At 43.6% G+C, this 1,153,433-nt stretch overlaps 4 protein-coding genes and 2 non-coding genes across 8 annotated transcripts; 4 read left to right on the plus strand and 2 right to left on the minus strand.

The window, feature by feature from the left end:
* The first annotated feature begins 207,619 nt into the window (after positions 1 to 207,619).
* LOC126204437 (serine/threonine-protein kinase SIK3) lies at positions 207,620 to 746,040 on the plus strand. The gene is made up of 19 exons (XM_049938826.1): positions 207,620 to 207,785; positions 581,728 to 581,908; positions 628,874 to 629,035; positions 635,594 to 635,718; positions 639,870 to 639,993; positions 644,947 to 645,038; positions 645,129 to 645,272; positions 647,232 to 647,367; positions 647,519 to 647,640; positions 654,209 to 654,343; positions 655,551 to 655,728; positions 670,125 to 670,237; positions 687,754 to 687,884; positions 691,674 to 691,873; positions 707,985 to 708,131; positions 719,065 to 719,252; positions 721,889 to 722,027; positions 727,415 to 727,740; positions 744,177 to 746,040. Exons 1-19 carry the CDS (start codon positions 207,630 to 207,632, stop codon positions 744,726 to 744,728), a joined length of 3,351 nt encoding a protein of 1,116 aa, XP_049794783.1. The 5' UTR covers positions 207,620 to 207,629; the 3' UTR covers positions 744,729 to 746,040.
* Positions 629,265 to 629,339, minus strand: Trnas-cga (transfer RNA serine (anticodon CGA)). Its single transcript has one exon. It is a non-coding gene; the product is annotated as a tRNA-Ser (tRNA).
* A 67,426-nt stretch (positions 746,041 to 813,466) lies between the features above and the next one.
* LOC126204438 (uncharacterized) lies at positions 813,467 to 831,713 on the plus strand. 2 transcript variants are annotated; one of them, XM_049938828.1, is made up of 4 exons: positions 813,467 to 813,568; positions 823,862 to 824,120; positions 824,197 to 824,298; positions 831,493 to 831,713. In XM_049938828.1, exons 2-4 carry the CDS (start codon positions 823,875 to 823,877, stop codon positions 831,631 to 831,633), a joined length of 489 nt encoding a protein of 162 aa, XP_049794785.1. In that variant the 5' UTR covers positions 813,467 to 813,568; positions 823,862 to 823,874; the 3' UTR covers positions 831,634 to 831,713. The 2 variants fall into 2 exon arrangements, with proteins under 2 accessions (XP_049794785.1, XP_049794784.1); XM_049938827.1 differs by lacking the exon at positions 813,467 to 813,568 and having other exon boundaries at positions 823,777 to 824,120.
* On the plus strand, positions 829,207 to 829,281 carry Trnas-uga (transfer RNA serine (anticodon UGA)). The gene has a single exon. It is a non-coding gene; the product is annotated as a tRNA-Ser (tRNA).
* A 15,080-nt stretch (positions 831,714 to 846,793) lies between the features above and the next one.
* On the minus strand, positions 846,794 to 866,398 carry LOC126203170 (NADH dehydrogenase [ubiquinone] 1 alpha subcomplex subunit 5). Its single transcript, XM_049937411.1, has 3 exons — positions 866,241 to 866,398; positions 865,899 to 866,060; positions 846,794 to 847,033 (listed from the first exon to the last, which is right to left on the minus strand). The coding sequence occupies exons 1-3, from the start codon at positions 866,262 to 866,264 to the stop codon at positions 846,860 to 846,862; spliced, it is 360 nt and encodes a 119-aa protein (XP_049793368.1). The 5' UTR covers positions 866,265 to 866,398; the 3' UTR covers positions 846,794 to 846,859.
* A 49,763-nt stretch (positions 866,399 to 916,161) lies between these two features.
* On the plus strand, positions 916,162 to 1,042,557 carry LOC126203986 (carbohydrate sulfotransferase 8-like). Of its 2 annotated transcripts, none has more exons than XM_049938415.1 (6): positions 916,162 to 916,218; positions 983,246 to 983,377; positions 994,494 to 994,642; positions 1,018,830 to 1,019,001; positions 1,032,557 to 1,032,828; positions 1,039,119 to 1,042,557. In XM_049938415.1, the coding sequence occupies exons 2-6, from the start codon at positions 983,261 to 983,263 to the stop codon at positions 1,039,456 to 1,039,458; spliced, it is 1,050 nt and encodes a 349-aa protein (XP_049794372.1). In that variant the 5' UTR covers positions 916,162 to 916,218; positions 983,246 to 983,260; the 3' UTR covers positions 1,039,459 to 1,042,557. The 2 variants fall into 2 exon arrangements, with proteins under 2 accessions (XP_049794372.1, XP_049794373.1); XM_049938416.1 differs by having other exon boundaries at positions 1,032,557 to 1,032,823; positions 1,039,119 to 1,039,284.
* Positions 1,042,558 to 1,153,433: the final 110,876 nt, after the last annotated feature.

Raw genomic sequence — 1,153,433 nt, forward strand, 5'->3', positions numbered from 1 at the left:
CGGAGCCGAAGGCCCACTCGTGTACCCTTGATGACTGCCCGACACAAAGCTTCACGCCCCGCCTGGGCCCGTCTACACCGGCATTGGACTGTTGATGAATGGAAACATGTTCCCTGGTCGGACGTGCCTCGTTCCAAATTGTATCGATCGGATGGGCGTGTACGGATATGGATACAATGTCATGAACCCACTGTTCAAGCTGGTGGAGGCTCAGTAATGTGTGGGGCGTGTGCAGTTGGGGTGATATGGGACCCCTGATACGTCTAGATACCGCTCTGACAGGTGAAACGTACGTAAGCACCCCGTCTGATCACCTGGATGAATTCTTGTTCATTGTACATTCTGACGGACTTGGACAATTCCAGCAGGATAATCCGACACTCCACAAGACCGTAATTGCCACAGAGTGGCTCCAGGAACACTCTTCTGTGTTCAAACTCATCCGCTGTCCATCAAACTCCGCAGACATGAACATTATTGAGCATATCTGGGATGCCTTGCAACGTGCCGTTCAGAGGAGATCTCCACTCCCTCGTACTCTTAAGGATTTGTGGACAGCCCTGCAAGATTATCGGTGTCAATTCCCTCCAGCACTACTTCAGACATTAGTCGAGCCCATGCCACGTCATGTTGCGGCACTTCTGCGTGCTCGCGGGGAACCTTCACGATATTAGGCAGGTGTATCAGTTTCTTTGGCTTTCGGGTGTATACTTAAGGCAGACACCACGCATATAGTTAACGCAATGACGGCCAGTGATCCTTTCAGTACAGATGCACACCAGGCTCAAACTCTTGCCGGGTAGGCAGCGCAGCTGCAATGACCACTGTGGCCCCTTACAGAGTGGTCACAGCACGCACCTAGTAAGCAAGAGATCCGAGTTCAAATTCCGATCTGACACAAATTCTGAACTTGCTCATTGATATAAATCAAATTCGTTTTTGTTTGTACTTGGTTTGGCTCCTTGTTCGTATTCGATTATTTAGCCTATAGAGAAATATTTTGGTCGAACCTAATAGAACTACGTTCGCTACACCATATCCTCGCTTTTCACATCCACAATCCCTTCAACATTTGCTACGCTGGTGGTGGCGTCAATTGACAAGAAGTGGAACGGCTCCCACAAAACATGTGTGGAAACTGAAAGAAAAGACTATATTAGTCAGCTGCTTAAATTAGGTTTCGCGATTGTATCTAGTCCTTGGTGGTGAATTTTCAGGTTAAAAAACGAGATCAAAAATTAACACGAAAGGTAAAAATTTGTTGACTTCACAAAATTTCCAATTAATTAAATCTTATCGAGGCAGGACGAAATTTATGCTAAGTGCCAATCGAACTGAACCTCCCTCCTGGAATAGTATCTGGATCTGCATCAGTCGGGCTGCCAAGTGGATATCGCCCCCCCCCCCCCCCTCTCCCCTCCCCATAGACTCACTCAGTAAAATGTTACGCAACGGATTTTTATTGACGCTGCGTTGAATGAGAAGCTCAAGGTCATCTTACTTCTGCAAATATTAGATAAACAAACCGTGTTTATTTCAGGCAAGGGAAGCCGTGAACAGATCCTAAACATCCGGCATCTCGTAGAAAAGGCAAGGGAACATGTTCGTGTGCTTCGTGGATCACAGCAAAACTTCCGACGAGGTAGTATAGTCAGAACTATGTACAATCCTCATCGAGATGGATATGCCGAGACAACTGGTATGCCTGATCCGGCATACCATACCATTCCGAACACGGCGACAGCAACGATCAGTAACAGCTTCTCCACTAATGCCGGCGTGAAATAAGGTTGCATTCTGTCTCCAGCATTGTTCAGTGCATGTAGAGAGTACGTTACGAGGGGGGCTCTTTGGTATGACGACATGGTTGTAGGTGGCAGAAAAATTAACAATCGCAGGTATGGTGATGACACTCTGATAACTGCAACAGCAGAACAACAAGTGGGAAACGGTCGCAGGTTCGAATCCTGCCTCGGGCATGGATGTGTGTGATGTCCTTAGGTTAGTTAAGTTTAACTAGTTCTAAGTTCTAGGGGACTGATGACCTCAGAAGTTAAGTCCCATAGTGCTCAGACCCATTTGAACCAACACGTGGAAACCATAGTGCGAAGGTTGGCCGAACGAAGTACAGAATACTGTCTTCAAATCAACAACACAAAGACCACCGTGGTGACTGTAGCTCGCCCAAATGACAAGATCTGACGTCATGAGAATTTCTACTTATGAGGTCATCAGTCGCCTCAGGGTACATACAATACTCGGTATTTGTTGCTATTGGGACTGCAGACAGCGTCTCGAGAGATCCGTGGACGCGTTTCGACTGCGAGAAATTCTACAGCAAAACTTGCTTACATGTGGAAGAACACATCCATCACTCTGAAGACACAGTTCGCCCTCTTCCCTGTCGATACCTCTGCACCAGAAACTTGGACGTTGAAGACGGCAAACCTTCGCAGGATTGATGCTCTGGATATGTGGTGCTATAGAAGATAACTTCGAATACCGCGGACAGTACGTCTAATTAATGAACTGACCCCGAGGCAGCTCAGTATCAATACAAGACAATTGACTCTTGTGGAGCAAAATCTGTTGAAATAGAAGGCGTATGAAAAAGAATCATCCAATTTGGCAAGTCCATATTTCTGAGACTAATGAATATATACAATGAATTTTATTTTTTAAGGAACAGAAAACTCGTATTTTTTCATATCTTTTCATAGGTGTTCAATACGCCCCCCTCGAGATGCACAGCATATCTCAATGCGGTACTCAAATTGTTCCCATATTGTAGCGAGCATGCCTTAACTCACAGCTTCCACAGCTGCTGTTATACGATGTCTCAGTTCATTCGTTATTGTTGACCACGGAGGCACATAAACAGAGTCTTTTATAACCCCTCACAAGAAGTAACCACATACTGTCAGGTCCGGTGACCTTGGAGGCCAGTAATGTAAGGCTGAATCATTTGGTCCAGTGCGACCGATCCATCGCTCAGTAATCCTTTGATTTAAAAATTCACACGCTTCCAGATGCCAGTGTGTCGGTGCCCCATCCTGTTGGTAAATTAAGTCGTTCTAATCAGTCTGCAAGTGTGGGAAAAGAAAGTTCTCAAGCGTATCGACATATGTTTTTCCTGTAACAGTGTTCTCGGTAAAGAAAAATGGACCATACACTCTTTCTCGTGAAACTGCACAAAACACATGTTGCACAAAACACATGTTGTACAACTTGATGAGGTTGTTCCGTACCCCATATTCTCACATTATGACGACTCACCTTTCCATTTAAATGGAATGTTGCCTCGTCACTGGACACTAAGAGTGGAAGAAAACTGTCATCCTCTATCTTGCCAAGAATGAAATTACAGACTCTGCACGTTGTTGTTTGTCACCTTCAGTAGCTGAATTTTGTATGGTTTCATGTAAACGTCGACGCAACACGTGCCAGACGGACATCGGGGGCATGTTGAGGGATCGAGCTGCACGGCCAACAGATTTTTGCGGATTCCTAGTGGAACTACGGCGGATGCGTTCGAAGACCGTGTGAGACACTCGGGGACGGCCTGGAGATTTGCCTTCACACAAACAACTTGTTTCTCGGAATTGTTCATGCCATCGTCTACTGCTCTGTGCTGTAAGTCCACACCATACCTAGTACGAAAGTCACGCTGAGCAGTTATTACTGAACCGCACTGCGCATAACGTAGAACACAAAACGGTCTCTGTTGTCCCGACACCATTTTTACTAAAACTGAAGTGGGCGCACACTGCTGCTACCTAGCGGAAACCATGTAAAACTCGAGATTTTGCTCTTTCCAACAGTACGTTGTTCACGCACATATCACAAATAAAATAATAGTTATGATTTTTTTTTAAATCGGATGATTCTCTTTGACACACCCTGCATTTTGGTCACATTGCCAGAAGATGAAAGGCAACGGAATGAACAATCATAGAAGGAAAGGTCGACGGCCGTAGACCTAGAAGACGCGCACCATTGCAGTGGACAGACCAGGTTAGGAATCTGCCCGGGATGGGCTTGCAGCACGCAACCACTGTGCCCGAGACTGAGCTTTCTGGAAGCAGGCAGTCAAGGAGCCTACCACGTGCTGCCAGTACACACTTAGGGAAGGCTGTACCAAAGAGAACATCTTAGAACAAAAAGAGGTGGCCCTATTATCCATTGATAATGATTGACCCCTGACTTTGAGCCCACGTTCTGGTCACATCGCATAACGAACATCGACGTGTTGTACGTTGCCGGAATCTATTTTTGTTTGGTGTACGAATATTACATTTTACTGGAAAGGGAGGTGGAATACGCGGTAATATTTAAGAGAAAGCGTGCTTTTTAGACCATATTTTGGCGAGTATCAAATTCGAGGAGTCATAGAAGTCAGACGACAATTAGAAGAAAAATTTCCTTTGCGCTGTTTAAAAATACAACCATACTCAACTTCTTGACTAATTGTCGTTGCGTCTCAATTAGTCGTTTTGTCCTAATAATGATAGGCGTAGATTGCTGCAATTCGTCTAATGGTGATACATGTTAACAAGACGAAAAGTGTAAATGCAAGCTCTGTTGTTACCTTTCACAGCTGTTGTGTATTTACGCTGATAAAAGTACATGAAGCGCTAATATCACAACTTTAATTTATTTGTTTTTGCCTTTCTATGCGCCGCTCTCGCGTGTGCCATGTAGCCTCTGAACAGTATCTCCATTCCACTGTTGATTGTTGCAGTGTTTACATCGCGGCCTGCTGTCGCGCTCCCACTCGTTGTTGTGTACTCGTGTGAGGCAGTGGCCGTAACACGATTAGTTGCTTTGTACTTGTATGAAACCATGCATCATTTACGGCGTTTTGAAAAGTCTATGGTGACCAGTGCGCGTGCTAACTTTGAGACCGAAAAACAACTGGGCGCGAGAAGTTCCGCGTTACATATAGCCGATAAAGAGATTTTCTGAACGTCTCGGTATTAATGGAACTACAGTGAAGTGAATTTCGAGAGAACATAGAGAAACTTCATCTCTTGTGTCACCAAAAAAGAGTTCTTGTAGGCGACAAAAGTTTGTATTGGTCCAGTTTACACAGGGAATCATAAGAAGAGAAATCGACGGCTTCTGTGTGGAAAAACAGTTTCCATCAGTGGCAGCCGTGTTGGAAAAGTTGGTGCGTCAGAGTGGTTGGTGGGTCACATCTTCCACAAACAGCCCTTTTCAGTCTATCCCAGGCATGTTCGATAGGGTTCATGTCTGGACAACATGCTGGCCACTATAGTCGAGAGATGTCGTTATCCTGAAGGAAGTCATTCACAAAATGTGCACAATGGGGAAGCGAATTGTCGTCCATGAAGACGAATGCCTCGCCAATATGCTGCCGATATGGTTCCACTATCGGTCGGAGGATGACATTCACGTGTCGTACAGCCGTTACGGCACCTTCCATGACCACCAGCGTCGACCCCACATAATGCCACCCCAAAATATCAGGGAACCTCCACCTTGCCGCACTCGCTGGATAGCGTGTCTAAGGCGTTCAGCCTTCAGATAAGTCTCCGACGATTGTCTGGTCGAAGGCATATCGGTGAAGAGAAAGTGATGCCAATCCTGAACGGTCCATTCGGCATGTTGTTGGTTCCATGTGTACAACGCTGCATGGTGTCGTGGTTGCAAAGATGGACCTCGCCATGGACGTCGGGTGTGAAGCTGCACATCATGCAGCCTATTGCGCACAGTTTGAGTCGTAACACGACGTCCTGTGGCTGCCCGAAAAGCATTATTCAACATGGTGGCGTTGCTGTCAGGGTTCCTCCGAGCCATAATCCGTGGGTAGCGGTCATCCACTGCAGTAGTATTCGTTGGGCGGCCTGAGCGAGGCATGTCATCGTCAGTTCCTGTCTCTCTTGTATCCCTTCCATGTCCGAACAACATCGCTTTGGTGCACTCCGAGACGCCTGGACACTTCCATTGTTGAGATCCCTTCCTGGCAGAAAGTAACCATTGCGGACGCGTTCCAACCGTGATATTGACCGTCTAGGCATGGCTGAACTACAGACAACACGAGCCGCGTACCTCCTTCCTGGTGGAATGACTGGAACTGATCAACTTACTGACCCCCTCCGTCTAATAGGCGGTGCTCATGAATGGTTGTTTACATCTTTGGGCGGGTATAGCGACATCTCTGAACAGTCAAAGGGACTGTGTCTGTGATACAATATCCACAGTCAACGTCTATCTTCAGGAGTTCTGGGAAGCGGGGTGATGCAAAACGTTTTCTGATGTGTGTACAAAAGCAACTTACTTTTCCCTTCCAGGAAGTGCCACAGGGTCCAAAAAACCTGTGAGTGGTCCAGTAGTGCTTCACAAAATGCACTGTGCCTAACAACATGGCCATCCGAAATCTTTTCTTGGCATCCAGTGTGCACATTTGTAAACTGGTAACTGGTATTGTCTACCCCATACAATACTACACTGAAGAACTGTTTTTAGTTAATATTTAGTAACACTGTTAGGTGGTCACACAATAGCTATGTGTTTCCTGTCCATGGCACCTACACAAATAGGAAAATCCGATCTATCTTGAAAGTCTTGGACTATTGTTTTCCACTTTCAGCCTCTAAAAAAAAAAAACTAATAAATACAGTAAATAGAAAAGCGACATGTATTCTAGGTGTGTATGATTCAAATGTAAATTGCGTATTTCAGATAGTGTCTAATCTATTTAATTCTGTTTTATATCTGGCAATTACTAATGATTTATACTCTGTTTTCAAGCCCAGTTAGAGACTGAAAATGAGCTGATGTTACAGGATTAAGGTAGCTGGCGTACTGAAGAAGCCTTCGAGAAGAAACTGCAGGAGAAAAGTTGAAGGTGCGGACGAACAGCCGCAAGCAGTGTCAGAAATCAGTCGCAATAGCCAACATGCCGAACAAAAACGAAGCAACACATTTTCAGCTTTCGGCGAAAACGTTGCCAAAAAAATTGTCTCGGTACATTCACTACATCAGAGGCAGAAGCGAAATTTACAATTACTACTATCCTTTATGAAATAGATCTCGCAATGCTTCGCAGTGGAAGTGGTAACTTCATCAGGTTCTAGCACGATCAGAAACGAATTAGTGTATTGTAAAAATTTTCAGGACAACAACGACAGGCATATACAGACATTATGAACGCTGTCGTCGTGACTGAAGATGATCTGCAGCGGTGATAAACACTTCAACATTTCAGCTTTGTTGTCATCTTCACATGTGTACAGTGTGTTCCTAAACAAATAAAAATTGTATTCGTGTTTCAAACTTACGTTAATGAAATCCTTCAGTCCTCGTACCGTAGCGTTGCATACTTCTGGTGCCAAGACGTTTATTGAAGGATAGTGCACTTCAAAAACCGAAGTGTGGTCGCCAGTCGTGTTGTAACTGGTATACAGTCTCCCGCGTTTCTATTAGATTTAGCGATTCACTGACTAATTGTTTGGAAGAGATATGCGAAATCGTTTTTAGATTTTCTAGTGAAATTCTGGAACAGCATTGATTCGCGTGTTCTACATCTACATCTACATGGATACTCTCAAATCACATTTAAGTGCCTGGCAGAGGGTTCATCGAACCACCTTCACAATTCTCTATTATTCCAATCTCGTGTAGCGCGCGGAATGACTGAACACCTATACCTTTACGTACGAGCTCTGATTTCCCTTATTTTATCGTGGTGACCGTTCCGCCCTATGTAGGTCGGTGTCAACAAAATATTTTCGCATTCGGAGGAGAAAGTTGGTGATTGGAATTTCGTGAGAAGATTCCGTCGCAACGAAAAACGCCTTTCTTTTGATGATATCCAGCCCAAATCCTGTATCATTTCCGTGAGACTTTCTCCCATATTTCGCGATAGTACAAAACGTGCTGCCTTTATTTGAACTTTTTCGATGTACTCGGTCAGTCGTATCTGGTAAGGATCCCACACGGCGCAGTAGTATTCTAAAAGAGGACGAACAAGCGTAGTGTAGGCAGTCTCTTTAGTACATCTGTTACATTTTCTAAATGTGACTGCCAATAAAATGCAGCATTTGGTTAGCCTTCCCCACAACATTTTCTATGTGTTCGCAATTGTTCGTAATTGTCATTCCTAGGTATTTAGTTTAATTTACAGCTTTTAAGTTAGACTGATTTATCGTGTAACCGAAGTTTAACGAGTTCCTTTTAGCTCTCATGTCGGTGACCTCACACTTTTCGATATTTGGGGTCAACTCCCAAATTTCGCACCATTCAGATATTTTTTCTAAATCGTTTTGCAGTGTGTTTTGATCTTCTGATGAATTCATTAGTCCATAAACGACAGTGTCATCTGCAAACAACCGAAGACGGCTGCTCAGACTGTCTCCCAAATCGTTTATATAGATAAGGAACAGCAAAGGGCCTATAACACTACCTTGGGGAACGCCTGAAATCACTTCTCTTTTACTCGATGACTTTCCGTCAATTACTACGAACTGTGACCTCTCTGACAGGAAACCGCAAATTCAGTCACATAACTGAGACGATATTCCATAAGCACGCAATTGTACTACGAGCCGCTTGTGTGGTACAGTGTCAAAAGCCTTCCAAAAATCCAGGAATACGGAATGGATCTGAAATCCATTGTCAATAGCACTCAGCACTTCACGTGAATAAAGAGCTAGTTGTGTTTCACAGGAACGATGTTTTCTAAACCCACGTTGACTGTGTGTCAATAGACCGTTTCCTTCGAGGTAACTCATAATGTTCGAACACAATATATGTTCTAAAATCCTGCTGCATATCGACGTTAACGATATGGGCATGTAATTTAGTGGATTACTCCTACTACCTTTCTTGAATATTGGTGTGACCTCTGGAACTTTCCAGTCTTTGGGTACGCATCTTTAGTCGAGCGAACGGTTGTATATGATTGTTAAGTATGGAGCTAATGCATCAGCATACTCCGAAAGGAACCTAATTGGTATACAGTCGGGTCCAGAATACTTGCTTTTATTAAGTGATTTAAGTTGCTTCACTACTCCGAGGATATTTACTTCCACGTTACTCATGTTGGCAGCTGTTCTCGATTCGAATTCTGGAGTATTTACTTCGTCTTCTTTTGTGAAGACATTTCGGAAGGCTGTGTTTAGTAAATCTGCTTTGGCAGCACTGTCTTCGACAGTATCTCCATTGTTATCGCGCAGAGAAGGCATTGAGTGTTTCTTGCCGCTAACACACTTCATGTACGACCAGAATCTCTTTGGATTTTCTGCCAGGTTTAGAGACAAAGTTTCGTTGTGGAAACTGTTATAGGTGTCTGATTCGTTCCGCAACCTACTTAAAAGAGGGCACATCCACAAAGCTCGATTTCTTTCCGCTTGCTCTTCCTTCTAATTCCTGAGCAGGGGAGCCGCACTCGGCTCGCTTCTGCCACCTGTAGGTCTACGCGTTTGTCCGTTTTGTAGGAGCAGCGTGGCCTGCGCAACTCTTCTGGCCCGGAAACGTGTGGCCGCAGTGGCCGCTATGTTGTCGTATGTGTGGCTGCAATTCATGTGGACACAGTGTTGCCCGACAACATTTTCGAGATATGTTGTTGTATTATTCAGTCCAGAGGCTGGTTTGATGCAATTCTACATGCTACCTTATCCTGTGCAAGCTTCTTCATCTCCCAGTAACTACTGCAACCTACATCCTTCCAAATCTGCGTAATGTATCCATCTCTTGGTCTCCCTCTTCTAATTTCACCCTCCACGCTTCCCTTCAGTACTAATTTGCTGATCCCTTGATGCATCACAACGTGTCCTGCCAACCGATAGTAGTAGGGCAAACTTCGTACCAGCACATTTAGTTAGTGCGGATTGCACACATCAGGTACAGGTATGCACTCAGGGGCAAACCTATTGTTCTCCTTTGATTGACAGGTACTTAACCTACTGTTCTGCTAAAAGGTTCCTTCCTTGTGATTGACAGTTTCTTAGCCTATTGTTCCCCTACCCCGACCACTCCCCCCTTACAGGAAACCTCCAACCCACCCCCCTCCCAATCGCTGCTACAGGTACACTTTTGATATCAATTTGATTCACTTTTTAATTAAATTGATCAATTAATTAACCTCTCCCCCTCCGGTAAATCACCTCCCCTCCCACTCTCCCTCCCAGAAATTGGTGAGACAAGGTCTCAGCCTGTTCTGAGCTGCTGCAGAGAGGAAGGAGTGTACATTATTCATTTTGGAACAGTTTATTTAGGGATGGTTTTGAGGTAGTTCATTTATTACACAGATATAAACACTCGTTCTGACGTGCTTAGTGTCGCACTACATAGCTTACACACCTGCAAATTACTCATAAATCACCGAAATAATGCGGTACACTGATGTACAGACACACAAACAACTCGTACATTGTCAAAAAATAATGCACGTAAAAGGCTCTGCAAACGAGCTCACAACGCTTAAACAGCTGAAAATAATGCAGTGCGCAAACACTCATTGCACATAAAAAACGCTTTCGACTTATCGTCAACCACAACGTATCAGAGGCTCCAACACATTTGTACACATCATCACCGCCGTGAGCCACAGCTGGACGGATGAATACAAGGTCGCGAGTCATTGCTCTCAGGCCAATACCACATACAAGCAGTAGGTGGGAGTTGCATCTATTTTCAGGTATACAGTTAGAATTCTCCGAGTGTTATACTGACATCACATGTCTATATGCCAAGTAACCCTCCAGACGCGCATGTGTTTACTGTTGCCTGTGTGATGCCTCTCTACCTGCAGTCCAGCGAAGACCTAATTGCTGAGCGACTCACCACCGTAGGTGAAGATAAAATGTTCTCAACATTATACTGATGTCATGGGTCACTCTATAGAAATCTGTTGCAATGCTTCCCAGAATAGCACAGGGTGCATTGTTCCTACCAATCCTAATGGAACATGTGAGATGCCTGCAGCTGCACACATGTTTACTGTGACTGATATCTACCTTCAAGTCCAGTGCTATGCGAGAGATGTCTGCATAGCGGCTCACCAGCGCGGGTGCAGCTAAAGGTTCTCAATGTTATACTGACGTCACATCTCTATGTAAATAAAATCCAAGTCTACCTCCTGGAAATAGTAAAGTGCTGCAGAAATAGTTAACGGTCGCTTTTGTAGAAGCTTTCATGATGTCTCAGCTTGTCTGTATGGAAATTCTTGTGCTAATAGGTGCTGTTTACGAAAGCAACCCAGAATAGCACCGATTCCATTCTTCTTGATGGTCCTAACGAAGCACCCCGTCTGTCACCTGTGACAGTTCCTGGAAATCGCGATGGCCTGCTTTCAACAAATGTCTCATAAAAAGTAAACATTCTCGCCACTATGTGCAGGCTCCTATGCCCCAGCACAAAGGATGTCTTCTGAATGAATGGAGCATTCTGATCAGCTCTTGCTGAATTTACCCGCTAAATTTCTAATGCTGCCAGTGTGGAAGCACTGTCCGCCTTTTTCTTTCTTTCTGCAGGCGAGACTTGCAGCGCTAAAACTATTGTGTACAGATTGCCATATCGCACAGACAGTTAATCCTCCAAAAGTGGCCTACAGTTTGTCCAATATGGAAAGACACTTGCTCAGTTACAGTCCTGTGCCACTGAGAACGGAAGCTTGAATATTAGAGAGTGAAACCGATCTCCAACCTGGCAATATATCACCGAGTACCATGTCGATGTAGTAAACATACAATCCGTATCCTGTAACTTACAAAATCGCCCCTTTTGCATCTTGCATATAGCTATCGACCACCAGACACTTGTACATATACCGCAAAGACAGACAGCATAAGCTGCTCTAGATATTTCCCACGATGTTGGGCAGTCATCCATTGCAGCCGACGGTCACAAGTCATCCGCTCCTCACACGTAACCGGAACCCCCTCAGCAGACTGAAGTCACTCTCAGAACTGTTGCGCAGAGTCGTGGTCGGTTCCCCATGGCACAAAGACATTACTGTTTCTGGCCCCAAACTACTTGCTTGCTTTCTACACCCATCTCCACATGTTTGCCAGAATATCATGCCATTTTCGCGAGACACTAGTACATATACCACGAAGACTGTTGTACAAAGGCTGGGTAGGTTCCCCTCGGCACAAAGGCGTCACCGTTTCTAGTCCCGACCTGCTTGCTTGCTTGTTTTCTACAACAATCTCCAGACCCTGGGATTACAAGAACACATGTATTTTCACATTATTTGCCACAATATTATACCATTTACGCGATACTTCTCGAAACCAAACATATAGCACTATCCCTTGCATAGAGTATCACTAGTGCAACATAATTCCAAAGATATAGACTGCAAATTATTTATCTAGAAACCCAAAACTTTAGCAAGGTAGAGCGTGCTGTAAGCCAATGATTAACTAGAAACTTGTCCCGTCTGCGAAGACCTTTACGAGAAAACTAAAAAAAAAATAGAGAAAACTGATATTTCCACTCATGAATACCGATGTCGGCGATGTAACAGATCCTATAATGTACAAAGTCAACTAATGTCTAGAGAACCAGCAAACGTGACTCCCTCCTGTCTTTCACCTGCTAGATGTGCACACCACAATCGATGTTCTCTCAACTAATGTGAAGAAGCAATCAATTGGTCAATTTACATATGACGGAATAATGGTCCAACCCAAACACATGTCCACGCGATCACGAAAGCTGCGCAACACATACTAAGTATTAGTTCGCTATTCGGCCGTCTAGAGGACGACATGGTTAAGTCAGCTCCATTCCTGCAACCCGACAGGCCTCTCCATTCAGGCAGCTCCTACCTTTAGCAGGAAACGTGAGTCATCCTCGCCACGCAGCCCTAGACAGAATTGGCCTAGGAAACATACATACATATATATACACTCCTCGAAATTGAAATAAGAACACCGTGAATTCATTGTCCCAGGAAGGGGAAACTTTATTGACACATTCCTGGGGTCAGATACATCACATGATCACACTGACAGAACCACAGGCACATAGACACAGGCAACAGAGCATGCACAATGTCGGCACTATTACAGTGTATATCCACCTTTCGCAGCAATGCAGGCTGCTATTCTCCCATGGAGACGATCGTAGAGATGCTGGATGTAGTCCTGTGGAATGGCTTGCCATGCCATTTCCACCTGGCGCCTCAGTTGGACCAGCGTTCGTGCCGGACGTGCAGACCGCGTGAGACGACGCTTCATCCAGTCCCAAACATGCTCAATGGGGGACAGATCCGGAGATCTTGCTGGCCAGGGTAGTTGACTTACACCTTCTAGAGCACATTGGGTGGCACGGGATACATGCGGACGTGCATTGTCCTGTTGGAACAGCAAGTTCCCTTGCCGGTCTAGGAATGGTAAAACGATGGGTTCGATGACGGTTTGGATGTACCGTGCACTATTCAGTGTCCCCTCGACGATCACCAGTGGTGTACGGCCAGTGTAGGAGATCGCTCCCCACACCATGATGCCGGGTGTTGGCCCTGTGTGCCTCGGTCGTATGCAGTCCTGATTGTGGGGCTCACCTGCACGGCGCCAAACACGCATACGACCATCATTGGCACCAAGGCAGAAGCGACTCTCATCGCTGAAGACGACACGTCTCCATTCGTCCCTCCATTCACGCCTGTCGCGACACCGCTGGAGGCGGGCTGCACGATGTTGGGGCGTGAGCGGAAGACGGCCTAACGGTGTGCGGGACCGTAGCCCAGCTTCATGGAGACGGTTGCGAATGGTCCTCGCCGATACCCCAGGAGCAACAGTGTCCCTAATTTGCTGGGAAGTGGCGGTGCGGTCCCCTACGGCACTGCGTAGGATCCTACGGTCTTGGCGTGCATCCGTGCGTCGCTGCGGTCCGGTCCCAGGTCGACGGGCACGTGCACCTTCCGCCGACCACTGGCGACAACATCGATGTACTGTGGAGACCTCACGCCCCACGTGTTGAGCAATTCGGTGGTACGTCCACCCGGCCTCCCGCATGCCCATTATACGCCCTCGCTCAAAGTCCGTCAACTGCACATACGGTTCACGTCCATGCTGTCGCGGCATGCTACCAGTGTTAAAGACTGCGATGGAGCTCCGTATGGCACGGCAAACTGGCTGACACTGACGGCGGCGGTGCACAAATGCTGCGCAGCTAGCGCCATACGACGGCCAACACCGCGGTTCCTGGTGTGTCCGCTGTGCCGTGCATGTGATCATTGCTTGTACAGCCCTCTCGCAGTGTCCGGAGCAAGTATGGTGGGTCTGACACACCGGTGTCAATGTGTTTTTTTTTCCATTTCCAGGAGTGTACATCAATGGGGACAGATGAAAATGTGTACCCCGTCAGGGACTCGACCCTGGGATCTCCTGCTTACATGGCAGACGCTCTATCCATTTGAGCCACCGAGGACACAGAGGATAGTGCGACTGCAGGGATTTATCCATTGCATGCTCCCCGTGAGACCCACATTCCCAACTTAATGTCCACGCACTACATTCATAGTGCCCCTACCCCCTGCCCATTACAGTCATTGATGTATATCAACGCCTGCCGACAGCTTAGGGTGTTGATTTAATTGTCATTTCATTCTAAGAGAGATGCATGGTTACAGATGGTATCTGTTCTTTCGGACATGACCGAAAGAACAGATACCACCATACTGAATATTGATGGTGATTTGGCTGAGGAACGTGGTATGAGGCCGGTATTTGCAACTTCTTCACGCCACTGCTAGACATTTATCCAGTATTTGTAATGCATTCTGTCTCGATGCCACATCAGAGGTTCGGTGATATATCGACCAGGTTATAGGAGATGGTTGATTGGGAAGGGTCACAAACAGTAGATGGTATGCTGACTGAGGTCGTAAGAAATGTACACGGGCTTCTCAGATCTCTAGGTCCAGTGCTACGCTTTGCAGTAGAAATGATGTCTATGATTTGGAATCAAGTCTTTCCCTTCAACCACATACCTGCATTTTATTCGATGGAGAAGTACTTTAATGTTTACAGCCAGTAGTGGATTATATTTCTGGCACTCTCATATCTCGAAACGAGTCACCTTTTTCGAAGCTATCTGCTACAGTAAAATTTCAGATAGTCCTTATGCCTCTTGCAACTGCTGCCATTTCTGCAGCTTTGCACAGGTGGTCGGTCCAATTTAAGTCTGAACTGAGCAGAAGTCGGAGAAAGCTATGTCCACCACCTTCTGCAACCCGTGTTGAAACAGAGTGACCTGTGTAACAGGACCGTGTTTTGACCATTCGCTGGAAATGGGGACAAGTTGTCGTAGCCCCGCCAACAGTGTACGACGTGTAAGGCCAGTGCAAAACAAAGCTTGCTGCTGCAACATGAGGTAGTAGGAAAGAGAGTACGGGAACTGGGAGAAGGACGAGGATGTTTCTGCAGCACTGTGGTCCGTCCCCAAACTGCACGCAGATACTGCTGTCCGAAGCAGATCTGCGTCCATTCACATCCATCACCCCAACATGCTATCATCATTATTCTGTACCATCTAACAGAGAAAAAATTACGAACTATAAAAGCTCCACTAGCTTCATCCGATAGAGAACTCGATAAGATTTTTACTGCATCTCTCTCCTCCCATACATCAAAAACAAATATCGTCTGCGTGCCGCCATCACGCACATGTGACAATCCTATTAAATATACAGGTATTGATCTATTTCCCAGACCAGTGTAGTTGCATTAGCTGTACTATAGGAGCATGACTGTATCCCACAGACCATACTGTAAGTCGCAAGAGATGCTCCCTGTGACCCTGCCTCTTTGTTTGAAACATTGTTTTTTTTTCTTTTTTTTCTACTGTAATACACTTTGTACACTGCCATAAATTTTGTTTTTCTGACCCACTGCTTCTCATAGAAAACTAGACGTCAGATGGTGTAAATCATATATCCAGACCGATGTTCAGAGGCGGATCCACCACACGCATCTGGGATAGGGCTTGCAAGTGGAACAACCACGTATTACATCTGAACATGTGTTCCATGTTCAAAGTTGGATCCACTAGCACTAGGACCAGGTCCAGGGAGCCATCCACAGCACATGCACATACACAGACATACAGAAAACAGAGCACATGCTCTGCAAATCTGGAATATTTGGGGTGGAGTCGTCTGGATGCATTCGAGTACAGTGCTACACTATGCCTCCCGATTTGTCTGGAAAAACCACTTCATTCAGAGGTAATGCCATACCTCGATTTATAAAGCCAGTATAGCTTTTAACATGGATATTTGTGTGCACCTGTAGAAATGGTTCAAATGGCTCTGAGCACTATGGGACTCAACTGCTGAGGTCATTAGTCCCCTAGAACTTAGAACTAGTTAAACCTAACTAACCTAAAGACATCACAAACATCTATGCCCGAGGCAGGATTCGAACCTGCGACCGTAGCGGTCTTGCGGTTCCAGACTGCAGCGCCTTTAACCGCACGGCCACTTCACCTGTAGAACCAAGACCGATTGTGATAGTAATATGGTAGTTGCGATCGTGTTTTTTTAACATCTGGCGGTACCACTCACAAGAAAAACTTATGAGACATTTTCGCTGATTTTCTCTCCGTATTATTTCGTATCGTCAGCAATCAGTTATTGGCCAAGTATTAGTAGTAGGGATTGTATGATTCAGCAAGAGCGCCGCTATTTTCAGGAAGGGTAACACGTGACGGACGGGGTGCCTTGTTAGGACCATTAGGAAGAATGGAATCGGTGTTATTCTGAGGTATTTTCGTAAACACCTCCTGTTAGGACAAGAATTTCCACACAGGCTAGCTGAGACAACACGTAAGGACCTACAAAAGAGACCGTTAATTTTTTCTGCAGCACTTTACTATTTCCGAGAGGTAGAGTTGGCTTTTATTTACATAGACATGTGATGTCAGTATAACATTGAGAACCATTTAGTTGCACCTGCACGGGTCAGCCGCTATGCAGACATCTCTCGCTTGATGTTGGACTTGCCGGTAGACGTCAGGCACAGTAAACACATGCGCAGGCTGAGGTGTCGCACATGTCGCCATAGGTTCGCTAGGAATGCACCCTGTGCTATTCTGGGAAGCGTTGCAACAGATTTCTATAGAGCGACATCTGTATAACATTTAGAACCTTTTATCTGCACCTACGTTGGTGAGTTTCTCAGCAATTAGTCTTCGCTGGACCGCAGGTAGAGAGGCATCGTGCCAGCAATAGTAAACACGTGCGCATCTGGTGGGTGACTTGCCTCTTATTTATATAGACAAGTGATGTCAGTATAACACTCGAAGAATTCTAACTGTATACCCAAAAACAGAAGTGACTTTCACCTACTTGCTGTATGCAGTAGCGGCCTGAGAGCAATGGCTTGTGACCCTGCGTTCGTCTGTCCAGCGGTGGCGGTGCGTGCGTGTGTTGGAGCCTCTGATAGTTGTGGTTAACTATAGTTCGAAAGCGTTTTTTATGTGCAGTGAGTGTTTGTGCACTGCTTTATTTTCGGCTGTTTAGGCTTTGTAAGCACGTTTGCAGAGCCAATTACATGCATTATTTCCTGACAATTTTTGAGTTGTTCGCACGTCACATTAGTGTACTGCATTATTTTGGTGATTTACGAGTAGTTTGCAGGCTATGTAGTGTGACCCCAAGCACGTCAGTGCGAGTATTTTGTATCAGTGTAATAAATAAACTACGTGAAATCTGTCGCTAAATAAATTGTCCTTCCTCTCTCCAGTAGCCCAGAACAGGCTGAGTGCTTTTCGCGTCAATTTTCGGGAGGGATGGTGGGAGTGGAGGTGGTTTACCAGATGGGGAGAGGTCAATTAATTGGCCGATTTAATTAAATAGTTAATGAAATTAATATAAAAAGTGTACCTGTAGCAGTGAGAGGGATGAGGGTGGTTTGGAGGTTTCCTGGGTGAGGGGAGTGGGAGTGGGTGGGTTAAGGGCCTGTCAATCACAAGGAAGGATCCTTTTAGCAGAACAATAGGTTAAGTAACTGTTAACCAAAGGAGAACAATAGGTTTGCCCCTGAGTGCATACCTGCCCTTGATAAAGGCAACCCACACTAACAAAATGTGCAGGTACAAAGTTTGCCCTACTGCTACCGATCCCTTCTTCTAGTCAAGTTGTGCCACAAATTCCTCCCCAATTCTATTCAGTATCTCCTTATTAGTTACGTGATCTACCCATCTAATCTTCAGCGTTCTTCTGCAGTACCACATTTCAAAAGTTTCTATTTTCTTCTTGTCTAAACTAGTTATCGTCCGTGTTTCACTTTCATACATCGCTACACTCCATACAGATACTTTCAGGAAAGACTTCCTGACACTTAAATGTATACTCGATGTTAACGAATTTATTTTCTTTAGAAACGCCTCCACTGTCATAGCCAGTCTCATTTCCTTATCTAATTCCTTCATTATCACCTCATATATTTCGACTACATTCCATTATCCTCGTTTTGCTTTTGTTAATGTTCATCTTACATCCTCCTTTCGAGACACTGACTGTTCCATTCAACTGCTCTTCTAGGTCCTTTGCTGTCTCAGACCTCGAAGTTTTTATGTCTTCTCCAAAGATTTTAATTCGTACCCCTCATTTTTCATTTGTTTCCTTTACTGCTTGCTCAATATACAGATTTAATAACATCGTGGATAGGCTACAACCCTGCCTCACTCCCTTCTCAACCACTGCATCCCTTTCATACCCTCGTATAACTGCCATCTGGTTTCTGTACAAATTGTAAATAGCCCTTCGCTCCCTGTATTTTACCCCTGCCACCTTCGGAATTTGAAAGAGAGTATTCAAGTCAACATTGTCAAAACTTTCTCCAAGTTTACAAATACTATAAACGTAGGTTTGTCTTTCCTTAATCTATCTTCTAACAAGGGAACCTCTCCATCGCACCCCCCTCAGATTTAGTTATAAGTTGGCCCAGTGGATAGGCCTTGAAAAACTGTACACAGATCAATCGAGAAAACAGGAAGAATTTGTGTGGAACTATGAAAAAAATAAGCAAAATATACAAACTGAGTAGTCCACGTGCAACTTATGCAACTTTAAGGACAACGTGACCTCACGAGCGCCGTGGTCCCGTGGTTAGCGTGAGGAGGTGGGGAAGGAGAGGTCCTGGGTTCAAGTCTTCCCTCGAGTGAAAAAATTTTTTTTTATTTTCGCAAAGTTATGATCTGTCCGTTCGTTCATTGACGTCTCTGTTCACTGTAATAAGTTTAGCGTCTGTGTTTTGCGACAGCACCGCAAAACCGTGCGACTAGTAGACGAAAGGACGTGCCTCTCCAATGGGAACCGAAAACATCTGATCGCAAGGTCATAGGTCAACCGATTCCTCCACAGGAAAACACGTCTGATATATTCTATACGACACTGGTGATGGCATGTGCGTCACATGACAGGAATATGTTGTTGACCCACCTAACTTGTACACTTGGCGAATGGGTAAAACAATTCTTCTACCTTGCCCGATTTAGATTTTCTTGTGGATGTAATAATCACTCCCAAAAAAGTGATGAAAACATAAGAGTTTGTCACATAAACTACAACAAATGAATGCAACAGTTTCACAGTCGCACAGTTTTCCCTGTGCTCTGTCTAAACATATGTTTTTCATACAACGTCCCCATACTACGGCGCAGTTACCTCGCATCGGACGAACAGATAATAATTGTCTGAAAATAAAAAATTAAACTTTTCACTCGAGGGGAGACTTGAACCAAGGACCTTTAGTTCTGCAGCTCCTCACGCTAACCACGGGACCACGACGCTCTGGGCTTCGGATTCCCCTAGATTTTACCTATGTTGCGCATGCACCACTCAGTTTGTATATTTTGCTTATTTTTTTCATAGTTCCACACAACTTCTTCCTGTTTTCTAGACTGATCTGTGTTCAGTTTTTCAAGGCCTATCCACTGTGCCAACTTATAACTAAATCTGAGGGGGGTGCGATGGGGAGGTTCCCTTGTAAGATACGTCGTAGGGTCAGTATTGCCTCGCGTGTTCAAACATTTCTACGGATCTTCCCCGAGGTCAGCTTCTATCAGCTTTTCCAGCGGGGTATATTTTCCGTAATACGCAATTTTTATGGTCCATCTACATGTTGCCGCCATATTTCTTGGACACGAACTGCTTTGCATTACGTGGTAGCTGGTCGGGTAGCAGGCAGGTCACGTTGTGGTCGCATCCTCAGGCCTACTTCGCCCATCAGCATTACGCGAGTCTGCAGTTGCCGGTCGCACTCATTCACCGATGCTGACGTGTTAAGAGCTGTGCTGGCCGCCCTTCCTGGCTGTATCCTGTACTTCTCACGAAAAACCACGATCTCCCTTGTTCCCAATACTTCATCTCATTTCACTGAAAATAGCCCTGTAGCATTTGGACGATCTATTATTCTTCGAGCCAGTGTGTTTCCTATGTCATTAACTTTTCGTGCGGAAGAACTGCTTAAAGAGGAGTAATCCACAATTGTGGATTCGTGTCGCCCCGTAGTGTAACAAAGCTGTCTCGCATTTAATCTGTTCCTGATGAGCAGTTATTCGTTTAACTTCTTGTCTACTACTTGTTTGTAGCTTTCCTCGTGTCCCTTTTTATTTTTATTTAAGTTGGCAACTAAATACCAGTAGTACGAAAGAGTCCAATTTCTCCACGATGGGCAGATGAGCAAAAAAATTATTAGAGGTTGGAATTCTTGTACCTGGTAATGGGGCAGTTGTAAAAGTTAGATCATTTGCTTCTGTTACTTAATTTGCATCTCTTCAAAATAGAAGCGCTACAACAGGCAAAATGGATCGATATTGTTAATACCTGTAGCCATTTTCTTCAATTTCTAGTAATAACTTTAATTACGTTTTATCATAAAGATAAGAAAACTTTCGTCTTTAACGACTGAAATTTGTTCTTGAGAACCAGATATGTTTCGCCTATTCATGTTAGCGATCTTCAGTAATATTCATTTTTGTTTTCTGTCCATAAGTTGTATATGTTCTAAATGCTCATATTATAGGTTTCTCCCAGTAAATATTTCTTTTCCATAACCCATTCTGTAGAAAACAGCACATCCTTGCACTATTTTTGCTCACAGATGAACTATTGGAAGTAACTAACACGCTCGTGCAGATTTTTGGAATGTAGGTTATGTACAAAGAAATATTTGCTGCAAGAAACGTATACCATGAGCATTTAGAACGAACAGAACAAGAAACGGCTGCATGAACAGGGCGCGTAAGTGAAACTTGAGATTCACAAATTGAGACAATATTGTCCATGGGACAACAGCGATCTGGTACTATAATTTTGTTAAAATAGCAGTCTAGATCGTAACGATATCTATTTATTAACTTTACGTTAAGTGTCAGCTTCAGAATGTGTGCCCGCTGTGACTGGTGCTGCAGGCTTCTCGGCTGTTATCGTGGTGGTACGGTTCTTACTGCTACGATCACCAGCTCACGTAAAGTCGAAACCCGTCATAATAAATATTATTGCAATCAACGAGTTGGATAATAATAATAATTTCTACTTTGTCCATCCTTCATCTAGAAAGCATTGTTGCTGCCCTTGTCACTAATGATATAAAAGGTTTCTATTTTTCAGTGTACTTGTAGTAGTAAAGAAAACAGCTTGGTGACCTGTCGATTTTCACCCACCGTTGTGTGTCGATTTACACGCCTCAGAAAACTGGAACCTCTGCAGCGAAAATTTAATACACGAAGTCCAGTCTACGTTACTCCACGTAATGCAAAATTATTTGTTGCACCACCTCTAATACAAACACGGTCCGCCTTCACCAAACTTATCTGTTCACCAAGAGAGATTCGGTGCGTGATCACCAGCATGTCGGGTAACAAAATTAATCGCTACAGACCATTCGCAGTATCAATTGTAACGCATCGTCATTTAATTGGTTCTATTATGATTTTCTGTCCTACGGTGGTCACTGTGACTCATCCCGAAATTAAGATTTGGGAGAACGCTACATCAAATTTTTTTTTCAGTTTTTAGCTTATCCGTTCTTTTATCGGGTTGGGTTTCATCAGATAACGTATCAATAATTCAAAAAAATAAGCAAACACACAAAGGAAAATTCCATCTCAGCGGCTTCGCCTTTCATTCCTTTCCACCCTGCTAATATTCTCTTACTGTTTTCCTTTCTCTTGCTTTTCCTACTGTCGAATTCCAGTCCCCCAACACAACTAAATTTTAGTTTCCTTTAATTATCTGAATAATTCCTTTTGTCTCGTCAAACATTGTTTCAATTTCTTCACAATCTGCGGAGCTAATATATGTATAAACGTCTACTGTTACAGCGACTGTTGCCTTTGTATCTATCTTGGACATCATAATGCATTCACTAAGCTGTTGATAGTAGGTTAACCTCTATTCTCGAAATCGTTATTAGACCTCCTGCTGCATTACCCCTATTTGATTTGGTTTTGCTAATCCTGTACTCACTCGACCAGAAGTCCTGTTGCTACAGCCACCGCAGTTGACTAATTCCCACTTTATCTGACTTAGACCTATCCATTCCCCTTTTCAAATTGTCTATCCTATCTACCTGACTATGAGATCTAACATCCCACGCTCCGACCTGTGGAATGCCAGTTTTGTTTTAGCTGATAGTGACATCCTCTTGAGTAGTCCCGTCCTGGAGATCCGAATGGGGGAGTGTGTTACCTGCAGAATATTTTACCCAAGACGATGCCACCATCATTAAACGCTCGGGGAAAAACTACCGACTGTAGTTTCCCGTTGCTTTGAACCGTTCACTGTACCAGCACAGAAAGGCCATCTTGGCTAATGCTGCAAGGTCAGATAATCCGTGGAATCGCATCAGCTACTGGAAAGGCTGCTGCCCCCCTTCAGGAACCATATGTTTGTGTCTCGCCTGCTCCATAGATACCATTTCGATATGGTTGCACCTGTGGCCATGGCTATTTGCATCACTGATGCATACAGTTCACCCTGCAGCGGCCGAGTGCGTGACTCGTTGTCCGAGGGGGGCGGAGGGAGAGAAGGGGGGAGTGGAGTGATGTTCTAGATATACAAGAATATTGATTGTAATATGCATGTTCGTATAGGTATTAAATTGTTCTCAGTATCTTAAAAATATTCGTTTTCCTCTTATAAATAGTTTATTTTGAAGTAATTGACGATTTTTCTACTGTATTTAACAGTAGAACTTCGTAATTTTGTTAGGATAATTGTTTCACATGAAATAATATCTGTAATCAATTTCGACGTAAATCTGACTCTGGTCTGCGAGCCGAGAAAATCTAAAGTGAAGGTGTCATGGAAGTTTAGGGCTTGTGGCACCTCGCGCGTCGATGTCACCGGACGTGGAACATGAGCTCCCGTTGGAGAACCTTTCTGTCTCAAGCGACTGAGGGAAACGTCGAGGGAGCTTAATGAGGAAATGTGAAGCCAATCCCTCGAGGATGCCATTCGGACGCTTGAAGACGCGCTGGCCTGATCTGAGCCGAGCGCTTTCCTGTTGAACCACGCGACACGTCTTTCCTGCTTCCTCGTGTCGCTGCGGATGCAGATTAAAAAGAGCGCAGCAGCATATATTTCCATCTAACTTGCTTCGTGGCATGCCTCATAAAAATTTAAAGTGGCATTTCAAGGTGTTATCACCGAGCATAATTGCAAAACAAGACCCGTTACTAACGATTACTGTTATCTAAGTCGGGATGATTAACGATCAGAAGTCGTTGGATTGCACGTAAACAGCTGCAGCGCTGTTTTATTCCTCCAACTCTCTTTTTCTTTCTTTCTTTCTGTTCCCATGTGTGCTACAAAAAGCTAAACAGAATTTAAGCCAGAATATCTTCGTACATAAGTGCGCGTCTTGCCACAAGCGGCATGCAGTGGATTACGGAAAGAATTTATAATCGCTTTGCACGGAAAATGATTGCGACAAACAACAAATACGCTATGTAGACGATATCTATGAAGGAACCTGGACAGGTAGACCGTTGTACAAAATACTCGACGCAGTCTAGCGTCACGTGGTATACCGTTGAAAGCCGATCTAGAAAGCAAATGGCTCCACCAACAAAAAGGAAAAGTTTCGCGACCTGACAGTGGAAGACAATTTTTTCCCAAAAACTGACTTATTTTTGTACGCAGCCTCCTTTTGAGGCAATGTACTTCGTCCAGCGTTTATCCAGTGTATAAATTCTGTACTACACAGCTATTCTGAGAAGTGTGGCGTAACCTCTTCACCGGAATGAAAAATTGTTCAAAAATGGTTCAAATGGCTCTGAGCACTATGAGACTTAACTACTTTGGTCATCAGTCCCCTACAACTTAGAACTACTTAAACCTAACTAACCTAAGGACATCACACACATCCATCCCGAGGCAGGATTCGAACCTGCGACCGTAGCGGTCACGCAGTTCCAGACTGTAGCGCCTAGAACCGCTCGGGAAAAATTGTTTCCCAACCACACGTTTGTGATGGTGTGTCATGGAGTGTTGAATCCGGTAAAGAGTGAGGATGTTGTACAAATTCGGGTCCCAAATTCCTCGATCTCCCCACTGCCAAAGCACTTTTGCGGTCATGTACAGGGTGATTATAATTAAAAATAAACTTTCAAACCGCTGTAGAAATGAGACCATTGGTCAGAATGACGTGAAATGGCAACAGAATATTATCGGAGAATGGAAAAACGTGTGGCAGAAGGAAAATAAATAGTCACAAAATGTAGCAATAGATGGCGCTGTAAGCATCATAATTTAATAGTGGTCGACTACAAATGACAAATGAATCATACAACAACGCCTAAGGTGTACGTTTTGACGTTAAACAGACTGTACTGCTCAGCGTGCATGGGTGTACAGGTGTGGTACTGTTAGTTACGTAAGCCCATCCACCACGTCAAGGTCATATCACAACGGATAGCAAAACTTGGTTTTTAATTGTCTTGAGACCAAAACCCGCATAAAAAGCATCAATCAAAGTCAAATCGGATTATTAATTTCCGTGTGACTGGCGCAAAACATGTTCAGTATGCTGTCCACCGTATTCTGCAACAAGTTGACATCGAGAAACAGCATGTTCCACAACCGATCGAAGTGTTTCCGGGGTCACATTCAGAATGTGTTGCGCAATGCGTGGCTTCAATGCAGCTAAGTTTGCAATCGGAACACTGAACATATCTGTCAGATAGCCCCACAACCAGAAGTCAAACGGATTAAGATCAGATGATCGGAACGGCCAGGCTGTAGGGTAATGGCGGCTGATAATTCTAGCATTTACCAACTGGCGCTCCAGCAGCTGCTTAACTGGATTTGAAATGTGCGGAGGTGCGCCATCTTGCGTAAAAATGATGCCATCCACACATCCACGCTGTTGGAGAGCTGGAATTACGTGGTTGCGCAAAAAACACTGACAGCGCTTACCAGTGACGGTACAGGTAACAGGACGGGAAGCACCTGTCTCCTCGAAAAAATGTGGCCCTATGATGAATGATGCCGTAAATCTGCACCACACAGTAACCTCTTCAGGATGAAGTGGTACTCGTTGATTTGCGTGTGGATTTTCCGTTGCCCATATTCGACAATTCTGTGTATTGACATATCCTTGGAAGTGGGCTTCGTCTGTCCACAAAACCTTCCACGCGAATCGCTGTTCGCTTCCATGCGAGCAAGAAATTCTAAAGCAAAGATCTCTCTTGCTGGCAGGTCAACAGGAGGCAACGCGTGCTCATGGGTAACTTTGAACGGATAGCAAAGAAGGGTGTTTCGTAGGATTTTACGCACCGTGCTCACGGTTATGTCCAATGCTCGGGCAGTTCTCCGTGCACCACACGTTTGCACACCCCACTCGTCTCCTCCTCCACTGCTGTGGCCACTGCTTCCACAGACGTCGAATCAGTTCGTTTCCTTCCTCTACCAGGTTGCACACCAAAAGAATCCGTCTTTTCGAATTTCCGAATCATTTTCTCCACATCCATGGCAGTCATCGGACCAATGATTTTTTTCTATCCCTTCAGAGTCCGGAACTTCTGCAGAGCGACGAGTGCACAATCATCATTCTTGTAATACAGCTTTACAGCCGGCCGGAGTGGCCGAGCGGTTCTAGGCGCTACAGTCTGGAACCGCATGACGGTCGCAGGTTCGAATCCTCCCTTGGGCATGGATGTGTGTGATATCCTTAGGTTGGTTAGGTTTAAGCAGTTCTAAGTTCTAGGGGACTGACGACGTCAGCAGTTAAGTCCCATAGTGCTCCGAGCCATTTGAACCATTTGAACAGCTTTACAAGCAGAGCGCGATCCTACATTGTGACAGTCATGGCGAACTTCACAGACGCGAAAGGAGGAAAAGCCGTGTACCCGGCGTGTTTATACCAACTTCAATGGGTTGTGGTTCAAATGGTTCAAATGGCTCTGAGCACTATGGGACTCAACTGCTGTGGTCATAAGTCCCCTAGAACTTAGAACTACTTAAACCTAACTAACCTAAGGACATCACACACATCCATGCCCGAGGCAGGATTCGAACCTGCGACCGTAGCAGTCGCACGGTTCCGGACTGCGCGCCTAGAACCACGAGACCACCGCGGCCGGCACAATGGGTTGTGCCCATGACAAGTGTTCTCATTTACCTATTCTGACACATACAGCGCCACCATCTATTGATCAATATTTCCACTATTTTTTTTTCTTCCATCATACGTTTTCCTCCTTCTCCGACAATATTCCGTTGCAGTTTGACATCATTCTGAGTAGTGGTGTTATTTCTACAGCGTTTTGAAAGTTTAATTATAATCGCCCTTTATATCGTCCGAAGGAAATCGATTTTCTCACTACTTAAACAAAAAAATGGTTCAAATGGCTCTGAGCACTATGGGACTTAACATCTGAGGTCCTCAGTCCCCTATAACTTAGAACTACTTAAACCTAACTAACCTAAGGACATCACACACATCCATGCCCGAGGCAGGATTCGAACCTGCGACCGTAGCAGTCGCGCGGTTTCGGACTACAGCGCCTAGAACCGCATGGCCACCTCGGCCGGCACTACTTAAACAATTAATTAAAGAAACAGTTTTAGAAACAATATAAGTAAAACTTTAAATACGCAGGCAATGAAGCGAAAAGTCACTTTGCTTTGCTCACCTGTCACCGGTCAGTATCGCACGTAAATCACGAAAGCGTGAAGGAGCTGCTAGGCAAGCGTCAGAGTCTTAGTAGAAAGCGCAATTATAACCGAGGAATAAAAGTGAATTTATACGTACTTAACAACTGTCAATAAGTGGAATTCTGGCTATACGATGACAATATAAATATCGGGTGCTTATGATTAAACTTTCCCTATTTAACACGCTATAGCACGGAAACTAATTACTGTACGAGTACCAAAGTTGGTAACATTAATGTCCATAGTGTGGGGTGCACGATTTCCATGCGCCACAGCGCCGCCGTCCAGTTCCAACTATGGCCACCAGGTGCCCTGATTAGTCATCGTGGTTCATAGTCTCACTTGTTGACGTGTCAACATTGACTTGGACAGAAGGAGAAGGGCATTACTGGTGAAGCTCTATAATCAAAACAACAGTAATGCCGCAGATGCACTTCCAGAATATCGCCGGCTGAAACGATTATGGAAGGGTCCTCTTTCTGCACCTACTGTGCGGATGTTCGAATTCACTGGAGAACTGGGCGTCGCTCCGGGAAGAGGCCTTCCTGGGCTGTCAGACTCTTCTGGACACTGATGGGCGCCATATTGAGCCCATTTTTTGCAGTAATTGTACGATGCAGCAGCACATTAAAAGTGTTTCCATTGAATCGATTTTGCATTATTTCTCTTCCCCATGTCCTTGACATTAATGCTACCAAGTTTGGTACTCGTACGGTAACTGGTTTCTGCGTTATAACGTGTTAAATAGAGAAGTTTAATTATAACCACCTGGTACAGTTATGTTTCATCGCTTGCAAACTAATGAATAAGAAGAATCGCAGAACCGTTCCAGAAGACGAGATCGATCCAGCGTGTTTACGAGAGTGGTTTGAAAAGTTCTCGGAATGGAATGAAAAAAAAAAGTACTTACATCACTGAAACTTTTTTTATTTTTCAATGTAGCCTCCTCGTAGATTAATGCACTTGGTCCAACGATGCTCCAGTGCCTTGAGCCCATCTCGAACATGAGTTTCCTCAGGGCCTGCAAAATAGTTGTCACTACGGCTATGAATCCTTCGTTTGAAGTGAATCTTAAAAAAAGAAGAAAAAAAAGTTCAAATGGGTGTGAAATCTTATGGGACTTAACTGCTAAGGTCATCAGTCCCTAAGCTTACACACTACTTAACCTAAATTATCCTAAAGCCAAACACACACACACCCATGACCGAGGGAGGACCCGAAACTCCGCCGGGACCAGCCGAGTGAATCTTCCTCCACCAAGAAAAATTTTCAGTTTTGGGAAGAGAAGGAAGTCTGACGGAGCCATATCGAGTGAATAAGGCGGGTGTGGCAACAATTCATACCTTAGTTTGTGCAATTTTGCCCTGGCGACGGCACATGTGTGCGGGCCCATATTGTCTTGATGGAAGATGGCTTCCTTCCTTGCTGAACCTGGCCTTTTTTCGCGTACCTTTTGTTGCAATTTATTCAGGAGGTTTACATAGTATTCTCTAGTAATTGTTTTGCCCACTGGCGAAATAATCCACAAACAAAATCCCCTTCGCATCCCAGAACACTGATGCCATGACGTTTCCCAGCGAAGACATTGCCTTTGATTTCTTTGGTGGCGGAGAATCAGCATGTTTCCACTGCTTTGACTGTTGTTTTGTCTCTGGGGTATAGTAGTGCACCAAAGTGTCATCTGTGGTCACGAACATGAGCAAAAAATCTACTCCGTTTCTCCTAAAACGGGCCAAACATTGTACCGACATGTACATTCCCATGTGTTTTTGATCCAGCGTCAACAGTCGCGGCACTCATCTTGCAGATCATTTTTTCATTTCTAATTCTTCAGTTAAAATGTGATACACCCTTTCAGATGACATCTGGCAAACGTGAACAATTTCACACACTTTCAATCGGCGATCCTCCGTGACCATTTTGTGCGCTTTTGCAATGATTCCCGGAGTGGTGACACATTTTGGCCAACCACTGCGCGGATCATCATCTAAGCTCTCCCGACCAAATTTAAATTCATTTGTCCACTTGGAAACAATTGAATACGAAGTAGCAGAGTCCCCGAGTGTATTCTGGAAACCGGCATGAATGTCCTTTGCTTTGATATCTTTCTTTACGAAGAACTTAATCACTGCTCGAACGTCGATTTTTTCCATCTTCGCAAATCACTATGCGGGAACAACAACGGAACCGCCACAGCTCTCTTCCAAGAGCAGTGACGTGGCACGCGTTCACAGGCAACAGTCAAATAAATATCAGGTGAGCAACTCGTTCCGCTATCACTGACCTCTCGTCGTGATTCCGACAACTTTTGAAACCACCCTCGTAGATGCAAGATCCCACACGCTCCATCGACTAGCCTACTAGCGTCACGTTCATTGACAGGGGAAACCGCCGTCGAAAATTAGTTGAATCCTTTCCAACACGGTCCAAAAATTGCTGAGGCATGCAGTTATCCAAGAGTTCATAAGCACTGTTTCTTGTTTGTTCGGCTTTATGCACACATTTCATAGGCACATCCATCCCACCGCACACAGGCTCAGCCGCCACGTTGTCCACACCACCCGGTGACATCAGTCGGAGAACGATAAGTGCCGATTCTCCTTCTACTTTCTTGGTTTCAGCCAGAGTCCACTTTACCACTTACAATTAAGTAACGCAAGAATGCAAACAGGACATTTGTCAGACTTCATTACAAGATATGAAATATATTTGTGAGAGATAATTAGTCTACAACGTATATCTCTGTTAGTTGACAGCACTGCTATCCGTATGCGACACTGCACGTGTACATCGAACACGCAAGACAGCACCCTCTCCTGAAATATTGCTCTGGTGAAGCACGTTAAAGACGCAGAATTCCGGCGTGAACCTGTAGCTGAGCAAGATAACACTCAAATATAAACGTAGGCTTCCGCGGCCATTGTCAATTCAATAAAAGTAACCAAGTTTTCTCAGTGAGCAGTAAACAAAACCACCCTGAAGAAGGTCACTTGCAACAGCGACCCAAATGTCGGTAGTTTTATATATTGACAGTGCGGTCACAAACCCAAAAAAATGTATTGAGTATTCAATTTCTTATTTAAGCAGAGATTATTAAAATCATATCGTTCACTGTGTAGATTCTCAATTACTGATAACAGTAATATAACCATTTCATCTGGAAATATTTTCTTTAAAGGAGTATCACTGATTCATTGTACATGCAGATTAAGTGAATGTGAAATTTTCACTTAGAAAATAGATATTTACTTGTAAATTGGCAAAACATATCGTAGATCCCCGTAACAGCTATTTTGAACAAATGTTTTACTTTTTCCAAAACTGCATAGTTCGGAAGTTAGTAGTATTGTTGTGTCACATATAACAGGCAACGCAAACTTTTCTTAGTTTTCTCGAGCCAACGCCATGCCAAGTTAAACGGAGGCCATGCGTCACCTAGCAATCAGAACGACAAACAGGCAGAGAGCCAATACTGCAAATAATATGGCACATCCCGGGAGCTATTGCTTTACCTCACTCGAGTGATAATTCTGAATCGTTAATTCAGCAATATGACTTCACTGAGCATGGACCATAACGCCTTTCTGACAGCACAGCACGACGCCACAGAAACGAGAAAATGTTCCGCGAGAATACCTGTCAGCCCACTGACACTGCCGAAAAGCACCCAGCTCAAGACCTGAAAGCCACTGTTATGGTGCCGTGGTGTAGAGAAGGGCGCTGATAAGCCTAAAAAAAGAGGAAAAATGCGGTCACTTTCAGCCAGACATATCCTGTCGAGTTACAGTGAGCCAGCTATGACGCAAGCCTTGAGACGTGCTGCCTACCATTGGCCAGATGACTCCTAACTTCGAGGTTGCTGCCCGCCTGCTCTGCTGAAAGTGGTCACTGTGAGCTGCCAACATCTCATCCTCTGATGTGACGTCTTTTCTTCTATCTCCGGCTTGCTGAGAGCTGAAGTGATGCGCTTGGCGTACCGTCGCTGTATCTGGGAGGCGCGCAAAAAGCTGCTGCCCCCGACTTGCAGACACTACCTCTGCTAGGGAGGCGCGCCGTAACCGAGATCGGTGAGAAAGAAGGGGCATGGAGCGTATGTCACAGCACGTGATACTACAGGTGAGAAAGAAGGGGCATGGAGCGTATGTCACAGCACGTGATACTACAGGTGTTACGAGTGCCAGAGGCCGTTTCCGGCGGGGAGCAAGTATCTATTTCGGACGAGTTTAATAATTCTTGACTGCGCGTTCAAATGCATGAGAGTTCTCGATAGCACACGACAAATTTAAGACTTTAGAGAGGACCTTTCCAATGAAATATTGAATTCCCTTGGGCCGCGCACGGATACGCCCGTTCGCGAAGTGGGGCAGACGAGCCCACTAGTCTTATGTAACAAGTTCGCTTCAGAGCCTGCATATCTCCCTGGCTCCAGCGGTAACTCTGCGCTACCGTATACATCCCATGCAGAGCTGCTGGAGTCTTCTTGGATACTACCTTTGATCTCCACGAGAGTGACCTAGTTACGAGCTCTCTAGGATCTGGTGGCCGATGCGTCTGCCCCCCCCCCCCCCCCCCCCGCCTCCGCCACTACCCTGCACGACGTCGTGGAACTGCGTAAGCTACCACAATGGAGACGATGGCGCCGAGAGACAGCTGAATCTTGTCACTTTACTGGCAGCAGCAAAAGTAAGAGGCGACGCCCAGCAGAAGGCGGAATTCAGTAGCGTCTTAAGTGCAAGTTAATAACACCAAAGTGCTCCCAAGGACTGTATGCCAAACGCAAGACGAGGACTCTCAACACAAGGCGGAGTACAGTATCGTCTCTAATCGTACAGCTCTTCTGTGCGCTTGGGCGCAAAGACAAGAAAATGTTCCTGCTCTTTCGAGAGCTGCTACTTCCAGAGAACCCCGTAGCTAAAACTGCCGAGTCACCAGCTTTCCCCCCCCCCCCCCCCCCCCCCTAGGTACGGGTGAGCGAATCTCAGCTTATGAACCACATTTCATACTTCCTCTGTTCTTGTAGTAAAAGGCTCCGGTCACTCATACTCAAATCTTCGTCGAATTTTCCACAAGCCATCCTTCCCACCAACGTTTTAGGCAAATGTACTGATCCGGAACGCCCGACACAAAATTTCGCGGGGACGAGTCTGGTGTACGTGCCAAAATAGCTGAACGGCTCGAGGCGCCAACCTGTCACCTGGCCGCTTCCAATTCGTCAGAGTTCTATTCGAAAGTATTTGCGCCCGCGACTACACGGCACCGGCCGGCCTGCACCGGACACTGTCGAACAGTCTGGCCGTTCGTACTCCGCCTGCGCCACGCCCCTCAGCCGGGTCAGTGACCGCATTCGTACACCGTTCCGAGTTTCGTGGAGCGTCCCTCCAAGAACCAGCTACTGCCTCCCTGGGACACCCCGCTGAGCTCTGTCTGCCTCCGCCCGTGGCGTGAGGCCTCTAGCCCATGGCTCCATCATACTTACGCAGCCACTCTGTACAACAGCCCAAAACCCAACAAATAAGTGAACTGCAACTATTAGTATGTAGGGGTACTTGACGATGGTAGTCATATTCTTTACTTTTAATAAACGGTTCCAGGCCTCTCAACAGATGTCTAATCACCATATAACCACCTTTATACGAGGATGAGTTAAATGAAAACCTTAAATTTGTAATAACAAATCGAAATTTCGCGCCGTTATCCTGTAAGTTGGTAAGCGTCCTACAAACAGCATGCAGAATGGCCTGTAGGTGGCAGCATAGTGCAGATGCACACATACCGTCGCAGTATCAGTATAAAGATGGCCGCCCCATTTGCGACTTGCACCGAGAGTGAACAGCGTTCTGTTATTCGGTTTTTGCGTAGTGAAGGTTTGAAACCTATTGGAATTCATCGACGAATGAAGGTTCAGTACGGTGATGCATGTTTGTCACAGCAGCAAGTCTACGAATGGAGTAGGAAGTTTGCAAATGGTGTGACTTCAGTGGAAGATGCTCCTCGTCCAAGTCAGGCACAACGAGTTGTGACTCCACAGAACACTGCAGCAGTTGAAGCCGTAGTGAAGGAAAACCGCCGAGTGACACTGAATGGCATTGCAGCGTGTTTACAGTTTAGTCATGGGTCAGCACACCACGTTGTGCATGATGTGCTCCAGTTTCACAAAGTGTCTGCAAGATGGGTGCCACGGCAGCTGACTCCTGAAATGAGAAAACGACGTGTTGATACTTGTGAAGAACTTCTTCGGCGCTTTGAACGAGAAGGTGATGGTTTCCTTGCAAGAGTCGTTACGGGGGACGAAATCTGGGTTCACTTCCACCAACCGGAAACGAAGAGAGCGAGCAAGGAATGGCGCCATTCCTCATCGCCAAAACCAAAGAAGTTTCGAACAGAACCATCAGCAAGGAAGGTTATGCTGACTCTCTTTTGGGACGAAAAAGGCGTCATTTTGGAGCATTACATGCCTAGAGAGACCAGTGCATCATACACATATCTCCTAAAAAATCATCTTCGGCCAGCAATCAAATCAAAATGACGTCGATTGCTGTCAGCAAGTGTCCTTTTGCAACATGACAATGCAAGACCCCACACTGCCCGTACAACAGTTGCAACAATCACAGACCTGCATTTTGAGTCATCCATCGTGCTCACCAGACCTTGCCCCAAGTGATTTCCATATGTTTGGACCACTCAAAGATGCAATGAAGAGGTACGCCACGCGATGCATGAGTGGTTGCGCGGACTACCAAAATAATATTTTTCTAAAGGAATTTATGCACTTTGTAAGCACTGGACGACTTGCATCGAGCGTAGGGGAGATTATGTTGAAAAGTGATACAGTTTTGTACCGCTTCTGCACAATAAATAATATTTAAAAAGTATTTAAGATTTTCATTTGACTCACCCTCGTAGGATTGGGACAGAAACTTTTTAAGATGCCAAAAGATTGCCACCTTACACAGACGCCCGATGAGTCAACGCAGTCCTTCTCGGATGGAATCGGGCAGGTTAACGTACAAAGTATGAGCTCACGCCAAGTGCAGACGCTGATGCCGATATGTCACACAGGGGCAGGATGGAGAATCCGTCTGACCTGGCCGCAGCTATCAGGATCGCCAAACAGTAAGAGGAAACGGTGATTGCTGTAAAAGGACGTAATGACCATCTGGTCTTTCCCTCTCAAGGAAGTGCTGCATGTGTGGACGTAAGGGTCATCTGCAAAGGCAGTATTGTCAAACATAGCGCTATGAGTGTCATCGAATCTGTCATGAGGCACAAGAGTACAGGTTTAAGTACAGCAGCGTAAAAAGCGTCGTTAAATGAAACGGGAACGCACTACCCGTCGGAAAGCTTTCACAGTAGAATGAAATACTGCCCGTACGCATACATATGCAGAGATGCAATGCTGCTTGTTAGGCGTACTGCATTGTGAGGAACACAAGTTTGTAATGGACCAGGTGCACATGTGCCGGCTATTATACTGGATAGAAAGAGACTTAGGTCTCCAAAGTGCAATTTATGTGGGGTCGGTGACAATGACGTGACCTCATTAGTGATAACAGTGCTCCACTTAAGCACTGCAGCTAACAGTTTTCGGGAGTACGGGAAAGTGGTGCCACATGTAATGCTAAAATCGACCTTTTAGTGCTATACAGTTGAACTCATTGGAGCTTTGTTTCATCTGAGAACAACGACTGCAAGTGAAGCAGTGTCTCAAGGTACACTGATCCTGTACGTCTTGCAACTGAACTGCAAACTACGCTAAAGATTGCTTCCCATGATAACGTATCACCAGGTACAGGGAAGTTGCTTTGGATTCCTGTGGATACCAAGATGCCACAAGAAAAATTCTGTGAGGTAGAACTACTACAAAGTAATTAGGAGTTGGATAAAGTGCACTGTTTTGTGTGCAGAAATGTAGAGTACATTAGGAATGTAAATGCAGAGTTTATTGTTGCTCGATAATTTTGGCATGGATGCTGTCGGTTTGCCAAAGGGCTGAATGATTGCCACTTTAGATGTTCTGGACATCGAAAAGTCATGTGATGATCAGAGCCACAAGCAAACCGTTAGTGCACCTGCATTATATAACAAAGTTAATCACTGGCAAGGAAATGATGAACAAGTGATGGATCCTATTATTTCTAGATTTGTTTGACACAAATGTGCTGTTATCAACAACACCTTTTTCACATACCACATATCGATGGGTAACAATGTTCTAGTTTATAGGAAGTGTAATTGTGTTCCAAAGCATCTGCAATCACTGATGGGAGTATTCATTCATCAACAGCTGGCACAAGGAATAGTAGAGAACCGTGATAGTTCATGGAGTGCAAAGGTCATCATGATACCAAAAAAGTCGCTGGGCGATACTAGGAAGTACAGGGACTGTTGCTATTATCGATATCTGAACGCAAAAACTATGATACATATCCTGTCCCAATATTATTGAGGCGCTGGACAGTCTAGGGCAGTGCAGATATTTTTCAAGAATGGATCTACGAAGTGGATATCACTAGTTAGATGCAGTTTCAGAAGATAGGTCGAAAACTGGCTTCGTAACATCATCAGGTCATTATCAGTATTGTAGAAAGTCATTCGGACTAAAAACACACCAGGTGAATTAATAACATAAGAAATGCATGGTATACTTGAATGACATGTCTGTATTTTCGAAAGATATAGAAGAACACATAAAACATTTGGAAGAAGTATTTAACAGGCTATGAATAGCATGTCAAATACTGTGTTTATAAATTCCGTTTTGCACACACAGAAGTTAAGTACCTCTTGCATGTTATTAGCAGAAAGATGTGAAAACTGATTCCTGATAAATATAAGTAGTCCATTACTTCGAAACACCACAAATAACCAAAGGAATTCAATCATTTCTGAATTTATACAGTTATTACAGAAATTTCATCAAGGATTTTGCAAAAAAATTGCCAAATCATTAAACCAGTTATTAAGAAAAGACGAGAAATTGGAATGGACGGCAGAATACCAAAATGGATTTGTGATACTGAAAAAAAATTATTAATAATCAAATCCAGTACTGATATTTCCAGATTTCAGAAAAGAATTCTTCCTTGGTTGTGATACTAGCAACAGGACGATTGGGTGCATTCTCAGTCAAAATTTAGTTGGTGAAGAACGTCCAGCGGCTTATGCATGTAGACAACTCAATACGGCAGAACAGAATTACTCCATGGAAGAAAAGTACATGCTAGCAGTCATTTATGGAATTACTTACTTCTGCTGTTATTCGTATGGTGAGAAATTTAAAGCAGTGGCAGACCACAAATCATTAAAATGATTGTTAGGATTAAAGAATACTTCTACTAGATTGACAAGATGGCTGCTCAAACCAAGTGCATTTGACCACGTGGTAGTCCATAAACCAGGAAAGAAGCATATTAATACAGATATGTTAAGAAGGAAAGAAGTACTGCAACAAAGACTGGAGTACTGCAAACACTATGTAAGGGTGTGGCTCAGTGGAAGAAGGCACAAGCAATTGACAGGCATTCAGACTACAGGAACAGTTTTTGACGCATGATGGCTTACTCTGCAGACTGACAAAGTGTGGAATGTGCGTGGTGATCCTGGCAGGAATCAGATTTGAAGTTCTGCAACAAGTGCATGACCAAATATTAGCAGATGATGACGGTCACAGAACTACAGAGAGATGAGTCACTGAAAAATACTGGTTGAATACTAAGAGACATGATGTGTAGCAGCACGTAAAAACTGTATACCTCAAGCTTAGTCATCAGAAAATCCCATTCAAAAGGCTTCCAGAAGTGAAAAAACGATTTGAAATGAGTGGACTGAATATTTTAGGACAGTCTGATAGAATCCCTGTAGGAAATAAGGACAGAATATATTATTAATAATAAATAATTTTTCATGATACTTTGAAATGGTAGCAATTCCTTGCCAACAAGCTAACACAGTAGCAAAAGCCATGGCAAATACTTGAATCCTTAAATTCAGAGTACTGGATGCCACAATAATAGCAGATCAGGGTAACAATTTCATATCGGCCCTAATGAAGCAGTTGTGTAGCTTCATTTGCATTCAAAAGTTACGAACAAGCCCTTTTCATCTACAAGACAATGAACGTATGGAAAGAGTGCCTAGGACTGTTTCTAAAATGGTTAAGCTAATACGTCAACAGCCAATACAGCGTTTGGGATACATATATAGCATTCATAATTTCAGCAAAAAGCTGTAAAGTCTACACCAGTACCATCAAAACGTTTTACAGCAAAAAGATGCCATCCCCTTTTGACATGATAAAACATAAGCTTAGAGCTCATAGTGAGTCAGGAAAAAATTGGCAAAACGTTTATGAGAAGTGTGGCAAAGAGTGAAATGAGCCGACACTAAAGCCTTAGAACATCATGAACAGACAGTCAATGTGTAGGGAAACTGCCATAATACACAGCTGGTCAGTGGGTGTTGTGAACAAGCCCATATGAAGGGCTTGTTTCAATAGTGGTGCAAGTTCATTTTTGTTCATTTTGAGATAAAGAATCCTAAAGTTAAATGAGCGCTGAAAAATCTGCAGTTGAGATACCAGAAATATTCAAGTGTATGGCTTCTTGCTAGAGATGAACCTTTCTTTCTGTTTGTTCGGATCATTAATTTCAGAAGCATTATGGCAGAAAAGTGGAGGTAATGGACGTCTACCAATATTGAAATAAGCCCTTCATATATATCTTATGATAAAACCAAGAAGTTTTTAACCAGATACGACAGCCCATATCAAGTCATTCCAATGAATTCACCAGTAAACATTAAAATGCAGTTGCCGACAAGAACCTGTGTTGTGCGTGGGAGAAGGGGTACGCTATTGAAATGAGCTGTTGAATTATTACCACAAGTCCCAACAGCTACACAAGTATCGAAGAAAGCTTCTAGGCGAGTTGAAAAACGGTTTCTATCGACGATCAAGAAATATGCAAAATGGCTTAGGCTCTGAAGTTGCGAACTAGGTAACTATGTTCATGTTTTTTATATTATTTTTAGAGTTTGCTGTACATTCGTTACCTTTAAGTACTGCTACGAATATATTGGTGTATCATAATAGAGTTCAAAAATTTGTATTTGGTATAACTGGTCAATAAGTAGGGTGCAGTTTATTTTCTTTCTCTCTCTCTTTTTCTTAAAACGTATGTTTGAAAAGGGACAGCATTGGTAAAACGTTCCTTTCCCCTTGGAGGATTGCTAGATTGAATGTGCAGGAAGATTATCATATTCCTGATAACACCTCATTTAGTCAAGGGAGGAGTACTGAATACACTTCAGAATCTAACACTATTCTATCACTTAGCAACTGTTAAAGGCAGTTCAGATAGAGCAACACTGCATGCATCAATTCGATTTCCAATATTGGGCATGAACACATAATACAAGTGTTTTACCATTTACTCATATCTGATATGACAAAGTGGAAACAGGTACAAATGCAGGAAGTGTCATAGTCTCAGAACAGAGGGAGGCGTCCGTCATCACGCCACTATCAGAATTACAAGAGTGTCAAAGGGAAAGTATCGCGACTTGTCCGGCCAGAGTGACACAGACTAATGCACAGGCGCGTGCGGTACAGTTGTCCATAGGGAATGCCGAAGTAGCAGAGTGTCAGCCTCACGACCACATTTCCACAACGCTGGGAGCGCACTCGACTTACTCAGTTTCCTCACTGCGTGTTATCCTCTTAAACTGTTACAAAAATGGAAAATCCACAAGTATGCCCAAACTATAACTACGAAACAGTAGTACACTGATAAATGGTGCAACTCGCGGTAAAGCAGGAGCACAATTTCGCCTTCCGTCTACCATCGCTGGTCTGGTCACGATCAAGTTACCGCAACCTACGTTCTATTGGACAGAAAACCCGTTACAAGTGTTACTAGCACAAAATCTGAAGTTCCACAACAACACCTCAAACCTCGAACTACCACACTCACTGTACAAACTAACAGCGTCTTAAAAAGGAGGAATTTCTATGGAACAATTGTTCCAGGATATTCAGCAGTGAAGAGACAGGCAATAGTATGATGACTATAAGCGTTACCACTACTAGTATTTCCATACTTCTACTAACAGTTTTTGCACTGTACTTTTGCTTGAGATGTAAAACCACTCATCCCTCTGAATCATCAACACATCAAATACCTATCTAGTGGCTAAATAGTATTAATAAGGAACAAAAAAGTGTAACTTAAAATTAGATCTTCAACTTGTATGAGAACGTAAGGATTCAAAAGAGATAGTATGGGATTAAGAAGCAAAACTGAGACTTGGTGAATAAGCTTTTACAAACGTGTGAGTAAAAAGAAATTTTAAAGTGAGTGTGATTCATGTAACATGTACGTCATGAGATCGTTCCAGAGACAAACTAAAGGAAAAATCGGGAAGATTTTTTTAAAGGAGACGGGAACATTGTATCACAAGAAGATATCATCGACAAATGCAAAATTTTCTTACAGGTTTCTCCAGCCATTGCCAAGCCAAGTCAAACCACGCCCGTGTGCCATGTAGCAAACAGAATGACAAATAGGCAAAGAACCGAAACTGCAAATAATACGGCACACCCAGAAGGGAGAAACCTGAATCGTTAATCAGGAACATGACCTCACTGAGGAGGGATCGTAACGGTGTTTTGACAGCACAGCACAGCACAGCACAGCCACAATAAAGAGTGAATGTGTCACGAGAACACCTGTCAGTCTACTGACATGGTTGTAAGGCACCCAGCTGAAGACCTGAAAGCAACTGTTGTGGCGCTTAGGTGCAGACAAGTGTAGTTCCTTCTCTAGATTGTCGCACAGATGACAAAATGGTAGATATCAAAAATGGCTCTGAGCACTGCAGTGGTCATCAGTCCCCTAGAACTTAGAACTACTTAAGCCTAACTAACCTAAGGACATCACACATCCATGCCCGAGGCAGGATTCGAACCTGCGATCGTAGCGGTCACGCGGTTCCAGACTGTAGCGCCTAGAACCGCTCGGCCACTCCGGCCGGCCGGTAGATATCGAAATAGATGACAGAGGAATGGAAAAACAATTAAAATCGCTCAAAAGATGAAAGGTCGCTGGACCTGATGGGATACCAGTTCGATTTTACACAGAGTACGCGAAGGAACTTGCCCCACTTCTTGCAGCGGTGTACCGTAGGTCTCTAGAAGAGCGTAGCGTTCCAAAAGATTGGAAAAGGGCACAGGTCATTCCAGTTTTCAAGAAGGGACGTGGAACAGATGTGCAAAACTGTAGATCTATATCTCTAACGTCGATCAGTAGTAGAATTGTGGAACACGTATTATGTTCGAATGTAATGACTTTTCTGGAGACTAGATACAGGGTGTTTCAAAAATGACCAGTATATTTGTAACGGCAATAAAAACTAAACGAGTAGCGATAGAAATACACCGTTTGTTGCAATATGCTTGGGACAATAGTACATTTTCAGGCGGACAAACTTTCGAAATTACAGTAGTTACAATTTTCAACAACAGATGGCGCTGCAAGTGATGTGAAAGATATAGAAGACAACGCAGTCTGTGGGTGCGCCATTCTGTACGTCGTCTTTCTGCTGTAAGCGTGTGCTGTTCACAACGTGCAAGTGTGCTGTAGACAACATGGTTTATTCCTTAGAACAGAGGATTTTTCTGGTGTTGGAATTCCACCGCCTAGAACACAGTGTTGTTGCATCAAGACGAAGTTTTCAACGGAGGTTTAATGTAACCAAAGGACCGAAAAGCGATACCATAAAGGATCTGTTTGAAAAATGTCAACCGACTGGGAACGTGACGGATGAACGTGCTGGAAAGGTAGGGCGACCGCGTACGGCAACCACAGAGGGCAACGCGCAGCTAGTGCAGCAGGTGTTCCAACAGCGGCCTCGGGTTTCCGTTCGCCGTGTTGCAGCTGCGGTCCAAATGACGCCAACGTCCACGTATCGTCTCATGCGCCAGAGTTTACACCTCTATCCATACAAAATTCAAACGCGGCAACCCCTCAGCGCCGCTACCATTGCTGCACGAGAGACATTCGCTAACGATATAGTGCACAGGATTGATGACGGCGATATGCATGTGGGCAGCATTTGGTTTACTGACGAAGCTTATTTTTACCTGGACGGCTTCGTCAATAAACAGAACTGGCGCATATGGGGAACCGAAAAGCCCCATGTTGCAGTCCCATCGTCCCTGCATCCTCAAAAAGTACTGGTCTGGGCCGCCATTTCTTCCAAAGGAATCATTGGCCCATTTTTCAGATCCGAAACGATTACTGCATCACGCTATCTGGACATTCTTCGTGAATTTGTGGCGGTACAAACTGCCTTAGACGACACTGCGAACACCTCATGGTTTATGCAAGATGGTGCCCGGCCACATCGCACGGCCGACGTCTTTAATTTCCTGAATGAATATTTCGATGATCGTGTGATTGCTTTGGGCTATCCGAAACATACAGGAGGCGGCGTGGATTGGCCTCCCTATTCGCCAGACATGAACCCCTGTGACTTCTTTCTGTGGGGACACTTGAAAGACCAGGTGTACCGCCAGAATCCAGAAACAATTGAACAGCTGAAGCAGTACATCTCATCTGCATGTGAAGCCATTCCGCCAGACACGTTGTCAAAGGTTTCGGGTAATTTCATTCAGAGACTACGCCATATTATTGCTACGCATGGTGGATATGTGGAAAATATCGTACTATAGAGTTTCCCAGACCGCAGCGCCATCTGTTGTTGAAAATTGTAACTACTGTGATTTCGAAAGTTTGTCTGCCTGAAAATGTACTGTTGTCCCAAGCATATTGCAACAAACGGTGTATTTCTATCGCTGCTCGTTTAGTTTTTATTGCCGTTTCAAATATACCGGTCATTTTTGAAACACCCTGTATATACTCTGTAGGAATCAGCATGGATTTCGAAAAAATACAATCGTGTGAAACCCAGCTCGCGCTATTCGTCCACGGGACTGAGAGGGCCATACACACGGGTTGCCAGGTAGATGCCGTGTTTCTTGACTTCCGCAAGGCGTTTGATACAGTTCCCCACAGTCGTTTAATGAACAAAGTAAGAGCATATGGACTATCAGACCAATTGTGTGATTGGATTGAAGAGTTCCTACATAACAGAACACAGCATGTCATTCTCAATGGAGAGATGTCTTCCGAAAGTAAGAGTGATTTCAGGTGTGCCGCAGGGGAGTGTCGTAGGACCGTTGCTATTCACAATATATATAAATTACTTTGTGAATAACATCGTAAGTTCACTGAGGCTTTTTGCGGATGATGCTGTAGTATATCGAGAGGTTGTAACAACGGAAAATTGTACTGAAATGCAGGAGGATCTGCAACGAATTGACGCATGATACAGTGAATGGCAATTGAATCTCAATGTAGACAAGTGTAATTGCTGCGAATACATAGAAAGAAAGATCCTTTATCACTTAGCTACAACATAGCAGGTCAGCAGCTGCAAGCAGTTAATTCCGTAAATTATCTGCGAGTAGGCTTTAGGAGTGATTTAAAATGGAATGGCCATATAAAATTAATCGTCGGGAAAGCATATGCCAGCGTGCAGGAAATGCAGTCCGAAAACAAAGGAAGTAGGTTGCAGTCACTTGTTCACCCACTGCTTGAATACTGCTCACCTGTGTGGGATCCGTACCAGATAGGGTTGGTAGAAGAGATAGAGAAGATCCAACGGAGAGCAGTGCGCTTCGTTACAGGATCATTTAGTAATCGCGATAGCGTTACGGAGATGATAGATAAACTCTAGCGGAAGACTCTGCAAGAGAGGCGCTCAGCAGCTCGGTACGGGCTTTTGTTGAAGTTTCGAGAACATACCTTCACCGAGGAGTCAAGCAGTATATCTCGCCAAGAGATCATGAGAATAAAATCAGAGAGATTAGTGCCCACACAGAGGCATACCGACATTCTTTCTTTCCACGAACAATACGAGACTGGAATAGAAGGGAGAACCGATAGAGGTACTCAAGGTACCCTCCGCCACACACCGTCAGGTAGCCTGCGGAGTATGGATGTAGATGTAGAAAATGAGGGCAAATTTAGTAATCCTCAGTCAGACATAATATCGTTGCGTCAGACAGACCGTAATAAATACTCGGGCTACCAAGTCCGTATCCTGTTCAGTTACAGTGCAAGTCCTGTGACGTGCTGCCTACCATTCGCCAGGTGACTCCGAGGTTGCTGTCCGCCTGTTCTGTCAAATGTGGTTACCTCGAGCTGCCAACATCTCATGGGCTGATGTGGAGTCTTTGGGACCTTTGCCTCTGGCTTGCTGAGAGCCACAGTGATGGTGTCTGGCGCACCGTCGAGCTGCTGCTGTATCAGCTAAAGGCTGCTGCCCCTGACTTGCAGACACTATCACCCACGGGCTGCCTCTGATGGGGAGGCGCGCAGTAACGCTGCACTGCCATCTACCTCCCGTGCAGAGCTGCTGGAGTTTGGTCGCGCACCACCCTTCGATGTCCACGAGAGTGCCTTCGTAATAAGCCGTCTACGATCTGGTGGTCCGTGCCGCTGTACAAGCTGCGCCTGTCCCCCGCTACCCTGCACATCATCATCGTGTGAGCTGCCGCAATGAGAACAAGGGCGTCGCGTGGCTGCGCAGCTGGTGCGTCAGCTTGTCCTACATCGCTACTCTGAATGCTGTGTTTGCAGCCTTCCTTGTTGCTGCTGTGGAGAACATGGGTCAGTTGTGACACTCAACATGAATAAATGCAGCTGTTGCTAATGCTATTTCATTAGCGCACAGAAGAAAATTTGCGATTACTTTCAAAATTTTGTTCCAATATTTTCGTAGACCTGTTTTTCCTGATTCCAAAATGCTGACTTTCATTAACGTAAATTGTTAATTGACTGTTTGCTCAGACTAGAGAATTTCACTTTCTGTAAACTTTTTAATGGCCATTGGAAAACCCTGAGAGTCTTAAAATGCACCTATTTCTTAAATTACCTGCGTATACTCATTGTAGTTAAACAAGGTTATGTCATTGCCTATTCTGTAATTAACGTAATGAGTGCTGGAAATGAACATATAGTGCTTATGAATGGAGCTTTGTTGGTTCGAACATTTAGAATTCCGCTTGTTACAAAGCTGATCGTCAGATAGGGAACATTTAGTATAAACAAATACGAAGAGGTCTAAAATCAGTTGATCGCAGCTCGTGGTCGTGCGGTAGCGTTCTCGCTTCCCACGCCCGGGTTCCCGGGTTCGATTCCCGGCGGGGTCAGGGATTTTCTCTGCCTCGTGATGACTGGGTGTTGTGTGATGTCCTTAGGTTAGTTAGATTTAAGTAGTTCTAAGTTCTAGGGGACTGATGACCATAGATGTTAAGTCCCATAGTGCTCAGAGCCATTTGACCCATCTAAAATCAGTTATCGTACTTTGGTGTACCTTAGTTAATATACGTTTGTCAAATCAATTAACAGCTGGAGTTTTAATCAACCACGAGAGACTCAGAGAAGACGGAAACTGACTACCTACTAGTTAGTAAAGGTATAAAGTGTGTTCTATATGTGAACGGCACGATTCTGATTTTAATTTTTTCTACTGTCCGCCCCGTCAGTGAACAGAGGAAATAGGAAATATCATTAGGTCCTGTTTCCAATGAAATGATTTATTCGCCATTGTATCGCAGGAACGGAGGCCACAATACAGTATTCAGATATGTCAGGAAAAAAGATTTGTTTTAAAATTTCGATAATTTCGGTGAATGAATTAATAATCAGTTTAGCACTTGTTTGATTTTTAAAACAAGTTATTGTTGAAACCAACAACACAAAAAGAAACATTACTATTGACGGAATGCGTGTGGCTGTGAGCTACGTCAGTAAATACATTCGTACCCGACTGAGTTGTGACGCACCGTGGGGCTCTGTGGCATATCACACTTGCCCCGCCTGCAAGATAAGTTTTGTTCGTTTAGTTTTGTGCAACATTTTCATCTCTGTCTCTCTCGTCAGGTACCCTTTACCACCTATTAGACGCTCACTTGAACAATTTCATCTGCGCTGCCGCCTCACGTGCAACTATCTTAAAACGAATGATAAAAAGCAGATACAGATGTAACTTGTCTTCAGATGGTTGGCCAGTGAAGACAGCAGACGACAAAAGCATTTGCCCTTGCACGAAATCGAGAGTACAAGATACTATTTTAACACGTTTGAGGTCATGTGGTATGTGATTCGCAGTCAATCTTCTAGTTCAGTATTCGGCTGCGTTATTCGCGAGATGCTGATGATGTTTGGTTTGTGGGGCGGTCAACTGCGCGGTTATCAGCACCCGTACAATTTCCCAACCTTTGCTCAGCCAAATTTCGCAACTTTACTGCATGATGATGAAATGATGAGGACAACACAAACACCCAGTTATCTCGAGGCAGGTGAAAGTCCCTGACCCCACCGGGAATCGAACCCGGGACCCCCTGCTCGGGAAGCGATAACGCTTCCGCGAGACCACGAGCTGCGGACGACGCGTTATTCGGGAGTAACCCCTTCTCTCGCGTAAGCCTTGTCATCTCCTCACTAAATATTGGAAGCCAGATCCCTTTTATAATGGGTTAATATCCAGTGTCTGGGAGTACGAATCTGAGACCGGTTCACGTCTGGTATGAACACTCAGGTAAGAGTGGCAGGCTTCTCTTCTAGTGGTGGCCACCGCTGTCTCCTATAAGAACAAGGCGCACTTTGACAAAAATTGTGGTTGATAAAATCGCTCCGTTTATGCGAGCGCAGACTGATGTCACCGATTCTTCGTTTACCTAAAATAAATTTCAGTTAGCAGACGTGAAACGTAAACTAAAATTTGTTCCTTTTTAGTGTACTGCCGTCCACCTGGTCCAAATAGGACCTGTGTTGTGACCTCACACTTGACCGCTTTCACTCGAATTACTGTCGAGTGCCTCTCGACGCCGAACGTGTGCCCCCCCCCCCCCCCCTGAACCGCCTGCTGTGGTCTTGCGAGTCCCCAGTTCTCTGGAGGCCGCACTAAGCCTCCGAAAGTCAGTCTGCGACGCAGCGAGCCGAGGGAGGGCAGTGGCCTTTGCAGCCATCCCATCCTGAAACGTTGTCTTATCTCACAGTCTTATCTCACGTGCGCACTTGCCTACCAGCTGTTGCCACGTTATGTTCCACACAGTAGGCGCTGCACGTAGAGACACAGTTTTATTTTGTGACATACTTCCATTTGGACGCTTATTGATTTCTTTTATAGTATACAGAGTCTTCCACAGTATGTAAGCTTGGAATACTGATAACTCTGGAAATGTCTTTCTACATTCTCTTGTCAATTCCCTCGTTATCTGTTCTCCTCCAAGCCTTTACCTGCACACATGTGTGTATTGATGTGTTTTTATAATTTGGGACAATAATAAGTACGATCAAATAGACACACTGTCTTGTGCTTCCACGATTTGCTGACACAATGGTATATTTGTGTTTTAGCAGCCCATGCGTTGGAAGTGTAGGTGGGTTTGTTTCATTGGTAGAATTAGCCGGCCTGGACGTATCTGTATAGCTGCCAGTACGGCTGTCGAATTGAGGTAACTAACGATTGTGGTAAGTTTATAGAACCTGCTTTAAAAAAAAAGAAAAGTCCGATGCAACTGTGCGAACAATCCTGCAGACTTGAAATACGGTCGCAGAACAATTAAGGGGGATAGGACGCCAAACGGCCAGGACAGTCACGACACTTTTCTCCATAAGTAAAAGAGATTCTTGGATGAATTTTGCGCAGAATACAAACCATACTTACACGTGTATAAAACTCTAGAATTTTCCAAATCTATTAAAAACTGTGGTAAAAATTTGGATAATTAACTATAAAATTTGAGTTTTTCATACACATGAAGTTTAAAATGTAACAGCTCATTAATTTTTTCATAGATAGATTTTAAAGTTTCATACACCTGTAAGTATAGTTTGTATGCTGTGCAAAATTCATCGAAGAATCTCTCTTACTTATGAAGAAAAGTGTACCTACAGCAACAAATGCAGCCAATAGTAGGTGAAAACGTGATGAATCTTCACATGTAAAAATAAATTATTTTGGTATGCTTTTGAACTTCCACTGCTGTGAGTGTGAATTCTGAAGCCTTCCTGGTCATGCTGACAAAGTTTTATGAATTTGTTTGTAAAAGTTTAGGCAGTGGAAATTAAAATGTCCTGTGGTGCCTCTCCTGCTCCAAGTCGGCCCGTTTGACGTCCTACCCCCTTAAACAAGCCAGTCACTTCTAAAACGCAATATTTCGTGTTTTTCATTCAACACTGGATCTAGGCCGTCAATGTAACATTTCGTTACGTGCAATACTTCAGAGAGATGATGTTCAAATTCTTACTTTTGCTGATGACTGTATTTCTATCAGGAATGAGGAGTTGGAAGATCAGTTGAACCGGATGGATACTATCTTGAAAAGACGTTATAAGAGGAATATCAAGAAAAATAAAAACTGGAATGTAGTCGAAATCAATCAGATGATGAAAATAAGAAAAGTAGCTTTTCCAATTGTGGTGTTACAGAAGACTACAGTATATTGGATGAGTAGATCTGATCGTATAAATATGAGGAAGTACTTAACGGAGTTTAATGACACAACCTGGTAAATTAAGGATTTGTTGATAGTACAAATCCTTAGGCATCAAGGATTCGTGCGAAACGCGAAGGGTAAGAACTGTAGAGGGTGACCAGACACTGTTGGACTACAGTGGTCCAGTTCAAACGCTAGTCGGTCGCAGTAGTTGCGCTCAGATGACAAGCACTGCACAAGATGGTGAGCTGCGTCAAACCACTTTTCGTACTGAAGACGGCAGTAACAACAACAACAACAACAACAACAACATGTACTGCAGTCTGAAACGATTCACTCCTTACACCTTTCCCTCGTGTAGTCACAACCTAGTTAAAGAGTTCTTGTGGTAGGCGTTACATCACTTCACCGGTGTGGCTGACAACGGCTGCATGGTCGTTTGGGCACGTGGACGCGCTGCAGGAAGTCTTCCCAACGCATGCAACAGGTGCTCGACAGGATTTGAGTCTGGGCAGCTGACAGGCCAATCCGTTCGCCGAATATTTTCTCGTTCCGAGAACTCCTTCAACTGCCCTGTTCTATACGGTAGCGATTTGTCATCCATAAAAATTAAGTCAGAGCCGAGTGCACCACTGAAAATACGCACACAGAGAAGGAGTGCAATATCACAATAATGTCGAATGACTGCCCTGTTCTATACGGTAGCGATTTGTCATCCATAAAAATTAAGTCAGAGCCGAGTGCACCACTGAAAATACGCACACAGAGAAGGAGTGCAATATCACAATAATGTCGAATGACTGCCCTGTTCTATACGGTAGCGATTTGTCATCCATAAAAATTAAGTCAGAGCCGAGTGCACCACTGAAAATACGCACACAGAGAAGGAGTGCAATATCACAATAATGTCGAATGACTGCCCTGTTCTATACGGTAGCGATTTGTCATCCATAAAAATTAAGTCAGAGCCGAGCGCACCACTGAAAATACGCACACAGAGAAGGAGTGCAATATCACAATAATGTCGAATGACTGCCCTGTTCTATACGGTAGCGATTTGTCATCCATAAAAATTAAGTCAGAGCCGAGTGCACCACTGAAAATACGCACACAGAGAAGGAGTGCAATATCACAATAATGTCGAATGACTGCCCTGTTCTATACGGTAGCGATTTGTCATCCATAAAAATTAAGTCAGAGCCGAGTGCACCACTGAAAATACGCACACAGAGAAGGAGTGCAATATCACAATAATGTCGAATGACTGCCCTGTTCTATACGGTAGCGATTTGTCATCCATAAAAATTAAGTCAGAGCCGAGTGCACCACTGAAAATACGCACACAGAGAAGGAGTGCAATATCACAATAATGTCGAATGACTGCCCTGTTCTATACGGTAGCGATTTGTCATCCATAAAAATTAAGTCAGAGCCGAGTGCACCACTGAAAATACGCACACAGAGAAGGAGTGCAATATCACAATAATGTCGAATGACTGCCCTGTTCTATACGGTAGCGATTTGTCATCCATAAAAATTAAGTCAGAGCCGAGTGCACCACTGAAAATACGCACACAGAGAAGGAGTGCAATATCACAATAATGTCGAATGACTGCCCTGTTCTATACGGTAGCGATTTGTCATCCATAAAAATTAAGTCAGAGCCGAGTGCACCACTGAAAATACGCACACAGAGAAGGAGTGCAATATCACAATAATGTCGAATGACTGCCCTGTTCTATACGGTAGCGATTTGTCATCCATAAAAATTAAGTCAGAGCCGAGCGCAACACTGAAAATACGCACACAGAGAAGGACTGCAATATCACAATAATGTCGAATGACTGCCCTGTTCTATACGGTAGCGATTTGTCATCCATAAAAATTAAGTCAGAGCCGAGTGCACCACTGAAAATACGCACACAGAGAAGGAGTGCAATATCACAATAATGTCGAATGACTGCCCTGTTCTATACGGTAGCGATTTGTCATCCATAAAAATTAAGTCAGAGCCGAGCGCACCACTGAAAATACGCACACAGAGAAGGAGTGCAATATCACAATAATGTCGAATGACTGCCCTGTTCTATACGGTAGCGATTTGTCATCCATAAAAATTAAGTCAGAGCCGAGTGCACCACTGAAAATACGCACACAGAGAAGGAGTGCAATATCACAATAATGTCGAATGACTGCCCTGTTCTATACGGTAGCGATTTGTCATCCATAAAAATTAAGTCAGAGCCGAGCGCACCACTGAAAATACGCACACAGAGAAGGAGTGCAATATCACAATAATGTCGAATGACTGCCCTGTTCTATACGGTAGCGATTTGTCATCCATAAAAATTAAGTCAGAGCCGAGTGCACCACTGAAAATACGCACACAGAGAAGGAGTGCAATATCACAATAATGTCGAATGACTGCCCTGTTCTATACGGTAGCGATTTGTCATCCATAAAAATTAAGTCAGAGCCGAGTGCACCACTGAAAATACGCACACAGAGAAGGAGTGCAATATCACAATAATGTCGAATGACTGCCCTGTTCTATACGGTAGCGATTTGTCATCCATAAAAATTAAGTCAGAGCCGAGTGCACCACTGAAAATACGCACACAGTGAAGGAGTGCAATATCACAATAATGTCGAATGACTGTCCTGTTCTATACGGTAGCGATTTGTCATCCACAAAAATTAAGTCAGAGCCGAGTGCACCACTGAAAATACGCACACAGAGAAGGAGTGCAATATCACAATAATGTCGAATGACTGCCCTGTTCTATACGGTAGCGATTTGTCATCCATAAAAATTAAGTCAGAGCCGAGCGCACCACTGAAAATACGCACACAGAGAAGGAGTGCAATATCACAATACTGTCGAATGACTGCCCTGTTCTATACGGTAGCGATTTGTCATCCATAAAAATTAAGTCAGAGCCGAGTGCACCACTGAAAATACGCACACAGAGAAGGAGTGCAATATCACAATAATGTCGAATGACTGCCCTGTTCTATACGGTAGCGATTTGTCATCCATAAAAATTAAGTCAGAGCCGAGTGCACCACTGAAAATACGCACACAGAGAAGGAGTGCAATATCACAATAATGTCGAATGACTGCCCTGTTCTATACGGTAGCGATTTGTCATCCATAAAAATTAAGTCAGAGCCGAGTGCACCACTGAAAATACGCACACAGAGAAGGAGTGCAATATCACAATAATGTCGAATGACTGCCCTGTTCTATACGGTAGCGATTTGTCATCCATAAAAATTAAGTCAGAGCCGAGTGCACCACTGAAAATACGAACACAGAGAAGGAGTGCAATATCACAATAATGTCGAATGACTGCCCTGTTCTATACGGTAGCGATTTGTCATCCATAAAAATTAAGTCAGAGCCGAGCGCACCACTGAAAATACGCACACAGAGAAGGAGTGCAATATCACAATAATGTCGAATGACTGCCCTGTTCTATACGGTAGCGATTTGTCATCCATAAAAATTAAGTCAGAGCCGAGCGCACCACTGAAAATGCGCACACAGAGAAGGAGTGCAATATCACAATAATGTCGAATGACTGCCCTGTTCTATACGGTAGCGATGTGTCATCCATAAAAATTAAGTCAGAGCCGAGTGCACCACTGAAAATACGCACACAGAGAAGGAGTGCAATATCACAATAATGTCGAATGACTGCCCTGTTCTATACGGTAGCGATTTGTCATCCATAAAAATTAAGTCAGAGCCGAGCGCACCACTGAAAATACGCACACAGAGAAGGAGTGCAATATCACAATAATGTCGAATGACTGCCCTGTTCTATACGGTAGCGATTTGTCATCCATAAAAATTAAGTCAGAGCCGAGCGCACCACTGAAAATACGCACACAGAGAAGGAGTGCAATATCACAATAATGTCGAATGACTGCCCTGTTCTATACGGTAGCGATTTGTCATCCATAAAAATTAAGTCAGAGCCGAGCGCACCACTGAAAATACGCACACAGAGAAGGAGTGCAATATCACAATAATGTCGAATGACTGCCCTGTTCTATACGGTAGCGATTTGTCATCCATAAAAATTAAGTCAGAGCCGAGCGCACCACTGAAAATACGCACACAGAGAAGGAGTGCAATATCACAATAATGTCGAATGACTGCCCTGTTCTATACGGTAGCGATTTGTCATCCATAAAAATTAAGTCAGAGCCGAGTGCACCACTGAAAATACGCACACAGAGAAGGAGTGCGAATATCACAATAATGTCGAATGACTGCCCTGTTCTATACGGTAGCGATTTGTCATCCATAAAAATTAAGTCAGAGCCGAGTGCACCACTGAAAATACGCACACAGAGAAGGAGTGCAATATCACAATAATGTCGAATGACTGCCCTGTTCTATACGGTAGCGATTTGTCATCCATAAAAATTAAGTCAGAGCCGAGTGCACCACTGAAAATATGCACACAGAGAAGGAGTGCAATATCACAATAATGTCGAATGATTGCCCTGTTCTATACGGTAGCGATTTGTCATCCATAAAAATTAAGTCAGAGCCGAGTGCACCACTGAAAATACGCACACAGAGAAGGAGTGCAATATCACAATAATGTCGAATGACTGCCCTGTTCTATACGGTAGCGATTTGTCATCCATAAAAATTAAGTCAGAGCCGAGTGCACCACTGAAAATACGCACACAGAGAAGGAGTGCAATATCACAATAATGTCGAATGACTGCCCTGTTCTATACGGTAGCGATTTGTCATCCATAAAAATTAAGTCAGAGCCGAGTGCACCACTGAAAATACGCACACAGAGAAGGAGTGCAATATCACAATAATGTCGAATGACTGCCCTGTTCTATACGGTAGCGATTTGTCATCCATAAAAATTAAGTCAGAGCCGAGTGCACCACTGAAAATACGCACACAGAGAAGGAGTGCAATATCACAATAATGTCGAATGACTGCCCTGTTCTATACGGTAGCGATTTGTCATCCATAAAAATTAAGTCAGAGCCGAGTGCACCACTGAAAATACGCACACAGAGAAGGAGTGCAATATCACAATAATGTCGAATGACTGCCCTGTTCTATACGGTAGCGATTTGTCATCCATAAAAATTAAGTCAGAGCCGAGCGCACCACTGAAAATACGCACACAGAGAAGGAGTGCAATATCACAATAATGTCGAATGACTGCCCTGTTCTATACGGTAGCGATTTGTCATCCATAAAAATTAAGTCAGAGCCGAGCGCACCACTGAAAATACGCACACAGAGAAGGAGTGCAATATCACAATAATGTCGAATGACTGCCCTGTTCTATACGGTAGCGATTTGTCATCCATAAAAATTAAGTCAGAGCCGAGTGCACCACTGAAAATACGCACACAGAGAAGGAGTGCAATATCACAATAATGTCGAATGACTGCCCTGTTCTATACGGTAGCGATTTGTCATCCATAAAAATTAAGTTAGAGCCGAGCGCACCACTGAAAATACGCACACAGAGAAGGAGTGCAATATCACAATAATGTCGAATGACTGCCCTGTTCTATACGGTAGCGATTTGTCATCCATAAAAATTAAGTCAGAGCCGAGTGCACCACTGAAAATACGCACACAGAGAAGGAGTGCAATATCACAATAATGTCGAATGACTGTCCTGTTCTATACGGTAGCGATTTGTCATCCATAAAAATTAAGTCAGAGCCGAGTGCACCACTGAAAATACGCACACAGAGAAGGAGTGCAATATCACAATAATGTCGAATGACTGCCCTGTTCTATACGGTAGCGATTTGTCATCCATAAAAATTAAGTCAGAGCCGAGCGCACCACTGAAAATACGCACACAGAGAAGGAGTGCAATATCACAATAATGTCGAATGACTGCCCTGTTCTATACGGTAGCGATTTGTCATCCATAAAAATTAAGTCAGAGCCGAGTGCACCACTGAAAATACGCACACAGAGAAGGAGTGCAATATCACAATAATGTCGAATGACTGCCCTGTTCTATACGGTAGCGATTTGTCATCCATAAAAATTAAGTCAGAGCCGAGTGCACCACTGAAAATACGCACACAGAGAAGGAGTGCAATATCACAATAATGTCGAATGACTGCCCTGTTCTATACGGTAGCGATTTGTCATCCATAAAAATTAAGTCAGAGCCGAGTGCACCACTGAAAATACGCACACAGAGAAGGAGTGCAATATCACAATAATGTCGAATGACTGCCCTGTTCTATACGGTAGCGATTTGTCATCCATAAAAATTAAGTCAGAGCCGAGTGCACCACTGAAAATACGCACACAGAGAAGGAGTGCAATATCACAATAATGTCGAATGACTGCCCTGTTCTATACGGTAGCGATTTGTCATCCATAAAAATTAAGTCAGAGCCGAGCGCACCACTGAAAATACGCACACAGAGAAGGAGTGCAATATCACAATAATGTCGAATGACTGCCCTGTTCTATACGGTAGCGATTTGTCATCCATAAAAATTAAGTCAGAGCCGAGCGCACCACTGAAAATACGCACACAGAGAAGGAGTGCAATATCACAATAATGTCGAATGACTGCCCTGTTCTATACGGTAGCGATTTGTCATCCATAAAAATTAAGTCAGAGCCGAGTGCACCACTGAAAATACGCACACAGAGAAGGAGTGCAATATCACAATAATGTCGAATGACTGCCCTGTTCTATACGGTAGCGATTTGTCATCCATAAAAATTAAGTCAGAGCCGAGTGCACCACTGAAAATACGCACACAGAGAAGGAGTGCAATATCACAATAATGTCGAATGACTGCCCTGTTCTATACGGTAGCGATTTGTCATCCATAAAAATTAAGTCAGAGCCGAGTGCACCACTGAAAATACGCACACAGTGAAGGAGTGCAATATCACAATAATGTCGAATGACTGTCCTGTTCTATACGGTAGCGATTTGTCATCCACAAAAATTAAGTCAGAGCCGAGTGCACCACTGAAAATACGCACACAGAGAAGGAGTGCAATATCACAATAATGTCGAATGACTGCCCTGTTCTATACGGTAGCGATTTGTCATCCATAAAAATTAAGTCAGAGCCGAGCGCACCACTGAAAATACGCACACAGAGAAGGAGTGCAATATCACAATAATGTCGAATGACTGCCCTGTTCTATACGGTAGCGATTTGTCATCCATAAAAATTAAGTCAGAGCCGAGCGCACCACTGAAAATACGCACACAGAGAAGGAGTGCAATATCACAATAATGTCGAATGACTGCCCTGTTCTATACGGTAGCGATTTGTCATCCATAAAAATTAAGTCAGAGCCGAGTGCACCACTGAAAATACGCACACAGAGAAGGAGTGCAATATCACAATAATGTCGAATGACTGCCCTGTTCTATACGGTAGCGATTTGTCATCCATAAAAATTAAGTTAGAGCCGAGTGCACCACTGAAAATACGCACACAGAGAAGGAGTGCAATATCACAATAATGTCGAATGACTGCCCTGTTCTATACGGTAGCGATTTGTCATCCATAAAAATTAAGTCAGAGCCGAGTGCACCACTGAAAATACGCACACAGAGAAGGAGTGCAATATCACAATAATGTCGAATGACTGCCCTGTTCTATACGGTAGCGATTTGTCATCCATAAAAATTAAGTCAGAGCCGAGTGCACCACTGAAAATACGCACACAGAGAAGGAGTGCAATATCACAATAATGTCGAATGACTGCCCTGTTCTATACGGTAGCGATTTGTCATCCATAAAAATTAAGTCAGAGCCGAGCGCACCACTGAAAATACGCACACAGAGAAGGAGTGCAATATCACAATAATGTCGAATGACTGCCCTGTTCTATACGGTAGCGATTTGTCATCCATAAAAATTAAGTCAGAGCCGAGTGCACCACTGAAAATACGCACACAGAGAAGGAGTGCAATATCACAATAATGTCGAATGACTGCCCTGTTCTATACGGTAGCGATTTGTCATCCATAAAAATTAAGTCAGAGCCGAGCGCACCACTGAAAATACGCACACAGAGAAGGAGTGCAATATCACAATAATGTCGAATGACTGCCCTGTTCTATACGGTAGCGATTTGTCATCCATAAAAATTAAGTCAGAGCCGAGCGCACCACTGAAAATACGCACACAGAGAAGGAGTGCAATATCACAATAATGTCGAATGACTGCCCTGTTCTATACGGTAGCGATTTGTCATCCATAAAAATTAAGTCAGAGCCGAGCGCACCACTGAAAATACGCACACAGAGAAGGAGTGCAATATCACAATAATGTCGAATGACTGCCCTGTTCTATACGGTAGCGATTTGTCATCCATAAAAATTAAGTCAGAGCCGAGTGCACCACTGAAAATACGCACACAGAGAAGGAGTGCAATATCACAATAATGTCGAATGACTGCCCTGTTCTATACGGTAGCGATTTGTCATCCATAAAAATTAAGTCAGAGCCGAGCGCACCACTGAAAATACGCACACAGAGAAGGAGTGCAATATCACAATAATGTCGAATGACTGCCCTGTTCTATACGGTAGCGATTTGTCATCCATAAAAATTAAGTCAGAGCCGAGTGCACCACTGAAAATACGCACACAGAGAAGGAGTGCAATATCACAATAATGTCGAATGACTGCCCTGTTCTATACGGTAGCGATTTGTCATCCATAAAAATTAAGTCAGAGCCGAGTGCACCACTGAAAATACGCACACAGAGAAGGAGTGCAATATCACAATAATGTCGAATGACTGCCCTGTTCTATACGGTAGCGATTTGTCATCCATAAAAATTAAGTCAGAGCCGAGTGCACCACTGAAAATACGCACACAGAGAAGGAGTGCAATATCACAATAATGTCGAATGACTGCCCTGTTCTATACGGTAGCGATTTGTCATCCATAAAAATTAAGTCAGAGCCGAGTGCACCACTGAAAATACGCACACAGAGAAGGAGTGCAATATCACAATAATGTCGAATGACTGCCCTGTTCTATACGGTAGCGATTTGTCATCCATAAAAATTAAGTCAGAGCCGAGCGCACCACTGAAAATACGCACACAGAGAAGGAGTGCAATATCACAATAATGTCGAATGACTGCCCTGTTCTATACGGTAGCGATTTGTCATCCATAAAAATTAAGTCAGAGCCGAGCGCACCACTGAAAATACGCACACAGAGAAGGAGTGCAATATCACAATAATGTCGAATGACTGCCCTGTTCTATACGGTAGCGATTTGTCATCCATAAAAATTAAGTCAGAGCCGAGTGCACCACTGAAAATACGCACACAGAGAAGGAGTGCAATATCACAATAATGTCGAATGACTGCCCTGTTCTATACGGTAGCGATTTGTCATCCATAAAAATTAAGTCAGAGCCGAGTGCACCACTGAAAATACGCACACAGAGAAGGAGTGCAATATCACAATAATGTCGAATGACTGCCCTGTTCTATACGGTAGCGATTTGTCATCCATAAAAATTAAGTCAGAGCCGAGTGCACCACTGAAAATACGCACACAGTGAAGGAGTGCAATATCACAATAATGTCGAATGACTGTCCTGTTCTATACGGTAGCGATTTGTCATCCACAAAAATTAAGTCAGAGCCGAGTGCACCACTGAAAATACGCACACAGAGAAGGAGTGCAATATCACAATAATGTCGAATGACTGCCCTGTTCTATACGGTAGCGATTTGTCATCCATAAAAATTAAGTCAGAGCCGAGCGCACCACTGAAAATACGCACACAGAGAAGGAGTGCAATATCACAATAATGTCGAATGACTGCCCTGTTCTATACGGTAGCGATTTGTCATCCATAAAAATTAAGTCAGAGCCGAGCGCACCACTGAAAATACGCACACAGAGAAGGAGTGCAATATCACAATAATGTCGAATGACTGCCCTGTTCTATACGGTAGCGATTTGTCATCCATAAAAATTAAGTCAGAGCCGAGTGCACCACTGAAAATACGCACACAGAGAAGGAGTGCAATATCACAATAATGTCGAATGACTGCCCTGTTCTATACGGTAGCGATTTGTCATCCATAAAAATTAAGTTAGAGCCGAGTGCACCACTGAAAATACGCACACAGAGAAGGAGTGCAATATCACAATAATGTCGAATGACTGCCCTGTTCTATACGGTAGCGATTTGTCATCCATAAAAATTGAGTCAGAGCCGAGTGCACCACTGAAAATACGCACACAGAGAAGGAGTGCAATATCACAATAATGTCGAATGACTGTCCTGTTCTATACGGTAGCGATTTGTCATCCACAAAAATTAAGTCAGAGCCGAGTGCACCACTGAAAATACGCACACAGAGAAGGAGTGCAATATCACGATAATGTCGAATGACTGCCCTGTTCTATACGGTAGCGATTTGTCATCCATAAAAATTAAGTCAGAGCCGAGCGCACCACTGAAAATACGCACACAGAGAAGGAGTGCAATATCACAATAATGTCGAATGACTGCCCTGTTCTATACGGTAGCGATTTGTCATCCATAAAAATTAAGTCAGAGCCGAGTGCACCACTGAAAATACGCACACAGAGAAGGAGTGCAATATCACAATAATGTCGAATGACTGCCCTGTTCTATACGGTAGCGATTTGTCATCCATAAAAATTAAGTCAGAGCCGAGTGCACCACTGAAACTACGCACACAGAGAAGGAGTGCAATATCACAATAATGTCGAATGACTGCCCTGTTCTATACGGTAGCGATTTGTCATCCATAAAAATTAAGTCAGAGCCGAGTGCACCACTGAAAATACGCACACAGAGAAGGAGTGCAATATCACAATAATGTCGAATGACTGCCCTGTTCTATACGGTAGCGATTTGTCATCCATAAAAATTAAGTCAGAGCCGAGTGCACCACTGAAAATACGCACACAGAGAAGGAGTGCAATATCACAATAATGTCGAATGACTGCCCTGTTCTATACGGTAGCGATTTGTCATCCATAAAAATTAAGTCAGAGCCGAGCGCACCACTGAAAATACGCACACAGAGAAGGAGTGCAATATCACAATAATGTCGAATGACTGCCCTGTTCTATACGGTAGCGATTTGTCATCCATAAAAATTAAGTCAGAGCCGAGCGCACCACTGAAAATACGCACACAGAGAAGGAGTGCAATATCACAATAATGTCGAATGACTGCCCTGTTCTATACGGTAGCGATTTGTCATCCATAAAAATTAAGTCAGAGCCGAGTGCACCACTGAAAATACGCACACAGAGAAGGAGTGCAATATCACAATAATGTCGAATGACTGCCCTGTTCTATACGGTAGCGATTTGTCATCCATAAAAATTAAGTCAGAGCCGAGCGCACCACTGAAAATACGCACACAGAGAAGGAGTGCAATATCACAATAATGTCGAATGACTGCCCTGTTCTATACGGTAGCGATTTGTCATCCATAAAAATTAAGTCAGAGCCGAGCGCACCACTGAAAATACGCACACAGAGAAGGAGTGCAATATCACAATAATGTCGAATGACTGCCCTGTTCTATACGGTAGCGATTTGTCATCCATAAAAATTAAGTCAGAGCCGAGCGCACCACTGAAAATACGCACACAGAGAAGGAGTGCAATATCACAATAATGTCGAATGACTGCCCTGTTCTATACGGTAGCGATTTGTCATCCATAAAAATTAAGTCAGAGCCGAGCGCACCACTGAAAATACGCACACAGAGAAGGAGTGCAATATCACAATAATGTCGAATGACTGCCCTGTTCTATACGGTAGCGATTTGTCATCCATAAAAATTAAGTCAGAGCCGAGCGCACCACTGAAAATACGCACACAGAGAAGGAGTGCAATATCACAATAATGTCGAATGACTGCCCTGTTCTATACGGTAGCGATTTGTCATCCATAAAAATTAAGTCAGAGCCGAGCGCACCACTGAAAATACGCACACAGAGAAGGAGTGCAATATCACAGTAATGTCGAATGACTGCCCTGTTCTATACGGTAGCGATTTGTCATCCATAAAAATTACGTCAGAGCCGAGTGCACCACTGAAAATACGCACACAGTGAAGGAGTGCAATATCACAATAATGTCGAATGACTGTCCTGTTCTATACGGTAGCGATTTGTCATCCATAAAAATTAAGTCAGAGCCGAGTGCACCACTGAAAATACGCACACAGAGAAGGAGTGCAATATCACAATAATGTCGAATGACTGCCCTGTTCTATACGCTAGCGATTTGTCATCCATAAAAATTAAGTCAGAGCCGAGTGCACCACTGAAAATACGCACACAGAGAAGGAGTGCAATATCACAATAATGTCGAATGACTGCCCTGTTCTATACGGTAGCGATTTGTCATCCATAAAAATTAAGTCAGAGCCGAGCGCACCACTGAAAATACGCACACAGAGAAGGAGTGCAATATCACAATAATGTCGAATGACTGCCCTGTTCTATACGGTAGCGATTTGTCATCCATAAAAATTAAGTCAGAGCCGAGCGCACCACTGAAAATACGCACACAGAGAAGGAGTGCAATATCACAATAATGTCGAATGACTGCCCTGTTCTATACGGTAGCGATTTGTCATCCATAAAAATTAAGTCAGAGCCGAGTGCACCACTGAAAATACGCACACAGAGAAGGAGTGCAATATCACAATAATGTCGAATGACTGCCCTGTTCTATACGGTAGCGATTTGTCATCCAAAAAAATTAAGTCAGAGCCGAGCGCACCACTGAAAATACGCACACAGAGAAGGAGTGCAATATCACAATAATGTCGAATGACTGCCCTGTTCTATACGGTAGCGATTTGTCATCCATAAAAATTAAGTCAGAGCCGAGCGCACCACTGAAAATACGCACACAGAGAAGGAGTGCAATATCACAATAATGTCGAATGACTGCCCTGTTCTATACGGTAGCGATTTGTCATCCATAAAAATTAAGTCAGAGCCGAGTGCACCACTGAAAATACGCACACAGAGAAGGAGTGCAATATCACAATAATGTCGAATGACTGCCCTGTTCTATACGGTAGCGATTTGTCATCCATAAAAATTAAGTCAGAGCCGAGTGCACCACTGAAAATACGCACACAGAGAAGGAGTGCAATATCACGATAATGTCGAATGACTGCCCTGTTCTATACGGTAGCGATTTGTCATCCATAAAAATTAAGTCAGAGCCGAGTGCACCACTGAAAATACGCACACAGAGAAGGAGTGCAATATCACAATAATGTCGAATGACTGCCCTGTTCTATACGGTAGCGATTTGTCATCCATAAAAATTAAGTCAGAGCCGAGTGCACCACTGAAAATACGCACACAGAGAAGGAGTGCAATATCACAATAATGTCGAATGACTGCCCTGTTCTATACGGTAGCGATTTGTCATCCATAAAAGTTAAGTCAGAGCCGAGTGCACCACTGAAAATACGCACACAGAGAAGGAGTGCAATATCACAATAATGTCGAATGACTGCCCTGTTCTATACGGTAGCGATTTGTCATCCATAAAAATTAAGTCAGAGCCGAGCGCACCACTGAAAATACGCACACAGAGAAGGAGTGCAATATCACAATAATGTCGAATGACTGCCCTGTTCTATACGGTAGCGATTTGTCATCCATAAAAATTAAGTCAGAGCCGAGTGCACCACTGAAAATACGCACACAGAGAAGGAGTGCAATATCACAATAATGTCGAATGACGAGTGAACCGTGTTCAGAGATCTGGAGGCAACATTAGGCCTTCCCACACCATAATACCCGGACCATAAAAACTATCACATTCGACAATGTTTCTGGCTGTGTTACGTTTTCCCGCATCTCGTCATATGAGGGCATGTACAGAAACACTACTCAGACTCAATCCGCTGCGATACCAGTACAACAGACGACCCCATTCTGCATCGGTCCAGTCTCTGTGCTTTTGCCACCATCCCAGGCTGTGCCGCCGGAACACAACGCATCGGTCGTCGAGCAATGAGGCCACCCCCTCGCAGACACCGCGAGTTTCGGTGCCTTACAGTCGTGGTAAATGTGTTTGCAGCTCCACACGCAATGTGACGTGGGTCCTTTCTCGCCTGCTACACAACGCAGCGGTCACCTGGTCCTTGTATTCGACACTGATCGACCCCCTCCCCTACTGCGGGCAGCAGCGCCCATGGTTCGAGGAGCTCCCCGTGCAGGTGAAACAATGCTGTGAGCAATACCAAACTCCTGGGCTACACTCGTGACACTTCCCCCTGCTTCTAGTTTCCCAACGATTATTCCCGTGTGAAGTCATCCAGATATTGTCTCCAGGCCATGTTGCAATGAAGAGCACCAGTACAATGCACCGTAATTGCTCGCTAATTGACACACACAGCCTTTATCTGTTCTTTCTACATCTTCATAGATACTCTACAAATCACATTTAAGTGCCTGGCAGAGGGTTCATCGAACCACCTTCACACTTCTCTGTTATTCCAATCTCCTACAGCGCGCGGAAAGAACGTGTCAGACGTGTATATTTCTATTGTCAAACCACAATTTATTAAAGATGTTTATATTTTATTAATAGGATTAAGTAGGAATAATTAATATTTGTCATTTTTGAAATAATTGTGGTAGCAGGGAATGTCTGCACGAAAGTATTGTTGGCGGGAGAGTCCAGACATTGATATAATTTTAAAAAGGACGGGAGACACCGCGTGTGGATACATTTTAAAAAAAGAGCGGGAAAGACCGCGCATTGATACATTTTGTAATGGTAGCAGGGATTGTCTGCACCAGAAAGCATTGTTGGCGGAAGAGACCGCACTTTAGCGTACGTGGGAAGTCAGTAGTAAGCGAGATGTGAAGCGAGTCGGCAGCAGGTCTGAAGCGAGAGGTTGAGAGGAGCGGTGTGCCTGCCAGCCACCAGCTATGATTTATAAGAGATTATAAACGGATGTACAGAGACATCAGCTAACTATTATCATAAGAGGAACTCAAGACTACTGAAGGTATGTTTGCGCAATGCTAGTTGTAAGATTATTGTAAAAGGTAAGGCCCATTTGAACGTTTGTAACATCATTTCATTACCAACAGTAAATATTTGAAGAATCGTTTTCAGAATATAATTAATTATTGCCAGCAATATTGCATTACTGATTATAATCCATCCCAAAAACCATAAAAGTAAAACTTCCCAAAATTTTATTGTTGTCAAGAAAGAGTTTAACTATGAATTACACAACTTAAGTCAAATTAATTAAAGAATAACGTCAGCTTTGCTATTATAGAATAACGTCAGCTTTGGTAATAAATACAGCCACTTATTATGACAGCCCTCCAGCAGCTAATAGAGTATAGTGAACCAGAGTAAGTATATTCATGTCACAGTTCGATGTAGCAGTCAGATGGCGATCCAGTAATAGTAAAAAAGGTAAGGAACAGTTTTGGGTTATTGCAGATAACGACTGAGGGCCACGACGACGACACATTCTATGTTACGTCGAAATAATCAGAAAATAACTTTTAATAAGCAGCATTTAAATTTCTATGCGAAAATTGAGAAAGACAATTAATTTCAAGGGGAGATTTCATTTGTTATTATTAAGCAAGAGATATAAATCCTAAGGGAAGGTTTCATAGGTTATTGTGGAAGGGGAGGTTGCGTAACAAAAGGGATATAGAGGAGAGGGGAAGGTTTCAAACGACCACCTATATCTTTCCGTACGAGCTCTGATTTCCCTTATTTTGTCGTGGTGATCGTTTCTCCCTATGTAGGTCAGTGTCAACAAAATATTTTCGCATTCGGAGGAGAAAGTTGGTGATTCGAATTTCGTGAGAAGATTCCGTTGCAACGAAAAACGCCTTTCTTTTAATGATGTCCAGCCCAAATCCTGTATCATTTCTGTGACACTCTCTCCCATATTTCGCGATAATACAAAACGTGCCGCCCTTCTTTCAACTTTTTCGATGTACTCCGTCAGTCCTATCTGGTAAGGATCCCACATCGCGCAGCGTTATTGTAAAAGATGGCGGACAAGCGTAGTGTAGGCAGTCTCCTTAGTAGATCTGTTACATTTTCTAAGTGTCCTGCCAATAAAACGCAGTCTTTGGTTAGCTTTCCACACAACATTTTCTGTGTGTTCCTTCTAATTTCAGTTGTTCATAATTGTAATTCCTACTTATTTAGTTGAATTTACGGCTTTTAGATTTGACTGATTCATCGTGTAACCGAAGCTTAACGAATTCCTTTTAGCACTCATGTGGATGACGTCACACTTTTCCTTATTTACGGTCAACTGCCAATTCTCGCACCATTCAGATATCTTTTCTAAATCGTTTCACAATTTGTTTTGATCTTCTGACGACTTTATCAGTCAATAAACGACAGCGTCATCTGAAAACAACCTCCCAAATCGTTTATATAGATAAGGAACAGCGTAGGGTCTGCAACATTACCGTGGGCAACGCCAGAAATCACTTCCGTTTTACTCGATGTCTTTCCGTCAATTACTACGAACTGCGACCTCTCTGACATGAAATCACAAATCCAGTCACATAACTGAGACGATATTCCATAAGCACGCAATTTCACTACAAGTAGCTTATGTGGTACAGTGTCGAAAGCCTTCCGGAAAGCCAGAAATACGGATTCAATCTGAAATCCCTTGTCAATAGCACTCAATACTTCATGCGAATAAAGAGCTAGTTGTGTTTCACAGGAACAATGTTTTCGAAACCCAAGTTGACTGTGTTTCAATAGACCGTTTTCTTCGAGGTAATTCATAATGTTCGAACACAATATATGTTTCAAAATCCTGCTGCATATCGACGTTAATGATATGGGCCTGTAATTTAGTGGATTACTCCTACTACCTTTCTTGAGTATTGATGTGACCTGTACAACTTTCCAGTCTTTAGGTACGGATCTTTCGTGGAGCGAACGGTTGTATATGATTGTTAAGTATGCAGCTAATGCATCAGCATACTCTGAAAGGAACCTAATTGCTATAATATCTGGACCAGAAGACTTGTTTTTATTAAGAGATTTAAGTTGCTTCACTACTCCGAGGATATTTACTTCTGCGTTACTCATGTTGACAGCTGTTCTTGATTCCAATTCTGGAATATTTACTTCGTCTTCTTTTGTGAAGGCATTTCGGAAGGCTGCGTTTAGTAACTCTGCTTTGGCAGCACTGTCTTCGATAGTATCTCTATTGCTATGGCGCAGAGATGGCACTGATTGTTTCTTGCCGCTAACATACTTCACATACAACCAGAATCTCTTTAGATTTTCTGCCATGCTTCGAGACAAAGTTTCGTTGTGAAACTTTTATAAGCATCTCGCATTGAAGTCCGCGCTAAACTTCGAGCTTCTGTAAAAGATCGCCAATCTTGGGCATTTCACGTCTGTTTAAATTTGGCATATTTGTTTCGTTGTTTCTGCAACAGCGTTCTGACCTTTTTTGTGCACCAAGGAGGATCACCTCCGTCGTTTGTTGATTTATTTGGCATAAATCTCTCAATTTCTGCCGATATTATGTCTTTGAATTTAAGCCACATGTGGTCTACACTTATATTATTAAATTGGAATGAGTGGAGATTATCTCTCAGGAAGCCGTCAAGTGAATTTTTACCAGCTTTTTTGAATAAGTACATTTTTCGTTTATTTTTGGAGGATTTGGGGTTTACAATATTCAGTCTCGCTACGACAACCCTGTGTTCACTAATCCCTGTATCCATTTTGAGGCTTGTTATTAACTCAGGATTATTTGTTGCTAAGAGGTCAAGTGTGTTTTCACAACGGTTTACTATTCGCGTGGGTTCATGAACTATCTGCTCGAGATAATTTTCGGAGAATGTGTGTAGCACAATTTCGGATTATGTTTTAAGCGTACCTCCGGAATTGGACATGAATTTTCGCCAAAATATAGAGGGTAAATTAAAGCCACCACCGACTATAACCGTATGAGTCGGGTACGTGTTTGATATCAAACTCAAGTTTTCTTTGAACCTTTCAGCAACTGTATCATCTGAATTGGGAGGACGGTTAAAGGATCCAATTATTGTTTTATTCCTCTTGCCAACAATGACCTCTGCCCATACGAACTCACAGGAACTATCTACTTCAATTTCGCGACAAGATAAACTACTTCTAACAGCAACAAATACGCCACCGCCAACCGATTTTTGCCTATCCTTTCGGAACAGCATTAGGTTCTTCGCAAAAATTTCGGCTGAGGTTATATCCGGCTTTAGCCAGCTTTCAGTGCCTATAACGATTTGAGCATCAGTGCTTTCTATTAGCCATTGGAGCTCTGGTACTTTCCGAACACAGCTACGACAATTGACAACTGTTATACCTGACAAAAATGGGAAGCAAGCACGAGAGGGGGAGGAAACGGAATCAAACTTCAAGGATTGAGAGGATATGTGATGCTATTCCCCTGATTACAAAATCGAGTGCCGTCCGGGGTGGCCGAGCGGTTCTAGGCGCTACAGTCTGGAACCGCGCTACGGTCGCAGGTTCGAATCCTGCCTCCGGCATGGATGTGTGTGATGTCCTTAGATTACTTAGGTTTAAGTAGTTCTAAGTTCTAGGGGACTGATGACCTCAGAAGTTAAGTCCCATAGTGCTCAGAGCCATTTGAACCATTTTTGAATCAAAATCGAATCAGATTAACAAAAAGCTTGGCAGTATCAGCCCACTCATCAGTATGTGATTGCACCTTCTATGGTCTGGATGCATGGACTGATTTGGTTGGGAAGAGTGTCGTGAAGCCATCGATCTTCTACTGAGGCAAACTGCCCCCAAAACTGCTGTAACTGGTCGTCGGTGTCCTCCATACTCGCACTGCGACAGAGTTAATGTCCGAGCTGGTGCCACATGCACTGTATTCAGGACAGATCTGGGGATATTGCTGACAATGGGAGTTGAGCCGTGGCGGGGTTGCTGGTGTCGCCTTTGGAATCCTGTCACCACTAGCTCTATCTGTCGTGTGATGTCCCTCTGGTTTGAGGCCACTAACATCTTTGCCGGAAATTGTTGATGAGGACGGGGCGTGTTGTGGCGTGGGCAGTTGGGGAGTGGCAGCGGAGCGAGGAGCGAGGAGAGCGGTGCGGTAAGGCGGGCACTCGCGCCAGCGCCTCGGGCACGTAGGCCGGCGAGTGGCTGTTGGGCACACTCGTGGGACGATTTGAATCCGTGCCGTCTCCGTCCGTAGTCCGGCCAGCCAGCTCTGGCGCGCAGCGCACCGATGAGAGAGTGGAAGCCAGTTGTGCCCCCTTTGGAACCGGCAAGCTTCAGCTTCGATTCCTGAACTTCAAGTAAGCTTTGGATTTTGAGATCTTAACTGTCATCATCGTATTGATACCATTAAAATCCATGGAGAAGAAATAAAAACTTTGAGGCTCGCCGATGATGTTGTAATTCTGTCAGAAACAGCAAAGGACTTGGAAGAGCAGTTGAACGGAATGGACAGTGTCTTGAAAGGAGGATATAGGATGAACATCAACAAAAGCAAAACGAGGATAATGGAATGTAGTCGAATTGAATCGGGTGATGCTGAGGGAATTAGATTAGGAAATGAGACACTTAAAGTAGTAAAGGAGTTTTGCTATTTGGGGAGCAAAATAACTGATGATGGTCGAAGTAGAGAGGATATCAAATGTAGACTGGCAATGGCAAGGAAAGCGATTCTGAAGAAGAGAAATTTGTTAACATCGAGTATAGATTTAAGTGTCAGGAAGTCGTTTCTGAAAGTATTTGTATGGAGTGTAGCCATGTATGGAAGTGAAACGTGGACGATAAGTAGCTTAGACAAGAAGAGAATAGAAGCTTTCGAAATGTGGTGCTACAGAAGAATGCTGAAGATTAGATGGGTAGATCACATAACTAATGAGGAGGTATTGAATAGAGTTGGGGAGAAGAAGAGTTTGTGGCACAACTTGACTAGAAGAAGGGATCGGTTGGTAGGGCATATTCTGAGGCATCAAGGGATCACCGATTTAGTATTGGCGGGCAGCGTGCAGGGTAAAAATCGTAGAGGGAGACCAAGAGATGAATACACTAAACAGATACAGAAGAATGTAGGTTGCAGTAGGTACTGGGAGATGAAGAAGCTTGCACAGGATAGAGTAGCATGGAGAGCTGCATCAAACCAGTCTCTGGACTGAAGACCACAACAACAACAACGTATAGGTCTGTTGCGATCATTGCTATTTCTTAGCTGATCTGTTTCATTCGCCACCAGTAGGTTCTTTGTATTGTGCCCCCCCCCCCCCCTTCCTCCCCCTACCCTCTCGTCACGCACTACCTAGATCATTGGGTTTTAGCCGATCTCCCTGCCAAACGAACACCAGATTAGTGCCTTTCTCTTGTAATACAGGCGGGTTTCGGTTTCGAGATATCTTGGGACATTGCAGACGTGATCGCTCTGTTAATTATATTGGCGTAGTAACTGCCTGGGTCTCAAAATTTGCAATTGCTGAAGCTATGTAATTGGGTTTGGCAGCCTAGTTTTCTTTCGGGTGTTTCGCCGTCGTTGTAGGGGCGGTATCTTGCAGTGACGCGGCTGTACCGTTTGGCTAGTTATTGTTGCTTTCACGTAATTAACCTTGCTCTGTTAGGATTTCTTTTGCCGGTCTGTTCTCAACGAAAAGGGCCTTGGAAGGTCGATCCTCTCGTTGTAAACTTTCTTGCCCTTCCTATTCAAAAAATGTTCAAATGTGTGTGAAATCTTAGGGACTTAACTGCTTAGGTCAACAGTCCCTAAGCTTACACACTACTTAACCTAAATTGTCCTAAGGACAAACACACACACCCATGTCCGAGGGAGGACTCGAAACTCCGCCGGGACCAGCCGCACAGTCCATGACTGCAGCGCCCTAGACCGCGGCCTTCCTACTCGGTGTAGCCTCGTCCTCCTTGTGTATAAGACTTCTGGTGTTTCATTTGTGAGAAGGCAATTCAAACTCTTGGTTACGTAACTGAAGCTGTTATTATTGACGACCTGCCTGTTTTCTATTTGGTAATTTTACTTAACTGAAGCTGTTATTATTGAATGCCTGGGTCTTTCTTTTAATTAAATTAACACCTATTTCACAATTTTCTTTTGCTGAAACTCTTATTAATCAAGGCCTTCCTGGTTTTATTGCCCTATTATTGAGATCTCATTTTACTCAGTCTGTGTTGTGATTAACTGAAATTGTGATTGCCAAAGGCCTACCTGTTTCAGAGGTGTTTATCTCAGCAAGGAAGCAACAGGAAATGACACATGTTTTGACATGGGCCCTAACCTTTCGCTTTACATCCCTTTATACATAATTGTAGGTTTCAGGAGTACCTCAAGATCAGACAGAGAGTTCATAGCGACACGCGCTATTTGGAGGTGGACGAGTGTTATCTTGTTGAAAAATGACACCAGGTACTGTCAAGTGAAAGTTAACATATGAGAAGTTGTCTGTAACGTATTATTGTTCCACAGAGTTCCCTCGATCACGACTAGCCGTGACCTGAAATTATACTCGATGGCTCCCACAGTATGGCACCAGGAGTAACAGCACTGTACCTCTGCAAAACGTTGTTCACCAGGTCACCACCATGCTCGACGAGAGTGGTCATCTGGGGTACTGCAGAACTGTGACTCACTGCTGAACACAATGAGGTGCCACTTGTCAGCAGACCACCCTTTTTGGGCGTGGCATCACTGCAAACAGACGTTTCTGTGTGGCGGCAGTGGCAGCCTACGCATAGGAAACTAATTACCTAGCCCAGCTGCGGCTAGTCTCCAAGCGACAGCGCAGCGTGACACACGCAGGGAGTCCATTACTTCTTCTCGAATGGTGGGAGCAGGTGTCAAAGGATTACGGTGTACTTGTTGCACAGTATAGTAATCTTCCCTTGCAGTAGTCAGATGTGATCGACCAGAACACTGGTGACGAGTGTGATTTCCCTGACGTTCCCACGCAGTCCAACATGGAGCTACTGTCGCACCCGAATGCCCCACGATCCTGGATGCTACAAGACTCGACCAGCCGGCCACAACGAGACCCACAATAAGGGCCGCTTCGAGACTCTGTCAGATGCTGATAACGCTATCTCAGACGAGTACATGGCCACTTCGTGTCCTTCACAATGATCACACGACATCTCACTCTGTTCAATGCCATCTGACCAGGACTGGTAACAAAACTAAACGTGAACAACATTAATAGAGTGGTGGCCATTTTGCGTCTCTTAGAGAATATCACTTCTAATCATGCACATACTCGCCTATGGTGTGTGCATGTAGTCAGTTACATTGACAACCAACCATGTCACCTGGCAGCTTCACTTGCTTTGTCAGGCGGTGTATTGCATAGTTTTATGCAGCACTTTCGAAGCTGGCGAATTGGAGGAAGATGGCTGCCAGTCCTCATGTGTGTAGGAGGCGAATTGTGGACCCTGTGGGGCGGAACTAGTATTCTAAAATTGTCCTGAGCGGATGAAATCAGCAATGAGTGAGGAATAAATTCCTTACGTATGTATACATAAAACACCAAAAGACTTTGCAAGGATAGATGTGGGCGTCAGAGCTGTCCACTTCTCGGTTTTTCAGGCGAAAGCAGCAGTTCGGTGGGAGTATATGCTCTAGTAGGATGCGGCCGCGTATCAGGGTGTGCGGTCATAGGCTGGCTGCAGGCATTGGTCATTGAACGAGGCGGGCTCCGCGAGGTCTAACGAGAGACGAAGATTTCCGTGTGTTCCAGTGGTGGGCTGTTCTTGAGTGTGTTCCTGCACAGTTTTTGATTTTTAGGCTGTTATCGTGTTCTGTTTATGGAGGAGATTATGGGCGAAAATTTCTAAAAACCAGTCGGAGATGGTGTAGTGGCTGTTGCAGGTCTCGTTTCCCAGTGGAGTGGACGAATCAGAGTGTCTTCTGACAGTGGTTGAATTGTTATTGACCACTCGTCAGTGGCTCATGGCCTTGGTTAACCTGTATTCAAATGATTGCTATGTCCGGAGCTCGTGCTCTAGTGGCGACATGTGCTGTGACGGGCAGACGCTGGGATCTTGTACAACGTATGCTGGCGCTCCTGTTGCGACGGCAGCCAGAGTGTATCACGCCGGATGAACTCCTGCACCCAGGTGTACACAAAACGATTTAGAACACTGTTGCAGAAACAACGAAACATACACGCCAAATTTAAGCAGACGCAAAATCCCCAAGATTCGAGATCCTTTACACAAGCTTGGAACTTAGGACGGAGTTCAATGCGAGACGCCTATAACAGTTTCCACAACGAAACTTTGTTTCGGAACCTCGCAGAAAAACCAAAGACATTCTGGTCGTATGTGAAGTATGTTAGCGGCAAGAAACAATCAATGCCTTCTCTGAGAACAAACAATGGAGATACTATCGAAGACAGTGCTGCCAAAGCAGATTTACTAAACACAGCCTTCCGAAACGCCTTCACGAAAGAAGACCAAGTAAATATTCCAGAATCCGAATCGAGAACAGCTCCCAACACGAGTAACGTAGAAGTAAATATCCTCGGAGTAGTGAAGCAACTCAAATCACTTAATAAAAGCAAGTCTTCTGGTCCAGACTGTATACCAATTAGGTTCCTTTTGGAGTATGCTGATGCATTAGCTCCATACTCAACAATCATATACAACCGTTCGCTCGACGAAAGATCCGTACCCAAAGACTGGAAAGTTGCACAGGTCACACCAATATTCAAGAAAGGTAGTAGGGGTAATCCACTAAATTACAGACCCATATCGTTAACGTCGATATGCAGCAGGATTTTAGAACACATATTGTGTTCGAACATTATGAATTACCTCGAAGAAAACGGTCTCTTGACACACAGTCAACATGGATTTAGAAAACATCGTTCCTGTGAAACACAACTAGCTATTTATTCACATGAAGTGCTGAGTGCTATTGACAAGGGATTTCAGATCGATTCCGTATTCCTGGATTTCCGGAAGGCTTTTGACACTCTACCGCACAAGCGGCTCGTAGTAAAATTGCGTGCTTATGGAATGTCGTCTCAGTTATGTGACTGGATTTGCGATTTCCTGTCAGAGAGGTCACAGTTCGTAGTAATTGACGGAAAGTCATAGAGTAAAACGGAAGTGATTTCAGGCGTTCCCGAAGGTAGTGTTATAGGCCTTTTGCTGTTCCTTATCTATATGAACGATTTGGGAGACAATCTGAGTAGCCGTCTTCGGTTGTTTGCTGATGACGCTGTCGTTTATCGACTAATAAAGTCATCAGAAGATCAAAACAAACTGCAAAACGATTTAGAAAAAGCTATCTGAATGGTGCGAAAATCGGAAGTTGACTTTAAATAACGAAAAGTGTGAGGTCATCCATATGAGTGCTAAAAGGAATTGTTTAAACTTTGGTTACACGATGAATCAGTCAAATCTAAAGGCCGTAAATTCAACTAAATATCTAGGAATTACAATTATGAACAACTGAAATTGCAAGGAACACATAGAAAATGTTGTGGGTAAGGCTAACCAAAGACTGCGTTTATTGGCAGGACACTTAGAAAATGTAACAGATCTACTAAGGAGACTGCCTACACTACGCTTGTTCGTCCTCATTTAGAATACTGCTGCGCGATGTGGGATCCTTTCCAGATAAGAGTGATGGAGTACAGCGAAAAATTTCAAAGAAGGGCGGCACGTTTTGTATGGTCGCGAAATATGCGAGAGAGTGTCACTGAAACGATACAGGATTTGGGCTGGACATCATTAAAAGAAAGGTATTTTTCGTTGCAACGGAATCTACTCACGAAATTCCAATCACCAACTTTCTCCTCCGAATGCGAAAATATTTTGTTGACACAGACCTACATAGGGCGGAACGATCACCACGATAAAATAAGGGAAATCAGAGCTCGCTCGGAAAGATATAGGTGTTCATTCTTTCCGCGCGCGATACGAGATTGGAATAATAGAGAATTGTGAAGGTTGTTCGATGAACCCTGTGCCAGCCACTTAAATGTGATTTGCAGAGTATCCATGTAGTTGTAGGTGTAGATACCGCTTACTTTCCCACTACCAGAATGAACGCCGTCAACTGGCTGAAGGGCACGACGCTGTATTACATTTTGGAAGCCGCGCCAGAAAGCGCTCTTGTGGACTTGTGGGTCCACCTAACGACGACTCATGAGGCGTTATGCCCCCATGTATTGTACCGCACACGACTACCGAATTATTTAGGCGCATTATTCGAGGATCCTCCTGCCCATTGGGGCGTTGCGAGTACTAGAAGGGACACTTGAAAGTGATTCACGGCACACGATTGATCCCCAGAGCAAACGGCTTAGAGGGAGTCCCCCTTACATTCGTTACTCGAAGATGACTCGGAAGCTACTGGCGGCGTTTGTAGGATCCCGTTACAATATTAAAAATAACAAAAACGAGAAAATAAAAAAATATAAAACTAAATAAATACATGGATGATAACGTAAACCGGTGTAATATGCACTACTGGGCAACGGGAAATCCACGATGACTGCGACAAGTGGAACATCAGCGACCTTTGTGGGTTAATGTATGGTGCAGCATTATGGGAGGAAGGATAATTGGCCCCCATTTTATCGATGACAATCTAAATGGGGCAATGTATACTGATTTCCTACGTAATGTTCTACCGACTTTACTACAAGATGTTTCACTGCATGTACTTCCAACATGATGGATGTCCGGCATATAGCTCGCGTGCGGTTGAAGCGTATTGAATAGCATATTTCATGACAGGTGGATTGGTCGTCGAAGCACCATACCATGGCTCACACGTTCAACGGATCTGACATCCCCGGATTTCTTTCTGTGGGGAAAGTTGATTTGCTATCGTGATCCACCGACAACGCCTGACAACATGCGTCAGCGCATTGTCACTGCATGTGCGAACATTACGGAAGGCGTACTACTCGCTGTTCGAAATGGTTCAAATGGCTCTGAGCACTATGGCACTTAACATCTCAGGTCATCAGTCCCCTAGACTTAGAACTACTTAAACCTAACTAACCTAAGGACATCACACACATCCATGCCCGAGGCAGGATTCGAACCTGCGACCGTAGCGGCAACGCGGTTTCAGCCTGAAGCGCCTAGAACCGCACAGCCACACCGGCCGGCTACTCGCTGTTGAGAGGAATGTCGTTACACGCATTGCCAAATGCATTGAGGTTGACGGACATCATTTTTAGCATATATTGCATTAATGTGGTATGTACAGGTAATCACGCTGTAATAGCATGCGTTCTGAGAAATGATATGTTCACAAAGGTACATGTATCACAATGGAACAACCGAAATTAAATGTTCAAACGTAGCTACGTTCCGTATTTTAATTTAAAAAACCTACCCGTCACCAACTGTTCGTCTAAAATTGTGAGCCAAATGTTTGTGACTTACAGCGCCATCTATCACAAAGCGAAAAAAGGGGTTCAACTAAAACATTCATATTTCTTTACGTACTACACGAAAATGTAATAAAAAATGGGGGTTCCTATTTTTAAAAAAAACAAAATTTATATCCGTTTGATCTATGGCAGCGCCATGTAGCGGGCCAACCATTGCGCCATCTGGTTTCCCTTTTCTTTGTAGTTTTTTCGTTTGACGCTTATTTCGTGAGGTATTTGGCCCGGTCACGATCGGTGGACCACCCTGTAAATGAATTTGATCCAATAAAGTTCACTTGATTCTATCGAACCCCTTTCCTTCCTTAGTTCTGTGAGGGCTGGAACGGGACAGTGAGGCCAGGCCTCGGAAGACGATTCCTGCCCTCTTTGCCCCCGACCCTTCTCTCTGGTCCTAAAAAAAATAAAAAAATAAAAATTAAAAAATACATAAAAAAGGTGGCTAGCGTTGCTGTCTCTGGATTACGGGGTCCCGGGTTCGATTCCAGTCCGGGTTGGGGATTTACTCTGCCCTGTGTGAAAATTGGAACTTTGTAGTGGTGCTGATGACCGCGCAGTTGAGCGCCCCACAAACCAAACACCATCATCATCCTGGTGTAGGACTAGTGACAACTAGTTAACCCCCACGACCCCATTACTTCAAAGAATCAATCTCACAAATGTAACAGTTTTACCTTCAATTTTTACTGTGTGAACAGCGAAAATGTAGTAACCACTACCTTTCAGAATTTTGTAGGGCTGATGTCACACAGGAAATGTTTGGTGTAAAGTTTGGTGGAGGAAGCTACGTGCTCTCATTCTCAAATGGTGGACGAATACAGTCTGGGTAATTTGCACGTCACAAGCTGCGCTGTCTCGACACCTGTAGACAGCTCCTCACTGTAACACCTGACTCAGTGAGACAGACCTTTATCGCGAGGCTATACCTCTGTTGTGTGTCGAGCCAGAGACCGCCACCGCACAGTCGCGACCACCCACCTGGCGCCTCTCAGTTCTGGGCAGCAGCCGCCAGGTGGCGCTCACAATATCGGACCTCTCCCTGCTTCCGCGCGGCATCCTTCAGTGCGACATATGTGTCTGACAGTAGAGTGGAGAGCTACCAAAGACATTACTGAAAAATGGCTCTGAGCACTATGGGACTTAACTTCTAAGGTCATCAGTCCCGACAGTGCTGCAAACGGTGGACCATGATGTAAGTAAGAATTCCGCTAAGAGCTGGTAATACTGTTGTTGCAATGTTGTTGCTTTAATTTGCTATGAAAGCGGTACTGATAAACAATTAAAGCGGTTTAAAAGCTGTGAGCTATGTGGGGAAGTTAACCTGCAACTGTTTCACCAGGTATCCAGTCTAGCTTACCAAATTCCCAACCAGACTAACATTAATTATAATCTTTTAATAGCCATACGACAACCGGTGATATATATATATATATATATATATATATATATATATATATATATATATATATATATACCCTATCCGAGCCTCAGGTACAGGGCGGGTCGCAGGTGGCGGATAGCGAACGATCCATCAGATATGGTGGACAGCTGCGAATAAGGGGAAACCCAAATAAGCAGTCCCGGACCGAGGCGGCAGCATCACGAGGGTGTGGGAGTGTGACTTTTGGCAAGGGTCACACTCATTCAAAAACCACAGAACCCGAAGACGTTGCTGTGTCGTGGCGAGTAAGTGCCGCCATTACAATAAGCACCGTCAACACCCAAATCCAGGACGCGTCTGAAGTGGGAACCATCGGCATCCTGGTCAGCGTCTGTTCACACAATGTGCGGCTGGTCATAATGCTCCAGGAACTAACAATCCCTGGTTCTAAACACCCAGTGGAAACACTGGACCAACTTGATTACAAGCAAGTATGACTCGTGCAAGTAATAACAACATTACCCCAGGTGGTAACCAATCCACCCATCAACAGATGGCAACCAGGAATTCGGATTCTGGGGAACCTGGACTTACACGATTACATCAGAGAAAGTCGGAGCTCTCTGGCAAACTTCCACTTAAAACACCTACATACATTGGAACCTTTAACATAAATACATTAATCCAACCAGGAAAACTTCTAAACCTTACAACAGAACTTGAAAAGCAAAAGATAGTAATACTAGCTTTACAGGAGACACGTTTTACAGATGAAGAAACATCAGATTATGGCAACTATCGCATCTTTAAGAGCAAGACGGATAAACGAATCGGAAGAGGAGCCCCCCATCTCGGGATGGCGTTTATCATACACAAGAGCGTGCTCAGCTCCATCAAGGAAGTTACTCCCGTAAATAATAGGATAATGACGATGCGCTTACAATGTGCCAACAAAACATACACAATGGTTAATGTTCATGCTCCCACAAACGGAGACAACAAGAAAAACCCCATAGAAACAGAAAAGTTCTGGGAAAATTTGGAGAATATAATGGCCAAGATTCCAAAAGATGATACAAAAGTTCTACTCGGCGATTTTAATGCCCAAATTGGTAGAGAGAAAATCCACCAAAAAACCGTAGGCAAATATCCTGCACATAAATTTACCAATAAAAATGGTACAAGGCTCGTCGAACTATGTAAGCAGAATAACCTGAAGATAATGTCAACATCTCTAAGAAAATGTCCAAGAAAACAAAAGACATGGAGATCTCCTATACAACAAATTGGCGAGTTTCAAATAGATCATGTGGCGATTTCATACCCAGTACAAAAAGAAATTTACGACGTCCAAGTACGCAGAGGAGCAAACATTGATTCAGACCATTACCTAACTAGAATTAAAATCAAGTTTACAGCACGAAGAAGTCATCAGAAGAAAACAGAAATACAGAAATATGACACCAAGAAGATTAAAGAATCTAAAGTAAAAGAAGAATGGGAGAAGGAAAAGGCAAACACATGGGAAGAATTTCATTCTAAAATCACGCGAATAGCTAAGGAAACTATTCCCTTGAAAAAGATATTCAAACACCCTTGGTGGGATTCAGACTGTGAAAATGCATTGGAAAGGAGAAAAAAGGCATTTCAAGAATATAACAGTAAAAAATCACAAGAAAGTCTACATTTATTTAACGAGGTTAGAAAACAGGTTTCAAAATCTATTAGGCAAGCAAAAAGGAAGTACACAAAGGCACAACTGGATGCCATAGAAGAAAATTTCCAAAACTATAATACAAGAGACTTCTACAGAACTTTCGCAGATAAAATACGAGGATATATCCCTCAAAATTTATGTTTCAGAAAACCAGATGGTAAATTAGCCCTAACAAACCAGGAAAACTGTCAAGTATTGGCTCAATATTTTTCTAACCTACTAAATTGCCCAGAACCTAGTTTAAGGTTTCCCAAAGAAATCTGTGCCAACGCTCAACCGGATTCATTACCACCAACACAGGAAGAAATCAAATGTCACATTAAAAACTTAAAAAATAATAGAACATCTGGCGAAGATGGCATTGTTGCAGAGCTATTAAAAAACCTAGGACCAAAGACGTTGCAAGAGCTCACAAAAATAATAACAAAAATATGGGAAACAGAAAAATTACCAGAGGAGTGGAAATGTGCCCTTATTCACCCGTTACATAAAAAAGGAGACAGAACAAATGTCAATAACTACAGGGGAATCTCACTTTTACAAGTCACCTACAAAATTCTCTCAACATGCCTGCTGAAAAGAACACAAGAGCAGCTGGAATGCCAAATTGGTGATTATCAAGCAGGCTTCCGCCCCGGTCGCTCATGCATAGAACAAATATTTAATTTAAAGACAATATTAAAACACAAAGCAATTAGAAATGCCCCCATAATTTGTACATTTGTAGATTTTAAGAAAGCCTATGACTCAATTGACCGGCAATCTTTGTTTAACATTTTAGAGGAACTTGGACTTGACTCCAAAACACTAAGGCTTATCAAAGAATCACTGACAGACACTGTATCTAAAGTTAAATTCAGGGGAGAAATCTCTGAACCTTTTCTCATAAAAACTGGAGTACGTCAAGGTGACGGGCTATCTCCACTTTTGTTTAATATAGTCCTGGATAAAGTCATTAAGGAATGGGAAAAAGAATTAAAATATCAATCCTGCTGGAAACCAATCCATCTTGGTAGAACCAAAGACAACGTGGAGATATCTTGTTTAGCATTCGCGGACGACTTGGCCATACTTGCAGATGATGAAGAAATCGCCACCAAACAAATAGAGATCCTTAAGGAATGCGCGGATAAAGTAGGTTTACAAATTTCGTTTCAAAAGACAGAATTTTTCTGTACGAAATTCCATATACACAGTTTGAACACAAAATATGGAAAAATAAATAGAGTAAAACATTTTAAATACCTAGGTGAAATTTTGGAGCCAACCGGAGGAGAGAAAGTTGCACAGAAGATCAGACAACAGAAAATGAAGAGAGCATATGGTATGACACATGAAATATACAATAAAAAATGCATCTCCTCGAACACAAAAATCAGACACTACTGCGCAGTAATTAAGCCAGCAGCACTATATGCTAGTGAAACGCTCACACTCCACACAAAATGTGATTTAGAAAAAATACTAAAAGAAGAACGAAAAATTATGAGAAAGATTTTAGGTCCAAAATTAACAGAAGAAGGATACCGGATACAATCAAGAAGAACCACAGAAACTATATCAAACCTGGCAGCAGACATAAGAAGGCGAAGATTAAAATTTTATGGACATGTCACTAGACTTCCCCCCACACGACTCACCAACAGAATTCTCACTTACATAGAAAAAGTCAAATCAACAACACCATGGATTAGCCAAGTAAAATTAGATTTACAAAAAGCAAATATTGAACTTAAAGATGTCAAAGATAGAAAAACTTTTAGAAATAAGGTGGAAAAGTGGAATGTATTGTCGGAGAAGGAAGCACTAAAGAGACCAGGAACAAAATGGACAGAAGAAAGAAAAAGAAAACATGGAGAACGAATGAAAGAAGTATGGAAGAAACGACGTCAGAAAGCTTTGCGTGATCCTTCTGGGTCCATTCGCGATAAGTAAGTAAGTATATATATATATATATATATATATATATATATATATATATATATATATATATATATATATATAAAGAGAATAAAAAGAAATAAATCAGTTTATATTTGGAAATTTATTTTAACATTGATCGTTGAAATTTCAGCATATTAAACTTGATTCATAACTAAACTGGTGCCTTATTTAGGATTGTCAAAATGTGAGATTGTAATCTTATGGAACACATCAAATATGGAGCCAAGATTGGGAGACTGCATACAACACTGCATTCATAAAATAACACACGAAGAACGTTGAAACATATGCAAGAGGAAATTAACCACAACCAACCGATTCAATTTTCACCCAAAGAAGTTACGTTCGTAGTGCAATCCTGTCCGTCATGAAATTACCACACACTGGTATACTAAATTCATACTAACTCTCTGTGAAATCTTCCCGAAAAGAATAGCTGAGGGCTACTTTGATGCTTACACCACATGCTTCACGTGGTCAACTTGGTTTACACAAAGAGTGTAACTCCACAATAATTTTGATAATTAAAATAAATTACATCGAAACGCAATTTACTAAACAAAAACCTCGAACTGGTTACTATCGTCTTACTATTAACCTGATGGGTCAAACAATTGTATAAGCACGTGGCACTGGTCTCACAAAGTACACCCCACGTGGGTTGAACATAAAGAAAAGTTGCTATATTGAAAAACATTGTCAAGATGAGACGTTATAATCTCACGCACATTCGCATTTAAGATTGATGATCTTAGTTAGAGTTACTGATCAACACGTGGTTCCACTTTACTCACAAAGTAGTGACAAAGCAACTACCGGAAGATATTCTGAACTTCACTCTCGAATTACATTGCGTTGCAATTTAAGATAACATTAGATATTTTAATGCTAAACCTGAAATAAAGGTGATTAAATTTTCAGTTAGGCTGAACTTAAGAAATCCATTGTCCTACGGACTTAGCAGACACGCGCTTAGCTGGAGATCTTACCACTTCAGACGCTCGCCGCAGGCAGACTGACCTGGGCTCCTACCAAGGGTGCTTCCGTATACAAAACGGAAGTGACCAGAGAGGCAGCTTCCTATACCAACATGACAAGGGACGGACAGGACCATACTAGGGATAGAAACCTCTTTGCTTTTAGAAAGCGTAGCTACCTGTTCCGACGTTGGTCCTACTGTTCTCTAGCAGACAGGCTTGTCTGCTACCATCCAGCATGCAACTAGAAATACATTTGTTCATTCATCCTCTCACACAGAAGGGAAGGGGGATGACAGTATCTTATCATATACAGTATATAAAAGAAAGCGGATATAGGTTCCGTGTGATACTGTGTGACATGAATTACATATATCAACTGTGTTTTAAAGTGTAGTAGTGTGACAGATCGTTCTTGTTTATGTGTAAAAGTAACACGTTTCACTGCTCAGTCTCCTCCCAGATAGTCAGAAACACCACAGTAAATTTAGAAGAGGAATTTATGCCGTAAATGACAACAGATTTAAGAAATTAACATGAAAGGAATCGAACAGAGACCTTTCATAACCCCAACGCTCCAGGAAAAGACTCTGCAGGGAATTTTCTGGCCATGCTAGGACATTCCCAAGCAGGCTTCTCACACCCAACTTAAACCAAAAATGTAAAGAAAAGGCAAAAGGTCACCAGCTACTTGCTAAAACATAGTAATTTCAACACATCTTTAGAATCTACCAATTTCAAAGAGAAAAAAACAATCAGTGACACCTATTTAAATGATAGTGTAGACCTAATTCGGTCAGCAAGTAAAAACAATGGTCCCTGTGTCATTAATATGAAAACAATTTCTGGTTGTTACCCTTATGGAGTCCACCAGTATTTGCTCATTGCAAGAGCCAACTGATCAAAGGAAAATTTATCACTGTTTATTAACAAGTAAAATTTATGAAAATAGCAAAGGTGCCACAGCAATTAAAAAAGAACATGAAAATAACATCAGTATTAAAAAGCAGAACATTACAATGCACAATCCGCAAAAGCAAAAAAAATGATAAGAGAAAAAACATGTTTTACAAAGTGGTTATCGCAAAAAAAATTCTATATCTTATAAAACTAATAATTTGTAGATTTAAAATAACTTTGTGGCACTAATTTAATCACTCTACTATATTTCAGTTAGTTAGAAAACAATGAGCACTGTGTCATTATACTGAAACTACAATTAATTGATTGTTACACTTACGGGGTTCCTCATTATAAATATGTCCCATGCAAAGGCTAATCGATCACTGTCCAATGAGCATGAATAGCTATCTGACTGATAAACAAAGCAATGCCCCAGGAATGAATTTACGAAACAAAATATCACAAATCTAATACAACACACAAAAACAAACATTGAGAAATAAAACAGCTCTGAAAGTACAGTAGTCAATGTCTAAAAAAAAACACCAATAAATAAAACACCTGCAAAATACAAGAGTCAGTCTAATAAAAAAAACACCAATAAATCGAACCCCTGCAAAATACACGATCAAAGTTTCTCTGAAAGAACACACGTATATGCATTGGACTAAGAACCATATAATCACTGTTCACTGGCACACTCAGCAGTTCCACTGTTCCGAGGCACAATATAGGAGGGGGGAGGGGGGGGGGTTCGTCGCCGCAGCTGTCAGTAGGGATTTTTGTCCTTCTGTTGCGTGCAATCCCGTCGTCTCTGCCCTCTCATGAAGTTTCTCTTGGTGGCCCGTGTCACGTACATCTCGATTTGGTTCCATGTTTGTGTTGTCAAATTCGTGCGGTATCCTCGTTTGACACGCCAGGTTGATATTCCTGGGCAAGGACGACACTTAATGGCTCCTCTTTGTGCCATCCTTAGCTACCATCGAACTATGATTTACTGTTGCTTGACGGTGGGCATCCGCCAGGAAATGTTGATAGGCGTCGTTGAAGTCCGCCAGTTTCTCTGGACACTATGTGTCAAAAGGCTCCGCGCCCCTTGTGTTGTTACATTCTTGAGTTATCCTCAATTGGCTCGCCGGTTTGATATTCCTGGGCAAGGATGACACTTAATGGCTCTTCTTTATGCCACCATTAGCGACCAGAGAACATCGAACCATGATTTACTGTCGCTTGACAGTGGGCATCCGCCAGGAAATGTTGATAGTCGTCGTTGACGCCTGAAAGTTTCTCTGGACAGTACCTGTCAAAAGGCTCCACGCCCCTTTATCCCCTGTCTTCTACCGGTTCACCGCGGCCGTCTCGTCACGGTCGCGTGCGTGTGGTGCGTTGCCAGCAGATGGATTTCCGCGCGGTGGACCGCTCGGCCATCTCAGGTCATCGCCTCCACGGAGGGTCGCACTGGTGCGGCCGGCCATTAGCTCCGGGCGAAAGGGAAAGTGTTTGTCCCATACCCTTCTTTTGTTGTGACGGCGCTCCCGAAGTGGCCCGGCTGACAGTGTGTCCTGCTGGGAAACCCGCCTGTTTACAACTAGTCCTACTCCTCGCTGCTCCCGCTGTCTCATAAGAGTTTAGCCGGTTCGCTTTCACGTTCTCAACTGCATTCACAGAAATTGTTCATCATAGTTATGTGATTACACAATGTCATACATAATACCACTTACTATTGTCTTTCACAATTTTTAAGAACAAAAGTGAGACTTAATTTTTTTTAAATAAAAAAGTTAGATGAATCGACAATACAAAAATAAAAGTTAAATGACTTGACAATATAAAAAGTAAAAGTGAAATGACTTGACAGTATAAAAATAAAAATTAGATGAACTGACAATATAATATCTAAATTCACATCACTAATGTGGTTCACTTGCGTTTTAATAAATCAAATGCTACTTATTAACTCACTAAAATGAATAGGGTTATGCCTTGTGTAAGTATAGGTCAGGGCAGCATAGGGTTCAAATGTTATTTACACACACACATGCACACCTGTTGACTATTCTACAAACTAACTACCCATAAACATGAATTACTCAAAGTTCTGCTTCAATCCTCTACTAGTTAATCCAACAAGCTACTTCAGTGCTACTTCAACACAGTGTTTATACTTCTACAACATTGTTCTAATTCGTCCTCTTCTTGACGCTCGTGGCATATGTCTTGTCACATGATAAATATGGAGGAACTTTCCTTAAACGTACATAGTAAAAAGAACAATGGTTACTTACAAAAAAAAATGGTTCTGAGCACTATGGGACTTAACTTCTAAGGTCATCAGTCCCCTAGAACTTAGAACTACTTAAACCTAACTAACCTAAGGACATCACACACATCCATGCCCGAGGCAGGATTCGAACCTGCGACCGTAGAGGCCGCGCGGTTCCAGACTGTACCGCCTTTTTTTTTTTTTTTTTTTTTTTTTAATGAACCGCTGCAGGAGCAGGACGACGGGTAGGGCAGGGGTCGACTCCCGAAGCCTGGCCATCCCGCCGCCACGCCCAAGCAACGTGTTCGAGTTCGAGGATCGAAGGATCAGGAAGAGGATGGAGTGGGTTTGTCGATGTTGTTCTTTTTATTTATTTATTTATTTAATTTTTATAAATTTTTTTTGTATTATAGATTTATTTTTGTTTCATTACAAAGAAAGATCCTATAACTGCCGTAGCCGAGCGTCCGTGTCGTCTTCTCGTCTGTTGGGAGGGGTGTGCCGGCCGAAGTGGCCGTGCGGTTAAAGGCGCTGCAGTCTGGAACCGCAAGACCGCTACGGTCGCAGGTTCGAATCCTGCCTCGGGCATGGATGTTTGTGATGTCCTTAGGTTAGTTAGGTTTAACTAGTTCTAAGTTCTAGGGGACTAATGACCTCAGCAGTTGAGTCCCATAGTGCTCAGAGCCATTTGAACCATTTGTTGGGAGGGGTTCCCCCCTATTCCGTCCGTAGAGGATCAATATGCTCCAGGATTCTTCTTCATTTTCAGCGTCTCATACCCGGAACGCCCCAGTGAGCAGGAGGATCCGCAAATAATGAACCTAAATAATTTGCGAAACGAGTTCTGTACTTCGGGTGGCGGCTGAAAGCTGCATGTGTCGTCATCAATAGGGACCAAAAGTCGAGTGTGCCTTTGGGAGCATCGCGAAATATGTAGTAAACGGCCATGCCTTTTAGCCAGTTAACGGCGTTCGTTCTGGTTGATGGAAAGTATACGACGTCGGGGCGCAATACGTCATCAGGGGAGATAGACTCCGGCAATCGCCGCAAGAGTAATGCCAGCATCCGCTGCGTCAGTAGCCAGCACTCGCTGGTCGCGGCACACGTCAGACGGTGTGCATCCGAGTCAGCGACTGAGCATGTCGGACACAAGGGGTCGTCCGTCAGATGTATGGAATGTAACCTCTGACGAGTAGCGAACTTCCCGTTCACAACCACGTACCACAATGAACGCACCGTCGTAGGTAGAAAAGCCGTGTGTACCGCTCGCCACACCGTATTCCAGGCAACTTCAGGATGTCTGTGGGTGACCGTATTTACAGGTTGCCGCTGCTGATAGAGGCGATAATAGTCTTTTGTGCTGGGCTTCCGTGTCGTCGGAAGTTCTGACCGTAAGTAGCTGAAGTCAATAAAGAACTCTCTGATGTGGGCGAGTGCCGGTGAAATGTGTCCTACAGAAACCGGGGGATGCAGAGAGTGTGGTGCCACTTCCGCTATCAGGGTGCCCGTCAGAGTGGCGTGGGCAGAGGTCCACGTGCGACGCATAGTGTTGAGATAAAGCGATCGCGCACGGTTACATACGTGAATTAAACCGATACCGCCTGCCCGCTGCGGCAGTGTCAGAGTGGCGTATCGGACTTTAAAAACCAGACCGGTGCTTACGAAATGTCCATATGCTGCTTGAAATCTGTCGGCCATCGTAGCTGTCAAGGGAAGGATATGCGTAAAATAGTTCAGTTTTGAGACAAGATAGGTGTTGACATAACGTGTTCTGAGGAGCATATCCAAGCGACGCAGTTTGTTGTCCTGCAGCAGAGCACGTGTCTGGTGTAGGAGCCGGCGGTACGTAGCCGCCGCCGTGCGGCGGACATTGCTATAGAATTGCACTCCTAAACACTTGAGTACGGGCACCTTGTCAAAGGGCACCGCCGTTGTGTGGGAAATCCCCCCTCCGACATCCATGTATTTTGTCTTCTTCACGTTGATGACGCTCCCAGCGACCGCCCAGTACTGGCGTAGCCACTGTAGCGCCATATGCATTTCATCCTCTGATCTGGCCAGGAACACCACGTCATCGGCGAATGCACCGCAACAAAAGGTCACGTCCCGCAAGGAGATACCAGTTAATCGCTGCCGTAGACCATGTAAAGCTGGTTCAAGCGCTGCAGCAAATAATATGCCCGACAGGGGGCACCCTTGTCGCACTGACCGTCCAACAACAATGTGACCAGACTGATAACCGTTGACCATCATGCGGGAGCGCGCTCCGTGAACCAGTCGAAGGACCACCTGTGCAGACTCCGGAGAGAGACCCATGTGTTGCAAAACTGCGCGTAAGAAGCCGTGATCGACGCGGTCGAATGCGTGGTCAAAATCTACGGCGACAAGGGCGCCTCGAATTTTGCAGGCCGCCGTCAAAGCAATTACGTCGCGGTATGCTCCTAACGCCGTTTGAATGTTGCTGACACCACCTAAGCATGTCTGATCGGTGTGGATGGCTTTCCCGATAGCGGTGTGGAGACGCGCGCGGAGGATACGGGCGAAGATCTTGTAGTCGTTGTTGAGGAGTGTGAGTGGGCGAAAATCCTGCCACCTACAACCACCATTCGGTTTCGGAACTGGGATCAAGATGCCTTCTGTGAATTCTGTGGGGACAGTGAAATCAGGGCGGATCAGGTCTTGAAACATTTGGAGCCACTTGTCACCCATAAGGTGGTAAAAAGTGCGGTAGAATTCCAGGGGTAAACCGTCCGGTCCAGGCGACTTGTTCGGTGCTCCACGTGCCAAGGCCGATGTCAGCTCGTCGGGTGTAATGGGCAGCAGCAGACTATCATCGGGTGCCACGTCCCGAGGGGCGGGAAAAGCGTGCAACAGCTCGTCATAATCACGTACATTTCGCGGATCTTCCATGTACAAGGTCCCATAGTGTCTGGCGAACGTGTGCGCGATGTCCGTTTGTGTCACTGCGCGCCCGCCGTCCTCCGTGTTTACCGCCGTAATGAGCTGACGTTTGCGGTGGCGCCTCTCGCGCACAATGTGATACACTGACGCTGTTTCGTTGGGGATACAGTCTTGCACTCGCGCACGGATGCGGACACCGTCTAGCTGCTCTGTCCTGATGCGAAGTAGACGAGCTTTGATGCGTTGTACGGACATCTGACGTTCGGGAGACGGCGGTTGCGTCGCCAGCTCACGTAACGCTGTATAGTAAAATTCCGATGTTGCCCTTTGCCAGTTCGATCTGTCACGCCCGTAGGCCATCAAGGTCTTTCGGAGGGCAGGTTTGACACATCCCAGCCACCACAGCAACGTGGAAGCATACATAGGCAGGCGCCTGGTACATCGACGCCACGTGTCAGTGACTGCTCGCCGACACGCTTCCTCGCGAAGGAGGGAGACGTTCAGCGTCCACGGGCCCCTGCTGCGTCTTGTGAGTTGTCGGGGCAAGGTGACAGTGCAGATGTACGCGAGATGGTCCGTGAAGGCCGTCGGCCAGAGTTCTGCATCACGGGTTGCTGTGCGGAGGGCACGCGAGACGTATATCCGGTCCAGACGACTAGCAGAATGGCTGGTAAAGTGCGTATATCCACTCTGGGCCCCATGATGTAAGAGCCATGTGTCGTGGAGCGCGAGGTCACGTATCAATGCTTGTAGAGCCGGGCATGGGACGTAATGCGGTATCTGGTCCTCGGGCCGCAGAACACTGTTAAAATCGCCGCCCACAATGTAATGGTCCATATTTCCTTGCAAAACTGGGGCCAACTCCTCCGAATAGAAGACATGCCTGTCACCACGGTGCGAATTACCGGAGGGAGCGTAGACGTTAATGAGGCGCACTGCGCCAAGCGTGAGTGCGATGCCTCGCCCGTTCGGCAAGTACGTCGCGTCTGTCGCGTCTATGCCATCTCGGAGAAGGATGGCCGTTCCTCCTGCGCCATCACCTACGGGTAGGCTGTACGTGGTGTAGCCATATAGGTCTAAACACAGCTCGGGACGGACCTCCTGGAGAAGGGCAATGTCCAAGTCTGCCGCTCTGATCATGTCGTGCAACATGCGGGTCTTGACAGTGGAGTGGACACCATTTACGTTGACTGTTCCCACACGGTATGACTGAGACATATCAAGTGGCGGAGGCAGTGTGCCGGTGCAATCCCACAGTGATCTCACACACCACACACCACACAGCCATCCATCTGCATGCTGTGCATTACTGTGCCGTAGGAGTCCCTGACTGGCAGAGCCCTCCGGGCTCAATGTCAGCCATGGGCTCTGGTGGAGATATCGATGTTTGCTGTGCATCATCTGCCTCCATATCGTCTGCCCAATCACCAAGAGACGATTGTGATGTCATTGGGGGCTGGTCGCTTTCACAGGAGCCCACATTTTGGGAGTCGACGCAGTGCGCCTCGTTTTCTGGGCCACCAGATTTAGGAGAGTGTTCCCTGTCTTCAGGCACCTTCTGGTGAATGATGCCACTGGAGTCCGTTGCAATTGTGGGCGAGTCAACGAAGTCGATGTCTTCCGCCGGCTTCACATTCCTGTCCTGTTCGTCAGCTGACAATCGCCTCTTCTTGTGTCGCTTGGGTGATTTTTGCTTTCGGGTCCGAGATTCGACATCCACTGGAGGGCGGGGCTCGACACAGTCTCGGTCGCTAGGAACCCCTGTGTCTGATCCCGACAGTGACGGTGGCTGGGTGCCCACGACGCTGGGGTGGGCGGAGGCTGTAGGAACCTCTGCACCGTTGGGCTGCGGCGTCGTCGACAGCTCTGACTCTCCAACGGAGCTGGCAGCGGATTGAGGAGGGAGCAGGTTTTGATCATCCATCACATCATGTCGTGCCGCCTCCACATATGTTAGCGGGAGAGAGGTCATAGTGGATCGTTGGGGAAGTTCATTGTGGGGCACCTGAACGAGGCGGCGCTGCAGACACTCAGTTCTAACATGGCCCTCCTGGCCGCAGCCCGAGCAGGTCCTCGGTTGTCCATCATATATAACAATTGCGTGGCAGCCACCAACGAAAATATACGATGGAACGTGCTTCTTAAGTTCTATGCGCACTTGTCGTACCCCGTTAAGGACAGGGTACGTTTCGAATGTGTTCCATTTCTCCTCCGTGTGGCTCAGATCCGTGCCGTATGGCCGCAGCGCATCAACGACTAGGTTGGCAGGAACTTCGAACGGTAGTTCAAAGATGCGCACGGTACGCACCCCCAGACCAGCATGGTCAACTCCTACCACGCTCACGTTACCGTCTGCGTGACAGAAGCGAAAGCCGTTTGCAGATCGTTGGAGTAGTCTGTCGCAGGCCGCTTCGTCAATCAGTTTGAGGTACACTGTGCTGGTTACAATAGACAGATGAATTCCTATCAGTTCTTGTGGTTCGATGTGCATGATGTCTCGTAGAAACCGTTCAATTTCATGGGCCTTCGGTCTCGTGTACGATGCGTTGAACGTTAGTTTGATTGTAGCTTTTCGATATGAGAACGCCATGTCGGGTCGGTACAGGTACTATAAGGCAATACAACGACGCGACCGCGCGCTAGCGGGTAAGCAACAACACCTGCGGAGCACTGCCCGGCGCGCCGAGCCCGTCCGCACGGTAACACGGCTGAAAGCCGACGACCTTTAACCGCTTGGCCACCACGGCCGGCCGGTTATTTACACGCCAAAACATTTATACCAGTTGACACACCTGCTAAGAGACTCGCAATCATACATTTATCATACTCATATGTTTACACACAAAACAGTAAGACAATTTCATCTAAAATTACATTCAAATGGTTCAAATGGCTCTGAGCACTATGGGACTCAACTGCTGAGGTCATTAGTCCCCTAGAACTTAGAACTAGTTAAACCTAACTAACCTAAGGACATCACAAACATCCATGCCCGAGGCAGGATTCGAACCTGCGACCGTAGCGGTCTTGCGGTTCCAGACTGCAGCGCCTTTAACCGCACGGCCACTTCGGCCGGCAAAATTACATTATCACAAGAATTAATCACACAGATGACTCTGAGAAGGGTAAAAATATTTTCATTACACAGGTTATACTACATTTTCTTACCCATTTCGTTCCTTCTTTAAGTTACCTTTCGCTTCCAAATCAGTTATTTCGCCTGTGGTGGTCATTCTGGATTCATTTCTCATGAATGGCAAAATTGTGGTCACCTCTATTCTGTAAAACAGTTTCATCCTAACATCCTATCGAACTTACAACTGACACAAAAGATCCGAATCCTCCTGTAGTTTAAATGACAAATGTTTTGCTTCATCCTTATTACATTAAACCAAGCTTTCCTTCGGTCCGATAACCAAATTATTTAATCTTCCTCTACCTTCAAGAGGGAAATTTCTTCAGTTCAACTCATATAGGCTGCAGTGCATCTCGCACCAGCGAAAACAGTAAGCTGTAATGCTCACAGCCTCAGCAAAACAAATAAACGTCGCTTTTCTAGGACAAGTATTAACGCAGCATAATTTTTCAGGCTCTGGCTCAACATCAATGAAGACTACAGAAAGAATCCATATTTCTGTTCCATTCTCCATTTGCTGAAAAACTGCTCGTATTTGACTACCACAATAATATTTCAGGGCGACGTAAATTACACAAACCACAATTCTTCTTTCACCTTGAAGGGAATCAATCTACTTACGAAATTAGCAGACAGCACTTTACGTACTCAGCTATAAAGAACAAAAAAGATATATCATCAATATTAACATATTAGCGCATATTGGGAAGCCATTGGTTAAACAATCGTATTATCGCATCCTGTTTTCAAGATTCCAAACTTACTCATTCCTTTCTCAGAGTTCTCCTGTCTTAAAATATTCATACAGCACGTATACTATAGTAAGAGATCCTCATTTATACTGACAGATATAGAATAGTAATAGATAGATAGTAGCACTGAAAGCAGAAAATCGGAAACAAGGCTACTAACAGCTGGGGACCTGGGTTTGCCAGACCCATAATACCCACATATCGGATATTCCCCTGAGTTTTGCATTAATTCAACAAAGATCTTGCTTCTCTCAGAAGCGACTCTTCTCAATTTACACAAAAAACCATAAACAGCATTTCACTCGTTCACAAAGAAACCTTTTATCTTCACATTTGAACCAACCTAAATCCTAATTGCACAAGGAAAGAAAAAAAATTTAAAACATCACTTCAATCAATCACATAGAAACATCTTTATTATTATTTTTACCAACATATTATTCAAAATGCATTTATCACAAATGTAAACTAATCAATTGTTACTCTTCACCATCCTCTCTACTCCTCACTGTCCTTTCTACTCAATGTATGGTTTTACGTTTGACACATGGTGTAGCCATTTTGATTTCTTCGATCGAAGAGTTTCAACTTCTATGGCGTTTTCATGGGGAATCTTCCTTATCCGATACGGGCCATTAAAGAGATTAAAAAATTTCTTGCAGACACCTGACCGTTTGTTAGACAGCTTGTGTGACCTGATAAGAACTTTTTGTCCTACATGAAATACTGTTTTTCTCACGTTTTTCTCATACGCCTTGACTCTGGCTTCTGCTGCACGCTTGATGTTGCGTAAAGCTAAGTCAACAATTGCGTTCCGGCGTAGTCTCGGCTCTAGTGGCCAAGGCACCACCTCTTTGATTTTGCCCGGGGGCTCCTTGTTTTTTAGCACAGTGATTGGCGGAAGCTTTGTTGACGTATTAGGCAACTCATTAATTATGTTCTGAAATCCTTTTAGGTGTATGTCCCACGATCGGTGATCACGACTGCAGTATAACCTACATAATTTTCCTAATTCGCGCATAATACGCTCACTGGGGTTCGAGCTGGGGTGAAATAGAGATATATATATAGGTTTAATTCTTCGCCTTCGAAGCATCCGCTGCCAGCACTGCGATCTAAATTGTGGTCCATTATCCGAGATAACCCTTTTCACACGCCCAACTTCATGCAGAAACTGCTTTACAAATGCAGTTGCCACTGCCCTTCCTGTGGCTCGCCTCAACGGAGTCAGACACACAAACTTGGAGGTTAGCTCCACCGCTACGAAAACATATGCAAAACCTGCTTTAGATCGTATTAGTGGCCCAAATAGATCCACGGCCGCGAGGTCACAAAGTTTGCTTGGTATTATCGGGTGCAATGATGCAGCATACGTCACTGTGACCGACTTTGCTCGCTGACAAGGTCCGCACACAACGAATACGCCGTAGCATGTTATTAAAATAGCATGTCTCCTTCAGTTTTTCAGAACATTTCTGTGCTTGGAAGTGACCATAACTCAAATGTATGTACCATATAATTTTGTTTACGAGTTCCTCCGGAATTACCAACACCCATCTGCAGTCGTCCGGGGCTCGTTTCTTGAATAGTATTCTATTGCGCACTAAGTAGTACTGGCGTATTCGTACATTCTCCTTGTCCTCCCACTTCTTCTTTATATCTTTCAATACTGCGTCCTTATCCTGTTCGTCCGCTATACTCCCTAAAGAGGTGGTAACAAAATTCTCGAACGCTACATTCTGTAAGTATAGGATGCTAAAATTGTTTTCACCGAGTTCCCCTTCTTCTGTGTGAACCAAACCTATAGGAACGCGCGATAAAGCGTCAGCAATTACATTTTTCTGTCCCGGAATGTATTCTACAGTGAAATTATATTCCTGTAGGTATAGTGCCCAGCGTCCTTGTCTCCCATGCGTGATTTTTGTGCTCATAAGAAATACCTAAATTTTGAGAATGCCCAAACTATCGCGTGTGCTTCGAGTTCTGTCACGGAATAATTTTTTTCACATCGAGAGAGCACCCTGCTCCCAAACGAGATTGTTTTCCAAGTTGTAATGTCATCATTTCCTTCCGTTTGAAACAGTACCGCACCTAATCCTGACAAGGAACTGTCCGTCATTAAACAGAATTCTTGTGTCGGGTCGGGATGCACGAGGATGGGAGCCTCTACCAATGCCTTTTTCAATTTATAAAATTCATCCTGTGCCTCTTGATCCCAGACCCACAAAGCGTTCTTCCCTGTTAGTCCACATAGACGGGGTGTACCAAATACACTAAAATTTATAAATCGCTTATAAAAATTACACAGGCCTAAGAATGCTCGCAACTGTTTTTTATTTGTCGGCATTGCACACTCCGCTATCGCCGCAATTTTCTCCGAGTCAGGTTGTATTCCATTTGCTGAGACAATATGGCCTAAGAATTTTATGTTCTCTCGTCCGAACTGTGACTTATCTAGGTTGACTGTTACACCTGCCTGCTCTAAAACATCCAGTAGTCTGTTCAGAACGTCATTATGATCCTCTCACGACTTTTCCGCAATTAATATGTCATCCACGTAAATTGTCACTCGCTGTTTCAAATCATCAAGCAAAATGCTATTTAATCCCCTTATAAAAGCAGCTGATGAGACGTTTAGTCCGAACGGGAGACGCCGGAATTGGAAACAATTTCCATAACACAGGAACGCTGTATATAATCTGCAAGATGGGTGTAGCACGATTTGCCAAAAACTCGAACGGAGGTCGACAGATGATAGTACCTTTACTCCGTGGAAACGTTGTAAGTTCCTCAAGGCTCTCAGGCCTGTCCGTTCCCGACGTAATAATTGTGTTTATCTGTCTCGAGTCTAGTACCAAACGAACCGAGTTGTCGCGTTTTGGTACGACAAGCAAGGGTGAGTTGTACGAGCTTACTGCCCGCTCAATTATTCCTTATTCTAACATCTTGTTTATTTCCTTCTCCACCTGGGCTTTATACGCCACGGGAATTGGGTATGGTCTAACAGAAAACTTCTGATGGTCACGTACTCTGAATTGGTAAGTGAAACCCTTAACTGCCCCCGGCGTCTCAGAAAATACCCGTTCATGATTCCTAAGTAGGCAATACAATTTCTCCTTTTCCCTGTCCGTGGTTCTGACACCCGCGATGCTCTTTCTCAGTGCATCAGCAAAAACAACATCTTTCCCTGCTCACCAGACGTAGAGCACGACTCACTTACATAGTTCACGAGTAGCTCCAGTCTGGGTTGCGACTCGGTTTGAGCTTGAAATTTTAGGCAACTAATTTCTGACTCGGCACGTAATATGCATTCATCAAATACTAAATTAATTGGCTGATCCCCAACTTGAACTGTCTTTACTCCTCCACCCATGTCAATTACTGCATGGTGGGCATTCATGAAGTCATTTCCTAAAATCGTTGCCACATTCAGCATTGGGAGCACAAAGAAGTTGTACTCAAACTCTCTTCCCTGGCAGGTAAAATTAAGCCGAGTCTGCCTTCGGATTTCTACGCTCTTATCGTAGATTGCGCCCTTCGCCTTTATTCCTCGCACTTGAAAAACGGGCCAAGTCCCAGTCCCTTCGCATTTTTGAAATGCTGCCTCGCTCACTATGGAGAAAGGGCTTCCAGTGTCAATGACACACTTAAAACATATTTCGTTTACTGCAACTGTCACGACTGGATTGATTCCCGAAATTTTAGCACTCGTTTCTTGCAACAAATCCTCTCTAACATCTTCCCTCTCTATATACCGTATGCACTCATTTGCCATGTCGCTCATTTGTTCCGATTGGGCGCCTTCTGCGTTGATCGTTTGTCATTGCCAGTTTTGTTCATTTCCATTTGCTGGATTATGTCTGGGGTTAGCCGGCCGAATTTCAACATCATGAGGTGGAATGCTAGTGTTGGAGAAGAGAAAGTTGACGGAATTGTAGGGAAATATGGTCTAGGAGATAGGAACGAAAGAGGAAGCCGGCTAATTGAATTTTGTGCCAAAAACAAGTTGGTCATAGCGAACTCCCTTTTCAACCACCATAAAAGAAGAAGGTACACGTGGAAAGCCCCAGGAGATACTAGAAGACACCAAATCGACTATATATTAGTAAAATCGCGTTTTAAAAACCAAATCAAGGATTGCAGAAGCTACCCGTCTGCGGATATTAATAGTGATCACAACCTTGTAATGATGAAATGCTTACTCAAACTCAAGCGATTAGAGAGAAAAACGAACAAAGTATGGAACAGAGATAACCTAAAGTCTGAAGAACTAGTGATCCCTTATGCACGGAAAACTGATGAGATGGCATCAAACATTATTCCCGGGAGTACTAACGAGGAGTGGAAACAAATCAAAGAAGGCATACATAAAGCAGCAGAAGAATTTATTGGGAAAGCCAAACCTGTAAACAGGAAAGAGTGGATAACACCTGAAATAATTTGTCTAATGGAAGAAAGAAGACTATACAAAAATGCCTCTGACGAGCAAAGCGAAAACAAATATAGAAAGCTTAGAAACCAAATAAACAGAGAATCTAGGAAAGCAAAAGAAAATTACCTCAACAGCATTTGTAAAGAGGTGGAGGAAAACATGGTTAAAGGAAAAACTGACTTGGCCTACAGAACAATAAAACAAAACTTTGCTAAACGGAAAGTAAAATCTTCAGGAACTATAAAGAACAAAGAGGGCAAGGTACTATTTGGATATGACACGCTGAAGAGATGGCAAGAATACATTGAAGAGCTATATCAAGGAGACCCTCTAACAGATAATATGATAGAATTAAGCGAAGAAGTAGAGAAAGAAGAACTAGGGGACACAATTCTGAAAGATGAATTTGAAAAAGCACTAAAAGAACTACCAGATAAGAAAGCGGCAGGTGTTGATGATATACCTTCTGAACTAATTAAGAAATCAGGAGACAAAATGAAAGCTACATTACTGCAACTCATACAGAAAATATACAAAACAGGTGAAGTTCCTGAAGACTATCAGAAATGCATCATATTCCCCATACCTAAGAAAGCATCTACTATGGACTGTGAAAACCATCGAACACTCAGTCTTCTTTCACACGCATCAAAAATTCTAATAAGAATAATTTTGAAAAGAGTTGAAAACCAATTGAATAGCACTCTAAGTGAAGACCAATTCGGTTTTAGAAGCGGTGTAGGGACGAGGGAAGCAATCTTATCTTTAAGACTAATAATTGAGAAACAAATTTCCAAAAACAAACAAGTATTTATAGCCTTCGTAGACCTCGAAAAGGCATTTGACAATGTTGTATGGCCAGAAATGTTTAGAATTCTGAAGAAGGCTGGTCTGAAATATAATGATAGAAGGATAATCTTTAAAATATACCAAAATGAAACAGCCTTAGTTAAGAAGGAAAACAAAGAAGAAACAGCAAGAATAAGGAAAGGAGTGAGACAGGGATGCCCACTATCTCCAGTAATTTTCAACGCATATATCCAAGAAGCAATAGATAAAATAAGAGAGAATATTGAAGTAGGAATAAAACTTAACGGAATGAAAATAGATATGTTGCGATATGCAGATGATATCGCCATAATTACAGAAAGGAAAGAAGATTTAGAAGCCGCACTCAATGAAATGGAAAACACCTTAAAAGAACAGTATGGAATGAAAATAAATAAGAAAAAGACTAAAGTGATGGTGAGTGGCGCCCTGAACTACAATGAACCCATACGAATAACAATAAAGGGAGAGAAACTAGGGCAGGTTACAGAATTTAACTACTTAGGTAGCAAAATAACAGCAGATGGAAGGAGCAAAAGTGACATTAAAAACAGAATACAACTTGCCAAAATAGCATTCAATGGAAAAAGAAACTTACTGACGAGTAGAAATGTTAGTTTAGACGTAAGAAAGAGAGTCATGAAAACCTATGTGTGGAGTACAGCCCTTTACGGATGTGAAACTTGGACTAGTGGAAAAGAAGAAAAGAGAAGATTAGAGGCATTCGAAATGTGGTGCTACCGGAGAATGGAAAAAATCAGCTGGCGAGACAAGGCTACAAACGAAGATGTCCTCAGAAGAGTGAAAGAAAACAGATCTCTTTGGCGAAATATACAGAAAAGAAGAATAACCTTCATAGGTCACATTTTACGGCATAACAATTTCATTAAGAGAATATTAGAAGGAATCATTGAAGGAAGAACTCGCCGAGGACGACCTAGATTAAGCTACATTCAACAAGTAATAAATGACATCGGGTGCCAGACCTATGCAGATATGAAGAAGAAAGTTGACAAAAGAACGGAATGGCGTGCTGCTGCCAACCAACCTGTGGGTTGATAACCGAAGAAGAAGAAGAGGTGCTCCGCCTACAGTCCTATTCCCACCGTGTTCACCGTAATATCGATTCTGGTTGCCGTAACTGTTGCGTTCACGATCCTGTCCACGTCCTCGATCATTTCCGTTGTTCCACCTGTATTCGCGACTGTTACCCCAGTTTCTATACGGCCGGTCCCGATTATTGTTCCGTTCGCTTCGCGACGACCAGTCACGCCGTTGATTAGTACTACGGCCACGACTGCGATCGCGCTTCTGTGCCCCGTAATAACTTTGTGCCTGATTAGGCGGGCATTCTGCTGTATTATATTCCAACTCTTGGAGAAGTGTCTTAAACGTTTCCACGTCCTCTTTGCATCGTCCCGCAAGAATGACGTGGCGCAAGTGCATCGGCAATTTGGTGATGCATATCCTAATTAGTTCCGCAGGCCCGTATGGGTCGTATAGAAATTGATTTGCCTGCAGCATGTGGTCGAATAGGCGTGCTGGGGTGCCGAAACCAGACTGGTTCAAATTTGGCAGCATAATTATGCCATGCTTGACCCTATCTTGTGCCACTTCCGACCAATAGGCGGACAGAAAGGCTTGTCGAAAGTCCCGAGTGGAGTTACAGTGACGCGCTGCCGACCTCATGCGAATCGCCGGTTCGCCTTCCAAATAGCCACACATATATTCTATCTTATGTGAACTTGCCCAGTCGGGGGGAAGACAGAACTCAAATTGCTCGAGCCATGCTCGTGGATGTATTCCTTTTTGCGAATTTCGAAATATCTCAAACTTTCTCACCGTAAGCAAATGTTTGAAATCAAATCCCCGCATTTCCTCCCGGCGAGGCCCTTGAATGTTTCTATTTTTCTCATGTCTGCCCCTCAAAATACATTCTTCCCTGTCGTCAAAATCTCCCTCGTGGCCGGAGTCCCTCTCTGCACTGTTCGCAGGCGCTGCAGTCTGGAACCGCAAGACCGCTACGGTCGCAGGTTCGAATCCTGCCTCGGGCATGGATGTTTGTGATGTCCTTAGGTTAGTTAGGTTTAACTAGTTCTAAGTTCTAGGGGACTAATGACCTCAGCAGTTGAGTCCCATAGTGCTCAGAGCCATTTGAACCATTTTTTGCACTGTTCGTACAGCTATTTTTCGTGCTATTGGCGAGTTCGGAATCACACCCCATGCGGCTTTCCAGATGCGCCACGCGTTCTTGTAATTCACCTGTTACAGCTTTGTGCCGCCTGTTCACTTCGAACTGTCCCTTCTGAAATCTAAGAAGCGAACGCACTTCTTCGGTCTCTGCAACCGCTACCTGTGTAGTATAGTTATCGCTCTCCGTCACCTTCATCGTGCCTACGATGTGCGCTAATGCCGCAATCTTATCATGTATTTGTCTGTTGTCCTCCGCCCCAGTCTGCTTCAATTGTTCTACTTGCTGTTCGAGTGCGTGAATCGTTTGACTGTTGTCCGCTACTGTGTTGTTAACGGATGTGGGACAATGCGTTTCCACCTCCTGGACCCTCCAGAGTACCTGCTGGCGTTCCCTTTGGCATTCTTCTCTCAGCGCTTGGAAATTCCTAAGTAGCTGTTCTTCGCGCTCTTTCGATTCCGCATCGCAACCCCGCTTGCCCTGTTCTAAGGCTTGCAGACGATCATCGATTTGTTCAAATGTACGGCCTAATTCTTTCATAATATCACTTTTTATTTCACTTGCCAGATTTTTTATTCTTTGTGAGATATCATCGGACACTCTCTGCATCGACTTGTCGACTTTATTTGTCTGCTGAATTAGTTTTTCGTCTATTTGTTCGCCTAGCTCGCGGATCGATTTTTCTGATTTTTGCGTCATTTGATCGCCTAGCTCACGGATCGATTTTTCCGATTTCTGCGTCATTTGTTCGCCTAGCTCTCGGATCGATTTTTCAGATTTCTCTGCGTTTTCTTTATTTTGTTGCAATAAGGCTTTCATGAGTTCTGCCACATCAATTTGGTTAGTTGGAGGCAAATTAATTTCTGACTCTGATGTGAGCCCGTTCAACCTGTTTTGCATTTCCTCTGAAGTATTCCCCAATGCATTTTCGGAACCGTCCGACGCGTTAATATTCGACATCAAATTATCCCCTTGGTCCATGTTGCTTAAGTTGTTGGACCGCCTACTTTTAGCTTGGTTACGTATCCCAACCAGACTAACATTAATTATAATCTTTTAATAGTCATACGACAACTGGTGATATATATATATAAAAAAAGAGAATAAAAAGAAATAAATCTGTTTATATTTGGAAATTTATTTTAACATTGATCGTTGAAATTTCAGCATATTAAACTTGATTCATAACTAAACTGGTGCCTTATTTAGGATTGTGAAAATGTGAGATTGTAATCTTATGGAACACATCAAATATAGAGCCAAGATTGGGAGACTGCATACAACACTGCATTCATAAAATAACACACGAAGAACGTTGAAACATATGCAAGAGGAAATTAACCACAACCAACCGATTCAATTTTCACCCAAAGAAGTTACGTTCGTAGTGCAATCCTGTCCGTCATGAAATTACCACACACTGGTATACTAAATTCATTCTAACTCTCTGTGAAATCTTCCCGAAAAGAATAGCTGAGGGCTACTTTGATGCTTACACTACATGCTTCACGTGGTCAACTTCGTTTACACAAAGAGTGTAACTCCACAATAATTTTGATAATTAAAATAAATTACATCGAAACGCAATTTACTAAAGAAAAACCTCGAACTGGTTACTATCGTCTTACTATTAACCTGATGGGTCAAACAATTGTATAAGCACGTGGCACTGGTCTCACAAAGTACACCCCACGTGGGTTGAACATAAAGAAAAGTTGCTATATTGAAAAATATTGTCAAGACAAGACGTTATAATCTCACGCACATTCGCATTTAAGATTGATGATCTTAGTTAGAGTTACTGATCAACACGTGGTTCCACTTTACTCACAAAGTAGTGACAAAGCAACTACCGGAAGATATTCTGATCTTCACTCTCGAATTACATTGCGTTGCAATTTAAGATAACATTAGATATTTTAGAGCTAAACCTGAAGTAAAGGTGATTAAATTTTCAGTTAGGCTGAACTTAAGAAATCCATTGTCCTATGGACTTAGCAGACACGCGCTTAGCCGGAGATCTTACCACTTCAGACGCTTGCCGCAGGCAGACTGACCTGGGCTCCTACCAAGGGTGCTTCCGTATACAAAACGGAAGTGACCAGAGAGGCAGCTTCCTATACCAACATGACAAGGGACGGACAGGACCATACTAAGGATAGAAACCTCTTTGCTTTTAGAAAGCGTAGCTACCCGTTCCGACATTGGTCCTACTGTTCTCTAGCAGACAGGCTTGTCTGCTACCATCCAGCATGCAACTAGAAATACATTTGTTCATTCATCCTCTCTCACAGAAGGGAAGGGGGATGAGAGTATCTTATCATATACAGTATATAAAAGAAAGCGGATATAGGTTCCGTATGATACTGTGTGACATGAATTACATATATGAACTGTGTTTTAAAGTGTAGTAGTGTGACAGATCGTTCTTGTTTATGTGTAAAAGTAACACGTTTCACTGCTCAGTCTCCTCCCAGATAGTCAGAAACACCACAGTAAATTTAGAAGAGGAATTTATGCCGTAAATGACAAGAGATTTAAGGAATTAACATGAAAGGAATCGAACAGAGACTTTTCATTGTTTATTGAAACAAAACTGGTTTCGTGGCCTGAAGCCTCATCATCAGATGCAACAATGTTAAAAGGTTAATGGCACACCCATGGGTCGTAGTCAAAATTTATTATTGACTGAATATTGTCAGTACTATGGCGAGTGAAAGGTAACGAAGATGTGTTCCACTCATTTAGGACAAATAGGCGATAGGCGAAACTTGCGGTTAATGATCTCTCATCAGTTACACTGCCAGAAGCAGAGTTCGTTTTGTTTGCAGATGACACAAGTATTGCAATAAATAGTATGCCGAGTGTAGTTCTAGAAAGATCTGCTAAAGATATTTTCATGGATATTAATAAATGGTTTAAAGCCAATTCACTGGAATTAAACTTCCAAAAGACTCACTATATGCAGTTCAGAACCTGTAAGATGTTTCCACCCAGCATATGCATAAAGTATGAAGAAGAGCAGATAGAAGAGGTTGACAGTCTTAAATTCCTGGGATTAGAACTTGATAATAAATTCAGTTGGGAGGATGACACCACAGAACTACAGAAACGCATTAACAAATCTGTATTTCCAATTCGTGTGTTAGCAGACATAGGCGTCATAAAAATGAAAAAGCTTGCATACTTTGTCTACTTTCATTCGATAATGTCACATGGTATAATATTTTCGGGTAACTCTTGAAGTAAAACAAAAATTTTCAGAGTCCAAAAGCGTGTAATACGTACTATTTGTGGAGTAAATTCACGGACGTCGTGTAGAAACCTCTTCAAAGAACTGGGTATACTAACTACTGCCTCTCAGTATATTTACTCATTAATGAAATTTCTCCTACATAATATATCTCTTTTTCCAACAAACAGCTCAGTTCATACATACAATACCAGGAACAAAAACGATCTGCAGAAGGACTTAAAAGCACTTACTATAGTTCAGAAAGGGGTCCACCACTCAGGAACACTCATCTTCAATAATTTGTCAGCAAACATAAAAAATTTAGTTACAAATAAAGATCAGTTTAAAGGGAGCCTGAAAGACTTACTAGTAGCCAACTCCTTATACTCCATTAACGAATTTTTTCATAGAAACAAATGATGTATTGTATATATATTCGCACTATTAGTATTGTTATTTCAGCTTTAAAAAAAATTGACATGTTCCACATCCACGGGGATCCCCTCAGCACGGATATATGGAACGAAAAACTAATCTAATGTAATCTAATCTAAGAGTGTCACGTGATAAAATTTGCGTGCATCAGTGTGATGGCAGCGCGACCCTGTCCGTGTGTGCCACTTACACTTTGCCCAACACTGGAGCGCCTTGCCAACACACCGACGGAGGCAAATTTTAACGAGTGGCTCTGCAACTGCAAGTTTCACCTATCAACAATTTGTCCTGAATGAATGGAGCACGTCTTGACTACCTTCCACTCGCCACAGTACTAACAATTTCAGTGAATAGTAAATTTTGATTAGGAGCGATGGGTATGCCTATGACGCTTTAATGTTGTTGCACGTGACGATGCGGCTTTAGGCCGCGAAACTAGTTGTGTTTCAGTAAACAATAATTTTACCAGCTGTTAGCGGAATTCTGTCTAACATCATCATGCATTTCAACAGCTGCATGTGCCCAGAATATAAAATAGTTTGGGAACCGGGGACTACGCTGCTTCCGCCTTGCACTGGCAGTAACGGAAATCCTTCCGCCAACTGGCAGAAAAGACGACGTGTAGCAACACTCTCACAGTTACACAGTACAAGTTGGACATTTCAGTTCACTTCCTGCTTTCTCGAAATACTGCCTTCTGACCAAGCAGTCGCTATTTACAGAGTAATAGGCCAATCAAGAGTGCCTGCAGTATCACATTTAGTCACAGTGACAATATTTGCCAAAAGACACTAACTTTTAATTGCATTACTCATAGGACATCAAGTGTGACGTACCGACTGTACCAAAGTTAAGTACCATTTTGTAACACACTCAATAAATATTACTGCTTATTTTTTATTGTGTTTCCGCGTTTCTGATGTAGCGTCGCCCTGTCGAGCAAGAGTTTAGGCAGCAAACATGCAATCCGCCACCTTTCAAGAACTGTACCAGTAAATCGTTTTCCTGCTACCATGGATGTTTGTCCAGCATTGATACTAGCATTCATCTGAAACACTCACAATACCCTCTTAATGATGGCACCTTAAATTGTTAAATTCGATCAATAATTGTATGAAATACTGAAAATCAAATTTTTGTTACCCCTGAAAGTGATCAGACAGGCAACCTGCAACTGAGGCCGTTGGTGTTTTATCCATTTTTTTAATACAGACCTTGACCCTGCCTCGAGGATAAATGTGGTGCTGACGGCAGTTACATACACGATCTAACAGTGCAGGGTATATTGCCGGTCCAGCGAATAAATGTTTCTCAGAATTCTACTGAGCAATGCGTCGCGTAATTCCTCTCCTCGCAAAGATTGCGTAATCTGATACTAGGGCTGCGAACGGGCTTTAGAGCGACGTCGAGCAAGCTCTCAAGGCGGACGAAAGGAACAAAAATGGTTCAAATGGCTCTAAGCACTATGGGGCTTAACATCTGAGGTCACCAGTCCCCTAGAACTTAGAACTACTTAAACCTAACTAAGGACATCACACACATCCATGCCCGAAGCACGATTTGAACATGCGACCGTAGCGGTAACGCGGTTCCCGACTGTAGCGCCTAGAACCGCACGGCCACACCGGCCGGCCGGACGAAAGGAACGTCTCACATCAGGTTATTACAAACGGGGAAGGGGGCGTAAGAAGATGAGGAAGAAAGTCGGCCGCGTCCATTCTGAAGAATCCACCCGGGCAGCCGGCTGCAGCGATTTGTGGAAGTCATAGAAAACCTAGGTTTCGATGGCTCGACTTGGACTTGAACCGAAGTCCTCCCGAATGCGCCTCCCGTGCGCTAACCATTGCGCCACCTCCCTTGTTACTGCCGGCTGTCAAAGCACTGACAGGTATCAGACACCACAGAACACATTAAAATATAGAATACCGTACAGCTCGCACGGAGAATTAACTCGAGGAAAAATTAAATAAGGACTGTGTGGCATTTATTGAATTTCGGACATGATCAATCGCGAATGGAACTTTCTGAACACTGTTTGTACTGTTTCAGATTAGCCCAACTGCATCCGAGCATAGGCAGCTTTTGTGGGCGTCCTCTAATGTGCCCACTTGCCTTTTGGTTGTCGGCTGGTGACCTGCACAAAAAAGACCAATCCATGCTGTTCTGCAGCACGGGGCACTTGCAGGGTCAGCTGGGAATCAGGGGGGATTCGCGAATGTGGCGCTGGTGGCATTAGCGTGGCATGGACTCGACTAATGTCTGAAGTAGTGCTGGAGGGGACTGACACCGTGAATCATGCAGGACTCTCCATAAATCCGGAAGAGTACGTGGTGATGGAGATCTCTTCTTAACAATCAGACGTTGCAAGGCATCGTAGATATGCCCAGTAATGTTCATGTGTGGGGAGTTTGGTGGCCAGAGGAAGTGTTTAAACTGAGAACCGTGCTCTTAGAGCCACTCTGTAGTAATTCTGGACGTCTGGTGGGTCACATTGTCCTGCTGGTACTGACCAAGTCCGTCGGAAAGCACAATGGGCATTAATGGATGCAGGTGATCAGACAGGATGCTTACGTACGTGACACCTGTCAGAGTCGTATCTAGACGTATCATTGGTCCCATATCACTCCAACTGCACCCGCCCCACACTATTACAGAGCCTCCACCGGCTTGAACAGTGCCCTGCTGAGATGCAGGGTCCACGGATTCATGAGGTTGTCTCCATACCCGTACACGTCCATCCACTCGATACAATTTGAAACAAGACTCGTCCGACCAGGCAACATGTTTCCAGTCATCAGCAGTCCAATGTCGGTGTTGACGGACCGAGGCGAGGCGTAAAACTTTGTGTCGTCCAGGCGTCAAAGGAACACGAGTGAGCCTTCGGCTCCGAAATGGTTCGCACGCCGACACTTGTTGATGGCCCAGCATTGAAATCTACAGCAATATGCGGAAGGGTTGCACTTCAACCACGTTGAACGATTCTCTTCAGTCGTCGTCGGTCCCGTTCTTGCAGAATCTTTTTCCAGCAACAGCGATGTCGGAGATTTGATGTTTTACCGGATACCTGATATACACGGTACACTTGTGGAACGGTCGTTTGTAAAAATCCCCATGTCATCGCTACCTCGGAGAGGCTGTGTCCCATCGCTCGTGCGTCGACTATAATATCGCGTTCAGACTCACTTAAATCTTGATAAACTGCCATTGTAGCGGCAGCAACCGATCTTACAACTGCGCCAGACACGTGTTGTCTTATACAGGCGTTGCCGACCGCAGCGCCGTATTCTGCCTGTTTCCGTATCTCTGTATTTGAATACGCATATCTATACCAGTTTCTTTGGGTAACTAAAGAACAGCTAAAAGAGTGCAACAGAGAACTGTGCCTGTTTTATCGACGGGAAGATGACAGACGGGGTTAGGACTTCCTCCAGCTGAAACCAAATCCAGCAAAAACACAGATTTGTGCGGTCCATCTTAGAAATAGACATGCAGCAAGGAAATTGCAGGTGTTCTGGGAAGGTAAGCAACTGGAACACTGCTTCACCCCCAAATATCTTCGAGTAACTCTTGATCGAGCACTTACCTACAGAATACATTTCTTGAACACCAAACGGAAGGTACCTGCAAGGAACGACATTCTCCGGAAATTATCGGGTACAACCTGGGGGACGCATCCTCGCATCTTAAGAACTTCTGCTGTAACTCTTTGTTCTTCGGGTGCAGAATATGCTTGGCCTATCTGGTGCAGATATAATCACGTTAAACAAGTGGCCGGCCGGGGTGGCCGAGCGGTTCTAGGCGCTACAGTTTGGAACGGCGCGACCGCTACGGTCGCAGGTTCGAATCCTGCGTCGGGCATGGATGTGTGTGATGTCCTTAGGTTACTTAGATTTAAGTGGTTCTAAGTTCTAGGGGAGTGATGACCTCAGATGTTAACTCCCATAGTGCTCAGAGCCATTTGAACCATTTTGGAGCTCGACCCTAACCCCTGCTCCGGCCACAGACGCGTGATCGTGCGAGGTGACTACGCGTGCAGAAGTAGCGCGCTGCCACACTGTACTTCACTAGCGGGCTTCTTCAGTTATTTCGTTGCCCAGAATTCCCGCGAGCCATCGTAGTTAGCAGAGAGACACCTACTTGCTTTGCGCCTGTAAGCAGAGGTGGCCCTCTCGGATAATCCGAATACATTTTTCTTCTGGATGCATACGATGAGTAGCCTGGAGGGAGATGAGAAATCTGCTCGCACGGTTGCACTGCACCTGCTCCACTCGGCTACTGGGTTGATAACTGTCAGACAGCCGAATTAACGTTGTCCAATGGGTGGTGAGCCTTGCAACCGAGGCACAAAAATTAATAAAGTACACTGCACTAAAAGGGATTCACTAAATACTAAATTAAAATATTGACCCAAGGAAATCTAAAATTTATTCCGATCATATTGTATGTGTATACGTCAGTCAATGACATAATGTAAGATTTGATACAGCACACAATAAAACTGAGTTATACAAGCGTTAATTAACTTGGAAAAGTTTTGGAAATCGAAGCAGTCCACATGCTAGAACATTACTTGTATGAAACATAGCCGCTATGGACACGCAGTGAGTGTAGGTCGTACCATAAAATGAAGTGAAAATAACACTCCTGCTCGCTCGGTGATGGATGGGCCTTCACGAAATTAAATAAGCATCACGGAACGCCTAACTTCGGTCCTTCGTAACCCGGCCGGCGCAGCTGGATTCTGTTAGCATAGCTGCAGATGGCGCTCACCGCCTTCCACACGCAGCCGGAATCGTGCTCGCTGTCGCACTGCGGCCTTTCCGACAGAAAAGTCTGCTCCAAGTCTGGCATCGAAGTTCGCTGGTCTAAACTTGAGAAACAAGTGACGTCTGAAAATCGTGTCACCTGTACCTGCATTTCGCCGTTCACGCCAAAAAATATCGATCACCAGTGCAAAGAACTCTGCCCACCACTGCCCAGTGCCGTAGTTGTAAAGTTGCTGTTAATGTGCCACCGAACAACTGTGTAAAACGTGTTCCCCAATGCGCCAGCTTTCTGCCCACTCTATTTGGAGAACATTCTGGGCCACGAACCGACGTCATCGATTATCTTCTTTGGCCACCAGTCGGTGGTCTGCTCTCTAGTACTTTGGTGGAAGATCCTAGCAGGGTCTTGTGTCATGCTTGTGCAATGTACTTTTACGCGGTGGCACAAAAGCACAGGAAATGAAAATGAATGTCTCGGATTTCTTTGCACCTAGCAGGGAGGCAAGAGTCTATTCAGATAGATCCTTCACCCGACCTGCCTTCCAAGAAATCACCAAACAGTGCGCAGTGCCAATTGCAGAGCACTTTGGCACCCTTGAGCCTAGTTGTAAAAGTGGTCATCTATTCCTTGTGGGAGAGTCCCCACGGTTCATCATTTTAACGATTTAGTCGAACTCGTGCATTCTGCTTTGCATTTCTATAGCTCACAGAAAAAAATTGCAGCGGTCGCCAGATAGGTCCCGAACAAAACATTAAGGAACTGCAGCTTATCTGGAGCGTGCGGCCAGGACTGTTACCCCTCCCCTTGTCGGTGTGGGTTCGCAGGTTCACGTGTGTTCCTCAGGAGTCCGACCGTGGGAATCTCGTCCTGTCGTCCCTGCTGCCATTAACTGCTGGCCTTCTAGACATCAGCTCATAACAAAACAAGATTTAATATTACGCATGTACACATTCCCATTCAGAATACATACGGTTAATAAATAAAAAAGATGGCTTGACGCTTACAATCGCTGTTATCATTACTATATTTAGTATCGAATGAAATCGATCGGTCGAAACATGACTGTAATAGTGACTGATTGAATTACCTGCATAAAAATGAGATGTGTCAGGCCGGAAAGAGAATGATTCCTTTCAAATTCTCCTGCTTAGATACACAATCCCAATAACAGTGCTCGGATAATGTTCTGAATCGTAAAACAATAACCGGGGAATATTAAAAAAGTCTTTTTGACGGCTGCGATCAAAGAATGCTCTTCAGTAGTTCGGCATTGCGAAACAGAAGAATCAACATTGATCGAGGAACAGTGCCCGCTAACAGATGTGCTTTCTCCGTCCAGAAACTGAGGTACGGTTTCTTGGAACATTCAACCTTCCCACCTTATTTGCCGCTTATTCTACTTACTCCCACTCGTAAACAGATGTTCTTTCAAATCGTTCAAATGGCTCTGAGCACTATGTGACTTAACTTCTGAGGTCATCAGTCGCCCAGAACTTAGAACTAATTAAACCTAACTAACCTAAGGACTTCACACACATCCATGCCCGAGGCAGGATTCGAACCTGCGACCGTAGCGGTCGCTCTGCTCCAGACTGTAGCGCCTAGAACCGCACGGCCACTCCGGCCGGCACTTGTTCTTTCAAAATGATGTGAGGTTATTGAAGAGGTTATGGCATTCACGGAAATTTTTATTACACATTCCAGAATCTCCCTTCGGAGATGGGATATACCGAATGGTTTAGAGAAAGTGTACTGTTTTAACCTTCTCAGACCTGAGCTCAGATACTAAAAATGAAAAATTTATATCGGTAGTCGATGTGTTCTTGTGGGACAAAGCGAGACTAAAACACTAAACTTGAAAAAAAAAAACTAGAGTAATTTGCGAATATTTTAGGCCATATAGAATAGACCAGTACTAAAATACCTTTGTTATCGCAGCAATAAAATGTTTTCTGGGATTCCTTTGATGGATTTTTTTTACCCCAGAATTTGGCCAATTATTATTCTTATCTTTCCAGAACTTCATGCGTTGGTTGACGGCCTGACTGTGTTCATTTGACATCATCCTCCTAGGTTGTGAATTTTGTTTTTGTTAGACAGGAAATTTTGCAGTATTGATCAGTAGGCTGAGACGTTCCCTGTTCTGTATGGTATCTTCTGTGACATGAAGTTTCCTCAAGTCCCTTCTCGCCTCGTTTCTTAACTTGTAACTGAAATTAAAAATTTTCTTCATTAGATTGTTTTATTCATTCTGTAAATATGACTGTAAAACTTAAATCTCCTGCTTCTTATAGTGTCTTTGTTTCTGTATAGATCTTGGTTTCTCCTCTTCGTGCAGTTGTTATCTTTGTTCTTTTATGATCCTAAAATTTTCCTGAGTAGTTTCCTTTCTTTCTTCTGCAGTTTTTCTTGTTAATCGCGTTTATTCAGTATTATTCATTCAGATCCCTAAAATGCATCCGATTTAATTACTTTTACTTTGTGTTTAATTTTTGGCTGGAATGATACTGGACCGATATGATTTTTGTCCATTCTCCCAAATACTTAAACTTATCAACTCTTTCGATGTTTTCGTGTTGTATTTGTATATATTTTTCTCTGTTCTGTTTATGTTCAATGTATTCCGTTTTCTCATATGATATTTGTCATTCCGTCTTACCTATAATTACGTGAAATGTTTCTATGAGTATCTTTACATGTGTTTTGTCCTCAAAAATTACTGCAGTATCGTCTGCAAAAGCGACAAATTTCATCTCAAATCTTCCTTTTCCTTGTCGTAGATGGGTTGCTTCGATGGTTTTCTGTTGTACGTCTTTATCCCATTCTCCCATGACCTTGTCTAAGACTAGACTGAAGAGAATCGGTGAGAGCCCATCGCCCTGCCGAACATGTGTGTTAATTCTGAACGGTCCAGAAACTTCTAGAAATTTAACTGTTGAAGTTGTGTCTTTGAGCGTGCGTTCGACTTTGATGGTTTTGTCGATATCTGCTTCTTCCAGTGCTAGGTACACTGCCTGTCTGTCGCAGGCTTTTTTGAAATTAATGAACGTAGCAACTGTATTAAGGTTCCGCATTTTTCTAATCCTGAGGATAGTTTTCAAGTTAAAGATTCCCTCTGGGCACGATCTATTTCTTCTGAGGCCGCTTGGCACTCGTCCGTTCTGTGTTCTGCTTGCTCTTTTATCTTATTTAGTAGATCTTAGAATATAATTTTGTAGGTGACTGGAAGTAGAAATATGCCTCGGTAATTGTTGATGTCTGTCCCCTCACTATTCTTATGTAGCGGATGGATCATGGCTTGTTTCCAGTCGCCCGGTATTCTTCCTTTCTCCCAGCAATCTTTAAGAACCCCATAAATGGTTTCTGCTTCCCGCTTCCCTCCCAGTTTTCACATCTCAGCTAATATGCCGTCTTCACCTGGCGCTCTGTGGCTTTTCAGCTGGCCAGTGTATTGTTCAATTTGATGCAGTGACGGTGGTTCTGAAGACGTGTTTTCACTTTGCGGCTGTGTTGGTTCCTCGCAGTTTAGAAGATTTTTGAAGTATTATAGAATTTGATTTTCTATGTTGAAATTTGGCTTTGATTTCTGTTAAAACGTGGTGTGAAAGTATGCCTAATCCTCTTCTGATCCGTTCGTTCATGACTTCACTATGGTTTTCTTTGGTTATTGCCACATGATCCAGTTGACATGAGTCTAAGTAATCAGTTTGCCTGTTAAATCTTTGAAGTGTAGGCTCATCAGCTTGTACGCTGTTATTTCTTTTTTTGAAAGATTGTAGAAGTCCCTAGTGTTGTTCTGCCTGAAATTTGTATCTATTTCCTCTAATCGTTTTTTGTCATATTCCAGTTTCTCTGTTCGAATAATTTTTTTGTCTATTTTCTGATCTCAGTCTCTTCCCTTTTTGCTGGAGTTCCATTTTCTCCAAGCTGTTAGTCTATGTTCTATCGCTTCCTCACGTGTCTTATTCCACCACTTACGTTTCCTTCTTCTTCGACATTGTTCTAGTTCTTTCACCATTTCTATCATTCCTTCTCTGATACTATCACAATTCTCCGTCTTCTTTGAGTGAAGCTTTTTAAGCAAATAGTTCCTGTTGTCTGACAGAAATTTTGGGTCAATTCTATAGACTTTTTTAACTATAGAGTTTGATTTTCTATGTTGAAATAAGGCTTTGTTTTCTGTTAGAAAGTGGTCCGAATGTATGCCTAGTCCTCTTCTGATCCGTTCGTTCATGACTTCTCTGTGGTTTTGTTTAGTTATTGCCACATGCTCCAGTTGATATGAGTCTAAGTATGTATTAGAAGAAAGCCAAGTCTTCTTCTTCCCTGCTAATTTTCTGAAAAAGGTTGACATTAGCATTAAGTTTAATTGTCTGCAGAAACTGATGAATTTTTTTCCATTCTTATTGCTACGCTTGTGTGCGGGAAAATTTCCTTCCATTGCCTTGTATTTCTCTTCTCTGCCAATCTGTGCACTGAAGACTCCTACGGGTATTTGATGTGGAGCTCTGGTTCTTCCGTTGTCCCATTATCTAGAGTTTCCAAAACCTGTTCGACTCTTTCTGGGTATTTTCCGTTGTGATTTTTGGTAGGTGCATGTGCATTTATGATAGTATGACGCTTGTTTGCTGATATACGCGAAAGAAGTGATATTCGCTCCGTTGGGGACGCAACATTTGTTATGAATTCTGTTCCAAAATGGTTCAAATGGCTCTGAGCACTATGGGACTTAACACCCGTGGTCATCAGTCCCCTAGATCTTAGAACTACTTAAACCTAACTAACCTAAAGACATCACACACATCCATACCCAAGGCAGGATTCGAACCTGCGATCGTAGCGGTCACGCGGTTCCAGACTGAAGCGCCTAGAACCGCACGGCCAAACCGGCCGGCGCATGAATTCTGTTAAGATTTCCTTTGGCCACGAAAGCTGTTATTTCCATAGTGACTTTCTGTTTATTCTTTATGGCAGGTTTGCCTTTATAAAGCCCGTAGCCCCCTGATTCAGGCCGGCCGGGGTGACCGCGCGGTTCTAGGCGCTACAGTCTGGAACGGCGCGACCGCTACGGTCGCAGGTTCGAATCCTGCCTCGGGCATGGATGTGTGTGATGTTCTTAGGTTTGTTAGGTTTAAGTAGTTCTAAGTTGTAGGGGACTGATGACCTCAGAAGTTAAGTCTCATAGTGCTCAGAGCAATTTGAACCACTTTGTACCTCGGATTCAAATGCGTCCTCGCCACCGTGTCTGGTTTTCTGAAGTTCTATAATGAGTATTTTGCGTCTGTTTAACACATCCGTCAATTGTTTAAGTTTCGCAGTCTTTAGTAAAGTGGTGATGTTTAATGTTTCTAGCAGATGCTTTTTCTTAGGCCGTATACGAGAAGTTATAGTAAGCTCCGACTCTTCCTTACATGATGTTCTCGGCTCTCCAGAATCCGACGCCCTAGTTGCATCACTGTTCCCAGTAATGGACTAGTTACCTCCTCGAGTACTTTTCTGTTCAGTGTCTACCACCATGCCTTGGGTGAAAGTAAAATAGGAAGGAGTGTTACATATGCGAGATGTTACATCTGTGATCGAATCGCCAAATGGGACTTACCACGTCGCCCAGTATGGGGACAGACACCTTTCGTAGCCGACCGCTTTGGTAAGAGACGCTACTGATCTTTACAGCAGCCATCAACATGTAGAGAGACGCTGACCACGTAGTTGCTTGTTGCACGTAATACACGACGTGGGTTTTAGTTCTGCTTGCTGGGTTGCCTCTTCTGCTAGATCCGCCGTACGGAGCTCCATCCTGCCTGCCATTACTACTGTCGAGGTATTACTGTCAGGAGAAAATGGCTCATCCGCCTTCTTTTCCGTTGAGATTCATCCGCGTCAGAAGTCGTTGATCCCCTTTACCTCGTCTCACACGTTGCTGACTAACTTCCTCTTCCAAGAAATTAGAAATCTATTAGAAATAGGCCGTCCCACGTTCTTCGTCTGGATCATTGATTACTGAGCTGAGTCCCCCTCCGCGTCAAGGCTAAGTCCTCGGAGGGCGGTTGGTGAGGGAAGGGGAATACATTTTATTTGTAACTGTTAATTGAATACGTTAACAGTTATCGAAGTATTACAAGACTAAATACGTAAATATAGTCATTATAGGATCTAATTTTATTATATATGTGAAAATATAGTCAGAATTTTTTTATGAGTCTGCTATTTTTTTATGTAGCTGTGAAAAGTTGTTCTTGTTCTTTGAAACATAAACATATTTCGTTTTTAGTGCACCGCACAAATATTAAAGGCACAGCCAGGGCAAAAGCACCACAGGGGCAAAGATGGGAGCTGGTGCCAGTGGCATAGAGACTCGACACTTGCGCCAGTTCGACCAGCGGCACCAGCGGCGCTGAAGATGAACATATCGACTTCGCGTCGGCCAATTGCGGACCGGGTACACTCCGCCAACGACCGGACGACAACGGACAGATACCGACTCGGAAGACAGAAGAGCAGCTGTCGCCCACTTGGTTACAGATCATTGTCCAGGGCAGACTTACACAGGGAACGTCGTTTATTGAACTCTTAGAAGTGAGCAGACAGTTGCTGTAAAATGCATTTACTATGTACTGTGAAATTTTTATTAGCAGTTAGCCATTGAGAACCTGTTTTGTGTTACGTTACAAGCAGCATTGTTGACATCATAATTCAACTAGTCTCAAAGATAAGCAACACTTTTAACTCATTTGTGTGAATTTGTTACTAATTTGTTGTAGAACCTACGTTCTCCTATCCTATTACTCTACCTTGGGGCATAGCTGTGCAATAGTGGGAGGGACAAATTGTCTTAGCTGCGTACTGCACCAGATGCCGTTTCACAAACTCACGATCTCGGCCTACCGTAACAACAGTGGCAACTGGGCCTCCACAGCAGTAGCGACGAGGCCTTTACAAAACTGGGGACGAGGGTTTACAGAATTAAATTACATCAAGGCAACCTACATACGAAACGACTTTTCTAAGTCTCATTCATCGTCTCAGTTAGACGCACGGCATGAAACGCCCTTCCTGTTGGTGATGTCACAGGGTTTGGTGTTCTGGGACCTTTTCTCGTTGGAAGTGCATCATCTTTGCCACCAAATTCATCCTTTTCTTCTTCAATCTCTCGATCTTCTCAGATTCTCTCTTGTGCAGGTGAAAGTATAGGTCGTTGCCGAATGTAGATACAGAACTACATCGAAAAAGAGTTGTGCCGATGAGAGAATCAGTATAATCAATTCTAGTTAAAAATACTAAAAAAAACATAAATTACCTTTATACGTCGAAGCCATGCAGACACCCCGATAAGGAGTTTTGTTCAGGCAGATGCTGAAACCTACAGGTTGCTTGCAGAAACTAAATCAAGTGATGTCAGGGAAGCACATGGCACAAGTTACACTACTGGCCGCCGGCCGCGGTGGCCGAGCGGTTCTAGGCGCTGTAGTCCGGAACCGCGGGACTGCTACGGTCGCAGGTTCGAATCCTGCCTGGGGCACTGATGTGTGTGATGTCCTTAGGTTAGTTAGATTTAAGTAGTTCTAAGTTCTAGGGGACTGATGACCTCAGATGTTAAAAGTCCCATAGTGCTCAGAGCCATTTGAACCACTTTGAACACTACTGTCCATTAAAATTGCTGCACCAAGAAGATGACGTGCTACAGACGCGAAATTTAACCGACAGGAAGAAGATGCTGTGATATGCAAATGATTAGCTTTTCAGAGCATTCACACAAGTTTGCCGGCGGTGGCGATACCTACAACCTGCAGACATGAGTAAAGTTTCCAACCGATTTCTCATACACAAACAGCAGTTGACCGGCCTTGCCTGGTGAAACGTTGTTGTGATGCCTCGTGTAAGGAGGAGAAATGCGTACCATCACGTTTCCTACTTTGATAAAGGTCGGATTGTAGCCTATCGCGATTGCGGTTTATCGTGTCGCGACATTGCTGCTCGCGTTGGTCGAAATCCAATGACTGTTAGCAGAATATGGAATCGATAGGTTCAGGAGGGTAATACGGAACGCCGTGCTCGACCCCAACGGCCTTGTATCACTAGCAGTCGAGATGACAGGCATCTTATCCGCATGGCTGTAACGGATCGTGCAGCCACGTCTCGATCCCTGAGTCAACAGATGCGGACGTTTGCAAGACAACAACCATCTGCACGAACAGTTCGACGACGTTTGCAGCAGCATGGACTATCTGCTCCGTGACTATGGCTGCGGTTACCCTTGACGCTGCATCACAGACAGGAGCGCCTGCGATGGTGTACTCAACGACGAACCTGGGTGCACGAAGCAAAACGTCGTTTCTTCGGATGAATCCAGGTTCTGTTTACAGCATCATGATGGTCGCATCCGTGTTTGGCTACATCGCGGTGAGCGCACATTGGAAGCCTGTATTCGTCAGCGCCATACTGGCGTATCATCCGGCGTGATGGTATGGGATGCCATTGGTTACACGTCTCGGTCATCTCTTTTTCGCACTGATGGCACTTTGAACAGTGGACGTTACATTTCAGATGCAGAACCTGCAGGATAATGCATGACCGCATGTTGCAGGTCCTGTACGGGCGTTTCTGGATACACAAAATGTTCGACTGTTGCCCTGGCTAGCACATTCTCCAGATCTCTGACCAACTGAAAACGTCTGGTCAATGGTGGCCGAGCAACTGGCTCGTCACAATACGACAGTCACTACTCTTGATCAACAGTGGTATCGTGTTGAAGCTGCATGGGCAGCTGCACCTGTACACACCATCCAATCTCTGTTTGACTCAATGCCCAGGCGTATCAAGGCCGTTATTACGACCAGAGGTGGTTGTTCTGGGTACTGATTTCTCAGGATCTATGCACCCAAACTGCGTGAAAATGTAATCACATGTCAGTTCTAGTATAATATATTTGTCCAGTGAATGGATTTTTTCTTGGTGTAGCAATTTTAGTGGCCAGTAGTGTATACACGACACCCAGACACAGCAAATCTAATTAATTCCTCGAAATAGAAGAAAACGTTTGTTCTAGGATATATGTTAAAATAAAGACTGAGGAGGTTAAACGGCGTATAGGTGGAAAAACAGTCAGCCGCTGACTTGAGAAACACGCAGTCTTTCCCCTCCGACCGGTGAAATTATCCTCTCGCAGCCGTTGGCGCTGGAGACACAGACATAACGATTGCACAGCCTGTGTGTGTGCGAGCAGCACGCCGACAATGGCCGATGCGCCCAACTTTGACCTCTACATGTACATCTACGTGATTACTTTGCTATTCACAATCAAGTGCCTGGCAGAGGGTTCAATGAATCACCTTCATGCTGTCTCTCTGCCGTTCCATCCTCGAACGGCACGCGGAAAATGCGGGCACTTAAATTTTTCTGTGCGATCCCTGATTTCTCTTATTTTTTCGTGATCATCATTTCTCCCTATGTGGGTGCCAACAGAATGTTTTCGAAATCGGTGAATTTCATGAGAAGATTCACGTATCATGTCTGTGACACTATCTCCCCTATTTCGCGATAATACAAAACGAGCTGCCCTTCTTTGTACTTCGATGTCATCCGTCAGTCCTACCTGATGCGGATCCCACACCGCACAGCAATACTCCAGAATAGGGCGGATAAGCTTAGTGTAAGCAGTCTCTTTGGTAGATCTGTTGCACCTTCTAAGTGTTCTGGCAATGAATCGCAGTCTTTGGTTTGCTGTATCCACAATATTATCTATGCGATCGTTCCAAATTAGGTTATTTGTAATTGTAATCCCTAAGTATTTACTTGAATTTACAGCCCTCAAATTTGTGTGACTTATCGCGTAATCGAAGTTTTGCTGATTTCTTTTAGTACTCATGTGAATAACTTGACACTTTTCTTTATTCAGGGTCAATTGCCACTTTTCGCACCATACAGATATCTTAACTAAATCGTTTTGCAAGTCGTTTTGATCAACTGATGACTTTACAAGACGGTAAACGACAGCATCATCTGCAAACAATCTAAGACGGCAACTGAGACTGTCTCGTATGTCGTTAATATAGATGAGGAACAATAGAGGGCCTATAACACTTCTTTGGGGAACGCCGGATATTACTTCTGTTTTACTCCACGACTTTCCGTCTATTACTACGAACTGTGACATTTCTGACAGGAAATCACGAATCGAGTCGCACAACTGAGGCGATTCTCCGTAGGCACGCAGTTTGGTTAGAAGACGCTTGTGAGGAACGGTGTCGAAAGCCTTCAGGAAATCTAAAAATAAGGAATCAATTAGACATCCCCTGTAGATAGCACTTATTACTTGATGAGCATAAAGAGCTAGTAGTGTTTCACAAGAACGATATTTTCTGAATCCGTGGTGACTATATGTCAATAAATAGTTTTCTTCGAGGTACTTCATAATGTTCGAATACAGTATATGTTCTTAAACACTACTGCAAATCGACGTTAGTGATATAGACCTGTAAATCAGCGGATTACTCCTACTTCCCTTTTTGGGTATTGGTGTGACTTGAGCAATTTTCTAGTCTTTAGGTACGTATCTTTCTGTGAGCAACTGGTTGTATATAATTGCTAAATGTTGTTGTTGTTGTGGTCTTCAGTCCTGAGACTGGTTTGATGCAGCTCTCCATGCTACTCTATCCTGTGCAAGCTTCTTCATCTCCCAGTACCTACCGCAACGTACATCTTGCTGAATTTGCTTAGTGTGTTCATCTCTTGGTCTCCCTCTACGATTTTTATCCTCCACGCTGCCCTCCAATGCTAAATTTGTGATCCCTTGATTCCTCAGAATATGTCCCACCAACCGGTCGCTTCTTCTTGTCAAGTTGTGCCACAAACTCCTCTTCTCCCCAATTCTATTCAATACCTCCTCATTAGTTATGTGATCTACCCATATAATCTTCAGCATTCTTCTGCAGCACCACATTTCGAAAGCTTCTATTCTCTTTTTGTCTAAACTATTTATCGTCCACGTTTCGCTTCCATACATGGCTACACTCCATACAAATACTTTCAGAAACGTCTTCCTAACACTTAAATGAATACTCGACGTTAACAATTCTCTCTTCTTCAGAAACGCTTTCCTTGCCATTGCCAGTCTACATTTGATATCCTCTCTACTTCGACCATCATCAGTTATTTTGCTCCCCAAATAGCAACACTCCTTTACTACTTTAAGTGTCTCATTTCCTAATCTAATCCCCTCAGCATCACCCGACTTAATTCGACTACATTCCATTATCCTCGTTTTGCTTTTGTTGATGTTCATCTTATATCCTCCTTTCAAGACACTGTCCATTCCGTTCAACTGCTCTTCCAAGTCCTTTGCTGTTTCTGACAGAATTACAATGTCATCGGCGAACCTCAAAGTTTTTATTTCTTCTCCATGGATTTTAATACCTACTCCGAATTTTTCTTTTGTTTCCTTTACTGCTTGCTCAATATACAGATTGAATAACATCGGGGAGAGGCTACAATCCTGTCTCACTCCCTTCCCAACCACTGTTTCCCTTTCATGCCCCTCGACTCTTATAACTGCCATCTGCTTTCTGTACAAATTGTAAATAGCCTTTCGCTCCTTGTATTTTACCTCTGCTTCCTTCAGAATTTGAAAGAGAGTATTCCAGTCAACATTGTCAAAAGCTTTCTCTAAGTCTACAAATGCTAGAAACGTAGGTTTGCCTTTCCTTAATCTTTCTTGTAAGATAAGTCGTAGGGTCAGTATTGCCTCACGTGTTCCAACATTTCTACGGAATCCAAACTGACCTTCCCCGAGGTCGGCTTCTACCAGTTTTTCCATTCGTCTGTAAAGAATAATTGCTAAATATGGAGCTATTTTATCAGCATACTCTGAGAGGAACCTGACTGGTACACAATCTGGACCGGAGACCTTGCCTTTATTAAGCGATTTAAGCTGCTTTGTTACACCGAGGATATCCACTTCTATGTTTCTCATCCTGGCAGTTGTTCTTGATTGGAATTCAGGAATATTTACTTCGTCTTCTTTGGTGAAGGAGTTTCTGAAAGCCGTGTTTAATAGCTCTGCTTTAGTGGCACTGTCATCAGTGGCTCCACTGTTGTTATCGCGCAGTGAAGGTCCTCGGTCCTCGTGCGGAGGCAGGCAGCAGGCACTGCCTCCCGATGAAGCCAGCAGCCGTGGGGTGGTCTCCCTAATCCGGACCCCGTCACGGGAGCGAAGTGTCGGCTCGGCCCGGACGTCGCGGCCCGCCTCGGTGGCGTGACGCGGCCGGCGCAGTCGGTGCGAACAGTACAGCTTGTCGGCCAGCTGCCTCGCCGGGCAGTTAGCCTCCGTACCGCGCCGCAGTTGAGCGCAGCGGGGCTCGCGCTACGGGCGGCCGCTCTGCGCCGGAGGACGCGACAGTCGGCGCCAGCTCACACTGGCAACGAATCCTGCTGGCGGGCCTAAAACAGCTTCAGACTTATTTAAGTCTGCAGGCTTTCGTGGCCGTCGTCACTGAAGTTAATATCTTCTGAGTTATTACGCCGCGTCATGTTTCTTCTAAAAAGTTCGGCGTTATGACCCATCTGCTGGGATCTTCCTCAGGATCTTTTGGTGTCCCCTACTGCTAGAACACTGTCAGAGACGAGTGTCGCGTCAATCCGTCAGGTTACCGTTCGTTTCTGGGGTCACTGACCGCATAAGAAAAATGTTATTCCGACATCTTTTTTTAGTCAAAACAAAATAAAAGGAAACGGATGCACCTGATTACCTCCACAACGCAGGCGTCTATCAAGTGTCATGTGGTTGCGGCAAAGTAAATGTAGGTGAAACTGGAAGAACTGATAAAGAACGCGTTAAGGAACACAAACGGCACATGCGACCAAAACAAAGTGCAAAATCGGCAGTAGCGGAACATCGCGAGAACTGCGGCTCTGACATTGATTTTAATAACGTATGTGTACTGGCTAAAGAAACAAACATTTATAGAAGAAATGACCTAGAAGCGGTTGAAATTCCTAAGAATGCATCTAATTTCAATAGAGAGGACGGCTATAGGCTTCCGGGATTGTCGCTCCACGCCATCAAGGAAGTAAATACGCGGCCGCGATGTGTGAGCTGCATACGCAACGCGCTGCAAGTCACCTCCGCGGACAATAATATTTTGGGTAAACATTCCCCCTCTCTTGCTCTGTCCGTTTCCAATCTAGCCACTGACGACGACCAACCAATAGCGGTAGCAGGCATTTGAAAAAAAAAAAATGGTTCAAATGGCTCTGAGCACTATGGGACTTAACTTCTGAGGTCATCAGTCTCCTAGAACTTAGAACTACTTAAACCTAACTAACCTAAGGACATCACACACATCCATGCCCGAGGCAGGATTCGAACCTGCGACCGTAGCGGTCTCACGGTTCTAGACTGCAGCGCCAGAACCGCGCGGCCACTTCGGCCGGCGTAGCTCTATTACAAGGCCTGTTTCACACTCAGTGAGACGTTGATAGCTTTGTAGCATTAATGCCACTCTTGACAATCATCAATTCACCTCATCCAACCGCAAAGGTAACTAACGCTCATGAGCGTTACAGTTCGTATTTAAAGCAAAACTGATTTGATTCCTCATAGCGCCACTCATATGCGACTGACGCGAAATTTGAATGACATTATGTCGCACATCTCCTTCTTGGTGTTGTAATTTTCTTTCCGTCAGTTTATACGTCTCCGCAAGAGCCCTGATCTTATCTCCGTGCCCCTATGCGAAATATACTTTACTAGCAGCAGGATCATTCTAAGCTCAGCTTCAAATACCGATTCTCTAAGTTTTTTCAACAATGTTCTTCGAAAAGAACGTCATCTTCCCTCCAGGGATTCCCCTTTGAGTGCCCAAAGCATCCCCGTAACAATTGCGTGTTGATCAGACCTACCGTTAACAAATCTAGCACCCTGCCTCTGAATTGCTTCGATGTCTTCCTTCAGTAGCCGGCCGGGGTGGCCGAGCGGTTCTAGGCGCTACAGTCTGGACCCACGCGACCGCTACGGTCGCAGGTTCGAATCCTGCCTCGGGCATGGGTGTGTGTGATGTCCTTAGGTTAGTTAGGTTTAAGTAGTTCTAAGTCCTAGGGGACTGAAGACCTTAGAAATTAAGTCCCACAGTGCTCAGAGCCATTTGAAGCCATCTTCCTGCAGTCGTGAGTGCTGTGTGAGGAGCTGAGTCGGCAGTCGGCCTTTGGCTGTGGAGCGGTGCGGTACGACCCGGCCGCTGCGTGCCGCGTTTGCGGAAGTGTTGTTTACCGCGCCGTCACGCTAGCGTCCAGTGTCACAGCTGCGTTCCTGACTTCCGATGGCTGCCTCGTATCGCAAAGCCACGATCCAGATGCAGTCTGACGCAACGTACTCCAGGTCCAAGGCCCACGAAGTAGAGATTTTTACGAGACGTTACACACATTGATCCGAAGGAAGTGATAGGTGTCTGTCGTCTCCAGCATGTATATCTCAGGTTCACTGACGCCTTTGACAAACTTCTCCGCCGCTCGACGGAAGGTTACTGATTCTGCCACTCTGACGGAAACGTGGGTGTGGTAACACTCGAACTTGCTAGAGTGAGAATACAAAATGTGCCCGTGTTTGAGCTACCACGTGAAGTCTGTAGCGTCTCCTGGCCAATCGTCATAAAAAGCGTGTGACAGAATTTTTTCCGTGTGTGTGAGACCAGTTAACACATATCGATATAGTGCCACGCACGCGGCGAAAGAGAAATAATTTAAACACGAATAAACATGACCAAGTGAAGTAATAAAGCAAGACTGTGTAAACATTTCACGAATATATTATGTGTGTATGTAGAACATTCATAATTATTTGACGTTTTTGGCAATTTTTAACTTTGAATCCATGATGTGTTATTATCTTTGACAATCGTATTCTTGTTAAATGGATTAGTGATTATGATCTGTGCCTCAGATAAAAAGGACAATTCAGTACATGTATAAATAGTAAAAAGCATTGTAATAATTTCTCTGTTCTCTTTGGGTTTCGTTACGAGTAACACTTGCGTGTTAAGCAAATGTATATGCTGGCCGTGAATATTTTGTTCATGAAGCTTGAGATCCGCCATTAGGCGAGTTGTAAAAAGGTGTGTAAAATTAATGCATTTTTGTTTGAATATATTGAGTTTGAGCAAATATGTTTTGAAAATAATTTGTAAAGTTGGCAGCCATTCGTCCCGTAGATAATTTAGACATTTTCATCATTTAATTTAGCGGAAGCCGCTGTACCAATCTGCGAGGGCAACGGCCGCACACGCGGCACTTTTAGAAAATGTTTATTTCAGGCATCGCAGTCGTCTCGCCGCTAAAGCGAGGTAACATAATAATATTTAACATTTTATTACAGCCTCCAGCAGTGCCGGCAGACTATATTATATTATTCGGTGCATTTGTCAGTTTGATTGGAAGGTACTGTGCGACATGTTCTATGCGATCACAAAAATATAACGAATAACTGCGTTATGACTTTATCATTTTCACATTTTGTGGCAAGGTCTGCTCTGTGAAACTAAAGCAATATTTTATATTTTCTCCCTGAGATTAAGAGAAGGCGGGCTAGCCGCGCGACCGTTCTAATTAACAGTATTCAAAAATCCACTCCATAACGTAACCAACATTCAGTGCTGTCACGATCATTTGAATTTCGTTACTGACTTTTCTGAATACGATGCAAGGTAGTGAGTTCAGATACAGTTTTCTTACTTTCTTGATTACGTTACAGTAGCAAGTGAATGTTTCCTACATGATTATCCAGAGCAGATGTGGAAGAGCAATAATATGATCCACGGTGTGCCAGATTTATGATAAAAGTGTTTATTCCCTCTTCCACTCCATGTCTGAACTTAACATACGTGTCCTAGTGTGACTCATACAGCCAAAGTGAAATATTTACTCAACATTACTCAAAGTTACTTGCTTTTATGAAGAAAAAATTACTAAGTAAAGACAGTGTAATAACATTGAATCAAAACCACAGCAACTTGTTACAAATAATTTTGTGTACTGCCATCAGCTCTCAGTTACAGTTTTATATCAGTCTGAACATTGCAAATCCAAACTTTAATATCGTAAAGCAAAGTTACTAGTTACCATGTACCAACTTACTTGCTGCTACACACATATATAATCATATCTAAATAAATAAAACCACAAGCCGAATAAAATTAACTCCAGCAGTAAAAAAGTGAGAGGAGGAGTAAGGGAGACGGAATAGTCATCATGCTCTCCGACCATATGGCACAACCCTCGACCATACGGTCGAAAAATGGAAGACTTTCGGAATATACCCCATCGTTAACACTGTGCGGCAGGACCGCTTTGAGCTGCGGTACCATATACCTTCACGTCTCACGATCGCTGGTTAGTTATTTAGCACGGTCAACCGAGCACTTGCTCCGGATGTGAACTGGTAGGCTATGTTCGTACGAAATGACTGTAACGCCGTCTCTTGTAGACGCCCTCTACCGATCGGATTCGACCATCGATGGCGACCTCTATTCCGATTACGTATGCTGCGGCGGCGAGACGGGAGACGCCAGCAGTCTATGACCACCCTATGACCACCCTTCTGTATTGGTGTAAGCCTTGGAGGCCCCTACAACAGCGCCTGAGGAGCCCCCAGCGCTGAAGAACGCGACACCGCTTTCACCCCCTGCTTTGCTCCGGGCGCAGAGGCGAGGCAGCGTAAACAGAAATCGCCGAAGCGCCAGAAGAAACGGCGAGTAACGACCGAGGCAGTGGGCCAGCCCGAGGCAGTGACGATGGATAATGAGGTACGTCAGCCGATACACCGGCCCGACGCGGCCGAACCTAACGTACCACATGGTTCGACGTCTTCCCAGCTACCGGCGGGAGCACGCACTGTGGGGATGCGGGAGATCACCGAAGCCCCACCCCCGGGGATGCAGCCGCGACTACGTCCGCCTCTCGGGATCCAGTGTTGTCGACCTCCCTGGGAGACTGGCCGCAAGAGATGGAGATGCAGGATGCGGTTCAGGTTGTAATATTAGTATCTCTTTCGATAGCTTAAATAAACATACATTCGATTATCTAACCATGCAGGCTCATAAAAGCCATACAATTTGTGTAAAAATTTCTTAGATCGTCGCTGAGCAGCGACCACCTGATATTTCAAAGGATATCTTACGAGCCACGGCGCAGAATACGAATTGTTCATAAATTGTTTCGATAGCGATATTTTGTGATTCTTATTTTTTGACAGCTAAGGAACTGTAATCCTCTTCTGTTACCACAGTCCTGATATATTTTTTTAAAGACGGCGGACGTGTATGCGGCGCGGTTCGCAATCACTAATTAGTTATCATAAAATTTTACTATTATTCAGTGCTATGTAAGAATTTATGTGTGCACCTATGATGAAATATCGAAGATAGAAAAATGGTTCAAATGGCTCTGAGCACTATGCGACTTAACTTCTGAGGTCATCAGTCGCCTAGAACTTAGAACTAATTAAACCTAACTAACCTAAGGACATCACAAACATCCATGCCCCAGGCAGGATTCGAACCTGCGACCGTAGCGGTCGCTCGGTTCCAGACTGTAGTGCCTAGAACCGCACGGCCACTCTAGCCGGCTATCGAAGATGGAACATTAAAACTGTACGGAGCCTATTGTTAGACATACTGACTAAGGTAATTAAATTGGTTATTGTGCTCTCAAATGCTGTAGTGGCTGCCTATTACTTAAAGTATTTCTATGCTATCCATCTCCTATTAATGGCAACAAAAATAACGGTGTTTTTATAGTTTTCGTACAGCAACTAGGGACCGACTGCATGTCGGCAAACGTAGTAGTTGAGGCAGAAGGCTCATTGCTATTTACCTTGTTTGTGATTTAAAGCCAACTTCTTTTAATGTGTGGTGTAGTATAGCAAAGAAAATTTCCAGCTCTGTCTGGTGCCTTAGGTTTCTCTGTTCGTAGTTGCTATGTCTCATATCCGGTCGTGGTCGAACATGATCACGACACAATTAAATTAAGTGGCAATGCGAACTCTGTTCTTAATCTTGAGAATGCTACACGCTCTGCAAACGATTTCACGTGACATATAAATATCACACACAGTACTTAATTTTTGAAAACTCTGCTCTTCCCGCCAACAAGTGGTGCAAACCTCACAAAAGATTTCCGAATCTTCACAACAGAATAATAATTTAATCAAAATATAAACATTAAAAAAACACCACAAAGTCCCTGATGATACACTGGTGCCGTTGACCGCGTCGACGTTGACGACGTCTGACGCCTAGGCAAGCATGACGTTCACCCGCCGATTCCTATCTCTTCACCCTGAAGGTATGCCACACCGCGAACACTGCCCGTCTGTAATAACCAAGGACAGCCCCCACGACTTCATGGAACAGGCATACTGTTCGACACGATCAGTGTCAACGCCAGAACTCTGTCTCGATACCTACTGATATGACGCCAACGCCCTGTTTTGAGATGTGGGCGGAGGAGGTACGGCTGTCTGCTCAGAGAAAGGATTATGGCAACTGATGTATTCTATTTATCGTTGGTCCATGGGGCCGCACTCACGGTTGGTGCAGTTCGTCTGGTGAACCTATAGGCTCCTTCCGGAACCAATAGAAGGAGAGAACGCCGCACCTTTTATGCCGAGGACATAGCACTGCTCTTCCAGGCCAGTACCGACCACTTCTTCATCTACATCCATACTCCGCAAGCCACCTGACGGTGTGTGGCGGAGGGTACCCTTGACGCTGCATCACAGACAGGAGCGCCTGCGATGGTGTACTCAACGACGAACCTGGGTGCACGAATGGAAAAACGTCATTTTTTCGGATGAATCCAGGTTCTGTTTACAGCATCATGATGGTCGATCCGTGATTGGCGACATCGCGGTGAACGCACATTGGAAGCGTGTATTCGTCATCGCCATACTGGCGTATCATCCAGCGTGATGGTATGGGGTGCCATTGGTTACACGTCTGGGTCACCTCTCGTTCGCATTAACGGCACATTGAACACTGGACGTTACATTTCAGATGTGTTATGACCCGTGGCTCTACACTTCGTTCGACCCCTGCGAAACCCTACATTTCAGGAGGATAATGCACGACCGCATGTTGCAGGTCCTGTACGGGACTTTGTGGATACAGAAAATGTTCGACTGCTGCCCTGGCCAGCACATTCTCCAGATCTCTCACGAATTGAAAACGTCTGGTCAATGGTGGGCGAGCAACTCGCTCGTCACAATACGCCAGTCACTACTCTTGATGAACTGTGGTATCGTGTTGAAACTGCATGGGCAGCTGTACCTGTACACTCCATCCAAGCTCTGTTTGACTCACTGCCTAGGCGTATCAAGGCCGTTATTACGGCCAGAGGTGGTTGTTCTGGGTACTGATTTCTCAGGATGTATGCACTCAGATTGCGTGAAAATGTAATGACATGTCAGTTCTAGTGTAATATATTTGTCCAATGGATAGCCGTTTATCATCTGCATTACTTCCTGGTGTGGCAATTTTAATGGCCAGTAGTGTATGTAGTTGTGATACCTATTGCATCTTACCTCGAACGTCGTCCGTCGGGGGTTGGTATGGGGCTTCAAGTGCCACCGCCACACCTTCAACGTGCACTCCAATGATGTCATTGGCATGACGTCACTGTAGGACAACCTAATCTACCCTCACACCGAGACAGTAACACAGAGATCCACCGGTGACGCTGTACCTCAACCTACCGCAAAAAAAAAAGGAACTACGGCGGACAATTCTATTCAGTGGGCCGAGTCTACGAGCTGCAGTATTCGTCCGTAGTCTCCGACACTTTGGCTCTGTAGGTCAGCTGTGGGCACTACGTAGGCGTCACTCACAGGCCCTTTAATATTTCAGAGGACTTTTAGTATTTTCAAACGTCTAATAAGTATCGTTTGAGTATTTCTTAATATCTAACAAATATCATTTTATTGTTAATTGCTGGGAATCTTCCTGATTAAGATAAGCTATGCCGCCGTCCTGCTTTCCCAAGACTTTCAACCTCGCGGTGGGCAGTGGTCATAATGTTTTGACTCATTGGTGTAAGGTCACAAACAGATTTTACGAAGAAAAACCAGGCTCGCACACTACTTGACATCAACCGTTTAAACACTATTAACATTAATTCAGCTTTATCTCAATTTTTACCACTTATGCTACCGCAAAAGTAACTGTTAATATTATGGATGTTAAACGAGTTGCAAATTTGAGTCAGTGTTAACTACGGAAAACTGAATGAAAAAATCTATCAACGATAACTGAAATACGCTCTACAAATTGCGATCGCTCCGAGTCGTATCGCGTCTCACTGTTGCGCCGCCAACCAGAGACGCGCGCTCGCCTGCCGTGTTGCGTGCGTGCAGTCCGCTACGTTGCGAGGTGCCGGGGCTAGCAGTGTATTTATCACTAAATTCTACTAGAATCCACATATGTAAATCATGCTCTAAGCCCCCCCTATTCTAACTCCGACTTTTGCTGTTGCACAAGGATAAAAAAATACGCGAACTGACTCTAATCAACCCTGCCAGTGGAGTAGAAGAGAGTTTGGCACCTGCAATAATTTAATTTGATAAATAAGTTAAATAAACAAAGGTTTCATTAGCATAGTGAGGAGTGATAGGGTTGCTCTATCGATTAACAGAATGAAAGTTCTGTCCAAAATAACAATATGATTTATTAAGACAAAACACAAATTAATAAACAAAAACACATGAATTCTAATTTATGATACATTAAATTGGCTCGAATTGGAGACTCATACAAACACTGTAAAGGTGAAGTTGTCCCTAAACTAGATCGTGAGGTTTAAGACGAAGTGGTATGTGGAGCCAATTCCTTGCCACTCAAATCTCAAGAGAGACACACCGCTAACCCAACAGTAATTGCTGCTACTCAAGACAGAACAAAGTTAGAAAAAGACGAACAGGCGCGCTCTGCTGAGCTCTGATTATCACCTAGGAAAATCCCTATCTGCCGGTGCTGCGGACATACGTTACCAAAACTGTCTTCTTGACTGCCAGAACACGATCTGGCGTACCGGAGCCGTTGGCTGGTTGCTTCTACGTCCTCGACCGAAAGGCGACCGCCGACTCCCTAGAGCACCCGTACAGGCCGAACACACAACATTCCCGCCCCCACGACAGTGGCCGTGGTTACGTTCCAATCAGCAACTCGAAAACCGGCGGAAATTCCACTCCATTGCCGTAGCACTACCATTCCACCAATGGAGATTCTTGGCGCCAATTTCTGTGCTGATTTTGCTACGTCACGGCGCTATGCCCTGAGCAAACCAATCACCGTTACTATTTTGCAGAAAGTGCGGGAATTTTCCCGCCACAACTGCCTGGGTACATAAGTTATTCCCACGCCTCGCTGGTAGCCCGCCAGAAAGTGTTTTCGCTAAGTTTCTCCGAAGTAACGGAACCTCTAGCCCAGCCGCTACTTCACACCCTAGCGGGCGTGTCTCTTGACAATGTCGGCGTCTGCAAAGCATTCATTCGACTGCCTCACACACGTCGGCTTAACCCGCCTGTCACCGGACCACCCGGGTGACGAGAGACGCTGCGTGGGAAGTCCGCGTGTGAAGGAATAGCAACTTCCCACCGCATGCAACTAGAGAGGAGAATCGTAAGATAGAAATATGAGAGGGGGCTCATGCCACCTCTCATAGCCCCTACGCCATTTTAGATTGTAATTGGTGAGCGGTTGGCTCACTTAGGAGCAAGGTAGTGAGTCAATCGCCCAAGAACAATCTCGCAAGCTGGCTCCACATGCCGCACTCTATAAAGAAAATCACTGCAACTGAAAAAATCAGTTCATAGAGGGAGGATTATTTATGATCTAGCCAACTTCACCTTCTTAATATGGAACACTAACACTCACATCACACATCCATACCCAGGGAGCCCCTTCCAAACACCGATTCACGCAGACATTCACGCTCTAAATATGGCCCGGGCATCTGAGCCAAATATGGAGCAGTTTATTCTTTACAATCAGAGTTGGAGTGCTCCGCAATTAAATGCCCAAGATGTTACAACAAGTTTAATCATTAAACTAACCTGAACTCACTCACACATGATACTATATAAGTTAACAATCTCTTTGTGAGCTTTCAGAATCTAGTTACAACCTCCGATTCATTCTGTCTCCCTGCAGCAAGAATAACCTTTACAAAATGTTCCCTGAACTGATGGTCCATTCACAATGACAGTGGTGGTATCTGCTTCAGTTTATGGGGACTTCAGGCACACTGTTTGCATACACACAACAATAAACACAAAATACAAAAAAAACATGGTGTGGAGAACAATACAGTAATCTGTAATAAGAATTACAATGTAAAACACAAACGCATACAAGGTATAACATACATTACAAAAACAACATAAGAGAAAGAAATTTAAGAAAAAAACAAGGTTCATGGGGCATCAAATTGTGCGTGCACATTGCACAAAGTTCACGACTGTGCTGAGAATGAGGCACTAAATCACATTGTTAGAAATATCCGTGGCACTTCACTAATTCCACAGTACTGACATCACATAAGGCTAAACGTCGGGTGTTGTTGCTACGTTGTTGCAACGGCAATAGGGTAGGAAGACACAGTGATAGGCTCTCCTCACGTCGATTAAATGTCTCTGAGGTCTATTTGTTGGGATACATCACTAGTCTAGGTCTCTTCTCTCGCTGGACAGTACTTTACGTTTCCCAATATTGCAGTTCGACGAGGGATGATGGCACGTGGAGTGACTCCACAAGTGTGTGAGGTCATCCATACAGGATCGAACTAGGAGTGACGATTGCTAAAACTGCTCTCTAAAAGAGAGGAGAAGTTAGAAATGAGACCATACATTTGTTAGTGTGGCACGATACTGCTTTGTGTATGCAGATCGGCCAATGCTAGTGAGTTGTAAAAACCCAAACAGGTGAGTATATAACGTCCCTTTCTGTCCTGAGGCACATGGGCGCAGGTTCTGACACGATATGTGATCTTCTTCGTGTACTCACGACAGCGTGGTCTGCCGCAGGGAATCCCTCCAAACGGCTGCCGCGTCTGGAGAGCTAGCAGGCTGTCGCGTGTGGGTCGCGTGTCAGTGTCAACGGCCAGCCTCACTTTCGCTTGTGGCCCGGCGAGGACCCCACTTAATCCCTAAGGTACACGGCCCGGTGACTGTCAGCTTGCAGGAACGGACGCTCGCCCTCTAGCAGGTAGCCGAAGACCTCTTGTTTTTGCGCTGGCTGGCCTCTGTATTGCCACGATACCCGTCATCTGCACAGTTCTGACAAAAATCTTAAGCCTAACTTTTTCCCATGACCTTCTATGTTATAATAAATTTACATAATGACACATTGATGGTCTGTCATTTCAGACACTCTTATTTTACTTTTATAGTTATTTATCTGTAGCTATCATTATAACATCTAATCTAGACATGGAAATAATTTATTTTGATATATGTGTAGAGACCGATCTCAGTATTGTACATGGTGTGTGATAACTGATGCTATATAACGGATGAACAACTAAATGTGCGGGCCCGCACTAATATTACTATTAATTACATAGATCGACAGTAGACATGCTCAAGAATTAACTACCATTTGCCAACGATCTACATTCTATGTCTATTAATTCAATTATGTTGTTATGCAGGTCTAAGTTTTACTGTGCTATAAAGAACATGCAACTTCGCTCGCCGGTCGTCCCTCCATCTCGGCCCTGTGATTTGATGACCTGAAAAATAGCATCCCAACAGGCGCGCGCCACACTTGTGGTAGAAAACCCCCAAAATATTAATCTAGTTATTGTTAAATCCTACAGTTTAACTTATCCTAGTATCGTACTTTCCCTTTTATTTATTTATTTTTTTTTATTTACCTTATATAATACTCTTACATAATTCCTGTTACGCTGAGATGTCTCGCTGCTCGCCGCTATTGACGACAGTGATGTGCGCGCCGTACGACATGGCCTCCGAGTTCTCACTATGCCTCACTGAAACTCCAGAGACTGGGTTAGCCATGGCTATACAAGACAATAAATTTATAGTTGCAACTTCTTTTTCTATGTTATGCAGTATTCGCGATCAAAGCACACCTTTCCAGAAGCAATGTAATATGACCAAGCCAGGGGTGGTTCCTGTCGAGCATTCAGTCGCCCAACACACGCCAGCTACACAGTATGTCACGAATATCCAAGTATAAGTCCCTGGTTATTCATCTGTGACAGTCACGAGCAGCACGCTAAATCCCCAACCAGCACATTGGCATGGTAGGCTTTATGCTCGCATTTCTCTCGTCTAGGGCACCATTGGAGTCAAACGCTCACAGGATCACCCCGACTTGCAAGACAACGATGCTGGCGCAGCTCTGCAAAAAAAACTATACTGCCCATATTCATCCTCGAAATCACGCAATATACCACAATCTTGCCGTGCACTGACGCGTCCCTGCAAGCATTGGTATGAACGTTTCACGAACTGGTTGTGGCCGCTATTGAGCGTAACACGACTTCTCAGAACGCTTCTAAGAGCACGTTCTTGTATGCGCCCGTTTGTGCGACGTCTCGTCACTCATCTTTATCCCTTAACATGGACACCAGATAGGAAATGACAAAAACATTGCTCATGGAAAGGTAGTCCCTCTTATCGCAACGACAGAGGAGATCCCGAACATAGACAAAAAGTTAACAGCAGTAAATTCTTATGCGAGAAAACGCAGCGTGTTAATACTTTAACAATCTTAATCTTATAATGCAACGATTATTGTTCCCCGAAGAAAGGTTCATATCTTTGCCTATTCTACTATGTACACCACTTAAACTACTATTATTCCACGAACTTCTTTGTGTGAGAGAAGTGGTGGAGTCCTATGGACTAGCGTGAATCTCTTCTTAGACTCCCCCTCCTCTGATGTGCATTAGGATTTGGAGGTCTAATTTCAATCTCCTGGTTCTCCTGTTGTCCTTGATTTCGCTCTCTCCAATTACGGTCGCTTTGCCGTTCGTCATTCCTCCTGTCCCAGATTGCTTGTCTAGATTGACCCTGTTCCCTGACGTTCTGGTTTCCGTGTCTCTGGTTTCCATAACCTTGAACAGCGTAACCTTGATTTCAGTAATCCTGGTTTCCTAACTGACCAGTGCGATTATGCGATCTGTTGTCGTCTTCCCTTGCTGGCCCGTGGTATTTGTTATTTTGCGCCTTCTTCCTGTCCTTTGCGTCTTGTTTATCGAAGACTACTTCGAGTTCGCGCAGTAGACTCTTGAATGCATCTATGTCAGATCCACACTTCCCGACAAGTGTCTGTTGATACCTAACTGGCAATTTCGAAAAGCAAAATTTAATGATTTCTCCGTTGCTATATGGACTATCTAAAAACTGATTCTTCTTGAGTAAATCATCAAAAAATTTGGTTGCGCTCCTATGCCCGGACACTTCCAGTTCAGGACAAAATATTATTTCCTCTTTAATCCTGTCTTGCGTTTCCTTTGACCAGTAGGTCCGCAGGAATGCACCAACAAATTCCTGATAAGTCCGACATGTCGCTGCCACGCCCCGCATCTTTTCCGCTGCTTGGCCTTCGATGTGTCCACACATGAATTCTAATTTTGCCTGGGTTGGCCACGATGCCGGTAATGAATTTGTAAACTGCATCACCCAGCTCTTCGGATGCATCGACCCTCCATTTTCTTTGAATTTCTGGAATTTTAGTATCGACAGGAAGTGATTGTGATCAAAATCCTGTCTGATCCTCGCACTGGTGTTGTCACTCGCTTCCGATACTTGCACGTCTGCTGAGTGTCCTGTTCTATCTTGCTGATAACTGTGATGTGCTACGTCTGTATCACAGTGGAAGTGGCATTCAGCATTCACTCTTCTAAGTGGGCTGCAATTATTGGAGCTATTACTCGCTGTTTCTGCGTGTGCATTGTTCGTTCCGCACGCTGTCACTGGGCTAGAGCACGGCGGGCTTTTCCTCGGAGACACAATCCTGTGTACTCCATCATTGGTATCCGAACGCGCAGTGCTCGTGTGCCCGTTTCGCTCTAGTTTTGCTATCCGACTCTCTACTTCTTTCATTCGTTTCGTGATGTTCGTAACCGCAATATTACCTTGAGTCTTTAAGGCCGCCAGGGATTTTGAGTGGACTTGTGTCGCACGTCGCAAGCGCTCTGCGAGTTGAGAAGTTACTCTTGCGATTTTCATTGCCCCTGTTGCTGCAGTTATGGCTAGGCCTGCTACTTTTTGTGCTACCATTGACATTTGTTTTGCTTCTCCACATTCTTTCTTTATTGTTAATAATTCCCCACGAATTTCCCCTATATGCGAAATTATTGCCTCCGTGTCCTTCTTACGCTGTTCATCAGCTTCTTCCTTCTCCTGCTTACGTTGTTTCTCCTCTTCTTCCTTCTCCTTCTTACGTTGTTTCTCCTCTTCTTCCTTCTCCCTCTTACGCTGTTCGTCAGCTTCTTCCTTCTCCTTCTTACGTTGTTTCTCCTCTTCTTTCTTCTCCCTCTTACGCTGTTCGTCAGCTTCTTCTTTCATTGATCGTAGGAAGCTAAGTATTGGGTTTACGTCATCTTTTTGATCCTCTTCAAACGTGGGAGATGTAACTCTGGACACCTGGGCGCTAGAGCTCTGACGTGACCGAGCTGGCCCCTGTCTGCTCTCGTTCGTTTGATTATAAACTTCTGCTACCGTCTCGACCTGTGTGCCTGTCTCTGTTTCATCCTCTACCTCACTATCATAATCACGGCCGCAACGCTGCTCTGAGATCGCGTCCAAATCACCTTCCTCATCAATGACCCTGTCGTCCTGTGCTGCTAAAAATGTGCCCATCTCATCTCTGAACCTATCCTCGTCAGTAACCTGCCTCTTATCCATTATGCTATTCTCTTTTGTTTTAGTTTCGCTCGCTAATAGTCGTGCCTTACTTCTCGTGATCATTCATGAAAAAACAAATTTATCTAAAATATACAGTAAAAATTATCTACTCACTGTAGTTTTACACATAGACATAAAATTTCAACAACGCTGTTCCAACGCTGTAATTAACAACACAATTTGATGTGGTACAGAAACCGCACACAAATCCGACAAAGTGCGATGTGGTACGGACACCACATCAACGAAACACAAAAAAAACAATGAACAAAAAAAAATATATACACTGAAAACAAGAACTGTAATAATGCGCCGCTACTTAAAACTAAACGCGGAACTACAAGAAAAACAAGTTGGGTATTACTCATTAAAAAAAAGAGAAAAACAATTGAATGTTCCTACTAAGAATCCTGTTGGCTTATCAGTGATTCACAGGAAAGATCCGAGGCTAAGGGTCGCCATATTATGCGAGGTGCCGGGGCTAGCAGTGTATTTATCACTAAATTCTACTAGAATCCACATATATAAATCATGCTCTAAGCCCCCCCTATTCTAACTCCGACTTTTGCTGTTGCACAAGGATAAAAAAATACGCGAACTGACTCTAATCAACCCTGCCAGTGGAGTAGAAGAGAGTTTGGCACCTGCAATAATTTAATTTGATAAATAAGTTAAATAAACAAAGGTTTCATTAGCATAGTGAGGAGTGATAGGGTTGCTCTATCGATTAACAGAATGAAAGTTCTGTCCAAAATAACAATATGATTTATTAAGACAAAACACAAATTAATAAACAAAAACACATGAATTCTAATTTATGATACATTAAATTGGCTCGAATTGGAGACTCATACAAACACTGTAAAGGTGAAGTTGTCCCTAAACTAGATCGTGAGGTTTAAGACGAAGTGGTATGTGGAGCCAATTCCTTGCCACTCAAATCTCAAGAGAGACACACCGCTAACCCAACAGTAATTGCTGCTACTCAAGACAGAACAAAGTTAGAAAAAGACGAACAGGCGCGCTCTGCTGAGCTCTGATTATCACCTAGGAAAATCCCTATCTGCCGGTGCTGCGGACATACGTTACCAAAACTGTCTTCTTGACTGCCAGAACACGATCTGGCGTACCGGAGCCGTTGGCTGGTTGCTTCTACGTCCTCGACCGAAAGGCGACCGCCGACTCCCTAGAGCACCCGTACAGGCCGAACACACAACATTCCCGCCCCCACGACAGTGGCCGTGGTTACGTTCCAATCAGCAACTCGAAAACCGGCGGAAATTCCACTCCATTGCCGGAGCACTACCATTCCACCAATGGAGATTCTTGGCGCCAATTTCTGTGCTGATTTTGCTACGTCACGGCGCTATGCCCTGAGCAAACCAATCACCGTTACTATTTTGCAGAAAGTGCGGGAATTTTCCCGCCACAACTGCCTGGGTACATAAGTCATTCCCACGCCTCGCTGGTAGTCCGCCAGAAAGTGTTTTCGCTAAGTTTCTCCGAAGTAACGGAACCTCTAGCCCAGCCGCTACTTCACACCCTAGCGGGCGTGTCTCTTGACAATGTCGGCGTCTGCAAAGCATTCACTCGACTGCCTCACACACGTCGGCTTAACCCGCCTGTCACCGGACCACCTGGGTGACGAGAGACGCTGCGTGGGAAGTCCGCGTGTGAAGGAATAGCAACTTCCCACCGCATGCAACTAGAGAGGAGAATCGTAAGATAGAAATATGAGAGGGGGCTCATGCCACCTCTCAACATGTTTGGCAATTTTCATCATTTTCAAAAATTACTTGCAATGCGTCTTAGCAGCTAAAATTTTGGCGTATCTTTCTTTCAGTGTATTCTTCCTGTATAAAAAATTACAGGACGTGTTTCGAAATGTCAAGATGCACCATCCCCTTGCGAGTTCAAGTTAAATTACGGCAAACATGGTATCTAGTGAATTCAGGGTAATTACCGTGTTGATACATTCGTCTATAAAAATTACGCTCCACTCTCTGATCGTTGAATAGTACATTCATTTTATCGTAAAAATTCTTTCTTACATACTTCAAAATTCCAAATGGTTCTCGTTTCATGAATTACACTCGACAGGGAGCAAGTTGCTTTTTATGCTAGCAATGGCTAGCTCTCATTGTTTTTGATTTTTATCTCTCTCTTTCTCTCTCTCTCTCTCAGTCACACACACACATTCTTTTTTTATTTTTATTTGTTTGTTGTGCTCCACTATCAGCGAGGCACGAAAATATCTGTGAATGAGTTCTTAGTTTTGAGTACACTTACGAAAGAAATACGAGGCCGGTTCAGAAAGTTACCTCCGATTGGTCACAGTGCTGGACTGATGATAGGTTCATATACCTACGGTCTGGGTTCGATTCCAACTTCTGTCAGTGATTTTATATAGGGAGAGGCAGATTCCATTCTCTTCTGGCTACACCAAGAGAAGAAGATATAATGGAATTGTGGTCTGAAATTCACATTAAAAATGATATTCCTTCTCTACCAAGTACACGTCAGTTTGAACCACAATAAAATCTGGAGTGGCGACATGTAGAAACTCTATCACCAGTAACGTTTCTTATACTAGTTATTTATTGCTAGTGGTGAAAGAAACGTTATGTAGGGTCACAGGACACTTATTCCATCTTTTATTTGAGCTTCTGTATGTCGATAAAATTGGTTCTGAACTAAAAAATGGCTCTGAGCACTATGGGACTCAACTGCTGTGGTCATAAGTCCCCTAGAACTTAGAACTACTTAAACCTAACTAACCTAAGGACAGCACACAACACCCAGCCATCACGAGGCAGAGAAAATCCCTGACCCCGCCGGGAATCGAACCCGGGAACCCGGGCGTGGGAAGCGAGAACGCTACCGCACGACCACGGTTCTGAACTGGGAATGCAACTCAGACCACCCTTAACACGGAATTTGATCCCTTCGTGACAATACAGCTCGGCTAAAATTTGTTGTTTGTTGAAAACTGCAGATTCCTCAACATCTCCACATGTTGCGCGTGAATGGGTTCGAATCCTGGCCCGGCACTAAAGATTTCATTATGTGTTATCAAGCTCTAGCATGAGAACCCCTATCTGCTGGTGGATAATAATTTTGATGTTTAATGTATTTTCATTCGTTGTCAACACTAACGATATTTGACGTTTTTGACTCCCAGTGAGACACAGAACTATTTGCGAGATCACTGTAAGTTCAAGATGTTATTCCGAGCTGCTGGTGAAGAAAAATTCGGTAGCTGACGTCTCTTTGTGTGTAGTCAACAACGATAGGTGTGGGGCTCTATTCCCAGTCAGCACTGAACTCTTCGTCATATTATTTCTAGTTCAAACATGCTCACATGTCGCTGCTGTTGCAACAAACCCACATTTAACGTTGTTTTTCTCTAGAATATAACAGCGATAGGTGCCGGGTTGAAGTCCTGGGAAGGAAAAAGTTAATGTTTCGTCTCGTCATTTCAGTTAAAACATCTAGCTACTGCCGAGAAAATCCGATTGTCACAGTTGATTGTGCTTCGATATCAATCCGATTAGGTTCTGGTTTCGAATCCCTGTCCAACACAAAGCTTTACCTCACGGCATTTCAAGTAAGTTACATGTGAAGAAGCAATATTTAACATCTCTCGTAGTTCGTTAACAGGGACAGTAGATGCTGGGTAGGAATTCGCTTCCGTTAAAAATGTCTGCGTTATGCAATTTAAAGTTGATATTTGTTAACTGATACTGTCTAAAATCGAGGTATATCACTCTCTGTATGCCTAATCAGGAATGACAGTTTCCGTCAGTCACGAAATCTTTGCTTAGTCTGCATGACCTCGGTTTGAATCCATATGCAGAACGAGACGGTTCGTCGTGTCATTTGAAGTTCATACGTAAACTCAACTAGCTGCTCGTGAATAACTTAAAATTTTAATGTCAAAAAATGATTCAAATGGCTCTGAGCACTATGGGACTCAACTGCTGTGGTCATCAGTCCCCTAGAACTTAGAACTACTTAAACCTAACTAACCTAAGGCCATTACACACATCCATGCCCGAGGCAGGATTCGAACCTGCGACCGTAGCGGTCGCACGGTTCCGGACTGCGTGCCTAGAACCGCGAGACCACCGCGGCCGGCAAAATTTTAGTGTCATTTTGTGTTAAATAATAAGAACGGTATGTTACTTCCAAGAGTATATCATGAATACGACGAACTTACCACGTGCATTACCTATCTGACGTAATAATGAGAGTGGTACCATTTCAGGTATGTCATTTATTGCAATAAATGTGAGATTACAAGCCTTAAGGACAGTCTTATCTGTGATAAGGTGTTCCTTGATATTTGTAGTATCGTGGTATTACTTTACATCTTGAGTTATTGCGATACAGAGCAGTGTTTTGTAGTGGTGATATGTTGGAACCATTTTCAATAGTCAAACGACTGTACCAAGGAGCGATTAGAGGATCTGCTAGACAGTTGCGTTATGCCGGTTGCATGCGAATCAGGCGAAATGCAATTCAGGTCGTTCGGATACTTTTGAGCACGACTGTACATGTATCTTATACCCCTTTGTAAATTTCTGAGTTTTATTTCTGCAGGAAATGGCAACAATTCTTTCTTGAAACAATTTGGGGCCGCGCGGGATTAGCCGAGCGATGTTAGGTGCTGCAGTCATGGACTGTGTGGCTGGTCCCGGCGCAGGTTCGAGTCCTCCCTCGGGCATGGGTGTGTGAGTTTGTCCTTAGGATAATTTAGGTTAAGTAGTGTGTAAGCTTAGGGACTGATGACTTTAGCAGTTAAGTCCCATAAGATTTCACTCACATTTGAACATTTGAACAATTTGGGTGACTTGTTTTTTAAAAGAATTCTGCGCATTACAAGCATGTTATCACACAGCATTCCCTTACCATTTATCAGCCGGCGTTTGTTTCAACATCATGTCGACTATGATTTTCTGTTTCTTGCCGAGTTTAGGATGATGCGGGAGGTCTGACTGAGTCGTCTTCCGGTTTCCACCTGCGAGGTGTTTACTCAGTCGGTTGATTTCGGCATTGCAATCCTCAGTTTATTGCGTAGTAACACGGTTTCCAGTTTCTTACATTTCACTGTCCTTGTTAATGAAACTAGCCACGTTGTCGCCCAAAACGCTGGCACAAATTGCAACTTTACCGTCCTCTGTACTACAGCTTCTCTTTTACCAGAGTTCCCCTGGCAAATTTCTTTTGTCTAATAGTTTTGATAGCTATTACGGGAAACAAGGAAATAAACGAAGAACAAATGGTTCAAATGGCTCTGAGCACTATGGGACTCAACATCTGTGGTCATTAGTCCCCTAGAACGTAGAACTAGTTAAACCTAACTAACCTAAGGACATCACACACATCCATGCCCGAGGCAGGATTCGAACCTGCGACCGTAGCGGTCTCACGGTTCCAGACTGCAGCGCCTAGAACCGCACGGCCACTTCGACCGGCTAAACGAAGAACAACTCCACCTTTTAGAGACGAACTTGATCCTGGAAATTCAACTTCTTTACCAAGTCAGTTTCTGTAATAAGCTCCTTGCAAAATAAATGTGACACAATAAACAGTTTTGAGTCAGTTTTCTGTATTTTGGAGGAACTACTCTCACAGAATTTCAAAATTCTACTCCGTTTTTGGGGGTCTAAAAATAGTTTACCTCCGCTTTCTCTGTAGACGCACCGGATCGCTGGAACTGGCACGTCGTTGCTTTTTTTTTTTTTTTCCTCTTCTCGGCCACCATTCCTCGCTTCTCCTCCTGAAACAGTCGTACGGTTCAATTAGCAAGTTTTGCAATTGTGCACAACATTACCCAGCATATCACAATCCCATCCTGAAGTTTCGCAGTGACTGAACGTGACTGTGCGACAATGACCTGATGTAGTCAAGCCGTTTACTCACAAATCAGAGCTAAGAAAAACACGGTTTCCACAGCAAAATGAAATGCAAATTCTGAACTAGACAAGCTTATTACTCTTACTCGGATCTCGTTGCCCCCAAAGATCTTTCGTTTAAAAAACTACTGCTACTCCATCTGAGGGTTCAGGGTGACATGAGCAAAATTAAACAACGTTTTCTACCAACATAGGCTGGTGAAGGCACAGATACGACACAGAGGAAGACGCATCTCCTAACACAAGTGTGGTCAGGATCCCTCGGCTTTCTACTGGTAAAAGCTTGCGTCTGGAAATCCTCAAAACAACTCGACGAACAGCCCAGAGCGTAATTTGCAGATGACAACAGACCGAAAAGGAATTCTGATTATAACGGCTGCAGTGCGTTCACTGACCACGCAGCACACAGAACATAAATGCTCCTCACGTCGCACACCAAAGTTACCCCTCACTTTACAGCACGGCTCGCTCCACCCTTTGGAAATTACTGGTTTCCGCAAAGAAAGATATGCCGTCTCACAACAAAACTTATTGCACACATCATAGCCAAAAAGCCGAAAAAAAATAATGTAAGGCATCAGGAGAAAAAATATAATTTTAGAGCAACAATACATCACAAACATATGGCGAGAATCCACCAACGATTCTCGCTAACTATAGCTTCACTTCATTATCTAAAACATTTGCAAAGCAGGCATTATGCTCATGCAAGATGGGACCATTGCACCATGCTATCCTGAGACCGGCCGGAGTGGCCGAGCGGTTCTAGGCGCTACAGTCTGGAACCGCGCGACCGCGACGGTCGCAGGTTCGAATCCTGCCTAGGGTATGGATGTGTGTGATATCCTTAGGTTAGTTAGGTTTAAGTAGTTCTAAGTTCTAGGGGACTGATGACCACAGCAGTTAGGTCCCATATTGCTCAGAGCGATTTGAACCAATTTTTTTTAGAAACAATTTAAACAATACAGAATGTAAACAACTGCAACACGCATAATAGTAAACGAAAATGTTCTTCGTTTTTTCCAATTTAACAGATTTGCACACAATTTCCGACAACTGTTAATGTTCTCACTATGGGGTGTGACCATCTGTGGCACCAATACAGGGCTCATAACGACGGAGCATGCTGCGAATAACTTCATCAATGTCTGTTGAAGCAATAACACCCATTCGTCCTGCCGAGCCCTTCGCAAGTCTTGGATAGCGATTGATGGATACTGACGTGATGCAGCCCGTCTCCTTGGTGCATCCTAGACATGGTGGGGGGGATTCAAATAGGGAGAGCGAGCAGGCCACGCCATACGGTCGGTATCTTCCGTTTCCAAGAAAACATCTGTTGTGGATTGGCAGGAGAGCCAACCCACGAATTCTAGAGGAAGCCGAAAGGCACGCGTTTTAGCTCACGCAGGCTGGCGTGAGGTCTGGAACAGGACAAGGAATTTAGACTTCAGAAAAAAGGAGGTAGCTTGTGGAATACTTAACTTTAATCCATTAAAGTTGAACGTAGCTCTTGTCTGTACATTATTTACAATATCAACAGTAACTGAACATGGCACCTTGCTAGGTCGTAGCAAATGACGTAGCTGAAGGCTATGCTAACTATCGTCTCGGCAATTGAGAGCGTAATTTGTCAGTGAACCATCGCTAGCAAAGTCGGTTGTACAACTGGGGCGAGTGCTAGGAAGTCTATCTAAACGTGCCGTGTGGCGGCGCTCGGTCTGCAATCACTGATAGTGGCGACACGCGGGTCCGACGTATACTAACGGACCGCGGCCGATTTAAAGGCTACCACCTAGCAAGTGTGGTGTCTGGCGGTGACACCACATCAACCACTCGTGCTCTGTGAGGTCGAGAATTATCGTCCATCAGTAGGGATACTGGCAACGCCGCAGTGGATACACCGGTTCCCATCAGATCACCGAAGTTAAGCGCTATCAAGCATGACCGGCACTTGGATGGGTGACCATCCGGCCGCCATGCGCTGTTGCCATTTTTCGGGGTGCACTCAGCCTCGAGATGCCAATAGAGGAGCTACTCGAGCGAATAGTAGCGGCTTCCGTCAAGAATACCGTCATAACAACTGGGAGAGCGGTTGCTGACCACACGACCCTCCTATTCGCATCCTCAGCTGGGGATGACACGGCGGTCGGATGGGCCACTTGTGGCCTGAGGACGGAGTGCCTGCCTGCCTGCCAATACGAAGTCTGGGCACACAGCACCCCACAACAACTGTATGTGAGGCCCCAAGCCCTCGTCACGGTGCCTGACAGTAGTTAAACCTTTTCAATTCACCCGTACAATTTCATGAAGAGCTGTTAGAGTGGTCAACATAATGCCTGCCCGCACAGTTAGGCATCCTCCGTGACATCGGTCTCTTTCCACAATGTTCGAGTGTCCAAATCATGTTCCACGTTCCCTTCATATGCAAATTCGTCGAGAATCAGTCTCCAGACCAAACCGGGACTCATCTGTGAAAACAACATTGGACCACTGGTCGACTGTCCAGGTGGCATGTTGACGACTCCTGTCTAGACGCTTCCTTCTGCGAGGACGCGTCAGACGCACACACACAGCAGGTTTCCGACAGTAGAGGCCACTCTGTCCAAGCCTTCTCTACACCGTTTGCCTCGATACAACACGTCCAGTGGATGCTGCGAGGTCAGATGCCAGCTGCCGTGCAGTACAAAGGCGGTACCTCTCTTTCTAATGTCACTCGTGGTGGGCCCTGCCCTGGTCTTCCGTGTACAGTCTCGGTCTCCATAAACTGTTAGCACACCCGAGAAACAACAGAAGGATCCACATGAAGCCATCGGGCCACATCAGTTTGCGACTGTCCTGATTCCATTGTTCCTCCACCACAGAGAGTCTGGTGGACGTCTTCTCTCTGTCATACTACACTTTCTGAGACTGTGTACACAGCGATTGTGGATGTGGCACTTCCGGCAAAAACTACTCCGTTTGATAGGTGTCCTGACGTCATCGTTCCCGTAGTTTTCTGTTGACCGAAATGCCATCATCCTTGCAAAACACGATCGTACGGACATCTGTTGACAATTTGTATGATTATATGGTCAATTAGACAAGGGATCGTGAAGTAGGGGTTTTTTGCTTTAATGTTGGATACCAGTGTATTTACCGAAAATTACGAACAAAATATAATAGAATATAAAAATATCGGCACTCCATATCACCAATTCTACATCGATAAATCGCTGGAAGAATTATCGCCGATATAGACCGACATTTTTGGAAAATTATCGTTCTATCCATATATCGATATTTATTAAACAGCCCTAATAAAGATATGCTGGAGGCTCTGTCCTGCATTCAGATCATATTGCAGAGATGCAGTCACGTGAACAGTGAAATGTGTACCTGTTTACTAATTATCAAAAGCTTTTTGATGGGGTAGCATTATAAGTATCGAGGTGTTAAAAAGTAGTGGGATGGATGAAAAAGACATCCGGGCCCTAACTAATCTACACTGGAATCAATATCCCGCTGTGAGAGTAAGAATTGAGAAATGTGATACAATAAATACGTTGAAGCGCCAAAGAAACTAGTATAGGCATGCGTACTCAAACACAGAGACATGTAAACAAGCAGAATACGGTTCTGCAGTCGGCAACGCCCATATTAGACAACACGTGTTTGACGTATTTGTTAGATCGGTTAGGCGTTTCCGGACACATGTCCACATAACATCTTTTCTTTATTTATGTGTGAGGAATGTTTCCTGAAAGTTTGGCCGTACCTTTCTGTACCCACCGAGAAGATCGATACCTCATCCGAATGGCATTGCACGACAGATCTGAGTCCTCCTCGGCTCTGGCGTAACAGTGGAACGGTGTAACACATCGTACACTACCTGGGATGACAGTCGGTCGCCGTATATTACGGCACGGGCTACGTGCGCGCCTTCACTTCTCCGCCTACCTTTCTACGAATGTGCGGAAACAAGCTACACAGCAACTGTGTACTGAACAACGTCACTGCAGACAGGAATGGCATCAGACAGGGTTTTCGGAATAACGGATGTTCTGTTTGCTTGAAAATGATGACCGCATTTTGGTTCTCCTTACAGGGTGGAAGGGGCATTCGCACAAGACATACAGCTCCAACTCGAGGTCTTATGGTCTGGAGTGCTATTGGGTGCAACCACAAATCGCAGTTGGTGTGTGTCCAAGGCAGTGTGTCTAGTGTACCCTATGTTAATAACGTCCTGCGACCTGTAGCCATACCCTTTCTGCACAATACCCCGAATGGAATTTTTCAGCAAGATAATGCACGACCACATGTTGCAGCACGGTTACACAGGATGTCAGCCTTTTCCCCTGGTCCGCCAGATCTGCCGACTGGTCGTCAACCTAAAAAGTGCGGGATACGGTGAAACGAAGGGTGCATTGTTGTGACCCAGAGCCAACCACCACAGATGAAGGTTGGAATCAGGTGAATGGAGCGTGGACGGTTGTACCCCAGGACACCATTCGCGCCTTATACGCGTCGGAACAAGTTATCAGAGCCCACGTCGGACCCTGTGCCTACTAGGCAACAGCACACGTGTTGAACCGAGGTGACTGAAATGCTAATTATTTCAGCAGATCATACTAATGTACACGAATGTAATGAATACGAACGTCCAATCTCTAGTCGTTCAAGGTATTCTGTTTACTTGTGAACACGAGTGCAGACACGAGCAACGTTATGTACATTCCGTGTATCAAACAAGATCGCGCAGTGGGTTTCTCATCAGACAACGCATTTGAACGTCGGTTGTTTGCGGCAAGTTCGTGTTACGCGTCTAGTGAGGAGCGGGAACGTTTACCTGCACGTGTCGGAGCTGGACGGCGCCTGGAAAATCGTCTACCTGGACCGCCGCTCTGCTGGCGGCACCGCCATTGGCACGAGAATGTTGGATCGATGGTGAGGTTTCACCGGGACACACTCGCCGTCACGAAGGACGTCGACGGTGTCTCCCGTCTCTAATGACCTCGTGGTCGACGGAACGTGCAACCGTAACCCTCCTCCTTTCTTTCCTTCCTTCAACGGCCCCACGCGACTATCGCCCGAGAGAGCAGACACGCTGTTCAGTGGGCCGTGCAGAAGCGCGCGGCCACGTGGCCCAGCGAGTGTCGGGAAGTGCACTCCGCGAGTACGCATCTGCCGCATCTTCCTGCGTCGGCGGCGTTGTCGTCGTTGCCGTGAGGCACCGTTGTACCAAGTGGACAGGGGCGTCCATCTTAGAGCATGAGATACGATGACCTTAAGCCATTGACAACACACAACGGTCACGGTAGCACCTAATTCCAGAATAGCTGCAGTAGTTATTGTGGTGTCACCGCCAGACACCACACTTGCTAGATGGTAGCCTTTAAATCGGCCGCGGTCCGTTAGTATACGTCGGACCCGCGTGTCGCCACTATCAGTGATTGCAGACCGAGCGCCGCCACACCGCAGGTCTGGAGAGACTCCCTAGCACTCGGCCCAGTGGTACAGCCGACTTTGCTAGCGATGGTTTACTGTCTACATACGCTCTCATTTGGAGAGACGACAGGTCAGCATAGCCTTCAGCTACGTCATTTGCTACGACCTAGCAAGGCGCCATATTCAGTTACTATAAGTATTCTGAAGAGATAATATTGTGAATCTTGTACCGTCAAGAGCGACGTTCCCCATTAATGCATTAAAGTTAAGTATCAAAGGAATTACGACCGCTTTGTGAATTCTAATTCCTTGTCATGTTCCAGACCTCACGTCAGTATAGTCCTTCCCTCCTCACGTCAGCCTGCGTGAGCTAAAACGCGTGCATTTCGGCCTCTGCTAGTAACACAGTGTTGGCTCTTCTGCCAACACAACAGTTAGGATCTACGAAATACCCCCTCTTGACCAGGTCCCCAAAACTTAACTCGTAACGAGATCCCTTTGAAGCAAATTGTCATGAAGATTGTCTATAAAGGCTTCGTATTATGATAAGAAATTTTACAGTTTATGGAATAATAACAGATACGACCAAACTGTTTTGTTTCTTCTGTTTTATTTAACGTAACTTGGTTCACAGTTTCATTTCACGTTCACCACTCATTCACACTCTGATGTGGAGTACAGGCGACTGCCTGAACCCTAACTCGCAAGTTCCATCCAAACCCTTTGATTAACAGTTTTGTCTGCTCGACACCAACAGTCATTGATAATGATACAGTATTTTGCAATTGACTCTTCTAGGTTAGCCACCGCCCTCCACGAATGTTTGTTAGGCGTAAGACAATTACACACTTTTCTCTCCGGTCCGCCATTATTAAGGGTTCGCGTAAAAGTTAACGTTTTTCTCTTTTTCATAAATTGCAGCCAGCTCTGCGCGATATAATTTTAAAAAAACGATCTCAATACCGCGTCCCTCGTGAGATGTGTATACATTTATCCCGGAATTGGCCGCCCTGTAGGTGTACTTAATTTAATGACCACATTTCGCTATCCGCGATATCGTGTAACTAAATGTCCCTTTGCTACTCTGATCGTATACCGCAGTTATTTAAAACTCGCCCCTATATTTTTTCACAACGCACAATTAGCACTTCTTTACTTGTTTATTTGTAAGAGTAAACGAAAAAATGACGCCGTATCATCAGCTTCGTCGATATAAAGCAAAACACCTCAATGTGCCCAATTTTACCTCTTCTTATAGGATCGGCTACCTTACTCAATAATTTACCACATATTATTTCCAACAACACTAAACAGGTATCGCCGTTATATTTTAATTGCATTCAAAAGCATGTTATTATTATTATGACCGACCAAATCGTAACAAAACGCGCGGCGTGCGTTTTTAACGATAGCTTTACATTCGCCCAGCCTTTATTCATGCAATATTATATATAAATATACAGACAGGACCGAGAGATCGATCTCTCTACCGTAACCAATAGAGGCAAATACGCTATTCAAGTTCCGTTACATCTGTCTTGAGTCGTATTGTTACACGCAGACGTGTCTTTGTGGGTAGGCTCTGGGGAGAGTGAACTCTGCGAGGTTGCTCCCTTCTTCGTCACTGGGCCCTCCAACGTGGCCCTACGGTGAGGGCCGCCATCGGGTACACGACGCAGTCACCTCTCCTTCGCGCAGGCAGTAGCTTGAATAGCAGCTATTACATTTGCGACACGGCAAGGCCGCTGGTTGTTGCCTACCTTCGAAGTCTGCACGACGTCATCTCCAAACGAGATAATGTTGGACCCCGGGTCCGCCGATGCTTCCTCGACTTCCCTTCGTGTCGCCAGCATATTCCACACAAATCTCTCCCTTACTGGAAACGTGTGGCGACGGGCTGCTGAGAGACCGCCACTCCCCCACTCGCCAGCCACTGCGGTTCACGAACCGTGGAAGAGAGCTGAAGCCGAATGACGTCACACACCCGTTTCTGTCAGCCGAGCACGGTTTGACTGCGCGCTCAGCTCAGTTGAGCCATTGTTGCCAGCAGAGTTGGAAACTGTTCACGTCATGTGTACCCCCCACCCCCCACCATCCCCCGCCCGCAAATATAACTACAGACTAAACCACGCATTATTCCTGCCATACTTCACACTAGGGGCTACACACGGCACCACACCAGTCTGATAGCGGATCGCCACTCACCGTTTGTTCTTGCGACTTTTTTTCCTCGTCTTTAAAAAAACTGAAATGATAACGCGGCACTGACGGCCAGGAGGCCCCATCAGAGAAAGTTCGACTGCCGGGTGCAAATCTTGTTTCACTGGGCGACACGCGAGCCGGAGATGACGAGGACATCACAACCCCACCCACTCCACGAGCGGAGAAAATCTCCAACCCGGCTGGGAATCGAACCCAGACCCGAAACATGGTAGGTAAACATGTTACCACTCAGCTAAGCAGGCGGACTCTTTGTCTTTAATTCCCTGTAGATGAGGAGGTAACGTTTAGGTAAAAAAAAATACACTCTTGCAATTATATTTGTTAAACAAAATTAAAATCTGCGAAAGAAATATGATCGATCGTTTTTTCATTTCATTTTGTGGACCCTACATAGTCACAGACAGTCCTGCGGTACTAGCAACTCTATACAAGCCTGCTGTACAAACACAATAACTGAAATTTAATTTTTTTTCTTCAATTTTAAAGGCTGGCAGTTTGGAAGAGAACGTCACTCGTTCTTGGTAATGCGCTACGGTTGGTAGTCTGCCAGAGACCTTCTTCCAATGGACTTTCCAAACCTTAGACACAGGACCAAATTTCGAGCGTAACCATGGCAGTGAAAATTGTGACATTTAGCTAAAAATCCACTCATTTCTCGTCATAAGTAACTTTTCAGTGATGTATTCAGTTCAGTACATTTTCTCCCTTCATTAGCACACTCCCTCAGATTGCCATCACGGAATGCCTGTAAAATGTCCATATTTTGCTCCCATAATCTCTTAATTGGACTCCAAACGCATTCCATCCACAAACACCGTTAAATGTGAGAATAGGCGAAAGTCAGAGAGTTCTCTTTTAACAATTAGTGAGTCAGAGGTGCTTGCGCACACTGGAGTAATATTGTCTCATAAACGGCATTTTTCGTCCAGACCTCGCCGAGAACTTTCTTACATCCAGTTCATACAGAACACTTGATAATAATCACAAGTCATTACTTTACCCTGAAGTACAGAGTGTTCGCAACGATACATGGTGACACAGAAACTGAGTCGATATAAAAAAGGCTGTGCGCATATTTCCAATATATGCGTATATATAATGTATGCGAGCGTGGGTGTGAGACTCATACTAATGTGTGATATGCATCTTACTACTCCAATCGAAACTCTACATTTAACTTTAGAAACATGATAACGAACAATCATATAACCAAGTTGAACAAAATTTTAAAATGTATCTCTATCAGAAAGTCATTCATTATTTTGTTGTTCAGCAGTATGACCGATTCCTGCAAAAGAGCTTAGGTTCAAAATTTTCGACGTCATTGGTAAATAAACTATTACCATCATTTCACTTGGTTCATCTTCGATTTTTATTTTTGATTATGGCTTCGTTCATACTGACATAAAATTACGCACTGCAGCCACCCTCAGTAATATTACAACTGTATGCAAAAACTTCGATGCAAAACGTACTTGTCTTTATCATAATGAGTCTAGAAACCAATTACCATTTGGAATTCATACACTGAAGGAGCTTAAAAAGTAGTGCTCTTGAACATATGGGTGTTTTATTGTTTTTGAGTTTTACATTTTAATTTATTCAGTAATAAGTACTTTTCTACAGTGGTATGTTTGATTATAAAATTTTCCGGAATTCCTTCATCAGGGAAGACGAATGGAATATTCCAGAATTTGAAACACGAACAGCTGCTAGCATGAGTTTCTTAGAAGTAGATACCTTAGGGGTTGCGAAGCAACTCAAATCGCTTGATACGGGCAAGTCTTCAGGTCCAGATTGTATACCGATTAGGTTCCTTTCAGATTACGCTGATACAATAGCTCCCTACTTAGCAATCATATACAACCGCTCGCTCACCGATAGACCTCTGCCTACAGATTGGAAAATTGCGGCGGTCGTACCAGTGTTTAAGAAGGGTAGTAGGAGTAATCCATCGAACTACAGACCTATATCATTGACGTCGGTTTGCAGTAGGGTTTCGGAGCATATACTGTATTCAAACATTATGAATCACCTAGAAGGGAACGATCTATTGATACATAATCGGCATGGTTTCAGAAAACATCGTTCATGTGCAACGCAGCTAGCTCATTATACGCACGAAGTAATGGCCGCTATCGACAGGGGATCTCAAGTTGATTCCGTATTTCTAGATTTCCGGAAAGCTTTTGACACCGTTCCTCACAAGCGACATCTAATCAAGCTGCGGGCCTATGGGGTATCGTCTCAGTTGTCCGACTGGATTCGTGATTTCCTGTCAGGAAGGTCGCAGTTCGTAGTAATAGACGGCAAATCATCGAGTAAAACTGAAGTGATATCAGGTGTTCCCCAGGGAAGCGTCCTGGGACCTCTACTGTTCCTGATCTATATAAATGACCTGGGTGACAATCTGAGCAGTTCTATTAGGTTGTTCGCAGATGGTGCTGTAATTTACCGTCTAGCAAGGTCATCCGAAGACCAGTATCAGTTGCAAAGCGATTTAGAAAAGATTGCTGCATGGTGTGGCAGGTGGCAGTTGACGCTAAATAACGAAAAGTGTGAGGTGATCCACATGCGTTCCAAAAGAAATCCGTTGGAATTCGATTACTCGATAAATAGTACAATACTCAAGGCTGTCAATTCAACTAAGTACCTTGGTGTAAAAATTACGAACAACTTCAGTTGGAAAGACCACATCGATAATATTGTGCGGAAGGCGAGCCAAAGGTTGCGTTTCATTGGCAGGACACTTAGAAGATGCAACAAGTCCACTAAAGCGACAGCTTACACTACACTCGTTCGTACGCTGTTAGAATACTCCTGCACGATGTGGGATCCTTACCATGTGGGATTGACGGAGGACATCGAAAGAGTGCAAAAAAGGGCAGCTCGTTTTGTATTATCACGTAATAGTGGAGAGACTGTGGCAGATATGATACGCGAGTTGGGATGGAAGTCATTAAAGCAAAGACGTTTTTCGTCGCGGAGAGATCTATTTACGAAATTTCAGTTACCAGCTTTCTCTTCCGAATGCGAAAATATTTTGTTGAGCCCAACCTACATAGTTAGGAATGATCATCAAAATAAAATAAGACAAAACAGAGCTCAAACAGAAAGGTTTAGGTGTTCGTTTTTCCCGCGGGCTGTTCGGGAGTGGAATGGTAGGGAGATAATATGATTCTGGTTCGATGAACCCTCTGCCAAGCACTTAAATGTGAATTGCAGAGTAATCATGTAGATGTAGATGTAGATGTAGTCTTATTGAGGTAATTTTAAGATACATGCAATTTCAAGTACAGTTTACTGATTTGACTTCAGTGAGACATTTGCCTACTTTTTTGTTGTTGTTGTTGTTGTGGTCTTCAGTCCTGAGACTGGTTTGATGCAGCTCTCCATGCTACTCTATCCTGTGCAAGCTTCTTCATCTCCCAGTACCTATTGCAACCTACATCCTTCTGAATCTGCTTAGTGTATTCATCTCTTGGTCTCCCTCTACGATTTTTACCCTCCACGCTGCCCTCCAATGCTAAATTTGTGATCCCTTGATGCCTCAAAACATGTCCTACCAACCGATCCCTTCTTCTAGTCAAGTTGTGCCACAAACTTCTCTTCTCCCCAATCCTATTCAATACTCATTAGTTACGTGATCTACCCACCTTATCTTCAGCATTCTTCTGTAGCACCACATTTCGAAAGCTTCTATTCTCTTCTTGTCCAAACTGGTTATCGTCCATGTTTCACTTCCATACATGGCTACACTCCATACAAATACTTTCAGAAACGACTTCCTGACACTTAAATCTATACTCGATGTTAGCAAATTTCTCTTCTTCAGAAACGATTTCCTTGCCATTGCCAGTCTACATTTTATATCCTCTCTACTTCGACCATCATCAGTTATTTTACTCCCTAAATAGCAAAACTCCTTTACTACTTTAAGTGTCTCATTTCCTACTCTAATCCCCTCAGCATCACCCGATTTAATTTGACTACATTCCATTATCCTCGTTTTGCTTTTGTTGATGTTCATCTTATATCCTTCTTTCAAGACACTGTCCATTCCGTTCAACTGCTCTTCCAAGTCCTTTGCTGTCTCTGACAGAATTACAATGTCATCGGCGAACCTCAAAGTTTTTACTTCTTCTCCATGAATTTTAATACCTACTCCGAATTTTTCTTTTGTTTCCTTTACTGCTTGCTCAATATACAGATTGAATAACATCGGGGAGAGGCTACAACCCTGTCTCACTCCTTTCCCAACCACTGCTTCCCTTTCATGCCCCTCGACTCTTATAACTGCCATGTGGTTGCTGTACAAATTGTAAATAGCCTTTCGCTCCCTGTATTTTACCCCTGCCACCTTCAGAATTTGAAAGAGAGTATTCCACTTAACGTTGTCTAAAGCTTTCTCTAAGTCTACAAATGCTAGAAACGTAGGTTTGCCTTTTCTTAATCTTTCTTCTAAGATAAGTCGTAAGGTTAGTATTGCCTCACGTGTTCCAACATTTCTACGGAATCCAAACTGATCTTCCCCGAGGTCCGCTTCTACCAGTTTTTCCATTCGTCTGTAAAGAATTCGCGTTAGTATTTTGCAGCTGTGACTTATTAAACTGATAGTTCGGTAATTTTCACATCTGTCAACACCTGCTTTCTTTGGGATTGGAATTATTATATTCTTCTTGAAGTCTGTGGGTATTTCGCCTGTCTCATACATCTTGCTCACCAGATGGTAGAGTTTTGTCATGACTGGCTCTCCCAAGGCCATCAGTAGTTCTAATGGAATGTTGTCTACTCCCGGGGCCTTGTTTCGACTCAGGTCTTTCAGTGCTCTGTCAAACTCTTCACGCAGTTTCTTATCTCCCATTTCATCTTCATCTACATCCTCTTCCATTTCCATAATACTGTCCTCAAGTACATCGCCCTTGTATAAACCCTCTATATACTCCTTCCACCTTTCTGCCTTCCCTTCTTTGCTTAGAACTGGGTTTCCATCTGAGCTCTTGATATTCATACAAGTGGTTCTCTTCTCTCCAAAGGTCTCTTTAATTTTCCTGTAGGCAGTATCTATCTTACGCCTAGTGAGACAAGCCTCTACATCCTTACATTTGTCCTCTAGCCATCCCTGCTTAGCCATTTTGCACTTCCTGTCGATCTCATTTTTGAGACGTTTGTATTCCCTTTTGCCTGCTTCGTTTACTGCATTTTTATATTTTCTCCTTTCATCAATTAAATTCAATATTTCTTCTGTTACCCAAGGATTTCTATTAGCCCTCGTCTTTTTACCTACTTGATCCTCTGCTGCCTTCACTACTTCATCCCTCAGAGCTACCCATTCTTCTTCTACTGTATTTCTTTCCCCCATTCCTGTCAATTGTTCCCTTATGCTCTCCCTGAAACTCTGTACAACCTCTGGTTCTTTCAGTTTATCCAGGTCCCATCTCCTTAAATTCCCACCTTTTTGCAGTTTCTTCAGTTTCAATCTGCAGTTCATAACCAATAGATTGTGGTCAGAATCCACATCTGCCCCTGGAAATGTCTTACAATTTAAAACCTGGTTCCTAAATCTCTGTCTTACCATTATATAATCTATCTGGTACCTATTAGCATCTCCAGGATTCTTCCAGGTATACAACCTTCTTTTATGATTCTTGAACCAAGTGTTAGCTATGATTAAGTTATGCTCTGTGCAAAATTCTACAAGGCGGCTTCCTCTTTCATTTCTTCCCCCCAATCCATATTCACCTACTATGTTTCCTTCTCTCCCTTTTCCTACTGACGAATTCCAGTCACCCATGACTATTAAATTTTCGTCTCCCTTCACTACCTGAATAATTTCTTTTATCTCGTCATACATTTCATCAATTTCTTCATCATCTGCAGAGCTAGTTGGCATATAAACTTGTACTACTGTAGTAGGCATGGGCTTTGTGTCTATCTTGGCCACAATAATGCGTTCACTATGCTGTTTGTAGTGGCTAACCCGCACTCCTATTTTTTTATTCATTATTAAACCTACTCCTGCATTACCCCTATTTGATTTTGTATTTATAACCCTGTAATCACCTGACCAAAAGTCTTGTTCCTCCTGCCACCGAACTTCACTAATTCCCACTATATCTAACTTTAACCTATCCATTTCCCTTTTTAAATTTTCTAACCTACCTGCCCGATTAAGGGATCTGACATTCCACGCTCAGATCCGTAGAATGCCAGTTTTCTTTCTCCTGATAACGACATCCTCTTGAGTAGTCCCCGCCCGGAGATCCGAAAGGGGGACTATTTTACCTCCGGAAGGACGCCATCATCATTTAATCATACAGTAAAGCTGCATGTCCTCGGGAAAAATTACGGCTGTAGTTTCCCCTTGCTTTCAGCCGTTCGCAGTACCAGCACAGCAAGGCCGTTTTGGTTAATGTTACAATGCCAGATCAGTCAATCATCCAGACTGTTGCCCCTGCAACTACTGAAAAGGCTGCTGCCCCTCTTCAGGAACCACATGTTTGTCTGGCCTCTCAACAGATACCCCTCCGTTGTGGTTGCACCTACGGTACGGCCATCTGTATCGCTGAGGCACGCAAGCCTCCCCACCAACGGCAAGGTCCATGGTTCATGGGGGAAGACTTTTTTGTTAGAATTGTGAAATTAATCATATTTTAATTATCCTGTTTTACAGACAAATCTTAGTGCTAACAGTTCTCAAAATGTACAAAAAAGATAGGTATAAAATTATTTTGCATCAAATGCTCAGAATTTTAAGTTCAGCAACATGTAGAAAAATGACAATAGTGAACTTATTTTCAGATGAAAAAAATTGAAAATAACAAACGGGGAAATAATAATTATTACAATATGGTTCTAATAGCCTCTGGAATAACTAGAAACCGGCCGATGTGGCCGAGCGTTTATAGGCACTCCAGTCTGGAACCGCGCGACCGCTACAGTCGCAGGTTCGAATCCTGCCTCGGTCATGGATGTGTATGATGTCCTTATGTTAGTTAGGCTTAAGTAGTTCTAAGTTATAGGGGACTGATGACCTCAGATGTTAAGTCCCATAGTGCTCAGAGCCATTTGAACCATTTGAATAACTAGAAACATCACTGAACTTCAAAATACATTTACAACGTTCACTTGGTGTAATATGAAGTCATTATTGTTGAAATATTCGTAGAGAAAAGTTATATTAACATATTTTCGGTTGTAGATGAATATTGTGTCTCTGAATAATTGGAAATAACAAAATGAGAAATGATGATAAAATGTATCATAGGACAGTGAAATTGCAGAATAATAATAAATAATTCAAAATCGTAACCGTTTTTATCATTACTTAATAGTCTGCACTATGTGTATCAATAAACCCATTCCAGTATGTAAATTATACACCTTCAGATGTTAAATTTCTGACAGCAATAAGGAATTTACTATAAACTACATTTTTGCAGCTAAAAAAGGAGGCACGAAGCCCAGTGCGATTACAGGGACTAACTGGGTTGGTGCTTACAATATTTATACATAGAAGTTTTATACGTATTTTGATATGATACAGCTGATAATGTAGAACCAGTATTGTAAGTACTTGTACCTAGTATGTACTTCCGTTACTGATGTTACTTTGGCATCGTAATTATTATGTATTAGCTTTCATAATTAGTCTTTTGTGTAAATTTTGCCACTGTTATATGATGATGACTCGAAACCCGCCATAAATGAACTTTTTAGCGATCAAGACGTTTCCGTGAAATTACTACAAACCAAGTCTGGATGGTCACATACCTTATAAATGGAAGACTTCATCAGTCAAATGGAAGTCACGGGATTTTATTTCATGATCGCCATCTTGGTAAGTATGTTCCGCTACGGCCGATTTATCAGTACTCGTATGTCCCAGCCGAGTGTTAACAGTTCTTTTCGTGATGCAAATATAAACCAGTGCACAATAACAAGGAATTTTATTACATCCAGTGTAGCCAAAGGATGTCGTATACCTTTTGCAGGTCTTAAACTTCCTATCTTACTGGTGGTCTGAAGATAGTTTCGACATCATACTTGTTCAATATTCTCCCAGCGCGATCTTTGATCTTACTAATGAACGGAAGAAAAACTTTCCCCATGGGCGGCCGTTGTCCCTCCCTAGGGCGAAGTGCCCCCTATCTTCTTGTTAGAATAACCATTCTTCCTACATGTCTAGCATAGATGTACAACCTCATCTTTCAAATAAGGCTATTCACAAATTTCGTATGCCCTGCCTACAATGGTTTTAATCACACGTCTTTTTTTTCTGGGATGGTGGTTAGAATCTTTACGTAGATAACATGGCCTAACATCTCGTCCCCTCATTTGATAACAGACTCATCCAAAAAATTCAGTTGGATATTATTCTCCGTCTCCATGGTCAATTGGATCTTCGGACTGATACTGTTAACATGTATCACGAAGGTATCCAACTCCTCTGCATCATGAGTCCATACAGCGAAAGTATCTCGACATAACGACACCAGCTGTCAGTCTGCAACGCCCATTGTTCAAAGTTGTCCATAAACAAATTGGCCGAGGCCGGAATAAGAGGACTACCCATAGCCACCCCGTCAATTTGTTCATAAAAATCATTATTTTATTGAAAATAGGTTGTGGTAAGGCAGTGTCCGAATAATCCACAATATATGCTGGAACAATTTCCGCTATGCATGAGATAGTTTCGTTCATCGGAATCATGATAAATAACAACACAACATCAAAACTAACAAGGATACCACCTGGACCTTAAAAAAGAATGGTTATTCTAGCAAGGAGGAACTGATGAGCGATCATAAAATTTTACTAGTAACAAATTTACGAATGAGAGCTGTAGGTAAAAAGTATTGACTTCCACTGCTCTAGAGAAGTGATTACTCGCAATGTGTTTATCCATCAGAATATTTCTAGACACTGTAAGTGGCCAAAGTGTTCGGTTACAATAAAGTTAAATCAGTGATCACTTCGCAGTTAGTTCCACAAGAAAGAGCGCGCTATAATGTTAAATGTAACGTTCACAGCGACGTCTCTGCTAGTGATCTCGAATCTGTACGCAATTCGCTTTTGCACAGTGTATAAATAAACAGTGCGAGAGTTTAATGTTTAGTTTTGTCGGCTGCAGTTTAAAATATCTGAAGCATTTTCACAACTATCTAATCTCGTGAATACTTATGTTATTGGACTAATTATCAGTCATACATATTAGTCAGCCATTGATTTAACCAACATTGACAGAAAAACTGTACATAAATCAAATTAGTGTTTACATGTTCTACACAATATATAGTGTAGTTTGACACCAAGAAAGAATATTTTTGTATAAACATATGAACATATATTGATTCATTTTAATGTTCTGGTTACTTGTAAACGTGTGCACCAAACTACGAGAAACTCTGACCCAAACCAACTTTGGTGAACCACATATGCATCTCCATCGCTAGAACAAAGAAAGAGACCACTGACGTTATAATACTGGGACTATTTTATTTATCAATTGTAAATCTGTCCATATGGTGTGTCCAGCATTGTATCTAACTTGTGTCTACACGTACTTACTAAATTTTTTCACGAGCACCAACTGTTGTATAATCTTGTCTGTCATATCTGTTCCGTGTTCTGCTTGAAAATTGTGTATTTCCAGAAACTACACAATGAACTGAGTCGGCATGTTCCTGATCGCTATAAACAAAAATGGGACACTTGATAGTGAAGTATGTCGTTTTCAACCAAGGACACGGCCAGGTGACCGCAAGGAAGGCAGAAGGAGTTCTGAGATGCATCATGGAAAACTTACGTACTAATACAAATGTATTTTCTAATATATATAAATGAAACATCTTAATAAATGTAACTCTTATCTCAGTGACACTCACTCATTAAGTTGTTGACACACGAAAATAATATTTTTAAGAATTTTCATTGTCGCTAGCAGCACTTCACTTAATGTACAGATAGTAGCTTTATTATAATTGTCAGGAGACACATTGGCAGAACCATACCTCGAAGATACCATTATCTCAAACGTTAAAAGATGCAACACACTGCTTAATTCTGCTCGGTGCATGGCTGCAAGAGTCTTGCACATAAATTGTATGTGCAATATTCTGTTGGGGGGGGGGGGGAGGGGGGAGGAGGGGGGAGGCGTGTAAAACGTGGCAGAATGGAGTTAGACAAAACGAATCTATCAATACCTCTTTCAACCACAGTTTACGGTATTCATATCGCATATCGTATTTATTCACAGGGAACAACTTTTAGCTTTATATACAAACATACGAGTTACATAAAAACATTTGTCCTCTTGCAGAATTGTGTTTAATCATTTTGTGATTTAAACTGCTAAAACATTTACGGAAGTATCCAGTGCAATTGTCAGAACATAAACAGACTCCAGAATCTAGATTTTACGACCTACCGAAGTAAAAATCATTAGCTCAGTAAAAAGTATTTCTGATGATATTGCTGAAAACACGTTATCAATTTTTAATTCACGAAGTGCCATTGTAATTCCTGCTTTCATAGCTGCCATTGTTATTGTCATTATCTTTATGTAATTCCACATCATAATGTTAATTGAGTCACAAAATTTTTAACTTGTGAAAACCTCTGAGTCCTATCAATGTTTCTTTCACCAATAAACTGATTAAATTAATAAAAGTTTAATTGTAATTTGTCAAAAAATAAGTGTGTAATAATACTATTAAATACGTTAATTGCTGGTATATATTTATACCGTGGCAACTGTGCCAGTGGGGACAGAGCAGTGAGCTGCGTTGAGAAGGTCAGTTTGGTGTCTGTTGACGCAAAATCACGCTGTCTTGTACACAGTTGTAAAACAGTTCTAGAAAATATGAGAATATTTTTTACCCAAAAATTATTGTGCCAAGCCTTATTTCAAAACTGGATACAGATCTTCTTGCAGCCAACAGAACCACAGGAAATCGTCGTTTCCCGAGTCAGAAGATTAAGCTACACCCACGAACACACAAGATGAGACCAGTGTTACAACGTTAAATGTACTGACTACGATCGTGGTTTAAGTACGTATGTCTTAAAGAAAATGGTTAATTGGTTACAGTACTGCTACAACATTGGTTAATAGTTCTAGTTGTTACAGTATGGCTGCAACATGGGTTAATTTTTACAGGTTTATTGTTAAAGTTTTGTTTGTTAATTGCTACAGTATTTTTTTATTTTCCTACAAATATTTGCATTTCTTACATTCAGAAACATGATGACATCATAAAAAAAAGGCATGGTCATATTGTCATCATTGTGACATCTTAAAAACGGGGCGTGTGCGATAAGCATGTAAACTAAAGGTCGGTGACACCCAACAGGGTCAGTGACTTGGTCAAGGTCAATTCAGAAATGTAAACAAAATGGTATGGAATCTAGGTCACTCCCTTATTTCATGATGTCACAATGGTGACATCACAAGTCACAACACTTTTTATGACGTCATCAAGAGCTGAGTAAGGGGAGTTTAAAAATAGAAGGAATTTTAAAAAAATACTAAAAAAGCTCCAATAATTTATCCATAACAATTAACCCATGTGACAGCTTTACTACACAGCTGTAACATTAATCCACGTTGCAGCAATAGTGTAACAACTGCAACAGTAGCTCTCCTATTTTTAAGATATAGTAGCTGACGCACTAGTAGCTAACACCACCAGTAACTGACATCCCAGTAGCTAATATCTCTACAGCTACATACATACTCCGCAACTCCCCGTGCGGTTCGTAGTTCTAAGTCTAGGGGACTGATGACCTCAGATGTTAAGTCCCATAGTGCTCAGAGCCATTTGAAGCATCCTACAGTTTCTCAATGACACCACGTTCCTGCACACCAGAGAATCGTCAGCAAACAGCCGCAGATTGCTGCCCATCCTGTTCGCCAGATCATTTGCGTCTACAGAAAACAACTGCAATCCTGTCACACTTCCCTGGGCCACTCCTGACGATAACTTCGTCTCCGATGAACGCTCATTGTCGAGGACAACGTACTGGGTTCTGTTACATACGAGGCGCATTTGAAAAGTCCGTGCAAAAATAAAAACTACTTACGTGTTTGGGGTAAACCTTTTTTATTTTCCGACATAAGTCTTCTTTTCGACTTATACACTTCATCCAACGCTGTTCTAATTTGTTGATCCCTTCCGAATAATATGAAATGTCCAAGTCTGCAAAATAGCTATTAGTTGCTGCAATCACCTCCTCGTTTGAATAAAATCTTTGTCCTGCCAGCCATTTCTTCAAATTGGGGAACAAATAGTAGTCTGAGGGAGCCAAGTCTGGAGAAAAGGGGGGATGTGAAACGAGTTGGAATCCTATTTCCATTAATTTTGCGACCAAAACTGCTTGAGGTGTGTGCTGGTGCATTGTCGTGATGGAAAAAGACTTTTAGCAGTCCAATCGCCGGCGGTTTTCTTGCAGCTCGGTTTTCAAACGGTCCAATAACGATTAATAATATTCACCTGTAATAATTTTACCCTTTTCCAGATAGTCGATGAGGATTATCCCTTGCGAGTCCCAAAAGAGTCGCCATAACTTTTCCGGACGAAGGAATGGTCTTCGCCTTTTTTGGTGCAGATTCTCCCTTGGTAATCCATTGTTTAGATGGTTGTTTGGTCTCAGGAGTATAATAATGTATCCATGTTTCATCCACAATGACGAAACGACGCTTAAAGTCCTGCGGATTCTTCCTGAACAGCTGCAAACCATCCTTGCAACACTTCACACGATTCCGTTTCTGATCAAGTGTGAGCAATTGCGGAACCCATCTTGCGGATAGCTTTCTCATGTCCAAATGTGTATGCAAAATATTATGTACCCGTTCATTCGAGATGCCCACAGCACTAGCAATCTCACACACGTTGACTCCTCTGTCATCCATCATCTTATCATGGATTTTATCAATGATTTCGGGAGTCGTAACCTCCACAGGGCGTCCAGAACGTTCAGCATCACTTGTGCCCATATGGCCACTCCGAAAATTTTGAAACCACTTATAAAGTGCTCTAATCGAAGGTGCAGAGTCACGGTAATGTTTATCAAGCTTCTCTTTAGTCTTCTGAGGCGTTTTGCCTGTCATTAACTAATGTTTAATCACCAGACGTATTTCTTTTTCGTCCATTTTTTGACAATCAGTCGATTTCCTTGATTCACACGAATTCCAAACACAAAGAAATAGACCAATATGGCTGAAACTTGGTGTGCATTCTGTGCAAAGATGTTACTAACTAAACATGACCTCGATACCCGCCGGTGGTGCCATCTCTTGGACTTTGCACGGTCTTTTCAAACGCCCCTAGTTAGAAGTCTTCGGTCACTCACGTATGTGGGGACCTATTCCACATGCGCTACGTTCCTTATCAGTCTACAGTGGGGCACTTCACCGAATGCTTTTCAGAAATCTAGAAATATGGAATCTGGCTGTGACCCTTCACCCACAGTCCGCGGTACATCGTGTGAGAAAAGGGCAAGCTGAGTTTCGCACGAGCGATGCTTTGTAAAACCGTGCTGAACCGTGGTCAGAAGCTTTGCAGTTACAAGGAAATTTATTATATTCTCTGCCAGTAGTTCACACACTCAATAGCTTTCACATCCCCCAGTATCTGACAGATCCAGTATTTAATACCACCACTGCAAATACACATTAATTTTAATAAGTTATACAGTATTTCCTGTGTCTGTAATGAGGCATCAATATTATGATATATCGGGTATGTTTAGTAAGTTTAGATACTATTTGTATGGAAGGCATACTAAAATCTATACTGACCACAAGTCACTACAGTTTCTGATGTCGGCCAAACTTAACCATAGACGACTCGCTAGGTGGGCACTCTATTTACAGGAGTTTCAGTTTTCGGTCATGTATATTCCTGGGCCACAGAATATAGTGGCAGATGCGTTGTCAAGGAACCCAGTAGGTCATGGTCAATGCTTTGATGAGGAGGTAAACGAGAACAGATATGATATATTGTATATGCAGGGCGTGCCGTTCGAGAAATACATAGTGGCGGTACTCACAAATATCGCGAAAGAGCAGGATAAAGACGCGTCATGGAGAATGGTGAAAGACAGAGTTAGAGCGAACTTAGATGCCAATATAGCGCGCTTTTATACAATTCAGAACGGGGTCCTTTTCTACCGTAGAAATCCGAACACACAGGACTGGGTGTTGTGTATACCAAATGAAATAGTCAACAAGCTGATCTGGTACACTCACCTAAGTTACGGGCATTACGGGGCAAGGAAATGCTGTAAGAAGTTAAGGGAATCAGTTTATTTCATTAGTATGGAGAGGAGGATCAAGAACGTGCTTGGTAGTTGCAAATTGTGCCAGAAGGCAAAATCGTTAACTATCTCATGCAAAGCACCGCTTTTTCCGATAGTGCCAGGTAGATTGAGGGAATTCGGAGCAACAGATTTGTTTGGCCCGCTACCTAAGTCAGTGCAGGGATATAGATATGTTTTAGTAGCAGTGGAATTGGTGTCAAAGTATGTGACTTTTACCGCATTGAAACGTGCGACGGGAAGGACAGTGGCAGCAGCGATCGTTAAAAACTTTTTGCGAGAAGTAGGAACTGTAGAAAAGTTCATAGCTGACAATGGACCACAATATAGATCCAGACAATGGCTAACCACACTGAAGAGAAGAAGGATAAAACCGGTGTTCATATCCCGATACCATGCTGCAAGTAACCCCAGTGAAAGAGTGGTAAAAGAACTGGGAAAATTGTGTAAGATCTATTGCCATAGGCAACACAGAAGTTGGAGTATTTTTCTCAAAGATTTTCAGGACATCCTCAATGAGCTACCACATGGAGCAACTGGTTTATCACCAATTACGGCACTAAAGAATGAACCACCACCAGATCGAGTCAGGGAGCTGGTAGATTTTCCGCGATCAGGAAAGCAGAGGCACACAGAAATTGTCAAGTTTGCGATAGAGCGTATTAAGAAAGCAGCTAAGGATAGGCAGGAGAAGCAGAAAGGAAAGATCCGTAAGATCGAATTGGCAGTAGGAGACAAGGTTCTAATTAAAACTCATCGATTATCAAAGAAGCACAGATTCCTAACTAGCAAATTCTTTACGGTGTATAGTGGACCATTCAGAGTGAGGCGGATTGTCCATGAAAATGCTGTACTGATTGAGACGATCAAGGGAAAACAATCTCGTGGGCTTCATCACATTTCTAACATCAAATTATGGAAAAGTTAAGGATAGATCTAAAGTAGGCAATTTATGGTAGATAGTCAGTGTAATTATTTGTGGTGTGTAACGTTATGCGGGGTCAAATCGAACATAACAATTTTCAGGCGGGATGTCAGGAAGTATGACGGAATAGACTGGTCGAATGAGTCATGAACAGGAGTCAACAGAGTGGTGTATGTACGTATTTTTGTCATATGAATAAGGATCAAGCAGAAACGACGTGATGATTAATGAGTGGATAAAGATGGTAGATAGAGAAGCGACGTGATAAATAGTAGTGGATAAAGGTGATATTTAAGGAGAGAAGCGAAGTGAAGCAATGTGATTAATAAAGAGAGATTCGACGTGATGAAACAGTGGTAAATAAAGGTGAGTAGAATTGAATCATGTGGAGATGTCTTAGATGTATGTTACAGAGAGGCCGGTGTATGCTGCAATCGAGATAGATGCGAATGGCGAAGGAAGACCAGGAAATGATGGAGTAATGGACGGACGGAGAGCCGAAATACGAATGAAGAGATGAGGACAACTGCACAACGTGGAAGGACATAAAGGGAGTATGAGATCCAGATGGTGAACGTTGTGGAATACTGACGTAAGATGTAATATAAGTGTAAATCTAATTCTTACCATAACAGTTGCTATGTGAAAAAAATAATTTTTGTTATTGTTGTTGTTGAAGCCTGGTACCAGTATAACTAATCAAAACGCTACCAAGAATGTGTACAGTTATTTTGCAGGATGAATAATTCGTGTATTTTTTGTTCTTAGATGAAATGTCGCAATTCTAAGTTGATATTTAGCTGGATAAATAACCGATAAAGTGAATGCAGAGGTAAGCCGATGGAGATAGGTGCCAGAGTGAAAGGACGAATTCGGAGACTGGAAAGCTATCTCCGAAGCAGCTTCATGTGTTATGTGGTTGAGTATAAGGGAGCAAAGGTATGGTATGTTGTCGTGAGTGTGGTGGTGTTAAGGTTAGCTGACTTCTACACCTATTCTGTTAGTGTATTAATGGATTGAATGAGAAGGAAAATGTGATGTCTGGTGAGTGAGAGTCGTAGAGTAGTGTGATCAATGCGCACACTCCTGTAAAGGGGATGCTACCGATCGGTAACTAAAACATTATTGTGTATTGTTTGATTTGGATGAACCTCGATGGCAGGTCAGGATCTGACATCATGTGGATGGTTCATACATGTCCTAGAAATGTTGTTATATATAATAAAAAGGTAAAATATATAAAAAGATACTAATTTCAGTCTGTCACAAGCACAAAGGTGCATTGTACGTTGTAGATTTAGAGTCATCAGTTTCAAAAATGTTTATTGTGTTAGGATGTTAAAGTAGTTTACTATTTAACAACATGTGGTAGGTAATTGTGAGCTGTGTAGATTATTTCTTATTTTTTTGTTAGAACACTTTCAAGGGGTATTAATTTCAGTCTGTCACAAGCACAAGGGTTCACTGTATATTGTAGTTTTAGAATAAACAGTTTCTAATATTTTCACTGTGATAGGATGTTAGAGTAGCCTACTATTTGATATTGTAATTATGAGCTGTATAGATTGTTTATTTTTCCTTTTGTTTTTTTTTTATACTTTCATGTTTTGTATGAGGGACGACAAGTACAATCAATAGCACAAGTGTGGGCTGTATATAGAAAAGGGATAAGTGTTGAGCCGGCCGAAGTGGCCGTGCGGTTAAAGGCGCTGCAGTCTGGAACCGCAAGACCGCTACGGTCGCAGGTTCGAATCCTGCCTCGGGCATGGATGTTTGTGATGTCCTTAGATTAGTTAGGTTTAACTAGTTCTAAGTTCTAGGGGACTAATGACCTCAGCAGTTGAGTCCCATAGTGCTCAGAGCCATTTTTGATAAGTGTTGATGTTGTATGTGTAGAAAACTAGGGTGTATGATTTTATGTTTTTTTAGAACGAAGATTCTTTTATTACCAATGTATCTAATAGATCATACATGTAATCAATGAGTATTTAAATACTGTAAGAATATCCTTTTGTCTGTAATGTTGCGAGATGCACGGAAGGGTCTGACTGATTGGGTGTCGTAGTGCTCAGGGGCTACACCGAACGCGCCCGTACCACATAAGCCAAGCAGACGTCGGCAACAGAACCGGTGCACTCCCCACTCCACTGCCGGTCGGGGTACACTCCACGCGCCCGCTACAGCAGGTCAACGGCCTGGGGCGACACGCACGTACCACTGGCCATTCATAAGTTCCGCCACCCTTACGACTGGGGAAAGTATCCCGCGGAGGCAAAAGCGGGTGGTTTCTTCTGCTCAACGGCTCACGCGGCGGCGCCATGGCAGAATGAACGACGCGGGGCAGAGTCCAGCGGGCATTTGTTACCAGCAACTATTAACTAGTACTGGACTGTGGAGCCGTGAAGCAAGATGACTGCTCGTATGTCTCCATAAGGTGGAAAGTGAAGGACTGGTGTTTCCACGTTGTGAGTGGTGGAAAAGGTTTTGTCTTTAGCAGACAGGACGATCGTTTTGTTCTGTCTTGACCACTGAATGGTGGGATCCATAGACTTTTGGCAGTGACTTGTTAAGTGTGCTTTGTGAATTGCATATGGGACGCTTGGTATTCTTGAAGAGGACAGTTGTCGTTTGGTGACTAATTATTGTATGAACGCAAGAAACTAGAGTGGGACATTGACATTTGCGTCTGTAGTAGGAGACATTACTTGAATTGGTGCGGGAATAAGTGCTGTTTGTTGGAACTTACGACTTTTGATTACACCATGAACTGAAAGGACAGAACCGTGGGTAATAGTAGTTGTAGGGCCATTTCTGGACGACCAGATTCGTGTGGATGGTACTCTGAGAGTGACTATGACATTTGTGCTTAGTGTGAGATACAGTTTACGGTTCAGTGCGTGTTCAAAATGCCGATTTGAGTGACCTAAAGACTTTCGTCCGGGTAACCATGGGAGAGCTTTGACATCAAGACAGTGTTTCTGGGGAACCTCTCAGCAACTTTTTTTACCCCAAGAAAATCACAGAATGAAATGATTCCGTGTGACTCGCAAGATAGGGAATAATGTATTTGTACTTGTAATTGTGTAAATTTTTTTTATGTTTCATTCCTGAAGGGACAGCAAGTGTAATTGTATTTCATTAACTAACAGAATAGTTAGTGTTTTTGTTTTTGTTTGTTCTGGGTTATCACGTTCACGTAGCATGTTTATTAGAATTGGTACAATGATGGTTTAATTATTAGCCAGTGGCGTAAAACTAACGTAGCGGATCTTGTTGCATTGGTCAGTAAGGTTGTCACAGGGGACAAGAGTTTGCATTGCACAACAAATATCGGAATTAACTGATGCATTTTGATGTCGTGGACAGTAATGATCTTGTTGGTGTGTTGACTGAAGCCACTTATTTTCATTATCACAGTGGTGATATTTCACATTAAAGTGTAACGAAGGCTAGTCGAAATGCAAGTTCTTGTCGTCTAAATGTGTAACAACAGAGAAATGAGCAGTAGAGTAAGATACGAGAGCTACTGGTGGATTCAAGCACTTATTGCTAAACTATTTACCACGTGTATTGATCAAAGTTGATGGACTGACTGGCTCAGCAGCAGGTATTTGTACTGGTGGACAAGGATAAGGTTAAACTCACAGTCGTGTAGTGGTGGCAATTGCTTAAGTGATGATAGTTAACGAGGTATGACATGATGTCTTAGATTGACTATATTACGTAACCAGTATGTAACTTGTGGTATATTTCATTGTTTTTTTCTTTGTCTCAGTTTAATTTGTCCGTAGGTTTGATGTACATTTTAGAGTAATGGTATGGAGCCTGATATTCTACATGTAACTAGTGTACGCAATCTTTTTTCTTGTGTTGACTTTGTTTTGTATTTAGACATTGCCATGTAAAGATTATTACAATGCAATTTATGAATGTCAGATTACTTGTTCTGTGTTTGGACGGTGAGCTATTTAAAATTTCATGAGTACAATCAGTATTTTTTTATTTGTCATAGAGTTAGTGAAGTTTGGATTACTCGTAAAAATAACGAAGATCCCAGTAACTAAGCAAATTTATCTCAACATTATTTTTTATTTTTTGTATGATGTAATGTTTTATTTGTCATTTAGAGTGATGTAAATTTGTATGTGTACATTACTCCGGATTGTGGAGAGTACAATAATGCAACAACTGTGTCAATAATTTGGTAAAGTAACAGCATTTGGTCGTCTATTTGAGGTCACCAGGGGCTAAGGTCTCCTCCTGGTTATTTTGATGACTTGCTATGTTTGTTCTAATACAGTTTTCTTAAAAAAATGTTCAGAACTACCCTCACATTGCAAGGATAGTACCGTGCCATTTTTTTCTGCATGGGTAGCCGGTGGTGAAAGGGTACAGTACCGCCCGACATTGAAAATAGGTACAACATACTTCATTATTTTTGTCAGAACAACACATTTTTTTGTAAAAGAACTCAATTTCAATTAATACAGCGAAGCTGGATACCAGTGTGGGAAAGAATGACAATTTATTTATTTAATTGATCACATGTGCACTCCCACAAAGTAAATCCCTACATCCAGTTTGGTGAGATCTGTGAAATGAATGAATGTCTGGTCGTCTGCTAACCGCAGATAGTGAATGTGAATATATGATCATCTTTTGGACGATCCTTTGGCCACCTTTGGTGGGATCAAAGAGATGAAATTTACCTGAGCTTTGAGCGCCTGAAATGTGGCTGACCAATACGGTAGCAAGGTGCTCCCCCACTTCGACAGAGGTGTGAGAGGACCTGGAGAACGGCCATGTTTCGGCACTCTGCCGCTGGATCTTGTGCTGTTAAGACCTTTTTTAGTTGTGCTCCGTAATGACAAAAGAGTGGAGACATGGTATGCATGTGGAATATTTAAGAGTAGTTTGAAATAATAATTTCCCTATTTCAGGAACTATTGTGGGGAGAATTAAATGTCAGGCAGGTAATATTAATGGGATTGTAGTAATCTTCGGAAGTGGCCAACGGTCACAATGAAACCACGTGTAGCAATAAGTTGAAATACTTTCGTGTGCTTAAGTTAAGCTGAATTACTAGCGTGTGTACAATAAGTTGAAATATTTAAGAAATAGCGTGTGTACCATAAGTTGAAATATTTAAGAAATGGCGTGTGCAGGACTTGAAATTAGAGACGAGTACTTCCACGTGGCGAGTACTGTGTGAGTCTCAATCTGTGTATGAGACAAAGGATAAAGAGAAGTACTCGTCCATGGTATCAGTTGAGGACTCGCGTGTGTGATGAATACGTTCTTAATATTACTTTGCGTGATAAGATTCCGTGTGACGCTAGATTCAAACTCTGAGAGAGAATCAAGGTGAGTCAGCCGTCTATCCAGCAACGCCACTTGGCTTGCATTGCACTGGAAGACGTGCAAATATCTCCAGAGTTCATAGTAGGAAAGTAGAATTACAAAGTGGGGCAGCGTCGTGTGAAACTGGGATAAATATTAATTGAAGTGGGAAAGCTGAAAGTGATAAATGTTGTGACTATTCTCTATGTAGTATTTCATACTGTAGTGTGGTGTATGTCATGTAATTTGGGTATGTGTGGTTTGCATGGGAGAGTAGCAAGGTAGTTGCAAAAGATTAGTGGGTTATGCTTGTTCCTTCTGTACTGCTCGGTCTGGAGGATAGTTTCGTGATGATGATTGTGAGAGTCGAAGTGAGAGAAATAATAAAAGATCCACCATCCTATCCAGAAAGTGCACTGTAGCGTTAAATAATTACGAGACCATAATATAGAGATTCACGATTGTAAAGCCATGCCCACTGGGCGGAATTTCTCATGTGTTATTGTTGTAGGTTATAGAATTTGTGTGTTTAGGTTAGAGAATTTATCGGAATAAATAAGATAATGAAAAGAAAAAGATTGGTGGACTTTTCCTTCGAATTGTATGTTGTCATAATGTCCCGAATTTATAATGTGTGCGCCATTCATATTCAGTGCGGTGGCCACGTGTTGACAAAAGCCGTTAAATAAAAAAAGAAAGAAAATGTGGTATTGCCAGTGCGTAGTGTACAGTCAGAGTTCTGTAAATTACTGATAGTCAGATGCGTGTTTCCGTTGAGTATTAATCATATAGGAGGATAACTTGTAACTTAAGTGTGAGTACTAGAGTTCATGTTACTCGATAAATAAGAATGAATCCACTCGCTTGGCAGACCACTCATCTTGCAGGCCTGACTGCTTGATGCCACAGTATGAGCAAGGCATGTGGGTGCCTCTCAATAGCAGACTAGCCTCTCAGTGGTGTGTCTCAGATAATGCAACTGAATGACGACTAAATACTCTACAGATACAGGCTACTGGACATTGGTAATTCATAATCATCTCAGTATATCATAGCTAATGGAGGATACATAGCAATGAACGAAAATAGTTCTCCACTGAACTATCTGAGAAAGGACTTAAGGAATACCCTCTGGCTCTTACAACTAAACATATAGGGAATAAGCAGAGTAAAAAGTAATTATCTCACTGAAATATTGACTGAAATAATACGGATGTCGCTTTACTACAGGAAACTCACTGCTCAGATGAAACTCAGCTTCACACCAGGTGTAAGATATCTGGCTATACGCTAGTTGCTGCTACATATCACACAATATATGGATCTGAAACATACATCAGGAATGACACACAAAAGGCAACAGATGCGCAGACAAAAGCGGAAAGTAGCATGTATACGATCTGGCTGAAAGTCGCCAACACAGGGATTGTGAACATTCACAAGCTCCCGCACAACCATGGGTAGAAAAAGTGCTCAACACCCAGGAGTAGTAATTGGAGACTTCAACAGCCATACAACACAACGGGACAACAGAAACACGAACGTAGATACTGACAAGGCATCGAAATGGGCTGAAATGGGACGTCTTTCCTTATTGTTCGACGGGAAGGACAAGGGATATTCCACTCGGGTAGATGCGCTCAATACTACAAACCAGACCTCTGTTTTGTTACCATCGGCAATAAAGCATCACACTTGCAGGGCAACAGGAACGTGCTCAGTGATTTTCCTAGAAGCCAACTCCGACCTCTTGGATTCCAAATCCCAACAGTAAAGTATATACCAAACACACGATGTAACTTTAAAAAAGCCAACTAAGAAATGTTCTCTCAAGAGGCTGAGTGTACTATACAGTTTTTATTCCACCTAAAATTAGGCATTATGACTGCTTTGTCAGCCTAATTCATTGCATTGCCAGGAAGCATATTCCAAGGGGCTATAGGGAGGACTACATCCCCGGATGGAGTCCTAGATGCCAGAAATTGTACGAAGTATTTAAGACGACTCAAAACACCGAGGTAGCAGATAAGCTGAACTCGGCTCTAGACTCAGCTACGGAAAAGAAATGGAGGGATCCAACCGAAAACATGTCCTTCCGACACTCGAGAAAGAAAGCACGAAACATACTAAGAAAGCTACATTGTGCCACTTGAACTAATAGCATCTTACCAGACAAGTAAATCCTAAGGAAATAGCAGCTAGGACTGTCAGTGTAAGAGGAACGTCAACAAACAACGACAAACAGAAAGTCAATGGAATGAAACATCACTTAAAGTCTAAGACGTCTCAAACACTGCCTTTCGAATTTCCACCAAAAATCTCTACAGCCGAAGTTTTTTCAACCTTAGACACCTTGAAACGTATTAAATCAGCTGGTTTCGATGGCATATATCCTGAGTTCCTTAAACATGCTGATCAGACTGCCAAATCTTTTTAAGAGAACGAAGATAACTGCCATCCTGAAACTAAATGCTCAGGTGAGCAAAATTTACAGTTTAAATGACGGACTGCCATACGAACCGGTATTGGCCCCACTACGTTTCAATTTATATTTTGTCGACTTACCAAAAACAAAAGCAAGAACATTTATCTACGCAGATGATACAGCCTTGGCGACCCAGACTAATGATTTGGCAACTTCGGAAACGACTCTCTCTCAGAATTTACGAAGTGTAGATGAGTTGTTTAACGTATGGTGACTCAAAGTATATGAAAACAACATTGATTGTTCCACCTTCCATCTGAGTAATAGGCACGATGGCTATAAACCGAAAATTGCATGTCACATAACCCATTCCCAGAATGTATTGGCGTGGCCTTGGATCGCTCCCTAACGTAGAAAACAGCTAACTGCAACAGCCTAAAAAATAAGAACCAGAAATAACATATTACACAAACTGTCTGGAACAAGTTGGGGAGCTGAGGCGTTAGTTCTGAAAAGAACTGCCCTCTCAGGTGTGTATTCTGTTGGTGAATATCGCTGCCCAGTATGGTGGAATAGCGCTCATTCAGGCACGGCTGGTACACAACTGAATGTCGCCATGAGAATTACATCTGGCTCCATAAAACCGATACCCGCAAAATGGTTACCTGTTCTGTCTAATATCGAACCACTGAAGATACACCGAGCGAGGTGGCGCAGTGGTTAGCACACTGGACTCGCATTCTGGAGGACGACGGTTCAATCCCGTCTCCGGCCATCCTGATTTAGGTTTTCCGTGATTTCCCTAAATCGTTTCAGGCAAATACCGGGATGGTTCCTTTGAAAGGGCACGGCCGATTTCCTTCCCAATCCTTCCCTAACCCGAGCTTGCGCTCCGTCTCTAATGACCTCGTTGTCGACGGGACGTTAAACACTAACCACCACCACCACAACCACCACTGAAGATACAACGTCAAGCTGAGCTGAAAGGGGCATGGAAGAAATGTTCCAGAAATCCCGAGCTGCCACCACGTCAGGACTATGACGCACTCCAAAGGTAACGACCGAAGTCTAGGAACCCCTCCTGGAGACCTGAAAAATGGCTCATTTCTGAAGGATTCCAGCCAAAAAGAGTATGGCGGGACGACTGACCAGTCCTGACTCTGAAGGTCTCACTATCGACTCTACTCAAGCCCCTGCTGGATTACACCTACCTAGGTCGTTGTGCGCCGCCTTAAATCGCATAAGCATCGAGCACTGAAGGTGCCAGGGCTTGAAATACGAGGGTCACTCCAAAAGAAATGCGCACTGTTTTTGTAAAAATACAGTTTTCATTCTGCATGTTTGAAAGCTTTACAGTGTGTAGATACATCCTTCCCGCTTGTTTTCAAACTTAGTTCAATCTGTTCCCGTGAGTGGCGCCGTCACAGCATGTCTTCAAGATGGCTGCTACACTTGACGTACGTCAGAAGCAACGTGCTGTCATAGAATTCCTGTGCTGTGAAAACGAGACAGTGGGAAACATCCACAAGAGGTTGGAAAAGGTGTATGGAGATGCTGCTGTCGATCGCAGTACAGTTAGTCGGTGGGCAAGCAGGTTACGTGATGAAAGCGGGCACGGCAATATTGAGGATTGTCCTCGCAGCGGCAGACCTCGTACTGCACACACTCCAGACAATGTGCAGAGAGTTAACGAATTGGTAACTGCTGACAGACACATCACACTGAACGAATTGTCACGCTACGTTGGGATAGAGGAAGTGTTTGCAGAATACTGAAAGTGTTGGCGTTAAAAAAGGTTTGTGCCCGGTGGGTTTCCAGGATGTTGACAGTGGCTCACAAAGAAACAAGAAAAACGGTATCCAGAGAACTTTTGGAACAGTACGATAATGGTGGAGATGAATTTCTTGGAATAATTGTGACAGGTGATGAAACATGGCTCCGTCATATTTCACCAGAGACGAAGAGGTAATCAATGGAGTGGCATCATGCAAATTCACCCAAGAAAAAGAATTGAAAACCACATCTTCTGCTGGAAACGTTATGGCTTCGGTGTTTTTCGATTTCGAAAGACTCTTGCTTGTGGACATCATGTCAAGTGGAACCACCATAAATTCTGACGACACTGAAGAAACTTCAAGTTCGACTGAGTCGTGTTCGACCACATCGGCAAAAGCAGGATGTTTTGCTGTTGCACGATAATGTACGGCCACATATCAGTCAAAAAACCATGAGACCGATCACAAAAGTCGGATGGACAACACTGAGACACCCGCCTTAGAGCCCTGACCTGGCTCCATGTGACTATCATCTCTTTGGGAAACTGAAAGACTCTCTTCGTGGAACAAGGTTTGAAGATGATGACTCCCTTGTGTACGCTGCCAAACAGTGGCTCCAACAAGTTCGTCCAGAATTTTACCGTGCGGGTATACAGGCGCTGGTTCCAAGATGGCAAAAGGCAGTTGAGAGCGATGGAAATTATGTGGATAAATGAAAATATTGTTCCTAAAGGATGTATCTACACACTGTAAAACTTTCAAACATGTAGAAAAAAAGATGGATTTTTTAAAAAAATAGTGTGCATTTCTTTTGGAGTGACCCTCGTACAAGTGGGTAATCGCTGAAAGTGCGAAGTGTGGCTGCGGACATCTGCAGGAAACAATACACCACGTGGTCACAGAATGTCATCTATTGACCTGTGCTAGAACTCTGTCTGGATAAATGAGATCTGTGAGGATGCATTCTCCTGGATGGAAACATCAGATATCCAGCTATAACCAGCGGCTTGCAAATATATAACGAATTTCCTTATTTATTACAATCTTAAACTTGGTATACGTATTCTGTTTATAAAAATTACCTTTTTTTCGGTCCGCCTGCTTAGCTGGGTGGTAACGTGCTCGCCTCCCTTGCAAGTGGGCCCGGGTTCGATTCCCGGACGGATTGGTGATTTCTCCGCTTGTGGACTGGGCGTTGTGTTGTCCTCATCATCATTTCCTCTTCGTCACCGGCGTGAAAGCCGCCCAATGTGGCGCCGAGTGAAATAAGACTTGCACTTGGCAGTCCCCGAATAGGGGCCTCCCGGCCAAACATACCATACGCTCATTTAATTTTTACCGTTTTTCCTTTATAAGTAATTTATCCAAGTGTTTTTTTTTTTTAAATTTTGTGCTATTCACATGGATAATATTATCTTATAAACTTAATTTAAGGCTTTCCTAATCAGGAACGAATGTAATTTATTTTATTTGTGCTCTATTTATACAGCATTAACATTAACACCATTGCTGTTCAATCTAAGTAATGTGTCCTTGATGGCATACGAAATAAATAAAAAAATGATAATATACAATTGCCGGTCCCAAGTCCGGGGCCTCATCTCGCAAGTGGAGAGGAACGAGGAGGGGGAGCAGTCACAAACTCGTTTAAAAAAAAACCCTGGGTCCATCCGGGTCCCTGTCTAGGGCTGCAGGTGAATCGCGGTCAACGGCCTCGAAGGCGGAGGCGGAATCCCAGCTCCCAACGGCAGAGTGGAAGAACGTAATGGAGGGAACCATGAAAAATAATCATTCCGGACTAACAATTCGATTTTATCACGCAATTTATTTCCTAACGTGTACAATATGTTGTTGTTGTGGTCTTCAGTCCTGAGACTGGTTTGATGCAGCTCTCCATGCTACTCTATCCTGTGCAAGCTTCTTCATCTCCCAGTACCTACTGCAGCCTACATCCTTCTGAATCTGCTTAGTGTATTCATCTCTTGGTCTCCCTCAACGATTTTTACCCTCCACGCTGCCCTCCAATGCTAAATTTGTGATCCCTTGATGCCTCAAAACATGTCTTACCAACCGATCCCTTCTTCTAGTCAATGTGTGCCACAAACTTCTCTTCTCCCCAATCCTATTCAATACCTCCTCATTAGTTACGTGATCTACCCACCTTATCTTCAGCATTCTTCTGTAGCACCACATTTCGAAAGCTTCTATTCTCTTCTTGTCCAAACTGGTTATCGTCCATGTTTCACTTCCATACATGGCTACACTCCATACAAATACTTTCAGAAACGACTTCCTGACACTTAAATCTATACTCGATGTTAACAAATTTCTCTTCTTCAGAAACGATTTCCTTGCCATTGCCAGTCTACATTTTATATCCTCTCTACTTCGACCATCATCAGTTATTTTACTCCCTAAATAGCAAAACTCCTTTACTACTTTAAGTGTCTCATTTCCTAATCTAATCCCCTCAGCATCACCCGATTTAATTTGACTACATTCCATTATCCTCGTTTTGATTTTGTTGATGTTCATCTTATATCCTCCTTTCAAGACACTGTCCATTCCGTTCAACTGCTCTTCCAAGTCCTTTGCTGTCTCTGACAGAATTACAATGTCATCGGCGAACCTCAAAGTTTTTACTTCTTCTCCATGAATTATAATACCTACTCCGAATTTTTCTTTTGTTTCCTTTACTGCTTGCTCAATATACAGATTGAATAACATCGGGGAGAGGCTACAACCCTGTCTCACTCCTTTCCCAACCACTGCTTCCCTTTCATGCCCCTCGACTCATAACTGCCATCCGGTTTCTGTACAAATTGTAAATAGCCTTTCGCTCCCTGTATTTTACCCCTGCCACCTTCAGAATTTGAAAGAGAGTATTCCAGTTAACGTTGTCAAAAGCTTTCTCTAAGTCTACAAATGCTAGAAACGTAGGTTTGCCTTTTCTTAATCTTTCTTCTAAGATAAGTCGTAAGGTCAGTATTGCCTCACGTGTTCCAACATTTCTACGGAATCCAAACTGATCTTCCCCGAAGTCCGCTTCTACCAGTTTTTCCATTCGTCTGTAAAGAATTCGCGTTAGTATTTTGCAGCTGTGACTTATTAAACTGATAGTTCGGTAATTTTCACATCTGTCAACACCTGCTTTCTTTGGTATTGGAATTATTATATTCTTCTTGAAGTCTGTGGGTATTTCGCCTGTCTCATACATCTTGCTCACCAGATGGTAGAGTTTTACCATGACTGGCTCTCCCAAGGTCATCAGTAGTTCTAATGGAATGTTGTCTACTCCCGGGCCCTTGTTTCGACTCAGGTCTTTCAGTGCTCTGTCAAACTCTTCACGCAGTATCTTATCTCCCATTTCATCTTCATCTACATCCTCTTCCATTTCCATAATACTGTCCTCAAGTACATCGCCCTTGTATAAACCCTCTATATACTCCTTCCACCTTTCTGCCTTCCCTTCTTTGCTTAGAACTGGGTTTCCATCTGAGCTCTTGATATTCATACAAGTGGTTCTCTTCTCTCCAAAGGTCTCTTTAATTTTCCTGTAGGCAGTATCTATCTTACGCCTAGTGAGACAAGCCTCTACATCCTTACATTTGTCCTCTAGCCATCCCTGCTTAGCCATTTTGCACTTCCTGTCGATCTCATTTTTGAGACGTTTGTATTCCCTTTTGCCTGCTTCGTTTACTGCATTTTTATATTTTCTCCTTTCATCAATTAAATTCAATATTTCTTCTGTTACCCAAGGATTTCTATTAGGCCTCGTCTTTTTACCTACTTGATCCTCTGCTGCCTTCACTACTTCATCCCTCAGAGCTACCCATTCTTCTTCTACTGTATTTCTTTCCCCCATTCCTGTCAATTGTTCCCTTATGTTCTCCCTGAAACTCTGTACAACCTCTGGTTCTTTCAGTTTATCCAGGTCCCATCTCCTTAAATTCCCACCTTTTTGCAGTTTCTTCAGTTTCAATCTGCAGTTCATAACCAATAGATTGTGGTCAGAATCCACATCTGCCCCTGGAAATGTCTTACAATTTAAAACCTGGTTCCTAAATCTCTGTCTTACCATTATATAATCTATCTGATACCTATTAGTATCTCCAGGATTCTTCCAGGTATACAACCTTCTTTTACGATTCTTGAACCAAGTGTTAGCTATGACTAAGTTATGCTCTGTGCAAAATTCTATAAGGCGGCTTCCTCTTTCATTTCTTAGCCCCAATCCATATCCACCTACTATGTTTCCTTCTCTCCCTTTTCCTACTGACGAATTCCAGTCACCCATAACTATTAAATTTTCGTCTCCCTTCACTACCTGAATAATTTCTTTTATCTCGTCATACATTTCATCAATTTCTTCATCATCTGCAGAGCTAGTTGGCATATAAACTTGTACTACTGTAGTAGGCATGGACTTTGTGTCTATCTTGGCCACAATAATGCGTTCACTATGCTGTTTGTAGTAGCTAACCCGCACTCCTATTTTTTTATTCATTATTAAACCTACTCCTGCATTACCCCTATTTGATTTTGTATTTATAACCCTGTAATCACCTGACCAAAAGTCTTGTTCCTCCTGCCACCGAACTTCACTAATTCCCACTATATCTTACTTTAACCTATCCATTTCCCTTTTTAAATTTTCTAACCTACCTGCCCGATTAAGGGATCTGACATTCCACGCTCCGATCCGTAGAATGCCAGTTTTCTTTCTCCTGATAACGACGTCCTCTTGAGTAGTCCCCGCCCGGAGATCCGAATGGGGGACTATTTTACCTCCGGAATATTTTACCCAAGAGGACGCCATCATCTTAATCATACAGTAGAGCTGCATGTCCTCGGGAAAAATTACGGCTGTAGTTTCCCCTTGCTTTCAGCCGTTCGCAGTACCAGCACAGCAAGGCCGTTTTGGTTAATGTTACAAGGGCAGATCAGTCAATCATCCAGACTGTTGCCCCTACAACTACTGAAAAGGCTGCTGCCCCTCTTCAGGAACCACATGTTTGTCTGGCCTCTCAACAGATACCCCTCCGTTGTGGTTGCACCTACAGTACGGCCATCTGTATCGCTGAGGCACGCAAGCCTTCCCACCAACGGCAAGGTCCATGGTTCATGGGGGAAGGTGTACAATATACAATTTCAATTGCAGAACGCAAAGTCCGCTAAAAGTAACTACTATCCCAGGTGGCAACTCGAAAGAGGAATCCGCCATTGCTTTATGCAGTGCATCGGGACATAAGAGTTCTGGGGAGGCCCAACATCTGCGGTAAGGATGAGACGGAGCATCGTTGGTATCCTTCCAAACTCAAGGTCATTACTAAAAATTGGTAAACAGAAAGAACTTGAAATTCTCTTAGGTAAGCATGTAATACAAATTTAACAGTACAAGAAACAAGATTTTTGGACGAAAATGTTACAGAAACCAAAAGCCACAGAATTTTTAAGGGTAAACCAGCAATAAAAATTATGAAAGACATCCCAGTACTTGGTATCGCCTCCTGTACTCATAGAAATTTAGTAGATAACGTTACAGAATTTTAACCCAGTTCAGAAAGACTCTCTCCCCTAAAATGTCAAAATAAGCAGTGTACCTTTGTTAACTGCCACACTCCAATTAACGATGGCGTAAGTTAGTTGAGTTAGATTAAGCAGTGTGTAAGTTTAGGGACCGAAGACCTCAGCAGTTTGGTCCTATAGGACCTGACCACCACCATTCTGGGAACTTTGGGATGGCGAAATATAGTATCACAAATTCCAAAATCAAATATTGTAATACTTCTTGGGGATTTTAACGCACAAGTAGGGCAGGGGGATAAACTTTTGGAAAAATAGTAGGAGAATGTACAGCCCAGAAAAGAACGAACAAAAATGGCACAAGACTATTTAACCTTTGCAAAACATATCAATTGAATGAATGTCAACTTCCTTCAAAAACCATTCAACAGCCAAGATCGCATAAAATACCGGTTTCTACAGACTATGCTGTCATCTTCAGGTCTTAAAATTGTACAACATGTGTGTGTGTGTGTGTGTTTGTATTCGATAAATGCTAAATAATTTCATCAAAGAGCTTAGTTTCGAGATATTGAGTCTGTCTTCTTACAGAATTTGGCTGTCAGAGTAAAGAAATAACAATGACCTTACAGCATCTTCTTTGGAGATGTCTCAACTCAGCGTTTTTGGCTATGATACAGTATGTGTCTAGACATAAGAGAAGCTGTCGTTATGTATTACGAAAAATGTGAACTTTTAAGTGCTACGTCGCAATAAAATCGTCAAAACATCTTCTTCTTTACTTCCTAACATACTGTATGCTCAGTTTTGTCTTTTGGCTATGTAGTGTATGTGAGTGTGTGCCTTCACAGCACGTATTTTTATTAGATTTTGATGTTATTTAATAGTTGATTACAAGAAATACAGTCTGGAAACAAAACGATTTAGAAAAGATATATGTATGGTGCGAAAATTGGCAATTGACCCGAAATAACGAAAAGTGTGAGGTCATCCACATGAGTGTTAAAAGGAATGCGTTAGACTTAGGTTACACAATAAATCAGTCAAATCCAAAGGCTGTAAATTCAGCTAAATACCTAGGAATTACAATTACGAACAACTTAAATTGCAAGGAACACAGAGAAAATGTTGTGGGGAAGACTAACCAAAGACTGCGTTTGATTGGCAGGACACTAAGGAAATGTAACGCATCTAATAAGGAGACTGCCTACATTAAGCTTGTCCGTCCTCTTTTAGAATACTGCTGCGCGGTGTGGGATCCTTACCAGATAGGACTGACGGAGTACTTCGAAAAAGTTCAAAGAAGGGCACCACTTTTTGTATAATCCCGAAACAGGGGAGAGAGTGTCACTGAAATGATACAGGATTTGGGATGGACGTCAGTAAAACAAAGGCGTTTTTCGTTACGGAGGAATCTTCTCAGGAAATTCCAATCATCAGCTTCCTCCTCCGAATGCGAAAATACACTTCTGGAAATGGAAAAAAGAACACATTGACACCGGTGTGTCAGACCCACCATACTTGCTCCGGACACTGCGAGAGGGCTGTACAAGCAATGATCACACGCACGGCACAGCGGACACACCAGGAACCGCGGTGTTGGCCGTCGAATGGCGCTAGCTGCGCAGAATTTGTGCACCGCCGCCGTCAGTGTCAGCCAGTTTGCCGTGGCATACGGAGCTCCATCGCAGTCTTTAACACTGGTAGCATGCCGCGACAGCGTGGACGTGAACCGTATGTGCAGTTGACGGACTTTGAGCGAGGGCGTATAGTGGGCATGCGGGAGGCCGGGTGGACGTACCGCCGAATTGCTCAACACGTGGGGCGTGAGGTCTCCACAGTACATCGATGTTGTCGCCAGTGGTCGGCGGAAGGTGCACGTGCCCGTCGACCTGGGACCGGACCGCAGTGACGCACGGATGCACGCCAAGACCGTAGGATCCTACGCAGTGCCGTAGGGGACCGCACCGCCACTTCCCAGCAAATTAGGGACACTGTTGCTCCTGGGGTATCGGCGAGGACCATTCGCAACCGTCTCCATGAAGCTGGGCTACGGTCCCGCACACCGTTAGGCCGTCTTCCGCTCACGCCCCAACATCGTGCAGCCCGCCTCCAGTGGTGTCGCGACAGGCGTGAATGGAGGGACGAATGGAGACGTGTCGTCTTCAGCGATGAGAGTCGCTTCTGCCTTGGTGCCAATGATGGTCGTATGCGTGTTTGGCGCCGTGCAGGTGAGCGCCACAATCAGGACTGCATACGACCGAGGCACACAGGGCCAACACCCGGCATCATGGTGTGGGGAGCGATCTCCTACACTGGCCGTACACCACTGGTGATCGTCGAGGGGACACTGAATAGTGCACGGTACATCCAAACCGTCATCGAACCCATCGTTCTACCATTCCTAGACCGGCAAGGGAACTTGCTGTTCCAACAGGACAATGCACGCCCGCATGTATCCCGTGCCACCCAACGTGTTCTAGAAGGTGTAAGTCAACTACCCTGGCCAGAAAGATCTCCGGGTCTGTCCCCCATTGAGCATGTTTGGGACTGGATGAAGCGTCGTCTCACGCGGTCTGCACGTCCAGCACGAACGCTGGTCCAACTGAGGCGCCAGGTGGAAATGGCATGGCAAGCCGTTCCACAGGACTACATCCAGCATCTCTACGATCGTCTCCATGGGAGAACAGCAGTCTGCATTGCTGCGAAAGGTGGATATACACTGTACTAGTGCCGACATTGTGCATGCTCTGTTGCCTGTGTCTATGTGCCTGTGGTTCTGTCAGTGTGATCATGTGATGTATCTGACCCCAGGAATGTGTCAATAAAGTTTCCCCTTCCTGGGACAATGAATTCACGGTGTTCTTATTTCAATTTCCAGGAGTGTATTTTGTCGACGCCGACCTACATAGAGAGAAACGATCACCATGATAAAATAAGGGAAATCAGAGCTCGTACGGAAAGATATAGGTGTTCGTTCTTTCCGCGCGCTATATGAGACTGAAATAGTAGAGAATTGTGAAGGTGATCCGATGAACCCTCTGCCAGGCACTTAAATGTGATTTGCAGAGTATACATGTAGATGTAGATTTAGATGGTCTTGCCTCCATGGTCTCGATTCGAAAATGTTGCAATTTTCATAAAAAGTCGTTAGTGCACGTAACATCTAGTAGTGCTACCTCATCTACATAAATAAAAATGTAAATGTTTCTTTGTTCAAAATAGTAAATCTCAGAAAGTTGTTCACAAATTGTTTGGAAATTTTAACACAGCGTTGCAATGGAATATGCACATACTTTTATATAGTTACTGGGGCGTTATATGGGATAAAATATATAATGGTGATATGTTGTTAAAAATTATCATTTTCATTTGTTCAAAATCTTAGTTGTTCTTCACTGATTCCTTTGAAATTTTGACATAAGTTTGCTTCCCAATATGCGTTGCGGTTTTATATACCTACTGGAGCGCCATATGGTACGTGTAATAAATAAAAATTCAATATGTTATACATTATAGTGTTATATACCATATGGCGCTCCAGATGGTATATAAAAATGCGCTTATTCCAATGCAGCGTTGTGTCAGAAGATCAAAGGAATCGGTGAGGAACTTCCGCAGATTTTCTGCTAAAGATGTATCCCCCTTGTTAGATATATAGAAACACTCGCTTATCCGAATGCATTGTTGTGTCAAAAATTCAAAGCACTTGCTGAAAAAAAAACTTTTGGAGATTTCAGACTTTGAACAAACAAACATTTACATCTATATAAAATAAAAAGTAATTATTTGCTTGTTCAAAATCTTGTATCTCCTAAAGTTATTCACCAATCATTTTGAAATTTCATACAACGTTGTATTCATTTTGGCATGTGTTTTTATATACCTACTAGAGCACCACGTATAGTGTATATATATGCGACAATTATACGGGAAATATATACAAAAATGTACAAGTTCGTTTGTTCAGAATCTTAAATCTCCGAAATTTCTTCAGTTATTGTTGCGAAATTTTGACACAACGTTGCAATCGAATCCGTGCATGTTTTTATGCACCTATTTTTTTATATATATACATAAATGGAAAACATTATTACCAAAAATATCGAAAAGTTCTTGACCGATTTACTTGAAATTTTTCCACAATAATATAATGAATATTCGGATGGACAGAAGGTGCATATTTTTATTATATGTAATACGAAACAACATGAAGGGGAGGGAGGAAGAGGAGATGGACAAGGAGGTAGGAGGAAATGGACACAGAAAGCGGAAAGGAGACAGACAGAGAGAGGGGGCAGGAGGGGCTGGAGAGAGAGGGGGGAGGAAAAGATGGATATGGGACAGAGGCGAGGAAATGTGGGAACTGGACACACGCCCTAGTCTCTTTCTCCCACCTGTCTCTGTCCACCTCTTCCTCCGTCTCTCTCTCCTTCTATCTCCTTCAGCCACCTCTCTATCCCCCTCCTTCTGCCCCTTTCTCTGGTCGTCTTTCTTCTCTTTGTCCAGAGACAGAGAGAGGCGTTCGGAGAAGACAGAGAGAGAGGAGGGAGGAAAAGATGGACAGAGAGATGGCAGGGGGTGATGAACAGAGACAGAGAGAGAGAGAGAGGAGATAGACAGGGACAAAAGAGGAGGAGGAGGTGATGGACAGTCAAAGGGGGAAACAGAGGCGGATATAGAGGGGCAGAAGGAGATAAATGTAAAGAGAGGGATGAGGAGAAGGAGGCAAGGATGCATATCCAGTTCCCATAGATATTAGAAACGTGTGCTTTCTCTTTTCTTTATTTTCTATTTAACCACACTGAATCACAGCAACATGTGGCCGGAACAGTCAGTTTGTAATAAAAGTAATAACTAAATGTAGCTCCATCCTGGGCTCAGAAGGACAGGGCAGCGGCTGGTCGATCAAATGTAATAATACTGTATCAGCAGCCGTCATTTTGATATTGTTTTATTAGACAACCACCTTCGACGTTCCAACCACATCACCTTCAGGCGTGTCGCATGAATGACACCGAGTGCCACTGGTGCATGTATAAGACAAAACACCACTATTCGTGTCTACGGAGCACACTATATCAGACTGGCTATTTTTTGTGTGCTTGCCTGCTTTGCTAAGTATTTTAGGTAACAAGTCTTGTCTGCAGTTACAAGGCTGGTCAGGTTAGTTTTACGATGTCTTAGGTCTAACATCTGCTGTCAACTGTTAATTATGTTATTTGTAACGGTTGAGCCGTGTGTTATTTGTAACAATTGAGGCCTGGAAATAGTATTAGAGCACTTATTTTAAAGTTGACAATAATGTTTTAGGCACTGATCTGAGGATTGTGTGTGTCTGTGTGTGTGTGTGTGTGTGTGTGTGACAAATAACATTTCAATACTTGATGTAACCAATCCGTTGCATCTTACACTACGGCGCGCCTATCAAACTTCGTACGTTTATCAGTGCAGCCGTACGTTGACGAAAACAAGCAACAGGGACATAAAAGTAGTAATTGATTTTATTTTGCGTTTTTGAACTTTTGTGGAATAGTACTTAAAGTAAAACTTACGTTTGACAACTACATATTACTCATATATCAGTTACAATAGATAAGCAAATGTTTGATTTGAACTATGTACGGAGAGAATGTTACACACTCCTAATATTCCATACCGAGTGATATAGAGAAACAACTGAAAGCGTTAAAACAAATAAATCACAAGGTCCAGAGAGAATCCTAATTTCGTCTTACAAAGAGTACTCAATGGCACTGGTCTCTCAATTACCTTGCATTTATCACAATTTGTCGTTCAAGCGACTGTAAATAGCACAAGAGATTCGTATACTTAGAACGGTAACAGAACGGCCCCGAAAATTTACGGACCAATATCCCTAACATCGGTTTGCTGCGGAATCCTTAAACGTATTCTCAGTTCCAGTACAATAAATTTTCTTCAGATTGAAAGTTTCTGTCCACAAATCAGCACAGTTTTAGAAAGCATCACACGTGCGAAACTCGGCTTTCCCTTTTCTCACATGATATATTGCGAACTATGAATGAAGGACAACAGGCAGGTTCCATAATTCTAGATTTCGGGAAATCATTTTACATTGTGCTCCACCGTAGACTGTTAACGAAGACACAAGCATATGGAATTGGTTCGCAGGTATGTAAGTGGTTCGAAGACTTCTTAAGTAATACAACCGAGTATGTTATCCTCGATGGCGAGTGTTCAGCACAGACAAGCGTATCGGCAGGAGTGCCCCAGAGAAGTGTGATAGGACTTCTACTATTTTCTACGGACATAAATAATAAGGTAGACAGGTTGGCCAGCAAACTGCTGTTGTTCGCTGATGATGCTGTAGTCTACGGAAAGGTGTCGAATTTGGCGACTGTAGGAGGATACAAGCTGACTTAGACAAAATTTCTAATCGGTGTGGTGAATGGTAGCTAGCTCTGAATGTAGCAAAATAAAAGTTAATGCGGATGAGTGAGAAAATAAACCCGTAATGTTCGGGTGTATCATTAGTAGTATCCTGAATGACACAGCCACATCGTTTAAACATCTAGGCGTAACACTGCAAAGCTAAACGAAACGGAAAGAACATCTAAAGATTGCGCTAAGGAAGGTGAATGGTCGACTTTAGTTTATTCAGAGAATTCTAGTACAGTGTGGTTCACATGTAGGACGCTATTGAGAAATATCCTTGAGTACTGCTCGAGTGTTTGGGATCTGTACAAGGTCATATTAAAGGAAGACATCGAATCAGTTCGTAGGCGGGCTGCTAGATTTGTTACCAGCGGACACCACGAAAGTGTTACGGAGATGCTTCTGGAACTCAAATGGGAAGCCCTGGAGGGAAGGCGGCTTTCTTTCCGAGCGACACTATAGAGAAAATTTAGAGAAGCAGCATTTGAAGCTGACTGCAGAACGATTCTACCGCCACCATTGTACATTTCACGTACGGCACACGAGGAAAAGAATCGAGAAATTAGGGCTCATTGGGAGGCATATATACAACCGTTTTTGCCTCCTCCTGTTTGCCGACAGAATAGGAAAGGGAATGACTAGTAATGGTATAGGGTACTCTCGGCCCCTCATCATACATTGGCTTGCACAGTATACATGTAGATGTATACTACCGGCCATTAAAATTGCTACACCACGAAGATGACGTGCTACAAACGCGAAATTTAGCCGACAGGAAGAAGATGCTGTGATATGCAAATTATTAGCTGGTCAGAACATTCACACAAGGTTGGCGCCGGTGACGACACCTACAACGTGGCGACATAAGGAAACTTTCCATTCGATTTCTCACACACAAACAGCAGTTGACCGGCGTTGCCTGGCGAAACGTTGTTGTGATGCCTCGTGTAAGGAGGAGAAATGCGTACCATCACGTTTCCGACTTTGATAAAGGTCGGATTGTAGCCTATCGTGATTGCGGTTTATCGTATCGCGACATTGCTGCTCGCGTTGGTCGAGATCCAATGACTGTTAGCAGAATATGGAATCGGTGGGTTCAGGAAGGTAATACGGAACGCCCTGCTGGATCCCAACGGCCTCGTATCACTAGCAGTCGAGATGACAGGCATGTTATCCGCATGGCTGTAACGGATCGTGCAGCCACCTGTCGATCCCTGAGTCAACAGATGGGGGCGTTTGCAAGACAACAACCATCTGCACGAACAGTTCGATGACGTTTGCAGCAGCACGGACTATCAGCTCGGAGACCATGCCTGCGGTTACCCTTGACACTGCATCACAGACAGGAGTGCTTGCGATGGTGTACTCAACGACGAACCTGGGTGTACGAATGGCAAAACGTCATTTTTTCGGATGAATCCAGGTTCTGTTTACAGCATTGCATCCGTGTCTGGCAACATCGCGGTGAACGCACATTGGAAGCGTGTATTCGTCATCGCCATACTGGCGTATCACCCGGCTTGATGGCACAGGGTGCTGTTGGTTAAACGTCTAGGTCACCTCTTGTTCGCACTGACGGCACTTTGAACAGTGGACGTTACATTTCCGATGTGTTACGACCCGTGGCTCTACCCTTCATTCGATCCCTGCGAAACCCTACATTTCAGCACGATATTACACGACCGCATGTTGCAGGTCCTGCACGGGCCTTTCTGGATACAGAAAATGTTCGACTGCTGCCCTGGCCAGTTCATTCTGCATATCTCTCACCAACTGAAAACGCCTGGTCAATGGTGGCCGAGCAACTGGCTCGTCACAATATGCCAGTCAGTACTCTTGATGAACTGTGGTATCGTGTTGAAGCTGCATGGGCAGCTGTACCTGTACACGCCATCCAAGCTATGTTTGCCTCAATGCTCAAAAATGGCTCTGAGCACTATGGGACTTAACAGCTGTGGTCATCAGTCCCCTAGAACTTAGAACTACTTAAACCTAACTAACCTAAGGACATCACACACATCCATGCCCGAGGCAGGATTCGAACCTGCGACCGTAGCAGTCGCGCGGTTCCGGACTGGGCGCCTAGAACCGCTAGACCACCGCGGCCGGCCTGCCTCAATGCCCAGGCGTATCAAGGCCGTTATTACGGCCAGAGGTGGTTGTTCTGGGTACTGATATCTCAGGATCTGTGCACCTAAATTGCGTGAAAATGTCAGTTCTAGTATAATATATTTGTCGAATCAATAGTCGTTTATCATCTGCATTTGTTCTTGGTGTAGCAATTTTAATGGCCAGTAGTGTGGATAGAATTATAAATGAAATTTACCAATGCGACTGGTGAGCCAGACATGAACGATTTTTTGGAAATCACTAATGCTAACATGTTTGACAATATTTTTGTCATTATACGCAATTCAGAAACTTTATTAAGAGCGTGACGTATTTTTGGAAAATAATTCAGGTCGTTCGGATGCTTCTGAGTACATCTCAAAATATCCTACCATCCTGCATAAAGATTAAGAAGACACAAAAGCAAAAATCCAGTACTATATCAGGGCACAGGACGTCAGCAGACGGCGGCCGCCGCGCTCCCTGTTTCTGCGCTCGCGCAGTCAGCAGCGAACTCGAGATTTTAGGATGCCATACTCAGCACTGACGTCATACACATCTGTGACGTGGCTCACATGCAAGCGTTTAGGCAGTTGATCTTGATCAGAAAGCTGTTCGTGTAAGACCGGCTTCTTAATGACGTCGAAAACCTGACGCTGGAAGCTGACGTTTATGTATTTATTTTAGCTCATTTTCTCACATTTCGTGGTGTCACCTCGGCCAAAGCTCCCCCGTCATGAAACGACTCGCAGTGAGCATAATTCACACACTGCATTCCGATCTTGTGTTGTCTCTCTCAACAACCTCAACGTGCGTACTTTTCTCTTTTTTATAATTTGAGGTTTATCGCTGACGTGTTTCGATTCTGCTGGATGCCTAATGAAGACGTAACAAGTAGAGCCACGTACGTCTTTCTGCGCGATGGTCCCTCCCACAGGTCAGACAAACTGATGAGAATTCGTGCTACCGTTGTCGGTATACGTTCGGTATTCCCTATTAGTCGCATTTGGTACGGGTCCCACATACTTGAGCAATATTCTAATATGAGTCACACCTGTGATTTTCAAGCAATCTATTTTGTAGACTGGCTGCATTTTCCTCATTTTCTACCAATGAACTGAAGTTTTGCACTTACGGCTGAGTATGTGTGATCATTCCATTTCATAACCCTTCAAACTGTTACACCCAACTATTTGTATAAATTGACTAACTCTACCTGTAATCGATAATATTGTACTCATTGGGTAACTACATTTTATGATTTGAGATAATGTAAAATTTTACACTTCTGAACAAGTAATGCTTCTCTCAGAAGTTTCGTCATCGAAAGCTGTGAAACCATACCACGTAATTCCAATGCAATATTAATGTTAAAATGTCGGCTCGAGCACCTATTTGTAGCGAAAAAAATACTAGAATTTACGCGTTTCGAAATTCAGACGTTCATCGTCAGAGGTAATGTGCAAGAACCTTTAAAAGCGACCAATATAAGACTCAAAAAAGAGCAATAAAAATAAAATAACGTGGCTACTTCCGTTGCAGCTGTGTCTTCTTAATATGTACATGCACATCATCGTAAACTGACTAAATTGACTAAAATGGGGCGGAATATGTTGTCCGTGGTTATTGGTAGCGTCACAATAAGAGCCAAATGTGTACACAGCCCGTGTATCTTCCCGAAAGCCGCATCACGTGGACAAACACAGAAGTAATGCGTCTTTAACCGCGCGACCGCTACGGTCGCAGGTTCGCATCCTGCCTCTGACATGGATGTGTCTGATGTCCTTCGGTTACTTAGGTTTAAGTAGTTCTAAGTTCTAGGGGACTGATGACCTCAGCTGTTAAACCCCATAGAGCTCAGAGCCATTTGAACCATTTGAACAGAAGTAATGCGATGGAGCTCTCTGCAAATGTAAACATGAAATGAAAACTATACCGGAGAAGAAATGGTTCAAATGGCTCTGAGCACTATGGGACTTAACATCTGAGGTCATCAGTCCCCTAGACTTAGAACTACTTAAACCTAACCAACCTAAGGACATCACATACATCCATGCCCGAGGCAGGATTCGAACCTGCGACCACAGCAGCAGCGCGTTTCCGGACTGAAGCGTCTAGAACCGCTCGGCCACAGCGGCTGGCTATACCGAAGAAACAAAGATGATGTATAACCACCCTGGGTAACCTGGATATTCAAATCCCTTCTTGAACACAAAGCTAACAGCATACTGTAATGTAGCTAAATAATTACAGATAGTACAGAAGATTTGTTAATTACAGATAGTACAGAAGATTTGTAAATTTTCAGGAAAGTTATTTGTCTCACCTGTAAGCTGTTCATTTACTGTACAGAGCTACTGTAAATGATACATCCGTTCTCAAACTTCAGTGTTTTCCGAAGTATTTATTTACATGTATAAATATGACTGATACACGAGCAGAATCGCAAACTAACGGAGTTGCATTGTGCCCACCAGTTAGCATTACAAGCGCAGTGCCTTCACAAAATGGCGACAAAGCAAGAAAAGAATTTTTGTATGTTGCAGTATGCGAGATTTTTATCTGTTACAACAGTTCAGTATGCATTTAGAAGGACTTCTGGAAAAGAACCGTCATGTAAATGAAGCATTGTGCGTTTGTACTGTTACGCCCCAGGATAGCGTCCCTGGCAGACACTAAAAATTCGTCCAAGTTTTACCTCGACAGCTTCCGGCAGCATAACCGCCTGTTTCGATGACCAGTAATCTGCCAGCTAGAGGGAACGCTGAGCGAGTTGCGGCATACACGGAAGCTATAGCAGAATGGGGGAAACGAACGAGCTCCCAAGTCTGCAAGCGAACCATCGTGGAAGCCGCGAGATACCGACACACTACGAGGGTCACTACAAAAGAAATGTACACTATTTTTTTAAATCCTTCTTTTATTCTACATGTCTGAAAGTTTTACAGTGTGTAGATACATCCTTTAGGAACAATATTTTCATTTCTCCACATAATTTCCATCCCTCTGAACCGCCTTACGCCATCTTGGATACAGCGCCTGTATACCCGCCGGGTAAAATTCTGGACCACCTGTTGGAGCCACTGTTTGGCAGCGTGCACAAGGGAGTCATCATCTTCAAACTTTGTTCCAGGAAGTGAGTCTTTCAGTTTTCCAAAGAGATGATAGTCACATGGAGCCAGGTCAGGACTATAAGGCGGGTGTTTCAGTGTTGTCCATCCGAGTTTTGTGATCGCTCCCATGGTTTTTTGACTGACATGTGGCCGTGCATTGTCGTGCAACAGCAAAGCATCCTCCTTTTGCCAGTGTGGTCAAACACGACTGAGTCGAGCTTGAAGTTTCTTCAGTGTCGTCACATATGCGTCAGAATTTATGGTCGTTCCACTTGGCATGATGTCCACAAGCAAGGGTCCTTCTAAATCGAAAAACACCGTAGCCATAACTTTTCCAGCAGAAGGTGTGGTTTTCAATTCTTTTTCTTGGGTGAATTTGCATGATCCTCTGAAAGGTGAAGTTGCGGAAGTCTGAAGTCACTAGAAATCAAATGAAATGATCGTATGGCATTGTTGGCCGGGAGGCCCCATTCGGGGGAGTTCGTGCGCCGTATTGCAAGTCCTTTTTAGTTGACGCCCCTTCGGCGACTTGCGAGTTAATGATAATGAAAATGATGATGGAGGACACGTAACACCCAGTCCCCTGCCGGATATCGAACCCAGGCCCCCTGCGTGGTAGGCGGTAACGCTACCGCTACGATACGGTGGCGGACAAGTCACTAGAAGAGCTGACAGTGAGCGAAAACCAGGACACGTGAAGCCACAGCCATCCCCACCACCGCAGAGCGCACTGGAAAGCGCCAGCATAAATTCTCCACAAATGGCTAATTTCTGAGTGTTGACTGTCGATGGCGAGTACGTAGTCTGAGCCCTTGTGCCAGTCGCGGCTATCCAGCGTGAGGGGAGGCTGCGGAGGTCGACCCCTGGCGCGCCTGGCTGCCTTCGATCGTCTACGGAGCCACGAGTGCTTCCAGAAGGGCGCAGCTGCCGCGAAACGGGGACTCGGAGCCGACTCCTGCGAGGCAGAGAGTACATCAGGTGAACCTGAAGCGTGACTGTCGAGTGCAAATCTTCGACATCAACGAGAGCACTTTGAAGATCGATATATAGAGCTGGAGGCCGTCCCGTGACGTAACAGGCGCCACACTGGCGCGACTGGGAGTGGAGCGGGTGCCGGCGGCCACTGCTGACGGAGCGCTCTTCCACCGGCCCATCTGAGGTGTGGTGCCTTGGAAGACAGTCCTGTACTGTTGCTTAATAAATGTGTTATTGTTAACGGTGTTTCATTCACGCTATCGAGCGTTACTAGGTCCTCAGCAGCACACGCCAGCGGCTCTCTCCTGGCGAATTGACGCATGGTGCTGGAAATGCCAATTGAATCTCAATGTAGACAAGTGTAATGTGCTGCGAATACATAGAAAGATAGATCCCTTATCATTTAGCTACAAAATAGCAGGTCATCAACTGGAAGCAGTTAATTCCATAAATTATCTGGGAGTACGCATTAGGGTGATTTAAAATGGAATGATCATATAAAGTTGATCGTCGGTAAAGCAGATGCCAGACTGAGATTTATTGAAAGAATCCTAAGGAAATGCAATCCGAAAACAAAGCAAGTAGGTTACAGTACGCTTGTTCGCCCACTGCTTGAATACTGCTCAGCAGTGTGGGATCCGTACCATATTGGGTGGATAGAAGACATAGAGAAAATCCAACGGAGAGCAGCACGCTTCGTTACAGGATCATTTAGTAATCGCGAAAGCGTTACGGAGATGATAGATAAACTCCAGTGGAAGACTCTGCAGGAGAGATGCTCAGTAGCTCGGTACGGGCTTTTGTTAAAGTTTCGAGAACATACCTTCACCGAAGAGTCAAGCAGTATATTGCTCCCTACTAAGTATATCTCGCGAAGAGACCATGAGGATAAAATCAGAGAGATTAGAGCCCACACAGAAGCATACCGACAATCCTTCTTTCCACGAACGATACGAGACTGGAATAGAAGGGAGAACCGATAGACGTACTCAGGATACCCTCCGACACACACCGTCAGGTGGCTTGCGGAGTATGGATGTAGATGTAGATGTAGATATAGACTACAGGGGTCTCAGGGGTCTCAGCAAGTGATTGCCCGTGGTAGTGGCGTCTAGGCTTGCTGCAACACTCAACCATCTACAGTAGTGGCCATCAAAATTGCTGCACCAATAAGAAATGCAGATGATAAACGGGTATTCATTGGACAAATGTATTATACTAGAACTGACATATGATTACATTTGCACGCAATTTGGATGCATACATCCTGAGAAATCAGTACCCAGAACAACCACCTCTGGCCGTAATAACGGCCTTGATACGCCTGGGCATTGAGTCAAACAGAGCTTGGATGGCGTGTACAGGTAAAGTGTGGTCCCAACGTGGCGTAACCCATAGACAGTGTCCCGCAAGGCATCCACTTTCTCACAGAGCCGCGGCGCGTTGTTGCGTATGGTTGTCTTTGGGGCGACGAAATCCGCTTCCTTGTGGAGACTGACAATTCTCGTGAGTGGCGGGGCGTGCAGGCTCCACCTAAGCACCTTCTTCTGCAGGCGCTGCAACGTCCGCATCCTGGTGACATTGGCGTATTGTGACGAGTCAGTTGCTCGGTCACCATTGACCAGACGTTTTCAATTGGTGAGAGATCTGGAGAATGTGCTGGCCAGGGCAGCAGTCGAACATTTTCTGTATCCAGAAAGGCCCGTACAGCACCTGCAACATGCGGTCGTGCATTATCATGCTGAAATGTAGGGTTTCGCAGGGATCGAATGAAGGGTAGAGCCACGGGTCGTAACACATCGGAAATGTAACGTCCACCGTTCAAAGTGCCGTCAGTGTGAATAAGAGGTGACCGAGACGTGTAATCACTGGCACCCCATACCATCACGCCGGGTGATACGCCAGTATGGCGATGACGAATACACGCTTCCAATTTGCGTTCACCGCGATGTCGCCAAACACGGATGCGACCATCATGACGCTGTAAACAGAACCTGGATTCATCGGAAAAAATGACGTTTCGCCATCCGTGCACGCAGGTTCGTCGTTGAGTACACCATCGCAGGCGCTCCTGTCTGTTATGCAGCGTCAAGGGTAACCTCAGCCACGGTCTCCGAGTTGATAGTCCGTGCTGGTGCAAACGTCGTCGAACTGTTGGTGCAGATGGTTGTTGTCTTGCAAACGTCCCCATCTGTTGACTCAGGGATCGAGACGTGGCTGCACGATCCGTTACAGCCATGCGGATAAGATGCCTGTCATCTCGACTGCTAGTGATACGAGGCCGTTGGGATCCAGCAGGGCGTTCCGTATTTCCCTCCTGAACCAACCGGTTCCTTATTCCGCTAACAGTCACTAGATCTCGACCAACGCGAGCAGCAGTGTCACGATACGATAAATCGCAATCGTGATAGGCTACAATCCGACCTTTATCAAAGTCGGAAACGTGATGGTGCGCATTTCTCCTCCTTACCCGAGGCATCGCAACAACGTTTCACCAGGCAACGCCTGTCAACTTCTGTTTGTGTATGAGAAATCGGTTGGAAAGTTTCCTCATCTCAGTACGTTTGTTGGTGTCGCCACCGGTGCCAACCTTGTGTGAATGCTCTGAAAAGCTAATAATTTGCATATCACAGCATCTTCTTCCTGTCAGTTAAATTTCGCGTCTGTAGCACGTCATCTTGGTGGTGTAACAATTTTAATGGCCAGTAGTGTAGGATAACAACAGCCGACCGTCTATGCAGCTCTGACGTGAGGTCAGCAGCTACAAGCAGAAGTCCGTAACAGTGTGCTGCGGTGAGTGACTGAATTTGTTGGGTCTCTTGTTCTGTATTTTCTTACGGTCGTGTTGAGCCATAGGGATCTTCACAGTAAGTTAAAAGCGTGACTTGTTGGACCGCACGTTACACTGTTACAAGGTTCGCCAATCATGAAGGTCGTACCCAGGTGCTAAAGATCGATTCGCGTGGCAGAGAAGTTGATATGGGTGAGGTGAGCATAGGTACGAACCAAACACTCTGGGACGGCTCAGTGAATGCATCTTTGCCACTGTGAGGACTTGTGATCGGCGCTTGTAAATGCACCGTGTGAACAGAGGGGCACTCATAGAACATCTGTGGAGTGCAAAATCCAAACATGGTGGATATTATGGTTCTATTTTTTGTGTTAGCAGAAGAGCCAACACCGTGTTACTAGGGGAGGCCGAAATGCACACGTTTTAGCTCATGCAGGCTGGCGTGAGGAGGGAAGAACTATACTGACGTGAGGTCTGGAACACGACAAGGACTGAGAATTCAGAAAGCGGACGTAATTAGTTTCATACTTAACTTTAATCCATTAATGATGAACGTCGCTCTTGACGGAACATGATTCACAATATTATCTGTTCAGAATACATTCTTGAAGTAATTATAGTAACTGAATATGGCGCCTCGCTAGGTCGTAGCAAATGATGTAGCTGAAGGCTATGCTAAACTGTCGTCTCTGCAAATGAGAGCGTATGTAGACAGTGAACCATCGCTAGCAAAGTCGGCTGTACATCTGGGGCGAGTGCTAGGGAGTCTCTCGAGCTGCCGTGTGGCGGCGCTCGGTCTGCATTCACTGATAGTGGCGACACGCGGGTCCGACGTATACTAACGGACCGCGGCCGATTTAAAGGCTACCACCTAGCAAGTGTGGTGTCTGGCGGTGACACCACACTATTCATGGATCAACCATATTTGTATACATAATGCTTTCAAAAACATAGTGCCTTGAAACGAATTACTCACACTGTATCATTATTTCCCACGCTATGCATAATGATCCTCAATTGTTCTAGTAGATCCAGTTCCTTGCCTTTATCTTACATGCAAAATTGCGAGATCCTCATCGATTCCCAAGACAGGGCGGCCAGTTTCATGAATATGCACGACTACGGCTTGACTTCTCGAAACTGTTTACCAGAAAAATGGTTCAAATGGCTCTGAGCACTATGGGACTTAACTTCTGAGGTCATCTGTCCCCTAGAACTTACAACTACTTAAACCTAAGTAACCTAAGGACATCACACACATCCATGCCCAAGGCACGATTCAAACCTGCGACCGTAGCGGTCTCACGGTTCCAGACTGCAGCGCCTAGAACCACACGGCCACTTCAGCCGGCTTACCAGAAAAGTGTCCATATGTTCACTGTACCTAACATAAAAGATCGACCCATTTGGCCAATGTAGTTCGCATTGCTGATGCTACAATTATGAAATGATCGTATTTCATTGATAGGTGAGTCCCCACCTGTGGAAATTCGGCCACAGACTTTCAAGTCTTTCCAGTTGACGCCACATTGGACGTCGATGATGATGGAAAGGAGGTGATGACAACACAAAGCTCAGTGCCTGAGTGAAATAAATTTCCGACGCTACCGGTGCTCGAACCCGGGACCACTGCACGGCAGTGAGACGCGCTGACCACGTCGCTAAGGAGACACACGATGTCATATTGCGTTTGGCAGGCATCAACTCTCCACATTTGTCGATTTCGTATTATATATTGTGCCCCCCAAGAACCATGTTCCTTGCCGTTGGTGGTGAGGCTTGCGTGCCTCAGCGATACAGATAGCCGTACCGTAGGTGCAATCACAACGGAGGGGTATCTGTTGAGAGGCCAGACAAACGTGTGGTTCCTGAAGAGGGGCAGCAGCCTTTTCAGTAGTTGCAAGGGCAACAGTCTGGATTATTGACTGATCTGGCCTTGTAACATTAATCAAAACGGCCTCGCTGTGCTGGTACTGCGAACGGCTGAAAGCAAGGGGAAACTATAGCCGTAATTTTTCCCGAGGGCATGTAGCTTTACTGTATGGTTAAATGATGATAGCGTCCTCTGGGTAAAATATTCCGGAGGTAAAATAGTCCCCCATTCGGATCTCCGGGCGGGGACTACTCAGGAGGACGTCGTTATCAGGAGAAAGAAAACTGGCGTTCTACGGATCGGAGCATGGAATGTCAGATCCCTTAATCGGGCAGGTAGGTTAGAAAATTTAAAAAGCGAAATGGATAGGGTGAAGTTAGAAGTAGTGGGAATTAGTGAAGTTCAGTGGCAGGAGGAACAAGACTTCCGGTCAGGTGACTACAGGGTTATAAATACAAAGTCAAATAGGGGTAATGCAGGAGTTGGTTTAATAATGAATAGGAAAATAGAAATGCGGGTAAGCTACTACAAACAGTATAGTGAACGCGTTACTGTGGCCAAGATAGATACGAAGCCCACACCTACCACAGTAGTACAAGTATATATGGCGACTAGCTCCGCAAAAGAGAGTGATGAAATGTATGATGAGATAAAAGAAATTATTGAGGTAGTGAAGGGAGACGAAAATTTAATAGTCATGGGTGATTGGAATTCGATAGTAGGAAAAGGAAGAAAAGGAAACGTAGTAGGTGAATATGGAATGGGGGTAAGGAATGAAAGAGGAAGCCGCCTGGTAGAATTTTGCACAGAGCATTAGTTAATCATAGCTAACACTTGGTTCAAGAATCATAAAAGAAGGTTCTATACATGGAAGAATCCTGGAGATACTGACAGGTTTCAGACAGATTATATAATAGTAAGACAGAGATTTAGGAACCAGGTTTTAAATTGTAACACAATTCCAGGGGCCGATGAGGACTCTGACCACAATCTATTGGTTATGAACTGGAGATTAAAACTGAAGAAACTGCAAAAAGGTGGGAATTTAAGGAGATGGGACCTGGATAAACAGACAGAACCTGAGGTTGTAGAGAGTTTCAGGGAGAACATTAGGGAATGATTGACAAGAACGGGGGAAAGAAATACAGTAGAAGTAGAATGGGTAGCTTTGAGAGATGCAATAGTGAAGGCAGCAGAGGATCAAATACGTAAAAAGACGAGGGCTAATAGAAATCCTTGGGTAACAGAAGAGATATCGAATTTTATTGATGAAAGGAGAAAATACAAATATGCAGTAAATGAAGCAGGCAAAAAGGAATACTAGCGTCTCAAAAATGAGATCGAAGTACAAAATGGCTAAGCAGGGATGGCTAGAGGACAAATGTAATGATGTAGAGGCGTATATCACTAGGGGTAACATAGATACTGCCTACAGAAGAATTAAAGAGACCTTTCGAGAAAAGAGAATCACTTGCAAGAATATCAAGAGCTCAGATGGAAACCCGGTTCTAAGCAAAGAAGGGAAAGCAGAAAGGTGGAATGAGTATATAGAGGGTCTATACAGGGGCGATGTTCTTGAGGACAATGTTATAGAAATGGAAGAGGATGTAGATGAAGATGAAATGGGAGATATGATACTGCGTGAAGAGTTTGACAGAACACTGGAAGACCTAAGCCGAAACAAAGCCCCGGGAGTGGACAACATTTCATTAGAACTACTGATAGCCTTGGGAGAGCAACCCCTGACAAAACCCTACCATCTGGTGAGTAAGATGTATGAGACAGGCGAAATACCCTCAGACTTCAAGAAGAATATAATAATTCCAATTCCAAAGAAAGCAGGTGTTGACAGACGTGAAAATTACCGAACTATCAGTTTAATAATCCACGGCTGCAAAATACTAACGCGAATTCTTTACAGACGAATGGAAAAACTGGTAGAAGCCGACCTCGGGGAAGATCAGTTTGGATTCCGTAGAAATGTTGGAACACGTGAGTCAATACTGACCCTACGCCTTATCTTAGAAAACAGACTAAGGAATTTCTAGCATTTGTAGACTTAGAGAAAGCTTTTGACAATCTTGACTGTAATACTCTCTTTCAAATTCTGAAGGTGGCAGGGGTAAAATACAAGGAGCGAAAGGCTATTTACAATTTGTACAGAAACCAGATGGCAGTTATAAGAGTCGAGGCTCATGAAAGGGAAGCAGTGGTTGGGAAGAGAATGAGACAGGGTTGTAGCCTCTCCCCGAGGTTATTCAATCTGTATATTGAGCAAGCAGTAAAGGAAACAAAAGAAAAATTCGTAGTACGAATTAAAATCCATGCAGAAGAAATTAAAATTTTGAGGTTCGCCGATGACACTGTAATTCTGTCAGAGGCAGCAAAGAACTTAGAAGAGCAGCTGAACGGAATGGACAGTGTCTTGAAAGGAGGATATAAGATTAACATCAACAAAAGCAAAACGAGGATAATGGAATGTAGTCGAATTAAGTGAGGTGATGCTGAGGGAATTAGATTAGGAAATGAGACGCTTAAATTAGTAAATGAGTTTTGCTATTTGGGGAGCAAAATAAGTGATGCTGGCTGAAGTAGGGAGGATATAAAATTTAGACTGGCAATGGCAAGGAAAGCGTTTCTGAAGGAGAGAAATTTGTTAACATCGAGTATAGATTTAAGTGTCAGGAAGTCGTTTCTTGAAGTATTTGTATGGAGTGTAGCCATGTATGGAAGTGAAACATGGACGATAAATAGTTTGGACAAAAAGAGAATAGAAGCTTTCGAAATGTGGTGCTACAGAAGAATGCTGAAGTTTAGATGGGTACATCACACAACTAATGAGGAGGTACTGAATAGAATTGGGGACAAGGGAAATTTGTGGCATAACTTGACTAGAAGAAGGGATAGGTTGGTAGGACATGTTCTGAGGCATCAAGGGATCATCAATTTAGTACTGGAGGACAGCGTGGAGGGTAAAAATCGTAGAGGGACACCAAGAGATGAATACACTAAACATATTCAGAAGGATGTAGGTTGCAGTAGGTACTGGGAGATGAAGAAGCTTGCACAGGATAGAGTAGCATGGAGAGCTGCATCAAACCAGTCTCTAGACTGTGCTTTAGCTTAGACCGAAGCAGATTCTAGTGTTTCTGCGCTGTAAACAGGTAGATGAGCTGACATTTTAACATTGACTTCTACAATCTATACTCGCCTACTATATAAAGGCAAGTCGTTAATTATCGTTGCTACCGAAACTCTCGAACACTACTTGAGCGTTTTACTTCAAACTTTATACGATACTCAGATGATCACTCGGGCGGACATTTTTGAATTCATACACTCCTGGAAATTGAAATAAGAACACCGTGAATTCATTGTCCCAGGACGGGGAAACTTTATTGACACATTCCTGGGGTCAGATACATCACATGATCACACTGACAGAACCACAGGCACATAGACACAGGCAACAGAGCATGCACAATGTCGGCACTAGTGCAGTGTATATCCACCTTTCGCAGCAATGCAGGCTGCTATTCTCCCATGGAGACGATCGTAGAGATGCTGGATGTAGTCCTGTGGAACGGCTTGCCATGCCATTTCCACCTGGCGCCTCAGTTGGACCAGCGTTCGTGCTGGACGTGCAGACCGCGTGAGACGACGCTTCATCCAGTCCCAAACATGCTCAATGGGGGACAGATCCGGAGATCTTGCTGGCCAGGGTAGTTGACTTACACCTTCTAGAGCACGTAGGGTGGCACGGGATACATGCGGACGTGCATTGTCCTGTTGGAACAGCAAGTTCCCTTGCCGGTCTAGGAATGGTAGAACGATGGGTTCGATGACGGTTTGGATGTACCGTGCACTATTCAGTGTCCCCTCGACGATCACCAGTGGTGTACGGCCAGTGTAGGAGATCGCTCCCCACACTATGATGCCGGGTGTTGGCCCTGTGTGCCTCGGTCGTATGCAGTCCTGATTGTGGCGCTCACCTGCACGGCGCCAAACACGCATACGACCATCATTGGCACCAAGGCAGAAGCGACTCTCATCGCTGAAGACGACACGTCTCCATTCGTCCCTCCATTCACGCCTGTCGCGACACCACTGGAGGCGGGCTGCACGATGTTGGGGCGTGAGCGGAAGACGGCCTAACGGTGTGCGGGACCGTAGCCCAGCTTCATGGAGACGGTTGCGAATGGTCCTCGCCGATACCCCAGGAGCAACAGTGTCCCTAATTTGCTGGGAAGTGGCGGTGCGGTCCCCTACGGCACTGCGTAGGATCCTACGGTCTTGGCGTGCATCCGTGCGTCGCTGCGGTCCGGTCCCAGGTCGACGGGCACGTGCACCTTCCGCCGACCACTGGCGACAACATCGATGTACTGTGGAGACCTCACGCCCCACGTGTTGAGCAATTCGGCGGTACGTCCACCCGGCCTCCCGCATGCCCACTATACGCCCTCGCTCAAAGTCCGTCAACTGCACATACGGTTCACGTCCACGCTGTCGCGGCATGCTACCAGTGTTAAAGACTGCGATGGAGCTCCGTATGCCACGGCAAACTGGCTGACACTGACGGCGGCGGTGCACAAATGCTGCGCAGCTAGCGCCATTCGACGGCCAACACCGCGGTTCCTGGTGTGTCCGCTGTGCCGTGCGTGTGATCATTGCTTGTACAGCCCTCTCGCAGTGTCCGGAGCAAGTATGGTGGGTCTGACACACCGGTGTCAATGTGTTCTTTTTTCCATTTCCAGGAGTGTATAATGTGTAAACATATATTTAATATACAGTGTGAAAAGTATTTAAACCGACAAACTCTGGGAGGTTGTAGGGACATCAAAACAAAATATTTTTTCCTAATGTCATTTTTTTCCTATGACGATTATTTAAACCGGTGGAGGGAGATTTCTCTGGTGGCAATTTAATTAAACCCACAAACACTTTTACATTTTTTATGACCAAGAGACAACACGTTAACACAAACCAATTTCACGTACAGTAGATTTTCAAAAATGCCTCCATTGACACGTAAACAAAGGCTACACCGTCGTATCATGTTGTCTGACACGGGTAAAAACCCCAGGAGTAACCTGAATTGTTCCTGCTGCTGCTACTATCCGGGCAACCAGATCCTCTTCTGATGCAACAGGGGCTGCGTAAACAAGGTTGCGCATCTCTCCCCACACAACAGAGTCCAGAGGGGACATATCTGGGGATCGAGCAGGCCGTGGTACAGGACCACCTCTGCCAATCCACGTTTCTGGGAACCGTCGTTTCAGGAATCGACGCACACGACGACTGAAATGTGCCGGCGCCGCCTCATGTTGGAACCACATGCGTTGTCTTGTAGGGAGCGGGACGTCTTCCAGCAATTCTGGCAATGCTCTGGAGAGAAAATTGTAATAGCGCTTGCCATTTAATGGCCTAGGTAGTAGATACGGCCCAATTAAACAGTCCCCAAGAACACCGACCCACACATTAACGAAGAACCGCACTTGATGAGCGCTAGTAACTGTGGCATGTGGGTTATCCTCAATCCACAGATGCGATTTGTGCATGTTGAAGACTCCATCACGCCTGAACTTCGCTTCACCGGTAAACAACACAGAGGACGGAAATGTAGGATGCATTTCACACTGTTCCAGGTACCACTGCGAAAACTGTGCTCTGGGTGGATAATCAACTGGTTCCAGGTTGTGGACACGCTGCAAGTGAAATACACGTAACAATTGCTCTCGAGGCTGATTGAAGGATCCCGCTCCACATGAAGCAAGACAGCTTCCTCAAATCGCAGCGTTCTTACCGTGAGACGGCGTCCCTGTCCAGGTAATCTGCTAAATGACCCGGTCTCACGCAGAAGTTGGTACACTGCAGCAAAGGTCGTATGATGCGGGATACGACGATTAGGATATTGTTGTTGATAAACCCGCTGTGCAGCTCGTCCGTTGTGGTGCGCTACGTAGTACGCACCAACAATATCAGTGTACTCACTCCAGGTGTATCGCTCCATTAGTAAACAGAGACGAAGCTCTACTACACTGGTGGACAGCAGTTGCCTGCAACTGAAGAGCGTAATACGCCCTCTAACAACTGAAGAGCGTAATACGGCTTCCATCGGTTTAAATAATCCTGATAGGAAAAAATAACATTAGGGAAAATATTTGTTTTGATATCCTCTACAACCTCCCAGAGTTTGTCGGTTGAAATACTTTTCACCCCGCACACTGGCCTCCGAAATTAAAGCAACAAAAGTAAATTTTGCAAGGTTGCGTTTATTTTGCCACGAAACAGTATAAACAGGTGATAGTAAAGTAGAAACAATGTAAAGAATGCAGAACACAAACAATTGCAACATGCGTAACGTTAGACAAAAATGTTCCTCGTTTCTTCCAACTTAACGGATTTACACACACAATTCGACAACCGGTCATTGTGCTCGGTATGGGGCGTGTCCACGTCTGGCAGCAATACAAGCATGACAACAACTGGGGATGTTGTAAATTATGTCACCACTTTCATGTTGTGGCAATAACGCCCATTCTTCCTGCAGAGCCGCTCGCAAGTCTAGGAGAATGGTTGGTTGATGCTGCCGTGTTGCAGCCTGTCTCCCTAGTGCATCACAGGCATTCTCTACGGGATTCAGATCGGGAGAGGGAACAGGCCACGCCCTGCATCCAGTATTTTCCGTTTCCAAGAAAACATCAACCACACGAACTCTATGAAGTCGAGCATTATCGTGCATCAATACGAAGTCTAGGCCCACAGCACCTCGGAAAAAAAGAATATGATGTCCTAAGAGCTCGTCACGATGCCTTACAGCAGATAAACATTGCCAGTTCACCTGCACAATTTCACGAAGAGGTGTTCGAGTGGTCAACGTAATGCCTGCCCACACCATTAGGGATCCTCCTCGATATCGGACTCTTCCCACAATGTCTGGATCCCAAAACCATGTTCCACCCCTCTAGATGCGAATCCGTCGGGAATCACTCTCCAGACCAAATTGTGTCTCATCTGTGAAAAGAACATTTGCCCTTTGTTCGCCCATTCAGGTGGCATGTTGACGATTCTACTCTAGACATTCCCTTCTATGAAAACGAGTCAGAGGTAAGCAGGCAACAGGTCTCCGACAGTAAAAGTCACCTTGCCGAAGCCTTCTGCACACACCGAGCGAGGTGGCGCAGTGGTTAGCACACTGGACTCGCATTCGGGAGGACGACGGTTCAATCCCGCGTCCGACCACCCTGATTTAGGTTTTCCGCGATTTCCCTAAATCGCTTCGGGCAAATGCCACGATGGTTCATTTGAAAGGGCACGACCGACTTCGTTCCTCATCCTTCCCTAATCCGATGAGACTGATGACCTCGCAGTTTGGTCTCCTCCCCCCAAATCAACCAACCTTCTGCACACCGTGTGCCTCGATACAAAGCGTCCAGTGGAAGCTGCGAGGTCAGACGCCAGTTGCCGTGCAGTACTAATGCAGTAGTGTCGTACCCTTACAGCCAAATAACGGTTACATCTTTCTGATGTCACGTGGTCGGCACTGCCCTGGTCTTCGGGATACAGTTTCGGTCTCTATAAACTGTCACCGCATACGAGAAGCAACAGAAAGATCCACATGTTGCTATCAGGCCACAACAGTTTGCTTTCATTCTTCCCATGGCCCTCTAGCGCAGGGAGTCTGGCAGGCGTCTTCTCTGCACCATGCTGCACCACGTGTCACTGTGTACACAATGATTCTGCATGTGGGACCACCCAGCAAACACTGCTCCGTTTGACAGGGGACTGACATCATCGTCTGCGTGGTTGTGCGTTGATCGAAGTGCCATCTTCCGTCAAGAACACGATCATATGGACATCTGTTGACAGTTTGTATGACTACATCGTGAGTTACACTCAGGACGGGGAAATACCGGTTTGTTGCTTTAATTTTGGACACCAGTGTATAAATGGGAAATATCGTTAGCAATCATATCGAAATGTTCTTGAATAATTTACTTCAGATTTTTTACACGATACCCTTATAAAAATTCGGACATATTGGCTATATATTCTTTAACGACAATGTACAGATTTGTGTGATAAACGCAACTACAAGAAAGAAAATGCTGTACTGCGGAATTGTGCGGTTTCGGTATCTATCTCGATAGGAGGGTATGTAAAGCATTAGACAAATTGTTTCTCCTATATACGCACATCAAAAAAAGTTTTGCATCACCTCGGTTCCGAGAGTGCCGGAACCTGTACATAAAATTGGAATAGAGATCAACATAAATACCATTTCCGCCCTTTTTATTGCTCATGAAAACCACACATTGCATGTTGTACCACTATAGAGCGAGACCTTCAAAGGTGGTGGTCAAGACTGATGTACACACCAGTACCTCTAATACCCAGCAGCACGTCCTCTTGCATTGATTCACGCCTATATCAGTCGTGGCATACTATCCACAAGTTCACCAAGCCACTATTGATCCAGACTGTCCCACTCCTCAACGGCGAAGATCCCTCATAGTGATTGGTGGGTCACGTCGTCCATACACAGCCCTTTTCAGTCTATCCCAGGCATGTTCGATAGGGTTCGTGTCTGGAGAACATGCTGGCCACTCTACTCGAACGATGTCGTTATCCTGAAGGAAGTCATTCACAAGATGTGCACGATGGGGGCGCGAATTGTCGTCGATCAAGACGAATGCCTCGCCAATATGCTCCCGATATGGTTACAGTATCGGACGGAGTATGACATTAGCGTATCGTACAGCCGTTACGGCGCCTTCCGTGACCAACAGCGGCGAATGTCGGCCCCACATAATGCCACCCCAAAACATCAGGGAACCTCCACCTTACTGCACTCGCTGGACATTGTCTCTAAGGTGTTCAGCCCGAGCCGGCCGGAGTGGCCGTGCGGTTCTAGGCGCTACAGTCTGGAGCCGAGCGACCGCTACCGTCGCAGGTTCGAATCCTGCCTCGGGCATGGATGTGGGTGATGTCCTTAGGTTAGTTAGGTTTAATTAGTTCTAAGTTCTAGGCGACTGATGACCTCAGAAGTTAAGTCGCATAGTGCTCAGAGACATTTGAACCATTTTTTGTTCAGCCCGACCGGGTTGCCTCCAAACACGTCTCCGACGATTGTCTGGTTTAAGGCATATGCGACACTCATCGGTGAAGAGAACGTGATGCCAGTCCCGAGCGGTCCATTCGGCATGTTGTTGGGCCCGTCTGTACCGCACTGCATGGTGTCGTGGTTGCAAAGATGGACCTTTCCATGAACGTCCGAAGTAAAGTTGCGCATCATGCAGCCTATTGCACAAAGTTTGAGTCGTAACACGACATCCTGTGGCTGCACGAAAAGCATTATTCAACATGGTGGCGTTGCTGTCAGGATTCCTCCGAGGCATAATCCGTAGGTAGCGGTCATCCACTGCAGTAGTAGCCCTTGGACGGTCTGAGCGAGGCATGTCATCGACAGTTCCAATCTCTCTGTATCTCCTCCGTGTCCGAACAACAACGTTTTGGTTCACTCCGAGACGCCTGGACACTTCCCTTGTTGATAGTCATTCCTGGCACAAAGTAACAACGCAGACGCGATCGAAGCGCGGTATTTACCGTCTAGGCATGGTTGAACTACAGACAACACGAGGCGTGTACCTCCTTCCTGGCGGAATGACGAACTGATCGGCTGTCTGACCCCACCGGTCTAATAGGTGCTGCTCATGCATGGTTGTTTACGTCTTTGTGCGGGTTTAGTGACATCTCTGAACAGTCAAAGGGACTGTGTCTGTGATACAATAGTCAACGTCTGTCTTCAGGAGTTCTGGGAGCCAAACCTTTTTTTGATGTGTGTAATTATATTCTGTTTTCAAGAAGAAATTGCACACAGAACAATATGTTGTTTCGACTTCTTCCTTCATAGCAGCAGTATAGGAAATTTTTGTATAAGGCTTATCGGCTAATGATTAGATTGCTGCGAGTACTGCGGAATCTGAATCGTTCGAAACTTTGTAATCCGACCCGTTTACAAATTAAAACAATGCGAAATACTGTCCTTGTAGCTACTAGGCTCACAGATCAAGCAGTTGGAGAGGTGTCTCTCATACTCTGCATACCAATGATTATAACCGAATTTCCCATTCACTTTAATCAACTTCAGTTCCCAATCAAGGTTTCGTTTGCAAAAGGAATAAACAACACTCAGGGTAGAGGGTGGGGTAAGAAGACAGAGGGGAGGGAGGAAGGAAGCTGACGGAGGAAGAGGAGGAGATGAGCTGAGAGAAAGAGGGAGATGTTTAGGACGTATCTGCAGTTTCCGCCCATATTTAGCAATTGTGAAGCATCGCTGGGTTCGATAGTTATGTATAAAATCAAATCATGCAGCTGACTTCTTTGATTTTAAAGATACTGCTTAAACATTGCCCTCAATGCAGATGCTTAAGATCTACAAACGGAGCGTGATCAACGCGTTTCATAGTCATCCGTCTCAAATAGCTATTAAAAACTCTCACTCTGAAACAGAAAAATGGAAAAATGTTAATGCATGAAAGAGAGTTGAGACGGTGTTAGCTGTATGCCATGCCTACTTCATCTGAAAGACCAGTCCTGTTTTTCAGTTGAGAAACAGGAAGACCTGTTGGCGATGTTGCCATTTCTTGTTCAACAGCACGGGGAGTTTTACAGTAAACTTCGCAATATCGGAAACTCGTAGAATGGATTTGTGTAAGAAACAGAAGTCAACACTCAGGGTTTTTTTTATCACAAAGGTAATTTATCATTCATGAGACATGGTTTTGTTGACTACAGTTCTACTAATTAAAATATTACTGCTGTATTTCGGTTCTTTTATTGACACAGATAAAAAGTAGTGACGCTGTATTAATGACACTTGGAACAAAAACTGGCACTTATAACTTTCTAAATAAATTATTTATTTTCTAATCTGTCTCATTATTTTTGTAGTGGTGAAGTAAGCAGCATAATTCTGTGGTGTCGGAATACCGTCTCAATTTTTTGGATGCAAATAAGTTATGTACAAAAAGAGATTCGTTGGTTTTTAACTCTCCTGACTGATACAAGATTCGGCTCTTTGCAGTTTACACTCCAATCATCCGTTGATTGATGGATGATTATAGCCTCCTCCGCTAACGACAGAATGATACTTGCCAGTGAACTTTGGATCTCTCGAAAGCTTTTCGGATACATCCGGTGGTGATCCTGCCAGTCGATAGAAGGATCCGTTCTGTGGCCACCCAAGATACTGACTCGCGCACAGACAATCTCGCACGCTGTTTCAGTTATCATCTCGGAGGAGCTGAGTGTCTTGTCTACTGCATTTACCATTAGCCAACCCTTTCGATATGATTTGCACTTGGATTTCCCCCAAAAATCTCACTGATGTCAATTTTGGGTTTTAACCAGCCTTCCATGTCTGTTAGTATGTGAGCTCCACTGCTTTTTGTGAGCGCTTCAGACTCCGGCAGTTTCTTGTGAATGCATCGACAGTTCGCTACTATGACTTTCGTGCGCGCTACAGCTATCGTTATCCGAAATGGAAGGGGAAAAAAAAACAGGAGAAATGTGAGTAGGACTCGCCTGCGAGTACCACTCGTGTTCTGGGTTTCCGTACGAGCTTAAGTATTTGTATAGTCAATAATAATAATTTCCCGTAGCTCAATGGCCTGGTGCCAGTCCTTCTATCGGACACTACTTCGGCAACTTACGTGCCCCTATCCCACCCCAGTTATCCAACCGCGGAAAGAGGACATCCAGTTGGAATCCGAACCATGTGTTGTGTCAGGCGACTTCTGACGTCTTTGAAACGCTACGGCTAGGTTTAAACGAAGGCTAAAAAATCCGTGGTCCGACAGAGATTCAATCCTGCGACCTCTCAGCTTCCAGGCACGCCCTTACCGATAGATCACCAGGTCCGATATGCATAAAGATACCGGTAGTTCATCTGTAGATTTTGATGAGTGACTTTACGCGTATCAAAATATGTGACTTAAATTGCCTTATCTTTTGACTGCATTGACTTAAAAGTTTAAATTTACACCGCAATGGGACAGTAGACGTTAGTATGTGACATAAATTTCAACGGAATAGCGTTCCTGAGAAAAATGAGACTTAGCAATCGAAAAAAAAAGAAGGCACCAGCTTCTGATGTTTAGTGCACAGCTGACGCATTTAGGGGGACCCCAAAGTCCTCAGTTCTGTGGCCCAAGTCCCGATAGTCGCAGTCCAACTTGCACACTGTCTTCGAATTCTCTGATTCAGTCCCTCCAGTCGACTCAGTTCTCGTGATAATTCTGCAAATTGTGAGCCTCATCACGACCCCATAATTGAGTCTTGTCTTTTAAACCTTCTCTACTAGTCGCTGGAAGGATCGAAATATGGCTGCAGAGTCCATACGGCAAGTACCGTTTGCCCGAAAGTGTGCCACAATTCGCAGATGATTACACCCTGTTTTCTTAACGGCATCTACAGCATGCCCCCAGGCGCACACACTAAGCGCACACTATCCCATGCCTCTTCCATTTACTTCACTTTGCTTAAGAACTTTAAGTAGCTGCGTAAATCACCGCGCATGAGGACCAAATTCAAACGAACCTCTTGTACTGAGCCTTTACATATTTCGAGAAAATAAAGGCACGTAAAAATACTCCATGTTAGACAAGAACACTAAAATTCCGTTTTTATTAGAGTATGCATGACGGATGACATCACATGATATAGGAGTACAGAGCTGCATTTTAACTGGAGAATTCCAGACAAAGCACTTAAACGCGGTAGACATAAAATTCAGTTTTCTGATTTTTGTGTGTTATACGTAGCAAATCATTAAAAAATGTTCGTTTCTATGTACTGATGTGTAATCTAGGAATGAATTCCAAAACGCAGCTGAACCAATCTTAGATGAGTACTGTCAGCTACCTTATTCGAAAATTGTTTTGGTAGTGCATACACTTACCACTGGAGGCAAGCCAAAGTGTAGCGAGACACTCACTGCACAATCATTGTGTTTACAGTCTTTTATTATAAATACACAAATACATCACAAGGTCTTGCAAAGTAGGCATATTCGTATCGCTTATAAAAAAATTAAGAAAAACCAAGAAAATGGCTCTATTTAACATGCATTCACTGACACTAAGAGGAATGATTTTTATGACATACACTTCGGTACATTTGTTATGCGAAATAAAATTGCATGCCATATTTTGGCTAAGTACTAAATTAACATTAAGACTTACGTCGTTTGAGACCTTGTGATTTCGGTGCTTGGGTACTGCCAATGACGTTCTGTGTTTCATTCCCATTCAGTGAATGTATTCACAAGTCCCGCGCAGACGTTGCCGCGTAACCGCTCCATTGAAGAAACGAGTGACGTCGGAATTTATCGCGGCGCGCTAGTCAGTTGTTAGCGCACGTTGCCGACTAGCGCTGCGGTACGGCAGTCCCTGAAAGCTGCCGTCAGTTAACAGTCGACTACAGATGGAGAAAAAGTGAAAATGGAATCTGTGCGGAGTCTGGGTGCTCCTTCGAGCACACCAAATTGTAGTGTGGACAGATTAGTGCGTGTGGGATATTACGAACTAGAACGAACAATTGGGAAAGGAAACTTTGCCGTTGTGAAACTGGCGACACATGTTGTGACGAAAACGAAGGTGAGTCAAGCACATTTCTGCAGTAACCACTGTTTAACATATTATAAATCTTATTTGAGCCACGCAATCGACAACGAAGTGTCATATAGTATATATTGCATGTAAATAGGCATTAATTTACAGAGTTCAATGTTGAAATTACCCTTGTGCGTATACAGTATTTCTTGCTGTGTAGCAGGACGTTGTGCTGGCCAAGTTATCACAACGGGCCTGTCATTGATAAAGACTTATCACAATGTTTAGAATTAGGCAGGTAGAGCGTAGTTATAAAGACTACTAGGCTGGCACACAGTCACACACTAATGTAACGCCTTAAACGTCCGTTTGTTGACAAAAATATGGCTTTGGTGTTTCTTTGGTAAGAATGTAAGCAGAAGAAAGTGCCTTTTTAGCTGTCGTGGATGATTGATTCTGGTTAAGATAAAGTCTTTTTATGAAAAGAAAGTACTCAACGTTCAGTTAATAGCGCAACTCCATAATATCAGTTTCGAACAGCTGTGTCATGTTTGTTTACAACAGGCATGATTTTATTTTGGTACCAAAATTATGGAACATTTGAGACATTCTTGGAGTTTAATTTCGAGATAGTAAAGCTGAAACTAGTGGTATGTAAGGATTTCCATAATGTACACAAATGTAAACCACATACCAACCACAAAACCTGCTTCCCATCGATTCTTAAAATCGTATTTGTTTATCTATCGCTGTGGAAAATGTATGCATGTGCCATTTTCGAAATTTTCTCTTGACATTGCTAAAGCAAACATTTGTGTTAATTTGATATGAACAAATGTTCGACATACGTTATCAGAAAAATACAAAACTGTGACCAGGATAAACTTGTAAACTAATAGTTTATTTCCTGAAAATAAGCAGACAACCCATTCGTCTATATCATTAACAATAAATAGTTTTTAAGTTTAATCCTTTTTTTTTAAATGTGCCGCCTAAATTGGTTCCTTCGTCATTGCAGACAAAGCGAGAGATTTAATTTCTGATAGACTGTAGATAACAGCGATGTCAGACACTGGTCGATTTGCGTTACGTATTGGGAAATTGTCGTAAGTGGTTCCACAGGTTATCAGCAATAACCTTGGAATGTGTCAAGCAGCGATAAGAGGATGGGCGCCAGGCTGTTGCCGTAGCATCCACGGAATACACGCCGTTCCAACAAGCGCGATCTCTCGTGTACTACTCGTGATCAGACCGTGCAGTATACAAACTATACGGGGCGTAACGTGAGCGTACGCCAGAAACCGTTATAAATTTCCGTAATTTAAATTATATAATGTAAATTTGTAACTGACAGTTGTCAAATGTGTGTGAGAATGTTTTGTATGATGCTATCTGTTATAATCGCAAAGGTCATTTATCTGTCGGTATCGAACTAAATTGTGATAACCATTGTGTTCATTACCTCACTTCAGATTAAAAATCAAAACAGTTATATTTGTTTTAAGCCTTTGATGAACTGCAGAAATTCGATCAGATTGATCAATTTATTATTGTTTATTGACGCTAGAAAACTTGTAACTGCAATACAACTGCAAGAACTATTTCTTATATACAGCAATAGCCACAAGTAATGTTTAAATATTATATTTCAAAGTTACACCACCCAGTATCGGCGTTGAAAAATCCGTCTTCAGTTTTGAGACCCTGCCTTGAAGCGCACCGATGTTTTGAGATAAATAATTTATTTTACATTCTAAATTCACAAATAAAATAATAGTGTCTTCCTACCCCGAAGCATTGGTTGTTGACAGACTGCAGTGTAGCGTCGCCGGAGGTTGAGGGTTGGTGAAGCCAAAGCTAATGAATTCGAAATAAATGTTGTGGTAACAAATTTATCTGAGGCTAACCCGATGTCTATGTTCGCACAATATGTAATGCTTTTTCGCGTTATGGAAATTAAGGCTGCAAGGTAAATTCAGGAAAACTGTGTTAATACACAAATCTCCAACAACTATTGTTGTGAAACTTCCTGGCAGATTAAAACTGTGTGCCCGACCGAGACTCGAACTCGGGACCTTTGCCTTTCGCGGGCAAGTGCTCTACCATCTGAGCTACCGAAGCACGACTCACGCCCGGTACTCACAGCTTTACTTCTGCCAGTATCCTGTCTCCTACCTCCCAAACTTTACAGCAGCTCTTCTGCGAACCATGCAGAACTAGCACTCCTGAAAGAAAGGATATTGCGGAGACATGGCTTAGCCACAGCCTGGGGGATGTTTCCAGAATGAGGCAAAGGTCCCGAGTTCGAGTCTCGGTCGGGCACACAGTTTTAATCTGCCAGGAAGTTTCATATCAGCGCACACTCCGCTGCAGAGTGAAAATCTCATTCTGGGAACTATTGTTGTGTATATTACGCCCATAATGTCGTACAGAGACTACAAGAAATGCAAGGGAGCCCCTGCTACTTGATTAACGCAGGTTCCGCACATGGCAACGCGTTTCCAACAAATTTTAAATTTTTAGTGAAAAAAAAAGGCCTCGTGTTATTTTACTGTTAGGTCATCACAAATACATAAATAAATAACTCCCGTAGGAGCGATCCAAAGGAGAATATTTCAAACCCGAAAACGGGTCTGACGACTTTTATTTAAAAAGTTTACGTTGTATATGTGGTCGAATTGCGTTTCTAACTTATACTTTACTAATCATCATTGACGTTGTGATTAGAGCTGCATATTTCCTTCCTCCTTTTCGAACTCTTAACATTTCACGCCACAATGTCTGTTGCCTTATCTGCCATTCAGCACTGAGTCAAAGATACGTGTAATCAGTGCGTTATGTAATGGTCTGTTCACGAGATACTTCATACAGAGAGTTGATTGTGCTTCACGGAGCCGATGTAGCTTCGCCTGAGACGTCTTTAGACAACCGCCGGGCCTCAGATGTACTGATCAAATGAAGAAACGTCCTCTTCATGTTGCTCTTTTTCGCATGCTGGTTTGACTACCGTTTCACGCTTATTGCAGCGTTTAAGACAGGTGGCAACTGCTGGGTGTGCACTCTTTGCTCTTTTCTTCATCAGCTGCCATTAAATCCTCTTTACATCATTTTGTTAGAGCTGATGTTACAATACTGTTGAGGTATACTTGAGTGTGGGTACCGACCATTCGTCGTAACCTCCCCCGATATTCCGAAGTGTATGATAGTTGTTTGTGAAGAGGCTTGCACAGGATAGAGTAGCGTAGAGAGCTGTACCAAACCAGCTTTCTGACAACAACCTGTTTTCTGTTATAACGCGTTTAGGAGATTGTCTTATTTGCTACGGAATTGTGGCAAACGAACGCCAGCTGACACTGGAATAATTGTTAAATATGTAACCTCATTTCCTGGCGTTGTTATATGGTTGTTCGTTGAGCAGTGTGCATTATGAAAGACGCATTAACCAGGTGACTTAAGCAGAATCCTGTGTCTCGCTGCGACTTTCCATGTCAACAACAACATGTTTTGAGATTTGATGTCGGTGCTATGTTTTGTTACGAAAACGATTGTTTATCTTTGATTCCAGGCATTAGGAAAACTTATCTATAAGAATTTTACAGTTTGATGTTTGGAGTTTGCGTCTGTATCAGATTTATCATCACAGACTCGTAAAATTACGAGTATTTGTTTTATAGAGCGAACTGTTAACTTTGTGATATAGACAGAAGCGAATGCTAAGCGCTTATCTGCACTTTTTATATGCACTGTTTTCATATTGCCGCGAGTCTGAATCGACGAGCTGCCGGCTGTGACATCTGGCGGCGAGAGCGGGCACTTTCTGCATGTTGCCTCGTGCGGGCGCGCTTTTCCTAGACGCTGCGCGGTAAAACGTTCTACACAGCGAGAGGTTAGGAAATGGCTCAAGGCGCTAGACTAGAGTGACAGTTCGTGCTTCCCTTAGAACTATTTTCTACATCTTTGTCCCACGTGTGCTAGCTCTGTTACTTGTTTCTGATAAAACACGTGATTGCTTTTTTTCAGTTCGAAGTATTTAATTTACTCTATGATATCTATTTTTCTAAGGTTTCTTTCTGTTTCGAATAGTCAATTGTTCTTAACTTTCAACGAGAGGGAAATACTGAGAATTACCTTGAATTATTAACTTTCAAAATATGGCCTTAAATTTTCAGTACACGTTTGCTGCCGATGTCAGAGATTATCATGCCAGATCACAGTTTCCCTCCGTGCAGAGTGGGTCGAAAGTTTGTCATAGGATTTCTGTTTTTGCGTTTTTAAATACTCAGCGACGATCAAAATTTGTGGTGCATATGAGTCAGACATAGTTTCACTTTTCTAGTATAAAGGTTTTATGTTCTGTGATTTTAATTTTTTATATTACTTGCTTCAGGTGATTCAAGAGATTTTTTTAAATTCGTGTTTAAATGTTGTTAGATTTTTTCATGGTTACATGAATTTAGGTACTAGAGCTTCCGAATTGAGTTACCTAACTATGGAGATGATGTGGGAATCTTACGATAGATTGTACATTTGAGAATTGGTGTCTGACTTTGGCTACAATCTAATTTTTCAAGGGAGTGGGTCAAATCACTGCTGGAAGAAACTGCTAAATCATCTTCAAAGACAAGGCGACAAATACAGAACCGTACTTCTTTCCAGGTGAATTAGCTTCGTGCAGCCCAAACAATAAAGGTCTCTGAGCAAAAGAGAGAACCCAGTGCTTCAGAGACGATGCTGCACGTAAAACTGTCTGTGGCCGGTTTGACGAGAAGCGATAATTAGTTTTGTTATTTTGACAAGAACAATACTGTTTTTGGCCGGAGATAATTTGCGTCTAATGGGACTGGGTGATTGACATAAATAAAATTTAGCAGTTAAAATGTGTTCGAGATATTTGATTTTCAGAGGTACTTGATCGGTCTTGTATCGGAGGAAGTGAATGAAGTGCTGTGGAACAACTGATTCCATATGTTACAACAGTTTGTACGTGAAGTTTTCGTGGGTCGTCACTAAGCTGGTGAGAGACAGGACAAGACAGCCACTTCGAAATAGGTTCTTGCCCTGTACTTTTTCTGCGTTGTCTGAACCCAGGCGGGGAGACCGTTATTCATCAGAATCGTCGTCAGCAGCATTTTGGCATCCGCTGTGGGATAATTGTATCCTCTAGACCAGTGGTGGTCGACCTGGCCCATTACCGGCCGCCTGTTGCCGTTCAGCTTTCTTGGTAGGCGGAAGTCGGGCGAGGTTTTAAAATCATTTTTATTAGGTTTTTCTAAAAATTTTGCCATAACGTATATGGAAAGTAAATAATATTATATGCTTTCACTTGCTTTAACTCTGCTTTCGAAATCTTATGAAGTAAAGTTACTTCTGTACTTTATAAATCACCATTACTGTGGAACCTGTGGGCGGTTGGAAAATGTCGCTACTAACAGACATAAATGGACGGTAGGTGAAAAAAGGTTGACTACCCCTGCTCTAGGGTCTAGACCAGTGGTTCCCAATCCTCCTGATGATTCTCGTCGGGGTGCCCCAAGAAAGCGTGGTAGGACCTTTACTGTTTACAATCCAGTAGAAACCGTCGGAAGCTCTGTAAGACCATTCGCAGATGATGTCTGTAAAAAAGTAGCCGTGCCTGCAGATATTATAGATTTCCAGACTAGCCTACAGAGGAATGATGAATGCTGCAGGCTCCAGCATTTGGCCTTGAGCGTAAATAACTGTAGCTTATTGTGCATACACTGGAAAAGAAATCTACTGCTGCACAACTACACTATTGACGACAAATTTTCTGGAACAGTATCACAGTAAATTGTCTAGAAATAACTATCCAGAGTGACCTTAAGTGGAGTGACTAAATAAAACAATACGAAAAGCAGATGCCACACTAGAATCATAGGAAGAATCTCAAGGAAATTTAACTCATTCACGAAGATACTGGCTTACAAGGCGCTTGTTCGACCGATTCTTCGAGTGTTGTTCATCAGTCTAAAACTCCTACCGGGTAGGACTGATAGAAGAGATAGAGAAGATTCGACGAAGAGCGGTGCGCTTCGTCAAGGGGTCGTTTGAGGGGCGCGCGAGGGCGTTACAGAGATGCACTTTACAAGAGAGGCGTTGTGCATCACGGAGACTAGAAATTTCGAGAGAGTATTTTCTGAGGAGCGTCGGACGTCATATCTTTGCCGCCAACAAAGTTTAGCTGCTAAGTACTGTATACTTCATACTGAAACGTTTATATCTTTTTTTTTTTTTGAACAACCCTGTTTTTAAAATGACGAAAGGTAAACAATATTTACCCATTGTGAACTTAGTTTTTTTCCCTAACATAATCGAAAATTCGATTTCACCTCTTCCCGACAATAATTAATCGTCCCGAACGTATAAAAGGAATGTTACCATTTCTGTTTTTACCAAAATTTCAATTTGTATACTGCCTTCGCGGAAGCGAGTAACATGTTCTGTGGCTTGAATTCCAGCATCGGAGAATATGTTTTTATTCACAGAAAGTGGTCAGAACAAGGGAAATTCCCTTTCTGGTTTCCAAGTAGGCAAAGTAATTCCGCATGGAATTTTTTACTAATGACAAGTACTGATTTAATTGTCTGATAATGAGCATCTTCTGTAGCTTACACAGAGCGTAATTATTGTTCCTTGAAACCTAAAAAAGTCATGTCAACTTCGACCCGGCGAGGGTGAACGACAACATTGCTAAGAAAATTAACATGTTGTGTTGTTGTGGTCTTCTGTCCTGAGACTGGTTTGATGCAGCTCTCCATGCTACTCTATCCCGTGCAAGCTTCATCATCTCCCAGTACCTACTGCAACCTACATCCTTCTGAATCTACTTAGTGTATTCATCTCTTGGTTTCCCTCTACGATTTTTACCCACCACGCTGCCCTCCAGTACTAAATTGCTGATCCCTTGATGCCTGAGAACATGTCCTACCAACCGATCCCTTCTTCTAGTCAAGTTGTGCCACAAACTTCTCCCCAATCCAATACCTCCTCATTAGTTATGTGATCTACCCTTATGTGATCTACCCATATAATCTTCAGCATTCTTTTGTAGCACCACATTTCGAAAGCTTCTATTCTCTTCTTGTCCAAATTATTTATCGTCCATGTTTTACTTCCATACATGGCTACACTCCATACAAATACTTTCAGAAATGACTTCCTGACACTTAAATCTATACTGAATGTTAACAAATTTCTCTTCTCCAGAAACGCTTTCCTCGCCACTGCCAGTCTACAGTTTATACCCTCTCTACCTCGACCATCATCAGTTATTTTACTCCCTAAATAGCAAAACTCCTTTACTACTTTAAGTGTCTCATTTCCTAATCTAATTCCCTCAGCATCACCCGACTTAATTCGGACTACATTCCATTATCCTCCTTTTGCTTTTGTTGATGTTCATCTTATATCCTCCTTTCAAGACACTGTCCATTCCGCTCAACAGCTCTTCCAAGTCCTTTGCTGTCTCTGACAGAATTACAATGTCATCGGTGAACCTCAAGGTTTTTATTTCTTCTCCATGGATTTTAATACCTACTCCGACTTTTTCTTCTGTTTCCTTTACTGCTTGCTCAATATACAGATTGAATAGCATCGGGGAGAGGCTACAACCCTGTCTCACTCCCTTCCCAACCACTGCTTCCCTTTCATGCCCCTCGACTCTTATAACTGCCATCTGGTTTCCGTACAAATTGTAAATAGCCTTTCGCTCCCTGTATTTTACCCCTGCCTCCTTTAGTCTTTGAATATGCACCATAAATGTCTAAAGTCATGCAGCAATATCGATGAAATCATCGAACCGGACATTCTCTCCCGAAGTGCCAAAACCGTGCATGCCAAGTGAAGGGCTCCTTGCAGCGGAATGCTGTGTGGCTTGAAACGCGAGCGTCGCAGGAAAACCCCCCACCGACGCGCTTGACCGATGTCACCAGGGGCAGACCTCCGTGGCCTGCGCGCAGCACTATTTGGATGCGGCCCGCGTCTCGAACGAGCACAGGGGGGCAGCCTGCGGATTTTCGCTCACGTAAACGAGTAGCGCCTCGAAACTGCCGGTGCCATAGTCGGATGCTTTGAGCTGAAGGAGCTGCAATGCTCTCTTCTCGACGAAGACCGCGCCGGGCGGATGTAACTGAATTGCTTCTGCCGGAACGGAGATCGCGAAACGCCTTTTGTTGCTGTGCCGTCGCCACCTGTACTGGACGCACAATTGGCAACGAACAAGCGAGCGAGCTCTCTACCGGCAACCTCATGAACCGGCGTGTTACAACTGCACCAAGGTTAACTTTTGGCTTCGATGCGTGAGTCGAAGTGTACCACAAATTCCCACACAGGAGATTCCGCACGTGTAACCTCCCAACAGTTTCATTCCCTAACCTCGCATTAAAAATGGCGACTAACCTCTCAACAAAAATGTCACTCAAATATACCCTTTCAATAATTAACTGTGAATCTAAACTGGTAAATTTGGACGGCAGCAATGCTGCGTCATGGCCCTGAAAAGTCATTCTGAATAAACTGAACATTGTTACCTCAGTTATGTCGCCGGATAACACGCATATATCTGCTCCCATAAGAAATTTTTCTGGCGCAGCCCAATGCATGCTCGCCACTAGATTTTGTTATGTATGAAAAACAACTGATTTTATTTACGATAATTGGCATGTCTATGGATAGAAGAAACAAGTAAAAACTTTAAATTCACATGAATGGTTGTCAAAAGTTATCTTTATAAGAAAGATTATTTTTGAAAAATATTTAAATGTGACTTTGATATAACAATAGTACAAAATGAGTTGCAAGGTACATATGCGCGCGGAAATAAATAATAATCTTTGCTTTTACCTTATACTACATAGCTCAGGCACCGCGATCGTTCTCCACGACCGGCCTCGGTTATTCCATACGGGACACAAGTGCTCTCTGTGAGCTATACAGCTAGACAACTGCTCTCTAAGAGCGACCTGACCCAACCGCCCGACTGCGAGCTACTACCACTAACTGCTGCCGACACTGCTCTTTGGTCTGCGATTGTATTGTAGCTTACATATCGCAGGCAGCGCGTGAGCAATCCTTCCAAGTTACATCCGCTCGAGTGCCCTAGTAATAAATTCCGTAGTGATGGACCTCTTACAAGTTCTCTACCGGCAACCTCATGCACCGGTGTGTTACAACTGGCACCAAGATTAACTTTTGGTTTCGATGCGCGAGTCGAAATGTACCACAAATTCCCACGCAGGAGATACCGCACGAATGTTTTTGGAAGGCCCTGCATTTTATGTACCGGTTTCTGTTGTCATGAGGCAATCGACTACGCTTTGAGAAGATGCCAAAGTCGAAGACGTTAAGCAGGGTGGGCCGGCCGCTGTGGCCGAGCGGTTCTGGGCGCTTCCGTCCGGAACCGCGCGACCGCTACGGTCGCAGGTTCGAATCCTGCCTCGGGCATGGATGTGTGTGTCATGTCCTTAGGTTAGTTAGGTTTAAGTAGTTTTAAATCTAGGAGGCTGATGACCTCAGATGTTAAGTCCCATAGCGCTCAGAGCCATTTGAACCAGTGGCGGACACTCACCTGAAGATGAATGGAAGGTTGCCAGCTGAAGTATTGTGTCAAGAAGTCAACATGATCCGGCTGCAATCTCGAAACATCATAGGATATAGATGTTTCTAAAAGTTGTGCGAGCGAATCGTAACTGAACACTTTTTAATTTTTTTACTGGAAACCAGTCGCTAGACTATTCTTTACTCAGCGGCTTTAAAACAGTCAACACAAAGACCGTGTTGTGGAACGTCAACGTTGACCGTGCCGAGCTCTACGTGCCGCTGAACGCTGAGAGGCGGTGCGACTTGTGCGTACGTTGCGTGGGGCCCAACGTCGTATGCGCGATCGTAGCGCTCCGCAGTGGCAGTTTTCCGCTCTAATTGGCTCGCGGAACACATAGTTTCACGGAATATACGGCCGTAAAATACCAATATTATCTCGATTGAAACGTAATTTTCTCCCTTGTCCACATGCTAGTCACGTTCTTCTGTCTCTAGTATACACAAATAAAACCTTCAACATCCGTGAAAATATTACAAGACAGAAAGGGAAGTACCATGCCCTGTCAGTAAGGGCATCGGCTTATAAAAGTTCCATTGCAAATTATGCGGGATTAGCCGAGCGGTCTGAGGCGCTGCTGTCTTTGACTGTGCGGCTGGTCCCGACGGAGGTTCGAGTCCTCCATCGGGCATGGGTGTGTGTGTTTGTCCTTAGGATAATTTAGGGTTAAGTAGTGTGTAAGTTTAGGGACTGATGACCTTAGCAGTTAAGTCGCATAAGATTTCACACACATTTTTTGCAAATTGTGCCATTCAAATTTACGATAGTTCTCCACATAGGTTAAAAATTATTTCATCGTTCTCACTCTTTAGTGAAGCCCTACGGTCATTCTTGATCACTGTTCGTACTCAGTGGCAGAATCCCTACGTGTGAATTACAAAACTTGGAAAAGGCCAAAATATTTTTCTGCGAGTAGTGCAAGGTGTCCTGTACATTAAGCCGATCGAGCACAATCACCCCTCAAAAAGAGCCCACTTATACTTATCAAACTTCGAATATTGTAGTATATACTTATAGTAAATTAATAAGAAAGTATCAGAAGCTAGTAAAAACGCGAAGGTTAGGAAAAAAGAGATTTTTGCATGTAGCGGGGCGCGAACCACCAAGAAGTCAAATTTTGCACTGCGAATCTGTGACGCTACTCGCTGCACTAAAGCGACCATCAATGGTGCGTTACCATTTCTAGGCGTATTACCATATTCTGAAAGCCTTAATTGTAACTATATTACTAATTGAAATTTAATTATAACGAATTGTACCAAGAACAATGAGACTTTAGTGGATCCTCAACAAGCCGTTGCATTCAAATGGCATACTCTCATAATACGCAAGTTACAATAATTCTTTTACCACGAATATGACGCTTCTCGTCAATTCATTACAACGAATCATACAATTAAAGGCGGGGCTCAGAAACGGCATATTACACGTACGGGCTTCAGCGGAAGTCAAAATGGCACCTCACAACTTTACGCCGAAGGGAGATGGCGTGCGTGTGACGTAGGTGGCGTTCTGCCATCTCATGGGTCAACGTCCAAACGCACGTTCAGAATATCTGACGTGCTAGATATTGCTCTGCACGTCCGCAAAGACTCCCGAACGTGTTGTTCCACGCTCTGACGTCAGAAACTCGGCACACACTGCGTTCGGATGCACGGTCCGTGTGCCGAAGGCTTTACGCCGTACACGAGCACGTCGCTGCCGTCGTCTCGTCTGCTGGGCCCCCTCTAGGGCCAGGGTTACGCCCTTGGACCCAGCAGAGTATACCGTCGATCAGTCGCGCGTCCGCAGCCGTACCGTACAGTCAGGGCTACGTCTTCCACTCCAGTCTGTTCGCTGATCCGTGCCTTTCCTTTGTAGTCTCTTCTCGTAATTCCTAACATAGCGAAATTGGTTTTCCTTTCTTCTAGAATGATTTCCGCATTCAAACTCCACGTCTCACTGCCATAAACTAGAACTGGTACATATATGTCGTATGGCTACCAGGGTTGAAAGGAAGGAGTAGTTGAGAGCTGACTGAGACAGGGTGCGGAGTGCCCTCGATGTTATTCAGTCTGTACGCTGAGAAAGCTGGGAACCCGCCAGGGTAGCCGAGCGCGCTAACGCGCTGCTTCCTGGACTCGGGTGGGCCCGTCGGCCCCGGCTCGAATCCGCCCGGCGGAAAAACGACGAGGGCCGGTGAGCCGGCCAGCCTGGATGTGGTTTTTAGGCGGTTTTCCACATCGCGCTAGGTGAATACCGGACTGGTTCCCGCGTTCCGCTTCAGTTACACGCGTCGCAGACATTTGAAACACGTCCGCACTATTTCACGATTTATACCAGACACAGACAGTTGGGGTAAACTTCCGTCCTGGGGGACACAGGGTGGCGGCAGGAAGGGCATCCGGCCATCCCTAACACTGACATTGCCAAATCCGTTGGAACCACGCCGCCCCTGCGATCGCTGCAGGACTATGGCGTAAGCGAAAGAAAGCAAGAACGCTGAGAAAGCTGGGAAGGAAAACGAGGAGAAACGTGGAGAGGGGAATACAGTTTTGGGAGAATAAGTTAAAACTTTCAGGTTTACCGACGACATTGTTATTCTCCCAGAGAAGGCGGAAGACTTGCAAAATCAGTTCAGCGGAATACATAGCGTTTTGAAAGACGTTATTACATGAACCTCAACAAAAGCAAAAAATGTGTAATGGATTGTAGTGGAGTTAAATGAGGTCCTGCTCGGGGAATTACATTAGAAAATGAAACACTAAATACAGTATATGAGTTATTTTGATGGACACACAACAACTGAGGGTGGCCGAAGCGGAGAGGTTATAAAGTGCTGACAGGCAGTAGCAAGAAAATCACGTCCTGAAAAGAGAAATTTCTAACGTCGAATATAAATTTGTGTGTCGTGCAGCCTTGTACGCAAGTGAAACGTGGGCGATGAATACGTGGTGTGTGTAAAAAGTTCGGTGGATGGTGTCATATCTGAACGGCAGCTTGGCACGTGTGTGCGTGCATGCGCATGCGTCTTCAGAGACTTGAGGAGAATCGATACATGGCATGCACTGCAACTGACTGGCTGCTAAACAGACTGCGACCAGTTGAGCATAGTGAATGTGAGAGAAAGTGTCACAGTGCAATGGAGCAACGTGTAAACATCAAGTTGTGCTACGAATTGGAGAAGACTGCAACGGAGACACATGGAATGTTGGTGCAGGTGTACGGGAGGGAAGCCGTGAGCAGAAAAGGTGTTTACGAATGGTTTCAACTGAGGATGAGCCACGTTCAGGCCGGCCATCGACGAGCAAAACCCCAGAAAAGATGGAGAAAGTGTGACAAATGCTGGCACAAGATCGGCGACGGACTCTCAGAGTGACTGCGGAGGAATTGGCATTAGCAAAGAAACAGTGCACACCATCGTCCACGATGATTCGGGTAAGCGGAAGATCTCCTCCCGATTTGTGCCACACAAGCTCACAGACAAGCAGAAAGCAAAACGGATGTAAACTGCTGATGATTTCATTTTCATGTGTGACCAGGTTCCATCGCTTCTCAACACCATCGTCGCGGGGGATGAGGCCTGGTGCTACCAGTTCGATGCGAAATCAAATTGGCAATCGATGCCGTGGTGTTCACCGTTTTCCCCGCGACCAAAAAGAACGTCGTCTGCAAAAATCCAAAGTGAGAACACTGCCGATCGGCTTCTCCGACAACAACGGCATCATTCACAAGGAATTTGTTCCTCCAGGTGAAACCATTAATGCTGCATTTTACCAGTCGTATCCGGCGGGTTCGGCCAGAGTTGCACAGGACTGGAAAACGGATGCAGCAGCTCCATGACGATGGCCCTGCACACTGCACGATGCCTGTGCAGATGATGGTAACTGTTTTTGAACACCCTCTGTACTCCCCTGATCTGGCTCCTGCGGACTTATTCCTGTTTCCCCGCTTGAAGGCGGACGTGAATGCCATCAGAGATCGGGTGACAGCCGTTCTGCGATTGATTCCACAGGAGGCCTTTGCTGATAGTTTCCAGAAGCTGTACGAACGTTGTCAAAAGGGTGCTGTATCGCGTGGCGACTATTCTGAAGGGCAATAAAGAAAATTTGTTTTGTTTCTTGTCTGATACCATTCACAGAACTTTTTAGACACACATGTAGTTCAGGCAAGAATAGAATAGAGGCTTTCCATATGCGGTGCTAGAGGATGATGCTGACGATTAAATGGGTGTATTGGATAACTGATGAGACAGTACTGAATAAATATGGGGAGAAAATAAGTGAATGGCACACGTTGAGTACGACAAGAGAATAGGTCACTGGACACATGTTGCGGCTATTGAGGTGCACGCGGTTTGGTAATGGATGGAAGTGTGGTGGGGTAAGAATTGTAAACGGAGACCCAGGGAATGAATGCAGTAAGCGGATCGAAATGGATGTAGGTTGCAGTAGTTACTGAGAGGTGAGCAGGCAATCCTCGGACCGGAGACCAAGACGAGAAGGTGCTTACCAGCCATTCTGTTTGACGCCACTCGGGCGGCTTGTGCGTTGCTTTCGATGTTCATTTTATTCAGCCGAACCCACACTTGACCTCACTCTATCGAGTCAATCCAGTTCGGCTTTATCCTGTGGTAGTCAATCGGATTCAAATCTTTCACTTGCGCGTCAGTAGTCAACGTCGCTAACCACTGGAGTGCAGAGGAGACTACGAGTGGGGATTTTAGTTTTAAAAACTGTTTAGTTTGCCAAAACGACTGCAAGATAGTTTGACTCGTTATATTTATTATGCTGTCACACCTTGTGTGAACTGGCCTAAATAAGATTTCGTTTTTAATGTCTGCTGTTTTCTTTCCTAAGTGCTCATTAGAAATTATTTTAGTCTTAATTGTCTCGCTGATATGCTGACATATGCCTTGCGCGCCCACACACACACACACACACACACATTCTACTGCATTCTCTGTCATAGCACAAGTACTAGCTCGTAACTGTGTGCCCAGAAAGCAGTTTTCAGTCTCATCACGGTTTTCGATAATATCATATCGCAGACACCAGAGATTATCGCCAGATGATGCATGATGAATCCGCATGATATCTGGGTGTAGATTACGTTCCGATGGTTCAGAGAGCGAGCTCATCAGTATATATCGCTCTGCTTCCAAGGAGATTGATACAGACGGGAAAATCCCGACACCAAATGCCCGGTATGGCGGTCGCCAGCGCCAGCGCCAGCTGTGGAGGGAGCGAATGGACCAGCCTGCGGCAGTAACGAACGTGCGAGCGCGTCCTCACGGCCAGGCGTGAGTGGGGCCGCTTGCTTCTCGAGTGTGCTCGGCAGGCTTCACTCTCGCGAACAGGAACTCAATCGGAATAACTTCGATCGCCAGGGAGCTACTGCTGATACGACCCTTTTTTTTTAATAAAAAAAAATATGGTCAGTATATTGTATCCTCAGGTCTGTTGTTTGATTCAAGATTAAAATTGTACTTCCACTCTACAGTTCGGGCGGAAGTCCTCTGAAGGCAACAAATTGAACGATCTGTGACTAAAGAAAGTAATAGGCGACAAGTTTGCCGAAATTCATTTATATTACTTAAGAGAGAATATGGAAATATCTCCCCATTCTATAGACACAAGGTTTACAGGCGAGTGCTGGGACAAAGGTCATGCGAGTTCGTAACGGCAGCTACGTCACAAGTCTGTAAGTCGTTAGGGTCCAGAAAATCTGGCTATTGACGTTGTAGTAACCAAAATCCATAAAACTCTCAATTCAGCGACGGGTTGGTTCTATAATGTAATGGAAATTGGCCCCGAAAAACTAGGATATCGGCATCGCAGAGGCGACGAGCATCATGAACAAAGTAAACGAATCACTAGGCAAAAAATATTGCAGCCTTTATTTTGTCATTCAGTTTCGCCGTATTACGAGTCACACTTGTGGGCGTATCCTCCTCAGAGTTAGAACCTAAGTGTCAGACGTTACCAGATGATTTAAACGCCAAAAGTTTGGACTAACAACTACATCTACATTTATACTCCGCAAGACACCCAACGGTGTGTGGCGGAGGGCACTTTACGTGCCACTGTCATTACCTCCCTTTCCTGTTCCAGTCGCGTATGGTTCGCGGGAAGAACGACTGTCTGAAAGCCTCCGTGCGCGCTCTAATCTCTCTAATTTTACATTCGTGATCTCCTCGGGAGGTATAAGTAGGGGGAAGCAATATATTCGATACCTCATCCAGAAACGCACTCTCTCGAAACCTGGCGAGCAAGCTACACCGCGATGCAGAGCGCCTCTCTTGCAGAGTCTGCCACTTGAGTTTGCTAAACATCTCCGTAACGCTATCACGCTTACCAAATAACCCTGTGACGCAACGCGCCGCCCTTCTTTGGATCTTGTCTATCTCCATTGTCAACCCGACCTGGTGCGGATCCCACACTGATGAGCAATACTCAAGTATAGGCCGAACGAGTGTTTTGTAAGCCACCTCCTTTGTTGATGGACTACATTTTCTAAGGATTCTCCCAATGAATCTCAACCTGGCACCCGCCTTACCAACAATTAATTTTATATGATCATTCCACTTCAAATCGTTCCGTACGCATACTCCCAGATATTTTAAAAAGTAACTGCTACCAGTGTTTGTTCCGCTATCATATAATCATACAATAAAGGATCCTTCTTTCTATGTATTCGCAATACATTACATTTGTCTGGGTTAAGGGTCAGTTGCCACTCCCTGCACCAAGTGCCTATCCGCTGCAGATCTTCCTGTATTTCGCTGCAATTTTCTAATGCTGCAACTTCTCTGTATACTACAGCATCATCCGCGAAAAGCCGCATGGAACTTCCGACACTATCTACTAGGTCATTTATATATATTGTGAAAAGCAATGGTCCGATAACACTCCCCTGTGGCACGCCAGAGGTTACTTTAACGTCTGTAGACGTCTCTCCATTGATAACAACATGCTGTGTTCTGTTTGCTAAAAACTCTTCAATCCAGCCACACAGCTGGTCTGATATTCCGTAGGCTCAGGCGACAGTGCGGAACTGTATCGAACGTCTTCCGGAAGTAAAGGAAAATGGCATCTCTCGGTTGTAACGGTGAAGCTCAGTGTGGCAGATCCAGATTACAGGCATACGGAGCAGATCAATAATTTACACCCCAGGCGAACGTCCCCCACAGCATAATTCTGCCCCCTGCCGCCAGGGTCTGTGGCTCGGTGCAAGTTTCCAACAGCAGTTCGTCTGGAGGATAGCGTGTCCACGTGATTCACGCGGTCAGACCGACACGTTTCCACTTATCCACGGTCCAAACCAGTGCCCACCTTTATCATAATTGACCATTTCGTTGAGCCCCATTTTCAATTATGTGCACTGAAGGGTGTGCTCCGGAACACTCGTGCCTCCGCCAGCATTGTACTCTGTAGTCCGATGTGCCACAGGGCGCCGCCTAAGCTGCCTTATAGACCGGCGCGAGCATCCGACGTTCGCACTCTGTGACGTGACGTGCACGTCCGGCACCTTGTCGCGTACTCGTGGGTTCACCGTCCTTCAACCACTTTCCGTAACCGCGAACGGCCGACCAGCTTCGGCTTTTCCGAGATGCTCGCTACCAGGCACCGGGCCTGCAGATTTGTCAAAGTCGGTTTTCTTTTGGGTCATTAGTCAGAAGGCTGGTTTGACGTGTCTCGCCACGTTTCCTGTGCGGTGCCCTCTCTTCATTCCAGAGTGGCGCCTGCAGCCACCTCCTCCACTTAATATATTCAGATCTCTGTCCTCCCCTGCAGTTTTTACCCTCTACAGCTCCCTCTAGTACCGTGGAGTTCCCCGGTGTCTTAACAGTTGTCATGTCACTCTGTCCCCCCTCCTTGTCACTCACGTGTTCCTTTGCTAGCCGATTCTTAAATGCTTCGAGTCCCTTCTTTCCCGATTTTCCCACAGTCCACGATTCGTCCTGTTCAGTGCTTCGTTCCGAACGTACATTCTAAGAAATTTCCTCCTCAAATCAAGGCCGATGTTAGGTACGAGCAGATTTTTTTGTCCACGAATGCCCTGTCTTCCTGTACCAGTCTGATTTTTATGCCATCCTTACTTCGTCCATGATGGGTCATTTTTCTTGGGTTCTTTAACTTGGAAACAAAAGAAAAATTCGGAGTCGGAATTGAAATCCATGGAGAAGAAATAAAAGCTTTGAGGTTCGCCGATGACATTGTAATTCTGTCAGAGACAGCAAAGGACCTGAAAGAGCAGCTGAACGGAATGGACAGTGTGTTGAAAGGAGGATATAAGATGAACATCAACAAAAGCAAAACGAGGATAATTGAATGTAGTCGAGTTAACTCGGGTGATGCTGAAGGAATTCGATTAGGAAATGAAACTCTTCAAGTAGTAAAGGAGTTTTGCTATTTGGGGAGCAAAATAACTGATGATGGTCGAAGTAGAGAGGATATAAAATGTAGACTAGCAATGGCAAGGAAAGCGTTTCTGAAGAAGCGAAATCTTTTAACATCAAGTATAGATTTAAGTGTCAGGAAGTCTTGTCTGAAAGTATTTGTATGGAGTGTAGCCCTGTATGGAAGTGAAATGTGGACGATAAATAGTTTAGACAAGAAGAGAATAGAAGCTTTCGAAATGTGGTGCTACAGAAGAATGCTGAAGATTAGATGGGTAGATCACATAACTAATGAGGAGGTATTGAATAGAATTGGGGAGAAGAGGAGTTTGTGGCACAACTTGACAAGAAGAAGGTATCGGTTGGTAGGACATATTCTGAGGCATCAAGGGATCACCAATTTGGTATTGGAGGGCAGCGTGGATGGTAAAAATCGTAGAGGGTGACCAAGAGATGAATACACTAAACAGATTCAGAAGGATGTAGGTTGCAGTAGGTACTGGGAGATGAATCTTGCACAAGATAGAGTAGCATGGAGAACTGCATCAAACAAGTCTTTGGACTGAAGACAAGAACAAGAACTTGGTTTAGTTCGTTTCGATGTTAAGTTTATCTTTAATCTCATCTCTGCTACACCACATTACTTTCGTCTTTCTTACGTTTATTTTCAGACCAAATTCTGGGCACCTTAGTGTATTCAGTCCATTTACCCGGTTCTTTAATTCTGCTTCAGTTCCTCTGAGGATAGCAATCTCATCAGCGAATTTGATCACTAAAATCCATTACCATCATTAACTGTCTCCGAGTAACAGTTATGTCCTGACATCAGATACGGTTATGTCCACCCCGCTCAAGATATAATGACTATCGATTTAGTCAGGCTGTCAGCATATGAGAGATGCCAGTATTGCGATCATTAGTCGAGTAGTGGAGCATTATTAACATCTTTGGAATGTTTTGGGCTTCTATCTGTTCGAAGTGTGAGACGAGGGTGGAAGTAACCGTCTTTGATGTTGTCAGCACATAAATGTCCCTCATAGACAAATGTTACATTTGGCATGCAACTATGACAGTACGTAGCTGAGTTGCTTTTTGTTTAGTACCTTCTTCTAATAATGAATGCTGCTCTACATGCAGTGTATATACACATATTGGTTACGTATTAGAATTGGACACCGTTATCTGGTTATCACCTTCTGGTACACGAGACCCGAAGATGGTCCGATGTTGGAGTAACATCCATTGTCCTCGATAAAGATAACAGTACGGCCGTGAATTTTGCAATGCAGTTCTTAAAATTCCCATACCAATCGCCCGAGACTCTGCTTCGTGTAGCTTACACAAACCTCTTGCCTAGCTCGGAGTGCGGATTAATTTCTTTCAGTGTCTTATGTCAGGTATGTTTGCTTAAGAACCTTACTTCGGAGCAGTGGCCTCTCGTAGAACGCAATAGTATTTCATTTGTTTCGTTATGGGCACCTACAGTTTAACTCAGCAGTTACGAGTCCGGGACAAAATCTGACAGATTAGTCTAGATTCGGTTTTCTCTTCTGTTCCGTTCTGTCATGGCGTTCCGTGCAGTTTTCCTGGCGATATAACGGCAGTTAGAAGGATCATAGCTGCCACTGCCTCGTCGTACTGTTCCGTTCAGCTACGTAACCTACACTGCCCAGTGAAGAAAGCTACAACACGAATGTTGTAGTTGCGTACTGGACGCAACGAGAAACAGACCCGTAATTTGTTGTGTCGCTTCTTTATCTTTTCCCGCAGAGCAGTCCGGAGATTGTTTACCGTCTTCACGACACGTGTCAGGCTCCACAATTTTATATTTATTGTAAAACATCGCACTCGGCCGCTTACTTTACACGATTTGAATACATTTCGTGTCCCAAAGTTCTGTACGATTTACATGTGTAATTCCTATCCGCAAACTGGGCATATGAATTCTTTCGCAAGCGTTCTCTTTCTCATGCACAACAAAAGACGCTTCGAATCAAATGCATCACTGATACTTTTACGACAGACCATGCTCTGGTGGCAACGACTAGTTTCGTGAAATCATTTGCGATGCGATGCAGGTGCTAGAAAACTCGCGAAACTATATCAACGCTTGGCCACCAAATTCATCTCGAATATTGCCGCTACGAAGGGCCGCGATATCGCGTGAAACATAAAAGACTGCAGAGACATCTATCTGTTCGTACTAAACAACGCAGCTCCCTATTCCATGTCATCATCTGCATCTACATGGATTACATGGATACTCTGCAAATCACACTGAAGTGTCTAGCAGAGGGTTCATCGAACTACCTTCACAATTCTGTTATTCCAATCTCGTATAGCGCGCGGAAAGAACGAACAGCTATATCCTTCCGTACGAGCTCTTATTTCCCTTATTTTATCTCCCCCTATGAAGGTCAGACGAATGGAAAAACTGGTAGAAGCGGACCTCGGGGAAGATCAGTTTGGATTCCGTAGAAATGTTGGAACACGTGAAGCAATACTAACCTTACGACTTATCTTAGAAGAAAGATTAAGAAAAGGCAAACCTAAGTTTCTAGCATTTGTAGACTTAGAGAAAGCTTTTGACAACGTTAACTGGAATACTCTCTTTCAAATTCTGAAGGTGGCAGGGGTAAAATACAGGGAGCGAAAGGCTATTTACAATTTGTACAGAAACCAGATGGCAGTTACAAGAGTCGAGGGGCATGAAACGAAAGCAGTGGTTGGGAAAGGAGTGAGACAGGGTTGTAGCCTCTCCCCGAGGTTATTCAATCTGTATATTGAGCAAGCAGTAAAGGAAACAAAAGAAAAATTCGGAGTAGGTATTAAAATTCATGGAGAGGAAGTGAAAACTTTGAGGTTCGCCGATGACATTGTAATTCTGTCAGAGACAGCAAAGGACTTGGAAGAGCAGTTGAACGGAATGGACAGTGTCTTGAAAGGAGGATATAAGATGAACATCAACAAAAGCAAAACGAGGATAATGGAATGTAGTCAAATTAAATCGGGTGATGCTGAGGGGATTAGATTAGGAAATGAGACACTTAAAAGTAGTAAAGGAGTTTTCCTATTTAGGGAGTAAAATAACTGATGATGGTCGAAGTAGAGAGGATATAAAATGTAGACTGGCAATGGCAAGGAAATCGTTTCTGAAGAAGAGAAATTTGTTAACATCGAGTATAGATTTAAGTGTCAGGAAGTCGTTTCTGAAAGTATTTGTATGGAGTGTAGCCATGTATGGAAGTGAAACATGGACGATAACCAGTTTGGACAAGAAGAGAATAGAAGCTTTCGAAATGTGGTGCTACAGAAGAATGCTGAAGATAAGGTGGGTAGATCACGTAACTAATGAGGAGGTACTGAATAGAATTGGGGAGAAGAGAAGTTTGTGCCACAACTTGACTAGAAGAAGGGATCGGTGGGTAGGACATGTTTTGAGGCATCAAGGGATCACAAATTTAGCATTGGAGGGCAGCGTGGGGGGTAAAAATCGTAGAGGGAGACCAAGAGACCAATACACTAAGCAGATTCAGAAGGATGTAGGTTGCAGTAGGTACTGGGAGATGAAGAAGCTTGCACAGGATAGAGTAGCATGGAGAGCTGCATCAAACCAGTCTCAGGACTGAAGACCACAACAACAACATGAAGGTCAGTGTCAACAATATACACTCCTGGAAATTGAAATAAGAACACCGTGAATTCATTGTCCCAGGAAGGGGAAACTTTATTGACACATTCCTGGGGTCAGATACATCACATGATCACACTGACAGAACCACAGGCACATAGACACAGGCAACAGAGCATGCACAATGTCGGCACTAGTACAGTGTATATCCACCTTTCGCAGCAATGCAGGCTGCTATTCTCCCATGGAGACGATCGTAGAGATGCTGGATGTAGTCCTGTGGAACGGCGTGCCATGCCATTTCCACCTGGCGCCTCAGTTGGACCAGCGTTCGTGCTGGACGTGCAGACCGCGTGAGACGACGCTTCATCCAGTCCCAAACATGCTCAATGGGGGACAGATCCGGAGATCTTGCTGGCCAGGGTAGTTGACTTACACCTTCTAGAGCACGTTGGGTGGCACGGGATACATGCGGACGTGCATTGTCCTGTTGGAACAGCAAGTTCCCTTGCCGGTCTAGGAATGGTAGAACGATGGGTTCGATGACGGTTTGGATGTACCGTGCACTATTCAGTGTCCCCTCGACGATCACCAGTGGTGTACGGCCAGTGTAGGAGATCGCTCCCCACACCATGATGCCGGGTGTTGGCCCTGTGTGCCTCGGTCGTATGCAGTCCTGATTGTGGCGCTCACCTGCACGGCGCCAAACACGCATACGACCATCATTGGCACCAAGGCAGAAGCGACTCTCATCGCTGAAGACGACACGTCTCCATTCGTCCCTCCATTCACGCCTGTCGCGACACCACTGGAGGCGGGCTGCACGATGTTGGGGCGTGAGCGGAAGACGGCCTAACGGTGTGCGGGACCGTAGCCCAGCTTCATGGAGACGGTTGTGAATGGTCCTCGCCGATACCCCAGGAGCAACAGTGTCCCTAATTTGCTGGGAAGTGGCGGTGCGGTCCCCTACGGCACTGCGTAGGATCCTACGGTCTTGGCGTGCATCCGTGCGTCGCTGCGGTCCGGTCCCAGGTCGACGGGCACGTGCACCTTCCGCCGACCACTGGCAACATCATCGATGTACTGTGGAGACCTCACGCCCCACGTGTTGAGCAATTCGGCGGTACGTCCACCCGGCCTCCCGCATGCCCACTATACGCCCTCGCTCAAAGTCCGTCAACTGCACATACGGTTCACGTCCACGCTGTCGCGGCATGCTACCAGTGTTAAAGACTGCGATGGAGCTCCGTATGCCACGGCAAACTGGCTGACACTGACGGCGGCGGTGCACAAATGCTGCGCAGCTAGCGCCATTCGACGGCCAACACTGCGGTTCCTGGTGTGTCCGCTGTGCCGTGCGTGTGATCATTGCTTGTACAGCCCTCTCGCAGTGTCCGGAGCAAGTATGGTGGGTCTGACACACCGGTTTCAATGTGTTCTTTTTTCCATTTCCGGGAGTGTATTTTCGCATTCGCAGAGGAGAGTTGGTGATTGGACTTTCGTAAGAAGATTCCTCCGCAACGAAAACCTCCTTGGTTTTAATGATGTCCATCCCAAATCTTGTATCATTTAAGTGACACTGTCTCCCCTATTTCCCGATAATACAAAACGTGATGCCCTTCTTTGAACTTTTTCGATGTACTCCGTCAATCTAATCTGGTAAGGATCCTACACCGCGCAGCAGTATTCTAAAAGGGGACGGACAAGCCTAGTGTAGGCAGTCTCCTTAGTAGGTCTGTTACATTTTCTAAGTGTCCTGCCAATAAATCGCAGTCTTTGATTAGCCTTCCCCAAGAAAATGTTCTATGTGTTCCTTCCAGTTTAAGTTGTTCGTAATTGTAATTCCTAGGCATTTAGTTGAATTTACGGCTTGCAGATATGACTGACTTACCGTGTAACCGAAGTTCAACGGTTTCCTTTTAGCACTCATGTGGATGACTTAACACTTTTCGCTATTTAGGGTCAATTGCCAATTTTCGCACCGCACAGATATCTTTTGTAAATCGTTTTGCAATTGTATTCTTCTGATGATTTTGCTAGTCAATAAATGACAGCGTCATCTGCAAACAACCTAAGACGCCTGCTCAGATTGTCTCCCAGATCGTTTATATAGATAAGGAACAGCAAAGGGCCTATAACACTACCTTGGGGAACGCAAGAAATCATTTCTCTTTTACTCGACTTTCCGTCAATTACTACGAACTGTGACAGGAAATCACGAATCCAGTCACACAACTGAGACGATATTCCATAAGCACGCAATTTCACTACACGCCACTTGTGTGGTACAGTGTCAAAAGCCTGCAGAAATACGGAATCAATTTGTAATCCCTTGTCAATAGCACTCAACACTTCATGTGAATAAAGAGTTAATTGTGTTTCACACGAACAATGTTTACTAAATCCATGTTGACTGTGTGTCAGTACACAGTTTTCTTCGAGGTAAGTCATGTTGTTCGAATACAATATATGTTCCAGAATATTGCTGCACATCGACGTTAATCATATGGGCCTGCAATATAGTGGATTACCTCTACTAGCTTTCTTGAATATTGGTGTGACCTGTGCAACTTTCCAGTGTTTGGGTAAGGATCTTTCATAGAGCGAACGGCTGTGCATGATTGTTAAATATGGGGCTATTGCATCAGCATACTCTGAAAGCAACCTAATTGATGTACGGTCTGGACCAAAAGACTTGCTTTTATTGATTTAAGTTGCCTCACTACTCCAAGGATATCTACTTCTACGTCACTCATGTTGGCAGCAGATACGTCAGCAAATCACGAGAGGCGATGCTTGGCCGTCCCGAATAGCGGGAGACCGCGACGCCCCCGGCTCTGCGGGAACTCACCTGAACCCGAAACGAAACGTCATCTTCAGCAGACTCACGTTCTCGGTCCATTTGGAGTCTGACGACACGAACTGAAGTCACTGCCCGAGTAGGAGCAGCACATAGGGGAAGGGGTGGGGAGAGAAAGATAGGACAAACTATTGTGTACGCTTCGTTAATGTTCCAAGTAGGTCGCTGTCCCACGCTCAACTAGAATCGGCACTCTTCATCGACAGTATTTCTCTCAAACTCCAACTTTGTCGGCGTTTATTCACATTGCGTGAATCCACATCTCGCCCTAGTCCAAGTTCTCCGAGTCTGGAGTATTTACCGTGATAACGTTGCTTCCTAGTTTTGAGTACTTTCCGGCATACGCTTGTACATCGAGGTAAAACGCGCAGTAGGTTGACGTGACTAAAGTATGGCGGCCAAGCTACTTCCATTACAGTTTGCTTAGCGGCGTACTAAGTTCTTCCATCACTGCGCACCTGATGTTAACATATTTCTGTTCTTCGCGTCGTCGTACGTGTCTGCGAACGAGGGAACTGTAAGCTGCCTCCGTTTCGGCCAACAGCTACACGTTGTCACTTCGAGCACGGCGGACGTCGGGGGAAAAAGATAAACATTCAGTTGTGAAGGTAGAATTTTCAATGGAAGGTGATACGCCCACTAAACCCGCTGGGCAGAACAGATAATAGGATTGTGGAAAGGGCCAAAGGTTGAGGTCAGTTTCTACTTCTAATTGTCATTTATTGTAATGTAATAATCTTTACAACCAAAGCGGCACATACCCGGATCTTTATCAAATGCAACTCTTTCACGGCTGAAGGCCTCCCAACAAGGAATTTTTAACAAATCAACAATATAAAAAATCCAATTAAGATAGCAATAAAATAATTTAAAAAACCAGCAAACATATGCAAAGTGCAATACAAATGGCTGAGGGCCACAATTGAATTTCAGAATTTTAGAATATATTACCATAGACTCTTAGAGGCAGAAGGCCAGAATGTTTAACAACAAGAAATCTAAAAAATCAACAAGATTAAAATCCAATGAAAGAGGTAAATCAACTAAATAGAAAAACATCACTTCTACGTGGAAAGCCTTAAGGCTGAGCAGATAGAACATACATATGCAAGGTGCAATACCAATGGCGGAAGGCCACAATTAAGTTTCAAAATTTTAAAATATATTACCATAATCTTTTAAAAGCAGAAGGCCGCAATGTTTAAGCTTGAAAGATAAATTTAAAAATTAATTTTGCAATATTTTTAAGAAAACAAAAATAATCATAAGCCTTGAATTTAAAACACCGGTGGCACTCAGAAGCCTCCAGGGAGGTCGGTCTGCCCTCCTTCACCTAGGTGAGACAGGTGGTGAGCCCAACTACACTTGATGCGTCAGAACCCAACCAGGGGACATCCACGGACCGACCGACACAACGACTTGCTTCCCGTCAATCAGTACACGAGAACTCAAACCGGAAATGTTACAAAAGTGATTATCCACAATGGAGTATGTATTAGCTGTCAAAATTACACACCGTGTTGGACAGCGACAACAGGTGAAGAAAGAACGCTGCGTGAAATTACTTTAGTGGCGAGGGCAGGTAACAGGAACACTAACGGCCACTAGGCAGAAAATTCCGCTGGTGCACTCAAATTGTAGTCCACCAAAATAGTTAACTGCACCGCATGGCGGCTAAATTTCAGCAGTAGAAACGCTCGGTGTTGCTCACAGGAAAACCCCCGCCACAGCAAACCACCGAAACGACCCACCACAACATGAAATGAATGTGGCTTGGGTAGTTGAAATCACTACTCAACTTTGACGCCCTGGAGCGGTGAACCACGAAGCTCGTGGCGATCGGACAGCTCCACACAACCCCCGACACTGCGCAGGGGCTGCTAGCGGACCCAGGCAGCTGCACCGCGCGGAGATAACTTCCCTCGTCCGCAACAACCGACCGACTCCCTCCAGACCCCCTAGCCGCCGGACACTGTATGCACCAAACCAAAGATGGCACACGGCGCAAATATCGATACAGCTCATTGCTGCCACACGTAGAACGAAGAAGAACCACGACGTAACCGCAACAAGGGCGGGAAACCAAACACAGACAGACAGCGAAGTTCACGCATAGTTGGGAGTGAGCACGACTCAGAAGGGATAAAAAGGTTCATTTCTTCCCGTCTTGAAGGTCGCAGGATGGACTCCGCCACCTGTCTGAATTCGACTGAATGAAACGTCACCGCTGCATGCTCGTAGTACAAAGCAGATGATTTCGGACAAGAAATACATCTTTAATGAGCTTCTATTCGGGCGTAGACAAGTAGTGAATGGATAACGTGCTGTGTGTTTATGTTCTTAGTGGTGATTGTGGTGTCACCGCCAGACACCACACTTGCTAGGTGGTAGCCTTTAAATCGGCCGCGGTCCGTTAGTATACGTCGGACCCGCGTGTCGCCACTATCAGTGATTGCAGACCGAGCGCCGCCACACGGCAGGTCTAGAGAGACTTCCTAGCACTCGCCCCAGTTGTACAGCCGACTTTGCTAGCGATGGTTCACTGACAAATTACGCTCTCATTTGCCGAGACGATAGTTAGCATAGCCTTCAGCTACGTCATTTGCAACGACCTAGCAAGGCGCCATTATCATTTGCTATTGATCTTGTGATGCATGTACCGTCAGACCGATGTTTACCAATTATGGATTAAAGTTAAGTATTCCAGAAGCTACGTACTTTATTTACTAGACTCAACTCCTTTAACTGTTCCAGACCTCACGCCAGCCTGCGTGAGCTTAAACGCGTGCCTTTCGGCTACCTCCTAGTGGCTTGGCTGTCTTGCCAAGTCACAACAGTGATATCTAGAACAGGAGAAAATAGTTTTATATTATGCACTATTTCGAGCTCGATTTTCTCATTTCGGAGTTAGTTTTTACCGGTTACCTAGTCAGACTTTGTCAGTTGCGAAGTATGTTTGTTTATTTTACTGATTTAGCTAAGCTGCACCACACTTGCACCTACACAGTTATCGCGCATATGTTACATTACATATACACAGCTCTGCAAAAATAAATTACGAGATAGATGAACTAAGATACGTATGAACTTCTCCGTGGAAATGAAAGTAAGTGCGGAAGAATGTTGCCGGCGGTCTCCCAGTTGCGCACAAAAAGTTGGACGCCAAGTGGCGTGAGGGCAAAGTGCCCATAGCGGCAAATGCGCTGGCCCCGTAACACGGTGTCGTCGGAGGAACTGGAAGAGAGACTGTGCTTGTAATGTGTGGTGTCTGTTCTTTCGGACTTATCCGGTTTCCAGTACGAAATTTTGGTGCTAACGCATAAACCGGCATATGTCGTGCATTTCACACATTGCGCTGTACAAGAACTGAGAAAAGGAATGATAAAAACTATAAACGCCCTTGCGTAACATTAGTGTAAACACAACTTATCTTCAGGGCGTTTACTTGCTTCATTTTCGAGCCTTGTGTGAGGTAAAAAACAACAGTGCTTTTGTGTTACGTGGTATCAGAAAACAAACAACACTGTAACATGTGGTTTGCTGGCTGCCCGTGTGTCCTTGCTCTGTTCGCTATCGCAGTCACCTGGACCGGTATCGGCTGTAACGGCGTCTGAAGCACATGGGCCGCTCTTTCCCTAATCCTCCTAAATGGGCTGTGGCCGGTCTCGACGTGGCTAACTTACCGGGCAGAGTACTTTCCTCGTGACGGCCGGCGTTTCCGACATCCGTTGCAGAGAATTCTTTAGGTCGTGTCCGGAGGCAGCACCTTACAGACTCGCTGTAAGCAGGACGAATAAATGAACAGTTCTGCTACTGATCCTGAATGACTACAAGTCTTAAATGGTTATATTTCGGATGTCTAAAGTTAGTGATCCTTGTGGTCAACGACGTTAGTCTTTCGGTCTTGGGATCCTACAAAGCATCGGGTCGTACGTTCCCTAAGCGCGGACATCGAAATGTGCTTTAACACTTTGTTGTTTTTCTGGCTGAGAGTTGAGCTTTAGTGAGCGTGGATTTGTTCTGTGAAAAAGAGGCCTCAGAGCAGGGCAAGGAGCCATTACCTAGCCGTGGGTGGTGGACTCGAGTGAGACGCACTCGGCTAGAGTTAGTCGATGTCAATACATTTACTTTATTGACCTGTTAGTAGCATACATATACCGGTCCAGAGGTCGGGTCTCCGATCGTTTTTGAAAGTAGTTGGATCGCTACGTGGCTTTTAATAACTGACTTCGGAGTGGTGAAAGCTTTAACCTATCTCAGGACTCAAAGCAAGGATGACACCCTTACTTATAGCAGTGCAGAGAATTAATCCGACCGCGCCGATAATCTTTTCGAATGAAATCCGGAGTACAGTACGTCGCGTAATTCACCTCGTCGCCGCACAGCAGTGCTGTGGATTCTGGTGGCGGCTCGGAGGCGTGGACAGAGGAACGCCTTAAACACCGCCTCCACGCCGAAACCTGAGTGTCGGGCGAAAGTGTGGCGTGTTTTGAAGTGATTTCTTCACATTTTGACCCCAAGTGCACGTCTCACGATCAGAAAATCGAGTATTGTCAACTGTCGCTCCTAGAAGCTGTTCAGGCACGCTTCTACGACTTGCTCTGCTAACTAACGAACTCTCATCAGTCATCATATGTAAGAGTTTGTAACAACTGGTATCCTTCAACTACAGTACGGAACACTAAATCGTGTGGTGGCTATAAGGCGCCCCTGCACACGCTGAGTAGTACGTGTTAATGTCACTGTATATCCTGCTTGCCGTGAAGTCACCACCACTGAAAAGAGTGCTTTAGATTTGGCACAGCCATTTACAAACTACAAATCTTTCCGGGAGGGTTTTGTTTTTACTTGGAGGCTCATGCACGTGCTGTAAAAGACTAATAAACGCTTGTTCATTGCGCGTTTCTGCAGAAAATGTCAGGTCTTCTACACGAAAGTCTGCATCTTCAGTTTCTTTTCGGAGCTGAACACATGCGAAACTGTCGCATGGTAACGCTTATTTGTCTATTGTTGACCAAACTTGCTCTATAGACAACTTTCTCTTAAAGTTGCTCACTAACAAATATTTACTGCCTTCAAAAGTGCTGTGGACATATGCAGTGAAATGAGTGATTCTGGTCGTTGAACATAGGGAAAAAAATACAAGATGAAAATTTTCCAGTATGTTTAGAGCCGCGCAGGGTAGCGCGCGCCGGAGGCGCCTTGCCACGGTTCACGCGGGGCCCGCCGTCGGAGGTTCGAGTCCTCCTTCGGAAAAGACCTACAGTTACTTTCAACAGGATGGAGCAACTGTCCATGCAGCCGGCCGAACCCTGCGCCAGATTTACACAATCCTCACGCCTGACAGAGTTGCTAGCAGTGGTCAGTGTGGTCGCGGCGCTAGCTGGCGACCCGGGTCACCTGATCTGTCAGTGTGCCATTACTTTACTCTATGTGGAGAGCAATCAAGTTTAAGATGCATCGTAACAACCCCCACAGTCTTTAAGGACCGCAGCAGTTCCAGCGGTCTAGCTTCGATCCCCCTTCGACAACTTGCTGACCAGGGCACAAAAGTGCCAAGACATGCATAGTGGTCACTTCATGATCCGCTGTGGTCAAGTTTGTACTGCATTTCCTATCTTCTGCAGTGTTTCTCTATACCCGAGAACTCTGTTTTTCGGGCCACTTTTATTTGCTCCATCCTGTATTAATGCTCTGTTGAATAACTTCCCGGGCATCGCGAGTCTGCAGAAGACGATGCTGTTGTCCATAGGTAGGTTGCAACGCCAGAAGACAGGAGCGAAATGCAGGAAGACTCGCAGAGCAGCGACGATTGTCAGTGAAAAAGATGAAATGTGTTTGGCAGAGGTATTGGAAGAGACCCGTTGCTGCTGGATTCCACAGTTTACGACAGATCACTGTAAATATAAACAACCGTGAAGTATCCACGAGTAACCGAGACTCTGGGCTCAGATTCATTCAAGAATTTCAGGAAGTGTAATTCAGCCGCCTTAGAAAACACTTGTTCTGTTGACCGCACGACAGCATACGTGACTACGCCAAGTTTTCTTCGCAAGCGCTGTCCTCTAGTACGGGAGAAGTTTTTCGAGCCACAAACGGTGGCGGGCCTAGAGGCGCGGAGAAAAGAATCTCTCCCTGAACCGTTTTTGTTCAGTTTTGAGTCGTCCGCCTCCTGGCTCGCCACGACTTGCTATCCTGTGCCAAGCTCTTCATGTCAGAGTAGCCCATACACCCGACATCCTCCGTTACTTGTCCTTTTCCTGCAGTTTGTACCCTGTAGTACCATGGAATGTGTCGTATGTCATCCTCTTGCACATATTCCTATCGTCGCCTATTTTGCAGAGGACCACCTCGATTCTTATCGGTTGACATAGTTCTCAGCACCTTTCTATAACATGATGTCTGCAAGCGTTCGAGTCTTTTAGTTTTCGGTTTTCCAACAGTCTGTGTGTGACTTACTACCATACAATGCTTTACGTAAATTCTCAGGAATTTCTTCCTCGAAGTAATGGCGATGTTTGATATGAGTGGAACTCTTAAAACAGAGAATGCCTCATTTGTCTTTGTATGTCCTCGCGTCGTCAGTGTCGTGTTATTTTCTTTGCAGTATTTCTTAACTTCAGATACGTATTACGTGTACGTCATTTTTGGTGTCAACTTTGTCGCTAACGTCATTTCTGCTACTTCTCGTGCCTTTCGTCTTCCTTTCGTTTACTCCCAGTGCAATTTTCATTCCATCAGCAGGTTCTGTAAATCTTTGTGAGTTTCACTGATTGCAATTTTATCGCGGAATCTAATCATTGGTATGCTTTCCCCTGCTTTCTGCAAGTTCAGGTTGAATAGCAGAGAGAGAGACCGTACCCTTTGTTTGCTCCTTTTTTAATCCGTGCGCTTCTTTCTTCGGGTTCCATTCTTACGGTTCTTATGTACTTGTATATTTTCCTGTAGCTTACTTTGAACCTACCAGACGAAAAAAAGCAGCTCACTCGCTTCCTTCCCCGCTTCTTCGCGTGACAAGCAGGGAGACAACGATTTTCCGCCATTGGCACTCGGTGGAACAGACCACGTTGAAGTGGGAACGTTTCCGCGCCGTGAACAGTGGTTACCCACGATTGCTTTCCCGTCGGGTCGAGTGTCATAGTGATTGCACATTCGGCAACAGCGCGCCGCAGTCTGCAGGCAAAACCCCTGCGCGTAGCGAGGCCCGGACACAGTGTCCCGCCTGTCTCGCGCCCAGCGGAGAGCCGTTCAGCCACGGACCCACACGGGCCGTGCTGCCGAACGTTAACGTTGAGCGTGCCGAGTTCAACGTGACGCTGAACGCTCAGAAACGATGCGACGTGGGCCCCCAACTTGGTATACGCGATATCAACGCTGTACAGCGGCAGTTGAGGGATCTTTCTAGTTCGTAAAACACACTGTTTACTCAACGGGAGCGAGTAAAATTCCCATAAAATTCCCACGTTAGCTCTATTAAAACGCACATTTCCTCCATCGTCCACGAAAAGGAAAGTACCATGTTCAATAAATAAGGACACAGGCCTGTAAAAGTTCCGTTACAAACAGTGCGGTACAAATTTGGAATACTTCTCCACATAAGATAAACATCAATTCATCATTCCCACATTTTAGTAAAACCAGTAGCAGAATCTTTGCAATATGTTAATTACGAAGCATAAAAGAAAAAGGAGCAAAATATCTTTATACAAGTAGCGCTAGCTGTCCTGTAGATTAAGCCAATCGAGCAAAGTCACCCCTCAATAAAAGGTGAACTTATATTTACATAACATCAAATATTATAGTATATACTTATAATAAACTAATAATAAAGTATCAGAACCTAATAAAAACGCGAATGTTAGGGAAAAAAAATTGGAAGTGTCAAGACGCGAACCACCACCCCAACTTACAACTCGACTCATTACGCTTTTCTTTTTTTTTTTTAAATATGTGAGCGGCTCGAAGACTTCTCAAGTAATAGAGCCCAGTACGTTGTCCTCGATGGTGAGTGTTCATCGGAGGTAAGGGTATCATCTGGAGTGCCCCAGGGAAGTGTGGTAGGTCCGCTGTTGTTTTCTATCTACATAAATGTTCTTTTGGATAGAGTGGATAGCAATGTGCGGGTGTTTGCTGATGATGCTATGCTATGGTGTACGGGAAGGTACCGTCGTTGAGTGACTGTAGGAGGATACAAGATGACTTGGAGAGGATTTGTGATTAGTGTAAAGAATGGCAGCTAACTATAAATATATATGACGGTAGTATCTGTTCCCGAAAGAACAGTTACCGTGGATGACCATGCAGCTTTGCTAGAAATGAAATGATAATTAAATGGACGCCCTAGCTGCAAACGGGCGTTGATGTACTTCATTGGGGACATGTTGAAAATGTGTGCCCCGACCGGGACTCGAGCCCGGGATCTCCTGCTTACATGGCAGACGCTCTATCCATCTTTTTTTTTTGTTTTGTTTGTTTTTTTTTACATGGCAGACGCTCTATCCATTTTTTTTTTTGGCGAAGAAGCAATCTTTTGTAACAAAAACAATTTTTTTTTCCAAAGCCAAACTCAAATTTCTTTTTCCTTTAAGAACAAATGGTGAGGAATAAATAAGGATTTTTTTTAAAGAAAACAAAGACTCCAATTATACTGGTTTCTCCTTCCAGTAAACAAAAATGAGTCTCCTTCGTCTTGTTGGCGAAGAAGCAATCTTTTGGAACAAAAAAAGTTTCTCAAAGCCAAAATCAAATTTCTTTTTCCTTTAAGAACAAATTATGAGGAATAAATGAGGAAAAGCTTTTTAAGTCGTCGTGCGACTTGTAGTTAAAGTCCAGTTCTTACAGGAGCTCCTGAAGTGTATCCGCCTACAGCATGCCAGCTCGTCCAAACGTGTCTTCTCATGGCATAGGCGTGGGTTCTGGGTAGCAGATCTATTCAGTTCGGTTCGGTTTATACAGTTTTCAGCTTCTCAGGACTTGGACGTTCCAGCTACTAGGTGGGTCATCGAAAGTGCTCCGTAAGAAATTGGAAAAATATTGTTTATAGCGTGGGTTGCGTATCAGGACGCAGTGTCGTTCGTTGAGATGAGTCCAATATCCTAGCGTAGACTTGTCGCCAGAAGTAAAAAGATAGCGGATCGTGTGGCCACAGATCCAATTCACAGAGTTAGTTTTGGCGGAGGGGTAGAAAGTCTTATCGGGGGTACAAAAGCATGTGGACGTCGATCTGAGCCGGTGTCTGGCGAGTAAGAAACGCCAAAATTCGCCGCTTAAGTGTCCAGACGTCTAGCGCTGTGCCACAGTGGAACAGGTGGACATCCGTGTCATCCACTCCACAGTGGGTGCAGAGGGATGAATCGACGAGATGGATGCGGTGCAGACGATCTCGGTTAACTTGTTTGCCATTCACGGTGATGTACCACGCTGATTGAACGTCTGATTCGAGAAAACGCGCATGGATCGCCTTCCATATGTGTCGCCACACGTACTGTGGATACTTACGTTCGATGGGGTTGGACGGGCGGCACTGTTGTAACAATTCGGAGACTGTTTTCGTGAGGTACAAACGTGTAAGTGGTAAGGACTGGTAGATATAACTGAACTCCAGGAAAAATCGTTGGATGTAATAAAAGGGGGTTGGAATGGTCGATACCAGTACTGGGGCGGACAAGGAGGCCGGTGCAAAGTTGTGAAGCAGGAGGCTAGTAAGGCTCTGCGGGCAACGATGCCAAAGTTTTAGTTGGGAGCTGACGTATAGTGCCTTGACACGAGTCGGCACGTGGATGAGTCCCACATCGCCACGATCTCGTGGCAGTGCAAGGGATTCATACTGCACCTTGAATAACATCCCCGAGCTGACGAAGGAGCCGAAAGCCATCAACAGTCGTCGCGCCAGGAGATTTGGGACTGGTAGTACTTGAGCCACGTGTGGTATACGGGAAGCATGATACATGTTCACGTATTGCGCGCGTTGGATAACGTCGAGAGCTCGTAGCCGGTGATCTGCGAGATTTGCTCTGATTGTCTGTAGCAAGCGTCTACCATTGATAGTCGCTGAGCGGCGCAGGTCTGCTGTGAAATCAAGTCCTTGGACACCGTATGGTGGCGGCGACGCTAAGGGGGGCAGTGCATCTCTCCGGCAAGCTCTCACCAATGAGCAGGACCTTGGATTTTGACACGTTGAGGCAGCTCCCCGACGCTTCGCCGTAGGTCGCCACCCATGTCAGTGCTGCTCGTACTTCATCTTCACTGCGCAGATATAGTACTATGTCGTCTGCGTAGGCTGTACAACAAAAACGGTGGCCTTGCACAGCCATGCCTTCCAAACGTTGGCGCATGCCCTGGAGCAGGGGTTCCTAGGCGAAAGCATACAAAATCGTGGAAAGAGGGCATCCTTGTCGTACAGATCGTGCGATGACCAGGGACGGTGTAAGACGACCATTGTACATGATTTTAGAGGTGGCACTACTCAACAGGCGCATAACCACTGTGACAATACCGCCTGGAAAACCCATATGCTGAAGAACTGTCCGTAAATAGAAGTGGTCAACACGGTCGAAAGCCTGGCTAAAGTCCAGTGAAGCCAAGGCGCCAGGGAGACGCTGATGATGCGCTAATGCTATCATGTCTCTGTAACGGCAAAGGGCCGTACGGATGTTGTTGTCGCCTCCTAGGGAAGTCTGGTCGCAGGATGTGACGTAACGTGCGACCTTCTTGAGTCGCGATGCCAGTAGCCGTGTGAATATTTACATGTCGCTGTTGAGCAAGGTAATTGGTCGATAGTCCTGGACCCTCGATAAACCGCGCGGTTTATGTACGGGGATAATAATGCCTTCTAGAAAGGCGCTCGGGACCACTGTCATCGGTGACATCAGCTCTTGTGCGATTGCCGTCCACGTGGAAGCCAACAAACAGTGAAAACTTTTATAAAATTCGATGGGTATACCGTCAGGTCCAGGAGATCTGTTATCGGAACCCGCCTTGATAGCGTCTACCACTTCATCTGTGGTGACTTCGTCTTGGAGGTCATGCACTGCATCCTCCGGAAGATTGTTCGTAGTAAGCTGTGCGACTTCTGTGATCAGTGCTGCAGAATGCGGTACGGCTGCGTATAGCCCGGCAAAATGAGCATGGAGAGCACGACCGATGCTTTGTTGGGTGTCGTGCCGGCGCCCTTCCACATCAGTGAGGACTTGGATCAGAGCTCGTCGTCGTCGTTGTCTTTCCTGAAGGAGGTGGTACATGGACGGACGTTCTTGAGGGATTCGATTAGAAGCTCGAGAACGGACTACAGTGCCTTCCAAGTTACGCCGCATGATCAAGGAGATCTGCGCCTTCGTGCGATGGACCATCAACTGCCGGGCTGGCGAGAAAGGCATCGTCGTACAGTCACGTAGAATGGTGTAGTAGAAGTGCAGGGTATTAGTTTGCCACGCCTTTAATTATTACGCCAAACCAACAACACACCTCATGCACCTAATCGTAGTATGTATCGCTGAAAACCTTAATCGTAGATATGTTACTAATTGAAATTTAATTATAACAAATTGTACCAAGAACAATGCGTTTTGGGTGGATATTCAGTGTGTCGCTGCCTCGAAATAGCCTACTCTCATAATACGCAAGTTACAATAATTCTTTTACCACGACTATGAAGTTTCTCATTATTTTATTGGAACTAATCACACAGTTAACAACGGGCATTCCAGTGATTCTCAATTTGCTGGTGCTCAGAAACGGCATGTATACATATAGGCTTGAAATGAATGCCAATATGGCGCCTCACAAGTCTAGCAAGACGGCGTGCGTCTGACGTAGGTGGCGTTGTGCCATCTCATTGGTCAACGCTCAGGCGAACGCTCAGAATATGTGACATAACAGATGCTGCTCTGCACGTTCAGAAAGACTCCCGAACGTGCTGTTCCAAGCTATGACGTCAGAAACTCGGCACGCTGAACGTTCGGATGCACGGTCCGTGTGCCGACGGCTTTACGATGCGCGGGCCCCAACGTGCTATTCGCGGGATCGCAAAGCGCTCCAGCGACAGCTGTCGGCTGTATCTGGCTCGCAAATCACACTGTTTACTAAATGCACGGACGTAAAATTCCTATATTAACTCTGTTAAAACGCACTTTTCTCCCTGGCCCATCTCAACATGCTGTTGATTTCAAATGGCCGAGTCTCATAATATGCAACTTACAATAATTCTCTTACCACGAATATGACGTTGCTTGTCACTTTATTACAACTGATCATAGAATTAACGGAACCTTTTCGAGGCTTCCCCAGCCTTCTGGTGCTCAGAAACGGCATATATACGTACACGCTTCAACTGGAAGCCGATATGGCGCCCCACGACTCTGCGCCGAAGGGAGATCCCGTGCACGTGACGTAGGTACCGTTCTGCCATCTCATTGGTCAACGTTCAGTGTACCTGACATGCTAGCTATGAGCCAAGCACAAGCCGCATCGGTTCTGAGCGTTCAGCACGCTCGACGCTGACGTTGGGCAGACGCCTCAACACCGCTGTGCAGCGCTCCTGTTGCTGTCCGTGTGGCTCAGCCGTAGTACTGTTATTTTCAGTACAATACGAGTACACTAATCTGTTAATAATTGGGATTTCCCGTTAAACGTTCAGTTTATGGTAGCACGTGGGCGAACAAGGAACTGCATTTTTACAAGTATAGCTAAGGCACCCACCTCCTCTCTCCCTCGCCACCGCTTCAAGATATTGATATATGGACTAAGCATCCGGGGTTGCAATTGTCTGTAAGTTACACGAACACTGTGACGAATTTTCTGGAGACCATGCCGCAGTAGGATATTCGTAATTTGTTATGTTTATGGTACGTGAAGTTTAGAACTCTCAAAAGCCGACTTTGGAGTTTCCTGACCGTCTGTACTGCACTGGAGTGAAGTCTGTTTTCGGCCCAGTAGCGTCGGCCTGTGGTAGAGCGCTCGCCTGGCCTGCCGCGTCCGATTCCCAGCGCTGTTGCTGATTTGGATTAGTGAGAAATTAAAGTATTAATCCTCTTTGTACAAAAACCAAGTGCGACAAACACTGCTATGAATTCGTCGCGAGGGACGACGCATAGGTTAATCCGAGACTTCATAACGGTAATTGGCTTCCGGCAACATAGTCGGAATCGTAGAACCGCGCGGACACAATAGCATTATTTACGATCGGCTTTTAGTGCATCCGCGTACACATGACAATTATTACTCGAGAAATAAATATTTTAAAGCGTGAACAAGTGTGTTTTCCGCTGAATCTTGTGAAGGAGTTGATCCAAGATTGTGCATTCATTAGATGTTTTTGGTGCCGTGAATATATTTGCTTCGAATGTTTATATGGTATCATGTTTTCGCGATATCCATCTTATCATTTGAAGGAATGTAACGCAATGAGTGAATGGGCGATTGTGAAACTACCAAAGTTTTAATTCTTCACTAATTCAACTTGTTTGATACATTTACATACCTGCCTTGTTAGTATTACGTACTGATTTATTTACCTCATTAACACTGCTATTCCCAACAAATTCGATATGCAAAAAAATACGTATGAAAAAAAAACTACGCGGTGATATTTTTTCAAATTCTAAAGGTGGCAGGGGTAAAATACAGGGAGCGAAAGGCTATTTACAATCTGTACAGAAACCAGATGGCAGTCATAAGAGTCGAGGGGCACGAAAGGGAAGCAGTGGTTGGGAAGGGAGTGACACAGGTTTGTAGCCTCTCCCCGGTGTTATTCAGTCTGTGTATTGAGCAAGCAGTAAAGGAAACAAAAGAAAAATTTCGAGTAGGTATTACAATCCATCGAGAAGAAATAAAAACTTTGAGGTTCGCCGATGACATAGTAATTCTGTCAGAGACAGCAAAGGACTCGGCAGAGCAGTTGAACGGAATGGACAGTGTCTTGAAAGGAGGATATAAGATGAACATCAACAAAAGCAAAACGAGGATAATGGAAAGTAGTCGAATTAAGTGAGGTGATGCTGAGGGAATTAGATTAGGAAATGAGACACTTAAAGGAGTTTTGCTATTTGGTGAGCAAAATAACTGATGATGGTCGAAGTGGGGAGGATATAAAATGTAGACTGGCAAATGGGAACGAAAGCGTTTCTGAAGAAGAGAAATTTGTTAACATCGAGTATAGATTTAAGTGTCAGGAAGTCGTTTCTGAAAGTATTTGTATGGAGTGTAGCCATGTATGGAAGTGTAACATGGACGATAAATAGTTTGGACAAGAAGAGAATAGAAGCTTTCGAAATGTGGTGCTATAGAAGAATACTGAAGATTAGATGGGTAGATCACATAACTAATGAGGAGGTATTGAATAGGATTGGGGAGAAGAGGAGTTTGTGGCACAACTTGACTAGAAGAAGGGATCGGTTGGTAGGACATGTTTTGAGGCATCAAGGGATCACAAATTTAGCATTGGAGGGCAGCGTGGAGGGTAAAAATCGTAGAGGCAGACCAAGAGATGAATACACTAAGCAGATTCAGAAGGATCTAGTCTGCAGTAGGTACTGGGAGATGAAGCAGCTTTCACAGGATTGAGTAGCATGGAGAACTGCATCAAACCAGTCTCAGGACTGAAGATCACAACACCAACAGATATGTAGGAATGGAGCAAGTGGCCCACCCTGTGCTGACCAGCCAGTTGCCGTGGTGCTTCGGCCAGCGCCGCTTCCCAGAAAATAAGCGATGGCGACCCCCCGCATATGATAATAAAAATCATTCAATTTTCAATCTTTTGTCGACCCCGCAAGATCTTAGTCGGTTGTGCGTCACGAACTCCGGGGTGCCTTTCTCAAAAAAGAGACTAGGGAGCTGACATTTTAGGCGGTACAGATGCGACGTGCCAAACGTCAGCCGACTCGCTCGACCGAGTGTGGGGTGTAACGTTTCCCTTACGAGTTACAGGCAGAATCTTAGATCGTGGGCCAGCTTTCGCTCATCTGCACAAAGTGCGTTCTCGGGGAGATGAACAGTGCATGGGGTATATTGCAGTAGATTTTACCAGTCATAAGTGTTAGAGACTTTGCATTGACTCTCCCAGTAAATGGTCAGGTAAGAGAGAATAATGCGAGAGATGCTTCCAGGAGGTAACGCAACCCACCGAACGGCCGCAGTACTAGGGCTTGGCGATAGCCGGGAGGACGCCCGCGCTCGTCTCGATAGTCACTCCTTCTAACGCTCATAGCTAGGCCTGCGTCTTTAAACGGCGTCAGAAATTGCTGTGAACTCGGGAAGCCGTGCGTGGGTGTCAGACCTTCTGTTTGTAGGAAGCGTTGGCGATTGTCCTACATTGTTAAATTTTTTCCAGTATCTCTAGTCAGTGTTCCAAAGCCATCAGGAAAGTTATTGTTCCTATAAGGAAATGGCTCTGAGTACTACGGGACTTAACTTCTGAGGTAATCAGTCCCCTAGAACTTAGAACTACTTAAACCTAACTAACCTAAGGACATCACACATATCCATGCCCGAGGCTGGATTCGAACCTGCGACCGTAGCGGTCGCGCGGTTCCAGCCTGTAGCGCCTAGAACCGCTCGGCCACTTAGGCCGGCTCCTATAAGGAAAACTTACAGTAACTCGCAAGTATATCCCCGCGCAATCGGTCAGATAATCTTATCAGCCTTGAGCGTATTCCTCGTCTTTTTAGACAGATGTGGCCACTTGTCGCTTGCGTACGCGTTTATTCGGCACAGTCTCGTAGCAGTAATAGTAGTAGTAGTTTTGATCGACAGTGGATCACTTTTACAAGGATCCTCCAGATGTCACGGTACTAACAAACAAATACCGAAATTCATATATAGCGGCGTTCATATACTTACAGGTCTAGTTTGACGAAGGTGGGTCAGGGAGTCGGCCGTGGCCTTATTGTAGGAACCACCCTGGCATTTAGGGGAACCACGGAAGAACATCAACATAGCAGATGAAGATTGAAGATCCCACCCTCCGGACCACAAGACCACTCTGTTCAAAAGAGTGCTGCCTCATTCAGTTTATCCCTAGAGAACAATACTCTTTTGCAAACAAGATATTTAGTAATGCAAACGCTAATGCTACACTCTTCAGTCATTATTATCAGGCACTGACAAACTGTACCACCCCCATCCCGAAGAAGCTCACATCTCTTCATCTCTTTTGTGACTACATTCTGGGCCACCGTGGTGGCTCAGCCCTTGCATCAGTGCTTCCATTTCTCTGTTGCAACTCAATATTTCTTCTTTTTTTTCCTCTCCACCTTTAATTGATTGGTATTGGTGCCGATTGTGCTTGGATCTGGTTTGTATTTTGGACACTCCTTTTCTCACCTTCCGGCCTTCTACAACTTCCGACTTGTGACAAGTGCCTTTCGGAGCAACCCTGAGAACAGACTACTTGTAGAGGCTTCTGACCCTACCTTGGAGATCAGAGGCCAACAACTGTTATGCAACACATACCCTGTGCTCCCGTGATGATCGAAACTATAGTGTCCCTTTTCCTGGTAGGGAGAGCTACCTCTCACAACGGAGTTTGCACACAGTCTCTGTTCCGAACTCTGTGTCACCTCTTTTTCAGTAAGAAATCGCGAGCGTCCCCGTGGTGTGTACCCCGTCCTCGCATCTGCCCCGATCCCTCCTCTGGATCGAAAGACTCAGTAGAGCCTATGGTTTTTCGCCACGTGTTCCAGGACGTCCTTGATGCATTTCTGCATTTCTGGACTCAGATATGCTGTGCACTGACACCCCTGTAGTCAACAAACGAACTAGTTTTGCCTACGCACATGTAATATGCGGTGAACTATGCTATCTGCCGAGAGGCTGCAGTGTATTCACTGCAGAATTGGTGGCCATTGCTTAAGGCCTTAGCCACCTTCGTTCTTGCACTGACGAGTCATTCGTAATCGGCAGTGACTTCTTGAATAGTCTTCAGGCTGTCTACCAATGATGATGCCCTCGACACCCATTGGTTGTGACTGTACAAGATCTTCTGTATGATCTCCACCATGGAGGACGGTTAGTCATCTTTGTATGGACCCCTGGTCATGCTGGGATACTAGGGAACGAAGATGTTGCCCAAGTTGGCTGCCAGGATGTCGACTTTGGAGATGGGGGATATGGAAGTGGACCTTCGGTGGGCTCTAAGCTTGGAATGCTGATTGGTGTGCTTGGGTTCTCCAGATAAACTGTGAAACATAAAGGAGACGACGACCATGTGTCAGTCTTCCCTTCGTGTTTCTCACATGGAATCTGGTGTCCTCTGTCGGCTTCACATTGGCCACACTTGGCTGACCCACGGCCACATCTTCCATTGTGAGGATCCCCTCCACTGGCGGTCTGAAGCCCGTGTCACAGTGGCTCACTTTCTACTGGACTGACCTAATTTGACCACCTTACGACAAAACCCTAAACTTGCAGGCACTCTACCTCTGTACCAGTGGATGACGCTGGAGTGACTGTTTTATATTTTACCAGTGAAAGTGGTTTCTAGTACTCTCTGTGGCGTAGGTCACATTATCCTCATTGGCCACTTGAGGGATTAGAGGGGTGCCCCCTTTGCCTCCTCCGACCCGAGGGGCCATGGTCAGTGGTCCGGTTTGGGTTCTCCTCTCCACACGTTTTTAATCCTCCCTTGTTATTTTACATGTCGGTGGACAGACTCGGCGTCATTGTTCTCATTCCTGAGAGTTTACTTTGCTCATGTAGCTAGTTGTCTTGTGCTGATGGAGGGTGTTGAACCACCAGTCAGATGCAGCGGGTGTGTCTCCAGTCGAATAACGTGTCTCCAGCTGCTTTCTGAGTGGGGTAATTCTCCCACCTTCACCATTTTACCTCTACTTGCTTTTATCTCTTGGTTTCCTTGGTTCTCAAATACAGTCGAGTTCATTGGGATTTGTCTTTTGTGTCTTCCTCTCTGGGGACTATTCTCAGTATGACACACAAAGGATTAAGGGACTGATGTCGAGGTTTGGTCTCTTTAACCCCATCGATCCACCAGTACATATTAATATCCTCGTAAACCACTGGACCGATTTCAACCGATCACTTACTGGGGGGAGGGGGGGTGGGGGTGGGGGGGTGGGAGGAATCCCTTAGGGGGTAAGTACCACGTACCTACCAGAGGGACTGCGGTACCGGTGAAAAAGTGGTGTATTGCACGAGTCGTGAATTTGCAAACTATATTCATACATTATTTGACAATGGGAGCAATTACTGACTTGAAACAAACTTCATATGTACACTCAATTTTAAAAATTTACGCAACTTTTTTTCGCTGGTAGCCCCCACAAAATGAAGAAAGGAAAGAAGTTTACTGCGTACTACATTTTCTCTGCTGATGCAGTGAAACTGATGCATGAAGCACGAAGTTTTAATTTATTACGTCTTTACCACTAACTCTATTTCGACTCATTTTGCAGACAATGTTAACATGTACCAATGAGTGTTTTGTATCCGACTGTGATTCGCATTCCCCAACTAGCACGGACGTGGACATGTCAGAGGTGCTAAGGCTACGAGCAGCGGCTGCGGGCCGTAATCGTACAACGAATTACAGTTTAAAATTTTAAATCTTTCGGGGATCATTCTTTAGCTGGTCGTCGGTAGACAACTGGTTGGGTACCAGTGCGTTACACGGACGTAGAGGACGGGTTGAACTACTTCTAGGTGAGAAAAAAAAATGGACTGACTAGACCAGTTTTCTGATCTGTTATCTCACATACATTTCGCTTATCTTGTGGATGTTTTCTTACATTTAAATAGGTTGAACTTGCAGCTGTAAGGTTCTCGAAACAGACATTTAGAAGGCTTTGCAAATGAACTTCTCTTTGAAAATAAACTTGGTGCCTTTGTCTGTAAACTTCAGGTATGGATAGATGCAGTTGGCGAAAATAATTACTCTGCATTCGAGATATCACGAACTTTCTATGATAAAAAGTATGAGGAAGACATCAAGAGTCATTGGCAAGTGCAGGCTGGTGAATTGTCATTGCTTCCCAGAATATAACAAAACAGAAGCTAAACTTGACAAAAAAAACTTATTCGCAATGCTGTTAGCACTAATGCAGGAGAAGATGCAGAAGAAATCCAAAAAGAGCTCATTCAATTACAAAGTGATTGAAATTCTAAGGACGTATTTAACTCTGATTCTCTCGAGCAGTTTTAGTGTAAAAAAAGCAATTTCAATATACTAAAATTCGAGAAATTGGCTTGCGCTATTTTACGCTTTTCTCCACATCTTATTTATCCAAACAAGAATTTTCCGATTTGCTGATGATTAAAACAAAGTCGTGTACTCGACTGAAAGTAAGTGATGATACGCGTTTAGCTTTTAACAATAATTTACTCCAGTATTACCAAACTAGTACAGAATATGCATGCTCAAATGTCGCACTGATGCAGCAGAATTTAATTTTCTACGCAAATGATGGGTTTCCTACAAATAGTAGTGTTAATGCATGTTGCTTTTGAGTTTAACGAATATGTTAAAGGTTTTGATTAAAAAGTGTTTTCATATTGACACGGTTTAAAGGTCGGGAACTGCTAGTATAAGGAATGAAAGTTTGAAAGTTTAAATCTTTCTGGGACCATTTTTTTTAACTGTCGCGGACCACTGGTTTGAATCCAAATGTTCAAATGTGTGTGAAATCTTACGGGACTTAACTGCTAAGGTCATCAGTCCCTAAGGTTACACACTACTTAACGTAAATTATCCTAAGGACAAACACACAAACCCATGCTCGAGGGAGGACTCGAACCTCGGCCGAGACGAGCCGCAGGTTTGAATCCAATACTGTATACAGTAAAGGAACAAACTCGAAGTTCAACAGCATGTATTGTGGATAAACCAACCGTAAAGAAATGCTCTGGGGAATGAAATGGGAATCCACGGAATAAAGGCTATGTACACTCTTTGACATAAAACTTGACCGGCGGCCGGCCGCTTCAGAGGCTAAGTCCGCGCCGATCGCGACATGGGACAAAAAAACTGGCCAACTCGCTAATTCTCTAAGTCCGGTTATCTGCACAATCTGGCAACACTGTAGACTGCGGCACTTCCTGGAGGAAAACTTGTCCCATGATAGAGAAACTCTAGGCTGTTTACGCCTGTGGTCTAGCGGTAGCGTGCGTTCTTTCTGTTCATAACGTCAGTGGATCGAGAGCAGCTGGCATAAAATATTTTTATAGCCTCTTCTGTCTGAATGCTGAAGACGTGAATGTAATGGTAGCGCAGATTCAATCTATTTCGCTTTGTGACACACCGATATCAAAATTTTATCCAGTAACGATTTTGCGGCAGATTTCCTGCAGACTGTCCTCCTCTGGACGCCGTATGCGGCAAAGCTCCGGGATCCATTTGCTGGCTACTGGCAGCGGCCGTGGCGACAGCAGCGGCGCTGCACTCCCCCGTTCTTTATCGAAAGCGCCTGCTACCGCTCATCGCTTTTGATGATTTAAAACGCTTTATTATTAAATGTTGCTCCACAGAAAATTTCTACAATTTCCATTCACGCTCAAAAGCAACGGAGACAGACGCCCTGATTAGTAGGCGGGTATTATATTACATTAATCGGCAAGAGCTGAGTATGGCCCGAAATTAATTTTGTAGACTGGGACGAAATTAAACCACCTCACTACATTCGATGAATTTATAAATGCTTCATACCTCGTTTCTTTTCCTTTCAAACTCAATTATTTGTGCAACTTTTGGTCAATGTTTGGATGTTTTCGTCAAGCCAGAGTGAGCGTCTGTGGTGTAAAGTGTATTACAGTTCTTGTTTCATTCCTTATGGTAAGTCTATGCGATAAACTGTGTGAATACCTTGCAATGCATGCTCTGTAGCAGTGCAGGAACACTGCACATTTGGAGTTCCATGTATGGGTTCATGAAGTATTTATTGTTAATCGGAAGTGATAGTTAAGGTCATCAGATTTAAACCAGAAAAATTTGTCGCTTTGAAGGTTTCAGAGAACGGAAAGGAATTGCTAACGCCGGTTTTAGAAAACGTCTACAGTTAAATGCTATTGCAAAAATTTGGAAGAAGGGAACTAAATTAATGAACATGTGCACTTCATAAACAACCTTCTGACATGTTAGACCTATATGACGAACAAAGCTCAAATTTATATCGTTGACAGTCGGTTTGAATCTTTTCAGGGTCTATTTTACAGTGAAGCACCTTGGAATTTGCAAAGCAGAAATCCATGATATTAACTTAATTTACTAAGTCGAAATCGGACGAAGATTGATGTTTAAAGGCATTCTTCAGATTTCGCATAAGAAATTTTTACTAGCAGTTTGCAACTCCATTAATTAAAATGGAAAATAAAAGGTTGTAGGCAGCGGCTTCTACCGTGATTCGAACTGCTATGTCTTATAGTACAAGCACAACAACGCACAAGGGAACATCTGAGCTAACGACACACTGGCGGCCAAAGGCGGAACATAGTCACTGCGATGTTGCCTGAGCCTCAAAACGCAACATTAAACACACGAACAGAGGAGGTGGAGATTACTGTTTTAACGTCCCGTCGACAACGATGTCATTAGAGACGGAGCACAAGCTCGGATTAGGGAAGGATGGGGAAGGAAATCGGCCGTGCCCTTCCTAAGGAACCATCCCGGCATTTGCCTGAAGCGATTTAGGGAAATCATTGAAAACCTAAATCAGGATGGCCGGGCGCGGGATTGCACCGTCGTCCTCCCGAATGCACACACAAACAGGTGTTACTAATGTGAAGAACGCCGTTCTTAGAGTCCAGAAATTAAATATACTTTCTAATTGTGTCATCTTGCAGTGAATTATATCGTACGAGTCTTCGATGTGGAAAACGAATGTCAAGTGAATTTAGCGAGGTAACGCCGACCTACACCCGGAAGTTTCTACATGTCGCCACTCCAGACTTTATTGTGGTTCAACCTACCGTCTACTTGGTAAAGAAGGAATATCATCTTTAATGTGAATTTTCAGACCATGCAGCCATTATATCTCCTTCACTTGGTGTAGCCAGGAGAGAATGGAATCTGTCTCTCCCTATCTAAAATCATTGACGGAAGTGGGAATCGAACCCAGACCATAGGTATAACAACCTACCATCCGTCCAACAGACCACGAAATCCTCTTCTCTGCGAGTCATTTTTCTATCGTAACGCAGTTGCGCCACACTAGATGAGAATTCTGACACACAGGCTCCCTGTAGTAATTTGCAGCATGTTCAGTAAATTCATTTACTTGGTTGACCGAATCACCATGAACTAGCTGCCTCGGCTACCCAGTGCATACATTCGACTATTTTGTAATCACAGAAATAAAATCACGTAACTGCCACCTACACACAACTGCCAACAGTGTAGGATGCAGAAGTTTAAATAGGAAGTGTTCCTTTCCACTTGAGCTATTCTATTGCGCTATCTGTTACTAGAAAACGTCGTTCAGTCCAAAAGAAAAGCTGTAACTGTTTGTCTCTCAGAAGTCAAGACCTGGCCATATGCATAATCTCACAGTGCTGTGAAATCCAAAAGTTCTGGAGGAATAGTTGCCGAGCTTTGGAGCTGCTGTAGCTACGTGTCAGCTTGTAGCATAGATAAGATGTCGCGAGTTCGAATACATTCAGTGCTACATTTTTTAAAACGCAATTCTGCTCTCTGCTGAAGGTATCAATCTAATGGAACTTTGAACATAATTCCCTTCACTTCTCAACCCAAAGTAGTCGCATGTGGAAAAAGGGCTAACTACTGTGACATTTTGTTCTATTCAGGTTTAATAGACAGCAGACAGCAGATGCATCTCGAAGATGTGCAGGGAGAGCGCATCGTGCCATAATATGTCAGAAAAGTATTTTCTACATTAGCCGTCGTGTGGTAGTGATATTTTATTCTTCTTCAAACTTTGTTTGACAGCTTTAACTCAGAACAAGTTTTCTACATGCATGTAATCAATAAACTGCATGTGCATTGTCAGACTGTCATAGGTAACATCAGAGAATTCGCATATATCGTTGATGATTAATTTCTCTCTCATGTTTGCTATTGTTTTAACAACACTAAAGGAAACCTTACGAAAATTGTGCACTGTATTATAAGAAATGAAATAAAACTAACCATGATAACCTTACGACGAAAGTATCTGTACACAAGCATGCCTCTATCGACACGAATTAGTAAAATACTACTCACTTAGATTTTGATTGGGTCTGTGTTTAATTGGTATGCTGTGTCATACTCAAGAGGTATGCAAATGTGGCATTTCATAAATATAGTTACGTATTCCTAGAAACCCAAAATTCGCTTGTCAGCAGCGGAAAGAGGCCGTACCTGTTGTGCAGCATTGTAAGTTTTTCAACATTGCACTATGAGCTGAAAGCATTTTCTTGCGATTTCCTTATTGATGTTGGATCTGACTGCTCGTAGCTCTTTCACAGAAGGGATAAAAACGTTACAGTCAGTGAGACTGGAACTGCGAACCGTAACAGACGCTTTTTCACAGGTCAGCACGTTACCACAGAGCTGGCGAGGAGGTATGGGTCTTAGATTCCTATTACGGGGGCAATAGTAACTAGAACTCGTAAACCGCTATTTGAAGGTCGAGATTAGTTGCGGTTTCCACCTGCAACGACTTTCCTGGGCTGAAAACCGTAAATTTTCAATCTTTTGTTACCCTTCAAGCGATAATAACTCAGATTATTCAATGGAAATGACAGGTAAAATCAAGTGAACTTTGAGGCTTAATTCCGTGCACACCAGGAAGTAACTCGTCGATCACAGAGTTGCCAAACATACGTTGCCTTGTTGCCAAATCTCAGTTACAGTACCAGCAGGAAGAAGACGAACCGATGTGATCCTACAGCGGTCTGGGAAGTGACCATAGCTGGTGTCTCCAAGTCACGGCTGCTACGGCCTGGAATACGTAATGCGTCTGATTCGCTTTCTGTAACTAGGTTTAGGGACTGGAGCGTAGTTACTAATAATGCTCAGAACTGACTGCAAACTGAGCATCATAAATCAGTAACTCTCATTGTTGTTTTTATATTTCTTTCGTAAGTGTACTCAAAACTAAGAAAGTCATTCACAGGCGTTTTCGTGCCTCGCCGATAGTCGAGCACAACATACAAATAAAAACAAAAAAGAATGTGTGTGTGTGTGTGTGTGTGTGTGTGTGTGTGTGTGTGTGTGTGTGTTGTGAGAGAGAGAGAGAGAGAGAGAGATAAATAAAAAGCAATGAGAGAGAGTGTAAAAAATTGTTGTAAAGAAATTGAATCATGGTATTTAAAGAAATCTTTCATTAAAATGACACGTTCCACATCATTACGAAATGTCGTATTCATGATCTAAGGAACAAGAGTTAATCTAATGTAATCTAATCTAATCTAATCACATCATATTGATGATTAGCCATGAAGAGTCATGAATTACCGAAATTTTGGCCAATACCAGTAACCAAATCTAAACTTGAAGATAAAAGACGACAATTTTTGTAATAAACCGTGACTCCTATCAAGACCCTTTCGTCACTGTTATCTAACCACGAAAGATGTCTGATATACCTCCATTCTGAAGTAACAAAGTGTGCATGCATTTAAAGATGAAGTGCATGATGTGAAGTTCTGTGACGGAGATACGAACCCAACACGTAATCCGATTGTTAACTAAGAAAAATCAAATTTTACGTATCGGTTTTTCTTACGAGCCGCTAGGTGTCTGAATCTAAAATAAGGATACAAACTTTTGTGCCTAAGCGACAGTCGAACTGCACACCTACCGTGCATCCACGAATATAGCTTAAGTATCAGTTGCTTACTCATGAACGGTAAGATGTGTGCGTGTTTGACCAGAAATAACGACACCTGTTGCGATTGATGGAAACACATGAACAGACATTGAAATTGCGCGTTAATTTTCACTATCAGGTGGGTGTGCACTTGATAAAGCTAGAAATGAAATTATGAATATTTTTGTACTGGATCGGGTTTCAGACCCACATACTTACCTTTGGAGGAGACCTAGAGAAGATTGCAGTCTTGGGAAAAGGAACGAAATGACTGAACTATACTGTTCCGAGAGATTCAGATCCTCGAAAGAGGAGATACGAATTCGAATCACAGTCCAGCACCAAATTTTTAAACGTCTCTAGTTCAATCAAGTACAAGTAAAATAAGAGCACTGTCCCTTTAAATGGCTAGCGGTTCATCAAATAAAATAAAATTTTCTAATGTAAGTAAGCTTACTGGCGACTGTATTTCTGTTTACCATGACTTCCGCTGTGTCATTTCCCAACGTAAACCGGCTCTGCCCAGTTGGTAATGAAGGAACGTGATGTTTAATGCGGATTCTGGATTATAACGTCTTTCTCTTGAGGTTACCAGAGGTAAAATAAATCTGTTTGTGCCTCTTAAAAGTAAATGCCTGAACCCACGCATTGCACCTGTGATAGCTCGTTCCACCATACCATTGTGGCCACATTTCCCAGCCCCAAGAGTGTGCTGTAACGGATGATGTGCTTAGCTTACAAAATTAGTCACGGTGGAAAAAATGCGAGTCTATTAAATGGTCAAGTAGAAGCAAGCTTCTGACGCAGAGATTATGCTATTCTCATGTCAGCAGGATGTAAAGACTCTTCTAGGCATCATAGGCTGGATGTGAAGCCATTTTGATTTTTCACAAATCCAGCAAATTTCTTAGTTCGAGAAAATCCACTGTGAAGTGTGAAGTTGCCGGATAATTCGATTATTACTGTTATTATTACTATCATTTTATTCATACCGCTGCTGGAACACGACCGTAGTCTTCAGGTAAAACGCGAGACCAGCTAATATGACGTCTGGCGACCGAAAGCACGTATCGACAAAATATTTATCGCCCCTTTCCTCTCGGTGCTGAAGCTATGAGTGTAATTCAAGCGAATCTACAATATCATATTAGCTGGTCTCGCGTTTTACCTCAAGACTACGGTCGTAGTCAAGAGTAATGTACTAAGACTGGAGTCAAGACTTCCTCTGGGAAGTGCCGCAGTCTACATGTTGCTAGATCGAGCATATTGCCAGACATAGAATTCTGAGAGGAGCACGACTGTATTGTCCACCTTACGTGAACGACTCGGCGGTCAATTTTTTGGTCTGAGACTGTATCTACAACACATATTGCACGCTGAAGACCCAGAAGAATTTAAAAAAAAAGTAGTTTATGAGAGCAACGTTAACCATAGCGTTCGAAGTATTCATAGTATTGTATACGTGTGTGTAAACGCCTTCCAATGACCACTCAAGAAAGACAAGGATACACAGTCTAGCTCCAATATTATAAATACGCCTCAGTTTGTGGATGAACTCAGGTTGATAATAATTGTGAAAATTTAGCAGCACTGTACCCATTGGTGTTAAACTCGTTTTCAACCAATGATTCCCACAGCTACAGGGATACTACTTGTGATACCTCTTAGACAAAATACTTAAGCAGTGTTATCAGACGAAAAGATCAACCTGACACAAACTGTGGGAAATTTGTTTTACAACCTTCGTACCTGGATATTCAGCTTTTTCCTATTTGAGATATCTGTGAACGTTGCTGCTTAAGACGATTTAAGCAGAAACTAAATTCCCTCAGCTTCGACAATGTTTAAAGAAATCGTCTTATTGGCACTAAATCGTGGTTTGTGAATTGTTTACCGGCCGTACTCTGCCGTATTTTGCCGGTTGGAAGGCAAAAGCTTACTGACAAATTTCACACAGAAATTACTGTTACAGTGTACTTATGGAGCCAAATGAGTGAATTGCGTATTTTCCGGTGAGAAAGAGCACTGGCAAACAGTCTTCGCTACATTAGGTTATTTAAACTGGTGTCACTCTGAGCTAGAATTTATGGTCAGCGACTAAGTGTAAGGTCAACGTTTCGGATGCGAGTTTTGCGACTGTGAAATACTTTCCTACATTATAGAAGCGAATATTAAATTTGAACTAATATTGCGAAAATTTTGTACTTGGACAGCTTAGAATTAAAATACTTCTGTTTATTTGAAAGGGAAACAATAGATTTTCTAAAACACTGTCTGTCATACACAACTTGAAACAGGTCATGTCGACCAAATCATGTGGAAGAACTAACAGCAACGTATATTCGAAGGCAGTAAGATCTCTTGCCTTTTGGTTTGTCAGTACTCGATAGCCATTTCTAGGCGAAAGCAAATGAAGAAAGGCAGTGCGTTTTTGTTACCAAGTAACGTCTTCGTCAATTACTTTAGTTTTAAAGTAATCTACGAGTAATTGCTGGTGTTTGATATTAACATGAAAAGGATTCCGTAGACAGGGAAAGAACCTGTTCTTGGGAAACTACATCTATAGTGACCAAAAGGCATTAAATGATGTTCAAGCACTTGTGTTACAGCAGCGGTATGAATAAAATGATAGTAATAATAACAGTAATAATCGAATTATCCGGCAACTTCACACTTCACAGTGGATTTTCTCGAACTAAGAAATCTGCTGGATTTGTGAAAAATCAAAATGGCTTCACATCCAGCCTATGATGCCTAGAAGAGTCTTTACATCCTGCTGACATGAGAATAGCATAATCTCTGCGTCAGAAGCTTGCTTCTACTTGACCATTTAATAGACTCGCATTTTTTCCACCGTGACTAATTTTGTAAGCTAAGCACATCATCCGTTACAGCACACTCTTGGGGCTGGGAAATGTGGCCACAATGGTATGGTGGAATGAGCTATCACAGGTGCAATGCGTGGTTCAGGCATTTACTTTTAAGAGGCACAAACAGATTTATTTTACCTCTGGTAACCTCAAGAGAAAGACGTTATAATCCAGAATCCGCATTAAACATCACGTTCCTTCATTACCAACTGGGCAGAGCCGGTTTACGTTGGGAAATGACACAGCGGAAGTCATGGTAAACAGAAATACAGTCGCCAGTAAGCTTACTTACATTAGAAAATTTTATTTTATTTGATGAACCGCTAGCCATTTAAAGGGATAGTGCTCTTATTTTACTTGTACTTGATTGAACTAGAGACGTTTAAAAATTTGGTGCTGGACTGTGATTCGAATTCGTATCTCCTCTTTCGAGGATCTGAATCTCTCGGAACAGTATAGTTCAGTCATTTCGTTCCTTTTCCCAAGACTGCAATCTTCTCTAGGTCTCCTCCAAAGGTAAGTATGTGGGTCTGAAACCTGATCCAGTACAACAATATTCATAATTTCATTTCTAGCTTTATCAAGTGCACACCCACCTGATAGTGAAAATTAACGCGCAATTTCAATGTCTGTTCATGTGTTTCCAACAATCGCAACAGGTGTCGTTATTTCTGGTCAAACACGCACACATCTTACCGTTCATGAGTAAGCAACTGATACTTAAGCTATATTCGTGGATGCACGGTAGGTGTGCAGTTCGACTGTCGCTTAGGCACAAAAGTTTGTATCCTTATTTTAGATTCAGACACCTAGCGGCTCGTAAGAAAAACCGATACGTAAAATTTGATTTTTCTTAGTTAACAATCGGATTACGTGTTGGGTTCGTATCTCCGTCACAGAACTTCACATCATGCACTTCATCTTTAAATGCATGCACACTTTGTTACTTCAGAATGGAGGTATATCAGACATCTTTCGTGGTTAGATAACAGTGACGAAAGGGTCTTGATAGGAGTCACGGTTTATTACAAAAATTGTCGTCTTTTATCTTCAAGTTTAGATTTGGTTACTGGTATTGGCCAAAATTTCGGTAATTCATGACTCTTCATGGCTAATCATCAATATGATGTGATTAGATTAGATTAGATTACATTAGATTAACTCTTGTTCCTTAGATCATGAATACGACATTTCGTAATGATGTGGAACGTGTCATTTTAATGAAAGATTTCTTTAAATACCATGATTCAATTTCTTTACAACAATTTTTTACACTCTCTCTCATTGCTTTTTATTTATCTCTCTCTCTCTCTCTCTCTCTCTCACACACACACACAAACACACACACACATTCTTTTTTATTTTTATTTGTATGTTGTGCTCGACTATCGGCGAGGCACGAAAACGCCTGTGAATGACTTTCTTAGTTTTGAGTACACTTACGAAAGAAATATAAAAACAACAATGAGAGTTACTGATTTATGATGCTCAGTTTGCAGTCAGTTCTGAGCATTATTAGTAACTACGCTCCAGTCCCTAAACCTAGTTACAGAAAGCGAATCAGACGCATTACGTATTCCAGGCCGTAGCAGCCGTGACTTGGAGACACCAGCTATGGTCACTTCCCAGACCGCTGTAGGATCACATCGGTTCGTCTTCTTCCTGCTGGTACTGTAACTGAGATTTGGCAACAAGGCAACGTATGTTTGGCAACTCTGTGATCGACGAGTTACTTCCTGGTGTGCACGGAATTAAGCCTCAAAGTTCACTTGATTTTACCTGTCATTTCCATTGAATAATCTGAGTTATTATCGCTTGAAGGGTAACAAAAGATTGAAAATTTACGGTTTTCAGCCCAGGAAAGTCGTTGCAGGTGGAAACCGCAACTAATCTCGACCTTCAAATAGCGGTTTACGAGTTCTAGTTACTATTGCCCCCGTAATAGGAATCTAAGACCCATACCTCCTCGCCAGCTCTGTGGTAACGTGCTGACCTGTGAAAAAGCGTCTGTTACGGTTCGCAGTTCCAGTCTCACTGACTGTAACGTTTTTATCCCTTCTGTGAAAGAGCTACGAGCAGTCAGATCCAACATCAATAAGGAAATCGCAAGAAAATGCTTTCAGCTCATAGTGCAATGTTGAAAAACTTACAATGCTGCACAACAGGTACGGCCTCTTTCCGCTGCTGACAAGCGAATTTTGGGTTTCTAGGAATACGTAACTATATTTATGAAATGCCACATTTGCATACCTCTTGAGTATGACACAGCATACCAATTAAACACAGACCCAATCAAAATCTAAGTGAGTAGTATTTTACTAATTCGTGTCGATAGAGGCATGCTTGTGTACAGATACTTTCGTCGTAAGGTTATCATGGTTAGTTTTATTTCATTTCTTATAATACAGTGCACAATTTTCGTAAGGTTTCCTTTAGTGTTGTTAAAACAACAGCAAATATGAGAGAGAAATTAATCATCAACGATATATGCGAATTCTCTGATGTTACCTATGACAGTTTGACAATGCACATGCAGTTGATTGATTACATGCATGTAGAAAACTTGTTCTGAGTTAAAGCTGTCAAACAAAGTTTGAAGAAGAATAAAATATCACTACCACACGACGGCTAATGTAGAAAATACTTTTCTGACATATTATGGCACGATGCGCTCTCCCTGCACATCTTCGAGATGCATCTGCTGTCTGCTGTCTATTAAACCTGAATAGAACAAAATGTCACAGTAGTTAGCCCTTTTTCCACATGCGACTACTTTGGGTTGAGAAGTGAAGGGAATTATGTTCAAAGTTCCATTAGATTGATACCTTCAGCAGAGAGCAGAATTGCGTTTTAAAAAATGTAGCACTGAATGTATTCGAACTCGCGACATCTTATCTATGCTACAAGCTGACACGTAGCTACAGCAGCTCCAAAGCTCGGCAACTATTCCTCCAGAACTTTTGGATTCCACAGCACTGTGAGATTATGCATATGGCCAGGTCTTGACTTCTGAGAGACAAACAGTTACAGCTTTTCTTTTGGACTGAACGACGTTTTCTAGTAACAGATAGCGCAATAGAATAGCACAAGTGGAAAGGAACACTTCCTATTTAAACTTCTGCATCCTACACTGTTGGCAGTTGTGTGTAGGTGGCAGTTACGTGATTTTATTTCTGTGATTACAAAATAGTCGAATGTATGCACTGGGTAGCCGAGGCAGCTAGTTCATGGTGATTCGGTCAACCAAGTAAATGAATTTACTGAACATGCTGCAAATTACTACAGGGAGCCTGTGTGTCAGAATTCTCATCCAGTGTGGCGCAACTGCGTTACGATAGAAAAATGACTCGCAGAGAAGAGGATTTCGTGGTCTGTTGGACGGATGGTAGGTTGTTATACCTATGGTCTGGGTTCGATTCCCACTTCCGTCAATGATTTTAGATAGGGAGAGACAGATTCCATTCTCTCCTGGCTACACCAAGTGAAGGAGATATAATGGCTGCGTGGTCTGAAAATTCACATTAAAGATGATATTCCTTCTTTACCAAGTAGACGGTTGGTTGAACCACAGTAAAGTCTGGAGTGGCGACATGTAGAAACTCTATCACCAGTAACCTTTCTTATACTAGTTATTTATTTCAAGTGACGACTCAAACGCATGTATGGTCACAGGACACTTATTCCATCTTTTATTTGAGCTTCTGTATGTCGATAAAATTGGTTCTAAACTGGGAATGCAACTCAGACCGCCCTTAACGCGGAATTTGATCCCTTCGTGGCAATACAGCTCGGCTACAATTAGTTGTTTGTTCAAAACTGCAGATTCCTCAACACCTTCACATATTACGCGTGAATGGGATCGAATCATGGCCCGGCATTAAAGATTTAATTATGTGTTATCAAGCTCTATCATGAGAACACCTATCTGCTGGTGGATAATAATTTTGATTTTTAATGTATTTTCATTCGTTGTCAACACTAACGATATCTGACGTTTTTAACTCCCAGTGAGACACAGAACTATTTGCGAGATGACTGTAAGTTCAAGATGCTATTCTGAGCAGCTGGTGGAGAAAAATTCTGTAGCTGACGTCTCTTTGTGTGTAGTCAACAACGATATGTGTGGGGCTCTATTCCCAGTGAGCGCTGAACTCTTCGTCATATTATTTCAGTTCGTCGTGTCATTTAATGTTCATACTTATTCTCAACTAGCTGCTCGTGAATAACTTTAATTTTTAATGTCATTTTGTGTTAAATAGTTCAAATAGTTCAAATGGTTCTGAGCACTATGGGACTTAACTTCTAAGGTCATCAGTCCCCTAGAACTTAGAACTACTTCAACCTAACTAACCTAAGGACATCAATCACATCCATGCCCGAGGCAGGATTCGAACCTGCGACCGTAGCGGTCACGCGGTTCCAGACTGAAGCGCCTAGAACCGCACGGCCACACCGGCCGGCCCACACCATCTGGTATCAATGCATTACCCTATCATCCATTATATATAATCATTTTCATAGTACACTTGATATTATAGATGAGTAGGACACAAGACAGGACATAGATAATGTCCGTTTGACGTCAACAGTGTGTAACATTTTACTTTTTTTGAATAGGACAATGTTCCTCTCCAATAATTTTTAGATTAGTTACAATAAGCTTACGCTGCAAGAGAATTCGCTTGTATTTTTCAATATGTGGTCTGTTGTCGGTTTGAAGGCCTTCCATAACATCGGCAACGTAGTGCAACTCCACCGAGGGCTGTCTGGAGTAGGGTGGAGATAGCAATGTGAAAGTTGCGAGCTGTCGAAGACGATCTTCATATTCCTAATGCGATTAGGACATCGTATACTCTTGACGACGTTTAGCACCTGTGCAGTCAGTCACCCAATTTCAGAATTCATTTTGAGTAATCCTGCTAAATTCCCAAAATATTGATGAGTAATATGGATAGTCGTCACGTTCATGTGCCGTCTACAACGCAAATTTAATGTTACTATCCTAGGAACTAACCTGCAATACGTTTTGTATTTCATAATCGGAACTATCTGCATTAACCGTCATCAGAGCAATGTCAGGGAACAGAATGCAGCAGTGCCTTGCTACCTACTTGAGGACCTGCTTGAGTCGTGTTCTAAGGAAAGGGTAGTTGCTGGTTCACATTATATTACACTAGCGAGAAGTACCGACTTTTCCTTTTCTCTGCAAACATCCAGAACTAAATTCAGTAACTAAATGCTAAGAATATATTTGCATTGTGCCAACTCAAAGATCAATAGATATGGATATAGATATAGATACAGATTTTTATATTTAAAGCCATTCTCGTTCTGCGTTGGAATAAACATCATTCATTATTTGCTTGTTCTTGTTACGATTGTTATTGTCATTCTCTCACTCGCAAGAGTTTTCGCATTCCTATTTGGTATCGATGCACATGAAGAGTGGCTATGAAAGAAGGGAATACTGAATGTTACGTCATGCAGAATACACTCATTTACTTCGGCTCCTCGTGATCTACGCTACAGGAGAAGTGAGATACATAAAGTTGACAGTGTGAGGACAGACCTGGTAGCACATCTGTGCAACTACACAGTGTTACCAGATAAAATGGTGCTGCGGAATCGACAGTGTAGTACGAACTTTGCCACAGTAGCAGACAGCTGGTAATTTAGGACCATGACCGTGGATTACACTTTGGTCAGTGCTGGTTAGAGTGCTGCAACTGTAAATGGAAGGCTTTGTTTGATAGTCTTATGCTGATGCTGTCTGAATAAATTATGCCATTGGATACAAAGCGGTTTAGTTTTGAGACCTAACCCACGAGGGGGGAAGGCACAGTGGTCTGCTTCAGGAATTCCAAGCAATAAAACACAAAAAACAACCCAGGAAGGGAGACATGCATTTGGAATCTGTTCATCGTTACGGGGTCAAACAAGAGGGTAACATTACTGAAACAATGATCGGGCTACTTAGTATATAATAGAGCATACAGATTTCAAGGAGGAAACGTATGAAGACGCAGACTTCCTCGTTATCAATATGTGCGGCATATCTTTCGTGTTAACGAAAGTAAATTCCCGCTTTACCTCTTCTTACGTGTCAAATGAAATGAATGCCATGAGGAATAGAATATTTGTTGACTGCGTCTCTTCCTGCTTCCATCCTTACCAACATATTTCTTCATTCTCGTGGTAATCATGACATTCTATGTGTATGCTGCAAAAGATTGCAAGTGGACAAATTCGACATCGAGGTGCTAAGCGTTATATTCAATTCGAATAAGCTTCCGGTGTATTTTTACTTCGTTCGTATTTTTAGATGATTATGAACGTTACGGAAAATTATCTCACATGCTTTATGTTGAATGAGAAACATTGAATGATCCGTTTTGCTTTCCCTACGTTGAAATGATATAATGTCGGCGTCAACAGCCTTCTTCCACGCCGGAAGCTGAAACTTGTATCATTCTGGATTAATGATAATTGAATGTCTCATATGTATACATAGCCCACAAGGCGACGTCAGAAACCATCAGGGGAGAACGCCGCATAAAAACCAAACGTGCGCGCACGTCTCCACTCTGAAGAACCGTACGGGAGAATCACGGCAAGCATTTCGCTGAAGAGCTGCCTCGTCTGAGAGCCTAGAAATGGCAGCGTCGTAGCAAGTATTTGTCAACACTCTGATAGTGCATTTACTTCCGGGTGTAGGTCGGCGTTACCTCGCTAAATTCACTTGACGATCGTTTTCCACATCGAAGACTCGTACGATATAATCCACTGCAAGATGACACAATTAGAAAGTATATTTAATTTCTGGACTCCAAGAACGGCGTTCTTCACATAAGTAACACCTGTTTGTGTGTGCATTCGGGAGGACGACGGTGCAATCCCGCGCCCGGCCATCCTGATTTAGGTTTTCAATGATTTCCCTAAATCGCTTCAGGCAAATGCCGGGATGGTTCCTTAGGAAGGGCACGGCCGATTTCCTTCCCCATCCTTCCCTAATCCGAGCTTGTGCTCCGTCTCTAATGACATCGTTGTCGACGGGACGTTAAAACAGTAATCTCCACCTCCTCTGTTCGTGTGTTTAAGGTTGCGTTTTGAGACTCAAGCAACATCGTAGTGACTATATTCCGCCTCTGGCCGCCAGTGTGTCGTTAGCTCAGAGGTTCCCTTGTGCGTTGCAGTGCTTGTACTATAAGACATAGCAGTTCGAATCACGGTAGAAGCCGCTGCCTACAACCTTTTATTTTCCATTTTAATTAATGGAGTTGCAAACTGCTAGTAAAAATTTCTTATGCGAAATCTGAAGAATGCCTTTAAACATCAATCTTCGTCCGATTTCGACTTAGTAAATTAAGTTAATATCATGGATTTCTGCTTTGCAAATTCCAAGGTGCTTCACTGTAAAATAGACCCTGAAAAGATTCAAACCGACTGTCAACGATATAAATTTGAGCTTTGTTCGTCATATAGGTCTAACATGTCAGAAGGTTGTTTATGAAGTGCACATGTTCATTAATGTAGTTCCCTTCTTCTAAATTTTTGCAATAGCATTTAACTGTAGACGTTTTCTAAAACCGGCGTTAGCAATTCCTTTCCGTTCTCTGAAACCTTCAAAACGACAAATTTTTCTGGTTTAAATCTGATGACCGTAACTATCACTTCCGATCAACAATAAATACTTCATGAACCCATACATGGAACTCCAAATGTGCAGTGTTCCTGCACTGCTACAGAGCATGCATTGCAAGGTATTCACACAGTTTATCGCATAGACTTACCATAAGTAATGAAACAAGAACTGTAATACACTTTACACCACAGACGCTCACTCTGGCTTGACGAAAACATCCAAACATTGATCAAAAGTTGCACAAATAATTGAGTTTGAAAGGAAAAGAAACGAGGTATGAAGCATTTATAAATTCATCGAATGTAGTGAGGTGGTTTAATTTCGTCCCAGTCTACAAAATTAATTTCGGGCCATACTCAGCTCTTGCCGATTAATGTAATATAATACCCACCTACTAATCAGGGCGTCTGTCTCCGTTGCTTTTGAGCGTGAATGGAAATTGTAGAAATTTTCTGTGGAGCAACATTTAATAATAAAGCGTTTTAAATCATCAAAAGCGATGAGCGGTAGCAGGCGCTTTCGATAAAGAACGGGGGAGTGCAGCGCCGCTGCTATCGCCACGGCCGCTGCCAGTAGCCAGCAAATGGATCCCGTAGCTTTGCCGCATACGGCGTCCAGAGGAGGACAGTCTGCAGGAAATCTGCCGCAAAATCGTTACTGGATAAAATTTTGATATCGGTGTGTCACAAAGCGAAATAGATTGAATCTGCACTACCATTACATTCACGTCTTCAGCATTCAGACAGAAGAGGCTATAAAAATATTTTATGCCAGCTGCTCTCGATCCACTGACGTTATGAACAGAAAGAACGCACGCTACCGCTAGACCACAGGCGTAATCAGCCTAGAGTTTCTCTATCATGGGACAAGTTTTCCTCCAGGAAGTGCCGCAGTCTACAGTGTTGCCAGATTGTGCAGATAACCGGACTTAGAGAATTAGCGAGTTGGCCAGTTTTTTTGTCCCATGTCGCGATCGGCGCGGACTTAGCCTCTGAAGCGGCCGGCCGCCGGTCAAGTTTTATGTCAAAGAGTGTACGTGTGGTGGGGATGGGGGGTCGAAAAGTTTGTAGCCTAACAAATAAAGAATGAAAGAAAATTCTTAATACCAATTTATTTTTCTCTATAATACTCCTGTACACTGAGTCCAACCAAGCGTTCGCAGCATCAATCACTGCACCATCATTGTCAAATCGTCGTCCTTTTAGGTATTTATTGTTTGTTTTTTTGTTTGGGAAAAGCAAAAAGTCTGAAAGAGCCAAATCTGGAGAATATGGCCGACGATGTAACAATTCGAACCCGCAGTCACGCAGTTTCCAGTGTTGCGAGGGATTTGTGCGGCGGTGCGTTGTCCTGACTCAAAAGAACTCCGCGCGCCAATTTTCCGCGGTTTTTTTTTTAATCTCTTCTTTCAAACGGCGCAGTAGGGTGCAGTAGTATGATGCATCGATAGTTACGCCCTTTTTAAAAGTAATCCCCCACTATTACCCCTTCTGCATTCCAGAAGACGGATGTCATCACCTTACCGACTGATTTTTGCACCTGGAATTTTTTTGGGGTAGGGGATGAAGGATGTTTCCATTGTTGTGACTGTTGTTTTGTCTCAGGTGCAAAGTGGTGAATCCACGTTTCGTCCATTGTCACACACCTTGCAAGAAAGCCGTCTTCATCCGCTTCAAACTGGCGGACGATTTCTTCACAACACCGGTCACGCTCCCTTCTCTGATCTGCATTCAAATCTGTATGGACCCACTGAGATGATACTTTCCGCATTCCCAAAATATCCACAGCAGTGTCATAAGCAAGCCCACGAGAGATTCCAAATATGGTTTCAATGTGCTGCAACGTTTTTCGACGATGCATCAAAATCGTATCGTGAATTGCAGTCACTGAAACTTTCTGGCAGATCTAAGCGGTGTGCCGGACCGAGACTCGAACTCGGGACCTTTGCCTTTCGCTGGCAGGTACTGTACCAACTGAGTTATCCAAACACGACTCACGCCCCGTCGTCACAGCTTCACTTCTGCCAGTACCTCGTCTGCTACTTTCCAAACTTTACAGAAGCTCGCCTGCGAACCTTGCAGATATGCCAGGAAGTTTCATATCAGCGCACAGTCCGCTGCAGAGTAAAAATCTCAATCTGGAAACCTTCCCGCAGGCTGTGGCTAAGCCATGTCTCCGCAATATCCTTTCTTTCAGGAGTGCTAGTTCTGCATGGTTCGCAGGAGAGCTTCTGTAAAGTTTGGAAGGTAGGAGGCGAGGTACCTGCAGAAGTAAAGCTGTGAGGACGGGGCGTGATTCGTGCGTGGGTAGCTCAGATGGTAGAGCACTTGCCCGCGAAAGGCAAAGCTCCCGAGTTCGAGTCTCGGTCCGGCACACAGTTTTGATGTGCCAGAAAGTTTCATATCAGCGCATACTCCGCTGCAGAGTGAAAATCTCATTCTGGTAATTGCAGTCACTGTTTCATCAGTGGCAACGGTGACAGGCCTTCCGTTCCTTGGCGCATCTTCCACACTCGTCCTTCTTCGTTTGAAGTCGGACACCCAGTTTTTCACTGCTGCATAAGATGTAACACTGTCGTTAAGTGTATTCCGCGTATCGTTCACAATTTCCTTGGGCGTCATTCCCTTCAAATGGAGATATTTCTTCTCTCGATATTCGCCGTTTTGCTTACACTACGGTATACAACGCATCCTAGCTGCGAAACTAACGAAGCTGGAGCCACGAAATTTGACTTGCATACCCACAGAGGGTCATCATAAAAGGTGACTATCTCGGGCTAGAAACTTTTCGACCGCCGCCCATAGTTGTATCGAAATGTGTCGGGTAGTTTTCGAGGAGCTGTACGCGACAGTTGCGTCGCGTAGAAGGGCCACGAGAATAAGGCGAGGGAGAGTAGTACAGGCTGTGATTTTTACCTCGCCCGCGACGGTCAGCTGGAGTAGGGCAGAGTGGTTGGTGGCGGTGCGAACGCCGCTCGCCGCAGTGCGGTACAGTAGTACAGTGGAGCGGGCGACCGGCACTCGGCGCCGCGGCCGGCAATTTGCAGTCCCAATTCCGCCTCATCGAGCCAATAAGGCGGCCGGGGCCCCGGCTGACCTCCGCGCCTCGCCTCGCCTCCAGACGGCTGCCTCGCTGCTCTCTGCAGTCGCGTAGGGGCGCGAGCTGGCCGGCTCTTCCCGAGGCGACAAGCCGGCCTAGCGCCTGCCCGGTCCGTCTCATCCACACACCGAGCCTCCTTTCCAGCGAGAGACCACTCGCAAACTGCTGCGGGCGTTTGGCGCTGTTGACGGGCGCAAGTATGTCTGCGCTCTTCTGCTCGACGTGTCACGAGCCTTTCACTCAGTGTGGCGCGACGACCACGTGTATAAGTTACTCCTACCCTTACTGCAGAATGGTTCAAATGCCTCTGAGCACTATGGGACTTAACATCTGAGGTCATCAGTCCCCTAGAACTTAGAACTATTGAAACCTAACTAACCTAAGGACATCACACACGTCCATGCCCCAGGCAGGATTCGAACCTGCGACCGTAGTGGTCGCGCGGTTCCAGACTGAAGCGCCTAGAACCGCTCGGCCACACCGGCTGGCTACTGCAGAATGGAAAAGAAAAATAAACACCTCTTAAATGACGATCGATTTGGCTTTTCGAAAGGGAAAGAAGCAGAGAGGTGGTGCTGACGTTTCGCACCATACTGGAATAGAGAGCTGAGACAAATGAAGGTGTTTTGTCCACTTGTTCCACAAGATGAAATGTTGGAAAATGTTTGTTATTCTAAGGAAATTTAGAATAATCTGTAGGAAAGGACGGGTAACTTACAGTATAACCGAGAGGGAGAAATAAGAATTGAAGACGAACAACGAACTGTTCGGATTAAAAAGCGTGTTAGACGAGACGTGCAGGCATCCTTTCCAACTCTTCGCTCTCCACATCGAAGAAGCAACGACGGACATAAAAGACAAGTTTGTGAGTGAAATTAAAATTAAGGTGGAAAAGATATCGACGGTAAGGTTCGTTGATGACATTCGTACGTCATGAAGGATAGGTCACGAAATCAACAGTTTATTGAGCACTGCGGATGAAGTTCACATCAAAATCGAGGACGTCGAAGTAGACGCAGCCTTGGAAGCCAAATACCAAATGATGGAGGGTGAGATCCGAAGCAGACTAGCACAGGGAAAGGCGGAGTAGCTGTACGAAAGACGTCGGCCACCGGAAAACGTTTCCCTTCAATTTTTCCGTATTTATTTCCGGTGCACAGCATTGTAGGAACCGGATCGTGAACTACGGGGAGGTCTGAAGAGAAGAGAATGGAAGCATTTGAGACGTCACCATATACAAGGATGCTCAAAATTAGGTTCACTGATAACGTACGAAATGAGGAGACTCTCCGCAGAATTGGCAAGCAGGGCGTCGTATGAGAAACACAGACGAGAAGAAGGGTCAGGTTGATAGAAAATTTCGTCGGGGATGAAGCAATTACTTCCACATTACTACAGGGAGATGTACACTACTGGCCATTAAAATTGCTACACCAAGAAGAAATGCAGATGATAAACGGGTATTGATTGGACAAATATATTATACTACAACTGACATGTGATTACATTTTCACACAATTTGGGTGCATAGATCCTGAGAAATCAGTACCCAGAACAACCACCTCTGGCCGTAATAACGGCCTTGATACGCCTGGGCATTGAGTCAAACAGAGCTTGGATGGCGTGTACAGGTACAGCTGCCCATGCAGCTTCAACACGATACCACACTTCATCAAGAGTAGTGATTGGCGTATTCTGACGAGCCAGTTGCTCGGCCACCATTGACCAGACGTTTTCATTTGGTGAGAGATCTGGAGAATGTGCTGGCCAGGGCAACAGTTGAACATTTTCTGTATCCAGAAAGGCCCGTAGACGACCTGCAACATGCGGTCGCGCATTATCCTGCTGAAATGTAGGATTTCGCAGGGATCGAATGAAGGGTAGAGCCACGGGTCGTAACACATCTGAAATGTAATGTCCACTGTTCAAAATGCCGTCAATGCGAACAAGAGGTGACCGAGACGTGTAATCAACGGCAGCCCATACCATCACGCCGGATGATACGCCAGAATGGCGATGACGAATACAGGCTTCCAATATGCGTTCATCGCGATGTCGTCAAAGACGGATGCGACCATCATGATGCTGTAAACGGAACCTTGATTCATACGGAAAAAGTGACGTTTTGCCATTTGTGCACCCAGGTTCGTCGTTGAGTACACCATCGCAGGCGCTCCTGTCTGTGATGCAGCGTCAAGGGTAACCGCAGGCATGGTCACCGAGCTGATAGTCCATGCTGCTGCAAACGTCGTCGAACTGTTCGTGCAGATGGTTGTTGTCTTGCAAACGTCCCCATCTGTTGACTCGGGGATCGAGGTGTGGCTGCACGATCTTTTACATCCATGCGGATAAGATGCCTGTCATCTCGACTGCTAGTGATACGAGGCCGTTCGGATCCAGCACGGCGTTCCGTATTACCCTCCTGAACCCACCGATTCCATATTCTGCTAACAGTCATTGGATCTCGACCAACGCGGACAGCAATGTCGCGATACGATAAACCGCAATCGCGGTAGGCTACAATCGGACCTTTATCAAAGTCGGAAACGTGATGGTACGCATTCCTCCTCCTTACACGAGGCACCACAACAACGTTTCACCAGGCAACGCCGGGCAACTGCCGTTTGTGTATGAGAAATCGGTTGGAAACTTTCCTCATGTCAGCACGTTGTAGGTGTCGCCTGCGGCGCCAACCTTGTGTGGATGCTCTGAAAAGCTAATCATTTGCATATCACAGCATCTTCTTCCTGTCGGTTAAATTTGGCGTGTGTAGCACGTCATCTTCGTGGTGTAGCAATTTTAATGGTCAGTAGTGTAGAAGGATGGAAGACGCAGGTTATAATACATCAGGCAAATATTTCAGACATAGGGTGCAATTAATGTGAGAGGTAATGGCTGGAGAAATGTCGGGTCATATGAAGCCAGTCGCCTGACAAAGGCCGCCTCCCCCCCCCCCCCCCCCCAAAAAAAAAAGAAAAAGGAACTTGGAGTTCGCGCGTCACATATGAGTATACTGCAGAGCTGGCTCGCAGGTAGGACGTCATAAGTTGGACTGAACAGTGGAATTTCCACTGTGTGTATGCACTCGCGGGTGTACGGCGAGGCTCGGTGACTGGGCCGACGCTCTGCTCGCAGTACACGGCGCATCCGGCGCCACTGGCAGCTGAGTTGTGTGCTGGCTGGGCGGCGTTTCGTCCGCTCTCCTGCAACCAACTGCATTCAGTTCTCATTCGATACCGTTCGCTCGTGTTCCGCTGGCTGTCGGGCTGCCAGCGAACCCCCCACCTCCCCCTGCTGCTTCGCTAGCAGCAGAAAAATCTTCCCTCCGCTGTGTTGTCTAGTTTGGCTTGATTGGTTGATTTTGTTTTGGGGGGGTGGGGGGGGGGGCAGCTGTAGTATTACATACATAATGTAGATGTTTCAGCCGATCTTAATACTCGAGAAGTCACTTGGCAGAGTGCTTGGCGTGCCTAACATACATGTTTACGTGGGTCGTGGAGCACCGTATTCTGCGCTACGGAAGTCTGTCGTACTCGCATGGCTCAATACTTTCCAAGCCCTGCGCATAGCGAGACTTTGTGCCACCTGGTAACGTTGCGGGGAGTTTTTTAAGGCGAGGCGAGGCAGGTATGTAAGCGGAGCGGAGGCGAGTGCGGAGTGATTCTGGCGACGACCGGGCTGGCCGCTCACGAGGAAACGGACTGACGGAAGCGGCATTAGCGATGGACGGATTGTTATGGACCGGCACTGGGAACGAGCATCTCGGGAGCGACGAAGCTGGTGGGGCTGTTGGTGTGGTTCTGTCGCGAGCATCTGTGCAAGGAGGTTGAAGGACGGTGGATCAGCGAGTACGTGACAAGTTGTCGCACGTCCACACCACACCACATGGCGTGGAGTCTCGAGGCTAGCTGGCGTTGTGGAGGAGGATGGGTGGCGCTTTATGGCACATACGGCGCCAGAGTACACTGCTGGTGCAGGCATTAGTGTTTCGTGCGTCCCCGTTCAGCGCACATTGTCCGACACGGGGTTCCGGTACAGAGGATCCCTGCGTGTTCCCGTGTTAACCCAACGATGTCCTATGTTACGGTCGCAGTGGGGACGGGAGCATCGAGATTGGACCGCGGGCCGATGGAAACGTGTCGGCTCGTCGGATGAGACGCATTCCTTGTTACGCCTGGTCACTGGCCGTGTGCGGATACGCCGCTGTGGAGGTGGACGTCACCTCGGAACTTGTACCGTGCCACGGACGCAGGCCGCTAGGGGCGCTATTATGCGATAGGATGGTACATTCACCGGGGCTTCCGTCGGACGGGTGGCATTAATCGAAGGCACCGTAACGGCTATGGGCTACCTGAACATTACTGCAGCTCACCTGTTGTACCGTTTGACGCTTGGCGTTTTCCCCGACGGCAGTGGCATCTTCCAGCCGAGAGCCGCGCTGCAATTGTCCTAGGAGCTTGACGAGTAACTTACGTCCACTTCTCTGCCTCCAAATTCGGTTGATCTGCAACGTTGGAATACATTTGGACTGCTACCGGCCGCCAGCACCGCGCTCACAAAACACCCTAACCGTGATTTCCGGGAAATTCGTCGGCAACGGGTGAAACGCCTGGTTAAATCTGCAGGACAGAACAGGTAGTTGGAATTCTGGAAAGGGGCCAAAAATGAGCGGCTCTCAGTTACACTCGAACACATATAACTTTATTTAGTTGCCCAAACATTACGGCGCAAATTTCTGAGTTTAACTATCGGCCGAATATGTCATACAATCTTATGGCTTAAGGGCACAACCTCTTTAATTTTTAAAACGGCTGAAGGACGATGATTTAAAACGCGTTTCCAATAAATTTTCAAAATGCAGAAAGCGCAAGGTTTCATCCTCAAATAACATTTCAAATGAGGCTTAAGGCCCACACGATCTAAGACATGACAAGTAAGGAATTTTAATTTTAAAACGGCTCAAGGCCCATCATTTAAAAACACAACTACAATAAATTTTCAGAGGCAGAAGGCCCAAAGCTTTATCCTTAAATAATTTTATAAAAAGGAGGCTGAAGGCCCAAACAAACTAAGACTTAACAATAAGGAATTTTACTTTTAAAACGTCTGAAGGCCCAGGATTCAAAACACATCTACAATACATTTTTACAATGCAGAAACCCCAAGGTTTTATCCTTAAATAATTATATAAATGAGGCTTAAGGCCCAAACAATGCAAGCTTGACAAGTAAGGAACTTTCAATTTTAAAGCAGCTGAAGGCCCGTCATTTAAAACCCAACTAAAAGCATACAAATTCAAACCATCGGCTATGAACCATTAAAATACAGTACAGCCAGCGGCGCTCAGAAGTTTCCGGGTGTCGGTCTGCACTTGAAATATTAACGTTCGCTTAGGGGAGACAGGTAGTCGGCCCAACTACATCCGATCCGCCCGCAACCCAACCAAGAGACAGTCAACGGACCCACCTACAAGACGACTTGCTTTCCACCCGACCAGTACACAAGGGACTCCAAAGTCAAAACGTAAAATGCGTAGCCGCCCACAACCTAGTACGCATAAGCTGTGAAAACTACACACACGTGTTGGACAGTCACAACAGGGTGAGGAAAGGAGACTGCCTGAATTTTACGCCAGCGGCCAGGACGAGTAACGACCACAAGGCAGAAAATTCCGCTGATGCACTTGGACTTCAAATAACCAACATACAGTTAAACTCCACCTCATGGTGGCCAAACTTTCGCCGACTCGAACACTCGCTGTTGCTCACGGTAATACCCCCAACAGCCAACCGTGAAGACCAACGGCGCAATGTGAACTGACTGGCTTCGGTAATTAAACGACCACTCAACTCTGATGTCCTGGGTCGATGAGCCACGAACCTCGTAGCAATCGGAACAGCTCCCACACACCCCGACACTGCGTAGAGACCGCCAGCGGGCCCGGCCCACTGCGCCGCGCGGAGATTTCCTGGCTGCCGCACACCGGCTAGCCGGAAACTTAAGCACCAGACCAAAGATAGTACAAGGTGTGAATATTGATGCACACGTAGAGAGAGGAAGGACCGCAGCAAAACCGCAATAACCGCGGGAAACCGAGGCATAAGCTGGGGCCAGCACGGCTCAACGGGCGTCACAGCCGTGCCTGTGGAGACGCACCGACTGACCACTGGTCGTATCCGTGCAGCGCACAATACACTGTTAAGTTGGTGGCCTCAGTGTTCTGCCGACTGTCGGTGTAACATTGACTCAGGGTAGGAAAAATAGACAGACCAATCCGTTCATCCCTAAAATATCGGAGGTACAGACACATAAACTTATGGCTTCGGTATATCTTCCGGTCGTCTTCATTCGGCTCAGTTATTACGCCTCGCAAACACCGAGATGCAGAACGATGCGTTGTTCTCATCTCATCCTCATCGACACGCAAGTCGCTGAAGCGGGGTCAACTCAAAAGACTTGCACCAGGTGACAGGTCTACCCGACGGGAGGCCCTAGCCACACGACATTTCCATTTTTTTTTTTTTACTGCGGAAGCATGTTGTAACTCGGGATGTGCGTCGGGTGTCACCGGACCCTTGTGAGCACACGAGCCCTGCCGGTGTGTACTCGGTCACCGCGAGTCAGGGCAACACCGGCTCAAAGGAAGGCGTCGGCGCTTGCTGGTGACGTCACGTCAGCTAGGCACGGCGAACGCCAGGTCTGTCGCAGGCATACTCATAATGGTGCTGTCTCCCTCTCTGACACAGGAAAATGTGAAACTATTGGCCGTAGTTGACCAACACACATTGTTCTGAGAGATTGTGCAGTTCATTACACTTCTTAACAAATAGTGTACTCCTGAACTTAAATTTCGACCTGTTTTTAAGGATTGACATACAAGAACAACTTCATGGTCCAGCAGCAACAGAATTCGTGCTTCTTTACCTTATTTGTAAATCTGAGGTAGTTACGTTTGTACTGGGTTGCTTTTACAAGAAACTGTGAACATATTGGTGCTCTTCTTTAGGTATCTCGGTTGACTATGGGGTGAGGAGCACTGAATGTTAATAAAGTAACTTGCGATTGTACACGTTGGGGGAGGGGGTGGGGGACAGAAGAAGAGGCAAAAGAGAGATACTTGTTTTATTAAATAAATTTTTTATATCTTATAAAGTTTCTCCTTTCAGTTGCGAGAGGGTAATATTTATCTTTTCTAATGTGCGTGTTTAAAAAAGTTTAAGCTCAGCAGTATTTTCCATGTATGAAGCTATTTTGTTTCCTGTTTAGAATTCCTTTCGTTGAAAACGACTGTAATGACTGGCAACAGTTGGACATTTACACATGTAAATTAGTTCACATTTTCAGTGACGATGTCAAACAAAAATAAATAAATAAAACAAACGAGTTAATTGCAAGGGGGTTGGGGTAAGTTTCGATAACAAAATGGATCAAGTAAATATAGTTACTTGAATGTAAAATTTCCGAAGCTTTGAATGGGGCAAAGCATCTTCTCATATTGATCTACGTTTGTTTCGACAGGATTCAGTAATACAGAAATATGATCTTCATTTGTAGCTTTACGATAGTAAGAAAATCTTTCATGCAAATAAAACTGCAGAATCCAAAACAATACCAAACAGTTTGTCCAAAAATAAGAGAATTATAGTGATAAGCACGCCCAGGCGTTTCTGCCTGCAACAGACCTGGCGTTCACGGTGCCTAGGTGACGTGACGTCACCAACAAGCGCCGAGGCCTTCCTTTGAGTCGGTGTTGGTCAGGGTGACGACAATGACGTCACGCAAACGCCTGGATGCGCGGCCAGTACCGTGACGCCCGCCACGCGGGTGGAAAGAGAGAGCTCGCACCGTTACGAGCGCACACACACACACACACACACACACACACACGACGTCGTGCTGCAAGCCGGTCAAGGCCGCGCCAAGGGGGAGGCTGTACTCGGCGTTAACGGCTCCACTGAGCGTGCGCGCCGCATCGTCAACGGCTGCAAAACTACGCGCCGCAGCAGTTGTCTTCTCTCCGTTTTGGATTACGTCGAGCGTTTTCGTCCGTCTGGATGTGCATCAAGTGCAGCAGTGTAAACTTCCGAGTGACAGCCGCCTTAGTCACGTAAGAGTGGCGCGGTTTTTGATGTCCCAACACAATGTCTGGAAATGATACACGATCGCCTGAAAGTCGAATCGACAGCAGATAAGCAAATCGAGATTGACTCACCATAGTTTCAGAGTCCCGTATTTAAACATTTGTGCGTCTTACAGTAGCCGCTCATTTAACTTTATTGCGAAAATGATGAAACAAAAACGTTTGTAGTACAAACTCGTACACTGGTGCATGAGTTCGAAACGCTTCAGGGACAATTTATTCAAATCTGACTTAAGCACCTCAGAAATGCGGTTTAGGGCGAGTCAACGACTTCTTGAGGCGATCAAACTCCGTATCCAAACTTTTTTTTGTTTGACACAACGGTACAAAGAAAAGTCGTTAGGTGATAAATCAGGTGTATAAGGGAAATAAGACATTCATTCCACATTTTTCTCCGTCGAATAATCAATCTCTCGACTTGCTGTTTGACGGTTGGCATATCACGAAGAAGACTGATGCCTTCTCGGGTTGTGGATAATTATTTCGTCCATAAAGGACGCCATTACCAACAGTGGGGCTGATAATGTAATAAAACACAATGGTTTTGTGTGCCAGTGACTTACTTACTATGGCATTACACGTTTCGCTGATTCTCACCAGCACCTTCAGGTAGAGACCTACGTAATTACCTTTTTGGTACCATTGCGGAGCCAAACGCATGTCACAGCAGTAGACCAGGCGACAAACTGTTTATGTCCAGTCTTTTGTTGATATATAGAACTGCTAAACATATAAATTTCTCAAGAATAACGTGTACTCGCAGCAAAAGTCGGACCAAATGGAAACTGCACATTGCTTTTCTTGTGTGTGCTCTTCGTTATACATGCTACTGTTTCTTTACTCTGTATTTGTATGTATCAGACATGTCGGTATAATTACGTTCTGGACAAAGATAACCGATATTTGCAATTCCTGGAGCCTGGCTGTTTAATGTACATCACAATTCAATTATATTAAATGCATATGTATTTGTTGTATTATTAAAATTTCCGTGTATTGGAACAGAATATGTCCATGAACACAAAGCGGAGGAGGAGTCAGAAATAACGAAAGCAAGTTTTTTTTTTTCTAGGTCTTAATCAGGTAATTACTTATTTCAAATTATAAATGGATTATGGATTTAAAGTAGGAAAACGTAATGTTGCTGCCAGTTGAGTTATTTTGCCAATTTTGTTCCTTTAACCAATTTTTGTGTCTTTCCAAAATTGGTTCTTGTCTTGCAAAGATGAATGTACTACAACTGAACGTACGTATACTGCAGATGCGAAGTAACGAGAAGAGATTAATTGTAATGCTAAATTCTGAAATTTATTTTAAATTACGAAAAAGAACTTTTAACTGCTCCGTGTAAGCTTTTGAAACATGTAGACAAGCTGAACGAGTTTTGTGACGTCAGTAGTTGAAGATTGTCAGTGCGGAGTGCTGCGATGCCTGAGAGGCAGAGTCAGACCGTCTGTTTTGGCGGCGTGAAGTGGAAGGTGCCGGCGTGATGTCACACAGGTTTCTGCGTCAAAAACAGAAATTGGGAAACGCCGAAATATTGGTGGGTTACGTCGCTTGGAAAAGATGCACGTTTTGGTGATTCTGATGCATGTTCTATGAGTATATGGCGTTTCAAAGCACTGCCTATTGAGGATCTCTCGAAAACGCGTAGTTTTTTTGCTCCGAATCATTATAAGAAAGTGATGAACAACGACATATCGGTGGTTAATGATTCGTATTTGATGCTTTTAGCTATCATGAGTTCTGTGCTATGAAAGTATATGGTTTCAAGGCAGTGGCGCATTGAAGATTTGTGGAAAACACATGTCTTTGATACGAGTTACTGTAATGAAATGTGAAATGACACATCAGCTGTTGAATCAAAGTGACAACCTGATTTGTGGGACGGGTCAGCTGCAGTGTAGTGGATAGAGATGTGGAATGCAATCGGAAAAGTGGCCGGTTCGCTTGTAAGTTACTGCAACTATATTTCTGTATCACCTTCATATTTCCTAAACCATTTTCGGTCTTTATTTAATTTAACAGACGTACATTCTGTAGTATTCGATGTTGTGTATAAATAAGACCGGTCTTGGTTCAGGAGTGATTTCGTTCAATTTGTTGAACATGCACATAATTGCTGTGTGCGCCACTGCTTCATTCCCTAGCAATTCGGCACTCTGTGTATCACGGACCCAACAGCATGGCTAGCATGTGACAAGGGAGCAGATGTGCGGTGCAATGAGAGAGAATTGAAACCAAGAATCAGAATATGTAATAAACATTTTTAGCCCAGACGTTCACCCGCGTTCGTTAAAAAATAAATTGCGTTACGCCGGGTTTAATAAGTCGACAGAAATGGCAAACTAAATTTTTAAATATGCGTAATATGTTTAATGTGGAAAGATACGGCCGACAAATGCGACCGAAAATCGCGTTTGTGGAACACGTTCCGTGTCTCTCATGGGCGTGCACAAACCAAGCACGGTGCCAGAGTCCGGCTCTAGTGGAGTACACAGCGCACAGTTTGACGTCATCCTCACTTCATAACGTGCCACAGGTGTCCACAATGTTAGTGATGACGCTGTGATGAAACATATACACTGAAGCACCAAAGAAACTGGTATAGGCATATCTATTTAAATACAGAGACATGTAAACAGGGAGAATACGGCGCTGGGGTCAGCAGCGCATACGTAGCCAACAAGTGTCTGACGCAGTTATTAGATCGGTTACTGCTGCTACAATGGCAGGTTAGCAGGATTTAAAAATGGTTCAAATGACTCCCCTAGAACTTAGAACTACTTAAACGTAACTAATCTAAGGACATCACACACATCCATGCCCGAGGCAGGATTCGAACCTGCGACCGTAGCAGTCCCGCGGTTCCGCACTGAAGCGCCTAGAACCGCTCGGCCACACTGTCCGGCCATCAGGATTTAAGTGAGTTTGAATGTGGTATTATAGTAGGCACACGAGCGCAGCATATCCGAGGTAGCGATGAAGTAGGGATTTTCTTGTATGACCATTTCATGGGTGTACCGTGAATATCAGGAATCCGGTAAAACATCAAATCTTCGACATCGCAGCGGCCGGAAAAAGATCCTGTAAGTACGGGACCAATGACGACTCAAGAGAATCGTTCACGCGACAGAAGTGCAACACTTCCGAAAATTACTGCAGATTTCAGTGCTGTGGCATCAGCAAGTGTCAGCGTGCGAACTATTCAACGAAACATCATTGGTATGGGCTTTCGGAGCCAAGGCCCACTCGTGTACCCTTGTTGACTGCGCGACAGAAAGCTTTACGATTCTCCTGGGCTCGTCAATATGGACATGGGACTGTTGATGACTGGAAACATGTTGCCAGGTCGGACGAGTCTCGTTTCAAAGCGTATCGGGGGGATGGACGTGAATGGGTATGGAGACATTCGCATGAATCCATGGACCCTGCGTGTCAGCAGGGGACTGTTCAAGCTGGTGGAGGCTCTGTGATGGTGTGGGGCGTGTGCGGTTAGTGATATGGGACCCCTGATATGTCTAGATACGACTCTTGACAGGTGACTAGTACGTATGCGTCCTGTCTGGTCACCTGCGTACATTCATGTTCATTGTGCAATTCTACAGGCTTGGGCAATTCCACCAGGACATCCCACACGTCCAGAATTGCTACGGAGTGACTCCAGGAACACTCTTCTGAGTTTAAACACTTCCGCTGGCCACCAAACTCAACAGACATGAACATTATTGAGCATATCTGGGATGCCTTGCAAAGTGCTGTTCAGAAGAGATCTCCCCCCGCTCCCCCTCGCACTCTGATGGATTTGTGGACAGCCCAGCAGGATTCACGGTGTCAGTTCCCTCCAGCGCTACTTCAGACATTAGTCGAGTCCATGCCACGTCGTGTAGCGACACTTCCTCATGCTCGCTGGGGCCCTACACGATATTAGGCAGCTGTACCAGTTTCTTTGGCTCTTCAGTGTATATATAACATTTAAATACGGCATAATAATAAGTTGTGTTAATAAATAAAGTATCTAAAGCGCTTAATTGCGATTTGTTAACATCGTGCGGTGTTCATCGCTTTAACTTAATGTCAAGGAATTCGAGAAAGAGAAAGGTAGCCTTGGAAAAGCATAGGTCCAAAATTGAGAAGTACGTCTGGCACGCAATATTTAGGGAGTACGGTGACAACTAGTTGTACAACTTTGACAGCGTGATCATTTTCCCATTGTGAAAGTGAAGGGGTTGGACGGGAGGGCGTGTTGCCTATACAGGGTGTTACAAAAAGGTACGGCCAGACTTTCAGGAAACATTCCTCACACACAAAGAAAGAAAATATGTTATGTGGACATGTGTCCGGAAACGCTTACTTTCCATGTTAGAGCTCATTTTATTACTTCTCTTCAAATCACATTAATCATGGAATGGAAACACACAGCAACAGAACGTACCAGCGTGACTTCAAACACTTTGTTACAGGAAATGTTCAGAATGACCTCCGTTAGCGAGGATACATGCATCCACCCTCCGTCGCATGGAATCCCTGATGCGCTGATGCAGCCCTGGAGAATGGCGTATTGTATCACAGCCGTCCACAATACGAGCACGAAGAGTCTCTACATTTGGTACCGGGGTTGCGTAGACAAGAGCCTTCAAATGCCCCCATAAATGAAAGTCAAGAGGGTTGAGGTCAGGAGAGCGTGGAGGCCATGGAATTGGTCCGCCTCTACCAATCCATCGGTCACCGAATCTGTTGTTGAGAAGCGTACGAACACTTCGACTGAAATGTGCAGGAGCTCCATCGTGCATGAACCACATGTTGTGTCGTACTTGTAAAGGCACATGTTCTAGCAGCACAGGTAGAGTATCCCGTATGATATCATGATAACGTGTTCCATTGAGCGTGGGTGGAAGAACAAGGGGTCTAATCAAGACATCACCAACAATGCCTGCCCCTAACGTTCACAGAAAATCTGTGTTGATGATGTGATTGCACAATTGCGTGCGGATTCTCGTCAGCCCACACATGTTGATTGTGAAAATTTACAATTTGATCACGTTGGAATGAAGCCTCGTCCGTAAAGAGAACATTTGCACTGAAAAGAGGATTGACACATTGTTGGATAAACCATTCGCAGAAGTGTACCCGTGGAGGCCAATCAGCTGCTGATAGTGCCTGCACACGCTTTACATGGTACGGAAACAACTGGTTCTCCCGTAGCACTCTCCATACAGTGACGTGGTCAACGTTACCTGGTACAGCAGCAACTTCTCTGACGCTGACATTAGGGTTATCGTCAACTGCACGAAGAATTGCCTCATCCATTGCAGGTGTCCTCGTCGTTCTAGGTCTTCCCCAGTTGCGAGTCATAGGCTGGAATGTTCCGTGCTCCCTAAGACGCCGATCAATGGCTTCGAACGTCTTCCTGTCGGGACACCTTCGTTCTGGAAATCTGTCTCGATACAAACGTACCGCGCCACGGCTATTGCCCCGTGGTAATCCATACATCAAATGGGCATCTGCCAACTCCGCATTTCTAAACATTGCACTGACTGCAAAACCACGTTCGTGATTAACACTAACCTGTTGATACTACGTACTGATGTGCTTGATGCTAGTACTGTAGCGCAATGAGCCGCATGTCAACACAAGCGCCGAAGACGACATTACCTTCCTTCAATTGGGCCAACTGGCGGTGAATCGAAGAAGTACAGTACATACTGACGAAACTAAAATGAGCTCTAACGTGGAAATGAAGCGTTTCCGGAGACACGTCCACATAACATCTTTTCTTTATTTGTGTGTGAGGAATGTATCCTGAAAGTTTGGCCGTACCTTTTTGTAACACCCTGTATTTCCTCCCTTACAGCCCCCCCCTACTCCCCCCCCCCTCTCTCTCTCGCTCGCGCGCGCGCTCGTCGAATCCCCACCGCAGGTTTGTCGCGCTTCACTTGGAGCAGAGCGTCCCGCGCGGGCAGCGGCCGGTGCGCAGACCGCCAGCCAGACGCGGTGCCCCCCCGATCGACCGGCCGCTCGCCGTGCCGCGCCGCGCCGCGGACGTGACCCCCGGTATTTCGTGTCCCCCGAGCGCAAATCAGCCGCTAAACTGCGCCGGAACTCGTCCGCCCGCCTGCGGGCGTCTGTCGCGAGTTGCGGCGGTGCGCCTCTCCCTCCACACCACACCACAGTACCCCCGTCACAGTAACCTACCGACTCACAGCAACGACCGTGTTCTGCACTGCGTCTATCTCGTATTGTACACATACGCACCCGTTACAAAGTACTACCTATTATCGTCGCTGATGTAGTCGTTACACATAAATACTGTATTGTTTACCTTGCAAGTTACACTGATCAGCCAGAACATTATCACCACAGACTAACTATCGATCATAGACCTTGCAGGCGATAACAGCGTCACCTGGCAAGGAATGACTCCTAGTCAGACACACGCATGGTAAATGTTCACTACTGGCCATTAAAATTGCTACACCAAGAAGAAATGCAGATGATAAACGAGTATTCATTGGACAGATATATTATACTAGAACTGACATGTGATTACATTTTGACACAATTTGGCTGCATAGATCCTGAGATATCAGTACCGAGAACAACCAGCTCTGGCCGTAATAATGGTCTTGATACGCCAGGGCATTGAGTCAAATAGAGCTTGAATGGCGTGTACAGGTATAGCTGCCCATGCAGCTTCAACACGATACCACAGTTCATCAAGAGTAGTGACTGGCGTATTGTGACGAGGCAGTTTGCTCGGCCACCATTGACCAGACGTTTTCAATTGGTGAGAGATCTGGAGAATGTACTGGCCAGGGCAGTAGTCGAATATTTTCTCTATCCAGAAAGGCCCTACAGGACCTGCAACATGCGGTCGTGCATTGTCCTGCTGAAATGTAGGGTTTCGCAGGGATCGAATGATGGGTAGAGCCACTGGTCGTAACACATCTGAAATGTAACGTCCACTGTTCAACTATGGCGAAGCCGAATACACGCTTCCAATGTGCGATCACTGCGATGTCCCCAAACACGGATGCGACCATCATGATGCTGTACATAGAACCTGGATTCTTCCGGAAAAATGACGTTTTGCCATTCGTGCACCGAGGTTTGTCGCAGGCGCTCCTGTCTGTGGTGCAGCGTCAAGGCGTAACCGCAGCCATGGTCTCCGAGATGATAGTCCATGCTGCTGCAAACGTCGTAGAACCGTTCGTGCAGGTTGTTCTTGTATTGCAAACGTCCCCATCTGTTGACTCACGGATCGATAAACCGCAATCGCGATAGGCCACAAACTGGCCTTTATCAAAGTCGGAAACGTGAAGGTACGCATTTCTCCTCCTTACACGAGGCATCACAACAACGTTTCACCAGGGAACGCCGGTCAACTGCCGTTTGTGTATGAGAAATCGGTTGGAAACTTTACTCACGTCAGCACGTCGTTGGCGTCGCCACCGGCGCCAACCTTGTGTGGATGCTCTGAAAAGCTAATCATTTGCATATCACAGCATCTTCTTCCTGTCGGTTAAATTTCACGTCTGTAGCATATCATCTTCGTGGTGTAGCAATTTTAATGGCCAGCAGTGTAGTAACACTTGAGCGTGCTGTCTGTGTGCAGGTTGGGGAACGTGCGATGTATCTGTGTTCGACCTGGGGCAGATTGTCATAGCCCGGAGGCTCATCACTGGCATTTCGGCAACCGCACTACTTTTCGGACGTTGGAGGAATGCTGTGGTAACTGTCTTCAACACTTGGCGAAACCAAGGTGAAACCACCTCCAGACGACGTCGGGTTGCGCGGGCACCCCTCATTACAGATGTCAGAAGCCGTGGGCTGAGCAGACGTAAAAACGGGACAGGCGGCGAACAGTGGCGGAACTGACGTCAGACTTTAATGCTGCGCAGAACACAAGTGTGTCTGAACACACAGTGCAACGAACGCTCCAGACGACGCGTTTCTGCCGCTGACGACCCATTTGTGTGCCAATGTTGACACCGCGACGTCGGCGACTACGACTGAAATGGGCACGTGACCATCGGCACTGGTTATTGGCGGGGTGGAAGAGCGTCGCGCGGTCTGACGAACCCCGACACCTTCAGTACGCCGCGCCGGGTAGCTGCTCGGTCTAGGATTCTTTGCCACGGTTCGCGCGGCTCCGTCCGTCAGAGGTTCGCGTTCTCCTTCGGGCACGGGTGTATGTGTTGTCCTTAGCGTAAGGTAGATTAGGTCGTGTGTAAACCTAGGGACCGATGACCTCAGCAGTTTAGTCCCATAGGAACTTAGCACCACCTTCTACAGTATGCCAATGGGAGGGCGGGAATCGTTCCTCTTCTAGGGGAACGACTGCTCGTCACCTGTACTGCGGGACGGTCACAAGCTGGCGGCGGCTGCATTATGCTCTGGGGGCATTCACGTGGCCATCCACGGGTGCAGTGGAGCTCGTGCAGGCACCACGAGGGGCAAGGAGTATCGTACACTGGCTGCACACCACGTACACCCCTTCACGACGATCATGTTTTCCGACGGCAGTCGCATTTTTCAGCAAGATAATGCACCATATGACAAGGGCAGGAGTGTGATGGAGTGGTTCGAGGAACACAGTGGCGAGTTCCAGTTGCTGTTCTGGCCCCGCAAATCGCCAGGTCCGGACCCGGTCGGACGCATCTGGGATGTGATTGAGCTCATCGCCCGCCTCCCACAATTTACGGGAATTAGGTGACTTGAGTTTGCGTATGTGGTGCCAACTGCCTCCAGTGCCACATCGAGGCCTTGTTGCTTCCTTGCCACGACGCGTCGCCGATGTTATCCGGGCATTGGGTAGCTGGCCATAGTGTTCTGGCTTATCTGTGTATTGGAATAAGCGTGCTCGTGAATGCGTAGTTTGACTGGACTTCCTTCTGTGAACAGATTCTTCTACATATGAATAAAGAGTCACCGTGGCCTGTAAACTGTGAGCACGTCTCAGATCACTGTTTTGTTTGTAAAAGTGCAGCGGTCATCAGTGAGAAGATGTTTCGGACACCACACTGGTTTACTAGGCACGGTTCTGTTGGCGGTGGTATGGCGATGCCTTTTTCCGACCTGTGAACTGACTCTCCCAGCCAGTTGCCAGGGGACTTACACTTAATCGTGGATTCCCAACCACGATTCGACTGTGTTGTTTTCACATCAACAGACATTGGCACACGTGAAAGAAGCGATAAGTGGCATATAAAAATCCTAGGATGGACCAGCAGTTTACCGCCGAGCCGCCACAGTTTTATTATGTTCCTCAAATGAGCATGTCAATGATGGCAGGATGCTCTTTCAGAAACCAACTACCAATCAAAAATCAATTTCAAACGGAAACTCGCCACAAGTTGAGCACCAATAACGATAACGTAATTATGTGACACAGTACAGTGTATTGAGCCAATTTCTACGGTGTTCGAATGATGGGCTACGTCAGAAACGCTGTAGCATATATACGGTGAGTCAGGAGGAAAGGTATGTGTTTTGAAGGATGATAGCATTACTGATTCTGAACAAAAAACTTGCTGTGGAAAAATTTGGAAATTTGTGGTAAGGGCTTATGGGACCAAACTGCTGAGGTCATACACACTAATTAACCCAACTTACACGAAGGACGATACACACCCATGCCCGAGGGAGGACTCGAACCTCCGACAGGGGAAGCCGCGCGTACCGTGACAAGCCGCCCTAGACCACGCGGCTACACCGCACAGCACTTGGACATATGCGCTATTCCGAATGATTTCTGAGACAGAACACTTTTAATTTACATTTCTATCTATTTCCTGTATTATTCATTGTCATTGCTTACAACGTGCCATAGTGATATAGAGGAAGTTTAGATGAAAATTTTGGCACAGGACGCTTGTAGTCTATCAAGTCGGAAAACTGCCTCAAACTGGCATCGAGAAGTACCTAATCTACAGCACACGTGCGTCGCGACAGATTTTCAATATTCCCGCGATCTCTCCGCGCAAACTGTTAGTCCTAGACAAAAAATAGATAGGACTTTTTTTGTAGCAAATTTAATTTAGTTTGTGTACTGAGACACGTATTCGTTGGCGTGTGCGGTTTTCGAGTTATTAAAGAAAAACGTACAAAAGTTACATTAAACGTGTTCTATCTCGGAAACCATTCGCCATAGGGTAAGTTTTTTGTTCAGAATCACTAATACTATCGCGTCTCAAAGCATGCACTTTTCCTCATGACTCACCCTGTATATAGTTTGTAACAACAAGTGATATGTTTATCTGAGCGACCTAATAAAACCGTGCTGGGTCAACTTCTTTCACGTGTACCAGTATTTTTTAATCTGAAAAACGCGTAGTCGTACAGTGGTTCGGAATCCAAAACAAAATCAAAATACGATAAAATTTCTCGATCGTTACCTTGCGTACCCACAAACTTCAATAATATAACTTGTAATACTTTAAATATAGCGAGTTTTAACCATGTTCTGTGTTTAGTATTGCCCATTGCATAAAAACATAATTTACAATGTAAAACGTGTTTGTTGCACAACATAAGTTACTAGTGCTCAGTTAGACAGCTCTCAACCAATTTGACGACCTCACAAACTTCAGCATTATAGCCATTTAACCTGTAATATTGTGTAGTTTAATTATTTATTGTACTTAACATTGCCCATTGTGTAAAGTGTAATATCAACTTTAAGAAACAAGTTTGATGCACAACACCCTATCCAAGTGGATTTTATCTTTGCTCGTAATGTTTGCTTGTTATAAACTAGTGTTCCTTTAACATCATAATCAGTTGTTTCCTGAAGATGGCCCAGTAAGTCGAAAACTAGTTTGAAATAAACGAAAAACAGTGACTTGCTATTGAACGATAAAGATATAATTGTTCTACCAAGAAGTAACGGAAGGATCCATAAGTAATTGATCATGCTTCCGTAACGTTTGAAATTACCGCTTTTGCGGGTAATAAACGAACTATTTAGCCACACGGTCCTGCGCTGCGTCGTGGATGGTGCGACGTACTCACGTAGTCCACTCCGTATTGTACCGGAGCTCAGCCGTCCCTTTCTTTTCCTTATGTCAGCGTGAAGAAACCATTTCATGTCACCAGTAACAATACAGGATATAACGTCATGATCAGGCCAGTTGTAATCTGATCTATCGGGCAGCTCAGGATAATAATGGTTTCTGGAGATCAATGACGAATGCTGGGCTGGACCGCCTCATACAAGGAGATGACATCATAAAAATTATACAAACTGGAAGAATAGCCTGGCTTTGACATGCCCTCAGGATGGATACTGGAAGAACAATAAAAAAATAATGAATCGAGACCAGCCGGAAGAAGACAGAGAGGAAGACCACGAAAACTGTGGATAGATGATGTGGAAGAAGGTATAAAATCTCTGAGTCCGAGGGTGGCGGAGAACCGCGTTAAGACGACAACCTCAACGTCTACACTTTTTTACTTTTTTATTTCTTTTGGTGTTTGTAGAAATGAGGCGAACGTGGCAAAAATCAAATCCCAACAGAGGGGGCAGAATGTAATGCATCGTCACGGTATTTCCACTAGACTGTCAAAAAGAACTACGCACGTGTTGGGTTGGGAAGTCATTCCTCACCCATCTTATTCACCTGATCTTGCGCCCTCAGATTATCACCTTTTTCGCTCTCTATCGAACAGACTTCAAAGAACTTCCTTTCCGCATGAAAATGCGCTCCGAACGTGCCATGGCAGGTTCTTCGCCTCAAAACCACGTGATTTCTACAGTCACGGAATCGAAATGTTACCCCAGTATTGGCAGACTGTTGTAAACGATGAAGGAGAATACATTAGTGATGACTAAAGTCTCTGTTATATGTATCTGTTGTTTTCATTAAACTTGCAGCAATACGCTACGCACTTGTGCACCAACCAGCATTGTTATTAAGTATGTTAACAAATTATACATTGATTTGATGTGTTTTCAGTGAAGTGCGGCTACATCTCATTCTCTCTTTTAATTACATATTATCAGTCCAAATAACTCAACATACAAATTTTCTCATTAGTTTTCCTTTTGAGTCCCTGCTACTAAGTATTACGCCTGTGTTCAGACAGTGAAACAAAACTGTACTCGTGGTTAGTTACTTCAACCACAGTCGTCTCATGAGATTTCAGTTATGGGCACTGAAGACCTCCAATACACTGCAAACCGAAACAATGAGGTTTTCCGTAAGCTATTGACCTCTGGTCCCTTGTTGCTCATTTAACGTGACTGTCTCAGAATTACGTCGCAGTAGCTTCTGCAAGGCGAATTTATATAAATTATACAGTGTTTTGTCAAAATAAGCTAAATTAAACCTGTCAACAAGAGAGACGTAACCGTTGCTGATACCCGATGATTCTTCTCCAGCTAATGAAAGATTAACAATTCAGACAAAAGGAACTCAATAGTTCTGTTGCAATTTTGGCAGAATCCCGTAATCCATCGTATTTTTAATAGAGAGCGAATGGAATGGAAACCTACTAAAGGACTTTTTTTCCCTGTTCTTCATCTGAGAAATAAGGAAATAATTCGCAGGCAATAGCGCATCATCTTTCTGCTCCAGTCGCCATTGATACAGAAGTGATGATCCAGCTCACCTTAATTGTCTATTGATGTGATGGTCTCAAGCGGTTCATAAAACAATGACTATCATGTTTTTCTAACCTTGTTATCCAGAGATATACAGGTACCAAATTTGTTACTTTTAACAGAACAACGCAGCATTTTTGCTGCAGATTACAACTGAACCAATAAAACTCTTTTGTAACGTTGTCGCTTTGAACACATTGACGACTTGTGGAACCTTGCCCACTGTTGGCCAAAGTCAATATCAATGATGAATTGAAAGAAATTTGTGGTAAGACTGATCACTACCTCACTCTGTACAGGGATGGGAACAGAAAGATGGTACACTACTGCTGAACTTTTTAATGCGTCAAATATAACGGGGACCTACAAAAAATCCGTTGGTAAGTTTCAGTCCCAGCTGTTCATTATTAAAGATACACGCGATTGCAGGATTCGTTTGAATTTGCAACAGAACTGGCGATTTATTTTTGTATGGATTGTTAACCATTTCTTGATTGATGAAACATCCTCAATTATGAGAAACGGCTACATTTCTTTTGTTGACAGGTTTAATTTTGCTTTTTTTTTGTTAAAACACTATAAATTGTACAAACTCACCTTGCAATAGCTATTGCGCCAGAATCTTGAAACTGTCTCTTGTTAAACAAGCAATAAGCTAGAAGAAAGGTCAATTCTAACGGGAAGCCTTATCTTGTCGGTTTGTCGTAATACAAGAGAAGAAACTTCACGTTTACTTTCATACTAACAAATTCGCTTTTCACTATCTATCACTGACTGTCAAAAGAAAACAGTACTGGATTGAAAAAAAATTGAATAAATACTGTAGCTTCGACTGTATCGACATAATAAGTAAGTTGTGCATGTTAACCACGTGGCAAAATACTCTCCTCGTTGCGTGCTACCGTTTACGAAAATCTGGCTTCGATAGTTCGAATGGTTTAGGAGATATGAGGTATATCATGACTATTTTAGTCTCCTATGGGTGCGGTCGGAAGTGAACGTAGTACATAAATTCCAATTTCTGGAGACTGGAGACAGAGACCTCCTTCCAAGTCTAAAGAAAACTTCAGCACCTTAGTGAAATTTCATTCCCAGTTACATTTTGGTGTAATATACACTAAACGTAAAATCATAACGATCCATATTTTTCATTGCGAAGTTTTCCGAATGCCGTCTTCCTTAAGCGGGAATGTCGCAGTAAGTATGACCATTACCGAGGTGTTGGGCACTTCAACATGAAGCTAGCATATAAAGCTATCCGTACGTAAAAATAAAATTCGTTAATGAATAGCTCCTGGAAAATGATGTGAGAAAGACTACGAAGATATGGGAGCGCGCATGACGTTCTAGCCGTAACGGCTCTGCTCCATCTTCAGGAGCAGCCTACTCGGCACCCAGACTACTAACTTTCTTTCTGTTCTTGCACGAACACGTGTTGTGAAACTTTGAGAAGTGTGGGGCCGGGGTGTACGGGAGAGGAGCGTGCTGTGGATGGCTGGCGCAGTTTAGCGCATCGTGACCAGGTTTGGTATCTTTTGTGATTGCTAGGCGAACTCTCATGCCGTATAAGCAACTCCGCCTGTGGGGGATAGCCTTCGTCGTCGGCGTCGTCCCCCAAACGAATGGCATGCTGATACGTCGTAACGCCACTGATGACGAAGCTGTTGGGCGCCCCACATCCATCATCATCCTCTCAGTGCTGGTCTGTTTTTAATGAATCAAAAACCATTGCGAACTGCCAACGCCTGCCAAGTAGTTCTGAAGTTGGGCAGTAGTGGGCGCTGCCGGTATTTCATAGTTGCTGCTTCTCTTACTGAAGCGCTGATGTGCCACTTGTGAGTGATAACACAGCGTAACTTTCAGTTGCGTTATCGTGGCTCCTCAGGGTATAATTTGGTCACAAATTTACACTGGCTTGTATTGGCGACGAATGTAAGGGCTAAGTTGAGGTACCGGTACTCAAAAGTGTCAACTCTCGGCAGTGTGCCCGAACACAGTGATCAACTTTGGGAGCATGTCCTATAGAAAATTACGCGTGTGCGCGAAACAGAGTAGCGGTGTGTTTGCCATAGCGGCGTTGCTGACAGCGGAAGGTAATCGATGGAGGAGGCTCGGTCGAAGTGCGCGGCCGGCCGGCCGCCGCCGCCGCCGCGTGTTTACCAGTCTGGGACGCTGCTCGTCTGCCGCCTGCTACACACGCCGAACTACACTGTGACAGACCCACACACATACGGCCGCGAACTGAGTATCATAACATAGGGCAAATTCTCCTGCAGCCGGAACAGTTGGAGCATACTGACAGACATAACCGGAAAGCTGCCACGTACGTTACACGGATAATACAAACAAGAACGAACACATACACAAATAAGAGCAAACACACAAACACAGGAACAGCATACTTGGAATGACACAGACACAGAAACAGATTCAGACGCTGACACAGATGCAAACAGTGATATTAAAACAGTGAAGAGCCGAAGAAACTGGTACACCTGCCTAATAATGCGTAGGTCCCCCGCGAACACGCAGAAGTGCCGCAAAACGAAGTGGCATGGACTCGACTAATGTCTGAAGTAGTGCTGGAGGGAACTGACACCATGAATCCTGCAGGGCTATCTATAAATCCATCACAGTACGAGGGGGTGGAGATCTCTTCTGAACAGCATGTTGCATGGGATCCCAGATATGCTCAGTAATGTTCATGTGTGGGGAGTTTGGTGGCCAGTGGAAGTGTTTAAGCCGGCCATTGTGTCCGAGCGGTTACAGGCGCTTCAGTCTGGAACCGCGTGACCATTACGGTCGCAGGTTCGAATCCTGCCTCGGGCATGGTTGTTTGTGATGACCTTAGGTTAGTTAGGTTTAAGTAGTTCTAAGTTCTAGGGGACTGATGACCTCAGATCTTAACTCCCTTAGTGCTAAGAGCCAGTTGAACCATTATTTTTTTGTTTTTTGTTTTTGTGTTTTGAAGTGTTTAAACTCAGAAGAGTGCTCCTGGAGCCACTCTGTAGGAATTCTGGACGTGTAGGGTGTCGCACTGCATTGTCCTCCTGGAATTTCCCAAGTTCGACAAAATGTACAGTGTACATCTACGGATGCAGGAGATCAGACAGGATGCCTATGTAGGTGTTACCTATCAGAGTCGTATCTAGACGTATCAGGGGTCCCATATCACTCCAACTGCACACGCCCCACACTATTACAGAGCCTCCATCAGCTTGAACAGTCCCCTGCTGACATGCAGGGTTTATGGATTCATCAGATTATCTCCATACCCGTACACGTCCATCCGCTCGACACAATTTGAAACGAGACGCATCCGACCAGGCAACATTTTTCCAGTCATCAAGAGTCTAATGTCGGTGTTGACGGGTCTAGGCGAGGCGAGGCGTAAAGCTTTCTGCCGTGCAGTCATCAAGAGTACACGAGTGGGCCTTCGGCTCCGAAAGCCCATATCCATGATGTTTCGTTGAATGGTTCGCACGCTGACGCTTGTTGATGGCCCAGCGTTGAAATCTAAAGCAAATTGCGGAATGGTTGCACTTCTGCCACGTTGAACGTTTCTCTTCAGTCGTCGTTGGTCCCGTTCTTGCAGGATGTTTTTCCGGCTGCAACGATATCGGAGATTTGATGTTTTACAGGATACCAGATACTCACGCTCCTTTCGTTAAATGGTCATACGGGAAAATCCCCGCTTCATTGCTACCTCGAACTTCCTGTGCCCCATCGTTCGTGCGCCGACTATAACACCACGTTCAAACTCACCTAAATCTTGATAACCTGCCATTGTAGCAACAGTAACAGATCTAACAACTGCACCAGGCACTTGTTGTCCGCCACCTTAGTTGAGGGACAGCGCGTCGGCTTGTCATACCGGGGGACCCGGGTTCGATTCCCGGCTGGGTTGGAGATTTTCTCCGCTCAGGGACTGGGTGTTTGTGTCGTCGTCATCATCATCGTCGTTTCGTCCTCATCGATGCGCAAGTCGCCGAAGTGGCGTCACCTCAAAAGACTTGCACCAGGCGATCGGGTGTACCCACCGGAAGGCCCTCGCCACACGACATTTCATTTCATGCAGGCGTTGCCGGCCGCAGCGCCGTATTCTACCTGTTTACATATCTGTGTATTTGAATACGCATGCCTATAGCAGTGTCTTTGGCGCTTCAGTGTATATAGACCTATAAGTAAGATAACACTAAATGAAGGAACGTAGAAATGGATCAACTGTTATTTCACTATATGTAGAAACGTCGTAAGTGATAATTGTAATTTAAATTATATAATTGTTTATCAAATAACTGTAATGAAAACGAATGTAATGATGTAAAATACGAGAAGTACAACACGTCTGTACACGTAAGTTAGCAAATGACAGTCAAAGATACGTTTTTTTACGCTAATTCGAATGTGACAGCTGGATGATTTGCCGAGCCCACACAGTGGACTTTCCCATTATCTTTTATTTCTCCTCCTTAAATGCAAGATAGTTGTTAATTTAGAACGTTTTTCCTAGTTTACAATATGTCATAAATTGATAGTATAACTTCTTTCTATCTTCCTAAATTTATATCTTCTGCTCATAAATCGTTAATTTGAAATTTTGCTTCTTAATTTCTTTTAAGTCCACAAATATTCAAGGCTACACTGTTGTTAATTCCTGTTACAAATATAAAATATCAAATACGTTCCACATTTGACACAGTAGATCGGGGGAAGATGCCATACTTGAGGTTTGGAGGATCAAAAGGCGAGTTAGAATTGGAGATTTAGGATCAGCATTGGTAATTATATGCGTATTTAATTTTTTTGTGAACAGTGTCGTTCAGGCGTCTCACCCCAGCCGGGGGAAGGGGGGGGGGGTGAGATGACAGCTATATTGCAAGGAGATTTCAGCACTAGATTTGTGCATTTGTGATACAACATAGCTACATAAGTAATTCAGAAAGCAAATTCATTGCGTTTGTAAGGAATAGAATACAACACAAGTACATAAATACATTTAAGAATAAGCAAATGATAAGAAAGCATCCAAATGAAATCAGAATTCATTTGCACAGTTATTGCACATGTTTTTTCCTCTGTCCAGGTTTCATGCAACCATTTATTGCAAATAACACACTGAACATGTTTTTTGTTCGAGTATCATGTCGTTTTTGGAAACCCAGAATCTACTATGTAGGAATCAACATGGATTCGATCGTGTGAGACCCAACTCGATTTATTTGTTCATGAGACCCAGAAAATATTAGATACAGGCTCCCAGGTAGATGCTATTTTTCTTGACTTCCGGAAGGCGTTCGATACAGTTCCGCACTGTCGCCTGATGAACAAAGTAAGAGCCTACGGAATATCAGACCAGCTGTGTGGCTGGATTGAAGAGTTTTTAGCAAACAGAACACAGCATGTTGTTATCAATGGAGAGACGTCTACAGACGTTAAAGTAACCTCTGGCGTGCCACAGGGGAGTGTTATGGGACCATTGCTTTTCACAATATACGAGGGCAGTTCAATAAGTAATGCAACACATTTTTTTTCTCGGCCAATTTTGGTTGAAAAAACCGGAAATTTCTTGTGGAATATTTTCAAACATTCCCGCTTCGTCTCGTATAGTTTCATTGACTTCCGACAGGTGGCAGCGCTGTACGGAGCTGTTAAAATGGCGTCTGTAACGGATGTGCGTTGCAAACAACGGGCAGTGATCGAGTTTCTTTTGGCGGAAAACCAGGGCATCTCAGATATTCATAGGCGCTTGCAGAATGTCTACGGTGATCTGGCAGTGGACAAAAGCACGGTGAGTCGTTGGGCAAAGCGTGTGTCATCATCGCCGCAAGGTCAAGCAAGACTGTCTGATCTCCCGCGTGCAGGCCGGCCGTGCACAGCTGTGACTCCTGCAATGGCGGAGCGTGCGAACACACTCGTTCGAGATGATCGACGGATCACCATCAAACAACTCAGTGCTCAACTTGACATCTCTGTTGGTAGTGCTGTCACAATTGTTCACCAGTTGGGATATTCAAAGGTTTGTTCCCGCTGGGTCCCTCGTTGTCTAACCAAACACCATAAAGAGCAAAGGAGAACCATCTGTGCGGAATTGCTTGCTCGTCATGTGGCTGAGGGTGACAATTTCTTGTCAAAGATTGTTACAGGCGATGAAACATGGGTTCATCACTTCGAACCTGAAACAAAACGGCAATCAATGGAGTGGCGCCACACCCACTCCCCTACCAAGAAAAAGTTTAAAGCCATACCCTCAGCCGGTAAAGTCATGGTTACAGTCTTCTGGGACGCTGAAGGGGTTATTCTGTTCGATGTCCTTCCCCATGGTCAAACGATCAACTCTGAAGTGTATTGTGCTACTCTTCAGAAATTGAAGAAACGACTTCAGCGTGTTCGTAGGCACAAAAATCTGAACGAACTTCTCCTTCTTCATGACAACGCAAGACCTCACACAAGTCTTCGCACCCGAGAGGAGCTCACAAAACTTCAGTGGACTGTTCTTCCTCATGCACCCTACAGCCCTATCTCGCACCGTCGGATTTCCATATGTTTGGCCCAATGAAGGACGCAATCCGTGGGAGGCACTACGCGGATGATGAAGAAGTTATTGATGCAGTACGACGTTGGCTCCGACATCGACCAGTGGAATGGTACCGTGCAGGCATACAGGCCCTCATTTCAAGGTGGCGTAAGACCGTAGCATTGAATGGAGATTACGTTGAAAAATAGTGTTGTGTAGCTAAAAGATTGGGGAATAACCTGGTGTATTTCAATGCTGAATAAAACAACCCCTGTTTCAGAAAAAAAAATGTGTTGCATTACTTATTGAACTGCCCTCGTATATAAATGACCTAGTAGATAGTGTCGGAAGTTCCATGCGGCTTTTCGCGGATGATGCTGTAGTATACAGAGAAGTTGCAGCATTAGAAAATTGTAGCGAAATGTAGGAAGATCTGCAGCGGATAGGCACTTGGTGCAGGGAGTGGCAACTGTCCCTTAACATAGACAAATGTAATGTATTGCGAATACATAAATAAGGATCCTTTATTGTATGATTATATGATAGCGGAACAAACACTGGTAGCAGTTACTTCTGTAAAATATCTGGGAGTATGCGTGCGGAACGATTTGAAGTGGAATGATCATATAAAATTAATTGTTGGTAAGGCGGGTACCAGGTTGAGATTCATTGGGAGAGTCCTTAGAAAATGTAGTCCATCAACAAAGGAGGTGGCTTACAAAACACTCGTTCGACCTATACTTGAGTATTGCTCATTAGTGTGGGATCCGTACCAGATCGGGTTGACGGAGGAGACAGAGAAGATCCAAAGAAGAGAGGCGCGTTTCTTCACAGGGTTATTTGGTAACCGTGATAGCGTTACGGATATGTTTAATAAACTCAAGTGGCAGACTCTGCAAGAGAGGCGCTCTGTATCGCGGTGTAGCTTGCTCGCCAGGTTTCGAGAGGGTGCGTTTCTGGATGAGGTATCGAATATATTGCTTCCGCCTACTTATACCTCCCGAGGAGATCACGAATGTAAAATTAGAGAGATTAGAGCGCGCACGGAGGCTTTCAGACAGTCGTTCTTCCCGCGAACCATACGCGACTGGAACAGGAAAGGGAGGTAATGACAGTGGCACGTAAAGTGCCCTCCGCCACACACCGTTGGGTGGCTTGCGGAGTATAAATGTAGATGTAGAGGTAGAATCCAATCCAGCTGTGCTCCATTTTTATTATAGTAATTTTTGGTACACTCAGCAGAATAATCACTGTCATTTGCTGATTTACTTGGTATGCTAAACTTAGACCGACCTGGAGTTGATTTTTTGCTTTTAATTTGCTGTGACCTAGCTCTTACTGCTTCTTTTCGACTCCCTTCTGTGAGAACTTCAGAGCCGGCCGCTGTGGCCAAGCGGTTCTAGGCCGTCCGGAACCGCGCTGCTACAACTGTCGCAGGTTGGAATCCTGCCTCGGGCAAGGATGTGTGTGATGTCCTTAGGTTAGTTAGGTTTAAGTCTAGGGGACGGATGACCTCAGATGTTAAGTCCCATAGTGCTCAGAGCCATTTGAACCATTTGAAGAACTTCAGCGCTTTTCTTTCTGCGCTTAGATGGTAATGGGTCCAATATAGGCATAGGAGTTTTTTATTCGAACGATGTTCCTGGCATCGGCTCATTATGAACCTGTGCTTCAAGTCTTTCTGAGGGAGAACAACCTGAGCACATCCTCTACAGTCGGTATTACATCCTTCATTCTTGTCTGCCACACCAGTAGCAACCAGATCAGAAATTTGAAATGCCTCCACTGGAATCATTTCCGGGTTGTGTGGGTACAAGCCACAAGCTTCAAATCCAGATTGAGCATTGGATGGAACTGCAGCTTTCTTCCAGGCTTCGCTGAGGAAGACTGGGAACTGTGCTCTTGAGACTTTACTTGCGGGATGACACAATGTCCAGTTTCGCATTGTCCTGTAAAAAGCTTATTTCAGTGATTTGAAAACACACCTGTCAAGAGGCTGAATGTAGTGTGTTGAATGCGGAGGTAAACAAATCATGGTCACATCATTTTCTGTTGTATGATCAAGCATATCTGGATCAGTAGAATGTGCAGTGTGCCCATCGAGAAGCAGAACTACTTTTTCTTGTTGCTTTCTGGGAATAAAGTGGTCTTTCATCCAACTCATGAATATATCAGAGTTGACATACCCTGATCTCTCATTTATAAATACAATCGAACCATTCGGAAGTCCATCCTCCCATTCAGACTTCTTTCTTTTACCTTTTAAAATGCACGCTGGAAGAATGAAGTGATTACCGTTATGGTTTCCCCTTTTTCTTGGGAAGTTGCTTGATGCAAAGAAGGCCTAGGATTCATCTGGAACCCAGCTTCGTCCATGTTGTACGGCGGCCAGGCTTATCCAGGAAAGAATTTGCTGTTAAGATCCAGAACTAAAGAAAAACATGCTGCATTAGCTTCTCTATTCATTCCCATAGCCCTATCAGTAGAGAGAGCTTGTAGCTTCTTCATAGCTAGCTGTGGGCTGCGTATCAGAAAGGACTGTAACCAGTCTTAACCTGCCAGGAATACCAGCCTCGGAGAGTTTCTCCAGTTGGTGGTAGACCGCACATTTGCAACTGTCTTATGTAAGTGAGCAATTGTTTCTCATTCTCTTCACCAAGGCTACCTATAAGTAGTAACAATAATTATAATGTGATATTCATCAGTGAGAAAAGTTTGAGGAATTAAAAAAGTGTAATTTAATCATTAATTTTAGGTGAATTAATATTTCAGTTAGAAATTATCCTCATTTTGCTCCATAATCAAAGAAAACATTATAATTAATATAATACTGCTTACTTTGTTGGCCCATGCCATGCTTCCTTTCATCTTTCTTCACCAGACGTCATTTCAGATTTCTATATGGGATCCCATATTCTTGGGAAGCTTTAAATAATTCATTCCACCAGTCCTTACATGTTCCATAGCCATTTGTAGGGATTCTTCAGACCACTGACCCCTGTTTGATGTTCTAACATACGTTCGAGGCATTTCGTACGAAAAGAAAGTCTGTGTACCTGAGGGGTACGATTCGGCATCTTACCCCGAGAAAACAGTGGCGTGTCTCCCGAGGACCGGGGTGAGGTACCACTTACTGTGACTCACATGACCGTTGTGTGGCAACGGCGGGTGGGTATGTAACCTACAAAGTATCTTCTACGCTCAGCATGTGCCGCATTTGGCTCTACTGCATTATTCAGACGCTCGTACGCTCTTGAAAATAGCTGTGCACTATTAAGAAGGCGCCGGCCAGAGTGATCGAGCGCTTCTAGGCGCTTCAGTCTGAAACCGCGCGACCGCTACGGTCGCAGGTTCGAATCCTGCCTCGGGCATGGATGTGTGTGATGTCTTTAAGTTAGTTAGGTTTAAGTAGTTCTAAGTTCTAGGGGACTGATGACCACAGATGTTAAGTCCCATAGTGCTCAGAGCCATTTTTTTGCTCTGGCGGGGCCGCCTTCGCTGTACCAGCTTCTCGCAGTGCATTCGGTGAAGCAGTACACGAGGTACCCTGCGCCAGTACACCTGCCCACATCGCCGTCGACAGCAACACCTCGAGTGCATGGACAAAGTTCTTTTTCGAAACAAGACGCTCAGCGGTTACCGTCAATATCTGCACTGTTGAACAGACATTTCCAAGGGCAGCACAGCGAGGAAGAGAAATGGGCCAACAAATGCGAGGGAGTGCAGTTACTGTGTAGCGAGCCACCAGGCACCGAAGACTGCGCGTTGGTAAGTTTAATTTTCCGTAACTGGTTTCGCACGTAGTCCAGTCGTCAGACAGCACTATATGCGACTTGCGCAGAATTTTATTTTTCTCTCGAAGGCATAGTGTAAAAATAGCGCAGAGTACAAATTTGATGCTCTATGGCGTATCGAGGCAGTATGTTAAATACTCACAATAAATGCATGTTGCCGACTGGAGATGCGCCTAAACACGAAACTAGTTACGGGAAAATAAACTGCTCTGACAACAAGAAAAATGCAATTAACGCCACAGTTTTTTGCGGTAGTATACACTGAAACAGCAACAGGTTTCCGAGGCCGTCGAGAATACAGTGTCTGTTTTACTGAGTTCGTAGATCAACTGTACCAGGCCTTTTCTAGAAAACGACGTGTGTGAGTTTTTCGGGGAAAAAAATGAGCTACAACGGAGATGTGATGGATGGTTTGTATTGCGAACGACACGTTGCTTCTAATGTGGTGAAAATGTTGTAAATGAAGCGGATATTGGTCTTAACAAATTGAGACCTGCTATAGAATCAGTATTAATTTTTAATATTGTAGTGAAGAAGAAACTTCTTTCACTTCCTCTTTCACGGAATCTTTTTCTTCTACACTCACTCCTGTACTATTACAAGAGAAGATCTATTTCTGCATTTTCACTTAGGTTTGCGCTGATGTAAACGAAAAGTGTCTCCAGTGATGTCTTTGTGGAGGGGGGTCGATGGTAGACAGAGATACATTGAAGTGTATCAAAGACTGTCTTTGTTACCTGTCAAGAAGCCGGCAGATCGCTACCGACGGCAAAGGTTCTTTGCTGAACCCTAAGTGTACGAAGGCGTCTTCTATGCAGGACGCGGAAAACATTCTACTTCATTGGAGTCAGGCTCGTGTCTTCGTTTGTAATAATTTCTTAACAAGAGGGCTGTTTATCGTGTAGAAGTATTCGATATTTTATTCTCTTAGAATGAGAAAATATTCAAAATGGAAAATTCTCGCCTCCATACAACAGAAAAGTCATTTTTAGACTTCATTTTTCCTATAAAATTTGTTTTCTTCCACCTTAAGCATTGCTCAAGTCGTCAGTGGCAGGATTTATTTATTTATTTTCATGACCTAACTGTATTGCTTACCTGCTGAGAAACCGTGACTCGATAGCTATTTTGAGAGTTCTCATCTCATTTGTGACAATGACGCGTTTTCATCAGTTACGAGTATTTCGAGACCTGAAAGGTCTGCGTAAAACTTATTCAACCGGAAAGAGCAATTGTCGAGTACTGTTCCATAGTTTGGAGGTCTTACTAAGTAGGCGAGACAGCAGACGTGCTCGAATTCAGGGACGCGCTGCAGGTCGTTGCGGTTCGTACCAAAGTGCAACAGAGATGTTCCAAAAACTTGAATGGGAGCCCTTGGAAGAACGAGGGGACAGTTCACGTGAAACCATAGTGGGCAAATATATAGAGCGTGTATGCTAAGTTGACTGTGCGAGCATAATGCTGCCACCAAAGTGTGTCTCGCGTACGGGTCGCGACAGTGACGTGAGAGCGGTCAGGGCGCCTTTGGAGGTTCCTGTTGGCTGGTTCTTTGTTGACGTTGCAAACAAGTGTAAATATATCACTGTGAAGTAAGGGACCTGGTGCACGAACGACTCAGCTGAAATTATAAACGACAATAGTTTTGATATCTCTGACAATGCATCCCTTCTGATACAACCTTTTTGCTTTCCATATTTTGAGAGGTGGTAGTAGGGACTAAAGTAAGCAGAGTGTCCAGTAAACGTGGACTCTAAAGTGCGTACATTAAGAGCTATGAGCATTTGTTCGTCTTCTATACTGTGAAACGCATCTCTTCTATTGCAGGATCTTCGGTTTCAGCATGACGTATGCATTTTAGAGCCCGTACTTATTGGATTTTTTTTCTTCTTTTGGTCCACACTGCCACCTCTGAAAGTTGCCTACCCCACAGTCTTAGCGACTACAGTACGACTACGTGTATTCCACGGTCAGAGGTATCACAACGATTTTCCCTCATAAGATCCGACTCGTTCGGTTCAGGACGGGGATCCTACACATTGAACTGATTCATTTATCCCTGTCCATCATCCGTGAGAGGTTGTAACATCATCACCAAAACAAACTGTATAGGCAGTCGTTTTTGTTGGTGTCAGTACAGCAGTGGAACAGGACAGAACATGTACTTCTACACGACTACCGCACAGTTCACAGTTTGGCTCATCGTTCATAGAACCACCTTCAGACTATTTCTCGACCGTTCCGCTCTCGAGAAGCATGCGGAGAACATTAACCCCTGTATTCTGTAGTGCGGTCTCTGGATTGTCTTATTTTACTGCCATAGTCATTTTCCCCTATGTAGGTGAGTGCCAGGAAAATATTTCCGCATTCGGCGGAGAAAGTTGCTGATTGAAATGACGTCGTTGCAACTAAAAGGCCTTTATTTCAATGGTTGTACCCCATTATAATCGTATGCGTGGCACGATTTCCCCTATTTCGCGGTAGTATAAAACGATCTGCCCTCCTCTGAACTTACCCTCCGTCAATCCTATCAGGCAAGTATCCCATACCGCGCAGCAGTACTTCAGATGAGAACGGACAAGCGTGGTGTAGCGACTCTCTCTAGCAGATTCGTTGCATCTTCAGCTGTTTTGCCAATAACATTTTCTGTGTGATGGTTCGAATTTAAACTGTTCGTAATTGTAATCCCAAGGTATTTGTACATCTGCATAGATACTCCGCAATCCAGCGTACGGTGTGTGGCGGAGGGTACCCCGTGCACGTACTAGTCATTTCCTTCCCTATTCAACTCGCGAAAAGAACGAGGGGAAAACGACTGTCTGTATGCCTCCGTATGAGCCCTAATTTCTAGTATGTTATCTTCGTGGCCCTTGCGAGCAGTGTGTGTTTGGAGCCCGTAGAATCGTCCTGCAGTCTGCTTCAAATGCTGCCCTCGTAAATTTTCTCAGTAGTGTTGCTCGAAAAGAACGTCGCCTTCTTTCCAGTGATTCCCATTAGAGTTCCCGAAGCATCTCCATAACACCTGTGTGCTAATCAGAACTGTCGGCAACAAATCTAGCAACACACGTCTGATTAGTTTCTGTGTCTTCCATTAATTGGACATGGTACGGATCCCAAACGCTCGAGCAGTACTCAAGAATAGGTCCTACTGGCGTCCTATGTGGTCTCCTTCACGGATCACCCACACTTTTCTAGAATTTTCCCAACAAACCGAAGTCGACCATTCGCCTTTCCTACGTCTAACATCGATTTGCAGTAGGTTTTTCGAACATATACTGTATTCGAACATTATGAAGTGCCTCGAAGAAAAAGATTTATTGACATATAGTCAGTACGGTTTCAGAAAATATCGTTCTTGTCAAACCCAACTACCTCTTTATACTTAGGAAGTAATAACTGCTATCGACAGGGGATGTCAAATTGATTCCATATTTTTAGATTTCCAGAACGCTTTCGACAGCGTTCCTCACAAGCGTCTTGTAAGCAAACTGCGTTCCTACGGAGTTTCGCCTCAGTTGTGCGACTGGATTCGTGACTTCCTGTCAGAAAGGCCACAGTTCGTAGTAATAGACGGAAAGTTATCGAGTACAACAAAAGTAATATCCGGCGGTCCCCAAGGAAGTGTTACAGGCCCTCTATTGTTCCTAATCTATATTAACGACATAGGAGACAATCTGAATAGCCGTCTTAGATTGTTTGCAGACGATGCTGTCATTTACCGTCTTGTAAAGTCATCAGATGATCAAAACGACTTGCAAAATGATTTAGATATAAGATATCTGTATGATGCGAAAAGTGGCAATTGACCCTGAATAAGGAAAAGTGTGAAGTTATTCACATGTGTACAAAAAGAAATCAGCTAAATTTCGATTAGTACTTAGAGATTACAATTACAAATATCCTAAACTGGAACGATCACATACATAATATTCTGGGTTGAGCAAACCAAAGGCTGCGATTCATTGGCAGAACACTTAGAAGGTGCAATATGTCTACCAAAGAGACTGCTTACACCACGCTTGTCCGCCCTATCCTGGAGTATTGTTGTGCGGTGTGGGATCCGCATCAGATGTGGGACTGACGGATGACATCGAAAAAGTACAAAGAAGGGCAGCTCGTTGTGTATTATCGCGAAATAGGGGAGATAATGTCACAGGCAAGATACGCGAATTGGAGTGGCAATCATTAAAACAAAGGCGTTTTTCGTTGCGACGGGATCTTCTCATGAAATTTTTATCACCAGTTTTCTCCTCCGATTGCGAAAACATACTGTTGGCACCCACTTTCATAGGGAGAAATGATCATCACGACAAAATAAATCAAGGGCTCGCACGGCAAAATTTAAGTGCTCGTTTTTCCCGCGTGCCGTTCGAGACTGGAACGGTAGAGAGACATAATGAAGGTGGTACATTGAACCCTCTGCCAGGCACTGTATTGTGAATAGCAGAGTAATCACGTAGATGTAGATGTACCACAATCCACACATGATCGTTGCATTTCGTATCGCTTTGCAACGGTCCGCGCAGATATTTGAAATACGTGACTATGTCAAGCAAGGCACTACTAATGATGCATTCGATCAATACAGGTTTGTTTTTCTTACTCAATCGTGTTAACTGACACCATTCAACATTTAGAGCTAGGTGCCATTCGTCACACCAAGTCGAAATTTTGTCTGCGTCACCTTGTAACCTCCTACAGTCGCTCTGCTTCGACACCTCACCACAGCGTCATCAGCAAACAATCGCAGATGGCTGGCCACCCTGTCCGCCAAATCATTTGTGCCTTCGTATGTAGAGAATGACAGCCCTCCTATCGCACTTCCCCGGGCCACTCCCGACGATACTCGTGTCTCTGATTAAAACTCGCCGTCGAGGACAACACACTGGGTCCTATTGTGTAAGACGTCTGCGAGCCACAGACATATCTATGAATTATTCTATATGGTCGGATCTTCTTTAGCGCCCGTGTCTAACGCTTTCCAGAAGTCTGAGACATGTGGAATGTGCCTGTTCCCCATCATGTATAATTCGCAATATATTATGTGAGAAAAGGACAGGCTGAGTTTCGCTCAAGCGATGCTTTCTAAAACCGTGCTGATTCGTGGACATAAACCTCTCAGTCTGAAAAAAATTTTCATATTAGAACTGAGGATGTTTTCAAGGCTGCTGCTGCCAGCCAGTGTTAGGGATATTGGTCTGTAATTTTGTGTGTCTTGTAGTGTAACAGAATTTTACTGCACTTTTTCAGTACTCAGGTGAACGAACTGTCGCTTTTTAGCCGGCCGGGGTGGCCGTGCGGTTCTGGGCGCAGCAGTCTGGAGCCGCGGGACCGCTGCGGTCCCAGGTTCGCAGTCCTGCCTCGGGCGTGGGTGTGTGTGATGTCCTTGGGTTGGTTAGGTTTAAGTAGTTCTAAGTTCTAGGGGACTGATGACCTCAGAAGTTAAGTCCTATAGTGCTCAGAGCCATTTGAACCATTTTTGTCGCTTTTTATTATTGATGGTCAATTGCCACTTCTCACACGAAGCATATATATTCCTACATAATTTTGTAATTCGTTTAGATCTTCTAAATACTTTACTAGGCTCTAAGATGGCTGCTGAGAATGCCTCCTAAGACTTTCTGTAGGTCAGGAACAGCAGAGGTCCTGCAATAGTTCCTTGGGGAAGTCCTGATATCACTTCGGACCGACAAGGTGACGTGCGCTCCGCCATGCCGTGAACAGTATATGCAGACGTTGACGCGGTCCGTGTTCGGGGAAGAGCTCTGCTACGGTAGGTCTCAGTGCAGCGCGGTCCCACCCGTATTCCGTGACAGACTGGCGCGGTCAGCTGTGGCAGGAGGCGTAGCGCAGCCACGGGCCCCGTCCGTGGACCCGGACGCGGAAACGACGACCGGACGGCTGTCTGGTGCCCGAAAAGGGGGGGGGGGGGGGGGGGCGGTGGCATCGGCGCGCATGCGCAGTGCGGCGCGGCGCGCGCCTGCCCGCCTGCCCAAGGTCGTCACGTCCCGTGACGTCACTCTCGCGGCCGTCAGCGCCGGTGCACGTGCTCGCCTCTGGCACAGCCCACCGAAAGGGAAAGTACATCTGCTCGAGGAGCGATGCGCACAACTCTTGTGCAGTACTGCAGTAGGGCCGGTATTACGCTATCACATTTCTTTGACAAACAATGCTATTTCTTGGACACGAGTGTTACACTATCATCAAATTCTTCGTCCAAGTTCCTTCGGAATGGCGGAGGACGACTTGTCACGATGCCCTGCAGTTCCGTGTGCTGCTGTTGCATTGTGTTTACATTTGGAAAAGGAGCGGAGGGAAAGCAGACATACTTAGCCGAAGCCGTGAGTTGCTCAAATTTTTTACGGGAACTGCAAGTCGAGGACGTAAAGTCGTATGAAGATTACTGGCGAATGGACGAGAGTAGATTTCAGTACGTGCTCAGTAAAGTGACACCTCATCTTACAAAGCAGAATTCTGACATCAGAAATGCTGTATCCGTAAAAGACAGACTTACCGCAACGCTACGTTTTCTTGCAACGCGAGAAAACTCCTCTAGTTTACAATATAGGACTCGAAAACCGCGGTGCACATTGACAAAAATAATACCAGAAACGTGTAATGCCATTTATAAAACACTGAAGAGGGAATCTGAAGGAAAATAAATGTTTAGTACACTGTATTGCCATTAACAACTATTTTAATTTTTTATCAGTTGAAAAATTATAGATATGTTCCACAAAGTACTAAACTGATGGAAATGCATGGAACAGATGAAGCATTTCAAAACTTGTGGCATCCGAAGTACAAACATAAACTAAGAAGAATCGGAAGACATTGAGAAAAGTTTTTATTCAACGTTGTGTCCTCACACCTGTCTTGTGACTCTTGAGCGTCTATCTGATGCTGTAAATATAGAAATGAAACCATCAGTTACGTATTATATTAGACACGCATAAGTTTATTTACTAATATCCACAAGCAGATAAGAATGAAAGCAAATAGCAAATGATTTCGAGAAAAAGCGGAACGCATATGATACCATAGCACGATGGATGGAAAAGCTATCAGCATCAAATGTCGACATGCTAGTATTCACTTTTTCCGTTACATATGTTTCAACAGCATTGATTTGTTTGTACTGGTACGTGCTAACTGCAAATTCATGTACGTGCGTATAGGAACTAATGGACGTATTTGATGCTGGAGCGTTTTCAAGAAGGAATCTCGGGGAATATTGTCTCAACTGATGTCTTTCTAACGTTCCTGAGGGCAGAAAACTTGGGAACACAACTGTAACAACTCCAATGGTTGTGTTCGCAGACGATGCTTTTGCTCAAACTACAACATTATGAAGCCGTATCCTTTGAAAGGAATGACTAAGGGATGAAAGGCGATCACTTACAGGCTGTCACGAGGAAGAACACTAGTGGAAAGGTCCTTCGGTATTCTTGCCAGCCGCTTCAGGATTTTCCTCTGTTCCAAAAAAAAGTTGCTGCAATAGTACTAGCCGCTTGCACACTGCATAACTTTCTAACCGAGAGGAAGAAACTTGTGTACAATCTCGAGGAAACTGTGTCTACAGCAGTAGGAAACTGCACGTATTGGACGTGCAATGCATGTGAGAGCGGTTAGAGACGTGTTCAAAACGTTTTATGATGGCGCAGGGAAAGTGCCCCGGCAAGACAATCACATTTAGTGATGTAAAATATCAGTTAAAACTTGTACCGCAAATATTGCGAAAACGGAAAGTGCTGTGACAGAATGGATTGGTAGTCAGGGGCTCGTATTCTTAAGCAGTAAACATTGTTGTAATACTTAGGTGTGTTTTTTGTGCAAACATACACGTTTTTAAACGGAACAATGCCTATTGACACTAACGAACAGAAGTACGGTAAGTAAGAATGTCAGCGGTGTTTGTTGCAGCACTGTAGTGCGAGTTGTTTGCAAGGTATCGCATTTTGAAAAGTTTGCGCACCGACACTTGTTTGTACCATTCAACCTGCGTGGTTGCTAGGTACGATGTTGTTATGTTTGCTTACATTGTGCTTGTGTGCTCCTTGAGTGCATTGCGACTTCCAACTCAGTTACTATGTCACAGTCCAAGCAGCAGGTTGGAGTGGGCCATGGGGTGTACCAATGCAGAAAAAGCCGACATGCTCATAGTGTGTGCAGAGTGTAGGAAGAATGCAGTTCGTTCTTGTGCGGTGTATGCGGGAAGATACCCCAATACACATCAGTCATCTCAGCAATTTTGTATAAACTTTTTCAACAAGTTACGTGAAATTGGTTGTGTGACTCCTAGACAATGTAACAGAAGGTGGTGGTGGTAAGTTTCTGTGGGACCAAACTGCTGAGGCCATCGGTCCCTAGGCTTACACACTACTTAATCTAACTTACGCCAAGGACACCACACACACCCATGCCCGAGGGAGGACTCGAACCTCCGACGGGGGGTGGGGGGGGTGGGGCGGGGGAGCCGCGCGAACCGTGGCGAGGCGCCTTTTAGATCGCGCAGCTACCCCGCGCGGCGTAACAGAATGAAACACGTGACGACAAGAAGAGGGGGAAATTACTGTTCTTGCTGAATGAGATTTTCACTCTGCAGCGGAGTGTGCGCTGATATGAAACTTCCTGGCAGATTAAAACTGTGTGCCCGACCGAGACTCGAACTCGGGACCTTTGCCTTTCGCGGGCAAGTGCTCTACCATCTGAGCTACCGAAGCACGACTCACGCCCGGTACTCACAGCTTTACTTCTGCCAGTACCTCGCCTCCTACCTTCCAAACTTTACAGAAGCTCTCCTGCGAACCATGTAGAACTAGCACTCCTGAAAGAAAGGATAATGCGGAGAGATGGTTTAGCCACAGCCTGGGGGATATTTCCAGAATGAGATTTTCACTCTGCAGCGGAGTGTGCGCTGATATGAAACTTCCTGGCAGATTAAAACTGTGTGCCCGACCGAGACTCGAACTCGGGACCTTTGCCTTTCGCGGGCAAGTGCTCTACCATCTGAGCTACCGAAGCACGACTCACGCCCGGTACTCACAGCTTTACTTCTGCCAGTACCTCGCCTCCTACCTTCCAAACTTTACAGAAGCTCTCCTGCGAACCATGTAGAACTAGCACTCCTGAAAGAAAGGATAATGCGGAGAGATGGTTTAGCCACAGCCTGGGGGATATTTCCAGAATGAGATTTTCACTCTGCAGCGGAGTGTGCGCTGATATGAAACTTCCTGGCAGATTAAAACTGTGTGCCCGACCGAGACTCGAACTCGGGACCTTTGCCTTTCGCGGGCAAGTGCTCTACCATCTGAGCTACCGAAGCACGACTCACGCCCGGTACTCACAGCTTTACTTCTGCCAGTACCTCGCCTCCTACCTTCCAAACTTTACAGAAGCTCTCCTGCGAACCATGTAGAACTAGCACTCCTGAAAGAAAGGATAATGCGGAGAGATGGTTTAGCCACAGCCTGGGGGATATTTCCAGAATGAGATTTTCACTCTGCAGCGGAGTGTGCGCTGATATGAAACTTCCTGGCAGATTAAAACTGTGTGCCCGACCGAGACTCGAACTCGGGACCTTTGCCTTTCGCGGGCAAGTGCTCTACCATCTGAGCTACCGAAGCACGACTCACGCCCGGTACTCACAGCTTTACTTCTGCCAGTACCTCGCCTCCTACCTTCCAAACTTTACAGAAGCTCTCCTGCGAACCATGTAGAACTAGCACTCCTGAAAGAAAGGATAATGCGGAGAGATGGCTTAGCCACAGCCTGGGGGATATTTCCAGAATGAGATTTTCACTCTGCAGCGGAGTGTGCGCTGATATGAAACTTCCTGGCAGATTAAAACTGTGTGCCCGACCGAGACTCGAACTCGGGACCTTTGCCTTTCGCGGGCAAGTGCTCTACCATCTGAGCTACCGAAGCACGACTCACGCCCGGTACTCACAGCTTTACTTCTGCCAGTACCTCGCCTCCTACCTTCCAAACTTTACAGAAGCTCTCCTGCGAACCATGTAGAACTAGCACTCCTGAAAGAAAGGATAATGCGGAGAGATGGCTTAGCCACAGCCTGGGGGATATTTCCAGAATGAGATTTTCACTCTGCAGCGGAGTGTGCGCTGATATGAAACTTCCTGGCAGATTAAAACTGTGTGCCCGACCGAGACTCGAACTCGGGACCTTTGCCTTTCGCGGGCAAGTGCTCTACCATCTGAGCTACCGAAGCACGACTCACGCCCGGTACTCACAGCTTTACTTCTGCCAGTACCTCGCCTCCTACCTTCCAAACTTTACAGAAGCTCTCCTGCGAACCATGTAGAACTAGCACTCCTGAAAGAAAGGATAATGCGGAGAGATGGCTTAGCCACAGCCTGGGGGATATTTCCAGAATGAGATTTTCACTCTGCAGCGGAGTGTGCGCTGATATGAAACTTCCTGGCAGATTAAAACTGTGTGCCCGACCGAGACTCGAACTCGGGACCTTTGCCTTTCGCGGGCAAGTGCTCTACCATCTGAGCTACCGAAGCACGACTCACGCCCGGTACTCACAGCTTTACTTCTGCCAGTACCTCGCCTCCTACCTTCCAAACTTTACAGAAGCTCTCCTGCGAACCATGTAGAACTAGCACTCCTGAAAGAAAGGATAATGCGGAGAGATGGTTTAGCCACAGCCTGGGGGATATTTCCAGAATGAGATTTTCACTCTGCAGCGGAGTGTGCGCTGATATGAAACTTCCTGGCAGATTAAAACTGTGTGCCCGACCGAGACTCGAACTCGGGACCTTTGCCTTTCGCGGGCAAGTGCTCTACCATCTGAGCTACCGAAGCACGACTCACGCCCGGTACTCACAGCTTTACTTCTGCCAGTACCTCGCCTCCTACCTTCCAAACTTTACAGAAGCTCTCCTGCGAACCATGTAGAACTAGCACTCCTGAAAGAAAGGATAATGCGGAGAGATGGCTTAGACACAGCCTGGGGGATATTTCCAGAATGAGATTTTCACTCTGCAGCGGAGTGTGCGCTGATATGAAACTTCCTGGCAGATTAAAACTGTGTGCCCGACCGAGACTCGAACTCGGGACCTTTGCCTTTCGCGGGCAAGTGCTCTACCATCTGAGCTACCGAAGCACGACTCACGCCCGGTACTCACAGCTTTACTTCTGCCAGTACCTCGCCTCCTACCTTCCAAACTTTACAGAAGCTCTCCTGCGAACCATGTAGAACTAGCACTCCTGAAAGAAAGGATAATGCGGAGAGATGGCTTAGCCACAGCCTGGGGGATATTTCCAGAATGAGATTTTCACTCTGCAGCGGAGTGTGCGCTGATATGAAACTTCCTGGCAGATTAAAACTGTGTGCCCGACCGAGACTCGAACTCGGGACCTTTGCCTTTCGCGGGCAAGTGCTCTACCATCTGAGCTACCGAAGCACGACTCACGCCCGGTACTCACAGCTTTACTTCTGCCAGTACCTCGCCTCCTACCTTCCAAACTTTACAGAAGCTCTCCTGCGAACCATGTAGAACTAGCACTCCTGAAAGAAAGGATAATGCGGAGAGATGGTTTAGCCACAGCCTGGGGGATATTTCCAGAATGAGATTTTCACTCTGCAGCGGAGTGTGCGCTGATATGAAACTTCCTGGCAGATTAAAACTGTGTGCCCGACCGAGACTCGAACTCGGGACCTTTGCCTTTCGCGGGCAAGTGCTCTACCATCTGAGCTACCGAAGCACGACTCACGCCCGGTACTCACAGCTTTACTTCTGCCAGTACCTCGCCTCCTACCTTCCAAACTTTACAGAAGCTCTCCTGCGAACCATGTAGAACTAGCACTCCTGAAAGAAAGGATAATGCGGAGAGATGGCTTAGCCACAGCCTGGGGGATATTTCCAGAATGAGATTTTCACTCTGCAGCGGAGTGTGCGCTGATATGAAACTTCCTGGCAGATTAAAACTGTGTGCCCGACCGAGACTCGAACTCGGGACCTTTGCCTTTCGCGGGCAAGTGCTCTACCATCTGAGCTACCGAAGCACGACTCACGCCCGGTACTCACAGCTTTACTTCTGCCAGTACCTCGCCTCCTACCTTCCAAACTTTACAGAAGCTCTCCTGCGAACCATGTAGAACTAGCACTCCTGAAAGAAAGGATAATGCGGAGAGATGGCTTAGCCACAGCCTGGGGGATATTTCCAGAATGAGATTTTCACTCTGCAGCGGAGTGTGCGCTGATATGAAACTTCCTGGCAGATTAAAACTGTGTGCCCGACCGAGACTCGAACTCGGGACCTTTGCCTTTCGCGGGCAAGTGCTCTACCATCTGAGCTACCGAAGCACGACTCACGCCCGGTACTCACAGCTTTACTTCTGCCAGTACCTCGCCTCCTACCTTCCAAACTTTACAGAAGCTCTCCTGCGAACCATGTAGAACTAGCACTCCTGAAAGAAAGGATAATGCGGAGAGATGGCTTAGCCACAGCCTGGGGGATATTTCCAGAATGAGATTTTCACTCTGCAGCGGAGTGTGCGCTGATATGAAACTTCCTGGCAGATTAAAACTGTGTGCCCGACCGAGACTCGAACTCGGGACCTTTGCCTTTCGCGGGCAAGTGCTCTACCATCTGAGCTACCGAAGCACGACTCACGCCCGGTACTCACAGCTTTACTTCTGCCAGTACCTCGCCTCCTACCTTCCAAACTTTACAGAAGCTCTCCTGCGAACCATGTAGAACTAGCACTCCTGAAAGAAAGGATAATGCGGAGAGATGGCTTAGACACAGCCTGGGGGATGTTTCCAGAATGAGATTTTCACTCTGCAGCGGAGTGTGCGCTGATATGAAACTTCCTGGCAGATTAAAACTGTGTGCCCGACCGAGACTCGAACTCGGGACCTTTGCCTTTCGCGGGCAAGTGCTCTACCATCTGAGCTACCGAAGCACGACTCACGCCCGGTACTCACAGCTTTACTTCTGCCAGTACCTCGCCTCCTACCTTCCAAACTTTACAGAAGCTCTCCTGCGAACCATGTAGAACTAGCACTCCTGAAAGAAAGGATAATGCGGAGAGATGGCTTAGCCACAGCCTGGGGGATATTTCCAGAATGAGATTTTCACTCTGCAGCGGAGTGTGCGCTGATATGAAACTTCCTGGCAGATTAAAACTGTGTGCCCGACCGAGACTCGAACTCGGGACCTTTGCCTTTCGCGGGCAAGTGCTCTACCATCTGAGCTACCGAAGCACGACTCACGCCCGGTACTCACAGCTTTACTTCTGCCAGTACCTCGCCTCCTACCTTCCAAACTTTACAGAAGCTCTCCTGCGAACCATGTAGAACTAGCACTCCTGAAAGAAAGGATAATGCGGAGAGATGGCTTAGACACAGCCTGGGGGATGTTTCCAGAATGAGATTTTCACTCTGCAGCGGAGTGTGCGCTGATATGAAACTTCCTGGCAGATTAAAACTGTGTGCCCGACCGAGACTCGAACTCGGGACCTTTGCCTTTCGCGGGCAAGTGCTCTACCATCTGAGCTACCGAAGCACGACTCACGCCCGGTACTCACAGCTTTACTTCTGCCAGTACCTCGCCTCCTACCTTCCAAACTTTACAGAAGCTCTCCTGCGAACCATGTAGAACTAGCACTCCTGAAAGAAAGGATAATGCGGAGAGATGGTTTAGCCACAGCCTGGGGGATATTTCCAGAATGAGATTTTCACTCTGCAGCGGAGTGTGCGCTGATATGAAACTTCCTGGCAGATTAAAACTGTGTGCCCGACCGAGACTCGAACTCGGGACCTTTGCCTTTCGCGGGCAAGTGCTCTACCATCTGAGCTACCGAAGCACGACTCACGCCCGGTACTCACAGCTTTACTTCTGCCAGTACCTCGCCTCCTACCTTCCAAACTTTACAGAAGCTCTCCTGCGAACCATGTAGAACTAGCACTCCTGAAAGAAAGGATAATGCGGAGAGATGGCTTAGCCACAGCCTGGGGGATATTTCCAGAATGAGATTTTCACTCTGCAGCGGAGTGTGCGCTGATATGAAACTTCCTGGCAGATTAAAACTGTGTGCCCGACCGAGACTCGAACTCGGGACCTTTGCCTTTCGCGGGCAAGTGCTCTACCATCTGAGCTACCGAAGCACGACTCACGCCCGGTACTCACAGCTTTACTTCTGCCAGTACCTCGCCTCCTACCTTCCAAACTTTACAGAAGCTCTCCTGCGAACCATGTAGAACTAGCACTCCTGAAAGAAAGGATAATGCGGAGAGATGGCTTAGCCACAGCCTGGGGGATATTTCCAGAATGAGATTTTCACTCTGCAGCGGAGTGTGCGCTGATATGAAACTTCCTGGCAGATTAAAACTGTGTGCCCGACCGAGACTCGAACTCGGGACCTTTGCCTTTCGCGGGCAAGTGCTCTACCATCTGAGCTACCGAAGCACGACTCACGCCCGGTACTCACAGCTTTACTTCTGCCAGTACCTCGCCTCCTACCTTCCAAACTTTACAGAAGCTCTCCTGCGAACCATGTAGAACTAGCACTCCTGAAAGAAAGGATAATGCGGAGAGATGGCTTAGCCACAGCCTGGGGGATATTTCCAGAATGAGATTTTCACTCTGCAGCGGACTGTGCGCTGATATGAAACTTCCTGGCAGATTAAAACTGTGTGCCCGACCGAGACTCGAACTCGGGACCTTTGCCTTTCGCGGGCAAGTGCTCTACCATCTGAGCTACCGAAGCACGACTCACGCCCGGTACTCACAGCTTTACTTCTGCCAGTACCTCGCCTCCTACCTTCCAAACTTTACAGAAGCTCTCCTGCGAACCATGTAGAACTAGCACTCCTGAAAGAAAGGATAATGCGGAGAGATGGTTTAGCCACAGCCTGGGGGATATTTCCAGAATGAGATTTTCACTCTGCAGCGGAGTGTGCGCTGATATGAAACTTCCTGGCAGATTAAAACTGTGTGCCCGACCGAGACTCGAACTCGGGACCTTTGCCTTTCGCGGGCAAGTGCTCTACCATCTGAGCTACCGAAGCACGACTCACGCCCGGTACTCACAGCTTTACTTCTGCCAGTACCTCGCCTCCTACCTTCCAAACTTTACAGAAGCTCTCCTGCGAACCATGTAGAACTAGCACTCCTGAAAGAAAGGATAATGCGGAGAGATGGCTTAGCCACAGCCTGGGGGATATTTCCAGAATGAGATTTTCACTCTGCAGCGGAGTGTGCGCTGATATGAAACTTCCTGGCAGATTAAAACTGTGTGCCCGACCGAGACTCGAACTCGGGACCTTTGCCTTTCGCGGGCAAGTGCTCTACCATCTGAGCTACCGAAGCACGACTCACGCCCGGTACTCACAGCTTTACTTCTGCCAGTACCTCGCCTCCTACCTTCCAAACTTTACAGAAGCTCTCCTGCGAACCATGTAGAACTAGCACTCCTGAAAGAAAGGATAATGCGGAGAGATGGCTTAGCCACAGCCTGGGGGATATTTCCAGAATGAGATTTTCACTCTGCAGCGGAGTGTGCGCTGATATGAAACTTCCTGGCAGATTAAAACTGTGTGCCCGACCGAGACTCGAACTCGGGACCTTTGCCTTTCGCGGGCAAGTGCTCTACCATCTGAGCTACCGAAGCACGACTCACGCCCGGTACTCACAGCTTTACTTCTGCCAGTACCTCGCCTCCTACCTTCCAAACTTTACAGAAGCTCTCCTGCGAACCATGTAGAACTAGCACTCCTGAAAGAAAGGATAATGCGGAGAGATGGCTTAGCCACAGCCTGGGGGATATTTCCAGAATGAGATTTTCACTCTGCAGCGGAGTGTGCGCTGATATGAAACTTCCTGGCAGATTAAAACTGTGTGCCCGACCGAGACTCGAACTCGGGACCTTTGCCTTTCGCGGGCAAGTGCTCTACCATCTGAGCTACCGAAGCACGACTCACGCCCGGTACTCACAGCTTTACTTCTGCCAGTACCTCGCCTCCTACCTTCCAAACTTTACAGAAGCTCTCCTGCGAACCATGTAGAACTAGCACTCCTGAAAGAAAGGATAATGCGGAGAGATGGCTTAGCCACAGCCTGGGGGATATTTCCAGAATGAGATTTTCACTCTGCAGCGGAGTGTGCGCTGATATGAAACTTCCTGGCAGATTAAAACTGTGTGCCCGACCGAGACTCGAACTCGGGACCTTTGCCTTTCGCGGGCAAGTGCTCTACCATCTGAGCTACCGAAGCACGACTCACGCCCGGTACTCACAGCTTTACTTCTGCCAGTACCTCGCCTCCTACCTTCCAAACTTTACAGAAGCTCTCCTGCGAACCATGTAGAACTAGCACTCCTGAAAGAAAGGATAATGCGGAGAGATGGCTTAGACACAGCCTGGGGGATGTTTCCAGAATGAGATTTTCACTCTGCAGCGGAGTGTGCGCTGATATGAAACTTCCTGGCAGATTAAAACTGTGTGCCCGACCGAGACTCGAACTCGGGACCTTTGCCTTTCGCGGGCAAGTGCTCTACCATCTGAGCTACCGAAGCACGACTCACGCCCGGTACTCACAGCTTTACTTCTGCCAGTACCTCGCCTCCTACCTTCCAAACTTTACAGAAGCTCTCCTGCGAACCATGTAGAACTAGCACTCCTGAAAGAAAGGATAATGCGGAGAGATGGCTTAGCCACAGCCTGGGGGATATTTCCAGAATGAGATTTTCACTCTGCAGCGGAGTGTGCGCTGATATGAAACTTCCTGGCAGATTAAAACTGTGTGCCCGACCGAGACTCGAACTCGGGACCTTTGCCTTTCGCGGGCAAGTGCTCTACCATCTGAGCTACCGAAGCACGACTCACGCCCGGTACTCACAGCTTTACTTCTGCCAGTACCTCGCCTCCTACCTTCCAAACTTTACAGAAGCTCTCCTGCGAACCATGTAGAACTAGCACTCCTGAAAGAAAGGATAATGCGGAGAGATGGCTTAGCCACAGCCTGGGGGATATTTCCAGAATGAGATTTTCACTCTGCAGCGGAGTGTGCGCTGATATGAAACTTCCTGGCAGATTAAAACTGTGTGCCCGACCGAGACTCGAACTCGGGACCTTTGCCTTTCGCGGGCAAGTGCTCTACCATCTGAGCTACCGAAGCACGACTCACGCCCGGTACTCACAGCTTTACTTCTGCCAGTACCTCGCCTCCTACCTTCCAAACTTTACAGAAGCTCTCCTGCGAACCATGTAGAACTAGCACTCCTGAAAGAAAGGATAATGCGGAGAGATGGCTTAGCCACAGCCTGGGGGATATTTCCAGAATGAGATTTTCACTCTGCAGCGGAGTGTGCGCTGATATGAAACTTCCTGGCAGATTAAAACTGTGTGCCCGACCGAGACTCGAACTCGGGACCTTTGCCTTTCGCGGGCAAGTGCTCTACCATCTGAGCTACCGAAGCACGACTCACGCCCGGTACTCACAGCTTTACTTCTGCCAGTACCTCGCCTCCTACCTTCCAAACTTTACAGAAGCTCTCCTGCGAACCATGTAGAACTAGCACTCCTGAAAGAAAGGATAATGCGGAGAGATGGTTTAGCCACAGCCTGGGGGATATTTCCAGAATGAGATTTTCACTCTGCAGCGGAGTGTGCGCTGATATGAAACTTCCTGGCAGATTAAAACTGTGTGCCCGACCGAGACTCGAACTCGGGACCTTTGCCTTTCGCGGGCAAGTGCTCTACCATCTGAGCTACCGAAGCACGACTCACGCCCGGTACTCACAGCTTTACTTCTGCCAGTACCTCGCCTCCTACCTTCCAAACTTTACAGAAGCTCTCCTGCGAACCATGTAGAACTAGCACTCCTGAAAGAAAGGATAATGCGGAGAGATGGCTTAGCCACAGCCTGGGGGATATTTCCAGAATGAGATTTTCACTCTGCAGCGGAGTGTGCGCTGATATGAAACTTCCTGGCAGATTAAAACTGTGTGCCCGACCGAGACTCGAACTCGGGACCTTTGCCTTTCGCGGGCAAGTGCTCTACCATCTGAGCTACCGAAGCACGACTCACGCCCGGTACTCACAGCTTTACTTCTGCCAGTACCTCGCCTCCTACCTTCCAAACTTTACAGAAGCTCTCCTGCGAACCATGTAGAACTAGCACTCCTGAAAGAAAGGATAATGCGGAGAGATGGCTTAGCCACAGCCTGGGGGATATTTCCAGAATGAGATTTTCACTCTGCAGCGGAGTGTGCGCTGATATGAAACTTCCTGGCAGATTAAAACTGTGTGCCCGACCGAGACTCGAACTCGGGACCTTTGCCTTTCGCGGGCAAGTGCTCTACCATCTGAGCTACCGAAGCACGACTCACGCCCGGTACTCACAGCTTTACTTCTGCCAGTACCTCGCCTCCTACCTTCCAAACTTTACAGAAGCTCTCCTGCGAACCATGTAGAACTAGCACTCCTGAAAGAAAGGATAATGCGGAGAGATGGCTTAGCCACAGCCTGGGGGATATTTCCAGAATGAGATTTTCACTCTGCAGCGGAGTGTGCGCTGATATGAAACTTCCTGGCAGATTAAAACTGTGTGCCCGACCGAGACTCGAACTCGGGACCTTTGCCTTTCGCGGGCAAGTGCTCTACCATCTGAGCTACCGAAGCACGACTCACGCCCGGTACTCACAGCTTTACTTCTGCCAGTACCTCGCCTCCTACCTTCCAAACTTTACAGAAGCTCTCCTGCGAACCATGTAGAACTAGCACTCCTGAAAGAAAGGATAATGCGGAGAGATGGCTTAGCCACAGCCTGGGGGATATTTCCAGAATGAGATTTTCACTCTGCAGCGGAGTGTGCGCTGATATGAAACTTCCTGGCAGATTAAAACTGTGTGCCCGACCGAGACTCGAACTCGGGACCTTTGCCTTTCGCGGGCAAGTGCTCTACCATCTGAGCTACCGAAGCACGACTCACGCCCGGTACTCACAGCTTTACTTCTGCCAGTACCTCGCCTCCTACCTTCCAAACTTTACAGAAGCTCTCCTGCGAACCATGTAGAACTAGCACTCCTGAAAGAAAGGATAATGCGGAGAGATGGCTTAGACACAGCCTGGGGGATGTTTCCAGAATGAGATTTTCACTCTGCAGCGGAGTGTGCGCTGATATGAAACTTCCTGGCAGATTAAAACTGTGTGCCCGACCGAGACTCGAACTCGGGACCTTTGCCTTTCGCGGGCAAGTGCTCTACCATCTGAGCTACCGAAGCACGACTCACGCCCGGTACTCACAGCTTTACTTCTGCCAGTACCTCGCCTCCTACCTTCCAAACTTTACAGAAGCTCTCCTGCGAACCATGTAGAACTAGCACTCCTGAAAGAAAGGATAATGCGGAGAGATGGCTTAGCCACAGCCTGGGGGATATTTCCAGAATGAGATTTTCACTCTGCAGCGGAGTGTGCGCTGATATGAAACTTCCTGGCAGATTAAAACTGTGTGCCCGACCGAGACTCGAACTCGGGACCTTTGCCTTTCGCGGGCAAGTGCTCTACCATCTGAGCTACCGAAGCACGACTCACGCCCGGTACTCACAGCTTTACTTCTGCCAGTACCTCGCCTCCTACCTTCCAAACTTTACAGAAGCTCTCCTGCGAACCATGTAGAACTAGCACTCCTGAAAGAAAGGATAATGCGGAGAGATGGCTTAGCCACAGCCTGGGGGATATTTCCAGAATGAGATTTTCACTCTGCAGCGGAGTGTGCGCTGATATGAAACTTCCTGGCAGATTAAAACTGTGTGCCCGACCGAGACTCGAACTCGGGACCTTTGCCTTTCGCGGGCAAGTGCTCTACCATCTGAGCTACCGAAGCACGACTCACGCCCGGTACTCACAGCTTTACTTCTGCCAGTACCTCGCCTCCTACCTTCCAAACTTTACAGAAGCTCTCCTGCGAACCATGTAGAACTAGCACTCCTGAAAGAAAGGATAATGCGGAGAGATGGCTTAGCCACAGCCTGGGGGATATTTCCAGAATGAGATTTTCACTCTGCAGCGGAGTGTGCGCTGATATGAAACTTCCTGGCAGATTAAAACTGTGTGCCCGACCGAGACTCGAACTCGGGACCTTTGCCTTTCGCGGGCAAGTGCTCTACCATCTGAGCTACCGAAGCACGACTCACGCCCGGTACTCACAGCTTTACTTCTGCCAGTACCTCGCCTCCTACCTTCCAAACTTTACAGAAGCTCTCCTGCGAACCATGTAGAACTAGCACTCCTGAAAGAAAGGATAATGCGGAGAGATGGCTTAGCCACAGCCTGGGGGATATTTCCAGAATGAGATTTTCACTCTGCAGCGGAGTGTGCGCTGATATGAAACTTCCTGGCAGATTAAAACTGTGTGCCCGACCGAGACTCGAACTCGGGACCTTTGCCTTTCGCGGGCAAGTGCTCTACCATCTGAGCTACCGAAGCACGACTCACGCCCGGTACTCACAGCTTTACTTCTGCCAGTACCTCGCCTCCTACCTTCCAAACTTTACAGAAGCTCTCCTGCGAACCATGTAGAACTAGCACTCCTGAAAGAAAGGATAATGCGGAGAGATGGCTTAGCCACAGCCTGGGGGATATTTCCAGAATGAGATTTTCACTCTGCAGCGGAGTGTGCGCTGATATGAAACTTCCTGGCAGATTAAAACTGTGTGCCCGACCGAGACTCGAACTCGGGACCTTTGCCTTTCGCGGGCAAGTGCTCTACCATCTGAGCTACTGTGATAAACCTTTTGCATTTCCTTTATGTTTTCGTCTTCTTTAAAGGCAAAGAGACAAGATGAAGCGGTAGCCCATCATAGAGCCTATGCCTACCGTCATGTATTTTTTGACTTTCAGTTGTTAATAAACAGAGGATTTTTTCTGGTACCAGTAGGAGGAAGGAGAGAGTCGCGCTCAGCTAGTGAACGAGTGAGAAGCACGCCATTTTTAGCGAGTAATTGTAGACCGCCATTTTGGGGTCGCTATGAATAAGTGAGGAGTATGTATTTCATATGTGCACCGTTTAGAAAAATACAGTATTGTTTTATTAACTGAAAGGTCGTGTGAGTTGTTATTTCAAATAGTACAATAATTACAATAACTGAAGCCCACCTGTGTACTTTGGAAAATTACGAAGATCCGATAAGCTTAATAGGAACACGGTCAAGACTTCAAAGGTGAACGCGGCGACCAAACGTAGCATTATAAAGAATGGTAAGCACAAATCTACAGCGGAGAAAGAAACGACTTCTCCCTGCAAAATAATATGAACTAATACGAACTTATTTCCAGGCATAGCTCAGCTTATTGTGCTTGTCATTCACGTCGAAAAATTAATCTCATTAATTCAATACATTTAAAAAGCCACGCATTTTATTATCATCTATTCCATTATTTTATTATAATATACTACCGAAGCACGACTCACGCCCGGTACTCACAGCTTTACTTCTGCCAGTACCTCGCCTCCTACCTTCCAAACTTTACAGAAGCTCTCCTGCGAACCATGTAGAACTAGCACTCCTGAAAGAAAGGATAATGCGGAGAGATGGCTTAGACACAGCCTGGGGGATGTTTCCAGAATGAGATTTTCACTCTGCAGCGGAGTGTGCGCTGATATGAAACTTCCTGGCAGATTAAAACTGTGTGCCCGACCGAGACTCGAACTCGGGACCTTTGCCTTTCGCGGGCAAGTGCTCTACCATCTGAGCTACCGAAGCACGACTCACGCCCGGTACTCACAGCTTTACTTCTGCCAGTACCTCGCCTCCTACCTTCCAAACTTTACAGAAGCTCTCCTGCGAACCATGTAGAACTAGCACTCCTGAAAGAAAGGATAATGCGGAGAGATGGCTTAGCCACAGCCTGGGGGATATTTCCAGAATGAGATTTTCACTCTGCAGCGGAGTGTGCGCTGATATGAAACTTCCTGGCAGATTAAAACTGTGTGCCCGACCGAGACTCGAACTCGGGACCTTTGCCTTTCGCGGGCAAGTGCTCTACCATCTGAGCTACCGAAGCACGACTCACGCCCGGTACTCACAGCTTTACTTCTGCCAGTACCTCGCCTCCTACCTTCCAAACTTTACAGAAGCTCTCCTGCGAACCATGTAGAACTAGCACTCCTGAAAGAAAGGATAATGCGGAGAGATGGCTTAGACACAGCCTGGGGGATATTTCCAGAATGAGATTTTCACTCTGCAGCGGAGTGTGCGCTGATATGAAACTTCCTGGCAGATTAAAACTGTGTGCCCGACCGAGACTCGAACTCGGGACCTTTGCCTTTCGCGGGCAAGTGCTCTACCATCTGAGCTACCGAAGCACGACTCACGCCCGGTACTCACAGCTTTACTTCTGCCAGTACCTCGCCTCCTACCTTCCAAACTTTACAGAAGCTCTCCTGCGAACCATGTAGAACTAGCACTCCTGAAAGAAAGGATAATGCGGAGAGATGGCTTAGACACAGCCTGGGGGATGTTTCCAGAATGAGATTTTCACTCTGCAGCGGAGTGTGCGCTGATATGAAACTTCCTGGCAGATTAAAACTGTGTGCCCGACCGAGACTCGAACTCGGGACCTTTGCCTTTCGCGGGCAAGTGCTCTACCATCTGAGCTACCGAAGCACGACTCACGCCCGGTACTCACAGCTTTACTTCTGCCAGTACCTCGCCTCCTACCTTCCAAACTTTACAGAAGCTCTCCTGCGAACCATGTAGAACTAGCACTCCTGAAAGAAAGGATAATGCGGAGAGATGGCTTAGACACAGCCTGGGGGATATTTCCAGAATGAGATTTTCACTCTGCAGCGGAGTGTGCGCTGATATGAAACTTCCTGGCAGATTAAAACTGTGTGCCCGACCGAGACTCGAACTCGGGACCTTTGCCTTTCGCGGGCAAGTGCTCTACCATCTGAGCTACCGAAGCACGACTCACGCCCGGTACTCACAGCTTTACTTCTGCCAGTACCTCGCCTCCTAACTTCCAAACTTTACAGAAGCTCTCGTGCGAACCATGTAGAACTAGCACTCCTGAAAGAAAGGATAATGCGGAGAGATGGCTTAGACACAGCCTGGGGGATGTTTCCAGAATGAGATTTTCACTCTGCAGCGGAGTGTGCGCTGATATGAAACTTCCTGGCAGATTAAAACTGTGTGCCCGACCGAGACTCGAACTCGGGACCTTTGCCTTTCGCGGGCAAGTGCTCTACCATCTGAGCTACCGAAGCACGACTCACGCCCGGTACTCACAGCTTTACTTCTGCCAGTACCTCGCCTCCTACCTTCCAAACTTTACAGAAGCTCTCCTGCGAACCATGTAGAACTAGCACTCCTGAAAGAAAGGATAATGCGGAGAGATGGCTTAGCCACAGCCTGGGGGATATTTCCAGAATGAGATTTTCACTCTGCAGCGGAGTGTGCGCTGATATGAAACTTCCTGGCAGATTAAAACTGTGTGCCCGACCGAGACTCGAACTCGGGACCTTTGCCTTTCGCGGGCAAGTGCTCTACCATCTGAGCTACCGAAGCACGACTCACGCCCGGTACTCACAGCTTTACTTCTGCCAGTACCTCGCCTCCTACCTTCCAAACTTTACAGAAGCTCTCCTGCGAACCATGTAGAACTAGCACTCCTGAAAGAAAGGATAATGCGGAGAGATGGCTTAGCCACAGCCTGGGGGATATTTCCAGAATGAGATTTTCACTCTGCAGCGGAGTGTGCGCTGATATGAAACTTCCTGGCAGATTAAAACTGTGTGCCCGACCGAGACTCGAACTCGGGACCTTTGCCTTTCGCGGGCAAGTGCTCTACCATCTGAGCTACCGAAGCACGACTCACGCCCGGTACTCACAGCTTTACTTCTGCCAGTACCTCGCCTCCTACCTTCCAAACTTTACAGAAGCTCTCCTGCGAACCATGTAGAACTAGCACTCCTGAAAGAAAGGATAATGCGGAGAGATGGCTTAGCCACAGCCTGGGGGATATTTCCAGAATGAGATTTTCACTCTGCAGCGGAGTGTGCGCTGATATGAAACTTCCTGGCAGATTAAAACTGTGTGCCCGACCGAGACTCGAACTCGGGACCTTTGCCTTTCGCGGGCAAGTGCTCTACCATCTGAGCTACCGAAGCACGACTCACGCCCGGTACTCACAGCTTTACTTCTGCCAGTACCTCGCCTCCTACCTTCCAAACTTTACAGAAGCTCTCCTGCGAACCATGTAGAACTAGCACTCCTGAAAGAAAGGATAATGCGGAGAGATGGCTTAGCCACAGCCTGGGGGATATTTCCAGAATGAGATTTTCACTCTGCAGCGGAGTGTGCGCTGATATGATACTTAATGGCAGATTAAAACTGTGTGCCCGACCGAGACTCGAACTCGGGACCTTTGCCTTTCGCGGGCAAGTGCTCTACCATCTGAGCTACCGAAGCACGACTCACGCCCGGTACTCACAGCTTTACTTCTGCCAGTACCTCGCCTCCTACCTTCCAAACTTTACAGAAGCTCTCCTGCGAACCATGTAGAACTAGCACTCCTGAAAGAAAGGATAATGCGGAGAGATGGCTTAGCCACAGCCTGGGGGATATTTCCAGAATGAGATTTTCACTCTGCAGCGGAGTGTGCGCTGATATGAAACTTCCTGGCAGATTAAAACTGTGTGCCCGACCGAGACTCGAACTCGGGACCTTTGCCTTTCGCGGGCAAGTGCTCTACCATCTGAGCTACCGAAGCACGACTCACGCCCGGTACTCACAGCTTTACTTCTGCCAGTACCTCGCCTCCTACCTTCCAAACTTTACAGAAGCTCTCCTGCGAACCATGTAGAACTAGCACTCCTGAAAGAAAGGATAATGCGGAGAGATGGCTTAGCCACAGCCTGGGGGATATTTCCAGAATGAGATTTTCACTCTGCAGCGGAGTGTGCGCTGATATGAAACTTCCTGGCAGATTAAAACTGTGTGCCCGACCGAGACTCGAACTCGGGACCTTTGCCTTTCGCGGGCAAGTGCTCTACCATCTGAGCTACCGAAGCACGACTCACGCCCGGTACTCACAGCTTTACTTCTGCCAGTACCTCGCCTCCTACCTTCCAAACTTTACAGAAGCTCTCCTGCGAACCATGTAGAACTAGCACTCCTGAAAGAAAGGATAATGCGGAGAGATGGCTTAGCCACAGCCTGGGGGATATTTCCAGAATGAGATTTTCACTCTGCAGCGGAGTGTGCGCTGATATGAAACTTCCTGGCAGATTAAAACTGTGTGCCCGACCGAGACTCGAACTCGGGACCTTTGCCTTTCGCGGGCAAGTGCTCTACCATCTGAGCTACCGAAGCACGACTCACGCCCGGTACTCACAGCTTTACTTCTGCCAGTACCTCGCCTCCTACCTTCCAAACTTTACAGAAGCTCTCCTGCGAACCATGTAGAACTAGCACTCCTGAAAGAAAGGATAATGCGGAGAGATGGCTTAGCCACAGCCTGGGGGATATTTCCAGAATGAGATTTTCACTCTGCAGCGGAGTGTGCGCTGATATGAAACTTCCTGGCAGATTAAAACTGTGTGCCCGACCGAGACTCGAACTCGGGACCTTTGCCTTTCGCGGGCAAGTGCTCTACCATCTGAGCTACCGAAGCACGACTCACGCCCGGTACTCACAGCTTTACTTCTGCCAGTACCTCGCCTCCTACCTTCCAAACTTTACAGAAGCTCTCCTGCGAACCATGTAGAACTAGCACTCCTGAAAGAAAGGATAATGCGGAGAGATGGCTTAGCCACAGCCTGGGGGATATTTCCAGAATGAGATTTTCACTCTGCAGCGGAGTGTGCGCTGATATGAAACTTCCTGGCAGATTAAAACTGTGTGCCCGACCGAGACTCGAACTCGGGACCTTTGCCTTTCGCGGGCAAGTGCTCTACCATCTGAGCTACCGAAGCACGACTCACGCCCGGTACTCACAGCTTTACTTCTGCCAGTACCTCGCCTCCTACCTTCCAAACTTTACAGAAGCTTTCCTGCGAACCATGTAGAACTAGCACTCCTGAAAGAAAGGATAATGCGGAGAGATGGTTTAGCCACAGCCTGGGGGATATTTCCAGAATGAGATTTTCACTCTGCAGCGGAGTGTGCGCTGATATGAAACTTCCTGGCAGATTAAAACTGTGTGCCCGACCGAGACTCGAACTCGGGACCTTTGCCTTTCGCGGGCAAGTGCTCTACCATCTGAGCTACCGAAGCACGACTCACGCCCGGTACTCACAGCTTTACTTCTGCCAGTACCTCGCCTCCTACCTTCCAAACTTTACAGAAGCTCTCCTGCGAACCATGTAGAACTAGCACTCCTGAAAGAAAGGATAATGCGGAGAGATGGCTTAGACACAGCCTGGGGGATATTTCCAGAATGAGATTTTCACTCTGCAGCGGAGTGTGCGCTGATATGAAACTTCCTGGCAGATTAAAACTGTGTGCCCGACCGAGACTCGAACTCGGGACCTTTGCCTTTCGCGGGCAAGTGCTCTACCATCTGAGCTACCGAAGCACGACTCACGCCCGGTACTCACAGCTTTACTTCTGCCAGTACCTCGCCTCCTACCTTCCAAACTTTACAGAAGCTCTCCTGCGAACCATGTAGAACTAGCACTCCTGAAAGAAAGGATAATGCGGAGAGATGGCTTAGCCACAGCCTGGGGGATATTTCCAGAATGAGATTTTCACTCTGCAGCGGAGTGTGCGCTGATATGAAACTTCCTGGCAGATTAAAACTGTGTGCCCGACCGAGACTCGAACTCGGGACCTTTGCCTTTCGCGGGCAAGTGCTCTACCATCTGAGCTACCGAAGCACGACTCACGCCCGGTACTCACAGCTTTACTTCTGCCAGTACCTCGCCTCCTACCTTCCAAACTTTACAGAAGCTCTCCTGCGAACCATGTAGAACTAGCACTCCTGAAAGAAAGGATAATGCGGAGAGATGGTTTAGCCACAGCCTGGGGGATATTTCCAGAATGAGATTTTCACTCTGCAGCGGAGTGTGCGCTGATATGAAACTTCCTGGCAGATTAAAACTGTGTGCCCGACCGAGACTCGAACTCGGGACCTTTGCCTTTCGCGGGCAAGTGCTCTACCATCTGAGCTACCGAAGCACGACTCACGCCCGGTACTCACAGCTTTACTTCTGCCAGTACCTCGCCTCCTACCTTCCAAACTTTACAGAAGCTCTCCTGCGAACCATGTAGAACTAGCACTCCTGAAAGAAAGGATAATGCGGAGAGATGGCTTAGCCACAGCCTGGGGGATATTTCCAGAATGAGATTTTCACTCTGCAGCGGAGTGTGCGCTGATATGAAACTTCCTGGCAGATTAAAACTGTGTGCCCGACCGAGACTCGAACTCGGGACCTTTGCCTTTCGCGGGCAAGTGCTCTACCATCTGAGCTACCGAAGCACGACTCACGCCCGGTACTCACAGCTTTACTTCTGCCAGTACCTCGCCTCCTACCTTCCAAACTTTACAGAAGCTCTCCTGCGAACCATGTAGAACTAGCACTCCTGAAAGAAAGGATAATGCGGAGAGATGGCTTAGCCACAGCCTGGGGGATATTTCCAGAATGAGATTTTCACTCTGCAGCGGAGTGTGCGCTGATATGAAACTTCCTGGCAGATTAAAACTGTGTGCCCGACCGAGACTCGAACTCGGGACCTTTGCCTTTCGCGGGCAAGTGCTCTACCATCTGAGCTACCGAAGCACGACTCACGCCCGGTACTCACAGCTTTACTTCTGCCAGTACCTCGCCTCCTACCTTCCAAACTTTACAGAAGCTCTCCTGCGAACCATGTAGAACTAGCACTCCTGAAAGAAAGGATAATGCGGAGAGATGGCTTAGCCACAGCCTGGGGGATATTTCCAGAATGAGATTTTCACTCTGCAGCGGAGTGTGCGCTGATATGAAACTTCCTGGCAGATTAAAACTGTGTGCCCGACCGAGACTCGAACTCGGGACCTTTGCCTTTCGCGGGCAAGTGCTCTACCATCTGAGCTACCGAAGCACGACTCACGCCCGGTACTCACAGCTTTACTTCTGCCAGTACCTCGCCTCCTACCTTCCAAACTTTACAGAAGCTCTCCTGCGAACCATGTAGAACTAGCACTCCTGAAAGAAAGGATAATGCGGAGAGATGGTTTAGCCACAGCCTGGGGGATATTTCCAGAATGAGATTTTCACTCTGCAGCGGAGTGTGCGCTGATATGAAACTTCCTGGCAGATTAAAACTGTGTGCCCGACCGAGACTCGAACTCGGGACCTTTGCCTTTCGCGGGCAAGTGCTCTACCATCTGAGCTACCGAAGCACGACTCACGCCCGGTACTCACAGCTTTACTTCTGCCAGTACCTCGCCTCCTACCTTCCAAACTTTACAGAAGCTCTCCTGCGAACCATGTAGAACTAGCACTCCTGAAAGAAAGGATAATGCGGAGAGATGGCTTAGCCACAGCCTGGGGGATATTTCCAGAATGAGATTTTCACTCTGCAGCGGAGTGTGCGCTGATATGAAACTTCCTGGCAGATTAAAACTGTGTGCCCGACCGAGACTCGAACTCGGGACCTTTGCCTTTCGCGGGCAAGTGCTCTACCATCTGAGCTACCGAAGCACGACTCACGCCCGGTACTCACAGCTTTACTTCTGCCAGTACCTCGCCTCCTACCTTCCAAACTTTACAGAAGCTCTCCTGCGAACCATGTAGAACTAGCACTCCTGAAAGAAAGGATAATGCGGAGAGATGGCTTAGCCACAGCCTGGGGGATATTTCCAGAATGAGATTTTCACTCTGCAGCGGAGTGTGCGCTGATATGAAACTTCCTGGCAGATTAAAACTGTGTGCCCGACCGAGACTCGAACTCGGGACCTTTGCCTTTCGCGGGCAAGTGCTCTACCATCTGAGCTACCGAAGCACGACTCACGCCCGGTACTCACAGCTTTACTTCTGCCAGTACCTCGCCTCCTACCTTCCAAACTTTACAGAAGCTCTCCTGCGAACCATGTAGAACTAGCACTCCTGAAAGAAAGGATAATGCGGAGAGATGGCTTAGCCACAGCCTGGGGGATATTTCCAGAATGAGATTTTCACTCTGCAGCGGAGTGTGCGCTGATATGAAACTTCCTGGCAGATTAAAACTGTGTGCCCGACCGAGACTCGAACTCGGGACCTTTGCCTTTCGCGGGCAAGTGCTCTACCATCTGAGCTACCGAAGCACGACTCACGCCCGGTACTCACAGCTTTACTTCTGCCAGTACCTCGCCTCCTACCTTCCAAACTTTACAGAAGCTCTCCTGCGAACCATGTAGAACTAGCACTCCTGAAAGAAAGGATAATGCGGAGAGATGGCTTAGACACAGCCTGGGGGATGTTTCCAGAATGAGATTTTCACTCTGCAGCGGAGTGTGCGCTGATATGAAACTTCCTGGCAGATTAAAACTGTGTGCCCGACCGAGACTCGAACTCGGGACCTTTGCCTTTCGCGGGCAAGTGCTCTACCATCTGAGCTACCGAAGCACGACTCACGCCCGGTACTCACAGCTTTACTTCTGCCAGTACCTCGCCTCCTACCTTCCAAACTTTACAGAAGCTCTCCTGCGAACCATGTAGAACTAGCACTCCTGAAAGAAAGGATAATGCGGAGAGATGGCTTAGCCACAGCCTGGGGGATATTTCCAGAATGAGATTTTCACTCTGCAGCGGAGTGTGCGCTGATATGAAACTTCCTGGCAGATTAAAACTGTGTGCCCGACCGAGACTCGAACTCGGGACCTTTGCCTTTCGCGGGCAAGTGCTCTACCATCTGAGCTACCGAAGCACGACTCACGCCCGGTACTCACAGCTTTACTTCTGCCAGTACCTCGCCTCCTACCTTCCAAACTTTACAGAAGCTCTCCTGCGAACCATGTAGAACTAGCACTCCTGAAAGAAAGGATAATGCGGAGAGATGGCTTAGACACAGCCTGGGGGATGTTTCCAGAATGAGATTTTCACTCTGCAGCGGAGTGTGCGCTGATATGAAACTTCCTGGCAGATTAAAACTGTGTGCCCGACCGAGACTCGAACTCGGGACCTTTGCCTTTCGCGGGCAAGTGCTCTACCATCTGAGCTACCGAAGCACGACTCACGCCCGGTACTCACAGCTTTACTTCTGCCAGTACCTCGCCTCCTACCTTCCAAACTTTACAGAAGCTCTCCTGCGAACCATGTAGAACTAGCACTCCTGAAAGAAAGGATAATGCGGAGAGATGGTTTAGCCACAGCCTGGGGGATATTTCCAGAATGAGATTTTCACTCTGCAGCGGAGTGTGCGCTGATATGAAACTTCCTGGCAGATTAAAACTGTGTGCCCGACCGAGACTCGAACTCGGGACCTTTGCCTTTCGCGGGCAAGTGCTCTACCATCTGAGCTACCGAAGCACGACTCACGCCCGGTACTCACAGCTTTACTTCTGCCAGTACCTCGCCTCCTACCTTCCAAACTTTACAGAAGCTCTCCTGCGAACCATGTAGAACTAGCACTCCTGAAAGAAAGGATAATGCGGAGAGATGGCTTAGCCACAGCCTGGGGGATATTTCCAGAATGAGATTTTCACTCTGCAGCGGAGTGTGCGCTGATATGAAACTTCCTGGCAGATTAAAACTGTGTGCCCGACCGAGACTCGAACTCGGGACCTTTGCCTTTCGCGGGCAAGTGCTCTACCATCTGAGCTACCGAAGCACGACTCACGCCCGGTACTCACAGCTTTACTTCTGCCAGTACCTCGCCTCCTACCTTCCAAACTTTACAGAAGCTCTCCTGCGAACCATGTAGAACTAGCACTCCTGAAAGAAAGGATAATGCGGAGAGATGGCTTAGCCACAGCCTGGGGGATATTTCCAGAATGAGATTTTCACTCTGCAGCGGAGTGTGCGCTGATATGAAACTTCCTGGCAGATTAAAACTGTGTGCCCGACCGAGACTCGAACTCGGGACCTTTGCCTTTCGCGGGCAAGTGCTCTACCATCTGAGCTACCGAAGCACGACTCACGCCCGGTACTCACAGCTTTACTTCTGCCAGTACCTCGCCTCCTACCTTCCAAACTTTACAGAAGCTCTCCTGCGAACCATGTAGAACTAGCACTCCTGAAAGAAAGGATAATGCGGAGAGATGGCTTAGCCACAGCCTGGGGGATATTTCCAGAATGAGATTTTCACTCTGCAGCGGAGTGTGCGCTGATATGAAACTTCCTGGCAGATTAAAACTGTGTGCCCGACCGAGACTCGAACTCGGGACCTTTGCCTTTCGCGGGCAAGTGCTCTACCATCTGAGCTACCGAAGCACGACTCACGCCCGGTACTCACAGCTTTACTTCTGCCAGTACCTCGCCTCCTACCTTCCAAACTTTACAGAAGCTCTCCTGCGAACCATGTAGAACTAGCACTCCTGAAAGAAAGGATAATGCGGAGAGATGGTTTAGCCACAGCCTGGGGGATATTTCCAGAATGAGATTTTCACTCTGCAGCGGAGTGTGCGCTGATATGAAACTTCCTGGCAGATTAAAACTGTGTGCCCGACCGAGACTCGAACTCGGGACCTTTGCCTTTCGCGGGCAAGTGCTCTACCATCTGAGCTACCGAAGCACGACTCACGCCCGGTACTCACAGCTTTACTTCTGCCAGTACCTCGCCTCCTACCTTCCAAACTTTACAGAAGCTCTCCTGCGAACCATGTAGAACTAGCACTCCTGAAAGAAAGGATAATGCGGAGAGATGGCTTAGCCACAGCCTGGGGGATATTTCCAGAATGAGATTTTCACTCTGCAGCGGAGTGTGCGCTGATATGAAACTTCCTGGCAGATTAAAACTGTGTGCCCGACCGAGACTCGAACTCGGGACCTTTGCCTTTCGCGGGCAAGTGCTCTACCATCTGAGCTACCGAAGCACGACTCACGCCCGGTACTCACAGCTTTACTTCTGCCAGTACCTCGCCTCCTACCTTCCAAACTTTACAGAAGCTCTCCTGCGAACCATGTAGAACTAGCACTCCTGAAAGAAAGGATAATGCGGAGAGATGGCTTAGCCACAGCCTGGGGGATATTTCCAGAATGAGATTTTCACTCTGCAGCGGAGTGTGCGCTGATATGAAACTTCCTGGCAGATTAAAACTGTGTGCCCGACCGAGACTCGAACTCGGGACCTTTGCCTTTCGCGGGCAAGTGCTCTACCATCTGAGCTACCGAAGCACGACTCACGCCCGGTACTCACAGCTTTACTTCTGCCAGTACCTCGCCTCCTACCTTCCAAACTTTACAGAAGCTCTCCTGCGAACCATGTAGAACTAGCACTCCTGAAAGAAAGGATAATGCGGAGAGATGGCTTAGCCACAGCCTGGGGGATATTTCCAGAATGAGATTTTCACTCTGCAGCGGAGTGTGCGCTGATATGAAACTTCCTGGCAGATTAAAACTGTGTGCCCGACCGAGACTCGAACTCGGGACCTTTGCCTTTCGCGGGCAAGTGCTCTACCATCTGAGCTACCGAAGCACGACTCACGCCCGGTACTCACAGCTTTACTTCTGCCAGTACCTCGCCTCCTACCTTCCAAACTTTACAGAAGCTCTCCTGCGAACCATGTAGAACTAGCACTCCTGAAAGAAAGGATAATGCGGAGAGATGGCTTAGCCACAGCCTGGGGGATATTTCCAGAATGAGATTTTCACTCTGCAGCGGAGTGTGCGCTGATATGAAACTTCCTGGCAGATTAAAACTGTGTGCCCGACCGAGACTCGAACTCGGGACCTTTGCCTTTCGCGGGCAAGTGCTCTACCATCTGAGCTACCGAAGCACGACTCACGCCCGGTACTCACAGCTTTACTTCTGCCAGTACCTCGCCTCCTACCTTCCAAACTTTACAGAAGCTCTCCTGCGAACCATGTAGAACTAGCACTCCTGAAAGAAAGGATAATGCGGAGAGATGGCTTAGACACAGCCTGGGGGATGTTTCCAGAATGAGATTTTCACTCTGCAGCGGAGTGTGCGCTGATATGAAACTTCCTGGCAGATTAAAACTGTGTGCCCGACCGAGACTCGAACTCGGGACCTTTGCCTTTCGCGGGCAAGTGCTCTACCATCTGAGCTACCGAAGCACGACTCACGCCCGGTACTCACAGCTTTACTTCTGCCAGTACCTCGCCTCCTACCTTCCAAACTTTACAGAAGCTCTCCTGCGAACCATGTAGAACTAGCACTCCTGAAAGAAAGGATAATGCGGAGAGATGGCTTAGCCACAGCCTGGGGGATATTTCCAGAATGAGATTTTCACTCTGCAGCGGAGTGTGCGCTGATATGAAACTTCCTGGCAGATTAAAACTGTGTGCCCGACCGAGACTCGAACTCGGGACCTTTGCCTTTCGCGGGCAAGTGCTCTACCATCTGAGCTACCGAAGCACGACTCACGCCCGGTACTCACAGCTTTACTTCTGCCAGTACCTCGCCTCCTACCTTCCAAACTTTACAGAAGCTCTCCTGCGAACCATGTAGAACTAGCACTCCTGAAAGAAAGGATAATGCGGAGAGATGGCTTAGCCACAGCCTGGGGGATATTTCCAGAATGAGATTTTCACTCTGCAGCGGAGTGTGCGCTGATATGAAACTTCCTGGCAGATTAAAACTGTGTGCCCGACCGAGACTCGAACTCGGGACCTTTGCCTTTCGCGGGCAAGTGCTCTACCATCTGAGCTACCGAAGCACGACTCACGCCCGGTACTCACAGCTTTACTTCTGCCAGTACCTCGCCTCCTACCTTCCAAACTTTACAGAAGCTCTCCTGCGAACCATGTAGAACTAGCACTCCTGAAAGAAAGGATAATGCGGAGAGATGGCTTAGCCACAGCCTGGGGGATATTTCCAGAATGAGATTTTCACTCTGCAGCGGAGTGTGCGCTGATATGAAACTTCCTGGCAGATTAAAACTGTGTGCCCGACCGAGACTCGAACTCGGGACCTTTGCCTTTCGCGGGCAAGTGCTCTACCATCTGAGCTACCGAAGCACGACTCACGCCCGGTACTCACAGCTTTACTTCTGCCAGTACCTCGCCTCCTACCTTCCAAACTTTACAGAAGCTCTCCTGCGAACCATGTAGAACTAGCACTCCTGAAAGAAAGGATAATGCGGAGAGATGGTTTAGCCACAGCCTGGGGGATATTTCCAGAATGAGATTTTCACTCTGCAGCGGAGTGTGCGCTGATATGAAACTTCCTGGCAGATTAAAACTGTGTGCCCGACCGAGACTCGAACTCGGGACCTTTGCCTTTCGCGGGCAAGTGCTCTACCATCTGAGCTACCGAAGCACGACTCACGCCCGGTACTCACAGCTTTACTTCTGCCAGTACCTCGCCTCCTACCTTCCAAACTTTACAGAAGCTCTCCTGCGAACCATGTAGAACTAGCACTCCTGAAAGAAAGGATAATGCGGAGAGATGGCTTAGCCACAGCCTGGGGGATATTTCCAGAATGAGATTTTCACTCTGCAGCGGAGTGTGCGCTGATATGAAACTTCCTGGCAGATTAAAACTGTGTGCCCGACCGAGACTCGAACTCGGGACCTTTGCCTTTCGCGGGCAAGTGCTCTACCATCTGAGCTACCGAAGCACGACTCACGCCCGGTACTCACAGCTTTACTTCTGCCAGTACCTCGCCTCCTACCTTCCAAACTTTACAGAAGCTCTCCTGCGAACCATGTAGAACTAGCACTCCTGAAAGAAAGGATAATGCGGAGAGATGGCTTAGCCACAGCCTGGGGGATATTTCCAGAATGAGATTTTCACTCTGCAGCGGAGTGTGCGCTGATATGAAACTTCCTGGCAGATTAAAACTGTGTGCCCGACCGAGACTCGAACTCGGGACCTTTGCCTTTCGCGGGCAAGTGCTCTACCATCTGAGCTACCGAAGCACGACTCACGCCCGGTACTCACAGCTTTACTTCTGCCAGTACCTCGCCTCCTACCTTCCAAACTTTACAGAAGCTCTCCTGCGAACCATGTAGAACTAGCACTCCTGAAAGAAAGGATAATGCGGAGAGATGGCTTAGCCACAGCCTGGGGGATATTTCCAGAATGAGATTTTCACTCTGCAGCGGAGTGTGCGCTGATATGAAACTTCCTGGCAGATTAAAACTGTGTGCCCGACCGAGACTCGAACTCGGGACCTTTGCCTTTCGCGGGCAAGTGCTCTACCATCTGAGCTACCGAAGCACGACTCACGCCCGGTACTCACAGCTTTACTTCTGCCAGTACCTCGCCTCCTACCTTCCAAACTTTACAGAAGCTCTCCTGCGAACCATGTAGAACTAGCACTCCTGAAAGAAAGGATAATGCGGAGAGATGGCTTAGCCACAGCCTGGGGGATATTTCCAGAATGAGATTTTCACTCTGCAGCGGAGTGTGCGCTGATATGAAACTTCCTGGCAGATTAAAACTGTGTGCCCGACCGAGACTCGAACTCGGGACCTTTGCCTTTCGCGGGCAAGTGCTCTACCATCTGAGCTACCGAAGCACGACTCACGCCCGGTACTCACAGCTTTACTTCTGCCAGTACCTCGCCTCCTACCTTCCAAACTTTACAGAAGCTCTCCTGCGAACCATGTAGAACTAGCACTCCTGAAAGAAAGGATAATGCGGAGAGATGGCTTAGACACAGCCTGGGGGATGTTTCCAGAATGAGATTTTCACTCTGCAGCGGAGTGTGCGCTGATATGAAACTTCCTGGCAGATTAAAACTGTGTGCCCGACCGAGACTCGAACTCGGGACCTTTGCCTTTCGCGGGCAAGTGCTCTACCATCTGAGCTACCGAAGCACGACTCACGCCCGGTACTCACAGCTTTACTTCTGCCAGTACCTCGCCTCCTACCTTCCAAACTTTACAGAAGCTCTCCTGCGAACCATGTAGAACTAGCACTCCTGAAAGAAAGGATAATGCGGAGAGATGGCTTAGCCACAGCCTGGGGGATATTTCCAGAATGAGATTTTCACTCTGCAGCGGAGTGTGCGCTGATATGAAACTTCCTGGCAGATTAAAACTGTGTGCCCGACCGAGACTCGAACTCGGGACCTTTGCCTTTCGCGGGCAAGTGCTCTACCATCTGAGCTACCGAAGCACGACTCACGCCCGGTACTCACAGCTTTACTTCTGCCAGTACCTCGCCTCCTACCTTCCAAACTTTACAGAAGCTCTCCTGCGAACCATGTAGAACTAGCACTCCTGAAAGAAAGGATAATGCGGAGAGATGGCTTAGCCACAGCCTGGGGGATATTTCCAGAATGAGATTTTCACTCTGCAGCGGAGTGTGCGCTGATATGAAACTTCCTGGCAGATTAAAACTGTGTGCCCGACCGAGACTCGAACTCGGGACCTTTGCCTTTCGCGGGCAAGTGCTCTACCATCTGAGCTACCGAAGCACGACTCACGCCCGGTACTCACAGCTTTACTTCTGCCAGTACCTCGCCTCCTACCTTCCAAACTTTACAGAAGCTCTCCTGCGAACCATGTAGAACTAGCACTCCTGAAAGAAAGGATAATGCGGAGAGATGGCTTAGCCACAGCCTGGGGGATATTTCCAGAATGAGATTTTCACTCTGCAGCGGAGTGTGCGCTGATATGAAACTTCCTGGCAGATTAAAACTGTGTGCCCGACCGAGACTCGAACTCGGGACCTTTGCCTTTCGCGGGCAAGTGCTCTACCATCTGAGCTACCGAAGCACGACTCACGCCCGGTACTCACAGCTTTACTTCTGCCAGTACCTCGCCTCCTACCTTCCAAACTTTACAGAAGCTCTCCTGCGAACCATGTAGAACTAGCACTCCTGAAAGAAAGGATAATGCGGAGAGATGGCTTAGCCACAGCCTGGGGGATATTTCCAGAATGAGATTTTCACTCTGCAGCGGAGTGTGCGCTGATATGAAACTTCCTGGCAGATTAAAACTGTGTGCCCGACCGAGACTCGAACTCGGGACCTTTGCCTTTCGCGGGCAAGTGCTCTACCATCTGAGCTACCGAAGCACGACTCACGCCCGGTACTCACAGCTTTACTTCTGCCAGTACCTCGCCTCCTACCTTCCAAACTTTACAGAAGCTCTCCTGCGAACCATGTAGAACTAGCACTCCTGAAAGAAAGGATAATGCGGAGAGATGGCTTAGCCACAGCCTGGGGGATATTTCCAGAATGAGATTTTCACTCTGCAGCGGAGTGTGCGCTGATATGAAACTTCCTGGCAGATTAAAACTGTGTGCCCGACCGAGACTCGAACTCGGGACCTTTGCCTTTCGCGGGCAAGTGCTCTACCATCTGAGCTACTGTGATAAACCTTTTGCATTTCCTTTATGTTTTCGTCTTCTTTAAAGGCAAAGAGACAAGATGAAGCGGTAGCCCATCATAGAGCCTATGCCTACCGTCATGTATTTTTTGACTTTCAGTTGTTAATAAACAGAGGATTTTTTCTGGTACCAGTAGGAGGAAGGAGAGAGTCGCGCTCAGCTAGTGAACGAGTGAGAAGCACGCCATTTTTAGCGAGTAATTGTAGACCGCCATTTTGGGGTCGCTATGAATAAGTGAGGAGTATGTATTTCATATGTGCACCGTTTAGAAAAATACAGTATTGTTTTATTAACTGAAAGGTCGTGTGAGTTGTTATTTCAAATAGTACAATAATTACAATAACTGAAGCCCACCTGTGTACTTTGGAAAATTACGAAGATCCGATAAGCTTAATAGGAACACGGTCAAGACTTCAAAGGTGAACGCGGCGACCAAACGTAGCATTATAAAGAATGGTAAGCACAAATCTACAGCGGAGAAAGAAACGACTTCTCCCTGCAAAATAATATGAACTAATACGAACTTATTTCCAGGCATAGCTCAGCTTATTGTGCTTGTCATTCACGTCGAAAAATTAATCTCATTAATTCAATACATTTAAAAAGCCACGCATTTTATTATCATCTATTCCATTATTTTATTATAATATACTACCGAAGCACGACTCACGCCCGGTACTCACAGCTTTACTTCTGCCAGTACCTCGCCTCCTACCTTCCAAACTTTACAGAAGCTCTCCTGCGAACCATGTAGAACTAGCACTCCTGAAAGAAAGGATAATGCGGAGAGATGGCTTAGACACAGCCTGGGGGATGTTTCCAGAATGAGATTTTCACTCTGCAGCGGAGTGTGCGCTGATATGAAACTTCCTGGCAGATTAAAACTGTGTGCCCGACCGAGACTCGAACTCGGGACCTTTGCCTTTCGCGGGCAAGTGCTCTACCATCTGAGCTACCGAAGCACGACTCACGCCCGGTACTCACAGCTTTACTTCTGCCAGTACCTCGCCTCCTACCTTCCAAACTTTACAGAAGCTCTCCTGCGAACCATGTAGAACTAGCACTCCTGAAAGAAAGGATAATGCGGAGAGATGGCTTAGCCACAGCCTGGGGGATATTTCCAGAATGAGATTTTCACTCTGCAGCGGAGTGTGCGCTGATATGAAACTTCCTGGCAGATTAAAACTGTGTGCCCGACCGAGACTCGAACTCGGGACCTTTGCCTTTCGCGGGCAAGTGCTCTACCATCTGAGCTACCGAAGCACGACTCACGCCCGGTACTCACAGCTTTACTTCTGCCAGTACCTCGCCTCCTACCTTCCAAACTTTACAGAAGCTCTCCTGCGAACCATGTAGAACTAGCACTCCTGAAAGAAAGGATAATGCGGAGAGATGGCTTAGACACAGCCTGGGGGATATTTCCAGAATGAGATTTTCACTCTGCAGCGGAGTGTGCGCTGATATGAAACTTCCTGGCAGATTAAAACTGTGTGCCCGACCGAGACTCGAACTCGGGACCTTTGCCTTTCGCGGGCAAGTGCTCTACCATCTGAGCTACCGAAGCACGACTCACGCCCGGTACTCACAGCTTTACTTCTGCCAGTACCTCGCCTCCTACCTTCCAAACTTTACAGAAGCTCTCCTGCGAACCATGTAGAACTAGCACTCCTGAAAGAAAGGATAATGCGGAGAGATGGCTTAGACACAGCCTGGGGGATGTTTCCAGAATGAGATTTTCACTCTGCAGCGGAGTGTGCGCTGATATGAAACTTCCTGGCAGATTAAAACTGTGTGCCCGACCGAGACTCGAACTCGGGACCTTTGCCTTTCGCGGGCAAGTGCTCTACCATCTGAGCTACCGAAGCACGACTCACGCCCGGTACTCACAGCTTTACTTCTGCCAGTACCTCGCCTCCTACCTTCCAAACTTTACAGAAGCTCTCCTGCGAACCATGTAGAACTAGCACTCCTGAAAGAAAGGATAATGCGGAGAGATGGCTTAGCCACAGCCTGGGGGATATTTCCAGAATGAGATTTTCACTCTGCAGCGGAGTGTGCGCTGATATGAAACTTCCTGGCAGATTAAAACTGTGTGCCCGACCGAGACTCGAACTCGGGACCTTTGCCTTTCGCGGGCAAGTGCTCTACCATCTGAGCTACCGAAGCACGACTCACGCCCGGTACTCACAGCTTTACTTCTGCCAGTACCTCGCCTCCTACCTTCCAAACTTTACAGAAGCTCTCCTGCGAACCATGTAGAACTAGCACTCCTGAAAGAAAGGATAATGCGGAGAGATGGCTTAGCCACAGCCTGGGGGATATTTCCAGAATGAGATTTTCACTCTGCAGCGGAGTGTGCGCTGATATGAAACTTCCTGGCAGATTAAAACTGTGTGCCCGACCGAGACTCGAACTCGGGACCTTTGCCTTTCGCGGGCAAGTGCTCTACCATCTGAGCTACCGAAGCACGACTCACGCCCGGTACTCACAGCTTTACTTCTGCCAGTACCTCGCCTCCTACCTTCCAAACTTTACAGAAGCTCTCCTGCGAACCATGTAGAACTAGCACTCCTGAAAGAAAGGATAATGCGGAGAGATGGCTTAGCCACAGCCTGGGGGATATTTCCAGAATGAGATTTTCACTCTGCAGCGGAGTGTGCGCTGATATGATACTTAATGGCAGATTAAAACTGTGTGCCCGACCGAGACTCGAACTCGGGACCTTTGCCTTTCGCGGGCAAGTGCTCTACCATCTGAGCTACCGAAGCACGACTCACGCCCGGTACTCACAGCTTTACTTCTGCCAGTACCTCGCCTCCTACCTTCCAAACTTTACAGAAGCTCTCCTGCGAACCATGTAGAACTAGCACTCCTGAAAGAAAGGATAATGCGGAGAGATGGCTTAGCCACAGCCTGGGGGATATTTCCAGAATGAGATTTTCACTCTGCAGCGGAGTGTGCGCTGATATGAAACTTCCTGGCAGATTAAAACTGTGTGCCCGACCGAGACTCGAACTCGGGACCTTTGCCTTTCGCGGGCAAGTGCTCTACCATCTGAGCTACCGAAGCACGACTCACGCCCGGTACTCACAGCTTTACTTCTGCCAGTACCTCGCCTCCTACCTTCCAAACTTTACAGAAGCTCTCCTGCGAACCATGTAGAACTAGCACTCCTGAAAGAAAGGATAATGCGGAGAGATGGCTTAGCCACAGCCTGGGGGATATTTCCAGAATGAGATTTTCACTCTGCAGCGGAGTGTGCGCTGATATGAAACTTCCTGGCAGATTAAAACTGTGTGCCCGACCGAGACTCGAACTCGGGACCTTTGCCTTTCGCGGGCAAGTGCTCTACCATCTGAGCTACCGAAGCACGACTCACGCCCGGTACTCACAGCTTTACTTCTGCCAGTACCTCGCCTCCTACCTTCCAAACTTTACAGAAGCTCTCCTGCGAACCATGTAGAACTAGCACTCCTGAAAGAAAGGATAATGCGGAGAGATGGCTTAGCCACAGCCTGGGGGATATTTCCAGAATGAGATTTTCACTCTGCAGCGGAGTGTGCGCTGATATGAAACTTCCTGGCAGATTAAAACTGTGTGCCCGACCGAGACTCGAACTCGGGACCTTTGCCTTTCGCGGGCAAGTGCTCTACCATCTGAGCTACCGAAGCACGACTCACGCCCGGTACTCACAGCTTTACTTCTGCCAGTACCTCGCCTCCTACCTTCCAAACTTTACAGAAGCTCTCCTGCGAACCATGTAGAACTAGCACTCCTGAAAGAAAGGATAATGCGGAGAGATGGCTTAGACACAGCCTGGGGGATGTTTCCAGAATGAGATTTTCACTCTGCAGCGGAGTGTGCGCTGATATGAAACTTCCTGGCAGATTAAAACTGTGTGCCCGACCGAGACTCGAACTCGGGACCTTTGCCTTTCGCGGGCAAGTGCTCTACCATCTGAGCTACCGAAGCACGACTCACGCCCGGTACTCACAGCTTTACTTCTGCCAGTACCTCGCCTCCTACCTTCCAAACTTTACAGAAGCTCTCCTGCGAACCATGTAGAACTAGCACTCCTGAAAGAAAGGATAATGCGGAGAGATGGCTTAGCCACAGCCTGGGGGATATTTCCAGAATGAGATTTTCACTCTGCAGCGGAGTGTGCGCTGATATGAAACTTCCTGGCAGATTAAAACTGTGTGCCCGACCGAGACTCGAACTCGGGACCTTTGCCTTTCGCGGGCAAGTGCTCTACCATCTGAGCTACCGAAGCACGACTCACGCCCGGTACTCACAGCTTTACTTCTGCCAGTACCTCGCCTCCTACCTTCCAAACTTTACAGAAGCTCTCCTGCGAACCATGTAGAACTAGCACTCCTGAAAGAAAGGATAATGCGGAGAGATGGTTTAGCCACAGCCTGGGGGATATTTCCAGAATGAGATTTTCACTCTGCAGCGGAGTGTGCGCTGATATGAAACTTCCTGGCAGATTAAAACTGTGTGCCCGACCGAGACTCGAACTCGGGACCTTTGCCTTTCGCGGGCAAGTGCTCTACCATCTGAGCTACCGAAGCACGACTCACGCCCGGTACTCACAGCTTTACTTCTGCCAGTACCTCGCCTCCTACCTTCCAAACTTTACAGAAGCTCTCCTGCGAAACTTGCAGAACTAGCACTCCTGAAAGAAAGGATATTGCGGAGACATGGCTTAGCCACAGCCTGGGGGATGTTTCCAGAATGAGATTTTCACTCTGCAGCGGAGTGTGCGCTGATATGAAACTTCCTGGCAGATTAAAACTGTGTGCCCGACCGAGACTCGAACTCGGGACCTTTAATTCTGCTGCGCCCCAGTCTTTTACCTTTTTTGATGTTCGTCGGATAGTATCTTTTCGAGACACTACGCCTTGACTTAAACTTACCTTTTCCATATCTCACACGGTCGTAATGTGATCGCGAACCTTAAAGCTTATATTTTTTCCCTTCGAACCTGAATTCCCTTTCCAATTTTTTTTTTTTTTTTTTTTTTTTTTTTTTTTTTTTTTTTTTGCTTCCTCAGTGTACGAATCCTCATTGGACTTTTATGATTGCAGTGTAGTTTCTGAACAAGCTGTAGACAGCTTTCGTTCCTTATATTGTTTTAACCCTGCTACCTTCTCAATATCAAAGAATGTAGTCCATTCGACACTGTCAAAAGTTGTTCCTGGTAACTTCAAAATTTCAGGTAGGTTGTTATGGTCAACAGTCCGGAAATCTACAAATGTTACAAACGTGGATCTGACTTTTTTCCTGTGCGTCTTAAAGATGAGTCGTTGCGTATTGCCTTCCGTGTTCCTAATCTCGCGCGAGGTCGGGATCCCCGAATTTTGCCATATTGTGCTGATAATTGAAGAGGTAGGCCAAAGAAAGTGCAAAGTACAACTGTTTTTACCGAGAAATTATTATCTTTTTTTATTCAAAGGCAAGAACTTACATGGGGACCGCGCCTGCTCATCGCAACAGATTTCGTCCAGATTTATGCTGTATACAGGACTGGGCCAGAAGTGAATGTGACAGGAGTGGACGCTCCAGAGGGCGGAGCTTTTAGCAGAAAATAACGAATTTGGGGCGTGTCGTGTCGGGCACGGCATGGGCCACGTAATTCACTGTACTTTTTCAGACAGCGGCTCGCGCAGCGAAAAGAGTACGGAACGGAAATACCAGGGTCGTGGGGAAATTTTTGTACTTTTCTATTTTCAGTTTTTACATTACTTACAAAGCAAATGAACCGAAATAATTCTCAGTAAGTTGTACGTATTTATCCTCTCATAAAAGGACCGAAAGCAAAGGCGAAAGAAAATTTGGTGGATGAGTACGTGTAAAAATACAAGTATGTCGTCATTTCTTCATCCAAATCTGGGAAACTTAAAACTCTATATAAAAATTTTGTGACATGTGAAGAAGCGTTACGTGCTGAACAAAGTTCCTCGTGGGCATGAAAAACAAATCTAAAATTATACAAAGAAATTTTTCAAGGAAGTTTGTCATCTCTTGCAGTTTTGACGTGATTTCCCGCAAATGCCCTCGCTAGTGCAACCTACGATGTTTATTTTAATCGTCTGGCAAAAATTTTTAACAAAAAGCTTAGATACGCTATTATATCATTCAGAGAAAGAAAGATATCATGTCCAGAGAAGATTGCATCAAAACACATTCTGTTGTCAGCACTCCTTTCGGTTAAATCACGCGGTACGCAGGGTTTGCTTCCACAGTGTGCGGAGAAAGAGAACCTTTTTATGAGGAAACCTGCTGGACATGTCGGAAAAGCGGGTAAAGCGCCATCGATAGCATCCCCGCAGTGTGGTGAAATTGCGTCATCAAATCCTCTGCCAGTGGCTGAATTCGATGCGACGTACTTGCACAACCTCGTAGACTCACTTCCTAACCGAATACAGGAAGGAGAGGAATCACACGGTGTTAGATGAATCTGCTGATGATTTCTCTTGGGGCTACTAATTTTTTGTCCGGTGAGATTATGTGTGTAATATTTCTCAGGTACACATACGTTCAACACTTTTTCCTAAGGTCTTGGATCGATCTCAGCCGAACTTGGGGTAGATTTTACTTATTATGTAGAAAGAAATGGTTCTAATGGCTCTGAGCACTATGGGACTTAACTTCTGAGGTCATCAGTCCCCTAGAACTTAGAACTACTTAAACCTACCTAACCTAAGGACATCACACACATCCATGCTCGAGGCAGGATTCGAACCTGCGACCGTAGTGGTCGCGCGGTTCCAGACTGAAGCGCCTAGAACCGCTCGGCCACACTGGCCGGCTGGAAAGAAATACCATGAGGGTAAAAACCACCAAACTCCCATTGGGGTTGGGCGTGACAAATCGGGTGATGATCAGAAATGATGGAAGGATAAGGTGGAAAGTGGGATGTGGAGGAGTACATGGGTAGTCGAGAGGGGCGGGAGGAGATGGACACAGTGGGAGGAGGAGCTAGGGACAACATTTTTCACCATTTCGTGGAGCGAGGCGCGAGTACCGCCTAAGTTTAAGGTTTCTGTACAGGACGTATGGCAAATTGTGGCGGTCGCTTAGGGTGCCAAGCTGAAAAGGGGCCCGATTGCAAGTCTTGTATACAATGCGTATCACGATTAGCAGCGAGTATTGAGGCAGCGTAAAGTGTACGAGGCTTGAAATAAGTGACAAATGTTCTCGAGCCGACGCCGTGACAGCAGACACAGGTGTCGGTGCCTTCGGCAGAGCGGGGTGGCCATCTCTGCTGGGGCGAGGCGGCGCGCCGGCCAGGGAAGCACTGTGAGTACGCCGCCTCGCACTTAGCGGCGCTGACACCCCGAGGTGTGAAGCGGCGCCCTGCGGCCACACATGTGGGGCTTGGCCGGCTGCTGCCTGGCTTCGCAGACCCCAGACTCGGCGTGCAGTCGCGGCTGCGCGCAGCGGCGCGAGTCGTTGCAGCGGGCGGGCGCTGTCTCAGCGACAATAGCACAGCACTACTGCACGGTGTCCGCACCAAAGTGCTCTCAAAAGCTATGAGGCATAGATACTACCCATTTGCGACACCGTGTAAAGTGTCTAAAAAATTAAACGATCTCACATTGGCTCCGTTCCTATGCCGTATGTCTAGAGGATACTCTGTCGCAACCTACGCGCTTAAAAGCACGTCTCGAGTGGTGGAGACTATTGCATCCTTTTGCGGAGATCACGCACAGGCGAGACATACACAAAATCTTTCAGATAAGCCTACAGAAAGAAAACCAGAGGGATTGTATCCGGAGATGGCTGTGGCCAATCGGTCGCTCCGTCTCATCCTACCCCATACCCGTCGCTGTCTAAATGGTCGGTCGAGGAAGACACGAGGATGATGTCTGGTTTGTTCGGCGCTCAACTGCGCGGTCATCATCGCCCGTACAGTGTCCCACTCTTCACACAGTCCAATGTAGCCACTTCCACGAACGATGATAATGATGATGCTATGATGAGGGCAACACAAACACCCAGTCCCCGGACGGAGAAAATCCCCAACTCGGCCGGGAATCGAACTCGGGACCTCGTGATCCAGGAAAATGACGAGCATGCAGCAGACTCCGGTGCGGCGGTGCATCGTCCTCATGGAAGATAACATTTGGCTCGAGGGGAAGAAGCAGAGGGACTGCATAATACTGGATCGTACCCAGATAAACAGCTGCTGCTGCTATTTGCTCCATGAAGAATAATGGTCCAACTACGCTGTCTTTCATTAGCGCACACCTCACATTGACGTTTCCGCTGTCTCTGATATGTTCCCGAAAACTGTGGGAGTGTTCCAGACCCCAGATGCGAGTGCTGGACACCAGTGGCGAATTTCGCTTCCGCCTACCGAACCAGGCATTCGGCTCTTCTCTTGAGGTGTAGTCGTATCTGGTAATTGCTTAACACCTGAAACAAAACAAAAGTAATAGCTTGGAAAAAAATCCAAACAAAACTTTTTCAGTTTGTTCGCGTGTTGTAGCAAACTGCAAGTATCCCTTCACGTAGCTAGTTTTTTTTAATTACATTCCCAAATCAGAGAGGTTTGATGTGGACTACCAATAGATTGGAAGGCAACCAGTATGGACATCGGTAGAAGAAAGAAAGACCTCATGGTAGAGAATCGGATAGCATTACCTTCGACAACTCTAAGCTGCTAGAAAGTGACCTATCAGCCCTACCAAGAGCACAACCTCTATCAGCAGCTACAGAATCCACTGTCCCATTCACTTTTTTGGCTAGTGAAGCATTTTCTCTACAATTTCTCTTGAGATGTTCCTCTCCTAGAAGGAACAGATCTTAACTCGTGACCGGAGTTACGTAGAAAATGCATTTGGAACAATAACGAATAAATGGAGGATACTTGTAGACCTGTCGGTGTTAACGTGAACTTTATAATTAGCATCATGAAATGTTGTTGTCTTCTCCACAGCTACTACCGTTTCAGACGATTATACATCCAGAGACAATTTAAGCTGATATTGGCTCTATAAACTCAAAGAGGAAGTTCGCTGAACACCAGGGGAAGTGTTTTCGCTGATAATTTCGCAGAAGGTGCTGGGTAACATAGTAATGTATTTAAATCTCGCCAGTAACAATCTTAGCGAACAGTGAATCAATTTATTGCCGAACATGGCAAGTCATGTAATAAATGAATGCTACTGTGGAAATTTGTGTAATTATTTATTTTGTGGTCGTTTAAATATGGTCTTATTATACTAAATGACTGAAAAAGACTGAATATGTTATTTAAACCATTACCATTGACTGAATATTTCGGAACGAAGCATTTACTGCTGGGGCTATTTCAAGTCTTGAATCGCCACATTTGAACTCACTGCTACCAATAGAACACAAACACAAAATACACTGAAGAGCCAAAGAAACTGGTACCCTGCCTAACGTCATGTAGCGAGCACGCAGAATTGCCGCATCACGACGTGGCGCCGGCCGGGGTGACCCAGTGGTTCTAGGCGCTACTGTCCGGAACCGCGCGACCGCTACGGTCGCAGGTTCGATTCCGGCCTCGGGCATGGATGTGTGTGACGTCCTTAGGTAGGTTTAAGTAGTTCTAAGTCTAGGGGACTGATGACCTCAGATGTTAAGTCCCATAGTGCTCAGAGCCACGACGTGGCATGGACTCGAGTAATGTCTGAAGTAGTGCTGCAATCACGTGACACCATAAATCCTGGAGGGCTGTCCACAAATCCGCAAGAGTACGAGGGGGTGGAGATCTCTTCTGAAAAGCACGTTTCAAGGCATGCTACATATGCTCAATAATGTTCATGTCTGCAGAGTTTGATGGAGAGCGGAGGTGTTTAAACTCAGAAGAGTGTTCAAATGGTTCAAATGGCTCTGAGCACTATGGGACTTAACATCTATGGTCATCAGTCCCCTAGAACTTAGAACTACTTAAACCTAACTAACCTAAGGACATCACACAACACCCAGTCATCACGAAGCAGAGAAAATCCCTGACCCCGCCGGGAATCGAACCCGGGAACCCGGGCGTGGGAAGCGAGAACGCTACCGCACGACCACGAGCTGCGGACAGAAGAGTGTTCCTGTAGCAACTCTGTAGCAATTCTGGACGTGTGGGATGTCGCATTGTCCTGCTGGAATTTCCCAAGTCCGACAAAATGTACACTGGACATGAATGGATGCAGGTGATCAGACAGGATGCTTACATATGTATCACCAGTCAAAGTCAAATCTGAACATATCGGGGGTTCCATATCACTCCAACTGCACATGCCCCACACCATTACAGAACCTTCACCAGCTTGAACAGTCCCTTGCTGACATGCAGGGTCCTTGGATCCATGTGGTTGTTTCCGTACCCGTACACGTCCATCCACTGGATAAAATTTGAAACGTGACTCGTCCGACCAGGCAACATGTAATCAGTCCAATGTCGGCGTTGACGGGCCCAGGCGAGGCGTAAAGCTTTGTGTCGTGCAGTCAGCACGACACACGAGTGAGCCTTCGGCTCCTGATGGTTCGCACGCGGACACTTGTCGATGGCCCAGCATAAAAAAATCTGCAGCAGTTTGCGGAAGGGTTGGACTTCTGTCACGCGGGTCCCGTTCATGCAGGATCTTTTCCCGGCGGCAGCGATGTCGGAGATTTGATGTTTTACCGGATTCCTAATATTCGCGGTACATTCGTGAAATGGTCTTACGGGAAAATAACCAATTCGTCGCTGCCTCGGAGATGCTGAGTCGCTCGTGCCCCGATTATAACACCACATTCAGACTCACTTAAATCTTGATAACCTGCCATTGTAGCAGCAGAAACCGATCTAACAACTGCACCAGACATTTGTTGTCTTATGTAGGCGTTGCCGACCGCAACGCCGTACCCTGCCTGTTTACATATCTCTGTATTTGGATACGCATGTCTGTACCAGTTTCTTTGGAGCTTCAGTGTAGTTTAACAGTGACAGCCATCTTCTTATGCCGTTTCTATCCTTTTCCGGTTTCGCAGCAATACCATCACAAAACCTTTCACGTACTTGTAACCGAGCACTCTCGCCTTAATCGTAGTATGCACTCGCTGCACGAGATCATTTTCTCGCCTGTCCAGTACACAGTCCTACATCCAAACAGCCTGCACCCACGGCAGGCTGGCGGCAGCTGTTGCTGGGAATTCGAACACGGTGATCGTTGCCCAGTTCTGCCACAACGTAGCTGCTTCAAGGCTATCTCGAAGATGGCTGCTTCACCACGCGCGGATTCGCAGCTTCACCGCCGTAGTGTGCGAGGCTCCTGTATTTCGCTTGCAGGCCCCTGCTGCTGAAACGAATGATGAAATGATGCCGCAAGCTGAAGATGATAAACGGCTCGTGTGCATTCAGCCCAACTGCCGAGTCTGTAAGGCCGTCCGCAGACGAGTGGCGGGCAGATAGCCGGCGGCCGAGTAGGGGCCGGGCGGAGGCTGCAGCGCCTCTGACGTCTGGTCTGCTTGGGCTGAGCCATGGGGTTCGTGACGCAGCGCGCAGCTTGGCTAACGGTGTTTTACGTGCTTATAACCAGTGCACATTTTTATCACATATTTCGTGAACTGCAAACACTAAGAAACTTGGATAGCTATCCAGTGGTGATACATATCGTTGCTGTAGTAGCTGTTGTCATCGTCAGTCGCGGCTCACGATGCCGAAGCTCCTGCAGCCTACATACACCTGGACCTGCTTATTGTAGTGAAGCCTTGGTCTCCCTCTACCCCCTAACGCATCCCTCCATTACCGAACTGACGGTGTGTCCCATCAACCGAACTCTTCATTTTGTCAAGTTGCGGCATAAATTTATTTTTTCTCCGATTCATTACCTTCTCCTTTGTTAACCGATCTGCCGCAGTGACCTTTAGCGTTTTTCTTTAGCACCAGCTTTCGAAAGCAGCTAACCTCCTTATCTGAGCTGATTATCGTCCATGTTTCACTCGATTATTGCACTACATTCCAAACAAATACCTTGAGAAATGCCTTCGTAGCATTTAAATTTGTATTCGATGTTAAGAAATTGCTTTCCGTTTTTCAGAAACGGATTTCTCCCTGCTGCTAGTCTACGTTCGACCATTATCAGTTGCCTCCGTGCTCAAATCGGAAAGCTCGTGAACTATTTTCATTTCCTCGTTCCGTGGCCTAATTCGCTCTGCGTCGGCTGATTTAATTTTAGGGCGCTCCGTTACCGTCCCTGTTATGTTGTTCATGTTCATCTTATATCGTCTTTGTTTCCACACAAATAAAGCTAGTAAAAAGTTTATAGTTCCACAATTCTTATCAGGTTTAATCTTGGGTGATTCTCTAGCCATCTTCACCGAATACATGTTCGAGATAATCCTTATTGTGAGTGTCATGGACTAACAGTAGTAGATATGTCTCATTTTTTTCGAACATAAACTGTATGCAAACCAGTAAATTGATCTGATACACTAGTTAATCAGATCTCACCAGCCATTACCAATTAATATAGGAATGCATCAAAATGATATATTAATTTTGAAAGTTATTATAGCATTGTTGGATAAATGTGACTTTACTCTGTAAAGTTAGAAAACACTGTATGGCCTTCAGGCCAAAACACCCAAATTTGAAATGTATAAAAATAAAACATGACGCGTTCCTGACAGATTAGTGTGTCATCAGCAAGCCTTAAAGTCTTCTCGAACTTTACTGCCCTGTCAGAATGTCTCACTCCGTCCTCAGCCTTAGCTTCAGCTCCTTTCATTCTGGTCTCTGTATAAGTTGTTCGCCACGTCCCGCTCGCTGTATTTTATCTCCGCTACAATCACAATTTCAACGAATGTATTCCGACCAACAATGGCGAAATCTTTCCGTAAATTTGGGGTATCATAAATGTCAATTTGCTTTTCTTCAGTTTGTCTGCGAAGATAAGATGCAGAATCAATTTTGTTGCGGAATATTAATAATACAGCAACTCTAGGCGTAATACGATTCGCTGTGCGTGCCCGTCAGCTAAAATGGTCCTACGAAATCGTTGTTTTTATAGTACTGATTCAGTTCCCTTTCAGATATTTGACAGTCTTTAGGGAACGGTACATTTGTGGCATTGTAAGATTTTATAGGGCCGTGAATGAACTTAGTGTGGATATGAAGTGTACTCGCTTTTAGATTTCAGTTCCAATTTGGAACTACAATGTGGAATCAATTGCGGCGCCTATGGGGCCAGCGCAAGTCTTCAGAAACAGTTTCCAAGAGTCGTCAGGTGTTTCGACAGATATTTCAAGTTTTCATTTCTTCAGTGTGTAGCTGGAGTCAGCTCATCACACGCCTCATGCGTAGCCCATTGTTAACGGAAAGTGTCGGTCTGTTATCCGTTGCAGACATTCAAGCCGATTGCTCTGGTTGACATCTACGCATACTTTATTATGAATGGCAATATTAAAAAAGCAAAACGATTGCTAATGTTCTGCAAAATTGTATTTATTTCGTCAGGAACCACTATTCGGCTTTTTGGGCTGTCTTCGCTCGACGATGGCTTAAGAAGCCGAGGGTCTGGTGGTGACTAAATAAACGTAATTTTGCAGAACATTCACAAATGTTTTGCTTTTTTAATATTGCCATCCATAATAAAGTATGCGTAGATGATTCCTGCCTAATATATCAAGAACCATGCTGCTCGCCATCGGTGGGGAGGCTTCCGTGTCTTAGCGACACAGATAGCCGTACCGTAGGTACAACCACAACGGAGGGGTATCTGTTGAGAGGCCAGACAAACGTGTGGTTCCTGAAGAGAGGCAGCAGCCTTTTCAGTAGTTGCAAGGGCAACAGTCTGGATGATTGACTGATGTGACCTTGTAACACTAACCAAAACGACCATGCTGTGCTGGTACTGCGAACGGCTGAAAGCAAGGGGGAAACTACGGCCGTAATTTTTCCCGAGGACATGCAGCTTTATTGTATGGTTAAATGATGATGGCGTCCTCTTGGGTAAAATATTCCAGAGGTAAAATAGTCCCCCATTTGGATCTCCGGGTGGGGACTTCTCAGGAGGACGCCGTTATCAGGAGAAAGAAAACTGGCGTTCTACGGATCGGAGCGTGGAATGTCAGATCCGTTAATCGGGCAGGTGGGTTAGAAAATTTAAAAAGGGAAATGGATAGTTTAAAGTTAGATATAGTTGGAATTAGTGAAGTTCGGTGGCAGGAGGAACAGGGCTTCTGGTCAGGCGAATACAGGGTTATAAATACAAAATCAAATAGGGGTAATGCTGGAGTAGGTTTAATAACGAATAAGAAAATAGGAATGCGTGTAAGCTAATATGAACAGCATAGTGAATGCATTATTGTGGCCAAGATAGACACGAAGTCCACACCCACGACAGTAGTACAAGTTTACCTGCCAATTAGTTCCGCAGATGATGATAAGATTAAAAAATGTAAGGAGATAAAAGAAATTATTCAAATGTTTAAGGGAGACAAAAATTTAATAGCTATGGGGGACTGCATTTCGAGAAATATGGACTGGGGGGAAAGAAACACAGACGAAGCCGCCTGGCAGAATTTTGCAAGGCGTATAATTTAATCATTCCTAACAGTTGGTTTAAGAATCGTGAAAAAAGGGTTTATACGTGGAAGAGAGCTGGAGACACCGGATGATTATACAATTGTAAGACAGAGATTTCGGAACCAGATTTTAAACTGTAAGATATTTCCAGGGGCAGATATGGACTATGACCACGATGTATTGTTCATGAACTGTAGATCAAAGGTGAAGATTTTGCAGAGTAGTAGGAAATTAAAGATATGGGACTTGAATTAAGCTGAAAGAACCAGAGGTTGTTGAAAGTTTCAGAGGGAGCATTCGGCAACGGATGACTAGAACAAGGAAAAGGAACGCAGTAGAAGACGAATTGGTAGCTTTAAGAGATAAAGTGGTGAAGACAGCTGAGAATCAAATACGTAAATGGACAAGGCTTTGTAGATACCTTTGTATAACACAGGAGATATTTAATTTAGTATATGAAAGGAGAAAATTTAAAAATGCAGCAACTGAAGCAGGCGAAAGGGAGTACAAACGTCTAAAAATGAGAGTGACTGGAATTGCGAAATGGCCAAGCAGAAATGGCTAGAGAACAAATGTAACGATTTAGGAGCATATTTGATCAAACCGTTTACAGGAAAAATAAAGAGGCCTTTGCAGAAAAGAGATGCAGCTATATGAATATCAAGAGCTCAGGTGTAAAATCAGTCGTAAGTAAACAAGGAAAACCTGAATGGTGGCAGGTGTATATAGAGAGTGTATACAAGGGAGATGAATTTGAAAGCAATATTATAAAAAGGGAGGAGGGCGCAGATGAGGATGAGATGGGAGATATGATACTGCGAGAAGAATTTGACAGAGCAGTGAAAGACTTCAGTCGAAACAAGGCCCCGGGAGTAGACAGCATTCCGTTAGAGCTACCGATAGCCTTGGGAGAGCAAGCCATGACTAAACTGTTCCATCTGGTGAGCAAGATGTATGAGACAGGTGAAATACCGGCAGACTTCAAGTAGTAATATAGTAATTCTTATTCTAAAGAAATCTGATTCTGACAGGTGTGCAAAATACTAACACGAATCTTTTCAAAAAGAACGGAAAAACTGATAGAAGCCGACCTCGGAGTTTGGTGTTCGGAGATATGTAGGTTCACGCGAGGCAGTACTGACTCTACGACTTCTCATAGAAGATAGATTAAGGAAAGGTTTGTAATATTTGTAGACTTACAGAAGGCTTTTGCCAGTGTTGACTGGAATACTCTCTCTTCAATTCTAAAGGTGACAGGGGCAAATAGGGGAAGCGAAAGGCTATTTACAATTAGTACAAAAACCAGATGGCAGTTGTAAGATTCGTTGGTCTTGAAAGGCAAGCAGTGGTTCGGAAGGGAGTGAGACAGGCCTATCCCCGATGTTATTCAATCTGTAAATTGAACAACCAGTAAAGGAAACGAAACATTTGGAGGGAGAAGAAATAAAGAGCTTGAGGTTTGGCGATGACATCGTAGTTCTGTCAGAGACAGCAAAGGACTTCGAAGGGTAGTTGAACGGAATGGACAGTGTCTTGGATGGAGGATGTATGATGAACATCAACAGAAGCGAAACAATGATAATGGAATTTAGTGGAATTATATCAGGTGATGCTGAGGGAATTAGATTACGGAACTAGATAAAGAACTAGATGAGATTTGGTGTTTGGGCAGCAGAATAAGTGATGATTACCGAAGTAGGGAGGATATAAAATGTAGACTGGCAATTGCAAGAAAAGCATTTCTGAAGAAGATAAATTTGTTAACATTGAATAGATACACTACTGGCCATTAAAATTGCTACACCAAGAAGATGACGTGCTACAGACGCGAAATTTAACCGACAGGAAGAAGATGCTGTGATATGCAAATGATTAGCTTTTCAGATCATTCACACAAGGTTGCCGCCGGTGGTAACACCTACAACGTGCTGACATGAGGAAAGTTTCCAACCGATTTCTCATACACAAACAGCAGTTGACCGGCGTTGCCTGGTGAAACGTTGTTGTGATCCCACGTGTAAGGAGGAGAAATGCCTACCTTCCCGTTTCCGACTTTGATAAAGGCCGGATTGTGGCCTATCGCGATTGCGGTTTATCGTATCGCGACATTATTGCTCGCGTTGGTCGAGATCCAATGACTGTTAGCAGAATATGGAATCGGTGGGCTCAGGAGGGTAATACGGAACGCCGTGCTGGATCCCAACGGCCTCGTATCACCAGCAGTCGAGATGACAGGCATCTTATCCGCATGGCTGTAACGGATCCTGCAGCCACGTCTCGATCCCCGAGTCAACAGATGGGGATGTTTGCAAGACAACAACCATCTGCACGAACAGTTCGATGACGTTTGCAGCAGCATGGAGTATCAGCTCGGAGACCATGGCTGCGGTTACCCTCGACACTGCATCACAGACAGGAGCGCCTGCGATGGTGCACTCAACGACGAACCTGGGTGCACGAATGGCAAAACGTAATTTTTTCGGATGAATCCAGGTTCTGTTTACAGCATCATGATTGTCGCATCCGTGTTTGGCGACATCGCGGTGAATGCTCATTGGAAGCGTGTATTCGTCATCGCCATACTAGCGTATCAGACGGCGTGATGGTATGGGATGCCATTGGTTACAGGTCTCGGTCATCTCTTGTTCGCATTGACGGCACTTTGAACAGTGGACGTTGCATTTCAGACGCGTTACGGCCCGTGGCTCTACCCTTCATTCGATCCCTGCGAAACCCTACATTTCAGGAGGATAATGCACGACCGCATGTTGCAGGTCCTGTGCGGGCCTTTCTGGATACAGAAAATGTTCGAGTGCTGCCCTGGCCAGCACATTCTGCAGATCTCTCACCAATTGGAAACGTCTGGTCAATGATGGCCGAGCAACTGGCTCATCACAATACGTCAGTTACTACTCTTGATGAACTGTGGTATCGTGTTGAAGCTGCATGGGCAGCTGTACCTGTACCCGCCATCCAAGCTCTGTTTGACTCAATGCCCAGGCGGAACAAGGCCGTTATTACGGCCAGAGGTGATTGTTCTGGGTACTGATTTCTCAGGATCTATGCACCCAAATTGTGTGAAAATGTAATCACATGTCAGTTCAATATATTTGTCCAATGAATACCCGTGTATCATCTGCATTTGTTCTTGGTGTAGCATTATTAATGGCCAGTAGTGAATTAGTTAGGAAATGGTTTGTGGAAGTATTTGTATGTAGTGTATTCATGTATGGACGTGAGATGTGGACGATAATCATAAACTATTGAGGATGTACTGAATAGAATCGTGGAATAAGAAATGTGTAGCATATCCTGAATAAAAGAAGGGATCTGTTGATAGAACACTTTCCGCGGCATCAAGGGATCGCCAGTTTAGTACTGGAGGGAAGTGTGTGGGATAAAAATCGTAGTGGGAGACGAATAATCAGACTCAGAATGATGTAAGTTGCAGTGGTTACCCAGAGATGATGAGGCTCGCACAGGATAGAGTAGCACGGAGAGCTGCATCAAACCAGTCCTTGGACTGAAGACCACAACAACGGCGACATGTGAGTGAGGAGACTGGTCGGTCAGAGTTTCCCGTGACGCGCTGCTGCGAGAAGTGTGGAGGAGCGGCCGTGCGATACGTGGCTGGCGGCCGGCGCGCCGCCTTGACCGACTTGCCGCACCCACCCACTGCCTGCTGGTCCAATGCCAGGACGCTGCAGCTACAGACAGAGGCGCACCCGACGACACAGGTCGAGCTGGCAGTTCCGTAAGCCGTCGGCACACGGACTGTGCTGTCGAACGTCAACGTTGAGCGTGCCGAGTTCAACGTGTTGCTGAACGCTCAGGAACGATGCGACTTGTGCATACGGTACGTGGTATACGCGATCGCAACGCACTCCAGCGGCAGTTTGAAGGATGTTTCTAATTCGTAAATCACACTGTTTACTCAACGGGCGCCCGTAAAATTCCCACGTTAGGTCTATTAAAACGCACATTTCCTCCATCGTCCACGAAAAGGAAAGTACCGTGTCCAATCAATAAGGACACAGGCTTGTAAAAGTTCCATTACAAATAGTGCGGTACAAATTTGGAATACTTCTCCGCATAACATAAACATTATTTCATCATTCCCACATTTTAGTAAAACCCCAAAATTAGTCTTACTGGATCACTGTTCCTACCCAGTAGCAGCATCTTTGCAACATGTGAATTACGAAGCGTAAAAGAAAAAGGAGCAAAATATCTTTAAACAAGTAGCGTAAGCTGTCCTGTAGATTAAGCCAATCGAACAAAGTCAACCCTCAAACAAAGGTGAACTTATATTTACATAGCATCAAATATTATATTGGAACACGTGAGGCAATACTAACGACTTATCTTAGCAGCTAGATTAAGGAAAGACAAACCTACGTTCCTAACATTTGTAGACTTAGAGAAAGCTTTTGACAGTGTTGAATGGAATACTCTCTTTCAAATTCTAAAGGTGGCAGGGGTAAAATACAGGGAGCGAAAGCCTATTTACAATTTGTACAGAAACCAGATGGCAGTTTTAAGAGTCGAGGGGCATGAAAGGGAAGCAGCGGTTGGGAAGGGAGTGAGACAGGGTTGTAGCCTCTCCCCGATGTTATTCAATCTGTATATTGAGCAAGCAGTAAAGGAAACAAAAGAAAAATTCGGAGTAGGTATTAAAATCCATGGAGAAGAAAAAAAAAACTTTGAGGTTCGCCGATGACATTGTAATTCTCTCAGAGACAGCAAAGGACTTGGAAAAGCAGTTGAACGGAATGGACAGTGTCTTGAAAGGAGGATATAAGATGAACATCAACAAAAGCAAAACGAGGATAATGGAATGTAGTCGAATTAAATCGGGTGATGCTGAGGGAATTAGATTAGGAAATGAGACACTTACAGTAGTAAAGGAGTTTTGCTATTTAGGGAGTAAAATAAGTGATGATGGTCGAAGTAGAGAGGATATAAAATGTAGACTGGCAATGGGAAGGAAAGCGTTTCTGAAGAGAAATTTGTTAACATCCAGTATAGATTTGTCAGGAAGTCGTTTCTGAAAGTATTTGTATGGAGTGTAGCCATGTATGGAAGTGAAACATGGACGATAAATAGTTTGGACAAGAAGAGTATAGAAGCTTTCGAAATGTGGTGCTACAGAAGAATGCTGAAGATTAGATGGGTAGATCACATAACTAATAGAATTGGGGAGAAGAGGAGTTTGTGGCACAACTTGACTAGAAGAAGGGATCGGTTGGTAGGACGTATTCTGAGGCATCAAGGGATCACCAATTTAGTATTGGAGGGCAGCGTGGAGGGTAAAAATCGTAGAGGGAGACAGCGAGGTGAATACACTAAGCAGATTCAGAAGGATGTAGGTTGCAGTAGGTACTGGGAGATGAAGAAGATTGTCTCAGGACTGAGGACCACAACAACAACAATAACATTATAGCATATGCTTACATTAAACTAATAATAAAGTATCAGAACCTAATAAAAACGCGAATGTTGGGGAAAAAATTGGAAGTGTTAAGACGCGAACAACCGCCCCAACAAAAACTCATGAGTAGACAGTGACGCTACTCATTACGCTAAACCAACAACAAGTTGGATGTATTTAATCATATTGTATTACTCCTTGCTAAAAACATTAATTGTAGATAGTCATGTTACTAATTGAAATTTAATTATAACAAACTGTACCAAGAACAATAAGTTTTGGATGGATATTCAGTGTGTCGCTGCCTTGAAAAAGCCTACTCTCATAACATGCAAGTTACAATAATTCTTTTGCCACGAAAATGATGTTTCTCATTATTTTATTGGTACGAATCACACGACTAACAACGGGTTTGTCAGTGATTCTCAATTTGCTGGTGCTCAGAAACGGAATATATACATATAGGCTTGAAATGAATGCCAATATGGCGTCTCACAACTCTGTACTGAAAGGGAGACGGCGTGCGTGTGACGTTGGTGGCGTTGTGCCATCTCATTGGTTAACGCTCAGACGCACGCTCAGAATATCTGACAGCAGATACTGCTCTGCACGTTCGGAAAGACTCCCGAACGTGCTATTCCACGCTATGACGTCAGAAACTGGGCACGCTCAACGTTTGGATGCACGGTCCGTGTGCCGACGGCTGTAGTCATAGCAAGGGCCCGTTGTCCCCACTCAAGCACCAAACCCCCTCCCCTAACCCCCCCCCCCCCCCGTCGCTGCCACCCACCTACCCACCACTGACTTGCTCAGACACGGTTAAAATTGCTAGACCGGACGCTCCAGGTTAGTCGGGAAACGCACTGCCTTATCTCACATACGTCTCGTGAAATGACGACGACGAGAAAAGCTTAGCTGTTAGACCTCCTAGAGTGATTTTCCACCAACCATTCTTCCAGTGCGTTTTTCGCGAGTGGAACGGCAAAGGGGAGAGATGACAGCGTTAGCAGAAGTGCTCTCCGCCACCCACACAGAGCGTACGTTCCTCGAAGAGCCAACCAATGTAATTATTCTTCCGACGTGTACCGCGCGGAAAGACCGTGAAGATAAAATCAGAGATATTCGAGCCCACACGGAGGTCTAGCAGCAGTCGTCATTCTTCCGCGAATTATTTGCGACTGGAACAGGCAAAGGGGAGAGATGACAGCGTTAGCAGAAGTGCTCTCCGCCACCCACACAGAGCGTACGTTCCTCGAAGAGCCAACCAATGTAATTATTCTTCCGACGTGTACCGCGCGGAAAGACCGTGAAGATAAAATCAGAGATATTCGAGCCCACACGGAGGTCTAGCAGCAGTCGTCATTCTTCCGCGAATTATTTGCGACTGGAACAGGAAAAGGGGGAGGCGACACTGATAGACGAAGTTTCCTGCTCCACCTTGCGGGGTAGAGACGTACGTGTAGACAACGATTGGAAAGCCGATATTTCACCGGTCTATCAAAACTGGTTCAGTTCTTAACAACACGTAAACTATCTATCGCTTGAGTCTTGTCCCGCGGTGACACAGGGTCGGCCATGGTTAACCGGAGTTGGCATGTTAATTGTAAGGGATGGCCGGATACCCTTCCTGCCGCCACCCCGCACCCCCCAGGACGGAATAAGTATACCCCAGGTGTCTGCGTCTAGTGTAAATCGTGAAATAGTGTGAATGTGTTTCAAATGTCTGCGAGTCGTGGAACTGAGGCGGGACGTGGGGACCAGCCCGGTATTCAACTAGCAGCATGTCGAAAACCGCCTAAAAACCACATCCAGGCTGGCTGGCACACCGGCTGTCGTCGTTAATCCACCGGACGGATTCGATCCGGGGCTGGCGCGCCTACCCGAGTCCAGGAAGCAGCGCGTTAGCGCTCTCGGCTATCCTGGCGGGTCCCTTTAACGACACGTAAACAAGACAGCGAAAAACGTCTTCCGAAAGTCGCTTTCCTCCTCACAGGAGTTGTACCTTATGTTAACGTAGCAAATGTGTGGTCATGCGTGACTGGTTAGTCAGTGGTGTCGAATCGAGTGTCTGGTTTCTGTGTCAGTTACCCCACCCCAGTTCAGTTGAGCCAGTCTGTCCCTGTCTCTCCCGTTTTCGCAGTCACCATACGGTATAACTACAGGCTTTTATTTCCTCCCACAAATCAAATCCCCAACCACAGTTCAAGAAAAGTTATTAACGTATTGTCTTCTCGTTTCAGGTAAGCGGCCGTGCGACAACTGGGCTGTCTCTGATGCCTGGTGACACGCGACTCCACCCGTATGTACCACCATATACATATATGTATAAAACCTACGCTGCTGTTACATACCTGTGTGTCTTCATTAACAGATGTTTGTGGTGGTAAGGTCCTATGGAACCAAAATGCTGTGATCATCGGTCCCTAGGCTTACACACTACTTACTTTAACTTAAACTACACACCCATGCGCGAGGGAGGACTCGAATATCCGATGGGGGCTGACTAGTGGACCGTGACAAGGCGCCGTAGACAGCGCGAGTGCCCCGCGCGGCCAGATGGAATTGGTTCCTTGGCACCTTTGGACCCATACACCTGTTCTCTTCTGGTCACCGATAGATGGTTCTTCCCACGAGAGGCATTGGACGACTCAAACCGATTATTACAATTTTGTGTGCTGACACTATGCTGGCATTGCAGACAGCTTTTGGGACACACACACACACACACACACACACACACACACACACACACACAGAGAGAGAGAGAGAGAGAGAGAGAGAGAGAGAGAGATCTTGTATTCGATGGTTCCCCTGTACAAAGAGTTACACTCGTTTTCTTTTTGACATGCGTACAAAACCTTTTCAGCGAAGGCCTAACACAAACCTTCCTTATACGATGCGAACAAAATGCTATGTGAAACAGCTGCATCGATCCGGCAACCGGAAACAACGGCTATTGGCGAAGTGTGTTGACATCAGGACAGATAGACTAAAAACGTACAAAAGCGAAAACCCTTGCAAAACTGCCAAAATAAAAATTGGACAGAAAGCTGTTGTTACGTAACCAATTTCATATAATCTGAAGAATACTAATTTCAAATCTGATCTTCTCAAGGCCAAGGAAAGTTGTGGAAGCATTTACATCGATGTTTTAATTAATTACAGTCAATTAAAACTTGGTCCATTTTCTGAAACTAGTTAACTGAATCGAGATATTTTTACCTCCTGATTTGCTTCGACTGAAAACTGGTTTGCTATTTCCGAGGAGACGTGTCATGGCGTGCGATGAACCGCTCATGCTCGGTAGCCGAAAATGTTAGTAATGCTGGGAAACCGAAAGCGAAAACTTGAATCACACGATCAGAACTCACAGTGAACGTAAGTAGAGGCGTATATAACTATAAGCAATGTTACGCATGCACATCAGGACGTGTACATCAGAACCAACTATTGTTACACGAAAATTTAGGTTAGGATGAACAACGAACTCTCCGTCTGAAGCAGTCAGTTTCATGCTGATCGAGTCCTTGTAGTCGTGCGTACATTCATAAGAAGAGCAGAGAATTCAAGAACATGAAGACATTAAACAGATTACAACATAGTTGTTGCTTTACATGTATTTTTTATGTTTCCGGTTAAAGTTTCATAAAAGAGCTCACGTCAGTTAATGGAGCCAAAAAGATACATATTGAAAAACACTTGTAACGACAGAGTCTCTCTCTCTCTCTCTCTCTCTCTCTAAAACACACACACACACGCACGCACGCACGCACGCACGCTAACCCCGAGCTGATGTGACCTGGCCGATTCATAGCACGACGTGTGGCGCGTTCGCTTCATCAGCCTCGGGACATACATATTCATATCTGAAATTCACGGTAGCGCTTACGCCGTGTCACTTGCAAACCACCATTACGTCCAAATCTTGCCTAATATAAAGTGTTTCCATTAAGGCGTTACTAATACTCGATTGGCCACACAGAGCAGGGAGCAGAAGCGCTTAGCCTCGGACACACTGCCCTAGAAATCTCCCGCACCGCCCAGTTCCTGGAAACGACGCAGTGCGTATGCTCCCCTCCCCTCCTCTCCTCTCCGCTCCACTCCTCTCCTCTCGCCTTCGTCAGAGCGTGCGGTCCGCCTCGGCTGTCGAGCGCTCACACACGGCATCCAGGTTTGCGACTGGAGACCGCCTTCCGCTTGGACCCTCTGTGCACACGCTTTGCGCGTTGCAACTGATACTGCGGGCTTCGGCAGCTGGCGATCCGGGAACACACAGAACGGCTGGTGGCGGACCACCGCTGATATTCAGACCGGCTGCACACCGAAACTCCGGAACTTGCCGCCATCACCCCAACTCAGCAAAGTGAAGACAAACAATTGCTCTGTTTTTTAAGCCAACAAGCATCAGGATACGAGGGCGAGACGAGATACATTGACTAAAAAGATTAATCCACGTCACGATAAAGTCAAAATAGAGGGGATCAGAACAACAAAAAACGCAGTGGTCATAGAGACGAAGACGGGACGGATGCCATGAAAATCATAGAGAAATCATCGCAGCTGAAGGACGTCAAATGCGAAGAGACCCGAAAGAACAGACCACTAATGGCCAAATACAAGAAGGTAGGGACTGTACGAGATTAACCTCTACATCTACATATATATTCCGCTAGCCACCAAGCGGTGTGTGGCGGAGGGCACAGTTCGCGCCAAAATCGTATCCCCCCCTCTGTTCAACTCGCTGTTCGCGCGAGGGAAAAACGACTGTCTGAACGCCTCAGTACGAGCTCTTATTTCCTTTATCTTTGAATGGTGATCATTGCGCGATTTGAAAGTCGGTGGTAATAATACACTCCTGGAAATGGAAAAAAGAACACATTGACACCGGTGTGTCAGACCCACCATACTTGCTCCGGACACTGCGAGAGGGCTGTACAAGCAATGATCACACGCACGGCACAGCGGACACACCAGGAACCGCGGTGTTGGCCGTCGAATGGCGCTAGCTGCGCAGCATTTGTGCACCGCCGCCGTCAGTGTCAGCCAGTTTGCCGTGGCATACGGAGCTCCATCGCAGTCTTTAACACTGGTAGCATGCCGCGACAGCGTGGACGTGAACCGTATGTGCAGTTGACGGACTTTGAGCGAGGGCGTATAGTGGGCATGCGGGAGGCCGGGTGGACGTACCGCCGAATTGCTCAACACGTGGGGCGTGAGGTCTCCACAGTACATCGATGTTGTCGCCAGTGGTCGGCGGAAGTTGCACGTGCCCGTCGACCTGGGACCGGACCGCAGCGACGCACGGATGCACGCCAAGACCGTAGGATCCTACGCAGTGCCGTAGGGGACCGCACCGCCACTTCCCAGCAAATTAGGGACACTGTTGCTCCTGGGGTATCGGCGAGGACCATTCGCAACCGTCTCCATGAAGCTGGGCTACGGTCCCGCACACCGTTAGGCCGTCTTCCGCTCACGCCCCAACATCGTGCAGCCCGCCTCCAGTGGTGTCGCGACAGGCGTGAATGGAGGGACGAATGGAGACGTGGCGTCTTCAGCGATGAGAGTCGCTTCTGCCTTGGTGCCAATGATGGTCGTATGCGTGTTTGGCGCCGTGCAGGTGAGCGCCACAATCAGGACTGCATACGACCGAGGCACACAGGGCGAACACCCGGCATCATGGTGTGGGGAGCGATCTCCTACACTGGCCGTACACCACTGGTGATCGTCGAGGGGACACTGAATAGTGCACGGTACATCCAAACCGTCATCGAACCCATCGTTCTACCATTCCTAGACCGGCAAGGGAACCTGCTGTTCCAACAGGACAATGCACGTCCGCATGTATCCCGTGCCACCCAACGTGCTCTAGAAGGTGTAAGTCAACTACCCTGGCCAGCAAGATCTCCGGATCTGTCCCCCATTGAGCATGTTTGGGACTGGATGAAGCGTCGTCTCACGCGGTCTGCACGTCCAGCACGAACGCTGGTCCAACTGAGGCGCCAGGTGGAAATGGCATGGCAAGCCGTTCCACAGGACTACATCCAGCATCTCTACGATCGTCTCCATGGGAGAATAGCAGCCTGCATTGCTGCGAAAGGTGGATATACACTGTACTAGTGCCGACATTGTGCATGCTCTGTTGCCTGTGTCTATGTGCCTGTGGTTCTGTCAGTGTGATCATGTGATGTATCTGACCCCAGGAATGTGTCAATAAAGTTTCCCCTTCCTGGGACAATGAATTCACGGTGTTCTTATTTCAATTTCCAGGAGTGTGTATGCTCTGCATCCTCGTTGAAGATCGGATTTCGAAATTTAGTGAGCAGCCCCTCCTGTTTACTGCGCCGTCTATTTGCAGCTGTGTCCCACTTCAAAATTTCTATGAGATTTGTAACGCTCTCGCGATGGCTAAATGTACCAGTCAAGAATCTTGCCGCTCTTTGGACCGACTCAATCTCTTAAATCAGACCCAACTGGTTAGCGTCCCATACACACGAACAATACTCTAAGACTGGTTGAACTAACGTATTGTAAGCTATTTCCTTTGTTGAACCACTGCATCGCTTCAGGATTCTACCAATAAACCACAATCTAGAGTTCGCCTTACCCGTTACTTGTGGAATCTGATCATTCTATTTGAGATCATTTCGAATAGTCACACCCAGATACTTGATGGACGTTACCACTTCCAATGACTGGGCATTTATTTTTTACTCGTACATTAATCTGGATTTTCGTCTTGTTATACGCAGTATGTTACTCTTACTAATATTGACCGGCCGATGTGGCCGAGCGGTTCTAGGCGCTTCAGTCTGGGGCCGCGCGACCGCTACGGTCGCAGGTTCGAATCCTGCCTCGGGCATGGATGTGTGTGATGCCCTTAGGTTAGTTAGGTTTAAGTAGTTCTAAGTTCTAGGGGACTGATGACCTCAGATGTTGAGTCCCATAGTGCTCAGAGTCAAGCCATTTTACTAATATTGAGAGATAACTGCCAGTCTTTACACCTCGCATTTATTTTCTACAAAGCCTCATTGATTTGTTCACAACTTTCGTGTGATACTACTGTCTTGTAGACAGTGAGGATATCACCAGAGAAATGTTTGACGAAGAAGTGGAGCTGAAGTTTAAAACAAGACCGAAAAACAAGCGTGCGGTGAACAACATTATTCAGGTTAGCCCTCGAATATGGTATGTCCTTATGCAAAGAGAACGGGTATACATCGATCTCGAACCACTGAGAATAAACAACTTCATAAGGGTGCAGAAATGCTACACTTTCCATGACCTAGGACACCCAGTTAAGCGCTGTAGACGAGACGCAGTAGTGTGCTACAAACGCGCCAAACCTGGACACATCCGAACCGATTGTACTAAAAAGGCGGTTGGTTGCATACCATGTACGTACAGAAACCGTACTTGCAACAAAGCAGGCTGTCTGGAAAGTCCCAGTACAAACAAAGTCTGAGCGCTAGCACAGACTACAATTATCAAGTCTGTGTCTACTAAGACCACGACATGTCTAGAAGACCTTCACAATCTCGGCAGCGTGTACGAAGACATTTACCGCCGAAAACGCAAGTCTCCAGCTACCAGGGCGAGGTGATGGCGGCGCGCAATTGAATGACGGCAACATATGGGCGGAGATGTTTGGTGATAGTGAAATCCTGCCGTCATTGGTTGGCAGCGACGCGGTTCATCCTCATTACGTGCGGGCAACGGAACACTTAGACTTCTGCGCATGACAGGTGCCATGGGCCATGAGGTAGCCAGGCACCTAAAGCGTGAAATGTACCAACCGGCTACCATGTAGACATAGTCATTGTTGAGAATAGTATAATTAGAAAAAGAACGAGGAGTGTTTCGCGCCCGCTCGAACCTGGCTGCACAGTGCCCCTTCCTTTCGGCCCAGTGCGTAAAAAATGCTTTCAGTGATGTAGGACAGTGATACTAAAGGTGAACGACAGCGTGAAAGGAATGTACCGGGTGATCTCAAAACGTCAGTATAAATTTGAAAACTGAATAAATCACGGAATAATGTAGATAGAGGTACAAATTGACACACATGCTTGGAATGACATGGGGTTTTATTGGAACCAAAAAAATACAAACGTTCAAAAAATGTCCGACAGATGGCGCTTCATCTGATCAGAATAGCAATAATTAGCATAACAAAGTAAGACAAAGCAAAGATGATGTTCCTTACAGGAAATGTTCGATATGTCCACCATCATTCCTAAACAATAGCTGCAGTCGAGGAATAATGTTGTGAACAGCACTGTAAAGCATGTCCGGAGGTACAGTGAGGCATTGGCGTCGGATGTTGTCTTTCAGCATCCCTAGAGATGTCGGTCGATCACGATACACTTGGGACTTCAGGTAACCCCAAAGCTAATAATCGCACGGACTGAGGTCTGGGGACCTGGGAGGCCAAGCATGACAAAAGTGGCGGCTGAGCACACGATCATCACCAAACGACGCGCGCAAGAGATCTTTCACGCTTCTAGCAATACTTTTGTTTCTTTTTTTTTTTTTTTTTTTTTTTTTGTAATAAAAACCCATGTCATTCCAAGCATGTGTGTCAATTTCTACCTCTCTATCTACATTATTCCGTGGTTTATTAAGTTTTCAAATTTATACTAACTCTTTCAACACCCGGTATAGTGTAAGGAACCAGCCACTTCTTTTTTACGAATACTTCACATAAAGAGACTATTAGAAAGTTAGAGTTACTGGTGAACATATAATTATATTTTTCCCTGGGATATTTAAGCCTCTTCTTTATCTGCAATAATGACTGAAGCAGAAGAAATGGATTAAAATTTGTTCCGCGTCTGGGACTCGAACCTGGGTCTTCTTGCTTCCCAGGCAGAAATGCTCACCATTACAGTACCACAGTACTACGGTTAACGTTGATACACGAACTACCACGGCACAAATTTTAATCCATTTCTTCTGCTTCAGTCATTATCGCAACTAATAAACAGTTCGGAGATGCTCGAACTAGAAATACTGACTTGCCACAATTTTTACAACAGGAACTGACCATATTTACTAAAGAAGCGTGGGAATCCACACTCGTGGTCCGTATCAGTTACAAAGCAAAAAATCGGTAACAAATGCAATACAAATTAAAAGAGAGAAAGTCCGAAACAGGGAAATGAGTTTAGCGTTAGTAGTTCGTATCGTCAACCAAAAGCGGACGGTCTGGAGCTGCCACTAACGACGTTTATAAACAAAAAATCTCCTTGTATGAGAAGATGAATTCTTTCATTTTCCCAGTCGTTCAGAAACGACCGACCCCATCAAATCGGGCAACTGAAATAAAAAATTTATCTTTCCATTTTTAAAACTTCATATATTTTCAAAAAATGGCTCTGAGCACTATGGGACCCAACATCAGAGGTCATCAGTCCCCTAGAACTTACAACTACTTAAACCTGACTAACCTAAGGACATCATACACATCCATGCCCGAGGCAGGATTCGAACGTGCGACCGTAGCAGTCACGCGGTTCCGGACTGAAGTGCCTAGAACCGCACGGCCACCGCGGCCGGCTATATGTTTTCAAAATTGTTTCTTACATTTACATTATTCCAATAATTTTTATAATAATTCTGCAAAATAGTAGGAATATTAGAGAAACTGTACCACTTTCTTTAACGGGACAACATTTACCATTATAGTCGTTGCATTCATATGATAAAATATACACTGAAGCGCCAAACAAACTAGAATAAGCATGCATATTCAAATACAGGGATATATAAATAGTCAGAATATGGCGCTGCGGTCGGCAGCGCGTATGTAAGACAACAAGTGTCTGGCGTAGTTGTTAGATCGGTTACTCCTGCTACAGTGGCAGGTTATCAAGATTTAAGTGAGTTTTAACGTGGTGTTGTAGTCGGCGCACGAGCGATGGTACACAGCATATCCGAGGCAGCGATGAAGTGGGGATTTTTCCGTACGACCATAACGCGATTGGACCCAGAATATCAAGAATTCGCTAAAACATCAAATCTCCGACATCACCGCCGCCGGAAAAAGGTCCTGCAAGAACGGGACCGACGACCACTGAAGAGAATCGTTCAGCGTGACAGAAGTGCAACCCTTCCGCAAATTGCTGCAGATTTCAATGCTGGGTCATCAACAAGTGTCAGCGTGCGAACCATTCAACGAAACATCATCGGTATGGGTTCTTGATGACAACACCGACATTGGACTGTTGATGGCTGGAAGCATGTTTCCTGGTCGGACGAGTCTCGTTTCAAATTGTATCGAGGGATGGACGTGTAGAGGTATGGAGACAACCTTGCATGTCAGCGGGGGACTGTTCAAGCTGCTGGAGGGTCTGTAATGGTGTGGGGTGTGTACAGTAGGAGTGATACGGAACCCCTGATACGTCTAGATACGACTCTGACAGGCGACACGTACTTAAACCTTCTCACCTGCATTCGTGCATGTCCACTGTGCATTCCGACAGACTTCAGCAATACCAGCAGGACAATGCGACACCCCACACGTCCAGAGTGGCTCCACGAACACTCTTCTGAGTTTAAACACTTCGTCTCGATAGCAAACTCTCCATCCCCACACATGAACGTTATTGAGCATATCTGTGATGCCTTGCAAGGTGCTGTCCAGAAGAGATCTCCACCCCGTGGTACCGTTGCTGATTTATGGGCAGCCCTGGATGATTTCATGGTGTCCGTACTCTCCAGCACTAATGCAGTCATTAGTCGAATCCATGCCACGTCGTGTTGCGGCACTTGTGCGTACTCGCGGGGGCCCTGCGCAATATTAAACAGGTGTATCAGCTTCTTTGGCTCTTCAGTGTATGTAGCAAAGCATTTACTTTGTAACGTGTGCAAATTGAAGTTGACCTTGTACAAATCAAGGGCGCGTAATAATGACACTGATGTGCTGTACAGTTCACTGAGTAATATACTTTGCCAAGGCACATCATCTTTATTATTAATCACGCTAATTATACCGAATTTGTTGTGTGTGTTGACGTGGATGTCTATGGGTAGTGTGTAGAAAGGTCTGTGTATCAGCAATTTCTTCTTTACGCCACGATGCAGGGAAAATACGATGGTTCTCATCCTCGAAGTCAATTGCCTCGTGAAATGTAGGCCGGATTCGTTTTCCGCAGCCAGTGGTGCAACTTACACAGCAGGCTCGTGTACTTTGTCCACCGAGTGCATTTTTAAAGATACTGGATTCTCAAATACTGTGAATTTACTCACAAGTATGCAGAAAGTATTTTCTGCTGCTCTTCGAGCCCTTGAGGCTCGATGTTGTAGATTCTTTCTTGTCGAGACATGTTATGCCGACTTTAAGGTTTCATTAGACACGTTTTCGGGGGGAACGTATCATCCCTTACCGTAAAGAAATCAGTTGGCATTACAAGGGAATTTGCCTCAAAAGCGTTGTACAGTGAGTTGTTTTCAAATATAGCTCCGTCAGAACTACTTCCTTTAGCCCCTACATCAACATACAGGAAACAGTAATCGGAATCAGCTAAAGTTAGTAATACAATACTGAAACTATTTTTGAAATTGCAGTAATGGGATCCAGTAGCGGCACGGGCACAAGTGACAGTGTATTTACCGTCCAGAGCTGCCGTATAGCCTGGAATGTTCCATCGCTCTCTAAACCGATACTCTGCATTTTTCCATTCGTCTGAATTTGCTGGTGCCTGAACGAAAATTAATGTTTTGATTGCAGGTGTCAACCACAAACTCAAATGAACAATCACTAGTGAAGAATTCAGTCCCCATCAGTAGATTTAAGTGCTGTTGACAATACCGACGGAACGACGCGAAGCACATCGCAGGGCAGTACCAAAACGAAAATTACCTTCAACTCCACAGCAGCCTTCACCATCAGAAATCAGCAAAAAGTTTTGCTTCACCCCCAAATCGATTTTCTTTCATGTGCTATTGACACATTACAAGTATTTTTCAAATCGTGCTGCAGTGCTTAAGCAAGAAGTGTTCTACCACTATTTCAGCACGTATGTTGCGTCATTGCTACGCAGTGCTGAGCCCCCAACTGCCGTGAGGCTTCAAGAAGCAATTACGCTGCAAATAACAAATGCAATGTGCCCACCCCCAACTCTCTCCGGCAATCAACACTACCAGTTGGAAAGAATAAAGTAGTTCTCAAATGAATATTTATAAATTTATAGATCGATCTCATTTTTTATTGAACAAATGATTAATTTACTTGTAATTACAGGTAACATTTTTAATGGTTACGCTGAACGACCATTTTAATGTAATCATTTCTTTCTGTCCTTTAAATGCTTAGACCCAGAATACATTACTATGTTGAAAATTCAAATCAAATGATCGAAATATATCCAATTACATATTATTGTAATTATGTGTATTAATTCGGAAAGTGCCTTATGGACCTCTTCGCTGGTTTCAGGCATAGATTTTCTAATTGTATTTTTTGGAACACGGAATAGATATCTACATGTACATCCATACTCCACAAGCCGCCTGACGGTGTGTGGCGGAGGGTACTTTGAGTATCTCTATCGGTTCTCCCTTCTATTCCAGTCTCGTATTGTTCGTGGAAAGAAAGATTGTCGGTAAGCCTCTGTGTGGGCTCTAATCTCTCTGATTTTATCCTCATGGCCTCTTCGCGAGATATACGAAGAAGGGAGCAATATACTGCTTGAAGGAGCTACTGAGCTTCTCTCCTGCAAAGTCTTCCCCTGGAGACAGACTTCTAAAAGAGCTTCCTGTGACTAAATAGCGTAAAGTTGTAACGTTCTTTAAAAATTTCTTTGTAGTACGTTGAATGAATGCCTGAACTGGGAATGCATACGAAACTGACTTACCGTGTAGTGTGTCATAATTGTGAGTGGTGTGCTTACCCTGTGTTATTGTTAGCAAAACGTTATACGAACAGATTGGGCAATGCAACTCCCAGTTACTACAAAATACATTCAGCCCCTTAGGTACTGAATCCTCTGGCCCTGTTTAAACCTGATGACTTTGGTCCCCGTGCACATAACAAATAAATAGAATTGTCTTACCTCTAATGCAGCATAGGTGGATAGCAATGTATTTTGGTCTCTCATGAGGAAGAATAAAATATACTAGCTACAAGCTCAGCTGTGTGCAGTGCTGGCCGTAATACTTTGAAATATGCATGAAATTATTTTGGCTGATAAACGAAAACATTTAAGAAAAATTCATCTATAGTGAAATTGTATTCGAAGTTAAGTTTGGCTTTCCAAAACATCTGACAATTGAAATTACATCACCCAGAAAAATTACATCCTTTTTACTAATTGAGTGACGAACAGTGAGATTTATACAACAAGTATTATTTAACCTCAGTAAGAAAGCATAAAGACAAAGCATAAAGTTACTTATACCTGTGTTAACAAATCTTAAAAATAATTACAAAAGGGAAATACCTAACTACATCAAATCTGTTTAAATAGAGAAAATAGGAGAAAATAGAACCCACTGTTACCATTTATCAGCCAACTCATTTACACTAACGCGCTGGTAAAACGAAAGTCGTAAAAATTTAACTTCTTTACCTTACTTGCGAGAAGACTTCTGCTTCCACATTTGTTGTTGTTGTGATCTTCAGTCCTGAGACTGGTTTGATGCAGCTCTCCACGCTACTCTATCCTGTGCAAGCTTCTTCATCTCCCAGTACCTACTGCAACCTACATCCTTCTGAATCTGCTTAGTGTATTCATCTCTTGGTCTCCCTCTACGATTTTTTCCCTCCTTCCACATTTATGTTTCCAATAATACATGTACCGTACTCGTAATTCCTACATTATAATCTAACACATGGTGGCTTCACAGAGCACACTACAAAACTGCCTCTACATCCTCTTCCGCTCACAGATAGATACCCACTGTCGTCCGCCAAGCACTCTTACTCCAACACTACAGTCTGAGACCAGAAGCAGTATCTTTGGCTCTACGGTCGTGCACAGTCAGCGCTCCACTTTATAGAGCCCATCAGAGACATAAATCATTTATAACATAATAGTTTCATTTTAGTTTACATTAGTGTCATTACAGTGTTCGGTTGCCAGATATAAGTGTACCCAATTAGACTCCTTTCAAAGTTACTCGAAGTTTAATATTTGGTTTTACTGCTTGTCTTACGTCCATATCTGATTTTGAAATCAGCGGCGAAATACTTTACGGTAGGTAGTCAATCTGAGCTTGAGACATCTGTAATAAGGTTTCGAAATCTTTAAGGTAATGATTTCTTAGCTCTATGTCAACCAGATTACATGCTTCCGATTTTCTTTGAAGTATCCACTTCCTGACCAACTGTCGTCTTTTCTTCCGTTTTTCTCGGGGTTCCACCAACCGATTGATTGTCTGTGTAAAAAGAGCAGCGAGTTCGGACTCGCCACAGCACAACCCTCGATAAGGAGCTCGTTCACGGCCGGCTTCGCGCGAACGACTGAATCACGCTTCCGTTGGCACTTCATTCCGTGTGAAGTGTCCGCGACCCGGGACTAACGGGGTCACTCCGGACGTGGCGCGACAGCCAGTACGAAAGCGTGCTGCCCCGCGGGATGCTGCAGCCAATATCGACATCCTGCCCCACCTGTCTACAGCGTGCGCGTCTCGGAGCGCGTCCATTTCCGTATTAGTCTAGAAGCGGTGAGAGTACTTCGGCAGTGTCGTGTTCATTGTGGGCGGCGTAACGCGGACACGACTGAGAAAGGACAGTGATAGTTTTGCGAGCATATTGGTTGCTCGGGGGAGAGGGTTGGCGGGATCGGGAACATTGCCCCTCGGTGGCGCTACCCGTACCCCAGCGTTGCCATTTACCGTGGTATGCATGTGGCGTGGGACTCACACAGATAGTGTTGGCGCCCCCGCAGTGTTCGCCGTTCCTCTCTGCGCAGAATGCATCACCCATCCACCTTCTTACCCGTACCCCAACGTTGCCATTTACCGTGGTATGCATGTGGCGTGGGACTCACACAGATAGTGTTGGCGCCCCGGCAAAGTGTTCGCCGTCCCTCTCTGCGCAGAATACATCACCCAGCCACCTTCTTACCCGTACCCCAGCGTTGCCATTTACCGTGGTATGCATGTGGCGTGGGACTCACACAGATAGTGTTGGCGCCCCCGCAGTGTTCGCCGTTCCTCTCTGCGCAGAATGCATCACCCATCCACCTTCTTACCCGTACCCCAACGTTGCCATTTACCGTGGTATGCATGTGGCGTGGGACTCACACAGATAGTGTTGGCGCCCCGGCAAAGTGTTCGCCGTCCCTCTCTGCGCAGAATACATCACCCAGCCACCTTCTTACCCGTACCCCAGCGTTGCCATTTACCGTGGTATGCATGTGGCGTGGGACTCACACAGATAGTGTTGGCGCCCCCGCAGTGTTCGCCGTTCCTCTCTGCGCAGAATGCATCACCCATCCACCTTCTTACCCGTACCCCAACGTTGCCATTTACCGTGGTATGCATGTGGCGTGGGACTCACACAGATAGTGTTGGCGCCCCGGCAAAGTGTTCGCCGTCCCTCTCTGCGCAGAATACATCACCCAGCCACCTTCTTACCCGTACCCCAGCGTTGCCATTTACCGTGGTATGCATGTGGCGTGGGACTCACACAGATAGTGTTGGCGCCCCCGCAGTGTTCGCCGTTCCTCTCTGCGCAGAATGCATCACCCATCCACCTTCTTACCCGTACCCCAACGTTGCCATTTACCGTGGTATGCATGTGGCGTGGGACTCACACAGATAGTGTTGGCGCCCCGGCAAAGTGTTCGCCGTCCCTCTCTGCGCAGAATACATCACCCAGCCACCTTCTTACCCGTACCCCAGCGTTGCCATTTACCGTGGTATGCATGTGGCGTGGGACTCACACAGATAGTGTTGGCGCCCCCGCAGTGTTCGCCGTTCCTCTCTGCGCAGAATGCATCACCCATCCACCTTCTTACGCGTACCCCAGCGTTGCCATTTACCGTGGTATGCATGTGGCGTGGGACTCACACAGATAGTGTTGGCGCCCCGGCAAAGTGTTCGCGTCCCTCTCTGCGCAGAATACATCACCCATCCACCTTCTTACCCGTACCCCAGCGTTGCCATTTACCGTGGTATGCATGTGGCGTGGGACTCACACAGATAGTGTTGGCGCCCCCGCAGTGTTCGCCGTTCCTCTCTGCGCAGAATGCATCACCCATCCACCTTCTTACCCGTACCCCAGCGTTGCCATTTACCGTGGTATGCATGTGGCGTGGGACTCACACAGATAGTGTTGGCGCCCCGGCAAAGTGTTCGCCGTCCCTCTCTGCGCAGAATACATCACCCAGCCACCTTCTTACCCGTACCCCAGCGTTGCCATTTACCGTGGTATGCATGTGGCGTGGGACTCACACAGATAGTGTTGGCGCCCCCGCAGTGTTTGCCGTTCCTCTCTGCGCAGAATGCATCACCCATCCACCTTCTTACGCGTACCCCAGCGTTGCCATTTACCGTGGTATGCATGTGGCGTGGGACTCACACAGATAGTGTTGGCGCCCCGGCAAAGTGTTCGCCGTCCCTCTCTGCGCAGAATACATCACCCATCCACCTTCTTACCCGTACCCCAGCGTTGCCATTTACCGTGGTATGCATGTGGCGTGGGACTCACACAGATAGTGTTGGCGCCCCCGCAGTGTTCGCCGTTCCTCTCTGCGCAGAATGCATCACCCATCCACCTTCTTACCCGTACCCCAGCGTTGCCATTTACCGTGGTATGCATGTGGCGTGGGACTCACACAGATAGTGTTGGCGCCCCGGCAAAGTGTTCGCCGTCCCTCTCTGCGCAGAATACATCACCCATCCACCTTCTTACCCGTACCCCAGCGTTGCCATTTACCGTGGTATGCATGTGGCGTGGGACTCACACAGATAGTGTTGGCGCCCCCGCAGTGTTCGCCGTTCCTCTCTGCGCAGAATGCATCACCCATCCACCTTCTTACCCGTACCCCAGCGTTGCCATTTACCGTGGTATGCATGTGGCGTGGGACTCACACAGATAGTGTTGGCGCCCCCGCAGTGTTCGCCGTTCCTCTCTGCGCAGAATGCATCACCCATCCACCTTCTTACCCGTACCCCAGCGTTGCCATTTACCGTGGTATGCATGTGGCGTGGGACTCACACAGATAGTGTTGGCGCCCCGGCAAAGTATTCGCCGTCCCTCTCCGCGCAGAATACATCACCCATCCACCTTCGTACGCTACTTACAGGTCGAGTATTAAATTATAGCTCTCTCTATCTCCAGGTATGCGACAACAAGCTGTATGGCCCTATGGTAACTAGGTATGCGAAAAACCTATACCGTTATTATAGTTCTGAATAACTGGTATTTTTTGGTATTTGTGTTACTTCCGGTTATAAAATGCGTTTTTTAAATTTTTTTACCGATAACCTAGTAAAAGAAGATTAGACGCAGCAACAGTACCACGTTTTTTAAAAAATAAATATTTTCTGAAAACTGGGACAATGCTTATCCATAAAATTTGCATTAGTTTGAAAAACAGCGTTGTTATAGATAATGGGAAAAGCGATCAGTGCTATTGTAATAATGCCGACAGAAAACAGCTACAACCACATGCAGAAGAATATATATACCGGGTGATAAAAAGTCAGTATAAATTTGAAAACAGAATAAATCACGGAATAATGTAGATAGAGAGGAACAAATTGACACACATGCTTGGAATTACATGGGGTTTTATTGGAACCAAAAACATACGAAAGTTCAAAAAATGTCCGACAGATGGCGCTTCATCTGATCAGAATAGCAATCATTAGCATAACAAAGTAAGACAAAGCAAAGATGATGTTCTTTACAGGAAATGCTCAATATGTCCACCATCATTCCTAAACAATAGCTTTAGTCGAGGAATAATGTTGTGAACAGCACTGTAAATCATGTCCGGAGTTATGGTCAGGCATTGGCGTCGGATGCTGTCTTTCAGCATTCCTAGAGACGTCGGTCGATCACGATACACTTGCGACTTCAGGTAACCCAAAAGCCTGGGGACCTGGGAGGCCAAGCATGACGAAAGTGGCGGCTGAGCACGCGATCAGCACCAAACGACGCGCGCAAGAGATCTTTCACGCGTCTAGCAATATGGGGTGGAGCGCCATCCTGCATAAACATCGTACGTTCCAGCAGGTGTTTATTCTGTAACATATCGGCGTAGCTCTCACCCGTCACGGTAGCAAAATGGTTCAAATGGCTCTGAGCACTATGGGACTTAACATCTGAGGTCATCAGTCCCCTAGAAAGAAGTACTTAAACCTAACTAACCTAAGGACATCACACGCATCCATGCCCGAGGCAGGATTCGAACCTGCGACCGTAGCGGTCTCCCGGTTCCAGACTGAAGCGCCTAGAACCGCTCGGTCACACTGGCCGGCGTCACGGTAGCAGTTACAAAACCAGAATCAAGCATTTCCTCTAAGAAAAAAGACCCGATAACGGTAGATGTGGTAAATCCAACCCAAACAGTGACTTTCTCGTCGTGCAATCGAGTTTCCACGACAGTTCTAGGATATTCGGTAGCCCAAATTCTGCACTTGTGGGTGTTGACAGACCCTCGGAGCGTGAAATGAGCTTCGTCGGTCCACAACATGTTACTCAACCAATCGTCAACTTCCGCCATCTTTTGAAACGCCCACACCGTAAATGCCCTCCGCTTGACTAAATCGCCAGGTAACAGTTCATGATGCCGATGGATTTTGTGCGGATAGCATCGGAGGGTACGCCTGAGTGCCAACCAAACCGTAGTATTTGGAATGCCGGTGCGACGTGTAACAGCACGAGCGCTGACTTCCCCGTGCATAGAGGAACCCGCTACAGTCTCCATTTCTTCCTGAACTGTGTCAGCAGCATTACGCCTTGTGCTCGGTCGGCCACTACGGGGTCTATCGTCTAAACAACCCGTGGCTTCGAACTTCGAAATCATTCTCGCCACAGCTGCATTTGTTCAAAAATGGTTCTAATGGCTCTGAGCACATCTGTGGTCATCAGTCCCCTAGAACTTAGAACTACTTAAACCTAACCAACATAAGGACATCACACACATCCATGCCCGAGGCAGGATTCGAACCTGCGAACGTAGCGGTCACGCGGTTCCAGACTGAAGCGCTTAGAACCGCACGGAATTTGTCAATGGACCTTTACCTGTTCGAATCCCCTTCCCATGGCGATAGGATTGTAACGCTGAACTAGCACATTCCCCATTCTGATAATACAGCTTCACTAAAAGCGCCTTTTCAAGTAACATCAACATGCTGCGACTGCTGGCGCATCTGATTCTCTCATTACTGCTCCTTTTATACACGATTATCATGCGCAGTCACTGACGTTTTCTGTCCAGCGCCATCTGTCGGACATTTTGTGAACTTCGGTTGTGTGTGTGTTTTTTTTTCTAATAAAACCGCATGTCATTCCAAGCATGTGTGTCAATTTTTACCTCTCTATCTACATTATTCCGTGGTTTATTAAGTTTTCAAATTTATACTGACTTTTTGATCACCCGGTACTTACATGGATATTGTGTCTGTTCTTTCGGACATGTCCGGAAGAACGCCTTGTGCTCGGTCGGCCACTACGGGGTCTATCGTCTAAACAACCCGTGGCTTCGAACTTCGAAATCATTCTCGCTACAGCTGCATTTGTTCAAAAATGGTTCTAATGGCTCTGAGCACATCTGTGGTCATCAGTCCCCTAGAACAGTCCGAAAGAACAGACACCATTGATGAGATGCAGCTATCTAGAACGAAATTAGAATTATATATTAATACCTTCAGCTACTGACGGGTGTTTATATATATATCAACGGGGACCTTCCTCTTCTGTGCGGATGCACACAAATTACCCGAACTCTTACGGGACTTAGTAAGAACGTCTTCCACGAGTAATGTGTGTGTTAAGAACGTCTTCCACGAGTAATGTGTGTGTTGGGGTGGGACACTACGAATGTAGTGCGTGGAAATACAAGGTGAGAATGTGGGCCTCGCGGGAGGCGTGCGCGAGATAGTCCCTGCAGTCGCACTATCCTGTTGTGTGCTCGGTGGCTCAGGTGAATCGAGCGTCTGCAATGTAAGCAGGAGATCCCGGGTTCAAGTCCCGGTCTGAGCACACGTTTTCACCCGTCCCCGTTGATACATATCGACGCCCGTCAGCAGCTGAAGGTATTAATATATAATTCTAATTTGGCAGAAGAATTTCTAGAACGTTACTGAGACAGTGACGTCCGTTTCGCCGCGTGTCGTGGATTCAGGTACGCGTGTACGTGCAGCGTGAAACACTCGCCCCCACCTGGTCCGTTGGGGTAGTTTCTCGCTGTCGTCGCCAGGCGTCCGTTGTATCGCAGGATAGTCTGGAAAAATTTCTGCGACGTGACGTATCAGTGAAGTTCAATGATTCGTTTGCTTTAAAAGACTAAAGATTTGTTTGCCATTTCTGTCAAATAACAAAGGAGGAAGGTAATTATGATTACAATAATAAATTAAAACTTAACAATAAGTCATTAATAGTATACAATGAAAATAGAAAGTAGCTGGTATGCGGCCTGTTTCTACATAATGTGCCTTTATCTGTTTGTAGTAGTGTTTCAGTTCTGGCGACAACGAGCAGAGTTTCAAAAAATTACGATTAATAGGAGAATACTGGTGATTTTATTTATTTATTTATTTATTTTGTAGTATTCGACCACTTATCACTTTTGGAGAAAAGCAACGAGCGTCGGACGGACGAAGTATTCTTTTATTTGTCTATTTAATTGAATAGTTTAATTCTGTGTGTCTTGAAATTACGAAAGTCAAAATTTTTTTCAATCTTTGTTCGATGCGTACGTTTATTACAGAAAATAATAGGAATCAAAACCGAGAATCGGCTGTGGCAGCATCGTTAATGTTGGCGCCGTGGCGCGCAGCACTCGCGGCGAGGAGTCGGACGGCGTCCAGCCCACGGCCGACAGGCCAGCACCGGTCACCACACCGGACTCGCGTTCGGGAGGACCGCGGTTCAAACCTGCGTCCGGCCATCCTGCTTTAGGTTTTCCGTGATTTCCCTAAATAGCTCCTGGCAAATGCCGGGATCGTTCCTCTGAAAGGGCACTGCCGACTTCCTTTCGTAATCCTATGGGGCCGATTGACCTCGCTGTTTGGCCGCCTCGCTCAAGTCAACGGACCAACCAACAGGCGGCGGCGGCGGCGGCATCACCGCCACTTAGCGCAGGCGCACCATTTATAAACCGCTTCCGCGGTAACCGCGGCAACGCCACCCGGCGTACATACGGAAAATAGCAAGCTACCGACTACGGGCCAATCACACAATGCCACGCCACGCCACTTCACTGATACGTCACGTCGCAGAAATTTTTCCAGACTATCCTGCGATACAACGGACGCCTGGCAACGACAGCGAGAAACTACCCCAACGGACCAGGTGGGGGCGAGTGTTTCACGCTACTCCTGCGCGCCCGGACTAGTTAAAAGCGGACGCTCCGCCACGGAAGGCAGCGCAAGTCGTGTTGTAGTCGCGGAAAGTGTTAGGAGTCACGGCTTGTAATACAGACTTGAAGCGACAGTGTTGTATGGTTGTGATAGCTACTGACAGTGGAACCTCCCCATCGCACCCCCCTCAGATTTAGTTATAAGTTGGCACAGTGGATAGGCCTTGAAAAACTGAACCCAGATCAATCGAGAAAACAGGCTGAAGTTCTATGGAGCTATCAAAAAAATAAGCAAAATATACAAACTGAGTAGTCCATGGGCAAAATACGCAACATCAAGGCGAATGTGAGCACTGCAACATTGTGGTCCCGTGGTTAGCGTGAACAGCTGGCAAAACGAGAGGTCCTTAGTTCAAGTCTTCCCTCGAGTGAAAAGTTTAATTTTTTATTTTCAGACAATTATTATCTGTACGTCCGTCCGTGCGATGCGATCACTTTTTTGGGAGTGATTATCACATCCACAAGAAAACCTAAATCGGGCAAGGTAGAAGAATCTTTTTACCCATTCGCCAAGTGTACAAGTTAGGTGGGTCGACAACATATTCCTGTCATGTGACGCACATGTCGTCACCAGTGTCGTATAAAATATATCAGACGTGTTTTCCTGTATAGGAATCGGTTGACCTATGACCTTGCGATCAAATGTTTTCGGTTCTCATTGCAGAGGCACGTCCTTTCGTCTACTAATCGCACGGTTTTGCGGTGCGGTCGCAAAACACAGACACTACACTTATTACAGTGAACAGAGACGTCAAAGAACGAACGGACAGATCATAACTTTGCGAAAATAAAGAAAGTAAACTTTTCACTCGAGGGAAGACTTGAACCAAGGACCTCTCGTTCCGCAGCTGCTCACGCTAACCACAGGACCACGGCGCTCCTGCGCGCACTTTATCCTTAATGTTGTATGTCTTGCGCATGGACTACTCAGTTTGTATATTTCGCTTATTTTTTTCATAGTGCCACACATTTTCTTCCTGTTTTCTCGAATGATCTGTGTTCAGTTTTTCAAGGCATATCCACTGTGCCAACTTATAACTAAATCTGAGGCGGGTGCGATGGGGAGGTTCCCTTCTCAGTGTACAGTTCCGTCCGACAGTGTTTGTATTTATATCGTGTGTGAACTTCAGTTGAGAGATGAAACTTGTTTTTCTACTCACGCCTCCAGTCTTCGTTGTTTCGCATTTACCGGATACAACAGTTATATTAGAAACTGGTTATTTTGAGCAGTTTTGAAAGTCAGTTTAAACTGGCGTTCAGAAAACCAATGTAACCGAAAACCTGTTGTTTTGGCGATAACGACTATCCGTAGCGGACGGACATGTTGGGCCGATGCGTTCTTCTGCCTGACGGAGAAGTTGCGGGATTCGAGTAGAGGGATAGTTCGGCCCGCGGTGTTCGCGTCTGTCCGTGGTATCGTGTGACCGGAGATCAAGTAAAATGCCAGTGTCTCGCGTTGCTGGTCGCCTCCCGTTTAAGATAAGGAACAACATTGTCTCGCTGGCGTGTGTGGCATTGCTGCACGGCAAACTGGTGGTGACGTTTGTAAGCGGACTGTCCGGAAGAATACGGGGAAATGTGTCTGCTGCTCGTGCTGCTGTTATTTCACACTGTCTTCCCTGTTTCACTTTCTCTTGTTGCTGCTCAGCCCGGCTGTAGGGATGGTTGTTTAAAGAGCGCCGCTTAAAGCATCTGTATGAAGCTTCGGCGCGGATTGTTCCTTCCTTTTCTCCCTCCTCCATGACCCCGTCGTCCATAGAATTGCTGATGAATTCCAACACATTACCAAAGTTCTACAGAGAGGGAATTGGGTGCTAGTAAACCAGTTAACGCAACACAGTTCGGGTAACAAAAGTAGAACTGTCATTGACCCGAATGTTGGTTTGAACACCACGGTAGGGGGCGGTATTCTCCGTCCTCTCAACTGACTGACGCAGCCTGTTTTAAGCGAGGTGGCGGAATGGGGGAGTAGACCTACAGTTTAACCTGGATTCAGAAACACGGTGCAGCTCTTCATTTTTGACATCAGCAAGCATTGCCAGAGGTGAAAGAAGTGGTAGGTGGCAGATAAAAATCTCAGCACTTAACTGGAGATCGAACCATAGATCTCTTCATCTGCAAGGCATCATCAGTGGCCTGGAATATGTACATATGTTTGCTATTTAATTTACATTTTTATCACTGTACCTATAGGCTATAAACAGTTCTGGTGGTTGGTATTTCCTATTAAGTAGTAATGTTTTGAACTGTACTTACAGGTTGCGTGGACAATTTCTTACATATTACGCTCCTGTTGCATTTTTGGTGTTGTTCTTCTTATGAGTGCCAATTTGCGGTTTTTTACACCTCATTCCACAGCACTATGAACTGAACGCTTGTTTCAATGCAATGTTTTGGTTTCTGTTGCCGACTGTCAAATGTTTTGGCAAAGATCGAATGTTGTTGCCAAACTTTCGATTGTGATTATTGAAGTATCTGTGATCTGATCGTGTATGCATTTGTGTGTGTGTGTGTGTGTGTGTGTGTGTGTGTGTCCAGAAGGTGAAGGGGGAAGAGTTTTTTTTTTTTGTTTTATCTTATCATTTCCTTTATTAAGTGTAGTAGGGAGCCCGTGTTGATGTGTGTTTGTTGATTTATCACATGTTTGTTTTCTCCTATGGCTTTCTGGATGTGGAAGTTTTCTTGTGTTTGTATAAGATGTTTGTCATGGTTGCTTATTCTCATTATTTTATTTCTTCTTCTATGTTTGTAGGATGATGATTGTGGTGGTTTAAATATTCTGCAAATGTGGAATGTTTGTTTCATACTTCCAACATCTGATATATTCTTTGTATCGTGTTTTAAAATTCCTGCACGTCATGCCTATGTATACTGCATCACAACTTTGACATTCAAGTTTGTATATTCCTGATTGTTGGAATTTGTCCCTCTTGGTAGCTGGCTGGCTTAGGTGTGATGGGAGGGTTTGCCGAGGCTTACATGCTATTTTGAAGCCTTGTCTCTTTAGGATGTTTGCAACTCTGTGTGTTAGTTTCTGTGTGTCAGACGGTCCATAAGTAAAAATTATCAATATACCGTAATATTACACGCAACGGAGGAAGACAAGACTACAAAAGTTGAAGATGTCACTCTGTGTAAGTCCTTGTTTAACTAACACAACACGTATGTGTAATGCAGTGAAAGTGCCGTGGCACAACACTTTCCTCCACAAAGTAATCGGCAGCATCAATTAGAGCATATCCATACAACGTATCTGTGAACTGTACACCATTTGTGTGTCGTACGTAAATGCGTGGAATGCACAACGCCTTAACAACGTCTGCAGTGACATCAGGGGCTTGTGAGATATATCTCATTTCCGTCCCACGGTTGCAGCGGCGCGCATCCTCGGCCGTCGGCAGTGGCGCGTGGGCCCGCGCCGGCCGAGATTGTATCGGCGGCGTCACGGCAGCGGGCCTGTTGCCAGCCGACCCGGTAAACAAACGGTAAACACGGGGCGCCTCCACACACAGTGTCTCCCGTAGCCGACCGCTGGCCGGCTCTAAATGCCTCCGAGCACTATGGGACTTAACTGCTGAGGTCATCAGTCCCCTAGAACTTAGAACTACTTAAACCTAACTAACCTAAGGACATCACACACATCCATGCCCGAGGCAGGATTCGAACCTGCGACCGAAGCGGTCACGCGGTTCCAGACTGTAGCGCCTAGAACCACTCCGTCACACCGGCCTGTTAGCCGGCTCTGCCGAAATGTCACCTACTACTGCGCTAATGCCGTACAATCATACAGCCGAACCACACACACACACACACACACACACACACACCGGTATCATGGTTTAGGTCACCTGTGTGCGGTCACGTTTCAAAAGGAACCATTGTCGATACCCTTACTAAATAATCGATTACAAGCATATACTTCCGGTGGATACCATATGGTTGTGGCCTTGTGGAACAGTTCGCCCCCCCCCCCCCCCCCCCCCCCGCGCCCGCCAACCCACCCCCTGTAGCTCACGCAGAGTTGGGCAGACGCGGGACAAGCAGCTGAGTTTGGGACGAACAGCCGTGCGACAGTGGGCAGTCCCAGTGTCGGAACGGTCTACGTTAACTGAAGAAATAAGAGGGTCACTCCAAAAGAAATGCACACCATCTTTGTAAAAATACAGTTTTCATTCTGCACCTGTGAAAGTTTCACAGTGTGTAGATACATCCTTCCCGCTTGTTTTCAAACTTAGTTCGACCTGTTCCCGTGAGTGGCGCCGTCACAGCATGTCTTAAAGTTGGCTGCTACACTTGACATTCGTCAGAAGCAACGTGCTGTCATAGAATTCCTGTGCTATGAAAACGAGACAGTGGGAAACATCCACAAGAGGTTGAAAAAGGTACGGAGATGCTGCTGTCGATCGCAGTACAGTTAGTCGGTGGGCAAGCAGGTTACGTGATGAAAGCGGGCACGGCAATACTGAGGATTGTCCTCGCAGCGGCAGGCCTCGTACTGCACACACTCCAGGCAATGTGCAGAGAGTTAACGAATTGGTGACTGCGACAGACGCATCACAGTGAACGAATTGTCACGCTAGGTTGGGATAGAGGAAGAACGTGTCTGCAGAATACTGAAAGTGTTGGCGTTAAAAAAGGTTTGTGCCATATGGGTTCCCAGAATGTTGACAGTGGCTCACAAAGAAACAAGAAAAACGGTATGCAGCGAACTTTTGGAACAGTACGAGAATGGTGGAGACGAATTTCTTGGAAAAATTGTGACAGGTGATGAAACATGGCTCCATCATTTTTCACCAGAGACGAAGAGGTAATCAGTGGAGTGGCATCGTGCAAATTCACCCAAGAAAAAAAATTCAAAACCACACCTTCTGCTGGAGAAGTTATGGCTACGGTGTCTTGTTGTAGTGAATTGCCGGCTGCGGTGGCCGAGGGGTTCTAGGCGCTTCAGTCCGGAATCGCGCGAGTGCTACGGTTGCAGGTTAGAATCCTGCCTCGGGCATGGATGTGTGTGATGTCCTTAGGTTAGTTGTGTTTACGTAGTTCTAAGTTCTAGGGGACTGATGACCTCAGATGTTTAGTCCCACAGTGCTCAGAGCCAATTGAAACAACTGTAGTGAATTATGATACCAGGATTGTGTGTTCCTCATCCTCTGTCGCCATGCCATGTACATTAGGCAAAAGTATGACAGCACGGTTTTTACAAGGAACATATTAAACTAAGATCTTAGCCTACTGAAATCCATAGTCTTACTTGTGGACATCATGCCAAGTGGAACCACCATAAATTCTTATCCATATGTGAAGACACTGAAGAAACTTCTAGTTCGACTGAGTCGTGTTCGACCACCTTGGCAAAAGTAGGATGTTTTGCTGTTGCACGACAATGCACGGCCACATGTCAGTCAAGAAACGATGGAAGCGATCACAAAACTCGGATGGACAACACTGAAACACCCGCCTTACAGTCCTGAACTGGCTCCGTGTGACTATCATCTCTTTGGGAAACTGAAAGACACTCTTCGTGGAACAAGGTTTGTAGATGATGACTCCCTAGTGCACGCTGCCAAACAGTGGCTCCGAAAGGTTGGTCCAGAATTTTACCGGGCGGGTATACAGGCGCTGGTTACAAGATGGTGTAAGGCAGTTGAGAGGGATGGACATTATGTGGAGAAATGAAAATATTGTTCCTAAAGGATGTATGTACACACTGTAAAACTTTCAAACATGTAGAATAAAAGATTTATTTTAAAAAAATAGTGTGCATTTCTTTTGGAGTGACCCTCGTATCTGCACGGTTCAGATTTTTACCAGTTCGCTCAGTGTAGGAAGTAACTCTGTACTTCTCAAAAATGTTTTGATAATATGTCTGTTAGGAATCGGAAGTTATACGTGGAAGTGACATCGCCACATATCACGTGTATCACATGTGCTGCAGCCATTAATGCCACAAGGTCGTCTCAGTATTAATAAGGCGACCGTTGATTACGGGGTTGTCCTCAAAAGTAATGCCACCGATTTTTTTACGAAACCTTTTTAAATAAAACGATATTGACATTCTACATTTTTATTCTTGATGTTTACATATTTGCAGCGCTCTACAGCTAGAGGACTTCGAATTCTAGCGTGTGACATTGCGATGTGTAACGTAAGTATGTCGGTGAGTTTCGAATTCGAAGAGTTCGTCCATACATGGAGCGCCGTCTCTTCCAGCATGACGATGGCAGACCACACACGACCACTCAAGCGTCTCTAATCATCTGCCGTCGATCGTCCTCCAGTGGAATCCATACAGTCCCGACGTGGCCCCAACAGATTTTCAAGTGTTTCCTGGACTTAAAGATAGCCTTCGAGAACTTCCCATTGATAGCGATGAAACTGTGCAAGTAGAGCTGAAGTAGTTGTAGCTCCGTCAACAAAGTCAGACATTCTACAGCGCTGGTATCAACGAACTGTTCTCTCGTTGAGAGAAATGTGCTTGTCCCCAGGGATACTATGTTGAGAGATAAATACATAGACAGGAAGAATAAATATGTAGAATGCTAACATTTGTTCTATTTAAAAATCTCGACGAATTTTCACATACATAATTTCGAGGCGATACATTTTAGTAGGCTCTCCTGTATCGGATATTAAAAGAAGTTGCCGGCCGCGGTGGCCGGGCGGTTCTAAGCATTTCAGTCCGGAACCACGTGACTGCTACGGTCGCAGGTTCGAATCCTGCCTCGGGCATGGATGTGTGTGATGTCCTTAGGTTAGTTAGGTTTAAGTAGTTCTAAGTTCTAGGGGACTGATGACCTCAGATGTTGAGTCCCATAGTGCTCAGAGCCATTTGAACCATTTTTTTTATTAAAAGAAGTAGTGTGACAGTGAGTCGGTTTGACCCCCTCAGTACGTAATTTTCATGTTAAATTTCTCGTCGTGCGTAGACAGGGTGAGTACTGTGAATCTGCGTATGAGACGGGTTAGGGACCGTTTTCTGTCTCAAGAATTAACAATCTGTGATTCCTTAGAGCCACTTCCGCCATTTAAAAAATATCGTTAAATTTAGAATCCTTGGAGCTTAGGAAGCAGCGTGTACGTTGGTGTCAGTCACGCGGCAGGAGTCACTAGCCGCCTGCATGCCTGCATGTAATCGCCAACCCTCTTCTCCCTCCTGTCATAGCCAGGAGAACTGTTGAATCACAAAGGGGGCGCTTCCAGTACGACCGCTTGATACCAGTCATACCCCATACACAGCGATCCGAAGTGAACACGTTCCTTTTATAAGGGGGCGACTAGCATTTTCCCCATTGATCTTACATGTCTGAGTGTCATCTATCACTGCATCAATAATTTGTACACGATTAATCGAGCTAGGAGACTCGACGCAGAAACTAAACGAACTGCGACATTTTTTTCAGGATTGTGACAAAACACGTACAACCGTCCTTATGGGTTTTATTTTGAGTTGGCAGTTGATGGTTGGAGCTGACACATTACCTGCGTATCCAGTAATGCTGGCAACTGATGCGATGTATATAGGGATCATATCAACCAGTTCCTCATCAACTACAGCCTTTGTAGCGCTGAAACTGGTTGCAATAAAATAAAATAAAACCATAAGGACGGCTGTAGGTGTTTTGTTTTGTCACAATAGTAAACGGCCGTCGTCCCAAAGACCTCCTGCCAAAAGGATGGACATACAAAAATATTTTTTCAGGATGTTATGTTAGATTGTGTGTCAAAATTGAGAGCTGGATGAATGAAAGATGTCTTGTAGTATGATTAATTATTTCCAACTTCAATTGCTATTATGAATTTCGAGGCACTCGTCGTCAGATTCTTCGCATTGATACGCGTTTACATGCTTGTCGGGTGTACCGAACTACACAACACTACACATGCAAGTTCGGACGGAATGCTAAACTGTTCTGCGAGAGAACGTGCTAACTTTTGCACTGGTTAGTTTTTATTGTACAGAAAGAAAAAGGAAATTCTCTTGCGCGCACCTTAATTACACGCGAACCGTACATGGATTATTTGTCACCTACAAGTCACAAGCTGATGCTGAAGTGGAACATATAAACAACACAGATGCGTAAACACAGTGATTCGAAGTACACTTACGAGCTACGAATCCGAAATTATACGCTCGGAAATATGTAACTGGATCGGAAAATATTTATAAGACTGACGTGGGCATGAGTCTTGTCAGTGAACAGGAGACCTGCCCACCGCACAGAATGCTTGAAACCGTGATTTCGGTGCACCACTCGGTCGCTTTTACAAGTCAGCGCATATGCGTCCTACGCACGCCATGTTCCGAGTACTTTGGCAGGATATCACCCCGTCTGAGTGAGCAAGATGAGCTGACGTGTTTACTGGCTGGTTGGATGCAACAAAAAATCGTGCTCACGATGAACCAGTGCCTGCTCATTGCCGAGTGTTAATGCGAACCACAATATATGAAAAACGTGTGCCTAATTTGTGCAAGACTAGTATTGTTTCGGCAAAACCTCCAGCAAAGCCTACAATGAAAAACTTATTGCCAAATGGCGGAAAACGGGCTGTCTAGAAAATAAAAACTGCAACTATCCGAAAAGATTTCGAGCAAGAGGAAACGATATTATAAATATTTTCCGAGGTCAATTTCATTCTGCTCGCCCTATATTTGTAAACTATGTATATATGTCCATAAAATTCTTCTGGGTATGCGAGCGCATTGTCAATGTGTAAAATTATCTATCGCACTCGTCCTGGTGTTTCTGCCACCATCGATTTGGTATCTTGTCGTTGTCGGATACACAGGGTGTTTATAAATGAATATCGGGCTTTTAACGCTTTATAATATTTATTATATTAAACTTAAAATGAAAGAGCAACTCAGTTTTACCAAGAACCTTATAAATGTTCGCCGGCCGGGGTGGCCGTGCGGTTCTAGGCGCTACAGTCTGGAACCGCGTGACCGCTACGGTCGCAGGTTCGAATCCTGCCTCGGGCATGGATGTGTATGATGTCCTTAGGTTAGTTAGGTTTAAGTAGTTCTAAGTTCTAGGGGACTGATGACCTTACAAGTTAAGTCCCATAGTACTCAGAGCCATTTGAACCATTGTAAATGTTCAATGTGAGCACCATTTGTCACACGGCACGCATCAAGTCTATAGCCGAGTTCTTTCCAGACGTTGATAAGTGTGTCTTCAGTGATTGTAGCAACAGCTGCTTCAGTCTGGTTTCTTAATTCAGGGAGGTCTGCTGGTAGCGGAAGCACGTACACACGATCCTTGATGGAGCCCCAAAGAAAGAAAAGAAAAAAAAAACGCATGGCGTTAGGTCGGGTGAACGTGGAGGCCATGCAAAGCAAGCCCTGTCATTGGGACCCTCGCGTTTGGGTAGAACTTGGCTATAGACTTGACGTGTGCCGTGTGAACAAATGGTGCTCACATTGAACGTTTATAAGGTTCCTGGTAATACTGTTTGAGTTGCTCTTTCATTTGACATATTTATAACTGTAAGTTTAATGTAATAAATATTTTAAAGCGTTGAAGCCCCGATATTCATTTATAAACACCCTGTATTATATCTTTCATTTTCACATATGCCATCCCTTCCCGCCTGCATACACTAGGCCACGCTCGCAACCTATTTCGTAAATTGCAGCAGCATTTAGTTCGTCAACTGCATCGTTCGTTCAGACAAGAACATCTCTTGTTGTTTCGAAAAATCGACACGATACTTGCTCGCCGAAGAGTTTTGCCTACATGTTCATTGACTCCTTGAAAATACGGTAATAGGGAGATGTTTTGCGGTTCCTCCTGTGCTTTCCTAGTACACTGCGTCAGAAACGATTAGTGCGAGCTACGGCTAAATAAACTAAATTTCGCGATTAGGCCCCGAAGACCACGCGATGTCTTCGTTAAATTAAGACCCAAGGCTTTGGCTAGGAAAATCCTCCTCACTTGGGCTATTCTGATTTTCATGTTCTCCTTGCTTCGTCCGTCATCTGTTTAATTGGCTTTGAAGGTAGTGAGTTCCTTAAATTCATCTAGTCTAGTCCGTGGCCACCAGTTTTGATGTTAAGTTTGGTTCAAATGGCTGTGAGCACAATGGGACTTCACTGCTGAGGTCATCAGTCCCCTAGAACTTAGAGCTACTTAAACCTAACTAACCTAAGGACATCACACACATCCATGCCCGAGGCAGGATTTGAACCTGCGACCGTAGCGATCGCGCGGTTGCAGACTGTAGCGCCTAGAACCGCTCGGCGGCCACACCGGCCGGCGATGTTAAGTTTATCGCTAGTCTTGTTTCTGCTGCTTCTCATTACTTTCCTCCCGTTTACTCCCAAATTAAAAAATATGTTCACCGGTGTGTTGACTCCATTCGACAGTTCTGCAGCTCTTCCTGGCCTTCGCTGAGGATAGCAATCATCGGCGAATCTCATCTTTGATGACGTTTCTCTATTGAACAGTAAGGATGAAAGATTGCGTCCCTGTCTTACACACTTTTTAATCCGAACACTTCATTCTTGGTCTTCTGTCCTTATTGTTCCGCCTTGGTTCCTGTACAAATTGTACAGGGTGTACATAAAGTCCAGGAACACTTTCAATTATTTATTGCACAAGAACCAGACATTATACGCATATCATACATATGTCATTTTGAAGAGAAACCCTGAAAGTTTTCTTCGTGTACACCACCACAGCGTACTTCGGTAATTTGTCGATAGTCGCAAACATGGCGAGTTCAGGTGCGGAGCGAGCTTTCTGTGTGTTGAAGTTCGACAAAAACAAGTGTGCTACAGCTGTTCAAAGGATGTCTAGAACCAAGTACGGTAAGTATACACCAATAAAGGAAGCCCTTTACCACTGGCACAACAAATTCGTTACGACGTGTTGCTTGTGCCCGGAAAAAAGAAGCGTACGTCCCAATGTTAGTGAAGTGAATGTGGAGCGGGTACGAGAGGTATTTGTAAGGAGTCCAAAGAAATCCGTTGGTCGTGAATCCCGTGAACTCGAAATGGCTCCAATGACAGTATGTAAAGTCCTGCGACAGAATCTGTATATGAAACCATTCAAATTGGAGCTAGTGCCGAAGCTCAATGACGACGACAAAGACAAGCGTCTTGAGTTTTGTTCGCAGTTGCAACAATTGAATGTGGATGGGGATGGCATTGTTGATCGCTTAATTTATAGCGACGAAGCCACTTTTCACACTAATGGAAAAGTGAACAGGCATAATTGTCGAATCTGGGGCACAAAGCATCCACAGGAATGCATTGGACTTGAGCGTGGTTCCCGAAAGGTAAATGTTTCTTGTGCCTCGTCACTTCTAAAGCTGTACGGGTCATTCTCCTTCACCGAGAGCACTGTCACTGGATATTCCTACTCGGACATGTTGCAGCAATGGCTGATGCCCCAAATGCAATCGGACTCTCCGTTCATGTTTCATCAGGATGGGGCTCCACCCCATTTTCATCGTGAAGCTCGTGGGTACCTGAACACGGAGCTGCCGCATCGATGCATCGGCCGTGCTCCAGAAGGGGACAGGTGTTTCATGAAATGGCCTCCGCGATCACCAGATCTCACTCCGTGTGACTTTTTTCTGTGGGGACACATTAAAGATCTGGTGTATGTATCGCTTCTACCACGTGGTGTAGGAGAGGTCCGGGAGAGAATACGGGAAGCGATTGCCGCAGTCGACGATGCCATACTGGGACTGGTATGGCAAGTATTCGATTACCGTATTGACATCTGCCGGGTTACTCATTGTTCGCATATCGAATGTTTGTTAAAAAAAAAAAAAGAATCTGAGTTCCTTCAAAATGCAATATGTTTGACATCTGTACAATGTTTAGTTCTTGTGCAATAAATAATTGAAAGTGTTCCCAAACTGTATGTACACCCTGTATATTACGCACCTTTCTCTATGGCGCACTCCTATTTTCCTTAGAGTTCAGAACATCTTGCAGCATTTTACATTGGCGAACGCTTTTTCCAGATCCTCAAGTCCTATGAACGTGTCTTGATTTTTCGTAAATCTTGCTTCCATTATGAAGTGCAATGTCAGAACTGCCGCTTACTGCTACCTTTCAGAAAGCGAAACCGACCGTCATCTAACAGGTCCTCGGTTTTCTTATCCATTTTTCTGTATAATTATTTTCTCGGCAAATTGCATGCCTGAGCCGTTAAGGCGATTGTGCGATATCTCGCACTTATCTGCTCTCGCTATTTTCCCGATTAAGTTAGCGAGCACAAACTGTGTTGTGCCTTATCAGAGCTCCAGGTTATGCTTTGGGATCCGGCAGCCCAGTGGCCAGGACCGGATAAGATAGAATAGGACAGGTCAGGTCAAAGTGGTGTAAAAAAAATGTTGCAAATGGCTCTGAGCACTATGCGACTTAACTTCTGAGGTCATCAGTCCCCTAGAACTTAGAACTGCTTAAACCTAACTAACCTAAGGACGTCACACACATCCATTCCCGAGGCAGGATACGAACCTGCGACCGGAGCGGTCGCTCGGCTCCAGACTGTAGCGCCTAGAACCGCTCGCCCACTCCGGCCGGCAACGTAGTGTAGGCTACGGTCAGTAGTCACACTATGAAAAGCAATAAGAACACCCATTCTCTTGTACAAATTCGTTTTATTACCTCTCAAAATGTTTGCCTTGCGTTGGAACCAATTTTGAAAAAAAAAAAATTGTTCCATTTCGATTTGGGAACCTCAAAAATTTTATTTAGGAAGATTTGGCACCTTCTTGAAGCAACGAAAACGATAGTGTACGCGTTTTTGGTTTGATACAAGGGAGCAAGCAGAATAGTATGAATAAGATTGATTGGAAGTTCATTCTGAATTGTGTGGCGTCTCTGTCACAGTTGCCATTGTGTCGACGAAGAATCGTGCGACTTTTTCAATTTTCCTACGCGATTGCATCGATGACTTGTGACTAAGAAATTATTGTAGGCCATTCAGAATTAACAGTTCTTGGATCCACTAAAGAAATGGTCGCGACGTGCCCATTGTAACCAAAGAAAGTATGTCTTATTTTCATGGGAAGGTGCCGTAGAGGAACCGATTGTGTTGGTTATTGTTCATCCTCGAGCACCCACATAGTTGATTCCTGCTTAGGCTACGGTCACAGTGGCACCGAGAACCGCTTCGTCAGTTTCTGGCGGGATCAGGGAAGTTAAAACCAGTTTTATCGAGGGGATGGATGCCACGGCGTCCCTGTGCTTGGAGACGAGAACAGCATTGCGGCTTCTGTCATTAAAAGGCGCCGAATGCATGTGAGTAAGCCATATCTGGCTCTAAAAGAACGTGGCAATTAGTATGGGCACAACCATACAAGTTACACGAATATATAAGTTGAAGAGAGAATCGTTCTCTTACATATTCTGCGTGATTTGTGGTGACGTTGAAAAACAAACATAAATTCAACAAAGGACGCAAATGCCAGTTAATTTCCAAAGACTGTCATTCATGATATGTTTGGCAAACATGCAAAACTTCTGCAAGAAGATGCCGTGAACCTGTAAAGCAGTGGTCGTCAACCGTTTTTGCTCCGGGGCCAGTAGTGACACTGAACAGGCACCTCGAGCCGAGTGCATACCGATCTGGTTATTAATTGGTAACTTACATAAATTAGAACAGGGCCCTGAGGCTATAGTTGCTCCGAGGAGGGGGAGGGTAGGCGCATTGGACATGGCGAGACGTAGCTCCATCGTGATGTGGACGAAGGCGGAGCGCGCGTTCGCTGTCGAGGCATACTTTTCTAAAGGTCTCTGAATCATCGCCACGCAACTTGCATTCCGCACCCGTTTCAGTATTGCGCCGTCTGAACGGGTTCCTGGTCGACAGTCGACTGTTTCATGAGAAAACAACTGCAGAGAAACTGGCGACGCGAAGAGGGAAAAAAAGTGGTCTTCCACTAACAGCAAGGGCACCGTAAAAACACACACACGGTAAGGCATTCTTCTTTGCGATTCCCTCAGTGCTCTGCCCGTAAACATTCAGCTGCTTTGGGGTTGTCTGCTTGTTCTTTGAGGCCAATCCATCGGGAAGAACTAATATTTCATCCCTACATGTTGACTGTGATGCAGGAAAACTGCGATCTTGTGGTTCGAGAAAATGCATGTGAGGCGCTCCTTGGCATGCCTTCCGACACCATTGTTTTCTTCAGTGACGGGGCTTATTCCCATCTTTCGGTATCTGCAAATAAGCGTAACATGGACTATTTGAACCCAGGAGCCCCCAGACAGCTTCATCAGCGTCCCTCACATTCACAAATGGTTCAAATGGCTCTGAGCACTATGGGACTTAATATCTGAGGTCATCAGTCCCCTAGAACTTACAACTACTTAGACCTAACTAACCTAAGGACATCACACACATCCATGCCCGAGGCAGGACTCGAACCTGCGACCGCAGCAGCCGCGTGGTTCCAGACTGATGCGCCTAGAACCGCTTGGCCACCGCGACCGGCTCACATTCACAACATGCAACTGTTTGGTGTGTCCCATCGCGAGTTGAGAATAACTGGAACATCCTTTTTTGAAGAAAACAAACGGACAGTTATGTCCAGGAGTTTTTCTGCCAGCACCCAACGAGATGCATGTGTGAGGTGGATGGTTCCGTCAGGACGGTGCCACAGCGTACACAGCGCGTGTGTAAGTGAATGTTCTGCGGCAACACTTCCCAGGATGTCTCATCTCCTCGAGGGGCGATCTGCACTGATCAGCATACGCGCTGCAACTACGAGGGCCGTTCAGAAAGTAACCTTCCGTTGATTTAAAAAAAATACACCAAGTTAAATAAAAATATTTTAATATATACATCTTACAACTACATCTTTGCACTATTTTTCTACATAGTCTCCATAGCGATTGAGGCACTTATCGTATCTCTTCACAAGCTTTGAAATTCCTTCTGCATAAAAATCACCCGCTTGTGCCTGGAGCCAGCCTGTGACCGCATCTTTGAGCTCTTCGTCGTCATCAAACCGCTGTGACCCGAGCCATTTCTTCAAATGCATGAAGAGGTGATAATCACTTGGCGCCAGGTCTGGGCTGTAAGGTGGATGGTTGATAACGTCCCACTTGAAGGACTCAAGAAGGGCCGTTGTTCTGCGAGCAGAGTGAGAACGGGCGTTATCGTGCAAAAAAACGATACCGGATGTCAGCATACCACGGCGTTTGTTCTGTATAGCCCGTCGTAACTTTTTTATTGTTTCACAGTACACGTCTTGATTAATGGTCGTACCACGTTCCATGAATTCAACCAACAACACCCCTTTGGCATCCCAAAACACCGTTGCCATCAGTTTTCTGGCAGAAAAATCTTGCTAGGCTTTTCTTGGTTTGGTAGGCGAATTTGAATGTGCCCACATCTTTGATTGTTCTTTTGTCTCAGGGTTCACGTACTTAATCCAGGTTTCGTCACCGGTCACGATTCTGTTTAACAATGGTTCTCCTTCGTCCTCATAACGTGACAGAAAGTCTAATGCAGAGGCCATTCTTTGAGTTTTGTGGTGGTCGGTAAGAATTTTGGGCACCCATCGTGCACAGAACTTACGGTAACCCAATCTTGCTGTCACTATCTCGTACAAGAGAGTCTTAGAAATCTGTGGAAAACCAGTAGACAACTCCGACATTGAGAAACGTCGATTTTCACGAACTTTTGCATCAACTGTCTGAACGAGTTCGTCAGTCACCAATGATGGTCTACCACTCCTCTCTTCATCATGAACGTTTTCTCGTCCACTTTTAAATAAACGTACCCATTCACAGACAACTCCTTCACTCATAACTCTTGGTCCGTACACGGCACAAAGCTCACGATGAATAGCTGCTGCAGAATATCCTTTGGCTGTAAAAAACCTTATGACAGCACGCACTTCACATTTGGCGGGGTTTTCTATTGCAGCACACACTTCAAACTGCCACAAAAACTAAACTAGCGCAGGTACGACGTTCACTCGACCACGGCTTGATGCCGACTGACCTGTTGAGTGTGTGAACGCACAGATGGCGTCGCTACTCCCCCCACAACCCGCACTGTGACCAATCGGAGGTTACTTTCTGAACCGCCCTCGTATTTTTTATTGGTCTGCCTAAAATCACTTGTTTTCAACGATAGCCCAAGAACACAAAATTCGTCAAGCTGTCGCCACCGTACTCGTAGGTTTACTGGAGAGTGTTGAACGTAACTTCCGAGTTCGATTAAGGCAGTGAATTGAGAACGAGGGACGCCATCTGCCTGATATCTTTAAAACTCTATAAACCAAACTTTGAATTTTGTGCTTGATGTTATTCAAGGAGTTAAATATATATCAGCATTACATTTTTTTTTAATTAAGCAAGTTGCCCTGCCCCACCGTGTGTGATATGAGACCCCAATAAGTTGGCCACCGCCCAGTAGCCGCCAGTACTGACCGTTAGAACTTTGCACCATTCGGAACACTTCTTGTCGACTGTTCTCTGTTTCAGGTTGCCGCCATCATCAGCGAACCCCAAAGTTCTGACAGTGTAATCGCCCGACGAAGTTTGGTTGTGTTGTCTCTACAAGCAGATGCTTAATTGAATAATAGCAATAATATATTTAAATGCGTCACATAGTATGAGACACGATCAAAAATGCGTCCTAAATGTTTTGAATGTCATTTTCCATCTTCTCATTGCGTTGTATTACAAAAGTCTTGATTTCAATACGTATTCCCTGCTACAAATAAGTGCCGCATTTGAAGAAGACTGTCGGTGTAATGCACATCCATGAATTCGCGTTACTTCCTCGTCAGAGTGGCTGATCAGTAAGAGTCGCGGACACCCGCCACTTGTCGGTATTGGAAGACAAACAATAAAACGTTCACTTCCCCCTTCCCCCCCCTCCCCCTCTTTAACCCCATAGTGGCCACACTACTTACTCTTCTTGGCTGAGTAAGCGGCCAACTCTGCGTACTCGTAGCTCGCAGCCATATTCACCGTCAGTTAAAATTAAGCACATCTTAAAATACTGCTATCTCTGTGTTTTTGTTACTGAGCAGGAAGACTACACTATCAAGAAGCTATTGATGGAAACCGACGTTTTTGGGTTCACCTGTTACTTGCTGAATGCATATGGCTGAGAACTGCGGCCTGCCGGTTAACGACCACTTCCCCAAAGCAGCGAGAAATGGGAACACACTTACTCCACATTCGAGAAGCACTTTATAACAGAATCAGAGGCCTACTCGCATAGAAACACCAGAAAGCAGTAGTAATAATTCGTAGACAGCTAAACTGGACACCTACCACAGTAACTGTGAGCATAAGATACGCCATCCTTCTCACTCGAACATATTTTTTGAGATTATAATTTACGCCTGAAATTCCCGATATAGACTGTGGCTAGTTGTGGTTTCTGATAAAGTTGCGATTTTCGGTTCATAGATTCCGAGCTATTCCTCATTTCGTGTGTGACAACGACAGCCCATTCGTATGGCGGAACAATGCTGACAGGGGGTAGCTACTGAGGTGGGCGCTCATTGTTTGGAAACTAATTAACCTTTGCAACCGTGTGGCAGGAACAGTCATTGTTCGGTGCAATCAGCGTATTCCCTCATCTGTATTGCTGAAGATTACACGCGCCTCTGCACATTTGTACTGCAAATGCACAGCATGTGACGAGCCATAGCTCTACTTTGTAGCATCAAGACAGAACACTAAAGTCCGAACCTGGTTTCTTATAGTGATGTCCCGGCGCAGAAGCAGCACGTAGGCCGTGGCTTTCGACTCTTCCGATGTGAGGCTGTAACTGAAGTAACTAGCGAGTAGTCTAAGGCTCTATCACTACTGGATAACAAGTCCAATTTAATGTTCGATGATGCCAGTGAGTTTTAACAAACGAAACGACGTAGGAGACGTTCAAAAACTGCTAACAAGTGATGCGAATAAATGTTCGACTAGGATGCACACGTTATATAGCCCACAATGTTAACCTTACATAAAACACGTGAGAAAAACTGCTTCTTGTGTATAAATTCTACTCTGCATTGCACGCGGGGTAGCGTAGCGGTACATTAATGTTTACATACTTGGTGACCAAGAGCTCGTGTATCCCTTTCATCTACTATTGGAAATAAAAAATAGCGGCCATAGCGTATGTTCTGTGGACTACAGGTCCTACCTCTTTTTACTATCAATTCTTCTACAAAACTCCCCAAGAAAAAAACAGACGGGAAAACATTACGGTAAGTCCGAAAATAGTGCACAGTTCTATCGGCAAACAAGAAATACACGAGGGCTGTTCAGAAAGTAAAGTCCGATAGGTCGCGAAATGAAAACCACAGTGAAAATCAAAAAAATTTTATCCGCAACGTTTAGCTACGCCTTCCAGCTACACTACATGATCAAAACTATCCGGACACCTGGCTGAAAATGACTTAAAAGTTCGTGGCGCCCGCCATCGGTAATGCTGGAATCCAATATAGTGTTGGCCCCCTTAGCCTTGATGACAGCTTCCACTCTCGCAGGCATACGTTCAATCAGGTGCTGGAAGGTTTCTTGGGGAATGTCAGCCCATTGTTCACGGAGTGCTGCAATCAGGAGAGGTATCGAGGTCGGTCGGTGAGGTCTGCCACGTAGTCGGAGGTCCAAAACATCCCAAAGGTGTTCTATAGTATTTAGGTCAGGACTCTGTGCAGGCCAGTCCATTTACAGGGATGTTATAGTCATCTAACCACTCCGCCACAGGCCGTGCATTATGAACAGGTGCTCGATCCTGTTGAAAGATGCAGTCGCCATCCACCAATTGCTCTTCAACAGTGGGAAGCAAGAAGGTGCTTAAAACATCAATGTAGACCTCTGTTGTGATAGTGCCACGCAAAACAACAAGGGGTGCAAGCCCCTCCATGAAAAACACGACCACACCATAACACCACCGCCTCCGAATTTTACTGTTGGCACTACACACGCTGGCAGATGACGCCCACCTTGCCATCGGATCGACACATTGTGTACTGTGATTCGTCACTCCACACAACGTTTTTCCACTGTTGAGTCGTCCAATGTTTACGCTCCGTACACCAAACGAGGCGTCGTTTGGTATTTACCGGCTTGATGGGTGGCTTATGAGTAGCCGCTCGACCATGAAATCCAAGTTTTCTCCCTCTCGCATAACTGTCATAGTACTTGCAGTGGATCCTGATGCAGTTTGGAATTCCTGTGTGATGGTCTGGATAGATGCCTGGCTATTACACATTACGACCCTCTTGAAAGTGTCGGCGGTCTCTGTCAGTCAACAGACGAGGTCGGCCTGAACGCTTTTGTACTCTACGTATCCCTTCACGCTTCACTATCACATCAGAAACACTGCACCTAGGGATGTTTAGGGTGTGGAATTATCGCGTACAGACGTATGACACAACTGACATCCAATCACCTGTCCACGTTCGAAGTTCGTGAGTTCCCCGGAGCGCCCTGTTCTCACGATTTCTAATGATTACTGAGGTCGCGGATATGGAGCACCTGCCAGTAGGTGACAGCACAATGCACCTAATAAGGAAAATGTTTGTTTTGGGAGGTGTCCGGATACTTTTGATCACATATTGTACCTCTCTAAATAGTCGCCACTCCGACTTAGACATTTGTATGAGCTTTCCAGTACCCTCGTCAGAGAATTGGTTTCCCCCAATTCTCTACGGTGGTCTGCCTTTCGTTGTTTGTTCCAAAATCTTGTATACGTAGTCAGCGCTTCATTTGAGCAGAGATGAATAATGAAGGGGGCAATTAAGGGCTTTACTGTGGGTCTTCATTGCCCCTGCAGAATGCGGCTGAAAATTGTCCTGAAGAAAGCAACGCATGACATTTATGTTATGTGGGCTGCACAGCTTCAGTCGAAATCTCTCACCAGATCCACATACACTACTGGCCATTAAAATTGCTACACCAAGAAGAAATGCAGGTGGTAAACGGGTATTCATTGGACAAATATATTGTACTAAAACTGACATGTGATTACATTTTCACGCAATTTGGGTGCATAGATCCTGAGAAATCAGTACCCAGAACAACCACCTCTGGCCGTAATAACGGCCTTGATACGACTGGGCATTGAGTCAAACAGACCTTGGATGCCGTATACAGGTACAGCTGCCCATGCAGCTTCAACACGATACCACAGTTCATCAAGAGTAGTGACTGGCGTATTGTGACGAGCCAATTGCTCGGCCGCCATTGACCACACGTTTTCAGTTGGTAAGAGATCTGGAGAATGTGCTGGCAGGGCAGCAGTCGAACATTTTCTGTATCCAGAAAGGCCTGTACAGGACCTGCAACATGTGGTCGTGCATTATCCTGCTGAAATGTAGGGTTTCGCAGGGATCGAATGAAGGGTAGAGCCACGGGTCGTAACAAATCTGAAATGTAACGTCCAATGTTCAAAGTGCCGTCAATGCGAACAAGAGGTGACCGAGACATGTAACCAATGGCACCTCATACCATCACGCCGGCTGATACGCCGGTATGGCAATGACGAATACACACTTCCAATGTGCGTTCACCGCGATGTCGCCAAACACGGATGCGACCATCATGATGCTGTAAACAGAACCTGGATTCATCCGAAAATATGACGTTTTGCCATTCGTGCACCCAGGTTCGTCGCTGAGTACACCTTCGCATGCACTCCTGTCTTTGATACAGCGTCAAGGGTTACCGCAGCCATGGTCTCCGAGCTGATAGTCGATGCTGCTGCAAACGTTGTCGAACTGTTCGTGCAGATGGTTCTTGCAAACGTCCCCATCTGTTGACTCAGGGATTGAAGCGTGGCTGCACGATCCGTTACAGCCATGCGGATAAGATGCCTGTCATCTCGACTGTTAGTGATACGAGGCCGTTGGGATCCAGCACGGCGTTCCGTATTAAAGAACCCAACGATTCCATATTCTGCTAACAGTCATTGGATCTCGACCAACGCGAGCAGCAATGTTGCGATACGATAAACCGCAATCGAGATAGGGTACAATCCGACCTTTATCAAAGTGGGAACGTGATGGTACGCGTTTCTTCCCCTTACACGAGGCATCACAACAACGTTTGACCAGGCAACGCCGGTCAACTGCTGTTTTTGTATGAGAAATCGGTTGGAAACTTTCCTCATATCAGCACGTTGTAGGTGTCGCTACCGGCGGCAACCTTGCGTGAATGTTCTGAAAAGCTAATCATTTGCATATCACAGCATCTTCTTCCTGTCGGTTAAATTTCGCGTCTGTAGCACGTCATCTTCGTGGTGTAGCAATTTTAATGGCCAGTAGTGTACTTGGCGGGAGACACTGTTGTTTCAGGCATTTATACGTGATCACTTTGCGCTCTGAACTGAAAAGAGCGACGTGAAGCGATCGACAGGCACACTAAAGACACTGCCCAACACATCTGTGCAAAGGTCCATCGGATTTTCAAAGCTGTTTCCATTTCGTGCCTAATCGGAGCTTACTTTCCGAATATGCCTCGTATTTCAAATTTTATCCATGAAGCATATTAATCGCGCAAACAAAGTTGACACTCTACGTGTTGGCTGATGGGAGCGACTGTAAATGGGAAATGCCTTTACTGTCGCTCCCATCAACCACAGCGTCGAGTGTCACCTTTGTTTGCGCATGTAGTAGGAAATTTTTTTTCTAAACTCGTTCTCAAAATTTATTTTAATGCTCCAGCTTCCTTTTTAACTTTTCCTTATTGCGACCGTCCGTAACTTCATGAGCCACCGAGATTAATTCACGTAAAAAAAAGCAGTGAACGAAATGCATCAGTTTTTATAATTTTAGCACGCCACTATTTGTAAACTGTAAGAGCTGTAAAAAAAAATAAAAAAATCCAGTTTCATTTCCAGTGGTTACAGTAATGAACGAAGAAAATTTCAGGAAAATACGATATCATTCCTTCGGGCATCTCCTTCATCTGACGCTAATTCCTAATAAAATTGAACAACTAATAGCGTGAAGTTATTCCACCTGGAACTATGCCTTGCTTCGTCCGGATCTATCCAGTAGAATGTCAGCTGTCTCTGCTTCCATTTCGCAGAAAGGTCCGCCTGGACCTCATAGCACCTTGACGAACGATTGTCGAGTTAGGGTTGGGAAGCCGCTAAGAGAGAAAATGCTGATGCCGCAGTAATAAGTAGCATATTTTTAATCGTTTATTAAAAATCAGTTAGTCTGTTTTCTGCTCGTTTAACCTTAAACGTTGTTAAACAAAAAAATATCGATTAACAGCTTTACAATTTGGCAGTTACGGTAGGAACTAAGTGCTGGATCTTGTAGTCTCCTCCCTAAGAGAATCGTAGTTATCATTAAACAATTATTTTTCTTGTGGGACGGAAAACGGAAAGGTATTGAATAACTTCAGTCATTTCAATTAGACTTACAAAGAAATGAAATAATCTATAGCTAAGTATGTATGGGTCTCATATAAATACACTTTAAAAAGAAAAAAAAATACTTTTTTATGTCGGTTGTGGAGGTGTTGATGGGATAATTTAAAATTGCACAACAACAACAACAGCAACAACGTTATCAGCTCTGTGATTGTGCCCGTTTTCCATTTATTGCTTTACTTTGTCCGTTGGGCCTTTATGAAGGACAGCACTACGACGTTGGCATTGTGTCGTGTAATATTATGTCAGTGTCAATGATTCCAAATAAAATTCTTCATTATGCTCTGATTTCAAGTAAGCTGCCCACTTTTCTTGCGCCTAAAACTTTTGAAATGCAGAGTCATCCGTTTTTATTTTATGAATTTCGTGAAATTTTGCCACTGGCCAAAGAATTTACTGTCACCCGAATAGTAGTGGTTCGTATATCTACACTCCTGGAAATGGAAAAAAGAACACATTGACACCGGTGTGTCAGACCCACCATACTTGCTCCGGACACTGCGAGAGGGCTGTACAAGCAATGATCACACGCACGGCACAGCGGACACACCAGGAACCGCGGTTGTTGGCCGTCGAATAGCGCTAGCTGCGCAGCATTTGTGCACCGCCGCCGTCAGTGTCAGCCAGTTTTCCGTGGCATACGGAGCTCCATCGCAGTCTTTAACACTGGTAGCATGCCGCGACAGCGTGGACGTGAACCGTATGTGTAGTTGACGGACTTTGAGCGAGGGCGTATAGAGGGCATGCGGGAGGCCGGGTGGACGTACCGCCGAATTGCTCAACACGTGGGGCGTGAGGTCTCCACAGTACATCGATGTTGTCGCCAAGTGGTCGGCGGAAGGTGCACGTGCCCGTCGACCTGGGACCGGACCGCAGCGACGCACGGATGCACGCCAAGACCGTAGGATCCTACGCAGTGCCGTAGGGGACCGCACCGCCACTTCCCAGCAAATTAGGGACACTGTTGCTCCTGGGGTATCGGCGAGGACCATTCACAACCGTCTCCATGAAGCTGGGCTACGGTCCCGCACACCGTTAGGCCGTCTTCCGCTCACGCCCCAACATCGTGCAGCCCGCCTCCAGTGGTATCGCGACAGGCGTGAATGGAGGGACGAATGGAGACGTGTCGTCTTCAGCGATAAGAGTCGCTTCTGCCTTGGTGCCAATGATGGTCGTATGCGTGTTTGGCGCCGTGCAGGTGAGCGCCACAATCAGGACTGCATACGACCGAGGCACACAGGGCCAACACCCGGCATCATGGTGTGGGGAGCGATCTCGTACACTGGCCGTACACCACTGGTGATCGTCGAGGGGACACTGAATAGTGCACGGTACATCCAAACCGTCATCGAACCCATCGTTCTACCATTCCTAGACCGGTAAGGGAACTTGCTGTTCCAACAGGACAATGCACGTCCGCATGTATCCCGTGCCACCCAACGTGCTCTAGAAGGTGTAAGTCAACTACCCTGGCCAGCAAGATCTCCGGATCTGTCCCCCCATTGAGCATGTTTGGGACTGGATGAAGCGTCGTCTCACGCGGTCTGCACGTCCGGCACGAACGCTGGTCCAACTGAGGCGCCAGGTGGAAATGGCATGGCAAGCCGTTCCACAGGACTACATCCAGCATCTCTACGATCGTCTCCATGGGAGAATAGCAGCCTGCATTGCTGCGAAAGGTGGATATACACTGTACTAGTGCCGACATTGTGCATGCTCTGTTGCCTGTGTCTATGTGCCTGTGGTTCTGTCAATGTGATCATGTGATGTATCTGACGCCAGGAATGTGTCAATAAAGTTTCCCCTTCCTGGGACAATGAATTCACGGTGTTCTTATTTCAATTTCCAGGAGTGTACATATCTTTATGGTAGGTCTTCTTATGCCTCCTTAGACTCATTCCTGGTACTTAGGTCATCAGCTGGCAATGTGACTTACAAGGGGAGATCACGACGTTTGGAGAGTACACTCGTAGTACTCCATGAGATCAACAAAATACCGATTGATAAAAAAGTCAGTATAAATTTGAGAACTTAATAAACCACGGAATAATGTAGCTAGAGAGGTACAAATTGACACACATGCTTGGAATGATATGGGGTTTTATTGGAACAAAAAAAAAAAAAGTATTGCTAGACGCGTGAAAGATCTCTTGCGCGCGTCCTTTGGTGGTGATCGTGTTCTCAGCCGCCACTTTCGTCATGCTTGGCTTCCCAGGTCCGCAGACCTCAGTCCGTGCGATTATTGGCTTTGGGGTTACCTGAAGTCGCATGTGTATCGTGATCGACCGACATCTCTAGGCATGCTGAAAGACAACATCCAACGCCAATGCCTCACCATGACTTCGGACATGCTTTACAGTGCTGTCACAACATTATTCCTCGACTAAAGCTATTGTTGAGGAATGATGGTGGACATATTGAGCATTTCCTATAAAGAACATCATCTTTGCTTTGTCTTACTTTGTTATGCTAATGATTGCTATTCTGATCAGATGAAGCGCCATCTGTCGGACATTTTTTGAACTTTTGTATGTTTTTGGTTCTAATAAAACCCCATGTAACTCCCAGCATGTGTGTCAATTTGTACCTCTCTGTTTACATTATTCCGTGATTTATTCAGTTTTCAAATGTATACTGACTTTTTGATCAGCGTATGTAGGCAGTAGCGCGTACTTCTCAAGCGTTATTGAGAAAATCGCAAGATAATTTCGGTCGTCAAATATATATACCTGTGCGTGGCCATTTTGACCAGGAAGCGGCGGCAGCCGAGTGACGCCGCAACGGTAGGTCAGCGTGTTCGGTCAGAGGGTTTACCTACCCTGTGTAATAAAAAAACTGAGTGAACAGATCAACGAAGAACCTGAACGGGTGTCATTGGACGTCCGCCACGAACAAATCAACGAGCAACATAGAACGAAATGAGATAAAAAAACGTGGTTAGCGTTCAAGCCCTCTAATCCTGAAGTCACTGGATCGAGTCCCGTTCGTCAGTTCTTTTCTTTTTTTAATTCCTAACACAGTCATTTTCTTTACTACTTGTTGTTGTTGGGTTGTTTTTGGGGAAGGAGACCAGACAGCGAGGTCATCGGTGTCACCGGATTAGGGAAGGATGGGGAAGGAAGTCGGCCGTGCCCTTTCAGAGGAACCACCCCGGCATTTGCCTGGAGTGATTTAGGGAAATCACGGAAAACCTAAATCAGGATGGCCGGACGCGGGATTGAACCGTCGTCCTCCCGAATGCGAGTCCAGTGTCTTTACTACTTATATTACAATTGATATAATGGGAAAATACGTGGAGTCGGATGAACTTTTATTAAATTTACAATGTTATTTGGCAGTCTACAAATTTTTATTGTGACAAATAATATAATATTCATAACTATCGACTAGCAAACGACCAAACGCATAACGTAACACTGAAAATGTATGCTTGTCCGTGATTTCAGAAATCCCTTATACCTGGAAGGAGCCCGAAACGCCTTGTTACCTCCAAGTTTTGACCGGCACAGACGGTTTTCGAAAGATGTACAATTAATCGTCTCTTTCGACATTACGAGTACAATGGCAGGATGGTATTTTTCGTAAAAACAGGGAAAACATACAGTTACACGGCCACCAGCTGCATTGAATAAATGCTGTTTCCGCATATTCAAGATCTTTTGAGGTTTCCCATGGAAAAACAAACCTCGTTAACATTTTCAAAAATCTCTCTTTCAGCCGATAATTTGGAAGCAAACCGTGCATAACGCATAATCCTTAAGTATCGGTGCTGATAATTGGTCATGCAGTATCGAGTGTATTTTAATAGCTTCTTCACGAGAGCAATTTCTCGTGCTTTTTCGATTAAATACGAACAGTTTTGAAGACATGGACAAGCATACATTTTCAGTATCACTTCATGCGTTTGGTCGTTTACTAGTCGGTAGTTATGAGTATTATATTATTTGTGATGGTAAAAATTTATAGACTGCCAAATAATATTGTAAATTTAATAAAAGTTCATCCGATTACACGCATTTTTCCCATTATATGAACTGTAATATAAATAGTAAAGAAAATTACTGTGTTAGAAATTAAAAAAAACTGACGAACGGAACTCGATCCGGCGATTATGGGGCTTGAACGCTAACCACTTTGCATTTTGTTCGTTGTTGATCGTTGTGTTCGGTCGTTGCGGACGTCACATGACATCCGTTAAAGTTTGTTTGTTGATCCTTCCACTCAGTTTTTTATTACAGAGGCCAACCAGCTCTTTGACCAATCACGCTGAGCTACCGTTACGGCACCACTCGGCTGCCACCGTTTCGTGGTAAAAATAGCAACGCACAGGTGTATATATTTGACGCCCGAAATTATCTTGCGATTTTCTCAATAACGCTTGAGAAGTACGCGCTACAGCTAACACATTTTGTTGTCCTCGTGGAGTACTACGAGTGTGCGAAGTTTTCAGTAAATCCGCTTTCCAAACGCCGTGGCCTCCCCTTGTTAGTTGTGCGTTCTCTGCTTCATCTCTGAAAGTCATAACAAAAGTAGGAAACGCAGGACTTGTATACGTTTGAGCGGACGCGATCGTAAGAAGTCGACATGTCCGCCTAAAACGACACACCTGGCTGGCAATCCTAACAGAGAGTAAAAGATTATCTGCCACTGGTACGGAAACCAGACTACAGTTTTAAGAATTGAAGGACAGGAAAGGGAAAGAGCTGCTGTTGAGAAGAGACCGAGACGGTGCAGTAGCCTGTCCCCGAAGTCATCCAGTCTACACAGTGAGCATTCAGGAAGGGGAGTTGAAGTTCAGGGAGAAGGAATCAGAACCTCAATGTTTACAGATAGCACTGTAATTCCGTCAGAGAGAGCAGAGGCTTGGAAGAGTAGACGAGAAGAGAACAATAGTATTTGAAATGTGATGATACAGAAGAGTGCCGCAGATCGAATAACTGATGAGGTGGTACTGAGTAGAACTGGGCTGAAAAAGAATACGTGACACAACTTGACTAAAGAAAGTGGGCATTCGGAGGCATCAAGGAATTGTTAATTTGTTATTTGAGGGAAGTGTGTGTGTGTGTGGGGGGGGGGGGGGGGGGGGAATTGTAGAGGGAGACAAAGAGATGAATACAGTAAGCGGATACAGGTTGCAGCGGTTCTACAGAAATAATGGTTCAAATGGCTCTGAGAACTATGGGACTTAACATCTGAGGTCATAAATCGCCTAGAACTTAGAGCTACTTAAACCTAACTAACCTAAGGACATCACACACATCCATGCCCGAGGCAGGATTCAAACCTGCGACCGTAGCGGTCGCGCGGTTCCAGACTGTAGCGCGTAGAACCGCTCGGCCATCCCGGCCGGCTGGTACTGCAGAGGTGAAGAGGCTTGCACAGGAGGGGCTAGCGGGGCTATTCTTCGGACTGAAGACGACAACATTGGGACGTGGTTGCAGCACGCGCCGGGCCGCGGCAGCACTTGCGCGCCGCGTGACGTGAGGCGGCCGACGCCGACGCCGACGTCCAGGAAAGAGACGCAGATGGCCCGTATCGATTGCGGCCGCAGCATCTTGATGAACTTTGGCCAAAGGTCACGGCTTTGTGCGACGCGCCTCCCATTGTCCGCTGCCGGTGCGCCCGTTCGTCTCGCTAGTTTCTGCACTGCCGGCTCGCAAACTGACACACTCGTCGGTTCACAGTGAGCGCTCCTGTGGCAGCGTCGTAACTCCGCGGCAAGCTTCTAGTTGGACGGTCTTCTACCATTTTCGTAACGGCGTAACTTAAAGTACAATGCGTCGAATCGCTAGTACATCTACGCCTACATCTACAGCCGGCCGCGGTGGTCTCGCGGTTCTAGGCGCGCAGTCCGGAACCGTGCGACTGCAACGGTCGCAGGTTCGAATCCTGCCTCGGGCATGGATGTGTGTGATGTCCTTAGGTTAGTTAGGTTTAAGTAGTTCTAAGTTCTAGGGGACTTATGACCACAGCAGTTGAGTCCCATAGTGCTCAGAGCCATTTGAACCATCTACACTCGGCACAACACTGTCAAGTGCTTGCCAAAGAGCATTGCCATTGTACCAATTATTAGGGCTTCTTCTGGTTCGATTCACGTATGGAGCGCGCGAAGAATGACTCTTTAAACGCCTGTTATTAAACTTCTCTTCTCGTTGCGGTTCCGAAGGGGGCGACACTGACAGAGCTGCACTATATTCCAGGATTCGTCATTTGGAACTTCGTATGAAGGCATTCTAGGAATAGTTTGCGCCTACCTTCATCATCTTCCTGTCTGTCTCCGTGGGTCAAACCTACCTCTTCTCCCTCTGTAAGTTCATGTCCTCTGTTTTGCTATTTGGTATGGAGAGCATATCCCTCTCAAAAATTCTAGCATACATCGCACTAGTCGTTCGTAAACAATCTCATTTGTAGACTGGCTGCGTTTTCCCACTCTCCCTCCAAAGAGCCTATTTTACCTACCACTGAGCCTATGTCATCGTTTCATTTCACACCTCATAGAAATGATTACATGAAGGTATTTGTACTTTTCTGTTCCCACTTGTTGCTCATTATTATCGTAGTCATAGGATGACACCTTTTTCGTTTTGTCAGCTGCACAATTTTATTGTTCTGTACTGTTCAAGAAAGTTACCAGTCTTACTGCAGCCTACATCCTTCTGAATCTGCTTAGTGTATTCATCTCTTGGTCTCCCTCTACGATTTTTACCCTCCACGCTGCCCTCCAGTACTAAATTGGTGATCCCTCGATGCCTCAGAACATGTCCTACCAACCGATCCCTTCTTCAAGTTGTGCCACAAAATTCTCTTCTCCCCAATCCTATTCAATACCTCCAGCCGGCCGGAGTGGCCGAGCGGTTAAAGGCGCTACAGTCTGGAACCGCACGACCGCTACGGTCGCAGGTTCGAATCCTGCCTCGGGCATGGATGTGTGTGATGTCCTTAGGTTAGTTAGGTTTAACTAGTTCTAAGTTCTAGGGGACTTATGACCACAGCAGTTGAGTCCCATAGTGCTCAGAGCCATTTGAACCATTTGAACCAATACCTCCTCATTAGTTACGTGATCTACCCACCTTATCTTCAGCATTCTTCTGTAGCACCACGTTTCGAAAGCTTCTATTCTCTTCTTTTCCAAACTATTTATCGTCCACGATTCACTTCCATACATGGCTACACTCCATACAAATACTTTCAGAAACGACTTCCTAACACTTAAATCTATACTCGATGTTAACAAATTTCTCTTCAGAAACGCTTTCCTTGCCATTGCCAGTCTACATTTTATATCTTCTCTACTTCGACCATCATCAGTTATTTTCCTCCCCAAATAGCAAAACTCCTTCACTACTTTACGTGTCTCATTTCCTAATCTAGTTCCCTCAGCATCACCTGACTTAATTCGACTACATTCCATTATCCTAGTTTTGCTTTTGTTGATGTTCATCTTATATCCTCCTTTCAAGACACTGTCCATTCCGTTCAGCTGCTCTTCCGAGTCCTTTGCTGTCTCTGACAGAATTACAATGTCATCGGCGAACCTCAAAGTTTTAATTTCTTTTCCATGGATTTTAATACCTACTCCGACGTAATATAAGCTATAAGAAAAGAGCTCGACAAAACATCGAACGGACCTTGAATGCCGTTGACTGTGTCCTCACCAAAACATTGTCCAATAGAAGTTGACGGTCTACGAAGACAAGGGAGCTGCGTGAAAAGCGCATGTGGCGCGGTGCAGGGAGCGGCCGGCTGTATGGGGGGGTTCGCGGTCTGGTGTGGTGTAGTGTGCGGTTGGCAGGTGCTGCGCGGCCTTGCGCACGTCCTTGCCCGCGGCCAAGCAGCCAGCTCGCTGCCCTGCTCCTTGGCTGTGACGTCCGCCACGCCGTAAGAAACGCAGCTCGGTCGTTCAGCGCGAACCGACAGGTGGCTCTGCAGTTTTCTCGCGCTGCTCTGTACAATCGTAGGGTCAGTATTCGAAATGGGTTCCGTAGCCGAGTCTCGTCGAACGACGTCAGTTATCGAACACGCCCGTCGCTTATTAAAGGTATCCACTAAACCTCCCGTTGCCACCGGAGGGTGTTTGCCTTGAAAGTACCCGTCGCACATTCGATTTAAAGTGTCACTTTCTTTTATCCCCGTCTTGGGGATACAAATCAGATAAGAAAAAGATTCCATAACACTGCTGCTGACACGAGATTACTCTCGAGGCATTGAGACGGTCCATTAACCCTTTCGTGGGCAAAATTATTGAGCAGTTCTTTTTAATGAATGGAGAGCAGATAGTAGTTAACAGATAGTCCGCAGCTCGTGGTCGTGCGGTAGCGTTGTCGGTTCGCACGCCCGGGTTCCCGGGTTCGATTCCCGGCAGGGTCAGGGATTTTCTCTGCCTCGTGATGACTGGGTGTTGCGTGATGTCCTTAGGTTAGTTAGGTTTAAGTAGTTCTAAGTTCTAGGGGACTGATAACCGTAGATGTTAAGTCCCATAGTGCTCAGAGCCATTTGAACGAATTTTAGTTAAGAGATAGGTATATTTATCATACAGAATATCAAATTTGCTCCAACTGTGAAAGTGAGGGCACACAACAAGGTGGGAAGTATTCTTCCCACTGCCCTTCCTTGGAGTTAAATGACAAAAACAAAGTATTCAATATGTGTCAAATTTATTTGATAAATTTACTTCTCTTGTTACAATGATTGTTAACAATTACTTGCCATGAAATTTTCTGAAACATGGCTCTATGCAAGGTGGTATTTGACAATATGTACAAACACAGCGAGTGCTCTTTTCCGCAGCTTTGGTACTACAATGACGGCACGTCCAGTAGGTTTTTCCTAAAATGGGTTGATGCTCCCCTACAGCCACATGACGAAAATCTTCAGGTACTTTACCCCTTTTTGCCAGAAAGACAGGTTTTTGTCCACACGATAATTTAGCAGCTCGCATGGGGCGGCACTTGGGCTTGCGCCGGCCCTGCCTCGTTTCCACCTTGCAAACTTCACAGGAAGTTTCATATCACTCCGCTGCAGAGTGAAAATTTCACTGTGGAAACATCGCCCAGGCTGTGGCTGTACCATGTCTCTGCAATATCCTTTCTTCCACAAGTCCTAGTTCTGCGACGTATGCAGAGGAGCTTTCGTGAAGTTCGGAAAGTAGGAGACGAGGTACTGGCGAATTTAAAGCTGTGACGACGGGTCGTGAGTCGTGCTAGGGTGATTCAGTCGGCACAGCACTGGCCCGCGATAGGGAAAGGTCCCGAGTTCGAGTCTCGGTCCGGCACACAGTTTTAATCTGCCAGGAAGTTTCGTATCAGCGCACTCTCCGCTGCAGAGTGAAAGTCTCATGCTAAAGAGCCTTTTATTAATAATTAAGAAAAATCTCTTCGGTGCTGAGAATATCAAAGCCGCCACTCAACTTACAAGGGAAACTTCCCATCGCACCCCCCTCAGATTTAGTGTTAAGGTAGCCTAGTGGATAGCCCTTCAAAAATTGAACACAGATCAGGCCCGAAAACAGGAAGAGAATGTACTGAGACGGAACACACGACGCGGCGCGCACCGATTATGGAGCGGCCAGCACGAAACAGAAGTGGAAATCATAGTAACAGTCATGAGACAGAGTACCCAACACCTCAGATCGGGTCTGACACACCTCGGATGACGACCACAACCGTTGCGGACGGCCAAAACGGTCGGGGACGGCAGTCGGAACATCCGCGACTGGAGGAGTCCATTGAAGCCGAGTCTAGCGGGCACGGACCACAGACGGAACATTCGACTCGGCGCGGACAGATTAGGGAACGCCCAGCTTCTTCCAGGCATAACTACTGGACTCGATCGACCCAAGGACCAGTCTCAGGTAGCATCTGAAGAAGAGAGCGGGGCACGCTGTTGAAATGTGCCAGAAGGACGCGAACATCCGGCTGGATTCCCGAATATTCAAGATGTCAACAGATCGCCGGGAAAGCATGAAGAATTACAATATTGTTAATACTTGCAGTCTTTCTGTCCCAGTTGCTGCTTCAGTTGTCTTCATCTTGAAAATTAAAACACATCTTCCTTTTGAAGTTGAATGTGTATTTTATTTCTAACTAAACATATTTTTCTTATTCATACTAGGCGTCATTAATGGTCTGTGGCTTTAAAAAAATAGTTAATTATACACATTCTGTTATGATATGTGTAGTTTTTTCTGTTAGTACAGTTGCATTATCTAACTATTTACAAATATATAATCGTAATTTATTATTATATACTTTCATTTTTCTGTTCTCTTGCCTTCGTTCTCAAAATTTTTTCTGTAGTGTGGATCGACTGGGGAAGAATGCCTCTCACTCTAAATAGCATCTACTGCATGCAAGTTAAAATCCTCTGCACACAGCAGCTGCTCAGGAAATCCAACGCTGAAGGCAATACGACGTGGGGAGGTCGTTACGTATCCTTTCGTTTGAGCCTCCTGACAACACGGGGATCACACTGCTGCTGATGGCCCAGCTGCCAGATGGCCTGTGCTGCGGCTTGGATGGTGCCCGTGGGCAGAGCTGCTGGTCGGAGTGCGTGGCATCGGCGCGGACGTTCCCTTCAGACGTGTGGGATTAAACCAAATCAATAGTCGTTCTAATACAGGCGATTCATCAAACAGGTCTAGACATTTCAGTGCCGACACTTACAGCACTACTGCCTTCCCTACCACGGCTGCCCTATGGGAAGAATAGACACGCCAGACGATTGGAAGCAGTACATATTCTGGTATGTAGTGGAGCAGATGGAGGCCGTTGCCCCGCATAAAACTTTGAATGTGGTCCAAGAAGTCATCTTCCACACAAACCTTACACTCCAGACTGACGAGGAGCTACAGGCTAAGCTTGAATGGCGAGACGTACATGTTGTCCAGCACGCACGAAAAACTCCCAAGTGTAATCGTATACAAGCGCCTTACTCTTAGCCTTTGACGGGAATGCTGAAAAAGAGAAAGGTTACGGTGTACAGGTGTGACGTGAACTTCGTCCCACTGCACCACGGACCCGAAGTGCGCAACCTGCGACCACTCCGTGAAGGCAGTCCTTCCAGACGACTGCCTCAGTGTGTCAGTTGTACACAACACCATCCTCAAAGTTCACCGATTTGCCCAGTCTTTAAGCAAGAAAACGAGAGAGAAGAATATAAATCTATTGACCGCGTGTCATAAACTGAGGTGCGAAAAAATTTAAATCTTGTAGATGTTCGACCAATTACGCAGAAGACACAGCCATCACCACCTTCCGCCGCCCCCCAACGTCATCTTTTTCCAAACCAGGTATCTCACTGTCCTCCTTTCTTGTGGTTCCCGCAACACCATCTCCAGGACACAGCTTCCTGCATATGGCCAGAAGAACTGGTGTCCACTGGTAATCAGGACCGCTGCCATTGCAAACTCACAGTCCAGTGGCCTGACAGCAGCAGGTGTCTGGAGGAGTCGTGCCATGGCCTGTGAGTCTGATAGGCTGCTCTTCATCTGTACCTACACCCACCACAGATAGGCCTTCACAAGAATCTCAGCCACCAGAAAAATAATGGTTCAAATGGCTCTGAGCACTATGGGACTTAACTTCCGAGGTCATCAGTCCCCTAGAACTTAGAACTACTTAAACCTAACTAACCTAAGGACAGCAAACACATCCATGCCCGAGGCAGGATTCGAACCTGCGACCGTAGCGGTCGCGCGGTTCCAGACTGTAGCGCGTAGAACCGCTCGACCACCCCGGCCGGCAGCCACCACAAGTCGAGGAGGAGGAGGAGGAAGACGACAAGAAGAAACGGGACACAGCTACTCCAGTGGACCGAGAGGCGACACATCTCCTTTCACAGATTCTCAACCACTGCTCATTGATTCACTCCCATGCCCACGGTGGCAGGCAGTGATCGTGGGGTCTGACCGGTCCTCATCTCGCCGTCACCCATAGCGTGATTATTCAATGGAACTGTAATGGATATTACTGTCACCTGCCACAACTGCAACACCTTACTTTCTCCTCCTCTGCAGTTTGCGTTGCCCTACAAGAAACATTGACGGTTATTCCGCATGCTCTGTGGTTAGCGTGGAGTCTGTCGGAACTGTACTAGCTCCAGGAGGGTATCTGCAGGGGTCTCTACATTGGTTCGCACAGATGTATTCGTTGTCCAGTTTCTCCTTCATACTGGATTAAAAGCAAAGGCAGTGCGAGTGCATATGACTCCAGCGATCACCATTTGTAAAGTTTATTCAAGTCCAGACACGCCACTTACCTATACTGACTTGACCCTACCTTAATTCAAATACTTTTCGTCCGTTTTCTATTACTTGGGGGACATCGGTGCGCAATAGTCCCTGTTGGGGACTACAGCTTCGTCTGGTAGAGGCCTGCTGATTGACCAGCTTCCTACCGACCATAGTCTGTGTCTCCTCAACGATGGTACGTCGAACCACTTCACTGCCGTCCATGGCACTTTTCCAGGTATCGACTTAATGATCACTTCTCCCAGTCTGGTGTGTTCGCTAAATTGGTCACTACATGATTTTTGTGAGTGGTCACTTTCTGGCGAGTGTGTTGCTTTCTTGCCGCTGCCTGATGGACCATTGATTGCTTCAGAGAGCCAATTGACAGATGTATCCCGTAGCTATAACATTTGCCCCCTCTCTGTCACACTGCAACGACGATTTAGTGCAAGGTGTCTCTGACGTGATCACCCACACCTCTCGAACTGCTATTCCCTTTGCTACAAGTCTCCTCCACCGCTGGCCGGCGTCATGGTGGATCCAAGACCTTCCCTTAGCAGTTCAGGATTGCCGAAGGCTCCTGCAACATTTCAAGCGATATCCTTCACAGACCGACGTTCTCATTTTTAAGCAACTTTGTGCTAAGGCTCACTGACTAATAAATGCAGTAAGAAGAAATGCAGGGTGAGCTACGTCATCTCCATGTGAACGTATGCTTTTTCATACCAGCTGTGGGTCAAGATCCGTAGTCTTCTGGGCCGCAAAAGATCCACAACTAGACTGGGTATCTCCCTGCAGGATGGTCTTTGTACTGATGTGCCAGGTCTTGCTGAACCTTTGCGACCCACTTTGTGACGGCGTTGGCGCCCTCTTCTTAGGTGGCTGCCTTCCGAATGAGTAAGCGACATGCACCTCTGTTTCACTCCTCACCATGCCGCACTATATAATGAACGTTTCGCTAGTGGGAAAGTGCTTCAGCGTTTTGCCATGCCTCATGATACGGCTCCACGCCCTGATTCCATTCACAGTCAGATGATCTAACATATGAATGCTATACAAAGACGCCGTCACCTCAGGGTCTTGAACGGTGTTGGGCTCGACGGTGTCTCCCTTTTGTCGTGGCGAGAGAATATCATCATTTGTATCCTTAAATTGGGCAAAAAACCAACATCCATCAACAGTTACCGGCGGATAAACTTCAGCAGCGCGCCGATTATGTTTGGCTCTCGCATCGCACTTTCTTTTGTCGCCCTATCAGTGTGGTTGCCGGAAGAGACGATGCATAAGCGACCACCTGGGGTTGGAGACGGCAATCTGACAGGCTTATTCTAAACGCCAACACCTTACAGCACTCTGACGCCATCGAAGTTCAGTTACCCTCCATAACTGGGACACTGGATATTTCGATGATCCCAACTCTTTTCTATTCGTCAGTTTTTATCCCACTGGTTGTTCTGAGTGCTACATTCACTCTCGGTGAATCCAACAGAATGGCTCAACACCGGGCTCCATGTCTCACTTCTTCTCATCACCATCAATGGGCTAGTGCCATCTGTGAACCACTGGTCACCCCTTTGCTATGTTTCATTGGCTTTTGCATTTGATACAGATCTCACTCTGTAGCATTAGGTGAACACCAACTCCAGGGCATTATCCGACAGACCTTGGACACCTTTACATGGTTTCCAGTTCTGTTCTGCAAAACCGCGGGTAATACATACCTGGCGGCCGCTGTGGCCGAGCGGTTCTAGGCGCTTCAGTCTGGAACCGCGCGACCGCTACGGTCGCAGGATCGAATCCTGCCTCGGGCATGGATGTGTGTGATGTCCTTAGGTTAGTTAGGTTTAAGTAGTTCTAAGTTATAGGGGACTGATGACCTCAGATGTTAAGTCCCATAGTGCTCAGAGCCATTTGAACCATTTGAATACATTCCTGCCGTCATACAATGGTCCATCCTCATCCAGAACTCTGCGTGGATACCCAGGGCTTGGAGGTTGTTGCACAGACCCTGTTTTTGGGGCACCTCTTGACAAAAAGCTGATTTGGCTGTCCCATATTTCTCGAATAAAGGCTAGCTGCATGCAAACTTAATACACTCTGCTTTATTGCCGCCGCCGTTTGGAATGCGGACTGCACAACTCTTTCCGTATCTGTCGGGCTCTGGCCTAATACAGTGTCAATGTTTCAACGCCTGTATCTTCACGTCGTTGCATACATGCATGCATGCATGTCTAAAGAAACACACACTGTTCTGACGATTGCGTCTATGGTAGGTATTTTGAAATGGATTTGCATTTCACGAATCTGGTTTGACTCGGCTGTTAGCGACACATGACAATTTGTGCTGGACGAGAACTCGAATCCGGACTACCCGCTTATTGCAAGCGGTCGCCTTAACCACTTTGGGTACCCCTGTGTAGGAATCAAGAACGGTTGTGGACCCGATGACATGTGGCAGTTTGCATCAGTGCTGGTGGCGTGCTCGGCTAGGCCAAGTGGTTAAGGCGACAGTTCGCGATAAGCGGGATATCGGCGTCATGTGTCGCAAATAGCTGACTTCAGTGCAGATTCGCGGAATGCGAATCCATTTCACAGTAACGTCTGTGGTTGCCACGTTTATGGCTCTGTGGCACCTTCAGCTTTGCGACTGTTAGACCCAGTCCATCATCGTGGAGATCAACAGGGCACTGGCACCTTGCAGAGCAGTCCCATAGACAGTCTCCATGCTGAAGTGGGGTCTTCCGTCTTCAGTTCTCGTGGTGCCAGTTCTTGCTGTCCTGTGCAATCTCATTAGAAAATATCCTGATCATCAAATATATTCGTTTTGCATACGAGGGCCATCGAACCCCTGACGCCAGCCGTCGCTCTCCGCCAGAAACTCTGCGTCCCCTCCTCAGAATGAACTACCCGTGTTTTTCCGCCACGCTTCCCCCCTCCCTCTCCGCCCCTCTTTTCTTTGGTACTAAGTCCACGAATTAGGACCGATCTGTTTGAAGTCTCAGTTGCCCCGTGACTTCTCGCCGTGTGTTCGTATCAGGCTCTAAAACCGCCCATCAGACGGGATTGCCGAAAGCATAAATGTCGAAGTGTTTTATTTTTTTTCTAATTTGTTTGAGGGGTGACAAATAAGAGTCCGATGTTGGCGTAAGCTTACGTTTAGTGTATGAGCGAAATGGGGTAGTCTGGAGAATCGGTCAGAGACGGAGCAAGTCGCTACTGTCAGCAATGCAGACGTATTGGTTGCAACAGAACTTTGCTCATCACGGCCACTTAATCGAGCCCAGCTAAGTCTATTCCCTGGAAAAGTAATACATCCGTACCCTAAAACACAGGTAGCGCCCTTCATTAGCCACTTGCTTCACTGTATCTTCTGTAGCCGTTGGTGCAATTCCTTTTCCTCGGAGTGTAGAGGTATATTCCACCCTGTTCACTTTCCTTCTCTTAACCATTTCCAGTTCTCCACTGTTATTTATTTTATCCACCCGTTTTATGTTCCCGATTCTCCTCCAAACACAAATCTCGAATGTTTCAGTTTGTCTTTCACTGTCTTGTTCAGTGGCAAGAAAAACACTCCACCCGAAGCGTTTAAGAAACCGTTTTCTTAATTCGAACCCCAACTTGCTGTTTCAGGTCATACCTTCTTTACCGTGTACTGCTTCGATGTTCGTTTTCTTTGTGGTACTTTTCATTCCGTGCTCTGGGATACTGTTTCATCTGCAAGCGTAATAAACGACACGAACATCAGGGAGCCCAGCACACTTGCCAGGGGCACGCCAGAAGTTACCTGTACGTCTGCGGCTGTCTGTCCATCCGAGGCGACGTGCAGTAGGGTGAAGTGCGGTGGTACGGAGCAGGCGCGAGCGGCGAGCGTGCGTAGTGGACGAGGAACAAGCAGCCCCGTAGGAGTCGGGGAAGTGGCCGGCCCGTGGTTATCTCGCCGCTCCACTTCCTGCGCGACCTAGGCCGCAAGGCTGCAGTGTTCTGCCGCCGTGAAATTGTTTCTCTCCGTCAGGACTCGGTTGGAAAAAATCCACAGCCGGCCTTCCTCACACACGACAGATGTACGAGTGGAAACGGATGAACAGATACACATTCTGCCTCCCTAGATTTCCTTAAGCAACGTTCTCGACTTTTAATAGAGACATGATCATACAGAGTGTCTCTTCAAATTTATGGTTGGCTCGATGAACTTTTCACTGGTAGAACACAGTACGTCGTACCGGACGGCAGTGACTGCTGCACAAATGACACCGGGAGTGGCGCAAGGGGCCGGCCGTGTGGCCGAGCGCTACTAGGCGCTTCAGTATGGAACCGCGCGACCGCTACGGTCGCAGGTTCGAATCCTGCCTCGGGCACGGATGTGCGTGACGTCCTTAGGTTAGTTAGGTTTAAGTAGTTCTAAGTTCTAGGGGACTGATGACCTCAGATGTTAAGTCCCATAGTGCTCAGGGCCATTTGAACCAACTGGCGCAAGGAAGCGTAACAGGATCTCTGTTTCCTATAAACGTGGCGGTTTATCACACATCATCACCAGTACTGCAATACTGTACAAAGGCGGTACTGATCTCTACGGGAAAGTATTGTTATCGTACGATCGCAAGGGAATGCACAAAATTTGTAATGAATGTCTGCTCTCTTTAAATGTGCGTTCATTAAGATTATTCCTATAACGAAGAAGAAGAAGAATGCGATTATCTATTACAGATTCAATGGTGAACAATTCCAGGACGTTACACGGTGCAAGTATTTAGAGGTGATACTGTGTCGCGATGTTAGTGGGGCGATTGCGCAAAATCGGTATTATGGAAGGTGAATCGGACGCTTAGCCTTACATCAGTGCATCCGCAAAGGAAATCGCGTGCAAGAAGCTAGTGCGACAAATTCCGGAGCATTGTTTCGGTGTTTTGAGTCCTTATAGAGTAGCCGTGACAACGAGACATCGGACAAATTCGGAGAGACGCTGCGAGCTCCGTATGACCCGTACCAGAGTGTAGCAGAAACTTGGGAGTCCTTGAAAGAAAAACGAAGTAGTTGTCGGGAAATCCTGTTTGACCTGCTTTTGAAGACCAATATACTCTCACCGCCGCATACTTTGCGAAGCGATCGTCAGAATAAGATAAGAGAGATCAATGGTTAAGAATAACTGCCGGTGACGAGTTTTCCTATTGGGCCTTAACAGGTGGCGGCAGAATTGAGGCGGGCATAAACTGCCCCTGCCAACAGCAAAACAGCGTTGCTAAAGAAGAGACATTTACTGACATCGCATATAAAATGAACTTTATGTGCAGTGCTGCACTGTACGGAAGTGTAACATGTGCGATGAACAGTTCAGGCACGAAGAGAATAATAGGAGCTTTTGGAATGTGCTACAGGACAATTACATGTACAGATCGACTAACTAATGAAGAGGTAAGAATTGGGGAATAAAGAAATTTATAAGCCACAAATGGACTGTGTGTGTGTGTGTGTGTGTGTGTGTGTGTGTGTGTGTGTGTGTGTGTGTAGGTTTGTAGGAGGGGTGGAGGGAGATTGCAGAGTGAGACACACACAGTATAGGTTAGCGTGGAGAAGTGCATCTAAACAGTATTCAGATTGAAAACCACAAAAACTAAAAGGCCTGAATTAAGAAATAAAAAGACAACATTTGTTATGTCGACAGTGAAATTGCCCTCGTAGTTGCTTTCACAAGTGGTACAGTAAAGGGTCTAATTTATGAGCTCTCGGTGCATCCTTCGTGTCGATCAGATATGACGCTCTCTGACTGCCACTTACTTGCACTTCTAAAGGGTTTCCTTGGCGATAAATGTTTCTTTTAGTCCAGCGAAGAAGTTATGTCAGAGAAATTAGACGGTTTTTATAGGTTCTTTTTAGTCTGTGGATGTGTATTTTCCAGAAATTCTGTAGTTCACGGGTTGGATCTGATATATAGCAAAACATTAGACCTAGTGCACTAATATAAAAGGGAGGCATTTTTTGACGTAGAACTGACATTCGCCAAGATGCCGACAACTTTTCAAGTTTCCAAACGTGTGACTGAACAAAATAATCTTGTCTTTAACAGATCCTAAATTACAAACAGATAAGATAAAATAATGCCATTAAACAGGTGACTGAAGTAGCTCTGATTATACAAAGTAAAACTTTTTAAAACGAGAGAAATTATAGTAACTGAAATAAAGGAAATGCGGATTATTAGTAAGAGGGGTAATTTACATCATAGCCTGGGTGGGGTGACGAGTAAGGGAACTGTCTGTGGTCATTCAGTGCTAACTTTGGGTAGATGGACACCTGTTTATTAATTTCCGTTATTCCAAGATAGTTCACATTGACAAACTGCCTATTGGCTTCTGTCTCGGGTTCTTCGGCCGACGTTCATCTAATGATTTTTCTGACGTTTCGCCAGCACGAGTGGCTGGCATTGTCAAAGCTTCACCCTCCATTGCCGGTGGTGAACTGGAGCCGAGCTCGCGGCCGCAGACTATATGTACCTGGTGCGCCAACGTCCGAGGGCTTCTCCGCGGTCATTTCCGGTGCGGTTCTCCTCTTGCTACCTGCGACGGTCGTTCGCTGCAGTACGGGAAGCCAGGATCCGTTTACCTTAAGGCTTTCCTCTTTCTTGTTGAAACTGTTCGCGTGTTTTTGGATTTCTACAGCTTCTCTGAACAAGCGCGTGTGATAGTGCTTCTTTACAGCCAGAACTTCCGTGTCGGCGAATTTTATTACGTGGTCGGTCTCATTCAGTGCGTGTTCTGCCACGGCCGATTTCTCCACCTGCCCCAACCTACAATGTCGCTTATGCTCTTTGATCCTGGTGTTGATGGATCGTCCAGTCATTCCGACATAAACTTTTCCGCATGTGCATGGTATACGGTATATTCCCGACATTGCAAGTGGGTCTCTTTTCTCCTTCGCCGATCTAAGACACTCTTTGATCTTCCTTGTCGGTTTGAAAATCGTCTTTACGCCATGTTTGCGCAATATACGGCCGATTCTGTCAGTCACTCTGGGAATGTATGGCAGAAAGGCCGTACCCGACATTTCTTTTTCTGGTTCCTTACTTCGCCGAGTGTTTGGCTCTGTTACACTTCTAATGTAATTTGTGGAGTACCCATTGCTCCTCAGAACAGTTTCCAGGTGTTGCATTTCTCGTTTGAGGTGTTGAGGCTCACATATTCGTCCTGCTCTCGTTACGAGCGTACTAATCATGCCTCTTTTCTGCCTCGGGTTTGTTTGTTTGTTTGACAGTTTGTGCAGGTATCGGTCCGTGTGTGTCGGTTTTCGATACACGCTGTGTCCCAGGTTTTCGCCGTCTCTTGTGACCAGCACATCTAGAAATGGCAGTTTCCTGTCCTTTTCTACCTCCATGGTAAATGTTATGTTGGCATGGAGGCTGTTCAGGTGTCTCAGGAATTCACCGAGCTGTTCTTCACCATGGCTCCACACCACGAAAGTATCATCGCGAGCTCGCCTCCAGTTCACCACCGGCAATGGAGGGTGAAGCTTTGACAATGCCAGCCACTCGTGCTGGCGAAACGTCAGAAAAATCATTAGATGAACGTCGGCCGAAGAACCCGAGACAGAAGCCAATAGGCAGTTTGTCAACAAGTGGCCACGAAAGCCTTAACAATTTTGTATAGTTCACATTCTTTCGTTTATGAATGTGATGTAAATACTTCATGTACATTGTCAAGCACAGCTATAGGAACAGATTTCTAGACATTGTCATTGATATTTTTTTAAAAAAAGAAAAAAAACGTCATGTCGTACGTTTTTGTGCATAACACGGTCGTTAACGCTCATCATCGTGTTATGCATAGGTATAAAGGAGAGTTATATTACACAGATCAGCCAGAACATTATGACCACCGGCCTACATTCGATATAAAGCCGTCCAGGGATAGCGACCTCACCTGGTAAGGAATGGCTCCTAGTCAGGCACACGCACGGTACACGTGGTGTTAGTGAGCGTGCGGTCCGTGTGGAGAATGCGGAAGGCGAGCAATCTATTCGAGTTTGTCTGAGGGTAGATTGTGATGGCCCAGAGGGTCGGCCCAAGCATTTTAGAAACTGCACGACTTGTCGGGTGTTCGAGGAGTGCTGTGGTGAGGTGAGACTTTAATGCTGGGCAGAGTACAAGTGTGAACCCACAGTGCACTGAACTCTGCTAATGATGGACATCCGCAGCCGACGACCCATGCATGTGCCAATGTACGATTGAAGTGGGCTTGTGACCATGCTGGCGCAGTGGCAGACCGTTGCGTGGTCTGATGAATCCCGAAACCACCTTCATGATTGCGACGAGAGGGCGCGAATCCGTGGTCTTCAAGGGGAATAGCTCCTTGACACCTGGACTGCGGGATGAGTGGCGGTGGTTCCATTACGCTCTGAGGTCTGAGGCACGCCACGAGGGCATTCACGGGTCCAGTGTAACTCGCGCTAGGCAGCATGACAGGCAGGAGTAGCCTGGTTGCAGACCGACGATAAAGCCAGGAGTGTGATGGAGTGGTTCAAGAGACACTGTGGCGAGTTCCTGTTGATGTGCTGGCCCCCCAACTCGGCAGATCCGAAACCGATCGAACATATCTGGGATGTGATTGAACGTGGGGTCAGAGCTCATCAGCCCCACACCCCCAGAATTTAGCGAAAGTAGGTGACTTGTTTGTGCAGATGTGCTGCCAACTCCCTTCAGTGACCTACCGACGACTCGTGGCTTCCATGCCACGCCGCGTTGTCACTGTTATTCGTAGGTGGTCATAATGTCCTGGCTGATCGGTGTGTAGTTGTTGATGAAACTGACAGCTTTATTGACTAGACAAGGACGACGTAACGACGTTTGTTGCTGTAGGGGCACTTGAGAATGGGCCGTACCGGAAGCTGGTGGTGCAGATTAGTGTCCACTGAGATGTGGTCCGCTCAGACAACGTCCTCCTCCTTTGTAATGACTGTAAGTAATGGTGATGCCGTGTGCCGCTGTGGCCAGTGGCAAGTCTTTCAGTTGGACGCCACCGGGGCGTCGGGCGGCCACCCTTGCATCTACAGACTACGTTGCCGGATTGCGTTGATGGGGCTAGAACCATTGTGTCCAGTATGAGAAGCGCGTAGGCGTTGGCCTTGTACTTAAAACATTTTTGCGTTGTGATTATTTGCTTCTACCCCCGTCAACCTTCTCTGAACACCAAAGATCCCTTCTATACCTTGTCGCCGGCCGATGTGGCCGCGCGGTACTGGGCGCTACAGTCTAACCGCTACGGTCGCAGGTTCGAATCCTGCCTCGGGCATGGATGTGTGTGATGTCCTTAGGTTAGTTAGGTTTAAGTAGTTCTAAGTTCTAGAGGACTGATGACCTCAGATGTTAAGTCCCATAGTGCTCAGAGCCATTTTGCAGCTGGTCACTCCCCTATTTAAGTACCACCTGTACCCTTATCTCATCAGTCCGTCTGCGTGGTCCCACAAAGATATATATGAAACTTCATGTTATACATATTTTTTCTTAAATTGTGATCCATTTGTATAACAACATAATTTATTTTACTATTCTTATCTTGGCGATGCTTGCTATTGATATCTGTTACAAGCAATTCCACCGTACTTTGTTTTTCGGCAGTGTTCCGATATCATTCAAAAATCGCCTCTGAGGTCGAAAACGGTAGTAGTAATCTGTACTAATATATAAAGTGGAAAATTCGGTAGCAAAAAATCTTGAAAAGCTTTTGACCGATTAATTTCAATTTTTTTTAAACGATACTCGAGAACGCATTCTGATGTACGTATTTTTAAATAAGGATGTACGAGTTTACTGGTCTAACCGACTACGAGAAAAATGCCGTGAAAATGCTCGGTTGTGGTAATTAAAAATAAAAATGAAAGTTCAACTCGAAAAAGTCCAAATTAGTATGTAGTTGCCGAACAAGCATCACCGTGCTCCATGTGCTGTAAAAGAATATGGCTACGAAGTCTTTCGCGACGTATTTCTTGAATAAAAATCTCTCGGTGTACATGCCGCGTCAATTCAGGATAAAACTCCAAGTTTTACATTACTTATGGTACGTGAAATATTTGTGATGCTAGGGAAGGTCCCTTTCGGCTCCAGTCTATGTGGAGGTCGTTGACTTCTGTGCAGAGCGCGGTCTGCGATGTCTTCGTCATCGCCTTCTGCATTTTCGGCCAATGTGACGCCTCGTTCTGCTTTTTAAGCGAGAGATAAAGATTGTGCATGGCTTTCCATTCGAGACAGTTGAGTACCTCCGATTTTGCTAGTGCGGACTCGAGGCAGCACGTCGCAGTTTTGGGCAGTTGTCTCATCCAGCGTTAGAGTGGGCCGCCGCGTTCAGCAGGGCGTGCGGAACACGCCGTCGGCTGCCGCTGGCGTGTCGCCGGACGCACGCACGTGCGAGCGCTGCGCGTGCGGGGGCGTGCGCGCCGCACCCAATCGATTTCTGTACGGCATCGGAACGTGACCGGTGTTTGCCTCTAGTGTGTGGCCACCTCTCCGCCCTCTCTTAAGGTTTCCAACAGAAATGGTCTCGACCAAACAGAATAAAGGTCTCTCTATCAACAGGTCGCACCGCCAGTTTGCAGCGCCGCTGAAGGCGTACGGCAGGCAGCGGGCGGTAGCGCCAGCCGGCCGCCGCCGGCGCTCACAAGGGAACCTCCCCATCGCACCCCCTTCAGATTTAGTTATAATTTGGCACAGTGGATAGGCCTTGAAAAACTGAACACAGAACAATCGAGAAAACAGGAAGAAAATGTGTGGCACTGTAAAAAAAAATAAGCGAAGTAGTCCATGCGCAAGATATACAACATCAAGGATAGTGTAAACTCAGGATCGCCATGGTCCCGTGGTTAGCGTGACGAGCAGCGGAAGGAGAGATCATTGGGTGAAGTCTTCCCTCGAGTGAAAAGTTTAATTTTTGTATTTTCAGACAATTTTAGTGTGGGAGTAGACGTGATTACCATTCCTCCAGGTTGTACACCTCTTGTGCAACCGTTAGATGTGTTTGGTTTTCGCCAAGTGAAATACTTTGTGAAAAGATTCTATGATTTTGCGAAGCTGCACAGGTACACGGAGCAGTATTGTTTACGTGATCGTGTCTCAATTATCAAAGTTCAGGCACTCACACATAATCAACATCGCTCTCCAAAATTCCAGGACATGTTCAGATTTGCTTGGACATGTGCAGGATTTGACGGTCTACACACGGAAAAATTTGAAAACGTTAAAAACATATGTTTTCACAGAGCACAGGGAAAACTGTGCGACTGTGAAACTGTTGCATTCATTTGTTGCAGTTTATGTGACAAACTCTTATGTTTTCATCACTTTTTTGGGAGTGATTATCACATCCGCAAGAAAACCTAAATCGGGAAATGTAGAAGAATCTTTTTACCCATTCGCCAAGTGTACAAGTTAGGTGGGTCGAGAACATATTCCTGTCATGTGACGCACATGCCGTCACCAGTGCCGTATAGAATATATCAGACGTGTTTTCCTGTGGAGGAATCGGTTGACCTATGACCTTGTGATCAAATGTTTTCGGTTCCCATTGGAGAGGCACGTCCTTTCGTCTACTAATCGCACGGTTTTGCGGTGCGGTCGCAAAACACAGACACTAAACTTATTACACTGAACAGAGACGTCAATGAAGGAACGGACAGATCATAACATTGCGAAAATAAAGAAAGTAAACTTTTCAGTCGAGGGAAGACTTGAACCGAGGACCTCTCGTTCCGCAGCTGCTCACGCTAACCACGGGACCACGGCGCTCGTGAGGTCACATTGTCCTTGACGTTGCCTATCTTGTGCATGGACTACTCAGTTTGTATATTTCGCTTATTTTTTTTTACAGTGCCACACATTTTCTTCCTGTTTTCTCGATTGATCTGTGTTCAGTTTTCCAAGGCCTATTCACTGTGCGATGGGGAGGTTCCCTTGTCAGTAGAGTTGCACGTGTGGAGGCGGCGCCTGGAGACGCGACTCAGTGGCAGGCGAGTGATGTAGCGTTTGGAGTGGTCGTCGCCACAGAAGAAGTGGCCCGATGTGCTGACTGCCCCGCGCGTCTACCAGGAGTTCTGTAGCGCGCAGCCTTCTGCGACGGGCGTAAGAAGCCTGGTTATAGAAACCGACAGGGAGGGAGGCGGCCGACGTCACGCGGGAATCACTGCTGTCACACAATGCCGGTCTCCGAGCGGACATTGCGAAGAAAACGGCGTAGGGCGGTCATTTGGAAAAAAAGGCTGTTGCTCGCAGTGCCACATCACTTCAGCGTTCGCGGTGATCGAGTATTGTCTTTTCTTTTACAGCTGCATATTGCGATAGTGTGGACACTCGCGTCTTCCAGGGTGACGACAGCCCTGTTGATTGGCCTGTGCACGCATTCGTCCTTGGTTTGACGAACGCCGTCGCACCTCGGTTGGCCCCCTAAACCGACCGTGGAAAGTGTCCGGGACTGTTCGTAGCACCGAGTAAAACGCAGCCATTAATAATCGTCGCCGTTTGCTATCTCTACGCTGTCTAATCATCAGTGTACTGTTCCAGCTGGATATGGCACACCTGCAAAATTCTTCTGCCGTGAAAGGTGCACCAGTTCGTAGTTACCCCTAGTGATCAGAACATCCGAATTGGAGGGGAGGGGGGCAGGGATCGGTTAGTTGTCGGCTGTAGTTTTATGTATCGGTTGAGTTATTCTTCTCAGTGAAATCAGTCTCTAATACTTTGATTAGTTCAACTAAAGCAATGGTCTACAAATTGTAGCTTGCTCGTTTCGCTTCGGAGGGATCGAAATGAAGGAAATAAACAAGTTTGGCCTGTCACCGTCTTCCCGACCATCAGATTAGGAGAACCTCAACCGATGATCTGTTGGTCTCCGGGCCGTGATGGCTTCCGATTCTTCTTCACGTACTGCAGGGTTATCGATTGCTGATTGAAATTTACTGGTTACCGAAGAGAACAGGCGGCGACTACAGACCTGTAACAGATAGCTATAAAAAAAAGCACATTGAAATGAGAGGCAGTCTCGATACAAGGAGCATATAAGTAGGCAGTCCACAAGTTTGGACTACAGACGCGATCCGCAGGCATGCTGTGGGGCAAGCCACAAGTACACGGAAAGGCACAACATACGAACAAAGACAACGGTAATTATCCGAGTCGCTACAGTGTGTTACGATGCAGGTTAACAAAGGTGGACTCCAGGATGCGGATCACGAGTGGAAACGGTTTGCGACCACACGGACAAGGGCAGCAGGACAAACACTACCGAATTAACACTGACGTAACACAGAGGTCGATCTCCCGCGGTCGAAACAGAATATTTACATCTTAACAGCTTTGCTGTGAGCGTTGTGTCTGAATCGTTTAATAAGGACTGGCCGGACCGATGATTAGTCACCGTCTAGGCTGCGGAAACACTTCCGCGAGCTGAGACCCAGAGAGCGTCGCCGTGCGCTCCACCCCCCCACCATACACAGCGCTGGAGAGTCACCAGCCCGGCACAGCTGATTGCAGGTGTTAGGTGGCCGCCTGCGCGAAACGAGAGTTACATCATCTCGCGATCACAGCGGCGACTGTGTGGGTACAGCAGAGCACCCGCCGTGGCAGCTAGCGGCAGCTGAGCAGGGAGTGCTCGTGGCCAAATGCGACTTCGTGCTTAACGAGCGTAGCAAGTTCTGCACCATATGCAGTGCTGCGCTCCATTAATTACTCTGCGATTCGTTAACATTGTCACGCTTCATCCATAGTGCTTGTCCAGTGTTTTTTATTTTCCATCTTCGCCAAAAAGTGGATGAACAGCTGCAAAGCAATGAGATTCATTGTTAATGACGTAGAAGTATCTTCACAGTGTATTACTGACGATCGAACCATTCGAGCACAAGATGAATGTGATCTTGAGTTTATGGCACGACATTTATATCATGAATACGCTAAATGGGGTCTTCTGATAAGTGTAACAAAACCAGAGCACCTGGTTGTGAATAGTGACACTAGATTTGACGCATACACAAATAACGGAGCAGTTTTCGGACAGGTAGAAAATTTTTAATGTCTAGGGGCATAGCTCTACAAAAGTGAATTGGGTAATACAGCAGAAAAGTAATAGGGCGTTTCAATTCTTTTTGGTGGGACAAGATGATTTGCAAGAACAGTTATGGACCAGAATTATGGGTTCTACAAACTTAACTCAAAAGAAGACTGATAGCTGTGAAAATTGATATTTACGAGAGAGCGCCAGAATCCAAAAAAATGAGAAAAAAATAATTATGAAATAACAGCTAGAATCTGAAGACAAATGAAAAATCTTTAAACTGGTATGCGCACTTGTTGAGGATTCAGCATCATCACCGGCGAAAGACAGTCTATGAATGGAAACTAACTGGCAGACCGGGACGTTCTTGGAACAACCATTGACTGTGGCAGTGCAAGCAAGAACGTATCCGAAGGGGTCCGGACGCCTCCTGTCACCTAAATGAAATTACACACGACCTAATTGCCCTATAGTGAAAGTGAAAGATCGTTTGATTTTGAGTCGTACGACGAAAGGGATATCCACTAGCCATGTCACGGACTGCACGGCCCCTCTCACCAGACGTTCGAGTCCTCCCTCGGGCATGTGTGTGTGTGTGTGTGTGTGTGTGTGTGTGTGTGTGTGTGTGTGTGTGTGTGTGTGTGTGTGTGTGTGTGTGTGTTGTTGTTGTTGTTGTTGTTAGCGTATAAGTTAGTTTAAGTAGAGTGTCAGACTAGGACCGATGACGTAAGCAGTTTGGTCCCTTAGAAATTCACACACATTTGAACATTTTTACTCACTAACGGTAGCCAACAAAGTCATTATTGGTGTAAACTATCGATATATCGATTGCACTATCGGCTATCTCCAATCCCTGTTTTACCCAAGACCAACTCATGTACGTTTTTGGTCTCACTAGAGCTCCGTTGTTGGCTTATCAGTTCAGTTCTTACTAGCTGATGAATTTAATGTGAGTGCTACTGTTTCTGGTTTGTGTGCTGTTGTGGGGTAGTTCCTAATTAGCCGGCCACAGTGGCCGAGCGGTTCTAGGCGCTTCAGTCTGGAATCGCGCGACCGTTACGGTCGCAGGTTCGAATCCTGCGTCGGGCATGGATGTGTATGATGTCCTTAGGTTAGTTAGGTTTAAGTAGTTCTAAGTTCTAGGGGACTGATGACCTCAGATGTTAAGTCCCATAGTGCTCAGAGCCATAAGCAGTTTCTAATTATGGATTGGTTTGTAACGTGAAAGAAGAAGAAAACCGATTTTGTTTCGCCCACTAGCGTTATGGTAAGTTGAAAGTATGCACGTAACACTGTAGTAGCCTAATTACGTTGCTATAGCAGCTTAATTTTGGCACTGGAGTCGTTACTCGGAGGCAGGTAGAGCTTTCGGGTTACAGTATTTAAGTATTGCACAAGGGAGGGGAGCGGTAAACATCATTACAAAAACATTAAATAAAAATCAGTGGATAAAATTACACTTGGATTTGTCTGTGTCGACAAGAAATAGCTTTGGTCAACAAAAATATTGCCCAAGTGGCGACGTTGCATTTCTTCAAAAAAAAGTTCCTCATAATTTTATCATTAGTGGCCCATATGGCAAGGTTTGTAGAGAGCGCAAAACGTATGTGATGACACCACGTTCTGTAGTTCGTTTCTAAAAGATTTTTTTCAGCGAGCTGCCTGAATCCACCAGAGCCGACTGTGCCCTGCAACACGCCCCCCCCACCCCCCACCCCTTCCTCCCTTTTCGTCCAAAATATGTTTCTGCTATTGTAATAACTGAAACTACGAATCCCATGCACACTATAATCTTAAAACGTACATGCGTTCATGCACCGTCAAATGACCAAACAAGCACAATTAAATGAAAAACGTGCAATAGCAGAATTCCGTCTTTTGTCGTGAAGCATTTTATTTTAAACTAATGTACAACAGCCAGTTTTTCCAAATTCTCCACCTACCAGGATAACTCTGTGTAGTGCGGCACTCCCTGGATTCAGGATGCGAGGAGGCTCGCATCCATCTGCCTGCGTCCTTCAAAATGGTTTTCCGTGGATCGCTATTCTCAATCCAGGCAAACGCTGGTGCTGGTTCCTTACTATAGGCCGGAGCGAATATCTTCCGAATTCTTTTTCTTCCTGAGAGATTCCAGTTCTCTTAAAATGCAGCCTTCCGCCGTAAATGAAAAGAACTGCATAGAAGGCGAGCCTATAGTACTACCGTCTGCTACTGCTATACCATGACAAAGTAGGAGGCAGGTCGTGAAATAAGACTATCTAGTTAAAACAGTTATGGTATAAAGCAACAGAGCAGTGTTACCCTCTGAGAGGAATTTCGTTATGTTGACCAAGTTGTACCTAACGGGGGTGGCTTATCGGGAATGAAAGTCATAATTACGTAAATATTTGAACAGTAACAAATAATGTTTTACCTAGCTATACTGTTTAAAGAATAAGGAAAACGGTCGCCAGCCTAATTAGGCAAGGGAACGATTAATGTTCTTGTTTAAGAAAGTAGATATGAGTAACTTTAACGAACAAACACAACCTATACTTTGCCACACGCGAGTGCAATGAACTCTGACACATACATATGTTTACTGTAAGATTGAAGCTAACAGCTAGAGCAGCACAAACTATTTGCAAAAATATAACAGATAACGAAACACACTATTACTTTCAGGGCTTATTCAAACTAAATGGTCTTTATAACATTACTATTAATATTCACTGCAGAATCACTACTTGGACTTAGGTTCAGTATTATTGTTGAAATAATTTCCTAGCTGACATAAAATTATAAATGTAGTTCACTGCAAAATTATGAACTGGTCACAGATTATTAACTCTCAACTAAATACTATTCTATTTAGAATGAAAGTTAAATGAATTTCACTAACAGGTTACTTCTCACTGTCTTTTGAATAAAGAAATTATTGTTTTCATAAATAGTGGTAAAGGATAACCTGTGGATCTTATTACACTATTAATATGCACTTTCAATATCCAAAAGAAACAAGTGCTTAGCAAGCATCCAACTTTCCACAACTGAAATTCACGAGTTTTACTGCAGTGAGACACAATGTTGACAAATTTACAAGAAACTAACTCCCTTTTAAAATTTACTACAGGCAGCACTATGATCATTAACTAAGCAAAACTCTATAAGCCTCAGTTTTAAGAACTTTTAATTTTTAAAAGAAACAGCAAATTGTCTTTATTACCACAGTCTTCTACTTTCAAGCAAATGATTAAATAGGTGACTGGAACTCAAAAAAAAAAAAAAAAAAAAAAACCAAACTTTAAATTGGACTGTTTCCATCACTGGGAGGCTTTCATTTTTTCCACAAACTAGGACACTCGATAATCATAGTTCAAATGGAGAGGAACCTGGGAGGTGTGTGATAAGGAAAAACAATCAAGGTACATACATGAATTCAGTTATAAGTTACCTTATATTTGAGCACAGTAACACATCCAATAAGCTGATCCTTCACTGTACATTATTATAGTATTCCGTTACAGTGATTGCGCAATGTGGTGGCAACTGCATGTTGGTAGGTGGATTTGCAGGCAGAATTGCTGGACTCTGTCCCTTGTTGGTGGCGATGATGGATACCAATTCCAGAATCGTTCCAGCTATTTATCCATCCATCCGAGGCATTGGACAGTGGCAGAAATAGCCTCTCTCGGAACCAGCACAATATACAGCTTTTACATGGCAGTGCACAGTTTGGTAGCTCGTCCCCGACAGACTCATGTTCCACCTTTTCTACCTAGGCCAACCACAATTTGCGCGCCCCGGGGGAACCTCATTATCTTTTACGTATCATATAAGTAAGAAGCCTGAGTGAAGGTCAGCAGTTCACATAACAGAGAACAAAATTTTAAATAAAACAGAACTTTTTCACATTTTGACATTTCTATAAAAACATTACTTAAATAAATTCCAAATATATACAGTAAGTTTTGTCTCCCTCCAATTGGGACGAAGAATTTAAACGACAGATACACTACATTGCATAGAATCAAATCATGACATCAAAGTTTTAACAAAGAAAGGAGTATAAAATTTTGTGTTACCGTTTCAATCAAACAACATTTACAGAAGCTCAACGATGTAACATTAAATAAAACAAAAGGCAAAATAAATCAGTAGAGTATTAGAGCTATGGTGTTAAAAGCCAAACATCTCTTCGGAAGCTCCCGGCACTAAAAACCACATTTACATTGGAATGCGGCTATAAATCGTCATTTTATGCTAAGTATGTGCGCATAAAGTTTGCTAGCTTGTAAAACGTCGATATATCGTGTCTTCGCCGGCCGGTGTGGCCGTGCGGTTCTAGGCGCTTCAGTCTGGAACCGCGTGACCGTTACGGTCGCAGGTTCGAATCCTGCCTCGGGCATGGATGTATGTGATGTCCTTAGGTTAGTTAGGTTTAAGTAGTTCTAACTTCTAGGGGACTGATGACCACTGATGTTAAGTCCCATAGTGCTCAGAGACATTTTTTTTATCGTGTCTTCAATAAGTACAACAAGAGCGATGTCTTATTGTCAAATGTCTCAATCGTAACAGCCTTGGAACAGCGAGTGCGGCCGGCCGGAGTGGCCGTGCGGTTCTGGGCGCTACAGTCTGGAACCGAGCAACCGCTACGGTCGCAGGTTCGAATCCTGCCTCGGGCATGGATGTGTGTGATGTCCTTAGGTTAGTTAGGTTTAAGTAGTTCTAAGTTCTAGGGGACTGATGACCACAGATGTTAAGTCCCATAGTGCTCACAGCCATTTTTTTTATCGTGTCTTCAATAAGTACAACAAGAGCGATGTCTTATTGTCAAATGTCTCAATCGTAATAGCCTTGGAACAGCGAGTGCAACCGTCAAAACTCTAACCGATCTGTAAATAAAAGTCATATAGACAACGTATGCTGTACGTCGCAGAGTAGTTTATTTGCATCAAAGGCTATATAACCGTATTATCATGGATAAACGCAAATCCATATTACGGTTACCTGACATTATCTGTCTGTGCAGGAGGCGATCTATAATTTTGTCTTGTAATCCTCTTTTGAAAACCAATTTAACTGCCAAGATCGCTATGTAAACACAGTTACTGGATTACTAGTTTCGGCAGTATGTATTGACATACATCTATAAAAAGAAAATATGTCTCGGTTAAATGGTTCAAATGGCTCTGCGCACTAGAACTTAGAACTACTTAAACCTAACTAACCTAAGGATTCGAACCTGGGACCGTAGCGGTCTCGCGGTTCCAGACTGTAGCGCCTAGAACCGCCGGCCGGTGTCTCGGTTACATCCGTACAGTCAAAAAATAGATGTAGTAGGGCATACACTACAGCTCAATAACAAAAATTACATACCCATAAAACTTGGTACTGATAGACACACAAGACAATACTTTCATGAGGATATACAATATGACAAACTGCCTATTGGCTTCTGTCTCGGGTTCTTCGGCCGACGTTCATCTAATAATTTTTCTGACGTTTCGCCAGCACGAGTGGCTGGCATTGTCAAAGCTTCACCCTCCATTGCTGGTGGTGAACTGGAGCCGAGCTCGCGGCCGCAGACTATATATGTACCTGGCGCGCCAACGTCCGAGGGCTTCTCCGCGGTCATTTCCGGTGCGGTTCTCCTCTTGCTACCTGCGACGGTCGTTCGCTGCAGTACGGGAAGCCAGGATCCGTTTACCTTAAGGCTTTCCTCTTTCTTGTTGAAACTGTTCGCGTGTTTTTGTATTTCTACAGCTTCTCTGAACAAGCGCGTGTGATAGTGCTTCTCTACAGCCAGAACTTCCGTGTCGGCGAATTTTATTACGTGGTCAGTCTCATTGAGTGCGTGCTCTGCCACGGCCGATTTGTCCACCTACCCCACCTGCTTTGACAATGCCAGCCACTCGTGCTGGCGAAACGTCAGAAAAATCATTAGATGAACGTCGGCCGAAGAACCCGAGACAGAAGCCAATAGGCAGTTTCTCAACAAGTGGCCACGAAAGCCTTAACAATTTTGTATTACGCCTCTACGGGGAGGAGATTTGCAGGTTGTACCGACGCCTTGACCAACGATGGAAGAAGAAAGTGCGACTGATGTACTCTCTCGCCTTTCTGTCACGGTGCCGAGATGAATGTGCTACACCGAAGTTCTTGAGGTGTAAGCGCCTATTCACTACCGCCCAAGCACAGCGTAACTACGACAGAATGGAACGAGCTTTTCTTCGTGAGCGAATACATACAACACGGAGAGACTTGGCAAGAACGGATCAGGAACTTCTGGACATTTTCTATCAACTAAGTAGCAGAATGCATCGAGACGTCTGGGACAAGATTGACAGCATCACTCACAGGAGCATGCAGAACGAACTCGAGCGCTGCACCGAGCGACAGAAGAAAAAGTTTGAAAGATGCCGGAAGCAGACCGACAAGGCGATTCCCGACATGTCACACACAGTGGTCAACCTCACCGAACGACAATTGACCGAAGAGAAAGTGTCTGTTCTTCAAAAAGGAGGGAATTTCGCTATCATCCCGAGAACTATACCTATGGAGGATATCATTGCCAACACCGAAGCAGCCATTCGGACCCTTCCGTGTGAAAGGGCAGAGGAAATACGCACGGAAACAGCCAGGATCTTGCGCCGAGCAAAACCACCAGCTTGCAACCTGAAGAAAGAAGAGGTACAAGCCATTAAGAATCTCAACGCCGACAAGAGTATATTGGTACTGCCTGCCGATAAGGGGAATGCGACCGTCGTAATGAAGACCGAAGATTATGAGCAAAAGATCCGAGACCTATTAGATCCGACGACGTACCGAAAACTAAGCGAAGATCCGACGCAGCGTATCACACGGAATACGAATCGATTAATCAAGGCGTCTTCTCTGCCGGCGGACATACAGAGAAACCTGCGCAACACAGAAGCCCTACCACCTCGGCTGTATGGATTACCCAAGATCCATAAGAACAACGTTCCACTGAGACCGATCGTTAGCGCTCCTGGATCACCGACATATAAACTGGCAAAAAACTTGGCCTCTCTGCTCCAGCCACACGTGGGGAAGACCGACACATGCATTAAGGACCCAGGACATTTCATTGAGAAGCTGAAGAAACTGAAACTTGCACCAAACGACATCTTGGTCAGCTTTGATGTTGTTTCGTTATTTACGAAAGTGCCACTCAGTGACGCTCTGGAGCACATCGGTTCCATTTTCCCGCAGGACATCAGAAAGCTCTTCCATGCATGTCTCACCACGAGCTATTTCACGTGGAATGGAGATTTCGACGAACAGCTGGAAGGCGTGGCCATGGGTAGTCCTCTCAGTCCAGTGGTGGCCAACTTCTTCATGGAACAATTCGAAGCACAGGCACTGGACTCGGCGACTTGCAAACCTAAGGTGTGGTACAGGTACGTCGATGATACTTTCGTGGTGTGGAGCCATGGTGAAGAACAGCTCGGTGACTTCCTAAGACACTTGAACAGCCTCCATGCCAACATAACATTTACCATGGAAGTAGAAAAGGATAAGAAACTGCCATTTCTAGATGTGCTGTGTTGTGTCTAGCTCATACAGCATAGACACAATGAGGTAGCTAGGTGCACGCTAAACTAACGCAGACGGGCTTGAAGTTCTGGAACATGAGACTTATTAATGAATAAGAAGAAAAGTACGTAGATGTTACTTAACTTTTATTCTCTTGTTGGAATACATCTCTCTTGAATATTAGTAAGCTATAAGCACTGATACAAATGGCGCCTTGCTAGGTAGTAGCTATGGACTAAGCTGAAGGCTATTCTATCTGTCTCTCGGCAAATGAGAGGAAAGCTTCGTACGTCTGTTCGCAAGCTATGTCGTCCGTACAACTGGGGCGAGGTCTAGTCCGTGTCTTGTGACCTGCCATGTGGTGGCGCTAGGTTTGCGATTACACAGTGGCGACACGCGGGTCCGACATGTACTACAGGACCGCGGCCGATTTAAGTTACCACCTAGCAAGTGTGGTGTCTGGCGGTGACACCACATGCTGGTCACAAGGGACGGCGAAAACCTGGGACACAGCGTGTATCGAAAACCGACACACACGGACCGATACCTGCACAAACTGTCAAACCACCACCCGAGCCAGAAAAGAGGCATGATTAGTACGCTCGTAACGAGAGCGGGACGAATATGTGAGCCGCAACACCTCAAACGAGAAATGCAACACCTGGAAACTATCCTGAGGAGCAATGGGTACTCCAAAAATTATATTAGAAGTGTAACAGAGCCAAACACTCAGCGAAGTAAGGAACCAGAAAAAGAAATGTCGGGTACGGCCTTTCTGCCATACATTCCCAGAGTGACTGACAGAATCGGCCGTATATTGCGCAAACATGGCGTAAAGACGATTTTCAAACCGACAAGGAAGATCAAAGAGTGTCTTAGATTGGCGAAGGAGAAAAGAGACCCACTTGCAATGTCGGGAATATACCGTATACCATGCACATGCGGAAAAGTTTATGTCGGAATGACTGGACGATCCATCAACACCAGGATCAACGAGCATAAGCGACATTGTAGGTTGGGGCAGGTGGAGAAATCGGCCGTGGCAGAGCACGCACTCAATGAGACCGACCACGTAATAAAATTCGCCGACACGGAAGTTCTGGCTGTAGAGAACCACTATCACACGCGCTTGTTCAGAGAAGCTGTAGAAATACAAAAACACGCGAACAGTTTCAACAAGAAAGAGGAAAGCCTTAAGGTCAACGGATCCTGGCTTCCCGTACTGCAGCGAATGACCGTCGCGGGTAGCAAGAGGAGAACCGCACCGGAAATGACCGCGGAGAAGCCCTCGGACGTTGGCGCGCCAGGTACATATAGTCTGCGGCCGCGAGCTCGGCTCCAGTTCACCACCGGCAATGGAGGGTGAAGCTTTGACAATGCCAGCCACTCGTGCTGGCGAAACGTCAGAAAAATCATTAGATGAACGTCGGCCGAAGAACCCGAGACAGAAGCCAATAGGCAGTTTGTCAACAAGTGGCCACGAAAGCCTTAACAATTTTGATATACAATATGCTGTAAAATAACAATTCTCATAAAATTCTCCTGATATTGACGAATACAGTCCAAAGTCAACATGTAATAATGAATATCTGTAATAAGTAAAAGTTTTCAAATGAAAATATGTTATAAAAGGGCCTAGTCATTACAGTGACATGCCATCATAAAGCACGTACAACTTTGAACACGAACAAGACAGATACAAGCTACATCTTATCACTTCACGGTGCAAAGCCTATTGGTTTTCGAGAGAGTAACTGTCGATTGGATTTGGAATGTAACGGAGGCTAGTGCCGAGAGGTGCCACAAGATGGCGGTCTGCACTGTCTGATTTTAGAGAGCCTGTATATCTGATTTCAATTGCAGCTGACGTTACACTGTCACTCTTTTGTTTAACATTGGAATTAATGGAAGAAATATAACATCAAAGTAGTATACGCCACAAAATCATGAAGGCAAAGCGTACACAAGCGGTGTATAAAACATCATACTGTAAATTACCATGAATGGAAACTGACACTATCAGATAAAAATTGGACAGTACGTGACGTGAGGGTGAGATATTACATACAATAACAAGTTCATGCCATAAAACACATGTACTAGAATTAATTGCAGGGGAAAGCTACATAATCGACATTTACAGAAGTAGGATTTAATCTTATTGGCCGGTTTCGCTGCAAGTGAAGGATAACAAGTAAAAATTACGTAAGAGGAAGTCCCCTACGTAACGTAGGACATTAATATAATACACAATTCGTGTGTAAAACATAAAATACACCTTTATTTTTCCCCTCCATATTTACATTAACGTACCATCATTGTATGAGTTACATTGCAGTTGCTTTATAACCATTAGGAACCATTTGTGAGAACACATAGCAAGACTATTTACGCGAGAAGGGCAGAAGTTACGCCTATCAGCCGACTGCGTTATATAACAGTAGTGATACCTTCCTTTCAAATCCTACATCAGTCAGCATGAACAGAAAAGTACTTAATTCCATATTTTATATTCGAAATTTATGTGATGTACCCGTGGGTTTATGAACGACATATGCAGCATGAGGATCTTTTATTGATGCTGAGGGCTGACGTAGACCACAATATTACCTTCCTGTAACATGCTAACGGCTTAGCTCGAGGCTTAGCTTATATATAACATATAAAGATGATTGACTATGACGATGGAGAAGATTCGTTTCGTACTTGCAGCAATCATCTACAAATAATGTAGACTTTGTAAGTAACGCGGAAGAACTACTATCATTTACAAAACTATGCATAGCTTATGGTTGCCCTAACTCGGCCGAAAGTAGTAATCCAGTAATTGTGTTTACAAAGCGCTATTGGCAAATAAGTTGTTTTTCAAATTCAGAGTACAATACAAATTCATACATTCCAAGTCCAGTTGAAATCAATGCGTGACTCAGTGTTAAGATCCCAGAACTGTAGCTCATAGTATTTGTATACTCCGTTTTGTTTTATAAATAAATTCGGTTGCTGTGGGTTCAAGTTGACTGTTGTAATAATATATTTTTTTTAATAGTTCATCACGTAGGGAAATGGAAGATGTTAATGAAATGAAAGATACTTCAATGAAATTTGAGATTGAATTTAGGAGTATGGCACGCTTTGTTGTACTGTAGGAATTCAGACTTGATTGTAGGTAAGTCGTAATTTTAAATACAAGCTTGTGGTAGGAGAAAGGTAACTGTTGTCAAAAGAGATTTGAACCCATTTAACTTTATAAACTATTCAACTCAACGTTAAAATACCTCTGCTGTGCGACAGCGAATCTTGTAGTAGAAGACTGAACTGTGTTTTGTTAGTAAAGTGGCTATACATTATATTTGAATTTTAATTCGTTTGGCAAGCAATGGAGTGAAGTTATCGTATTGTCATGTAAATATTTAATTGTACATTTGTGAGAATGTATGTTATATCTTTGTAACCCTAACAGTACCAACAAATTTCCATAATGCATACTACCGCGGGGAGGGGAGGGGGGGGGGGAGCATCGGACTTCATGTCCACCTCCAAAAAATTTTTTTAACAATTTTTTAAATTGGTGTTAACTTTTATTTCGAATAACTTTTTTAAATAGATGCTCAGTACAGAACCTGAAAATATCTTTTAGCACCGCATTAGTAATACCAACGAATTTTCCGAAACGTGTATACAGAGGGGAAAGGTACTTTATGACCACCACAAAAAAAATACAGATTTCGTTAATTGTCTTCGACTCCTATTCACAGCGTTATTTTGAAAGGCATATCGATGTGTAAGATGTGTTGAACTTGAAAATATTAATGTGACATTTGTTGCGAAAAGTCCCATTCACTCTACGATTTAAATTTTTAAGTTATGTTTTACTGAAAAATTTGATACAATTACGGAATCTGGTGTAAGAAATCATTAAAAACAATAAATATTTTTTCATAATTTTAAAATGTAAACTACAGCACAGGGTAACAATATTTTCATGCCCTCCCCCTTCCCTTGGTATTGCGAGGGTTAAGCAAAGCTTTTGTTGCTTAATTTTATATACTAAATACTATTTGAATGAAGGCTTCCAGGAAACAAATTATGTGGATAAAATTAAAAGAAATTGTTTTCGGAATTAAATGAAATACATGGCCCTATTGAAGAACCCATTCTTTGCCAAAATACTGGCCATGCCCTTGGTTTAAACCCCCTGAGTGCTGTCTAGTGTCGGAATCGTAATGACATGTTTTCTCTTTTCAGGTAAGCAGCATAGGAGACGGGCGAAGATAGCTGATCTATGGTTGTTGCACAATAACGCGGTGAGCACTAGAGTATTGTTGTAACCTGCTGTTCACCAATTTTCGATGTGGTCGTGTGTAAGCGACTGTTTTTGTGTGTTACTACGTCGGCCTAGGTGGGTATAGGTGAAACGGTTAAGGCAGTGGCCCAGTGTGAGGTGGCTATTAATCTGGGAAACATATTACTTGCGCGTGCCACAGTTAAAAATCTTATGATCCGGAGATGCAGCGGACGTGTTCTGAATCTGAGTATTGCCACGTATTGCGGCATCGTTGACGGCAACAGTGTAGCGGCCGTACATTGCCGTGAAATATGGCCGGGGTAAACGCGCCCGTTGGAGACGGGACTGCTTATCAGGGCCTTGTGACGGCGATATGCCCGGCTTAACAAGGTGGCGAGATAGTGGCGCCAGGCGCGTTACCCGAGAGTCGCACCGGCACCGGCTGTGCCGCGAGTCGAGCCAAGCGCAGTCTTCTAGAGGGCGCGCGCTCCACCTGCCGGTTTCAGAGTGGCAGCACAATCATTCACAGGCACACATTTGTAACCGCCGTGCACGGTCTATTATCACTGCAGACGGGAGGCCCTGGAAATCAATCCGTAGCAAATACCTCGCACGTTTTACTGTGCTAAGAAAGCTGAAGATCATAATTAAAAGTAATGATTAAGCTGGTTTCGAATGAACTCGAGATGGCGAAGACAAAAATATATTATGTACTAATATTTGTGAAATTTTACGTCGTTGCTTGCAGGAACATAGTCATTAAAACTCGAAGAATGGATTAATTTGGATCACTGCAGACGAACGTATGGCACACGTAAAAGCTGAAAGAATGGAAGCAATGTCAGAGAGAGAATTTGCAAATATGCAATATTCCGCTATGAAAAAGCATTTAATTAAAAAAATTAATTTCTATTTAACGTTTTAAAATTGCTTGAAGTATGATTCAAAGTGAGATCGGTAACAAGAGTGAGAAGTAGTAAATGCGACTTGAGCAGAGAACTTACGCTTACTACAGGAGTTCTTTTGAAATACATATACTATAGGAGAGCTTGCTGACTGTCTTGACGCCCGATGGAGTAACACGTACGTTAGCTGTGAGAAATGGCGCGTCGTCATTCTCGTGGGCCCCCTGTGAACCATATGAGTGCAGTCCTTACTCAGAATTCCAGGTTTAATTACCCTGTTGTAAAGGCCCCTCATAGAATGTGCGTTACGTGAAGTCTCTTCCTCGATTGAAGCAGCCGTAGTCGGCGATGCACATCAAAAAGCCTCTCATCACTTTTCGCAAGTTGGTGCGTCCTTAGATACCAGTTTATGGGGAGAAGTTTCTCAGTGCATTTGTGTTTGACGTTACGCGCTGTGCATCCAAAAGAGTCCACGCGATAAAAACATTAGTCCACTGTGCGCTCATGCTAACTCTCAACTTACTTTGCGACACGATCAGACGTGGGCCTTAATATGAGGAAGAAATATCTGAGAATGTACGTTTGGAGCACAGCATTGTTTTGTACTGAAACATAGACTGTGGGGAATCCAGAATCGAAACATTTAACATGTGGTGCTGCAGAAGAATGTTGAAAATTGGGTGGACCGATAAGGTAAGGGGTAAAGAGATTCTTCGCAGAATCTGTGCGAGAAAAGGAACATGTGTAAAACACTGAGAAGAAGAAGGGACAGAATGATGGGCAGCTGTTAAGACATCATGGAATGACTTCCACGGTACTAGAGGGAGCTGTAATGGATAAAAAGTGTAGAGGAAGACAGAGATTGGAATACACCCAGCGAATAATTGAGGTTGTAGGTCCATGTGCCACTCTGAGATGAGAAGGTTGGCACACGACAGGGATTCGTGGCGGGTGGCATCATACCGGTCAGAAGCCTGATGACTCAGAATAAAAGTCCGCGATACGCATCGAAAATACCGCGCGTTGTACACCGAGAAAGCAGACCGAAGCTGCTGCTGTGGACAGGCCGTGCCGGCGCTCACACGCGGCGGTAATCCGCCTGCCCATCTGACTCACCGCTTCACATAGCGGCCTGTTGTTTACGTCTCAAAGCTCGTTTTTCTTATCAAATATTATGTTAATTACAATTTTACATGAATGTGCAGTTTTGTGCACGTAAAATATTATAACAACGTATTAATAAATATGCAAGTACACAGAAACTAACAGAAAACCCGCTCTAGTGCACTTTAGTGTGATATACACTGAAGCGACAAAGAAACTGGTATGCGCATTCAAATACAGGCAGGGACATGTAGACAGGCAGAATACGGCGCTGCGATCGGAAACGCCTGTATAAGACAGCAAGTGTCTGGTGCAGTTGTTAGATCGGTTACTGCTGCTACAATGACAGATTATCATGATTTAAGTGAGTTTGAACGTGGTGTCATAATCGGCGCACGAGTGATGGGACACAGCATCTCCGAGGTAGTGATTAAGTGGAGACTTTCCATACGACCATGTCACGAGTGTACCGTGACTATCAGGAATCCGGCAAAATATCATATCTGCGACATCGCTGCGGCCGGAGTAAGAGCGTGTAAGTACGGGACCAATGACGACTCCAGAGAATCGTTCAACGCGACAGAAGTGCAACACTTCCGAAAATTGCTGCAGATTTCAGTGCTGGGCCATGCGAACCATTCGACGAAACATCATCGATATGGACTTTCAAAGCTGAAGGCCCTCTCGTGTACCCTTGCTGACTGCAAGACACAAAGCTTTACTTCTCGCCTTGGCCCGTCAACATGACATTGGACTGTTGATGACTGGAAACATGTTGCCTGGTCGGGCGAGTCTCGTTTCAAATTGCATCGAGCGGATGGAGGTGTACGGGTGTTGACACAACCTCATAAATCCATGGATCATGCATGTCAGCAGGAGAATTTTCAAGCTGGTGGAGGCCCTGTAATGGTGTGGGGCGTGTGCAGATGGGGTGATATGGGACCCCTGATGAGTCTAGATGCGACTCTGACAGGTGACACGTACGTAAGCACCCTGTCTGATCACCTGCTTCCATTCATATCCATCGTACATTCTGACGGACTTGGACAATTCCAGCAGTACAATGCGACACCCCACACGTCCAGAATTGCGACAGAGTGGCTTCAGGAACACTCTTCTGAGTTTAAACATTTCCGCTCCACCCACACACCCCAGACATGAACATTATTGAGCATATCTGGGATGCCTTGCAACATACTGTTCAGAAGAGATCTCCACTCTTACGGATTTATCGACAGCCTTTCAGGATTCATTGTGTCAGTTCCCTCCAGCACTACTTCAGACATTAGTGGAGTCCATGCCACGTGCCGTTGCGATACTTCTGCTTGCTCGCGGGGGCCCTATTGGGCAGGTGTACCAGTTTCTTTGGCTCTTCATTGTCTGTATCTTGTAGTATGTTCACGAACGTTACCGTCAAATGAAGGTGAGTTCACACGGAAGTCGATGCAATCCAGACGGAGTGTCAGACCGTGTCCTCTCTTTGCTCGGTACGGAAGTAACAGTTGAGATTATGAGATACGAAGTCGGAATATTCTAAAAGAATTAAAGAACTAATTACGATAGCGGAATTTATTAATGGACAAAGCAGAAGTCCCACTTCACGAAGGTTGCAAGATAACTTTTTTACGCTTCAGGGAAGTGGAAGAATAGGAAAAAGTTTCGGAACATTCCAAAACCGGTAACATTTGTTTGCTGTACAAAATATATACACGTAAAGACGTAGTACAATATTTACAAGGCCTTTTTATTTTTATAACTTGTGTTTCAGCTTCTTTCATAGTAACAATAACTTGCAAAAAATCGTATTTTGCTCTTTCTATAGAGGTAACCCATTCACTGTTAAGAACTGATATGTTAATGAAGATAGTTTCTTCCATTTATATTCTTATTTGCGGACATTATTGTAAAATTTTAATGATGTCTGGGTTTCAGATATTTGGCGGTTTTTTTTTTGGGGGGGAAATGCATTCAAGTCCTCACGCAACGTTCGCAGTATGTCACTCTTCAACAGTAACACAGTGTTTCGGAATACACGAGTCAAAGAAATCGCTGCTGCAACATGAGTGAACTGAACTGTGCGGTCATAGCCGCTCAGTGCTCGCCTGTGTCGACGCCGAAAATTTCTTCCCGAGGATTCTTGACTATTGCGTCCCGTTCCTTTGACGGCCTATGCGAATGTCGGAATTTCAGATACATTGTGTATTGTTTAGACATTTCGTTCCGTAACGTTTAGTGTCAGTCGACCCTTACACAGATCCTCAAACATCAGGGATTTCATCGCAGACAACCGGCATAACAGTCAAGGACTGTTTGGAAGGAGTTTGTTTCTAGTCGGCGACTTTTCTTGAACCTACGGTACACTCATAAAGCGTTCTTCAAAGCTCCGAAATTTCTGCCCGAGCTGATAACGTTAGAGCTTAATCCGTGTAGTATGCGACACGCCTGCATAGAAACTGGGGATTAAAGGATATCGTACCCCGATGCCCATCAGCACGCCGAGTCTTCGTGAGAAATCTTCCTTGCTTCTTTCTTTGTTCTCGAGATATACGTATTTGCTGATAAACGGTGGATGTATTATCGTCAGGACTTAAGAGATGGATTTATTCTTGTAACTAGTTTTTCATTTCGAGACTCTTCAGAGGATTAATCGAGACTCTCCATGGGACCGGTATACGCTCATTCTCAGTTTTCTCGTCGACATCATTCCCCACCGAAACTGCGACGCAACGACCATGAAGTGCACATAGTGGCCGGAATGATATATATATATGAGAGAGAGAGAGAGAAAATGGAAATGCCGTGTAGCTAGGGCCTCCCGTCGGGTAGACCGTTCGCCTTGTGCAAGTCTTTCGATTTCACGCCACTTCGGCAACTTGCGTGTCGATGGGGATGAAAGGATGATGATCAGGACAAAACAACACCCAGTCCTTGAGCGGAGGAAATCTCCGACCCAGCCGGGAATCGAGCCCGGGCCGTTAGGTATGTCATTCCGTTGCGCTGACCACTCAACTACCAGGGGCGGACACACACACACACACACACACACACACACACACACACACACACAGAAAGAGAGAGAGAGGGGGGGAGGGAGGGGGGAAGAGGGGACACGCAACCCCTGATGAGATGTTGTACGGCCTGTGCTTGTGAATTAAATTTGGGATTTTTAAACTCACCCTTCTGCAGGGCGACAGTGTTTAAAAAATAAAAATAAAACGAAACCCTTACGACTAGGTTGCAGACGACTTCCGACGATAAAAAGGCATAAAAACAAGCAGACCTGTACACCATTTTCACAAGTAATGTAATTTCGGCCAATTAGTCGAAATAAAAATAAAAAATACCCATTTTATAGTGTTTAGGCCTAAAATAGAAAAACAACCGTAAAATTGGCATAATATTTTTTTTTTACAAAAATAAATCGAGACCTACAGAATATGGGGCATAGGTGTCGAAACATGTTCGGGTGACTCGAGAAAGACATAAATACATTTAAAGACCGGAATTTGAAAAGAAATTATAGTGGCGCGAGACTCGCCGCATTTAAGACACTCGCGCACTGATGGGCTGTAGAGAGCATTCCAGCCAGCGTGAGGCGACGACCGCGGCTGACTGACGTCTTGAGTCAGTGGTACATGGAAGAGTCATCTGAACTGTGCCCTTCTTGGTAGAATTTGTCATAATGTCAGTTAGTAAAATATTGGCGATGAAAGCCTTGACAAGATCGTACAAGAAACAAAAGGCCATTTTTTGTTTGTATTTCAGCGTATCGTAGTTGCCACAGACACTGAGTTATGAAACAGCGAGGGTTCGCGTGTTGCAGTAGCCATCTTTTTTTTTTATCTTCGTGATTTCTAAAATGTTTTCGGACTTCGTTGTTCAATAAATGGAATTTTTTTCTACAATAATTGATGTTATGTAAATATGAGTAAGTTTGTCCGATTTTGTCCCGTTTCTTCGTTTCTTAAGCTGATGTCCTTACTCATTCGACACGCAATTTTCTTCATCGAAGTTTTTGACACAACAAGATGACTTACATATGGACAAGGGGCCAAATGTGCGTTTTAATAGAAATGATGTGGCAGTTTGACGGCCATCCACATTGGTAAGCGCGCGCGAGCCAGATAAAGCCGAACGGCTGCCTTGGGAGAGCTGCGCAGTCCACCCGCTTGTCTCGTTCGCTCTCTCGTCCCGTGTGAGGACACCTGGAGACACGAGCCGTCCACTTCGCGCTGACTTCCCTGGCCGCTGGTAGGAGCGCCCATCATGTGCACGCCGGCGTACCTGCTGTCTGCAAGACATCTTCTGTCTACAGTCGTAGCGCCAACACCCGAACCTCCAGATGTCAGACACTCAGATCGGTACCAAACTGTGTGTCGACAGACTATCAACCAAAACGCCGATTTAGTTCGTGCTCTGTGCTGTCGTCCAGTAGAGCGTGCGTAAACGGTAATTAAAAGTAAATCAGAACGACGGTGCATAGGGAGACCGTATCTGTGAGCTACAAATGCGAAGATCTGTGGTAGGTGAGCTGATAAAGCTCCCGAGTTCGAAACCCAATAGGGGCGATTTTTTTTAACAGTTTACGTGTGAACTTGTTATATGCAGAACATTTTCCTGACATGTGAAACGACTTTTTGGGGTTTGTAGCGGTGTTCTTTTGGCAGTCTGCTTTGGCTTCGTTAGTTGAAAGTAGCAAACCGATAGCGTGCGTTTCTATAAATAGGTGTGGTGTTATCTATACAGACGTACTCTGTAGGTTTGCTACTTTCAACTAACGAAGCCAAAGTAGAGTGCCAAAAGAACATTGCTACAAACTTCCATATAACAGGTTCACGCGTGAACTGTTAAAAAAATCGTCTCTAGTTGGTTTCGAACTCGAGACCTTTATCAACTCACCTTCCACGGATCTTCGCATTTGTAGCTCACAGATACGAACTCCCTATAGTCCGTCGTTCTGATTTACTTTTAATTACCGTTTGCGCATGCTCTACTGAACGACAGCACAGAGCACGAACTAAATCGGCGTTTTGGTTGATACTCTGTCGACACACAACGTCTGGTACCGATCTGAGTGTCTGACATGTGGACGTTTGGGTGTAAGAGAAATTCTGATAAACGGTGACTGCACTCTTCAGTTTTACACCGCGTTAGTTATTATTCTTGTAAGTTGTATTAAAGCAATGTACCAAGCATTAATGTAAACAACATCTTAAAGAACTATTATTATTATTATTATTATTATTATTATTATTTCTTTACAGACGTTAAGTCTGGTTAAGAATGGAAAGTGACGCGGACCTTGATCAAGCGTCACTTCCTATTAACTGTACGGTATGTGTTATATTGCATTTAGGAACTTTCGGGTAATTGAACATGTATCAATAATTACGGATTTCTGTAGTTGTATATATATGGTTGGATGTAGCTGTATTGCATTGGTGTACTGGTGGATACTGTGTGGTATGACTCCTGTAGTTGATAGTATAATTGGTATGATGTCAACTTTATCCTGATGCCACATGTCCTTGACTTCCTCAGCCAGTTGGATTTTCAATTTTTTCTCCTGTTTTCTTTTGTATATTTGTTGTATTGGGTATGGATATTTCGATTAGTTGTGTTAATTTCTTCTTTTTATTGGTGAGTATGATGTCAGGTTTGTTATGTGGCGTTGTTTTATCTGTTATAATGGTTCTGTTCCAGTATAATTTGTATTCATCATTCTCCAGTACATTTTGTGGTGCATACTTGTATGTAGGAACATGTTGTTTTAAAAGTTTATGTTGTAAGGCAAGCTGTTGATGTATTATTTTTGCGACATTGTCATGTCTTCTGGGGTATTCTGTATTTGCTAGTATTGTACATCCGCTTGTGATGTGATCTACTGTTTCTATTTGTTGTTTACAAAGTCTGCATTTATCTGTTGTGGTATTGGGATCTTTAATAATATGCTTGCTGTAATACCTGGTGTTTATTGTTTGATCCTGTATTGCAATCATGAATCCTTCTGTCTCACTGTATATATTGCCTTTTCTTAGCCATGTGTTGGATGCGTCTTGATCGATGTGTGGCTGTGTTAGATGATACGGGTGCTTGCCATGTAGTGTTTTCTTTTTCCAATTTACTTTCTTCGTATCTGTTGATGTTATGTGATCTAAAGGGTTGTAGAAGTGGTTATGAAATTGCAGTGGTGTAGCCGATGTATTTATATGAGTGATTGCCTTGTGTATATTGCTAGTTTCTGCTCGTTCTAGAAAGAATTTTCTTAAATTGTCTACCTGTCCATAATGTAGGTTTTTTATGTCGATAAATCCCCTTCCTCCTTCCTTTCTGCTTAATGTGAATCTTTCTGTTGCTGAATGTATGTGATGTATTCTATATTTGTGGCATTGTGATCGTGTAAGTGTATTGAGTGCTTCTAGGTCTGTGTTACTCCATTTCACTACTCCAAATGAGTAGGTCAATATTGGTATGGCATAAGTATTTATGGCTTTTGTCTTGTTTCTTGCTGTCAATTCTGTTTTCAGTATTTTTGTTAGTCTTTGTCTATATTTTTCTTTTAGTTCTTCTTTAATATTTGTATTATCTATTCCTATTTTTTGTCTGTATCCTAGATATTTATAGGCATCCGTTTTTTCCATCGCTTCTATGCAGTCGCTGTGGTTATCCAATATGTAATCTTCTTGTTTAGTGTGTTTTCCCTTGACTATGCTATTTTTCTTACATTTGTCTGTTCCAAAAGCCATACTTATATCATTGCTGAATACTTCTGTTATCTTTAGTAATTGGTTGAGTTGTTGATTTGTTGCTGCCAGTAGTTTTAGATCATCCATGTATAGCAAATGTGTGATTTTGTGTGGGTATGTTCCAGTAATATTGTATCCATAATTTGTATTATTTAGCATGTTGGATAGTGGGTTCAGAGCGAGGCAGAACCAGAAAGGACTTAATGAGTCTCCTTGGTATATTCCACGCTTAATCTGTATTGGCTGTGATGTGATATTATTTGAATTTGTTTGGATATTAAGTGTGGTTTTCCAATTTTTCATTACTATGTTTAGGAACTGTATCAATTTAGGATCTACTTTGTATATTTCCAATATTTGTAGTAACCATGAGTGGGGTACACTATCAAAAGCTTTTTGGTAATCAATGTATGCGTAGTGTAGCGACCTTTGTTTAGTTTTAGCTTGATATGTCACCTCTGCATCTATTATCAGTTGCTCTTTACATCCTCGTGCTCCTTTGCAACAGCCTTTTTGTTCTTCATTTATAATTTTGTTCTGTGTTGTATGTGTCATTAATTTCTGTTTAATGATTGAAGTTAATATTTTGTATATTGTTGGTAGGCATGTTATGGGGCGATATTTAGCTGGGTTCACTGTGTCTGCTTGATCTTTAGGTTTCAGATAAGTTATTCCATGTGTAAGTGTATCAGGGAATGTGTATGGGTCTGCAATGTAACTGTTAAATAATTTAGTTAGATGTGAATGTGTTGAGGTGAACTTCTTTAGCCAGAAATTTGCTATTTTATCTTTTCCAGGGGCTTTACAATTGTGAGTAGAATTAATTGCTTGGGTGACTTCATGTTGCAAAATTATCACTTCAGGCATTTGTGGTATCATCTTGTATGTGTCTGTTTCTGCTTGTATCCACCGTGCATGCCTGTTATGTTGTACCGGGTTTGACCATATGTTGCTCCAGAAGTGTTCCATGTCTGTTATGTTTGGTGGATTGTTTATTTTAATGTGTGTGTTATCTATTGTCTGGTAAAATTTCTTTTGGTTTGTGTTGAATGTTTGGTTTTGTTTCCTTCTATTTTCACTTTTTTTGTATCTTCTGAGTCGTTTGGCTAATGCTTGTAATTTCTGCTTCTTTTCGTCTAATTGCTCTGTCGCTTCTTGTTGTGAGAATTTACCTAACCTTTTTCGTTTTTTTTCTGAGATTTCATTTCTTATAAATTGTGTTAGTTGTCCGATGTCTTTTCTCAGTTTTTCTATTTTGATCTGTAGCCTGTGTTGCCATGCTGGTTTTGTGGGTTTCTTCTGTGTGTTGGTTGGTTCTGATCTCTGCCTAGTGTGTATATTAAGTGTAGTGAGTGCTCCTATATAAACCAGTAGTTGTAACTCTTCCATAGTTGTGTTTTCATTTATTTTGTTGCTTATGATTGTGTTGATAGTTTTTATTGTTGTTTCGACTTGTGGGTAATTTGGTGGTCTATGCAAGAATGGTCTAATGTCTGTATTTGTGTCTTTGTATTCTATATATGTTAGCTGAAATTTTTCTTCTATATCTAACATCTGTGTCACTTCGTGTTCTATTTGTGCTTGTTCTGGTGGCTGTCTTACGATTTCGTTTTCCTCTGATTGTTTAATTGGTGCGTGTAGTTCTTTGTTTGTTTGCTCTGGGATGTTTGAGTCCATTACTGTATTTTCTTCTTCTTCTGATTGCACATTATTTTGTTCCAGTATTTGTTGTACTTGTTGTTTGATGTTTTCTAATTCTGACTGGGGTATCCTGTTATTTTTGATTATTACACGGACCTGATCAGCTAGTCGTTGTTCTGTTAAAAATTTTAATTCTGGGTATCTGGTAATAAATGTTGTGTATACTTGTGATCTGTATCCAGTTGTGTTGGTTCCTAGGTTTGTTGCTTGGTAATAACAGAACATGAGGTGTCGATTAACTTCATCTGACCATCTCATCCTCTGTCTTTGTTTTCCTTCTTGGGTGGTTGCTGGAAGCATATCCTGCAAAACACCTCTATTTGGATTTATTATTATTATTATTATTATTATTATTATTATTATTGATACAGGAGCCGTGACGCAGAAACCTTTGTTACTCGTTACTTGTAGGTCACCTCCTTTCCTTCTCCCGCCGCAAACACACAGATTGGTTGGAACTTGTCGAAATCGGTGTGGCCTAGCCTCGTTGATTAGATTTAAGGACCACACTAGCCACTGTGCGCATAATCGAAAACGGTCGAATAGGACTTCAGAAGTGTTTTGTTTTGATGATTTGAGGAAATACGTCTGCATCTCCATCGAAACTCTGTAGATCATTACGAAGAACGTAGCAGAAGATACTTTTTGTTGTACCGCGTATTTAGATCACTGTTAGAAATTCGCAGTTGCTAGGAACAAAGTTACAGAGAGATGAGTGTTAGCTACTGCTCGTACAGAAATCAAAGTGCACTTGCAGGAGTCAAAGGACGAGAAAGGAAGGCAGTCGCCGAGAAGGGACCGAAATGTGGTCGTGTACTACCTTCCATGTTAATCAGCATGTACAAAGAGCAAGCTCCGATGGATACAGAGGAGACACATCAACTATGAGTTCGCTTTCACTGAGAAGAAATAAAACTTTGAAGGTTTGGCGATGACGCTGTATTTCTGTCTGAGACACCGAAGGAGTTGGAATGTCACTTCAGTGGAATATATAGCGTCTGTAGGAAAGATAAAAGAGAGTAATAGAATGTAGTCGAATAAAACCGGGCGTTGCTGGAGGAACAAGATTAGGAAACAAGGCACTAAAAGCAGTAGCCACGTTTTGCTAGTTCGAAATCAAAATAACTGACGACGGTGAAAGTGAAGCCTGAAGAGTACAGTAAATGAGTGGATCGCATAGTATATGAAGATAAACTACATCGAATCGGGGAAGAAAACAGTTTAATAGACCTGGCCATCTTGACTAAGGGAAGGGGACGTATCGCGAGGCATCAAGTAACGGCGGGAAGTATTTTCGTCGTCGACAGAAGGGGAGCTAAAAATTGTTGACGGAGACCAACTTTCCTTCTTCTTTCGTTGCGGCCTCTATAGAACCAGTCGGCGTTCTGTTCTTCTTCTCTCGGAACTCTTTTATTCTTTTCCTTACCTCTCTCATTCTCCTTCAGCGATCTCAAGCGTGGTCTTCTCTTGTAGGCTTCACTGGTGCCACGCTATCCTTTTTCCTGTATCGCTCTCTGGGATTGATGAGAGGTGACACGAACACCTTGCAGATAACAGCGATCAAACGTTTGACAATACCTGTAAACCAAAACAGTCTGCGATAGCAGGTGTTTGTTTTGTTCAATGACCGGTTTGGATCGTTGTGGTCGTCATCAGAGTAATGTGAAGAAAGTGTGCACACTTACGAGTAAGATCATTGTGATAAGTTATCGTTGATACGCATTATCTCATAACCATATAACAAACAAGTATCTCGTTGAAGTTAATAAAAGAGACAGTTGAAATCTATAACCATGATTCGTATCCTTACATAGTACAAAAGCAGGATAAAACTGTAATAGGCACTAATGGGCCGTGACGTGGGACGCTGTTACCACACTGCGCTTACAGCGGAGGGTTCGTGGACGCGAAGTGTCGCTGACAGCAGAACTGTTTACAGCGCCGTCTTACACAGCCATAGATGTAATGTATAACATTCTACACAACCAAAACCGGATGAGCTAAAAGTGCAATCAGGACGAGTGCTAGAGCCTAAACGTGGCTCCAGTAACGTGGGCGGCCCGGGGCCACGCAGCATTCAACAGCCTGTCACACAGTGAGGAACCGGCGTTCGGCGTAAATTCGTTTTGTCCATTCGCAAGTTTTGTAGGACGGTGTTAGCTGTTCCAGTAATCTCTAATTTTTTTTTTTTCCAAAAGCTTCACTGGGCCATGATAGATTGTGTTGGTTTTGATATATTGACCTCTGGGGTAGTGGTCGCTGTGCAGTGCTTCTGCTGTTTTCCTTTCATCTTTGGCGCTAATTCTGACGAGTCCTTCCTGTGTTCAGGAACCGACGTGGTTCCTCTTTTTCTCCAGGCTTCCTTTTTATTTCCTAAACACATTTCATCGTTCTATACATATTCATTCATAAATTGTGCTCTCTTCAGTGTGATTGCTTGTGAGATTGTCCTCGTGCTTCGGCTCAGCACGTCCAGTAGTTTCGTCACTGCTGTTGTCTCCTCCCGGTGTCATTGTCTCAGCTCCATATGGCGCCGCAGTTCTCACGGTTGTGTTGTAGTGTCTCATCTTTGCGTCTGTACATATATTATTTTTATTGCATCTTTGGTCCTGCAGAAGGCCACCATCATCTTCTGCCTCCCCTCTTTCTATTAATCTCTCGTTGCTCATGTTTCTTCCTGGTACATAGACTATGTGATCAAAAGTATCCGGACACCTGGCTGAAAATGACTTACAAGTTCGTGGCGCCCTCCATCGACAATGCCTTGATGACAGCTTCCACTTTCGCAGGCATACGTTCGATCAGGTACTGGAAGGTTTCTTGGGGAATGGCAGCCCATTCTTCGCGGAGTGCTGCACTGAGGAGAGGTATCGATGTGGGTCGGTGAGGACTGGCACGCAGTCGGCGTTCTATCGGACTGAGGTCAGGACTTCGTGCAGGCCAGTCCATTACAGGGATATTATTGTCGTGTAACCACTCCGCCACAGGCCGTGCATTATGAACAGGTGCTCGATCGTGTTGAAAGATGCCATCCCAGAATTGCTCTCCGACAGTGGGAAGCAAGAAGGTGCTGCAAACATCAATGTAGGCCTGTGCTGTGATAGGCCTCCACGAAAAACATGAGCACACCATAACACCACCGCCTCCGAATTTTACTGTTGGCACTACATACGCAGGCAGATGATGATCACTGGGCATTCGCCATACCCACACTCTGCAATCGGGTCACCACATTGTGTACCGCAATTCGTCACTCCACACAACGTTTTTCCACTGTTTAGTCACCCAATGTTTACGCTCCTTACATAAAGCGAGGCGTCGTTTTGCAGTTGCTGGCCTGAAGTGTGGCTTATGAGCAGCCGCTCGACCATGAAATCCAAGTTTTCTCACCTCCCGCCTAACTGTCATAGTACCGACGGCCGAAGTGGCCGTGCGGTTCTAGGCGCTGCAGTCTGGAACCGCGAGACCGCTACGTTCGCAGGTTCGAATCCTGCCTCGGGCATGGATGTGTGTGATGTCCTTAGGTTAGTTAGGTTTAAGTAGTTCTAAATTGTAGGGGACTAATCACCTGAGAAGTTGAGTCCCATACTGCTCAGAGCCATTTGAACCATTTTTTGTCATAGTACTTGGAGTGGATCCTGATGCAGTTTGGAATTCCTGTGCGGTGGTCTGGGTAGATGTCTGCCTATTACACATTACGACCCTCTTCAACTATCGGCTGTCTGTGTCACTCAACAGACGAGATCGGCCTGTACGCTTTTGTGCTGTACGTGGCCCTTCACGTTTCCACTTTACTATCACATTGGAAACAGTGGACCTAGAGGTGTTTAGGAGTGTGGAAATCTCGCATACAGGCGTATGATCAAATGACACCCAGTCACCTGACCACGTTCGAAGTCCGTGAGTTTGGCGGAGCACCCGATTATGCTCTCTCACGATGTCTAATGACTACTGAGGTCGCTGATATGCAGTACCTGGCAGTAGGTGGCACCGCAAAGCACGTAATATGAGAAACGTATGTTTTTGGGGGTGTCCGTATACTTTTGATCACATAGTGTATGTTCTTAGGTATTTAAGTTTGTCCACGTTGTGCACGGTGGCGTCTGGTGTTACTCAGTTGAGAAGAGCTGTCAAAACTGTCAGATTGACGGGCTGCCAACCACTTCCATTGTCAGGATTGTGTAGCTGTTGATGTTACGTCAGACAAACTGCGCCGGTGGGTTAGCCTGTTATTGGTATTGTTGCCATGGAGTTGCAAAATGTAACGCCGAAACGTGTCTGCAAGTCCAGTGACAGTTACTGGAATGAGTGGAACTTTATCGAGAAAGGTCGAGTCGAGTCGATTACGAAGCAGAGTGTTAGGTATCTTAACTGTTTTATTAGTTTCAGTCATTTTGGGCGTTCTCACATACTTGACCACATCGAGTCAGAGAAACGCATTAACAGATGTTGTGCATCTAGCTGTAGTAAAACTCTAGAAAATTATTTTTTAACACCTCAGTCAAGTGAACATACGAAAATTGGAGCAGCTGAGCTTACACTATCCTACCACACGGTAAAACCGCCGAACCTTTAGCTGCAGTGATTGCACTAATAAGCTAATGCTTCGATTCTCTTCTGTTCCGGTTTTCCTATAGTGCACATTTCACTACCATACAATGCTGTACTCCAGACGTACATTCTCAGAAATTTCTTCCTCAAATTCACGCCTATGTTTGATACTAGTCGACTTCTCTTATCCGGGTATGTCCTTTTTCCCATTGCTAGTCTGCTTCTGATATCCTCCTTCCTCCGTCTGTCACCACTAATTTTGCTGCCTAGGTAGCAGAATTCCTTAACTTTATCAGTCCTGATGTTAAGTTTCTCACTTTTCTCATTTCTCCTGCTTCTCATTACTTCAGTCTTTCCTCGATTTACTCTCAATCCATATTCTGTACCCATTAGATTGTTTATTCCATTCAGCAGATCATGTAATTCTTCTTCACTTTCACTGGGGATAGCAATGTCATCAGCGAATCGTATCATTGATATCCTTTCAGCTTGTATTTTAATTTCACTTCTGAAGCTTTCTTTTATTTCCGTCATTGCTTCTTCGATGTACAGATTGAACAGTAGGGGCGAAATACTACATCCCTGTTTGATACCCTTTTTAATCCGAGAACGTCTTTCGTGGTCATCCACTCTTATTATTCCCTCTTGGCTCTTGCACATATTGTATATGACCTGTCTCTCCGTATAGCTTATTCCTATATTTCTCAGAATTTCGAACATCTTGCACCATTTTACATTGTGGAACACTTTTTCCAGTTCGACAAATCCCATGAACATGTGTTGATTTTTCTTTAGTCTTGCTTCCATTATCAACGGCCACGTCACAATTGCCTCTCTGGTGCCTTTACCTTTCCTGAAGCCAAACTGATCGTCATGTAACACACCCTCAACTTTCTTTTTCAGCTTTTCTGTATCACCTAAAGTGAACCAAAAGTTGCCGACGACCACATTTTTAGCTGCAATTTCCTTCAAATTAAAACTGATGGGTTACTGAATTTCCAGTTAGCATAATACCTATGACCAATACTAAGAAAACAGCCACTTCATCATCAGGCTGTACTGTCAAAATGTAAGTTATGAAAAAATCAATTTCAGGACTCAGTTAGCTTCCTCGAAATCGAATGAGAAGTATTATATCCTGAAAAAAAAGGGAAAAAAACCACGCAAATTCGAAACAAGTGGTTTTGAATTTTTTAAAGGTAAAGGAGAACCTCTACTAAAAAACTGACCCCAAGAGTTGACTTAGCTTTGACTCATTTGTATACAGCATTTTTTACAGCGAGGGAAACGGAAAAGTAATTTTTTTCCAGCAGCGACGCCCGCCGCCTGCTCGTATTTTCCGCGCCGCTTTTCCGGATTTTCCGCTACGCGGACCGCGACGCCACGCCCCCCTTTCGTGTGTCGGCGACGCGCAGCCCGCCGGCCCGTCGCTTTTCCCCCTACACACGAATTTCACGGCCTTGCAGTGTAGTTTGCTACACAGTTTCTCGAACTACACGTTCGCAACGAAAATGGAAATTTGGAAAACCTTGCTCCATAGGCGTGGCGAGCCAGGCAAAACTGACTGTGCATCTGCCTAGGCGCGCTGCGCTGTCTCATTCTCATCGATCGCTATGCGAACTACTCTACTTCGTATGTCACCTTACGAGTTTCTTCAGAAAAACGCCGCGTTGACGGCAAACACTCCAAAATAAGGTACCTCCGGTGTGGCTCGTACCGACATATTACGACGCCATTTTGCCACAGTCCTTCGCACCAAATCTTAAAGCTCCACCGCGTCATTTTCTTACCACAGACCTGAGGGTGCTCCTTCCATTTTACCTCACATCGTGTAACAGCCACACGTGTACTGTCTCCGGAGATTTGTCCCTGCCGCCGCCCTCTGTATTGTATTACGCAAAATGCCTGTCCCCGAGCCCGCAACCCGGTACCAGTGGCAACGTACAGGCAACAAAAATTCCATTTTCAGTCTTTCGCGTAATAATTGACCGAGTTTAAACATTTAAAATGCTGTCTTAACTTACTCATTAAGAGCCATAATTTTACTTTAAAAGCTTAACGCAAAAAGGCTAATATTACAGTTAGAAACTCGCAGCCTAGCTGACGGCGCGCTAATATTCTGACTTTATTAATCCATTATTTAGGAATGAGAGAACTTAGGGGCTTGCAATGAACTTTACACATAATTTCAACCCTTCACAAAACTTTTTATCGCAGACCTTCTCGCTCCAACTCCCCATACCCCTCTCCCGCCCCTCGTCCTCCTCCTCCTCCTCGTCCTCCTCCTCCTCGTCCTCCTCCTCCTCGTCCTCCTCCCCCTCCCCCTCCTGCAACACACAAAAAATGATGAAAGGAAAAAAGTTTATCGTTCAAGACATTTTCGCTGGCCAGGACGAAAATTTATCGTTTCATACATTTTCTCTGTTGATGCAGTCAAACTTCACTATCAGGTGCACGTTTTTATTTATTACCTCTTTACTACTAACTCTGTTCGCGAAAAATCTTGCAGACAATATCAACTGAAGCGTGGCTGTGGTCCCAAGCTGTATAAAGTTACCCCTGAAGATGTCGCCATAATTTCTGGACTCATTCAACAGCATCCTAGGAAGGCTGTCAGAAGACTTTTGGTATCTGCATCTACATGGATGCTCTACAAATCAAACTGGAGTGATCCACCTTCACAGTATTTCCTATTATTCCATTCTGGAACAGCGTGCGGAAAAAACGAACATCTATTCTTTTCGTGCGAGCTCTGATTTCCCTTACTTTGTTATGATGATCGTTTCTCCATATCTAGGTCGGCATCAGCAAAATATTTTCGCATTCGTAGGAGAAAGTTGGTGATTGAAATTTCGTGAGAAGATTCCGCCGCAACGAAAAACGGCTTTGGTTTAATGCTGTCCACCCCAAATTCTCTATCATGTCCGTAACACTCTTTCCCATATTTCTCGATAGTACAAAACGCGCTTCTCTTCTTTCAATTTTCTCGATGTACTCCGGTAGTCCTGTCTGGTAAGGATCTCTCACTGCCGAGCAATAATCCAAAACAGGACGGACAATCGTTGGGTTGCCAGTCCCACTAGTAGATCTATTGCATCTCCTAAGTGTTTCCGCCAATAAATCGCAGTCATTGCTTCGCCTACCCCACAATATTTTCTTTGTAATCTTTCCAGTTTAAGTTGTCCGTAATTGTAATTCGTAGGTATTTAGTTGAATTTAGGGCCTTTAGATTTGACTGATTTATCGTGTAACCGAAGTTTAACTGAGACTGGTCTGAAGGGTTGTGGCCTTCATGTAAGACTGAAAGAGAAAGAGATTACTCGAGTTTCCACTCAAAATGCAAAGTCAGTCAGGAGGTCATAACCGCGCTCGGTGTGCGAGAAAAGGCTCATTGTGCGAAACGGATTTTCGCAATGAGTGACAATGATGAATTTGAGTTGTCTGCAGCTGTTTCAAGGAGGAAGCACGCTTGCTTCCGAAGGGATCGTGAATAAACAAAACCGCGTTGCTGCTACGGTCGCAGGTTCGAATCCTGCCTCGGGCATGGATGTGTGTGATGTCCTTAGGTTAGTTAGATTTAAGTAGTTCTAAGTCTAGGGGACTGATGACCTCAGATGTTAAGTCCCATAGTGCTTAGAGCCATTTGATCCATTTGATAAACAAAACCGCCGATTTTGCTGTTCGAAAAACCCCTGTTCCGCTAAGCGAAACCACTGCGATGTACCGAAGCTACTGTTTCGGCTACCTTATAGAAAAGAGGCGTTATCGGACATTCTTCCGTAGGAGAATCGATAACTTGTGAATGTTATCTTGGAATGAGATTTTCACTCTGCAGCGGAGTGTGCGCTGATATGAAACTTCCTGGCAGATTAAAACTGTGTGCCCGACCGAGACTCGAATTCGGGGGCTTTGCCTTTCGCGGGCAAAGGGGGGTGAGTCGTGCTTGGGTAGCTCAGTTGGTAGAGCACTTGCCCGCGAAAGGCAAAGGTCCCGAATTCGAGTCTCGGTCCGGCACACAGTTTTAATCTGCCAGGAAGTTTCATATCAGCGCACACTCCGCTGCAGAGTGAAAATCTCATTCTGGAAACATCCCCCAGGCTGTGGCTAAGCCATGTCTCCGCAATATCCTTTCTTCCAGGAGTGCTTGTTCTGCATGGTTCGCAGGAGAGCTTCTGTGAAGTTTGGAAGGTAGGAGACGAGGTACTGGCGGAATTAAAGCTGTGAGGACGGGGCGTGAGTCGTGCTTGGGTAGCTCAGTCGCTAGAGCACTTGCCCGCGAAAGGCAAAGGTTCCGAGTTCGAGTCTCGGTCCGGCACACAGTTTTAATCTGCCAGGAAGTTTCGTTACCTTGGAACTTTGGAAAAATTGGAAATTTGTGATAAGGACATAATGGGACTAAACTGCTGAGGTCATCGGTCCATATCCTTACACACTACTTAATCTATCTGAAGCTAACGCTAAGGACGACACACACACAACCATGCTCGAGGGAGGACTCGAAGCTCCGACGGGGGAAAGCCGCGCGGACCGTGACAAGACGCCGCAGACCGCGCGGCTACCCCGCGCGGCAATTTTGGAACACTTTCTCGGCAGACATCGAGCAATGAGTGATCGACCAGGTTCGTGTGGTTCAAGCGAAACTGGCTTCCACCAGATCGCATCGAACAGGTGTTTCGCTCACCAGATCGCATCGAACAGGTGTTTCGCTTTCTTTATGAACACGTGGGGAACAGAGTAATTGCGTGGCGCAGGCGCGGACTGGCTTCCAAGTTGGCCAGATCCGACTCATTGCCGCGTGGTGCACTGAACGACACTATGTACACATTGCAATATGTGACGGCGAATTTCGCTTTCGGATGCGTCACATCTCCACTGAGACCGGTGGACATTTTGGGAAGTTTGTTACAAGACTGCGAAAACTGCATGCAGAGGATGAGTTTTGTTTATGAGTGCTGCCGGCCGGTGTGGCCGAGCGGTTATAGGCGCTTCAGTCTGGAACCGCGCGACTGTTACGGTCGCAGGTTCGATTCCTGCCTCGGGCATGGATGTGTGTGATGTCCTTAGGTTAGTTTGGTTTAAGTTCCAGGGGACTGATGACCTCAGATGTTAAGTGTCCCATAGTGCTCAGAGCCATTTTTTATGAGTGCTATGCAGCGCCATCCGTTAGCAGCTGTTGTAACAACTATTTCTCTACAAAACTGGTACGACTTTGACAATAAACACACCGTTTGCTACATTGTACTATCGACATTTGTTTCCGTGTTATTTAATTTTAACGTTAGGAAGAAGCGTGCATCGTTAGGAACAGTCTACTTGACGGTTGTGACAGAGGGGCGGGATAAAGTAGCGCATCGTGTGGCCACACGGTACCGCCCCTAAAAGGCTGTGTACGCGCAACACGTCACGTTGGGGATCGGCTGATCGTCTGGTAACTGCTTGCGTCAGCCACGGTACACAACTGCATTCGTGAGCGCCAGTGCTCGTTTACTGCCTGTCTGAAGTAAGCGGGACGCTACTTTATTTAATGGGATGCCTCACCATTACTTGATCATTTCGACTTTGCGCGGGACTGTCCCTTTACGGTTAGACACCAGTGTCGTTCGCGGGGACATACGGTTTCTGAAGAAAAATTAATTGTTGACATCGATTATAATTTCGGTATTAGAAAGTCTTTCCTGAAGGTACGTGTTTGCAGTGTAGTCTTGTGCGGAACTTAAACGTGGACGATAAAGATTCACACGTCAATTGAATAGACGCTTTTGAAATGCGGTGTTACAGGAGAATGCTGGGCATTGGAGTTGCAGAGTTCCGTTGAGGTGACGAGCCTTTTAGTGGATAGAGCTGCGGCGAACCAGTCTTCGGACGGAAGAGAAGGGCGACGACGAAACGTTCGCTGGTGTTTAGTTTGACCGAGACAGCGGCCTATTGTGGTGTCCGATGTAACAGTTTCAAAGCGAAAATCAGACCCAGCGTTTAAGTCGACGGCGCACAGCGCACAGCGAGAAAGGCGGCGGGGTGGACGCAGCGGCAGCGGCAGCCGAGCGGAACAAAGGGCAGGCGGCAGCTGGGCAGCTGCAGACACCTGTCGCTCCAGCGGCCAGGTGTTGCAGACTCCAGCCGGCTCCAGACGGCTCGGCGCGGCGCACCTGGGCCGCGATCCGCTCCAGCGGCTGTCGGCCTCAGCCCGCGCCGCTGGCTTCCAGTTCCAGGTGCGCGCACTGCTGCCAACATGCCGGCGTGCGACCGGAGCTCGCGCGCACGACAGGCCGGGAAACAGCGGCCGCTAGCAGAAGAAAGTCACACACGTTAAATTATCTTACGCGGCTAGCCGAGTATAAAACCATACTTCTAGTGAGAAAAGCACCTGGCAATACACTCTGTCGCAAAAGTATTCCGACAGCACGTAACGGCGCATAACTTTGCAGCTTGCCGCATGAACAAATACAGAAATTGCACTTTGTAATGTATTTGGCACTCTGGGTACGATGTCGCAACGTGAAACACGCGTCAAATACGAAGAATTGTTGTTGGACATGTGTCTGTTACGTAACATTTCCTGAAAACGGCGTGGGAACGTGCAACAAAAGTATTCGACAAAGGCGGACGACGTGAGAGAATAGTTCATTCCAGGACGCACAGAGGGTGAAGCGACTGCAGTGTGTCCGACATTTCTGCGAGACGATAGCGATGATTAGCAAACACGTATCGCAAGCCCGTGCAGGTCGACGATGGGTCGCAGAGGGAAGTGTTCTACGTTCGAGCGAAGGCAACTTGTCGTTGATCATCACGCGAAGGGGAAGACCTGCAGGGAAATTGCCGCAATAATGAACATGAAGAAAAGTGCAGTTCACGACATTATTAAACGGTTGGAAAAAGAAGACCGATTGGAATTCCGTTGCAGTACAGGACGGCCACGGACATTTTCACAGAGAGATGAACGTGTGATTGTGCGAAAGGTACAACAGAATCCGAAAATATCTGCCGCACGAATTGCAAGTGAGGTGGAGGGAGACCTTGGTATAAAAGTTCATCCCGAAACCGTGCGGAGAGTACTACGACGGTCGAGTGGCACGGCGAAAACCATTCTTAAATCCAGTGAACCAGAAGAAACGTATGCAGTTTGCGAGGGAACACGCCGAATACATTCAGGCTTGGTGGAATCGGGTGATATTTTGCAACGAATGTAAATTTACATTATGGCAAAGCGACGGAAAGGCAAACGTGTGGCGAAAGACCAATGAAGAGCTGAATCCAAGGAACATCAAACCAACAGTAAAGTTTGAAGGTGGGAGCATCATGGTGTGAGGATGCATGTCCGGCAATGGTGTGGATGATTTAGTGTTCATTGATGATACGATGAACAAGGAAGCGTATTTGAATATACTGCGAGGACATTTGAAGTAGAGTGCACGACATCTAGGTATTGCGCACAACTTTTATTTTTATCAGGATAATGATACCCACCATTCCGCGCATATTGTACAAGTGTGGTTGCTCTTCAATTGCCCGAAAATATTGCACCCCCCTCCCAAATCACCAGACCTTAACCCAATCGAACACTTGTAGGATAAATTGAAACGGACCCTCCGCGCGGACATCTATACGAAGGAGACCTTGAAAGAGAAACTGCGCCAAGAATGGGCTAATACAGTCCCAGATTTCACGAAAAAACTCGTGGAAAGTATGCCAGTAGATTGGAGGAGGTATTGAAAATGAAAGGTGGACCCACAAGGTATTGACATTTTCGTCGTACAACTTATGAACATTTATTGGACAGCGTCCGAATACTTTTGTAGCAGCAGGGTGTGCAGGATGTTTCATTTTTGTTGTTAATTTTTCTGTTATTTATGTTTTGGAAACGAAATAATACAATAATTCTTTTGTAATTAATGTTGTTACGCATGTATATTGCTAATAAATATGTTTGGGTTTCATAGTCAGTGTTTCTCGAGTACTCATTGTGAAACTTCCCACTATTCGAATACTTTTGCGATCTCCATATCGATTTAGAAAAGATGTCTGTCTGGTGCGAAAATTGGCAGTTGACCCTAATAACGGAAAGCGTGACGACATCCACATGACTGCTAAAAGGAATCCGTTAAACTTTTGTTACACGATGAATCAGTCAATTCTTAAGGCCGTAAATTCAACTAAATACTTAGGAATTACAATTACAAACAACTTAAATTGGAAGAAACACACACAAAATGTTGTGTCGGAAGGAACACACAGTAAATGTTGTGTGGAAGGCTAACCAATGACTGCGTTTTATTGGCAGGACACTTAGAAAATGTAACAGATCTACTAAGGAGACTGACTACACTACGCTTGTCCGTCCTCTTTTAGAATACTGCTGTGCGACATGGTATCCTTACCAGATAAGATTGACGGAGTACATCGAAAAAGTTGGAAGAAGGGCAGCACGTTTTGTACTATCGCGATATAGGGGAGACTGTGCCACTGAAATGATACAGGATTTGGGGTGGACATCATTAAAACAAGGGCGTTTTTCGTTGCGGAGGTATCTTCTCGCGAAATTGCCGTCACCAACTTTCTCTTCCGAATACGAAAATATTTTGCTGACGCCGACCTACATAGGGAGAAACGATCACTATGATAAAATAAGGGAAATCAGAGCTCTTATGGAAAGATACAGCTATTCCTTCTTTCCGCGCCCTATACGTGTTTGGAATAATAGAGAATTGTGAAGGTCGTTCGATGAACCCTCTGCCAGCCACTTACATGTGATTTGCAGAGTATCCATGTAGATGTAGACGTAGATGTCTCTGCAACAGTATAGCTACGTTCATCGTGTCTGCCGCGTAGGAAAGATAGGAGCGTGATTACCAACGGCAAGAGCATTTACCTCTTTCCTTCTTACTCTCTTACTGAATATGGAAAGCAAAAATAATGATCTGACAGGAAAAGCCGTATCTACCAGGGTAAGTCAATTATTTTCCGCAATTTAGTTATATTTTTATTTATTTTGGTAGTACTGTCGTTTTACGTTGATGACGCATGCTTTCTTTATTTGCTGTTATATCATTGCAATTTTCAGACTGCTAGGTTAGTTTCGTTATCGCTGCCGTGCTGTTAATCATGGCTGCTCCGCTCTTTATTTCCACCAGAGAAGAGCGACGTTCAGTGACCCGTTTTTTTGTGGTCGGAAGGCGTATCAGGGGCCGAAATTCGGTACTGTACGGGAACAGTATTTTGCCTCAACGGAGTGTCTACGAATGAATTGAAAAATTCCGAAGTAGTCGCACAAGTGTTCCGCACGATTTAGGAGCCGGACGACCGTTTACCACCACAAATGAAGAAACCATTGAGCGTTCACGTGAAATGATTCTCTTAGACGACTACCTATTGACGAAGTGGCATATCGACTGCAAATTAGTCACGGTTCTGCCTACGAAATCATCCACAACAGACGTGGGTTTCATAAAGTTTGTGCAAGATGGGCCCCAAAACAACTCACATAGTTGCATAAACAAACGCGCTTGGACATCTGCAAAAAAAAAAAAAAAAAAAAAAAAAAAGAAAAGAAATTGGATCGCAATGGCAATGAAGGGGACAACGTCTTAGACAGAATTATTACTGGTGACGAAACATGGATCCATCATTACGAGCCGGAGAGTAAACGACAAAGTATGGAATGGAAACATCCAAATTCGCCGTGCAGTAAAAAGTTCAAGACCCAACCGTCCGCAGGAAAACTGATGCTTACGGTTTTTTTGGGACGCACAAGGTCCAGTACTGGAACATTATGGGGAAATGGTTAACAACAATAAACAGTGTACGTTACAGTGAGATGCTTACTGCCAGGCTAAAGCCTGCAGTTCGAAGCAAACGCCGAGGATTGTTGTCAAAAGGTGTTGTGTTGTTGCACGAGAATGCTCGTCCGCATACTGCTGCCCACACTGTTGAAACGCTCCAGAAACTCAAATTTGAAGTACTGGATCATCCTCCATATAGTCCCGATCTTGCCCCTTCTGACTTTCACTTGTTTGGTCCACTCAAACAGCCATTAAGGGGCCGTGGATTTGACTCGGACGAAGCAGTGAAAGAAGCGGTGCATTCCTGGCTCGCAGCTCAACCGAGAACCTTCTTTTATGAGGGCATCAGGAAGCTATTACAATGATGGGCCAAGTGCGTTGAAAAGCAAGGAGACTATGTCTAAAAATGATGTTCTTGTAAGTTTCCTATTTGATTACAGTAAAATTTTATAACTACTTTGCGGATAATAATTGACTTAACCTCGTATATGCCGCTGCCTGTGCCGAAGAAAGTCCTCGCGGTTGTTTCTTTACCACGGGCAGTCTTGTCTGCGGAATATTTCTTCGCAACATGGATTCGTTCGGCCGCTCCCCATGTAGCGACGTGTGTCATTAATAATCGTTACAGTGGCCTTTTTGTGGAAATGATTCTGCCACCTCGTGGAACTGAAGGTGTTTGAAACGAGTGAGGTATTTTGGCATGTAGTCTTAGCAAAAATAGTGTCGAAAATACAGATCGGAGATCATTTTGGAGAGTTACAGTAATCGAGGCATAGTTTCCGCCCTCTTTGCAGCTAACAGATAATTATTGTACTCGTGACTGACCGGCACAGGGAGACTACAACTGAGAACGTGAACAGGCGTTGGGAGCGTAAAAGGTAGGAGACTGAATAGCATGAGCAATACGTGGTCCGCGGAAGTGCATGACAAAAGTATTCGACCACCCTCATTGTCGTTGAAATGTGAAATTCTCTTCGAGGCCCACGAGAAGCAAGTGCCGGTCCATTCTGTAGTGAGAATATTGTCTGACAATGTACCACAGGCAGGGCGCTGCGCAATACAATTAACTACGTACAGTGTATATTTGCATTATAAGACACCACACCATGCAGTCACTCTATTAGTCGGGCACATGTATAGGCGGCGGTGGTGCTAACTGTAGACCGACCAGGCTCATCCTGTGCTGCGTTTCCGTGTTGGTAAGACGCACGGTGCACAGTACGATGGCGCGGAAAGGAAACAACACGTCATTTGAAGAGAAACAACTTATTTTGCATCATGTTAAAGGACGTTCCGAAAGACAGATTGCCGCATTGTTACAAATGAGTAACAGAGCTGTGGGTGACATTATACGAAGATTCAACAGAGAAGATAGAATTTAAGATAAACCAAAAACAGGCCGACCAAAGAAGCTGAGAAGAAGAGAGTAAACCGGAGTAATAAGAAAAATTAAAAACAAATCCAAGGTTGTCGGCAACGAAAATTGCTGCTGCAGTGCAGCAGGAATGTGGGAAGAACGCGTACCCTGAAAGAGTCCGACGAATTGTCAGACGAGAGAGGGGTACAATGGTCCAGTAAGCAGGAAGAAGCCTATGATAAATGACAGGAATAGAAAGCAAATACTGGACTTGGCGAAGCAGCACGTAAATAAAAGTGTCAGTTGGTGGGACGAAGTAATTTTTGTCGATGAATGTCAAGTGCAGATGTTCTCCTCAAAAGGAAGACCTGCGACTTGGAGAAAACCACGTGAAGAATTTCAATCGAAGCACCTGCAACCCGAAGTTAAACACGGTGGTGGAGGTGTCACGATTTGGGGTTCTATGTCGTCATCTGCGGTAGGCGAATTAGCATTCATTGAAGGTGCAATGGACAACCAGTACTGGGGAGTCTCCATAAATAAAATATTTCTGTTTTCTTCATTTCGCGCTCTGCATTATTACGCGAATTTTCTAATCGTTGTGAATGCTATCATTTTCATGAAATTAGTATTTAAAATATATTTTTATTTAAAGAATATGATTATGTATTTCATAATTAACACTTCGACTTGTTAACAAATATGGAATTTAAATATGTGTAAAACATTTTATTTGAAGCAGCAGCTTTATGAATAGTAGAATTTCACACTTCATGCTCAGCTATGGAAAGCTGTGTTAACACATCACGAAGGTTTTGGACTAACGGCACTGGGAAATCTCGAAAGGCGATTTCTTTCCGAGTTGTTTGAGAATTCCGTCGTACTGCTTTAGAAAATTAATCTACGAGAACTGAGCACCAAAATGCTCAACGAGCGGACGAAATCAAAGCGGGCCTTCTATAAGACCCTTTTGCAAGTACAAATTAGCTTGAAAGACAGTTGTATTTTTCTCCCGCAGTTGAACCTATTTTTCAGTGCTATAAAAATATATTAAGTAAATACTATTTCTACAATAGAGATGGGCAAACTGAAACACACAAACTGAAACAGTACAATGTAATGTTTCTATACGCAGTTTCGTATTTTGTAATCTAATAAACCTACACATTTTATCATCTTGAATGTCTACAATGAAACAGTACAATGTAATGTTTCGATACGCAGTTTCGAAACAGTGAAACAGTTCGTATTTTGTAATCTAATAAAACTACACATTTTATCATCTTGAATGTCTACTGTATAAGTATGTAATGTTTCGATACGCAGTTTCGAAACAGTTCGTATTTTGTAATCTAACAATGTAATGTTTCTATACGCAGTTTTGCCGGCCGAAGTGGCCGTGCGGTTAAAGGCGCTGCAGTCTGGAACCGCAAGACCGCTACGGTCGCAGGTTCGAATCCTGCCTCGGGCATGGATGTTTGTGATGTCCTTAGGTTAGTTAGGTTTAACTAGTTCTAAGTTCTAGGGGACTAATGACCTCAGCAGTTGAGTCCCATAGTGCTCAGAGTCATTTTTTTATACGCAGTTTCGTATTTTGTAATCTAATAAACCTACACATTTTATCATCTTGAATGTCTACAATGAAACAGTACAATGTAATGTTTCGATACGCAGTTTCGAAACAGTGAAACAGTTCGTATTTTGTAATCTAATAAACCTACACATTTTATCATCTTGAATGTCTACTGTATAAGTATGTAATGTTTCGATACGCAGTTTCGAAACAGTTCGTATTTTGTAATCTAATAAACCTACGCATTTTATCATCTTGAATGTCTACTGTATAAGTATGTCCATATAAGCACAAATGAGGTGCGATAATCATATCGCAGAAAGTGTGAAACTATCACTTAGACGTCTTGGCAGTTTCGTATTTCCTGCAGCAAATGCGCTGCTTTCGTGTCCTGTGACTTTCATACTTTTCAATTGGCTGAGGACAGGCATAGCTGAAGACAGAAGAGCCACCACGAACGGAACTGGAGATGGGAGCAAACTGCAGAAACAACGCATATACTACTGGGATTCCCACATTCCGTTAGTATGGGTAATATACCCATCCTGCTAATTTCCATGCACACAAGGGAATCATTGTGGATAATAGGCACAGTGACTGTAGACTCACAAATAACGCCAAATAATTCGAATAAATAACAAAATATAACAAAAAAATTTTGGCCTTTCAAGGTGTTTCGAACCGTTCCTATAAATTCATCATGCTTCCCAGCCCTTCCCGTTCACCATTACACTATCAGTGATATGTCAAACAGATTGCTTGCAGTTATACCTACATCAAATTTATGTATATGTCTAATAACTGTCACTCTACGCCTTGTTTTATTCAAAATGTTGTAGGCTTACTTGCGTTTCTTAATATGATTACTGTACATGAACGGAGAAGCGTATGTTATAAAAAAAGTATAATTTAACTGAATGATTTTCACATATTCATTATTTTGAATGTGAATAGTATGCGTTGTTTTATTGTTGGTTAGTGTTTATAAAGTAGATGTTACGCCATTTCGAAATAGGACAGTCAGCTAGAAACGAAGCTTTATTTTCGGATATCTTAAGCTTCATGCTATTGCTTGTCAAAAATATTTCGACACTCTTGAAAGTGTTTCATGAAGTGGTATGTTGTGTTTCAGTACCTGTGCCGAGCCCGAATCTCGTCCGACACAGAGCGGAATGAAACATCACTGTTTCGATACAATCAGTCCGTTCCAAGCACAGGTGGACTGAAACAGCCTTATTTTGAAACAACGATACAGTATCTGTGTTTGGCTCGAGATCGAATCTGGTCCGAGACAGGGGCGGAATGAAACACCACTGTTTCGAAACAGTGAACCACAGTGAGATCGAATCTGGTCCGAGACAGGGGCGGAATGAAACACTACTGTTTCGAAACAGTGAACCACAGCCGTTCCGAAACACTGAAACAGTTTCACGTATGGATACACTGTATCGAAACATAGAAACAGTGGCCAAGTCTATTCTACAATTTATCGTGATGTTAATGCAGAGTACGGTTTTTCCGTGTCCAGTTGTTATGTATAAATCATTTTTTGTTTGAGGGAAAATTGATCTTTCATGTGGAAGAACATTGTACGGAAAAAGTATCGAAGTCGTTAAAGAACATAAAGGAAACACAAAGTAGTTGGAAAAAGCACTCTGTTACCATGTCAGCGCTGTGGAAAAAGATTACCTTTGTGTGTTAGCAGAGGACACTACATCCACCAATCTTCCCAACGTGAACGTCATAATTTTCCGACACAGAAATCTCGACGCTGTCTTCTCTTTCTACCCCGTTTTGGTGGTTGACGGCCACTATGAATGCTGCCATTTGAGACGCATTGTGAAAAGGTTTGACATACCGTCCCATTCTGTCAAGTGTGAATCGCCTTAAGGTTCGACTATTTTGTGCCTATCTTCTGGTCGCTAGTAATCGATAGCTTCGCTCAGCTCCATGCACGGCTCGGCAAAGCGAAGCACATACGCGAGCATAGCGGGAGGTAATTGGTCGCGTTCCAGTTTGAAGTTGTGCGCGTTTTGTCACCTCGCCGTGGGAGCGCTAAAAGTGACCAGGGAACAGTAAAAGTGATCCAGGAACATGCTTTCGGGACGAGCCGTGACGGCTTGCTTTTGACGTAATTACATTTATTCACGTCGAGAAGAAAAAGCAGTGAATATAGCGAAGGAAAAGTTGTCGGGATGCTGAAATTGAAGTCGACGCTGTACAAACAAGGGCCGGATGGGACACGATGCTGAGCAGAGAGGGATTGAAGAATCCACACAGCAGGATGAGAAGCAAATTGCACACAACGTAGCCCATAGAGGACGTGCGTTGAGATTTATTTTCTGTTTTCCTCTGGATACAATTTGGTTTTAAAAGTTTTCAGCAGAAACAACGTATCATACACGAACGAAATGTAGTAGTAGTAGTAGTAGTAGTAGTAGTAGTAGTAGGCTTCTAAGGCACTTGAAGCTCCCGTGCCGATCTCACATGTTTCCCGCAGATACTCCTGTCTTGTGCTGCCTCTTGCCAGTTACTTATTCCCAATATGTCGCATATGCAATCAATTTCATTGCGCCACGAACTCTTGGATCTCCCCCTTGGTCTTTTGCCATATGGCTTCTCCCTGAATATTCTTAACACAATGTGCTCTTCTTTCACTCTCATCAGATGTCCAGACCATTGCAATCTCCTAGGATTTATTATGTTTACTATCGGTGGTTGATGTCATAGCTCGTGGATTTCTATGTTGTGTCTTCTCTTCCAGCATTGTTACTCGTTGTCATAATATGGACCAAAGATTTTTCTGTAAACATTATTCTCAGACACTTGTAAATGGTGGGGTTCTGTTTTCGTTAGGCTCCATGTTTCTGCCCCATAGATTGGAACTGGTCTGATGATGAAACTTCCTGGAAGATTAAAACTGTGTGCCGGACCGAGACTCGAACTCGGGACCTTTGCCTTTCGCGGACAAGTGCTCTAAGCTGTGAGGACGGGGCGTGAGTCGTGCTTGGGTAGCTCAGTTGGTAGAGCACTTGCCCGTGAATGGCAAAGGTGTCGAGTTCGAGTCTCGGTCCGGCACACAGTTTTAATCTGCCAGGAAGTTTCATATCAGCGCACACTCCGCTGCAGAGTGAAAATCTCATTCTTGTCTGATGATTGTATTATCTAACCTTATTTTAGTTTCTCTAGTCAGCAGTTTGGACCCTAAGAGATCTTGTATTGCATAACTGGCTCGGTTAGCATTTTGCAGTCTCGCTTTTATTTCTACCTGTCTCTGATTTTGTTCATCTGTCACTGAATTCGGAAATTTGGACTGTTCAACACGCTTCAATTTGTGTTCACCAACTACTAGATGTGATTGGTTGTCCCATTAATCTCTCCATCTGTGAACTATCATGTATTTCGTTTTCTCGTCATTTACTTTCAGACCAAGTCTTGAAGCTTCTGTTCCAAGCTCACTATTTTCCAATGAGCACTATGTCGCCTGCGTGTGCTAGCACGTTAATTTAGCTTTCTTGGAGGATCCCAACAGGTACCACTTTGAGTTACCTCACAACTCTTTCTAAAGCTATATTGAAGAGAGGGGGGACAAAGCATCTCCTTGTCTTAACCCAGTTTTATTTTTAAAATCGTCAGACTTTAATCCATTTAGTAAAACCCTGCTTGTATTTTCATCCATGCATACTTTGCAGAGATTTATCAGTTTAATTGGGAAGCCAAATTCAGCCATTACATTGCACAAGCTTTGTCTATGGATGGAGTCATAAGCTTTCATGAAATCGATGAACAGATAATGTATTTTTTGTTTATATTCCCAAACTTTTTCATTTATTGATTTGATTGCAAATATGTTGTCAGTGGTGGATCTGTTTTTGCGGAAGCCATTTTGATAATCCCCAATTATATTTTCTGCGTATGGTTTTAAGCGGCATAGCAATAAACAAGATAAAATCATATAACCTGTATTGATTCCTCTGACTAATGATATTCCTCTATAGTTTCTGAGATCTTCCCTGTCGCCTTTTTTATGTATAGGAACTATTAATGATTCTCTCCACTCTGTTGGAATGTTCTCTGTTTTCCAGATTATGTGTATAAGATGAAATAAACGTCCGTGCAATGCTTCTCCTCCATATTTTAGTATCTCAGCAGGGATGCTGTCACTGCCAGTTGCTTTACCATTTTTTAGGCGTTTGATACACTCTACCACCTCCTCATATGTGGGTTCTGGAATTTCCTCACAGTTGTTAGTGTTGCTGGAACTAGTAATCGATGCTTTTAGATCAGAACAATTCAGTAGGTTGTCAAAATACTCCTTGCTTGTCGCTAAATTTTAGCAAGGAGAACGAGGTGAAAGTCTCACAAAAAACACAAAGAAAGCTTATTAATTCGATTTTTATAAAAAAGTGAAACATCACAATTAGAGTAGCCCGTGGTTTATTCATGCACACTACGCTCAGAACTTGTCACAGTGATATATTGCTAACACTGTAACGTGGCACTCGACCGCGAGCGGACACAAATGGGAAATGGAGACCGGCTGAGAGGGAAGGAGCGGTTTGGCTGCGAAAGCCCGACTGACGCACACTCCTCCCCCCCCCGGTGTCGTCACAGTCGTATTCAGACCCAGGGTGGGTCAGAGTTAGCCTCTCCACTCATTTAAAAATTAGAACAAAACGGGCATCGCACAGACCGAGGAAAAGCAAAGCAGCCTAGGAATTATTGTGTATACCGACATGAATTATTAAGGGGACCACACCGTGGTTCAGCTAGAAAAAAATCGATTTTCGGTTTTCATCATATTTCGATACATTAAGGTTTTATTTAAGTGCTCTGAAAAGGATTTTGCTGAAAAATTTTTTTCGAGCGTTTGAAGAGCATTTTCCTACCACGTGTGTTTATGTGCCAAGCCCACTTTTCTGTCACCCACTGTCAACTCTAAGCCATATGGAGATGTCATTATTAACAAAATAGTGTGTGTAGCCCATGTTCAAAAACGTTTGGGAACAAGGCTGAGAAATCTAACTGTTGATATGAGAGGAAAAAAATTAAAGATGGAAAATTGTTGACCGGACAGGGTCGGTTAACTAAAACTGAAATAGAAAACTTGCAGGTATACTATGGGCAGGCAATTAGGAGAATTAAAGGAAATATGGATGCAATGAAGAGAGATGTTTGGGCCATATTCTTCCATAAGTCCTCTACTGATGATAAGCCACGTCATGGATTGTGTCCATCAGGAGAAAATTCGTGGTGCAAATGCAATAGGGCTCAGACAACTGGAGAATCTTATTCTCACCAGCATTTTCTTCCTGCTGCTGATATTACAGCAATTAAACCTGTTTTCAGAGACTTGGCTCATCCTGAGTTTTGCATCACACAGGTTCCCAGAACTCCTAAAGATAAGCGTTGACTGTGGATATTGTATATTGTATCACAGGCACAGTCCCTTTGACTATTCAGAGATGTCACTGAACCCGCCCAAAGATGTAAACAACCAATGCATGAGCAGCGCCTATTAGACGGGCGGGGTCCGACAGCCGATCAGTTCCGGTCATTCCACCAGGAAGGACGTACACGGCTCGTGCTGTGTGTACTTCAACCATGCCTAGACGGTCAATACCGCGGTTCGATCGCGTCCGCATTGTTACTTTGTGCCAGGAAAGGCTTTCAACAACGGAAGTGTCCAGACGTTTGAGAGTGAACCAAAGCGACGTTGTTAGGACATAAAGGAGATACAAAGAGACAGGAACTGTCGATGACATGCCTCGCTCAGACCGCCCAAGGGCTACTACTGCAGTTGATGACCACTACCTATGGATTACGGCTCGGAGGAAGACTGTCAGCAACGCCACCATGTTGAAGAGTGCTTTTCGTGCAGCCACAGGACGTCGTGTTACGACTCAAACTGTGCGCAATAGGCTGCATGATGCGCAACTACACTCCCAATGTCCATGTCGAGGTCCATCTCTGCAAGCACGACACCATGCAGCGCGGTATAAATGGGCCCCACAACATGCCGAATGGACCGCTCAGGATTGGCATCACGTTCTCTTCACCGATAAGTGCCGGATACGCCTTCAACCAGACAATCGTCAGAGACGTGTTTGGAGGCAATCCGGTCACGCTGAACGCCTTAGACACACTGTGCTGCAAGGTGCAGGTTCCCTGCTGTTTTGGAATGGCATTATGTGGGGCCGACGTACGCAGATGGTTCTCATGCAAGGCACCGTGACGGCTGAACGATACGTATACGTGAATGCCATCCTCTGACCGATAGTGCAGCTATATCGGCAGCGTATTGACGAGGCATTCGTCTTCATGGACGACAAATCGCACCCCCATCGTGCACATCTTGTGAATGACTTCCTTCAGGATAACATCGCTCGACTAGAGTCGCCAGCATGGTCTGCAGACATGAACAAAATCTAATATGACTGGGATAAATTGAAAAGGGCTGTTTATGTACGACGTGACCCACCAACCACTCTGAGGGATCTACGCCGAATCGCTGTTGAGGAGTGGGACAGTCTGGGCCAACAGTGCCTTGATGAACTTGTGGATAGTACGCGACGACGAATACAGGCATGCACCAATGCAAGAGAACGTGCTACTGGGTATTAGAGGTACCGGTGTGTACAGCAGTCTGGATCATCACCTCTGAAGGTCTCGCTGTGTGGTGGTACAGCATGCAATGTGTGGTTTTCATGAGGAATAAAAAGGGCGGAAATGATGTTTATTTTGATCTCTATTCCAATTTTCTGTACAGGTTCCGGAACTCAAGGTACACAACGCACTATGGTTTATCGCGACACACAGTGCCTTCTTACCTTGTCTGACGCAGTGACACCATGCAGCGACCCCGTGCGCATTGGCACGCTGGCCGATATTACCGAGCTAATGTCATCACACACCCTCATACACCAAGGTAGTGAACAAATGCAGACTTGTAAGGCCGACGGCCGTCAGAGCTACGAATACGACATCGGTCAAAACCACTCAGCAATTATGGAACCTCCCTGACGCCTGCAGATATTGTCCTACTAAATGAAAGACACTATCCATTTCTTTCAACTGCTCTTCCAGGTCCTTTGCTGCCTCTGACAGAATTACAATGTCGTCAGCAAACCTCAAGGTTTTTATTTCTTCGTCCTGGACTTTAATTCCTATTACAAATTATTGCTTTGTTTACTTTACTGCTTGCTCAACACACAGATAAAACAACATCGGGGATCTTGCTCCCTTGTCAACCACTGCTTCCCCTTCATGTCGCTGGACTCTTACATCTGCAATCTGGCTTCTGTACAAATTGTAAATAGCCTTTCGCTACCTGTATTTGACCCCTGCCACCTTCAGAATTTGAAAGAGAGTATTCCAGTCAACATTGTCAAAAGCTTTCTCTAAGTCTACAAATGCTAGAAACGTAGGTTTGCCTTTCATTAACCTATCTCCTAAGATAAGCATAGGGTCAATATTGCTTCCCGTGTTCGAACTTTTCTACGACGACTACATAACAGTACGAGAAACACAAGCCCAGTCCACAGACTCCTTGGTCGCCTCTGCCGCCCCTCTCCCTCCCTCCCCTGTTGCTCCTGGTTTTTGTCTGTACGTCACATGTACCCGTTACTGTTACTTTGCCCACGCAACGTACTGCAGTAGTCTGTCCCAGTTCCCACTTGTGTACCGTTTCGGCCATTACGCTTTTAATATTTCAGCGTAATGCAATTTAATGTTTATTTGTTGGTCGCTTCATTATGCTTGTATTTTTCGTACGGCTATTCAGAAGCTGCACGAAACCACACCTGGGAAGCCAAGGAGCAAGAAAGGTGATGTGGACGGGGACCCGTTCCGAGGGAGGTGGACCCACTGTAAGATGGGGACGAAAGATCCTTATATTGTCAGCGCACGGTAAACCGGTGACTCCGTGTAACGTACTCCACGACGGCTGCCGCTGCCCCTGTGACTTAAACGCAAGCAGGCCCAGTGACCTATGGATTTCCTACGTGGCCCCGCTTTTGTCCCCACTGCTGAGCTGGTCGCCATCTCTCGTGCCCTAGAGTATATCCGCTCTTGCTCAGGTGAGTCCTTCGTTATCTGTAGCGACTCCCTGAGCGGTTTACGAGCTATCGACTAGTTTTTCCCTCGCTCTCGTCTGGTGATGGCTATCGAGGAGTCCCTCCATAGTCTTGCCCGTTGCGGCCGCTCTGTGGTCTTTGTGTGGACGCCTGGTCATGTCGGCATCCCGGGCAATGAAAGTGTTGACATGCTGGCCAACCAGGCTGTCGGTGCACCAGCCTTATCGATTGGGCTTTCGGAGAGTGACCTCAGGGCAGTTTTGCAGCAGAATGTACTTCGCACCTGGGGTGAAGAATGGCGCCCCTGCCTTCACCAAACAAACTTCGGGCTATCAAGGAGGCTACCGGTGCGTGGCGCTCCTCCTTGCGGGTCTCTCGCAAAGACTCTGTTGTCCTCTGCCGGCTGCGCATTGGGCATACCCGGATGACGCACAGCCACTTATTGCGCCGTGAGGACCCACCTCTATGTCGCTGCGGATCCGCTTTGACGGTCCCTGATACGCTCCCTGCCCTTTTAACAGATGACACTGCCATGGCAGGCTTAGTTTTGCGTTTTATTCGGGCAGGGGGCTTTTATCACTTACCCTGAGTGTCTGTCATTTTTTTTCTTTTGAGTCTGGCCTTTGGCCTACGATTTTAGACTGGGTTACTTTTTTTCGTGTGTTTCTAGGTGGTTGGCTTGTCTCTGTGGCCGGCCAACCACTGTCACACTCTGTGTGATTTTAATTCCTTTTGTCTGGTCTCTGTCCGAGTCTTTCTTGTCCTGTGTCGTCTGTTGTAGTCTCCATTCTTCGTTTTTATTCTGTGTGGCTGTTTGAAGTTTTGGAAAAAGGGACCGACGACAGTAGCAATTTGGTTGGTCCATTCAATCCCACAGACCAACCCAGTTCGTCGAGCAGGTCACCTACTGACGGATGAGGCTACCTTTTAGAGGGCGGTGTCGTCAGCCTTGACAGCAGGCACCTGCGGCCCACAGACAATCCCCTCGCTGCGGCCGTAGCGAACCGCCCGTGGAGCTTCAGCCCCAGTGCGTGGGCGGGTATTGTTCCTGGCCGCCTCTCGAGTGAGGGGCTGCAACACAAGATTTCTGCGTCTCTGGTGTATTCTCGTGCGTGCTTTCAATCACTGAAACCCACAGTCAAACATCTTTCATCTCCGCCTTTAAGTGGGTGTACCTCCGTTAGAACGCGTTTCCTTCCGTTTGTCCGTGTTACCTTTCTTGCTCCTTATCCTCTCAGGGATGGTTTCCTGCCCTCTGTCCCCAGTTGGCAAAATCACTTCGTATTACCGGAAAATGCAACATATCTGTGCAGCTATAAATTCTCAGTGGTCAGTACACTACGTGTTGAGCCTTAAGTTGTCTGAGGATGGCCTAGAAAGCGAAAACCCACTTCACAGTGAACTATGAAACATATATTGTTGCGGAACATTAATACTACGTATTGCAATGCTTAATATTTGCCCCGCCCCCCCCCCCCCCCCGAGGGTGTGTGTGTGTGTGTGTGTGTTCGAACGTGCCGTGCACAGCAGTGGACGAAGCCACAGTTACCTTGAACTACGTTCACACTGTCTGTGGCATGTGTCGCGTAACCGTGCGTCCGGTACGTGTAGCCGCTGAGGTGTGGCAGAAGCGGCAAGTTCCTGCGACACGTGCCTGTGACATCCATCGACGCTAAAATTCCGAGAAACTCTGTTCTGGCACGTGTACCTGTATCCGTTCACTCATCAAAAACGCGGTGCAAATCCGTGCAACATTTTCTTCTGCGCATGCGAAGGCAGACTCGCGGTGTTGCATCTCGGGTGCAGGCCATCGGTTGTTGTAGGACCTTGTCAACATGGTGTCGATGAAAACTGATACCGTTAAATTAATTAAAGAATTCGCGAAAGGCGTCCGTTATGGGATTCTACATTCCCCTAATTTGAAAACTGCGTAGCCAAACTCGATGCAGTCACCAACTCCCATTCGGCGTTTCGGATAGAGAATTGGACAGTAAAATTCACACTCCGAGTTCTCAGTTTCTCCATGAAGACATCATGATCGCGTAGAAAAAAGTTGGTCGTATCCAAGTGGTATGCGTACTAATCGCTGCTCTTGCCGAAGGGTATAACAAATCACCACTTTTGGTATTATTTCGCTGTTTTTGGATTTTGAATTCGCATATATGTACATCAAGGAGATGTTCGCATCTCCAGTAGCAAAAATCCGTAATATAACGATAAGTTGTCCGGGAGGAGTTACAGCTTGAGAAAATTTGTATCCTGTAATGTGTAGTATTGAGCTGTCGTATTTAGTGATACCTCAAAATCTATCATAGACGTACGAACAAAATTTTTGAAACATTGTATATTTTGAACATTTAGGTCACTTGTCAATCTACTGTAACCTCCATGACTGCACCGTTTACTGATAAAGTAACGCACCCACCACCTACGTTCCTTAGTCCGATTATTCACGCTTTTTACAATTACATTCACAGCGATAGCGCGGTGAAATAAAAGTTCTGCTCCCGACGCCATGTTCCGTGAAACTGACTGGCGACAAATCACGCCAGTGAGAACGCTCACGTTGGAAGCTTCTGCGGGTACGTGTCCCTGGACTAAGTCGAGATGTACACTGAAGCACCAGAGAAACTGGTATAGGCGTGCGTTTTCAAATACAGAGATATGCAAACAGGCAGAATACGGCGCTGCGGTCGCCAACACCTATATAAGACAAGTGCCTGGCGCAGTTGTTAGATCGCTTACTGCTGCTACAATGGCAGGTTATCAAGATTTAAGTTAGTTTGAACGTGATGTCATAGTCGGCGCACGAGCGATGGGACACAGCGTCTCCAAGGTAGCGATCAAGTAGGCATTTACCCGTACGTCTATTTCACGGGTGTACCTTGAATTTCAGGAATCCGGTAATACATCCAATCTCCGATATTGCTGCGGCCGAAAAAGGATCCTGCAAGAATGGGACCAACGACGACTGAAGAGAATCGTTCAACGTGACAAAAGTGCAACCCTTCCGCAGATCGCTGCAGATTTCAATGCTGGGCCATCAACAAGTGTCAGCGTGTGAATCATTCAACGAAACAACTTCGATATGGGCTTTCGGAGCCGAAGGCCCACTAGTATACCCTTGATGACTCCACGACACAAAGCTTTACACCTCGCCTGAGCTGCGCGTCTCTCTGATACCGTCCCAGTCTGTTGTCACCACAGCGCTGGAGTGGCGGGATCCTGGACGAACCCTCTGGCCGGCCGAAGTGGCCGCGCGGTTCTGGCGCTGCAGTCTGGAACCGCGAGACCGCTACGGTCGCAGGTTCGAATCCTGCCTCGGGCATGGATGTGTGTGATGTCCTTAGGTTAGTTAGGTTTAACTAGTTCTAAGTTCTAGGGGACTAATGACCTCAGCAGTTGAGTCACATAGTGCTCAGAGCCATTTGAACCATTTGAACCGAACCCCTCTGCACTGCAGCTTTAAACTGACGCTACGCGGTCAATATCGTTACGCACTATTTCCGGGTGTGTAATAGAGTGTAACATATGGGGATTATATCGAGAGGTCGCACAATAGCATCGCGGACGTCAGAAACGTTTGAAATGCACTGATGAGCCAAAAGATTATGACCACTCGAAGCTCCAGCGAGCGACAGGCAACAAGCGGAAAGGTGGCGAAGAGCTTAGCGGCAAAGGAAGTTCTAAGAACATCACCGCCAGGGCGAGAATCACTCATCAGGAGTCGGAGTATGCAGGATCCATGACTCGTTCCTGGATTAGGAGGACGTAACACCGAGACAGTGTTCTCTTAAGGAGGGAGCAATGTCGCAGAAGATGTGATGTGTTGCGTGGATAGTCGTGAGTTCAAAACTCACCTGAACTCTAAAATTTTAATTTCTATATTCGGTTAGAGTATATTCTAGAAGTATCCACAAATGTCAAGAATCATTGCAGTGGAATGTTCTGTGACTTTGTATATACCGCATGTGTTGTGGACGGAGGCAGTTCGCTCCGCGCTCTTGTATGTGCAAGTGCTGAATACACCTTCGTTAAGTGAAGTTAGTGTTCGTCATTCATCTAATTACACCTTCTTCTACATGATATTTATTTCAGATTTCATTGTGGTGGGATACAACTATTTAGCCTTGTCTAAAATCTGAAGTGAATGTCATTGAGGAACACCAGTACTGTGTAGGTGAGGTTTTAATATGTCTATGTTGCTCTAAGTACCGACGGAATATTCCATAAGTGTCATCACATGACCAAAATATTTCGACAATGAGAATCCCCTACAGTGGCGTACTTCTGCTTGCTGCCCTGTATTCATTCGTTTTGAAGGCATTAAAAGAAGCGCTGCGCGCTGTTTCGGGCGGAAAGCCAAAGTTCCGGGATTACGTACATCTGCGTCAAGCCGTCACGTGTTGTTTTTGTCGCGTGTGTTTGTGTGGCTTGCGCGAAACTTCGCGCGGCTTTTATCGGAGACATCGCGATTACCGCGGAACAATGGTTGTTAAAGACTCCGTTGTTTGAAGTGCCTACGCTGAGAAGGTCTATTTACACTAAACAGCTACTACGGACTCACGGAAATGACATCTACGTGCTGCAAATGTGTAACCTGCGAGAGATGTCCAATAAAGGCTGGAAATCACTTTCCAAAAGCTTTATTTGAGAAGTTTACAGTTTGGAACTTCTGTTACCTTCAATACACTCCCATCCCAACGTGATACGCTTCTTCGCTGTCACAACCGGGAGGGCTGATGAAAACCGTTTTTTCTCATGTACTCGAAATTGCCTCTAAAGCTTTCACTGTCACGGTTTAATTTTTATAGCAGTGTCTCATAAGGTCCTTGAAAGCAGAGTAGAGGAAAAACTGAAACGTTTTCTGGTCTCGGATGTGGGTACCGTAGAAATGCCTTTTCTGATCAAAAACTCTTTGTCGCAGTTCGCTGGACATGGGGCCTGGAATTATGCTGGTCCGCTCTGTCTAGCCACAGAAGGGACTGCATCATGTGCGTTGCCATCACTTTATCTGTTAGCGTAGAGTTGGGTGGCTATGTACGAGTATTACATTACTTAAAAAGTAAGGGAACCTGCCAACGGCTCCACAGTTCGATCCACGTCTTATTGCATTTAACAGTGTTGTATAAGACTGTCGCTCAACTTGAGTGGAGGTGCTAGACTACAGGCTTGGTGAGTTTAGGTTACGTTATGCGTGTAGCTTGCCCCACGCCTCACGTGCTGGAGTGCTTACTGGGAGGGAATAATGCGTCAAGTGGGACCCTCCCACTCCGGTCGGCGATGGTACCAACCACGGTATATCAGCCAGCGCAACTAATCGAAAAATCAACGCTATCGTTCACGAGTCTGATGTGGAAAGCGTAGCAAAAGTTTTCGGAATAGTTAACTTGGGCCATACTGGGACGACACACAGACTGAAATCCGTACAGAACGGTGTAATCATACTCAGCTGAGGCGGGAAAAGACACACACAAACGTTCAGATAACACCTGGAAGAGCCAAATAATACGTTCACCATCCCATTCGAAGTAGAAACAAGGCCTCTGGAGTTGACGCCATTCCGTCAGACCTACTGATATCCTTCGAAGAGCCATCGACTGGGTTCCTTAACGGTTACCACAGAGAGAAAGCTAATTACACGTACAGCGAGAATGTACCTAATTCATCAGATACGAATTAGAGGCTACTGGCAAGTAAGCAGTCAGTCTTCATTTATTATATTTGGTTTTCCTCAAGGTTCCATGTATGGTCCGTTTCTTCTCCTTGTGTGCACTAATGACCTCTTGTCTGTTACATTGCCGGATGCTAAGTCTGTTTTGTTTGCAGATGATACAAACGTTGCAATAAATAGCAAGTCAAGTACAGATTTAGAAATGGCTGCTAATCAAATTTTCACTGACATTAATAACTGATTTAAAGCCCATTCACTGTCATTAAATTTTGGAAAGAACCACCGTATGCAGTTCAGAACCTTTAACAGATTTCCTTCCAGCATGTGTATAACATGTGATGTGCAGATCAATGAGGTTGACAGTGTTAAATTTGTGGGATTACAAGTCTATAATAAACTGAGTAGGAAATGACACTCCACAGAATTGCTGAAGCTCCTATACAAGTCTGTATTTGCAATGCGAATGATGTCAGATGTAGGAGATATAAATATAAAAAACCTGCATACTTTGCTCACTTTTATTCCATTCTGTCATATGGGATCATATTCTGGGTAAGTTGTCAAACCGAGCAAAAGTTTTTAGAGTACAAAAGCGTGCAATAAGACTCATTTGTGGTGTATATTCAAGAACATCGTGTAGAAACCTGTTCAAGAAACTAGGCGTTCTAAGCACTGTTTCTCACTATATTTATTCCTTAATTAAATGTGTTGCAAATAATGACTCTGTTTCCAACCAATTATCAGTACATAGTACCAATACTACGAATGTGAACAACCTAGATAAATACCTGAAATCAATTACCTTAGTCCAAAAAGGATCCAATATTCACGAACACACATTTTCAATAAATAGCCAGCAACTATTAAAAACTTAGTTGCGGATAAAGCACAGTTTAAACATAGTTTGAAAGACCTTTTGATAGGCAATTCCTTCTACGATATACATAAATATGTTAGCAGGGACTGTTAGACCAGCTTAAGTAAAAATTTCTGTTAGATTTCAGTTTTGACAGCATTTGGTCACAACAGTCAAGAGTAGGTATTTTGTATACGATAAAGTTATTAAAAGTGCAAAACTCTGTTTTATTCTGACTGTGTATTAATTGAAACTTCCTGGCAGATTAAAACTATTTGCTGGACCAAGACTCGAACTCGGGACTTTTGCCTTTCGTGGGCAAGTGCTCTACCGACTGAGCTACCCACGACGCGTCCTCACAGCTTCAATTCCGCCTGTACCTCGCCTCCTATATTAATTCTGTAAATAGTGGCATTTCCAATTTACTGTAATGTATTCACATATTTTGACAATGTTCTGACAAACGATCAGGGAAGTGAGTATTAATTCAGATGTTCAATTTTTTTATATCACACTTTCTGAATATTCCTCACCCATGGGAATCATCTTATTTTTTGGTTTATGGAACGAAAACTGAATCTAATCTAACCTCAAATCTTCCAGCTACGACAAAACTATTCCACCTGGTGTGCTAGATGAATGAGACAGGCGAAATATCCTCAGACTTGAAGAAGAATGTCGTAATTCTATTTCCAAAGAGGGCAATTGCTGACAGGTGTGAATATTAGTGAACTATCAGTGCAGTAAGTCTTGGTTGCAAAATACTAACGCGAATTCTTTGCAGGAAGAGGTAAAACTCGGGGAAGATCAGTTTTGAATACTGGAGAAATGTTGCCACACGCGAGGTAATACTGGCCCTACGACTTCTCTTAGAAGATAGGTTAAGAAAATGCAAACCGACGTTTGTAGCATTTGTAGACTTAGCAAAAGCTTTTGGCAATGTTGTCTAGAATTCACTCTTCGAAATTCTGAATGTAGCTTGGGGTGGAAGGTTATTTACAGCTTTTACAGAAACAAGACGCAGTTACAAAAGTTAAGGAGCATGAAGGGGAAGCAGTGGGTGAGATGGGAGTCGGACAGGGTTGTAACCTATGCCAGATGTTATTCGGTATGTACACTGAGCAAGCGACAAATGAAACCAAAGAAAAATTTAGAGGAATAAAAACTAGGTTTGTGGATGACATTGTAATCTTGTGAGGGACAGCAAATGACTTGGAAGAGCAGTTGAACGGAATGAACAGTGTCTTGAAAGGACAACATAAGATAAAAATCAACAAAAGCAAAGCAAGGATCATGGCATCTGGACGAATTACATCAGGTGATGCTGAGAGAATTAGATTAGGAAACGTTTCGCCTAAAGTACGAGTAGTACATGAGTTTTGTTATTTGGGCAGCAGAATTACTGGCCGAAGGAAAAAGTCTATAAAATGTACACTGACTGGCAAAAAGCGAAATTTTTTAATATCAAAGGTAGGTCTAACTGTTAGGAAGTCTCTTCTGAATGTATCTGTCTCGAGTATAACCACGTGTTGAAGTGAAACATAGACAATACACAGTTTAGATAAGAAGCGGATGGAAGCTTTTGAAATGTGGTACTACAAAAGAGTCGTGAAGATCAGATGAGTAGGTCACATAACTAATGAGGTGGTACGTACGAGCGGGTTGATCGTGCACGCTGACCTCGCGAGTCCACCGCTCGATTATTTGCAACAGTGGAATGCGAGTCAAGGGTGTATACGTGTGTGGCTGGGGCGAGTATGTCTTTCACTTAATATAATAAGTATTGCTCACTGTAATTTGTAGCATGTCATCTGTCGAAAGCTGGCTGAGTTCAATATACCCGAAGACCACAAACAAAAATAAGAAAAATAAAGTAGCTCAGCATCTAGTCGACCACACTGGCACACGACAGCTAGAATTTCAGCCTGCTGGTTTTCCAAATGCCTCCGGAAGACCACCTGTTTATAGCGCTTAGAACTAACGCTAGTGTTACTAACAATTACAAACCATAACATGTTGACAGTAGATGGCGTTTCACAGTCTAATGATTCAAAAGATCCGTTTATAGCAATGATTGGATGCACAAGTTCGTAACGTTTTTCCATACGTTTAATAAAAACAACGGATACACATAACAGAGATTTTAATCGTGAATAATATATTCTCCTTCACTATTCACAACACTGGGGTAACTTTTAGATTCCGCGACTGTAGAAATCAGGTGGTTTTGAGGCGAAGAACTCGTCGAGACATCTTCGGAACGCGTTTTTATTCGGCAAGGAAGTTCCTTGAAGACTGTTCAATAGAGAGCGGAAAAGGTGAAAATCTGAGGGTGCAAGATCAGATCAATAAGGTGGGTGCGGAATGACTTCCCAACCCACCTCCTATATATTGTTTTTTGTCAGTCTAGCAGAATACGGTTTGGCGTTATCATGGAGTAGCATCACTTCACGAAGTCTTCCTGGTCGTTGTTCTTAGACTGCGTCTCTAAGGCGTCTCAGTTGTTGACAGCAACTGTCAGCATTGATGGTTACACCTCGGGGAAGAAATACACCACACGATCGTTGTTCCACCAGATGCATAACATAATTATTTATAAATACGCACAGGTCATTGTACTAAGAGTTGCTGCTTTGTTTGGCCTCAATGATTACTTTCATTTCTTTGTGTTAGCATAAAGACACTATTTCTCGTCACCAGTAACGATGCAAGATAGGAATGGCCGATGTTGTTCACCAGCCAAGCAGAGATGCACGTACGGCCACCGGCTTATTTTTGTGATTTTCACAGACAACGTGCGGTACTCATACCCCGATTTTTGAACCTTCCCCACTGCATGCAAATGTCACACGATGGTGGAACTCCGAAGATTTTTCTGAATGTGGAGGGACACTAATGTGAAAAGGATCCTTCTTAAAACGAGAAAATCATTTTTTGCCGCGCTGTGGCCACTGGCCTTACTCACGGTGCAAATGTTTGTGGCTGCCTTCGCTGCTGCCACCCCGCTGTTGAACTCACACGGAAGAATTTGGCGGATATGTTCCGATTTCTTCACTTGGCATTCCATTTTGTAGCGGCCACAGCTCCACTCACTATCTCAAAATGACAAAATGACGATATGTTAACTCAGATAGCAACAGTGAACTACAAATGAAAAATGACAATCGATAAATGAACCGGAATACTAACACACAAAACAAAAAACGAACTTATGCACGATCCTAATATGTTCACTTACAAGGAAAATAATTTTCATTAAAATCGGAAAAAATTGCACGAGATTTATCCAACACTAGGTTGAAATATTGCAAAAGTAAATGAGTGACCAGTATTCTGTATGAGTAACGAATATTACCTGCACGGTGACAATGGGGATCATCTAACGTCAAGGTTACCTCGTTATCTTCAAGATCACAGATAAGTGTCCACCTGAGACAAGGGTCCATTGTTCTCCACACGTCAGTCACTTGGTCTTGTTACTTCTATTCTAGTGATCGTCATTGATTTTTCCTCTCGATCAGCTAGCCACTTGAGAGTTTTGGACTTGAAAATTTTGCAAACTTCATCTTCAGGAGTATTCCTGCCATAAATAATTGTCACTAAAGATTTTCCCCCAGCAATCAAAAAACTCAGCACGCCCGTGGTATTACTCGCACCATAGCGAATAGGGTTACTCGTACTTACCATGCGACTGACTCCTAAATTGTGTACCGTACACAGTACTGGAATGTTCATCAATAACCGTAAGATAGACTCCACACTCTTCCCTGCCACGCACCTCATCCTTTCACACAGTTTCGTTCTTTCCAGTTTGCAGCAGAGTATTGTGTCCAGTGCCATTTTTGCAATATATGATTATCATCTTTTTCATTCGGCATACATAGTTTTGTTACAGTTTTGTAGAGTTTTAAAAATACGAACTTTTTGAGACTGCAAATATGTGGCTTAAATGTTTAATACACATAAACAAATTACTCTTTTAAACAAATTACTCTTTTAAACAAATTGACAGGCTTCTATGAGGGTAGTCTGGAAAGTTCTCGGATCGATAGATAAAACGACGATTTATGCTTTCAGAGAAGTTTTATTTTTCAATGCATTTCATCTAGCGGTGTTCCAGTGCCATTATCTCCCGTCTACAGTTCCAACCGGAGCTGCATTTTGATTGAATGAAACGCAGTGACCAGCGTGAAATTTTTTCAGATTGGAGAATAGATGGAAGTTCGAGGGAATCAAATCTGGGGAATAGGGTGAATGTTCCAGCACTTGCCCATAGCCAAGATACTGTTGGGAGCATCACTTACGTTTATACCAAGCACTTTCCGTAAAGTGTCCTACGAATGCATTTGTGATCCACAGTGAGCACTCGCCGCACCCATTTTGATCAAAGCTTTCTCATGTTCAGTTCCTGATGCAAGATGTTATCAACACGTTTCTTTGATATCCATAGAGCATTATCATCTCACGCACCTTTATACGGTGATCTTCCTAAGTCATGTCTCATTTCCGGTGTGTTTGCACCTTTTGGACATCCTGCGCGTGGATAATCTTGGATGCTTTCACGACCACGTTTAAACTCGGCCGCCGATTTCTTCACTGTGTAAATTGAAGCTGCAGACCCGCTATATACATTTACAACAGCAAATGAATTTCGGTCAGTGTTAAACCTTCTTTTACGAAGAATTTAATCACTGCACGATACTCGATTTTTTCCCATTTTCAACACCACGGGCGCCGCAACTACTTCAAACGACTGCCAACAGTCAATAGCTGCCACGAATGACTTGTAATTTTACGCTACGTCTGCTAACACGTGTACGAGCGTCAGGAGGAAACATCGCACCAGTAGTGCTGCTATCTTTGGGCGAGGCCGAGAACTTTTCAGACAGCCCTCGTATTCCTCGAAAATTAGTACTTAACATCGATTAGATGTATACTAACCTGGTACTTAGATGTGAATATCAGATTGAAACCCCGAAGTTCCTGGGGGCTTCTAAATAACGGTGGGATTTAGAAATTTCTCTACAATTATGACACACACACACACTTAAATCGCTGTTACCACTGAAACAGGAATGGAGGAGCAAGTACGCACTGTTTAGCGAGTCCTTTATTACATGATACACACTTACACTGTGGCTCAGTGTGGGAGAGACAGTTTTTATTACGCTGACCAGAGTCCACGCCAGCCAATGTCCAAAGCACACTCCGCACACTCCTGCTGCTGGAGTGAGAGTGTGGACAGGCCTGTCACAGTCACAAAGTGCAGCAACTCCACACGCCACCATAGCCCCCCCCCCCCCCACCACCACCACTCGTTGGTGAGTGCGTGCATGGCTACCACGGGGCCCCAGCCTTTGGAGCGCTACTTCCCTTACCGTGCTGCTAATCTTTTGCCCTCCCTTGGGGACCAAGTCGTATGCCTTCTTCGGGAAACCGAAGGTCTTGCTAAAACTGAGCATGGCTTCGTCATGCCCACTAACTTCGTTTCCTGTCCCTCCTTTAATTACCCTTCCTCCGCTTTGGCGTTTGAGGTCTCTCTTTCTACTATTACTCTTCTTCCTCGCTATGCGTTCCTGAAGGCTGACACACGCGTTTGCCGCGTAAAAAGTGACTGGGTAACGCTTAATTCCCAGCCCCGGGTCGACAATTAGATCTCATACGTACCCCTGGCGAAGGTCAGGCTCCGGGAGGGGTGATTGCCTGACCTGGTACCTTCCTCTTTGCCGATTGGTCCCTCTGTCTCGAGTTCTGGAGGTGCGACCTGAAGCATGGACAATTACCTAAGGCAGGTGAACCCCCCCGCCCCCTCCACCTGAGGGGATGACAGCAGGAAGGAGCGCGCCATTGGAGACACTGGCAATCATGGCGGATTTCTCTACGATGACTTCCTCATCTCAGAAACGTAAATGGGTTGAAATGAGATAGTCGACTCCTCTCCAGGCTGCAGCCCGATACTTCGTGGCATCACGCACGGAAGATGGCTAAAATTACACTACAGTTAATCCATTTGTTATTCAGAAGGGTGTATATGCTATTGCTGGTCCTGTGCAATCCTGCTCTCAGTTGCATAATGGGAACTAGCTTTTGGAGACGGAGAGTGATTTCCAAGCACAGAAAATGTTTAATGCATTACTTCTACGCAGCTGTCCTGTTAAAGAAGAGGCCCACCACACTCTGAATTCCTCTCGTAGTGTCATATAGGCCTACGCACAGTAGCTTGATATCATGATCGAGGCTGAAATGACAGCCTATTTCACTGACCAGGGAGTGACTGCAGTCCACTGCTTCATGAAAATGGTTGATAAAGTATTATTGCCAACTCGCACTTCATTCCTCACATTTGACCGTGCGGTACTCCCATCAACAATTAAGGATGGCTGCGAATGTGTTACTGTCAGACCATATATCCCAAATCCCACATGTTGCTATAAATGTCAGCGCTACAACCACACCCGTGAATCTTGTAAAAATGCAACCAAATGCGTAATCTGTGGTAGAGACGCTCATGAGGGTGTGTCCATCTCCTTCCCAACACTGTATCAACTGCAAGGGTGAACGTGCTGCTTCCTCGCTTGACTGTCCAATCTACCTCAATGAGAGAGCCATTCAGCAGATCCGGGTGAAAGAAAAGGTTCCTAATCACATTGCTTGGAAGATGTTAAAATGTTGGCTATCCACAAACCTTGTACACTGCCCTCTGGAATTTATAGTACAGTTCTCACTACACTTCGAACTGTGAAGGATATGGCTACACAGACTTGCGACTTCCGATTTAGTGCCACCGCTGTGAAATCGTCCAGCTCCAAGCTCACACCTGCTACGGGTGCTCACCATACCAACAAATCTTCACTTACGCTAGTGTAATCTCATTCCTCACAATCAGAAGCAAGGAAATCCAAAAAGGAGTACTCCTGCGATGACTTCATGCACGCGTCTAGCCAACCAAAATCTGGGCCTGCACCTGACAAACTCCAGTATTCTAAGCAGCCAAAGGCAAACGATCTTCCCCTTCTCCATCTCGATGTTCTTCTTTAATGGTGTCACACCCTCACCCGGCCGATCTCCGTTTCACCGGGACGCACCGCCCACAAGCAGTCTGCTGGCCAACCAAAGGCGAGTAGCGACACCTCTGTCGAATTATGGACCAGGATCCTACAGCCTCTGAACCTGGTTGTTGTGCACGTTCGAACTGTGGCACTTGGTAGTCACTGCGGTGACTGCCGCCTTATTTGAGCCATCTCCTGTCTATCATCAGGTATGGTTATTGTCCAATGGAACATTTGGGGCATCAGATCCAACAGGGTTGAACTACAACTACTCTTTCGATCATACTGTATAGCAGTTTTCTGCCTCCAGGAAATAAATTTACGCCTTCACGATCGCTTTCAGCTCCCACACTTCACCTCAGTCCGTTTTGATCTCCCCCTGAGACTCACCGCGCGACCGCTACGGTCGCAGGTTCGAATCCTGCCTCGGGCATGGATGTGCGTGATGTGCTTAGGTTAGTTAGGTTTAACTAGTTCTAAGTTCTAGGGGACTGATGGCCTCAGATGTTCAGTCCCTTAGTGCTCAGAGCCATTTTCAACCCTGAGGTCCTTGGGAAATCATGTTGCTCATCCAGACGATGTCTATAGTCACATTGTTTGCTTCCACACCCAGCTTCAAGCTTTCCCTTCCCAGTTTCACCTCTCTTTGCAACGTCTGCTCACCCTCGTCTTCTGCTGTCACCAGGGCACACATTTTGCAACTATCACTCAATTTCTTCCCCCCTTTTTGCTGCTTGGCAACTTCAGAGCCCACCATCCCCTTTGGAGCTCTCCACGACCCTGTCCGAGAAGCTCCCTCGTTGTAGATATCTTCACCCAGATCAATCTAATCTGTTTGACATGGGTACACCCACATTTCTTGCCGCTTCCACACACTCCTTTTCCGACTTGGATCTTTCGATCTGTACTGCTCAGCTTGCTCGTCGTCTCGAGTAGTCCATTCTCTCCGACAAACACTCGCGTCACCATTTCCCCTGTGTCATTCGTTTGCTAACGGCTATCCTATCTGTGTGTCCATCCCAAGCTGACTGGCAGCTCTACTACTCACTGGCCAGTGTCGATGAACACCGTTTCCCCTGCATTGATGACTAGGTAGAATACCTTAGAAACGCTATTCTTACTGCCATGCAATGTTCCATACCTTGCAACTCTTCCTTGCCGTGACTTGTCGCCATCCCCTGGTGGACTAAGGCATGCCGCGACGCAATCCGCTCGCGGAGATGGGCTGTCCGCGATTTTGAACGCCACACCACAATGGCGAACTGCATCCGTTATAAACAACTGTGTGTGCATTGTCGCCGTACTTTTTCGGATAGCAAAAAAGCTAGTTGGCTTTCTTTTCAAAGCTCTTTTGACGGTTTTACGCCGTCTTCTGTTGTTTGGAGTAATGTCTGTCAGCTTTTGGGAACCGCGGTTCACTCCCCAGCTCCTGGTATGACCATAGCAAACAATGTCATTGTAGACCCTCTCAATATCTACAATACCCTGAGCCGATATTTTGCAGACATTTCGAGTTCCATCCACTACCATTCTCCCTTCCTCCCTCAGAAACGGGCGGCGGAGGCAAGTAGGACATCTTTCTCTTCCCAGAAATGAATGTTGCTATATACTTTTACTATGAGGGAGTTTAAACATGCTCTCCCTTTGTCCTGGTCATCCGCTCCAGGACCGGACGGCGTTCACGTCCTGATGTGGCAACATCTGTCTCATGGTGACCTACACTTCTTCCCCCATACGCATAACCGCCTTTGGACAGGTGGCACATTTCCCAGTCGCTGGCGTGAGGCCGTTGTGAATCACGTACCGAAGCCTGGTGACGGCAAATACCTCCCTTCCAGCTGCCGCCCAATTTCCCTCACCAGTAGCGTATGCAAGGTGATGGAATGTATGGTCAGTGGTCGGAAGGTGTGGTGGCGTGAGTCTCGGAATCTTCTCAGTAACGCTCAATGTGGATGCCGTAGGCACACTCTGCAATTGGTCATATCATCACATTGTCAACTCACATTATGAACAACTTTTTGCGGAAGTGCCAAACTGTGTCCGTGTTTCTTGATTTGGAGAAAGCGTATGACACGTCTGCTGGAAGACGTGTATCCTCCTCATTATTTACGAGTGGGACTTCCGGGGTCGCATGCTTCTTTTTATCCGGGAATTTTTAAAAGCCCTTGTTTTGAAACTACTTATGAGGTCAGCCCTGTCGGACACTTTTATTCAAGACAAACGGACGCCTTAGAGTTCTGCGCTCAGCATCTTCTTTCTTGCCGTAGTCATTAATCCTATTATGGTCCCCACCAGGTATTCCAGGCGCTCTTTTCGTTGATGATCTGTTGTAGCTCTCAATGAACCTGTTTACTTAAGTGGCATCTTCAGCGATGTCTTGGTCGTCTTACTCATGCAACATCAACAATGGCTTCCGCTTTTCCGCTGACAAGCCTGACTGTACGAACTTCTGGCGGCGACTGGAGTTTCTCCCGTCGTCCCTACGTCTCGGCCCATTCCTTCTTCCGTTCGTTGACACAACGAGATTATTGCGAGTCACGTCTGAGAGGAAACTAAGTTGGTTTTCCCATGTGTCTTACCTGGCAGCTCGTTGTACTTGCTTTCTCAGTGTTCTAAGTGTTTAATGAGATACCTCGTGGGGAGCGGATCAGACCATTCTCCTCCAGTTATACCGGTCCGTTGTCCATTGGAAATTGTATTACGGATGTAGTGTACACTACTGGCCATTAAAATTGCTACACCAAGAAGAAATGTAGATGATAAACAGGTATTCATTGGACAAATAAATTATACTAGAACTGACATGTGATCACATTGTCACACAGTTTGGGTGCATAGATCCTGAAAAATCAGTAGCCAGAACAATCACCTCTGGCCATAATAACGGCCTTGATATGTCTGGGCATTGAGTCAAACAGAGCTTGGATGGCGTGTACACGTACAGCTCCCCATGCAGCTTCAACACGATACCACAGTCCATCAAGAGAAGTGACTGGCGTATTGTGACGAGCCAGTTGCTCGGCCACCATTGACCAGACGTTTTCAGTTGGTGAGAGATCTGGAGAATGTGCTGGCCAGGGCAGCAGTCGAACATTTTCTGTATCCAGAAAGGCCCGTACAGGACCTGCAACATGCGGTCGTGCATTATCCTGCTGAAATGTATGGTTTCGCAGGGATCGATTGAAGGGTAGAATGGCTCTGAGCACTATGGGACATAACATCTTAGGTCATCAGTCCCTTAGATCTTAGAACGACTTAAACCTAACTAACCTAAGGACATCACACACATCCATGCCCCAGGTAGGATTCGAACCTGCGACCCTCAACCGATTCCAGACTGAAGCGCCTAGAACCGCACGGCCACACCGGCCGGCTGAAGGGTAGAGCCACGGGTCGTAACACATCTTAAATGTAACCTCCACTGTTCAAAGTGCCGCGAATGCGAACAAGAGGTGACCGAGACGTATAACCAATGGGACCCCATACCATCACGCCGGGTGATACGCCAGTATGGCGATGACGAATACACGCTTCCAATGTGCGTTCATCGCGATGTCGCCAAACACGGATGCGACCATCATGATGCTGTAAACAGAACCTGGATTCATTCGAAAAAATGACGTTTTGCTATTCGTGCACCCAGGTTCGTCGTTGAGTACACCATCGCAGGCGCTCCTGTCTGTGATGCAGCGTCAACGGTAACCTTAGCCACGGTCTCCGAGCTGATAGTCCATGCTGCTGCAAACGTCGTCGAACTGTTCGAGCAGATGGTTGTTGTCTTGCAAACGTATCCATCTGTTGGCTCAGGGATCGAGACGTTGCTGCACGATCCGTTACAGCCATGCGTTTAAGATGCCTGTCATCTTGACTGCTAGTGATACGAGGCCGTTGGGATACAGCACGGTGTTCCGTATTACCCTCCTGAACCCACCGATTCCATATTCTGCTAACTGTCATTGGATCTCGAACGACGCGAGCAGCAATGTCACGATACGATAAACCGCAATCTTGTTAGGTTACAATCCGATCTTTATCAAAGTCGGAAACGTGATGGTACGCATTTCTCCTCCTTACACGAGGCATCACAACATCGTTTCACCAGGCAACGCCGGTCAACTGCTATTTGTGTATGAGAAATCGGTTGGAAACTTTTCTCGTGTCAGCACGTTGTAGGTGTCGCCACCGGCGCCAACCTTGTGTGAATGCTCTGAAAAGCTAATCATTTGCATATCACAGCATCTTCTTCCGGTCGGTTGAATTTCGCGTCTGTAGCACGTTATCTTCGTGGTGTAGCAATTTTAATGGCCAGTAGTGTATATTCATCCGCACGTCCATAAATCTTACGTTGCCCCAACACCATCCACTATTGCGGGATACGTTTAGCCACTCGTGTCTTCTATTTTGTACTCCATTCACTCCCTAAAGACGCTACTCCTGGCCTCTTTTAAGCCGGCCGGAGTGGCCGCGCAGTTCTAGGCGCTATAGTCTGGAACCGAGCGACCGCTGCGGTCCCAGGTTCGAATCCTGCCTCGAGCATGGATGTGTGTGATGTCCTTAGGTTAGTTAGGTTTAATTAGTTCTAAGTTCTAGGCGACTGATGACCTCAGAAGTTAAGTCGCGTCGTGCTCAGAGCTATTTGAACCTGGCCTCGTTTATCACAGCAACATTCTCGCATTTCGCACTCGGCTTGGGGACAGTATCTTCGTCTACAATGACGGTTTCGACACCGACCAACGTATCGGGTGTGCCTTTGTACTTGGCTATAATCCTCTTCAATATCGGCTTCTTATCAAGTGCTCGGTTTTTACAGCGGAACGCTACACCCTTTATCAGGCCCCCCTGTACATCTGGCGACAGTAGCGGTCCAAATTGTGTTTCCTGCTCAGCTTCCGTCAGTGATCTTCAGAGTGTCGGCGCGCTGTACTCAGTCTCCACCTTTGAATACAACGGATCCAGGAACGCCTGCACCCGCTTACTGTGTGTGTGTGTGGGGGGGGGGGGGGGGGGGGCAACGTGGTGTTCCTGTGTGTTCCTGACCACGTCGGTGCGCCAGGAAACGAGTCTGCCGATGCTGCTACAAAGGCTGCAGCTCTCCTTCCTCGGCCTGCCGGTCGTTGTGTTCCCTCGGATGATGTTCGTGCCGCTCTCTGTCGGCGTGTAGTATAACTCTGGAGTGCCCGATGGTCTTCTCTGCAGGGGAGCATACTCCGGCACATTAAACCTCTCCCAACAGCTTCGTCGACTTCCTCTCGGCCCTCAAGTCGCGAGCGCGAGGAGGTCATTTTAGCCCGGCTGCGTGTGGGACACTGTCGCTTTAGTCACCGCCGTTTGTTAAGTGACGACCCTGCCGCACTCTGTGCTTACTGCTCTCAACCCTTGACGGTGTGCCGTTTTCTGATCCGGTGCCCATTTTTTAGTTGTTTGCTTGTATGTCTACGCTTGACGTCTACTTTGTCAGATGTTTTAGCGGATGACACGCGCTCTGTCGATCGCATCTTACTTTTTATTCGCCGCAGCGACATGGCGAAGCAAATTTGATCCACCCCACAGGGACATTCGCCATTTTATAGTGTTTTGAGAAATTTTCCCTATTAACGTCCTTGACCTAGGTTGCACCTGTTTTAAAGTTACTTGATTGGGTTTTTGCCTTTTCCCCTCAAGTTTTTATTTAGTAGCCTACTTGTTTCTTGTTATGTTATGGTACGAGCTCTTATAACCTTAGCAGTTTCGTATCCTAAAGCACGTACGAAAGGAAGCCATCATAGTCTTCTATTGGGCACAGTGGATGGAGCCCTTTGCCCGCGATTATCGCTCACTCATCCAACAACGAGATTAACTTTTCTCTGCACTCATCAGGCCGCAAGAAGGAGGCACTCGTGCTGTATGTAGATAGGTGTCGCCAGCGTTACATACTAACCATTATAAATGACTTTTTAATCGCCAGTAGTGGTACATTTTATTAACAACGCAACATATTATCCCTACTTTTATATAGCTATGCACACATTTTGACCACAAACTTTAGGGATGCGAAACTCCATGTAGAGTAAACTCAAAGGGAGTGCAATGACCACATACATGTTTTATTAGAGCGCGCGTATACTTTAACTATTCCACCTGTCAATATGCATATCTGTTTGAAAAACTGAAACAAATCTGTGTTCTACATATATGTGTTGTGAAAAGTATATGGAGGTTTGCAATACTTGATTCTGTTACACAGAACAATGAGATTATCACATTCGTAATCCACATGTGAAGAGAACTGTGCTTGGGATTCTAGGCTGAATCTGAAGATTATTGTTAGTAAATCTCCGTAGTAACTCTTAATTTCTCGCGCATGGGATGCTGTAGTCGACTGAAAGATGTGTTTTTTTGTGTAGATTATGACGGTCAACTAGATTTCCTTAATATTTCTCCAACAAACCTCAGTAAGTATCTGACTCTCCTGCAAATTGTATTATGTAATCACTCTTCCTTAGCTCTGTCCGAATGGCTACTCCCAGGTATTATAAACTTGCTACCGATTCCAGTGACTTACTACCAATAGCGTAATCGAACAGTAATGGACGTCCTCAAAGAACAATACGTTAGATCCGTCCTCTGTGCCAGTCATCGATTAGTATCTTGTAAAAGTAAGTTGTTTCGTTGATGAATTACATAGCTGTCAGCCAGACATCCACATTTTAGCTCGCTCCAGATGCTTACTCGTAGGTAGTTTTACGGAGTGGGGGGACAAGTGAAGGCTGCTGCTGCTGCTGCTGCTGCTGCTGCTGCTGCGCACAAATCATTGCGGTGCTTGTCGTCAGTGCCCTCTAGGTGTCCCTGTAAACTACTGCACTCCGCTAGTGTTGCAACCCTGCTATGCACAACAGCATCGTCTGCCAACAGTTTACATCCAGGCGCAAGTTTTGGCTGCATTTCAAGGTCATCCAAGTAGGAACTTCTCTAAACACGTAAGTAGCATCTGCTCGCACACACTGGTGATAACTAATTTAATGTTTAAACAATGGGCACTACTGTTGGGATAGTATAGGAGTAATTGTAGTGTCTTTATTAAAGCAAGCATCACACCACGGAGTGCCCCCCCAGCCGCCGGGGCCAGACCTCGCAGCCTCTGCTGTTACTAAACATCTCCGTTATCGTGAGATTACATGACTCCAGGTCATGTCTTCTGCTGCTGCCCTCAGAGGAAGAATTGGAGTCGCTACTCGTCCAGTTAACCGCCAGTTCAATCACGAGACCTCTTCGAGCAGATCGCGTAGCCTAAGTAATGTGTAATCTAGTATATGTGCATACGCTGTCTGGCCAGAAGCATCCAGGTGTCCACCGGTAATGCTACCGACACATTAGTGACTGGAGATTCAGCAGATCCGAGTCGTCCGGTGCATTTTCGCAGGTCATTAGCGAAATGACCTGCGAAAGAGAAACTTTAAACAATAATGATATCGCTTGTCACCGGCGATCCTTTCATGCTTGCGGTCTAAGCACATAACTGATCTGCTTTGCTTGCTTCTTTTCGCCATGCGTATTGTGCAAATCAAGACAAGCATATTCCATACGGAATAAATCCTGTACTATATGTATAAATATCCAAGTTTTCTACTGTTAAAATAATCAATACTTTTATAAATCTTACCTTTGGCTGAAATAAACAGAATCTCTTTACGAATATTGCGCATCACGTTAATGTAAGATCAAAAATAAGTCAGCAGTTCATTTGAAGTTTTGTTCGTGCTGTTTTTAAAAAATTGTAGAGTTCATGGTCATATAAATAGCTGGAGTTCATTGCAAATACTATAACTTCATATTATTTTGTTCCTGGGCTTTCATGTTAATGGCAGTCTTTATTAAAGTATTTGCCATAAATTGACTGAATTATATGTTAATATACACTGAAGCGCCAAAGAAACTGGTACAGACATGCGCATTCAAATACAGAGACATGTAAACAGGCAGAATACGGCTCTTGGTCGAGAACACCTATAAAAGACAAAAAGAGTCTGGCGCAGTTGTTAGATCGGTTACTGCTGCTACAATGACAGGTTATCAAGATGTAAGTGAGTCTGAACGTGGTGCTATAGTCGGCGCACAAACTCTGCGACAAAGCATCGCCGAGGTAGCGATGAAGTGGGGATTTTCCCGTACGACCATTTCACGAGTATTCCATGGTATAACATCAAATTTCCGCCATCGCTGCGGCCGGAAAAAGATAGCGAGAACGGGAAGAACGACTACTGAAGAGAATCGTTCCACGTGACAGAACTGCAACCCTTCCGCAAATTGCTGCAGACTTCAATGCTGGGCCGTCGACAAGTGTCAGCGTGCGAAACATTCAACGAAACGTCATCGATATGGGCTTTAGGAGCTGAAGGCCCACTATGTACCCTTGATGACAGTACGACACGAAGTTTTACGCCTCGCCGGGGTCCGTCAACGCCAACATTTCCCCCAGGGGGCTCACCACTCTTTGACGGGTTCGTGCTTGGCTACCATGGGGCCACACCCTTTGCAGCATCTTTTCACTTCTATGCTGCGTGTCTGTCGTCTTGCTATTGTCTTTCGCCTCCTGTGGGGAATACGTCTGGGTTGTTGGGAAAGTTCTGCATTGTCTGTTGCTGACGTAAGAACACTCTCACAACTGGTTTTCGCTCTTTTTTCCTTTCTTTGTTTTCCTTCTCCTCTCGTTCCTCCGCTTCGGCGTTTGAGGTTCCTCTTCTTCTTCTTCTTCTTCTTCTTCTTCTTCTTCCTACCTGTGCGTTCCTGAAGGCCGGCCCACGCGTCTGACACGTAACAGGTGACTGGGTAACGGGAAATTTCCAGCACCGGGTCGACAGGTAGGGTTCGAATCTATCCTCTCGTACAGGTCAGGCCCAGGGAGGGGTGATTGCCTGAGCTGCAACCTTCCCAAAATGCCGATTGATCCCTCTGTCAGGTGTTCAGGAGAGGTGAATAATCACGTAAGGCTGGTGCGCCCCCTTGTGCAGGGGACCCCCGATTGTGTGCCATCGGAGACGCTGGCAGTCATGGGGGATTTTCTCGCAACGAGCCGATCATCTGATTATGAAGATGTAATGTAAACGTAATGAGGCTAATGATTCAAAGACGCTTCCCGCTGCACTACGGTTCCTCGTGGTCTCACGTACTGAGACGGTTAGTCCTTCACTACGGTAAATCCGTTTATTATTCAGAAAGGTGTTGTTGCAATTGCTGGCCCTGTGAAATCCTGCTCTTGTTTACGGAATGGCACTTTGCTTTTGGCGACTACTTCTGATTCTCAAGCACAACAAATGCTTGCCGCCTCGCTTCTCCACGGCTACCCTGTTCGTGTCGAGGCCCACGGAACCAGAATTCTTCCCGTGGTGTTATTTACACTAGGCTGCTCGACAGTCTAACCGAGACCGAAATCAAATCTCACTTGTCTGATCAGGGTGTCATTTCCATCCATCGTGCCCACCCACAGTCTTTTCCTCACCTTTGTTAGAGTGGTGTTTCTTTCCAAGATCAAAGCAGGCTATGAAATTATCACAGTCCGGTCGTACACTGCGAACCCGATACGCTGCTGCCAGTGTCATCGTTTCGGCCACACTAGAACGTTTTGTCGACACCCAGCCAGATGTGTAACCTGTGGTAGGGATGTGCACGAGGGTGATTGTCCGTCTCCTTCTCCCGCTGTATCAACTGCAATGGCGGCCACGCCGCCTCCTATAGGGAATGGTCCGTGTATTGTGATCAGTGGGCTGTCCAAGAGGGTAAAGGAAAAAGTGCCTTATCGTGTCGCTAGTCTAAAACCTGCCTTCTCCCATCTGGCTCCTATGGAGAACATGACCACGCAGACATGCGACCTCAAATTCAGCTTTGAGGTTGTGAAATCGCCCAGTATCAAGGTAGCACGCCACCCCCCTGTCCAGCTGTGCAACAAGCCATCAAACTCTCGCCTCAATGGGCGAAGCCACCAGCCAACCCGGTAGGCGGGAAAGAACAGAAGGAATACTCCCGTGAAGACTTCCTACACCTTTCCTGCCAAACAACTGCGGAGTCTTACTCTAACCGGAAAGACTCGAAGAATTCCACCAAAAGCAAACGGTCTTCTCCTTCGCCTACTCTGAGATCCTCTTCGACGGTGTCGCCAATTGATACCTTAGCCCGGCCGGCCTCCGTTTCGCCGGTGCGGACCAACAACCGTTTTTCAGCCTTGGACTCCACAGACCGACAGCACAATCAAGCTGATGCTTCTGTGGACCACATGGAGCAGGATCCTCCTGCTTCTGTGCCCAGTAGTAGCGACTCTTCACAGGCTGTCACTCGGCAGCCGCCGAGGTGACACCCCTACATATCTTCATCATCTCTCCTCCAATGGAACGTTCGTGGCCTTTGGTCCCACAAAGATGATTTACGGCTGCTTTTAGCATCGCAGCGTCCCCTTGTACTCTGCCCTCAGGAAATGAAATTGCACCCTCACGAATGCTTTGAGCTTTCACATTTCGTACCGATTCGTTTTGACCTTCCCCCTGAGATCGACATTCCATCTCTTGGGGGCGGCATGCTGCTCATACGGGATGACATTCATAGTCAGCCCATCTCCCTGACTACCCATCTTCAAGCTGTTGCGGTTTGCCTTTTCCTTCTCTACCTGACTTTTTCCCTCTGTACCATTTATGTCCCTCCGTCATTCAATGTCACCAGGGCAGACTTCGTTGAGCTTATTGGGCAGCTACCTCCCCAATTTCTGCAGTTTGGTGACTTTAATGTGCATCATCCCGTTCGGTGTTCTCCTAGAACCTGTCAGAGAGGTGCCCTCTTGGATGATCTTCTTAATCAACTCAACCTCTTCTCAGAATGAATTTTCACTCTGCAGCGGAGTGTGCGCTGATATGAAACTTCCTGGCAGATTAAAACTGTGTGCCCGAGTTCGAGTCTCGGTCGGGCACACAGTTTTAATCAACCTCTTCTGCCTTAACACTGGAATACCCACTTTCCTTTCCGACTCCTTCCACACCTATTCCCATTTGGACGTATCTTTGTGCACTGCCTTGCTTGCCCATCATCTTCAGTGGTCCGCTCTTCCTGACACATACTCGAGCGACCATTTCCCATGCGCTATCCGTTTACTGACTCCTACCCCACCTGCGTGCACACCCAAATGGCAGCTTACTAAGGCTGACTAGCGGCTTTAGTTCTCCCTCGCGGCCTTCGAACAACAAGATTTCCCCAGTTCTAATGACCAGGTGGAATATCTCACAAACGTTACCCTTACCGATGCAGAACGTTTCATTCCTCGCACTTCGTCTTCACCAGGCCGTGTCGCAGTTCCTCGGTGGACTAGGCGTAACGCGACGCAATTCGCGCACGGAGACGTGCTCTTCGCTCTTTTAACCGTCATCCTACGCTGGAAAACTGCATTTCTTTATAAACAGACGCGTGCGAAGTGTCGTCGCGTTCTTCAGGATAGCAAAAAAGCTAGCTAGCTTTCATTCACTAGTTCTTTCAACAGTTCCAGCCCTTCCTCTGTCGTGTGGGACACCTTTCGACGGCTCTCTGGGACCAAGATCCATTCGCCAGTTTCCGGCCTGACAGTAGCAGACGATGCTACCGTGGACTCTATTGCGATCTCCAACTCCATGGGCCGGGACTTTGCGGAAGTTTCGAGCTCTTTCCACTGTCACCCTGCCTTCCTCCATCGGAAACGAGCGGAGGAAGCGCGGGCGATACCCTTCTCTTCTTAGAATCGTCAGTGCCATAATGCCGCCTTACTATGAGGGAGCTAGATCATGCTCTCATTTCATCCCGATCCTCCGCCCCAGGGCCAGATGCCATCCACATTCAGATATTGCAGCACCTTTCGCTTGCGAGCAAGCACTTTCTACTTAATACGTACAACCGTATCTGGGCAGAGAGCACAAACCCATAACTAAGCCTGGTGAGGACAAAAACCTTCCTTCTTGCTACCGCCCCATCTCTCTGACGAGCCGCGTTTGGTGATGGAACGTATGATTCATTCCCATCTGGTGTGGTGACTTGAGTCTCGCAATTTACTAACGAATGCACAGTGTGGATTTAGAGCGTAGCGTTCTGCAGTTGACCATCTCCTTATTTTGTCCATCCATGTCACGAATGGTTTTCTGCGGAAATCCCATACTGTGACCGTGTTTTTCGATTTGGAGAAGGCCTACAACACCTGCTGGAGAACTGGTATCCTCTGTACTCTTTACACGTGCGGCTTCCGTGACCGCCTGCCCTTTTTGCTTCAGGAATTTGTAAAAGACCGAGTTTTCAAGGTGCGTGCGGGTTCTGCCTTGTCGGACACCTTTATCCAGGAAAACGGTGTGCGTGAGGGTTCCATCCTGAGCGTCCTCCTCCTTGCTATTGCCATTAACCCTGTAATGACCTTGGAAAAAGGGACCGATGACCATCGCAGTCTGGTCCCTTTAATCCCACAAACCAACTAACCAACCAACCTGTAATGACCTGTTTCCCGCTGGTCATCTCCGGCTCCCTTTTCGTTGACGATTTTGCCGTCTATTGCAATTCTTCACCGACCTGTCTTAGCGGCGTCTTGATCGTCTTTACTCCTGGAGCATCGACAATGGCTTTCGCTTTTCCAACGACAAAACCGTCTGTATGAATTTCTGGCGGCGCAAATGGCTTCTCCCACCATCTTTACATCTTGGGCCTGTTGCCCTTCTGTTCGTTGAAACTACGAAATTCCTGGGGATCATTCTAGATAGGAAACGCTCTTGGTCCTCCTATGTGTCTTACCTGGCAGCCTGTTGTACGAGGTCCCTTGATGTCCTACGTGTCCTCAATGGCACTTCCTGGGGTGCCGTTGGAACCTCCCTCCTCCGTTTGTACCCGTCCCTTGTCCGTTCGAAAATCGATTATAGGTGCTTTGTGTGTCTGCACGTCCATCCCTCTTACGCCGTCTCCATCCACCATCGTGGCATCCGTTTGTCCACTGGCACCTTTTACACTAGCCCGGTTGAGAATCTGTTTGATGAAGCTGCTGAACTACCACTGACCTACCGCCGTGACTTTCTCCTCAGCAGGTATGCATACCGTTTGTCTGCCATGCGTGGCTACCCATCGTTTGTCTCCTTTGATCACTCCTTTGATCGTCAGTATGGGGCGCGTCCCTCTTCTCTGCTACCTCCTGGAGCCCGCTTTCGGCACTTATAACGGCGCCTTAACTCCACACTACCTGCACCTTTCGTCGTGGGTGTGAACCCTTCACCACGTTGACTTCGTGAAGCGGCCCATCTTAACCTCGGCCTTCATTCGCTTCCTATGGACACGACTCGAGCCTCGCTCTATCGCCATCAGTTTCACGACCTTCTCATGGAACTTCACGATAGTACTTTTGTGTACACTGATGGCTCTCGGACTGACCGTGTAGTCGGTGTGTGCGTGATTGGCGCACGTGTGTTTTTCGATACCGGCTTCCCGCACACAGCTCAATATTTACAGCCGAGCTCTTCGCCCTGTATCAGGCCACGGAGCACATCCGGCGACACAGGCTTCTCAATTGTGTCGTCTGCTCAGACTCACTCAGCGACGTTCAAAGTCTATGTGCGTTGTACACCGCCCATCCATTAGTGCAACGGGTCCAGGAAAACTATTTCTTGCTGGCTCTTGGTGGAGCCACTGTGGTGTTTACGTGGATTTCTGGCCATGTCGGTCTGCCAGGAAACGAGGCTGCTGACCCTGCTGCCAAGGCTGCAGTCCTCGTACCTCAGCCCGTGAGTTCCTACATTCCCTCCGATGATCTCTTTGTTGCCGTCTGTCAGGAGGGGGTGTCCCTTTGGCATCGCCAACGGTCCTCTCTTCACGGGAACAAGCTCCGGCTTATTAAGCCTCTCCCAGCGGCTTGGACGACAGCCTCTCGGCCCTCCCGCCGGGAGGAGGTCATTTTAACTCGGCTGCGTATCGGGCACTGCCTTTTTAGGTATCGTCATTTGATAAGTGGCGCTACCCCACCACTCTGTACACATTGCGCTCAAGTTTTAACTGTGCGCCACTTCCTGACGGATGATCATTTTTTAACCGTTTACGTTCCCTCCTTGGTTTGCCGTCTGAGTTACCGGCCGTTTTAGCAAATGACGTACGGGATGTCGACCACGTCTTACTTTTTGTCCTTCAAAGCAATGTTGCAAAGGTCATTTAATTTTTAGTGTTGGTCCTCCGTTTGTGTATGGTGTCTTTTTTAGCTCGTTTTGCTGGTCCCTGTTTTTAGCTGTCTTCTCTTACGTCAGTTGGGACTGACGTATAGTCGTTTTTAAAGTCCTCTCTGCCTTCGTGTTCTATAGTTTTGACTTGGGCGCATATGACCCTAGTTGTTTTTTCGCCCTAAAGCAAAACAAAACAACAAACAAACAACGCCGACATAGGACTATTGGTGACTGGAAACATTTTGCCTGGTCGGACGAGTCTCATTTCAAATTGTATCGAGTGGATGAACGTGTACGGGAATGGAGACAACCTCATGAATCCATGGACTCTGCATGTCAGCAGGGGACTGTTAAAGCTGGTGAAGGCTTTGCAGTGGTGTGGGGTGTGTGCAGTTGGAGTGATATGGGCCCCCTCATACGTCTAGATACGACTCTGACAGATGATACGTACGTAAACATCCTGTGTGATCACCTGCATCCACTCATGTCCATAGCGCATTCCTACAGACTTGGCCAATTCCAGCAGGACAATGAGACACCGCACACGTTCAGAATTGGTACAGAGTGGCTCCAGGAACACTATTCTGGGTTTAAACAATTCCGCTGGCCACCAAACTCCCCAGAGATGAACATTTTTGAGCATATCTGGGATGCTTTGCAACGTGCTGTTCAGAAGAGATCTCCACCCCGATTTATGGACAGCCCTGCAGGAATCGTGACGTGAATTCCCTCCAGCACTACTTCTGACATTAGTCGAGTCCATGCCACGTCGTTTTGCGGCCCTTCTGCGTGTTCACGGGGGCCCTGCTCGGTACTAGGTGTACCAGCTTCTTTGGCTCTCCAGTGTATTTCGCCTTTCGATTATAAGCATAGGTGCGGTACTGTGTGAAGTGTCTTTCGGAAATGCCGCATGTACCTGGTTGCCTAGGTCGACTCCTTTCAGTACGTCACGCGAGGAAAGTGCGGGTTGTGTTTTACGTGATTAGTGTTTTCGGATTCGTCGCTTTTTGGCGCGGTCGTTGTGATCGAGGTGCCTCGTTACTTGTGCCGAAGTCGTTGCTCCGACCCCACTTTGGCTGATGGCACAACGGAAGAAGGGAACTGGGAGTGGCACCAGAAGGTGAGGAGCAGCCGCCACGCGAGGCGGTCGGCGCGAGCCGGGACGGCGGTGCGCTGCCGTAGTGCGCGGAGCGCCGCTCTGGTTTTTGCGGGTCGGCGGCGATAAGGCGGTCTGTTTCCAGAGAAGCGCCGGCCGTAACGCGTTCCTGGAAGGCGGCCTGCCTGTGTATGCGAGTGCAGAGCACAGAGCCGGCGGCGGCGTGCCAGACTTAACGAGGGCCGACGCCCGGCCTGTCACCGCTCCGCTCGTTACCGCCCCGGAAGCAGCCGCAACAGCGCGGCAGCTCGTTCAGCTTTCCGGTGGGGCATGTTCGGTCTGCAGAGCTCCGAGTTCGGCAGACCCGCCGTGTCACCGCTGTTTACCCCTCGCTATTTGTTCGTGGTATGGAGCACGTTCACAGGTCCAGTGGCTGGATGAACTAAAAGAGGCAGTCTAGTGACCTCCACAATCCTCCAAAATGAATGGGAACGACAGAAGAAATGGATGGGGTTTCTCACGTTACAATACCGTGCAGAAAGAATTTAAAGAGCAAAAAATTGCAACGATCGACAGACGGGGTTCATTGTTCTGCATATCGAAAGGCACTTTGTGCTAAATTTTCAAGCACGGAGTGCTCGATGAAATTGGGCGTACGAATAATGAAATCGCTGAAGTTGCAGCCATTATTCTGTCGCCGTTTGTACCAGTTTTCAATAGTATTAAACAAAGAGTACAGGAACTCCGCATGTGGCCGCTATCGACAGGGGATCTCAAGTTGATTCCGTATTTCTAGATTTCCGGAAAGCTTTTGACACCGTTCCTCACAAGCGACTTCTAATCAAGCTGCGGGCCTATGGGGTATCGTCTCAGTTGTGCGACTGGATTCGTGATTTCCTGTCAGGAAGGTCGCAGTTCGTAGTAATAGACGGCAAATCATCGAGTAAAACTCAAGTGATATCAGGTGTTCCCCAGGGAAGCGTCTTGGGACCTCTGCTGTTCCTGAGCTATATAAATGACCTGGGTGACAATCTGAGCAGTTCTCTTAGGTTGTTCGCAGATGATGCTGTAATTTAGTAAGGTCATACGAAGACCAGTATCAGTTGCAAAGCGATTTAGAAAAGATTCCTGTATGGTGTGGCAGTTGACGCTAAATAATGAAAAGTGTGAGGTGATCCACATGAGTTCCAAAAGAAATCCGTTGTAATTCGATTACTCGGTAAATAGTACAAATCTCAAGGCTGTCAATTCAACTAAGTACCTGGGTGTTAAAATTACGAACAACTTCAGTTGGAAAGACCACATAGATAATATTGTGCGGAAGGCGAGCCAAAGGTTGCGTTTCATTGGCAGGGCACTTGGAAGATGCAACAAGTCCACTAAAGAGACAGCTTACACTACACTCGTTCGTCCTCTGTTAGAATATTGCTGCGCAGTCTGGGATCCTTACCAGGTGGGATTGACGGAGGAAATCGAAAGGGTGCAAAAAAGTGCTGCTCGTTTTGTATAATCACGTAATAGGGGAGAGAGTGTGGCAGATATGATACGCGAGTTGGGATGGAAGTCATTAAAGCAAAGATGTTTTTCGTCGCAGTGAGATCTATTTACGAAATTTCAGTCACCAACTTTCTCTTCCGAATGCGAAAATACACTCCTGGAAATTGAAATAAGAACACCGTGAATTCATTGTCCCAGGAAGGGGAAACTTTATTGACACATTCCTCGGGTCAGATACATCACATGATCACACCGACAGAACCACAGGCACATAGACACAGGCAACAGAGCATGCACAATGTCGGCACTAGTACAGTGTATATCCACCTTTCGCAGCAATGCAGGCTGCTATTCTCCCATGGAGACGATCGTAGAGATGCTGGATGTAGTCCTGTGGAACGGCTTGCCATGCCATTTCCACCTGGCGCCTCAGTTGGACCAGCGTTCGTGCTGGACGTGCAGACCGCGTGAGACGACGCTTCATCCAGTCCCAAACATGCTCAATGGGGGACAGATCCGGAGATCTTGCTGGCCAGGGTAGTTGACTTACACCTTCTAGAGCACGTTGGGTGGCACGGGATACATGCGGACGTGCATTGTCCTGTTGGAACAGCAAGTTCCCTTGCCGGTCTAGGAATGGTAGAACGATGGGTTCGATGACGGTTTGGATGTACCGTGCACTATTCAGTGTCTCCTCGACGATTACCAGTGGTGTACGGCCAGTGTAGGAGATCGCTCCCCACACCATGATGCCGGGTGTTGGCCCTGTGTGCCTCGGTCGTATGCAGTCCTGATTGTGGCGCTCACCTGCACGGCGCCAAACACGCATACGACCATCATTGGCACCAAGGCAGAAGCGACTCTCATCGCTGAAGACGACACGTCTCCATTCGTCCCTCCATTCACGCCTGTCGCGACACCACTGGAGGCGGGCTGCACGATGTTGGGGCGTGAGCGGAAGACGGCCTAACGGTGTGCGGGACCGTAGCCCAGCTTCATGGAGACGGTTGCGAATGGTCCTCGCCGATACCCCAGGAGCAACAGTGTCCCTAATTTGCTGGGAAGTGGCGGTGCGGTCCCCTACGGCACTGCGTAGGATCCTACGGTCTTGGCGTGCATCCGTGCGTCGCTGCGGTCCGGTCCCAGGTCGACGGGCACGTGCACCTTCCGCCGACCACTGGCGACAACATCGATGTACTGTGGAGACCTCACGCCCCACGTGTTGAGCAATTCGGCGGTACGTCCACCCGGCCTCCCGCATGCCCACTATACGCCCTCGCTCAAAGTCCGTCAATTGCACATACGGTTCACGTCCACGCTGTCGCGGCATGCTACCAGTGTTAAAGACTGCGATGGAGCTCCGTATGCCACGGCAAACTGGCTGACACTGACGGCGGCGGTGCACAAATGCTGCGCAGCTAGCGCCATTCGACGGCCAACACCGCGGTTCCTGGTGTGTCCGCTGTGCCGTGCGTGTGATCATTGCTTGTACAGCCCTCTCGCAGTGTCCGGAGCAAGTATGGTGGGTCTGACACACCGGTGTCAATGTGTTCTTTTTTCCATTTCCAGGAGTGTATTTTGTTGAGCCCAACCTACATAGGTAGGAATGATCATCAAAATAAAATAAGAGAAATCAGAGCTCGAACAGAAAGGTTTAGGTGTTCGTTTTTCCCGCGTGCTGTTCGGGAGTGGAATGGTAGAGAGATAGTATGATTGTGGTTCGATGAACCCTCTGCCAAGCACTTAAATGTGAATTGCAGAGTAATCATGTAGATGTAGATGGGTGCAGAGTATGTTGGTTAAGTCAAGGGGCACGCCTGGAACGATTTTCCGATTTAAAACTCACTATTGTTGAATTTATGAAGGAAGAAGGAGTGCAGGAACGAAAATTAGAACATCCGGAATGGATTGCAGACTTCATATTTTAAGTGGACTTGACTGCGCACCGATCACTGTAAGTCATTGCAGGGAACGGAGGGGATAGGCGAAATAATGTGAACAGTGGTAGTAATGGGACGGTTATGTCTGACGGTCAACAAAGCACGCACGTGTCGCGCTGGACCTTGCGTTCAATGCGGATTAGGCATCATTGCACGTTTTTTACGAGTAGTGCACACTTCGTATTTGCATTCGGACGCCTTATTAACAAACCATTCCCATGTAAATACATACGTTCACATTATTTTGCCTATCCCCAGTAACTTCTTTCTCATTTAAGGGGGTTGCATTTCAAAAGAAAATGGCGTCGTACAAGGGACACATTCTGACAAAGACAGTCCAGTTGCCCAAGGCCACAAAACGCGAGATTCGAAGAATTCGTTGTGACCCTGAAACAATTGCGAGTTTTTGAGGACACTGTTAATCAAGCATCTGTTCTCAAGCTCTTTTCGAGACCGTTTGCCGTTTCACTTGAAAGCAGTCCTGTGAACGTGCCAATGTAACTGATTGACCTGCAAGGTAATTCCACTTTTAATGACAAATCTTTTTACGTTGAAACTGCCCAAGATATCTACATTTTTTTCTGCAGGTCAATTTCCATGCCTCTCTAATGAGGTTGCTAAAGTACGTCAATATTTCGATTAACATGGGTGTGTCAGCGATCTCTTTTCGATAGTGAAACTAAATACGTCGCGATTACGTGACAACTTGAAACTCTGTTAATTTGTCTGCGTCTGTCCGTATGCTGACAGTTTGAACCAAACAAAAATTATATTATCTCTTCGACTCGTCGAAAATAAATAATGCGGAAAATCTGTTTTGTTTGTGATCTGTGTTGTAGAGAAATGTGAAACGTAAAAGCAAGTAGTATACAATACTGCCATTTGAGTGCGGCGTGTTCGCAGTGTTCCCCTCTTCTCTCTCCTCACGGCCAGACAGCGTTGCGTGGCCGTGGGGGAAGCGCGCTAGCCAGGCTCTTTGGCTCGCGGGCCCGGGCACGGTCGGCGAGCCAAAATCTTGGCCGCCCCTGGCGTAGGGGTTTCCCTCAGTGCCGTCACAGCGCGCCGTCAAACCGACAGCCGGGTCACGGAGCCTAGTGCACACAACCGGGTTTCCGTCGCTACGCGCTGTGTCAAGTGGAACTGACAGTTGGTCTCATTTGTAACTTTAATCAATGGATACCCTGCAAATCACATTTAAGTGCCTGGCAGAGGGTCGTCGAACCACCTTCAGTATACTTCTCAATCATTCCGCTCTCTAACACCGAGCGGAAAAAACCAACACCGATATCTTTCCGTGCGAGCTCCGATTTCCCTTATATTATTATGCTGATTGTTTCTCCATATGTAGGTCGGCGACAAAATATTTTCACACACGGAGGAGAAACTTGGTTATTGAAATTTTCTGAGAATACCCCCGCCCAACGAAAAACGCCTTTGTTTTCATGATGTCCATCCCAAATCTTGTATCATTTCAGTGACACAGCCTCCCCTATCATCGATCACTGATTTTACTGTTAGTTTTACAGTTAGTATTGCACTTATAGTAGAGTGGTTAACATAATTTCTCCGGAATTCACAACACTAATGCGACTGTTGTCGTTTGTATACGTGGACGGATCAAACATTGTATTGACAGTTGTTCAGTGAATACCTCGAGAGGAATTGTCTCTAAATCATCGTCATTCATAGAGTTTTAGATCTGAGGACCAGTATACATCCAAACTTTGGAAAAAAATGGTTTACGAACGACTATACATATGGAACGAAATATTACCAGCTGTGACATATCTTCGGTGCGGCCAAAACCTGCACAAGATTTCGCCATTGTAATAAAGAAACATTTGCTAAAAACAGAATTAAGGTAAAGATAAGCTCGCTCGTATTCCAGAAGTCGTCTGGAAATGGATGCCACCACTAGTCATCTGATCGAGATGTCGGTATCAACACGTCATATGCGATATGTATCATGTATGGTGTAAGGATTGTCGTAATGTGGGGCAAGGCACGCCTCCTGCCGTCCGCGACAGCCACCACGCGAAGGGTCGACTTAACGAGGGCGAACAGTAAGCGTACGTTGGCCATACTGATGTGTTACAATGTAGAGTTGTTTCGGCCATAAGGTAGATACAGGTAGTGCGTCACATACATACTTCATAGCAGTGCCGACGCGGACCAGCGTTGTAAAAGGCCTTCGCTTCTTCTAAATTTCTCTGATAGTATATTAACAGTTGCTTATTTGGCGTTCATTACGTTTAGACATATCTTGTATTACTTTAATTATGCAGTTCTCTGTGCCTGCCAAATGTTACGAAGTGTCCGAGTGGTGAACTTGCACACTACAGGATACGGAAACCCAAGTAAGCAGAACAAGAGTTTATTCAGCATTTGAACAAACAGAACAGTGCTCTCTGGATTGGATACGAATAACAAAACGGTGCATCTTTGTTGTGTTGATTGGTTACAGCGTACTGCCCGTCACTGTGTACGAAATGTCCCCGATTGGTTGTTAGACGAAGTCCCGCGAAGTTGCGACCTCTGAGGCGACGTCTGTAGTGACGTCCCACGACGTGGCGCAGAGGCGGCGGTTTGTACGCTGGCGGATGTCACAGGTCAGAGTAGGGGCGTCGCGGAACGACACTGTAGTTTAACGACACCTGCGGCCACACTCGCTGGAAAACAACCCTGTCCGTCCGCGTACACCGGACTGTTTCCCAGCAGGCGAAGAGGGCGGCCACTCGCCGTACACGGCTGTCGTGCACGGTAGTCGAGTCGCAGGCGCCAGCCGTACGAGACCAGCTGTTACACTTCCCTCGGAATGGCCTTACATGTGCATTTTCTAAATCTATGAAAACTAATCTGATACTTTATCATTTTCCTCTGTATTTTTTCCAAACCTGTCGTAATGTGAAAACATGACTTACCAGCTGTTTTACGTGGGTCCTAAAATTATTTCCCATTCTGTCTTTTATTATTAGAGGCAAAGGTGGATAAATGGGTCCCTGCTGGTATTATTGGCCCCCTATATATTTGGAAGTACAGGCCACGAATTCTAGCGGAGAGCACATGAACTACTAGAACTAGTTGCCAAACTTCACTGTACAGTGCGCAGACGTAGTAGCTGTCATGGTTTGTGAGTAGCTGTGCTGTGAATTTTTTCGCTGTCATCAAGAGTGTGAATGGTTAGTGTTTACTTGAATAAAACTCAAATTTCTAACATGTTATTAGTAGAACTAAGGTAAGGTACGTATTTGGCTTGCTGTTGGGATACCGTTTTACGTTAATTAACGTCGGTTGCGAACCAAACTAACCGTAGGCAAGATCGTTTTTCCCAAGATGGCGAGGGTGGATATATGGGCCCCTTTTGCTGCTGGTATTATGGGCCCCGTAAAATCAATGAGATGTTGCTACTCTTTACGTTTCAGATGCCTCGAACACATCTTGTACCCCCAAAAAAATCGAAACGGCAATCGTGGGACAAAGCAAATATGGCAAATGCTATTGTAGCTATTAAAGAGGAAAAAAATGGGGTTGAAAAAAGCGGTTAAAGTGTGTCCCTCGTTCTGCGCTCCAAAGGCTTTCCACCGGTTTTACCACAGGGACTTGAGGACGAACTGGTTAAATATCTTCTCATTATGGAATCCAAATTCTGCGGCCTTACCAGAAATGACGTCAGGCGCATGGCCTACCAGCTTTGCACAATAAATAAAAAGTTGGTGTTTCTGTCCCTGATGTTGACGACGCTGTATGTCTATTTTGTGAAGGGATTTTTTCAAAGAACACAAAAGGTGAACTTTGGGTCCAGTGTATAGCCTGTGAGATGTGGGCTCAAAACGAATGCGCTGAATGTGAAAAAGATGCTTATCTTTGTGACTATTGTAAATAGTCTAGGCGTAGGCTGTGAAAATCATCCCACCAGTAGACTAATTAACAATGTTCAGAGTGAATCTTTCTTTCATTATACAGAAAAATTAAATAAAATTATATTTTTCAAATTTTTGTTTCTTTTTATTTCAAACTACCTTGGGGCCCATATTACCAGCACAAATTCTTGACGCAACAAAATGCAGAGTATCAAGAAAAAAAATAAAATTTTGTTTCAGATATTAAAAAGTAGGACCAAAACATGTCGTAACTATTGCAGGACATACTAGAGAAATGTTTTATGTTAATTTCAGGTGATTATACTAAAATTAAAAGGTGTTATATTAAAAAAAAAACAGAGTGGGGGCTCATTTATCCACCTTTACCTCTATTGTTAGTAGCATCATTATTACTATTTTATTATTGTGTTATCATAATTATTATTATGTTATTGCCGGCCGCTGGTGGCCGAGCGGTTCTGGCGCTACAGTCTGGAACCGCGCGACCGCTACGGTCGCAGGTTCGAATCGTGCCTCGGGCATGGATGTGTGTGTTGTCTTTAGGTTAGTTAGGTTTAAGTAGTTCTAAGTTCTAGGGGACTTATGACCTCAGCAGTTGAGTCCCATAGTGCTCAGAGCCATGTGAACCATTATTATTTTATTATTGTTATTTTCCTTGAAATTTGCATTATAGGTCTGTAACATAAATTCGTGATAGTTCCAACATGTCAGTATATAGCGTAGCTCTGTCCGACTCCGAAAATAAGTGGTGAGCGCGGCTGACTGCTCTGCGGGGCACCTGGGTTCGATTCACGGTGATGTCAGGAACGTTTTTTTTTTTTTTTTTTTTTTTTTTTGTCGGGAGGACTGCTACGCGGTGCACTCAGCCAGACCAAGACGGCAAGTACTCGACCGATTACTTGCGAGGTTGAGACGCCCTACAACGGGCGGAAGAGTTCTGTCCTGTCTACATCACCCTCCGCACCGCATCCAGTGAGACGATTGGCAGACGGTAACACGGCGGTCGGTCGACCCAGATTGGTCGGTATAGGGTCAGAAAGCGGAACTGTACCTTTACTTTCTGTAACCTACCTTCATTTCTCTAGGTATTACGTCTCCATGTAATGTTTCGTTGAATAATCCTGTTATTAATTTCGCAACTGTTACCATCATATTCTGTCGCAAAACAAAAGAGTAGTACACCTGGAAAGACGACATCGATTTTGATCCGATGACGGCATATGCCACCTAGGGGACAGTAGATGCACTGATATTGCTTTCAACGTCGTCCGCCAACAGATAGCGTAGCTACCAGTGAGTGGCGGTGGGTGTGCTGCGTTAGTTGTGCAACGATCTGGTATCACCGGTCACGTGAACGTCCTCACAGCGGTGGACGAGGTTCTGGACGTCCACGCAGCACAGCCGCCCGCCAGGACCGTCGTATTGTAAGGGCAGTAGTGGCAGAGCGCTCAGCTACCACAGCACAGGCAAGAGGGCTGGTGAGCTCAGACGTGTCAGGCAACACGAACTGCTGCGAAACGGTTATTAGCAGTGGGAGGGAGTACCGGCACGCTCGCCTCTAGGCCGCCACGGCGTCGAGGTGCAAGGCTCGACTGGTGCCGTCAGAGGATTATTTGGAAGGTGGAACGGCGTGCCGTGGTCTTCAGCAATGAAAGCAGATTCTGCCTGCACGCAAGTGACTGGTCGCTTGCACGTACGACGTAGCTGAGCGCTGGCCAACACACATTGGTCCCACGCCAGGCCACATGGTCTGTGGTACGGAAAGCTACGACTTTGGTCTGTATGGAGGGGACGCTGACTAGCACTCGGTACGTGCAGAACGCTGTGAGACCTGATCTTTTGTCGTTCTTACAACAGAAAGGTGATGGGTTGTTCCAACAGGATAATGCTAGCACATGCACTGCCCTTGCAACTTGACGTGCTCTGCAAGGCGTGCAGTAACTTTCGTGGCCAACACGATCTCCAATCTAATATGTGTGGGATACGATGATGTCCCTTACTCCGAGGAGCGTAGGATACGGTGCAGGAGATCCACACCGACGTACTAGGCAAGCTCCTAGTGGAGGTGGTTTGCCATTGCCTTCCTCCCACCGTAATGCGGATGAATGATGATGATGATGATGATGATGAAGGCGACACGACCCACCCAGTCACCTCGAGGCAGGAAAAATCCGTGATCCCGTCGGGAACTGAACTCGGGACTCCGTGCGCGGGAAGCGAGAACGCTGCCGCAAGACCACGAGCTGCGGACGTGTGGGATACGATGGGACGAAAAGTGATTCGTGCGACTCGTTAGCCAACAACTCTTACAAAACTACGTGAACAGGTCGAGCAGGTGTGGAATAATGTATTTGAGGACAGACTTCGCCATATGTACGATCGACTGGATGCCAGATTCGGTGCCGGCCGTGAAGGCTCCCCACGTACTGGTATGGGTGTCTCGTTTCAGCACCTGGCACCTCAGAACCGCTTGTGCTACTGATCTGTAATCATTTGATGTGCTCCATGTGCAGTGTTGCAGCAATACGTCGTGAGTGAATTCGAAATCTCTAAAAGGGGGTACTAATTTTTTCCCGGCAGTGTATTTCCAAAGCTCCAGATTTATACCACCTGGTGACGGTATACATCGAGCACGTCTGCTGCTACACTTTTGAAATAGGTCTTTCTATATACGTACATTTCTTCTGTACCTCCTTCAAACGACTCATCCAGTATCCTCCCCCATTCCGGCAGGAAATAACGTTCTTATACTCGTACTTTTGTCCTGTAAGCGGTTGATATAATGCTTATTTTCATGCTCTTCACTGTAGTTTATTTTTATAGCCATAATGTTATTTTCTCTCAGTGTTATCCACGGTGATAACACTTTATTTACACCAAATAGTGGTCTGATATAATCTTGGCCCCTCTGGAAGCTCTTAATCAGCCACCGTGAAACTACTTTTATGTGTAATGACTGTATAATCGTTTGTAAATCGTTCTTGCTGCCAAGTACAAGCTGTTTGTTAATGTCTTTATGTTCAAAAATGAGTTGGTAATTCTTAGATGAAATTTCGCGAATTTCAGGCAGTCCATGGTCATTATATACTGCTTCTCTGTATTTTCCTTGATTCCTACGCTTGCTTTCAAGTCTCCCTCAATAATCACTTTCTTCCTTCCTGAGATTTTGTCTATAGTCTCTCGGAGAGTTGTCCAGAAAGCACCTTTCTCCTGGCCTTTTGCACGATTCGTGGATGCACATACTATAATAATCAAAACTTCGCTGCAAATTGTGCCACTTCAACCTTCACAATATGTTCGCTAGTGAATTCTTAATTTGTGTTTCTTTTATTCCCTATTTTATTTATGATATTGGAAACTCCTGCTTTGGCCCTTACAGTTTTGGATACTCCAATACAAACGCACGAACCTCTTCTCTTTGAAACGCTTGGTTTCGGAAAGTACGGTACTTTGCACATTGTTACATCGAAATGTCACGTTCGTTTTTTTATCGCTTGTTCGCCGTCCAAAGTTGCAATTTTTCTAAAGAGTATTATTGGTTTTTTAGCATTTTATTTTTTTGTGTGAGTGAAAAACTGGTCCGCTACACAACCCTGAACGCTTGGAGGACCGTGTAATTTACTTTCAGGGTTCTCTTCCTGTAGCTTTTGATAAGCCGACATCGTACTACAAGAAAGCAGCTGCTAGTTTTGGTCGGCCCGAGATATTTTATTTGGCCTGTACCCATCATATCCGCCAGTTGGGGAGACTAACCAAATCCACACGGGGTGATGATACAGGTCACTTAATTTCCTCCCTCAAAGCAAGTTCCCGGCCGCCGTTCGGGAGAAGCTATTAATGTATTGTTTCCTCATTTCAGGTAAGCAGGCGTGCGCTGACAGTACTGTGAAGGTGGCTGACAGACTACTACATCCGTACGTACGTACTACCATATCTGCTGCTCTAGTTTACATATGTGCCTGCGTGTGGGAAAAGAGAGAGAGAGAGAGAGAGAGAGAGAGAGAGAGAGAGAGAGAGAGAGAGACGCACCATGAAGAAATTAGCTCAGTGGCACAGAAATCGGTAGTGATGTACATTTGCAGACAAACCAATGATTACAATGTCAGAAAAACTGGATGTTTTATTCAAGCGAAAGAGCTTCATAAACTGAGCAAGTCAATAACGCGCTGGTCCGCCCTTATGCAAGCAGTTATTCGGCTTAGCATTGATTGGCACAGCTGTTGTTTGTCCTTATGAGGGATGACGTGCCAAATTCTTTCCAGTTGGCGCGTTAGATCGTCAAAATCCCGAGATCGTTGGAACGCCGTGTCCACAATGCTCCGAACGTTCTCAGATGGAGAGAGATCCGTGAACCTTGCTGGCCAAGGATGTCGTTGACGTACCGCGGTGCTGTGAGGGTGCCGAAAGGGGTGTCGCTATGGAAACAAATGGCACCGCACACCACCACTTCTGTTTATCGGGCCGCATGACTAGCGACACTCAGGTTGTCATCCCACCGCCCTCTGGACGTCTCCAGATACGACTTCGCTGGTCATCGGGGCTGAGCTCGCAGCGGGACTCATCACTGAAGACAGCTCTACTCCAGTCAGTGAGATTCCAGGCCGAAGACGTGTCTGGAGACGCTCAGGGCAACGGTGGAATACCAACCTGCCGTACAGCCTGACAACCAGGCGCGACAGTCTGGGGCGCCACTTCTTTTCATAGCAGCAGAGCCCTTCCTGGCAAGCTATACCTGGGCTTACATTTCAACAAGATAATGCCCGTCCGCACACGGCGAGAGTTTCTACTGGTTGTCTCCGTGCTCGGCAAACCCCAACTTGGCCAGTGAGGTTGCAGGATCTCTGCCCATCTGAAAACGTTTGGAACATTACGAGCATGGTCCTCTAATCGTCGCGAGAGTTTGACTACCTAACGTGCCAATTGGACAGACTTTCTCACGCTACCTTCCCAGGGCGGTATTCAACAACTCTATCAATCAATGCCAAGCCGAATAACTGCTTGTATTACAGCCAGAGGTGGACTAGTGCGTATTGATTTGCTCAGTTTGCGAAGCTCTTCTCTTGAGTAAATCATCCACATTTTCTGAAAGTGTAGTCATTTCAAAAAAATGGCTCTGAGCACTATGGGACTTAACATCTGTGGTCATCAGTCCCCTAGAACTTAGAACTACTGAAACGTAACTAACCTAAGGACACATCCATGCCCGAGGCAGGATTCGAACCTGCGACCGTAGCGGTCACGCGGTTCCAAACTGAAGCGCCTAGAACCGCATGGCCACACCGGCCGGCTGTAGTCATTTGTTTGTGTGTACATGTACATCACCTCTTCCGATTTCCAACCCACTCGGATAATTTCTTCGTGGTGCGTCGTTTCTTGGTCGTAAAGTGTACTTCGTGACGAAGAGGTTCAGCTTTCTTCATTCCTTGAAGACTGAAATGTAATATTTATACCTTTTCAGGTTTGTTCTGTTTATTGTTGTTCCTCACATTGCTGGAAATTTGTTCTGTTTTCCACCTCATCATAATCGTAACTCTTGTCATAGCTAGATAATTAAAATACAACATCTACTCAATTACTACGTTGTTAATTGAAAGAATGTTACTTTTGTTTCATGTAATTTGTACGTGTTTGGTTTAGCTGATGTAGTGCTAATTTGACGTTATCTTGTCATTCTTACATTATTCATTTGTCACGTGCAATTAGTAATACACTTAGATTAGCGTGTTTATCTAATCTAACTTCTGGATAATTATCTAATTCCCTGTCAGGCGAACCAAAGACTGCGTTCTGTTAGTAGAACTCTTGGAAGCTATAACAACAACTCTGCTAAAGACACTGGCTGCATTACGATTGTCCGCCCTCTTCTTGAGTACTGCGTGGACGGTGTGGGATCCTTAGCAGACCCTATTCAAGGAAGACATCGAAAAAGTTCAAATAAGGGCAGCCAGTTTTGTTTTTTCGCGAAACAGAGTTACGGATCTTATAAGCGAGTTGGGATGGAAGTAACGAAAGGACTGGTGTGCCTCGGTATGGCGAGATGTTTCCAGAAGTTACAGCCATCAGCTGTCTCCTCCAAATCCGAGAACATTTTGTTAAGTACCACTTGTTTAGGGAGAAATGACTATCGAAATAAAGATGAAGTAAAGTCTGTGGCGCAAGGCCGCGGCCGACCTACTGGCCGGCTACAGCCAGAGTGCAGTCTTTTCATTCCCTGCGGCGCTGGGGGGTGCGGCGAGCCGGGCCGGCCGGTTTTTAACCCCAGGAAAGCTCCACGGTACTCACTTCGTTGCAGGGTGATTAGAGGATCTGGATCGAGAAAAAAAACTCGGGCTCTGAACCCGCTACCTCTAGGGGCGGAGACTGGTGCTGGGCTCGCTAAACCCCCAGCACCACGACCATGGCAGTAAAGTAGAGAAATGGGAGCTCGCGTGGAATGATTCAGCTGCTCGTTTTTACCACAAGCTACTCGAGAGTGGAACGGTCGAGAGATGTTGCGAAAGTGACTGTATGAACACACTGCCCAAAAGCTAATTGTGACGTGTAGGACAGTGGTCTTGGTGCAGAAGCGGCTGCAGATTATCCCCGCATTGTTCGGCGATTTTTTGAAAGAAGTAATAAACCAAGCATGAAGTATTGTGCTATAATTACAGTTTACATTTTGGTTCTGAATGTAAATTGGTGGTTGTGAAGACGCCGTTGACTTAAACGTCAACGGGCGGTTGAGTTGCAGTAACTGTGAAGCGGGTTTTGAGCAAATAACAGAAGCCGCTGTAGTAAATAAACCGTCCAGTAAAGGTAGAGTGCGAACAAGGGACAAACGCTAAGGCACTGAGACGGTTAGATCTCTTTCTAGAGTCTGCAGAAAAATTCGTTTGGTTATATTGATTTTTTGACTCTCCGAAAAAATGAGAACGTTCGATAGGAAAAAGTGGACGAAAACCGGAAACAGGAAGAGATTGCAGACTTGTTTTTCCGATAATGAACTGAAAGCAGGTAATACGAAATAGTGCCCTCTAAGAGTGATTTTATAAACAAATTATCAGTGTAAGTAATGCAGCGAGCTAACAAGTGTGCCATGTAACATGTTTTCTAAATGCGGGATCAGTTTCCGGTGGATTATTCTTAAACTACTGCTTCGTGCAGTGTCGGGTCGGCATTAAGCTACATAATCGGCAGCTTGCTGTGCTTGGCAAACTCCAAACTCGCTCGAGTCTGTCACTAGGAGACCTTACGCACTGGACGTTACAGCCTGGTCCCCCTCAAATTAGTGCGATAGTAAGGAATGAGCGTAGGTGAGCAGAAGCGGGGATCCTGCGTCGTTGTTCTAGGTAAGGTTCTAGTGGAGGCGGCCTACCGCTGCCCCCCCCCCCCCCCCCTCCACGTTGTCACAAAGTGTCAGCCGTGTGCCTGTGTCGTGTGGGTGACTGTGACGAGTGCTTGTGCTGTGCGGTTTTGAGTTCGTGTCATTACGGATGAGGAAAACGGAGAGGGAAAAGCGGTTCCGGCACACAGTTTTTTCCTCTCTGGCATCACCAGTGTGGCTGCCGAGCGTGTAAAGGCTGCATTCGGCTGAAGGATCAGCGGCAGCAGTGTCTCATGCCGTCGCTTCATGACAGGTTTCAAATTTAATACGGTGGGTTTGTCAAAAAGCCTGGTGACCAGGAAGTTCACGCGACCGCTTCTCCTCCCGTTGCCGGCGAAAGACAGGGAGCGAAAATCTGACCTGACGCCAGGATTGGCGCAGCTCGCAGGCGGGCGGTAGCGTGGAAGGCGGGCCACCTCCTCCGTACTTACAGTATTTGGAGCTCAGACCCCGTCCAGTAATTTTCTGAACGAGTGAGTCGGAATTCCCAACAAACTCTAGAAGAATCGCATTTGATGGTTAGATCGTCTCCGAGCGCTGTTAGTACACAGCGTTTCTCATGTATTAACGTAGTCGTCAGTAGCTTAGTGCGTAACGCGAAATTCTGGTGTTCATAAAGCTGCCGGTTCGAACCTTTTGATCTAAATTTCATATTCATTAACAAATAGAAATGTTAGTTTAGAAGTATTGAATCATTTCTCTTGTCTAGATACATAAATCCAGCTCCACTGCTCGCTTCTTCCCGTGTTTTAGGATTAATCCCAGAAACTACTGTACGAATTTGATACAGTTTTTACTGATTTAGATACTGATTTACGAGGAACGTTTCAGCGTATAATTTATAATAGTGACTGAATGAAAACTACGCTGTTGCCACCTGGCGATTATTGGCACCACTCGTGGGGGCCACATCTCTGCGCAGCGCGCCAGCGCACAGCTTCGTCCGACGTACCGGTAACACGAGGAGCGCGTTTGTCGCGGCGCGGTCAATGTATTCGCGTACTATTCGTTTGATCGCTTTTAAATTAAGCTATGCTGCGTGCACATCACTGTATAACACGAAGTGGGCCAACTGAAATCTATACCAGAAGGACAAGCTGAGTTTCGCACGAGTGTTGCTTTCTAAAACCGTGTTGATTCGTGGACGGAAGCTTTCCTGTCTACAGGAAATTTACTGTATTTGCACTCGGAATATGTTCAAAAATTCTGCAACAAACCAGTGTTACGGATATAGGACTGCACTTTCGCGCATCCGTTCTTTCGCCCTTCTTATAGGCAGAAGTCACCCGTACTTTTTTCCAGTCACTTGGGACATTGCACTGGGCGAGAGATTCGCGATAAATGCAAGCTAAGTGCAGGGCCAGTGCTTTCGAGTACTCTTCCTAAAACCGTATTGGGGTTCCATGCGGACCTGGTGACTTACTTGTCTCTTTCAGTTGTTTCCTTGCGGCAGCGACGCTCATTACTGTGTCGTCCACATGAGAGTCGGTGCGATGGTCGGACAACGGTACGTTTGCACAGTCCTTCTCGCGTCCGTCGGCCGTCGTCATTTAATATATTATTATTGTTATTTTGATTTTTTGATTGTTGCCGACTTACGTGGTGGGCCTTAATTAAAAATGATATTTCATTTAATTTTGATTTACGGTTAAATGCTTTTGTGAAGTTCTCCTTTTTAACAATATTAATCTCAAATTATTTGTTACGTTATTGAATGTTAGACTCGCAGAATCTTAAAACATGAGCATACAAGTTGAACATTGGAATAAACTTTTCATATTAATTTCCTCGGCTAGTCAGTTCACTTTAAAGCAAAAGATCTTCATTAATTAATTATAATTGCGGCCCACACACGCGCGAGAGTATTTCTTCTTACCTCAGTTAACCATTGCCACGTAGTCGGAGTCCTAGCTCTGGCTGTCGCGTATCTTGTCGTCTCTTTAGATCACTTTGTTATATTTCTTTGCATTGCATTTCTTTGCATTTCTCGACAGAGAAATTATTGTTTTACGGCCACATGATAAATATATATTATTCAATTTTTAAATGTCTCTTCTTTATAAATACTGTTTTTTAAGTCTTTTCGTAATATAGCACTGGGGACGCTATAGCCTCCTGCACGAATAATTTCTTAAACGCTTCGGCTTCCGTTTTGCTATCTTCAACTGCCGCACCAGTCTGGGCAGCGAGTGAGTGGCTGGAAGTCTTAGACCCGCTTAGCGACTTTATGTAAGACCAGAATTTTCTCGGGTTCTCCTCTAGATCTGCTAAGATGTGACCGTGATGTCTGTTGTATGCTTCGCGCATCAGCGTTTTCGCAGTCGCACGAGTCTCTACTAAAGTTTGCCTATCTTCATTTGCACTGTCTCATGTGAACCGAGAGTGCAAAAGCATTTGCTTTTTGCATTTTCCGAATTTCATTGTTAAACAACTTTTGAGTCTTTTCCGTCCTTAACCCACTTACTAGGGACATACTTGTCCAGAGCACGATGTACAATCTGTTTAAAGTTTGCTCTTAATTCCTCTACGGGCATAATTCTGGAACTAAATGGTATGAGTTCATAGTGTAAGTGAGATGCTAAAATTCCATATCTGTTCTTTCTGGTCGACACGCTCTCCTAGCCTTCTTGGCTGATTTATTGACTTTCGTAACCATAGTCGCTATGGTATCATGATCACTAACACCTGTCTCCATTATGAAGCCGCCGCTAAGTTCCGTCCTGCTTGTAGCTGCAAGGTCCAGAATAATCCCATTGCACGAGTGCTGCCGAAGTAGCTGCTCAAGACTGTTTTCAGAAAACGTGTTCAAAAGAATTTCGGAAGACTGTCTGTCTGTACCCCCATGCAATGAATACATAGACGTCGCAATCTGTACTCGTAGGAGAAAGTCGCCTCCACCTAGTATCGCATGATCCATAGTAGCCGCACGGGATTAGCCGAGCGGTCTGGGGCGCTGCAGTCATGGACTGTGCGGCTGGTCCCGGCGGAGGTTCGAGTCCTCCCTCGGTCATGGGTGTGTGTGATTGTCCTTTGGATAATTTAGATTAAGTACTGTGTAAGCTTAGGGACTGATGACCTTAGCAGTTGTCCCATAAGATTTCACACACATTTGAACATTTGATGTATGGCACGCGTACACACACGCCGACTGGCGTTAAGTCTGGAACAGGATACGTGATGAATGTGATAAAGAAAAGAACATAGCTACTAGAACACTTAACTTTTATGGCATCCTTTGGTATACAGCAATCTTGATGATACAAGTGAGACTCATTAAGATACATGCAATGTTACAAATGGCGCCTTGCTAGGTCGTAGTCATGGACTTAGCTGAAGGCTATTCTAACTGTCTCTCGGCAATTTAGAGAAAGGCTACGTACGTCTAGTCGCTAACAACGTCGTCGTACAACTGGGGCGAGTGCTAGTCCGTCTCTCGAGACCTGCCTTGTGGTGGCGCTCGGTCTGCGATCCTGACAGTGGCGACACGCGGGTCCGACATGTACTAATGGACCGCGGCCGATTTAAGCTACCACCTAGCAAGTGTGGTGTCTGGCGGTGACACCACAGCTAAACCGTGTGTGGTGGTGATTTACGTCGCTGGCTTCAGTGTTCGAGGTGTAGCTTCGTGGCTGGTGAAATTACAGCGGCGAGAAATGTGATCGTGTCCAAGTCTATCAGCTGCAGTTCTGATTGACTGGAGTTACGCAGATTCACATGTGGTAGTGAGGTACGGCAAACAGGTATGTTACACCTCCAGCACTAGTAAATTGGTTGTACTTACAGTTGTTGATAGCCCAGTACTGATATCTGCAGCAATTTGCGGAAGGATGGTGCTTCAGGCGCGTTGAACGATTCTCTTCAGTCGCCAGTGATCCCGTTTTTTGTCTCTTTTTCCGGTCGCAGCGATCTCGGAGATTTGATGTTTTACCGAATTCCTGATATTTACGATACACTCGTGAAATGGTCGTACGGGAAAATCCCCACTTCATCGATGACTCGGAGATGCTGTGTCCCAACGCTCGTGCGCACGTTCAAGCGAACTTAAGTCTCGATAACTTGCCGTTGTAGCAGCAGTAACCTACCTAACAACTGCGCCAGACACGTTGCTGACGACATCGACGTATTCTGCCTGTTTTCATAGCTCTATATTTGAATACGCATGCCTGTACCAGTTTCTTTGGCGCTTCAGTGTGTGTGTGTGTGTGTGTGTGTGTGTGTGTGTGTGTGTGTGTGTGTGTGTGTGTGTGATTTTCTTCCAGTCGAAAGTAGGAACTACGTTGCGAACGATATTCGTCAAGTGGTGTCGCAAAACAACAGTGAGTTTTTCAGCTTTTATTTTATCGAAATTCTTCCAATCCATATGTGGCATACAGAAAACCAGTGCTTCTAAGAAATACGAAATTAAGATAACCTGAAGATGCCTAAATAAGGCGAAACGCGTAGCTGAAAAAAAAAAAACTAAAATAGCAACCAAGGCTGTTTTTAACCAATACTTTTATTTTATCATCTAGCTTTCCTGTGTCGTCCACTCAGGCGACGTGCTTTATTTAAGACCGATCATTTTTGGAGTGTGTTGCGAAAAGTGTGAAAATTGTAGAGGAAGAGCACCTCGATCTCGTCCGAGACGCTATCCCTGAGGAGCACTTCCTGGGCGAAGACCGGCGTTAAAAGCTGGCGTCCGAGAGGGAATTCCGCGCCCTGGAAGACGACCAGGAGCGAAAGCGGAAGCCACTTCGAACTACGTCAAACGGAGGCGGTGCCCATTTATAGAGTAGTCGGGGCCTCGACAGTGTTCATAAATGTGTATGGCGCTATAAAAAGACCGGCTCGTTAGAGCAGCGCGCTATTCGTGTACCGAAGCATTAGCCTTAGCTCGGAAGCGAACGGCCACCCAGCCCCGATCAATAAGGGAGCGACCACTTGATCGAGGCGGGCAGGCGTTGAGCCTGCGTGCGGCCGAGTCCACGTGTTTCGAGCGTAAACAACAGCCCGGGCCGCGGCCGGGCTCTATCAACCGGCTGACGACGGCAGCAGACCCGGCCGGCGCGGCGCGGCGGTCCCACTTGCCCGCCGTCCTCGTATCTGACTTCCGGAAGTTGTAAGGTGCCTCTTACGTGAGAAAGACATTTTTACCAGTTTTAATAAATTATTGTCTCTCATTGATGTATTCACGATAGTTGGGAAGTACTGTAGTCCTTAGCCGGCCATGAATCGGAGAACATTTCCCACGCTGGCTGGCTAGGTGACGAAGCGACCATATGTCGCGCGTAGTGGGGTGGGGCTCGGCGCTGGACCGTAGCTACAAGCGTCAGCCTGGGAAATATACATGGCGGGAAGTACCGTCATCTTGGCGCCAAATTCACCGATTTTGTTTATTTATATTTAATAATTGAAGTCATTTATGACAACATGAATACTAGGAGGAGCCTCTGGATGTTTAAAACTATTTATCATAATTGTGCCTCGTTAAAATTCACACCCGTTCATTAACAAATGCATATCTTAGCAAGTACGAACTTGATCGGAAATCCACGAACTCTCACGAAACCAGTAAGAGATACGGACTGCGCGCCAAAGTCGGCAGTCGGCGTTAAGAGCTCATCCTGTCTTGTTCGATGGTAGCCATGCTCTCGGTTACGAGTCGTTTGTGATAACGGTATTTCATTATTGATCTAATAGGAATAAAAATGATATTACAGCATCCTGAATGTTAATTTCGAGTAAATAGATACGCCGAAGTTGATCGACAGCAATTTCAGATAATTAGCTTCCACCGACAGACATCCAATGCGCCAATGAAGAATCTGCACGGGACGACATTTGGACATTTACGAGAGCTGCACCGCGCACAGGTAGGAGGAAAACCGACGACACGACCCACCAAGGCGGATCAGGGAAGTTCCGACTTACACTCGCACACTCCGGGTGGAAATGCTGACCAGTTACTCTGTACGTCACATGTACCACCCTCTACGGACTCGGGGCTAAGCTGAGTAATAACAGTATCAGTTTAGAAGCGAGGGGATCTTGCAAAATGTGTCAGCGGAATTCACTGTAGCGTTAACTAAGCAGTTTTTATTTACGTCACTTCCCGTACGTCATTTACATAACTTTTTGCCTTCTGAAGTATTGTCACAGCTGTTACCTTTGATGATATGGATTCGGTTAGGACCTTAAAATATTTCATAAAAGATTACTTTCATCGCTTTTCGTCCAGTTTCCTGCCGACATCAGGCCATTCAGTTTGTCGTTAACGATGAAACGTTCCTTTTTTCCGCGCCCCGTACGAGGGCGAGGGCATACTGAAAAGTAATGTCTCTGAACTTTTTATTTCGCGGTTGAGGCATTAGACGTCAATTACTCGGTCGCTTCACTCCGTCTTCAGGCCACGAGTGGCCCACCGGTACCATCCGACCGCCGTGTCATCCTCAGAGGAGGCTGCGGATAGGAGGGGCGTGGGGTCAGCACCCCGCTCTCCCGGTCGTTATGATGGTATTCTTGACCGAAGCCGCTACTATTCGGTCGAGTAGTTCCTCAGTTGGCATCACGTGGCTGAGTGCACCCTGAAAAATGGCAACAGCCCATGGCGGCCTCGATGGTCACCCATCCAAGTGCCGACCACGCCCGACAGCGCTTAACTTCGGCGATCTCACGGGAACCGGTGTAGCCACAGCGCCAAGGCACATTCCCGCTTCGCTAACGCACATAACAGCCCTCTGCCGCTACAAGTCTCCGAATTGTAGCGTCTTACGTGGTGGTCGGCAGGGTAACTACGAGGTGTGGCTAGAAAAAAACCGGACTAGTACTGGTGAAACAATAAAACGAATGCAATAAGGCTGAAAGTCGCGTGGCCTGTCACGTGACTCTCGCTCCGCCTACTGCTCGAGTTTCATCTGCCTCCTGCACTCAGTCTGCCCGTGGCGTCTGTTTTAAGTAGTTGACGTTTTGTCTGTGCGTCGGAAAATGTTGAGTGTACAGAAAGAACAGCGTGTTAACATCAAATTTTGTTTCAAACTAGGAAAATCTGCAAGTGAAACGTTTGTAATGTTACAACAAGTGTACGGCGATGATTGTTTATCGCGAACACAAGTGTTTGAGTGGTTTAAACGATTTAAAGATGGCCGCGAAGACACCAGTGATGACACTCGCACTGGCAGACCATTGTCAGCAAAAACTGATGCAAACATTGAAAAAATCGGTAAACTTGTTCGACAAGATCGCCGTTTAACAATCAGAGCAGTGTCTGAGTTAACAGGAGTTGACAAGGAAAGTGTTAGGCAGATTCTTCATGAAAGTTTCAACATGAACAAAGTGTGTTCAAAAATGGTTCCAAAGTGTCTCACAATTGAACAGAAGGAACGCCGAAGAATGATTTGTTCTGACATCCTGGAAAACATTGAAAGTGATCCCACCTTCTTACAAAATGTTATTACTTGCGATGAATCGTGGTTTTTTACTTACGATCCCGAAACTAAACGCCAATCGATGCATTGGAAAACTCCTGGTTCTCCACGACAAAAAAAAGCGCGAATGTCAAAATCGAAATTCAAGGCAATGATGATTGTTTTTTTTTTTACATCAAAGGGATTGTGCACATTGATTGGGTACCAGAGGGACAAACAGTGAATCAGCATTACTACATTAGCGTCCTGGCTACCCTACGTGAGCGAGTACCGAGAAAACGGAACGATTGGTGGAGAAAAAAGTCATGGATCCTTCACCAAGACAATGCCCCAGCTCACAGTGCGTTGTCAGTGAAGACGTTTTTGGCAAAACACAACATTCCCATCTTAGATCATCCACCCTACTCACCTGATTTGGCCCCCTGTGACTTTTTTCTTTTCCCTAAAGTCAAGTCAGCTTTGAAAGGAACTAGATTTGAGACTGTTGAAGCAGTAAAAGAAAAAGCGACGGAAGTAATGTATGGACTTACCGAAAATGATCTGCAGCATTGCTATGAACAGTGGAAAATTCGTATGGAGCGGTGTAGAGACCGAGGAGGAGAGTACATTGAAGGAGATAACATGAAATTGTAAATAATTGTAAATAAATGTTTTTTCCAGCATCAATCCGGTTTTTTTCTAGCCGCACCTCGTATGCCGGTGCGTGACAGACGCTCAGGTAAATGAAAGCGCGAATTGAAAGAGCTAGTCCACATATGGAGCACCGTCTCCTTCACCATGACAATGCCAGACCACCCACGATTGCTGCGACATCTTCAGTAGTCCGACGCATTGGGTTCACTGCCTTCAGTCGTCCTCCATACTGTCCCTGCGCCCCATCCAGTTCTCAACTGTTTCCAAAGCTTTAAGTACACATTCCAAGACTTCACTGTGATAGTGATGAAGCGGTGCAATTACAAATGATGACGTGGCTCCGTCAACAAAGTCATTCTACAGTGACGGTATCAGCAAATTGGTCTCTCGTTCTGACAAATGTGTTCGTCGCCAGGGTGGTTAAGTTGGGATATAAATATGTAGCCGCGAAACATAGAGATGTAGATTGTTAACAAAGTTTCCTTCATCCAAAGAGCTGTAAGAGTTTCGACATAAAAAAAATTGGAGGCATTAGTCTTCAGCGCGGCCTCGTATCTTCCGTGGCGACGTCGACCGCGGAAAGGTTTCCTCGGCGGTGTGTGGCGAGCGAGACGCACTGCTCCACTGATCGAGTCGGAAACGTATATTGGCGGACCTGGATTCATTTTCTGCCCTGCCACACTATTAAATCAGTCGGCAGCCTAGCTTTCACCCGCGACTCAGGTTTAATTTAACTTCGTCACTGCTGCAAAGTCAACAATTAAAGCCCCGCAGCTATCTAACTGCAGTATGAAGATTCCGACGTCTGACCCCTGTACTAGAATGTGTACGCTACAAATAGTCTGTGCAGGGTGTCCGAAAAGTCTTTCCCTGATTACATAAATCGATAACTCAGGCTAGAAGTAAGGTACAAATATGAAACTGGTGTCTAATTGTTTATCAAAGTTTTTTTCCCACATCAGTAAACTTACAGATGAGCACCCTTGGCAGCACGTAGCACATCTAGGCGATATTCAATTTCCGTCCACACATTAGCCAACATCACTGGAGGGATCGATTCAACGACTGTGGTTGTCCGTTGCCGCAGGGTTTCAAGATCTGGTACACGTGTTCTGTAGACCTCGTCCTTGACATAACCCCATAAAAAGAATGGGGTTATGTCAGGAGAGCGTGGAGGCCAAACCGTTGGCCCATCACAACCAATCCATCGCCCAGGGAAGGTCATATCGAGATAGGCACGGACGTCCAAACCCCAATGAGGCGGTGCACCGTCTTGCTGAAACAAGACATCGGGGTGATACTGAAGCAGCTGAGGAACAGCATACAGTTGTAACATGTCTAGATACACTGCAGATGTGATGGTAGCTTCAGCGAAGAAGAATGGCTCCATAATTCGATCGTGCAATAGCGCGCACCAAACATTCACCTTTGGACTGCCTCTGGTGCACTCCATGACCTCGCCAGATGGTTGTGAACCCCAAATGCGCACATTATGGGATTCACTACTCCACTGACAAAAAAGGTCGCTTCGTCGGAAAAGGCAGTTCGTCTGAGATAGCCATCATCGTCCTCAATACGTAATAGCATTTCGACCGCAAAGTCATATCGACGTGTACTGTCATTGGGCAACAAGGCCTCAACGATTTGCACTTTGTATGCACGAAACAATAAACGTTTGTGTAAAATGACACGGAGAGAGCTTTTTGGCATCTGTAATTTACGTGAGGCCCAGCGCACCGATTTCTTCGGACTTTGCAGAAAAGACTGCCTTACAGCTTCCACCCTGTCTGCTGAGGTTCTTGGTCGACCAGACCTCGGAAGTTCAGCAACCGATCCTGTGTTCTTGAACTTCTGATACCAGGCTTTAATGCTCTTGACATGAGGTGGACTCCTTCCAAATGTTGTCTGGAAGTGTCCCTGCACTGTGGTTGGTGATCGTGTCTCATGGTACCACAGGACACACTGTGCCTTCTCCTGATTGGTTAACATGGCTTCTTGGGCACTGCACCTCATCCACTACTTACGTACTGCGAACCTAAAACAGAAAAAAACTTTGATAGTTGTAAACAATTCGACACAAGTTTCATATTTGTATCTTACTTCTAGCGTGAGTTATCAATTTATGTAATCAGGGAAAGACTTTTCGGACACCCTGTATGTCGCGCCAGCTAGTGTCTACCAACATACACCGGTTATCACCAGAAAGGCAAAAGAGGATAGCAGCTCAGAGTCAACATGTGATCAACTCTTTCAGAAATGCCAAGCTTGTAGTTTCCACGGGAGCAAATACACTTCATTCGTTTGACTTGAACCTCCGGCCAGCTTACCACGTGCAGGGACAAGTGGCAGAGGTGAACGGTTAGCGAAAGCAGGAAAATGGTCGCAAAGTGCTGCTTTTAGACAGTTTATTTCTGGCACCTGGTGCAAGAACAGTACAGCCGCCTTGATTAGGAAGTCACTAGCCCGTAAGTCGTCATAGTGGGCCCCGGCCACAGCGCAGTTACAAGGGGAGGCCACAACGTTTGCAACGCGGATTCACTGTAGACTTCGTACACTCGTAGTGCTCCACGAGGACAACAAAATGTGGCAGCAGTAGCGCGTACTTCTCAAGCGTTACTAAGAAAATCGCAAGATAATTTCGGTCGTCAAATACATGTCTGTGCGTGCCCATTTTAACCATGAAGCGGCGGCAGCCGCGTGATGCCGGCACAGTAGCTCAGCGTGTTCGGCCAGAACGTTAGCTACTCTTTGTAATAATAATAAAAAAAAAACTGAGCGAACGGATCAACGAACAAAGTGAACGGCTGTCACTGGACGTCCACCCTGAACAAATTCAACGAACAATATAGAACAAAATGAAATTTAAAAAAAAAGTTGTTGGCGTTCAAGCCCCCTAATCGCAGGATTTTTTTATTTTTATTTTCAACACAGTCGTTTTCTTTATTATTCATATTACAATTGATATAATGGGAAAAATACGTGTAATCGATTGAACTTTTATTAAATTTACAATGTTATTTGGCAGTCTACTAATTTTTATTATCACAAATAATATAATATTCATACCTATCGACTAGTAAACGACCTAACGCATAAAGTGATACTGAAAATGTATGATTCTCCGTGTCTTCAAAATTGTTCGTATTTAATCGAAAGAGAAAGAGAAATTGCTTCTCGGAAGACGCTATTAAAATACACTCGATACTCCATAAGCAATTATCAGCGTCGATTTTTAAGGAAATACTACGTTATGCATGGTTTGCTTCCAAATTATCGTCTGAAAGAGAGGTTTTTGAAAATGTTAACGAGGTTTGTTTTTCCACGGAAAACCTCAAAAGACCGTGCGTATGCCGAAACATAGTATTTATTCAATGCAGCTGGTGCCGATTAACTTTATGTTTTCCATGTTTTTACGAAAAATACCATCCTGCAACTTGTACTCGTAATGTTGAAAGCGACGATTAATTGTACATCTTTCGAAAGCCGTCTGTGCCGGTCAAAACTTGGAGGTAACAAGTAGTTTCGGGCTCCTTCCAGGTATAAGCGATTTCTCAAATCACGGAGCATATATTTTCAGTATCACTTTATACGTTAGGTCGTTTACTAGTCGATAGTTATGAATATTATATTATTTGTGATAATAAAAATTAGTAGACTACCAACTAAAATTGTAAATTTAATAAAAGTTCACCCGATTACACGTATTATTCCCATTATATCAATTGTAATATAAACAGTAAAGAAAATGACTGTGTTGAAAATAAAAAAAAAACCAGACGAACAGAACTCGATCCAGTAATTACTGGGCTTGAACTCTAACCACTCGGCTGCCGCCGCTTCATGGTAAAAATGGCCACGCACAGCTATATATTTGACGACCGAAATTATCTTGCGATTTTCTCAGTAACGGTTTGGAAGTACGCGCTAGTGCTTACGTATGTTGTTTTCCTGATGGAGTACTACGAGTGTACGAAGTTGGAAGTAAATCCGCGTTCCAAACGTCGTGGCCTCCCCTTGTTAGAAGGGTTACGGGAAACTGAGCCGTTACCTCCAGGCTGCACACAGCCGCCAGACATCGGCGTTCGCAGCGCCCGTGACCAGGCCGCGGTTGGATTACACGGACTGGAAAAGAAATAGAGGTGGTAAAAAGAAACTCTTTTTGTATGTGACGCACATGTCACAAGTACACATTTTTCCCGCAAATGATCCACGGAGAGTTTGAGGCTGGTGACGATCAAAGACTGTGTTCAGGTCATCGTGTCATGAATATTGTTGTAGAGGTGTTGCTGAAAATATCGCCCCATTACATTAAAGAACAACTGGCGTCTTCGTGCTAATGATCGTATTCTTCACAACCATATGACTGGGCCATATCTGGTGTCCATCTCGCTTGGGGGACGAGATTACCACATCTCTCCCCGTCAGGTACTGGGTGCTTATAGTTAAAGTGCTCCAACTCACAGAGGATCTGTGTGGGCTGTAATTACGGTACGGCACCTAAAGTTGGTAGATATTCTAGTGCGTTAATACGAAACAGGCCCACACTGAAAATTAGTTCAATTTTAGTCACCAGGTGCAACCCTGGCGCTGTGAATGCAAGAAAGGCGTATAGACACGTTTCTTTGTGTAATAATTTGGAACGGGACGTGGGCAAAATAGGTCAAAGAAATGAGAAAGACATAATGTTTATTTTATTATTAACCGCCGCTTACGCAATTTGTTGAATATGAGCGCCGGAGACGTTGACGAGAGGCTGTATACGTGATCAACACTTAGTTCGCAGAAGTTCCGGTGGAATCTGAGCAACGTGTTCCTGTATACTGGTTTCCAGACCAGGTACTTACCGGACGTGTCCCTGGAAAAGTGTTCTTTTACACATCGTGAGAGCCAAAAGTCACACGGATTCCGATCGCGTGATCTTGCCGGTAATGCACTTCGAAAACCTCTGGAGATACCATGTTCGTGGTGGCTTGCATGAAGCAGATCTTTCACTGGGGAGCGACTTGAGATGGTGCCCCGCGAAAGCAGGAATCACATGCCGTACGAGGAAGTCCCCCCCCCCCTCCCCCAATGGGTATATTCTCTTCAAAGAAGAGTGGACCGAGAGTAAAGGTGCTTGTGAGGCCACACCACCACACAGTCACGTACGGCGAGTGCAATAGCTCTTCATGTACAACACGCGTTTTAACAGTACCCTAACTTCAGCAATTCTGTGTATTCAGTACACTCTGTTGTATAAAATGTGCCTCGTCACTCCATACCATATTGTCTGGCCGCATATCATCAACTTCGATCAGTGAAAATAAAAAGGGGGGTGTTGGGGAGGGGGAGAGAGAGAGAGAGAGAGAGAGAGAGAGAGAGAGAGAGAGAGAGAGAGAGAGAGAGAGCAAATTCAGATGTTGCTGCGGATGATGATCATGAGGCTCCAGTTGCTGCACCGTCTGGATCTTGTACGATTACCAATGTATATAGACCGCAAAACTTTCCATACTGTTGACCATGGGGTGGACAATTCTCGTGACACTGCACGAGCGCTAGCGCTACGCGGGCCACGAGCTGTGTGGTCAGTTACAGCAGCAGAAAACTCGTCAATAAATTCCACCGGGGTAGGACGCCCTCCTCTTCCAAGTGCCACTCCAACTCCACCTGTGTTTTCTAATTTCATTAACATCATCTTTAAAAGATTTAATGACATCGGGCCTTTCCTGAAACCTTTTAGTCTGCAATACTCTCTCACTGCAGCACTGTAATTGCTGCTGTTAACATAAAGCAGTTTCACTGACAGCCCAAGGCGTCTCTTCTCGATAGCCATACTGTTCACTCACGTCGTGGATTGTCAGATAATAGCGTGGATGTCATGCAGTCAGTTTCACAGCGCCAGATTTGCTCCTGGTGGCCAAAATTGGTACTTTTTTTAAAGCGTAAATCGGTTCGGCATTAACGCATTGGAATATCGACCATGTTTCGCTGCCATCCCACACTCGATTTCCACGAGTAGCTGCACTTTAACTATAACAGGGGATTCTGAAATGGTGCAAGATGTCCTGCCAGCAGTGAGGCAACGATAGTGGTTCCACATTGATGGGGACCCATTACACTTCGCCGTTTATCTCAGAGAACATTTAGAAAGTGTTTTCCCCAATTACTGGATTGGGAGGGGTGGTACGGTACCACAGCCACCGTGTTCTCCCGACTCACTCCTGTGGATTTCCTTCCGGGGTGGGAGAGGAAGCTTGTGGTAAACGAGACACCGATACGCACTGGAGTAGAGCTGCGTGCCCGTTTGGATGCAGCTGTTATTCGTGAAATACCTAGTTCTCTTGAGAATGTTAGACAGTCATTAGCCTACAGATGCCACTTGTGCATTTATGTAAACGGATGACATTTTCAGCAACTTATCTGAAATAATATTCATCACACAGGAGCTTGAACCCCGCCTCTGAACGCCACTAAAGTCAAAACCGTCACGGAACCCAAATGACGGAACGATCCACTTGTGAAATGTTAGTCCCATTACAAAAATTTATCTTTCTACGTCCTCTGAATACTGTAAAACTTCATATACGTAAGATGTTTTAGACCCTGGCCCATCATTTTCAACAGATAACAAATGGTTGGCTGGATTTAAACGTTTGCGTACTTGTCTTGAAGGTGATCCACATGAGGGACGTTGAGCTATCGGACGGTCGGTGATTAAAGGTGAAGGATAGACGTATCACAAGTTGTAGTTCTGTGTTTTACGTGGCTAATCGTTAAGAGATTTAGCTCCAGTTTTATCTATAATATATCGTAGATCCCTTGAACTAACAAACTCTGCCCAGCAGTAGGAAGACAGCACAGATCACACCATCTACAAGGAGGGTAGCAGAAGTGACTGACAAAACAACCATCCAGTATTGTGCCAGCTCCGTTCGGTCAAGCGTAATGCGGCACTGCGGAGTGGAATAGTTCTTTATTAAACGGCAAAACGTAACAGAAGAAGTCGACTTATACGTATGTGTCACAAGGGAAAGTACCCATCGCACCTCCGTCAGATTTAACGGTAAGTCGCCCAGTGGATAGCCCGTCAGAAACTGAACGCAAATCAAGAACGAAAATAGGAAGAAGGTGCACTGAACTGTGGAGAAAGAAACAGAATAGAGACAGTGAACGGACCAAGCTCAAGTCAGTTTGAATAGCCACGAGGTCACGGTTATGTCGTCACGGTGGTTGACTGCGTGTTCAAATGTCCCTCGTGCCCCATATTTATTTATTCATTTATTTTTCAAAATTATGAACTGTCCGTCCGCTCATTGACGTTTTTGTTCGTCGAATTTAAATTTGTGTCTGTGTCGTGGTGTAACGACTTTTTGCAACAGTGAGGTGTAAGGAAGGGATCCCCAGACGTACGTACCTCCTATTTGTTCTACAAGAAGTACCACGTGTTATGAACCTTGCGTTCCGTTTTGGTAGTTTCGAATTGCTTTCTTGTAACATAGATCACACCCGTTTACCTATTGTTTTCGTATCAGTGGCAAGTCTATGTGGAATTTCGCCTACTCTCATTATTCATCACATTTTCTTGCGACGGTAACGTAGTCTTACCACATGACTGATGTTCTACAACCAATGTGCATTAAAACAATTTCGAAGACTATACAAGGAGAACAGGCACATCAATGACCTGACGAAAGTTCATAATTTTATGAAAAAATGTATAGGGCACGAGGGAGATTTGAACACGGATCTCCCTCATTTGAGTGCCACACATCGACGAGGCAGTGATTTCTACAATCCGTTCAATGTCGCCCATCGCAAGCTTGAGCCGTGCCCTGGTTCTGTTTTTTTTTTTTTTTTTTTTTTCCCAGTACACCTTCTTCCTGTTTTCGTGCTTGATCTGTGTCAGTTTTTGACAGACTATAGACAGAGCTATTTAACCACTAAATGTGACGGGGGTGCCATGCGCGGCTTCCCTTGTCAGCGCATATGTGCTGTGCTCTATGTGCATATGAAGTGAATGACCATATAGACTGAAGTCGTAGGTAAAGCATGTGGCGGACTAGAGTTGTTCGTGAGAAAATGCAGTCAGTGTGTAATGGAGTTTGATCACAATACTTTCGTGCAGCCCATTGTAGAATATGACTGGGATGGTTGGGATCCATAGCAGTTTGGGTTGGTAGGGAAATTCGGAAAGTTGTGGTAAGTTCCTATAGGACCAAACTGCTGAGGTCATCGGTACATAAGCTTACACACTACTTAATCTAACTTAAAGTAACTTACACTAAGGACAACACACACACACACCCATGCCCGAGGAAGGAGTCGAACCTCCGACAGGGGAGCCTGCGCGAACCGTGACACGAAGCGCCAGAGCGCGCGCCTACCCCGCGAGGCAGGTTGTTAGGGGCCAGTGAATGTACACAGAGGCGAACAGAACCAGTGGTCACAGCTGTGTTTGGTTCCCAGGAAAGCGTCACTCAGAGTCTGGACATCGAGAGTACCCGGAGACAAGTGAACGATTTTATGGGCAACATTTCGACGAGCCATCCAGTCGTCTTCTGTAGGTGCTGCGTACTTTGTTACTGTGTATGCTCTGGGAGGGTCGTTATGTCGATTTTAAGGCAGAAGCTTACGGTGTTTTACTAGCACGCCTTTTCCTCGCACTGCGCGCCCGATACCCTGCGCATTCATATTGGAGGGGGGGGGGGGGGGGGCAAGGGTTCAGAGAAAAGGGGGCACTTGGCTCGTATTGGAATCTGTGGTAGACTTGTTATTAATTTCAAAATTCTCTCGTGTTTCTAGGGGTGAATGTGTCTGATTCTACTAAACCGCAAGTAAGGGGTAACACAGTGATTGCAGTAAATGGAAATTTCTATCGTTTTACTCGTCCATGTCTTGCGGGATATGAATCTTTTAAAGAACATTGCCGAAATAGAGGACGTGTACTTTCGTCACTCGCTTCCTTCCTTGTAAAGCCCTTAATGTGCTACAGAAAGGGTCAGTTCCGACAACGAGCACAGTTCAAACATGGCCTCACTGCTACTGCCGGACACTCGTTCCCGTCCTCAAAGAAACGTGCGGCCTTTTTAATCTGGACAGTAAATTTGCGTTTGATACATTGAGATTTATTGGCACTGTATCCAGTTTTATTTTAAGCGATTATAGTAGGCTAGGAGAAGGTGCATTCACCTACAAGTCATCAGCGGGTCGAAATTCGTGGGGAGAAATGGCGAAATATCAGGGTCGAGAAGGTATTTGGACCTTGTTAAACTATATAGTTCTTAAAATAAATGAGCTGGACCCTGCGTTAACTCACGAGTTCTGTAGACCGGTTCCCACGTCCACACAATAACGAACCGAACCGGGGGTACGAATAGCATTTTGGCTAAGTCTACACAATAACGCGGCGAACTAGGGTTTCGAAGAAAGTTTCGGCTAAGTTCTACGCAGACAAGAGTCCGTTTTTCCGACCATTTGACTGTTGTTTCCGACCATTATTCGTATGTATATTACAAAACGTTGTACTTGGGATATAGTAATGCAGTACGCTTTCCTTTTAACGAGTAGCAGTTACCTACCTGCGGACACATGTCGCCTGGGATGACTGTCGAGCGTTTAAGATACACGAAGCTCTGTGTAGTTCCTAGTAGTTGTGTAGTCACGGGGCACAACACGTTGTCGAACTCTACTAATAAGCTGTGTCAGAATTGGAACTTTGGGGCTGTCGCCCCCTCGTGCTGCGCGATCTCTCAGCCCGCTGCGCTCGCGTGCCAGGCAGACTTGCGGCCTCGGGCGGGCCGCGTGCTCGCCGCTGCATACGTGTGCGGCCAGGTAGCGCGGCGTCACGGCTGTCGCTGCCGCTGCAGGAATACCCGCCACGCCGGCGAAGACCCCGGCTGCAGCCCGAGGAAAAGGCGTTCCGAAACACAGACACGTGTACGTCGCGCCATACACAGAGATCAGCCACCTGTGATGTTTGCAGCCGCTGTACCTACTGGAGTGTTACCCAGTTTCCTAGTGGGAATGCTCTACCCGAGCTCACGTCATGCTCGTTACTACACAGAATCACAAGTTCAACCTAAACACTCACCCAGGAACCCGAATCGTGAGTACAGTAATAAACTTGAGAGCGGAAGTTATACCTAACTCGCTGAAAGCGACCAATAAACTGAAGGACTTACCTAACTGGAAGAGTGCAGAAAGTTTAAATAAGCAATTCACATAATTTGCAAAAAAACTGGTGATTTCTCAAACTGGGGAACAATCGAGAATGCGGTGCCGCAAGGTTCGGTCTTGGGTCCTCTGCTGTTCTTAATATGTATTAATGACTTGCCATTCTATATTCACGAAGATGCAAAGCTGGTACTTTTTGCCGATGATACTAGTATAGCTATCACACCCAACAGACAAGAATTAACTGGTGAAATTGTAAACGATGTTTTTCAGAAAATCATTAATTGGTTCTCTGCAAATGGGCTCTCATTAAACTTTGACAAAACACAGTATATACAGTTCCACACAGTAAATGGAATGCCATCATTAATAAATATAGACTTCGATCAGAAATCGGTAGCTAAGGTGGAATATTCAAAATTTCTAGGTGTATGCATTGATAAGGGGTTGAACTGCAAAAACGCACTGAGGATCTGTGAAACGTTTGACTTCAGCTACTTGTGATATTAGGGTCATTGCAAATTTTGGCGATATACATCTCAGTGCATTAGCTTATTTCTTATGGCATCATATTCTGGGGTAACTCCTCATTGAGTAAAAGTGTGTTCATTGCACAAAAGCGTGTAATCAGAACAATTGCTGGAGCTCATCCAAGATCATCCTGCAGACACTTATTTAAAGAGCTAGAGATCGTCACTGTAGCCTCACAATATATATTCACTTATGAAATTTGTTATTAACAATCCGAACGAATTCACAAGTAATAGCAGTGTACGTGGCTACAACACTAGGAGAAAGGATGATCTTCACTCCTCAAGGTTAAATCTAACTTTGGCTCAGAAGGGGGTAAATTAAGCTGCCACGAAGTCTTTGTTCACTTACCTAATAGCATCAAAAGTCTGACAGATAATCGTATAGCATTTAAAAGGAAATTAAAAGAATTTCTTAATGGCAACTTCTTCTACTCATTAGATGAATTTTTCGACATAGTAAGTGGGTAATTTCCCCAACCCCCACAAAAAACAAAATTAAAAATATTGTCATGTAATATTTTTGGGTAATGTAATATCTTGTAGAGACACCTTTTATTAACCTGACACGTTCCACATCATTACGAAGTGTCGTATTCATGATCTATGGAACAAGTACTAATCTAATCTAAAGTACCTGACACAGTGGTAAGCCAGGACAAATGAAGCACTCATAAGTCACGAAAACAAGGAAAATATACCCAATATTCACTCCGTACAATACGATTGTGTGTCGAGTAATTAATATAAACAGGAGAAACTTCTCAATTTAACTACCGGACGTGCTGGAGACATGTCCAGTAGATCCTGATCTGATAAGCGTGATGACTGTTTTGACGATGTTGCAAGTAACACGCTTGTCCACCTCGGTAGCTGCAGCATCAGTGCGGCAGATTCCTAACCGAAGGGGCCCGGGTTCGATTCCAGAGCCGTCGGAGATTTTCTCCACTCGGGGACTGTGTGTTGAGTTGTCCGTATCGTCGTAACTGACACGAAAATAGCCTGCATGGCGTCACATTACATACCTAAGCCTACGTAACTTCGTACCAGGGTACGGCTTGTCCCTAATGATTCCTCTGAATACTCGTAACCCTCTTTCTTATCGTCTTTGTACTGTTGAGATGGTTGTATGGGGACGACCCGAAAACCAACGAATTAAAGGGAAAAAAAGTTAAGACACGTCAGACAGAATTTTCCTTGCCTACAGTCGTTTACCCACAGGGCAGGAACTAATTAATGAGTCTCTGTTTCGTTTTGCGGTTCAATTTTTCACCTTTTCCTCAAGAAGAATTACTTCTTTTGAGAATCACGTATCTTGCCATTGCCACTTCGCATTTCTTATCCTCTCTACGTCGCTGAACACCAGTTATTTTCATACCCAAATAACAAAACTCATCGATGGCTCGATGTCTCTTTCTAATTCTGTCATCATCAGTTGATTTAGTTCGACTGCATCCTATTACCCTTCTGTTGACGTTCATTTTTAACCTCTTTTTTTTTTTTTTTTTTTTTTTTTTTGCTACATTATGCATTCCGTTCAAATGATCTTCTACGTCCTTTGCTGTGTATGACAGAATTACAATATCATAAGCAAATCTCTAAGTTTTTGTTTCTTCTCTCTGGATGCTATTTCCTTTTGCAATGTTTTTCCTTGTTTACTTTACCATTTGGCATCTATTAAATTATTTACAGGACAGAGAGAGCAATCCTGTCTTACTCCTTTCACAACTACTGCTTCCCTTTCATGTGCTTCGACTTATGCGTTTGCAGTCATGTTTCTGTGCAAGTTGTAGACAACCTTTCGCTCTGTTTCTTTTTTTTTTTTTCACTTTTTGTTGTTACTAGGTGATAATTAAAACCTTTCTGGAGTAAAAAGAGTTTTATCACCTCGAAAAAAAGTTTTCGTAATTTTTTGTTCGCTTGGAGGCTGTAAGCACTGGTATTCGCGGCGCCCCTGTATTAGCCCGCCGCTAAAGCAGCCACCACAACCTGGCACAGCGCACTGGTAAAGTGCCGCGCGGGATTAGCCGAGCGGTCTAGGGCACTGCAGTCCTGGACTGTGCGGCTGGTCCCGGCGGAGGTTCGAGTCCTCCCTCGGGTATGGGTTTGTGTGTTTGTCCGTACGATAATTTAGGTTAAGTAGTGTGTAAGCTTAGGGACTGATGACCTTAGCAGTTAAGTCCCATAAGATTTCACACACATTTGAACTCGAACCTCCGAACTGGTAAAGTGCAGTACTGTGCGGTGGGTGATTCGTGTGTGGCAGCAGCGGAAATGTGGCGGCTGTGCCGGGGCAATCCAGATGGCGAATCAAATCTAGATAGAAGCAATAATAATAATAATAATAATAATAACGCGGACAAAGCGGAGGCCTACATTTTACGTAGGAGAAATGAAAAATTGTTCGTAGCATCTCTTATTTTGAAACTGTGTATGTCTTGTTTTCAGTTTTCTGTGGCTTTCTCTGTGAGTAAATGTGAGAGCACTTCAAATACTCAGGGTGCCTTACATGCGGCCACTGACACTGCGATTCATCGTCCCAAAACCATCGACCTCGAAATGCTTTACACCTGAACACTTTTGACAGATTGTCTGATCCACGTTAAGACAAAAATTTATCCGCAGGTGTCTTTAAAAGCCAAATAACAGGGGTCCTGAACGAATCCAGCGGAGTGTGTGCTGATTTAAAACTTCCAGACAGATTAAAAATTTTTGGGAAAGATCCACTTGGCTGTGGCTGAGTTTTTTTCTCGGAAGTACCATTTCTTCTAGGAGGACTAGGCCTGTGAGGTATTCTGGAAAACTTTGTGAATTTTAGAAGGTTGGAGATTACGTACTGGAGGATTAAAGGTGCGAGGCAGGACGACGTTTCAATCCCGCGTCCGGCCATCCTGATTTAGGTTTTCCGTGAGTTCCCTAAATCGCTCCAGGCAAATGCCGGGATGGTTCCTTTGAAAGGGCACTGCCGACTTACTTCCCCATCCTTCCCTAATCCGGTGAGACCGATGACCTCGCAGTTTGGTCTCTTCCTCCAAACAACCCAACCAACCCAAAGCTGCGAGGGTAGTTCGTGAACCGTGTTTCGATGGATCAGCCGGTAGAGCTCCTGCCCGCCATAGGCGAAAGGTCGCAGTTTGGAGCCACTGTCCAGCGCACAGCTTAAATTTTCTAGAGAAATTTCAAATAACCTACTGTGTGTGTTCCAATACTCGCGTCCTAATACCTGCGTCAACATTTATTAGTGAATCAGAGTTTCGCGTCTGTTTCTTTCTTTTAAGAGTATACGAATGATTATAGTGCAGCATCTGAAGGTTATAGTGGACGAAGTGATTTCATCCTGTAAAGAAGGGGGAAACCCGCATGAAATTGGTGTTGGAATGGTTCTCGGAGTCGTCGTACGCTCTCGCGGCCGCAGTCGCGCGCGACCAGTCGCCCTGTCGCATGCGCGGCCGCAGCGGCGAGCCGTCTCCCCGATTGAATGGGACTCCCCCGGGAGCCGGCGCGAACCCCCCGCGCTGACGTCAGATGCGGGCCGGCGCTGACGTCACGCTATCTGCCGCGCAACGCCGATACCGCCGCGTGACGTCACGTGCAGCCTGTCGCCGCGCTGCGGAATTTTGAAACGCAGGGCGCGGACGTCGACGAGAGCCGGGGGCGGCGAATGCCCTCTCGGGTTTGCAATTGTTGACCGAGGCCAAAAGCTGCACTCCCCGCAACGCAGTACTTCCTGAGGAAACGTGGATATCGTTTGCGCCTAATACGAAGGCAAGTCGGATCGCTGCTACTGTCTGCTTACTGAATCTACATATTATACTGCGCAAGCCACTGATGATGGTCGAAGTAGAGAAGATATAAAATGTAGACTGGCAATGGCAAGGAAAGCGTTTCTGAAGAAGATAAATTTGTTAACATCGAGTGTAGATTTAAGTGTCAGGAAGTCGTTTCTGAAAGTATTTGTATGGAGTGTAGCCATGTATGGAAGTCAAACGTGGACGATAAATAGTTTATACAAGAAGAGAATAGAAGATTTCGAAATGTGGTGCTACAGAAGAATGCTGAAGGTTAGATGGGTAGATCACATAACTAGAGAAGGAGGTATTCAATAGAATTGGAGAGAAGAGAAATTTGTGGCACAATTTGACTAGAAGAAGGGATCGATCGGTAGGACATATTCTGAGGCATCAAGGGATCACCAATTTAGTATTGGAGGGCAGCGCGGAGGGTAAAAATCGTAGAGGGAGACCAACAGATGAATACACTAAACAGATTGAGAAGGATGTAGGCTGCAGTAGGTACTGGGAGATGAAGAAGCTTGCACAGGATAGAGTAGCATGGAGAGCTGTATCAAACCAGTCGCTGGACTGAAGACCACAATAACAACAACAGCCACTGAACAGTGGATGGTGGAGGGTACATAGTACTAGTATTAACACGTTCTCTTTCCCGGGGGAAAAAGGTCAGTCTTATGCATGTGTACGCGCCCTAATCTCATTATTTTCTCACGCTCCCTACGCGAGGTACACGATGGTGGCAGCATAGTGGTCGCATAGGCTGCTTCGAATACGTGGCGGAGGAAGAAAACAGAATACATAACTTTCTGAGGAAGAGCCCTCATACAATCAGTTGTAAAACGGTGCTAGTTGGCTGTCTAACGACGTGCGGTATACCAGGTAAAAAAAAAAAAAGTAAATGTCGTGTGACTAGGGCCTCCCGTCCGTTAGACCATTCGCCAGGTGCAAGTCTTTCGATTTGACGCCACTTCGGCGACTTGAGCGTCGATGGGGATGAAATGATGCTGATGATGATTAGGGGTATACCACATGTAGGCACTGGCAGAAGTAAAGCTGTGAGGACGGGGCGTGAGTCGTGCTTGGGTAGCTCAGATGGTGAGCACTTGCCCGCGAAATGGAAAGGTCCCGAGTTCGAGTCTCGGTCCGGCACACAGTTTTAATCTGCCAGGAAGTTTCATATCAGCGCACACTCCGCTGCAGAGTGAAAATCTCATTCCGGAATTTCATTCCTGCTGGCTCCATGCCACCACTAGAACCATCATAATTCTTGCTGCAGATTATTTTGTGTGCTTTTTTTTCTTTTGGCATTGTTTCTCTTCTTCCTTATTATCTAACGTCTTCCTCTGTGCACAGATAGAGCAATGTTTGGACATCACTGGCAAATCCAAAACTTTTCGTGTGTCAACACTTAAAACTGATTGAAACACCGTGTAGGGACGTGTGGACCCTTTTCATCCTTTTGCTATCACGTGAAACACACAGATCTGTAGAAGGCAAAGGGTCATTTACTTCTGTCTGAATGTCTTTGTTAAATAAAACTGCCTCTTGCACTACTGCTGACAAACTGATATTGCATCCTGTTTCCAAGGCGTTCAGAAGATGATTTTTTAGTACTGAGTACGAGGCAGACGGAGATGGCATATTGATTATTGCACAAAACAATCACCAACTCATCTCATCCCATAGGGGAATCTCCCCCATAGCAGAATCTTGTGTTGGCTCCATACCCCCAATTCTTAGCAGTTGATGTTTTGAATTGAATGTCAGTTTGACAGCTGTCACAAAACAAGCACGTATTACACACAATACCATATGTGTCATTGCTGTCATATAATCTTAAAGATCTATTGCCACAGTTACCACATGCACACCAATTTCAAAATTAATTATCCTTAAACCACTATTCGCTTCGTCTTTAGTGAACTGAAACTCTACTCCAGTTCCAAGTTTCTTCTGTGAACTGCTCGTCGTCTTAGCTTCACAATTATCTTCCGCTGAATTATGTGGACTCACATGTAGAAACTGTTTATTCAGACGTAAATGGCGAGCTTTAGCCACTTTCTTAAACACTTTACCACTATGCCGTGGCATTTTAAATCGTAAATGATATAAAAAAAAGCTTGAACACAGTCGTAATTCTCATACTAACAGCGGAACTGAAATGTTTATATTTTTGCACCGTAGACAATAACAACTGCTAAAGATAGCTAGCGGAAGGCAGATAAGACGACGTAAATGAGTGGACAGCGTCCTGTACTCTTCCGATGCTTGTACAACAACAGGAAGTAATAAAACATCGTAAACAAGAAGAGTGTCGTCTAGAAAAGTGGGCGTGGCGCTGCGTAGCGATTGAAACAAGACAGCTTTTATATCATTTGCAGTTCGAATTAATCTGTGGACACTGGAGACAGTATGCTACAGAACTATCTGGTGACAAATTTTTTTTTATCATTTTTGACCAATTTTGCCTATATCCCCCCCCCCCCCTTTAACCAAAGCGGGGTGGCGCTGTCCAGGACCGGCGCCATGAGCCAAGCCGCCACCAGCCAGCCCCTGACGCTTCCGCCGTCGCCCTGTAGCCGCGCTGGTGCTCCGTCACTAGTGGCGGCTCGCTACTCTCTGATCGCCTCCGTTTCCCTTCGAGAGCGGGTTACACGTGCGAGCACTTCTGCGACCGCGGCGCCGAGGCCTGTCTACCGTGGAAGGATCTACGGCCCGTAACTCGCAGAAGAGTGCGGGAGCGGCTGGTGGACAGCGAGTAGTGGCGATCGCCGGGCGTCCTCCGTCCACATATTTCGGTGCTACATTTCCGTTTTCTCCTTGTTTTTTCGTTTAGTCGTTGCATAAAACATCCCTTCTCTAGTTGCAACAACGGATCGTGTTAGTCATTAAACAATCGCTGCATTTCACATGTGCGTAATTACGAGGGTGAGTCAAATGAACACCTTAAATTTGTAATAACAAATCGAAATTTCGCTCCGTAATCCTGCAAGTTGGTAAGCGTGTGCTACAAACAGCGTGCAGAATGGCCTGTAGGTGGCAGCATAGTGCAGATGCACACATACCGTCGCACTATCAGTGTAAGATGGCCGCCCCACTTGCGACTTGCACCAGGAAGAACAGCGTTCTGTTATTCGATTTTTGCGTAGTGAAGGTGTGAAACCTATTGAAATGCATCGATGAATGAAGGTTCAGTACGGTGATGCATGTTTGTCACAGCAGCAAGTCTACGAATGGAGTAGGGAGTTCGCAAATGGTGTGACTTCAGTGGAAGATGCTCCTCGTCCAGGTCAGGCACGAGTTGTGACTCCACAGAACATTGCAGCAGTTGGAAGCCGTAGTGAAGGAAAACCGGCGAGTGACACTGAATGACATTGCAGCATGTTTACAGATTAGTCATGGCTCAGCACACCGTTGTGCATGATGTGCTGCAGTTTCACAAAGTGTCTGCAAGATGGGTGCCACGGCAGCTGACTCCTGAAATGAGAGAACGAAGTGTTGCTGCTTCTGAACAACTTCTTCGGCGCTTTGAACGAGAAGGTGATGGCTTCCTTCCAAGAATCGTTACTGGGGACGAAACCTGGGTTTACTTCCACCAACCGGAAACGAAGAGAGCGATCAAGGAATGGCGCCATTCCTCATCACCAAAACCAAAGAAGTTTCGAACAGAACCATCAGCAGGGAAGGTTATGCTGACACACTTTTGGGACGAAAAAGGCGTCATTTTGGGCATTGCATGCCTAGAGGGACCACTGTTACCAGTGCATCGTACACAGATCTCCTAAAAAATCATCTGCGGCCTGCAATCAAATCAAAGCGACGTGGATTGCTGTCAGCAGGTGTCCTTTTGCAACATGACAATGCAAGGCCCCACGCTGCCCGTACAACAGTTGCAACAATCTCAGACCTGCAATTTCCTCATCCACCATACTCACCAGACCTTGCCCCAAGTGATTTCCATATGTTTGGACCACTCAAAGACGCAATGGGAGGAAAGAAGTTCCGTTCTGATGAAGAGGTACGCCACGCGGTGCATGAGTGGTTGCGCGGACTACCAAAAGAATTTTTTTCTAAAGGAATTTATGCACTTTGTAAGCGCTGGAGGACTTGCACTGAGTGTGCGGGAGATTATATTGAAATGTGATAAATCTTTCTACCACTTCTGCACAATAAACAATATTTTAAAAAATATTTAAGGTTTTCATTTGACTCACCCTCGTGTATGCCGTGTCCGACTCTTAATCAGTGCTTAAGAGAGGTCGGCTCTCCGTTGGTAGTATGTGCATCTAGATACTGCGGCCTCGGGTTTCTTTCTCGTGCATTTGCATACTTATGATGTCCGTTTGCCAAACATGACTGAACAAAGTATTAGCAACCGTGTTAAAAGACCACAGTGGTCGCTGTATAGCGCTGCACCCGTTTTAGGAGTTGTATCAGGCGCTCATACAGGGCGACAATTACTGCACTATATGAAATAAAATCCTCATAACTACAGAACAGTTCGCGTTCGGACGTTTAAACTGCACGTTTTGTCGCGGGGCGTGATGGAAATTAGTATGCGCATGCACGATTTGGTTGAGTGACTGAACCCATTTTCATTTGGATGCGTTCGTCAGTAAGCAAAACTGGCGCATTTGGGGGACTGAGAATCTGCATTTCGCGATCGAGAAGTCTCTTCATCCTCAACGTGTGACTGTGTCGTGTGCAGTGTCCAATCACGGATAATCGGTGCGATATTCCTTGCTGGCGCGGTGATCAAAAATGGTTCAAATGGCTCTGAGCGCTGTGGAACTTAACATCTGAGGTCATCAGTCCCCTAGAAATTAGAACTACTTAAACCTAACTAACCGAAGGACATCACACACATCCATGCCCTGGTCAGGCTTCGAACCTGCGACCGTAGCGGTCGCGCGGTTCCAGACTGAAGCGCCTAGAATCGCTCGGTCACAGTGACCGGCGTTGGCGCGGTGACTGCCGTACGGTACGTCAAGGTTTTGGAAGATGATTCCATCTCCATTATCCAGAGTGATCCTGATTTCCACAAGGCGTGGTTCATTCAAGACCCCATCGGAGCAGGAGAGTATTTGATGTCCTGGAGAAGCACTCTGGAGTACCCAGAGGCCACTGGAATGGGCCTCGATTGGCCACAATATTATCCGGATCTGAACGCATGCGCCCGGCCGAAGTGGCCGAGCGGTTCTAGGCGCTACAGTCTGGAACCGCGCGACCGCCACGGTCGCAGGTTCGAATCCTGCCTCGGGCATGGATGTGTGTGATGTCCTTAGGTTAGTTAGGTTTAAGTAGTTCTAAGTTCTAGGCGACTGATGACCTCAGAAGTTAAGTCCCATAGTGCTCAGAGCCATTTGAACCATTTTTTGAACGCATGTGACTGCTTTTTGTAGGACTGTACAGAGGACAAGGTGTACAGAAATAACTTTAAAACCATTGCTGAACCTGAAAGAGCCATTCAGGAGGTCATCGACATTCCGCCACTTGAGCGGGTCATGTAGAATTTCGCCATTCGTCTGCGCCACATCGTCGCCAACGATGGCAGGCATATCGAACATGTCATAACGTAAATCCGGTATCTGTAGTGACGTTCACATGTTGAATAAAGTGTGTGCACGCCGTAGATTGTAACTAATTTACCTTTTTTTCCACACAGTTCAATAATTGTCACGCTGTATCACCGTACGCCGTTCACTCGACTAGTATAGTGGCAACGAGGTGTGTCCGAGACCACGCCGCCAGCTGAGTCGCCCTGTTTCGTGTATCAGGGTTGTCTGCCTCACGTGTCTTCAAGGAGTGCTGTACTACGCGCCGGCATGCGTTACTTTGTAAGAACAGTGGTCACAGAAAGACGCTAACCGACCGGGAACGGAGACAAGTGTCACACCTCGTCAATGCCAGTCGGTATCAAATTCGACTCTCATTGCTGCTATCAGTAAGTCAAGTCCCATCTGAACCGTATCCCCAGCGAACATCGCGATGAGAACTGCATGCAAATGGACATTTGGTGTGGGGTACCTGACGAACGGCTACAAGGCGCTGCAGTCGTGGACTGCGCGGCTGATCCCGGCGGAGGTTCGAGTCCTCCCTCGGGCATGGGTGTGTGTGTGTGTTTGTCCTTAGGATAATTTAGGTTAAGTAGTGTGTAAGCTTAGGGACTCCATAAGATTTCACACAATTTGAACCAACGGCGACTGCTCACAGCGGCATATGACGCTGGACGACTTCAGTGAGCCAGACGACACTGCAGCTGGACAGTAGCTGACTGAAGGCGCGAACTGTCTTCCGACGGGTCGCCATCTTGCCTGCTTTCCAATGATGCCAGGCACAGAATGCACCGACGGCCTTTCAGCTGCAGTGTATTCAGGCTGCAGTTCAGGCTCTGTCTGTGTTTACTGCTGCTTTTCTGGATCAAGATCTGGGCCCTGTGACTGGGGTTACGATGAACCCGAACGATCGTGTTTATTTCAACATTCTCGCAGACCGAGTGTTGTCTTTTCTCGTACGCGTTCGTGATAACTGTGCTACGGACACTCCCGTCTGCCAAAATGACAACAGCTGTGTTAGGACAGCTGCTGCCGTACGTGTCGGACCTCGGCCGATCGGCTACATCACACGCCCTTAATGCGTGGGAGTAGCTGCGACGGCGGCTGGAGCGTAGGCAGTCAGCACCCGCTCAGTGCGCTACCTCTACGTGGTGACCTCAGTCGGGTATGGTTTCCCTGGACTCACTTCCTCGCCCAGCTGGGCTCGTCGTTGGGGTTAGACGCGTTGCTGTGCGGTATTAACGGCTTACTAATTTTTTGGCTAGTGGTCCCTATTTGCGGTACTGACTTTCGGACACGTACTGTGTACCAGGTACCAGAGTTGCAAACGTCATTGAATATTGAGGTTGCGTATCGCACATTTTTCTTCTCACCTAACCGCTCTGAGGACTGGGCACGAAATGCACGGCGACGTGGTAGGCGTGTAGGCGGAATATCGTAACATTTACGGCAAATTTGTGTGCCACCTCTCCTTGGACGGCATCGTTTTCTGTTTTCTTCTACGGCAAAAATTTGTGTATTGCGGCTCTGATATACTGTAGTATACTTACTTCACCTTGTTTAAATTGGGTCATTCTGTCTGCTTGTCCAATGTTTCGTTACTTCGTGTAATGTTTTTCGAATTCGTGCTATTCATCTTTTACGTAAGCGGTTTTTACCCCACTGGCTGCTGCCAGTAATTGAGATATGTTAGGATGTGAACGACAGAACAAACCGTTCAGCTTTGAGTGAAAACTTTTTCACAGATTTATCGTTCGTGTCAGAAAAAAGGAGAGTTCTACCTGTAGTCATCCTTCATGTTGCCAAGAAGAAAATTACAGAACTCCACAGATTGTTGTTTGTCACCTTCACGGAGAGCTTGCAGTAGCTGAATTTTGTACGGTTTTATGTGTAAACGTTGATGCAACATACGCCAGACGGACATCGGGGGCATGTTGAGCTGTCGAGCTCCACGGCGAACGAATTTCTGCGGACTCCTTTCAAAAACTATGGCGGACGCGTTCGAAGTCCGTGTCAGACACTCGGGGACTGCCCTGCGATTTGCATTTCACAAATAACCTGTTTCTCGGACTTGTTCATGCCATCGTCTAACGCTCTGTGCTGTAGCAGGATCCACATCATACCTAGTACGAAAGTCACGCTGAACAGTTATTACTGAACCGCACAGCTCGAAACATGCAGTGTCTTTTAGTTACATATTATACATATGTACACTGAGTTCTAAGCTATGGAATTCTTTTTTGGGGAACAAATGCACAAAATATGAACACAGTTTTCAAACTCCAGAAAAGAGCCATAAGTATCATAACCAAAAATACTAGTCGAGCCCATTGTAAAGATCTGTTCAGAACACTGGGGCTTTTAACTGCTCCGTGTGAATACATTTACCAGTCAGTTGTACTCATCAAAAATAACATTGGTAATTACTGCACAAACAGCTCTGCCCATGACCATGCAACAAGAGATAGACTCAACTTACATTTACCAAGAAAAAATAAATATTGAATTCAAAACAGCATTTTCTACCAAGCAATAAAACTGTAAAAGAAATTACCAAAAGAGATTAAAGGAATTGCCAAAATACACTTATTTATAGAGTCAGCTAAAAAGTACCTGTTATGTAATACATTTTATACATTGAAGGATTACTTAGCTAAAACGGAGTAGGGGTTTGATAAAGAATGTTATACAAATAAATACATAATAATAATAATAATAATAATAATTGTAAAATATCCAACATTCTACATAACACCTTCACTTTATGTTTTTTCCTTCTTTTTTTCCTTTCTAGAAATACTTACCCCAAGCTATGCATAGCACAGTACTAACACCTCTTCCTCTTTCTGAGCTCAACATCTCACTCATTATGGAGGGATGCTGACTCAGTTTTTCAGGATAGCAAATGGGAAGTTGCGGTACAGAAAACGTCCCAGAGATCACGCGCGGGCGCGCGCGCGCGCGCGTGTGTGTGTGTGTGTGTGTGTATGTGTGTGTGTAGTGAGTGAAGTGTTATGAAACAGTGTGTGTATAGTGTGTGCACTGACTGATAGTGACACTGAGATATGAGTGAACAATGTAACATTATATTATTTAATAAGTTATTCGTAAAAAAAAGTTTCGTATACCAGGAGTAAATCTAATGATTGTCTCTAACTAGAAGTCCGTAAATATATGTGTATACGAATTAGCTTATTTTAAATTGATCTAAATTTGTAAATACTTTGTCATGCCCTATATCCTTGTAAAAACAGATCAACGGATGAATAAAGCTGCTACTACTACTACTACTAAAACGTAGAACACAAAACGCTTTCAGTTGTTCAAAAATGTTCAAATGTGTGTGAAATCTTATGGGACTTAACTGCTAAGGTCATAAGTCCCTAAGCTAACACACTACCTAAGGACAAACACGCACACCCATACCCCAGGGAGGACTCGAACCTCCGCCGGGACCAGCCGCACAGTCCATGACTGCTGCGCCCCAGACCGCTCGGCTAATCCCGCGCGGCTTTCCGTTCTCCCGACACCATTTTTACCGGAACTGAAGGGACTCACACTGCTGCTACCTAGCGGGAACCATGTAAATCTGGAGTAATAGTAATGATTATTTTTAAATCGCATGATTCTTTTTGATGCACGCTGTACGTATCGCAACACAGTGATACATCCTTGACTTAGTGACTTCCCGCGAGTAGGAAGTCGTTATTCACAAATCACCAAGCACTGAAGCAATTTGGTTGTCGCACGGTATCGCAGTGGGCAGCCGAGAATGATGCGGTCGATGTCCTCGTCTGCGGCGCAGTCACGTAGGGGCGACTCAGTCGGTATAGCCGATAGATGTTCCCCACAGTCGTTTAGTGAATAAAGTAGGAGCATATGGACTATCAGACCAATTGTGTGATTGGATTGAAGAGTTCCTAGATAACAGAACGCAGCATGTCATTCTCAATGGAGAGAAGTCTTCCGAAGTAAGAGTGATTTCAGGTGTGCCGCAGGGAAATGTCGTACGACCGTTGCTATTCACAATATACATAAATGACCTAGTGGGTGACATATCGGAAGTTCACTGAGGCTTTTTGCAGATGATGCTGTGGTGTATCGAGAGGTTGTAACAATGGAAAATTGTACTGAAATGCAGGAGGATCTGCAGCGAATTGACGCATGGTGCCGGGAATGGCAATTGAATCTCAATGTAGACAAGTGTAATGTGCTGCGAATACATAGAAAGAAAGATCCTTTATCACTTAGCTACAATATAGCAGGCCAGCAACTGGAAGCAGTTAATTCCACAAATTATCTGGGAATACGCATTAGGAGTGATTTAAAATGGAATGATCATATCAAGTTGATTGTCAGTAAAGCAGATGCCAGACTGAGATTCATTGGAAGAATTCTTAGGAAATGCAATCCGAAAAGAAAGGAAGTAGGTTACAGTACGCTTGTTCGCCCACTGCTTGAATACTGCTCAGCAGTGTGGGATCCGTACCAGATAGGGTCGATAGAAGAGAGAGAGAAGAACGGAGAGCAGCGCGCTTCGTTACAGGGTCATTTAGTAATCGCGAAAGCCTTACGAAGATGATAGATAAACTCCAGTAGAAGATTTTGCAGGAGAGACGCTCAGTTGCTCGGTACGGGCTTTTGTTAAAGTTTCGAGAAGATACCTTCACCGAAGAGTCAAGCAGTATATTGCTCCCTCCTACGTATATATCGCGAAGAGACCATGAGGATAAAGTCAGAGAGATTAGAGCCCACACAAAGACATGCCGACAATCCTTCTTTCCACGAACAATACGAGACTGGAATAGAAGGGAGAACCGATAGAGGTGCTCAAGGTACCCTCCGCCACACACTGTCAGGTGGCTTGCGGAGTATGGATGTAGATGTAGATAGAGGTGTAGTCGGAACCGTCCACGGTGTTAAAGTAGAGGCGGGACGCGGTAACTAGAAACCTTCTGCGGTACACACCACGGGAGTGCAACGGTCGTGCAGAGGTATGTGGTAACGCAGCTGCGTAATGCCTGTTGGTACGATAGGCGCCTCTTATTGTTCCACAAGATTCTCATACGCTTCCGCACGCCCCGCAGCAGGTCTGCGTAAGGCTCGACGCACACGGACGATTTGTTGTCGCGAGCTGGCCGCGTCGTTTCCTCGCGCGTCTCAGCACTGCACGCGAAACAATGGCGCCGCGCACGCCACTGTGCTGACGCGGTGGCGACAGAAGCGTCCGTGCTCGCTGACCGCCGCCAACACCCCCAGCGGTCGCCGTCGCTGACTGGGCGGTGCTCGCGCTGCGGCCGAAATATGTGGGAAGAGACCAAACAGCGAGGTCATCGGTCTCGTCGGATCAGGGGAGGACGGACGGGGAACAAGTCGGCCGTGCCCTTTCAGAGGAACCATCCAGCCATTTGCCTGGAGCGATTTAGGGAAATCACGGAAATCCTAAATCAGGATGGCCGGACGCGGGATTGAACCGTCGTCCTCCCGAATACGAATCCAGTGTGTTACCCACTGCGCCACCTCGCTCGGTAAAAAGGGGGTTACGTGGTAGGGTGAAGAACAGAGCCGCACAGTTTCAATGGTGCGTAACGTTTTGTGAGGATGTTGAGGAGAGAAATGATATAGATAAAAATTACAGAAGCTGTTTTCTGTCTGTGTTCTGAAGGTGGGATTTTTGCGCGAATGTGGCCTTTTAAAAGCTGAAATAGCGCAAGCAGCAAATGCTTTGCCCCCTGTCTCTGAATGAACAAATTTTCAGTTAACAATAACACTTTCAAATAAATTCTGTTACCTGATCCGGTTCAGTGTAGCTAATGCTGTATTGGTTCAAATGGCTCTGAGCACTATAGGACTCAACTTCTGAGGTCATTAGTCCCCTAGAACTTAGAATTAGTTAAACCTAACTAACCTAAGGACATCACACACATCCATGCCCGAGGCAGGATTCGAACCTGCGACCGTAGCGGTCTCGCGGTTCCAGACTGCAGCGCCTAGAACCGCACGGCCACTTCGGCCGGCTAATGCTGTATTGTATTGCAGCCACAAAATATATAATTGCCCACATTTTAAAAGCGATACAAATTGTATATCGTCTTTCACGTCCGGAAATAAAGTGGATCAGTGTTAACTACAGTTGTTACCGACCGGAGTTAGATACATTTCTCTTGCATGGTTGTTTGCCAGAATCGTAAAAAAAAAAAAAAAAAAAAAAAAAAAAAAAAAAAAAGAGTTCAAATGTGTGTGAAATCTTATCGGACTTGACTGCTAAGGTCATCAGTCCCTAAGCTTACTCACTACTTAACCTAAATTATCCTAAAGACACACACACACACACCCATGCCCGAGGGAGGACTCGAACCTCCGCCGGGACCAGCCGCACAGTCCATGACTGCAGCGCCTGAGACCGCTCGGCTAATCCCGCGCGGCCCAGAATTGTCTATTGAGTGACCGTCCTCCGTGGGTTGATGGCATTTCATAGTGCGGATCACACAGCTTGCTCTTCAAATCCCTCGGCACTCTTCAGCCACAACTGTTCTGTGAATTACCGTAAGCTCTCTTTGTGCAAGACTTCTCACACAGCTTCATAAACTTTTCTTACTATTTTACACAGTGTTGTGTGGTCATTCCTGTATTGCTAAAGCGTATCAATTAAAATTGCAGCTGCTACCCAGATATGTGGAAAAGATGGACATTTGACATTACACCTTTTGTTTTACTGTTCATAAATCCAACGACTTTACAGTCATTCGAAAATAAAGAATTTACCTTTTAATCTTCTCTTACATCTATAAGCAGTGTCACGCACGCTCCTTTCAGCAACTGCGAACTAACCATTGTGTGAGTCCAAAGTTTCCTGCTGCGTTTCTGAATGTTTTCACAAACGAAATGAGCAAGCACTGCCTGTTTCCTTCTGCCTAAGTGCATAATGGTTGCCTTGATACATTTGTTCAGCGAGAATGTGTCCCAGTGATGCAAATAGATGATAACCGGACGGAGCCGGGTCTGTAGAATAAGCCGCATGTCATGGTATTTCCCAAATGAACGCCTCCATCTTTTCCCCGGCCCAATTTAGTAATGGAGCAATATGACTTTGTGTTGCCTTTTTCCATATTCCGGTCGTTTTTCACTTAATGCTCGATTTAAATCGCTCATTTTCTGTTGGTACGATCAGTGTTAACGGTTTCACAAGGCTTTAGCAGCTCATAAAAGATGGCGCAGAGCACTGAAGACCTAAGTCGAAACAAGGCGGCGGGAGCAGACAACATTCCATTGGAACTACTGACAGCCTTGGGTGAGCCAGTCCTGACAAAACTCTACCATCTGGTGGGCAAGATGTATGACACAGGCGAAATACCCTCGGACTTAAACAAAAATATAATAATTCCAATCCAAAAGAAAGCAGGCGTTGACAGGTGTGAAAATTACCGAACTATCAGTTTAATAAGTCACAGCTGCAAAATACTGACACTAATTCTTTACAGACAAATGGAAAAACTGGTAGAACCCGACCTTGGGGAAGATCAGTTCGGATTCCGTAGAAATGTTGGAACACGTGAGGCAGTACTGACCCTATGACTTATCATGGAAGATAGATTAAGAAAAGGCAAACCTACGTTTCTAGCATTTGCAGACTTAGAGAAAGCTTTTGACAATGTTGACTGGAATACTCTCTTTCAAATTCTAAAGGTGGCACGGGTAAAATAGAGGGAGCGAAAGCCTATTTACAATTTGTACAGAAACCAGATGGCAGTTATTAAGTGCCGAGGGGCATGAAAGGGAAGCAGTGGTTGGGAAGGGAGTGAGACAGGGATGTAGCCTCTCCCCGATGTTATTCAATCTGTATATTGAGCGAGCAGTAATAGGCTGGTGTATAGGATACGCAGATGTCCTCGTATAAAATCATACAAAATAGATACTCGCTGGTACTTCCTTCTACACTACTCTGCTGGCCTAGGAAGTGGCCGACCTGTTCCTCCTTAAGAAGATTTCGTGGGTGTATATCCGCCGCTTGAACTGCTCATAAACCAACTGCAGCGAAGTCGGCAGACTTCTGTTCCTTCTCTTAAGAAACTGACGGGTTTTATACGTCTTTTTAAGTCCTGAATGTACGTACCCTCAGTGACATTTCCCGCGTCAGTCATCCTTATTAGTAGCAGCAGCTGTTTTGACAGATGCGGCCATGCCTCACTAGGAAATAGAGCGATGGAAAACGACACGAATGTTTTTGTTAGTTGGTACATTGAGTTACCACCCACGGCCTGCTGCATGAAAATGCACACAAATAAACAGCGACTTCGTACGAGAGTTAACACCTCAATCAGTGACCAAAGGGGATGTAACACTCTTATTGCTGTTTACATTAACATCACTTCTGCCCTGGAAGCCTTCCTCTTGCACACAGAAGTCATGCTCTGATGTTAGGTAGCTCTGCTCATTTGTTGATAATACAGGAATTCCTTCTCAACACCACATGTATACAGTAGCCCCTCCTCACACTATTGGGGCAGATATATGTTGTATCAGTCCTCTCTCCTACAGAACACGCTAGGGAGTGCTTAAGTCTGTTAAACACACTGAGTCATCTCCTTAATACTTACGGAATGACATTGCCTGTTAGAACCAACCCTAATTCGGTAATATCTATGTTCAATATCTATGTTCGTACTGCATGTATGAGAACACTGTCCTGGATTGGGACACGTATGTTTCACCTACTTTTTAATATGGCGCTTCTGTGTAATTCTTATAACGGCTTTATTGAAGTATGTGTTATGAAAATCCATGTAGTTTGCTGGGGGAGGGGGCGGATTGAAACTGAATCCAGACAGAGCATATTTTTTGTGCTTTCCTCGGTCTTGAGCGTCAGGGTATCCCCAGCCCACCTTAGTTTACCAAACTCCATGGTACTTTTTGTCTAATTTTATGTATTCTCAATCAATTTCCGTAATTTTGCTAGGTTTTCGCGATTTTACGTATTTCGTCGTATTTATCTCAATTTTACGTATTTCCCATCAATTTGTCATAATTATACCAGGTTTTCCTCGATTTTTACCGATTTTATGCCACTTTTCCATATTTTTTGATACGTTTTCCATATGTGTGGGTCATATTGCTGACATACCAATGCATTGTTTGATTTTATACGAGGATATTTGCGTATCCTACACACCAGCCTACTAAAAAAATTTTAAGAATTCGCGTCATCCCGATGATCTACATGCGTCCGTTTTGGATAGCACGTTTATGAAAAGTATAGTAACACTCGCTTCGTACCCAGATGAGGTTGAACGAGTGGTACAGATTGGAACCGAATCCGTGTACTGCTACAGCACATCAGAGAGGTTGTCTTCAGACTCAATTAGTGATGCACTTGATGGAAACTCATGCATGCTCATTTGACTTCCGCTCTATTGTCTAAGGATCTGACTGGGTGTTGTGTGACGGCCTTAGGTTAGTTAGGTTTAAGTAGTTCTAAGTTCTAGGGGACTGATGACCATAGATGTTAAGTCCCATAGTGCTCAGAGCCATTTGTCTAAGGATCTGCAACAGGGAGTTGACATGTGTAAAGATTTGATTTCTGTTGCTCCTTGGATATTTGTCCAATTAATATATGCTCTCTTCTTGCTTGCCAGGTGAGCTTCGCTACTTCTGTTTATACCTTCCAACTCTAATACTACCCAGAACCCTGTCAGAACCTTTACAAACTGTACATTTCCGGTGATTTTTTTTACCTTAGTCGTAAGTTATTTGTTAGTTGACAGTGTGTCGACTGCACTTAGCATCCTGGACCGTACGAGTTTCCTTTCTCCCTGCCTCCACAGTGCATCTCCCCGGCACCGTAATTTACAGTCGAATAGTTATCAAGTTATGGATTCGAACCGCAACCGTGCACCGCCGACTGCTCTACACACGTACACATAGAGACTCTGCATGCATTTTACCAACCGCGAAGTCTCGATTGCAACAACTTGTGCATTATTGTCGACAGTGCTGCAGCCGCACAAATAGCGAAACACCCTTCATAAAACCGTTTTGCAGCAAATGTAAGCACGTTTATATTCGTCCTGCTGAACAGCATAACATGTTCGATCCGAGTTATATTACCAATAATTTGTTAGATGGTCTAGATTCTCCAGTAATAACAACATCCTGCTGCACCTATCACACCTCCTCTTATACTCGTAAAGATCCACGATGACGGTATATAATCATCCCAGTTCCGCTATTTTGTGTGGTAGATGCCCGCTGGCTGGAGGGAGACAGTCCTGTGTATTATAAAATAGCCCATTAGTCGGACGGAATAGTATAGCGCCGTACTCGAATGCACCCAGTCACTTACAACCATATATTCTACAGAAGCAGTGCATTTGCTCTATTTTCTGAATGTCTGTGTGTATGCGTGTGTTGGGTATGGCTTCCATACACCTGTCACAGTCGTCTCGCTGGCGTGTCCACCTCCAAACCCTATCAAAGACGCAGCGCACTGCGGATCATCCTCTCAGACACCGTTTCGGATGTAACACAGGGTGTGTCCACATTTGGACACTAACTCAGGGCTACCCTGGGTCACGTGTGCCGTCGCTTTCAGATTGCTCTGCTGATGATGATATGTAGGGGAGAATAGTAAACGGTTGTGAAAACACACTTGATCTCTTAGCAACAAATAATCGTGAGCTAATAACGAGCATCAAAACGGATACGCGGATTAGTGAGCACAGGGTTGGTATAGCGAGATTGAGTATTGTAACCCCCAGATCCTCGAAAAATAAACGAGAACTATACCTATTCACAAAAGCAGATAAAAATTCACTTGACGCCTTCCTGAGATACAATCTCCATTCCTTCCAAATTAACAATGTAAGTGTAGACCAGAGGTGGCTTCAATTCAAAGAAATAGTATCGACAGCAATTTAGAGATTTATACAAAATAAATTAATAAACGACGGAGCTGATCCCCCATGGTACACAAAACGGGTCAAAACACAGTTACAGGAACAACGAATAAAGCATGCCAAATTTAAACAAACGCAAAATATGCAAAATTGGCGGTCTTTTACAGAAGCTCTAAATTCAACGCGGATTTCAATGCGACATGCTTAGTTTCCACAAGGATACTTTGTCAGAAAACATGGCAGAAAACCCAGAGAGATTCTGGTCGCATGTACAGTATGTTAGCGGCAAGACACAATCACTTCCATCTTGCACGATTGCAGTGGAAATACTATCGACGACAGAGCTGCCAAAGCAGAACTCAGCTTTCCGAAATTCCTTCACCAAAGAAGACGAAGTAAATATTCCAGAATTCGAAGAAAGAACAACTGCCAGCATGAGTAACGTAGAAGTAGATATCCTCAGAGTAGTGAAGCAGCTTACATCACTTGACAAAAGCAAGTCTTCCGGTCTAGACTGTATACCAATTACGTTCCTTTCAGGGTATGCAGATGCAGCCGCTCCATACTTTACAATCATATACAACCGTTCGCTCGACAAAAGATCCGTACACAAAGACTGCAAAGTTGCACAGGTCACACCAGTATTCAACAAAGGTAGTAGGAGTAATCCATTAAATTATAGGCCCATATCATTAACGTCGATATGCAGCAGGTTTTGGAACATATATTGCGTTCCAGCATTATGAATTACCTCGAAGAAAACGCGTCTATTGACACACAGTCAACGCAGGTTTAGAGAACATCGTTTTTGTAAAACACAACTAGCTCTTTACTCACAGGAACTGTTGAGTGCTATTGACAAGGGATTTCAAATTGATTCCGTATTTCTAAATTTCTTGATGGCTTGTTACGCTGTACCTCACAGCCACCTTCTAATCAAGTTGCGTGCTCATGAAACATCGTGTCAGTTATGCGACTGAATTCCTGGTTTCCTGTCAGAGAGATCATTGTTCGTATTAGTTGATGGAAAGGTAATGTTATAGGCCCTCTGCTGTTCCTTATCTGTATGAACGATATAGCAGACAATCTGAGCAGCCGTCTTAGGTTGTTTGCAGATGATGCGGTCGTTTATCGAATAGTAAAGTCATCACAAGATCAAAACAAATTCCAAAACGAATGAGAAAAGGTATCTGTATGGTGCGAAAATTGGCAATTGACCCTAAATAACGAGCGGTCTAAGGCGCTGCAGTCATGGACTGTGCGGCTGGTCCCGGCGGATGTTCGAGTCCTCCCTCGGGCATGGGTGTGTGTGTTTGTCCTTAGGATAATTTAGGTTAAGTAGTGTGTAAGCTTAGGGACTGATGACCTTAGCAGTTAAGTCCCATAAGATTTCACACACATTTGAACATTTGACCCTAAATAACGAAAAGTGTGGGGTCATCCACATGAGTGCTAAAAGGGATCCGTTAAACGTCGGTTACAAGATAAGTCAGTCAAACCTAAAGGCCGTAAATTCAAATTACATAAGAATTACAATTACGAATAACTTAAATTGGAAAGAACACATAGAAAACGTTATGGGGAAGGCAAAGCAAAGACTGCGTTTTATTGGCAGGACACTTAGAGAATGAAACAGATCTACTAAACAGACTGCCTTAGTGCGTTTGTCCGTTCTGTTTTGAAGTATTGCTGCGCGGTGTGGGATCCTTACCAGATACGATTAACAGAGTACATCGACACAGGTCAAAGAAGAGCAGCACGTTTTATGTTATCGAGAAACAGGAGAGTGTGTCACTGACATGATACAGGATTTGGGATAGATACCATTAAAAGAAAGGCGTTTTTCTTTGCGTTCTCACGAAATTCCAATCACTATCTTTTTCCTCGAAGTGCGAAAATATTTTGTTGACGCTGAGCTACATGGGGAGAAACGATCATCGTTATAAAATAAGGGAAATCAGAGTTCACGCGAGAAGATACAAGTGTTCGTTTTTTCCGCGCGCTGTTACAGACGCGAATAATAGAGAATTATTGTGAAAGTGATTCGATGAACATTGTGCCAGGCACGTTTTGCAGAGATTCCATGTGGATGTAGATAGGTGTTCGACGAACGAAGCGAAATGCAGAATAGTTTGCGACCAAAGTCGCATGCGCTCTAATGAATTGCAGTTCTCTTCAGATTTGCATAAATGCGAGGCAGTTGCTTTGAGGTAGACAACAAACATATCCAATTACAAAATTAGTGATGAACGATTCGAGCGTGCCACATCATATAAGTCTTTAAAAAGCGATACGAAATGGGACTAACATACCTGCCAGGATAGCGAGAGCGCTAACGCACTGCTTCCTGCACTCGGGTAGGCGCGCCGGCCCCGGATCTAATCCGCCTGGCGGCCGCTGTGCCAGCCAGCCTGGATGTGGTTTTTAAGCGGTTTTCCACATCCTACTAGGTGAATGCCGGGCTGGTCCCCACGTCCCGCCTCAGTTACACGACTCACAGACATTTGAAACACATCCGCACTCTTTCACGATTTACACTAGACGCAGACTGCTGGGGTTCACTAATGCCATCCTGGGAGGGGTTTGGGGTGGCGGCAGGAAGGGCATCCGGCCACCCCTCACAATTAACCATGCCAAATCCGTACTTACCCTGCCGACACTGCGCACAATGCGGGATAAAGGCAGTAGCGAAAGAAGAAGAAGAAGAAGAAGACGAAATGGGACTAACATGCAAAATCAGTGTCAGGGGAGGCGAATGGAAGACGGGAAATTATTGGAATGGTCGTGTGAAAGTATGTTGCATTTATAGAACTGGTCACGCTAGTACCTTTTCTGCGACTGGCTTCAGAGTACTGCTGTAGCGCGGCGAGTCCTTACCACACACAGAACCAATGCAGAAATGCGTGGCTGCAACAGGTCGGCACAGCCAAATGGTCATCGAACTGCGGCCCGCGACTTCACGATGATATCCATCTAGCAACTAACAGTCGAGTCCAAAAATGCCAACTAACCTTAACAGTTTCTTAAGAGTGTAGTTTTGCTGCTTAGTGACAAACAAAAGTACTTACAGGCACAATAATATTGTAAGATATACTTAATTTTAACTGACTATGGTAAATTCGGGCGTGATGTGAGTAAAAGGTAAGTTGCGCAGGCACTGCGGCGATGAAAGCGTGTCAGAAGGGGAATGTTTTACTGTTTATCTTCCAGTGCTGATAACTCAGGGGCGGCGCGTACCACGTACCGGTCAGTTGCTGTGGCATAAATGGTTGACGCACAAGTAACACGGATCAGTAAATTCGCGTCACAGAGTCGGCCATCTTGAAACGCACACGTATTTGTAGCGAGGAATACAAAATTGAACACAGTGAGTAAAAGAAAAATGACAGTCAAAACTTTTAGAAAACATTCCTGTTCGTGCGTCGTGTTGTATAATGCATTTAAAGATAAGTACAATTACTGATATTAATCAGTCAATCATCCCCTCACAGAGGTAAGAGAACAACACTTGGTCCCTAACTGTAGTTCATTACTGCGGGTGGCTGTTTGGGTGCCGGGAGCCAAGTTACCGCGCCCTCAGTATAAGTAGTCGTTTGGGAGGCTCGTAACGTACTAATTTACGTAGGATGCCAGTTAATAATAACATTTGGACAGCTCTAAAACTGTGTGTGAGTAGCGATATGCTTTTAGGCCCCTTGCCGTTCGGGTACATCATTCATCGCCAGAGACATGCAGTTCTCTTACAGCGGAGCTGATGGCCGTTTGTAGAGCACTCCACTGCATTAAAAGTGCCTCTCCTGGCCGCTTTTTAACAGTCTCCAGGCAGCTGACCGACATTACTCTTACCGCCCTGTGGTCTCCGTCAATCATCCCCTCACAGAGGTAAGAGAACAACACTTGGTCCCTAACTATAGTTCTTTACTGCTCACTGAAGTCAGACATACTGCCCGCTCGGTTGTCTGGCTCTGGCTCCTAAGTCGTGTGGGTATTTCAGCGAATGAAGTGGCCGACCGCTTGGCTAGAGGAGCGATTACTCATCCCCCATTCGATTTTTGCCAGTCCCAGGTCCGCATTTGCGGGTGCAAGTAAGTCCTCTGCTCACTCGAAGGCGGGATGGTATCTGGTGGGCCGCTGCCGCCTCTGTTAAACTCACAGTGTCGAGAAGGTGGCGCCCTTCCTTACGGCCGGCCGCTGTGGCCGAGCTGTTCTGGGCGCTTCAGTCCGGAACCGCGCTGCTGCTACGGTCGCAGGTTCGAATCCTGCCTCGGGCACGGATGTGTGTGATGTCCTTAGGTTAGCTATAGCTAGGTTTAAGTAGTTCTATGTTCTAGGGGGATGATGACCTCAGATGTTAATCCCATAGTGCTCAGAGCCATTTGAACCTACCTTACGTTCCTGCCGCTACGAGCCCGTCGTCCTGCGTCGCCTCCACCCCGGTCACACCAGGCTGACCCACGTAACGAGCTACACCAGCTGCTGTCAGCAGCTCATATTCAGCTGGAATTGAATTCTCCCTTCCTCTGGCCGCTCAAGCCTTCCCAATTGTTTGCCTCAAATATTGCGAGACGATTGACGGACGGTTGAACTGCTCCTCCATTTTCTCCCGCTTTTCCCCAGAATGCTTGATTAGTTGCAGAACAACACGTTGCCCTAGCAAAAAATGTCTCAACACACTACATTTTTCATCCATCTCAGAGTAAACACTAAAAGATACTACCTACCCGTTTTAATCAGCTTGAGTCCACAATTTTTAACCACGTGTTATGGGTTTCGTACTGTTGTATGTGTTAGGGTCGTTCTGCCTGTAAATAACATTAGTGATTCATCTAAGCAAATTTATGGTACTCCATTGTACAGCTTACCAAGTATATTTTATTCAACATACGACATAGTTTATACACCTTGTCTCTAATCTTCTGCGAAACTGGAACGTAATCATGTGCATGTAAAAATCCCAGAAGTCTCTTCAAATGTATTTCTGGAGATTGCATTTGCCACTGCGTTTGGAGATTTTTTTACAACTGTGTTGCATAGTGCTTCCGCGGTGGCACACTTTAATAGCCTATAAGACAATTTATTCCCACAAAACAAAGCAACGCCTCTTCTTTCAGATTTAGATTTTTTTTATTTGTCTAGTAAACATGTAATGGCATCAATTATAGGATTTATAAACGTAAAAAAAAACTCTTGCAAACTTGGACAGGATTTGTGATTGGTGTAAAGAATGGCAGCTAACTCTAAATATAGAGAAATGTAAATTAATGCAAATGAATAGGAAAAAAATCCCGTAATGTTTGAATACTCCATTAATAGTGTAGCGCTTGACGTAGTCACGTCGATTAAATATTTGGGCGTAACATTGCAGAGCCATATGAAGTGGGACATGCCTGCAATGGCAGTTGTGGGGAAGGCGGATGGTCGTCTTCGGTTCATTGGTAGAATTTTGGGAAGATGTGGTTCCTCTGTAAAGGAGACCGCTTATAAAACACTAATACGTCATATTCTTGAGTACTGCTCGAGCGTTTGGGATCTCTCTCAGGTCGGACTGAGGGATGACATAGAAGCAATTCTGAGGCGGGCTGCTAGATTTGATCATCACGCGAGTGTTACGAAAATGCTTCAGGAACTCGGGTGGGAGTCTCTAGAGGAAAGGAGGCGATCTTTTCGTGAATCGCTACTGAGGAAATTTAGAGTACCAGCATTTGAGGCTGACTGCAATACAATTTTACTGTCGCCAACTTACATTTCGCGGAAAGACCACAAAGATAAGATAAGAGAGATTAGGGCTCGTACAGAGGCATATAGGCAGTCATTTTTCCTTCGGTCTGTTTGGGAGTGGAACAGGGAGAGAGGATGCTAGTTGTGGTACGAGGTACCCTCCGCCACACACCGTATGGTGGATTACGGAGTATGTATGTAGATGTAGTGGGCAACACCAGTCGAAACGGAAGTGAAGACAGCAGTTAATTCCTGACATTTGCAAGCACTGATGCCTAACGTCCCTTATCTTCTTCCTGATCATATTCTGGCTGTGTGTGGTGTGAACCTCTTCCACCTTCCAGCGTCGACCACGTCTCAAAGTTTTTTTTGGCTCCCCTCCTAATTCCAGACGTAGGCGGTACATGTACAGTATCAGTTTCAAAGCTGAAGTCGCTACCAGCTGAACTTTTACCACCGTGTTTATTTCACTTACCAGGCTCAAGATATGAAGCAAAGACAATGTCGAATCGATTTATTGGAGAAGTTGCACCCAGTAAATTGTCTGCTTCGTCGTCTCCACTTGATACAGCCGAGAACGCGCAATTATCTGGCAATTGTTCCAGTAAAAGGAAAGGAATGATGTCGACGGATATTACGTACTCGGCGTTTCTGCGTCAAATGAGTCTCGAGACACCACGGAAGTGATCCATAAAAGGTGTAAAGTGTACGAATCAGCGGTGTCTGTTCTTTCTGACGGATGCGTCGCATTCGTGTGACTGGTAAGCCTAGCTGGACAATGGATCCACGTTCTCCATTGCGAGTGCACAAATACGACCGACCTGCCTGCGGGAATTTCTGAGCAGCGAACGGCGGTGTAGTGGGCAGGGGCTGCGGGTGGGTGGCTCTCGGCGGAGGTGTGGATCGCACGTGAGGCGTGCCGAGGTAGTCTTGTGGTTTCCGCACCTGCCTAATAAGCGGGACACCCCGGGTTAGAATCTCTTAATGTCCCACTGCAGCTGACAGCAGTGATCCCCTTCAGTTTAGCTACAAGGTGTAAATTAACTGTCCCATACGGACATCTGTATCCTACAGAAGCAAGGTGCCCTAACGTTTTACTAGTGTGAATAACAATGCTGTAACTGCACAGAGATCAAGAAAATAACTTTTAGTTACATTCGCTGTTGTCTAACAGAAGAAAACGGTTGTCACGCGCTTCTAGTAGCAGCGAGGGATGTGCTGAGTTGATAAAGATGCTCTCTAACGGTTGTAATTGCAGCTACTTGCTTTTAAAAACTCTAGAATTCAGAAGAAGTGACAGGAGGGGACCACCAGGCATTACAGAAGGCAGCGCCGGCTCGCATAGCATCTGCAACTGGAACTCGGGAGCCTTGTCCGGCGAGAAGCGGTTAAGTTAAAATTACAGATGCTCGCGTAGCGAACAACATTGGTGTACGGAAGATGGTACTGCATATTTCAGGTGGTGCCCAGAACTCTGAGCGGAAATTGTTATCAGGGTACAGGAAAGCGATCGGAGGAGCACTACAGAGGCCAGCTCAGCTGTCTGACACTCAGTAAGGCGACGTCCGTGGCGTTGCCTGTCGCCTACTGCAACTAGCGAACGTGTTTGAATCTCGTCGCGGCAGGACTCGCGGCAGTCAGAGCGACAGCACGTTCCTATCTTCTCGGGAAAAGCAGTGGAGCGGACGCGCCGGCGACTGTGGAATACTTATCATGCACCCGGTTTTAAGAAAACTATTCGGTGAAAAAATTTCATTCTTTCTTTTGTTACAAATTGATGCCTTCGCTCAATGAAGGACTAAATTTCTTTACGTTATTTGTCATAGTTACTCTGCTACATGAATCTAACTAAATGACTGCACGTAATTTTTGAAAGTTTGCAGACGTAGAAATGTACTGCGTAGTTCATTTTAGGCCATATATGCGTGTCAAATGTAACGAAGACACCAAACCTCTTTTTAAAAAAATTGAGAACAGTCAGTTATCGAGGTTTTGGATCGTATGTGAGGCGGAGGGGCTGCGCACAGAGCGCTCATATCCGTCCCAGTGCACCGCAAATCATGTAGTCGAAAAAATCGTCATATTTCTTAAACGGTTCAAGATATCTAACCGAGGTGTTTTGGAAATGACAGCGCCCAAAGAGGACGTATTTTGTCTTACGATTAATGCTCCAAACGTTTTACTCAAATATTTGAGCGCAGCGAAAACAAGACACTCTATAAATTGCACAATAGATTTTTGCCCGGTTTTTCGTAGGCAAACGAAGAGTTGGAAATGGGTAAATGCGGTATCAAAGTAGCCCGTGTGAGGTCTAGCTTTCAAAAAAATAAATAAATAAATAAATAAAATAAAAAATAAAAATTTAAAAAAAATCTTGAAAGCAGTCAGCGTAATTAGGGGAAACTTAATTCCTGCACTAACAGCTGCTGCTAACTATGTAAACGAAGCGCTAAAAAGTTCATCTCTTCAACGCCTGCCTATTTTTCACATAAAAAGATGCAATGATGTGACATTTAACTGTGAAAAAGGCTTCCTTAGAATCAAATATTAAATATAGGACACTCTGAGAACAGAAGATGCTAAGAAGGGAAATGAGGCTTCAATAAGCTCATGCTTTCTGAATGAAACTTGAAAAATAAAAAAAAATGAAAGAAATCGGTCAAATATTTTGTGAAGTGATTCGTTTAAAAGAGATGAAATACATTAGAGAAACAGTTGACATGCCTTCGAACGATGCTCAAAATCATGTACAGCAGAAGGGGTGCATCAGATCTTTCTCTAATCTATTTTGTTTCATACTTTTAGATAAACCGTTTCACAAAACGTTTTAGCCTTTGTTTTCAAAAATTTTTCGTGCTTTTTTTTACGCAGACCATTTATATTAATATCAACATTTGGCATTCAAATTAACTGCTAATAAATTACATTCCCAACAATCAAATTTCAGTAAAATTTCGTGGTTGTTCAATGTGACTTGTTAGGAATGCAATGTGTGTGATATACTGGGGTAGGTGTGTAAACACTTAAAGGTCAAGCAGCTTAGCAAGAGTTTAAAAATATACTTAGATATACAGTGTAAAGAGTATAGATGACACTTAGTACACATACTGTAGCAGGGTCGGTTAAAATATAAGATGTAGCTCGGACGAAACTAGTGACCTCAGATGATTCAAATTCCAAGCCACAGACGCTGTCGTTACAACACAAATACTTCACTGCTAAAGCTGTTAGTTTTTCTATATTTACACTAGTCAGACTTCTACACATTGTTGAAAGCTCTTGATCACATAAGACACAATTAATTAATTGGCAAGATAGTCGAACGTATCTCTGCTCATCTGCGTATATTCGAAGAATTTTTTTTTCCGTAGTTCATGATATAAGTTATGAAATTCTCCATGAAGATTTCTGTCGTAAGTTTCGTGGACAGCATTCCTTCAATGCCTTGTTTTCCCAAGTCAAGCTAATTTTGTTGCCTTATTCTACACTATTTTACAGAAACAGCTGGTCGTCTCTGGTAGCCATTTTGTTGCAGGAGGTTTTCACTCAGACACAAGACACCAAGGCCTGTCACCCGACGCTGTTGCTCGTAGCGTGGGGGGCGGGGGGGGGGGGGTGGTTCACGTACCCAGACGTGGTACGCGACCTGTTAGCTCCCTCCACTGCGGCACTCCAGGTTCGCGTCCTCGTTTCGGCCCAGCTGTAGCTACCAGGCACAATCTGCCCCCCGTTGGGTTTTGCTTCTTCTCGTCCGTCTCCCACTTGCTGTTGGTGTCGGTTTCCCCGTCTTCTCCTTGCCCGTCACACTGTTCTTCTTCTCCTTAGCTCGCACTTTTTGTTTAAAAAAAAGTATGGCTGTCGCAATCGCTGTCAGAATTTCAGTGTAAACTCGTGCGTGCCAACTGTGTACTCTTTATTTTCACACCTGACTCTCTTCCTGTGCTTCTCTTCCAGTCTTTTAAGGTGCGCTTGCTTGGGCCGTATTTTGCGGCAAATTGTGGCCGTTATAGAGTTACCGTCAACAATGCTGCCGTGGACGGTAGTATTGTTATATGGCCGGGCAGTATTGCTGACGGAGCTGTCTGTCGCAGTTACTTGTGGAGATACTGCTGGTTGTGTCCGCCAAGGGATGAGCACAGCATTCGTCAGGAACCACCTGAAGATGGCAGCGTGTACGTCTGCCGAAATATTGTGGAGAAATTACGACGCTACCCGGTTGGATACCCGAGAACTGTTCAAATTGGAACTTCAGATCGCATGTGACACATTAACTAATGAGCTGCAAACAGATCGAAACTGTTGTACACAGAAGAATTTAATTGAACAATGAACTTCGATGACATATTCCAAAGTTGTGGCTGAACAAAATAATCTTGTCTTTAACAGGTCTGAATTACAAGCAGATAAGATTTGACAGTGACATTCGGCAGTTGAGTGCAGCAGCTGTCATTATACAAAATAATTTTTTTAAACTCGAGGAGGTAGATTATAGTAACCGAAATGTGACTAAGAGGAGTAATTTACAACATGGCCTGGATGGGATTATGTTTAGTACCTGCAGTTACAAGTGGCGAGTAAGAGAACCTGGTCATTTAGTACTAAGCTTGGGTTGATGGACGTGTGTTGAAAATTAATAAACACGCGTATCTGTGTAGCCGAGCTGCGGGTACATGTTTCACCGATCGTACTCCGCCTCTTCTCTTGATTAATCTCGTGACGAGGAGCGACATTTCCCGCCGAGGCTTCACAAGTCTGGACCTTCTCTAGCATTTACCGCTATCGCACAGGCGCCACACCGCCGGCTGTGGTGCCGAACCTGTGGCTGCGTCTCCTGCTGCATCGTCGGCATACGCAGTTTCTGTGGCCCGTGCAGTCTAGTGCTGCTGCACGTAACGTAATTAACGTTACAGCAGAAGGGGAGGTTTGCGTGCTCACAGCCGAGGGACCTGTGCTGGCTCTCTATTTCCTGCTCTCTAGAGGTGGGCTAACTCGTTCATCTTTGGAAACTAGTTCACTGGCTTTATGGTCCCTTTTGCGATGCGTTCATTTTTTGTCTCGTTCACTGTTCATTTTCATCTAATTTCGGAATACGCTAGGGATGATATATAATAAATGAAAAAAATGCTCCTAGTGAGATTCGAACGAGCGACTCCACCTTTACAAAATTTCTGCACTACGCGTTTTTTTTCGAGCGACTACGTTCTTCACGTAAATTGTTTTTTAGTTAACATAACTCGAAAATCTTCCAGTCTTCAAAGTTCATTTATCGAGCTTTTTGAGGATTGCTTCGTATTGATTCAGTAAACTGCTGTCAGATCTTGGAACTGTGGGACGAATGCAAGAGCGCAAAGCAGTCCATAAGGTCCCGTTGTTGTTGACTTCGGTCCAGAGACCGTTTCGATGCAGCCCAGCATGCCAGGCTGTCCTGTGCAAGCCTCTTCCTGTGTGGATAACTACTGCAATCTACATTTATTTTTAACCTGCTTACTGTACTCATCCTGTCGGCTCCGTCTACAGTTTTCACCCCCACATTTCCCTCCAATACCAGACGGGCAATTCCTTGACGCCTCAGAGTGTGTCCAACAAAATGCCTGCCTCCATTTTGCTAAGGCTGTTTCGACTACGCTGCAGAAGTTTCGCTGGGAAGTCCGTACACATCCTCCATAAGGTGCCGATCTCATCCCATGTGATTTCCATATTTTTGGAGCCTTGAAAAAAGACATCTGTGGCCATCGCTTTGTTTAGGACGAAGAGGTGCACGCCAGGGTGTAATCATGGTTTCTTAGGCAACTGCAAACGTTTGTCCATGAAGCCATTTTGGCCGTTTTGTCTGACAGTGGACCGAGCGGGGTAGCAGCGCGGTCTGGCGCCTTGCCACGGATCGCAAAGAAGCCGAAGTCGGGATTTCCAAAGCGGTGTAAATGGAACGAGGAATGCGACCGCCGTGAAGGGAGCGCTGGAGGGCTGTTCCTTAGAATGGTTCAGATGGCTCTAAGCATTATGACACTTAACATCTTAGGTCATCAGTCCCCTAGAACTTAGAACTACTGAAACCTAACTAACCTAAGGACATCACACACATCCATGCCCGAGGCAGGTTTCGAACCTGCGACCGTAGCGGTCGCTCGGTTCCGGACCTAAGCGCCTAGAACCGCTCGGCCACCGTGGCCGGCTCTACTAACTCTATTGTGAGTATGTTTTGCAGGGAGTATCCACATATACAACGGGATGTATCTGCGAAATTGTGTCCATTGTACGACACATATTTCAGGAGGTATGACGTGATAAACATTGAGCTACGTGAAAATGAAACTGCAGCCCGAATTTCACTACATATGCATGTAAAATATGTGTTAGAGTATGAGTGAAGTATTTTAAATGTATGAGAAATGTCACATGCGTGCGATGCCGTGGGTAGAAAGGTTCTCCCAAACACACCGATCGATTTCAACCAAATTTGGTGCAGATACTACTATCATCGGGAAAGAAATACTGGGATGGGGGATATAGAGTGGATAGAGAGAGGGGGAAGGAGTAGATGAACAGAGAGGGGAAATGGACACAAAGGGAAGAGGAGGAGATGGACACAGAGAAGGGGGAGGAAGAGAGAATACGGAGAAGAGCAGGGGGAAGCGGACAGTGTGTGGAGGAGTTAGGCAGACAGAGTGGAGGAGAATACGGACTAATACAGTAGAAGATTGGAATTAATACATATCTGGGCAAGACCGGGTAGTCAGCTATAGTTTACAATTACACTGTAACGCACAAAATACGAAGCCGACATTGACGGAAGCTGGAAAGCGCTTGCAGCCGCAAGGGTCCGTTTGGCCGTACACGCCGCGGAATCGATACCACTAGGGTCGACCTACTTAGGGGAGTCTCGGAGCTGTCGTGGATTCTTACGCACGCCTTGGTCTCTGCAGCAGAACGCCGCACTCGAAATCGTTATCCGGCGCCGTCGCAGAGATTACTGCCGACGATACGTGCTCTACAGTCGTCGAGCATGTGTTGCGGCGGCCTCTCCAGTGGGAATCGACACGGATTCCGCGGGCACCGACCTTGTGAAACACAGCAGACGTCTGTCCCTTCACGAAATGCACAAGGCTGTAAACGGCGGACCCCAACGTCGTGGAGTGTCTGCTGGCGCGCGCAAAGACCTTACAAGAGAGCCTCCCCATCGCACCCCCACTCAGATTTAGTTATAAGTTGGCACAATGGATAGGCCTTGAAACACTGAACACAGATCAATCGAGAAAACAGGACGAAGTTGTGTGGAACTATGAAAAAAATAAGCAAAATATACAAACTAAGTAGTCCATGCGCAAGATAGGCAACGTCAAGGATAGTGTGAGCTCAGGAGCGCCGTGGTCCCGTGGTTAGCGTGAGCAGCTGCGTAACGAGAGGTCCTTGGTTCAAGTCTTCCCTCGAGTGAAAAGTTTAATTTTTTATTTTCAAACAATTATCAAAGCTCAGGCACTCACACATAATCAATTTCGCACTCCAAAATTCCAGGACATGTTCATATTTGCTTGGACATATGCAGGATTTGACGGTCTACACATGGAAAAATTTGAAAACGTTAAAAACTTATGTTTTGACGGAGTACAGTGGAAACTGTGCGACTGTGAATCTGTTGCATTCATTTGTTGCAGTTTATGTGACAAACTCTTATGTTTTCATCACTTTTTGGGAGTGAATATCACATCCACAAGAAAACCTAAATCGGGCAAGGTAGAAGAATCTTTTTACCCATTCGCCAAGTGCACAAGTTAGGTGGGTCGACAACATATTCCTGTCATGTGACTCACATTCCGTCACCAGTGCCGTATAGAATACATCAGACGTGTTTTCCTGTGGAGGAATCGGTTGACCTATGACCTTGTGATCAAATGTTTTCGGTTCCCATTGGAGAGGCACGTCCTTTCGTCTACTAATCGCACGGTTTTGCGGTGCGGTCGCAAAACACAGACACTAAACGTATTACAGTGAACAGAGACGTCAATGAACGAACGGACAGATCATAACTTTGCAAAAGTAAAGAAAGTAAACTTTCCACTCGAAGGAAGACTTGAACCAAGGACCTCTTGTTCCGCAGCTGCTCACGCTAACCACGGGACCACGGCGCTCCTGAGCTCACACTACCCTTGATGTTGCCTATGTTGCGCATGGACTACTCAGTTTGTATATTTTGCTTATTTTTTTCGTAGTTCCACACAACTTCCTGTTTTCTCGATTGATCTGTGTTCAGTTTTTTAAGGCCTATCCACTGTGCCGACTTATAACTAAATCTGAAGGGGGTGCGATGGGGAGGTTCCCTTGTTAGACACCTCTGAAACCGTCACCCAGTAAATAAAATCCGAGCTCAGCTAGTACTAGAGCAGCTGTGCATTTGGATTGAAGATTTCCTTCCGAGCAGAAGTTAAGATGTCGTTTTTATTGAGAAGACGTAAGCGGAAGAGGAGGTAGCTTCGGGCACATCACGAGCTCATGTGACGGGACTGTTATTGTTGACGAGACTGAGCGTCGCGTGGTGGCGTTGCGAGCCCGTGCCGCAGTAAGGAGAGAATTACTGAGCGGAGCAGAGACGAATGGGGAACCGTTTTAGCGAAGAAGCGGTCCGCAAGTGGGGAAATCCACTGACGTAGGCGACACCGCTGAGGAGCAGGTTATTATGCCCCGTCCGTTCCCCGGGAGCGAACGTCCCGGAAAAGGGGGAAGCCGGTCGGCTGTCGGCGAGCCACTGGAGGACTGCGAGACCACGAGTAGGCGACCAGATGGCGGACGTCCACACCTCGTCACAGAACGGGGCGGCCTGTTCGCTCTGTAAAGCGGAGTATGCGGCGACGTGTGACACAGCTGGCCACAGAGTGCAGTGCTGGTGCAGACACTGGTGTCTCGGAACACACTGTTCAGCGCCCGTTGTCGAACAACTGCCGTAAAATGGGGTTACTTTGTGACTCTAGGGGCTACTTTGTGCCATACGATCATTTTCGCTTATTTCGGATCTCTCGCTGCGTCCAAGATGTCTAAAAACCAAAGGTTGGCTCCAGCGGCTTGCCTGTAGTGCTGCACCATCTTGCAGCAGCCGGCTGGATTTCCCGCGCTTCTTTTGTTCGTCGGCAGTGCGTTCGTATTGAAACCTGCTTTGGAGCCATTGTTTGAATTGTTGTAAACTTCGTATGCCGGAGCCGTTCATGTGAAAGAACTGCAGAAAACAGGTATGTACGCCTGATTGTTAATGTGTTTGCTACATTATGGCGTGATTTGACGTTAATTGTAATGTTTTTGTAAGCAGTATAATTATACAACCGTAAAATCAGCATGTTAAGGGGTTACTTAGTGACAGTTCATCAGATTAGTCATCAAACAGAGATGCACCTTCGACTCCTGACAAGTTACATCGAGACACAAGACACGTCCACCACTTGAAAAGGGGCATTAAGAAGACCCCTGAATGCACATTCAAACTTGATGACTTTGTGGTAGTGAACTCCGAAAGGGAAATGATCCCCGGAAGAGTGACTGATATCAAACCAGGAGGCTACATGGTAAGCGTCATGGAAAGGTCAAAAATATACTGGTAGTGGCCAGAACGAGATGATTGCATTTATTATTCAGTGGAGGAAGTTCTGTATAAAATAGCACCTCCAACACCAGTAGGAAAGCGAGGTCTTTTTGCTATTACAGATTTATTTTTAGATTAAGTAGGTACCTTTGTAAATTCTTTATGTTATGAAACAATAAATCAATGTTTTGTATATTGCTTTAAATAAACATTTGATGGGGTAACTTTGTGTCAATGTTTATTTTGCATGCATTTCGAAGCAAAAACAAAGCTTGTCACATAGTAGCCCCACCCGGTGGGTTAACTTTGTGACAACTTGTAACAGTTGTATAATGGTTTCCTGTTGAACATATTCATTTGTATAACATATCGCCACATAGGAGAAGGTTTCAGCAACTTCTTGGTATTACTTATTAAACTTCATAATTTACACTGTCCGGCCCATGCGAGCAAAACTTTAAAAACTGTCACAAAAGTAAGCCCATTTTACGGCACGTGTTCCCAAATTCACTCTACGACATTTACAATTACACTACGGTGGACACGGGCTCCTCGAGATTGGGCTGTGGATAAGTGTCGCCTCGTCGCACGAAACACTTGTTACAGGTACCAACCAGGTCGATGGTCGTTTCCGGCTACATCGTCATCGACGCGAATGGCTGCTCGAGAAGTACAGCGCGCCACGAACCCAGGCTCGTGGCAGCAGTTACAGGGTGTTTCAAAAAGGACTTTACAACTTTAAAAATTCATATAAATTTATTGAAAGAAGATCTAGAGCTCGGGGTTTAGTATTATTTTGAAGAGAAACAAATCAAGCTTTTCAAACCTTTAACTAAAGATGTTGTATGTGGCTTCTGTTGGTTATCCTGCACACATCCCATCGGAAGTCAATTTCTACCCAAACGCGTTGTAGCATTGCAGGTGTAACTTTCTCAGCGGCTTCGTAAATTTTTGCTCGAAGTTCTTGTAGAGAAGCCGACACAGGAGGTACAAACACGATATCCTTGATGAATCCCATAAAAAAAAAAAATATCGAGTCGTGTCAGGTCTGGGAAACGTGGACGTCATGCAACTGGCGCATCACGGCCAATCCATTGACCTGGAAAGCGGTCACTGAGAAAGTCCCGGACGTTAGCCAGGTAGTGCGGTGGTGCTCCATCTTGCAAGAAGTAAACATTTCGTTCTTGGTCATCCTCATCGATCTGTGGTATCAAAAATTGTTGTAACGTATCCAGGTACACTACCCCGTAGATGGTTATCTGCCCGCATCTCGTGGTCGTGCGGTAGCGTTCTCGCTTCCCACGCCCGGGTTCCCGGGTTCGATTCCCGGCGGGGTCAGGGATTTTCTCTGCCTCGTGATGGCTGGGTGTTGTGTGCTGTCCTTAGGTTAGTTAGGTTTAAGTAGTTCTAAGTTCTAGGGGACTTATGACCACAGCAGTTGAGTCCCATAGTGCTCAGAGCCATTTGAACCATTTTAGATGGTTATCTCACGGGAAAAAAAGGGGCCCTACACTTTGTTCTTTCTCAGTGGACAGAAATTGTAGGCCCACTAGAAGGATGTCTAGCGTACTTGGTACAGAAATTACGCTGAACTGTTGTCGCCGATTTCGATTCTTCTGACCAAAACACACAGCTATCACGCTCAGGTCCAGTGAAGGCAGCAATCTTTAACGCAACTGCCGCTAGCGCTCCTTACGGTGCGATTTGGCACTAGCAAACAACGCGAGACAAAACTTGTATTTACCAACAAATTAACAGTACAATCACCTCTGTAGATACTATGAATTAATTTATATGACTTTTCAAAGTTGTAAAGTCCTTTTTGAAACACCCTGTACTATGCTGTGGGAGGACATTCTCTTGCGCTTGCATGGAACCTGTGGTAGTAATCGAATGGACAATGACATCTGCGGAGTACGTGAATATTACTGCGGATCACCTGCATCGTTTCATGCACTGAAATTTTCCGCGACGGCGATCGCACCTTCCAGCGGTATAACAGTTCGTGTCACAGCCGGGATAGCGCTACATGACAGTGAGTTTGGATCGAAGTCTTGGCTGCGGAATTCGCGCAGTCGGAACCCGGTGGCACACAATTGGGCCGGTATTTATCACCAGATCTGTCAGCACAAACCACCGACCTGTAATTTAAGGGGCTTGTCGGATCCATGCCATGCCACGCGGAATAGCCGTCATATTGCGTTGCAAAGGTGGACCATCCCGTTACCATCTAGTTGCTCAGAACGTTTTCTTTCAGAGCATAATCCGTGATCTCTGGTGATTCATTACAGAGCATCACTGTCAATATCTGTTCAGTTTATCACCCTAGCCGTTTTTGTTTCCGTGACAATACTCTCTACAACGGTGAAAACGCGTGTAATATGCGACCAGAGACAGCGGCCACATCACATTGGTTCTGCAGCTGCACATACTCGATGTATCCGCACGATCAGGGAACAAGCAGCAAGCAACGTTCCAAGGCGAACCGAAGGCAGGAGAAGTGGTTCATCATTCGCGAAGGACTTCGAAGAAAGCAGTGCCTACGATATACCGTACATGTTGCGCCAGTTTCTTTAGAAGATCCAACTGCATAGCGGACCTATGAACAGATAATGCTGAACGGCTTACTGCTGTTTGTATTCCCACAAGAAATCGATTAAATTTGAAAAAAAAAAATCTGAAAACTTGGTTACCTGACAGGGAGAAACATGCGGTTAGTCTCTGACATCCGGCATTCACCTGACTTATCGCCTAATTACTTCTCTATGTTCACGGTTGTGCAACAAAAGTGCGTGGACAGCGATTTGTCGCCATCTTAGGTAGCTGTTGAAGAGTGCAAACTCATGTATTGAGGTCGCATCATCAGAGTAGAAAAAATCTTCCCACAGTAGATTAGAGAACATGCTAAAGTGAATAAATTATAATGGCGAAAACGACTGCCAAAATATATAGTTTCTTTGTAAAAATTTAAAGGGCGGTCCTTGTACAGCGCTCTACGAGCAAACGTTTGGGGGTGGGAGGATTATTTTGTTACATTGTGTTTCATAAAAGAGAGTATTCAGAATGAGACATCCCCTAGGCTGTGGCTAAGCCATGTTTCCGCAATATCCTTTCTCCCAGGAGTGCTAGTTCCGCAAGATTCGCGAAAGAGCTTCTGTGAAGTTTGGAAGGTAGGAGACGAGATACTGGCAGAATTGAAGCTGTGAGGACGGGTCGTGAGTCGTGCTTGGGTCGCTCAGTTCCTAGAGCACTTTCCCGCGAAAGGCAAAGGTCCCGAGTTCGAGTCTCGGTCCGGCACACAGTTTTACTCTGTCAGGAAGTTTCAAAAGAGAGTATTACTCATTATCGGCTGCAGAAGGTAGAGCAAATTACGACAACGCCGCCGCTGTTTGGTTTCCAAGTACTGTACACAGCTGTGCGACTCACAACAAGGCGACGGACAGCTAGTTGTTTATCGGGCACTTACCGGCTAGAGCACGAATGTGGTCTCACGACCTGTCTGGTCTAAGTCATTTGCGAATCCTTAAGCAGACGTTAGATGGTTCAAATGGCTCTGAGCACTATGGGACTTAACATCTAAGGTCATCAGTCCCCTAGAACTTAGAACTACTTAAATCTAACTAACCTAAGGACATCACACACATCCATGCCCGAGGCAGGATTCGAACCTGCGACCGTAGCGGTCGCGCGGTTCCAGACTGAAGCGCCTTTAACCGCTTGGCCACACCGGCCGGCAGTCGTTAGAATAATAAATATTAAAATAATAACTTGTGGTCCCAAGGCCGTGCCACAAATTGTGTAAAGCTATTAAGAGAAATGTGTTTTGACAGTAATTGTTGTAACAACACCTGCCAACTTATTGTGATAAAGTTAACAGGAAAATATCTACAGATAACTAAGCAAACAAAGCATCTATTGTGTGTAGCATGTTTAAACACATTTCACGACGGGCGTTAGCGGGTCTTAAAGGAAAGCGAGCGTGGAGGAAAAGGACTCTGGTCACCTCTTATGCTGAGCTGATGTTCCGCCAGCTTGTTTGTAGAATTAGCTGTAAGGATTCCGTAGAATAGTCCGGCTGGTCACGCTTTCGTCACGTTGGTCAGAGTAAATTTTGATGGAAAAAATATTAGTGTAGTCTATTTCGCTTCTATGTACGTCAGTTGAAACCATAAGTGTGTATAGCTGTCACTTCTAGACGAGATACTTCACCAGTGACTAATTGCAAGGGAGTTAATAATTTTAAAAATAAATAAATTTCTGCTCCCAGTAGGAACGAATTTTTTTTAAATATTGTGAACAGGGCAAATATAATGAGATTCCTTCTTTGCATTTTCTTCTCTGTTTTTCATTAAAAAATCAGTTAGTATTCAATAATCCCTGACTTTATTCCTTACAAATGCTATTTTACGCAACATTATATGGATTAAGGTGAGTCGGTCAATAATTGTAATTGATCTCTTAGCAGATACAATACTCCAGCGATAGCTTACAGACAAGAGAGAGGGAGATACAAAAGTGTGACATTATATTAAGCTACATGTTTGCTTTTGTATAAAGATTAATTAGTTGTCAGTCACAGATATCGCCTGTTAGTGTTACATGCCTGACATCTGGCGTCAAAGCTGTCTACTGGTAGGTCTTTGGCAGCACTATAACCATGCGCTGTCACCTGTTTGCATACGTTCTCATTACGTGAAGAAGATAAATGTACGACTGTGGCAGTATTTGCTCTTGTAATCTTATGCATACATTTGAAGTTCTTACCCTACTACTGAAAAAAATCTTTGATGTGCGTGTTTTTGACAATCGAACAGCACACTAACAGTGTCACTAAGAAATTGTAGAAAAACAGACAGACACGAAGGAATGAATTGCTGTAGCATGTGATACCCATTGAGTAGATAGTAACCTTAGAATCACAGCCGGAGGCTAGCAGTCAGCTATAGATGACAGTTGGGGTCTATAACAATTGCTGAACATTTCTTTACTCAACACTTAATATAAAACATTTTCGAAGGTAATAACACAAATACTAGCAGTAATTTTAGAAACTATCTCGTTGCTTGAACAAACTGGATTCAGGGTGGGTATGTGCTGTTGTGACAACAGATTTGTCATCAGAGACATAATCGAATAGCATACAGAATTTAACAGAGAAGCACATCTGCTATTTATTGACAATGTGAGCAAGTTTTTACAACTGACATAAGACAGTCTTCAAAAAGCCATTTTTAAATTAGCTTGACAAGAGCCGTAAATTAACGATTTAGAGCCGAAAGAAAACGAAAGCCGTGGATTTTAAAGTCCAGAGTCCGGTCCGAAGTAGTATTATAATAAACGACCAGTAAATAGAGAGCGTGAATGAAGTCATCAGTTTCGTGAGAAATACCATCACCTTCAGAAACTAAAAGACGTAATGAAAAAAATCTAAATATTCTTTTATATCGGCGGGAACGTATGCAGACCACTGAATAAAAAGTTAAGGAAACTAATCCAAATAAAGTTCTACAAACGAACAGAAGTACCACCCGTACATTATGACAGTGAGACTTGGACAATAGCAGCTGAAATTGAACGAAGAATATAAGCTGTGAAATGAGGTCTTTTAGAAGAGTAGTTGGCTGTAGAGTATCTGAAGTAGTAAGACCACAACAATGTTACAAGAGTATGAGACCTAAAAATCAAATTAATAAATCAGGGAATGTAGAAATGAATGGAGCGATAGCATAAGAATGGATTAAAATAGAATGTCCACAATCTTAGTGAATGATAGAATAATGGGGAAAAGATCAGTAGGTAGGCCAAGGAAAAGGTGGAGGGATGAAACAGAAACCACAGACAACAGAGTCACTGAACAAGAGGACGTAAGAGGCAAATGCCTTCTATTTGAAGGAAGAAGAAGAAGAAGGACAAAGAGGAGGAGGAGGAGGAGGAGGACGAGGAGGAGAGATGTAATAACAAGAGATTATGCTAACTGACCCACCACTTGCAAACAAAATTACAATAGGAGAACAGGAAATCAAAATTGTTGATAAATTTAAATATTTAGGCGAAATAATAACATACAATCTAAATGAGAAGCCATGATGGCAGAATAGAATAAAAAAAGTGAACTACGCAAATTACATTACTAAAACTACATACAACAAAAAAAGCCCATCTATAGATGCAAAATTAAAACACTATAAGACAGTTACACAACCAGAAATAACGTATGCAGCTGAAACTATCTTCAAAACAACTAATACAGCAGAAATTCACAGAATACTAAAAATAGAAAGAAGAATAATTAGGACATGTATAAATAAACAGTATAAAATAAATGGGCATGTGAGAATAGCATCAAATGAAACAGTATGTAAGAAAATAGAACCTGTCATGAGCACGATCAGGAAGAAACGCATCTCATTCTTTGGACATCTGATGAGAACTCAAGAAAACAGAATTAGTAAAAAAAAAAATACAAAAATTGTGGACTAGCGAGAGCGACATTAAATGGATCACAGAAATTAAGGAAGATATAAATGAACTCCAAATTACAGTAGATGACCTAAAAAACAAGATAGAGAAAACCAGAATACTGCAAGACCCGCAAACCAGACTACCAGGAGTACAGGAAGAGTGGTCTCAGATGAAGAAAGAAAGAAGATATCTGAAAGAATGAAGAAATATTGGGCAGACAGAAGAGCAAAACACCTTTCATATAAGAATAGACTCTAATAATTATATTACCTAAGTGTCATATTAAGGTATTGTTGAGCCAAATTGTATCCCTGTGTAACAACTTGTTTACAACTTTGTATTTTTGACTAGAGTGGTCCAATGAAGGCCATAAAATAAATAATAATAATAATAATTGTTGTTGTTCTTATATGCCTCGATCCTCAGTTAGGTACGTTTTTTCATGAAATATGTGAAGCTAGCGTAACTGTAAACTTGCATAGGACATTGCTAAGGCTGTTACGATGCTCAGTGATGCACCTTAACGGAGAACGCAACTGCACAGGTGTCGCCACCGGTCGCTTGTGCGTAGCGGCCAACAGACACCTCGTCTCCCTCTCTTTTCCTCTCCACGGCTGTCACTCACTGGCTGAGTAGTCGGGACGGACCGACAGCAGTTTTGCCCAGCCAGCCGTCCCCAGCGTCGCAGCCTCTTACAGCTCTGCCTTCTTGTTGCAGGTTGCGATAAAAATAATCGACAAGACGAAACTGGACGAGGAGAATCTGAAGAAGATTTTCCGCGAGATCCAGATAATGAGGAAGCTGCGGCACCCGCACATCATAAGACTGTACCAGGTGATGGAGACGGAGAAGATGATCTACCTCGTGACCGAGTACGCCAGCGGAGGCGAGATCTTCGGTGAGTCTCTCTCTCTCTCTCTCTCTCTCTCTCTCTCTCTCTCTCTCTCTCTCATGTTGAAATATTCAAGATGTTGAATATGAGGGTATTCACCAAATGACTGTACTCAGAATGGAACATAATTTTATTGTATGTTTAATCCTAGATATTCAGACACGCGTGGTTTTTAAAATGGAACCCTGTAGTTTCGTAATGGCACTCGATAGTACTTGAAAACAAGACTGCATTGCTGTAACGCAATATAGGCACTCAAACGTTTCGGAAAAGTATAAGGGGGGAGGGGGGGCCGGCATCACCACACACACGCACGCACAATATCTATTGCGTTTCAGGAGCTAATCACCTAGAGAGTAACGTAGCAAGTGCGTAGCGGCAGTTATGGAAGTGGAATATGCAACAAACATAGCAACGGCTTAGCTCATGTGGAGAAACAGTGCAGTTCACATGTCGAATCAGTGTTGCTCCCGACGAGATTTCAGCGGCGACGTGTTCAGCGCGAATCGCCGACTGCTTTTCTGCACAGCGGGCCGCTGCCAGCTTTATACACCACTGGCCATTAAAATTGCTACACCAAGAAGAAATGCAGATGATAAACGGGTATTCATTGGACAGATATATTATACTAGACTGACATGTGATTACATCTTCACACAGTTTGGGTGCATAGATCCTAAGAAATCAGTACACAGAACAACCACCTCAGGCCGTAATAACGGCCTTGATACGCCCGGGCATTGAGTCAAACAGAGCTTGGATGGCGTGTACAGGTACAGCTGCCCATGCAGCTTCAACACGATGCCACAGCTCATCAAGAGTAGTGACTGGCGTATTGTGACGAGCCTGTTGCTCGCCCACCATTGACCAGACATTTTCAATAGGTCAGAGATCTGGAGAATGTGCTGGCCAGGGCAGCAGTCGAACACTTTCTGTATCCAGAAAGGCCCGTACAGGACCTGCAACATGCGGTCGTGCATCATCCTGCTGAAATGTAAGGTTTCGCAGGGATCGAATGAAGGGTAGAGCCACGGGTCGTAACACATCTGAAATGTAACGTCCACTGTTCAAAGTGCCGTCAATACGAACAAGAGGTGACCGTGACGGATGCGACCATCATGATGCTGTAAACAGAACCTGGATTCATCCGAAAAAACGACGTTTTGCCATTCGCAGGCGCTCCTATCTGTGATACAGCGTCAAGCGTAACCGCAGCCATGGTCTCCGACCTGATAGGCCATGCTGGTGCAAACGTCGTCGAACTGTTCGTGCAGATGATTGTTGTCTTGCAAACGTCCCCATCTGTGGACTCAGGGATCGAGACGTGGCTGCACGATCCGTTACAGCCATGCGGATAAGTTGCCTGTCATCTCGACTGCTAGTGATACGAGGCCGTTGGGATCCAGCACGGCGTTCCGTATTACCCTCCTGAGCCCACCGATTCCATATTCTGCTAACAGTCATTGGATCTCGACCAACGCGAGCAATAATGTCGCGATACGATAAACCGCAATCGCGATAGGCTACAATCCGACCTTTATCAAAGTCGGAAACGTGATGGTACGCGTTTCTCCTCCTTACACGAGGCATCACAACGTTTTACCAGGCAACGCTGGTCAAGTGGTGTTTGTGTATGAGAAATCGGTTGGAAACTTCCGTCATGTCAGCACGTTGTACGTGTCGCCACCGGCGCCAACCTTGTTGAATGCTCTGAGAAGCTAATCATTTGCGTATCACAGCACTTTCTTCCTGTCGGTTAAATTTCACGTCTGTAGCACGTCATCTTCGTGGTGTAGCAGTTTTAATGGCCAGTAGTGTAGTTTCTCCTCCTCCTCCTCCTCCTCCTCCTCCTCTTCATGGATTAGGCATGTGACATTTTCTATCTTGTGACTCTTCAAGCTTTTCCGGCGGATATGCATCCTCAGGTGGTTCAACCTTGCTGGTGGCGAGCTACTACTGACGTATTCGCACGTCGACGCCCCGTTTCTAGAACACGCGCACAAAGAATGCTCAGGCGCGGAAATAACGCATGAGCAATCATTTGCAAATAGATGGTGCCGTACTCAAACGCCTTCTGCCGAAAATCTCAGAGCGGCTCTCCTGCGCGTGCGCTGTTCGCTGTGTTTACTGGCAGTGCGGCTGTACTAGGAGCAGCTGCAAATGGACTTAACTTCTCTGTACTGATTCTGTAGTACACCTGTCTCATAGTTCTGAAATTATTGAAATCATTTCACTCCAGAGCAATGTATTGTGAGCAGTTGTAATCGTTCCACTATGTCGTTGCGATCGTCCTCGTAGTAGATGATTTGTGAAGTTCGATTGCTACTTTTCTTATTCTGAATGTCTATAATGTTTTTGTCAAGTCGCCCTGTAACATTCGTTTAATATTTTTTTTTGTTTAATTTCACACTGTTTGGCTTTCTTATATACATCAGTCAAACGTAATATTTTCACACTTGTCTATATCTAATGACATTATGAAGTTTTTTAAGAATATTGGTCTCAGCGAACAAGCTAATCTTTTAAATTCTCTATCCCCCGCCACTATTGCATGCTTGGTTAGACTTACAGCCGATATAACCAACGTACAAAGTTTTCCCCAGATAGCTTTGTCTGTTTGAGTGACGTCATTATCATCATAATCATACTCTTCTTCTTCTCCTCCTCCTCCTCCTCCTCCTCCTCCTCCTCCTCTAATATCTCCGTCTTCTATGTTCATACATTCATTGTTCGTTTTAATCGTCGTGAGGTTTACGCTCTTCTCTCCTTATTTTCTTACAAATAAATTTGTTTTTGAAGAGGGTCCGCCTCGAGAAAAACACAATTTTTATTTTTATTTCTCAGGCATGTTTCCCTGGCGTTTCAGTGTCATCAGTGGGTTTTTTACTATCTTTCTATAAAACAGGAAAAGTGCTTTCTACTACTAGTACACAAATAAAAACTGAGCTTTTAAGACACTATTTATATATTTGAAAAACAGAAAAAGTTCCGTATATATACCTTGTTACCGCACGCTGTGGATTTCCTAGGCTTTCACGTTATGTTTCTGAAGTTCGTCATCTGGAACTTCACTTAATGTAAAACACGTACTTATTTCGAAATTTTACGAGCAGGAATAATATGATTTTGTCTACCATTAACTAATTATATGTGGAAAACTGTGTGTGTGCTTGTGTGCGCGGCGGAGGGCTAAAAAATATCCTATAGGATGGCCAACTCAGTACAGAGAGAACCAAGGGCAACCAACACAAGCTCAGAAAAAAACAACACATCTGGTGTTTAGCAACTGCCATGCCAGAGTTGCAGATCAGTTTATATAGGACAGACAACGAGAAACTTTAAGACCAGATACACAGAACGCAGAAGAGCATTACACAGTAACAGCTGTCGCTCTACATTTGCTGAAGACCTTATGGACATGAAACACAGCCCAACCAACATCAACACTGACTTGAAAATTATGGAATGCAACAGCAGCATCCCCTCACAAAAACTAATAACTGAAAAAACTATCAAACACAAAAAACCATAATTGAAAGGAAACAAGAAATAAAGACACAGTTCTCTGCAGTGGAATTCTGTTCTCTGCCCTCAAAAAACTATCTCACAAAACCAACCCATAAACATGAAAAACCCACCCCCTTTTCCAAACAAATAAACACACACATACTCGGAGGTTCGAGTCCTCTCTTGTGTGTGTGTGTGTGTGTGTGTGTGTGTGTTTCTTGGGGGGGGGGGGTGTTGTCCTTAGCGTAAGTTAGTTTAAGTAGTGTGTAAGCCTAGGGACCAATGACCTCAGCAGTTTGGTCCCATAGAACTTACCACAAATTTACACACACACACACACACACACACACACACACACACACACACACACACACACAGTTTTCCACGTAGAAATAGTTAATGGTAGCCATAATCATAATATTCCCAGTCGTAAAATTTCGAAATCAATAGGTGTTTTACATTAAGCTAAGTTGCAGATGACAAAACTTTGTTTTTCAAATATGTAAATACTGTTTTAAAACCCGAAGTTTGTATGGCTATAGGTAGTAAAAACAATTTTTCCTGTTTTATAGAGAGAGCATAAAAAACCCACTGATGATGAAGAAAGTTCAGTTAAGCATGTCTGGGACATAAAAATAAAAGCCGGCCGAAGTGGCCGTGCGGTTAAAGGCGCTGCAGTCTGGAACCGCAAGACCGCTACGGTCGCAGGTTCGAATCCTGCCTCGGGCATGGATGTTTGTGATGTCCTTAGGTTAGTTAGGTTTAACTAGTTCTAAGTTCTAGGGGACTAATGACCTCAGCAGTTGAGTCCCATAGTGCTCAGAGCCATTTGAACCAACCATAAAAATAAAAATTGTGGATTGCTTAAGGCGGACCCTCTCCAAAACCAAAATTATACATTGTTCCATTGACTTCAGCATCTCCGTGTTCTTCATCTTCCTCATCTTGGTCTGTAATTTTTGATGGTGACTTCATAATGAAATATAAAATGAGAAACAGCACGTGACACTTTCATGTTGCTACGCCGCTACAATTTATAGCAGAATGTAGCAAGTTGTCGATACATCATTCTTTTAATGTATATACGATCACTGATAACGCCATGAAAGTGAATGGTCTTTGTCGTATTCTGATTGTATATTTCCGATATTCTTGGGTAACCCTCCACATACATTGTATTGTAATCCAGTAATATTTTAGTATTTGAGAGTAACACATTGCAGTTATACGTACTGATTTATTGTCAATTTCGAGACTCTCCACATAAAGATAGACAACATTTACTTTGATCAGCCAGAACATTACGACCGCCTACCTAAAAGCCGGTACGTTCACCTTTGGCACGGATAACAGCGGCGATGCGTCGTGGCATGGAGCGGTGGAGGGAGCTGGCACCACATCTGCACACACAAGTCACAGCTCCCATAAATTCGGGTATGGGGCCACGAGCTCTGACGCCAAGTTGAACCACATCCTACATGTGTTGGATCAGGTTCAGATCTGGCGAGTTGGGGGGCCAGCACATCAATTGAAACTCGCCACTGTGTTCCTCGAACCACCCCATCGCACGCCTGGTCTTATGACGTGGCGCATTATCTTGTTGAAAAATGCCACTGCCGTCGGGAAACGTGATCGTCATGAAGGGGTGTACGTGGTCTACAACCAGTGTACGAGACACCCTGGCCGTCACAGCTGCCTTGCCCAAGTTCCACTGAACCTACGGATGTCCACATGAATGTTCACCAGAGAATAGTGGAGCTGCCGCCAGCTTTTTTCCGTCCCGCAATACGGGTGTCAAGGAGCTGTTGTCCTGGAAGACGACGAATGCGCCCCCCCCCCTCCCCATCGGCATGATGAAGAAAGTATTGGAATTCATCAGATCATGCAACGCTATGCCACTGCGCCAACGTCTAGTGCCTATGGTCACGCGTCCATTTCGGTTGTAGTCGCCGACGTCGTGGTGTTAACATTGGCACATGCACGGGTCGTCGGTTGCGGAGGCTCATCGCTAGGAGTGTTCGGTGCATTGTGCGTTCGTACACACCTGTACTCTGCCCAGCATTAGAGGCTCATTTTAGTTTCGCCACGGTACGACGTCCGACATCTGCAATGAGGGTTGGCCGCCCGACCCCACGATGTTTGGACGGGGTTCCACCTTGCTTTCGCCACGTGTTGAAGACACTCACCACAGCGCACCTCGAGCACCCGACGAGTCGTGCAGTTTCTGAAATGCTCGCGCCGAGCCTCTGGGCCATCACAGTCTGCCGTCGGTCAGACTCAGATAGGTCGTGCGCTCTTCCCATTCTACACGCAGACAGCACGCTCACGGATACTACATGTAATGTTCTTGCTGATCAGTGTATGTCTACTGAGTTCCACTTTTTGTAATATGGATGTAACATTGTTACTAAGTTTTATCGAAACGTGGGACATTTTATTGCAAATCTGGAGACAATTTGTGTAGGTTTGGAGTAAATTTGTTCAACTTTTCAAAAGGTACATCTTGCAACCTCTTTTCAAGGTTCTATTCATTCTGTTCAAATGCTCTTATAAATATTTTGCTGTCACCTACAGAATTACGATGCCATCGAAACCTTTCATTTCTTCTCTCTGATCTTGAATTCCTTTTCCAAATTTTTCTTTGGTTTCTTTTACTGCTTGCTCATTTTAGAGATCGAATAAGACTGGGCATAAGCTATAACCCTTCTCAAACCACTTATTCCATTTCATATTCTTCAGCTCTTCATAACTGCAGTCTGGTTGTAGATGACGTTATGACCTTTAGTTCTTTGTATTTTATCTCTGTTATCTTCAGAATTCTAAAGAGCATTATTCTAGTCTACATTGCTGTTAGTGCAAATAAATAATTAGCTGGTTGTGATTGATTAATGAGCCACTGATCCCTTCCACGCCGGGTAGGATCATACTGGCAAAAGAAGTAAGTGCAGACTCACACTTGTGGCTAGTTCGTTACTCTCAGATCGCGTCCATGGATTGGTAGTGTTTATCCCGTTTCTAGTGTACTTCTAGTTTACCTTCGCCACTTTTACTATTTTCTTACTTTGAGAAGAAGGATGTATGTCCGAGCCAGGTTTCTGTATTGTTCATATTAATCATATACTTTCACTTTAACAGTGACATCGCAATACTATCTCGCAGTCAACTTAGGCTTCATTTCCTACAATCAGAGTGCATGCCCCTGCTGGTCGGTTCAGTCGTTCTTCAGTGAGTTAAGTTAATTTTGATTTTGTGATTAATTTCCCTGTTATTTTACTATCCCCTGTTGTCTTCCTGTGTAGAAAGATCATCTGATTTTCAGTCACCAAATAGTTGAAACTGGTGTGATACCATTTTTAGCATGACCTTAGGCTGAAATATTACACTCATCCCTGAAGAGAATGAAACGGAGGAAAACCACTTAACTGGCATGTTGGCTGTGCTTTATCACCCGGCTAGATGCGTACAGTGTCCATAAAGTCCCGATAGCATTTTAAAAAAAAATCGTAACTTGGAAGCTACACTGCCGGAAAACAAAATCACAACACCAAAAAATAATTTAGAATAATGAAATTTCGGGGATGTTTTTGTGTAGGTAACATACATAAAAATGGTTCAAATGTCTCTGAGCACTATGGGACTTAACTTCTGAGGTCATCAGTCCCCTAGAACTTAGAACTACTTAAACGTAACTAACCTAAGGACATCACACACATCCATGCCCGAGGCAGGATTCGAACCTGCGACCGTAGCAGCAGCGCGGTTCCGGACTTAAGCGCCTAGAACCGCTCGGCCACAACGGCCGCCACATATTTAAATGATTAACATACAAGGTCACTGATTAATATAAGCGCGAGACTAGCCATTGCAAATATGAAATTATTGTGCATTAATCACCGATGTAACCGACAGTCTGTTGAATGAAAGCATGCAAATGTGCATGTATTTTGTTGTACAGTTGCCGGTTGTCAGTTTTTTGGGACGGAGTTCCATGTCTGTTCCACTTGGTCGGACAATACAGGGACGGTTGATGCTGTTTGTGGATGACGCTGGAGTTGTCGTCCGATGATGTCTAATATGTGCTAGACTGGAGATAGATCTGGTCATCCAGCAGGCTAAGGCAACATGTCGACCCTCTGTAGAGCATTTTGGGTTACAACAGCGGCATATGGGCGAACGTTACCCTGTTGGGAAAGACCTCATGGAACGCTGTTCGTGAATGGCGGCGGAACAGATCGAATCACCAGATTGACATACAGATTTGCTTCGTACGAAATCGTACCCCAGACCATAACTGCCGGCCGGTGTGGCCGACCGGTTCTAGGCGCTTCAGTCTGGTACCGCGCGACCGCTACGGTCGCAGGTTCGAATCCTGCCTCGGGCATGGATGTGTGTGATGTCCTTAGGTTAGGTAGGTCTAAGTTCTACGGGACTGATGACCTCAGATGTTAAGTCCCATAATGCTCAGACCCATTTGAACTATAACTCCAGCTGTAGGTCCAATGTGTGTAGCACGCACACAGGTTGGTTACAGGCCCTCACCTGGCTCCCTCCAGATCAACACACGGCCGTCACTGGCAAAGAGGCAGAACCAGCTTTCACCAGAAAAGACAAAAGATATCCACCCAGCCTCCAGTGCTCTTGCTGGATGCCACTGAAGTCTCAGATGGCGGTGGCCAGGGGTCAGTAGAATGTACGCTGCAGGGCATCTTTCTCGGAGCTGTCCTTGAAGTAACCGATATGTAACAGTTTCTTGTTCACTGTGGTGCCAACTTCTGCTGCAGTTGCTGCTGCAGATTGAAGGCGATGCGCCAGAGCTATACACAGGTCACGATGGTCTTCCCTCTCGGCAGTGCCCCGTGGCCGTCCGGAGCCCGGTGTTCTTGCGACCGTACATTGTCGTGACCGCCGCTGCCAGTAATCGTATAAAGTGAGTGTATTGCTTCTTCATCGATACGTGTACGAAGGATAGCAGTTTGGTTAACAGATGTTGCTACTCGTGACCTTCGAAGTAATCTCACAAAGGAAAATGTAACGGCGTGATACCGCGAGACCGCGGGCGCCATGCAGTGGGACCGTCACGACGCGTGCACCTCCCAGGAAACATTCTGCACGTCCAGACTCCGGTGTGTGGGTGCAGCAGTAGCAGGAACTGTTGCAGCGTGTCCACATAAACACTCCCGATACGGTTTTCTCTGCAAAGAAAAATGGGCCTATGACAATATCGTGCATTAGGCCGTACCAAACATTATTGTCCGGCCTATCACGGGTGTGTTCATATGTGTCGTATGGGTTTTCAGAGCCCAAAATCCTAATATTACAGCGATTCCCGTGTGCGGAAATGTGGGACGTTGCTTCAGCTGAAAAGGGTCACTTTTTCCGGTAGTCATTGTCAGCATCGATGGTGGCCAGCATGGAACACGTGGCTGCATACGGCAGTGGATGATCGTTTGGCTGCAATGCTTCGACCGTTTGCACTTTGTATACAAAAAAAGGCGTAACCGCTTTTGCAACACTTTATGGGGAGTTGATGTTCGTTCCTGCAATTTACGTGATTCGCGACAAATTGACTTTAGAGGGCTGCACTGAAATTGTTGGGAATATATGAACGTTATATTTTCTTTGTGCGGCAAAGTGTACTGCACGGAATGAATAGACGTTTATGACTGTGCGCCGCATACTCGGTGGCGTTACTGAATGACTTCCTGTAAAACAGTGTTGTATGTAATTGTGGATGTTAAAATATCAGCTTCCTTATTCCCGCATTTTGCGTATTCAGAATTAATTACTTCGATGCGGTAGCTCCAACAGAAATGCATTGTTTCACGGCTTCCTTGGCACCTGTGTTCTTTATAAACATTGTGTTTTGATATGTTATGAGTCAAAACATGTGGTGCGCACTGGAAACTTATTTTGTGACCAAACGAAAGTGTTTAGTAAAGTAAACGAATGAGTGAAAACACGACTAACATTACCAACATGATTTGTTGGAGGAAAACTGCGAAAACAAAGGCTTGAGACATTTGACGTATGTTTCATTCCAAGACAGGTGTGTAGCGCAACGATCTTCATCGCACGTTTGTCGTTGTGTATTACTGATTACCTTCGGCAACTCACCAGAAAATCAACGCTTGTGTGTTTTGCCGGAAGCGTGAAAGCCGTCTGCTCCGGAACTGTATAAATTCGGTACTGGCAGCGATAATTTTTGAATAAAGAAACCTAAAACTGATTAGTGACTGATTGCTATACACAAACAGCAATATAATTCTAACTTCTATTTCCGGTAGGACGTCATTGCAGGACGGGATTAGCATTCACAAATACAGGAAATTGGCGAAGTGGTGGTGTGTCATTGTCTACTGATAGTGGACATCGGTTGCCTCGTGAATAATCGATACATGCTATCAGAGAGTAACTTCGGAGTTAAGGACTACAGTCACGTACCCCATGTCTCCTGGTATTGTAAAGTAAGAATCGAAGACCTAGTTGAGGTCGCACTCGCATGGTTTAGCCAGAGACACAGCGCGTCTTGCTGCCCCCCTTAGCTCGTTTTAAAGCCTCTTGCAAGAGGTACCAGTCTGCCGAGAATGTCCACGACCGGTAGCTGCCGCGTACCCCGTAAGTATGTTATTAGACCCTACTCACACTATCACACAGAACTGCGGATTTGTTGCGTCCATTGAAAAACCACTTGGATTTGAGAGTGCATGGTGTCCATAGTGTGCCATGTGAATGTGGTAAAAATAACTTGGGGGCGCGCAATGCACACTGTATCAGAGCGCTGCACCGAACATAGATGGCATATCGAGTACAGAAATCTCGAGAAATTAGCAATAGCACAACACAGCCTTACAGACGGGCACAAGATCAGCTTCGAGAAAACGAAGGTCCTCCGCCACACTTGGACTTAATGGGATTGCGAAGTAAAAGAAGCAGTAGAGATTCTTACGTTTAGTAACAGTTTCAACGGAGGCGGCATTATAATCTGAGCGGTGCCTAGAGAAGACCATTTGAGACGTAGTGTCTTCAAAGAAATAGAATCAAAAATTCTTACTCTCAAGGACATGGGTGACGCTGTGGATGCCTTCCGTTTTCCTTCTGCCCCGGCAGGGAGGGAGTAATACTGTGACATTACCGATTTCCTGCAAATACCACCCTCCCTCTTCTCTCAGGTGACGTCACCCTCAATATAATTTAGAATTGTAAGGGACGTCACCTGGCCAGTAGCCAATAACATGGTTGGTTTATTTGGGGGAGGGGAACAAACAGCAAGGTCACTGGTCCCTTCGGATTAGGGAACGATGGGTAAGAATGGCGGCCGTCCCCTTTGAAAGGAACCATCCTGGCATTTGCCTCAAGCGATTTAGGGAAATCACGGAAAACATAAATCAGACTCCCCTGCGGGTCAGGGGTTAAGAATAGGGCCGAGGTATCCTGCCTGTCGCAAGAGGCGACTAAAAGGAGTTTCACAGGTTTCGGCCTTTATGTGATGGTCCCTTGTAGGGTCTGACCTCCATTCTTCAAAATTTTCTCAAAGAGCGAGCCAATTGGGGAAGGTCGCCTTACATGGTGCATTGTGTCCATCGTGCATTGAGATCTGTAGCCCACTGTCTCCTTGTCGCGTTTCAGTCCCGCTCATTCTCCATCTCTTTTGCGAGGACACCTTCTTGGGTGCGTTTTCCACTATACACTATGCAGTGTCGCTTTCTGTGTCAATGATGACCATGGACTTCTTTGCACCTGATATCTAGCATGGTAGCCAGTCCATTGTGGTACCATGCACCCTGTTGGTTGTAGCCCCATGACCACAAAGGGATCGCTCTGATGATGCCTGCGCTGCTAACTCCCCACATATGCCAAGGGGTAGATGCCCATCCCCTTGGGGCATCGGGACTCCTGGCAATGGCCGTCCTGCCAGGTGGCCTTTGCTGCGACTGGGTGGCGCCCGTGGGGAGGGCCCCTGGTCAGAGTGGGTGGCATCGGGGCAGATACGTGATGAAGCGTAGTCCATCATCTCCTGATGGTGGTGAAACACCACCACTCTCTGAGCACTATGGGACTTAACATCTGAGGTCATCAGTCCCCTAGAACTTAGAACTACTTAAACCTAACTAACCTAAGGATATCACACACATCCATGCCCGACGCAGGATTCGAATCTGCGACCGTAGCGGTCGCGCGGTTCCAGACTGAAGTGCCTAGAACCGCTTAGCCACCAGCGGCCGGCTCAATTTAACGCACAGAAGTACGACCCCAAATCATTCCCCTCCCTGGCCACACCATGGGAGGAACATCAGGCTAAGGATGGCAGTGGATCTTATTCGCTCCGGTACCTTGTATGTTCGAGAGCTGATGGGGTATATTTGATGATGATGAAGCCTCAGTTTTTTGTTGAACATTTAGAGAACAAGTTTGGGGAGGTGGAGGGATTGTCCAAAATGAGATCTGGATCAGTCTTGATCAAAACAGCATCCTCTGTCCAGTCACGGAGGTTACTCGCTTGTGACAAGCTGGGGGATGTTTCTGTCACCATAACGCCCCATAAGAGCTTAAATATGGTCCTGGGTATCATATTTCACAGGGACCTTCTTTTACAATCTGACGATGAGCTGCACGCCAATTTACAGCACCGAGGTGAACATTTCGTCCGGTGTGTCCACTGGGGTCCGAAGGATGATCAGGTTGCTACCGGTGCCTGCACCTTGGCCTTTGAGGGTGATACATAGCCCGAGAAGGTCAAGGTGACTGTCTACCGCTGTGATGTAAAGCCCTATATCCCTCCCCCGATGCGGTGCTATAAGTGCTGGAAGTTTGGGCATATGTCTTCCTCTTCTACTTCCAGGCATTGCGGACGGCCATCACATCCCAATACTCCACGTGGTCCGCCTCCCATCTGTGTCAACTGTGGAGAGCATCATTCGCCTTGCCCGCCAGACCGCAGGATTCTGTAGAAAAAAAGGAAAATCATGGTGTACAAGACCATGGACTGACTAACCTACACCGAGGCTAAGAGAAAATTTGAACGCAACATTGCATCGTGTACGTATGACATCATCTTACGCTGCTGCTACAACAGTTCTGGCTCCATGAGTTCTGCCAACTGCGGTCACCTCTCAGAGCCGGAAGACTACACCTGTGGAGGGCACTTCCCTCCCTGTTGTTCCTGCACCACCTACTTTGGGGCCAACACCCCACCAACCATCGGGGATGTCCATCACCTCTTCTAAGCCAGAGAAGTGTAAGTCTTCTTCGGTTTCTCTCGCTAGGAAGGGGTCCCTTGGTTCACTCCCTTCCCAGATTTCTACTAGTGGGAAAGATGACACCCGCCAGTGGCTGAAGAGCTCAAAAGCAGTTGGTCGTAGGGCTTCACGCTCATCCTCAGCCATGGAGACTGAGCCAGTGAAGTCCTCCCAGCCAGGGAAACCCGAGGAGCAGCGAGAGAAATCCAAAAAGCAGTCCCCTAAGACCAAGGAAATTGCAGTGGCACCCACACCACCGTTACCTACGAGCTCTGTGTCTGAGGATGGGGTGGATATTCTGGCATCTGCTGAGGACCTAGATCTCGGCAGACTCTCAGACACAATGGATATAGACTGCCCAGGCAATAAGTCGGTGGCAGCAGGTGACTCTGAGGCGTAAACTGCCTTATTAAATGTTCCATGCCTTCCCAGTCTCACGATGGCTGCATCCTCCACTGGAATTGCGGCGGTTTTTTCCACCGCCTGGCTGAGCAACGGCAACTGTTAATTCCTGGCAATGCGGACCCCTGCCCTCTGCAGCTATAAGGGATATTACAGGAACCGTAGCGACTGTAATCGAGTGTCAGGTGGAGTAAGCGTTTATGTCCTAAATTAGGTCCACAGTGACACTGTACCCCTTCAAACCTCTCTTGAAGCTGTGGCTGTCAGAATAAGGACGACACAGGAAATAACTGTCTGCAATGTATATCTTCCTCCAGATGGTGCAGTACTCATGAATATGTTAGCTGCACTGATGATCAACTCTCTAAACCTTTCCTACTTTTGAGAAATTTTAACGCCCATAACCCCTTCTGGGGTGGCACTGTGCTTCCTGGCTGAGGCAGAGATGTCGAAACTTTACTGTCCCAGTTCGACCTCTGCCTCTGAAATACTGGGGCCACCACACTTTTCAGTGTGGCTCATGGTAGTTACTCGGCCATTTATTTATCAATTTGCAGCCCAGAACTTTCCCCATGTATCCAATGGAGAGCACACGACGACCTGTGTGGTAGTGACCACTTCATCTTCCTGTCACTGCCCCGGCGTCAGGCCCACGAACGCATGCCCAGATGGGCTTTAAACAAGGTGGACTCGGAAACTTTCACTTCTGCTGTCACCATTGAATCTCCCTCACACGGTAACATCGATGTGATGGTTGAGCAGGTGACTACAACAATTGTTTCTGTGGCAGAAAACGCGATCCCTCGCTCTTTAGGTTGCCCGAGGCGTAAGTCAGTCCCTTGGTGGTCGCCGGAAGTCGCTGAAGCAATTAAGAAGGATCGTCGGCGAGCTCTACAGCGGCATAAGCGGCACCCTTCTCTGGAGCACCTCATAGCCTTTAAACGGCTCCGTGCCCGCGTTCGCCAACTTACCAGACGACGGAAGCAGGAGGGAGAGATATGTCTCGACCATTGGGTGCCATACGTCAAGTTTGGGCAACGATCAAACGTCTTTTCAGGTACCAGATCCCAGCAGGTGATACCGGTGTTACCATAATGGCGTGTTACCTACCGACGCAAACGCGATTGCGGAGAACTTTGCTGAGCACTGTGCTCAAGCCTCTGCGTCAGAGAATTACCCCCCAGCCTTCCGCACTCTCAAACGGCGGCTGGAAGGGAAGATCCTCTCATTCACTACACGCCACAGTGAATCCTATAACGCCCCATTTACAGAGTGGGAGGTCTGCACATTGTCCCAACACAGCTCCTGGGCCTGATCAGACCCACAGTCAGATGATTAAACATCTCTCATTTGACTACAAGCGACATATCCTCGTTATCTACAACCGGATCTGGTGTGATGGCGTCTTTCCATCGCAATGGCGGGAGAGCACCATCATTCCGGTGCTCAAACCCGGTGAAAATACGCTTGATGTGGATAGCTATCGGCCCATCAGCCTCACCAACGTTCTTTGTAAGCTTCTGAAACGTATGGTATGTCAGCGGTTGGGTTGGGTCCTGGATTCACGTGGCCTACTGGCTCCATGTCAGGGCGGCTTCCGCCAGGGTCGCTCTACCACTGATAATCTTGTGTCCATCGAGTCTGCCATCCGAACAGCCTTTTCCAGACGCCAACACCTTGTTGCCGTCTTTTTTGACTTACGTAAAGCATACGACACGACCTGGCGTTATCATATCCTTGCCACATTGTATGAGTGGGGTCTCCGGGGCCCGCTGCCGATTTTTATCCAAAACTTCCTGTGGCTCCATACTTTCCGTGTCCAAGTGGGTGCCTCCCATAGTTCCATCCATATCTAGGAGAATGGAGTCCTGCAGGGTTCTGTATTGAGTGTCTCTATTTTTTAGTGGCCATTAATGGTCTAGCAACGGCTGTCGGGCCCTCCGTCTCACCCTCCCTGTATGCAGACGACGTCTGCATTTCGTACTGCAGCTCCAGTACTGGTGTTGTTGAGCGGCGCCTCCAGGGAGCCATCCACAAGGCGCAGTCAGGGGCTCTAGCCTATGGCTTCCAGTTTTCCGCCATGAAGACGTGTGTCATGCATTTCTGTCGGCGTCGTACCGTTCATACTGATCCAGCACTTTACCTTAATGACGATCTACTCACTGTAGTGGAGGCATATCGATTCTTAGTTCTGGTTCCCTCATCTTCGTCAGCTTAAGCGGAAGTGTTGGCAGCACCTCAATGCCCTCTGCTGCCTGAGCAACACCAACTGGGGTGCAGATCGCTCCACGATGCTGCAGCTCTACAGAGCCCTTGTTGAATCCCGCCTTGACTATAGGAGTGTGATTTATGGTTCGGTGGCGCCCTCAGCATTGCATTTACTCGACCCAATGCACCATTGTGGAGTTCGACTAGCGACAGGAGCTTTTAGCACGAGTCCGGTGAGAAGCGTATTGGTGGAGACTGGAGTCCCTCCATTGAAGATCAGACTTGCACAACTGCTCGCCAGTTATGTTGCACACATTCATAACTCTCCTGAACATCCTAGTTACCGTCTTCTTTTCCCAACCACGGTGGTTCACCTCCCGCATAAGCGGCCCAGGTCAGGGCTCTCTCCTCGAGGTCCATTCACGTACACCTCCGTGGTCTAGCTGTAGGCCGAAGCTTTGCCTGGACCTTTCGCGTGGCCCTAAGGATTCCGTTAACCCTGCAGCTCTCCACTGTCACTTCCTCTCGATTCTTCAAGTGTTCCGGGGCTCTGAAGTGGTTTACACCGATGGCTCAATGGCTGATGGTACCGTTGGCTTCGCCTTTGTCCACAGAGGCCATATTGCCTGATGCTGCAGTGTGCTCACTGCAGAGCTGGTGGCCATATGTCGTGCACTTCAGTATATCTGTGCATGCCCTGAGGAATTGTATCTTCTGTGTACTGACTCCTTGAGCAACCTACAAGCTATCGACCAGTGCTACCCTCGCCATCCTTTGGTGGCGTTCATCGAGGAGTCCAACTATGCCCTGTACCGGTCCTGTCGTTCAGTGGTGTTTGTATGGACCCCAGGACACGTCAGCATCCCAGGCAACGAACTTGCCGACAGGGTGGCCAAACAGGCTACGCGGAAACCTGTTCTGGAGATGGGCATCTCTGAACCAGACCTGCGTTCTGACTTACGCCATAGGGTTTTCCGGCTTTGGGAGACGGAATGGCATAACAGTACATAACAAACTGCGTGTCATTAAGGAGACTACGAATGTGTGGAAATCTTCCATGCGGGCCTCTCGCGGGGAATCAGTGGTCCTCTGCCGGTCCCGCATTGGCCACGCTTGGGCGACCCGCGGTTACCTCTTGCGCCGTGAAGACCCACCTCAGTGTCGGTGCAGCGCCAGGTTGACAGTGACCCATATTCTGGTGCACCGTCCCACTTTGACTGCCCAGCGACGAAATGATGGGTTACTGGACTCGTTGCCGCTCATTTTATCTGACAACGCTTCATTGGCTGATTTAGTTTTACGTTATATTCGTGAAGGTGGGTTTTATCATTTGATCCAAGTTTTAGCGCATGTCCTTTGTCCCTCTGTGTCCTCCACCCTAGTGCTTGTAGGGTGGAGGTTTTAATGTGCTGCAGAGTGGCTGGCTTCTCCTTTTTATTTTCGTGGTCGGCCAGCCACTGTAATCTGCTTTCTTGTTTTACTCTCTTCTGTTTCTAGCGTCTCTCTGTTGTTTTTTTGTCCTCCTTTGTTCCCTTTAGTGTTCGTTGCCTTTCCTTCATTCTTGTGTTTTTTCCATTCTTTCAGTTTAGTGTTATATGTCTCGTCTGTTTTATTCTCGCACTTGTGGTATTGTTTTATTAGGAACAAGGGACCGATGGCCTCGTAGGTTGGTCTCTTCCCCCTCTTTTAAACCAACCACCCTACAGCAGGGTGGCCGGACGCGGGTTTGAACTGTCGTCCTCTCGAATGCGAATCCAGTGTGCTAACCACTGCGCCATCTCGCTCGGTCCGATGACAAGTTTGAACTGTTAAGGAAGCAGACTTGTCTCCCGGTCGATCGTGATCTCCTGACGAAGAAGACGAGGCGAAAATGTTATGTGACCTCTACGTGCTGCCTACCGGTCCACAGCGAACGTTGGGACGGCACAACACTGCGCTCCTGAGGCGATATTTGCTGCAGCGACGTTTGAGGCGGTACACGGCTGTGTGTGTCGTGGAGTATCGAGCAGGCGGCCGGCCGCGGCCTCGACGCGCACCAGCAAGTAGGTCGCACCCCGACCGCCGGCGATTTGGGCCAAGGCGGGGCCGCGCCTGCCGCAGAGGGCGCCTCTTCGCCTCGCCCACCTCCCCTCGACCGCCGTGTCGCACACGACCACGTTTTGTACACGTCCAAAGCCTGGCTTACTCCGCAGCGAACACGAGCGAACCAACTGCTTGTCGCAGTTTCGGCGAACGTCACAATACGTTCCCGATTCGCCGCTAGCAGCACAGAAGAGAGCGTCCGTTTGCTGTTTCGCCAGTGGACATTCGCCGTTGACTCGAATCGCGTGAGCGACGGAATGGTCTGGAGATAATGTACAGGGTGTTTCAAAAAGGACTCTGCATCTTTGAAAATTCATATAAATTAATTCATAGTACCTACAGAGGTGATTATAGTGTCAATTTGTAGAGAAATACATCAAGTTTTGTCTCGCGTAGTTTGCTAGCGCCGAATCGCATCGTAAGGAGCGCTAGCGACAGTTGCGCTAAGGATGGCTGCCTTCACTGGACCAGAACGTGCTAGCTGTGTGTTGTACGCTAAAGATCCTCCAAGTAGGCCTACAGTTTATGAGTGGCGTAAGTGTTTTGTAGAAACAGGGTGCTCGGTAAGACATGAGAAATCATCAGGTCGTCAAAGCACACCTGATGACGTCGTTGAGCGAGTGAGACAACGTTTTGCCAACAGCCCTGTGAAATCGAGCCGGCGTGCACGTCGCGAACTGCAAATCCCGTACACGATTGTTTGGCTTGTGTTGAGAAACTGTTTGCATTTGAAACCGTACATACTGACGATCGTACAAGCAATAAAAGACACTGATAAAATTACCCGCAAGAACTTCTGTGCCGATATGTTAAATCGATTACACGAGGATGAACATTTCGTGGACAAAATCATCTTTTCTGATGAATCGACATTTCACTTAAGTGGCAAGGTTAACACAGATAACTGTAGGATCTGGGGCAGTGACAATCCACATCAAACATTGCAACATGTTTTTGATAGCCATAAAACGAACGTTTTTTGTGCATTGAGCCAGAACAAAATGTATGGCCTCCTTTTTTCCGTGAGAGAACCATCTACGGGGTAGTGTACCTGGATACGTTACAACAATTTTTGATATCACAGATCAATGAGATGACCAAGAACGAACTGTTTTCATCATGTAAGATGGGGCACCACTCCACTACCCGGCTGACGTCCGGGGTTTTCTCAGTGACCGCTTTCCAGGTCAGTGGATTGGCCGTGATGCGCCAGTTGCATGGCGTCCACGTTTCCCGACCTGACACAACTCGATATTTTTTTATGGGGATTCATAAAGGATACCGTGTTTGTACCTCCTGTGCCGGCTTCTCTACGTGAACTTCGAGCGAGAATTTACGCCGCCACTGTGCAAGTTACACCTGCAATGCTACAGCGAGTTTGGGAAGAAATTGACTTCAGATGGGATGCGTGCAGGGTAACCAACAGAAGCCACACGCGACATCTTTAGTTAAAGGTTTAAAAAGCTTAATGTGTTTCCCTACAAAATAATGCTAAACCCCAAGCTCTATATCTTCTTTCAATAAATTTATTTGAATGTGTTAAAGTTATAAAGTCCTTTTTTAAACACCATATAGTATTGGTCGTAGTAGAGTACGCACGTCGTAATTGATCGTGAGGTGCCCAGCGCAGATGGCGAAGGAAAAGAAACTCGGTTGACAGAAAGCTGCCGGATGAAGAATTCAGAAGTCCTACTGGGGTCGTGCGAAGGACGATAAGTTCGTTAGGTCAGTCGTTTCCAGCCTGTACATGAATAAGTAATTTTCTGACAAAGGGTTCACTTGCGCTCCGCTCACGAAACTAAATTCTTTTCAAATTTCGTTACTGTCATCACTGTTTTTCATAAGACTGTAGCACTGACTGCATAAGTTACCAATACTTATATTTCTTTATAATATTAGCATTTACGCGTGATACAATGTTGTGGAGATTCAGCTTGTGAGTCGCATGTATGAACGAGTTTCTCACATAGTCAAGCCACCACACACTTCCTTCGTACTTTGTAACACTTACAGGTTTATACGACAGTAAAATTGAACCGTATGTATGACATATGCTGAAATATAGCGTGAAAATGCCGTCTTCAAGTTGTAGGATGTTCTCGCAAATATACCAGGAATTATTTATAAGTAGTCTAACTTCTTAACCTCGGCTCTGATGAAGACTGATTTTAAATAATTTTATCGGAATAAGATCGCTGTTCTCCGACAATATTATTTAAAATTATGAATACCAGAAATTGTTCTGTTATTCTGGTTTTGTCTGTTTGTTGTCCGCATGCTTAGCTGAGTGGTTACGTGTTTACCTACGATACAGCGGGCACGGGTTGGATTCCCGGCCGGGTTGGAGGTTTTCTCCGCTCTTGGACTGGGTGTTGTGTTGTCCTCTTCATCATCGTCACGCAAGTCGCCCAATGTGGCGTCGTCATCTGAAATAATACTTGCAACATGGCGGCGGAGCTTCCACGGATGGGTCCTCTCGGCTATTGGTGGTACACGATCATTTCTCTCTCTCTCTCTCTCTCTCTCTCTCCCTCCCTCCCCCCCTTCATTATACACTTCGTCATAGTAAAGTACCAGCTGAACAGTAACTATGTAACGGCTACTACACTGCTGTTCGTCCTACACTGTATCACCGTTATTATTATTATTATTATTATTATTATTTATTAATAGTGGCAGTGGTTAGGCAGAAAGCATTGGCAAGACCAACACTTCCAATTTCTGCCAGTTAAGCAGTAAGGTGCCAACAGTCAAGTGACTTACAAACTGTAGGTCTAGCTATAGTGCACGCATTTTAATACGGTTGATTTTAAATGTGTGTGCAGGGTGTGGATGAAGGAAATGTGGCTAGGAAGAAGAATGGAGCAGATGAAGCATGTTTTGTAACTACTGTCTACCATAATTGTGTACCCTCACTGTGGGCATTTCGTGAAGTAGTTTTAGGCGGTAATCGCGATGCACTGACACTTGCTTCAGCATTCTCTAGAAGAAAGTTGTTAGGAATAAGCAGCACGAATTGTCATTGACTCATTAGTTCGTAATTTAACAAAACACGCACAGAAACTGAATATTATTTATCTTAATGCGTTTTAAAAATGAAAGTGTTAAAAGAAAATACTTTTTCATTCTGAAGTCTGGATGATGGTGGCCGGATGGGACGGGGGTGGGGGCTGACAGCTCATATCAGATTGCACTCAGGTGTAATGCTCTCAGAAAGATTGGGAACCACTGCCTTAGATGCTTCGATCAGTCGGGAACGGAGTAAATAACTATAGGATCTGTGTTTCTTTTTATTAGAAAGGAACAGCACAATAAATTTCCTTGAAATTAGACAAGCGCTAATTTTAATATACTGTTCTGATTAAAACAAATGAAAAAGACACCAAAGACCTGATCATTTTCGTACCTTGGTATCTCTGATTACATGGGTGACGCATCACTGTTAAGTCACGGACTTCAGATCAGAAATAAAAATGATTCACCCGGGATCACACCATCCTAACAAACTATAAAGAAGATTTTGTCAAGTAACCTATGTGATAAGTCGGAAGTATACTCGCATGTCGTTAATCATTCCTTATCAAAAATGGTTCAAATGGCTCTGAGCACTATGGGACTCAACATCTTAGGTAATAAGTCCCCTAGAACTTAGAACTACTTAAACCTAACTAACCTAAGGACATCACACACACCCATGCCCGAGGCAGGATTCGAACCTGCGACCGTAGCAGTCCCGCGGTTCCGGACTGCAGCGCCAGAACCGCTAGACCACCGCGGCCGGCATTCCTTATCGATATTACCTTCTTTAAATAACTTTAATAAAAGTTAAAGAAGTGCTTCACATAGGTCACTGCAGACATAAGGAACCCCCAGAGATACCTCAGCTGTTCAAATGCGAAACCGTGTTAACGTAGATACCCCTACTTTCTAAAAACGATAGTGAACAGCTAACGTTGCTCGTCTGGTATTAGTGGTCTCCCTCTGCTGTAATTAGAAACCAGCGAAAAGCGCCAGCCTAGATGTTCGTTAAGTTTTGGGATAATACTAAGGAATACATTAAATGTTTTCGCAATTGGGAATAGTGACAACCAGCAGCTGTAAAATGGAATGATGACATGACAATTTGTGCGGGATCGAGACTCGAACCCCGGATTTCCCGCTTATCGCGAGCGGTCGCGTTACCGTTTGGCTATCCGTGCACGACTCACGGCCAAACCCAAACTTCCGTATGTCATCAACCAAGGAACTTTGCATCGTAATCCGAATGACACAGGCGGTGCAATATTGTAACACACTACTGGCCATTAAAATTGCTACATGACGAAGATGACGTGCTACAGACGCGAAATTTAACTGACAGAAAGAAGATGCTGTGATACACAAATGATTAGCTTTTCATAGAATTCACACAAGGTTGGCGCCGGTGGCGACACCTACAACGTGCTGACATGAGGAAAGTTTCCAACCGATTTCTCATACACAAACAGCAGTTGACCGGCGTTGTCTGGTGAAACGTTGTTGTGATGCCTCGTGTAAGGAGGAGAAACGCGTACCATCACGTTTCCGACTTCGATAAGGTCGGATTGTAGCCTATCGCGATTGCGGTTTATCGTATCGCGACATTGCTGCTCGCGTTGGTCGAGATCCAATGACTGACTGTTAGCAGAATATGGAATCGGTGGGTTCAGGAGGGTAATACGGAACGCCGTGCTGGATCCCGACGGCATCGTATCACTAGCAGTCGAGATGACAGGCATCTTATCCGCATGGCTGTAACGGATCGTGCAGCCACGTCTCGATCCCTGAGTCAACAGATGGTGACGTTTGCAAGACAACAACCGTCTGCACGAACAGTTCGACGACGTTTACAGCAGCACGGACTATCAGCTCGGAGACCATGGCTGCGGTTAGCCTTGACGCTGCATCACAGACAGGAGCGCCTGCGACGGTGTACTCAACGACGAACTTGGGTGTACGAATGGCAGAACGTCATTATTTGCGGATGAATCCAGGTTCTGTATACAGCATCATGATGGTCGCATCCGTATTTGGCGACATCGCGGTGAACGCACATTGGAAGCGTGTATTCGTCATCGCCATACTGGCGTATCACCCGGCGTGATGGTACGGGGTGCCATCGGTTACAGGTCTCGGTCACCTCTTGTTCGCATTGACGGCACTTTGAACAGTGGAGGTTACATTTAAGATGTGTTACGACCCGTGGCTCTACCCTTCATTCGATCCCTGCGAAATCCTACATTTCAGCAGGATAATGCACGACCGAATGTTGCAGATCCTGTACGGGCCTTTCTGGATACAGAAAATATTCGACTGCTGCCCTGGCCAGCACATTCTCGAGATATGTCACCAATTGAAAAGTCTGATCAATGGTGACCGAGCAAATGGCTCGTCACAATAAGCCAGTCACTACTCTCGATGAACTGTGGTATCGTGTTGCAGCTGCATGGGCAGCTGTACTACCTGTACACGCCATCCAAGCTCTGTTTGACTCAATGCCCAGGCGTATCAAGGCTGTTATTACGGCCAGAGGTGGTTGTTCTGGGTACTGATTTCTCAGGATCTACGCACCCAAATTGCGTGAAAATGTAATCACGTGTCATTTCTAGTAAAATATATTTGTCCAATGAATACCCGTTTATCATCTGCATTTCTTCTTGGTGTAGCAATTTTAATTGACAGTAGTGCACTAAGGAAGGCTGGACGGAACTGCCGTTCAGTGATGAGTACACTGCCTCCAAGTACTTCATACTTGCGTGAAAATCGAAACACCTAGTAATACAGTCGTCTAATCCTGTACCATTTTCCTTGCTTCGTCAAAATTAATCCTGCAGGAATACCGCAGTTTTGAATCGTGGATGTAACTAGTGTTGTATCGAGTGAAGCCAGTGTGTCGCGTATTGGGGCCACAGGAGCAACAACACAGCATTCCTAGGGTTGGCCCGCGGTGCTCTGTACCTGGTGTTCTCTCCTATCCCTTCCGGTGTGAATGCTGATTCAGGTATGGCAATGGACAGTGGCGAATTCTCTGGGAATTCTCGTTCCCTTCTACGGTGTGAAGGGGACGTAAGAAGCTAGAAGTATAACTTCAAAGTGTGGTTTCACACTTGTCCGGTGCCATGAAAACGGGCGCTAGCTTACGCCGACTACCCGACAGCCTGCAGCGCGAGCAGCAAGCCAGGCGTTCCTAAAGGGCCACCTAGAACTAAACAAATGGATCGCGATATATCACTAGCGCGGCTGGTCTTTTGTAGATACCTGAAGAAAAGAGGAAGAACTACGATGCAGTCAGCATGAGAATACTCTGTGTTGGGACATTTTTTATACTTTTTGAGGGCCTGAGAAATTATGGTGATAATTTTTCTACTGTTTTCTTTTGACGATCTATGTGTAAGAATAAAGGATTCAACCCAAAACCACAACACATTTTTTAGAGACTGTATCTAACCTGTAGACATGTGGCTTTAACATTCAGACAAATGGAAAAAATGAAACATTTTAAATTTTATTGTAATTTTTATTCGTGTTTCAAACGGCTTAAATGAAGTTATGTATTTGAAATATTTCTGAGAAACAAATACGTATTTATTAAGGTATAATATTGCAGAAGACAATCTCAAAAGTGAAACGACGTTACGACAGTATTGGGCACTACACACTAAAGTTTGAATAGTTTGGCTCGGGCCCCCACGTGCTATGACACGAAAATATGTATATTCGTGACACTCAGCTTAATTGAGCGGCCCATAGATGTGGGTGGTCTCAATGTTTCGCTACGCTTTTCGTCATAGAGTACCGGCTCACACCTGTCGTAAACTCAGTTTTTATGCTGAAATAAAATATAAAAAAACAGTGCAGGCAGGTATTGCGGTGAAATTTAAAGTATTGAGTCACGTTGATTTATAATTTGAACAAGTAGTTTATTTTTCTTCAATATATTCAGTAAACACTTAAAATGCAGTGTGAGGTGCTTTTACGAAAGGGTGGCCTTTAACAACTGATGCTATAACACTTCACTATAACACTTCACATGTCGCGATCACGGCACTCGACAGTCTATTCACAATTCACAAGATACACTCTTGTCTGCTGTCCTAATCCACTATATTGCGCTCGAGTTGATCGCTTTCGAACGTGGCTACCAACCCACTACCACTACCACCACCAGATGCGCGGCACGTCCGGCTCTTAGTGCCGCTCAGAACCCACTCTCCTCAAAGATGGCCGTCCTATCCACGCACGAAGCGACTGCGTAACTCAAAACATTGTTTGACAGAAATTACGAATATTCTAAAACTAAACACAAGAACATATATGGTATATTGAAAAATATGGAAATTTTCCGGGCAATAACAGTTTAAAGTCCAATTTTTTTGTATCTACCACTGTTTTTTCACAAATAATGTTCTTGTGGCGTGATTTTGCTTTTCCCGGATTTTTGATACTAAACATAAATAAACAAATACAAATACATACATAATTACTCCTCTACCTCTTTAAACTTTAGAATGCTGCCGCTACTTTCGTCTCTTTAAATTTATGTATTACCAAAAACACAGTTTCTCTCTGTCAAATCCCATACCCCGACCTCTCATTTAAGAATGGTAAACTCTATGCTAAATTGGCTGTGATTGCTCGATGCAGCTCTACTAGCGACATCCGTAGACACTTTGTTCATATTAATCAGCCAAAGCACCGGCGAGATATTAGCTTTCAAACTTCCATAAACTTACAATTTTGAAGACAACAATAACTTTTAAACTATTCTATATTTTTGTGGCACGTCTAGATAATTTAGTTTTACATATTTTTCTGTTCATGAGTGCCAACTCGCACCTCCGTGTCACTCTTAGTTTTGCTTTTATCAACTTTTCTCTGGCATATAAATTTCTCCAAGCGCGCAGACACGGCCATACGCGCCCCTGGCAAGCGCTCGGGTTTTTCCAAGGCCGCTCGCCACGGCCCCGTAGCAACCGCCAGCTACGTACTCTGCGGCGGGAAAACTGCCCTCCCCTCCCCCCCCCCCCCCCCTCCACAGCTTGTACTGTCACAAAGTGTACGAAAAATTGTAATATTTAATTTAGAAATTGAGTGAGTGACGTAATAAGGTTGCGGAGTGGTCTGAGACAGCGCGGAATGTGCAAAATTTCCCTGTGAAGTCCTGGTAACGGAACTGTAGGGTGCTGGCAAGTGCTCCTACCCGCGAAAGGCAAAGGTCCCGAGTTCGAGTCTCGGTCCGGCACACAGTTTTAATCTGCCAGGAACCTTCAAATTTGGTATTGATTTGGAACGTTACTTTGAGCGATGTGGCCAGAAACTGTACATGTACAGGTATTCGCCACAGTTACACACTTATAATTTTTTTTATTTCGTTTTTACGAGTCTCTTCAAAGCCATCGCTTAATTCCTCGAATACCTCTACGGTAGCACTTGTTGTAAGGACTCCGTCCTTGTAAATATTTTGAGTGTTGTCCCATAAAATGGATCGCTCACGTACTAATGTAATTTGTAATTCCAATGTCTACTTCCACCATTATAAAACTGATAAGAGCGAGTATATATCACGCGAATGAACACAGTAACAAAGAAGACTCTTGACAATAAACGTCAGATATTGTAATTCTGTCGGAGACGACAAAGGACCTGGAAGAGCAGCTGAACGGAATGGACAGTGTCTTGAAAGGAGGATATAAGAGGAACATCAACAAAAGCAAAACGAGGATAATGGAATGTAGTCGAATTAAATCGGGTGATGCTGAGGGTATTAGATTAGGAAATGAGACGATTAAAGTAGTAAATGTGTTTTGTTGTTTGGGGAGCAAAATAACTGGCGATGGTCGAAGTAGAGAGGATATAAAATGTAGACTGGCAATGGCAAGGAAAGCGTTTCTCAAGAAGAGAAATTTGTTAAGATCGAGTATAGATTTCTCAGGAAGTCGTTTCTGGAAGTATTTGTATGGAGTGTAGCCATGTATGGAAGTGAAACATGGACGATAAATAGTTTAGACAAGAAGAGAACAGAAGCTTTCGAAATGTGGTGCTACGGAAGAATGCTGAAGATCAGATGGGTAGATCACATAACTAATGAGGAGGTATTGAATAGAATTGGGGAGGAGTTTGTTGCACAACCTGACAAAAAGAAGGGACCGGTTGGTAGGATATGTTTTGAGGCATCAATGGATCACAAATTCAGCATTGGAGGGCAGCGTGGGGGGTAAAAACCGTAGAGGGAGACCAAGAGATGAATACACCAAGCAGATTCAGAAGGATGTAGGTTGCAGTAGGTACTGGGCGATGAAGAAGCTTGCACAGGATAGAGTGGCATGGAGAGCTGCATCAAACCAGTCTCTGGACTGAAGACCACAACAACAACAGATCCATATGCGAACGCCAACGGTGCCCCGCAGCCGGCGCCCCTGCTGGCCGGACAACCGTGTGGTGGGTGGCTCCTCGTGGGGGTTCCTGTTCGCATCCCGCCACAGCCAGCGCACAACCCCCGCTCGCCGCACTGCTACAGTCTGCACGCGGATTTCTCCGGCTGTCAGTCGGCTACGTGGCGCAGCCGCCCGTGAACGTCACAGAGCGTCCTTGGCATTCCGTCGCAATGACGTGTCGTCACCGCTTACTCTCAATGCCTCCATAAAGAGTATGTCCGTATTTCGGAAACGTTACTTCCATTGTTTCATTCGTTGAACTCATTTTCCTTTCAGTATCTCTTCATCTGTTCCCTTTGTTTATTCTTGTGTTCTCCTGTCCACCCCATAGCTTTTCGGTTGGACTTATTAGGAAATTGATTCTAGTTACTCAATTATCCTTCTGAATTTCATTCTGTCTTGAAAGCCCTATTGATGTATACCAAGGAATTTCTGTTAATAAATTGTGTCTATTGCACACTTATGAAGCCGAGCCCAGAATTTTCTTCGACGGCTGTTGCTGTTCATGTAGCGGTGACAGTAGTAGTTCATTTTTGTTTGTACATGTCGAGGTGGGAAGCGTCCGCCGCTTCGCTACACCACTTCCGCGACCTTCACACTCTCATCACAGCGGTCGCAGGACTCTGGCGTGAGTAGTCCTGAACCGCCATTGGACGGCTTCTCGAAGCTGTGACGACAGACATTTCTTCTCGTGCTAAGATGAAATTCTACTCTGCAGCGGAATATGCGATGGTCTGAAACTCCCAGGCGGATTAAAACTGTATGGTGGGCCGGCACTCGAACTTGCGAGCTTTGCCTTTCTGCGGCAAGTGTTCAAGCTATTGGGCTATCCGAGCGCCAGTCACGACGCGCCCTCTCAGCTTTGCCTGTCTTGCGGGACTAGCAATCGCGGAAGAAAGGATGTCCCGAAGAAATGGTCTAGACGCAGCCTGGAGGACTGTACTCTGGGCTGCGAGGACTGGTCGTGGGTGCCGGTAGTATGTAGCTCTGTAGCTATCCGGCACACAGTTTTAATCTGCGTTCTTTCACGTTTGGGGAGACGTGGCAGTCAAATCGTACGAAACTACTCCCATTTGAAAGCTCTTAACAGAACCTGGGTTATCCTTGCAGTGTGGGCACGAGCGTTGTCAGGCAGCAAACTCGCCCCGCAGTTTGACGCAGTGCGCCGTTCGTTCCGACTCAACATTTGGCAGTCGACAGATGTCGACCGAACCAGCGGCACAGCTTCGCTGTCCCCAGAGGCAGCGACCGCAGCTCCACTCCTGTGGCGGCACGGCAGTTGCCGAAGCTGTCCTCGCACTGGACGTGTAAGCCGGCCTCACCACGGCTGGCGACCATAGCGCTCTCAAGCGGCAGTTGCCGGCTTCGTCTGGCGAACAAACCGCACACTTCATTTACAAACATTAACGCGAGAAAAACCGCTACGTCAGCTCCGTTGAAATACAGCGTTATTCTAAATGATGGACCAATTCTCAAAAATTCGTCTGTATACAAGCACAGATCCAAAATGAACAAGCTTCACACCAATGAAAATAGGAAGTTTTAAAGTTTTTGGCGGGCCATGATGGTTTCAGAAGCGACCAGTAGAGTTCGCGCGGCAACAGGACTTTCATTCTGTTTCCCTGTCAGTTGTGAGTGAGATGGCGACTGTGGACCACAAGGTTTTCTGCGTTCTTCAGTTCGCGAAAAGTGTGTCGCAAATTTCAGTGAAGCGGGCATTTCGTACCAAATTCGGAAATCAACCACCAACTCGCAAAAGAATTGACTGTTAAAACTTCCTGGCAGATTAAAACTGTGTGCCAGACCGAGACTCGAGAGCTTCTGTAAAGTTTGGAAGGTAGGAGACGAGATACTGGCAGAAGTAAAGCTGTGAAGACCGGGCGTGAGTCGTGCTTCGGTAGCTCAGATGGTAGAGCACCTGCCCGCGAAAGGCAAAGGTCCCGAGTTCGAGTCTCGGTCGGGCACACAGTTTTAATCTGCCAGGAAGTTTCAACAGACACAATGTTCGCATGTGGGGTTTGGAAAATCAACGTTCCCCGTTGCAACACGAAAGAGACTCACCGAAGGTCTACGTGTTCTGTGCCGTATCCCGTACAAAGGTTTATGGACCATTTTTCTTTGTGGAAAGAATTGTGACGGGAATCATGTACCTGGACATACAGCAACAATGGCTGTTGCCCCAAGTTATGGAAGATTCCCAGGACTTCATTTTCCAACGGGATGGAACTCCGCCTCATTGGCACCGCGATGTAATGACAAATTATTAAATTTATTAAATTGAATACGAAAAAAAACTTTGAAACTTCCTCTTGGTATAAAGCTTGTTCATTTTGGATTTGTACTTGAATCAATACACAGATTTGAAAATGCGTCCATCATTTACAATAACCCTGTAAATACTCCGTTCTCTATGTGATAGCCATGTTCTTGTCTCTGAAGTTCACACGAATAAAAACATCGCCTTTGACGAACATGTTAGAAGCCAAAAAGAGAAGTCCCATGTCAAATCAGTGAGCACATTGCCTTATAAAACTTCCATTGCGAACAGTGTGATAAAAATTTACAAAAGTCATCTGCGTAAGATAAAAGTTATTTCGTCGTTCTCAGCATTCAGAAAAACCCTGTGGCATTCTTATTACATCACTGTCCGTATCCAGTAGCGTGTGTGCGCGCGCGCATTCATTTTTCTACATTTAGATCTAGCTGCCATTCATCAGAACATCTAAAAATGTTGTCCGAGTCATCTTGTATCCACCAACTGTTACTCAACTTCGAGACCTTACCGTGCACAACAGCATCATCAGCAAACAATCGCAGATTGATGCCCACCTTGTTCGCCAAATTATTTTCGTATAGAGAGAACAACAGCGGTCCTATCACACTTCCCTGGGGCACTCCAGACGATACCCTTGTCTCTGATGAACACTCGCCGTCGAGGACAACATACTGGGTTCTGTTACTTAAGAAGTCGCGGAGCCACTCACATATCTGTGAACCTATTTCATATGCTCGTACCTTCTTCAACAGCCTACAGTGGGGCACCATGTTTAACGTGTTCCGGAAATGTAGAAATATGGAATCTGCCTGTTGCCCTTCATACACAGTTCACCGTATATAATTTGAGGAACGGGCAGGCTGTCTTTCGCACGAGCGATGCTTTCTAATTGCTCATTCGTGGACATACGGTTCTCGGTCTCAACAAAGTTTATTATATTCGACCTGGCAATATGTTCAAGGATTCTGAAGCAATCCGATGTTAGGGATACTGGTCTGTAATTTTTCTCTGTCCTTTATTATGCCCTTCTTATACACATCTACATCTACGTGGATACCCTGCAAATCACATTGAAGTGCCTGGCAGAGGGCTGATCGAACCACCTTCATGATTCTCTATTATTCTAGTCTCGTGTAGCGGGCGGAAAGAACGAACACCTATATCTTTCCGTAGGAGCTCTGATTTCCCTTACTTTTTCATGGTTATCGTAGGTCGGCGTCAACAAAATATTTTCGCATTCGGAGGAGAAAGTTGGTAATTGGAATTTCGTGAGAAGATTCCTCCGCAACGAAAAACACCATTGTTCTAATGATGTCCATCCCAAATCCTGTATCATTTCAGTGACACTCTCTCCCCTGTTTCGTGATAATACAAAACGTGGTGCCCTTCTTTGAACTTTTTCGATGTACTCCGTCAATCCAATCTGGTAAGGATCCCTCACCGCGCAGCAGTATTCTAAAAGAGGACGGACAAGCGTAGTGTAGGCCGGCTCCTTAGTAGATCAAATTCAAATGGCTCTGAGCAGTATGGGACTTAACTTCTTTGGTCATCAGTCCCCTAGAACTCAAAACTACTTAAACCTAACTAAACTAAGGACATCACACACATCCATGCCCGAGGCAGGATTCGAACCTGCGACCGTAGCGGTCCCGCGGTTCCAGACTGTAGCGCCTAGAACCGCATGGCCACTGCGGCCGGCCCTTAGTAGATCAGTTACATTTTCTAAGTGTCCTGCCAATAAAACGCAGTCTTTGGTTAGTCTTCCCCACATTTTCTATGTATTCCTTCCAATTTAAGTTATTTGTAATTGTAATTCCTAGGTATTTAGTTGAATTTACGGTCTTTGGATTTGACTGTCTTATCGTGTAACCGAAGTTTAACGGATTCCTTTTAGCACTTATGTGGATGACCTCACACTTTTCGTTATTTAGGGTCAATTGTCAATTTTCGCACCTTAAAGATATCTTTTCTACATCATTTTGCAATTTGTTTTGATCTTCTGATGACTTCACTAGTCGACAAACGACAGCGTCATCTGCAAGCAACCTAAGAGGGCTGCTCAGATTGTCTCCCAAATCGTTTATATAGATAAGGAACAGCAATGGGTCTATAACACCTTGGAAACGCCAGAAATCACTTCTGTTTTGCTCGACGTCTTTCCGTCAATTACTACGAACTGTGACGTCTCCAACAGGAAATCACGAATGCAGTCACATAACTGAGACGATATTCCATAAGCACGCAATTTCACTACAAGATGCTTGTGTGGTACAGTGTCAAAAGCCCTCGGGAAATCAAGAAATATGGAATCAGTTTGAGATCCCTTGTCGATAGCACTGAACACTTCGTGCGAGTAAGGAGCTAGTTGTATTTCACAATAATCATGTTTTCTAAATCCGTGTTGACTGTGTGTCAATAAAGCGTTTTATTCGAGTTAATTCATAATGTTCGAACACAATATATGTTCCAAAATTTTGCTGCATATCGACCTTAATGAGATGGGCCTGTAATTTACTGGATTACTCCTACTACCTTTCTTGAATATTGTGCAACTTTCCAGTCTTTGGGTGCGGATCTTCCGTCGAACGAACGGTTGTATATGATTGTAAGTATGGAGCTATTGCGTTAGCATACTCTGTAAGGAACCTATTTCGTTTACAGTCTGGACCTGAAGATTTGCTTTTATTAAGTGATTTAAGTTGCTTCACCATTCCGAGGATGTCTACTTCTACGTTCTACGTTACTCATGTTGGCAGCTGTTCCTGATTCGAATTCTGGAATATTTACTTCGACTTCGCAGGAGTCACGGTTTTTTTTTTTTTTTTCAGGCACGCGGGATTTTCCGCTGGGCAAAAGATTCGCGTTAAATGTAAGCTAAGTAAGGGGCCAATGCCGTAGAGTACCCTTTGAAAAACATAACTGGGATTCCATCCGGACGTGGTGATTTATTTGCTTTCAGATCTTTCAGTTGTTTCTGTGCGCCAGGGATGCTTATTGCTATGTCGTCCATACGGCAGTCTGTCCGATGGTCAAATGACGGTATGTTTGTATGGTTCTCTTGTGTGAACAATTTCTTGAACGTGAGATGTAAACCTTCGGATTTCGTTTTGCTATCTTCCATTGCCACACTAGACTGGCCAACAAGAGCTGAATGGAAGCCTTTGACCAGCTTAGCGATTTTACATAGGACCCGAATTTGCTGGAGTTGTGTATCAGATCTTTTGCTTGCTAAGGTATGACAATGGTGGTAGCTGTATGATTCGCGCATAGATCTTTTCACAGCCACACGAATGTGTACTAACCTTTGCTTGTCATTTGTGCGCTCTCTTTTGGACCGAGAGTGCAACAGCCTTGGCTTCCTCAGCATTTGTCGAATGTCGTTATTATACCTTGGTGAGTATTTTCCGTCCTTAATGCACTTACTAGGCGCATAATTGTCCAACCACACAACAGAAATAAGCACCTAGTCTTCTAAGTGATTTATTAACTGTAATATCCATAGTTGCTATAATGACATCATAATCGCTAATCCTTGTTTCTATACTGACGTTGTCGATAAGAGTCCGGGCTATTTGTAGCCATAAGGTCTAAGATATTTTCATTGCGTTTGGGCTGCTCAAGACAGTTTTCGGCAATTGAATCCATAGACATCGCAGTCTATACTCAATAGGTGAAAGTCGCACCCAACTAGTATTGAATGATCTGGCTGTTTACTCACCGTACACTTTCTTAGAATGGTTCTAGAACTGCCACAGCAGTATCGGGTCGCCGGTGAAAGCATCCAACAATTAACTTGGTTTCACCTACACCCGTTATACGCGACCAGATTACTTCAGTGTCTCAATTTCAACCACAGTAGGGACTATACTACGACAACTGCATTGAACGCTCCCCCTCCTATGGCTTCTAAACTGTTATTTCGATAAACGTTCCATGACTCGTTAAATATCTCAGAGCAGTCTACTTCGGGTTTTAGCCAGCCCTCATTCCCACTGATAATTTGAGCGTGAGAACTTTGCTGGAGGCCAGTAAATTCGGGAACTTTTTTAAGAATACTTCGACAGTTTACCGATTTTGACAGTCGAGGTGTCTTTACTTAGATCTTATATCTTTATCTGCAAATAAACTGGCGAGAGTTTTCATCAAAGTGCTTCAGACTTCACCCTAACGCAAAACGCGCATGCACACTGCACAAGTACTGTGTTATCAGAGTAGCTGCTTTATTTGTGAAGTTCACTTCCGACCTGCCAAGGGGAGTGCTACAATACCTCCCCCTCTCCCCCCCCCCCGCCTCCCTCCTTCCACCCGGTAAAGGAGGTGTAGAAATCTCTAGCAAGACTAGGCCTTCGTTTGATACCTTCCACTCGGCTCCAAAACAAAGGACACCTATTAACTTTGGGAACAGTGCTGCAAATTGCAATCTGTGCTTGCACCCGACAAGCGATGCTAGCAGTCTTCACCATCTCCGGCAGCCACCTGTATGGACTGAGGAGGGCCTCGAAACCCAAGTGAGCGGCGTCGTTGATACCGATGTGGATCGCAGCTTACAGGCGAATGCACCCTGCCCGCTCAATAGCCGCTGGCAAGGCGGATGAGTCGCCACTGGGAGACATTCCGAGTGCACATTGACTTTCTTTCCGGCCCTGAACGCTTTCTTCCTAAGGGGCCCCATAACGCGCCTAATGTTGGAGCTCCCGATAGGCAACAAGCCCCTGCTGACCTGTGCCTGCTCAGACCCTGCTGAAGGAATGACTCCTGTCCATTCACAGGCAAAATAGGCGAGGCCGGACGTCCAGCCTCCACACTGGCCGTCCGCCTCGAGCGACACGAACGCTTCACTCGCCCTTCTGTGAGGGCGGTTCCCCCGCATCGGGTACACTAGGAGGTGCCTCGGCAGCAGAGCCCGTGGGCGAAGCGAGCGACGCCTGGGGTGTCCAGTGCGACGCGCCAAGTTCTCCCCCAGCTCTACACCCTGAGGCAGCAGCTTGAAGCCGGCCGCTGTGGCCGAGCGGTTCTAGGCGCTTCAGTCCGGAACCGGACTGCTGCTACGGTCGCTGGTTCGAATCATGCCTCGGGCACGGATGTGTGATCTGTCCTTAGGTTAGTTAGGTTTAACTAGTTCTAAGTCTAGGGGACTGATGACCTCAGATGTCAAGTCCCAAAGTGCTTAGAGCCATTTGAACAGCTTGAAGGTGGCTAACCGTAGCCAAAACTATATTGGACTATTCGCGAACTGTGGCCAGCTCGTCGTGCGTTCGCACACAACACGCAGCATTCTACCCATCCTATCGCGACTAACTGAGAAAGTGTATTATAAAAGCTGACAGATCACTACATAAGTAATTTGTTACCCTCCTGGTGTGTCGCCAGTGGACGCTGATACCTTAATAAATTGTGGAACTGGCTGTCGAGAAGAAATAACAGACTGGACAAAATCACGCAGGAATTTTAAGCAAAGTTTACTGCTATACGTAACTTGCTGCCGTGGAAATGGGTCACAGGTGACAGAGGAGCCAACTGAGTTTCTCGTTGACCGCGTTTCTCTCGACGAAGCAAAAATCTGCTCCCGTCTTACTCAAGTCTTTCACGCTTCAATATGCAGTGGAACGTGAAATTCCGCAGCGTGACATCACAAAACTCAAGCAGCTCCACGTCTACGTTAGCTTTCACGTTCCGCGTGAGGGCTGCGTGGTGACTGAGACCTCGACTCGCATCCGGGACGATCGCGCCTCAGATACCTGTGCGCGTGCCCGCACCAGCACGCGTTAATGCGCGCGCACGCACACACAGATCTGCCGTGGTTCCTTTCAGTGGGTACAGACAAAATCTCTCATCGTTTCTTTGAAAAGAAAATAATCTGTGTCCTCCTCCTTTCTTCCCATATCCGAGCTTGCGTTTTGTTATTGATGACCTGATCGTCGCGCTGTGTTAAACCGCAGACTTTTTACCTCTTTTACAAAAATAGGGAAATAAATGCGTTAAGTTTAGTAATCGTTTCACTGTTCCTCAAAGTATTCACCTCCAGAAGTTATGCACTTTTCGATGCGTTCGAAGCAATTTTGAATTGTTTGCCCTAATTTGTTGTTAGTAATGTAAAAGCATTTTTTTGGAACCAAACAACAGTTTCTCCAGGTGAAGGAAATCGCTGCCCGCGTGTCCTTTGCGAACGAACAGAAACAGGCGCGTGAGAGACAACGAGACATTGGCTCGATTCCGGAAAGCGGTGGTCGGTGCGTGCCCAGTGCGACGAAAGCAACAAGCAGTCGTTGGCGGTGCAACCTCTTCTGTTGGTTTCGCTTCGTCTTGGAACACCCAAAAAATTGATTTCTCGTTTGTTCCCGCCTTTTCTTCTTCTTCTTCTTCTTCTTTTGTTACGCCCCTCTTATCATCCTGGATAGCCCCTTAATGGACTGCATTTTCTTCTCATCATACACTGAAGAGCCAAAGAAACTGGTACTTCTGCCTAATATCGTGTAGGGTGCCTGCGAGCAGCAGGACGAGGCATGAACTTGACTAATGTCTGAAGAAGCGCTGGAGGCAATTGACACCATGAATCCTGCAGGGCTGTCCATAATTCCGTAAGAATGAGAGGGGCTGGAGATCTTTTCTGAACAGCGCGTTGCAGGGCATCCCACATATGCTCAACAATGTTCATGTCTGGGGGGGGGGGGGTCTGGTGGCCAGCGGAAGTGTTTGAACTTAGCAGAATGCTCCTGGACCCACTCTGTAGCAATTCTGGACGTCTGGGGTGTCGCATTGTCCTGCTGCAATTTCCCAAGTCCGTCTGAATGCACAGTGGACATGAATGGATGCATGGGATCAGACAGAGTGCTTACGTACGTGTCACCTGTCAGAGTCGTATCTAGACGTATCAGGGGTCCCATATCATCCCAGCTGCACACGACTCCACCAGCTTGAACAGACCCCTTCTGATTATGCAGGGGCCATGGATTCATGAGGTTGTCTCCATACCCTTGCACGTCCGACCGCTAGATACAATCTGAAACGAGACTCGTCCGACCAGGTAACATATTTCCAGTCGCCAACAGTCCATTGTCGGTGTTGACTGGCCCAGGCGAAGCGTAAAGCTTTGCGTCGTGCTGTCATCGAGGGTACACGAGTGGGCCTTCGGCTCCGAAAACCCTTGTCGACGCTGTTTCGTTAAATGGTTCACACGCTGATACTTGTTGATGTCCCAGCATTGAAATTTGTAGCAATTAGCGGGGGTTGCACTTCTGTCACCCTGAACGATTCTCTTCAGTCGTCGTCCGTCCCGTTATTGCAGGATCTTTCACGGACCGCAGCGATGTCGGAGATTTGATGTTTTGCCGGATTTGTGATATTCACGGTACACTCGTGAAATGATGGTACGAGAAAATCCCCACTTCGTAGCTACCTCGGAAATGCTGTGTGCCGTGGCTCTTGCGCCGACAATAACACCACATTCAAACTCACTTAAATCTCGGTGGTTGATTTCGTAGAAGGCACCAAACTGCGAGGTCATCGGTCTCATCGGATTAGGGCAGGATGGGGAAGGAAGTCGGCCGTGCCCTTTCAAAGGAAGCATCCCGACATTTGCTTGAACCGATTTAGGGAAATCACGGAAAACCTAAATCAGGATGGCCGGACACGGGATTGAACCGTCGTCCTGCCGAATGAGAGTCCAGTATGCTGACCACTGCGCCACCTCGTTTGGTACTTGAAGATTTATAACCTACCATTGTAGCAGTAGTAACCGATCTAACAACTATGCCAGACGCTTGTTGTCTTATATAGGCGTTGCTAACCGCAGCGCCGTAATCTACCTGTTTACATATCTCTGTATTTGAATATGCATTTCTATGTTAGTTCCTTTGGCGCCTCAGTGTGTAGTAGACTGTGTGCTCTGACCCAGCTGAACTGATCGTTGATGGAAATGGTTATTATCCGCCATGTTCGAAAGCAACGACGGAATATTTATGGATGATAGTGCGCCGTGTCACCGAGCCACAATTGTTCGCGGTTGATTTGATGAATATTCTGGACAATTCGAGCGAATGATTTGGCCAGCCAGGTCGCCCGACATAAAGCCCATGCAACATTTATGGGACATAACCGAGAGATCAGTGAGTGCACAACAACCTGCACTGGCAACACCGCCGCAATTCTGGACGGCTGTAGAGGAAACATGGCTCAATATTTCTGCAGAGGACTTCCAACCACTTGGTGAGTCCATGCCAGGTGGAGTTGCTCACTACGCTGGGCAGGAGGTGGTCCGACACGATATTAGGTGGTATCCCATGCCTTTTGTCACCTCAGTGTCCTCCGTCCGGCGTTAAACTGAACAAAGTTGATGACATTTCCCTGTTTGACACATCGTTATCAGAAACTCTTCCGATAGTTCTGCTCCACATCTCAGTGTTGCCTTTTGCATGCCAAGCTAGGAAATGACACAACCGGCCGCGGTGGCCGAGCGGTTCTAGGCGCTACAGTCCGGAACCGCGCCACTGCTACGGTCGCAGGTTCGAATCCTGCCTCGGGCATGGGTGGGTGTGATGTCCTTAGGTTAGTTAGGTTTAAGTGGTTCCAAGTTCTAGGGGACTGATGACCTCAGATGTTAAGTCCCATAGTGCTCAGAGCCATTTGAACAATTTTTGTAATGACACATTACACGATCACTCGTTACCTCCCCTCTCCCCCCTCTCCTTCTCCGTCTCTTTCTCTCTGTCCCTCTCCCTCCTCTTTCCGTTCCTCAAAGTACGAGTATATCAGCGGGCTTTTCTTTTGTCGCCAGTGGAAAATAGACACTGAATCGACTACATAGTCGGTGGATTTGCGGTTGTAGCGGCCACTCCAAACCTTCGCCGGACAATGAACAAGGTGTGGAGCAATCGTTTCACTCATGTGACTGAGCACCAAACCACATGTTTCACTAAAAGTAGGAGAGCACACGGCGGCCCGACTGCCCGCCGAGCGAGTGGAATATGCAAGTGGCGGAGAAGCGGGGCGGGCTGGGGGACCCACGGGCGGCGGCTGCACGGCGACCTCTGCCGCCCCCTCACCAGCTGCGCAGTGACCACGGCGTGACGTCAGACAAGTCGCATCACTACCGAGACATCGTCAGATGTTCCTTGAGTGCCCCCTCGCTCACTGACTCTCGCTCCAGTTTGGTGTCTGTCAGTTCAAGCGCGCAGCGGGTGTAGCTCATCACAGGGTACAACAGTACATAGCGACCAGAGTAGTGACTGTAGCAAGAGGACTATTACTGAAGAGCTTGCACTACAACACGTAGACTCTATAGAAGATGAGTAAATCTGCCAGTACTTGTAAATAAAGAGCCGTGTTAATCCTCGGGTGAACTTGTGTTGTAGAAAGAAGATACCAACTACCCACAGCCCCCTTTCTCCTCAGACGTCGGTTGCCTTTCCTTCGGCTCATTTCGTTTAAAGTAAGTGCTACACAAAAACTCCTTTAGCAACCCGTGTAATTGAGTTCAAATGTCACCAAGCCTTACCTCGAGCAACGTGGTACGCGCACTGTGTAGCAGAGGCACATCTTGCTGCCATGTGAGATGGTATATCTGATCCCTGACCAGTCGGTCCGGCACGTCCCCCCAGATGGAATATTCTCAGTCCTCTGGGTATTTCTGTCTGGGGTCGTGTCGAGAGTCAAGTGTGCAGCAGTCTCGTCGATGCGGTCCGAGAACTGTAGCAGTCAGTTTTGCAGTCGTGTCAAAATTTAAGACGCGATTCGGAGGCGTCTGAAAGAATTCACTACTCAGTGCAGAGATGAGAGCTGTCTTTCCACCAAATATGAGGGCGACGCGTGGAACGCGGGCTGGGAGCGTACACTAACAAGGGAACCTCCCCATCGCACCCCCCTCACATTTAGTTATAAGTCGGCACAGTGGATAGGCCTTGAAAAACTGAACACAGATCAATCGAGAAAACAGGAAAAAGTTGTGTGGAACTGTGAAAAAAATAAGCAAAATATACAAACTGAGTAGTCCATGCGCAAGATGGGAAACATCAAGGATAGTGTGAGCTCAGGAGCGCCGTGGTCTCGTGGTTAGCGTGAGCAGTTGCGGCACGAGAGGTCCTTGATTCAACTCTTCCCTCGAGTGAAAAGTTTACTTTCTTTATTTTCGCAAAGTTATGATCTGTCCGTTCGTTCATTGACGTCTCTCTTCACTGTAATAAGTTTAGTGTCTATGCGATTAGTAGACGATCGGACGTGTCTCTCCAATGGGAACCGAAAACATTTGATCGCAAGGTCATAGTTCAACCGATTCCTCCATAGGAAAACACGTCTGATATATTCTATACGACAATGGTGACGGCATGTGCGTCACATGACAGGAATATGTTGTCGACCCACCTAACTTGTACACTTGGCGAATGGGTAAAAAGATTCTTCTACCTTGCCCGATACTACGGCGCAGTTACCTCGCATCGGACGGACTGACAGATAATAACTGTCTGAAAATAAAAAATTAAACTTTTCACTCGAGGGAAGACTTGAACCAACGACCTCTCGTTCCGCAACTGCTCACGCTAACCACGAGACCACGGCACTCCTGAGCTGACACTATCCTTAATGTTGCTTATCTTGAGCATGGACTACTCAGTTTGTATACTTAGCTTATTTTTTTTTTCGTAGTTCCACACAACTTCTTCCTGTTTTCTCGATTGATCTGTGTTCAGTTTATCAAGGCCTATCCACTGTGCCAACTTATAACTAAATCTGAGGGAGGTGCGATGGGGAGGTTCCCTTGTAAGTTCCAACGGCTAACGTGCTCAGGTGCTGAAGTAGGACAAGCGGCAACTAGGGTCGCTTGCGTCAAGCTGTGTCGCTTGCGCCTAAAACCTGTCGGGCCTGACAACATTAAGTCGTCAGCCGAAAAGGCCCGCACGGGCGCTCGAACTCTCTACATGTCTCCTCTCTGATGTGTCTAATAAACACAACAGACACACACAGTCATCAGTAATATAGTCTCCTTCACTATTTGCAACTACCTGCTAATGCCGGAGTAACTCCACTACTGTATGAATCATGTGGTTTGAGGCGAAGAATTCGTCGAGCCATGTTAGGCGCACATTTTTATCCGAAAAGGAAGTTCCTTGAAGGTTATTCAGTAGAGAGAAGAAAGGTGAAAATCTGAGGGCGCAAGATCAGATGGGTGCGGAATGACTTCTCAACCATGAACAAGTGTTTTTGATCAGTTTAGCAGAATGCGGACGGGCATTATCGTGGAGTAGTACATTATGTGATCAAAAGTATCCGGACACCTGGCTAAAAATAACTTACAAGTACGTGGCGCCCTACGTCGGTAATGCTGGAATTCAATATGGTGTTGGCCCACCCTTAGCCTCGATGACAGCTTCCACTCTCGAAGGCACACGTTCAATCAGTTGCTGGAAAGTTCCTTGGGGAATCGCAGCCCATTCTTCACGGAGTGCTGCAGTGAGGTGAAGTATCGATGTCGGTCGTTCATGCCTGGCACGAAGTCGGCGTTCCAAAACATCCCAAAGGTGTTCTATAGGATTCAGGTCTGAACTCTGTGCAGGCCAGTCCATTACAGGGATGTTATTGTCTTGTAAACACTCCGCCACAGGCCGTGAATTATGAACAGGTCCTCGATCGTGTTGAAAGATGCAATCGCCATCCCTGAATAGTGCCTGATAGTGCCACGCAAAAAAAGGTGTGCAAGCCCCCTCCGTGAAAAACACGACGACACCATAACACCACCGCCTCCGAATTTTACCATTGCCACTACACACGCTGGCAGATGACATTCACCGGGCATTCGCCATACCCACACCCTGTCATCGAATTGCCACATTGTGTACCGTGATTCGTCACTCCACACAACGTTTTTCCACTGTTCAAGCGTTCAATCTTTACGCTCCTTACGCCAAGTGAGGCGTCATTTGGCATTTACTGGCGTGATGTGTGGCTTATGAGCAGCCGCTCGACCATGAAATCCACGTTTTCTTACTTCCGGCCTAACTGTCCTAGTACTTGCAGTGGATCCTGGTGGAGTTTGTAATTCCTGTGTGATGGTCTGGATACATGTCTGCCTATTACATATTACGACGATCTTCAACTGTTGGCGGCCTCTTTCAGTCAGCAGACGAGATCGGCTTGTACGCTTTTGTGCTGCACATGTCCCTTCACTTTTTCACTTGACTATCACATCGGAAACAGTGGACCTAGGGATGTTTAGGAGTGAGGAAATCTCACGTACAGACGTACGACACAAGTGACACCCAATCACCTGCCCACGTTCGAAGTCCGCTGAGTTCCGTGGACCGCCCCATTCTGCTCTCTCACGATGTCTAATGACTACTGAGGTCGCTGATATGGAGTACGTGGCAGTAGGTGGCAGCACAATGCGCCTAATATGAGAAACGTATGTTTTTGGGGGCGTCCGGATACTTTTGATCACGTTGTGTATCATTTCACGCACTCTTCGTGGTCGTTGTTCTTGGATTGTGTCTGCAAGACGTCTCACTTGTTGACAATAAATGTCGGCAGGGACGGTTACCCTTCGGGGGAGCAATTCGTAATACACCACACCGTCACTGTTCCACGTTATCTTTTGCAAATCCCCGCAGGTCTCTGTGCGGAGGTGTTTTTTTGAATCCAACTGCTGCGGTCAGGTCATCGGTCCCTAGGCTTACACACCACTTAATCTAACCTGAACTAACTTACACTAAGGACAACACACACACCCATGCCCGAGGGAGGACTCGAACCTCTGACGGGGGGAGCCACGCGGCACGGCAGTTGCTGCTTTGTTTGGGCTCAGCTATTTCTTTCTTTTCCTTGCGTAAGCAGAAAGATGCCATTTCTCAGGACCAGTAACGAATCGGGATGGGAATGGTCGGTGTTGTTCACTAGCCAATTGCTGACGAGCGAGCTGAGATGCAACTACGGTCACCCGCTCATGTTTGTGATTTTATCTCGTAGCATACGTACCCATAGACCCGTTTTTTTAACCATCCTCACTGCATGCAAATGTCGCTCGTTGGTGATATGAAAACAATTCATCACATTTGCATGTTCTGGAGAACATGTAAGTGGATCAATGCGTGTAAAAGATCTACATCAAACCCTTAAGGTCTTCGTCAACGTGGGGACTCACTAATGTCAAAACGACCGTCGTTGAACTAGAAAACCACTTTCTTGCCGTGCTCTGTTCTGTGGCTTTATCCTCATACACGGTGCAAATGTTTCTGACAGGCTGCGTTGCTGTCAGCCCTTTACTGACCGCAACCAGAATATGTCGGAAAAGTTGATTTCTGCATTTGACACTCCATTTTCTAGTGTACATAGCTCGACTCACTATCTCCAAATAATAAAATGACAATATCTAAACTCAAATAGCAACAGTGAACTAAAAATAAAAAATGACAATCGATAAATAAACCCATAGCAAACGGAATACCAACATGCGAAACAAAAGCGCTACGAACTTAGGCGCCAACCTAATGTAAAGGAAAGGGTACCTTTAACTCCCATAAGAAATGAACTAGTAAGTGGACGAGTAATGTAGAAGGTGACGCTAGACACAGAAAAAGAAATTCGTCATATTGAGTCTGAGAGGAATAGCGTCCGGACGCAATGATTGCTTGCTCTTTCACTAAGAAGAGAACGCGACTAGTCTGCCGCGTTGAAAGTCGGTTTCGACATAAAATAATGCTTAATGAAAGGCTAGTTCATAATGTAAAATGTGTCGCCTGTCCTAAATTTTAAACAGTCCAAACGAGCAAATTTTTTTATGTCCTCCGTAGACAACATTCTGACATAGGTTATAATAAAAGAAGTTTTCGTCCTCATTTGAGAAGAAAGAAAAAAATAAATACTGAGTAAAGTAGGACCCGGATCAACAGTTACATATCAGTCATTATATTCCCGAAGGTTGCCATTGAATACACTCGAAGAGCGTGAAATTTTCACTGTTTGGAATAAATAACAGTATCAGCTGTAAGATGAATACTGTAAAGCGATTTGCGAAACAGAACCTTTTTCGAAATATTTCCTAATCTGTTATAATCTCCCAAGCACTTGGAAGATCAATTGAACAGAATGGATAGTGTCTTGAAAAGAGCTTGTAAGAAGAATAACAACGGAAGTAAAACAGTGTGAATTCGGTAGGGGAATTAGATTAGGCAATGAGACAATAAAACTAGTTGACGACTTTTACGATTTGAACAGAAATATAACAGTCGATCACAGAAGTAGAGAGGATGTAAAATGCACACTAGGCAACAACAAGAAATGCGTTTCTGTAAAAGAGAAATGTGTTAACATCGACTATAAATTTAACTAATAGGAAGTATTTCCTGAAGGTGTTTGTCTGGAGTGTAGCTTTGTACTGAAACGAAGCGTTGACGATAAACGTTTTGAACAAGACGTGATTAGAAGCTATTGAAGTATGCTGTTACAGAAGAATACAGAAGATTATATGGATACACCGGATAACTTTTTGAAGTGAAGTGGTACGGAATCGGATCATGGCTAAGTCAAATTTGTGACAGAACTTGGCTAAAAGGAGATATGGGTTGACGTGATACATCCTGGGTCACGAATGAATCGCCATTATGGTAACGGTGATAAGTGTACGTGTGGGGGAGGGGGGCTGGAGGGGGCGGGGTAGGCGAGCAAGAGATGACTACGGTAAGCAGTTGCAGCTGGATGTGGGCCTCAGTAGTTCTGCAGAGGTAAAGAGGCTTGCACAGGATACACTGGAGTAGAGAGCCACACAACAGCGCATGATGTCCCTTCATCCTGTTTTGTTTTTTCAGATGATTTGCCGAATACTGGCTTTCGGCAGTTGTCTCACACTGGCTCTAACCCAGCCAGCTCGTCTTGGCGATGCGTTGATCTGCTAACCCAGTCTAGTATTCAACATTTTATTGGTGTATTTATTTTGTTTAGTGATGTACGAAAAACGCATTTTACAGATTTTTTCATTTATTACCATGAATGCAACACTAAGCGATTCACTTTGAAAATAACAAGATGCGCTGTTATAGGACGGAAAACGACGGCCAGTCCGAGTATGACTTTCGGGTTGTTCTCCACGCTCGCTTAAGCGAATGCTGGGCTGTTCGCCAAATTCTTTATGCCCATGGCTCCACAACGGAGAATTTCCAGCACACGGTGTTCAACTCTCTTCGACGGTTACCTTTTCTTTGTGTGCAACATATTAAAATTGTAATTCTTGGTGTATCATATGTTATGAGTTCCAAGCCGTGCTCTAGAGCTCAAACTATTGTATCTCAAAGGATTGATAAAAGGATTGATAAGCATCTCGTAAAATTGTTTGACAGTAGATTTCTTTGATAACTGAAAGACAATCACCATTTCAACAGTACATGCAAAGCACAACTTTTCGTATTATTAAGATTATCTTTGATACTGCCTGTTACGAGTTAATGTATCGAAAGTATCACTACTACAAAGAACCCAACAGTCTCATGCCCTGTTTTGCAATAATTGACAGGCCTTAGCAGACTTTCCTGCGGATTTAATTTCGTAACTTTTTCAGTCTACTCAACAGCCTTGAATTTTTACCATTGGACGCGAAGACTCTGCCTGTTGCATGATTGATTTCAATTTTTCGTCTGTTTTTGGCTCCGAATGATCACATTTGGGACTACATACACTACTGGCCATTAAAATTGCTACATGACGAAGATGACGTGCTACAGACGCGAAATTTAACTGACAGGAAGAAGATGCTGTGATGTGCAAGTGATTAGCTTTTCAGAGCATTCACACAAGGTTGGCGCCGTTGGCGACACCTACAACGTGCTGACATGAGGAAAGTTTCCAACCGCTTTCTCATACACAAACAGCAATTGACCGGCGTTGCCTCGTGAAACGTTGTTGTGATGCCTCGTGTGAGGAGGAGAAATGCGTACCTTCACGTTTCCGTCTTTGATAAAGGCCGGATTGTGGCCTATCGCGATTGCGGTTTATCGTATCGCGACGTTGCTGCTGGCGTTGGTCGAGATCGAATGACTGTTAGCACAATATGGAATCGGTGGGTTCAGGAGGTATCCGCATGGCTGTAACGGATCGTGCAGTCACGTCTCGTTCCCTGAGTCAACAGATGGAGACGTTTGCAAGACAACAACCATCTGCACGAACAGTTCGACGACGTTTGCAGCAGCATGGACTATCAGCTCGGTGACAATGGCTGCGGTTACCCTTGACGCTGCATCACAGACAGGAGCGCCTGCGATGGTGTACTCAACGACGAACCTGGGTGCACGAATGGCAAAACGTCATTTTTTCGGATGAATGCAGGTTCTGTTTGCAGCATTATGATGGTCGCATCCGTGTTTGGCGACATCGCGGTGAACGCACATTGGAAGCGTGTATTCGTCATCGCCATACTGGCGTATCACCCGGCGTGATGGAAGGGGGTGCCATTGGTTACACATAAAGGGTCACCTCTTGTTCGCATTGACGGCACTTTGAACAGTGGACGTTACATTTGAGATGTGTTACGACCCGTGGCTCTACCCTACATTCGATCTCTGCGAAACCCTACATTTCTGCAGGATAATGCACGACCTCAAGTTGCAGGTCCTGTACGGGCGTTTCTGGATACAGAAAATGTTCGACTGCTGCCCTGGCCAGTACATTCTCCAGGTCTCTTACCAGTTGAATACGTCTGGTCAATGGTGGGCGAGCAACTGGCTCGTCACAATACGCCAGTCACTACTCTTGATGAACTGTGGTATCGTGTTGAAATTGCATCGTGAGCTGTACCTGTACACGCCATCCAAGCTCTGTTTGACTCAATGCCCAGGCTTATCAAGGCCGTTATTACGGCCAGAGGTGGTTGTTCTGAGTACTGATTTGTCAGGATATACGCACCCAAATTGCGTGAAAATGTAATCACATGTCAGTTGTAGTATAATATATTTGTCCAATGAATACCCGTTTATCATCTACATTTCTTCTTGGTGTAGCAATTTTAATGGCCAGTAGTGTAATTCATTTGCACTCCCTTTCTCCATCTCTTCCTCTCTGCCCCCAGTCTATGTCTCTACCCCTCGCCCTCTCCCTTTCCCTTTTTCGCCCTCTCGCCCTCGGTCCGTTTGTTCTTTCCATTTCTCCGTCGGAGCTCGAAAGGTAAAAACAGTGCTATTCAAAAAGAAGGAATAGATTTCCAACATTTATTGCTTCCAAACTATGAAAGATAGAAACAATTCCAACGTTTCCAGAAAGAGAAGAGTTCAAAGATTTATGCTTCCAATGTCAGCACCATGTCTTACACGACAAATATCTAAACGGTCGCTCATTTCCTGCAACATACGAAGCAGCTGGTCTGTCGTTACCGAATTCACAGGTTCAAAAATGCGATGTCGCTGACTTTCAAGAGTGTCAGGCGCAGAGGGGATAAAACGCGGCTTTTTTACGTAACTCCACAGATAAAAGTCACAAGGTGTGAGGTCTGGAGACCTGAGAGGAGCAGAAGATGAACTTCAACGCCTATAGGTCTCCAGACCTCACACCTTGTGACTTTTATCTGTGGGGTTACGTAAAAAAGCCGCGTTTTATCCCCTCTGCGCCTGACACTCTTGAAAGTCTGCGACATCGCATTTTTGAACCTGTGAATTCAATAACCATAATAGCGGCTTCTTGTGTGGCAGGAAATGAGCCACGGTTTCGATATTTGTCGTGTAACACATGGTGCTCACATTGCATGCATAAAAATGTGAACTTGTTTCCATCTTTTGGTAGTTTGGAAACAATAAATGCTTCGGATATTGTTTCCGGTGTGCTGTGAGAGTTTGCCTCGTTGCAGATCACCTGGTGGCGAACGGCAGGATGACGGAGAAGGAGGCGCGGCGCGTGTTCGCGCAGATCGTGGCCGCCGTCAGCTACTGCCACCGGCGGCGGGTCGTGCACCGCGACCTCAAGGCCGAGAACCTGCTGCTCGACCACAACTGCGACATCAAGCTCGCAGGTCAGTCGGCTGCCTGGCGTATGGCGAGAAACAGCTCCACCCACTGCGGGGTGCCTCGCCATAGATTAGTACGTGCTCCTCTATGTCGGCTGCTCGTGAGTTTGCTTGTGTAACGCGAGCCATGTACAGTTGATTGAAGATAGGGTCACCTCGTGTAATTTCACCTCTTGTGTGTAATCGTCGTGATGACAACTCTGGATTATGAAACTTCCTGGCAGATTAAAACTGTTTGCCGGACCGAGACTCGAACTCGGGACCTTTGCCTTTCGCGGGCAAGTGCTCTACCAACTGAGCTACCCAAGCACGACTCACGACCCGTCCTCACAGCTTTACTTCTGCCAGTACCTCGTCTCCTACTTTCCGGAGCACTTGTCCGCGAAAGGCAAAGGTCCCGAGTTCGAGTCTCGGTCCGGCACACAGTTTGAAGCTGCCACGAAGTTTCATATCAGCGCACACTCCGCTGCAGAGTGAAAATCTCAACTCTGCACTAATCTGCTCAGACAGCTGACTGAACTGTGTATGAGCTTACGAGTCACGAAGCTGGGGTGGACTGGGGTTAAAGCTGCGTGTCGAATTAATGACCGTAAGTATACTAACCTACCGGAGTGTTTAAAGATGTTCAACTCTGTCAACGTTAGATTACGTATGCGGATACATAGAGAGGAGGTCCTCAACGATGTACAAAGTGCCGTAAAACGAGACTACGAGAGCTGTTCAAAAAGTAAGGTGACTTTTCAAATTGCAACGTACATTCGATTATCGATCATTTTTTGTTATGGTGGTACACATGTATGTTCACAGTTTCAAGTGTACACCGTACTTCATTTGTTTTTCACAGATAGTAAGGTTAGACGTGTTTTAGTGTGCTCGGCGATTTTACATTATTATTATAAAAAATGGAGCAAAGAATTTGCATCAATTTTTGTGTGAAAAAAGGAATCACGTGCTCCAAAACCCTTGAAATGTTGACAGTGGCATACTGTGAGTCCGCTCTAAGTAATAAAAAAAAAGGTTACAAGTGGTACAAGCTCTTCCAAGATGGCCGTCAAGATGCCAATGACGAACCTCGCTCTGGACGCCCGAGCACATCAACAACAGATGATAACGTCGAAGCTGTGAAGCATCGCTCAGGAGCTCTTGAATGCCGTCAGTGATGATCCTGATTTGCTCAAAAGCGTCATAACTAGTGGGCTTACGGTTATGACGTCGAAACCAAAGCCCAATCGTCCCAATGGAAGCATCCCGGAGAGCAAAGACTGAGAAAAGCACGTCAAGTTTTGCTCACTGTTTTTTGTCAATTACCGTGGCCTTGTGCATCATGAATTTTTGCCTCGAGATCGTACGGTCAATAAGGAGTATTACCTCGACATTATGCGCCGTTTGCTAGAAGCAATACGCAAAAACGTCCGGAATTGTGGAAAAACAATTCATGGCTTTTACATCACGACAACGCACTTGCTCATTCATCGTTGCTTGTGAGAGATTCTTTTGCCCAAAAACAAAACACGAAAATCACGCCTTAGCCACCAAATTCACCAGATTTGGCCCCCCTGCGACTTTTCCTGTTTCCAAAACTGAAGAGACCTATCAAAGGACGAAGGTTTTCAACGAGTGAGGAAATAAAAACTGCCTCACTGGAAGTACTCAAGGCTGTACCAAAAAGTGCTTATGAGAAGTGCTTCAAGGATTGGAAGAAGCGTTGGAACAAGTATATTGTATCTGGGGAGTATTTCTTTGAAGGGGACAACATCAAAATTGATGAATGAGTAAATATTTTTCATAAAAATATAAAGTCACCTTACTTTTTGAACACTTCGTATATAAAACATATTTTCAAGAAAAAGATGTCTACTCAGGTTCCTTCTACAGATCCTAAGTTAAAATGATCATAATACATGTTACAGAAAACCACAAAAAATCTGAAATATAATTTTATTTCACAGCAAATAACAAATTCGTCTCGAACGTGTAATTGTGCAACACATTAAGGTGAATATGATAATTCTTAGGCTGTTATAGCCATGCACCATGAAACAAAAATATTAGTTTGTAACACTTATTTATGATGCAAACAACACTGTACAGCAGATGTGCAGAAATCAGGTTCTACACAACACTTGTGTTGAAACTTCCTGGCAGATTAAAACTGTGTGCCCGACCGAGACTCGAACTCGGAGCCTTTGCCTTTCGCGGGCAAGTGCTCTACCATATGAGCTACCGAAGCACGACTCACGCCCGGTACTCACAGCTTTACTTCTGCCAGTATCTCGTCTCCTACCTTCCAAAGTGTGTCGTGCTTCGGTAGCTCAGATGGTAGAGCACTTGCCCGCGAAAGGCAAAGGCCCCGAGTTCGAGTCTCGGTCGGGCGCACAGTTTTAATCTGCCAGGAAGTTTCATATCAGCGCACACTCCGCTGCAGAGTGAAAATTTCATTCTGGAAACACTTGTGTTATTTGATATTATTAATAATGTGTACTTCAACTGATTCTACTAAGAAATTTGTCAATGGAGTAGAAGAAGTTGCCCACCAGTAAAACATTAAGGCTCCTCTGAAACTGAACTTTATAGCAACTAAACATTTGTGGCTTGTGGTAAGCTATTGAAAATGGTGCTTCTGAACAATAGACGTCTTTTAAAATCAAAATAAGCGACTTCAAATATTTATGAAGATTATTCTTGTTTCTAGTATTGATTCTGTGAACGGAGCTGTTGGTTTGAAAAAGAGGTGTTTACGCTATGACAAATTCCAGGAAAGAATAATTGTATTAGGAAACGGTAGTTAGTATCCCAATTCCTTGAACAGGTCTCTGAAAGACCAGTTAAATTTCATTACAAGTTTTAGCACTTGGAAAATTTCAGTTTCGCTTGATGAATGACCCCCAAAAAATAGTCCTATCTGATATTATGGAATGAAAGTAACCAAAATATGCTACCTTTTTATTTTTATATTAAAGTACTTACGTCAGACAAAATCTGTATTGCAAATAGATTGGTTTGGCTGCTTCAGCAGTTCTGTGATATCCTCCTTCCAACTGAATTTATTATCAACTGAGTGTGTGACTTGCCCTTCCTGTGGCTAACTGATTATTCAGGGAAGTGGAAGGGCATCAAGTCACAAAGATAACGTAAAATTGTATGAATGCGTTATGTCTTATTATGGCCGTATCGGGTATATTTTCTTGGCAGTCAGCAGCTTCGCGCTGCTGCCACCTCTAAACACTCTCATCTGTTCTTTATGTCGTGTTAACCATCCATTGTTCTTGTTTGTACGCTACTACTCCTCTCTAACAGGTAAACCCTTTTCTAATACGATACCTCATTTGCTTTCTCCACCACACACTAGTCGCGTTTAACATACCTTCCCAGATTAAATGCATATTTCGCGCTTTTCTCATAGCATACAATTTTACGTTATCTTTGTGACTTGATGCCCTTTCACTTCCTTGAATAATCAGTTAGCCACAGGAAGGTAAGTCACACACTCATAGCTTTATTATATCAGTACATTTCGTAGATATTAATAAGTAAAGGTAATAGATATTTACGTGTTCTGCAGTTCTCATCAGTATTACCTTCAAAGAGTTGGTAGCAAAGCAAAAATCAATAGGGGAACAATTCATAAGATGCAGTACATAAGAAATGAAGCGATAGTAAAGAAAAACGAGTAAGGTAGCCATTCACGCGTTGCTGGTAGATGTGTGGTGCATCCGCACATATAACAGTGTTGAGGCGTTATTAGATTTTTGAGTTACCATACTTTATCTACACTGAGGTGACAAAAGTGGTGGGATAGTTACATGCAGATATACAGAAGGCGGTAGTATCGCGTACACATTGTATGGGTTGGCGAAACTGTCATTCGTAATCAAGTGATTCATGTGAAAAGGTTCCGATGTGATTGCTGCCGCACGACGCAATTAACAGACTTTGAACACGGAATCGTTGTTGGAGCTAGACGCAGGGGACATTCCATTTCGGAAATCGTCAGGAATTCAATATTCCGAGATCCATTGTGCCGAGAATACCAAATTCCAGGCATTTTCTCACACCGCGGACAACGCAGTGGCCGACGGCCGTCAGCTGACGAATGAGAGTAGCGGCGTTTGCGTTGACTTGTCTGCGCTAACATCAGTGTGGGGCGTACGACGAACGTATGCTTTCGAATAGTGCGGCGAAATTTGGTGTTAACGGAATATGGCAGCAGACGGCGGGCGCGAATGTTTTTGCTAACAGCACGACATCGCCTGCAGTGCCACTCCTGAAATGGTAACCATGCCATTTGGTTCCTTGACGACTCGAAAACTGTATCCTTGTCAGATGAGTCCGATTTCAATAGGTAAGAACTGATGGCAGCGTCCGAGTGTGTCGCAGACCTCACGAAGCCGTGGGGCCAGGTTGTCAACAGGGCGCTGCGAAAGCTGGTGGTGGCTCCATAATGGCGCGTGCTGTGTTTACGTGGAATGGATTGGGTGGTCTGGTCCAACTAAACCGATCATTGACTGGAAATGGTTATGTTCGGCTACTTGGAGGCCATTTGTAGCCATTCGTGGAATTTATGTTCTCACGCAACGATGTCATGTAACCGGGCCACAGTCGTTTGCGATTGGTTTGAAGAACATTCTGGACAATTCAAGCGAGTGGTTTGGCCACCCACATCGCCCGATATGAATCCCACCTAACATTTATGGGACATTATCGAGACGTCGGTTCGTAAACAACGTCCTGCACCGGTAACACATTCGCAATTATGGACGGCTGTAGAGGCAGCGTAGATCAGTGTTTCTGCAGGGGACTTCCAAGGACTTTTTGGGTCCATGCCACGTGGAGCTGCGGCACTATGCCGGGCAAAAGGAGGTCCGACACCGTAATAGAAGGTGTCCCGTGACTTTTGTCACCTCGCTGTAGTTTAAGTGCTCTGTCTCCGAACCGCATTTGGCTATGACAACAACTAGGAGACGGCAGTACCTCGAGACCTAGGAGAGTCGCTGTTGTGTCTCTGCACTTTGCATCAATTAGCTACTGGTGAATGCTTCTCTTTGATGATTTTTGTACACTGTTTTAATTGCCTCGTTTCGATTGTTGTAATGTAAAACCATTGGATAAAATCTTACTGTTCAATTCCATTGTATTTCATTTAAAACCCTGTAGCAAACTTAACGCTGACTCACCGTCTCCTTTACCTTCACAACCATTATCACCATAAAGAATAATGGCTGACCTTCACGAAAAGTGTCCCTTACCCTAACCCGAGCTCTCCACATGTCCCGTTGAATAAGGTCAGTATTTGGAAGAAAAAAAAATGGTATGGTGCGAGCAGCAGTCGTGTGTACAGACAGTTCATCCATTCCGGAAGTCGAGGATTTTGACTATTTTGGACTGTTATTGCCATTTAGACTGGCATGATATCGGTCCTAGGAATCCCAAGAATTTCGAGAAAGTTTTAATTTCAAGTTTGAAGTCGTATGACAAATCACAAAATAAACATTTTTTTCGTTTCATATGATTAGAGAGCAAAAATTTTCTGATTTTTGTCATTCAAAAATTGTACCGTGGAACGTTTCTTCTTACCAGATTTCATGATTCTACGTCAAGGGGAAGTACCCTGTAGGTTTTAATGACTGAATTTGTATCAAAATACGTGACATAAATGAAGCTTAACATTTTTTCATTACCGAAGGGCTATGGACATCAGTATCTGACTTAAATTTCATCTTGGTTCCTGTACCCGTTCCAGAGAAGAAGAGGTAGTTAACAACCGGATGGACAGACACGTTCATTTAACAAATGACAAATTTTTTTCCTGTGATATAATTACAAATTCAAAATTTTCAGATTTTTTTCCCTGTACTTGTACAGTGAAACCTTGCATGTAGCCAAATTTCATGATTCAACGTCAACGGGGAGTACCCTATAAGTTTTGATGAGTGAGTTAGTGAGTATCAAGTAAATGGCCGTATCTTTTGATTGCACCGACTTGGAAGCTAACGTTTATTATACCGCCAAGGGCCCGTAGACCTTCAGTTGGACAAACACACACACACACACACACACACACACACACACACACAAACAACAACAAAGTAATGCTATAAGGAAGGGTTCCATTTTTACCGATTGAGGTCCGGAACCTTAAAAATTAGGAAAGCTCCTAGAATATAAGCCAGAAACTTGCAGGACATCGGCACCTGTCGTCCATTTGGGACAAGGTGCGGCTCAGAATATTATATACTGCTGTCAGTTTCTTTTCATTTTTAAGCTGAGCGGAATATGGCTAGGCCACTGATCTTCACTTTCTTGTTCTAATTCTTCTTTCATTGTGCTCATCTAATACCAAGTAAGAAGTACCCCAGAGCGCCTCGTAGCCAACAGCTATTGCGCGTGTCTCAGTGACCTCCAGTCAACAGTATGATACAGCGAGTGGACTTTGTGCTAGAGTTGTAGTGGTTATGCTCGGTGTCTGGTGGGACTGATTGATGGGGGCATTATGCTGCTGGCCGAGGTGTGAGTGCGCGCAGCTCTCGCCCGGCGCTGTGGCACTGACTCGCGGTCTGCTTTCAGACTTCGGCTTCAGCAACCACTACCAGCCCGGACAGCTGTTGTCCACGTGGTGCGGCAGCCCCCCTTACGCCGCCCCCGAGCTCTTCGAGGGCCGCAAATACGACGGACCCAAGACTGACATATGGGTAAGTATGTTGTTGGTAACCGATGTCGACAGATTGCTTGAAGCTGTCATTTACACTGAAGCGCCAAAGAGACTGGTACAGGCGTGCGTATTCAAGTACAGAGATATGTAAACAGGCAGAATACGGCGTTGCAGTCGGCAACGCCTATACAAGACAGCCAGTGTCTGGCACAGTTGTTAGATCGGTTCCTCCTCCTACAACGACAGGTTATCAAGATTTAAGTGACGTTGAACGAGCCACGGCACAAATCATCTCCGAGGTAGCGATGAAGTGGGGATTTTCCCGTACGACCATTTCACGAATGTACCGTGAATGTCAGGACTCCGGTAAAACATCAAATCTACGACATCACTGCAGCTGGAAAAAGATCCTGTAAGAATAGGGCCGACGACGACTGAAGAGAATCGTTCAACGTGACACAAGTCCAACCCTTTTGCTTCACATTTCAATGCTGGCCATCAACATGGTCGGACGAGTCTCGTTTAAAATTGTATCGAGCAGATGGACGTGAATGGGTATGGAGGCAACCTCATGAATCCAGGGGACTGTTCAAGCTGGTGGAGGCTCTGTAATGGAGTGGGACGTGTGCTGTTCGAGTGATATGGGATCCCTGATACGTCTGCTTACGACTCTGTCGGGTGCCACGTACGTAAGCATCTTGTCTGATCACCTGCATCTATTCACGTCCATTGTACATTCCGACGGACTTGGACAATTCCAGCATGATTATGCGACTTCCCACATATCCAGAATTGCTACACAGTGGCTCCAGGAACACTCCTCTGAGTTTAAACACTTTCGCTGGCCACCAAACTCCCCAGACATGAACATTATTGAGCATATCTTAGACGCATTGCAACGTGCTGTTCAGAAGAGATCTCCACCCTCTCGTACTCTTACGGATTTATGGACAGCCCTGCAGTATCCGTGGTGTCGGTCCCCTCCAGCACTATTTTAGACATTTGTCGAGTCCATGCCACGTCACGTTCTGGCACTTATGTGTGCTCGCGGGGGCCCTACACGGTCTCAGGCAGGTGTACCAGTTTCTTTGGCTTTGCAGTGTATTACGTTTCGTTTGTGCTTACCGCTGCTATTACCTCACAGATTTATTATCTTTTTATTTGATTGAACATGACATATTTTGTATTTACTGGGGCAATATGAAACGATCACTCGCTGCTAGAGAAAGACTTTCGTCTTTGGTAAAAAATACAACTACTGTCCATTATAGCCCCCTTTTAGGTAATTCCTCTTTATACATGTTTCTCCAACGAGCAGATTCCATTCGCAAAATATATTCTGAAACATCTAAAAATACCTGTCGGTGGATATCTCTTCATCAGACTGAAAACATTGTCCATCCACAAATTTCTGCAGATGTATGAATGAGCGAGGGTAGAGGGTTCAGATCTGTGCACAATAAATGACGCTTGAAAACCCCCAGTTTTCCCTTTGCCTAACTATCTGACAAATTATGATTTTTTTCCTTTCCTTCTTCCCCTCTCCCACACCTTTTCCCTCATCCACATGGAACTAAGAATAGGAAGAGCAGATTCCAGGCTGAGATTCATTGGAAGAATCTTAAGGAAACGTAATTCATCCACGAAAGGAGTGGTGTACTCCTTCCACTGATTCGTGTTTATTGCTTGTGGGTCTGAGACTGTACTGGTAGTATTGACAGAGGAGAGACAACAAAGAGTGAGATATTCTGTCACTGGATGATTACTGTAAGTCAGTGCAGGAGGGCTACAAGGATCTTCAAGAAATTTCATTTGCACACTCTGCAAGAGAGGCAGACTGCGTCATGGACAGGTTGACTGTTAAAACTCTGAGACTGTACTTTCTGGCAAGAGTCGGGAAATGTGGTTCATCTATAAAAGCGGCTCTACATAGGACACTAGTGCAACTCATTCTTGAGTACTGTTTGATTGTTTGTGATCCCTACCAGGTCGACTTAAAGTAAGAGAATAAACCAAATTCAGAGGAAGTTTCTAGATTTGTTCAAAATGGTTCTGAGCACTATGGGACTTAACGTCTACGGTCATCAGTCCCCTAGAACTTAGAACTACTTAAACATAACTAACCTAAGGACATCACACAACACCCAGTCATCACGAGGCAGAGAAAATCCCCGACCCCGCCGGGAATTGAACCCGGGCACGGGAAGCGAGAACGCTACCGCATGACCACGAGCTGTGGACCTAGATTTGTTACCAGTAGGCTTGATTAACACACAAGTATTACACAGATGATTCAGGAACTCAAATGGGAATCCGTGGAGGGAAGGCGACATTATTTTTGAGGAAGTATGTTGAGAAAATGAAGGCCTGTGTTTGTTTCTGAACAGACGAAAGTGATGTATTGTACTGCGCCAATGATTTCTGGGGTTCTGTCATCAAAGAGGTGTCCGCCCCTGGTAGCTGAAAGGTCAGCGTGACTGATTGTCAATCCTCTGGGCCCGGGCTCGATTCCTGGCTGGGTCGGGGAATTTTCTCCGCCCAGGGACTGGGTGTCGTGCTGTCCTCATCATCATCATCATCCTCACCAACTGCAGGTCACTGAAGTGGTGTCAAATTGAAAGAGCGGCACCCGGCGAACGGCGTGCCCGGCGGGGGGCCCTAGCCGTACGATTAAATAAAAAAAATCAAAGAGGCACTGAAGTAAGAGTACATGACAATCTTATCAATCGGGACAGCAGTTTCCGGTGGAGCGCCACAAGAGGATTGGTGTTAGCAAAAATAAGGTCAGGAGCATTATGGCATAAAACAGATATGCAACACTGAGACTGAGCATCCAGACCTCCCCCCCCCCTCTTTCCATGCCACTGTTATCTCCCCACCCCCCACCCCACCCCAACCTTCAACCCCCACTGCCTGTGACACCTCTTCGAGAAGCACGTAATTGGCCCACTCATTGCACACCCAGCGTAGCAGTCTGTGGTCCAGCAGCTATAAAGGTACAACCTGGATGCGAACACTTCACCTTAAGATGGTGAGTAGTAAACTTGACTAAACATTTTGACAGCACGACACCACAACACAGCCCAAGAAGATTTCATCAAAGTAACTTGTTTTTGGGCTGTGATGGCAAGCAAATATGATTCATAACTTTGCTAACATGTGTAAAGGGTACTGACATATTATACAAGTGGGACATCTGATGGGCATATCAAGTGCTGACAGGCTTCTGTGAAGAGAAGACTTACATCTACATGTACTGTAGCCAAGATCTGTGACCCCTTCTCTCTCATTTGCTGTAATGCCTGTTGTTGTGGCACACAGAAGGGTGGCATTTTTTTTCCATAGCTCTCGAAAGAGGGGGGAGGGGGGAGAGAGAGAGAGAGAGAGAGAGAGAGAGAGAGAGAGAGAGAGAGAGAGAGAGAGAGAGAGCTTGTTTAGTTGGTGTGAGAGTGTTATAGCAATGTTCAACAAAGTCCATTGGCAGACACTGCGAGAGAAGTGCTGTGCATCATATAGAAGTTTCATGTTGAAATTCTGGAAGCCCACATTGATTGCAGCAAGAGTTGGGGAACATACTACTTTCTCCCACATACACCACACGAAATGATCACAGCAAAAAAATAAGAGAACTACTTTGACACAAGTGTTCTGTATCCAGACTATTAGCAGAGCTCTAGAGGTTTAATTTAAGTGATGTGTCAGTTGTATTTTATATTTATTTCAGTGACATGCAGTGTAATGATCATTACTGTTGGAGGGAAAACCAGCTAGTCTCCAAACTTAAGCTATGTTGGATCTCTGGAGAACTAACTGTCTATATCCACTAAGCTGCGGACATTGTACTAACTTACTACAGTTAGTGAATTTCAGAAAGTATTGTTTTTGTGATGATTTCAGAGAGGACAATTACTTATTCCAACAATATTATTCACACATTCATTCATTCAGTCTACTTAATTACTTTGTATATTTTCTGCACTGACATCAGAATGCCCCCATACCTGGGGGTTGGCTGTATGTATGATATTCCCAAGTGTTCTATAAGTATACTTAAATTACTTATTCCTTGCAGGTTAACACGATTGCAGTAAGATAGTGATATGTCTACTTAGCCCATGCTTTGCTTTTTTCCATTATCGTGTTAACTGTTGAAGATTTTGTCCTGTTGACTTACTGTGTGTTCTGCTGCAGAGCCTCGGGGTTGTCCTGTACGTGCTGGTCTGTGGAGCCCTCCCATTTGATGGCCGCACACTGCAGTCTCTCCGTACGAGGGTTATCTCGGGCAAATTTCGGATTCCATTTTTTATGAGTGCAGGTATGTATCTTTTCTTACAAGATTTTGATATTTTTCAGTAATGTGTTTACTCTTGCTTGCAAGAAACCTCAGGATGTCTTCACAGAATATAATCTTTTATACAGAAAGGTTAGGTTGCTCTATGGCTGAATTTTTCCATGTGTGTCTTTTTTTATTTTTTTTATTATATATATATATATATATATATATATATATATATATATATATATATATATATATATATATATATATATATATATATATATATATATAATGATTCATAACTTTGTGTCCAGGGCAAATTTTAAAATTTGACAAAATGTCCAGAATTTCGATTCATATTAATTCAAAGATAAATTGTGCAACAAATTTTCAGCATAGCACCCAACATTGGCAAAACTGAATCATGCAATAAGCAATTGTTAAAGTCTGTGTGCAGCATTATGGCCCCTGACTCTAGTGTTACAATTATTAAGTGCCATAAAGTTTTTGCTGTAGCTGGACACTGCTGACATTAGTGATATAACGGTGTTATGACAAGCTTAATTTAATTTTGTATTTATTACTACAAATAAGTACTGTATTTGAACGTAAATGTTTCTACGATGCACTTTTTTTTTGAAACCTTGTAACTAGTGTGCGTAATTTGTGCCACAGTAGGTGATCGTTAAGAAGTGGGGACTGGGCCTGTAATGTCATTGCTGAGCAAAATGGTGCAAATGCTTTCCCCTGCAACACTCCTCTCCCAGCAATGATCTGCAGTCCATTTTTCCCTGCTCTACCTGCATCCCCTGATGTAAGGTTTCGTAACATTGCATGCAGATGTCCTGAGTTGTTGTTTGATTGTGGTTTGAATAGCTTTTAAATTAATAACAAATATGCCTAAATGGAAGTGAAGGTTTATTATACTTCTGCAACAAAAGGCTCCTTGTTTTAGACGTTGCAGGGATGAGTTCGAGTGCGAGTGTATAGTTAATAAGTCCACCAAGTATGTATCTGTGGGAAATAAATGAGGGCGAGGTTTACAAACACATTTAGAATCTGAAAACCACAAAAAGAGTTACCAAGAAGAAGCATCATCTTCAAAATGAACTCAATTTTTCATGAAAATGAGCAGTAAAAAAGAAGACAAAGTGTGTATCACTGAATGTGCTCTTGTGCCTCATTGTGAAGCATCATAACAGCTATAAAATGACAGACTGCACAACCAGTTTGATATAATCCTTCCAGCATGGTAAAAATTTTGATTGCAAGAACAAAAACAGAAGCAATAATATACTCAGTGCTCAGTCATTCTTTTGAAAGTGTTATCATGAGTTTGGGAGATAATGACTATGGTATTTCTATCGATAGCAATAACTGTAGGTTATTGTTAAAGTCTCAATCAGTAATTAATATGTAGCTTGGAAAAATTGGTGGTTTGCTATCAGAATTAATTGAGCTAGATCAACAATTTAAAGACTCTGCAGATACTTTCTTTATTTTTAAAGAGTGTTCCACAGAATAAGGATCTCCTTGATAAATGCGCAACTTTCATAGAAGATAAATGTAACACAGTGTCTGGAGGATGGTGTTGGGTTCCAGAAGGGGAAAATATTCCTTTTTAAAAACTTAAAAAACTAGAGACTTTTGACTGAGCTCAAGTGTCAAGATCACATCCTAAATAATTATACATTCATCATGCTTCAGACACATGGAAGATTGGTATTCAAAATATAAGCTGTTTCAGTACTTCTGAAACTATGTGGTCGAGAATATTGAACTTCAAGAATTTTCCAAATTTGTTGATGTTAAATATCTGCAAGAAATTGTTATCTCATAGCAAAGCATCTGCGGGTAAACAGACTTATTCGTGTGTTCCCTGCTCTGAAGTCATACTTTCTCTCTCAGCATAAATCACCTATAATCATTACGAAGTTACTTGAAAAATATTTTAGCAAGATCTGTCTATTCCATCTACAAACACTTCTGTGCATGTTTTACTTGTGCACAGCTGATCTTGAGAAAGAAACTAATTCACACATTGAATTCCTTGGAGCTGTATTGTCCATTAATAATGTGCTCACCAACTGTGGGGGCAATCCATTCTTGAGCACAAAAGTGAAAGCTCTGTTGACAGAGAAATGTGTAAATTGACGGGATGCTAAATGTGACAAATTCACAGTAGTAGTTGTAGTTGGGCTCTACGAAAGATGTACAGGATATCTCCAAAAGTGACTGCCCTCCAAGCAAGAGTTGACGTGTTTTGTGTGGTTACCTCTTCAAAAATTGCTGAGTGGAAGGACATGGAACCAACCAGTAAATATCTTTCGGATAGAGGTGTACATGTAAATGATGTGAAGTGCTTCAGTGAATTCTGCTGTCTGAAGAAGTTGGTGACTCAAGAAAATGAACATAACAATGATTTCATTAATCTTTAGTCTCACAAAAAGTGGACCATGTATTTGAAAAATGCACACATTCTTCTCATCATTTGGAACTATGAAAAATTGCTCAGTTTTTGTTTGGCATTCCATCCCACGAAGCAAATGTGGAAACATTTTTCTCCCTAATGCAGAGTCAGTGGACAAGAGACAGGAACAGTTTGTCTGTGGACTCCTTTTGCAACTACAACATAATTATAAAAACGTTACTTGCAAAGAATTCCACAGCTATACGATGAATGACAAACGACCGTTACAAAAGATATGCGCTACAAAAAAAATTCCTGGGCTACCGTTAACCAGGAAAAATGGTAGAATACAAATAATTATAATTTTTTTCTAAATATAAAAATGTAAGAATAAATGCTATCTATAATTTGCTTAAATTTTCTTGACCCATTGTTCTGGTCTATACTTGGCAGCACAAATAGGAAGACAGTGTTGACTGCCAACCTATGTGACCTAACAATTGTGTTATGACAGTTTTAATTTTATTTCATGTTCATTACTACAAATACCTACTGCATTTGAACATGAATGTCTCTTTAATAAGCTTTTAAGAAACAAATACTAAAAAAAAAAAAAAAAAAAAACAATAATACCCAAACAAATAGTGCTTGCAACATCATTCATACTATTCTCAGAGTCAACAGAAAAGAAAGAATTCATTTATTTCCCATTGCATACAAAATTACTTTTAAAGCAGAATCTTATTTGCCTGTTTGATAGAGCAGTCCCAAATTTCAAATTAGTCCAGTGTGATGTTCTGTTAACGTTAACAGGAACAATAAAACATGAAGAATAACCGGGGTACACCAACAGTGGTAGCATCACCCAGGCCCACCCACACTGACTGATGCCACCGTGCGGCAGTGCGGCAGTGCTGCTCTGTCACTGGAGGAGCACTTGTTATTCTTTGTGTTATCCTGTCACAGCTAATACGTATTGATTAACCGGATATCACGCTGGACTAATATGGAGCCTCTTTATTTAATAGGTACATAAAATTCTATTCTAAGAATAATTTTGTGTGTAAAGGAACCCAAACCGACGCATTCTGTCAACACTGGGTGGTGTTCAAAAGATATGATGAGCATTTTGGTCTGAATGCACCTACACATTGCAAAAATGAAAGTGTAAATATCCACCAAAACATCAGAGAAAATGTGCCTGATGACTCATAGGAGGGACACCCAGTATATTGGTGCTGTTGCAACATCCTTCATGGTTTTGTTTTACTTTTTATAGTATATTATAGAAGCAAAGTCATGTGGAAAATAATTAGTCATAGATGTAGCTTCTCTCTCTCTCTCTCTCTCTCTTTAAGAAAAAGTAAGGTACAGTATCTCCACATTCAGTTATATGTGTCGCTAGTAGGCTATTGCATAATTGTCATAATTTAGTTAGTTGGTTAATTATAAGTCCTATAACTCATTTGCACAATTTCTATCAAAATTACGAGGAATGGGTCAGTGTATGTGCTATGTACACACAATTTGTGTGTGTGTGTGAGTGTGTGTGTTGTTTAACTGCACAGTGGCCACTTACAGATTATTGGATAAGATGGTGGTTTAAATTGAATGAAAACTGGTATTTCAGTAAACAAAAAACAGAATGTAGGCACTCCTACTTGCTCTTGTAATTCATTAAACATTTGTTGATCTTTCAGTTATCTGTTATTTGCCCTTCACTTGCTGACCCTCCACTGCATTCCTGCAACTTGTCTCCAATCTTTTAGTATGTGCGCTGTGACCACTTTGCATACATCCACGATTTCTGAGCACTGAATCAGCTACATGTACACTGCTATCTATTGCTGTTCTCTTATTTCTTTTGTATTGTAATGTCTCTTCTACTATATTCTCTTGTTCTCTATATGAATTTGCTTCCTATGTTTCTGTCTGATTGTGTATCTGCAATTGAAATTCCATATATATTTATTTTTTATTTATTTGCTCATATCGAATGTCATCTAAATTTTCTAATCTCTTCCATGATTTTGTTTCCATCTTTATTCTATTGAGTACTTAAAGCTAGACTGTGTCATACATGAATATGAATTTCAGTTGTTGCTGCTGATGGCCCCTTTCATTTTCATTCTCTCTCATTTTATGTAGAGTATTTCTTTCCCTAGCATCTGTTAACCTTTTCCTTAGCCTTTGTTATTTTTCTGTGTGTCTTATCTCCTTCCGGAGACATTGCTCAATGGTCTGAACTCTAGAAATCCATCATTAGTTCCTTTCTATGTGGTATTGGACTGATTATGGTTGTTCTAGTCCAACAATTATTGCAGTCATTTTTCTCTACTTTCATTTCCACTTTCATCACTATGGCTGTAGATGATAGTTTGTCACATTAATCTACTTGCTTTTTATGGATGCAAACTGACTTATTATCTTGTAGCTGACTACATTTTAATGCACATTTGGAGGACTGATGAATTGGTGATTTATACCAAACTTGAAGGCTGAGGTTAATGAATAAATTTGATTGTGTTATTGATAACCATCAGAAAATCTGTTGTGTTAAAGTGATATTTCATTTTGTGTAGAATGTGAACACCTCATCCGCCATATGCTGGTTGTCGACCCAGAGAAGAGGCTCAGCATAAAACAAATTCTGAATCACAAGTGGATGACTCAGGTATGTTACTTTATGTATGTTGTATATAGTTAAATAATATATGTGTTCTTGCTGCATCTGAATTTCTCTCTATTTATTTATTTGTTTCAGGGGGAAATTCAACCCAGCTTGCAGAAAATAATTTCAGACCTGGATCAGCCAGAGGATCTTCTTGAGAGCCCCGAGCCTCTAAATAATCTGGTCATGGAGCACATGTTGAAACTGCCAGGCCTCGACAAGGATATGATTGTGCAGGTGTGCTATTCATGCATATGAGGAAACTGAGCCTTTTCTTCCTATAAAATGGTGTCTGTAAACATTTTGCCAGGTTTTTCTTTTATCAGAACAAACCAATTTTCACTAATTGATTTAATTAGCATTAGATTTATGATGTGACTTGAAGTGACAAACCCACATTTGTTCATAGTACTGGATTGATTGTTTTTAAAATGGTGCAGACATTAATTTTGTATTTCCTTTTGGTCCACATACAACCAATATGGCATCTGTCTTGCACAGGTGTTTATCATAATTACATGATCCATGGATTGTACTGTGTTGTTTCTTTTGATATCATGTCCTATAGCATCAGCTGTTTCATACTCTTGTGTGCCACTTGTTTACTGTACTGTGCAGCTTCTTGATATTTTTTTACATGGTTGCAGTGTGAGGATATTCTACATGTGGAGCAACTTCAAAGGAAGTACAGCCATGTTTTAGTTTAGTGGACCATATCCGTCTTCTTCTTTTTCATCATCATCATTATTACCATTTGCCAATTGTACAGTTACAGGAAGAAATGTTGAGCATTCGGCACCACACCCAGGATAGTAGACTATCCTGGGTGTGGTGCCGAATGCTCGCCATTTCTTCCTGTAACTGTACAATTTTTTCATTTGTGGATGTCCCTACATGCAGCTTCTTTTCTCCATCTCTGATTTAAATGTCTCCAACCAACATTTTCTGAGCCTTGCCACTGATTTTTTCCCCTGGTACTTCTGCATCAAAGTTTTTTGTACTTATTTTACATTTCTCCATTCTCATCAAGTGACAACACCTCTGCACCTTCTTGTATTAATGATGGGTATTTTGATGGTAGTTTCATCCCTGTTGATTTCATTTTTTGAACTTTTTTAGTCTCTTGTTTCATAGTTGTAAGGAATTTCATTTCATAGCTTGGAGTTTTCAATTGTCCTTACCTCAGAGGATATGTTTCCACTATATAGGTCATATCTGGTGCAAAGTAAGTCTGAAATATGATAATTTAGCTTTGTTGAGTATTTTATTATTCCATAGTAGGTATCTGACGTGTGGATATGTGAAGCATTTTATGGTCTGTTGGGTATTTCTGTTTTACTGTATTATTCTTGAATATGATTCTTCCCAAGTATTTAAAGCTGGAAATCAGTTTCAATATAATTCCATCTAAAAGGGTGTTGGAGGTTGTTCCTTCCCTTTTGATTGCCATTTCCACTGTTTTAGTTTTGCTTGGTTTAAGCAGCTACCACATGATTATTATAAGTATCCAATTTCACTTGCGCTCCTTCTACAAATCTCCCACACTCCTCTCCTAGTTTCATAATGTCATGTGCAAATACTGGGTCCCTTTTCTTGGGTACTTTCCTTGTAAATCTTAATCAACTTTGGATGAGTTACTATTGACAGTAAATAGTTGAAACCAAATAATATTAAAAAGGCACTATATTCCAGCTTACCCATTTGAACAAAAGAAACAACAGTTGAAACAAAACTATTCCACACATCAAAATTGTGTTCAAATTGTATTATTGAAAAGTATGTATCATCATCATCATCATCATCATCATCATCATCATCAATAGCAACAACAACAATCATTGGTATCAATACCATTTTGGTGTGAGGCTAAGAATATTTCACCTAGTTGTGAAACACAGGATGAATTTTATTAAATCTCACATTATTATTTTGAAAACAGTTCATGTAAAAGTAGGAAAATTATCAGATAATTTTGTGTTCCTTTAGAAACTGCTGTATGATTTTGTGTTCCATTAGTAGTGAATGTCTCGTGCATTTTTACAGTTGAACATTTTCAAGTTCAAATCAGATTGTGGTTGGAGAAGCCAAAAAGTGGACTGCTGTTGTTAAAGAATCACATTATATATTTTCGTAAATTAAATTTAAACTTGTAGCACAAATCTTCTACTGAAATGGAACTTTGCTGTTTTTGTGCAGTCTGTGCGAAATCATGGCTTTGACCACATCAGTGCCATCTACAATTTGCTGGTTGACAAACTGGAGAAGCGCAGACTGATAAGTTCCAGTACGGGAAGTCTACCAGTAATTCAGAGGAAAGCAAGCATAACAACAGGTGAGTGGCGGCAGAGGATTTTTAAAGAACTTAAGAAACACCTTGTGCTCATATTTGTCCTCAATCTGCTCTCTTTACTGTGCTTCCTTCCATGCTCAATGTGTTACATTAAGGCTTCTTCTGACTCCATATTGCATGCTCGATATTGCAGGTGTGGTAGACCGTAGCCCTGTGGGTGATGGAGAGACGGAGCAGGGTGCTGGGTCTCCCCTCGTATCCATGCCAACCATCCCTGCCGTCTTCTTGCTGGAAGATCCTGAGTCGCTGGAGAAGGTTTGCGTCTTAAATAAGCCATAAAATGTTAGCGAATAAACAAATGAGCCATAAAGGGAATGTCAAAGTACATGTGCATATGTATTGTTTGTTGTAATTTTGAAATGTGGACAATTGTTAGTAGCTGAAATGTGACGCTTAGGAAGACATGGAGACAATCTGTGCTCTTATTTATCTTTAAGATCTTAATGATCTGTTAATGCTTACTTTTGTTGTGGACAAATGCCTTGCTGTTTCCAAGTCACTGAATGCTTATATGGCATTTTCATGAAGAAAAAATATTAATTTGGCAAGTCAGTGAAGTAAGCGATACAGAATACATGCAATTTGTCTGTTGCCCATTGAAAAGTGACTGGAACATCTGACAGTTACAAGAAACTAAGAGAAAAATCTTTGTCATGGCAAATAACTAGTAAGTCTTAGTGAAATGTAACAGGTCCACAGATGGATTACAAGAGGAGAAGGTGCAAAATGAACATGAAGATGAGCCTTATTCGAAACACCGATTTGATAATGGCCTTGACATATTTTTCTGTTTTTATCTTTATGTTCCCCTTTCCTACTACTCTTGAAGGCTCACTCATTCCTTCCACAGTCGTAGAGTACTCTTTTTCCGTCTTCACCATACTTCATTGGAATCTGTAGCTTGCCATATTTTGCAGATATTCAGACTGTCAGCTGCTGTTTGTTTTTATTTGTCAAAGAAATTACTTCCTTAACTTTGTTTCCTAAAACCAGTGCTTATCTGCTGTGTGTAAGTATGTCACTAAAAAAAAGTAATTTCTCTGAGCTAAATTTGTGTCTAGTCCTTTTTCACCTTTCCTTCCATACTGTAATAGCAAATGCATTATAGAAATTTATGCTTGTGCCATTTCAGGTGTCATTCATTTGGGTTTCCTTCTGTAAGTTGTAGCTGTATTGTGTTTCATGCTTATTTGCATGAGTTTGTTAAGTCATAGCTGTACATTTCCAATTTACATCTTCTGCTTCTAATGTCTATCCATTTCTCAGTTGTTGGTAACCATTATAGCTATGTCACTTTTACTTATTCTAAAAAGTTTGTAACTCCTGTGTGAAGTCTTGGTCCTTAAATTCTTTTTCTCGTCCTCGTTTGCCAGGTATCTTTCCTTGAAGAAAGATCTGGAGCAATTTGTGACTGTTTCCACTACTTGTTCATGATTTGTGTGAACTTCTTCTTTTTTTTCCTTATGCAGAGAATGTTGTCATTAATAATTTTGTCTGTCAATGACACTCTTAGCATTGTCCTGTAGAGCCACATCTAAAATATCTCAAGTCAGTTATCTGTTGTCTTGATGAAAGTTCAGGTCTCAGCTCCATAGAAAAGGATGGGAAATATGTTGCAAAGTAGAAATCTTAATTCTGTTTCAGTTTAGAGGTGATGACTGTTTAACTCATTAGTCATTTTACAAGATGCAGCTTTACCTTTCTCATTACCGATTTTAATTTCTTGCGACTGATTCCATTGGTTGTTATTGTCAGTTCCCAGATATGTCTACTTGTATACTTGTTCAATACATTTACCGTTAATCTTTAGAAGACAATTTGGTATGTCTTTCTTGATGATGACCATTGTTTTACTTAACATTAATTTATAGGCTATAAAGCTCGTTACATTTGTTGACTCTGGATGTGAGATGTTGAAAACCATTTAAGCTGTGCGCAGATATTACAATATCATCATAGTAGATATTGTTCAGCTTCTCTCCATTCAAGGCAATTCCTTCCTCAACATATTCAAGGCCTCCTTGAAGATATTTTCTGAACAAAGATCGGTTATTATTGGTGACAAAATACAATTATGTCCCACTCCTGGGCATATCTTTAATGTTATGCTCCAGAGTTCTTATAATTCTTCCTATTATATTTAACACTTTGGCCATCTTTTGATGTTGTACTCTGTCTAAGGCCTTTTCACAATCAATGAAACAGGTTTAGACATCTCATCTCGTCTCTCTAAACATCTGGAAGAAGATTTGAATGCAGAACAGAGACTCTCGAGTACTGACAGCATTTCTGAAGCTAAGCTGTGTAGGTGCCAATTGTTCTTCACAGACTTGTAGATTTTTAGAAATATTTTCAGGGGATGGCTCATCAAACGTATTGTTTGGAAATCGCTACATTTCTCTAGGGCCTTGTCATTTTGGCAAGCTTACAAACTTTGATTGAAGCCATTTTTGTGGAATGATACGCGAACTATAAATTTTATTTGTCTGGGAGATGTGGGGTTGGGTTGTTTGGAGGAAGAGACCAAACAGTGAGGTCATCGGATTAGGGAAGGATGGGGAAGGAAAGCGCCCATGCACTTTCAAAGGAACCATCTCGGCATTTGCCTAGAGCGATTTAGGGAAATCACGGAAAACCTAAATCAGGATGGACGGATGCGGGATGGGAGATGTGCCTGCTTGTGTGAATGTGTGTATGTGTTTTCCTTTATTTTCTGAAGAAGCCTTTGCCCGAAAGCATAGTGTGTAACAGTCTTTCTGTTGTGCCTGTCTGTAACTCAAACATTTCAGCTTTATGATGAGAAGCAATCTATCCTTGTCATAATTGTTGATATTCCAGTCTGCAGTTCCCAATGTTTAATTTTATTGAATACTTTTTCACTCATTCTGTTTGTTCTTCATCAAGGAATTCATAGAATTCAGAATGCATCCCATTTGGTCCTGCTGTTTTCTTATCTATCATTGGCCTTATTGCTGATCTAACTTCTTCTACTATGATATCTGGTCCTGTTTTTCTAATGATGGATCTGGCCTAGCCCATGTAATTCTTCCAAGCACGGTATTCTTTCATTTTTTATGTTCAGATTGCCATCATTATCTATTAATATAGCTGAGGACCTTGCTTGGAAGTTCCCCGTCAGTTCATTTATTTTCTTATAAATGTTGAAGTTGTTATATTCACTTTGAAAAGTTTCAGTCTCTGAATATTTTTGTTTCAATTGTTATTCTTTTGCTGCTTTGATTTTTGCCTTGATAATTTTGTCCGGCATTTTATATTCTCCTGGGTTTGCTATACAGCATCTTCTTTAATCTGTTAGTTGTAATATTTTGTCAATCATCACTGACTTTTGTTCCCATGTTTAAGGCTTTAACATTTCTTTTTTTATGATTTTGACTCATTCACAAAAATCTGTAATCGTTTCTTCTACTCTTATATCAAGAGATAGTCCTGTAAGATTTTCGTTCAGTTTGACTTTCACCTCAGTTTTTAATAGAGGTTCTTTCAGTTGTATTATATTTTAATATCATTTCCTTTGTGATTCTTTCTAATTTTATTCTGAAAACTCTGAGCAAAAGATTATGGTTTCAAGTGTATGTCAGGTGGGGGATACATTTCGACCTAAGTAAAATTGTTCCTTTATCTTTCATTTACTATGATGCAGTCAAGCTAATTTCAGATTTTTAGCACGACTCCCTATTGGTGATTTCTAGGTGCGCAGTTTCCTTGGTGGGAGTTCAAAAATGTATTAGGTGTTACAGGTTCATATTCCACAACAAAAGCTCATTTCTTTCATCAAGCCCATGAGGACCTAAGTTGTTGCCTAGACAGCATTTCCTTACTTTGCCATTAAACTCTTCTCGTATTATCAACATGTCTTCTTCTGGTAATTTGTTTATGACATCTGAAGTCTGAGAATAGAATCCTTCTATTTCTCTGTCACTATGCTGAAAGAGGGGCACATGCAGGGCTATTCAAAATGAAGGAACTTATTTCAAACATTTATTGGTTCCAAACTACAAAAGATAGAAACACAATTGCAACCTTACAGGAAAGAGAAAAGTTCAAATTTTTATGCATTTAATTTGAGCACCATGTGTTACATGACACAGTTTCTCAAAGCACGTCTGATATTACCTGAATGACACCATTCCAGGATTGGATTGGAAGAGGAGAAGCAGAATTCATCACTGGTGGCCTCCTAGGTCTCAAGACCTCACGCCTTGTGACTTCTATCTGTGGGTTTACATAAAAGACTACACTTTTATCTCCTCTATGCCTGACACTCTTGAAAGTCTGCTACATCACATTGTTGAAGCTGTGAATTCAATGAGAGACTAGCTGCTTCATGTGTGACAGCAAATGAGCCAGCATTTTTATATTTGTCGTGTAACACGTGGTGCTCACATTGAATGCACAAATATTTGAACTTTTCTCTTTCCAGGAATGTTGGAATTGTGTTTCTATCTTTTGTAGTTTGGAAGCAATAAATGTTTGAAATCTGTTCCTGCTTTTTGAACAGCCCTCTATTTGCACAGTACTTATCTGCGCTGATGTAGGATTTACTCGAATACACTACTATGTCTGACACTGGTACAAAATTAGTATAACATTTTTCCACTAATTTATCTAATATCACACGTACTCTGCAACGAAATTCTCTGCTAGATGTCCCCATGTAGTAAACTCTGTGCTCATCAGTGTCACTTAGAGCCAGGCCGTCTCATCTCACTCGTGCCCACAGTCTTGATCTTCTTTCTTTCCATTTCTTTGTTGACATTGTGTATTTTTCCACTTTGTATCATTGTGGTGTCCAATGCATATCTTATTGTCTAGATCAATTAGTTTTGGTTCCTTGGTACATTGCTCAAGACAATCCTCCCTGGGGATCTGTGTCCAGATCATTTTGTTTAAAGATCATTCATAAGCATGGTGAAAATATTAAGAATATCCATAGGGATCTGTAATGGAGTGTTTACTCCTTATTCCGAGAGTCTCCCTTTAGCCACTAGAATATAATGATGTTTATATTCATATATTGCTCTTCCCACCCCAACCCCCCTCCCTGCCACAGGGAGGTGGATGTCGAGAGTTCTTATTTTACCATACCAATTAAACTCTCAAGAACAAGTTATGTGATTTATGTGAGCAGCAGCAATACCTTCCGAGTAATTTTGTCTTGTATTCTTCTTCTTCTGAAATGTGCTAGGTCTAGGGTGAACCATATTTTTATTAGGGGCAGTGCATTACTGGGCCAAAATTATGAAGGAACTTTAATTACTTTGTCAGATTTGTTATTTTTTAAATTTTCTGTCCTCACCTTCCTCAAATCCCTCCTTTCCCTCTACTACTTCCTTCCCACCCCCACCCCTATCCCTCCACGTCTCTGAAAGTTTTGATGATACATAGAGGACAAGTTATCCAGAGATGTTGGGGTATAACACCAGTTGGCTCAGAATTTGGAGGTGACAAATCACGTGATGTGTTTCAGAGCATGACAGATGTTCCCAACTCGCTATAGTAGAGCAATACATCACTTAGTAATAAATGGCACATTTACTGTTCTAGATATTCTTTTATAGAACAAAAACAGTGACACGCGAAATAAGATTTCATGGATTTACAAACTGTGTATTGTTTGCAATAGTTTTTATTCTTGTGGGGAAATTATATTGAACAGCTAAAGGCCCTTGTGGAATACTTCTTTTTTTACAAAGTTCTGTATTGGCATGTAACATATGCCGGTTTGAATTTATTGTGGTGTAATGTTTAATGTTTGAGAATTCCAGTTTTCATGTATTCTGCATTCAGATAGCACTATGTTTTTTTTTTAAAAAAAAGTCTCAGGAATATATAAGTGAGACGGCTTTCTGAGAATAGATTTGAAAGAGTATATAATTTTGCTTCCTTCAATGATCCTCATGGCTCTGTTCTGGATTCTAAAAGTGCTAAGGGCAGCTGGAGATTTATCCAAGAACATCACACCAAATCTTTGTTGAGACTATATGTATGCATAGTAATGTAATGTAATTAGATAGATAAAAGTAATCTACTCACCAAGCGACAGCTGAACGCACACACAAAAAGGTTTAACTTATACAAGCTTCCGGAGCCAGAAATTCCTTCTTCTAGCAGAAGAGTTGAAGAGGAAGCAAGAGGGGTGAAGTAAAAGAACTGGAGAGGTTTAGGAAAATGAGGACAGTTCGGAAAAGTCACCCAGAACCTCAGGCCAGGAGAGACTTACTGGATGGGATGGGAGCAGGCCAGGAGAGATTTACTGGATGGGATGAGAGCTTTCCTTCTCATTCCGTTTGGTAAGTCTCACCTGACCTGGGGTTCTGGGTGACTTGTCTGAACTGTACCCGTTTTCCTAAACCTCTCCAGTCCTTTTCCTTCATCTGTCTTACTTTGCATTCAACTCTTCTGCCAAAAGACGAGGCCACTGGCTCTGAAAGATTGTGTAAGTTAAACCTTTTTGTATTGATTTGTTTTCCTGCTGCCGCTTGGTGAGTAGATTTTTTTTATCTATTCAATTACACTATATTGTCAATTATTGTCATTGTTGTTTGCATAGTAAGCGCTTTTCTACTATTTCCTGGTCAATACTACACGCTTACAGCATCTTAAGATTAGCAGCTACTGCCTCCTCTTCTTCTTTGCCCCCCCCCCCCCCCCCCTCATTGTATACTTCAGTAAATTGAAAATGTTTTCTTACACGCTCATTTGTAATTCTAGTCAGTACTTGGTTGCAAACTGGACCTCTCAGACAAGGGAAATGTGGTCAACCGTTATACAGAGGGAAGAGATTAATTTTTTTTGTTTACAGTTCGGAGATGTTGACATGCCTATGGAATCTGAATCAGAGGAAACCTCACGGCAACCCAGAAGTGGTTCAGGAGTGGATCGGTACCTAACTGCGAGGAGACACACAGTTGGGCCAGGAGATACAGCTCACGAGCAGGTTAGAAAATGAAACTTGTACAATGAAAATAATAATTTTCTGGAATTAATCAGTTTACTAACTTACACTTATTTTGTAATATTTATTGCTTGTAATTTGCTGTGTAGAATAACATGCAGAAGAATTCATTTTCTGGCAGAGTCCATAAATATAGAATGAGAGCGAGCTTGTGGTTGCTTGGGTTTAAATTGGCCTCAGGCGAGAAGTCAGCTGGAGATATTACATCCCTTCATTGTAAGTGCACTTGCCGGACATAGATGTAATGACACTCACCGACAGTTTGCTTACATTGATGCATCTGGTGGTGTCACTAGAGTAGGAATTGTGTAATGTGTGGAAGAATTTTGCCAACAGATACCACAATATAAAGAGATTGGCAAAGTGGGAAAGACTTTACGAGAAACCTCGGAGAGATGAAGGCAACGAAAGGGGTCTGCCAAAAGTGACCAGTGCCATAGTAGTAGATATTTCTAAAATGGATTTTCTGGAGTACAGTATTGTAAGTAAATGAAAGATGAGCAGGAACAAAACAGAAGAAGAATGATCCAGAGATACTTGAAATCATAAGATACAGAAGGAAATTAATTAAAAATGTGATAGACAAAAAAGGTACTTTAAGAAATAAATGAAACATTTTCCACATGAAAAGGAAGATTAGTAGGATGACGTACTCTCAGGCATGCAGAAAGAATTAACTTGGTACTGAAAATAGAAGGAACAGAGAAACAGTAGGGTCAGTCAGTAGAATACGTGTGTGATAGGTATTGAGAAATAAGAAGATTCAGTTACCCATAATGAAATGGAGGGCACCATGAAACTAGTTGAAAGACTAATGACTGTCACTGTTTCTACTTTAAGGCACTGTAATTTAAAAGTTTCACTAATTTTTATGTATTCATAACTGTACAATGTGTAAGAAAATTTTTGGTGGCCAGTATGTAACAAGATTCACTGATTTATGTGTGACTATTCCTGTGATAAAGATGTGTGAAGTTAGACGTTATTTATTGTGCCAGTATCGCATGAGGCTATAGTCACAACAACTGCTATATTGTAGAGCTCTGAAAATTATTGCTGTAATGTTACATGTCACGTATTACATCACACGTGACATATTTCTGTATCCGAGAATGCCTCAAAAGAAGTTTCGGAGACGTGATCCTCGGCCAAAGATTTGTGTCACAGTGTGCGGTACACATCTTTGCAGGTGCTGGAGGCGCACTACATCGGACTGGACGCAGGTGCGGGTGGCGCCGTGCAGCAGCTCAACATCCTACCCAACACGAACCTGCCGCTGAACATTCCGCTCGTGCAGCACCAGCCGCCGCAGAACTTCAGCATCAAGGACCAGCACCTGCTGAAGCCTCCCACTGTCATGGGGGCCAGTGAGTGTACTGTCGCTTCTCACATCTTGTTAAACTTCTTTATCCTTAGCTGTGCTTGCAACTACTTGTTGTGGGTGTTTCAAGTCTTTATTGAGGTTGCTCATGTTAATGCTTGTTGGACATACATTATTATGGAGATAAATTACTGTCTGAGACTTTTATTTGTTTTGTGGTCATCACCCTTCTGGCTTGCCACGACTTCACCTCCTGTGTAATCCTCTTCATCTCATGGTAACAACTGCACCTGACATCCTGAATTATTTGTTGTATATATTCCAAGCTCTGTCTTCCACTACAGTTTTTACCCTCTACAGCTCTGAATAGAACCACGGAAGTTATTCCCCGGTGTCTTAAAACGTGCCCTATTGTCCAATTCCTTCTTTTTGTCAGTGTTATCTGTACATTCCTTCCCTTGCCAAGTCTGTGGTGATGCTCCTTATTCCTTATCTTCACCAGTCTACCTAATTTTCAATAACCTGCTGTGGCAGCACATCTCAAACACTTTGATTATCTTCTTTTCCAGATTTCCCATAGTCCATGATTCCCTTCCACACAATGCTGTGCTCCAAACATACATTTCTGTTACTCCTCGTTACTTTCCTTTCTTTGGTGTACCCGCAACCCACATTTTATGCCCATTAGACGGTTCATTTCATTCATTCTTCACTTTCCCTGTGGCTTTTAATGCCTCTCCTCAACTTTTCTTTTATTTATACTGTTGGTTCTAAATTATTAGAAAGTACTTTGATTCAGATCAAGCTGGAAACCTCATTATATGTACAGCACAATTAGCACTCGCAGCACTGTATCTATCCTACATAACGGGCTATAGAAAATGGACAGTTTTTTCAATAACCGGATAAATTCTAATGTTCCATTTTTACAGATTTCACATGTTTCAATAAATAGGCTTTAAGTGTAACACCATAACTCACAACTCTGTTTTTGAAACTATTAAAGATTCATGTACTGGAAGAAGAAACAGACAGTATGTTTGTAAATATATGTACAGCATTTTTGCACACTCAGGAAGTTGATAATGGTGTGCTATTGGGTGGACAGTCGAGTTGTCATTTCTGTTTTATGGACATTATTTTTACGTCTGACCCATTTATCTTCTTGAGGTTCTGCGAGTTGTGTTATTTTATATTCTTGCTACAGGGAATCCAAGCAGTCTGGCTATAGTACAAGCAGTGAGTATGCATTACGACACTACTCGCAACGTCTGAAGAAGATGATCGAGTTGCTCATCAAAATATCATGCAGACAAATAGAAATACACTGTTAATGTTTCATACTAACTGTTCAACTAGCTTGTATTCTTTCTCTGCATAGTAAAGCTCAAAACAAAGTTCCATACATAGAGATGATAATTCTCAACAAAATCCTTGGTATTTATGAATAAACTATAAATTACTAATTAATCGAGGACAAATATTACAATTCAGCAGGGAATTAGCATTCCTGTGATGAATAGTTCTCAGATTTCACAAAACACAAAAAAAAGGTAGCAGAGGAATGCACGATTTCAGCTGGTATCACTAGCATTAAAAAATTCAACACAAAATGATGTTTCTATTAATTTTTACTTTGTGTATTCATAATTCTTACAGTGTGGGGGTGTTTCTTCCAGGTATCAGTATTCCAACATCTTTCTTTGGTTAGAAGAACCTTTGTACAATCCAGCAGTAAACTCATGTAATCGATATACATGACATTTTTCTGAAAATTTCATTGCTAAGAACAGACAGCTGTACATCAGCTACTCCCAATTCCATCTTTCATGCCAGCTGGTGTATTTCAGTAGTCAGCATCTCATCAGGTACTAGTTATTTTAATGGACTGCTTTTATTCATTTCATATGGTGGAAAATAATATTTTAGACATTATAGCTACAAACAGGCCGAACCCTATTGACAGTGTCAATGTAGAGGAAAGGATCAGTGATTGTGAAGTCATCACAGTGATATTGGTTACCGAAGTTAATAAATCCTAATTACAGAGTGAATGGGCATCAGGGTTCATAAAGAGACATAGACAGTTGTTTTTCCATCACTCCATTTGCGAGAGGAACATGAAAGTGAGTGACTAACAGTGGTACAAAATACCTTCCACCATGCACCATATGATGGCGTGTGGAGTTTGTATGTAGATGTGGGTGTAGAAAGTGTAAAGTCATTTGAAAACTTAATAGTAACATATTTTTACCATCTGGCAAGTGATTTTAGGATGCCAGACTTCCTGATTTCCTGACTTTACCAGATGGATTTAATTTGTGAGTTAATTGTAAGGCCAGTTTGTTAATTTTATAAAAACTTACGTTTATATTTATACTGCACTAATTTTGTGTATTTGATATGTGAGACTATTGGTAGTTGTTAAGGGGGGTAGGACGTCAAACAGGCCGACTTGGAGCAGGAGAGGCACCACAGGACATTTTAATTTCCACTGTCTATACTTTTACAAATAAATTCATAAAAATTTGTCAGCATGACCAGGAAGGATTCAGAATTCACACTCATAGGAGCGGGAGTTCGAAAACATAACAAAATGATTGTTTTTTACATGTGAAATTTCATCATTTTTTTCACTTACTTATGACAGTATTTGTTGCTATAGGTTCACTTTTCTTCATAAGCAAGAGAGATTCTTCGATGAATTTTGCACAGCATACAAACCATACTTAAAGGTGTATGAAACACTAGAATTTTCCAAATCTATTAAAAACTGTGGTAAAAATTGAGGTAATTAACTATAAAATTTGTGTTTTTTCTAAACATTAAGTTTAAAATATAACAGTTCATTCGTTTTTTCATAAATTCAATAAATTCTAGAGTTTCATACACCTGTGAGTATGGTATGTATGCTGTGCAAAATTCATCGAAGAATCTCTCTAACGTATGAAGAAAAGTGTACCTATAGCAACAAATGCAGCCATTAGTAAGTGAAAAAATGATGAAATTTTGCACGTAAAAAAAATTTATTTTGCTATGTTTCCAAACTTCCACTGTAATGAGTGTGAATCCTGAATACTTCCTGGTGTTGCTGACAAAGTTTTATGAATTTATTTGTAAAATTATAGACACTGGAAATTAAAATGTCCAGTGATGCCTCTTCTGCTCAAAGTCGGCCCGTTTGGCGTCCTACAATCCCCCCCCCCCTCCACCCCCCCACCCCGCCCCCCTCCCTTAAAGTGTGCTATGGTGCTGTTTGCAATTGTTCAAATTCCTTCTGTGATCAAATGCAATAAATATTTTACTTGAAATATGAGGGATGGTTTAAACAGGTAATCAGTCATTGATAAAGTTTTCTACATACAAGGTATGTTCTGAAAATAATGGCAAATTTAGTTTTTGGAAAGAATTTCATTTATATCTCTATATCAGTGTTACTGCCAATATTATGAAAAGGACAGACTGGAACTCACAATAAAGATGGAACATTGAGTTGCAGAGAAGCACACAAAAATACTGTTAAATACGAGCCTTTGGCCAAAGCCTTCTTCAGAAAAGAAAACACACACACACACACACACAGATTTTCACACAAGTAAGCACCCATCTTGCACACATGGCCAGTATCTTTGGCTGCTAAGAGCAGACTGCAGCTTATGTGTCAAATGGAAGCAGCAGTCTGGAGGGGGCAAAGAAGGGGCAGGGATAGCAAGACACAGACGGCAGAAGATGAGAACGCTGACTGGCAGTGCCTACAGTGATTAGTGGCAGCAGAATGAGGCTGCCAGATGCAGTGTCAGGAAGGTGTGAGGCAGGGAAGAAGAGAAAGGTGGGAGGGTAGGGAACTGGGAGCAGAAAAAGAGAGGAGCAGGGAAGGGGAAAAAGATCAGTGGGTGCGTTGGCAGAGAGTGGCTTTCAATGAGGGTGAAAGGACATGAATTGGGAGGAGGTGATCCAGTAGACGGGGCAGAAACTGTGGGGTGGAGGTCAGGGGACAGTAGGTTAGTGTATGATGAGACCAGGATAACTTTGGGAGCAGGGAACATGTTGTAACAAAAATGCAAGTCTGCGTAGTTCAGAAAAATAGGGTGGTAGAGGGGAGGATCCAGATGGCCCGGGTTATGAAGCAGCCATTGAAATTAAGCATGTTACATTAAGCTGCATGTCGTTCCACAGGATGTGCCACTTTTCTCTTGGCCACAACGTGGTGGTGGTGGCCATTGACTCTGGTGTATGGCTGGTTGGTAGTCATACCAATATAAAAAGCTGTTCAATGATTGTAGCAGAGATGGTATGTGATATGGCTGCTTTCACTGGTGACCTGGCTCTGATTGGGTAGGATGAGATTGTGACAGGACTGGAATAAGGAGTACTGTATGGGTAGATTGACCAGGTCTTCCAGCTGGGTCTTCCACAGGGATATAATGCCTGTGGCAGGGGTTGTGATTGGGAGTGGCATTGGGATGGAGTAGGATGTTGTTGAGGTTGGGTGGGTGATGGAACCCCTCTTTAGGAGGGGTGGAAGGGTCTTGTGTAGGATATTCCTCATTTCAGGGCATCATGATAGATAACCAAAGCCTTGACGAAGGTTATGGTTCAGTTGCTCCACTCAGGGATGGTAACTGATAATGAAGTCGGCACACCTTCCTAGATGTCTGTTGTGATAGTGGACAATTTGGTGAATGTGTGGATGTGGCACGGGAAATCTCTTTGCAGGCTAGGACTGGGGATAGTGTCTGTCTGTGAAGGCCTTTGTGAGACCTTCAGCATACTGTGCAGGGGAATTCTTGTCATTACATATAACCAACCGGGAGAGACTAAAATGTAGGAGATGAATATTTTAGTATGAAACCGATGGAAACTGTTGAAATGCAAGTAGTATTGGTGGTTGGTGGGTTTAATGTGGACAGAGGTGTGGGTAGAACCCTCAGATTGAGGAAGTCAGCATCCAAAAAGGTGGCATGCTGGCTTGAGAAGAACTGAGAGAAATGGTGAGAGAGAAGGTGTTGAGGACATGAAGAAATGGGGATATGGTGTCCTGGCCCTGAGCCCAGATCTTGAAGATATCTTCAGTGAACCAGAATCAGACCCAGGGTTTTGAAGGCTTGGAAGTCTTTCTCTAGATGGCCCATAAACAGGTTGGCATAGGAGGGTGTCATGAAGAGAGTCCGTGATGGTACCACGGATTTGTTTGTATACCTCCTTATCAGAGGAGAAGTAGCTATGTGTTAGGATAAAGGTAGTAAGGGGAATGAGGTAGTGAGTTTGGAGCCTGCTCCCTGACCCAGTATGCTGAAGTTTTCACAAAGACCTTCACACGGAGTGAGGTGGTGCAGTGATTACTACATTGGATTCACATTTGGGAGAACGATGGTTCATACGTGTGCCCAGCCATCCTGATTTCCTTAAATCACTTCAGGCAAATGCCGGGATGGTTCCTTTGAAAGGGCACAGCTGACTTCCTTACCCGTCGTTGCCTCATCTGATTGGACTGATGAACTCGCTGTTTGGTCCCCTCTCCACAACCAACCAAGCAATCGAAACCTTCACAGGCAGCCACTATCTCCCAGATCTAGTCCACAAACATTTCCTTTGCCACATCCCAACACACCCCCAGTCCTCCCACTGCCCCAACAGTTGGGTACAAAGGAGTGTCCTCTTTGTCACCCAATACCAGCTCGGACTGAAATATTTGAACCACAACCTTTGTCAGGGGTCTAATCAAAGTCCTGACAAGGGATATGGTTCAGATGCTTTGAAATGAGGGACATCCTACCCAAGATCCCTCCCACCACTCTTAAAGTTATTGTATTTGAGACCTTTCGCAATCAATTGTAATTCTTAATTTCTGGAATAAAAGTCAGTGCTTTCACAACCCCCTCCTTCCCCCCCCCCCTCCTAAAAAGAAATAAAGAAGAAGAAGAAGAAGGAAGAAAGAAAGAAAGAAAGAGAAATTGTGAACTGCACAGAATGGACTTTCTGTACCACTTTGCCCAAGAACAAATATTTCATTCTGTGGAGTATAGGACTTTACCTAAGTTGTACCTTATATAAGGTCGATAGACACACAAACAAACACAAATATACACACAAAATTCAGGCTTTCGCAACAAACTGTTGCCTCATCAGGAAAGAGGGAAGGAGAGGGAAAGACGAAAGGATGTGGGTTTTAAGGGAGAGGGTAAGGAGTCATTCCAATCCCGGGAGCGGAAAGACTTACCTTAGGGGGAAAAAAGGACAGGTATACACTCGCGCACACACACACATATCCATCCACACATACAGACACAAGCAGTATGTCTGCTTGTGTCTGTATGTGTGGATGGATATGTGTGTGTGTGTGCGAGTGTATACCTGTCCTTTTTTCCCCCTAAGGTAAGTCTTTCCGCTCCCGGGATTGGAATGACTCCTTACCCTCTCCCTTAAAACCCACATCCTTTCGTCTTTCCCTCTCCTTCCCTCTTTCCTGATGAGGCAACAGTTTGTTGCGAAAGCCTGAATTTTGTGTGTATATTTGTGTTTGTTTGTGTGTCTATCGACCTGCCAGCGCTTTTGTTTGGTAAGTCTCATCATCTTTCTTTTTAGATATATTTTTTCCACGTGGAATGTTTCCCTCTGTTATATTCGTACCTTATATAAGTATAGATTTAAAATTGCCATTTTGGAATACAAGGAATACAAGGAACTGGTTGTGTAATTTAGCCATTGCTTTTGAGCCAACTGTTTTGTCCCTTGATTAGTTGGATTTGGTTGTGTAAACAGGCCTTATCATAGTTCCAAATTAACTTTTTATTTGGGAACATCTGATTGAAGTGTATATTTCCAATGGTTTTAACACCTTAACTTTTTTTATATGTGAAAACTGCCTTAACTGCCACCAGCAAGAATCCACTCCATCTCCCAAAGATACATCTTCCTGGCATGTTGATAAATCTGTGAAGGTCCTTACCTAAGAACTGAAACATTTTTGAAGATGATGTGAATTTGAAATGTATTTTGGCACAACAAAAAATACTATCAAAATGCGAGTAGACAGATTTAAGTTTTTCATTTATTGCAATCTCAATTTTGACAAGAACAGTCATAGTGACTACTATGGAATTAGATTAGATTAGATTAGATTAGATTAATACTAGTTCCATGGATCATGAATACGATATTTCGTAATGATGTGGAACGAGTCGAATTTTCCAATACATGACATAATTAGGTTAATTTAACAACATACTTAAGTTAATATAACAACTTTTTTTTGTGTTTTTTGTTTTTCTTTATTTTTTATTTTTATTTTTTTAATATTTTTTTTTTCTTTTTTTTCTTAATTTATATCTAAAAATTCCTCTATGGAGTAGAAGGAGTTGTCATTCAGAAATTCTTTTAATTTCTTCTTAAATACTTGTTGGTTATCTGTCAGACTTTTGATACTATTTGGTAAGTGACCAAAGACTTTAGTGCCAGTATAATTCACCCCTTTCTGTGCCAAAGTTAGATTTAATCTTGAATAGTGAAGATCATCCTTTCTCCTAGTATTGTAGTTATGCACACTGCTATTACTTTTGAATTGGGTTTGGTTGTTAATAACAAATTTCATAAGAGAGTATATATACTGAGAAGCTACTGTGAATATCCCTAGATCCTTAAATAAATGTCTGCAGGATGATCTTGGGTGGACTCCAGCTATTATTCTGATTACACGCTTTTGTGCAATAAATACTTTATTCCTCAGTGATGAATTACCCCAAAATATGATGCCATATGAAAGCAATGAGTGAAAATAGGCGTAGTAAGCTAATTTACTAAGATGTTTATCACCAAAATTTGCAATGACCCTTATTGCATAAGTAGCTGAACTCAAACGTTTCAGCAGATCATCAATGTGTTTCTTCCAATTTAATCTCTCATCAATGGACACACCTAAAAATTTGGAATATTCTACCTTAGCTATATGCTTCTGATTAAGGTCTATATTTATTAATGGCATCATACCATTCACTGTACGGAACTGTATGTACTGTGTCTTATCAAAATTCAGTGAGAGTCCGTTTACAAGGAACCACTTAGTAATTTTCTGAAAGACAGTATTGACAATTTCATCAGTTAATTCTTGTTTGTCAGGTGTGATTACTATACTTGTATCATCAGCAAAGAGAACTAACTTTGCCTCTTCATGAATATAGAATGGCAAGTCATTAATATATAATAAGAACAACAAAGGACCCAAGACTGACCCTTGTGGAACCCCATTCTTGATAGTTCCCCAGTTTGAGGAATGTGCTGATCTTTGCATGTTACGAGAACTACTTATTTCAACTTTCTGCACTCTTCCAGTTAGGTACGAATTAAACCATTTGTGCACTGTCCCACTCATGCCACAATACTTGAGCTTGTCTAGCAGAATTTCATGATTTACACAATCAAAAGCCTTTGAGAGATCACAAAAAATCCCAATGGGTGGTGTTTGGTTATTCAGATCATTCAAAATTTTACTGGTGAAAGCATATATGGCATTTTCTGTTGAAAAACCTTTCTGAAAACCAAACTGACATTTTGTTAGTACTTCATTTTTACAGATATGTGAAGCTACTCTTGAATACATTACTTTCTCAAAAATTTTGGATAAAGCTGTTAGAAGGGAGATTGGACGGTAATTGTTGACATCAGATCTATCCCCCTTTTTATGCAAAGGTATAACAATAGCATATTTCAGTCTATCAGGGAAAATGCCCTGTTCCAGAGAGCTATTACACAGGTGGCTGAGAATCTTACTTATCTGTTGAGAACAAGCTTTTAGTATTTTGCTGGAAATGCCATCAATTCCATGTGAGTTTTTGCTTTTAAGCAAGTTTATTATTTTCCTAATTTCAAAGGGAGAAGTGGGTGAGATTTCAATTGTATCAAATTGCATAGGTATGGCCTCTTCCATTAACAGCCTAGCATCTTCTAATGAACACCTGGATCCTACTATATCCACAACATTTAGAAAATGATTATTAAAAATATTTTCAACTTCTGACTTTTTGTTCGTAAAGTTTTCATTCAATTTGATGGTAATACTGTCTTCCTCTGCTCTTGGTTGACCTGTTTCTCTTTTAATAATATTCCAAATTGTTTTAATTTTATTATCAGAGTTGCTGATTTCAGACATGATACACATACTCCTGGATTTTTTAATAACTTTTCTTAATATAACACAGTAGTTTTTATAATTTTTGATAGTTTCTGGGTCACTACTCTTTCTTGCTGTCAGATACATTTCCCTTTTGCGGTTACAAGATATTTTTATACCCTTAGTAAGCCATGGTTTCTTACAAGGTTTCTTACGAGTATATTTAACTATTTTCTTGGGGAAGCAGTTTTCAAATGCATTTACAAAAATGTCATGAAATAAATTATATTTTAAATTGGCATCAGGTTCACGGTACACCTCATCCCAGTCTAACTGCTGTAGGCTTTCCCTGAAATTTGCAATTGTTAAATCGTTGACTGAACGTACCACTTTGGAGGACTGTTTAGTATTGCTGAATTGAGCTATGTCATATATTGTAACTAGCTGTGCACCATGATCAGAAAGACCATTCTCAACAGGCTGAGCATTTATCTGGTTAAACTTATCTTGGTCTATAAAGAAGTTATCTATCAGTGAGCTGCTATCCTTTACCACCCGAGTAGGAAAATCAATAACGGGTGTCAAATTGAAAGAACCGAGTAATACTTCAAGGTCATTTTTCCTATTACCCTCTTTCAGAGAATCTACATTGAAGTCCCCACAAATAATAATTTGCTTCCCCCTGTCTGACAGATAGCACAACAAAGAGTCCAAATTTTTCAGAAATAGATGAAAATTTCCTGATGGGGACCTATATACAGTTACAATTATAAATGTGCCTTTATTTAATTTAAGCTCACAGGCACATGCTTCTATATGTTTCTCTACACAAAACTTTTTTGTTTCTATACTTTTTGCACAATGATAACTTTTGACATATAAGGCAACTCCTCCTTTCTCCATATTTTCTCTCATTACATGTGCAGAGAGCTTATATCCACTTACATTTACTTACATGTAACTTAGTTTGTGATACCTTACAAAGTCCAACATAAATAATCAATCAAAATATTATGTTGCATAAGTAGTAACAATGGCATATTATTGATAAACAGTCATGCCTGTATCTTCATTACACTCCATTTTGTGTGAAATAATCTTGAGAGTTATGAAAGTCAACTAAACTCTCTGACAACAAATGTAAATGAGCCACTTCCTGAAACATGCGTGCATCATTTAAAATGAAAGCTGCAGCTTGCAGTGTGAAACACTAGAATTAAAGTATCACAACATCATAATGTCGGTGTAAAAAGTGTGTACTCATGCAGACAATGAATTTGAAACGTAGCTAACACTGCAGGAGACATCTAATTTATCGAAGACAGTTAAAAAATTCAGAGGGGGAAGAGTTGAAAGGCAATTTATTGTTGGGAAACAATCAAACTAGTAGGAGCACATAAAATTTGTCCAAAATTCTATTTTTACCCGGAAAGCAGGAATTTTTCCATGAGTACCAAATACATTTACTCATTTGGTTCAAAATATCAAATTAAGTTCATACATCTGTGTCTCTCATGTGGCACACAGCAGCCTACAGTGTTTTTTGTGCTTGGCCACTTTCAGATACGCAGCCCACAGGTTCTACGGGCTTTGTACTAAATTCATTTCCTAGTTGAGTGAGTGGGATGTAAAAGCAGGGTTACTGGCAAGCTCATGGCATGCCACCAACTGCAGCTTTATTGCTTATTGTGAGAAGAAGGAAAGAAAGGATACTTACAGAATGTCATTGTTTTTTAACATTATGTTGTATGGCAGAACTGACACTGGAAGCTCCAGCACAAGCTTTTGTACACTGGCTGGTGGTGTAAAGTGTGAGAGGGCTACTGGGACCAGTGTTTTTACCACTTCCTGGGACATCACACAAGGATTCCATGAAACTTGCATGTAGTTACTGACAACATGGAAGGTAAAAAAGAAATAAATAATAATTAAAGCCCCTATGAAATTAGCAATTAATTCCTGCTTCCAATTACTAATTTGGATAGTCATTACAAAGACAACACTTCCAGTGGAGAAGGCTGTATTTATCAGAGAACAGATGACAATTCTGCAAACGGCAAACTCGACATGAGGGAAATATTGTATGGGGGCATGGCAAGTGCATATACAATTCTTCTTTTACATACTGAGGTCAGGTGATTATCTTGAAGAAAGATAAGAACCCATATTTTAGAGCTGAGGGACAATGTGGATTCTTTCTTTTCAGATCACAGTTTCAAGTTGAATGATTGGGTGTTTGATAAAAATTAAATGCTTCCAATTCCCTTTTGAATTTTGTTTTTATGCAGATGGATGAACTTAATTTGACACTTTGAAGAAAATGAGAAAATGTACACTCCTGGAAATGGAAAAAAGAACACATTGACACCGGTGTGTCAGACCCACCATACTTGCTCCGGACACTGCGAGAGGGCTGTACAAGCAATGATCACACGCACGGCACAGCGGACACACCAGGAACCGCGGTGTTGGCCGTCGAATGGCGCTAGCTGCGCAGCATTTGTGCACCGCCGCCGTCAGTGTCAGCCAGTTTGCCGTGGCATACGGAGCTCCATCGCAGTCTTTAACACTGGTAGCATGCCGCGACAGCGTGGACGTGAACCGTATGTGCAGCTGACGGACTTTGAGCGAGGGCGTATAGTGGGCATGCGGGAGGCCGGGTGGACGTACCGCCGAATTGCTCAACACGTGGGGCGTGAGGTCTCCACAGTACATCGATGTTGTCGCCAGTGGTCGGCGGAAGGTGCACGTGCCCGTCGACCTGGGACCGGACCGCAGCGACGCACGGATGCACGCCAAGACCGTAGGATCCTACGCAGTGCCGTAGGGGACCGCACCGCCACTTCCCAGCAAATTAGGGACACTGTTGCTCCTGGGGTATCGGCGAGGACCATTCGCAACCGTCTCCATGAAGCTGGGCTATGGTCCCGCACACCGTTAGGCCGTCTTCCGCTCACGCCCCAACATCGTGCAGCCCGCCTCCAGTGGTGTCGCGACAGGCGTGAATGGAGGGATGAATGGAGACGTGTCGTCTTCAGCGATGAGAGTCGCTTCTGCCTTGGTGCCAATGATGGTCGTATGCGTGTTTGGCGCCGTGCAGGTGAGCGCCACAATCAGGACTGCATACGACCGAGGCACACAGGGCCAACACCCGGCATCATGGTGTGGGGAGCGATCTCCTACACTGGCCATACACCACTGGTGATCGTCGAGGGGACACTGAATAGTGCACGGTACATCCAAACCGTCATCGAACCCATTGTTCTACCATTCCTAGACCGGCAAGGGAACTTGCTGTTCCAACAGGACAATGCACGTCTGCATGTATCCCGTGCCACCCAACGTGCTCTAGAAGGTGTAAGTCAACTACCCTGGCCAGCAAGATCTCCGGATCTGTCCCCCATTGAGCATGTTTGGGACTGGATGAAGCGTCGTCTCACGCGGTCTGCACGTCCAGCACGAACGCTGGTCCAACTGAGGCGCCAGGTGGAAATGGCATGGCAAGCCGTTCCACAGGACTACATCCAGCATCTCTACGATCGTCTCCATGGGAGAATAGCAGCCTGCATTGCTGCGAAAGGTGGATATACACTGTACTAGTGCCGACATTGTGCATGCTCTGTTGCCTGTGTCTATGTGCCTGTGGTTCTGTCAGTGTGATCATGTGATGTATCTGACCCCAGGAATGTGTCAATAAAGTTTCCCCTTCCTGGGACAATGAATTCACGGTGTTCTTATTTCAATTTCCAGGAGTGTATTTGTTGCTGATGGAAAAAGTCCTGCTTTCCAGAAAAAATAGAATTTTGGACAGTTTATATGCCTCCTACTAGTCTGATTGCTTCCCAATAATAAGTGGTGTGTTAGAAGAAGAGGGGGGTTGGAATAAAGGATACAATTACTGAAGAAGTACCTGAAAAGTTTGAATGAAGTTTCTAAACCATATTTTACAAATGAAAAGCAGATTAAATATCAAAATGAGTTGTGGATTAAAAGCCCCTATGTTGTCAGTGTTTGACCATGTCAGCAAGGATATTAAACTTTTATTGGATTGGCATGTGATAAAGGACTGGAAAAGATTGTAATTAAAGCTGTTAGCTGAATTCTGGGGCAGTTTAATAATAAATAGCTTGAACTGTTGCAAAAGACCATGTTTGTACTTTAACTGTTTGCAACTGCATATATGTTCCCAACAGGGTTCTCAGCTTGTGTGTTGACAAAAAATAAATATTGCCACGGACTAAATGCCAAACCTGTCATGAGAATCCAACTTTCATCTGTAAAGCCTAATATTAAGTTTTCCTAATAAGAACCAGTAACTCTTCATGTCATTATAGTTTAAATTTAATAGTGCCATTTTATCATGTTATTTTAAATTTGAGTTAATTTTGAAATTACTTTTTGGTTAAAATATTTGAAGTAATTGTCATTTTTGTTGAAAATAATCCATTTGCGGAATTTTCCATGTAAAATATACTGTAGATCAAATCTAGGGTTCCACAGTAAAAGTGGGCATTAAAAATGGGCTCCCTTTATAAAGAGATTAGGAAATGCCACTACTGATGGTAAGTTTAATGCCCCCAAAACGTGAAGCTCGGCATTCGAATTTACAACACTTTTATAATTGTAATTTGTCACAAACTTTCATCGTAATTATGCACTCAAAAGGAAATAGGTCCAGTAGCATCAGTGAAACCTCTCTATATATTTGCAAGTAGCAGCCACATGTTTCTTCCTGAGATTTATTGTGGAAATGCAAAATAGGTGAGTCGAAGCAGTTTAGTAGAGTAAAGATTTATCTCTAGCCTCAGACACCACCTGGTTTCAGTTATACTGCAGCCACTCACTTTGTAGTCAGAAAAGGGCATGTCAGGTGCATGTTATGCAATCGAATTGAAGTCTGAAGCAACACACGAGTGAACACGACACTTCCCTTCATGTGTGGTTGCTACGTCCACCTCAGCTGTCACCGTCCATGCCCAGTTGTCAGGTATAGCTGATACTGAGTTAAATTACTCACCAAAGTGTTGTTATACCTGCATAAAAAATTTGTACACATTTTGCTTTAGCTCTTTTTTTAAGAATTTCTTTTGTTCAGAGGTGGCAGGTGTAGGTAATTTGGAACAGTTCAGGATGGCAGTCCTAGTTTAATGCATACATTTCTGATAAATTAATATGTGAGATATATCTCTGTAGTTCATATGTTATGGGATTTGCAGAAAACAGTTACTTGCAGCTGTCCCAGTTGAAACAGTTTACTAGTGACAGTTAATTATAGATGAGTCTCCAACTTTGTCAGCAGCAGTTCTTTTACTCAGGTAAATTTGTGATTTTGGCAGTTGGCGGTTTCGGTCGACGAGCATCGGACGGGGGAGCGAACCTGCAGATGTTTTTCAGTCGTCAGATGGAAGGCGTTTGGAGCCAACCGGGCAGCCAGGAGCACCTCCAGCTTGTAAGTGTGGTCAGCTCTCCCAGAGTTGTTTCTGCTTCATTCATGTGATTTAGTCTCTCTCTCTCTCTCTCTCTCTCTCTCTCTCTCTCTCTCTCTCTCTCTCTCTCTCCATCTCTCGTCCCCCCCCCCCCAATCTCTCTCTATCTCTACCTACCTATCTGTGTATCTCATCTACAATATAGGAAAAAATGGATTGCTACTTACCTTAAAGAAGACATATTAAGGTGCAGACAATTAAAAGACACTCACATAGAGCTTTCGGCCACACCCTTCATCAGGAAAAGAGAAAAATACACATTATTCATATATATAAGCAGTCACACACCATGTACTGACTGCCACCTCCAGACATTCTGGCCCAAGATACTGGAGGTGGTGGTCATGTGTGCATGAGGTATGTTTACTTGTGTGTATGAATGCTGTGTGTTGTTCTCTTTTGCTGATGAAGGCTGTTGCCAAAGGCTCTATGTAAGTGTCTTTTAATTGTGCCTGTCTGCAGCTTAAGGTGTCTTGGGTGTCTTGTTTATGGTAAATAGCAAACTATTTCTTCCTACATTGTTGCTATTCCTACCTGGAGTTTCCATTGTTTTATCTATCTATCTCTCTTTAATGTCAATAGTTTTGTCATCCAGACTGAAAAATCCTTCAGTAGAATTAATAGCAGCCATGTATTATTTTAACATGCACCCAGATAGCCGCACATACCATTCGTACACACAAGCAAGCATACGCAATGCACACTTGACTGCCACCTCCAGTATCTTGGCCCAGAATGCCCAGAGGTGGTTGTCAGGATTCAGAGAGGCCTGCCCTGTATCAAAAATACCCAGCGGATTAACAGTGACAGGCATTGTGCCGATGAACCAGTATGTGATTTTTAGGCAGTTTGCCACATCTGACTAGATGAGTACCAGTCTGGTATGCACATCCTGCCTCAGTTACGTGAATTGCAGACATTTCAAAAAGTCACATGTTTTATATTGGAAGGTGTACAAATTACCACGGGGGTGGGGGGTCAGTGGTAGCAATAAGAGGGGCACCTGGACACCCTCTGCCACAAACAGTGCCATACCTGCATTGACTTGCCAAAATGCCAAACCTGTGAAGATCTGGGCTAACACCAGGAGAAAGAGTATGGAGATTATGTTATTATAACACAGTGGTAGTCAGCTTGGCCCCAGTGGGTGTTCCAGCTGTCATGTTGGGCGGTAGGCAGTGTGGTTTTTAAAAACACTGTCATTAGGTTTCCATATACATGTGACATAATGTATATGGTAGGTAATACTTTATAAATTTTGTAAAGGAAATATACACATGACCATTACAGTGCAACCAGCAGGTAGTTAGAAAATTCTGCTACTAACAATAATTGTGGAAAGGACAGGTTTGTATTCACCATAAAAATGTAGCCTTGAGTTGCAGACAGGCACAACAAAAAGACTGATACACATTAAGCTTTCAGCCAAAGGAAATCATTGTCACAAGCGAGCAGACCTTGCAACATGTGGCTGCTATCTCTGGCTGCTCAGGCTAGACTGAACATGAAACATGTCTAACTGAAGCAACAATCTTTAGTGGAGTGGGGAAGAGGGAAGTGTAGTAGGGTGCGGGTGGGGAAAGAGGAAACAGTGCTGCCTGGTGATGGCAAAATCGTGAGGCTGTGGGGAACATAAAAAGGTAAAAAGGTGAGGGGGAGGGGGGAGATCAGTGGTGTCATTGGCAGAGAGCAGTGCACAGTGAGGTTAGGGGACATGAGTTGGGAGTAGATGATAGGACAGGAGGGGCAAAAATGTTTGGGTGGATGTTACAGTGACAGTAGGTTACCATAAGTTGAGGATCGGATGATTTTAGGAATTGCTAACACGGAGTCCTATATCTCTGTTCCTTATATGTTGCCTAAACTATGGAATCCTCCCAAGCAGCCTAACATAAATGCTCCTTTCTGTGGATCACAACCCTCCTTTCACAATTACCTTCACCTTTTCAGATTCTGTCAGTCCCTGACATGCTCACAAATCTGGCACTGCGAAAACGCATCTCCATGGCTCATACATCCCAGGACCACCTCTGCTCCCTCCACAAGATACTGTTACTGTGCAATTACTACTACATACATCATGTCTCTGAAATTGGATCCCTTGCATTCCAGCATCTGGAAGAGCTCTCAACACACCACCTTCATACGTTATCCAATCTACTGACATCCTGCTGCCACCTTGGTGCATGACGATCCAGCTTCTGACCTACCCACAGTGTTCGTCCTCACCACTCGGATCCTACCTAGCTCATCTTTTCAGCTTGCCACATCTGCCAAAGCTCCCTTCCAAAACACCACTAAATCCAGAGCCAAAACAATCCCCCAACACTGTTATTACCCTTTCCACAAAATGCTTCAGCTCCACAGAAGTTTCACTTCTACCCAAAGGCCTCACAGCCCCACCTTCAGACGTACAGCCAAAAAAATTTAACTATGTTGGAATTGTCAAAGACCTACACTCCTTCTGATCACTGCAGTGGGAACACTTCTTTGCCCCCAACACCTCCAACCAAATACTAACATTGAACCCTGTCTCTCCCAGTTGAAACAAACATCCAACTGTGATCCTCCCACTCTTCCACCTAATCGGCCCCCGTTTACCCTCCAACTTGGCCTCACCATTCTTCCCCAGGTCTCTTCCTAAGTACACCAACCTTTCAGCAGAAGATATGCAGCAATACATAGCCTCAGAACAGATCCTGACCTAATGATCCAACCTGCTGGCAAAGGCTCCACTACTTTTGTCACGAATCTCAGTGACTACTTGGCAGAAGGCCTCCGCCAATTGTCTTAACTCCTCCGCCTATAAACTCTGTGAGAGTGATACATTCCAGCAGTCCCTCATAACCTCCAATCCCTGCTTAAAGCCTTTGGCCCTTGTCAGAATCTCTTCTTTGAATCTTTTTCCATTCTCATCCTTATCACACCCAACACACCCACCTCTTGCATTCTCCCCAAAATCCACAAACTCAACAGCTCTGGACACCCCATTGTAGCTGGTTATTATGCTCCTGCAGAAATAATTTTGGCCTTCATTGACAAACATCTCCAAACTATTGCCCAGAATCTAGCCTCCTGCATCAAAGATGCCAACCACTTCCTTCACTGACTGCCCACTGTTCCCACCCCTTTACCTCCTGGATCTCTACTTGTCACTGATGATGCATCATTCCTGGGCACCAACATCCCTCTTGCGCATGGTCTTGTCACTATTGAACACTACTTCTTCTGACATCTTTCTGACTCTAAACCTACTACCACATTCATTGTAACACCTTACTTACTATATTCTAACACACAACTACTATTCTTTTGAAGGGAGGATATATAAACAGATTTGTGGCACATCCACAGACATCTGCATGGCACTCTCCTATACCAGCTTCTTTATGGGCAATCTACAAGAAACCTTCCTAGCCTCCCGAAACGCCAAATACCTGTTGTGGTTCACGTTCATTGATGATCTCTTCACGATCTGGATTCAGGGCCAGGACGCCCTATCCGCATTCCTTCACAACCTCAACACTTTCTCTCCCATCTGCTTCAACTGGTTCTTATCAGCCCAGCATGCCTGTTCCTAGATGTTGACCTTCTCCTCTGTGAGAGCTCCATCCACACCTTTGTGCACATTAAATACAACAACCACCAACAGTACCTGAATTTCAACAGTTTTCATCTCTTCCACACCAAAGTACTCTCTCCCATATAGCCTGGCCACCCAGGGACAGCGTATCTGCAGTGACGACAGCTCCCTTACCTGGCATGCTGTGGTTTTAACAAAGGCCCTCACAGATGTGCACTATCGCCCAGACCTAGTCCGCAGTAGATTTCCTGTACTGTATCTCCACACAAACCAAATAGTCCCACCATCCCCGAGAACCAGCTACAAAGGAGTACCCTGCTTACCATCCCAGACTTGAACAACAGAACCACAATCTTCATCAGAGCTTTGATTATCTATCATTATGTCTTGATGTGAGGAACGTCCTGTGCAAGATCTTTCCCACCCCTCCTAAAGTGGTGTTCCATTACCCACCCAACCTCCGCATCATCATAGTCCATCCCTAAGTCACTCCCAATCCCAACTGCTTGCCACAGGGATCATATCCCTGTGGAAGATCCAGGTGTGAGACCTGCCCAATCCACCCACCCAGTACTTCCTATTCCAGGCCTGTCTCAGGTATATCGCACCCCATTAGAGACCAGGCATCTGTGAAAGCAGGCACAATCCGTGTTGCAATCATTGCTCAGCTTTTCATATTGGTATGACTACCAATCACCTATCCACATGATCAGTGGCCACCCTCAAACTGTGGCCAAGAGCAAAGTGGACCACCGTGTTGCACAACATGCAGCGGAACATAAAATGCTTGATTTGAATTGCTGCTTCACACCCCAGGCCAACTGGATCCTTCCCTCCACCACAAGCTTTTCTGAACTCCCCAAATCATCCTGGCCTTAACCTACAGTAACTTACTGTCTTCACACACTTTATTCAACAGTTTCTACCTCTTCTCTCCTATCACCTCCTCCCAACACAAGACCACTCACTCATTGTGCACTGCTCTCTGTCAATGCACCCACCAATCTTTTCCCTCTTTTCCTTTCCCACAGCCTCCCTGAGCTTCACCTGGTAGCCTTGTCTGCCACCTCAAGTCCCTGCACGCTCTGCCAGGCAGCACTGTTTTCTCTTTCCTCACCTGTACTCTGTTATTCCCATCCCCTTACTGGTCCACTATGGATTGTTGTTCCCATTAGACACTTTTGAATTTCAGTCTCGCCTGAGCGGTCAGAGATAGTGGCCAGGGGTGGGCGAGGTGTGTCAATTTGTGGGAATGAGTGCATGGTTTTTTTGTGAAGGATTTGGCCGACAGCTTGATGTGCAACTGTCTTTTTGTTGTACCTCTTTGCAACTGAAAGTATCATCTTTATGGTGAGCCGCAATCCCCCCCCCCCGAGTTGCTACATTTGGAAGCAGGTAATCCCATCAACGGTCCTAACAGTGCAAAATCTAATTTGTAGAGGGCAATGTATTGCAGATATTGTTGAATGGTCTCAACATGAGTTGGACTTCCTAGCTTGATTTTCTGGAGAGAAAAAATGTTATACTTCATGTTTGTAAGGGTGGCCTCACTCTCCTATGGAAATTATAATATTCAGTGAGGTTTCTCTGTGAACCCCGAGAATCTGTCTGAGAATATGAAAGATGAGTCAACCGTCTTACATTGTTAAGTCTGTGATGGTGTCATGCAACAGTGTTGGATAATGAATGTAGCCCTAAGAAATCCCTTCTTCTCAGTGTTAGAAATACACATTTGAGACAAAGTGTGTCATCATCAAACACAGGCTATTGTAGTGCAGGAGGCAAGGGGAAAGAAGAGTAGGACACTACTCTAAGAGGAAAAACATATCAAAATGCCCAGAAAGGAGCTGAAGAAATCAAAGGAAAAAATCAAAATTTTGAAGTGATAGAAAATTATAAATTTGGTGATTAAGTTCTGCATTTAATTTCACAGAAAAAGAGTATAAAACATTAGAGAACTCTATATGTGAAATTATATTACTATAATAATTCTTATGATCAGGCAATGTATGATACATTTACTGTTTTCTGTAACACTTATAGTGATAGATCAGTCACCAAGGAAGAAATGTGGTGTGGTTTGTGTCTGCTCAGAGTTTTCAGAGTGCAAAATTTTATTTATTTTGTTAAAAGTTTGCTGAAATACAGGAGCTATTTTTTTATGGTCTGGTTAGAGAGCATTAAAGATGAATTTTATCAATTCATTTAGCTGTACATAAAGGTATTATGAATACATCAGAATACAAGTCCCTATTTGTTATTACAGAATTATGAATAACATGGCATTATGCGTATTCTTTTGTATTGACTCCAGACTAAATTTAAAGAACCTCACTGTTTAAATAATGTGGACTGCATTTGAAATATGAGTTTTCTCAACTGAAACAAGTTTCTAATGAAACATTTTACATTTATCAGCAGCAACAATGATTGAACACTACATATACATGTATACTCCATAAGCCGCCATGCAGTGCATGGCAGAGAGTAAGGCTACGGGCCTACCTTGTACCACTCGTAGTTATTCCCTTTCCTATTCCATTCACATATGGTGTGACGGAAAGATGTCTGTCTATATGCTTTTGTATTAGCCCATATTTCTCTTAACCTGTCTTTGCTGTCTTTACATGAGATGTATGTTGGTGGCGGTAGGATTGTTCTGCAGTCTGTTGCAAATGCTGGTTCTCTAAACCTCCTTAAGAGTGTTTCACAAAAAGAACATCATCTTTCATCTAAGGATGGCCATTTGAGCTCATGGAGCATTTCTGCAATACTTGCCTTTTGATCAAGCCTACTGGTATGAAATGTGGCAATGTGTTTCACAGCAACAAAAAACATATACATCTCATTTTCATTCGTAGCTGAACTTGGAATAATTGTTACTAAGTGATGTGGCAACACAAAAAAAATTATTTGCAGTCATGAAAAGTAATTGGAAGAATACTTGTTGTCATACACAACAAATCTAATTCAAGGAAATATGGAATTTCAACCTGGGAAACCCTGAAAATCTGAGGAAAATCTTTTGGTGAAACAGTTGGTACCCTGGTTATGAAATATAGTCTTTGCATTTGTTATACAGTTCCTTCTTTGTAGAACATTTATTAATCATAAAATATCGTCATAGTTTTCATATGTCAGTAGTTCCATACGTTATTTCTTCAAGTATGCAAGGAAACAGTTATATAATATTACTGTAAATGCAACCTGTTCGAACCATGAAATCCAAAAAGTAGAAGCTGTTCAATTTCTTGAGACTACAGGTTGAACACAACCTGAACCGGAAAACCCATATCTCCAACTTAATGAAGCACCTGACTTCAGCTACATTTTAGCAATAGGTCATGATTACTGATACATTTTAAAATGCAGAAATTAGTATATTCTGCCTGTTTCCAGTCTGTAGAGAGCTACACAATCCATTTCTCGGCAAAACTCTCTCTCTCTCTCTCTCTCTCTCTCTCTCTCTCTCTCTCTCTCTCTCTCTCTCTCTCTCTACCCCCCTCTCCCTCCGCCCTTCCCTTCTTCCCCCCCCTCCCGCGACAGCGTGGACGTGAACCGTATGTGCAGTTGATGGACTTTGAGCGATGGCGTATAGTGGGCATGCGGGAGGCTGGGTGGACGTACCGCCGAATTGCTCAACACGTGGGGCGTGAGGTCTCCACAGTACATCGATGTTGTCGCCAGTGGTCGGCGGAAGGTGCACGTGCCCGTCGACCTGGGACTGCACCGCAGCGACGCACGGATGCACGCCAAGACCGTAGGATCCTACGCAGTGCCGTAGGGGACCACACCGCCACTTCCCAGCAAATTAGGGACACTGTTGCTCCTGGGGTATTGGCGAGGACCATTCGCAACCGTCTCCATGAAGCTGGGCTACGGTCCCGCACACCGTTAGGCCGTCTTCCGCTCACGCCCCAACATCGTGCAGCCCGCCTCCAGTGGTGTCGCGACAGGCGTGAATGGAGGGACGAATGGAGACGTGTCGTCTTCAGCGATGAGAGTCGCTTCTGCCTTGGTGCCAGTGATGGTCGTATGCGTGTTTGGTGCCGTGCAGGTGAGCGCCACAATCAGGACTGCATACGACCGAGGCACACAGGGCCAACACCCGGCATCATGGTGTGGGGAGCGATCTCCTACACTGGCCGTACACCACTGGTGATCGTCGAGGGGACACTGAATAGTGCACGGTACATCCAAACCGTCATCGAACCCATCGTTCTACCATTCCTAGACCGGCAAGGGAACTTGCTGTTCCAAGAGGACAATGCACGTCCGCATGTATCCCGTGCCACCCAACGTGCTCTAGAAGGTGTAAGTCAACTACCCTGGCCAGCAAGATCTCCGGATCTGTCCCCCATTGAGCATGTTTGGGACTGGATGAAGCGTCGTCTCACGCGGTCTGCACGTCCAGCACGAACGCTGGTCCAACTGAGGCGCCAGGTGGAAATGGCATGGCAAGCCATTCCACAGGACTACATCCAGCATCTCTACGATCGTCTCCATGGGAGAATAGCAGCCTGCATTGCTGCGAAAGGTGGATATACACTGTACTAGTGCCGACATTGTGCATGCTCTGTTGCCTGTGTCTATGTGCCTGTGGTTCTGTTGGTGTGATCATGTGATGTATATGACCCCAGGAATGTGTCAATAAAGTTTCCCTTTCCTGGGACAATGAATTCACGGTTGTCTTATTTCAATTTCCAGGAGTGTGTAACATGGCTTTTAAAAGTGACTTTCATTGTTTGTAAAGTTTTGACAAAATCATCAAAACAATCTTTCATCTAAATCTACACCTATACTCTGCAAGCTCCTACATGCAGCATGCCAGAGGGTACCCTGACCTGTTGCTGGTCTTTCCCTCTCCTGTAACACTTACAAATGTACCATGGGAAGTGTGGTTGCTCATATGCATCCGTACAAGCCCCAGCTTCTCTCATCATGTCTTTGGAGACATTACACAAGATGTTTGTCGGTGGCAGTAGGATTGTTCTGCGGTCAGTTGGAAATGATTTTTCTTGTAGCTTTCTCAGTAGTGTTTCACAAAAACAATGACTTCTTCCATCTAGGGATTCGCATTTCAGTTCATGGAGCATTTCTGTAACACTTACATGTTGATCAAACCTACAAAACCAAATCTAACATCAGGCTTTGAATTGCTTGAGTGTCTTCTATTAATCTGACATGGTGGGGATCTGAAAACTTTCAAGTAGTACTCGAGAATGGGCTGTACAGGTATTCTCCTTTATAGATGAGCTCAACTTTCTTTTCACAGTAAACAAAAGTTGATCATTCATTTTCCATACAACTGGCCCTACATAATCTCTAACAATGGAAAATCGAGGATGGAATGTAACAATATAATGAATAGGGTAATTGCTACTTACCATGTAGTGGAGATGCTGAGTCACAGAAAGGCACAACAAAAAGATGGAAAGGTAGTTTTTGTCAAAACATGACCACAAGCTCTGGCAGCTAGAACCAGACTAGCTGCTAGAGACTGTGGTCACGTGTGTGAGAGTTGCTTTTGTCTCGTCTCATTATCACTGTGGGCTGGTATCCTCTTTCTATAAGAAAAGGAAATTACTTAACTCAAGATAGCCCAGGTGTTGTGGTAAAAGCTCTCTGTGATAGTCCACATTAGCCTCTCCACTATGTACACTATTCTGGTCACTATGTGTTGCCTGTCTCTGAGCTAGAGGCTGAGCTAACTGCCGACTCCCACTAGGCTGCGACCGATGACTCAACTTGTTGACTCACTCGATGACAGACTGGAACATACTCTGGTCCTCCAGTCCGTGGCAGTGATTCAAATACTGGTGGTCGAGAGGGTGTTGGTGGCATGTTTCTTGTGAGTCTGTCTTTTGCCTCTATCAATCTTCTCGCACTCTCTCTGTCGCCCAGTGTGCTGGCGCCAGCTTATGCCAGCACTCCCCCTCCCCCCCCCCCCCTCCACCTCCTCCCCGAAATGCCACACAGTTGTTGTGCAGTGAGGCTGCAAATGACAGCAGGGAGGGAGAAGGATGCTGGGTGTAGAGATGAGCCAGGAGACGTGGCTGTGGAGGATGGCGTACTCCTGACCGTACCCCGTCATCTGGCTTTCGAGGCAACGGGACGATCCTCCAGTAAACTGCTGCCACGGCACATGTCCGGGCCCAAGGGCACGTCCCGGTGTGACGATGACAGTGACGGTGATGCCGATGGTGACAGTGATGCTGATGCCGATGGTGATGACGGGTCCAGGTCGATTGGGTTAGTGAGTGGGGACAGCAGGGCTGAGGGTGCATCATCTATCTGTTCCGCAGGGTGCCCTGGATGCACCAGCAGGCGTTAGGGAAGGCCACATGGTCCTGTGAAGCCATGAACCTTGGGGAAGAAAAGCAGCAGAATCATATAGCAAACGACACACACAAATTTGGTTCTGGTGGCAGTGCTGGAAACCATTGGGACATGCAGTCAAATACGTAGAAGAGGCAGTGTGTTCCTGGATTAGGCCTCTTTCCTAGTGCCCACAGTTGCCATAAACCCTGAAAAGAACAAGATTGCATGGTGCCAGATGCTGCAGTACGTGTAGCAAGTGTAGCAGCGTCCGACGGTGGCAGGCGTGCAGAAGTTCCGCCAGTGATGGTCCGTCTCGTGGGTGGGAGCCGTAGGAGGCAAGAAAGAGCTGCAGTGCCTCTTCCCGTGTGTGGATGGTGTGGAGCATGGCCATCTGTTGCTTGAAAGTGTGTACAAAGCGTTCTGCTTCTTCGTTGGACTGCGGGTGAAACAGAGCACTTGTTAGATGACGAATGCCATTTCGTTCACAGAACTGTTCAAAATCACATGAAGTTAACTGTGGCCCATTGTCAGACACAAGTACTTCTGGCAAATCTTCGATGCAAAATATCGAGGGCAACACTTGAATGGTGTTACGTGACATGGTAGAGTTTGTAGTCACCGCAGATGGGAACTTGCTAAAAGAGTCTCCTCTGTGAGCCAACAATTGTTCCAAAAGGGTCCTGCAAAGTCAGTGTGCAGACGCTGTGACGTCATCTGTTCAATATGGGCGTCCGTGCCCTGCCAAGTACAGTGCCGTCGTGCTAACTGTTTAGTGCGAACAATTCCCCTATGCCCTTGATGGAGCAATCACAGCACAGCTTTTTGCAACACTTTGGGAATAAGCACATGTGATTGTCTACCTGCATTTTGAACTTTTATCACACCCTGTTGAATCGTAAGGTTATGCCGATGTGCAAAATATTGGTGCACAACTGAGTTCTGGATACTGTTCAATGAATGAGGCCAAGAAATGTGATTATATTGAGGTCTGGGTCTGCGTCCATGGCCTGTGCAATTTTTCTCTAGTGCAAGGAAAAAAATTTGGCAACAAGATGTGGCAAATGCAACAAAATCAAAGTGTGGGCCAAATGGAAGGTGATACAGAGTGTCTGCATTGCCGTGCTTTATCGTAGATCTGTACACAATTTCATACCGATACTGTGAAAGCAACAAAGCCCATTGTAGTAATTTCTGAGCTGTGCTTATAGGAACTGGCTTTGACGGGTGAAACAAGGACTGCGAAGGCTTGTGATCTGTCACCAAATAGAACTCGCGACCATACAAATAGTGATGGAATTTGGTCACTCCATACACAATACCGAGAGCTTCTTTTTCTATTTGTGAATAATTGCACTGAGTTTTAGTTAACAACTTTGAGGCAAAAGCAATAGGTCTGTCTTGTGCACCAACCCTGTGCGAAACTACAGTGCCAATTCTGTAGGAAGAAGTATCAACTTCCAAAATTACTTGCTTGGCAGAGTCAAAATACACTAGACATATGTCACTGGGCAAAGCATTTTTGAGTTTCTGAAATGCGTCTTGACAGTCTTTAGTCCACACAAAAGGCACATTTTTCTGATGTAAAATTCCTCTTAATGACAGCAGTTAATCATTAGCATAATTGTCACCAATACTTACATTCCGTTTCAGGTAATCCTTGACAGTATAAAAACACTTTTCTTATGGATAATTTTTGGAAAAGAGAAGTGCACACACATTTACATGTGAGCACACCTCACACACATGACTGATACCTCTGGCCACTCCAGCCAGATTGCAGAAGAAACAAGTTCAACAGGAGCAACAATCCGGAGCAGGGTGGGGAGGGGGGGACAGATAGTAGGAGGGAGGGGAAGAGGAATCGGCACTATCTGGCGGAGTGTGCAGGAACTAGAGGTGGCAGGACAGGGCTGAAATGCACAGCGTCAGGAGACTGTGGGGGAGGGAGGGAGGGGAAGGGGTAATGGAAAGGAGAGGAGCAGATAAGGGGAAAAGACAGATGGATGCACTGGCAGAGAGCAGCACTCATTGAGTGTGAGGGGATTGGGGGGGGGGGGGGGGGAATTGTGAGGAGGTGGCGGTACAGAGTGAGCAGAAACAGTTGGGTGGAGGGTATGGGGACAGTAGGTTGCCATAGTTTGAGAGCAGGACGATTTCAGGAGTGGAGAATGTGTAGGATAACTCCCATTTGCACAGTTCAGGAAAGCTAGTGATGGAGGGGAAGATCCAGGCTGGACTAGACAATGCCTGTGTGATTGGAATGTTACTGTTTCATCAGGCAGTGCTGTTTCACTATGTTTGACACTCTGGGGAAAACAATACATATATGAAATTTAAAACATAAAAAAAAGAAAAACAAAAAGAAATTTGTGCGATTGCTGTGGCTATATATACATCCTGTAAGTAAATAGATATATATATATCAGAAAGAGTTGTGGGTCAAGCATACTTCCTTGGGGACTCAAATATAAGTGTGTTCTGGGCTAGAAAGGTGTTTAATGGTGTGAAAGGAATTTGAGAGATACCTACCCATTATACTCTGTTTTTCAGGTACGACTGAAACCACTTATTTGCTACCCTCCTTATACATAGTGTGTCCCATTTATTTAGTGGAATTGTTTGGTCTGCTGTGTCAAAGGCTTTGGTAAAGTCAAGGAAGATGCCTGTTATGTGATCACCTTTGTCGAGTGCTTTGTAAATTGAGCTGTAGGTTATTGTGTGCTTTCACCAGGCCTGAAGGCAAATTGTTCTTTACACAGAAGATTGTACTTTTTTAAGCGTCTCAGATTCTGAATTTCATTATGGTTTCCTTGCTTTTGAGAATGATGACAGTAAAGAGATGGGCCTATATTTTCTGAGTCACCTTCCTTACGGAGGGGCAGGATCTAGCCCTGCTTTAATTTCTCTGGGAAGCAACCTGTGGTGAATGATTCATTTATAATGTTTGAAACTTTGATATTATTTATACAGTCCTTCAGCAAGTACACAGGTACTTTGTCTATACCTACTGTGGTGAATGATTCATTTATAATGATTGAAAATTTGGTATTATTTATACACTCCTTCAGAAAGCACACAGACACTTTATCTATACCTACTGAAGTTTTATTTATTTATATTTTTGTTCTGAACAACATTTCTTACTACTTCCACAGTGGTGGGTTTTAGTGTCATGAACCCAGCTTTCATCACCTATCACAATCCGTGACAAGAAGTCCTCCGCCTCAGCTTCAAAATGTTGTATCAAATCAAGACAAATGTTTGTTCTGTGCGATTTGTGATCCACCATGAGACACCATGGGACTCATCTTGCACACACTCTTGAATATCCAAGAATGTGGATAATTGCACCTACACTTCCTTTGCTGATTGACAGATGCAGCGCCAACTGCTGAGTTGTAATGTGTCTGTCCTCGCGAATGACAACGTCAGCTTGCTGCAACATGTCAGGTGTGACAGCCGTGGATGATCTTCCCGACCACTGCAAATTGTGGACCTCCGCCAAACTGCCTTCTGATGACCTCACCCTCCACGCCCAGTGACTAACTGTACTTTTGTCAACAGCAGATGCTCCATACATTTTGCACAAGTGTTTATGAATGTTCCCCACAATTTCTTTCTCTGCAGTGAGAAATTCAATGATGGCACATTTCTTGTAATGTACTTCACCTACAGACGCCATTTTGAAAGCGTCCTGCAGCTACACTATCTGTCGGAAGAGACGGAAACTAGGTGCGCTCACTCAGGTGACTTCAGATAATACATACGTAATGTTCTGAAGTCATAGCAATGTTTTTGGCTGAGAAAAAAATGCAGTGAATTACTTTCTGCACAACTCTCCTATTTTTTAGCATGTGTAGTGGTATTTTTGAAATGCAGGATCAAATTGGTTCTTTTTTATACTACTGAGACGCTCAAGGGTTACAGAGGATTTCAATATCTCAGTGATCACACAGCTATTTTTGTTTTGTGCTTTAATGACTCTTAGTACTTTTGTGAACACTTTTTCAAATCTGAATTTAGATGCTGATAGAAACTTTGAAAACTTCCCATCCATAGCAGTCTCCACTTACACTTCTTTCCACATTTCATTCTTTGTCTGTGTGACAATTTTTTTGGTGTAGAGAAAGTGCTTATGTTGTGAATATTTTAGTTTTTTTTTCTACAGCTATCTGTAATTTTAAGATCTGACTGGAATGATGTGAAAGATCGAGGTTATCTTCATCAATATAGCTGCATTTTTTCTCTATGTCAGTTAGTATATGGCCAGTGATTGACCCTGAATGCATAGTTACCCTTGTGACAGTATCAGTCAACAGTGAAATTCTGTAGCTGTATATAATATAAAAGAGTGCATTGCAGATACCATTTGGGTTCACTCTGTTGATGTTTCAGTCTCCAAACATGATAATTTTGCCCTTAGTATTAGAAACCATGCCCAGTTCTTGGATAAATTTTGCTACGGAAGTTTCCATGTCATCACTGGGAGAAAGGTAAATACATAACATTTTATAGACAGTAAAGTCATTTTATAAACCTTTGGATTTAAGTAAGTACTATGTAGATCAACATTTTGAAGTTTGTGTGACTGAAATTACTGCAGAGCACATGTTACTTACTGTGCTTGTAATTTACAGAGCTCCAGCAGGGAAGTTTTGCGTCTTTATGAATAGATTAGAATCTCTTTTTGCCAAACTGTTCTCCGAAACCAGAAATTTAATAGTTGCAGGTGACCTTGATATCAACTACTTAACTGATTACTGTCTTAAGGCTGAGCTGGACCATTTAATGAATTCTTACTAATTGGCTGCTATGGTTAACTGGCCCACTAGAGTTGCACAAAAGAATGAGAGCCTTTTAGATAATATTTTCATTGACAAGAGTAGAGTCAACAGTGCTAGTGCAAGCAAAGTAATTTATGGCCTGTCTGACCATGATGGACAGCTTGTTAAAATCAATAACATTAGTCTGTGCAACAAAGTCTCCTATAGGTCCTATAGACATATAAACACCGAAACTATGTCTGCCTTTAATTACCATTTGGCACAAATGGATTGGGATCCAGTGTATAGTACATCAGATGTTAATGTTAAATTTAACCTTTTTTAAATGAATTTACTTCTATATTTTAAATGGCTTTTCTAAAAAGAACTTTCCGAAAGAATAATGAGGTTTCCTCCAGTAAGCCTTGGATTACTGAAGGTATTAAAATTTCTTGTAGGAATAAGAGGGAGCTACATGCCTCACTAAGAGTATCAAATGATCCACTTGAAAGGTCTCATTATAAACTATATTGTAAAATTTTAAAAAGGGTGATAAACAAATCCAGGAGCTTGTATATTAAGTCTGAAATTGATAAATACAAGAACAAAATAAAAACTGTTTGGAATGTTGTAAAGAGAGAGTGTGACAAGAGTAGCAAGAATGTTAATACCATAGAGTTAAGATGTAATGATGAGATTATTCAGAATCCTGTAACGGTATCCAACATATTAAACAATCACTTCTTAACTGCAGCAGAACGTGTAGGTTGTAGGGGTTCCTTAAATGCTGCTATGTGTTTGTTACAAAGAGCTAATCCCTACACACATGACTCAATTTGTATGCCCCCTGTCACTATTACTGAAGTTAAAAATACCATCAAGGCCTTAAAAAATAAAAATTACACAGATTTTTATAACATTTCACTTAAAATTCTAAAGCATTGTAGTGACCACATATGTCAAGTCCTGTGTCACATTTTTAATGAGTCTATGCAGCAAGGTGCTGTCCCAGAGAGATTAAAGCTTGCAATTGTGAAACCACTTTTCAAGAATGGTTACAAAACCAATTTATCTAACTATCATCCAGTGTCACTACTAAGTAGTTTTTCAAAAGTGTTGGAGAAACTAATGTTTAACAACCACAGCATACTCAACAGAAACCAGTTTGGTTTCCAAAAAGGTAGATCAACTGAGCAGGCTATTTTTCTCTCACAAATGAAATTTTAGAGTCAGTAAATAATAAAATGTCATCTATTGGAATCTTCTGTGACTTGTCAAAGGCCTTTGACTGTGTAGACCACAACATTCACTTACAGAAGGCTAATTCTTATGGCTTGAGAGGTAGCATTGGTAGGTGGATTGAATCATATGTACAAAACAGAAAACAGAAGGTGATAATTAATGGTGCTGATGACAGTGCTTTGTCATCTGATTGGGGCACATTAAAGTGTGGAGTGCCTCAAGGGTCCATTTTAGGACCTTGGCTTTTTCTTATCTTCATCAACGATCTCCTGCTTTGTACAGACACAGAGTGTAAATTTACTCTTTTTGCTTATGTTACCACTATTCTGCTTGAAAGTCAAACTAAAAATGACCTAGAAAATAAATATTATGTTGTTTGAACACAAAACTGTCTCGGAAGATCATGGTGATGTGGAATATTCACGATTACGACATTTGTACATGTGAGTTTTTTCAGACACTGTTTAAGATCACATGTAACATTCGACATTTCATTTTTGTAGATGTCATTTGAGCCTTCCAGAAGCACAACAAAGTCTTTTTTTGTGTAGATTTTTCAACTCTGCAGATGCAGTCATCTTCTGGTTTCACTATTCCACGTGAATTTATATTAGTCTTTTTTCGTTTTAGTTTATTTGCAAGTTGACAACTATGGCTGTCTGAAAGCACAAAAAGTTTACCACTATTTCAGTTCATAGTTTGGGAATCATTTTATATTTTTGTACTAAACACTTCAGCACAACTTTCGGTCAGCGAATTTGCATTGACCACATTTGTGCTTGATTTCTTGTTTATTGTACCAATAAATGTTCTTGTCCTCCCTTATTCACACAGTCCCTTTTCTTTTTATACGGTTTGTGAGAACTGCATACTACAGACCCAGACCCTGTGGTAGAAAGTACTCGAAAGAAGTTTTTGTGCTGAAAGCTTATGTTACTTTCACAGTGTTTTCAATTTTGAGCTTTTTCCTTGCTGCTATAGCACTTCACATTTGTGCACTTTCACATTAGTGTTGAACTATTGTGCAGACATTTTAGCACATTCAGTTCCCCTCTCTCTCTTTTTTTTTTCGCATGTGCTTAAATTTTTGCCCTAGCTGCCATGTTTATAAATCTGCTTACTCACCTGAGCTTTGTTCAACTTTTCAGTACTAAGAATATTGTTTTAAAGTCATTAAAATATCGCACATGCCAAGAAATTTTCTGGCAGTAAATATGCAATTTTGAGTGCTCTTGTCAAATAATACTAATTTTATATAATTCTGTCATCAGAATTTATGAAGATGACATCTTTTGTTTCAGTTTCCAGCAGACTCAAGGCAACTTGAGGTTAGCCCTTCAGTTAACCCATAATGGTTTATTTCAAAGCCTTCCATGGGCACTGACTTTGAGGGAAAGAGCTGGGACAGTGGATCTGACACATTTTGTTCATTTCAGAATGGTCTTAATATTTGCTGACGCTTTCCATAAAAACTGTGCTGCTTGATAATTAATGTATAATAGGAAGTAATGTTCCAGTTATGCCATCTACCTTTTAAATTTTGCAACTCCATAATAAATTTCTGTTTCAGCTGCAGCCAGGAAGTCCTACACTCTCCCAGCGTTCACAGCCCATTGCTGCTGCTAACGGCAGCCCAGAGGGCATCCATATGTCGGACGGTCTTCCCACTGAGGACCTGCCCGACGCACATGATGTGGCGAGGTCAGTTGTTGTTGTTGTTGTTGTTGTCGGGAAAATACTCTGCACTGTGAATTACTGTGTCCCTCCCTCCGTGTGTGTGTGTGTGTGTGTGTGTGTGTGTGTGTGTGTGTGTGCGCGCGCGCTTGTTTTTCATCTCCCGAGCTTTGCTCATATTTTCAGTGCTAAGAATACAAGCATTTGTGGACACCTGAAAGTTTTATACATTGACAGTGCATACAAAGTTTAGTATGGAACAGCTAAAAACGTGTGGATGTAACAGTAAATGCTCAAAATTTTGATCACTTGCAAGTCAAGTAACGTACTTCTGAAATTATTCCTGGATCACTGGACTCTTCTGAATGCACTGAGTGTGAGGTATTCATTACAGTGCTTGCAATCTGCCTGAGGAGTTGATAGAAATGAATATTAGCCTCTCACCAAATAATCAAGTATGTTGTTGTTGTTGTGGTCTTCAGTCCTGAGACTGGTTTGATGCAGCTCCCCATGCTACTCTATCCTGTGCAAGCTTCTTCATCTCCCAGTACTTACTGCAACATTCATCCTTCTGAATCTGCTTAGTGTATTCATCTCTTCGTCTCCCTCTATGATTTTTACCCTCCACACTGCCCTCCAATGCTAAATTTGTGATCCCCTGATGCCTCAGCACGTGTCTTAGCAACCAGTCCCATCTTCTTGTCAAGTTGTGCCACAAACTCCTCTTCGCCCCAATTCTATTCAATTACTCCTCATTAGTTACATGATCTACCCACCTAATCTTCAACATTCTTCTGTAGCACCACATTTTGAAAGTTTCTGTTCTCTTCTTGTCCAAACTATTTATCGTCCACGTTTCACTTACATACATGGCTACGCTCCATACAAATACTTTCAGAAATGACTTCCTCACACTTAAATCTATAATCGATGTTAACAAATTTCTCTTCTTCAGAAACTCTTTCCCTGCCATTGCCAGTCTACATTTTATATCCTCTCTACTTCGACCATCATCAGTTATTTTACTCCCCAAATAGCAAAACTCATTTACTACTTTAAGTGTCTCATTTCCTAATCTAATTTCCACAGCATCACCAGACTTAATTTGACTACATTCCATTATCAAGTATATCGGTTAGAAAATTGGCGTGTGATTAACATAATCGAAAGATGAAAACACGGAAAACTCAGAATTATTTGAAGTTAATTTTTGCCAAAGTGTTCCCTAATACAGTTTTATGTGGCTGAGTTATCTGCTTTACTCCCTTGCCTTTGAAGTTAACAAATAAGAAAATGAAGGAATCTGACATCTGATGTTTTCTCGACAATATATTTTTTTGGTTTCTAGTCAAGCTGACACGATATGTTTCGGTAGTGGGTCTGGTGCCTTCTTCTGGTGCTCTGAGCAGCATTCTGACCTGTGGTCGCTGCCTGTGTTCAGAACACCCTGACACTTTGGAGTACAACCCCCAAACCCTCTACCCCGTTAGTGCACGTTTATTCTCTTGCATCGGAGTCATTACTCCATGAAACACAAATCTCCATTAATTTAGGTTGGAGTGTGGATGAGCTACAAAGGTTTTAAACAACATCAGCTTCTTAAATTTTCAGCTGCCCCCTCATCAGAATACAAAACACATAGAAGGGTAGAGGAATATTAAGGTTGAATGTCCTATTGAGGTCAGTGTTAGGAGAGGGAGCTGCTTGGGTGAAGCGAGATACCAGCTGCATCCTTTCCAAAGAAGCATTCCTGATATTCACCTTAGACAATCTAGTGAAAGATGAGGAGAGTAAATGTGGGCTGATCGTAGGGGGATGTCTGTTCTGTGCAGTGAAGAATTTCGGTACATATTTTTGTCCTTAAGCATTGCTTTGCTAACTTCTATTGGATGAGCATAACCAGTGTATTTTGAGATACGTGACTCCAGAGCATCCTCTTTATTCCTAATTTTTCTTTCATAAGTTGTCTTCTCTGTAATAGGCACTGTGCTAGTTTCCCATACCAACTGCCACCACCCAGATAATCGGGTTTGGATCTGAATCTGTGAAAGCATATACAGACAGTGGCTATGGAAGGAGAAGAAAGTTCCCAGTGTCAAATGCAGACACTTCTCTGTAGTCAAACTTTCTGTGAAATTTTAAACAAATGTGACATGTAAATGCTTTCATTTTCACTCCATATTAACAGCAGTTGAGTGACATGGAGAATATGGCAATGAAGGCCCCGCCATCAACTCTAATTTTGATCATTGCTTAAGTTTGCAATAATGGTTGTGACTGGTTGTTGTGTCTCTTGATAAAAAGGACACTGTACGAGCAGTACTAAGTAATTTTCAAAAAAGATTGAATCACAAAAATAAAGAATTTTGAAAAGGTGCTCCCTTTATTTTGCTGTAATGGGAAACTGATAAATGTTTAGTTCACTTTTTATGTAATAAGAAATAATTTGTTAAACAAATGCTCGGTTTGAAAAGTTCATTTCCTCTACAAGCTTCATTACGTTACAGTTAATGTATCTCATGTTAATATGAGTGGTTTGAATATGCTGTAACTTTAGTTTAATTCTAGTGAAGCATTTATTAATTCCACAAATCTTAAACACACCAGATTAAAAATGTTTACATATTTTTGAAAATATTTGCCTTTGCTGCCCATGAAGAATTTTGTGTATTTTCATGTCATAAATGTTGACTGCCATTCCCTTTAAAATCACCACTCATTACAAAATGTACTGATGTATTTATTTTTATGTTATGTTCCATCTATCGTATTTTTTGTAATTAATGCTTTGTACTGATATCTTTAGCTGTAACTGCAAAGTTGGTAGTGTGTGTCAGTTATTAATGATTCTAAATAATCCAAGAGTTAAGAAACATTTAGGAGGTTATGTCTGCAACTTATTCATAACTCTCAGAAAAGTGATTCCTGTAATGTCCTGTGTAGGCACATTAATATTATGTCAATCAATTTTTGTTACAATATACAGTGACTTAGGACTATTATAATAGAAAATAAAAATGATTTGTTCTCATGGGATACATAGCTTTATTTCTGATCTGACTGAGAATTTCTCCACAGGCAGAACACAATACACTAACTGAGATAAAGACACATTTTTCCACTGCCAGAACATAATTTAGGACAGAGTGGACCTCAGAAATATCCAGTCAGACCTTGACAAGATTTCAAACTGTTGCAAGGCCTGAGCACTAGCTTTATATGCAGGCATTGTAGGATTTTGACACCAGTTTCATTCAAGGAGTGCCAGGTGCAGCAGACATTACTGCGGTGCTGCACGAGTGTCGTGAACGTGTACTGCTGAATATCGAGCACTTCTGCTTGCCACAGGTTGTTTGCATTGCTTATTGTACAATTTTTCTGTTGGCTTCCTTCTTATTTTCTGATTGTTTGAAGGGATTGGTGCTTGTTTGTATATCACGTATATTTGCAAACTTTTTCTGTTTATTATACGTGCTCAAAAAATTAATGTTGTATGAAATATTTTGATACAGTGAGTGATATTAAGTGGAATTTGACAATCCTTACATGTGTATTTTGATTCTCAGCAATGTAGTTAATTACTGATACACGTTTTACACACACATTAACATAGCTGCACGTAGATGCGTACGTATATCTGATGTCGAGCACTGTCTGTCTCGTGTAATGTGGCTTGCATTATTGCTCTGTTTAGTTGTCTAAGTTGTTTATGCACTGCACACAATTTACTGAGGACAGCAAAGCAAAGCTCAGTTATGCACTGCACTGCACTCGTACCACCTGCCAACTGTGTAAACCTTGTCTGTCCCCGTGAAGCTGGTCGGCCGGGCAGCAGCACGAGCTGGAGGCAGCTGCTAGTGTGCTGAGGTGCAGCGATGCCCACAGGTACATGGAGTGGCGCGGCAAGGCGAAGCGGCACACGCTGGCCATGGCGAGCTCCGAGGAGGTGCAGGAGGCGCAGCGCAAGATGCGCACGCGCCGTACTGGCCTCCCTACAGTCACGGAGCGCCCCCCAGGTCAGTATCGTGTACCAGCAGCTGAGAGTTGGTGGCTGTTCTTTGTCCGGACTGTGTTGCCCATTTGATTTACTATTGTTAACTGACACTGTGCTCTGCACTTTAGTAGCATGCACCGACATTTACCATTTTTGTTTTACTGTAATTTTGCTGAAAAATGTGTGATATGAAACTGTCTTAAATTTTGGGAACCAGAGTACATATTTGTCCACTAGTGTCAGAGATACACTCCTGTGGTACAAATTGGATTGAGGTAGCACATTCTACAACTACTGGGGCAGACAGCAGCTGTGTGCAAACAGAAGTTAATTCTGCCTGAACATGTGTGTTGTGTATTTGTACTCTTAAACACAAGCACTTCGAAGCATGACTTACAATTGTAGAGAAGTTGCGTGGCAGAAATTTACTGTTGTGTTCACAGAGAGAGAAAAGTTTACAGAGAGAGAAAAGAAAGTAAGGTACTGCCCTTATCACATGTAAGATAGATGGAGTTATGAGATTCCTTATGAGTCAATACCCCAATACACAATACCATTGAGTGAGATGCTTGTGTGTGTGTGTGTGTGTGTGTGTGTGTGTGCGTGCGTGCGTGCGTGCGTGCGTGCGCGCGCGCGCTGCATTTCAGAGTACAAGCTTACCATAACATTCCATTGGGTGTCCAATCAGCCACTTATAACAGTTGAGTACAGCTGTTAAAATTTTTATTGTAGACTATGGTTCACCAATTGATTTTAATCAAGCCGAAACTTGCATTGGTGCTATTTCAGGTGTACTGGCTATTTCATTTCTGTGGCACCATTACCTTTTTGTGACTGTAATAAATTTTATGAGGGATGTTTTCCTTCTTCCACAGTTGGTGCTTTTTTTATGATGATTACACTGGAACAGCTTGCTTAAGACATTTTTGTTATGTTAATGAGAGTCACCAACTGTCACTGAATGTGTATTACTTTCTGTTATTTTCCTATGCCAGAATCATACAGAAGAATTAGTTTTTTGATAATTAACACTAATCACACAGATTACGAGTCATGTGGTACTGATTGCTGTTAGCTTGTTTTTAGACTTTGCTACACGGTTGTACTGTATTTCAATAGCAAGACATGCTTTTATTGTTCCAAATCCTGCCTTTAGTTGGTAGCAGTGATATGTAATTCATAACATTTATTTCGCTCCAGTTACGTGTGTATGTTAACATGCCAGTGTTGTTTTTGTCAGATGCTTAGCAACCACACCATGTTTTCAAAATAACGGACGATTTAGAATAGAATAACAATATGAATTGTGTAGATTGACATTCACCATGTAGAGGGGGCACTGAGTGGACAGGCACATTTAAAGTATCACTTGGGAAAAAAAAAGACTCTGTCCAGAAGCTGATATTTTCTAGCTGTCTACTTTTAAATGTTCCTGTCTGTCACTGAACATTTTCTCTGTGTGGTGAGTAGCAATATATATACAGTTCCTACTGTTATACCACGATTTTTGTAAGACCTTGTATGCTTAGAAATACTGTCTGCTTATGGAAATTGTCTTTTGTTTAAACAGAATTAACATAATAAAAGATGAAAAACACATTTTATTAGTATGGTTGCTATTTCTCATCTTCAAAAAACTGAAAAATCAACTTATTTTTAGTCAGAACAATAAACACTTTCTATATTAGCATTATTGTTCCAGTCTTGTACCTGCACCATTTAGGGAATGGGGGGGGGGGGGGGGGGTTAGTCAGAATCCTTTATTACTTCTGCTGTTAAGTGAAATGAGAGCACTTTCTGTTAGGGCATGGTCTCCCATTAGTTTATTTGTTAGTAAGACATATGTCAACTCTGCAGGATGTCACCTAGATACTGAAGAGAGAACACACTCTTGCCAAGCAGTAAGCTCGATGGAGGGGAGAGTCCTCAATAGGCCTGTGAGAAAACAAACATCAAATCTTGAGATTTATAAATGTGAAAATAATTACTTTTATCGTATGAAAATTCTTACAGATAAAGAGGAACTTTTGTAAACCCTCATCGCCAGTTTTGTAAAGGCCTCATTGTTACTGCTGCGGAGGCCGAGTCACCACAGTTGTTAGAGTAGGCAGACTTTGTGAGTTTGTGAAATGGCTTCTGGTGCTGTACACGACTAAACTTTCTCCCTGCCTCTATTACACAGTTTTACCCAAGGGTCAGGTTACAAGATAGGAGAATGAAGGCTCTGCAACACTCCATAAAATTAGTAACGAAGTCACATAAATGAGTTAAAAAGGTTTACTTATCTTTGTGGCTAGTTGAATATTGAAGTCTGCAACACTGTATGTAATATAACACAAACAAAGGCCCTCACTGGCTAAGTGCAAATAATTGTAGGTAGACTTCACAGTGCATACTAAATGCAATTTACAACTACTGTCTGTTCAATTCTAAGAGTTCACTAAATGACATTCCCTGTCTAAGTCAGCTGTGGACAATGATCTGTAACCAAGTGGGTGAGAGACTGCTCTTCTATCTTCCGAGTAGGCTTCTGTCCGTTGTCGTCTGGTCACTGTCTGATTGTACTCGGCCAGCAATTGGCTGAGCCACTGTTGATATCTTCATCGTCAGTGCCTCCTGTTTCACTGGTGGAAGTTGTGCAAGTGACAAGTCTTTATGGCACCGGCACCAGCTCGCATCTTTGTGCCTGTGGTGCTTTTGCCCAGGCTGTCTTGTTCGGACTACACAGCAGGAACTAAAGGAAAAAAATGTATACAAGGGTTATACCAAAAGTTTCTATCAGAATTGTTTCCTGAGACAGCAAAAATCAGAAAATATGTCTCTGAAATTAACACTTTTGTTAGTCTGAGGAAATCTCCAACTGCATGAGAAATCCAGTTTATTTCGATTTCCATGGTGGAGTAACAACAAATGAAAAGGATAGATAGGTACGAACAACACAGAGCAGACGTTGAGTTGCAGACACACACAATGAGAACACTGTTTAAACTTTAGCTTTTGGATGAAGTCTTTTTTCAGAAGCAGAAAAACACACACACACACACACACACACACACACACACACACACACACACACACACAGATTTTGTCGGAGGTTGCTCGGGCCCGACTGCAGTCTGCACCTACGTCTGTGTCTCACATGAGGGTGAACTGATAAGGGGGAGGGAAGTGATAGGAGGGTAGGGGTGGGGGAAGATACAGTGTTGCTGTGAGAGCAAGCAGGGACGTGTTGGGCACAAGATAGGGCTGCTAGGTGCAGAAATGGAGGCTGTGCTGGTGGACGGGGAGGGGTGAGGGGAGACAAGGTTAATAGGTGTGCTGGTGGAATAGAAGGCATATGTAGCATCAAAATTGGAGCAGGGGTGCACAAAAAGGACTAGCTGAGGTCTGAGCCAGATGGATCACGAAACTGAAGGATATGTTTTAGGGAGAGTTCCCACTTGCCGAGTTCAGAAATGCCTATGTTGGTAGGAAGGATCCATATGGCACAGGCTGTGAAGGAGGCTTTGAAGTAAAGTACATTATGTTGGGCAGCACATTCAGCAACTGGTTGGTCCAGCTGCCTCTCAGCTACATTTTGGCGATGGCCATTCTTGCAGGAAGACAGCTTGTTTGTTGTCGTGTCCTCATAGACTGGAACACAGTGGTTGCAGATTTAGTGAGTAAATCATGTGGGTGCTTTCATGGATATCTGTGTCTCTGATGGGATAGGAGAGGTCTGTAACAGGGCTGTAGCAGCTGGCTGTGAGAGGTTATGTGGGACTCTTCTTCCATCTAATTCTATTGCAGGAATAGAACCTGTGGTCTAGAGGTAGTGTCTTTGACTAGTAATCAGAACATCCTCAGACCTGTGTTAGGACCCAACCACTGCTTAAATTTTGACTCAGAATGGTGGCCGAAGACTTCCAACATAGGAAGACACCCTCACTCTGCTGACAATCTCGTGAAAGAGATCGGAGGAGCGAACAGAAGTTCAAGACACACTCTTGTCCTTGGGGCGGGAAACTCTCCTGAAAAGGCTGAAGAATCAGCAATGATAAATGGAGTGAGGGTTCAGAAGGCAGTGGAAACCATTGCATTAAAGGCACATAATGTGTATCCACAGGACATGTGGCCTATAATTGAAAAAAATGTCTTGATGATTTTCCCATTGGCAAAAGATTCTGGATTAATCTCTCATTCAAATCTCCGGGAGGGGACACCCAAGGAGGAGGTGTCCATGAGAAAAAGTTGCAATAACCAACTTTAGGATAACATTGTACAAGTTGGAGCATGGAATGTCAGAATTCTGGATGTGGTAGGAAAGCTAGGAACTCTGAAAAAGGAAATGTAAAGTCAGTGGTGGTTAGTGAAGTGAACTGGGAAGAACATCAGCATTTCTGGTCAGACAGATATAGGGTGATGATAACAGCATCAGAAAATGGTATGATGGTAATAGGATTTGTTATGAGTAGGAAAGTAGGACAGAGAGTGAGCTACTGTGGACCCTTCAGTGATAGGTTTGTTCTCATCAGATTCAACAACAAACCAGTGTTGACAGCAATAGTTCTGCTATGCAAGCTGATGTTCCAAGCAAAAGATGAAGAGGTAAAGAAAGTGTATGGGGATACTGAGTGGGTAATACAGTTTATAAAGATAGATGAAAATCTTATAATCATGATGGGTTGGAATGTGGATGTGGGGGAAGGAATAGTAGAAAGGGTTAGGGGAGAATATGGGTTAGTCATTAGGAGTGACGGAGGACAAAGTCTTATGGAATTCTGCAAAAAATTTCAGATTGTAACATGAAAACCACTTTTCAAGAACCATAAGGGAGAGAGTTATACTGGGAAGAGGCCCAGAAACATGGGAAGATTCCAGCTGGATTAGACCATGTTTAGACAGAGATTCTGAAATCAGATATTGGATTGTAAGGCATAGCCTGGAGCAGATACAGACAGAGATCATAATTTAGTAATGATGAGAGTAGATGGAAGCTAAGGAGACTCATACAGAATCAGTGTGCAAGGAAATGGGATACTGAAGAACTGAGGAATGAGACATGCGTGAATTTCACTAAGGTGTAGATGTGCAATGAGGAATATCACGGTTGGCAGTTCAGTTGAAGAGGACTAGACATCCCTTAAAACAGCATACACATATATTCCACAATCAGACCTATGTACAATGAACATAACTCCAAAGAAATTGTGGGTAACAGAAGAAATATTTCAGTTGATTGAAAAAAGGAGGAAGTACAAAAATATTTTGAGAATGGCAGGAATTCAGCAGTATAAATCACTTAGGAATGAAATAAGTGGGCAGTACAGGGCAGCCAAGGAGAAATGGCTGCAGGAAAAATGTGAAGAAATCAAAAAAGAAATGATTGTCAGAAGGATCAACTTAGCATATAGAAAAATTAAAATAATTTTTAGTGAAATTAAACGCCAGTGTGGTAACATTAAGACTGCAATGGGAATTCCACTGTTAAATACAGAAGAATGAGCAGATAGGTGGAAAGAGTACATTGAAGGCCTATATGAGGGGAGGGCATGATAGAAGAAGAAACAGGAATTGATAAGGAAGACTAGGGGATCCATACTACAGTCAGAATTTGAAAGAACTCCAGGCGATTTGACATCGAATATAGCAGGAGGGGTAGATAATATTCCATCAGAATTTCTAAAATCATTGAGGAAAATAACCAAACAACTTTTCAGGATGGTGTGTAGAACCTGTGAGGCTAGTGACATACCATCTGACTTTCAGAAAAATATCTGTCCAATTCAGAAGATAGCAAGGGCAGATAGACCCAAAAGCTATCACACAGTCAGCATAACATCTCAGACATCCAAGCTGATGACAAGAATAATATACAAAAGAATAGAAAATAAAACTGAGGATTTGTTAGGTGACGACGAGTTTGGCTTTAGGGAAGGTAAATATACTAGAGGCAGTTCTGACATTGCACTTGATAATAGAAGCAAGACTGAAGAAAAATGAAGATATGTTAATAGGATTTGTTGATCTAGAAAAAGCATTCGAATATGTGAAATGGTGCAAGATTTCAAAATTCTGAGAAAAATAGGAATAAACTACAGTAAAAGATGGGTGAATGCAATATGTACAAGAACCAAGAGGGAAAAACAAGATTGTAAAACCAAGAAAGAAGTTTCTGGATTAAAAAGGGTGTAAGAAGGGATGTAGTCTTTCACTTTTGATGTTCAGTCTATACCTCAAAGAAGAAATGATGGTAATAAAAGAAAGGTTCAAGAGTGAGATTGAAATTCCAGAAGAAAAGATATGAATGATAAGATTTGCTGATGACATTGTTATCCTCAGTGAAAGTGAAATAGAATTACTTGGACTACTGAATGGAACGAACAGTCTAATGAGTACAGAATATGGAGTGAGAGTAAACCGGAAGAACACAAAAGTAATAAGGATAGCGAGGAACTTAACATCAGGGTTGGTGGTCACTAACTAGACAAAGTTAAGGAATTCTGTCACCTTGGAAGCAAAGTAACCCATGAGGGACAAAGCAAGGACGACATAAAAAGCAGGCTAGCACAGTCCAAGAGAAGACAACTGTTATGAAATTTCTAAGAATGTGTGATTGGAGAACATTCTTTAGCAGTGAATTGTTGACAGTGGGAAAAATGGAGAAGAAGAGAATCAATGTGTTTTAGGTATGATGCTTCAGAAGAATGTTGAAAATCAGGTGGACAGATAAGATAAGGAATAAGGAGGTACTCTGCAGAATTTGTGAAGAAAGGAAGAAACACTGACTAGAAGACTGTACCAGATGGTAGGACAGGTGTTGCGGGTTGGTATTTGTAATTATAGACACTCTCGAAATATTGATTATCCTTGAATTAATGTTTTATATTCCATGATGTACGTTCCTAGGAGAGAAATAAAATTAATGTTTTATTGGAATCACGGTGTTGTGTGTCCGTAATATTTTGGTGCCGAAACCCGGGAAGAAATAGAGATTTCCTGCGTGATTTCAACAATTAACGGCTTACTTCACGCTGTAGGAAACAAGAGATGACATCTGACCGCATCACAAGCTAAGTCCATTCCAATATAATATGATTGCATGAACTGGTTGCTTCAAAACAATTTTTGCGGCTTTGTATTGCAAGCCTGAAACTTGCACTCAGAGTAGCTAGTTTTATTAAAAGGTTTTCGTTCACTTACGTTTGCACATACGCTGCTTGTTAAATGTTTAAGCTATTCACAAGTGTACTCGTAAACAATCTTACAACAGCCGTCTTTAGTAAGACATAATGCAGGACGAATCAGAGATACAGTTAGCAAACTTCAAAAGAAAGCGAACTAGGGAGAGGACTAATGCTACGCGGTTTTGTGCAGCTGTTGATGCTCTTGCCATAGAAAGCCCATTTGATGATTTTGAACATTACAAGCAATGTCTTCAAAAAAATTCTAGAGAAGCTTGTTTCATTAGATGACGCTATTCATAATTTTCTCTCTGATGATGAATACAATGCGGATGTGCTGAGCTGCGAGGAATATATAGATAAAGTCAAACGTGCTATACAGAAGGCTACACAAGCAATTGATTGCAAGCTTTCAGCCACAACATCGCAGATGAATATCATGTCACCACCAGTGCTCACACAACCAACTTTATTCCACTCTGTCAAGGTACCAGCAATTAAGCTTGAGTCATTTTGTGGAGATGTCGAAATGTGGTCCCGCTTCTGGGAACAATTTGAATCGACCATTGATAAAGACCCATCCCTTTCTACAGTAAACAAACATGTTTTCTTACGGGGGTATCTACCAGGCTAACTGAATTTGCTAGTAGAGGGAATACCTATAACGGCTAACACGTATGAAGAAACAAAGAAAATTTTATTGAATAGATACAGAGATAGCAATCACATTATACAGGCGCACCTCGATTATTTGGATGCGCTAAAGCCTGTACAGCCAGTGACACCTGAAACGCTGAACAGTACATTCCTGGAATGTAACCGTCATATTCAAGCACTGCGTGCCTTAGGAGAAGACGTCGTGGCATACAGTAAAATTCTCACTCTGAAAATTCTGCGTGCATTTCCCGCTGAAATGTGCCAGAAATGGGTCATTCATGCTAGAAGAACCGAAGTAGCGGAAGGAGATGAACTACTTAACTTTTTGAAAGAAGTAGTTCATGGTGCTCTCACTGCACAAAAGATTCGTACAGAATATCAGTTATATCCTAGCTTCACGCCCACTGCAGCAGCGCTTCACATAAATTCAAAGCAAGCGAAATATCCACGTAAGCCTAAACGAGAAGTACCGGTACAACCATATTGCGTATTTTGCGAAGCTCGCTCTCATTGGGCCCAAGACTGCAACATAGTAACTGACAGCCAACAACGAATCGATAAACTAAAGCAAGATAATCACTGTTTTATATGTCTAAACTGAGGTCATAATGCTAGAAACTGCAGTAAGAAGGGCAAGGTCTCGTGTTCTAAGTGCAAGAAAAGTCATCACAAAGCTATCTGTACTGACATTGCTGCCTCTTCTTCATCTTCTCAGCAAATTAGCTCTACATCTGTAGGGAGAATCGACGAAAGTTTAGCAGCTTTTACTTATCTTCAGACAAATCGAGTTTGGGTCAGTGGACCAGTAGGATTAAGCAAACTTACTCGCTGTGTTCTGGATAGCGGTAGTCAGTCAAGCTTCATTTCCAAGTTCCTGATTGATGAGCTAGGTTTAAGAACTATAGAACATCGTGATCTATCTGTCAACGCATTTGAAATGCCATCCGCAACTTCAACGCATCGTAGAGTCGTAGAATTCACACTACAGGGTACGTGGACTAATTCCAAGACATCTATGACTGCGTTTGAAAGCACATACTCATTTTCTGCGCACCCAACTGTGCCTTCCGAGTTAAGAAAACTTGTACACACACAGGGACTTCAGTTTGCGGACCTAAGAGATGGTACAGAAGATCTTCCCATCGAGAGATCGGAGCAGATTACTATTGAAAAATCGTTAAAGATTCCCCTCCGATTCGACTAACGTCATCAGTTGTTCTGGTACCTTCCATTCTGGGTTGGATTCTTAGTGGAAGCAAATCAAGCACCACGGCTAACTTTGTGACGGCAAACTACATCAGTTTAGAGACAGCGACAACAACAGACGATATTTTACAACCTTTCTGGAATTTAGAAACAATGGGAATCACAGAAGATGAAACAACAACTCTGAATCAGAAGGAATTGGCGTTATTGCAAGATTTCTCAAAATCCTACTGCATCGAAGACAAAAGAAGAGTGGTGTCTTTCCCCAGAAAACCCAACGTTGTGTTATCTAATAATCTTCAGCAAGCAGAGAAGAGATTTGCTTCACTGGAGAAAAAATTTTCGAAGGACAAGAAACTGAAACAAATCTACGAGGCGCAAATGATAGAACACATCAAGAAGAAACATGTGGAAGTCACCCCTTCTGGACAGAAATTGCGTGACACATTTTATCTGCCACATCATGCAGTAAAGAAAGAAACGTTAGGTGCCATCAAATGGAGGATTGTATTTGATGGTTTGGCGCACGACCAGAATGCATGTTCATTGAATGACTCTTTAGAAATAGGTCCTAATTTACTTCCTGACATTCTTTCAATATTACTGAGATATCGTCTACATCGAGTAGCCTTAATTGCTGATATCAAACAAGCATCGCTACAGTTAGTTCTTCACAGGAAAGATAGAGATCTCACGAGGTTTTTTTGGTACAAAGTAATCATAGATCAACAAGGAAACTATATTACAATTGACAAAAGGATTACATACCGCTTCACCCGGCTACCTTTCGGACTTTCCTGCAGTCTGTTTCTTCTTGCAGCCATGCTGAAAGAACTTGCTGTAATGCACAAAATGAATTTTCCGCAAGCTGCTTTACTTGTTGAAGATAATATGTACATGGATGATTTTGTAGCAGGTGCTAAAGATGACAGTGCCGTAATTAATTTATATTATGAGCTTACATCACTCATGGGACGGACAGATCAGTCTACCAATGGCAAAGTGGGCCACAAATTCAAGCCAACTGATTGGAATATGGCAATCAGAAGGTGTCATAAACACTACAGATACGGAGGTACTGGGAGTCCACTGGAACACACAGACTGATACGCTCAGTGTTGTTCACAACAATGTTACCGACAATGTTATAAATCGTCCTGCCACTAAGCGAGAAGTACTACGCAACACTGCTAGATTCTATGACCCACTGGGTTTGTTGTCCGCTGGCGAATGTGGGTATCAACATTGCCATCATGTTCACACACAAAAATACCCCGATGGGTTGGTGTATCTGAAAACACTGAGCCAGAAATCCATGTCTTTTGTGACACATCAGAAAAGGCCTGCGGAGCAGTCCTCCGGTGCACCACAACAAATATGGTGTCAGTCCATTTAGTCTGCAGAAAAATCCGACTAGCTCCCATCAAAAAAATAACTCTTCCACGGCTGGAACTTCTAGCGACACTTCTTGGATCAAGACTGCTTCATTATTTCTGTAAGGGCACGAGCTATAATGCAAGTCGTGCAACATTGTGGACTGACTCAATTGTAGCCATAGGATGGATACAACATGACCCCAATTGATGGGAAACCTTTGTGTCAAACCGTGTTACGGAAATACAACGACTAACGAATCCGTCACAGTGGAGGCACTGCCCTGGTGATGAAAATCCAACTGATCTAACCTCCAGAGGTACCACAGCAGATAAACTTCACCATGCTACTGTATGGTTCCATGGACCTGCTTGGTTAACAAAGAACAGAACACAGTGGCCTCGAATTTTACAGACGGAAGACCACTCCTTGCCAGAAAAGATGAAATTAACAGACCAAGTCTTCACGGTACAAACAACGATTCCTATTTTAACAGCTACACAGTACAGTAGCTACTTCAAGCTGTTAAGAGTTACAGGATGGGTACTTCGCTTCAAACGGCACTTATTGAAAGAAAACAGAACATCTGGAGAACCAACAGCATCAGATTTGGGTGAAGAAAGCACTTACTGGATTCAAGTTGTTCAATAGCAACATTTTGCACTCGAACTGCGTGCACTATACAACAACATGCCTCTACCACGTAATTCTCAGATAGCTCGCTACAACCCATTCTTGCATAACGGTCTTATTCATCTCGGCGGATGGCTGCAGTTTGCAGAATTAACCAGAGATCAATGCCACCCGATAATTCTTGATGGACATCATCATTTCACACATTTACTGATCCAGCAGACTCAAATTCGTTTGCATCACCTCGGAGTAAACATAGTGTTATCTGAACTGAGAACAGAATTCTGGATCCTTAGAGCTCGACAGGCAATTAAACGTGTTCTAGACCGTTGCCTACCTTGTAAAATGGTGAAAGCTCACGTTGTTCAACAAACTGAGGCTCCATTACCACCTGAACGAGTTTCACCACTGATACCATTTACAGTAACACGTATTGACTTTGCTGGTCCATTATATGTCAGACATGGACATATTACGAAGAAAGCGTATATTGCTCTATTCGCGTGCGCAACAACACGAGCCGTACACCTGGAACTATGCTCAGATATGTCAACTGACAGATTTCTTCAAGCCCTACAAAGGTTTGTCGGAAGACGAGGAGTGCCCGGCACAATTTACACTGATAATGCTACTACCTTCCCTGCCACACACTTAGAGCTGAAGGAGCTCTGGCAGGCTCTCACGGCAAGTAAGATGCACAAGTACCTCGCCCAGCAAGCCATCACTTGGAAATTCATCGCCCCACACGCTCCTTGGTGGGGAGGATTCTGGGAACGGATGGTGGGATCTGTCAAACACTGCCTGAGGAAAGTTTTAGGACAGTCACAGTTGGACGAAGGAGGTCTCAACACAATCCTGGTCAGCATAGTATCAGCACTAAACTCCAGACCAATTACGCAAGAGGGAGAGGAGTCTGAGCCACTGACGCCCGCACATTTCCTTGTGGGTGATCGACTCACAACACTGCCTACTGGTCCAGAAACACCAGTTAGAAAGGACTTGTCCAAGGAATTTCAATGGCTGCAGAAGATGGTAGAACACTTCTGGAACAGGTGGAAGAAATAATATCTGATCATGCTCAAAAACTTCCACGAAACTCATCAACCAAGGCCAGGTTCAGGAAGACTCCAGCTGGGTGATGTCGTTCTTCTACAAGAGGATGTTCGTCCACGACACATGTGGAGGAAGGCACGGATGGAAGATCTTCATGAAGGAAGAGATGGGAAAATACGAACTGTAACCTTACGAACTTCAGAAGGATCCATAATTTCACGCCCCATTTAATTGGTCATCCCTCTAGAAGTTGACCAGGGTGGGGAGGGTGTTGCGGGTTGATATTTGTAATTATAGACACTCTGGAAATATTGATTATCCTTGAATTAATGTTTTATATTCCATGATGTACGTTCCTTGGAGAGAAATAAAATTAATGTTGTATTGGAATCACGGTGTTGTGTGTCCGTAATAACATGTGTTAAGGCATCAAGAAATAACTTTATAGGTACTAGAAGGTACTATGGAGGGTAAAAACAGTAGGGAAGACAGAGATTAGAATATATTCAGCAAATGATTGAGGACATAGGATGCAAGTGGTACTCTGAAATGAAGAAGCTGACACAGGAGAATTCATGGTGGGTCACATCAAATGTGTCAGAAGGACGATACAAAAGAAAAAGGAGCCGTGAGATGAGAGGCTGGGAAAAGTGTCGGAGTAGGGATGTACGAGGATATTGTGTAGTTTCAGAGGACAGAGGAATACCCCTGTTGGAGGGGTAGGGAGGATGGGGATGTAGGATATTCCTGATTTCAGGGCACGATGAGAGGTAATTGAAACACTGGCACAGAATGTGACTGTTACTCCAGGCCTCCGTGGTACTGAGTCACGAGAAGAATGCTCCAATCAGTGGGTGTGTGGAAGGTTGTAGTTGACTGGAGACACAAGGCACAATAGGCCTCTTTCTGGTTGAGATTGGGAGAGTATTTTCCCGAGATCCTTCTCACCCCTCTTAAAGTGGAGTTCCATCACCCCTGCGGAAGGCTCAGGTGCAAGACCTGCTCAGTCCACCCATGCTGCACTTCCTATCCAGTGTTGGCACAGATTTTTCCTACCTTTTCAGAGGTTGGACCACCTGTGAAAGCAGCCATGTCGTGTACCATCTCTGCTGCAAACACTGCACAGCTTTTCATGTCAGTGTGTTAACCAACGAGCTGTCCAGCAGGATGAATGGCCACCATCAAACTATTGCCGAGAACAAAGTTGACCACCCAGTAACACAACATACGACTGAGCACAACATGCAGCTGAGCCCAACGTGCTCAAGTTCAGTGGCTGCTTCTCAGCCAGGACTATCTGGATCCTTCCATTCACACACAGATGGGAATTATCTTTGCAACACATCCTCCCTGTTCCCAGTTTACAGTAACCCATTGTCCCTGCACCCTCCACCTAGCAGCTTCCCCTTCCTCTATTCTCCACCCCTTTCCAGTTGTGCCACTTCTCACCAGCTCTGACACCTGTGCACCAAATGTCTAGCCCATGCATCTGCCTCCCATCCCTCCGGCATTCCTAGTTGACAAACTGTCTGTCTCCTTCCAAGCTGCTAACCACCCACCCCAACCCCTCTTCCTACCTCCTGCCTCTCTTTCATTTTACCAACCCCACCTGACTCGAGCCCCACCCCGACCTACCCCACCTGTTGAACTGCATTGTGCATCCTGCCAGTACCATGTAGGGGAATAGGCGCGCGCGCGCGCGTGTGTGTGTGTGTGTGTGTGTGTGTGTGTGTGTGTGTGTGTGTGTGTGTACTCTTACTTCTGCTTGCTTATGTTTTGTTCACAAATGTGCCTGCAGTTGCTGTAGCCTTTGAAGCACATGTTCATCCTTTTAACCAAACCCTATAGATTGAAAAAAAATATTTTGAGCTACAGCAGTGTGGGAGTGGCTTAGTCATATTTACGTGTTAGTACTAACTCCTTTATTATTTCAGTTTGTATTGATACAAAGAAAAAGTGTAATTTTGTAATGTCACTACATTGTAAATTACATGTGAACCTGACTTTGATCCACGAATTTTCACCAGTCGCAGGTGCACCCACTTCATGGCAGTGTAATCTGCTATTAAACAGTGGAAAATCCATTATGCAATGTAACAATACAATGAAAAGGATAGTTGCTACTCACTATATAGCGAAGATGCAGAGTCACAGAAAGGCACAACAAAGAAAAGTCCGAAAGTTAACTTTCGACTGACAAGGCCTTTGTCAAAAATAGACAACATACATACACTCATGCAAATACAATCATACTTACGTGACCACAGTCTCTGGCAGCTGGAGCCAGTCTGGCCATGTGTGTGATTTGCATTTTGCGTGAATGTTTGCGTGTATATGTTGTTTGACAAAGGCCTTGTCGGCCAAAAGCTGACTTTCTGACGGACTTTTTGTTGTGTCTTTCTGCAACTCAGCATCTCCGTTATATGGTGAATAGCAACTATCCTTTTCATTGCATTGTTGATCTTGGATTAACATTTATACAAGCCAGATTCCTGAGATGAGCTTGATGTGAGGTCATTTTCTTTGTTAATCTCAGGTCCTGTGTCTTTATGATGGAGAGATAGACAATCTATGAGCACTGATACTTCTGCTTTCATCTGACTGGACATATCACTGACTGATGATACATATGTCCACTTTTGCTGGAAAGTAGTAGTATTTGGCTTATTGTCAATACAGGTATATGGTGTATAAGGGAACACACACGGGCTTCCGGCTCGAAGGGTACAATCGACTGCAGATACCCTTTTCTTTAAAAGTGGAAACTGTGTGTCACGATCAGCCATATCGTCCCATTACTAGTTGTCGTTACATTTTGCATGGTTCAGGTCAGTACTAGATCGGTGTGTGCTGGTCACAATTTTCAGCAGTCTTTGTAGGTAACAGAACAGGGGAAAAGATACTCAAAACACTGGTGAAGGAGAGATGGAAGGAGGTGAAAGTGACAGTCCCATCCTTCTTTAGATGGATTGTTGTTGTTTTTAAGTTCATAAATACTAGTACTGTGCTTGTGCAATGCATTACTAGCAACTGAGTTTACTAAGTCAGTCAGCTTTGTTACATTATTGAATTTGAGTTGATAAACTGAGATGTTATAAAACAGCTAAGGCAGGGACTGACAGTCATCCAATTTTAGATGAGGGAAGAGATTCGTTATCAAGCATGTGCGCATGCTCCCTGCCCCCCCCCCCTCCCTCCCTCCCCCCCCTCTCTCTCTCTCTCTCTCTCTCTCTCTCACACACACACACACACACACACACACACACACACACAGAGAGAGAGAGAGAGAGGGAGAGAGAGAGAGGGGGGGGGGGAGGGAGGAGGAGGGGGGGTAGTCAACATAAAAAGAAAAAAAAGGGAAGGACACTAAAACTCATAAAAGAATGGTAAAAGTTCATAGTCATCTAGCAGAATTGTGGCAAGAAAATAATGAGGAAAAATGTTTAGGAAAAAGAATAAAAAATACAAGAAGAGGGATGGGGGCCGGAAAGAAATATACAAACCTCTGGGAAATGTCCAGTAGCTTAATTTTTTTTGGTCCCTGCCTATCCTAATTGTAAATAGAAATCAGCGAATAGTTTATGCCATTATTAGAGTTACATTCCAACTATCCTCAGATATTACAGAGTGCATTTTATAAAAAAACAAAGTACTATAGTATTGTAAGATAAAGTTCACATTTGAAACAGTATTGGCACAAAGTTTCACAATGAATGTTACTGCACTTGGAATGCTGCATAAAACTTAACTTTGTGTTTATGTTGAATAGTAATTCTAATTGTAATCACTGTTTACTTATTTATTTTTCCTATTTATCTGTTATATTTTCACACAAATGCATTTTGTTGCATGGAGATAGATTTGTGTTTAGTTACTCAATCAGTTTTCTGTCATTACATATTTTTGTTTTAGACTGCTTCTTTAATTTGTTCCTGTACTAATTTCAGTACCTTATATTCTGTTCCTCACATTATTAATTTTGGTTTTCATTTTGTTCTTTTTTCCTTATTGTGTGCGCTGCTTGTTTGGTGTTATGCATGCGCGCAGAAATTAGCCCAGAAGTAGTGTCTGAAGTAGAGGCGCGCATGCGCCGCAAGTACCCAGTCTTACCACCACCACCACCCGCCAGCAGGTTCCCTCGCCACAAGAAACTTTCTGGCCTCGCCACAGTTCAGGAAGCAAATAATCGACCAGGTACTGTAACACTTTATTTCCATTGTCTCTCTCTCTCATATATTTAAGTTACACGTAAGTTTTACTTAACAGAAGAGTGTTTTAATATTTTCCTAATATGTAATTAGTTTCGAGCTTGATACCAGCAATTTAAAATAATTCTTAGAGGTGAGACTCCTATGTATTAGCAAATGTATTTGGGATTGAAGTGCTTTATGGTAACATTAGTTGAAATCAAGGTGTGGTGATATTTTTAAAGATGCAGTAAATGCATGTCAATCGCCATGTAGCAGAGATGTTGAGGTGCAGACAGGCATCACAAAGAGACTGCTAAACAAGTAAACTTTTGGCCAAAAGGCCTTCTTCTGAATTAGGCAAAACACACACACACACACACACACACACACACACACACACACACACACACACACACACACATTCATGCACAAATGCAACTCAACTCACACACATTGTCTCTGGCTGCTGAGGCCAGGATTATTGACATTATTCCATCCTGGATTTTCCATTGTTGGTGTATGTGTGTGGTGCACAATATATGATAGATACTTCCCAAGTGAAACTCTCTCTCACTACCTCATTAAAATTTGTGTTTTAAATCAGCTGGTTGTTGTGAGACAAGAGCTACCTGTAGCTTCATCAATTCTTTTAGTGGAATACATAATAAGTCTTCAGCTCTCATTTAATATGTGGTGTAGCAGTCATAACTAACAGATTTTGTATTACTGCTAATATGGCTGGGTAAGTGGAAGGCATCAAACCAGTGATATTTCACAGATTTAGATAATTTTCAGGCACTGCAGAATGGTAAATACGGTACAGTTGTGAGTGGGTGAAATATACCAGAGCTCAGACATTATAAACAAGAGGAAAAGCAAAATTCTCATGTCAACAGGTCACATAATTTAAGCGAATACTAACCAGTGATCCTAAAACTGACCAATTTGAAAATGCTGAAAGAAAGGTATTGGACAGGACAGGAAAAACACGGAGAAGTGAACTCTAGTACTCTAGGAGGCTGCTGTACAATTCAGCATGACTGCTGGCATAATGTGAGAAGTGGAGTACAGCTCCTAAGGAGCCATTCAGATGCCACAAGAGGGCCTCATTATGGTGATAAAGGGAAAGGTGACTGATAGACATTGTCTAAAGAACATTATAGTCAAAAATGACACACATTGATTGTTTTGTAAAATTACTTGGTGTGTCCCAAGTATGTGGGATACACACATGGATTAGTTCTTATTACTGACTGTGGTGAGCACAGTCTTGAGTTGAAATTCTAGGGAAGCCCAACGCTGTTTCCATTGAACAGTTTTAGTATGAAGTAAGACATTATTTTGAGACATGAATGAGGTGAATTTAAAGTAATTATTGATATGCTGAAGGTGTACTGCTTGTCACTGTTGATACTGCCTCCTCTTACATTAACAGCTGTAATGCCCATGGCCTTTGCTGGTATTGAACACTACCTTTTCCAATACCTGACAGATTACAAACCTAAAACCTCCTTCCTGATCATCATGACCAACTGTATCGTCAGACACAATTGGTTCACCTTTGAAGACATCATCTACAAAGAAGTCCATGGTATGGCAATGGGCATCCACATGACCTCATCCTATGCCAGCCTATTCATGGGCCATTTAGTGGAATCCTTCCTAACCACCCAGCATCCCATACCCCTCACCAGGTTCAGACACACTGATAACATCTTAATGATCTGGACTGATCTGACTCCACAATCTCAACACCTAGTCTTCCTCAATCCAACAAACCACGTTCTTCAATTTTGACCTCCACCTCAGAGATGACTACATCAGTACCTCCATCCATATCAAACATTCCAGCCACCAGCAATACTTCCACCTCGACGACTGCAACCCATTGCGTACCGATAAGTCCATTCTGTACAACCTAGCCACCTGTGGCCGTTGCAGCAGTCCCTCTCAAAATTTACCGAGGGTCTCATTGAGGCCTTCACAGACCAAAATTACCCTCCCAACCTTGTACAGAAACAGATCTCCCATTCCTTATCTCTCCAGTCACCTACTATCTCCCAAAGTCCCACTGCTTGGTGGCAAAGGTGCATTCCCCTCATGACACAGTACCACTCAGGACTGGAGCCACTGAATAACATTTTCCGCCAAGGTTTTCACTACCTCTGGTCATGCCCTGAAATGAGAAATATCCTACCTGCTGTCCTTCCCACTCCTCCAATAGTAGTGTTCCGCCGCCCCCCGAACCTACACAATATTCTCGTCCATCCCTACTTCACACCTGCTCCCACACCTTGCCTCATGGCTCATATCCCTGTAATAGATGTGGATGCAAGACCTGTCCCATACATCCTTTACTCCAAGTCAAACACTATCATCACCTATCCCATTAAAAGCAGGGCTACCTAGGAAACCAGTCGTGTGGCCTAAAAGCTAAACTGCAACCACTGTGCTGCATTATATGTGGGGATGACAACCAACAAGCTGTCTGTCCACACAAATGGCCGTTGATGAACTGTGACTGAGAAGCAGCTGTACCACCCAGTTGTCCAATACAACATTTTTCACTTCCGTGATGGCTTGTGCCATCTGTATTCTTTCTATCAACACCAGCTTTTCTGATTTGTGCAGGTGGGAACACTCCCTGAAATATATCCTACGTTTTTGTAACCCACTGGCCTCAGACCTCGTTAGTCCCCGTCCTTCACCCACCAACCCCTTCCCTTCTCCCACTCCAGCATACACAGTCTTCTATTCCATCAATGCACCCGTGGTCTTATTCCCCTTCTCTACTTGTCTCCTTTTCTGCCCCAAGCCCCCTCCCCCCATCTAAATCCCCCAGCTGCACCTAGCTGCCCCGCCCTGTCCCCACCACATTCCTTCATGCTATCGCAAGCAGCACTTTACTGCCTCACACCCATTCCCTGCTGTCACTCCCCTCCCTGCCCCTGCCTCATCCTTACCCTCACATCACAGTCCAGTATCAATGGTGAGAGACTGTGAATGTGGGAAAGCACACATGTTCGGCAGTCTTTTTGTTGTGCCTGTCTGTGATTTGGCATCTCTTCCATATGGTGAGTAGCAGTCTTTTATTGCCATATTATAGTCATTTTAGAGAAAGAGGAATTTATTGACATCAAATATAAGTTTGAGGAAGTCTTTTCTAAAGGTATTTGTATCAAGTGTAACCTTGTTCAGAAGTGAAATTTGAACAATGAACAGTTTAGAGAAGAAAAAAATAGCAGCTTCTCCAGTGTGTTGCTACAGAAGAATGCTTAAGATCAGATGGTAGAATGTTATAAACAATGAAGAGGTGCAGACTGGTACTGGAAAGAAAAGAAATTTATGTCACAGGCTGACTGAAAGAAGGGATTGGTTGCTAGGACACGTCCTGAGGCATTGAGGAATCATCAATTTGGTAATGGAGGGAAGTGTGGATGGTAAAAATTGTAGATGGAGCCAAAGACTTGAATACAGTAAGTAAGTAAGTTGGAATGGATGTAGGCTGCAAAGATGGAGATACACTAGTGTGGAGAGCTTTTATCAAAACAGTCTTCATATTGAAGACAAATCTACCCTGGCTCTTGCTGGAACACAGCAAGTGACATATTGTTTCTGAAACACTGAACTTCTAAGCCAGAAATATGTTTATATTACACATAAGGAAGTGCAGGCTATATATGTTGTTGTTGTTGTTGTTGTTGTTGTGGTCTTCAGTCCTGAGACTGGTTTGATGCAGCTCTCCATGCTACTCTATCCTGTGCAAGCTCCTTCATCTCCCAGTACCTACTGCAACCTACATCCTTCTGAATCTGCTTAGTGTATTCATCTCTTGGTCTCCATCTACGATTTTCACCCTCCACACTGCCCTCCAATGCTAAATTTGTGATCCCTTGATACCTCAGGACATGTCCTACCAACCGATCCCTTCTTCTAGTCAAGTTGTGCCACAAACTTCTCTTCTCCCCAATCCTATTCAATACCTCCTCATTAGTTACATGATCTACCCACCTAATCTTCAACATTCTTCTGTAGCACCACATTTCGAAAGCTTCTATTCTCTTCTTGTCCAAACTATTTATTGTCCATGTTTCACTTCCATACATGGCTACACTCCATACAAATACTTTCAGAAACGACTTCCTGACACTTAAATCTATACTCGATGTTAACAAATTTCTCTTCTTCAGAAACGATTTCCTTGTCATTGCCAGTCTACATTTTATATCCTCTCTACTTCGACCATCATCAGTTGTTTTGCTCCCCAAATAGGAAAACTCCTTTACTACTTTTAAGTGTCTCATTTCCTAATCTAATTCCCTCAGCATCACCCGACTTAATTCGATTACATTCCATTATCCTCATTTTTGCTTTTGTTGATGTTCATCTTATATCCTCCTTTCAAGACACTGTCAATTCCGTTCAACTGCTCTTCCAAGTCCTTTGCCATCTCTGACAGAATTACGATGTCATCGGCGAACCTCAAAGTTTTTATTTCTTCTCCCTGGATTTTAATACCTACTCCGAATTTTTCTTTTGTTTCCTTTACTGCTTGCTCAATATACAGATTGAATAACATCGGGGAGAGGCTACAACCCTGTCTCACTCCCTTCCCAACCACTGCTTCCCTTTCATGCCCCGCGACTCTTATAACTGCCATCTGGTTTCTGTACAAATTGTAAATGGCCTTTCGCTCCCTGTGTTTTACCCCTGCCACCTTTAGAATTTGAAAGAGAGTATTCCAGTCAACATTGTCAAAAGCTATATATAATAATAATAATGATAATAATAATAATAATAATAATAATAATAGTCTCCCATCGGGCACCTCCCCAGGTGGCGGATAGGGGAATGCTTTCCAGATATGGAGGGTACCGGGGAAATAAAATACCTGGGGTGGACCAAAACTATCAACCGAAATCCACTAACGTCTGCCTGGTATCCAGCGGTTAGGGGTCAGCATCTGTTCGCCTAGATGCTGCGGCTGCAGCAACCTTCTTGATCTCAACAATCAGGTCGTATTCCTCGTGATCTTTCCTCGGAAGGACCACCAACAAGTTAGTTTTCAACTTGAAAACCAAACATGATGATAACACAAGGAATGAATCCACTACCCCGGGCACCAGTCGCAAGACTGGGTTTACGTGGTCATCAGATTCCGGGGGACCGGGAGCATCATGTTGCGCCTAAGGTTGAGAACCAGACGACATCCAGATTATTACACACAAAACAAAGACACTTCATCAGTACACTTAATACTAATACTCTCTTCAAACTGGGCAACATCAAATAACTTACAGACGTGCTGCAAAAATTGGAGATCAAAATCCTTGCAGTCCAGGAAACACGATTTACGGATGAAAACCATTTTGACACAGACAACTACAGGATCTACAAAGAAAACCAGCAGTTAAAACTAATGAGAAAGGTCTCAAACAGTTTTGTACAGCATTTGTAGTCCACAAATCTATCAACGACTCCATCATTGACTTCCAGTCTGCCTCAGAACGTATATCAACGCTCTCCGTCAAATCGGCCAACAAAGCATATACCTTGATCAACGCACACGCACACACAAATAACTATAACAAGAAGAACCCCCAGAAAGTGGATGACTTCTGGAATGACCTTGAAGAGACAACAAACAAAGTTGCCAAACACCATGTAATAATCTTGTTAGGCGACTTTAACGCACAATTAGGCAAAGAGAAAAAATACAGGAAAATCACCGGAATCCATACAGCTCACAAGAGAACTAACAAGAATGGGGAAAGATTGATAAGCTTTTGCGAAAATTTCGGCCTCATAATAATGTCAACACAATTCAAAAAACTCAACAAGAAACTGTATATTTGGAAGTTGCCCAACGCAATGCTGGGTGAATTCCAGATAGAACATGTGGCCATCTCCAAGAGTAACACAGCAGAAATTCTGAATGTGAAAACGAGAAGAGGATTTTTTGAATCAGACCACCATCTTCTACAGATAAAGACCAGATTACAACCTAATAGAAAAAAGCCAAAACTAAACAAAGTGCTGAGACCAGACGGACTTTCACCATTACTCTTTAATTTCATTCTTGAAAAAATTATCAGGACATGGGTAAAAGTAGTCAACGGAATCCAAATTGGCATTAGAAAAGATAATACGAGGGCGGTTCAGAAAGTAACCTCCGATTGGTCACAGTGCGGGTTGTGGGGGGAGTAGCGACGCCATCTGTGCGTTCACGCACTCAACAGGTCAGTCGGCATCAAGCCGTGGTCGAGTGAACGTCGTACCTGCGCTAGTTTAGTTTTTGTGGCAGTTTGAAATGTGTGCTGCAATAGAAAACCCCGCCAAATGTGAAGTGCGTGCTGTCATAAGGTTTTTTACAGCCAAAGGATATTCTGCAGCAGCTATTCATCGCGAGCTTTGTGCCGTGTACGGACCAAGAGTTATGAGTGAAGGAGTTGTCCGTGAATGGGTACGTTTATTTAAAAGTGGACGAGAAAACGTTCATGATGAAGAGAGGAGTGGTAGACCGTCATTGGTGACTGACGAACTCGTTCAGACAGTTGATGCAAAAGTTCGTGAAAATCGACGTTTCTCAATGTCGGAGTTGTCTACTGGTTTTCCACAGATTTCTAAGACTCTCTTGTACGAGATAGTGACAGCAAGATTGGGTTACCGTAAGTTCTGTGCACGATGGGTGCCCAAAATTCTTACCGACCACCACAAAACTCAAAGAATGGCCTCTGCATTAGACTTTCTGTCACGTTATGAGGACGAAGGAGAGCCATTGTTAAACAGAATCGTGACCGGTGACGAAACCTGGATTAAGTACGTGAACCCTGAGACAAAAGAACAATCAAAGATGTGGGCACATTCAAATTCGCCTACCAAACCAAGAAAAGCCTCGCAAGATTTTTCTGCCAGAAAACTGATGGCAGCGGTGTTTTGGGATGCCAAAGGGGTGTTGTTGGTTGAATTCATGGAACGTGGTACAACCATTAATCAAGACGTGTACTGTGAAACAATAAAGAAGTTACGACGGGCTATACAGAACAAACGCCGTGGTATGCTGACTTCCGGTATCGTTTTTTTTGCACGATAACGCCCGTCCTCACTCTGCTCGCAGAACAACGGCCCTTCTTGAGTCCTTCAAGTGGGACGTTATCAACCATCCACCTTACAGCCCAGACCTGGCGCCAAGTAATTATCACCTCTTCATGCATTTGAAGAAATGGCTCGGGTCACAGCGGTTTGATGACGACGAAGAGCTCAAAGATGCGGTCACAGGCTGGCTCCAGGCACAAGCGGGTGATTTTTATGCAGAAGGAATTTCAAAGCTTGTGATGAGATACGATAAGTGCCTCAATCGCTATGGAGACTATGTAGAAAAATAGTGCAAAGATGTAGTTGTAAGATGTATATATTAAAATATTTTTATTTAACTTGGTGTATTTTTTTAAATCAACCGGAGGTTACTTTCTGAACGGCCCTCGTATATTCAATGTGAATTGTTAACTTTTGCAGATGACCTTGCAATCCTCACAAATAATAGAAAAGAAGCCACTAACGCCATAGAGAAGTTACACGAAATTGCACAAGGAACTGGCCTGCAAATTTCACATGAGAAAACCCAGTACATAGAAAGAGTGCCACAAGACAAATTGCCTATTGTGACAACCCATGGGAAAATCGTACAAGTACCACATTTTAAGTACCTGGGAGAAATCATCCAGCCATCAGGGATCAACCTGAAGACGAATGAGGAAAGAATAAAAAAACTACAGAAAGCATATAAACTCACGTGAAACTATTATAACAAAAAGTCCATATCCATTAACGCAAAATTGAGGCACTACAACACTGTCGTACTTCTGGAGGCACTGTATGCATCTGAAACAACACAAATAAGTGGGCAAACTAAAATCAAAGAAATAGAGAAACAAGAAAGTAAAATTCTCAGGAAAATTTTTGGCCCGATACAAGAGCAAGGAATCTGAAGAAGAGACCAACATCAGAATTATATAAATACACAGACATAATTACGGATACAATAAGGAAAAGAAGAATGCAGTTCTACAGACATATCCACAGGATGAATGAAAACAGAAATTCAAAGTGAATTCTTAAAGTCATCAACTCAGGCAGGGGAAAAACAAAATGGATAAAAGAAGTTGAAGAGAACCTCAGACAAGTGCACATAACAGGAAACGATGCAGAAAATAGAACTGAATTCAGGAACACCATCAAAAAACATAAATTTGACACCACAACACAGAAGAGACCAGGATGCAAAAGGACAGCGGAGCGAAAGAAACAACACAGTGAACACATGAAGAAAATTTGGGCTCAGAAAAAACATAAACAATCATCATAAAGGAATTGAAGTTGAAACACTCTCTTTAAATGGGAATAATTGAAAATAATATAATAATAATAATAATTGGAGGAATGTGTAAATACTTAATTTATGGAAAGGAAATTCCATGTTTTTTTGTTGGAGAATTACAATGAAATTTTGTTGTGACTTTGCAACAACTCAAGTGTACTGCTAAACAAACCAAGTTGTCTTAGTGACCTAACACTGGATCCACATTTGACCACACAAGGTTCACATTACATCTCACCATTTCTGGTTTATATTTTTGCCAAAAAAGTATTGTGTGAACTAAAACTACAAAAATCATTGTATTATTTTATTCATAATTTATTTCAGCAGTTTGCCCTTCTTCAGAAGCCAAGACATACTTAGATCACACAAGAATAAACTGCAAATACAAGGAGGGGTATTTGAGAGTAGCACGGGGAGTTTCATAGAGTTTATCAGAGATAAACTCTGTAATATGCTGTTGAGTATGGTCAGTCAGAAAGAACATCATATACATCAGTGTCATTCCATGTCACAAGTGTATTACTCCTCAATCAACAGTCTACTGGGGTATGCTACATTTGCTGTTCTTGTGTGTTAAACAAAACTGACCAGTGACGCATCCTGTGCACCAAAAAGATAAGTATGAAAACTTTGCTGCAAGAAGTCCTTCTTAGATGTAATTGTGCAATCAGGTAACAAAGCACAAGATTATTACTGTCAGTCTCGAAGAAATCACTTCACAAAAATCCTGTAAAATGTTTTCAGTTTAGAAATACCATTAAATACTTTTATCCATCTGTGGTGAATGAACACACATTACAAGTGGAACTCCTAACATGTAGCAACACAGACAGTGTATTGGCCTTCTATATCACTACAAATATCATAGGTATCTGAGAAAACTAATTTTTACAGTCCTCTCCACTGTTTGTAGCATGTGCCACATGACTGATTTGTAGTAGGTATCTGACCAAATTATCTCTCTCTCTCTCTCTCTCTCTCTCTCTCTCTCTCACACACACACACACACTACATGCTGCTACCAATTTCCTGTGAGGACCCCTTCTTTGATCGAAAAGATGGTTGTCCAGCTTAAATTTGAATGGCTCTCATACCAAATTAAATATATCAGTGAAATAACATGATGAATAGCATTATGACCCTGTACTAAAATGGGAGATAGTAACTTGAAATTTTAGAGAAGCAAGCTGTATTAGACTTACTAGAATTAATGTTCACATGGCCTCGATAGCAGATTGTATGGAAATAAAATGTCATTCAGTGGGAAATTATAGGAAACGAATAGGGGTGACACAAAATATATGATGGAAAATTTTATGAAATTCTTTGCTAAATATACAACAGAACAGTTTTTATCTCACATTGCCAGTCTCTTCTTCATAGATGTACATTCTAACATATTCATGGAATAATGTAAAATTACATGTGGCACAACATCTTGCAAAAAATTTATTTTTATTTGTTCCCTCACTATAGCTAACTTAGAGCTTGTATAAACTGCTCAGCTCAACTGCCTCAGAAGTGGGCTTTAGGGGTGTAACTGTTGGAAAATGTACTTCACTCTAGTCTTTCATGGAGCTCTGACAAATGCACATTCAAGTCTGTAATTTTGGAATATAAGCAAATGTTACAAGATATGTAATGTTTTGTCAGCAGCGTGTCCCAAAAACGTATCAAGAAAAAATTCTACTTACTAGCCAAAGGCAAACATAAACACAGACAGAAAATTTCATGAAAGCCAGCTTTTTGAAGCACAAAGAGGAATACACAACATTGCATAAAAGATTAATTGAGTCATGTGTGCGTGCGCCCGCCCCCTCCCCCACCATCCCCCTCCACACGCACGCCCACACACACACACACACACACACACACACACATTGTACCAGTACTGCAGCTCGATTGGGACAGGGGAGTCATATCATGTGCATCAGGTGACAAGAGGTAGGATGTGATGAGTGAGAGGGAGGGCCAGAGGGTGGCTGCCTGCAGGGAGGCAGAGGCAGGGGGTGGACCAGACGGGGATGCTTCACTGGTGAGTGCACTTTGGTCGCAGTCTGGGAGTAGTACCCAGCACTCATTGAGGTAGAACAAAGGATTAGGAGGGGCAGATAGAGTAGAGGAAGGGAAAGGGGGAGGGGGAGGGGAAGGTGGTGGAGGGGGAGAGAAGGTTGGAGGGAGTTACAGGTGAAGCTGAATGTGGGACAGGGGTGAGTGGAGACTGACGCTGACGAGGACAGTGGGATGGAAGGGAGTATGCTTCTTCTGTCACTTCTGACCCACATATTCACGGGGTTGGCTGGCCTATGGTCTGATTTGGTCTCACTAATTTCAAGTGTGGCCAGATTGCTCTTTTCCCCTCCTCCCCTTTTAAGTTCTTGAGAGTAGACATACAGGATTTGTCATTATTTATATTTTTCCACAAATTGCCGAGGTGACACTGTCATCAACTTAGATCGCACTACCGTATTCGAGTTCTGTGAGTCATCTCTCGGGTACTTTTCGTAATGTGTCGAGTCCTGCTGTCACACTGACTGGTATTGCTGCACTGTTGCAGTGAGGGATAGCTTCAAGGAGGTGAACAGCCTGCACCTGCCCCAGGAGAGGTACAGCCCCGTGCGGAGGGCCAGCGAGGGCTGCCCCTCCCCGTACCGCAGCCCCCAGCACCAGCTGCAGGCACAGCAGGACGTCTTCGGCCGGGAGGGCAATGTCAAGGCCCTGCAGCAGGAGTACCAGCAGCTGCAGGTCGGTACCTCATGGGCATGGCGAGTCTACTGTTCTAGGTAGCTCTGTCGAGAATGTTCAAAATTTGATTATGTCTGCAATTTTACACTGTTGTAGGACACCTGTTTGTTATGCTGCTTGTAAAAGTACAATTGAACATCTTCAGGGTGCATGGGGAGAGACGGCTGCCAGCCATTGTGTGACTATTTGATTTGCGTACAGGACATATATCAGAGTTTTACATTACCATTGGAATAATATTTACACTAATGAATAATAATAAAAACTCTAAAATAATATTTCTGTCAATGGCTGTACATCCTTTGTAGGATGTGTAACAAGTTATACGCAGGACGAAATACTAGTTTGTCTCGTGTGAATTAGTCCACTGAGTAATGGCATTTCAGTATCAATGCCTTGAGTAGCATTCTTTTTGGTAGACCTAACTCCACCTATTTCAACTAGTTCCCTTTTAATATGAAATAAATTTTCATGCCCATATACTGAGGAGCCTGGGTGTACAGTTTGAGATGGTGGATGGGAACCATAAAGTCTTCTTTGTTTCTTGTGTCAAGTGTGAAAAAAATCGTTTCCCTCAAATAATTTGTGTTGGCACATAAAAATATAATTATTATATAGGGGTAGGAGAGGTAATATTTGTAGGATTGTAAATAATGGGCAACATTGTTCTTTGTGGTGTACAGTGCACTTAATCCAAATGATTCTTTTCTGTTATCTTTAAGTAAGCACTATGTTAGTCAAAATTCCCCAAAAAACAATACCATACCTAATAATAGCTTCAATGTTTCTTGCATATACTGCTTTTTGTCTGTGCTCGTCAGTTTCAGTTGATAATCTTTGGATTGCAACTGCAAAGCTGCTCACTTTGTTAGTTACATATTCATAATTATCCGAATTGTAAGATTTTTAACTGAATCAATTTTTTGGTTTTGTGCATAATCCTAATCTGCTCACATTCTGACTGGTTGTGAAGTGCAACATGTGAGTGTTAGATATGTTTAGATTCAACACATTTAGCTGAAACCAAGATTCTAAGGCACTGATGATCCTGATCACTAATTCAGGAATTTTTTCTGTATCATGATTCTCAATTAATAAACAAATATCCTTTACAAAAGGAACTGATGGGAGAGCTGATATTTAATGATAAACAATTCACATAAATCAGGATTAGAACTGCACTTGTTATAGAGACTTCTAGGACACACTGAGACATTTGTTTGACGTCAGAATAATAATGTCCACCATTTTAAGTAATGCTAAATCTTTGCTTTGTATTCCATAGGTAGGTATGAATCCGTATTAGGGCACTGTCTCCAATGCCATACTTGTTAAGTGGATTACAGAATCAAAAGCGTTTGTGAGGTCACAGAAGATTCCTACAACTTTGTTGGCTCTTGTCTAATGATATGCTTATTTTAACAAAGAGATAGAGGGGCTGGCCAGTACTTACCTCAGCTCAGTACAGCCGATAGATACACATAAAACAGAACTGAAAATTTACATTCCTATCTTTGGCTTCCCTCTGACAACCATGCCTCCATCCTTGCTACCCTCCCATTTTCCTTTCCCTGTTGCTTCGTAACTTGGGTTGTGAGTAACTGAATCTCCTTTCCCTTCTTCCCTTTCTTTCCCCTCTCTCCTCCCTGATGAAGGAACATTTGTTCCGAAAGCTAGGAATGTAAATTTTCAGTTCTGTTTTTATGTGTATCCATCGGCTGTACTGAGCTGAGGTAAGTACTGGCCAGCCCCTCTATCTCTTTGTTAGTATTTGTTTCACATCTTTATATGAGATTTTCCATTAATCATTTAGATATGCTTATTTTCTCAGCAAAAGTGTTTGCTGCATCAGTTGTGTATTTTCCCGCTTGAAAACAAAAGTGGTTGTTCAGCATAATGGAATATTTTACAATGAAGTTGCAGATTTGGCTAACAGCAACTGTGTCAAAAAATTTCAGGTACATCTGTGCCACAGTGTCTAGCTGTGAGTTCACATGAAAGTTCAGTAATGTATAGATAAAACACTGTGATGCGATAAGTAAAAATCAGTCAGTGATTTATTTCACCAAATATTAATGTAGATGAATGATGGACTTCCACAGATTATAAGCTTCTCTGCACCAGCCATTCACTAATGCAAAACTGACACCTAACTGAGTCACAGCAGTCAGAGTGACGGCACGAGGCCGCATGCGATCTATGTCAGTCTAATGTAATCTGAATGACAGACATTTATTTGAATACTTATCAGGTCATACATAATCTAATGTTGAGTTTCAGTGAGATATCATATGGGCATTTGAAAAAACAAATGTATTAGGTTTTTCTCAAACATACTTATCAGTGATGGCAATGATCGAAAATTCTGATTTTGGTGAGCTACGAACATTCCATCTTTCCGATAGTTTCTTCTAACCCAAATGTAAATGTACACAGATATTAAATATTAACCTAAGTTACTGTGCAACATGTACGTACGTAACAAAACAAAATTTCACCACTGTCAGTGCTACCTCTTGCTGTGTCAAATACTTTTCATTTCACTTTCACAGCAGTGGCATTATTTAATGGAATGTGAAAGTGAAAGTTGAGAACAAACTGAGTTTCTTGGAGTGACGGTCACTTGGTCTGTGCAGCGACACAGTGGCAGTGCGGGCGACGCCCACGAACTGCAGTTGCGCCACTCGCTCCACATGCAGCAGATGTTGGGCGGCTCCCCCCTGCGTTCAGCGACGCCGTCTCCGCCGACCACGCAGAGCCCCGCCTCTATACCCGGTAAGCCTCCACACCTTCGTCCACCTTAACTGAGCTTTTCTGAGTTAGTATTCCAATGAAGAAATTTGTTTGTGTGTTCCTTGTACTGTGTTCTCTTCTTTCCCAACTTTTCAGGGACTAGGCTGGTTTCCTATCCTCACCTTCCCTTAACTTTGCCATTAATCTATTTTCAACTCGTCTCCGTCTCATTGTCCCCCCCCCCCCCCCCTCCCCCTTCCTCTCGACCTCTCCTCTTCCCTCCTCAACATCTTTAAATGTCCAAACTTCAGTTTTTATCTAATTCATGTACTTCATTTTGTTAATGGCAAGGAACAGTTCAGTTTCATCTTTCACTTGCCGAACCAATCTATTGGGACGAGAGCAGTAACTGTTGATTGGAAGTAGAATATGATTTCTGCAGTTGCCCTAGTCATCAGTAAAGGTAACAGCTCTCCCACAACCTTACAAGTACTGAGCAGTGTAATACCAAACGAAAATTTCATTACATCCCACACTTGGCCTTTTCCTGCAAATTTTTTCAGAGATTTACTTTAGGATTATGGAAAGATGATCACATTTCAAAAGATACAAACATTAGTAGGCCATCAAAGTGTTAGTTCACATTTTTCAGTTTTTACACATATTCTCTGAACCTGATCTACAATAATACACTCCTGGAAATGGAAAAAAGAACACATTGACACCGGTGTGTCAGACCCACCATACTTGCTCCGGACACTGCGAGAGGGCTGTACAAGCAATGATCACACGCACGGCACAGCGGACACACCAGGACCCGCGGTGTTGGCCGTCGAATGGCGCTAGCTGCGCAGCATTTGTGCACCGCCGCCGTCAGTGTCAGCCAGTTTGCCGTGGCATACGGAGCTCCACCGCAGTCTTTAACACTGGTAGCATGCCGCGACAGCGTGGACGTGAACCGTATGTGCAGTTGACGGACTTTGAGCGAGGGCATATAGTGGGCATGCGGGAGGCCGGGTGGACGTACCGCCGAACTGCTCAACACGTGGGGCGTGAGGTCTCCACAGTACATCGATGTTGTCGCCAGTGGTCGGCGAAAGGTGCACGTGCCCGTCGACCTGGGACCGGACCGCAGCGACGCACGGATGCACGCCAAGACCGTAGGATCCTACGCAGTGCCGTAGGGGACCGCACCGCCACTTCCCAGCAAATTAGGGACACTGTTGCTCCTGGGGTATCGGCAAGGACCATTCGCAACCGTCTCCATGAAGCTGGGCTACGGTCCCGCACACCGTTAGGCCGTCTTCCGCTCACGCCCCAACATCGTGCAGCCCACCTCCAGTGGTGTCGCGACAGGCGTGAATGGAGGGACGAATGGAGACGTGTCGTCTTCAGCGATGAGAGTCGCTTCTGCCTTGGTGCCAGTGATGGTCGTATGCGTGTTTGGCGCCGTGCAGGTGAGCGCCACAATCAGGACTGCATACGACCGAGGCACACAGGGCCAACACCCGGCATCATGGTGTGGGGAGCGATCTCCTACACTGGCCGTATACCACTGGTGATCGTCGAGGGGACACTGAATAGTGCACAGTACATCCAAACCGTCATCGAACCCATCGTTCTACCATTCCTAGATCGGCAAGGGAACGTGCTGTTCCAACAGGACAATGCACGTCCGCATGTATCCCGTGCCACCCAACGTGCTCTAGAAGGTGTAAGTCAACTACCCTGGCCAGCAAGATCTCCGGATCTGTCCCCCATTGAGCATGTTTGGGACTGGATGAAGCGTCGTCTCACGCGGTCTGCACGTCCAGCACGAACGCTGGTCCAACTGAGGCGCCAGGTGGAAATGGCACGGCAAGCCGTTCCACAGGACTACATCCAGCATCTCTACGATCGTCTCCATGGGAGAATAGCAGCCTGCATTGCTGCGAAAGGTGGATATACACTGTACTAGTGCCGACATTGTGCATGCTCTGTTGCCTGTGTCTATGTGCCTGTGGTTCTGTCAGTGTGATCATGTGATGTATCTGACCCCAGGAATGTGTCAATAAAGTTTCCCCTTCCTGGGACAATGAATTCACGGTGTTCTTATTTCAATTTCCAGGAGTGTAGATCATAAAAATATTCTTATATCAAATCAAATGTTTACTGCCATTTAAATGATGGATGACATTTTAAAATACCTTCAAGTCCTGTTGACTTACTGCTTTGTGTAATTTCAGTTTATCATTTCTTTATTTAGATATGTATCTGTATCCCCTCTGTTTCCCCCTTCCCCATTCCATCATGAATGGCGCACAGAAAACATGTTGGTAAACCTCTGTATTAGCTCTGACATCTCGGATTCACTTGCGGAGATCATTTTATGGGTGATCATTTTACAAGATATACGCGGGAGAAAGTAATGTATTGCCTGACTCTTTTTCAGAATATACTTTGTAGAAATTTCAATCGCCAACTGAGAAATACTGTGACAAAATGTGCTATTCTTCCTTTTCATCTGAGCTTCTCTGGCTCTTTTACTAATCCAACCTCAGAATGGTTCCAGACTAATATGCAGCACACAGTAAGTGGTCTTAGTGTTTTGTAAGCCACTTCTTTTGTGGATGTATTACTTTTTCTTAGGCTTTGCCCTGTGAATCGGTGTGGCATCTGCTGTCCATACTATTTGTTTCATGTGGTCATTTCATGTCAGGTCACTTTAGGTGCTTACTCCTAGGTATTTTATGGTAGGTGCTGTTTCCAGTGATTTGTTACCAATAGTGTAGTCCTACAGTAGTGGCTTTCTGTGCACTATGTTTCATGCATTTGTGTTTGGCTAAACTGCCAGTCCCTGTCCAGGTTTTCCTGCCCTTTACTACCATCTTCTGACGGTGTTACCATCATACAGACAGCTGCATCATCTGTGAATGGCCCCAAGGAGCTTCTGACATTATTCGACAGATAACTTTTATATATTGTAAACAGCAACTGTTCTACTGTATGTCCCTGTGGTACTCCTGAAATGGCATTTATATCTGTCAGTTTTACTCCATTAGGAGCAATGTCTTGTGTTCACTCTGCAAAAAAGTCCCAAATCCAGTCACAAATCCTGTCCAGTACTCTATAATCTCGTGGTTTGTTCTCTAAACAACAATGTGGAACTATACTGGACGCCTTCCAAAAATCGAGTAATGTTGCACCCACTTGGGTGCTGATGTCTACAGTGCTATGGATCTCTGGGATGTGAAGAACGAGTTGAGTTTCATGAGACATCTGTTTTTGGAGTTTGTGTTGATTTTGTCAGTGATAGGGGCATATAATTATGTATATGTGTCCTAACATCCATCTCAAAAACTGGAATGACCTGCACCGCCCCCCCCCCCTTTCTTTTTTTTAAAAAAAACCTCTAGATCCTACAGCATTGGTTTGATGATCAAAAGGAGGAACCGTATTACAAAATTATGGGGTGGAACAGATCGAGAGGTCAAATTCGGTATTTTGGCCTTCTGTCTGTCATTTTCCATTTAAGTTTCCTTATGATCACTGAGCAGCCAAATAGGTGATTTAAATGCACATACTGATAAGTTGTAAGACCACAACTTCTAAGGGTTTTTAATCGGATTGGTTGAAAAAAATTTACCTCCAAATTCATTGAACATTTTATGTTGCTCTCCTTAAGCTCATTTTCACTTTGTTTGTTAGCTAGCCTTTGATTTCACTTAAATCTATGATGAAGCTCTCTTCACTTTTGTAGCAACTTTCCAACATGGCTACTAAAGAACACTGGATTTTTCCATGCCCTTAAAACCTTGCTTGGAATTTAGTTGTGTATGGTGTATCGAACAATCCTTTTGAATTTGATCCACTTTTGGACCACATCTTTGTCCTCAAAACTGAGTACTCAAGAACTCTGCAGCTTGTATCTTGTCAATCTTGCTAAGCAAAAACATTTTCCCTACCTTTCTTAACATTTCTTGTAACACCCGTAGTCACTGATAACATTAAAATGGTTTCATTGGAATACTCTCTCTCTCTCTCTCTCTCTCTCTCTCTCTCTCTCACACACACACACACACACACACACACACACACACACACACACACACACACATGCACATGTGCTGACACTGTCATCTTTGTACACACCATCAGTGCCTCCAACACTATCACACATGCAAACCATGATCCATACCTCTACTTTTGACAGCTGCCACACTCCTTCTGTCCAGCCCAGACAGCTGGTACCCATTCCTTCCAGACAGCCTAGCCACCTATGGTTATCCATCTATGGTTACAAGCAGTCCCTCTCGAAATACGACAGGGGTTTCCTGAGGCCTTCAAAAACTGAAATGACCTTCCATTCCTTGTCCAGAAACATCTCCTGTGTATTGTCTCCCAGTAACCCACTGTCACCCACATACTCTAACCAACTTCCTATTTTACGAAGTAGAAAATATTTTAAAATGTTAATGAATTTAAAAATTGTTGTTACCAATAAAGTCTTCCTTTACATAACTTCTGCTCGTCACCCATTCTGTCTTGATGTTCTTATTGGCATAGTTTTAGTTTAAATGGGAAGATATTCCAGTTTTCTCTCTCTCTCTCTCTCTCTCTCTCTCTCTCTGTGTGTGTGTGTGTGTGTGTGTGTGTGTGTGTGTGTGTGTGTGTGTGATTAAATTTCTTGAGCTCTCCACGTTTTATAAATGCTTTCAATAGAGTTCTTCTCACCAATCACCATGAGGTCAAACGTACGACTTGTATACTCTGATGTAGTAGAAATTTTTCCCTACAAAGAACCAGACGTCAGAGTTATTGTAGTATAAACTTATTCCAGTGATTGACATTTAACAGGAAAGATTTTCACTTATATCTCATTTTTAATCTACCACTTCAGATAGTTTTATTAATCAATAATAATAATAATAATAATAGTAATAATAATAGCCAGTGTATCCTGTTCCACAAATATACACAAAATGTACAGGGCTATTTTGAAAAATATTTAAGTGTAAGTAATTTTTATATCTGCATTTTATATTGAGAGATATCTGAATGTCAGAGAGATAATATCCTGTTTGTTAATACAGATGTAAAATGTAATTTTATTCTATGAAAAATTTCATTGGATCATGTTGCTTATGACAGCAGTGTGTTGTGTTCTCCAATGCAGAATGAACATGTGTCGTTGACCAGTTTTATTGCAATGGGCACTGATCACCCACAAAAGTATGACCCCATTGTGACTCTGTGCTACCCACGTCTGGGCCAACCGAATCATTTTCTCCACTTCGGTTTTGACTTCTCAGTGCGGAACAGGTAGCTCCTGTCAAAAAAGAGGCACTGTCGGCAGTCGGTACATTCGATACGGTCAATATTGACAGAGTTGACAGTACTCACATCCTCCCGCACGTAGCCGTAACCGAACTATCTCGTCCGTACTGCAGGTTCCCCCGTACACCAGCAATGCTGCGGTGGCGCAGAGTACCCACAGTCGCCGACCTCCAGCGTGAGCTGCCTGGCGGCGGGGCTGAGCGGGCTGTCCACGGGCGGGGTGCCACTCGCACTCGACCTGCGAGTGACACCGTCACCCCCGTCGATGTCGCAGCCGCCGCCACTGGGCACGATCCGTGAGGAGCTCGACAGGCAGGGCCGGCAGCAGCACCGGCAGATGCACCCGCAGATTAGCCTGACAGACGAGATGGGTGACGAGGTCACCCTCGTCGCGCCGCCGCACTACTACTGCCCGCCCTCGCTGCCTCCGCCATTTGCGGTAAGTCTGCACGGGACGTGTGCCGTACTCGAGTTGCGGTTGGTCGTCGGCGTACTTTAGGTGTAGAAATTGTGTCAGATGTTCTGAAGTAGCTGCAGTTTAATATTATTATCGATTTGACGTATCTTGTGCTGTAGAATTTCCGATGACTGAAACTTACTGTATTTAGGGATGTACTCAGGTGAGCTACTTGGACTCTTGCCAAAGTGGTGAGCCATCATCCATCTCATTACAAGTGTGGGAAGCTGTGAAGGGAGGAGGATGGGAGGAGAAACGGGTGTGAACGGGCACAGCAGGTGCCTATATCGCATTTTTGAGACGTGGTCCACACTGCAGCAAGTTGCTGATGTGATTTATTACAGATTTGTTATAGTTTTAAAGAGTACTGTACTGGGAGATGTGACTGTGAAACAGTGGTTATGGGACAGCTGTGTATAAATCGTGATAGCCCTAACTTCTGACATACCTTTAAAATGAATAACACTGTTTCACACAAAGTTTCTGGTGATACAACTCTCGCATTTGGTGACCATTGTATTTGCATATTAAATGCACGAACTGTGCTCATCAGAGCACTGTGCTCAAGTCATCAGAGGAATGTAAATAATTTAGGAAATGACGGTCTAGTAGTTGAGGCATCGATTGTCGACAGACAGGCGCGCGAACGAATCTGAGGACAGTTCTATCATTCAAACAAAACATTCTTCGTAGCCGTCGAGTATGTGTACACACACAGATGTATTGCTACGTTGTCCTGCCCGAGTACACAGTGCCGGCAGTTGGAATCGTGTGGGGAAGGGGTCATATTGGATGGAGTGGGAGAAGATGGAAGTTGGAGGGTGGGTCAGGAAAGCGGGACCGACAGCTCTGAGGGAGAGGCAGCAGCTGCACAGGACTGGAATGTCCCACGGGTGAGCACGGTCTGGCTGCCAGCAGGTGGAGTCGTGCAGAGTGCGTGACAATGTGCGAGGAAGGAATGGGAGCTAGAGACAGAGTTGGAGGTTAGGGAAGCTGCATAGAAGAGGGTGTGAATGCAGGATGAGAGAAGTTATACGCTGATTAAAATAGCTTAGTGATAGACAGATTACTGTGGCTGGGGACAATGTCACTGGCATGCAGCTGGCTTTGCTACTAGAGGCTGTACCTCCAAAATGAGCAACAAGGGGAGCACACGGCACTCGAGAGTGAACTACAATTGTTAGGCGATCGGCCTCTAGCACACGCTCACCAAAATTTCAACCACAGAGTTATTTTGGTTGTACTGTTATTGTGAGTACATATTGATGTTTTGGGTGGGTGTAGTGGACAATTCATCCCCCTAGCAAGAGTTCAGGAACGGATGTGGCATCAGGCTGGACAAGAATAATTCATAGAAATTTGGCTGAATGTCAGAAAGGTATGACAATAACCCACCACAGCAGCTATTTGAGGCATTATTACCTTTACTACTTAAATTACCTGAACACAGAAGACAGTAATTATAAGGGGCAATCACAGAGCTTGTGTTCAAAAGCTGTACAATCCAGAATCAGTATGCCAGTCAGGCAGAATCACTGTGAGGGTTGAGGCAAATGTCTCACCGATGGACCAGGATTATGATACCCATTTAGGGAAACACTGTGTCTGCTATGTGAAGAAGACCGTAACTGCCTGTTGTACATTCTTGTCTGACAGGAATTGTCGTCCCTTCGAGACGTTTTTTTATGGGACCGAAGGTGTGATAATCACAGGGGAAGAGATCGTGAATGTAGGGTGGGTGTTAAAGTTCTATCACTTGAGTTGGCGTAATTTCTGATCTCTCCCAGATCAACTGATGTCCTTTGTTGAATCTGGATTAGCACAGAACTTGACACATCATTCAACAATTGTAATTTCCGACAGATGTGCTACCTCATACCATTTCTTCATTCCCTGACAGATGTGTACCAGTGTTCATCCTTCAACAGCTGTTGAAAGAATAACAGCACTTCAGTCCTGTTCGGATGTTGACATTTGGTAAAAACATTGTCATACTTCACATTTGTGCACTTACTGAACACACATCAGAAAGTTACAAATGCGGCACTAATCACTTGCCTGCACATCGGTGCTTGGAGCTGCAGTATGCTGAATATACACTGCAGCAATGTCCCCAAACAGAAATTTTTTTATCACCACTTATGTTTGCTAATGCTATTTTACTATTTTTTCTTTCACCAAAGCCCATATATAAAGTGGGTTCCATACATATACAGTGAAAATTGTAGAGATGAAGTATGTGAGATGAGGAACTAATAGTCAGAAATAAATAAGGCACACACACGTAAAAGTTCACTGATATGATGGGCAATTGTTTGTTACTAGATGTAATCCAAGTGCCCACCGTATTGGTGCAACTTCAGAAAATGGTATACACTTGTCTCAGATGACTGGCAACAGTTCTCTATCGCCTTGTTGGCTGGTATTGTACGAGATTGACTAGTGTGACCTTATTTGCTCCAGGACCTTCTGTAAGGGAGATGTCACAGTTTTTGGACACTGCATGACTCATTGTTGTCTGTAAGATGCTGTAGCTTCACCTTCTCTGTGCACTTCCTAACTCTGATATAAGTGTCCACGAGCAGCCGAACCACAGACACACTTGTGGGATAGGAAGAGGTGGTCATACAGTACAATTGCCAAACCTTATAACTACAGATATCTACCATATGGGGTTATGTGCGGTTGTTGGTTGCAAAACTGCAGCAAAAGTTGAAGGAGGAGTTGGATGGTACACTCCTACCTTCTTTCTTCATTGTACGACAGGCACGTAGGGCATGTGGAAAATACTTACACACCACTGTAAAACGTGTGTTGAGATCAGTGGTTGCCATTTGAATAGTTGTGATGCTCATATGTTATTGCTATAAAGTGAATAACTTGTTTGTATTGGTGAAAAACGAAATTTTAATTTTTAATCATTAATTTTTCATCTCAAAGTAAATGTCTGTATAATTTGACATCAAAACTACTTTGGGGAATGCTAGATAAAAGAAATGTGTTACTGTATTAATAAATGTATTATAATATTAACTAGAAAACGCATCCTGATGTTCTACAAAAATGTATTGTACTTCTGTGCTGTAGAATCTCTGTCTGAGGTTTCCTACTTCATGTCAGTTTAAAGGTGTGATCTTCGGTCATTACCTCTGCAGTAGTGTGTCCTGCTAATATTGATAACAAGTGTAGTTGACCACTGTCTCACTTGGAGAAGTTACACTTGGAATTGTAGATATTGTTGCCTGCATGTCATGCTTCAAATGCTTGTGTTGTTCTTTGAGTCTTTTCTAACATTAGTCCTAAAGTCTCAACACACAATTGTTTATCTGTTCTATTAATTTTAGTAAGGTTTGCAGTTTTTTCAAAATGATATTAATATTACCACCTGCTGCCCATATTTTCTCCTGGAGGAAGTTCCAAAAGCTGGGAATAGACTTTTTCTACTTTTATTCATCCTGTCACCAGTACAGAAAATTCCACTTCCGTATGTAAGTGTGATCAGCCTTGTAATTATACTTCTTTCAAGCAAATTTTCCTTTTGATGCAGTGTAGATAAATAGGTAAAGGCAGACATTTCTGAAAAGCTTGTTGACAATGGACAAGTTTAAGTCAAATTTTGTGCAAGTTTGCTGTGGAATTAAAATGTCTGTATTCATGCAAATATGTTTATACATGCTGCACCTAGAAGCCATGTAACCACTGCTGGAAACAGTTAGTCACTCTCTTTTGTCTAAGTTTCATAAAGATTTTAGCCGCACTAAATGCAATATAACACCTTGCAATATAAAAGTGTCTCTATGTAAACAGGACCAGTAGAAACCTGATTTCAAAACATGAGGTAAACAGATCAAGCACTTGAAGATGGGCTCCCAAGGTTCAGAATGCATTGGAATAAAAATCACAGCTATTGGCTGAAGGTGATTTATTTATTTATTTATTTATTTATTTATTTTTTCCTCAAGAAGTAACACAAACATGATGACGCTGACAACAGTGGACAATATAAAGACATTTTTAAAGGATTTTGATGTATTATTTGAAAGTGGATTGTGTTTTGTAGAAGAGTTTGCTGGGAATGACAAAACACAGACAGACATGTTTTGATGTCTTCAGCATAATTTTATATGCTGGAAAAAACACAAAAAGGAAGTGAAAAAGTTGGTCAAAGGCTGAATTTGAAGAAACCTCTAATGATCAAAGGCTGAATTTGAAGAAAACGTCAAATGAGTCACCTTCTCCTGTCTGTCAATCTGAATTGCAAGGATACCATTCTATGCATTGGGCTTCTGAGGCTCCTTGTTTGTCACATAATTTTGATAACATTCAAGAACTGCCTATGTCCCCTACTACAGATGCTGTATTGCCTCTAAAGGTCTTGGAAGCAGGGATGCAAGTGTGTACCTTCAGACTCTTTGGACCTCGACACACATTGATGATGTAATTAAGTAGGTCAGCAGCTCAAATTTTGTTTCTTGTTGTTAAAGTATGCAGGCTTATACATTTATTTCTTTGAATTGTAATCTGGAATCAGAAGTGTCGCTCACTTTGTAGTTTATCTACGATCCCCGTGCATATTTTGTAGTCTTACAAAAAGTTCAGTTCACTCATTTTTCTCTCCTCGGTTTTTGCATTGTGTTTAATGTGGCTCCCAAATGTTCCACAAAGCTGCCTCGTTTTCTACGGGGGGCGTTCCCATCGAGGGGATTGAAGTTCTCGATAATGGTAGAAGAATAGGAAGTACTCTTCTTCACCTAATCTTGATTCTCCTTTCTGCACTGTCCAGTTACAGACACACTTTGGACCATTCTCCATTTTATAAGGAATAGTTGATTCATTTGCTATGAAAAAGTCCACAGAGTACTTTGATAGCTGGCGATTTTAACTGTATGTTGTGTCCTTAGGATCAGTTTCTCAATTTTAATTTCTGTCAGGAATTGAAAAATTTACTTTGTTCCTTGAAACTGCAAGACATTTGGATCTGTAAATATGTGACTCTTGTCACTTCTTGTTACTTCTAGCAGTAGACCTACAGATTTTATTTATCTGTTTGGACGCATGGCAGAATTTTGGCTGTCAATGTCATCTCTGGCAAGCTTCGCAGACCACTGCGCAGTGACTGTTACTTTAAATCCTGCACTGCAGCCACTGAAATTGTTTTGATCAGCATGGGTGCTGTGTGTGGTGCACTTGGAGTGATTCGGGAAGTGCAGAATCGTAGTCTCCATTCAGCTGTGCGATACGCCTCCAATTTGGAATGGTGGATTCGACGGCAAAGCCGAGGCTTCGACAAATGTCAATTCAATTCTGTGTCAATAGAGTGTGGGAATCTCGGAGGATGCAAGAATTTTACTACCCTTTCTTATATGACCTTTAAAATAGCACTCATCAGGCTTCCCTATTTATTGCAGATAGCAAATGTGTAAAGGAGCAGTTGTTACAGTTGAGGGAGCATGAAACGGAAGGGTCAATGGTGTGATCCAAACCGTGTGCTTCAGTCATGGATGAACTGACTTCTTTATCTGATTTAACATAAGACATGCATGTATTATGTTTCTCAAGTTGATGGACAGCAATTTTGTGACAGCACAAAAGGCCCCATATTGCATGCCCTCCATCAATTCTATGTTGGGCTGCATGAAGTACCCATTCCTGTCGATATGACATCGGATTCCTTTGTTCTTACTCTGGACTGTAGACTTGTTCCCACTCATAATGCCGCATTTTAGATGTTTTTCGGTGTGATGATGTTAGGGACCTTATTGTCGGATTGCCTTCTTGTAAATTGCTGAAGCTGAATGGTCTGCCAAAAGACTCTTATGTGCTTTTTTGACCTTTGTTGGGTACTACTTTTACATTGCCTTTGAATGAAGTGTTGAAAGGGATGTTGGTGCCTGACTCTTTTAAGGTTGACAAAATTTTGTTAGTTCTTAAAAGTTCTGATTAGGCAGCGATTGATAAATTTCACCCGATTATCATATTAAAGTTTGATTATAAGACTGTGGCAAGGGCAGTGAATAGCTGGCTGTCTGGTTTGCTGGAGAAAGTTGTTCCTGACCATCAAAATTGTGTTCCTGGTTATTCTATTCCGACCCTGGTAGCTGAATGTCTTGATGTTGTATTGGTGACCGCTGTTACTTCTGTTCCGTGTGCTCTGGCTTTTATGGGTTTTGATGAGGTGTTCAATCCTGTCAGCCATGACTTCCTGTTGCAGGTTCACTATTGACATGCAAAGGCTCTTTTCTAATTTGTTTATGAGTATCTGAGCTTTCATGGTTGTCAGTGGCCAAGTGATACAACCCCGATTAAGATCCATAAAAGTTTTCCTCGGGAAGTTCACTCTCAGTTTCATCATTTGTTGTATCACTTGACACCCTTGTTTGAAGGATCACCGCTCATTTACGATGGGGACCCTTTTAGGTGAGACGATCTTGGTGGGCACGTACACAGATGATACGATGATGTTACAACATTCTCCTGCTGAGATTCCATTCCTCATGGCTAGTGTGAATGCCTTTTGTCTTGTAGCTGGTACCCACATCTACAAAGGCAAATGTTGGTCAATGCAAGTCATTTCCTGGGCATCGATGGTCAATCAGCATAAGCTTTTGGGAGTCATAATTGATCAGTCACCAATTAAAATGGCTACACTTAATTGGGAGTCAGTTATGGGGAAGATACAAGGTGCAATCTTGAAGCATGAGCGGTTTTTCCTTAACCTGCTTCAGAAAATTCAGACCCTGCATATCTGTGTCTTGTGCAAAGCATACTACATCACTCGGGTCTTTCACTTCCCTCGATGATTGCTAGGAAACTGAAACACCTGTCTAAGTCATGTTTTATGGAAACATTACAGTTTTTTATTACAAAATGATGTGGTTACATGTGTGCATCCCCTCTGTGGTTTGAAAATATCCAATATTTAAAAGAAAATGTCTGTGTTGTTTGTTCAGTCCACTGTGTTTGAAACACCTCTGTTTAAATTCCTGATTTGGGTTTTATGTAATTTACCGAAGCTGCCAAACAGTTAATTATTATGATTATCTGACCGTGTGCTTAATGGATGGAAGGCTATCGGTTTTTCTGCTGTGGTTTTGGGGGTATTTCAACCGAGTGCAGCTGTTCTGAGACGGAATACTTAATGATTGAAAGTTTGTGTATTATTAAGGACCACAAAGGTTGCGATATACAAACTCATATGTATTTCCAACTAGCACACAATTTCTGAGGCAGTTGCTACCTTCGCCTTACACGTCTAATTACGGTTATATCTTTTATTGATTGTGGCTTTTAAGTACTTTGTCACACGCAATGATGATGGTTAACATTCACAACAATCCTCACTGCAATCCATGGTTGTTGCTGGCCAACGCGGTTCACGCGAAACACGTAATTCGGCACTTGTCACTTTTGGTTTCATATCACTCGCGAATCAGTATCGATGAGGGTCCATCCGATGATGATTAGGGAGACGCGCTCATTTGTCATATTTCAGTAAATTTACCGTTTACAACTCACTCGACCACCATTCTTGCCTATCTTTCCAACACTACTTCTCACTTGACACTCTGCAGTACTACTGTGCACTCAACACTAGGTTCACTGCCTCCTGCAGCGCTCGACAATTGACTCCTGTCTGCTATCGACGTGGGTGTCAGATACTAGCATCTATGTTCGTGAGATCGTGGATCCCTTACATGTTGACTATCTGTAATGCAATCCACTCATTCACATCTCAGTTGTTTTAGTGTCTGCAGTTGAGCAGTCTTGACCCACATGTCAATGACAGTTGATTGAATTTTTAGTTAAAACATGACCATGAATTTTATATTGTTCTCAGTTATTTGGGGGGCTGATATTCTACAGAGGCTGCATCTCATGACCAAATTTTTGTTAATGCCTGTTGGTGGGCTTGATTGTTTGGTACATGTTGAACAAGCATCACCACAAACTTCTAAGAAAACAGTGTGATTTCATCTTAGTCTTACTGCTCTACCAATGACAATGACAGTTATCCATAAACTGTTATCCACCAGTGAGCACCAAATTCATATTAGACTTAGTGTCATGTATCAGTGCAGTCACTGTCCCACCACAGACAAGCTACAGCATTATTTATCTGCCATGGTCACGTTGCAAACTTACTCTGTCTTAAAAGACAATTCACATAGCTAACTTGCTCGGTTGAGACTGCCTTTTCAGCTGATATCCTGTTGTGTCCATTGTATGGTGTCATTGAGCTCTTGGTTGCTTTCGTCGCTCATATTTCCACTGATACATGTGACATCAACATTTTGAACTTCACATTCCACTGGCATACTTTCTGAAGGTTAGTGATCTGATAGTGCACACACTCCCAAATGTGGGTGTGCATCCCCTCAGTATGTATAGCACATCCTTGCAAAACTTGATCAAAATCGGTCATCCATAGGTCATCACAGGTTAAAATCTTGTCCAAAAATGCATCACCATTGCTATTGAAACAATTTCGGAGTTCATTGCAAATAATAATAATAATAATAATAATAATAATAATGTTTCTTTGTCCATGTTAACTTTACAGTCTTGGACAGCGTCATTTTTTCTACAATTATATCAATATCATGTCATTCCAAGAATGAATATACACATCAAATAGCACATTGTATATCGTTCCATGCAATAATGTTATAAACACATATATCACTCCATACATATAATGATTATATACATCAATTAGCCAATTATAACAATACCACCACTAATATATGGCAGTATGTAAAAGAATAAACTAACAGTACTGCAGCTCAGAATTCTTCTAATGAGTATAAACATCTTTCTATTAACAAATTTTTCAACTTGCGCTTGAAAAGATTGCCTTGGAGTTGCTTTATATTTTTTGGCAACTTATTATAGAATTGTCTCCAGTTACATATGAACTGTGGTCTGCAGCTTTCTTGTTAGTCCGTATCCTATGATAGTCACTTTTGGCTCGAGTATTGTAATTATGGGTGTCACTGTTCTTTACACTATTTTCCTTGTTCTCTTTTACAAACATTATGGTCTTAAATACATACAATGATTACACAGTCAGTAATTTAAAATTTTTGAAATAGTCCCTACAGGACTGGTGTTTGCTTATATTAGCAATTATCCTAACTGCTCTCTTTTGAAGCCTGGAGGATGTTATATTTAAGTAAACATCAATTGAACCAGTGACCAACTCTCTTGCCAAGATTGTCAATTAAAAGTTTTAGTTCCTCGCTTATGGCGTTGCCTTCACTATATACGTTTGCCTGTTTAATTGCTGAATGATGCTTATGTAATATTAGGTTGGTGCATAAGTTCATAGTGTTTTTCCATAAATTTAGTAAATGCAACAGATACACATAACAGGCACTTCAGTATCAATAATACTTACCCCTTCACTATTTACAACCTTCTACCAATTCTGGGATAACTTTTCGATTCTGTGACTGTAGAAATCACCCAGTTTTGAGGCAAAGAACTCGTCAAGCCGTGTTAAATGTGCAGTTTTGCACAGAAAGGAATTTCCTTGAGGGTTGTTTGGTAAAGAGTGGAAAAGGTGAATAAGGTGTTTGTGGATGACTTTGCAACTGAACTCTTGTATAGTTTTTTTGGTCAGTGTAGCAGAATGCAGGCAGGTGCTATCATGGAGTAGCATCACTTGTTGTTCTCGGATTGTGTCTGCAAGACACCTTACTTGTTGACAATAAATGTCAGTAGTGATGGTTACACCAGGTGCATACTGTTATCTTTTGTAGATGGGCACTGATCTTTGTACAGGAAATTGCTACTTTGTTTGGGCTCAACCATTCCTTACGTTAGCATAAAGACACCATTTCTTGTTGCTGGTAATGATACAGGATAGAAATGGTTGGTGTTAGTCATGAGCCAATTGATGATGAGCAACAGAGATGCACATATGGCCACCTGCTGATTTTCACGATCTTACCTCAGAACATAGGCTCGATTTTCAAACCTTTCCCTTTGGATGCAAATGTTGCACGATGATGGTACGATTGTAGTTCCTCACCTTTGTCAGTTCTCGAGTACACTTAAGTGGACCATTGTGGATTAAAGTGTTTAAACGATCATCAAACCACAAAGGTCTTCTCGAATGTGGAGAGGCACTAATGTCAAAACAATCATCTTTAAAATGAGAAAACTATTTTCTCGCCGTGCTCTTTCCAGTTGCATTATTCCCGTACGTGGCGTAAATGTTTCTGGCTGCCTCTGCTGATTTCACCCTTCCACTGAACTCGAACAGAAGTGTATGCCAGAAATGTTCAGATTTCTCCATTTGGTACTTTATTTTCTAGCCTCCAGGATCTCCAAATGACAAACTGACAATACGTAAATTCAAATAGCAACAGTGAACTACAAATAAAAAATGACAATCGATAAATAAACCGATAGCAACTGGAATACCGACACGCAAAGCAAAAAAGCTGTGAACCTAAAGATAACGTGCTAAGTTACAGATAGGCACAATTAAGACATTTACACATAAGCTTTCAGCCACAGCCTTTGTCAAAAAAGAAAAACGCACATCATTCATTCGTGCAAGCAAGCTCACCTCTTACACACATTTCTGCCAGCTCTGGCATCTCGGACCAGAATTCTTCTCCTTCATCTTGTTAACATTATTATTCTATTGTAATGTTACTATTGCATTCTGGCCTGAGCTGCCAGAGTTGTGCGGTCACACGTGTGTGAGGGGCGCTTGCCTGCATGAGAATGAATGGGACCTGTTTCTCTTTTTCCAACGAAGGCTATAGCCAAAAGCTTGTATGTAAGTGTGTTTTAACTGTGCCTGTCTGCAACATAGTGTGTTATCTTTATGATAAGTGGCACTCTATCTTTTCCTACATTACTGATGTTCCTACCTGAAGTTCCATTATTTAAAAAAGCTACAAACTTATGTAGCAACCTAATAATAACAAATACAAATGTAGCTGTAGCATAATCTATAATCTGTTTTTAATCATGAAAGTAGTTAAAATATACAACTGCAGAGTTCCTTTTGTCATCCTAAGGATGAAAAACGGGACAACTTACTGCTTCACTATTAGAGTTGTACAGTAAATCATCAAATATTAATGGGTGTGTGTAACCTCAGTTTTCTTGGTTGTATATGGAAAAATAACAATGTGGACATAATAAGAACCCCATGTTATACTCACCAACATAAGACTGATTAGCCAAAACATTGTGACTGCCCACCTAAACTTTTGACATGGATCGTAGTATGGAAGCAATGAGGCCTTGGTAGGTCACTGGAGGGAGTTGGCACCACACCCACACACATACACATACACACGTCACCTAATTCACATCAATTGCAACTTTGTCACTGTGTTCCTTGAACCACTCCATCACACTCTTGGCCTTATGACACGGTGCATTATCTTACTGAAAAATGCCATGCCGTCAGGAAGCACGATTGTCACGAAGGGGTGTGCAACCAGTGTACGATACTCCTCGGCCGAGCTTCGCCTTGCACGAGCTCTCTGGACCCACGGATGCCCAAGTGAATATTTCCCAGAGCATAATGGATCTGCCGCCAGCTTGTCTCCCTCCTGCAGTACAGGTGTCAAGGAGTTGTTCCCCTGGAAGATGACAGATCGAGTCCTCCCATCAGCGTGTTGAAGAAGGTACCAGAATTCATTAGACTGTGCAATGCTTTGTGACTGGGCTAACATCCGTGCCAAAGGTCACGTGTCCATTTCAGTCGTAGTTGCCGATGTCGCGGTGTTGACATTGTCACATGCGCGGATCGTCAGCTGCTGAGGCCCATCGATAGGAGTGTTCGGTGCACTGTGTGTTCAGACAAACTTGTACTCTCACCTCAGTTTTCTGCCTGTCCTGTTTTACCAGTCTGCCTGTCCTGTTTTACCAGTCGGCCCAGCCTACGAGGTCCGACATCACCAATGAGGGTTGGCTGCCAACCCCAAGACGTCTGGATGTTTCACCTCAGTTTTGCCACATGTTGAGGACACTCACCACAGCCCTTCTCAAACATCCAACAAGTCGTGCAGTTTCTGAAATGCTCATGCCAAGCCTCTGGGCCGTCATAGTCTGCCCTCAGGTCAAACTCGAAGAGATGGTGCACCTTTTCCATGTTACATGTGCACAACCCGCTCACTGATACTACACGTCACCTATATTACACGCACCATGAGTGTGCCTCATCAGCAGTCATTTTTCATCATGTGACATTGCTATCAGCTGGGTGGTTTTGTATCAATAGTAAGTTGGTGGTCATAATGTTGTTGCTGATCAATGTATGTTCACAGTAAACAAGAAAGATTTGAATGAACCATATAGTGTACCAAAAACAACAATTTAATGTAAGGGAATCAGATGAGACACAAAAAAATACAGATATACTTTCTTACAGATATCCAGAACATTACATCAGATGTATGGATTTTAATATATAATACAACCAATAAATATTTAACGTATTTGTAGCTGGTTGGAGTTAACATATTTTGGCCATATCATCAAAGGCAACTGAGTATGTATTAGGGATATTATTTGTATTCTGAAGTTGACAAATAGATGGATGGACAACTAAATACAAATAGATTTTGTGAAAAGTACACACATCCTATTTGTAAGATTTAAAATCAATACACTGAGAAATTTATTTGATGTGACTTCATGTTAAAGTACATAATAAGTTCATAACATCCTGATGCAAAGGAAGACAAATTAATAAAGTCTGTCTAAAGGAAAGTTATGACACGTGTAAGAATAGTTCACACTTGCCCTAATAACCAAAGACTACAGCAAGTGAAGTAAAACAATTACAGACTTCTTATAACCTAAGAAAAATTATTTAGAAAGCTCTAGTTTTTAAGATCTTTTAGGTAATTGAAAACAGTATCAGGCTGGAATAAATCTCAGTCCAGTCCTTCATTGACCTTATGAAACATAACCATTTGTCCTATTAGTAACAATGATTTTACATAACATGATGTGATGCATTGCTGTAATTTCAACATTTTCCCTGTTCATAAAGTGAGCACACTGATGCTCTAAATATGACATGCAGTCATACAGCAGCATGTTATGAATATTTATGTGAATTTAATGTGTTTTCTGAAAAGCTCACTCTCCCATTGTGCGAGATAAGAGGAACACTGCATGGTTTATAATTTACTCTAATTGCCATGATACTCATCTGTGTCACTACATTTTTTGTGTGTACCAATGGTGAGGCTGCGGTCTTTGAGGTGTATTCAGAAAGTATCAGGGTTTTTGTGATATTGTGTAGTTTATTAGTACAATTTGCATGTTTTTTTTTTTCATTTTTCTGTTGGTAAACATGCCTGAAAAGCAAGTTCACATTATTAGCTGTATCAGATACTTAGTTTGTTATCAACTATCAAAGGCATTACCTTCATTTTAGAAAATAAGTGAAAGATGACCACTCACCTGTAGTAGACTGATGGGTGGCACATAGAATTATGTAATTGAATTTTATACACATCCAATCCTGGTACTGCTGATCTCTCCAAAAAATAACTTTGGAGCACACCACTGGTCATTCAGTATTATCCTGGTCTGGAATGTATTAATCAGCTAATTCGACAAGGCCTGTGACTTCCTAAAATCATGCCCTGAAATGAGATCCACTCTGTCTGAGATTTTGTGTACCGCACCTAGAATAGATTTGTGTAGCCCTCCCAATCTCCGCAATATTCATTCTCCTCCTGCACCCGTCTCCCTACCCTATGGCTCCTACCCCTGTGGCCATCCCCACTGCAAGACTTGCGCTACGCACCCTCCTACCACCACCTATAACAACCCTATAACTGGCAAAAAGGATATGTCCAAGGGAGAGCCACCTGTGAAACAACGCATCATATACGAGCTGTTTGGCCTTTCACATCGGCATGACTACAACCAAATTATCAGTTAGGATGAATGGGCATAGGCAGAGGGTGTATACTGGCGACACACAATATCCTGTTGCAGAGCATGCTCTACAACATGACAATCATGACCTCGGTGCCTGTTTCACCACAGGCGTCATCTGGATTCTTCCCCCAGACACCAGTTTCTCAGAACTCCATTGGTGGGAACCAGCGTTACAACATGTCCTTGCTTCTTACCAAGCACCTGGCCTTAATTTATGTTAATTTCTTCCGTCTCAGCATTCCTTCACAATAACTACTTCTTTCTTCTCTGTGTTTTAGTTTTCTACATCTTTCATTTTCTTATCTGTCTATTTTTCGCCACCCTCCTCCCACCTCTGATATGTACAGTGCACGTACCTTTTCACTCATATTAGCTCTTACACAATGTTTTAGCAGTAATCTCTGTCTTGCATATTACTCTGTCTTCCACCTTTAAGCTCTCAGGTTTTCATATCTCATCTGATACAGTCCCCAACAATCCGTCTTTTCTTCTCATCTCATCCAGTAAGTCTCCCGTGACCCATGGTTCTGGGTGACTTTTCCAAAATCTACCCCTTTTGCTAGACCTCTCCAGGCCTTTTCCTTCACTCCTCTTCCTTCCACTTCAACCGTTATAACCATCTTTCATGTGTGTGTGTGTGTGTGTGTGTGTGTGTGTGTGTGTGTGTGTGTGTGTGTGTGTGTGTGTGTGTGTGTGTGTGTGTGTACTGCTGCCACTTGGTGAGTAAATTTTTTATCCATCCAATTACATTCGTTGAATTTTCTGTCACTTTTGTCTGTACACCACACATCAGTCTGCTGTAGGTGAGTGAATAGTTCTCTTTCCCTTATTTTTAAAAAAAATGAATGTAATTACTTTGACACTTGACCACAGACTAAATATCTGATATGGCTGACAGTGTAAAGTCACGTTTCACACATGTTTACCAACAGAACAATGAAATAAACATGTAAATCATACTAATAAAATGTACGAAATCGCAAAAACCCGCTTCCCTTTCCCATATGTAAAATAAGGGAATGGGTAGTCCAGGTGATTATTTATTTTGTATAAACATTCATTAGAGAATTCATATAAATTTTACAAAAAAGAAATGGAATGATGTGCAGCAAGGTTTTAGAATTTATGAGAAAACAAGGATTTATGAATTGTGTAAATATTTTTAAGAAGGCTGTGAAGATATTGAAAGCTACTACTGCCCTGAATGGCCTTGCACATAATCAACTGATGAAATTGTGGAAAATTTAAAAGAAATTATTATGAAGAATCACTGAATCACTATCACAGAAGCTACTGGTGTTGTCAGTGCATCAGGCCATCTAATTTTTAGGACGTTTTAGGTATTAAATGTGAGATAGCAAAATTTTTCCCAAAATTGTGAACTAGTAAAAAAGGGGGAAATGCAAGTTGTTCAGGAATTGCTAGATGAAGCCAACAGTGAAGCAAAACTACTGAAATGTATCATAAGAGGTGATGAAAAGTGGATTTAAAGATACGATGTGAAATTTAAGGGTCAGTCATTCTGGTGGAAGCATTTGGGGCCACAGAGACTGAGAAATGCTTGACAAGTGTGGTCACATGTGGTGGCTACTCTCACTGTGTTCTGTAAATTTAACACCATAGTGCATCATGAGTTCTTGCCAAAAGATTGAACAATCAATAAAAATTACTACTTAAAAGTTGAATGCTAGTTGTGTAAAGCAAACTGAAAAGACCACCCAGAGTTTTCATGAAACAATTCATGGCATTTGCACTATGATAGCGCACTTACTCAACTTTCTTCTTGTTCTTGAATTTGTGGTCCAAAACAATACTATAATGATGCAAAAATAAAAATTTGCATTATTTTTTCAAGGAACCTTATATATAAAGTATAGAATACAAAGGACGAAGAATGGAGGAAACACACATACGGTGGGCATATGTAGTGGATAAATGCCATGGTGCAATGGAAGGGAAGAGGAAATGTGATGCAGTTGGTCATGAATAATATTAATTTTGAGGTTCATGGTGTGGTGTGCCATTGAACAGTATAAGGCATTTAATGCACCATAGTAATTGTTATTAAATATTAATTAATGCATGGCACAGGAACTTTTTAAGCAATGCGTCAGCAATCGTTGGTTAATATATTAAAAAACTAGAAACCCACCTCGATTGCGAAAAAAGCACCTAGTGTTAACCTAGGTTTCAGCGTAGAAGGTGTAATTATCTACGCCGAAACCTAGGTTAACACTAGGTGCTTTTTTTCGCAATCGAGGCAGGTTTCTACTTTTTTAATAGATCTGAAGGTCTCAGGTGCAATCTCTGGTCAACATCGGAGTAATTAGCCGGGTAATTCAGTTTGAGTGTCGGACGGAGCCTTCTGCCTACTCCTCCTGATAGGACTGTGCCTAGTAAACTGACGGAGTGCTCGTATCAACCTTCAGGTCAATGACAGCTTTACTTCATACCTGCACGATTTGTAGTAATCTGGAATTATTTTACAGATACCCGGCCCGTGTGATCCCGGCCGCCCGTCCATAGTCCGAGGAATCGGACGCCAGCGCCTTCCGACAGTCACGACTGGCGAGATTCGGCGGGAGCAGTATGCCAGGAATCACCCTTCGCTGCATCACACATTCCCGCCACCTTCGGGGGCGGACCTCGAAGTGACGTCGCCACCTTCTTCGCCTCCATCACCTCAGGATGGTGTCGTCGCTTCTGAGCTGCAAAAGACATCTAGCGGATCATTCGAGGTGGCACTGTCAGATTTTTGTTCGCGACTCGACGCAGCAGATATTCTCGGTCTGGTCAAGAGTATTATAGACACGCGCGCACCTCCGTCGAGCTTTGCATACGGAGGCGAGTGGGGCTCGACGGACGGATGTGACGATGACGGCGGTGGTGGTGGACTCGCCCTGGAGTACCCGGGCGGTGTGCAGATTGAGCTGAGGGTGTTCGGTTGTGAGTCTAAGGGTCTGAAAATGCGTAGAATATCCGGTGACCACTTACAGTACAGCCAGCTGTGCCAGGAACTGGTGTCTTGCATGTCTGTCTGAAGGTTGCGTTTCGGTTCTGTGACGAGTCTCTCGAGGTACGATTCAGATGCTAATACCTCTGCTGTCACTAAAGAGAAATTCCACGAGCACTATAAAGGTGCTTTCGTGAGTGCCAGATGTACATTTATTGGCAGTTTCATGTAATGGAGCCAGTATTGTCAAAAAGTGATTCTTATTTTTGGTACAGAATTAATGTGTCTTCTCTTTTGAATAGTTATTCTGATATGTAATACATGTGAACTGCAAGTAATTTCTTGACCAGTGTCAAAATTTGCGAGAGCATGTGCACATATTTATTGACGTGCCCCACACGGGAATGTATTTTCTACCACTTTTAATTCTATATCGTAAAAATATTTCATTTAATGTGCCTTTCTACTTGCTTAGTAGCTGGGATGTCAGAGTAGACACTAAAGACATAGATTTATTGTCTGGAGTGCCCGTTCAGCCAAAAAGACGTAATTGAGTGATACTTTGACAGTGATATTCCCTAATGCCCTAAGTGGAAGTATTGTACTGTCAGTCATTGTGATAGAATAAATGATTATTAAAGACTTACATACTTCATAAGCTATGAATGGCAGAAGTTCTGACAGAAGATGAGTGTTATACATGTTCAGTTTAAAGAAACATTTGCATAAAAAACTACTTACTCTTGTTAAGTCTATGACTTGTCCACCAAGCAATTGCTTATCTTTGACAATGGCAAATTTACTTGTCCTTAAAAACAACAGTGTCTGTTATTAAAGAATGATGATCCACATCTTTCTGACAAAAATGAGGTTACTCATATCCTAACACACAGCAGTAAAACTGTTCCCAGGAATCAGTACCACTGTCACAGGCAGATGCTGTTGATAATGTAGCATTTTATGCACATTTGAAACAAGGTTCTGTTAGCGAGTGTCATAAAGGAGATCTGTGTATGTATTGCAGTGAGCCTCTGCTTATGGATGTCTTATCTGCAGAAATAACACCAGTTTGCTCACAAGCACTGTCGGAACTCTGTGCAATGTTATTGTGTTGGACATTCTTGAAGTTTCATTGTCTGGGACGTCAATGAATTACTTTTTTCTGTGAAAATGCCACTATATTATTCATGGGAAATGAATAATTTCTACATCACTATGGTCCTGAATTTTACTCTTGTATGAGTTATGGAATGTGATTTAGAGAATGATGGGTAAGGACTTTTTTCCTTTTCTGGAAAAGTGAGAAAGCCTTTTTTTAGTAGCATCACCTTGTTGTAAGTGTTACTTTCAGTAGTATTGTGTGTGTGTGTGTGTGTGTGTGTGTGTGTGTGTGTGTGTGTCATTTCTGTTAAAAGGCATTGTTCACATCGGGAAGAAAAACCACTCCTCAAGGAGTTTATTCAATGACGTTATCCCTGACAGGTGATTTTATGGCATTCCATTAATTTCTTCTGCTTGAACCTTCAAAATACTTTTATCTACATCATATTATAAAGGAGTTTATGGGAAATTATATTTCTTGTTGTTAATGAAGTTTTATTGTATTGTACTATAGATATTTCATTTATGTATCTTCTTTTACCTTGAAAACAACATTATTGTGTTCTATACATTCAGTACACACATTTTGACTTCTCTTAACTTGTCATAAGTCCTAACGGTTATGTGAGAGTCCATTTTTACCAAATCTGTCCACTTCGTGTAACGTGCTTGTGAATGTGGAATAACCACTACAGTGCCATCACATACTGCCTGCTGATTAGCATTTGTGGTGTAAGAAAGATAGTTATTATCAGGTGTGTGTGTGTGGAAACTGCTCACATTAGTTCATACAAACATCTATAAAACAGAGGGTAATGGTATGGGCAAAGTATGATCAAACCTGTATGTGCTGAATGAGCTTTTTTTGTTTACGATGAATTCATTTTATTATTACAGTTGTTACAGTGCCTCCGAGTTACAATGAATGTCCTCTGATGTTTCAGTTGTGGAAATCTCATAGAGCAGCCCAAAATTTCACATTCATTCTTCTTGATAACTTCTACATAGGTCTCGTCAGAACTGGAATATTTGATAATTGACTGAATCCTGCGCTCATCTTAATAACAGTTGTCAAACTGGAAAATTCAGGATGGAATGATGACAATATTTTGAAAAGGATAGATTGCTATGCATCATATGGCAGAGGTGTCGAGTCGCAGATGAGCACAACAAAAAGACTGTTAGACAAATAAGCTTTCAGCCAATTTTTCCAAATTTAGAAGGCCTTTTGGCTGAAAGCTTACTTTCCTAACAGTCTCTTTGTTGTGCCTATCTGCAACTCAGCATCTCTGCTATATGGTGAGTAACAGTCTATCATTTTCATAATATTGTTAATAACAGCTGTCTGTCACAGCCAACACTACTTAGTTGTAGGTCTGAAACTGGACTTGGATGAGAGCTCATTTGTTGTCATTTTGAGCATTAGACTAGGCAAGACATGCTAAAATTGTGTTGTACAGAGAATTTGTTTGAGGAAACTGTAGAGTTGTGAGGAAACAGTACAACTGACTAGTACTTGCCCTGAGAAGGTGAATTTCTGATGCTGCTGACAGACAAAATCAAACTAGGAGGGAAAAAAAGAGGGTTGTGTTTTGGAAGGTTAGGAAGAAGAGGCAGGATGTGAGGGACACACCTGATGTGAGGATGAACAGCTCAGAAAACCAGGTATAGATTTGTTTCTTTTTATTGCGTTTCTCGACAGTACTGAAGTGTTGCCTGCCAATCCTAAGTACTGGCGAGCCGTGCACTATGAAAATCACATCGTGGCACAAGTAAAACCTACATCTGAACTGTGGCAACAGATGTCCTGTAGTAATCAACTCTGTTATGGTAATTTAGGTAACCCGACATTAGTTTTGTGTTGGAGAGAATCACAAACGTAGTGTTATATCATTTTTGTGCTGCGAAATAGTTATTCTTTCTCTTTGTCTTCCTTTGCTTTTTACACTGTTTACGTGTTCCTACCAGTATTATTTGCCTTGTGTATTTAGGGGCAATAATATCTACATTTTTGACAGTAGATATGAGTATAACTTATTGCCAACAACAAGTATCTGTAGGATTTCCATTATTGCTAAACTTATTTTTATTTTGGGCATTTTGGATTCATCTGGAGCAAATTTGTTCATTGCATCTGTAGTTCCCTTGCTGTCAAGTCAGCTAAACTCATGGAAAGCTGTTTTTTGGATATAGTACTCTTGTTAGTTTACGACTTCCCACAGCTCAGTTTAGTTGTTACATTAATTTAAAAGTTGATACTAGGGTACGTAATGTATGCGTAACACATAAGAAAAATCAAAATTTAAATCTTTCTTTATAAGTAAAAAAATGGACCACCAATGTGGGAGGACATCAAACTGTAAAATACTTGTCAAATACTATAACTTATGAAATGTTAACTCCACTTGTAAACTTATCTGATATAAACACGTCTGAAAAACACACATAAGCGTGCAGTATGTTCACCGAGACAACACAAAATAATGATGATTATACATCAAGATCAGCTGATTTTCTTGTGCTTCACTGCACTAGTGTTGCAACATAGAGCAAAGCTTTTGGATCCACACCGAGGTTAGCACTCACCTGCTATACAGCATGGAAATGTGCATGCTATAAGAAACAGGGTGAACAAGTTTTGACGTTTTACTGTCGAATAATGTGGAATGTTGACAATTTGTTTAATTGTACATTATGTGTTTTCAGTACAATCACACTGCTGTTGACTGTTTGTAAAATAAAAGTATCTTATGCCAACTCAAAAACTTAAAACATGGAAATGTCATAAAACTAAAACATGCACATTTGAACTATTTTCATTAGAAGCTGACCTTAAAAACCATGCCAAACAGCCAATGTTCTTTTTATGGATCGACTGTACTTGTATTAACTCCTTCATCTTGTCTGCTTCCATTTACAAAATTGAGATGGAGTTCTGGTTTATTTGACCTCCTTAATAATGTTCCCTGTGCAACCTCTGTAATGTCTTAAAAATGAAATATTTTAATGAGGGATTCAAATTCAGTTACTTGGTGTAATCACCTGTAGTTTCAGCTTTAGCTTAATAAGACTATAATACTACTATTTTTTGTGAATTGGTGGGTTTGAGCAAACCTGAGAATACTTTATTTTAACTGTGGAACCATTTTCACAGTGTGAGAACTTCTTGAGTGCCTTTGTATGCTGCTTTAGGAGATTAAAATATAAATGTGTGTACTGGATGAATTTTGTAACTTACAAAATTAGTCTTCTACATTTGAGTTAATGTGGATATATTTAATGTCAAATATTGTAAGTAGTCCGTGTTTTGAGTTGTTTATGTTTCTGAAAAATATTTTTGTATGTCTTTATGCCCACTGTTTTAATCAAATCTATACTGTGACTGTGTATATCTTCATCATTCTTCTGTTCAGTTTTTCACATGTAATATAGTGGTACGAATCATAATACAGAAGTAACAGACAGCGCATTAACACAGTTTTAGAAGTGTATTTCTACAATGCCAGTCAGTTGAGCATATTTTCTACTCTTATCTAATAAGAAGTATAACATCTGTGGTTACAGCAGAATGAGATTTTAAATTTATGTCAATATAGCAGGCAGATGAGTATGTTCTTATTCTTGAAACAGTGCCTTAATAAGAAGTTTGGCAATTATTTACTTTGTGCTTATCATTATCCACAGCAAAAAATAATTTTAATACCACAGAACTCTTGTTTTAGTACACAATAATAACTGTCTTCAAAAAAATCAAGATATTTGTACCTTTGACCACTCTCAGAAATTTTAATCAGTATAATATACTTCTAGCAGTTGTGATTATGAATGGCACAGTTTTTAGTATTATGTATCATAGCTACATGATAGGAAACATAACATTAGCAAATGATGATGTATTTCCATGTGTTTTAAAAGTATAATACATGGAAAGAATTCTGATTCGCTTCCAGTTCCAGATTTTTGTATTGTCGCGTTGGGTCTGGCTTTGGTACTTGAGGTTTCATGTAACTTTCAGTCATTAATTAAAAGAAATAGTTTTTGAGATATTCATCTAGTGCTGGTAAAATTTGATGATGCATAGAAAGCTCTATTTTATTTTATTTTGATTTTATATCGTAATTGCGTGTGATGAAGCATGTAACAACTCATGTTGTAATTAGCATGATGTCATTAAAATGTTACTGGATAATTAATCCAAATCAAACAGATGTAGTAAATTACATTGTTGATTGTAATAATTTTTTCAGCAGACAGCAAGTGTTAACTAGTATTGATTCACATTCAGATAACTTTCAAGATTATTTGGAATTTTCAGGCTACAGGATTTCAGTAGCTGTGATGCCATACAGTGCGTGACTGGCAAAGCTCTGTACTAGTTTGAAGGCTCATAAAGTTGCAGAGCTATATGACTGGAGAATTTGTGTTAAAGCACTGATAACATATTTCAAGATAAGAATGCTGTAGGTCTCCCCGTCCCCCTTCCATTTTGTTTTCAAACATGTTCATCATGTCTTTGGCTTGTAAGACTGAGGTTTTATTACAGTTCCTGAAACATCACTTTGGTGTGCTGAAATGTGTGTCTGTAGCAATCTTGGAAGTATCTTGTTGTTTCTTTTATTGTTACTAGACATGTTAGAGAAAACACAAAATCCAAACTTTTTTTTAATTGCTGTGGATAAACATTTATTCCATTGAAGTAAGAGTAAAAGCATTTCTACCTCCTTCCTACATTTTCACACAGAAAACGCCAACATTTAATGTAACAGTACCTGTACATGCACCAGTTAATTTAAGACGTACTGTTGGTTAGCTATATAGTGGCTGTTCTTATATAAATTAACTGAATTTTATTTTACGTTGTAGTTCATGTTTTATTTTTAAATTTTAACACAGTTACTTTGTTCTGGAATTTGTTTAGTTCTTGTGTTGCAAATTCGTGCTTTGATTCATGGTCTGAAGTGACAGTTTGGGCAAATAAATTTTAGTACTTGTAAGTACAGTTTTTGCAAAACGCACAAGTAAAAATGTAATGTTAAAATGTTGGTGAGCATATCATTTTTATTTTATTTTTATTGTGTATTGGTAAATAGCTGTAGTTTGTTTCTTCAGCTCTGAATGTGACTGATTGTTAAGTGAATAAATATGTTAAAATACTATTTTAATGGAAATTTTGTCTGTAAGTGACAATAGAATACCCAGAGTGGAATAGCAACTGCAGTTCAAGGGGCTAGCTGCCCCTTGTGTTGCAGGTGATGTTAGCATTAATGCACTTGCTGTACGAACACTATCATTGTGTCAATGTCTTGTGTTTACTTGCCACTTCATCTGTTAAGTGAATGAAGATAGGTTTTTCCTTCAGTTACAATTGTGTTTGCATTACACACTGGTGATATCCCTAAATTGTGATAGCTGACATCTTGTTGAATATGTTCCTAGATAACTAAAATTTTTCCTCCCGTTTTCCTTTTTCTATTTCCTAATTATTTTGTAACAGTGTACAGGATTATTTTGTATCAATAACGCAAGCAAAACTCTAAAGTCGCAAGATGTTGATTATCATTTTTTAGATATTGGCATTAAACAATGTGGTTTGGTACTTTTACCCTCTAAATAGGATTTCTTAATTCTAATAGCCATTTTAAAAATTGTTAGTCAAAACTGTTTTTTGTGTTTACAATGTTCTTTTAAAAACATAAAAGGAAATCTTGTACTTTAGTTTTGTGTATATGTATGTATGTATGTATGTATGTATGTATGTATGTAATGTATGTAAGTGTACAGAATTAATTATTTCTTTTTGTGTGCATTAAAATTGTATATTTAATTTTCTAAAATTTAGATATTTGTTATTACACTCTGTGCCTCATTACCTGAAGATGACAATGCATTCAAAAATAGTTTGAGCTTCATATTTTAAATTGGCTAGCATTGTTAGTAGCTTAGTTGCAGCATTAAGAAGGACCTTTTAAGTGTTTCAGTATTAAATCTATCAGCAACCTGTGGAGGTATCAGTAACTTATCCATCCACTGCCTCTTAAAAATACTTTTCTTAAATAAAAAATATTGGGCACTGATAAATAACTAACATGACATGTGGGAACCAACACATATATTTTTTAGATCCCCACCTCACCCATCATATGACCTAGTACAACAAAACAAAAGAGAACAGCAACTATCATGTTCTGCCATCAAGTTTAGCAGACACTGTAGAAAAGACCAGGTTACTGCAGTCAGTTCATGCACTTGCACCCCCCCCCCCCCCCCCACACACACACACACCTACTCTAGTGGGTAGCTATTTTGGAAATGTTTCTCACAATTTTTAAGGGCACATACATTACTTTCTATGAGTACTGACCTACTATAATTAGAAAAGCAGTCTTGGTCAAATTGTTAAGTTCCTAATGCAGGTATGTTTTTGTATTATGCCAATGCTTGGTTAATGAAGTAATGTTAAACAGACAAGTACACTCATGGATAAGAACAAAATTATTTTCTCAATGGAAAGTTACTGATATTCCCTACGAATATAGTATTTGTAATGTCTTAATACTATAGTAAGTCTGTCCACACTTGCTGTTGTGCACACTTTTTGAAATTATTGTCTGTACATGTAGCTGCTGTTATGATGAGACAATAATTTGCTTTCATTATGTTGAAGTGTGAACTGATTTAATGTGAGAACGCTACTGCCCTTCTCTTATGCAAGCATCACATCTACATAAATTGGCCTTCATTTATTAAAAAAAGAATAGAATGTTATCTTTTAAATGTAGATGTATTGGATAGATATTGACAACAAAGTATTAAGTAACTAATTGTGATTTAAGAAGCACAAGATCTATGCCTTTTCATTTAGAAGTTCTTTTAGCTTTTTGCACAGAGTACATCAAACGTACACTATAATGTTATCCGTGAGGAACAAATAAAAGCTAAGTTTATGATACTGAACTACACAGTCAAAATTGCCAGTATTTACATTTAGCAGCATCACATGTGTTTATGCGAGGCATAATTTATAATTAGTTATACATACACGTAAGTATCTGTGTAAATTTTGTGTGCGTTTGAGGTGGTTGAATGTATTACAAGGACAATCTTAATAGATCTTCAGCAAGCAATTCATCCATTTTTTTCCAAGCAACTTTGAATGAGTCATAGATTTGTAAATAAAAGTTAATCTTTTTTGTAAGATTATAGGTAATGTTTCCTGACAATTGATCTCTTTTAATTACAAACTTGCGACACTTACTTATATTTTATTCATATTGACTTAATATTTGTCATAGTCTTCTTAGATTGACATGTATTATATGTGTGCTACTCCACACAGGATGATGTGTAAAGCAAACTACATTGTTTTTCATAGAAGTATAATGTATAAAAATTATGTATAGTTGTACATAACTAAAGCTTGTGCTGTAAATCTAAGGTAAGACTGTGATTTTTACCATTCTCAAATAAATACCAAGAACACTTCCGGTGCTTCAGATGCTGACTTATTATTGTGCGTAAGGTTTCACATTTATTATGAAGAAAGTACATCATGCAATCAATATGGGCAGTCTGATTGCATAGTTTGACACAAACCTTTTCATTAATTCTCCATCCATCACATTTCATAAATCTCGTCATGATGGAAAACCAGATGTGATACTGAATAAGTCAAAATACACTGTAACAAAGAGAAATAGTCATTGAAAACTTGCCACATCAGTCATGTAATGCTTATGCTGTGTCAAACATTTTTGCCAGACAGGGATCAGAACCTGGATTTCCCACTTATTGCAGTCATTCATCATAATCTTCAGGCAGCGTGAACGTGCCTCCAGCCCTAACTCAAATTTTTATTGTTACTGATGTTCTCTTTTATTACTTCCGAACACAACAACCAGAGTATGTGAGAATAGCACTATAGTGGTAATGAATTTAGTGGAGGACTGCAGCTTCTCCTGCCGTAAGCATATATAATGAAATATAAGTAATCGTACTCACCATACAGCGGAGATGCTGAGTCGCTGAAAGGCACAACAAAAAGACTGTCAGAAAGTTAGCTTTATGAGCATGCCAGCAACATGACATTCTTCAGCTCAGTGACTGCTTCATAGCCTGTGCCATCTGAATCCTTCACACCAACACCAGCTCTTCTGAACTGTGCAGGTGGGAACTCTTACTGCAATGTATCCTACATTCCCGTAATCCTCCTGGCCTCAGCCTTCGTTAGTCATTGTCCTTACCCATCTAGCCCCTTGCCTGTTCCCAATCCAGCACAAACAGCCCTCTATTCCACCAATGCACCCAGTCTTTTTACTTTTCTCCTATTCCTCTACACCCCCACCCCCACCCCCCTCCTCTCTCTCTGCACTGCCCTCCATCTAACTTCCGAACTGCACCTAGCTGCCCTCCTTTCCATGTTGTCCCTGCATCCTCCCTGCAACAGTTTACCATCCCTCACCCCTATCCTGCTATCCTTCTCCCCCCACCCCCCACCCCAGCCCCCTCCTTACCCCCACCCAGTCACCCAGTTTTCTCTCCTATAGTGTGGTACTGGTGCCCGTCTGGCTCCAGCTGCCAGAGACTGTGGTTGTGTGTGTGTGTGTGTGTGTGTGTGTGTGTGTGTGTGTGTGTGTGTGTGTGTGTGTGTGTGTGTTTTTGCCAGAGGCCTTGTTAGCCAAAAGCTCTTTCCTACAGTCTTTTTATTGTGCTATTCTGCGACACAGGAGCTCTGCTATATAGTGAGTAGCAACTATCCTTTTAGTAATATTGTTACAGTCCATCCTGGATTTTCCATTGTTTAAATATAAGTAATCAATGGAGATGAGAACATTTACAATACAGGATTGCCTTGTTAGAAATGTCAAACTAGAGTGTAATGACATGAAAAAATATTAGTGAAAACTGTTGCCAGTTCAATGTTTATGAACTGTTTAACTGATATCTTTTCATTTTATTACATTCACGTTGTTTTCAACACCACTGATTCCATTTCATTTCACTGAATCTAATTCAGCCTATAACATATCCCTGTGGCAGCCAAAGTTATTCTCCTCCCCAATTTTGTTCCTCACTTGCCCTATTCACCACAGGAGGTGTGCTGTTGGTGTGGTCATATAGCTAATGCTCAATTATACTCAACAATTAAACAGGCTGGGTTTGATACATAGTCCGGAAACAAATTTCATTAAAGATACTAACTCCCTGAAACTAATTTTGCGCAGTGTATTAACAATTGACTATCGCTCCACTGCTGTACACTGTTTCAGATTGCCAAAAGGCATTAGATACGATACCACATTGTTGGCTGATGCATAAGATGAGGTTGTCTATGGTGTCTTCTCAGATATGCAATTGGCTCAAAGAATTTTTGCTGTTGAAACACAGCATGTTATATGGAACTAGAATTGGTTAACAGAAATTAAGATATCATTGAATGTATCCTCAAAGAAGCTTAATAGAACCTCTAATATTTTCAGTACACATAAGAGATTGTCAGATAGGTTCAGCAACACTGGTGATGTTGCTGTCAGAAAGTAAGTATCATCACTAGCTGACTACAAAGAAATGCAAAGTGTCAGTATTTCCTGACTGACTGGTAGCTTATATGTGACCATATGCAAGAAAATGACCATACATAAGCGAAAGAACCCAGTGGTATCTGTAATGTTACGAACGCAGGAAGCAGAAGAGCCAAGCCAATAAAATATAAATTTTTATCACACATTTTCTTTTATTCCTAATGGTATTAAAAAGGCAAATTTGTCACAATTTAAAAAACAATAATTCATACAAGTTTAAAATACACAAATAGAAAGAAAAAATTCAAAACAATATCTGACGTAAACACACCAAGCAATATTTGATAGTTCAGTCATAGCCGATTTCTTCTAGTTCACTTATGAAAAGCCACTTGGCAACCCAATTTACAACAACATTAGAGAGCAGAGGTACAATTACATGGAAGAAAATAAACAAGTTGTTAATCAATGAAAATGAAAAAAATTCATGCTGGAAATAATTATAGCCTGAACACTATCCAATGCACACCATGTACATCATTGTCCATGTTAAATCCTAAATATTTACAAGAAGAGTTCATGTCAAAACAAGACTTAGGCTAAAACAATAAATAAATAAATAAATAAAACAAGTTAAAAATAAAAACCAGCTTCTGCAGAAATGTATCCTGAATCAGCTACAGCTTATTTCAAACAAGATTACTACAGTATAATTAATACAATATAAGGAACATTATACAAAAGATGCCATTACTTTTATTTCACTTCCCCAAAGTAAAGCCACCAGCATTAATCGGTCTTTAGCTCAAGTTTAACAAGCTGAAGTGCACCACATTCATTTGGATCCAACTATGTTGGTAAAATTCCTATAATTGTTCTGTTAAAAATAAATTCTCTTCATCATTCACCACACAACATGCAGCGCGTCTGTCAGCATATCTCCAAAACTAGCAACTGAGTGTTTGAGGCCTGCCCAACTGTAGACTTGCATTGATTAGCTCTGCACCACACCCTGGGATTAATCTCGGATAAATAACACACTGCTTAACCATAACCATTGACCATCTTGCATGGGGTGTACACACTGGTTGTATTCATCCAGGCACAAGATATTGTTCCGAAACTGAAAGCTAACCAACCCAGCAAGCATACAGACCGAGACAGACAAACTTACGCAAACACATTTAGCATTGAGTTCCTTCTCCAGCTATTTGCATTCCCCCTGCTGGGACGCTGCAATTTCCATCAGCGAGTAAAGGAGCAACAATGTCTCTGGCTTACTAGCATTTATCAATATGAACTGGAGCAAGGCCAGAGATCTTTTGATGTTTCCTATCCCATGTCCATATGTTTTAACAGAAAGCTGACTGGTGTAAGGGCCACCCAAATCTTATAAAAACCCTCAAAACGGAGCAGTTATTTCCCAGAAATCTTTTCTACTGACTTATCATGGGTACGGAAGTTTTTGGTAATCCCCATCATTCAGTGAGGCTGGGCGTCCTCCGGAGTTGTACCGCCTAGTCCCTCTCCAGTGTGCAAGCTGAATATTTTTCGATCCTCAGACCAGATGTTCTTAATCACCTCAGGAGCCGTTTTCTCAGGCAACAAATCATCAGTCTTCCATAAATTTGCTGTAGTTGATTTTAGCAGATATGGCACCATTACTATCTACATCTACATCCATACTCTGCAAGCCACCTGACGGAGTGTGGCGGAGGGTACCTTGAGTACCTCTATTGGTTCTCCCTTCTATTCCAGCCTCGTATTGTTCGTGGAAAGAAGGATTGTCGGTATGCCTCTGTGTGGGCTCTAATCTCTCTGATTTTATCCTCATGGTCTCTTCACGAGATATACGTGGGAGGGAGCAATATACTGCTTGACTTCTCGGTGAGGGTATGTTCTCGAAACTTCAACAAAAGCCCGTACCGAGCTACTGAGCATCTCTCCTGCAAAGTCTTCCACTGGAGTTTATCTATCATCTCTGTAACGCTTTCGCGATTACTAAATGATCCTGTAATGAAGCGCGCTGCTCTCCATTGGATCTTCTCTATCTCTTCTATCAACCCTATCTGGTACAGATCCCACACTGCTGAGCAGTATTCAAGCAGTGGGCGAACAAGCGTACTGTAACCTACTTGCTTTGTTTTTGGATTGCATTTCCTTAGAATTCTTCCAATGAATCTCAGTCTGGCATCTGCTTTACCGACAATTAACTTTAGATGATCATTCCATTTTAAATCACTCCTAATGTGTACTCCCAGATAATTTATGGAATTTACTGCTTCCAGTTGCTGACCTATTTTGTAGCTAAATGACAAGGGATTTATCTTTCTATGTATTCGCAGCACATTACACTTGTCTGCATTGAGATTGAATTGCCATTCCCTGCACCATGCGTCAATTCGCTGCAGATCCTCCTGCATTTCAGTACAATTTTCCATTGTTACAACCTCTTGATATACCACAGCATCATCCGCAAAAAGCCTCAGTGAACTTCCAATGTCATCCACAAGGTCATTTATGTATATTGTGAATAGCAATGGTCCTACGACACTCCCCTGTGGCACACCTGAAATCACTCTTACTTCAGAAGACTTCTCTCCATTGAGAATGACGTGCTGTGTTCTGTTATCTAGGAACTCTTCAATCCAATCACACAACTGGTCTGATAGTCCATATGCTCTTACTATATTCATTAAATGACTGTGGGGAACTGTATCGAACGCCTTGCGGAAGTCAAGAAACACGGCATCTACCTGTGAACCCGTGTCTATGGCCCTCCAAGTCTCGTGGACGAATAGTGCGAGCTGTGTTTCACATGATCGTCTTTTTCGAAACCCATGCTGATTCCTACAGAGTAGATTTCTAGTCTCCAGGAAAGTCATTATTCTCTAACATAATACGTGTTCCAAAATTATACAACTGATATAGGCCTATAGTTCTGCACATCTGTTCGACGTCCCTTCTTGAAAACGGGGATGACCTGTGCCCTTTTCCAATCCTTTGGAACGCTACGCTCTTCCAGAGACCTACGGTATTCCGCTGCAAAAAATGGGGCAAGTTCCTTCGCATACTCTGTGTAAAAATGAACTGGTATCCCATCAGGTCCCGGGGCCTTTGCTTTTTTGAGCGATTTTAATTGTTCTCTATCCCTCTGTCGTCTATTTCGATATCTACCATTTTGCCATCTGTGCGACAATTTAGAGAAGGAATTACAGTGCAGTCTTCCTCTGTGAAACAGCTTTGGAAAAAGACATTTGCCTCATCAACTGCATAGTTGAAGGCAAAGTTAAGCCACCCTAGGGATTTGTCCCAATTTTTTTGTGAGTGCCCACAAAAATAATTCATGTAGATCTTATATTGTGATTCACTCTTTTTGCAAAGGAAGGTTGTGGGTAATACAGATTGTGACAATGTTCCCTGCTTTATTTCTTTCTTCATTTGTTGTCCTCGCTCTCAATGTACTGGCTGGAAAAATAGAGGTGGAAGTGCAGTACTGTCTACTGTTAATGAGGGAGCTGACAAGTGCACATTTGCATTTCACAGTTGTTTACTTTCACCTTTCACATTGCCCCATATACACATTTAATATGGCCAGTGCACTATTGCTTAACTTTCGATAAGCCTCATACTGCTACAATAGTTCACTGTTGAATATCTATGAGTAGTAAAAACATAACCACATAATTCACAGTTCTTTCAGAATAATCAGGTATGTATGGAACAGACATTGTCATTATTCCAACACAGCCTAATTGTGTTACACTTATTTCACAGTTAAGTTGATGCATTTTTGTTGTTCTAACCAACACAGGTTTCTCATCGGAAACTCAGCCATGGACTGACTGTTTCAGGACCTAAAATTGGGCCCATATGTATTCTCACTATAATAGGTGCTAAAACTACACATTGTTTGAAGTTTCATTTACAGAAATTACAATTAAAACTTAACTCATTAATTAACTGAATACATAAAAAAATTCGTTCCTTTTAACAGTTTCTTCTACTACAAGGGTTAGGCCGAATTATTTGTTTAAATGATGAAATTAACAAATATCATTACTCAAACAATACTTTTGACAAAACTGTTAATTACTTTGGAATTAATTAAGGGCTGGCTTTACCAACATGTTTTCTAGTAGAGCCAAATAAATACCTAAAGAATGCTATTGTTTCATCTTGCAAACGTTTATAATTATTACAGAATTTATATTTGTTTGTGCATCAACAATAGAATTTAAATTATGAAACAATTACTGATTTCACCCTATAACAAAAGATACTAACTAGGAATAGTTGAAATAAATTAGAAAATCAGTTACATACATAAAACTAAGCACAAAATGAGATCTGGAAATGCTGATTATACTCACAAATGTTAATGCTAATTAGTTAAAAGTGAAAAAGTGAATTTTAAGGAGGCAGATGGCAAAACAAGAGGGGAAGTAAAAATATTCCAGCTTGCTTTGTCACAGGGATGGTGGTGATTTGGGATATTCCAACGACAAAATAAAATTTGCATTACTCCCTAGATGTAAACTTGGGGATGTTATCACTGATCACCTTTGATGGACTAAAACAAGAAAAACTACCTTCCAGATGTCAAAAAAGTGATACCAGGGGTCATATCCTTGCTATGGAATAACCACACAAAGTGACTAAATAGCTTCTACCTCGGCAAAATTATATGTGTTCCCACCTTCGGTCCAGGGAAGCAGGCCCAAATAGTTGACGGATAACCTTTCCGTAGGTTTCTATTTGTGATTAAAAAATAAGAAACCTCTGTGGGTATTTGAATTAGGCTTCACAAACACTGAACACTGTGCTACAAGCTTCGTCAAGTCAGAATTCAATGTAGGCAACGTCAGATGCCCCTCCACACAGTCATCAGTGGAAATGTTGGAAGACTGGCTGCACAAGCTCCTTTGGTAAACAAATATTTGGGATTCCATCAAGATGGGTGTGGTAGCACAGGTGTCCTTTATTCGTTTGGTACCTGCTAATTGACTTTCCTTCCCTCACTTGCCTTTTAGTACTCCCTGGTCGCTTGTCCTCATCATGAAAGTCTTATAAATTTTCAAGGAAGCAAGAAATTTCTATTGGAATTGTAGCACTCAAAAAAAATGTGGGCCTGCCTTCTGAGGCTGAGCAGCTGCTTGCTCGATTTCAAACATCTGATGTAGCATGTTCGCCATTCAGCTGTCACCATTCTTTACATACCTCACCAAAAACTTAAATGCCAACATGTGGACTACCCAATGGTCTGTTCTCATGGTTTTTCAGGGTCTCACGAAAAGCAAGCTCAGGGCTCAATTATCAGTCACCGATTTAAAGCCCTTTTTCTCAAGATATATGTGATAAACCAAATAACGTGGCCAGTGCCTCCAGTTTGTAAACTGAATGTTTCATTTCAGTGACAGACAAGAACCTGGATGCACAAACAATATGCTGACATTCCCCACTTGGCTCCTGAAACAGAATCGTTGCTACACTAATGTCGGATGCATCCGTTTGAAGGACAAATTTTTTCCTAAAATCTGGGATCGCTGGAACTCGCATATTATTTAATGCCACCTTTAATGTGCCAAACAATGCTTGTTGACTACGAGATCAGAAAAAAAAACCAACAAACCTTATCTTTTTATGAAGTTTATTTAATGGTGCACCAACTATGCAAAATGAAGGATGAATTTTTTTATTAAAAAAAAATCTGGTTGTCCCAGTGAATCATGCTATTTCCCATTTGTCTTTTGGGATGGATAATTTTGAATGGTGTTGGTCCTATCCTTATCATTTTTAATACTTTGAGACAAAAGCCGGTGTCCCAGGAAGGAAATTTCAGAACACGCGAATTTAACTTTGCTAGGCTTTACACTAAGACCAGCCTGCCTTAGGTGCTCCAATACTTGCCTTCAATAATCAAGATGTTCTGTAAAAGTTCTAGTATAAATGACTGTGTCATCCATTTAACTATACATAAATTGAAATTTTAAATCTACCAAGGTGGAAGCCAATAGGTCAGATAGTGCTGCAGCTCATGTCACCAAACCAAATGGGGCTCTGATGAAATCAGAGGGATTACAATCAGTTCTGAAAGCTGTAAAGGGCTTAGGTCTTTTGGTTGACAGTACTTGAGACCTTATTAGAATTTGGTACTGTGAAATAATGGGCTCCAGAGAACCTCATAAAGCAGTTGTGCAGGCACGGTGACGAAAGTGGTTCTAACACAAACTTGTTGTTTAGGACCCAGTGATCCACAACCGGTTGGTATGCCTTACCCTTTCCTTTAGAAACCAAAAACATAGAGGTCACATAAGGCAACATGGAGAGCGTAATGGCTCCATCCTGTAACAACTGATTAATAATGTGTTTCAGCTCCTACATCTAGCTTGGGGGTAAGTGGTTGCACAACTGCCATACTGGCACCTCATCAGTTAATTGAACATCATACTCAATATTGTTTGTAATGCCCAGTTGGTCTGCCAAAACATCGAGGAATTGATCCAATAAATCCAAAATCTCCTGAATTGAAATTTATTTCCCACCCATTCCACTGCAAAAATTCTGTGGACCTGATTATTCTCAAATAGCCTATAACTCTTCTCAGGGTGAAATTTCAACAGGAAGCTCTTCCTAGCAAAATCCAAACACATTGTGACTTTATAGTAAAGTCACAGCCCAAAATAATGCACAAAGAAAGACCCCTATCTACCAGAAAATCCAATGGCCAAGACAAGTTCTGAAATTTCACATAGACCCATACTTTAACAAGCAATGGCAAATTTTTCCCATTCAAAATGTAGTATTGTTGGTTATTAGGCTTATTAGACTGAAAGGGTGGGAATTTCCAAATGTTTCCTGACTTTGGTACCAGTAGTAATCCATTAAGGAGCAACTATTTCCTGAATCTAACAGGCTACAAACCCACTCCCAAATAATGATAGCACAAATGAAGGAAAGACTGTGACTCACCCCCCCCCCCCCCCTCCCACGCCATAATCTTATTTCAACCCTTTGGTGGCCACCTGCCTTACCAATACCATCAACTGCTCTTAAGGTTCAAGTGTTGACCCTTAACAATCTCTAGCTATGTGCGCAGGCAGATTAAATTGTAAACAATCCCCCTAATAAAAAGAACCTTGTATGTGATGTTTAAAGCTTTCCCGGCGTACTGATTGTTCCATAAAAACACGGGAGAACTGCCGGATATCCGTAACTTCCTGCCACGATATTTCGGCGCAGAGTCTTCTGGCCATCTTCAGGTGAATGCCACTGTAGTACTACTAGTAGTACTACAGTGGAACAAAAAGAACCTTGCCTCTTGCCTTTCAACCTCCCGATTCACTGGACTGGCTGCTGTTAATTCATGGTTAGTCTTAGTTGTACTCGTCTTACCATCATTAAATTTAAGTCTTTCCACAGTTTCTGCTAATTGATCAAGTTCCATGAACTTCTCAGGCTTCCCCATGAAAACCAATTGCAAACAATCCTCAGGGCACATACCATCCAAAGTGTTCCTAACTGCATTATTTTTAACAGTCTCTAAACATAGTGCGAGTCTAGCCTTAAGGATACCCTCCACATTGTGGCCCAAAACTTTCACAGTAACCCTGAACTCTAAAATAATATGTATTAGTTAGCTCATTTCTATGCCTATTAGATAGTTTTTCAGAATCAATTTACCTGTGCAATCCTCCATAGGATCCGTGCTTGTGGATAATTTGTTCGACAAGTACCTGGTGAGAGAGTAAATCGTGTGGAATATAAAAAGGGGCACAATTTGAAGGGCATCAGTTGGATGCTGCAAGTTAACTGCTAATCACAATTACTGCACCATTTTCCCACTGGTCTCAACAGGCAACATCTCTATTCCCTCAACTATCCCACCTATCGGGATGGGAAGTTATTAAAACAGCATCACATTCTTGTATCTCCACCATACATCACATTCTACACTTAAATTAGACCATCTTCCAACAACTCCTGCTGAGGGAAGCAATTACTTAGAAGTAAGTTGCAACACTTTACCTCATAATTTTTCAAGAACTATGGTTCAGTATTAACCTGGGACAAATCCTGGACCTGACTGGCCAAGTGGCTTAGTTGGGATTCAATATGCATTATTTGCTTCTGGAAAAGGCTGTTGGGCTGTACAAATTCAACTTTGGCTTGCACAGTGGAGAGGTATTCAGTGCACAGGTTAGGAACCACACCTACTTCGCCTGTATCTTGTCCAGTCAGCTGTAGCAGACAGTCTCCGTGCCACAAGACTCTGTGTTTATTCCATCACACTCCCCTCATCAGCTGATCACTAACACAAAGTTCATATTGTAATAAATCTCTTTCCTTTTTCTTTTCTTTTTTTCTTTTCCCTCTCTCTCTCTCTCTCTCTCTCTCTCTCTCTCAGATACGAGGTGGCAATCATTTCTAGGGTGCCCATATTTGCCAGTAAAATAACCTGTAATACATTACAAGGACTAGTACTGAGCAATGGAATTCTATTAGCTTAATTTCCTCAAATTACCAAATTTTGTTTATATTTTCTGGTACTAGACCTCTTCATATCACACAACCATGATCTTGCTACCACTGAAATGTTGGCAATGCACAGAGCAGGGGGGGGGGGGGGGGGGGGGATGCTTTAAAATTCACCGGAAAAAAGTTGGTATGCCCTTTTAGAGGTTTCCAGCTCACTCCAGATTTATTGTTGCAACAGTGCCTATGGAGTAAATGAACTAATTACATTATTTTGCAGATCATAAGCACAAGCAGTGCTGAGGTACCAGTTATCAACTCATGCTGAAACACCCATATTGGTATGTGGTGTAGCCTCCTCAGGCGGCACTGCCTCTGACATTCAGTCAATTGTACAGATGGCAAATACTGCTCTGGGATGTGGCATACTGATATACCATCTCTGCTCGACCTGTTCACATAGTGCTCGACCTGTTCACATAGTTCTGTAAGTGTTATTGATTGACGAGTTGCACAAGTCATTTCTTGTCTCACTGTATCTCACACATGCCTGTCTGAAGATCATGTTTCCCAGGGAAGTTCTCGCAGAGAACATCAAGTTTCACAGGTAACGTGTGGATGAGCATTATCCTGTTGGAATAACACATAAACTTCCTGTTGCAAGAACAGCAAAAGAACAGGTCTAATAACATTCTCCACATACCAAGTGCTGGATAGCAACCTCTCCAGAAACAGCAAAGGTGAATGAGAGTTGTAGCTGTTGTGTCTAGACAAGACAGCCTAGACACAATGAGAGGAAGCTGAAAGGCACGCGCTTAAACTCACGCAGGCTGGCGTGAGGTCTGAAACAGGATACGTAATGAATGCTATAAAGAAAAGTACGTAGCTTCTGGAATACTTAACTTTAATCCACATTTGTAGAACATCGCTCTTGATGATACATTAATAGAATCTCAATATCAATTGAATACGGCACCTTGCTAGGTCGTAGCAAATGTAGCTGAAGGCTATGCTAACTATCGTCTCGGCAAATGAGAGCGTATTTGTCAGTAATCCATCTCAGGCAAAGTCGGCTGTACAACTGGGGCGAGTGCCAGGACGTCTCTCTAGACCTGCCGTGTGGTGGCGCTCGGTCTGCAATTACTGACAGTGGCGACACGCGGGTCCGACGTATATTACCGGACCGCGGCCGATTTAAAAGGCTACCACCTAGCAAGTGTGGTGTCTGGCGGTGACACCACAGTAGCAACATGTCCGACTTGTGTGGCAATTCTCCAAAAGGACCATCTCACTACTTGTAAGGCTGCAGTTTGACCCCTTTCAAAGTCACTCAGTTGGCAGCAGTAGGAGACACGAATGTGTGTCCATGGCACAGTTCATTGGTTGCTTCACACATTTGCACCTCTCTGAGCCTTCTGGCTGCGCATTCTCTATTAAAATTTAAACACAGATGGCACTCTAGCAGCTATGCCCCTACGATATCTGTTTGTGGAAGCTGCTGAAACCATTATCATACATCTACTATCGCCCAGATGGCATATGCCATCATCGGATCAAAATCGACATCGTCTTTCTGGTGTACTAAATTTTTTTCCGGCACTGTATAAAATTTTATCACAGAGGTATGAGTGAAGCAAATTTGGCACAATTAAAGAGACGATCATCCATTTGAATTTAAAACAATTAAACTTTTACAACCTTCTAATTAACAAATTGAAAGAAAACATTTCAAAACAGTCTCTGTAGTAAACACACTGTGCAATGATTACTCATTCACAGCCAGTTTCTACTAGTTCTGTTACAAAAAGCCATACTGACAGTCCAGTTTACTACAACATAATAGAGCAGAGTTACATGAGTAATATTTATGTTTACATGAAAAGAAGTACAACCAATTAATAACTAATAAAAATTTCAAAAAATGCCAAAAATGCATAAAAAGTTCTCGGTTTACTTGCCGCGTCAAATTTGGATAACTTCCCAAGCTTTCGATGACTACCTCCGTCATCTTCGTCAGGGGTAAAACTGACTGTCGTGGACCGGTGAGGCTTCCGCTTTTATAAGCAGTAGACGGCTTCTCATTGGCTGGATGACATCACGGTGAAAAGGGCACGTACCGAGGTGGCGGCCTCTATATCCATAGATTTTCTTGGTGCGCTTTATCCAGCGTTGCTTGCAGCGCCATCCATCGCAACAGGCGCAGAACTGCGAGGAATGTAAGAAGTCTCCCTCTGCGCTCTTTCTTTATCAATTGCGCGCTTCCATGCATTGCTGAGTGCATAACCGGAGTCTCTGTTGAAATTATTTTCACAGAGTCTAATTTCAACTGCTTCCCTGATGACAGAGTCCCAATAGTTTGAAGCGTGAGCAAGTAGTCTTGTTTCATCGAATAAAATCATATGTTTATTTAACAAACTGTGCTCAGCCACCACTGATTTTTCTAGATACCTGTTTTTCAGGTGACGCTGATGTTGCACACAGCGATCGGCAACAGTTCTTGTAGACTGGCCCACATAATTTTTGATACACTCGCAAGGAATGCTGTAAATTCCCAGCACTCTCATGCCAAGATTATCTTTCACGGGTCGCAACATCTCCTTAATCTTCCTGGGTGGCCACAAGACTGGTCTGATTCCCTGCTGGCTCAGGACTCTGCCGATCTTGCTGGTCATTGCACCGCAGAATGGTAGCTGCACGATGTGCTGGTCCTCTTCATCTGTTCGAACAGCCTCCTTCCTAGGTCTCTTCGCCAGAGTAAATCTGATATCACGATCGGAATATCCATTTTTACTGAATACCGTCATCAGATGGTTAATCTCAGAGCCGAGATGATCCTTGTCCGAAATAGTCCTTGCTCTGTGTACCAAGGTATTCAGCATAGCTCTCTTCTGAGCTGGGTGGTGAAAACTACGTGCGTTTAGATATAAATCTGTATGCGTCGGTTTTCAGTACACACAATGCCCGAGACGCCCATCTGATTTTCGCTCCAGCAGCACATCTAAGAAGGTTAGCTTCCCATCCTTCTCCAACTCCACTGTAAATCGTATGTTCTGATGTATACTATTCAAATGATCAACAAACTGCTGCAGTGCCTCATTGTGGCCAGATTAAAAATGTATCGTCAACATACCTGAAGAAGCAGGATGGACATAAGGGAGCACTGTTCAACGTTCGTTCTTCGAAATCCTCCATGAAGAAGTTAGCTATGGCTGGTGACAGTGGCGAACGCATGGCTGTTCCATCAGTCATTTCATAATATTTTCCACCATACAAAAAATAGATGGTCATTAAAGTGTGTTGAAATAACTTCAGTATTTCAGGAGAGAAATGAGCAGCCAAAAGTTTTAACATATCTTCCACCGGTACCTTTGTAAACAAAGAGACCACATCTAGGCTGATCATGATGTCATTCGGATCTATCCTCATCTGCTTTATGATGTCAACAAACATTTCTGAGTTATTAATATGATGGCTACAGTGGCCAACTGTAGGTGCTAATAATTTGGGTAAGTATTCTGCCAACCGATATGTAGGAGACCCAATAGCACTAACAATAGGTCTCAACGGGACCCCATCCTTATGGACTTTGGGTAGACCATGTAACCTGGGTGGCCTTGGTGCTCTTGGTCGTAGATTCTTGACTAGTTCTTCTGGGAGGCCAGAGTTCCTCAATAGCTCCCCTGTCTTGCTGCTAAGTGCTGCTGTGAGATCCCGTATAAGAATCCGGTACGTGGCATCTTCCAGTAATAGGGCCACTTTCTTATGATAATCGGTAGCATTGAGGATAACTGTGGCATTCCCTTTGTCGGCCGGTAGTACAACTAACTCTTCATCCTTCCCCAACGATTTCAATGCCAGTTTCTCCACTCTGCTTACATTGGACTTAGGAGGCTTGGCTGTTGCTAAAATCCGACTAGTTGCAAGCCTTACCCCTGACGAAGATGACGGAGGTAGTCATCGAAAGCTTGGGATGTTATCCAAATTTGACGCGGCAAGTAAACCGAGAACTTTTTATGCAAGGACTCCGTCACGAAAAACTTCGTAATCATATTAGTTTCCTCTACGAGGAGGATGTAGCACGCAGCGTTCGTCAGCTGGAGAAGCTGCGCTTGAAACAGTCACAGCTGCTGAGTAATCTGGCTTTTCTACAACGTTGTCGTGACAAGGAGGTTGTACCAAATTTTGCAGTTGTCAAACATCACATCCGAACTGCTGCAGTGAATGGAATTTTGCGGAAGACGAGTCTTGTGATCGTCAGGGGGAGGATACACCGTGCGAGGTATGAACTGGATGCCAACGCTCGCTCCTTTTATAGTTGCCATCTGTTTTTGTCTGCCGTTTTGTCACCTTTGGACTGGGCATGGGTAGACATGACCTTGGCTGCACATCAACGTGCTAATTTAAGCAAGACTACAGCAAAACAGGCTGATAAATTTGTGCGCCTAAACCGGGGAAAAGGAATTTCTGGGTCCAGTGTCGCACATCGCACTGTTATCAACTTCTCCGACGAGGAAATTGATGACGCCACCATCTCAGTTCTCAGTAAGGGATTGAACTTTTCTCCAGCTCCACAAAAGCTACCAGTGTCCGAGATTATCAGTGGAGTAGAACAAGTGGTTCGCCGCCTTCCTGAAGAGGCAGCAGATGAGGGAAGGCTTGCAACTAGTCAGATTTTAGCAACAGGCAAGCCTCCTAAGTCCAATGTAAGCAGAGTGGAGAAACTGGCATTGAAATCGTTGGGGAAGGATGAAGAGTTAGTTGTACTACCGGCCGACAAAGGGAATGCCACAGTTATCCTCAATGCTACCAATTATCATAAGAAAGTGGCCCTATTACTGGAAGATGCCACGTACCGGATTCTTATACGGGATCCCACAGCAGCACTTAGCAGCAAGACAGGGGAGCTATTGAGGAACTCTGGCCTCCAAGAAGAACTAGTCAAGAATCTACGACCAAGAGCACCAAGGCCACCCAGGTTACATGGTCTACCCAAAGTCCATAAGGATGGGGTCCCGTTGAGACCTGTTGTTAGTGCTATTGGGTCTCCTACATATCGGTTGGCAAAATACTTCCCCAAATTATTAGCACCTACAGTCGGCCACTGTAGCCATCATATTAATAACTCAGAAATGTTTGTTGACATCATAAAGCAGATGAGGATAGACCCGAATGACATCATAATCAGCCTAGATGTGGTCTCTTTGTTTACAAAGGTACCAGTGGAAGATACGTTGAAACTGTTGGCTGCTCATTTCTCTCCTGAAATACTGAAGTTATTTCAACACACTTTGATGACTACCTATTTTTTGTATGGTGGAAAATATTATGAAATGACTGACGGAACAGCCATGCGTTCGCCACTGTCACCAGCCATAGCTAACTTCTTCATGGAGGATTTCGAAGAACGAACGTTGAACAGTGCTCCCTTATGTCCATCCTGCTTCTTCAGGTATGTTGACGATACATTTTTAATCTGGCCACAATGAGGCACTGCAGCAGTTTGTTGATCATTTGAATAGTATACATCAGAACATACGATTTACAGTGGAGTTGGAGAACGATGGGAAGCTACCCTTCTTGGATGTGCTGCTGGAATGAAAATCAGATGGACATCTCGGACATTCTGTGTACAGAAAACTGACATATACAGATTTATATCTAAACGCGCATAGTTTTCACCACCCGGCTCAGAAGAGAGCTATGCTGAATACCTTGGTACACAGAGCAAGGACTATTTCGGACAAGGATCACCTTGGCTCCGAGATTAACCATCTGATGGCGGTATTCAGAAAAAATGGATATTCCGATCGTGATATCAGATCTACTCTGGCGAAGAGACCTAGGAAGGACGCTGTTTGAACAGATGAAGAGGACCAGCACATCGCGCGGCTACCATTCTGCGGTGCAACGACCAGCAAGATTGGCAGAGTCCTGAGCCGGCAGGAAATCAGACCAGTCTTGTGGCCACCCAGGAAGATTAAGGAGATGTTGTGATCCGTGAAAGATAATCTTGGCCTGAGAGTGCCGAGAATTTACAGCATTCTTTGCGAGTGTGGCAAAAATTATGTGGGCCAGTCTATAAGAACTGTTGCCGATCGCTGTGTGGAACATCAGCGTCACCTGAAAAACAGGTATCTAGAAAAATCAGTGGTGGCTGAGCACAGTTTGTTAAATAAACATATGATTTTATTCGATGAAACAAACTACTTGCTCACGCTTCAAACTATTGGGACTCTGTCATCAGGGAAGCAGTTGAAATTAGACTCTGTGAAAATAATTTCAACAGAGACTCCGGGTATGCACTCAGCAATGCATGGAAGCGTGCAATTGATAAAGAAAGAGCGCAGAGGGAGACTTCTTACATTCCTCGCAGTTCTCCACCTGTTGCGATGGATGGCGCTGCAAGCAACACTGGATAAAGCGCGCCAAGAAAATCTATGGATATAGAGGCCGCCACCTCGGTACGCGCCCTTTTCACCGTGATGTCATCCAGCCAATGAGAAACCATCTACTGCTTATAAAAGCGGAAGCCTCACCGGTCCACGACAGTCAGTTTTACCCCTGACGAAGATGATGGAGGTAGTCACCGAAAGTTTGGGATGTTATCCAAATTTGACATGGCAAGTAAACCGAGAACTTTTTATGCAAGGACTCTGTCGCGAAAGACTTCGTAATCAATGCCAAAAATAATTGCAGCCTTAACACTAGCTAGCACAAATTAATAATGCAAATCATTATGCATATTAAAAGTCAAATCTTGATAAAAGAATTCATGTCCAAATAATGCTCGGTAATTTCATTTCCCCAAAGTGTGGCCACCAACATTACTAGAATTTTAGCTCAAGTTCAACATGTTGAAGCTCACCAGTTTCAATGGGAAACAACTATGCTGGCAACATTCCTGTAATTGCTCCTTAAGAATAAATGCTCTTCACCAGTCTCCACACAGCACACTGAGCACCCACTCGCTTACCTCTGGAATTCGTGCCTGAGGGTCTGAGGTCTGCTCAACTGTAGACTTCTGTTGATTAGCTGAGTGCCACACACCGAGCATAGTCACAACTAAATGCCATACCGCTTCACCGTAACTATCACACTATCTGAGATGGGTTGTGCAGGCTGGCTGCATTCATCCGAGCACAAGCTATGGCTCCAGAACAGATCCAGCCAACACCACCAAGCCAAGGAAGACTGACTTGCACAGGCACACTTGACATTAAGTTCCTTCTGCTGGTGGCAGTGTCCGCCAGCAAGTAATGGAGTAACGGTGTCTCTTGTACACTGGAATTTATTGATATGAACCAGTGCATGACTCCATATCTGATTAAAATGTTATTGGTTAACTTTTGCAGCCAATCACACTGTCTGAATACTTGTGGGTAGTCATATGCAGTGATAGAGAAAGTAAAAATATGTGAATTATGTTGCTGGAATGGCAAATGGCCAATTTGTGGAGAAAAGTCTCATAAAATGCCATATAATGTAATTGTACTATGAAAAGGATAGTTGCTATGTGTATTTTCCTGCTTCCATTTGGTGAGCAGCTTTTTTATCTATCCAATTACATTATATTTCTGAAAAATGATCATTTTTACTATCATAAAATGCCATGTATTAGTAACAGTAACTGCATACAAGACACCAGTGTTATGTTCTGTTGTTTAGGTTTGTTGTTGTTGTGGTCTTCAGTCCTGAGACTGGTTTGATGCAGCTCTCCATGCTACTCTATCCTGTGCAAGCTTCTTCATCTCCCAGTACCTACTGCAACCTACATCCTTCTGAATCTGCTTAGTGTATTGATCTCTTGGTCTCCCTCTACGATTTTTACCCTCCACGCTGCCCTCCAATGCTAAAGTTGTGATCCCTTGATGCCTCAAAACATGTCCTACCAACCGATCCCTTCTTTTAGTCAAGTTGTGCCACAAACTTCTCTTCTCCCCAATCCTATTCAATACCTCCTCATTAGTTACGTGATCTACCCACCTTATCTTCAGCATTCTTCTGTAGCACCACATTTCGAAAGCTTCTATTCTCTTCTTGTCCAAACTAGTTATCGTCCATGTCTCACTTCCATACATGGCTACACTCCATACAAATACTTTCAGAAACGACTTCCTGACACCTAAATCTATACTCGATGTTAACAAATTTCTCTTCTTGAGAAACGCTTTCCTTGCCATTGCCAGTCTACATTTTATATCCTCTCTACTTCGACCATCATCGGTTATTTTACTCCCTAAATAGCAAAACTCCTTTACTACTTTAAGTGTCTCATTTCCTAACCTAATTCCCTCAGCATCACCCGACTTAATTTGACTACATTCCATTATCCTCGTTTTGCTTTTGTTGATGTTCATCTTATATCCTCCTTTCAAGACATTGTCCATTCCGTTCAACTGCTCTTCCAAGTCCTTTGCTGTCTCTGACAGAATTACAATGTCATCGGCGAACCTCAAAGTTTTTATTTCTTCTCCATGAATTTTAATACCTACTCCGAACTTTTCTTTTGTTTCCTTTACTGCTTGCTCAATATACAGATTGAATAACATCGGGGAGAGGCTACAACCCTGTCTCACTCCTTTCCCAACCACCGCTTCCCTTTCATGCCCCTCGACTCTTATAACTGCCATCTGGTTTCTGTACAAATTGTAAATAGCCTTTCGCTCCCTGTATTTTACCCCTGCCACCTTCAGAATTTGAAAGAGAGTATTCCATTCAACATTGTCAAAAGCTTTCTCCAAGTCTACAAATGCTAGAAACGTAGGTTTGCCTTTTCTTAATCTTTCTTCCAAGATAAGTCGTAAGGTCAGTATTGCCTCACGTGTTCCAACATTTCTACGGAATCCAAACTGATCTTCCCCGAGGTCGGCTTCTACCAGTTTTTTCATTCGTCTGTAAAGAATTCGCGTTAGTATTTTGCAGCTGTGACTTATTAAACTGATAGTTCGGTAATTTTCACATCAGTCAACACCTGCTTTCTTTGGGATTGGAATTATTATATTCTTCTTGAAGTCTGAGGGTATTTCACCTGTCTCATACATCGTGCTCACTAGATGGTAGAGTTTTGTCATGACTGGCTCTCCCGAGGCCATCAGTAGTTCTAGTGGAATGTTGTCTACTCCCGGGGCCTTGTTTCGACTCAGGTCTTTCAGTGCCCTGTCAAACTCTTCACGCAGTATCTTATCTCCCATTTCGTCTTCATCTACATCCTCTTCCATTTCCATAATATTGTCCTCGAGTACATCTCCCTTGTATAAACCCTCTATATACTCCTTCCACCTTTCTGCCTTCCCTTCTTTGCTTAGAACTGGGTTTCCATCTGAGCTCTTGATATTCATACAAGTGGTTCTCTTCTCTCCAAAGGTCTCTTTAATTTTCCTGTAGGCAGTATCTATCTTACCCCTAGTGAGACAAGCCTCTACATCCTTACATTTGTCCTCTAGCCATCCCTGCTTAGCCATTTTGCACTTCCTGTCGATTTCATTTTTGAGACGTTTGTATTCCTTTTTGCCTGCTTCATTTACTGCATTTTTATATTTTCTCCTTTCATCAATTAAATTCAATATTTCTTCTGTTACCCAAGGATTTCTATTAGCCCTCGTCTTTTTACCTACTTGATCGTCTGCTGCCTTCACCACTTCATCCCTCAAAGCTACCCATTCTTCTTCTACTGTATTTCTTTCCCCCATTCCTGTCAATTGTCCCCTTATGCTCTCCCTGAAACTCTCTACAACCTCTGGTTCTTTCAGTTTATCCAGGTCCCATCTCCTTAAATTCTCACCTTTTTGCAGTTTCTTCAGTTTCAATCTGCAGTTCATAACCAATAGATTGTGGTCAGAATCCACATCTGCCCCAGGAAATGTCTTACAATTTAAAACCTGGTTCCTAAATCTCTGTCTTACCATTATATAATCTATCTGAAACCTGTCAGTATCTCCTGGCTTCTTCCATGTATACAGCCTCCTTTCATGATTCTTGAACCAAGTGTTAGCTATGATTAAGTTATGCTCTGTGCAAAATTCTACAAGGCGGCTTCCTCTTTCATTCCTTCCCCCCAATCCATATTCACCTACTATGTTTCCTTCTCTCCCTTTTCCTACTGACGAATTCCAGTCACCCATGACTATTAAATTTTCGTCTCCCTTCACTACCTGAATAATTTCTTTTATCTCGTCATACATTTCATCTATTTCTTCATCATCTGTAGAGCTAGTTGGCATATAAACTTGTACTACTGTAGTAGGCATGGGCTTTGTGTCTATCTTGGCCACAATAATGCGTTCACTATGCTGTTTGTAGTAGCTAACCCGCACTCCTATTTTTTTATTCATTATTAAACCTACTCCTGCATTACCCCTATTTGATTTTGTATTTATAACCCTGTAATCACCTGACCAAAAGTCTTGTTCCTCCTGCCACCGAACTTCACTAATTCCCACTATATCTAACTTTAACCTATCCATTTCCCTTTTCAAATTTTCTAACCTACCTGCCCGATTAAGTGATCTGACATTCCACGCTCCGATCTGTAGAACGCCAGTTTTCTTTCTCCTGATAACGACGTCCTCTTGAGTAGTCCCCGCCCGGAGATCCGAATGGGGGACTATTTTACCTCCGGAATATTTTACCCAAGAAGACGCCATCATCATTTAATCATACAGTAGAGCTGCATGTCCTCGGGAAAAATTACGGCTGTAGTTTCCCCTTGCTTTCAGCCGTTCGCAGTACCAGCACAGCAAGGCCGTTTTGGTTAATGTTACAAGGCCAGATCAGTCAATCATCCAGACTGTTGCCCCTGCAACTACTGAAAAGGCTGCTGCCCCTCTTCAGGAACCACATGTTTGTCTGGCCTCTCAACAGATACCCCTCCGTTGTGGTTGCACCTACGGTACGGCCATCTGTATCGCTGAGGCACGCAAGCCTCCCCACCAACGGCAAGGTCCATGGTTCATGGGGGGTGTTTAGGTTTATTAAGAAGTAATTGTGAAAGCAGACACCAAAGGAATTTCAAGATGTCCTCCTATGATTGTAACACTTGTGGAGGTATAAAAAAGTGCACTTAAAGGGGAATCACTCAATTTATGAATGGAATAGGATAGGGAGAAATTTATAGTGATAGTATTCTCTGCTATGCACTGTGCAATGGCTTGTGAAGTATTTGTGTAGACAGATGTACTCACATTTACCAAGAATGTCGACTGGTAAAGATGTCACTGAGTAGCACAACAAACAAAAATAAAAAGTGGAGGCTCAAGTTGGCAATGAAGCACTATTCAATATCAAAGTGAAAATAATTTGAGGCAAACTCCGAAAATGCTGGATTCATTACAACTTCCTGATAAGTGACTGTCAGATGGCTGGGCACAGTGGAGATGAGGAGCACATCCAGTCATTGCCAAAGCCTTTTAAATTTGTTCAGATTTAGATAGCTGGCACAGAGAAGTTGAGATACACACGGACATCGCCTGTTGTTACTTATATCTCCATTAACGTCTTACGTTTAATCCTTTTTCACCTTAATCATCCACACTGTTTCTCTTATTTGTTCTGTTCTCATTTTCTGCTTTTTCTTCCATCTTACAGATAATCTTTGCTCCTTTGTAATAAGCCCAGATATTCTTTTTCCTTTTGGCTCTGGAAGTTACGGTGGAAGCGATAACACACTTGCTCCTCACTACTGCAGTTCCATAGGGATTGAAAGCAAATATTATTTGTTTCACTTTTTAAAATATTTGTGGTCAGAGGAGAAAAAATGTCAGCAATAAGGGATACTTTGCACACACATTTTTCTTTTTCAGGAAATTAAGCGGAAAGATATGAAAGACTGACACAGTTAAAAATTGTGGTGGGTTCATCGGTTCATCATCTGTTAATTGACAAGCATCGGCAATTTTGTCACGGTGTTGAAATGTACACTGAGTGGGAAACTATACAGTGATGCACAGTTGACTCATCCGTAAAAGTCTTGGAAAGTGCTGAGAATTTCTAACAGCCACTTAAAGATTTGTTTCATATGACTACTTTTCTCTCTGTGTCATCACTGGAAGGAAACAGCAGGGTCCATCCCTTTCAACACAATTTTCTATTGTTCATTATGTTTGCTGCAGAGCCAAAGGAAATGTGTTTCTTCCTTGAGAGTCAATTACAACTGCCGTGAAGTGTAATAGCACTATATCAGTCCCTTCAGATTGTTGAGAATTTATGTATTAATTCTTAAATGATCCGTATGGTGCCTATAAAGTATTGTTTAAAAATTGCTCTGTTTCACAGAAAGTGAAAATTGATTTATTTATCTTAGGACATGCAATTTTCAAGTCATTTGATTTGATATATCGGAGACATGTCAAGATTTACAAGAAGAAACATTTGTTTGAAAGAGATATAAAAGCTTATATACATTTCTGAGTTACTACTACATAAATACATACTACAGTTTCCAGTATGAATGAGCAGGATATGCTTGTTGAAACTGTCCTTAATGAATTCTTCATTAGAATAACAACACTTTTCCACCAGAAGAGTCAAGAGTAATCTTTTCAGTGAACCAAATTCTATATTTCATAATACTGTCTGTGGTTGAAGTGGAACGACTATAGTGTACACTGATATTTGTACAAGAATAACACCAACTCATATGTGTAAAGGAGGGGGAGGGGCGGGGGATGGATATTGGTTTTAAGTGTTTTAACACTTGTTGATGGGATATCATTGTTTGGCCACACACACGTTCCAAATAATTCTCTTTTGTAATACCGGGAGTCTCATGAAATTTGCTGAATTTCCCCAGAAGAGTGTACCATAATGAATAACTGATAACTGACTCAGAGTAGTAGTGGTAGATTATCTTTCTGGTGTCTGTGGTTCTGGCTGCTGTGACAATACACACTACAAATGCTAAAACAGTTAAGTTTACTTGCTAAGTAGTCAATGTGGACCTTCCAATTAAAATTTTTATCAAGCTTTAGGCCTAAGAACTTCATGTGGTTCGCTCTGTAATATCCTGATCATTGTGGGTTACTTTATTTCACTCAATTCTGATGATTCAGTTTCATACTGCATCATGTTGCTTTTAGTTACATTTAGTTTTAGTCCATTTTGATGGAACTTGTTTCAACTTCCTCCAAAATATTTTTCACACTTTCTGGAATTCTTTCAGGCACCTCATTTTCAATTAGAACTCACTGATCATCAGTGAATAAAACTGAATGAACATTAGTAGCAAGTGGTAGCTCGTTTATGAAGAAAAGGAACAGATAGGGACCCAATATTGAACCTTTTGGGTCTCCTTGTGGAATTGTTTCAAGTTTGAGGAGTAATTTCTTGAATTTGAAGTTTCAATTACTCATGGTTTCCTGTCTGTTAAGTAACTGTTGAGCTACTGTAAAGCAATGTCCTTGAATCCATATATCTGTAATTTGTCATGAAGTAAGGAGTGGTTCACTGAATTGAATGCTTTTTTCAGATCACAGAGTATTCATGTGACTTTCTTACCCTTATCTAAAGCGGAGCATATTTTTTGGATTAACTCAATGATGGCATTCACAATGCTTTTTCTCTATTGGAACTCGAACTGGTTTTGAAAAATTATGTCATATATAGTAACAAGTTTTTAATTTGTTTTGCTGCAGTCTTTTCAAACACTTAGAAGAATACTGGCAGAAGAGAGAGAGGGTGACCCCCCCACCCCACATGGAACATGCCCGTTTATGCACAATATTATAAAAGGAAAAAAAGTTCTCAAGATATAATCTCCATTATAGACTTGGCTTTCAATATCCAGATGTACCTTGAGTGTTTTGGAATTCTTCTTTCATAATTGGTTGTAACACTGACAAGGTGTAAAACTGTAGTCTTCCTATCTTTCCTTATTTATTATTTATTTATTCTGTCATAAGAAGATGGTTGTGGAAAAATGATGTATGAAAAGTGAGCAATGCCACTGCACTACTTTTCTTTGCAGTTTTTTATGCAGTTCCAGTAATGTACTTCATCTGTGAACATCAAAACTAGTGGCTTTCCAGTTTACCAAATGATTCATTTTTTTCTTTGCATAAAAATACATATTTATTCTGTTTCTGATTTTTGTGCTGTGCTTCACCGTGAACACACTCTTAATGATGTGGGAAGTAAGGAAGGTTGGAGTTTTACATCCTTTTGGCAATGAGACTGTTAGAGACTGAAACAAAACTCAAGTCTACCATTTCCTTCTAAAAGGAACCATACTGGCATTTGCCTCCAGCACTTTAAAGAAACCACAGAAAACTTAAACCTTGCCAGCCAGATGAGGATGTGACGCCTGTCTCTCCTGAATACCACCCAGTATCTTAAACACTACACCAAATTACTTGCCTCACGTATGTAAGAAATTTCTTAACTTCCATAGCTCTTGTTTGTCCTAGGTCATTAGAATTGTGTATACCTTATAATGTTCCACAGGTTCCTGGACAAATCTTGAATACTTAATTTTTGTAGTCATTTCTCATCAAATGGGTGATGTAACCATACATTAAATAAATAATCCAACCACTATGATGCAGACTTGGTAATTCAGTTGGCATGTCAAGACAGTTTTTTGTGTATGCTAATTATTAAAATGATGTACTCAACACATCTGAATTACATTTCCATTGATTTGATCCAGGACCAACAGAAAACTGGCCAAAGCTTGACTCAATACTGGAACCAATACTGACACCAACAACAATTACAAGAGTACTTTATTTAACTTACAACTGAAATTTGTATGCTTTAATAAAACTTGTGACAAATTTTGACTAATCAAATTATGACATCATCTCTGATTTAATTAGTATGCTGAAATATCTCAGTTTCCATAATGAAATTATGTGAAAGATACATTGATAATAGTACTTTGATTATTTTTGTTAATTACTTCACAATTACATCATGATGTTTGGTTCTACCATAATTTTGGTGTCTTTATGATGAGTTTTAGTGCCATTACTATTGCTGTTTTGTATGTTATTCCTACAAAGAATGTTCTCAGTGTGTGTTTACATTTGGTTTAATGTAATTTGTGTTTGTAGTACAGTCCTTCTATAAACTGATGAGAACTGAGTGCTATTGGCTTAGTTTCATCATAAGTCAACTAGTTTTCACACATACAGTAAGCAAGAAATGATACAATCAAAGCTTCTGTACAAATATAACTTCACATAAAGATTGCATGATAGCATCACAACCTCCAAATGAAACTGCATCATACTATGTGTTTCATACTGTACTGCTCTGTTACATTACAACCTCCATCTCATGAATATTGAATTCATTCAGTAAGCAGATCACAAGGACACAAATGGGGTCAACAGCAGAACAATCAAAGTTGTCCCCCTGTTTATTCCCATCAATTTAGATATGGATATAGTGTCAATGCTTGCATAGCATGGGATAAAAATCTTATTTTAAAAATGAATCCAAAGTACTCTTCTTCTTATACTTTCACAGTTCAACAAACAGAGACTCTGTTACTTGCAAAATAAGCCTCACTAATGAAATCCTTCGCATCACAAGTGCCAGTTTTGCTGGCCCACAATACATCAGATGAAGACATATTATGAAGAACACACATATTGCTCTGTGTGTGCAACTATTGACACATTTCTTCAAGCCCTACAAAATGTTTGTGTGAAGAAGAGGATTTTCCAGCATAAATGCTGCTACCTCCCATCCCACACACACAGAGCAGAAAGAGCTCTGGCACTTTCTTATGGCAAGCAAGAAAACAAGTAATTCATCCAGGGAGCAATCACACGAAAATTCATTGTCCCATGTGTGCCTTGGTGGAGAGGATTCTGGGAGCAGATGGTAAGATCTGCCAAACATTACCTGGGGAAGGTTTTAGGATGGTTGCGGTTGGACAAAGGAGGTGGATGGATTTAAAATTGATGGGTGCTAAACAGCACAATCATCAGCAACCTTCCTAAAAACTGTAGTACGGGTGTATAACTAGTTAATATAATAGAGGGAAACATTCCATAACTAGTTATTCGTGTTAAAATGAAAAGAACAAGCGTAACTGTAGCCACAGTAATAAAGAAGATTTACATGCAGTCACCATTATATCTATTATTCTAAGTATTAATAGAACAGTGGATGGCTTTAAGGTGACTGGTTGCTCAAGCCACCAAAAAAATCCATTAAAATCTTCATGCAATTAAACTCAACAGGAGTCATGATGCCACAAAAAGTCAAAAATTTTCTTGCTGTTCTTTCATCATTGCTTAAAATCAAGGGTATGTCCCATTGGCAGACCAAAGGCTTCCCTTCTATCAGCATACAAAACATAAAATGTTAGAACATACACCATAAGTGTCATGCTGCAAACACTGCATTTCAGTGTACTTTCATGCCATGAGGACCAGTTCATCCCTTGTTGGAGCATGCACCACGGTCAAACAGTTGGTTTAACTGACCAAAGCTTGTTTTCAGCCACTTCCAGCCGATTTTTTCCCACTCAATCCAACACTCTCTTTGTCACCCATGACATGACAGCCTGTAAGAGGATGTTAAGGTGAACAGTAGTGTTTTCCTGGCAGGCTGCTCTCACTGCTCTGTCAGATTCCTCATTCCTTTCAGTTCCCTTGTGCCCAAGGACCTAGCAGAAAGCTGTTTCTTTCTTTCATTTGTGCAGGAGATGGATAGCATCACATGTAGTGTTTACAAATGAAACATTCATGAGACATTAAGTATAAAAGTTTCACAGAGTAACGCCAGCTAAGTATTCATAAACATTTGTGTAATTACATTGTTAATTTTACTGCAATTTCATTTATTTTAATCTGGCATCCATTGACTGGGAAAATTACACGTTTATCACAGGGGGCAGCAGAACAAAGATTTGTGTGAAGTTATTCTAGGAGTGCTCTCAACATACAACCTTGAGCAATTGGTTAGAAAACCATCTCGAGATGGGAACATATTAGATATCTTGGTGACAAACAGACCTGATCTTTTTGAGGAAGTTAATCTAGGAGAACGTATTAGTGACCATAATGTCATTGTGGCTTCTATGTCAGTGGAAGTTACAAAAAGACCAAAGAAACAGCATAGAGTTTTCTCGTTTGGGAAAGCAAATAAAAGTGTCATTAATGAATATCTTCATAGTCAGCTCCAAGCGTTCACTGCGGGACACAAAGATATTGAGCATCTTTGGTCAGAATTTAAAGGTATTGTCCACAATGTGCTAGAGAAGTATGTGACTAGCAAAAATATAGAAGAGGGAAGGATCCACTTTGGTACAACAAACATATTAGGAAGTTGTTAAGAAAGGAGAGAATTTTGCACAGTCATTTTAAACATAGTCACTGCCACACTGAAAAACAGAAATTATGCAAAATGAAAGCAGCTGTCAAAAGGTAAATGAGAGATTCTTTTAATGAATTTGAAAGCAATATTTTATCTGAAGATTCTAAAAATAACCCCGAAACATTTTTGTCATACATAAAATCTATGAATGCTACAAATAATTCAATAACTTCTCTTACTGACAGTATAGGTAATGTAACTGATGGTGATAAACAGAAGGCCAAAATTCTAAACCTAGCTTTCAAAACTCATTTATGATAGAGGACTGTAGCATCATTCCCCCTTTCAGTTATTGAACAAATGCGAGGATGGCTGACATAGTGTTTAGTGTATCTGGAATTGTGAAACAGTTGAGATCATTAGACGCCAGGAAGGCATCTGGCCCAGATGGTATCCCCGTAAGATTATATGTTGACTATGCTACAAATATAGCACCATTCTTATCCATCATTTATCAGAGATCATTGGAACAGTGGAAAGTTCCACAGGACTGGAAGAAGTCCCAGGTCATAGAAATCTATAAGAAGGGTAGAAAATCGGATTCAAATAATTACTGTCCAATTTCACTGACATCAATTTGTTGCAGAACGTATTTTGGGTTCAGACATAATGACCTTTCTAGACTCTGAGAAGCTCATCTGCAGAAACCAGCATGGTTTTACGAAACAGCAGTCATGCGAGACACAGCTGGCCCTCTTTGTGCGTGATATACAACAGACTCTAGATACCAGCTCCCAGATTGATGCCATATTTCTCGACTTTCGAAAGACGTTCGACTCAGTTCTGCATTGTTGTTTGCTCCAAAAAGTGCATGCTTATGGTCTATCCAATGACATATGCGGTTGGGTAGAAAGTTTTCTAAGAGACAGGGAGCAGTATGTCGTCCTGAACGGGGTGACATCAACAGAAACAAGTGTAACTTCAAGGTGTGCCCCAGGGTAGCGTAATAGATCCGCTGCTTTTTATGAGTTACATAAACAATCTGGTTGGTGGTACTGACAGCAGCATTAGACAGTTTGCCAATGATGCTGTAGTCTACAGGAAAGTAGTATCACACGAAATTTGTGAACAAATCAATGAGAATTTGCAGAAAATAAATGTGTGGTGTAATGACTGGCAGTTATCTCTCAATATTAGTAAGCGTAACCTACTGAATACAATAAGGCAAAAATCCCCATTAATGTACGAGCACAAAATAAATGCCCAGTCTTTGGAAGCGGTAACATCCGTCAAGTACCTGGGTGTGACTATTCGAAATGATCTCAAATGGAATGATCAGATTACACAAGTAATGGGCAAGGCAAACTCTAGATTGTGGTTTATTGGTAAAATCCTGAAGCGATGCAGTCCTTCAACAAGGAAATAGCCTACAATACGTTAGTTTGTCCAGTCTTAAGAGTATTGTTCGTCTGTATGGGACCTTTACCAGTTGGGTCTAATTAAAGAGATTTAGAAGGTCCAAAGAAGAGTGGCAAGATTCATGACTGGTACATTTAACCATCATGAGAGCATTACAAATCTCATAGAAAGTTTGAAGCGGGACAAACTTGCAGATAGACGGTGCGCTAAACGGAAGGGGCTGCTCACTAAATTCTGATCCGATCTTCGCTGAGGATGTAGAGCATATATTATTACCACCAACTGTCAAATCACGCAATGATCACCATTCAAAGATAAGGGAAATTAGAGCTTGTACTGAGGTGTTCAGACAGTCATTTTTCCCTCGTGCAATTCATGAGTGGAACAGAGGGGGGGGGGGGATATGACTTTGGTGTGAATTGTGCCCTCCACCACACACCACTTGGTGGCTAGCAGAGTATATATGTAGATGCAGATTTTATGTATATTCTTTATCTGTTTTGTATCCATCGTAAGGGATGACATGGTGTTCCAGCTGGCTACGGGTGTCGCTGCAACAGAGATAGCTGCAAGATATTGCAGCCCAACTGGTGGCCAGTGAGCTCCTATGAAGTTGTCATGCTGTACCTCTGATTAAAATTGAAATATGATATAATGTAAAAATGTTGTAAATACTGCTGTATGTGTGCTAGTGAGCAGATTATTAAATATGACAACTTGTGGCTGGTGACAACATGGTCTTAACCTTATCAAATCAAGGAATCATTACAAATTCTTATCCATTAGTCAGATTTGTTGCAAGTAAGAATGAAATGGACACTGTATCTGAAAGGGTGAGTACAGCAAATGAGCCACCTGAACTATTGTGTCAGCTGGGAACATCTGCTGAAAAGCCTTCAGAGCACTAACAGTGTCCGTGCAGCAAGAAGCCTCACACTCCTGTTCCTTCTTGACGACCAGCAACTCTGCATAGCACACCAAGAAATGGCTTGATAGGCAGAGTTGAATGATAAAATGTGAGAAGACAACAGAATACCTGACATTGTCCCACAGCTTTAATCCATCGGTAAAAACCTCTATGTGTCCGTACTCTTATAAAATGCTATTAAAATTTGAGAGGCATTTTAATAGGTCGACTGGTGGTCTTGTTGTACTCTGTCGTGTCCAAGCTAAAAGTGGGCCTGTCAATCATTCAGGGAGGGTATTTGTCCCATTCCTGTAGAAGAATTGGTATGTTTTCAACACCAAGTTTCTCAAGGTAGTCCTTCACATGGACAGAACAAGGCTTAATTGCCTGGCTACTGGGAAGCATTTATCGTATGGACTGTAAAGCCCAAACTGTGAGAAAAGGATGTAAGGTGATGGACCTCACTTTGTATACATGTCACACCATGAGGAGTTCTCACTGGATGGCAAGAGGTGGCTCAACAGCCTCTGCACAGAGGCTAGGAGTGGGACTAGTTCAGCAGGCTCCTGTAGTTAGTCTAATGCCTGCATGGTGGGCAGCATCCAATATCTTTAAATAAGAAGGTCCAGCTGAGCCATACACCATGCCAACACAGTAATTGAATAAATGGCTGGCTAGGACCTGATGCAACTGTGTTGCTTCAAGCAGGTCATTACTGTGGAGTAACCCCTGTCTGTGGTAATGGAGTGATATAATGAAAGTTTATTTCATTATTGTTTAATTAAGCAGTGCTTTAGCTCATATTACATAAGTTTATTTTATCATTGTTTAAGTAAAACAATATTAAACTTTTTGATTTTGCTCATATGTATTTTCCTTGGTAACATAAAGACAGCCATTCTCTACATGTATATAAAGTGCACCACATGCCCACTCATGTTATAAAAAATAAGCATGCCTGCTCAAAGATTAAAATCCAAGGTGATTCCTCTCAGCCAGAGCTTTGCATTTGCAATGCAAATATCAGCTAATGCCACTGACATGGACACAAGGAAACTGCATACCATAGCTACTTCTAGTCAGTTATAAGATATGGTATTGTCTTTTGGGTAAATTCGAGCAACTTAATGTGTGTACTGAAATTACAGAAGAGAACTATTAGAAACATGTGCACTGTACATCCAAGAAAATGTCACCCATTATTTAAAAATCTGAAATTATTGACAGTGCCTTCCCTATGTATCTATGATATTATAAATATTTTTATGTAACAGTTTATAATTATACCAGGAGAACTTCTTTGACCACACGTACAATACAAGAAATAAAGAAAATTTTATGCTGTCTGCTCATTGTTTAAAATTATTTGCTCTAACTCCCCAGTATATGGGAATGAAAATTTACAACAAACTAAAAGCCAAGAACATTCTGAGTGTGAACATAGAATCACTGGAAAGAAAGCTGCATGATACTCTACTTCAGGATTGTTACTACTCAGTTGAAGAATTCATGAATGTGAACAGAATATTTGAGGTGGATGTAGTTTATCAATTGTCTTATTATGTGAAAGTATCTTTTCACAAAAAATTACATTAATGTTTAAATAATCTTACTAACCATAGTTTTATAGCAATGAAATTGCATCACCATATTTTGACGTGTCTCATGTACTTTAATCAAATGATTAGCTTATGTATGTTATAAGATGAATAATTCACAATTCTGGGTATACAAAGGATTGACACGAACAATGAAAATACACACAAACAGTTTTCTGTAGAGAATTTAAAACCAGCTGTATTCCCCAGCCTCTTAAGGTAATCTGTAGTTGACATGCAGTATTTGTGAAACTGGAGGAAGGAGTTCCTTGCGGGTTAAACTAAACTTCTAATTGTTGTTGTTTATAGGTCCCCTAACTCTGACTTCAGAGCATTTCTGCTCAAGCTAGAGAGGGTTCTCGATTCTCTTTGTAGGAAGTACCAGAAATTAGTTATATGTGGTGACTTCAGTATAAATTTTGTATATGATGATGCAAAAAAAAGGATGTTCGTAAATCTCATAAATTCATATGATCTGATGCACACAGGTTCTTTTTTTTTTAAAAAAAAAAAAAAAAAAAAAAAAAAAACTAGGGTGCAGGGGAAGCCATTGACAATATTTTTATTCATTCTTCATTATTACATGGGCATTCTGTAAGTAAAAGGGCGAATGGCCTTTCAGACCATGATGCACAAATTTTAATACTAAAAGGCTTTTGTACTCAAACAGATGTCACATATAATTACAAACTATGTAGGAAAGTTAATCCAACGGCAATAGAGAGTTTTTTAAAGCTTGTCAGGGAAGAAGATTGGCAGGATGTTTATAGTGCTGATAACATAGATGATATATATAATGCTTTCCTTAACACATTTTCATGCTCTTTGAGAGTTGCTTTCCATTAGAACATTCTAAATGGGATATTAGCAGTAATCAGCAGCCCAGGTGGCTGACTAGTGGGATAAGGATATCATGTAGGACAAAGCAGGAATATCAAAATGTAAGAAGTAGTCACAATCGAGCTACAGTAGCCCATTACAAACAGTATTATAAGGTGCTTAAAAATGTCATTAGGAAGGCAAAGAGTATGTGGTATGCAAATAGAATAGCTAATTCACAGGATAAAATTAAAACCATATGGTCATTTGTGAAGGAAGTGTCTGACAAACAGCACAAGGTCAACCATATAAAGTCAGTTCGTGGTAAAAATATTTCAGTTACTGATACATCAGATATATGTACAGTATTTAACAATCATTTTCTGAGCATTGCTGGTGAATTAAATAAAAATTTAGTTTCTACAGGGAATCATATAACTTTCTTGGCAAATGCCTTTCCAAGATTGATGTTTGAAATATTCCTCTGTGGTACAGACAAGGGGGAGATTGAGTCAATAATTAAATCACTGAAGACTAAGGACTCACATGATTACGATGGAGTGCCTTACAGAATATTAATGTACTATGCTGCACATGATAGCCCTGTATTTAGACATATTCGGAATTTTTACTTTCGGTATGGTCAGTTTCCTGAACGATTAAAGTACTCAATACTAAAGCTGCTTTATAAAAAGGGAGAAACGGATAATGTAGGTAATTTTAGACCTATGCCATCAGTGTTTGCTGGTTATTGAAAAGGCTGTGTATATAAGGATAATTGATCATTTTATATCATACAATTTGCTATCAAATGTACAGTTTGACTTTAGAAGTCGTTTAACAAATGAAAATTTTATATTCTCTTTTATCTGTGAGGTACTGGATGGGTTAAACAAAAGGTTTCAAACACTAGGCATATTTTTTTATTTAACTAAGACGTTTGATTGCATTGATCACAAAATATTGCTCCAGAAGCTGGGCCATTATGGAATATGAGGAGTAGCTCACAATTAGTTCACCTCTTACTTTAGCAACAGACAGCAAAAGATCATTATTCACAGTGTTGAGAATGGCTGTGATGTGGGGTCTGAGTGTGGTATGGTCAAGTGGGGGGTGCCCCAGGATCAGTGTTAGGGCCACTCCTGTTCCTTGTTTATATAAATGATACGCCCTCTAGTATTACGAGTAACTCTAAAATATTTCTGTTTTCTGATGACACTAACTTAGTAGTAAAGGATGTTGTTGTGTGCAACATTGGCTTGGTTTCAAATAGTGCAGTTCATGATCTAAGTTCATGGCTTATAGAAAATAAACTAATGCTAAATCACTGTAAGACTCAATTTTTACAGTTCCTAATATACAATTCAACAAAACATGACGTTTTAGTTTCACAGAATGGGCATGTGATTAGTGAAACTGAACAGTTCAAATTTCTAGGTGTTCAGATAGATAGTAAACTGCCATGGAAAGCTCACATTCAGGATCTTGTTCAAAGACTTAATGCTGCCATTTTTACTATTCGAACGGTATCTGAAGTGAGTGATTGTTCAACATGAAAATTAGTCTACTTTGCTTATTTTCATTCGCTTATATCATATGGTATTATATTTTGGGGTAACTCTTCCCATTCTAAAAGGATATTTTTGGCTCAGAAATGGGTGGTTCTGGCACTAAGTGGAGTAAGTTCATGTACCTCTTGTCAACCCCTGTTCATGAGTCTGGGTATTTTGACATTGGCCTCTCAATATATATGTTAACAATATAAGTCAATTACCAAGAATAAGCAGCTTTCATTCAGTTAGTACTTGGCAGAAATCAAATCTGCATTTGGATTGAACTTCCTTAACTCTTGTGCAGAAAGGTGTGCAGCATACCGCTGCATCCATTTTCAATAAGCTACCACTTGAATTCAAAATTCTTAGCAATAATCCACTTGCTTTCAAATCAAAACTGAAGAGTTTCCTCATGGGTCACTCCTTCTATTCTGTCGAAGAGTTCCTTGAAAAATTTAGCTGATTCTTGTTGTATTGTGGATTGCATTTACTTAAACTTATGGATTGACTTTTTTTGAGTTCATAAACATTTTATTTTTATCTGTTATTACTTAACTGACATTTCTTGTTCCACCAGGGGATAGCTTTTGTTCTAGGAAGGCTAGAAGATGTAGGAATGGAGGAATCAGCAGCATGCTGTGTCACATTCACGATGTGTGGGATCCGTACCAGATAGGGTCGATAGAAGAGATAGAGAAGATCCAACGGAGAGCAGCGCGCTTCGTTACAGGATCATTTAGTAATCGCGAAAGCGTTACGGAGATGATAGATAAACTCCAGTGGAAGACTCTGCGGGAGAGACGCTCAGTAGCTCGGTACGGGCTTTTGTTAAAGTTTCAAGAACATACCTTCACCGAAGAGTCAAGCAGTATATTACTCCCTCCTACGTATATCTCGCGAAGAGACCGTGAGGATAAAATCAGAGAGATTAGAGCTCACACAGAGGCATACCGACAATCCTTCTTTCCACGAACGATACGAGACTGGAATAGAAGGGAGAACCGATAGAGGTACTCAGGGTAACCTCCGCCACACACCGTCAGGTGGCTTGCTGAGTATGGATGTAGATGTAGATGTAGATGTGAGTTACCCGCTCTTGGTGCTGTCACAGTTTTGGAATATGGGCAGTCAGCTGTATAGTGGGCAATTCACTCTGCAGAACATCCTCTTAGGTGGTCTCCATTCAGGCAGTGTAATCACAGCTAGGACATTTCCTGCATAGTAGTATCTGTGAGGGCAGTGTTAAGGAAGCAGATGTCCTCTGTTACTAGCAGTCTCTCAAATACCTAACCCTAGGGGCTGAGTGCTTTGATGTAATTGAGTAACAGGAAGTGGTGGAGACATTGTTGCATGACATCTGTAAGTGCTATGCCATCAAGGGGTTCCTTCAGTGGAATGTACACAGAGCATACCCTAAGATGAAAATGGAGTATTAATGCTACTGCAACAGCTTGTAAGTCATTGGTGAGGTTGATGAGTAAGTAGTGATGAGTTTTGATGATGAATGCAGCTACACCACCCTTTGCTCATTCACTGCTTAAGTCATTCTTCTGTAAAGTTTAAATCCTGGTAACAGGATTATTTGTGGCCTTTAAGTGTGTTTCCTAAGGGCATATGCACATAGTCTTTTCTCTTACTAGAAGTTTTAATTCCCCTAAATGTGTCCTGCACCATTCACATTCTGTTGAACCATGGGAAGCATTTTAACCATTGGGTTTAACCCTTCCTAAGTCCTATAGCCAAGGACGGTAGCTCAAAATGTTGGGAGGACGAGCAGATGGGCTCGGTGCTTTGTTCAAGCGTATTAACTGGTCCATCAGACATTCTTTCCCATCAGATACTACTGAAACTCTATGTGCTTTTCAGGTATGTTCTTGCTGCTCAGTGGCCACCCTTTCTGTGGGGAGGGTGGTGAGGAAGTGGATATGTAGATATCTTGTGACCAGACTCCGTTTTTGGAGCGGAAGTCACCGACTTTTCCCTTTTATGCATAGCTGGTGCATCAGCCGAGTGAATAACAGCAGCAGTGCCTCGACTGATACAGTTACAGGCACAGGTTGATGTGCTAGCATCTGTGCTGTTAGTTTATATTGAGGCATCAGATGCGGCTACTGGCTGCTGTATGATGGTAGATGTGCTAGCATCTGGACCAGGGATTTGTGTCAGGGCATCAGCTTTGGCAACTGGTAGCTTTGCTACATTAATTAATAAAGCTGCAAACATTGAGGCTGAAAAGCTCCTAAAATCAATTTTGCCTCCATGTGCGGTAACCACCTGGTGACCCAAAGCTCTGGAATCTTCCATTCCTGTACAAAGATAATGCATTCCTTAGAATAGACTGGATGTGCACCTGAGCAATTGACACAAGGTGGTCTGGTGTATGACAAGCCTGGATCATGAGCGTCTAAACCACATCTTCCGCAGGTTGGCTTTCCTTCGCACACTTCGATGGGGTGCCAAAATCTCTGGCACTGAAAGCAGCACTTCAGTTTGGGGACATAAAGATGGACTCAAAGACACAAAAAACCAGCCTTTACATATTCAGGTAATGTGGGTGGATTACAGATGAGTATTGAGGCAAGTTTTTTCTAATACACTACCCACCTGCTTCAACATGTTTCTCACCTCAGTTAAACCTTTGATTAGCCATTCTGCCAAAAGTTCATTGGGTCCTGTTACATAAGGTCACTACTTGATATGACACCTCTGCTATAATTGAGGTGGTTGTGCATTGCAACAAGTATAGGATATCCCCCAAGTTATATGCTATGCAGCAACTTAGGCAATTAAACATTGTTGTCTCTTTTTGCACGGTACCACTCCGTAACCTTGTAATAGACTTAGGAGCTCCATCAATTCCCTCCACATCCTTTTGTGTATAGAATGGAGATAATCTCCAAAATGTTCTCCCATCAGAATTGTTCAGTTCCTGTGATTCATCATTCTACAATGGAAAATCCAGGATGGAATGTAACAATACCATGAAAAAGAGAGTTGCTGCTCACCATATAGTGGAGATGGTGAGTTGCAAATAGGCCCAACCCTGCTATCCCACCTATTCCTCACCCCAGCCTCCTCCTTACCCCCATCATCTGGTTGCGACTCCCATCATGCCATCATGTGCTGCTGCTAACAGTGTGGTCTCAGCAGCCAGAGACTCCGGTCATGCCTATGTGAGTTGCACTTATGTAAGTATTTGTGTGTGCGTGTGTGTGTGTGTGTGTGTGTGTGAGAGAGAGAGAGAGAGAGAGAGAGAGAGAGAGAGAGAGAGAGAGAGAGAGAGTCCTTCCTTTTTGTTGCAATATTGTGATTCATCATTGAAATAGATGTGTCAAGTGTGCTGTCCTCCTGAGGTTCTCATTACTGTGAGTCATCTTGGTCCCACAAGACACTAGGGAATCAATTGTCCACCCACACAGTGCCCCACAGTAAGCTGTTTACTAGTCCCCAGAGGTTGCCCACTAAGAACTGTTTTGTCTAACAGCCACATGTCTTATCGACATGCAGCACGCCTTAAGACTAAGTGGTGTTTTACAGTAGTTCACACCATCCTCATGGCCCAGGTTGTTAACTAGAGGTCCCTGTTCCCTGCAGCACACACTACCACACTGAAGTGTGCCCAGAATTTATGGTTAAAGAGTTTATGGCAACACTCACCAGTTCCTGGTTGAGGAAACGTGGCATAGCCAAACTCATCACAAAGACCCAGCTATCCAAGGTGTGCAGTATTTGGCATGGCCTGGTGAGATGTAACAAGTGGAAACTCTCCATCTGTTATGTCATTGGCTCCCAATAACTAACAGTTTTTTTCCAACGTTATTGTATCTCCAATACAGTTGTTTATGTATCATGTGATAAAGACATGAAAACCTCCAAATCAGATATAATGCAAATTTTAATTTAAATTCATTCTGTTCATTTTTCTCACTGTACTGATTCCATTCATACCATTAGTTTTACTGTAACAATATTATGAAAACGATAGTTGCTACTCACCACATAGTGGAGATGCAGAGTCGCAGTTAGGCACAACTAAAAAAAGATGGTCAGAAAATGAGCTTTCGGCCAACAAGGCCTTTGTTGAAAATAGACAACGGTCTCACACACACACACACACACACACACACACACACACATACACAAACAAACAAACAAATGCAAATGCAACTCAAACACGTGTGACCACTATCTCTGGCAGCTGAAGCCAGACCAGCTGCCAGAGACTGTGGTCATGTGTGTGTGAGTTGCATTTGTGTGTGTGTGTGTTTTGTCTATTTTTGACAAAGGCCTTCTTGTCCGAAAGCTCATTTTCTGACCATCTTTTTTTTGTTGTGCCTATCTGCAACTCAGCATCTCCACTATGTGGTGAGTAGCAACTATCCTTTCCATAATATTGTTACATTCCATCCTGGATTTTACGGTTTGACTATGTATTATGTTAATTCAAAGTTATAATTACTTGACTATAACACTGCAGTCCAATAAATGGAAAAAAAAATTATGAGGTAATTGGCAGAATCCAGTATAATGACCTACACCTTTCGAAGCAAAGCAAAGCAGCCCAACTTTCCAGTAACGTATTTTAAATTACCTGAAACTAATTATCTTACGAAATAAATAAACTTGAAGATCTAAGGCACAATCTATTTTTGTTGCACATTTTGCCATAATCACTATTAGACTATGACCTTTGACTACATACTTTTGTTACCTTAATTTTTCTGTACAATATGACATACAATACTAATTAATTAACTCACTAATGAACAATTTCACATAATTTACTTTAATTTTCAGTATGGTGCTTATACTTGTAATGGGGGTGTGGGGTTTCACATTGTAGAAACATAAGCAGAAGAATAAATAGGAACTGAGCACAAGCAAAGAAAATTCCAACATGCTGTGTATGTAGATCAACACGCAAAAATAAGCCACTGCAGAGAAGTCAGGATTTTTCGTGGGATCAGACTTACTGTTGTAAATACCACGTAAAAGATACAGTGAAGATCAATGCCCAGGCAAGTACTACATCATCTTCTTGCATGTTAACAAGCAACAAAGGAGACGGTATCAGTGGATTAAAGAAAGTGACCAGGCCTAATACTCCAAGCAATTGTGTGAGGACAAAGAGTCCCCAAATAAATACAGATAAAGAGAAAATATTAACGTTTTTACAAATCAGCATCTGTTGCATTAGAAATAAGATTTTAGAATTAGAACATCTTTTTAATGATTTGTTTGTGGACATTATATGTATATCTGAACACTGGCTAACAATTGAGCAAGTAGACATATTTGTCCCTCAGGGGTACGTTGTGGCTGATATCATGTGTAGAAAGCAAAGAAAGAACGGTGGTGCAGGTATGTTTGTAAGAGAAGGAGTGAAATTTTCTAAAGTTGATGTAATAACTTAAAACTCAGAACTATATGCAGAGTTCAGTTGTGTTAAGCTCCTGGATGAAAACATAATAGTAGTTAGCCTATATAGATCCCCAGATGGTGATGTTAACCTATTTATTGAGAAATTTGAATTATTAATTTAAAAAATTTTGAAATGTAAGACAAGAATTGCTGTCTGTGGAGATTTCAACATTGTACTGGCTAACACAGACAAATAAACCACAAAAATATTTTTGAATGTACTAAGATCATTAATCTTATACTGTACAAATAAGTGTCCTACTCATATGTATGTATGTATGTATGTATGCATGCATAGACAACATTATATTTAATTTCATCGAGGAAGATTTTAGAGTCACATTTGCAGGAGGGCACTTTGCAGATCATGATCCTTTGCTCCTGACACTTTGTAAGAGGCAGCCAATTAAAACAACTGAACCTAACTCTGTACTGGTGAGAGGACAAAAAGAGGCATACATTACACTGTTTATTTATAAGTTAAGGAGTGAAAAATGTCAACCAGGGAAATTGGGAACAGAAATAGCCGTTGATAACTTTTCTGAGAAATTTATAGAACTATGGTATTCTTGTTCTCCATTAACAAAAGCTAGAACTACAAGGAAACCTAAAAATAAAATGCTTAACTGGTTTACCGAAGAATTTTCTGAAATTAGGGAAAACTCGCACACATTACACCGGATTTACAAGCATTCCTGTATTCACAGGACTGAGCAGATAGAGAGAATTTATAACTCGTATACTAAATCCAAAAAATTCTACACAACCAAGCTCCTCCTCACAAAAAAAAAAAAAAAAAAAAACTAGCATCTGAAAAGTACATTGAAAGTGCTCCCAATAAATGCAAGGCAGCATGGCAAATTATAAATCAAGGTCTCACTCCCAAACACACTCAAGTGCCTTTGATGGATCCTGAGGTACGAATTAACTTTTTTATTAATACAGTTTAGGAAGTAACAAACAGTATTAAAGAAACAAGTTTTTCCGCAACAGACCTGCTGGCTACCCCTCTTCCCAATGAACATGTATTTCACTGGAATCCTATCACACCTACTGACATTTTAAAAACTTTAATTAAATTTTCAAATTAAAAAAGTATGGATTGCTATTGCTACTGGCTGTCCAATTACATTATTAAAAAAAACAATACACTTAATATGCTCACCATTAGCCAGTATTTTCAATAAATGCTTAGAATTTGGAGTTTTTGCTAATACACCATGATATCTAAAGTCATCACAGTTTATAAAAAGGGGAATAAAAAACTGCCTGAAAGCTATCGACCAATTTTAACTGTGCCTATATTGTCAAAAATATATGAGGCACTAATGCACAATCAGCTAAATACGTACTTTAAAGATCATAGCTTACTTTGTAACTTTCAGCTTGGATTTCGCAAGGGAAAAAACACAACTGCTGCTGTTTTAGAAATCATTGATTGAATATTATCTGCTACTGAAAATAAAAACAAAGTATCACTTGTATTATGTGACTTAAGCAAGGCATTTGATTGCATTTCTGTTGACATCCTACTAAAGAAATTGGAATACTATGGGTTGCAAGAGATCACTTTAGTCATCATCACTTCTTACTTGAACAATAGGAAACAATTCGTTTCAGTCAGGAACACGCGTTCTTCCTTGCTCGAGATCGACACAGGTGTTCCCCAAGGATCTATCCTTGGACCCTTCTTTTTCATTGTTGCAAACAATGAGATGCCTTAAAGCATACAACATCCTGTCATATGTTACGCAGATGATACTAAACTGTTTACCTCCCATCAGAACATCTCTGAACTCAATCACACAACAAAAGAATCTCTTGACATAGCTTTGGATTGGTTTACTTCTAATAAACTCTTATGTAATCCCAATAAAACACAACAGCTCATACTAGGCATGACAGACGATATAGAAACTAAATCAGTAAAACTTCTAGGTATTCACATTGACTCCACACTTAATTGGCAAGAACATATCAATCATGTCTGCAAAAAGATATCTCGGGTATCATACCTATTTTTGAAAGTAAGGGACATGGTAAGCATGGATTACCTTCAGATGACATACTTTAGACTTTTCCAATCACATATATCATATGGCCTTATGACATTCTCCCCATGTCGATAACACTTTAAAAATACAAAAGAAAGTTTTGCATTTAATTTGTAAGATAGGTCATTTGGAACATTGTCATCCACTCTTCACCAGGCTCAAAATACTTACTGCATAGATGATGTGACTTACCAAATGAAAGTGCTGGCAGGTCGACAGACACACAAACAAACACAAACATACACACAAAATTCAAGCTTTCGCAACAAACTGTTGCCTCATCAGGAAAGAGGGAAGGAGAGGGAAAGACGAAAGGATGTGGGTTTTAAGGGAGAGGGTAAGGAGTCATTCCAATCCCGGGAGCGGAAAGACTTACCTTAGGGGGAAAAAGGACAGGTATACACTCGCACACACTCACATATCCATCCACACATACACAGACACAAGCAGACATTTGTAAAGGCAAAGAGTTTGGGCAGAGATGTCAGTCGAGGCGGAAGTACATAGGCAAAAATGTTGAATGACAGGTGAGGTATGAGCGGCGGCAACTTAAAATTAGCGGAGGTTGCGGCCTGGCGGGTAATGAGAAGAGAGGATATACTGAAGGGCAAGTTCCCATCTCCGGAGTTCTGACAGGTTGGTGTTAGTGGGAAGTATCAGATAACCCAGACGGTGTAACACTGTGCCAAGATGTGCTGGCCGTGCACCAAGGGATGTTTAGCCACAGGGTGATCCTCATTACCAACAAACACTGTCTGCCTGTGTCCATTCATGCAAATGGACAGTTTGTTGCTGGTCATTACCACATAGAAAGCTTCACAGTGTAGGCAGGTCAGTTGGTAAATCACGTGGGTGCTTTCACACCTGGCTCTGCCTTTTATCGTGTACACCTTCCGGGTTACAGGACTGGAGTAGGTGGTGGTGGGAGGGTGCATGGGACAGGTTTTACACCAGGGGCGGTTACACGGGTAGGAGCGAGAGGGTAGGGAAGGTGGTTTGGGGATTTCATAGGGATGAACTAAGAGGTTACGAAGGTTAGGTGGACGGCGGAAAGACACTCTTGGTGGATTGGGGAGGATTTCATGAAGGATGGATCTCATTTCAGGGCAGAATTTGAGGAAGTCTTATCCCTGCTGGAGAGCCACATTCAGTGTCCGGTCCAGTCCCGGAAAGTATCCTGTCACAAGTGGGGCACTTTTGGGGTTCTTCTGTGGGAGGTTCTGGGTTTGAGGGGATGAGGAAGTGGCTCTGGTTATTTGCTTCTGTACCAGGTCGGGAGGGTAGTTGCGGGATGCGAAAGCTGTTTTCAGGTTGTTGGTGTAATGGTTCAGGGGTTCCGGACTGGAGCAGATTCGTTTGCCACGAAGACCTAGGCTGTAGGGAAGAGACCGTTTGACGTGGAATGGGTGGCAGCTGTCATAATGGAGGTACTGTTGTTTGTTGGTGGGTTTGATGTGGATGGACGTGTGAAGCTGGCCATTGGACAGGTGGAGGTCAACGTCAAGGAAAGTGGCATGGGATTTGGAGTAGGACCAGGTGAATCTGATGGAACCAAAGGAGTTGAGGTTGGAGAGGAAATTCTGGAGTTCTTCTTCACTGTGGGTCCAGATCATGAAGATGTCATCAATAAATCTGTACCAAACTTTGGGTTGGCAGGCTTGGGTAACCAAGAAGGCTTCCTCTAAGCGACCAATAAATAGGTTGGCGTACGAGGGGGCCATCCTGGTACCCATGGCTGTTCCCTTTAGTTGTTGGTATGTCTGGCCTTTGAAAGTGAAGAAGTTGTGGGTCAGGATGAAGCTGGCTAAGGTAACGAGGAAAGAGGTTTTAGGTAGGGTGGCAGGTGATCGGCGTGAAAGGAAATGCTCCATCGCAGCGAGGCCCTGGACGTGCAAAATATTTGTGTGGTATACACCACTTCTAACAAACACCGAACAACGCGCTCCAGTACGCAGCCGGCAAATACATCGCTGGCCGCACTTCTCTGGACAGCCCGCTGCTTCCATCGCTGGCCGTCTTCACACGCACGATCCCTTACGTGGCCGAGAAATACGTCGCTGGCCGCACTTCTCCGGGCGGCTCGCGGCTACCATCGCTGGCCGCCTTCGCGCGCGCGCATTTGTCAGCACCCAGCAATTGGCTACGCCAGGAAACATTGCGATTGGTTTTCCCTGGAAAACAGCGACCCCAGCCGACGGCTCCATTAACTAGCAAGCCTTATATAAACCCGGCCGCCGCCGCAAACGACAGTTCTCATCGGGAAGTGCAGTACGCCGTGTTCCAGCTGCTTGTGGATGACTCGCCGCACCACTCGAGGTTACCTGGCTGCTCGGCGGAAATCTTGCGACTTCACTTGGGGAGACTGAACTTCACTGGACTTGGGAATAATGATGGGACGTGCACCCCACCATGCACATTTGGACATTGGTATAACCAAACTTTAATTCTGCATTACTTCTGAGTGTGAGCCTGGGTAGACGGTTGGCTAACATAATTGTTAAAAAGTGATTTGTGATTTAATAAACCAGACTGAAGAGGTTATTGTGTTATTCCTGGTTATAACACAATAAAATGGCGATGAGCACGCACCAGGGGACGTTGGAAGATCTCCTCAAGAAACTTCTCCATCAGCATGATGAGAACCACAGGCTGCTCCTCAACACCCTCCAGCCACTTATACAAGGGTTCATGCAGACGCAGGCCACGCAGCAAGTACCACCGTTTCCGTCTTTTGAAGAAACGTTAGAGGACTGGGAAGCCTACGAATCCCAATTGCTGGAACATTTCCATGCTTTCAAGGTAACTGACGTTGGCCTCATGAAATCTTTGTTTTTGTCTTGGTCTAAACGTGAGATTTATCGGCTCTTGTGCAAGCTGGCCCCCTTATCAAAACCTTTGGAGCTGACTTTTGCCGAGATTCGCTCGTTGCTCACTAAATATTACCAGCGCCATACCCATGTTATTTCATCTCGAGTCGCCTTTTACCAATGCAAGAAACAGCCGAATCAGATACATAGAGAGTGGGCAGCGGAATTGCAAGGATTGGGGCGACAATGTCACTTTGTTACCTCTAAAAATAAGGACTCCTACGCCGAAGAAATGATCCGGGATATGATAATCAGGGGTATGCCAGACAGGGAGTTCCAACATGAGGCCCTGCAGATCGTCCAGCCCTCATTGGATAAAGTCTTGGACTTGGCACAAAGCTTCGAGGTGACCCGTGCAGCAGGCAAGAAACTAAAATCATGGGTCAACATTGCAGCAGTCAATGTAAACACATCAGAGCCGACGGCAAAGGCCCACCCGAGTGATGATTCCGAAATAGCGATAGTGCGGGCAGGCCGCCGGTCCACTCAGCAGAACCGTCCGCCACCTCGCTCCAACTGCTCAAACCGGTCGTGGGTGCTAAAACGTTTGCCATCATGTCCTGATTGTTTTAAAAAACATCAACGAGATGACTGTCCCGATCGATGGGCCTTTTGTTACAAATGTTCTTCCGAGGGTCATTTAGCTTCTGTGTGTCGAAAGTCCCGCCGGCCGCAGCAACCTTCGGATCTTCTGATGGATGTTAATCTGATCGCCGCTATTGATCATCAGGAGGCCACCAATAGGCTTTTTATTGAAGTCCTGATTGCGGACAAACCGATTCAATTACAGGTCGACACTGGCGCAGCGGTGAGCATTCTAAATTACGCCACATATTTGAGACTTGGCACTCCTCCCTTGCACGACACGCAGCGGCGCCTCATGGCGTATGGTAAACATTCCATTCCAGTCTGCGGTCAAGTCGACTTGCCGTCGACATACCAGAATGTCACCCGCCAGGTCACCTTCTTAGTCGTTAACAGGGATTCCTCTGAGAATTTATTTGGGCTGGACGCATTTCGGAAATTTGGTTTTTCAATTGACAATTCAGTGAATTTGGTGTCAGATGAGGTTCCGTACTCGGATCTGGACAGGCTTTGCCAGGATTATGCAGACCTGTTCACCCCCGGCCTCGGTTCCGCAAAGAATTTTGAGGCACACATCACACTGAAACGGAAGGCGCGGCCTCGGTATTTTCGCGCCCGTGCCGTTTCTTTAGCTCTCAGAGATCAAGTGAAGAAGGAGTTGGACCGCCTCACGGCAAGTGGCGTTCTTGAGCCTATTCCTTCTAGTCAGTGGGCTACTACCCTCGTCGTTCTTCGGAAGCCGTCAGGGCAGCTCCGTCTCTGCGGCGACTTTAAAGTAACCGTTAACGCCCAATCAGAGATCGAGACATATCCTATTCCAAAGCCGGAGGAGTTGCTGTCCAAATTGAAGGGTGGAAAGTTCTTCTCGAAAGCAGACCTCACTGATGCATACCTACAACTCCCACTTGATGCCGCATCTCAGCAGTTCCTGACCCTCAACACACCGCACGGGTTATATTGTCTGAAACGCCTTATGTTTGGGATAGCCAGTGCCCCTGCTATTTTCCAGCAGTTTTTGGAACAATTAGTCCTTAAAGTGGATGGATGCATTAACTATTTGGACGACATCGTGGTGACGGGTCGTACGACGGAGGAACACCTTCACAACCTGCAATCTTTATTCCATGTCTTACGGGAGGCTGGCCTAAAATGTAGGAAAGAAAAAGTTGTTTTTTCCAACCTGAAATTGAGTACCTGGGCCACGTCATTTCCTGTTCGGGTGTTCGTCCGTTAGAAAAACATATAGAAGCCATCATCAAGCTGCCACGACCTACAACGCTGACACAAGTTCGTTCCTTTCTGGGGAAGATTTCATATTACCGAAAATTCTTACCCGCGGCTGCGACGGCAACTGCCCCCTTGTCTCAGTTATGCAAAAAAGGGGTTCCTTTCGAGTGGACGCCGGCATGCGACCGCGCCTTCCACAGGTTGAAATCCCAATTACTGCAGGCCCCGTGCCTCGCACGTTTCGACCCTACTAAGCAAATCGTCATTGCAACGGATGCCTCGGATACAGGCATCGGGGCGGTCCTGGCTCACAGGGAGGCAGATGGGTCGGAGCACCCTGTGGCTTATGCATCGAAAACATTAACCGATACGCAACGCCGGTATTCCCACATTGAAAAAGAGGCACTGGCCATCATCTTCGCCTTAAAGAAGTTCCATGTTTTTGTGTATGGTACAAAGTTTCACCTCATTACAGATCATAGACCCCTCATATCATTATTCAATCCTGCAGCAAAGATCCCTGACCGGACTGCTCACCGTCTTCAGCACTGGGCTTTGTTTTTGACACGATACCAGTACGAAATCCACTTTCGCAACACAACCGAGCATGCCAACGCTGGTGCCCTCTCCCACCTTCCATGGGGACCGGATTTGGATTTCGACAAAGAGGAAATTCTGTGTTTTCACGTAGACGAAGAAGCACAGGCGGCAGTAGAGGTGTTTCCCATTATCAGCTCTCGCGTAGCGGACGCAACCAGTAGCGACGAGGTGCTCCAACAAGTCTGTTGTCCCGTGCGTAACGGATGGCCCGAACAACCGCCTCCCACGGCTTCTGCAGCGTTTCATCAGTACTTTACTGACCGCCATCAGCTTCAGTTGGTTGACGGGGTCCTTCTACTTCTTTCGGACGATGGACATCCACAGGTCGTCATTCCGCAGTCAGCACGTTCTGCACCTGATACACCAAGGTCATTGTGGGATATCCCGGACGAAGCTTTTGGCTCGCCGGTTCACATACTGGCCCGCTATGACTCAGGAGACTGAACGCCTCATGCAGACGTGTCCCTCCTGCCAACGCCAGCAGGCAGCTCCACGACATTCCTTTGCCTCTTGGCCACCATGTGCTCGCCCATGGGAACAGGTGCACATTGATTTCGCTGGGCCGGTGTTTAATGCCATGTTTTTTATTGTCGTCGACGCATATTCCAGGTTTCCATATATTGTCCGCTGCAACTCCGTTTCCACCTCCACCACTATTGCAGCCATAGAAAAAATATTTGCCATTGAAGGTCTGCCGGAGGTTCTCGTCTCGGATAACGGTCCGCAGTTCCGCAGTGAGGATTTTCGGGTTTTCTGTGCCTGGCATGGCATTCGCCACATTCCGACGCCCCCCTTCCATCCTCAATCTAATGGCGAGGCGGAGAGGATGGTCCGCACCATCAAAACGCAGATGAAGAAATACCTCCAGGATCACTCCCCTGACGCATCTCTTACTTTTTTCTTGAGCAGTTACAGGTCCACACCCATCGGAGATAAAAGCCCGGCGGAACTTCTTCACGGACGGCAGCCCCGGACCCTCTTGAATCTGCTTCTGCCGACACCTCGGTTGGCTCCGTCGCTGTCTGCTTCTCGTTTCCACCCGGGTACTCTGGTGTGGGCGAAGGGATTCGGCCGACAAGCAGCCTGGATTCCGGCCACCATCATCCAGGGCAGGGGCAGGAAAGTCTTCCGGGTTCAACTTCCCGACCGGGAGGTTCTTCGACATGCCAATCAGCTTCGCCCTCGCCTGCCTTCCCAATCGTTTTTCTCCTCCCCCCCTCGGCATATTCTCCTCCCGTCCCCTGCTTGCCCTGATTCACCACGCCAACCAGGGGAGGACACGCCCGGGTGGTCCTCGCAGTTGGCCCCCGGTCGGCTCACGGACGACGCCTCCCAGCCAGAGCTTCTTTCCCCGGACATGGACAAGACCCAGCCACAGCCAGCCGGGGACTCCGAGGTCTCCCCTGATCGACACACCCAGGTCACTCCGGATGCCGATGATGGACATGCCACTGGTTCCTCCTGCACTGCCTCCTCTGCTGCCGCGGTCTGCACGCCATAACCTTCGCCCCCGGCCGGGGCATTTTCGCCGACGCCAAGGTTTTGGAGGAGGAGGACGCCATGGACGTGGCGTTCATTAGCAGCCAATGTTTCCACGCTTCCCCACGGGGGAAGGGGTGTGGTATACACCACTTCTAACAAACACCGAACAACGCGCCCCAGTACGCGGCCGCCAAATACATCGCTGGCCGCACTTCTCCGGGCGGCTCGTGGCTACCATCGCTGGCCGCCTTCGCGCGCGCGCGTTTGTCAGCACCCAGCAATTGGCTACGCCAGGAGACATTGCGATTGGTTTTCCCTGGAAAACAGTGACCCCAGCTGACGGCTCCATTAACTAGCAAGACTTATATAAACCCGGCTGCCGCCGCAAACGACAGTTCTCATCGGGAAGTGCAGTACGCTGTGTTCCAGCTGCTTGTGGATGACTCGCCGCACCACTCGAGCTTACCTGGCTGCTCGGCAGAAATCTTGCGACTTCACTTGGGGAGACTGAACTTCACTGGACTTGGGAATAATTATGGGACGTGCACCCCACCATGCACATTCAGACATTGGTATAACCAAACTTTAATTCTGCATTACTTCTGAGTGTGAGCCTGGGTAGACGCTTGGCTAACATAATTGTTAAAAAGTGATTTGTGATTTAATAAACCAGACTGAAGAGGTTATTGTGTTATTCCTGGTTATAACAATTTGTGTATAGGGAAGTGGCATCAATGGTTACAACGCATTACATGCAGTCTCCCATCCTTCATCAAAGACACCAACCACTTTCTCGAACGCTTGGAATCCTTACCCAATCTGTTACCCCCAGAAACCATCCTTGTAACCATTGATGCCACTTCTCTATACACAAATATTCCGCCCATCCAGGGCCTCACTGCGATGGAGCACTTCCTTTCACGCCGATCACCTGCCACCCTACCTAAAACCTCTTTCCTCATTACCTTAGCCAGCTTCATCCTGACCCACAACTTCTTCACTTTCGAAGGTCAGACATACCAACAACTAAAGGGAACAGCCATGGGTACCAGGATGGCCCCCTCGTATGCCAACCTATTTATGGGTCGCTTAGAGGAAGCCTTCTTGGTTACCCAAGCATACCAACCCAAAGTTTGGTACAGATTTATTGATGACATCTTCATGATCTGGACCCACAGTGAAGAAGAACTCCAGAATTTCCTCTCCAACCTCAACTCCTTTGGTTCCATCAGATTCACCTGGTCCTACTCCAAATCCCATGCCACTTTCCTTGACGTTGTCCTCCACCTGTCCAATGGCCAGCTTCAGACGTCCGTCCACATCAAACCCACCAACAAGCAACAGTACCTCCATTATGACAGCTGCCACCCATTCCACATCAAACGGTCCCTTCCCTACAGCCTAGGTCTTCATGGCAAATGAATCTGCTCCAGTTCGGAATCCCTGAAGCATTACACCATCAACCTGACAACAGCTTTCGCATCCCGCAACTACCCTCCCGACTTGGTAGAGAAACAAATAACCAGAGCCACTTCCTCATCCTCTCAAACCCAGAACCTCCCACAGAAGAACCACAAAAGTGCCCCACTTGTGACAGGATACTTTCCGGGACTGGATCAGACTCTGAATGTGGCTCTCCAGCAGGGATACGACTTCCTCAAATCCTGCCCTGAAATGAGATCCATCCTTCATGAAATCCTCCCCACTCCACCAAGAGTGTCTTTCCGCCGTCCACCTAACGTTCGTAACCTCTTAGTTCATCCCTATGAAATCCCCAAACCACCTTCCCTACCCTCTCGCTCCTACCCTTGTAACCGCCCCCGGTGTAAAACCTGTCCCATGCACCCTCCCACCACCACCTACTCCAGTCCTGTAACCCGGAAGGTGTACACGATCAAAGGCAGAGCCACGTGTGAAAGCACCCACGTGATCTACCAACTGACCTGCCTACACTGTGATGCATTCTATGTGGGAATGACCAGCAACAAACTGTCCATTCGCATGAATGGACACAGGCAGACAGTGTTTGTTGGTAATGAGGATCACCCTGTGGCTAAACATGCCTTGGTGGACGGCCAGCACATCTTGGCACAGTGTTACACCGTCCGGGTTATCTGGATACTTCCCACTAACACCAACCTATCCGAACTCCGGAGATGGGAACTTGCTCTTCAATATATCCTCTCTTCCCGTTATCCACCAGGCCTCAATCTCCGCTAATTTCAAGTTGCCGCCACTCACACCTCACCCACATTCAACAACATCTTTGCCTCTGCACTTCTGCCTCGACTGACATCTCTGCCCAAACTCTTTGTCTTTAAATGTGTCTGGTTGTGTCTGTATATGTGTGGATGGATATGTGTGTGTGTGCGAGTGTATACCCGTCCTTTTTTCCCCCTAAGGTAAATCTTTCCGCTCCCGGGATTGGAATGACTCCTTACCCTCTCCCTTAAAACCAACATCCGTTCGTCTTATATATATATATATATATATATATATATATATATATATATATATATATATATATATATATATATATATATATATATATATATAAAAACAAAGATGATGTGACTTACCAAATGAAAGTCCTGGCAGGTCGACAGACACACAAACAAACACAAACATACACACAAAATTCAAGCTTTCGCAACAAACTGTTGCCTCATCAGGAAAGAGGGAAGGAGAGGGAAAGACGAACGGATGTGGGTTATAAGGGAGAGGGGAAGGAGTCATTCCAATCCCGGGAGCGGAAAGACTTACCTTAGGGGGAAAAAAGGACGGGTATACACTCGCACACACACACATTATCCATCCACACATATACAGACACAAGCAGACAAATATATATATGACAGAACCTAGGCACACGTTAGCAATGACTGGAAATTCTCACAAAGTAAACCCACTTGGAACTTTCAGTAAGTTACCAGTCTTTGCTCGGACCATGGATATAATTAGATTTAAAATAAGTGGTACAACTGGTTAACAGATCACCCTCTTTATAATATTAAAGAATACTTTGATTTACCAGATTATTATATTAACTTTTAAAAACTGTTACTGATTTACCATATTATTATATTAACTTTTAAAAACTGTTACTTTTAATTGTATTATTATGTACTGCATAAACTTTGTAGAACTAATATTTAATGCTACTCATTGTACTACTGTGCATTGTATATACTTTATCTTGTATCAAACTGATGTAATCCATATCATTGTGAAATGATTTATGGTGAATAATGATTCTTGATTGTTGACTCACATCTTTTTATACATTTCTGACCAGTAACATCTTTATAAGCAAGATTTTAATAAAAGCTTGCAGGTCATTCAAACAGCCAAACTCGACCTCACCAGTTCCCCACCAGTTTTCAGAGTACTATGTAGTTTATGAAATAACAGTTTGTTCTTATGCTAGTTTTTATGCGACCATCTGAGCCCCAGCCTGCAGCCCACAGCCAGAACTCATAGAAGCAAAATCTATCTAGATCCATTCAGGGAAGTTTGCCACAGACAGTCCCGAAGATACCTGCTCATAAAATGTACTGCACTTGATTCAGATTACATGTCCTGCTATTTGTAGCTTAAAAACTCAGTGCCATTACATTCTACATGTTTCTTATTGTGAATCTGTGCATGATGTAGTTGGCTGTAATGAGCTGTCAGGACTGTGATGATTAATTGCCACCATATACAGTTTTAATTAAACAGAACATATGATTACTGTGCAATCTTACTTAACTGTAGTGTTTTCTCGTCAACCTGAAAAACAGTGTGTTACTCTGCCACCAGACATAGTGACTAATATTGTGTCTTATACCGATTGTCCTTTCTGCTACATTAAACAATTGCTAATTATTTGTTGAGGGTAGATCTACTGCGCTAAAACTGGATAGAAAGATCAGTAACTATTTGAAGTAAGTAATTTTCCTTTAGCTTTTAACAAAAATTTGTGAGACTGGTACTGGCCACAAACAGTAACTTTCAACCATACCAAAGGTGGTGCTAAAGATGGCTCAAATTCAGCTCTATATACTATGTGAACTACATTATTGGAATTATTTCAACTGCTTTCAGCTAGCTTCAGCAACTGAGAGAAGAGGCACTAATTAGCAGGACCAACTAAGCAGGTAAAGTGAATCAGTTTCACCAGGAGGCACATTTGGCTTATCAAATGCCATGGGTGCAGTAAGCATTGCCGCTTATAAAGGAGATCTGACACAGTCCTGGTCAGCACAGAAGCAGCACTAAATTCAAGACCACCTACATAAGGGGGAGAGGAATCTGAGCTACTGATGCCTGCACATTTCCTTGCAGCTGAGTAGCTCACACCACTACCCACAGCTCAAGAACTATGAGCTAGAAAGTACTTTTCCAAGGAATTTCAGTGAGAACAGAAGGTGGTAGAATACTTCTGCAACAAGTGGTAGAAAGAGTACCTAATCCTCCTCAGAAACTTCTGTGAAGCATATCACCCAATGAAAGGTTCAGAAAGACTCCAGCTGGATGATGATGTTCTTCTAAAGGAGGATGTTCCAGAGGAGAAAGTTGGTTAAAACCTAAAATGGATAGCAATGACATTTTTAGAGTAAATCCAAGTTCACATCTGAAGCACAGACTAATGGAAGATGAATGGCCATTCTTCTCACAGCAGACAGGAAACTCAAATGCACTGAGGCAAAAATTGAAGCTGCATGTAAGATTGTTTCCAGGGCAAGACTCAATATCAAGAGTACACATAAACTTTTAATTAGATCTTTCTGCTGACCATGAGAATTACACCCAGATGTAAACAAAAACTTCTGCATCTACATCTATACTCTGCAAACCACTATGAGGTGCATGGCAGAAGATATGTCCAATTGTACCAGTTATTAGGTTTTCTTCCTGTTCCATTAATGTATGGAGCACAGAAAGATTGATTGTTTGAATGCCTTTGTGTGTGCCGTAATTATCCTAACCTTATCCTCACAATCCCTATGTGAGCAATATGTAGGGTGTTGCAGTATATTCCTAGAGTAATCATTTAAAGCTGATTCTTGAAGCTCTATTAGTAGGCTTTCTCGGGATAGTTAATGTCTGTATTCAAGAGTCTTCCAGTTCAGTTCCTTCAGTATCTCTGTGACACTCTCCCATGGATTAAACAAATCTGTGACCATTTGTGCTGCCCTTCTCTTTACACGCTCAACATCACCTTACAGATGTTAGTGTCAGTGGCTTTGAGAGGTGCTGAAATTGCTTAAACTGAACAAATCTCCAGGGTCTGATGGAATCTCTATTACATTCTACACAGAAAGTGCAGCTGACTTAGCCCCTATTTTAACTTTAATATACTGAAGACCACTTGAACTATATACCATGCACAGTAACTGGAAAAAAGTGCATGCCAAACCTTACTAAATGAAAGGTAGCAGAAGTGAATCACAAAACTACTGTCCAATATCTTTCATATACATCTGTTGTAGAATATTAGTACATATTTTGAGCTCAAATGAAATGGGGTATCTCAAAGAGAATCACCTCCTCCATGCTAACAAACACAGATTCTCAAAACATCAGTAACATGAACCCCAACCCATACTTCTATCACATGGCATCCTGAAAGCCACGAATCAAGGTAGGACAGTAGGTACAATATTTCTAAACTTTCTGAAAGCCTCAATATAATAGAGGGAAACATTCCACGTGGGAAAAATATATCTAAAAACAAAGATGATGTGACTTACCGAACGAATGCGCTGGCAGGTCGATAGACACACAAACAAACACAAACACACATACAAAATTCAAGCTTTCACAACAAACTGTTGCCTCATCAGGAAAGAGGGAAGGAGAGGGAAAGACGAAAGGATGTGGGTTCCCTTAAAACCCACATCCTTTCGTCTTTCCCTCTCCTTCCCTCTTTCCTGATGAGGCAACAGTTTGTTGCGAAAGCTTGAATTTTGTGTGTGTGTTTGTGTTTGTTTGTGTGTCTATCGACCTTTCTGAAAGCCTGTTTGAGATATCAAACAACATATGTAGTGAGTGAACTGAGTATTTCTTGGTAGGGATGAAACAACATGTTATCTTGTTGCAGAGTTATCCACAGACATAGAGGTGACTTCAGGCACGCACCTGAGAAGGTAGTTGAAACCCTAGGTGATAATGTTATAAATCAATAACCTGACCAATAATATTAATAGTAATAACCACTCAGATCTTAAAATCTGAAAGTGGTGCAAAGACTGGCACTTCACTAAACTCAGATTAGTAGTATCCTATGACTACAATATCAGTGAGTCCCAATTGGAATCAGACAACTCATGTAAATACTTATGTGCTTGTAGGGATATGATCACATAGGCTCAATAAAAGGTAAAACAGATGACATGACTAATAACATATAATATTTGATGCATACAGAGAAGAGTAGGGCAGGTGATAATAGGTTTGTTTGACTCACAAGAAAATGTCACAGAAATAGTGAAAATCCTGTACTGACAAACGCCTGGAGATAAATGCCAATTATCCCACAAAATCCTACTTATAACATTGGGAGACCAGTTGTAAGTAAAGAATTTAGGAATAAACTACTGCCCTCTATGTGTTGCTTGTGCACAGACTGAGAAGACAATATTATACCGATAACAGTTTTCTTTTTTTTCCTTTATTGTCAGTTCATCCTCCTCATCCCATATGGGCGAGTGATAGGTTGTTAGTTATACAATATTACTCACTTCACCAAGAGCATTTTTAAAAGTGCAACAAGATGGGATGACATGTTATAAAGAAACATTACACACAGTTTTCAAAACAATCAATAGGATGAATTTTGTTGGTGTCCATGTAAAAACACATTACGACTATTTTCTTTTTAAATTAAAAATCAAAAGTGAGATAGCTAAAAAACTAAAATATACACAATTCAAAAATACATTGCAGAATGGTGAAATTCTTCAAAGATAAAGCACTCCACTTTCACTTAAAATCTCTAGGCCCTGCACTGGGAAAGAAGGATTTGAGACAAGAGAATATGTCCCATAGGGTTGAGGGGTGTGTGTAAAAAAGATAGGGGTTGATAGGTAGAAAACTACAGAGATGAAAGCAGGAGTTGGGGTGCACAGTAGCAAGCATTGATACCTCTCCGTGGGTGTCATAGCAACGGAATTCAAGTTTTCGTGTGATACTGACAGCGACGCATGGAATCTGGTGTACCCAATAGTGAGCACCCGCTGAGTCACACTTCCACCATCTCTGGACTACGAGGCACCCTCTGCTACTGCAACATAAGAATGCCGGCAGCAGCGATTCAGCTCACTTGCTCTCAGAGCCATTTTGCTACACGTTACTACAAAAATGCCCCTAGTCATGGCTCCGTCATTTGGGCTTACTACAGAGGCCCTCATTCTTGTTGACATTGATAACTGGACTCTGATTTTTGCTGCATTATTTGTAATGAGTCTTAGTATGCTTTAAGAAATACAAGCTAAGTGAATCTTCTGTTTACTGTGATATTTTGTGTGATAATTGTTTCTGATCCTGTCCAGTTTTCCTATGTCAACAGTTACCACACCACTCTGTAGCCCACCTCTCCTTAACATTGTTTATGAACTCATACACAACAGGGTGGATAGCAGGAAGACAGGAGGTGGGAAGACAGAACGTGAGGATGGAGAGGGAAGATGAAAGAGGAGTCTTGATGCAGTGTGGGACAGATGGGGAAGAATTAAAGTTGGTGGGAGGGATAAATATCAGGATGAATCTCATTCTATGGGAGACAGAGAGTTGGTTGAAGTTGCATAGAGATAGGATATTGAGTGCATGTAGGTTTAGGGATGGTGGGATGGATTTGTAAAAGCACAGTAGCATACAAGGGATGGTGATCAGAGGGGAGACAATGAGGCTATTGGAATCAAGATTGTGGATAGCACAGGCGACTTGGAGGTGTTCAGTGTGAGCAAGGAGGGGTGAGAATTTGATGAGCGATAGAGGATCCAGGTGGGGTAAGGCAAATGGATGCAATAAGCAAGACAGAGTGCATGGCATTCGAGGGTTTGGAGAAATGTAGAGAACTTTGGTGGGGCAGATACCTGCGCAACATTTGCATAACAGAGGATGTGTCCTATTGGGATTTTGGGGGTGTGGAGAATAGTAGAGGGGTGTAAACCCCAAGTTTGAACAGTTAGTAGTTTTATTCTATTCTGAGCTTTCTGTTGCGTGGTTCATAGGTGAGGTTTCCATGTCAGTCCAAAATATTAAAGTGTATTAGTTAGGTGGACAGGATGGTCGTAAATAGTAAGGTGGCTGTCATATAGATGGAAAGTTCGGCAGTGGTTCGTCTTGCAATTATTGCCTAGGTTTTGGAGGGGTTGACCTTGAGAAGTCATGGTTCCACCAGGAGGGAAACTGACTGAGATGAATTTGGAGGGATCGTAGAGAGTTCTGCAGTGTAGGGTGGAGTATGAGGAACCTAATTACAGCTCACACTGGGACATTTATACATTCATGCTTCTCGAGCACCGGGCGAAGTGGCGCAGTGGTTAGCACACTGGACTCGCATTTGGAAAGGACGACAGTCCGGCCATCCTGATTTAGGTTTTCCATAATTTCCCTAAAGCGCTTCAGGCATATGCCGGGATGGTTCCTTTAACCCTTTCTTTACCGAATTTCGAAGTTTTGAGAAAAAAAATATCTGCATTCGTTTTTACACTTATTTAGGTGCATAAATGTAAAATATGATAAAATCTTTTTTTTTATATGTTTTATTCCAAAAAATTTTTAACGTTGCTTTTAAGCAACAGTGGTTCTTACAGGTAGTGACATCATAGAAACAAAATTCAATAAACATGGTTTCATGTAAGCAAAATATTTGTTTATACATCACATTTTATAGCTTAGAAGTCTATGCACAGCATTTTTATTATTGACAATGTGGTGATGACTAATTTTCCTTCGAGTAATCAACAAATTAAGCTCCGTGTATTAGTAAAAATTTGAAATTTTTGTACTGCAAACATTTCATTGTTTTACTTTCACGTATCTTGTCAGACATCAGTGTGTGTTGTATCTTTGCCTTATGAAGTTATTATATTCCATGAAAGATGTGGAAACACTTCTTATTTACTGTGAGACACAGAAGCACTTTACACTTGGTGCAAAAAATTTGTGTAGTAGACTTAATGCAAACTTTACATCGACCTTTCTTCTCTACCATATCTGCAAAGTGTTTGAACCCATCAAAACGCACATCCATAACTGGAGCTGCACATACAGTCCTTTTTGCTGCAAGAGTCCTTGTCAATATTTCAGAACTTGGTCTTCCTCTCTTCTTTTGGGAACCTGATTCACCCGCAAGCAGTAGACTTGCAGCAATATTAGCTTGGAACTGCAGAAGTGACATCTTTGAGGTTTTGCCACGTTGGACCATTTGACGTCGGTGGAGTAGCCATCCATTGACAACTGCGACAGACAAACACCAGTACACAATGCGCATATACCACTTCCGTGACCTCAAGTTGATATGGTATAGTTCTATCAACATGTCAGCAAGGTCCACGCCCCCCATATGTTTGTTGTACTTTTCCACTATGTAAGGTCTAGGTACATTAATGAATTTCTTTTCAGATGCAGAATAGCGTCTACATGTTGCCATGGGCTCAACACAAGCAAATGTTGACACGAAATTTATGCATTTTCTGTCAAACCAGCATACTAAAGCTACATTGTTTGTTGTTTCCACTCTCCAGTCACAGGAGCCAGATCCAGTTTTCTTGAGCTCCGCTTCAGTTTTCAAGGGACATTTTCCCATCCTGTCTGTCCTGATGGTGCCACAGAATTCAATGCCCCTTTCTTTCAGGGCAATTGCCAATGGTGTAGACGAAAACCAACTATCAGCAAACACTTTGAAATGCTGTATCTCTGGCAAAGTTTCCGTCAATGCCAAAACAATATCCCCAGACAAACCTAATCCTCTATCACTGCAGGTGTTTTTGCCAACATAAAGAAGCACCAGCTCTCGTAGAAGATTTGTAGCCCCACTTGTGAGGCTTATTTCTTATGTACTGTTCCAAACCGCTTCTACCCTTGAATGGTACTATCTGTTCATCAACAGCTTGGTATTCTTCTGGAGGAAGTGTCCTCAATGATGACTGCAATGCAGATAAAAGTGGGCGAATCTTGAAGAGTTTGTCACGATTACTATCAGCATCAGGCAAGTCTTGATTATTGACAACATGAAAATACCACAGTAGCTGGAAGAAGCGAGTTCTGCTCATCACATCAGCTATTTGTGAATACCTACACTCATTCGACCAGTATAAATGAATGGAAGGCATTTTGATTATGCCCATGTGCAGTAAAATACCAACAAACTGCTCCATTTCATTTTTGCTCGTCTGCAAAGAAAATGAATCTTTCCGCAAAGCATAGATATTGGACTGCTCAGCAATGAGTTCAAATACGTCATCATTCATAAATATTTTATAATATTGCAAAGGTGTCATTTCCTCTATCGGTGGTGGTGGAAGTGATTCTTTCCATTCTGTGTCTTGTACCACAAAATCAGTTTTTCTAAATTTATAATCACTACGCTTACATCTATGTTTTACTTGCTGCTGCTGCTGCTGCAATATTGTTGTTGCTTACATCTGATTTTGGCTGAGAATCAATAACTTTACCACTCCTGACTGCATCAGCCTGAAATTTAAAGATATTGACGTCTAAAATACGTAATTATGCTTATAATTATGTACTTTCTCAATATTGTTACTTCTGTTAGTGGTCTCTACCTTTGGAAATTCATATTCTGTCTCTTGCTCCTCTCTAATTGCCGAAATTTCAGCTCCATCCTCCTTTTCCACCACCTGAATGAAATTCATGACAGCTGCTTCGGAAATAGCTTGAGAACTTTCATCAATTTCGACAGTTTCATCTTTATCTTCGTCCCCAGCATCTGATATATCCCCATCAGGGACATCAATGTATGCATTGAACTCATTATCAGGTAAATTCATAATATAATATATTCTCGGTCAGTATCAGTCAAAAAGCCAGACATAGTGATGCAATATTTAAAAAGTGTCTAGAATGTGATTTTATACCTGCAAAGCAAAATTTCAAACACCTACATCAATAGATTTGTAAAGCGACGCATTATATTACGGAATTTCCACTCAATTCCACTGTTGCTTTGAAGCAACATAAGGTTTTGCGCAGTTTATCTTATCTGGAAATCATTATGCAAGTCAAATGTATGATGTACTTATGCAGAAAGGATTGTCACAACACACGATAATTATTTGACTGTAAACGAAAGTGCAAAACTTACGTATTTTACGCGTTTTTTATCATCAATTCTTCACAATGAAGACTCCAGCAACTAGTCACGCTCAACAATTGTTTCCTTCTTCCCGCGCGCTAGTTCCTGCCATCTGTTGTCAGGAACAGTCACTACTGGCATGGAGCTTCAAGTAAACATTGGCAAAGGGTAGTTAAAATCGGTTTGATGCAAAATACATCTATGGAAAGACGATGTTTCTTATAAGCTACGCTGGTAAAGAAACGGTTAAAAAGGGCACGGCTGACTTCCATCTGTACCTTACCTAATCCGATGGGACCAATGACCTCCCTGTTTGGTTCCCTCTCCCAAATCAACAACCCAACCAACCATCTTCTCGCGCTCCGTAAGCGAATGGAAAGGATAAATACCCTAACAGTTGGTAAGTAAACTCTGCCATGAATTTCACCATGTTGATCTAAATGTAATCATGCAACAGTTTTTGGTGTTTTATAAATGCAACCAGACCGTAAAGACCTTGGTCGAGTCAAGACGTAAAATAGTACAAACTGACTACCAAATCCCTCGAGATACGACGTACTATCGATACACGGTCGAACTATCGACTAGCCAGCTAGGATAAAATTCTGCTATCGATATATGTATATGGTGTAACTATCGACGTAATAGGTAACCTGTCCTACACGAAGAACTCAAGAAGTCTGCTGATATAGCAACCTTGGGCTGGCTGGGGTAGCTTATTAACTTTAAAAGGTTATTAAGAAAAATGGCCTCAGACACGGCATCTCAGGACATGCTGTTGCACGCGCAGCTGCTCGCCGACTGACGTCGGCTTTGACTGTAACTACTTATATACACGCGACGCTCGTGACCTTGAGCGGGAACCACCACCTACTCCAGTCCTGTAACCCGGAAGGTGTACACGATCAAAGGCAGAGCCACGTGTGAAAGCACCCACGTGATCTACCAACTGACCTGCCTACACTGTGATGCATTCTATGTGGGAATGACCAGCAACAAACTGTCCATTCGCATGAATGGACACAGGCAGACAGTGTTTGTTGGTAATGAGGATCACCCTGTGGCTAAACATGCCTTGGTGGACGGCCAGCACATCTTGGCACAGTGTTACACCGTCCGGGTTATCTGGATACTTCCCACTAACACCAACCTATCCGAACTCCGGAGATGGGAACTTGCTCTTCAATATATCCTCTCTTCCCGTTATCCACCAGGCCTCAATCTCCGCTAATTTCAAGTTGCCGCCACTCACACCTCACCCACATTCAACAACATCTTTGCCTCTGCACTTCTGCCTCGACTGACATCTCTGCCCAAACTCTTTGTCTTTAAATGTGTCTGGTTGTGTCTGTATATGTGTGGATGGATATGTGTGTGTGTGCGAGTGTATACCCGTCCTTTTTTCCCCCTAAGGTAAATCTTTCCGCTCCCGGGATTGGAATGACTCCTTACCCTCTCCCTTAAAACCAACATCCGTTCGTCTTATATATATATATATATATATATATATATATATATATATATATATATATATATATATATATATATATATAAAAAACAAAGATGATGTGACTTACCAAATGAAAGTCCTGGCAGGTCGACAGACACACAAACAAACACAAACATACACACAAAATTCAAGCTTTCGCAACAAACTGTTGCCTCATCAGGAAAGAGGGAAGGAGAGGGAAAGACGAACGGATGTGGGTTATAAGGGAGAGGGGAAGGAGTCATTCCAATCCCGGGAGCGGAAAGACTTACCTTAGGGGGAAAAAAGGACGGGTATACACTCGCACACACACACATTATCCATCCACACATATACAGACACAAGCAGACATATATATATATGACAGAACCTAGGCACACGTTAGCAATGACTGGAAATTCTCACAAAGTAAACCCACTTGGAACTTTCAGTAAGTTACCAGTCTTTGCTCGGACCATGGATATAATTAGATTTAAAATAAGTGGTACAACTGGTTAACAGATCACCCTCTTTATAATATTAAAGAATACTTTGATTTACCAGATTATTATATTAACTTTTAAAAACTGTTACTGATTTACCATATTATTATATTAACTTTTAAAAACTGTTACTTTTAATTGTATTATTATGTACTGCATAAACTTTGTAGAACTAATATTTAATGCTACTCATTGTACTACTGTGCATTGTATATACTTTATCTTGTATCAAACTGATGTAATCCATATCATTGTGAAATGATTTATGGTGAATAATGATTCTTGATTGTTGACTCACATCTTTTTATACATTTCTGACCAGTAACATCTTTATAAGCAAGATTTTAATAAAAGCTTGCAGGTCATTCAAACAGCCAAACTCGACCTCACCAGTTCCCCACCAGTTTTCAGAGTACTATGTAGTTTATGAAATAACAGTTTGTTCTTATGCTAGTTTTTATGCGACCATCTGAGCCCCAGCCTGCAGCCCACAGCCAGAACTCATAGAAGCAAAATCTATCTAGATCCATTCAGGGAAGTTTGCCACAGACAGTCCCGAAGATACCTGCTCATAAAATGTACTGCACTTGATTCAGATTACATGTCCTGCTATTTGTAGCTTAAAAACTCAGTGCCATTACATTCTACATGTTTCTTATTGTGAATCTGTGCATGATGTAGTTGGCTGTAATGAGCTGTCAGGACTGTGATGATTAATTGCCACCATATACAGTTTTAATTAAACAGAACATATGATTACTGTGCAATCTTATTTAACTGTAGTGTTTTCTCGTCAACCTGAAAAACAGTGTGTTACTCTGCCACCAGACATAGTGACTAATATTGTGTCTTATACCGATTGTCCTTTCTGCTACATTAAACAATTGCTAATTATTTGTTGAGGGTAGATCTACTGCGCTAAAACTGGATAGAAAGATCAGTAACTATTTGAAGTAAGTAATTTTCCTTTAGCTTTTAACAAAAATTTGTGAGACTGGTACTGGCCACAAACAGTAACTTTCAACCATACCAAAGGTGGTGCTAAAGATGGCTCAAATTCAGCTCTATATACTATGTGAACTACATTATTGGAATTATTTCAACTGCTTTCAGCTGGCTTCAGCAACTGAGAGAAGAGGCACTAATTAGCAGGACCAACTAAGCAGGTAAAGTGAATCAGTTTCACCAGGAGGCACATTTGGCTTATCAAATGCCATGGGTGCAGTAAGCATTGCCGCTTATAAAGGAGATCTGACACAGTCCTGGTCAGCACAGAAGCAGCACTAAATTCAAGACCACCTACATAAGGGGGAGAGGAATCTGAGCTACTGATGCCTGCACATTTCCTTGCAGCTGAGTAGCTCACACCACTACCCACAGCTCAAGAACTATGAGCTAGAAAGTACTTTTCCAAGGAATTTCAGTGAGAACAGAAGGTGGTAGAATACTTCTGCAACAAGTGGTAGAAAGAGTACCTAATCCTCCTCAGAAACTTCTGTGAAGCATATCACCCAATGAAAGGTTCAGAAAGACTCCAGCTGGATGATGTTGTTCTTCTAAAGGAGGATGTTCCAGAGGAGAAAGTTGGTTAAAACCTAAAATGGATAGCAATGAAATTTTTAGAGTAAATCCATGTTCACATCTGAAGCACAGACTAATGGAAGATGAATGGCCATTCTTCTCACAGCAGACAGGAAACTCAAATGCACTGAGGCAAAAATTGAAGCTGCATGTAAGATTGTTTCCAGGGCAAGACTCAATATCAAGAGTACACATAAACTTTTAATTAGATCTTTCTGCTGACCATGAGAATTACACCCAGATGTAAACAAAAACTTCTGCATCTACATCTATACTCTGCAAACCACTATGAGGTGCATGGCAGAAGATATGTCCAATTGTACCAGTTATTAGGTTTTCTTCCTGTTCCATTAATGTATGGAGCACAGAAAGATTGATTGTTTGAATGCCTTTGTGTGTGCCGTAATTATCCTAACCTTATCCTCACAATCCCTATGTGAGCAATATGTAGGGTGTTGCAGTATATTCCTAGAGTAATCATTTAAAGCTGATTCTTGAAGCTCTATTAGTAGGCTTTCTCGGGATAGTTAATGTCTGTATTCAAGAGTCTTCCAGTTCAGTTCCTTCAGTATCTCTGTGACACTCTCCCATGGATTAAACAAATCTGTGACCATTTGTGCTGCCCTTCTCTTTACACGCTCAACATCACCTTACAGATGTTAGTGTCAGTGGCTTTGAGAGGTGCTGAAATTGCTTAAACTGAACAAATCTCCAGGGTCTGATGGAATCTCTATTACATTCTACACAGAAAGTGCAGCTGACTTAGCCCCTATTTTAACTTTAATATACTGAAGACCACTTGAACTATATACCATGCACAGTAACTGGAAAAAAGTGCATGCCAAACCTTACTAAATGAAAGGTAGCAGAAGTGAATCACAAAACTACTGTCCAATATCTTTCATATACATCTGTTGTAGAATATTAGTACATATTTTGAGCTCAAATGAAATGGGGTATCTCAAAGAGAATCACCTCCTCCATGCTAACAAACACAGATTCTCAAAACATCAGTAACATGAACCCCAACCCATACTTCTATCACATGGCATCCTGAAAGCCACGAATCAAGCTAGGACAGTAGGTACAATATTTCTAAACTTTCTGAAAGCCTCAATATAATAGAGGGAAACATTCCACGTGGGAAAAATATATCTAAAAACAAAGATGATGTGACTTACCAAACGAAAGCGCTGGCAGGTCGATAGACACACAAACAAACACAAACACACATACAAAATTCAAGCTTTCGCAACAAACTGTTGCCTCATCAGGAAAGAGGGAAGGAGAGGGAAAGACGAAAGGATGTGGGTTCCCTTAAAACCCACATCCTTTCGTCTTTCCCTCTCCTTCCCTCTTTCCTGATGAGGCAACAGTTTGTTGCGAAAGCTTGAATTTTGTGTGTGTGTTTGTGTTTGTTTGTGTGTCTATCGACCTTTCTGAAAGCCTGTTTGAGATATCAAACAACATATGTAGTGAGTGAACTGAGTATTTCTTGGTAGGGATGAAACAACATGTTATCTTGTTGCAGAGTTATCCACAGACATAGAGGTGACTTCAGGCACGCACCTGAGAAGGTAGTTGAAACCCTAGGTGATAATGTTATAAATCAATAACCTGACCAATAATATTAATAGTAATAACCACTCAGATCTTAAAATCTGAAAGTGGTGCAAAGACTGGCACTTCACTAAACTCAGATTAGTAGTATCCTATGACTACAATATCAGTGAGTCCCAATTGGAATCAGACAACTCATGTAAATACTTATGTGCTTGTAGGGATATGATCACATAGGCTCAATAAAAGGTAAAACAGATGACATGACTAATAACATATAATATTTGATGCATACAGAGAAGAGTAGGGCAGGTGATAATAGGTTTGTTTGACTCACAAGAAAATGTCACAGAAATAGTGAAAATCCTGTACTGACAAACGCCTGGAGATAAATGCCAATTATCCCACAAAATCCTACTTATAACATTGGGAGACCAGTTGTAAGTAAAGAATTTAGGAATAAACTACTGCCCTCTATGTGTTGCTTGTGCACAGACTGAGAAGACAATATTATACCGATAACAGTTTTCTTTTTTTTCCTTTATTGTCAGTTCATCCTCCTCATCCCATATGGGCGAGTGATAGGTTGTTAGTTATACAATATTACTCACTTCACCAAGAGCATTTTTAAAAGTGCAACAAGATGGGATGACATGTTATAAAGAAACATTACACACAGTTTTCAAAACAATCAATAGGATGAATTTTGTTGGTGTCCATGTAAAAACACATTACGACTATTTTCTTTTTAAATTAAAAATCAAAAGTGAGATAGCTAAAAAACTAAAATATACACAATTCAAAAATACATTGCAGAATGGCGAAATTCTTCAAAGATAAAGCACTCCACTTTCACTTAAAATCTCTAGGCCCTGCACTGGGAAAGAAGGATTTGAGACAAGAGAATATGTCCCATAGGGTTGAGGGGTGTGTGTAAAAAAGATAGGGGTTGATAGGTAGAAAACTACAGAGATGAAAGCAGGAGTTGGGGTGCACGGTAGCAAGCATTGATACCTCTCCGTGGGTGTCATAGCAACGGAATTCAAGTTTTCGTGTGATACTGACAGCGACGCATGGAATCTGGTGTACCCAATAGTGAGCACCCGCTGAGTCACACTTCCACCATCTCTGGACTACGAGGCACCCTCTGCCACTGCAACATAAGAATGCCGGCAGCAGCGATTAAGCTCACTTGCTCTCAGAGCCATTTTGCTACACGTTACTACAAAAATGCCCCTAGTCATGGCTCCGTCATTTGGGCTTACTACAGAGGCCCTCATTCTTGTTGACATTGATAACTGGACTCTGATTTTTGCTGCATTATTTGTAATGAGTCTTAGTATGCTTTAAGAAATACAAGCTAAGTGAATCTTCTGTTTACTGTGATATTTTGTGTGATAATTGTTTCTGATCCTGTCCAGTTTTCCTATGTCAACAGTTACCACACCACTCTGAGGCCCACCTCTCCTTAACATTGTTTATGAACTCATACACAACAGGGTGGATAGCAGGAAGACAGGAGGTGGGAAGACAGAACGTGAGGATGGAGAGGGAAGATGAAAGAGGAGTCTTGATGCAGTGTGGGACAGATGGGGAAGAATTAAAGTTGGTGGGAGGGATAAATATCAGGATGAATCTCATTCTATGGGAGACAGAGAGTTGGTTGAAGTTGCATAGAGATAGGATATTGAGTGCATGTAGGTTTAGGGATGGTGGGATGGATTTGTAAAAGCACAGTAGCATACAAGGGATGGTGATCAGAGGGGAGACAATGAGGCTATTGGAATCAAGATTGTGGATAGCACAGGCGACTTGGATGTGTTCAGTGTGAGCAAGGAGGGGTGAGAATTTGATGAGCGATAGAGGATCCAGGTGGGGTAAGGCAAATGGATGCAATAAGCAAGACAGTGTGCATGGCATTCGAGGGTTTGGAGAAATGTAGAGAACTTTGGTGGGGCAGATACCTGCGCAACATTTGCATAACAGAGGATGTGTCTTATTGGGATTTTGGGGGTGTGGACAATAGTAGAGGGGTGTAAACCCCAAGTTTGAACAGTTAGTAATTTTATTCTATTCTGAGCTTTCTGTTGCGTGGTTCATAGGTGAGGTTTCCATGTCAGTCCAAAATATTAAAGTGTATTAGTTAGGTGGACAGGATGGTCGTAAATAGTAAGGTGGCTGTCATATAGATGGAAAGTTCGGCAGTGGTTCGTCTTGCAATTATTGCCTAGGTTTTGGAGGGGTTGACCTTGAGAAGTCATGGTTCCACCAGGAGGGAAACTGACTGAGATGAATTTGGAGGGATCATAGAGAGTTCTGCAGTGTAGGGTGGAGTACGAGGAACCTAATTACAGCTCACACTGGGACATTTATACATTCATGCTTCTCGAGCACCGGGCGAAGTGGCGCAGTGGTTAGCACACTGGACTCGCATTTGGGAGGACGACAGTCCGGCCATCCTGATTTAGGTTTTCCATAATTTCCCTAAAGCGCTTCAGGCATATGCCGGGATGGTTTCTTTAACCCTTTCTTTACCGAATTTCGAAGTTTTGAGAAAAAAAATATCTGCATTCGTTTTTACACTTATTTAGGTGCATAAATGTAAAATATGATAAAATCTTTTTTTATATATGTTTTATTCCAAAAAATTTTTAACGTTGCTTTTAAGCAACAGTGGTTCTTACAGGTAGTGACATCATAGAAACATAAATTCAATAAACATGGTTTCATGTAAGCAAAATATTTGTTTATACATCACATTTTATAGCTTAGAAGTATATGCACAGCATTTTTATTATTGACAATGTGGTGATGACTAATTTTCCTTCGAGTAATTAACAAATTAAGCTCTGTGTATTAGTAAAAATTTGAAATTTTTGTACTGCAAACATTTCATTGTTTTACTTTCACGTATCTTGTCAGACATCAGTGTGTGTTGTATCTTTGCCTTATGAAGTTATTATATTCCATGAAAGATGTGGAAACACTTCTTATTTACTGTGAGACACTGAAGCACTTTACACTTGGTGCAAAAAATTTGTGTAGTAGACTTAATGCAAACTTTACATCGACCTTTCTTCTCTACCATATCTGCAAAGTGTTTGAACCCATCAAAACGCACATCCATAACTGAAGCTGCACATACAGTCCTTTTTGGTGCAGGAGTCCTTGTCAATATTTCAGAACTTGGTCTTCCTCTCTTCTTTTGGGAACCTGATTCACCCGCAAGCAGTAGACTTGCAGCAATATTAGCTTGGAACTGCAGAAGTGACATCTTTGAGGTTTTGCCACGTTGGACCATTTGACGTCGGTGGAGTAGCCATCCATTGACAACTGCTACAGACAAACACCAGTACACAATGCGCATATACCACTTCCGTGACCTCAAGTTGATATGGTATAGTTCTATCAACATGTCAGCAAGGTCCACACCCCCCATATGTTTGTTGTACTTTTCCACTATGTAAGGTCTAGGTACATTAATGAATTTCTTTTCAGATGCAGAATAGCGTCTACATGTTGCCATGGGCTCAACACAAGCAAATGTTGACACGAAATTTATGCATTTTCTGTCAAACCGGCGTACTAAAGCTACATTGTTTGTTGTTTCCACTCTCCAGTCACAGGAGCCAGATCCAGTTTTCTTGAGCTCCGCTTCAGTTTTCAAGGGACATTTTCCCATCCTGTCTGTCCTGATGGTGCCACAGAATTCAATGCCCCTTTCTTTCAGGGCAATTGCTAATGGTATAGACGAAAACCAACTATCAGCAAACACTTTGAAATGCTGTATCTCTGGCAATGTTTCCGTCAATGCCAAAACAATATCCCCAGACAAACCTAATCCTCTATCACTGCAGGTGTTTTTGCCAACATAAATTTCAAAATCATACATCATGCCTGAAGCACCAGCTCTCGTAGAAGATTTGTAGCCCCACTTGTGAGGCTTATTTCTTATGTACTGTTCCAAACCGCTTCTACCCTTGAATGGTACTATCTGTTCATCAACAGCTTGGTATTCTTCTGGAGGAAGTGTCCTGAATGATGACTGCAATGCAGATAAAAGTGGGCGAATCTTGACGAGTTTGTCACGATTACTATCAGCATCAGACAAGTCTTGATTATTGACAACATGAAAATACCACAGTAGCTGGAAGAAGCGAGTTCTGCTCTGGTGAATACCTACACTCATTCGACCAGTATAAATGAATGGAAGGCATTTTGATTATGCCCATGTGCAGTAAAATACCAACAAAATGCTCCATTTCATTTTTGCTCGTCTGCAAAGAAACTGAATCTTTCCGCAAAGCATAGATATTGGACTGCTCAGCAATGAGTTCAAATACGTCATCATTCATAAATATTTTATAATATTGCAAAGGTGTCATTTCCTCTATCGGTGGTGGTGGAAGTGATTCTTTCCATTCTGTGTCTTGTACCACAAAATCAGTTTTTCTAAATTATAATCACTACGCTTACATCTATGTTTTACTTGCTGCTGCTGCTGCTGCAATATGGTTGTTGCTTACATCTGATTTTGGCTGAGAATCAATAACTTTACCACTCCTGACTGCATCAGCCTGAAATTTAAAGATATTGACGTCTAAAATACGTAATTATGCTTATAATTATGTACTTTCTCAATATTGTTACTTCTGTTAGTGGTCTCTACCTTTGGAAATTCATATTCTGTCTCTTGCTCCTCTCTAATTGCCGAAATTTCAGCTCCATCCTCCTTTTCCACCACCTGAATGAAATTCATGACAGCTGCTTCGGAAATAGCTTGAGAACTTTCATCAATTTCGACAGTTTCATCTTTATCTTCGTCCCCAACATCTGATATATCCCCATCAGGGACATCAATGTATGCATTGAACTCATTATCAGGTAAATTCATAATATAATATATTCTCGGTCAGTATCAGTCAAAAAAGCCAGACATAGTGATGCAATATTTAAAAAGTGTCTAGAATGTGATTTTATACCTGCAAAGCAAAATTTCAAACACCTACATCAATAGATTTGTAAAGCGACGCATTATATTACGGAATTTCCACTCAATTCCACTGTTGCTTTGAAGCAACATAAGGTTTTGCGCAGTTTATCTTATTTGGAAATCATTATGCAAGTCAAATGTATGATGTACTTATGCAGGAAGGACTGTCACAACACACGATAATTATTTGACTGTAAACGAAAGTGCAAAACTTACGTATTTTACGCGTTTTTTATCATCAATTCTTCACAATGAAGACTCCAGCAACTAGTCACGCTCAACAATTGTTTCCTTCTTACCGCGCGCTAGTTCCTGCCATCTGTTGTCAGGAACAGTCACTACTGGCATGGAGCTTCAAGTAAACATTGGCAAAGGGTAGTTAAAATCGGTTTGATGCAAAATACATCTATGGAAAGACGATGTTTCTTATAAGCTACGCTGGTAAAGAAACGGTTAAAAAGGGCACGGCTGACTTCCATCTGTACCTTACCTAATCCGATGGGACCAATGACCTCCCTGTTTGGTTCCCTCTCCCAAATCAACAATCCAACCAACCATCTTCTCGCGCTCCGTAAGCGAATGGAAAGGATAAATACCCTAACAGTTGGTAAGTAAACTCTGCCATGAATTTCACTATGTTGATCTAAATGTAATCATGCAACAGTTTTTGGTGTTTTATAAATGCAACCAGACCGTAAAGACCTTGGTCGAGTCAAGACGTAAAACAGTACAAACTGACTACCAAATCCCTCGAGATACGACGTACTATCGATACACGGTCGAACTATCGACTAGCCAGCTAGGATAAAATTCTGCTATCGATATATGTATATGGTGTAACTATCGACGTAATAGGTAACCTGTCCTACACGAAGAACTCAAGAAGTCGGCTGGCTGGGGTAGCTTATTAACTTTAAAAGGTTATTAAGAAAAATGGCCTCAGACACGGGTGGTGTAAAGCCAATGCCCATTGCGGGCCGTATGGTCCGCGAAAGAGAGAGACTAGTGGGTATGACAAATGAGGAAAGAGCATGGAGAAAACAATGGTTGCAAGATCAAATACTGTCTCCTAACGAACCCAGGCGTGTACCCGAATTGGAACGAGAGTTAATGAACCCTATTCGAAGGGCGTACAGAAAACCATTGGACGTTATATTTAATGCTCTTAAGCCTACTATTGTGAGTGTTAATAGTGTAGTTGTGATAACCTCATTTAGAATGTTCCCAAAACATTGTATTGTTTGTTTATTTGTAGGGAGAGCGCCGAGCTCAGATTGCACGGTACGTCACCGGAAAAGTCTTTATATCGTTGTTCGTCATATATGCAACGACGTACTACTTCAAATACAATGCAAACGTAAGTTTTCTAGCCGCTATACCCATTACACTTTGCTCGTTAAAATGTTTGGTTACTGATGTTAATCAATTGACATGGTGTTGCTCAGCGTTTGTAATTTTTGTTTGCTCAATATAGTTACATTTGCATGCCATCGGGTTTTAGAAGAGGAGAGAGAACGAGAAAGAGGGGACTGCACAGTGTAACACTGATATGCTGTTCTGAACAGAACTTGTAAATTGCTTCTCAGTTTAAGCTCTGGAGTATTATGTACTCAGCAGCCATATATTGATATGTGAATGTTCTGCTCCACTAAACAAGGAAAAGTTATCTTCTTTGTATGTTATGTAACCTTAAATGTACAGAAAATTAATTTGTACTGAAGTTAAAAGATAAAACTGCCATTGACTCAAAGGTTTGTTTGATAGCTGCAATGTTCTTTTTTAACCATAGCCCTATCGGAGGTGACATGTCATTGTCTTCCTCAGACTTTTGAACAGACTTACTTAAGTCAGTTATAAGGGGACCTACACTTCCATGTGGATTCTGAACCACAATTCAGTTTGAGATTTTTCATATTAACAAGCAATTTCCAGAGGTGAAATTCTAATACTTGACAGTAATGTACCTTGGGCCACTTACTTAAGAAAACAAAAAGTTATGGCATTCATTACATCCCTCTTGCATGGATTATTACCTCCACAGTAGAATGCAGAGATCGACTTCAAGCTCAATAAATAAAATGTGCAAGTGTACATGGAAAAAGTGCCCTTGAGATGCAATGTTGAATGCACTTCAGTTCGTGGCTTCCATCATCTTCCAAAGTCATTAAAGGACTTAAAAATTTAAAATGTGTGTATTTGACCCAGATGTCTTATGAAAGTCACAGACTCATCCATATCAGACACTGAACAAACCTACAGCTGAATCATAACAAACAATTTGTCTCGGTAATCTTTTTTTTCCCCCTACCTTGCTGTGCACTTCAGTTCTGTGGAGGAATCATGGTCTTGGTGTGTCCCCTGCAAAAGTACTTTCTTTCTTCACAGTAAATGTGAATAAACTTAATTTTTTTTTCAAAGAGTGTTCATATTTGAAGATTGGCTCAATTTGGTTAAAATTCTAGAGATTCTATATTTCCTTGTTAAGAAGGTTAGCACAGTCTTCACCAGTATGTGGCACACATTTTCAGCACAATTTTTGCAATTTTTCCTCATGTTGTAGCCTAAGTATATGTCTGCCTGTATTATTTTTACTAAAATACACACATGAGGTAACCCCCAGTCGTTCACAGTAGCATGTGCAAGTAAGAGCTTCTCGGTTTGTATTGCCTAGAATCAAAGTGATGACAACTGGCACTGGTGCAGTGTGTCTCCTTTCTAGGGGCGAAGTGTCAGAGCTCAGACCTCTCCAGAGGTGGGTTATGGGTGTGTGAAGGCTAATCCAACAGTGTGAAGAAGCTGTATTGAACACACCATGTGAATTACAGACAGCAGGTCATATTATTGTGACAGAATATTACCTGAAGAAAGGACACAAAGTATAATGTGGAAATCCTTGCCAATGCATTGTTGAATTGGGATTTGATAAGAGGCAGCAGAGATTTGTTTACAGTGTCTACCCAGCTTGTGCTGTCCAATGAATCACCACATCACAATGGATAATCTGGTATCCAAACTGTGGAAAGTTTCAATGGGATAAACACATACTAGAACAGATTATTGCTCAGCGCTTGTTTCATATGAGAATATATTTAAGAAGGAAAGGGTATTGTGAATGCTGGCAGCATAATATAATTGGATCAAGAGTGCTTTACATCTAGAACTTGTTCCAATTTGTGAAACATCAATGAAATGAAAACGTATCAACATTGCAAGAAGTAATTATATTGCTTTAAATAATGTTTATTCTGGATGCAGTTTATCATAGTGGATCACTGTACCCTGACTTCTGGTGTCATGTTTCATTGACTGTTTAAAGGTAACAACTCGCTCAATTATTCAGGTGCCGATTTGTTAATCAGGGCATATACATTGATTAAGCCATAGAGAAAGGGAGAGATAAAACAGATGTAAAACATGTAATAAATTATTTTGTATCAGACTGGAGCAAGAGTTAAAAATACAGATAGCTGCCTTTTGTAGTAAAAGCGTTGGGGTGGAGGGGTCAGCTCTTGTGGTGAACTTTTGGAGTGTATCTTTGTCCTCAGAGGTGAGGCTCAAAAATTGGGACTTGCCTCCATAATTTTTTCATAGTTGTCACAGCATTTAATATACCAAGAACAAAAGGATTTCATCCTCACAGTGTTATGCTTTTATAAATAATTTCCACTACAGTCTATCTGCACTGTTCTTGTCCCTTTCTGTTTCTGTTTTCTTCCTTCTATCTCACCTGTTAATCTTATGCTGTTATATCTTGTTCCATGTCAGACTGGCCTACCTCGTCTCTACATTGATTCCTTTTGAAATGCTGCTACACATTTCTGTTACATACCGTTATGTTTGACAAGTATGTAACGAGGAAATTGCTGAAAACAATGTTGTTAGGATAGACGTTTCTTAAATTTATAATATTCATTAGCATATTATTATTATTATTATTATTATTAATATTAGTAGTAGTAGTATATGGCTCTGGTAGTATACAAATTTTAATGTTGATTCACTAAGGACATGTGATTCGATGTAAGAGATGCCCTGAAGGTTCTAATCATGCCACATAAAATTATCTTGGTGCTGAGACACTGGACCCACATTTGAGGGGATGACTGTTCAAATCTCCATCAGGTCATTTAGGTTTTCTGTGGTTTCCCTAAATTCTTAGAGACAGATTTTTGCCTTTGGAAAGCGCAAGTCTAATTTCCTGGGTAAATTCTAGAGTGGGATTCCAGTTCTCAGCTTTGAGCCACATCATCATGTGTAATATCATGAGTTTACACTGCAAAGGATATAAGTGGTCTAAATCTATACTCTGCAAACCACTGTGAGGTGCATGGCAGAAGGTACATGCCATTGTACCAGTTATTGCTGTTTCTTCCTGTTCTATTAAAATATGGTGCTTGGGGAGAATGATAGTTTGAATGCCTCTGTGCGTGCAGTAAAATTATTCTAATCCTATCCTCACAATCCCTGTGTGAGCGACATGTAGCAGGTTGTAGTATATCCCTAGAGTATCATTTAAAGACAGTTCTTGGAACTTTGTTAATAGAATTTCTTGGGATAGTTTCCATGTGTCTTCAAGAGTCTGCCATTTCAGTTCCTTCAGTATCTCTGTGACACCCTCCCATGGATTAAACAAACCTGTGATTATTTGTGCTGCCCTTCTCTTTATACATTCAATATCCCCTGTAAGTATTATCTGTTACAGGTCCCACACCCTTGAGCAATATTCTGCGCTGGATTGCATGAGTGATTTGTAAGCAATCTCTTTAGTTGGTTATTGCACTTTCCTAGTGTTCTACCAATGATCCACCTGTTTATCCACAACTGAACCTATGTGATCATTCCGTTTCACATCCCTACAAAAAAAGTGCTATACCCAGTTATTTGTATGAGTTGGCCAATTCAAACAGTGACTCACTGATATTATAGTGATAGGATACTACGTTTTTTCATTTTATGAAGTGCACAATTTTACATTTCTGAACATTCAGAGCAAGTTACCAATCTTTGCACTACTTTGAAATATTATCAAGACTTGACCGAATATTTATGCAGCTTGTTTCAGGCAGTACTTCATTATAGATAACTGCATCATCTCCAAAAAGTTTGAGGTTACTATTAACATAGTCTGCAATGTCATTAAGATACAACATAAACTGCAAGGCTTGCAAAAACTTCCCTGGGGCACACCCTAAGTTACTTCCAGATGATTGATGGTTTTGAAACCCATGCTGTTTGGCATTGAGGAGGTCAGTCACTTCAAGATACCTCATTACATTTGAGCTCAGAACATGTTCTAAAATTCTACAATTAGATGTTACAAGATATTAGATGGTAGTGTTGTGGATCACTTCTACTACACTTCTTGTAGATGGGTGTGACTTGTGCCTTTTTCCAAGAACTGGACATGGTTTTTTGTTCGAGGGATCAGCAGCAGATTCGGTATAGAATATGACAAGGATTCTATTGAGGATTGGAGATTTGTTCAATTTTTGAAATTTTAGCTGTTTCTCAACCCCACTGACACTAATGCTTATTTCATTCATCTTTTCAGAGTCAGCCATTTCAGTTCCTTCAGTATCTCAGACACCCTCCCATGGATTAAACAAACCTGTGACCATTTTTGCTGCCCTTCTTTTTATACATTCAAGGATTAAATTGGGGCAATTCTCCTGTGTTTTCCTTTGTAAAGGAACATTTGAAAACTGAGTACGGCTTTGCTTTACTACTCTTAATTTTGGTTCCTATCTCATTTACTAGGGAATGGACATTAACTTTGCTGCCTCTAACAGCCTTTAAATACAAACAGAATTTCTTTGGATTTTGTGAAATGTCATTTGACAGTATTCTTATTGCAGTAGTCATAGAAGCATCACACATTGCTCTCTTGACAGCCAAGCGTGTTTCATTCACCACCTGTCTATAACCCTCCGCCTTGCTTTACACCTATTATGCAGTAATCTATTTCTTTAGACCAGAATGAGATTCTCACTCTGCAGCGGAGTGTGCGCTGATACGAAACTTCCTGGCAGATTAAAACTGTGTGCTGGACCGAGACTCGAACTTGGGACCTTTGCCTTTCACGGGCAAGTGCTCTACCAACTGAGCTATCCAAGCACGACTCACACCCCATCCTCACAGCTTAAGCTTCTGTGAAGTTTGGAAGGTAGGAGACGAGGTACTGGTGGAATTAAAGCTTCTGTGAAGTTTGGAAGGTAGGAGACGAGGTACTGGCGGAATTAAAGCTGTGAGGATGGGACGTGAGTCGTGCTTGGATAGCTCAGTCGGTAGAGCACTTGCCCGTGAAAGGCAAAGGTCCCGAGTTCGAGTCTCGGTCCGGCACACAGTTTTAATCTGCCAGGAAGTTATTTCTTTATACATTTCTTTACAGTGACTGTATACCATGGATGTTCCCTCCCATTATGAACTATTCTACTGGGTACATAACTATCCAGTGAATGGGCAACCATTCTTTAAAACTTTAGTAAACTTGAGCCAGAGTTCCTGTACACGGTGCTGACCTGTGCTAGAAGTTTCAAGGTCATTGAGATAAGACATTCTGATTTTTTATCTAGTTTACTGAACGTATATATCTTTCTGGTTGTTTTAGTTGTGCTTTGGTAATCATTGTTGCCACAACTGTGTCATGGTCACTGATAGCAGTTTTGATGTGGACATTCTCAAAGAATACAGGTCTATTTGTTTCCATTAGATCCAGTATATTTTCATCATGATTGGGGTTCTTAACCATCTATTCTAGGTGGTTTTCAGAAAAGGTATTTAGTAAAGTTTCACAGGGTGTCTTATCACACCTATCACTAGCAAAATTTTAATTTCCCCTATTAATTTTTGGATGATGAAAGTCTCCATCAATGATTACAGTATGATTGTGAAACTTACGTACAAGTGAACTGAGGTGTTCTCTGTTATGAGTTACATCAGGAAATGAGTCTGGTGGGAGGTAGAAGGATCCAATTACCATTTTATTGCCCACCCCTGATACTGAGTCTTTTCCAATCAATCTCATATGCAGCTTCAATTTCTCTCTCAGTGGATTTGAGTTTTTTTATCTACTGTGACGACCACATACATTTCCAATTTGCCTATCCTTTTGATGTACACTTAAATTTTCCCCAAAAATGTCACTGCTAGCAGTTTCAGGTTTCAAATAACTTTCTGTACCTAGTATTATTTGAGCTTCACTGCTTTTCTTGAGTGCTTCAGACTCTGGGACCTGTTTTTAAATGTAGTCTGTGGTTGTCTTAGAAATTGGTATAAACTATTCTGTTTATTTTGAATTTGTTGCAATTTCCGAGAGTGGGGTCTGGCGGAAATCTAAGAGCACATCTTATGTTGCTACGAGTGAAATGAGCAGCAGTCTTATTCAAAATCTTTGTTTTCACAAATATTTGACTCTTTTTATGTGGCATGATTACTTACAGAATTTTATTTCATTCCTAGACCCTCACTACTCTGTTTACTTCAGCTATACAGCTCAATTCAGATTTTCAGTTCCACATTTCATTTTTATTTTTTTACTTTTTTTTACAGTGTGTAGTGCGATTTCTTCTGGGATTTAATTTCTTTCATGTTGCTCTGTGTACTTGAGCTATATAGCTCAATTCTAGTTGTTGTTTCCGTATTTCATTATTTTTGTGGTTTTTAGCTATGTTTGTTTCCTGTTTGTTGTTTCATATATTTTACTGATACTGTGATTCTGAGGTTTTTATGGTAACTTACCAGCCAGAAGCCCATTTTCCGGTGGTTGTCCCATTAGTTTATATTTATTATTAAGAATTTCTGCAATTCTATAATTTGTGATTACTTTTTCTCATGAAAACTTTTATGAGTGTTGGTCGCCATTGTGAAATCTTGTGTGTGTGGCATCTTTGGATCCAGTATAACGTCATCGGTCAAAGCTGAGTGATGGAATTGTAGAGCAGAATTTCCTTCCTCAATCTGAGCGTTGGCTCCGTTAATAATAAACCCGTTGCCAGTCAGACATTACATCCTAATCTTCCTTAAAGATTAAAATTCTTGGGCAACAGACATCTATGATGTGTTTTCCTTCAACAGTTCCATTAATTGTAGCTTGCTCATCAGTAGATGTTCAGATGAAGTGTAGGTGAAAGTACCTGTTGGATTTTTTTTATATTTATTATATTTTGGTTCTCATAATTTATGTGAAGAATGTGGTTCTTCAATTTCTCCCAATGTACTTCATGACAAAAGAGTTCACGGGTGAACAGACGGTTGTTAGTGTCCAACAGGCACAATATTTCGGCAAGTGACCACATTGCATCATCTGGTGCGAACGAGATGATGGCGCCTGATGGTGGCAATGTGGTCACTTGCCGAAATATTGTGCCTGTTGGACACCCAACTGTCCACCTGTGAACACTTCTGTTATGTGAAGAATGTTTGGTACAATTTGCAGGGTGCTCTACTTTAGTCACTTATAATTTCCTTTTGATTGGCAGTCAGCATCGCATAGTATTACTTCATTGTCATCATTCATAAATCTGGATACAGTGTGATTCCTGGTCTGTTTCAGGATTGGACAAGGAAAGGAGGCTGGAGAGTACTTGTCAGCCGCAAGCGCGTCGTTCCCGGAGACCCAGAATATCCTAAGCTGTCTGATAGACAAGTGCCTGCAGACTACGCTTCCAGGGGCTTCAAAAACTCACCTATATAATCAGTATCTTCAATGTAGAAAACTTCACTGTACAGTAATATTATGCTATTGTAAAATAAAATGGAGTTTGTTAGTTTTGATCTCTAGAATTTTTGTACTTACAGAAGTTTCTCACATTTACCGTATTTACTCGAATCTAAGCCGCACTTTTTTCCGGTTTTTTGTAATCCAAAAAACTGCCTGCGGCTTAGAATCGAGTGCAAAGTAAGCGGAAGTTCCAAAAAATGTTGGTAGGTGCTGCCACAACTAATGTCTGCCACCAACTCTATGTTCTGAATTTTTTCCTTCCTGTGAGAAGAGATGGTTGCTAATAGGAACCTTTATGAACTGTGAATCGCATGCAGTATTTTCTTCACCACAAGAATAATACGAATATAAACATTTTGCCATGTATTGTTTCATGTTTGCTGCTATCTCATTTAAATCCTGTCTGCCTAATAAACTACGAAACTAGAGTGAGACAACAACAAACGCGGAAGAATATACATATCATGTCATGTTTATATTCATATTATTCTTATGCCTAATAGTGATACAGTCAGAAATGAAGCACAGCAATTGACTAGATTTTTAAATCTAAGATGACTCTAATTTCTGTACAGAATGATATGTACTAAAGAGGCGTCTGCAAAGATTTTCAAACGGAGAAAAATTTCCACTAAACTCTTGTTCAGAACTTCTATCATACGCAGTATATTATTTGGTTCTCGTTGATCACTATCAAAGAAAGCAGCAGTCTCTTTCCATTGTTTCGCTAAAGAGATGATTCTTCTCTCACTTTTTTAATTGTAAGCGTCAGTAGCGTGCACAAAAGCAAGCCATGCCGCGAGCGGCGACAGGCCGTAAACACTCACTATCAGAATGCGGCAAACAGTGCATGACACAGTACAGTAATGCATTTTCAGCTTAGAGTGACGTAAACACCTATAAAAAGAGAACGGCGCTTATCAGATCAAAGAAAAATAAGCAATCAATTCAAACAACCAGACGAAGCACATGAGAAGGGGAGGGTACCTGTATAAATACTGACGGAGCGCCTGATGCATAGCAATGGCTACCTGGTAAAGCTTAACTGCTAAGCTTACGACTCGAACCAAAGTACTGTAGCTGTATCGTCATTCATTCGACCTAAACTGTGTCTCATCTTACAATGGACCAACTTTGTTTCAATTTGGATGTGCGGCCTAAAACTTTTCTCTCCCCTTGAATTTCGAGTCTCATTTTTCAGGTGCGGCTTAGATTCGAGTAAATACGATAAGTTATTAAAACATGAACTGTATGAGATGAGTATTGCAACCACTTTGATGGTTGGCAGAAATGTGACATAATTGTCAGACTGTCTCATATACATGCCATAGTTGTTTAGTAGTTCTGTAAGTGACACTGGCAAGAGGTTGCAATATTAACAGTGCCATATACAGATGACGATGGCTAATCTTGACTATTGTGATATTGCAACAATGGAAACTCCAGGTACGAAGATCAACAATATAGGAAAAGACAGATTGATACTTACCGTAAATAACATGTTAAGTTGCAGACAGGCATAATTAGAAGACACTTATGTAAAGCTTTTGGCCACAGCCTTTATCGGGATAAGAGAAACGCGTACCATTCATATACACAAGCAAGCATACCTCATACACAAGACTGCCAACTCCAGTGTCTCTGGAGATGAGGTGTGCTTGCTTGTGTGTACGAATGATGTGTGTTTCTCTTTTGCTGATGAAGGCTGTGGCTGAAAGCCTTATATAAGTGTCTTTTAATTATGCCTGCCTGCAACTTAACATATTGTCATATTTACATGCTTGTCAGAAAGAACAAACACGATCGGTCCGAGGAGCGTGCATGGTTAGCTGAAGTGGTTAAAGTGACTGCTCTCAGTATGTGGTAAATCTGGACCTGAGTCCTGATCACAAATTTTAGTGTGTCACTTTTGGGTACCTAATACAGCTCATGTCAAGGATTTGCAGTCGGTGAATAAATTTGGAAGTATTGAGAGATTTACTGCATTCTTGTGGTGATTGTATCATAAAAATCTGTGTAAAAAGAAGAATGTGAAGTGAGGTGGTGAATCTGTAATGAATTTGTTGTTCAGTATTTCATCCTTTGCACTGCTTATTGAAAATTGCATTCTATATCTGGAAAGGGAGTGCAATATTTTTTATTGTGCACATTGCAGTGTTTGTGGCAGACTAAAAGTGGAACCATAGCAGGCAGAAGAATAATGTTCTTTCTAGGTTTGCATAGGAAGCATTGGACAGGTGGCATTCACACACGCTACAAACAGCATTGGTGGATGATGGCAGTGTTGATTCTGATTTTGTTGGATGGCAATAGCTAAAATTTTCTTAACTCATTTTGGGACTTCTAATGTTGTGTGAAAAATGAGTAGATGAAAACCGAAGCAAGGTATTAGTGGTGGCACATTATTGTGTATATACTTTCTGTGTTTGGTATTATTGTGAGAACTTTTTTGTAATTGAACTGTTCAGTGGTTGACAGCTACATGGCAAGTATGAAAGTGTCCTGAAGTTTGTGTCAGTGCATGTGCGCACCCACACACGTGCGCATGCATGCACACATGTGCGCACGCACACACACACACACACACACACACACTCTCTCTCTCTCTCTCTCTCTCTCTCTCTCTCTCTCTCTCCTTCTCTCTACCGGCTGAACATGCATTGCCAAGTCTGCAGTTTGACAGATAGATTGGGGTGAAGGGTGCATCAGGTGGATTGTGCCAGCTGAACAAGTATTGCCAAGACTGCAGTTTGACAGATTGGGGTGAGGGGTGCATCAGATGGGATGGGTGGAGGAAGACATGAAGTGTGAGGATGAGGGAAAGGTGGGTGATGGCTTGGAAGGAGGCAGCAGGTGTGCAGGAGAGAAATGTGACACATGGGCATTGGAGCCAGTGAGTTTGCATGATGCATGATCAGGAGGAGTGGGTTGGAGAGGGGTGGCACGGCAGAGGAAATGTACACTATTGGGTGCAAGGTTGGGTGCAGTGGTTTAACTGAGACAGACCAAAAGGATTATGGGAACAAAGGATATATTGTAAGGATAACTTCCATCCATGTAGTTCAGGAATCTCGTGTTGGGGCAATGATCCAGAGGGCACAGATTGTGAAGCAGTATTGTGGGCATGTTGTGCTCGAGCAGCACGTTGTGCAACTGAATGGGCAACTCTGCTCTTGGCCACAGTTTGGTGGCAGATAGTCATTGTGGTGGACAATTGGTTAGTGCCCACTTAAAATGCTGTGCAGAAATTGCAGCAGAGCTGGTATATCACATAGTTGCTTTCACAGGTGGCCCTACCGGTGATGGGATAGGGTAAACGTGTAACAGGACTACAGTAGGATTTGCTGTGTGGGTGAATCGGGCAGGACTCGCACCTGTGTCTTCCAAAGGGATCATATCCCTGCGGATTGGGAGTGGTGGCATAGGAGTGGACCAGGATGTTGCATAGGTTGGGTGAACAGTGGAATACTAATTTAGGAGAGGTGGGAAGGATTGTCTCATTCCAGGGCATGGCAGTAAAAATTGTGAAAACTGCCATGCTGATTGATTCACTCATTGTAAAAAGAGAGAGAGAAATGATCCAGGAGAGAGTAATTTTCAATGATTGCCTAGTACATTCTCAAATCATATGCCAAGGGGTTTTACTTAACTTTTAAAACCAATCAGAAATAACAGCAATAGTCAGTTATAAACTATATATGTGGTATGTATTTATATAATATAAAGCACACTGTATGTTTAGCAAACACAGATACTCGTCATACATGTTACACCATTCTTACTTGTATTTCGTAGTAAATTATGTATCATGAAGTCCTGTTAAATAATTTCTGTGTCCGCATCTGTAGCGTAGCGATAGCTTTACCGCCTACCACACAGGGGGCCCGGCTCGATTACCGGCAGGGGACTGGGTGTTGTGTGTCCACCATCATTGACTCGCAAGTCGCCGCTGTGTTTTTTTTTTTTTTTTTTTTTTTTTTTTTTTTGTGGTTTTCGGGCGCACAACTTCAATGGTCATTAGCGCCCTGACTACTCTAAGAATGCACCGCGAGGCACAAGTTGACAACAACAACTAAAAGGGAAAACACAATAAAAGACAGACTGACAGGCATAGGATTAAAAAACATCAAATGTCCTTAGCGAGGTTTGTCAAATTGATAAAACAAAGAACACGAGCAGCTGCTCGTGGGTCATCCGCTAAAATGGCATCTAAAGTAGTAGGCAGGTTAAGATCGAGGCGCAGTGTTTTAAGATCGGGACAGGACATTAAAATGTGACTAACCGTCAGCAAGTGCCCACATGGGCAGAACGGCGCCGGCGCAGCCGTCAGCAGATGGCGATGGCTGAACCGGCAGTGTCCAATTCTTAACCTTGCTAAAACGACCTCCTCCCGCCGAGAAGGGCGTGAGGAGGACGTCCAAGCCACGGGAAGAGGTTTTAAGGCCCGAAGCTTGTTGTCGGTAAGTGCAGCCCAATCGGCATGCCACAGCGACACAACGCGCCGACAAATGACCCTGCTAAAATCGGACGAAGGGACACAACAAGAAGCTGTCCGAGGCTGGAGGACCGCAGCCTTGGCCGCGGCATCTGCAGCTTCGTTCCCAGGGATACCGACATGGCCAGGAACCCACATAAAGCTAACCGGCGTACCGACGTCCACCAGCTGCTGAAGAGAGCGTTGGATCCGGTGTACGAAAGGGTGAACCGGGTACGGATCACTGAGGCTCTGGATGGCGCTCAGGGAATCTGAGCAGATGACATAAGCAGAATGTCGGTGGCGGCAGATGTACAGAACAGCCTGGTAGAGGGCAAAGAGCTCAGCTGTGAAGACCGAACAATGGCCATGGAGCCGGTATTGGAAACTTTGTGCCCCGACAATAAAGGAACACCCGACCCCGTCATTGGTCTTAGAGCCATCTGTATTAATGAAAGTCATGTTGTTGAACTTCGAGCGAAGTTCCAAAAAACGGGAGTGGTAGACCGAACCGGAGGTGACCTCTTTTGGGAGCGAGCTGAGGTCGAGGTGAACGCGGACCTGAGCCTGGAGCCAAGGTGGCGTGCGGCTCTCGCCCACTCGGAAGGTTGCAGGGAGTGAAAAATCAAGGTGTTGAAGGAGGCGACGAAAGCGAACTCCAGGGGGTAGCAAGGCAGAGACATACAACCCGTATTGAAGGTCAAGAGAGTCGTCAAAAAAGGAACGATAAGAAGGATGGTCGGGCATTGACAGTAGCCGACAGGCATACCGACAAAGCAGTATATCGCGCCGGTAGGTGAGTGGCAATTCGCCAGCGTCAGCATGAAGACTCTCTACGGGACTGGTATAAAATGCTCCGATCGCAAGTCGTAAACCCCGATGTTGTATGGAGTTGAGGCGGCGTAAGATGGATGGCCGTGCAGAGGAGTATACGAAGCTCCCATAATCCAGCTTGGAGCGGACGATCGACCGATATAGGCGAAGGAGGACGGTTCGATCCGCTCCCCACGACATACCACTGAGAACACGGAGGACATTTAAAGAACGGGTACAACGGGCGGCCAAATATGACACATGTGGAGACCAGCTAAGTTTCCTGTCAAAGGTAAGGCCTAAAAATTTGATTGTCTCCACGAGTGGGAGAGCAACGGGACCGAGTCGTAAGGACGGTGGGAGAAACTCTTTGTAGCGCCAGAAGTTAATACAGACCGTCTTCTCGGCAGAAAAACGGAAGCCATTGGCGACACTCCAGGAGTAAAGACGGTCAAGAGAACGCTGAAGACAGCGCTCCAAGACACGTGGACACTGCGCGCTGCAATAGATGGTAAAATCGTCCACGAAAAGGGAGCCTGATACATCAGCTGGGAGGCAATCCATTATTGGATTGATCGCGATGGCGAAGAGAGCGACGCTCAAAACTGAGCCCTGTGGCACCCCATTCTCCTGGCGAAAGGTGTCGGACAGGACAGAACCCACACGTACCCGAAACTGTCGATCCATTAAAAAGGAACGAATAAAAAGAGGGAGGCGACCGCGCCGCTGTGGTGTCACCTACAAAGGACTTGTAATACGGAGGCCGAACTTCCCCGAATGGAGACTCCCGGCCAACAATGCCATACGATCATTTCATTTTTATGGCCATCATGTGGCATCTTTCTTTGCTTCAGGGCTTAGAATGTTATAAACAGTTAATTTTATCCAGGATGTGCATCTGAGAACAAAGAGCTCTTAGTTTATATGTATCTATTTTATTTGTTCCAGTAAATCTCTCACATACTCTCTCAAATATTGACAAGCCATTATTTATGACTATATTAAGGTTAGATATTGGAAACTCCCGGTTCGTATATCGATGATATAAGGAAAATATAGATTGCTACTCACCATAAAGATAACTTGTCTTTTCGTTGTGCCTGTCTGCAACTCGGTGTCACCTTTATGGTGAGTAGCAATATGTCTGCTCCTTACATTGCTAAAGTTGGATAGCTTAATTACAATTGAATATCTGTTACATATACATGATATTTTTGTAACAGTGTAAGAGGGCAGTGCTTTGACAGCTGTCAGTTGTCCTCAGGTGATGTATGTGGAAAAGTTTTCAAAGTGATTATGGCCATGTGATGGGAATAAACAGACTTCGAATGTAGAATGGAAGCTGGAGCTAGACACATGAGACATTCCATTTCTGAAATCATTTCAGAAGTCGATATTCCAAAATCCGTGGAGTCAAGTGTGTGCCAAGAATACCAAATTTCAAGCATTACCTCCTACCATGGACAGCCCAGTTGCTGTCGGCGTACGCTTAATGACCAAGAGCAGCGGCATTTACGTGAAGTTGTGAACGCTAACAGACGAGCAACACCACGTGAAATAATCACAGAACTCAATGTGTGATGCACGAGTAACGTATCCGTTAGGACAGTGCGGCAAAATTAGCTGTTAATGAGCTAGGTAACAGATGAGTAACATGAGTGCCTTTGGTGACAGCACGACATCGCCGCAGCACTTCTCCTGAGCTTGTGACCGTATCAGTCGGACCCTAGATGACTGAAAAACAATGGCCCAGTCAGATGATTCCTGTTTTCAGTTGGTTAGAGCTGATGGTAGGGTTTGAGTGTCGTGCAGACCCCAGGAAGCCACGGACCCGAGCAGTCAACAAGATACTGCGCAAGGTGGTGAAGGCTCAATAGTGGTGTGGGCAGTGTGTACATGGTGTGGACTGGGTGCTTTGAATGTTCGGATACGTGGAGATCATTTGCAGCAGTTTATGGACATCATGTTCCCCAACAACGGTGGGCTTTTTATTGATGACAATGCGTCATGTCATGGGGCCACAATTGTTCGCAACTCTCTTGAAAAACATTCTGTACAATTTGAGTGAATGATTTGGCCACCCAGATCACTTGACATGAATCCTATCAGACATTTTTGGGACATAATCGAGAGGCCAGTTTGTGCACTGGCAACAATTTTGCAACTATGGGCGGCTATAGACGCAGAATGGCTCAATATATCTCTAGTGGACTTCCAACAACTTATTGAGTCCGAGCCGTGTTGAGTTGCTGCACTGCGCCAAGCAAAAGGAGGTACAATGTGATATTACGAGGTAGCCTGTGACTTTTGTCACTTTAGTGTATTTTCAACAACATTGTATTACAATAATAATGGACACTGAAGACCAACTAGTGTATAAAATGGAAACAGTTCATAATTCTAACACGTGACAGAAAATGGTACTGCTTAGTGGATAAGCAAATCAAAACTGAGGCAAAATGGACCTCTACTAGCAGAGAAGAAACTTTACCAGGTATCACATTACATTAAAACACAAAAAATGTAAAGTATTTTAAATTGGCTGTAAAAATGTATCTTTGTAATACAATTAACTTAAAAAAAAAACATTTTTACAGCTGATTTAAAAAACTTTACATTTTTTGTGTTGCAATGTAATGTGGTATCTGGTAAAGTTTCCTCCCTGCTAGTAGAGGTCCATTTTGCCTCAGTTTTGATTTGCTTATTCACTACGCAGTTCCATTTTCTGTCATGTGTTAGAATTATGCACTGTTTCGTATTGATACACTAGTTGGTCTTCAGTGTCCATTATTTTGTAATGAAAGATTTAAGTGTGAGAATGTATAAACAATATAGTGGTAGAATTTGCAGATTCTTACATAGTGGCTTGCATGAACACTAAAAGTTACATTTTCTGTAGTCCTTGCAATTCTTTTTATTGTAAATAAAGCAACTTCTGCTGGCAAGTGAGCTCATAAACAATGATTCCATCTATGTGTGGTGTATATGTTTTACCATTTGTTGTCATGCAGCCAGTAAGAATTTTCACACAGTAGCAAATGGTACTTTCAGTTTTGAAGATTACATGCTTGACCCACTTTAAATTTTCTTGGATCAATATTCCAGGAAATATAATGCTGTTGACACTGTCTAATGATTTACCAGATAGTATTACAGTAAGAAAGCAGGTTGTCCAGTTTGCATGCTCACTGGTGGGCAGCCAAGTGCCTGTGGGCAAAAAGCCAATGTGCTAGCAGTCGGTCAGCCTACAGAACCGTTTTGCATCGGCTGAGTGCACACAGCCAGGATTGACCATATACATTGCACATCCACAGAATGTGTGCAATTCTCTCTCCTGGTGGGCAGTCTACAATGACTGCACCTGCCACTGAGTGAGCTGGGGGTGTTTGTGCCCTATAGTGCAGTTTAAGAACAGCGGATCTGAACTGTGTATGCTTTGTGCACTGTGTAAATGTGTAGTTACTATCTTTTCTGTATTTATAAGACTGTTTTGGGGGAACCAATCAGTGCTGTGACACGCATGGTTTGATTTTGTTCTCCAGTTCACCTACACTCTTACCTCTTTACCACAGTGTTGATTTGTCTGCAAATTTTATGCATGTTTGGGATGGGGTAGCTCACTGACAAACAGCGGGAACAAGACTGGACCAGAATATAACCTTGGGCACACCATCTTTAACAGTCTGTTCCTCTGATGGGTACGTATGCATATTGGTTCCTTCTTGATAGTAAAGTTCCACTATTCATTGCCTAACAATGGAAAATCCAGGAATGGAATAAAAGTTCTTCGTCAAAATTAGACACACAGTCTCTGGCAGCTGGACCCAGGCTCTGGCTCTAGCTGCCAGAGAGAGAGAGAGAGAGAGAGAGAGAGAGAGAGAGAGTGTGTGTGTGTGTGTGTGTGTGTGTGTGTGTGTGTGTGTTTACATTTACATTGTCTATTTTTGTCAGAGGCCTTGTTGGCTGAAAGCTAACTTTCAGACAGTGTTTTCATTGTGCCTTTCTACAAATCTTTTTCATTGTATTGCTACTGCTCACTGTCTACTTTGCAGGTATGATTACTTAATAAAATTCGCGAAACACTGAAGAAGTTTGATTTTTACCTATTATTTCTCGCACTAATTCACTGGTATGCTATCTAGAGGAATGATTTCACCATAGTATTTATATTATTGTTACGCATGCCACTGTATCTGTAAACTTCCATATAATGGTGGATTGAAGCATCAGTACATCAGTGTATGACTAATGGCAAACAAGAAAGCAAATGTGTCTGATCTACTTCAGTGGTATTCTAAAACTGAACAAATGTTCATCTTGTTTTTAGAAAGAGGAAGACAAAGAAAGGGTTCAGATGAACTATAATCATCTGTGCTGTATGTAATTTTATACTGAAACTACTCAGCAATATTCTTTTTAACTCTGACTGCTGCGGGGCCACTGGCAGCCACACCAGATGGCTCTGCTTTACCACTTGCAGCCTCGCGGCAGTTAACTTGTTAATATTGAAAAATTACTTATGTTGTTCCTACAATGTAAGGAAAAGATAAGATTCTTACTTACTGTAAAGATGACATGTTGAACTTGCAGAAAAGCACAACTAAAAGACACTTATACATTAGCTGTCAGCCACAGACTGTCAGAAAAGGAAAACACACACATTCATCCACACAAGCAAGCACACCACTTGCACACCTACCGGCAGCATCGGAGTTTCCATTGTTCAATCTAAGTCCTAGCCACAATAGTGAAGGAAAAATTACAGTTGTATATATATATTTTACAATTTGTGTAATACCTACTGAAAAGGTGCTGACAGTTACTTGTTGCTGACTGGTCCTGTTGGCATGACATACCTACATTTTATGTACAATATAGTAGATACTTACCAGATGTTTCACTAGAAACAATTGGAGCAGGAAAACAAATTTGAAGCAGTTTTTCTCCCCCTAGTGCACAGGGGCAGATACTTAACAGAATAAAGTGCAATCGTATCAAAAGGAAAATTCTCCCAAGAAAAATATAAAATTATGAGGCAGGATTTCTGGTGAGTTCATGTGCATGTGAAGAGTATTAGTACTGTCACAAAAACATATATGAATGTACATACGATATCCTAGCTTTAAAATTAATAGTTCTTTCCCCAAGGAGGAGAGAGGGATATAGATTGCGGAAGGCTGAAGAGGAAAGACAACTCACTCAGTCACCTGTATATGAGGAAACCACCTGTCTCTCCACATTCTCATTACCTTCTTGCAGTTCAATGTCATAAAGCCATAGTTTTCTAAAGAAAGTGTAAAACATGTAGCTGGAGGAAGGATAAAGATGCTCCAAATGCTGAAAACAAGGTGATGAATGAAAGGACTTTGGAGCAACAACCAAGTGTGCCTGGTTCATTATAATAATGTGCATATTGATCAAGGACATTAAGAATATACTGTTTAATTCCAGTTTGTGTGTTAACACATTGACTTCCATGATGTCATAGAAGCGCCCTATGTGTGACGCCATGTGCAAGTCGGTAGCCACAGCAGAGCCTCGTGCGTAACACTGGGGCCTGGTCATGAAACATCGATTGCTATGTGCGCGGCAGTCGACGTGTCATATTTACAAATATTGTGTGTGCACGGTTTACAGTTAAGTCGTGCCTCCCATTCAAAATGGAGTTCGTGCTTTGCTGTTATTTTGGGGTCCCTTCTACAGTGGTGTGGAACTGCAACTAGATGGTGCCTACAAGCTGTAGTCCTTGTTGAGAGCTATACTGATGTCCTGCTAATGCAGAGACAGAGTTAGGATATATATTTAGCAGTTTAAAGAAATTTTCTGTCAGGTTTTACATCTAAGGGATGAAATAACAATATGGAAAGAGTAGATTGCTACTCTAGGTCTAGGACATATCATGCATAATACAAACAGATAAGATTTGCTGCAAAAAAATACAAGGGCAAATCAACAGCAAAACACGTCCTCGGAGAAGACCAATATCTTGGTTTGGCAACCTAAGGTGCTGATTCAGAATGTCAACAGAATTATTCCATGTTGCTACCAACAAGAGAGCATCCATCATGATTGCCAACACGCAAACCACATAGGCACCAAAAGAAGGTTGCCATTCAGTACATAGTGGAGGCGTTGCCACAGACAGGCACAAATAAAAGAGACCGCTAAAATATTAAAGCTTTCACACAACATCCTCCTTCCAAAGTCCAAAACAGACTCTCTCTCTCTCTGTATGTATGTGTGTGTGTGTGTGTGTGTGTGTGTGTGTGTGTGTGTGTGTGTGTTTTTCCCCCCCTCCTTCAGGAGGAGGACTTTGTCCGAAAGCTTAACGTGTTGATTGCCAAGGGACTGGCAGACAATGTGCTAAATATTTTAGCAGTAATCGTCGTGATACTTAGTAACTTACTGTGGTATTTGGCTTGCTGATAGCTTTAAATTTACCTCAGATAGTTGACAAGCTGACAGAAAGATATGTAGATTGCTCTTAAGAGGAAGTCTTGACAAGCAGACAATTGTCCAGAGAATCTCTTTGGGTGTATTGTGCCATACCTGTGTCCCATAGACCACTAAATATACTTCCACCTTACCAAACAAATTGATTCTATGGTAAAGGCGGTAGACTCATGCCAGAAGGTGTGGTTAACACACTGACCACAACACGCATAGTGATAAATGCGCATGTGAGCGTCTGCTGTGCCCCTGGTAGTAATGCAGCATAAGGCTGTGCTGTGGCCTTGTGATTGTCAACACATTAAACCACAGGAGATATTGATGTTGTACACAGGACTCTCACTTGGGAGGAACAAGCTTAAAATCTGGTCATCATCCAGATTGATGTTTTCTCAAGTTTTCCTAAATCATTTCAACTTAATGCAAGGGTCATTCTGTGGTGTCACAGCCAGACACCACACGTGCTAGGTGGTAGCTTAAATCGGCCGCGGTCCTGTAGTACATGTCGGACCCGCGTGTCGCCACTGTGTGATCGCAAACCTAGCGCCACCACAAGGCAGGTCTCGAGAGACTAACTCGAACTCAGCCCAGTTGTACGGACGACAGTGCTAGAGACTAGACGTACGAAGCCTTTCTCTCTCATTAGCCAAGAGACAGAATAGCCTTCAGCTAAGTTAATGGCTACGAACTAGCAAGGCGCCATTAGCCTTCCAGTGATTGTAATTAGAGTCTCACTTGCGTTCACCATAGAGATGTACAAGAAGAAATTAAAGATAAGTATATGAGAAGCTCCGTTCTTTTCTTCATAGCATTAATTATGTATCCTGTTCCAGTACTTCACACCCGTCTGCGTTAGTCTCGCATGCCCTTTAAGCCACCTCTATCTACAAGGTGTTGGCCCAGCTGCCGACACATCACATTCTTTCCAAAAGATCATGACACTTCCCACATTAACTCTTTAGTATCTGAGCTGCCTGCCACAATTTCGCAGTCGAGAGGCTGGCAGTACAAATCCGTCAAAACACAGAGATTTAGATTTTCTCTGTTTCCTCTAAACTGCATAAGGGGTCATTCTAGCTTGGTTTAACCAGTACAAAAGCATTTTCCCACCCTTCATCTCAGATCTGGAGATGCCTGAGCAGTTATTTCTGGACAGTTTTCAAAACTTGACAGTGAATGTTTTCCTACTTAACTACTTAATGTCCTGTTTTCTTAACATATGACTATGTGGGAAGATGATATATGATGCATTTTGTTTTGTTTGTTTCCTTACATAATCTGAGGCGACCATTACGTAGTTGTCTCTGCATGGTTATTAGCACAAAAATTCTCTCCTGGCTACATTTACAGACAAGTGACACTAAGAGAAGCAGAATTGGAATTGACTGTCTTGTAGCGGTCACTGGGTACATGGGAGCCTATATTCACAACCAGGAATGTGGAAATTTAAAGTATATACTGGACAGACTTCTAAAACTGTTTCTGTTGAAAGAACATGCAGTCTATGTGAACAGTTCATACTGGAGTTTCCACAGCATTTGTGCAGTAGCCTGACAGCCAAATACAGAGGTAGTGGTTAATATTAAGATGATTGTTCCTATTTGTAACCTCACTAGTCTGTCAGTTCACAGCCTTGTTCAAAAAGTGGCAAATCAGTACGGCAGCCCGCATGCTGGTTAACTAAAGCTACTTCCATACACACAACGGTTGACCTACATGGGCAATACTTTGCTGCAAAAGACCACAGAGGCTCTTGTAGACCCTGAAGGTAAAATAAATCTTTTAGTACAGAGAAATCCAGTTACACATTTTAGTTGAGTTTTGGCCCATTTTATGCTAGACACTGAACAAGATATGCTGACCTGTTGACGTTAGTAACATTTACTAATATTAAGTTCTCGCCCTGGCACCTACCATTGATACTTGTAAGACTTTATTACGGACTGTTTTACCATTCCAATTTTCAGATGACAAGGCCAGCTCTGTTAAAGTTCATGGGCAAAATTAACAATACAAGCAAGCAAGCAAGTAAAGTAAGTGAGTAAATGATTTAAGCATTAAAATTAGTTACTTTCTTAGAACTATGTCAGGTAAAAACAAGTACTGCACAGGCAACTGGCAGGTCACCTGTGTGAAGAATTTGCTGTGCCTCAGTACTTTTCTTCTGTCAAGTTACCTTTACTGTATAATTAGTCCTTGTGGAGAACTGTAATTGCAATCAGAACACAAACTGCCACATTCTACTTGTTATGGAGGGAGGGACATAGTACATGATCTGAATGGGGAAGAATTGGTGTGGACAGGAGAGAAATTGGAAAAGGAGAAGTAAGGCAGTGGAAAACTAATTAGCTGGGGGGGGGGGGGGGAGGGGGGGTTGTGAGAGTGCAAGAAATGCTGGAAAGACATTATTTCACCACCCACCCAACCTCCAGAAAAATCCTTGTCCATCCCTACTCCAATCCTGTATCCCATGGGTTATTCCACTGTAGTCAATGCAGGTGCAAGACCTGTCTCACACATGCCATCACTTCTTACAGCAGTCCAGTCACAGGAATTTCCTTCCCTATAAAAGGCAGAGCTACATGTGAAAGCTGCCATGTTATGCATCAGCTATGCTGCAGTTACGTTCCAGCATTCTATGTGGGGATGGTAAGTAACCAACTGTGTAATCACATGAATGGCCGCTGCTAAATTGTGAAAGGCTGCAAACGTGACTATCCAATTGCCACATACACTGCACACCACAACACAATTGACAAACAGCTGGTTCACTGTGCGAGCCATTTGGACACTCCATTCTAGCAGTAGTTTCTCGAAACTATGCAGGTGGGAATTCTCTGTCCAACATATCCGGCAATCCCTCTCAGATTGTGTCCTGCCTTCTGCCACCAATGTTCCCCTCCCCAGCCCCCCCCCCCCCCCCCACATGTACATATGCAGCCAAGACCTGCTCCACATTATCCTGCCACCCTCTTCTCACCTTTTGTGTCCTTCCATATCCACTCTCCACCTCTATCTCCCCAGGCAACTGCTATCGATAATCAACTGTCAATCCTCTGTGGCTGCAGCTGTGTGTGTATGTGTGTGTGTGTGTGTGTGTGTGTGTGTGTGTGTGTGAATGTGCGTATCTTACTACAGAAAGAGTTCAAAAGCTAGTGCAAATACTGTACTCTGTTGCGTGTGTCTGTGTGCCACACATGGCTCAGCTATAGGTGTCTGGTGACCTTTATGTATTATTCCAACCAGGAATATCCATTGTTGTTCTAACTTAAATCTGTGAGTACCATGTTCACCCAGGCAAACAGATGCCAATTTTGAATTACATTATGTAACTGCCTGAAATATGAAATCTCAAAGGAATAACAGGTTTGGGTTGACAAAAATCATCACACACAATTTTGTTGAAAATATTATGGCCTTTTATTAACATTAAAGTACTTGCTACACAAGATGAATACCACACTACTTGGTTGGTGGCCATTTCCACTGGTCTGGTGGTGGTTCTGTCATCAGGGGCTCCCATGGTTTCCACCCCAGCATCTTACGTGCTAGAGTCAGTTCGTTCTCAGCCTGGATTATAAGTTCCTCCACCTGCCCACAGTTTATTTTCTTCTCAATGTCCTGAACATTTGGTGTCTGGAAACAAATGCACGTTCAGTCACAGATTTGTCCATAGTTACAAATATTAAAAGTTGATTAACAACTCCTTGCATCTGATGAAAAGATTATCATGATGAAACAGTAAGGAGAGAGAAAAAGTGACAAAATGGAGTGTGAAAACCATTTTAAAAATGACACACACAGGTAAGAAGAGTAGTTGGTGAGAATAAAGAGGGGAATGAACAATTAACAGGAGACTTCAAGTAGAAGGGAAAGAGAATTGGAGTATGGAACATGAACAAGTAGTTTAATACACCTTAGTTTATTTAAGCAAAAGGCACACACAGGCACTAGTCTCTACTGCAGAATGATACACAGGCACCGAGAGAGTGCATCTAAACCATTTGAGCTTTGCCATGACTCTGCAAAAATGTTTGTGTGCAATCTACAATTCACCACAGAAGATCATGAAGGCACAAGAGAAGAATAGGCTTTCCACAGCTTTCTACTAAAGGATTACACCCGCTACAAGGGAGTCACTCATGATGCAGCAAATTTTAATGTTATTCTCAGTCTAGCATAAGAAAGCACAAATAGTGCACTCTATGGTTACTGTATACAGATCAAGTACCATTTCGTTTTGCTACTAAACATCTTGACAAATCAGTAATAAGTTAAGACGAGCACTCCTCAAACTATAGACAACCTAGCTTGTCTGTGGATGGATGGATATGGTGTTATGGGCGCTCAACAGTGTAGTCTTTAGCGCCCGAACGGAAACAACAATGGACGAGTGTCACTAAAATGCAGCAAGTGCAGAAATAGGATTAAAATTATAGGTGAAAGTCTACAGAGGCAGTAGCAAAGAGGAAAGCAGCACATAATGAGGAGAACTGCAAGAGAACGGAGGGGAAGGGGTAAAATGAAAGACATAGCGCATGTTTGGAACTGGCCTATTACAAGAATAAAAAAGGAGTGGTAAGCCACTCGGCAACACACTAAAAATTCCAACCTAAAATTCTTGGCTGAAGCCCAGAAACATCACAGTACCTTAAAACTTTCTTGACACTCGCCTCGTCATTGGCTAAAATCGAGGGCAGATCCCCACTAATATTAACTTCCGCCCTGACAAAACGATATAAATCATACTCAACTAAAATGTGGCGTACAGTGATTCGTACGCCACAGGCATCACACAGAGGGGGTTCCTCTCGCCGTAGTAAGAAGGCATGCGTAAGAGGACAGTGCCCTATGCGAAGACGTGTAAGGGTCACTTCGTCACGCCTAGGTGACCGGCAGGAGGAACACCACGGCTGGATGGTGGGTTTCACCAACCGCAGCTTATTTTCCCTCACCGCCAGCCATTCCTCCTCCCACAATTGCATATACTTCCGCCGCAGCGCAGAAACGACACCTTGCAAAGGAATAGAACATTGTGTCACATCCGGTAACCTGCAGGCATCCTTGGCAGCTCTGTCAGCTTGTTCATTTCCCCGTATGCCCACATGCCCTGGCACCCAGCAAAAGGACACTTGCTTGCCCTGTCGTCGGAGGATGTACAGTTGGTCGTAAATCAGCTGTTCCAACTTCTCCACTGGGTACAGGTTCTGCAGTGACTGTAATGCGCTCAGTGAGTCAGAGCAAATTAGGAAGTGTTTGCCCTGAGTAAACCGTATCTGCTCCAATGCCTTCAGGACCGTGTGAAGTTCTGCGGAAAAAACAGTGTATTCCTGGGGAAGGCGAATCCTGGTGACACGGTCGGGGAACAGGACTGAGCAGCCACGAAGATCCCCCTGTTGGGATCCATCAGTGTAGACTACTGTAAAATCATGATGCCTGTCTAAAATGTTAAAAAACAAAGATTTGAAAGTAAAATCTGATGTACTGTCTTTCTTAAAATTTGCCAAATCTAAAATCAGTGTGGGTCTCTGGAGGAGCCAAGGTGGATATCTGCTCCAACCTCGACGTGAAACATTAAAACCGGCCACACCCATCTCTAAAAGGCAATCCTTTGCACGAATCCCTTAGGGCCTTGTTGCTCATTGTCGGTTGCGAAAAAGCCTTTCCAGTGGAGGCCGAGCAACAGTGTGGTATGCAGGTGTGTATGGTGTGGATAATGTTTGACAGGCCTGGCGCACCATTAGTAGACGCCGCCGGAGGTGAAGTGGTGGTTCACCTGCCTCTGCACAGAGGCTCAGTATGGGGCTGGTTCTGAACGCCCCAGTGGCCAACCGAATCCCCTCGTGGTACACCACATCCAACAGCTTCAAATAAGTGGGTCTTGCAGACCCATACACCGTGCATCCATAATCAAGCCGGGACCGCACGAAGGCTCTGTAAAACCGGAGCAGACAAGTCCTGTCTGCTCCCCATGTGTGGTGACTAAGACATTTTAAAATAGACAGCGCCTTAAGAGACCGTTTTTTCAGTTCCTTAATGTGTGGCAGCCACGTAAGCTTAGAATCAAAAGTGAGGCCCAGAAACTTCACCGTGTCTTTAAAATTCAGAACGGTGTCCCTCATCCTCAACTCAGGCAAGTCAAAAATGGAACGAGAACGGTTAAAAAGAACACACACCGACTTATCAGTTGAAAACTTAAAACCACTCTTCTGTGCCCATTCATCCAAACGTCGCAGAGTGAGTTGCAATTGACGAGTCGTCGTTGCAAGGCTCGAAGAAGAGCAAAATACGGAGAAATCGTCCACAAACAAGGAACACTGCACAGGACTTTTCACAACAGACGTAATACTGTTAATAGCAATAGGAAAGACCGTCACACTTAAAACACTACCTTGAGGGACACCGTTCTCTTGTTCAAAGCAACTAGACAGTACGTCTCCGACTCCGTACCGAAAATAACGTGGCGACAGGAAGGACCGAATAAAATTGGGAAGACATCCACGAAAACCCCATTCGTGGCGCTGCCTGATGATAAGATGCCTCCAAGTAGTGTCGTATGCCTTTCAATGTCAAAAAATATTCCCAACAGGTGATGCTGGCGCAGGAAAGCCTGTTGTATAGCCGCCTCCAGGAGGGCCAGGTTATCAAAGGTGGAGCGATACCTCCTGAACCCACACTGAAAGCGACTAAGGAGTTGGCTGGATTCTAACATCCAGACAAGGCGGCGGTTGACCATCCGCTCCAAGGTCTTCCCCACGCAGCTAGTGAGGGCAACACTACGGTAACTACCCGGGCACGTGCGGTCTTTCCCAGGTTTTAAAAGAGGAATTAAAATTGCTTCACGCCACGAGTCGGGGAAGTGACCAGACATCCAAACTAGATTAAAAAGTCAGAGGAGGATTTCTTTATTTCTCCCTGTGAGGTGCCGCAGCATGCTATAGTGGATTCTATCCTGACCAGGGGATGTATCACGAGCCCCACACAATGCAGAATCCAGTTCCCACATGGAAAATGAGCAGTTGTACTCTTCTGTATTGGGTGAGCGGAAGTCAAAACTGCTCCTCTCAGCAGCCACTCTGTGGGGCTAGAAAGCTGGATTCTGACTGGCGGTTGCAGTAATTGCTGCAAAATGAGCCACCATAGACTGGGCAATATCTTTTGGGGTCGTTTGGAGAGTACCATTCCACATTATAGCAGCCATAGGGCACCTCCCACCTCTCCCAGAAATCCTCCTTATGGTCTCCCATACAATGGAACTTCATGTAGAACGATTAATGGTGTTCAGGAACTGCTGCCACGACCTCTTCTTGCTCTCTCGTATAACCCGACGACACTTTGCCCTCGCCACCCGAAAGGCTGCAAGGTTCTCTACAGTTGGCCGGCATTTGAACCTACGCAGAGCTGCCCGCCTAGCCCTGACTGCAGAGCGGCATTCGTCGCTCCACCAAGGGACAGGCTGCCGCTTCGGTTGTCCCATGGACTGTGGGATGGACGCTTCACTGGCGCGGTGGATCACTTCAGTAATACGATCCACCCATTCCTGGACACTGACCCAATGTTCAAACTGGGCTAGTTGACTATACAGTGCCCCGTTGGCTCTACGGAGCACCCATCGAACGGTTTCCTTTCCGGTGCCACTGCATGTGGCAGGTGAATCCAGATGGGGAAGTGATCGCTGCCGTGTAAGTCATCAACCACTTCCCATGCAGCAGTGTGGGCGATGGCTGGAGAGCAAAGCGATAGATCAATGGCAGAGAACGACCCAGTTGCAATGCAAAAATGCGTGCTTTGACCTGTATTTAGCAAATAGGCACTGGAAGACAGAAGAAGCCTCTCGATTGCTCTACCCCTGGGGCAAGTACTCACAGAGCCCCAAAGCACATTGTGTGCATTAAAATCACCACAGAGGATGAAGGGGTGGGGGAGCTGTGTAAGAAGATCACTGAGAGCCACTTCGTCGAGCACATCATGTGGGGGCAGGTAAAGCGAACATACTGTTAGCATATGATGCACATGTACTAATATTGCAACTGCCTGTAAGTTCGTCGTGAGGGAGAGAGGCGAGGAGTGGTAGTCGGTGTTGACGAAGATACCTACTCCTCCTCGAGCTCTCTGTCCACTCATGTCGTCCTTTTTGTGGAGGAGATAACCACGTAGCTCAGGGGTGTATGTTTCACTGAAATGTGTCTCTTGCAGACATACACACATAGGTCTATCCTGAATCAATAGACGTAGTTCCTCCACATGTGTCCTGAACCCTTGCAGGTTCCATTGCAATATGGGAGCCATCACGGTGGTTGTATTTTCTGCCTCTCTTTCCGCCGAGGTGGGGAGACTGCAGCAGGTGGAGGCTCAGTCTTGGGGCGAGATGATTGCCCCATATTCTCAGACTCCATCAGCTCTGGGGAAGAGTCTGATGAAGCGTCTAGTGGGACCACATTAACATGATCCGGGGGTTTACCAGCCGATTTAATCTGTTGGTGCTGCTTGATGTGTGCTTTCCTTTGTTTAGGCGGCTTTGCTAGAACTGGAGCAGGGGTGTTTATGACCACGCTGGGCTTTGGAACAGCCTCAGCAATCGGAGATGCCTGGGGCTCTTCAATGTTAGCTACTGTACCTTTCTCTGCTGTTCGAGGAGGGGCTACAGGCTCTGATACACTTGCTGCCGTGCAAGAGCACTGACACGTGCAGGTGTTCGTGCCAACACTAACAACCTCCGTCTGTGTAGATGCATCGACTTTTGGAGGCGGCTTCTGAACAATGGAAGCAAAAGACGTAACAAATGTGGGTGGCTGCATGGCCTTAAAGATTTTTTTGGCTTCACTGTAGGGGATACGCTTAGTTGTTTTTATTTCTTGTATTTTACGTTCCTCTAGGAAGATTCTACAGTCCCTACTCCAAACAGGGTGGCTTTCAGAACAGTTTATACATCTGACAGGCGACGAACAGTTAATTCCGTCATGGGCAGCCTTACTGCAGTTGCCACACATCGCTTCTCCTTTACACCCTAGAGTTGTATGCCCAAAACGCTGGCACTTAAAACAGCGCATTGGGTTTGGGACATACGACCAGACGTTTAGTCGAAGAAATCCTGCCTTGACGTGTTCTGGGAGTTTGGGGGTATTGAAAGTAAGAATGAAGGAGTCAGATTTCACCAGGTTCCCATCCACCCTTTTCATGATGTTCTGAACGTCAACAACTCCCTCCTGAGCCCACTCACTCTTTAATTCTACATGAATGTCAACAAGATCCCTACAGATAACAACACCCTTACTGGAGTTCAGGGTGCTTTGAAGCTCTGTATCGATCGTGTATTCCCCCAAGCTTTTAGCTGTTTGAAGGTTAACTGCTTGCTGAGCGGTTGATGTTTCAACAAGCAGTGTCCCATTCCGTAAACGCTTCACTGATTTTAAAGTGCCAGCTATTCCTTCTAGACCCTTTTGGATATAGAATGGCGAAACCTTTTCAAAGGAACCCTCTTTCCTTTTTATTATTAAAAACACATTCTGATTGTCAGTATGTGCTCTGTTACTCTGAACTGCTGTACGTTTGCTGACGCCTGAGTCAGGAGGACTGGCTAACCGAGCCCTCTTGTTGGATTGGGCGGTAGTGCCTACCAGCGGTCCACCCATCCCACTGGCCAGCAAAAAATTAGAAGGAGGAAAAGAGGAAGAATTTGTGGTATCCATGGTCGTCCCACGAGCAGCTAGGGAAACTTATGTCCATCCAGACAGAGCCCCGCATGCCTGGATAAGCCTTATACAACTGGGGTGTGGCAGGTGCCCCAGAGGTTGCCCGCTGGTGACTGTTCCACCTCAACAGCCATGCATCTCATAGGTGCGGAGCACACCGGAAGATTGAGGGGTTTTTATAGAGGTTGGCCTCCTTCGCAATCCAGGCAGTCAAGCCAAGATTACCATTCCCCGCAGCACACAACATTCCACCGCCGCGCCATACGGTGGTCGCTGAAGCATGTCCGGGGGTTACGGTGACAGGAGACCGGCGGCGCCTACCAGTCCCCAGCTCAGGACCCCGGGGTCGCCAAGCCCGTACTCAACAAATGAAAGCTGAGCCCCTGGGGGTCTAGCTTGTCTGATATATCAGTTGAGAGACCTTTATCTGTAAAATACAGAAGGGTTAATCATTTAGCACTTAGTGTGGCAATGTGCCAATTGAAGAAAGAACAAAGATTAGGACTTCTCTGAGCATGGAAATCTGCAGTTCATTTCCAAGGACACTATGTCATTCACTTTAAGCAATTTAGGTAAACGGCAGAAAATTTAAATGTGGCTGCCATGACAGGAATTTGAACCCTGCCCCTACCACAGGTGAGACTAGCATTGAGGTATTACTGAACAGTGCATTACTTATGACATCAGCTAACTTGCTGACAGGTATGTATCTGTGAATTGGTACTGTAGTGTTACAAATCTTTATCAAACAAAATATGCACAAGATATTTTGGTCCTTTACAAAAAGGACACATGCATGTAACATGTTTCCTTATTGTAGTGGAACATTATATGGATTATTGTGATTACGTATTACCTCTGAAGAGCATGTAGAAGAACTATGTTTGAAGTTTAAAATAATAGTTCACTACACACTGTATAGGTAGGAACTTTGTAGAACAATTAATGGTGGGATGGGAGGGACCTTCCATGGTACAAAGTCACTGTAATAAAAGCAAAGAAACAGTAACTTCTTCACAATAGGTGTAAAACAAAACTTAGGGCTATGGCTAGACACTGCATGCAACACATTTTGGCATAATGAATTACTGTGTGAAGCCTACAATGAGTACAGCAGAAAAAGCTTATCAAAAGATCTTTACAAAGACACTCTGGTCATATGTAAAGGCTGTCAGTGGCATCAAAATTCATGTCCAGACATACACAGATGACACAAACTGAGGACAGCAAAGTAAAAGTAGAAATAAAGATTTTCAGAAATAACTGAAGCAGTTGTCTTTTGTGGTGGTTCAATTTTTATTGTCCCACAAGTGTTTTCAAGCCACTCAGCAACTCTTAAAATGGAACACCCTTTTAATGATTGATTGAAACATTGTGGGGGTTGTCATGTGGAAAGAAATGACTCCCACAACAGTTCAATCATTAAAAGTGTGTTCTAACTGATGAGTTGTTAGACATCCTGCAACTAGTCACAGTAAAATAAAACTGAAGTATCACAAAAACCAACTGCTTGCAGTTATTTCTGAAGTCTCTATTAATCACAATCAGTGATCCACATCCATAACTGATAGTAGTTTTTAAAACAGAAATGCTGAATTCAGTTTTCAAATACTCCTTCACTAAGGAATCTACAAATGTACAGCTCCCATTTACTTCTTACACCACTGCTCACTGCTAAGATGAGTGACTTAGATATTAATGTCAGTGATGTTGAGAAAATTGCTAAAATTAAACAAGGTTCCTCAGCCCAATGGAATCCCTGTCAACTTCTATACAGAATTTGTACCCAAGTTAGTCCCCATTATAACCAGAACATACCTTAGGTCCCTTGAACAAAAAACAGTGCCCAGTGATGGTAAGAAAGAACATCACACCCATCTGTAAGAAGGGTAGCAGAAGTGACCCACAAAACTTCTGTCCTACCTCATTGGCATCAACCTGGTATAAAACCCTAGAAGCCATTCAGAGAGAAAACACAATGTAGTACTCCTAACAGAATGACCTCCTCCAAGCCAACCAACATTGATTCCAAAAACACTGATAATGCACTTGCCTCATGACACAAAACCTATGGATTAAGTCAGTCAGATGGCTGCAGGATTTCTCAACTTCCAAAAAGCATTTGACTTGGTACCACACCAATAATTATTAACAAAAGTATAATTATATGGGCTATAAAAAATGCGACCAGATTAAGGTTTGCCAGATAGGGAGAGTGCACAGAGTGTTATCTTGGAAAGTGACAACAGTAGTACAAGTAACTTCAGGTGTGCCCCACTGAAGTGATCTGGAGTGACAGTTGTCCCTGCCACCCCCGAAAACAATGGCTGTGACGACAGACTGATCTGTAGAGTAGCTGGAGGTCTAAACAGAAGTGATTTCTGGCATTTCCCAAGGTAGTGTCATAGGCCCTTTGCTGTTCCTTATCTACATAAATCATTTGGGAGACAATCTGAACAGCTGTCTTAGGTTGTTTGCAGATGATGCTGTCGTTTATCAACTAAATGTCATCAGAAGATCAAAATAAATTGCAAAACGACTTAGAAAAGATATCTGTATTGTGTGAAAATTGGCACTTGATCCTACATAGTGAAAAGTGTGAGGTCATCCACATGACTGCTAAAAGGAATTCATTAAATTTTGGTTACACGATAAATCAGTCAAATCTGAAGGCCATAAATTCAACTAAATACCTAGGAATTACAATTACGAACAACTTAAATTGGAAGGAACACACAGAAAATGTTGTAGGGAAGGCTAACCAAAGACTGTGTTTTATTGGCAGGACACTTAGAAAATGTAACAGACCTACTAAGGAGACGGCCTAGACTATGCTTGTCCGTCCTCTTTTATAATAGTGCTGCGAACGGTGTGGCATCCTTGCCAGATAGGATTGAAGTAGTACATCAAAAAAGTTCAAAGAAGGGCAGCACATTTTCTATTATTGCGAAATAGAGGAGAGAGAGTCACTGAAACGATACAGGATTTGGAGTGGACATCATTAAAACAAAGGCATTTTTTGTTGCAGAGGAATCTTCTCACGAAATTCCAATCAACTTTCTCCTCTGAATGCGAAAATATTTTGTTGACACCAATCTACATAGGGAGCAACAACCACCATGATAAAATATTTGAAATCAGAGCCCCCATACGGAAAGATATAGGTGTTTGTTCTTTCTGCATGCTATACTTAAATGTGATTTGCAGTGTATCGATGTAGATGTAGGTTATAGCCCAGTCAGCGAAGACCAAAAAGGTTGATTAGGCCAAAAAATTGCACAGTCGCAAATTTTTTGCACAGTGCTACAGGAGAGTGTCCTGAAAAACAAATTAAAAATATTGACTGGCAGTGTTGGGGGGAAGGAGGGAGGGGGGGGGTTACATTTAAAGGTCCCTTTTTATGATTTTCTCAAATAACTCAAATTGTATCTCCTAATGGAATTCTTTCCTAATACATATAAAAAATAGAGGGAAACATTTTACGTGGGAAAAATATATCTAAAAACAATGATGATGTGACTTACCAAACGAAAGTGCTGGCAGGTCGATAAACACACAAACATACACACAAAATTCAAGCTTTCGCAACCAACGGTTGCTTCATCAGGAAAGAGGGAAAGAGAGGGAAAGACGAAAAGATGTGGGTTTTAAGGGAGAGGATAAGGAGTCATTCCAATCCTGGGAGCGGAAAGACTTACCTTAGGGGGAAAAAAGGACAGGTATACACTTGCGCGCGCACGCGCACGCACGCGCGCACGCACGCACACACATATCCATCCGCACATACACAGACACAAGCTGAAAAGTCCTATACATTTTTTCTCTAGGATTAAATTTCCTCATTGAAGGAGATGGAAAAAAAAAAATCACAAATTATTTGAATGGTATAAAATTAATGTTTATCTTTAAATTAAGTGGCCTACAAACAAATATTAAATGTGTGTTCCACACCTAACTGCAGTGGAGCCATGTTAAGGGATTGTCTTCCACAAGTGTAACAGGATGAAGGAGAGATGTGTAGGGCAGAAGTGAGAAGGAAGTTAGGTCACTGGATTGTATCCATGCACTTCCCTCATTCAGAGGTTTTTAAATTTAAGATCAAGCACACGATTCCCCACTATCTACCCCACCACATCAAAAAAAGAAGCTACAGGGTATGTCTCAAAGTTATGCCAACCTTCCACTGTATGACTTAAGTACTACTGACGTCGCAGTGCGCAGACACGCCCCTACTGGTGTCACAGTGCACGGACATGCCCCGAGATGTTTATTTTCTACAAAATGCAGTAACATTATGTGGGATGCTGATATGAGTTACTGATAATACTAATGCAGGCAGGCATATGGATAGAATCTTCGCAAGTCTCTGTGCACTGTCCTACACAGCTAGAGAGGGAATGAATTCCTAGACATTCTGTACAGCTGCTGTAGTGTTCTTCCACAGAAGGTAACTTCTGCCACCACAAGTGCTCCTTGCTTTTTATTTTATAGACAGACTAAATCTTCCTCGCATTTCCTGTCCAGTCCTTTAACGTGACCAGACAAAATAACTTCACCGAGCTCGTGTTTATACCTAGCAGTTATTTTTTAGTTTATTATGCGAGTTGTTATTTGCCTTTTGTTAAGTGAGCGATTATATAATAAAACTGAACAGCTGGAGCTGAAAAATGTTTACCACACTGAAGAGCCTGTCACAAGTGTAACATGCTGTCAATATGTATTTGATAATGTGTATTTCACTGTCTCCACTATCAGTGGCTGGAATACTTTTCATAGCATGAGGGATATACAATACATCACTCCAGCCTGAACTCTCCCATCATCTGAAGAGATCCTGAGGCTTAAATTGCATCCCTCTACAACAGAAGTAGGTTGCCTAGGTGTTCTAGATTATCATATTTCAACATAAGTCAGCAATGCATTACAAGAGATTACTGTTCTAGACTTGACTGTGATTGGTCCCATTCCATCAGACATACTCACAGCTATCTTTGAAGATATACTGCAAGTGTGGTAAGTGGCTCCACTCGGCACAGCCCACTCTGCAATACCGGCAGTTCCCGAATAGAAAAGATGTATGCAAGCTACCCGTAAGCAGTTAATGATAAAAAAGTGCAGTGACTTTTTGATCATTCATTAATTCACCATCAACTCATGCAACACAGTTACATAGCCTAACAATATGCCGCCACTGATAGGCAGCAGCAAGGTGTCACACTTACTGCTCCAAACCGTTTCCCATCAACACTATATAGGTCCCTGACAACGTCAAACTTACAAGTATACTGCTCAGCCATTGTTTACAGGAAAGTATTTTACATAAAAGCTCACTTAACACCTGCATAAAGTACTCATTTAATAAACTGAAAATAGCTCCACTATGTAAAACCCCGTGTGGGGTTTGCTAGTCCCCCATCGGGCACCTCCCCAGGTGGTGGATAGGGGAATGCTGTCTAGATATAGAGGGTACCGGGGAAATAAAATACCTGGTGTGGACCAAAATTAGCATGGGCAGGAGAGGCTCGCTCAGCCGCGTTGAAGGCAACCCTCCTAGGGTTAGAGTACCCCAAAATCAAGACTCCTGGTCCTCCAGGTCCTGGTCCTCATGTAAAAAAACACGAAACGGTCAGGATACTCAATGCCAGCCTCGGAAACAGGACAGGATTTACTGGAACAAAAACTGGCAAAGCTACAAGGATTTCTCTTTTGGATCATGGAATATTAGAAGCCTGTATAGTCCTGGAACTGCCCAAATACTATCAAACGAATTAAGAAAATATAGAGTGCAACTGGTAGCTCTCCAAGAAGTAAGATGGCAGGGAACAGGTTCACTGAAAATAGCAGACGGGACAGTAATGTATGGAGACTGCGGTCAGCGCCATGAATTTGGAACCGGTTTCTACATTCATAAATCAATAGATGACTCAGTAAGGGATTTCAAACATGTTAACAAATGTATATCATACATAACTATTCAGATGCAGTGGTTAGACATTACATTTCTAAATGAACACGCACCCACAGAAGATAAGGATGACAACACGAAAGAAGAATTCTACAGCCAACTGGAACAAACGTACAACTTATTAAGTAGGCACAATGTGAAAATAGTGTTAGGAGATTTTAACGCCAAAGTAGGAAAGGAAGAAATCTACAAGCCAACCATCAGAAATTTTAGCTTACACGAGGAAAGTTCAGAGAATGGGGTTCGACTTATAAACTTTGCAATGACAAATGGCCTCACGATAAGCAGCACGAAATTTCAACATAAGCGCATTCATTTAGGAACATGGATATCACCAGATGGAAAGGTAGTCAATCAAATAGATCATGTAGTTATCCAGAAACGATTCCAAAACAGCATTAAAGAAGTCAGAACCTTTAGGGGAGCGGATTGTGACACAGACAACATGTTAATAATATCAAAAATGAAAGTGAAGCTCAAAAGGAAAGTTAATAGAAATAGAGAAGAAATTACAAGATATAACATAGGAAACCTGGCGAAAGTAGATATAAAAGAAAATTTTACAAAAGAAATTAAAAGCAACCTAACAAAACTGAGACTGACCAATGCAGAAACACAGGATGTCAAAAGCAGATGGATACACCTGAAAGGCTGTATTCAAGAAGCAGCTTCCAAAATCATAGGTGAAAGAAAACGACCTAATAAAATTTGGTTTAACACAAAGTGTCAAGAAAAAGTGCTGGAAAGAAGAAATGCGAGGAATGCATGGATTAAAGAAAGGGACAATATGACATTGAAGGAAAGATACTATAAACTCCACCAAGAAACGCAAAGAACCCTAAGACAAGAGAAAAGGGAATACTATAACAATACGATAAGAGAAGCAGAGGATGATTCCCAACATCACAGGACAAGGCACATGTATCAAAATATAAAAAAAATCCTTTGGTAAATTCAATAAAAGGGAACAGTTTATAAAGGATCAGTATGGGAAAATATTGACCAACAAAAGTGACATACAAAACAGATGGAAGACATACTTTTCACAACTTCTCAACTGCAGTGACCCACACTCTTACTTTAAATTGGAAGAACCCAATACAATTGATACAGTTTACTACCCCATCAGTAAATGAAATACAGCAAGCAATAACGAAATTAAAGAATAACAAGGCTTGTGGCGAGGACAAGTATACGCTGAGTTATTAAAGAATGGAGGTCCACAACTGGAATTAGAAATACAGGCGTTAATAGAAACAATTTGGGAGACTGAAACCATTCCTGCAGATTGGAAAACTGCAATTGTGTGCCCCATATTTAAGAAGAATGATCCACTAGTTTGTGATAACTACAGACGAATTGCCTTACTGGATATCACCTACAAAATCTTATCAAGCTGCCTATTAAACAGGCTGATACCAATAACAGAAGAACTGATTGGTGACTACCACTGTGGTTTCTGCAGAAATAGATCCACATTAGATCACTTATTCAACCTAAGACAAGTAACAGACAGCATGGGAATTCAATGTAGATGTCCACATAATATTCGTAGATTTTAAAAAGGCCTATGATAGCATACACCGACAGACACTCCTACATATAATGAAGGAATTTAAAATTCTATCAAAATTAATCAGATTAGTTAAAATGTGTATCGATGAAACTTTATGTCGCATAGACACCAGTAGGAGAAACTGAAGATTTTAAGGTGTACACTGTACTGAGACAAGGGAATGCCATTTCACCTATTTTATTTAACCTTGTCCTAGAGAAGATTGATAGAGAATTTTCTAAAACCAGTCCACAAGGGATCCAGCTACAGGATGTGAATATTACAAGACTTGCCTGGGCAGATGATGTAGCACTAATAAGTAGTTCCAAAAGAGAATTAATCAGAATGATGCAAAATTACTACAGAATTGCTGAGAAAACAGGATTACAGGTTAATGAAGAAAAGACAGAATACCTGCCCATAAGTAAGAAAACCAGAAAAGATGCGCCTCTGACTGTAGATGGACTCAATTTCAAGACTGTTGACCACTTCAAGTACCTAGGAAGTATTTTTAGTAATAACAATAGAACAGATATAGAAATAGATGCCCGTTTATCAACAGCAAACAAGACACTTTTTAGTTTCATCAAAATTCTAAGATAAAGATCACTTAGCAGTAACTTCAAAATCCGCTTATATCAATCGACCATTATACTTGTGATGTTTTACGGATGTGAAACATTAATATTTAGAAAGAAAGATGAAGAAAAACTGTTAATACTCGAAAGAAAAGTACTAAGGAAAATTTTTGGACCTGTATACGACGAAAATAACATGAAATGGAGAATAAGAAGAAATGAAGAATTACGAGGGCTGTACAAACACCGTAACATCGTCGAAGTGCTCAAGAGGAGAAGGTTGAATTGGGCAGGCCATATAGCAAGAATGACAGAACAGACTACCTAGAATGGCATTCAGCAGAATAGAAGGAACGAGAAGAAGAGGGAGACCCAGAATCAGATGGCGGGATAACATTCGGGAGGACACAATGAAAATAAACAGCAGCAGCAACTGGACAAACAGCGCATTGGACAGGCAGAAGTAGAAGAGGCTCATAGAGCAGGCATATGGTCAATAAGGCCCTTTCCACATGTAAAGTAAAAAAGTAAAGTAATGTAAAAGTTCAGGCAAGTTATTTCATCTACGGACATACAAGAACTGGTCAGAAAATGCTGGGTAGGTACAGTCTGTCTCCAATTTGAAAATCTAGCAGCACTCTTAACGGGGGAAATTGCCTTTCCTGGAAGACCACTACAGCTGCCATACAAGATGACTAAGAACCAATTCGCCCTTTAGCGGTGTAGAACAGCGTGCATATTTACATAGATTCTGTCCATATGCGCTTGTGTTAGTGTTATTAGCAGTTCCTGTAGTGTTAATGTATTTTGTGGAAAATTAACATCCTTGGACATCTCTGCAAACTGCGTCACAAGTGATTCAAAAGGCATGCTGTGGAAGATCAGCATAACTTTGTGAGATGCCCTGTAGTTGCTTCTTGTGATGTGGTGGGCTAGATAAAGTGGGGGATTACCTGCTCGATTGCAGACTTGTCAAGGAGGAAAGTACATGAAGACAAACCAGTAACCTACCTTCTCTCACACTTCTACTACATGCATTACACGCATCGCCCCCCCCCCCCCCCCAACCTTTCACCCTGTCACACCCTGGAACACAATTTATGCCTTCGTACAGATCTTCTGCACTTAGATGTGTTACATTTAATATTCTCTTTTAACCCACTTTATTTAAGGATGAACATTAATTTTACACTGTTAAAACAATGTTTTTAATTAATAATTTTACTTTTGTACGGAGCCACAGTCACTTGAAACTTTCTGAGATATACAACTGCCATGTGACTGTACAACAGATTTTATTTCACAATCTAGATTTCAGCCTTAGGCCATTACCAAGTGTTACAAGTATTATATATCATTAGACTTCAGTAGAACCCAAGTCGTCATCAAAACATGTATCTTCAGTTACATAAACCAATTTTGTCACAAGAAATTTGAGAACATTTGTGTAATATGCTAATTTACAGACAATTAGCATGACTCAGTTGATATGGTTGTGGAAAAATAGATAACCAAATCACAAGTTATAAACTTTGCTACATTGTGTTTTTGTCAGTGGCTGCTTAGACACAGTGTAGCAAAGTTTAAAACCTGTCATTTGCTTATCTGCAACCATTTCAACTGAGTCATGCTAATCACCTGTAAATTAGCAAATTACACAAATGCTGTCACATTTACTTTGACAAAATTGGTTTGTATAAGTTTTGAAAATGAGTTGTGTTCTACTCAAGTCTACTGATTTATAATACTTTTATCACTCGATAATGGCCTAAGTCCAAAATCTAGATTGTGAAATAAAATCTGATGTAAAGTCAAATGATGACTATATTTTTCAGAAAACATTTTTAATGATCTTTAATTTTCCTGTTCCCTGCAACATACAATCAGACCTACACAAAAGAATAGGAAATTTAATTGTAGATTAATTTTGTACAGCAAAATATTTGTGCAACAAGTCATGAATTTTGATTTATTCAACAAAAATATAAAAACTGACCTTCACATGCCCCCACCAGCCAGTATTTTTAGTATGTTGTTCAGGACCACTCATAAAATCTGTGACTGCAAGATTTTTTTCCCCCAATTTTCCTTCACCAATTGACTATTAGGTTGGAAGATGACAACTCCTTTACCAGCTGGTGAATTCAACAAACGTGAGTGCCGAATGAAGGTGGTGGTTAACAGATTGATCTATAGTACAGCCTGATGTGCTACAGTTTATGCACTGTTTGTCATCAGAAAGAACCGCGAGGTGAATTCAGAAAACCTATATTAGATATTATGTGGGCAATATATTGTGGCAGTCAGCTGTGACTGTACACAAATGAGAACTTACACTGTCCGAAGGGGTAGGAATGGCGTACAAGAATAAGCTCCACCTCCCTCTTTAAGAGCTGCCATCCTACATCCACATTCTGTGGTTCCTTGGGAGCAGAACTGTCATAACAGTCATATGGATCGCTGATTCCTTTTATTGTGGTCAAAGTTGCATTTAAATCCCTCTCTCCACTCATTTAGAAAAAAAAAATAATAATAATAATAAATAAAAATAGAGAAAGAAGATACCAAGCAATCCACAATACAAACAAACTCGAGTACACAGAGCATTTGATAGTGATCACAGCGCAATTGTTTGCTGTGGTTGGCAGTGTGGCGGTAATAGTTCAGGCATGACCTCTACTGGTATCTTATGCAACCATACTTCTAAGCACTCCCCACCTAAAACTCCCACGATATCGTGTCCGCTTAGTAATGAACAAGTCTCTGATGACGATTATGATGTTTATTAAGTAAATATATATACAAAATACAAAAAATGCAGGGAAAGGGAAGGGGGGGGGGGCGGGTTGTCCACTACATGACTTATTACGAAGTGTGTTGGGACCCATGCTGTTAATATTCAACATTGGCTGGTTCAAATGGCTCTGAGCACTATGGGACTAAACATCTATCGTCATCAGTCCCCTAGAACTTAGAACTACTTAAACCTAACTAACCTACGGACATCACACAACACCCAGCCATCACGAGGCAGAGAAAATCCCTGACCCCGCCGGGAATCGAACCCGGGAACCCGAGCGTGGGAAGCGAGAACGCTACCGCACGACCACGAGATGCGGGCAATATTCAACATTAATGACCTTTCAAATTTCAAATACTACTACCAGTAACCTTAGACTTTTCTTCTTCTTCTTTTTTTTTTTTTTTTTTTTTTTTTTGCATGTAATACAGTTATATATAATGAAGTACTGTTGGATAAACTACACAAATATCCAGTCAGATCTTGGTAAGATTTCAAATTAGTATGAAGTTTGGCAACTTATTCTAAATGTTCAGAAATGTAAAATTGTGCTATTCACAGCACAGAATACTAGTATACTATGACAACAACATCAACAGGTTACAACTGGAATCAGTCAACCAATACAAATAACTGGGTGTAATAATTTGTTGGGATGGGAAATTGAGTGATCAAATACGCTCAATTATAGGTAACAACGTGGCAGACTTCAGTTTATATGTAAGGTAATGGGAAAAGTCTACAAATCACTTAAGGAACCCACCTAAAAATATTAATGATGGTATGTGAGATCCCATAGCACATAGGACTAACAGGGGATACTGAATGTTTGCATAGGAGGGCAAAATGAATGGTCACAAGTATGACTCACAAGGGGCAAAATGTTGAAAAACTTAATCAGTTGACTCCTTAAGATAATGAATACTATCCCAAAAAGCCTACTTACAAAAACTTCTAGAAACAGTACTATGCAAAGAATCTAGAGCTTTTCTTGTGACAGTGCACACACACACAAAAAAACAAACACCCCCCCCCCCACACACACACACAGGCATTTACAAAGTCATTCTTTCTGCACTCCACATGCCATTGGTAGAAGCAGCAGCACACACGCATTTAAGTAATCATTCTTTCTGCACTCCACATGCTATTGGTAGAAAAAAAAAAAAAAACATATCTATATCATTCCATCTAGGTACCATTTGGAATGTATGTATATGTAACTATACAGTATGTTGGATGTTTCATAGGTATCACCAAACTATGGCTACCAGGCCAGAACTAGCTGATCAAGACAAGCAATAGACTAATTTACTCAAGAATGAAACTGCCTATATAGAAGAAACTGTTTTACCCTTTCAAGATGGTGAAATTCATCAGAAAGAATCTAATATATCTCAACTGCATTAGATTAGCTGAAATAAAAATACTGGATGACTGGGATGGTATCAATAATGGTGCCATTATATTAATCAGCGAACACCAATCAAATATGCAGCATTCCTGCTTATATGAAGTTTAGCACTTTTATGTTCTGTCTTCACATCATGCTGGTCTCTTCCATCATTGAAAAAATTAATTATAAATTAATAATAAATTGGAAAAGTTTATGTTTTATATTTATTAGGGTTCCGTTTGTGCATACAGATTCTGTTTCGCATATAAGTGATATTTGTTTTGTGGGCGACGTCAAGCATAGAATTTTGCCACGACTTATAATTAATATCTGGATACAAGTTAGATTATGAGAATAAACAATTTAAATGAGAAGAAATTTTTCTATGGATGAATGAATAAGAAATAAAAGTTCATAACGTGCAATACCATATAACATAGGACAAACAGTTTGAAGAATACAGAATAGAGGATATAATTGCATTAGTGTATCACAATATTAAAAAAATATCTTACTGTCTTTACGATGCGTGCTCGTTCCATGACTATTTCTTGCGTGTACTTTCTATACGCGGCGTCTTCAGGCATTTTCTGCAGGGCCCTAAGTATCTTACCGTAAAGGACGCCAAGGGTATGATGCGGATTTACGGCAACTGCCAATCCAGTCAACCCTGTTGCCTGTAAGAAAATATAATTGTATTCTGCGAGAAATAAAACACTAATTCGAACGTAGTGATTCGCATGTGCGCCCCTAAGCTTAAACTATAATTATACGATTGATATGAAGATCTCCTGATGCATTCCGATTTCATTAGCATTTTAAACATGCAATATAACTTTTTAATGCAATTACCGCACCTTTTTCAGAGGTCCTGAAGCCATTTTTCGACTTATCACTTGCTGAAAATCTTAACACATTACATATAACATATCAGCAGACGACAAAATTTAACACTTTTTGCTCGAACAGGTTATTCGAACAAAAGTTGTAGCCTGGTGTCAAAGATTTTGCGTAGTCCCTCCCAGCCAGTGATCTCCATCCTCCAGCCATAGAGGAGGAAAACCTATGGCGTGAATTTTTAATAATAGTACAATTATTGCAGCCAAACAGCCACATAGGTTCAAAGTACGATTATAATAATACAAAGAATTAGAAATTTTACACATTGTGGTTTGTACAGTCACTTACTGTCCTGTGGCAACAAATCGTCGACACAGATCGACAGTTCGAGAAATCTAAATGAGTGCATGGAGTTGAGACGAGTGCGTATTTCTTTCTTTTTTCCTTTATATTTCATACCTCCCGCCTAGGAATGGGCTAATCTGCGGTTTTCCGACATCAGTGATTTCTCACTGCGATTGCCGCACTTGAGAATCGCAGTTAACGAATTTACAACTTGTATCTATCCGCACGACACCAATGCTCTGGGATTTTTGCTACTTCCGCGATTTACGCGATGTTATACTGTCATAAGTTGCAAGTAAGAAGTGAACTGTGTCAGTACGACCAAGACATATGTTAGTCGCCTGTATAGGCGATTACTTGTCAGAATCTTCCAGTAACACAACTGACAAAAAGTTACGTGAAATGGTATTATTAATATTTTTAACGATTCTGCCAAAGCTGTTACAAAATACACGAAAGAGAAGCTTGCTTCACAGAGAAAATTTCATCTCAACAAGACGGTCAGTAGTAGGTTTCATTGATGTTCTTCCTTTGGCTTTAATTTTGTGTTAACCTGGCTCAGGTAAAATGTTTTGCGAGCCAGCACCCTCCTGCTCTGACACTAAATGGAAAGAGGGGAGTGCTACAGCTAGAGGTCCCTCTGCAGGTGAAATCCACAGAGCGCTGCTTCCCAAAATCACTCACACAGCGAGGATGCTGCACTCAGCATTTATGGCCTGCAATCCATCTCTCTTCCTGTTCTCTGTCACTTCGACTACGGCTCTCAGGTACAAGTTGCCTACAGGTTACACATGCAATTATAAGAGCATTCTGCCCACAATTTGCTCATGTGAAAAGGATAAAGCACATACCAAATGTAGTACTGGGGAACACCGAGATCATGATCTAAAATATGAATATTAATCTGACTGACAGTGTTGTTAAAGTGAGAGAGTGGTGTGCCACCTCTCACTACCTCCCCGTTCTCCAATAATTACTTCATGGGAAGTGTCACACTTCACTAAAGAGGTTAGTGTGACACAGAGCATAAGAAATTATGACAGTCTAACTGGGTCTTTGAAAAGAACGTGCTGGACCCTGACAGCTTTGCCAAACAAAAATAAAAAACTCCTACATCCTGTCTTGACCTCATTCAACCAGGAAACACACACACTCAATGCTGCAGGCGTGCAAAAATTTTGTTATTTTCTAGGTGTCAGATTTGTTCCTGTGGCTCTCAGGTCTTTGACATGCACCTCTGACCATAAATACAGTGATTGAACAGTTAAAAGGTCATGCAGACATTTAACTGATCCACTCACACCAAAGCTGAGGTTAGAGATGATTGGTTTCCCTAACCACCCTACAATATCGTTGAGCATTGAGCATTCTCTGCCTCAGAGATTTTACTACCCCTGCTCAAGCATTCAGCATTCACAGTGATTCAATCTTCCAAAGAGACAATAACATGACAAATTCTATCCACCCATTCACCAAATCTACTTCTTTTAGCAAAACACAGTAAATTGTGTTAACACAAAATAAACGACATTTAAATGACATGTGTAACATAGTGAGACTTTACACAAATGACAAAGACAAACTAAAAACTTGAGTCGATTAAAAAAAATGGTTTGAATATTCGTGTGATTGTTGTGTGTGATCTTTTTTCAATCTTAGATTTCAGATGAGAATTACTTTGTAAACCAGTACACAACTAAAATGGTGTTGTTCCTCATGACAAACATAGTAAGAAAGAAGAGTAATAAGATTACATTTAACGTAAAAAAATAAATACAGCAAGGCGCACAAAAATAAAAAATTAAAAACATATTGTAAGTCCTCTACTATTCCCTTCTCAAGGGTCCTTAGGGAGTCCAAAAATTAACTTAGATGGACAAATAAACACAGCACTACACTCAAGAGATGTGTAACAGTTGGATGTGGCAGGTGTAGTGGGGGAATTGGTGCTCAGAAAAAGGTTACCGCTTTACTTAGCACCATTAGTGGTGGGAGCGGTGTTGGAGGCAGGACCTGTCTCCAGTCTATGGCAGCAACTGGTAGGCATCTAGACTATTGACAGACCACAGTTGGGGCAGCAGTTGACAAACTGTCGCTCTTGTTGAAGACAGTCCTGCGGCAGCAGTTGTCAGTGTTGTGGCAAGTGTCTGAAGACGTCAATCACTTGTGCTGACACTCTCTAATCCCTTATTTCTGGTCAGCAGTGGCGTTACATCGAGGTCCGATCTCCCGAGACACTCGTGTCAAACAGCGGTGGTCCCAGATGGTCGGGTAATGTCAGGGACGAGCCTCCGTTACTTCTGGCTGCAGGCGAGGCACCCCTGCGGATGGTTTCCCTCTCCATTGGCACGAGTGAAAGGGAAGAGCAGGACTCCGTCTATGCCTCTGCTGCCCTCCAGTTGCCCCAGTGTCCTCACATCAACTGGCTGCCTGCCTGTCGCTTCAGGGGGGTGGGGGGGGGGGCTGTAGGTGACAGCTGCCGACGTGGTCACGCAGAGACATCATGTCAGCTGCTCTGGTCAGGTGGGGTGGTCGCCTTACGGTGACATCAAGGCGGCAGCCGTGCCCTGGGTCGTCTCATTACGTCGCTGGCGAGCCTCTGTTGCCTGCTGGCTGCCTTCCCACCACTCAGCCACGTCTCCTCCTCGCTCACTGCTGTGGGACACCGTAGTTCTCTGCACAATCCTTAGCGAATATTTTAGTGCCATGTTTTTACGACGAATGTTTACAAAAACACATTCGTAGAAAATCATTACAAAAATATGAACTGATGCCAGTTAACCTTTACAGTATTATTAACGGAAAAAAGTGCCTTTCTGCTTTCTTTCTTTTAAATAATGTTACTACTAATATTCTTTTGAAGAAAATTCCAATCGTCGATAGTTAATTGTTTCTCTAAAAGACATAAACTAATCATTTTCTAGTTGTGAAGCCCGTGTTGCTTTCGTGGACGTCAGTGTTTTGTTAATTTCCCACTCGAGCACCCCACATGGGCTAAGCCAGTACAGGCTGCAAATTGATACTTCAAGCACTCTCACACCACGTAACATTTAATTCTAATTATTCTGCTCCTTACCAAATTTAACTACCTCTAACCCTTCCTACTTTACACTACTCTAGACGTCGATACTTCTCCTGATGCTACTTATTGGATGGTGACATTGATGTGGATATCTGGTGCAAAATCCGGGTCGAATAGTGATTACCGCCATCTGAACAGTCCTCTCTGTGCTGTCTGGATAGATCAGACATCGGCACGAATTTCCCTCTGAAATCAATAACTCTCAAAAATCGACGTACAGAAATCATTAATTACCTGCTGCTGCAATGACATAAAATACCAAGGTTTTTATATTTTTTTAGTGGAGAAGGATCTGTATCTTCCGTTTTCATCTGGTCCCATTCGCCGTTCTTTTCTATTAATCTACAAACGTACTACCGTGACTCGCACTCCACGTGCTCACGCCACGTAATACAAAACTTTGCTGGCGACGCACCTCTGGCGCTGGCGAATCACAATCGAAATACCACAAGGCAAACATTATCACGCGACAATCCATAAGCGATAACCGCAGATACCAGCGAAAAATACCGCACCATAGGCGAAAATGAAATGTAATTATCGTGTGGCATTGTTGGCCGGGAGTCCCCGCCTGGGGAAGTTCGGCCGCCGGGTCTTATTTCAGGTGACGCCACGTTGTGCGACTTGCGCGTGGGAAATAATGAGATGATGACAAGGACAACACAACGTCCAGTCCGTGGGCAGAGAAAACCTCCAACCCGGGATCGCCCATGGTAGGCAAGTACGTTACCTATCAGCTAAGCAGGTGAACACCATAGGCAATTGTCCATAGTGTAACCACATTTGAAAACGACCAACGAGAACACATCGCTCCACTGACGATAATCCTAATCGAACCGCAGCGAGAAAAATAACCATACTCGATCGTCAACGTGCCTCTGGACAACCGTGTTAATCTCGCAATATACACTCCTGGAAATTGAAATAAGAACACCGTGAATTCATTGTCCCAGGAAGGGGAAACTTTATTGACACATTCCTGGGGTCAGATACATCACATGATCACACTGACAGAACCACAGGCACATAGACACAGGCAACAGAGCATGCACAATGTCGGCACTAGTACAGTGTATATCCACCTTTCGCAGCAATGCAGGCTGCTATTCTCCCATGGAGACGATCGTAGAGATGCTGGATGTAGTCCTGTGGAACGGCTTGCCATGCCATTTCCACCTGGCGCCTCAGTTGGACCAGCGTTTGTGCTGGACGTGCAGACCGCGTGAGACGACGCTTCATCCAGTCCCAAACATGCTCAATGGAGGACAGATCCGGAGATCTTGCTGGCCAGGGTAGTTGACTTACACCTTCTAGAGCACGTTGGGTGGCACGGGATACATGCGGACGTGCATTGTCCTGTTGGAACAGCAAGTTCCCTTGCCGGTCTAGGAATGGTAGAACGATGGGTTCGATGACGGTTTGGATGTACCGTGCACTATTCAGTGTCCCCTCGACGATCACCAGTGGTGTACGGCCAGTGTAGGAGATCGCTCCCCACACCATGATGCCGGGTGTTGGCCCTGTGTGCCTCGGTCGTATGCAGTCCTGATTGTGGCGCTCACCTGCACGGCGCCAAACACGCATACGACCATCATTGGCACCAAGGCAGAAGCGACTCTCATCGCTGAAGACGACACGTCTCCATTCGTCCCTCCATTCACGCCTGTCGCGACACCACTGGAGGCGGGCTGCACGATGTTGGGGCGTGAGCGGAAGACGGCCTAACGGTGTGCGGGACCGTAGCCCAGCTTCATGGAGACGGTTGCGAATGGTCCTCGCCGATACCCCAGGAGCAACAGTGTCCCTAATTTGCTGGGAAGTGGCGGTGCGGTCCCCTACGGCACTGCGTAGGATCCTACGGTCTTGGCGTGCATCCGTGCGTCGCTGCGGTCCGGTCCCAGGTCGACGGGCACGTGCACCTTCCGCCGACCACTGGCGACAACATCGATGTACTGTGGAGACCTCACGCCCCACGTGTTGAGCAAATCGGCGGTACGTCCACCCGGCCTCCCGCATGCCCACTATACGCCCTCGCTCAAAGTCCGTCAACTGCACATACGGTTCACGTCCACGCTGTCGCGGCATGCTACCAGTGTTAAAGACTGCGATGGAGCTCCGTATGTCACGGCAAACTGGCTGACACTGACGGCGGCGGTGCACAAATGCTGCGCAGCTAGCGCCATTCGATGGCCAACACCGCGGTTCCTGGTGTGTCCGCTGTGCCGTGCGTGTGATCATTGCTTGTACAGCCCTCTCGCAGTGTCCGGAGCAAGTATGGTGGGTCTGACACACCGGTGTCAATGTGTTCTTTTTTCCATTTCCAGGAGTGTACTTCCATCGGTATAGGGGGCCTGATCTTATCACGCCAAGCTCCACTGTTGGATCACATATCTACTTCTGTGACACCACTATCGCCTCATGTCCCCGAATGGTGGAGCAGACCGTGCATACGCCCCACTGGCTATGCACACAATATCAACGGAAGAAACCAAACCATTACAACATTCCCAGATGAATTCTGAGACCAATTATGTCTCCAAGACTTGTGCAATTATTTCTGATCCAAAAATGTAATTTTCACAATGAGATTTTCACTCTGCAGCGGAGTGTGCGCTGATATGAAACTTCCTAGAAGATTAAAACTGTGTGCTGGATCGAGACTCGAACTCGGGACCTTCACTTTTCACGGGGAAGTGCTCAACCAACTGCGCTTCCCAAGCACGACTCACGCCTCCTCCTCACAGCTTTACTTCTGCCAGTACCTCGTTTCCTACCTTCCAAACTTTACAGAAGCTCTCCTGTGAACCTTGCAGAACTAGCACTTCTGAAAGAAAGGATACTGCGGAGACATGGCTTTGTTAGAGCACTTGCCCGCGAAAGGCAAAGGTCCTGAGTTCGAGTCTCGGTCCGGCACACAGTTTTAATCTGCCAGGAAGTTTCATATCAGTGCACACTCCGCTGAAGAGTGAAAATCTCATTCTGGAAACATCCCCCAGGCTGTGGTTAAGCCATGTCTCCGCAATATCCTTTCTTTCAGGAATGCTAGTTCTGCAGAATTCGCAGGAGAGCTTCTGTAAAGTTTGGAAGGTAGGAGACGAGGTACTGGCACAGGTACAGCTGTGAGTACGGGGCTGAGTCGTGCTTGGGTAGCTCAGATGGTTGAGCACTTGCCTCCGAAAGGCAAATGTCCCGAGTTCGAGTCTCGGCCCGATACACAGTTTTAATCTGCCAGGAAGTTTCATGTAATTTTCACATTGTTCCAACACATACCTTTGCTATGGCGTCACGAGCTACTAATACGGCAATGTTCAAGTGCCGAACCAACCAGTTTTATTATAAACCCAAGCGGTTTCCGCCGAAAAATCGGCACATTCTTATGCACTAAATAATTTATATCCGCCAGACACGAGAGGATATGTCTCAAATTTGCGGTGTATTATCAAAGTGCAAATGCTGGACGGATGTCACAGAAGAAGACGTTATCAGTTAATTATAATGATAAACCTACCAAAAAGTATAAGTGCAATAAAGTAAAGAACAATACACTAAGCGACTACATAAATGAACAGGAAACAAATGATTCTTAACACTAATTTAATGATACAACGAGGCCAGAGCGGCCGGCTGTCAATTCCTACGTGGACTTCTGCTGGATGGTCTCATTTCCACTACGTTATTCTGGTGATCACGTTGCGGACTTCGCCTACCCGTCCCTCCATTTTTTTCCCTGAGTTCCAGCCCGGCTGCGTGAAGCGGTTAGAATTTTGAATTTCCCTCCTGTTGCTATTTCTGTTTCCGTGAAAGTGACCGCCATACATCTCCAGTCTACTTCTATCATTCCCCTGAGGTTCATTATTAAATCTTTGGCCTTGATACTGATTTCTTGTTGCCCTGTTTCTATTTCAGTGTGGCATTGTCTCCTTATCACTATACGGTTGGTCCAGGTAACGGTTCCTGTTGAAAACGTCTCGGAAAACTTTACCGGACTGCTGCACCCCAATGCTTCGTAATCCTTCCCTAACATTATCTCCTGTTTAATCCTTTCGTGGGTGTCCTGTGACCAGTAGATACTTAGGAAAGCCTCTCTGACTGAGGCAGTTTGCTGCAATGTAACGCATTTGCTCTGCTATTGAAGCCTCCAGGCATCTGTTGTATTCTCCAACAGTTTATTGAACGTAACTTCTTCTACAATACGAGGTGCATTCAAGTTCTAAGGCCTCCGAGTTTTTTTCTAATGAACTACTCACCCGAAATCGATGAAACTGGCGTTACTTCTCGACGTAATCGCCCTGCAGACGTATACATTTTTCACAACGCTGACGCCATGATTCCATGGCAACGGCGGAGGCTTCTTTAGGAGTCTGTTTTGACCACTGGAAAATCGCTGAGGCAATAGCAGCACGGCTGGTGAATGTGCGGCCACGGAGAGTGTCTTTCATTGTTGGAAAAAGCCAAAAGTCACTAGGAGCCAGGTCAGGTGAGTAGGGAGCATGAGGAACCACTTCAAAGTTGTTATCACGAAGAAACTGTTGCGTAACGTTAGCTCGATGTGCGGATGCGTTGTCTTGGTGAAACAGCACACGCGCAGCCCTTCCTGGACGTTTTTGTTGCAGTGCAGGAAGGACTTTGTTCTTCAAAACATTTTCGTAGGATGCACCTGTTACCGTAGTGCCCTTTGGAACGCAATGGGTAAGGATTACGCCCTCGCTGTCCCAGAACATGGACACCATCATTTTTTCAGCACTGGCGGTTACCCAAAATTTTTTTGGTGGCGGTGAATCTGTGTGCTTCCATTGAACTGATTGGAGCTTTGTTTCTGGGTTGAAAAATGGCATCCACATCTCATCCATTGTCACAACCGACGAAAAGAAAGTCCCATTCATGCTGTCGTTGCGCATCAACATTGCTTGGTAACATGCCACACGGGCAGCCATGTGGTCGTCCGTCAGCATTCGTGGCACCCACCTGGATGACACTTTTCGCATTTTCAGGTCGTCATGCAGGATTGTGTGCACAGAACCCACAGAAATGCCAATTCTGGAGGCGATCCGTTCAACAGTCATTCGGCGATCCCCCAAAACAATTCTCTCCACTTTCTCGATCATGTCGTCAGACCAGCTTGTGCGAGCCCGAGGTTGTTTCGGTTTGTTGTCACACGATGTTCTGCCTTCATTAAACTGTCGCACCCACGAACGCACTTTCGACACATCCATAACTCCATCACCACATGTCTCCTTCAACTGTCGATGAATTTCAATTGGTTTCACACCACGCAAATTCAGAAAACGAATGATTGCATGCTGTTCAAGTAAGGAAAACGTTGCCATTTTAAGTATTTAAAACAGTTCTCATTCTCGCCGCTGGCGGTAAAATTCCATCTGCCGTACGGTGCTGCCATCTCTGGGACGTATTGACAATGAACGCAGCCTCATTTTAAAACAATGCGCATGTTTCTATCTCTTTCCAGTCTGGAGAAAAAAAAATCGGAGGCCTTAGAACTTGAATGCACCTCGTACAATAGCTGGCTGTACAATAGATAGAGACGTCCGTCGATCTAGCCGGAGATGTGGTTCCTCTCGGTCGACTGGTACTTCGATCGGCGGTGCAGTACAGCGGTTTCGGGGATATCTTCTCGGAGACTCTGTTATAGCGGTTGCCATTAGCAGCGGACGAAGACTGGTCTGCCTTCGACCGGCCGGGCCTATATAGTGAGCTGGAGCCAACAGAAACTCGGCGTAGGAATCCGTGGCCAGATATGTAGCGGCGACCTCTGCAAGGAAAGGTTCCTATTAATCGACTGGAATCTTCGGCGTGTTTACCTGATGTCTTCGCCTGTTTGGCTGTTGGTTTGTTTCCCTCATAGCGTGGCTGTTACGCGGTGCTGCCTGCCATTTAGGGGAACCCGATGGCAGACCGTACAGCATCCAACAGACAAATTCCAGTTTGTGTACTAGTGGCGATGACTCGATAGTACCGTATCACAGTGAGCAATCCATGATTTGGGGTCTGATGAATTGTTATTCTTTTTGTAAACCTGAAAATTTTGAATTTAAAGAAAATGTCTTAAGTCGAAATGTTTATAATTTTGCGCCCCTGGACTTTCTTTAAATTCTGGTGTGTATGCGCCCAAGATTTGTTGGCCGACCGATCCCTGAATGCTGTCATCTCGTGCTATCAGAGTGATACAATATTGTTTCCGTACGTCTGAGTCGCGTGCAGTTGTGGTCCAGCTCGGTACTTGGTGCACTACTGCGGGCGTTCGGCCGAGCGTCATACCCCGTTTAGCGGGTGCTCCTGCCGTATTTCGGTCTATGCCGGGTATGTGGCTATGGGTTGAGTAGCAAAAATTTGTCTTTGGCATACCTGGTGACCAACGAACTCATGGCAACATGCTGTTGCTTCTGGCTGAATTTCTACCTGAGCAACTCGTTCGTATATTTGTCTCATCTATTCCGCCAGCTCATTCTGCTGTATGTTCGTATATTTGTCTCATCTATTCCGCCAGCTCATTCTGCTGTATAGTCGGACGTGTTTGCTCGTCTTTGATTTCTAACATTTCCTCCTGTGTTTTTTCAGCTGTTCTCTGTCCCTGTTTTTTGAGAGCAGACATAGCCTTCTTGGCCGCACTCACTTCGACCTTTGCCAGCGCTGCCTGATCTCGCGCAATCTGGGCATTTTCCGTGCATCTCGTGTCGTCCTACTAATCTGGCCCTCCTAGCCTCTCATCTGGACTCTACCGTTACTTCTCGCGTCTCATCTGACTTTTGCCTAATGTCTTCAGCCTCTTCTTTTACACCCTTAACTTCATTCCTCATCCGACTTACCTTTTCGATAAACTCATCGGCCCTCCTTTAAATTTCCTTAATTTATTTCATGACTTCGTCCTGTCTCTTTTGCTTCTTATCTTGTCGCTTCTGAATTTCCGTAATTTCATTAATGAGGATCTCCTGTCTTTCGTTTTCTTCCTGCTATCTCTTTTCTTCCCTTTTCTGTCGTCTCTTCTCTGCCTCTTGCATAAAGTGAATGATCCATTCTAATTGCGCCCTTCCAGTAACGTACCCAGGACTACACGCACGCGATTCAACTTCTCTATGACGCCTTGTCCGCGAAATCCGGCTGTTGCATTTCCTGACTGTACCTCTTGCCGTATACGGGGTGTTACAAAAAGGTACGGCCAAACTTTCAGGAAACATTCCTCACACACAAAGAAAGAAAATATGTGGACATGTATCCGGAAACACTTACTTTCCATGTTAGAGCTCATTTTATTACTTCTCTTCAAATCATATTAATCATGGCATGGAATCACACAGCAACAGAACGTACCAGCGTGACTTCAAACACCTTGTTACAGGAAATGTTCAAAATGTCCTCCGTTAGCGAGGATACATGCATCCACCCTCCGTCGCATGGAATCCCTGATGCGCTGATGCAAATCATATTAATCATGGCATGGAATCACACGGCAACAGAACGTACCAGCGTGACTTCAAACACTTTGTTACAGGAAATGTTCAAAATGTCCTCCATTAGCGAGGATACATGCATCCACCCTCCGTCGCATGGAATCCCTGATGCGCTGATGCAGCCCTGGAGAATGGTGTATTCTATCACAGCCGTCCACAATACGAGCACGAAGAGTCTCTACATTTGCTACCGGGGTTGCGTAGACAAGAGCTTTCAAATGCCCCCATAAATGAAAGTCAAGGGGGTTGAGGCCAGGAGAGCGTGTAGGCCATGGAATTGGTCCGCCTCTACCAATCCATCGGTCACCGAATCTGTTGTTGAGAAGCGTACGAACACTTCGACTGAAATGTGCAGGAGCTCCATCGTGCATGAACCACATGTTGTGTCGTACTTGTAAAGGCACATGTTATAGCAGCACAGGTAGAGTATCCCGTATGAAATCATGATAACGTGCTCCATTGAGCGGAGGTGGAAGAACATAGGGCCCAATCAAGACATCACCAACAATGCCTGCCCAAACGTTCACAGAAAATCTGTGTTGATGACGTGATTGAACAATTGCGTGCGGATTCTCGTCAGCCCATACATGTTGATTGTGAAAATTTACAATTTGATCACGTTGGAATGAAGCTTCATCAGTAAAGAGAACATTTGCACTGAAATGAGGATTGACACATTGTTGGATGAACCGTTCGCAGAAGTGTACCCGTGGAGGCCAATCAGCTGCCGATAGTGCCTGCACACGCTGTACATGGTACGGAAACAACTGGTTCTCCCGTAGCACTCTCCATACAGTAACGTGGTCAACGTTACCTTGTACAGCAGCAACTTCTCTGACGCTGACATTAGGGTTATCGTCAACTGCACGAAGAATTGCCTCGTCCATTGCAGGTGTCCTCGTCGTTCTAGGTCTTCCCCAGTCGCGAGTCATAGGCTGGAATGTTCCGTGCTCCCTAAGACGCCGATCAATTGCATCGAACGTCTTCCTGTCGGGACACCATCGGTGTGGAAATCTGTCTCGATACAAACGTACCGCGCCACGGCTATTGCCCCGTGCTAATCCATACATCAAATGGGCATCTGCCAACTGCGCATTTGTAAACTTTGCACTGACTGCAAAACCACGCTCGTGATGAACACTAACCTGTTGATGCTACGTACTGATGTGCTTGATGCTAGTACGGTAGAGCAATGAGTCGCATGTCAACACAAGCACCGAAGTCAACATTACCTTCCTTCAATTGGGCCAACTGGCGGTGAATCGAGGAAGTACAGTACATACTGACGAAACTAAAATGAGCTCTAACACGGAAATTAAGCGTTTCCGGACACATGTCCACATAACATCTTTTCATTATTCGTGTTTGAGGAATGTTTCCTGAAAGTTTGGCCGTACCTTTTTGTAACACCCTGTATACAGATTTAGAGAACCTACATGACCTGCTACGTCGCCAACATTTTCACTTTCGCTTCCTGAGTGGACTGAACCCTCATCATCGGAGTAGTCTGCATTTCGCATTTGTGTCCTGTTTGAAGAGTGATTTAAATGAACTTCTTCCGGCGTTCTATCTTGTTTTTCATCAGTGGCTGGCTCGTGTTCCACAACATTAGTGCGTAGCCTTTCTCACTACACACGCGAACTTTGTTTCTCGTAAGCATTCAGATCATTTGCTACTTCCGCAAGTTTCTTACTCTAACGCATCACGCGCCACAAATCTTCTCTGGTCTCCTTTCAAATAATGCACACATTTATGTCTAAGCCCATGAAACAAAACCCATCCCAAACCGTCGTAGACATACCCATAAACAAATACGTTCCACCAAAGCTTTCACAAAGCTATTAGCAACGACGTAACATCAGACAAGTGACGCAGAAGTCACTGACAAGACACAATGAGAGAATGAGAAAGAAACAAAATAAATCAATGACACAAACAATACACACGTTGAAATAAAGTGACTACGGCGTACTACAAAATACTGAGATACTAAGCGTAGCGACAGAACCGAGTCTTAATGTTCTCAGTGTACCACAGTCGCAATTTGGGGAAAAAGAAGAAGAAAAAAAAAAACCACGCGCCTGTTCCGCAGGATAAAGCACTAACTACCTCACAAAAGTGTCACGATTCGAGATCCTAGCCAAGGGATGTCAACTGCAAGCCGTCGCGTGCTTTTAATCATAAATATATGTCTGAATGGTGCTAAATGTTATTATCTTTATATAAAGAAAAATATTATCTTCTCAATAATCTTCAAATCGTGAGCTACACCCTTAAATTTTATGTACGAGATTAGTAATTTTGCTCATGGCACTTCTGTTGCCTATGCCTGCAGCCACTTTTAGAACTCAAGTGAATGAGGAAATTAATTAATTTAATAAGATTGAACCTTGAATTGCTCGTGTACCCATGTACCACCACAATAAAGTCAAAACAGTGAATAGTTAAGGGGGGGGGGTATGAATGAGAACAGGATCGTTTTTAAGTTTACAAAAATAATGACTAGTTTTATTAACCCTTTTATAACTACAACGAGCTGATAAATCTTACACACAGCCGGCCTGAGTGGCCGAGCGGTTCTAGGCGCTATGGTCTGGAACTGCGCGACCGCTACGGTCGCAGGTTCGAACCCTGCCTCGGGCATGGATGTGTGTGATGTCCTTAGGTTAGTTAGTTTTAGGTAGCTCTAGGTTCTAGGGGACTGATGACCTCAGAAGTTAAGTCCCATAGTGCTCAGAACCATTTGAACCATCTTACAAATAAAATGAGAAACACAAATCAGAAAAGGGATGGTGCGTTCAGTGGGGTGGAAGCTATACAAATTCTCCCCTGAATTAATCCCTTTTACAACGCAATCTCACTTTTTCTACATGAATCCACTGTGAGGCCCAACTCTATTCAAATGGAATCATCTACGACCAAGTATACGACAAACTATGGTTCACTGGACAACAGGGAGCTGTGAATCTCATTTAACCCTTTCAGATACATAAGAAAACTAAAGTGCTAGTGATTAAAATTTTTGTATCTCTGTAGTAACTGGAGGTTTTATAAACAAAGTATGTTATTATTTCAAACATTTTTGTTTGTACTGCTAAAAAAAAAAAAAGCTGGGACGTATTTGTCCCTGTGGTCCTTAAAGGACAGTTACAGAACACATTACACTTAATACATCGAGGCTGTGTATATGTTGTCTATTTGATGTGAAATTCTGCAAAACAGTTTCTCCTTGAAGTAAAGCATAAATTAACACCACACTGTTCACAAATATTATAAGTGCGATTTTCAACACACTTTGAAGCACAATGAACACATCTCTTCCTTACGTCTGATTTTATCATTCAGTGCTCTGGACTCTTTGGATTGGTACTGGTCTGCAACCTTCTTGATGTTTTCACTACTGTTGATAAATTCCTTTGTCGACTTGAATAATTTCCAATTAGATTTCTCGCAAGGCATTGTCTGAACTCTAGGGATGGTAGTGTTGATTTGAATCATGATTTTTCTGCCAATTTTGAATATATTACATACGCATTGTTTACACCAATGTCAAGAAGATCAAAGAAAATTCTCAGGTAATACTTAATCTTTGCCTTCCTGCCGATCTCATAAGTCACTTTCTTCTGGTCCATAAGGTCCACCCCTCCCATCCACTTGTACTTTCTTATCATAAGAGGACACCGAACATAGATCTTTTCAGAAGAATCAGACTGACGCCTCTTCACTGTCGTACATGGTATTGGGGAAATAAAATTAGTCAGTAGAAAAACTGGCTTGTTATCCTTCCATTTGAGGATTGTCAGACCATTGCTACTGAGACTGTATGAATCACCTCTTTTCATTTCCTTGTCTGGAGGGAATGTCTTTGGGATGTTTTTACGATTGGTGCGCACTGTTCCACATGATCAGATATTTTGTAAACCAAGGTAATACTGCAAAGCTGGAGAGTTAAAATAGTTATCTATGTAAACTTCACATCCCAGTCCGGATAGTGATTTTGTCAGTTGCAGAACTACTGATTAACTAAGCCCTACTTCAGGGCCTGAGTTTTTTTTTGTTTTTGTTTTTTTTTTTTTTTTTTTTTTGCCAGTGTATAAATCACACTCAAATAGATAGCCAGTTTCCGAATCACATCTGCACCACATTTTGAAACCCCATTTGACTGGTTTATTTTTGTCATACTGTCGCACAATACTATGTCCTTTGAATCTGATCATATGCTCATCTACAGATTGTGCCCTAGTTGCACTAAGAGATTCCTGGAAGGTTTTGTTCAAATGGGTAATTGAAAAATGTAAGTACTTTCGAATCTCTTCAAACCGATGTAGTGGCATAATCTGAGCTATATAAGGAACACCTAAATCAGGTTCAGTTGCCCAGTAGATTCTAAATGTAGGCAAAATATGGTACCCCATTACCAGGTTCATACCAAGAAATGCCTTGATTTCATCTTCATTTGTGCTGAATGTGTTGCCTGATTGTTCTGCATACCGAATACTTTCAGGAATAAAATATATGATGCATCAAATCTTTTAGGCCAACAGTGGAAGAAAAAATTTCAAATGGCTGTGGCATTTCACGTTTTTCACTGACACTAAAGAAAAACACTTTCCCAAATTCATGATTCATGTTATCACTTAACTGTCTTGGTTGGTAAGTTCTGGACTATTTAAATTCTGGTAAATCTGGAAAGGAATCAGGTACCTCAGCATTTGTTTCTGATATTTCGTCTGTATGCCTTCTTTTGCTAGGTGGGCTATGTATTTCTTTTTCAGGATCTTCTATAATAACATGTTCTCTTTCATCTTCCATATCTCCTTCAAGAAAAATTTTATCTTCTTCATCCAGTAACAGATTATCTTCGTCATCACTAGTGCAAGCCTCCAAAATCTGCAGAACACTTTCATCAGTGTGAAAAATTCTCTTTTTCTGGAGCACATGACCTAAAAGCAGATTTCAAATTATACCAGTACAAATTTTTTCCGCTTATTTAATAAAATGAAAGATAATATATTTTCAACCGAATTTTAAATACCAATCTGCTCGTTTTTTACGTAATAGTAACGATTTTATGACATTCAAAAACAAGTACACAAATTACCATTGTGGTACATTGGGAAATTATGTCCCAAAGAATGAAAATAAAGATTGCCACTGATGAAATACAGTTATTTTCTAAATGAATGGTCTAAAGTAAAAGAGAAACTTCTTGAATATACTTTCAAGCTTTGACAGTGAGGGAGAGAACACAATACACACACAATAAGTGAATAAATTTGTGTGTCTGCTCGAAGTGAGAACCACCAACAATAACCGACAACTAATGGTAGTTATAGTAATTGTTGTCACCAAAGATGTACGATATTAAAGAAAACAAATATCTCTGCCTTAAGTAGAGCATCTGCAGGACATCAACTGTGATTACAGTCCAATTAGTAAGGTGATTTATATGTGGGACAAATGTGTCTCATGTACGTGAAAGGGTTAAGAACCGTACGCCGGTGCAGCAGTATTTTAGCCGTTCACCTCGAATCAGGCGGCGGCAGAAAACGGCGTGCTGTGGCCGAGGAGCGGCGCGCTGCGGCAGCTGTAGTCTTCTGACGCGTCCACGAAAACTTGCAAACTACGCGGTCTGGCATCCTGATTATCAGAACGCTGCGAACTTCCCTATCAGAGCCCTGAAATGCCAACAGATTTCAGTGTGAGGCGCACCCGTTCGTTGGTCCTGCCAAACCAATTTGACTTACAGGTACGACGGTGCGTGCTGGGATTTTCAACCGTCAGACGGCCGACTCAGGACGGATAAGTTCACCCTCGTCACACATGAATGACCGAGATGATATGCAGTTCCGTTGTCAGTACAGTTGGAAACTGGCACTGGCTCTTAGTTCACCACAAGATACAGGTCACAAGTCTCACCCACAAGGGAAAGAGCTGAAGTTCTCCACCAGGGAAGGACCAGAAGACGAAGAAGGCAAAGAATCACAACCAGTTTCCACCAGGCCTCAGTACGGGGCCCAAATTAGCAAAAACGAAACCGCCCCCACATGTACAAACCAATCGAACTATCTTTTATTCATTGAATCTCCCCTCTCGACTGTTCTGTTGGCCTGGTAGCCAATCCAGACACAGCACCGGGGTTCCCACGCTGGGGAGCAAGCCTCCACTTTGCGTATCCTGAGAGGAGCCAACCAGCGAATCAAAATCTCTCTTGTCTAGGCTAGGGAGGTGTCAAGCATGGCCATGTCATTAAAAAAATCTACCTAGACAGAACCGCAGTCCCTCATTTATGGAGAGATCTAATCTTTCCAGGTGGACTGTTTCCAATTTCCGAAAGAATGCTGTTAAGCTTCCCAGACAGGCGTTCCCATGGAATATGTATGCTTTTTGCCACTCTCTAAGAGAACCTGGTGACTTCTGATGTCAAGGGAGTTACAGTCTTGCCTCCACTAAACACATGCACTAGCCACTCTGTCTGTATCATCCCAGCTTCTAACATGAGAATGCACAGAGTTCTATGACCTTCCGACCATTTGCATAAATGCAGTCTCTCTTGAATGGCTTCCTCCACCCTCCTTCTGTCAACTGACTGCCTTCACGGCAGACGGCCACCTTTCCCTGGAAAATGTTTTGTGAGCTAGCACCCTCCTGCTCTGGCCCGAAATGGAAGGAGGGGAGTGCTACAGTCAGAAGTCCCTCTGCAGGTACAATATACAGAGCGCTGCTTTCCAGATTCACTCGCATAGTCAGGTCGCTGCACTCAGAATTTACGCCTGCAATCCATGTCTCTGTCTGTTCTCCATCGTCTCCACTATGGCCCCTCAGTTACAAGATTCTCTACAGGTTACACACGCAGTTATAAGAACATTCTGCCCACAGTTTGCTCATGTAAAAAAGTCATAAACTACACATACCAAATGTAGTACTGGGGAACACCGAGATCATGACCTAAAATATCAATATTAATGTGACTGACAGTGTTTTTAAAGTGAGAGAGTAGCGCGCCACCTCTCGGTCTTCTGGCACCCATCGAAACTCATCAATCGTCAGTAACTGTTGCATGGCATGCCCGTAAAAGTTATTTACGTTCAAGTACATCATGCAAAAAATGGTTCAAATGGCTCTGAGCACTATGGGACTTAACTGCTGCGGTCATCAGTCCCCTAGAACTTAGAACTACTTAAACCTAACTAACCTAAGGACATCACACACATCCATGCCTGAGGCAGGATTCGAACCTGCGACCGTAGCGGTCGCGTGGTTCCACACTGTAGCGCCTAGAACCGCTCGGCCACTCCGGCCGGCTACATCGTGCAACTCGAATCAAGGGATGCATTGAACTTGTCACCCATCTGTGGGTTATTTGCCTTGGCATGCCTATGGACACAATGGCAAACTCCGCTATGGATCTCTTGCTCATAGAAAAGAAGCATGTCAGTATTGGTCAACAATTCAGTGCTACTCTTCGTCTTCTTGAGCATTTGAACATGTAAAGCCATTCATACTCTTCTAAGGTAGAGATGTTGAATTCCCACACCACCAGACATTCATGGCGTGCTCATACTCTTCATCTGTTATGGCTTCATCTGCAATGTTGCTAAAGAATGCAGTTAAGTGGGTAGACTGGTTTCGCCACACTACCCACATACTCGTATAAGAAAACCTCCCTTCTTAGCAACAAGTTGAAACTTTTCCTCGTCGGGAAATGCAGCTCGAGTGATACGCATATCCTCCTGAGGCAGAGTTTCACCGAGTTTCTGGAGTGGTGCTGCATAAATGGTAGCACGTCAAGGTAGCGGAGAGTAGTTCTTGGTGTCATTCACATGGAGAATGAAATATACACTCCTGGAAATTGAAATAAGAACACCGTGAATTCATTGTCCCAGGAAGGGGAAACTTTATTGACACATTCCTGGGGTCAGATACATCACATGATCACACTGACAGAACCACAGGCACATAGACACAGGCAACAGAGCATGCACAATGTCGGCACTAGTACAGCGTATATCCACCTTTCGCAGCAATGCAGGCTGCTATTCTCCCATGGAGACGATCGTAGAGATGCTGGATGTAGTCCTGTGGAACGGCTTGCCATGCCATTTCCACCTGGCGCCTCAGTTGGACCAGCGTTCGTGCTGGACGTGCAGACCGCGTGAGACGACGCTTCATCCAGTCCCAAACATGCTCAATGGGGGACAGATCCGGAGATCTTGCTGGCCAGGGTTGTTGACTTACACCTTGTAGAGCACGTTGGGTGGCACGGGATACATGCGGACGTGCATTGTCCTGTTGGAACAGCAAGTTCCCTTGCCGGTCTAGGAAAGGTAGAACGATGGGTTCGATGACGGTTTGGATGTACCGTGCACTATTCAGTGTCCCCTCGACGATCACCAGTGGTGTACGGCCAGTGTAGGAGATCGCTCCCCACACCATGATGCCGGGTGTTGGCCCTGTGTGCCTCGGTCGTATGCAGTCCTGATTGTGGCGCTCACCTGCACGGCGCCAAACACGCATACGACCATCATTGGCACCAAGGCAGAAGCGACTCTCATCGCTGAAGACGACACGTCTCCATTCGTCCCTCCATTCACGCCTGTCGCGACACCACTGGAGGCGGGCTGCACGATGTTGGGGCGTGAGCGGAAGACGGCCTAACGTTGTGCGGGACCGTAGCCCAGCTTCATGGAGACGGTTGCGAATGGTCCTCGCCGATACCCCAGGAGCAACAGTGTCCCTAATTTGCTGGGAAGTGGCGGTGCGGTCCCCTACGGCACTGCGTAGGATCCTACGGTCTTGGCGTGCATCCGTGCGTCGCTGCGGTCCGGTCCCAGGTCGACGGGCACGTGCACCTTCCGCCGACCACTGGCGACAACATCGATGTACTGTGGAGACCTCACGCCCAACGTGTTGAGCAATTCGGCGGTACGTCCACCCGGCCTCCCGCATGCCCACTATACGCCCTCGCTCAAAGTCCGTCAACTGCACATACGGTTCACGTCCACGCTGTCGCGGCATGCTACCAGTGTTAAAGACTGCGATGGAGCTCCGTATGCCACGGCAAACTGGCTGACACTGACGGCGGCGGTGCACAAATGCTGCGCAGCTAGCGCCATTCGACGGCCAACGCCGCGGTTCCTGGTGTGTCCGCTGTGCCGTGCGTGTGATCATTGCTTGTACAGCCCTCTCGCAGTGTCCGGAGCAAGTATGGTGGGTCTGACACACCGGTGTCAATGTGTTCTTTTTTCCATTTCCAGGAGTGTATTTCTCAACGCTCTCTGGGAGGACACTGACCTGATCTGTCCCATGTGAAATCAGCCAAGTTCTCAACAACAAAGTGAGTGTCATACCTGCTTAAATTACGGAAGAAAACAGGTATGTGTCTTAGTAGCTGGTACTTCAAATTGCACGTATCGTGAGCTGCACCACGCAACTTCTCCATAACATGGCAGTGTTCCCTATGAGGAGGTCCACAAATATAACAATCAACCAAGTTATTGCATAAATCTTCATTCTCCTTCTATTTGGTCACGGTAACATTGCCGCTGTAATGCTAATTAACCTCCTATGAAAGTTTTTCAAGCTCAGTGAGCAGCCAAATCGCAGGATTATCCCTGACATAAGATATGTAGCGGTTAAGACTTGAATTGTAGGATGATACAATATGGTACGCTGCTGCATATAATACATGTATTTCTGTAAAGTTTGCACGTGAGTCTGTAAGATCACCTTCACAGAAGGTCACAAGAGTGATAAAGCATTCAAAGTCAGTGTACACTACAAACGGGCATTGCTGCTGAAAGTGAGCATTTTTAAACTATGAATTTGTTTTTCTCAGGAGGTGTAATAACATGTACCGGGTCCTTGGAAGTGCAGTGTGCTAGATGCTTTGCTAATAACTTGTCTGAGGAAAAATAATTAAGGTACATTAGGCAAATATGCTTTATATGACGACTGGTTGCCAGTTTAGAGGAAAGGAGCTGGGACATGATTTTGATCCAACATAACAATTGGTCGGCAGGTGACAGTTAAAGAGATCACTGTAGCAAATATCTACTAATACCAGTATTGCTGGCCCCTGTGTTGAACACAACTGAGCTATATTCTTCCTACATGTCGGTTAGAGTCCTGAAGATAGCGTAGTAAAACGCTGAAACTGGTTGCCAAATAAAATAAGGTTGAAAATTGACAGATGAAAGGTGTTTAATTTGACATCCTCTATTGACCAGCCGAGTCCCGCAACCATTTATAAAAAGATGAACATGCAGGGACTTGATGACAATTCCTTTCTCTTCATTTTTCTCATTGGAGAATAAGAGGAGAATAAGAGCATACTTACATGCATCTTAGGCTCACTGGCAAATTCTGAGAAATGGAGAGCGGCAACGACTTTATGCTTCTTCTGCTCGTCTGTCTTGTGTTTCTTCTGCAGGCCATAAACACGACCTGATATTCTGGTATTCTGCGCTGGATCTTGATGGGGAGCTCGATACCATCAAAGTTATAAGACTCATGAAAGTCAAGGTTTCTACCATATTGAGATGTACACTGTAGATTTTTCTAATAATTTCTTTCTAAAGCCAGGGCTGACAGTAGTGGGAATACCTGTGTATAGCGCCACTCTGCATTGTTGCCAAATTTACTCAAGATGGCGGCAATGACATCCAAGATGGCGGAGTGTAGACTTGGCAACAGTGCATGACATCATCCACGATGGCGGATTTTGGCGGGAAAATAGGCCGATTGGGCTACCTCCACTAACCTAATCCTCTGGAAAAATGGCGGGAAATTTGTATTTTGGCGGGAAAATAGGTCAATTGGGCTAATTCCACTAACCTAACCCCCATAAAAATGGCGGGAAATTTGAATTATAGCGGGAAAATAGGCCAACTGGGCTACCTCGACTAACCTAACCTAACCCCCACTCCTCCCCCCACCCCTAAATAAAATTTGCGCGAAATTCAAATACCAACATGATAATGCCTGCAAAACCGTACTTGTCTTTAATATTATTTATTACTATTCATTATCATTTATTATTATTTATTATCATTCATTATCGTTTATTATTATTGGCCTACCTCCACTAGAAAATCGCGGTAAATTCAAATTCCAACATGATAATCCCTGAAAAGCCATACTTGTGTTTATTATTATTTATTATTATATGTTATCATTTATTATTATTCATTATCATTTATTATTATTTATTATTATCATTGGCCTATCTCCACTAACATAGAAAACCGCGCCATGATCAAATTCACATACCATAATGTCTGGAAAACCGTACTTCTATTTATTATTATTATCATTTACTATTATTTATTATCATTTATTATTATTTATTCAAGATGGCCGATTTTTGCTGCAAGAAAGCCAATTCCCTTACATCCATAACAAAAACTCTGTCACAAATTCAAATTCAGACACCATAATCTGTCTCACCTACGAAAAAAAAGACCTATTGGGCCATGTGCACTAACCTGAGTTCACCTCATCCTACGAAGTTTGAATTTTTTGCGGTTAAGTTATTGTTTCTCTCCTAAGTTATGAAAATCGTGGCAAATAAGAATAAAGTTCACTTTTACTAATGTAAGTTACCTCCTGTGAAGTCGTGGGAAAAGGACTGAAGTCTTTGTTTCAAACAATACCATCATCACTTACTCCCCAACAGAGTTAGTACACATCTTAGAGATCTCAGTCCAGTCGCCACGAGGTCCACAGTCCAATTGAATTAGTTCATATGGTCGCCGCCGACCCGCACCCGTCCGAGCGCCACCGGCAAGCGAGGGGTCGCCTCACGTGACGGCCGTCAGCTGCAGTCCATGAATGCTGCCAGGCCAGCGGCTGCCACGTCACAGCCTACTGGCGCCGCCTCGCTTCGCAGGCCCGCGCTGGTCCAGCGATGTAAACATGTTTTCGTGCACAGTGGAGTCTGCCCCCCACTGACCAGTTGGTGCCAAAACTGTTCGCTGGACAGGTTGGAACCCGCCGATGCCGATTACACAACAGTCGGTCTGTTGATTCAGCACGTCATTGACAAAGAACGCCCTGCCGCACGTTTGGCGCCAAAGTTTGTTCGAGAGTGGAATCCGCCATGACATCACAACAGGTGCTCCAGCACATGTGCTCACCACGACGTTCCTCGCTAATTGATCATCCGACTCTCATTATTCAACTCACATTCTGCCCTTACCTAATCCAAGATCGTCACCAAAACACACGCCCGTACACGTCAGCCATCGCGCGCGCCTAGCATAGTACCTCCGCAAGTGAATGTAACAAAGTTCGCAAGACTACTTAATTAAATTGATCAATTAATTAACCTCTCTGATGCGGAAAAGTGCCACGTTCACCTAGACTTGGAATCAATTTTCGCCAGTGCCACGCCCAACTGGACTTGGAATCAAATAGTTAAAGTCCCTACCGACCACCCCATCCCCTTACTGACCCATGTTCGTTGGCTAACATGTACTAATGTGTACTGCCGTTTATTATCGTGCACTAACGTGTACTAAACTATATCACATTTTGTCTATACAAATAAGCCAAGTTTGAATTCTGATGGTCAGTTCATGTTTCGCTACCAACACAAGAAATCCACTAACCTAAGTCACCTGTGATGACTCAAAATCGTCGGCTTTGCCTCTCTCATGCACCATGAGCGCGAGACCGCCCACGTCACAGCCTGGACCTTTATACTCGCGTCGGACATACTCCTCTGTAAATATTCTAACTAAACTATGACCCGAATACTGTTGTTCAATCCACAGGGTCTAGGACATGGCCAGTTAGTTAAAGACCCTACCGACCACCCCATCCCCTTACTGACCCATGTTCGTTGGCTAACATGTACTAATGTGTACTGCCGTTTACTATCGTGCACTAACGTGTACTAAACTATATCACATTTTGTCTATACAAATAAGCCAAGTTTGAATTCTGATGGTCAGTTCATGTTTCGCTACCAACACAAGAAATCCACTAACCTAAGTCACCTGTGATGACTCAAAATCGTCGGCTTTGCCTCTCTCATGCACCATGAGCGCGAGACCGCCCACGTCACAGCCTGGACCTTTATACTCGCGTCGGACATACTCCTCTGTAAATATTCTAACTAAACTATGACCCGAATACTGTTGTTCAATCCACAGGGTCTAGGACATGGCCAGTTAGTTAAAGTCCCTACCGACCACCCCATCCCCTTACTGACCCATGTTCGTTGGCTAACATGTACTAATGTGTACTGCCGTTTACTATCGTGCACTAACGTGTACTAAACTATATCACATTTTGTCTATACAAATAAGCCAAGTTTGAATTCTGATGGTCAGTTCATGTTTCGCTACCAACACAAGAAATCCACTAACCTAAGTCACCTGTGATGACTCAAAATCGTCGGCTTTGCCTCTCTCATGCACCATGAGCGCGAGACCGCCCACGTCACAGCCTGGACCTTTATACTCGCGTCGGACATACTCCTCTGTAAATATTCTAACTAAACTATGACCCGAATACTGTTGTTCAATCCACAGGGTCTAGGACATGGCCAGTTAGTTAAAGACCCTACCGACCACCCCATCCCCTTACTGACCCATGTTCGTTGGCTAACATGTACTAATGTGTACTGCCGTTTACTATCGTGCACTAACGTGTACTAAACTATATCACATTTTGTCTATACAAATAAGCCAAGTTTGAATTCTGATGGTCAGTTCATGTTTCGCTACCAACACAAGAAATCCACTAACCTAAGTCACCTGTGATGACTCAAAATCGTCGGCTTTGCCTCTCTCATGCACCATGAGCGCGAGACCGCCCACGTCACAGCCTGGACCTTTATACTCGCGTCGGACATACTCCTCTGTAAATATTCTAACTAAACTATGACCCGAATACTGTTGTTCAATCCACAGGGTCTAGGACATGGCCAGTTAGTTAAAGTCCCTACCGACCACCCCATCCCCTTACTGACCCATGTTCGTTGGCTAACATGTACTAATGTGTACTGCCGTTTACTATCGTGCACTAACGTGTACTAAACTATATCACATTTTGTCTATACAAATAAGCCAAGTTTGAATTCTGATGGTCAGTTCATGTTTCGCTACCAACACAAGAAATCCACTAACCTAAGTCACCCATGTTCGTTGGCTAACATGTACTAATGTGTACTGCCGTTTACTATCGTGCACTAACGTGTACTAAACTATATCACATTTTGTCTATACAAATAAGCCAAGTTTGAATTCTGATGGTCAGTTCATGTTTCGCTACCAACACAAGAAATCCACTAACCTAAGTCACCTGTGATGACTCAAAATCGTCGGCTTTGCCTCTCTCATGCACCATGAGCGCGAGACCGCCCACGTCACAGCCTGGACCTTTATACTCGCGTCGGACATACTCCTCTGTAAATATTCTAACTAAACTATGACCCGAATACTGTTGTTCAATCCACAGGGTCTAGGACATGGCCAGTTAGTTAAAGTCCCTACCGACCACCCCATCCCCTTACTGACCCATGTTCGTTGGCTAACATGTACTAATGTGTACTGCCGTTTACTATCGTGCACTAACGTGTACTAAACTATATCACATTTTGTCTATACAAATAAGCCAAGTTTGAATTCTGATGGTCAGTTCATGTTTCGCTACCAACACAAGAAATCCACTAACCTAAGTCACCTGTGATGACTCAAAATCGTCGGCTTTGCCTCTCTCATGCACCATGAGCGCGAGACCGCCCACGTCACAGCCTGGACCTTTATACTCGCGTCGGACATACTCCTCTGTAAATATTCTAACTAAACTATGACCCGAATACTGTTGTTCAATCCACAGGGTCTAGGACATGGCCAGTTAGTTAAAGACCCTACCGACCACCCCATCCCCTTACTGACCCATGTTCGTTGGCTAACATGTACTAATGTGTACTGCCGTTTACTATCGTGCACTAACGTGTACTAAACTATATCACATTTTGTCTATACAAATAAGCCAAGTTTGAATTCTGATGGTCAGTTCATGTTTCGCTACCAACACAAGAAATCCACTAACCTAAGTCACCCATGTTCGTTGGCTAACATGTACTAATGTGTACTGCCGTTTACTATCGTGCACTAACGTGTACTAAACTATATCACATTTTGTCTATACAAATAAGCCAAGTTTGAATTCTGATGGTCAGTTCATGTTTCGCTACCAACACAAGAAATCCACTAACCTAAGTCACCTGTGATGACTCAAAATCGTCGGCTTTGCCTCTCTCATGCACCATGAGCGCGAGACCGCCCACGTCACAGCCTGGACCTTTATACTCGCGTCGGACATACTCCTCTGTAAATATTCTAACTAAACTATGACCCGAATACTGTTGTTCAATCCACAGGGTCTAGGACATGGCCAGTTAGTTAAAGTCCCTACCGACCACCCCATCCCCTTACTGACCCATGTTCGTTGGCTAACATGTACTAATGTGTACTGCCGTTTACTATCGTGCACTAACGTGTACTAAACTATATCACATTTTGTCTATACAAATAAGCCAAGTTTGAATTCTGATGGTCAGTTCATGTTTCGCTACCAACACAAGAAATCCACTAACCTAAGTCACCTGTGATGACTCAAAATCGTCGGCTTTGCCTCTCTCATGCACCATGAGCGCGAGACCGCCCACGTCACAGCCTGGACCTTTATACTCGCGTCGGACATACTCCTCTGTAAATATTCTAACTAAACTATGACCCGAATACTGTTGTTCAATCCACAGGGTCTAGGACATGGCCAGTTAGTTAAAGACCCTACCGACCACCCCATCCCCTTACTGACCCATGTTCGTTGGCTAACATGTACTAATGTGTACTGCCGTTTACTATCGTGCACTAACGTGTACTAAACTATATCACATTTTGTCTATACAAATAAGCCAAGTTTGAATTCTGATGGTCAGTTCATGTTTCGCTACCAACACAAGAAATCCACTAACCTAAGTCACCTGTGATGACTCAAAATCGTCGGCTTTGCCTCTCTCATGCACCATGAGCGCGAGACCGCCCACGTCACAGCCTGGACCTTTATACTCGCGTCGGACATACTCCTCTGTAAATATTCTAACTAAACTATGACCCGAATACTGTTGTTCAATCCACAGGGTCTAGGACATGGCCAGTTAGTTAAAGACCCTACCGACCACCCCATCCCCTTACTGACCCATGTTCGTTGGCTAACATGTACTAATGTGTACTGCCGTTTACTATCGTGCACTAACGTGTACTAAACTATATCACATTTTGTCTATACAAATAAGCCAAGTTTGAATTCTGATGGTCAGTTCATGTTTCGCTACCAACACAAGAAATCCACTAACCTAAGTCACCTGTGATGACTCAAAATCGTCGGCTTTGCCTCTCTCATGCACCATGAGCGCGAGACCGCCCACGTCACAGCCTGGACCTTTATACTCGCGTCGGACATACTCCTCTGTAAATATTCTAACTAAACTATGACCCGAATACTGTTGTTCAATCCACAGGGTCTAGGACATGGCCAGTTAGTTAAAGACCCTACCGACCACCCCATCCCCTTACTGACCCATGTTCGTTGGCTAACATGTACTAATGTGTACTGCCGTTTACTATCGTGCACTAACGTGTACTAAACTATATCACATTTTGTCTATACAAATAAGCCAAGTTTGAATTCTGATGGTCAGTTCATGTTTCGCTACCAACACAAGAAATCCACTAACCTAAGTCACCTGTGATGACTCAAAATCGTCGGCTTTGCCTCTCTCATGCACCATGAGCGCGAGACCGCCCACGTCACAGCCTGGACCTTTATACTCGCGTCGGACATACTCCTCTGTAAATATTCTAACTAAACTATGACCCGAATACTGTTGTTCAATCCACAGGGTCTAGGACATGGCCAGTTAGTTAAAGACCCTACCGACCACCCCATCCCCTTACTGACCCATGTTCGTTGGCTAACATGTACTAATGTGTACTGCCGTTTACTATCGTGCACTAACGTGTACTAAACTATATCACATTTTGTCTATACAAATAAGCCAAGTTTGAATTCTGATGGTCAGTTCATGTTTCGCTACCAACACAAGAAATCCACTAACCTAAGTCACCTGTGATGACTCAAAATCGTCGGCTTTGCCTCTCTCATGCACCATGAGCGCGAGACCGCCCACGTCACAGCCTGGACCTTTATACTCGCGTCGGACATACTCCTCTGTAAATATTCTAACTAAACTATGACCCGAATACTGTTGTTCAATCCACAGGGTCTAGGACATGGCCAGTTAGTTAAAGACCCTACCGACCACCCCATCCCCTTACTGACCCATGTTCGTTGGCTAACATGTACTAATGTGTACTGCCGTTTACTATCGTGCACTAACGTGTACTAAACTATATCACATTTTGTCTATACAAATAAGCCAAGTTTGAATTCTGATGGTCAGTTCATGTTTCGCTACCAACACAAGAAATCCACTAACCTAAGTCACCTGTGATGACTCAAAATCTAACACGGTACCTGAGAACATAGCTCGCCCCACCTGTAGTTAACCGCCGAGAGACAGAGATATGCTTCAATCCCATCCCTCGCGCGCTTGTAGCTACTTGCCTCCGCAATTCGATGTAACAAAACCTCCAAGTAGCAAAAATAAGAACCAACTCGAACTCTCTCATATTCTATATCGTCTCACAAGTACTTAACGTACATTTTATTTAGGCATTGAGTATATCTATCACTCTCATACAAAAAACACTCGCCCTGATGTACCTGGGGTCATGTTGCACTGTCAGCAGACACACAAACAGCTCCTAATTTCAGTGCACAATATCAAATTGCTCCCAAATAATGCAGTACACATAACTGTAAACACCCTCAGTACTCGTAATCTGTCCAAATAACGCATAACAAAATAACTGAACAGACGTGTGCAATCAACCTGTCCCACTCTAAGTCACACGCCTGACAGCTCTAATTTCAAAGGTCTCTGTTCGACCCCTCAAACATGACTTGATAACAGCCGCATTCACACCTAACAATGGAGAAATTCATATCACCTAGACGCCGAACATGACTACCCAAGCAAGGCCACGCGCGTCGTCTGTCACCATCCTAACTCACTGCGGTCCAACACACAGGTTAAGGCCGCATTCCATTGCTTGCCGGCCTATTTGCGACACATCTCCACCTTCACGTCTGTTGTCAGAATAGCCGCGAGCGAGTTCACACACACCGTCCGCAGACATCCCAACGCTCTCCTCCCCTCACAATCTAAAACGATCCTCTGACTATGTAAAAAAAATAAGAGCCCAGTCAACCTTTCCGAAATTGTATAGTGTCCCCAGAAATAGTTAAAGCTTTCTTTCGTGTTTTCTCAGCTCATGTGTACTGCAAATTCAAATTCTTACCCTAACAGAACTTGTTCACGAAAATAATACTGAATGTGCTCGTAACCTCCTACCCTTCCAGCTCTCAACATACACAAATGTTCTCAACCCTCCTACATCCCAGCACAGCCGATTAATCATTCTCATTCCTTCTTATCGAATTTACCGGCCTAATTTCCCAAGGCCCTGTTATCGAAGTACGATCCTGCTTTTCTTTCTGCCTCAATCTACACACGCACACACACACACATACACACACACACACACACACACACACACACACGGTCATCCTCTCTACTTATCCCATAACATAAGCAATCCAATATATACAAAGCCTACACAATGTAAGCCACAGTAACTTACAATACCGACTATATGCCCCAATGCTCTCCATTCCAAAGGAAGCACTGTGAACCTGCTTTTTCTTTCTACATACGCAACACTCAGCGGTAATCAGCCCTTCTACATCAACGGTCAGAAGTCCCTCTCAGAACTGTTCCACAAATTCGGCGATTGCTTCCCCTCGACACAAATACGCTACTGTCTCTTCTTCCTTGGCGTGTATGTACACAGACATACAGAAAACAGATCAAGCGCTCTCCGAATGTGAAGGTAATTGCATACGCCTATGTTACATTTACAGGCAATTTTAGAACACAGACGGATAGGTTGTGTCGTGGTTGCATGGATGGATGTGACATAAAATCGAAAGAAATGCGAAAACTGATTAGGGCACAGGTATAAACTAACTTAATATACACCGAAATGCGGTGAAAATGAGGAAGTACTTGCTTATCTTCTGGTTTGCACGGAGCAATTTGTACATGGATTCAAGTATGCGGCAACAAGAGAAATGTGGAAAAACGACGACATCGAAACGAGCAGAATCAGGAAGGTAGTCAATTTTTTCCCGTTGAGTTCGTATTACAGTGTATGTCTATTGTAGCAGTGTTACACGCGAGTTGACTACTGTATTTGATGCTTTTCAGGACAGAGAATCATTCACGTCTAAACTTATTCGAATCTGGGTTAAAGGATAACAGAGAGTGTATGGGATGATTGACTGAGATAGAGCTGTAACTAGGTACGATTTAAACGTTGACTGATTTATTCTAGAGAAGGACAAGTTGTTGAAGGTTAATTTTTTTCCAGCGTTCTGTCTGGATGCATTAGTCACGTGATATAGCCTGCGTTCTAGTTGTATACCGCTACGTGTTCCGTATGTGGTTTAAAGCACTGACTACTTGCGATCGTTAACGGTGAACCTGTCGGTCATAAGAGGACTTCCATCTCATGTGTGAAGAAAGTTGACACATTCCTCTAAACGCACTTTGATTTACGCGATCCCCACCCTGGCGCATCGTTGGTGTAAAATCGAGACTTCAGGGTCATAACTAAATAATTCAAACTTGGCTTATTTGTATAGACAAAATGTGATATAGGTTAATGTAGGTTAGTACACGTTAGTGTACGATAGTTAAACGGCAGTACACATTAGTACATGTTAGCCAACGAACATGGGTCGGTAAGGGGATGGGGTGGTCGGTAGGGACTTTAGCTATTTGATTCCAAGTCCAGGTGGGCGTGACACTGGCGAAAATTGATTCCAAGTCTAGGTGAACGTGGCACTTTTCCGCATCAGAGAGGTTAATTAATTGATCATTTTAATTAAGTAACCATGCGAACTTTGTTACATTCACTTGCGGAGGTACTATGCTAGGCGCGCGCGATGGCTCACGTGTACGGGCGTGTGTTTTGGTGACGATCTTGGATTAGGTAAGGGCAGAATGTGAGTTGAATAATGAGAGTCGGATGATCAATTAGCGAGGAACGTCGTGGTGAGCACATGTATTGGACCACCTGTTGTGATGTCATGGCGGATTCGACTCTCGAGCAAACTTTGGCGCCAAAAGTGTGGCACGGCGTTCTTTGTCAATCACATGCTGAATCAACGAATTCACAGGAGGTGACTTACGTTAGTAAACGTTCACTTTACTATTATTTGACGCGATTTTCATACCTTAGGAGTGAAACAATAAGTGACCACAAAAATTCAAACTTTGTAGGATGAATTGGTCTTTTTCTTTTTGTAGGTGTGACATCATATGGTATTTGAATTTGAATGTTTGACTGATTTTTTGTTGTGGATGTAAGGGAATTGGCTTTCTTGCCGTAAAAATCGGCCGTCTTGATCAAATATTAATAAATCATAATAAAATGATAATAAATGCTAATAAATTATAGTAAATTATAGCAATAATAAATAGAAGTACGGTTTTGCAGACATTATGGCGTGTGAATTTGAGCATGGCGCGATTTTCAATGTTAGTGGAGATAGGTCAATAATAATAATAAATAATAAAATATGATAATAAAAATAATAAATGATAACAAATAATGATAAACAGAAGCAAGGCTTTTCAGGGATTATCATGCTGGAATTTGAACGATATTATATGATAATAAGGGGCAATGAATAATAATAAATAATAATAGGACAATTAAAGTTTTTCAGGCATTATCATATTGGAATTTGAATTTCGACGAATTTTATGGAGGGGCGGGGGGAGGAGTGGGGGTTAGGTTTTTCCTGTCATAATTCAAATTTCCCGCCATTTTTATGGGGGTTAGGTTAGTGGACGTAGCCCAATTGACCTATTTTCCCGCCAAAATTCAAATTTACCGCCAATTTTCTGGAGGGTTAGGTTAGTGGAGGTAGCCCAATTGGCCTATTTTCACGCCAAAATCCGCCATCTTGGATGACGTCATGCAATGGTACCAAGTGTATACGCCGCCATCTTGTGTGACGTCTTCGCCGCCATCTTGAATAAATTTGGCAACATTGCAGAGTGGCCCCATACACAGGTAGTCCCACCACTGCTGAACACGCAAAACTAGCCTGATCAGTTTTATTTTCGACATAAATACATGCCCTCTTATCAGCTATAACCTTAGGGAGCTTGATATAGTTGACCCCCCGATTTATGGATCATAAATATGTTGATCGATGTCCAGTTGTAGTATTTGGCTAAGTCGTTTTGCTGACACCTAACTTCCATCTCGGAAAACCAGGCCAGTACAGCTCTGAAGATCGATTCACGAATCCACTTGATGATTGATGTGCTCCGAGTTATCACACCATTATCCCTCCGAAAATAACGAAGATTTGTCTCTTCAAAACCTGTGGCATCTTTGGAGGGAGGGGGGCAGGGTGCGACAGTTCGATGCACAGTACTGCACTGCATTTAATGGTGGGATGTCACAGATCATTGACTACCTCGAGGACCTCCGTTTTTACGACAGGAAAGCAGGCTCCTAGAAATCCAACAGAGTCACGATACCCTCCTGCCGGATTCTCGATCCTTGTGAACGGGGTTCGCTCCTCAAAGGCGTCTGCAATCTCTGAGTATTCTAACAGCAGCAGTGGTGTCACTGACGGAAGACGGAACGGCCACTAGCCACAGGATCGTTGCTATTACTACTACTATAACTACAACTAGGTGATGAAGCTTTTTGCAGTGATACATTGAGGGGTATGTTCCGTATTTTGCAAGATCAGCGAGGAGGAGGAGGAATAGATGCTGTGGTATCGGGCCAGTGCTAGCAGCCTTTTTGCTGATGGGGCTGCAGCCCTGATCCACTTGTCAGAGGGAGGGTGGCCCATGGACGCCAGAGCGGAGCTGGTGTGGGGGCGGTGGAGGGGTGGCGGCTTCTCACGCGGTGTCTAGCAGCGTCCTTGCCAGAAATTCACGCCTCACCAGGCCCGACTTTGGCAAAGTGGGCTTCGCTGCCCAAGTACCCACACCACAGCATATTGCATGGACGGTGTGCTGTAGAGAAAGAATAATGTACACAATTAAGTAGAACGTTCCAGGCATTGCCAGCTGTTGTTGCCGCAAGGAAGGAAAGAATACTGGGGTTATTTGTAAGCAGAGTGAGTATGTATTACCTATTTCACTCTGGCTTCTTGGCATCTCCCTCGTGTCATCTGCCACCTCCTCACGCTGATGAATGTCTCGCTCCTTTTCCTAGACCCACTGTATCATTTTGTCCTCGCCTGAGATGGGGAAGAGCCGGCCGCTCAGCACCGCTACATCCCCCTCAACATGACGATCTAATAATAAAAACATACACCCACAAAAAAGCTAACGAGGAAAAATATGCGCTTTCATAAGAACTGCGATGGTTTCTGCTTATACCCAACACATACTCCTCCCTGTACATCTTCTTCTACCAGTAAAACAACTACAACAAGGAATACATAACATATTTATGTATATGATGAAATTTTTGGGAAAAAATTAATGGATATATATTGAAACAATACGAAGTTCTTAATGAAAAGAAAAGAAGTAACGTTTATCGATTTTGATCCCCAAAATCATCTACAACAACAACAACATACTACATACAAGTTGAAATTTTTTAGAAACATACTATGTCTACATGACATATACTGAAACAATGCGAAATTCTTTAGTGAAAAAAGTCACATTTAAAGTTTTTGGTCACTCGTTTCTCACAACATATTTCGTATACAATGAAAAATATACATACTACTTACAATGATATTGCAGCTGCTGCCAATGCTGTTACTGTTGCTGCCCCTGTTGCCCCTCAGCATTCATTTCATCCATAATTCGGTGGATATATGCTGGAACGATAAGACGAAAGGTTCTTAATACGAGATTCTTACTGAAAAAGTAACATTTATCGATTTTTGATCCTCGAAAGCATCGACAGCAGTAATACAAAGGAAAAAATGTATACTTATGACGATATTGCTGCTGCTGTTGTTGCCTCTCAGCCTGGATATATGATGAAATAGTAGGACATGTATCCAATACAAAATTCTTAGTTAAAAAAAAATGTGATCCCACGAAATCATCTACAGACTAGCTGGTCACACAAGTGTTACAAAGATGGAATATTTACTTACAGTGTTGCCAACGCTGCTGCACTTCAGCATTCATTTCATTCGATTTGGTGGATATTCGCGGAAACAATAAGAAGAAATGTACAGGGTGAGCACAAAGTCTTGCCCTGATTATAACAATTTATTACAGAATAACCGTTCGACATAATAATTTACATTTGATGCCGTTACATAGTGTTATCAATTTTTTTTAAGACCACTTACGTTAGTAAGCCTCAACGTGTACTCCCTTGGTGGCTCGGAGAATGTCGAGGCGATATTTCAGTTCCCGCCAGGTGTTTCGCAACATGTGTTCTGGCACAATACCTACAGCAGCTTGTATCCTAGCCTTCAATTCGTCGACGTTAGCAACTGGTGTGACGAAGACTCTGTCCTTGATATAGCCCCAGAAAAAAAAGTCAAGGGGCGTAATGTCTGGAGAGCGGGGTGGCCAGGGTGTTGGACCGTTCCTTCCAACCCATCGATTCGGAAATGTTTCATCCAGGAAACCACGCACTATCAAAGCTCAGTGGGGGAGAGCTCCATCTTGCTCGAAAATTATCCATGGTTGATATCCTTCTAACTGTGGGGCAATTAACTGTTGCAAAACGTCTAAGTAAATGTTAGCGGTAATGGACTTTTGCGCTAAGAACAACGGTCCAAAAACTTTGTTATGCATGAGACCACACCAAACATTCACTTTTCCGCTGTAACTGTACAGTAGCATGTGGAGACTCTGAGCCCCATATACGGACATTATGCCTATTTACCATTCCACTGACACGAAAGGTGGATTCATCGGTAAAGCATATGCGATTTAAGTAATCGTTAGCGCCATCAATCCTGTTGAGAATCTCAGTTGCAAATTCAGCACGTGTCAGCAAATCGTTCGGCTGCAAGGCCTGCAGGATTTGCACTTTGTCAGCATGCAACCTAAGCCTTTCATGAAGAACCTTCACCACACTTGCTTGCGGTATTTGAAGTTCACGTGATGCTTGACGAGTTGATTTAGGCGGACTCCGTTGAAGCGATTGCCGACCACGATCAACATTTGCATGACTCACATGAGGCCTGCCACTTCGAGGACGATCTTCAGCGGTGCCTGTTTCTTTAAACGTTGCATACCATCGCTTTATTGATCTAACGTCAGGAGGGCTGCGTCCATAAGAAGCCCGAAATTTACGCTAAACACTGATGGGCGATTTCGTTTCGTGAAACCACAGTACACATTCGCTTTCTCCTGCTTGGACGCCATTTCGCCAGCAACTAACGTGACCTAACAGACCGCGACTGTGTTGTGGAGCACTAGCGCCATCTATTGGTCACAACCAGTAACACTAACCTATGTAAGGGCATCAAATGTAACTTATTATGTCAAACTGTTATTCTGTTATAAATTTTTATAATCAGGGCAACACTTTGTGCTCACCCTGTATTTTGTACCACTACTAAGAAATTCTTAGTGGAAAAAAAGTTACAGTTACCGATTTGAATTTGTACTTACGAGGTAATTCTCCATGATGCCCTAACTGTCTCTGCCGTGTGCCACCACTGGATATCCCGCTGCTGCTTGATGCTCCTGATAGCTTGATGTTAGGTGAATCGAACTAAGGATTAACAAACACAAGTGAGAACAAGACAGTCAACCTCAGACAGCGGCGGATGAATGCAGAATGAGGCTGGGAGTGGAAGGGTAATCTTTATATACCTTCACTGATTCAGCATCAGCCAACAGGAACACAGTTTTCTGGAACACATCCTCAGCATTAGCCAATAGCAGCTCTGTATTCAGGTAAGCCTTGGTCGACAGGGTTGGGCAGGTTGATCGGAATTCCCCCAACTAGCAGCATGTGACAGGAAACAACCACTCGACACACAGAGGGAGAGGGAGAGCGTTTGTTTGAAGAGGAATTTCTCGGGCATCAAATATCAGAAGACTGCCGCCACCTTACGCTTTGTTCAGGGATTAGTGCGACATCCTGTCTGCACACAGAGGGAGAGGGAGAGCGTTTGTTTGAAGAGGAATTTCTCGGGCATCAAATATCAGAAGACTGCCGCCACCTTACGCTTTGTTCAGGGATTAGTGCGACATCCTGTCTGCACACAGAGGGAGAGGGAGAGCGTTTGTTTGAAGAGGAATTTCTCGGGCATCAAATATCAGAAGACTGCCGCCACCTTACGCTTTGTTCAGGGATTAGTGCGACATCCTGTCTGCACACAGAGGGAGAGGGAGAGCGTTTGTTTGAAGAGGAATTTCTCGGGCATCAAATATCAGAAGACTGCCGCCACCTTACGCTTTGTTCAGGGATTAGTGCGACATCCTGTCTGCACACAGAGGGAGAGGGAGAGCGTTTGTTTGAAGAGGAATTTCTCGGGCATCAAATATCAGAAGACTGCCGCCACCTTACGCTTTGTTCAGGGATTAGTGCGACATCCTGTCTGCACACAGAGGGAGAGGGAGAGCGTTTGTTTGAAGAGGAATTTCTCGGGCATCAAATATCAGAAGACTGCCGCCACCTTACGCTTTGTTCAGGGATTAGTGCGACATCCTGTCTGCACACAGAGGGAGAGGGAGAGCGTTTGTTTGAAGAGGAATTTCTCGGGCATCAAATATCAGAAGACTGCCGCCACCTTACGCTTTGTTCAGGGATTAGTGCGACATCCTGTCTGCACACAGAGGGAGAGGGAGAGCGTTTGTTTGAAGAGGAATTTCTCGGGCATCAAATATCAGAAGACTGCCGCCACCTTACGCTTTGTTCAGGGATTAGTGCGACATCCTGTCTGCACACAGAGGGAGAGGGAGAGCGTTTGTTTGAAGAGGAATTTCTCGGGCATCAAATATCAGAAGACTGCCGCCACCTTACGCTTTGTTCAGGGATTAGTGCGACATCCTGTCTGCACACAGAGGGAGAGGGAGAGCGTTTGTTTGAAGAGGAATTTCTCGGGCATCAAATATCAGAAGACTGCCGCCACCTTACGCTTTGTTCAGGGATTAGTGCGACATTCTGTCTGCACACAGAGGGAGAGGGAGAGCGTTTGTTTGAAGAGGAATTTCTCGGGCATCAAATATCAGAAGACTGCCGCCACCTTACGCTTTGTTCAGGGATTAGTGCGACATCCTGTCTGCATGTCGCATGAGACAGCTGGGGCTGAGGGACTTGAAAGACTTTTGCGATGCAATGCTTGTGAGTGTGGACGTACAATAATTTTTTTGGGCGCTATACACCTATAATTGAGAATAGGAAATGTTATGGAGAAGTAACTATGGCTATGGTCCGACATGTGCAAAGAAAATAAATGTATCCGATCACAAGGGTGATATGGATGTGATGTGGGACATTTGCAAATTTCGGTATAACAATAGTCGTAAGGGTATGACAGATTTCACATGGAAAACTTATGGACAGTCATAAGGAGGTTACAGATACTGTTATTTCAACGTTGTAAACTGATATTTCCAGATCCACAGCTGTCAGATGGAGGTATTTCCGATACTTCGCTCGTTGTCAAACGTCACCAGATTGGTGCTAATTGGTGCTACTGTCGTAATATTTAATTATAATTACACTGATAAATACGTGGCTGGTTTCCTAGGCGTGCGGGCACGTGGCAGAGGTAGTCGGTGACCAGAATGAAGTGATGTTTCTGGTTTAAATTGCGAGCCACCGCTAAATCTCACGAACCGGTCAGGTGGGATACAACTGTGTCGCCCTCTAGCTAGGTAAATAGCGAACTAATATTCAATATGTGTTGGGCAGTCTTCGCGATCGAGGGTGTTGCTAGTATTCTTCGATTTTTATGTAAAAATATGAGAATTTCAATATCGATCAGTGTCAAGTGTTGGCACTGGACGTACTGATAAGATGCGAATTCCTACCGCTCCAATCATGACTGAGATGCGGTGTGAGATGTCCAGCCTGGGGCACGGTGTGTGGACAATGGGGCACGAGTGTGCAGGATGTGTGTGTGTTTCAGCGATCTCCAATATCTAGCCAGGACAACTATTACTACGGTTTGGATTCCAGTTTAGATGCGTCGTGTTTAGTGCTTCTCAATGCATTGCAGTGGATTAATTAATTACTCAATAAATCTGATGGAGTGGTGGACTTATTTCCAAGACATCCACAGCCCAGCATTTTTGGAAGGGCTACCTAGTTCTTCTGGAATCCCTTTGCTTCATCTGCTCCACAATCTCATAGAAGTGGAAGTGTGAGGACAAAGTGATGTACCGACTGCCAACACCAGGCCTGCACGAGTGGCGAGGGGCCGGGGAGGGGGATGGAAAGTTGGAGGGGTTGATGGGCCGAAACCTTGGTCTACGTGTGTCTGCTTATGTCGCTTCATACAAACAAGTTGCATCCACTTGAAAGAGGGGGGGGGGGGGGAGATGGAAAGAGGGAGAGCTTCTGTTTTGACAGGAATTTCTCGGGTATCAATATGAAAGAGATGCCGCCATCTGATGTCTTATTCAGGGGGATTAGCATGGTCCAAGGGCTGCTGCAGTGCTGGGGGCCCAGCACATGGATCCAGCGGCGAGGCCCCAACAGCGGCTTCGATGTGCACATGCCTCATGGACCTGCTGGCGACACAGGTGCTAGAAGGAACGCCTGGCACTTCAGGTCTTACGCTGCAGCTGCAGCCCAAGTGTTTTTTTCACAGAAGAAAGTGACAGAAATGTAATTAGGTGGAGTGAGCATTTCATGTTGACAATATTCCTTGTGTGATCAGAAAAAAAGACGCAAATTGTTTAAGTATTCCAGCACTACCTTGTATCCCACAAATTGTTTAAATAAACAATATTCCATACACTGCCTTGTTTGTATCCTATAAATTGTTTAAATAAACAATATTCCACATATTTCCTTGTCTACCAAGAATTGTTTGGTATGGTACGGGGTAGGTTTGGGATAGGATAGAGGTCATAGGTGCCTCCACCACAGTGTAATTACGTAATAAGAACATGTAGTTGTTGGATGTGAGCTTTTCCCACCAAATAAAAGAGAGATCCAACCCCTCGCAAATTGAATTTTATGAATAAATAATATTGCCTCTGCTATGTAATTGAGATTGATTTCAATTTCTTATCATGAGATCGTTCCTCCTGCCAATTTCCAATGGGGCTGGGGAGGGAAGGCCTGAGAAATTTCCCAAAGGGGGACAGGGGTAGTTAGTTGATCAGTTTAATTAATTAGTCAATTAATTTTGCATCAAAAGTGTGCTTGCTCAGCGAGGGGGAGGGGGGGAGGGTTCGGGATTTCCCAGAGGGGTGAGGGGCGGCGGAAGGGGAGGGATGGGGCTTCTCAGAAGGATCGATTATGAATCAACCCACATGGGGTCATAAACCACTTAGCAGAACGATAGATTTAGCTGACGTGGAATAGAACAATAGGTTTGCCCTTGAATGTATGCCACCTGTATTAACAAAATGTGCTAAAACGAAGTTTGTCCCCCTACTTACAGGATCCATTGATGTTAGACAAGTGACACTCAGAAACTGATATTTGATGCGATTAACACAATGAATTCGGGTGTAACACATAAACATGACAGTGGACGTCACATTCAGATTTCGAAATAGACTGTCACATTCTGTAAATTGTGGCTTGAGCAGACTGAGTGATGTACCGGTGGTGTGTCACAGTGCTCTGATGGTAATCGTAGTGGAGTGGACACAAGTGAACACTGCTACACTCGAATTCGCCGTCCCTGTTTCTCTGGCATAGACACAATGGCACTGCCACTTTGATGAGGCCTAGCACTTGGCTCTGCTGAGTAATATGCATGTGAATGCATGTCTTCACCTGGCTAGGATATTCTCTGCAGCCATCCAGGCCGCAAAAGCCCACCCATGTGTAAATGGTGCAGTTATTTATAATAAAGTATTGCAAAAAAATGAGATGCAGAAATATTTGATCAAATTTTCAGATTTTAAAGTTGTGCAAACATCAGTAGCTTGCTTTAAATGAACAGAAACATAAAATTATCCATTTCAAGAAACGAAAATACATAGTGTCCTATGACGACAGTATCAATGATTCACAATTAGAACCAGTCAGCTCTTACAAATACCTGAGTATAACAACTTGTAGGCATATAAAATGAAGTGACCACATATTCTCAGACATAAGTAAGGCAGGTGGTAGACTTCAGCTAACTGGCAAGATAGTGGCTAAATGCAGTCAGTCCACAAAAGAGAGCGCTCACAAATCAGTTGAGCATCCCATCTCAGTATACTGTTCAGGTGTGTGGTCCTGTACCAGTAGGACTGACAAGCGTTATTGAACGTATACAGATGTCAGCAAGATTGGTCAGGTGTTTGTTTCACTTGTGGGAGAGGATCAAGGAAATGGTGAGAAACCTGAATAGGCAGACTGTTGGAGATACACGTAAATTATCCCGAAAAATCTTACTTACTGAAGGAACAGTATTGAGTCGACCACCTAAAGATATTCTTCAGTATAGCATTCATCACTCCCACAAGGACCATGGAACAGGGTTATAGAAATTCAGCAGACACAGAGACAGTTAATCAATCAATCTTCCCATGCTCCTTAAGCTATTGAAACAGTTAGAAACAATAATGTGTTGTTCGATGCTAAGTACCATCTGCTATGTACTTCACAGTTGACTTTCAGAGGATGGACGTAGATAAGCAGCATAGGGTGATGCCAGACAGTCCACATGATGAGTCTGCTTCTGAGCGGGGCATTCCACTGGATTCAGTTCTGGGAGCACTCCTGTTGTGGTTACATACGAGTATAAATGACTTCCCGTTTTAGGGGTCTTACTCACGTACCAGCTGACTGACAAACTGGATGTGTGTAGGTGCTTTGGCCAACCAACTGACCAACTTTTCTTGTCAGGCAGTCAATTGGGTATGTGTACCCAGTGCTGACTCCACCACGACTCCCTGACCGCCACCACCAGTTCACCCAACAAACTGTACCATGTGTAGCACTGTCGTACCAACTGCCTCACAGTAGTTGGTCTTATTTCACTGCGTGTGAGATTAAAAGCTGTTAAAATATACATGAGACAGTGCTTGGTGGACAAAACTTTAATGACAGGGTTTCTGGAGAAATGAGTAGTGAGACAAACTTCGTTTCAGTGCATTTGTTAATGTGGGTTGCGTACATTCAGGGGCAAACCTATTATTCTCCTTTGATTTAAACGTCCTTAATCTATTGTCCGTCCACAGCTCGTGGTCTCGCGGTAGCGTTCTCGCTTCCCGAGCACGGGGTCCCGGGTTCGATTCCCGGCAGGGTCAGGGATTTTCATATGCCTCGAGATGACTGGGTGTTGTCGTGTCATCTTCATCATCATCATTCATCTCCACTACGGTCATCGGAAGGCAACAGCAAACCAGCTCCACTAGGACCTTGTCTAGTACGGCAGTGTGGGTCTCCCGCATCGTCCCCTACGCTCTGTTACGGTGTATGGGACTTCATCATCATCAATCAATCTATTGTTCTATGAAGTGGATTACGACCCCCTGGACATAACACTTCCTTTTGATTGACAGGTCCTTATCCTATTGTTACTGCACCCGTCCCTCTCCTCCTCCCCCTCCCCCTCGCTGGTACTGGTAGACATTCAGGTTCGAGTTATTCGAGTAGCCCATCTCACTCTATCAATTTGATTGACTACTTAATTAAATTAATCAATTAATTAACCCCTCCCCCTCTGGTAAACATACCAATCCTCCGCATCCCTCCCCTCTTCCCCTCCCCTATCTGGAAATTGGCGGCTCTATGTTGCAGAGGAAGGCCCCCACGACAGAAAATTCAATTACATAGCAGCAGGTATACTGATTATTTATAAAAAAAACTCAGTCTGCAGGGGTTGGATCTCTCTTGCTCATCATTCTCTGTCTTTTGGGAGGATGCAGGTCTTGTAAAATACATCGAAAAAAAGTATTAGATCGATCGCTTTTTTTAATTGTGATCGTACAAGGAATACCACCACGAAACACCAGTCACATATAATTACACTGTTAGAAATCGTTCGATCACGAAGCATGCACCGTCCGTCTCGCCAATTTTACAGGCTTCCCCACCCACGTACCCCAGGACTCGAATCAGCTGCCGGGCCGCACCACACCGTCGAAGCGAGAGCCTGAGAAGTGGTGGCGTACTAGGGTCCCGTGACTGACAGACCAGATGTCACACAAATCCCTGAACAAAAATACCCGAGAAATTCCAGTCGAAACAAGTGCTCCCTGCAGAATACTGATGCACACAAGATCTCCTTTCAAGTCAAATGGCTGATTGAGAACTGATCCAGAAATACTCCTGAAGTTAATAAATAATTAATTTCCGGTCAGGTGATGAAGGAGGCGGACACGGTAGGTATCTCATGCACACAAATTGACGATGTCGCAAAAGCAGTAGCTGACTGACTCGAAAACACTTTAAAAAAAGATTTTTGCATACAAAGAGAGAGAGAGAGAGCTGTAGTTTGCTTTGCAGATGACTTAGGACCGTTCATGAGATATTTCATTGCACCGTGGACTCGAAACTGCCCCAGCCTTCCAGTGCACTTTTCATGAGGGACACTACATGAACTGCTTCAGGAGTTATTAAATCTATTGCAGAATATCACGCCTTGAAGATGGTGCTTCAGAAGATCGGTCATGGGAAATATTAATTAAATGTTAATATAACGTTTGATCGATTTGATTCACACAGTTTAAAACTACGCAAAATAATAAAAAAAGTCATGACACTGTTGTCTATTCATGCAAACCATTGAGTAGTGTCGGTTTTTTTATTTAAAGTAGTTTTAAACTGTGCGAATCAAATTGATCAAACGCTATATCAACGATTTAATTAATATTTCCCATGGTGCGTCTTCTGAAGCACCGTTTGTGACATCTTCAAGATGGGTGATATTCCACACCAGATTTAAAAACTCCTGCAGTAGTATGTTAAGTGTACCTCAAGAAAAGTGCACGGGAAGGCTGGGGCAGTTTAGAATGAAATATGTCGTGCTAGTTCCTATGTCATCTACGAAGCAAACTACAGTTCTCTCTCTCTCTTTGTATGCAACATCCTTTTTTTAAAAAGTGTTTTCGAGTCTGTCAGCTACTACTTTTGTGACATCGTCAATTTGTGTGTCACATAGCTTCTGCATCGTCCTTATGTCCCCTACATCACGATCACGTGACCGGAAATTAATTATTTATTAACTTCAGAAGTATTTCTGGATTAATTGTCAATAAGCCATTTGCCTTGAAAGGGGATCTTACGCCGCGCGGGATTAGCCGAGGGGTCTAGGGTGCTGCAGTCATGGACTGTGCGGCTGGTCCCGGCGGAGTTTCGAGTCCTCCCTGGGGCATGGGTGTGTGTGTTTGTCCTTAGGATAATTTAGGTTAAGTAGTGTGTAAGCTTAGGGACTGATGACCTTAGCAGTTGAGTCCCATAGGATTTGACACACATTTGAACACTTTTTTGGAGATCTTGCGTGCATCAATATTCCGCAGGAGGCACATGTTTCGACAGGAATTTCTCGGGTTCTTTTGTCCGGGGATTAGTTGAGATCCTGTCTGTCAGTTGCGGGACCCTAGCGTGCCACCACTTCTCAGGCTCTCGACGGTGTGGCGTGCCCCGGCAGCTGACGCGGGCCCTGGGGTGCGTGGGTGGGCAGCCTGTGCAGTTGGCAAGATGAGATGATGGACAGTGTGTGCTCCGTGATCGAACAATTTTTAACAGTGTAATTACGTGTGACTGGTGTTTCATGATGGTATTTCTTGTGCGATCGGAATAAAAAAAGCAATCGATTTAATACCTCTTTTCGATGTATTTTACAAGACCTGCAGCTTCCCAAACAGCAGAGAATGATGAGCAAGGGAGATCCAACCCATGCAAACCGAATTTTTTACAAATAAACAATATACCTTCCGCCATGTAATTGAATTTCCTGTCATGAAGTCCTTTTCTCCAGCGTAGAGTCGCCAATTTCCAGGGAGGGGAGGGGGATGGGGGAGGGGAGGCTTGTGGTGTTTATTAGGGGGGAGCGGTTAATTAATTGATAAACTTAATTAAGTAGGGTTGATTAAGTGGACAACTTAATTTAGTTGTCAATGAAATTGATAGAGTGAGAGGGGGCTATTCGAGTAACTCAGGCCTGAAAGGGTACCAGCGAGGCAGAGGGGAGGAGGAGGGGGAAGGCAATGGGTGGGGGAATAATAGGTTAAGCACCTGTCAATCAAAAGGAAGGATTATGCCCTGGGGGTCATAATCCACCTCACAGAACAACAGGTTAAGGACCTGTAAATCAAAGGAGAATAATAGGTTGAGAGGTTCCATGCCCTCTTTTGCATGTCGCCTCTCATTTTCATCAATTTTATTAATGTTCTATGTCATTGCACGGTAGTAACAGACCGAATAAGGTTATTGTAATGAGAGTATTTGTACTGAGAACTCAAAAAATACTTTTCACTCGATTCCTAAACATGTTGATTTACTTTCTGTGGGTGGCCTGTGCGAGGCGAGCATCGTAGGACGCGGCACACTGTGTTTCCGGTTGGGAGCTGTACTTCCCTGAATTCTGTGGTTTTCGCACAATAGGCTTAAGTGCCTGGCAGAACGACTGACGTCGGTCGACTTTCGCCTATTGTATGCAGGGCGAAACGATCTGCGAGACGTCTGAGTGTCGCAGCAGTTTATGTGTTTACCGTTCCGGCGCGTCTGGAACGAAGATTCCTGGCACCGACTGACTGCATTGTCCTCTTGATTTGGAGAAAACTTGTGGACTGTGCCCTGTTGAGTGCGACTGTCTGGCACCAGATGTCCGGTGGTCTAGGCAGGTTGTTTTCGTAGCCGGTCAAACGGCAAGTGCAGTGCCCACAGCTGAATAGCAGAGGCATGATTGGTCAACTTAAACTGAGGCTAGTTGACGTCATAAAGCCCAGCTGGAAATTGGAGGGAACGGTCGCTATTGGCGCGAATGGTGTTCTGAAACAGTGTGTGGGAATTTTGGAATCAGAACTGAATGCTGATTCGCGGTTTTTCGAGGAGAGTAGGGAGCAGAGCAATGTTGGCTTCGCTCTAGCGTTGCGCGGGCAGTGGATTGGGGATCTGATCTTCCTCGGAGTCGGACGGTCTTGCGACCTGGTCGCTTGTTTTCGGATCGACCTGGTCGCTTGTTTTCGGATCGACCTGGTCGCTTGTTTTCGGATCGACCTGGTCGCTTGTTTTCGGATAAACTTAGAATTCTCGGACAGCCTTCGCGGCCAGGGGTTGACACAGAGTTGCTGCACGGCAGAAGTCGGCGCCTACATCATCAGGACGCTGCCTACCAACGACGTGCTGCAGATTTCAGTACTGGTACAGTGTTTTGCAGCTCCGGCATTGCAGGACCTTATCAATTTTATATTGAATCCCTCAGCAGCACGCACGTTCGCTTTGCTACAAGTCCACCCTGCTTGTTTCTCCATGTGATCTCATTTGAGCTCACACTACTACTTGCGATTCTGCTATACAGTCAGGAGATTAATATTTGATTCATTAGGACCTCCAGTGATTATCGTCAATCTATTGCATCACAGAGAGTAGGAGCCCCTTGTTCTCAGGCCAACTCTTATTCTCGTAATATTTCAGTATACCCTATCCTTTAGCCTACTGTGTGTGTCGACAGTCATGTGCATTTATATTCTGATATATAATAAATCTCATTGTGATATTTAATCCGCATATCATTTTGTAGATATAGGACAATCCAATTTCCTGTTGTTTATTATGATAAAGCTCTCTTTTTTTGAGTAGATTACGATTTTTATTAAATTGTTGTGAGTGAGCACTTCTTATTTTACCAACTAGCAGGGTCCACCATCATTTCCTTCCATTGCCGTTGTGCTCATAATTAATTAGCTGATAGATAAGGGCCGGCCGAAGTGGCCGAGCGGTTCTAGGCGCTACAGTCTGGAACCGAGCGACCGCTACGGTCGCAGGTTCGAATCCTGCGTCGGGCATGGATGTGTGTGATGTCCTTAGCTTAGTTAGGTTTAATTAGTTCTAAGTTCTAGGCGACTGATGACCTCAGAAGTTAAGTCGCATAGTGTTCAGAGCCATTAGAACCTGACAGATAAGGAGGGGGTCAAGTGCATGTCTCGTCCTCATGCAAGATTCATCTGAATTAAAGAGGTACAAACTCTTCTCGACAACGGCACCTCGCATGGTTTGTTCCTGAATTTAGGTAGCCCACACTAAGAAAATGCACTGAAATGAAGTTTGTCCCACTATTAAAACATGGGATGTCCAGGCTAGAGATATACAAAAGCATTTGTTTGTATTTCAGTATATGCTAAGGTCTCTAACTTTGTGTGTCCAAGATTGTAAACAGAAGCTGAAACATTTCTATGCATGTTGGTACAGTTCAGTGTGGGCACCGTTTGTTGCTCAACAGTGTAATATTATTGAATTTCAGATACTTTGCGTATGAGATATTTGTCATAAAAGAAAAGGACAGCCAACGAGCTGTAGTTCGTAAAAAGGCTAAGCGTCACAGCGCGAGAGTAAAAAGACGAAATATTTAATTTTTTAATGTGCGCCTATACCGAGATGCGCGTACAGCGTTTAAATACTCTAAATAAACACTATGACCCGCTGGGCGCAGATATTCAAAATTATTGCCGCAGCAATTGATAGCAAGAAGCTGCGAAACAGAAGAAAGAACAAAATGGCTCTGAGCACTATGGGACTCAACTGCTGAGGTCATTAGTCCCCTAGAACTTAGAACTAGTTAAACCTAACTAACCTAAGGACATTACAAACATCCATGCCCGAGGCAGGATTCGAACCTGCGACCGTAGCGGTCTTGCGGTTCCAGACTGCAGCGCCTTTAACCGCACGGCCACTTCGGCCGGCAGAAGAAAGAACAATCTATCTTTTGTTAATAACTATTCTAGAGACTTCATTATCCTTTGTACTTTCGGTCGCCGACATGTTAAGACGTACTACATAGCATTGCTACAAGTTGTATTTTTATTTCGTGTGAAAATTATGTGAAACGACGAACAAACGTTTCGGTTACTCGGGAAAAGATATAATGTATTTACGCGCACGCAAGGACATTTAATTATAAGAAGGAACGGACTGACAGAGCAGCGATTATTGGACTGCGCCATGTACAAAAGAAATATCTGATGTAAGTCATGTATTTACTGTGTATTTGTCAATGTCTAGAAGCTTAAACCCAGTTTGTTCAAAATATATTAATATTTTACTATCCAGTAATTTTCTTCTTATTCTTTTCTTTCACTAAGCAAAAATGATGTTCAAATTTTATATGAGCTTTGTTACAGGTTCGCTCTTTATCGCGGTGTCTCGATTGTATTTGGAAGACCACTAATGTGTTCAACTTCCGATCTGTTAATCTTTTTCTTGCGAAATTCCACTAATTTGCTTTCATTTCTATTTTCATATTCGAATAGGTCCTTTAGGTATTTTCATTGAATATTCTGATTGCGTGAAGGCAATCCGGGTCAAAAGATCAATTAAGAAAACCCCTTCGTACAATCAATCCGTACGTCTCCTGAATACAATCGAAAACCGACTGATCGGTGATCAATTAATAATCTGTCACTCTTTTTAAATCGTACTAAAAAACGGCAACGCAGATTAGCCGTATGTACGCAACCCAGCGTTAGGTCGCATTTTGTCAGTAAATATTACCAGCAAACAGTGACAGCATCGCTATTATTATTTACTAATATTTCTTATACAGAATAAACAAGTTCCTAGCGCCAGAACAGATGTCGAAACGGTCTCCAGTTCTCCACCTCTCGCCACATATTCATAGGCATAAGAGGTGTCATGGCATCTACTGTGGCGAACATCCGTTGCCTCAAATCCACCAGATCGCTAACCTTTGTTCTGTAAACTATGTCCTCGATAAACCCCCATCCACTGAAATCCAGCAGAGTCCAGCAATGTCAGATCAAGTAGTCGAGGGGGCCAGGCAATGGGAACCCCACTTCGGATATATCGCTCAATAAATACCACAATAGTGGCGTGGGACGCCATCATGCTAGAAAAAGACACCAGGAGGCATCTGTGAAACTGCGTAGTTCGCCAGCATGTCATGATAAGAGTGTCCTGTCACTGTATACTCCACAACAAAAATGGACCAATCACAACACGTTTATGGAATCCAAATCACACAATAACTTTTGGTGTGTCCCTTTCCTACTCCATCACTTCTGGAGTCTCAAGGTCCCATATTCGATATTTATTTCAGTTAACTTTGCCACAGATATGAAAGGTGGCTTCATCACCGAACAGCACTGCACTAAAGTAGTCGTCGTTTTTGTCTATGTATGTGTATTTTCAACAGCAAAATCACATTGTCTGCGGTGATCCAGTCTTAATGTGTTGCAAAATCTGGATTTCGCGAACATACAACCGGAGACATTAGTGCATAGTGTCGTGGAGTGCCAAACAGGGAACTAGCTCGTCTAATGGACTTTCGTAGGCTTCTAGCGAATGCTTCACACACATGTTCCACAGTTTCTTGATTCACATGCTTTTTATAACATTTTCCAGCATTTCAAATCACTTCCCAGTTCCTGAAGAGTTCTATCCGACTGATGAACGGATTTACATATGGGGTGATCCACGTTCCATTCTCTCCACCGAAGACGTGTTACAGATTTTAACTCTGCTAACCACGACACACGCTGCACATTTCGTTGTGGCGTCCGCATCTGGACTGTCAGGAGTACGTCTACCTGCTACGCAATAAGCATCTGTGCACTCGCACCATACCACTCAGTGCTGTTCATGAAATGGTAAGGATCACATCTTCGAAAGTAACTCTATCGATCGTGTATTTACCCAACAACTCGAAATGTCGAATTTTTTCGTATAAACGTAGCTCTAGCCCTCATAATACGACCACACCATAACACCACAGCCTCCGAATTTTACTGTTGGCACTACACACGCTGTCAAATGACGTTCACCATGCATTCGGCATACCCACACCCTGCCATCGGATCGCCACATTGTGTACAATGATTCGTCACTCCACAACGATCTGGATAGATGTCTGCCTATTACACATTATGACCCTCTTAAACTGTTAGCTGTCTCTGTCACGCAACAGACGAGATCGGCCTGTACGCTTTTGTGCTGTACGTGTCCCTTCACGTTTCCACTTCACTATCACATCGGAAACAGTGGACCTAGGGATGTTTAGGAGTGTGGAAATCTCGCGTACAGACGTGGGACACAAGTGACACCCGATGAACTGACCACGTTCGAAGTCCGTGAGTTCCGCAGAGCGCCCCATTCTGTTCTCCAATGATGTTTAATTACTACTGAGGTCGCTGATATGGAGTACGTGGCAGCAGGTGGCAGCACAATGCACCTAATATGACAAACGTATCCGGATACTTTGATCACATAGTGTAGGTCGGTCAGTCGGCTGGTGTTGATGTAGCGTGTTTTTTTTCTGGAATTCGTTTACATTTTAAACGTTTCACACGTCCTTTATTTCCAGAAAGCGTCGAAGGAGCTTGGGTATTGGTATATGTAAAAATAAAAACGTTTAAACTATTATGTCCTCTCCTGGGATGTGCGCCAGCGTCGTGTCTCGTTTGACCATTAGTAGTCGTAACGAGGTGTCGTCAAGGTCAAAGAGCAGGTGCTGCCGCGCCGCGGCGGCGTCCGGTAGCTGGCCGGCTGAACCGGTGTTCAGTTGACAGTTGTGCGGCGCGTCGTGACGCGACCGCGGCGAAGCAGTTGAGTGCGTACGCCTCGAACTCCGGTAAGTCCGACTCCCTGCTGGCACCCGGGCCGGCCTCCTAACTTATTGCAAATAAAATTAAAGAAAAAACATTATTCTCATAGAAATCGTTCAATTGTATCTTAAAAGGTAATGTGGGAGATCCACACAAACACATACAGCCCGAAAGCTTTCACAAGTTACCTTTCTACTGAAAAACTGGTGATTAATACCTGTTATGCCTCTTTCGTTGCTATCTAAGATTTTGCATTCTCTAAGAGCCTGGAATTTTTTTTTTTTTTTTTTTTCAGAAGGAAGCCACTAGGAGCATCTTGGGGGTTACCAAATGTAACATATCATGTAGAGTGTACACCTTTTTCATAGTATTACAGGTACTGATCAACCTGTTTATTTTCATATACAATTGCCTTTCGTACGTGATAGAAAACAATTACACCCTGCGGCAGTCTGTTCGTTAATCACAATATGTCAAACCTACACCTCGAGTTAAAAAAACACAGGGCAATCACGAAAGCGTAGGTATGAAGCTTTTCAACACATTAATTGTGCGGGCACATGCTGCATGTCTTACTATCTTTAAAAATAAGAGCCAAAAATAGCTGAAATTAAAGCGTTTTGCACTATGACAGAATTTTACAATTGTGTAAAAGTTGACCTGATTTACTAAATAACTCATAATCCTGTTTGTTAGTACTTTCTTTCCATGAGGAGTGTATCTTTTTTTCTATGTGCAGTACCATAGTGTATGATGTATGTTTCAAAACGTGTCAATCATACTTTATAAACAAACCCTCGTGTACTTTACTCATGGCGACATCGCCTGCACACCAATGATTAAATGAATGAAAAAATAAATAGATTCGCCATTAAAACACCCACATTTGCATGCGTTCGAACCAAGTTTGGAATCATTTCTTCCACTCCAATGTTGATAGCTAAAAGCGTGGCTTTGAAAGAAGTCCATAGCTTCTTTAGGTGATAAAAACCACTGTCTCTGCATCTTTTGTTTGCGGTAGGAAACAAAAGGTAGTCGTTGTGTTATAGACTAGGGACATACGGACAACGAGATGTTAATTCGATGCTTCTTTCCCCGAAACAATTATTTGACATGCCGCGAGACGGTGAAGAGATGCCGCGTTTCCGGCTGTTTCTCCGGAATTCATCGGTGACTTGCGGCAAACAAAATGTCCTATACAATACAGCTGTAATTCTATTCTTCGATCGTGTAAAGCAATGGTTGATATGTCCAGTGTAAACAAAGAAACAAGCGATCATTCTCTTGGAAGTGTTACACGAACGAACAACTTTTGTAGGTTTCGGTTCATCTTCGAAGGCCCAAAACAAGTGATTGCTACTTAGTCTCCGGCTCGTGCGAATGTACCCGAGTTTCGTCTCGTGTAGCGATGTTCCATACGGACTTTGCATTCCCCCGAACATTGCAAGTGGTGTGAGGGGGCGTCTATCTTCCTATGATTAATATGACCGTCCTCTTCACTCATGTAGTGCCCAGCGTTCTGGTTTTTTTTCCAACAACAATCGATTTTATTTGCCCTTGGCGAAATTCATCGCTACAGAAGCACGACTGAGATGAAATTCTGCAGATCAGATTCCTGGAGACGACTGATCACGAAAAGTTGAATGAACCGATTCCAAGCATTGTCGTTCAGCCTTTACGAAAATCGTAGAAATTATTCAACGACAACATGCAGTTGTAATTTCCACTTCCCGAGAGCACTGTTTCTTTAAACGCTCACTTTAAACAAAGTACTCTCAGTCTCCGAGGCGCTAGTGTTTTAGCACTGTTGTTGTTGTTGCCTTCCGCACGAAACTGGTCTCGTGTGGCTCTGCATGCTGGTCTATGCTGTGCATAACTGCAGCCATCTGAACTTGCTTCCTGTATTCTAGCCTTCGTCTCCCTCTACATACACCCGTCGGCCCCCCTCACCCTTCCCCCTTTCTCAGACTTACGATTTCCTGATGTCTCAGGATATGTTGTATCAACCGATCTCATGTTTTAGTCGGTCTGTGTCACAAATTTCTTTTTTCCTCATTTCAGTTCAGTCCTCTCCTCATTAATTACTGGATCTACCCGTCTAACCTTCAGAATTTTTCTATAGCACCACGTTTCGAAAATTTATTTTCTGATGTGCTTGTTCACATTTCACTTGCGTAGAGGACTACGCTCCAGACACATAGCTTCGGGAAGGACTTCCTACAGTTTATATTTGCATTAGACGTTAGCTAATTAATTCACCTTTTTGAGAGAGTCTTTTCGTGCTGTAGCCAGTACGCGTTTTAAATCCTCTCTTTTCTGCCAGTATCAATTATTTTGCTGCCCATATAGCAAAACTCATCTGGCACTCTTAATTTTTCATTTCATCATTATTTCTTTCAGGATTACGCGAAGTAATTCCACTACATTTCGTTACCATTGTTTTAGCATTGTTGATGTTCATGTGTTTTCATTAAAAAAATGGTTCAAATGGCTCTGAGCACTATGGGACTTAACTGCTAAGGTCATCAGTCCCCTAGAACTTAGAACTACTTAAACCTAACTAACCTAAGGACATCACACACATCCATGCCCGAGGCAGGATTCGAACCTGCGACCGTAGCGGCCGCGCGGTTCCAGACTGGAGCGCCTTTAACCGCTTGGCCACCACGGCCGGCTGTGTTTTCATAACATCATCGGTTCCGTTCAACTGCTCTTGCAAGTTCTTTGCTCTGACAGGATTACATCGGCAAAAGTCCAAGCTTTTTTCGTGTCCCTAAATTTTAATTCCTTTAATTTGTGGGAAATGAGGTACCGGAGGCTTGGTAGCAGGACAGTGATACACCATGAGGATAAGATTTCCACACTAGTTATTGCTGAGCTCAATGTACATAACTTGTGTTGTCGTTACAAGCGTACGGAGCATACTAAACCCTCCTTTCCTGCTGGGGCAACGATGTTCCTTCTTTCCCATCAGATGTGTTACGCAGGCCGGCCGAAGTGGCCGTGCGGTTAAAGGCGCTGCAGTCTGGAACCACAAGACCGCTACGGTCGCAGGTTCGAATCCTGCCTCGGGCATGGATGTTTGTAATGTCCTTAGGTTAGTTAGGTTTAACTAGTTCTAAGTTCTAGGCGACTAATGACCTCAGCAGTTGAGTCCCATAGTGCTCAGAGCCATTTTGTGTTACGCAGCGACAAATTCCTTCCTGAAATTTTTCTTTGGTTTCCGTTACTACTTGCTCAGTGTACACATTTAATAGCAATGAGGATAGACTACATATCCGTATCATTCCCTTCTCGATCACTGTTTCCCTTACATGTCGTTAGACTCTTATAACAGCAGTCTGGGTTTCGAACAAGCTGTTTGTATGACATTTTGCTACTTGTATTTTTTTATCCCTGCTATCATCTGAATTTCAAATAGCGCATTCAGTCAACGTTGTCAAAAGCCTTCTGTAAATCTACAAATGCTACGTATGTACGTTTTCATTTCTTCAGCTTATCTTCTAAAATAAGTCGAAGGGTTAGTATAGCCTCGCGTACTCCTGCATTGTTCTGTAACCCAAACTGATCTTCTCCGATGTTGGTAACTACCAGTTTTGCCATTACGTTTTAAATAATTTGTGTCAGTAATTTGTAACCATGACCTATTTTGAGATTCGAGAACAATCATCTACTTTCTTTTTCCTTTCTATACCAATGTTCTCAATTTGATTTACACTACTGGCCATTAAAATTGCTACACCAAGAAGAAATGCAGATCATAAACGGGTATTCATCGGACGAATACAAATTATTAGAACTGACATCTGATCACATTTTCACGCAATTTGGGTGCATAGATCCTGACAAATCAGTACCCAGAACGACCACATCTGGCCGTAATAACGCCCTTGATACGCCTGGGCATTGAGTCAAACAGAGCTTGGATGGCGTGTACAGGTACATCTGCCCATGCAGCTTCAACACGATACCACAGTTCTTCAAGAGTAGTTACTGGCGTATTGTGACGAGCCAGTTGCTCGGCCACCATTGACCAGACGTTTTCAGTTGGTGAGAGATCTGGAGAATGTGCTGGCCAGGGCAGCAGTCGAACATTTTCTGTATCCAGAAAGGCTCATACAGGACCTGCAACATGCGGTCGTGCATTATCCTGCTGAAATGTAGGGTTTTGCAGGGATCGAATGAAGGGTAGAGCCACGGGTCGTAACACATCTGAAAAGTAACGTCCACTGTCCAAAGTGCCGTCAATGCTAACGAGAGGTGACCGAAACGTGTAACCAATGGCATCCCATACCATCACGCCGGGTGATACGCCAGTATGGCGATGACGAATACACGCTTCCAATGTGCGTTCACCGCGATGTCGCCAAACACGTATGCGACCATCATGATGCTGTAAACAAAACCTGGATTCATCCGAAAAAATGACGTTTTGCCATTCGTGCGCCCAGGTTCGTCGTTGAGTACACCATCGCAGGCGCTCCTGTCTGTGATGCAGCGTCAAGCGTAAACGCAGCCACGGTCTCCGAGCTGATAGTCCATGCTGCTGCAAACGTCGTCGAACTGTTCGCGCAGATGGTTGTTGTGTTGCAAACGTCCCCATCTGTTGACTCATGGATCGAGACGTGGCTGTACGATCCGTTACAGCCATGCGGATAAGATGCCTGTCATCTCGACTGCTGGTGATAGGAGGCCGTTGGGATTCAGCACGGCGTTCCGTATTACCCTCCTGAACCCACCGATTCCATATTCTGCTAACAGTCATTGAATCTCCCCCTTTCAGCTTTCTGTATTTGATTAGGATTGATATCTGAGTTCTTGATATTCATACAGTTGGCTCTCTCTCTCTAAGTGTCCTATCTTTTTCCCTGCTTCTGCAGCGTTGCATTGTCCTCTACCTAATCCTCCTTAGCCATTTTGGACTCTCTACCTATCTCATATCGCAAGCATCTGTATTCCCGTTTATTTACTTCATTTGCTGATTTCGTATTTTGGGGACTGTACGCTCTTTTGGCAGTCTGTGTGAGGCAGATTTTCTATGATTTTTGGGTAACAAGTCTCTGAATATTTAGTGATGTAACATTGTTTAGTAGCGTCGTTTTTGAAGTGTCTGTCACTAGTTTCTTGGCTATTGAGCGTTTTTCGTGTAGCATTCTTTTGAATGTTGGCTATCTTTCCCGTTGTTTCCACATCGTTGACGTCTTTTTTTCAACAAAGAAGTCCAACAATCGACAGAATGAGGGTTTTATAAGGGAACTTCTGCACTGACGAACCCCAGTTCAGAATGATATTCGACCACCAGTAGTGTGCGAGCACTTGGCAGCGAAAGGGAAAGGTGCGAGGTTAGAGTCCCGGTCCAGTACACACTTTTGTCAACGTCCACTTAAGATGTCTGCTTGCTAGAGTTGACAGTTCCTTGATGTCGCTCGTAACGCAGTGGGCTGTAGTACACTGTAGACAACGAGAATCGCAGAATCTAGTGATTTCTTTTGGCAGGAGATATGAATTGGTTATATTTGTTTCCGATACCAAGACCGCCAGGATAACTTTTACTCGTCTGGTCGTTAGGAGTCTTAGAGTTAGTTGCTGACTTTTGTATTTATTTGGTGAATACAGATATCTAGATGTAAATACAAATATCTAGATGTACTGACAGTCTGATCTATCGCGCCCGAGGCCTAGGTTTAGGTGGACTGTGAGAGTGTGCGAAGCCAACGATACTCAGCACGAAAATACGTGTGCCATAATGGATTGATGTGTAGTATATCCCGAGACAGAAGTTTGTTGTCGCAATAACCAACTTGTATGTCTTAGTTTCGAATTTGCGGAAAATTGCGACGATGTGATTAAACTATAGCGTAAAGGAAGAGAATACTAGCTAACTACACTACTGGCCATTAAATTTTCTACACCACAAAGATGAGGTGCTACAGACATGAAATTTTACCGACAACAAGAAAATGCTGTGATATGCAAATGATTAGCTTTTCAGAACATTCACACAAGGTTGGCGCCAGTGGCGACAAAAATGGCTCTGAGCACTATGGGACTCAGCTGCTGTGGTCATCAGTCCCCTAGAACTTAGAACTACTTAAACCTAACTAACCTAAGGACATCACACACATCCATGCCCGAGGCAGGATTCGAACCTGCGACCGTAGCAATCGCACGGTTCTGGACTGCGCGCCTAGAACCGCGAGACCACCGCGGCCGGCCCAGTGGCGACACCTAAAACGTGCTGACATGAGGAAAGTTTCCAACCGATTTCTTATACACAAACGGCAGTTACCCGGCGTTGCGTGGTGAAACGTTGTTGTGATGCCTCGTGTAAGGAGGAGAAATGCGCACCATCACGTTTCCGACTTTGATAAAGGTCCGCTTGTAGCCTATCGCGATTGCGGTTTATCGTATCGCGACATTGCTGCTCGCGTTGGTCGAGATCCAATGACTGTTAGCAGGATATGGAATCGATGGGTTCAGGAGGGCAATATGGAATGCCGTGCTGGATCCCAACGGCCTCGTATCACTAGCAGTCGAGATGACAGGCATCTTATCCTCATGGCTGTTACGGATCGTACAGCCACGTCTCGATCCCTGAGTCAACAGATGGGGACGTTTGCAAGACAACAACCATCTGCACGAACAGTTCGACGACGTTAGCAGCGGCATGGACAACCAGCTCGGAGACCATGGCTGCGGTTACCCTTAACGCTGCATCACAGACAGGAGCGCCTGCGATGATGTACTCAGCGACGAACATGGGTGCACGAATGGCAAAACGTCATTTTTTCGGATGAATCCAGGTTCTGTTTACAGCATCATGATGGTCGCATCCGTGTTTGGCGACATTGCGGTGAACGCACATTGGAAGCATGTATTCGTCATCGCCATACTGGCGTATCACCCGGCGTGATGGTATGGCGTGCCATTGCTTACACGTCTCGGTCATCTCTTCTTCCCATTGACGGCACTTTGAACAGCGGACGTTACATTCCAGATGTGTTACGACCCGTGGCTCTACCCTTCATTCAATCCCTGCAAAACCCTACATTTCAGCAGGATAATGCACGACCGCATGTTGCAGGTCCTGTACGGGCCTTTCTGGATGCAGAAAATGTTCGACTGCTGCCCTGGGCAGCACATTCTCCAGATCTCTCACCAATTGAAAACGTCTGGTCAATGGTGGCCGAGCAAATGGCTCGTCACAATACGCCAGTCACTACTCTTGATGAACTGTGGTATCGTGTTGAAACTGCATGGGCAGCTGTACCTCTACATGCTATTCAAGCTCTATTTGACTCAATGCCCAGGCATATCAAGGCCGTTATTGCGGCCAAAGGTGGTTGTTCTGGGTACTGATTTGTCAGGATCTATGCACCCAAATTGCGTGAAAATGTAATAAAAAAAAATGGTTCAAATGGCTCTGACCACTATGGGACTCAACTGCTGAGGTCATTAGTCCCCTAGAACTTAGAACTAGTTAAACCTAACTAACCTAAGGACATCACAAACATCCATGCCCGAGGCAGGATTCGAACCTGCGACCGTAGCGGTCTTGCGGTTCCAGACTGCAGCGCCTTTAACCGCACGGCCACTTCGGCCGGCCAAAATGTAATCACAAGTCAGTTCTAGTATAATATATTTGTCCAATGAATAGCCGTTTATCATTTGCATTTCTTCTTGGTGTAGCAATTTTAATGGCCAGTAGTGTATATTTACGAACCGAGAAAATTACGTATGATTGGCTACTTCCGACTCAGGATTCGTCCTATACAGTTCTCGTAGTTCATCACTCAAGTTGTTACCAATCTTGGGAAGCAACACCACAGCCTCCGACCTCTACCGCGGTGTTAATCTGCCAAGGTGTTTCATTGCAGCATGCTTCAGCTACATCTGTCTGGCATCACACGCTCCTACCTTTAATGGCTCTGCATTGAGTTTTGGCAGTGCTGCCTGGCAGCAGTGGCTCATGGTCAGTCGCGTAGTCGAACAATGGGGCATCGCCAGGCAGCTACGAAACGTTGTCTGCCAGGTCATTATTTTACACAGGGCGCCCCAGGAGGGCAGGTCAATATTCGGGGTCCCATTGTAACGTTTTCCTTCAGCGTAACAGTTGGCGCTAGTTTCAATGTTACGAAAAAAGTGGTTCAAATTCAAATGGCTCTGAGCACTATGGGACTTAACTTCACCTAGAACTTAAACCTAACTAACCTAAGGACATCACACACATCCATGCCCGAGGCAGGATTCGAACCTGCGACCGTAGCGGTCGCGCGGCTCCAGACTGTAGCGCCTAGAACCGCTCGGCCACACCGGCCGACTTTAATGTTACGGAAATTCTGTTTGATACAACGATCTGTCCCTCATCAGAGCGTATCTCTTACAGAGCGTATCTCTTGCAGAGAATCTCTAATAACCTGACCACCTTTTGTAGAATCTTAGAACATGTTCTGAGCTCGAACGTAGCAAAGTATCTAGAACGGAAGGACATCCTCCACGCCAACCAGCATGGATTTCGAAAACACTGACCACGTGAAACAAACGCGCACTTCTATCACGTGACATTCTGAAAGCCGTGGATCGAGGTGGTCAAGAAGATTCAGTATTTCTTGTCTTCCGGAAAGCTTATTAATGAAGGTACGGTCCTGCGAAGTATCACACGAGATCTGTGACTTGGCTGAGGGTCTCTTGGTAGGGAGGACGCAGCATATTGACTTGGATGGAGAGTACAGAACCTATATATGACTCAGATGTGCGCTAGGCAAGCATTCTGATACCCTTGTTTTTCGTGTTGTAACCTCAGACTTGTTGCAGGTGATGCAGTGTAATAAAGTATAATGAGGTACTGTCTGACAGAAGGTGCACAATTATTTAGTCAGATTTTGATAAGATTTCAAAATGGTACAAATATGACAATTTGGTTTAAATGTTCAGAAATGTAAATTTGTGGCCTCCAAGAAAACGAAATATACGTACTGTCATGCGATTACAACATCAGTGACTGACAATTAGGATCAGTCAACTTATACAAATAACTAAGCGGGCTATCGCTTCAAAATAGAAGCCACCTACTGGACAAAGCCTCAAGAAGAAGGATTAATAGATGAATCCGAGAATGTACTACAGTGTCCTAGGTACTGCCATCACAGGGATCTCAAAGACGAAATGAGACTAATTACAGCGTTTAAGCATCACTTTTCCTCCATATGAATGGAAGTGCATAGTGACAAGTGCCCTCTCGTATGCTGTGTGTGTTTGGATGCAGTTAAAGCATTACAACACATAACCTACTGGCAGGTGTAATTATTACACATACATAATGTAATATTTAGGGGTAATAAATGCCAACGACACTAGAAGTAAACAAATGAACAATATGAAGAACCGTTATTAAGTTATTAAAAGAAAATACGTACTTTACATCTTTATCTTTACATCTTGTGACAGCCAGAGTGAGAGCACCAGCAGCAGCGAGTACTGTTTGTATAAAGCGTTTATTTTGCATTTTGTTTACGACCTTCCACTAAGGAAGGGATTCTATTAGTGTTTATCTGCTCTGCATAGTAACTAACAGTTCTTGATAAAACTTTACGTAGTTTTCGTGTTAGATTTCTTAGTGTTTTCTTGATCGTTTAGAACAGAAAGCGCCCTAAAACCGTCTTTTGTTTGTTTCGCGGCCGTTAGCCACTAGTCACTTGAATCAGCAGTTGTCTTGTGACAGCCAGAGCGAGAGCACCAGCAGCAGCGAGTACTGTTTGTATAAAGCGTTTATTTTGCATTTTGTTTACGACCTTCCACTAAGGAAGGGATTCTATTTGTGTTTATCTGCTCTGCATAGAAACTAACAGTTCTTGATCGTTAGGAGAGAAATTTATTTTGTACTTATTTGCTGCGCTTAGCTTTTAAATAGTTTCTCTGGGAAAACCTAGCGTAGTTTTCGCGTCTCGTATTTCAGTGAGTGTTTCTTGATTATCAGAGTAGCTCATCAGAAGATTATCTTGGGAATTTGTCACCGTATAGAGTAGGGTAAACATAGTCATGTGTAGGGACTGTGGTTGTTGTGAGCGGACGCAAGGAGAATTGGCCACTCTTCGGGGGCAGGTGGAGGCTTTGTCTGTTAGGCTCATCGAGCTCGAGGCGCAGGCGTCGGCTCGTAGTGGCGTTGGGGCAACTGTGGTGAGACCTATGCCTACTTCGGTGGCCTTGGAATCACATGGAACCCCTGATGTCGCTGCGTCTTCCGGCAGTGAGCATCTTACCGGTCAGCCATCACTCCAGGGTGAATGGCGGACAGTGGTGGGCTCGCGCGTGCCTGGCCGAAAGGCGAAGGTTGGATCTGGCCGCGTGGCAGCTGCCTTACCCCTTTCCAACAGGTACGGGGTGCTTCCTAGTGGTGATGACATCGTTTCCGAGCCACCACAGGATGCCTCGCCTGTTGGGCCAGTGGCCGATTCTCCGGCAAGGTCCCGACAGTCACAGAGGGCGGGCCTATTAGTTATAGGGAGCTCCAACGTTAGGCGGGTTATGGAGCCCCTCAGGAAAATAGCGGGTAGGTCGGGGAAGAATGCCAGTGTGCACTCGGTGTGCTTGCCGGGGGGTCTCGTCCGTAATGTGGAGGAGGCCCTTCCGGCAGCTATTGAACGCACTGGGTGTGACCGGCTGCAGATAGTAGCACATGTCGGAACGAATGACGCCTGCCGCTTGGGTTCTGAGGCCGTCCTTGGTTCCTTCCGGCGGCTGGCCGATTTGGTGAAGACAACCAGCATCGCACGCGGAGTGCAAGCTGAGCTTAATATCTGCAGCATAGTGCCCAGAGTCGATCGCGGTCCTCTGGTTTGGAGCCGTGTGGAGGGTCTAAACCAGAGGCTCAGACGACTCTGCGACTATAATGGTTGCAAATTCATCGACCTCCGTTATTGGGTGGAGAACTGTAGGGCCCCCCTAGACAGGTCAGGCGTGCACTACACACCGGAAGCAGCTACTAGGGTAGCAGAGTACGTGTGGCGTGCACACGGGGGTTTTTTAGATTAGAGGGACCCCCCCTTGGGCGAAACGATAAAATACCTGACGGCTTACCAGAGAGAACATCAGCCTCGTTGATAAAGAACGTCCGTCCTCAGAGACCAAAAACAGGAAAAGTTAACGTAATATTGGTAAACTGCAGGAGTATCCAGGGCAAGGTTCCTGAATTAGTATCGCTTATTGAAGGAAATAGTGCGCATATAGTATTAGGAACGGAAAGTTGGTTAAAACCGGAAGTGAACAGTAACGAAATCCTAGACACAGAATGGAATATATACCGCAAGGATAGGATAAACGCCAATGGTGGAGGAGTATTTATAGCAGTAAAGAATTCAATAATATCCAGTGAAGTTATTAGCGAATGCGAATGTGAAATAATCTGGGTTAAGTTAAGTATCAAAGGTGGGTCAGATATGATAGTCGGATGCTTCTATAGGCCACCTGCATCAGCAACCGTAGTAGTTGAGCGCCTCAGAGAGAACCTGCAGAACGTCGTGAAGAAGTTTCGTGATCATACTATTGTAATAGGGGGAGACTTCAATCTACCAGGTATAGAATGGGATAGTCACACAATCAGAACTGGAGCCAGGGACAGAGACTCTTGTGACATTATCCTGACTGCCTTGTCCGAGAATTACTTCGAGCAGATAGTTAGAGAACCAACTCGTGAAGCTAACGTTTTAGACCTCATAGCAACAAATAGACCGGAACTTTTCGACTCCGTGAATGTAGAAGAGGGTATCAGTGATCATAAGTCAGTGGTTGCATCAATGACTACAAGTGTAATAAGAAATGCCAAGAAAGGAAGGAAAATATATTTGCTTAACAAGAGTGATAGGGCACAAATCGCAGAATATCTGAGTGACCACCATCAAACGTTCATTTCTGAGGAAGAGGATGTGGAACAAAAATGGAAAAAATTCAGAAACATCGTCCAGTACGCCTTAGATAAGTTCGTACCGACTAAGGTCCTAAGCGAGGGGAAAGATCCACCGTGGTATAACAATCATGTACGAAAGGTACTACGGAAACAAAGAAAGCTTCATCATAGGTTTAAGATTAGTCGAATCATAGCTGATAAGGAAAAGCTGAACGAAGCGAAAAAGAGCGTAAAGAGAGCAATGAGAGAAGCATTCAACGAATTCGAACATAAAACATTGGCAAACAATCTAAACAAGAACCCTAAAAAGTTTTGGTCATATGTAAAATCAGTAAGCGGATCTAAATCCCCTATTCAGTCACTCGTTGACCACGATGGCACCGAAACAGAGGACGACCGAAGAAAGGCAGAAATACTGAATTCAGTGTTCCGAAACTGTTTCACTGCGGAAAATCGTAACACGGTCCCTGACTTCAGCCGTCGCACGGACGCCAAAATGGAAAATATTGAAATAAACGATATCGGAATTGAAAAACAACTGCTATCACTTAGTAGCGGAAAAGCATCCGGACCAGACGAGATACCCGTAAGATTCTACAGTGATTATGCTAAAGAACTTGCCCCCTTTCTATCAGCAATTTATCGTAGATCTCTGGAAGAACGTAAAGTACCTAGCGACTGGAAGAAAGCGCAGGTCGTTCCCATTTTCAAGAAGGGGCATAAATCAGATGCGAATAATTATAGGCCTATTTCGCTTACGTCAATCTGTTGTAGAATAATGGAACATGTTTTATGTTCCCGTATTATGACGTTCTTAGATAATACAAATCTCCTTCATCATAACCAACATGGATTCCGCAAACAGAGATCATGTGAAACTCAGCTCGCCCTATTTGTCCAAGAAATTCACAGTGCCGTAGACACTGGCGAACAGATTGATGCCGTATTCCTGGACTTCAGGAAGGCATTTGATACGGTTCCGCACTTACGTTTAGTGAAAAAAATACGAGCTTACGGAATATCGGACCAGGTTTGTGATTGGATTCAGGATTTCCTAGAAGAAAGAACACAACATGTCATTCTTAACGGTTCAAAATCTGCAGATGTAGAGGTAATTTCGGGAGTACCGCAAGGAAGCGTGATAGGACCTTTATTGTTTACAATATACATAAATGACTTAGTTGACAACATCGGTAGCTCCGTGAGGCTATTTGCAGATGACACGGTTGTCTACAAGAAAGTAGCAACATCAGAAGACTCGTACGTACTCCAGGAAGACCTGCAGAGGATTAATGAATGGTGCGACAGCTGGCAGCTTTCCCTAAACGTAGATAAATGTAATATAATGCGCATACATAGGGGCAGAAATCCATTCCAGTACGATTATGCCATAGGTGGTAAATCATTGGAAGCGGTAACGACCGTAAAATACTTAGGAGTTACTATCCGGAGCGATCTGAAGTGGAATGATCACATAAAACAAATAGTGGGAAAAGCAGGCGCCAGGTTGAGATTCATAGGAAGAATTCTAAGAAAATGTGACTCATCGACGAAAGAAGTAGCTTACAAAACGCTTGTTCGTCCAATTCTTGAGTATTGCTCATCAGTATGGGACCCTTACCAGGTTGGATTAATAAAAGAGATAGACATGATCCAGCGAAAAGCAGCGCGATTCGTCATGGGGACATTTAGTCAGCGCGAGAGCGTTACGGAGATGCTGAACAAGCTCCAGTGGCGGACACTCCAAGAAAGGCGTTACGCAATACGGAGAGGTTTATTATCGAAATTACGAGAGAGCACATTCCGGGAAGAGATGGGCAACATATTACTACCGCCCACATATATCTCGCGTAATGATCACAACGAAAAGATCCGAGAAATTAGAGCAAATACGGAGACTTACAAGCAGTCGTTCTTCCCACGCACAATTCGTGAATGGAACAGAGAAGGGGGGATCAGATAGTGGTACAATAAGTACCCTCCGCCACACACCGTAAGGTGGCTCGCGGAGTATAGATGTAGATGTAGATGTAGAACATGTCAAGCACCGGTCACCGGAAAGGGGAGGAGAAGAGAAAGAGAGAGAGAGAAAGGGGGGAGGGAGGGAGAGAGAGAGAGAGAGAGAGAGAGAGAGAGAGAGAGAGAGAGAGAGAGAGAGAAACATCTACGATCTTACGATTTCCAGCACTCGCCAGATTATCAAAATGAATACATTGAAAATCGAAGTAGTTTGGATTTATTGACGCTTTATAAATCCGGTGCCATCTGAATGGCTCTCATTAATTTATCCCTAGCAGTTTGTTTTCACGTCCACAAACTCGTTTGTAACTCTGGCTATATATTTACAAGTGTTTGTCAGCAAGTCTGTAACTCGAATGCCAATCAATGAATGGGGGGGAGATACGGTTTACTCAATAGAATCGAGTAAAACTCATTAACCTAGATGTTGGTACTCCCTCGGTGGTATAGTATATCTGCTGCTGTATTACTTCCTCCCTTCACGTCGATATAAATTTTTGCTTACCTGCAGAGATCTGTCAGCATCGGATATGAGAACCTACAGCAGCTATTCCAGCCGGGAAGTGCTTGAAGAACTTCTTAGAGAGAGCGGATAAGGTTACAGACAAGTAACAGATAGGCAGAAATTCAACATGTTACGGTACATTAACTCAATAAAACAAAATAAATCCGAGGTATCTTTTAAAGTGTGCGTCCTCGACGGCGAATGCTCATCAGAGGCAAGTGTATCGTCAGGAGTGTCCCAAGGTAGCATGGTATGGGCGCTCTTATTGTCCGTATCCACAAATGAGCTGACAGACAACGTGAGCAAGTGTCTGTGGCTGTCCGCTGATGACACTGTAGTGTACGAGACGATGTCTTCGTTGAGTGACTTCGGGAGGATATGAGATGACTTAGAGAAAATTTCTAGATGGTGTGATGAATAGCAGCTTGTTCTAATGTACAAAAAAGCAAGTTAATGCAGATGAGTAGGAAAAGCAATCGTGTAATTTTCGAATACAGCACGTCGATTAGATATCTAGGCGTAACGTTGCAAAGCGATATGAAATGCAACGAGCATATAAGCATGGTAGTAGGAAAGGCGAATGGTAGGCTCCGGTTTATCGGGCGGATTTTAGGAAGGTGTAGCTCATCTGCAAAGGAGACCGCATTTAGAACATTGGTGAAAGCCATTCCTGAATACTTCTCGAATGTTTGGGGCCCCCACCAGATCGAAATAAAGGAAGCCATCGAAGCAATTCGCAGGTGTGCTGCTAGATTTGTTGCCGGTAGATTCGATGAACATATATTACGGAGACGCTTTGTGAATTCAAACGGGAATCCTTGGTGAGCAGACGATGTTCTTTTCGCGAAACACTATTGAGAAAACAGACAATCGGCATTTCAGGCTGACTGGAGAGCGATCATACTGCCGCCAACACACACTTCGCTTAAAGACCACGAAGATACGAGTAATTAGAGCTCTTATGGAGGCATATACATAGTCGTTTTCCCCTATCTGTGTTTTCGAGTGGGACAGGAAAGGAAATGACTAGTCGTGGTGCAATGTACGCATCGCCATGCACCATACGATGACTTGCAGAGTATATAGATACATGTAGATGACCACCAGTCCACAACTGCGTATCATCAATAATCATAGCCTGTTCCTACGGAAAAAAGAATTTGTGTAAATAAGAATTAATATAATTACTTCTGTGTGACTAAAATTTAATATTTTCGTATGTAAACACTCTGACATTTTTGTATCTTCTGTACAAATAATTTCTGTAAGTCACACATCATGTTTTCGTGTTTGCGACATTCCGTTATCACCTGAAGATGGCATAAAAAGCCCATAGCCAGTTCGTGACCAAATAAATACAATTTTTCTGAACATAAGGAAGTTTTCTTTTTAATATTAAGAATATTAGTGATAATTAAGTACTTTTCTCTGCCATTCTATGTGTGTTGTGGGAGCAGCTTACGATACACTGTGTCATGTCCAGCATTCTGTAATAGGCAACGGATCGAAATGTATTAAAGTCGGTTTAGCAGCTGACACAGACCTTGAAGTCGTGGCAGAAAAGAAAACCAAATGTATGGCGTTGTACACAGCTATTGTCATCTCTGCTTAGCTGTGTTACAGCGAAAAAATGTTGAATGAAACTGCTTGCAAAGCTATAAAACAAGAAAGCTCTATTGCGAAAGCATGTGGGATATGGTCTTGTTCCAGTACAGGGAATGAAACTTTACACAGGTCTGTGGGAGCGACTTTGATCACTGGCCACCTGCTCCAACGAATCAACGCGTGTATGTTTAATTAAATCACAACATATGATCGATGCCGACACACACATTGTACTTGTTTTCGATATACCGGAAGAGACACGGTAAAAGCTCAGAGTTCTCTACCAAGTGACGTTAATGAAGTGCTATTACAGTGCATGGTATGGAGCTTAAAAGTTTGGTTGCATATTTCGATGCTTTTCTTTTTGCTGGAGTGGGGGGGGGGGAGAAAGGGGAGGGGAGAGAGACGTTTGGGTGCTGGGTGACAGACATAATGCATCCTGAGATGCAGATATCCTTTGGGTGGCAGTGCTTGTACGTAGTTTGGAAACACACCACAAAATCCACATTCTTCTTCCAGTTCCCGTATGATGTGAAGCCTTCTTATTTTTCCCACTAAGAAACACCACCATAACTGCTCATAATGTCTTTTCTATTGCCTCATGTTGTAGGAGAAAGCTTCGTTTGGTGCTAGCCTTACACATTGTACAATGTTGGTGGAGCTACAACATGTTCCCATTTCTACCAAGCGGTAAAAATATGCTCCTTTCACATTGGCTTTGCTCATCCCGTTTCTCCACAGGATGCAGAAGATGGTAGCGCTCTCCGACTTGTGTCTAGTTCCGACTTAAAGTGGGATGATCATATGGACGAAGTTGCAAGGAGGGAGGGAAAGACTGAGGAACAGTTACAAGATGCAGGGGGACTGTCTAAAGCCACGCTGAATTTTGCTGTAGCAGATAGGTTTGTGAAAGGTGACTCGTTTCGAGATATGAGAGCGACATGAATATGATTCACCAGTGGCTGTAATCATTAAAAGACACCTCCGTAGGATCCAATGCAAGTGTGTGGTTGAATGGAGAGACTTGATTCCAAATCGCAGACAGCATTTCTACCAGAGAGTGTAGCACATAGATCTTAAACTCGAGTGTGTTGGTCGTAGGATTTTTTACATTTCTTACGACTTCAATCTAAAGCTGCATTTTTAGGTGTTTCCTCACATAGCACACCATGTACTGTATGTAATCATTCACACCCAACATCCCCCCTCGCCTATAACCCTGTGGATATATCGCAGATCCTCTGTTATACTGTCTGCATGAGATCGAGATAAAATGCGTTACAAATGCTATTTGTTAGCGGCACGTGTGAGTTGTAAATATCTGCTTAGTAGCACTTTGTAAATTCGGTCAGAAGGGTGAATTATTACGAGCTTGCACCGCTGGCAATGTGGTACAACTTTCGGTACGTCAGTACACACACCAGTGATCACCGTCTATTTTAATGTTGCAGTATTTGTGTGGAGGACCATTTCGTTCAGAAGCAACACTATTCCTCGATTTATAAGGCATGTATAATTTCCAGAATTTTCGAATCAAGAACATCTGCCAACATGAGTAACGTAAAAGAAGATGCTTACCTACTCCGAGGATATCTACTAAAGTTGCTTCACTACACCGTCACTTAAGAAAACAAGTCTTCCGGACCAGACTGTATACCAGTTAGGTTTCTTTCAGGGTATGCTGATACAATAGCTGGATACTTAATAATCATATATAACCGTTCGCTCGACGAAAGATCCATACCCAAAGACTGGAAAATTGCACAGGTCACCCCAATATTAAAGAAAGGTGGTAGGAGTAACCCACTAAATGACAGGTCCATATCGTTAAGGTCGCCATGCAGCAGAATTTTCGAACATATATTGTGTTCCAACATTATGAATTACCCCGAAGGAAACGCTCTATTGACACAGTCAACATGGATTTAGAAAACATTGTTCTTGTGAAACCAACTAGCTCTTTACTCACACGAAGTATTGAGTGCTATTGATAAGGGGTTTCAAATTGATTCCGTATTTCTAGATTTACAGAAGGCTTTTGACACTATACCACACAAGTGGCTTGTAGTGAAATTGCGTGCTTATGGAATATCGTCTCAGTTAAGCGACTGGATTTGTGATTTCCTGTGGCCGAGCGGGTCTAGGCTCTACAGTCTGGAGCCGTGCGACCGCTACGGTCGCAGGTTCGAATCCTGCCTCGGGCATGGATGTGTGTGATGTCCTTAGGTTAGTTAGGTTTAAGTAGTTCTAAGTTCTAGGGGATTGATGACCTCAGAAGTTAAGTCCCATAGTGCTCAGAGCCATTTGAACCATTTTTTGGTGATTTCCTGTCAGAGACGCCACAGTTCGTAGTAACTGACGGGAAGTCAGAAGTGATTCCTGGCGTTCCCGAAGATAGAGTTATACGCCCTTTGCAGTTTCTCATCTGTATAAACGATTTACGAGACAAACTGGGCAGCCGTCTTAGGTTGTTTGCAGATGACGCTGTCGTTTATCGACAAGTAAAGTCACAAATTGCGAAACGATTTAGAAAAGATATCTGTATGGTGCGAAAATTGGCAATTGATCCTAAGTAACGAAAATTGTGAAGTCATGCACATGAGTCTAAAAGGAATCCGTTAAACTTCGGTTACACGATAAATCAGTCAAATCAAAGGCCGTAAATACCTAGAAATTACAATTACGAACAACTTAAATTGGAAGGAACACTTAGAAAATGTTCAGGGGAAGGCTAACCAAAAACTGCGTTTTATTGTCAGGACACTTGGAAAATGTAACAGACCTACTGAGGAGACTGCCTGCACTACACTCGCTCGTCCTCTTTTAGAATACTGCTGCGCGGTGTGGGATCCTTACCAGATAGGATTGATGGAGTGCACCGAAAAAGTTCAAAGAAAGGCAGCACGTTTTGTATTATCGCGGGCCGGCCGAAGTGGCCGCGCGGTTCTGGCGCTGCAGTCTGGAACCGCGAGACCGCTACGGTCGCAGGTTCGAATCCTGCCTCGGGCATGGATGTGTGTGATGTCCTTAGGTTAGTTAGGTTTAACTAGTTCTAAGTTCTAGGGGACTAATGACCTCAGCAGTTGAGTCCCATAGTGCTCAGAACCATTTGAACCATTTTTTTATTATCGCGGAATAGGGGGGAGAGTGTCACTGAAATTATACAGGATTTGGGGTGGACATCATTAAAACGAAGGCATTTTTCGTTGTGGCGGAATCTTCTCACGAAATTTCAATCACCAACTTTCTCCTCCGAATGCGAAAATACTTTGTTGACGCCGACCTACATAGTAAGAAATGATCATCACAATAAAGTAAGAAAAATCAGAGCTCACACCGAGAAATATAGGTGTTCGTTTTTTTCCGTGTGCTGTATGAGACTGGAATAATAGAGAATTACTGAAAAGGAGGTTCCATGAACCCTCTGCCAGGCACTTAAATGTGATTAGCAGAGTATCCTTGTAGATGTAGATGTTGATGCAGATGTAGACGTAGACGAATACGCGACGACGCCTGATTTCAAATTGGACTACCGTCGATTACTCATAACAGACCACTCTAACAAGCTACAAGTCCTCTGTTTACCTTTCTTCTCGTTTTCCACAGTGAAATACGCCTAGCAGTCACCCGTATGCTACGAATGGATCTTTTATCAGCCTACAGCCACATCACCTTTCGTCTGAACGTATACTTCGTCGTGAATTCGTATAGATATTCATTGTTGCCGATGTGCTATACTTGAGTGTTGAAGCAGATTTGTTATAGTTTGACAGCCTCTTCCCAGATCTTCGGCTGATTCACTTTAAAACACAATTGTACGGTCATGGACACCTGTACCATGCCAACCGAGCTGTTGCTCTCTTGAAATCAGTAGTCCATTGCCTTCTTCAGCACCGACAAAACACTCAACGGTAAACGGCATTGTGGTGTGCACAGCTTCATCTGCGTCCACACAATCTCGAGACGGCAAAGCCAGAGTTTTCTTTCGTGGTAGCACAAGGATTGTGTCGCCCTTCAGAAAGCAGTTGGGCCTCGCTACTATGTAGTCAAAAGTATCCGGACATCCCCCAAATATTAGGTGCATTTTGCTGCCAAGTACTCCATATCAGCGACCTCAGTAGTCATGAGACATCGTGGTAGGACAGAATGGGGTGCTCCACAGAGCTCACGGACTTCGAACATGGTCAGCGTATTGGGTGTGACTTGTGTCATCCGCCTGTACGCGAGATTTCCACACTCTTAAATATCCCTGGGACCATTGTTTCCGAAGTGATAGTGAAGTGGAATAGGAAAGAGTCACTTACAGCACACAAGCGTACAGGCCGACCTCGTCTGTTGACTGGCAGAGACCGCCGACAGTTGAAGAGAGTCGTAATGTGTAATAGGCAGACATCTATCCAGACCATCACATATGAATTCCAAACTGCATCAGGATCCACTGCAAGTGCTATGACAGTTAGGTGGGAGATGAGAAAACGTGGATTTCATGGTCATAAGCCACACATCACGCCGGTAAATGCCAAACGACGCCTCGCTTGGTGTAAGGAGCGTAAACACTGGACGATCGAACAGTGGAAAAACGTTGTGTGGAGTGACGGATCACGGTGGACAATTGGCCGATCCGATGGCAGGGTGTGGGTATGGTAAATGCCTTGTTAAAGTCATCTGCCAGCGTGTGTAGTGCCAACAGTAAAATTCTGAGGCGGTGGTGTTACGGTGTGGTCGTGTTTTTAATGGAGGGGCTTGCACCCCTTGTTGCTTTGCGTGGCACTATCACATCACAGGCCTACATTGGTGATTTAAACACCTTCTTGCTTCTCACTGTTGACGAGCAATTCTGGGATGGCGATTGCATTTTTCGACACGATCGAGCACCTGTTCATAATGCACGGCCTGTAGCGCAGTGGTTACACGAAAATAACATCCCTGTAATGGACTGCCCTGCACCGAGTCCTGACCTGAATCCTGTAGAGCACCTTAGTGATGTTTTGAAACGCCGCTTCGTCCCAGGCCTCACCGACTGACATTGATACCTCTCCTCAGTGCAGCACTCCATGAAGAATGGGCTGCCATTCCCCAAGAAACCTTCCAACACCCGATTGAACGTATGCCCGCGAGAGTGGAAGACGTCATCTAGGCTAAGGGTGAACCAACACCATACGGAAATCCACCATTACCGATGCAAGGCGCCACGAGCTTGTAAGTCATTTTCAGCCGGGTGTCCGGATACTTTTGATCACATAGTGTATATTACTAGTTAACCTGGTGTCTGCTCTCACTTGCAGATAACCTGTCTAATGGCTTCCATGGGCAATAAAAGTTTATTTTCAATATTTCGCAATATTTCGTACAATTATTGACCGAACTTCAAACTTTAAAATTCTGGCATAATCTACTCGACAAGCGCTAATCAAAGACAGACAGATGTCAGAAATTCCTACCAATCACCATTTACACATTATAGTAATAGATAATCTTCTGCTGTCTAGGAGGAGTTACAAAGCTTTACTGTGCTGTGTGTCAGGCATTTTATATGAACGGGTAAGTGTTCAAAACTCTTGGTCGCAGCATTGTGAACCCCTGTTTGTGGTACAGACAACCATTTTAATGGGGCGTAGTGAATGTCATTTTTTCTTCTGCTATTGCAATTACGTAAACCATTGTTCCTATTTAAGTGCAGTGGATTATTTACAACGAAGTTAATGAGGGAATAACCATACTGTGAAATGGGTAGATTGCTATAACACAAGACAGGGACAAATTTTCAGCCAAAGCAACCTTCGGAAAAGAAAGCGTAGCACACATACACATTCATACTATCATACACACAAAACTCATGCACACATGACCGCTGCGTCCGGCTGTTCTAGCCAAAATCTTTTTTAAAGACGGAGTAAATGTGAACAATGAATAATAATTGTCGACGAGAGGAATTTAGGGCCTCAGATGATCCCCCAACAATCAATGCGGTTACGAGGCTGTGTGTTGTGTGGGGACGAGACCGTTGATACAGTGTGGCTCGGATGTCGGAGCGTTTGTGACTTGGGAGGCAGTGAAAAACACAGGAAAGAAGAGAGAGAACGGACACTGAGTAAAGTAAGGCAAATCTAAAGCCAAATGACAGAAATAAAACTGCCACAATAAAAGTAAAGAGTGCAACAATGATTCGTGCTTACAAAAGAAAATATTGCGCGAATTGCTCCACTACCCCAATGAAATGTGATTCCTTTAAACTTTAGATTACGGTCGGATAGGTTCGTACACCCGTGAACAACGCAAGCTGGCATTTTTGACGAAACAACTACGTTGAGTTAGGTGCGATCGTGAAAGCGAAAGCGATTAGTAGTTATTTATTTTGGTTTGTGCAGTGATTTTTACAAACGCGAGCGTAGCGTAGCGCAATAAATTGCAGGAACAACAAAAAGAAGAAGATACCACTCTGTCTTTTTTTAGATTTCCTAAGGACCCTGAGAGGTATATACTATCATGCTACGGAACTGTATCGTCAGGATTCGCTTGCAAACTATATGTATATTGATGATTAATGTTTCGTTTTAGGAGCAGAAAATGGCCAGTGAATAGCAGACGAGAAGATCTTATGAAAAAAGACCCTGTTTACTTTCATAATATTGTTAAGTTTTGTTCGCAACATGTCGAACAAAACCAGTTCATGAATGCAGACAGTAATAAACTCATGTGGAATGCAGTTACTACACTGTTTGACATCCCAAATAAGCCATCTCAACTGACGATGAAGAGGAAGCTGCCAAAAAGGTTCGACAATGCGACTAAAGCTGTAAAACACTCCTAAGGCTCAGAAGCAACCAGTGCAACTCTCCGTATATCAGTGCCAGATTCATCTGAATCGTCAACGGAGACCTGTTTTGACGATGAAGTTGTAAAGTTAAATGCAGTTATTCGTGTCAAGAAAAAGCGTGTGGAGTATCGAATGTGCAGATCACTAGACTTTGTGCAAAACGATTATGGAACAAGGAAAGCGCCTATCATTTTGAGTACAGACGGTAACAGAAACTGTATCAGAAGGATCAAGTGAAGAAGGACAAACGAATTTTGAAGACTGTAGGATCCCGATATTTAAAAAAAGCCCTTGACTTGTTGTTAAGCCAGATTAGAATGCCATCTGCAAGATGGAAAGACGAAAATAGACTGTTTGTGCTAAGTTTATTAAATTACAGCACGCATGCATGCAGGATTTGTCAGAATGTTTTATGTTTCTGACAGTGCATACATTACATAGGTCTGTGGAAGGCATACAAATAAAATGTGGGATAAGGGACAATACGTCCCACCCTTAAAGCAGAAAGTACAGCATTTATTGGATACTGATAAACTAGTGCATATGTCGTTCATTGAAAACTGTCTAATGGCAAACTTAGCATATGACAGCACTTCTGACAGTGTTATTGGCTTTGAGGACTTGGGGTTTATATTCACAGTATATTTCTCCCACTATTTGGCAGTTCCTTGTCCCACTTAGAATAATATGAAGCTGAAGGTCGTACTTGTGGCAACATGCGACAATGACTAAACACATCTGGCCCACGGAACGACAAACGGGCCGTCGATTCCTTCTGAACGTAAAGGTCTGTTCTTCTTACTTGGGAATCTATGTGTTTATATTCCGTTGATATCAACGTGGTAAGCTGCAGTTCCATCCAACGTCACAAGTGTTTCTTCACGAATGTGTTGTAACTTGCCACTGGATTCATGATTTTTATCCCTACAAGCGCTTAGTTTAGAATCATTTTTAGAAACATCTATGTCTTCTGATATTACACAAACTCTTTTTTGTGTTAGCAGAAGAGCCAACACCGTGTTACGAGTGGAGGCCGAAATGCACGCGTTGTTTTAGCTCACGCAGGCTGTCTTGAGGAGGGAAGAACTATACTGATGTGAGGTCTGGAACATGACAAGGAATGAGAATTCAGAAAGCGGACATAATTAGTTTGATACTTAACTTTAATCCATTAATGATTAACGTCGCTCTTGACGGTACATGATTCACAATATTATCTGTTCAGAACACATTCTTGAAGATAGTACTTATAGTAACTGAATGTGGCACCTTGCTAGGTCGTAGCAAATGACGTAGCTGAAGGCTATGCTAAACTGTCGTCTCTGCAAATGAGAGCGTATGTAGACAGTGAACCATCGCTAGCAAAGTCGGCTGTACAACTGGAGCTAGTGCTAGGTAGTCTCTCTAGACTAGACCTGCCGTGTGGCGGTCGGTCTGCAATCACTGATAGCGGCGACACGCGAGTCCGACGTATACTAACGGACCGCGGCCGATTTGCGCCCGTAGAGAGACAGGAGGGGCCGAAGGGTCGACCTCCATCGGGCCGGGGCACCCGACGGGCGAAGACGACATATGGACCGGAGCGGGCAAGAGTCGGAGGACAGCTGGTCACGGGGAGCGATCGGCGGCGCGTGACACAGGGGGGCGCCCGGCGGCTGCAGCGACGCGTCCACTGCGGGCGGCGCCGGAGGGAGAACAGGCGGCGGCGCGTCGCCATGGGGCAAAATGGAAGGCAGCGTCGGTAACACCTGGGGCTGAGGCGAGCCAGTAGATGGGTCTCCGGGACGCTGACCGGACGGCACCGTCGCTGAAAGCAGACGGCGAGCGGCAGATCCCGTGCGACGACAGAGGCGCAGCTGATTGAGATGCCGGTGCACCTCACCAGACGCCCCCAAAACCAGATACATAGCGCGGCCGAGGCAGCGAAGAATGCGCCCTTCGAGCCAACGCCGTGAACCTCGGTGGTGGCGGTGGTAGACAACGTCACCTGGGGCAAAAGCAGGTGTCTGCCGCTGCACAAGAAACTGATGCGGCGGATGCAGTAAAGACATCAAGGTGCAATGATGGCAACCGTGGAGTAACTCAGCCGGCGAGCGACCATCTCGGGGCTGAGAGCGATACGACGACAAAAAGAGCAATAACGCATCCTCCCTAGAATGCGACTCTTTCAACTTCAACATCTGTGACTTGAAAGTCCTGACCAATCGTTCAGCGGCACAGTTGGACTGTGGCGAAAACGGCGCGGACGTCAGATGTTGAATACTATTGGCCTTGCAGAATGACTGAAATTCTGCAGACATGAATTGTGGCCCATTGTCGGAATCAATTGTCTGTGGAAGACCTTCAATGCAAAAGATAGCAGATAACGCTTGGATGGTGCCAGATGATGTCGTGGAAGACAGCCGGACAACAAAAGGAAAATTACTGAATGAATCTATCACAACCAACCATCGAACATTCCAGAGTGGACCAGCAAAATCGATGTGTAAGCGTTGCCAATGGAAAGTGGCTTTTGGCCATGCAAAGAATTTCCGCGGTAGTGCTGATAGTTGTTCGGCACACACCATGCAAGAAGAGCACATATTCGTAATCGCGGCATCGATTGCGAACCAAGTACAGTGTTGACGAGCAAGTTGTTTCGTTTTCACTATACCCCAGTGTCCTTGGTGGAGAAGCTTGAAGACAGAGGACTAACTAACGTGGGACCACGACCCTGGACTGATCATTATCAGAACGCAACAGCAAAACACCACGGCGAACAAAAAGTCTCTCCTTGTGAGCAAAAAATCGGCGAACCAACGGGTCCCCGATCTGGGACTTTGACTAGGGCCATTGCGTAGCAACAAAATGCAGAACGTTAGCAAGGACAAGGTCGGCAGTTGTGGCTGTAGCTACACGACGAAAATCAATCAGAAACGATTCGACCACGTCATCAGTTTCCGAATCAAAGAACATGCAAGCAAGTTCGGAGGAATCGAATGCCATATCCTCAGCAACAGGCAAACGGGACAACGCATCGGCGTTTCCGTGCTTAGCAGTGGACCGATACAAGATATCGTAGCTGTACTGCGAGAGGAAAACAGACCAGCGAATGAATTTCTGCGCTGTACGTGGAGGTACAGGCTTGTTCGGATGAAAAAGCGATGTCAAAGGTTTGTGGTCTGTGATTATGGTAAAGTGACGACCATACAAGAAGTCATGAAACTTTGTAACACCAAATACGAGAGCCAATGCTTCTTTCTCGATCTGTGAATAATTTCTTTCCGCAGACGAGAGCAATTTGGACGCAAAGGCAATAGGGCTATCGTGCGATCCATCTTTGTGCGCAAGCACAGCACCGATCCCGGAATCCGATGCAACTACCATCAACAAAAGGGGTTGCTGGGGATCGAATGGCGTAAGGCAAGTATTGGAAAGCAACGCCGATTTCAACCGGCGAAAGGCGCGTTTGCATTCCGTCGTCCAGACGAACGGAACACCTTTACGGCGTAAGCGATGAAGCAGAGCTGAAATGGAAGAGGCTTGCAGCACATATCTGTGATAATAATTGATTTTTCCCAGCACACACTGCAGCTGCTTCAAATTCTGCGGCGAAAGCAAGTCTCGTGTGGCACGGAGGTGCGGTGGGACTGGGATGTATGCCTTGGGCATTGAGTACAAATCCCAGGTATGGAAAGTCACTAGCAAAAAACACACATTTGTCCTTCCGTAAGCGAAGACATTATGTTGCAAGACCTGAAATAATGTTCTGAGATTGGCTAAATGTTCTACTTCCGTCTTTCCGGAGATCACAATATCGTCCAGATAGTTTGCTGCAGTAGGGACTGACGCACAAACAGTTTGTAGATATTGCTGAAACAATGCAGGGGCGGATGCACACCCGAATGGCAGTTGTTTGAATTGATACAACCCAAGATGCGTGTTAACCACCAAAATGCGCTGGGATTCTTCGTCCACCGGTATTTGCAAGTACGCATCTGCTAGGTCCAACTTCGAAAAATATGTTCCGGGGCACAGTTTGTCAAAAAGATCTTTGGGGCGGGGTAAAGGAAAAGCTGCAATCACTAGTTGTGGATTCACTGTTGGCTTGAAGTCCACACAAAGTCTTAATTTTTCAGAAGGTTTTGGCAAAATTACTAAGGGTGATGCCCAGAGAGAATTCTGCACACGTTCAATTACACCTTGTGATTCCAAATCGTGTAATGTTTTTGCGACCTCATCATGCAATGCGTGGGGAACATTGCGCGCTCTGAAAAATTTCGGTTGCGCGCATACTTTCAGTTCCAAATGTGCTTTGTAGTTCTTAGCGCAACCGAGGTCCGGTGCAAAAAGGTCTGCAAATTCTTCCCATAGACGAGAAACACTGTCTGAAGGCACAGTCTGGCTCACTGATAGGACCTGATTTACTATAGACAAGTTAAACAACTGAAATGAATCGAAACCAAACAAGTTCACTCCAGAAGAAGAATGAAGGACGTAAAATGATACAAGTTTTGTTTGTCCTTTGTATGTTGCAAGAAGGCTGCACTGTCCTAACACAGGGATCTCTTGACTGAATAGCTAGTTAACTTAACATTTGCGGCACACAACGGAGGTGTTCCCAGCAGTTTGTAAGTGTCTCGATTGATCAATGAAACTGCATCTCCGCTATCGAGATGGAATGGTATCACTTTGCCGTTAATGTCCAAGTCTACAAAAAGTTTATTGTTCTGCTGACGACAAGAGCGACTGTCTCGTTCAACGTGAACTGACACTGGTACAAAGTCACTTACAACGTGACGGGAGTTCCGGCGATGTCGACGCATGCTATTTGTGGGACGAACACAGTCACTGTGAGAGAGAGTGGCACTGGGCGGAGGGAAACGAACGACATGAATTTCCATGGGCGGAGTTTCGCGAACCTGAGTATCCTTGGTTCAATTCCGATTCCGGCGCGAAGCAAAGGGCCTGGAATGGTTTTGAGTTTCCGATCTGAGCTTTTTCTGCCAAACACTCTGAACATGTCCTTTTTTATTACAGTAAAAGCAAATAGCTTAGCGTGACGGGCAATTCTCACGCGAATGTCTAGTAGCACACCGCGGGCATGATTTGAGCACTGCATTTGCTTCCCGGCGCGGCACACGTGGCTGAGAGCATGGCGGGCGCAAGGGCTGTTTACTGCTACCTGCAGCTCGCCCGGCGGGCCGGTTAACCTGACACATGGCTGGCGAAGTTGCAAATGATTCCTGAGCAAAGTCAAGTGTGTCCTGCCGATCCAATATCTCCATCACTTGTTAAAGGGAGGGATTGACTAGTTTCAAAATCTGTTCCCCTATACAAACATCAGAAACGTTCTGTGCAATCTCATCACGCACCATAGTATCTGAATATGGGAGTCCACATTCACACTCAAAAGCAGAATCCCTAGTAAGTCCTTGCAAGGTTGCAACCCACTCCCGATTAGTCTGACCTGCCGTACGTTGTGTACGAAAGAAGGTATACAGTTTCGCAACTACATTACTGATTGCTTGAAATATGCATCTAATGCAGACAAAATTTCTTCATAGGACAGAGTTGCTACGTCGCATCGGGGAAATAATGTGACTATCACACGGTAGGTTTGCACACCGATGGACGACAAAAGAAAAGGCTGCCGCTCGTTACCTTGAATTCTGTAGGCGGCGAGATGGGATCCAAATTGGCGTGACCACTCCGTCCAGCTTTCCAGTGCAGCATCAAAAGGTCTGAAGGTCGGTGCAACTGCGTGTTGTGGCTGCATTAGCGGTGGAGCGGCGGCTGCAGCATCGTTTTGCATTGCACGTTGACCCTGGACGAGCTGTCCAAGGCCATCCAGTAATGCCTGCGTCTGCTGATTCTGTAAGCGATAAAATTCGGACAGTACATCTGGAGATTGTGGCGAAGCCATTAAACAATGAAATCAGGGCAGTCGCAACGACATATGTCAGTATTGTTAAGAACACCGTTTTTACTTCTCGTCGCCAGTTTTGTGTTAGCAGAAGAGCCAACACCGTGTTACGAGTGGAGACCAAAATGCACGCGTTTTAGCTCACGCAGGCTGTCTTGAGGAGGGAAGAACTATACTGATGTGAGGTCTGGAACATGACAAGGAATGAGAATTCAGAAAGCGGACATAATTAGTTTGATACTTAACTTTAATCCATTAATGATTAACGTCGCTCTTGACGGTACATGATTCACAATATTATCTGTTCAGAATACATTCTTGAAGATAGTACTTATAGTAACTGATTATGGCGCCTTGCTAGGTTGTAGCAAATGACGTAGCTGAAGGCTATGCTAAACTGTCGTCTCTGCAAATGAGAGCGTATGTAGACAGTGAACCATCGCTAGCAAAGTCGGCTGTACAACTGGAGCGAGTGCTAGGTAGTCTCTCTAGACTAGCTCTGCCGTGTGGCGACGCTTGGTCTGCAATCACTGATAGCGGCGACACGCGGGTCCGACGTATACCAACGGACCGCGGCCGATTTAAAGGCTACCACCTAGCAGGTGTGGTGTCTGGCGGTGACGCCACACTCTTGGAGGAAAAAAAATTCAAATATTTTAAGACAGGTATGCAAAACAAACATTACGCTTACGACGCATCTGACGTTCTCCTTTCTGGCCGCTTGGAGGGCTAGTGTCGCTCCAGCTGTCAAACAACAACATTTACGGCAGTGTCACGACTGTTATGTTAGACTGAGGTCCGGCTGAGTGTGAAAATGTTCCCGCGTCTAGAGGATGCCATTTAATTCGCGAGCGCGAGAAACGTAACGATCGAGTGGCGGCTGTCCGATTTGCATGCCTGACGGTGGGGAGGACGCGTCGTGCTCGACCCATGTGGTTCGCGGTTGGCGAAATCGCAAAACGATACAGAATCGTCCGTCGAGTAGCAGCAGCTAGCTCACACTGGTGTCTTCTCTGTGTGCTGCGCGCCCGTCGGCGCCTCATCGTTGCCTTGCTTAGGCCTAACGGTACTTCTGCGCGAGGGCGCGCGCGAACGAATATCAGCCCGTTGATCGTGTCGTCTACCAATTACTGTCCGAAACTGCCACAATTTTTTGTTTCCCATAGTTGATCGGTGTTTCTAGTAACCGACTGTAGAACTTCAAAGATATGACTGTAGCCACTATGCAAAGCGTTAAAGGCATCAGTGCTTGTAGACCGTCTGGTTTCAGAGAAAGACTTCAGAACTTTGTTTGCACCTAGAACTTCTGTCAAACTTTTCCACCGCTTTGTTCGAACCCGAAAAAGAATTTTTGGACAATCTGGAAGTATGCTACTGGTTCTGAGTCACATCCAACCGCCTGAGCACTTAATAAATGTGCGGCACATGGGACAAAAATAGCAAGTTCACATTTTTCTTTTAGTCTTGCCTGAAGACCAGAATACTTTCCAACCATCTTTGCTACATTATCATAGTTCTATCCACGACACTCCATTGTTGAAATGTCAAGTCTATCCAAAAAATTAAAAACAGTGTCTATTGTATTTTGTGCCCTATAAATAAAAACTTTGAGGTTTGCCGATGACATTGTAATTCTGTCAGAGACAGCAAAGGACTTGGAAGAGCAGTTGAACGGAATGGACAGCGTATTGAAAGGAGGGTATAAGATGAACAGCAACAAAAGCAAAACGAGGATAATGGAATGTAGTCGAATTAAATCGGGTGATGCTGAGGGAATTAGATTAGGAAATGAGACACTTAAAGTAGTAAAGGAGTTTTGCTATTTGGGGAGCAAAATAACAGACGATGGTCAAAGTAGAGAGGATATAAAATGTAGACTGGCAATGACAAGGAAAGCGTTTCTGAAGAAGAGAAATTTGTTAACATCGAGTATTGATTTAAGTGTCAGGAAGTCGTTTCTGAAAGTATTTGTATGGAGTGTAGCCATGTATGAAAGCAAAATGTGGACAATAAATAGTTTAGACAAAAAGAGAATAGAAGCTTTTGAAATGTGGTGTTACAGAAGAATGCTGAAGATTAGATGGGTAGATCACATAACTAATGAGGAGGTACTGAATAGAATTGGGGAGAAGAGGAGTTTGTGGCACAACTTGACTAGAAGAAGGGATCGGTTGGTAGGACATGTTCTGAGGCATCAAGGGATCACCAATTTGGTACTGGAGGGCAGCGTGGAGGGTAAAAATCGTAGAGGGAGACCAAGAGATGAATACACTAAGCAGATTCAGAAGGATGTAGGCTGCAGTAGGTACTGGGAGATGAAGAAGCTTGCACAGGATAGAGTAGCATGGAGAGCTGCATCAGGCCAGTCTCAGGACTGAAGACCACAACAACAGCAAACTCTTCCATGGACAAAACTTGTAAAAATCTGTCAACAGGCTGATCGTCTTTTAGGTAACGAATGACGAAAATCAAATGGTCAACATGGGAGAGATCTGGTGAGGAATCCATGTTTATTGAGTAGTATTTACCTGCTTTTGATTCATTGACAATCGTCGTTAACACTGTACGTCCCATTACATTGATAAATTCATTACAGTATTCGCAGACAAATGTTATGTATTTCCTTTTGCGGGATTGCTGTAGTTTTCTATATGATTAGCAAAAAATGGTCAAATTCTTTTATTAATTCTAAGCATCCCACATAATTTCCGTTATTTTGAGGCCCCAAAGTGTCATTATCTCCACGAAACCGAAGTCCCCTAGAAACCAAAAAATTCAGGACTTCTTCAATTCTTTTTAGCACGCTTTCCCAGTAGATGACTTCAGCACTAAATTGGGAAAGCAATCGGCTATCCACTCCGTCAATTTTACTTCTTGCGACATAATTCATCATTGATTCCCTGTGCTGTAAATAGTTCTCGTGCTCCCTTAATAAGCTATCTATATGTTTCCAATCTTTGTATGCACTGGAAAAACTCTAATTATTGCCCACAGTATTATTAAATAGACGGTAACAATAACAATACGCGGATTTCTTCGATGGTGAACATAGAAGCCATTTTCTTTCCACACACTCACCATTCGCCAATTTGCGAGTGAAAACGCTACTAGTTAAGTTTCTAGTTTTTGTTTTACTGCTTGCATCAGAAAAACTTGTATGAGATGGGAGCAGTTACAATTTTTATTTTGAAATGACTCCGGCTCTTCGCGAACCCAAATATCGCCGCCTCCTGCAGCTCTTAAAATTTCATCATAGTACTTGCCAGGGTCGTAACGTGTATTTTAGAAAATACCTCTATTCGGTAAGTTGAAATGGTCTGATCTGGAAGTTCCATGCTGCGATGTGCGTTCACCTGTCTTCAAATCTGGAACTGATGAACTCGAAACACAAATATTATCCTCTGTCAAACGTGGGTCCGTTTCTAAACTTTTAGATTGAGATATCTCGAGATGATGGCGATCGATGAAACTTCCTGACTGTTAGTTTCTTCAACTGTAAAGAATGAAGTTTATTTAGATAGTCTGCTGATATATTATTTTTGAATTGCAAGTTTTTTCCCTTTTTCTCAACCACTTAATTACGTTATTTTTCTACATTATTGCCGCCCGCAGTGGCCGCGCGGTTTGAGGCGCCATGTTCAGGCTGCGCGGCCTCTCCCGCCGGAGGTTCGAGTCCTCCCTCGGATATGCGTTGTTCTTAGCATAAGTTAGTTTAAGTAGTGTGTAAGTCTAGGGAACGATGACCTCAACAGTTTGGTCCCTCACATACAAATATACATAAATTCTTGTTCCATAGTTCATGAATACGACATTTCGTAATGATGTGGAACGTGTCACTTTAACATGTTTTCTTTATACAAAATAATCAATTAATTAATTTTTTTACAGTTACTACTTCACATCTAAGAATTCATCTATTGAGTAGAAGGAGTTATCATTCAGAAATTCTTTTAATTTGCTTTTAAATGTTGGTTGGCTATCTGTCAGACTTTTAATACTATTTGGAAAATGACCAAAGATTTTTGTGGCGGCATAATTCACCCCTTTCTGTGCCAAAGTGAGATTTAATCCAGAATAGTGAATATCATCCTTTCTTCTAGTGTTGTAGCTATGCACTTCGCTGTTATTTTTGAATTGGGATGGGTTATTAATGACAAATTTCATAAGTGAATATATGTTTTGCGAAGGTACTGTGAATATCCCGAGTTCCTTAAATAAATGTCTGCAAGGTGATCTTGAGTGGGCTCCAGCTATTATTCTGATTACACGCTTTTGGGCAATGAATATTTCTCTCTTAATGACGAATTGCCCCAAAATATGATGTCATATGAAAGTAGCGAAGGAAAATAGGCATAATAGGCTAATTTACTGATATGTTTATCACCAAAATTTGCAATAACCCTAATAGCATAAGTAGCTGAACCTAACGGTTTCAGCAGATCATCGATGTGTTTCTTCCAATTAGATTTCTCATCAACGCACACACCCATAAATTATGAGTATTCTACCTCAGCAACAGACTTCTGTTCATAGTCTATATTTATCAATGGTGTTATGTCATTTACTGTACAGAATTGTATTAACCGTGTTTTCTCAAAATTTAGTGAAAGTCCATTTGCAGAGAACCAAAATGGCTCTGAGCACTATGGGACTTAACTTCTGAGATCATCAGTCCCCTAGAACTTGGAACTACTTAAACTTAACTAACCTAAGGACATCACAAACATCCATGCCCGAGGCAGGATTCGAACCTGCGACCGTAGCGGTCGCGCGGTTCCAGACTGTAGAGAACCACTTAACAATTTTCTGAAAGACATTATTTGCAATTTGCTCAGCTGATTCTTGTTTCTTGGGTGTGATTGCTATACTTGTATCATCAGCAAAAAGAACTAACTTTGCATCTTCATGAATATAGAGTGGCAAGTCGTTCACACACATTTAAACATTGTTTTTTCTACATTATTAACACTGGAATACTACTGATAGTCGATTCGACGAACAAATACCCATTCAATAGCGTCCCCTCTTGTTGCGTACAGCAGAAGTGGGCAGTCCTAGCGGCAGTGCCTGAGGGATGGGGGGGGGGGGGGGGCGGTTTTGTTGGCTCTGTCATTCCGCCGGCTGAAGTGAGCTACACCGCTCTTCGAACAGGTTAACCATATTTTGTTCCGAAGTTACAGCCTCGACTCGACGAAGGTATAGGTGTGCACATAAATGTTGCTTCGTAGAAAAAACTAACGTGTAGTACTCACGAACAAAATGGACTCGTCGATTCGGCAAACGTTTAGTAATGAGCGACCAATTTGGTATAGGCATCTGATTGGATGTTTTTGTTTCAAGTGGGTTGTGGTACCTCATCTACAACTATCTTTTTACGTTCTGACGAATTACCCAAAACTGTGACTTATGGATGCAATGGCTACGGATCTTGACACATCATCATCTTATGATACTAACGAAGACTACAATGTCGATGAAGAAGTCATCGTATCCGATGACACAATCGACTCTGCACCAGACTGAGATAAAGAAACACTCAACGCAATGGTGGCCTAAACTGAGAAGGAAGTGTCTGTTGGGAAAAACAAAAAGAAGGCAAAACAATCACTATTCGCCCCAAAAAAATGGCCTGAAACATGTACAGAACACAAGTAATGAGAGTGGTTCAAATTAGAACAGTTTCTCAGCAGCTTCCTAGTCGTCAGTCACAACGTCGTCCTCTGGAGGAAACTTCCAATACATCTTGGTGCCATCTAAAGTGCGAGCTAATGTCTAAGACAGGAATAGCATGGATAACGAAAAGTCAGCGTGAAACCCCTGATAAAACACCAGCAACGAACGTAGTCCATATTCGCCAAGGACCGATTGCTTCCACCGGGTACACGTGAAATTTTAAAATGTTTCCACTTATTTTTCTGACATTCTCAACGAAATGTTGCTTTGTACGATTGCTGAAATCGCTGAGCAACATACAAAGTATAAACCCATCAATTGGACATCGGGAACCACCAAAAGTGAGCTGACAGCTATTTTGGGGCTGCTTATACTCAGTGCTGCCATGAAGACGAATCGTCTTCCAACTTGCATTCTTTTCAATGAGAGCAGACGTGGCGTCCAGATTTTGGCTATAACTCACCGGGCTCGGGGATTCAAAATGGTTCAAATGGCTCTGAGCACTATGGGACTTAACATCTGAGGTCATCGGTCCCTTAGAACTACTTAAACCTAACTAACATAAGGACATCACACACAGCCATGCCTGAGGCAGGATTCGAATCTGCGACCGTAGCAGTCACACAGTTCCAGACTGAAGAGCCTAGAACCGCTCGGTCACTGCGGCCGGACTCAGAGATTCAATTGTATCATAAACTATCTTCGATTTGACATCAGAACCTTACGGTATCGCAGTGATAAGCTAGCTCCAGTGAAAAAGGTTTGTGAGATGTTGCTAGAGAACTATCAGCAACACTGTAAACATGGTACCTATGTCACTACTGACGAGCAACTAGTTGGATTCCACGGTCGGGTCGCATTCAAGCTGTACATTCCCAACAAGCCCGGTACATATGGAATGAAAGTCGTAATGATGTGTGACGGCGGAACAAAATGCATGATGCACGCAGTGCCATTTTTGAGGCAGGGTACGACTCGGGGTGGAACACCTGTGGCAGAGTTTTTGTGGAAAAACTCGGTCAATCTATCAGAGGCTCGAATCGAAATAGAACGTTGGACAGCTGGTTCACGTCCGTCCCGCTTTTCAAGAATTCGGTCGAACGAGAGGAAACTTCCGGCTGAATCAGTCGATATAAATTCTGAAAACCGGCAAACACATGCATCCTTCTTCATTTACAATCGCGATCTGACGGCAGTTTCCTTCGACCCAAAACAGAATAAGCTCGTTTGCGTCCTTTCATGGGCGCATCCATCTGGACAACCATAAACAACGCCATATTCTCTAGTACTGTGAGACGAAATCTGGGTTCATACGTTTGATGACATGTGCCACGCTCCAAAGTCATCAGAAAACCCAAGCGGTGGCCACTCTGTTATTTTTGCAGTATGATAAATATCGCCACAGTAAACGCCTACGTTATTTATAGGCACAATTTCTACGGGTAAGAATGGATTTCATGTTCTCGTTTGCAAATGCTTTGCTGAAGGAATGGCTCATTGAAAGGAAATATGTTATAGCGCAATATTGTGAAGCAATGAATAGGAAACGTATTGCAGTTACAAACATCTTTGAAAGGTGCTAAAAGAAAATGAAGAGGAATTCCACCACTCCTTCAGCAATTCACAGCACATCCGACACCCAGCCCTCTCATCCTAAAAAACGTCGCATTTGCAGAGACTGCAGCTACAAGCCGAGAAGAATGACGAATAGCAACTGTGTAACGTGTAATGTATGGAGAACAGCACAGGACTGTGTGCAATAGGTGCCATCGGCAACGCTCGTGCAACCTGAAGGAATTCGTGTTGAGCGGGTGAGACACCTATTTCCCAGTGTGTTTTTTCTTCGAAGTCTGATTTCGTACAGTTCCTTAACGCAGTCAAGAGGCCATTTGCGATATGCAGCCATATTCTTTAGTCAAGGGCGATTTCGATTTATTTTTTGTAATTTTCTCGGTTGTTGTATTCGTTCTCATGTCTGCTATCTTGATTATTTCGCTATGTATACGTACTTGCTGTGTTTTCACATTTTTTGTCAAGTTACTTTTGATTCATTAGATAAACTGATCTAGTATTGTTCTTCTTTGATTTGTGTGGCCATTGTTTGGATTCAGTACTCCTGCCACGTCATCACTCAAATGATCGTGTAAGAGTTGACGCAATTTTCTTTAGGGTGTTTATTCCATAGTGTTCCCAGTGGATGAAACATATATATCAACGCCCTATTGTTTATGAAGTCATGCAGTTCGAGTGTTTGTGATTTATTGCAATAGAAGGACCCTATAAACCTTTTCTTAAACTTTCCTGCAATAAAGGGTTTGTAATTATATCGTTATGTCGCTTTTAATCGTTTTCCTGGCCAAACCTAGGTGTCGTGGTTGAATCGACAAAGCTATAGTTATAGTACTCTAGTGTTAAACGAGAATACAAAACTAGACAAATACACACACTTCCACTTTTTCAGTTTCTAATAAATAGCCATAGCGAATCACGTACAACAATGCCGAATTCACCTGGAGTTGTAGCAATGTGCCTCACGCGGTCATTGTTGTCCCCAATACAGTGAGTGGCCTTAACAGCGATGCTACAAACTCTCTGCAATGATGTGGCACGTTCTGTCCCGCATAGTCCAAAGTCTGTTCCCTTCTCATGGCAGAGGGTCTCTGGAGACTGCATCAAGATTGATACTCCCTCAGAGCCGCCCTCCCCCCCCCCCCACCCCCCCACCCCATCAATCCCCCTGGTATGCGGAGCACTGTGCGTTGTGGGATCGACATGTGCAGCTGACACAGGAGGTGTGCTTGACGGGTCACATCATGGCTCGCTTGTGAGCAGACATGACCGGACCATTACTCGTGGGGGCTGTGTCTTGCGTAAGTTGTTCCGGTGTTGCACTGGGTGCAGCAGTAGGTGCGGAGGTGAAGGCAAACGTGCGCTTGACCATTCGTGTCGTCGCTGGTGCATGAGCGGACACAGCCAGATCGTTTCTCAAGTGACTGTCATAACTGACGCGTAGATTGTACACGCGGCTAGGCGCCAGGTGCTGCGGTGGATGTCGTGGGCAGTCGTTGTTACCTGGGTGGCAAAACTGGGTTTGATGGTGGTGATGGTAGATCAGCAGGGGATCGATCATTGAGAGACTACTCTGCTGGTAGGGAAGGAAGCTGCAACATACTTTGCTTAACAGTAGTGTCGACTGAGGTGTCGTCCTCTGGATACGATGTATCCCGAACGTCTTGTAGGTCCGTGTCTTGGGCTCGCCACGAAGGAAGATAATAAATGTCTGCAGCCTACATTGGAGCACCCAACATAGATCACTATATGGCAACTGTATGGCTCCCCAAATCGCGCCATCCCCCACTATGACGAATTCACCCATAGAGTGTTCTGTGTATGAATACCTGTGGGAGTGATATGAGGTGGCAGAGATGGCAGGTGCATCTTCTGTATGTGCTGGCAGAAGCAGTGTACGAGTGCCAGTAGATCCTGCTGATGACCAAGAGTAATAGGTTGGGCAAAATCAGATTGTTCCCTATACACCACCTCTGCTTTCTTTGAGCAGGAGGTGCTGAGGAGAATCCAGAGCAGCCTTTTGATCCGTGAACCAGATGGCACACCAGGGCCACCTCCATCATCCTGTGCCACATATCTACGAGGCCATTGCTCTGCAGGTGATACACTGGTGTCCGTGCATCGGTAATCCCGCAGAGGTGGCACAGAGTGTCGAATAGACCCGACTCGAACTAGCAGCTCTGATCAGTGGCGACCAGCTTGGGCATGCAAAAATGAGCGATCCAGGTTCTCACAAAGGGATGTGCAAACGATTTGCTGATGTCACATAGTGAAGTTGCTTCAACCCAACAAAACATTATATCGCTGGTTAAAAGTAGGTAACAGAATCACTTGGAATCTGTGAATGATCCAATGGCGACCGAGTGGATATGAGAAAATGTCATCTTGGGAATCAAGAACCGTATGAGTTGTGGTTGGGTAGGGCAGATTTTAAACACTGGCATGCAAGCAACTCTGTGCCCAGTGATGGCAGTCATACTTGATGCTGGGTCACACAAACATGTCTGTCAGTAACTGTTGTGTTGTCTGGCACATATTTTCTAGAGCAAGGTGAGCAGAACTATGGAAGGTGGCCTGTCTTGAGAAACATTGCAGAGCAGTGTCATATTAGTGGAGGGCAGTGTGTAATTTTTGATCTGCAGGTTTTTAGTGATATCACTGAGAAGACCCGAGATGAGGGAATGATTTGCTCACTTGGCTGCCATAAGTTCATAAGGTATTGCAGGGATATTGCATAGATTTGGGACAGATAATCAACGATGATGTTACCTGCACTGTGAATGTGTCACATGCCATTAATATACTTTATGATGAGAGGTATAAGTGGCTGTTGCAGTAAGTACTGGGAGATGAAGAAGCTGGCACAGGATAGAGTAGCATGGAGAGCTGCATCAAACCAGTCTCAGGACTGAAGACCACAACAACAACATAAGTGGCTGTATTGCCGTGGACTGGAATGTTGGGAGGGATTTCTAATGGCGTCGACCAGCAGCTTCTCATCAGTGTATATAGTCACCTGATGTTCTTAGGTGTCTTATCGAAAATGTTTGACAGCAGTGTACACCGCGAAAAGTTCACAGTCAAAGGCCAACAATTTAGAATGACACTGCGAATGTTTCCTCAATAAGAATCATGATGGATGACATACCCCACCAACAACTTGCTTATGTACCACACCCACCGTGGAGTAGATAGCATCAGTGGTGAGTGTGAGGTGAATTTCCGGGTTGCGGAGAGAAAAAGTGTTATGGTTTGTACCGGGCTGTTCTTTGCTCTATGGAAAGCCTCAGCTATTACTGCCCACCAGCCGATTTTTCTCTTGCTCTGCTCGTTCTTGGCTGATAAGGCACATGTAAGGGGAGACTGAAGCTTGGCAGCATGTGAGAGATGTCTCCAATAAAAATTGGGAATCCCGAGGAAATGATATGGTAAGTCATGGTAAGTTTCAGGAAGCGACAAGCTTTTTTCTGTGTCCCTTATTCAGTGGTTGGCTTGATGTTGGATGCATTAATTATGTGACCGGGTAATATTACTTTCGACTGACATAACTGTGACTTAGCATCACTGACGATAGCAGTGGTGTGTGCTCCTCTGAGGAGCGGGAGAAACCAGAATATCGTCAAGATGGATATAACAAAATGGGGAACAGTGCAGGAGGCCATCAATGAACTGCTGCCACGTTTGAGCGGCTTTCTTTAAGACCTAAAACATAAAGAAGTATTTGTGAACTCTGAATCGTGTTATTATGGCAGCCTTTTGGAAATAGTCAGGGTGTATCGGAATCTGTAGGTACACTCACTCGCAACTGATGACGCTGAAGACTGTTGCACCTGCAAGCACATGCTGTAAGTATTGGAGATTCGGGATAGGGTAACTGTCATGAATTGTTCTGGAGTTAATAACCCTACAGTCGCCACGAAGTCTTGTACCGCCTGTCTTTGGTACAAGTTTAATTTGTAATGCTCAGAGGCTGTCAGACGGGCTTACAAAACCTGCTTATGAAAGAACTAGAGCCTTAAGAGTTCTGTTACACCTGTGTTGATGACCTGCTTGCAATGGCAGAGCATTTAGCACACATGCAGCAACTGTTTACTAGACCATGAGAACATGGCTCATTGGTTAATGTTTCAAAATGTGTCTTTGGAGCGATGGAAGTAAAGTCCTTTGAGTGCCTTACCAATGCACGAGGAATCCTGATAGCTGAAGACTGAGTGGAAGCTATTTCTCAATTTCCGCAGCCCACTAAAATACTTGATTTTCGCCATTCCTTGGGCATGATAAATTACTGTCGTCGTATTGTGTACAATCGTCCATTGTTGGCAGTACCTCTCGACAAGCTGCCAAAGGGTTCGCCTAAACCCGGAGACACAGTCCAACGGACTGATATAGAGAAATCATACTCCAGCAGAGTGAATGCTCATCCTCTTCCTTATGCAGTTTCCACTGTTGAAGTGGATTCATCATCAACTGCCATTGGAAGTGTATTATAACAATGTGTACAATTGTCACCATCTAGCTTTGTTCAGTAAAAAGTTATTGCTATCACAAGCAAATAGGTCAATGTGAGCCTGCTAGCTCTATGCATCGGTCAGAAGGTTTAGACATGTGCTTGGAGGTACACATTTCACTATTATCACAGGCTGCAAGTCACACGTGTTTGCGTTCCAGCAGAAATTAGACAAGAAATTCCCTCTTCGCTTGTGGTATTTGAACTTCATTGCACCTTTTACTATGGATATTAGACGTGTTGAGCAGAAGTAACGAGCAGATGCACTATCACTGACGCCATTGCGATGGGACTTGACTTCATAGCAAATGCCAATGCCCAGGAAGGAGACAACAGACATAAGGCATTCAGACTTCCAGCTCCGGTGAATTCAATGCCACAAACGAACATAATGCTATACCGTACTGCAACGTATCGACCTCACAAGTGTATCATTCGTTACAACAGTTTTCTGCCAGTAGGCAGTTTTCTCTTCTCTCATTCAAGAGTAAGGACTCTGGTATAATTAGTGAAAGAAATTTTTTGGCTAAATATTTGCCCACCAGTGCAGTGCTTAATGGCACAACAAAATAACTTGGCTTTTTACAGCTCTACTCGGTACTTTCAACAATTCAAGCGTGTCATCATTGACATTACCAGACATTTCTCGTCATCAGAAAGATATTAATGGTGCCTGACAGTGACTGATCGTTTATCTCATTACTCTTAAGCCTACCCAATTAAAAATGGAACAGCAGCAGCTGCAACCACGAGCATTTTCCATGAGTTGACTGCCCACTTCAGCATTTCCCCGCACATCAGCAAAGAATAGGGCAAACAGTTTGAGACATAGCTCAAAAAAGTACTTTCAACATTGCTTGGCATGAGCCAGATTTGAGCCTGTGCCTACCACCCCCACTGCCATAGGTATCATGGAATGGTTCCATCAACAGTTAAAAGCGTAATTCATTTGTCATGCCACAGAGCTTGGTACTGACAGCCTCCCTATTGTCCTACTAGCCCTCCAAACAGCTTTCAAAGATGATGTTAGTGTGATAATGGCTGAATTAGTGTATGAACAAACACACCAACTGACTGGACAATTCTTCACTGACAGGTCAAATAATACTGAAGGTTCAGACTTCTTGCAGCATCTTTGCTCACAGATTTGTAAGTTCAATCTGGCTGTTAAAAGAAAACAAAAGAAACTATCCAGCAACCATTCGTATTCTGTTACTTACATTCCTCCAAACATCAACGTGGCATCATTTGAACACCTCTCCAACCATTGTGCAGTGGCCTAAACACAGTCTTGGCATGTCATGACATAACATTTGATGCTGAAATCAATGGATCTTCGATCAGTGTACCTTCCTTTCAAAGGAGATGTAGTTGTGGGTTGGGATAAAGTTAATAAGGTGTATGAGGAATGAGGTAGTGGGTTTGGAGTCTGAAGGATGTTGGGAAAGGTAGTGTTCAACAGCAGTAAAACCATGGGCATAAGGGATGTTGATGTATAGGGAGGTGGTGTCAACAGAGATGAGAGGGATCAAGAAGGTAAAAGGGTGGGGACGGTGGAGAGTCAGTGAAGGAAGTGGTTGGTGTCTTGATATGTGAGGCTAGATTACAAGCAAATGGTTGGCGGTGTTGGTCAATGAGAGCCAAAATCTTTTCAGTCATGCCACAATAAGTAGCCACAAGGGGACACCCATGATTGTTGAGTTTGTGGCTTTTGGAGAGCATGTAGAAGGTGGATGTGCATGGTGTCATAGAAGTGAGGAGGGAAATGGATTCAGGGGAGAGGTTCTGGGAAGGACCTAAGGCTTTAAGCAGGGATTGGAAGTGGTGTAGGACTTCTGGGATGGAAACACTGTGGCAGATTTTTCAGGTGGAGGAGCCAGATAATTGGCAGAGGCCTTCTGCCAGGTAGTCACTGCAATTCATAACAACCTCAACACCTTCTCTGCCATCTGCTTCATGTGGTCCTTCTCAACCCAGAGTGCCACTTTGCTAGATGTTGACCTCCTCCTTCTCACTGATGGCTCCACCTGTACCTCTGTCCACATTAAACCCACCAACCACCAACAGTAACTGCATTTCAACAGCTGCCATCTGTTTCACACCAAAAAATACCTCTCATGCAGCCTGGCCACCTGGGGATAGCAAGAACTTCCTTGCTCAGTATGCTTAGGGTCTCACCAAGGCCTTCACAGACAGGCACTATCCCCCAGATCTAATCCACAAACAGATCTCCAGTGCTGTTCCCCCTCACACTCCGAATCATCCCACCACCCAAAAAGAAATGCCCCTTCATCACCCAGTACCAACTCCAGACCGGAACAACTTAAGCACATTCTTCACCAGGCCTTTGATTACCTATCATTGTGCCCTGAAAGGAAGGGAATCCTACCCAAGATACTTCCCACCCCTTCCTTAAGTGGTGTTCCATTGCCCACCCAACTTCCACATAATCCTACTACATCCTTATGCCACTGCCAACCCCAACCCCTTGCCATAAGGATCATAGAAGACCCAGCTGCAAGACCTGCCCAATCCACCCACCCAGCACTTCCTATTCCAGTCCTGTCATAGGTTTATTCCGCCCCATCAGGGGCTGGGCTGCCTGTGAAAGCAGCCATGTCATCTACCAGCTCTGCTGCAATGATTGCACAGCATTTTATATTGCTATATTGGTATGACTACCTACCAACTGTCAACTATGATGGATGGCCACAGCCAAACTGTGGACAAAGCAAAGTAGACCACCCTGTGGCACAACATGCAGCTAGACATAACATGTTTGATTTCAATGGTTACTTCACTACCTGAGCCATTTGGATCCTTGCCTCCACCACAAGCATTTCTGAAATGAGCAATTGGGAAGTATCCTGACAGCAAATTCTCTGCTTCTGTAATTATCCCAGCCTCATCCTATGGTAATACACTCTCACCACACCCTCCACCCAACAGTTCCCATTCTCTCTGTCCTATCATCTCCTTCCTGCTCTCATCTCCTACCCTCTTTGTTTGCCACCCTCTGCCAACACACTCACTAGTCCTTCCCTGCTCCTCTCCTTTTTCACCCCCTTTTTTCCCACCTCCCTGCACCACAACCTCCTTATGCTCCACTTGCAAGCATTCTAGTCCCTGCACGCTCTGCCACCCAGCGTTCGTCTCTCTCTCCACCTGTACATTACTATCCCTTTGTCTTCCCCGCCTCCTCCAGATTGCTTCTTGAATCTCACATAATAGTTGCATTTTGGCCTGAGATGCTGGAATTGGCAGTCTTGTGTGTGAGATGCCCTTGCTTGTGTGTAGGAATGGCGAGTGTTTCTCTGTCTTTTTCTGACAAAGGCTGTGGTGGAAAGCTTAAGTCTGTTTTAATTGTGCTTGTGTGCAACTAAATGTGTCTTCTTTATGGTTACTAGCAATATATCATTTCCTACATTGTTGTTAGTTTTTTATTTAATATATATCAGTATGTAGAGTTATGTGAACACAGTTGTGCTACCATTCTGCTGCTTGCAAATCTATCTACGAAAAATTTTCTCCACAATACAATACATTGTAAATTATGCCAATTAAATTACTACATCATTCTGTTGTGTTTTTTCTGAACATTAATGAATCGCTCTGTCTGGAGCACCTCCTGACATGCAAGCTCCACAACACCCACAAAACATTCCCATAGAACCCATAGAAATGTGGGTGTGAACCAGAGTGTTTATCAGCTACATGCTGAGTAGCATAATTCCCATATAGTAGGCTCCTAAATGTATGTTCTTGGAAGTGTGTACACTGGACGTTACCTGTGGTGTTGAATGTTTTCACCATTCTAGGAAGATTCACCACTACATATTGTATGTTCATCCAATAAAACAGTAAATAATTGAATACCACTATTAAACACTGAAGCAGTTAGTATTAAATTGTCAGAAAACAATCATACTCATACCAATAATGCAACTTCCTTACCTAAATATTGTGGGTTTTCAGAAGCAATCACCGGTTTAAACTCGCTTTCTGATGCCTTGCTAACAGAACATATTCTCTCCTGCTGGAATTCAGACTGTACATTGTGGTGAATAGCAGCACCTGCATCATCATGTTGCACGAAGACTGTGGTTCAGTAAAGGGTGGATATGGCTGATGAAATGTATCATCAATGGTGTCTCCAGATATTACAATGAGCGATGACATCTACTCTACGTTTACAGATGTTCCAGTGATGACTCGCCAATTGATAATGAATGGGGGATGCAAGAGAAAATGGTGTTAAATCAATATCTGTGAATTAAAATGTCAAATAATACTTATAATACACAATAACTGATTACATACATAGAAATTTTTTGTAAAAGATACACACATGCATCTTAAGGGCATAGATTTGTGCTGCTCTTTGAGGCTAGATACAGGGCTTAGTGTGGACTTCACCATGACGAACCTCACCCTGCAGCACCTGGTGAACAACAGAGTGGCAACAGCATACCACTGTAGAATGCAGAGATTAGATTAGATTAGATTAGATTAATACTAGTTCCATGGATCATGAATACGATATTTTGTAATGATGTGGAACGAGTCGAATTTTCCAATAAATGACATAATTAGGTTAATTTAACAACATACTTAAGTTAAAATAACAACTTTTTATTTTTTGTGTTTTTTGTTTTTCTTTATTTTTTATTTTTTTTATTTTTATTTTTTTATTTTTTTAATATTTTTGTTTTTTTTCTTTTTTTCTTAATTTATATCTAAAAATTCCTCTATGGAGTAGAAGGAGTTGTCATTCAGAAATTTTTTTAATTTCTTTTTAAATACTTGTTGGTTATCTGTCAGACTTTTGATACTATTTGGTAAGTGACCAAAGACTTTAGTGCCAGTATAACTCACCCCTTTCTGTGCCGAAGTTAGATTTAATCTTGAATAGTGAAGATCATCCTTTCTCCTAGTATTGTAGTTATGCACACTGCTATTACTTTTGAATTGGGTTTGGTTGTTAATAACAAATTTCATAAGAGAGTATATATACTGAGAAGCTACTGTGAATATCCCTAGATCTTTAAATAAATGTCTGCAGGATGATCTTGGGTGGACTCCAGCTATTATTCTGATTACACGCTTTTGTGCAATAAATACTTTATTCATCAGTGATGAATTACCCCAAAATATGATGCCATATGAAAGCAATGAGTGAAAATAGGCGTAGTAAGCTAATTTACTAAGATGTTTATCACCAAAATTTGCAATGACCCTTATTGCATAAGTAGCTGAACTCAAACGTTTCAGCAGATCGTCAATGTGTTTCATCCAATTTAATCTCTCATCAATGGACACACCTAAAAATTTGGAATATTCTACCTTAGCTATATGCTTCTGATTAAGGTCTATATTTATAAATGGCGTCATACCATTCACTGTATGGAACTGTATGTACTGTGTCTTATCAAAATTCAGTGAGAGTCCGTTTACAAGGAACCACTTGGTAATTTTCTGAAAGACAGTATTGACAATTTCATCAGTTAACTCTTGTTTGTCAGGTGTGATTACTATACTTGTATCATCAGCAAAGAGAACTAACTTTGCCTCTTCATGAATATAGAATGGCAAGTCATTAATATATATTAAGAACAACAGAGGACCCAAGACTGACCCTTGTGGAACCCCATTCTTGATAGTTCCCCAGTTTGAGGAATGTGCTGATCTTTGCATGTTATGAGAACTACTTATTTCAACTTTCTGCACTCTTCCAGTTAGGTACGAATTAAACCATTTGTGCACTGTCCCACTCATGCCACAATACTTGAGCTTGTCTAGCAGAATTTCGTGATTTACACAATCAAAAGCCTTTGAGAGATCACAAAAAATCCCAATGGGTGGTGTTCGGTTATTCAGATCATTCAAAATTTGATTGGTGAAAGCATATATGGCATTTTCTGTTGAAAAACCTTTCTGGAAACCAAACTGACATTTTGTTAGTACTTCATTTTTACAGATATGTGAAGCTACTCTTGAATACATTACTTTCTCAAAAATTTTGGATAAAGCTGTTAGAAGGGAGATTGGACGGTAATTGTTGACATCAGATCTATCCCCCTTTTTATGCAAAGGTATAACAATAGCATATTTCAGTCTATCAGGGAAAATGCCCTGTTCCAGAGAGCTATTATACAGGTGGCTGAGAATCTCACTTATCTGTTGAGAACAAGCTTTTAGTATTTTGCTGGAAATGCCATCAATTCCATGTGAGTTTTTGCTTTTAAGCAAGTTTATTATTTTCCTAATTTCAGAGGGAGAAGTGGGTGAGATTTCAGTTGTATCAAATTGCATAGGTATAGCCTCTTACATTAACAGCCTAGCATCTTCTAATGAACACCTGGATCCTACTATATCCACAACATTTAGAAAATGATTATTAAAAATATTTTCAACTTCTGACTTTTTGTTCGTAAAGTTTTCATTCAATTTGATGGTAATACTGTCTTCCTCTGCTCTTGGTTGACCTGTTTCTCTTTTAATAATATTCCAAATTGTTTTAATTTTATTATCAGAGTTGCTGATTTCAGACATGATACACATACTCCTGGATTTTTTAATAACTTTTCTTAATATAACACAGTAGTTTTTATAATGTTTAATAGTTTCTGGGTCACTACTCTTTCTTGCTGTCAGATACATTTCCCTTTTCCGGTTACAAGATATTTTTATACCCTTAGTAAGCCATGGTTTGTTACAAGGTTTCTTACTAGTATATTTAACTATTTTCTTGGGGAAGCAGTTTTCAGATGCATTTACAAAAATGTCATGAAATAAATTATATTTTAAATTGGCATCAGGTTCACGGTACACCTCATCCCAGTCTAACTGCTGTAGGCTTTCCCTGAAATTTGCAATTGTTAAATCGTTGACTGAACGTACTACTTTGGAGGACTGTTTAGTATTGCTGAATGGAGCTATGTCATATATTGTAACCAGCTGTGCACCATGATCAGAAAGACCATTCTCAACAGGCTGAGCATTTATCTGGTTAAACTTATCTCGGTCTATAAAGAAGTTATCTATCAGTGAGCTGCTATCCTTTACCACCCGAGTAGGAAAATCAATAACGGGTGTCAAATTGAGAGAACCGAGTAATACTTCAAGGTCATTTTTCCTATTACCCTCTTTCAGAGAATCTACATTGAAGTCCCCACAAATAATAATTTGCTTCCCCCTGTCTGACAGATAGCACAACAAGGAGTCCAAATTTTTCAGAAATAGATGAAAATTTCCTGATGGGGACCTATATACAGTTACAATTATAAATGTGCCTTTATTTAATTTAAGCTCACAGGCACATGCTTCTATATGTTTCTCTACACAAAACTTTTTTGTTTCTATACTTTTTGCACAATGATAACTTTTGACATATATGGCAACTCCTCCTTTCTCCATATTTTCTCTCATTACATGTGCAGAGAGCTTATATCCACTTACGTTTACCTTATCCATATCAGTAACAATGTGATGCTCACACAGGCATAGTATATCTATTTCATTCTCAGCTTCTAAATCTTCTAAACAAACCAGAAGCTCATCTGCTTTACTCTTTAAACTCCCAATATTTTGATGAAATATACTTACATTATTTTTAATTATACTTTTATGAGAACCTTTCCTTATTCTAACATTTGCAGTACTCTCCTGTCTGAGTTTCTCACTGTGCTTAGGCCTAGTTCCTATACCAGTGGTCACATGGTGTTCAGAGAGGCAGATTATGTCAACTGGGTTGGGTGACTTTAATTCATCAATGCAATTACCTAGGACTGAGATACAACTTGGTGGAGATAAAATTTCTGGTGATTGGTGAAAATTTATAATTGACAGCAGTGATTGGTGATCCAATGTGCTAGAATTGTGCTGTTTAATTTATCCTAAAAAAGGTGCTGCTCCAACACCTGTAACCACTGGTATTTTACCATTCATGGCAGTGCCTCCCCCCCTTAAATTTCCTGCTATTACCCCAGCCAGTTTCCCCTTCCCTTTCCTGTTGAGATGTAGGCCGTGCCTGGTATAGTCCCACCTACTGAGATAATCAACAGGAACCACACCAATATGAGCCCCCGCACCCGACTCAAACAGCCGTTCCAACTCCAAATTAACTCTCCCAACAGAAGAGTTCAAATGAGGCCGGTCATGGCGTCTCAGGACAGATACAAATTCAACATTGGTGTGTCTCGATGCCGACGCAATCTTTACCAGGTCACACTCTATACTGTACCCAGGATCTCTGTTGATGCTGTTCCCTGGCCCTCCCACAATAACCACGGTGTCTTCCCTGGTAAATCCTTTACGGAGTGAACCTAAATCCTCTGTCACCTGATCCAGCCTAGCACTTGGTTTGAAAAAATTTGTGACCTGGTATTCTGGTCCTAATTCCTCCTGCAGAAGTTGGCCTACACCTCTGGCATGAGAACTGCCTAACAACAAAACTTTCTTCCTTTTCGATGACTTTCCTACATTCTTTTTCAATTTCCTATTGAAAGTTTGTTGTGTCCTGTCTACACCTACCTCTGCTTGAGGCTCATCGGTTTCTAACTGAAGCAACAGGTCAAACTTATTTTTGACATTCGCCACAAAACTGTCAGTTCTAGGCATGTTCCTTCTGTTACCTGATGCCACTTCCCATCTCTCTTTGCCTTTCTCCCTCCTTAACCTGTCTAGATCTTCCCTAGCCTGATCTAGCTCAGCCTGAAGGGCAGCAATTTTCCCCTCCTGTTCCACTATCTTCCTATCTCTGCTGCAAATCCTACATAACCACTGATGCAGGCACTTCTCACTCGTGGCAAAAATAATACTTTAGCTAGAATAAATCAATTAAATTACCGAAAATCAAAAAAGACGTTACAAGAATTAAGCCTATTCACAAATGTATATAAGCAAGTTTCTGATTTAAAATTCCGCTGTTTTTCTGAGATCTGTATTAAAACAATGAAGGTATACGCTATTTATTATATATTTCACTCGATGGAATGAAAAAATGGACAATTAAACGAGATACATTAACTTTGATTCTCCAAAAACGTTACGAGAATTAGGCCTATAAACAAATGTATATAAGCAAGTTTCTGATATAAAGTTACGCTGTTTTTTCTGAAATCTGTATTAAAACAATGAAGTTATACGCTATTTACGGTAGTTTACTTATTTGTTACCGAGAAACTAGTTAAATTACCGTGAAACAAGAAACAAACACGTTTACAAAATTTAAGCCTAAGCGCGACTTCGCGAAGTTACGATCTTTTCGTGTTTTCTGAAAAAATACGCAAAGAAAAGTCAAACCTTTAACGGCAAGACTAAACGATACACTAATGCACGTATTTAATTTGTTGTCGGCGTTAAACTAAATTATATGCATGTCTAAATCACTTAATTTTAAAGGTGTCATGCCCCTTTATGTATAACAAATAGTTACTATGATGGGGGAATGACAGGTTAGGGCAATGGTGAGGAAAGAATTGGGACATTTGAGTTGTCTTCTCCGCTATCTTGGGAAAGAGAAACATGATTGATTCAAATAACAAAAATGTCAATTTCTGAGTTTCAAATCCAGTTTCTTGAGGGAACATTGACAAATGTGAGCACACTTGAGCTACATATTTTGAATTTCTTCACATGAAGAGTAGGTATAAGAATATGGAAGGGATAAGGGCCTAGGGTGGAGGAGGGACCAAGAACAGGAGTAGGGCTGCTGTCACGGGGTCAAGGTCAAGGTTACTGGTGACATTCTTTGTTCTAGTATTCTCAGTTTGCCGTATATGTGGTCATGGCACATGGGGACGCCTAGGAATCATTCAGAATGTGCACTCATTTCTGTCGCCTTTCGGAGAACTGGTCTCTGTTTCTTAGTCTGTGCATTATATAAAGTCATTGTACAAGTCTGTGATCACTGTCACTGGTAAATATAATAGTGTGTCTTGATCTTTTTTATATTTTTATTTTTTTGTTTTATTAATACATTTTACTGAATTTCAGCCATAGCAATAATCAGAATTTGTCAGATTAACAGAACAAATGAGAAGTAATATTTATACAAGTATTGCAATAGTACATTTATAGAATAAAATGAAAACATACCACACGTAAAATCTTGATATGCTTTTTCTTGTCAGTTCACATTTACAATATCTGCCCCTGGTAGCTGAGTGGTCAGCGCAACAGAATGTCTATCCTAAGGGCCTGGGTTCGATTCCTGGCTGGTTTGGAGATTTTATCTGCTCAGGAACTGGGTGTTGTGTTGTCTTAATCATCATCATTTCATCCCCATCGACACACAAGTCACCGAAGTGCCGTTAAATCGAAAGACTTGCACTGGCGGATGGTCTACCCTATGGGAGGCCCTACTCACACGACATTTTATTTACATTTACAACTGTACCAAACAATAGTTTATGGTACAAGTGTACATGTGAAAGACAAGATACAGTATATCAAGGTTTTAAGTGTGGTATGTTTTCATTTATTCCTTAATATATTATTGTAATATTTACAGAAATATTGCCTCCTTTGTTCTGCTTATCTGACAGAATCAGATGATGGCAGTAGCTGAAATGCTTTAGGTGTATAGTTTTTAAAAAATAAAAATGTAAAAGGTGATCAAGATGGGCTATTATTCAAGTTAACTGAATAGATATCAAGCTGGAAAACAATAAATAAAATCAATGGAACACCTGTACCTGTGTCAGGTCACATTCACTCAGCTAGAGGGATCCTTTTTTGGACATTTTTGTTTATTGGTATGCTTCATGTTCCAGTGTGATCCAAACTAAATTACCATCCAATATTTTTGTAAATATCCCTATAGCTTTAACTCCTTTCTGACCTCCACACAGAAGAGAAAAATCTGTGTGGGAATCATTTTTACTTATAGTATTGTGAATGCAAATTTCACAGTTCATCCTAAATCTTCTGTTATTATCAACCACAAATATTGTTATAGAGTGTTTGAGCCAATAAGCATGGATGTTTTCAGAAGAATTGTCATTTTTGAAGTAAATGAGCTGGTCAATTTAGAGATGTGTCATGCCACAAGAACTAAATTTTATAGTTTACACAGAACACTCGTTATATATCACAGAATTGATGATTATTCAAAGGGTATGAGAATTCTTTAGTGCAGCACTGAACCAGCTCTCAAATGACATTATCTCTACTGGAGAATAATGCTATTGGCATCACTAAGTTAAAACTAATGAAACTTTGCACAACATGGTAGGAAATAACATTAGTAGTGTCATCACCAGAGCACTTTTCTATGTGCAACTTCAGTGACACATCTCAAGTGCACTTGGAAATCTGGTGAAACTCACCTGGAGCTTAGTATGAAATGCTTTGACCTTAAGTGTTTTACAAGACACATATTCTCTACATGACAATCAAATACTTGGCAGTTAGTTTTCTCCTTTCATCTGTACCATCTGTAAGCTTGCATATTTCTTGAGTCATCCATTGATTCTTCTCATCCACTTTCACGGTACCTGTGATTTCCTTCCATGCCTTAAGTATTTCATTTTTTATTACATTCCATTCCTCTCCTACTGAACCAATCTTGACATTTTTACTTAGGCTGTTGGTCACTGGATCAGAGAATTTTCACTTGGTCTCATTCTGTCTTAAATTTTCTGTATTTCATTCCATGTAAGCTACACTTTATTTTTATCTGTATATGAAAAGCACAAATATGTCTGTTTTCTACAGTATTAATTTATTTAGTTACCCAGTCTTCAATTTACAAAGCCATCAACTTTTATCTTCTTGAATTTCAGCCCTGTGTGAGTCTATATCCACACCTGGGTATACTTTGTGGTCCAGCATCTGATTTCTAAATATTTGACTAACCATGATATAGTCGAGTCGATATCTCTCCTTGTCTTTTCCAAGTATATTTTAATCTCTTGTGATTTTGGAAAAAGGTATGTGCTACAAATAGTTGAAACTCATGGAAAAACTGTAGAAGCCTCTTTCATTCCCATTTTATCCAATAGTCCTTCTTTCCATTCCTTCCCCTGTAAAAGCATTCCAGTCTCCTAGAACTATTGAAGTTTCATCTCCCGTTATCAGTTCCTTCGATTTCTCTTACAATTTCTTCTGTTCCTCTTTATCAGGCTGTGATGTAAGCACACCACATGCTCTTCCTTCTTCCCCATTACAGTTACGCCTCATTGGAACTCTGGCTCAAACTGGCAGAAAACAAGTCTATGAAGCAAAGGTATCACTCCTGTGGTTACTTCCTGGAGACGTTTGGGCATACAACATGCATTAAAACAATTTTTGACACTTTTGAAAGTATATACTGGATGCTTGACTATGTGGTCACTTATTCAGAAGTGGTGAGATGACCACCAGTGTTAAAACTTTAATTGTGTAGTGAAAGGTTCTTATTTGGAATACATGCACACAATGTACCTTATGTGTTATTAATGTAGCTCTTTGTAGACAGTAAATCTTTAACATGAACGTAGAATGTTATTGATGTACAGGTGGTCTGCTGACGCAAACATCCTAGCATTTGTGTATGAAGCATGAGGAAATGATTATGCAAACATCATGTTGACAGCTCCTGTGGAGTCCACGGCACACTGTCTGGATGGAGAGGCTGCTCCTATTATTTATTTATTTGGGTGCTCTCCTTGGCCAGATAACAGTCTCCAGCTTCTCTTTTACATATGAACAGATTCCTGCCAATTAAAAGTATAGGTGTTACAGCTGACTGCAATATGTGCAACATGTCATTGTTCTTTTATTAAACCAACTGTTTTGCTTATAAAGCAACATCTATAATATAAAATTGAAATCTACAAACAGGAAGAGGAAATGAGAAAAAAAAGAAGAAAATAGTACTAGAAATGAGCTGGGGAATTAAAACATGTCATTATAGGCAGAACTGTAACAGCCATAAGTGCCTGTAATTGGTTTAACATGTGAAGTATCTGTCTCTTCATGAACTTTGCATTCGGAAGTAAACAAGCAAATATTAGTGACAAGGAAGAATGAGGATTTTATAGCTGCTCATTTCAGTTGCCCTCTTAGGTTCCTGCTCAACCATACACTTGGAAATCACCATAGATATTCTGAAACAAACAGCCTAATAGGCCTATTTACTTCAGCCTTCGGCCGGCCGAAGTGGCCGCGCGGTTCTGGCGCTGCAGTCTGGAACCGCGAGACCGCTACGGTCACAGGTTCGAATCCTGCCTCGGGCATGGATGTGTGTGATGTCCTTAGGTTGGTTAGGTTTAACTAGTTCTAAGTTCTAGGGGACTAATGACCTCAGCAGTTGAGTCCCATAGTGCTCAGAGCCATTTGAACCATTTGAACTTCAGCCTTCATCTGCCCATCAGATGGAACAAAGAAACTCCTTCCTCAGAGGGTGCATTTATATGTATATAACATTGCTCAAATTATTGATTGATTATTAAAGATAGAGGGTGTGCTATTTTATCACATACAAACTTAATTAATTTGGTGAGTAATTGATCCCACCCTTCAGTGTTTTTGTTTTTTAAGGACAAAATAGCATATTTTACATCTTTAGTTGAAATTTTACTAAATGCCACAAGGGGGTCAGTTATTTTGGTCCAGGCCAAAGAAATTTACACCATTTTGAGAAGTAACTACATCAGTACTTGCTTCTGCTATATTTATGAGAAATTTATTAAAGCGTTGAGATATTTGAACAAGGTTCAAATTTTTGTTTTATTTTTTAAATTTCACGGTGGTTAACTGCTGTGCCTAATTTGGATTTAGTTACAGACCATACTGCCTTAGACTTACTCTTTTGTCCTAAAATGAACTTCTCATTTGACAATCTTTTGGCAGTTTTGACACCATCTGTCTGCGCCCAGTGTCATCTCATGTGTAAGTGTGAAAATGCTCCTAAATGTTTGCGAATCATGCAACTGAGGTAGGATGGGGATATTCACCTAGTCACATGTGATAAACTGCCTAAAAACCACATTCAAGTTGACTAGCACACTGGCCCCCATTGTTAATTCACTGGTCAGATCTGATCCAGGGCCAGCACACCTCCCTGTCTCTCAGAAGTGAGTGCTTCGATGTAATCATATTTCTGGGCATGTGAAGTATTTTCCCTTTTATGTAACTGGAGAAAAAATCTCTGCATTTTTGCAAAATACTAAATGATACACATACTTTCCAACAAGATGTTTAAACAATATTTCAATGATGCAATGATCTTCCTCCAATGTATGAATATTACAGTGAGACAATTCAGTTGGTTTTCTTCATAGCATGCAATGACTGAAAGAAACTCTGTATAATCATTGGATATTGTATCTCCTATATGCCACTGTCTGAAGCTATTTACACTTAAAGAAATGGAGATTCACGTGGTAATTTGTCAGAAAGGGATCAGGCAAATAATGTAGTATGCTTACTAGTGCTTTATGAGACTTCAAGTTGTACTGTCATGCCATGCAGCAAGTGCACTGAGGTAAAATACAAGCATCTCACTAGGGCCACACAAAACTGACTGTTATGGAAAGAGGCAGAGTCTCATACACACATTTGTTCTGTAAATACTGTTCACAAAATTGTGAACAGTGTTCTTTCAGTAATGTACAGACTGTGATACACATTTGTTCTGTTAATACTGCTCACAAAATTGTGAACACTGTTATTTCAGTAATGTACTGACTGTGATACTTTGTTTGTTGCTCATTCTGAATTACTTTCCCATTTCGTATTCATAATTCTTAAGACTGACTCTGAATGGTATGTTTGCATTAGTAATTACATAAAGTGAAGTTTTCAAGATTTTGCTGAAGTTTCAAGTAATTATTTATGTGCCTAAGATTAGTAAATAAGAATGCTGCAAGTGAAGTACAATAGCTCATAACCAATGCATTACAGGTATTTTTGTGCTGTCAAACAATATTCAAAAAATAACTTATCAAACAAATCTACAGTATTTCCTAATGTCTAACATAATCTGATTACCATGCAATGTGCATTGCCATGTTGTAGGCTAAATCATAGATATGTGCATTTATGATATTTTTGTATTTCTGCTACCGCCATCTCTTTCTTTAATTTTCTGGCAATGTGCCTCTTTATAAATAACATTTTTAGGCAGTTTTGAAAGTTATTGTCTATGAGCTTTTGCTGTTTTGTGGACCAGTCATAATGCTTGCTGTGATTGACTAAACATAAAACCAAAACATGGGTTACACAGGGGATTAGAAAGTCATCAGACACTCTCAGAAAGTTAAATAAATCAGCCAGGAAGAATGTAGCACTGAAAGCACATGTGAAATATTATAGAAGCCTGTACAAGAAAGTAATAATTGCAGCTAAGAAGTTTGATAATGATTCATATATTGAGAAAGGTAACAAAAAAATGAAGTCAACTTGGAAGATAATAAATAAAAATATAGGTAGACACAAAAGAAAAGATAACATCTTTGTCATTAAAAGTGGGGGTAAAACTGTTATGGACCCACTTCAGATTGCCAACATATTTAACAAACATTTCACAAATATAGCCATAAATTTAATTAAAACTAAATGCAATTCCAATAGGAAGGTAAAAATCCCCATGAATGACATGACAATGTTCCTTTATCCAGTAACTGAATCAGAGGTACTAAATGCTATAAATAAGTTAAAAAATAAAATGTCATGTGGGTGTGATGGGATTCCTGACAAAGTCATTAAGTAAAGTGTAAGAAACATAGCCTCACATCTCACTGAAATTATAAATGAATCTTTTAAAACAGGGGTGTTTCCATCAAAACTTAAAATGTCAACTATAAAGCCACTTTACAAGAACAGTGATAAATATGATGTTAGTAACTTTAGGCCTTTATCAATGTTGTCAGGTTTCTCAAAAATGATAGAAAAGAATACTGTATCGTAGACTATACAAATTTCTTATTAATAATAGAATATTGGTTAATGCGCAAAATGGTTTCCGTAAAAATAAATCAACTGAAACAGCTGTCTTCAATTTTATGCAACTTGTTCTAAATTCCATAAATAGAAAGTAATTAAATTGTGGATTGTTTTTAGACTTATCAAAGGCCTTTGATGTTATCGACCATAAGTTACTGCTTAGGAAGTTATATGCCTACGGGATACATGGAGTTGCCCACAAATGGTTTAAATCATATCTGTCGGACAGGTATCAGAAGGTGGAGATAAGCCACGGAGATAGGACATATTCGTCAAGATTCGAGAGAGTTTTGTACAGAGTACCCCAGGGATCTGTATTAGGGCCATTACTGTTTTTAATATTTATCAATGACCTACCAAGTCAACTATCTGAAGCAGAGGCAGTACTATTTGCTGATGATACAAGTTTGTTTTTTAAAGCAAATAGTGAAGCTGACTTACAGGAAAAAGTCTCATTAGCGACAGACGAAGCAGAAAGATGATTTAATGAAAACGGACTCATTGTGAATGCCAAAAACCCAACGTGGATCAACTTCAGACATATTACAAATAAAATAAAAACTAACCTTACAGTAGAACTGGGTAAGTGTAAGATTGAACAAGCATCATACAGTAAATTCACTTCAGTGAACCATACTGCATGGCTGGCACAGTTGCTTTCCCATAGTATTGTGAAATACTTACATTCATCAAATGACTGAAATGGCAATCAAATCTGAACATTGTTACTAGACTGTGCCCGAAGTAACGAACGATTAAACTTTACTGTAGCATGTCGGACCATACCTACAGACAAGACACAGTCATGGGCAAGATGGTAGATGGTTGTCCTCCCAAGATGACATTACAGAATGCCCCTGGAGTGGTGGTGCCCAGTGGTTTTGTTGCCTGGCTTGCACCTCATACTACTGTGCCTACAGCTGAAAAAAGTAGTTCTGCTGCCAACTTGCTGGGTGGTCAAGCAGTACCTGTTATGTACTGGGACATAGAATGGCTGCTTCATATTTTCCTGAGACATTTTCTAACCTGGATCAGCCTCAGCCATTGCAGCAGTGGGTTTTTCTGTATTCGTGCATGCCTCAAGACCAAGAAGACACTCCGTTTAAACTTGAAACTTTTTAATGGCCATCACCATATTGAACAAATTATTAATTCCTCTCAGATTGGCTGCAGCTGCAATCTGTCTTCCGATTTCAACAGTTCCTCTTTATCTAGAGAGTCATTGTTATGAGATTTCTTTCCTTTCTGTAATTATTTTGATGCTCTAATTTATGACTGAACTTTTTTGTATAAGTTTAAATAAAATTGTTACACAAATTGTGGATACAGCAGCAGTTTGTTCCTCATAAAAAGGTCATAAAACTGTCATCTGATTTCACATTCATTTTCATTAATTACTTCTTGGTTCGTCCTTTTTTTCTGGTCTTCCACAGTTGTCCCCATGCTCATGACAGCACATGGCATTCCTGAGAGGGTTCGTAACCCAATGTGTCATAAGAGGTGAAGATTGAAATGACAGTGACAGTGGCTGATAGGAAAGAACAGAATTTAAATAGAGAATTCTGTCCACAGGGGGAAGGGGCAGGGGAAGGGGAAGGGGAAGGAAAAGTTGTGGGGGAAGGTGGGATTGATGAGATGGGCTGCAGAGTTATAGTTATTACGATAGAATGTGGACCATTAGCAGTCTTTTGAAGCTTGAAAGGTGAGTTTGAGATAGTATTTATTTATTTTATTTCATTATCCATTCATACAGGGTTCAGCTTACAATTATTATGATCTGACATCATAATACAATGAAAATAAATAGCCCAAAAATTTTACAAACAATGGAAAGTTCAGGCCAGAATATCAACAGTTACGAAAAGGATAGATTTTTATTCGCCATAATGTTGACCCATTGAGTTGCAGACAGGAGCACTGGAAATCCTATTAGATACTAAGCTTTCAGCCAAAGTTTTCTTCTGAAAAGAAAATGACAGAGGTACCTGCCATGTGTGTGTGTGTGTGTGTGTGTGTGTGTGTGTGTGTGTGTGTTCTTTCTCTTCTGAAGTTTCTCTTCTGAAGAAGGCGTTGGCCAAAATGTTAGTATGCAACAGTCTTTCCACTGTGCCTGTCTGCAATTCAACATGTCAGCTTTACGGGGAGCAATCTACCCCTTTAAAAAAATATACAAACACAGAATATATGTTATATGAATATAGCACAGGTGGTCAGCCATGGTCTTAATGAAGGGACCATCCTAGCATTTGCCTGAAATGACTTAGGAAAACTATGGAAATGCTAAATCAGTATGGCCATACAGAACACCTGTCCTCTGTCCTCTCGAATGTGTGGCCAATGTCTTTATTTTAACAGCTGCACTGCCTCATTCAGTTGGTCCTTTTTGTGCAATGTTCTTTGATATAAACACAGTTTTACCTTTAATTGTTGCACACATCATACAATGCTGCTAATGAATCTGGAATCTTGAACCTGCTGTCATATACCCCTTGCACTAACTCCAGTCTGCTCAGAAAACTGTCTCCATTAAATTTGGAAAACTGATTATAGGCCATTAAAATGTAACAATTTCCCATGCCCATCTTCATGTCCTCTATTCAGTCCACCCGAAATACTGAGTTGGCACCCCCCTACAATGGGGGACATGTTGAAATTGGGAGAACAATAAGACATTACTATTGTGCACTACAGATATTGGCACATGATTTTCTTGCGAAAGCATTACAGTACTGAAATATGACATGCTGATCGTTATGCCCTTCCATTATTAACCACACCTCTGTATCCTCTAAGTAATCTTTGGCTGTGTAACATGAATTACTTAAAAAGAATGTTTCGGCTGCTTTTTTAGATACAAGTATTTTAATAATCTTTTTCATCATGGAACAAAATAATAATATAAAACCTAAAAACCTGTTTTGAGGTTTTTGCTTGTTGTTTCTTGATAAATATTAGTTCAAAATGGCTCTTGTTCCATGATTATGTACAGAAGTATTATTGAAATACTTAGTAATGTTTTCCCTGATACACACAACAGACTGCTCTATGTACTCACTTTGCAGGATGGAAAAACAAAAATATTATGAAAAGGATAGATTGCTACGCACCGCATAGATGACTGGACGTTGATTGTTCAATTTTTGCCTAATGGCTTTTCTTCCATCCCACAATTTAGTGCTGCTGCCTCTGTTACTATCTCTAATGCATTACTTTAATAAGTGTCTGTTCTTTCCTTTCCCTCCTCTCCTGTGTTTTACTATCAACTTACAAACTACAGGTGCTCTGTCTTTGATTTGCCACCTCTGTATATGGAGAATAGCAATGTATCCTGTTCATAATATTGGATAAACAGTTTATTTACTCTATTAGATGCTCTATCCCAGAAGATAATTCCATCAGATGACAGGGAGTGGAAATGAGCAAAACAAGCCAGTACTTTTCTCTTGTCAGCACAATGGGGATGCTTAATGGCATCTTAATCTTCCTCAAAGCAGCAGAACGCTTCTGATGAAGGCTTTGAAGAATAAAGTCACAGAATAAATGTCACGGAATAATGAGCAATATCCGAGGGCTTGCCCTTGTGTGATGAACCATTTCAGTTGAAAATAGTCAAATACAATTCAGAAAACAAATTCATCATACATCACAAAGTAGAGGCTTCTATCAAATAAATACTACCAGCATCTACTCAGAAAACTGTAACATGAAATGACTCCCGTGCTCACACCACTCTTGGGTACTGCAGTCAGCTTTAAAGGGGCAACATGGTGCTTTCAGGCAGTGGATGCCTGGTAACTGATTTTGATATATGACACCCCAGACACAAATACAGTTGGAGCCAGCCAGCTTCTGTATCCAAAGTGTAGTGGCATTTATAGGCCTCCCCAAATTAAGGGCACTGACCCATTACAGTACCTTATTTCTCCCTGCATCAAACACTGTCAGCCATGTCACTTTAAACAACAGCAGTTACCCATATGCACATTCTGCTTTGCTCCAGCATACGCTCTGTGCAGCAATGAGACTCTGCCAGTTGTACCGTTGCCTTCGCTGTTGGTTTTTAGCCTCCTCTCTTTGTTGACAGCATTTTTTCATGTCGCACACACTCCCACACCTGTTGACTACCTAGCGCTCCATTTCTCTCTCTATACTGCCCACACAGCTCTGGTGTGACAGTGACCAGAAGCTGGCCATTTCTGCCATATGCCACAGAACCAAGTTTCTGACACCCAGTTGGCCATGCAGCAAATTCGAAACATGCAGGCAATCGTCACACCATTAATGTCTACTTCTGCTGCTGAAAGGTCATTATTGTTTGTTTGGAACTGCCCATTAAGTCTTTGTGAGAGTAAGACTTGAACTATTAAGTGTAAAGTATTTGTAGGTCTGTTAAGCTGATGTCAGACCTGCGTCTGTTAGACCTGAGACTGGACCCTTGATTAGTATGTTTGTTATCAGCAAAACTTACAGTTTTTGAACTGCTCTTTAAAGTTACTGGAAGATCACTTAAGTAGGTCAGAAATAAGAGTGGGCCGAATACCAATCCTTTTGGCACCCCATATGTTACACACCTCCATTTTGACATTTATTTCAGTGCCTGAGAGACAGTATGGTAATGAGACCTGCTTGACTTGTGTTAAAAAGGAACAATACCATCATTGCAAAAGGAATGTCATTATGCCATACCACATTAGTTTGTTAAGTATAATTTTATTATTCACACAGTAGAATTTTATGATTCACACAACTGAAGACTTTGGCAAAGTAACAGCATATACAACAGAAAATTTATTATTATTATTATTATTATTTTAGCTCTGCTATTACTTGATTTGTGAGGTCTTGCATTGCTTTCTCTGTGGAAAATCCTTTCTGATAGCCAAACTGAAAGGCAGTTAACTAGTTCTAGCTAGGCCACTTTCCAGAATACTTGTGCGAAAACTGAAGAGACAGATTTAGTATGTAATTATAGCTAGTTTGCTTATCTCCAGTTTTGTAGATGGTTTCCTAAACCCTGGGTGTGTTTAACATTCATTTATTTTGTTTATCAATGTTGAAAAATTGTTAGCATTATACAGTACACTGATGTCCATTTTCCTCGTATTCTGTCAGTTACATACACTTCAATGGGCTCTTTTATAAACTACTCACATTCAACTCTACCACAGAACCAACTTATACAATGGTGCATCTGCAAATTAGAAGAAATACAATTGAGTAATTCAGTGACTGACCTAATTTTATAATTTACTCGTGTTTTGTTTTTTGACATATGTTGTATCTTACAAATTATAATTATAAAATTTACTTAATGATGTTCTTATTATGACTTTTGTGTGGGTCATTAACTTGGCTTCTATTTCCATCATGAACGGATAAGTTGATACAATTTAGAAATTTTATATAAGAAAAATATGACAATTGCAGTTTGACAGAAATGTTATGCAAAGCATTACAAAATGCACGCAAGACCCAACATCTATATTGAAGTCTGTATTACAACAAAATTGATTTGGATCAGCAGAATCACAATCATAAGTAAAATATGCGGTTCCTTGTGACTTGAAAATTTTAAGTAAACTGTCCAGTACCTCCACATGTTAAAAAAGTTATGAATTAACTGTCTGGTACCATAAAATGTATGTTAAAATATTAACATTTGTTATTTTGCCTGTTATTTATATTCTGTATTCCTTGTTCATGTGCATTCTGTTTTCTGTGTTGTGCTACTGTGCTCCACACCTTGATCCACTGTAGATGAGTGATTGCCCTTCTCTTATCTTATTTATTGCTCCATTCAAGAATTTCCATTATTGTTAAGATTCTTTTTAGCTATGCAACTTATCAGTTTTTAATTTAAATACGTCTGTGGAATGAAAGTAACTGTGTATAGCTAATGATTTGAGGCTATATTCAAAATTTGCTTCACTGCTTATCAGATATTTCAAATTATTGGACAAATGAAAAAGATTTTTGTGTCTGCATATTGAAGTACTTCATGAGACTCTAACAGCACTTGGTGTCTTCTGTGATTTATCCAAAGCGTTTGACTGTGTTGATCACCAGATTCTCTTGCAAAAAGCAAAATTAGTAGGAATAAGTGGTGTTGCAGGCAATTGGCTACAGTCATACCTCCAAGACAGAAAACAAAAAGTTGTGTTGAATAGCTCGGGTGGAGTATGTGACACTTCCTCAGATTCTGAATGGAGTTCCATTACATGTGGAGTGCCCCAGGGCTCAATTCTTGGGCCACTATTATTCCTGATTTTTATAAATGATTTACCATCATGTACAAGCCTGCCGTGTAAATTTACATTATTTGCTGATGATACCACAATTTTTATGAGCAGTAGAACAGACAACAATCTTGAGGAACTCGTTAATCACATACTCTCAGATATGGTTAATTGGTTCAATGTGAATGGTCTCTCATTAAATTCCAGTAAGACCAGCTTTATTCAATTTTGTACAAAAACAGAAAAAGAGAGAGAGATAAGTGTGACATGTGGTAATCAACCAATAGTTAGAATGGAAACAACAAAATTTCTTGGAGTGCACATTGACAAGAAAATGAACTGGTCTTCACATATTATTGAGCTCTGTAAGAGGCTTAGCTCTGCTACCTATGCTTTACGGGTTGTCACTACATATGTTGAACCTACCACTGCAAAAGTGGCATATTATGGCTACTTTCATTGTCTCATTGAGTACGGAATTGTTTTTTGGGGCAACCAGCCATTAGCAAGGAAAGTGTTCATTGCACAGAAACGAGCTTTAAGAATTATATGTGGATTGCGCCCAAGAGACTCTTGTTGAAATAGTTTTCGTAATCTTAAAATATACACAACTACATGCCAATATATTTTGTTTGTAAAAATATAGATATATTTCAACCAAACAGTAATTATCATGAGCATAACACACGGAGGAAGAATGACATACACAGTGAACTCAGAAATTTGAGCTTGGCACAAAAGGGTGTCCACTACACTGGAGCAAAACTCTTCAATGCTCTTCCTCCCGAAATAAAGACAAAGATTCATAACAATAGTGAGTTTAAGAAAGCTCTAAAAATATTTCTGCTAGAAAAAGCTTTTTACAGTCTAGATGAATTTTTAACTAAATAAATTGTAATATTTTAATATTATATAATACAGGTTGACATAATGCCACTATGAATTTTATTTAACCTGAGCTCTGTATCTGTGTGTGCTCTGTATCTGTTTTCTGTAGTGTTTTAATGATTCTAAGAAAATATGTATTTTCTTTTTCTGTATTGCTGCCCAAAGAATTTACTGTATAAATTTTTATATAATTATGTACTCAAATTTCTGTATATGCTATAAGATTATCAGATTGTATTTGTAAAAAACTGACTCGTTCCATGTCCTTGTGTCTCCAACACAGTTGGACCTATGGAACACGAAATAAATCAAATCAAATCAAATCAAGCCATAGTAATTATGGTAATTTTCTCCTCTAGATTGTAGCTATGAATGTTATTACTGTTCTCAAACTATGATGGATTGTTTATGCCAAATTTTATCAGCAAATACAGGGTGTGGTAGATAAGTAATGAGACTCAGTCTAGAAAAACAAATTTATTGATCCAATTTGTACAAAACGTTAATATTCTTCAAAGTACTCGCCTTGGGCGTCGACACAACGTTGCCAGCGCGTTTTCCAAGCTTCATAGGCCCCACTGTAGTCCGTTTGAGTTATCCCAGTTAGTGCCTTCGTGACAGCACATTGGATGTTCGGAATATCGTCGAAACGATGACCCTTCAGGCATCTTTTGACCTTCAAAAATAGGAAGAAATCAGGAGGACTCAAGTCAGGGCTGTATGGTGGCTGTGGCAAAACTTCAACTCCAATTCGGGTCAAGTAGGAGGTCACAAGGAACGCTGTGTGCGCCGGAGCGTTGTCGTGGTGGAGACGCCAGCGTTGAGCAAGGTCCTGTCGCTTCCGTTTGATGGCTCTGTGCAATCGCTGAAGGACTTCTTTGTAGAATTCGGCATTGACAGTCTTCCCCTGAGGGACAAACTCTTTGTGAATTAACCCCCGCTTGTCGAAAAACACAATCAGCATTGTCTTGATGCGGGACTTTGACATTCTTGCTTTCTTCGGCCGCGGGGATGCCGGTGTGTGCCACTCCGAGCTCTGGGCTTTCGTCTCCGGGTCGTACTGGAATGTCCACGATTCGTCGCCTGTTACTACGTTGTCTAAAAAGTGTGGATTATTTTCCAAATCATTCAACATCTCACGGCAAACGTCTACTCGTTGTTGCTTTTGTTCGGCGGTGAGCACTCGGGGAACCCATTTTGCGCAAACTTTCCTCATCATCAAATCTTGCGTAACAATTTGGTGAACCATAAATTTATTCACGGAGACCTCATCGGCGATCATTTTGAGACTTAAATGACGGTCGGAGTCCAGGAGTTCTTTCACTTTGGCCACCGTTTCATCCACACGACTCGTTGAAGGGCGTCCAGATCGTTCCATGTCTTCAACGGATTCCCTCCCGTTTTTAAATTCATTAAACCACCGGAACACTTGAGCTCTTGATAAGGAGTCTTCTTTGTAGGCCTCCGTAATCATAGCAAAAGTTTCCGAAGCAGTTTTGCCCAAGCGAAAGCAAAATTTGATTGCATACCGCTGTTCTATCGAGCGATCCATCTTCAGCGTTTTCACAAGTGTCACGGGCACACAAACAACGTAATACGCGAAGCTCGACCCTCACTGCACCAGAGCTCCGACGCGACTGCGAACCGGTTCTATTGTTAGCTCAGATCCCCCACCACGTGACGTACAGGTGGAGACCGCCCTGCGAGCGACTGGGGCGCCGCGCGGCGGCCAGTCTCATTACTTATCTACCACACCCTGTACAGGGTGCGTCAAAAAAATGTATACACACTTTGAAGTGTCATAGAAAATTTATTTCCTGTTCTACAATGTTAAATTTCTGGAAGCGTCAAGTCCAACTGGAAAAATGAATGTACTTTGCAAATGTGATTAACGTTCAAACTGGTGGCCTTCAGCATCAATACGTTTCTGAGTACATCGTACCAAAGTGTCCAATGAGATTTCTGCGCACACCACCTGAATCTCATTCCAAAGTGTGTCCAGGTTACGTGGTTTATGTTTGTTTGTACACCTCATCTTTTACTGTGCCCCATAAGAAGAAATCCAGCAGTGTGAGGTCTGGAGAGTGTGCAAGAAACTCGATTGGTCCCCTGCATCCTATCCACTGGCCTGGCACATTGTGATCCAGATACGCTCATACGTCCGTATGATAGTGCGGCAGGGCACCATCTTGTTGGAAATAAAACTCATCATTACCATATAATCCACAAATGGCAGGGAATATGGAGGCAGTAAGCATTGTTAGGTATGTTTCTCCAGTAACAGTGCCTTCAAAGCGGAAAGGCCCAATGAGTCCCCTTGCAGACAGACCACACCACACATTTACACCAGGCAAATTCACAGCCTTTTCAACTGTAATGTGAGGGTTAGCTTCAGCCCAGTACACACAATTGTGCCTATTGACAGTTCCATTGAGTTTGATTGGGCCTCATCCGACCAAATTATGCTACCCATAAATCCTGGTTCACATCTCACCATCTCCTGAACCCATTCACACAATTCTAACCTTCGATCTGGATCGTCATCACTTAACTGTTGCTCCAGCCTTGGAATGTACACACAACACTTGCCTTTCTTCAGAATGCATAGCACACTACTAGCACTTAAATTACTCTCACGTGCTGCTTGCCTTGACGATTTTTGAGGTGAATGCTGAAACAGTTCCAAGACCGCAGTTGTGGAATCATCACTTTTAGCTGTACGAGGTCGCTCTGATCGACATTTATGCGCATCACACACTGTTCCATGAATTTCGAATTTATCTCATAGACATGTAATTGTTAACCTTGAAGGTGGTTCTGTACCATACTCACTTCTCCACTGTCTTCGAACTGGAGCTACATTCTCAAACTTCCAGTACCACTTAATTATCTGCTTCCGCACTTCAAAGCTCAAACGCCTGTCCGCCATGTTGCAGTTACTTTCTTGCCACTACTGCCACCTGTTGAAGAAACATAACATTACTTTCTCACAGATATTTAACCTTGTAGAACAGGAAATAAATTGTCTATGACAGTTCAAAGTGTGTATACATTTTTTTGACGCACCCTGTATAAGTACTATAAACATTGTGAAAACATCTAACTCCTTGAGGAGGTGCCTAAGAGGTGATTGTAAGTGAACATTGCATATTATTCTCACTGTACAGTGTTGTGTTACATTCATTTTCTTTCTAAGAAATGAAGTGCATCAGAAACTTGTGCCATAAGTGAGAGTAAATGTGTAAGTTATGTTAAGGTATCAATTGATTTGCTTCTGAAACTAGCAAATGTAAGTAAAGTGAAAGTAGCTGAACATAGTCTTTTGAGCAGCTCAGCAATGCATGCCTTGCAATTAGTTTTCTTTAATGTGTACACCATAAGATTTGGAACATTTTGCCTTAATTGCTGGCTCATGTCCACATGCAACATTAACTGTCAGTGTTATTTTGTCATCCCTATCCAGTTATACTGTATCAAGTTAACTGAATTTTACACAGTGGTGAGGAACTGCGATGAGGCTGACTGTGAGGCGTCTGGTGATGGGTGTGGCTGTCAGTGCTGCCACCTGCGGCCTGCTGCTGCTGTGTGTCAGTAGAGGGAAGCCCGTGCAGGACACACACCAGCACCTGGTGGGTACACACCATTCATGTCTACATAACATTTGTTCTTTCTTTTTACACTGTGCCTAGCTAGGGACTGTGGGTCAGTTTCAATCCCTTCTAATGTACTGTTTTCTTGTCTTCCACTTTCTTACACCATTTCACTGTATTTCTTTCCTCAGATCACTTCATCCTTGAAATCTGTCTGATTGTGGCACTTGCCTCTTGCAGACTCTTCTTTCTGCTATTGGTCCTTTGATGTTGTGTATTTGAAAATCTTCTTTTAACTTTTCAAATCAGGGCTGTTCCTAATTTCTTTTTCCAGAGATACATGGTGATCCATTTTGTTACCATATTATCATTCATTCTACATTCAGAAATTGTCAGTCATTTTCCCCATATTGTTTTGTTATTTTTTTCCCTATGTTTTATACAAGGCATCTCAGGTGACTTCTGCATCTCAAACATTTCCCAAACTTATTAAGATATCACAATTCCATTTTCACCCAGTGAATGACATTAGAAACAGATGAATCTTGATCTAATGAAACTATTTACTGGATTTTGGAGAGTGAAGTACAGTCAAATTCATCAGTTTCAGGACTTTGGTAATAACTGCAGAAATTACTGTAGTTCCATTTGAATAAATGACATTTATGTAGAAGTCTCTATAATTAATATAGCTAGACAAGACAATACTTCATTTAGTGCGCACTTTCATGCAATATCTTAAACAGTCCCAGAGATATTTCAAGTCAACAGGTTAGCAGAATCACCCTTTAAATTTCACTACTACTTCTAGGTGCTCAGACATCTTTGTTCCCTATTGGACTTCTACTTTGTCTCTGTATTCACTTGCAAAGATTCATTCTGGCTTCACAACTGGGTTTAATGTATTACTTTGGCACTTCGCAACATGCAATTTTTATTGTATTTTACATGCTCTTTCCATTTTGTTTACCATTTCAGCTATGACAGATTTTGTAACTTATATTCTTATGTTATCTATACTAGATACTTGTAATTTTTTAGCCTTTCGTATACAACCAATGTCAGCTAGTAGAAACTGATCATCATAATTCCTGTGTCATATAGGATTGCAGAAATTGTTGAATTGCTTCTACTTGCTCTAAAAGTGGCATGATCTCTTGTTACCTTATTTTGTTAGCTCTGAAGACTAATTTAGAAATGCAGAGGACTGGGGTCCTTACAAAAAGCAGCTTTACCAACATTTTTTGGTGTTCCTGGAGGTTGACATTGAGATATTTAAGGGTCTTTTCTTATCAAGGATATTAGCTCCTCTGCAAGGACCAGCATCACTTACTTTTGATGATATTTGTATTTTGCTGTCCTCCTGTCACCACAAGCTTACGCATGTGGTTGTTACTCATGTTGAATTCTACCAGTGTCAGAAACAGCTGCAGCAATTGTTTTGAACATGCGTGGCTGGTCATATTATTTATCATTTAGAGTTTTCCTAAGTGAAATAAAGGAACCACACACTAACCATGAGAAACACTTCCATATTGTGACACCACTTTCTCCATACTTCACTGCTGACACTACACACAGTGGTGGGTAATTTTCTCCAGGCAGTTGCCAAACCCAGAGTATAGCACGACTGATCACTCCAGATCACTTGTTTCCTGTCATCCACTGTTCAGTGGTATTGCTCTTTACACCACTTGCTTAGCACTGACTACAAAACTGTGTGGCTATGAGGAGCTGCTCGACCATTGTATCCAATCCTTTTCAACCCCTTCACACAATCATTGTCACAGCTGGGCTGCTGGGAGCACTTTGGAACTCCACTAATTTAATGCAATTTTCAAATCCACCCTCTGCAATGCTCAGTGATCTTGTCTGTCAGTACATGTCTGCCTGCTCTCCGTTTAGCCACAGTTGTTCCTTCACATTTTGACTCGACATTTGCACCACCAACACTCAACTTGGCCAACTTTAGGATTCAGGTGTCTGTGAAGGGAATCTCTGGAGGGAATGTGATGCTCTTTTTGAGCAACAACATGGAGAAAATTTAGAAAACTGGCATTTGAGACTGACTTCTGAACAGTTCTACTGCTACCAACATAACATTTAGTGTAAGGACCATTGAGATAATATACAAGAAATTAGGGCTCATACAGAGGCATATACACTGTAGTTTTCCTTTGCTGTATTTTCAAGTGGAACACAAAAGGAAATGTCTACTAGCATACATGCAAAATCAAATGGCTCTGAGCACAATGGGACTTAACTTCTAAGGTCATCAGTCCCCTAGAACTACTTAAACCTAACTAACCTAAGGACATCACACACATCCATGCCTGAGGCAGGATTCGAACCTGCGACCGTAGCGGTCGCGCGGTTCCAGACTGTAGTGCCTAGAACCGCTCGGCCACATCGGCTGTAGCAGTACATGCAAAATGTGTATGTAGATACATATAATGTATTTGTTACTCTGGTGATATCCGATGACTAGATTACAACTGAATTCACTAACATATCCTGACTGATCCATTCTGCTGTTACTGCTTATCTGCTGACAACACAGTACTTACTGCATCCTTTTATTCTGGGTGGTCCACCTCTCATGATATCTAGTGGTCAATTCCACATTACATAGAGGTGTCTTGATACTTTTGAATAGACACTGTATGTACAGGGATGGAGGAACTAGAATTCTGAAACAACTTTTAAGTTGTGACCCGTTTTTGGATGGCTCATAAGTCATCTGTATAAAACACTTTGCAATGTTTCTCATATGATTATTTGATGTTGTAAATAGCTATTTATTAAATGTCCACAACATTTTGAATTTAATTTTCATTCTCTTTATATTTTTTAATGCTGAATCCAGTTATGATGATCAGATTTCTTGAAATATATTAAAATAGGTTTTGCAACACAGATCAGTAAGTCACACACACTATACATGGATTCACAAAACTTCACAAGTGGCAATGACCAACATACCAACTTACATCTATACTGTGCAAACCACTGTGAAATGCATGGCAGTGGGTATGTCCCACTTTATCAGTTATTAGGTTTTTTTTTTTCCTCTTTCTGTACACATATGGAACTCAATGCTCTTGTCTGTCAGTACATGTCTGCGTGGTCTTGCTTTAGCCACAGGTGTTCCTTCATGTTTTGACTTGACAATTGCACCACCAACACTTGAGACCATTTAAATGCCTCTGAGCATGCTGTAGTTAATCTTGTTCTTGTGATACCTATGGCAGCGATACATAGGGGGTTGTAGTATATTCCTAGAGCTATGATTTAAAGCTGGTTCTTGAAACTTTGTTAGTAGACTTTCTAGGGCTAGTTTACATCTATCTTCAATAGTCTGCCAGTTTAATTTCTTCAGTATTTCTGTGACACTCACCCAGCGATCAAACAAAACAATGACCATTCATGGCACTCTTCTCTGAATATGTTCAACATCCCCTGTCAATCCCATCTGGTATGGATCCCATGCACTGGAGCAATACCTATAGACCATAAAAAAGCAATTGCTCAAAGAGAAAACTTTTGTGGTTCTCAGATTAATGTGGAGCATTGATCTTTAGCATTTAAACATATGAACCAAAACCAAATCCATCATGAAAATGTGTGTCTCACTGACACTATTTGAAGTAACATAACCAAAGTTTAATCTCCTTCAAGAAACAACATAGTTAATGTTAGATCAGTTTTGAATGTATGACAGCCTTAGTGACCAAATTGGCTGCAGTGTTCCGAATTAAGCATTTCAGTCTTGCTATATCATTTTGATATAAATCTTGCCTATGACCTGTGAAACATAGGTTAACTAAAAACAATTAGGGACATAGAGAAAACGAAATCAAAATGGTTGGTCCCAGGAAGAGTACTATGACAGTCCTTGGCAGGACTAATGTCTTACAGTTGCAGCCACTATCAGGATACCTACAACAAGAGATAGCGTTGTACACAACCACGTCAAAGTTACCAACATCTCCAGGATGCTAAATAAGATAATGTACAATAAGGTTTGCAAGCATTTACTTAGCAAATATTCACTGCAACAAACAGTCAGGATTCTTAACTGACATAATGCTCACCTCCAACTGACTGTGGCTTTCTGAGCGATGCCTATGGAAAGGTGCGCATAGTAAAATGACAAAGTTAGAAAATACAAGACCATTACATTTTATATATTAAAATGGATCTCAGCAAAAGTAAAAATAAATGCAAAAACAAATTAGGCAGTGAAGTTATTTTGATCAACTATCATTGATTTATATCAAGGAAAGAAATAGACCCATAATAGAACACTGTAGCAGCCACCCCCTTCCCCTCCCCTCTTTACATGCCCCATACAGATTCAAACCTCTTCGCTGCTTGTTGACACTAGAGAACAACATTCTGCTTCCTACTTCCTGTGACCACTGTTAAGCTTTTTCCTGCTCCCACAATGTTCAAACTTATGAAGAAGTATTGTGTGGTCTGCAGAATCAGACTTTGTGAGACCAAAGAAAATAGTAACTGTCCTCAGTCTGGCATTCAGCTCTGGTAGTGCCTCACACACAAAAAATAAATTTCATCTTCTGTTGCCATCCCTTTCCTGAAATCAAACTGCAAGTCTGACAGAAAATTATGTGTACTGAAATGTCCCATTACTCTCCTACATATTGCTTCATCAAAAACTTTTGGAAACACTGGTAGCAAAGAACTAGCTGGTACATAATTGTCTACATTCTCTCTTTCACCATTCTTATAAAATCTTTTCATTAATGAGTATTTCAGTCTGTCAGGAGACTGTCTACACCCGAAAGACAGCACACAAATGACTGACCACAGAACTAATGTATGGTACACTGATCATAATCCAACTTTAAATATCATCATAGCTGAGCATGTCTTTAATGACATAATACTTGATTGAATTTCATCTTTGCTAGTTTCCTGTAGCTACACCTGTGTACCAGAATGACAGCTTTCAAGAATTCTGCATATTTACCTGTGCAAATAAAATATTGGTGTAACTTGTCCACTATTGACAAAAATGATTATTACTGTACTATACTCCTATAGTCTTCCATATTTCCACATTAGACTGTATTTTGTCATGTTTTCAGCTTAGATTCATATGAAAACTGTAAATTTCTTTTTCTCCATGTTGCCAAATTACCAGTGTGTTGCGTACATACTAGAACTAAAATTTAGGGTCCAGGGGAGCAGAAAATAGTGCTGTGGCTGAAGGTTTGGGTGAAACTGGCTTTTCCACATGAAGTAAGTGGTTGTGTGGCAGTGCTGCATGGGATCACATACATCTGGTGCAGTGCACTCCTGTAAAATATTCACCTTGTCCTGTGTTGTCACATTGTTTAATGGGTACTTGTCAGTGAAGCTCACCACCAAATTTCTGGACGAGACTGGTAGGCCTTTTAAGTGCTTAATGAAATGTTCAGAGTCCAAACATATGACTCTGTATCACTCATCAGGTTTTTCATTTGGATTCTTAAGAATTTTATGTAGGCAAATTAATATTATTAATGGGTCTTCTCTGTTGTTACTATACTGTAGATACTCTATAGATCCTGGTAGCGGTCAGAACTTGAGGAACAGCCTTGCCTCTTATCAGACTGTCATTCATTGAGAGTGTGGTTTCCGCAGTGATGGGAGCGAGGCATGACATCTTATGCTGGCTGTAACTGGTAAGTTTATTTAGGAATTGTTGTGATTGTGCCAGACAGTAAATTATTTCCAAAATGCTCAATCACTGTTCATCTCCAGTGTGACTGAAATGTAATTTTTCTCAAAACGTATGCTATCATGCTCGATCCACTTGCCCTGAAATTGGTTCATAGCTTGTAAAATTCACCCTTGAGGCTGTCTGTATCACTGATTTCGTGTGCTTTCATTATTAATGTATGAATCAATGCGTTCTTCCATTTTGGGTGATGACAAGACACGGCAGTTGGATATCTGCCCCTGCCACATCCATAATAGGTAGCCACAGTCATTTTCAATTTCCAACCAAAAACTTATTTTGTCGCATTGTCAATGTAGATAGTGGTGGAAATTATGAATTTAATTTTCTCTGTGCTATGGAGACTCTGTGGTAAGGGGATCAAACCTGTCTGCTACGACATCAACAAAATTATGTACTTCCTGGGATCCACTAAAGATGTCACGGACAAGCTTCACACACAGGAGGAGTATACAGGCTTAGCTGTGGTCATGGTCTGATATATATCAATGAGATGCCTCAGCAACACATGTCGCAGAACTCGAGCAATACATGTATACATCTTGGATATTCGGGAATCCAGCCAGATGTTTGCGTCACTCTTGCACGATATTTCAACAGCGTGCCTCGCTGTCTTCTTCAGGTGCTACCTGAGTCTCAGGTAGCACCTGAAGAAGACAGCGAGACATGCAGTTGAAATATTGTGCGAGAATGATGCAAACATCCGGCTGGATTCCCGAATGTCCAAGATGTCAACAGGTCGCTTTGAAAGCATGAAGAATTACAATACATCTATAGTTCGGTCAGCATACTGCATCAGCAGTGAAAGAACATGAAAAGTGTCTTACAAGTTCATATAATTTAAACAAGCCCATTTTTTAGCTATTTATCAACAAGCAAAAAATCAGGAAGACTGTCAAGATAGTTAAGCAGCCACCCAATATGAACCATGAGAAGTGCTACAGACTCTTGCCATCTCAGTTGGCAATGATTGCAACCCATCAGACTGGCTGTTCTTGCAGAGCAGCCCCTGTGTATGCAATAAACACCATGCTGGAGACAACAGGAAGTACTGACAAATCGTAGGCACCACCAGCCCCTCTGTAATCAGCACTGTGCCATGTTGGTAGCTTCTACTAGATTTGCCAATGACAACCAATAAAAATTAACATCAGATTTTCCCAACAGTAAGAAACTGACATCTATCGCTCACCATAACTTCGGTCACCAAATCAAAACATACAATGCCAAGACGCCCAGACGTACTTTTCTCCAAATAATATTTATAAAGCAGTAACCATTGCCACAAGACATCACCTTCTCAGAGGCTGTCTGCAAAAGCAACCAAAATAGTAGCATCTTATCACATGTGGTGTCATCACACACCCAGAAGAATTTTATTGAAATGGATTTTGGCACCCCTACAATCAGAGATGCTTTTAAGATCAAAATGTGCTGAGGTGAGCTTTTTGATTATTATATCCGTGTGTTAACTCAATTTTAACTTGTTATCCAACTGGTCCCCAAGGAATTTTGTGCATTGTGTTTTATTTGGTGTATGACCATTGAAGTCTACTTCTGTTACTAACAGGTCAGTGTGGCTTGTTTGAAGTTGCATAATATTGTTGTTTTTAAGGCACTTAAACTATTAGCTTTAAACCACTTGGATGCTTGTTTGGCTTTTATCTGAGCTGCATGCACTAAGATTTAGTTTGGGCTTTTAATTAGCAAATTTTATTGTTTCTGGGTGACCCTTTAGAGCCATATAAAATGAAACAAATATAAAATGAAACAAAACGTTTAATCTTATCAGTCACTCTTTATTTAATTCCACAATGCATTTCAGTGGTTTAAAACGTGATTGTCATGTGGATTTACATATGTAATATGGCATGTGTGTGTTATGTGAAAACTTTGGAGATTAGAAGATCACTTAGGTTGGTAAAGAACAAGTATGAGCCTGTACCAATCTTGTGGGACCTCAGTGATTTTAACTGCCCATTCTAAAGTTAGTTTTGTATCTGTCAACAAAACCCTTTTCTTTCTATTATGAAGGTAAGGTGCCGGCCTTGCAAGAGGGACGCCATTAGTGCCACAATGATTAAGGTTCTTCTTCTTCTATGTGAACAGGCCAAGTGGACCGCATGCTTCTACAAGTTTTCTCCTCCACTGTATTCTGTCCATTGCTGCTATCCACCATCTGTTCACATCTATTGATGCTTGGTTTAAATCTTCATGGAGGCCATCCCTCCAATGCTTCTTGGGTCTCCCTGGGGGTCTCTTTCCTGTAGGTGTGAAATCCAGGAGCTTCCGAGGCCATCTGTGATCTTCCATCTGGGCCACATGCATTCGTTTGGCTTTGACAGTTCCTGATATGTTGGGCTTCTGGTATAGTTCCTCAAGCTCTTGGTTGTATCTGATCCTGCATTCCCGTGTGTCTGCATCCAGAACTGGACCGAAGATCTTCTGAAGCACTTTTCTCTCAAAAACGAGGAGCTTATGGAAGTCCTGTTCCTGGATACTCCATGTCTCACAGCCATATAGAACAACAGACTGGATCAGGGTTTTGTACAGTCGAATTTTGTAATCCACTCAAAGTTTTAGTAAGGTCAGAAAACATACCAACACTATGATTTTCCTTGTATATCTCTGCTAGCATTTACTTTGTAATGTCTTGTGGTGCTTTCTCTGTGGAGAATCCTTTATGAATCAAAACTGAGAAACAGCAAGTTCTGCTCTGCTAAGTCAGTCAGTATTCCATCATTGGCGACATTTTCACTTTTGGGTGGACTGGAAGGAGTGATATTTGCTTATACCAAGTTTTGTAGTGGGCATAAGTCAGCCAGGAAATGTGCCAAGAGTCACTTTTAAGGGTAATCCTATTAGGTCAGCACAAGATTTTAATATTCTAGTGGAAACATCATCATAGCTAACAGAGTTAATATTACTTGGTGAGCTTATGAATTCTGTAATCTCCTTAGATGATAAGCAATTATTGTTTGTTTTCAACCAGAATCAAAACAACTTCTGAATGAAAACAATGGCTTCTGTGCCTTGTAACCATTCAGGAGATAGTGCTTCATTTGCAGAACTTTGTTCTGAGTTATCAGCATTTAAACATAAGCAAACAACCCTGCCTCATGTTTTATAGTATTTAAAACCCTCAGCTGCAAACGATGGTGAGGGACAAAGTTGGTTGTTTTGAAAAGTTGTGCAGTAAAGTTTCTAAAAGTCTCATAAATAAGGCATTTCAAGTACATGCAATGTGGTTATTTTTATTTAGATAAGTCATTGTTTTCGAATATACCTGCTATAAAGACAAGAGCATCCACACAATAGTTTGTAGGAGGTGGAGGTGCTGAACATTGGGTTATGGATTATTTTTAATAAGTTGGAAGATGAATGGTGACTTCTAAGTTGCGATAAAAAGGTTCCGGTTCTGACCTTGTTAAAAATCTCCACAATACCCAATTTTATATCATTTTCTTTCTGACTATACTATATTTCTTCCTTTCCTGGGGAAGGGTGGGGGGATGCCACCCCACTTACCCCCTGGGAATGGACACCCTTCTGTAATTGACTTACCATTGTTTACTTGCTGGACAAATCAAAAAAACATTATTGTGAAACCTCTCAAAATTCAAATTTAAACATTGCAAATCATTTCTGTTTTTTAATACTAACACTTGCATCAACAATTTTTGTAAAAATAAAGCACAATAACCTCAAAAATTAACCTATGATTCCGTAAGATATAAAATAAATTTTATCTAGCACCTTGCTACAGCATGTAAACAATGTTAAGAGTGGCCCTTAACATTTCTACCATCACACTGTCATGCAAATTCACATAAACTATGATAAAGTACAGTACTCAAAATGGTTTATGTACATATATAAATATTCAATGATATGAATATAATAGGGGGAAACATTCCACGTGGGAAAAATATATATCTAAAAACAAAGATGAATATAATAGAGGGAAACATTCCACATGGGAAAAATATATCTAAAAACACAGATGATGTGACTTACCGAACGAAAGTGCTGGCAGGTCGATAGACACACAAACAAACACAAACATACACACGAAATTCAAGCTTTCGCAACAAACTGTTGCCTCATCAGGAAAGAGGGAAGGAGAGGGAAAGACGAAAGGATGTGGGTTTTAAGGGAGAGAGTAAGGAGTCATTCCAATTCCGGGAGCGGAAAGACCTACCTTAGTGGGAAAAAAGGACAGGTATACACTCACACTCACACTCACACTCACACTCACACACACACACACACACACAAGCAGACATTTGTAAATGTCTGCTTGTGTCTGTGTATGTGCAGATGGATGTGTGTGTGTGTGTGCGAGTGTATACCTGTCCTTTTTTCCCACTAAGGTAGGTCTTTCCGCTCCCGGGATTGGAATGACTCCTTACCCTCTCCCTTAAAACCCACATCCTTTCGTGCTTCCCTCTCCTTCCCTATTTCCTGATGAAGCAACCGTTGGTTGTGAAACCTTGATTTTTGTGTGTATGTTTGTGTGTCTATCAACATGCCAGCACTTTCGTTTGGTATATAAATATTCAAATTTACTTGATTACCAACAATTTTTGAAGCATATTTGCATCCAGTAACATATTCAGGATCTGCAGGTGAGTTTTATGTATCCATATCACACTCAGATTCACACCAATTGTTCCTGAAAAGGATTTTTCTGGAATGGACACCATACACATTACTACTAACATTACTACTACTGGCAGCCATGTTTTGGGTATTTACCACTGCCTGCATGCACACGTCTAGGCAAAGCTGCCATTAGCTGGAATCTGAAATTAAAGATAAAGTTGCCATTTCTCGGTTTAATGTGGAACCATCAACTAATGTGAATAAGCACATCCCTTACCACATTTTACCAGCAGTAACACTGTTTTTTCATTGACTGTCCCTTACCATTGTTTGCAGCTGAAATCTTACTTTAGTAACATTAATTGTTAATGCAGATTCTAAGAGCTGATTTGCGTTGTTAATGTAGACTTAAACTTGGTCCACATCCCTGAATGTTCTCATTTCTCCACATAGCTAGGAAACAGGAATGAATGACTACTATACTGTCTAGTTGCTGTGGCACTTATGGGTTGTGTTGTGTGAATAATGTGAGAACAACAAGGAAGAAGGAAAGGGAAGAGCAAAGGCTGTGAGACAACAGAAAGAGATAAATGGCATGAGTCTATAGGACAGGCAGGAACAAGTGGCAACATTAAGAAAAATATTAAAAGTTTGTTCCTGCTGTAGATTGTTCTTGCTAGTGTAAATATTTTTAGTTACTGGTACCATCGAAGAGTACTTAAGTGATCTTAACAGAATAGCTCATTAGGCATTAAAGAAATGTATTTGACATCAATAGTACAGACAAGCAGTATCTGTTTACAGATAGAGGCAGAAATAGAGAACATTCAGCGAATAAGAAGAATAGAGGAAGTATGTTATAAGCACAATCTTGGCTTGTATAAACACACAGATGATCCACCAAAATTAATACATCCACCTGCTCCACAGTATGGCGTATTCTACATTGACAGGTAATTATGAAATCAATGCAGAGCCAATAACTTTTGTGGTATGTTCACTTTCTTTATTTTATGTCTCTAGAGCAAGGACTGTTGCAATGATCACCTAATAAGGACTGGTAGAATGTTCAAACAGCTTAAGTAGCAGTCCTTTTCTTGTTTTAAAAATTGATATTTGAAAACTACAGAAATAGTTAAAATTAAATTTGTTGCTCTGAGTAATATGTAATAAATTATACTGTGTTGCTGACAATTATGAAGACATTGAGATGTTTAATATATATTTAAGCATACAGACTGAAGTGGCAAGTGGAAATTTATACCGAGGCTGGGAATCGAATCCAACCACTAGGCCACCTTGGCACAGTGGTTCACACAACTGAACAGATTACCCTGGTGCTCTTGCCCTCTCAATTGATTAATTCTCACTGCCATCCCAGTCTACTTTGGATCGAGGAGGGAGGCATGCCAGGGTAATCCGTGCAGTTGTGTGAAAACACCGGCCTAGCAAGCAGGAGACTCAGGTTTGATCCCTGGCCTTGGTAGAAATTTTTACTCACTGCTTCAGTCTATATAAATAAAATCATATATGAATGAGACCAGTGAAGTTTCTGAGGTTATGTCATTTGCATATATTTAAGCCTTTACATGGATAATGGGAAATCCTCATCTGCCCTTGGAAATGTTTTGCAGTTTAAAATCTGGTTTAGCAACAATCAGCATTGTAGTTGTAAATTGTCATAGCTGTGTTGGAAAAGAACCAGAGCTCGAAGTGCTAATACACAACACTGAACATCAAATTGTTATAGGTATGGAAAGCTGGCTAAAGCAGGAAATGGATCCAGCCAAATTTTTTACAAATAACCTAACCATTTTCAGAAAGGAAGGGTTAAATACAGTAGGTGGTGGAGTGTTTATTGCTACCAGTAGTAGAAATTGAAGTAGATAGTTCCTGTGAGATAGTATGGGTAGAAAACTGGAATAAATTAATAATTTTTTTTTCATCAACCCAACCCCTCTCCCACCCCACACCCTCCCCCTCTAACTCAGATGATACAGTTGCTGAACAGTTCAACAACAACTTGAATCTCATTTCAGATAGGTACTCCACTCATACAATTATAGTTGGTGGTGACTTCAGTCTACTCTAGATACATTAGTGAAAATAAATGTTTAAAGTCAGTGGTAGGCATAAAATGTCCAAAATTGTTCTGAATGCATTCTCAGAAGATTATTTGGAATATTTAGTTCCATGACTCCACATGAAGTGTAAATGGTTGTGAAGACATACTTGACCTCTTAGAAACAAATGATCCTGAGGAAATGGGAAGCATCATGATGTACACAGGGATTAGTGAGCACAATATTGCTGTAGCGAGATTGAATACTATAACATCCAAACCTACCAAAAATAAATGCAATATATATTTATTTAGAGAAGCAAGCACATAAAAATGCACTTGATGCCTTCCTAAGAGACAGTATCCACTCTTTCTGATCTGACTATGTAAGCATATACCAGATGTGGTTTAAATTCAAAGAAATAATACTGACAGAAATTGAGAGACATATACCAAATATAGTGATGTTAGAGACCCCCATCATACACAAAACAGGTCAGAACACTGTTGGAGAAGCAACAAAAAATCCTGTCAAATTTAAAAGAATGCAACAGCCCCCATCACTGGTGAAGTTTTACAGAAGCTTGAAATGAGTGCAAACTTCAATGTGAGATGATTTTAATAGTATCCACATTGAAACTCTGTCTCCAAATCTGGCAGAGAATCCAAAGAGATTCTGGTCATATGTAAAGTACACCAACAGAGAGTCACACTCAGTACCTTCACTGCACAAGTGCCACTAAACCAAGTTAATAAATACAGTTTACCAAAATTCCTTCACCAGAAACAATGAAGTAAATATTCCAGAATTCAAATCAAAAACAACTGCCAACATGAGTAACTTAGAAGTAGATATTCCTAGTGCAGTAAAGCAGCCAAGGCCTCCCACGTAGTTTTTATACTAGTCAGGATCCTTCCAGAATATGGTCATGCAATAGCTCCATATTTTGGTCATCCATTGAAAGATGTGCACCTGAAGACTGGAAAGCTACACAAGTCACACCAATACCCAGAAAGGAAATAGGCATAATCCACTGAATTACAGACCCATATCACTAATGCCAATTTTCAGTATGGGGTTTTGGAACATATATTGTGTCTGAACATTATGGGTTATCTTGAAGAAAAGGATTAGTTGTCAAACAGCCAACACCAACACCGATTCAGAAAATATCATCCTTGTGAAACACAACTGCCTCTTTACCCTCATGAAGTAATGAGTGCTATTGACAAGGGATGTCAAATTGATTCAATATTTTTAGATTTCCATCAGATGTTTGACACTGTTGCTCAGAAACAACTTCTAATCAAATTGTTCAGGAATAAAGGAAATGACTCCCCAAAAGGCACTGCATTGTTGGTAGATACAAAAATATAAACAAAAGTATAGAATACACTCCCCCCCCATGAACCATGGACCTTGCCGTTGGTGGGGAGGCTTGCGTGCCTCAGCGATACAGATAGCCGTACTGTAGGTACAACCACAACGGAGGGGTATCTGTTGAGAGGCCAGACAAACGTGTGTGGTTCCTGAAGAGGGGCAGCAGCCTTTTCAGTAGTTGCAAGGGCAACAGTCTGGATGATTGACTGATCTGGCCTTGTAACAATAACCAAAACGGCCTTGCTGTGCTGGTACTGCGAACGGCTGAAAGCAAGGGGAAACTACGGCCGTAATTTTTCCCGAGGGCATACAGCTTTACTGTATGATTAAATGATGATGGCGTCCTCTTGGGTAAAATATTCCGGAGGTAAAATAGTCCCCCATTCGGATCTCCGGGCGGGGACTACACAAGAGGATGTCGTTATCAGGAGAAAGAAAACTGGCGTTCTACGGATCGGAGCGTGGAATGTTAGGTCCCTTAATCGGGCAGGTAGGTTAGAAAATTTGAAAAGGGAAATGGATAGGTTAAAGTTAGATATAGTGGGAATTAGTGAAGTTCGGTGGCAGGAGGAACAAGACTTCTGGTCAGGTGACTACAGGGTTATAAACACAAAGTCAAATAGGGGTAATGCAGGAGTAGGTTTAATAATGAATAGGAAAATAGGAACGCGGGTAAGCTACTACAAACAGCTTAGTGAACGCATTATTGTGGCCAAGATAGATACGAAGCCCACACCTACTACAGTAGTACAAGTTTATATGCCAACTAGCTCTGCAGATGACGAAGAAATTGAAGAAATGTATGATGAAATAAAAGAAATTATTCAGATAGTGAAGGGATACGAAAATTTAATAGTCATGGATGACTGGAATTCGAGTGTAGGAAAAGGGAGAGAAGGAAACGTAGTAGGAGAATATGGATTGGGGCTAAGAAATGAAAGAGGAAGCCGCCTGGTAGAATTTTGCACAGAGCACAACTTAATCATAGCTAACACTTGGTTTAAGAATCATGATAGAAGGTTGTATACATGGAAGAACCCTGGAGATACTAAAAGGTATCAGATAGATTATATAATGGTAAGACAGAGATTTAGGAACCAGGTTTTAAATTGTAAGACATTTCCAGGGGCAGATGTGGACTCTGACCACAATCTATTGGTTATGACCTGTAGATTAAAACTGAAGAAACTGCAAAAAGGTGGGAATTTAAGGAGATGGGACCTGGATAAACTGAAAGAACCAGAGGTTGTAGAGAGTTTCAGGGAGAGCATAAGGGAACAGTTGACAGGAATGGGGGAAAGAAATACAGTAGAAGAAGAATGGGTAGCTTTGAGGGATGAAGTAGTGAAGGCAGCAGAGGATCAAGTAGGTAAAAAGACTAGGGCTAGTAGAAATCCTTGGGTAACAAAAGAAATATTGAATTTAATTGATGAAAGAAGAAAATATAAAAATGCAGTAAATGAAGCAGGCAAAAAGGAATACAAACGTCTCAAAAATGAGATCGACAGGAAGTGCAAAATGGCTAAGCAGGGGTGGCTAGAGGACAAATGTAAGGATGTAGAGGCTTATCTCACTAGGGGTAAGATAGATACTGCCTACAGGAAAATTAAAGAGACCTTTGGAGAAAAGAGAACCACTTGTATGAACATCAAGAGCTCAGATGGAAACCCAATTCTAAGCAAAGAAGGGAAAGCAGAAAGGTGGAAGGAGTATATAGAGGGTCTGTACAAGGGCGATGTACTTGAGGACAATATTATGGAAATGGAAGAGGATGTAGATGAAGATGAAATGGGAGATACGATACTGCGTGAAGAGTTTGACAGAGCACTGAAAGACCTGAGTCGAAAAAAGGCCCCCGGAGTAGACAACATTCCATTAGAACTACTGACGGCCTTGGGAGAGCCAGTCCCGACAAAAATCTACCATCTGGTGAGCAAGATGTATGAAACAGGCGAAATACCCTCAGACTTCAAGAAGAATATAATAATTCCAATCCCAAAGAAAGCAGGTGTTGACAGATGTGAAAATTACCGAACAATCAGTTTAATAAGCCACAGCTGCAAAATACTAACACGAATTCTTTACAGACGAATGGAAAAACTAGTAGAAGCCGACCTCGGGGAAGATCAGTTTGGATTCCGTAGAAATACTGGAACACGTGAGGCAATACTGACCTTACGACTTATCTTAGAAGAAAGATTAAGGAAAGGCAAACCTACGTTTCTAGCATTTGTAGACTTAGAGAAAGCTTTTGACAATGTTGACTGGAATACTCTCTTTAAAATTCTAAAGGTGGCAGGGGTAAAATACAGGGAGCGAAAGGCCATTTACAATTTGTACAGAAACCAGATGGCAGTTATAAGAGTTGAGGGACATGAAAGGGAAGCAGTGGTTGGGAAGGGAGTAAGACAGCCTCTCCCCGATGTTATTCAATCTGTATATTGAGCAAGCAATAAAGGAAACAAAAGAAAAATTCGGAGTAGGTATTAAAATCCATGGAGAAGAAATAAAAACTTTGAGGTTCGCCGATGACATTGTAATTCTGTCAGAGACAGCAAAGGACTTGGAAGAGCAGTGGAACGGAATGGACAGTGTCTTGAAAGGAGGATATAAGATGAACATCAACAAAAGCAAAACGAGGATAATGGAATGTAGTCAAATTAAATCGGGTGATGCTGAGGGAATTACATTAGGAAATGAGACACTTAAAGTAGTAAAGGAGTTTTGCTATTTAGGGAGTAAAATAACTGATGATGGTCGAAGTAGAGAGGATATAAAATGTAGACTGGCAATGGCAAGGAAAGCGTTTCTGAAGAAGAGAAATTTGTTAACATCGAGTATAGATTTAAGTGTCAGGAAGTCATTTCTGAAAGTCTTTGTATGGAGTGTAGCCATGTATGGAAGTGAAACATGGACGGTAAATAGTTTGGACAAGAAGAGAATAGAAGCTTTCGAAATGTGGTGCTACAGAAGAATACTGAAGATTAGATGGGTAGATCACATAACTAATGAGGAGGTACTGAATAGGATTGGGGAGAAGAGGAGTTTGTGGCACAACTTGACCAGAAGAAGGGATCGGTTGGTAGGACATGTTCTGAGGCATCAAGGGATCACCAATTTAGTATTGGAGGGCAGCGTGGAGGGTAAAAATCGTAGAGGGAGACCAAGAGATGAATACACTAAGCAGATTCAGAAGGATGTAGGTTGCAGTAGGTACTGGGAGATGAAGAAGCTTGCACAGGATAGAGTAGCATGGAGAGCTGCATCAAACCAGTCTCTGGACTGAAGACCACAACAACAACAGAATACACTTCCTTTTTCTAGTTGGAGGAAAACACACACACACACACACACACACACACACACACACACACACACACACACACTGTTGAATTACCTCCTTAGGTGTAGGCTAGGAAGGTTATGGGAGTGAAGGATATGTTGAAAGGATAGATCCCATCTGTGTAGCTCAGAAAAGATGGTGATGGTGGGGAGGATACAGATGTCATGGGTTGTGAAGCAGCCTTCGAGATCTTGTATTGTGGACAGCTTGTTAGTTGTCATACCAATGTAAAACACTATGCAGCTGTTGCAGCAGAGCTGTTATATAACATGGCTGTTCACAGGTGGCCCAGCCTGTTATGGGGTAGGATAATCCAGTGCTGGGACTGGAATAGGTGATGCTGGGTGGATGGATTGGCCAGGTCTTGCATCTGTGTCTTCCACGGGGGTGAGAGTGACATACGAATGGATTAGGATATTGTGGAGGTTGGATCAGCAGTGGAATACCACTTTGAGAGGGATTGGAAGTATCTTGGGTAGGATATCCCTCATTTCAGGGCATGACAGTAGATAACCAAAGCTCTGGCAAAGGACCTGCTTCAGTCATTCCAGTCTGTAGAGGTATTGGATGACAAGGGGAGCACTTCTTTATGGTTGGTTCTTGGGAAGGATGGGAGGATCAGGTGTGTGTGAAGATATGGCATAGGAAACCTGTCTGTGAATTAAGGCTGGAGGGTGTTGCCTGTCTCCGAAGGCCTTTGTGAGGCAGTCAGCACACTGGGTGATGGAGTTCTCATCACAGCAAATGTGTCTACCACAGGTGACCAAGTTCTATAGAAAGCATTTTTTGGTGTGGAAAGGGTGGCAGCTGTCAAAGTGCAGGTAATTTTGGCGATTGGTTGGCTACATGTGGAATGAGGGAGATTGACATCCAGGAAGGTGGCACAATGGGTGGAGGAGGATCAGGTGAAGTGGATGGGAGAGAATGTGTTGAAGTCGTGGAGGAATGAAAATAAGATATTCTGGTCTTGAGTCCAGATTATAAAGATGTCATCAATAAACCTGAAAGAAACCGGGGGTTTGGCGTTTTGGGAAGCAAGGAAGGTCTCCTCTAAGTAGCCCATGAAGAGGTTGGCATAGGAGGGTTCACAGCTAAATGTGCTTCCAAAAAGACAAATTTTCCTTCCTACAAATGATCTCAGCTGTGGATATTTCTCTTCAGTCAAATAAGTTTTATAAAATTTGACCAGGTTTACTTCTTGAAATTTAGATTTTAAAGATAAATCTTCCTGAAGTTCAATAAGTTCCATTCAAAGTTTTATGGGGCCTTCTCTACATCACATGTTATGGGTTAGCAAATATAGCAAACATGCTGTCTGCATTCCTGAAATCAGAAAACCTTGTGCTAAATTGCACTAACAATGATTTCAGCTCATCAGCATAAGTAATGTAATCAACATTTTCGTGAGTTGGCACTGTAGGAATGTGGTAAAAGTTTCCAGCTCTCATCTGCATTTCCCACAAACTCATCTTTGCCTAAAAAGCTTTCAGATGGCTGTATAATTTGTGGATTAACTGCCCTTGTTTCTTGAGTTTGTAATTTAAGTCATTTTAATGAGCTGTGATGTCAATCAGAAATGTTAAATCACAAATCCATTGGTGTCATTTATTTCAGCCAATGGTTTCCCTTTGATAGCCATAAAATGTGCTATTTCTTGTGAAAGATTATAAAAAGTTTTAGTATTTTGCCCCTACTCAGCCATCTCACTTTGCAATGGTAAGCTAAATCTTCATGTTTGGAGCACAGGTTGTCCAAACTCTGTTTGAATTGGCAGTGATTTAGTGCATGGGACTTAATGAAATTGATGCTCATGGTAACCACATCCATGGCATGTGTCATTTTAATTGAGTTAGCACAGAAATTTTCTTGGTGAATAATGCAGTGAAGGACTGTTAAACTTTCTTTGTAATATTTAGTTCAGAAGATTTTCATTTAATGTGCCAATAAAACCTTTTCGTGAAGTGACCATTGCAGGTACTCCATCAGAAGAAGCTCCAGTGAGCTGACTACACTGCAGGTTGATGGTTTTGATGATTTTTTTCAACTTCATGAAAAATATCTTCACCAGTAGTGTTTGCTTTTAATGGCTGTAGTGCTAATAGTTCTTCTGTTATTTTGAAGTCCTCATGTATCTGAAAAATCAGTGCTCTCATCCAAAGCAATGTCAAATGCTCCGAATGTGGCAGCGCGACTACACAGACTTTTTTAATGTCACCAGTCATCATCTCAGTTTGTTGAACCACTGTTTGTTGTGACAAACTTTTTTTTTCAAACACTTTTTTATCAGGATGTAGTTTCTGCTCACTATAAAATTAGCTTCAACCAAAATCTCCTACTATGTCCTCAGTTTGGCAAATATTTGCTGTTGCTTGTTCAAATTGGAAATTAATAACTTAATTTTGCCTTTCCACTGTTGCCCTGTAAGCGGTTGTTGAGCAGTATGTTTTGTGGAAAAGTGTCTTTTCATTTAATATCCTTTCACAACAGATAATGATTCACTACACAACAAGCAAATGCGTTAATTGTTGTACATCTCTTTCTTCTGGAATTGTCGACATTCAGCATCTACTTTCCTCTTCTTAACACCGGATATTTTGTGAATAAATGTTTTGCACAGACACACTTGCACAAAATTAAGAAACAACTAGCACAGAACTTCACATGTGAACTGACAACAGAGAACTAGTCTGTTCAGTGACACCCGCTCGCGTTGTTAAATTCGGCACATTTTGTGGGCAGTTGGTAATTTTAGTGGCATTGTTGCCCACTACAAGTGTTTGCATTCTATCATAGGCACAGACATAGGCCATAAATAATGTGCACATTTGAGTGGTGTGCTGCAGCAGTGGTGGGAGGCAGCTCTGTACCATGCTACACATGCAAAGTGCTAATGAGGTATCGGCCACTTCCACAGTGACAGCTAATGCAGCAATAGCCATTTCCTAAGGCAAGCTCTTGCCTGTGTGGAATCCATTGCCTTGTAAACACCAGCCATCCACCACAACCTGAGACATGTCATCACGCTTTCTGTCTGGCCAAGTCTTTAAGCAAGACTTTGACTGGTCTGTATCATGAGTTGCAAACCTGTGCCGAGCCTAGCCGAGCTTTGGCAAGAATACCCAAAAATGTGTCCCGGGCAGAGTACAGTGTTATTGCCCTGTCCTTTCCCATGGATATTGTCCATGATCAGGATTGAAATCAGTCGTGGTTCTGATCCAGCCCACAGGCCATTGGTTGCCCACCTGGCTACCCACCCATTACCTCAGGTATCTTACCCTGCATCTGTTAGAGAGAGAGAGAGAGAGAGTGGTGTGTGTGTGTGTGTGTGTGTGTGTGTGTGTGTGTGTGTGTGTGTGTGTGTGTGTGTGTTAGAAAAAAGAAGTGCATTCTGAAAGGTAGCCAAGCTCCGTACCTTTTGTTGGTGTTCCTGTCCTATCAACAGAGCAGGACTTCTGCCTTTTGATGAGTCATCTTCTTTGTTCCTAAATAATTCATAATTTTCAACCAGAACTTCCCATACATTATTTGAATCAAATTTCATGGCTATAGAGTATCATCTCAGTTGTATGACTGGATTCATTATTTCCCATCAGAAGGACACATTTCATAGTAATTAATGAGAAGTCATAGAGTAAAGCAGAAGTAATAGCTGGCATTTTCCAAGGAAGTGTTATAGGCTCTTTGCTGTTCCTTATTTACATTAATGATTTAGAAGACAATATGAGTAGCCCTCTTACATTATTTGTGGAGGATACTGTCATCTACCATCTTATAAAGTCATCAGGGATCAAAACAAATTTAGAAATGATTTGCACAAGATTTGTGTATGGTGCAAGAAGTGACTCTAAATAATGAGTCATCCACATGAGTATTAAAAGAAATCACACAAATCTAAAAGTTGTAAATTCAACTACATACTAGGGATTACGATTATGAATAACTTCAATTGGAATGATCACATAGATAATGTTGTGGGTAAAGCAAAACCGAGACTGTGTGATTTATTGGCAGAACACATAGAAGATGCAACAAGACTGCTGAAGAGACTGCTTACACTCTATTTGTCCACCCTCTTCTGGAATACTGCTGTGCAGTGTGGGATCCACATCAGATAGATCAACAGAGAACAACAAAAAAGTTCAAAGAAAGGCAGCTCTTTTGTACTATCAAGAAATAAGGAAAATGAGTGCTGCAAATATGATATGTTGGGGTGACAACCATTAAAACAGAGGCATTTTTCATTGTGGCAGTACCTACACATGAAATTTCAATTGCCAACTTTCTCATCAGTGTGTGGAAATATTTTGTTAGGGCTCACCTATATACGCATTAATGATCAGCATAATGAAATAAGAGCAATCAGAGCTTGTACATAAAAATTTATGTGTTAGTGTTTTTTCCTGCACTTTCTGACAGTGGAACAGCAGAGAAACAGGTTGAAGGTGGTTTGATGAACTCTCTGCCAGGCACTTAATTGTGAATTGTAAAGTAATCATGAAGATGTAGATGTATATGTGAGTGTTAGCTATTAAATACTACCAGGTAGCTTCCCATTTCAGTCCTTTCTCCCTGTCTGTCTTCTCCCAATGTTCTTCTTTCTTTTCATACTGTCCAATTCCAGTCTTTCATTACAATTAAATTTGTGTGTCTCGTAACATGGTAAAAACACTGGAGCACCAAAGAAACTGGTACAGGCATGTATATTCAAATTCAGAGATATGTAAACAGGGAGAATATGGCACTGCAGTTGGCAACTCCTACATTGGTCAACAAGCATCTGGCGCAGTTGTTAAATTGGTTACTGCTGCTACAATGGCAGGTTATCAAGATTTAAGTGAGTTTGATTGTGGTGTTATAGTCAGTGCATGAGCGATGGGACGCAGCATATCTGAGGTAGTGATGATGTGGGGCTTTTCCCATATGACCATTTCATGAGTGTACCGTGAATATCAGAAATCCAGTAAAACATCAAATCTCCAACATCATTGTGGCCAAAAAAAGATCCTGCAAGAATCGGACCAATGACAACTGGAGAGAATTGTTCAACATGACGGAAGTGGAACCCTTCCACAAATTGCAGCATATTTCAATGCTGGGCCATCAACAAGTGTCAGCGTGCAAACCATTCAACAAAACATCATCAATATGGGCTTTCGGAGCCGAAGGCCTACTCGGGTATCCTTGATGACTGCATGACACAAGGCTTTACACCTTGCCTGGGCCTGTTAACACTGACATTGGATTGTTGATGACTGGAAACATGTACCTGGTTGGACAAATCTCATTTCAAATTGTATCGAGTGGGTGGATGTGTGCGAGTTTGAAGAAAACTTCATGAATCCTTGGACCCTGCATGTTAGCAGACGTCTGTTTATTCTGGTGGAGGCTCTGCAATGATGTGGGGAGTGTGCAATTGGAGTGATATGGGGTCCTAGATACATCTAGATACAATTCTGGCAGGTGACGCACACATAAGCATCCTGCATCCATTCATGTCCATTGTGCATTCTGATGGACTTAGGCAGTTCCAGCAGGACAATGCAACACACAACACATTCATAATTGCTACTTCTGAGTTTAAACACTTCCGCTGGCCAGCAAACTCCCCAGACAAGAACATTATTGTGCATATCTGGGATGCCTTGCAACATGTTGTTCAGAAGAGATCTCCACCCCCTCATACTCTGATGGATTTATGGACAGCTCTGCAGGATTCATGATGTCAATTCCCTCCAGCACTACTTCAGACATTATTCGAGTCCATATCCATGTCATGTTGCGGCACTTCTGCATGGTTGCAGGGGCCCTACATGATATTAGGCAGCTGGACCAGTTTATTTAGCTCTTCAGTACAATTTTTTTATGCTATCTCTGATTTTTTCAGTCTTTTCATCTGCCAGTACTAGTACTAGTACCAGTACTAACACACGGACTAATGGTTTTGTCTGTGTCTTGGCTATGATGATGTTCACTATGCTGTTCATAATAGCTTATCTGCATTCTTAATTTGTTTTTAATTATTAGACCTATTCATGCATTACTACTATTCGATTCTGCATCAATAATCCTTTACTCACCTGAGAAGAAGTCTTGTTCTCCTTGTCACCACACTTCACTATTTCCCACTATTTATAATAATGACCAGTGTCACCATGTTGAGAAAGGACAGGGTGCATAGAGTTAATTATAATGTGCAGTGGTTCTGGAGGAAATAGCAGTCTATTCTTTCCACAGTTCCTTGTCCACTTCATGAAGATGTCATCAAAGAACATGAATCAACAAGAGTAATGTGTTGAAAGAAAAGGAACATTTCCTCTAGATGGCCCATAAGCATATGTAGAATAGCTCTTTCTAAGCAGTCCGTAGAGAGATTGATTTGTCCCTGTAGATGTTAGGGAAATTTAGTTTTAGATCTGGTCTTTAAAAGAGAAATTACTGTAAATCAGAATGTGGTTTACTATGTAAATTAATAAGGAGGCAGCGCTCTCATGTCTAATGTACAGGGACATTGCATCAACAGTGACAAGTAAAGAGCCTATTGGTAATGGTAGTAGTAATTGTTTGCCTAGTAAAAAAAGGTTGTGCATGAAGTAATTAGTGTATAGGATGTGAAACCATGAAAAACTGGTTGAGCTTGCTGGTCAACAAAGGCAGAGAATCTTCATGGGACATTGTAAGCAGCCACAATGCAGTAACCAGAAATAATCCAGTGGTGTTGGCTTTATGAGCACATAAATGGTCAGTGTTAGGGAAAGATGGGTTCAGATGACAGGTTTGGAGAAACAGCTCCATGATGGAGCTCTGGGATTATAGTGACAAGGCTTTTTAGTGGAGGTGTCTAAAACTGTTGGAGACTCACAGTCATGCTGTCATTGTGGTTCATACCAGGGCACTGAAACCATGTTACTGGAGAAAATGTTTGGTTCAGGATTGATCTTTTAATTCATGTGTATCTGCTTGCTTTAGTTTTATGGTGAATAGTTGGGTAGGTGGTGAAGAAATGTTTCCAGCAAAGGGTAAGCAATTCCTTGACGAACCCAATGCTGTTAACCCAGGGTCAGGGCTGGCATTGAAACGTTTTGAGGGGACTCAGACTTTTATAGAGCCTAGCTTTTCAGAGGACAAGATGAAGGCAACATTGGTGGTGTGGGGGTTTATTTGTGATTAGTCTGCTTTATTAAAACTTGGAGGGAGTTTCAGGGGATGTGGGAGGTGACGCAAATCAAGGCAAAGTCTGGAATGTGTGAGGGAGGGATTAGTGAGTAGAGTCGATGGAAGCAGTGGGTGCCCTGATGGCCAATAGTATCAACAGGTTGGAGCATAATAGGTATAAAACAAACCATAGGTCTATAGACAGAGAGATTATGAATGAAACACATTTGGCAATCAAGAGAGCAATGTGTGAAGCCATCAATGACTACTGTACAAGAATATTGTCAAATGATCTTTCACAAAATCTAAAGAAATTCTGGTTGTATCTTAGTGGCACCAAAGTTAGTATTGTCACTCAGACAGGAACTTAATAAAGATTAACAAAGCAAAAGTAGAAATGCTTAACTCTGTTTTCAAATGTTCCTTTGCAGAGGAAAATAAGGAGTCCATCATCATCATCTTGAACAGTTTTCAGCCCCAGACTGGGTCTACTTGGAACATGAGTGTTGCCACATAGTCCTGTTTCCCCACCCTCTTCCTGCGTTCACTCTATTCCATTCCTTGCCTCTTTTTTCAACACAATCCTCAATTTTTTTTGACCATCCATCCGTCATTCTTTTCCTTGGTTGTTTCCTTTTCATTGCCATTCCATGTATCTTCTTGGGAATCATCTTGTTTTCCATTCTCTTCAAGTGCCCAGCCAATCTTACTCTTCATGTTGCTATCGCACTCTGGAAGTGTTCCTCTTCCACTGTTTCTCTTCCCTTTCATTCCTCATCCTGTCTCTCCTTGTTACTTCTATCTAATTCTGAAGAACTTCATTTCACATGCCTGTAATCTGCTCATGTATCTTTTCTTAATTCCCCTTGTTTCAGATGCACTGGTCAGTAGTCAGACTTCAGTACATTACTTTTTTTCTTCCTTTGGGACATCTTTGCTCCAAACCCAGCTCGTAACACTTCACAAGAATGCTTGCACCTGTCTGCTGTGTTCACTGGTCTCTTTCTCATTTCTTTCATTTTCTTCTATCCCACTTTCTAAGTACATGACATTCTTCACTTTCTTCATTTGTCCACCTCCAACCCTTATTCAGCTAGTTGGTCTATCTTTCTTTCTCATTGTAACCAGGATGTCACATTTGTTTACATTATCATTCCAGTCTGTCTCACAGTTTCTTTCCAAGCATCCAGTTGTTCCTAAATATCTGTTTCATCAAGTCATCTGCAGACACTATTGCTTTCATCTTGTCTTCTCAATTTTTTTCAGCCACCTTAGTTATTATCTCATCCAAGACCACAGTGAAGAGGAGAGATGACATGCACTGCCCCGTTTCACACTACTTGTTTGCTGGACCCACTATGTCCTTTCATTTCCCACTTTCACACAACTCAGACTTCCACAGTATATCGCCTCCACTCTGATTGTTGTCTATTTTTCCACTCCCTTCTTTTCTAGTACTTCCCAGACCTTTCCCCTACAGATGCCTCTTTACACTGACAGAAAAAAATCACAACATGAAAAAGTAATTAATGAAGAGTAATGAAATTTTGGAAATACATTTGTCTAGGTAACATCTGTAAGTGACTACCATTGCCAGATAACTGGTTACTGTAAGTGTGAGATAAGCCATCGTAAATGTGAAATGCTGATACATTAATAACAGGTGTAACCACTAGAGTGTTGAATGCAAGCATTCAAACATTTATGCTTTGTAGGATGGAGTTCCATGCCTGTTGCACTTGGTCAGTCAGTGCAGGGGCGGTTGATGTTGGTTGTGGATGATGCTGGAGTTGTCGTCCAATGGTGTCCCATATGTGCTGGATAGGAGTCAGATCTGGTGATCAAGCAGACCAAGGCAACATGTCGATACTCAGTAGAGCATGTCGGGTTACAATTGCGGTATGTGGGTGAGTGTTATCCTGTTGGAAAACACCCCCTGGAATGCTGTTTATGAATGCCACCATAACAGGTCAAATAGCAAGAATGATGAAAAAATTGGCAGTTAGGATGCATGGGACATCCATGGGTGTGATCCTGGCCTCCTCCTAACCAAGAATGGCACCAGAGCAGAAACAGCTTTCATCAGAAAACACAACTGATCTCCATCCCTGCCCTCCAGTGAGCTCTTGCTTGACACCACTGAAGTTGCAAATGGCAGTGGTTTGAGGTCAGTAGAATGCATGCCGCAGGGTGTTTGGCTCAGAGCTGTCACTGAAGTAATAGATTTGTAACAATTCATTATATCACTGTGGTAGCAACTGCTGCTCAGTTGCTGCTGCAGATGCAGTAAAATGCACCAGACCTATACACCTCTCGGTAGTGCCACAGGGCTGTCCAGAGCCCGGTCTTCTCGCATCTCTACATTCTCATGGACACTGCTGCCAGCAGTCATGTACAGTGGCTACATTCCCGTGAGGTCTTTCTGCAGTATCACAGAAGGAACATCCATTGGCTTGTAGCCCTATTACACAACCTCATTCAAACTCAGTGTTGATAATGGTGTCTATGTCACCTTTAAGGTGATCTCAACTCACCACATCCAAACTCAAAAGTAACTAATGCTCACAACTGTTACAGCATATATTTAAAACAAACTTGATTTTCATTCTCACAGTGGTACTAAGGCCCCATTCGTATGTGTCAAGTGAAATTTTGATACGCTTCATCTTTCGGATATAGAAACATGACTGCCAACTTTCGTTTTTGTGGTACAGTTCCTTCTCGGTGCAGCATTTTTATTTATTTATTTATTTTTGTCAGTGTATATCGAATAAGGGCATAACAAGATCTTCCCCAAATTCATAGTGGTCCTCCAGAAGCTGCCTCACTGCAAATATAAGGACAATAACTAATCTCCTCTCTCCATTTGTTCTGAATTTTGTTCGGATTCTGCTGTCCATGATGTTTTCATATACCTTGGCACAGGTGTGCCCCAGTTTAATCCTCTTACCACTGAAAAGATGTGTGAAATAGAAATTAGTCGCAGTGGTGTTGAGAAACAGCTGAAATCATTAAAACTGAATAAAGCACCAGGGCCTGATGGAATACCAATCAGATTCTATATTGAATTTGCAGCTGAGTTAACCCCTCCGTTTACTCTAATCTACCATAGATCCCCTGAACAAAAAACCATGCCCCAAAGTTGGAAGAAGGCACAGGTCACTCCCATTTACAAAAGAGTAGTAGAAGTGATCCACAAAACTACTGTTATTCTTTGACATTGTTCAATTGGGAGGTATGCGGTCTGTTGATTTAAAACTTATAAATAAAAATCCCGTGCTACAATCGCAAATTTTCTTTATTGCTTACTGGTTTTGGTTCACTGACAGCCATCTGCAGATCAATCTAAAATATTGTTCATTGTGTGACAGTCATTACCCATTGACACATTCTTAGAGCTAAGTTGCCCTAAAATGAAAAATCATAGTTGTTTGTGTAAATTGACAATATTCATCACTAAGCAAATATTATTACAGCGCCTGTATTGCCACATGTGTACAGTCAATCTGCAGCAATGATAGTTGCATTGCCCATGAGTGTTCTAATATTTATAACAGGAACGAGGAAGTGCCTGTGTGACTGCTGTCTAACTGCAATTTCATTTTATGCTGAGTTAACTCTAAAAACATGATGATGTGTGATGACTTTCATACACTGAACAACATTATAAATTGATCTGAAGGTGGCTTACCAATGAGCTGGAGTTAATAATCAATAAAAAAATTGGCAATACTGAAGTATATCTTTGACATTGATTTCTTTTAGAATCTTGGAACAAATTCTGAGCTCAAACATAATGAGGCATCTCAAACAGAAAGACCTCCTCCATGCCAACTGACATGGTTTTCAAAAACCTAGATCACATGAAAGGTAACTTGCACTTTTCTCACGTGACATCCTGAAAGCCATAAATCAAGGCAGTCACATGGATGCAGTATTTCTCAATTTCTGAAAAGTATTTGAGTCAGTAATACATCTATGTGTATTATCAAAAGCATGATAAAATGGGTTACCAGGCAAAATTTGTGACTGGATTGAGGATTTCTTGGTGGGGTGGGTGCAGCATGTTATCTCGGATGGGGAGTCATCAACAGATGGGGTGTACCCCAGGGAAGCGTGTTTGGCCCCTTACTGTTCATGATGTATATTAATGACCTCACATGCAATATTAATATATACATCAGACTTTTTGCAGATGCAGTTATGTAGAATGAAGCAGCATGTTATCTCGGATGGGGAGTCATCAACAGATGGGTTGTACCCCAGGGAAGCATGTTTGGCCCCTTACTGTTCATGATGTATATTAATGACCTCACATGCAATATTAATATATACATCAGACTTTTTGCAGATGAAGTTATGTAGAATGAAGCACAGTCTGAACGAAGCTGCATAAATATTCAGTCAGAACTTAAAAAAGATTTCAAAGAAGTGCAGAGATTAGCAACTTGCTTTAAATGTTCAAAAATGTAAAATTGTGTGCTTCACAGAATGAAAAAACATAGTATCCTACAATAATCAGTGAGTCGCAAATGGAATTGGCAAACTCATACCAGGGCGTAACACATAGTCGGGACTTGAAATGGAGCAATCACATAGGCTCAGTTGTGGGTGAAGCATGTAGCAGACTCATGTTTTTTAGCCCAAGGTGGAGTGTCACAGAGATGTTGAAAGAACTGAACTAGCAGACTATTGAAGATAGACAGAACCTATTCAAAGAAAGTCTATGAACAAAGTTCAAGAACTGGCTGTAAATGCTGACTCTAGGAATATACCACAGTGTCCTATGTATTGCTACCATAGGGATTGTGAGGATATGGTTAGATTAATTACAGCAGGCACAGAAGCATCCAGTCAATCATTCTTCCCACACTCCATACGTAAATGGAATGGGAAAAAGCCTTAATAACCAGTACAGTAGGATGTACCGTCTGCCATTCACTTCCCTGTTGTTTACAGTGCATAGATGAAGATGTAGACTGGGATATAATTAACTAGGATAGCTTTCCCAGATAGTGCTAAGGGTGTAAAAGGATTCAAGAAATTGTTCAGAGATGGTACAAGAATTTTGCAAAAATAGCACAGGTGACATTGAAAGATTTTAGCACAGCATGATTATGCAGAGACAGAGTGTCAGGAGTCGTGGGAGATTGGTTGAGAACCAGAATGACAATTTTTGTGGTAAAATTTTGAAGTTTGGGCAAGTAAAGTATATGAGGCTGGCAACTGGCTGGTGGGTTTTCTCAGTTGGTGGGAATAGAATAAGCCTCCCTTCCTCCTCCTACTGTCCTGTCACACACATGGCATATCTGACCAGAGCTAGGGAGACACTATATATACCAGCAACACTATGACTACTGTGCAATGTTCCATGTGGGTACGATGATGAACCTATTGCCTGCGGGTATGAATGGCTGTTGTGAAAATGTGGTTTACCACAAACTTGACCACCTGACCATCAAAGGTGCTGTGCACCATAACACCAGTGACTTCAACAGGTGCTTTAAGACCTGTGTCATTGTGATCCACTCTTCTGTGACACTGTACAGAGATTGTGCTGCACCATCCAAGTCAGCAACATAAATCGATGCAACAGACATTAGTGAGGGCTCACTGCAGTCCACAATGATGTACACGAAGTGCTCCTGAAGATCAAGACTCCCCACTCAGCATAGCAGCACCCTCACTCTGAGGTTGACGTGGTTTTCAGCATGCAAGAATTCAGCTCAGCTAAAGACATCAGCTACAGCAGACAACATCATCATCTAGGACCAAAGAGTATTTAAAGTTTCAAATGAGCATGTAGTGTTGTTGAGGTTGGACATTTTAAATCAAGAGAACAGTTCATTAATTAGTGCATCAAATGATGTGCTGCTAGTTCCTAGAGGTTGTAAATTATCCACTAATCCTGTAGCAAGTAATTTAAGTAAATCATTTATTCATTTATGTAATAAAGTGAACTAAAATTTCATGTGTTATAGTTTGATGAGTCTTCTGACAGAGCAATCAGAGAACCAACAGTTGTGGCAAGATGAAAGTGGTTTTGTCTAGTCACAACTACTTCCATAATTGGGTAGTTACTGAAACTGTTAGTTAGGGGTCAACTACTGATGGAAAGTTTCATAACAGTTCTATCTTTAAATGCTAAATGTGTATAAAGAATACTTAGCTGAGAGATTTTAAGAAAAGTCAGATGGTTCAAAATGAAACACAGAGGCTGTGAAGAAACAAAAAGGAAGATCCTGAAATATGAGAATAGCTACAAATATATCCCAATTTCCACTATAGGCATTTGAGTATTTACTTTCACAAAAACAATGCAGGGTAATTGTCACTTCTAACACAATGAACTCATTTCAGATTGTTTCCATGAGTTTTCTCAATTTTCTGAAATTAAATCAAATTAATGGCTTGCTATATGAGAATGAGAATATGAGAATGAAGTCAATAAAACTGTTCAAAAACTAAAAAATAAAAAGTCAGTAGGCTTACATGAATACCAATGTGTGTGCTGAAACAGTGCATAGAGATTATACAAGGCTCCTTAACAAAGATAATAAATGAATCCTTCACATCAGGGACATTTCCAGAACAGTTAAAAAGAGGCAAGAGTTGTACCTTTGCTTAAGAAAGGTAATGCAGAAGACATAGAAAATTACCAGCCCATTTCCCTGCTGTCACCCTTCTCAAAAATAACAGAAGCAATTATGAAAGACAGATTAATGGATTACCTGAATAAATACAATCCTTTAAGCGAATCACAGTTTTGTTTCTGAAGTGACAAAAATATGGAGTCAGCCATATTAGAATTCACAAAAGTTGTATTTGGTGCTCTTAACAAAGATGAGTGTGTCACAGGTATATTTTTGGATCTTTCTAAGGCCTTTGATACAGTTGACCACAAGACTCTATTAAATAAATTAGAAGCATTAGGAATAAGAAGGGTAGCTAATGACTGATTTCGATCATACCTAGCAGATAGGGTACAAAGAGTAGAGATAACACATACTTAAAACAGATTGAAACCTTTAATAAAACACTTATCAGAACCAAAATACATTAATATAGGGGTTCCTCAATGTAACATTAGGACCAATACTATTCGTGATATACATCAATGACTTTTCCAGTAGTGTTACTCACGGTGAAAAAATCCTCAGCACTGATGACAGCAATATTGTAGTCACTGAGAAAACAAAAGAACTCCTTGAAGAGAAAGAAAATGAAACTCTCAAGGAAGTATATGATTGGTCAATAAGCAATAAAGTGACAATGAACATAAAGAAAACTAATTCGATGAATTTCAGTTTGAAGAGGGAAAATGACAATGTTAAATTAAATGTAGATGGTGCCTCAATAGACTGTGTAACAAATGCAAAATTTCTAGTAATGAAAAATGATTCTCAGTTAAAGTGATGTGAACACACAAAGGTACTTGCAAAGAGAATGTCATCAACATGTTATGCCCTTAAAATCCTATCATTAGTGTGTAACATGCAGTATCTTTTAGTTACATACTATTCATATGTACACTCAATTCTTAGCTATGGCATTCTTTTTTGGGGAACAAATGGACAAAATATGAACACAGGTTTCAATCTCAAAAAAAGAGCCATAAGAATCATAACCAAAAATGGCAGTCGAGCTCATTGTAAAGATCTGTTCAAAACACTGGGGATTTTGACTGCTCCGTGTGAATACATTTACCACTCAGTTGTACACATCAAAAACAACATTGGTAATTGCTGCACAAACAGTTCTGTCCATGACCATGGAACAAGAGCTACACTCAACTTACATTTGCCAAGAAAAAATAAACATAAAACTCAAAACAGCATTTTCTACCAAGGAATAAAACTGTACAATACCAAAAGAGATAAAAGAAATAAAATACACTTATTTAAAAAGGCAGCTAAAAAGTACCTGTTATGCAATTCATTTTATACATTGAAGGATTACTTAGATAAAACAGAGTAGTAGTTTTGTAAAAAAAGTTATACAGATAAATAATAATAATGATTATAAAACATCTGAAATTCCACATAACACCTTCACACTAAGCTTTTTTTCCCTTCTCTTTTCCTTTTCTAGAAAAATTTACCTCCAAGCTATGCATTACACAGTACTAACACCTCTTCCTCTTTCTGAGATCAACATCTCACTCATTATAGAGGGATGCTGACTCAGTTTTTCAGGATAGCAAATGAGAAGCTGTGGTACAGAAAATGGCCCATAGACCACCAGTGTGTGTGTGTGTGTGTGTGTGTGTGTGTGTGTGTGTGTAGTGAGTGAAGTGTTATTAAATAATGTGTGTATAAAACTCGAGACCTTTGCCTTCCGCGGGCAAGTGCTCTACCGAGTTAGAGTCTCAGTCCAGCGCACAGTTTTAATCTCCCAGGAAGTTTCATATCAGTGCACACTCTGCTGCAGAGTGAAAATCTCATTCTGGAAACATCCCCCAGGCTGTGGCTAAGCCATGTCTCCACAATATCCTTTCTTCCAGGAGTGCTAGTTCTGCAAGGTTCACAGGAGGGCTTCCGTGAAGTTTGGAGAGTAGGAGATGAGATACTGGCAGAAGTAAAGCTGTGAGGATGGGGCGTGAGTCATGCTTGGGTAGGACAGATGGTAGAACACTTGCCCACAAAAGGCAAAGGTCCCGAGTTCGAGGCTTGGTCCGGCACACAGTTTTAATCTGCCAGGAAGTTTCATATCAGCGCACACTCCGCTGCAGAGTGAAAATCTCAATCTGAAATGTGTGTATAATGTGTGCACTGACTGATAGTGAGATATGAGTGAACAGTATGGCATTATATTATTTAATAAGTTATTCGTAAATAATGTATTGTATACCAGGGGTAAATCTAATGAAGTCTGTAAATATATGTGTATATGAATATCCTTATTTTAAATTGGTCTAAACTTGTACATACTTTGACATGTCCTATAGCTTTGTAAAAAGAGATCTATCAATTAATAAAGTTACTACTACTACTACTACTACTACTACTACTACAAGGTGGACAACTTTGCTTCCACCATTTTTCCCCAACATTTGAGGCTTTAATGAAACAAATTGGTTACACATGTATCAGTCAAAGTATTTTCCATCGCTGGCCACTACTTTCTCCCATCTTTTGGGCAGTGTACAAATCCTCCATCGAAAAAATTGTTCATCTTTTGAAGCGATCCACGAATCAATCCAATTTGTGACTTCTTCATGAGATCGGAAGTTTTGGTCAGCCAGGCGATGTGCCATTGATCTAAACAGGTGATAGTCAAAGGGAGCAATGTCTGGCGAATACAGTGGGTGGGGTAGGACTTCCCATTTTAACATTTCCAAGTGCATTTTGACCTCTTTTGCAATGTGGGGTCGAGTGTTGTCATGTTGCAAAATAACTTTATCTTGCCTCTCGCTGTATTGCAGTTGTTTGTCTTTTAATACTCTGTTCAAACACATTAATTGCATTCAATAATGAGCACCTGTGATTGTTTCACTTGGTTTTAACACCTAATAGTACACGGTGCCGAGCTGGTCCCACCAAATGCAGAGCATGATCTTGGAGCCGGGAATATTTGGTTTGACCGTCAACATGGAAGCATGCCTGTTATATCCCCATGATTTTTTGTGCTTAGGGTTATTGTAATGAACCCATTTTTTGTTCCTGGTCACAATGCGATGCAGAAATCCCTTCTGTTTTTCTCTGAAACAACTGTTCACAAACACACAAACACCGTTCAGCGTCTCTTGGTTTCAGCTCACATGGGACCCAAGTTCCTTCTTTCTGAATCATGCCCATAGCCTTGAGATATTTTGAAATGGCTCACTGTGTCACTCCCACTAATCGTGCCAATTCTTCTTGAGTTTAACGCGAGTCTTCACTCAGAAATGTCTCCAATTCTGCATCTTCGGAAACATTCTCTCTTCCACCACTATGGCAGTCTACGATGTTAAAATCACTGTTCTTGAAGCATTGAAACCACTCATGACATGTTCTTTTACCAATAGCGTCCTTACCATATGCACTTGAGAGCATTCAATGAGACTCAGCCACTGTTTTCTTCATATTGAAACAAAACAGTAACACCTCCCGCAAATGACGAGAATTACGCTCGTAAACTGACATTTTCAATCAAGAACAGCTTTATGATGCAGACACAAATCGACTAATGTTTGCATGAGGTTATGTTGACTGAGGTCGAAGCTAACTGCCTGAAGTCTGTGATCTGTTTCTTTCGACCGCTACTTACCGTTGTCACCACCTATTGGCAGACGGCAGAAGCAAAGTTGTATGCCTTGTATATTGGATATCACATACACCAGTGCTAAACCTGAAAGTGATAATCTGACAGTTTCTGATGATGATTGAAAATAGTATTGCCAAAAATCTGCAGATTCTTCACAAAGCAATGTAAGAAAACTACTTTGAAAAACAAAACTAATTACAAAGACACAGTGGAGTGTAAGCTATTTATATTAGTTGCAGTTAAGTATGTTACAATGCTATTTTAACAATGAATACACAACATATGAAGACTGACCAGTGCAGACTAGCTGCAAATCAACAGCTAATAATGAGTGGTTCTGCCCCTGTCCACAATGCTAGTTTATAGCTGCACATTGGAAATTTTGTACAAATAATTTATGAAATATTACAGTACAGACTAATTACATATTATTAATGATGTGAAAGACAGGAGTTCTAAAGACAATATTAATGCATGATGACACTTTTTAACTATCATCTGGTTATGTTTAAATCATATTAATATTAGGTTCTGTCTTAGAAACAAATTTTTAGACTCACAAATGCCTCTCTAGTTTTCAAGTAAAGCCTACAAGGGTATTCTAGAAACAAACTCTTATATTGAAAATATTTAATTAACTAGAATGTTTTCCTAGTAACAGTATATATTTTTGGATACAAAAAAAGAGGGCTACAAAATATTAATAATGAGTATTTGAAAGGTTTACATTCTACAACTTGTACATTCTTGTATTTCTTACAAGAACAACATATTTGAGTAATAATATTTTCTAAACTATAAAATTTTGATAGAATACAAAGTGCTGTGATGTAGCAAGTGTTTAATCATGTTCATACTTCCAAATTTGCATAAATGTAATCTTAGATAGGCCTACTTCAGATAATGATTCTTGTAGGACCATTTTTTTTTTTTTTTTTTTTTTTCTTTTTTTTTCAGGAAACACAATATATCGTGGTGTCCCTTATATAAAGCAGCATCCACGACATGGTTATATCACTTGAGCTTATTGGCTGGATATTCGGAGGAGCAGATAGTGAAAAGCCACAGGCAACTAAGTGAAATTGCCAGAGAAGCTTACCCAGAGCTGGACTATGAAGATGCCGAAAAGGTCTTTGTGAATTATATCTACATTTAAATGTTTACTTTAGTATCTTATCATCAGATTTCAGGCAAGCTTCATGGTTTAACCTCATAATATTATAATATTTTTCAAATTAGTTCTTAACAGTGACACCACTGTGGAACGTATATTTTACATTAATTTCTTTGTGTAAAACACTGCTAATTTCTTGTAGCACCATGCAAGATGGCAAAAAGCATTCAAGGTTAACCACAGCATTGATAGGTATATTATGTCACTGTCGTCATCGTCATTGTTGTCGGCATATTATCATCTTCAGTCTGAAGACTACTTTGATGCAGCCCTCATTGTTGGTCTATCCTGTGCAAGTCTCTTCACCTCGGCATAGCTACCACAACTACGGACAGCACCTCGCAGCATCCTCAATACGTCCAAAGTGTCAGTCGTGGTCAGAACAGTGTTCTGAGTCTTTGTGAGTGCATTATATTGTAGCTAAGTTTATCTGAATGTGGTCAAAAAATTGTTGGTGCCCTTATGCTTCTGTAACCTAGGTAGTCAAAGTTTCTGGTGTTTCAAAAGGCACTGTGTTGAAGATTTATATCACATACAGGGAAAGTGAAAAAAAAAACATCATTTGCTATGTCACAACGTGGATGAATGTGTGTGTTGAGTGGTCATGACAGACAGAGGACTACAACAAAATTACAGCTATAGATTACAGCTATAAGTATCACAAAAGAACTGAATGCCACACTCGCACACGCTGTCAGCACAAAAGCGACTTGAAGGGAGCTCCACAAGTAAGCTGGAATTACAAAACCACTCATCAGTGATGCAAATGCTCATAACAGGAAAATGTGGCGCCCAAGCCACAAAACCTGCGATATGGAGCAGTGGAAAAATGACATTTGATCAGATAAGTCTTCTTTCACAAACGTTTTCATCCCAAGAGTGAACCACAGCAGAGGTCAAATGATGATTTGGGTATCCATTTCCTGGTATTCCCCCAGCCTCCATGGTTACTCTTTAAGCTTGCATTTCTGCCAAGAATTATGTGGCCATTTTGGCTGATCAGGTCCATCCCATAGTACATTGTTTGTTCCCCAATGGTGATGTTGTATTATACGATGACAGGGCCCCTGTTGCACAACTTGAATCATCCAGGCATGGTTTTATGAACACAAGGATGAATTGTTAGATCTCCATCCTATGGCTACAAAAATCACCCAATTTCAATATTATTCAGCCTTAGTTGTCTACTTTGGAGAGATGGATGTGTGATTGTTATCCATCTCCATCACTGTTACCTGGACTTGACACTGTTTTGCAGGAAGAATGGTATAAAATTCTCTGGAAAACCATACAAGACCAGTATTTTTCCATTCTGGGACAACTGGAAGCTGCTTTGAATGCAAGTGGTTGTCCTACAACGTGTTAGGTCTGATAATGTGTTGTTCGTGCTGTTTACATATATTTTACATCCCTATACATTCAGACTTAAATTTATATTTGATATTAACAAGTTAATGAAAAGGATAGTGGCTGCTCACTATACAGCAGAGATGCAGACTCACAGATAGGCACAACAAAAATACTGTTGAACAAATAAGCTTTTGGCCAAAAAGGCCTTCAGTGGTTCAACACACACACACACACACACACACACACACACACACACACACGAGACTGTGGTCCTGTGTGTGTGTGTGTGTGTGTGTGTGTGTGTGTGTGTGTGTGTCGAACTCCACTGAAGGCCTTTTTGGCCAAAAGCTTATTTGTTTGACAGTCTTTTTGTTGTGCCTATCTGTGACTCAGCAGCTCCACTATCTGGTGAGTAGCAGCTATCCATTTCATGGCATTGTCATTATTCCTTCCTGAATTTTCCATTGTTTGATATTAACAAATTTCTCTTTTTCAGAATCATTCCATGTTACTGCAAGTCTCTACTGTGCTTTGTCGTTGTCAGTAGTTTCGCTGTGCAAATAACAAAATTCAGTTACAAATTTTACTGTATCATCATCTTCTCAGCATCTCCTAACTTAATTGGAATACATTTTACATTTCTATACACATATGTATTTTGTAAACAGGCATCTACCTCAGGTGCTTTGTTTTGTCGTAGATCTTTCAGTGCTGTGTCAAATTCTTCTCACAGTAACATATATACTATCTCATTTCCATTCACTTCCTCTTCCCTTCCATAATACTGTCATAAAGTTCACTTTCTTTGTATAGCCCTTCTGTATATGTTCCTTCCACCTTTCAGCCTCCCTCTTCTTTCCTCATTACTGGCTTGCCATTTGTCCTCGCTGATATTCATACACCTGCTTCTCAGTTCTCCAGAGGTTTCTTAATTTCCTATAGGTGGCATTTATCTGTTCCATAACCATCCATATTTCTCCTCTAGTTGTTCCTGTGTTGCCATTTAGCACTTTTTTACAATAAATTTTTTAGTAGTTTGTATTTTCGTTGCTCCTTTATTTGTTTCATTCTTATAGTTTTCACCTTTTGCCAGTTACATTCAATACCTTATGTAAGATCCAAAGATCACTGTGCCTTGTCTTTTTGTCTAATTCTTGCTATCCTGCCTTCACTATCCACATTACTCATTTGCTTTCTAACGTGTTCCATTCCCTTATTTCAGTTAATGGCTAGTTAATTGTTCCTCTTAAGCCCTTAACAAAACTCTGGTTCTTTCATTTTACCATGTCCCATCTCCTTAATTTGATTTGTTTTATTCATCCAGGGATCAACTTACAATGATATATCACTGCCAAGCTGCCCCTGTTGCTGCTGCAGTCTTCTCTGCTGCCTCCATCACCGATTGCCTGCCTGGATGGGGACCTGGATACAGCATGATCAACACCAGTGTCCCCTTACAGCCTCTCATGGGGGAGTTGGCACTGTGCCTGCCCATGCCCATGCAGTTTCAGGTCCTATTCTCCTATGACAACGTGACACCTGCTCCATCAGTTGTCACCTACTGATGAACGAGTGGACATCTTGAGAGTGAACAGCTTTCCCCAAGGGTGAAGGAGTGTCATAACCCTATAGAGTGTGAGCATACGTAATCGAACGGTGTGTGATGAGAGTGCCTCCGTGGTTGGCCTAGAGAGGTTGACTTGCAATGTGGGCAGATGATGCAGCGAGCACTGTGCCACGTGGACAACAGCCCAGTATAAGCCCAGTGCACAGGGGCCTTGGCCTCACTTATGTTTACTTGCTTATTGGATGCTCACACACAAAAGAAGGAAAACTTTCTAGCTTTCAGAGTTATCTGTTGATGAGCTGGAGTACACAAACACACACACACTCACACACATGCATATACTTGCAGTCTAGCCAGCACCATGTAGAGGCATAAGTTGGGTGTAACTTGTCAAAGGACAACTCCAAAAGCTAAAAGTTTTCCTTCTTTTGTGAGTGCGTATCGATGTCTCAACACTTCCCCTTTTTAGTGAGCAGTCACCTTTAACTCTAAAGTATTTACATTCTACAACAACTTTCCTGCTATTAATATACAAGTATGCTTTTATGAGGATAGGGGAGGTAGTTGACAGTGGCCTTGGTGAAGGAACCATTGTGGCATTTGCCTGTAATGATATAGTAAACCACATAGAACCTAAATCTTGGTGGCCTGACAAAGCAGACTCCATCTCCAAACTGCACTGGTTGATTTGGTTGGTCCCTATTCCACAGTGTTCTTTGATTTACACACAATTTGTTCAAGATAACTTCTAATATGAAAAGATTGTACACGCTGAAGGCACCCACGGTTGACTCCTGGACCGTGAACATGGTGCTATTCCCCTTGCACTAACTCTAGTTTGTTTGGTAAACTGATTTCAGACCCACGAACATGCAACTGTGCCCTATGCTGTTCTTCAAGACCCCTATTCAACCAACCTGAAAAGCTGGGTCCCCATAACAGTGAGACGTTAAAAACATGAGAATGAGAAGAATTACTATCATGCAATGTCATCTTGATACATAATGTTTTTGTAAAATCGTTATATTGTAATGTGACAAGGTGTTGTAGTGGTCTCCTTTCATTATTAACCACTACACTTGAGCCCTCCTAGTACTGCTTAATTGGGTCATAGGCATTGATTATGAGGAATATTTTAACTATTTTTTCAAACAGATATATTTTAGCACTCTTTTTCATCTCCTTTGGCAGTTTATTCTAGAATTTTATTCCCTGATACAAAATGCCGTATTGAATTTTTTGCTGCTCTATCTTTCTGCAATTTCTTCAGTTTTACTCTAAAGCACTCCGTCGTCAGGCCACGAGTGGCCTACCGGGACCATCCGACCACCGTGTCATCCTCGGTGGAGGACGCGGATAGGAGGGGTGTGGGCTCAGCATACTGCTCTCCCGGTCGTAAGATGGTATTCTTGACTGAAGCCGCTACTATTCAGTCGAGTAGCTCCTCAATTGGCATCACGAGGCTGAGTGCACCCCGAAAAATGGCAAAAGCGCACGGCGGCCTGGATGGTCACCCATCCAAGTGCCGACCGCGCCCGACAGCGCTTAACTTTGGTGATCTCACGGGAACCGGTGTATCCACTGCGGCAAGGCCGTTGCCTCAATTTTACTCTGCAGTTCATGATAAACAAATAATGGTCTCAGTCAAATCAGCTAATGGAAATGTTTTGCAGTTTAAAATCTTCTTTCTAAATATCTGTCATATGATGATACAAGGGTTGAAGCTTCACTGGTGGCAACTATTTATTTTACAACTTATACCAAATAGATATACATTTCAGAGTTTTACTGCTCTTAAAAGTAGTCAACAGCTTTGTGGACAACACATTGCCAGTGATGTGGGAACTGTAGGATACTCTTAGCACTGCCAGCTGTGTAAATAGTTCAAATGGAGTAATCTGTTGCCATATGAATCTATGTAACAGTTTCAAAGTGAGTGCCATGAAGGTGATTCCTCCAATTCAGGAAACAAGTTGCAGTCACAAAGGCTTAAGTCTAGCGAGTGTAATGGTGGTGCAATACTTTCCAGCCAGTTCCACTGATTGAACAAATTGCTCACAACATGAGCCATATGCGCCAGAGCATTGTCCTTCAAAATGGTGGGTGAGTACCACAGAAAGTGTTGTCACTTCTTTCTCTAAGCTGTTCATTTGTAGAACATAGCCTGCGTCCAGCATAGAGAAAGAAACTGACATGCTTTCTGCAGGACCTGCCTGTCATTTTTCTGACAGTGCTCAGGCACAAAGGGCCCAAATTGAGACCGATTTGTTCGATCGATGTGAATGGCTGGGAAGTGTTGCAACACCACCACACTACCTGGACTTAGGCACTTGTGACTTCAACTTCTTTCCAAAATGGAGGGCAGTACTTCATGGCATTCACTTCAAAACTTTTACAGAGAGTCACATGGCAATAGACCACTCCACTCGAAGTCTCAACACAGCTTGCACAACTTCCACATTGCTGGCAGCAGGTTATACATAACGCTGGTGACTACTTCAAAGGACAGTACAATTCTGAAACATTTATCTATTTTTTATAATTTGTAAATAAAGAGCTGCCGCTATTAAAGTTTCAACACTTGGACAATCTATCTGACATATTCAAATGTCTCCAGGTATCTTATCTTCCACATGTTGATCCTAATTTCATGATTGTTATACAAAGTGTTAACAATGAGATTTAAATGGTCTACTATTTTTACGTTTCTTCATTTTCCCATCAAATTCCAGTTCCTCATGAGAATTAAAATTGTATCTCCCTCAGCTATCTGAAAAAATTTCTTTTAATTATTCTTGCAACCACCCCATCATCTGCAGAGCTAGAAGGCATGTAAACATGTACAACTGTTGTGAGTCTTGGCTTTGTCTTTATCTTGGCTGTGAAGAAGTGTCCACTGTACTGTTAATAGATTTTGTGTTCCAATTTTCTTATTCATTATTAGATTTACTCTTGCATTACACCCATTAGATTTTGAGGTGTTACACCTGTACTCACCTGACCAGAGGACCTGTACTTCCTCCCACTCTACTTCACTAATTCCGACCAATTCAGCTTCACCTTATGGATTTCTCATTTTAAATTCTCTTGCCTACCTGCCTGAGTAAAGGATCCAACATTCCATAGTCGTATATGTAGAATAGAAGATATTGTTTCCCCTTATGATATCCTTCTGAGTAACCTGGAGATCCAAATGGGGAACTACCTCTAGAATATTTTAAACAAGAGGATGCCTGCATCAGTAACCCATGCAGTTCAGCCGCATGCCCATGGAAAATATAATGACAGTAGTTTTCCCTTACTTTCAGCCATTCAAAGTATCAAACCAGCAAGGTAATGTTGCAAAACCAGGTCAGTCTGTTTTCAGGAACCATCAAGGGGTGGACAAAAACAATGGAAATTCCAGAAACACAACTCATAATCACCCCTAAAATTGTGTAAGAAAACAGTTGGTATTAAAAACAGCTTCCACTTGTCTTGGACTGAATAAATACAGGTCCTGCCTGGTTTTCAAGGAATGGTGGTAAATTCATTTGATGATGATGATAAAGGTGGTAACAATAAAACACACTTCTCCCTAAAGAAGAACATACAGGCTCTATAGCATTGAGATCTGGTGACTGCAGTGGCCAGGGGAGATGTGACTGGTTGATTTTGGAAGGGGGACTAAACAGCAAGGTCATTGGTCTCATTGAATTAGGGAAGGATGGGGAAGGAGTTTGGCTGTGCCCTTTCACAGAAACCATCTGGCATTTGCCTGAAGTGATTTAGGGAAATCACGGAAAACCTGAATTGGGATGGGTGGATGTGGGTTTGAACTGTCCGAATGCAAGTCCAGTGTGCTAACCACTGTGCCACCTCACTTGGTGGGAGATGTGACAGTTTATCCTTGTGCTCACAAAACCAGTCCTGGCTGATTCAAGCTGTGTGAACAGGAGCCCTTTCATCTTGGAACACAGTGTCACAATTGGAGAACAAACATTGTATAATGGGATGGAACTGATCAGCACAAATGGTCACACAATCCTTGGCAGTAATATGAGCTTCCAGAGTAACCATGGGGCTAAAGGAATACCACAATATGGCTTCCACATCATAACAGAAGTGCCACCATGACTTGCTCTTGATAGTAAGCAGTCTGCATCATGAACTTGGGATGGTGTTTGTCAGGTGTAAACTTGACCAGAAGCTGGAAACTTTCTTCCATTGCTCCACAGTCCAGGTTTTATGACTCTAGCATGACATTTCCCTATTATATACATTTGTGTCACTGACGAGTGGTTTTGGAATTCCACCTTCCTTCCTTGTGGAGCACCCTTCATGTTGTTTTTGTGCTGACTTCATGTCTGCAACATTCAGTTGTACAGTCACATTTGCTGTTGGCCTCTTATTTTTATCACAATTCTCTTCAAAGACCACCTGCCATGACTACTCAACATTCTGACTTAGTGGACGATGTTTCACCCCTTTCCCTGTGTGTGGTATCAGTCTTCGATGCTGTGCCTCTTGAAATACCAAACACTTTGACTATCTTGGTTATGGAAGCATCCACTATACAAGCACCAACAATTTGCCTACATTCAAATTGTCTCAGCTTTGCATAATGCACTCACAGCTACACAGAACACAGTTCTGACCACAACTGCCACTTGAAACATATTGAGGGCATTACACAGGTGCAGTTAATGGTCAAATACAACAGCCCAACCTGCAGGTTTGGTTAGAATCTGCATCTATGTTCAAGCCATGGTGTTTCCACATTTTTGTTCAACCCCTTATGTTGGTATGGCCTCTATACAGATAACCCACCGATGAAGTTGTCCCATTGGTACAACTAACTGTGTTGCATTGGCACACAAGCCACCCTGCTGTGGCAAGGTGGGAATCAAAGGAATCAGTGCTAGCTGCACCTCATCTCCCGGCCACCTCTCCTGTTGCTGCAAGGCAGCACCAGTGCTTTTGACTAACAGTAGTCATCCTGATGGTGCTGGAGTAGCCATTGATATAGGTAGTCAATAACATGCAGCGTTAAGACAGGCCCAGAAATTGTAACATTTTCATTTATATTGTCAGTCACAGTCATCCTTATTAACACAGCCTATAATAAATGAAACAAATACTAACAAAGAGATAGAGGGGCTGACCAGTACTTACCTCAGCTCAGTACAGCCGACAGATACACAAAACAGAACAGAAAATTTATGTTCCTAGCTTTCGGAACTTTGTTCCTTCATCAGGGAGGAGAGAGGGGAAAGAAAGGGAAGAATGGAAAGTGGATTCAGTTACTCACAACCCAGGTTATGAAGCAACAGGGAAAGGTAAACAGGGAGGGTAGTAAGGATGGAGGCATGGTTGTCAGAGGGAAGCCAAAGATATTCTACTGTAAGTACTGTGCCAGCTTCAAACCAAAGAGGATGCATACAGAAGTAAAGAGGTATATAGTATAAAGATAAACACAACTATGTAGGATGAAAAGATGCGTGAATGGCTAAAGAGGAAAGGGAAAGAGGAGAAGACTGAAGAGTAAATGGTAGTGAGGTTGTTTAATGTAGGTTCAGTCCAGGGGGATGGTGGGATGAAAGGATGTGTTGGAGTGCAAGTTCCCATCACCACAGTTCCGAGGGTCTAGTGTTGGGTGGGAGAAGCCAAATGGCACGTACGGTGTAGCAGGTTCCTAGGTCCCTAGAATTACCTAGAATTATGCTGGAGGGCATGCTCTGCTACTGGGTATTGGACATCACCTAGGCAGACAGTTCGTCTGTGTCTGTTCATGCGCACAGCCAGTTTAGTTGTTGTCATACTGATAATATAATAAATATCTGTATCCTCCAATTCAAATTCTAATTGGTTTGTGACTTTTTTCTCAACTTAAGAATGATTAGGTCACTCTATTGGACAGCCATTTCCAAATTCACTGACCACATAAAACAATTAATAAATGAGAAAATATCTTCAGTTTGGGTTGCCTGAGACTCATCCAAAGTTAATCCATGTATAAAATGTTAGAAATCAGCATAAAGACAAGCAGAATGTAACTATTAACACACAACAGCTTCACTGTTACACTCACATGGAATATGTAGCCACACTGATTTCAAAGAGCACCACCTCTTACAAATTATTACACTCACTTCCCAGTGTTCATCAGCAGTGTTTATCCCTTGTAATAGAAATATTTTCAAGATAAACTGAAATATACACTATCTTGAAATAAAGTAGCAAAAGGTCTCAATAACTTCCCATGAGACAAAATAAGAAATTAAAAATACAATTAAAAGTATTTCTTACTAGTGATTCCTTTTATGTGCACTACAAGCAGCAGTGTTGATTGCAGACAGACATATATTTTTGGCCATGTTTTTCCTGTTTTCACTGTTTCTTCAGAAGTCATATCATTGTGTATCTTGCATCCCAAGTACTTAAAAACCTGCCAGTACAAAAATCTTTTTTGTGAATCACTACTGTATTTATATAAGATTCATCTTCAGTTCCTTCCGATAGCTACAGATCACCATTTTCAGCTAATAGTACCACATCGTTATCCAGCTGCTACTGTATGCACCTGATCTTCCTTCCATCTGTTGAACCTTTCTCTTTTTCCTGAAAACAGTTTTTTAGTGGGCATTACAGATAAACAATGAACAGTGAGAAAGGTAAATGGCAGCAGATTTCCCAGGCCATGACATCCAACCCTAGTGCTACTGATTGTACCAAAAAACATCTCTTGTTACTCAATACTGTCCAAGCCTAGAATGCATTAATCAGCTGCTTCAACAAGATTATGACTTCCTAACATCATACTCTGAAATGAGGTCCATTCTGTCTGGAATTTTGCCCACCACACCTAGAATAGCCACTGCCTCCGAAAGCTTATGCACTTCCATATCTTATATACGGTCATGGAAAAAAGTTGCAACACAAAGGAGGAGTTGTGTGACATAAACAAAAGTTGGTAGGTGTGGTTCTGCATCTGACAGATGATGTCTGTTCAGATTTCATGCCAGTCACACAAGAGTGGTGCAAATAGCGCCATTATGAAAATACATATGAGCCTTGCTTTAAATGCACACTGTGATAGTCATGAGCATTAGTTACCTTCAAGATTAGACATTAGATTAGATTAGATTAATACTTGTTCCATAGATCATGAATACGACACTTCATAATGATGTGGAACATGTCAGGTTAATAAAAGATGTCTGTACAAGATATTACATTACACAAAATATTGCATGACACTAATGTTTAAGTTTTTTTTCCCTCCCTTAATTTATATCTAAAAATTCAGCCAATGAGTAGGAGTTGTCATCTAGAAATTCTTTTAATTTATTTTTAAATGTTGGTTGGCTATCTGTCACGCTTTTGATGCTGTTTGGTAGGTGACCAAAGAGTTTTGTGGCAGCATAATTTACCCCTTTCTGTGCCAAAGTCAGATTTAACCCTGCATAGTGAAGGTCATCCTTTCTCCTGGTGTTATAGCTATGTCTACTGCTATTACTTTTGAACTGGGTTGGATTATTAACAACAAATTTCATAAGTGAATATATATACTGTGAGGATCCATAGATCCTTAAATAGATGTCTGCAGGATGACTGTGGGTGGGCTCCAGCAATTATTCTGATTACACGTTTTTGAGCAATGAATACTTTTCTACTCAACAATGAATTACCCCAGAATATGATGCCATACGAAAGCAGTGAATGAAAGTAGGCATAGTAAGCTAATTTACTGAGATTCTTATCACCAAAATTAACAATAACCCTAATAGCATACGTAGCTGAACTCAGACGTTTCAGCAGACCATCAATGTGTTGCTTCCAGTTTAACCTCTCATCAATGGACACACCTAAAAATTTTGAAAATTCTACCTTAGCCATAGACTTCTGTTCAAAGTCTATATTTATTACTGGAGTTGTGCCATTTACTGTATGGAACTGTATATACTGTGTTTTATCAAAATTTAAAGAGAGTCCGTTTGCTGAGAACCACTTAATAATTTTGTGAAAAACATCATTTACAATTACATCACTTAGTTCTTGGTTTTTGAGTGTTATTACTATACTTGTATCATCAGCAAAAAGAACTAACTTTGCATCTTCATCAATGTGGAATGGTAAGTCATTAATGTATATCAAGAACAGTAAAGAACCTAAGACCGAACCCTGTGGGACACCATACTTGATAGCCCCCCCCCCCAGTTTGAGGAATCAGCTGTTGTTTTAACATTACATGAACCACTTATTTCAACTTTCTGCATTCTTCCAGTTAAGTATGAATTAAACCATCTGTGCACTGCCCTCCTCAACCCATAATGATTTAGCTTATCTAAAAGAATTCCATGATTTACACAATCAAAAGCCTTTGAGAGATCACAAAAAATACCAATGGGTGATGTCCGGTTATTCAGAGCATTTAATATTTGATCAGTGATAGCGTGTATAGCATTTTCTGTTGAAAAGCCTTTCTGAAAACCAAACTGACATTTTGTTAGTACTTTATTTTTACAAATATGGGAGGCTACTCTTGTATACATTACTTCCTCAAAAATTTTTGATAGGGCTGTCAGAAGAGAGATTGGGTGGTAGTTGTAGACATCCGACATATCTCCCTTTTTATGCAATGATTTTACAATGGCATATTTCAGTCTATCAGGGAAAACACCCTGCTCCAAAGAGCTATTACATACGTGGCTGAGAATCCTACTTATCTGTGGGGAACAAGCTTTAAGTACCTTGCTGGAAATGCCATCAATTCCGTAAGAGCTTTTACTTTTCAGTGAGTTTATTATTTTACTGATTTCAGAGGGAGAGGTTGGTGGAAATACAGTTGTTTCAAACTGCACAGGTATGGCCTCTTCTATTAGTAGCCTTGCCTCTTCTAGTGAAGATCTAGATCCTATTTTCTCCACAACATTTAAAAAATGATTATTGAAAATATTTTCAATTTCTGATTGTTTGTTAGTACACTTGTCATTCAGTTTTATGGCACTAAAGTCTTCCTGTGCTCTTGGTTTCCCTGTTTCCCTTTCAATAATATTTCAATATGAATTTATGTTAGTCAAGAATGCCTTTAAGGTGACAAAGATGGCATTATCAGCACCTCACTGAAATAGGTTGTGTAATAGGTCTACAAGAAGCTAGACCTTCCATCTGCAATATAGCAGAAACACTTGGCAGGAGTGTACCTAATGTAAATGATTGCTTGTAGCGGTGGTCACGAGAATGTACAGTCACAAGAAGATGGAGCTCTGGATGCCCACATGGCACTAACGAGAGGGAAGACCGTCATGTTCAGCATATGGCTCTGGTGCATTGTACTGCATTTCTGTCAGCAATTTGAGCAGCAGTTGGCACAACAGTGGCAAATCAGTTACTTTAAGAACATCTCTGACCCAGACACCCTGTAGCATGCATTCCACAGACCTCAAACCACTGCTTATTACGACTTCAGTGGTGTCAAGTGAGAGCTCATTGGAGGGCGGGGTGGAACTCTGTTATGTTTTCTGATGAAAACTGGTTCTGCTTTGATGATAGTCCTGGTTGTAAGTAGATTAGGCTGGAGTTATGGTTAGGGGTGCAATTGTGTATGTCAGCAGGAGCTCTCTCGTGGTTATCCCACACACCTGAGTGCAAATTTATATGTCAATCTGGTGATTCAACCTGTTGTGCTGCCATTTATGAACTGTATTCCAGAGAGTGTTTTCCAATGGGATAACACTCACACATATACCACTGTTGTAACCCAATATGCTCTACAGAGCGTTGACATGTTGCCTCGGCCTGCTTGATCACCAGATCTGTCTCTGATTGAGCACATATGGGACATCATTGGATGACAACTCCTGTGTCATCCACAAACAGCATTAACCTTCCCTGTATTGACCGGTCAAGTGCAACAGGCATGGAACTCCATCCCACACACTGAGATTTTTGCCACTTGTGCAACACAACGCATGCATGTTGGAATGCTTGCATTCAACATTCTGGTGGTTACACCTGTTGTTAATATACCAACATTTCACATTTGCAATTGCTTATCTCTTGCTTACATCAACCTGTGATCTTGCAGTGTTAATCACTACATATGTTACCTAGACAAATGTATGCCTGAAATTTCATTAGTCTGCCTTAATTAAATTATGGTGTTGTGATTATTTTTTCCATCAGTGTATGTATTTTCTCTTGATAAGTAGACTCTTCATCTGTCCGTATTATACTTTCAAACACTGATTATTTTCAATGAATCTTGTTACTACTTTTTGTAGTGCACATTACAATGAAAATCTCAAAGGTAATACTGTAATTATTATGGACACTAGTGATGAGTAGATGTAACTGGTTTACAGTATGCATGTCATATCAAACTACAGATTATGTGAAATACAATGATGCATGAAATTTCTCAATATTCATAATCTAGCTGTCTTTTTGTGGAATATTTCTGTTCTTCCTTGAACCTAGCATATTACCTTGTTTTTTTTTTTTGTTTTTTTTTTTGTTTTATTCATATGAGTTCTTTGACTGATTTTCTTTTTTCTGTTCACATAAACATCAACTACACTATGAATAAACTAATTGCATATTTATCCACAGGCATTCTTGACAACACTAAAGTTATTAGTTGTTCGTCATCCATTCTCAAGAATTCTGTCTGCTTATCGTGATAAACTTGAGAATATGCAAATTGGTGCTGAGCATGGAACGAAACATTACTACCTGCGCTACGGAAGACAAATAGTAGCCCGTTACCGACACGGAGGTAACTCGACTAAAACTATGAGACTACTGAAACCAGGGCAGTACATGAGAGATGCTGCACTACCAGAGCCTGTTGGCATTGAACCAACATTTGAGGAATTTGTAAGGTTATTTGATTCTTAATTCTAATAACATTATGGTACAAAATGTTTTATAATAACAGACTCTTGAGATACTAGTTGTTAAGTGGCACTAGGGCAATAATCACATCCAGAAAAAGCTATGTGTACTCTAAAATAAAACGTTCTCGGTTTTCAAGCAACATCAATTCGAATAAAATTCTCAAAAGCTCCAGCATTTTATTTGAACTGATGCAGCTTGAAAACCGAGAAAGTTTTATTCATGTATGCCGTCGCGAAAGACTCTGACACACATGTGTACTCTACACCTACATCCATATTCTGCAAATCTCTTTGGAGTTTATGGCAGAAGATATTTCCATTGCACCAAATATTATGATTTCTATGTGTTCCATTCACATACAGATCATGAGAAGAATAGTTATTTAAATACCTCCCTGTGCAGTCTAATTAATCTAATCTTAATTTTCAGTTCAAATGACAGCAATACATAGAGGTCCATTACACAGGGTGTTTCAAAAATATTTAACCATTTTCACAAGACTATAATTTCCACATGGATGAAGACAGGAACCAGGCATGAATTTCAGTTTGTGCATACGACTACAAAGTTTTTGTTTTCAAATCAACCATCCAAACTTGCAACGGTATAAAAACTAGATGCATGTAATTCCTATATTGGGTTACTTTTCTTCAGTTGCATGTAGGACCCAGGTTTTGTAAGGTTTTGCAAGCTAACATGTTTATAGATGACTCTCAGTCTGTCATCCTGTGATCAGTTTTATGTGATTGTTCAAATTTAAACTGCACCATACACATTCTCCCAAACATTTAATGAAAGTGATTGCTTCCAGTGATTGTTATGCAATTTTGTAATCATACAATAATGGTCACTCTGCTTATTTATGCACAAAGCACATTTTTTATGTTGAGGATCAACTGCCAGTCCACTATACCATTTACATATACAGGGTGTTTGTTTCAACCTACGGCAGCTAAATACCTGGAAAACAATGCATCGCACGAGAAAAAGTGTTCTAGGGGAGAAGTTACTATTAATAAAGAGAATACCTGTCTGTGCTGCAGCTGGCCACCTCCTAATAATGACCCTCCTGTGTGGATGGAGTCAACATTGTGTTTTCAAATAGCACCCACTCCACTCCCCGCCCCCCATCCATTTTTATTGCATATTTGAATTCTATGTCAAAAATATGTACAGTTTACTCAAACCATTGTTCCCCATTCATGGCAGATGGTGCTGTAATTGACAAATATCAGGTGTATTTTCTTTTGCAATTAAGAACCAATACTAACTCTGTATTTCATTTAGGATGTAAATGTAAAGCTTTGTGTTTTAATGGTTGCTACTGATGTTCAGACATTACTTGAGTAGTTGCAAATGTGATTGTGCAGTGCAAATAATATGGTTATACCTTGAAATCTCTGGAGAATAAGCTACATGTTTGTAATACAGCTTTCTGTTCCCTGCGGGGCTGAGTTTGGTGAGTCTCCAAACCATCAGGATGTTGTTTGTTGGTGGCCACCCTCAAACCCCGCCATCAGAGTGATTCATTTCAGTGTGTGTTCCTATCCAACTGCTGTAACTCACATGTTGGTTGCAATGTGGCTACTGAGAGAATACAAACCACAGCCATATTGTACTGCACAATCAAATTTGCAACTTTAAAGTAATTTTTGAACATAAATATCTACTGTTAGTACACAAAGGTTTACATTTACGTTGTAAATGAAATGTAGAGTCAAATGCATCGGTTCTTAATAGCAAAAACAGGCACACTCGATATTTACGATTACAGTGCCATCTACTATGGATGGGAAACAATGGTCTGAGTAAGCTGTAAGTCTTTTTTGGTGTGGAATTCAAATATGCGAGAAGGGGTGGGTATGAGGTGACCAGTTGTAACACAAACTGTTGTCCTCTTTAGTAATATCAACTTTTCAACTAGAACATTTTATTTGTATGATGCTTTTTTTTTTTGACATATTTAGTTGTCTCAAGTTAAAATAAACACCTTGTATTTTGTAAAAAGTAATGTTCCTATAACACTAACTTGGGCTATGCCCAAAGTTACTTTTCTCACACAGCTTGTCTGATATTCTACACACTCACAGTTAGTTCATTAGATGACAGTATGGAACTGTATTGAACAACCCCAGGAAGTCGAAGAATTCAGCATTCTGCTGGCAGTTGGTATCTACCATCTTTTGGGTCTTGTAGCGTAGTGAGATCCAGTCGATGACAGTACTGTTTATATTTCATCAACCAGATTCCATTTAATAACTGTGTTACTGCACAAAGATGAAGTAAATAATCTAGGTCATAATTCTATTTAAGAGCTTGAGAACTAGAAAACACTGAACTCATGTTTTGGATGGGCCATGTTCAAATCCCCATCCACTCATCCAGATTATGGTTTTTATATAGTTTCTTCAAATCAGTTAACATAAATGTCTGCATGTGGCTTTTAAAAAAGGCATGGCCTATTTTCCTCCCCCATCCTTTTCCAATTTGACATTGTGCTCCATTTCTAATAACGTCATCTAAATGCAACATAAAATGCTTACTACTCAAGTACCACATGTACTAGAACTAGACTCATCAAAACAATAAACATCCTCATTTCTGCTGAAGGACCTATGCCGAGAAACAGGCAGCAGTGGGGAAATGCTGTACAGGTATAGCACACTGCCAAGTCAACCTTTCCCTTTATATTCATAAATATTCCTTTTTATGAGACTCAGCTTGTGTAGGGTTAATATTTATACTGTTCATTCAGAAGACTGTAAAGTTCTGAATTGTGAAAAAATAAATAAAAATAAAAAAAGGGAAAGAAAACTAAATCAGCAGATTACACCTAAACCTCTGTTACTAACAAGGGAACCTCCCCATCGCACCCCCCTCAGATTTAGTTATAAGTTGGCACAGTGGATAGGCCTTGAAAAACTGAAAACAGATCAATTGAGAAAACAGGAAGAAGTTGTGTGGAACTGTGAAAAAATAAGCAAAATATACAAACTGAGTAGTTCACGGGAAGATAGGCAATGTCAAGGACATCGGGAACGCATCGTGGTAACTTGAGCAGCTGCGGAACGAAAGGTCCTTGGTTCAAATCTTCCATTGAGTGAAAAGTTTAATTTTTTATTTTCAGTTTATGTGACAAACTCTTATGTTTTCATCACTTTTTTGGGAGTGATTATCACATCCCCAAGAAAACCTAAATTGGGCAAGGTAGAAGAATCTTTTTACCCCTTCGCCAAGTGTACAAGTTAGGTGGGTCGACAACATATTCCTGTCATGTGACGCACATGCCGTCACCAGTGTTGTATAGAATATATCAAATGTGTTTTCCTGTGGAGGAATCGGTTGACTTATGACCTTGCGATCAAATGTTTTCAGTTCCCATTGGAGAGGCACGTCCTTTCGTCTACTAATCGCACGGTTTTGCGATGCAGTCGCAAAACACAGACACTAAACTTATTACAGTGAACAAAGACATCAATGAACGAACGGACAGATAATAACTATTCAAAAATAAAAAAAATTAAATTTTCACTCGAGGGAAGACTTGAACCAAGGACCTCTCGTTCAGCAGCTGCTCACGCTACCACGGGACCACGACGCTCCTGAGCTCACTTTGTCCATGATGTTGCCTATGCGACCCGTGGACTACTCAGTTTGTATATTTTGCTTATTTTTTCACAGTTCCACACAACTTCTTCCTGTTTTCTCAATTGATCTGTGTTCAGTTTATCAAGGCCTATCCACTTGCCAACTTATAACTAAATCTGAGGGGGGTGCGATGGGGAGGTTCCCTTGTAAGAATAACTTGGAAACTGTTCTTCTCAGTGTTCTCAATTAAATGAAATTGACAGGTGCAAAGGAAATTTTGAGCTACACCAAGGAAGAGTTACACGGTTTGTTGTAGTTTACAATATACACGTCACTTAGTGCATAATGCCAAAAACTCTATGATGCTGTTTGCAGATAATGCCATCATATGTTAGTTTGGTCACAATGCCAGGAGACTGTGGTGAGCTGCAGAGGATTGATGACTGGTGCAGGGTCAGGCAGTTGACCCTGAACATAAGTTGTGCATAGGTGGACAAAGAAGTCGACTACTGTATGGTTACACTAATGGTGACAGACTAATGGAAATAGTAACGTGTGAATACCTGGGAATGATCTAAACTGGAAATACAAATAGTAGAGAAAGCAGATGTAGGACAGATTCATGGGGAGATTCTTAATGACATGTATTTCATTCACTCATTCAATTGATTCTTGAGTATTACTTATCAGTTACGGGCCATTACTTTGTTGATTTAACAGAATACATAGAGAAGATCCAACAAAGAGTGGTATATTTGATCACATGATCATTTAGTAAGCACAAGAGAATTATGGAGATGCTCTACAAACTCTAGTGATGATCACTACAAAAGACATGTTGTGGATCATGGAGTGATTTACTGTCAAAATTGAGAAAGACTTGGACAGGGACATACATCACATAAACTGCCTATGATGAGAACTTCAGAGCAGTTAAAGCTCATATGGATGTTTACTGCCAGTTCTTATACCCATGCACCATTTGCAAATGGAATAGATAAGGAGGGAAATAATGATATGCCAGACATACCCTCTGCTGCACATCACAACGTGGCTTGCAGAATACAGATACAGCTGTAAATGATTTCTCAAAGAGATAATTTGGCAGTGAATATGAGAGCACAAGGGTCACTCAATAAATTATGTCCCACAATTTTTTTCTCAGAACATATTCTTAGGATTTGTATCATTCAACATTTGTTTTGTGTGTGCTATTTTTCTACATAGTCTCCATTGTGTTCTATGGTCTTACACCAATGTTATGTATGAGTGTATATTCCCTGTTGACAAAAGTTGTCATCTTGTCCTCGTAGTGATGTTTCTACCACACAAATTACACTCTCATAATTTACAGAGTATGTCCTATGCAGAGAATCCTTAAGTCACCCAAACAAATGGAAATTTGAGTGCCAGGTCTGGGAAATGTGGTGGTTGAAGCAAAAACCAATTTGGCGACATATTCCTGGGTTCTGAGGCTTTTGCACAGGTGAGACTGTCCCTCTGGAGCAAGATTTTTGGTCTGGCACCCATGGAGTTGTCAAAATTTGGGTGCATACAGGGGAAACAACAAGAAAAACGGATTATTTAAGAGAGTAAAGTTGTCTATATTGTCCAATTTCGGCTAAAGTTTGGCATACCTTGTAGTCTTCAGCTAACCACCAGCCATTCAGAAGGGTCATGGCAGTTGATCAGTGATGGGGCAGACTCCAGAAACCAGTAGGAGAGAGATAAAGAGAGAAAGGAACAAGTTGTGCTATACTGAGAGCTGGGATTGGAGAGAACAAATGCCTTTCAACAAACACTTTGGTCTTATTCCTGTAAACAGCATGTGACTTTCCTCCCACACACCCTGTTGGTCATTTAAAAGCAGTGTGGGGATACTTTTGTCAGTAACATCTGTTTTCAGAAAAAACCACTTTTATGCTGAAGTCTGGCACGCAGGCCTCAAGAGGTGCACTAGATGTGAATTTAAATCCGAGGAAAAATTTCTGAATTAACAACAAAATATTCAAGTACTTCCTGGCAGTGGCTTGCACATTTCTTTTTGATTCTTGTCAGACCAACACATCAAAAACAGTTCTCAAGTTTGTTCAGAGTCTTCACATATGCCTCTGAATTAATGGTTGACCCTTTTGGCAACACATTCAAAAGAATAACGCCATCACATCCCAAAAGTCTGTCATCCTGACTTTGCATGCAGTGGGAGCATCCTTGAATTTCTCCTTTTTTCTGATTGCAGATGGTACATCTGCAAGATTCACCATGTTGAGAGCAGTGCAAGTTTCTGCACTTCCTGACACTTTAACTCTCTTCATCCATTGCCCAATAGCCCTCCTATCAACTGCTCCTTATCACGCAAATGTTTGTGGATGTTGACTATGGTTCCTATTTATACAACCAAGAATTCAGTTAAAGTATGTTGCTTGTAGTGAATGTCTTGCACAGACTCCATTTCGACAGTCCAGTTCAGTTCAGCTGTCAGAATTGTTTGAAACTTCACACATGCATTAATGACTATTTAAAAAAATAACTTTTAGCATTATTTATTTAATGACCCTAATCACTGGTGCTGTAGTTAACCGCTCTTATGAATAAATTAATCTCGCACAAATTGTTTACGTAAACAAATGCAATGACTGTTTGCTAGAAAATATTTGCTTAGAGCTGCATCATTATTGCTGTACAGGTACCTCCTGGACACTGACCTTTCACAGTGGGCCGATGACCACTGGATCCCTTACTACTTGTACTGCACTCCGTGCCTCCTGAAATACGATGTGGTGGCTAAAGTGGAGACACTGGTGCGTGACCAGGAGTTCGCCCTCCGCAGAGCAGGACTGTGGGGCCTCGTGAAGCCACAGTGGAGGCACAGAGCAGCTGTAGGGGGTGGTGCGGAGGCTGAGAGGAGGTACTTCTCGCAGCTGACAAAGGCACAAGTTGAAAGACTGTACGAGAAATACTGGCTCGATTTTGAACTGTTTGATTACTCTCCAGAGAAGTATGTCAGCTATGCTAGGTCACAATAACTGTTCACAAGAAAGAAATGCTCTCCCCAATATTTGATGTTGCTGACTTCCAGTTATATTGCAAAATGTTTGTTTTTTGGTCATATCCTAACAGGCAGGAATGTGCAACCAGCAGCAACAAAAATAAAACATTCTGCCACAAAATTTAGACTCTTTAATTGTACGAGGTTATTCACAAATACCTCCCGAGTTTCAGAAAAGAACTGTGTGAAAGCTACAATAAGTACAGAAAATAGACACAAATGAGTGTATAGAGGATCTCTCTGAGTTTTAACACACTTTACAAGGTGCTCAGTAGCAGCATCATTTCTGACACAGCAAATGTCTATATGATAATCCAAATATTGGCATACACAATCCAAAATGACACAGTCAATATCTGTCTCTCCATTAATTATTCTTCTTAGGAACTCTTCCAAATTAAATGCCAGTGGCAGCAAAGTCACACAATATTTGAAATAACCCCATAAAAATAAATCACATGGAGTGAAGTCAGGTAAACATCATTGCTACTGAAGAAGAGGAGTCACAATGGGAAACATGCTGGATCAGGTGTTGAAGCATTTTGGCATTAAGGTGATCACACTTGTGTGTAATGCAGCAGACAGTTGACTGTGGTACCTGCAGTTCCCTGCTTGCATGTGTTGTTGACTTCTGCCACCTCCCAATGAGTGACTTCTGCACACGCTCTGCCTTCTCTGCCGACGCTCCATTATATACTGTATTTGATATGCCTCCTGCTTATTGCTGCCCTCTTCGACTAGGCCACATTGGGAAGAGGAGGAGGAGATTAGTGTTTAATGTCCCATCGACAATGAGGTCATTAGAGCACAAGATCGGATTAGGGAGGATGGAGAAGGAATCGGCCACACTATTTCGAAGGAACGATCCAAACATTTGCCTGAAGCAATCCAGGGAAATCACAGATGACCTAAATGAGGATGGCCGGATGCAGGTTTGAACCATTGTCATCCGAATGAGAGTCCAGTGTGCTAACCACTGTATCACCTCACTTGGTATGCTACACTGAGTATTATGAATTGAAACTTGGAGAGATGCTGTATCCAGTTATGTGTTTCATTATTTTCTGAATGTCAAGTAGTTTTTCCATTGTCATCTTCTGAAACCTGAAAGGTACTTATAAATAACCCTGTATAAATGCATCTGTTGTTTATTGGTGTGTACACTTCTCAGTACCAGCTAATAACATAATGGCTAAACCAAAGAAAAACTTTACTGAAGGGGAGTGATATTCCACTTTTGATTTTTTGAACTGAAACAAATAAAGACTTACATACATACACTAGTAAAGAAAGAATATAATTTATTTTAAAACTGTATCACATTGTTACTTTTTCCCTCAGTAGATGCTGCAATGAACAGTTTGTCAAGTTAAGTGCATGTGTCAGTGTTAGACTGATACCCAAGATCAAGCTTTTGTGGGGAATATGATACCATTTGAGCACACTTCACAGGCTGGCCCCAAGCTTCTACAACCAGAGGCTTCTACAGACTCCTTTTAAACTCCATATAAGTTTTACACAAACATAAAAGACTAACACCCTTATGATGAAGGTACAGGAGAGTCTTTGTAACAAAGGAAATTTCAAGTGAGAAAGCTAATAAATTATGAGATAGAACTGCTGTTCAGTTCTTAGCTTCATGCAGCAAAATGCATAGTATTGCTGATAAACACATACATAAAAGTATAGCTTTCAGAACTGACAGACAATATTAGTTCCAAAAGTTAGGGGGTGTCTCACTTGTACTTCTGTGTGTGTCTACCAGCAGTTCTGCACATTTCACCTCATGAAGGTGACTAATGACCTGCAACTCTGTCTCAGAATTTAAGAGTGATTTTATAACATCCTCAGTGACATTCCTAAGATGACATAGTTTTACTGGTTAGTAGAGTAATGAAAAGTTATAACAAGCCAAGGTATGGAGAGAACTAACAGTGAGGCAGTGAGTGAATCGGTTCATGAGATGTGCTCAGGGCTCTGGGTGTGAGCCTCATGTGGCACACCTTTCTTTGATTGTTACAAATGTTCAACTTTTTGAAGAGATTATTTAAAAAGAAGCACTACAATACAGTGTTATTCATGAGTACCTCTGCAGTTTTAGAAAACAATTACTGGAGGACTACAAGACATACACAAAACAGAAACATTCCAATGGATCCAGCACATCCCCAAGTTTTAATTCATATTACAGACACTCAAAATATGCACCATTTGTGATGCAGCAAAGATCAATATGTGGGTACAGTTAATTGAACTGTCTGCCACTGCCTGGGAAGACACAATGACAGTGGCCCATTTTAGGAAATCTGTCCATTGCGTTGCCTCTGAGCAGGTGCCACTAGTTCAGTATGACAATATTTGCCTGCATGTCCTGACATGCCTGCCTCTAGAGGTGCAACTGTACCACAGCATCTGTTATGTATGAAGCTTGGAGAGATGCTCTGTCCAATGATGGGTGCCATTTTTTCCATGTCGTGTAGGTTTTGCACATTCACCTTCTGAAATCCTGAAGGTTGTTATGAATAACACTATATCAATAACAAGATGTTTGTTGCAAAGAAGAAGCAATGAATAATGATAGATAAGGGAGGTAAAATAAAAAAAAAGTTTAGGAAAAAGAGGAAGAAATAAATTTTCAGATAAAGAAAAGAACAGCAGAATGGAAAACAAAACTGAAGCAGTTAAAGTTCTGGAAATTGTTTCACTATAAAATATAGTAGAACAATGTCACGATACTGAGGGACGAGAGGAAGATGACAGACATACTAGAAAATACAGGAGAACTGAAGAAAGTGTTTAACTATTCATTAGCATCCTGGAAAGAATATGTAGGAAAGAGCTGGTAGAATGTAAATAATTTTGGGAGTAAAGGAGATCACTTACTGAATAGCAGAAGCATGGGGTCTTTCACAGGCATACATAATAGAGAAAAAAACTGCTATTTTTCAGAATCAATCATAAGCCAGAGTACACACACACACACACACACACACACACACACACACACAGTACCACCTGGGCACACAGTGTGCATCTAACCAGCACTACATAGGGGCATAGGTAGTTTGTGTGAGTGGGGGGGGGGGCAGGTGGGGGGGGGGGGGCAGGGGGCGAGTGCACGCTCTGGCTTGAGAAAGTATTGATTCTGAAAAATAGCACCTCTCAACAACTGTATACTCCTGCTATTCAGTGCATGGTCTCCTTTATTTCAAAAACCTTGTGTGTGGAATAATATGTATGCACCAATCTGTGTATCTATGAAGGCTGTTGTGACTGAAATAAATTTCTTCTTGTCAGTGGTTACTGGATGAGAATAGATAGTGTGGTATTGTGTATTAATCTACTTCCAATATTACCTGAATATAATCCTTAGCGTCAGCACTAACTAGAACAGAACTGAAAATGTCTTGAGATTAGCTCGCCAAAACTAGTCCTTTAACTTCTACATCATGATTCTAATGTACAACTATGTAAACTTCCTTCTTAATGATATTTGCTGGTAATTCTGTTGTGTCTGAGACAGGGAGTCAATCTTCATTTCTACCTCTTGGTGCTTGAGAGAATACACACACATCTGCTAACATAAGTAAATATTTCGGTCTAGTGGCATTTATTTATTTTCAAGTGAGCTCATTCAAAACTATACTGCTACTAAATTTTGCCATGTTTTATCTAATTTGTTGAGATATTTATCATCACTGTCCTGCTCTTGGTGCACAAAAGCAGGCAGCATCTGAGATATACTGCATCTGTACTTTTTTTTTTAATTCAAGCATAAGATTTAAGAGCTCTTGCTAGCATTATAATCTGTTGCAAGGGAGCACAAAATATATTGCCCATATTACCACTGAAGTCAATAAAAAATAATTTCAAATATGAAAATATAAAATTGTAAAAGCTGGTGTAATGAATTTGTTTTACTTCCATACTCTGTGTCCTCTGTGTGTATACAATAGAGGACATTTCAATGATGCATAGCAAGGAACAGGAGTACATCTCAGTATTGGCAGTGTCTTTTGTATTTACAATAAGTTTCAATGACTTCAAATAAATAAATTATTTATGGAATATTCTGTCAGTTCTTGGAGGAACAAAGACATATTAATAACTTGAATACATGGTATTAATGTTCCACAGTAATAATAGTGTGTATCCAAGTTTTTAAATAAATTATTTATAATATAATGTACACTGTTGTTTGCAGAGCAATTCTTCAACTACTCTGTAAACTACTATTACATGCTTAAATATCTAATAATGGGAAGTCCAGGTTATGTAAAGGACCGATTGCTATTCACCGTAAAGATGACAAGCCAAGTTGCAGCGGGTATAATGAAAAGACTGAGTAGCTGTTGGGAGTGGGACAGGGAAGGGGGAGGGGTACCGGAATATGTGTGGGGGCAGAGAAGAGCGCTGCGTGGTGGAGCATACAGGAACTGGAAGTGGCAGGATGAGGCTGCTAGGGGCAATGTCGGGAGGCTGCACCTTTCACCCACTGAAGGAGTGGCTAGCAATTCTGGCTCATAATTTATTACTTTTCTCAGATGAATCTTCCTTTAATTTATATTAATTACACACACTATTGCAGCAGTCAGCAGAGAAACAAAAAATTACAGCTTGGACAGCATAAAGCTCAATAATTGTAAAACCTTTGGACTTTACCATCAAAATATGGTAAGCTTATTAAATAAGAAAGATAAGCTTCTCATATATCTGCAGGTAACTAAAAATTCTAAAAATATTTCTATAGATGTGCTATGCACAACAGAGCATTGTTTGAAAGTCACAAACTTTGAACAGATGCACCTATACCAGAGGTCCCAACTGGTGGGTTATTACTGCAGAGGAGTAAACTGTAATTTTCCAAGGGGTAAAAAAAAATCTGTTGTATTTCAATCATAAAACTAAATTATCTGTAAAAGGTCATTAGTTTTATCACTATTTCACAAGACTGGAATAGGCCTACTGATTGCATAAGAAACCAATTATTACAGTTTTTTCCACATAGGATTAACACATTATGTGGGGGTTACAGTTTGTGAAATGAATGTATGAACATCTTGCTCATGTAGTCCACCCACGACACGCTTATGTGGTACACACATCTGTGACAGTAAAATTAAGACATAGACACCACATATCCTTAAATAGCTCATGAAAATGCCTACTCTGAGTTATAGGTAGTTCCCTCAATAGACCAGAAATTACTCCAGTACTCATTTCACTATAGATAAATCAACTAATTGACAGTGCAACACAACAGTAACCACATAAAGGGTACTAGATTGCTGAAGGGCTTATACATTGTTATTATTGGAAGTGGTCAAACACAAAGCTTTGGCAGCCTGATGTCTTCCAGTTTCTGCCAGTTCAGGAGTAAGGAGTCCAGCAATCAAGTGATTTACAGACAGTATGCCTAAGTATAGTGCATACATTTTAATGTGGTTGATTTTAAATTTATAGTGCAAGGTGTGGGTAAAGCAAGCACCATCTGAGGAAAAGAGTGGTGCAGAGAAAGTATGTTTTGTACCAATTGTCTACCCTCAATGTGTATAGTTGACTTTCTCTTGAGAAATAGTTTTATGTAACACTCGCAATGCACTGAGAATTGCTTCATCATTCTACAAATGTAATGTTAGAAATTAGCAGGACCAATTGTCTCACTGCCTTATTATTTTCTGGTTAAAACACCCAAATATCATTTTAAAAATGAAAGTGTTCAAAGAAAATTCTTTTTCGTTATAAAGTTTAGTTATGTCCTAATGTAGTTGGTGATCAGAGGAGGAGTACTAGCTAATATCTCATTGACTTAGTAGGCAAAATGTGAGGAAATCTGGGGGGGGGGGGGGGGGGGGGATGGCGGCAGCGTATACAATAAAAAGCGGAATGAAGCCACAGGCCACAGACATATCAGTAAATGAGTACTGCATTGAACTGCTCTTTGAGTGCTGTACTTCAGTAAACATGCAAGACAGCAGTCAGACTGTGAGCCATTATTAAACAGCTAGAGAGGATACTAATAGGATACTAATAAGACTTCGTAGAAAAACTGGGAAGTGAGAGTGGAGATTGAAATTTTGTTTTCATGTGCATCTTTTGCTTTGATCTCCAGAGTAACATATCCAATGAGAAAATGATGCGTGTTGACAGAAACTGATAATCTATTTTTAAATGTGACCTTATTTTGCAAAATATATGTGAGCAATATAATAAATTGTGTATCTGATCATGATGGCAAATAAAGTAGCAGTAAATAAACCTCACTGATCAGGTCTAACTAAAAAGAGAAAGATGGTGGTATTGAGGAGGCAGCAGGTTTTGTTGAAGTATCAGTTTTCTTATTAATTTACTCAATTAAATTTACGTAGCATAAGTATGAATAGCACTAAGCAATATAGTCATCATTTATTGTTAATACATTAGACAGATTTACTTTCTACGATCTTCTCCGTATTTCACTAATGTATACCTCAACTCATCTCACTTCCATGAATGTTCTCCTTATTTGTGGAATGTGATGAATGAATGAATAGTTTAGCAGAACTATAAATGCTAACTCAGTTACACTATTTGGAGAGAACTTACAAGATGAACAATGGGAAGAACTTCACCAAGGACACATAGTAGATGAAGAATTTAATTCTTTTCTAAAGTTGTTCTTGGAACACTATGAACATAGTTTTCCTTTTCAACTTACCAGGGACAATTACAGTGGAATCCAGGAGAAAGGTTCCTAATACCTGGGATCAAAGTATCTTGAGCCAAAGACAGATATCTCGGTTTATTGCAGAGGATTAGCTCTAATTGAGACTTAAAGTACCCTACAAGTGGTATTACAAAGTTCCTCATCACATCATCATCGACACAAGAAGCATGTACTAATTGGGGAAAAATGCACAACTCTGCATTATTAGGTACGAAACAACTGTACCAGAAAAGGCAACTTATTAATGTCAGTGACAGTGAAACACAGGATGTTATACTGCTGGACAATGAACAATCGGTGGTATGACACAAACATTAAATTGGCATGAAGTGTACTCTTTGCCTGAATGTAGAAACAGTTAGCATTTCAACACAAGCACATCTGTAAGGAGGAGAAAGACCTCCCAGCAGGTATCAGAATTTGACAGCAAGAGGACCATGACATGTAGAGGCTGTAGCTCATTGTCCACAATATAACTGCTTGCACTGGTCTGAGCAACTAGTATAATAATGCGTAGAGAAATGCACAGGTGCCCTGTTGGATGCTGTAGCCTTTTCCCTGTTGTGTTGTTTATTTGAACAGCTGACATTTAGGTGTTCCTGTGGTGATAGAAAAGGAGATGTAATTCTTCCTCAGTGAAAGAATTTTGGAAGATGAAACTCAGGATTGTGCTTCTAATTTGTTATCCTCAGTTTTCATACAGCAGTGCTCACTGGTTGCATAGATGACTTTGACCTACTGACTAACTGTTCATGAGACAAACAATATTTTTCATGAAATCTACAGACGGTACCTTACTTTCAAATTTAATGAGCACTGATAACAGTGCTCAACCATAGCACAATTTAACTTCTTTTATTTTTTACTTGTCAAAACTTTAGCACAGTTTAAATCTGTGATGAAGTACTTATTTTCTTTTGCAGCAGCTTTCTAACTCTGCCACTGAGCACAGTCTTGCTAGTCATATATGTGTCCTAAACAAATTGTATAATTGTGCTGCATGCCTAAATTTTATGTACATAAACTCCGTATTTCCATTCCCAGAGATAACTGAATGATGTTGACAGCCCACATAACTGGAAAAATGTTTGTAAGCAGAAGTACACTCTTACCATGCCTCGCTGTACAAACACTCAGGCAAATCTTGATAAGATTTCAAAGTGGTGCAAAGGTTGCCAGTTTGTTTTAAATGTTCATAAATGTAAAACTGTGCATCTCACAAAACACGAAATAAAATTAGTCATAGGATACAAAAAATCTGTGAGTCACAACTGGAATCAATCAGCTCATATAAAAAAATAGGTTCCACACTTTGTAGGGATATGGAGTGGAGTCATCACATAGGCTCAATCATAGGCAAAGCACAGGATGGAGCACTGTAAATTGTTTTTTTAGAATTCACGTTGTGGCAGCACTGTTGGTCAAATAGAGGGGAGAGAGGGCACAGTTTATAGTGAGTGATGGGAGGTTTGTATTCAATTGTTGTTCAATTGCGATAATGCAGTGGACACACGAGGAGCACTCATTTTGTGTTGAAGTGTATTTCTTGAATTTCCACTCAATCATTGCAGTGCAGCATGCTTTTGGTTTGCGATTTGCAGTACCCCCATGTGGACATGTTCCTGGATGGCAATCTATTTTATATTGGCTAAATGCAGAACAACAGGGGATGTGTCACCTGTATGAAGAGGATCTGAGAGAAGTGTTACAACACCACAAAATGTCGAATGAGTTAGAGCAGCAGTACTGCAATCTCTGAAATGCTCAGCTCGGAAACATGCACTTGCTCTTCGTGTTTCAAGACATTCTCTCCACTGGATTATTCATAATGAACTGAATTTTCACTCATATAAAATGTGCATGTTCAAGAAATTGTCAGTATTGGATTATGTAACATGAAGAACATCTCATGAAGACATGCTTGCAACCATACTCTGTGACGCAAATGTGTTCTTTTCTAATGAGGTACATTTTCACCTCAGTGGGTGTGTAAACAAACAGAATATGTGGCACTGGACTGACAGGAACCCTGCAAAAATTCACCCGAGACCCCTGCACTCAGAGCGCATCAGTGTGTGGTGCAGCATATCACAAGTATGCATCATTGGTCCTTACTTTTTCCAGAAAAAATAACTGAATTCTGATCGTTACTTAACTATGTTGCAAGAGTTATTCCAGCTGGCTTTTGATGCAATGCAATTACAGGATACCTAGTTTCAAGAAGATGGTGGCACTGCACACATAACAGGGATTATCATGAACTTTTTGAGGCAAATGTTTCCTGGAAGGCTTATCTCTTGGATGGGGGATCTCAACTGGCCCGCATGACCACCAGTCTTAGCCCCATGTGATTCTTTTACTTGAGGTTACCTGAAGTCAAAGGCGTATTGCAACTGTCCCAACACGCTGGAAGACCTACAGAACAATATCGAGTCTGATATTGCAAGAATACCAGAAGACATGCTTGAAAGAGTGCACGAGAATTTCAGAAAACGACTGTGGCAGTGTGTGGAGTGTGAAGGCAGGTGTTTATCAGATATACTGTTTAAACCATGAAATTAGAAATTTCCATTATTGCCAAATATGAGAAAAATAAGAATGTAATTTCTAAGTTTCTAAGTGTTCATTAGTTTTGTATTTCATTCCCAGATCAGCAATTTCCCATGCTCCACCCTATAAATTGCAGTCTTTGACTCATTGGTAAGGTACATCAGTGAGTCTACAAAGCAACGTGCACCCCATCCTAGAATATAGCTCGAGTGTGTGGGACCCATACCAGATAGGACAAACAGTGGATACTGACTGTATACAAAGAAGCCCAGCACCTATAGTCACAGGTTTTTCTGACCAATGGCAAGGCATCACAGAAATTCTAGAACCCGGCAGACCCTCAGAAATGGGTGTCAACTAGCTGCGAAAGTTTTGAGAACTAGTAGTAAGTGACGAATTTGGGAATATACTACAGCCCCCTATGTATTGCTCCTGTAGTGATCGTGAAGACAGGATTGAACAAATTTGTGTGCACAGAGGAATTTAGACGGTCATTATTCCTGCACACCATACAAAAGTGGTATTGAAAGAACACATTAGGCCTGTATCACACACTATGATTTCCTCTAGGACAAACTACTGGCTTTCTGACAGGACACCACATGAAACTGAGGACACAGCGCACTGAAATGAGATGATAAGATCACCATGCTCAGGATCAATGACAGCAGCTGCTAGGTGATGGCAGAGTGGTTCCTGCGGCAGGGGCAGCGCATCACGTCACTGCGAGTGCACTTCAACTTGGAGCTGGACACCGAAGCTGACACCTTTGCAGCTAACTTCGTACCGCTGGAAGATGACACCAATCAAGACCACACTTGCTCAGTGGTGGACCAACTGCCAGTCTTTCTGGCTGACTGAGATGAAGCTGGTATAATAGACACCATAGCAGAAATTGAGGTGCATCAACAGACTGCACACCTGCAGCCCAGGAATGTAGGGGCACGTAAGGTGCTTGACGATCCACTGCTGAGGAAACTGTTGCAGTGCACATCCTGACAGTGATTTGTAACTCCATCCTGTGGACTGGCAGCTGTCTGTCTGCATGAAAACAAAGAACTACCTGGCCTATAGGCCTGATGCCACCCTTCTCTAAGCTCTTTGACAGACTCTACTCTGTAATGGAGTGCTGCTGTGGGTAGGTGTGAGCAATCATTTCTCAGCTGGAGGTGCAGATGATTTACGCAGTCTGTCTGTTGAAAAATATCTATTAACAACTGTACATGAATGTAGATCAGTGCATCTGCAGCAGGCAGACGGTAGATAGCAGGCAGTGATGAACCGAGTGTTAGGCGGAGCAAGGCAGTTGAGCCTAGCAGGACTACCCAGGCAATGATCAAGAAACTATAGGCTGGAGGGCAGTGATGGGAGGCAGCCATTGCTGGGCTGTCTGAACTCGTGTCTTGATCTGAACCCTAGAGGCAGTGGCAGATGCTGGCACCCGTGGGCTCTGGTGGTCGGGTAGCGGTCACTACTTGACAGGCCACATACCAGAGAAACAAAGTCCACCTCTAACAGAGTAGATTGCAATATACTTAGTCAACATATTAAAGACAGTGTTAAGTGCAAGAATGTAGACTTTACCACTATTCTGACCACAAATCTCAGCCAATAGACTATGTAAACACAAGCATCCCTAAAATCATGAAAACTGTGGAAAACTCTAAAAGAGCATAACATCATTGACATAAAAAATAAATTATCTACTGGTACCAGACTAAAGAGTCAGAAAACGAATGGGCCAAATTCTATGATATTATGTTAAGTCATTTCAACTTTTGCTGCCTTGTTAAGGAAATACAATGTGTACTAACCCATAACCAAGGTCCAAAACACACCACACTGACACTTCTATCAAATGTGGTCAAACCGAGGTGAAATGTCCAGTACCTGGATGTGCTGCACAAGTCAACAAAGCTGCCGATTAAATCGGATAAGTGTCCGATTAAATCGGATAAGTGTAATGAAATGAAAAAATCACCTTACAAAATGAGCTTCCAAAAACATAGCCAAGACTTCATGGAACATAATAAATGAGTTTCACAAAGTCCCAATGCCAGAAACCAAAATTTTAAATGTCAGACATGAAGAAAACATAATTAAAGGTCCTAATAAAGTCTGCAATTTTTTTTGTAAATATCTTAAATCTGCAGCTGTCAATACAGTTAATACCACAAATGTAAGTGGTAAGGCAAACCTCCGCCCCATTCAAGAGTTGCCATTTTAATTCAAAGAAGTGAGTGAACAGGAAATTAGCAGGATAATAAATAACCTAAAGAGTAAGTGGTTAGCAGGTTGGGATAGTTTGCGTAATGTCATGATTATGAAAATGAATACAGAATTACTTAAAATTACTCATCTCATTAAGTGTAGTATGAGAGAACCCACTTTTCCAAATGCATTGAAGAGGAGCACAGTTAAACTAGTGCATAAAGAAGGATACAAAGAAGATGTTTCAAACTTTAGGCCTGTATCATCTTCAGTAAAGTATTTGAAGTTGTGTTGCTGGCACTTTTCTGGACCTCACTAAAGCCTTTGACTCTGTAGAGTTACTCTTGAGTAAACTTGTGGTTTATCTGTGCAACTGCTGACTACATATGTAATCAATCATCAGCAGTGTACAAAGATTTCATACGAACTCAATGATCAGGTTGTAAGTTTCAAGACAGATATGAAATAGTTCATGCAAGATGTATCCAAGGGATCAATACTGGTCTCTTTCCTTCTCCTAGCGTATGTAAATGATGAAGAACCACCTCTCAACTCCCAATTGGTAAGCTATGCAGATGATACCTCACTGCTGAGTTAATGTTGACTGTAACCGAGGAACTAGGTCAGATAACTACTTATTTCCAGGATCAAGGTTTGAAGATCAGTATAAGTAAATCTCAATTATTGCCACTGAAACCTGCAAATTTACACCAAACCTTTGTCAATAATATATGCAGAACTTAGGCAACAGACACAGAAATGGAAAAAACGGCCCCAGTTTTATATGTCTGCAAATCAGTTGTTCACTACACCTAATCACTTGATCAGACATCAAAAACAATTTAATATGGGACAACTTGTGCAATGATTAATTATGGGATACAGATATGTGACATTTATATAACAGAATATCAGTCCTGCAGAAAAGAGTAATCAGGGTTATCAATGTACTGAGGTACAGAGGCTCTTACTCAGTATCTTTACAAATTACTTACATTTTATGTGACACATGAAACAAAGCAAGCAGGTATTCTGGTACATATGTCTACAACACAAGAAAGCAAGACTGGTACTATAGACAAGGAACTGAACCGAAAACAACATACTATAGTGCATGCATTAAAGGCCAAACATCGTATAACAACTTTCAAGCTCAATAAGGTGTAACATAGGGAATTTATTCAAGGGGAACTGAAACCATTCTTGATTGATAAGTGAACATACTCTTTGTATGAATATTAGCTTTAACTTAAGCAATGGAAACTCCAGGTAGGAATATCAAAATGTAGAAAAAGACAGATTGCTACTTACCATAAATAAGACACATTTAAGTTGCAGATAGGCACATTTAAGAGACACTTACATAAAGCTTTCAGCCACAGCCTTCATTAGTAAAAGAGAGACACACACCATTCACACATACAAGCAAGCACACCTCATGCACACATGACCAACAATTCCAGCATCTCGGTCCGGAATGCAACTATCACTTAGTAAGCAAGCAGCAATCTGGAGTTGGCAGGGATGGGGAAGGGATAGGGATAGTAGTGTACAGGTGAGGAGATGGTTGGTTGTTTCGGGGAAGGAGACCAGACAGCGAGATCATCGGTCTCATCGGATTAGGGAAGGACGGGTAAGGAAGTCGGCCGTGCCCGTTGAAAGGAACCATCCCGGCATTTGCCTGGAGCGATTTAGGGAAATCACAGAAAACCTAAAAACCTAAATCAGGATGGCCGGACGCGGGATTGAACCATCGTCCTCCCGAATGCGAGTCCAGTGTCTAACCACTGCGCCACTTCGCTCGGTTCAGGTGAGGAGAGAGATAATGTCTGGTGGACTGTTCAGGGACTAGAATACCAGCAGGTGCAGTGTCAGGAGGTTGTGGGGGAGGGGGGGGGGAGGAGGGGAGTGGGTAAAGAAGACAGGTGGATGCATTAGCAGAGGTCAGCAAGAAACAGGGAGGGAGTTGGGAATGGGGAGGAGATGATAGGACAGAGGGGATAGAAACTGTTGGGTGGAATGTGTGGGGAAAGTAGTTACCATAAGTTGAGATTGGGATAGTTACGGGAGCAAAGAATGTGTTTTAAGGATAACTCCCACCTGTGCAGTTCAGAAAAGGGACGGATCCAAATGGCTTCGAGAGTGAAGCAGCCATTAAAATCAAGTGTGTTATGTTTGTCTGCATACCGTGCCAACAGGGTGGTTTACTTTGCTCTTGGCCACAGATTGGCAGTGGCCGTTCATCCTGGTGGACAGCTGGTTGATAGTCATACCAATACAAAATGCTATGCAATGATTGCAGCAGAGCTGGTAAATGACATGGCTGCTTTCACAGGTGGATCGTCTCCTGATAGGATAGGATAAACCTGTGACAGGACTGGAATAGAAAGTGCTGGGTGGGTGGATTTGGCAGGTTTTTCACCTGGATTTTCCACAGGGTTCTTTCAGCAAGGGGTTGGGACTGAAAGTGGTGTAAGGATGTGGACTAGGACATTGTGGAGGTTGAATGGGCACTGGAACACCATTTTAGGAGGGCTGCAAAGTATCTTGGGTAGGTTGTCCCTCATTTCAGGACGTGATGATGGGTAATCAAAGCCCTGGAAAAGGATGTGGTTCAGTTGCTCCAGTTTGAGGTAGTACTGGGTGATGAAAGGGACAAACCTTTGTGGCTGGTTCTTGGGGGTCATGGGAAGATTGGGGGTGTGAGGGGAAACAATGCCTGTCTGTAAAGGCCTTGGTGAGACACCTAGCAGACTGAGCAAGGGAGTTTCTGTCATTGCACATACGTTGTCCCTGGGTGGCCAGGGTGTATGGGAGGAATTTTTTGGTGTGAAATGGTTGACAGCTGGGAGAGAAAGCGTTGGGGTAGTGAAGAAATAAAGATAAGGTGTCCTGGTCCCGAGTCCAGAAAGATATTATCAATTAACTTGAACCAGATTAGGGGTCTTGTGTTTTGGGAGGCTACGAAGGTCTCCTCTAGATGGCCCATAAAAAGATTGGCATAGGAGGGTGCCATGTGGGTGCCCATGGCTGTGCTGTGGATTTGTTTATATATCTTTCCTTCAAAGGAGAAGTAATTCAGTTAGTAAGTTGTAATGAGGAATGAGGTATTGGGTTGGGAGTCTGAAGGATGTTCGGAGGGGTAGTGACAGATGTTAGTGTATAGGGAGGTGGCATCAACAATGACAAATAGAGATCTAGGAGGTAATGGTGCAGAGTCAATGGAGGTGAGGAATTCTGGAAGGGGACCAACAGATCATTAGCTGGGAGGGGCAGGAGGAGAGGGATGGGTATCATGGTTGGATGGTGGTATGAACGAAAGAGGCGGGGTTCAATGTTGGAATTAGGGTGGTTTTACTTGGAGAGATTGGGCAAAGAAGTGCTTCCATTGCAGGGATCAGGAGAAGGGTTACCTCCAACTTATAACAATGAAAACAATCAATTATTGATAAAATTATTTAACTGTATAGATAAAAAAATGTATTCACCAAGCAGCAGCAGAACACACATACAAAAGACTGTTGTGATTGGCATGCTTTCAGAGCCAGTGGCGCCTTCTTCAGGCAGAAGGGTTGAAGGCGAAGGAAGAAGGAAAAGGATTGGAGAGGTCTAGAAAAAGTGGTTGATTCTGAAAAAGTCACCCAGAACTGTGGGTCAGGGGAGACCATATGGGATGAGAAGGTCTTTCCTTCCATCCATCCAGCTTCTACATGCTCCCAAAAACCACAAATGCAACAATCCTGGACGCCCCATTTAGGCTAATTATTGTGCCCCCACTGAAAGAATTTTGGCTCTCATTGAGCACACCTCCAGTCAATAGCCCATAATCTAGCTTTCCATGTCAAAGACACCAACCACTTCCTTCACTGACTCTCCACCATCTCACTATACACCAACATCCCTCATACCCGTGATCCCTCACACCCCTGATCTTGCTGCTGTTGAACACTACCTTTCCCAGTGTCTTTCAGACTCCAAACACACTACCTTATTCCTCATACACCTTACTAACTTTATCCTAACCCAGAACTACTTATCCTATGAAGAGAAAGTATATATATAGAAATCCACAGCACACTCATGGGCACCCATATGGCACCTTCCTATGTCACTCTTTTTATGGGCTATCTAGAGGAGACCTTCCTACTCTCCCAAAACACCAAACCCCTAGTCTGGTTACAGTTCATTGATTATATCTTCATGATCTGTACTCAGGGTTAAGGCACCTTGTCTTCATTCCTTCACAGCTTCAACACCTCTCCCATCCACTTCACATTGTCCTCCTCAACCCAGCTTGCCACCTTCCTAGATGTTGATCTCCTCCTTTCTGATAGCTCCATCTGCACCTGCATTTTGACAGCTGTCATCCATCTCACACCAAAAAGTCCCTCCCATATAGCCTGGTTATCCAGGGACAACATATCTGCAGTGAGAAAAAACTTCCTTGCTCAGTATGCTGAGAGTCTCCCCAAGGCCTACAAGGACAGGCACTATCCCCTAGACCTAGTCCACAAACAGGCCTCCCATGCCAATTCCACTCACACCCCCAATCTTCCCATCGCTTCCAAGAACCAGCCACAAAGGAGTGTCCCCTTCATCATCCAGTATCACCCTGAACTGGAGCAACTGAATGACATCCATTGCCAAGACTCTGATTACCTGTCATGATGCCCTGAAATGAGGGACATACTACCCGAGACACTCTCCACCCCTCGTATAGTGTGTTCTGTCACCCACCCAACCTCCACAACATCCTAGTCCATTCCCAACCTTGCCACAATGATCATATCTCTGTGGAAGACCAATACAATACTTGTGCAGTGTTTATTGCCTGCACAACATTTGGAGAACAGACATGCAGGTGGCTTTTGAATGTTGTAACCATGGATGAAAACATTGAAATGATCCTGATTTACAGAGTATATAGGAGAAACGTAGAGGCTGCTGCTGCCTTGTATGATGACCGTTTTCCAGAGAAAGTTCTGTCTCATTCGTTCTTCGACAAGGTTGTCAACGTTTTTATCTGTGGGTTGTGGTGCACTGCCGCTGATACAGCTATTTCCATTCTTATCTCATGTAAAATGTTGTTTTGTTTTCTTTTGCTGCCATGGCAGCATGCAGACCAGCCAAAAGAAACAAAACAAACATATTACAGGAGAAGATAACAAAATAGCTGTATTAGAAGCAGTGCACCACAACCCACAGAAAGGCATGTGGCAATTACACCATGATTCCGGTATGTCCATAGGTAGTATTGTCACAATACCACATCATCATAAGTATCACCCATAACACTCCATCAAGAACTTCATGGTGCTTTGGCAGTAGTGTTTTGTGAATGAACATGTCAACAAATACAAACACCCCCCACGCTCTTTGCTGAGGTACTGTTTTATGATGAGTTCACTTTCACAAACCATGGTAGCATTAACTGGCATACATTACTGGAGTATATACAATCCCCACTGACCATCAAAGTCTTTGGTCGGTTAACGTATGATGTGGAGTCATGGAGAACAAACTCATTGGTCCACGTTTTATCGATGGCACATTGAATGGACGCAAATATTGAACATTTTTGGAGCAGAAACTGCTGATACTACTGCAGGATGTTGTCCGGGAAATTCAACAACATATGTGCTTTCAGCATGACCGTTGCCCAGTGCATTACGCTACTGAAGCGTGTGAGGTAATAGACCATGTTTACATCGGTCAGTGGATCGGCAGAGGTGGCCCTATTAATTGGCCTGCTAGGTTGCCGGATTTGATATTTAGGAGATAAGATGTACTAGCAAGTGCCAACAGGTCGTAAAGATGTGGTCGACCGCATCAGAAACGCCTGTGATGACATTCCCACAGACACGCTTCTGTCCAGTGTAAAGTCGCTTCAAAAGTGCATCACTAAGTGTATTGAAGTTGGTGCTACTAAGTTTGAACACTTACTCTAACTGGAAAAGTAGAGTAGCTTTCACCTTGAGCCATGGCCAAGGTGGCATGTTGAATAGCCCCTGTTTGATATGTCAGGAGAATACAACATTGAGAAGGGGGTTTCCCGATTAGAAGTTATGAAATACTGGTGTTGTCCTACCCTTGCAGCCTGGAGGAGGGGTCCCACATTGCCATTGGATGTTCAAGGGCCATTGAGTAGCATGTTGTAATTATGATTGTGTACCCATTTCTAAACAAAGAAAATGCTTCAAAAACATATGTAGATTTTGCTGTACAGTTGTAATCAGCAATTAAAAAATGGGGTTCCCATTGAAGATTTCAATGTTCCTGCTTCCCTGCTCACTCACACGTGAGATGGGGTGTTGATTTGAGTGTGGTATTGTTGGATGTCCCCCTCCAAGACAAACAAATTGGAATTATAACTTTTTTTGATCTGATGTGGAGTTTTCAAGACATTTCAACATCTTCAGTTAAAATGAACATCCATGATATTTTGTTTTGTAATATCTGAGTATTTGTAATAATTATGATGCAACACCCAATTTTGAGGCCTTATTAACTACACTGATATCTGTATCATGCATATGTGGGAGAGACATAGTCATCCAGTTGACATGTAACAGGTGCAGTGTTTCTTTAACTTCTCATGTTTTTAGATGTTCTTAGAGCCTCCTGTTCTGGTTAGTTTACTAATGAGGTTGGATACCGATTTGTTGGCTGTGAATAATAAAGTGAAAATTACCATACCAATAGTTCATGTATGTGTCTTATATGTTGGTGGTAGTATTCCTATATAATTGGTGACCCTGAACAATAAACTATGTTCTTGTGGACAGATTATCTGCTGTGATTTGCACAGATATGATACAGTCATGACTGCAGTGAATAACCTGCTGCAAACCATCAATTGTGCCATCCAGGACATTAAATAAGAGACAGGTTCTGCAATGCCTATCTTCTGTATTTAAACCACTGGATTCCACACCAAGTGCCAATTTGATTTGGAACACCTCATTAACATCTATGCCGATTGTGCCATCAGTTACAGTAATGCAACCACAGTACAATGTTTCACAGAGCAACATAGTAGAGTCAAGTGACATTTAACCTGATGTGGGCATGCTTCCTGTCCCTCCACCCACACTGATACCACATTTGAGACTTTCAGACTTTCCGCCCATCGGCTCTCGCAGTCCTCTCGTATCGTATTTGCAAATATGTGCCCCACTGTTTGTCCCCAATCGACCATAAATATAGTTTCCAATAATGGAAGCATTTTCTTCCAGCAACAAGTCTGTGACAACCTCGACCAGTTCCTTGATCAGTGGGCTACTTCTTTGGTGTTGGACATTATCTTCCACCTTCCCACCTCCTTCTACACTCCTACAATGCTCTCAGGATGGCACTAATCTCATATTGCTCAAACCCAACAGATCAAATGCTCACACAAATACTTTAGCACGAGAGGCACGGCAAATCCTTCATCGTGAAAGGCATGGTGACAAGACACCATCTGAAATCTAGAGACATTTGCACAGAATGGTTGGTGCCAGTGTCATTTTGGACACTTTCCTACTACACACCTAGCAAAAACAGTTGCTAACACAAGTTCAGCTAACCTTAACTGCCATTATGCAGGTTGCTCCAAGTCATTGATGGTGCACACGCTGTGCTTGTCTCGTATGCCATGATGGCCACCACAACAACCAACCTTCATTCCTACCGATGACAGCTGATCCGTTCAGGACGGGTCCAACAAATTGATGCTTCACTGTAATGTTACCTCCACTTGACGACCTTCGAGCATACTCTAGGGCCTCTGAACTCTCTGTGCCACTGTCAAGTAGCTGGCTAAACAGTTAAGAGACACTGAACTACAGACCGCAGCTGCACAGATCGGGCATGCGAACTGTGGCCTTCTGCCCCAGGCCCAACTATGAGCTACCTCGGGCAGATATTTCCTTGTTTCAAAGGTGTTTCAATCGTAAGGCTATGAAGTGCATAAAGCCGCATTTGCATCTAAATGCCAAACATGATGTGGTTAAGGCATAACAAATCGTGACAACCACCTACTGCAAAAGACCTATCATTGTCCTACAATATGCGTGCTGTGTAGGAGTACTCACTATACCGTCAGCTGCGACAAAACTTAGACACTGTCATCTTCAGCATGACTATACTCTACTACATCACAGAGACTGTTTGTTGCTGAATACTCTTCAGGTTTAGGGCTTTTAGTCAAGAAGGGACTGGATGTCAGCACACTGCTGGCCACATGCTACCCTGATGCCAAACAAATCAGTACAGCTGCCTTAATGGCAGCCAATGATTCCGTTCTACACGCGTAAGGTCACAAGACTTTAGTGTTCGACATTGGCTGTGCTGATCACTGCAAGTGGACAGTCGTGTAAACTGCCATTGCTCAACCTATTTTGGGTGCACATTTCCTTGTGCATGCTATTTTGACTGTGGGTTCATAGAATGCTTGCCTGATACATTCCATTTGTGGCCACACTGTTCCCAGTGTAAATGGTCATCCAACACCACACACAAATGACAGGATGGACAACTTAAGTACTTCTATGTCAGACAACAATAGGAACCAGTGGTATCCTACCATCGCAGTTTGGTATCCGAACTCCATAACATTGAAAAGGATTACACAACAGCTAAGCATGGAACTGTCATTTTGTGTATGGAAAACAGTGTGTTAGATGGGCTGAGGAGCTGAATACGATCTACAAGCAGCCCGCAAAACATTAGAGATTCTTAAGTCACCTCCACACTGCAACTTCACCTGTCACACAGTGGTACTGAAAACACAGTAGACTGTGAATCCTGGGGTGTGCCCATACACACAATGGTGGACCATATTTATGTCACTCCTGGTCTGCCTATTTTGTCACATGCCCATCAGATTATGCCTGAATGACTAAACGAGACCAAAGCCATAGCTGAAAAAACGCTTCAGGGCGGAGTTACATGGCGTTCAGATAGCTCTTGGTCCTCACAACTCCACCAAGTACACAAGAAGGAGGGCTCATGGTGTCCTTGCAGCAATTAGCATGCACTGAAGACTTGAACAATCCTGGATAGATACTCCACACCAAACGTCCAGGATTTCACAAGTTTTCTAGCGGGTGTGTTAGATTGCCTAAAAGTATATAATCAGATTCCAATGGCAAATAATGATGTACTTAAAACTGCATTGATAACAAGGTTTGGACTGTTTTGAGTTTTTGGTTAAGCTTTTTGGGCTTAAAAATACAGTCCAATTGTGAGAGCTTCTGTGGGTCATTCTGTTTTGTTTTGCTTACCTTGATGACATACTAGTAGTTTCTGAAAATGCACAGTTACATGAGTGGCAGTGAAAGGTGGTGCAACAGAGATTAATTGACTAGGGAATTATACTTGACGATGACAAGTGCATCATCAGTGACCGTATGATTATCTTCCTTAGTTATAAAGTGTCATAGTGTGAAGTTGGATACTTTACATGCTCTTCCGTACCTGCAGAATGATCAACAACTGAGGCATTTTATTGGCACAGTTAATTTTTGTTGCCACCATCTCCCAGAAATCACAGAAACACAAACATGTTTCACAAATGCACTGACAGGCCACAACACAAAAGGTATGTGCCCTCCCCCTCTCGGCGGGCACCGGAAATGGAAACCACTTTCAACGACTTGCAAGATACCCTCGCCAATGCTGTGCTCACACCACTCCTGGGGCACACTTAGCTTTGGTTATTGATGGCAAGCAATAAGCTACTGACAGAGCAGTACACAAAAAACATGAATGATCACCGCCAAACTCTGAGTTTCCTCTCTCAAAAACTTAAACCTCACCAAACACGTTGTATTAATTATAACCGTGAGATTTTAGCAATCTACGAGAGCATCCGACACTTCTGCCCCCTTGTTAATCCCCAACCTGTCACCATTTACACTGACCTCAAACCCATCATGTCAGCAGTCTGAACAATGAGTGACAAGTTCTCTCCAGATCAGTTCAGACACTTTGAATATTTCTGACAATTTGCAACAGACAACTGCTACATTCTACTTCTGTGACATCAGCAGCCTAACACCAGTTTTAAACTACAGTGGCCTTGCCAGTGCTCAATCTTATGATCTTCTGACTCCTCCACCGGCTTATGCCTCCAACTGTTTGATGTACCTGGTAGCACAGCAAGTATATAGTGCAATGTAATTAGGAACAAACCAATGCCTTGTACTGTATTGTATTGTATTGCACGGAACTGAGGACCTAGAAACAATGGAGAGGTTTCGTCCCTGCCGTAGCCCTCTGTGGTTCACAACCCCACAACAGGCTACAGCAGTCCACTCACCCCAACACCACCACGCACCAAACCCGAGGTTATAGTGTGGTTTGGCTGCCAGTAGACCCCACGGGAATGTCTCACACCAGGTGAGTAACTCCAATGTTTGAATGGTAGAGTACTCATAGTGTACGCATATGTGGAGAAAGTGTTTGCACAGCAATTGCCAACATAGTGTAACTGAGGCGGAATTAGGGGAACCAGCCCGCATTCGCCGAGGCAGATGGAAAACTACCTAAAAAACCATCCACAGACAGGCCGGCATACTGGCCATCGACACTAATTCACGGGGCTGATTTGTGTCGGGGACTGGCATGCCTTCCCACCCGGAAAGCAGTGTGTCAGACCATACGGCTAACCAGGTGGATGAACCAATGCCTTACATCACACCTCTATTTCAACAGGTAGATTTTTATGGTGCCCACTACCTGGGGCCAACGTCACAGTCGAACAGATTATTGATCAATTTGTGTGGCCTCAGCCCAGAAATATACGTGTGCCTCGACTCACACATTCATACTGTTGTGTCTAGACAAGACAGCCTAGACACAATGAGAGGAAGCCGAAAGGCACACGCTTAAACTCACACAGGCTTGCGTGAGGTCTGAAACAGGATACGTAATGAATGCTATAAAGAAAAGTACGTAGCTTCTGGAATACTTAACTTTAATCCACATTTGTAGAACATCGCTCTTGACGATACCTTAATAGAATCTCAATATCAATTGAATACGGCGCCTTGCTAGGTCGTAGCAAATGTAGCTGAAGGCTATGCTAACTATCATCTCGGCAAATGAGAGCGTATTTGTCAGTAATCCATCTCAGGCAAAGTCGGCTGTACAACTGGGGCGAGTGCCAGGATGTCTCTCTAGACCTGCCGTGTGGTGGCGCTCGGTCTGCAATTACTGACAGTGGCGACACGCGGGTCCGACGTTTACTAATGGACCGCGGCCGATTTAAATGGCTACCACCTAGCAAGTGTGGTGTCTGGCGGTGACACGACACATACAGTGCCAATGCAGCAATATTGGACCTCATGTGCATGCAAATGTTGGTTATTTTCTGGCTTCAATGGGAAGGTTTGGCCATGTTCCCACTGAGCTAGTTGGCCTAGTTCCCCCATATGAAGGCTACAGATACATATTAACAGTCGTGGACAGGGGGGCAGAGGCTTTTCTGGTCAATGAGTCCAGCCTTTGCAATGCACTGTCAGAACTGTGCAGTTTGTAGCACTATCGTAATACAAGTTACCATCTGGCAAGCAATGGCTTGGTTCAGAGATAGCCCCACACTTCAAAAGCTGCCGCAATGTGCTATAAACATACTTGCACACAAGCATTGCCCCGGTTCTGCTAGGCTTACGTACGGCCATCAAAATGGATCTCGGTTGTTCGTCAGCAGAGATGGTCTACGGTGAACCTCATGCCGACAGATTTCCTTGCCCCCTCTCAACTGCCAGATGAGTCGCAGCTTTCCTATCTCTCACAACTACTGTGAGAAAATGTGGAACAGGTATGTCAAACTCATATGTCGCACCGTGGATCTCACGTGGTTTTCGTGCACAAGGCACTAGAAGACTGCTCTCGTGCTTCACATGGATCTCGTCTGCACTCTGCGACAACCTCCCTATTCTGAACTCTTCCCAGTTCAATGGCGAGAAGAACACGAGACAGATATAGTCCAAAAGCAGGGGCACCAAAGTCTCCACTGAACAGATTAAGCCCGCCTGGGTGTACCACTAATTTCCTATAGCATCATGATGACACAAAGGAATCAGCCCATCCCCCCCATTCTGTCTCCTACTCGTCCCGGACCAGAAGTTCCACCTACTGCAATTACATGTTCACAACGGACAACCGTCCACACGTGAGCTGGCTGTGAGTTTGAAGTCCCCTTTATGGAGAGGATATAGCTGGCGAATCTAGTTTGATGGAACAGACGGACTGGGGAGGTTTCCGTCCTTTACCTCCACCATACGCACGTTTTGATTAGAACTCTGCCATTATTGTGCATGCCGTTGTAGCCTTTGTGCGATTGGATGGACGTTATTACTTTGCGTGTTTGATTTAGTAGACAGTGGTCCCTGATTTGTATTCCAGGTTCCAGAATATCCTCCCGGCCTAGGAAGTATTCGTCCATTTTGCATTATTATTAGCATTGAGTGGTTTCTCTCGTCGTAGTCCTCTTTTCGGTTAAATAACTCAACGCCATGACCGTTTTGTTGTCTTCCCTCCATCTCCACTACCTTTGCTATGTGGCGAATGGTTGCGTTTGTCTCTCATACATTGACAGACATACACTCCTGGAAATTGAAATAAGAACACCGTGAATTCATTGTCCCAGGAAGGGGAAACTTTATTGACACATTCCTGGGGTCAGATACATCACATGATCACACTGACAGAACCACAGGCACATAGACACAGGCAACAGAGCATGCACAATGTCGGCACTACTACAGTGTATATCCACATTTCGCAGCAATGCAGGCTGCTATTCTCCCATTGAGACGATCGTAGAGATGCTGGATGTAGTCCTGTGGAACGGCTTGCCATGCCATTTCCACCTGGCGCCTCAGTTGGACCAGCGTTCGTGCTGGACGTGCAGACCGCGTGAGACGACGCTTCATCCAGTCCCAAACATGCTCAATGGGGGACAGATCCAGAGATCTTGCTGGCCAGGGTAGTTGACTTACACTTTCTAGAGCACGTTGGGTGGCACGGGATACATGCGGACGTGCATTGTCCTGTTGGAACAGCAAGTTCCCTTGCCGGTCTAGGAATGGTAGAACGATGGGTTCGATGACGGTTTGGATGTACTGTGCACTATTCAGTGTCCCCTCGACGATCACCAGTGGTGTACGGCCAGTGTAGGAGATCGCTCCCCACACCATGATGCCGGGTGTTGGCCCTGTGTGCCTCGGTCGTATGCAGTCCTGATTGTGGCGCTCACCTGCACGGCGCCAAACACGCATACGACCATCATTGGCACCAAGGCAGAAGCGACTCTCATCGCTGAAGCGAGACGTCTCCATTCGTCCCTCCATTCACGCCTGTCGCGACACCACTGGAGACGGGCTGCACGATGTTGGGGCGTGAGCGGAAGACGGCCTAACGGTGTGCGGGACCGTAGCCTAGCTACATGGAGACGGTTGCGAATGGTCCTCGCCGATACCCCAGGAGCAACAGTGTCCCTAATTTGCTGGGAAGTGGCGGTGCGGTCCCCTACGGCACTGCGTACGATCCTACGGTCTTGGCGTGCATCCGTGCGTCGCTGCGGTCCGGTCCCAGGTCGACGGGCACGTGCACCTTCCGCCGACCACTGGCGACAACATCGATGTACTGTGGAGACCTCACGCCCCACGTGTTGAGCAATTCGGTGGTACGTCCACCCGGCCTCCCGCATGGCCACTATACGCCCTCGCTCAAAGTCCGTCAACTGCACATACGGTTCACGTCCACGCTGTCGCGGCATGCTACCAGTGTTAAAGACTGCGATGGATCTCTGTATGCCACGGCAAACTGGCTGACACTGACGGCGGCGGTGCACAAATGCTGCGCAGCTAGCGCCATTCGACGGCCAACACCGCGGTTCCTGGTGTGTCCGCTGTGCCGTGCGTGTGATCATTGCTTGTACAGCCCTCTCGCAGTGTCCGGAGCAAGTATGGTGGGTCTGACACACCGGTGTCAATGTGTTCTTTTTTCCATTTCCAGGAGTGTATATTACCGTTCCCATGTTCACTACTATGCCTGATGTCTTCCTGATTAAAGTCAGTAGCGTCAAGCACGGACATACATTTCTAAGGGTCATTTTCTGATTCATTGATCAACTTTTCTTTGACATTGTGAGGTAACCCAGTCTTCAATAAGCAAATGACGTATCTATTAGAGATCGATTTATCCCAGTGACGCGTTTTATTTATGTACCTTTCGAAATACTTCCTCAAAGAAACCTATTTTGAGTTGTATAATTCTGGGCGTAGAATTGTTTACGTAAACGCCCTTGAATACCGATTGACCAGAATTTCGCTAGAATTGCTTTTACGAATGTCTCTTGTGTATCACAAGTCTCTGCCACGTGTGTGGCCCTAATGCTGGTTCACCTTGAATGTGAGACAAAATAAATTTGATTTTCTGCCTCTCACTTCAAGCACTAGGTAACATAATTTTAAAACCTCGAATGAACACAACCAGGTGAATAAATTTCTTTTTCATCAGTATAAGGTTGGAACTTGGAACTGTCTATGTTTAATTGAGCTTTCTTCGAGCAATAAGTCAGGAAACAGATGCGCTGCCTCAGCAACTAATGGATGTTGTCTATTGATTGGACTGGGAATATTCGATGTGCATGCACATTGCTGCTCGAATGCGCACGGAAAATTGCGCTCATTACCATACATATTTTCACATGTCACACCACAGTTAACAATACGCCTATTGCTGCATAATGGCCTGCGACTCGTATCAAAACACCGTGCAGCGCTTCGCTGCCAGACCTTGTTGCTGTTTTTGTGCGCTGCCTCGTCTGAATCAGCGGATCACGTGTTGCCACATTGTTGCTCGGTATTTCGCTTGTTATGCGCTTATCGCACACTTTACTTGAGTTTCTACCCGATCGGTAATCTCGTTATCTTTGCTGTGTAACCATTTATTGAATTCGGATTCTTTGTTCTTTGCTTCCACAGCAAATTTTTGTTCGATGTTTTTCTTTGCATCTGCTGCAAGATTATCAAACCGTTTAGTTAGTGATGCTACTTTTTCCTCTACAGGCATGTTTCCGGCTTTTAAGGTTTCTAGTTGCGTGTACTAGGACTGTACCAATTCTGGTAAGCCTTTGCACGTCCTTTTTAATTCTGTAAATCCAGCCTTTATTTCTTCCATTTCAGCGACTTATTTCCTATCACGCTCATCTCACGTTCTGCTTGCAAGCAATCTCGTTCTTTTTCACGTTCGGATAATTTTTCTTCCCGTACCTTATATGTTCTCTCTCGCATTCTGCTTGTAAGCAATCGTTGTCTTTTTCACGCCCTGCTTGCAAGCGATCACGTTCTTTGTCACGCTTTTGTAACTTAGAAGTTCACTAATCATTCCGGTTCCTTACAGAGTATGGGCTTCAGAATGTCCTGTTAGGTTATCTATTTCAGTGTTTTGGACTCTTTCAGGTGCAGACGAGCCTTGGCTAGCTTGCTGTTCTGTTTCCTGCGCCTATCCATGTTTCGAAATACAGCACACATTTGGTACAAAACACACTAAATCTCTGTACAAGAAGCTACGACACACAAGTACATGATTCAGTGCTGAAACACTGCAAGCAGTACTACAAACACCAGAAAATATTTTCTGTGCATTCACTTTAGTAATTACTTGACAACAGAAAATTCTACACTGCCGCCATTACCTATTGACGATTAATCTTGTATTCCTTGTATAGTATTATATTTATTTTCCGGCTAGTCTTTTTCTCTCAGGATTACAATACTTTTTGGTGATCGATCTCGTACGCATTTCACGAAAATATATTGGCGCCCAACGTGCGACCAGATGTATATACGTCTATATTTTATAGACGTATATACATCTGGTTCCACGTTGGGTGCCAATTTCGAGGTGCTCGGATTTGAAAATTAGTTTTTTTTTTAACTAAATACTTTTATGGTTTTCTTTGAATAAATCCAAATATTGTTTGGAAATCAGCTCGTAAAATATTGCATGGGTTCTGAGCCTAGCACTTTCGTTTGCGACCTAAATTACAGGACAATTCTTAGTCACATTTACTTCAATAATCATGAATTGATCCTTGCATCTAATTATGTGTTTGTGTGGCGTAAACGCTGTTATAAGCAGTGACCAAGAGAAAAAGATTCTTGTGATAAGAAATTAATTACACGGTATTAATGGCTGAAATCTGCGATTAAGTTTCATATGTTAAAATCTTGCCGGCCTCTGGTGGCCGAGCGGTTCTAAGCGCTTCAGTCTGGAACCGCGCGATCGCGACGGTCGCAGGTTCGAATCCTGCCTCGGGCATGGATGTGTGTGATGTCCTTAGGTTAGTTAGGTTTAAGTAGTTCTAAGTTCTAGGTGACTGATGACCTCCGATGTTATGTCCCATAGTGCTCAGAGCCTATTGAACCATTTTGTTAAAATCTTAAATGAAATATGTACTTAGTGGTTCTGCACCCGGTTTCTGCAGTTAGCGGGTTTCGGAAATGTATCGATCCAATTCAGAAATAAACACTGGGTTGTAAAATCGGTAATATGTTAGGAATGACAAAAAGGTGGAATTTAATTATTGCGAATATGAAACGAAAATGGTATATTTCGAAGAGAAGTTTTAGAATTCTACAAAATTGGCACATAAAAATGAAAAGGTGATAGTCGTTCAGACAAGGAAAAACTGACTTACTTTAACGTCAAGAAGAGAATACGTATGAATGCTCAGCATTAGGTTTCTTTTTTTAAAAAAAAGAAAAAAAATACACCATCGCGTTTTTGACATCACAAGATATTGTAGAAAATAAAATAACCTCCAAATTCCATCATAGTAAAGCATCGACAAAATTTTAGAAAATTCTAAAATATATGGAAAGTTGCATCTTAGCTAAAATAGCAACAAAACATTCTAGAAAATGAAATTAGCTGAAAATTTCTTTTATCTGACATCGACCTCAATACTACCAATCAACTCAAAATCTCTTCCGGCATCCACAGATAGTGGCAGCGGCAGGAACGACTCTAGGAGTTCTTTCCTGCTTGTCTAGTACCTCGGTATAGAACTTAAGTTTGTCGTTGGTCGCACGGTTCTCACGAAAGTGAGCTGTCTGACCTCTCCAAGTTTCTCACCCGCTGTGACTGGTGTTGGGCCATTTCCTTTGCCGAAATTGTTTCCCATCTTCTCCCTGTCTGCAGCGCCAAAGTAATAGAAGGGCACTCCACAAGCTAGACATATTTCCTTATTGCTGCTTCTTGTGAACACGATTTTTTTTTGGCTTTCTGAATCCGGAAATGCCAGTTACCAGTAACTTTCACTAACCCTTCCACGTATGTTATAACAATTAGTTTTAACAAAGTATTCATTGTATAACATTGCTTTAATAATACTTTTCATGTTCTTACCTTTCTGTTTTGGAAATATTTCTTTTTACTGATCAGGACGCCTCTTGCTTTTCCGGGGGGGGACCATCGGCCTCGGTCTCGTTCTGGTCACTAGCAACTACAGCGATCGATTTGACTTCTTGCAGAATTGCGACTGTTTCAATTACTCCCACCTCGTTTGTACCATCTTCCGCATTTAAATCAGCCACAAAATCACTTATTTTCTTCAAAACACTCACACAAGTACGTCAACAAACATCCAACTGATCAGCTGGCGTATATTTCGACAACGCATCGGCAGCGAAAGCTTCATTGTTACATACGAGTTCGCTACAGCGCAGCCAACACAACTATGAATTGGAAAAATATCCCTTCGAATCGTAACAAACTGGAAGCTAGCTTTGAATGTCTAGATTGGCAAGTCTGATGTCAATTGGCGTTCCTTGCATCCGGACATGGCACAGTGACCGCCATGCCAATTGAACTTGGCGGATTTTGCAAATGTTGGACATTAAGAGGGCTTTGCACTCGAAGACAACGTGCAGTTAGCGGCTTTTGCACCCTGAAAGCTATTCCATAATGTCGGCGCTGAAAAAATCTATACGGTAGTGTGCTAAACTCAAAATCGACAAAAAATGGTTTTAGTGGCTTTTACGTCTGGGCTATTCAACTATTTTTTATGTTTAAACTATTTTCCGTCTTCATTATTATGTCTTTGAAGTCTTTCTAGAACACTGTTACATACTCTACGGCATAGTGTGGTATCACTGTCCAAATCATAAAATGCAACGTGTATGTAGTGTTTTACTCTTGCTATGGTGTGAGGCTTTTGAGAATAAACACTACCTGGCGACACTCATAGGATAGAATCCATGGACGTGATATCTGGTGAACGTAGAGGCATGTCGATATCTGCCCTTCGACCAATCGCTATTCTTTGGAACGTTTCGTTTAAATAATCGGGGACGGCAGTGGCATAATATGGTGGAGCACCGTCGTGTTGAAAGTATATTTCTTGAAACTTTTCAGCATATGTCATAAGTCCCTGTGCCACGTAGTTCTGAAGTATGTTCAAATAGTGATCTCCTGCTACTGTTCCTTCAAAAAAATATGGTCCAAGTACGCCAAATTATGATATTGCTCCCAAACAATTCACACCAGTTTGAAATAGTGGTTGTTCTGACTGTCAGTATATCAGGAAGTGCAGTTACGTCTTTTAATGTGGTCCGCTTAACTTCAAATTGGCCTCGTCAGACCACACAATTGTATTGAATAGGTTGTGTTCGTATTTCTGTTGGTAAAGCACCAATTCAGAAAACTGAAGATGTCGATCTGGATCATATTCAGGTAACCCATGTCATAAACGTGGAATGTAAACTTTAAACCTGTCTTTGTGTAATATTCTGTGCATTGACCTTCGTAATAAATCCATCTCAGTTGCTGATCTTTTGGTTGATTTTCGTGTACTTTGGGTCACGGATAAACATAACTGCAATACAGTTTCCCCTGTTGTGACTGTTGTTGGGTTGGCCACCCAGATCTTGGTGCATCCATAACAAATCCGTGTTCTTCAAATCTATCTCGTATGTCGACACCGTTTGTCCACACAGTAGTTTTGCTCCAAAGTGTCTTCCCCGTTCATTAACAACTGCAGTAGCACCACTCTTATTAAATGTTTTTAACGTGAAAATCCTTTCTTCTTTCGTTAACCTTGGACAATTCGGAACACGTCTCACAGATCACGCTTGCAACAATTCACTAGTTTGATGACTGTGTTAGTTGTCTTTGTCATTGCTCCCCTCAAGCCCCGTTCAGAAACGTATCGCAGTGTGCGATCCTCTTAAAAATGTCTTTATTAGAAATGTAACACAGAAATGACTTTGGCACTCCTGTACTAGAAAACAGCGAATGTGCACGGGGTAACAGAAGTCATCCACTTACTGTAGTTGACAGTAATCACAAGGAAAACACACAACGGTCATTTAGTGGACGTCTCCAGTTGAAGATGTGCTTTAGTACAATGTACACTGTCGAAGAGAAGCCCCAAATGCTGCTCGTCTCCGGAAAATGTTAAGTTATCAGAACAGTAACTGTTTCCGTTTGTTTACCGTGAATTCCAGCTAGTTGAATTACGTCACCCTGCGCACACTCGGTGTGTGCTAGTACAGCAGAGTCACAGTCTGTTTTGTGTAGCGTTTCTAACGATGCCATGTTTATTCACCTGGATAGCAGACTGTGATGCGTTTTTGAACAGACCTTGAGGAGAGAAAGTGGATTACTGAATAAAAAAATTACCGTGTTTTTTAAAGAAAGGCCTACCTGTTCACATCTTCATTAGGAACCAAGTTGCACGGGAGGCTATCAATCACACTGTATAGGTAAACAAAAAACGCAGACTGGCGAACTGTTAGCCATCATAACAAACACAATTGTAAGAGAAAGAAACCTTATTGTTACAGTGGCCAATGAAGAGGCTTTAAAATAAAGCGAAACGCGGTAGCAAAACGAGATTTGCTTGATGAATGTTTTGCCTCTGGAGAAAATTTTTTTTGGGATGGGCAAGGTAAATGATAGACTATGTGTGAAGTTTTATTTGCAGGTACTATTAATTTGATGCTCCTGCAAGATGGCTGCATCTTTGAAAACACGCGGTTTGCACTTTCTTCAAACTTCCGCCTGGAATCCACAGAGACCACCATCAAGATATTTTCTTGTAATCAAGGGTCCCATCATAAGCTCTGTGTTGCATAGTTAACATTTTCACGGATTTTCATTTTAGTCCCCTAATAACGGCGGTTCACCCTATTCAAACTTTATAAAAACTTGTTGTTGTTGTTGTGGTGGTGGTCTTCAGTCCTGAGACTGGTTTGATGCAGCTCTCCATGCTACTCTATCTTGTGCAAGCTTCTTCATCTCCCAGTACCTACTGCAGCCTACATCCTTCTGAATCTGCTTAGTGTATTCATCTCTTGGTCTCCCTCTACGATTTTTACCCTCCACGCTGCCCTCCAATACTAAATTGGTGATCCCTCGATGTCTCAGAACATGTCCTACCAACCGATCCCTTCTTCTAGTCAAGTTGTGCCACAAGCTCCTCTTCTCCCCAATTCTATTCAATACCTCCTCATTAGTTATGTGATCTACCCATTCTTCTGTCTCTTCTTGTCTAAACTATTTATCATCCACGTTTCACGTCCATACATGGCTACACTCCATACAAATACTTTCAGAAACGACTTCCTGACAATTTAATCAAATACTCGATGTTAACAAATTTCTCTTCTTCAGAAACGCTTTCCTTGCCATTGCCAGTTACATTTTATATCTTCTCTACTTCGACCATCATCAGTTATTTTGCTCCCCAAATAGCAAAACTCCTTTACTACTTTAAGTGTCACATTTCCTAATCTAATTCCCTCAGCATCACCTGACTTAATTCGACTACATTCCATTATCCTCGTTTTGTTTTTGTTGATGTTCATCTTATACCCTCCTTTCAAGACACTGTCCATTCCGTTCAACTGCTCTTCCAAGTCCTTTGCTGTCTCTGACAGAATTACAATGTCATCGGCGAACCTCAAAGTTTTTATTTCTTCTCCATGGACTTTAATACCTACTCCGAATTTTTCTTTTGTTTCCTTTACTGCTTGCTCAATATACAGATTGAATAACATCGGGGAGAGGCTACAACCCTGTCTCACTCCCTTCCCAACCACTGCTTCCCTTTCGTGTCCCTCGACTCTTATAACTGCCATCCGCTTTCTGTACAAATTGTAAATAGCTTTTCGCTCCCTGTATTTTACCCCTGCCACCTTCAGAATTTGAAAGAGAGTATTCCAGTCAACATTGTCAAAAGCTTTCTCTGAGTCTACAAATGCTAGAAACGTAGGTTTGCCTTTTCTTAATCTTTCTACTAAGATAAGTCGTAGGGTCAGTATTGCCTCACTTGTTCCAACATTTCTACTTAACTCATCAAATTTTTAGCTCGGTCTTAAAAACCGTCCTGAAACTTACTAGAGAAGGCCACCGTTTAGAACGACATGTTGACTTTCGTTTGCAAGGAGTTCCTGAATCCCACAAGAAATGTGGTACGACACTCGCTAAGCGCGTATTTTGTTCGCTAAACGCCAGAGCGGATCTGTACAGAAGCCTTTCCTGGCTTGAAGGAACACGGTTGTGTCGGATGTAGCCAACGATTGCGCCAGAGCAGTGTTTACGCTGAAGACATTGTATCAGTGTAAACACTCGCCTTGGCTACGAGTTTGGCTTGGAAAGGTCAGGGCGCGAGCCGAAATAGCGGAGCCGCTTGCAGGAGCTGCAGCTGCCAGCTGCCAGACGAGGCCGCCCTCCCTCCTCACAGCGCGCCAGCGGGCGAACTGAACTGTCAGTGAGCACAACCTGCGGCGCGGGCCTCACCAGCGATGGCTAAATCGCAAAAATAACGTTTTAGTGCAATTTTTGAAGTAAAAGCCTACAGAGTGGGCACTTACTTACTCATCGTGTCATCACCGGCCCCGTAAACCGAGCTGCCTCATCGGTCTCCATTACTGTTCTGTCCTGTCGTATTTCCTCCCAGTCGCCTGCATTCGAAGCTTCCGAATCATTCTTTATGTCGTCTTTCTGTCTGCTTCTTGTCCCATCCAGATGTCTATTTTTTGTAATGTGGGCAATGAAAGCTTGTTTAAGATACGTGCCGTCTTCTATGTTTTTTGGCCTCTTTTTTCCGCAGTTGCACATATACAAGCTGTATAGGTCGACCGCTCTCTTTAACAATTGTAATATAAGCCATATTATAACCAGGCGCGTTTCGCTTTATTTTAAAGCCTTTTCATTAGCCACTGTAACAATATGGTTTCTTTCTCTTACAATTTTGTTTCTTATGATGGCTAACAGTTTGCATGCTTTACTTATTACTGTAAACAGTTTTCACAGTTTTTTTGTTTATTGCATTCTTCTTCGTCTTCCATGTGTATGTGTTAACTATTTGCATACAGCACATGTCCACTTCAGTGTTGGGAAGTGTTACTGTCCTCTCGCCATTCTGGGTGTTTTGTTTTACTGTTGTAAGATGCGTTCGTGTTTTATTTGTTTTGATAGTAGTGGAGGTATCTGTTGTCTCTCTCTCTCTCTCTCTCTCTCTCTCTCTATCTCTCTCTCTCTGTGTGTGTATGTGTGTGTGTGAGAGAGAGAGAGAGAGAGAGAGAGAGCATGTGCGCGCCTCCCGCAAAACAAAACACGCAAAATGGCAAGAGGACGGTAATATTACCCAATACACAACTGTAAACGTGTCAAGGGCTGCGGAAGTGCTATGTGCAATACATACACTTGGAAGACGACGAAGAATGCAATAAACAACAGAAAAACTGAGTGACGAAAACAATACAAACTGTGTACAATCCTAAGTAAAGCATGCGAACAGTTAACGATCATAACAAACAAAATTTTAAGAAAAAATCATATTGTTACAGCGACCGCTTAAGGTCCTTTTAAATAAAGTGAATCGCGCCTGTCCTTAATAAGACTTTTATTACAGTTGCTAAGGACAGTAACTAACCTATATGGCTTGTTTAAGAAGTTGGCCCTCGGAAATACGAATTACGAGACTCGCCCATCGGATTCGTCTGTTTTTTTTTTTTTTTGATGTCGTGAAGCGGTCGAATAGTTCGTGACCCAATGAATTACACTATTTTTTCTTGTTCTGCAACTATCTCCGTGTCTCAAGGAATGCCAGATTCTTCAAACGCATTTGTTTGAAAAGTTAGAAGCTTCTGCGTCTCCCTTTTACGTGTTTTTCAGCCTTCTGAATCATCAAGAACAATGGGATACATAACGGCCTTGCAGACCTTGATTTCCCCAGAAAGTAACTAGTGGGACAAAGACAGCACGACCGCACTCGGCATTGTTCCCAAATTTATTCAAGATGGCGGCCATAGATGTGGCAACATCACAGTGACGTCATGGCGGGAAGTTCAAATTTTAGCGGGAAACTAGATCAATATATTACCCTCTGTTAACCTAATCCCACTTCCCCTCTCCTCCCACCTCCCCTCCCCTCCCCCATCTGGAAATTAGCGGGAAAAGGACTATATGTGAGCTGCTAGATAGGATGGTGTTTTTTATGATTTATTTAAGCAGTTTGAGTCCAACGATCTAGTTTGCGACACCACCACCCGAGGATGCTGTTGGCCCTCCCCCTCTCCTGCCTCTCCCCTCCCTTCACATAATATGAGATGGTGGCCCAGGGAAGAAATGGTGGGAAATTCTCTCAGTCTCTGCTGAGCTTCCCAAGAGGACTGACATAATTGTTTACTATGTGTTCAAATGATGAGATCTCTGTACTGAAGAAGGAGGAGTTTAATGTGTATATTAGCAGTAATCATGCAGCTGAGAACTGTGTCCATAGCCACCTGCACAATTTTTCGAACGCAATGATATTGATGAATGTACACTACTGGCCATTAAAATTGCTACACCACGAAGAAGACGTGCTACAGACGCGAAATTTAACCGACAGGAAGAAGATGCTGTGATATGCAAATGATTAGCTTTTCAGAGCATTCACATAAGGTTGGCGCCGGTGGCGACACCTAGAACGTGCTGACATGAGGAAAGTTTCCAACCGATTTCTCATACACAAAGAGCAGTTGACCGGCGTTGCCTGGTGAAACGTTGTTGTGATGCCTCATCTAAGGAGGAGAAATGCGTATCCTCACGTTTTCGACTTTGATAAAGGTCGGATTGTAGCTTACCGCGATTGCGGTTCATCGTATCGCTACATTGCTGCTTGCGTTGGTCGAGATCCAATGACTGTTAGCAGAATATGGAATCGGTGGGTTCAGGATGGTAATATGGAACGCCGTGCTGGGCCCCAACAGCCTCATATCACTAGCAGTCGAGATGACGCATCTTATCGGCATGGCTGTAACGGATCGTGCAGCCACCTCTCGATCCCTGAGTCAACCGATGGGGACGTTTGCAAGACAATAGCCATACGCACGAACAGTTCGACGACGTTTGCAGCAGCATGGACTATCAGCTCAGAGACCATGGCTGCGGTTACCCTTGACGCTGCATCACATACAGGAGCGCCTGCGATGGTGTACTCAACGACGAACCTGGGTGCACGAATGGCAAAACGTCAATTTTTCGGATGAATAAAGGTTCTGTTTACAGCATCATGATGGTCGCATCCGTGTTTGGCGACATTGGGGTGAACGCATATTGGAAGCATGTATTCGTCATCGCCATACTGGTGTATCACCCAGTGTGATGGTATGGGGTGCCATTGGTTACACGTCTCGGTCACCTCTTGTTCGCATTGACGGCAGTTTGAACAGTGGGCGTAACATTTCAGATGTGTTACGACCCGTGGCTCTACCCTTCATTCGATCCCTGAAAAACCCTACATTTCAGCAGGATAATGCACGACCGCATGTTGCAGTTCCTGTACGGGCCTTTCTGGATACAGAAAACGTTCGACTGCTGCCCTGGCCAGCACATTCTCCAGATCTCTCACCAACTGAAAACGTCTGGTCACTGGTGGCCGAGCAACTGGCTCGTCACAATACGCCAGTCACTACTCTCGATGAACTTGTGGTATCGTGTTGAAGCTGCATGGGCAGCTGTACCTGTACATGCCATCCGAGCTCTGTTTGACTCAATGCCCAGGAGTATCAAGGCCGTTATTACGGCCAGAGGTGGTTGTTTTGGGTACTGATTTCCCAGAATCTATGCACCCATATTGCGTGAAAATGTAATCTCATGTCAGTTCTAGTATAATATATTTGTCCAATGAATACCCGTTTATCATCTTCATTTCTCCTTGGTGTAGCAATTTTAATGGCCAGCAGTGTATGGAGAAGACGACTGATAAATGTGTGCGCTTAACTGTAGATCCTTCAGTAAAACTCCGGTCAGCCTTCTGAAGTGCGATAGCCAAGACGTTCACCCCAGAGTCTCCACACCCTGCTGGAGGCGGGGAGGCGGCCACATACCGTTCTCATGGCACTGCAATGCAGAAGCCGCAGGAGCTGTCGCGCGCTAACATGGCACGTTGGAAATAGCTGCAGCCTTCCTCTTTCCCATCCCTGGTGCACAGACATCTTTTGTTGTTGGACACCAACTGCTTCGAAAATTAGTTCATCTGGTATGTAAACAATGTGCGCAATATTGTTACACATATAATTTGAAGATGTCAGAGGAACTAAATGTACCTCTGCACAACGAGAGTGAGAGAGTTTTGCAGATGATGCAAGAATATTTAAACAATTTTCGGTTTTATTATACATTTTATTCCATAGAGTACCACCACTGCACTTGAACACAGACTCTTAAAAAAAGATCGCGACACATTTGTGAAACTGCCCCTGAGACACTTCTCGCTTTTGTGGGAAATACCACATCCTTTCCTTGTCTTTGAGCACGAGCTGCTTCAGGAATTACTAAATCCAATTGATTATGTGTCTAAATACACTTCCAAAAAGACCTCTGCACTATAGCTTGCCTCAGTTTTGCAGTGTATACTCCAACACTTAAGTACAGACTCTAAAAAGATTGCGATATAGTTATGAAACCTCCCAGGGACACTTCGTGCACTTTTGTGGGTAATAGGTCCTGAAATCGATATCAGCTGCACTATCTGATTTTACACGCCAAAACGACGATATTTGGAAGTCTAAATAAATATCTCTGTAACTCTAAACAGGACTCTCACAACTTTTCGGGTTTTAACTGCTTATTTGAAGGCATCGCCAGAGGGAGAGAGAAAAATTTCTGAGTCCTACAGCTGCTGTGGTGTTCATCACTTTTCTGAAATGCTTCGTGGCTTACTTTGGGTTGGGTTGGGTTGTTTAGGGGAAGAGACCAAACAGTGAGATCATCGGTCTCATCGGATTAGAGAAGAATGGGGAAGGAAGTCGGCCGTGCCCTTTCAAAGGAACCGTCCTGGCATTTGCCTGGAGCGATTTAGGGAAATCACGGAAAACCTAAATCAGGATGGCCGGACGCGGGATTGAACCGTCGTCCTCCCAAATGCGAGTCCAGCTAACCACTGCGCCACCTCGCTCGGCTGAGCTTAGTTTATATTTGCTGCTGGAGTCAGGGCCGTTATTTTCCTCACTCCTCGAAACACACACTGGTGTCTAAGCATAGACAGAAAATCAGAACAATTATATATTTAAAAGTTCATGACACATTTCGAATGCCACAACAGATCGTGAAAAAAAACACAAACAGGATTTGAAGCACTGTCATACAGACGAGACAAATGGCTGGAATTTTGGGTGAATTTTCAATGTCCCACAGCTGCTGGTCTGGAGATGCTCTAAAGCCACAGTGGCAGTTGGGGAACAGCATCCTGCCTGTCCAACCCACAGGAAGATGGTCTGCTTCGTCTTGTGTCTGAACACTCGAACAAAGAAGACATCACATGAGTCTCAGACGTCACGGAACTTTCCATAGACACATTATCTTGTTCGAACCCATATATAGAGGCTCCTATGCCCCACACAAAGGATGTCTTGTAACTCTCTGATGTCATGGTACTTCCTTTGAATGCAACTTTCTGATTTGTTCTTACTGAATTTAGCCGTGCAAGTGCTGCTGCTGCCGGCGTGGGAGCTCTGTCAGCCATTTTCTCCAGATTGACAAATTGCCAGACTTTCAGCAGCAAAACTATTTTGTACAGATAAAGAAGAAACATACAGCAGCCATATTGCACTGACAGCTAAACCCTGTAAAAGTGGTTTGCTGCTGCTGCTGTGGTCTTCAGTCCAGAGACTGGTTTGATGCAGCTCAATCCTGTGCAAGCTTCTTCATCTCCCAGTACCTACTGCTACCTACATCCTTCTGAATTTGCTTAGTGTATTCATCTCTTGGTCTCCCTCTACGATTTTTACCCTTCACGCTGCCCTCCAATGCTAAATTTGTGATACCTTGCTGCCTCAGAACATGTCCTACCAATCGGTCCCTTCCTCTTGTCAAGTTGTGCCACCAACTCCTCTTCTCCCTAATTCTATTCAATATCTCCTCATTAGTTATGTGATCTACCCATCTAATCTTCAGCATTCTTCTGTAGCACCACATTTCGAAAGCTTCTATTCTCTTCTTGTCCAAACTATTTATCGCCCATGTTTCACTTCCATTCATGGCTATACTCCATACAAATACTTTCAGAAAGGACTTCCTGTCACTTAAATCTATACCCGATGTTAACAAATTTCTCTTCTTCAGAAACGCTTTCCTTGCCATTGCCAGTCTACATTTTATATCTTCTCTACTACGACCATCATCAGTTATTTTGCTCCCCAAATAGCAAAACTCCTTTATTACTTTAAGTGTCTCATTTCCTAATCTACTGTCGAGAAAAGCTTGAATTTTTCTAGCGTGAAACAGATCTTCAACCAGGCTATATCACCACAATCAATCACCATACCGGTGTGCCGGCCGAAGTGGCCGTGCGGTTAAAGGCGCTGCAGTCTGGAACCGCAAGACCGCTACGGTCGCAGGTTCGAATCCTGCCTCGGGCATGGATGTTTGTGATGTCCTTAGTTTAGTTAGGTTTAACTAGTTCTAAGTTCTAGGGGACTAATGACCTCAGCAGTTGAGTCCCATAGTGCTCAGAGCCATTTTTGAACCATACCGGTGTAGTAAACCCAATTCGTATCTTGCACGTACAAAATCATCACTTCTGCATCCTGCATATAGCCATCGACCACCAGAAACTCTTGCCTATACTGGAAAGACAGACAGGTCTCAAAACCATAAGCATATGCACTGTATATACAGTCACAGGACTATATATTTCTCGCGAGGACGGTCAGTCATCCACCGTGGCCAACGATTATGAGTCAACTGCCCACGGCACACCCTGGCCTCATGCGAGGTCGGATTGCTCTCCATGAACAGCGGTTACTCTCCGAACTGGTATACAAAGGCTGGACTGGCTCTTCTGGCACAAGGACGTTATTGTTTCCGGCCCCGACCAGCTTGATCGCTTGCTGCCATTCTTTCTACAGCCATCTCCACACTCTTGGATTGCAAGAACACACGTATTTTCAAAATTTTTGGTCACATTTTCGGGAATCTATAAAAAAAAGTGAAAAAAGTCTAGATCGCGGTGGTACTTTATTAAAACGACTGGTTTCGGTCTATACTTAGGCCATCTTTAGACAGCACCATCAACTGAAGTTGACGATGGGTACAACAGTCAGTTGACCTCAGTCGCTGAAACTGCTGCAAGTACCATCGCGATCTAGACTGTTTTTCCACTGATTTTGTGTGTATTTTCTCATGGTCTGCCAGAATGTCATACCATTTACACGATAGTTGTCGGTATAAATCACATAGCAGTATGCTACCAATCGCTTGCACAATGTAATTTCGAAGATAAAGAATGGAAATTATATTTCTAGAAACTGAAACTTTAGCGATGTGCAGCGAAGTGGGATATGCTGCAAACTACCAAATAATTAGAAACTTATCTCGTCTGAGATCTTTATGTGCAAATTCGAAAAAAATAGAGGAAACTGGTAGTGCTTCCACTCGTATTTTTAAAGAATATCTGTGTCAATGACAGAACATATTCCAAATCATCCTTGTTCTTTAAAGAATGAACTAAGGTGTTTCTGACGTCTAGAGAGCCAGCAAATGTCTCTCCCACCTGCTTTTCACTATCTAGACGCACACAACACACGCCACAACCGATGTTCTCTCAACCAAATAAAGACAGGAAGTGAGTAGAAGCAGTCAACCGGTCGATCAACATGGGAGGGAATAATTGTCCAGCGCAAACACACGTCGATATTGAATCACCCCAAATTTCCTCAGAGAATGCACGTGATCACCATCCTCCTAGAGTGCGACACGGTTAGATCAGGTGCATTCTTGTGGTCCAGCTTCTCCAGTTCGGGCAGTTCCCGCCGTAAGCCAGAAATGTCAACCATCCTGGCCGCAGGCTACCTCGGTCACATGGTCCCTGCACTCCAGGCATGACCATCCTAGGAAACCAGCCACATATTTATCAGTGTACTTACAATTAAATATTACGATTGCAGCCTCAATGTGATGACATTTGACAACGAGTGAAGTGTCGGAAATACCCCTCCTGACGGCGGTGGCTCTGGAAATATAAATATCTCTATCCTTCTTATGTCTGGACTTAATTTTCCATGTAAAAAAATCTTTCATGTCTCTTACAGCTATCGATGTGCTGAAATCCCAATTTTCCATGTCAAATTCATACCTTCCTTACGACAGGACAGTCATTTGCTTTGCACATGTGGGATCTCTGACCACAGTACACTTACTTTATAAACCGCTGATCACTGCGAATCTACCACACATCTCACACTAAGTGTAATACTTCGCCAACAACTGAATGCTAGTGGTACAAAACAATATTGAGCGAAAATCGGAAATGGATGGACATGCCTCATTTGTTTTTCTTGCAAGTGTTACTAGTGTGACTCAGGAAGTGAGATGCAATAGTATTATAAGCGACCACGATCGCAACGATTATGTTACTGTCACCCTGCATAAAAAGTCGTCTCGTTTCTACAGGCATGCACAAGTATCGCTAACGACATCCATGTTAAAAACTATACAAGCTTTATAAATCAAGTTATGGTATTGCTTCCAAATGAAGTGGTCTTCCATACAAATACTGCAACATTGAATACAGATGGTGATTGAGAGGGTGTGTATTAACAGACCGAAATCTTGGGTGCACGTCCGCGGCGATGTAAGCTCGTAATAAAATCACCTAATTTAGAATGTGATTTGGCTACTGAACGTGGTATGAAGCAAATATTTGCAACTTCCTCATGCCGCCGCTAGATATTTCTGACACTAACAAACAGTATTTGTGACGCATTCTATCCTGATGCCATGTCAGAGGTTCTGTGATACATCCACCGGGTTATAGATGAAGGAGGATGATGGCTGATTGAGAATGATCACATACAGTAGATGGTGTGCTATGCGATGAATCATTTAAAAAAATTGCAACGCTAGACTGAGGTCGTAAGAATTGTACAAAATCCTGAAATGCAGTCTGCGATTTGGAGGCAAGTCTTTCCATTCTATTACATATCTACGTTGGATCCTATAGAGGTGTCTGTTAATGATTACAGCCACTGGCGAAACATATTCATGGCACTCTCTCACTTCTCGAAACGAGTCACCTTTTTCGAAAATATCTGCTACAAAAAGTCCAGCATGGTTTTAGACAAATCCCCTGCATCTAGTAATGTTTGTCAGTACCCCCGCGCCATCGCTGCAGCTTTGACAATGTGATCGTCCCAAAAGTCGCAACTGAAACAGAAACTGGAGAGTGCTCCTGCAACTCGTGGAGAAACAGACTGAGCTGAGTTAATGCGACAGGACCATGTTTTTTTGACCACTCGGTGGAAATGGGAACATGTTGTCGTAGCTCTGCCAACTGTGTATGATGCTAAAACAAAGCTCTCTCCTGCGACACAAGGTAGTATAAAAAGACAGTGCAAGCAGTTACAGGAATTGGGCGAAGGACGAGGATTTTGCTGCTGCATTGCGAGGTGTGTCTAAATTACGTACAGGTACTGCAGTCCAAAGGATACCTGTGTCCCTCGATGTACATTCATGTCAATCACCCAAACATTCTCTCTGTCATCGTCATTTTGTACCATCCACCACAGAAAAAGTACGAACTATAAAAACTCCACTAACATCACCTGACAGTGATCTCGATAAGACATTACCGCATCACTGTCTTCCGATATATATATCAAAAACAAATACCATATGCGTGCTGGCATCGAGCATATGCGGTGACCCCATTAAATATACAGGTGTCAATCCACTCAATGATTGAAGTCGCCTGCACAGACCAGCGTAAAATTTCATCGCCCGTGCGATATTCCACATACTATCAGTCGCAAGAGTGTGTCCCTGTGTTGTTGTTAGATTGTTTTCTCTGCTGCTGGAACACATCTAAACAGTGCATGACTACAGCCTTGTAAACTGCCGTACATTTTCTTTTTCCACCACTACTTTGACGCTGTGTGAGATTCTAAACGGACATTAACACATTTCGATCCAATGGCTGTGCCTGAAAGCTGGACATTGCACAGTGTAGATAGATTATACTGCTGCTCCAACAACACACACAGGATGACTGAAATAAAAGACGGTCACAACATAAGGAACTGGAAGAGTTTTCTGGCATTGTGGAGCGTTTCCAGAGAGCAGTTGTGGGGAAGGCGGATAGTCGTCTTCGGTTCATTGGTAGAATTTTGGGAAGATGTGGTTCATCTGGAGACCGCTTATAAAACACTAATACGACCTATTCTTGAGTACTGTTCGAGCGTTTGGGATCCCTATCAGGTCGGATTGAGGCAGGACATAGAAGCAATTCAGAGGCGGGCTGCTATATTTGTTACTGGTAGGTTTGATCATCACGCGAGTGTTACGGAAATGCTTCAGGGACTCGGGTGGGAGTCTCTGGAGGAAAAGAGACGTTCTTTTCGTAAATTGCTACTGAGGAAATTTAGAGAACCAGCATTTGAGGCTAACTGTAGTACAATTTTACTGCCGCCAACTTATATTTCGCGGAAAGACCACAAAGATAAGATAAGAGAGATTAGGGCTCGTACAGAGGCATATAGGCAGTCATTTTTCCCTCGTTCTGTTTGGGAGTGGAACAGGGAGAGAAGATGCTAGTTGTGGTACGAGGTACCCTCCGCCACGCACCGTATGATGGATTGCGGAGTATGTATGTAGATGTAGATGTAGCAGTCCAACGGTGACTGACGATCTCTACATCTTTCACAATGATGTCTCGATGTTCCATCTCTATTGATTCCTCATACTGCAGTCATGTACGCGATCACTGTTTCAGTGCTAGCCATCCCTGGAAGGTGCTGTCCTCCACCAAGACTCTTTTTCCATCTCAAACAATCAATGTCAGTCAATCATTATGTGGTAATCAAGAGTGTACCAGTGGACAGATGGGATGGGAAAGACACCGTCGATGTACTGTAATAAGCGTCACAGTTGATAGTGAGATCAATGTTTGCAATTTTAACAGCTTTTCCGCAGTCTCAGCACTGACCAAAGACACGGCAGCATGGTTCCCGGTTTCTGTATTATCACCAAACCACTCCTCCACTACGCTCCAAGTAGGGATATAGGATATACTAGACTGCAAATGGAGATAGATAACTGTGCAGTATATCCGTTCATTGTTAATTCTTGAATATATATATATATATATATATATATATATATATATATATATATATATATATATATATATATATATATATACAGGGTGGTCCATTGATAGTGACCGGGCCAAATATCTCACAAAATAAGCGTCAAACGAAAAAAACTACAAAGAACGGAACTCGTCTAGCTTCAAAAAAAGGGGGAAACCAGATGGCGCTATGATTGGCCCGTTAGATGGCGCTGCCACAGATCAAACGGATATCAACTACGTTTTTTTAAAATAGGAGCCCCCATTTTTTATTACATATTCGTGTAGTACGTAAAGAAACATGAATGTTTTAGTCGGATCACTTTCTTCGCTTTGTGATAGATGGCGCTGTAATAGTCACAAACGTATAAGTACGTGGTATCACGTAATATTCCCCCAGTGCGGACGATATTTGCTTCGTGATACATTACCCGTGTTAAAATGGACCGTTTACAAATTGCGGAGTAGGTCGATATCGTGTTGATGTATGGATATTGTGATCAAAATGCCCAACGGGCGTGTGCTATGTATGCTGCTCGGTATCCTGGACGACATCATCCAAGTGTCCGGACCATTCGTCGGATAGTTACGATATTTAAGGAAACAGAAAGTGTTCAGCCACATGTGAAACGTCAGCCACGACCTGCAACAAATGATGATGCCCAAGTACGTGTTTTAGCTGATGTCGCGGCTAATCCGCACATCAGTAGCAGACAAATTGCGAGAGAATCGAGAATCTCAAAAACGTCGGTGTTGAGAATGCTACATCAATATCGATTGCACCCGTACCATATTTCTATACACCAGGAATTGCATGGCAACGACTTTGAACGTTGTGTACAGTTCTGCCACTGGGCACAAGAGAAATTACGGGAAGATGACAGATTTTTTGCGCGCGTTCTATTTAGCGACGAAGCGTCATTAACCAACTGCGGCAACGTAAACCGGCATAATATACACTATTGAGCAACGGAAGATCCACGATGGCTGCGACAAGTGGAACATCAGCCACCTAGCCGGCCGCGGTGGCCGAGCGGTTCTAGGTGCTTCAGTCCGGAACCGCGCTGCTGCTACGGTCGCAGGTTCGAATCCTGCCTCGGGCATGGATGTGTGTGATGTCCTTAAGTTAGTTAGGTTTAAGTAGTTCTAAGTCTAGGGGACTGATGACCTCAGATGTTAAGTCCCATAGTGCTTAGGGCCATTTGAACCATTTTTTTTTAATCAGCGACCTTGGCGGATTCATGTATGGTGCGGCATTATGGGAGGAAGGATAATTGGCCCCCCTTTTAACGATGGCAATCTAAATGGTGCAATGTATGCTGATTTCCTATGTAATGGTCTACCGATGTTACTACAAAATGTTTCAAATGGTTCTAATGGCTCTGAGCACTATGGGAATTAACATCGGAGGTCATCAGTCACCTATAACGTAGAACTACTTAAACCTAACTAACCTAAGGACATCACACACATCCATGCCCGAGGCAGGATTCGAACCTGCGACCGTAGCAGCCGCGCGGTTCCGGACTGTAGCGCCTAGAACCGCTCGGCCACTCCGGCCGGCTCAAGATGTTTCACTGCATGACAGAATGGCGATGTACTTCCAACATGATGGATATCCGACACATAGCTCGCGTGCGGTTTAAGTGGTATTGAATAGCATATTTCATGACAAGTGGATTGATCGTCGAAGCACTATACCATGGCCAGCACGTTCACCGGATTTGACGTCCCCGGATTTCTTTCTGTGGGGAAAGTTGAAGGATATTTGCTATCGTGATCCACCGACAACGCCTGACAACATGCGTCAGCGCCTTGTCAATGCATGTGCGAACATTACTGAAGGCGAACTACTCGCTGTTGAGAGGAATGTCGTTACACGTATTGCCAAATGCATTGAGGTTGACGGACATCATTTTGACATTCATTGCATTAATGTGGTATTTACATGGAAATCACGCTGTAAGAGCATGCGTTCTCAGAAATGATAAGTTCACAAAGGTACATGTATCACATTGGAACAACCGAAATAAAATGTTCAAACGCACCGACATTCTGTATTTTAATTTAAAAATCTACCAAATGTTCGTCTAAAATTGTGAGCCATATGTTTATGACTATTACAGCGCCATCAAAGTGAAAAAGCGAAAAAAGTGGTCCAAGTAAAACATTCATATTTCTTTACGTACTACACGAATATGTAATATAAAATGGGGGTTCCTATTTTAAAAGACGCAGTTGATATCCGTATGACCTATGGCAGCGCCATCTAGCGGGCCAACCATAGCGCCATCCGGTTTCCCCCTTCAAGCTAGACAAGTTTCGTTTTTTGTAGTTTTTTCGTTTGACGCTTATTTCGTGAGATATTTGGCCCAGTCACGATCAATGGACCACCGTATATACAGGTTGATACAAAAAGGTACGGCCAAACTTTCAGGAAACATTCCTCACACACAAGTAAAGAAAAGATGTTATGTGGACATGTGTCCGTAAACGCTTAATTTCCATGTTAGAGCTCATTTTAGTTTCGTCAGTATGTACTGTACTTCCTCGATTCACCGCCAGTTGGCCCAATTGAAGGAAGGTAATGTTGACTTCTTCCCGGGTTCGATTCCCGGCGGGGTCAGGGATTTTCTCTGCCTCGTGATGACTGGGTGTTGTGTGATGTCCTTAGGTTAGTTAGGTTTAAGTAGTTCTAAGTTCTAGGGGACTGATGACCATAGATGTTAAGTCCCATATTGCTCAGAGCCATTTGAACCATTTTAATGTTGACTTCGGTGCTTGTGTTGACATGTGATTCATTGCTCTACAGTATTAGCATTAAGCACATCAGTACGTAGGTTAGTGTTCATCACGAACGTGGTTTTGCAGTCAGTGCAATGTTTACAAATGCGGAGTTGGCAGATGCCCATTTGATGTACGGATTAGCACTGGGCAATAGCCGTGGCGCGGTACGTTTGTATCGAGACAAATTTCCAGAGCGAAGGTGTCCCGACAGGAAGACATTTGAAGCAATTGATCGGCGTCTTAGGGAGCACGGAACATTCCAGCCTATGACTCGCGACTGGGGAAGACCTAGAACGAAGAGGACACCTGCAATGGACGAGGCAATTCTTCGTGCAGTTGACGGTAACCCTAAAGTCACCGTCAGAGAAGTTGCTGCTGTACAAGGTAACGTTGACCACGTCACTGTATGGAGAGTGCTACGGGAGAACCAGTTGTTTCCGTACCGTGTACAGCGTGTGCAGGCACTATCAGCAGCTGATTGGCCTCCACGGGTACACTTCTGCGAATGGTTCATCCAACAATGTGTCAATCCTCATTTCAGTGCAAATGTTCTCTTTACGGATGAGGCTTCATTCCAACGTGATCAAATTGTAAATTTTCACAATCAACACGTGTGGGCTGACGAGAATCCGCACGCAATTGTGCAATCACGTCATCAACACAGATTTTCTTTGAACGTTTGGGCAGGCATTGTTGGTGATGTCTCGATTGGGCTCCATGTTCTTCCACCTACACTCAATGGAGCACGTTATCATGATTTCATACGGGATACTCTACCTGTGCTGCTAGAACATGTGCCTTTACAAGTACGACATAACATGTGGTTCATGCACGATGGAGCTCCTGCACATTTCAGTCGAAGTGTTCGTACGCTTCTCAACAACAGATTCGGTGACCGATGGATTGGTAGAGACGGACCAATTCCATGGCCTCCACGCTCTCCTGACCTCAACCCTCTTGACTTTCATTTATGGGGGCATTTGAAAACTCTCGTCTACGCAACCCCGGTGCCAAATGTAGAGACTCTTCGTGCTCGTATTGTGGACGGCTGTGAGACAATACACCATTCTCCAGGGCTGCATCAGCGCATCAGGGATTCCATGCGACGGAGGGTGGATGCATGTATTCTCGCTAACGGAGGACATTTTGAACATTTCCATGTGATTTGAAGAGAAGTAATAAAATGAGCTCTAACATGGAAAGTAAGCGTTTCCGGACACATGTCCACATAACATATTTTCTTTCTTTGTGTGTGAGGAATGTTTCCTGAAAGTTTGGCCGTACCTTTTTGTAACACCCTGTATATACACCGAAGTATACCAGACAGGGATCTACATATTTCTAGCGCTTCGATCATAGGATGTAATTTATGATTACGACTGCCCATCTTTCCCTATGCAGATGGGAGTCACAGAGCATCTTCGAATTCTTAGGATAAAGTTAGAGACTGAAAGATATCGTCGCATTGTCTTTGACCAACCCTCCCAGCAACACTGTTACTGATTTAGTATGCAGCTGACCAGAAGTAGATCGCTACATTCCACGTCTCGTGAAGGAGCATAGTCCATAACTGCTGTTCAACGCAGACTGTCCCACATCATGGCACCCACCCAGTGTTGGGTCCATCCTCTTGCTACATGGTCCATACTCTCCACTACTCTGGAATAGCCGCCTTCTTTGGTTTATGTTAGGGCAGCAACAGACTGGTCAAAGGACACCAATGCTTACATATACTTGAAACATCCCCTTAGAAAAATTAGTGAATTACTGTGCTGATAAACCTCTAACATTATTTGATTTTCAAACAGCTGAGCAGAACTAAACGTACTCAGACATTTCGCACTTTGCCTATTCTGATCGACACTAAACTGACACACAATATTTTTAGCGCAATGCAATCTGACTTTCAATAATCCCTACAAAAGAATGGCCCTGACTAACATTAATCTATACCTTCCATAAATCACTTACCTCACAAAGATCTTCGTTACTCGAACTACTACAATACAGCGAGCGCCACTACTGCCAGCTTAATAGTGTTCAAAAGTCATAATATATATAGCAGTTCATGGCATCCAGTCTTACAAATTACTGTCTCTGATGGACACACGTCCAGATCATCCGCTCTCAAAGCTCCGCCATCTCTCTCCCCACATCCACCACTGCTGGCGGCTCACCTCCAACTGCGCAACGCTACGCGCTGTTAACAGCCAACTGCCCAACACTACAATAGAATACAGCAATGCTAACCAGCCACAGGCTGCACACAGCACAGCCAGTGATTTTCATATAGAGCGCTACGTGGCGTTACCAACATAAAAACCTAAACAGCCTACTTACGCACGATGTGATCAAAAGTATCCGGACACCCCAAAACCATACGTTTTTCATATTAGGTGCATTGCGCTGCCACCTACTGCCAGGTATTCCATATCAGCGACCTCAGTAGTCATTAGAGAACAGAATGAGAGAGCAGAATGGAGTGCTCCACACAACTCACGGACTTTAAATCTGGTCAGGTGATTGGGTGTCACTTGTATCATACGCCTGTATGTGAGATTTCCACACTCACAAACATCCCTAGGTCCACTTTTTCCAATGTGATAGTGAAGTGGAAACGTGAAGGGACACGTACAGCACAAAAGCGTATAGGCCGATCTCGTCTGTTGCGTGACAGACAGCTGACAGTTGAAGAGGGTCATAGTGTGTAATAGGCAGGCATCTATCCGGATCATTACACAGGAATTCCAAACTGGATCAGGATCCACTGGAAGTACTATAACAGTTAGGTGGGAGGTGAGAAAACTTGGATTTCATGGTCGAGAGGCTGCACATAAGGCACACGTCACGCCGGTAAATGCCAAACGACGCCTCGCATGGTGAAAGGAGCCTAAACACTGGACTACTGAACAGTGGAAAAACGTTCTATGAAGAATCACGGTATACATTGTGGCGATCCGATGGCAAGGTGTGAGTATGGCGAATGCACGGTGAATGTCATCTGCCAGCGTGTTTAGTGCTAACAGTAAGATTCGGAGGCGGTGGTGTTATGGTGTGGGCGTGTTTTTCATGGAGGAGGCTTGCATCCCTTGTTGTTTCGCGTGGCACTATCACAGCACAGGTCTACATTGATGTTTTAAGCACCTTCCTGCTTGCCACTGTTGAAGAGCAATTCGGGGATGGAAATTGCATCTGTTCATAATGCACGGCCTGTGGTGGAGTGGTTACACGACAATAACACCCCTGTAATGGACTGGCCTGCACAGAGTTCTGACCTGAATCCTATAGAACACCTTTGGGATGTTTTGGAACGCCGACTTCATGCCAGGCCTCACCGATCGACATCGATACCTCTCCTCAGTGCAACACTCCGTCAAGAATGGGCTGCCATTCGCCAAGAAACCTTCCAGCACCTGACTGAACGTATGCCTGCGAGAGTGGAAGGTGTCATCAAGGCCAAGGGTGGGCCAACACCATATTGAATTCCAGCATTACCGATGAAGGGCGCCACGAACTTGTAAGTCCTTTTCAGCCAGGCGTCCGGGTACTTTTGATCACATTGTGTACACACTGTCTATGGTCTCTTGAATCTGTCTCCATACAGACGACACACACACACACACACACTACCCAATCATGAATAAATCATAAAACAGTACATATGAGGAGATAAGGATCAATTGGGACAGCATGCGCACATTCAAATCATACAATTCACATCGTCATTCTTTTCTACTTCGACCACAGGTAACCAAGTATTAACAAGATCGTGTAGTGACAAGAACAACTAGGCTACTGAACAGATGAAGGGTGAAACAGTACCTTCTGTCTTCAAGCTGATACATCGATGGGGTGATTGCCTGAATGCTCGAGGTGATTTAGCCTTATTGGCATACCGATTCTGGACTGCATGGTCGTCGTTTATATCTTCTTCACCTACATCTACTTCTATGCTCCGCATGCCACCTAATTGTGTGTGGCGGAGGATACGTTGTGTACCAATGTCATTTTCCCCCTTTTCCAGTAACAGTGGCCTACAGTTTGAGGCAAGAACAATTGCTCATAACAATCCTGAGCCGTGGTATTTACTGGAATTAAGGAAAACGTGGAAGGCAGGAACCCACCAATATCACTTTCTTTTCACACAACCTGTTTATTTAACAATATATAATCAATTTTTTTTTACAAAATTAACAATTTTGTGAAATGAATAAGCTTTTGCAAGAGAAATCAAAACAAGAACAACATGACAATAATTACAAGACGACCGGACCCGCAGCCCGCCCGTTATCGGGTGAAACAGCGGTGGTCATTACCAAGCTGGAGACAGCTTCTCTTATTAAATGGCCTTCTGCAAAACATGAAAACTCTATAAGGACCATTGATGACAAGAGTGTTTCAATTACTCAAACAGATGACGTAACCATTAATTCGGAAGCTGTATGTTAGAAGGTTCGAGGTTAAGATGCATACCCAGATTAGGAAACTATTATGACAACGATAAGGCTTACTTCAAAGCAAGCAACCGCTTAATTTCAACAGCAACCAAGCAACCAAGGTATGGCTGAATCCCAACCCGTCCCTTTTCACAGTGTTATTCTGACTAAAGCCCCGGTGACAGTTGGCTGTTCATATTTCAAAGTTAAACTGATGGTCAGTTATGAAGACCGCTCTGAAGGAACGTTTTAAAACATTATGTATGAACACTTATTACAAGAGAACTTACTCGGCAGAACCACAAGATCCAGTCAAAAACACACCAATAATGACCTGGTCTTTTAAAGACAGCAATGCACAGCTTAGTACAACAGGTAGTTCAGATTATAACTAATGCAATTACAATCAAGAAACTGAACCGGTTAACAAATGGTTCAAATGGCTCTGAGCACTATGGGACTTAACTTCGGTGGTCATCAGTCCCCTAGAACTTAGAACTACTTAAACCTAAGTAACCTAAGGACATCACACACATCCATGCCCGAGGCAGGATTCGAACCTGCGACCGTAGCAGTCGCGCGGTTCCGGACTGAAGCGCCTAGAACCGCTCGGCCACAGCGACCTGCTATTTACGACCAGGAGCTGATTCATTAAAACATTAATGATAGAGTAGAAACCAGTAAGGAAAGGCAATATAATATCAGAACAAATTTTCAAACGACAACTAGTGTCTAGTACAATACCATGGTCTATATTTACGACCAAAGAGCCGACCGAGTAAAACTCTGAGGGGCGGGTACAAACCAGAAAATAATTAGGAGGTCAGGTAGACAACGACACAAATCACCAAGAGGATTACAGAATGTTACTCCCCTTTATCAGCAAGCAGATCCACGGATCCACGGTGCGTCACGGCGGTTGAGTGGTGCTGATAGCCAGGTAGAAGGAGGCAGCCAGGCTACGAGCGGTCGTCCGACACGAATGTTGCCAACCAACCGACGGGATGTCGGCCTGCTGCTTGTAGTCGACGCTGACCCGGTGAAGTACTCCGGTATCTTTACTCTGCGTAGGCTCTCCTTGCGTAGCTCGTGGCCTCTGCCGCTCGGCCCTCGTGACCGCCTCTTGTCGCGAAGCCACCGCCAATCCCCAACTTGGTGCCCCCTCCTCTCGGGCTAGCGAACCCGTATGTACACTGCTGGCCACCGTAAATGCAACACCCTGAAGGAAGCATCCGAATCAAGTGAAATTTACACCATGGGTTTGCAGCGATGAGATATGCAACTGATTAGAATTTCAGCGCAGACGCACATCACGCGCGCCTGTGGCGCCACCTCATAGCGCCATTTAAGGCTTGGCGATTTCGACGAGTGTACGTTCGGCACGTGTGTTTACCTTGTGGTTGTTTCACAAGACGATCAGTTATGCCTCGCAGACAACAGCGAACATCGTTTGATCAACGAGTTCGACAGAGGAAGGATAGTGGCTTACCGAGATTGTCGATTATCATACAGAGAAATCGCTAGTCGTATTGGACGAAACCAAACAACTGTAATGCGGATATGTGACCGTTGGATGCAGGAGGGTACGACGGACCGACGTGGTCGATCGCATTCACCTCGGTGCACCACAGCACGTGCTGATAGGCAAATTGTGCGCATGGCAGTGACGGATCGCTCAGTGACATCCCGAACCGTAGCACAGCACATTGCGTCTGTAACGCATCATCCAGTGTCTGCGCGTACCATTCGACGCCATTTACAGCAGAGTTGTCTGTCCGCAAGACGTCCATTGCTTCGTCTACCATTGACGCAGAACCACAAACGTCTCCGTCGCCAATGGTGTGATGACAGACGGATGTGGACGGCAGAATGTAATGACGTTGTCTTTACTGACGAGGCACGCTTCTGTCTGCAGCACCACGATGGTCGGATTCGAGTGTGGAGGCACCGTGGAGAGAGGATGCTGGACAGCTGCATTATGCACCGCCACACTGGTCTTGCACCGGGTATTATGGTATGGGGCGGTATTGGATATTACTCTCGCACGCCTCTAGTACGCATTGCCGGTACTTCAAACAGCCGGGGCTACATATCCGAGGTGCTGGAGCCAGGTGTCCTTCCTTACCTTCAGGGCTCGGCCACAGCCATATTTCAACAGGATAATGCGCGACCACACGTGGCAAACATTGTCCAAAGGTTCTTCAGTAATAACCAGATTGAATTGCTTCCCTGGCCGGCTCGCTCTCCGGATCTTTCGCCGATAGAAAACATGTGGTCCATGGTTGCTCAACGAGTGACCCAGATTACATCCCCAGCTGCCACACCAGATGATCTTTGGCAACGTGTGGAAGCTGCTTGGGCTGCTGTACCCCAGGAACACATCCGACGTCTCTTTGACTCAATGCCGAGACGTGTGGCAGCGGTGATCTCCAACAATGGCGGCTACTCTGGCTACTGATTCTGGCAGGAACCACATGTCACAGACTTCTGTAAACGTAATCATTTGATACTTGGTCAACATGTTATCTAAAAAATAAATTTTGTTGTGCTACCTCTTGTCTTTCTTGGTGTTGCATTTACGGTGGCCAGCAGTGTACATCGGCAAGCAAAGACCTTCTAAGGACACAACCCACAGATACCAACTCTTCCTCATAGATATTGGCCAAGGGGCCTCAAAAGAGGTAGTCGATACTACCCTTGAGCTAGTGGCGCCATACAGAACAGTCTTACTAACTTAATGCCGCCAAGGCTCAAATCCGTGTGCACTCATATATCTCTAAGTTTATCTTTTTGGACCTTTCGCTAGATACGCATAGGAGGAAACGATATATTGACTGACTGTTAGAGGAGTGTATACTCTCGGAGTTCTAACAATGAAACATACCGTGATGCAGAATGCCTCTGTAGCAGCGTCTACCAGCGGAGTTACAGTCCGCCCTGAATACCGTGGTCTGTAGATGCGCAGACGGCAGAACACGAAGAGTGAGCGGTAGTGGTGGGGGCTGCGGGCTTACCCAATTACAATTCTCCGACGTTACTAACTCACACACGCAGCCTGTTGAGAAAAATCGCCTTATTTTATAAAATTAAAGTTCCTCCGAAATATTCCTTGTCGATAATCTCGACAGATTTTTAAGAGTGCATCGAAAGGCTTCGGATGATTGATGTTTAAGTTCCGAACTTCACGTGCCATAAACATAAAAATACGAAAATCCGATTGTCGGCTGGTCTGGTTGTCAGTCTGCCATCCCCCCTACCGGCGCTCGACTTTACATCGCTCTGTACATTTTATGGACGTGAGCGCTTCCAGTGATTGCTGTGCAAGCACATAGTCCTACACTAATGGGTCTTTCTGTTTTCTTGTTCTCACATCCTTCCCTGGAGTAATTTTAACCACTTGCTCCACCCAGACCTCGAAACCATCGTAGAAATCCTCTCAGCTGTACGCCACCCTAACTCTCCCTCTCCGAGACACTTTCTTCTGTGCGAGTTGCATCACACCCGCCTCCTGCACCCTGAATCTCCTCTCTTAACCCTTCCTATTTCTCATCACACATATCCTCCACTACCATCTGCCGCCAAATCCCGCAGGAAATGTCTGCAGCAGCCCACAACACCATAATCCTCACAGGTCTTATAGTCAATCACATCACCACCTAATCAACTATAAGATAATTGTATTTATCTTTGTAATTATATTTCTATGTATTTTGTTGTACTAATCAAAGTCTGAAGAGCGTCAGCATGGTCGCACCTATGTTTACAGAATGTGAATAAAAAAAAAATCAGCGTGTAACCAGCCATTTTTACCTACGTTCTTTCCATGAGTCCACACGAAGAAAATGTATCATGTTTCGCTCACCTTCTAAAGGTTTGGTAGGAGCAGATGTAGACGTGGAATGAGGTGCGCAGCCCCTGCGTTCAGTGCGTGCTGCGCAGGAATTTGTTACACTAGCTTTGCCGCCCTTTGTGGAGGTGGCGGCCTCGATTATTTTTCAAGCTAATTCGGCGTGGAGGCCAATCCCTGATACGTCACTGAAGTGTTTTTACGATCGACGTTGAGTCCTCGGACGCCGCAGAATAGTCGATGACACTCCAGGGAAACTGTCAGCGGCAACGTAAAGGAACACGTCTCTCTCGCTTCTCTTCGAACGATCTGCAAAGAGTGAGACCGATTTGCTATCTTCATTTCTGTTCCCATACATATATGTTCAAACATCAGGCTTCATCTACATCTTGGTGACTATAAAAAATGGCTCTGAGTACTATGGGACTTAACATCTGAGGTCATCAGTCCCCTAGAACTTAGAACTACTTAAACCTAACTAACCTAAGGACATGACAAACATCCATGCCCGAGGCAGGATTCGAACCTGCGACCGTAGCGGTCGCGCGGTTTCAGATTGAAGCGCCTAAAACCGCTCGGCCACAACGGTCGGCTTGGTGACTACACTGCAGTGCACACGTAAGCAGAGACTCGACACAACCCTTTATACCTTACAGCATCCCTACACCAATATACAATAATAATATTTTTAAGTGAAGTGAGACGTACAAAAGCACTAAAAAAAGCTCGTATGATTATGAGATGCGCAAAGACGGTGTTTTATGCGAACAATTACGAAAATTAATAGTAAAACAAAGACAGTAATGATGTATTTGCCGGCCAGTGTGGCCGAGCGGTTCTAGGCGCTTCAGTCTGGAACCGCGCGACCACTACGGTCGCAGGTTCGAATCCTGCTTCGGACATGGATGTGTGTCATGTCCATAGGTTAGTTAGGTTTAAGTAGCTCTAACTTCTAGGGGACTGGTGACCTCAGAAGTTAAGTCCCATAGTGCTCAGAGCCATTTTAACCATTTTTTATGTAATTGAAAAAGAAACCCAATCATTGTGCTGATAAGTGTTCCTCTGCGGTCTTCGACACATTTACATATGTAAAGATTCTTTCTCTCTGTCTCTGTCTCAGTGTGTGTGTGTGTGTGTGTGTGTGTGTGTGTGTGTTCCGAAGCGTTATTACATATTATGCTTATGCAGACTTGTAATGTAATGTAACGTAAATTACTGAGCTGATGTCAAATAGTAACTAAGTTAAGTTAGTGTTGAATTTTATTTATAGACTTGTTAAACCTACCCCAAGTAATCCCAGTTGCCAGAGTTGTAGCGTGTGCGCAGCTGAAGTGCTGCAGTCCGCCGTCATTATGCGGCACATTTGAAATTCACATTGTTGTTTTACAGGCGCGTTAACTATCAGCGCAGACTACTTAATAATTTTTCTTCAAGCGAAGCTTGTGATATGTACCAGGCAGTTTAATGACGAATTTACCAGTCATTTCAAGGTATTGTGTGGAATTATGCCCTGGCCTGTACTACGTTTAAAGGACGACGACTTTGATTACGACGAGTGAACGTTATATTTGACCTAGCACCTCAAGAAGCAACGTGGCAACTAGAGGAGAATTTATTTCCACGAATAATCATCAAGATGCATTTGGTCGTGTTTTAATGTGTTCGTAGGATATCGATCGTATGTGGCTTAGAATTTGTGTAGCTTTGCTGGAGTGTTTTTACCGTTTTACCAACTGTAGCAATATTACGCCATGTATAAACAATTTCATTAAAATAATAATAGCAATATTAACAACATTTTCAAAGAATCTCTAAACGTAATTCAGCCAGAGTATGGGCACATTAAAACTGGCGACCAATAACGCAAGGATCTAATAAATTACAAAGCTAAAATTTCATAATTGTATTTGTATTTATAAGTTTGTGTATTACTTATACTGTAAATTTTTTCTTACATGCAAACCACGTGAGAATAAGTAGGTAAAGAAGAGAATGGTGTAAGATACGTCCGAACCTGAGAAGGAAAAGATGTTAATGTTGAAGTGATAACTATAAAAAGATAGATAAATGTCAGAATTTCACATGTAAGGTAAGGCAGTAGCACTTGTACTTTTATGTGGTTTTAGTACTGATTGTAAAGGAGATTACTTGTGGTATGTTGTAAGACAGAAAGTTTTTAGTTTACACGAAGGCAAAGTTATTTATGTAGGCTATCCGCATGTTGCGTTAGTGTTCCTTACCGAGTAAAGAATATTGCGTGCAATTACTGATTAGACATATAACTGTATGTTGTTACGTATGGTCAAGTTAGGCAAAGAAGTAGGATCACAAGCTAGCCAAGACATGTCTGAACAAAGCACTGTTCATAATTTAGAGGAAGACAGTCAGTTAGCCTCCACTGCAGCTAATACAACACTAGAAGTGGAACGCGCTAGTTAAGTAGAACCCATGTTGTTTACTGATAGTAATGTGATGAAGGAATCAAATGTAGTTGCACCTACGAAACCGAATGTTACCCTGGGAACAGACAAGGCTGAAAGGGCACCAATCTGTTCTCCGATTACAGACCCATTTGTAGAAGTGTTAAGAAATTTAGATGAGCGCGCTAGGGAACGTGGTTTGAAAGAAGCTGAACTTGACAAAGCTTTGGTCACTAAAGTGCTAGCACAAATAGAGATAAAATTAATTAATGTGAGAAAAAAGTAGTGCAGAGTATAAAAGAAATAAAAGATGAATTTACTGAGCTTAAAGAAGGATGTAAAGAATTGCCTGTATTATTCAAGACATTAGCAAGCCGCTTGCAGACTTTGCAAACAGTGCATAATGTAGTGAAAGAAGATGTACAGAAAATAACGGAGCGTGTATAGAAAGTAGAAGTCGAAACGAAGAAAGGCGTACAAGAGCATTTGGATGAACAAAGAAAGCCGAAGGAGAGATTAGCAAGTGGTTAGAAGTTAAAAATACAGAAATTGCAGAACATGTAGGAACTGAACCAAGAAGTGCTATGCAACGAATAACTAGTGAGCTCCCAAAAGCAATGTTGTTAACACGGACTGTACTACATCTGAGTCAAGCTGCTCAGTCAATAAAGTAAAACCTTTGTTGTTCAGTCAAAGTAAAATCTAGTATATCACCTTGAAATAATAACAATACCGAGCGCGTGTATGAGAAAGAGAAGAAATAGGTCGCAACAAGCAAGGTACAAACAGTAATGTGCACCGAGGAAACATGTTTGGCAATGCGAGCACTTATGGTTCTGCGTTTTTAACGCAAGTAGCCACAGGCCGATTAGCAGGAATCAAATGTCAGTTGTGGGGGCGGTGCCTATAGTATTGAACATATAACTAGAGGAAAGCCTTATCAAACACAGGCATTCTCAACCCTATTCAGGTGAAAAGAGATCGACTCATCCTCTAGTATTCATAAGAGGATTTAAGAACATACTGCAATGTGTGTGGACAGAGAGACAGAAAATACAATTTGTCTTCTCTCATATGCAAGGCGAAGCAGCGTTATGGGTAACGCAGACTGCGGAAGCTGTAATACACAGGAAAAATTCGAAAGAAGCAATTTTATCGAAATTTTTGTCTCATTGTGTTCTAGAGCGATTGCGGAAACAAGTTTATAGCTCAGAGATGTATAATCGCAAACATGGAACATTACAAAAATATTCCGAGAGATACATAAATAAGAGATGGTACCGGGATGAACCTATATCAAATCGCGATGTGATTCGGTTATTCAAAGCTCGGTTAGTGAAAAACATCAAAGAGAAGCTTATTAACGTATCGGAACATGACGTGGAACATTCCACGTCAGTGAATAAAATGTTCTCGGGTTTCCAACCGCGTCAGTTGCTTAAAACTACACGAGCTTTCGGCCAAGTACTCCTTGGCCATTGTCAAGCGATATAACTGCCAGGGGGCTGTTGGTGCGCCCTTATATACGCTAGCTGCCGGCTGTGACGTCACTGGTGCCCGTAACATTGCCATATATGGGCACGTTTTGAGTCGGCGTTCGATGTGTCCGCTGGATCTCACGCAGCCCTGAGCTGCAACCCACCGTGTCCATTCAGGGTGTTTGCGGTAACTTTTAATTCAATAGCTTCCTTTATTAAACTATCCCAGAAGCAGTTAGTGCGAGCCACGACAGAGGTATCGTCAAATTTTATGTGGTGACTGTTTTCTAACGCAGATCTCTCTGGATAGCATAGGCGATAATACCTCTCATGTTCTTTCCTGCGCTGTTCCACAGAGCGCACTGTTTGTCCGATGTACTTCTGGCCACACTCACAAGATATTTCGTAGACTCCAGGTGTTCTGAGATCTAATGCATCTTTAACTGGTCTCAGTAATTGATAGTATTTCGTTGGAGGCCTGAAGATTGATTTGATCTTGTGTCTTGTGCTTGGCCGAACGCTGGTGTAGTTTTAAGCAACTGACGCGTTTGGAAACCCGAGAACATTTTATTCAATGTTATCGCCGCGAGACTCTGCACTCATGCATTCCATGTCAGTGTTAGAGTCTACTGATTTAATACAAGAAGACATAAAGCAGCACGAGCACGGTAATGGTAACCCATCTGTGTGCAAGCATTATAAGCAAAACCATTTGACAAACCACAATAACAATGACAAAGGAAGAAAACAATGAGTACAATTATAATAACAGAAGGGCACAGAACAGAAATGGTTATGCGCCTTTCAACAGGAAATGTGAGCACAAGTATAGATTCAACTTAGGCCAAGATAATACGGCGAAATGGAGAAATACTCGAAATTCTGGACAAGGTGGCTATCCCGGACACAGGCATCAGAATCGGGCATCATCTGTGAACAGTACCAATATGCATAATAATGTTGGCCATTATCCTGCACAAGGGTTAAGCCCTAGAGCACCGCAATGGAAAAAACACTAACCTGAATGTGAGACTCTTAGACGTAACGGACGATATCCGTCCCGGAACATCTCAATCGTGAAACGAGATTCGGCCGCAATAAACGATCCGTTGTTGGCCGTGAGACGGAATGAGAGCAATATCGATGTCGTAGGCAGGAGAATTGGAATGTTAACATACAACCAAGGTATCGAATTGCAGCAAGGGTTATTAAACGAACCTCGTTTTTGCCCACAGAAAGATACTGAATTAGTACAAGCATCAGGTACAGAAGGAGGTTTTAATCGGAAAGGAAGCGATATTATGCACCTTTCTCGCAGTTAAAGGATTGGTGGTGGTCTGATAGTGAGTTGCGAGTATTTCCGCGAGAGGAAAGCAAATATTGACCTCTCCAATGGGGAACTCAGATTTTTTGAATAAACGTAGGAGAGTTTCACTGGCAATGGTAAAGATGAAAGAGGAAGATGGCAAATACTGTCAGAGTACCAGGGTTACGTATAGGACGCCACAAGTATTGCAAATTAGCAGTAACTTATACAATGAAGAATTCTATTATACTGCTGCGAAGGAAGAAAATATTCCTGGTAGAACTGAATCCATTTCCTCCAAGATGAAATAATCAGTTTATTTGACCACCGGCCAACAATCTTAGCTAACTCCATTGTTGACTAATTATTTACATAAATTTACGGAGAAACCTGATGTTATCAAGGGGTAAATGTACCATATTGAGGTAATATCACATGATACATTTTGCCAAGGTGCATACTCTATTCCATGGACCAAAAAGGAGTCTGGCACCAAAGAGATAAGAGAAACGATAGAATGAGAAATTATCGAGCCGTCTCTTTCACCTTACAGCAGTCTGCTAGCTGTGGTAGCAAAAGCTGGAGGAAAATCAGATTAATTCTGGACGCCAGGAATATTAACAGAACCACAGTTACCGGTACATACCAGACCGAAGAATCAGGAGGAACAAATCCAAAAATTCTTCAGTGTACAGTTATTAACATCAATAGATTTAAATTCATCATATTGGCAGATCCAGTTATCTGGATCATCAAAGAAATACGCAGCTTTCATTTTTTGCGGAAGAAGCTACCAGTTTCAAGTGCTTCCCTTTGGGTTCAACGCGAGAGCAAGTGTATTCAATTTTGCATTATACGCAGTGTTAGGCCCAGAGTTCTTGGACAGTGTCACTCTATACGTTGCAACCTAACGTCCCAAAGATGTTTGGGCTCACATGTGGTTCCCCTTCATCGAAATGTCTTGGCTCAAATTCCCCTAGGGGTTGAGCCGCACGTGTCGTATTACACGCCCTAAATTAGACCCTTTGGTTAAATTGTCTGGCTGATAGCAAGTTTGCAAAATACAAATATAATATAACATATAATAATAGTAATAATAATATCGGGAATTAAATTAATGACCCATAAATGATGTAGGCCACACAGTTGCGATTTCGATAGAATAATGTTGATTCAGAAAGCAAACTAATAGCGAAAGTGGTCTTATTTACAGTTACACTCGAGCGCATATCCATCTGACACAGTTCGATCATTCACAATCTCATTGCGAACAGCCAGTCCAATACTCCACCTCGTTAACTATGCGAAGGCACGCGGCTGCTCAACGCTCAGCCATAAGTCCCGCGATACCACGCAACGCGAAACTTTCCAAGTCTAGCTACCTGAAGACCGGCTGTCCGCTTTCACGTCTCCAACACTCGTCTACTTCGGTGTCTCCAGCTGTACTGTTCGCCTCTGTGCCCTTTGGTGTCCAGACCAGAACTGTCCCTCTGCCCGTCTCCGGCCGCGTCCCCCGCGTGCCGAACATCCTCGCTCAACTGGCTAGGGCTGTTCCCTTTCGTGAAGCTGTCCATCTGATTGGCTTACAGCTTATTCTACATTAATATTCACTTTTACACATTTAAATAATCAAAGCTTGATCACTTCCACGTTCTAAATAAAGTCACAATAATATCCATTACATAATAAACGTTAAATTCTTTTTCATAAAAGCAATACAATTTCCTTCTTAACTTTGAATGTCACGGCCAGTAGCCTTTCTCCAATGTGCTTTCTGATAAATAAATAAAGAACAAAAGTAACTATTATGCACTAAACCTTACAACAAATATTCTATTACCTAATGATTCAGTAAGGTGTCATGCTGTCATCATTCAGTGTGCTCTGTGTGGAGGAAATGATGATTTGATGCTTAACTGAAAATACTGATAATTTACATTTGCTATATATTTTAAACAAATAAAGTTATAGAGTTGATATTTACAACATTTGCCATTTTCATGATGCGCTTCCATATGAAATGTCGAACGTTAAGATCGACCAGTGCATTCAGATTTTAGCATTCAGTTATAGATATGATCAATATTCAAGTTTTATTGGGATCACCATGAAAATTTATGAAGGATGGTAGATTAAAAGTACTGTGGCGTCATTCCCTGAATTACTATAGAATTAAATAGTTTTCATAAATGTTGCCCTTCATGGGCGATCTTAGGTCCGCCATATTTAACACTGCTACGTCTCCCTGGCCACAAACGGCTTCTAAAGGCTTTCCCTATGACGTACGTTCTCGTCTGTCTCGGTCTGCGGACATTTGCCACGGCGGACATTTGCCACGATCTAACCTGAAGTGTTGGCAGAAGAGCCAACACCGTGTTGCTAGAGGAGGCCGAAATGCACGCGTTTAATTACACGCAGACTGGCGTGAGGTCTGGAACAGGACAATGTCTTGAGAATTGCAAATAAAGTACGTAGATGATGTAATACTTAACTTTAATCCATAATTGGTGTACATCGCTCTTGACGGTACAGCTTTTATAATAAGCTCAATATAACTGGTAATGGCGCCTTGCTAGGTCGTAGCAAATGACGTAGCTGAAGGCTATGCTAACTATCGTCTCGGCAAATGAGAGCGTATATGTCCGTGAACCACTGCTATGAACGTCGGCTGTACAACTGGGGCGAGTGCTAGTAAGTCTCTCTAGACCTGCCGTGTGGCGGCGCTCGGTCTGCGATCACTGACAGTGGCGACACGCGGGTCCGACGTATACTAATGGACCGCGGCCGATTTAAAGGCTACCACCTAGCAAGTGTGGTGTCTGGCGGTGACACCACATAACCTGCTCCGAAGGGTTGGGTCCCTTGTCTCTCCCCCCCCCCCCCTCCCCTCTTCCTCCTCACCCGCGCGGCAGTATGAATCTCTCGAGTGCTGTTGATACTATTTTTTTTTAACTTAAGCCACATATGGTCTTCACTTACATAGTTTGGAAGGATTGGAGACTGTCTCTTAGAAAGACTTCAACCGAATTTTTAGCTGCTTTTATAAATAGTCATATTTCGCGTTTAGTTCTGGTGAATTTCTTTGTTGCGGAATTGAGCCTCGCTACGACTGTGTTCACTAACCCCTGTATCCATCATGATGCTCAGGATTATTTGTGGCTAAGAGGTGAAGTGCGTTTTCGTAACCATTTACAATTTGAATGACCTCGTGAACTAATTGTTCAAAATAATTTTAAAAAATGCATTTAGAACAATTACGGAAGTTGTTTTCTATCTACACTCCTGGAAATGGAAAAAAGAACACATTGACACCGGTGTGTCAGACCCACCATACTTGCTCCGGACACTGGGAGAGGGCTGTACAAGCAATGATCACATACACGGCACAGCGGACACACCAGGAACCGCGGTGTTGGTCGTCGAATGGCGCTAGCTGCGCAGCATTTGTGCACCGCCGCCGTCAGTGTCAGCCAGTTTGCCGTGGCATACGGAGCTCCATCGCAGTCTTTAACACTGGTAGCATGCCGCGACAGCGTGGACGTGAACCGTATGTGCAGTTGACGGACTTTGAGCGAGGGCGTATAGTGGGCATGCGGGAGGCCGGGTGGACGTACCGCCGAATTGCTCAACACGCGGGGCGTGAGGTCTCCACAGTACATCGATGTTGTCGCCAGTGGTCAGCGGAAGGTGCACGTGCCCGTCGACCTGGGACCGGACCGCAGCGACGCACGGATGCACGCCAAGACCGTAGGATCCTACGCAGTGCCGTAGGGGACCGCACCGCCACTTGCCAGCAAATTAGGGACACTGTTGCTCCTGGGGTATCGGCGAGGACCATTCGCAACCGTCTCCATGAAGCTGGGCTACGGTCCCGCACACCGTTAGGCCGTCTTCCGCTCACGCCCCAACATCGTGCAGCCCACCTCCAGTGGTGTCGCGACAGGCGTGAATGGAGGGACGAATGGAGACGTGTCGTCTTCAGCGATGAGAGTCGCTTCTGCCTTGGTGCCAATGATGGTCGTATCCGTGTTTGGCGCCGTGCAGGTGAGCGCCACAATCAGGACTGCATACGACCGAGGCACACAGGGCCAACACCCGGCATCATGGTGTGGGGAGCGATCTCTTACACTGGCCGTACACCACTGGTGATCGTCGAGGGGACACTGAATAGTGCACGGTACATCCAAACCGTCATCGAACCCATCGTTCTACCATTCCTAGACCGGCAAGGGAACTTGCTGTTCCAACAGGACAATGCACGTCCGCATGTATCCCGTGCCACCCAACGTGCTCTAGAAGGTGTAAGTCAACTACCCTGGCCAGCAAGATCTTCGGATCGGTCCCCCATTGAGCATGTTTGGGACTGGATGAAGCGTCGTCTCACGCGGTCTGCACGTCCAGCACGAACGCTGGTCCAACTGAGGCGCCAGGTGGAAATGGCATGGCAAGCCGTTCCACAGGACTACATCCAGCATCTCTACGATCGTCTCCATGGGAGAATAGCAGCCTGCATTGCTGCGAAAGGTGGATATACACTGTACTAGTGCCGACATTGTGCATGCTCTGTTGCCTGTGTCTATGTGCCTGTGGTTCTGTCAGTGTGATCATGTGATGTATCTGACCCCAGGAATGTGTCAATAAAGTTTCCCCTTCCTGGGACAATGAATTCACGGTGTTCTTATTTCAATTTCCAGGAGTGTACAATAGGGTCTGAAAATTTATTTTGTCAACATACGGAAGGTAGATTGAAGTCACTGCCAACTTTAATTATATGAGTAGGGTACCTGTTTGTGATGAGACTCAAGTTTTCTTTGAACTGTTCAGCAACCGTTTCATCTGAGACCGGGGGTCGGTAAAAGGAGCCAGTTATTAATTTATTCCGGTTGTCGAATATAACCTCTGCCCATACTAAGTCACAGGAACTATCTGCTTCAATGTCGCTTGTGAGCTGGAACACACATTACATTCCAGAATGAGATTTTCACTCTGCAGCGGAGTGTGCGCTGATATGAAACTTCCTGGCTGATTAAAACTGTGTGCCCGACCGAGACTCGAACTCGGGACCTTTGCCTTTCGCGGGCAAGTGCTCTACCATCTGAGCTACCGAAGCACGACTCACGCCCGCTACTCACAGCTTTACTTCTGCCAGTATCTCATCTCCTACCTTCCAAACTTTACAGAAGCTCTCTTGCGAACCTTGCAGAACTATCTGCAAGGTTCTGCAGTTCTGCAAGGTTCGCAAGAGAGCTTCTGTAAAGTTTGGAAGATAGGAGATGAGATACTGGCAGAAGTAAAGCTGTGAGGAACGGGCGTCAGTCGTGCTTCGGTAGCTCAGATGGTAGAGCACTTGCCCGCGTAAGGCAAAGGTCCCGAATTCGAGTCTCGGTCGGGCACACAGTTTTAATCTGCCAGGAAGTTTCACACATTACATTATTTTTCCTTAAGTTGTGCTTCTTGTTTCTGTTGTAGTGCAGATCATAACAATTACTGCTTTTCCCTCCAAAACCTAGGATGCTCTCTCTGTGACCCTGTAAATACCAGAGCTAAACAATGTAGAACAACAGCGTACGTTACAAGCATAGCATTCTGTATTACTTCATTCCCTTATATCTAACATTTTAAAATTGTATGTCGACTTTACATGACATGTCAATCATAGATGTTCTTACCTCTATTTAGTGAAAATATTTTCAGTCATGTTTTGAACATTGTCCCACTACACTTTACTATTGTATGTTAACCGGGGACCCAGAAACGACGGAGAGGCTCCGTCCCCGCCTCACCCGCTGTGGTCTGCAGCCCCACGACGACTACCGCAGTCCACTTCACCCCTCCGCTGCCCCACCGAACCCAGGTATATTGTGCGGTTCGGCCCCCGGTGGACCCCCCAGGGAACGTCCCACACCAGACGAGTGTAACCCCTATGTTTGCGTCGTAGAGTAATGGTGGTGTACGCGTACGTGGAGAACTTATTTGCGCAGCAGTCGCCGACAGTGTAGCTGAGGCGGAATAAGGGGAACCAGCACGCATTCGCCGAGGCAGATGGAAAACCGCCGTGCGGATTCGTGCCGGGGACCAGGCGCTCCTTCCCACTCCGGAAAGCCGTGCGTTAGACCGATCGGCTAACCGGGCGGGCTACACTTTACTAACTAATGTTTCGCCGCAAGGGATTTCGGATTTTAGAGAATAAATTAATACGGAGTATGTCGTTCTTCTTTTCAAACATTCACATACCCATTTCTTCTTTCCTTATTGTCTTTTGGGCATGTAGTTGTAGTAATTAAAGTAGGCACAAATGCAGTAATCAAAAAGAAATGATTAGCGTACGTTCGCATTCTCTTTACAGCGTTACTTTCTTGTTGCTCCCATGGCGATGGACTATTTCTATCGCATTCAGAAAGCGTGAAAGGAAGCTACCGTACAGACAGAGGGATCTATAGTTATACTTGGCAGAACTAATTACATACTGACATAATCGTCGTTATTGCTTTCGTTTCCCAAATAAATATTTCGATTTCGGAAAAGAAGCTCTGTATTTGGCCAAAATGTCGAAGAAGGTCCCTTACGTACTGGTTGTATCGAGTAAGATGTGGAGACGGCGGTTGGAAAGCGGACAGAAGTACGAGGACGGGCGTCCCTTACCTCAGCGATCGCTACTCAAGCTACCTGGCGAAGGGGCAAGTGTGGCAAATATCCGGCGTGGCAAATGTCCAGCGTGGCAAATGTCCGGCATTAGTCTGTCTCACTCGCACTCTACAACGCCTAGGCCTCAGTCGGCACAATAGACGCCTGTGAATTTCCTCATCTCGTGGCGAATCTCTTCTCTTTGTGGCACACGGTGCTGGACGACAGGGTTCGTTTCACAATATCTGAAGGCTGACTCTTTCGGCCATATATTTAAATGGGAGCGAAATGCTCGTTAACTCACAACGTGGACAAGTCACTAATAGCAACCCAAACATCGGAAGAGCACATAGACATACTAGAGAGTCCTCAGAAAATTTGCAGAAGCATGTGTGACTGCCAACTAAGGAAAATCGAAGTTTGCCAAAGAACAAATAAAATTCCTGGGCTATGTAATTTCGCCCTTGGAAATAGTGGCTGATTCATAAAAGATGCAAGCAATTGAGGGTTTCCTACAACCAAGGACTAAAAAAACAGTTAAAGGCTTTTTTCAGTGTTAGTAGCCTTCTTCTGGCATTTAGTGCCAGACCAGATTCTCAACTGTGATGATACTGGGTCTGTTACGCAAGAATGTGCCTTGGGTTCGGTAGGCGGAACGCTGAAACAATTATTAAATAGGCATTGTTGAAATCAAACATTCTGTAGCATCCGAATATGTCAAACGATTTGTTTAGCAATGGATGCATCCTCGTACGGTTTGGGGTCATACTGATTCAAAATCAAGGAAAAAGATGATCATAAAGGGATAGAGTAATAGGCATTGCAAGTCGTGTACTTTCGAGTTGTGAAAGATCTTATTCTATGACTGAGCTGGAAGCTTTCGCAGTCGTGTGGGCTCTGAAAAAGTTCCTCTTTTATATTTATAATAAACAAGTTAAAATCTTCTGCGACCATCAGTTTCATGCTCATTTGTAAACTGCTGCATGACAGGTTGGCTGGATGGTCATTGACCTTACAGGAATATCGATTACAGATAAAGTATATCAAAGGAAAGGAGAACGAGATTGTTGACGCTTTATCACGTCTTCCACAAGGCTTATCTGAACTCACTGAGCAGGCCTCCGAATATAAAATATTGTTGGTAAAAGATCAAGTGCACAAATAAACGTTTTTGCGAATGCGCAACATAGCGGATGTGCGAAACCTAGATCCTATTTGGAGTAATGCAAGGAAATTTATATCAGAAGGTCAAACCAGTGGTTTGAGTTGAAGTATAAAGTAGAGAATAATGTCTTATTCTAGAGAAAGAGAGTAGACTCTGAGGTGTGGTGTGTGTATAGTCCGCAGTCGTGTGTAGAAAAGTTTACCTGGTATATACACCTCATCCCGGGGCATGTAGGAATTGAAAAATGTGTTGCAATCATAAAAAGATATTGCGATGTTCTTAATTTAAATCGCTGAATACAGCAGATCGCGAGAACCTGCGATATTCGTCAAAAGACAAAGCATGTAAATAGGTCCTGTCGAACTGAACTACGTCCCGTAGTCCCCACGTTCACAACAGTTAGTGTCTAGGGCATAGCCAGATGTTTATCCATAGCCAGTGGTGGGATAAAGTATCTGCTAGCCGTACATGACACAAGCTCTGAGTACGCAAAACTGTAACCCATGAGAACATCTACAGCGGTTTCTATTGTATCGAAAGACTTTATACCTAAGGTAGGTAAGCCAAAGGCCATTATCACAGATAATGCAGCACACTTTACTGGGTATCGTTGGAGGCCTTTCCTAAAGGAACAAGAAATAAAACATATCTTAATATCACGCTTCCATCCGGAATACAGCCCTGTAGAACGAATATTTAATGAGGTCAACGGATTCATTAGATCCTACATCCCTAACCAGGACACTAAATGGGCACATAATCTGCCAGTATTCGAAAGAATACACAGTAATCTACCTTATATTTCGACTGGCTACACGCCAGCTGAGGTAATGTTAGACAAAGAGGTAAGAAACGAGTGGATCACACTTTTACCTCAATTGCTAGGACCGGCAAAATCTAAATAAAAGGCAATAGAAGAGATTTTTGCGAATTTAACGAGGTGTGCTCGAAGTGTTTATGCTGATGACATGTACATAGTAGTTGTAAGTTGAAACATAGTACTTGCAAGTAATGTTATTTTGCTCAAACTTTATTTTGTGTAAGAATATGTGTTGTTGTCGATATGTTTTAATAAGATGTACTGATTATCCAGACAAGTCTGCACCGCCTTCTGTAGTATACTACTCAATATTTAACTGAAGATAGTATACAATTTGGAGATACATCCCTAAATAAGCTTTAAATGGAGTAATTTTCTTAAAAATCAAACAACTTCGGTAATTAGATGTATTTCTATTATAATTTCTTTTGTGTTTCTGTAATAAATATATGTGGGTTATTTTGCATTTTATGTAATAATAATAGAGAGACAGATGACTAAAGTAATAACCTATCAGAATAAACTTAATATGGAAAATTAGTAAACGAATGCACCATTACTGTCTTCTGTACCTCACTTGAAGTACTGAAATAGGTTTGGTGTATGTCTTCTACGTACAGTTTCCTTCTTGAAGTTCTATTTACATAAACTTCTTATGTAACTACGGATCGGGGCACGTGTTTCGATTTCCCTGTAGCAACAAGCATTGCCGACTGCGGAAATGTAATCTCAAACGAGAAGTAGTACCATTTTCTTAAAATAATCTACAAATGAGAGTAAAACATTACTGTAACATCAGGCAAGAGTCTGTGAACCAGGTCGCAGTGATCCACTGACAAATTATTTGACATGACGTGTATAAAAGAACTAAACATTGTTGGCTACTGTTTCATATACAGACCTGTATACAGGAACGTGTTAAACACTGTCTTATATGGCAATCTTGCAAAGTAAACTTTTTTGCAAATACGTGGAATACACCGAGTACTAATATGAACTTTATAAGAAAGTGTGTTAGTGGCTCAGAACCGTGTTAAATGTATGCTGAGACTGTACAAACAGTGGTTAGTGAAGATTGTGCACTGTGCGGCTGGTCCCGGCGGAGGTTCGAGTCCTCCCTCGGGCATGGGTGTGTGTGTTTGGCCTTAGGATAGTTTAGGTTAACTACTGTGTAAGCTTAGGGCCTGATGACCTTAGCAGTTAAGTCCCATAAGATTTCACACACATTTGAACATTTTTTTGAAGATTGTGCAATATCGAACGTTTTCTGGGACAGAGTTAAGACGATGTCGCAACATCAGTATGAGCATAATACATGAAAGTGACAACCAGTGTTTCGAACTTAGTGTGTGCGTAATTACTGTGAAGTGAAATTACGCAAAGTACAGACAGTGGTTTTGCATGAAGTCCGCAGTGAATGCTTTTGGACCTGTTGCGAGTTTGGCGCAGTCAACAATCAACATCCCTCGCCCGTAACAGACGCGGCGGAGTAAACAGTTCCAGGCCGCGGCGCTGAACGTCTTCCAAATAGGGAATACAAACGAACGCTCACTAGTAGGCGGACGCTAAATGAGAGCTTAATTGTGTATAAACAGTTCGTTTGTTTGTTTACTTATACACGAAGTGCAAAAATACTATCAACAACTGTGGTGTCTTTATTATTATTATTTGTGGTAAGTTCCTGTGGGACCAAACTGCTGAGGTCATCGGTCCCTAGGCTTACACACTACTTAATCTAACTAACTTAAGCTAAGGACAACACGCACACCCATGCCCGAGGGAGGACTCGAACCTGCTACGGGGGGCTATCCCGCGCGGCAAGAACTGTGAGATAAACCTACTACAGAATGTCAATTAACAAGACGTATGAACCCGTCACACCCAAGCCAAATAAAAGCTGCAGAACTGGTCCTGTGTTGGACAATACTAAATAAATAACCGTGACGTCTTTTCCAACAGCGTCAACGTCGGAGCTAGTACAAAAAATGGTTCAAATGGCTCTGAGCACTATGGGACTCAACTGCTGTGGTCATAAGTCCCCTAGAACTTAGAACTACTTAAACCTAACTAACCTAAGGACAGCACACAACACCCAGCCATCACGAGGCAGAGAAAATCCCTGACCCCGCCGGGAATCGAACCCGGGAACCCGGGCGTGGGAAGCGAGAACGCTACCGCACGACCACGAGATGCGGGCTAGCTAGTACAGAATGTAACGCTGTATTCTGGGTCTATTTTATGCACGCATCTGACAGAGTTATACAGCATAAGCGGAGTACCACAAGGTGTAAACGAGACGCTGCAATACGAGACAATTACGTCAGCAGCCCAGCAGACAACAGCAAAGGGTCCTGGATTCGATACCGTGTTCCAGCCGGGCGTGCTCCACGCCAGCTGCAAGATAACACACAACAGCGGCCACGTCGGGAACAAGCTGCACACGACGGAGAAGACCTCTCACGAACGTCAAACTTTATTGTAAACAGAAATCATTTGTATACAAAGAAAACAGCAAAGACTGTTCAAGCCAAACATAAGCCACAAAATTTGTAAAACTGTACAAGAAGACAGTTTCTTCGTACGATATTTATGTAAAGACTGTACCAATATGTTTTCAATGCATACTTCATGTAAACTATGTATTTCTTAAATTTTTAACATAATTCAAAGTAAAACCTAGAATGGAAAGTAGTACTAGTACAGATGAGCTCCGTCGTGGTTTTCTTAGGTCATCCATACTGCAATATATTGTCCCAAACAAGTGAATAAAAATCTGAATCCATAAATCTAACATGTAAGATGATGCTGCAATAAATGTGTCTTCGAGCAGCAACAATCATAATGTAAATCTTTGTAAAGCAAGACCTTAAGTGAATGTAACAAATGAATTTAAATGAATGTAAACTGATAAAGTGTAAACTGTACAATAACTATGATACTAGTGGAACAATGACGAGTGTACTCTAATACAGGAACGATTGTGGAATGCCAACATTGAAAATGTGTGCCATTAGCATTCCAGGGGGCCATACAGCGTCCCCATACCAATATGTAATATTTTGCAAGTGTAGTGAGACGTGCAAAAACTATAAAGAAATGGTCGTGTGACTACGAAATGTGTAAAGACAGTGTTTTATGCGAATAATTACAAAAATTAATAGTTAAAAAAGACAATAATGATGTATCTGAATAACAAACGATATCACTGTACTGATAAGTGTTCATCTCTGGTTTTCAACCGATTTATATTTTATATACGCGAAGTTTCCCTCTCTGTGCAGTTGTCTTCTGAAGGGTCATTACGTATACAGCTCAGCCAGGTCTGTACTATAACGTTATGTAATTTACTGAGCTAATGTCAAATACTAAGTGAAGTTTGTGTTGAATTTTATTTATATAGGTGTTAAATCCACATCAAATAACCCCAGATTTCGGAATTATAGCATCGCTGGAGCGCTGCAGTCCGCCGCCATTACGCGACATTTAAAATTCACATTGGTGTTTCACAGGTGCGTAACTATCAGCGCAGACTACTTAATAATTTTTGTTCAAGCGAAGCTGGAGATCTGTAGCAGACGGCTTAATGACGAATTTACCAGTCATATTAAGGTATTGTGTGGAATTAGGCCCTGGCCTGTATTGTGTCTAAAGGAGGACGACTTTCATTATAAAGAGCGAACATTATATTTGACCTAGCACTGCAAGAAGCAAAGTCACAGTTAAAACCGTATTTATTTTCACGAATAATTATCAATGTGCGTTTGGTTGTGTTTTAATGTCTTCGTAGGATATTGACTGTATGTGGCTTAGAATTTGCGTGGCGTTGCTAGATTGTTTTTACTTTATCAAATGTAGCAATATTACGCCACATACAAACAATTTCACTGAAATAATAATACCAATATTTAATTAACATAATAATAACATTTTCAAAGAGTAAATAAAACATAATTCAGTCAGAGCAGGAGCACATCACACACTGATTTTCAACCGTTCCACCTTCGAATAGCAATTGGGAAAAAGGAACATCTAAATCTTTCCGTGCCAGCTCTGCTTTCTCGTATTTTATTACGATGAATATTTCTCTCTGTGTGGCTGGAGTCCAAGAACTAGTTTAGCATTTGGAGGAGAAACTGTCAATTGAAATTTCGCGAGAAGACTTTCCCCCCATCCCACGGGTCATATCAGTGACACCCTCTCTCCTGTTTAGATAATACATAAAACGAACTGCTCTTCCTTTAACTTTTTCCGTTTCCTCTGTCAGCCCTGTGTGGTAAGGATCGTATACCGCCCTGCAGTACTCCATAAGAGGTCGGACAAGGATAGACTGCCACTTTTTGCACCATGCAGTATCTGGTCTAAATCATTCGCTATATAGTACACGACAGCATTAAACGGAAACAATGTGAGGGAACTGCCCTGCCCGGAATCCATCTGCTAAACAGCTGAAATGCTGCACAATAACAGCAGCAGGATGCCTACCTAACGGCTTCCAGGTGTAGCAGAAATTTGATTTTCGGTATTTATTAGATTAGATTAGATTAGATTTACTTTCATTCCAATTGATCTGTAGTGAGGAGGGCCTCCAGGATGTAGAACATGTCACAAAAACAATAATACATGACAAATATTGACAACTCAAACAAATAAGCTAATGTACCATTCCACAGATATCAAGTGGAATGATAGTCATTTTTTTAATGAGCTCTATATGATAGAATTATTTTACAAACACTAATGCACTGGATTTAAAATAAAAAAAGTTTTTTTTTATTTATAAGATAATAAACATGTAATAGAACTACTATAATACTTATTGACAATGAACACATTACAGCACTAAAATTGTGCTGAATTTATATATATATGGCAACTAATAAATCCTTTAGGCTTCTCTTAAACTGAATTTCATTGGTTGTTAAGCTTCCCCCCATGAACCATGGACCTTGCCGTTGGTGGGGAGGCTTGTGTGCCTCAGCGATACAGATAGCCGTACCGTAGGTGCAACCACAACGGAGGGGTATCTGTTGAGAGGCCAGGCAAACGCGTGGTTCCTGAAGAGGGGCAGCAGACTTTTCAGTAGTTGCAGGGGCAACAGTCTGGATGATTGACTGATCTGGCCTTGTAACACTAACCAACACGGCCTTGCTGTGCTGGTACTGCGAACGGCTGAAAGCAAGGGGAAACTACAGCCGTAATTTTTCCCGAGGCCAAGCAGCTTTATTGTATGGTTAATGTTGATGGCGTCCTCTTGGGTAAAATATGCCGGAGGTAAAATAGTCCCTCATTCGGATCTCCGGCCGGGGACTACTCAAGAGGACGTCGTTATCAGGAGAAAGAAAATTGGTGTTCTACGGATCGGAGCGTGGAATGTCAGATCCCTTAATCGGGCAGGTAGGTTAGAAAATTTAAAAAGGGAAATGGATAAAGTTAGATATAGTGGGAATTAGTGAAATTCGGTGGCAGCAGGAACAAGACTTTTGGTCAGGCGAATACAGGGTTGTAAATACAAAGTCAAATAGGGCTAATGCTGGAGTAGGTTTAATAATGAATAAAAAAATAGGAATGCGGGTAAGCTACTACAAACAGCATAGTGAACGCATTATTGTGGCCAAGATAGACACGAAGCCCACGCCTACTACAGTAGTACAAGTTTATATGCCAACTAGCTCCGCAGATGACGAAGAAATTGAAGAAATGTATGATGAAATAAAAGAAATTATTCAGATAGTGAAGGGAGACGAAAATTTAATAGTCATGTGTGACTGGAATTCGGTAGTAGGAAAAGGGAGAGAAAGAAACGTAGTAGGTGAATATGGATTGGGGCTAAGAAATGAAAGAGGAAGACGCCTGGTAGAATTTTGTGCAGAGCATAACCTAATCATAGCTAACACTTGGTTCAAGAATCATGAAAGAAGGTTGTATACATGGAAGAACCCTGGAGATACTAAACGGTATCAGACAGATTATATAATGGTAAGACAGAGATTTAGGAACCAGGTTTTAAATTGTAAGACATTTCCAGGGGCAGATGTGGACTCTGACCACAATCTGTTGGTTATGAGCTGTAGATTAAAACTGAAGAAACTGCAAAATAGTGGGAATTTAAGGAGATGGGACCTGGACAAACTGACTAAAGTAGAGGTTGTAGAGAGTTTCAGGGATAGCGTAAGGGAACAATTGACAGGAATGGGGGAAAGAAACACAGTAGAAGAAGAATGGGTAGCTTTGAGGGATGAAGTAGTTAAGGCAGCAGAGGATCAAGTAGGTAAAAAGACGAGGGCTAATAGAAATCCTTGGGTAACAGAAGAAATATTGAATTGATGAAAGGAGAAAATATAAAAATGCAGTAAACGAAGCAGGCAAAAAGGAATACAAACGTCTCAAAAATGAGATAGACAGGAAGTGCAAAATGGCTAAGCAGGGATGGCTAGAGGATAAATGTAAGGATGTAGAGGCTTATCTCACTAGGGGTAAGATAGTTACTGCCTGCAGGAAAATTAAAAAGACCTTTGGAGAAAAGAGAACCACTTGTATGAATATCAAGAGCTCAGATGGAAACCCAGTTCTAAGCAAAGAAGGGAAAGCAGAAAGGTAGAAGGAGTATATAGAGGGTTTATACAAGGGCGATGTACTTTTGGGCAATATTATGGAAATGGAAGAGGATGTAGATGAAGATGAAATGGGAGATATGATACTGCGTGAAGAGTTCGACAGAGCACTGAAAGACCTGAGTCGAAACAAGGCCTCGGGAGTAGACAGCGTTCCATTAGAACTACTGACGGCCTTGGGAGAGCCAGTCCTGACAAAACTCTACCATCTGGTGAGCAAGATGTATGAAACAGGCGAAATAACCTCAGACTTCAAGAAGAATATAATAATCCCAATCCCAAAGAAAGCAGGTTTTGACAGATGTGAAAATTACAGAACTATCAGTTTAATAAGTCACGGTTGCAAAATACTAAGGCGAATTCTTTACAGACGAATGGAAAAACTAGTAGAAGCCGACCTTGGGGAAGATCAGTTTGGATTCCGTAGAAATACTGGAACATGTGAGGCAATACTGACCCTACGGCATGTCTTAGAAGCTAGATTAAGGAAAGGCAAACCTACGTTTCTAGCATTTGTAGACTTAGAGAAAGCTTTTGACAATGTTGACTGGAATACTCTCTTTCAAATTCTGAAGGTGGTAGGGGTAAAATATAGGGAGCGAAAGGCTATTTACAATTTGTATAGAAACCAAATGGCAGTATTAAGATTTGAGGGGCATGAAAGGGAAGCAGTGGTTGGGAAGGGAGTGAGACGGGGTTGTAGCCTCTCCCCGATGTTATTCAATCTGTATATTGAGCAAGCAGTGAAGGAAACAAAAGAAAAATTCGGAGTAGGTATTAAAATCCATGGAGAAGAAATAAATACTTTGAGGTTCGCCGATGACATTGTGATTCTGTCAGAGACAGCAAAGGACTTGGAAGAGCAGTTGAACGAAATGGATGGTGTCTTGAAGGGAGGATGTAAGATGAACATCAACAAAAGCAAAACGAGGATAATGGAATGTAGTCGAATTAAGTCGGGTGATGTTGAGGGTATTAGATTAGGAAATGAGACACTTAAAGTAGTAAAGAAGTTTTGCTATTTGGGGAGCAAAATAACTGATGATGGTCGAAGTAGAGGGGATATAAAATGTAGACTGGCAATGGGAAGGAAAGGCGTTTCTGAAGAAGAGAAATTTGTAAACATCGAGTATTTATTTAAGTGTTAGGAAGTCGTTTCTGAATGTATTTGTTTGGTGTGTAGCCATGTATGGAAGTGAAACATGGACGATAAATAGTTTAGACAAGAAGAGAATAGAAGCTTTCGAAATGTGGTGCTACAGAAGAATGCTGAAGATTAGACGGGTAGATCACATCTAATGAGGAGGTGTTTAACAGGATTGTGGAGAAGAGGATTTTGAGGCACAACTTGACTAGAAGAAGGGATCGGTTGGTAGGACATGTTCTGAGGCATCACGGGATCACCAATTTAGTATTGGAAGGCAGCGTGGAGGGCAAAAATCGTAGAGGGAGACCAAGAGATGAATACACCAAGCAGATTCAGAAGGATGTAGGTTGCAGTAAGTAGTGGGAGATGAAGAAGCTTGCACAGGATAGAGTAGCATGGAGAGCTGCATCAAACCAGTCTCAGGACTGAAGACCACAACAACAACAACAACATAAGCTTTTTATGGCTGCTGGCAAGTTATTGAAAATGTGTGTTCCTGAATAATGCACACCTTTTTGTACCAGAGTAAGTCACTTTAAATCCTTGTGAAAATTATTCTTTTTTCTAGTATTGATTCCATGAATTGAGCTGTTGATTTGAAAAAGTGATATATTGTAATTAATGATAGGAGTTTAAAAAATTTAAATGCTGTCATAATCAAAACATTAAGAGGTATATGCAGTGTCGGCAGACTTGCCAACACTACGTACCTTAATTGAAAGAGGCGGCCAAGATGCACGCGCTAACTCACGAAGGATGGAGTGAGGTCTGAAACAGGATACGTAATGAATGTTATAAAGAAAAGTACGTAGCTCCTTGAATACTTAACTTTTAATCCATTCTCGTATACATCGTTCTTGATGAGCCATCTGGAGATTGTGGCGATACAAGTGAGACTCTTTAGATACATGCAATGTTACAAATGGCGCCTTGCTAGGTCGTAGCCATGGACTTAGCTGAAGGCTATTCTAACTGTCTCTCGGCAAATGAGAGAAAGGCTTCGTCAGTGTGGTCGCTAGCAAAGTCGTCGTACAACTGGGGCGAGTGCTAGTAAGTCTCTCGAGACCTGCCGGGTGGTGGCGCTCGGTCTGATCACTGCCAGTGGCGACACGCGGGTCCGACATGTACTAATGGACCGCGGCCGATTTATGCTACCACCTAGCAAGTGTGGTGTCTGGCGGTGACACCACAGTATAACCTTACGTTAAAGGTTTAATATAATAAGCAAGTATTAAAGTTCGAAACTGTGTGCATATCTTGAGGGAGCATAACTCACGGCGCGCAAATTACCCAGACTATATGCATCCAGCACGTCAGAATGAGAACACTTGACGACTTCCAACAAACCTTACAGATAATTTCAAACCTTCCCTAAACTTTTTCTTTGTTATACCCTCCACAGAATGATGAAAGGTAAAATATTTACAAACAACGTTGTGGAGAGGGCAACCACAGCCCAGAGACATTATGAATGATAGTAACAACACTCAGTAACCGTTCAAATTATCATAAAAATCACAAGAATTAAAACGTCAGGAATGATGAGGTGTTTCCAAAAGCCGCATTGTTTTGTGGAGGTTTTTTCTCGTAACTACCGGTTTCACGTAGTTATTGGCGTATCTTCAGGTTTATGTGTCAAAAATCCAAATCACTGTGTGAAATTTTGTAAATGGTAGAAATACGGAACCATAATGTTGACATGCACCAAGAAACAATGACGAGTAGTCACAATGATTATCCTTCAATAATGTAGGTGGGCACTTCACAGTCGCAGCTTTCGGGAAGTTATCCACTTAATTCTGACAACCCACCATTGTGGTTTTACATTTAAATCACAATAGAATATTCATTTACTAAACACTGATGTCATATATGGAATTTAGTAACAAATATATGCAACTGTAGATTTAAACAATGCCAGAAGACAATAATACAAAACAACCAAATTCGGGTAATAATTACTTTGAGGAAATATTGTGGGAATAATAACTATGTAATACTGTTGTATATATTGAAATGACTGCTGACATTTTTAGGAATGAAGAAGATTATCTGGCTCTTTTTTAATTCGCAAAAATGTAATCACAAACAATGAGTGGTGCAATGAAATTGATCAAACATTACAACCGTCATGTTTCAATGTAATATTAACCTAACTGAATGTCTATGAAATGTGACTGTAAGTAAAGGAAGTAGTAATTAAGTTGTTCTTAAACTGAACATCACGAATTTCACTATGAAAATATAGAAATTACTGTGATCTTTGTATTAAAATCATGTACCTGCAAATTAGAAGTATTTTGCAATCCGAACTGTCAACTCAATGTAAATCTTTTAATTGTAACTCACTTAAACTCTGTTGATTACAATTAACCCATTGTAAAGTTTACTATAAATACTGGCAGATTTTTGCTGCCAGCGGTCTCAGTCCTCCGACAGATTTTCAGGTGGGGTGTAAGCTTGTCGTCGGTCATTGCAATGTGATGATAAACAGTATTATTTAAAATGGCATGTCTGTAAACTTGATTATTGTACATATCACGCGTAAAGTCTGCATATCGGAAGAATTCCAGATTAACTACGAGAATCAGCTGTTGCAGCAAAGAAGAAGTATTTGTACTTCACTGAATTTACACCCCCGTCTGATGAACTATTCGCAGTATTAGCTGTTGTCACGAATAGCGACAAATTCTTTTAGACTTCAGCAGATCTTGAAACGGCGTAACGTTCGTTCCAGTAATCAAGCATCAGTTCACGAGTGAAAGTTTCGGAAGTTGTTGGCTCATTTAAAAAATAACGCACCCATCGGTTTATCTTTATCTTGCTAACGTTTATCCTTGCGGAATGCTGCAGCTCACTTTCGTCATTTCACGGCAGCATAGTCCTGTGGCCCTTATAAACACCTGTAGCCCGCAAACATTACCGGAGATCAGTGACGGGCTATGTTGCTGAACAGTGGGACGCCGTTGCTGAGCATGTGGCTGCAATCTGCGTGGCCCGCAGTGCTTCCGGGCAGTTTTTTCGGTCTGACTTCTCGGGAGAATTTAATTTTTATGGGCCAGGTAAACATTCCTTGAACTTAACCAACACAGGAGCTTCCTCTAGTGGTTGTCCTCTGCTTATTCTCTTGGGAAGTAAAATTTGTCAGTGCACGTGTTGGAAATGTGGACGACATTCTTTTCCGTCAAGAATTTGTACTGTACTCAAGCCATCAAAAGTCAGTTTTGTACATTGTGTACTTTTATGTGCGCGGACAGCAGGACGCTGTTGCTGAACATGTGGCTGCAATTTGTGTGGCCCACAGTGCTTCTGGGCAGTTTTGTTGGTCTGACTTCTCGGGAGAATTTAATTTTTTTGGACAGATAAACATTCCTTGACATTTAACCAACGCAGGAGCTTCCTCTAGTGGTTGTCCTCTGCTTATTCTCTTGGGAAGCAAAATTTGCCAGTGTACGTGTTGGAAATGTGGACGGCATTCTTTTCCGTCAAGAGTTTGTACTGTACTCAAGCCATCAAAGTCACTTTTGTACATTGTGTACTCTATGTGCACGGACAAAATACGTAAATGCGTATTTACAGATTTAAGAGTCCAAGTTCTCACAATTTTTCCACAGTAAATTATTAACAAATAGCATTATATGTGAAGTAGACGTTTTTATGTAATCAGTTCACACTATTTGTTACGTTTTATCATAAGCAACAAACAAAAAAGAACATATGAAGACTATCGAAGGAAATTAACAATCACTTTGTAAACTTGGATTTTGGAGGATGATGGTTCAAACCCGCGTCCGGCCATCCACATTTAGGTTTTCTGTGATTTCCCTAAATCGCTCCAGGCAGATGCCGGGATGGTTCCTTTGAAAGGGCACAGCCTATTTCCATCCCCATCCCTGACTCAGTCCGAATTTGTACTCCGTCTCTAATGACCTCGAAGCCGACGAAAGTTAAACCCGATCTTCCATCCTTCTTCCACTTTATAAAGGCGAACGTCTTTAGTAAATAAAACAGAAGAAGCCCGTTGAGGGGTATGGAGTCCCACACCCATGAATGTCTTCAAAAGTTAAATATTTTACACCCAAATTTGCGATGCGGCGTCTGGCTGTAACCTTTGTTTTCCTGTTCCACCTCAAACCTCAGCACCACTGGCCACAGCACTGTGAGCGTTACTAAGCTGTTTTGCCAGCCGTGCTACAGTTGCAGCCCGCTTCGCTAATACGCCAGCTGCCACGTGCTAAGGCCATGTCCGCTAGCGACGTGCAGTTGTTATCAGGGCCAGCTGTGCCGGTGGCGTCAGAAGCAGTTGAGGAGGGGAGGGGCGAGAAATACAGGCTCTGCAATGAACTTGTGACGTCACACTAGACGGCGAAAGCTCGTCTCCGTGCAGGGCCCACGGGGGAAATAAGAGTGTAATTGTAAAGGTACCCACTGAAGGTGTTAACTTTGTCGTGTTAGTAGCTCCCCGCCGGAGAAGGCTGCTGGCACTCGTAGGACGTGCAGGGCGAAGTGCTGTGACGTAGGCGCCACGGTCTGGACCGCGCAGACGAAGCGAACAAAGCACTCCAGGACTGCACCTATTCTCGCACAGAAGTTTCGTTAGTATAGCTCCATCAGCCTTTCGTCGTGTACAGCATTTCGAGAGTTTTCTCCGCGCTCTCCGTCAATATCATATTGCAATATATATATTGCTGTAACCTTATGTTGGTAGGACTGATAGTCATATTAAAAATTCAGCTCATTTCATTGACATGTTAAAGTCTCACCGCTAGTAGATTGTACAGTGCAGCGTTTTGTACACATCTTATTTATTCTAGTACATTTTGGCAATTCGAATGTAGTTTATATATTAGAACGTATGGACGATAAGAAGAAGAAATTTGTGGCAGTCGCTGGCAGTTCGTTCGCTATGTACTCATGTATTTCTTGAAAGAAAAGTCACACAATACCTGCAGAATAATAGACATAACACGGTGGGTAATAACCGACGATAATGAACATAGTAGAACCAACATTTTATTGACGGTCACCTTTAGTGTTGGTTTACACAACTCTTTCCCACTTTATACATTTCTTTTTTCTAAGATTATTTCTGAAAGCAGTCGAGGTATTTTAAATCTGTCTTGCGACTCCAACAAAATGCGCATTTTTTGTCACCAGATGTGTTTCGCTTTACTGAAATAAAATAACATCAATGGTCTTAATGAAACATATATACCATTTGGCTTGCTTTCTCCATCTAAAAACAGTTCATTACAAAAGATGTTGATGTTAGTAAGTAAGATTTTTGCTCACACGTTTAGAAATACAGAAGTCCTTACATTTTTTTATGTAGACTTATGTCTTTACTTACCCTTCAGATCTAAAATTAGTCAGGGAAAAATGCTAAAACTTTCCTGGAGATCAAGGAATTTCACTTGGGGAAGCTTGTGGCAACTCTGATGTTTGGCAGTTTTCTTCGTATTTGTTAATACTGTTTTTACCTTGGCTGAAGAGCAGGTTGAATGTACCGCTGACAGCCCATCCACTTCCCATATGGAATGAGGAAGGGTGAAATAACAAATAACGGTAAAAAACAATATTTCGTCAGAGAAGAAGGAAAGTGGGATACATATTCAACACCGTAGAACTGAAGTCTTGGTTCACACGAGTGGAATGTTTTCGCTACGTCAGCTGCGCGAAACGATTTGAGAAACTCCAACAACTTAAAGTTTGGACAAGTTATTAGAAATTCCTACATTTCTCTTATTGTTGACATGTTACATCGTGTTTCTTCCGACACATTCTATCAAATAGACAAATTCATTTGCAGTTATGAAGGAATCACAGACTACGTCTTATGCTAACACACAAGGACAAGACTGATGAAATATTTCCGAAAATTTGCAATGATGTGAATTCCGAAGTATTCTTGGGGTGATTGCTCTATGGTTGGATGCTGGGAAACATGTCTAATATACTAATTATTGGTATCCAGATAAATATGTAATATTAATTTTATTGTAAACGTACACAACAAATGAAATAAAGACCGATAAAAATGGAGCGTTGGTGGCAGAATAAACTACAATTTCATACATGGTGTGACAAATGATCACGTTCATTTTGTGAACAAGCGCCAATAACGGCATCGATTCCATTAAATCACATTAATTAAGCCATTACGTTATTAGAAACAGCCATTGTTATCTCCAGTAAGATACAACATCAAACAAACAACTTTACGTAACCACTCATTCGGATTTCTGGATTGTGTGAGAAAGAGTCAACATTAGCAAATTAGTTTCTTCCATTATGTTTCAGACGAATTTACTGTTATAACTATTGCAAATAACAGTCAAGATAGACGAGACATATTAATAAAACTGAACGTGTAAAGCGTTATTAAACACCTCAGATTTTGCTGTCCTCCGAATGCACTTTATCAGTCTTATTTGCAAAATAATTAGCCATAGCACCTTTGTTTCCTACATCTGACATATTTCGTCCGACTCATGTCATTTCACTGTAGATTATCTTGTTGCTGACCATCTCTGTCGTGTACAGAATTACGCAGAACACAGCACGCTTTGGTTATTGCAGTGGCAAACTCGATTTTTTTTACATTCATTGCTCGATGCAAAACACACCATTTGTTCGACAATGTCTGCACAAAACCAATTACTGAATGTTTCGTGAATGAAACTGTCAGTGCAGACAAGAAAGAATAACGCATATAACGAGCGTTGGATCTGTGTGTCTCTCTCTTTCTCTAAAATGAAAACAACTCTTAGTGTAACACTAACTTAGAGCACGACCTGATGTTTCCAAGCTACAGAGAAATACTGATAGCCGCGTGAATATCGGTTTGAGCCAAAAAATGGTTCACAACTTTTCGATTCCATTGAACATATAATATATGATTTCGTTTTCCGTACACATAAAAAAGTGACCGCGTACAGCTCGATCGTCACATGTCCACATAGTTATTCCGATTAATCGAAGTTTCATTCAAGCCTAAACGACATTCACAGACTTTAAAATGGCGTAATCTCTAAGGTTCTTTGTGCAACTAATATGTCTGCTATCATCAATTCTGTGCTGGTCTCAATAGCCCTACTGAGTGTTTTTGGCATGGATGGTGGACTTCAATTAATCATAACAACTATATGGATATCTGGCAACAAAAAGTTTTCGTGTATGTCATAAATAAAAGACAGCTTTGTGGAAATTAACATATTTTACGATTAACGAAATTCAGCTGGGATCCCCACCAGATCGTTTAGCGAAGTTGGAGCTTGTAAGTCCGTTTCTGGCGGATAACGCCTGGAATCCTGTAGCGGCCAGCTTGGCGAATTCTGCCGGGACGTCATAAGACTGCTTTGTTGTCGTCGCAAGGCGTTGCGAGGGAGGGCCTCACATACACGAAAAAACAAAAGTAGTGCCTCATCGTCGAGTGAAAAACTTGTGACTAACATATTTATTGTCTTCACTTAAAAATTCCGGGCTGATAGGCTATGGTCGACGTATACAACTGTCCCCTGACGTTTCGTCTCCGACTGCGGGAGACATCTTCCGAGGGAGAGCGGCGAACTGCAAAGAGAACAACCTGATATGGTTGGGATTTTTCTCCCCCCAGTTTGGTGTTTGACGTACCGGAATCCTAATGACACCCTGACTTACGAAATGATACCTATGACTTTGATTTGGCTTTTTTGTTTGTAATGGCTTGGGGGGTGTTCCCCTGGTATATGAACTTTATGTGTTTTGTAAGTGAAAGTTGTTTAGTTGATTTGTTTCATATTGATGAAATTTGTGATAGGAGTGGATGAAATGAAGCATAGTCTATGAAATGACGCATAGGCTATCATCTGAATTGACGGTTGATGGTAGTAATGGGAGTTCTGTGGGTCGGGAGAATATCCGGTCCCAGAGAACTAATGACCGGGAATGGCGAGGCGTGAGCAGTTTCATAGAATTTTGTTGATTTTGTTTTCATGAGATAAGCTAAAGTTGGTGTCGCAGCATAACTCTAATTTCCTCATTGCTGGAGAACCAGGGGGCATCGGTGATTATTCGAAATGTTTTATTTTGAACTATCTCTAGGGAGACCAGGTGTGTGTCTGCTGCCATGCTCCACATCTCTGATCCGTAGAGAATAACTGGTAGTATTATGGTATTCCAGATTCGGAGCACTGCCTCTATTGTTAAGCCCCTACTTTTAAGCAGGTGGTATAATTGGTAGAGCTGGGCAGAACCCTTGTTCTTAGCCTCTGTGATGTGTTGCTGAAATGTTAGGTTTTTGTCGATGTTGAGTCCCAGGTATTTTATTACCTTCTTCCATGGGAGTGGCTGTTCATTGTGGTTGAGGTTTCTAATAGGTCTTTTAATTTTGTGAGTGAAGATTATGGCCTGGCACTTGTCCAGGTTTATTTTCACTTTCCACAGGTTGCCCAGTTGTTGACTTTATTGAAGTGCCGTTGGAGGCTGCACATTATACAGTTTATATTGTGCCCACTGTGATAGAGCGCTATGTTCCGTCCAGGCTCTTTGGGGATATCGTTTGTGTGCACCAGATAGAGGAGGGGGCCAAGCACAGATCCCTGCGGGACACCCGCCTCTATTTCCGCTATTGGGCTTTTCGCTCCATCGACTGAGGCGAAAAACTTTCTTCCTGTTAAAAATGAGTGAATCATTTTGAGCAAGTGATTAGGGCAATTTAGCTTCGACAGCTTGTAAAGAAGGCCGTCATGCCAGACACGGTCTAACGCCCTCTCTATGTTGAGGAATATGGCTGCAGTACTGTCTCGGCACAGATATGCTCCACCAGGCGGATGGCTTGCTGGGTGGTGCTATGTCCAGCACGAAAACCGAACAGTTCGGGGGTAAGGATTTGATTGTTATTTAAGAATTAGAGTAGGGCGTTTAGGATTAAGATTTCTAGAAGTTTTGATAGATGATTTAGCAGGCACATAGGGGCTTTGAGGGAATATGTGATCTTTGTTGGGTTTGGGGATTAAGATAATTTTGGCAACCTTCCAGGCTGAAGGGAAATACTGTAGTTTGAGGCAGCGGTTTAGGATGTTTGTGAGATGGGAGATGGCAGGTTGTGGGAGGTTTTTAAGAAGTTGGGATTTTATTAGGTCAGGTCCAGGGGCTTTTGCGTTGCCGATCCGCCTGATGTAAGCTGTTATTACTCGCTCGTTGGTGTCCACGAAGGTGGTGTCGACCCATGCGTTGAGTTTTCGTTCGAGATGTCTCTCTACTCTCTTCTCGAGCCTTTCTGCTTCTTCCTCGTCATCCTCCACTACGTTCTCCTGGAACTGGAGCTCGTACGTGTCTGACATGGCGGCCGCCTTTTCGTCAGAGGTATACACCAGCCCCTGTTGCCCATGCAGTGGTCTTGTGGTTGTCTGCGGTTGCCGTCTAGCCCTGATGATTCCCCAGAAATTTTCTGGGTTTTTCTCTGCTGCCTGTATCTGGCACACCTGAGAACGTGTAGCCTGGTTTGTATCTCTCTGGCCATTCGGTCCATTAGCCTCCTGTCTTGTGGGTTTGCCAGCGTTTCCTCGTGCGGTTTTTGTCAGCCTCTAACATTCTGCGTGGTGTCTGTTTGTTCTATATCGTGTCTCCCTACCACTTTCGCGCAACGACGCTCTGAGTGTGTTTTTTAGGGAATTGACTAGTTAGAACCTGGGACCTGTTGCTGGTAAGGAGACGCCAGACCACACGTGACATGTAGAGTTCAGAAGAGTTCAGTGAGACTAGCGATGATATAACCAAATACTTAATGATTTCAGCGTCAGCTCCACTGCACTCCCTGTAAAAGAATCTTAATACTAACTAAATTTAGTGGAAGGGGTTCAAGGCTTTCCTATTTTTAGTTAGCTGGTAAAATAACGTCGAAAAAGTTTACCATTGGAAATTTTATTCTACTCACAAAACATTGTTTATAAATTGCACTATTGATAAAAGGAAATGTTTTAATACAGGATGATAAAAACCAACTGCATTCAACAAAAATGTGAACGAATATTCCCTGAGTGGGTTTCCAAGTTCTACAATGGATCGAAGGATGACCTATGCCATATCACATCTATAATATAGGTTTAAATTAAGTTTCACAAGAGAGAAAACTATGAAAATGGTCTACAGTGACCCTCAATTATCTTTAATTACTTATCTAACTTGTCGTAAATTACAGTGGCTGATGTGGCTTCTCAATAATTATATAACAGAAAAATCATCGCGTTTCAGATTTTCACTTCAAGTGGCAAATGTGAACACCATGAGCTTTAATTGACGATCGACACTAGTATTACGCAAAAAGGGGGTGTAACAGATGAGACTTCTGCAGTTCTGAGTGAAGCTTTATGCGCTGTTATGCGGCATCGCGTGCGTTCATTACCTTGTCGGTGTTCGTCAGGGGGTGGCGGGCAGCACAGCTCCGCTCACCTCGCCATCTCGGAAGCAACTCTCTCGTAACTTCTCCTTACTACAATTTACCGAAGTTGGTTTAAAAAAACTATCTGGCTGTGTTTTCATCTGACCAATCAGGGTGTCAATGTTAACCTTAAGCTCCGCCTACAAAAATTCTGTCTATCCAATGAGAAACGTTATACTTTTCGTGGTGGGACAATGTTTTTAAAGTTTGCAACGTAACAGAGACGCGAAAAAGTCTCACGCTAAAACTTGCAGCTGGTGTGGTCCTTTTAGTGTTATCGCAAGATCTATACTGTTCTTCTGGAGGGCTCTATCTTTTAACATGGGCTGGGGGGTGGTCCTGACGTAGCAGAGACGCGAAAAAGTCTCACGCTAAAACTTGCGGGTGGTGTGGCCCTTTTTGTGTTATCGTAAGATCTATACTGTTCTTCTGGAGGGCTCTAGCTTTTGACATGGGCTGGGGGTGGTCCTAGCGGTTAGCTGGCGACGTGGGTGTCTGTCCCTTATCATAGGGCCTTCCAGCTTAACACGGTTCTGCTCTCGGCTTCTGTTCTCGTTTCTCCCCTCGGAACTGCGTCTGTCTCACGGTGGGAAGGTATGACATGCATTTAGGCATTCTTGTGTTAGTCTGTGGTATTCCATTTGCTCACTCGTTACTCGTATTACTTTGGTTAATTTAATGTCACGATTTATTCGGAGCTATGTGACATACTACTGGATTTGCTTATCATGTCAGGGTTTTCATGGAAGGTGTTGGACTTGCCTGACACCTTACAAGCTATTAGTTGCGCTAAGTCCGGTGGTTGACGCTTGGGCACAGCTTTTGATGATGTTAGTTAGTTTTTCTGTGGCTCTGTCGATATCTCCTGCCAGTTGATATTCTGGTGCTGAGTCTGGTATATTATGTGCCACAAGTTCTTTGTATCGTTCCCAGTTAGTTTGATATGTGGTCTGAATGCTGTCTGTGGGGATGATCTGGTCGCTCGCGAATCTTAAAATGACCGGGCTGTGGTCGGAGTTTAGCGTGTTGATGACCTCTGTGGTTGTGGCCAGGTCAATGTGTTTCAGAAGGAAGATGTCCAGCTTGTCAGGCAGGTGTCTGGAATCGTACGGAAAGTGGGTGGGTTCATCTGGTGCTACTACTTGTACTGCTGGGGGGGGGGGGGGGGGGGGGTACGCGGGTACCTTAGCAGCTGGTTCCCACTTGTGTTTCTAGTGCGGCAACCCCATGCCCTGTGGTTGGCGTTCAGCCTCCCCCCCCCCCCTCTACTATGGTCTTGTTGCCCGCGTTTAATAGGCTGTCAAGGTCACTGTGGTGGAGGCGTTCGTTTGGGGAGCGGTAAGTTGCCACCAGGACTGTTGGATGCTGATTAGGGTGACTTCAACTTGAGGATGGGCGGACTATATAGGCAGTGCAGAGGGCGCCACTGTCCATCACGTGGCGTCGGCTATAAGACTGTCTCTGGTAATGCCAACATTCTCGATTGCAAGTAAACGATCGCCACGTTTCCGATGCAACGCTGATATTCAAATTTTATCCAGTTTCACACCTTCCTCTTTCCTGTTAAAATTATTACGGTGTTTATCAATCTCGATAGCCTCTCTATACATGCGCGCATAATAATGCCAGGTTTTAGATATGTAGCTCGTCTGGCTGAATTTTATTTCATGATCACCTTCCTGATAAACATTTTCTGGTACGGCCGATTTATCCGTGTGACCCAGGCGGCAACTCCTCCTATGTTCAACAAGACGGGTGTTCGCACTTCTCTTTGTGGTACCAAAATATACCTGTCAACAATTACAAGGAATTTTATGCACCCCTGGTGTAGCCAAAGGATGTCGTGCATCTTTTGCCAGTCTTAAATATTCTTTTATTTTCCTGGTGGGTCTGAAAATAGTTTCCACTCGATACTTGCTTAACACTTTCCCAATACGATCTGTGACCTTACTAATGAACGGAAGAAAAACCTTGCCGTTGGGTGGCAGTTGTTCGTCGTTGCTCCTGATTCTCTGCCTAGAATGAAGTGCTCGATCTATCTCCTCACTAGAATAGCCATTCTTCACGAAAGTCGACCGTAGATATGCAATCTCACCTTTTAAATAAACAGATTCACAAATTTTGTACGCCCTGTCTACCAAGGTTTTTATGACACCTCTTTTGTGTCTAGGGTGGTGTTTTGAATCTTTATGCCGATAACGAGCAGTATGAAAATTCAGTTGCCTATCACTCTCCGTCTCCATAATAAATTGGATTTTCGGACTGATGCTGTTTAGATGTGTCCGCTGTTCCGTGTGTCCATACTACGAAAGTGTCATCGACATAGCGATACCATCTGGCTGATCTCTTAATGGCACTCTGCAACGCCCGTTGTTCAAAAGTCTCCATAAACAAGTTAGCCACAGCAGGACTGAGAGGACTGCCCATAACCATCCCATCAATCTGTTCATAAAAGTCACTACTGTATTGAAAACGGGTTGTGGTGAGTCAGTGTCGGAATAATGCCACAATATCGGTAGGAAAAAAATCCGCTGTGCATGCGATAGCGTCGTCTTACAGAATCATTGTAAATAACGACACAATATCAATTCCTGAAATCCGTCGCCCGTGGTCTCTGGCCTGCCGGGGAGCACCACAGTCCTGGGTCCGGATAAACGATGAAAATCTGCCGAATTACGCCACACACAGACAGACCCGTACTGCGGGCAGCTCGGTGAGCCTAGATCCCACAGGCGGTGCCCGCAAGTTAGTGGCAAAGTATGGGCTTCAGAGCGGCAGGCCCGCTCCGTTAGAGATACCTGCGGTTTGGGCCCGTCATGGATGTCGGCTCGTGTGGCCAGCTATTCACGTGTCACAGACACCACGTTGATGAAATGAGACCGCGGTGATAACCCACGCAACACATTACTTTCGCAACTACTCTGGGAATCAACGAGGATATGTAGCAACTCACCGTAAAGATGATCGCTGAGCCACAGACAGGCACACTCTCACATCTAAATTTTTGGCCATAGCCTTTGTCAGAAAACGAGAGCACACACACATCAACACAATCACTCAGACACAACCCGTGCACACATGACCGTTGTCTCTGGCTGCTGCGTCAACGAGCTCTGAGCCATTCCTCCCTGCCTGTCATCGGTAGCTGCTAGACTAGCAGCAAGTAGTGGTTGGGAAAGGGAGAAGCAGTAAGACTGAAAGTTGGGAAGCGACGCATTACTCAGCTGCACCCAGCCAGCGACAAATCGTGACGTCTCAGTAAACAGACAATTTCATGCTACTGAGACATAAACGAGATTTTTCCAGTGTTTTTTTTTTTCAAATTTCCCTGTTATTTCCCTGATTCCTCTGATACGTTTGAAATTACCTGATATTCTCTGATTTCCCTGATTTCCAGAACTTGTGGCAACCCTGCTAATAGAGTTATTTACACGTTAATGAAATAAAGTTTGAAGGAGACATTTATGGAAGTTGTTATATAGTCGGTGGTCAGGAACAGTCTGAGAAGCTGTAAAGGTGTTGCAGGGTAGGCTGTGCTGAGGAAGAACGGTTAAAAAGAAGATTCAATACGTAGCACAATTTCCGTGCTATTTAGCATTGAAGTTAGTCAACCAGGACGTTGCGCGCGTAAATTCAAGCGGCCAGCCAAATACAATTAATGTCAGTTGATCTCATAGAGCAGATGATAGCGCATGGCACTACGCAACCTTTCGCACGGGTTGGATCCTTAGTACCCTCCCATGTCCAGTAGTTGCGTCGCTCTCTTCTTCGGCTTTAGGAAATCAAACGAAGGACACGTTTGGTGACACCGTCTCTGAATTTGCGCGCGCAGCTGGCGATTGGCTAACTTCGATGCTAATAAACTCGGAAGCAGCGTAATGTATCGTATTTTTTTCTTAACAGTTCTTTCTCAGCGCAGCCTACCCTGCAACACCGTTACAACCTTTTCCAGACTGTTTCTGGACACTCTGTAAAAGACACATGGTTTCATTCGGTTTTAGTGATAATAAAAGTTAAAAACATTTAAAACGTGATTCAAAACACTGATGTTAAAAAGAAGCACTCTACTGTCACTAAAACGCGAAGGACGTGTCCTGAGATAGGCAGTTTGTTGTTGAAGGCTGGCAGGGGGTTCAAAAATGGTTCAAATGGCCCTGAGCACTATGGGACTTAACTTCTGAGGTCATCAGTCCCCTAGAACTTAGAACTACTTAAACCTAACTAACCTAAGGACATCACACACATCCATGCCCGAGGCAGGATTCGAACCTGGGACCGTAGTGGTCACGCGGTTCCAGACTGTAGCGCCTAGAACCGCTCGTCCACCCTGGCCGGCTGTGCTGGCAGGGGGGATGAAGACTGGTGTAGAGTGTCGATGTGGTAGCAGTGTCTGTTAGGAGGCAAGAAGGGAGGAGTAGATCGGGTTATAATTTGAAGGAGAGAAAAGAGTAAGGTATAAAGGGAGGGAATGGAGATGGGGGTATGAGAAGTATGGATAGGGAAAGGGAGTCCGGAAGATGTAGAATGGATGGGGTGGATTTAGAGTTGGTAGGATGGGTAAACATTGGGACAGCGTTCATGGTGTGGGAGGAAGAGATGCTTGGAATTTCTTTGGGAGAAGATATGGAGGGTTTGTGGGTGTGAGGTTGGTGGGACGCGTCGGTAGAGGCGTGGTAGTGTACTGGGAAAGCATTATGGTTATTGGATTTAAGTTTGTGGATGGTGTAGATTGTTAGGAGGTGTTAAGTGTGATTGAGGAGAGATGTGACTTTGATGACATCGTAAAGGATCCCAGTGGGGAAGGAATATGCGGAAACCGAGGCGGAGTGCATGACGTTTAAGGATCTGGAGGGACGTGCAGAAATTGGTGGGATTCTGAGGGCACACTACCATTCTAGCGAAAGTGACTGAAACGTCAAAGGCAATAGGACTAGCATCTGCAACCTGAATATTTACAAATGCCAACTCATTAATTCTTGAAGAAAACGGCTCATCGTTATTGGGAAGCACAGAATGTACCAAACTGTAGCTACTGGTAGCTTCGAGAGGGCCACTGAGTGCCAGGTCTGGGCCCAGGGTAGGATGTGTGACTGCGCCCCATGTGTTCATAAATGCAATTTATACTATGCTGGCGGCGCTAGAGCGAACTAACGTTGTTCATGGAGTAACCCGCTGAATAAGAGCACACAACAGTGTACACGTGTGTATCATCGAACCATCACCAACAGCGCTAATTTGTTTGCGTGCTGGACATAGTGTTATCCCGTATTTCAGAGCCTGTGAACATTCGAATAAATTACACAGAGTGTGAGGTGTCATTGTATTGTATTTAGAAAGCAGATTCCCCGAACAAATTTGTGAAGTGTTCAGACGCATAGCAGAACGTTTATATACAGGTGTATCAGAGTAACAGTTCCTAATTCTGTTATGTCGTAGAGGACATGGACAGAAACATTACTTGTCAGTAATACAGTGCCTGCAAATGCTTCTTTTTCTATATAAAGGCCAGTGTTCAATCACTCTGATTTTACATTCTTTTGATCAGCTGTTATTTTACCATGGATACATTGAGCTAATGAATTTAATTTATTGTTATAAGTACATAATATATTCTGTAATTTTGTTCATTTACTTTCGAAGATTAAAATATATGACATTGTTTTTCTATGAAAGTGCAGAAAGACAGCCTTCCTAACCACGGAACTGACACTGAAAGTTAAATTTCCTGCCTCGAATGCGTATTTTCTTCTGAGCACATTCTCTGTACTCACACTACTGATTTCCACACACATTTTCAATTATAATTAGAGAGATTGCGATTTCTACATATTTAACTAACATTTTCAAATATATTTTGCAATGTTGGTTATATTTAATTATAATAATTTCGTAGAAAGGAAACGGCTTGTAGCACACTTGCTAAGATGGTGCCCTAAATTTCACACTCGTTTTGTAATGAAGTCCTTCCAGCACTTATTAAAATATGCAGTTTCCTTCATGCCAATACCAGTTCAAAACGGCACACTACTGGACATTGATGTATTAAGAAAGATGTTTTATTTCATACCGTCTACTAGTTCAGAAAACTAGAAATAGTTTTTATGGTTCACCTTGAATAACGTTCTATTTCAATCGAAATCATTTGGAATGTAGTAAAAAAAAAAAAAGTAGTGGTAAACCGTCTCCAATTTCCGGCTGCGGCTTTGAAAGAACTAACACACTAATTGGATAAATTATGAATGAGTGCGCAAAGGTTAAATATAAGTGGAAAAATGTTAGTGTCAGAGCACAAAAAAGGCGAATACGCCCCTGTTTAAAAGACTCTGACTGAAAAATGAGGTACCAGCTGCCTCATTCTACGTTCCCCAGCACTTTTCAATATTATCCCAAATATTTTGGAATGCGAACATATTCGCACCGTTTTTAACATGAAACTCACTTCTCATTCGCACAAGCTCCCATGCGTGCAACTCACTCACGCCAACTAGACCATCGCTGGAAATCGCTCATATCCATCCTTCTCCCACATGCGCACCTCACTCACTCATTTAGCCTAACTCATTGATATTACCCCTTTTTGTTTCTCTAAGTGCGTCTGCTGTCTCACAGACACAGTCATCTTCGTTCTGTCCTACTACTATGTCTCTTCTCACTGTCATTGTCTTCTTGTGCTCTCTTACTGCTACTATTTCGTTCATTCCTTCCTCTTCTCACTGTCACTGTCCCTCCCTCTCTCTTGTTGTTGTCGCAGACTCTCTCACCATCACTGGCTCTCACCCCCTTCCACTTGCTTCCCTCATTCTTTCCCTAGCACTGCTCTGTCACTATCAACTATATTCCACTGCTACCCTCACTTTCTCTCACACTGCAATTGTTTCCTTCGCTCTTGCTATACCACAATCACTGTCTGGTATCTTCCAGTATTTATTACGTTTCCTCCCGTTTCTCTCTGCTACTGTCTCCTTCTCTCTCAGCATAAAAAAGCACGAATATTCTCGCAAGCCAAAATTTTTGGGAAAAATTTAATGGTGCTGAAGAAGTCAGAATGAGGCACTGTTAGCCCAGTTTTGAGTCAGTCTTTTAAACAGGAGCATATTCGCCTTTCTTGTGCTCAGACAGGAGCAGTTTTACACTGGTTCCTTGCTTTTCCTAACTGCAGCAGAACATGTCACTCATATGAAAGGAACTTTATGGGTCGGACAAATTTGGATAATTTACTACTGTGGAATTTGAAATAACGCAAAGTTAATTTTAAGTATACAAAAATTTTACAAAATTTGAATTATATATTAATACTTTCAGCTGCTGACGGGAGTTGATATATATCAACGGGGACAGGTGAAAATGTGTGCCCCGACCGGGATTCGAACCCGGGATCTCCTGCTTACGTGGCAGACGCTCTATCCATCCTTTCTTTTTTTGTAGTTGGTCGTGCGGACGGTACATGATATCCGTTGAAGGTCCTTGTTGACCCCTTCACTCAGTTTTTTTTATTACAGAGACCATTACCAATTCCGGTAAGAGTTCGGGTAATATGTGTGCATCCGCACAGAAGAAGAAGGTCATGGCCGGTATTGCCAGAACTATATACTTATATGGATATGGTGTCTGTTCTTTCGGACATGTCCGAAAGAACAGACACCATATCCATAAAAGTATATAAAAATTTTACTTGTGCCTCAGTACTACAAAGAGGGATTCACAGAACCCTTCTGATAGTAACAGACACACTTTACAGCGTATATCTCCATGCTACGTCACTTTATAAACTAGGTTTTCGCCCCACGCCGCATTTTACTTGCGTATTTTACATATGTAAGTAGGGTAAATTTGAACTCGTGTATCTGGGAAATGGATAAAGATATCAAGAAAACTTCCACGGTGGTTCGAAATCGGGGTCTTAGGAATATATCGTAAGAATTATAGCCATTTGCAGTGCTTCGCCGTCTTGGTTTTGGTACCCAGAGACCATGTTTTTGGGATGTTATAACAGATAAAGATTTTTGAAAACTTCTAGAGAATGTCTAGAGAATATATCGTTAAAATTTGAGCAATTTGTTGCTGTTAGTTATTTAGAAATCCGCTGCTGACAGCGAAAAAATGGTTAAAAGCGCTTTTTTTCGGCTCTTCTGAAGACGAAGGACCTAAGGATTAACTTCGTTCCTTAAGCTGGAGGGAGTGTGTACTATTCAAAATTTGACCCTGTACTGTAGGGTAATTACAGACAAACCTTCTGTTAGGTACACAAACTGTCAGTAGCCCACGGGCTCTCCAAAACACTTGTCCCTGCATTTCTATGGTCCAAATGGCTCTGAGCACTACGGGACTTAACTTCTGAGGTCATCAGTCCCCTAGAACTTAGAACTACTTAAACCTAACTAACCTAAGGACATCACACACATCCATGCCCGAGGCAGGATTCGAACCTGCGACTGTAGCACTCACGCGGTTCCGGACTGAAGTGCCTAGAACCGCACGACCACCGCGGCCGGCCATGAAATGATGTCCTCTTCTTAATGCGCACTTCCGGAAATTCAGGATCGATATTAATTGCACTGGCAACAGCTGTAGACTTAGGGAGAATGGTGTGTCAATTTTCGTGAAGATATTTTAAGTCATTTGATAAGCTCTCAAAGTGTCTTAGCCGAATATCAATGATAGTAGTTCGAGTTTCTAGAAATTGGTACCAACAACTTTATAGAAATAGATGCCATGGTTAAACACTTGAAAGATCTCACATGTTGCAAAACATTCCATACCGCAGAACGTGTTTCAGCTAGGAAATTTAACTCTTGAGAGTTTCAAAAGCAATGGCGGTCTTAACCAAGAGTGCTGCAATAGGTCCTGAAGCGTCACCCCGAGCACTCCAATAAATACCAGACATGGAATCTGGTAAAGAACTCCCAGCTCACTATTTCAGAATTTTCCATCGTTGTGATCTGCAGCTGAACAGGCTGTAGAGAAAATAAATCACTCTATACATATATAAAAAAGTTTTTTTTAAATGTTTCATGACAGCTCTATGACATAAGGTTGTGCATAACAAACACACAGAGAGAATTTTGCAAGAGGATTCCACAGAAGGAAATCTGTCTGAGCTCCTTTTTAAGACCCTGTCATCTTACTTCCGTGATCATAACCTTGTTCGCAGCATTCACCTAAGGGAACTGAGTGTTTCACAAGTGCTGAACAAATTAAATGTGCAGCAACACGTTATGTTTCCTGATTACAATCTACTAATTCTAAAAACTGTTCATTTATCTCATATTTATCAATTTCATTATTGAAATAAATATAACGCAGGATGAACGTTGTCTGTTCACCACTGAGATCAGTCGGGAGCGACATCAACAATAATTGTTAATATGTCTCATTTTCCCTCTGTTCTTAGGTGGCACTCTTGACATGATGGGTGCAACTAGAAATAAATTAACTGTGAGTACCACTTGACGGATAATGCACTTGTAAACGCTTTCCAGCATTTTGTCCGTCGCTGATGTTGCTGATATGTTTTGCAAGAACGGGATCACTCGAGAGTTCTAAAATTGCGACAAAATTTGCATTATTTCGAACTCCATTTGTATGAGATGAACCTCTGAAGACTGAGCTTTTTTGACCAAGAAATAATGTCACATGACGTAACTTGAGATTTTCCAGTGAACCAATGCACTTCTTTCATGTCATTTCACTTCTTCACTTTTACAATTCTTTCAGGACGATTATATACAAATAGGTATATTTTATTTTGTATTGAATGCAGAATATTTTCTGTACATTTCGTGCAAAATCACCTTGAGATATAATCACAAGTGCCTTATCTTGGAGTGTTGCTGCCAATCCTACAAAAATGGAACGTCGTTTCTCAGCTGTTGCCTTATACATTGGTTGAGGAAATGTTTTAGTAGGATCTCCAACAATATTTAAAGAAAGTGTATTATTACAAGGTGGTTTTTTACGCACGATATCTAGAGAAAATATTGTGCATTCAAGATTAAGCACGAAATAGAATTGTATGCAATTGGTCTGTAAGAAGAAATAAAGTGCGAAACAAGAACTAGACATGCTGGCTGGTGCTGGGGTAGTGTCCTTTTATTTATTACGTAATACAATTTTTTTTTTTACAGTAGATATTTAATATTTGCCAACTGAGCGCCTTGGGGGATCCGAACTCATGAGGGACTTGGGGCCCTCCCATGAGGTTTGGGCCCCGGGCATTTTGGCCCCCGCTCCTTCTCGTCGTGCTGAGCTTGGTAACCATAAGCCGCGCCACTTACTACGTCATTCTGGTTTGTGCCTTGTATTACCGCATCACGTGCTGCGCGCCCTTGTTACTTCACTGCCCCTAGGAGTATTATCCGTACAATGATGTATTTCTTCCCTTTGTAGTTTCTTTGTAAGTAGTGAAAAATTCACAATATCTTACGCTCTTCGAACATCACAAAATAAGTATGTTAGATATTATTTTGCTGCACAAGTTGGCTCTACGTCCAGTGTTAGAATGGTGATATAATCGGTCTTGCTTCGAGAAGCCTTTCAAATCTCTTAGCCCCACGTGGAGACGAGGATGTCGGTCTGTGTGACTTTGTGTTGTTAGCGTCTTCCCCCGGCTTCGATATTACGACTATGACTTGAGTTCACCATTCGTCGGGAAAGATAACTGATTGCTATGTTTCATTGAATAAATGTATTAAGATAAGCTGTGACTTGTCTGGTAAGTTATATGTCATAGCATAGTGCACGTAATCAGTCCCTGAGGGTGTGTTTCTCACAACTTCGAAAACTCACCGGAATTTCTTAAATGTGGATAGTGACACTGAACTGTTTGCCCCGAGTTATAGGTCAATTGTCGAAGCCCTCCATCCGGGTTTGAATAGCAAGCGCTGATGGAGTTTTTCTGTCAAGCTTCTTGACAGTCCTTCAAATTTCACATAACAAGGCGTTTTTTGACACTTTACGCCATAAGATTTTCCGAGTATTATTTTCGTCTGTTTCAGCAAAACTTTTGTTTCTTCATCTGTTCCCTTGCAGGTGATAAAGTTCTCCCACGTGGGCCAATATCTGTCCGTATGTTTGGAATGCAGGCAATCTTATCACTATTTATCTCTAACATTCCGGTTCCCACCCAGGGACAGAAGCGGTTTTCAGGTTTTTTCGCATTCTTAATATGCGTGGTATTCAATGAAATCTCTTTATTAATTAAACCTATTATACGATTGTAGTTCTCTTGCACTGTAGCGGGGTAAATTTATTACGAAACATAATTTTGTGTAGTTTTGCATTGCCGGCCGGTATGTCGTTACTTTGTTTCTTTCGGGTATTGTTATGTCTACCGAAAAAGCTTCTCTTTCTACTGCAAGTCTAATGCAAGACCTCATGACCAGATCGACATATTGGTAGCACTGTTGGTGAACCATCCATCAGTAATGATGGTTCTGAACACTATGAAACTTAACACCTGAGGTCATCAGTCCCATCGACTACTTAAACCTTACTAACCTAAGGACATCACATGCATCCATGCCCGAGGCAGGATTCGAACCTGCGACCGTAGCAGCAGAGCGGTTCCGTGCTGAAGCGCCTAGAACCGCTTGACTACATCGGCCGGCCACTAATGATGCTTAGGTTAAACTGTCTCACTGCATCCAGTATTACTTCTATCGTCCCGTCGCTTATTTCACGTCCTCAGGAGGTTCTGTCCGCATTAAGATTCTCGCATCAAGCACAATCTGTTCCACATGATTCCAAAGTGGGCATCATTCTTCAAGCATTGCCGCTGTCCTGGGAGTGATTTTTCTGCTTCGTTAACCGGACATACAACTTTTTGCAAACTTTGAATGCAATCAGATTTTATTTTCTGTCGGTTAACTAGAAGTATAGTCTATGTTCTTATCACTACATTTCCCTTTCGTTCTTTTATATCTCATCTTACGTCGTTACGTCTCGACTGCTTCATCTCATTTTGTGCAATTTGTATAGCCCCTACTGCAGGTGACGCCTGTATATAAGAAGGGTAGAAGGACGGATCCTCAAAATTACAGACCAATATCCTTAACATCGGTTTGTTGCAGGATTCTCGAACATATTCTCAGTTCGAATATAATGAATTTCCTTGAGACAGAGAAGTTGCTGTCCATGCATCAGCACGGCTTTAGAAAGCATCGCTCCTGCGAAACGCAACTCGCCCTTTTTTCACATGATATCTTGCGAACCATGGATGAAGGGTATCACACGGATGCCATATTCCTTGACTTCCGGAAAGCGTTTGACTCGGTGACCCACTGCAGACTCCTAACTAAGGTACGAGCATATGGGATTGGTTCCCAAGTATGTGAGTGGCTCGAAGACTTCTTAAGTAATAGAACCCCGTACGTTGTCCTCGATGGTGAGAGTGTTCATCGGAGGTGAGGGTATCATCTGGAGTGCCCCAGGGAAGTGTGGTAGGTCCGCTGTTGTTTTCTATCTACATAAATGATCTTTTGGATAGGGTGGATAGCAATGTGCAGCTGTTTGCTGATGATGCTGTGGTGTACGGGAAGGTGTCGTCGTTGAGTGACTGTAGGAGGATACAAGATGACTTGGACAGAATTTGTGATTGGTGTAAAGAATGGCAGCTAACTCTAAATATAGATAAATGTAAATTAATGCAGATGAATAGGAAAAAGAATCCTGTAATGTTTTAATACTCCAATAGTAGTGTAGCGCTTGACACAGTAACGTCGATTAAATATTTGGGCGTAACATTGCAGAGCGATATGAAGTGGGACAAGCATGTAATGGCAGTTGTGGTGAAGGCGGATAGTCGTCTTCGGTTCATTGGTAGAGTTTTGGGAAGATGTGGTTCATCTGTAAAGGAGACCTCTTTTAAAACACTAATACGATCTATTCTTGAGTACTGCTCGAGCGTTTGGGATCCCTATCAGGTCGGACTGAGGGAGGACGTAGAAGCAATTCAGAGGCGGGCTGCTAGATTTGTTACTGGTAGGTTTGATCATCACGCGAGTGTTACGGAAATGCTTCAGGAACTCGGGTGGGAGTCTCTAGAGAAAAGGAGGCGTTCTTTTCGTGAATCGCTACTGAGGAAATTGAGAGAACCAGCATTTGAGGCTGACTGCAGTACAATTTTACTGCCGCCAACTTACAATTCGCGGAAAGACCACAAAGATAAGATAAGAGAGATTCTTCCCTCGTTCTGTTTGGGAGTGGAACAGGGAGAGAAGATGCTAGTTGTGGTACGAGGTACCCTCCGCCACGTACCGTATGGTGGACTGCGGAGTATGTATGTAGATGTAGATAGTTGTTGGTATTAAGCGTCCTTGCATTCCAGTGCCTCATAGTGAATGGTTCAAATGGCTCTGAGCACTATGGGGCTTAACATCTCAGGTCATCAGTCCCCTAGAACTTAGAACTACTTAAACCTAACCTAAGGACATCACACACATCCATGCCCGAGGCAGGATTCGAACCTGCGACCGTAGCGGTCGCGCGGTTCCAGACTGTAGCGCCTTTAACCGCGTGGCCACACCGGCCGGCTCATAGTGAAGTACAGGTATTTCACTGTTGATGACTCTACACGTAAGGAAGTAATCATGATGAATCAGTGGTTCCAAGCCTCGGGTTAAATACCCCCTGAGGGGTAAAAACTAAGCGAATCGATTTTGTTTCAGTCAAGAAATTATATTGTTTTCAAAATATTATTATTATTATCACAGTTTTGTAAGAGTATAGTATTGTCTATATAAGTTATCAATAATTACTTTTGTTCAATTAGTAGCATTAATGCAGTGGAGGTTACAGGTTCCTCATATAGTCCAACCACTGCACACATATGTTGTGCTTTGTCCTGCGCGTTGCTAATGATAAATGTGAGACACATACGTAACAAATGCTGAATATCTCAAGAAAATGCCTTCTTCAAGTTGTAGATAGTACCTACAGTCGTTCGGAACTTGCTTCATTACTCGCTTTGAGATAGACACATTAATTAAGTGACAGCACAAAACAGCACAACTACAAAAAGCTGTACATTTTATTAATAGACTGGCTAGACACGAAGCAGCAGCATCCTGAAGTCGTTCAATGTGTGGTACTTCAAAAGAAAGACGTCAAGCTAACAAGTGATTCACAAACAGTAAGTATAGCGCACACATATGAATTTACATAATGAGATTTTCACTCTGCAGCTGAGTGTACGTTGATATGAAACTTCCTGGCAGATTAAAACTGTGTGCCGGACCGAGACTCGACTCGGGACCTTTGCCTGTCGCGGGCAAGAGCTCTACCGACTGAGCTACCCAAGCACGACTCACACCACGTCCTCACAGCTGTAATTCTGCCAGTACCTCGCCTCCTACCTTCCAGACTTTACAGAAGATCTCCTGCGAAACTTGCAGAACTAGCACTGCTGAAAGAAAGGATATTGCGGAGACATGGCTTAGCCAAAGCCTGGAGGATGTTTCCAGAATGAGATTTTCACTCTGCAGCGGAGTGTGCACTGATGTGAAACTTCCTGGCAGATTAAAACTGTGAGCGGGACTGAGATTCAAACTCGGGGCTTTTGCCTTTGGCAGGCAAGTGGTCTACCACCTGAGCTACCCAAACTTGACTCATGCCACCTCCTCACATCTTTACTTCTGCCAGTACCTCGTCTCCTACCTTCCAAACTTTACAGACTTCGAGTCTCGGTCCGGCACACAGTTTTAATCTGCCAGGAAGTTTCACATAAGAATTTTTTTGATTTTAAATGGGGTTGCAGTGTGCAGGTGAAGCACATGCCGCAATGTGAAGGAGTAATGCAGGGGAAGTTAGTTTTTTAGCAAGTTGCTACCCTCACAGTGGATAGTTACTTTTTATCTGAGAAGGAGTTGTGGGTAGACCTGCTATGCACTGCAAATTGCTTGATAATTCATCTAAAACACACACACACAAACACACACACACACACACACATACTCGTATTAATGTTATATGTCTTTCACATCTTTCATCATTTTAAAGATAGAAGTGTTCCAAGAAAAGTCTTTCATTCTAGAGTTTAATTAGGTGCTAAAGTTGGTCATAATGTGGCGGAGGCCGGCGGAGGGGGAGGAGGGGAAGGCAACAGATGGCAGATGGGTGGGGGGTTGGAAAGTCGAGGTTGCACTCCGGGGTATTGCTCTAAGAAAGGCAGGAAACCACTGTGTTAAACGCTTATTGATTGCCACTGTTTTGTCGTGGTCCCAAACAGTGCGGCTACTTTTTGCATTAGTTGATCATTGCTACTTGATATCTCATATTACTTCGGTGTTGGCAGTCTGCTCTAGCCTCTGATGATTTTCAAATTCCTAAATGAGAATTATGCAGGATCATGAGAAAATAATCAAAGATTTTGAAAAATCTTCACAGATAAATGGCTAAGAACAACGTAACAGATAACACAGTATGTGAAAGACAAATTTTACAATTCTATAATTTTTTACAATGTTTATAAACGTTCTGTGTGGCCACCGCTCGTCACATCTGCACGTATGTAATCGGTACTCCAGTTGTGCCCATATCCGACCCAAGTTAGCAGGAGGGACGATAAGCTGTACGATGCGGTATCGCAACTCTTCCAGGATCTACAGTAGACGTGCAGCGTAAACACTATCGTTGATGCAAGCCCAAGTGAAAAATCCTCAGTGCGTCGAGTCCGGCCATCTTGTTGACGGATGAATCCCCTACTATACGTTTTAAGTTGTGGCACGAGCTACAACTGCAGCATGTCGAGATACGTGACGCACTTGGCATTTCTCTCAGCGATCAAGAAAGGTACACTACTGGACATTAAAATTGGTACACCACGACGATGACGTGCTACAGACGCGAAATTTAACCGACAGGAAGAAGATGCTGTGATATGCAAATGATTAGCTCTTGTAACCTCCCCACAAAAATTGAAAAATGACAATACTTAATTAATAATGCAGCCACAGCTAAGTGTGACCTTCCCACAGAAATTTTAAAAACAATATTTATTAGAAATGGTGCCACAGCTAAGTGTGAACTCCCACAGAAATTTTAAAAACAATATTTATTAGAGATGGTGCCATAGCTAAGTATAAACTCCCCACAAGAATATTAATGGCAAAGACAATTAAATGAAAGCTCGCTATCTGACTCAAGTACAAGTTCCCATTAAATAATGAACGAGAATCCCATGACAATGAAACTACAGTGATACTCAAAAATCAATTTAACCGAAATGTCGGTCTTTGCCCTGTGCGAATTCAGAATAAATTTCTTACCTTATTAAAACTGCATGTCAAAATTCTGCTCTTATTGTTGGCTGCGGCTTGGAGGAAAAACATTGCAATTGCCTTTTTTTTTTTTTTTTTTTTTTTTTTTTTTTTAAAAAAAATTTTGTTAAAGGTAAATGGAGGGAATTTGAATGATTGTTTGTAAATTTGTTTTTAAATCCAAATTATTATTGGGGGCGATTTTTGAAAGTTAAATTACAATGAGTGGACCTTACATTATCTGATAAGCGCAAAGCTGCATAAACATTTATTTAATAAAATTATACCTTGTCCTGAATCTTGACCATCGCTGTGCCGACGCCCGCCGACGCAACTGCTACAGACATACTACTCTCCGCGACAGCTACCAACAGACTACTTTACGCGACTGCTCGCGACACACTACATTACCCGACTGCTACCGAGATACAACTGTACTGCACTGCGCTTCGAGCGCAACTGCTCTGGTCAGAGATTCTACAATGCCTCAGCATCGCTGCCGCACAACATACGTGTTTCATAACCCTCCACTGGGGGGCAAAAAATTTGGCAGCGATGGTGAGTCATTTGGACTTGCCATCGTAACAAATTTTTCATTTAATTAATTAACATTTACAAATTATTTGGGTGTAATACATGAATTAAATGTTGTGCGCATGCACTGATTACAAAACATTACAGACAAGAGAAAATATAAGTACTGAGCATATCAGCAAATCCGAAAAATGTATATACAAATTATTTGACAGATAACAAAGTGCAAAGACGAAATATATATACAATGAGTAACAAATGACATAAATCATACAATTGTACAGAAAAACACAAATCATGTTGAAAATGAGAAGAGTGCACAGGCACTGGAGTTCAGTTGAAAACATATTCACATAAGTGCACATGCACTGCAAATTTTTGAACATTTTCATAAGAAATAAACGCAAGTGTACAAAAAATCATCAAATCACAAAAAGTATATACAATATAAATGACAAGAGTGCACACATACTGCACTTCAGAACAAATCAAAAATGTCTTTAGTATTTTCACAGTAAATAAACATAATAGCAAAAAATCATGTCGACAGGTGACATAAGTGTACTCGCACTGGAGTTCAACAAATCGAGAAAAAATGTATAGGCCATGAACATAAATGGTGTTAGTTAAAAATGATTTTCACTATTAGGATAGGAAATGAAAGGATTGCATCATGGTTGTAGCACCTTAGTTTGCACACAGCTGCACTGAAAGTCCATATCTTTCCACAGAATCACAACTAAGTGATACAATCTGCAGTTCCGTTCCCAGAAGTATTTATCAGCTTATCAAGACAGTGAAACGTCGTAGTAGTATTCCATACTATCATTTGGCAGTATACCAGGTACATCAAACAGTGCGACCAGAATAACGTCTTCATCGGTTACGGTGGTGGACAGCATGTCGTGTCAACACCACGCTCTTAAGAGGCGGCACACAGTGCTCCATAACAAAGTCTTGATTAGTGATTACATAAGTAGTTTCTTCGCCTACAGTGGTGGACAGCATGTCGTGTCAACACCACGCTTTTAAGAGGCGGCACACCAACGTAGAATTAGTGCAAAAACCAAATATAGTGCTCCATGATAATGAGGATGGACAAGACAAATGGATGTTACAATAATTTCAGGTAGTTAGGTCAGAAGGTGAAGGACATTAACTAACACACAAGTCTTGATTAGTGATTACATAAGTAGTTTGCGGTATCCATACTCTAGTCATTGAACATTTCTGTACCATGAATGTAGTATTACAGAAAAATGTTCATTAATTAATTTAAAGACAAGAGTGGTAATCAATCGCCATCAAGTATTGAGTATTACAAAACATTTTTCCTCATTCAAATAACATATTTACAAGTAACTATTAACATTCAGTGGCCTAGCAACTTTCGATTAGTACAAAATATTTATCATCATTCAGTATTAATATGGGAAGTCATCATTGAAAACACTAACAAAACGTTAAGTTACATTAATTATTGGCACTCAGTGGCCAGCAAGTATTGAATAGTATAAAACATTATTCATCATTCAGTATTCTTCATATCATTAAGAAATCATTATTAAAAATCAGTTAATTACAGTCATAGCCTTAATAATCATGGGCATAATAAGTAATTACATTAATTATGGGCACTCAGTGGCCAGCAAGTATTGAATAGTATAAAACATTATTCATCATTCAGTATTCTTCATATCATTAAGAAATCATTATTAGAAAAATCAGTTAATTACAGTCATAGCATTAATAAGCATGGGCATTATAAGTTACATTAATTATGGGCACTCAGTGGCCAGCAAGTACTGAATAGTACAAAACATTAGTAGCATTAATAAGCATGGGCATTATAAGTTACATTAATTATGGGCACTCAGTGGCCAGCAAGTATTGAATAGTACAAAACATTAGTAGCATTAATAAGCATAGGCATAATAAGTACTCTCATTACAATAGATAGTGGCAATTATGTTTTGGTATCATTAAGAAGTCATTACTCAAGTGACATACTATTCAGAGCTAATCAGTGTTATACAGAATTATCATAAACTAGTGACATTATCTGGGACTGTTAATACATTTTGTTTTTTCTGCTAGCAATGCATTGCTTTGGGTAATTATAAGGGAAAGCAAGAAGAAATAAGAGAAAAAATTGCTTCTAGGTTGTTCCTATAAATGAAAAGATTGTGTAACGTCATTCGTCATGAGTCAGCTGTAGCAAGGTTATCACATTTATAAATGATAGACACAAGTGGGTAAGAAAAATGCAAGTACTAGAACAGGTATAATAAGTAACAAGTTTAGTAAGTATCATAAAAAGCTTCTCCTGAAAGAAAAATACAAAATGGATTATTGAGCTGAAAGAAGAAACGCAGACTATGCTGAAAAGTAGTGAACTTCGAATTAACAGGTAGTGAAATGTGTATAAAAAAATGTGTTCCATAGCTGTCCTTTCCAAAACCTTCAGTCATCCTACTACGCAATATAACACCTGCTGTCAAAGTAAACTGCAACAAATACTTAAATAACTACATAGCATAAATACATAACTTCAACATTATCCTCATCTGTAAAGAAAAACTTCATTATTCATATCATCATAACTCCATCATTATCATCACCTGTAAACAAAAACTTCATTATTCATAGTATCATGTTCTTCATCATTGTTCATTATCAGCATTCATTATCATCTGCAAAAATCATTTCATTATTCATCACACAACTATTCCTAATCCCTAGCATATTTCATCACTTAAAACTAAAATGTGTAGTTCTGTCTGACAGCTTGCATCAATCGCTTTGTATTCTGAAAGAAAAATTAGTTAAGACTGCTATTCTGTGATGTGTATAATATATTCTGGTTAATGCTTGTTAATTCTGATCCATTTACTCGTCCTCATTAGCTTATTGCATCTTCTTTCGTTTATTCCATAGGTGAAATTCCCACTTCTGTTTAATTCATTTCCTGTACGCATCATTTATTTCTGAAATTGATGAACAAAGATTAATGTCTTGCATTTAAATCATATACCCATTAAATAGTGACTGGTTAATGGTGACTCAATTAAGCATACAACATAACATGACAGAAAATGTAATATCTCAAAACACAGACAGTGTTTAAAGGCAAAAAGTGTACAGAGAATATCGTAATGCAGCAGCAAAAAAGGAAAATGTAAAACAGTCACGATGTTGAGATATCACAAGGCAAAATGTCAAAGTCAAATGGTGTGTGTTATACCTTAACTAGTTCACAGTGCATACAAACAAAACATGAAAACAATCGTACATACATAAGAAAGACAAAATGTGACATTCGTTGTGTTCAGCTTATATGTAGTGTAGTTAATAGATGCGATAATTAAAGACTTCAATGGAGAGAGAATTTGATAAAATTAATGCGTCATTATAGAGAATTGCATAATTATTCATAAAATGCGTAAGTTCATCTGAAAAAATGTGCACGGTCTGATGTGTAACGACAAGAAAAGCGACCTGCTAACCTTACCTTGCCGGGCACTTGCCAAGAAAAAATACGATAATCATCAGTAATTAGTCATGTGAATATAATTGCATAAGTGGTCATAAAATGTGTAAATTCATCTGGAAAATATGCACGGTCTGATGTGTAACGACAAGAAGAGCGACCTGCTAACCTTACCTTGCCGGGCACTTGCCAAGAAAAAATACGATAATCATCAGTAATTAGTCATGTGAATATAATTGCATAAGTGGTCATAAAATGTGTAAACGGCCTCATAGCATGTTACATCGTAAAGTGGTTTCATTCGATAAAGGGTTTAATGTTTGACACATGATGGTTGCCTTTCGATTTTCTGGTTCTCAGAGTTTCGACGTGTACAACATTGGGGTGAGGAATGCTGCGAATCCGATATGGACCTGCGTATAGAAGTTCAAATTTACTGCACTTACCTTTTAATTTGCTGGATAAATAGTGTGTACGTACTAATATCTTCTGTCCAACGTGAAAGTCTCGGTGTCTACAAATCTGTTTTTGCTGTCTTCTCCGGCGCTCTGCGGTACGTTTGATGTTGTTCAGTGCAATGTCAATTATTTCGTGGTGTCGTAATCGACGAGATGTAGGAAAATTTACTAACTCTTTGATTTTGTTTGATGGTTCAACGTTTTTCAGTATAACAGACGGAGATAGCATAGTGGATTCATTTGGAATGGAATTAATTACATCTTGGAATGAGTGTATGTGTGTGTCCCAATTAACATGTCTTTTGTGGCAGTATATTCTACACAGTTTACCAATTTCTTTCATTAGTCGTTCACAAGGGTTCGAAGAAGCGTGGTACTTAGATATATAGATCGGAGAAATGTTTCTAGCTCGTAACATGCGTGTCCATATAGTAGAACGAAATTGTGATCCATTGTCAGAAATTACTTTCATCACATGCCCTACATGAAATAGAAAATGTTTTACAAATGCTTTCGAAACAGTTTTGGCAGTAGCTTTACGTAACGGAGTGAAAGTAACAAATTTTGAAGTGAGTTCAACAGCGACAAAGATGTAGCAAAAACCTCTGTTAGTTCTCGGAATTGGACCAAAAATGTCTACTGCGGCCATATGTCTTAATTTAACAGGTATAATGGGATATAATGGAGGAATGTGTGAAGTGGTGTCTGATTTAGCTTTCTGGCAAATTTTACATGACGCTAAAACTCGTCGTATACGTTTTTCCATATTTGTAAAATAACAGTTCTGTCTTAATATAAGAAAACATTTTCTAGCTCCATAATGTGCGTAGCTTAAATGAGTATACCAAATTAATTTATTAATCAGTTCGTCCGGAATGCATAATAACCAATTGTTGCTGTCTGGATGAGAGCGGCGAAACAGAATGTCATTGCGTACAGTGTAGTGGTTTCTAATCGTAACATTATTCTTGTCTTGCCAAAGGTGTTTAATTTCTTTCCACACATTGTCTTTGCTTTGCTCTCGTGCTATGTCCTGTAATGACGATGAAATAAAATTTTCAAATGCGACTTGCTGAATGTACATGATGCTAAAATTTGCTTTGCAGAAGTTGGCTGCTACGTCTTGCTGATTGTTGCTGAGAGAACGGGATAATGCGTCTGCTATTACATTTTGTGTGCCGGGAATGTGAACTATTGTAAAATTAAATTCCTGTAAATACAGTTTCCATCTACTTAGTCTGTCGTGAGTAAATTTAGCTGAAAGTAAAAATTGTATCGCTCTGTGGTCTGTGTAAACGGTGGTATGTCTGCCATAAAGAAAGTGCCTAAATCTCGTAAAAGCCCAAACAACACATAATGTTTCTAGTTCTGTGACGGAATAATTTCGTTCAGCAGGTGACAAAATGCGGCTTGCAAATGCGATGTTTTTAATTACTGTTGAGCCATCTTCTTCAATTTCCTGAAAAATGTGTACGCCTAAAGCTGTGTTAGAACTGTCGGTGGCAATGGAAAAATTTCTAGTAAGATCGGGGTGCGATAAAAGTGGAGCATTCAACAAAGCATGTTTCAGGTTCACGAATTCAGAGTGTGCTTGCTTATCCCATGACCAAATAGTGTTTTTACCTGTTAATTGGCATAATCTAGGTGTGTCTAAAGCAGAGTGATGAATAAATTTGCGAAAAAAGTTAATTAAGCCCAAAAAACTGCGTAATTGTTTCTTTGTCGTAGGAACAGTAATGTCACGTAAAGCTTGAAGTTTTTCTGGATCAGGCGCAATGCCTTCTGCTGAAATTACGTGTCCAAGAAATTTTATAGAAGTTTTACCAAAATGCGATTTACTGAGGTTAACTGTGAGTCCTTGTGCATGGAAAGTTTGCAATAGTCGTTCTAAAATCAGATTATGTTCAGTCCAGTTAGCTTCTGCAATAAGAATGTCATCTACGTATGTCGTGATTCTGTCTTTAAGTTCTGTCGGAAGTATTGTGTTCAAACCGCGAATAAAAGCAGCAGAAGAAATAGTTAAGCCGAATGGTAATTTGCAAAACTGATAACAGTCGCCGAAACAGAGAAAAGCTGTATACTTTCTACAATTTGGATGAAGTTGAATCTGCCAGAATCCCGATTTCAAATCTAATGTGGAATAAATAGCTGTACCGTGAAATTTCTGTAAAAGTTCCTCTAATGTCTGTGGTCGATCTGTTTCGTTAATAATTATGTCATTAATGTGACGTGAATCAAGTACAAGGCGAAGTGAGCCATCTTTTTTCTTAACAATATGCAGCGGGTTTATGTACGGACTAACTGCTGGTTCTATAATTCCTTGGTCAAGCATATCCTGTAGTTCTTTTTTAACTTGTTCTCTGTGAATATACGGAATAGGATAATGCTTTGCTTTAAATGTGTCGTGCTGTTTGACTTGAAATTCGTACATAAATCCGGACATAGTACCAGGAATGTTGTCGAAAACTGGAGCTTGCTGTAAAAGAATTTTGTGCAACTGCGTTCGTTCGTCGTCTGAATTTGTACTGCTTTGTTTAACTTTATCTGAAATCATCTGCATAACGTCGTAGTCAGCTTCGTCTGGAGTATTATAGTTATGTACGTACGTGTCTGTGAACAATGTGGGATTACAGTCTATGTTACGTGTTGCGGAAATGACCTCTGTGCGGTTAATTGTTTGTTCTTCTGCAGATAATGAGTGCTGAAATTCTAAAGCCAATTGCACATTTTCGTCCTTCAACATTAAATAAGAATTTTGAAAATCAACCACTGCGTCGTGTTGTACGAGAAAATTAGTACCTAAAATTACGTCTGTTGTCAACAAGGGAACAATCCAAAAATTTGAGTGAAAAGTATGACCTCCAATACAAAATGATAAATGCGTCTGTAATTTCACATCCACTCCTTTACTCGATACTGCTCCTTTCACTTTCGTTTTGCCTAAAGGTAATGTGGGATAGGTGTTCTCTTTGTTACACTCGTTAAAAGTTTCTTCATTAATAACCGACATAGGTGAGCCAGAATCAATTACTGCTGAAAATTTCGATGAACCAATTTTAATTTCGATGACAGGATGTGAAATAGTTTTCTGAACAACTGGTCTTTCCTGTAAAAGAGTGTCTCGGATGTCGTCGAAAGTAATAACATTTTCGTGAACAACATTTTGCTTGTCTAAAGAAGAGCTTGTATTACTGGAAGATGCGTCCTGTACAGTATCTAGTCAGATTCTATCTGACGTGTTATTATTATCAGGAGGATGTTGTGGCATTTCTACTATTTGAACAGTTCTATTACTTCTTCCAGACGTATTACGCTCTGGATGATACCTACTGTCCGGTTCATTCATGAGAATAGGTTCTTGTGGATAATTTTGCTGTTGGTATGACCGACTGTTGTTAGATGTACGCTGAAAATTGTGCTCATCGTTTTTACGTCCATCGTGATACTCATTCCTATACGGAGCATTGCGATAGGAATTGAAATACTGTCTTCTCTGTACGTAGTCATTTCCTTGCTGCCGTGCGTTACTATTTGTTGTACCAGGGACTATACGTTCACGCGGTGAAACATTAAAGCCTGGTTGACCTTGTGCATTCCATTGTTGGTTACGTATGTTAACCGGTTGACTTTCATGCTGTTGCGGTGGAAAACGTCTATTGTTACTAAAAGGTGGTTCCTGTTGCTGGAAATTTTGATTGTATTGATAATGAGAATTTTGCCTGTTATTAAAGTTCTGGTGGTTGTCATTCCTAAATCGTCTATTACTTCTACTATTGAAATTACGTGTCTGATTATAATTGCTGTACGTTTGCTGGCCTTGGCTGTTATACGAAAAATTTTTGTTTACGAAAGAATAATCAGATTGTTGTACTTCCAAGAGCTGTAACAGATCTCTGAATGCTGAAATGTTTTCTTTTTGCTGACCGGTTAGAAGTGAAACTCTTAATGATCGTGGCAATTTAGAAATGCATAATTGTATAAGTGCAGATTCACTATAAGGTTCATTTAAATACTGATTCTGTTGCACCATGTGCTCAAAAAATTGCGTCACACTCGGAAAGTTTGAGTTCTCATAGTTCGGTAAGCTAATTAGTTGATCTTTAATTCCGCGCTGTGTCGTCTTCGACCAATACGCTGATAGAAAAGCATTCTGAAATTCTTCTACTGAATAACATTGTCTCGCGATCGGCCTCATACGAGTTGCCGGTTCGCCTTCCAAAAAACTGCAAATAAATTCAAGTTTGTGTGTAACAGGCCAACTCGGTGGAAAAGCAAAGCTAAATTGTTGTATCCAATCTAGCGGGTGAATCTGTGTTCTGTCGTTTTTAAACACTTTAAACTTTCTCACTGACAGAAAATGTTTATAATCGAAATTATCGTCTCTATGTGATGGAACAGGTTCATGGTTGTAAGAGAATCTGTTGAACTGTGATTGTTCGGAATCAAAGTCGTGTGCTCTTTGTAGATTACCCAAATTACACGCGTTGCGCGAATCTGACAAATGTTCGCAAAGTGGCGTCTGCTGTGATGCGTTATTAACCGAAATACTTTTCATCTCTGTGACTTCCTGTTGTAAACTAGACAATTTTCTACGTAAAGTGTTATTAGATGAATCAATCTCATTAATTGTCTGCTGTAAATTTTGAAATTCAGGTGTTTGGTTAAATGAGACCGGTGAAATGTCGTCTGATTTGCTATCATTAATACTTTCAATAGCATCATTACGACTGGCCAATTCATCATATTTTTCAGTCAGTATTTTTGCCTGATCATCGTTTTTAGAATCGGACGCATTAATCTGTTTTTCCAACTTACGTGTAATTTCGTTCAGTTTTTTAACGTCAGCTTTGACGACATCGGAATCCTGTGTTATTTCTAATTCTTCAAATCTGTCCGTCACTGTCTGAATATCTGCTGTGTGTGTATCTGTTTTTGATTTAAGATCAGAAATTTCATCACGTAATTCCGCGTTCAACTGTTCGATGGTATTAATTTTGTCGGACATTGTAGCAATATTGTTGTCTACGTATGTTTTGGCTTTCGCAAATATCTTACGTTTGTCTTCTTGCCTCTGTGCGGTGATTGTTTCCATTACTTGACGTTTTACTTTATTTTGATCCTCAATAAATTTGCGGAAACGTGTATCACTGTTCTGTATGTGAAGACTAAGACGTTCGTTAATTTGTGTATTCTGTTGATCGAATTTCGCGTCAATCTTTTCATCCATTATGCGCGAAAGTTCTGTTGTCATTGCTTTAAATTCGTCGCGTAATTGTGTAGCTTTTTCAGAGCATTGTTTAGCGACTGCGCTAATTTCCGCTCTAAGTGTTTCTGTTGTGGCTGTTTGCATTTCCCTTAAATCTTGAGCAACAGTTCTAATCTCTTCGCTACTTTTCTTTGAACAAGCTTCAATTTCCTCGCGTAACTGTACTTTAGTGTCATGACATTGCGCGGCAACGGCTCTAATTTGTTCACTTAACTGTCTGGAATTGTTATCTAATTTTTCATTTAGCTGTTCGTTCTGTACACTAAGTTGTTGTTTAAGGTTTTCGTTATCTTGTTTGTTCTGTTCTCTAAGTTGTTTGAGATTTACATCATTGTTATCTAATTTTTCACTAAGTTTGTCTTGTTTTTCATTCTGTTGTTTCTCCATTTGTCGTAAAAATGCCATAATTTGATCCAAGCCAAAATTGCCGGCGCTATTCTCCGTGCTGTTTAATGCTGGATCTGGAATTGTCTCGCTTTCTGTAACCATTTGGTTATTCTGAGATTTACAAAAAGGTTTGCCATTCGAATTTACACTGTCGGTCATTATTTCGGAATTAAATGGATCCGTCGTACTTTCAGTACACTGTCCATTTTCATTAGACAAATTTGTCTGTTCGTCACGTGAATTTAGTAAACCGGTTGTGTTAGGCTGGGCAGCGCTCATTACAATAGAGCGTCCCGCGTCATTGATTGTCGTCAAATCAACAGAGGACATAACCGAGTTCGTTTGTTCATCATTAAGACAAAAGTCATCATTAGTGGTTGGAACGCATTGATTGTCAGTGAACGCAGGATTGTCATCAT

This window comes from Schistocerca nitens, chromosome 9 (genome assembly GCF_023898315.1).
Source record: "Schistocerca nitens isolate TAMUIC-IGC-003100 chromosome 9, iqSchNite1.1, whole genome shotgun sequence".
In the NCBI taxonomy this organism is placed as follows: domain Eukaryota; kingdom Metazoa; phylum Arthropoda; class Insecta; order Orthoptera; family Acrididae; genus Schistocerca; species Schistocerca nitens.

Coding starts and splice junctions, on each gene's coding strand:
- LOC126204437 (XM_049938826.1), top strand. CDS start 207,630: ATGGAATCTGTGCGGAGTCTGGGTGCTCCTTCGAGCACACCAAATTGT. Junction 207,786..581,727: donor ATGTTGTGACGAAAACGAAG/GTGAGTCAAGCA, acceptor TTCTTGTTGCAG/GTTGCGATAAAAATAATCGA. Junction 670,238..687,753: donor GCCAGGAGCACCTCCAGCTT/GTAAGTGTGGTC, acceptor TTTCTGTTTCAG/CTGCAGCCAGGAAGTCCTAC.
- LOC126204438 (XM_049938828.1), top strand. CDS start 823,875: ATGGCCTCAGACACGGGTGGTGTAAAGCCAATGCCCATTGCGGGCCGT. Junction 824,121..824,196: donor ATGCTCTTAAGCCTACTATT/GTGAGTGTTAAT, acceptor GTTTATTTGTAG/GGAGAGCGCCGAGCTCAGAT. Junction 824,299..831,492: donor ACTTCAAATACAATGCAAAC/GTAAGTTTTCTA, acceptor GGTCTGTTTCAG/GATTGGACAAGGAAAGGAGG.
- LOC126203170 (XM_049937411.1), bottom strand. CDS start 866,264: ATGGCTTCAGGACCTCTGAAAAAG. Junction 866,061..866,240: donor CTTCAGGACCTCTGAAAAAG/GTGCGGTAATTG, acceptor ATTTTCTTACAG/GCAACAGGGTTGACTGGATT. Junction 847,034..865,898: donor GAGCACGCATCGTAAAGACA/GTAAGATATTTT, acceptor ATTTGTTTCCAG/ACACCAAATGTTCAGGACAT.
- LOC126203986 (XM_049938415.1), top strand. CDS start 983,261: ATGAGGCTGACTGTGAGGCGTCTGGTGATGGGTGTGGCTGTCAGTGCT. Junction 983,378..994,493: donor AGGACACACACCAGCACCTG/GTGGGTACACAC, acceptor ATCTGTTTACAG/ATAGAGGCAGAAATAGAGAA. Junction 1,032,829..1,039,118: donor ACATTTGAGGAATTTGTAAG/GTTATTTGATTC, acceptor ATTGCTGTACAG/GTACCTCCTGGACACTGACC.